Source organism: Cylas formicarius, unplaced genomic scaffold (assembly GCF_029955315.1).
Source record: "Cylas formicarius isolate icCylForm1 unplaced genomic scaffold, icCylForm1.1 PGA_scaffold_9__14_contigs__length_23061073, whole genome shotgun sequence".
Taxonomy (NCBI): domain Eukaryota; kingdom Metazoa; phylum Arthropoda; class Insecta; order Coleoptera; family Brentidae; genus Cylas; species Cylas formicarius.
Genome location: NW_026844365.1, coordinates 10500428 through 11653860, shown reverse-complemented (window position 1 = coordinate 11653860; position 1153433 = coordinate 10500428). Strand labels below are relative to the sequence as shown.

Sequence of the window (1153433 nt, the reverse complement as noted above, 5' to 3'; positions counted from 1 at the left end):
CCGGCGCGATATGTGAGTCGCAATTTCAAATTTTCATATCTATATAACGGCCGGGTACCGCGAGCGCCGTTCCTGCCTATACGGGGTGTTTTGTTTTTGTTTGATCGGATGCGATGTCGGTGATTCCTGCCGTGGGACCGCAGGAATCGTGGAAACATTTTAAATATAATGTGATGTGTAGATAAAAAATTTGTTTGCTCATAATGTTTCCGGGAATTTTTTTCTAAAGGGTCCCTCTGATAGAATTATATTTGAAATCCATATTAGGCAAGGGATCAATACTTATTCCTTGGTGTACGGAACCGCCTCGAACTGACAAATACGAAAATTTACCAGGAAGCAGAATTATAAGCTGGTAAATTGAGATTTAGAGGTGGAATACTATAAGTTAAGTACTGTTCTTTCGTATAATTGTTTATTTATTTGAAAATTTTCTTCTTTAATATTTATGCAATCATTGTTTTGGAAAAACATAAATACATATTGGGCAGAACACTTCTCAAAATTTAGAGCAGAGCAGATGATTTTGGTTGCAACAGAATTTACTGTCAAACAGAAAATCTCTTGGAAAAGTTTGTACAATTTGGTGAACTTGGATCTGAAATTTAAACGTTGGCGATTTGGGCTTACTTTAAAAAGAATCGCTAGTTTTGGTTAGTTTGTCAGAAAAATCCACATTCGATTGTTTTTTTTTTTTTCAAAAAATTTTTATACTACCACATATACCTGGATTATCAGAAAAACTCCAAACCATTTTCAAAGAACACAAAATTCAAATAGGACACAAAAGTTATAATTTACAAAAAACATATCTCTTTACTAAACTCAAAGCAAAAAATCCAGAAGTAATATAGTACATGAAATTCCATGCTCTAATTGCGACAGTGTATATATAGGACAAACAAGCCAATATAAAATTAAATTATCCAATATTTAAAAAACATCCGTACCTGCTTTGCATGCCATTCCAATCTGTATAAAATATTGACAAATTATGTTTGTTTTGAATATATTAACGCAACGTCAAATGTCATCAATTGTTATATATGTCACCTATACAAAATAAGAATATTTTGAAAAAGATCGAAATTACGATCGAAACGTTAATAACTCAAATTCAACACATGGTCAACACATGTTAATAATTAATTTTGAATCAAAATTTTTGGCATTCTTTATAATGCTAAACTATCTCATTATATTCATACTTATCCAAAAATCGGGCCGGACTAAATATTTCGGAATAATATTGGATCCACATTTGAGATGGAAATTGCAGGTCAACTTCCTATTAAATATCTGAGAGAATATCTATCGATAAATATATATCGCTTGCTAGTAAATTGTCGTTCATGATTCACGTGGTTCCTTGTTTTTTTTGCAGTCTACTGTAATGCTATTAAAAAATCTTTTACAATTCAAGAATTCAGAAGATTCGTAAATAGTTAATTTTCGATAAGTAATTCGCGATTTTACGCAGCTGTTCTTTCAGGCAGTCTCCGCTAAGACCTGAACAGAAAAACGTATCTCAAAGAGATGTTAAAATTATGAACTTTTTACCCAAAGGTATCATGGAAGAAACAAGTATAAAGGCACATAAAAATGCAGTAAAGATTTTCTGTTTGAAACGGATAATATAGCAAATATAGAAAATTATCCCTTTCCGCGTCTGACAGTTTAAGGTGACGGTTAAGCTTAGACATAGACTATGTTGCGAGAGAACAGGTAGAGTTCGCCTAACGATATACCCTTTTTACGACATAATCCGGTATTTAACTGTGGTAAATTTTTTTGAAGGCCTAACCGCAATCCTCGTTTCAGTTCAGTATCAGTTCTATCGGAGTATAATTGCAGTGATATGGTGGAAGACGAACAACTATGAATCCCCGTTCCATGGCCTAAACTTGTCCACATTGTACTCCCTATCAAAAGTTCTCGTCTTAACAACTTCCGATAATTGCTTCTTTGTGTAGGAATTTTCAAAATGGATATCATTTTCAAGCAAAAAATTTTGAATGACTTCTTTAGTCGATGCTGAATTCGGTATTTTTTCCGCTTGTGCACAATGGGAATCAAGTTTTCAGAAAACCATTTTTCAAACATTTCTGCCGTCATATTTTCATTCATGACATCTTTTGCAGAAAACACCAAAGCGTCATCTACGTAACCAGCTTCAGAACCCGCATGTAGTATGATAATTCATTTGCCCCGCGAAACTGGCACATCCAGCCTTCAATCCGTTCTTTCTTGACGGTATCTTGGCTATCAAACCAGGTTCCACACCACCATCTCAACTTCTTCATCGCTGGACATCGCAAATGACAAAATTGAATAATGTTAGTTTTTGGCAAGAAATAATTTGTTATTAAATATATATGATACCCCAATAAAAAGGGCACTCTGAGTTTTGAAAAACAAATGAATAACAGAAATTTGGTGACTACTAATTACAAATATAAGACGGAATAGAAATAACTCCAAAAATTAGACGGCTAAGAAAATACGGTTTCATAAAACTGACAGCATTCTCCGATTTGACCAACCCCCACGAATCAACCAATAGCAAACTGGGAAAACATCCATTATTAATCAATTTTCTACATAAGATTTTGTATTGCTTTCCTAGGAAACTATTTTAAAGTCATTATGTTAAACTCTTATATTGAAAAGGAGTTTAAGCTTTCTAGTGCCCCGTTAATATAAGAGATCAACCTACCTAATTGGCAAATTCAACTTGAAATAGAGCTACCTCATGTAGGGACTCTTTTAGGAATATTTTTAAGAAACACACTAATATGAACTAATATAACAGTTTAATCAAAGAAAATTTCCCCACTCTTAAAATACAATAGTCCGCAGGGCACAGTTCTTGTCTGCTAACATATTAAATACGGCCCTGGCCTGCGGTACACGTGCTGAAAAGGATGGTTCCTTCCGCTTTAAGAGAGGCGGGTCTTAAACTTTTGTAAAAACGGTAAATCATTGGGCGAACTTTACCTAGAAATAATTCTTTCAAGTATTACGATATACCTAAAACGGGTTTTGTATCTTTGATTTACTATTGTTTAATTTTTCTTATCTCTTACAATAAAATAAACATCCATTCTATTACGAAAAATGAGGGGCAATGTGGACGATTTTTTTACACGCTCTAAATTTATAAGTTACGATTTCACGTTACGGTTTGAATTCGCGTTGAATATAGAAACCTGAGTCACGGGGTCGGATATTTAAATATCAAATCCAGGAGTGAGTATGCACATTACTCAATATCGCAAGCAGATCTGGGTGGGTGGATTTGATTGTCCAAATATGGATTTTGAAATCGTACACGAACGTTATTTATTAGCCGAAGGAGGATACCCATGCAATATATTACGCGCGTTAAATTGAAACATCCTTCGGAAGTGTAGGTACAGCGGATAAGTAACAATTCGTGATCATTTGTTAATAACACATTGCCAGTAAAAAGATTAATGGGACCGTTTCGACTCTCTCGCAGCCTTGGAATCTAATCGAAGTCAAAAACTGCAACGCGCGCCTCTGATGTGGTGGCGCTGTTATAAATCTTTCTTCTCTAAATTCGCGAAACGTATCATCATATCGGGTCGGGTAATTAAGTCGGCATCATTTATAAAACCCCGGACTAACAATTAACGCACTTAACACCGTCTATTACGCTGCGGCCTAAATGAAAATTCGTGACGTTGGTTCTTTTCGCGTTAGAAGCAATTAGACGAGACATTAACGCGGAACCAGAAAAAACCAAGTCATAAATTGCTTACTAACTAAAGTTACATCAAGTATCTCTTTACCGGGCGACCCGCTGATAATAGGAATATCTGAGAAACTAAAAAAATATCAAAAAAGTTTGAAGAATCAATTGCGCTCAACTTTCTTATCTTAAATGTAGTGCCGACTATATTAAGGCATTTTGAAGTTCATATCAACAGTGACTAGGTCTCTCTCCGCCTGAAAGCCTTTGTTAAATATATAAGGGTGATTTAAAGAATAAATAACTACAAGACGAGTCTTCTGTTTTAATATATAAAGCAAGGCGAACCAACACAACTTCAAAACACATTTTGTTTGTACTTTTAATTTTATTTTACTTCGAATTTTTAACGGGAATAACAGAAATAAACTGAGTGATAGTGAATCTGTCAATATTATTGTTGCTAAAATCAGCAGACAGAGAAAATAAAAAAAATTATCATAAATTATATTTAAATATATCCGTCAAAATTTCGTTTTCAGGTCGGATTCAAAACGATCTGAAATTTCAGATCAAAAAACTTCAATCGAAGACCAGTTTTGAAAATAATTTTGTGAAAAAAATACTCATTATTTTGACTTCTTGTGACTTTGACAGGTTTACGCAAACCTTACATAGTCATTTTTTATTGTTACTTTTAGTTTAATACAGAAAAAAAATCTGTATTAATAATAAATAAAACAAATTTAAAAACTAATTTATTATTTGCAACATTCAAAAAAAAAGGTGAAACATTAAAACAGTTAAGGGAATAACAGTAAAAAATAAAATTTAAACGCAATCCGGAAGACATTTAACCTAACCTTAGGTCATCAGTGCACCGAGCTAGCAAAGTTATCAACATCATAATTAACAAGATCAATATGCAGTATGCAATATGTATTTAAACTAGGAAATGGTTCTAATATGGATCGCAGGGAAGTTTTCAAAAGAACTTCAATTAAATAAGAAATATTGGTCAGACCAACTATTTTTTCAGATTTTTGCATTTACAGTTCCTAATACAAAGAACAATTGTTCTGATGATTTAGACGAAAAATTATTTCAAAATTATGTAGAAAAATCGAAATTTTTCACTTGGACATCCTGTTATTAATTTTTAAAATATTTCTATCCTAAGAATAATAATAACGATGTTTATTGACTTGACACAGCTTCCTTCCAAAAGGAAGATGCTGTTGAAGCCAACTAAAATTATAACAAAGAAATAATACATATTACAACATTTAGTATCCGCCTTAAACACAATAATTTTATTCTAATTATGTAGAGAACGGTGTAGAAGAATGACGGAACACAAAGAACAAGAAAGAAAAAAGACAGTACCACAGGAAAACACGAAAAAATATGTTAATTTATTTAAGCAAAATATTTCGTTAATTAGTGGACCATCGTTAAAATGCTGGGCTAATTATCAACGTGTCGAAAATTTGTATTTCATGTGTCTTTTGAATGAGATTAAAAGATAGAATAAAATCATTTATTTTGTATTTATTAATTATAAACGCAATCTCATAGGGGAACCAATTTTTGAAAAATTATTTTTTTATGAACAGGTATGGAATTATATAGTACTGATATAAGCTTTTTAAAGTGTAATGATTGTAAGTTGGGTTTTTCCTATGAATAATTAAATAAATAAAAATATTGTTATTTGTTATTAAGGGCAAAACTAACCAAAAGTGGACCTTGGTCTTAGGACTCCTAACAGGACAATCCCATTACTCCCATCTAAGAAGGCACTTCAATCCATATCCTAACCAGCTGCCAAACGCTGAAGAAGCAGCCGACCATCTAAATTCTTTACAAAACAGATAGGTACTTCTTCTTCTTGGATATGGAGTGAATGTGTGCGGGCAGAATGGTCTCAATGCAGTGATAGAACTTAAAATGGACAGAAGAATGGAAAGAATGGTTTCAAAGACACTCGTCCAGGAAACAGCAAGCCCGCCCCATTTGCTTCTAATAGTTATTGCGCGTGTAGGAAAATGGTACTCGCTCGCGGTCGTAACTGCGTACGCGTTATAGACAGTTTAATAAATCTATTTCAACGCGGCGTTTTCTCGGAAAGTGAATGGGTGCAAAAAGGCTTATTATTCAAGCGTATAATCTGAACTTATTGTGGAACCGGCGTACGTGCACATGAATAATACCCGTCGTACCATGTAATTAAAAACAAAATGCACGCATGGTACCATAGGCCACGTTCGACGGAGGGTACCATACGGCGCAGAGGCGCGCTCGCGGGTCCTCGTCCTCAGCGATAGCCAGTCTCGAGTCTAGATGTCGCGTTCGGAGGGTGCAGGGTATACAGTTCACTTTTTAATGTTGGCAGGAGTGTCGAAATCGAAGGAAACAACGTCAAATTGGCATTTTTGGAATGTAAAGTTACACAGAGTCACAAAAAAATTGACAAAAAGTCGATTAATTTATACTATTAGTTCACAAGAGATGAACGTAAATTTATATTCCGTATTAAACATTTTGTATGCATTAAAACCTACTTTTGACTAAAATAATTATTAGTGTTTAACTTAAATGGTTGTGCCTGTTAGCACTCCTGGCGGTGACCATGATAAAGGCAAAGTTGACATCTAAAATTAAAGATTTTGTCATTCTAAGCGATAAAATCGGCGAAAAGTTCAATATAATGAAATTCCAATCGTATTCATATGATTTTGTGATGTGACAAGTGTTATTTTGTACCAAAGAAGAAGAAGTGTATCACCAAATAAGCTTTTGAAACTAAAGACGAGGTAAATTTGGTTTCTTAAAAAAACTTGTAACAAACAAGTAAAATAAGTTCTTAAGACGAATTGAGATAGATCAAATTTTAATTAATATTTCAAGAAAATGTTTATTTCTCAAACCTTAAAACAATAGATTTTGAAATGTAGACTTAGACCTACATTTTTTTAATATAATCATCAAAATAAGAAAAAATCTACCCAGATGAAATCAGACATATGTTCATAATGCTCCCGATGAGGTCCTCAAAATTGCCTGGAATTTCTCCGAAATTTGAATAAATTCCACCGCAATATCCAGAAGTTATCGAGCAATACCAGAAATACTGGAAAATGTTGTAAATACCTTGGAATTCTCCAGTTGTACATTAAAATTACTTCTCTTTAATTCATAATTGTTTGGAATTCCTTTAGGATACTTTTGGAAATTCCTATGGAATTCTTCTGTAAATAAACGGAATTACTCTACGGATAGTTGTTCGCAGAGGAATTACTGAGTGCAGTATAAAGGAAATTCAGAGGAATTCTAATAATTACAGAGCAATAAATTATTATTTCTCTTTTGTTTAATAACAATCTTGTTATAATACATTAACACTTTTTATAGAAAAAAAAAATAATTTATTGAATCTCCCTCGTTCCGGGCGGGACTGCTAGAGTATAACGTGCGCCACTGGCGTGTAGCCCGACTTCTCTCCACGGGCATTATATAGATATTACGGATTTTTTGCGCTTCACATTCGCAAAATCCATCTCGAGACCGATTGTTCTGGGTGCCGATAAAATCCGCGCGTTTTATTACTTGTTTCTCGGAGAAGACGTCCGCATTTTATACGTTCTCCGGACGTGGTCGAAACAATATCGATTCTACGTCGAGGCGTTTTATATAGAAAACGCGACGGGTAATAAAAATTTTACCAGCGAAAGACTGTTAAAAGAACGGCGACGATAAACCGCGAACTGGCGGCAGCCGCCAAATGTCCAATTAACTGGAATTTTCCGCCGCCGCGTGTTCCGGGTAGAAAGTGACATGGTACAATCAAACCTTCAACTTCCATATGTGGCTGAAGTTAGATTTGGATTTGGATTCGGATTTGCGAATATTATAGTGGACCAGTTCGTTATTTAAGGGAATTTCCAAAAACCATATCCAAACCCTTTTCCCTTCGGATCACCCCAAAAAATAAATTAATTTAATCACTATTTCGCAACCTCGAAAAAATGTAACGTTGTCCCAGAGATTCAACCAGACCATTGAAAAGACACTTAGGAGAGCTTAAAAAAATATGACGTCCCAGATATTTAATTAGGACATTCAAGAGCCACTTAGGAGAGCTTAAGAATGATGTATTACTCAACCACCTTAAAACAGTCGGGAATACGTAAAACTACCCTTAATTGTGAAATAGGGGTTCTTTTCTGTATAGCAACATTGGATATGGTTTTTGGGAGTTCCCTTATAATATTTCCTTGCTTACTTGCCCAGCATAACCGCAGAAATATGTTTTTTTAGTTTAGAAAAGTAAAGAACTGGTCCACTTCAGCCACATAACTTCCACATTCTACAGATTCTGTCGAAACAACAACACAGGGTTTGATCATGGACCCCAGGCTTTTTCTAATAAATCTCCAAGACCTCAACATCTGCAAATATGGGTATAGTGTCTCTGCTTTTGATGATGATGCAATAATTAAGAACCGGCATGAAGTTCTAGCTTTTGAAGAAATCCTGTGGAGATTCAGACACGGGTGAAGGCTTTCTATAATTTCACCTTGGAGTCTATCTAGATCAAAAATTGTGAAACATAGTCTTTTTCGCAAAACTGTAAAAACTTTTAACCATGTCGCTCTGACTTATGGGATCCATTACTTGGGTAGGACCAGTCAAGAAGAGTTAATAAAACATTTCTTACACTTATTTCATTACTTATCTGTATGTGTCACTCGATGTTAGGGAACTCAGAGATATTTTCCAAACACGCCATAACTACCATAGTTTCATTGAAACTTTCAGTCACAGAAAACTTTTCTCCTTGAAAAGACTGAACAAGAAATTTTGATTGTGCGTTCTTTCTTAGATGGAGATATCAACAAGCGAGAAAGCAACAAACCCAAATAGGTAATTGACTTAAATTTGAATTTAATTTCGAAGTCATACTTTAACAACACAACAACATAATGTTCCAAAAACGCGTTCATCAAAAGGTATTTTTTAATAATAATAAGCAGTTTTTCGGGTATAATTTGGAATTGCATTTTTTTTGCCTTGTTGATAACAAATATAAAAAAGTTTCTAAAAGAGTTTTTAATTTAATGTGGCTAATTTTCCAAATAATGATTCAAAGTCAAAGTCAAAGGGACGAAATTTACACGAATAAATATTTAAAAAAAAAGAATGCGTTTTAATGTATAAATTAGGATTGCTCGTTGCCATTTACTTTGCTGTATGTAAAAGATATATATGTACGTTTCACATTAAGAAGCTATCTATTTCGACCTATCGGGTATGAGATTTACATTAGTTAAGCTGGAGATTTCAATAGGCGAGGAGTCGACAAACCCAAAATAGTAATGGCCTGAAACTTGAATTTAATTTCAAAGTAAATCTCTAAGACACATTTCTTATTTAAACATTGATCTTCTGACAATTTTCTGACTTTGAGGTTTGTTCGCATATCAAAAATTCCATTTGTGAGAGATTTAATTATTGAAAAAAGTATTTATTGTAGTAATATATTGTGCTTTCATGGGTAAAACATAAGCCGAACGAACATATGCAACCTCAAAGTGACGTTTGAGGGAACACGATCTGCGTAGGAGGGAGTCGAGAGTCCCTAAGCGGCTTCAACGAATACCGTTCCCGGGCCACGTGACATACGAAATCGCAAACCCGATGTTAAGCAATAAATCTCGCGGTTTATCGATCGAATCAGATCGAGATCGGGCCACGACCGCATCGATATTAAACGTCAAGCACAATTAGGAGGCCCGGATATTGTTTAAACGGAAAATTTATCGACTATCGACGACGCCAAAAGAAAGTTTATTTATTACGGCCCGCTTGTTTAATGGCGAAGGTCTTTATATTTTTTCTCTCTTTGACGGGATATTTCGCGATTAGGTGGACCGGTCGATACGATTCAAAATATTGTGAAATAATTTCGGATAGTAAAAAAAGCCTGTATTTTTTTGAAATTTATTTATCGGATATTTTTTTTGAAACAGCGAAAATCATTTAAGAGTAGAAAATTTTATAACAAAAAGTTTGGGAACCGCTGTCTCATTGTCAATCCATATTAAATATTTTTTTTGTCAGACTTCAATGACACCAACATATAAACGAAGATATAGTAACTCTAAACTTTACTTAAGTTAACCCGTCAAATTTGGTCGTCTAATCCCAAGTTTAGGTGAAATGTGGTGTCAAATCGAATTGGGTGTTCCCCTTACAAATAAATAAAATCAATCAAAAAATTATATAAGATACAAATTAACTCCTAACGCTATATTTATTTACGTCAAGAAGAGTTAGGGTTCACTTAAGCAAAGCCACGCAAAATAGTATTAATCCATTCCATGCACAAATAAGAATTATTTAGATATATTAACACTAAACCATCAATGCAACTGTTTCGAACAGAAAAATTTTTTAACATTGAAATCCAAGACCAATTGGTTATACAGGCGACTTCTCTTGTCCACGCTTAACTATTTGTAAACTTGTTTGCAGGAGACTTTTTTATATTCACAAATGGCGTTAGTAAACCTAAAACCGCTGTATGCTTCTGTTCATATCAATAATATTTAAGCATTAAGCATTCACGAAATAGTTAAAATAACTTTAAACAATTGAATTTGAAGGCGTTATTTTTAAAGGAACAGTGATAAACAACTTCTGATACTTTTTATGTTTTTTCATTTTTTATTTTTTTAAATAAAATATTTAACTTAAAATACTAAAGTTTACAACGAATTAACACTTAGTTGTGATTTAATTTTAAATAATACGGTATAATTTGGATCTCGTAATCGGAAAGCAGGGAAGCAGAGTTATTTTCGAAAGAATACTTTTCAGCACTTAATTTTTTTAAAATGGTTGATTCCCCTGGTTTCGTGATGAGTCATTTCATGACATTCTTTATTTAATTTTAATTGTGATGCAAACAAGAAAACGCATCACTACGGCTTGTAAAAGCTTCAGTACCTCGTTGAATTAGACGACGAGATGTGAGTGATGGATTTATTCGCGTTCGATGCGAGGACGTCCAATAAAATTTCAGAGCGACTCATCGCCGAGAGAGCATAACGACTAACGGAAATTACAATTGCAAATTTATTAATAAATCCCGCTAAAAACGAATTATTTGTTTACGGCCGCGTTTAATACGGACAGAAGATTGCGTCGTTTTGAATTGCAAATTGATTTCGGGAGAAAAAAAAATATTGCAATAGAATAGTAAAACTGTTTGTGGATAATCAATAAAATTCTGCGGACTTCTTGCGCATAAATAACCGGCATTTTGTAGGTCGACGTTTAACGATTTAGTGGACGTGCTAATTGGGAAAAACTGTACTTGTGAAGTAAAAAATACTGTTTTTGTAATTATACGAGGATAGTATGTAAAATTTGAGTTCTCGGAGTATGATTTAATACTCTAATTAGCAGTTGCTTTTGCAATGTGAGGAGTATATACAACAGAAGATAACGTTATGTAATGTCTTTATCGGAGATCTCTGTAACTACAAAGCTACGAAAAACTGGATCTCGATCGCTATTTTCTGTGAATGGCTATCATAGCCATTCACATGGCTGTTCATAGTTTTGTTCTATACTGACATCTCACCAGTTTTCCTGATTGCTACCTTGTGCACATCTAAGTTTGATATGTTTGGAAACCATTTAATATGCATAATATTCCAGACAGTCTAGAGCGTAAATTTGATATATAACTGACAAAAGACTTACTGTAGCATTAGCTAAAACTAGTTTTCGAAAATTTTATCTCATTCGACACTGGTGTACATCCATATTTTGACACTACTATCTAAGAAGAAATGTGGTCTGGATTTGAAAAAGGAGGCAACAGACTAGTAACCAGGAGCGGTAGGCTGTACTAGGAGCTCATTTCATCCAGCCACAACAACAATTCAAACTGCCAAAGTTGATGGTGCTGGATTTCTTCATCGGGGTTTCCATTGCGATTTAATGCCTTTAGTATAGTAATATACTTAAGGGAGCGAAAACATCCAAGAGACATTTTTTGACCAAAACAAGAGTAAAATTTAAACAAGAGAGAAGGATTTAAACAGCAGGAAAGGCAACACCGGCAACATTTATCCTGCGTGATGTGCGTCATATGCGATTTCGCGCGCGCGCCGCAGATTTGCCGAGCAATTTGTATTTTTGCAACGTCCGCTAGTTAACCGACAGAGCCCACCACTGGAAAATATGGCCCTTATTCCGTAAATGACAACGTGTTTAATCAAAACGCGCTTCTATCTCGAGGTTAAACCGTATCGTGCTAACATTATCGTGTCTCTTGTCGGGTCGCTGCGTCGTGGGTGTGAAATATAGTGTTGAGGTTAGAAGGGCCCAGTGTCGTAGTGCCCAAGTATAATTTAATTCGTTATTTTTCATTTAATCCGGTAATCTTCGTTCCTGAGCGAAAAAAAAAACCTCAAATGTTACTCCCTTTGTGTTTCATTGATTGATTGCGGCTCGGATAGCAAAAATGTTAGTCATGGTGGATGGATATTCTACAAAAATAGCTTCAAAGGTCTAGTAGAAAATATCTGTCGACGAGAAAAAGAGATGGTCCATTTTCCCCTTTCGTATAATTAGCAATCATTTGATATCCGACATGCTAGTTGGTATCTTCTTCGGCCAATTTGTTTGCGAAATACCGAAAATGGCGGATTTCCTTTTCCGCTATTATTATTGACAGCTGTCAAAATGTGACATTATTCAGGCACATTGTTAAGATGAGTAAGATACCGTGAGTGGGTGTAAAATTTCCAGTTTAGCGTCAAAATTCCAAGCGTGGGATCTCCGAAAACTCCGAATGCTCTGACTTTAATGTTAAATAATTCAAAGATCGAAAATAGTCCGTTTTCTCTTACTAAAATTGTAAATGAAGCACTATTCAAATCAGTAAATTTTTATGTGAGCAGTATCTTAGGCTCCTAGATCCCATGACATTTCGCTCTTCGATTTCTTCCTCTGGGGTCACACAAAAAATGGGGTCTATGAAATTTTTGATCCTCTGGAGATTATAAAAACTTTGAGATAAAGATTTTTGGACACATTTAGAAGCGTTATCGGGAATACACTTGCTACGGTTGTACGAAATTGTATTTGTATAGATTTTACATTACATTGCTTGTAAATTTGTATCAAATTTGTAGGTTGTTTAAGTGTCAATTGGTAATTTGCACAAAACTTCTAACTTTTTGAGGAGTCGTCCTTTACGTTCGTGTTCTATTGAAAATTAAATGCGTTTTTGGATTTTTTTATGCGTTACAAATTAATTAATTAACTTAAAATAAAATAAAATAATCAAGACCTATTTTACGAAGTGTGATAAAACCTTTGGTTAGTTACGCTCCTTCCAAACATAAGAAAATCCAATATGACGACAAAAAAAAAAAAGAAGAGTAAAGGGGGTCATCAGGACAAAAGAGATTTCATATACTCCATCTCACCCGTCTTAAATAAGTGTCACACTTTGACAGCTGTCAATTTATCCGCTTTGAATTTACTGGCAAAAAAATTACAAATTTTGATAAAATGATAAATGACAAATCTAAAGCCGGTTATCAAAGCCTCTAAGTTCCCTTTAAAACTTTCCTCAGTTAACCTTTGCTGTAGGAATAAGAGCGGACAACCCTGTATTGACAAGCGAATCTGGAACACTGCCATTTTGATTTTTAAAGCCCGTTTTTTAGGAAACTTTCTTTTATTAACAGTTGTTAGAGTAAGTACCGTTTTAAAAACTGTTTTTGCTCTATGTCGGCGTATAAATAAACTTGGATTTGCTGGACAGGACCAAGGATAGGACAGGATTGTCAATCGTGTTATAAGTGCGGCTCACTTTCCCACGAAAAATTATGTTATATTGACATATCAAAGTAAAACAACGTAAAGGCAATTTAACACAGAGAAGTGAACAAAAATATTAGGTGGCCATTTCAGAAGCTCGAAAATAATCACCAACATATTCTTTTGGCCCGTTTTTTTTTTTAATTTTCTAGGAACGTCCATATGTGTTTTCTATCTTATCAGGATTTTAGAATGCAAAATTATTGCATTGCTAAATATAAAATATAAAAACTATTGGGAAGTTTTAGTTGCTACTAATTAAAGAAATAAATAAATAATCGACTTTATTTTTCGGTATAAAAATTACAAAATTCATCAACAAGCTGTTGCAGTCTACTTAATAGCTACTTTAACCTGACCTGTACAACAAACTTCTCTAGATTTGATTAGGAAAAAATAAGCACATATGGTATGGTAGAAGAAAAAGAACTATAAAGATAAAAAAACAGTAGTATATTGATTGAATACAAATAACTCTGCCCTGCTCATTTTTTTCAAAAATAGGTTATTTTATGGCTGGACCTGCAGAACACGTGTTCTATTCTTTGCGGATCATTTCTAATTATAAATTAATTTATTTATTTGTTTTAGGAAGACGAATCTGGATAAACCTCTGTAACTATGAATTTTTAATCTATCATTTGAGAAGAACGAAACGCTTCTATTTTTGCGCCCTAGTAGATTTCTCAGGTGCAAAATTTTATTCCGTTATGGTTATGGGCCCGCGTCGCGTCGCCATGATAAAGATAAGAATCGTGCAAGATGCGAGATAAGGCAGACAGGCGGGCGCCGATATGAATACATTCATATGTTTAGGATTTTACGATGTCGAATTTGTAAACGACCGGCGTAAATTATTAAAGGATCCTCTGGTACACCTTGCCTGTTTGTATTTTCACAGCTACCCCACGATTTCACCCGCAGATAACGGTGGTTTACGGGGGCTGCTGAGGGATTACCCTTAACTCGCGGTAAAGGTGGCATAGTATTGTGTCTTTTCTTTTCGTTATGAAAAAAGCCCAGCAGTAACGGAAGATCAGAAACAGAACAATAAGCAACGCGCCTCCATAGAGGTTATAGGACTGCAAGAGCTTAGGAAAAAATAGTTGATAAATGAGTATAACCATCTACGAATGTGTTGGTGATTTTGGTCGTAGGTCATAGTCGAGTGATCCATAAGCATTTACAATCAACATTCATAGACCTATACTTCTCTTATCTCTAACAGATTTAATCAAGAAAATGTGTCTCCTTTCTAGAGAAAGGAAAACCAATTCATATAGCTATACGTAATCATAATAGTGATGAGTTTTGTTGCACTGAAGACATGGAAGACATAAACATTGGAGTAAAAACGGAGAATGTTATACCAACTCTATTGCAAGGACATAAGTTGGGCAAGAATGTTCCAGAATCAATGTTTCTGACTCTGAGCTTGTGAAACATATTTCCTCGCTAAAAAATAACGCTTCATCAGGATAACATAAATCTGGTACTAAAGTTAACATAACAAATTATGGACCTATGAGTTTGATTAGTAATTTTGCTAGGATTTTTGAAAAGAATTTCAAGGACAGATTGATACACTTTTTAAATACTAAGTCTATAATTTCAATCAATATGGTTTTCTTGAATGGAGGAGTACTGGTGATGCCATGTTTACTCTGGTGTCTACTATAGTTAAAAACTTAAATTTACGTAGAGTCTTCTTTATTGATCTGGCAAAAGCATTCGATACCGTTTCTCACGCAAAATTTATTGAAGTATTAGATCGTTATGGTATCAGAGGAATAGACTCAAAATTAGTGAACATTGATATAGCAGACAAGTATCAGGTTGTGAAAGTAAATGGCTACACAAGCTCAAAATAAAAATTGGTGTCCCGCAAGGTACCTATACTTTTCATTACATATATAAACTGTTTTTTGAATTTAAGCGCCAGTGCCTTGACTGTGTCATACGCAGATGACACTGTTCTTGTTTTTATTGGTGATAACTGGAATTCAATTTGAACACGACCAATAAGTGTATCAAAACTGTACACCTACAAACCAACATTGAATATAACTTAAACAAGATACATAGCTTTTTCTCTAACAGCAGCAAGTGGGCCAGAATATGAATTTGTTAGTTATAATGGTTATAATATAGAGGAAGTTTCTTTCATAAAATACTTGGCCATTATGCATCTCAAATGGGGCCCACATATTGAATATTTAACGAATAAATCTCATACACAAATTTTATCTTCCAAGACAATTTTTAAGTAAAAAACTTGTTGTGATTACTTACAAAGCGTTAGTTGAATCACTAATCGTTGTAATAGGTTTAGATGTTGGGAGTATTATTTAAGCAATATTGTACATAGTAAAATATATGTGCATATATGTACATAAAATTTCAACATAGGGCACATACAAATGTTCTTGCATTTAGATGCCACTTATTGAGATACATGTGATGATATTGTACTTGTTGCGTTTTATTTAGTTTCATATAATAAATAAATAAATCATTATTATTATTATTATTATTATTATTATTATTATTTGTTTATAGTTTACATCAACGATTTGCCTTCTCACATGCCATGTAGAACTACGCTTTACGCGGATGATACAATTTTTTTATCCCGATCTAGAAACCCATATGAACTTAGTATTGACAGTGTGACCAATAAGACTAGAGCGCGTGAATGGTTCGGGTCGAACTCCTTACAGTTAAACGAAAATAAAACGAACAATCTTATTTTCTCTTGTAGCAAGGTGCACAATTTAAACAATGCTCCGGTTAAGGTACTTGGAGTCTGGATCGATCGTACTCTTTCTTGGAAGGATCACATTGAACACCTTTGCCACCAACTGTCAAGTCAATTGTTTCTAATTAGATACTTAAACAAGTCACTCATTCCTATCATGTCAAGACTTGCTTATTTCGGATTGTTCCATTCTCATTTAGCGTACGCTATTGTTTTGTGGGGTGGTGCCGTGCATGCCCGCAAGGCTTTTCTTATGCAAAAAAGAGCGATACGTGTGATTGCGAATGCAAAGCCTCGTGATCACTGCCGCCCGCTCTTTTCAAAGCTTAATATTTTAACCTTACCATCACTATTTATTTACTATACAGTCACTCTCATACATGAGCTAAAGAACGATATGCCTAAGCACTGTGATCGCCACAATCACTACACCAGGGGATCTGAATTAATTGTCCAGGGCCATTCTAGGCTGCGCACATCCGAGTTAAATAAATTGTACATTAATTACTACAATGTTCTACCAACCGTTGTCAAGCATCTGCCATTCACTAAATTTTGTAATATAATAAAACAATTTCTATTGGAGAACGCATTCTATACTGCAGATGAGTACATCCGTGTTGCGCCACGAGTGTCTCCATAATACTAATTGGGAATTTATTTATTTACTTATTTTTTTTTTGTACCTAATTTTTGTTTCAATGTTTGGTGTTTGTCTATCTGATAATTATGTTGCTCTCTATGAATGTTATTAGAATGTGTTTGATATTGTGACTTGCCATTTGTTGTTCTTGTAATGTATTTAATGGCCAATAAAGTTTAAAGTCTAAAGTCTATTATTATTATTATTATTATTATTATTATCATCATCATCATCATCATTATTATTATTATTATTATTATTATTATTATTATTATTATTATTATTATTATTATTGTTATTATTATTATTATTGTTATTAAATAAGAAGCCCTCACGCATTTCTAGCCCTTTAACAGACAGTTTGGGATGTAAGACTACATTACTAAACGGGTATGTGCGGGGCAGGATGAGTGCAATACTGTGAAAGCTGGTTTCATTTTCCAATATCAAATATTAATAAGAGTCTCGCTGACTCTCGGGATGCAAACGTATCGGTAATCTATGGATAGATAGGTTTGTACCGAAATTATCTTATACAAATTTACTCAGTTTCATTAATAACCAGTTTTGTAGCTTTTGGAATAAAAATTACCTCATCCAAAGTAACACAAAAATGGATAAATTCGAAAAATAGGGAAAGATAGTTACTGAAGTGGCGAACCACTACACCGAAATGAAATGATCAACCATAGAATTGGAAACAGATTAATGGCAATGACTTTTTAAGAACTATTCCTGGATTAAACAAATATGCGTATTAATAGGTATAAATTCTTGTTTATAATTGTTCTAACGCAGGGTTTTTATTGTTTTTGTTTATAACAACTCAAGAGGGTTAATAATATCCTTATAACACGTAATAAACACAAAATATTCTGACGAATGTGAGCTCTCAACGAAGTCTCCCGAGAAACTCGGCCACGGGTGTAAGTACCCAAATATTAGAAAAACTAAAGTATTGGCTCCACCAGCTCACAATACCCTGGAAAATTTTACCCACCACTAGTAGTATACTCCCACCTCGTTGAAGATAAGTAGCAAATACCAAAGAATAAAACCGCCATTACTGTAGATATTCGCGACATAACACAACATAAATAAAATATGCTGACGTAATGTCTTAAACGAGTACCCTGAAGAACTGCAAGTAATTATCCAACACAGATGTGCTCTAAACTCTAATCCAAAGGACAATGTGCAAAGGTGGATCTCCACATGCGGGCAAGTCATTACCATGGCTGTCCGATGAAGTATGTTATAGAGATGTTCTCGAGGATAAACAAAAATCTACCAACTTCCAGCGTTCCTGGTTTAATAATAAGTAATAAAGTAATGATAATAATACATTTATTGTTGTTCCAAGAATAAATTTCATATTACAATGACTTGTATAGTACATGTCCAACAAAAAGCTTTCTATTAAACAAAAGTTTCGGATATCTGGAAAACCAGATACTGTTCAAGCCTAGTTTTACCTATATAACCTACGAAACAAAAATTCTTCAAATATAGATTCCAGTCCCAGATGGTTCTCTAGGATCCAAACTTCATAAACTGTGAATGAACGGAAGTAAAAAATGCATCTGAATTATATTGCATATGAATATTGAGATCCAAGTACATTTACTTAAATTTTTTTATTGGCACTGGTGTATCGAAGAAGCTTATTGAGGTTACCATATGCCCAATGGCGTACGAAAAGGAACTTTTGAATATTTCTGTATGACTACCGAATAGTAACACAGACTATTTAATTGGCTTAGATGGTAGCAGATAATCAGAGGCAGTTTTATAAAGTTTACATAGGTCTGCGTTTATTAAAATTTTGGCTTCTTTAATTTTACTAACAGGAAATGAATAATATCTGAGTGTCATCCGCCTAGAGGTGATGACTGTAATGCTCCAATGACTCTGTGAAATTAAAAGTATAAATAGTATATAACAACGGATCCAAAATGCTACCCTCTAGTACCCCCAGTCGAAGAAAGAGCTGTTTAAAATATTTATTACTATAGAATACTCTCTGAACTCGATCAGATAGGAAATAACTTAATAGTTTGTGCTATTTTCTTTCAAATCCAATAGAATGCAGAATGGAGATATGTAATTTATGATTTATCGTATCGAACGCTTCTATTGAAGTCCAAAGGTATCAATGCCCTGACGTTATTATCATGAGTTGTTCGTAGTATATCGTCAGTAACTTCAGCAAGACCATTTTCACAGCCCTGAGCCTTCAACAACCAGACTGCCTTTTGGGTAGAATATTGTATTCTTTTTACAAAACTTCTGGATTCCTCGTGCTTCGGTTTTTGCTGAGTCGAACTTGCTAACCTTTCGCCAATCACCCCGTTGACTACGGTAGCCTGTGGAAGTTTCTTTGAAATATTGTATTCTGTTAGAAATTTGTTTACCTAGAATCCTTTCGAGCTATTTGGAAAGAGTAAGAAGAATATCAATCTATCCAAGCTGAATAAATTTTTTTCAGGATATGGGAAACTAAGACTCTAATATGCACGAATTTGTCATATGTGTTATGATGGGAATAATGACAGGACAACACAGCTATATTAAAGTAATATTTAATCAGTCACTGACCATTGCTTTAGATAAATATTTCATCTTGAGTAGCTGGCACAAAGTTTAATTGTTGGTCGACCTTATTCGACTTATTCTGAAAGGGTCACGTCATGACATGAACGCGAGGAAAACTATGTATCTCTCGATTTTCTGGTCTGAAATCGTTCTACTAGTGACAGATGAGTTTAAAAGAAGAATAAACTCGGGATTTCTGTAGATATTAGCGACATTTAATTATATATTTGTGGATGTTACAAAAACTGAGCCAACTCTTCTAGAACTCTCGATGGGAGTCTGGCTGATCGCAGCGCACTTGGGCGTGCATATCGCGAAAGAAACCTCAGCGTGTCTCCCGACCTGACGCCTACGAGCCGAGCCAAAATCGAAATGGTAATATAATAGATCATACGCGAAAAGAATTAAACAAACAGAGGGTCGTCCCAGATTTAGAGATAAACGTTCGGAAATTGGAGAACCGCACTGCCCACCCGCGATTCAGATACCACGTTATTTATCGTCGTTCCTGTATAGCAATTATTCTGTCCAGTTTCGCGATTTACTGTACGGAACAGGTTCGCGAATCCCATACGCATTGTGTTCGTTCACTCGGGTTTTTAATTATGAAGTTTTTCGTAATTATCGGGAGACGGCAGGGTGGACGCCGCTGTCGCGGCCGGGGCGGATTTTCGTTTACTTTTCGTCTCTCGACAGTTAACGGAAGCGTTCGTTGAAGATGTCGCAAGATGGCGCTAGTGGTATGGCAAGCACGGTTTATTTACGAGTTATCGCAAGCTTGTAATGATTGTGAACATATTTCGAAATATCAAACCGGGACATTTGTAAAAAAAACGCATTGTCATATTTTATATTATATATTAATCTGTAATAATTACATAAATGATTAGAATTACCATGCACTAATGATATAATATACAGATATATATAATAATATATAATAATTACAGAAATATTGCAATAATTTAGTTACGAAACAAAATAAATTATTACTTTTTACAAAACTTCTGGATTCCTCCTGCGTCGGTTCTTGTTGAGTCGAAATTGCTGACGTTTCGCCAATCATCCTGTTGGTTTCTTCAGAGCTTGACTGAAACTAGCTCGTATTTTCACCACAAACTTCCAATAGCAATGAGGCCGAAAGCATTCCTACACTTGCCACTGTGGTCCTTTCTTACATTCAAAACATCACTGACCACATATCAAAAGTTCTAAAGAAGTATAACGTCAAAAAAAGATTTACCACTTGTCAAAAAATCTCTCAACATCTTCGGTCCATCAAAGGCAAAATTACATTTGAGATGCCAGGAGTTTATAGCATTCCATGCATATGCGGCAAAGAATACTTTGATACATTGGAGAGACCATACGAAAAATATCAAATAGGCTCAACGAACACGAAAGAGCCTTATGACTAAGACAAATAAACTCATCAGTTCTTGCCGAACACACTCATGAAACCGCACATAACATTTCATTAGATAAAACTAAAATTCTTGCTTGTAATCAGCACCTCTACCAACGAAAAATCCCAGAGTCTATAGAAATCTATAAACAAACTAACAATCTTAACCGCGACTCAGGTCACTGAGTCACTGTCACCAATTAGCACCCTCCTCAAACAATATATAAACAGGTACAGAGTAAAATACGAGCCAGTTTCAGTCAAGCTCTGAAGAAGCCAACAGGATGATTGGCGAAACGTCAGCAATTTCGACTCAGCAAAAACCGACCAGAAGTTTTGTAAAAAGTATTATGAATGACTTTTTATTATCTTTGAGACCACTCATTTCTGTTTGGTGGGTTTACTTTAGAGGGAAGGTCTGCCAGGACTAATGTCCATGGCATCTTGAGAATACTGTGCATACGCATACCTGCGATTTTTCCGGAACTTCTTGAAAAAATCTGTACGTAGGTCACCTTGACTCCCCCTGCAGATATGTGTAGAAATGGTCTTGTGCTAAGGGTACCAGCAAAAGTCATGCAGACCTGTCACTACGCCACCAGACTAGAGTCTTACGCGATCATAGGCCCTCCGGCATGTCTAGGGCGATGCTCCCTCTTTCCAAATCATCTTGGAGGATAGTAGCTGGCTTTTACCTTGTTAATAGAGGATATGAATGCGAGGATATCCAATAGTCCACCAATAGTGGATGGTCCTATTTTTCACAATACTACGTATCCGTTTACATAAAATTAACTCGATTCATTGAGTTTTGGACCCTCGTAGAGTGATTCATTAAATGTCTATGAATGTAACAAATGCATCCTTATTCTCAAAAGATTTTCTTGTTTTATAGACCATCTAGGCTATATATCTAGACTTATTCTAACCTATGAAGACTATTTTAGAACACGATGAAATTAAAATCATGAATGATGAAAAAAAGACGCTAAACTCTTATTAACATTAACTAAAACCTGTTTAAAAACTATTTAAAATCAGAGTAAGGTAGATTTTGATGGATTGATTTGATTGATATTAAATGAATTTTTTATTTTCTAAGCATGTACTTTCAGTATAGTTTATAAGTGCCAATAAATTAAGTACCAGCGACTGAGGTTTCGGTTAATTAAATTATTATTTACCTAATTAATTAACGAATTTTGTACTAGTTTATAAAAAATGTATACAAAAATGGCAATTTAAGAAAAGCGGTTTGTGTCTAGAACTCCAAAATGCGTCGAGGGGTACCAAGAGACTTGGAACAGACCGGGCCTTTTAATATTTAGTTTCGCCGATCGTTCCCACAGCGGCAGCATCATACGGGTACCGTTCTGGTACCGTGCGGTACACATCTGCCGCCTTATGGAAAGCGCCCGATTGCAGGCAACACACATCGCGCGGGCACGTTGTCGCTTGCGTATCCCACGGCCGAAGCTGTGACATTTCTGGCGAGAGATTCGTATTCCATGGGATCTTATATTTAGATATTAATGTAATATTGTAACCGGAAATTGGAATTTGGCAATAAATCATTCACATTGTCAAAACTACTATTAAATAACTGTTCCGGGTGGTGATAAATAAATACTGAATAAGCATATGAAAAATGTATGCTTGGATTGTATAGCTATTAATTGTACAAAATAAAGGAGTTTATTAGTATTAGTTTATTATAAGATAAAAAACATTATACGAAAAAAATTGAATTAAGATAAAAATGAAACTGATTTTTTATCGTTTAAAATTTAATTTTAACTGAAGAAGTTGGAACTTAGACTGAGACAATTATTGGATGCTAAGAAGGCGACATCAAATTAAGATGAACTTATAGAGGATTTAGTGTAACAAATTTCCTTTTAACATTGGATGGACAAATCATCAAAGAGCGAATAGAACAGGAAATTAATGACGTAAATCATGCTCTAATAACTTATTCTGCTTAAAACAATTTCTAGAGAAAAGAATGGTCCACAATTTAGAAACTCGTATGATATTTATAGATATTTCCGTGGACCTGCAATGTCGAAAATAGTTTACAGACAAGCTGTCAAAAATGTATACATATACTGATATAGCCTGCAGGAATTTCCAATATCGAAATGCCTACGATAGAACTGCGTACTCGCTCCTTGTTCAAGATATACATGAACTGTACGTTAAAACATTGGAGAAGCAGTTGCCGAAATGTGGGAATTGCCGTTGGTATGAGCTGTGAGGTTGGTATGCTGGGTATGATCTATATAATGAGGAATCTGACCAAGGCGTACAAAAGAAGCATATTATTAAGTCTATCAATGCCTACAAGTACTTAGGAGCAAAAATGGCATTAGCGAAACTGAAATTAACCGTATTCGACAGGGAAAACAGGTAAAAAGGCATTTAAATCGAATTTCGTGGAGTACACCAATTCAAAAACTGTAAAAAATATTACAACCTATGGGGAGGAAGTATGAGAAATGACTGAACATTTGCAAACAACTGGAAACGCTGTTGAATAGTACTTCAAAATAGAATAATTAATAATGAGAGAAGGCAAAGAATTAAGTTGGACACCAGCATTGTTCAAGCTAAAAGTTTAAGATTGTCAAAAAAACATTGAATCGGGTTTCACCAGAAAAAAGGTAAAGGGGAAACCCCAGAAAAACGAGGGGTGCAAAAAAAGCAATCACTCAAATAAATCGGCAAGCAGAGCAATGGAGAGACAAAAATCGTTAGTTAGTGGGATGCGAGAAACAACCTTAAGTTCTATTAAAATCGCAAATATTACACTCTCCGTAGAAATCTCAACAAATAATGAATAATAATTATTTAAAAATACTTGCAAACATCGTGGTCGATTAATGGCCGTCGACTTTAGACTTATGCTTTTGTATGTATGTTTAAAATTAAGTATTGTACGTCAACTGCCCATAATTAAGAACCAGTCATTGATGTCATTTAACCGTTTTACTGTCAGCTGTGCAACTGAATTAATTTAACATCAAAATTGGTGATATAATCACCTATTTGGCACCTTTAATGCAGCTTTAGTATTATTGTGCAATAATACTATAGTTCAGGCGAGGCGGATATGTTAAGTATATACCATCACGGTCACCTGAGACAACTTTTGACTAAACTGCAAGGTTATTGGCCAAATGCTGACTCTATTAAGCACTGCACCAATCTTCAGGACTATCTCCAGAGCCTTCGTACGGTCTCTCCATGAGAAAACGATAAGTTTGTTCAAAAAATGGCCAAAGATTATAGAAGCGAAAACCGTAACATCCATCACAACAATTAAGGTAATTTTTCGGCAGACGCTGCTATTCCGGCAGCGCCTTGACAAGCGACAAACATTGCGAAATATGAGATAAGCATGCGTTTGGACCTGAAGCAGAGTACGCCCGTACAAATAATATACATACATATATATATATCGCGGTAGCATCGGTACGGCCGCCGTTGCGATCGGACCCATTGAATTGATATACAACAGTGTGCCGCAGTTGAAACATCATCGATACGGTTGTCACCCTTGTCTAATGCGCATGTAGGCATATGGTACGGCGCAGTTTATAGGGGATTGTATGCAGATCGTAGCCGCGTTGTTTGTCACCGCCGCTTTTACCGTTTGAGATACTATTGGCTGCCGGCGTAGACCTGCTACGAAGATAATATTATAATTTATAAACGCTTATATGTTTGACATGTCGATCGCGATCTGTTGCGGGGCGACCGAGCGTCATGTAGAATCCTATTAATCGACTTGTTTCTTTGATCGGAACTCGTCGCTTAGCTTTAGATTTTAAATTAAACCATATTATTATTATTATGATCCAGATACTGCCATGCCTCGGTTTGAGTAGATACTATCAAATTGCATTGACAAGTTAACAGATGCAAGTTGCTTTAACTGCATATTACAAATGTGGGCAATATTACAATTACAAGAAACAAGAGAGATAGAGAGGGCTTAATTTTATGAATTAGAAGAAGAATAATACTTCTTCCTTGAGGGTTCAAATCTAAAAAATGTTTTGAAATTCGATATTGCCTCATTCTCTGTAAGTGTCCATACCACATCAACTGCTGAGTTCTAATTTCATCGACAAAATGGTGTTTTATTTCCATGCTCTGTCTTTATCGTATCGTATGGTATTCTTTCCTTTCTAGAATTTCCGGCCACCCTTCTCCAGTAGTCCATGTCCGTGGCTCTTAGTGTTTTCTGTGTGTTTTCTTTCAGAGGCAATACTTCAGAGCTGATGCTTTTAACGATTGAATTGTAAATTCTTTTTTTGTTATTTACAATTATATTGTTTAGCAGGAAAATTGCTCTTTTTCATTGGACGTTCCTCTCGGCCTATTGATTGATTTTCATTCCGAGATATTTGTTTCCACCGCACTGTTTTAATGGTATGACCTGTTGCCAGCCGTATTATTCGGTCTTGTTGATGTTGACTTTCAAACCCCACTCGTCATATTCCTCCATCAGTTTGCGGGCCATGTATTCGACGTCATCCATATGTTGTGCAACGACAACTTGATCATCCACTGGTATTCCCGTTCGCTTCCAACTTTTTAGTGCATTTTCCAAATAAATTTTAAATAGCGTTGAAGACATGCAACAACCTTATTTAAGGCCTTTAGTAATGTTGTTTTTAAACCATAAGTTGTTTTAACCCTCGATCTTGTTCCTTGATATAAGGATAGCATCGCCTTTACTATTTCTGGGTTTATATTGCTTTGTTGTAAAATCTTCCATAGTTTTACTAAGCATATTCCCTTTCAATTCTATTTTTTAATATTTTCGTTCAACTAAGGGAACTTGTACCAGCTATGCCCCGATAATTGTCACAGTTGTTCTGCGTATATTATTGACTTAATCTGACTTGCTGATTCATTAATTAACTAATTTTATTGTAATTTGTGCTTAATACGTAATTTCTACTAGAAATTTTAGAATAAAATTCGATTTTGGAATTTGTGAATCGCGCGACTCCGCAGTAGATTTTGTGATTGAAGATTTTATATATTATATTAAGACTGGATGTGAATCTTCGCCATTCTAGTGGCTGAACTTTGTATCTATTGATCGTAACAAGAATGGTGTGTAGAAATAATATTTTGTATGAAGGTCCAGCGTGAAAGTCAAAAACAAATATTAATAATATAAATAAATAAAATAAGTTAGAAAACTATAAATGGCAGATCGAAATATTGATGAATAGAGAAAAACATAAATAAGTATGCAAGTGGCAAAAAAGTAGGTTTTAGAGTTTTTTTTTCTTGAGGACTAAATTATTTGCAGAAAACCACTGTTGAACAATACTACTACTTGAACTACTTGAAAAATATACATACGCTATTGCTTAGTTGTCGATAGAACAACGGTGAAGTCGGAGAACAGGGTGACACTCGCCCATTAGTATAAATAATAGAAAGGAATGGCCCGAGGACCGAACCCTACGGAACGCCGCAATTCACTGTATTCTTGCAGAAACCTGTTACCGGGATGTGATTTGACGCCATTAGAAATTGTTTGCCTTCGAAATTCATATACCCACACATTGCTATAGAAGTTAATTGGAATATTTTGATCTCTTTTTTATGGACGTGAATTATTTTGAGCCGTTCAGGTACAAGGAAAATTCATTAATCCGGGGGTGTCACAACGGTCGGCTTCAACATTCTTACGACATATTTCTTGACAGAAAAAAGTTGTTTGGAACAATCTCGTAAGATTAATTTATTCATAATTATTAGTACAATATATCAAATTATTCTCGCAAAAACCTTTAAAACACATTAAATTTGACTAAACCCACCAAGTGACTCTCCCGAACGGTGCAACCAATTGTTGCGATATTTTAACTAAATGTTATCAAGCACTTTTGAAAGCGGATTCAAAGCTAAGAAATCATGAAAACCTTTATTGAATAATTAAAATTATCTTCAAAGCAGTAGCTAATCCGTAAAGTGTTTAAAGTTACCAGAATAGTAGAAGATTCGCCGTCACTGTCTTCCTCTAAATTATCTCTTAATTGGCACTCTCATACTTGATGTATTGCATGATAATGATATGCCACACCGTAAATTTTACCAGTTCACGGAGATTCAATTTTTCGATACCCGATTTTATCGGCTAAACATTTAAAAATCGAAAGGTCACACACAAGGTGTTTATAAAATCAATCTCAAACTTCTAAAGAGCCTACCTGTAAATGAAAGAAGGTAGCCTACACTGCAGCACTTATGCCTCAGCAGGCTACTGAGCACTCAGCTTTGCAGCAAGTAATAACTGGCAAAGTTATTTCAGACATTCTAGATAGTATCACTAGGACCTTAGGACCTTAAATTTATCCAGACAATCATACAATTCATTCCCCTAAACGTGAATACTCGCAATACCGGCACCACAAAGGACCGAATGTTCAAAGCGTCGAAAATCCCGAACGGCGTTCGGTCCTGTTTCGGAAAGTCTCGGTGAGTCTCGTTTCGGGCGGGATGTGGATGTAGCAAACGGTCGATTGTCAAATAGAAAAGGATAAATAGCTTTTACGTTTGAATGACGTGATTTTTATATCGAAATACAGAAACTTTGTAATTTCACAGTCGATACTAGATAGGTATAATCCGAATACGAATTAGCAAAATGTTGCTTGTTTTATAGACACAGGACGCAGATCGAATGCTAAATTTGCATAGGACACATGAATTCCCATGCATACAACAAATTATTTTTTCCAAAAAAATATAGGTTAATTTTATTGAAGGGCACTGCAACCCGCATTCCAAAGAATCTTTTTTACTAACTCGTGAGTATCTTTTTGAATCTTTTTTCGTCGTTATCGCCCGTTATTTATTGCAGCCACTAGCTAAGGTAAAGTTGACGTCTACCAAATCAAATCAATCTAAAGTATTTTTGGCTTTTTTTCCGTGTGGAATCCAATAATTACTTACTTAATTACCCCATGGACCACTCTATATAGATGTTTTCAAAGAAGCTTCCACAGGTTACTGTAATACCGCTTAAAAATCTTCTGGATTCCGCCTGCATCCGTTCAAAGCTTAACTGAAACTGGTGAATTTCGAAACGGCAAGTTTGATTGAAAGCAAAATTTCAAGTTTTCGGGGTGTATCACTTATTTAATATTTCGTAAAATCCCGCACATGTCGGAAGTGGCTCGGATTCGTGGGAAACGAAACTTACGTGCTAAAGTTACTCTTCCTGTACGCTAGATCGGAGGCGAATTAGGTATTTTACAGACGGGAGTAGAAAATATACTATTATTAACCTACAAAGGGTTAAATGACGTTATAAAATACGACGTTTTTGCACCAAACATGCAAAATGCCTTTTTTGTAAGCTAATATAAAATATTAAATCATTCTTACCTCGTTCCGTTACACCTTTTAGGTGTATAATACCTAAAGTCGTAGTAAAAAACTATTTCTATGTCTTCTCTACATTTTCCTACAATATGAATTTACCACCTACAATTAACTGAATTCCTGTTTAATTTTAGTATTAAATCGGATATCCTTATAAAAATAGCTAGTTCTAATCTAAATATTCTGTTTATTTATCTATCATTGTATCACGTCTCAGCTGTCGGCAGGTGGGCTGTTCCAAACTTCCCCCACCCCCCGGGATTTTTCGACACTTTGAACATTCGACACAAATACTTGACGTTAGCAATTTCACATTACCATCAAGCAGATACCATTAGGCTGTGTAATGAGTTAGATGAGTTTTTTTTTATGTTGTAGTCGATGTTTATAGGAATTTTTTTATTGAGCGATGTGGAATATTGACAAACACCTTGTATTCGCTGTGGTCCGATAAAGCCGATATTTCACGAGCCCATAACAACACTTGACCGACGCCGATCGGGGCTGCCTCGAGGCTACACTCTCGGATAACATCGCGGAGGCATAAATATGGGCCAATCTTTGCGTAAGATTCCAGAAGATTCTTTGACATTTCCGAGGACTATACGTACATGAACTTCTACACCGCGAGGCAGTTTGTTTGTCTGCGATTCGTATCGCGCAATACTGCGGAAACCGAGAAGACCTCTACTTATCTTCGATAAGAAATAGATGCTTCACTTTAGTCGTAAGTTTGCTCGCCGGACAGTAATGTCCAACTGTACGAATACCGAAGGAACGATTGGAGATTGCGCAATGGTTTGATAGGCTCGGGAAATGTCAATCGGATGGTCAGTGTATTCGCATTCCGGCAGACGTGAAGTCGTGGGGTGTATGTAAACGAAAATCGATTTCAGATTTTAAGTTATCTACTAAAGAACGGAATCAAAAATACATTTTTTCAGTTGCCTTTCCAATAAGAGGTTGAAATTTGTGACAATCGGCTGAACTGTAGTCCATTCTATAGTTTGTTGAAGATTGCAAACATTTTCAAACATATTCAAGTATGGGCCTATACCTTACCGTCCGCTGAAAATGATTTTCCCTTTTGCAATCGGGCGTATTATTATAAATTTAAATAGCTTTTAATTTTTCAAAGAAACTTCCACAAGCTACTTGTAAGTACTATTTACAACATTTCTGGATTCCTCCTGTTTCGGTTGTTGTTGAGTTGAACTTACTAACGAATTCATTACACCCGCAAGGAAATAGATCAAATCCGTAAAGTTGTTTTGTCTCTACATATTGAAATTGCTTAAATCCTAACCCCATCCGAGTGCAATACCCTTTCAAACATGATTCACGACAAAGCTTTAAATCTTCGTTTATCTTCTACCAAAAATCACATTCAGAAATTTGAAATGCTTACGCCAACACTAGCGAAACCATCAAATTATTCTCAACTACCAAACAGTGTGGAATGTATCAACGCACCAACTTTCGCACAAGCGAAAATTAGTTCTTGCAACTTCCTCATTCCCCCACGTCTATCCTAAACAAACAGCCATCTCAAACAGCTAATGAAATTCAATCTGAAACCGCAAAAATCACTAAAAATTAAAAACCTCCTAAACCTAATATTCCAACATCTGATTGCATTACTTTACGATCTCTAAAATCTAATCCCGACACAGTAATCCTAAAAGAAAATAAAGGAAAAGGTGGTCATGAACACAGATGAATATCAGGAAAAGATTCAAGAAATTCTTACAAATGGGTCATATCGTCAACTTAAAAAGGATCCTACGTCATTTACGCAATGCAAACTTAAATTTGTTATTAAAGCATCTTCTCTATCTGACTCGTCTCTACGGAAAATTCACAAATCACCTCTTCGACCTATTTTCAGCACCATTGGTTCTCCAAAATATTCTCTATCAAGTTTCTATATTAAAACCCTTTATCGGGAAAACTTTCTTTTTCTTTCTTTATTACGTTTTTAATTAGTCTCTCTTCAATGAACAATTAAGAAGCATTACATTAGTTAGTTTCGAATCCCTCTTTACCAAGGTTCCTATTCCTGAAACTCTCGATATCGTTTCAAATATATTTAAATCCGAGAATGTGGAACCACCTTAATTGGAGAATGCTTGTCTAGAACTGCTAACCAGCCACTAACACCAGTCAGCGCGAATATATTATAAAAGAATATAGTTTGAAAAGAAAGCTCTATATACCTTCCATCTTAAACCAAAATTATGGAAATGCTGCGTCTATAATCCTTTTCTTATATGGACCATATTCATATCAATAGAATATCAGACCTACCATTGGGTCATTGTGTTTACAGACACTTGTCACATCACCACCCGGCCCAAAAATCTTAGGTTGTCAACTCTCTTGCTTACAGAGCGGTAAAGCTATCTCAGCCTGAGTCACTGTACTAAGAATTAAAACACCGCAACCTTCATTGGAAGGTTGTGGTGTTTTAATGCTATTGAGCAATGAGTCCGAAACCACTTGCCACTGTTTTTCCTTACATCTAAAACATTAATGACTCCATATCAAAAGTTCTTAAGAAATATAACGATCCGTCAAAGACAAAACTCCTTTTTATATGTCAGGAGTCTACAACATTCCATGCATATGCGGCAAAGAATACATTGGAGAGACCGGAAGAAAAATATCAACTAGGCTCAAAACGAAAGAGTATTAAGACTATCTTATGTGAATATGTGAATCAGTCATCCGCCCCCCTTAGACTATATAAGCAGGTGCAGAGTAAAATACCAGCCAGTTTTAGTTAAGCTCTGAAGAAGCCAACAGGATAATTGGCGAAATGTTAGCAACAAGTTTTGTAAATAGTAAATTTTAATAGCATTTTTAAAGAATATTTCAATGATATATACCAAAAAGTGTCCGATTTAATGGCGTTTATCTTCAGTTCTTTTTTAATATTTAAATTAATATAATTTCGCTCCGAAAGTTGTTGACTCTAAAAAACTACAGGATTTGGTGATTTTATGACATTTGTTGAGAGTGTTGCACTCTCACGAAGAGAATAGTATATGTTTTTTCCTCGAGTTGTCTTACTCTTTATCTTGTTCTAGACTACGACTACCAATCTCTCCATACCATGCTCAGACAATTTTTCAATCTTAAAAAATATTGCGATGTGACCATATTTTATATGTTACACATTTTTTATGACCAATAAAATATCTTTGAAAGATCTACGTCAACATGGATCCGTTCCACTGTTATAGTTAAGTGCAACTATATATAAAGTAAATATGAAAATTGCAGATTTATCAAAATGTTATGTTGAGCCTTATACTTATACTTGCTTGTGTTATGTTCCAAAATCTATAAATATTTTGATAAAATATCATATTTTTTTTACTAATAAAAACAAAATAAGAAATGTAAAAATTCATATAAACAAGATTAAATCTATTTCAAAAATCTCAGCTCTTATTAGCTTATATTGCGAATTATTTTTTTGTCGTCCGTGTTGGAGAGTTTTGAGATGAGAGTTTTGTTGTGTATCTCGAAAACTCACAACTCCTTTCTCTTCTCACTCCCTTGCTTTCAACTCCTTTCAGCTATGAAATGACCAACCAAGATACAAGGTTAAAAGTCTCAACTCTTTTAAGTTACAACGACAACCCTGTTTAATCCACTACGTCAACTGCATAACCAAATTCCAATTTTAAATGCGCCGTAATGCGCTTGCCAATCACGGACCGAGCCGAAACGCGGCAACGGAACAAAATGAAAATAAAGTCAATTGAACTTAAATCAGGCGATCGAGCAGGAAGAGAGTAGGTATGCCCGACGCGGCACACGATATGTAGACCCCGCGCTAAATAAAAGGAGATGAGGAAGAGCCCATAGTCTACGGCTTATTCGCTGCAGGTCAGTGAGTTCTCGTGACCTTCGACCCGCGAGCGAAACGCTGAAGATGACTTCGCCTGCCTTCGCGAAGGAAGGCGCGCCTTTTTTTATAATAAAAACGTCGACGGACTTATAATATAGAAATTTAGCTCGGAAATTTACTAGACTTTACTAGAAAGAAAAGTGAGGCAAATTTTACATTAGGTAAAACTGGCAATGAGGATTCTTGACTTTCTTTTACTCATTTATATAAACGGAGGTGAAACAAAATTTTCTTCAAATAATTGTATGAATAAAATTTATAATAATCTAAACTCTTTAAAAAGATATTTAAAATGATACACGCAAATTGATAGGAATTCAAAATATTGTCATTCTAAAATTTTAACGAAATTGGTCAGGAGAAAGCAGGAATATTGTTCCAAAAAAAGAATTAAAATACATACGGATTCTCTTAAATGTGTACAATTTTTTTTTCATTAAAAAGGAAGAAATTTTAGAATTGCTATTTTCTTTTTTATTTCTGTTTTCGTTAGATTGCTTTTATGTTCCATTTGCCACGTCCAGTATGAGTGTGACATTAATGTGTATGAGTTTTTTGTGTACTGTATTTACCTACCCCAAAATATCAACCAAATATTTAACACATTACTTAATTCTTCGTTTTACCAGAAAAATATCATACATTTTCGAATAAAATTAAATATCTAGTTCAATCGGGCGTGAACCGGCATTTTCAATAATAGTATACCGATTACCATTTTTGATAAATATTGAAGTTTGAAGTGATAAAATACATGTTAAAAAAATATCTATCGATAGGATTTTTAAACGGAAACAAAATTTTGAAAATCCATCCGTTCAAGATGAGGTTTTTATATTTTGCCATAAAGACTATCTCTACTCTGTCAAAAAATTGTAATTATTTGCCAGTTGTGTATTGTATTTAAAATGGTGACAAATGGGAGAGCTAATAATAATCTAACGATGAGTTAATTTGAGAATTGGTGTCATAGGAATCAACTGATTCTTAAACTTACATGTACGTCAGCTCTACAGACGGAGTGATCAAAAGTATCAATTCCGGTTATTACACAATGTATGGACTAAAAACTCATTTTGATCAGAAAACTCTTATTGATTGTCACGCCCTAATTAATATTCTCCCAAATTCTATCACTATTCTATGGGAAAAGAGCTCGCACTGTCAAAGAGCTTTTATTTATTAAAACATTTATTTATTTATTAAAAAGCCTAATATAAAATTGAAAATATAGAGAGACCTACAAGCTGATGTTTATTAACAATAAAATTTTAATTGTACCACTACGTATAGATTTAAAAATTGCTTAAAAAAAAGAAAATAATTATTTTATAATCTCTGATCTTCGTAACTATTTATTTAATAGTTTTTCCTGGATCATCATAATATTTCCACATGCGGAAGCTGCCCATCAAGTGTATAAACATTTTCACGAAATAAAGACCTTACTTGATGATAATTTTTTGTTGTGCTCGTCTTTTATATTAACTGTACGTTCAAGTATATGGCTAATTTTTAAATCTGACCGTGTACTTCTCCATTCGAAATGACTTTTTGGAATAAAGTATTTTTATACATTATGTTATTATTTAATGTTTCTAAAATTACAATAGGCAAAGTTGAAACTTAGCTTGATGTATTAACCCATTTTACTTACCTAACCTAACTTAACCTCATGCCAATCTTTTAAGGTGTTAAAGTAAATAAGCTTTTATAAAAAACAGTTACTTCCTTATTAATCTCTTTACTAAATGTAAAGCTACTGACACCTTTTAAGCTACTTGGTATTTTATTATAATAGCTGTTGACCTCGTAACTAAGGTTCATTAAAAAGTCACGCCGTTATTTTCTTAACCTATCATTTAACAGGACACAGTGGTTCTCAGTGCACTGAATGCATTTTAAGTCAAATTCAAAGAGGCATACATAAATTTAATATTAAAATAATATGTAATTGATCTGAATATTTTGTTCTTAAAGCTGTGCTTTCAAGCGGTACCAATTAACATCCACCAAGAGTCTTAGATCCTTGTTTGGCTTATTGTTATAAGTCAATATAAGTAGTAACTATCAAAAATTTTCTCTGGCTTAACGGTGATGATAAAGCTGAGAAGTGTGTAGTAAAAAAAAGTGTCCCAAGGATAGGTACTTGTGGAACGCCATTACAAACTAGCACCAATATAACAATACAATTCTTATACAAGGTACTACTGGTTTGAAATACTTCTTATTTGACTGTTTACAGCTTGATGTTCTCTTATTAACTAATAAAGGAGGTTTTCAATCAGCAGCAACTTCCATTTCCTCCTCTCGCGCAACATTCTTCGACTTTAATACAACCAAATAAAATAACGAATGCCGCAATCGCCAAATACAATTTAAATTCTTTTAATTAGTTTGAATGTCGTCCGCCAGAGAGCGCGGAAGCGGACAGCGAGCGTAATTAGAAAATGTGTTTATTTGTTCCATCTAGATTTATCGACCAATTAGGCAGGCGGTTTTTAGTTTATTGTTTAATTGTTTTAATTGCGAAGATTGAAGTGCGTAATTGCTTTATGGATAGGAATGGGTTTAATTGCCGCTTTTAATTATGGTTCAGTTTCGTGTGGCGGGTTTTTGTTTCGCGGCAATTAAATGCGGCGGTACGCGGCTCGATCGAGATAATCGTCAGAGTTTAGGATCTCCTAAGTATAAATACGCAGGACTTTGTGTAGGTACAGTGCGAGCTGCATTCTCTTCGCGCCAGTGATCTCGATGGGCAAGGGAGCCGATATCGATTTTGCCAGACAAAATTTTATTTTGAAAGAGACGACTAGAAATGGGTATCCTTACGACTAGAAATGGGCATCCTTTTCTTTGTCATACACGTTAGTACTAATAGCAGATAATTACAATAAGCAATGGCTTTATGTTATTTCTCAGGTTTTCTACCTATTTGTGGTTTTGAGTATTTATCTTGTGAATAGGAAGTACCTACTAATAATTTTATCTTCACATGATTTTTTTTTAAACTAAATATGTTCGTATTCCATATGTTTGTCTATGTATGTATATATCAACCAGAAAAGGTCTATTTATATTTATATAAATAATTATATACATATTTATTTAATTGGGTATGAGCAAGACAAGATTCCCCATTACTGGCCGTCTTTTACTATTGTCAAATTTCAATTTTAACAAGTTCAACGCTCCCCGCACACTCTTTTTTTATGTATTTGTCTGTTAATGAGTTGGTTGCAAACTATTTTTTGAATGTTGTAGAAATTTAAGTAGATTTTCCCTTGAAATTGACTAACCATTACTACGTTAAACAACTTCATGTGTTATAAACACTAAATATTTTGTAGAGATCCAAAAAAAAAACAAGAATTAAGTACTTCAAAGAAATTCGCTTCTACCTAGCAAGCTTATGCGCCAATGTCCTTGTGATAGCATCATTAGACATTGTCGAGGCAAGTTGGGAATGCTACCAGCACAAACGCGCTGAAAATTGTCATATACCTTACTATATAACAACTTTTAATGTAGTTTTTTAGTTTAAAAATCACCTTTAATATGGCGCTAGAAGCATGGAAAATGCGGAAGTTTACAAAACAATTGCATACAAGTAGATAGAATTTGAAACATACATTAATGATGACCTTCAAACCACAACTTAATCCAAGTAAATCATGTGTTCTGGTGTTTGGGAGTGGTAAGAATGTTAATTTCCTAAAGAACAAGACTTCCTTAACTTCAAAAGAAAGAGCAAAAAATTACTAACTCAAAATTAAATTTTAAAAATTGTGCCAATCTAAAAAAAATATTTCAAAAATCCTTTGTCTCCATGAAAGTTTCATATAATAATAGACATATTTTAAGTAAACTACTAAAACGAAGTCTGTGAAACCTTGGTCCTCTTTAATTTCAATTATTGTGACTTTGTCTATGGTCTATGTTGGCATCGGGAAAGTAACAAGCGTTAGGTTTGTGAATGAGCGAAGAATCCTACATTGTTCGGCATTTTTGTTTTAGGTAATAAATAATCCTAATTCGCCACCTTCTATAAAAGATCGATTAATATTTCGTTACACTGTCCACAATATTAATATTGGAAATAATGCCAAACTAACTATGCCACAATTTTGAAGCTTGTCAATTCTGACGGTGATGTCAGTGAATGAATTCGCGTTGTTTTGCCCAAAAAATAACGGTCGTAGAAAAAGTATAGTATGCAACACGTCCGGTAGACTTTTCAAGTCACTCGCTCCGCTGTGCGTCCCTCGTGTCAAATATACTCGTGAGTCAAATCCGTTTACCGCAGTTGTTTCATAATATATTATTTTCTACTCCCGTCTGTAAAATACCTGATTAAGCACCGATCTAGCGTGCGGGAAGCGTCACTTTACCACATCAGTTTCGTTTCCCATGAATCCGAGTCACTTCGGACATTTCCGGGATTTTACCGCACGTATTTGGGAGCAATAGGATGTTTTCGGAGATATTTCCCACGCTTTGAATTTTGACGTTGACGTTCTCTGACAATTCTATAAAATTATTTTATAAGTATAGTTTCAAAAGTTTATTAGCGGTAAAACAGCATTACAGCAGCCTTGAAAGCGTTTAAGTTAAAAACAATGTGTTTTATATAGGACTTCGACAACTTCAAAAATATTTTTACACTATAACTCCAAAAACGATTTGTTTATTGCTCTCATGATGCTCTCTTTATATACATTGTTACTGTGCTAATTGTAAAATACTCTGAGCACGTCAACTGTACTGACATTATTATTTGTAGCTGACATTTTAAAGCACTTTTTTCCATTTTTCCCATATTTACAAAATTTGAAAAAAAAAATTTTGTTATTTTTTTTGTTCCTAATAAAACTAAAAAACAATTCATGTTGTTCTGTCACACTTTGATTGCCAAGTCCGATGTTGCAATAATATAAATTATTGTTATTAATTTGATTTTTCCCAATTATGCCAAGGTGGTTGGTTAGGAAAATTCATCGCGAAAACAAAGTTGTTGTTGAAGGTTAGAAATCCTCTAGGTTTAGTTGACTTTCAGAAGATTCACATTTTAATGTTCTAAATCTGTAATGATAGATTCCAACTTAACAGTGGATAACGATGTCTCAACTATTTGATTTACAGTAGGTTTTAATGAATTTAAAATCCATTCTACCATTAAGTTCTTTCCAAATTGAAATTTGACCACCCGACATTCTATAATCTGGCAGTAGACTGGATTCCGAATTAGCATAAAATGATAAATAAGCTGTACTGGAATGTTGCATAGGATAAAAAAAATATTACAACTATTGTTTTAAAAGTAAACATTCAGAACAACTGTAAAATGTTGTTGTAAAGCTCTTCCAAAAAATAAAAAATTATTTTTATTGTGGGAACCTGCACCACCAATAAAATCATTTTAAAACAATTATAAAATAAATTTAGCTCAAGCATAAACAGTTTTATAAATGTTTAAACACATTTGATACAAAGCTTTTAGAAATGTTTTACTAATCTCTCTCATGAGTCTCATCAATAACTATAAGGGACTGCTAAATTCAATTCAATGATATTGAAATAGATTTGCCCTAAAATGCTTTAATGAGAAATCTCTGAATAGATTTGTGAATGCCTATCCTCGCTCTTAACGATTCCATAATTATGTAAAAGGTATTTTAGAAAAGATTAGACGCATAGTGAAAATATACAGTGTGTCCCACTTGAGACATGTGCACCCTTGTAAAATCTTTGTTTATGATTCGATTTTGATTTTTTTGTTGTTGTATAGTTGTATAATGAACTAAAACCTTGTTTTGCTTATTGCTTCAACTTAAACTCATGTCCAACTGAGACTATTCACAAAAAGGTAACAACATAAAAAACAAGAAATCCCTAACAACCCTTCCCGATATTTGTCATCAAAAATGGTAAAAATGTAATAAGAAACATAAGGTTTTACTGCATTTTTGAAAGACCTATCAAAGATCTGAGAGGGATATATTATAGAGATTAAATGTCCACTAAATGGCGAAGAACACAACAAAATCATACTTAATGTTGAACATAGCACAAAATGACAAACGAAAAAATAATAAAAACACTTTCAGCAAGTCAAGCGTGGAAATACCGGCGATTCGGGAACCATGGATAAAGCTCGCCAGTGCTGACGTCTTGGCGGAAAATTTTTGCTGTACCAAACTCAGTCACAAATGAACAGCTCAAGCTAGTATATAAGCGCATATAGTTGCAAACGTTACAGTCTGATCATAGCAGTATAGAAAAATAGCTCCAAATGCTTGTAGCGCCACTGATTTTTTTTTTGCGTAAGAGAATAACGACAGCAATAGGCAAGACAATGAGGTGTGGTGCCCAGTTTCCAAATCTTATCTGCTTGTCCAAATATTAAAAAAACTAAAGCTAATATCACCGATTGATTTGATAAACGCCTAAAATACAGTGGACTCGTACCGTAACAGTACTCTTTCTCTGGAAATTGTTGCGCTACATCCCATGAACATTCAATCGTAAGTACATTAAAGATCTTTTCAGGAAAAACTATTTTTCGAACACTTTACCAAAAGTGCTTGCTTTGCTAATTGGCTTACGTTACGTCAAAGCCCATTATCGGATTTGCAACGTATGTCCAATAGTAACCATTAAGCAAAATAATGTTAATGACACATCATGGTAAGCCATATCAGCTGCGTTTTTAACGAACAATATAATACGCGTGTAGCGGGTGTTTTGGAATGAAATTGCACCCAATTTAGTGTTTCGGACTTCGACTTCTAAAGCGTACCGACGCAAAAGCCGATTAGATGACATATAGCGTTCCCGATTCCGACAGCAGGGTTGTTCAATATGCCGCCGTGTTCACAGGTATTACTAGTAAATAAAATGCACAATTTGGAATAGAAAAGTAGTAAGTGCGTAACATGGCATTAAGTTGGAATGTCTAAAACTTCGGTAAGTGGCGGATTTTAATGATACTTAAATCAAGATCTCTCACCAAATTATAGTATGAAAAACGTCACTCGTTTCTTTATGTGAAATTAGAGATACTATCTTCAAGTATTGATCTGCCTAACACTTCTGCAACGAATTTTTAAACTCTATGGTGAGATCGATGGAGGGGATATACTAATTCCAAGGTGATTAGTAGATAAGTAAATAAAAAACGTCCTTGCTGTGTTTTTCCAATTTCATAATTATCAATGTCTATCTAAAAATTTTAACCTTGGAGAAATGTCGTGGTAGGAGGAACTTGAAATAATTTTCCAAGAACACTAACTAACCCAACTATTATTAAATTTTGAAATATGCTTGAAATAATGACGTTATATCCAAAGAAGGTCCGACGAGCAGTTACCGTTAACAAGACGAATAATAAGTTTTATAAATAATACTATTAATTATAGTATAAACAAAGGACAAACTAAAAAAATACAATAATACAATGCAAATAGTCTAGCAAGTACGAAAGCGATAGAAGGCCACCAAAAATTAAAAATTGAGTTTTAATCACTTTCTAAAAACACTAACTATTATTCCTTCCAAACTTTGAAGCTTGAAACAATGACGTCATATCCAAAGGAGGTCCGACGAGCAGTCACAGTTAACAGTGGCCTCTTAAAGCTTCTGTAAATAAGTAAATAATAATGAATCACAAAAAATATCAGTAAACAAGGTTACACCGGCGGGCAGTGTTTATCTTTATACCTTAATACTAGCTTCTACAACTGACTGAAACAAACATATTTTTAAACAAAATTATACTTGGTAAACTTTTTACGCGTTGATAAAAAATGTTTTCAAATTTGGTTCATTGACGTACGATTAACAATTTTTAGGTCTACTCAATGTGGTGGCTACGGGCATGCACGACGGTTGGCCCTCCGCCGCGCTCCCTAAACTCCTCGCTCACTCCTCCAGTACTCCTGTAACGAACAACGAAGGCTCTTGGCTAGCTATGATGCCCTTGCTGGGGGCCCCATTGGGATGCTTGTCTGCAGGGTACTTGGTCGACGTAGTGGGACGAAAACCCTTCATCTTGATGACGTCGCCACTCTACTTTGCCGCCTGGCTCGCGATAGCCTTTGCGAGAAATTTTGAGTGGCTTTGCGTTGCCAGATTCGCAGCGGGAATCGGAATAGGATGGATTTTCGCCACCGTCCCAATTTATATTTGCGAAATTTGCGAATCCAGCATTCGGGGATTCCTAGGAGCCTACATAGCGGTCAGCTACAATGCCGGGATCCTCTTGGCTACCACCGTGGGATCTTATCTATCCATAAAAAACTCGGCTTTGGTCAGCACAGCTGTGCCAGTACTGGCGTTCGTATCGTTCGTCAAATTTCCCGAGTCTCCATACTACTACCTCCTGCGCAAACGCTCGAAAATGGCCGAAGAAACTTTACAAAAACTCAACCGTCGCCACGAGCTGGCTTCAATAAGCACCATCAAAGATCCGACCGGAGTAACCGGAAAATTACTCGACTTGTTCCGGATCAAGCACAACCGACGGGCTAGCCTCATAACTTTACTGTTCAGGGTCGTCCAGCAGATGGGAGGAACGGGGAGTCTTATGTTCTACGTGCAAATAATCTTCAAAGAAGTCCGCCACGTCTCACCCGAGACCTACTCCATAGTACTATTCGCGGTGCAGCTGATCGTCACTATCATAGCTTCCTGTCTCGTCGACAGAGTCGGTAGAAGACCGCTGCTGATATGTTCTACCGCCGGTGGAGGTGTATGCATCTTAGCCCTAGGCGTGTATTTCACGGTGGATCAGTTCTCTTTGGTGAACGTAACCAATTTGTACGCCGTGCCCGTGGTGCTACTGATCGCTTATACCTTCGTTACGTCGCTGGGTCTACAACCGATCCCGATGTTGATGGTGGCGGAAATTTTCCCCCCTCATCTACGAGGTTTGGCGGTCGGCATGGGCGACATCTACTATTGCCTGCTGTGGGGCGCCAGTACCAAAACGTTTCAAGCAACGATGGACTCGTACGGGATATGCGTACCGTTTTATATATTTTGCGTCGTGTTGTTCGCCGGCGCCATCTGCATTTGGAAATACGTGCCGGAAACCAAGGGCAAGAGTTTGGAACAAATCGATAAAGAAATGACAGGCTGATGCGTATCTGCAGTACTATTGAATAAACCATATTTCGTGGTATATGATTTTTTTCCAATAGAGTAATTGGTTTTCGTTTAGTTTTCGTTGTTGTTTTCTGAAAACATGCAGTACGTGGTAATAGTATATGACGTCATCGCGCCTAGATTGGGGACGAGAAACGTTGATTTCCATTTGGATTTTTTCAAATATCTCGAAAAGAGACGAAACCATAAATACAAAAATTAGCTCTCGATGTGGCCAATAACACTGTTTAAACCAATTGGCGATATTTTTCGCGAATTTCGATTTACGACTAATAATTTAACAGCGAAGAACGATTTTCAAGATTTTTGTCTATAATTGAAAAACCTTGTATATAATGGCAAAAACGCTTGAAATAAAAGTTATGGTCCCGGATCTTCCGCATTTCCCGGTTCACAAGTTTTGCCGATCCGGTTAATACCTGCCGAGAATTTTTTGTCTGGAAGTAAAAATATACCAAAAAAAAATATATTTTGCGAGATTTCAGTAAGTCCTGTTCCAACAGATGAAATGCGGGTGTGGACTTTTACCCTTCGTAAAAATCTGAAGTCGTTAGCTGCAAATTTAAGACAACTGTTAATTTCTGAATATTGCATTTAATATCTGGAACACCATATACAACAGGTGAAAACCTTAAATACAAAAGTTTTAGCTATTTATGCGAACTATATCTCCATGTAAAACTAACTGACATCCGAAGCACCGTCTTTTAGTTATAGCTAATTTTCAATAATAATGGGATCCTAGTTTTTTGAATTTGCGGTGCACCCGGTACATTTTTGAAAAATTTTCAAGAATAAAATTTGATGGCGGTGAATCTTCTGCATCAACAAGTTCAAGAATTTTTTCGGCCTCGTAATTTTAAAAAAATACTTCCCGACCCCCTAGTACTCCCAATTTCAATAGTGTGCCAAATTTGAAGTCGATTGTTTAATAGCAATATCCAAAAAACTGTAGAAAAACGAAAAAAAAAAAGATGGCTGCCAGTGTCTGATAACCTTCATTTTCAAATATCTTATGCCCCTAGTGGACTGTCAAAAAGAAAGAAAATTTGCAGCGTCTAGCTCAAACCGTTCTGAAGTTATTGTCGAAAAGTTCTGGAATAGAGAACGGAGAAGAGAACAGACAACAACTAAAAACGTTTTTTTTTTCGACGCTGATTCCATCTGTACCAACGGTGACGCTCTAGGATGCACCGTTATCGAGATCTGGAGTTTAGTGAGCAGTGCGTATACTTTCGAAAAGAATCTATTTTATGATTTTTGCAAAGGAGCTTCCACGCACCTCTTGGTCTAAATCGTATATAAAATCAACGCGAAATACTGGTCAGAAAAGGAAAACAAAGAAAAAAGAAAAGAGGTAAATAAATGAAAAAAAAAAGATTGAATTTCTTGCAAAACTGGGTCGCTGGGTGCTTGCAAATTAGTTACCCGTAGTGCTCAGAGTTCTGGAGCGATGGGGGGGGGGGAATAATAAAGAAGATATAGCACTATTTATCCTTAGGGCGCCAGGAAGTAGCAGACCTTTCAGTCTCTCAGATGGTGTGAGGAACCCGATGTTTTACAAAAAAGAGAACATTAACGATGAAACCTACCATTAAATTTAAATTGGTACCATCGATAAAAAATAGTGGTGAAGGTTAAGGGTGACAAAAAAAAGAAACAGATGAAAACTGGTCTACGTTATTTATTACGCGTCGATAATGAGAAACTACAAATCCGCGACATAGCGATCTAAACTCCGCAAAATTCAATTGCCGTCCCCGCAACAAGTTGACAGCCCGAAATTCCCAAAATAATAGAAATACACAAAGGAAAAAAAGGTCAAATTCCCTTAGGTGATCACCACAGGCTTACAGGGGCAATATAGGTAATTATTAAAATAAAAAAAAACTCGACCACGATCATACTCAGTATTACAGGTACGTCAACTTCCGGAAATAATCATACATACATTTTCAAAGCATTTGCACACAAATTTTCGAGAGTAAAAACTACATGATTATTGAATTTCCGTGTCGGTATAGCAAAAAAAAAGGTATCGATTAAATTACCGAGCGGAACAAAAACGGAAAACAAAAAGGAGTATGCCTAACAATATCTCGCGTAGCGCTTACATGGAACTGGACGTCACCTCGTTTATTTCCCGAACAGTGCAGCCTACAGGGGGTGTCTGACCTCGCGCAGATCTATCAAGTGAGCCGGTAGTCAAGCAATGATTCAAATGTGCTCCGATATCCAGAGAACACAGGAACTTCGAAGTTTGGATCCTCCCCGAATACGTCAATCCAGAAGACTCCGAAACGCAAGCCCTCCTAAAGGGGGTACGGGTGCTGTAAGGCGAGTACAGGGCTTCAAGGAGATACGGGTGCCCCAACGAGAGTACGGGTGTTCCAAGGATCCTATAAAGTTTCCGCGCATAACCCGACAGCGGCTAAATTCCGAAAACGAGCCGGAAAATTTACTGACTCTCTAAAGAGTGAATAGAATGGTAAATAGTTAAAGACTTTACCTCGATGGATGTTCTTGAGGGTGAAAGCTTGGTAGGCAGCAGGTAGCAGTCAAATCCTCTTACAGAGTAAGTGTGGGCAGTTCTCCGAACGAACCAAAAATATAAACAGCAACGGAATCACCAAATCGCTGACCACACATCTAAGTAAATTTAACCCTATATCCGCAAAGCGATGGCTGAAGAAAAAGCCGGTAGGTTAATCACTTTTTGGCTAGCTACCACACTGTTCTTCTACCGAAACAGGAAAACGATATCATACCACGCATGTCGCTCGGAGCCAGGAGTGAGAAAGATAAATAGATTACTATCTCAGATATTCGAGAGAGATGCCGGAACGGAGAGAAATCACGGAACTTGGTGCATAAAGCCATACGCCCAATGATATTAGCGATACGAATCTATTTCGCGAACGAATTATTTATTCAAAGAGAATATATACGCATTTATTCCGCTGTTGGGTTCAATTAATTCTTCATTGATAGAAGGGTATAGTTTTAGGCAGACCATTTATTACGAATTGTGTATTTGAAACATTGGCAATAACAACTAAATAAAGCGAATTAAATTACGACTTTCTTAGCCTGGTAGCGCGGACGTCAGAACAAATAAGGTGTTTTTTTCGGTGAGGCAGGAAAAAAAGGCGCTTAGAATTTAAAATGTAGGCGCGGAACTACCGGATCGTATTCCAATAAAGTAACAATTCTGAAGTGTTACAGAACAAGAATATCGGGCTAGAGATAAAGAGAGAATTGCGCACCTGAAATTATTTTAGACTTAATTCAAGAAAATGTCGAACGGTGTACTTGTACGGTGAATTAGGAAGTAAAAATCATGAGTTATCGCTATATTCAGCATACTATCATCATTATTTTAAGTATCCAAAATATGCAATTTGCCATTTGTTGTAAAAATTTTCGCTCCAATGTACGCTATAAAGGGGACACCGCCAACGTATTCAAGATGAGAACCTAATACAATACATAATTTTGAAGGTATATTGGCGAAGCTTTGGCTACTTCTTCCAAGTGAAACCAAACATCTGGAAGACTTTATAAACGCCATTATTAAATTGAATGCGGTGATTCCTGATCTAGGAACGGAAACTACTTTGCATTTTGAAGTTTTACTATTTTGTGGTTTGTGGATCTTGTAGATCTTGATTTTCTGAATTCTTCCTGCCTGACCTGACCTGCCCTGACTGCCTCTCGCAGATTGTACCGCATGACACGAAATGTTACGATGGAAATGCATGGCTCTAAAAAGTATTTGTGGTTTTACTTTTACAGAATACGTCAAACAATTATACCAAACATCATTAAAAAAGAAAAGAGAGTCATCAAAGAAATGTAACTTTTTAAGAGCACTGTTTTTTCACCACAATTTACCCTGCCATATGGGGTAAATAACTGTTAACCGACAAGGAGAAACGCAGACTATAGCGATCGTAGTGCCAGTCCCAATTTTAATTGGTTGACTTCATGCTGTACAGTACCAGAAAAGCTTTTGGCACCACCTACAACAGCTGAAACTTTCGGCTCTCTTCTTCTTGTGTATTAAACATCACAGTACGAGAGTCTACTGTGAAAAGGTTCGTAAATACTGTAGCGTCCAGAGTAAGGCCCTACTGACGGTTCTATAACGTAGATCAGTTTGGTGAAGTATTGTTCCTTATAAATGTTGTTATTACAAGAAGAAAAGACTCGCGAATCTCCGTGATTCAGCTTTCTTCCTCTTTATTTTTTTTATTTACTTAGGCATTCCTTTTATTTTCTGTAGCAACGTTGGATAAAAACAAAAAAAATCTCTTAAAAAACACCGTGTTCAAAAAACTAATTTTCTAACAACCGGTGACGTCCCATTATCATCAATTGCAAATATGATCAGCATCTTCTGTGGGTGCTGGTTTCCCTTAATAAATTACATTGTTCACTGCAATTGTGATCTATGGTCACACATCGGTGAACTAAAGCTCTTTGCAAAATTCGAATTAAATTGGTATTCGTGTGGTTTAGTGAACTTTGTGCTTGATAAATTGGGTAAGGCTTTCGCGGCCCGTTGATAAGCTATTATCTTGATCCGGGTTTAAAGGCCGTCGTCGATTGGAATTACTTCCTAACGTTTCGCTAGCACGAGTGGCGAGCTTCTTCAGAGGTCCTTCCATCTCCGATGTTGGACGTAGACTGACGATTTCTCCTGCGCAGGTTGTATTTATGTCGATTGGTGGTGGTCTGCTGGATCTTCTTTGTAGAAGTACAAAGAAGATCCAGCAGACCAAGAGGGGCTCGCTTTCAGCTGCAGGAGTCTACCGCATTTCGTGTTCATGCGGAAAGGTCTACATCGGGAGTACCAAGAGATCAATGGGAACGAGACTTAAGGAGCATAAAGCAAGCTGCAGGCTAGGACATACAGAGAAGTCTGCAGTAGCTGAACACGCACTGGGCAGCGGGGAATACAGGATACACTTTGAGAGCTGTAAGTTACTAGCATCGGTCAACGGCTATCACAACAGACTAGTCAGGGAAGCCATTGAGATACAAAAACACCCACACAATTTCAACCGACCCTTAGACTCAACCAAATCTGGAACCCGTCCTTAGGAACGCCCGAGCAGTACCGATCGATATCCCGAGACCAACCGAAGCGGAACAAGCCCCGCCCACCACCAATCGGCATAAATACAACCTGCGTAGGAGAAATCGTCAGTCTACGTCCAACATCGGAGATGGAAGGACCTCTGAAGAAGCTCGTCACTCGTGCTAGCGAAACGTTAGGAAGTAATTCCAATCGACGACGGCCTTTAAACCCGAATCAAGATAATAGTTTGTGCTTGATAGTTTCAAATTTTTGTCCAATTTGCAGATAATTTGCGAGTCTTCGAAATTCGTTTATGATTACTAGACAGCTCAACGTTAAAAGTATTCCAGTTCATGAAAACTTAACCATTAACCAGTCGCAAAAAACAAATTGTTTAAACATGAACGACCTGAAATTATTGGCAATAAATACATAGTAAACTTTCCCAGAATAAAAAAAATATCGCTTTATCAGTTTGCGGGGTTTAGTTTTTGCCTTAATTGCATGTTGCTATCAAATGGCCGACGCTCGGTCGGCGGAAATGCGAACAGTCGTCACTGAGTCACTGATCGCGTTTCACTTGTTATTCCACAATCGTCCGGTTTAATGGATACCATCACCAAAAACGTTCGTTGCGTCGAATACCTGGCGGTTTTTTCCAGTAAGTTATGATAACGAATATTCGACCCCAGCTAAAGTTCACCCGTTCCAGGTCTAATTAACGTTCTTGTCGCGGGAATGCAAGACGGCTGGTCATCTGCCGCCCTCCCCAAACTCTTATCAGACACCTCAACCGTTGCTATCACCAACGACCAAGGTTCCTGGTTGGCTATGGCCAATGTTCTCGGAGCTCCAATAGGTTGCCTATCTGGCGGGTACCTTATCGACTTGATGGGCAGACAAACCATCATTCTAGCGGCTTCAGCGCCGTTTATCGCTTCCTGGTTGACTATATCTTTCGGCGCCAACTTTGCTGTTTTGTGCGTGGGTCGAGTGCTGGGAGGACTCGCTGAAGGTTGGGTCTTCACCGCGGCACCGACTTACATTTGCGAAATATGTGACGCAAAAATAAGAGGCTTCTTCGGAATGAGCCTCACCGTATGCTACAACTTGGGAATACTGCTGTCGAACGTCACCGGCTCTTACCTCAGCGTCCAAATGGCTGCGTTGGTAAACAGCGCTTTTCCGATTCTAGCATTCATCGCGTTCGTCTGGTTCCCAGAATCGCCGTACTACTATATTATGCGAAACCGGAATCAAGAGGCTAGACGCAGCTTGAGCCGGCTCAAGAGCGAAGACCAAATAGCCGAAGCGCTTCGAAGAATCGGCAACGCAGTGAAGGACCATCGAGAAAACTCTGGGAAAATGAAAGAGCTGTTCACGGTGAAGAATAATAGGCGCGCCAGCGTGATGACGATGATGGTTCGGTTCATCCAGCAGTTAGGAGGAATCGGACCTGTGACCTCGTACGCGCAGATCATATTCCGCGAAACCGGAAGTCAAGTCAGCGCCGAAATTTACTCAATAATTTTTTTCTCGATCCAACTCACCGTCACTATGATTACCGCCCCCATCATCGATAGAGTCGGCAGACGACCCCTGCTATTGATATCAACCGCCGGAGCCAGCTTATGCGCGTGTGCCCTCGGGGTCTACTTCGGCCTGCAGTATTACCGGATTTGGGACTTGAGAAATTGGTTTTTCGTCCCCGTGGTGGCGTTGATGGGGTACAGCGTGATCGTCGAATTGGGGTTGCATCCCATACCAATGTTCGCGGTGGCGGAATATTTTCCCGCCAACGTTAGGGGTTTGGCGGTGGGGATGGGGGACGTGTATTACTGCGTATTTTGGGCTTTGGGTACCAAGATGTTTCAAGCTACGAAAGAGGCGTGCGGGATCCACGTGCCCTTTCTAGTGTTCAGTTTGGTGCTTGCTTTCGGGGTGTTTTACATGTGGAAACACGTTCCGGAGACGAACGAGAAAACCTTGGAGGAAATCCAAGAAGATCTTAATCAGAAATAGGCGGAGTGGTCGAGTACAGTTGCGAGTACTAGCTGAACCGCTTAATTTGACTTGTAATCTGCAATAACAAGGAACCAGCCACGAAACACGGCGTTTAGCTCTTCACGATCACTCCGAATTCAAATTGTGCTTTAGTTTGTTATTATTAATAAATTCTATTTTAAAATTTTGGTCCTTTGGTTATAACGCTCAGCTTCATGCAGAGAGATTTTGTTTGTCTTTTTTTTATTCATCCTCAAGAAATTTGAATTCGCCGCATTATTGATATTTATTATTTCAAGGTTTTGTTAAAATGTAAATGTGAAACGAAATCCCTTAATAAGTATACTAAGTAGTCCTAATTTGGTTAGTTAAGACAAAAAATAATTAAAAGCAGTCCTAATAATAAAGATTGCGTTGATATCTTGGCATCGCCAATGAACATTTTTTACTTTTAGTAGTTGCAATAATAACTAGGGATCTCGCAAACGCTATGGCAAAAAATGTAAATGTCCTGTTTTCTTTATTTATTAAAGTTGCTGGAAGATCTCGCCATTTTTATTTCACACTCCGATATACAATAACTCCCATCTAGTGGTTACTTGATAACTAGGCACTGATTCACGCTTTGCTTAAGAGAAAAGAAGAAATTATCGCCAAAAATATTGAATTTAATAAAAGAGAAACTGTAATACAAAAGGTGTCCCACGATATGACTTGAGAATATGTTGATGGGATGATTTCAAGTTAAAAATGTGGCTTTAGTGAATTGGTTTGCTTCAGGATTGCGTTCGGCTGTTAATATGATTAATAAAAATTCCAGTTGATTGTTAGTCTTATGTATTGTGACAACAAATGTCAATCAAATTATTTTTGTGTATTTATATTCGTGTGTTACATTAAAATACTGTTCGAGGTACATTGTCTACTTTTTCGAATAAAGAATGCGTCTACATTCACTTTGTTCATGGATTGTGTAATGTAAACAGACGAGAGGCAGTTGCATCCGACTGGAATCCTGCAGACGTTTCGCCAAAATCTCACTTGACATCTTCAATGCTCGCGCTCCGAAAACACTTCGAACACTGGGAGGTTATCGGCGGTGCGTGCGGTATTTATACTCTGCGCCGGAGATGGTAACGGTGCTGCTTGTGCGTGGGGGGAGGTGGCTCCGCCCCCTGAATTGTTGCGTTGTTAATTTCGCCCGATCGTAGTTGCGATGTCCCCGTTGGCTGCTGCGCATCGCTCTGATGTTTGATTATCGTTCTCCATGTGTTGGATAAATGCAGAGCGTCGTCTCTCGTATTGAGGTGTCCGGACTTTTCTATTTCGATGGCCTCTCGTATAATCCTAGTCCTAAAATCAGGAATATTAGCTATTTGTTTGCAAGTGCCGAAATCAATTTTATGGCCTGTCTGATGTTGGTGCTGAAACAAAGCAGATGTTTGTTTGTTTCTTATGGCTAAACGATGTTCCTCGAGCCTGGCTGAAATCCTTCTGTTGGTTTGTCCCACATACGTCAGGCTGCACGATCCGCACGCTACACTGTATACTCCTTGGTTTTCCAGAGTAATTTTTTGTTTTGGGTTTCTTAGTACAGCTGGTATGGTCAGGTTTGTATGCCGTTGATATGTCGTGTTTCCGTAATATTCCGTAATATATATATATATATATATATATATATATATATATATATATATATATATATATATATATATATATATATATATATATATATATATATATATATGCTCGCGCTCCGAAAAACGTCTGCAGGATTCCAGTCGGATGCAGGATTTGCAGGATTCCAGTCGGATGCAGGATTTGCAGGATTCCAGTCGGATGCAGGATTCCAGTCGGAGTTCAACGAGCGATTCCCGGAATATAGTGTCATCATATATATATATATATATATATATATATATATATATATATATATATATATATATATATATATATATATATATATATATATATAGATAACAGTACGCCAGTGCCAGAACTGGTTTGCAAAATTTCGCTCCGGCAATTTTGATGTCGAAGATGCACCACGGTCTGGAAGGCCGGTCGAAGCTGACAAAGATGCGATAAAGGCATTAGTTGATGCAAATCGGCGAATAACCACACGAGAGATCGGTGAGAGATTAAATTTGTCGAATTCGACTGTTTATGGACATTTGAAAGGCATGGGCTTAACCTCGAAGCTCGATGTGTGGGTGCCCCATGTCCTTACGGAGCGAAATTTGTGTCGTCGCGTTGACGTGTGTGATTCGCTCCTCAAACGTCAAGAAAATGATCCATTTTTGAAGCGGATTATTACTGGGGACGAAAAATGGGTTGTATACAACAATGTTAAACGCAAGAGGTCATGGAGCAGAAAAGGTGAACCGGCTCAAAGCGTGTCAAAAGCCAACATTCACCAAAAGAAGGTGATGCTCTCCGTTTGGCGGGATGTCAAAGGAATCGTTTTTTTTTTTGAGCTTTTGCCGGACAATACAACGAATAATTCAGAAGTCTATCGTCATCAATTGGACAAATTGAATGATTCACTTAAATAGAAGAGGCCCGAATTAATCAACAGGAAGGGTGTAGTGTTCCACCAGGATAATGCGAGACCTCACACAAGTTTGGTCACTCGCCAAAAACTTTTACAGCTTAAATGGGACGTACTGCAACATCCACCATATTCTCCAGATCTGGCGCCTTCCGATTACTATTTGTTCCGGTCCCTGCAAAATTTTTTGGATGGCAAAACCTTTACCTCAAATGAAGATGTCAAAAATTATGGGGAATTATGTTACTGCCAGAAAGATGGCAAAAGGTGTTGGACCAGAATGGCCAATATATAATTTAATAAAATATTTATTCATTATACGAAAACTGTCTTTCATGTTCCCCAAAAAAAAAGAAATGACTTTCCGAACAACCCAATAGCACAGAATCAGAGCCCGGCACCAAGTTATGATCGATGCTTTCTTAAAATATACCTTTTAATTTTATGTTTAAAATTTTAAACGATTGGAGCAATTCGTTATTGTTACTAGAACTTGTCCTAAAATGAATATATATATATATATATATATATATATATATATATATATATATATATATATATATATATATATATATATATATATATATATATATATATATATATAACGGATTAATGCGATTGTCTTCCCTTCTCCGTGCTCAGTTTCCATAATTTTCTATCGCAAAAGGTTTCCGGATTAATATTTCTTGCTGCCATTGCTTCTTCCATCTCGTCTCTCCAACTGAGCTTTGGTCGACCACGTTTTCGTCTCTGTGGGGGCGTCCATTTTAAAATTCGTTTTGGCCATCTATCATCTGTCATTCTGTTTACATGTCCAAACCATACCAGTTGTCGCCTTTCTATTTCCTCTTTAATTTCTTTTTCTATTTCCATTTCTCTTCTTACATCGATGTTTCTTTTTCTTTCTAATCGTGATACGCCCAAGCTTCTCCGCCAAAAATCGATTTCTGTAGATAATAATTTATTTTAATTGTCTCTATTCAGATCCCAGAGAAGAGTTAAGTGATCGGATTATCTTTCTTCCTCTTGCTACTCTTTCTCGAATTTCTTCCCTGCTCTCTTCGTCCTTATTATCATTATATATCTTAAACAATGTTGGCGATAAGCAACAGCCTTGTCGTAGTCCTTTACCAGTGGTGAAAGGTTCTGTTCTGTTTTGCTGTTTTCTGTATTTGCTATTTTAACTCTTGCAGCGTTGTGCTGGTACAGGTTCTTGGTCGCCTCGATTAATTTTGGCTTGACTCCTATGTCTAAAATTGTTTTCCACAGCTTGGGTATAGGGACGGTGTCATATACCTGTTTCCTCTTTTCTACAAGGATTTTAAGAGTAAGGATATTGTCTATACCGATCTTCCGGCGCGGAAACCTTATTATTTTATTATATAGCGTCTTTTGCCCTAAAATACAAATACAACAAGACAAATCCAATGTACATACCTGCGAGGTTAGCAGATGAAAAAAAAACATACTCAATATTTCCACAGGATTCTATTAGATAAAACATAAACTACTTGAACAACTTACAACTATACCAAATTTTAGCCTCGAAGAGATTTTTTTTGAAACCTTGATAGAACCAAAAGAAATAAGAAAAAAAAATACTGGAAAAAGAAAATAAATTACTAAAAATCCTGGATTTTGTATCTAGTAAATAATTAATAACTCTTAGATTAGGTTACTAATTTCAACCTAGTAAGCATAAAGAGTAAATATAGATACAAAAACTATTAAAAAATCATTGTAGTCGGAATATGTTATTATATTAAACATATATACTATACAGGATGCTCCATTAAAAAATATATGATGTAGGCTTACATGTCAGAAAATTGATAGTGTTTTGTTTTATACGTCACTTTGTTTTTTTGTTTACATTGATATCTCCAAAAACAAAAAAGATAAATTGAACGCACGGTACCTGATGGACGGTTTAAGAAAATATGGTCTATGCAAGTCTCTCTATTGTCACATTACATTTAAAATGTCAATAATATTTAATTCATTCATTCCTATATCATTGGCTAGTCACCATAATCCCGAGTGGTACTACCTGCATTCAATAAAATGCATTAAAATGAATTCCAAAAAAAAGTGTCTTTGGTATTAATTGGGTTACTATGCAGTCCCTAAAGAGGTTTTATTACTCTACACGTTTCTAAAATAGATTATAACGAAAAATCAACAGAAACTGCGTTGTCACAGTCGCGCACATAAACTCGCCAAGCGACCGAAGCCGTGAGAATTGGGACCGAGATTTGTCGTAAAAGAAATTGTTCGCCATCAATAAACCAACCGGGTCTAACGTTTATTTCCCCGGTAATCAAAAATCGCATCCATTAAAATAACTTTGAATACATTACGCGCGCGGAAAATTTACAAATCACAATGGGCAATATAAAAGCAATCGTAAAATGGAACCGTGGTTCTGGGGCGGTGGCGGGCACGGCGAGAGATTCGCAAAAAAAAGTTTCACGAGATGTACCGTAAATTTCTGAAAATAAAGAGCTGATTGCTACCTCGGGCGTCGGGTATTTATTTTTTAACGTCCCTTTTTTGCCCTTACGGTTTGTTTGAATTGCAAACGACATTGTCGATACATTCGGATTGCTCCTCATTCCGTTTTATTACCTCAAAATGTGAACCCATGTTAATAAGTTCTAACGGATACTTTCTTATGTGCAGTAATAGTTAATGGTTTATTCTACGAAATAAACCGAGATACTGAAAACATTTTTGCATTTCTCGCTCGAAAATCTCTAAAATTTCCCAATAACGTAAAGATAACAAACATTATATGCTTCAAGTCCTTCGATGCAGATGCCGATAGAAAAAACCGAATTTTAATTCAGTGTTATAACAGTATTTCTAAGCAGTTATTATATTTAATATAAATTTATATCTCTTAGCTTTTCAATTAGCGTTTGAATGCGTTTTATAAGTTTTTGTTCATATTAAATGAAGGGTACAGAGTAAAAACCAACTGAGACCTAAGTTGATAAAATATGTTCTTCGCGCTGTGAATCCTGCAAAGGACATAGTCTTCCTCAATCATCACTAACACAACCCATAAAATATTAAAATGTTTGGTTTAGCAATTCATCATGAATAGACTCTCGCCTGAACAACGCTTGCAAATAGTGCAATTTTATTTCGAAAATAATGGTTCTGTGCTAAATACGTATCGCGCACTACGTCCATTTTATCGTCGACAAAATCGTCGATCAGAGCAGTTAATTCGATTAACCATGGAACTTTTTCGCACCACGTTTACTCTTATTGATAACTCGCATCCCCAGAGCCGCCGTACGGTACGTACAGAAGAAGCAATTGCTGCTGTAGAGCGTAGCATTGAGGAAGACCCGAATGAGTCCATCCGCCATCGAGCACAGGAATTGGATCTGTGTCCATCCACTTTATGGAAGATTTTTCGGAAGGATCTTGGTTTACGTGCTTACAAAATCCAACTCGTGCAAGAATTGAAGCCAAACGATCATCAAGTAAGGCGTAATTTCGTCGAATGGGCCCAAAACGCGATTGCCGTTGTTCCCGATTTTCATAAGCGAATTTTTTTTAGCGATGAAGCGCACTTCTAGTTGAATGGCTACGTCAACTAACAAAACTGCCACATTTGGAATGAAGCTAATCCTCAAGTGTATGTCGAAACACCGTTACACCCCTAAACACTGACTGTTGGTGCGCTTTATGGGCTGGTGGAATCATTGGTCCGTACTTCTTCATAAACGATGATGGCCAGAACGTTAAAGTCAATGGTGATCGGTATAGGGCTAATATTACTAACTCTTTCATTCCTGAGTTGGATAACCATGATGTCCAGGAGATGTGGTTTCAACAAGATGGCGCAACATGTCACACAGCTCGTGCCACAATCGATTTATTGAAAGACACGTTTGGTGATCGCCTAATTTCACGTTATGGACCTGTGAATTGGCCTCCAAGATCTTGTGATTTAACACCGCTAGACTACTTTCTGTGGGGCTATGCGGATAAGCCACAAACTCTTGACCATTTCTAAGAAAACATTCGCCGTGTTATTGCCGATATACGGCCACAAATGTTGGAAAAAGTCATCGAAAATTGGACGTCCAGATTGGACTACATACGCGCCGGCCGTGGCGGTCATATGCCAGAAATCATATTTAAAATGTAATGCCACAAGATTATCTTTCGGATAAATAAAATTCATGTCAATCGAATAATCCATCGTTGTTTTATTGCAACTTAAAGTTCTATACATCGAAAAACAAAACACCCCTTATAAACATATTCTTTATTTTTCTGGCAATTTTCCTCCTTGTTTAAAAAGTCTGATATCAAAATTATAAGACATAGCAAAGTAACAAAAAGAAGAAATGTTAAGGAACCGGAATCAGGGTTATTTAAAAAGACAATTTAATATTTTTTCAATTATTTTAGTTCAGTTTACACTTTTTGTTCTTCTATTATCATGGTCTCATATTGCTTTTATGTGTACACAGAAAAAGCAACTCAGTCAACTCCTTTTCCAAATAAAAATATCTAAACTACAAAAAAAATACAGTCATGCAATTAGTCTAGCTATGAAACAAAAGTTGATATCGAACTATATATAAAAATAGTTTGCTGAAAAATGGGGAAAAGCATTGGCTCCCTATCGTTTTTACTTTTGTTTTCTTTTTTCTGAAAATTATCATTTTTGAACTTAGTTGACTTTTCCCTGTACAATTCAAATTTGAACAACATCAAACTTGTAGTTGCTGGAAAGTAGGCTGTAGACTAGGGTATGCAAAAATTTGGTTTGGTAACTATAAGAAAAATGCCTTTCTTGATACACCAAAACTAAATATTTTGATATTTTATTGCTATTTAATTTTAATAATTTTGAATAAATAACTTGCCAAATGAAGGATTTGAAGAGCTTTTTTTATTTTGTAACTAGATCATGTAAGTAGGTCAAATTTACTCTAAAAGAAAACAAGTATTTTAGGATTGTCCACGTTTGTCGATCAGTTCGGCGGGATAAAACTAATTTAGAATTAAATATAAATAAAATAAAATAGTATATTACGCAACAAGTGCGGTAAACGGCATTCGATTCACAAGTTTATTTGACCCGAGCGGAGCGAGTTTTTAATAGACGAGTGATTTAAAAAGTTTACCCAACGTGTTGCATACTATACTTTTTCTACGACCTTTAGTTTTGGGGGTACATTTTCGCAAAACAACACGAATACATTCACTGACATGACCGCAGATTTGACAAACGTCAAAATTGAAAGCGTGAGAAATATCTCCGAAAACATCCGAATACTCCCAAATCCGTGCAGTAAAATCCCGGAAATGCCCGAAGTGGCCCGAATTCATGGGAAACGAAACTGACGTGGTCAAGTGACGCTTCTCGCACGCTAGATCGGTGTGTAAGTAGGTACTTTACACACTGGAGTAGAAAAACGGCATTTAACTCACGAGTTTATTTGACACGAGCGGAGAGAGTGTTTAATAAACGATTGACTTAAAAAGTTTACCGAACGTGTTGCATACTATACTTTTCCTCCGACTATTACTTTTTGGGTACATTTTCGCCAAACAATACGAATTCCTGACATGACCGTCAGAACTGACAAAAGTCAAAATTCAAGGGGTGGGAAATATCTCCGGAAACATCTGATTGCTCCCAAACCCGCACGCTAAATCAGTGTGTAATTAGGTATTCTACAGACGCGAGTAGAAAGAGAATTTTTAATAAGGCATGATTTTTTGTTTTAAAACAAAAATATTTTTAACCAAAACTGTGATACTAAAGTTATAGTCAAATTTTGCGAATTTTACTAGAAATCTTGAATTTCATGGATCATTTTCGTTCTATTTGGTTGTGATAGAAGTCGTTTAATTAATTTTCTTGGCTTGTTAGTGATTACTACGCATTTATACGATTTTCTATGTGCTTAATATTTTCCTAGCGGCACATGCAATAAACAAACAAAAAGTGCAAGCTGTCATTTTCGCCTTGTCGTCTGTAGTTCGGCGTAATTTAGTGTCATTCGGCAAAATATTTATGTTTTCCAATGTCGCAAAAAATCGTAGAAGCGGGAAATTTATTGACAGTTTAAGTACTTTCCGAGACAGCGAATGATAAAGTCAAACAAAAACGCCAAAATGAATAATCGGCCTGTTACAGCTTTAGCAAATTCTTTAGGAATTTCCCCATATTTGACACTAAGCTGCACTTAGTTCATTGTGAAATTTCTTTATTCAATCACGTTCTTATATATACAGGGCGACCTTCATACCAAGTATAGCTAATCGACTTTATTAAAATAAAAAAAAAACAAACATTACGAAGTTTTTTTTCAATATAGTGTTTATCAAAACTTGTTGCCAATGGTATTTTGAAGTCAGAGATAAGTCTGCTATAATTCTGCTTTTTGCCAATGACATTTTGAAGTCAGAGATAAGTCTGCTATCACATTTCTCTCGAAAATGAATGAAAAATGTAAGACAAGTATTTACCAACTTGCCACACGTCTACCCTTCAGCTTCTTGGTTTTATTTTTTCTTGCTAAATCAAATTAAGATAATCAAATAATTCAATGGGCAAACTAAAATTCTTGCATTAATCAAAACAAAAGAAAAATCCGAGAATCCATAGAATTCTCTAAGCAACCTTTTACCTTTCACCAATATGAGAATGAGTAATTTGAAACAATGTTTATGCCCCTCCTTTAGCTCCGCCCCACTCAAACAGTATATAAGCAGGTACAGAGTTTCATTTATCACCAAATAGAGACAAGCTTTTGTTTTAGAATCAGGTTAGAATTCAGCCGGGTCGTTTTAAAAGTTGGGAACCACCCAGTATATCCACTATATTAATTTTTATTCGTGTTGAAGTTAATCATTTTTAAAGGAGCCCGTGTCATTTTTTTATGAAAATTGGCGTCGCATAAAATTTAAACACGCAAATAAATGTCGGCTTAAAAGGGAGCACATTTTTTTAATCTAAATTACCGTTATTAGCGTAAAAGCTTCTTTAGCTAATAAACTTTTAAGGCGCTTATTTTCTGTTCAATTTCACGCATGCAACTTGTCTCACAATTTGAGGATTCCAATTTTCGTTCGTAAAAGTATCGGCTAAAACTAAACCTATCGCGTTTTGTCACGGAACCCTAGAATAAGCGCCATACAAAAGTGTCAGAGAGTGCGATAAATTTGGCACACATACAATTTTTGTGCGTCCACAAGATGTCAGCTTGAATTATTAGAATTTTATTTTCTTTCGAATTGTTGAAACGTTTACAATTATATTTATCATATATTACTATTTATGGGGCTGCACTTATGGTGCTGAAGTCGCGCTCCTTGTTGATAAAGGAGTATTAAGGAGTACTGAGAAAAGTGGCCGAGGAGAGGAAGTTCACGTTGGTCTGGGTCCCAGATCACACCGGGATCCGGAGCAATGAGGCAGCGGACGCCTTCCCCAGGGAGGGCTCCTCGCCTAGGCATATGGGACCAGAGTCCCGCTTGAGGATCGCCCCGTGTATGAGGCGTGGAGCTCTCAAAGCCTGGGTGAGAGAACGGGCCGCGGCGGGCTTGAGAGTTGCTCCGGGAATCAGGCAGGCGAGGCTTATGATGGATGGGCTCGCCCTCTCTCGGACCAGGGAGCTGCTTAGACTGATCAGAGGAGAGTGTAGAGCACCAACAGAGGCCTACATTGCAGGCTTAGGAAGCATCTTTGCTTGCTAGGCATTGGAGACGACCCGGATCGCAGGTGATGCATGGAAGGGGAGGAGACCCCGTATCATCTGCTCACCAAGTGCCCTGCTTGAGCCCTGATCGATCCGAACTCAGTGTACGGTATTGGGCTAAAGGAGTTATTGACCTTCTATAAGAGGGGCGGCATTCTGGATGCCATCTGGAGCGATCTGGGGGCAAAACGAGCCCATCTGGTGCTTGGACGCCCGCGGGGGCCCCCCTTCAATACCAATACAGTATTTATTGAAAAGAAACAACGAATTCCTTCAATAGGATTTTGAATAATGTTTGATTTTTAAAATAGTGTCTTTATGCACGTGCAGTCTTCGGCAAACTAACTAAAACAATATTGTCACCGGCAAGGCCTGTTATCAAAATAAAAACGTTTGGGTACCGATAAATACAACCACTTCCAATCCAACCCTAAAACAATGACTGAATTCTTGTAATTCTGTTTCGTATTTATACTTTTCAATCCTCGTTGTGTTTATGAGCAGAAGGAAATAGGACAGCCCTTTCTATCATCATTCCTCTTTCTTGAAAAAGACCTCCCATATGCATAGACTTATTGAAACATACAATATGTTGCCTACGGAGTTAAAGAGTGAATGATTTGTTGGAAAGAGTTAATAAAAACATTGAAATCTTTTCTAGCTTCTATGCTGATCTTCCAGCCATTTATTGTAAGGATCCTTCACTCAAATTAATTAAAAGGAGGCCCAATTTATTCGCTCTGTTACAATGTGGCATAGGTATACTTGGTGTATTATGCACAAATCACAATTTAACTAAATATCAGAATTTTTTGGATCAATATTTAATAGGAATATCAAAACTAACGTCAGTTGCCTGGCCGCTGCATAGTAGAATCTTTTAGAGTAAAGAGATGAATTTATGAATCATAATAGTGTAGTTTTTTATTTTAAATACATGGATTTCGAATTAAAAGACTTCAAAACAATAACAATGTGCAGAAGCAGTCATGGAACCGTACGAAGCTTCCTTCCAGAGGAAGGTGGTGTTGGAGCCAACTAAGCTTAAGAGATAAACATTAACGACTCGACTTTAATGAATGTATTGAAATATTTCCTCACTAATGTAGAGAGCAGTAGGAAGCCGGACAGGAAAAAGAGACACAGGAATTAGAAATAAGGAGAAATCGAGAAAACGACAAATGCAAAGAAAAGCGAGAGATCTTTTGAAAAATGCCCACGTATTGTCGTGTCAAACATTTGATCCTTAGTTGTTTGTGATATAACCTAATGGACATAGTAAAACCATTTATTTTAAAAGCAACTTGCTGGAAAAAAAAATGTAAAAAACTGGTTTCTGTACTTTTATAAAGTTAACAAATCCTGTGGACGGATATTTGTGAACATCCGTACAATCTGATTTAGTTTTTCATAGATAGACTTTGCTCATATAAAGTTGATTTTTAATATGTTCTCTGGCTTTTTGAATCAACGTTATTTCCAAGAATGAAACCTACTAAGACTTTTTTGTTTCTGATTCTCGAGATTAAGAAGCAGTGGTGAAGATCCCATATTTTCTTCTTTTCTTTAATTAAATGCTGAACTGCTATTGTAATACTTCCTCCTTTCTCAAGGTACCTTCAAACTCCGTATTTTTGGTTGTAAAATCAGTAGATAAATTTTTGATTTCTTGAGAATGAAGTCTTCTCGATGTTCCGTTATCTGAAGATATTTTCACCTAGCTAGTCTTCAAAAAGAGAGAGAGAAAGATATGGCACGACTCCTTTTCTGAAAGCACCTTAATAACCAGGCCTTCCACGAAAGCTTGACGAGCACATTTTGGGACTATTCATTAATTCACTTATCTCATCCAGATAAAGATTTTCTTCTACTCTCTTCGATACTGCTTTATATTTTATTTTCCTTGCCAATAAACAATTTCAAGTTCCTTAAAGATATCATTTCCCCAAGCCACAACCATATTATTTAAAGTAGTGCATACAAGTTTCGTTAAAATCTTAGCTTGTCCTTATATAGAGATCACAAAAAACTTTATTGTACAAAGCTTACCTATGAGTATGCCTACTACTATTTTTGAAATAGTCCATAGTGCTTATTCTGAGGTAAAACTTCCAAGAAACGTTTCGCGCGTTTTGGAGACACAACGTTTATCAGACTGAAGACACGGGTCGGGTTTCTGCTTTATTGCGAGCACCAGTATCGAGAAGCGGCATTCCAATAAATTTCAAGGCGACCCCGTCCCATATAATTTATGGTAAATTGTTCGACTTCCTAAAATTTTATTCAAAATTACGCCGGTCTTGCTTTGCAGTCAGCAAATGATTTGCTGCGCGTCCGACTTCGCTGTCCCCCTTGTCCGTTAATCAGGGTAAAATATGTATCCGGATCGAAAATTTTGCCCTCAGCTTCGAGTGGAACCGTTTCGGAGATGCCTACCAGTTAGGACCGTAAAACGCGCGAAATGTACGATCAGAAGAAACCCGCGGCGTGGCGCAGTCGGTAGGATTCAGTCGAAACAGTTTCTTGAATTGTTTTTCATATATTAAATTATTGTATTAATATATTTTTTAAAAACATTTTTGTACCTAGGTTCTCCAGTCTTCTCTATCGAACTGAAATCTTTTGAACCATGCGACGTTGTCCCTTTCAACAATAACAACATCGTTATTTGCATTAATCAATTTAATTAATTTTAAATCAATAGCTTCTTACACCTCAGCTTCCTCCCTTTCGAAACATTCATTATTATTAGCACCTCTTAAACTTTATTTAGCTGCCATTTGAACTCACATGAAGCCAGAATTTAAGCTTCAGTGTGGGATATATTTACCTAGATAAATTTATTAAATGTTATACAGGGTCGTTGAAAGTGAGTGATTTTGACGTAACGTACAAAATAAATCAAAACTTTGTATTTTTGAAATGTAAAATTCATGAAACTCAAGTAAAGATAATGAAATTTCTTAAGATCTCACTATGTCGACATATTAGTGTTAATTGACCATACTCCGCTACATTTGACATTATCTTTCCTTTATCTTTGCATTATAAATTGTAACCAATCGTTTTTTTAACTACAAGATCGCAAATTTGGAGCTTATCTGGTATTAGAACAAAACAGAATAAAGAATAAAGAATAAATATTCCAGAAATTAGAATTAAGCTATTTAGAGTGCTTAATTAAATTAAAGTATAAGGAAAATATTTTTAGTGGAAATATTAATATTAATTTTATTTTACAAGTAAAAATTAAAATAATATGGATCAATTGATTGAGGATATTTCGAGCATTCAGAAAATAATCGCTGGAATCAGAAGAGCGATATTTAGTATGCGGAGCAGCGATTTGTTCAGAGACAAGAAGCCGAATCAAGTTGAGTCAAAAAATTCTAATCTGAAACATATTTCTTATATCTGAGTGTACAAAACCAAAAGTGCTGAAAAATCGTTCTACTAGCGCTGAGGACGCAGCAACTGTTTTATTATTCGTAGCTGTTTTGCAATTTCTGGCATATCCTTTTATGATGTCCAACACTGTTTTCCATTTACGTTTTCTATTACTTCATCCGAAAACATAATTTTCCTAAATGGGCAACTTTATTACTAATAGCAAAAGTTCATACAAATTATTAATTGTTTCTAAAATCAGATTCTTTTCTTCGAGCAACTGATATTGATTTTAAAATGCGTAAATATGTTTGTGCTGGATGTTAAGCCCAATATTTGACACATATTTTTAATAATTCATCACACTGAGTGACATACTCGTACATCTTTCAACAATCAGCAACTATCAGCTATTTCATCGCGCATCACGCTTGATTGAATTTCGCTCTAGCTATATAGTTATCGCGAGAATACTTAACAACAGACAAAAAAATATCTTTTTTTCGACGCTGATCATTTACGTACCAACGGCGGTCCTCTAGGACCAATCGTTACCTAGATTTTTCGAAAGCAACAAGATTACTTTCGCAATTTCGTCGCTGCGCGAGGCGACTGCTCCAAGCTGCGCGGTTTTTGGACTACTTCTTTTTGACGTCTGGTATTTGTAAGTCTTTGCACAGTAAATTCAAAATATGTACGTAGCAGCCATAAGTAATAACTTTTGAGCCCGCCTTTCCCTCCTAAGTTCTCCTCATGAAGAAATTAGGTCATAAACTACTTCAGTCAAAAATTGTGAATTCTCAGGTTTTCCCGAAGTATGGATAGTTTCTTAAAGAAGCCCTCGTCTATCTTCAATTGTCATTGTTGCACATATAACTGGCTCGTTGTGGACCTTTGTCTAACTAGAGAAGAAAAACATTTTGCCTTTTTCTCCTCATAGATGTCATCTCTAAGGCTTGTTAATAACGGTTTTCTTGACGTCGGCGTATAACCAGGTCTTAGGGAAGTGAATAGCTTTCTCTACTTCAGAGATTTCGATGCATCGAAAGCTCGAATTAGTAGCGAAAATTGCCTCCGCTGTTTGTTTGTCAATATTTTCTTTTTCTGTTCGTTTCTTGCTGTTTATTAACCACAAACATCACGGTGTGCTTTGAACTATCTCTTGAATTCCTTTCTTGCAGGTTTTACAAGTCGCTCTACACCCAGATCTATTCGGAACTGTCGTTTTAATGTAAAACTGCCATATCCTATTTTCTTTTCTTCCAACCATGCTCTATTTTCCACTAGTTTTAGTCCTTAGTTGGTAGCGACAGAAATTTTCTTGAAAGCGCGTTTTGACGAATACTTAGTCTGTATATTGTACTATATTCTTTAGAGTGGCTTTAAAATATTTTCTAATTGCTACGCTTTTGAAATTAAAAGAATCGATTGAATTAAAAAAAATCATGATGTTTTTAAAATAATCAATGATTTTTTTTAAAGAAAAATCAAAATTTGCCCAACACTGTCTGTAAGTACGACAAAGTTACTTAAAACAAATTCTCTTGAGGGCACGGAAGGCATAAAAATATTCCATACATTCTATCGAGTTTCTTTAAAATAATTGAAACTGAATCGAGTAACTATTCTGAATGTGACAATCGTAAAACACAGAACTAATAGGCTTTCGAATAGATCTGGTTCAGGTTTTCCCAAATTTTATTGACGTCCGTTTGTGGTTGTGTCGCGTCATAACTTAAAACATAAAACCCCATAACAACGTCTAACGGTTTTCGCTAATTAAATTGGCGGTTTTGAGTGTTGATGCCCGTGCTAATTGATCTGAAAGAAAAGCGTGTCCATAAAACAATTAAGTCCGGCTATTTCATCCTTTTAGAACCCGGCGACGGAATGTCGATTTTAATTTTATTACAGCTGGTATAGCGTTTTTAAAAATATTTGGTTTTTACCGACTCCACGGTTTCATTAAAATGACTGTAATCAATGTTTGGTTTTAAATACCCTCGATTATGCTTACATTAGTGAAAGTATGGTTAAAGGCCAAGGAGGAATAATAAAAATGTCGAATTCAACAAACTAACCGACATGTAGCTTCACTAATTGTTGTTGAATCCTGTCTAAAATACGCTTCAAGTATAATTGAGATAACTAATGCCAAGTCATTAGGGAACTTCTCTCTTTTTTTATTTCTTTAATATATTTGTTGATGCATAGAAATAACGCATACCAAATATCAAAACTCAAAACCCAATATTTAAGTTGCGGGAATGCTCGTGACGTCATACCGCTGCTTTTCGATCGATACGGCGACATGTTGTAAGTATTATTTTCAGGTTATTGGCCGAGATTTATATTATTTAAGTTTACTTTTGGCTCGTACAAAGGTGTATTTGTATTTAATCTACGTCAGTTTGTATTTGTCTGTTTTACATGATAATAATGGAAGCAAGCAGTAAAACGCCAAATAAATTATTTATTCGTCTACCAGAAGATAAAAGCCGTCGTTTTTTGGTCTTGCGCCCATCCTATTGCAGGGATGGCTTCCTGATCTATATAAAATAAAGCACATTTTACCTTATCAATGCCAAGATACTTTAAAATTAGTATTTAGGTTTCCACTAGTTTTAAAAAAATTCTTTTTGTTTTTTTTTTTTTTTGAAAAATTTACATTTTATTTGATATGCCATTTGAATTTTAAAAACTAAGAAGGATACAATATTATATTCTTTTAATATTACTTACTTTAATAAGCAATATTTTCCTTGATAAAATAAATATGCAAATTTGTACTAAAATCTAAACTAAAAATGAATAAAAATGTAGCTTGAATTTTATTGTTACAGACTTTACTGTTGGTTAGTTACAGATAATCTTGAGAATGGTTGTAGTAGGTTCAATTTACCTCGCGCATCATAATTATGCATTTCGTTTGTTTGTGTTATTTGGTTTATCATTGGTATTATTGGTATTGGTATTAAAGGGGGGCGCCCCGCGGGCGACGAAGCACTTAGGCCACCAGATGGGGTCGTTGTGCCCCCAGACTACTCTAGAGGGCGTCCAGAATGCCGCCTCTCCTATAGAAGGTAAGCAACCCCTTTAGCCCAATACCGTGCACTGAGTCCGGATCGATCAGGGCCGTTCCGAAGATTCCAAATCTTGCCCATGTCAAAACAGGGCACTCGGTGTTGGTTTATCATGAAGGTATTGGTATTGGTATTGGTATTAAGGGAGGGCGCCATCGCGGGCGTCCAAGCACTTAGGCCACCCGATGTGCCCGTTGTGCCCCCAGGCCGCTCTAGAGGGCGTCCAGAATGCCGCCCCTCCTATAGAAGGTCAGCAACTCCTTTAGCCCAATACCGTGCACTGACTCCGGATCGATCAGGGCCGTTCCGAAGACTCCCAATCTTGCCCATGTCAAGGCAGGGCACTCGGTGAGCAGATGATACGGGGTCTCCTCCCCTTCCATGCACCACCTACACTCCGGGTCGTCTCCAATGCCTAGCAAGCAAAGATGCCTCCTAAGCCTGCAATGTCCTGTGTAGGCCCCTGTTAGTGCTCTACACTCCCTTCTGGTCAGTCTAAGCAGCTCCCTGGTCCGAGGAAGGGCGGGCCCATTCATCATAAGCCTCGCCTGCCATCATGAAGGAAAAGAGAATGAATGTAAAGCGATGGAAATGTCAATGTACTCAAAGATACAAGACAAATTTTGCATAAGGTTTTTTATTTTATTATCAAATCTTCTGCATTCCTCCAACGTCGGTTCTTTATAAACCAACTTGCTGACGTTTCGTCAATTATCCTGTTGGCTTCTTCAAAGTTTAACTGACACTGGCTCGCAATCTACTCTGTACCTGCTTATACATTGTTTGAGGCGTGCAAAGCTAAATGAGAGCCATGACATTGAATTGTTTTGGATGACTGATATTGGTAGAAGAATTAATTAAATGCAAGAATATTAGCATCATCGAATAAAACTGCTATTTGTTGGACTCATAGGGCTCTTTCATATTCATTCATGTTCTTTTAGCCCATATGCTTGGAATGCTGCAAACTTGTAGCATCTCAAATGGTTTTTTTTTGTCTTTGCCGAATCGAATATATTGAGAGATTGTTGTACAAGAAGTAAATCTGGTTTTTACCAATATGGATACACATCATCCGAAACAATATTCATGCCCCTCTTTTGGCTCCACGCCCTTCAAACAATATATACGCAGTTACAGAGCACAATGCGAATCAATTTCAGCTTAGCCAAACAACGCAGAGGGAATCCAGAAGATTTGATAATAGTATTACAGTACAAATTTCAAATGAATATATTCCACTATTATTTCAGTAAAGGTGGATGCTTTCCTGCGTAAGCAGCGGAGCTTGCCGAAGTAGATCTAAGAAAACACACAGCTTTTGCAGAACTTTGGAAGAGTTTTTAGCATGGAATGCTAAAATTTCCTCGATAAAAGAGGAGCGTCGGATATGTTTAACCAAAATCCGCATTGATTCTTGCATTTCTCCGTGGAAGTTTCTTTGAAAAACTGTCATTTTTGACAATGCTTTGAGCATGGTGCGTATTAGTCTTTTCTTATATTTGAAACAAAGTGTTTATTTGACAAAACAAGTGAAATTTATTTTAGAATTTAGGAAATTAAATGTGATTTTTACAAGTTAATTTTTGATCCAGTTTTATTTCTAAGAAAATAGCTCTACGTTTGCAACAGACTTCTCTTCACCCTTCACTAGAAAACTTTCTTGGATACTCATGATTTTTGCAGAAAATTATGACTTGGTAAATAATGCCAGTCCTTCATCGTCACACTATTGGCTCATAATTGAAATGCACTCGTTTGCGACTTGTGATACTGATATAGACTTTTTTGTTACAATTACGCTTGCATCGTCAGCATAATTTGCTGGTAACCCCATTGTCTTCAGTTTGATAATTAAATCGTTTACAAATATATTAAATAAAGTTGGAGGGCATTGGGGAGTGTCCCTTCGTACATCAATGCAGCAATGCCTTCATTTGTTTTCTTCCTTTGACATACCAAAAAATCCAGTCCTTTGGTTATCAATTGATATTATTTTCACAATAGGCGTCGAGCTTTTTCTTAAAGCACGCTTCAAAAACTTTTACAAATTGAGTTTGGAGCGAGATAGGATTGTAATTTTGGATCTCGCACCTTTCCCCCTTTTTGTACGACTTTTGAAATTTTTCTATTTTCGTCTGGTGAGGTTTCAAACAGGAAAAATAACTGGATCGAGCTATCCCTTGAAATTCATTTAGGCTTCCCCGATAATGTGGAATTAACCTGATCGGCAAAAAAGTTGTTAACACTTTCAGCTATTTATTGACAATATTTGCCAAATTTATATTTATATTTTTTTCATTTTTTAAATTTTCAATATTTTTTTTTTATTTTATTATTTTCAAATTATTTTATCAGGTTTTAATTTATCAAAAACCGTGGCAACCTTTGGAAGTTTCTTTGAAAAATCTTTATGTCGTTGTATGGATTATTAATTTTCTGATGCGAGCTATCTGGATTCAAAAACTATGAGGAATTAAGGAAATGAGTAATATTTTTCCAGATATATAAAAAATAACTGCTACTTCATGTAGATAAAAGTCATCTTGTCTCTTTTTTAACGACGTCAAGTTCATAAAAATGCATTAATCGGTTCCGAGTTAACGTCATTTATTTCCGAAAATGTTTGAACACCCGAAACCACTTTCTTTTCATAGACAGAGCATTAAATTAGAACGTTAAACAAAAAGATATGGGTTTGTTTCGGCTTTAAATTATTTCTCACTAATTTTTTTTTGCATACAAGATGGCAAGTGGAAAATAATTTATAACATTTTCTCTTATAATACCTTTGCACTTACTAGGAAGCTTGATATTGATTATGATAAATTTCCACGGTGTTTCTTAGTGGTGCGTCAACACTGTGTGTCGATAATTCATCCCAAAATTTAAACAGATTTTGCAAACAATTAAATGGAATCGACGAAAACACTGCGACGATTGATTCCCAAAAATTGTTAGCCATATGTGTCAATTTAATTGCATTTAATCAAGAACGGAGGATCTTTATGCGGAAATGTGGATTACTATATTTTTTCTTCAAAAATACCCGGCACAAATTACGAAGAGACGCCACTGGTAAAAATAAAAAAAGTATTGTGTACTTGAAAATGACTTGTAATGCGCAGAATGCATTTATTAAATTCCATAAAGATACCTCAAATAACTTTTTAGATAATATAAAAACAAAGTTAGTCAATTTCTACCAGTAGTGCGACAATTTGTTTTCCAAATTTGAAGACTTTCGTCGTTCTGAACGTTTTCAAGACTTTTAGAATCCTGCGGATCTGCTCCGCATTCGTTCGTGACGGGCCCGGTACATTTTCGTTGCAATCTTAATCTGCTAAATGCGCTCGTTTTCCACATTTAGATTAACCCGAACGAGATTTAACATTTGCTGCCGCGATTTATTGCGATTCGTGTGTTCGAAACGTCTCGCCAAGTGAAACATGGCTCTAAATAGAGTTATTTAGTCTTGCCTTTTGTTGCTCAGGACACGACTTATTACTTTTTTACGGCTCTGGTTTATCGCCGATCTTTCCTGCGACGAAAAAACGGCAGGAATGACAATAGCCGTAAATGGCGGAGCGCTAAATGCAATTTTTCAAGTAAATAAATGCGGGTTTAGTGATTTTTCTTTATAATTTCCCATTTGCTTGTCTGCGAGATCAACTTTGCTCGAGCAGGAAAACAATCAACCAATAGATAAAACAATAATAGTGAAATCTACGGAAGAGAAATGTTGTGTAGAAATTATGTGTAGAATAAAGAGAGAAATAAAAAAGTGGAGGGTGATGATACAATGAATTAGACAACTTTTGAATTAAATAAAAAGTTAAAAGTTAGAGTACAAACCAACAAACGCTTATTATATAGAATTTCCTAGGAGCTTGAAGAGTTGGGATGGCTTTCCATGGTTCAGCGACGGTACGTCTTTATTACAAGATAATTAAGTCAAAATGTTCTCCCAATCTTCATGAAAAACTAACATATCCTTCTGATATTCACAAGATAAATGTTCGTAGGCAACATTTGTTAACTATACCTGTTCATAAAAAAGAATTTTTCAAAAAAAAAGTGCTTCTCCTTTCAGATTGCGTTAATAATTAATAAACATTAAATAAATGATTTTACCCAATCTATTGACTCATTTAAAAGAGACATGAAACGGAAATTTTGATTCTTTGATAATTAGCACGGCATTTTAACTCTGGTTTATACTCTTATTAACGAAATATTTGGATTAAATAAAAAAACACCTTTTTTTTCTTTTTCTTTCTTTCTTTTCTTTTTTTTTGTATCCTATCATTCTTCTATGCCGTTCTCTACATAAGATAAACTTCAATTATTGTATTTGAGGCGAATATGAAATGTTGTAATATGTATTATTTCTTTGGTGTAATTGTAAATGGCTTCTATATCACCTTCCTTTGAAAAGGAAGCTGCTCCCAGGCCCATTATTCCTTTGTATAGTTTTCATATAACTTGGCATGTACATACTATAATTTGAAATAATAAGCATTATCAATAATATTATTATTATTATTTTCCCCTAATCTCAGATTACTCCGGTCAATATATTCACCATCGGTCCTTAGACAAGATGGCTGAACTTGAGCAACCATATTCGATTTCAGATATCTCCAAGAGCCCTGCGCACTATTCGACATGTGTCCAGAAGCACTGCCTTTTGCATAGGGATATAAAGTCTTTGGTTTCCAAAACTCAGGGTTTGAAATCCTTCGTGTAAGCTTTTTGGGATCTCTCCCGTCACCCCGACAACAACGGGTATTATTCGCACTGACTGTAGCCTCCACATTTTTTTTATTTCAGTCGCTAGTTTCAAGTATTTATTAATTTTCTCAGTATACTTCCTCGATATGTTGCTAGGCAATGGTATAGCCACGTCTATGATGAAATCTTTTTTTTTATCTTTGGTGGATTATTTTAGCGACTTGGTTGTGTCTGTCGAGGTAAGCCTTATGAGCTAATACTTCACATCCTGCCATTAGAGGGTCCAAACTTTCCTCTACCTTTCTGCAAATACGGCACATCACACTCTCCACATTTTGTTTAAGTATTCGACTTCTGTATGATCTTTATTATTATTATTATTATTATTATTATTATTATTATTATTATTATTATTATTATTATTATTATTATTAATTATATCATCAATATCACGACAATTATTATATATGCAGAACCATATAGCTACTAGCTCTGCCTGTGCTGATAATACACAATGAAAAAACTTTGAGGTGTCGGTTTTAACCAATAACTTTGCGTCATTCAACAACTTACATGGCTGCAGACAGATCGTCAATAAGTTTGGATGGGACATATTTACGGCAGCAAAAATAAGTTAAATTGTAGAGATCGTTGTTTAGAGAGAAAATGGCGCCAAGTCCATGTTAGTGGGTAAAATGTATAGGCATGTGAAGAAGACCATTCCTATTTCTACGAAAATATCATAGCCACTTGAGGTGCTTCATTTTTTACCTCAGTGCGGTATCATCTAAAAGATAAATCAATTTTAGACACACAAGGCGTTTCAAATCATGGCCAGCAAATTTTTAGGGAAAATGGAATATTAAAAAATAACTTTAAACTAATAAATTAGTGTGTGTGTGTGTGTGTACCTGTGTGTCTGTCCTTCATAAGATGCGACTCTGCAAAACGTTTTAGACGGGTTAGACATCCAAATCCAATAATGTGTACCATAAATAGCTTTGATTGGCAACTTCTGAACACATTTGGAAAGCAGCGAAGCCTTGAGGGCAAAAATAATATTTTTCATTTGGTTTTAGCAAGTAGTCCTGACCGAACTTTCAATGAGAAATAACGAATTATCTCAGGAAAGCAGGATTACTCCAGGCACAGTTATGAAGCAAAAATATTGTAAATTATCTTAAACTTTGCGGGGTATAGTAGTAGTAGCTTGGTTCAATAATTCGTCCTAGGAGAAATTATGAGGAAAGAAGAAGTTTGTCTGGTTTGCCTAGCCAAGACTACCAGTTCAATTGCGCCAAGAAGCCCGAGATGTAAATTCTTGCAGTGGAGAATATCTTAAAAATCATTCGCGAGCTTATGAAGATTCAGCTCTGCCCCAACAAACACAACTCAAAAATTATTACGCACGAGACGTAAAAGAGATGACGAACAGCCAGCAGGGTACAGTAGTAATCTCAAAGACAATATCAATTACCAGATAATGAAGTACCATTTATTGAACACATATATTCCAAGGTACAAAGACATTAGATCAATTATCGGCGTTTCAGCCTGAATTTACATAAATATCCGACAGGAACCTCGGGGAAGTCCAAAACCACCCCGTGAAGTCCAGTAAGTGAAAAATAAATAATTAATTTTTTAACACTTCGTAGATGGCACACTTAAACCCGAGGCATCCGATAGGCCCCCATAAAAACCTTTGTCGGTTTTAGTCCGAGCCCCAGCCTCCATTGCTATCGTTTTAATAAGAAAATAAACAACGTCTCGAACTAGAGATGGGCCTATAAAATAGCAATAAACTCGAAACTTTCTAGATTGCACGAAATTTACGACCAGTATTAATATTGAATTAGCTTGCGCGCACTATTCCGGTCGGTCTAACTTAGTGTTTTATTAAATTATGTGCAGGTGCGTGCGCGTTAAAATCTAAAAGCTTCGGCTTCACCTCGATCCGCCGTGAAACCCGCGATAAATTTAATCTAACCCAAACAACAAGTTTTTGTCACGCATACCTTCCCCGCTTATACACGGCGACTCATTAATAATTGAAAATATTTTAACTGTACAATCCCGGGATCCACATTATACGATCTAACACAAATCACTTGAATATGTTTTTCAAATTGCTATTTTATTTAGAACGTAACAAAATCGTTCTTCCTAGAACCACAGTTTGTTCTATTCTTTGAAGAAAAATTTTGTTGCTAAAATCAGTCCGCTTCTTCGTAAGACCAACATTATCTTTGATGTTTTCATTGATCCATCCTGTATATTTTAATAGATTTTTTTTTCGTCCATCAAGTTCTGGTTATTTTAGTATATTTTTGAAATATTTTTTTGAAAAATGAATTTTATATTACAGCCATATTTGAATTTGTATAAATTTGTTCGCAAAGATCTCATGACGTAGACAAGTTCATTAGTTAGTAAACAGAGGCGCCCAAAATGTGCAATTATACTGGTGAAAACAAAAGTAATGAAAATTTCATTTTTATATTGTATCAACTTTTCTGGAAGACAATTATCTCTCTTAATACAATGATGTGCACCGTATGCCAAATAAAATGATCCACCCCGACATCAACTTTATTATTTTAAATAGAATACCCTGTATATTTCTGCGTTTTTGGAATCCTTGGTTAAAATAAAGGTCACTTTCTTAAGAAATTCCTATTCGAATTTTGCATAGTTTAGGTAGAAATTGAGGTTCTGTGCTTTTTTTTTTTTTCATATTTTGATTGCCCCATATAAAATTGTGTTGTTATGCTACTGTTCCAGGTATTATAACCAAAATTTAACCACAGGCTAAATGCGCTATGCAATCAGTTTGACAGATGCGCCTCAGCTTATACAGGGTGTCACAAATAGGTGGTGCCGTTTTTGCCAATTCAATTAACAAAATCTCAAGGTTTTCAAATGGAACACACTATATTTTTATTCAGGCATCAATTCTAAGACAAAAAATAATGCAACTTTGTAATTTATCTTACAGTTAAATTTTACTTACATTTTGGGATATTCGAGGTTTAAGATAACACCCGTATAAATTCTTACTGAATTTAATTGTAATTTATCATTATTTACTTAATTTATCTTTATTTACTTACTTTTTGAGATATTCGAGGTGTCAAATAACACCCGTATAAATTCTTACTGAATTTAATTGTAATTTATCATTATTTACTTAATTTATCTTTATTTACTTACTTTTTGAGATATTCGAGGTGTCAAATAAAACCCGTATAAATTCTTGTTGAATTTAAAGCTGCCCACATTAGGTCACTTTAAGGTCATTTTTTTAAGAGAAGAGATATGATACTACTTCGATCGAAATTGCTGACGTTTCTCCAATCATCCTGTTGCCTTCTTCAGAGCTTCACTGAAACTGGCTCGTATTTTGCTCTGTACCTGGTTATATATTGTTTGAGGGGGGCGTTAATGAGGGGTATAAACACCGTCTCGGATGACTGATTCCTAAATAGATAGTTAGGTTGTTTATAGATTTCTATATAGCAATATATAAGCAGGTACAGAGTAAAATACGAGTCACTTTCAGTCAAGCTCTGAAGAAGCCAACAGGATGATTGGCGAAACGTCAACAATTTTGACCGACGCAGGAGGATTTCAGAAGTTTTGTAAAAAGTATTGCAGTAGCCAGTGGAAGTTTCTTTAAAAAATTAAGTGGCCTAATGTGGGCAGTTTTAAATTCAACAAGAATTTATACGGGTGTTATTTTAAACCTCGTATATCTCAAAAAGTAAGTTAAATTTAAATATAAGATAAATTACAAACCTATCTTAATTTTGTACTGGAATTGATATCTGATTAAAAATATAGTGCGTTCCATTTGAAAATCTTGAAATTTTATGATTGAATTTGCCAAAACGGCATCACCTATTTGAGACACCCTGTATAAGCTGAGGCGCACCTGTCGAACTAATCCAGTAGTGCATCATCTCCTTAGTCTGTCGTTAATTCTCGTTGCAATACCTGTATCAGCAGCGTTACAACACAATTTTATATGGGTCAATCAAAATATGAAAAAAACAGATAAGCTCAAGTTCTGCCTAAACTACGCAAAATTTGAGTACGCATTTCTTTAGAAAGTGTCCTTTATTTCAACCAAGGAGTCCAAAAATGTCGAAATATACGGGGTGATCGTATAGTGGAGTTTTTTATTTGGCACACCTTGTATCATTTTCCTATACCCCCTACCCCAAGTTTTGATTGAGACTTTTGAAAATTTGGTCGGAAATGGGTTATTTATTAATACCTAGTATATTGTGAAAGTGTCCATTTGAATGAAGTATTGACGATTTCGTTTATTTTTAATGGAAAAAGTGATCAAAACTGAACGCGGAATGAGAATCATTCGAACGTGTGACGTAAAAGTGGGAAATCTTACAACATTGCTGTTGGTATTTTTGAATTCTGCATGTTTAAAAGTCCTCAGGTATTGAAGTTTGTCGTTGCAGTTTTCGCAATTTTGGAGGCTAAGCGTTCTGGTACTTTTTAATAATCCGGAACATCGGTATATCTAATGTTTCGACACTGTACCTTACGGCAAACTAAGTTAGAAAATCTGACATTTTTCCCGGAAATTCGTACTTATTTTTCTGAAATTTTGTCCAATTTTTAGAAATTCAGATTTATTTTCCGGAAATTCGCACTGATTTTTGAGGATTTGTGACTTGTTTTTTCGAACTTCTGAAATTAGTTCAATTCCACTCCTCAAAAATTGGTCTCATTAAACTTAAAAGTATATGTTTATTTTTGGTTGCCTTTCAGTGCTTTTATAGCTTTTTAAAAGGAAATAAGAGGACAAATGAAGCTAAATTTTCTATAGATAAACAAAACCAACATAAATAAAAGCGAATTAAGGAGGACCACAACGATTTCTATGAGAATACAAATTTTAAAATGTTTCAAAGTCAATGGCCAGCGTTTTCAAAATGTATTCTACATTTTTTATTGTTTATTAGGCTGTTAATTGCTGTTTTGTCATCCTTGTTATTTCAACTCAGTTTTAATTCATAATTAATGAAAATACTTTTACATTTTATTAAATTTTCTTGCTATTACTTGACCACACTGCTGGCTATGGTCAACTTGATTATTGTTAAGCGATGTTACTTTTCATACGGTACGTTCCGTCGAATCGCCCTGTGCAGTCCGAAAACAACCATCCGTATCTATTTACTATTCGCAGGCTAAAGCCGTCGCGACATTTTGTGTAACCTATAAATTTTTCGAAAATCCCAATTTATCACCGCCACGATTATAATACGTCCCGTCGGCGGTCAGAGAGAGATAGCCGCGTAAAAATGTGTTTTGACATAATAATGTTTAATATTTCTACATTCCGGAGGATAAAACGCGTGGTACTCGCGGTGATTTAGTTGAATTCCGCGGAACCGAGCGCCCTCCAGCGGCCTATTAATCAACCGTAATTAATATGTATGGGGATTAAAAGGCGTATAAATTTTGAAACCCGCGGAGAAAGCATTGAGATTGCGCAACTGCCTATGAATCGCTACCGGGTTTTGAAAAATCTTCAATGGACACTCGACCTCTTAATCACGCTCGCTCGACGTTCGTCTCAGTTAAACCGTGACTTTTTCCATTAAAAGCTTAAGCATGGTATTATGTGGTCCTCGGAAAACAATTTAGAGTAAAAATTTAATACCACAGGCTAATAAACCTCTCGAGATGAGAACTTGGCACTCGCTTAGGTTAATTCATCTTTATATAGACCTGCGCTCTCAAAGTCCTCAATATTTCGCGTTTGTATTATTGGCAATGACAGCTTAGTTCGATAATATTTGCGACTAATTGTAGCTTTATTAGAACAAAACAGACTACAAAATATAGAATAAAAAAATATATATTTTTAAGAGTACCAAGTGACAATTGTTGTACAACTTGTGTAAAATCTTTCAACATCAATAACATAATAATACAGATTTATTGACAAAATATTTTAGCAATAGGCCTACACAACCACCAAGTGTGGTCAACACTTGCCAAATATTTTTAGCGTACGAAACTGAAATTTTCAATTTCAAAAACAGATCTTTTTATAAAACTTCTGGATTCTTCCTGCGTCGGTTAACTCGAACTTGCTAACGTTTCGCCAATTATCCTGTGGGCTCCTTCAGAGCTTGACTGAAACCGGCTCGCATTTTACTCTGTACCTGCTTTTATATTGTTTGAGAGGGGCGGAGCTAAAGGAGGAGCATGAACATTGTCTCAGATGACTCATTCCCATATTGGTAAAAGGCAAAAGGTTGTTTAGAGATTTTTATGGGTTCTCGGGTTTTTCTTTGGTTCTGATTAATGCAAGAATTCTAGTTTGCCCATTGAATTATTTGATTATCTTAATTTGTTTTAGCGAGAAAAATAAAATCAAGAAGCTGATAGTGTAGAAGTGTGGCAAGTTGGTAAATACTTTGCTTACATTTATCATCCATTTTTGAAACAGATGTGATAGCAGACTTGCCTCCGATTTCAAAATACCACTGGCAACAAGTTGTGTCAAATAAACATTAAATTGAGGAAAAACATCGTAATGTTTGTTTGTTTTTGGATTGTAATAACACACAATGAACTAACGCTCCGCTCGTGTCAAATAAACTTGTGAATCAAATGCCGTTTATTGGTGGCAGAGACCTGAGTCGCAATATGGGAATCAGTCATCCGAGACGGTGTTTATGCCCCTCATTCGGCTCAACCCCTCTCAAACAATATAAAAGTAGGTACAGATTAAAATGCGAGCCATTTTCAGTCAAGCTCTGAAGAAGCCAACAGGATGATTGGCGAAACGTTAGCTAGTTCGAGTCAACAAAAACCTACCCAGGAGGAATCGAGAAGTTTTATAAGGAGTATTACAGTAGCCTGTGGAATTTTCTTTGAAAAAAAAAGAAACAGATCTTTTCTCATTTTTAAATTAGCACTTAAAGACTTCGTGACAATATAACCTTGTCATAGCATAATAGGACTTTCCAAATCATACAAATCTTCTCCATGTATTCGCGTCTAATATCATTTTCACTTCCTTGACTTTCTCCAGTCGCCATTTTGATCAGACATTAGTTACTTTTGGTGAGTTTTGATTAGTTCTTCAGCTATTTCTTCGGCATCTTCCAGCCTCCCGAATCCGCTCGGATGTCCATGCCAACGTAGGCGACGGTTCGATATATGTTTCAAAAGATTACTGTACTTTAAAGATATTCATTTGTGTTCCTGGCTTTATTGGTGCTTCGTCTTCATGCTTCGATATTGCTTCGGCCCTTTGGCTCGATATCTCTATTGTTTTCAGATATTGAGTAACAAATCAGTACTCTAACAGAGATTTTTCGTAGTTAACATATTATTTTTGGACGATGATACATATATTGAAAAAAATGACTTATTGTGAAAAGAAGATTCAAAATGTATTTTTGAAGATAATTTTGAGATAGAGCTGTTTATCAGCCACGTTGGGCAGTATTTTTATATTGCAATTTTAACTCGCGGTTAGCGAGTAACTATCTAATCTAATCTGTTCAGGAGACTGAGGCAGTAGAATGTCCTAACCCTCAGTCTAGGTAGAGGATATCTACTAACGCTGTTAAGGGTCCCCACAGAACACTTCCATCTAAGAAGAAACTCCTCATTTAGAACAGCAGGAAGCTCGCTTTAATTTCACAACCATCTATTAGGCACTAAATTATTAAGCAGAGGTCTCTCAATGAAAGAGAGGGAAGATTGTTGAACGCAAAGCTCATGCTGCAAGGATAGCAAGCCAGAAATAAGTCATTTGTAGCAACATTTTATCCTGCGAGAATTTTCCACATGTTTCACGTAGAGTTTCTAATCGGAATCTGAAGAATTTTCGTACATCGAAAACTCGGACGACCGAACGTAAACTGAAGCATCGAGACAAATTATCGAATCGAGTCAATAAAACCCCGAGGCATCTCGACAATGCCGTTCGAACCTTTAAATGCGGAGCCGCCACGAACCAACAATGACCCGACGTTAATTATAACCCATTAAACGCGGAAAAGAACGCGGGCAAAAATCTAAGTGTACCAAGTCGGGTCTATCGGGCCGACGTTCAAAGTGTTACCGGTAAAATATTACCCTATAACGCGTCTCGGGCAGCCGCTACGCCGCCATGGAAAACAACAATAATGTTGGCAGCCTTCTTCTCCGTTCCTTTTAAGAAGTATACCGCCGCGCAACAGAACTACTTTTAACACAGGTGTTCCGATCATTTGTCTGTCTGTGTACGTGGGAAATAGAAAATTAGCATCCGCGAAATTGCCGTTGAGTGTTTCGCTTGTTGCCGCTCTCCGTAGTCGATACACGTCCCAGACGAAGACGAAAGAAGAAAAGGGTTGGACGAATAAAAAAAAGCCGTTTCGTCTTGCCATAAAATTTGGGAAATTTTTCACTCACATATTTCTTTGCCATGTAAAGTAGTAATCATTTGTTCTATATGAACTATATGGAAATTGGTATGTCCAGAGGGAATATTGAGGAAGGCAATTTCAAAGTCTTCAATGCTGCCTGGTATGAATGGCCGAATTTTATTTTCATCTTTGGATGTTCCCCAGAGATACAATACTAGAAACTTTCGAAAATCGATGAAATCGAATTTTTCGAAAGTATCTACGCTAGTATAAAAATTTTATATCTCGGTAGGTACTATGGGATTGCCGTTGGTACAGAAATGATCACCGTCGAAAAAATATATATTTTTTATCCGTTCTCCGCTCTCCGTTCTCGCCTTTTGGTTTTTCCTGAATAACTTTCGAACCGTTGGAGCTACAAAATTGAAATTTGCCCCCTTTTTAACCCACCATGAGTTACATAAGCTTTTAAGAAGTGGCCTCGATCCGAGGCCGGTATCCATCTTTTTTTCGCGTTTTTTGGACATTACTATGAAACACGATAGGTCTTTGAAATTTGAAGCAATCGACTTCATATTTGGCACATGTATGCAGCTTTGCCCCGTACCAGAAGACGCAGAAGATACGGCTCCATAAACTTTTATTCTTGACAATTTTTCAAAAATATACAGGGTGCGCCGCATATTCAAAAAAACTGTAAAATGGGTCCGCCTATTGTTGATGATTGGATATAACTGAAAAACTGTGATTCAGGCCTCACTTTCTTTTACATTGCGATATAGCCCGTCTAGACAGCAAAAACTTTTGTATTTAAGGTTTTCACCTATTGTACAGGGTGTTCCCAATATTCTGTACTAAATGAGAAATGTGTTCAGTATACTAAATTTGCAGATATCACCCTCAAATTTAGCAAAGAAGTAAAAGTTCGTGTCCATATTTAAACAGTAGAAATTAGGTGCGTTCAAATTTTACCATGTATTTTTTAAAAAATTTTGAAATTTTTTGAAAAATATGTTGTCCTCCATAATCGCTTACCCGATCGGCTAAATTCTTTAGCCAGCAGACGCGGAAGATGCAGTGCAATAATCTTTATTTTAGGAATTTTTTCGATTATATAAAGGGTTTTCAAATTATAGGCAAAAATCTAAAAGATTATTAGCCGCAAATCAAAAATCGTAAAAAATATGGCTAATAGGTTCAAACAGTGTCATAAAAAAAATCTCGGCAAGTATTAACCGGATCGGCAAAACATGTGAACCAGGAAATGTGGGAGATCAGGGACCATTACCTTTATTTCAAGCGTTTTTGCCATTATACTCAGGGTTTCTCAATTATAGACAAAAATCTTGAAAATCGTTCTTTTCGCTGTTAAAACAGCTGGCCACATCGAGAGCTACAGTTTTTGTATTTGCGGTTTTCGCTGCTCGGGATATTTGAAAAAATATTACGGCGCACTGCATGGTTTCAGAAAAAACCTATTTTCTCGAAAACCATTTACTATTTTTAAAAAACTCTTGGACCAGGAAACGTTGAAGATCCAGGGCAACCGAAGATTGTTTGAATCATATACAGGGTGTGTCGTTTGTGGGAAAAAAATCTAAAAGATGATAAAAATTTCCGTATTTTTGGGTACATTATTGGCGATAAATGAAAACCCGTTAAAAATGGGATAATTTTATTTGAACAGTATAGTAAACTGTGTCGAGAGAAAGTTTCAGATTTCGCCAATTATACGGGGCGCGGGATATTTAAAAAAATATTATTATTTTTGCAAATTTTAATATTTACTGATGTTTGCTGTAACTTTGAAGTTCGAGAAGATGTGAATGACAGTTTATACAGGGTGCAAACAATTGAATTACATCGATTTTGCGAAAGTTCCATAGTGGTCCGCAGGAGCACGATAAAAAAACAATGCGTCCCTTTACCACACAAAACCCCGAAACTCTTTGCTTTTATAATAAAAAGCTGTTTCGCGCTAGGCTTTACGTACTTGCCCCGCCCAGGAACGATTTTCGAAAGCAATCTTGTTGCCTTGTTGCCTTTGTTATATTAAGTGATTTGGCAGTGCAGTTAAATCGGTGTAATAGACGCTGTAAATCGTCTTCAATTTCGGCAACTAATACGGCGTTGTCGGCATAATACAGAATACTAATTTCCTGATTGCCCATTCTGTATCCCTTTAGTAAGCGTACATTTCTTATTATTTCATCCATAATAATGTTGACTCAGGGAGTCACCGTGTCGGTGACCTCGACCTCGGACAGAACCCCGTTCATTTCTTCATTTCTTTTAAACATCAGTTTAGTAGTGCTCGTTCGCCATTCATCGGGTATCTTGTGTTGGTAAAGAATTTTTAGATTTTGGGGTTTTAACTGCTGCATCTTTCCCTGGGCTCTTCCTGTTATTTAGCTTTCTGTATTTTTTTTTAGTATTTATATAGGATGTCTCAATCGGTGCATTGTCGTTTGTCACTATTTCAGGTGTGTTTAATTCAACCTCAATTTCTTCCGATTTGCATAGTTCTGACAAATAATTAATTAATTAAGTTTCTCTTGCTATATGGTTTGTTTCAACTAATTCGTTGATTTCTTTTCTTTGGTGGTTTGGTTGCAGTTGGTCGTCGTCCATTTCTTGTTTTGGTTTATTGTCTTCAGGCGAGTAAACTGATACAATATTAAGTTTCTGATGTTGTGTTTCCATTTTTACAACCATGATACGCGAAAATATCTCTACGAAAATATCATAGCCACCTTTTAACCTAGATCTTATTTGCATTCAACGTCTTCGGTGCTGCGTAACTCTCCGCACTTCTGCAAAGGTTGTTTGCTTTTTTTCCAGCAATATTCTAACATAAGTGCATCAGTCAGATTGACATTTCCGTTCGTTGGAGCTTCCCTGTAGATGAAATTCATGCGTCTCGTTCCGCCACTAGGTTGGTGATCTGAGCTCATTACTTATCTAAAATCCTTTTTCTCATACATACATCCAGAGACAGTTCTTTATACTACTACATCCTGTAGACTGGTATATACCTCACTTATCGAAGACCAATCGTTAACCAATATGTATAGTATTTTCTTTTTATTTTCTCATACTTAAAAATTGTTTATAAAATTGAGGATCGTTATATATACACAAATCTAAGTATCTAAAATTTTCCAATCAATGAAAAAACAAAGTGTTTAAATCTCATACGTGTGGTCTAACCACCCGCGAGCGTAACGACACTCAAACACCCAATAAAAATCTTCGATTGGGTTGTATGGGTCCCCGGAGGAACCGACGCGGCCTCTAAGGTTTAATTTTGAAGAGAAATGCTAACTCTTCAATCTGCGACCGTATTAGTATTTAGTGCCGTTTTAAGCCCATTGTCGCCAATCCCTGCGCCGTACTGTCGTCATAAAAGTGTTTTGGCCGCTTTTGGATCAAGAATTAATTCACCAGAAAGCTAAGAAAAGTTTGTTCTGTAAAGTAAAGCTTAAAATATACATAAAATTTGTAGTTTATCAAAAAAAAAATAGATTTTTCAACAAATTTTTAGTAACCAAGCTAACGTTCTTTTTTATATTCTATTTACGCTTGAAATTAGGGGTACGCTTTATGAAGCACTTGATAATTATAATCAATTATAGAAATCGCCAAATAAATCGCTACATGTTATATTTAATCTTAAAAACTTAACATCTAAATAAAACTTAATTTCAATATTTTCAATATTTTTAATTCATGTTACTATTATTATAGTTCGGCCTTATGAAAATTACATAAAATTATTTATTAATTCGGTCAAATAACTTCAAAACCCTTATTATGTCTTTAAGGAAGAGTAACTTTTTGTTGCAAATTGTTGGCAAACACTATTTGTGCCCCTTACCCTTTAGCTCTTGTCAGCAGTATTCCCTCCCTCGCTCCCTCTCTCTCTCTCTCCCTCTCTCTCTCTCTCTCTCTCTCTCTCTCTCTCTCCCCCCCTCTCTCTCTCTCCCTATCTCTCTCTCCCCCCCTCTCAATCTTAAAGATTCTCCCAGAAATTAACAAGTGAAAAATCGGCTTCAGTCAATACTCCCCAATTGTACTCATTTTAAATAACACTGGAATTGTCAGAAGTTAATCATTTTCATGAAGGTAATTATAGTTATTAGACCTTCATAAAAATGTTTCCAAGATAAAAATTGCCCCAATTACTTGTTAGGGACTTCCATTACTTCTTACTTGACATGACCTCTCAGCCCTACAAAAGTCGCATTTAGGAAACCCACATAATCGGCGTTGGTTTCCGAGATGAGCCGCCCAGAAACCTCACATGTAGTGAGGAATACTTGGTAATAGATTCAATCAGCGGTGACTGCTTTCCCTCGGATTCTTTTGTTCCATTTCTAAGATCCATTCACAAAATTACCGTCGTTCACCGTAGTCTGCTGGTTTGAACTTATAAGTTAACTGCACTTTGTAAACCTCAATGACAACATATATCAAAAATCGTTAAAACAATGCTGCTTAGATTAAAAAAACAAAAATGATGGTGTTACTTTTGAATCACCTTTTATTAATATCAGCATTATCTAAACACTCACCCATACAGCAAATCAGGATAATTAAAATGACTTAAAACCAAGGAGTCTGCAGGAACGGATAGTAATTGGCCATGAGAAAACAACATTTTAATTTTATATATGCCTTTTGGATGCACCTACTTGTATGAGGTTCAAGCATTAATCTCCAATTATATACCTAAATAACGAATTTTCAATGTTTACATGGCATCTTAGAAATTTTTGTTATCTATCCTATACGCAATTTGGATCTTCGGGCTTAAAAGATAACTAGAACCGCAAAAGTAGACTACTGGCGCCATCTCACGGGACACATTGCTACAATTACGTGTCCCGATTAAGATGCACTTATCGTCTTACCCTTGTAAACCGTCGCCGAAACCCAATATTCAAGGGCAGCAAATCCGAGCGACGAGATAAAAGCCTCGGGTATACTTGGAACCCGTGTTTTGACAGTCACCCGTAATTTTATTAAAAACAAGGGTCCCCCCGCACGAAAATATATCGCGCGGACGCGCTGTGTGATATGTGTAAATCAGATTACAACACATGTGGGCTACGGCGTTTCGTTTATTTTTAACGCCATCCTCTGGCCGCCGCGGGTGTTCGCAGATGGACCTCGCGAGATATAGAGGCGCGCACGGTATCGGGTCGGACACCCTCGGATTGAAATTCTCTTTGTTCGTGGAGTGGAGGAGGAAGTTATGGGGGTACGTTCGTGTTTTACTTTGTATTGAAGTTTTATTAGTTTAAGTTAAATTTGGTTTTATAGATTAAGATTAACAAGGAAGGGTTTACGAGTAACAGTAGCAGTAACGGAGCCTCATCCATCCAGAGCACATCTGGTGGCCCGTTTGGGGTTGGACAGTGGCCATGTAAATTGGCTCATTAACGACTGGGCTCCTATTTTGTTTACTGATTAGTCTAGATTTAGTATTTTTGCTTCTGATCGATGTGCACTAGTTGAAGTGGTGAACGATATTCAAAATATGACTAAACTTCAATTTTTGTGGGGGGTCTATTATAGTGTGGGAGGCATTTCAATAATTAGAATTAAAGAGAGGCATTGACTATGAACAGGTGTATAACGAAGGTTTTAGAACCATTGGAGCAATATGGAAGGCAGGTGGTAACTGTTGTATGTGAATATCTAAGAGAGGTTGGATTAGAAGTTGGAAATTGACCTGCTGTAAGTCTGGATAGACCTATAGACGGGACCATTAACTCCTGAATTTAAAAATGCGTAATATTGCTGGGAGGAGTCTTCTAGAAACTCGAACATGGCTATAGTTGAAGAATACTATAAGCTTGATGACTTGTATATTACGAAAAGGAAATACGAAGGTATTATTTTATTAAAAAAATATTTTTTTCCCGTTTAGCTTTTCTCTCTATAATTAATATGTTATTATAACCTATAATGTTATAATTATGTTATGTTATTATAACCTATATAAAGATGCGACGGGTGTAATCAAGATGGGAGGACATAGATCGAACCGTTTTTCAGTGAACAAAGAATTAAAACAAAGCTGTAATATATCCCCTACTCTTTTCAAAATATATGTTTAGGAAGCCCTAAGAGAATGGAGGAAAAAATAGCAAATATGGGGGTAGATTTAGATGACAAATATTTGACGAGCCTCTTTTTTGCAGACGATAAAGTGATTATAGCTTGTGATGAAGACGCAGATTACATGCTGAGAAAACCGAAAGAACACTATGAGAATTGGGGGTTGAATATGAATATGCAGAATACTGAATATATGAAAGTAGGAGGAAAACACGAAGATGAAGATCCCGAACTATATATTAGAAAAATAAAAAGAGCTACAAATTATAAGTAGTTGGGAAGCGTCATAACGGAAGAAGGTAATTAAAAAACAGACATTCAAAACAGAGCTCAGCAGGAAAGTAGAGCAACTCAAGCGCTTAATTCCTTGTTGTGTTAACGTACGGCGCAGAATGCTAGCAAATGACGAAGAACGACAAGAAAGTTATCGACACAGTAGAAATGGATTTCTTGAGAAGAGCATGCCAAGTGTCGAGGATAGAACACGTCAGGAATGAAGAAATACGAAGAAGAACAGGGAGAATGAGCACTGACCGAATAGAAACTAGACAACTTATATGGTATGGGCACGTACAGAGAATGAACGATGAGAGATGGCCAAAAAGAGCACTAAAATATACCCCCAAAAAGAGAAGGAAAAAAGGAAGACCTATGACCTCATGGAACGATGGCATAAGAAATATAATGAAGGACAGTGCAATTAAAGAAGATGCATAAAGATAAATGGCGGTCGAAATGTGGGATGCGGCAGAAGCTGTAGGAACCCCACTGTATATATATATATATATATATATATATATATATATATATATATATATATATATATATATATATTTTATTATTTAATTAATTTAGTTTTGCCGACAAACTGCTCTTCAAATTTTGAAAAATACCAAAATCAAAATCACTATGCCAAAATTAGCGGCTCCAAATTAGCGGCTCCAAAGGTTAAACAATATAGTAAATTAAAATATAAAAAATATGTAAATAATAAAATAAATAAATCGCGAGATAGATTTCAGTGGATGATTTTTGTACACTAAATTGCCACTTCCTTAATAATTGCCAGTAAACTAAATAATTGCCAGTTTTAACTTCTTAATTAAAAATAAAAGCATTTGGGTGGCAGTAGTCAGCAACAGAAATGGCAGTACCTACATTTCTCGTCAAGAATGAAACGGTAACTCGGGTTTTCAATTTGCTCTTCGGCTAACCTTCATAAAAGCTATTTTTTATCATTTATTTTTATCAAAAATAAAAATTCTTATAAACAAGGTGTCTGATAAATTTGATGGTCCACACTGAAAGGACGGATAGAAGGCGATATTTTTGATTAAAAATTCAAAATAACATACATTCTCATTTGTAATACTTTTGGAGTACTTAAATTTCATTTTTCATGAGAGAAAAGATTTACGAGGAAAAAATATAGTGGTATTTTGATTAATGTTTATTTAGAATAGTGGTGCAGAGTAAGGAGAACAATGAAAAATTGTTCCACTTTGTTGAAAGGTCCACATTTATTTTCGAAATCCTCTTGTGCATCGCACATTTGTGTCTCAAAGTATATATTACAGATATAATATCGAACTATCAAGATTATCAACATTTGCAGTTGAATTATGAAAATAAATAAGTTAAAGCGCCGCTATTTTAAGCGAGTAAAAAAAAATGGGTAGTACCTATTTACTATTAATTAGTGAAAGTATAGTAGTAATCATTGATCGTTAGATTTTCTAGGAATAGAAAAATATGTATATACTGTAAGATAAAAAATGATATATTAGATAAGTCTATCTAGATGCTTAGTTCATTAACAAAACTGGACCTGGATCTCTTAATTGGATATAAAATGGGCCATTTTTACTTAAATGAGATGAACTTTAAATATCAACAAAAACAATAACGTTTTGAAAGAATCCTTATTAGCGTCTAAAAATAGGGCACACAATTTTGTGAGCAATATACCAATATAATTTTTTTTCTTCGAATTTATTTGACTAAATTATATTTTGACAGGGATTTTGGCTGTCCTGGTCCTACTTATATATACGCATGCACGTACTTATGTATAAACCTATAAAATTTATAGTGCAGCCAAATACCTGAACAGAATATGGTGTTCTATGTGTAAAAAGAGGATGTAGTTTTATAGAAAACCTAAAAGTATAGCTAATTTAAGTTAACCGTTTTAAGTTAAAGTTATACTGTGCTAATTGGAATATTACTATTTAAAAATTATCATGAAGATAAATTCAAATTTCAACCATCTAAAAAATCAAGTATTTTGGCAGAATCGAACCGAACCCATCCCGATGGAACGAATTCCATCACATATTTAAATTCCCATTATTTAGATTGCGTCGTATAGCCACCGGATTTGCTCCAAATCGTTTGCCAAGCGGCTACCCAGTAATAATAGACCTCTGGCGAATTTTTGATTCCCTCGTGAATCGCTCGGCTACTGTTTCAATAATGGCGTTATTAAAATCGAATTATTAAGAAAATTGGGAGTTGCGGGGCACGTATTTACATGTTTTCCTCGCGGTCTATTTTGCGGTCGAAGGGTTTTATTTGGACTCGCTATAGCGATTTTGTAAGGTTGTTTTCATCTTTTCAAAAATATTTGGTTGAGTTTAAATCTTAGAAAAATAAAGCCAAAATTTAAATTTTTGTGAATTTTTTATTTTTTTGATGAGTAAGACACGATTTTCAATCTGACATTTCATATCAAGTGAAGCGTTGTCAGTCGTCTTTTTGCAATCTTGACTACAAATCACTAATTTCAAAACTATGAATCGTGTGATATGATTGTGTGTTTTGTAGAGTGTCAACAGGTAAGGAAATAATAAGCTGATATTCTATATATTCGACAGGAAACAAGGAGGCTCACGAAATTAATGTGTTGACTTGGGTTAATGCAATGCCTGAAGCTTATTTTAGATAAATAGAAAAGAAAGTGTGTAAAAAAAGGATGTAACTTAGTCCCAGGATCAAGAAACACAAGGCTAGGCAAAACCAGTTAGAGCAGTTCTTTTAATGTCTTTTTAAAATCATGGCTTACTATTCAAAACACATATTATTCAATTTTTTTCTAAAAACTTTAACATACTGTATCCCGAAAAAAAAAAAACAGATTAGGACACACGTTTATATGAAAGAAAAAAAGGCTTAATTTGTATTGAGTTTTGAAACACCTTGTATGACAAAGTAAATTGAATCATATTGCCTGAAACATTTTTGACAATGACATTTTTGATATTCTAACTAAAAAATATTCGCAAACTGGCTTTGAGAGGCTTTTTTGCACACTTTTACATGACATCCACGCCTACCAACCAAACATAAAAAAACATCTCAGGCCAATATGATACAGAATGTTGAAAAATGTAACTTTGAACACACACCTATTATATCTGAAATCTATTAAGATCTATTAGACTCAAAAATGTGTTAAATTTGCAAAAGTTGTTCTCATCATCTAAAACAGATCGAAGTCTCCTTTAGGAATATCCAGATTTGTCCTCCCGTCATAAACAATAATTGAATCAGTAGATATTTACAATGAGCTGGAGAATACCGTACCAAATTTCAAAATGTTCTAATAGAAAAATTATGAACTTGAGATAAATACTTTTCTCGCCTTGTATATCAATGGAGACGGTCGTGATACAATTATTACTAAGACAGGATTGGCAATTACAGTAGAACGAGTTGAATTTACCTTGAACACCAGGTTAATACGGTTTGCAAACAAGATATTTTAATCGGTTTGAGATATAAATAGCCGCTTGACTGAGTAAACAATCGACAATTTTAACAAAACATTTTTATGTTTCAAAATTTTAACCGATTTTTACAGTTATACCAACCGTTGGATCTCATTCCGTTTACGTTATCATTTATTAGAATTTGGCCAGTTATGATGCTGGATTTTCAAAAAACATGGATTTTAAAAAGGCACACAAATATTTTTTAAGCCGCCTGTTATGATTCTATGCGTACATTTGGCACAAAATTTTTTTTTATTTGATTCGCCATTACAAAACTTATTTATTACATTTTCAGAATTACGAAAAAAGATATTGTCATCAAAACTTCAAATTTTAATAGTATAGGTACTAAATTATTATTTATTTATTTTGTTAAAATATTATTTCTTATTACCACTTAAACTGAAACGTTACGTATATTTGAAAATTAATTACGGCAATACTTTTCTACTTCAATAAATACCAGCGATTGCGGCTTATCGAACAACAATGGTTTTTTTTTAAATATTCAAAGGTCGATATTAATCCAAGTCCCCGCTAATAACTGAGCGACAACAAAAAATAACGTAGACTCCGTGGCGCAACGGTAGCGCGTCTGACTCCAGATCAGAAGGTTGCGTGTTCAAATCACGTCGGGGTCAAAATATTTTTTTATTTTTTTCGCCACTACCCGCAAGTATCAACGTATAGTAATCACACATTAAGCAGTCGGGCGAATAATACGACTTTTTTTACGAAACCCGAACCACGAATTCCCGACATTCGCTCAACATTTTCCATAAATTATATCAAACTATCGGGCCTCGAAAACATTTAATCGAATTTAAAATTTTTCTCCGATTTCTAACTGATAATTTTGAGGGAAAAATTGGCGGGTTCCGAGATCCGATCGGCCACTTACCGAAATCATGGCGTATTTAAATTTATGTGTATCACTGAAGCATTCGGGCAATTTTATTAACGGAACCTGGCAATTAGGGAATCGGTCAGATATACTTTCCGAATGTCTGGTGCTCATAGGCATAAACGCGTTCTCACGAAGATTTACATTTTTTTATCCCGCTCCTGATCTCGTATTCATTTCGTTTTTGTACAAAACGTATATTTCGAATTCCTGCCTCTATCTGTCTACTCGCTGACGACAATCTCCTCTACGAGCTGGCTGTTTTTTTCTTATATGAAAGGCATTTCGATACTTTTATACATTATCATTAAAATTAAGTGTGTATTTGACATTGTCAGCTAACTACACGGTCAACTTATACATATACAAAAAATGCCTCATAACTCCGCCATTTTCGCGACCTCTTTGAAGATTTCGACATCATTTAATAGGGTTCGATGAAAATGGAAAATTAAGTGCTCTAACAATGTTTTTATTCGAATAGAAAATTTCAGGTTTCAGAATGGCCAAAAATTGAAGAACTCGGGTAGTATTGAAGTTTGGTTAGTGTCGTTTTTATCATTAACATTAACATTTGACAAAAATCGTGCTTGTGACGTGTAAATATATTAAGTTCTATTTAATTTTTAAATAGTTCTTTTTTCTATTTAAACATTATCAGAAACTTGTCTCAAAATAAAACTATGTATACAATTTCCACAACAATGTATATGACGCTCATTAAGAACTGTTGGTATAGAACCAACTTAATCCTGATGAAAATTAATATGCTTACTGACGACCAGGCGGCAGTCACCTCAATAAACTGGCCTCCAACTGCTCAAGAATCTACCCAAAAGTCCTATTCATGTAATGAGACGAAATAAGGTCTAACATACTTTTCAAATAGGCCCGGGAGAATAGCAGATGAAGCGTTTATTCTAAATGAGTCATGCAAATTGTTTTCCTCTGCTAAGTTATTTCCTGGACGCATAAATTCGATAGAGATAAAAAATAAAATTTGAATATCATGTACCTAATTCTATAAGGTTGTTCGGAAAGTCATTTCGTTTTTTCCCGTCAGAGGACTTAATTACGTTTTTTCGAAACCAACTTCACACTTAAGCCGCATAACCATTATATGTATTGAGAGCTGATATTGCAAGGCTTGTGTGTGAAAAAGTTCTATTAATTCTACGCAGTAGTTTTTGGTTGGTGCCCTTTTAAATATGGAGAGCAATAAGCAGCATTTTCGTCATATTTTACTTTTTTACTTCAGAAAAGGTAAAAATGCTGTCCAAGCGAGAAAAACATTGACGGATGTGTATGGAGAAGGTGTGTTAACAGTACGCCAGTGCCAGAACTGGTTTGCAAAATTTCGATCCGGCAATTTTGATGTCGAAGATGCACCACGGTCTGGAAGGCCGGTCGAAGCTGACAAAGATGCGATAAAGGCATTAGTTGATGCAATTGGCGAATAACCACACGAGAGATCGGTGAGAGATTAAATTTGTCGAATTCAACTGTTTATGGCCATTTGAAAGGCATGGGCTTAACCTCGAAGCTCGATGTGTGGGTGCCCCATGTCCTTACGGAGCGAAATTTGTGTCGTCGCGTTGACGTGTGTGATTCGCTACTCAAAGGTCAAAAAAATGATCCATTTTTGAAACGAATTATTACTGGGGACGAAAAATGGGTGGTATACAACAATGTTAAACGCAAGAGGTCATGGAGCAGAAAAGATGAACCGGCTCAAAGCGTGTCAAAAGCCAACATTCACCAAAAAAAGGTGATGCTCTCCGTTTGGTGGGATGTCAAAGGAATCGTTTTTTTTGAGCTTTTGCCGGACAATACAACGATTAATTCATAAGTCTATTGTCATCAACGGACAAATTGACAAACTTAAAGAGAAGAGGCCCGAATTAATCAACAGGAAGATTGTAGTGTTCCACCAGGATAATGCGAGACCTCACACAAGTTTGGTCACTCGCCAAAAACTTTTACAGCTTGAATGGGACGTACTGCAACATCTACCATATTCTCCAGATCTGGCGCCTTCCGACTACTATTTGTTCCGGTCCCAGCAAAATTTTTTGGATGGCAAAACCTTTACATCAAATGAAGATGTCAAAAACCACCTGAACCAGTTTTTTACCAGCAAGGACCAAAACTTTTATAAGAGGGGAATTATGTTCCTGCCAGAAAGATGGCAAAAGGTGTTGGACCAGAATGGCCAATATATAATTTAATAAAATATTTATTCATTATACGAAAACTGTGTTTCATGTTCCCCAAAAAAAACGAAATGACTTTCCGAACAACCCAATACATGGCTAAATGGGAACTTTTTTATTTATTTATTATTTATTTATTTTCTTATAAAACTTCTGAATCAGTTTCAGTCAAGCTCTGAAGAAGTCAACAGGATTATTATCGAAACGTTAGCTAGTTCGACTCAAAAAAAAAACCGACGCAGGAGGAATCCACAAGTTTTAAAGTATTACAGTAGCCTGTGGAAATTTATTTGAAAAATAATTATTTTCCTAAAGACAGGATTGTCTATTCAAAACTGGAAATTCAGGATCACCAAATAGCATTGAGTCAACTGGAATTAGAAACAGAATAACAAATGCTGTGGTTGCTGAAAGCGTTTTAAAATGATTGAAATGGAAAATTATATTTGACATTTATAGCTGAAGAAACCTTTATTATTTATCCAACTGTGATTATTTTTTTCGCTGCGTTTAATAACTCTAGATGTAAATGCTTTGCAAATATTATTATTAATTTTATTTATTTATTTTTTACATTTACAGTGAACGCCTATGAAAGTAAGGCACTAATGGACACCAATTTAAATTACGAATTCCGATGGCGCCCCACAAAACACCCCGACCAACACTTTTGACAAAAAAATATTCACCACTGCCTTCTTTTTCAAATTTAATAAAAAATTTCAGATATTTTTATCAGGCCATATCTTCAAAATAAAGGATTTCCTCTGGTGAACCATACTTCAATCAGTGCTTGAGCCATCCAGTTTAACAGAGACGGCATTAAACATCGGCATCTCTATGATGCTCTTGACCGCGTTGGCAAAGTCGTCGAATCGGATAGAGCCGCTTACAAAATTGGGCCCCTCCCACTTCCGCGCGTCATAAGGACCTGCCACAAAAGGACAAAAGCGTACGTTTGAATAAACACAGTTATCGACTAAGCAACCTAGCACTATATCGACCACTCGGATACCCTGGCCGGTCAAATCTCTAGCTAGAGGCACGGTGATGGCGCTCAATCCGGCTTTGCTGGCCGCGTAAGCGCTGCACAAAGCCTTCCCTTCGGATGCAATGTTGCTGGTGGTGTTGATTATGACGCCCCTTTCGCCGTTCTCGTTCAATTTGTTGTCCGCCATCAATCCGAGGGCTAACCGTATAACATTGAACGTCCCTATTAAATTGACCTACGAATTAAACGGTAATTGCGTTGGATAGCTTTGACCAATGATATTCCAAAAGCAGACCCGGCCAGGAACCAGCTGATGTTTATATTCTTTTGGCGATAGAATGTGTTGCAATCTTGGAGAATGTAAAGTATAGAGTATAAAGTACTAAAGTTTCTTAATTAATTTGTGGTCAGTTACTTTAGTTCTGACCGCAAAGGCCTCGGTTCACATGGTTCCTCATCCCAGTCCCTGGGGTCCAAACATTGAGTATGAGCAAATTTTTATCAAAGCGCTGCAATCTACTTCCATGATAACATTACGGCTTTGTCGGGTCCTTTCTGCATATAATAGCTTTGGTTTGAACTAGGTGACACCCTACCGTGACAATTTTAATAAACTCCTCTAGATTGTGGGGAGTGTCCTCTGCGAAATCGTAGGCGGGTCTCTGTAGACTCATTTCGTCGCAATTGATGACACCGTTCAACCTGCCAAACTTTTTTTTCGTCACGTCTAGGGCCGCCAGCACTTCCTTCTCCGAAGTGATCTACAGGCTCGCATTATGAGACTACGTATGGGTATAAAGGACAACTTACGTCGATAGTTAGAACTATGGAGTTGTCGCCGTAGTTTAGAACAAGGTCTTCTTCCTCGGGGTGCTGCAGATCGCAGACTACCACTTTGGCACCTTCAGCTAGAAGCTTTTCTGCTGTTGCTTTACCCGGGCCAGATGCTCCGCCTGTGATCCAGTAGACCGAGTCCTGTAAAGTAATGGTGGTTGAGGTGGGTCCAGGTAGAAGTATAGCACGTGGCGGAACAGAATGTTGAATCATACCTTTATCATTTTCGCGAGGGCAAAAGAACGTGAAACGACCGAAAACATTTATTTAACGGTTGAATAGTATCTTCGCTATCACTAATCTTGCCTGATAAAAACGTTAAACTTGCGTACAGGGTGAGTATCATAGCAGACATTAACGTGTGCGAAAGTTTAATGGCACGTTGGGATGGAATACGCAAAAGAATTTTGAAGAATTTGAAAGTAAAACAACTTCGAGGTCAAACGAATGACAGTAACGGCCATTAACGGCCGCGGTAAAATATAGGCGAGACCCGTACGTGAACAATATGCAAACATTGAGTGCTCTGCCCATTTTAAATCTGTTGACACTGCTAATTGATATTTGCATAAAAATTAAAATCGGTCTGGAAGCGGAAAGATTTTGTAACGTACGCGTTTACCGAGTGAGACAGTTTCTCTGTAGTATTAAATCTGCCGACTAAAATTTATCGAGGAGGATCCATCAACTTGCAGAGCGATTCGTGGAGGACATGGTTCGAATTAAAGGGAGGAAGTTTATTTATACTCAGCCTTTTGCATCACCTCTATGGGGTTAGGTATATTAAAGTTCCAGAAACCTTTAGGGTCAAAGATATTATCATAGATATTATATATTTAGTTGACATAGTGATAGACCTCCTCTATAATTCAGCACTTATGAATACCTCAAGTTACAATCATGGAAAGCCGCATGTACTTCATTTGTCTTATCCCAAAAACCTAACCTTCAAAACTTGGGCGGTTGTATAAATCTGGTCTTATGGAAACAAGGCGTTATTCATAGTCTTGCTTATTTTGAGTCCTGCTAATAATATATCTGGTTATTTTGTAAGTTACAAATGATATTGCACGGTTAATAAGGCCCTTTTAACACTCCCATTTGCAAAATTTCAAAATCACTGCCCTGCAGAAAAAATGAATTTTAAATAACGTCCCAGTTCAGAACTTCATAACTTCAAACTGTTCATTTGAACGCTGTCAATATTGCAATCAATATAGCAAGTAGCCATAACACATCAGGCTCAGGATTTAAAATGTAACCCAAGTGGGACTTTCAAGTGCCCTTTAAAAAAAAAACAAAAATTAGTGTATACCTAATCTGGAAAAATAAAAAATTTTTGAACTAAACATTTGAACTCTTGAAAATATATAAAAATACCTGGAAGGATACAAATTTAGTTACGTGAGTTAGCTATAAAAAATGTTTTATCTTGTTATGTGATCATAAGCTGCATTTTCACTGCATACCAATCCGATTTTTATTGTAAAACTTTTGATAATAATTTTAATATAATTTATAATAATAATTTTAATATAATTTATAATAAATTTTAATAATAATTTATTTACAAACATTCGACCTCAAACTCGGCGTTTCTATAATCAAAGTAACAAAATTCGCGACATCGCGTGGGCTGCAGCTCCTCCGTTCGTTAATCGATTGGTTTAGGAAAAAGTTGGTTAAATTTGAGTCTGCTGAGTTACTAGAAGCCCCTGAAAAGTGACCAACAGTAAACTGATGCGAAGGCCCCCAAATACATACCATCGGGAATGGAAACAACTCTGATTCGTTTGGATCTGAGTTCTTGATCTAGGCTTAGCGTCACACCGATCAACGCTGCTTTGCTGGCAATGTAGGCACACCGTCCAGCTTCCCCAGAGTAGTTGACACATATATTGACAATGACACCTCTTTCGCCATTTTTGTTGGGCGAGTTTTTCCCGATTAGTCGTAACGCTAGCCGGATGACGTTGAATGGACCTACGGTGTTGGCCTGGAATTCAATACCAAAACTTTCAGCAAAGGTGCAAAATTGATCTATTCAACTTTTACCGATATTATTTTCGTAAAATTCTCTAGATCGTGTGGCTTTCTGCTTTGAAAATTGTACACCCGCTCGTTGGCTTGAACATCCACGCAGTTAATAATACCGTCGAGCCTTCCGAATTTCTGCTGGATCATATCCAGCACCGTCAAGACTTCCTTGTCCTCTAGTATCTACAATATTTTGGCACTTCAGTGTATTTACTCTCTCTTTTTAATTAATAGCTGACATTCAGAGGTAGGAAAATGATTTTGTCGTCACCGAAGATGTTGATATCGCCATCGGGGTTATCGCAGAAAGCTATCTTGGCACCTTTGAACAAAAGCCGGTCGACTATCGCCTTTCCTAGCGACGAATTTCCACCGATCACCAGGTAAACCGAGCCCTACAACGTTACTATATATAGCACTCATTCCAAAACCGTAAAAATGGGTTACCTGTATCATGTTTAAACACTTTTAAGACTATTCATTTATGAGGCCTAACGCGCGTATCAAAAATGAGATAAGACGGCTAAAATATTTACTTTCATTGAAGCTTAAGCAAATACATTAAACAAAAAAGGTGTCAATGCTACCGTCTTCTTCGGTGCTACAGGGTGACCCGACCTCCCAGATTCACGGACTTGACACCGTTAGAATTTTAGAACCCGGCATCGTAAGCGAAAACTTTAATATCGGAACAATAGCGGAAAATCGGTTCTAGCGCTCCGCTTGACGCAAAATCATCGTCGTTTCAGTTTCTCCTGGCATTTACACCATAGTCAGAGATCGGACGAAGACACGCGGCGTTAAAGAGAAACGGCATCGCCATGAATAAAACATTTTAGAAATTGGAACGAAACAATATGCATTACTTTACACGACAAGTTCGTGCTCATCTCTCTCGGGTCAAATTTTAATCTCATTGTTCGCGATGTTCCGTTCTCACACCTCCTAACAACTGTATCACCTACGTACAGGTGTGACTCAGTCGGCTGCAGGGATCGCCCTGTCTATTACGAACCCATTGGCATTCCTTTCTGGACTTACTCGCCTAGCTCGCAAAATAACTTCTGCTTTCTTGAGACTTCTTTTAAATTGGAATTTATACTAATTTGATATTTTATGCCAGCCAGCTTCTTATGTAATATTAAAAATTATCCTATTGATTGATTATAACCTTTATTCGATCTTATTCCAATGTCATATGTCCTACTTATAAATTTTCTAGTATTCAGTATCTAGATTTTTCAAATCATTTATTTCTATCTATTTTGTCCAGGCCAAAGAGTATATGAAATATCATAATAATTGAGAAGTAATTAGTTTAAGGCATGTATAATGGTCTATAACATTCTATCTTAATGAGGAAAATGTCAACTGTCTAATGTGTTAAGGAACTTTCGTATTTTCATGCATATATTACATCGATAATAATATAATTATTTCGGTACTACCTAGCAGATGTAATTAGCATTTAACACTATTTCTTTGAATTGACTATGTAAACAAATTTAGTGTGACTTTGAACCTTAGAAATAAACGCAAACAGAGATGATACTGTAATAATTCACAGGTCTAGTAGAAATATCGGCAGTACTATGGGGATGAATTTCAGAAGGCAATGAAGCTGACGATTCGTCAGAACAAAGTCTTAGTGGCGAACAACCAAATCAGTGATATCAAAAATTACAATATGTATGTAATACGTAACATTTGACTTTGTAAATGTAACTTTGGGAGATATTAATGTTTTTATGTCATCCTGTGTAGACGAAATATTATAATACCAAATTTTCGATCTAAATCATATGAATTTTTTATAAAAGTATTTAAAAATACTTTTAGAAGAACCTGTTAAAAGCTTTTAAAGAAGCATACTACTTTCTTGAATTTTGTGTTTGGTATTATTTGGCAAATCGCTATTTTCAAATCAACATTTTAATTTAATTTGAATGTTTTAATAGTACATCATGCAAAAAGCTTGATAAACCCCAATCGCTGTGTTGCATATTATACTTTTCCTACGACCAATACTTTTTGGGTACGGAACCGAAAATAAGATAGTGGTGGTATTTGACTAGTTCCTTTTAGGGGAGGAAATTTCTATTCTGTTTTCGTGTTAGAAAATGAAGACATTATTGTTAATAAATATAGGTATGCAATTTTTTTTGTATAATTTTAAATCTTTGCTACCCAAACTAAGCAAGAAAATTTTCTTTTTATGAGACAGAAAAATGAGGATTAGGAAATCAATGTCTGGTGTCCTTTTTAAGCGTTAGCAGAGCCCGAACTCACAAATTCCTTCATTTCACAAAAACTTCTGGTATCTTCTCTGAATAGATCTAATTTTTCCTAACCTCAAACTTTGCAACTTAGGGCGTTATTATTCGATTTGATATGACGTTTTACAGAAAACTACAGAGAAATGATAGCGTACAATATGAAGGCATTGTGAAAAATTCTATTTAATTCCAAGGAATTATAATTAAGTGAAGGAATTACGCGGTACAGTCTTCCATCTGCGGTCTACTTCTCGAATCTAGTTAAATTAAAAATCTTTACTTTCCTGCGGATGCTTCGGCGGAATCACTCCGGTACGCCCCTGGATTTTATAAAATTTAAATAAAGGAAGCGTCTGTCGCCGTATTTACATTGCATTTAAACGAAATCGGTTTAGATTTATAACTTCGGCAGCTTTTCGACGTGGGATTGTCCACGTTGCTTCGACGTAGGTGGGAGGGTACTTTTTCCCTCCTCCGGAGATGTGTTTCTGGGCGCGCTTCGTTAGGTCCACATTATACCTGCCGATCTCAAAATCGATCTCGGTAACTGGAGTAATCATTTTTAACAATTACAAAGCCAAGCAGCATCGAATTAACAATCATAATTTTCCCATAGCCCGTATTATTGGATTCCGCATCGCCGCGTTAAAAGTTGACACCGTGGAGAAGATTTTGATGGATGATCGTGCGCTCCATCATTCGAAAAAATAGCGGGCAAAAAATTTAATTTCGTATTGCGCTGAAAATAATCCGTTCGGTATATTAGGCGCGTCCCAGACCGCACTGTACAACGAATACCTCTGATTATACTTAATAATACATTTAATTTCACATTATAAATATATTCTTGTTTCTGTTATATTATAATGATTATAATGATAATTATTATTATTTGTTATTGTATTTATTAACTTTGATTTGATTGATTATTTGATAATTCTATTAAATGCATACTTCATATGGTATATAAGAATTGATATAAATAGAATGAAAAAAAAAGTGATGAAACATACATGACCTACAATTAGTTGCGGAACAAGCTGAGTATTATTCCAAAACTTTAAAACTTTTTTAATACTTTTATTTATTTATTTTTGAATTCATCACTTTTGAGGTAGATGTGAAACACCGTCTAAGTAGCATCACAGTAAACGGTGGACACTGTCAACTATTAATCCATAAAATGAATCATTTTGTATTCTCTTTGACAAATTCGGTATGGATTTTTAATTTGGAAAACCAATTATAATGTTGTACTATCTACCAGATGAAATGTGACTATCTTCAATAGGTTTTCTTGACTCTTACTGACCACAGAAATATGTGCATGATATTTGTCAAACAAATTCTCCACAAATAAAACTTTGCCAATAAAATTGCCAAGTCAAGCCTAATCCATTATCTGAAAAATATCCTTTTGTCTCGAGCACAAAACAATTTGGAACAGTCGTTCTTATAATTAATGATTATGTATCTCCTCTCAATTACATATCGATATTAAATTAGAGAAGAAAGAATCTTATTATGCCCGTCTTTCATGTACCATTTGTAACTTCTCTTCCTGGATACAATATTAATATTGCCTGTTGCGTAATATCGTAGGTCGATCTACGTCACGTATAGATTAAGCGACCATTTCAACACTTGAAAAGCTCACAATATGATTGCGTTATACTGATTTAAAATCACTAAATCTTTAAAAAATCGTGCCTGGAAAACTATCCTAAAAAGTACACTTTAGACCGTTAGTTAAACATACCGATGGTATCTTTAACTAAGCAACTTATGTTGTATGGGGTAAAATACATAATTCTACAAATCTGACCAATATTCCAATATATTTTTTTAACATTAGAATGAGTTAAATATTTTAAATTTCTGACTAGAACAATTTCTGTTCGCTATTTTGAAAGGTTTTTTAAAACGTAGTTTAGTATAAATTTTATTTTACGCAAATATTTAAAGAAAATATAACATAAGTCCATTTTTTTCTCTCCCCAAGATGTGGCCGAAAAAATAAAAAAAAGAAAGCCAGACTATCCTCGGTCCGCGACAACAGATTCCGATTTCTCCCTGGCTGAAAAATGTCTTCATTAATACATCCACCGATGTCTAAAACACTAAATACGAACCGTAAATCAGAGCCGACTCTAAATTCGCGTCCAAACGTATATGTAAATCGTCTAAAATAAATCAAGCTAATCTTGTGATTGATCGCGCCCGTAGAACACTCGGTATATGTGGGCGATGAGAATTTTCATCTTTGTCGCCGTTTTTTTCATGGGGGCATCCGAAGAATAACGGGAAAAAGTGTGAGTCTCGCCTAGGGTAATTATACCCGTCAGGACCGTACCCGACTTTTGCTTGCGTGTCCCCAGAAGCTTCAGGAAAATAGGCGATCGGTTCTGCTATTTTTATATCTTTTTAACTGTGTTTGTTAGACAGAGAGAGATATATTATTGGATATGTCATATAATAAATATATATATGGAATAAACACAATTAAAACGTTATATTGTTTATTCAACTTTTACAATTGATCATTAAGTAGTTTATTTAAAGAAAAAGATAATTGGAAGAAAAATCATGCAAGGATAAACCTTTTAAGAGGATTAAATTTGTAAGATCGTATAAGCAAGAGAAAGCAGGTCCTAACCTTATTTTTTTTTGTTTGTACTGATGAGACATGGATATTTTAAAATCGTACAATTGGTCTTGGCAAAATATTAATGTAACAACTGTAAAAACCACTAAAGTTCATGCGAACGGTATCTAAAAGGTCTGTGGAAAACTTAATTTATAAATGCCACTTTAATTATTGACTGATCCACTAGATTTTTATTGTATCTTATAGCAAAATTCTAACCGTGCCGTAAAATCTCCGAAAACATCCGATCGCTCTCAAACCGTGCGGTAATATCCCGGAAATGTCCGAAGATGATCGGATCCGTGGGAAACAAAACTGACCTCGTAAAGTGCCGATTCCCGCACACTAGTTTTGTGTGTAATTAGGCATTTTACAGACGGGATTAGAAAAAAAGTATAATATGCAACACAATTCGTGATAGTATATTATGCAACAACTGCGGTAAACGGCAGTAAACATAGTAATGGATTCTGTCATTCCCAAGTGTCATTGTAACAGGCCCATGTTAAATAGATGGGTCCAATATTATTTCTTCTATATGCGCTGCCTAACAGTAAATCAAAATCCGTTAAAAATGAGTTACTATAGTCTTCGTTGCATGACTCGATATAAGGACTGAAATAATGATATGATTCAAAAAATAAAAGATTTGGCACACATTAAGGCAAACAAATTATCCTATTCAGTTTTCGCACATGTTGTTTCGAAGCTATGACAAAAGACAACATTTTGATTTACCCTGCGTGCTACTACCCAAAACGTAGAACATGAGTTACCCAATTAACAAAAAATAATTAAAATAAATGGATTTGCAAACTTGACAAAAAAAGAAAACCTTATAAAAAATTAATAAGTATAAACCATAAAACTGAGGGAGTACTCTGAAAATGTTGTCGAACGTAGGAAAGTCGCCCAGTCCGGTCCACGACGAAGATGAGACCGAGTCACTGGCTCACCGCAATTAGTCAGAAACCCAAGCATGACACGGTGAACTTTGGCTTCTCGGATACGATTCGGAAAAAAATCGCCTTTTATAAATTACTCTAAAGGATGCTTAGACGTTATGGTGTTAGACTATCTTTATAAGTCGGGGTATTTTTGTACGGCCGAGGAGTACATAAGCGTGTAGTTCGACGTGGCCGGCGACAAAAATATCGGAAACATATGTGAGAGGTGTGTGATCTTTATGCGTTCGAGATAACTGTATGATTAATTCCACGGCGTGCGAGGGTATCGTCTTTTTACGTTTTCCGAGCGGCTTGTAAATTATGAAACTGTCGTTTTAACTAATGGGAACAAAATTATTTCGATAAGGTGGCATTCTTCCTGGCAGGCGGATTTTTGAATATGTTGTCGCATTTATTTACTACGATATTTCGAATATTTATTAATAGTAATTTTTCTACGAGCTGCAGTTTCGAGTTTCAATGACTTGCTTCTAAGACATTTCCACAGCCATTTATTTTCGTTGCATTGTTTTAACAGTAAATTTATTACCCAACAGTGTTAACACCAATTACAGCATATATAATAACAAAGTAAACATATATCGTCAAAATAAATGTTGTGTTTAACATTTCTGCGTACTTAGTACTTAGAGTTTTCGTTATTTAACGTTAAGAAAAAATTTTTAAAGAATATTTTCAATTGATTTTTCGGCATTGCAAAAATATTTATTTTTAATTGGAACAGCACATAGAGGTACGTTAAAGTTTTTCCAAAAATTATATAGAGTCGACTAGTCTTTGCTTATGATGCCAAATTGTCTCTAAATCAAAAATTTGAATCTCTAATAGGTATTCTTACCGACACCATTGAGATTTGCTTTCCCGTTAAAGAGGTTATAATTAACATGAATGTAATTAAGAAACAAAAACGGTTCATTCCAAAACTTTAATTAATAGAAAATAATCTTTGCCTGATGACAATGTACATCATACAAGAAATATTAAACGTTAAAACAACGTTTACAAAAATGAAAAAAGAAAGCAAAATAAGAAAATAATTGAGGACGAAGGAAATACAGCTAAAACCTACTGGAATATAATCAATAAAAATCGACCCTTCAAAAAAGAACAGGTAATCACAAACGACATTGAGGCATACACAAACAACAACGATCAAAAGTTTCTAAATCATATCAAAGATTTTCCTTTGTTCAAATTCTCACAAATGTTTTTCCCATACTTAAAGGTGAGGAAGTTACTGCAAACAGCTTTAGACCTATTGCTATGGTACCTTGTATATCAAAAATCATTAAATCGGTATTAAAAAAACCAAATTAACAAACATTTTGAGAATTTTAATCTTTACTTAGCAATGCCAACCGACTCTGCTATCCCCAAGCTGGTTAAAGTTATAGTGCAACATTCTGCCATATTACTAAAGGGTTCGACTCTCGACTTTATTTATAAAAAAAATACAAAAAATAAAATTTTGATATCTAGTTGGTTCATTTCTAGCTCAGAGGGAACAATACGTTGTTATAACCATAAAACCTCGATTACATTACCACTGAGAAACGGGGTTGTGCAGGGCTCAGTAATGGGACCGACCTTTCTCATATATATCGACGACCTTCCTGAAGCCCTTTTGGTACGTCAGAGAGAGTTTCTTCTTTGCTGTTCCGATAGATTTATTTTCGAACAAGTTCAAAAGGATGTTGTGTGAAGAAAGAACTATCTACTTAAAAATATTAACGACTTATTTTAGGTAAATGAAAACAAGAATTTAAATCAATAACTCCAACTGACAATGTTTATATGTTTCCATGTCCTTAAACTACCGTATTACTCGCTTTTTCTGGAATTTATCATTTCTCGATTCTGATGCGCTGAATATATTACAAACAAGTTTCGCAAAATTGCACATCACAGATACAACTACACAATTTATAACGTCGCCATTAGCCCCACGCGTATTGCCTATAATTCTATTGTAAAATCGTAATTGGCGCAGATGTCCCATAGCGGCAGATAAAAGTTAGACTTTTTTAATCGAACATCGAATTAATTCCGATATTTTCAATCGCGCGATACTTAAGAGATAATATCCGCTACTCGCTTATTCAAATGATTATTTTATGCTTTGATCGTTTACGAACGAGGCTGAAATGGAAATAACACGCGTTACTTTCAATGATCTCAAGTGTGCACCGATATTGAATTTAGTTATATCGTCCACAAATGCTATTAAATTAAAAACTGAGTTAAAATTAAAAATCAAAAATGTTAGAAAATAAATATTTCATAGTATTTCAAAAATTGTACTTTCCATATATTACGCAGCAATACCCGACGCAAGAGAAATCGAGAAGTATACAACAACTTTTATAAATGCTACTTTAGTCATGAGTTCGATTTGGCACGGTGCGAGTGCTTAATAAACGAGTGATTTAAGAAGTTTATCAATGCTAGTTTTAGTTTATTTTTTGTACTAAAATTAGGTTTTGGATTCATTTTTGCAAAACAGTACCAATAAATGCACTGGGTGACGTATGACGTGCCCATCAGAACTGACAAACTTCAAAATACCATGGTTAACATCTACCAAAAACAACAGACTAACTCCAAGAAAGTAGAATGAACATTTCATCGTCATATAATGTAGACACTATTGAAAAGATCAACAACTATTCTCTTGGAATTTCCTAAAAGCTCCTACTAAAGAATTTCAAGGAATGTTTTGATGGTCATATGTATATGTATATGTATTTACTTATTCTATTCTTCCTAGCATTGACTATTAATGCAATGACGAGTATCGAAGTGAGAATCCATTCGTGGTAGAAGAGTATACACTTTGAACGAACTCAAGTGTGGCAATAAACAGGATATTAATTTAATTTTAAAGATTCCACTTGTAGAGGACGTCAGGTGAAATGTCATAACTTTTGAATAATATTTGAAATTAAGAAATTACATTTGCCCATCATTTATACGTAAAAAAGGTACAATACTAGGGGCTTTCACGACCTTTTAAGTTAACATTATTAACAGCGAATCGATTTTAAGTGGAGAAATTTAAATGTGAACTACAAACATTTTGAATCCAAATGGGAACATCACTTCAAATTAAAAATTGAACAGAGGTGGCTTGTACTTGATGAAAATCCATTTAATAAGAACTAAAAGTTCAGATTTTCACAAAATTATATATTTTGACATGATAATTGTTTCGACAACACCGTGTCTTTATCAAATGTAATATTTACAAACTATCTGCTACTATATATACCGAAAAATGACCATAAAACCTTAATTAATGTTGTTGCGAGAATTTAAGTTCAATAAAGGAGAGGTATTTAAATCTAATTGATCGTTAAGCAATACATTTGAATGTCGCATTTTGTTTATCTCCATGGCTTCCAATAAATTTACTTTTCTACATTTTGTGGCTGTATGTATAATGTCAAAAATGTGTTTTTCTGTGTTTAAGTGTGTAGCATAATTAGAATCTAGACTATTTTATGTTCGTTAATGCGTTTATTAAAGGATCTACCTTTTTACCAATATAAATTTTAGGACAAGATCCGCATTTCAACCTATAGACACTTGATTTTTGGGATTTTGGACATTTCGTTTTATTGTTTTTTTAAATATTTTCCTATTGTGTTGTTAGTTCTGAAAGCTATTTTTAAACAACACTTTGACAAATGTTTTGAAACTTTTTCACTAGGTTCTCCTATGTATGTAATTGTTGTTACTTCAAATTACTCTAAAATTAAGGTCTTGGAAACATAAAAAATTAACTAAGGAACCATTATTAACCATCATTAAAGTTAAGTAACATACTTAACACTCTGTGTGTTATTGTTTTTTAAATATTTTTCTATTGTGTTGTTAGTTCTGAAAGCTATTTTTAAACCATATTTTGACAAATGTTTTGAAACTTTTTCACTAGGTTCTCCTATGTATGTAATTGTTGTTACTTCAAATTACTCTAAAATTATGGCCTTGGAAACATAAAAAATTAACTAAGGAACCATCATTAACCATCATTAAAGTTAATACTTAACACTCTGTGAAAGAAGAAGAATTTAAAATGCAAAGGTGATTGTCAAAACTCAACCTACTTAGCGATTGGCCAATGAATTTGAAATACTTTTAACATGTAAATACTTGATTACGTTATATTCAAAATTGATATTTGGATATTTTTAAATCATTTGATAAATTCCATCATTTGCTACCGTGCATAAAAATTTAATTTTAACTTTTGTTACAAAAAAATACTGTGTACACGTATCTATACGCGTGAGCTTTACGACATACGAACCATACCCAAGCTGAGCAGTGTACGCTGGCATTTAGAGCTACAACGATATGTCCCAACATCAAAACCGTAATGATATACATTGTTACACTATAAATGTTAAATTATCATAAACTGGTCATCAGCCTCGACGATTCGGCATCAATCCTCTACAATTTGTATGTAAATCCACCGCGATTCGTTTAAATTATCACCTGTACGCGAATTTAAATACGAATTTTATCGGATTCCTTGCTTTGAATATGCCTGAAATGTTTCACGAGATAAACACGCCCACCAGAACTGATTAAAGCAAATTTGCGGGATCTTGATACGGAAGGAGCGCAAAATATTTCGTCAGCGGTTGATAAGGTCGTAAGATCTTTACTTCTGTCCGTAAGATTGGTTTTTAGTTTTCTTTATCACCTTACTTTTTTTCCATTAAAACTGGTTTCAAGATGCTTTCGCCAATTTGAGAAGAGTGACGATGGGTTCCTCACTCTAATCTATGTTACTGAATGTATATCGGGAAAGGTTTAATGCTGATACGATACTCAAACCAAACATCTGGTTTCGATATGTTGACGACCGTGTCATAATCTGGAATCGAATAGACAGGTGAACCCTTTTCTCAATCACCTATATATAGCCTATTCTATTTGTTATTTCTAAGTGATTTTGTTAATTTTTCCCTTTTTAATAGATGCTTCTGTGTGGTTTGTTTTTCTTTTTCTATCTGGATAATAAGGTTTGAGTTCTTTATTTGATATTTTTATAGGTCAGATGATGTTACTTTCATGTTTTCACAAATGTTACCGTAGAATTCATCATTTCATTTATTGTTAACATGGGTAAAAATTGTTGAAATAAAGAACTATGTATGTAATGATCTATTTATTTTAAAAAGGCAATAAAACCTCAGTAGGTATGCAAAAGAACCACAGAGCATCGAAGGAACGACCGGATTTTATAAATCAAATTTAACATAAATATTATAAAGGATAAAGTTTTTGTGGTTACTTCCATTAACACAATGGAAACTCGGGTACAGCATGTACGAACTAGAAAAAGCAACAAAAAACTCATTGCGGAAGAACTGGCGTAAAAATTTCTTGCTTGCTAATTTATAATTATAACTAATAATAGATGTATCTTGCTGCCATTCTTTATACGCAGCACCGTAGTACACTACTGCCCGTAGAATAGGCAATAGAAAGGCAATAAGGCAAGCAATCTTCCTTGCGATTTACAACGCCGTAGTCCTTAACTGCGAGGCATAAAAGTAGCGGCAGCAGCAGCAGCCCAATGCTGATAGCAGGTTACCATCCGCGACGGCAAATGGATGAATAATTCTTGGTCAGTCGTAAAACTAAATGTCGAATAGGCCGGATATTTTATGCTTAATATGACGATATTGCCTGGGAAATAAATAAACTGATACTTAGGCACTGGTTAGGCCCTTTGTTGGTGCCGTATTTTATTAACAAACTGCTCACTTTCGTAGGCGCTAGACATGTGTCACGATGCTGAAGAGAAAAAGGTAAACTTATTACCAATCAATTGGGATTTAGCGTTGAGCTGGGTCCTAAACGATTTTTGTTCTCTGAAGGACAAAAAAAATGGGTAAATAGTGATACTAGGACCTTATTCGAAAAAAAAAGCGACTTTTCATCCCATATTACTGCTCTTGGATGTAATAGCAAAATGCTGCCTTTTTGTTGAGAGGTGGATTAGAATATCCAAATTTCTATAATATACCAATTCGAAGAAAAAGGAGTACAGATAAAAAACGAAACCTTTAATGTTGGGATCCAAGTTTTGCTGACGAGTATCTAGAATGTTATACTAAGACAAATAATTTCGTATATACTGAGAAAATATTTTGAAAAGTTTACGTAATATTTAATACTATTAGTAATATTGTCGATAAATCCATACAAGTTTACTTAAATAAATATTTTGAACAGGTTTTACAATGGAATAGGTTCTGTTCGGTGTTCAAAGATGCCGCATTCAAATTCTCGATGTTCAACTGGTTTACAACCTCGGTTAACTGTTAAGTGTTTGTCTCATTTGCTAGGAGACCTACCTCTAAAAGCCACTTTCGGAAAAAATGTCTTTTAGATCCAACTAAAAACTCTTTGCTAAAGCTTTTCTGGTTCACTCGGTAACAAGCGTTCCTTTGAGACCCCTATAGGAAAACGTATGTCCTCATTGTGGTGCTCACTCAGTTTATGGTTCCAGTACAGCAGCAATACATATGTTCTGCAGCAAGCCTCCAACAACAACTTGACATTAAAACATAATTAATGTTAGAGAAGTACATCATAATAAATATAATATTGCCAATTTCATACTAGTCTGTTTTTGAAAGAGAATGTTATGAAAAATCTGGTGATTGTTAAATGTGAATTGCATGTAATAGATTAAAGCATTAATAATATACCGATTCAGATATTTTGGGAAATATAACAAAGCTACACCTCCAGCTATCAGGGAATGGCATGCACCAAATGCACAGGTACATTTAGGCATATTTGCGCATCAGCATAAAAAATTGACCCCGCCTGTGTAACGGTGGGTCGCTTCTCCCCAGGCTCACATTTGTGGAGAGGGCCTTTTGTGATACTCCTTACTTATAGTTCCTGCTATCTAGGTGGAATTGGATTTCACATCCCCTCTACGCTCACCAGACAAACCCTTTACTTCTACCTAACGAAGAGAAGAACTAAGCATTAAACTTTTTTATTATCCGAGAAAGAGTACTCAGCTCAGCTGGCTACTGAATGTCATACATTTTGCAGTAGCCTAAGCTACCTGATAAAATATATCAAATAACTCTTGTGGCAATACCATCAAAGATTTCCTAGGGCCTCACCTACGCTTGCGTATCTACATTTCAACTAATACATAAACGATTTCAAGAAACTTTTCAAAAGGTGGGTGGACGGAAAATTGTTTTAAGATTCAGAGGATATTTATGGGAGCCTTTCTACGTACCACATGGTCGCGTACGCATCGTCGAGCAAAAAGTCCGCGCTCACATAAAAGCGGAGCGGACGAAAAACCCTAATCATTTATAAGAAGAATTTATGTACAACATCAGAGCGAAATAAGTGCATCGGGCATCGCAAGGAAATACATAAATGGTTCATCACGCGTCGATTTTTTCCAGTCTCCCGGCGTACGCGTGGATGTCAAACCATGGCAGATAGACAGCTTTTTCTCGGATTCCGATAGCCATAACACATTCGTTATAATGCTGACGTAAATGGCATGACAGCGAATATTTCTGATTTGCTTTGAATGTGCAGCTCGCTTAACGCGAAAACATAAATTTCATTAAGGCTCGGATAAATCGTTCTCGGTGAAGCTTCGCGGGCTGACGGGCCCCGGGCGTTACCCCTGAGGCACCCCATGTACTTGTTTTTCGTCGTGCGCGTTTAGATAGTCGAGCTATTACCCTTAATGGCAAAATTTTATTACTCTTACAAAATGTAGAATAGGAATGAATTTCGATATCTTTTCACAATGTTTTAGAAGAAAACTAACAACATTTCTTTTTTCAAAGACACAGCACAAAAGATAGAAAATGTTTAAAAGACAAGACTATTGCAAGTGTTTTGCGAGCTTATAAAAAAGGATAAAGGAGTCCACAGACAGGGATTTTAATAGAATCTTTGATATAACTAATTTTCTTTGTAAACCCTAGCATAAAACAACAAAAAATGTCTTGCACAAGTTTGTTCAAAACGAAATGTCTTTAAAAATTTGCAGATATCTGGAAACAGCCAAAAATTATACCCATTTTAGTATGAACAAAAAATAGAGTAACAAATTATAGCCCAAAATTAATTTTAAATCAGTTTTCTAAAATACCTGTTACATCTGATCACCTTTTTTAAAGTCAAATAAACACTGGACGAAAACCAGCATATTCAAAGTAAGATCAGTGCTTTATGGCATGTTTCTTTTGTTACAAAAAACATTTGAATATTTCGCAATTAATAACCAACAGTGTGCATTGTTACCCCGGAGTGATCCCAAGGAATACCCGACATTTGGGTAAATTGCTTATTAATCTAAAGTTTTATGGTACTGTCAACACCTTTAGTACACAAACATCTAAATCATGTTTAAATATATATAAAATTCATACTGCCGCAACAATAAATTGTTTTTGCACTTCCAGAAATGTTCGTTTTTTTATTTTATTCAAGAAAAAAAAAACGACATTTGCGCGTATTTATATTAAGAATTACACTTGTTTAAAACAATCGTTCGCCCTGTTTTTGAACCCAAAATACGCAAAATCCATAGATTTTACTGAAACGTGGAAAGAAGAAGGTATAATAGGTATATGCATTTTTACTTCTAAAGAAAATTTGTAATTTTACAAGAGTCACTAGACTTTTTCCCTAATACTAAGTAATAGTTAATCGTTAGAGTAATGTTCAACCCTTTTTTTTTTCAGTCTTGAAGCTAATTTCACACCTTTCCCTTTTTGAGAGTAGCCTTTTGGAAATAAATAAATAAAAAATGCGATAGATACTACTACTTTTTTTAACAAACTAAAGCCTGAAATACAAGCTCTCCCAATAAGTTCACAAAATAGTCAAAGAATTCTTAATAAGACAAGCCTTCTACAGGATGGACCAATTTTCCTTCTAACTCGTCACCAGACTTACTGATCGAATATATGAAATGAAAATTTCTAGTCGGTTTTTGTTAATCCCTATCTGCGTTTAGACCTTAAAAGGAATAATCTTTAAAAAATCAAAGACAGACAAATCGAAAAATGGACCGCATGGAACCTATCTGTAAAAAAAAACGTTCTATTGGTGCCGCTCACATGTCCTTGAGACACGCGGAAATGTGTAACAGTACCAATCACCAAAACACTGGACGATTGACGTAAGATGTGGATTCCCCAATAATAGAGCTATTGATGGCCATTTAACAAACAAAAAGTCGTGAAAAAAATCACACACACACACACATACGTACGCGCTCGTACAATGGCGATTGACAGCCGAAAACGCTATTCACGCGGACAAAGCGAGGCAAATTTTTGACGGGAGACTTTTTAATTCCACACACACCTAATTGATCTAAATGATCTATTATTCTCGAATCATAGTTACCTTTTATAATGTTTCTAATTAACGTGAGCGTCGATACGGGCAAACGCTGTTGCCTGTCAGTCAAAAACAATGCCTTTTCATTCGCGGCGTTGCCTAATTTATTTATGGTTCGTCATCGCTCGTATAGCCAAACACAGTGCCACACGGTATGGCTTTTGATCCTGGCTGATAAAATCTTTAAGCGATACCTTTCGTTTTGTTGTGCAAATTGTACGTACATGGTAAATACACAGCGCGGTGGGGTCGTACGAGGTGTTTCAAATAGAACAACGAATGTGGGACGTTCTCATAGTTATCTCTTTATTTCAATTATTTTTATGTTTTAACATTTTTTATTTTGTATGATAGTTTAACTCCTAACTTGAATAAATACAGAAAATAGAAGCTGTTTTCTTTCCTGATAAAAAACTGAGGCAAAATTTACAATAGAAAGACACGGCTAGTGATGTTTATTGGTAGAAAACTGTAATTAAATAATGGAATGGCATAAAATTCAAATTGACATATTTAGAAATTTAGAACGTTTGTGTCAAAAAATAGCATATTTTTTCAAGTAAATTATTTATTTGAATCTTAATTTATAGACTTAAATACGTTTAGATCAAAATTTCGTATATCCTTTTTAAGATTTTTTGAGAAAAAAATCAAGAGTCAAAGAATACCAAAATACTCATGTATTTGTATATGTATACATTATCATAACAGAAATGATAAAATCAATTTAACAATTTTAGTTTAGTTTATAAAATGAGATTTATAAATTTTATTTACATGATAAATCTGTAAGTTATAATTGATTAATAAACAAAATCGGATCATATAATTCATATATTCGTGGTTATAATAACTGGTGTTTCAATTCAATATTGAAATACGGTTTTGGTGTTAAAAATTGCATTTATAGTGCTATCACAGATAACCAACTAACCCAAACTAATCGAAACTAAACGAAACCATCACCAACAATCAGATTATTAGTGGTTATAATAACTGTTGTTACAATTCCAAATAGAAATTGCGCCGATAGTGCCGTCACAAATAAATGGGTTTGACCTAATGGCATACCAGGCCGCACAGAATTAAATTTCCAAAAAAAAATACTATCAGAGCCTTGTTGTTTTGTCAAATATTGATTTTGGAAGCATCTTAATGTTTCATTAGTGGGAACATATTGCTATTGATGGACACAATGATTCATTAAGGAAAAATCATTTACGTCTCGCAAACAAAACTGTTTATAATATTTGACTTACTAAAACACATTAAGTTTTAATTGCGCAGATTTAATAGAAGAAGGTGTTAATGAGGCGCCCTGGATAATTTCAAAAATTCAGTTACATGTTATTATTGTAAAAAATTCTTATAATTTAGCGTCACAGAACTGCATATAGAATAATATATATTTAAAAGGGCGGTCACTCAAGTAGGGCTTAACCTATATTTAAAATAATAATAAACCTTTCACGATGTTATTATTCTAATCCTTGCGCAAGCGATCCTCCACTACATCTTTTTAAATTGCTCACTTCCATCATGTTTATTGTCAAGCTCTTCTCCACACAATGGAATCGGCGCAGTTTCATTGCATTTAATAAGCCAAAACCATTTATCTGTAAAAGGCCTATACCAGTTTGTTAGGGGTTTCTCATTCAATGCTTGCTCTAAGGGCTGATTTTCTTTCGTTCTTTGAGTGTTAGCCTTTTACATTATTTATAAAATATAAAAAATCTACGACACGGTTTTTCCCTTTGAGTGTTTTAAGGTAAAGAAAAACAACCTATGAGTCAACGAGAGAAAATATTTAGATTCGTCTAAGAAAAATGATAAATCCGATAAGTTTGCCGTGATTTTAACTCATCTCTCCGTTAAATAGGAAACGTATCTATAGGGAAAATAAAGCAGAAAAGGCCGAGGCGGCGCGGACACTCTTCGACGCGCACTCCCGTGATTATCATCTAATAATAACCTCTAAAGATAGTGTTTAGTTAAAAAACTGTTTTTATTCGGACCCGCGTGGCTCATCTCGCAGATTATAGGAGATACGGTTTGCACGTCCGTTTCGAAGACTGTATCGAGCTGGGGCAAAGCCAAAGCGTGATATGTATAACACAACCCAAATAATTGGTTATAATAGTCGGAGTTCAAGTCGTGTGAACAGAACCTCCAGTGCGACCGATCGAACTTTATACAGTCGCCGGCGATCAGTAGCGTCTGCTCGAGGGCAAGGGTTTCGACGAAATTTAAACAGATAAGCGTGGAAAGAAATTAACCGTCCCTTTTGTCGGTTCATTATTCTACAGGGCTATAATTCATTAACGTTTTTTTATTAATGAGAGCAAAAAAGATTGGGATACAACCAGTGGTAATGACCCTTAGTCAGAGAGGTTTGAAGAGAAAAATTCTCTATTACCAGATAAACAAGCTTTAGAGTTACGAAGTAGGAATATTTATGGTTTGAAAGCTGGTTGAAAGTGGTTGAAAGTTGAAAGTTTGAATATCCAAGCATGACATTTATTAAAAATGAGATCAGACTTAACTCCTCTATCGTAGATGTGACAGTTGTGGTAAATAGCTTAAAACCATTGTTGCATTTGAGGCAATTAACCGTCTATTTATTTGTTTAATATCAAAAACACTTCCAAACTCACAAAATCATAACTACCGAACATATATACATACTCTCAAATCTGATTGAATAGAAAAGCATCTTATTAACCATTGATCCACATAATCACAAATGCAATGCAATGCGATGCAAATAACAAAACATTGAAAAGTATTTTTATATTACAGAAGAAATAATTAGTGAGTACACCAAATCGATTCAAATAGAGTTTTCTGGAAATCGCCCGTGACACAAAATACAAGATTGCATGGTTAAGTAGCTCCAAGCATTCCGAGTAATATTTATTAATTATTAATAAAATATAATATATTAATATTAATAATTATTAATATTTACTATTTACCAATTTTCTGGATTCTTTCTGTTGGATTCTTTAGAGCCTTATGCATTGTCATCATCCTTTATCAACTTCTTTGATTATAATTCCGAATCACTGAACCCAGAATTAAAACACCTAACTTCTGAGAATGTGATTTCCGGTCAGTCACCTTAACCTCTAGCTCAAGACTAAATCTGTTTGAAAGGCCCAAATATCTCGAAAGATGTGGCAAAAAAAAGTATTTATAATATATTGACATCACTTTTATAGAATTTTATGCTCTCAATTTGCATAGTGGAGATAATTTTCCCCTAGTTGGTTATGTGTTAATTTAAAAAAAAGGAATATTTTTTTTTGCTTTGGTTTTGAACTCACACCGTCAGAGGAAATCTGATTTTTAGTCAGACCAAGACTAAGCCTATTGGAAACTTGATGTGCTGGTATTTTATGCACAACAAAATTACTCCGAAAGCAACCTCAACCTCAACTATCAAGGGTTCTTAAGAAATAGAATGTTAAAACCAGATTTATACTTTGTCCAAAACTATATCAACATTTTCTTTCTGTCAAAGATAAAATTTCGTTTGAGAGACAAGGAGTTTACAGCATTTAATGCAGATGCGGACGGAAATACATTGAAGAGGATGAAAAATATCAACTTTGCTAAAAGAACTTGAAATCATCTAATCTTATTCAAGCAAACTAAAATTTTTGTTCCTTTGAAAAAGCCTTTCACATTTAATTTAAATTAATTAAATTATTTTGTTATCTTATTAGTTTGCAAAGACGTATCAAATTAGATCTTATAGATATAGTGCATTTGTTTAAACACCAACCTCCAACCATGACATGACATCAAATTGTCGAAATATGTACTCGTATCTAATAACAAAAGAGATTGTGATATGGGTTATTAACTCACTTGCTTATTATCATTATTTTGAGCGAGATTAGCAAACTCAATTTCTCAAGCTGACAATGAGCATCTATGGAAAGTCAAAGAAAGATACAATTTAAATTCAATTTTCAAAACGATTTCTGACTTATTCAGAACTGAGTAAAAAAAATGACCATATTGAATAATTATGGCAAATTACAGAATAACTGCAACAAACACAACCACTAATTTATTGCAAAGTGAAGGCCAAAATGTGCAAGATTGATAACCTTTTTGACGATACTTATTAAAATGAACTCGAAAATTTTTATTTGGAATTAAATTGGTGCGATAAAGATATAGGATTATTTACGGAAATTGGAAAACACAGTATGAAGGAGTGCTGGAGCCTATCACAGTAAAGAGGCACCGCCACTGGTCGCAGCCTCATCTTTTTTGCATTTCTCACGCCGATGGACACACGTAAGCTTCATATTCGACCCGGCGATGTGCAGCACGCTCCGGCATAATCGAAATTAGAAAAGCCACGAGTGCTTAGGTCCGGAAAGTACGGGGCTCCGAGCAAGTGTCAACCTCATGGGATGAGTTTTGCGATACGCTCATTGTTAACAGACGGTCTCGCGAAAAACTGTTGTTTAAAAACAAACGATCTCGCATCGATATGAACCGACCGAGGTGAGGAATTTAGATAAAGATAAAACCCCATTAGAGATAAGATGAAAGACGCCGCTTCGGAACCTTCAAGTAACAATCTCGTGACCCATCACCTGTGCGGGTTAACGTTGTAATCAACGCGATCAGAGGCGTGCAAAGTAGTTTCGCGGGTGGGGATATTGGAACAATATCGGAGACACTTCCAATGTGCAACCGCCATATTTACGTTAGCTGTGGTGTGTATATATAAGATGTGCCAGTCGGGAAGTAGTTTGACTTATTATTTTAGCACGAATGCCCATGTAAAAACCCTTTATATTATATATTTTTAAATAAATTTGTAAAAAAGGTTAACTGCTTAACCTTGTATTAACGGGAACATCATTTTTAATACTAAATAATTTTAATAACAATTTTTTTAACATCCATTGCTTGCCAATCCACCTCCTTATGTGGGAACTTTATTTTAACCACCTTTGATTGTGGATTCTCTCCAAAAATCTCGCATATAGAGTCCCAAAAAAAAAGCCACCAAAAGACCAACCAACCTCTTAACCTTATATCAAGTAAATCCCTATTTGCCCGCCCTCTGGAGTTCCATCGTAAAATTAACAAAAATAATGTATAAACGTGCGCACGCTAGATGACGCTATTCAAAAATTATACTACAACATTCCAGGACCAAGACAAGCCAAGGAATTCCTCAGAGGTCGATTGGCCCAGTTTACAGCAGGCCTGCTTTGGTACAAAAAGAGGCCGTAAGGCCTGTAGATCTACTGAGTGGGCCAGGGAAACCCTAGCTGTTTGACTAATTCAATTTTTTTGTAATGCCAATAAATTTTACTTAAAATATTATTAATCATTATTATTATTAATAAATGAAAGACATCAATAATAAGAAAAAATTATTACGAACATCAAACTTTAATACAATACAGTGTTCACAAAAAAACTAAACAATTAGTAAAGGGTGTAGCAAAAGTAACAATTTAACAAAAAAAAGTTATTTATTTAATATAGATTAAAACAAAATATTCTTAAAAAAAGCAGGTGAGATCAAGATTGTGTCCACAAGACCACAACATGTTACTTTAATACATAGTATCAACAGCACCCCTATATTATGCTAAAATTGTAACATATTGCTTAATAAATAACGAACAAGCTTTTTTAGGCTTTATTTTTAATATGACTCAAAACAATGTAGAATTTTTTAAAGATAGAGTAATTTACTTAGCATAAAATTAGTCTCGAAACTTACCTTTACTGGCTTCCTGCATTTTAAATTTTGGAAAAGCTAATATCTTTCTAAAAAATCCCCTACACTTTTCACAAGGAAAATTATATAAATAAAACATTCTCAAAATGACACTGACAACAAACGTTGCAAAATTATTGTTGACGTTTCCATGGTAACAAGATGATTTAACTCGCTTGTTTTGTAAAGGTTCATGGACTATTTAATTAGTCTATGATAAGCAAAACGTTCATTGTACCAAATGTATTATGGGTTCATTTCAATAGTTTGGGCTCTCCTTGGCGCACAGTGTGCCGGCTTAAGAGGCATCTAAGCGTAATGGGGTGGAATAAAATACTGAATGCAGATTTTGCTAAGAGGAGGGGACCAAGAAGAGGAAGAAACACCCTTACACTTATAACGCCAATGTGAAGGCCTATCAAGAACTTCCATCTGCTGGAGGTTACCAAACCAACTAGGTACCGCTATGGAAATCTAATCAGAAAGACAAACTTAGGTAAAACTCTATAGCTACGGAAAGAGTCACAATGGATTCTTCGGGTCGCATTCCAATTGCTAACTCTAAAAAACTAAACTAAAAAACCCTTCATTAAACGAGGTACCTAAAAATCTTTGTTTATTACTTCTAAAACGGTTTGAGGTATCTAAATGAAATTTAAACGCCTTTGACTGATAAAACTTATCCTAAAAATTAATGGAACCCTGTATATTTAAGAATCATAACAAATAACTGGAAGCTAATTTTATTTAGTATTTTGCTGTCTTAAGATACATATTTACAAGCAAAAAGGAGTGCCAATGGTTTTTCAGTAAAAAAGAGAGGACAGTGGAATAAATTTTAATATCTAAAAGTAATTATAAAACTAACAGCCTCCGAACAACAATCGGTTACAATTACCTCTAGCGTAATCCTCATAACACTTGAGGGAGGAATATATAATGGAGATTGTAATGCAAATATAGACAACATTAAGTAAATTTAAATGTCCGATGTGGTCGCTATCAAACGCCGGTTGAAAAGCGAACCGGGCCCGTTTAAACGCCATATAGAGCCTCCTCACTTAATTGAATTTATCAATAAATCTCGAGTGCTTCTCCTTTACAATCTTTCTTATAACCGTTTAGACGGTTTTTTCTTTTAAAAAAATGACCATTACGAGAGAATCTAAACCACGTGTGGGCTAAGACATTTACTCTTAATATATTCAAATGGTAATTTCAGTATTACCACTCCTGAAATCCTAAAATATATTATTCAGTCGCATACGAAATAGCGACAGTTTCTCATCGTATTTCATCCGATTTCACAACCGCCCCACGGTACCGCCATAATTTTAGGAATTATTTCAATATTGTAATTTAAAAACATAACTTTTTCGGAAACCGTTCGTTGGCCTTTATTTTTAGTTTATTTCAAACCGATATCTACGGTCGACCTAGATCGCTCCGCCGAAGGCGGGGGGGGCGGCCGCTACAGGGTCTCCCAAAGTAGACGTGTATAAATCGTTACTATTTCTCTAAAGAGTTTTTAACTATTATTATCAATTTGACAAACGTCATTAAGCCGTCTTAATGTAAAAACAACTGTTTTCAAAAGAAAATTGCAAGATTTCGGTGTCATCTCAAACATTTGGTTTATGGAGATGATCCATTAAACACAAAGACTACATTTGAGGAATTTCGGCTAATTATAAAAAGATCGTTTAAAATAAGGAAAATTGATTTAAATGTTAATAGTATTGTAAAATGAATTTGTTTGGTTTTGTATGAACACTTATCACTTGTATCAATTTCACTGGCTTTCAAATATTTTGTGCATGACGTGTTTATTCCAACATGACTTATTCCTACATTTGATATTTGTTTCCTGTATTATGACGTCACTGAAGGAAAATATGACATCATCGTCAGGCACCTATCAAATATTGTAATATATTATCTCTGCGGGGTGTGTAGCTAATGTGTGATACGTTTAATGGATATGGTGTATACGAAATATGCGGAAATTATTCTAATTTATGATAAAATTTCGCTCGGACCGCCTACGACATCGGCATTAGAAACCGATTGCCGCTAGCCAACGACTGTGGTCGTAAATAATGTTAATGAGACCGCTGACTGAATTTTTCGTTAATATTTTATTAAATTTCGACGTCAACTTATAGAGGAATGGCTGGGCTAGTTAGTTTTGGTTAGTTTACGTGTCCCGTTGAAAGACACCTACACAGTTTTTACCCAACCGGAATTATTGCTCGCGATCTTGGGCTGTAATGAAATTAATCTGAAAGTTAAGTTCTGGGAAAATAAAAAACTGAAAGTATTAAAAATTGAACTGCAATTTTGAAGTGTAAGCTATTTAAATAAAGTTCTCATTCTCGCCATCTTATTTAAATGGTCGCATATATTTGGAGGTGACAACAGATAAGGAGGTTCCAATGGATAGACCAAGACCAAGATAGACCAATCGGTTCGCAAATTTCAGTGCCAGTTCTGATTCAAGTAGTGATGAAAAGGCAAAAAAGAAGACATAAAATAAGGAAACTCAAATGACTTTTTTATGAAATCAAATTTATTAAAAATAAAAATGGACAATACTATCCTGCATCTTGCCCATTTGCTGAACAAATTTTTGACTGATGAACGGAAGCAACATTTGTATAAAATAAATCATACAGTATCAAAATAATCGACGTAACTATTATATGTGCATTATATGTGCAATTTGTGCTGTTGCAAAAGAAGTATGTGATTTGTCGAAAGCACCTTTGAAATCTGGAAAAAGAGTAGTGTCAAATCCCATTAAAATAAAAATCTCTGTCTAATAAGGGATGCAAGATAATACACTGCCACAGAATAGCCTTATAGTAATCGACAATGCGAGCTCCTATACTAAAAAGTTGACAATTCCGTGAAAGAAAATGATATTTTCTTAACAGCTATATAAAAAAGTGAGCTTTTAGAAATTTTAAAATCATTCATCATAAAAAAACTATATGTTTGTGACTCGTTAGCAGATAAAACTAGACATACAGTGTTACAGCTCCCCCCCCCCCCCAAATTAAACCTATCAAACCCATAGAGCACTAATTAAAATGGTAACAAAGAAATTTTCTCCCATTTTAAGTGCTGACAATTCTTGTAATACTTTCAATCATATTGCTAAATCCATTATAATTAATTTACACAAAACACAATACAGCACATGGAATAATATAAACAGAAATATAAACATTCAATAAGGCAAATCCAATTATCTGTGAAAGCACTATACCTCTTCTACCAAATGCCAACGGAAATAACATAACAGCTTTACTTTTAACAGACAAGGAGAGCCGCACATCGAAAGCAGGATTTGATTATAATGTCTGCTGATACACAAAACGAATTGTGTTTAGATTCAGAAAGAATTGAAAGTTTATTTTTTGTTCGCGATTTTGACAAGACGAAAAAAATGTCGTCATTTGAAAAGTAATACATTTTTTAGAATATTTGACTGAAGTTCAAATAAAACAGTATTTTCGAATGACTAGGCATCAGTTTCAAGAAATCCATGACTAAAGTAGATATAGTGTTCACGGTACTGGTTGTCATGCACTGTATACAATGTATGTATGCCAGACAATATACTGAATTGGAAAATAAGTCTCATGTTGCTCCGGTGGTGAAAACAAGGGATTGGGTTACTGAGTACCCAGAGCAGCTATTGGTTGCACGACTGTCTGATGCTGAATACTGATATGTTGCATTGTGTAAATTATTGTTATTTGAAGATTCACACTGATATAATTCTTGTTCCATTATAACAGCGTTCAATATTTTTCTCTTTATGCGCAGCTAGGTTGCAAATGGCAATTTGTTTGCATCCTGATACATGGACATAAAAAAGAACACAAGCCTTCATATTGTTTCTTTACTTGTTCAGTATGTTTCTCTTGACGGTGTTCTATTACGTTCTTTCGCCCTTTTTTTAGACCGCATGTCATCCAGTTTTACTTTTTTGCCAACCCTTTTTGTCGATTCTTGATGAGATAATGCCATAGAGTTCTGGCCAAGCTCTTCGATTTCATCATGCTTAGGCCAGTCAATTGTTTCTGTCTGATTCCGCTACTTCGCTATTTAGATCGGCTTCCTCTGGGCTCTTGTTCCATGTTGTATTTCTATTCACTAATCTAGATCTCACAATGGTGCTGAATGTTGTTGGTATAAAATTGAACCGATTCAATTCGAATTCTTAAAGCAAACGGTAGTTTTACAGATTGTCTTCATGCCATAGCGCCCATTGTAGATGGACGAATGCCCATAACAATAGAAATGTATTAATTTTGATATAATAACCTACGAGACTGTTTCTCAAATTATATTAATACGATAAATAAAAAAAAAACTAAAAGAAATAAAATTTTTCGGATTGCCTGTATGTCCGGTGCCCGCACCGGGGCCCTTGTTTCGTTATAATTGTACATCAAAGCGATTTTCATTTCACAATCGATCGATCTCGATACCTCATGCTGAATTATTTATTAAAATATGAAATCGTTCGTGTTTTTAGTGATTTATCACGTCCTAACTGGTATCTCACACTGCGGCGAAGCGATACGCCGGATCCATCGCGGAGAACCAATCAATCCGACAGCGAGAAACTTCACTTTCGATGTTGGCAACATAAATCACCGACCTGCGGGGAACCCGCGGTCGTTTTAGGTGATTTGTGCTCGTCCCCTTAGCCCGTTGTGATCAGGCTTTCCGATATTGCACCCTTATTGCCAGGATAAATGTGGCGTTAATGAATTATGAACTTTGAGGTTCCGGCTTCTGATGTAGACCAGGGCACCTACTGATTGCCCAGCATTTTCTTAGGTGATCTGTATAAACGAGAGGCGCATTTAGATCTCACTGGAAATTGTAATTCGTTGCCTGTCAGGCATTCCATATAGACTCATCGATACGATTTATCCAATTTGGCTTCACGCCTAGAATAGACTAAACACTTTCTTGAAGGATTTGTGTATGTCTCTATAGGTGCGAGAAGAAGGTTTACATTGCAGTTTTTAGGGTTCAACAATCTCATCGTGTCTCCTCCTAGAGAAAACTGTTCCATAGATTAGATGTAGGCTGGCAATGTGAACTCCTATGTCCTGTTTAGTTCACGTCTAGAATGAAAGGTACACTACTCAGCATTTTCTTGAACGATTATTTGTATCTGTATATAAAGTGCCTTCAGACTTTGTGCCTTCTAGTAGCAAAGCAGAGATTCCTAGTTAGGCGAAAAGTCGCCTTCTGCTCTCAGTAGCAGATCGATGTGGTTTATCCAATTTGTCTTCATTTCTAGACGAAAGTTGCAGCTTAATGTCTTCACTTCAATTCTAAGATATCTTCATCGTCATTGTTGTCGTTTTCGTCGTTACTAATTACTTTATTTCCTTCCAAGTTTCTTGGATTACAATTTCTGAGTGGTTGACCCAATTTTTCCAGACTCTGATGTTATTACTTTATTTATCACTTTTCAATATGATTTTCGATATATTCCCTCAAGAAACTGAAGTAAATCCATTAGGTATTTTCTATTATTTGTTTTCTTCCACTTAAAACTAATACTTTTTACGTATTTTCTTAGCGACGAATATTCATTTGCCTATTTTAGTTTTATAAGCAAAGTCTGCATCGCAACATATTCATGTTTCCCATACATGCAGTAGATCATATTTCTTATTTTATTCTTTAATTAATCTGTAATTTTTGTTGCTTCTTTTGGCTGTTGAGACATTATGGGGATAAAAGATTCGTTCTTAATATATATGATTGTTGTGTGGCTAAGTTGTATTGCATCTGAAGCTGGTTCAATTACATTATCAATTTGTGGAAGGATTCCATTTCCATTGCCGTTTTTCCAATTGAAGAAAAGCCAATGTATTCAAAACTACTAACTGTAATTGCTGATTATATCCTTGCAGCATCTTGCATAAGTTTATAAGCACAACAAATCATTGTCAATATTGAGTGACATATTCTGAAAGACACAAAACCAAAACTGGCATTCACCGTTAGAAAGAAACGACGATGATTTTTTCAAATTTTTTTTGTCTTTGTCAGTTAACATGGATTAAAGAAAAATAACCAAAAATTACGTCATTGCAAAAAGGAAACGAGGCATCGAAAAAGTTCATTTTTTAATTGGACACCCGGTACCTCGGCAGCAACAGTTAACGCACAAAAAAATTCATTTCAAGCATTTAAAAGATGTCGATTGTATTTAATAAATGTTACTTTCGAATCTGTGGTTCTTTAGTCACTAATGACAGCCGCCATTATGGGACTACGCGGCCGAAAAGATCGTAATAAATTTCCTATAATCATACATTTCAACATGGCTAAAAAGCACATAAATAATCCTAGACCTAATTAAAATATTTCTCTACCGTTTTTCCAAATTAACCCAAACACCAAATATATCTTTATTACCCGAATGCGTGTTTTCGGACGATATTCCGTCGTAAATCTTGCCGAAGCGTACATAAATAGTTGTTTTGAGAGCTAATTGACATATTCTATTTCTTCACTAATTTATATGATCGGTTCGGGAATTTAAATAGACATACCACATGTTGAACAGAATCTGATAACCGAAAAATTAGAATTTCAAAGGCACCTTCTGTTCGTACGCTGCTTCGGACCGTTTCTACCATTTAATTGACTGACATGCTTTGAAAAATGAAAGGCAGACTGTTGAAGAACCATTTTGCCACGTTCGAGTGGACTATAAACAAGAAATCGAAAACCCTCAATCAAATTTCAGTGGGTGTCGCTATTAGATGAATCAGTGCAACGCGCTGCCCACCCTGCAACGTCCGAGTGCGTTGCAGGGTACAGGCACGTACTGGCCTAAAACTCTTTTCAAGTATAGTTTTTAACTTTCAAACGCGATTCAGCGACATTAGGTTGCCTTTGAAGTAGATTGCGATTTTTTTATCAAAACATATCAAAGTATAGCTTATCAGATTATGTGTGTTATGTTATTGGGACACTTAAGTCGGACCTGTTTCATTCACCACTCTTAGGGCATGTAACTTTAGTAGTTGTTGGTGCATATTGCTAATTGCTGATACTCCCAGACCGAGATTCACAAATTAGGAATAAAAATGAACTAAATTAATGAATGTAAGTAACTGCATTAAATGAATGCATTAAAACTTTAGAGCCTTCGCAGAAGCTGTAGGAAAATTCTCCTGCTGGTTTTCATTTCATTCCTTCCCGGCCTATAGATTTTTCAAATTGCCTTAAATAGGTTGATTTCTTTAAATTTCGTTATATATATATATATATATATATATATATATATATATATATATATATATATATATATATATATATATATATATATATATATATATATATATATATATTCACGTATTGATTCACGGATGGAAAAATGTGATGACACTATATTCCGGGATATCATCCGTTCGCTTGTTGAACTCCGACTGGAATCCTGCAGACGTTCCGCTAAAATCTCACTTGGCATCTTCAATGCTTGCGCTCCGAAGTGTTCGAAGTGTTTTCGGATGGCGAGCATTGAAGATGCCAAGTGAGATTTTGGCGAAACGTCTGCAGGATTCCAGTCGGAGTTCAACAAGCGAACGGATGATATCCCGGAATATAGTGTCATCACATATATATATATATATATATATATATATATATATATATATATATATATATATATATATATATATATATATATATATATATATATATATATATATATATATATATATAAGAACAATGTAGCATGTTTTATAGTAATCTGGAAATTTTAGATTTATGCTGTGAAATTTCGCTATAGTTGATGAAATGCTAGTTTTAAACAAAGCTCATCAAAAAAGTAACCCTTGAATTTAATTGACTAAAGTTGATGAATAAAGTTCCCATTTTCGGTTGGAAATTAAACCGATACGGGCCTGCTTAGCTCTCCTGCCTTATTGTTTTCGCGCATTTCACACGGCCCATCACAATATCTCGGAGCAAACAGAGGTGGGCCCTCTCTCTCTCATATTCAGACAGCTCAATGGGTGTACTTGTGAAAATGGGACTGTGTTTGTCCATTACTTGACCTTGCGCCTCGGTGTTACATATTATTTTTCGATGCCGTAGTACGTTTTTCATTTTTTAAAGGCGGCTACGAATACGGGACGAAAAAAAAATAAACGCTTGGCATCGGAATTAACCGGACGCAGTATATAAACACTATAAAACAATTAAATTTATAAGGCAATGAAAAGAACTTACCCTGCCTTATATGTAAATATGTCTCAGCGACGGCCAAGATTTTCCTTGCCGGGAACGATCGCGTTCTTATCAAGATGGCCATTTCACAATAATTAAGTGAAACAACTGAACGGCGACGCGAGGTTGCTGTTTCAACCGGCCCGGTATGAACTTTTTAAGAAACGATTTTGAACTCTTTAATAAAAACTCACAACAAATAAAATAGTAGAGATTTGACTAACCTAAAAAGAAATTTGTCCCGGCTTCGGCCACGTTTTTTTAAGTGTGGTAAGTGCTAATCTTGACTGGAAGAGCCACATTGACAAGGTTAATCAGAAAGTCAGGCAGAGCATACCTAATTCTTAAAAACGTGGTTTACAATAAATATTTAATTATCTTAAATATTATTTGTCTTGTTGGTTGTCATTGATGAAAATCACGATGGACGATGTTTGCCTATAAAAAAAATATTTTGCTGTTAAGGTTTATAATTTGCTGAGTAACCATATCAAAAATCAACTAGATCAAAATGTATAATAATCACGTTTATTATTTATCGTACAATATGAAATACAAAAAAAAACATAATATTGCTTATTGTTCATGTTGTAAAAGCAGAATAAATAAACCCCGATGTATCAGATTCTTACGCAAGGTAAGTTGCGATCTATCTACGCGACGAAAGTACTTAAGTACCAAACTAGTTGAACAAAATGTACTAAGAATAACAATCAATAAATCAATAAAAGCTTCCTTCCTTCAAATATAAAATGAATAAAAGAGAATTAAAAAATAGAGGGTTGAAAACCCTGCAACGTGAATTGCTACAGGAAAGGGCAGAACATACAAGAGAGAAAAAAAATTGATGTTAGTTTCTGGTTCCGCTACTTAATGGCAACGTAACAATAAATCAACTATCGGCTTTCTAAAAGAAATTTCTTTCATTTCTTTTTAAACGTAACAAATGGGTCAATTAAATTAATGAAATAGGGAATTAATATTACATGAGAACAATTTTTAAGAAAATTGTTTTTATGTTTTGGTATTGTTTTTGTGCTTTTCCACAAACTTGGATGATGTATATCATATCAAACAATAATTTTATTGCATAAATAAGGAGGAGACCTGTGTTTAGAAATCTTGTGAAATAAAAAATGAGAACGCAATTTTCTTCTGTTGGACATGGTATAGTTGTTAGATATGTTTTTTCATACCAAAAATACTCTAGGCAGGGTCCATACGTTATGTCACAATGTCACAAAGCTCTTTTTTGATATTTTGGGGAATAGATGGCTTTTTAAGCACAATAAAATCTGTTAAGAATCTATGATATATGGCTGGAAAATTTAAGATGTGAATCACTAATCAAACCTAAACTTTTAGTGGTTTCAACAATCTGGAACGAAATGTTATTAATCATTACTGAAAAATGTAATCTCTCATTAACGGTACTTTCGTTTTCGAATATAATAACGATAGATTTTATGGGATTCAGCATTAGTAATGTTTATATGAAACAAACACATCTAAATCTAACTTTACAGAATAGTCAGGGGGCAAAAACGAATAATATATTTGAATATCATCTGCTGATAAGTTTAAGACATTGATGAGAACAAAATGTGTAAATATATTGCTATATTTTATAAGTTCATAATTTAATTTTAATATTACAATTTGTAATATATTCTTAGTATGCGTCACATACACATAAATCTTTTATTTTTTTCGTTTTTGTTTGTGAATTTCAAAAAGAATTATAATAATAATAAAACGCAGTACTTTTGAATGAATAAAATCAAATAGGTTTCCCTGGAGGAAGTTACTAAAATCAATAATTTAGATTAATTCAATTCTGAACCTATTTACAAAGGTCAATCAAAATCATTAATCGTTAAAGTCAAGTTTGCTGGCTAATAATATTCATTCGAAATAAATAATTAACATAATTATTCATTTCCTCTTGTAAATCAAAAAAATTGTCAAGTCCAATATTGCACAAAAACAATCCAATTCCAATCGGGCCATAACATTACGATACCGCTATCGTTATGGTCTGCGCTTCTAAATAGTGTGTCTGTATTCAAAACGCTGTGTAAAATTCAATAAATTACAGTCTTTAATCTATACCAAAACTATACATCATCATCATTTTTGGGGACCACCTATCATTTTTTTGATATATGGCTACAACGCGATTCCTCTTACACATCGGCTTATTAAATTAGTGAAATTTATTACATTCTTGAAGAGAATTATTATTATTAAAATTTCGACCATAAATCTACGCGCAATCGTTCCCGTACGATTGACCGACTTAGATTACGTCACAATTCGCCCAAAGCGCGACCGATACCGGCGCACTCATAAATTTCCTGGATTAACATAAGATATAGAGCCCAAATGGTCATCCTCAACGACGGGGTAATTTATAGGAAGCCTCGTTAGCTACCAGAACACAGGAGCGCTCTTATCGCAACACATTCTACCGCTTATACACACACACACACAAGAGATAATCGTGCCACAATACCAACAATAACAAGGCAAAAAGTCCCCAAGAACGGCGGAGTTTCTTATCTGCGACGGCGAGAAGTTTTTTACTAGTGCACACCTAGCGAAAGAAGAAGAACCGAACCTAACCTTAACGTAATGAGTCAATTACCGCGGTGGATCTGATAAGAGCCGCGGCCCAGAACACTACTTTATAATTATAAGGGGCTCTGCGCTGATGCATTTACATAAATACGATCACCCGGTACTTTATCCGTCCTGCTTGGTGTCTTTATTTGTTCGGGTCTAGCTGGAATCCGCGGCATTTACTAAATAAATATGGCTACAGGGCGCAATTAACGACCACGGGCTCGATAATTGGGACGTCTGTCGATTACGTTACCTATGGGTGATTATTTTGGGTTCTAGTGTTGATGGTAACCGATTGCGAAGTCTTCACTTAAATTTCGTTGGGTATTTTTCAGCTTACTAAACTTCGAACCAGGAAAGGTAAGGGACAATTTGTTCTAGTCCTTCTTGTATCACTTTTTGTATTTCTGGGACAAATGTTTTTTTTCTTCTTGATATCGAACAAATAACAGTAAAAGGCGACTTTTCTGTGCCAAATTGTTATGAAAACGGCATCAAAATTGCAGATATCAGTTTATTACTTCATTTTCTGTTCCAAATGGTTACCTTTTCTTGTCAATGTCGCTCATATTCCAGTCAAAATCGGCATCTTATTGTTACAAAAACATCAACAAACCACCAGATATCAACGTAAAAGCGTCCTATTTGAGCCAGAAAGAGAGGTCGTCGACTGGTATTTGCAGGTTTGACGCAGTTTTCATATCAATTTGGGACAAAAAAGTCGTTTTGAGTGTAAGCTGTAAAACATCAAGAAGAAAAACCAATCATAAATAATAGTAGACTTTATTGTTAAATGCAAAATCTACAATCAGGCTCGTTTTCCTTGTCTAACTTTGGAATTAAATTTACAATATCTTCATATAGGCGGTTTAGAGAGATCAAAGACTACGTAGGGTTTAACAAAGCAAAAGAAAATGTAATTATTTTGGATAGTAGCATATAATAACTGTTAATTTAGCAACAATACTATACATCCATTCAAGTAATTGCCTTAATTTCCGCTCCCTTACCTTAGACCTTGTGAACATACAATCTCAAAAACTTGTCTATTTCTAGAGGAGCTAAAGTAGTCTTCCCACGTTTGAGGAAGTAATAGTGAATAGTAAGTTGAACTAAGCTTTATCATTTATCTTCCTGAGAGTCACTCGAATTGGATATACAGTCGAAACTCTATATTGCGAAATTGAAGCGACTGCTTTTTTTTCGGTTATAAAGAGTTACAGGCACTTGAAAAATCAATACGCATATGTGTTCTGTAATATTTAATTATTTTATACACGTATTATAACATCTACTTAGGAACATTTTATATAAATATTTAAGAACTACATTTATTGTTTCAAATAATCGGTAATTTTCTTTTGAATTTTTTTAGTAGGCCAACAAGCATCTCGTACTTTGGCTTGAATTTTCACCATTTCTTCGAGAAGAGCATCTTCCCTATGATACATAAAAACATTCTCTATAAGCTTAACTGAACTATTGAATGGTTGGTGGTGGTCCCAGGTCAACTTCTTTACCTTCTTCTTCCTCTTGGTGCTCTTCTTCGCATTTTCTTGCTTGTTGTAATATGGCTTCTTCTGTGAAGTCTGTTGTTGTAGACAAATCCTGATCTATCACCATAAAATCTTGCAACTCCGCAATTGTAAACGTAATTGTTGTTTGAAACTACTATATCCACTCGCCTAGTGGCTTATCATCTCTTCCAAGCCCTGTTCGCATTCTGTTTCGGTAATAAGTCCTGCATGACGATAGGAGTGTTATTTCTGATGTCACCTCTTTCCAAGCTTTATTAATAAAGTTGACTCCATCTAGCATATTAATGGAAAATTTGTCTTCGGACTCGATCATTTCCATTAAAATCTTTTTCCTGTATCGACTTTTAAGACTTTTTATTACGCTCTGGTCTATCGGGCTGTAATACACATGTTTTGACTGGTGGACATGCCAATTCAAAACACCTTAAATTTGGAACTTGGGGATGTGCATATTGGCAGCTAATAACACTATTATATGTTCTTTGGAACGTTTTCCACGAACACACTTTTCACTTCGAAATTTAAGTGTTTTATCTGGCGCCATTTTGTAAAAAATACCAATTTCATCAGTATTGAAAATGTCGTCAGCAGGGTACTTTTAGGTTACTTTTGGCCACGTCTTCTCCAGCCAATCGTCAGTGATGTTTCGCTTCGCCACTTATCTGTCCAAAATTTGTACCACGTCTCTGTTTGAACTTCCCCAACCATCCTTCCGAAGCCTTGAAATCGGTAATGCAAAGCTCTTCAGCAAACTTTTTTTTAGTTTTACGATAGGTTTAGAGAATGGTACATTTTAAAGACGTTGCTGTTGGAACCACTTCAACATTGCCCGATACAAATCTTCAAGTATTGGCTTTCTTAGTTTTTTACTAGCTGCCTGCCGCTTCAGTCTGAATGATTTTTTATTTGCATTTTCAAATCGCGGATACCGTCGACGGTGTAAGTCCGTGTCGACATCCCACATCAATTTTCTCTTCTCCCTGTTCTATCTCCCGAATTAAAGCAACTTTATCAACTAGAGATAATGTTTTTTATTAGGGTAAGGAATTCTGATTGATTGATTACAAGTTGGCCAACATTCGTTACTTTGTCATCTGTTGTGCCCTTTTTTCTTTCGGTAGAGAGAGTGAGAAATTCGTTATACAGAGTGGATTTATACATAGCTTTGTATGGAGACCTAATAGTACACCAAAATTTGGTTCGTAATACAGAGTTTCACGTTATAGGCAGTTTTCACTGTAATTGTTTATATAATAATGTCTATAATTTTTCCATTTTCGTCGTCTTACGTCCAAATTAGATTCAAAATATCAATTTTTTAATTTTTTTAAATTTATATTACAACGACCCTCGCGCTTCCTCTTCTTCATTTTTTTGTTGATTGACACCAAATAAAACAAAAGAAACGTTATTTAGCGGAGATGTTACTTACGACATCGACGACACGAAGAAGACGGTACGAAAATAAATATCGTCTGTCTACAAACATGTCCCGAAAAAAACTGTTAGAGATAACAGGATATTTTCAAACGCGCTCAAACTAATGGCGACATCTTTCGACCACATTTAACACTCGCACGGCAGATTAAAGCCATCCTCAGTGTTAACACCATTCGGATCGTGTCGCAGATAGTGTAAGCGTCACTTTATCTGACGCGTATAAATAGGTTTTCTAAAAGTTACACTGATTTAATTCATTAATGCTTTGTTATCTGATGAGGCGCTGGTGATTAATCATCGGCGGTGCGTCTAGAGTGCTCTGAATATACCGGGAACATTCATCACGGTGTCGTTCTTCCTGAGAAGATCCTCTTCGAAAATCGATACTAATGAAATAAAACTATATATTTTGCAGAAAAAATCTTATCTTCTGCGAAAGCACACAACTAAGGCATACACAATAGTTTGAACATACAGAAGTAGACTTTTGGATTATGAAAAGCAAAAGCCTCGACTGGTCCGAGGTATCCTTATGGAAAGCTTCGCTATTTTTGATTATAAAAAGTAACCCTAGAAACGTACGACGAAAAATTTGCTAGATCTTGCTAAATATGAAAGATATTTTGTATTTACATTTGTGGTTGCGAAATTAGTTACAGAGCAGTAAATTACAACAAAATTAAAAACAATTAACAGATGTGGAAAAAGACAATCCTATCTTGTATTTCACATCATCACATCATATCATTCAATAAAATAATCATTAAAGAATGCTTGGCATAAACAGATTATATCCCCTACCCCTCATAAAACATCATTTTTTATGAGATGGTTTATTATTAAACCAGACATGTTAAAGGCTTTGTTAATAATTTTATTTTTCCGAAGTTGTCACTGCCAAAAATTATACCTATTAGATTATTGATGACACGGCCCTGTTATGTTTTCATTATTTTCATATTTCTGATAACCTTAAGATTAATTAAATTAACTAAAGTTAATTAACGGTTATTTCTATTAAATTGTTGCAAATCAAAATATTAAAATAATTAGGAAATAAAACTTTTTTTTTGTGAAACATTTGTGTGTGTGCTCGCATCTCATAGTCAAACACTTCCTTGAACTCCTCATTTTGCAAAATCTCTATTGGCATGGAGCTTGTAGAGGAGCACAAACTTCACACAGGAAGTCGCTAGATGTTACATTTACTTTTTTCTTTTTCAAAGAGACTTCCACTGGCTACAGTAATACTTTTCACAAAACTTATAGATTCATCCTGCGTCGGTTTTTGTTGAGTCGAACTTGCTGACGTTTCGCCAACCATGCTGTTGGCTTCTTCAGAGCTTGACTGAAACTGGCTCGAATTTTACTCTGTACCTGCTTATATATTGGTTGAGGGGGCGGAGCTAAATGAGGGGCATAAACACCGTCTCGAATGACTGATTCCCATGTTGGTGACATGTAAAGACCTGAGTCGCGGTTACGATTTTTAGGTTGCTTATATCTGATTTTTCGTTGGTAGAAGAATTTATTAATTGATTAGTTCATTGATTAGATTGATTGAGTTTATTTGTCTTAGTTTTACGGCTCTTTCATGTTCTTTGAGCCTAGTTGATATTTTTTGTCCGGTCTGTACAATGTATAATAAACTCCGGGCTTTTCAAATGGAATTTTGTCTTTGACGAACCGCAGATGCTGAGAGATTTTGGGACAAGTGATAAATCTGGTTTTGACGTTACACTTTTTTTGAACTTTTGATATATTGTCAGTAATGTTTTCACAGTCGACCACAGTCGCAAGTGTAGGATTGCTTTTGGCCTCATTGCTATTGGAAGGTTGTGGTGAAGTGTATTTTGTGATGGAACGCTTAATATCCTTAATGTGGAAATTATTAGAGAGAAGAGCAGAGGTAACGTGTTTTAATTCTGAATTCAGTGACTCGGGCTGAGATAGTTTTACGACTCTGTAAACAAGAGAGTTGATAACCTATGATTTTTGGGCCGGATGTGACCATTCATTAAGGTATTGATCTGTGTGCGTAAGTTTTCTTTAAACACCCAATGTTAGGTCTGATTTTCTATTGATAAGAATATCTAAGAATGGGAGTTTACTATGGTAAAATGTATGTTAGGGTGTACAGAGTTTAAATGTCTAAGAAAATATACTAGGGATTCTTGACCATGAAGCCAAATAACAAAAGTACCATCGACGTAGCGTTTCCATAATTTTGGTTTTAGATGAAAGATGTCGAGAGCTTTCTTCCCAAAGCCTTCCATAAATATATCCGCTATGACTGGTGATAGTGGAGAACCCAAAGCTGTTCCCGACATTTGTTCAAAAATTTGACCATTATAAGAAAAATATGTTCCAGACAAGCATTTTTCAATTAAGATGTGAAGGTTTGGTTAGTTATTGAAAGCAGGAGGAATCCAGAAGTTTTGTAAAACGTATTACTTTTTTCTGCTAAAATGATTTATTAACTTGTAGACTGCCTGCACTAATGCGCAAACGGCATATTTGTATCATCAATATTTGCAGAGTTTCCCGTAAGGTCACTGTCATCACGTCAATTACGTCATCCGCGTAAAGAAGGTATTATTAGGAAAAGTTTATAAATAAAATTTCGAATCGAAGTATCCAGTTAGCAGGTAGTAAATTTTTATTGCTTTACGACATTCCAAAGCAGAGACCATTTTCCGAAAGCCCGGTATAAATCAGGAGAGACGCGTCAAACGTTTCGGTTAAACACATGCGCGGAGTGTTGAATTTTTCCGAAGACCCGCGTAAACGAGAAAGATAAACGGTCCGTTTAGTCAGTGTCTGCCAAACCGAGCGGCGTGAAAAATAATTACACGTTTACTCATTAGGTGATTTATCTATTTGAAATCTACACATCTAATCTTTTTATAAAACCGGTGTCGCTTTACACGACCGATGTAAATTACGGTGCAAATTACATGATTGAGGTTCTTTTCGTTTTGGTCACGGTTGGTGTAGCGTCGGCGGAATCGGCCTGAAAAAACACCCGACCTGGTATCATGCGAGTTCCGCGCGTTGCGGGGTATCGAATTATACGCGCTTTAAATAAGGATCCAGCGTTCATTTTGTATATTTATGGTAAAATATTAAAAGATTCGATTGACAAATCATAGAAAGCCATCTAAGTGGCAAGACATATATTTTTCTAGTGTTAAAAATGAACGGATTCCATTAAGACTATAATAGCATATTGTAATCTTCAGGACTGAAAAAAATTTCCAAATTCGTGGCTGAAATCTACAGAAAACATCCAATATGAGGCTGACTGCTTAGAGTGATAATTTGTGCACACTTTATGAATGCATGCAAAATCTATCAAAACTAAAAACAATTAAAAATAAGGTGGTATTTTGTACAGCACATCAGGTTTGTTTAAATTTTTAAGGAAACAGCTTAGCAAAACCGTCAACTCCCTAAGTTGGGGTGTCATCCAGAAAACTTTTTCAAAAAATGATCATATACAGGGAAGTCACTTTCCCAATCCATATGTGAAACTTTTAAACCATTAAAAACATGGTCAGATAAGTGGGAATAATCAAAGTGCAATGCCCTGAAGTCACCAAAATTAAATTGTCAGCCGTGGACTGACAGGTATTGTAGGAAAACCAAATTATAATTTTATAAAGAAAAGTTATATGAGATGAATAGGGTTCAAAATGTGTTTTTTCGCAAATTTTAAATAGAACGCACATTATTTTCAAACATATTTAAATTCTTTATTATCAATAAACTTAATTTTGTAATTATTAAATAATAATTAATAAAAACTATTCATTAGAATCTGTATAATTGGTAAGCTTAGTAAAATGAAGAACCACTCCTTAACTTTAACTTTTTTATTTGATAGACACTCGCATGAATAATACGAGCTAGCTTGCGCTTTTCACGACAATAAATCGGGGTTCAATATTTCGTTAAAATTCCCGATCGGGCACGTCGGAAACAATTAGGTTAAGTCCGCGCGTATTAAAAGTACCGAGGCCCGTAATCAAATAACAATACATCAGAGATTTTATCTGTCACGATGAAAGTGTTGAAATGATCGGCATTCCGCGTATTTCAGAGATTTTCCGTTATCTAACATCGGCGCGGCGCTGTCTATTTATGCCCCGCGATCGGAGCGGTTAATTGGGCATATTTACTGTCCTCCATAATCATAGAACAAAACGAAGCACAACAACAACAATATTACAAATTTTGTTCTTTTTTGAAGTGATATAGGCTTGAAAAAAAAAATTGCTGGAGATATCAACAGCCGAGTAGCCGGGAAACCCTATAATAGTAGTTCTCTAACTCACTTGGTATCCAAAGTAATATTATATTATTTATCCGCATTTGACTCCAACTCGTTTGGACATTTTCGGACTGCAAAATTGTAATTATACTACAGATAAATGCAAAAATTATTTAGAGATATTGATAACGGAGTAGCTACGATGGCTGCGGAAACAAGCTCTGTAACTCTAACCATAAGACCTACAGGAAAAGTTTAATGCACTGATGAAGAAAGTTACCAAAGACAAATTCAGAACCCACAAAAGCGGCGTATCTTAATGCAGAACAAACCCAGGAAACGTCAACGACAGAAGAACAAATTGAAAGGCTTTATAATTTATAATATTCACCTAATGTTATTCCTGAAACCCACTCAAGCAAAAATAAATACAACGCGGACACTGATTAAAGCAGTTAAGCAAAACCTACAAAGTGTGATCAAGCAGATAATGAAATGAAAAAGAGAAGATTTTGTCTCTTTGACACGTTGAGGAAAAACTAAAATGTAATTCATCAAATATTTCGTGCGCCCTCTGAATAAACCTAACCCCTCTTTTATATTAAAACCCTACCTTCAGCCGAGTTGTTATGCGGGGTGCAATTAAAAAATTAACTGCAATTAACCGATCGAGAACCTTGCAGAGTCGTCCCAACGATTCTCCCACACAAATACGTTCCATGTAGGGTCAGTCGTTTTACAATTTAAGCTAAAAGTTTTCCTAAAACCATCATATCGAAGCGTTTACCGGTAACTGTCCACTAAAGCACTCTTCGACACCTGCTTAGTAGAGTACGCAACGCCATATTAGTCTTAAAACTTTTTCTTATAGCTACAAATTGGTCTGCGATGATCTAGTTCAGGCTACCTGCGATGGCTTTACTGCGCGTAGCGGTACGCTCGGGAATTTATTATGGCTCCGGCGTTGATTTTTTTGCGACAGATTGTCGCACCTCACCGTAGGCCTATTCGTCTACGTTATGGCTTCAGAGAAAACTTAACTATGGATGAGTCGCGTACGTGATGAAATTACGGAAAAATTCGCTTTTACTTGTTCGTCGAGTAGACAGCGGATATTTTTTTTTTCTTCGGCGATGACGATCTTTACAGGCGGACCGTTTTTTTTTTAGTTTTTCTGGCAAGGAACCAAACAAAAAAAAATTATGTGTGTAGCGCCTTCATAGATAAATGGTTTTGGCCTCATGACTGCAATAAATAGGAGTGCTACCTTCAATAGCACGTTTACCATCTGTAGTTTAGGCCGGGCTAAAATAATTATTTGAAAGTATAATAAGTATCCAAATTGCTTGCCGAATTGGAGTTTATAATTTTTGTCTTAAGTTGTCACTGCAACTATGTAACAGTTAAATATGCGGAAATATGTGCATATTATGTGAAATTTGAATCTTCTAATAGTGTCAACATTTTTTGTTGGGAATTGAATGATCTATAATTTTTGTCTGAATTATTTTCACGATAAAACTTAACCTTTTCTAGAAAAATGGAAGAAAACCTCAATTTTGTACTTTGTATTTTGAATAAAAATTGTGTATAATGGTATATTTAACGTCCTCTGGCAATGTTCAGCTCTATGCAAATTTTGCCTAAGGTTTGACTTATTTTTGTCAATTTTGATTGGATTATTAGTAAAACTTAGGTAGTAGTGGTGTAAGTCTAGAAGGTAAAAAAAATATGTAGATCAAATTTAATTAAAATTTTATATTTATTTTTTTTATTTTATTTTTAAATTCATGTTAACCCATGTATGAATAGTTAAAATTTCACCACAATATTAATTAATATTAATTATAATATTTCAATTTGTTTTTTAATAACGAGTGAGGTATTAAGAATTAATTTATATTCTTCAATGTTACGTTATTAAAGTCTGTTCATAGATATAAGAAAGTGACTAACTGATAAGAACTAAGGAAAGACCCGGGCAAGCTGTAAGAATGAAATATGGCCGAACAGGTCTGTACTTTGCTTAGAATTTATTTATTTGGGGTTTTGCAAGGAAAGATACTAAACAATATTTTATATTATGACATGACAATTGTTTCGACAACACCGTGCCTTTATCAAATCAAATCAAATCAAATATTTATTTATTTATGTATGTATTTATGTATAAATCTAAAATAAAATTACAAAATATTTTTGTTACCTACTTAAATAAAAAATAAATAATAATTATTTATTTATATTATTTGCAATATGGATATATGATAATTTGCCCAACTTTGTGTACGGATGTTAATAACTTCGGTTTATATAAGTTTGAGGACATTGGAATTAACATGGGGAAAACATTGTTACGATGAATGGCAGATTTCAGTTGGTATGTTTAATGGGATTAAATATACAGTGGTAAGGTGGGAGCCTTAAAACTGTATGCCATAGATTTTTTGCATAATTATCACAGACGTATTCCTTTTGTAGGTTCAAGCCTTGTAGAACCTCAATTAATTGCTTTTTGCTATAATCTTCGTGAAAATAAATGTCGAGTTTTGGATTGTTGCTTTTTTAGTCAACTGTCTTCTGTGATAACTTGCATTGTCCATTAAAATGACGCTATTAGGAGGAATGTTTGGAACTAGTTTGTTTTTAAACCAACTTTCAAATAAATCAGCGCTGGTGTCTTCATGGTAATCCAGAAAAGAATCTTTAATACTTTTCGCAGACAGAGAAAGTTCATTTGGAATCCAACCATCTTTAGAGCCAGCATGCAAGATAGTTATTCTTTTACCTCTTTTTGATGGCGCGTTTGTTTTACACTTATCAGTTAAGTCAACCCAACTCTTTTCAGGGGTATCATAAGTGTCGAACCAGGTTTCATCCAAGTAAATAATTGGCCTTTGTTGTTCTCTGTAAATCCTCATTTTTCCTAGATATTCCAGTCGCCATTTCCGAATGCTAAAAGATTCCATTAAAACTTGCCTTTTGTCATTTTTTTTAATATAAAACCCACATAATACATTGAATACATTTCTATAAGGTAGTTCTGCCACATTTAACACCGGTTTCATCTTTTACAAGCCTCTAAATTAAGATATCTAATGTAAGCACGCTTTGTTCCTCGTATAACTGGTAAATTTTATCTCTTGAACACTTTGTCTACACTCGAAAAAATGTCAGCATCACTTGTTTTTTTTCTCACAATTTTTTTATTCACAATTTTCCATACAGTTGATGTTGGAATTTTCGTCAATGTGGCCGTTTCTCCTAAAGATGCTTGCTTGCTGGCACCACGTTCAACGAGAGTCAAATGAACATTGTTTATAACTTCCTTAGTCTCAATAGAATAGTGTTTTCTACATTTTGCATAATTCGCATACGATTCAGCACACGCTAATAAGAATGATTACTAATAAACTTAAACTAAGTAGTATACCAAACCAAAGAATATTAAACACAGGTAGGTATAAAATTATTTTCTATTACGGACCACAATTTTACCTGAATTTAAATTCCGAAACTTTAGGTAATAATTTTATCGCGTTGTATGTTAATGACCACCCTTGGAAAATGCCACTCAAAAGCAATTGGTCACTTTCTTATATCTATGAACAGACCATACCTAGAATAATATCAATATACAACTCGTAGACGTTCATATCGTATATTTGGCCAATTTTAAAACAGCAATTAATTTTATATAATTTCAATATTTTGTGTTATGTATAATGTATCGATATATGGAAAAAAGTACATGTTATTTAAAAAATAATTATTGTAATATAAAATTTTTATCATTATAAACATCTGGAAAAGCTAGAAATAAACAGGTAAAACAATTGTTTAGAATCGAAGAAATCTTTAACTCTTTTAAAAATAATTGTTTTAACAAAAACGAAAATAACCCAGCAAACTTATATAGTACAGTATTTTTAATGTTAAGACACGTTTATAAATCAGAGACAAATATAAAACTCTAAACAAACGAGACAAAAAGAATGAGGTTTGAATACAATACATCTCGCTTACGTCCTGGCCGATTTCGAATTGCTGCCATATAAAATTTAATGGCCGATATAAACGTTTGTGGTGCAAATTAAATAAGCAGTAAGAACTCTAATTACTACACTAGGACTGGTGTTAATGTCATTTCGGAATCTCGAGCGAATTATGGGCAATAAAACGACTTTACGATATTATTGCAGTAAAATAACTCTGGCGCGGGTGCTGTTTGGCCAACGCTGACAGCGATTTCAGCCGCCTTTTCGAATAGCTCCATGATTTTTCGCCTTCCTTTTACCCCCCATGTGGTGATCCACCACACCATACCACGCCACACAGCGTCGTTACACATAATTTTTTGTTTTTTTTTCTGTTAGATTGAAAAATTGAAGGAAAATTATTGGAAATTTTGTGCGTTTTATCCGAAAATCCCGCCAACGATAGGACAATTTTTGGCCCCAAAAATATGATATACTGCAGAAAAATGCAAAAATCATTAAGAGATATCGATAGCGGAGTAGACGGGCAACCCCGTACCACTTGGGAAAATAAACCGCTACTATCTATCAATCTTGTAGTATGTTGCCAAATGGCAATGCATTAAGGTAACAATCTGTGTGCGTAGGTTTTCTGTAAAAACAATGACCCAATGTTAGACCTGATTTTCTATTGATAAGAATATCTAAAAATGGGAGGTTATTATTAGTTTCGAATTCATTGATCAAACAGGGTGTATAGAGTTTAAAGGTCTAAGAAAACGTGCTAAGGAATCTTATCATGAGGCCAAATAACAAAAGTATCATCGAAGTAACGTTTCCATAATTTTGGTTTTAGATGGAAGGTGTAGAGAGCTTTCTTCTCAAAGGCTTCCATAAAGGTATTCGCGATGACTGGTGATAGTGGAGAACACCCATAGCTGTTTCCTACGTTTGTTAAAAAAATCGACCTTTATAAGAAAATTATGTCTCAGACAAGCATTTTTCATTTAAGGTAAGAAGGTTTGGTTCCAGATTCTCGGATTTTAATATATCTGAAACGATGGTGACAGTTTCAGGAGTAGGAATTTTAGTAAAGAGGAATTCTACGTCAAAACTAACCAGAATATCTTGTGTCTATAATATAATACTTTTTATTTGTTCAATGAAGTGAAAGGAATTAAGTACAAAACTATCAGTTTTCCTTGTAAAGGGTTTTAATATGGAAGATAGATCTTTTGCTAGAGAATATATTGGAGAAGCTGACAATAGGTCGAAGGGATAATCCTGGTTTGTGAATCTTTGAGAGTCCGTAGAGACGAGGAATTTTAGACATGATGGGGGGACAAATTTTTTCACGGAGTCTGATAGAGAAGAAGATAGAAGAATGATAGATTTAAAGTTAGTTAAAGTTAAGTTAAGTTAGTTTAGTTAGTTAGTAAAGTAAGAATATCTTGAATCTTTTTTTGATATTCGTTTGTGTTCATGAACACCGTAACACTTCCTTTATCTGCTTTTAGCATTACGATGTCGGGATTAGATTTTAGAGATTTTAGGGCAGTGCGTTCAGGCTTGGCAATATTAGAATCAGGGGGTTTTGATTTTTTAAGGATTTTTGAGGTTTCAAATCGAATTTCATTAGCTGTTTGAGATGGGAGTTTGTTTAGGATAGGCTTGAAATGATTTCATGTTTTGGGATAATACGTGGGGCAAGGACAAAATTTTAATTTTTTTGATTTTGATTTTTCCGTTTCCGAAAGTTGGTGCGATGATACATTTATCACAGCGTTAGTTGAAAAGATTTTGATAGTTTCCCTAATATGGACGTTAGTTTTTAAAATTTGTGAATGTGATTCTGGGTAGAAGATAAACGAAGATTGAAAGCTTCGTCATGAATTGTGTTTGAAAGAGTATGGAACTCGGATGGGGACAAGATGGAAGCAATTTGAAGATGAAGAGACAGAAGAGTCTTATTGATTAGGTCTATTTCTTTACTTACTTACTTTCTTTAGTATGATGAATTCTTTCTCGAAATAAAGCGAAACTAGATTTTTGAAGAATTTTATAAGGGGACGAGATTTTGTGATAATGGGATATTACAAAAAAAAACCGGGATTACGTTATGGTCTCCGCAACGTAACGAAAAGCTAGTTCGACTCAACAAATACCGACGCAGGAGGCATCCAGAAGTTCTACAAAAGTATAGTAGTGTGTGGAAGTTTCTTTGAAATCTTAGGTATTGTTATTTTCATTAATAATAATTCTAAACTGAATATTCAGATGCACAACTCTTACTTTTGGAGTCATGATAAGGAAATGTAAAAAAATTCCTGCTGATTGCGTTTTGGGCTCGGTTTTAAACATCGGATGCTCAGAATAGTGCCTGACCCAACCGAGAACGGATGATCAGATGTCTATTAATTGGGACAACGTCGATATGTAAATCTTGACCCGCAGCGTGACCTTACGATTTCTAAAATTTGTCGCCGATCGTGTTCGCTCGTCCAGAGATGCTTACTTCCGAAATGATTAACCGCGGACATGTTTTACGGACGCGACGATTAGAATAGACAACGTTTTCGTAAAGTAAATTTCCTTGTAAACGAGTCGCGGGTGATTTTTCATCTCGAAAAGCGACAGGGCCTACGACGGCGTTTAGATTCCGTTTCGAATATACGTATTTTTTTAGAAAACGTCTTCATTTCGCCGTTAGCAAAACAAATCGATTAATCAAATCGCGGCGGGTACTTGAAAAAATCCGATATCTGAGCAACGTTTAAATTTACAATTCAGATTGTAATATTTTCGAGGTCGCCCGGGATTACCGTACAAGGTGTTCTATGGTAAAAATTTCGAATCGATTAATTACCTTTTTAGCGGTGTTAAGTATTTATTAATAAATCGTGATACGAGTTATTAAAATATAATAATCGCGGTGATTTCAGAGATGCATCATATTTAGTGGGTATGGTGTGTCTCAAAGTACATCGCCTTAGCTTTTGACAACAAGTTCTTAGGAATTTATTTGCTTATACTAAAATCACATTAGTACTAAGAGAAAATACGGTGAGACTAAATATATACAAACTGTCAAAATTAGAACATTTTTTATTTAAAATCTAATTCTATTTCACTCCCAAAATGTCGTTAAGATTGACTACAATGGGCCCTATGTTATTTTTATTCAAAGGTAAGAATCTTATTTTTTTTAATGTACTGTACTGCATTTTTTCAGCTCTCGGTAGGTAAAGGCTCCCAGGTTGAAGGACAATTTTAAAATATTTATAAAGCAGAGAGATTCAGCTTTACAAAGATTTAAAAGAACAAGGAATCATAATGATTGACTGTTATATAAAAATCTAAGGAATTTTACATTGTCTACAATAAGAGGGGAAAAGAGGATATATCTAGATTCACTGTGCAATTTTAATAACTCCAAACAAACTTGAGAGGCTCTAAAGAATTTTAATATTAACTCAAAAAAAAACACTACCCTTCCAAATAGCTTGAATGACCCTGAAGAAATTAATACGTTCTTTTCGCAGTTACTACAAAATAAATGGAACTGTAATGGGGTTGATGCAATCTCTCCCCTTCTGCTTAAATATTGCACATTATTAATTCTTCCAAAAAGCTGGAAAACAATTAGCTAAAAACAATGCACTGACAAGTTTCCATGCCGTAAGAATAAGTATATTACCGGCACTATCAAAAATATACCAAAAAGTTGTTTATAATGAAACGCATACCTATATAATGGATAATAGAATAGTACCAGAATGTCAGTGAGGTTTCAAACCAAAGTCAAGTACTGTGAATGCTCTTATAAGTGTCATAGATGATATTTTCCTAGCTATTGTCAAATAACTAATGTGTGTCTTAATACGGTGAACCTATTGATTTTCAAGCTAAATTTCGATCTATACCAGAAAATATACTGCGATAGCAGATATTCGAAAGAAATTGAAATTTTCTCCGGGGTGCCGCAAGGTTCCATTTTGGGGCCTTTATTTTTTTTTATTTACACCTCTGACATTTTAAAATCTTTAAATTTTTGCAAAGTTCAGGCATATGCCGACGATACTCAATTGTATTGCTGTTTTGATTTTAATAGTAGCATGGATGCAGAGATATTTATATATCATGATCTTAACAGGATTAGTGAACTTTCTCGTGCCCATAATTTAAAGCTAAACCCATCAAAATCGCATTTAATGATATTTGAAAATAAAAATAAAGTTAATCTACTTAAACAAATTATTAATATAGTGTTAGATAATATTAAACTTTCCCTTTGGGGGTGATCGTAGAGGGTAATCTAAGATTTCGTGCATATGAAAAAAATATCTTTCAAAAGGCATATTTCTCACTAAAAATCTTATATAGTAATAGGCAAATTTTGAATTTTAGACCAAGGAAACAATTATGTGAGTCACTTGTTCTCTCGCATATTAACTGTGATGTAGTGTATGGTTTTTTTTTTATTGATAACTCGTGTAAGTGCCGTATTCAAAAGTTGCAGAATGATTGTGTTCGTTTTATTATGGGTCTTCGAAAATATGACCATGTTAATTGGCTTAAAATGGAACAAAGAAGAACTTTTCATTTCAACGTATTCGTTATGAAAATTATTCATAACCTCGATTCACCCACTTTGGCGAGAGAGCGGCTTACTCCTAGGAGTACTATTCATTCTATGAATGTAAGAAACAGGAACAGACTAATGATGTCAATCATCAGAGTGCCTTGTTTCGTAGATCTTTCACATTCAACGCAATTCGTGTTTATAATTCTTTGTCATAGGAATTCAGTAAGTTAAATTCATATTCATTTAAAAAAGGTACAAAGATCATTTGTTACAAATACAGTTTTCCTAAAAATGTTGTTACTAATTGTGTTATTAGCAAGCGATTATATTGAGTTATAAAATTATTTACCTTCAATTGCATTTTCTGTAGTGTTAGTAGAATTTTGTTGTTGTTTTGTTGTATTTTTCATATTTTATTTGTCGTTCCTTCATTTTTATTTTAATAAATAGTGGGCAATTTATTAAATATATAAATAGTTATTTGACGGATCAGTAGGATCAATTTAAAGCTAGACTGCGCCGCTTTTGAGCTATCGGTTTACTTTTCGTTGAAAAATATTAATATGGTATATTGTTTTATTTATAATAAAGGCTATTTGTTATTATTATTATATTAATCACATTTTTAATCATATTCATTACGCTTGGATATAAAGCAGGAATAACATTTTCTGCTCTCACATTTGATTTTGCTTAGTGTCACATATATTCTAAGAAGTTGTGACTCATAAATATTGCTTTTTAATAGCATATGAACATAATACTTCCAAAAGTTGCCCTTTATCGTAACTTATTTTTTTTCTCGGATCTTTATGATAGTCGAAGTTACAGTCCTTATTATAAAATAAATAAATTCGTCTTCTCTTTTCGGATCTATATTTTTTAATTTTCTGAAAGTAATTAAATCTCCTGCTGTGCTCAGTCTGTACGATTCCATTACCACTTCTATTTTGTCTATTTTAAGGTATTTAAAAATTTAAATTATCATCTTAATGAATCCTCTACTTATTAAATATTCACGATTTGATTTGCATCTTATGACTGATATCAGCCGACACGTGATCGGCATCTACCGAACTCGCTTCCTGTCTTCTCCTCTAGCAACAAATAATTTATTGATTGTTGGGTTTACCTAGTAATAATATATACGATACACCTTATGTAAACTTGTAAACTTATGTATTGTCCTGTAATTCAGGTCATATAGCCGCTTTAACCCAGATGAACTTGAGATTATTATTAAGTTCAACTGACAAAATCCGCATTACCTTCAAATTTGATCAATTTCATGAAAAAAAAAATGATTTCTCTCCAAAGGCCAAACATATTCACAGCTCAGCTTTTCAATCAGTTAAGGAATTGTTCGCTGTTCCGAAGCAAAATATAATGCTATCAAAGCTTACAATCAACTCCTTCTCCAACTCAGATCAGCCATCACAAACTATTTTCAAACAAACGCATTTTTGGCAGCAGAATTCTTCTTTTCTTTTCTTCTTTACAGTTTGCAAGCGATTTTATTCTTTTAAATAACTTTTCGCTGTTATTATTTGCTTCTCCTTTTTTCTTTGTCCACTTTGCATTTTTTAGCATACATACTAAATATTTATTCTGTATGAATTCATTTCATTAAATGTTTTTATAAACAAGATTTACCTATGGCTGTTGGATGCCGCATCCAACTTAAAATATTCTACTTAATATGTTTTATATAAATTATTAATATTATATTATTATTATTATTATTAATTAGTAAGCATATTTTCCCACCTCTTTCAAATTGACTCTGACGATACGCTAGAAGTCTTGCTAATAGTATATTATGCAAACTGTTTTGCAAATAACACTTTACCCCTCCACTTTGCCCCCTTTTTGAACAGCTCTAGCTTGATATTGTTAACTTATCTACATTAATAACTATCATACACTTTTCCATGTATTTAAAACAGCATTTAATTTCGCTTTATTCAAATTCGAATTCGGCCCTTTTGGGACGTGCGCCGCGTTGTCATCGTCGAGTGATCGGGGCTCGAACCGGGCAGTTTTTTTCCGGGCATTTTAAGAATCGGTGCCGTATCTTTTATCCGTCCGGACCACACACGGTTTCTAAGCAACGGGCGCGATAGCGATAGGAACTTGTAAATGGTACCGTCGAACCCGTAAAGTCGACGGGTTCCGACATCGGGGTCTAAAAAGTTATTTAGCACAGCCGACAGCCGTTTGGTGCCGCTTTCGTTTTAATCGAATTTTGATTACCCCATGACGACGACGATGCTGCCTTTTATTTATAGCAGGGCGTTGCTGAGCGCTGATTGTGGACAAAGTGACCTTATTTATCTATTAATCAAAAAAAGCGCAAAAATCGAGTGCCAAAATTCTTCTTTCTCACTTTGAGAATTGGGTGTTAATTTAGCAACCTGTTGATTGATGTGCTTGTTTTGTTTTTGCTAAATGGTGGTACTTTATACTACTTTATACTTTATATACTTTATACTAACCAAATATAGTTCTTTTCTGATCTCTTTTATCCAATATATTTTAGAACGACCCTTAATCCGTAACTAGTTAACAATACATATATTTTTAACTTTGACAAGAGACATCTCCTACAACTTTAAGCCTAAAATTAAATTTAACAATTTGGGGAAACATAACAATGCCACTTTTCATAAATGACTATGAAAATACTTTCAAAATCAAAAAGCACAGGGCAAGGCAGCATTTAACAAAATGATATAAAAATATTTTGTTAAAATTAAAAATTTACTAGTAAGTGTAGCGGAAAGACATGAATGAGTCAAAACTAATTCTGAGTGTTTTTCTAGATTTTAAACGTGCATTTGAGACTATTGACAGGGACATTCTTATTGCAAAATTAGACTCTGCACTAGAATGGATAAAGAACTTTTTATCTGATAGATCTCACCAGACCAAAATTAATAATAATGTTTCTAGTCATAGGGATAGCCGATGGGGGGTACCACAGGGAAGCGTGTTGGGCCCGCTTTTATTTATTATTTATATAAATGATATGCATCAGGTTTTAAAAAACTCCTTAGTTAACTTATTTAAAGAAATAGCTACCAAACTGAACTGAAATAGCTAACCAAAACCAAGTGCATGGTTATCGGTTCTAAGGTTAACTGTCAAAAATTTTATAAGTCGGGGTATTCTGTGGATATACAGGGTAATAAAATTGAGTTTGTTTCCGAAATTAAATATTTAGGGGTAATCTTGGATCCACAATTATGCTTTAGTAATCATGTTGAATATCTATGCAAAAAAATTGGTAAGAAAATAGGATTTTTTAACCGTGTATCGCGATTTTTATCGCAGAGGACTAGGATATTAGTGTATAATAGTATAATTTTGCCTCATTTTTCATATGTTTGTTCATTGCTTATATCTTGTACAAAAGAAGATTTAAATAAGTTACAGTTACAACAAAATAGGGTTATGATGAGAATCATCCTGAACTGTAATAGATATGCTCCTATAAAGAGTATGTTAGACCAGCTAAATTGGCTAAATGTCGGGCAGTTCATTAGAAGAGCAAGTTTAATGTTGGTTTATGGAATTGCGCACGATCACCAACCATTCTATCTTAAATTATGGTTGGAAAAAGGTCAAGTTTTTATCAATATAATATACGTTCCAATCAGCACTTCAATGTTTCTATGGTAAAAACAACAAATTTACAGAAAACTCTATTCTACGATGGTGTTTGTAATTTTAATGAACTGCCGGATAATATTAAGGGCGTGCCTTGCCCAAGAGTGTTCAAGAAGAGACTTACGGGGTATTTGCGAAGTTTATAGTTTTGTTTATGCAAATTTTACTTCTTTATGTAAATAGCCAAGAGCTAAATAAATAAATAAATAAATAAATAAATAAGTAAAAGGTGGATGCATGAAAAACTAGGAAGCAAATAATTTTGATGAACGGAGGACTGAGTAGTGATACAAAGACTTAGGTAAGTCTGAAAATATAGCAAAACATAAAAGAATCGCGATATATAGCAAGATGATGGTATGTAGATTATGTATGCAAGGAAACTATATGTTAGGAGATTGTGTGGAATTGGAAGAATGAAAATCGATATGGAAGCTAGAGATAGATGTACTAACAGGACAAAGGTGGGATAGATGAAAGTAGAGTCAAACAGAAGAGAAAGTTTGAACCAGAGGAATAAGGACGAAATTTCTGACTTTTGCTGTTTTTTATTATCATTATTTTAATTTTATTAGATGTATTGGTAAATTGATTGAAGCCGTAAGAGCCAAAAGTGTTTAAGTGACGATTAAAAAAAAGATCCAAAACATTTTTGAACCTCATGTATTTCAAATGTGTTCACTACTTGGACAGTGGTGTTCCACTTTAGTGGTGGCGAAATTGGTGTATTTTCCGACGTGTAAGTTTTTAGTTCTGGATTTCAAAGAGCAAGTAAACACTCAGCATTTTTATTTATTGACGAACCTTGCTTAAAATATTTCCAAAAAGTTTCATGTCAGTAATACCTTCCAACGATCACGTGTTATCCAAATAAAAATATGGAAAAGCATGCAAAAACATGCAATGAGAAAATTGAATTTTTCGGGTTTCCTTTCTGTTGCATCAGGTGCACTAAATCGAAAATTTTCTTCATGCAGCAGATTGTTTTTTTGTTATTTACAATTAAATAAAATTTTCTTCATTTGCAAATGTTTTATCTAAGCTGCATCATTATCATTATGAGAAACATGAGAAATGGTGCTGGATGGATTTAAGAGACGTTTAGTTCAAAAAATAAAGTATTTTGAAAGATTGCATGTGTAAGTACATGTTTTTTTTTAAATTTCGATTACGACATTATGTCTTAATTTTTTTTTTTTAAGAAACTGATGCAGACTACTGTAATACTATTTACAAAACTTCTGGATTCGTCCTGCTTCGGTTATTGTTGAGTGAAACTTGCTTACGTTTCAGAGCATAATTGAAACTGACTCGCATTTTACTCTGTACCTGCTTTTATATTATAAAAAAAAAAAAATCGGTAAACCTAAAATTCTTCTCCTTGGACCAACGAAAAATCTGTAGTCTGTAGAAATCCATAAGAAACCTAAAAATCTTAACCGCGACTCAGGTGCCAATATGGGAATCAGTCATCGGAGATGATGTTTCTGCCACTCACTTAGCTCCGCGCTCCTCAAATAAATAGTTACAGAGTAAAATGCGAGCCAGTTTCAGTCAAGCTCTGAAGAAGCCAACAGGATGATTGGCGAAACGTTAGCGAGTTCGACTCAAAAACAACAGACGCAAGAGGCAACGAGAAGTTTTATAAATACGTCTTGTTTTTCAAAAATATGTAGTTGTATATATTTATTTATTTCAAAAAAATAAACATTTTCAATAACTGATATTTTTATGACTACGGCTATCTAACCATTAAAGCATATACCAAAGATTTGCTTAACTGTTGTCTCTCTTAAAGACATTAAAAAATGAAGCACCAAATGTTGTGGATCAACTCTTGAAGCAGTTGTGAACCTAAAAAATGCGTTTTGGTAATGCCAGAAGATGGAGGGAGTCCACTAATCAGATAAATAAGTGAAAAAAATCCACTGAAGTGATGTGTGTCTGATGAATAACAGCCATTATAAAATCACACGCAGAGCACATGAACATCAGAACATATTAGTAAATAATATAGGTATTAGTTGTCAGTAGTCAATCTTTGCCTAATGATTTTTATTTATTCTATAACCTCAAGGATATCCGGTAGTACATTAAGAGCTAAACATCCTAAATTGTTCTGGCCGATGACTTTACACTTAAATACTCTAATGCATGTTTTTCTACGTCAACTTTTATGTTGGTGGTCAACTTTGTTTTATGTTATTTTTATTAATACTAATGTATACACAAAGTTCTTCTATGGAATACTTCTGGATTCCTCCAACGTCGTTTTTTGCTTAGTCGAAATTGCTGACGTTTCGCCAATCATCCTGTTGGCTTCTTCAGATCTTGACTGAAACTGGCTCGTATTTTACTCTGTACCTGCTTATATATTGTTTTTGGGGGGTGGCGGCGGGGGGGAGGGGTGAACTAAATGAGGGGCATAAACACCGTTGTGATTACAGAAAATCTACGCACACAGACCGATATCTTAATGCATGATCACATCACCATCCGGCCCAAAAATCATCGGTTATCAACTCAGTTGTTAACAGAGCCGTAAAACTATCTCGGCCCGAGTAACCAAAAACAGAATTAAAACACCTTACCGCTGCTCTTCTCTCAAATAATTTCCATATTAAAGATATTAAGCGTTCCATCTAAAAATACACTTCACTACAATGAGGCCGAAAGCAATCCTACACTTGCCACTGTGGTCCTTCCTTACATTCAAAACATCACTGACCACATATCAAAAGTATAACGTCAACACCAGATTTACCATTTGCCCAAAAATCTCTCAACATCTTCTGTCCGTCAAAGACAAAAATTCCATTTGAGATGCCAGGAGTTTACAAGACTGTGTTTATGTCCCTTATTTAGCTCCGCCCACTTCAAACAATATATAAGCAAGTACTGAGCAAAATACGAGCCAGTTTCAATTAAGCTCTGAAGAAGCCAATAGGATAATCGGCGAAACGTAAGCAAGTTTCACTCAACAATAACCGACGCAGGAAGAATCCAGAAGTTTTGTAAAAATTATTACAGTAGCCTGTGGAAGTTTCTTAAAAAAAATAAATTAGTTCTTAACCGTGTCACGCAGAAACCCAATCCTTTTAGTTTTTCGAAGAGATGATCGTTTCAATCGCGCGATTCTATTTGAGGGAATTTTCTAATAAACCGCGCACAATCATTAATTCTTTAATAAACCAATTCAATGCGCTTTCCTACCGCTGGTAACCTTAAAGCGGTACACGTAATGGTTCTTTCAGCGCAAGGATAATACGTCCGATTTTAATTTTATATATATTCCATCCTGTAATAATTAATCACATGGAAGTCAACAATGAACGCGTATAAATCTAAACAGTTTAAAAAGTCGTTAAGTGAACGTATAAAACGAGAATAATTGAAAATAAAAGTGAACGTAACGTTCCAACGGTTCCGATGCTCATCACATTTTATCATCAAGCGAATTAAAGCGGATGGATCCGTGACCATATTCATACCAATGGCGTATATAAGGTTTCTTATTTTCCACGGCCAATTGGCGATGTCAAAGTCGCGGAAATGATTGAGGAGAGGCCGCGACAGGTACCTTGCGGTACGCCCAACGTCCGCTATCGAAATTATTCGGTAACGATGTAACCTTAGAAACCGAGAAGTCTTCGTTTAATAACAATTTCTCCGCCTATGGCGATTTATATAAATAAATATAGTGTAACCTAATCAAATACCGAGTCAAGGTAATTCTTTACCAATTAAAAGTTATTTGCTTAATGCGAAGCCGCGGATAAAATACGGATGTTATCATAATAAAGTGTGTTAAAATGTTTGCTGGCAATTTTCCATTTCAACGTTCACTTTATTTTAGTTCAATGTAGAATGAAGAATTGCAATTTAAATTACAAAAAGTAAATAAATCACCCAAAAAAATTACATCTCGGAGAAAGTTCTACCAATCAGTTTCATCCCTCTAAAATCCTGACGGAACATTTCCCATGTTCCTCGCTCGGGCCTCTAAGGTTTTCTCGAAAACAATTTATATAGAAAAGCAAGACATGCACATACTTTTCAAACTGTTAATAACTTCTCGAAAACTTCTACCTTCTTCCTATCTTCTGCGCTTTTACTGTAGCCCAGAAAATACTATGTAATGGGGTGAACTGCTCTCTAAACGTTTTTTCCTTTTGCATTTTGAACCAGGTTGTTGCATAGTCTTCAGGCAATACCCTCATTTCAACCGAATAAATTAGTGGGCTTCCTCCACCTTCGGGCATTGGATGCTTGCAAATTCGTGCGGAAGACATTTATAGGCAAAATAAACAACGTTCGTGGGAAGAAGCAAAACTATCAAATAGGGACAACAGATAAGCAAAGCAATGTGATTTCAACTTTTCGATCCAAGAACCTTTGTTTATACATTAGCATAATTAAAAATATAATAATATTAAATAAAGTTGACCACCAACATAGAACTAGAAAAACATGCATTCGAATACCATTTAAGTATAAAGCTATAGGCCAGAAGAATTTAGGATATTTAGCTCTTAATGTAATACCGGATTTCGAATAAACAAAATTCATTAAGCAAAGACTACAACTCTGACTACTAATACCTATATTTTTTACTAATATATTCTGATCTTATATGCTCTGCGTGCGATTTTATAACGGCTGTGCCATTCACCAGACACTAGTCACTTCACTTCAGTGAATTTTTCTCGCCCATGTGTCAATGGGATCATTAAATTCAAGATTCTCTGAATATTCTCATACCAAGATATAACTTTCATGATCCTATTCGAAAGTCTGAAAATTTAACTTAATAATTATAATAATAATGAATGATTCATTATATAAATCGATGTGTCTTCTAAAATCGGATTTCAACAAACACGGATATAGTACTAGATAGTTTCAAATAAAATTGCTAGAGGGCGCAATTTTTGTTTTGTTACGAAAATTAGAGCTGACGAATGCCAAAATAGCGTCAGTAATTAAAATTCATCGAACAGATCTATTACTAAAACTTTTTAAATAAGAAGTCACTATTAATGGTAATAATAATTTTTCTTTTCTGTGGATTAGTATCAAGCAATTATTACAAGTCTAGACAAGTCAGCGCATATAGAATAAACATCCAACAATTAGCGTGTTTTTTAATATTAGTGTGTGCCTTGTGCAGTGAACGTTGCAGTTCGTAAAATATGGAATTTCCGAAGATTTAGAGGAGGCTATGGATTAGATCGTGATGGATGAAGACAATAACAATGAAAGTCATAAGTGTTATTGAGATTTACGTATTCTTATGTATTGTAGCATTCCATTCCTTGTAAATTTATGCTAAAAATTGATATATTGAATGAAATATTGACTCGGTCTATATTCCACCCGACGTGGATACCTTGACTGAGGAAGAAGATATGAACGATAACATAAATCTACAAGACTTTAGGGAAGCAACTGATATAGTTGGAACTTTCGAGTTATATACACCGAATGATACAGCTGTCCTTCAACAGCCCTGTAATTCATCAACTACTGAACCTGAATGGGACTCGTCAGATGATGAAAACCTGGAATTCAAAAGAAGACGTATGCTTTCTGCAAACGACAGGCTTGCTTCTACTGTCAAATGGAAGAAAGATCAGATTGAGTACACTCACACATCTATATTGGATGAATTTCTGGAAAAACTCCGCTTGAAATATTTTTCATGTTTTTTGATGACGAAGTGCTTGATGTGATTTTAAATCTCACATTGCTTTGCGACTTTTAAAAACTGATAAAACAATTACTGAAAGGTCACGTCATGATTGTTCATGCTAATAAAACCCGAAAGAGATGTAGAATTTGCCACAACAACCCAATTTACGTTTGTAATAAGTGTAATGTGCATTTTCATGCTTTGTAAAATATCACCTGGTGTTACCAGTGGTGCGTTCATGCACCATAAAATATTATGCAATCTACTTTTAGTTGTTTTCGGTCGAATTTGAACATTCTTTTGTATATTTATGTATAAATTATATGTTAGATCTTATGTGCCCGAAAACATTATTTAATGTTTTTTCCCAGTGGTTCGTTTACGCACCAGTATTTTTTTGTATGTTTCGAATTTTTATTTTATTTTTTAACACGTAGTGTATTCTTAAGTGCAACAAAATAAATAATTTCAGAACAAAAAAGTAGGTACAATACCAATGGGTATTGAATCTTTAAAGATAGGCCCACCCTGTACACTCTTATTCCCTCCATACTTTCAAAATAACAGCTTTTCATTCCGATCGACTTTTCTTTTGGTTGTCAACGGGTGCGTTCTACTTGCCAGCAGGAATATCATCACATTTCAGAATCGTTTATTGATATATTCAAAGCGTCCTGCCAAATCGAGAGGAGAGCGTTTCACCAATTTCGAGTGGAATATTTTGAAATCAAACAAAACGCGTATCCCGATGTTTGTTGAAAATTTGAATGACAATAAATCCGAATGTCGGCACGACGCGAACCCGTACAAATATTTTTCGAACGAAACGCGTATTAGACTCGCGAGTATCGAACAGGTGTTAAATATAAGTTCTAATTTCGTGGTTTATTGTGCAGGTCAACTCTAGACGTCAATCAGGTACGCTGAACAAGTGCTAAGTGAACAGTTGCGACTGTTTGATCGTTACAAACAACAAATATTTGTACAGTTAAGAACTTTATCTCGAAGAACAGTGTTAAAGTCACCCGTAGCGTGGGTTTTCTTGCCGTTCTAAAATCGTAGAATATACTGTGGGGTCAAGAATTTCCCGTACACAGCTTATTGAATTGATAAGGTAATGTATTCGTAAGTGTAGGTGTATAGGGCGCTTCCAAATCGCTAATGCAGTATGCAATACTATAATGTTAGGCAATAAAACCCAGCCAAGAAAATCCGGTCTAATGATACGAAGAAATTCGCAATCGTCTTCAGAAAATGAGAAACCACTCAGATAAATATTTAACGAGATTGATATGAAATTGAGAGAGATATCGAGAGGTTAGGTATAACTGACACCAAAAAGGCGAACTATTTATAATTTTTGTTCCATTGCAAGCAAAATGGTATTGCTAAACTACCAGGTATTCACGAACACTGTTGAACTCTCTAAAAAATTGTCTAAAGGGATTAAAAAGTATAATTAGCTTGCTATGCAATTTTTCATTTATACCTTAGTTACGATGCTGTACTTGGGGAAAACTCCTTAAAAGTGATTCATGTTTTTCGGTCGCAGAAAAAAGTTTTGTGTGTACTATAGAGTATGCAGAAGTTGGTTTGTTCAATTTGGTATCAAGATATTAACGATATCAGGATACATCTTCAAAATTACAGATATAGACAAGATCCACCGAACTAGTACAGGTACAAGCCGCCAATAGAAAGTTAAAGGAGTCGATAAAATTGCGATAAAAAGACTATTTTAAAAATATTGCAAAACTACTTTTGTGTTTTATTAATGTTCTGTTTATTTGAGTTTTAATACAAAAATTAGAACCATAGAAGCTACTTCCTTCGGCCTTTGCACATTGGTCCATAAAGGTCAAGTCTTTCATTGGGTTCGGTTCGAAATGGAAATACAGACTCGAGCTGCGAATAACAGTCGGATTTTAAAATTTCAAAATCAATCAACATATCACAAAATTGATAACCAGTTTCACTATATGAAAAAAGTATAAGCAGAAAGGGCAAACTGAATTTATAAGTTGAGCTATCTTATTTTTGTTGTATAAGTTAAGGTTCTGTGTGTACCTTGCATAACTCGACACAAAAGTAATGATTTAATACAAAATTATGTTTAAAAGGCGACTACCACTGGATAAGGACCAACTTAAACAGCAGTTTCCATAAAAAATTCCTAAAATTAAGATATTAAACTGCACAAAAGCCAAATGACAAAACGGATTTTTAAAATGGCAACTAAAATTTCATAATTACAATAACCGCCAAAGAACACTTGGAATTGTTGCGAGGTTTTTGATTTCTTTTCTTCTGTCTGTAAAATAGCTTTTCTCTACTGTACAATTTTTTGATACAAACCAATTGTTCTCACAACACATAAATTTTAATGCTATGGGGCTTATATTTATACAGAATGTTATTTGTGAGATCCTCTCCATTTTTGTGTAATGGTACTATTTTCAAAGAATTTTCGGAATCGTTGGATTGAACCATATAGCTACTAGACATTAGAGGCCCTGCCTATTCTAATGGTACAGGAACTCATGAAGCAACTATTTAACAAAACTTTGAGGTCTGTTCAATATGCGCATGCGTGAGATTTGAAATTTCGTTTTTAAGCGTTGTTAAAGAAAATAGACAGGTGCAGAGTTAATCCAATGCTGAATTACAGCACACGGATCCTTGATCTTTACTATAATTCTGTAAGTATTTTAGCGTTTTGGTTCTTTAAGCGATATAGACACGATACAAGCTAATTTTTCCAGAATTTGTGCCCGTAAATCGACGCAAACAGTTTGTTTTTACAAACTTATTTGGTTTAACCTGTATTGAAAATGCACATAAGGTAGAATTTAGGAAATGTGACTGTAAAAGGGTAAATATAACTTTGAGGTACTAGGTACTAGATATCGCACTGTAAACATCTAAGTGGAAAAAACGTTCAACAAACACCTCGTATATGCAAAACGCTCATTCTTTGATTGCAAGTCTAGTAATGGCAGAAAGTTTCACGTCCTAAATATATATAATTATGAAAAGTATAGTACCAATGGACAATTTCGTCAAAAAACTGTAGGTATTGGAAAATGTATCCAAACACATTGAAAACTAGTATAAAACAAGTCAATAAACAATTACCCATAGATGTAACCGAATTAACATTACCAAATCCTAAAAAGTGTCGTTTATTATCTCAAAATTTAAAAAAAAACATTTTGCTAACAAAAATTGCATGGTGCATTGTGTCTACCGGGCTTTAGATACTAGTATCAACAATTTAGCTATATTTTATTGCAATTTGGGTTCAAATGTAATTAACCAAAAATTACTTTTCCAGAAATACTCGGGAGATCTTAAAAGTGCAAGCTGAAAGGAAGATTAAGAAATATTTTTTCCAGATGCACACTCCGGACTGGTTTTGTAGACAACATCGTGGTTTGTGTCACAACTACGACAATAATAAATTAAATAAAAAATATGTGCTGCATTTTTTAATAGCATAATAATATTTATTTTTTATTTGCACAATGGCATCCGACATAAGATGCTTCAGTTTTGCTTTTTCAAAGGAACTTTTATATTACTTGAATTGAGAGGATCACCACCTTAAAAATTGCAAAAAACAAGATGAAAGCAATAAAAAAATGTTCATTTATAATACATTAAAATATTGTTAATTATTAATAGAATAACTACAGCAAAAATTTCATTAACTGTAAATCCTAAACAAAATTTAAATCAGAAGCACCTGTTGGCAATATGTTACTATGCCCTAAATTCTTCACAAAAACTGGTTATTATGTGCCAGGCTTCCCTATAATTTGTAATATTGTTTTGACTACCAATGAAATTTAAAGATCTGATGGTGTCTGCTCTAGTTCCACCCAGGAAAGAAATTAGTGTTTTTACGTATTGGAAATAAAGCCCAAAAACGCCCCCCTACCAACAACAATTTCTCTTTATGTTCAAAATGGAGAATTTTTCACTTACAGAAAAAAATAAAAATATTTTATGCCGAAAAATAGTTGGTAACGTATTACCAACAAAATAATATTTTTGAGGAATGCGGTATTATTTGATAAATTTTATTAGTCAGGTTAGAAAAAAAAAACTATCATTTGGCACTCTAAATATGGGCTGTTATGTACCATTGGCAAACAGAATGACCAGAAAACAAGTAACCCGATTTACAACTGATCACAATACTGCACTCCGAACTTTATCAAGAATTTTCCACCTCTTCTATAGCTTAAAGGAGTGTGACCCCACATATGCATGCTCTTCTAAAGCTATCAGTCTCCCTGGCAGCTCCATTCTTCGCAAGGAATGTTATCCATTGTTTCCTTACAATTTGTTCTTCTGATAAACTAAAAAATAAAATGTAAATTGAATGAGAGTATCTGGATAAATGAATATTATATTAAAAATAAGAAACAGACAAATATGCGAGTTTACAAAAAAAAATGGGATAGAGAACATGGATCAGTCCCAGAACTTGTCCAAAAACTTGTTCTACTAAGTAGTTATTGACACAGAGGAGGTAGGTGATACTTACGACTCAAGGACATAGCTTAATCTCTAGCCAAGCAAGGGTTGGCAAAAATGTCGGAGACTAATCAATTTCTCTTCTTCCCAAGTTGTGCATATAATATATTTCCTACTCAAGTTGTCCCAAATCCAACAAGCAGATTTACAAAATCAGTATTTATTGATAGAACTGTTTCTATTTAATCAGTGTCAAATTGTGAGTGTAGATACTGCAGTATTCAACTTACCTCGCTAAGGAGGTGGGTGAGCTACAAAGATTTCCTGTTTAAATTCTTCCTGTTGCAACTGAACTGTTTCTGGTAATTCCCCACTTTCTAAAGGCAATTTCGTTTTTACTAGGCGTGATGACAAACAAAAACTTCCTGACATTTAGAATTGACAATTTATTGAGATTATTCTAGTACAACATGCAGCTTAATTGTTTTATTATATTTCCTCTAATTCTTGTACACTAAAACATATTACCCAAACATATTTCCTATGTAGCTATTTAAGTGTACCTTGCAGTTTGTTAAATCACTCGGGTGTGTCTAAGATCCTATTAGGTCCTCATATTTGCCACACTTGTATTTCCGTGAAGGAGCAAGCATTGAAAGCACAAATGATATAAGTTTGTGAGTGGCAGTCCCATAGTGGCACTTTTAAATATAAGGTTGTTCGGAAAGTCATTTCGTTTTTTCCCGTCAGAGGACTTAATTACGTTTTTTCGAAACCAACTTCACACTTAAGCCGCATAACCATTATATGTCTTGAGAGTTGATATTGCAAGGCTTGTGTGTGAAAAAGTTCTATTAATTCTACGCAGTAGTTTTTGGTTGGTGCCCTTTTAAATATGGAGAGCAATAAGCAGCATTTTGGTCATATTTTACTTTTTTACTTCAGAAAAGGTAAAAATGCTGTCCAAGCGAGAAAAAAATTGACGGATGTGTATGGAGAAGGCGTGTTAACAGTACGCCAGTGCCAGAACTGGTTTGCAAAATTTCGATCCGGCAATTTTGATGTCGAAGATGCACCACGGTCTGGAAGGCCGGTCGAAGCTGACAAAGATGCGATAAAGGCATTAGTTGATGCAAATCGGCGAATAACCACACGAGAGATCGGTTTTTGAAGCGGATTATTACTGGGGATGAAAAATGGGTTGTATACATCAATGTTAAATGCAAGAGGTCATGGAGCAGAAAAGATGAACCGGCTCAAAGCGTGTCAAAAGCCAACATTCACCAAAAAAAGGTGATGCTCTCCGTTTGGTGGGATGTCAAAGGAATCGTTTTTTTTTGAGCTTTTGCCGGACAATACAACGATTAATTCAGAAGTCTATTGTCATCAACTGGACAAATTGAATGATTCAACAGGAAGGGTGTAGTGTTCCACCAGGATAATGCGAGACCTCACACAAGTTTGGTCACTCGCTAAAAACTTTTACAGCTTGAATGGGACGTACTGCAACATTCACCATATTCTCCAGATCTGGCGCCTTCCGACTACTATTTGTTCCGGTCCCTGCAAAATTTTTTGGATGGCAAAACCTTTACCTCAAGTGAAGATGTCAAAAAACACCTGAACCAGTTTTTTGCCAGCAAGGACCAAAACTTTTATGAGAGGGGAATTATGTTACTGCCAGAAAGATGGCAAAAGGTGTTGGACCAGAATGGCCAATATATAATTTAATAAAATATTTATTCATTATACGAAAACTGTCTTTCATGTTCCCCAAAAAAAACGAAATGACTTTCCGAACAACCATATTTTAAATTAACTTGTACATAAGGCAACACTTACCCGTATATAGTTTTGACCACAAACACAACAAGTTTTTCACAAAAACACGAAAAAGGTACGGAGAGAATCATTACCACCAAAAATATAAACAACAATGCCGCGGACTGTTATTTCCCGGTAATAGCAATTCCTAGCTAGGCGTTGCCAATTATATTCGGATTTCAGAAAGCATTCTTATGAAAATTAGTGAATTTTTTCAGAAAAATTACGCCAATGTGACAACTCAGTTAGTTGGGGGGTGACGCATGCGCAAATGATCCACACCTTCGCTACGAAAATATCATAGCCACCTGCGGCGCATCATTTTTTACCGCGGTAGGGCCACTATATTATCTTAGCATCGCTGTATACCTAAGAAACTCACAGTACAGAATAGCAACTATAATAGATAAATAATAAATTTGAAAAATTTACAAACACACCCCAAAGAATATATAAAGGGCAACATTACCAAAAGCGAATTTCCTTATGACCAGTTTCGATGGCTCAAAATTACCTATTTCATATACAAACCGATTTGGAAAACGAAATAGACTCTTGTCACTACGGACAAGGAGCAAATGAATATTATAAAGCCTGGAAGCAAAAATTAGGTTTAATTCTTGTGCCGCAACGGTGAGAAAATGCGTTAAAATCTGAACAAGACAATTTTCATAAATTCGAACAACGACCAATTCGCCAATGGTCATGAAACATGAGCGGCCTCTAGCGGAAAATAATCGAAACTCGACGGCAGCGAATCGACGTCAATTAGTTTGACATACACGCGAAACTTTAGTCGTCGTTATCGCGAAGCTGCGAAGGAAAAAAAAAGCGGCAAATTAAGACGACCAGAGTTTCTCCCCTGAATTATGAACGATTGTCGTTGCACGGCGTCGTATAAAGAATAATCTGCGGAGGAATTACGGGACACCTGTTAGGCAACATTGTTTAATATTTCAACATTAACCGGGACTGCGAAGTACTTACAACTGATTTAATTACATAGTAAATTTCTAAACGCGGTAAAAATACGCGAGATTCTTCCATACGCGCAGATCTGAAACACGATAAGATTCAAAAGGTACGTGTGTGTGTGCGCGCGCGTGGGTTGACCATAATTTATTCTAAATAATTACGTTTGAGCATTCGAGATGTTTGTTTACTTATTATTAAGCGTCCCTGTGGTTCCGTTAAAAGCTAGCGTTTGAACGCCGTGTTCTGCTTTTGACTATTAATAATAAAAAACGATTTTATAACTGCTTTTCGAAAAACTCGGAGCACTACGATTTCCGGACCTCCAGGTGGCACGTTTAAAAGTACGCAATAGCTGCATTTGTGCACCATGTGAAGTATATCCGGATAAAGTATGCAACAGAACAGAGGAAATGAGTGGAAAGACCAAGACGCAATGAAAAGAAAACTAAAATAGTACATTATGCAACAAGTGTGGTAAATGGCATTTGAATCACGAGTATAATTGGCACGAGCGGAGGGCACCGAAGCGAGGAACTCGGGAATCAAAACTGCAGCAGGAAAATGACACTTTCCGCACACTAGATCGGTGTATCTAGTGTGTATGTTACAGAAGGGAATAGAAAAAATAAATTTTAGATTATTGTTGTTTTTTGAATCATTCCTATTCGAAAATAAAATAAATTAATGAGTATATACTAGAACAGCAGCACGCGGTTTCATCCAGCCTACCTCCCACCCCTTTCCGTTCAGTATTTGCCTACAGGTTCCAGTTCCAATCAAAATGAACAGTCGCAATCAACTAAGACGAAAAATTACCTTTGCAAAATGATTTTCATTACTAAGTTAACCCAAATGTGCGTACTTGTTGATATAACTATCCCGAGAAAGAGAAAATTTCAGTGCCCAGAACTATATTTGATTGTCAAAATATTCGGCCAAAAGACATTTTTGAATTTGCAGCCCAACATCCACACCATTTTGAAAACGTTTCATTATTGGAAGTTGCATAAATTATTTTTAACGTAATGCCCAGTATCCACGGCTGTATGGTATCTCAAAAAAGCTAAACTAAATGATATGAAGAAGCTCATTATCAATATAACCATTCCAATTAGATTTTAGTCTGCATTTTTTGAAAATCTCTGGATATTAAAGTTCTGAACGTAATACCATCACATAACCACATTAAATATGCCCACTTGTTGACATAACAACCGTAAAATGATTTTCCAATGTCAGTATCCACAGCTATATGGAATTTCAGAAAAATTAAACTAAATTATTTTCTCTATCGTATTTATTAACATAACCATCCAAAAAAGGTTCTGCAATGTAAGACCTACGCCTTTTTATATTACAAATTAATCCTACGTAAATCCCAGTGCATTCAACCTCAAAAAAAGAAAAAAATATACGAAATCACTCATTTATCTTAAAGCCATCCCAAAGAGATTTTTGAGTGTATTGCTCAACATCCACACTTTTTTGTTCGCGATGTTGAGAGATTTTTAAACAATGGTCAATCTGGTTTGGTATTTCTTTAGAATTTTTGACATGTGTTAAAAAAGTCGACCAGACAAGCATTTTTCAATTAAGGTGAGAATGTTTGGTCCGAGATTCTCGGTTTTAATATAACTGAAATTATGTTGAGAGTTTCAGGAATAGGAACTTTGGTAAAGAGGGATTCTACATCGAAACTAACTAGAATATGTTGTGTATCTAATGTAATGCTTTTTAATTGTTCAATGAAGTTAACGGAATTAAGTACGAAACTATCAGTTTTGCCGGTAAAGGGTTTTAATAAAGAATCTAGATATTTTGATTGCATCCTGATTTGTGAATTTTGTAGAGACGAGGAATTTTAGACTCTTGAGGGGTGATAGACTTTTTCACGGAGCCTATAACCCAAATGCAATTTTGCAATGTTAAATTTTACGTTAAGTCCGCCCTATTTAAAAAGAAATAATTAAACGAATTAAACGTTACTCATGTATTAGAATTGCAAATTTTTACTTTACCGTTATCATATGCAACGAGTCCAAGCCCTTTTGCTAAGGGATTTCCCGCGAAGTCGCTTTGTGTAGATTTACACAAAATAAGTTAGTGAAACATCCAAGGTTTTTATCACAAATGTTGTTTACCGACAAGGCATGTTTTTCTTGCAACTCATAAACTTCGATCAAAATCATGTATGGGCCGATAATAATCCTCACGCCGTAATTGAAAACCATTTTCAAGAGCAATTTTTTGAACGTGTATTACCTGAACTTTTGGAGAATGTCCTGCTGGAGCAAAGATTAGTTTAGTAGCACGTTAGTATTTAGGTAAAAATTATATTGATCGCTGGATTGAGCTGGACCACATTTTTGGCCACCCAGGTCACCTGGTTTAAATCCAATAGATTTTTTTCTCTGGGGACACTTAAAAACATTAGTGTCCAAAGTGAGGAATCGGATAGAAGACCCTTGTACAGTTATTAGGAACACCCCTGGTATTTTAGAAAGGGTTCGCCAGTCCCCAAGGCCTAAGGCGTACAAACGCATGTATCGCAGTCGGGAGAGGTCATTTCCAGCAGTAGCTCTAATTTATTTTTTCTGCTCGAGTATTGTTTGTAAAGATAGTTATCTTTTGTTTACAGTTATTTAATAATAAATGTCTTCCTGTTAGTAGTTATTTTTTTGCATTTATTTATTTTTTTAATTTTAATTTGCTCCAAATTGAATGGGGATTTTAAAAATCATTTTTGTTTTCAGAAAAAGCAGTGGCGCGCCAATTTTTTATTTAAAAATATTCAGTCCAAACCCAGTACGGACGCCACTGGTAAAAATAAAAATAAAGCTTTTGTGTCAAAAACCGCCTCCCAATAATCAAAAGATCATAAAAATAGTATAAATAATAAAAATATCGAAATTTTAACACCCTGTATCTTGAAAAATGTGCATTTTTGGACCTATGTTTATATGAAATTTTTGTCTTAAAATCACGCAAGGAAACGTTTTTTAAAGTTTGGCAGCGTACTTTTTTTAACACCCTGTATAAGCAGGTACAGAGTAAAATGCGAGCCAGTTTCAGTTCAGCTCTGAAGACGCCAACGTCAGCAAGATCGACGTAGCGAAAACCGACGCAGGAGGAATCCAGAAGTTTTGTAAATAGTATTACAGTTGCCTGTGGAAATTTCTTTGAAAAAACGAATAGAGTGTGGAGAACTTTAAAACTCTCCTGAATGGATTTTTTCATTTAACGAGCATAAAACCCCTTAGTTAAGTTTGCAGTATTTTACGCGGGCGGAAAAAAAGCCGTGCGAATTTCACGACAAAAGGGGAACGAAAAAACTGGCGCACGCGCGCAGCCATACCTCGCGACCGTAAATCATCGCTATGCGGGCAACTAATTAGTTTCGCGGTCCTGGTCGTCGCATAAAAATTCCCGCCGCGTCTCGAAACGCGTACCACCGAGTCTCTGAATGCAAACTCCGACAGCCATTTAAATATCAATGATTATACGTGACGTTCGAGAACCGGGAGTCGATACCTCATTAATTAAATAAAACATGTCTATGGTAAATCCAATAGGGATTTAAGTATTTGTCAACCACTGAGATTATGTGACAAAAACAACCATCGGCAATGAGACCGAGCCGGTGGCCAAATATGGGCGAACACTTGAATACCGACGGCACTACTGCCGCACCGAAGATTAACCGAGTCAGGAGAGACGGCTGAAAAGCAACTCCGGGGACGGAAACGATTCCGATGGTTTCGTTCGCTTTAATTAATTCTGGGAATGCCGGCCGGCGAAGTCGCAAAGGGCTTCGGAAATAAGACTATTTTGTTCGCTAAAAAAAACGGTACCCGTTCAAATTTCGAATTCGAAACGATCCTGCTGAACAATGGATTTCAGAATCATCCTGCTGGTGATGTAATAATAATAATTAAAATAAAATAATAATAACTCTCACACTTAACTTTAGTTTTGACAAATATTACGGAATTAAAATGCAGCTCTAAGGACCAAAATGTTTAATACACAGTTTTTTTCTTTTTTTTTTGGGACGAATTACTTTTGTAGAGCGTTACTTAATCGAAATCAATATAGTATATGAGCGATGCCGCTATGGTAACGATCCGGAGCCCCACATGGTGAAATCTGAATCCAGTTATGGTGTCGACAAATAAATTTTGAGTCACTCCCGGAAACCGTGTTGTTGGCATGACGGTCAAAATTTGGTTTTTGTGCGTTTATCTCAGAAACGCGCTGTTTCATGATAGTCACCATCTATCTGTTAACCGTATCACTCGTTCGATTCAAAATAACTAATTCTTTAAATATAAAAAGTAAACACGAAACCAATAGAGACGGCTATTAGTGCGAGAATTAAATTAAATGAAACAAGAAGCAGAAAACCCTTTCTCAAAAAAGAAAACCACAAAATCCTAAATCAATTAATAATAATATTGGTACCAAATAAATAAAAATGAAGTTTAAATCAAAACTAAACAAATATCTTTATTGAAATTTAGAAGTACAAACTGCAAATTATTACAAATCAGGAAGCAACTCTCTCTCTCTCTCTCTCGGTTGTTAAAAAAAAAAACAAATCTTTTGCCAAATAATTTTGTCAATTTTCTTGTTTTGCTGAATCCAACCTTTATTTGCTTGCTGTTTTAATGCGTATGCTCCTAGAAGGTAGGGAGATTATTTCTAAATTCGCACACGTTATAGGGAAACCCAACGAAACGACCATGTGGAAAAGTAGTAAGAGTAATTTATAAATAAATGTTAATGGCGATAGCGCTCGTCAACACGGTTTTTAAACAAAGTCAAAAAAGTAAAGGTAAGCTTAAAACGGCAGGATTAAAATAATACGACGTACGTGACAATCCATAAAATCCTGTCGAAGACTACAACAGTCGCAGTCTCACGTAATAAGGAAACAAATTTCCTCAATCGAACCCCACGGGAATGGTACGTTATGATTCCGCACGCACTTAAAAACTTTTATATCGCCGCGCCTTATCCCCATTATTACCTCAACGGTGCGTTAAAAACACTCCGTCGATAGTTAACAGTGCCGTAACACACACAGCATCCCCATAGCATTATAAATTTTCAGCAATTATTGATCTATAAAGAAACGTACTTGCCGTATCGAAATGACTAAATTTCAGAGTCCGCTTATCTGAAGCCGTTCTAGAAAAACTTGTTCGCCATTTCTTTATTGCCTCCATAGGGTACTTAGTGCCCCTCTTATCTTGTTACAATTTAAACGAAGCCGGTCGTTATGTGTGGTATTTATGAGGACCGGCTGTAACGCCGGTTGATGGCATGAAACGTTTTTCAGCTCCCGGGTCACGGATTCAGCTTATGGAGCAATTTTTTTAATGGAATCCACCTCAAAACGGAAGTTATTAACCTCCTGGAAATTACAGCAGCCCCGAGCACCAAAAAACACAGAAAATGGAAAACACTCCACTTTTCTTCATATTGAATTACAGTAAACACAAGCATTTCTATACATTTGTGTAAACTACTTCAAAACTGAAGTGAAGGTTAATAATACCTGACATATTTGCTTGGACAGAAGCTCCAAGTAGCTTTTTGACAGAACACCACAAAAAATGAGCGATACTCCGTTTTTCTTCTGGATTTTGATAAAATTACGGGAGCTTTTAGATAAATTTTTGTTATCAAACCCACATAATATCTAACTCAAAACTTGCCTAGGTAGAACAGCAACTCCAAGAATGATTGATTGATGAGATTCCACTTTCCTAGTTCGATAACATTTTTAAAATTTTAGCTCAGTCGAAGCGTTTCAAATCTGATTAAGCTTCTTGGTCCTTTAAATTTGGCAGTGATCGAAAACTAGCGATAAAGCACAAAAGAAAAATGGAAGAAAGAACTACTAAGCTAAAAAAAGGGCAAAGCGAGGATTGGGCTGGATTAACTACTGTAATAAAAGATATGTATATGTATAGGACGTTGGTGTCTTTGAAGACTACTAACAAAAATTTCCATCTACATGAACTCTGCTGATCCACCTAAGTCTGCAATTCGTGTGTACTGAGCTCAGGCAGTGAAATTGTACCTTGTCGTTCCAAGAGAAGGGTGAATTGGTTCTGGTTACGAGGAATTTATTGAATACATCTTACAATTTTCATAGTTTTACTTCAGATTTACTTAACCTCCGATTTTTGAATTTTTTCTTCTTAAATTTTTAATTTGTTTGCAGGGCTGCATAATAGCGGATCAAAATTCTGAAATTAATCTTAATTAATAAATCGAATACTTTGGAAATTTGAAAGTGATAATCCATGAGTTCTCGACCATATCCATCTGTGCACATCAGAAAGAAAAGATGTTGTACAAGTACGGTAAACGGCATTTGACTCACAAGTTCGTTTGGCACTAGCGGAGCCAGTGTTTAATAAACGAGTGACTTAAAAGGTTTACCGAACGTGTTGCATACTATACATTTTCTACGGCCATTACTTTCAAAGCGTGGGAAACATCTCCGAAAACATCCGATTGCTCCCAAACCCGTGTGGGAAAATCTGGGAAATGTCCGAAATGGCTCAGATTCGTAAGAAACGAAACTGACGTAGTAAAGTGACGCTTCCCGCACGCTAGGTCAGTGGGTAATCAGGTGTTTTACAGACGGGGGTAGAAAAATATATTTTTCTATCTCGGTTTGAATGTATTCGTGTTGTTTTGCAAAAACATACCCAAAAACTAATACACAGAAAAATGTTATATATCAGACAATTTAAATACCACGTGCTATAAGCTACAATTTAAATCTAGTGGATTAGTCGGTAAGCAAAGTGACATTTATAACTTAAGTTTCCTACAGAAATTTTACATACCATTCGCATGAAATTTTGTGGTTTTTACGGTTTTTATATTAATATCTTGCCAAGCCTAATTGTACTATTTTTAAATATCTATGGCTCATCAGTACAAACAAAACAAAAATCAAGATTAAGACCTGCTTTTTCTTGGTTATACGATCTTAAAAATTGAATCCTATTAAAAGCTCATCCTTGGATGATCTTTCTTCCAATTACAGTCTTTTCCTTTAAATAAACTACTTAATGATCAATTGTAAAACTTGTTGACAATGAAAAGTCACTAGACCATTTTAGTATAACATTTAATAAATTTAAAATAATGGTTGCTAATGACAAGATCAATTATTTCTGAGTAAGTTAACTCGTGCTAACATTTTAAAAGGTACAGTATGCCTGTTTGGGTTTTAATAACTTCATTTTTTATTGCAGATAATGAAGCCATCATTATTGTTGTTATGTTTCCGCTTGGCGGTAGCGAATGGTGGCGTATAGGTATCGCCTTAATTCCAAAACAAATAACGTAAGGTAGTTATTAATTTCAGCCGGTCGCGAGAAGAAAATTAATTAAAAACTTTTAATTTGCTATTATTCCGCAAATTTTTAGCGCGGCAATGCCGCCGATATATATACTCATTTACCGCGATCGAAGGTCAAGAATCCAAACGCCAGTCACGACCGCGTCCGACGGCAGTACCTACGTTACTTTTTTTTTATCCCGGCTAAAAAAAAATGCTGCAGCTTTATTAGAATAATGGACGGTAAACAGTACCAGCGTGGAAAAAAATGATTCTAATGGCGTCCGGAGGGACACGTTTCGACATTTACCGCGCGTTCCGTTAAGTACTTTAATAACATCTGCGATTTGATTTGCAGCTCAAAATTGGGACGTTGGGTTGCCCATTAGAGTGGAAAGATACACATTGCAAACATTGTTTTAATTATACAAGGTGCTTCATAAAAACATGGTAATTAAACAAAATTAATATCGAATATTAAAAATATATTTAAAATGTTAAAACTATTCAAAGTAGTTTTTTGCCCCCTATGTGGAATGGATCATTAGAAAAACTCTAGAAAACTTGGATGGCGTAGTCTCTATGGTCGAGAAGAAAGTGCCAAACTTACGATATGCGGATGACACCATAGTTCTGGCGCACTAAACAAGAAAACGTGTGGAAGCGGCTAGTTTGGAATCAGGCCTATATCTGAATAGGTCCAAATGGTGTCCGCTGATTGTGGATAGACCTCAGACAATCCCAAGACCACTTCGACACATTCTGTGATGGTTTAAAAATTGGTCGGAGTATACTGTGTGGTGGTGATGTGCAGAGCGCCTTCTATTGCCAATTGTCGGAGACGAAGTCGGCGAAGGAGCGAGTTCCTTTTTAGGGGACCAACTGTGTTGACGTGCTATTTGATTGTTTCTTCGTTTCGATCGGCTGGGCCCGAGTAATTACGATCTTTCTGTTTTTCCACGTACACTCCGTAAGCATAGTGTAGTGTGTGTATTGTTTTCGACGCTTCTGAACCTGGTGTGCTTCGGAAGAAACACATTCACCACAATTCATGATATAGAAACCAGGGACACGGTCATCTACATTGGGGCGAAACTAACTAGCAAAGGAGGTTCGGAGTCAGAAATCAAGAGAACGACTGGGATAGTAAGAGAAGCTTTGGGTAGACTGGCTAAAATCTGGAAAGACCAGACGTTTAGAAAATTACTAAAAAAAAAAATTACTTAAAATTACTAAAAAAAAAAAATTACTTCTCAACGCCAATCGCAACTAAATGGTCAGAATCTTTGACATTAAATGCAGCATGCTGCAGGAAAATAGAAGCGTTTTAAATGATATGCTGCCACAAGATGTTAAGGATCCCTTCGACAGAACAAACATTTCCATACTCAGTGAACTAAATATTCGTGGTCATGAAAGGCCGCTTCGAACAATCCCAGAAACGTATGCTAAAACACTTTGGTCACGTGATACGGAGGGATGGTATGAAGAAAATTGTGCAAAAGAACGAATAGGCAGATCACCACTTTGATTTAAAGACCACATCAAGGACCTTACAAACATGTCAGTAGTACAGGGTGTATTAAAAGCCATTCTTATAAGGATAGTCAAAAAAAAATAGGTCAGAGAACTTGAAAATTATTTCATCCTATGTAAAGTTGCCGTCATGGTAACTGTCCTCATTTCAGGCCCTTAAGATAAGTGCATGAAACAAACAGATGACAAAAGATCACCTTCAATGAAAAATCATCCTCATCTTGCTTCTATTACATAATCCAGCATATTCTCGATCGGCCTTCTATTTAATAGTTGCCATTGCATTATAAAATTTTTACTTGCATCTCGCCTACACTGCTGCTGATGTATTCAGTTATTCATCAACACTTTTACTTGGCAACTGGTTTTCCACTTTCTTTTAAAATAGGAAAATTATAGATTTTCGAAATACACACACGACTACTACAATTTTTTATCCTAAATAAGATAACATGGGCGAATTAAAAAAATTAATGAAAGCTGTGGATATTACAAAATATCTCAAAAATGGTAAAACTATATGACATTAAATGTTCTTTAAATTTTTCTATGACTGCCGTTTATATTCATTTGTTTATGTTATACTAAAATGATATAGAATTCTAATTATACAAAAATAATTCAGTAAAAGAGTTAAAAGTGATTACATTTTATAGGTTCCACCAACAGCAACTTATATGAGATATTTTAAAGAAATAGGTCAAATAGCCTATACTTAAAAGAAAATTCCCGATCTGTCCAAGTGAAAATTAGATTTGAGCGTCAATTATAAACCGCCGAGTGTGTTTTCAATTCCAACGAGAAGTCGTGCCTACACAGCGTTCCGCCCAGTACGAACGTATTAAGAAATATCTGGCAATTACATAAAATATTATTATCGTAATAATAGTTGAGCAATGACATACTATTTGTAACAATCAAATTGCCCCGTAACATCTTCAATAAACGTGATAAAATTTTTATTGTATAAATAACCGATCGTGATGTATTTTTTTCTTTTCGCGTCGGATCCGGTATCAAATAACATTTAAAAAAAAACATTTTGCGACTGATGTTGAATTGCACACAAGGACGATAAACTACGATCAAGGGAAAACTGTTATAGGCCAAAACGTAGTCTAAAAAAAAATTGATCTTTGAAGTTCTATATTATTGACTCATATGAAAATATTACTATTCAAATTAAGCTCGATTTATTGAAAAAAGCACAAAAAGAGCCGAGCCAATCAGAAAGCATAATTATCAATCTCCAGACAAGGGTGTTTCATTTATATAATCGGGTGCTTTTAAAAGAGAAATTTGTCTTACATAGTCCGGCTAATATTATAACCTATTATACCTATTATAATCTTAAAAAAAACTGACTGACTAATGTATCCCGCATACTGAATATTACTGAACAGTTTATTATGACTATTGACCTCAATATAATAAGCTAAAATTACGTTTTGTGCCATTTAGAGAACACATAAATCCATTCCGAGTCCGCTTAAAAATTGTAACCCTCTCATCATTTTCTCGTCAAGGGTTTGTCTACTTCATATTCTGTATCCTGGTTAATGAAACAGAGAATGCGGAAAGCACAGCACAACAATGAAAGAAACAGCCATAGAGATAAAAAGATTGAGCGAAGAAGGCAATAGACAAGAGACGATGAAACTTATGACTTATGAAGGAAAAAATATTTTTCTATTCCCGTCTGTAAAATACCTAATTACCGACCGATCTAGCGGGAAGCGTCACTTTACCACATCAGTTTCGTTTCCCACGAATCAGAGCCACTTCGGACATTTCCGGAATTTTACCGCACGGATTTGGGAGCAATCGTATGTTTTCGAAGATATTTCCCACGATTTGAATTTTGACGATTGTCAATTCTGACGGTCATGTCAGTGAATGTATTCGTGTTGTTTTGCGAAAATGTAGTCAAAAACTAACCGTTGTAAAAAAAGTATAGTATGCAACACGTTCGGTAATAGTATATTATGCAACAAGTGCGGTAAACGGCATTTGACTCACGAGTTTTTAATAAACGAGTGAGTTAAAAAGTGTACCGAACGTGTTGCATTCTATACTTTTTCTACGACCGTTAGTTTTTGGCTACATTTTCGCAAAACAACACAAATACATTCACTGACATGACCGTCAGAATTGACAAACGTCAAAATTCAAAGCGCGGGAAATATCCGAAATGGCTCGGATTCGTGACAAACAAAACTGACGTGGTAAAGTCACGCTTCCCGCACGCTAAATCGGTGGGTAATTAGATATTTTACAGACGGGAGTAGAAAAACTTTTTAACTCACTCGTTTATTAAAAACTCGCTCCGCTCCTGCCAAATAAACTCGGGAATCAAATGCCGTTTACCGCACTTCTTGCATAATATACTATTATTGCGAAGTTTAGGTGTGAAAATGAGGGAGAGAGTGTGAGGGAAGTAGAAGATATAAAGTGTAGATTATGCAAAGGATTATCAAAAAGATATGAGATACTGCAAGAAACTGACAGAAAGATGAAAGAAGCCTGCAAAAGAGAAGAGCGGAGAAGAAATGTTCGCTTTTGCGTGTCTTTTATTATAATTCTATTACTTAACTTACTACTTATAAAAAAAGTATTCCTACCACGCTGTATACATTCGAAAAATTACTTCAAGTAAAAGTTGTAGCTCCGGATCTCCCGCGCTTTTTAGTTCAATATTTTTTTCAGTTCGGGTAAATATATTTTTTTCTTTTTCTATAATACTTGCTGAAGTCAAATTTCTCCAAAATTTGACAGTTTAGTTGTGAAGGTGGTTATCCTCCTTATAAAAATATGATATGCAAAAACCTAAACTCCAGTTTTTGCTCTCAAGGCGACCTGTGGGGTGTTCAATTGTGGCCAATTTTTCTTATAAGGGGAGGTCAATTTACAATATCGAAAAAACACATTTGACAGTATAGTTATAATTTTTTGAATCTGCTAAGCGATTTTTTAGAACCGAAAAAAAAAACTGGTTCTGAATTTAAATTAAATAAAAAAATTAAAAAATAATAAGTTATATATAATATAAAAAGCAGTTTGGCTACATCCTTGGTCGTTTACCGAATCCCAACCTCCACGCATCTTAATCGCTGTATATGTCCTCTGTGAAACTTTTCTTTTCATCAATTCCTGCCTTATAGCTTTCCGTGGTCTTTTCCTTCTTTGTGGTGGCCTCCACTCATATGTCCAAACCACATTAGTTGTTTTACTTCAATAGTATCTAATAGTCTCTTTTCTACATTCATTCTGTTCATAATTTCGTCATTTTAAATTTTGTCCGTTAATGTGGTTTTACACCACCTTCTCCAGTACATCATTTCTGTAGAAGCTACCTTTTCTTTCATAGCCTTTGACATTTTCCAAACCTCTGACCCATACGTAATTGTACTTTGCACAAAGGAATTAAACATTCTCCTCTTCATTTTTTGGGAAATTAGGTCATTCCATAACACCGGGTTTAATTGAGGTATAACGAATTTTCCTTTATTAATTTCGTTTTTATACGTCCACTTCATCTCTTCCGTCCGATGTTATAGTCACCCCTTAGAACTTATACTGGTTTGTATCTTTAATAGTTCCCACATCAGTGTGTAAATCTTGTCCATTTATTCCAATAGCCATGTACTGGGTTTTCTCCATAATTATTTGCAGCCCCTATTTCTTCTACAAGCTTTCTAAACATATAGTTTATATCGTCCTCATCTTCTGCTAATATTAGTTGATCATCTGCAAATAATAGACTGTAGATGGACTCACTGTTCATCATTACACTCATTTTACTGCATTTTCGTTTCCACTCCTTTAATGCCTTATCTATGTAAATTTTAAATAAAGTAGGTGATATACAACAACCCTGTCTCAGCTCTTTATTTACCAAAAATTCTTGAGAAGTTTCTTTTCCAATTTTTACTAAGCTTTTCGTGTTACGATCGTTTCACTGCGTTTATGTACATCACAGGTACTTCTTTTCCTTTCAAAGCATCCCATAACTTGTTTATCGGCATGGTATCATATACCTTCCTGAGGTCTGTAAATATAAGGTATATAAAGTATTATCGACGCAGGTTCGTCCCGCCCGGAAACCACTCTGCTCTTCTGCATCTTCAATTTTACCTTCTATACGATTTTTCAATAAACATAAATAGAGTCTTGTGAGCTAATTTCCGCTCATCCGGAATTGTTTCCCCTTTCAGGTATGTATTAAATATAGATGTCAGCTCACCTATGACAGCTGAGGGGGACACGCCTTTAACAGTTCTACCGGTATACCTCCAGGACCCGATGCTTTATTGTTTTTCATAAATCTCAATGTTATATTCTACTTCTGTCTGTGTAAACTATGGTTCCTGTATGTGTGTTGGTTCTTTCTCGTACGGTATGCTTTTGAATTCATTTCGGTTTTCTGTTAGCAGTTTCTGATAATAGGCTTTCCATGTAATTATTCCAATAAAGTCTATTATTTTTGTCTCCTTTTTGTTGGTCTTAAGAGATGCTTCTGTCAATTTCATTGCATTTATCTTCCCATGACTGATTTTTGTCTTTCTTTACTTTTTGCTTCACTTCGGATTTCATTCTGTTGTAATATACTTTGTCTTGGTAGTCCTTTGTAGTCAAAAATTTTAAATAGGCTCTTTTTTTTCTTCCACTAATTCTTCTAATTCTGTTGGTTCTTCCACCAGGAATCGTCGTTTCTGACCTAACGCTTCTTTCGACGCCTCATGGCTGAACTTTGTCAATTTGTTATATTTGTTTTCTATATTTTGTTCTTCTATAGTTTTAAATTTTCTCGCCAGTCGTAATTTATACAAGAACACCGTGGAATCGTGTTTATATATTATATATTGGATCGTAAAGTGAATTTTTATTTTCTCATTTGGAGCTATCTCCAAGATGTCTTACTTATTATTTTTTTATTATTTCGCACTGTTAGTAAGAAATAATAAATTAATTAAAAAAAAATAAAACTTCAAATTTCAGACACTTACTTTATTACTGGAGTAAAAATAAAGATTCCGTGGCCAGATGAAGGTCGTCTTTAATTTTGAGAACAGGGTTTTGGCTACTTAAAAGAGCGAAATTTTGGATCCTCTATCTCAAACGGTTGGCGAGTTCTGCGATTTTGAACTGTAACATAGAACAAAGAAATTTTTGTAAAAATAACCAGCCGGACTTAATCCGTGTTACGTAACTACTAACGAAAGGAATGAAACTGACTATCTTGTAGAAATGGCGATGGGCCAAACGGGCAAATGAAAAGGAGGAGGAAAAAAACGACGAGAAAGCGAGAGGTCCGTTTATGATTTTCCTAACGCGCGCAACCAATTTAATCAATTACGAGCGTTAAATTTTCCGCGACCACGGCCTGCGAACAACGGCCGTTAGTGCAGTTCAATATTGTCAATTATGTTGTCGTGACAACCAGTTTTACATAGCGGGTACAGGTGTTGAGATCCTTATCGGGGTCGGTTCTTCCAAATATCGCCGTAATCTCAGATTTGTTTTCGGAAAAAAGCCGACGGTCGTGATCACGCTCCGCCATATTGGGATGCAAAATAGTGGCCGGTGTCGCCTAGAGCCGAGATAACTGTAGCAATCGATGCCCGGTAATGGCGCAAAAATTGCCCGTCTTTTTTCCGTTCGAAATTCGTTGCGCAAACGCGGCGCAAAGATGCGGGCTCTCGAAGCCATCACACGAACCGCATATAAGCCACGAATTCGTATACTGGGTGTCCCGTGACATATTTTCCTATACCAACGAAAATAGGGGTCATTACCTCATTACACTATGTAACAAATTTAGCTAGGAGATATGAACTTAGACCTATTGAAGCAATCACAAATCATCAATAATTATAGACACGTAATAAAAATGAATGGTTTTAAATTTCAAAACATAATACTGCCACAAAATGCAACTAGACAAACTAACACTACAGCATCTATCCTAGATCACATAATAACAACTAAAGACTTAACATGCACAATCAAACTGGAGGACAGCCACATATCGGACCACAAAGTAATGTACGTAGATTTGAAGAAAGCGATAATTATAAATAAGTCACCTAAATGAAGATAAGTGGCAAGAGTATACAAGAAAAAAATCAGCAAAATAAACCAAAAACGTTCCAACAAGTAGCTGAAATAATAACGACCACCAAGAAAATATAGACAGTGAAAATAAAACGAAATAATTACTGGATAACTAAAGAATACTTAACCAAAAGGAAAAAGACAAGCTAGGGGGCTTCGTGGGGTGTGCTACCACTTAATTAGATCTTATTCTACAGCCAGAGAGCACTGCACAACAATAAATAGTGAAAGCAGTGAACGACTTACTAGGGATCAGTATTAGGGCCACTACTGTATTTGCTGTACAAAACCTAAAATATGCAAAACTTAAAGGCAAGCAAATTTGCTGATGACACTGCATTATTTTACTCGAGTGATAGTGCGGAACAGCTTGAAGAATTTGTGAATAAAGATTTGCAGCATTATTTTGAGTGGTTGTGCTATAATAGACTTTCCTTAAACGCCCAAAAAGCAGTTTATATGATATTTAAGGAGACAGGAAAAGCACCTTGTAACCTAAATATAAAAATAAATAAAGCGGCATTATTACTGAAAATCTAACTTGGGATAAACATATTAACACTGTAATTGACAAGACTGTACAAATGATAGATGCAAAAAAAAGATGTTCGCATCAATTCCACACCTGTTAACATGCTGGAGAAACACCAGCATAGCACAGCTAAATAAATTACAAAGGATACAAAATAAAGCACTTAAAGTAATTTTTGAAATGAGCTTTAATATGTTTAGTGAAGAAATCTACACAAAGCTACCTTATATAAAAATATGTGAACTTAAGGTAATAGAACAAAGAAAATTAATTTTCTTAATTCAAAACAAACTGATTCAAACGAATGTGAAACTGACTAGAAATGGACAGTGTTACAGCTACAGCACAAGAAACAATGATAAGTTAAGAAATGTATATGCAAGGACCAAAAACAAACAAGACTCGCCAATATACCGAAGCATTCAACTGTTTCTAATGTTTAATAAAATACCACAAACTGTATTAAAGGGCACTACCAAGAAAATGTCACATAACCCTAAAGACTTTATTAGAGTAAATAGAACATAAACTTATATTAACAAACTAATATATTTAATTTTACTAGAAAAAAAAACTTGAATAATTTTTTTGTAAAAAAAACTTTTAACAGAAACCACCCCGTTCTCCTCCACCACGTTAACGCTAACGCAGAAAGCAGTATCATCAATTCGAATCGTTTGACATCGGATATAATAAATTTAAAAAATTATTTTGTTGTTAGAGCATTTCGTTATTTATTTCGTACTTAAGTAAGTAAGTTTAAGTTTTATTTGATATTTTTGGTTCATTATCAATAATCAAAATTATTTCAACAGGTTTACACCCAATTACAATTAAAAATAATAAAAATACAGTACAAAAAACAATTATTCGCAAACGTACTCTAATATAAAACATTTGTCGTAGGTGTAGGGAGATGAAATATAGTCCTAAATTTCTGGGGACGTAAAATTTTACTTTGCTTAAAAGCCACTCAGAGTTCACCGTAATATGCAAAAGCCCATACAGAAATTTAAAAGAATTAATATCCCTCCCCGAACCTGCCTAATAGTGCCTGATGGTGAAAGAATCTGTGGGGATATATTATCTTCCTTAAAAACTGAGTGTTTAAGGAACCGGATCAACCGGATCAACTCCAAGTTATCAATATGACATTGATATATTGCAAGCGACACCAGTGACCCATATTCTAATTTAGATCTCATGCAAGAATAGTACAAAGTTCTAATAGTTGAAGTATTGTTAAAATGTCGGCAACTTAAACTAAATAAAATTTATGATCAGCTTTCTAGAGTAAGTAAGCACGTTACACTTAAAACCATTTAAACCTAATCGATTGACCAGACACCATTCTGATATGACATTAATGTTATCCTGAAGCAACAAGCAATCTTCGTTAGAATTAATAGTGCGATAAATCAATCGTCAGCATCTACTAATTTATTACAATTCTACTTACCAATTGGATCATCAATGAAGATGATAAAAACAAGAGGTCCTAAATTTGACCCTTGTGGCACCCCCGACGTGGCATGAAATACTAGCGTATTGAACAAGATACCTATGATCTAATAGGTAGGATTTCAGCAAGTTTTGTAACGACACCGATATGCCAACATTGTGAAGTTTCGATAAAAAATATAATGATCTCTTTGATCAAATGCTTTTTAAAAATCCATATATACAACATCCGAATGACCAAAATCATCAATTAATGCACATAAATATTCAGTCAACGGTGCCAGATTGTTTGTGCACGACTTATTTGAAAGAAATCCATGTTGCTCAACACTTAGATTATTCGTAGGCCTAGAATAAATACAGTTACAAACTATAATTTCAAAGAGTTCAAAAAAATTGCAAAGAATTGATATGGGCCGATAACTTTCAATTAGATTCGCGTCATTTTTATTCAAATTTATTCCTGTTTTAAAAACAGTAATATATTTGGCATTCTTCCACAACTCAAGAAAGGTACACGATTTGACAATAGTATTGAATATGTGGGTAAGAGGATGAGCGAGGACATTGATAAAGTCCAAAGTCCAAGTCCAAGTACAAATAAACTCAGGCTGTTGGTTTAGCTATTAGTTTTTTGCTGGCGTTAATAACCTGACTTTCGGTAACTCCAACAATAGAAAGAGACATTACACCTGTATTATTTTTATCAAAGGACATATAAACCGTAGTGAAATATCACCCAGACGCATCTACTATAACTTGGAGTACCTTAAAAGATTCACCGCAATAAGACATCAATCCTGGGATTCTGGGGCTTGAATATATGACCAAAATTTTGAGGGATCATCTCATATATTCAATTCGATTTTGCCTAAGTACTCTCTATATGCTTTCACTGTTTGAGTTTTGATTTGTCGCCTAAGTGTTTTAAATCTGCATAGCAACAAAAGGCTGCCTTTATTTTTATTAGCACGAAAATGTTTCTCTTTTTTGAAGATTTCTATAATATCTCCAGTATACCAGACCGGGAATCGTCGACCTCTTTTAACAAGGTCGTGATTCACATGTTTTATTGTATTCCTTGTAAGAATAAACTGACTTGTCAATTACGTAACTTAGAACTTTCAAGTACCTCAACTAATCAGTCGAAGATACAGTTTCTACATCTGAAGAATCCAAATGAACTCGGCATATCATCTGGGCATACTTATCATAACATAACTATGAAGGAATCTACTTTGAATTTTACTAATTTTGAAGAGTTTGTTGAGAATAGAGAAGTAAACTTGCAGAAAAAAAGTATATGAGTATAACAGAAGTTATTGCAAAAGTTGCATAGCCAGTAGTGTGTAAGTAAATATACAGTGTTACAATCTGTTGCTATGAAGTGTATTAAAACGTACATCGATGAACTGAGTACCAAGAGAGACGATTGTTAAATTCTTGAAAAATTCAAAATAACAAAATTGTGGCGAGAAGATCTGATCAGTAAATTTAAAATTGATAGGAGAGATGCAGATAGTTGTAGAGAAGTTGTGATACAGCAAGTGTCCTAATTAGGTATACGTTTAATTTTGGATTTCTTACAGATTATTTTCCAAGAAATGAATAGCTTCGAACCAGGAAAATTTAAAAAAAAAAAGGAAAATTGAGAATCAAACCTCTTATCCAATCAGCTTCTTTTGGTTTAGAATGATCTTGAGTGATCTAGTTGTGCAGACAAGTGTTCTGTACTTAATGCTCAGGCAACTTAATATCATCTCACAAAACTTCAAGTCCTGGAACGATATTGTTAGTTAGAAAAACTCAGCCGAGTGTTTGTAAAAACAGAAAAATAGACAATTCAAAACAACTAACGAACAAAAGTGCAAATGCACACAATCAAAATTATAATTTAGTATTTTGCTATTTCAGCAGAAGTCGACGTGTTTATTGTGAACATTTTATTGGATGATGAGCGTCTCTAAAGATTTCCATAAATGTGGGCTATTACTATTTAATCCGGTTTAATTGGGGAGATAATCTATTTGTAAATTTGTAATTTATAAAAAATTGATTCGAAGAACATTTTTACCTTTGTTTGTTGGGAATTAGGTACCAAAGATGTTATTATTTGATAAGCTTGCACGGGCACGTTTTATTTTTGAGCTTATTGAAAATGTCGCGGCGTATAGACCGAAGTTCCCCATATTGACCGTCTTTTATTTATTTACCCGTTTGCATAATCGCGATTCTTTAATTAATACAACTGACGGCCGGCGGTGAAATAATTTATATGGAGCGTCCGCTTTGACCTTGGCATTTTTCAAATGGCAATTAATACACGAAGAATGTCGAGGGACTTATTGAAACTGTGATCGGATTATTAAGTCACTGTACGGTATGTTTCCAGGCGCCATTCGTTTCCAAATAAAGCTTGTTCTTGGAGGCCCTCATCAAATCGATGTTTGCCATCATCGATAAAATATTCTCCGGAGTGGATAAGTTTAATGAATAGTTTCGTCCAGCAGAAGTTATACTATATTTACAAAGGAAATAGTAAAATAATATGAACTGCTACTGCTAGCATTGGATTCAAGTAAAGTCCAGTCAAAGCAATCTCGCAGTTACGTCATAGCATGACATCTGTATCTAGCTCATTACTGAGTGTCGTAAATGACACAGGAATTTTATTTATGAGTTTTTTAAAAATGAAATGGCTAAGATATGTGGATCATTTTTGTTTACGTCACGTACAGCGACGTAATCAAAAAACTAACTATCCAAAACTAACCAAAAACAACTGAATGGAGTAGAGTCATGTGGGGCAAGTGTACGCAGCGGGTAAATGTGCGCAGGCTTATTATTTATAAAACCGTTGACAGTAGAGTAGGGGAATCAACTGCCTTCAGTAGTCACTACGACGTTGGACAAAAGACTAGAGTCTTGTCTGGCAAAGTTACGTAGTTTTAGTAATATTGGTAAGTAAAAATTTTGGTTATTATTCTTACGGTTTTTTCCAATTTAGAATTCAAATACTTTTATATTTATTTCGCGGTAATTAGTATTAATTATGTCCAATTATGCTCGTTTATATATCTAATTTTATCAGCTATACATCAAAACTTGGTAGAATGACGCAAAAATGTGTAATTTTAAACTAAATCTGTAAAGGCGATTAGGGCTAAGTGTACGCATACGGTTGTCGGGTAAGAGTACGCATATTTTAATGCGTACTTTTACCCCGATAGTGAGTTCTTTGTGTATTGACACTCATTGTTATTTGTTTCAGGTTATACTTATATATTTCTTAAAAAAAAACTACAATGCCTCGAAATTACAAGCGGAAGGCTCCACACAGGTCCTTTGTTACCCGTGATCAATTTGATGCTGCTAAGCGATTGATTGCCGAAGGTTTAAGTAAAAGAAAAGCAGCTGAACAGGTTGGAATGAAAGAGAGTACTCTCAGGAAGCGATTAAAACCTGATTCAACTGCTCTAAAATTAGGAAGATTTACTTCAACTTTCACAAGTGAGCAAGAAAATGAAATATATAATTATTTGTGATGATCTCTATTATGGTCTTAATATGACAACTCTAAGAACATTGATCTACGAGTATGCTGAAATAAATCATATTCTTCATCGGTTTAATCAAAAGTCGAAAATGGCTGGACGTGATTGGGTGTATGGATTTTTTAAAAGGCACCCTGACTTGAATTTACGACAACCCACGTCAACTAGCATAGCTAGAGCAAATAAAACTGAAAATTCTAAAAAAAAAAACAAAGAAGAATACTACCAAAGATAAGGCTGTTAAAGTTAAGGCTAGTCAAGAAAATATTAATGATTTTAAGGAAAATGATGATTACTGTGCATTGTGTGGTGAAAAAAACATTGATCCACCTACAGAGGATTGGATTAAATGTAGCTTATGTCATAGCTGATGGCATGAACAGTGCACTCATTATGAAACTAGTGGTTTCATATGTGATATATGTTCTAATAATTAAGATTTTATCATATTCGTTAAAAACGATCTCATTTGAATTTATCTCAATTCAAAACTGTTAACTACTCTAAGCCTTATTCTCGAAAAAATCAAGTTAAACAGTATTTGTCAAAAATTATATATTTAATATATAAATATAAAAAATGAAGTAAAAAATGATAAGTATTGATAAAAAATAATATTTATAACTTTAAATATGGTGTAACTATATGTAACAAGTTATGGTTTAAATTATTACAAATGCGCACACTTACCCGCAGTGCTGCGCACGTTTACCCCAATATTGGGGTAAGTGTGCGCATTCTGACTAACATTTATTTTATTTTATTTCTTTAATTACAATTAAGTAAATTGAATTTCATGTTACGTAATTGTTAAATCAATAATTCCTTTAAATAAATACTTTTATTTCAATTTATTTTGTACAATTATTACAATTTTATGACCATAGAAAAAAAAAAGCGCACTCTTGACCCACATGACTCTATGTGCCTCTAAGACCACGAAAATGAAAATAAAAAATATGCCCTACAGAAGGTAAATAGTACTGTGATGATTAGAGATGAAAAATATAGAATCTGATAGAGAAATAACATGATCAGTTATTTTATTTCAGTATTAAATATAGTTCACTTTATTTGACTAAGACAGGTTTTTGTATAGAAAATTATACATTTGAATGTAGCTATGAATTTTATATTTCATGTTCAATTACAATTTCATTTTACAGAACACTTCCAGTTTGTATGCACTTTACGCTATATTCTCTCGTCACTGGTTTTTATTTTTATTGTTAACTTTTTAGTTTTCCATTTTCAACCATATTCCAAAATTTAATTTATTGTGAAAGTTAAAAAACGTGGGCCAAGAATCATATGTTGAATTAATTACTTTAGATAAATTTACAGCATTCGGTCATTAAATCGAAGGTTGTAAATTACGATAAATAATTTGGGCTTTAAATAAAAGAAAAAAAAGCATTTTTCTTCTGATTATTATTTATTTATTTGTTTATTTACTTTTCAACTGGTGATTAGCTCACTGAGGCTTACAAATTTGATAATTCTATCTAATGGGATCAATAAAATACAATACCATAAAATAACTAACCTCTACAATCAACCGGGAATATAATAATTAGAACTAAACAATTAATGATCTAACTCAAATCGGAATACATGTATAGTAATAAACAGTCTAAGTCATCACTGTATTGATTGATCAGTCTGGCCGATCTAAATATAAATGTCTTATGACCATAATTTGTTCACCAAGTACTAGCAGATAGAGAACTGGTCTGTTTGTTTCTGGTTTGAACATGCACTTCAATTTTGCCCAGCAAGTCTAGAAGGGTGCAGAATGAACTTGTAAGTCTCTATATTTACAATAGGTTTCCATGGTCATTATATTTAAGGTGTCCAAACACAACACACATACTCAAGATGAGGGCGAATAAATGTACAGCAAAGAAGTTTAATGCAGGAAATTCTTCGGTGTATCGCAACATTTCACACAAGTCAATTGGTTTACAGAATAACACCCCTTATCTCTGATCTGTGACCATGATTGCAATGATTGTCGAGATGCTTGGTCCTACTGAAGATGATGGAATTGCGTTTTTTTACATTAAGGGCCACCATGTTAGTACTGCAAATCTTATTTCAACTCGATGCACTCATTAAATTATTGTTAAATTAGTAATTTATTTCTTTTAAATTTTTTATATTTTTTTTATTTCGTCTTTAAAGTATTTAATTTACTTTAATTTAAATCAATTTATTTTTAAACTTCACGACTTCTTCTGCTTAAAAAAGCACTAAAACAACTCTCAGCTTTGTGTCCATTCATTATCCAAAATTCCTCAAATTCGTTCCGTACGCTTGCGAACGCCAAGGTGTGAACATTATCGCTCATCGACGAAATGCAATTGGTACTGCCCGCCGTATGCAAATACTCGACAGCCCGATAGGACCGATAATTACGCGTACGCCGGTTTTGCTCTGTTTATCAGATTAGGAGTTGCAATTGAAACGTCTAATTTACTGGCCAGATACTACCTACCCACAGGTCGCGTTTAATCTTTATAGGTGCGTACTTAAACATATGTTATCGCGGGCAGTACCATGAGAAAACGGCGGAGATGCTTTCGACCGGGGAACGTTTAATCCAGGATTCTCTGGGTACTCCTCTTTCGATATTTGATGTAACATATGTTTTAATATTTGGTTGTGCAACTTCTAATGCATTGTGACTTAAGGGAGCCAAAAATTATCAGTATTGGAGACGAGATTCCAAAAACGAGCCGTTCTTCAAGTTAAGTCAACAAGCAAACCAGAGTAAGGTGGAGACTGCTAACTGCTGACTAAGTCGAGACTGCTGATTTTTGGAATGTGACGTACCTGACTGACCAAGTGGTGTGGCAAATTATTGACGAGATTGTTTATTATTAGTTTTGCCTGCTTTGCTTGCAGATAATATTTATTTATGACACATCCATATGTACAGATATTTTTTTCACTTTATGTATGATTTTAATACTCCACATTGGCTGAATTTAACTACAGCGTCATTTTTTTTTTCATTGAGAACATCATGACTACTTTTAACACGCTTTATCTTTCTCGTTTTTTTTTTCAATTTTCTGACTCCATTGATGGTGAATGGTGAATTATATTAGATGAATTATCTCCTACCATTGCGAATAGAGTATGTCAATGAAAAATTCTTTCCAGTTGCTATTCCGTTTTTATTGTTCTGTAGGGCTCGTTATATCTATTTATCACCAATGATTCATCTAGTTCTTGATGTGGTTCTTCCTGTGACATTGCCATACTTCTTTGTTGTCGAAAACCTCTCAGCAGCGATTTCCGGCGAAAATTCTTTTCGCGTTACTAAAAGTCACTGGCAACAGTATTATTTTCAGAAATTATGAATCAGCTCCAAACGGTATTTGAAGAAGTTAAATAATCTAGATTTTATCCCAAACAATGGGCTCTGTTGCCACGTGGGCACTTGGGCGATCAAGCTCGTTAAGCTACGTCCTGCGAAATAGGCTCCAAACGAGGAAATCAATTTTCGACGCCCCGCCCACAAACTGGACCGTTGCGGTATACATAATAGAATAACAAAACGGCAATAAAAGCAATAACTCTTGCGGTAAAATCGACGTATTTACGATCGAATGCGATGCGACCGACCAAAACCGTTTTCTCGGTTTCTCAAAGTTCGAAGTGAAATCGGCATCGGTAATGCAGGCACCTGTTTTATCGTGATTTAATGTGACGCAGTTAAAATTCGATTATTACCGAGGTGAAATTTTGTTATACGCGATGTTTCTCGACGACGTGCGTCGGGGGTGGCGGTTTCCTGCAGAAATCTTGTGAAAATCTGAAAAAACGGATGACGAAGTTATTCGCCAATGGTTTATCTTTTCAAAAGGCAAAAAATATTTGTGCACATTTGATAAAGACACGGTGTTGTCGAAACAATTGTCATATAAAAATATATAATTTCGTGAATGTCTGAACTTTTAGTTCCTGTTTTTTTTTTTTGATAAATGATATTCATCAAGTAAAAACCACCTCAGTTCAATTTTTCCATTATTATATTCCAATACAAAGTTTCCGAGAAGGAAATGCTTTGGAATTGTCAGCCCAAGAGGAAATTATGATTGATTATAGCAGAATTATAGCAGAATTAATTAAAATCAATGAAGACTTTAAATATGATATTACAGATTATAGTCGTTATTAACGTACAATCTAGTAGGAATTGTTTTTTGGTAATTATCTGTGTCTCCCCCAATTTAATAAGCTCCCCTGGATTGGAAACATAATACTTTTCTTCCACTTGTGTAGTTGATACGTAATAAATATTTTTTTGCAAATAGAGCTGATTTATTATTGTTATAGTAATCATTAAGGTTGGAAAATATATTCTTTGCGTGAGGCAGCTAAGTTGGTAAGCTTCATAAATCAGATATGGCGTATCATCCGCGGCAGCTCTATATGGCGCACGGCCACAGTCACATATACGGTCTTAGTAATAATTTTCTGACAATTTAATATCCTAGACTTATAAATAACGCTTGGGAGTTCTTGTGTTGCTTTAGACTCGTATATAATCGCGCAGAAGACCACCGCAGTTGTCAGACATGTGGCGTATTGCTGGAAGAATCAAGTTACGTAGAAAACGAGTTGATTTATTCGTCGTAACAAGGTTGAAGAAATGGTCGGAATGGTTTTTCCGCGAGGCGATTGAAAATATTATACTTAAAGTGTACTAAAGTGTACTAATGATCGTAACCAACGGAAACAACTATCTATTCCATGCGTGCGTCGCGATGAAAAAGGACAGAAAATTTATAAGGTATACTCAGATATTGATAAAAATAAAAAATTAATTCAATTACTTTAAAGTATATGAAGACCGGTGTTTCCCAACGTGGGGCCCATGGAACACAAGAGGGCAATTTGATAATTAAGGGGGGCGCTTCGGGCTATTTAAATGCAATGCTAGAATACAACAACAAAAAAAGCAAAATCATAAAAAAATTGCTGTAAATAATTATTAGGTAAAATTTGATTTGATGCTTACATATCAATCGAATCGTGAAGTAAACTTCGTCATGGATTCACCGCAGAGTTTGTCGCTTGTCGTGGGAAACCCCGGATGTTTTAAAACGCTCTCGCCCGCACCTAATCGGCCCAACTCGACTTTCGTGTTTCACACATCAACATCAACAATGTCAGGCCATAATTACGGACTTATCAGCCTCATGTGCCACCCCTTGAAGGTCTTGCTGAAGATTGTCCATAACAGAATTTATAAGAAATATATCATCATCATATATATATATATATATATATATATATATATATATATATATATATATATATATATATATATATATATATATATATATATATATATATATATATATATATATATATATATATATATATATGTGTGTGTGTGTGTGTGTGTGTGTGTGTGTGTGTGTGTGTGTTTTATAGTTTACCAAAAAGCGTTCGATAAGGTGCAACACATGAAATTAATAAATGAACTGAAGAACATCCAACTAGACCAAAATGATATAAACATAATTAAAAGCATATATTGGCACCACACAGCCACATTAATAGTCAACAACTTGGAGACGGATGAGGTACGAATCCAGCGAGGCGTTAGACAGGGATGTGTACTCTCACCGGCACTCTTTAATTTATACTCACAGGTAATCTTTCAAAAGGCTCTTTCGGACAAAGAAGAGGGAGTTAGGATTGGAAGAGAAATTATCAACAATATACGATTTGCGGACGATACGGTAGTCCTGGCTGAGTCTCTCGAACACCTACAATTGCTGGTGGATAGAGTTTACAACGAAAGTCGTGCAATGGGGCTCACAATTAACATAGAAAAAACTAAATTTATGGTTGTCTCAAAGAACCCGGCCAGGCAACATCAATTATACATAGAAGAACGAGCTGTTGAACAAGTCGAAAAATACAAATATTTGGCAGCGTACATCACCTCTGGCCTAGATCAAGATCAAGAAATAAAGGTCAGAATCGAAATAGCAAGACAATCATTTCTTGGATACAGGAAGATACTCTGTAATAAAAACTTGTGTCTCAGTTTGCGATTGAGGTTCGTCGAATGCTATATATGGTCACAATTATTATATGGTGTAGAAACCTGGACACTAAAAGCACAGATCATCAAAAAACTGGAAGCCTTCGAGATGTGGCTGTATAGAAGGATACTAAAAATTCCCTGGACGGATAGAATCTCAAACGAAGAGGCCTTACGAAGAACTAGCCGCGGTAGAAAATTAATAACTTTAATAAAAAGACGCAAAACCGCATATCTGGGGCACATCTTAAGAAATGATAAATACCGTCTACTACAAACTATTATGCAGGGAAAACTAGATAGAAGAAGGGGTATCGGAAGAAAAAAGAAATCCTGGCTAAGAAATGTCAGGGACTGGACAGGGTTGCATGTGGGCGAATTGTTTCATGTTGCGAGGGATAGAGAAGCGTTTGGAGTAGTGGTCGCCAACCTCCAATGAAAGGGAGAAGGCACTGCAAGAAGAAGATTAACAACAAAAACTCTGAACGGTTTCATTGGCTCAAAAAACGTGAAGTAACTGATACTGCTTTACTTGTTATTCTCAATTATTTAAATATTCTTTCCGCTGATTTACAAGAAAGATTTTCTGAATTAAAACAAACGCTAGGATGACACTAAGTTAATATGGAAGATATGTATTACAATTATATTGAATTTGAATTTCACTTTTTTGTTATATGTTTTCAAATATTATTTACTGCTTTTTGATAAAAATTTAATAGTTATGTCTTCCTAAAACCGATCATATATGTTTCTTAAGTGAAAAAAACAATTGTTTAATGTTAATGGGCATAAAAATTTTAGAAATGTTGCAGTTAGGCATGGCACAAAAAAGGTTGGGAAACATTGATCTAGACTATAAAACATATGCCACCGGTAAAGTTTCAAATGCGGCATTCTCTAGAATTTCTAGGTAATTATTATAATTTTCTATACTAAACTATTACTAGTCAAACCTGATTTCAGGGCAAAACTGGTTTGTCGTAGACCAAACGAGTCTATGAGAAATCACTGCAGGAGTGAACACTAAACGACTCGACTAAAAAGTTTTGCCTGTACCAAATACGTTTTGCTATGCAAAAGTTAAATACGACCGTTTTGGTTAAACTTTTTTTTTCTACATTGATTCTAAGTTTAGTTTAGTTTCTCATATTTTGTCTATTTCACGTTTTCCCTTATTTTATAGATTTTCTACAAAAATACTTAGGCATTCCATAAAATAAGTTTATTTTATATTGAATGCCCTACTATTATACTGTGTGGTTATAAACAACTATTACAGCCTAATACCTATTACAACCTACCAACCTACAAACTTTAAAATAACTACCAATGCTTAGTCCTAACCTGATAATTAATAACCGTAAATAATAGGATAAATATAATAAAACCGCAGCGCTAAAGATAGTGAACAGGAACAACACCTCTTACTTATCATATCATCAATTGCAACAAAAAGGTTACAACGCTTTTAACTACCCTGACGGAGCGAAGTACCAGCTAAGATCATTTTTTGATGTTTTAAAAGTAATTCACGGCATGGTAACAGGTGTGTTACAATGTAACCCTGCATGTCTCGTATGTTTGTTGCATCCAAATATCGTAACAAACGTACAAGCTTTCGATTCAATTGATGCGATACGTAAAAGTTTCCCGCGACGCAGATTTTCTCATTGATTTAGTTCAGTTCTCACACTAGCCTTCGGGAACGATTCTAAATCTGGTTCGGCAAAGCAGAACAAGGCCTTAATTTTAACCAACCTCTTATATGGCCTGGCATTTGCTTATCGTTATTTTATTGATCTAACCAAACAGATTTATCTACGGGTATCGATTGAAGCAAAAGGCAACCACTCTGAATGATCCCAATTGATGTGTTTATAGGCACTTGTGTTTTGAATCTATAAATAGATCGGGCGCGTTGATAGTTTAAGCAAATTTGCGACCGTTTTGTTTCAGTTTACGTGCACTTAATGCGGGGTCCTCAACGAAGATTACGTACTATTTCCCATAAAACTGAAGTACCTAGTCCAGCAGCAGATCTCTTCCTGCGCTGCCCTAAAAGTTACGAAAGTTTTTTTAGGAGCCAACTCGCAAGAGATAACTTTAAAATGTTGCCCATGTCAGAAAAATATTATATGCGTCGATCAGATGTTACTTCAAGTTCTCCAAAAGTAAGCTACGCAAATAAGACAATGCCACCCTTAATCCAAACGAACATGTCGATGTGCCTTTAAAAGCCGCATTTCACCGAATTCACCTGAAGGGTAAAAGTTTATCAATGACACTGAAATACTAAACACCTCAGCCACTAAAATAGACACCAAAATATCTAGGTGTGAGTGAAAAGAAATTCGCCAAGAAAACACAAAGTTTACTTGAAGGCTATTGTTAAATGGAATACGCGGAAACAAGAACATGACATGCAATAAATCTTGTTTGATACAAGAACAAATAGGGTTAAAATTAATCTGCAACAGTTTCACTGATGATGACGACATTTAAGTAGCATGTAAATTATTTTCATATTTATATTTTCTATTTGGCAACTCATGGGATTTTTATTAAATATATTAAAGTAGCAATCTATAAGTTAGTTTTAATTGTTCTTATGTCACTACCAAGTCGTTTTTGATTGGGTTTACAAATATGAATTTATTCATTAGTTATTAAAGAAGGTTAAAACATAAACAAATGTATTCAAAAGTATTTTTTATTTTTGCTTGGAATTTGAGATAGCTGCACAGGAAGGTTAGCTGTTCCCCTGCGTTTTTTGGCAATGTTAACAATGACAATAATAATTTATAATATTTATTTTCCCAAAGACAACAACAAAATTATATAGGAATAGTCAAAATACATAATAGGTAGAATTGATATATAAAAAAACAACAAAACAATTAGTCTGGATTACAAAATGTTTTGGATAACAAAAATATTTATAATCGTTTTTTAATTAGATTTTTTTGAAATAAGCAATGTTGACAATGACAATAATAATAATATTTATTTTCCCAAAGACAACAACAAAATTGTATAGGAATAGTCAAAATACATAATAGGTAGAATTGATATATAAAAAAACACCAACAAAATTAGTGTAGATTACAAAATGTTTTGGATAACAAACATATTTTGAATCGTTTTTTAAATAGACAAGCCTCTAAACTTCTGTCTCATAACTCCAAGGACAGAGTGTTAAAAATTCAAACACCCAAATAATCAGGTGACTTCGAAGTCGTCGACAGCCAACAGTAGAGGAGAACATGCAGTTTACCGCTCTGTCTTGTATGCTTAGAATGTACGCCACCAACTAACATAAAATTGGATAAATTATTAATGACATTTCAAAAAATGAAAAGACTCGCCAGTGTGAGAATTCTGCACTGGGCAAATAAACCCCTACCAGATGTAAACTTGTAAATTTGTGTAATACTAGTTAATATAAGTTTTTGAGCTAAAAACACTTTATCGGCATTTACAGATGTAGATGGTGTAAATTGAGCAACCGTTTTCTCGTAAAAATCTCACGAAGATTTAAAAAAATATACTTTAAAATACTTAGAGTTGAAAAAAAAGTATCACAATGAGACTTCCAGTTTAAACATTCATCCAAACTCAATCCCAGAAACCTCACAGTATCCCCACTTGCGGTAGTGTCATTGCCTAAACAGCTAATAAAATTATCACATTGTTTCTGATAGTTATAAAACTTAATAATTTGAGTTTTGCTTGCCATCAATCCATCGAGTACCCTACAGCACTTCTCTGAGAGGTCGTCATTTACACACGACAATACCAAGGAAAGATCATCCGCGTATATCCCAAAAAAAGTATCAGTTAAAATTTTCAATATACAATTTACATATAATATGAATAGTACAGGGTCTAAAACTGAACCTTGAAGAACACCGATCTCTATGCGTTGACTAGCCATTCTCTTATCGTTATAAAACTTAAGAGATACAAAATGAGAACGATCTTCTAAAAACTACTGAGTCAGTCTAGAAGCTTACTCCTTATACCCGAAGCGCTTCACCAAGAATGTTAACGGAACCATTATCAAACCCAATACTCTTTTTAATAAAAACGTTGGTATGCCATCGGATCCAAAAGACTTTTTGTTTTTTAATTTATTTTTTTAAACTATGCAAGAGCTCCTCCTCCTTAATAAAATTCAGACCAATATTTTTGGGAGCATATATAAAATAGTTATTAAATTAAACTCCGGTCCAAGCAGCACTATAAGGATCGACAGAATCCGAAATTTGTCGCTGATAGAAAGCTTTTATAGTCTCAGAACACACAGATTTTTTAAATTAGTACTAGACGTCTTAATTTTATTATTAATCCATTTTTTATTTTTGGCTGACGCACTAACATATAACCTCCCGAGAAATGTAAACAAAAATAGTAGATAAAAACATCATAAAAACCAATCCTCCAGACGAAGCGTTTGCTCAAAATTCTGAATTTTGGAGTCACTGTTTCAACGAATTCGAGATGTTGAACAGACATTGGACTTGGTGATGGCATTACGAAATACTTCAAGTTCTATAAAAGCTGTTCTGTGTTCAGACGCATAATTGTCAAAATCACATCAATCATCCCAGTAGGTTCACTAGAAAGTAGTCTCTATTTGCCTTTAGCAAGTATCTCCTCTATTTTGTTGGCGTAGCCCTTATCCGCTGAGAGAATCCTGATGTTCACTATTCGTCGTCCTTCTTCTCTTCTCCAAAACAAAAAACTTTCCATCGCAGTGCATCTCTTTCCGGTCCTTCCAGTTGTAACATTTCAATGGAACTTATGATATCTAACACTGGCGTCTTTCAAATAGCGAGGGAGAAGAAGTAAAGTCCTTTGCTCAATATTTGTATTTCAGTATTGGAAAGATTCCTTCAGGACATATTTATTATTGTACGTTGAATGTCATTTAAAAGAACCTATTCCATATCATTGTATGTTTCCTATGTTCTTCAACTATAAAATTTAAAGGTCGTTTTGACTGAGCGGTTGAACCCTCGTAGGCCATTTTACAAGGGAAACAAAATCATAGCAGGACATTAGAGAACACAATTTTTTAAAACAGAAGTTTTTGAATAGATGGAAATTAAAATCACCATCTATTAAAATATTATTTTTAAGCTTCCACAAACATATAACAAGTTTTTCGATGCTTTCCAAAAAAAAAGCCGTTCATTACCATAACATACCATGATTAAAAATCTGTTCCCATCTACAGGAACCTACGCACTCTCTGAAAATATTGGTCGAGCATTGATGCATTGTTTGACCCATAAACCAACACCACCCTAGTTAGTCGAGGCTCTATAATACGAATTAAGCCATCAAACGCACCGGTCTGCCTTATAGCGATTGAGGCTTCGGCTGATATTTCTGTATAACTGATTATCTAAAATATGAGGCAAACTACAGGCCTAAGAAAACAAGTTAAAAATGTAAAACTTGCTGCGAATACTGTCCTGAAGATACTCATATCGAAAAAAAAATGTCAACACACCAGATTCTAGGCACTATAATAAGAAAGGGGTGGGCATATTAGGCTTTTTAGGGCCAGAAGATGGAACAAAACGTCTTTGAAAGGAAAAATGCTGTGCAACAACAAGAATATGGATTATTAAAAACGAATTTATTTAAATGAACAACAGTATTGTGGCTCAAACACGCGCTATGTACAAAAATTGCGGACCACCCAACCCCCTTGCTTCCTACTTAATGGCGAGCACCGGAGCTGCCGGAGCTGCAACGGGAGCCACCGGCGCTACACCCGCAGGCAAAGCGTAAGGCAACGCGCTGTAAGCTGCGAACTGCGGAGCCAAAACCGGACCGGCTGCGTATCTAGCAAAAGGAGCGTATTGAGCGTATTCAGCGACGAATGGAGCGGCCACTCTGGCGGCGATCGGCTCAGCTACGATCGGAGCGGACTTAGCGATGAGTGGAGCCGCCGGAGCGACCAGAGGAGCAGCGATTCTAGCGGGAGCGACAGCGACCGGGGCAGCAATGGCGTGGTTGACGACATTTGCGCTGTAGGAGGAAGCGTAGGGAACAGAGTACGCCGCAGGGATAGCTGCGGGGACTGCTACAGAAGGGCCTCCCAAGCAGCTCGAGATGGCGATGGTTGCGAAGAAAGCGACGAGCTGAAATAAAATCAAAACCGTGTAAGTAACTATACATAAACATTTGATAGATGGCAAAAACATAGAACGAAAATATATTAACACTCACCAAAGCGTTTGAAGCCATTTTTCTCGGTTGTTTTGCTACTCGACTGACAAATCGACTACGAATACAAAGACGAACGCGACGGTTTATATACTCGGAAAAGCGGACGACCGAAAAGAATATAGAAATAGCCATAGTTGAAATATTCGACGGTGGTGAAAGAGGTCAGAATTGTCGAAATTTGATTGCGCGCAATTCGGACTGAATAGCAATTAGAATTGGAGGCTTATTTGTATGCCGTGCGATGAGGCCGAAGGTGTGAAATTAAAAAAGAAAACTGATCCGAGCCGAATTTGTCGATTTCTTTATTTGTCATACGAAGTGAGTATTTTCATGAAATCATCAGAAGAATCCTCGTTTGAAGCTAGTTAATTACAAATTATGCCTAACAGATCTATTATAATTCTAATTCACTTTTGAACAGATAAGAGAAAAGGATGGGAAGACTATAAATACCATGGAAACTAGCTATTGAGCAGAAAAAAGTATTTTAAGAGGGGTTTTAAAATTAATGTTATTATTTTTGATAATATATGGAGACCTAGCTACTAGTTGATTGAGTTGAAAGCATTCTGTAATCTAATCATAGAAGAATGCTGTCCTACATTACTTTACAATTTTATATAACATGTTCGCTTCATTTTTAAGTGAATTATTTCAAATTTAGATCTAGCAAGACTGTGGTCATGATTTACAAGGATTTAAAACAAGGTATTTGAGCAAAACGCGTCAAAGAAGCATATGAGAGTTTTGGGATTTAAATAGTCCTTTGCGTTCCTTTTTATAAGGACAACTAAAATTAATAAATTCCTAATTAATGTTACACCAAACTTGTTAATAGAATTAGAACATATACGGGGTTAGCGCCAAAATTTCGCTGCCTAACATAGATGCAGCTCCAGTATCACGATAAAACTTTATCTTCTTTTAAATATATGTCTTAGTAGGCTGCCAAAAAAAATGAATGAAATGAAGTCTTGCGTCAAATAGTTTTTTATTGACAGCATTTTAAACAAGACTTGTCCGAAAAAATGTCGCAAATAACGCAAATTGAGTATAGAGCAGTCATAAAGTTTTGAACAAAAGAAGGGTTAGCACCTTAAATTATTAAAGAAAGGCTGGATGGTGTGTACGGCCTTCAGATTCTGTAGTGAAAGAATGGGAAAAACGTTTTCGAATGGGGCAGGAGTCCATTGAAGATGATTCAAGAACTGTTCGACCAGTGGAGGTCATAAAAGAAGATATTGTTGCGATTGTGGAAGAGGTGGTATTGAGTGATCGACGTTTAAAGGTCAAGGAAATCTCAGAAATTACTAAGCTTTCTGAAACAAGTGTTCGTCGAATCCTGCATGATAATTTAGGTATGCATAAGGTTAGTGCAAGATGGGTTGCGCGTTCTTTTTTGGAACCCTGTGGGTCGGAACCGAAGCCTGTGATAGAAACTGTTGTGACGGGAGATAAAACTATGGATCTCTATTATGACCCTCTATCGAAAAAAGAATCAATGGAGTGGCGTCGTAAGGGTGAAGCACCTCCAAAAAAATTCAGAGTCTGCCAGTCAACAAAAAAGGTGACCGCCACTATCTTTTGGGATTGTGAAGGAATTCTTTTGATAGATTTAAAAAAAAATTAATACCACTGTCAATGGTAAATATTACGCAATATTATTACATAAATTGCGACACTGCATACATGTAAAACGTCGAGGAAAACTGACCAGCGGCGTGCGTCTTTTGCACGATAATGAACCTGTCCATACTGTTGGTGTACACAAGCTGCCATTTTAGATCGACTTCCCTATAGTCCAGATATGGCCCGCAGCGACTATTATTTGTTTGGATATTTGAAAAAGGACTTACGTGGACGGCGGTTTAACGACGAAGTTGAGTTAAAAGAGGCCGTTTTAGCTCATTTTGCAGACAAACCAAGAGAATATTTTTTTAAAGGGATTGAGTTGTTAATAAAGAGATGTAATAAATGTATTGAAGTTAAGGGGAATTATATTGAAAAATAATAAAAAATTGTCACTCTACTTTGTTTCTTTCATATTCAGGCCGGGAAATTTTGGCGCTGCCCCCGTACCTTTTAGTTCGAACCTTGCATTTAATCAAACCGCCATAGTTGCACATGCTGTGGATGAAAAACAAATTTGGGATAGAGCTAAAAAATTAAAGAATAAGTTTAGTTATATATATGCCTACTAGTCTGATAAAGTTTGTGTTGCCAGTGATTCTTAAACCATTGGTAATTGTGATAAACAACTCGCTAAGCTTTGGAATATTACCAGATCAACTTAAACATGACCCGGTTATCTCCAACTTTAAAAAAGATTATCAGAACGACATGCAACATTATCGCCCAATAAGTCTGCTCTAAAATTTTCGAAAAACTAATGCGTCGTCGAATTTTAAACTTTATGGTCGACAATAACTTACAAAATAATAAACAGCAGGCAGGCAGAACAACTCAAACAGCAGGATTTACCTGCGTACAACATATACTTGATGTTTTAAAAGTGGTGAAATCCCATTAGTGGTGTTCCTTGATTTATCAAAAGCGTATGATACTGAAGCCATAGCATTCTTTTGAATATATTACATATGTAAGGGGAGTGGCTCTAAGGTGGGTGGAATCTTACCTCTCAAAAAGAAAGCAGCAAGTTATAATGGGCAAGGGTGAAAATCGGACAGCAAAAAGATTGCAGTAGGTATACCGCAGGGCAGTGTAATAGGTCCAATATTATTTCTTTTGTATCTTAACAACATAACAGAATTGTATGCAATTGGTCAAAATTGTAAAATCACTAACTACGCCGATGATACCAATGTTCCAATTGTAAATGAGAATACCGCAAACCTCAAAAAAGATGCCGAGAGATCCATGATGGGAGGGGTTTACTAAAAATAAATTAGTTATTAATAATGTTAAGACTGCTGTAACAATGTCTAGAACAAATCGATCAAGAATAGTACCACCACAGAAGTTAAATTTAAACAACTGTGATGTTGTTTTAAGCGATTGCACAACGTTTTTGGGTATGTCTTTGGATATCACCTTATCATGGGAAAATCATGTAAATAATGTAGGAGATAAGTTAAATAAAGTAATATATATATAATATAGTCTTCGAGTATTAATTTTAACTTTAGCTGCAACCTTCATACAAGAGAGTATACTGCTCGTCTTTACAAACAGAACCTTTTTGAAGTATATGGGGCAAGAACCATGAATTACACATATTCCAGGCACAGACTGACTATGATTGAGAAAGGTGCGTATTATTAGTGTATTCGGTAGTTTGCCGAACAACATACAAACGATTAGAGATTTAAAAATGTTAAAGAAAACAATTTTTAATTAACACGTACAAATAGAACCATATAGTGTACAAGAATACCATAGGTTTATTCAAAACATGTAGAGCAACCACCGTAAATGACACTATTTCAATTACGCTTTGAAATAAGGATGATTTATTATTATTATTATTATTATTAATTTATTACTCAATTTATTAGCTAAGGACAGTGTTTAAAAGATGTTTTTTTTATCGAGAATGATTTCCAAGTCCCCCATCTTACTGTTTTTTACATACGAAATATCAAAATATTTCGATGAGTTAACCCTTTATTCGAGGAATACGCCGATGTAAGATAATTTTAGTGGTGAGAAGAAAGTGGAATCCAAAGGCGTGACAAGAGAGGTTAGAATTAGAAGAAAATTCTTTAATAAACATGTAAGTAGAACAAAAGACGACATATTGTCCGAAATGGCAAAGAATGCACCAGTCCGAAGAAGCTGCAGACAGAAACCGGTAGAAAGGTAGAAAAAATCGTGAATCGTGATATTCAGGCGATAGCCTACCATATGGGAAACCGTATTGAAAAAAGAAGAAGAGTTATACTGAAAATTGCCAAGATTTTTTTTAATGCAATTGTGAATTGTATTCTTCTGTCACCGTATTTGAAATTGCACATTCTTCGTTCTTATCACATATTCTGTGCGACGTAACAATTGCGACAATTAGTAAATATAAATTAATATCTGGGATAAACAGTGAATGGCATTTTCAAACAAAATTTAGGAAAAGAACTTTTAAAAATTTAATAGTGAGTGGCAAAATTTGGAACATGCAGTTGAGTTTAGATGGCCGATTGACCTTAACTGGGTAGACGATAAAATGTAGCATTCAACTCATCCTTCTGTGCCCCTACGACGTAAATGACGATCCTACCAACAACGCCTAATTCGTGTAGCGTTCCAATCGTTCCTGTTCCAATTTTCCAAAAGGACATCACTACCTCTAGCACCCCTATCTCATTCAAATTTACTGAAGATACTGCTAAACTAAGTTTTGATCACCACAAAGGCAATAAAACAAACATTAATCTGGCGTTATTGATTGAAAATATGAAGGCCAGAATTGGTTACTAATAAAATCATTACTTAAAGTGGAAATAATAAATAATTTAATTCTGAAACCAATTAAAATTACCACTAACACACACTAACAAAACAACTAAAATTATGTGTCGATCCTGATTACGACTTTACGAACAGGTTATACTGATCATGGTGAATGCTAATGCATTTTACGAATTGGAACTGTTCTGTTTGAGATTTATACCATCCAAATTGTCTTAGTCCTTTGCAGCAATTCCAAAAAAATATCCCAAAATCATAATTCACAGCTTTCAATTGCCTTTGAAATATTACTGCAGGTTTTTACATGGATCTCTGGCCTCTAAAATTCTTTAGCAGAATTGTTTTTTAGTGCTCAACTTTGCTTGTTTGCAATATCGTCACCTAACTACGACTTTGGCACCTCTAGTGAAAGCAGCTGAAGCATCTGGGATCGGTAATTAACCACCCGTCTTCTGAAGCTTCTTGCCGTTGCCATCTAAAAACGGAACCTTGCACAATCTGATTCGAACTAGAACTGTAACTTACGCAAAACGAGCAGCTTTTTATGCGAAATGCGTTTTGTGGAAACGAAGTTTCGTTAGACCACAGATAGCGACGATAGTTGGGTACGTCGCTTGTTTGCGCCTGGCGATAAACAAACCAACCGACCCAGATGATGCGAAAGATATAGAAAGTTTCGACGTTATGAATATTCCCACGCGAACGCGGCTCTTCTTCCTTGACAATAAAATTCGTGTAAAAAACACAAAACTACCGTCGACTTTTACGCGGGGTCGTAAATCGTATTACGTTCCGTGGACCGATTTTTCCTGGCTTAAATAAATAAACAATTTCCATGCTTTAAACTTTATAATTACACGTTGCCCATATTTATAAGCCCATTCGGCTTAAGTGGGAGCTCGTTTGTGGTCTATAATTAAAAGAAAATAACACTTTAAGCCCCAATGTTAATAGAATGTATTATTATACCGTTTAGAATAAGCCATTATACTCTTTCCTACATTCTTCTGGCGTACACACACACACACACGCACACGTTAAATCAAGAAATTCTCTCGATTTGAAGTCAATAGACTTAAAAGTGGCCAGCAGGAATTCCCGATTTGAACCTCATACGCTTTTTTGTTCAACGGCAGCAGGAATTTCCGCGGCAGATGTTCTCCTAAATCTGAGTGTGAAACAGTTTCTCTCTAACGATAATTGATATCGCTTATACGAGGGTCATCCGCAATGTTTGATCATATTTCGCAGATTATTTATGTTTCGTGGACATTTTTTCTAAATAAACATAGACCATAGAGCAAAATGAAAAATTGTAAGTTTTCTTACACTACTAAAAGAAAGTTTCTTAGGGTACAATCAGAAAATTTTTTATTGCTTACAACTCTGATTTATTTATTTGATCCTACTTGACGTCTTAAACAAATAGTTAGTTTTTGGTAGGCTTCCTTACTATCATGATGGAATTTATATAATAAAACCTTTCAAGCATAATGAAAAAAATAAAATAAAAAATAAATTAAACAACCAAGCTGAATGACCAATCATTGTTAAGTATTAGTGAGTTGTGGTTAGCTGCCGAAAAGTAAGTCACCAAGAATTGTTAAACTATATGGTTTGACTACAAAATACTCTCTGAATTAGCTTAACCATGGCTCTTGGTTGATCTCTCCAGATGTACTGAAGTAACTGAGATCCATAATACAAATAAAAAAATAATAAAATGTACGTAAACCTATTTCAAAAGTAAAATCTCAAGGTAAGGTAAGCAAGCATATGACGGAAAATTTAGGTTGGGTTTAGGTTTAAAAAGAAACTTCCACAGGCCACTGTAATACTATTTACAAATCTTCCTCCTAAGTCGCTTGTTGTTGAAGCAGCCAACAGGATGATTGGTGAAACCTCAGCAAGTTTGATTTATAAACAACCGACCCAGGATTCATACTTCTCTTTCAAGTTCAGCGCTGATTATTTATGTCCTTCTGATTCTCAACTCAACTCTCAACTTCCCAACTCATAATGGTAGGTAATCATAGGGAATGTAGGAGAGATTTCTCTACCCTCCAGGCATTGATTCCGTTGCTTGTCGATTGACGGGAAATACAAATAAGAGAAAGAGAGTAGTATTATTGGTGACGTTTCTATCCCCTTCTGTGCCATAAGGTTTTGTCGCAGAATCAGATAAGGAAGGAAATCAGAGCTTAGGGTGGAGGTAACGTTTGCTTTGCATGTTGGCTGTAAAATCTAGGAAAATTCGCAAAAAGAAGCATCAGTGCCTAAGAAATTAAGCTGCACCGAGTATAAATCACGCCCTGGGACTTGCAGACCACCGATCTGTTAGTCTAGTTGCTGGTCGCTCGGCGATACATATAGACCTCACTCGGGAGCTATCGGTAATAAATAAGGCTCGCCACAAACGTCAATCTATATATTGAAATACGCCGTCGCAAAACCGTAGCCACTAAATCAATGGCAAATTACAATCGGACGAAGCGGGGAATCAGAAACACGCGCGTGTATTATTTATAGACGGGAAGAATAAAAATATCTTTCCGGGGCACATGCCTGAATAATTTACAAGGTGGACAGCAAACTCGTCTTGTTGACCGCGTGCTATGCAAATACCGAATTTCTACGATTTAGACCGCGGGTGGGCCCGCTAAGTCGCTAAACTGTCCCGAAAACAAGGTAAACGATCGTCAGGCCGTCGACGCCGCCAGATCCGCGTCCGTCAGACTTTAATCGTTAAATGACTGCTGGCGAAAAGTTTCGCTGCCCGTAATCTGCCTCGCGAACATTCCGTGTTTGAATACAATCCATTACGAAATGACCAGCGGCTACTACGCTCAACTGCGGTAGCGATTTTCAATTAGATGTATTATTAAGCCTACGTCACACTCTGAAATTTACGGTCCGTAATAATCGGGCGAGATATATTCGCGATCTTGGCCGAGGCTGCGGCTGGTTGACCGCACAGGTGCGGTTTGATGATATTTTTGAGTTGACAAACCTGCAATGTAATACTTACTTCAGCTAACTAGGGGTATTGACGTTAAAAAAAGTAACAAAACAATTGTAATAATAATAATAATAATAATATAGTGATGAGTCTTAGCAATACATTGGATTAGTTCCAACCTCAAATAAGAAACTATTTGTGGCAATTGAGAGAAACAACTGACCAATAAATTAGCATATATGGAACTGATAGTCTAAAACCACAATTTTGTGTGACGTAAGTAGAATTGACCAATGTCAAAATAGCACCTGTGACTAAAATCATGTCATGTACCGCGAACATCCAAATGAAAAAAAAACTAGTTTTGTAAAATAATAATAAAAATGATAAACAAATTGAAGCGGGTTTTTCTCTTTCTCTTTTCAAACCACGAAGTTCTCAGCATTTGGTATTTAAAGTACTCGACACCTCCATACCTGAGCAAACTGAACATGAAGCAGAGTTGATAGAAAATGCGAATACATGAATAACAAATATGGTTCCACCTTAAACCGCAAGAAGTTGATGAACATCTAGAGGTCTGCGATTAAACTTTTATTATTTCATCATAATTTATTTAGTCAGATCAGGTATCCGGTTTAAAATCCAACCTCTTAAGCTCTTTTTACACACACTTCGTTAAAAGTAAAAATATTGTCAAACTTTTTCAAAGTTTCTAAATAATGCAAAGAAGACTAGTTGGTCATATCATCAATATTGAAGTAACGTTGAGTTTCCTATTTAGTCAAAATCCAAAGTCTTTCACTAGACTCTAAATCCAAGAGATATGGCCCGTATTCACTTTGATTAGTGATTAGTAGTAACGGTGATTAGTGCAATTGTGTAGTGCTGGTAGTGTCCAATTCTTGTTTAATGACTTTGTTAAGTAAATTCAGTTGTTAGCCGTCGACCAACAAGTGCAATTTTTTAGAGAAGTACTGAAAGAAATATTAATTGTCCGAAAGAACTGTTGGAAACTGAACTTGCAAGACTAAGAAAAGTATGGGTTCGCAAATGGATTAATAGAAGATCCATGCATGGCGCAAGCTACCAACTCTTCAAGGAATTGACTTCTGAAGATACGACAGCATATTACTTTGCTCTCAGGTTGACCAAAGAGCCGTTTAATACACCACTAAATCTCGTTGCAGCCGTCATCCAGAAATCTGATGCATATATGAGACCTGCTTTGCTGCTTTACAACCCGCTGAGAGAATACATAAAGGTAAGCAACATTAAAAACTTTTTTTTTATTAAAGTAGGTTTATTTTCAAATTCAACATATTAACAAATAGTAAATAATCGATACTGTCTTAGCCAATATGTCATCTTGTGTTACTAGAGTTGCAGTTTGAGATTCATTGTTTTCAAAGTACATAGCCATTGTACTATCATTATTTGCCTGCAGTAGGTGGAGAGATTGGTCAGCAAGAGAAATGTTATCGGTAGGATCTGGTGTAGAAGATTATGGTGTGTTGTGGTGGTATTGTGTAAATCGGTGATGGTGAAGACTGGTACGTAGAATTTGGTGACGGGATATATGCGTAATTGGATCCTCCGTGGCCCATGTAAATTACAAAGATAATTTTAGATAAACATCTGTCCTTCTATTGCTTTGTGGATTGGCAAACTTTAAAGCTGGTCGGCTATACTTTTCCCGAATATACCAAACTCTGTCTCTATTTCTGTTGGTATGCGTGTGCTAATTGAGTTGGCTACGTTCTTCACTTTGTTGATCAAATGACCGAGACCGTGTACTGCATTTTTACGAAGAACTGGCGATTTTCTTTGTTCTTCTGCATCTTGATTACGTTGAGATTCAGGTGTTACATCAGGGAAATTTTTTTAAGGAGACTGATTGTGTTGTGTGAAGTATTCCATGTTGTGAATCCAGGTTCTGTAAAACAATGAATTGAGTAATGAAAACCCAACGAAAAGAGAAAAACTTATAGTAAACCACCTCTTAAAGTCGGAAATAACATTCCCTTACTATCCCCATTAATATCTAAAAAACTAGTCTCTTCATGAACTTATTTTTGTTTTGTTTTAGGTACCTAACGGAGACGAATCGAAAAGGATTGAAAAAAGCTTCAGAAATTCCTGGAATTTCCGTGGTTGCTCAGGTGATATAGATGGGAAACACGTTACCATCAAAGCTCCACCAAACGCAGAAACTTATTACTACAACAACAAAAAAGTAATAGCATTGTTCTCATAGCTGTAGCAGACGACGATGGTGGAGTTTTCTCCAATTGTGATCGTAGTCATGCTTTGGAAAATAATTTACTGCCCGAATGTCATGTTCCAGTGGGCGATAATGCGTTTCCTCTAAAACCATATATGATGAAACCATATGGTGGAAACCATTTGATATTTAAACAAAAATTTTCAATTATAGATTATCACGAGCAAGACGTATTGTCGAAAATTACTTCCTGTGTCGCTGCACTGCACATTTATAGCTTTTAAAACGTCGTCATCCGTTTCAGCTGCATATTTTGTACTCTGTTTAACTTTCTTAAACTCTTGCGAATATGTAGACTTCAAGTTTCTTACTTTAGTATAAACAGCTTTACTTCCAAATCCTAGTATGCTCATAGCCTTACTTATACGCCGCATCTCGGTCTCTAGCTAGAGGCTTTACAGTTATAAAGGCATTCAAATTTATAGGTTATGTATTCAGCCCGCCATTTTTTGCACAACACTACGAGTGTCCGTGGCTAAACAGTAAACACTAATCAAAGTGAATACAGGAATAAAGTTAAAGTGAGGTCGATGTTTAGTTTTAAGAAAAGAGAATGTTGGAGGTGAAATTAGCATTTTGTAACAGATGATCCTCGTGCAGCAAGGGATTTTATGAACAAAAATGCCTTTGATGAAAATATAAGTATTGAAAGTCGATCTATAACACCAGATATTAATCTAATGATATATAGAGTACGTTTGTTGAGCTTCTGTCGAATAGGGGTTAATTTACGATATTTTGAAAATTAAAAGGTTGCGTTAGCATATAATTTCAGGCATCAAACTAATTAATACCGTTAAGCTGTAAATTTGGAATATGATATCATAGTGAGTAATATAGCAATCATAAAGTACCAGAGCAGATTTGTCTTAAAATTGTCTACTTTTGCTTTTAGTTTTAAGACCACTTTACACCAATGTTTACGGTTTAAAAGAGCATCCTGGCCTATTTCTTTTCGCGTCTGTGACGTATCAACTTCATCCAACCATCTGTTCTTCAAAGCAGCTTGATTCATCAATCATCAATCCTTAACAAGCACTTTATACCTTTTCTTTTCAAAATGCTCTTTCCCTCACTGTTCTTGCCTATTATTTTCTTCTCTTTTCGAACTATTTTTCTCCCTCTTTGAACTGACTAACTTACTAAAATCTACTTAAATCGAGCACCAACTTAACAAAAGGCCTAATCATTTTATAACTTTTCTTTTCAAAATGCTCTTTCCCTCACTATTCCTGCCTATTATTATCTTGTCTTGTCGAATTATTTTTTCTCTTTCCTTGAACTGACTAACTTACTAAAATCTACTTAAATCGAGCACCAACTTAACGACGTCGCCCGGTAAAAAGCGATCGAAAACCCCGATTATAATTCCGCCGTCAAAAGCGGTTTCACATAAAGATTTCTAAACCTAAAACCGCCGAACTTATAAGGTGATCCGCTCGAAATGGCTAATACGGTTCAAAGATTGTAAAATCGTCTGTCGGCAAGATCTAATGCGCTTGCGTTTTCAAAAAAGTAGTTTATTAACTCGCGGCACCGGACGATGACTATAAGCGTACACGTCTGAAAGTACGTATATAAAAGTTGGCAAGCATTAAAAATCGGATTCCTTCACTCATAATACAACCATAAAACCCGTACGGAATTATCGTAATTCTGTCAAATGTATTGTGAGCCTTATCTCGCTTTAGCCGTAGATAGGCAATCGTGCAATTTGTATGTGTAACGCCGTCTTCGACTAATGCCGGGAATAACCATTGTGTTTAAGCAAATAATGAGGAAGAGAAACTGCAGAGAAGAGAACGAATATCCGCCGCCCATTTATATTAACCCGTGGCAAACCGATCGATCTATATACGTATATTTTTATATCGGGTGAAGTTATAATTTAGTTAAAAAGGGAAGAATTTTAACTCAGTGTTATTTAATAAGTTTCCCATATTTTACATGGTAATTTCTGCATTAATTATAAGGTATGAAGTTCCAAAATAAATATCATTTTCTAACAAACATTCCTGGATTTCAGTTTTTGAACTTGAGGAAGCTGGTGCTTTGCTGGTGCTGTTATTGGAAATATTTTTTAAAAGATTGTTTTGAAACCAATTTTCAAAAAGTTCGGCACTTGTACCCTCATCATAATCCAAGGTAAAATCTTTAATATTCTTTGCAGACAACAGCAGCAGTTTGGGACAAATCCGTCTTCTGACCCAGCGTGTATTACAGTGATATGTTTTCATTTATGTATTTGCAGGTGATTTCGTCTGACAGTTTTGAGTAATTAAATCTTCAAGTGCGTAATCTGTGTGATTTCATTACTAGTTGGCTTTTGTCTATTTTGCGGTACTTAAATCCCATTTGACAAGCAATTCTATGGAGAGTGGTATGGCTTATCTTCTAGCTTTTTTTTAAGTTTATCCAAGGTAGGAAAAACTTCGTCCTGATAAAGACCAATATATTCCTTGATTCCTTTTTTTTCAATTCTCCACTGTTAATAACATCCCTTATCGATGATATTGGCGTTTTTGAAAGTAGCCAAGTTTCTTTTAAAGCTACTTGTTACTTTCGAAAAATCGATGAAATCGAATTTTGGCAACGAAACTTATATCTCGGCATCAGTAGGTACCAGGGGACCGCCATTGGTAGAGAAATGCTCAGCGTCTAAAAAAAAACTTTTTTTTTTGTTGTTCTCCGTTCTCCATTATTCGTTGTCCGTTTCTCTGTCGACCTGTCACTAATTGATTATATCTTTTGAACGGTTTGCAACACAACCTTCAAATTTGGCTCCTTTTAAACCGTGCACGAGGTACACAAACCAGTACAAAGTGGGTCTGATCAAACCAAGGCGTCCTTCTTTTTTTCTTTCGATTTTCATCTGTTTTTTGGACTTCGCTATGAAACACGATAAGTGTCCGAAATTTGAAGCAATCCACTTGCAATTTAACACATATAGAGCTCCGTAACGAAGCCTATTGAAAGTGGGGGGGCTGGGAGGTCGAGAATTATTTTTTAAAAATTAAAAACCGCATTTGCAGGGTATCGAGAAAAAAAATCGTTTATCTAAGACGGTATATACGATCCAAAAAATTCTTTAACCAAACGATGCGCAAGATCCGGATCAAAAATCTTTATTCTTGATGATTTTTTAAAAATGTACAGGGTGCGTCGGTATTTTGCAAAAAACTGAAAATTGGCCTCCCTATATATTGATAATTGACCATAACTAGAAGGCTGTGATTCTGTTGTCAGTTTTTGTTACGTGGTTATATAGCCTCTATGGACAGTTAAAACTTTTGTATTTATAGTTTTCACCCATTGTACAGGGTGTTCAAGATATTCCGAGCTATATTAAGAAATGTAACAAGTATCTTAAGTTTACAGCCATCGATTTCAAATTTAGCACAGAGGTAGAAGTCTACACTATTTAAACTGTTAAATCTGTGCCGTGAAGTATTTTTTCAAAAAATTGAAATTTTGTTTTGCCATGTAGAAAAAAAAAATTCTCAAAAACAGTTAACCCGATCGACAAAATTCTTGAACCAAAAGACAATTATAGACAAAAATATAAAAGACCCTGAAAATTGTTCCTTTCCAGAGAAAATTATTTGCCGTAAATGAAAATTCGTAAAAAATATGTCTAATCGGACTAAACACTGTTATATCAAGAGCTACAATTTTTGTGTTTACGGTTTTTGTCTGTCGCATACGCTGTTCGAGATATTTCAAAAAATCCAAATGAAAATCACCATTTCGAAGACAAAAATTGGAAAATTGGAATTGGAAAATATCATATTTCAAAATCAAAAATTCAACCCGCAATAAAAATGAAGATAAAATATTTAACAAAATACCTTTAATAAAGGAATTTGTAACCGAGGAAAAGTTACAAGATTGGCAAGCTAATGCTATCTTTGTTTGTGTCCGATGGCTTGAAGTTTTTGATAATTGTACAAAAAAGCAACTGGGGTTTAAACACATATCTTTGATAGTTGAATTTGCACTCTGCCTACCCGGTACTAATGCAGAGGAAGAAAGAATATTTTCAATTATAAACAACTTTTGGAGTACCTAAAAAAGTCAACTTTATGTGGCCACTTCTAAATCTGCCATGATTACTAGGGGCAACGGCAATTCCTTTTAAAAAATTATGTTGCTCCAAAAGCAATAGGTGGTCAAAATAATTATTCTTTTAAACAATGGGTGATTTTAAAAAATCGTTAGGCATTAAAATTTAGTTCGTATATATTTTCAATATCTATAAAATAAAAGGTTTTTTATAAATTTTAATAAACTACAAATTAATAAAAATATTTTTTTACTTTTACATGAGTTAACGGCCGGGTAGGCGCACAAATTCTATTTAATAATTTATTTTATTTAATTTTTCCTAAATGAATAAATTAACGTATATTGACATGTCAGAAGCTCTCCATACTTTGTATTTCTGGATTTGCAAACACCCCGTATACAAATAACAAAGCGTCGCTGTGAAAAAAATTCCCAGCGCACGTCCCGCGAATACCGAAAGTGTAAGGGAGCAGTTTAGCAACTTCTTAGAAAGAGGTTTCGTGTACCGTTTGCCAATCCAATTAGTATTCCGTGGTCGCTTTTCAACATTTCTGGGCCCGTCTGACATTGGCATACCTCGTCCTTTTTGATCTATTAAAACAATCATTTTCTCGAATTTAACAAGATGTAGTTATTCGGGGCAAAAACCGCTATTTGGCACTAGACCACCACGCGTTCCGTAAAGCTGGAGCGCTATACAGGGTGATTTGCGTTGAACGTACTATCTGAGGTTTTGATAAGATAAAAAACTTTGTGAAATTTATAACTACAGTAGATTTTTTCCGAAACTTTTGAATGCTATCCTTAATTGTTTTCCTGTATACACAGGGACTTTCCAAAAATAACGTTGGTTTGATTATCAAATGCGTCCTCGTTCGGATAACAGGGCTTTTTGAAAGGGACTCCAAAAACCTGTTTTTATTATTATTTGTGAAATGGTTTGAGATATATAAATAAAGTTTAGACCAATAACTAACGAAATTTGGAATATTTTTAGTTGACTGATGTTTCTGATGCTACCATTATCCCCTAAGTTCTCTCAGCATCATTGGCGATAATCTCAGATAACTCCAAACAAGAGTCCATTTTGTGGGACATTGAAACATATGATATGACAGATGTTTATTAACTATTGATATTTTCTAATTTGTCCTGGCATTTAGAGTTTCTGAAAAATCCAGTGTAATTACAATTTGTTTTTATTAGGTTAAAATGTGCAGTATTCAACATAGTCGCTCATAGAACCACTCGACATTGAATGTTGAAAATATAAATATGGTACAAACAACTTTTACGTCATTTTTAAAAGTTTATATATTAACTTTGCAATTCGCATTCAACTTCTTGGTTGGGTTACATGTCAAAAAAGCCCTCCAGTTGATGGTACTGCATCTCTACTACCTTATTATAGTTATGACTTTAAAACGTCCTTCGACTTTATCCGATGCCCAATTTCTATTGCTTTTGGCCGTCGCATCTCTCAAATCTGTACTGCTCATGGCTTGTTTATTACCTTCCGTCCATGTTTTCTTACGTTCGTTTTGGCTAGTTCGACACGAATTCAATATGATAAGTTTCCTTCTTTTCAAGCAACTACTAGATATATGATTCCCTGTCTATACCGATAATACAGTTACTTATAATAATAATAATAATAATAATAATAATAATAATAAATGATAATAATAATAATAATGACCCAATAACAGAAAATAGTAAATATAAATCATAATATATATATACACAGGGGAGGTAAAAACTAACCTTAAATCTACTAATCTTATAAATAAAAAAAAGGAAAGAAGAAGAAAGAATAGTCAGTCAGATAATCTAACGCGAATTGAAGTTGCCGAAGTATTGCCTGTAGATCACCACGGCACATGAAAATGCAATTGTTGCAGAAGAAACGGACAATCGACTCCGTAATGCGCGCCAGTCTGCGTAAGCTCAGAGGCAGTACAGCGAACCTTTAGAGCAGAAGATCATCATCAACTCTCCTCTCAAGAAAATCCCCATATCCTTTACAGTGACAAGTCTAGTCAGGATAGTACGATCCATATTATAATTAAAGACTATATAAGAAACCACATTACTCTTGCTGAGTTAAGATGCAATTTGTTTTTAGTACAGCACATACTAACAATATTGATGTTGTCCTGAAGAGTTATGTAGTCCGTGCCGGTTTTAATGCAGTGATATCTAGTTTTAGCTAATCCGTATAGACAAGCTTGTCGCAGATGATCAAAGATATGAGATGGTTTATAAATATATTGAACAGAAGTAGTCCAAGGTTAGAATCTTGAAGCACACCAGAAGTTGTAATAGAATGAACTGATCTAAACCCCTCAATCTCAACGAACTCTGGACGTTTCACCAGATAGAACCTCAACACTGAAATCAGCCAACCGGAGAAACCAAAGCTTTGAGACGCTTTATCAATCAGTAAGTGATGATCTATCTGGTCAAAGGCTATGTGGATGTTAGTGTATACAACGTCAATTTGACCTTCATTGAGTCACAGACACAAGAAGATAGGGAACATAATTTGGTGATCTTCTCGCATAAAAATCATGTTGTTTCTAGTTAGTTTATTTCTAATTTGAGCTAAAATAAATAATCTCCAATATTTTCGAAAAATTCCACAAGATCGAAATAGCTCGGTAATTTTCAACTGAGGAGGGATCACCTTTTTTGAAAATAGGATAAATTTTGGCGATTTTCCAATATTTTTGATAAACACCCGTTTGAAGTACCGGGTTAAAAATATGACATAAGGGTGTACAAAGTGCGTAGGAACAGTCTCTCAGGATAAAACTAGGTATAGCATCAGCACCGGGCATTATTTGGTTTTTGAGTGCTTTGCTTGCTGATAAGACATCCTGGATGGTAATGTAAGGTATGTTAAAGGACACGGCTGAAGGTGAACAAGGATATGGCACTTTGGTAGTGTAAACACTACCAAAGTGCTTTACAAAAGCTGCGACAACCATACTAGGACCATCCCTCATGGCTGATTAGAGTAGGGCATCGTGGCTGGGAACTTATGAAACAACCATGAAAAAAAGTTATACACATACAATACAAAAAATACAACGTGCGCATGAGAGATTTAAAATCATGTTTTTACGCAATGTCCTTGCGGCATTTCACAATCAAGATGGCTGCTGACTCAAAATATGTCCAGGATCCCTTTAAATATTTAGGAAAAAGTTACGTGTCGATTTTGAATAGATAGATTGGCAGATGATTTTCCGTCCTCGTTAACTTTTAATAAGTACATACGACGCGACTCACCCTGTATAGTCCCCAGATGCCGTTCGGATGCTCCCGACGAGCTGACCGCGCGTGCTTTGAATTATTTAATATAGAAAAAGCGGGAAAGCGCCATTTGGTAGCGAAAAAAAGGCCGTCGCATTACTATTCACGGCCTTTTTTCGTCAGCGACGGACATTATCCGAAGTTGTTAGTACCGCTGGCCAGTACGTTTTCTAGGACATTAGGAGGCAGTCTTTTGCACTTTTAAATGTCAAAAGAAACCGAAGAATGGACGCGACGAGTGATATACTGTGGGTATTAAGCGCATTTATATCGACACGCTCGGCCTACAAACAAGTTCCTCCCGATTGTTTTAGCAATATGTTTCTTAATAAAAAGATGCAAGGGAGCAACGCATTGGGCAAACTTTCTAGATTGTTCAAAAATTCGAAAATCGCTGACCAGTCTAAATATTGCCAGCTAAAGAATGTAAAATATTTAATATATCATATTTTTCGCAGGTTATGTGATTCACATGCGATAATTCTTTGCAAAGGCTTCCCAAGATACTCGTATGCAAAGAAAAACGCACATTGTGAGCTTTTATTTCAAAGGTATCTAAAAGCTCACAAATATAAAAACATATAAAAATGTTATTAAAAAATTTCTTTTTGAAATAGACAAAAATTCATGACGTAATGCAAAATATATTTTAATAAAACATATTTGGAAAGTTTGGAGTTGATAAACTATTCTCGGTTGTAACTATAAATTCTTCCGAATCTGAGAGATTAGCTTATGGCAATTAAACTTGGACATACACTTATTTTGTAAGGGGCACCTAATAAAAATAATGCCCTTGTAAGTATCTCAATATAATTTAAAAGTGTATTCTATGTATAAGTTGTCACGCACTACTGAATAAAAGAGTTGTTAATCGAGAGCAATTAATGACAAATCTGCTGAGTCTAAATTTTGGGCACGTTGATATGAAAATTTTTGTAACTTACTATTTATTGTCATCACCATAAAACATAAAATACAAAGTTTTCATTTGATTAAATACTTCATAAACTGCAGTACAAATATTTTCCTGCCTTTAATCAATATTTTAATTTTAAGAGAGTAAATGTTCAGTTAAAACAGATACGAAACCAGAAAAAACTAAATGTTTCGTTATTTCGGATTTTATATTTTTTCAAATTTGATTTCGGAAGTATTTTAATACTAGGCAATGTTGTTCTTTGAGACTCCGGTAAAGTGTGCTACATAAAACTTGTCTATTCAATTTTTTTATAAAAGCTCGTTGAACCTGGACCTGGACATATGTCTATTTTGATTGATTTTCAACTTTTGTGTGGTAACTCAAAGATGTCAGACGTTACTGAATAAAGGAGCTGTTAATAGAGAGAAATTAATGAAAAATGTGCTGAGTCCAAACTTTGGATGCCTTGGATCCCAAAACTCCCAAAAAATATAACGTAGTACTCTCCAGTTGGCTATGTAGAATAGTCTGACCAGAGTCATTCAATTAAGTTCATTTAATATTGCTTTGTAGGATTTCAAGAATATCATGAACACCTACTTTTCGATTATGATTTTTTTTAATTTTCTATTTATTGTCATCAGTAAGAAATACAATATAAAGGCATCAAGGAAATACTTTCTAAACTACAGTACAAATATTTTTCTGTCTTTAATCAACATTTTACGAAACGAGAAATACGAAACCAGAAAAAAACGAAATTTTAAATAAAAGTTTTTTCGATATTTCGGATTTAATATTATTTCAAATTTGACTTCGGTAGTGTTCTAGTACTTTGCAATGTTATTTTCTGTGACTCTGGTAAAATGAGACGAATAAAATTTGGGTCGGCTCAATTTTTCTATAAAAGCTTGTTGTGTTTGGCCATTCCACTGTTTGGCGTGTGTTAAAGATGATTCTGATTTGCGATTTTTGTTCAATATTTATACCTACTTCTAATTGATATCCGCGGTCTTCAACGATCGTTTCTGTTACATTTTCTCAGCTTGAAAGCACACGCCGTGTCCTACCTTGACCAGAATTCAATTTACCTGTCCGAGAAGTTATTTTACTTTTACTCCTGTTCACGATTTTTCGCGTGAGAAGAACCTCCTCGATGTACATTTTAATCGATCGAAATTAAATACCACCATGGGGATAAATCGAGAACCAAAAGTTTTCGCTGATGCGATGGGTATGCGAATCACTTTCGGTGATTTTTTGAGGCTAATTTTTTTGAAAGAGAAAAATTAAATGTATAATAGAATAGTATAATATGCAACAAGTGTGGTAAAAGGCATTTGAGCGAGTGTTTAATAAAAGAGTGACTTAAAAAATTTTCCGACCGTGTTTTATACTAAATTTTTTCTACTTAGTTTTTGGGTACATTTTTGCAAAAGAACACGAATACATTTTATTTATTTATTTATTTATTTATTTATTTATTTATTACAAAGGTGCCCTAACATGAAGAACTAACTTCACAATTTACAAGGACACACTAACAATTATACCGTTATTTAATTAACAAAGTAAAACTTATAAGTAGGTACCCACCTATATCTACGATAAGCAGAAGATAAAAAAAATAATAATAATAACAATCAAACTTACCAAACTAAACCAAAACTAACACTGTATATTAAGTGCGTGAATTACAAAAAACAAATGTGAAAAAAATAAGGAAAACAAATCAAAAATTAAAATAAATTTATAGAAAAACCCTAATTGCTTGATTTCGAAACGAATTAAGTGATAACGCAAAGATGTCAACGTGAGAAAAATAATTATTGTAATGTCTATGTAAAAGAGATATTGGGGAATTGTTACCTAAGTTTGTATTAAATCTAGGCACGTAAAATAATGTAGGAGTTCTTGTTATAACGACTCTGGCATTGAAGGATAGTTTTTCCAACAGTAAAGGACAGTCAATCCTACTATTAATAATATTATGCAAAAATATAGCACTGGAGATAATTCTTCTAACAGATAACTTCAGTATATGGTAGAAATTAAGACTAGCTTCATACGAATGAGTTAGTAAATTGCGGTTAAATCTAAAATTTAAATGGAAAACAAACTTTTTTTGTATTCTCTCGATTCTGTCTATATATTTATGATACTGAGGACTCCATATCACACCGCCATAGTCAAGGTGAGATCGAACGTAGGAATTGTATAGAATAATAAGCGATTTGTGATCCTGAAATTCCTTGCTAACTCTTAATATAAAACCTAAATTTTTATAAGCTTTTTTTACTATATTCTCAATGTGGATATCAAAACTTAATTTTACATCTATAGTTATTCCAAGATCTCTCATCTGCTCTACTTTTTTTATTTTTACACCATTGAATGTGTATTCAAAGTTTATATCATTTATCCGCCTGCTGAACTTAAGACAGTAACATTTATCAATATTTAAAAATAGACGATTTTTCACACACTATTCATAAAAACGATCAAGATCTTCTTGAAACTTATGACAGTCGTTAAGGCTTTTCACGGGCGCGTATGATTTCTGATCATCTGCGTATGATGCTGATTTAGCAAAAAGAAAACATTTACTGACATCTGCGATAAACAGTGAAAATAACAATGGTCCCAAATGGGACCCTTGAGGAATTCCAGATGTGATGCGGGTCGTTTGGGATTTTGCAGAATTCAATTCTACAAACTGAGTCCGAGGACTGATGTAGGATTGAAGAATTTTATAAAGACAACCGTGTACACCGAAATTTTTTAATTTGATCAACATTGTTGGGTGGTGAACCTTATCAAAAGCTTTTGAGAAGTCGGTGTACACGGCATCTATCTGCACCTATAGTGAGAGATTGGTAGCAACCGACCTACCCCTAAAAAAACCATGTTGTGTATCTCCAAGAGCATGTTTTAATTTGAAAAAAAACTCATTGGTAATTATAGCTTCCAGTATTTTCCCTGGAACGGAAAGAATAGATATAGGTCGGTAGTTTGTGACGTCAACCTTGCTGCCACACTTCCAAATAGTTGGAAACTGCCCTTCAGATAAACTTTTATTGTAAATAATAAAAAGTGGCTGCACTAAAGATTCAGCACATGATTTGAATAATATCGGGGGAAGGTTATCAAGTCCAGGGCCTTTATTTATATCAAGCTTACTTAGCTGGATCCTGATTTGGTCCTCGGATATGAAATTTAAAACAACAGTGTCACATGGCGGTTCTAACAACGGGATTCTCGAAGGAGTTGTATCAGGTTCATAGACACTCGAAAAAAAAATCAGAGAATGCTGCACAGATATCCGCATTAGTATAAAAACTACGATTTTGATACGTTACTGATTTTGGTATGTTTTTTGATTTTTTTTATTATTTACAAAGCTCCAGAATGATTTCACATTATCTTTCAGATTACTCTCAGTGTTTTTAACATAGTTTTTGTAGTCTGTGCTTATTGCAGCTCTGACCTTCCTTCTCAAATTAGAGAATATGACGTAATCAACAGGATTGTTGTACTTTTTCCATCTTTGGTGTAGTTTATATTTTTCTTTAATAAGCGCTCTGACATGAGCGTCAGAATTGACATACGTCAAAATTTAAAGCGTGTGGTTAAATCTCCTAAAACATCCGATTGGAACAAGAAACTCGCCTGGTAAAGTGACACTTCCCGCAAGCGAGATCGGTGTATAATAGGTATTTTACAGAAAGGAGTAGAAAAAATGATTTAATGTGATTTATGTTCATTTGATTCCTTTTTTCCTGCTCTATATATTACCTTGTAATTGGGTTTTGCACGTTGTACAGTTCGGTAAACAAATAAATAAAACCATTTCTGGATCATAAATTTTGAACAACCTTGTGGACTATGGAACACATTTTTGCGAAAATTCCTTCTGTAAACTCAAATAGCAGATAAATGAAAAATGTTCGTGATATATTTAGAAAAAAAGTAAATAATATTTCGAAAACTGCACTACATATAGGTATAGGGTGATTAAACAAAAATGTAAAAAAAATAAAAGCGGCATGGTTGAGAAATTTTGAAAAAAAATCTTTATCCGGGATTACAATCAATCACCCGGTATACTAATAAATTTTCGATTGAGAGTGCCTTAATAATAATTGCCGTTGCAGGGACGATTAAATTAAAACGAGTTACAAAGTGTCAAACATTATAGCGCAATTTTCGTTGAGATAATTTTCATCTTCCGGAGGTTACGGTGCGAGCGACGACCTAGAATTTGGAGCACCAAGCGGTCGGGTTTATCGAAAAAAAAAACTTGGGAAAATACGGTTAAAAACGTCACTCCTTGTGAGTGAGTTTAATTGGTAACTTCAGCGTCATCTTGTTCACTTAATGCTGTGGGAACGTTCATTGAATAGTGATAAAAAAAAAGTTAATGACGAAAAATGGCTACAGATCGTCGGTATCTACGAAAATGTACTTTAGAAAAAAAATGTCGAGAATTTTTTTTATTTTGTGATTAATTGATGGTCATCTCATTATACATTTTTTGGCTCTTGTGTTCCAGGTCAATTTGCAAGTTTCCTTTTTGTTTATATGTTCCAAGGTGACAATTTTTCTGATGAAAGAATTTTCAATGATGATCAAAAAGAAATGTTTTCCAGTTCCCTGCAGAAAACAAATCAAGTGGAGATTGAGGTTGGGTTTTCCATAACGGCCCCAATGCAAGCCAAAAACGCCGCACAGTTCAGCAGATAGGTAACCAAATTGCGCCTATAGACGCCGATAGATGCAAAACGGGCCGTTTTACAAGTTAAAAGTGTTCCAGTGAAACAGTCTCGTTAAAACGAGCCCAGCAATGTAAAACAATCGCACGCTTACGTATTTCTCCGTTTAACATTTTCCGACGATGGTTTATTGCAAAGATCACGATTGAGATCAAACTTGAGTTTAGCTTAAATGACATTCAGATTCGCCGTAATTATAGGTGCAGATTATCAACCTTGATATTTTGTACAACTCGGAACTTCTCACAATTAAACTCTTATGTTTTGTATCATACGCTCGCTAAATGTTAATTCATTTTTGATTAATCGCGTTTTCCGAGTTTGTTAAACACCACCTGTTTCGTTTGACTTTGACTTTTTTCGCCCGGTCCGTGGCTCGTCACACGCGATGTCTTCCCTGGGAAAATCTTTGCCGTTGCGGTATTGGGCAAACAATGTATACTTCAAAAAATCTGCCACATACTTATTACGCATTTGAAGTGTTTATTATTTAATTGGAACAACAATGTCCTTTTAGGAATGAAACCAACATACATACATAATTTCATACAAGGCTTTGTTATCAACAAAACAAAAAGGAATGCGTACACAACTTACGATGAATAGAGTTCAGAACAAAAATGACAAATATATAAAAAATACGGATAATATTTCAAATTCAAAAGCACTAAGTCAATTTTATAACTAGAGAAGACAAAGAAAAACTAAAATTAATGATTTATTTTAAGTAAAGGCCAAGTTTTGAAATCAGTGTTGAATTATAAATAAAAGCATGGTTCGAAATTGTCGTGGTATTCTAGCTAATTTCTTAGGAGAGTCCGCAAGGGCCATTCAACATTTGAGGTGCAATCAGTAACCACTCTTTTATCCTAAAACATTAAGAGCTTATAATGCCTTGTAACGTATTAAAGTATTTGAGTTTTCAAAATAAATAAGAACTAAAAGTTCAGATTTTCACGAAATTTCAATTGTTTCGACAACACTTTTCTTTATTAAATGTAAAATTTACAAACTACCTGCTACTATATATACCGAAAAATGACCATAAAACCTTAATTAATGTTGTTGCGAGAATTGAAGTTCAATAAAGGAGAGGTATTTAAATCTAATTGATCGTTAAGCAATACATTTGAATGTCTCATTTTGTTAATCTCCATGGCTTCCAATAAATTTAATTTTCTACTTTTTGTGGCTGTATGTAATATATCAATAATTTCGTGAAAATCTGAACTTTTAGTTCTTATTTATTTTGATAAATGGATTTTCATCAAGTAAAAGCCTCCTCAGTTCAATGTTTAAGTTTTGTCGTATTTAGTAGACATTTTGTTTGTAATAGAAAGATCCCACAAATTTAATCTGTAAATTAAAAATTTATTCTAAGTAATAATTTATTGTTTAAACCGTCTATACTCCAGCGATTTTTTTACATTAAGATCGTTATTTTTTACCTGAAATGACAATTGGAAAACTTGATTAAATGAGGAAAAGCGAAAAAATAAATAAATAAAGAAAATCAGATGATAAAGAGCTTAACCGTACTACTAGTATGTTACAAATGTTCCAAATCATGAATATATTATACAGCGTGTCCCACTTAAGAACTGCACACCCTTGTAAAATCTTTGTTGTTGTTGGATAGGTCTCTAAAAAATGCACTAAAACCTTGTTTTGCTTATTGCTTCAACTTAAAGTCATGGCTAACTGAAACTATTTAACAAAAAAGACAGAAGAGAGAAGTTCCTATTCAGGAGTACTTAGAACCCAACTATACCAATTTTTATAATAATTATAATGTGCTCGGAATATCGCAGGCGTCTCGCTTAAGCATTACTCGTGTAGAACAGATTAGTGTTCATGATTACCTAAAAATAACTAAGCCAATGACCAAAGTTTTAAACTTGTAAATAACGATTATTTTGTATATGATTTTAAGATCTTACAAATTTTGATTATAACAAGTTCAAAAATATATTAGCTTCTCTATAGCAAACTTGGTTTTACAAAGGAAACAGTCGACGTGAATCAATTTTGATATTTGAGAATTATACATCCCTTTTAATTAAAAGAATACAGTTTTGGAAAGTCTCTTATATCTAATTATCTCTAATCATATTTAGTTTTAAGAAAATCGTTAGTGTCTTTCAGTGAAATCAATCTAACAGAAAAGAATTATCAAAATTGAGCCATAAACAAACATTCTACAGGACTAATGCCGTATTCGAACTTCATGGAACAGTTTTATGTGGTCCTCAATTAGAATTCGTTGACACTTTGTTCTTAAAGAAATTACTAATAGCCCTTTTGAAGTCTGGTTGATGTAATAAACATAAGTAAGTTTTTGAGAGATATATACAACAACAAAAAATATCAAAATAAAACCTCAATCAAAGAATTTACAACGATGTACTTTTTACGATGTATTTTTTTTTTAAATCACTAATAGTACTTCGCTCTTTTCTCTCGGTTGTTAAATAGTGTCAGTTGGTCATGACTTTAAGTTGAAGCAATAAGCAACACATGGTTTTAGCGCATTTTTTACAAACCTATCAACAAAAAAAATATAAAAATTCAACCATAAACAACGATTTTACAATGGTGTACAGTTCTTAAGTCTGACACACTGTATATTTCAGAAAATATTACTCCTTTTTCGTAAAAATAAAGATGTCGTAAATAAAATTTAAATAGTTCTCTTAGTTGTCTAGTCAGGTTTCCGACCACATCAAAGTTCAGTTAGTTTTCAATAAAATAAAAAATCATTCTCACAGATCTTTTTTCCATTTCTAAGTTATCAATTGAACGTATGGATCATACTGTATACTTACATACTGCCTTTTATAACTTTTTCAAAAATGAACAACCGTTTTCACTTTTTTGTTAATAGCTTAGCGAACACTAAGGTATAATAACATAAAGTAACAATCTAACAAATAGAAAAATGTAACATTACTTTAGAGTAACAAACACTAATAAACGATGTATAAAAAGAAGAAACTAAAATTTAAAGGTAATGTTAACCTACAGACCATATTTTCTAATTTATAATTAATATCGTGTTTGGAATACAATATGTACAAATAATTTCATTTATTTTTAAATTTTAGAAAATTGCAATTTATTTCTGAAAGTAAAGTCCACACTATATTTGTTCGAAATGGTTTTAAAAAATACAAATTTTATGTAAATGTACATACATATACAGGGTGTTCAATCGAAAAAAGTGTTAGTTGGGTTTATAACTCATAAATTTAGTTTAAAAAAAAACTCTCCACGCCAATGTATTTTACAACATTACGTTACAAAAATTGAATATTTAATCTCAATTATTTCAAAAACTAAGGAAGCTATGAAACTTTTGTTTACGCCATCTACAAGTAGGACACCAGGACACCAAGTAGGACTAAATAAAATTCCATACTATGGTTATTTTTATTGGTTCATTTATTTGGCCCACGCGTTTTAAACGTATACGCGAGACAGAACCGACTCGCCCCGTATAAAGATGAGTTCCCCGGAGACGTAAAACATTTTACTGCTAGCTACACGAAAAAAAAAGTCACTCACTCCACTTACGGCCATAAATAAACACGTATAAATCTAAAAGTTGGCAGCATTGTGCTCGACGTCATATATACGTCGTTTTATTTCATACTATTGACAACGTTCACGTCTCGGACTTTATGTCTCTATGAAATATCGACGGGTTTTTTCGTATCCGCGCACAGAGGCCCCTGTGGCTTGCGCTATAAATCCGAACCTCAAAACTTTACGATCGCCAGATATTTAGAACTTATTCGAGAGTTACTATTTAAGGAAATTGACAGCCCCGAACCCGAAGATGATGGTTTATGCCCGCGGTGCCCGAAATGAAATATCATCTCAGGTTGCGACGTAAATAACGTGAAACATGGTTTATGGGTGTTTGTTTCATTTGGCGTCGGCCCCGCGCACTATCCCTGTAGCACTCCCGATCAGTTGAACTGGCGCTTTATCTACGATATAGGTCAACTTATATCTCCTTCAAAGCCGTGATATTTCAGTAACATTGTTTACAAATCTTCTGGATTGCTCTTGCGTCGGTGCATAATTGCAGGAAGCTTCCTGCCGTCTTGCAGGGGAAGTGTAAGAGTTAGGTATAAACATAGAAGTGATCTTTTGATCGTATCGCTCGTATCGTTTACGACAATCGAAGAAGACTAGGAAGGACAAGGAACTCTTTTCTAGATGTGGGTTTGAAAGCAGATTAATCATATTTCCAATTTCAGTTTACTAACACAATTTGGTCATAATAAAAATGAGAAAGACATTATCTCTATTATAACCCTCAAAATATGAATGTGTCAGTCTATTTTACATTCAGTGCTTACTAGAAAGCAATAAGCTAACGTATTTTTGTAAATTGTGGAAAAACTTGAATATTATAGGAAAACTTTAACTAAAGTGATGCAACAATATATTCCAATTAAATAGAAATATTTTTGTATTGCCACTCTATTACGGAATGCTCTATATATTTGAAAATATTTTCTATTTTATTGAACAATTAGGATAATATGTTTCAAAACAGCGATAAACAAGGGAGGTAATGATATACGCATTGATATCATTTTAAACGTTATAATAATGTTTTGGTTTTTAATTGTTTAAACATTCATAGCTACTACATAGAGTAAAACGTGTGTAGCCAACTTAAAATCGTTAAAATCAGTTTAATAAATTTCACAATTAAAGTTATACCTTCATTAATTCATTCATTTAAATACACAGAATATACCGTGCAGTTGCTTTCTTTACCGAAGAATAATTGCTGCCATTTTTTTAGTTCAATAGTTATCGAATCTTGGAAGCATAAAAATTATCAAAGTGGTTAAACTTTGTTTTGGGCGTACATATCAATAAAATTTAAAAATAAAACTAGATCACTATTAAAAACTGTTTGTCTATCAAGCTGTCTACTTTAATTTGTGTACTAATTCACAAAATTATTATTTCCAAAAATAATTTGACAATTTTTTTTTTGGTTAGTTTGGCGTAGTTTCCGTGCCTACCGTGGTTTTCCTATTGATTGTTTGTTGCCGCATAGTATTGAAATTTTTATAAAATCTGAGAAAACCTGTCACCGCCCAAAAATCTGATTATAATTTCTACAGAGATTCTTTTTTTTACACTACTTTAATGTTGCAGTAACATTGTTCTCCAGTCTTTCAATCCAATTTCAATCAATTTCACAATAAAAATTATAGTTGTAATAATCCATTCACTCACAGACACCGAATATGTTCGGTAAAAAAATTAAGATGAATGTAACTGGCATTCCGCGCTACTGTGCTGATCTAGCGTTGATGTCTCTGGTTTTGCAGTTGGGTTTTTTATCGGATATAATATAAAACGCAGTTTTCTTGTCTTTAGCAGAGGATGCTTAGTTATCAAAACGTCATGAAGGTTTTCAAAGCAGCTATTTCGTTGTATGTGGCGATATCACAAAAAATTACAAAACCAACTAAATCACTATTAGAAACTAAAATAGACGGTGTATCGAAGACTATACTGTACTAACCCTTAAAGTTAATAGTTCCAAAATTATCGTAGTTATCGTAAACAATTTTTAAAGACTCTGACAAAGCCCTTCCAAAAAAAATCTTCCAAAAATCTGATCAAAATCTCTACAGAAATTTGTTTTCCGCGCGACCTCAATGAAATCAAGATGCGTATTTAAAGATTGTTTTTTTCTATCCTAAGTGGGGTCATTAAAAATATTGCTTGTAACATTTGAATTATTTAAAAGCAAATTAGCATTGAAGCAAATATCGAGATTATTTCAATGCCATATGGTGTTTGCAAGTTTTGCCTCGTTCGATGACTACGGAACCCAAAGAGGGACGTCGGATTTTGCAGATTCATCGGCGATAATTACGCGAAACACACTTGATCCAAATAAATTCGTACCGTTCATTAAATCCGGATAATTCAAAACAACATTTCCTCTCATTTACAGCAGGAAAAATACGAATCTTTGTCGTAAACTGGTGCATCATTTGCCGTAATGATTTGCCGACGGAACAGTACAATGGTCGAGTAAGTCTGCCCGGTGTTGGTAGTCAACAGCTTTCAAAAGGGTTATAATTATCTTTTAGAAAGCGTCGGGATATAATTGGTACGAAGCGGGACCACCTCGTCCTTTGTCCGCGCAAACACCAAGCGAAATTCAATTTCCTTTTAAATTTTTTTTCAAATGTTCAAATATCGTCGCCTCTGGTTTTTTATAGTACCATTAAAGACAATAACCTCGACATAACCGTTAAAATGATACCAGAGTAGATGCGCATAAATCGACAATGCCAATGCAGAACTATTTCGCAAAACTGTACATGCCACTTAGTTTGAAATTTGGAACGGTTTTCTTATTCCAATGAACAAAAAATTAATGTTACGAGAACATTATGTTTTCAGATGCCAAAAACTTAAAAAACTAGAGAAAATCGTAAACTATTTTTTCAGATAAGTTTGAAATGAAACCATCTGATTATATCTGCTTTTTTTTCAATTTGTACCACGTTCTGAACCTCTTAGCTTAAAAAGTCTAAACCGATTTCTTGTGTTTATAAGTCAATATTTTGCAAATGAAATGGATAAAGTCACTAGTAAAAAATTTATTTTTCTACTTTTTTCTGTAAAATTGCTAGTTACAATATAGCGTGCGGAAAATGTCACTTTACCCGGAACACCACACAGTGTCGAATCTTCAAAGTATCTAAAATCCCGAACGGCATTCGGTCCCGTTTCGCAAAGTGTCGGTGAGTCTCGGGATATGGATGTAGCAAATAGAAAAGCGCAAATAGCTGTTTCGATTGAAAGGCGTGATTTTTATATCGAAATAGAGAAACTGTAATTTCACACGAAGACGAATTTTCCAAAGAAACTTGCAGAAGTTACTGTAATACCATTTACAAATAATCTGGATATCTCCTGCGACGATGGTTTATAAACCAAACTTGCTGACGTTTGCCCAATCATCCTGGTGGCTTCTTCTGAGCTTAACAGAAAGTGATGATTGGCGAAACGTCAGCAAGTTGGATTAAATGCAAATTTTCAAGTTTTTGGGGTGTATGAGACAAGTTATAAATAAGTTATAACTAATAGATGATGAGAATGAAACCGAATATGAACTGACTGAATTCGCTGTGCAAATTGTCATAGTCAATGATAAGTGAACTTTCGGGTAACACATTTATGGGTCCCACCCCCAATTTTATAATATATATATATATATATATATATATATATATATATATATATATATATATATATATATATATATATATATATATATATATATATATATATATATATATATATATATATATATATATATATATATATATATATATATATATATATATATATATATATATATATATATATATATATATATATATATATATATATATATATATATATATATATATATATATATATATATATATATATATATATATATATATATATATATATATATATATATATATATATATATATATATATATATATATATATATATATATATATATATATATATATATATATATATATATATATATATATATATATATATATATATATATATATATATATATATAACATTTCTCATAGCTACATAAGAATCACATAAAAATATACTTATTGCACTACAAAAATACTTTAAAAATCTGCAGCATCGTGACTCCAGGACTCAGAGCCCCACGGCGGTCCAAATAAGAGCCTGTAAGAATAAATAAATAAATGTCAAATGTATTTATCGAGGACTTTAAGTAGTGCCAAGAAAGTTCATATACCTGCTGCCATTTTGATATATATATTTTGTTAGTTAATATGTATTAACTTATACAAAGGTAAAGGTTACCTACCGAAAAAATATAAAATACTTGCCAATCCCAGAAAAAATCAAAATTTATGCCCATATTTGATAAAGGGGGAATGTAAAATCATTTTTTATCCCTGTCTGCCAAATTTGATTCCGTTCATACAGGGGCTTGCGAAAAAAATGGCTCATTCCAAGCTAGTCGTCCAGTTCTACATTCTACATTCTACAGTTTGATGGCCTCCAAATCTGCATGGAGGTACATAGTGAGTTGGAGGAAACTAGTAAGGCACCTTCAGCATTTCTAAAATTACATTAACAGAATTGAAATTTAATAATACTTATATAGATTCAGTAGCACAGTACACATTTCTACAAATATTTTTAATACTAATAATTTCTTCAGCTTATCGCAAGTCCATTGCATATATTCATATATTCCTTTGGTCGTCTTTCTCTCTTCATACCATTCTCCTAAACCGTGATATGCTTGATATTTTGTTTCAGTACATCTGAGATATCTTTTTGCAGTAACTTGAATACGCATATATTTTATTAACCTACAAACCTGCAATGCTTTAAATAATGTTATAAAATACGAGGTTTTTGCACTAAACATGCAAAATGCCTTTTTTGTAAGCTATTATACAATATTAAATCAATTTTACCTGGTTCCGTTACACCTTTTGTGTTCATAATATCTAAAGTAGTAGTGAAAAGCTATTTTTTGAGAGGTTCTGTTCCTGATCTGCGTTTTAACTACAACTACCTTATGAATCTACTACCCACAATTAACTAAAATCCTGTTTAATTTTAGTATTAAATTTGATATCCCTATAAAAATAGCTGGTTCTAACCTAAACATTTTGTTTATTTATCTATCACTCGATCACTTATAATTTTCTATGTACATCACGTCTCAGCTGTTGGCGGATCGGCTGTTCCAAAGGCCACCCCCCCCCCCTCAGCTTCCACCTCGTTTTACCGCGTCAGTATCCTTTTCCACGAAGCCGAGTTACTTCGGACATTTCCGGTGTATTACCGCATGGGTTTGGGAGAAATCAGATGTTTTCATCAGATATTATTAACCACTCGTTCCGCTCGTACCAAATAAATTCGTCTCTCAAATGCCGTTTTTCTACTCCCGTCTGTAAAATACCTAATTACCCACCGATCTAGCGTGCGGGAAGCGTCACTTTACCACGTCAGTTTCGTTTCCAATTGTTTTGTCTCTTTCTGGAACTGTCCGCCTGAGACACAGATAGAGATATAATTGTCTAAAAATCAAAAGGATTTTTGATCAGTTTCTGCTATTTTTACAACTTTTTAAGTACATCGATTTAAACTCCTGAGTGTAACGACAAAACAAGTAACGTGTAGTTACGTTTTTTTGAACCTACATCCCGAGGATAGGAGCTTCCAGATGTTGCTTTTAAAAGATCTAAGATTCTCAGAGATCTCAACCAATCTGTTTTTACTGAATATGATGATTACTTGAAAATCGTACGATAGGTCGTTCTCGACAAGGTAGTAATCCAAAAGTTTAAAATCGTAGATGAACGTAGATTTTCATAATTAGTAATTATTTCAATGATTTCATTATACCTGCACTTATAAGAATGCTTGATTGTTAAAAAAGAACAAGTTTTTCACATTCAAATTTTCTGGTTGATGAATCGGAACGGATTTTGTTTTGGATGGAGCATATCCGAGTCCTGTCAGTCAGTCCTAGTTGTCAAATTGATAATATTTATCTTTTCTAAGGATTTAAAAAAGGGAAACAAAGTAAACCATACTTTTTAACGGAACAGAGCGTGTGAAAACCAACAATGTCGTTCACAAAAATGACATCAGAGAGCATAAAGGTGCATAAGGTCCGTATTATCACATCAGTTAGCGTTTGTTTCGAACGAAAACGTCCACATCACGTACGGCTACGCTTACAGTACTCGATCTCCGAGAAACAACGAGAGTTCCGGCGTAAAATACGTTCCCTCCGATTATCTTTTATTGTTTCATGAATGAGGTAATATTTTAGGCATCGGACGGTCGTACAGGTACGACCGGTATTTTATACGGAGATGCTCCTCGCTCCCGTTCCAAACGGTTTCCTACTACCACTACTTCTTCTTGTTCTCCGTCTTTAAATTGACGACCTTGAATTAGTCGACTCGGCTGAAAATTTAACTCGCGATACCTTATCCAGTGTAGACAAATGGGATTGTTGCTACTGAAAAACGATCCTTTCATATTCCAGATCCGGTACGTTTTCGCAGTAATTGATTTTTTGCCGTATCGCCCCGGAGTCGTATAAGGGGCGCCGGTTTACTGTCATAGATGCCAATTATACGTTAAGTTACGTCACGGACGGTTGTCATAAAATCGGTTGAGGATATCTTTAAGTTTACGGGCGTGGGACGACATCACTTGGACCGAAACGGGCTGGGAATCGGAGAGACTTACAGGACTTAACAGACAACAGGAATTGTATGTCCCAGCATTGAAACTAGAGGGCGGAAATTCCTCGGTGAATAAGGAAAGGCGATTTTTTCAAAACTTTGTATAGAAATAAATCGTAATCTTCAGAAAATTTCGATTTTTTTTGGCCTATTTGATAAATTAAAGCAGTGGGGGAAGGTGAGATATATTTATTTTATTGTTAATAATAGGAATCAAACGAGCTTGGTTTCGTTTAAAGCAGCGTTCCTTCCTCTCTACTCTTTAAAAAATTATAATATTCATTCGACACCACGCGCTAGCGGACTTTGTTAACAAACTAACAAACATTGGGCGTTTTTTCGAAAATTTGAAATAAGTAAACAGTTTCTGGAATTTTAGTAAGACTTAAAAAGTAAGGCTAATCCAATCTTGGTATCTTTGTTCAGATCGAAGACATTTGCGTATTAATTAATACGCAAACATAAGTCCTCAACTTTCTTATTTTTAACCCATGATATTCATTTACCAAATATTGACAATAATACTTTGCATAATCTCATATGTATTTGTAAGTAATGCAAAAAAAATAAGAAAAGCAACTTTTGATGTAATTCCTGCAAGATTTTAGGCAGTGCCCCATTGAAACGTGTGATCGTTTGGCTTTGCGTCCTGCAAAACCACATACGGGAATTACTGTATTACTGAAGCATTTTTCGGAAGAAAAATATTGTTCAGTAAATGTTTGCCCTGTGTCTATTAAAATGTATAGGGTGATTTTTTTCGATGTATAGAACTTTAAGTTGCAATAAAACAACGATGGATTATTCGATTGACATGAATTTTATTTACCCGAAAGATAATCTTGTGGCATTACATTTTAAATATGATTTCTGGCATATGACCGCCACGGCTGTAGTCCAATCTGGACGTCCAATTTCCGATGACTTTTTCCAACATTTGTGACCGTATATCGGCAATAACACGGCGAATGTTGTCTTCCAAATGGTCAAGCGTTTGCGGCTTATCCGCATAGAACAATGACTTTACATAGCCCCACAGAAAGTAGTCTAGCGGTGTTAAATCACAAGATCTTGGAGGCCCATTCACAGGTCCAAAACGTGAAATTTCAATAAATCGATTGTGGCACGAGCCGTGTGACATGTTGCGCCGTCTTGTTGAAACCACATCTTCTGGATATCATGGTTATTTAATTCAGGAATGAAAGCGCACCAAAAGTCAGATTTCTGGATGTAACGACATACACTTGAGGATTAGCTTCGCTCCAAATGCGGCAGTTTTATTTGTTGACGTAGCCATTCAACCAGAAGTGCGCTTCATCGCTAAATAAAATTCGCTTATGAAAATGGGGAACAACGGCAATCTCGTTTTGGGCCCATTCGACGAATCTACGCCTTACTTGATGATCGTTTGGCTTCAATTCTTGTACGAGTTGGATTTTATAAGCACGTAAACCAAGATCCTTCCGCAAAATCTTCCATAAAGTGGATGGACACAGATCCAATTCCTGTGCTCGATGGCGGATGGACTCATTCGGGTCTTCCTCAATGCTACGCTCTACAGCAGCAATAGCTTCTTCTGTACGCACCGTACGGCGTCTCTGGGGATGCGAGTTATCAATAAGAGTAAACGTGGTGCGAAAATGTTCCATGGTTAATCGAATTAACTGCTCTGAAGGACGATTTTGTCGACGATAAAATGGATGTAGTGCGCGATACGTATTCCGCACAGAACCATTATTTTCGAAATAAAATTGCACTGAGAATAAATCACTTGACAGATGTTAAATCGGTCGCCATCTTGAACAGTAATGCCAACTTAAAGTTCTATACATCGAAAAAAAACACCAATTATTAATCAATTTCTTGTAGTAATAAATTAGTTACATTTAGTATTTTCCTATGCTACCAACCAAAGAAATTTTTGAGGTTACGATTTTTTTATGTTTTGGATTGACGATTGATGCCAGAAATGTCATATTTGTTAAAGCCGGACACAAGCAGCTTTCACAACACTCATAAGTCATTTTCCAGTTAGAAAAACTATGAAAAATAAGAAAATAATTATCAACAAGAGTTGATGATGGGATAGACCGTAAGATTAGACAACAAAAGAGAAATATGGATAAATTCTTCCAAAAACCTTGTAAGATCAACAACGTTTTCGCCAATAACGCAATGTAAATCCTAGTTCGTTAAAAAATTAAAACACCGAAGATAATCGAAAACTAATGGTCCGATTTCTCTATGGTATTGAACCTCCACGCTAGACGATGCTTTCGATTCATTGGAGATCGCAATAATTACCGTCCACCTACAAAAACACTCGAGAGCACTCGACAAAGGGAAATGTATCAAAACTGCACTTGAAAAACGAAAACTATGCGCCTCGTCATGGTAAACTGTGTCCCTTAAAAAAAGAAACTGGTCTAATAAGTACGCACTTCAAAAAAATTTACTGCACACTCGGAGGTGCTCGAGGTAAAAAAAGTGCCCGTCATCGTACCCACGTAAAAGTCAACTGCTGCTTAACAAGTCGAGCAGTCGGCCATAAAACACATACAGGGGTACACAAAAAGTGTTTGCGTTGTCGTTGCTTTCTATAATCGTGCCACAACTTCTTCGGTAGCTGCTAATAGCTACTTCTTCAATATATTAGTGATTTCTTGTTTATTTATTCTATTATTATTCTATTTTATTATTAACACATATTAGGACGATTTTGATAATAACCCAAGAAATGCAAAAATAATTTGTGAATAATAAAGTATCTACATATGCTGGTTTTGAGGTTCCGGAGTAAAAGTCTAATCTTCCACATGAACAAGGTTCAACATATTGTCTTTTTATGAGGTTAGCATTGAGTTAAATTTCTTGAATAGTATTTGAAAGCCTAACGAACTTGTTAAAATGATTTATCAGTAATCGCTTTTTAAAATACCAATCAGGGATGCACGACTACTAACTAGACTGGATTTCAAGAAAACAGATGCCGTGCATTCATGTCTCTTAGCCTACTTGTGCTCAATAACCCAAAAAATACTGTCTGTCAAAGGAAATATCAATATAGCAACACTAGACAAAAAATATAATTTACTCATATTTTTGAAATACTTCACCTTTTATTAAAATATAAAAATATTGCATAAATTCAATAAAAGCTTCTAGAGAATAAATTATTAAAAAAATGCCATCCAGTGATGTCCCCTAACATATTAATGTATTTACATCTGCAAGACATTTAGATTTAAATTAATGCTTTTTATCTTAAAATAGCTGAATGAATCAACTGCTAAAATTATTTTTACCCCCTGTATATTCGAACTTATCAGTCTCATTTGCAGAGTAGACGATATTATATTATCATTAATATCTTGCTTATTTAAAACGTCCCAGAAGGTGTACGCGCACCCCGTAGCAAGGCCGTAAAAATCCGAAACGTCTCCCAACAAACGAAATATTAAAATGATTTAACACCGGCAGCATTAGAGCCACTGAATTATATTGCCGATGCTAATAAATAAATTTGAATAAATTCTATCCCCGAAAAGATTTATGGCCAAAGTAAAAACATTATACGCATGTGGTCGACGTAAGCGCGCGCCTTTGAAAAATGTACCTCGACGGCTCGTTATAAATCCCCGGGTAATTTCAACCGAAACGTCACTCCATGGGAATGGAGGCACAATATACACGACGGACTTGCTCGAACGCGTGGCTTTTTAGATTTTGCTGTGTCTGTTATATCCGAGGGTAAAACCACAAAAGAATTGCTGTATACAGTTATGAAGGAATTTCCCAAGAATTCCAGCTAATTACAGAGGAATTCTGAATAATTTCAAATTCCAAAGAATTTTAGTATAATTCAAAAGAATATAAGTGTAAAAAGAATTGTCGAGGGGTAATCCGAGAGGAATTAGCAATAAAATAATCTCAGAGAAATTCCAACTATTGTAGAGGAATTCTGAAGCATTCCGGAGATATTTCTAACAATTGAAGGGGAATTTTGTGGAATTACATGTATATAAGGAACTAACGTCACTCCATGGGAATGGAAGCACAATATACAGGATGGACTTGTATGTTATTTCCGAGGGCAAAACCACAATAGAATTGCGGTATACAGTTATGAAGGAATTTCAAAAGAAGTACAGACCAATTCTAAATAATTTCAAAAGAATTTTATAGAATTTTGATAGAACTCAAAGGAATATATGTGCGAAAGGAATTTTCGAGGGATAACCAGAGAGGAATTATGATGGACTACATTACTTTCAGAGAAATTCGAACTATTGTAGAGGAATCCTGAAGAATTTCGGAGATATTCCTAATAATTGAAGCGGAAATTCTTGGGAATTATATGTATAAAACGAATTACTGAGGGGTACTCCATTGGAATGGAGGCACCATATACAGGATGGACTTGCTTGATCACGAGGCTTTTTCGGTTCTGCTCTGTATGTTATTCCCGAGGGTCAAACCACAGAAGAGTTGCGGTATACAGCTATGAAGGAATTTCAAAAGAATTCCAGTTAATTACAGACGAATTCTGAATAATTCCAAAGGAATTTCAAAGAATTTTCGTTGAATTCAAAGGAATATAAGTGTAAAAGGAATTGTCGAGGGAAAACCAGGTAGGAATTATGGAGGACTACAGTGATAAAGTAATTTGAAGGAAATTCGAACTATTGTAGATGAATTCTGAAGAATTCCGGAGATATTCCTAATAATTGACAGGGAATTCTGTGGAATTGTATGTATATATATGGAAGGGAGGCACCATATACAGGATGGGCTTTGTCGATCGCGAGGCTTTTTCGATTTTGCTATGTATATTATTTCCGAGGGTAAAACCACAGAAGAATTGCCGTATATAGTTACGAAGGAATTTCGAAAGAATTCCATTTAATTACCGACGAATTCTGAATAATTCCAAAGGAATTTTAAAGAATTCTCATTGAATTCAAAGGAATATAAGTGTAAAATTGTAATAAAGTAATTTCAGAGAAATACGAACTATTGTAGAGGAAGTCTGTAGAATTCCGGAGGTATTCCTAATAATTGACAGGGAATTCTGTGGAATTATATGTATAAAAATAATTACTGAGGGGTAACCGCAGAGGAATTATAGTGTACGTGTTTGAAGTGTGAAGTAACTATAGGGGAATTTAAGATAATAAAAGAGGAATTCTAGAGAAATTCCAGCTAAATATAAATATAAAAAATTTCACTCTTCCCTCTCCGGTTTACCCCTCGGTTCTTTCCTCTTTTCCAAATTTTGGATGGCATTGCCAAATAACTTTTGTCATGTTGTTTAGTTATTTTACAATTTTGTTTAATATTTTTTTCATCAATGTTTTACGTACACTTGACTTTACACAAAGTTGTCATTTTGAGGCCATCATTCTTTTTAATTTATGCATCTGGCATTGGGAACTCTCACGACCATAACCTCTCCAGCTACTATAAAAGTACTTTTGGAACTAATCCTTTAATGGATGGACTTAACATTACAATTAATGACACACAAGTTCCAACTTGTTACTGTAGCAAAGAGCTGGAGATATTGGTAAACAGTTAAATTTGATGTCATTTTGGAAAACTAAAAAAGAATTACTAAGTCTGTCTAATTCTATTTATTGTGATTTTCTCTGCGGATTATGTCTGGATCATGAAAGTAGAATTGAGATCCATCCATTATCGGGACTATAAGCCAGATAACTGCTGAAGAATTAAAAGTCCCTCTTTGGCAAATACTGCTCCCGAAAGCAGCAGGAATAGCAGCATATTGCCAGTGTTAATGAAGACACTGGCTACTGAAGTTCTGTAGAACTACAGCATGATTGCTTTGTCAAGCGGCTACTACAAGATCCTGAAATGAATAATATACAGCTAGTTTCATACCACGCAGGAACTGCTGATCAATTGCTTAAAAGCTCGTTAATTACCTTAAATACGAATAAGTTGTTAACGCTATTTTAAAATAATTGTTATCTTTATTTCTTGTCGTTTTCCTCAACAGATTCTAGATTTCTACCACAGAAACTGAGAATGCCCACTACGTTTCTCCAGAACAAAAATACCTACGACCTACTTAATAGCCAATAATCAACTCGTCCAAACTTCAACAAAGCATTTACAACGCAATTATTTCGAATTTAATAGCAATCCTATTAATGTCAATTTAAAACCTTCACGCATTTTTTGGCTCGCTTCAATTAGAAAAATAATAAAATGCCCACTGACCCAAATGCGACGGTGTCCTTTTCACGGACCAATTGTCAAAATACACGCCTACTATTGTTGTGGTACGCACAGGCCTTGGTACTTCCTGCTGTTTAGCTAAATTAGATCAATTTTTTGAGCGTACTCATCGGGTACGGATTGTGAAACGTGCGTGAGGCGATCGGGCATCCGGCAATACACGGTCGGCTAGAAATATTATTAAATATCAAAGCGAGAAATCCGGATCCGGAATATCTGGATTTATCCTATCCACGTCATAAGTATAATTTATTTCTCTGAATTGTAGAAAAAGAAAAAGTGCTATTGCGTCAATTTGCGATGGAGTAGAAAATGATTTCAAACTATAAAATAGTACCTCATGTCGAGTAGACAATAAATTTTTATTCTGGTGTGGGTAATTGCAAAAACTGAATGCTGTGGTAAGAAACAGATGAATTAAGACTGCAGTTACACCGCAACAAACAACAATTTAGTCTTGCACCAAACAATTTATACTTTTTTAAATAATTAATGCATACACAAAATAAGATTAAATTGATATTCACTTTCTCACACCATACAACTTTCCACGAGATTTTGAAAATCATTAAAAGTGGGGAAATTTTTTTAAGTGTTTCAGATTTCTTTCCAGTTTTAATAATAACAATAATACCAACCCCTTGCATAGAAATATCGTTGTATCAAAAATACTTTTGAAGACAAAAATAGAAAAGAATGCTAAAAGACGTGGAAGTCCTATTTACATAAAACCAGAGTCATGTCAAACTGCTACACTGTTACAGTTAGACAGTCTCGTTAGTTTCAGTTACGCTAGATTGGAAGGAAATATTTCCACACTGAATTGTATTATACTTGGTAGTTTTCTTTGGTATTCAAAGACGAAAATTCCCGTTTTGCTATTGCATTTCTCTTTTATCAGTTTATTTTAAAATTTAGATTTTTTTTTTTATTCAATTCTTATAGAAGTCGCTCATTCCGCTATTATTATATTTTTGATGTTATGACAGAATTTACCTTGTAGCCCCATAAATCCCAAATATTAAAGAAAATTATACTGTTTCTGTTCTTTTCGTAAGTTTTACAAATCAATTTTATTAATTTTGAGGGCAGAGTGAGTAAGATAGTTTCTTCAGTATTGCAAATTTTTGATACTACAACGGTTATAAAGAGGCCATTCCAATATGGATCTCATTTTTGATTTTTCTCCATGACCGACCAGATAATTCAATTGAAAGTAAAATTTCCAAACAAGAGTTAAAATTATTAAAGATTGGATTTCAGATAATTTGCGAGTAAAAAATCTCTAACATTATGTCTAGGAAGAAATACTAGCAGTACCCACAAAGCCATATACAAATACCTTTCCTATCATTATTAATTTTTAAATTTATATTGACTTTTAAATTCAACGAGTAAGAATTGTCATATTAAATCTAACTTTAACCAATAAGCACTAATCTTTTAATATAAAATTTTATTTAAAGGAAGAAGTAGTCATAGGGGTACCTATTCTTTCTTTGTCATACACATTAATACTTAATTAATAGCACATAAGGGTAAGAGGAAATTGCTTTATAGTTCACATTTTCTTCTACCTTTTTTGGGGTTAAATCATTTGAAAACCCGTCACTTCTTTGTGATTAACGGCGACTTATTTTACATAGAATCCCTACTAATAATTTGATGCTAGTGTTAAGTAAGAAATTAAGAACATCTGATTCTATTTTATAAATAAGTAATAACTCAAGGAGTTATGATATGATGCCATAACGAAAATTGTTAATTTTAATCATTCGCAAGATCTATGGATTTAGTTGTTACAAAAATTGTAAAAGACAATTTAAAATATTTGCGATTTTCAATCAATAAAGGATATTAGATAAATATATATAATAATGCCACCTAAAAAATGAATATTTAATATTTAAACTTAAATATTCTTAATTGCTAAGTAGATCTAGATGACATTTTTCCGGAAGTTTTTAAAAATATGTATTTTTGGCAAGTATTTGCAGAAAACCATGTTTGACCGTTATGTGTAAATAATTTCAACCTATTTGCATAAATGAGAATCTCTATTACTAGCGGTTTATTTCTATTGTAAAATTCACGCTGTTGCCATTTTTTGCAGATACAAACGTAATTGTTAAATACAATTACAAAACCTCGATTTATAAAATATCTCTCGAGACTAGACGCGTAGAAGGAAAACCGACGTTCGCCTGTTTTGCGCCTTTCCGACACCGACTCGCACGTTCTGCTTTAATTGGTCAACCGGCGAGTAGGCTTTGGAACGATCGCGTGAGCATAGATGTGTTGCGATTATCTTCGCGACATGCAGAGAACAGAGGACAGGTGGGCGTGCGACAACTGTGCCGGCTTTGCCACCCAGGATGAGTTGTTTGCACGCGATTTTCGTCTACTTCGCGACCGACGCGGTAAACAAAAACACTCGCTATTTAAAACAAAGATTTTTTTATTAATAAAGCGGTAATATTTGTATAAAAAATATAACAATAGGCACGCGCGTTTTACTGGCCGATACATTTCGAAATGCAGGGCGGCCGGTTTTCCTGCGTTTTCCATTTGCCCGAAGAAGAAAATTTTTTTGTGGCTTTTTATGAGCTAATTTAAAAGAATACTACATATATTACATCATGGATCGGCTGAATTGCACACATTTAAAATGAAACTCAACTTTCTATAAAAGAAGACGAAACTGATGTGGATGGCCTAACTAACCACCGTTTGGAAGTTTGTAAATGTTCTTTGCAATGGAAAATTTTGTATTTCCACGATAACATTTCCAGAGTTCCTTGTAAAGTACAATTTAAACATATAAATAATAAATTAAAACTAGTACTTTAATGAGTGTCGACAGAAAAATCGATTCTTTATGTAAGACAAGTTTCGAATGAAACGAGAGAAACTTGAAATTACTTTTGCAAAACTATAGCAGCCTTGAACAGTTAAGAACTTGGATCAAGTAGACTTTGGAAGTAATGTAGAAAACAAATGCACACAGTAGTTTTGAGCTTTTTGTAAGTCTTGTCCCGTGAGTTCTTTTCAGTCCGGTTTTTATCCTTAACTTTTCGTTTATTGTGATATATAATATTTGTTCTTTTTTTCTCACAGTGACCCCTGTTAATTGGGATGTGTCGCAACTTCCAAAATGCCTTTTAGAGGTTGTTTTCCCTCAGTATATAAGTTGCAGTACAAATTGTCTCCCTATGATTTTATAAATATCGATTTTTTAATTTGAATTTTGAAATTGTGCCAACAATTGCAGAGCGATTTTTTTTTAAATGCATCTATTAAAAAAAAAACATAACTCTGGAAAGGTAACGTTTATACTCACATGGTTTAATTAAGCTGTAGACAAAATAGAAAATACCTCAAAAATATCAAGAATATTTCTAATTCGTCCATTTTTCTGCCAAAAGGGCTTTCTTCATATAATATGTAAAAAACATTGAAAACGGTAATACGAAATAATGGAAACACAGGAGAAACGGACAGCCTGTACATAATACATATATGTCGATCGGATATATCTTTACAAAAATACAATATAATATAGATGTAGAATATATATAATATGAGAATAATTTAAAATTATTTACAAATTTTCATCTCCTTCTCCCTACTGGTTTATTATTTATACGCCCCGCGCATATCTCGCTGACCGAAAGCTTGGGGAACGATTCAAATGCCGATGTTTCGCCTTTCCGAGCAACTGACCCAAACCAAAACGCATTTTTTTTTTGCAAAAGCGAAATCCGACATCAAACAATTTCCAAGCAGAAAAAATACTATATTGGTCCCGAAGAGGTGGTGCTTTTTTAAGTAACTCTTATACAGAACTAATCTAAAGTTATTAATAGTAAACTGCATTTATTTTAAGTGCCCGTAAGGGTCCAAATGCAGCGGCTACAACATATATTGTCTAAATACTGGCAACGTTGTATACATATACACTATATAATAATTCCTTATAATTTTTTTTTACAAAGTACGCAATATATAATATATTATTAATAAATGGTACCTACTACCATATTCGTACGGATTGAAGGGTAAGCCGCAGTGGAATTATGGTGTGCAGTATCGATTTCAGAGGGATTATATGAATACTCTTTCTTCCGCGGTTTACCCTTGGCACGATTTGAGGATACTGGCGAAAATCAAAAACCGAAAGTGGCGCGGTACTACTGTTTGCCTATTCGAATCAATGACTAGACTCTACCTATGATGATGCAATCAGCTAGTAGGTAGTACTTATCAACAATACAATAGTATCAACATTCAGGACGGTATAAGATCACATTTTGATTCCGTGTACGTTGGCTTAGGTGCTCGTTTCCCAAATTTTTAACAACTTACAACGCATAAATAGTGTAACAGGAACGGGAAATAAACAATTCAACAAAATTATAAGTTTACAAACGATAGAAATAATATCAATTTGGAGTGCAAAATTTTTTCCTTCATTTTTTAGTACAGAACAATTCAAACATGTACAAAAGAATTCCTGATATGAGATTTTGGTTTGCTCAGTCACAATAAAGATAAGCTTTCTGGCGACTCAAAATGTATATGTGCTGTGATGCTATTAGAAATTCCTTATTATAGACAACTCCATCACAGTATTGTTCATTTTTAGCAGTCGTTTTGTAACAACTTTTTACTACCGAACAAAATTGTTCAGTGCTAATGTCATATCATAAAGTCCTTAGTACAAAGGCACCTTGGAGTATAAGCTAACAATTTCTTCACATCAGTGCCCCACAAAAACTTTCTACATTTTAATAACCTACGTAGCTTTTTATTTATTTAAGAATTCACCGGAGAAGATAATGAAAAACTAAACTATACACCACTCTTCCACAAAAAGCTAATTTCCACCGAAATATCTGACTTTCCTCTCAACGAATTGATAAAATTGGTCGTAATTATATAAAAACGTACTTACTTCGAAAATATTGTCACTGACATCGCTGATTGGAATAAATTGTTATAAATAAGTTCATTTATAGCAAAATCATTCTTCCATGTCGCGAGCGTAAACCTTCCGAAAAAAATAAAATGAATTCTGTGCAAGCGTAAGAGGGAAACAAAGCAGCTCAGAGGAGTGGTAAGAGTAGCTCATTAGTAAATTGGTTTTTGTTTAGTTTTGGTATTATGTAAAATTTCAATTTATCTCAGAAGCATCAGATTCAAGATTTAACTAGTAGTGAATTCGGAAGAGAGAAATTAAGTAAGATCAAGAGATCACAGAAATAACTGCATGGCATTGAAAAATTCAAAAATCGAAAAAGTCCAAGACCAGACGGAATAGGTAACGAAATGCTTAAGTATGGCGGAGACCGGTTTTAAGTAATATGAAACCACTCTTTAATAAGATAATCTAAGAACAGCGAGTCCTAAAGATTGGAAGGAGAGTAATTCCGCAAGTCAGAAAAGGGGCAGGCTACATCACAGCAAAAACCTATAATATGGAAATCTCAGCTAACAAAATTATATGTACACTGAAGCTGGATGATCATTACTGACTGTAACAATTAAAAAAAAAAAGTAAAAAACGAAAAGAATATCTGCCTGCTTGAAGCAAACGATATAGCAAAATGACACACGCCATTGAAACACGAGACGATAGACGAAGCCACAACGCAGAAAATAAGAACGATAGAAATGAAAGTATTAGGATCCATCTTGGGAATTACGTTTAGAGACGGAGAAACTGCCGAGGGCATAAAAGAGAGATATGACGTTCAAGATGTCATAAAATAAACAGCTTCAGGTTAGCAAAGACATACAAGAATGCAAGACTCAGAGGAAGAGGACCATAGAGATGACCACCGAACAGCTGCTTTCTGTCATCACCTCAACAGTGTGAAGCTAGATAAACAGGAAAACAAGAAAAACAATCATCAGATTGTTTTTCTTTAAAGTTCCAACCCGCTTCTATAATTTTTATATAATTGCAGAACACGTGAGTTGTACTGAAAGTATGCTTCTGTTCAATCCTCTTGTAACTGGGAAGTTGATGACAATTAGATATTAGACAAACAGGAAAACTTTCCTAGTCAATAGTAGCAGAAGGAGAAGTAGATGCATCAGAATCCTAATCTTTAAAGTTCAAGTATACTTAAGTTGCATCGAAAGTCTGTTTCTGTTCAATCCACTTATAACTGGAAGGTTGATGGCAATTTAAACATTCCCATAAAACTGCAAAAATAATTTTTGTTGAAGGTAAATTTACCAATCTGGCAAAACTTTCTTCTTCACTTCATTTTATTAGATGATTTTAAAACAAGATAGATTAATTAATATTAATTGTTTTGTTCAAATTCGTACCAAAATACTGAAATTCCAGAAATTGTCTTGCGAAAGCTAAACATCCTGAATTAGTTCAGTGACGAATATGCACATTCGCATAGGTTGAAACTTCAAACTGATTCCAACGAAAGCGAGTAAAATTGATTCAAGCTTTCTTTGTTTATTTCACCGAAACTCGAACACCTGAAGCAATTCAGAAACCAGACGACCAGTAAAAATTCGAATATCGTTGAAACGTAAAAAGTTTTCGTGGCGCTTGCGTCCAATTTCTTAAACCGAACCCCCTCCCACCCCAAACATTTCTGTCGCACTCTAGCGATCTAAAGTCAAATCCAAAGGCACCGACTTAACGACGTCGTCGCCTTCGACGTCGATGTTCCCGTCCTCGCTGTCCTCGTTACCCGCGTCCTCGATCATGGTCGCCTGCTTCACGGACAAGTCAATAGGCTGATCTTGATCGGGTGCCTGCGCCGCCACCGTCGGCTGCCCCCTCAACCAAATCTCACGCCAAATCGCCGGATCCCCTATAGGCGGAAACGGAGGCGGGAACCACCTGTTCGTGACGGCCAACGAACTGGGCGATATCGACGGCAACGACGCAGGTGATATCGACGCCGGGTTATTTAACGATATCCGAGTTTTTCTCTTCGTAAAACACTCGGTGTCACTTACGCGATCACTCAGAGGCGACGCCGACGGCCTCAAGTAACTCAACGCGCTTGTCGAACGCATCTCGTCGTCGGGATCGGCCGAAGACGCGCCCGAATCCGATTCGCTAGCCGAAGTTTCCCGAACGCCTACGGATGTGGACGCCGGGTGGTGGTGGTGATGGTGGTGGTTCCTGCTGAACAACGGCGATAGATACGGGTTCGGTCTGAACAATCCTGCCGCGGCCGCCAGGTTTATGTCGACCTGCTGTTGGTTCTGCTGTTGGACCTGCTGCTGCTGTTGCTGCTGCAGCAGGCAGTGGATTTTGAACCAGTTGGACCGACGACCGTACCTGGAGCCGCTTTTCGACATGCCGACCATCATGCACTTGCGCAGGCGACACGCCTTGCACGCGGTGCGGTTCTTCTTGTTGATGACGCATTTCCCGTTGTTTTTGCACTCGGATATCGAGCTGATGTTGTTGTAGGTGCGGCCGAAGAATGACTGGAAGAGAGGAGAGGATTTTTTAGACAGTGTCTTTGGTATTTCGGAATGTAAGTCACCGCCAAAGTCACCATGAGTACTGATAGGACCACGTTAACCTCTGAATGCTTAAGTTACCAATTGTAGTAGTATTTTCTAGTAGACGAAATTATATTCCGAATATGTTAGTGCAGCGTAAACTGTTTCAGATTACATATTCCCCTGCAAGCTAAACTGTAAAAAAGCTAACCAAGTTAAACTGTGAGAACTATCTGGGTTGCTGAAGAGCCCTAAATAAACTTTGCATCGAAATTAACGCACTACCAAAATTAGGGTCAACTTTAAAGTTCATTTTTTCGCCAACTGCTGACTCTATTTGGATATATACAGACTGGTCTAAATTAAGTGTGGTAATTTTCTTATGAGTAAACATACGAAGTCGGTAAAATTAGCAAACTAGTAGAATTTTTTCCGCTGATTACGATGGTTAAAACAGAAAAACAATTGAATGCAGGGTTTAGGAAATAATGAGGAAAAGGTACTCTTTTTAAATGGAACACTCTGTAGACTTTTTACTCTAAGTTTGTAAATCACCAACAGAGCAAAAAAGGTCATATGCGAAATAAGAAAACAGAAAAAGAGCTTAACAAAAACTAATTAATTTATGATTGACTATTAAAGCTATTTTAAGAGGTGTTAAGAGTAATTCGTAGTTCAATACATTTTTGAGCACGTTTTTATATTGAGCAAATGATCTTTCTACGACGTTTTGGTTTCTTTTTTTTGCAGGCTTTAAAACGCCATCATGTTGGTATCTTTCCTTATAAATTTTTAACTTTAAATTACCCCACAAGTAGAAATCAAGTGGGGTTAGATCTGGTGATCGAGGAGGTCAAGGAATAGGTCCATTTGTAGCAACCCCTTGATTATTTTTAAATTAAATTACAAAGTTATGTGGTTATGTAGGATGTGGACATGTACATAGTGTTTAATAAAACAATACTACAAAACTATTTAAATGAGGTAAATATTGAACATTTATGGGAGCAAATGGGTAGGTGGCTTAGCGATCATCGACCTCCACCTGCTTCTTTAGATGATGCAGAAAACGTTATCAGGCAAATATGAACTAATATCGATCAAGCACAAATTAAATGTCTGGTTCAAAGCATAAATTGTCGATGTCGATCGGTCAGGGAGGAAACTTCGGATATTGGCTTTTTATTTGTTTAATGTTCATTTTGTTTCAGTTTTTTTGACATTTGGCATTAAATACACAATTTCATTTAATAAGTGAGATGAAGATGTAAATAAAACATTAATAAAATTAAGCTACAATTAAAAAAATTAATACATTTCCAAATGGTGTCAGCAGCAAAAACTACTTATTCGATTTTTAGGATAGGATAGAAATAAAAATAATAAAAAATACTTTCATCGTTCCATAAGAAAAACATCAACTTTGTGCTATACCTCAAAAGGAAAAAATGGTAGAATAAATTCAGCTAGACAAACGCAGGTCATACATTCTCAGTCGCCTCTAGAAATCCCCCGAACCCTCCCACACCTCAGAATTTTGCACACCCTGTACCAATTGAAAAAGAACGGCGAGGGGCGATGGTAGTCGTAGAAGTGATAGAATTCGTATACCTGGAGGCTCGGTTGAGTAACGTCCGTACGCTTTTACAAACGCAAGATTCACGCGAGCAACGAATGCCCAATTAGCGTTACGTAAAAACAATGGCGGCCGTTGTTGTGCGTCAAACGATCCACCTGTCACGATCAAAATGCAATAAAATATAAAAGTCGCCGAGCCCGGGCAAGCGGAGAGATCTATTCAATCTGGGTTAGAAAGTCGGAGGCGAAATAATAAAATTCGTTTGGCTGCAATAACGTGACTTATGTGATGACACCCATACGACGCATGCATTTTATCTCAGGAGGTTAACGGCTACAGGACCGCATTTAAACTTGTCCGGCAGAACGATCATGTGGTCAATTTTAGACCACCCGTGCTCCTTTACTCTTTGACGAGCTCTAGAAACAAGCCCTAATTTACGTTTGTGTACGTTTGTGATCTGTGATCAACTAAAAATTCTACGCAATGCCTGTTATCTACAAAACTCTGAACCCAAATCTTTAGAAGAACCAAAGTTCCCGAAACTTTAAATATTAAATATGGCGACCACTAAACAGAAAGGTTTTCAAGGAACGAACGTTTATATAAAAAAGTAATCACAAGTGTTTGTTTGTGCACGTAAGAGCAAACAAAAAATAATACCCCTTTGTTTAGGATTTGCTTTCCTAAAAGCAATTGCTTATGACAGCTTGTTTATGCTTATGCTTAAGAGAGCCGAGCTTAAACACTTTTTTTAAGAACACAAGTTTTTATGCCACTTTTTATTTTGTTTTATGTTTAGGAGAGAAAATCATCAACACTTGTGTATCGAACAGTTTCTTGAGGACAGTTTGAAATTTTGTGTTTGCGAGTCAGCACAAGAACCAGGGCTTATGTCTAGGCTTTGCTCACGTATATTTAGGAGAACGTAACTTACACGTATGTATTTAGAAGGACACTCTTTAGAATCAGATTTGTTGGTACAAAGGAATTATGTTTATAAATAGCTTTAGAACACTAGTATCTAGCATTTGTTCTGCTAAATATTTGAATTTTAGCTGTAATTTCCTGAACACAAGTGTCCAAAATATGTACATAAGATAATATAACCAGGAGAGTTTATGTTTAGGGTTACCAATCAACGATTGTTTAAACACTTTAGGAGAGCAAACCCTAGACGATCACAGTTTCAAATAACGATAAAAATAGGCGATAGGCGAATGTCAGCCGCCGTAAACGGACAAATTAAAAGATTCCGTTCCTGCACGCGGCGAATGCAAATTTATTTTATTGCACAAAGAGATCCACCATTGAAAATATTATAACCACAACGTCATATAAAGAATCCGCTAATGATGTTCGAGATCTTATCTGCGGCCATGTTGTGCGATTATCTATGCCTCGCGTATGTGTTTCGATGAAAGAACCACTTTTTATTGCTTGTTACAATCATTGAATACACAATTTAATAATAAAGTTGCTTACTTTTCGCTGCGTCGCAATCGGCTCGCGGGCCGCACGTAAAACGAATTGACAAACGACAAGCTAAAAATGTTTTTACCTGTTAATAACCGCCCGCGGTTATAGGAACAACAATGGTCTATATTTTACGCGATCATTGGCAGCGTTATTATAAACAAATTACCATCCCACAATCGGACCATTGTTAATGGGACGTATTTACGATGCTTTATTCGTGCATTTTTCGGTTCGGATCGTTTCTCGGAGTGCTGCGCAGAACACGGTTTCCTGGTCAGAACGATTAGCTGCATATAGATACGGGAACAGATTCATTTAGTAAATTAGAAACTTAATCTCGAGTAGTGATCAAATTCCTAAAAAAAACATAAAGAGTGTTTTGATGGCTAGTGGTGAATTGTGTTCCATACGGAATTGTAGAGGATTTAGAATAGGATGAACATGGTTCAGCCACCCTTCGAGTTGTATTCAAGGCACTTGATTGTAAATCACCAATACGTTTGTGAAATTTAATTTGTTTCAGAAACCTGCTGGTAGATCTAAAATTACAATTTAATCTAGTGCATGAAACAAATGCCATAGAAAAACAACAAAGGTTTGTTTGGGTCGTTCGTAAGGAGTTGTGCTTCAGACGAGGCGGCTTCACATCAAAGCAGTGCTAGAAGTGGCGAAGACGGTTGTAGAGGATTTGGAGAAGGGTGCAGTCACATTTTTCGCTGTATTCAAGGCATTTGAATGTGTATTACGGCAAACTGCAAGCTAAAACACGTTTGTGATGTGCATAGTTAAAGAAACAAAAATGTCAAGCAACTTATTTCCAGAAAGTGCTGATAGTTCTAAAATTACAATATTTAGATAGTCGAAACAAATACTGAGAGATATTTAACCTCGTCTGTTATCTTGCTGAACAAACCCTGAAATTTTTTGAAGAGCAACACAAAAAAAAACAAAAAAAAATGGTTTAGATCGCTAGTAGAGACATGTGTTTCAGACGGGACAGCTAGCAGAGAGCACTATTAGAGGTGGTGCAGATCATATCAGACGATTTTGAGTGAGGTGAACATAGTGCAATGACATCGTGCTTTAGGTCTTTACTTGTATTTCTCAAGAAACTTCCACCTTGAGCAAGAAATCGGTGTGCCCCAAGTATCCATTTTAGGCCATTAATTTTCGTTTTTCAAGTAATGCATTGCATTCAATCTTCAAATACTTTGAAGTATGCTCAACCAAGAAAAATAGTTTATTCAAAATTACCTGACCTAAAAACACTCAATTTTGCGATATCCCTCTCTGAAGCTAGTAAAGTTTTATTAAACGTTTTATTTGACTTCATACACACAGTTGTACTTCAGACGAGGCGGCTTCACATCAAAGCAGTGCTAGAAGTGGCGAAGACCGTTGTAGAGGATTCGGAGAAGGGTGCAGTCACATTTTTCGCTGTATTCAAGGCATTTGAATGTCTATTACGGGAAACTGCAAGCTAAAACATGTCTGTGATGTGCATAGTTAAAGAAATAAAAATGTCAAGCAACTTATTTCCAGAAGGTGCTGATAGTTCTAAAATGACAATATTTAGATAGTCGAAACAAATACTGAGAGATATTCTACCTCATCTGTTATCTTGCTGAACAAACCCTGAAATCTTTTGAAGAGCAACACAAAAAAAAACAAAAAAAATGGTTTAGATCGCTAGTAGAGACATGTGTTTCAGACGGGACAGCTAGCAGAGAGCACTATTAGAGGTGGTGCAGATCATATCAGACGATTTTGAGTGAGGTGAACATAGTGCAATGACATCGTGCTTTAGGTCTTTACTTGTATTTCTCAAGAAACTTCCACCTTGAGCAAGAAATCGGTGTGCCTCAAGTATCCATTTTAGGCCATTAATTTTCGTTTTTCAAGTAATGCATTGCATTCAATCTTCAAATAATTTGAAGTATGCTCAACCAAGAGAAATAGTTTATTCAAAATTACCTGACCTAAAAACACTCAATTTTGCGATACCCCTCTCTGAAGCTAGTAAAGTTTTATTAAACGTTTTATTTGACTTCATACACACAGTTGTACTTCAGACGAGGCGGCTTCACATCAAAGCAGTGCTAGAAGTGGCGAAGACCGTTGTAGAGGATTCGGAGAAGGGTGCAGTCACATTTTTCGCTGTATTCAAGGCATTTGAATGTCTATTACGGGAAACTGCAAGCTAAAACATGTCTGTGATGTGCATAGTTAAAGAAATAAAAATGTCAAGCAACTTATTTCCAGAAGGTGCTGATAGTTCTAAAATGACAATATTTAGATAGTCGAAACAAATACTGAGAGATATTCTACCTCATCTGTTATCTTGCTGAACAAACCCTGAAATCTTTTGAAGAGCAACACAAAAAAAAAACAAAAAAAAATGGTTTAGATCGCTAGTAGAGACATGTGTTTCAGACGGGACAGCTAGCAGAGAGCACTATTAGAGGTGGTGCAGATCATATCAGACGATTTTGAGTGAGGTGAACATAGTGCAATGACATCGTGCTCTAGGTCTTTAGTTGTATTTCTCAAGAAACTTCCACCTTGAGTAAGAAATCGGTGTGCCTCAAGTATCCATTTTAGGCCATTAATTTTCGTTTTTCAAGTAATGCATTGCATTCAATCTTCAAATACTTTGAAGTATGCTCAACGAAGAAAAATAGTTTATTCAAAATTACCTGACCTAAAAACACTCAATTTTGGGATATCCCTCTCTGAAGCTAGTAAAGTTTTATTAAACGTTTTATTTGACTTCATACACACACTAGTCATTATCGGTACAATAACCAGGCAACAAATTACGAAATACCCCGTATAAATTGTTACGGAACGGCATCGGTTTTTTTTTTTGCACGACCTCTGTTATAATAATCTTTTTCGTAATCTTCCCGTACGCGACCTTGAATTTGATATCGCGAGGAAGAGGTGCAGTAATGCGTTCTCCGTCGTAACGTATAGGATTATTTGCAGTTCTAAATACGCGCGTTAACGCGAAAAAAAAAAACGCCAAGGACGAGAGCTTTTATTAGAATTTTTTTCAGTCGATTGCAAAACTCCGAGAAAGATGTATCCCAAGTTTGTTTATACGTGCATGTCCTGCTTTACTCTAGATTTCTAGCTTTTCTACTACTACTACAAAGTTTTCCCTATACCTTGGCGAAGATAGAGCTACAAATGCAGTTTTCCCATTCCACTGCCTTATTGAAAAAACACGCTACTTTCATGCCGATAAATCATATTTGGAAGGTTTTGGTGCATCCAAAAAATGAAGGGTATGTTCATCTTTGCTTTAGCTTTCCTAAGTTTCCTATGAAATTGAAAGAACTGCGACAATTGCAAACTTTTTATCATAAATTACAGACCAGTTTATGTGTTTTTTTATTTATTTTATTGAAAGGCCTCCTGGCATTCGAAATAGAAGAGAGGCTATAACGGTGGCTAAGTATAGAATTATTATCGTTTTAAATTTCCATGAATAATATTATTTATTGCGAGTGTTGCATAAGATTAAAAACAATAAAATTGTATACGAAATATCAAGGCGTACCTATTAATAAAAAGGTGCTTTTTCTAATCGAAACTATCAAAAAGTTAGATCATACAAAAGAAGCGTTCATCCCGATCCCAGATGTGCCTATTGTGGTTCTAAAAGTACATTTGCATAACATTTATGAGATATCAGGTAAGTTTGTCATATTTACATTACAACTGTTAGTGCTTTGTGGTTATGCTTCATTTTTGGAAAACTCAGTTTCTCACATTTCTAATTGGTTGCTTAAACGATAATACTGCAACAAAAATTATACTTGAGCTGTTACAAGGTTTCTCAATGTAGATGTTCTTTTAAAAGGAGGAGAGGTATTTCATAAAATACTTTTTTATCTCAGAGGAACAAAATACATTAGGACCTAACATGCAGATGATATGCCATGAAAGGTTGGAAAAGGAAAAAGGGTGGATCATAGATGAGGATATAGATTCTAGTTTTGGTAGCCTGGATCATTTAGTAGGACAACAAAACAGACAAATTCGTTGTACAGTGTAATGTAATGCAAAAAGATATGTGTTAAACCACAAAAGTAACCAAACCAAAAGTAATTGAATTATAATGTTGGCTTTTAAAAAGGCTTGGAAACCACTAGAAAATTTTTCAAAATAAAGAAGATAAAAGAATCTCTCTCTGCTGTTTATTAGCAGTCCTTTTTTGGAAGTAGCTTGACATATTTAAACTTGTCGAGCTAGTAGGTACTGAATTTTTAACTTGAAAAAAGGAAGGAAATTAGTTTATTTTCGTACATTTTTTTATATGGTAGTTCTAAAATATTCACGAACTGATTGCTCAATTTTATTTCTACTGCTCATAATTTCCAAAAATTTAACATCTGATCATTAGCAAAAACATCAAACGTAGCTAAAACTAAAAACTCGCGGCTAACGTCTAACGGATTCGTATCGGGCGATATCTGCGGATTTTCCGCGAGTCGAGGTGCTGAAATATGATTACCTGCCTACAATTTCATCTAGTTAGCGTAGCCAACGTCTTAACTCGAATCGGCGCAACGATTTTTCAAAGATTGACCTTAAGCAAACAGATTACAGAGCGCCGACTTACCGATTCGTCGAAATCGTGTATCGTGGTGCTAAAAAGGCCCTAAGGTCCGCGTCGATCGTCCTACCGCCCGTTCGTACGGTTCCGGCCTCACTGAAAGTACCGGACGTTTCATCTCTTTTCCTTTTTTCCTTCCTCATGTTCGCTTTAGATGTTTTATCACCGTAATTTTGGCGCGTTGCCGGTAATGAAGAAATTCCCTTTAAGAGGATTTATTCAATTAGGCGTCGTGAGCGTTGTGTGCTTGCCAGTACCTTTTTGTGACCGCGGGTGTGCGCCTTTTGACACCAGAGGTTATGGGAATACTACTCCGTCACGAGTTTGGTATGATCTTCATATATGCGTTGCGTGCGCATAATATTATTAGTTTGAATTTGGTCGACCTGCAATTTAGGATTCTCAGCCCGGACCGTTCGAGCTCAAACTGCATTCGATGTGCCTCCACTTAATTTTAGAAAAATCTGAACATAGGAAACAATTCCTGATAACTAACGACCAAAAGTCCATCAATTTGTAACCTAGTGGAGGAAATCACGATGATGCGAGGTCAATTTTGTCATTTGTCATAGAACTTTAACCAAAATGTATACATACATATCAGCGGATTGACCAGAAAGTCCAGTAATCGCTTTAGGAATACTGAATCATCGTTTGCAATATTAAAGCAGAAATCAGAAATAAAAAAGAATTTCTTATACCTTCAAATTCTACCATTTGCGTTCCCCAACCATATCGCAATATCGTACTTTTTGTTTTTTTTTATTTAGCATTTAAGTATTAGTAATTTAAACTAAGGTGGTACTCTTTTCATCAAATTTCCAGCACTGCCCCTTACAATTACAGATTAAGTGTAACAATAGCACCCCATATTTTGGTCCATTCCTCCTTTTCTTCATGTTAATATCTTCCTTTCAACTGTTTGTTTATTTGTACCTATTTCTTACAAAAAGAACAATATGTTCTATTATATTTTATATAATATTAATATTATACTTTGTCCATTACCGCACATACGGATGGTATGGACACTTCACACAGAAACAGTAGGCAGGAAAAATAATCTACAATTGAAAAGACAATTGAAGAAAACCCAAAACACCTCTAATTTAATTTTGCGAAAATTTTAGTAGCGTAAGGCCTCATCAAAACTTCGTTAAGATTTAAAATTGAAGGCTTTTAGTATTTGAATGTTTCCAAAAAGTGAAATCATCCATCATTCTAAAGGCAGCCTTCGCAAATAAGAATTTCTACAGCCTAATACTGGCCTGGAAGGATATTATCAAATTTAGGATTTTTGATGCTTTGATGGCTTGCTGAAATTTGAGATTTTCCGAAAAGAGAAAGCATCCAAGATAGTCTTCACAAGTAAAAATTCCTACATACTAATGCTGACCTGGGAGGATGTTATCAAATTTGGGATTTCTTATACTTTGATGGCTTGCTGAAATTTGAGATTTTCCGAAAAGTGAAATCATCCAAGACAATCATCCATCATTCTAACGGTAGTCTTCGCAAATAATAATTTCTGGCCTGCAAGGATATTATCAAATTTGGGATTTTTTATACTTTGATGGCTTGCTGAAATTTGAGATTTTCCGAAAAGTGAAATCATCCAAGACGATCATCCATCATTCTAAAGGCAGCCTTCGCAAATAAGAATTTCTACAGCCTAATACTGGCCTGGAAGGATATTATCAAATTTGGGATTTTTGATACTTTGATGGCTTGCTGAAATTTGAGATTTTTCGATAAGTGAAATCATCCAAGACAATCATCCATAATTCTAACGGTAGTCTTCGCAAATAATAATTTCTGGCCTGCAAGGATATTATCAAATTTGGGATTTTTTATACTTTGATGGCTTGCTGAAATTTGAGATTTTCCGAAAAGTGAAATCATCCAAGACGATCATCCATCATTCTAAAGGCAGCCTTCGCAAATAAGAATTTCTACAGCCTAATACTGGCCTGGAAGGATATTATCAAATTTGGGATTTTTGATACTTTGATGGCTTGCTGAAATTTGAGATTTTTCGATAAGTGAAATCATCCAAGACAATCATCCATCATTCTAACGGTAGTCTTCGCAAATAATAATTTCTGGCCTGCAAGGATATTATCAAATTTGGGATTTTTTATACTTTGATGGCTTGCTGAAATTTGAGATTTTTCGAAAAGTGAAATCATCCAAGACGATCATCCATCATTCTAAAGGCAGCCTTCGCAAATAAGAATTTCTACAGCCTAATACTGGCCTGGAAGGATATTATCAAATTTGGGACTTTTGATACTTTGATGGCTTGCTGAAATTTGAGATTTTCCGAAAAGTGAAATCATCCATGACAATCATCCATCATTCTAAAGGCAGTCTTCGCAAATAAGAATTTCTACAGCCTAATACTGGCCTGGAAGGATATTATCAAATTTGGCATTTTTGATACTTTGATGGCTTGCTGAAATTTGAGATTTTCCGAAAAGTGGAATCATCCAAGACGATCATCCATCATTCTAAGGGTAGTCTTCGCAAATAAGAATTTCTACAGCCTAATACTGGCCTGGAAGGATATTATCAATTTTGGGATTTTTGATACTTTGATGGTTTCAGTGTTCACGTTTGTTGATATCTGACAGTTTCCGAAAACTGAAATCATCAAAGACAATCATTCTAAAAAAGTGGTAAAGACCATGCATTATTTTTGTTCATGACCTTGGTTTAACAATTTGGATTACGATATTATTCTGCCAAATTGTCAATTAAGGAATCTGTCATAACTTTTGCTGTAAAAATTGCTTTGTGGCAGTTTGTGTTAGCTTCATTTACGATTCTGAGAAACAATGCTATTTAGAAACCAAGTTGTTTGATTTTGATGATACAAACTTCAGTAAAAAATATTTCAGATGTCGGTTCATAAGAGAGTGAGATGGGGATCTAAATCAGAGACACTTCGAAAGGAAGAGAGACCTAAAACACAGAGATGAGAGCAAGCCCTAATACCGATGACCACTAGCCATAGTGGACTAGTTCTAGTAGTATAGTTATATTTTCCTAAAATCAGAAATAAAAATTGAGCACAGACAAACCAATGAAAGAACGAGTGACTGTTGTGCTTCGCCAGAATATTCCGTAAAACCGGAAACGAGTCAGAAATGGATACAGCTTAACGCGATCGCGTAGGCGCGGACCATAAAACGCGATTAGTAAAAATTAACTCCTGACGAGTCTTTTAATTCCCCATACATCACACCGATTAAATACGCGAACTCCTTCAAAAAAATTTGAATATCTACGGATTTTCTCGCAAGCTTTGATGCGCGGCATTTAATTGTAATTAGCGACGGCTAAGGCCTATAAACAAATTCCTATTAATTAACATAATAAACGCGGCAATAATCGCGGAATGCCGGAGATATTTTTACACCATTTCACGCCTACGTTTAACTACCGGCCCGTAAATTTCTCGTTTTCACCCGCTCGCGTGTTTCGGAACGTTATAACGAACTTGCACTATTCTGATCTGAGGTCCGATTCTTTTTCAAAAATTGAACTGAGCTGGCTTTTATTTGATGGAAATCCTTTAACAAAATAAATAAGAACTAAAAGTTCAAATTTTCACGAAATTATATATTTTCACATGACAATTGTTTCGACAACACCGTGTCTTTATCAAATGTAATATTTACAAACTACCTGTTACTATATATACCGAAAAATGACAATAAAACCTTAATTAATGTTGTTGTGAGAATTTAAGTTTAATAATCGAGAGGTATTTAAATCTAATTGAACGTCAAGCTATACATTTGAATGTCTCATTTTGTTAATCTCCATGCACTACTAAAAATTTTTGAAGGCATCCTTCAGAGTAGAAACTATTTCTAGATGATATTTGCTGTCATTGGGTTCTAATGGATTTTGAGATATCTTTCCTGAAAGAATAGAAAAATGCCTGGCATCGCTGTTAATTAGGTTTTGCTACCAAAACTCTAACTTTTTGATAAATGCTTTTATATCAGAAATCATTTCAGTTAGTTCTTTGTCTTTTCCCTGAAGCTGCAAATTAAGTCCGTTTAATTTCTGTGTAATGTCCACGAGACCAGCCAAATTGAATTTTCTAGTTCCGGAGTCGGTTCATCGCGTTGTTTAAAAAATTGAACTATGCCAGATTAATATTATGACAATTAGTTTTTTGTGTTGAATTTTGAAGCTTCTCTGATTTTTGCAGTTTGTATTTTTAAAATTAAAATCGTTGCAAGAGCTACCAGAACTGCCTCCGTTTTAAATCAAATTTCTCTTCTCTTTATTTACAAGTATGGAAGTTAAAAATAATGCAGAATTTCAAAAATCCTCTCACAGAAGGAGAATCCAAAAAGTTTTCACCCACTTCCTGTATTCCAAAACACATAGAATTTGACTGGAATGGTTCTTATATTCTAATAGTTGAATTTAAACCCCGAAGTCATTGTTCAGTCGTAAATATGGAAGACATGATGAATCGACGTCAAAAAAGTTCTATTTATATTTTGGTGCATCTACTAAACATTCAGAATACATATCTCGTATTCCAAGACAAACCTAAAAAAATTAAAATTCTTTACCTAGATAAATTTAAATGTCAATAATTAGTTCAGAAAGAAGAGTCTATGTTTATAAAGAATTGTCATTAATTATTCCTTAAACGTGCGTCCTTGTTCTTCCCTTGGAAAACCATCAGCTAACTAGCTGACACGTACGCCATTCCTCGCCGTTTATTAACTTTCTGCTATGCAGCCTGTTGGAGCTAGATTTGTATCCGAAGTAATCGAATCGAGAATGTCCACTATGTAACAGCTTACGCGAGTCTACTCTCTTTTCTCGGAGCTTTGCAATAATTCGCCATAGCAAAACAAGTAATTACTCGTGCGTGCGCAAAATGCCGAACGCTTTCGGACATAAATCAAAATATACATTGTAGAATAGGCAACGGGCGGGAATTGCCGCACAGATTATAATAATTTTATGGCTCACCAAATGAAAAACAAGCTACATTATCGAGTAACGCAAATTGTTTCGAAGGTGATGTACCCATAAAATGAGGTAACGTTGCGAACCGGGCTCCGTTTTCTATATTTTCCCGCCTTTTTTCCGCGCTTCTTGTTTTGCGAAGCTCGTAGGGTAAGTGATATCTAACGTAACATAATACAAGTAAATCCCCACCATCCATCATTTTATCTACGCTTATGCAACTAGGCACGCACCCTAGTGCTCGCCAAACTGAAGCAGTACTTATTTTTTTTTAATTTGTAGGGCAGGTAGCAAAAAAAAAACAAATTACTGATTTTTTTATATGTACAATTGTCGTCCATTCGCATTCGTTGTACTCTCTCACATTGAGGTTTCGATCTTCTTCTAGAGCCGCCATGTCGGTGGTGAAACCATAAAACAACCACAGAAGACTCCATTAAGAATCAAAATATTTATTTATATATACAGGTTTTAGCCTCTCAGATCACAAAATTTCTGGAAGTTCTGGCGACATTTCTGTGGTGATTTTTTTTAAAAGAATTCGTTAACAGTAGTAGCTTCTTTTATAAGTCGTTCTCCAAAGTAGATGTTTGTATTCACAAATATTTATTGAAAATGTCTGAGATTGATGGTTTTGTTGTGCGATTTCCTATATTTAAGTTTGGTATTACCGGACATTTTTACCTTGTCTTAATTGCCTTAATTGACTAAATATGACAAAATCATAACATAAAAAAGTTTTTTGGTAGTTTTTCGCATATCTTGTATTAATATGTATCGAAATTTCTTATGAAATCCATTATTCACGTACTTTTTTTCACGTCATTTTTCGCAAAAAACAATTAAAAATGTCAAAAACGGTTGGACATTATACACAAAATATGTCTAGAATTCAAAATTGAAGTGGTATACCAGGTGGTCCATTTAAAATAAAAAAGTTGAGACTCGCCCACGAAAAATGAAACACCCTGTATATACAAAATTAAAATAAACTAAAAGTTTGTAATACCCCAATTAACTTTTGTATTTAACTTTTGGCCCCATCCCTTATAGTTTCTGAGATAAGGTAGTGTCCCAAGATAGACGGCTCACCCTATACATCGCCGATGGGTATTCTGTAACCTGGAATTATGCAAAATCACTACTATTTTGGAAAAACTGCAAATTGATTACGCTGTTTTAGGCAATCTGCAAAATGATTGATGCGTTAATCAGTCTGGGGATTAACTAGACAATCTGATGATAAATGAAAAGACATTTTTATACATATTTTTCTTAAATCTAAACGAAGTTTTCCATCGAGTAGCAGAAGTGAACAAATTGAACCACTATGAAAACGTAACTAGAAACGCAATACCAAAAACGAGCTTGACACGAACGTAACATACATAAACATTTTAATCGGTAGTATTTGACAAGGCGTTAAAAATGCACTTTCACCTGTTTCCTATCATTCTATCAACTCCACTCAATGACAGAATAACAAAAACTAACCAAATACTTTTGTGTAGAAATAAGCAAGTATTTGGTTACTTTTGGTTAGTATATGTTATTTTATTGCTGAGTTGAGTTGATAGAATGACATAAGACAGGTGAAGGTGCAACTTCTAGTGGTTGTTTTTTTCCGCGACTTGCCCTGTCAGAATATTAATGATAAATGGTAGAAACATATTGATATAGTTCGCATTACTGTATAATGTCTTTAAAATTTTTTGCAGATTATGGGGTTTTCAAAAATATTTATTGGGAGAAATTCTTGCAAACCTTTGGTGTTCTGTAACTCATAAGCTCGTAGTCCATAAACTTTAACTCTTCAACACATCGATCTCATTGATATATGTCGAAGCTCAGATACCATCCACTTATATCGGACTGCGCTGGCTTTGCCCCTTCGAGGTCACTGGTTCTTCTAAGTAAGATGTGTATGACGACAATGTGCGCAACACCTTGAAATCTCAACCTCTCGTAGTTCTACTATCCTCCTATCCCCGATATAACTTCTTACAGGAAGCATTGCTTAAGGACGAATAATATAACCAATTGCAATAAAACTGTTTTTTTCACATTAAAACAGAATTTTTGTGAGCTGACTAATCCCATTACAAAAACATCCATCAAAAATGGATGGGGAAAGAATCCAGGCAGTGGTGGTGAGACACTTCATGCCAAAGATAGTATAAACAATTCCTCACAAGTCCATTAGCCAACAGACCTGTCAAACTACAACAGGAAGGCCTTCAGGAATAATGGTATGCACATTCCGCCAAGAAGAAGTATGAATGGGTGAAACCAGCCTAGATAAAGGTCTATACTTAACTAGAGTTACAATAGATCTTTTCAGTTGCAGTGACAGGCAGGCTAAATTCTAATCCTAATCTAATCTAATCTGATTATTTGAATCAACCGCCAGGTCTTCAGCACTTGCTCTACTTCATCCTTAAAATTACCAAATTTAACACATCTCATAATTAAAAAGAATTAAAATTTTGACTATTCCAAAGCGCAGTAAGTAAATATTTTGGACGAGTCTGCTGTTTAATGTTGCGTCTCTTGTATAGGGATTTAAAATCTTCAATTAAGAGATATAAAATATGAACTTATTGCTCGTGTTATATCCTTTTGTATTTTGAGATCGCATACTGCTTGTTCTTGGTTATATTGGATGGTAAAATGGACCGATACAATGTTTTTATTTAGTATATGTTGATACCCACGGGGAAATTGTATAATTGATTTCAAAAAATCTGTGAGGCCGGGGCCCCATGTAAAGACGTTCGGTATAAACGAAGCGTAGGACGAATTCGTAGATAACCGTTGGTGCAGGTAGTTTACAGTGCCGTTTGACGTATGCGCCTCATCCCCGCTTGTCAGACGAATTGTTGGTATGTTGCACTAAATACCGTCTCTACCGTTCGCTAACAAATTGTCTTGTTTATCGATGTCGTCTTGAACCGCGCGGGATCGGGAACGCCGCTTTGCTATCAAGAGGATTTTTTCTTTTACTCCGGCATTTTAACAGTATAAGCGGTTGGGCGCGAAATAAAACCTCACCGTAGTCACGAAAGTAGAGGCGAACGGATCGCCATCGCGCATGCGCGCGGCTGTTCAGATCCGTTCTTCCAGATTTATCTCGTAGTTGCAAACATAACCACTCTTTTTGGAAAGTTATTTGCTTTTTGTTCAACACACGACTTAAAAATTACACGTATAATATTAAACACGTCGCCTAAAAGACAAATCAAATTAATTTAAAACACAATGAGATTTTTAAAAAATTAGAAAAATCTGATTTTTTTACTATAGGAAATATATAGACAATTAGCCAAAATTATAATTCTAGTTAATAGATCGTCATAAATTACAAGAAGCTTTAAATGCTTGTACGTGATGCTCACAAAATTACACATTTTTTCTTTCTTAACAATAAGTATGTAGTATGTACGTATGTAAAACTAATACATGAACTGCTAGTTTATAACGTCACTGTTTTTTATTGTAGATAATTTAGCTCTATAGGTTAATACTAACTTGTCTACGTTTCTCTCGAGTTTTGCGTTTAAATTGTTTAAATTTCCCTATTTTTCGTATAGCTTCAGGCAGCATATAATAGAATCGAGGAGAAAATAATTTGGGTGTCTTTTCACCAGGTGATTTTGAAACGGTTTTTAAAAATCACAGTTCGGGTGCTACGGTGCCAGTTTAGAGAGTCACTGTTGCCTACCTCTTGAGTTTTAGGTTGAAATTGTGTGAATTTGTCTATTGCACAATCTAGAAGCAAAGTATTTGAGTGCTCTTTGGCAATGTGTTTCTTAAAACTCAGTCCGATATGCATTTTTCCATTTCCTGGACTTTTTAAATATTTTATCTCTGGATATGAAAAAACAAATCTTGACGTCCGTTTCTGTACCTTCGTAAATTGGAAATATGTTTTTTGTTTGGGATTTCTCATTATTTCCAAGCTTCGTTTTCTTCAGAAAAATTTAAAATCATTTAAATGGATGCCCATAAACAAACCTAAATATTGCCAAAAAATCATTGATCCTCTACCAAATAATAGCAATTTCTATAGCAAGTTTCTCATTTGGTCAACACAGCATTGATACGACTCCGCTTACTCAAATGTAAAGATACTAATAACCCGTAAACTGTCCGAAATAAACAATACTAATTTCACCTAATTCTAATTTACCATTTTCCCTGAAAACCGATATTTCGCGCGGGCAACGGCAACGTCGCGGATGAACCTGCCGCACGGTATTGTACAGTTGTTCGACTTAGCGGTGAGCCACAAGTGCTTTCCCACGACCCGGACAGAGAGGGACGCATTTAGAAAGATGCCACAGCGCGGCGCACACAGATACACACACACACACACACACACACACACACACACACACACACACACGCTCACTGTTACGTGTCAAATCAAGCCGAACGGTCGATGCGACGTTGCAGAGGCAGAAAAGACGACGTCGAATGAAATACGGTCCAGTAATCGATAATGGGCACGGCCTTACGGACTCCATTGTTGACCGCATGGCGAATGCGCCGCATCTGATCGCGTGCAATGTTTTTGCTGACCGTTTTCAAAAATGCTACACTACAAAACTATCTATCTGCTCTAGCTACGTTTTTAGAGAGGTTTTTTATAATTTATCGTTTTTGCATATACTTAACTTTGGTATACGAGCAACAATTTTATCGTGTAAAGCGTTCTTGATTGGAGGGAATGGAACAATGCAAATTTGACGGAACCTATTGAAAATGGGGGGGCTGGGGGCCAGGAAGTATTTAAAAAAAAATAAAAATCGCGTGTGCAAGGGTCTACAAAAAAGACAATTTTTCAAAAACCGTTTACAAGACCCAAAAATTCTTGAACCAGAAGAGGATACGGCTCCATAAACTTTTATTCTTCACAATTTTTTAAAAATATGCAGGGGTCAAATTAAAAAAAAAATGGGTCCCCCTATTATTGAAAATTGGCAATAATTTCAAATCTGTGTTTTACATGTCATTTTACATGTCAGCTTCTTTTACATGACGATATAGCCCATATAGACAGCTATTACTTTTGTATTTAATGTTTTAAGTATTCTACAAGGTGTTCGCGATATTCTGTGCAATATTAAAAAACATAAGTACCCCAAATTTGCAGCTATGACTTCAAATTTGGGAGAGAAGTAGAAGTCTGGACCCCCACTTAGACTCCTTAAATTGGGAACAATAAACAATCAAAATAACGAGAAGTATTTTTTTTTATTATTTTGGCATCGAGAAAAACATCTTTTCCTCCAAAACCATTTACCAGATCGGAAGAATTTTACAACCGTAATACGAGGGAGACCCGGCGCTATGACTTTTGTTTCACGCATTTTTTCGATTATATACAAGGTGTTTTAGTTATGGATAAAAATCTAAAAGACCCTGAAAATTGTTCTTTTAGAGATTAAATTATTAAACATAAATCAAAATTCGTACAAAAAATACCTAATCCGGTCAAACAGTGTTATACGCCGTATCAAGGGCTACAATTTTTGTATTTACGGTTTTCGTTATACGCTGTTCGAGATATTTGAAAAAATGGTTTCAGAAAACAATTAGTTTATTGAAAACTATTTACTCCGTTGGAAAAATTCGGATACCAGGAAACTAAGTAGATAGTAGGGCTATAACCTTTATTTCGAACATTGTTGGAATTATTTACAGGGCACATCGTTTGTGTGCAAAAAATTCTAATAGATCCCAGAAATTTCCGCTTTTAAAGATGTGATAATGTGATATGAACAGTATTGTAAACGCTGTAAGGTTTATCATGTTAAATTGTAATTACCATAACAAATTTTAATATTTACCTAAGTTTAATGAAGCATTCTTAATTGCAAAATATGTCATTTTAATTGGGTGGTGAAATTAAGAACCAATTAAATATTGCCTGCGGCAAAGTATTCATAAATATATAACTTGCAGCTGCAAACCTGGAAGTTGCAAGTCCATTGCTGCAGCTCTATTAAAATGCGTTAGAAGGGTACAAAGAAAAACATTTTTACATCAGAACACGTCAATTTTTTCTTTAATGCTGAAGACTCGGATGAATTCACAACGCTAACAAGAAACTCAAATGAAACCAAAACAAGCGTTCTAAATTTTACTTCTCAAGTACACTAATATTGTTTCCGCCAGACTCATTCGGTACTAAAATCGTCAATTGCTAGTATATTTTTTTAACTGCGCGGCGAAACGGAAAACGACTCGCGAGACAACCTGTACAACGAAGAAGAGCGGCAAATCCCCATGTATATCACCCAGAAACGTGTAGCAGTCTCCTGAGCAACTTGTAGGTTGTAACGATTTCGTGTTGGAGTCTCCTCGGCTTAAAAGATGCGATATTGCAACGAACAAGAAGACAAATGTATCATACATTCTGGCACGAATTTTAAAATTCGCTTCCCGGCCGCACGCGGCATTCGCCGAGTGTACAGGGTGGCAAACAGTATTAATGAAACACCCTACCTCACAGGGACAGTAGCTACATTAAAAATTGCGTATGCCATGTACTAAATCTCCTAGAAATTGAGATATAGTGTTGTATAATAAAAAGGTGCATCCGAGAAGCACATTTGAATTTATACTTGGTGATGTAGTGTATGGTCCCTGTGTATGGACGGTCGTAAATATGAAGTAGTATCCTACAAACTGAAGGACGTCGAACAAAATAGAAGGAAATTTTAATTGATCGTTTGTTTCCGGAACTTAGAGTACCCCTTATCTTTTTACAAAATTAATATATAAAAAATTGATTTAAAAAAATGAAAATGAAGTTAACGGCTGATATACACATTCTTAATGTTCGGTTTTGAGGGTACTCCTGCACCTCGCCAGACTAAATTATTAGAACGTTCGTTTACATGTTATTTTGCTTTTGCTGAATTGTTTTCAACTTCTTTTTGCTTAATATTGCATTGTAATATGTATTTGTTTATTAAGCTTATTTTTTTATTTTAATTTTAAATTTCCAAAAATATTTATAATTATAGTTAAGTGCTTTAATGAGAGTTAATTCTCTCGTCTAAGTAATTATTTTACAAATGGCGTTTTCTAAACGCTTTCCAACTTGCCAACGAATTTAAAGTAATTTTTCATTGTTTTATTAAAATGGGACATCATGTACCTAACTACTATTTGCTCTTCAGCTATTATAATTATTGCTAATAAGTCTTTCACGAGGACTGCAACAAAAATAGTTATGAATTTGAGGTGTATACATTACAATGTCGGCTCTCACAGAACTTAATTTTAGTAACGGAGTCCAGCTCCCAACGGGACTGGCAGCGGTGGGGGCAAGGAAATAGAAAGTCGTAGCTTTGACTGCGACAACTGATTATTTTGTAATCTTTGGTAAAACCTTTGTTATATTCAAAATAAAGATTGTTTTATTTCCATAAGACTTGAGTTACAAGTCTTGAATATTGTCAGTATAATACGAATATAAAAGCATAAAATTATCTTACTCTAATTAATTAACATTAATAATTAATAATGTTAGATAAATAATAAATATGTAAACAATAACAAACAATGAATACGTATTAAAAGGTATCACAAGAAAGAAAATTGCAATTTGTTTTTATGAGTACATTTGAATTTTGTTTGACTAGCTATCCCCGTCAGTTCGATAGGCAATTTATTATAAATTTTTATAGTCAAATAAGTGGCACAATTTAGTATGTACATACTAGGAAGTGTCAATAAAGAGTATTGTGGAAATAGGTCTCGATATGAAAAATTCCACGGTTTAAACAGTATAGTCCGCAAAACGCGTTTCTGCATCCTAAAGACTTGCTCCGCACGTAGGGAACCTCCCGAACAAAACAAGGGGTAGTTGAGAGACGAATAGACAACTGTAGTTCTCGATTGATTCTCGCAATAACCTCGAAGGACAACGAATTCGGAGTTCTAACATCATGCAAAAAGTTCAAGTTATAAATAAACTCTCTAAGAATTTCCAGCGATTATTTCTGCATTTCTCACGTAACGATCGCAAACTATTTATATATGAAAGTACAAAATGTTCCAATTATTTAACGGCCACTTTCAGCCGATAAATTGCGGGGCGAGTGGTACATTAAAAACCCATAAATAACAAAATGATGTTTAATAAGAGTTTAAGATTACAGTTCCTTGGTGATAGGGTCGTATATCAAAGCCCCCCGCTAACACGTTCAATAAACGTAGAACGGGAGGCTCGGCGCGTTCAGCATCGCTATCGAAAGATATTTTAAAGATGACATTCAGTTGCAGCTTACAGAGCTACGAATTTCTTATAAATATATGAGAGAGAAGAGAAATAAGAATATTTTTAGATCGCTAAGAAAAAAGTTAAATTTAAGAGGTATCCGCAAATTTTTTGTAGATTGCTCGAGCCTCTGAACATTGTTAGGTCATCGGATTCTTCAACGCTATTGGAGGGTCAAGATTAAAATATGCACACAGAGGTAAGCGGAACTGTTCGGTCCAAAGCAAGAAAGATACAAAATAATCTTGTCCTTACCAGGTAATGAATACGACATGATCTTGTATGGACAACATTATCTTGTATCCTTCTTGCTTTGGACCGAGCAGTCTGCTTAAACTGTTGACTTTCCGTCTATATACCTGCTTCACAATAGCCTACTTCCATCCACGCTATCAGGTTTTCGTCATTTTCATAGTACTAGTTCAGAAGAAATCAGATAGCATTGCTCATTGGACGTTATATTCAAAACTGAAATATTTTGGGTTCTGTCAGTATAGTACACGTAGGAGGAAAAAGGTCTGTCTTTACAACCTATATTCTAAATACCTTAAACCGAGAAATCGACCACTTCCAACTGACTTCCTAAATAATTGCGTGCCTTATCAGTTTATTGATGGCTTTTCCTTTCCAAGCCAAAGACACCGAATTACGTTACATTGGATTCCACAGTCTTGGTGTCGCATCATATGTACATGTATAAAATGATATAATGATTGACGTTAAGCTCAAATTTAGTGAGTCTGATACTCTTCCAGCTTCATGCTAACCTCTTGAGATTGAGGCAGATATTTCTGTTATTCCAGTTAAAGTTAAGAGAACTAAATACACAAAATTCTTCCTTCTTGGATACCATGAACACAGCGCTAGATAATTAGAAGCAATCAATGAGATACAGAATCAATAAATCACATACAGGGACCTATTGCATAAAGCTATTTTGCAACTTTTCACTTTGCACTTTGCAAACTTAAATGTATACAAACAATACATATATCACTGTAATAATAACAATTGCTAGTTTTGCTAGATTGAATTTTATGATTTCACACATTGTAAAGCGAAACGCTTATTTAAAAGGAAAATCATCGCCTAAAGCAAACAAAAATTATTTCTCCTTGTCTTGGTCTTTCTTTGTAGCTGCTTTCGTAGAAAAATATATATTTCTGATCATTTTGCAATTTGCAAAATTTGTCAAAATCTTTTGGCACAAAATTGTTGGTGCAGGGCTTATCCCACATTTTTTTAAACTTTCATGGCTTGGCAACTTTTCTTATATCACTTTTCACTCTACAAACAGTATTAGTGCAACAGAATAGACGCCAGCAACATAAAACAGTATTCTTCTGATCATTTTGATGATAAGATACATTTCTCCTTTCAAGATATTTGCACAACTTGTCAAAATCTTTTGGCACAAAATTGTTGGTGCAATGCTTATTCCACATTTTTTGAAACTTTTATGGCTTGGGCATTCTTCTTTTATCATTTTCATTCTGCAAACAGCATTCGTAGAACAGAATAGACCCCAGCAACATAAAACAGTATTCTTCTGATTTTGATGATTAGATACATTTCTTCTTTCAAGATATTTTCACAATTTGTCAGAATCTGTTGGCACAAAATGGTTGGTGCTTATCTCACTTTTTTTTAAACTTTCATGGCTTGGCCACTTTTCTTTTATGACTTTTCACTCTGCAAACAGCATTTGTGCAACAGAATAGACCCCACCAACATAAAACAATATTCTTCTGATCATTTTGATGATAAGATACATTTCTCCTTTCAAGATATTTGCACAACTTGTCAAAATCTTTTGGCACAAAATTGTTGGTGCAATGCTTATCCCACATTTTTTGAAACTTTTATGGCTTGGGCATTTTTCTTTTATCATTTTCATTCTGCAAACAGCATTCGTAGAACAGAATAGACCCCAGCAACATAAAGCAGTATTCTTCTGATTTTGATGATTAGATACATTTCTTCTTTCAAGATATTTTCACAATTTGTCAGAATCTTTTGGCACAAAATGGTTGGTGCTTATCTCACTTTTTTTTAAACTTTCATGGCTTGGCCACTTTTCTTTTATAACTTTTCACTCTGCAAACAGCATTCGTGCAACAGAATAGACCCCAGCAACATAAAACAGTATTCTTCTGATCATTTTGATGATAACATACATTTCTCCTTTCAAGATATTTTCACAATTTGTCAAAATCTTGTGGCACAAAATGTTTGGTGCTTATCTCACTTTTTTTTAAACTTTCATGGCTTGACCACTTTTGACCACAAAATGTTTGGTGCTTATCTCACTTTTTTTTAAACTTTCATGGCTTGACCACTTTTCTTTTATCACTTTTCACTCTACAAACAGTATTCGTGCAACAGAATAGACCTCAACAATATAAAACAGTATTTTTCTGATCATTTTGATAACAAGATACATTTCTTCTTTCAAGATATTTTCACAATTTGTCAGAATCTTTTGGCACAAAATGGTTGGTGCTTATCTCACTTTTTTTTATAAACTTTCATGGCTTGGCCACTTTTCTTTTATGACTTTTCACTCTGCAAACAGCATTAGTGCAACAGAATAGACCCCAGCAACATTATTCTTCTGATCATTTTGATGATAAGATACATTTCCCCTTTCAAGATATTTGCACAACTTGTCAAAATCTTTTGGCACAAAAATGTTGGTGCAATGCTTATCCCATATTTTTTCAAACTTTTATGGCTTGGGCATTCTTCTTTTTCTTTTTCACTCTGCAAACAGCATTCGTGCAATCAAATATACCCCAGCAACATAATAACCAGTTGTCATTAGAAGCACCGTCCTTAGAGCGGAGAGATTCCATCCCAACCACCCGGTTTACAGGCTGCATTGTTTTACGATGTACTGGAAATTATTTTCGCGAAAAAATCCTTCGGCATAAAGGTTTCAATCAATCGGAGGACCCCAGCATTAAATTTCCCGCTGCTGCGGGACCGTTTTCAATGCCTCCTCGAATTAATTGTCTAACATCCGGAGAAGATATAAAGATATTTTTCTACTATAAATTGTGTGGCGGCGAACCGCGCCGGCATCGGCTGACAGATTGATTTCTGCGCGTATGTAATTGTTGCAGTCATTATTTTGTCAGGCGAGATTGATGGCGAGAGGAAAAAGTGCGTTTTTTTTGCCCCCGCCGCCGTTACGCCGCTGCTGTAATTCAGATCGCGACCGCCGAGAGCTTTAAATTTGCCGTACGCACGATTTATATAATTCTTGTAAATCGACCGGGAGCTTTTTTTTTCGGGAAACTCGCTCGTATTTATGTCGCCCGGATACTCACTTTGCCAAACGGGTATTAATTGCTGCGGCGTTGAAAAAACGGCGATAATTTGTGTACCATATGGTTCGGTTGGTGAGCTCTCCAATCTGTCACTGTGAGCAAAAAATTCTACTGTAAATCCATCCATAGTCATTTATTATGGCAGTCTCCCTGAGTAGGCTCCATAGCTTGGTTAGTACCCTCGGTGTAGCTCGTTGGTAGTGTTTCCACTGCAATTATTCTAACGGTTTGCTGTAAATTTTTCCAATGCCCTTCTGAAGAATTCTTTTTCCGGTCTTTCCATCCATTAGCAATGGGTTTGTCCACCGCGCAAAAGGATTCTTAGTCAATCATGCGGCTTGTCGAACCTTCATCGGCTAATTTGACCTATACTTGGCCACCTTCGTGCTCGGTACCAATGACAGCGTCGCCTTCCTCAAACTTGCTACATCGTTTAATTCCTCATGACAATCCCAAAGTAACTGGTATTTAATTACTTCTCGTAATCGGTTCATTACGAATTATTTCCCTGGGTTAATGTATTCCACCTCCTACTGTTTCTAGAGTTTTTGACCGTGCTGTGTGCCAGATTATTTCTACCCTTCTTGGTAGTCTTCTCTGCTTGGGATTTGAGTACTGCAATGTTTAACAAAGCAGCACTTCGGGGCAGTGGTGTCCATAGGCAGTTCTCTCACTTTAGTACTTAAGGCGAACAATTAATTACTATACTATAATTAATATACTTTGCGAGAAAGCAAAAAACAAAATACATAATTAAACGTAAATTGTACATGTTCATTGTATAATATTTTCGAAAATAGTTGAGACAAATGTGAAGAATTCTTTAAAATTCACTGGCGATGTGAATCGTCACTGAAAACGGCCGTTTTCCATTGCTAGAGGTTTTGTACACCAAGAAAACTGCCATATTATTACCTCAGTATATCAGAAACCCGCACATTACTAAGTTTATCATCCAACCACCCCAACATCACACAGCATGGCATCGTAAGAACTATGGTCGACAGAGCACCTCCCATAAACAGCTCATAAGAAAAGCTAACAATGGTTGCTTAAGCTTAGACTAAATTAACTTGTGGAGGTTTATTCGTTATTCACCTAAAGAAGACTGAAATACTTAACTGTAAGTCAATACTTAAGGTTTCTTGAGTCAACGAAGACATGCGAGATGAACGACAATGTTACAAATGCATCGTGCTAATCCTAAAATTTTTAAAGCACCCTCAACGTCTATGAATACGGCACTAATTTTAGCGATTTAATACATATGACACTATTCTCCTTTTCCATTGCGTGAATAATTATTGCAAATCTTTATTATATGGCACCAAAAATGTTGATGGTAAGAACTAAGAGTGGAGTGAAATATATTCACCATGGATAGTGATCTAGTGTATAGCAGATATAGATTAACTTCATATGTTTTTCTCAAATAAATCAGATAGATTTTGGTGTGGGTGGTTTAGATTTCCTAAAAATTAACTGCGTGGTCATCGAGATCACGACCTGTCAAGCCCAAAACCTAATAGACACCTAACGCAGTCGTCTGCATACTGCGTTATACATCAAAGCGGACAAATAACCATTGTGGAGCGAACCCATAAATTAAACTGCTATCTGTTCCTGGGTTGTACTTGGTGTGAGATACACTGATATATTACCCTTATTTGCAAGTTTATTCTGTTATTCTATTCGGCGAGCATATTCAACACCTTTGGGTTTATGTCGGGAGTCAGCAAGCGTATATCAAATCGCTATGTGGAGCAAACGCGATTGACTTAATCAACCTGCTAACTAATGGTTCGTGTCTGGCGAGAGATTATTCAGACTGTTACAGATATATAATTTGCATCTTTGAGAGCGCGTTTAAAACGACATTAGTCAACGCAAAGAACAATGTCGGCGATTTGAATTAATTTCATGTTTCCGGACCGGTTCGTAGCCTATGGTTTGTTATCGCACTTAGGTTCGCGCATAAGAAGAAAAGTTTTAGTGAAATTGTCGGCGCTCATAAATGTTCAATTAATAAAAATTTAGACCGCCTCCCTTATTGATCATGGTGCACTGTGAGCTTGACCTGCAAAAGAGAGCGATCAGAATCATGGGCAGGTCTCAAGTATAAAGCGGTTGTTGGAGAAACATTCTTTGTAAACTTGAAAGCTATTATATCGTTTTATAAGATATTTTAAAGGCTAAAATGTGTGAAGATTACTGGTTAACCATTCAAGGCGGTTATGAGAGGTCTTGTTTGGTTATAATTTAGTGGAGTCCCCCTGAAAGAGTACTAAAAGACATTTTGCACTTGTGTAAGAACCACGTTTTTGACAGGCCTGTAAGCTTTTCCCGACTGACGTAGAACACGTGCAATATAAACCTAGTTGAATAAAATCACTTGAAAGGTATTTTATTGATGATTAAATTAGTTTTTGGAATAAATCGAGTTTTCTATAAGGCTTGAAGTTTTTTGAAAAGCTTGATTGATATGTATCATAAAAGATTCCAAATTACGTTTTTATTTTCTTCATTGAATTTCAAATTCAGGTTAAAAAAATGTTTTACAAGCATGCTTCGATTCGAATTTCGTCAACAGAGCGGAACTCATTTTCAAAATATCTAAAAAGCGAACTTATAGGTCAAATAAAATCATTTCATCGTCTCATACATAGACATATGAAGTTTAATAGAACATTAAAACATTTAAATTATTAAAATATTTAAAAATATTTCGTAAAATTTATTTAAAAAATTTAATTTAATTTTTGGTGCACATAAAATTAGGGTTCTTTGTTTCATCAGGTATTTGAGAGATTTTTAAAATTTGATTAGTTTTATTTCATCAAATATAGTTGAAGAACATCCCTAGTTTTATAATAGTGCCGATACGACAATAGATAGATTTTATTACTAGTTTTGGAAATCCACACTTCGCCATGAAACATTAAATAACAATAAAAGAATAATTTTGCCCACAAAAAAACAAAAATGAGAGCAATAATTGGGATTTTAAGTACATTTTTTTTATTTATAGCACTTAATCAAATAATCAAACAATCAAATGCAATCAAACTTCTATCTATATAGAGTGAAGTTTTGCAAATATGAAGAATGTATTTAATACATATCACTTTCCGCTTTTGTGCATTATCTGTGTATACCACTAATAACTATTATATTGGTATTGCATTTTTAATTTTTATTTACTACTCTGTACGTTAATTTACATCTTTCAAATTGCATAAAATTATTGTGTTCTATAGATAAAAGGTCCCTGTATAGAGTCGGCTTTTTACATAGATAAATTTCATATGTACTAGAAAAAAGTAATCCGATAAAAAGAATGTTATATATAAATAGCAATCATTATGTTATGTTATAAACATTTTAATGAAAATTAATTTCATTTCATTCTCTAAAGCATCTCACTGGATTTGATAGGTGAAGGATATCTAAGACAACATGGGTAACAATAAAAACTGGAAAGTATTTGAGCCTTTCCTTTTACCATTACGTTGAAATTCGTCACTTTCATTTTACGAACGAGGCTAGCGAACACCCCGTGTATACCGTCTCAGGTAACGAACTAGATACTAGGCGGAAAATTGCGGAAAAAGTAAGCGTCGTCTTGTGTGCCAAATAGCTCAGGCGCACCAATAAACATTAGCTCGTGTAACGAATCGGCCAATCATGCAGGAGAAACCGCAGGAAAAAAAACGACCTGCGTATTATTGTGGAGACCTGCCGGCGGCCTCTGGGTAACTTTAAACCGATCCGACGTTTAATTTGGTCGAGAGACAGTGATTTAACACTAAGCCACGTTTTTGAAAAAACAATAGGACAAATAAGATTAGCGGGACCAAATAAATCCAAACGTAATAAGATTCAAAATTCGCAATTCAAAAAATATACCAAACAATGTCTTCCAGTTTTATAGCGACATACTTGAGCGAGTAGAGACCAACTTTTTAAAAAGATTGTTTTTACTTCTTAAATCAACTTCAAATGCTTTACTTAGCCTTGAAACAGGTTTCACATACTCAATCTATCAAACCTTTAAATCTGGCCTGAGCTAATGAAACTGTTAAAAATGGACGAGAGTCGTCTCCCGACACTGTGTTTTGATCGCCAACTAACTCTAATCAATAACACAATTCACACCATATTCAACTGGTCATGTCAGATTATTGAGTTGGGTCTAAGATTTAAATTGACAATGTCCATTTCAAGAATTATCGCCCAATTAAGATTGAGTAATAACGTTTTTCTGAAATTTTCCTATAAAGATTCCACTTATTTCATTAAACCTGATCAGATTCGCTCCGTATGTAACACTAAACGATGTGGACTCACATGGGACAGAAAGTCTTGCTTATCCTATTGTAAATATATTAAAGACCAGAGTGTTTCTAAGAAATGAGTAAAAATAAAACTATAATTCGTATCTCTCCGTTTGAATAGGTCCCTATTAGTTCCTATATAATATTTATTATAATGGCAATTATTTATTACTGTCGTATAATTAGCTAAATGACAATTATCATTTTAAAGCAGCCTAATAAATAGCCGGCGGTAGCTCTTCAAGTATACGACTGCTTTTACAGCACATTATTAACCAACAACTGTTTGTAAAAGAATCGAAATAATAGCACAAATACAGTAAAAGCTTGAAATACGGGATATACAATATATAAAAAACTTGAACTTGAACTTTTGAACAGTTGAGTTAATCCTATAGGATTTTTAAAAGTGTCTAAAGTTCTAGGTCTACTATACCCTGAGATTCAGGAATATTCTTTTGACGTCACAGTATACATTGCAGACTTCAATTCGTTAATTTCGTCAATACATGAGACCATCAGCGTAGAGAAAGAATTGAGAATAATGCAAACAACGCCCTACGTTACTGAGAAATATTGAAAACAGAAAAAGTCTTGTGAAAGAAATACCGAAAGCTTGTTAGATTTTTTTAATAATTTTGAACCATTTTCGTACTGAAACAAGAGACACAATATCACCGACCTAGTTACGCATTGAATATTTTTATCCCAATACTACTCATAAATAACTAAATAAGCAACTTATTAAAGCAGTCTTTTAATTCCTTATAATTTACTGCTTAGCTTTTCAGAGAAAATTAGTGTATAGGCATCCCAACAATACTTTTGACGCAGCAGTTAAAAATTCCCATTTGGAAAAATTTTAAGTATAACATTCTCACTGACGGGGTTTGCGTCAAACAACAACACAGTTGAAGACCTTTTGGATTTCGTCTAAAAGTATGTAAATTCAAGATGTTATTATTCTCATTTACGGCAAACAACGAAGGATCACAGCGTTACCACTTCAACGGGCTAATAAAAAAAACTTAAAAAAAGCTAATAGATAACGGGGGAGGTAGATTCTTATTGAAGCGTCAAATTAAAGTTGTTTAAAACTGAGCAGTACGTTCTATTTTTGCCCTGGCCACCCAGTTGGTGTGTAAAACATAAGCAAAATTAGAGAGATTTTGGAGCCACCCGAGCTCCTCGAATTGTGAAAAACTGATTATCGCAAAACGGGAAAGGAGGGGTTTTAGCTACAAAAAAAGTCTAGGCCCTAAGTTAACATCAAGCGTCTATTGTTATTAAACCAAGTCTCCAAACGAGTTTTGTGTTAAATAAAGCATAAGCTTCCAAAGAAATGGTTATAAATAATTGTTTCAGCTTTACAGTCTTGAGTGTTCAATGCTTACATAAACCGGCCGCTTTAGAACAGTATAAATTACTCACAAATAACAAATTTTACTGCTATTGTTCTGTTTTTCTGTTCCAAAGGTCGTCGAGATACGAACTTCAGCTTTCGATGGTTGGATGGATGGTTGGCTGAACAAACTAGTGCTTGTTATTTTGATAGGGTCACAATGCCCGGAAATAGACGGAAGCAGAACCATCCTAAGTACCCAGTTACATCATGCCGCACCAGAAGAAACCACGTGATAGGGAACAAAAAGTGAAATTTCAAGATAATAACTGGTATAACCAGCTTACCAGGTTGTTTGTGGCCTTCCTCGCTAGTTATCAGAGTTGTTAAAAATTCGCTTTACCCAATATATTCAAATCCACAAAACGTGATATCAAATGAATTAACCTTAAAATATGGGTGAGAAACTCCGATGGGTTATATCCCCGTTAGCGTTCTAAATCAAAAACATCCCGATACAAAAAAAAATCTAAAGATTTCATTGGTCGAGGAAAAGCATCCAACCGATTCGATATTCCCTGGCGATGTCACACGGTTGCCACTCTGGTCACTTCCGGGCGAGTTGAACGTTATCGATTGACATTTGGCTTGCGGTCGATTATTAGTATATTATGCAACAAGTGCGGTAAACGGCATAATTGACTCACGAGTTTATTTGACACGAGCGGAGCGAGTGTTTAATAAACGAGTGACTTAAAAAGTTTACCGAACGTGTTGCAAAGTATACTTTTTCTACGACCGTTAGTTTTTAGTTACATTTTCGCAAAACAACGCGAATACATTCACTGACATGACCGCCAGAATTGACAAACGTCAAAATTCAAAGCGTGGGAAATATCTCCGAAAACATCCGATTGCTCCCAAATCCATGCGGTAAAATCCCGGAAATGTCCGAAGTTGCTCGAATTCATGGGAAACGAAACTGACGAGATGTGGGCCTACAACTATTTCCGTGTCCGGCGTTACCGGCGGTAGCTCGATACGATAATCATTTAATCGTGGGGGCGCCCTCTATCAAATTATAGTTCAACTCGCAGCATCAAATATAAATATAGAAACCGCGACCCGTTTTAATTTGTTTCGCTACAAAGTGAAACTAATTACTATCAATGTCATATTTGTATATGCGCCTATTGTTTGTACCTATTAAAATCATGTTAATTAATATTGCTGGATTAAAGTTAGATACATATTTAACTAAAAGCAATTTTCTAATTTGGGGTAAATCTAGCTTGTAACAGCAGGTAAACAGTACCTCCTTAATAGAATTGAAATAGGTTTCGGCTGGTCGGATACGAAACAGGCTCTGCCTTTTTCCTCGTCCCTAACCTCAAACCCTGGTCGAATGATCCTGGCGGTCGTGGTCAATAGCAGTAATTAAAAAAAAGACTCAAACCCGAGAAACGGCTTTAAACGACCAGAAGACGCGTTTCGCGCTGTCTAAAAGCGCAAACACCGTTAGCGTAATCGGAACACATTTCGTTTCACACTCGTAACTACACGTTTCAAATGCAAAAATTCGCAGCTTCGTAGCCCCTAATTCCAGTGTTTGCCAAGCCGCGTTCTACGTGGGAATAATGATTCCGGGCGCGATCCTTTGTTCCAAACTGTTTATTAACACGCGTTTTCGTGGCGAGCGTTCAATCTCGGTAACGTCCGTTTCCCCGTACGGATTCCTCCGGGGAGTGTTTTCAAACCAAAGACATTATGTGCAAAAGCAGACAGGTGTATTGAAAATATTCCTAAAGTCTATTTCAAAAAGAAGCGTAGTAAAACATCGCTAAGAGTTACCAGACACCACTACCACTGAACTTTGATTTCAGAAAAAAAAAACTTAAATCACCGGAAAAGTAATACATTAATGGTTACAATTCCTCTAGAATTCTTTCGAAATTCCTCTGATATTAGTTTCACTGTGAAGGAATTCCTACTTGGTTATTAAATAATTCCTCTGAAATTCCTTCGTACACTCACCGCAAAAATAATAGAATAGGAATTCTTATATAGAGGATACTTATAATTTCTTTAGATTCCTTAGGAAGTTCTCCTTCATTAGATACAGTATAAATTCCAGTGACACTATTAACTAAACTTACAGCAACAATAATAGAATAGGAATTTTTATACAGATGGTTACAATTCCTCTCGATTTCTTAGAAATTCCTCTTTAATCAGTTACAGTATGGAGAAATCCCTCAACAGGCTGAACGTGGTGTTCAAAAAATCCAAAAACGAGTCATATTTTTGTCGCAGACAGTGTAGCAAAGCCTAGTGTACTGTATACCACATTTCCTATGCAATTTATCCACTCACCTCAAAAATAGTAGAATAGGCATTCTTATATAGAGGATGCTTTAATTTCTTTAGATTCCTTAGGAAGTTCTTTTTCCTCAGTTACAGTATAAAAAACTTTCTCGCTACACTATTCCTCCGCAGTAAGTTATAATCATCTGCAAGTTCTTTAAATTGTATTAATAATAAGTATTAACTAACAACAACAACAATAGAATGGGAATTCTTATACAGATGCTTATAATTCCTCTCTATTTCTTAGGAATTCCTCTTTAATCAGTTACAGTATGGAGAAATCTCTCAAAAATCCGTGTTTTTTCAACGGGAAACTTTTTGTAGCAAAAAAATGTAGCAAAACGTCCGACACCCTAAGTGGGGATGTCATCCCCCAAATGGCAACGTGGGTCAAGTGACAACTTATTAAAATTGGCTTTGAATTCGTTGTAATGTAATCCCACCAAAAAAAAAAAATGAAATAAGAATTTTTATGTAATGAGTTACAGTTTCAATGTGTACACCATAAATCCCTCGGCAGGATTTACACCCACAGGAAAATTAATAAAATAAAAATTGTTATACTGAAGTTATTTATAGTTCCACTAAATACAGTTTGAAGGAGACAATAATTGGTAACTAATTAGTTATAAAACTGTACAGTATAACTCCCCTGCTTACCTCTGAGTAGGAACTCAGTTCACCCGAAAAATAATAAAATATTATTATTAAGGCACAGCCGTTCAACTGGTTGCTGTCATTTCTTGAAATAGTCACGTAAAACGTTCCATCAAAAAACGTCGGCATATTTTTTTTCCAAAAATTCGATTTCGCCGATTTTTCGAAAGCAATTGGCGAACTAATGGCACCGCCTGCTTAACTGAAAAACAAAAACTTCACAGCTTCGCGATATTTCACTTTCACTCGTCGCACTAACGACATTTACCCAACGAACTCGACAATGGCGTATAATTTGGTACTGTTCGAGCTTCCCGAAAAAAAAGCGATTAGAGATGGCGCCTAACGCGACTAACGGTGCAAGAATATATCTTGAGATGTTCTGGTAACCCATTTCTCAGGCTCTTTTCGGTGGGTGTAGTTGGATAGTAATTTATTTAGTCATGTCTGGTGCATGCTTACATGTTGTATCTGAATGTGTAGAATCGAGTCGGTGAGTTGGAAATCAAGTTCGGCACGAATCGTATTATATACAGCACGGAATACTGTTTAAATGTTTTCGTTTCAGACTACGGAAAGAGTCGACAGATTTTTCGTTCTATATCGAAGTCGGGGAGAAAATGCCGAGAAATTTTCTCTCCGATAAATTCGGAAAAACTGAATTAATCGAATAATAAAATAAATAATGTAATAACGAGTACAAAAATGGAAAACCAGTGGAAGTTAGCGGGTACATCTTTTAGCAAAACACTTCATTATACTTCAACCAAAAATATAGAGCCGTGACCCCGAGATTAACTTTGCCCACTGTTTATTACTCCAAAACCGCAGCCCCTAATAGAACACCCTGCCAGGACCAACCTACACTAACAAGCGGGATATAAGCATGTTTTCAATCTTTTTCGCTGAGCAATTCTTGAAACATGAACATAAAAAAAAATTATACAAAGTAACAATTTATTACATTACATTTCTGCATAGTATGATTATACATACATAGTATGATGATTACATTTCTACATAGTATGATTATTAATACTAATAATAATATAAAGTATCAGTCACCTAAAAAAGCGTCACTATCGCTACTATCGTCACCTTTATTAATTGTTTGGAACCGAAAATCCATTTTCTTCGAAAAAGTACGCAACGACTCTTTGGCACAATTACTATTTAAGTCTGTTAGTACTTTTTTATGCAGTTCTTCGAGGGTTAAAACACTATTTACTTCATAAACGTCATAAATTATACGCCTAATTAGATCTGCGTTTTGCCCCTTAAAAACTCACGAAGTACAACCATCTTCTCTCACTTTCCTCTTGACTATCCCATTTACAACAATTTTTCTTATAGTTAACGTCGGAACTTTGGTCATGTCACTTGTTTTTATGGTTGCTCCTACATCCCCTTCCGAATTTCTTATAAAATTGTAAATATTCAAAACAGTCTGATCAGTTTTATTATTTGCTGAGGTAGTTCGTCTTCTAAATTGTCATCAGGTTGGACTACCATCTCCACTTGTTTTCCATGTCTTCTTCTAACAGGGAAACATCTGCTTCATTCCATGGTCTCCACATTTTCAAGTGATAAAAATCATAAACCTTCAAAAAATGTGTAACTGTAAGATTATAATAAATATTTATCTCTATTCTTATGACGTACCTTCATATAACGCGAATATAATCTACAATCTGAAAAAAGACTGTTGTTTACAAATCGAAGAACCAAACAGACGACCCAAAAATACAAGAAGAAGAATGTTGTTAATCGACAGGCACACAAGACAAAAATGATTATTTTCAAACTTACCTGCAATATAAATACTATTCAGTGAAAACAGCCTCGCAAATACGTACTTTCTGGAAGGATTTGATGTTAAAATAAACGCTTCTACTTATTCAAAAATTTAAAAAAGGTCCATTTACGTTTCAAATAAACATTGCAAGTCTCTACAAATATTAATTTCGGACCAACTCAGGGAAGACCTACCTAATGCAGAATAAACATCTGTTGAGATGGATTTTACCACGGTCCTGCGGTTAAGGTACTGTACAATACTTAAAACGTCAAAGCAATAAATGCACTATATTTTTGGTTGTATTATAACAACATACAATTTGATGTACAGGCTGAATGTTCTAGGTTATTTCAGAAAATGTAGAGTAATAGGCGTGGTTAACTTTGTGCAATAAAATGATTTTTGATTCGCTTTGTTGTCTTTTTTGACCACTTTAATAACAAAGGAAAGTGAATAACACTTTAATGGCAGAGTATAAATATATATACGTTTAGCTTGACGCATCAGCCCTTACTGTTAAGCAGTAGTGTTTACAGTATTAGAATAATATTAACAAAATGGCGATATTTGCACCAACAAAAAGATAATTCTCGACTATTGCTCAGTGAAATATTATTTTGAATGGACATAATTTCATAAATTACGATTACTAGAATTTAACTGTAAAAAAAACAAATAGACCGATGTTCCTGAATGACTGCAATTGGAAAGTCTACCGTTGAAAAATTATTGCGGAAGAGAAAAAAAGCACCCCAACTGTATAATTCGAAGAACCGTTCGCCATTTTTATTTTTAAAAAATGCGCACGCTAACAGTTATTCGGTTGATAACCAGAAAAATATTGCCTGAAAAAAGCACGAATGTATTATTTACGGGAAAGCAATAAAATTGTTTGATGACGACGAATAGTCTTAGAATCTTGATGAGAGTTGGATTTGTGAAGGTTATGTAGCACCAAAAATGCAAGAAAATATAATGTCAACGGGTATTGTGGCGCTTTCAGGAAAAGGAAAGAGGGAAGAAATTTAATATTAATAATAGTAATAATAATCCCAGAGGAATTCTTTCATACTTGATAAAAGAATTCCGGAATTCCCTAACGCAGTAACTAATTATAAAGAAGTATCAAAGGAAGTACCGTACCAAAGTTTACAGAATTATGTTAATAGAGGACTTGGGCAAAATTTTAATTTGCAAAATATTGATTATAGAAGTAAGTTTATATTATTAAAAGAAATACAGTTCACAAAAAAAAACGCGCTGTTATTGGCTGTGACCGATTGCGACGTCAATTCGCTGGTTAGATTACGCGCCAGCCGGACGCACTGTGGGTCCATTGCCCAAACTAGGTTGCATTAATTCGATTATTTTCTAGTATCTTAAAAATCTTAAAAAATATATTATTTATTATTATTATAAATTGCCGGTAAATAATACAATTTTTTTTCAATTTTCCAGCGTTGCCACATTAGTATTTTTCGGAATATATTTTAAAGATATACCAAAACTAGAATAAAAAAAATTGGAAATATTTTGCAATTACTGCACAGTTTTATTCAAAAAGCCTCTGCAGTCACGTGAAATAATTTAACTGTATTTAAGGAAACAGAAAACATACTAGTTAACAAATTCCAAATATATGAACTATTTACCGAAATTGAATTAACTTATTGAAAATATAACTATTTTATTAAAACAACACAGCAAGCAAGAGATCATACGAAACACAAAATAATTAAAGGATAACAAAAAGCCTTAGAATTGGCTTATAAATAAACTTTTGGTAGAGATGTTTTCTACTTAACATAATTTTTTTAACCCTGAAACCCACTAGGTAAATTATAATTTTAGTCATTCTCGCTGTCATGACATGTCAGACTCACTACCCATACACTCAAAGTCATATTCGGAGATCTCCGAAAAATAGTCATTTTTTGTAAGGCATAGAAGCTCTGGGCTTTTAAGTAGAGCCAATATATGAGGTGATAGTGGTTTTTTTGGTCTTACAGTTTTTTGTTGGTAACTGGCTATAACGGGCTCAGAGGACACTAATAACATTCACATCAAGTTCTTATTCGTGGCAATGCGCGATTTTTTTTGGGTATGATGCTCGCGATATCGCAGACAATCTTTGTGATGTGCTTCTTGGGCCTCCTCAGGGAGCTGCCCAATAGGCACAACACAATGTTTAATAATATCTGTGGAATGGTACAGCAGTTTGTGGACGGTTATAGGCATTTAATACCACAAGTAAAGACTTATATTTTATATATTTCTTATACAAGGTTTTTTTTATTAGAGACACTCCAGAATTGAAACAACGTTTTTTCCGATATTTCGTTCTAAAAATGAAAAAACAAAAGTAGTTTTGCAATTTTGAGTTTAAACGTGTGTATAGAATGAAAATCATATTTATAAAAATAATGCATTATAATTGGCTCATTGCGCAAGCAATACATGCGATGAACAACTTTAAGAACATATTAATTGTTAATATTTTTATCACTCAGAGGTTAACATTTTTAACTAGCATAAGTTTTGCGATTATTTGCGACATTTTTGGCTAACAGTTTTTAGTAGTTTACACCCTTGTATATTTTAGCTTGACACTCGTTGGCCTTCATATCTTTTTACTCTATAGAATTTGAAAAAGTAAATATTAATGGTACTTATCCAGTCACTTCTTATCAAATCGCAGAAAAAACACAAACATTCCACATTGCATATACAGGTCTAAACTAATTAACAGGACTGACATCAGTTGTCAAATACTTAAAGCGGCATTTTTTTTGAAGGCCTACTAAGCCATTTAAAAAGTATATTTTATTGAAGCGATTGCAATAAAAATAGACTTTCTTTTAAACATCTGATATTGTGCCTTCATAAAAAATTCTTGGTAAGGTATTTTTAGAAAGCAATACTGTTTTTACATGTTTCAGTATGTTCTTGATTTAAAAACATTGACAAGTTTTGCATTTTTAATAATGATTTATTGCAACCTAGTTTATGCATGGGGCCCAGAGTGGGACGGTAGCATAGAGAAGCCATTAGAGAGATGACAACGCGTTCATCTTCGTGGTTTAAATTTTAATTTTAGTCTTGATCCTGTCGCTTGCTTTTGTTCTCTTGTGTTTAGTATTAAAAAGAAAGTTTTGGAAATGACCGAAGTCGATCTTTTTAAAGGTTGATCTGATAATTTATCTTTAGTGGATATGTTTATGGTGACATGGTGTTTATGGTGTGGTTTTCTAGATTTTAAAATTCAAATGATATATCAAATAACATGTAAATTATAAAAAAATAAATAAAAACGTTTTATTTTAAACTGGTGGAAATCTAAATACTGATTTTAAAGTACATTGAAATATTGAAAACAAAAAGACGGCTTTCATTTTCTCGTAAACGAATGAAAAGTTTATCTGGTGTTGTACGGGTTATACTCAAACACGATGGACCGATTTGTAATATAATTTTTGTGTTGCTTACCTTATGATCATGGAAAGAACATTAAGCACAAATAAAAACTGGCGTAGATTCAATACAAACACACCTTTACAAAAATACGTAAGTAATATAATTCTCGGCCTTTAACCTGAGATAACACTATAACATCGATCGAAAAGCAGCGGTATGACGTCACGATCGTTCCCGCGCGTTTAGTATGGTTTAAAAGAGCCGGGTGTCACGATTTCAATTTTTTATTGCAATTTAAGTATCGCGTTTTGGGTTTTAATATTTGCTATGCGTTATTTCTATAGATAAACAAATGTATTAAAGAAATTAAAAAAGGTTCACGTTCCCTATTCTGTAAACTTTGATATTGTTGCCTCTGCGGTTTCTACCCATCCAAAATTGACGGCAAAAAAGTGACCGCCCCCGGCGCTCCCGCCCGAATCTAGGAAACGTCGAAATCATAATAACAATTTCGGGAGGTCGATTAATAATAAACGTTTCGAGTGTTTTTATCGGTTCACACGACCTTTTCCTCAAATCGCTACGAGGCCGCCATACACACAAAAACATCGCGCGTAGGTGTGTCAAAACGCGCGGACGATAGAAAAAAAAACGTTTAAGCGTTCCGCACCGAAAAAAAAAATTGTATCGCTCCGAATCGTGACCCAAACATCGCGGAAAGTAAAAGTAAGCAATTTATTATAACAGACTGAAATGGATTAAGGCGAGCGCGCACACAAACACACACTCACACACTCCGTAATAAAATTAAGGAGTAAAACAAATTTAATATAATTTGTACATTGCCGGTACGAAATTAGTTTCTCACACTGGAGAAAAATTAACCGTAATCCTCGATAGGCTAATAAATCTTTTCGGTAATTCGAGCCCATTCAATTTGGAAAGTGTACATTAAATCTTTTTGGTCATTTTCGACACGTCCACGGACGGCTGAAGAAGTTGTTATTGTGATGGATTGCCTTCGGTACCTTCTAATTTACTGAAATTGGTCTGAAATGTTCGTTAAATGTCGGGGCGGTCTATATTCTCTACCGTACCGGCCGGTCGAGCAATCAATTTGCGATGAGTAAGTACCGGTAATTGAAGAAGGAAGGCTGGACAGAAAAATTTTGAGAAACCGCTTGTTCATTTCAACGAAATGTCACTATAAACAGCCAAGTCTAGTTCGATAGTCATACGAATTTAAAGATAAAGCATATTTGAAACCATGAAAAACATTGAAGCAAGTAGATGGTAACCTTAAAATTCTTATTTCTCGAGGAAATGTCAACCCAAACACACATAACCGGTATCAGGCGTTCGTTTTTAAAAGCTCGATAATCCTGAAAACGCAGATTAGCGATATTTTTCGTGTACCTATGTTTAAAATGATTATAAACAAATTATTTTGCACGCTTTCGTAAAAAATCGCGAATTTAAGCTAATGTAACTTTGTTTAATAGCAGCTTTGTATTTCAAAGAGAAGTCGCTTTGCGTGTCTTTGTCCCATTGTTTTTCTATCGTCATGAATGTCACGACAAACTTTGATAAATATGAAAAATTGTACAAGTAATAACGATTTCCAATTATATTATTCAATCTCGCGCACCCTGTATGATAAACGAAACCTGCAACTCTCTCTCTCTAGACACAATATTCGAGCCTGTTTAAAGCAAATTATTCCATGTTTTACTTTTTTTCATTTACTGCACGAAAACGGCAATTTCAGGATCTTTTAGATTTTTTTACCCATAATTGACTCTGTACATAATTGAAAAAATTCCGCAAATAGAGGTTATAGCCCTGGATCTTCCACGTTTTCCGGTCCAAGGATTTTTCGAAAATGGTAAATGGTTTTTGAGAACATAAGTTTTTTCTCAAACCATGCAGTGCGCAATAATAATCAATGACGTCATCGCGTCTTGACTGAGCCCCCAAAATAACAATTTTCATATGCATTTTCGCAAATACCCCGAGCAGGATGTGTGATGGATGAAAAATTGACAGCTCGTGATGCGGCCTATTTCAACCGATTAGCCATATTTTTTACGAACAATTTTTTAGGTCTTTTAGATTTTTGCCTATAATTTGAAAACCCTGTATATAATCGAAAAAATGTTATTGCACTGGAACTTCCGCGTCTGCTGGTTAAATAATTTTGCCGATTGGGTAAACGGTTATGGAGGAAAATACATTTTTTTGGAAACCAAAATTACCAAAAAAAAATATTTTTTTAATACTTGGAAAAATTTGATTGCACCCAACTTCTATTGTTTAAATGGACACGGACCTTTACTTCTCTACTAAATTTGAAGTTGATATCTGCAAATTTAGAAAACTTATCACATTTCTTATTGAGCACGGAATATCGGGAACACCCTGTACAATAGGTGAAAACCTTAAATACAGAAGTTTTAGCTGTCTATGCGGGCTATATCGCAATGTAAAAGAAAGTGAAAGAAGAACTGAATTTGCGGCGCACCCTATATATTTTTCAAAAATTGTCAAGAATAAAAGTTTACGGAGCCGTATCTCCTCCGTCTTCTGGTTGAAGAATTTTTTTGATCTCGTAAACGTTTTTTTTTAAATGATAGTTTTTGTAGACCTTTGCACACTCGATTTTTTATTATTTTAGAATTCTTCCCGACCCCCCAACCCCCCATTTTTAATAGGTTCCGTCACGGAGCAAAGCTGCATATATATGCCAAATATGAAGTCGATTGCTTCAAATTTCGGACACTTATCGTGTTTCATAGCAATGTCCAAAAAACAATCAAAAATCACGAAAAAAGATGGATGCCCGCTTCGGATCGATTCCATTTCTTATAAGCCTATATATCTCGTGGAAGGTTAAAAAAGATGCAAAATTAAATTTTGTAGCTCCTACGGTTCGAAAGTTATTCACGAAAAACCAAATGAGGAGAACGGAGAACGGACAGACAATAGGACCTAGCGTTACCGAGATATAAAATTTTTATACCAACGTCTCTGTGCACCAAAATTGTGGTATCTAAAATTTTTTGTGCACCCAGGGTAAATTTTAGCAAACATTCTGTAAACTACACATTCGACCTAATTTTATCACCAGAACTTATACAGAATATTAGAAATTTTTAAAAATAATTTTAAAAGTAAACCAAAACTCACTGAAACTAGTTACTTTCGCAAAAATCGATAAAATCGAATTGGTATACAAATGATCAGGGTCGAAATTTTTTTTTTTATTTTGTCTGTTCTCTGTCGACGCTTCAAATAAACGCGAATAACTTCCGAACGACTAAAGCCAGTGCGGTGAGATTTTTCTCCTTCTATAAGAAATGGCCGCGATCGGACAGTGGCGTCCATCTTTTTTTGCGATTTTCGTTTTCGTCACATACGCTCTTCGAGATATTTGAACAAATCCAAATGAAAATCACCATTTCTCGCCCTCAATCTAGACGCGATGACGTCATTTAGTATTACAACGTACAGCATGGTTTCAGAAAACAAGTATTTCATATATCAGGACAAGTGGGAGATCCAGGACTATAACCTCTACTTCGAAGATTGTTTTAATTATATACAGGGTGTGTCGTTCATGTGCAAAGTATCTCAAAAATACTAAAAATTTCTCTTTTGTGGGTAAGTTTTTGGCTATAAATAAAAAACTGTTAAAGATGGGATGATTTTATTTAAACAATATCGTAAACTGTGTCGAGAGAGAGCGAGTTTCAGTTTTCGTCTACCATCGCGAGATATTTAAAAAGGATATCATGTTAAATCGCAAGTATCAGTACAAATTCTTATTTTTGCCAAAGTTTGGTGTAACTTTGAAGCTCGGCGAGACGTTAAAGACACAGACAGAATTTCAAAATTTTGGTTGTTGTTTGGTGTTGTTTTTCAAGGTTTAAAATCGACAACAAATTTCGTTTTTTTTTTGTACCTAGTAATCGTAAAGTTAGAGCCCACAGAAAATTCTGACCAAATCAATATAAAAGAATAATAATAGTAATAATAATCAATATAATAAAATAGCCAGCATCTTAACAATTAAGGGGTATTGGTGCTTTGGAACTGTCCAAGTACTCCTTTTAATGCAGGTAAAGTCTGGATACACTTACGCATGAAGCGCCCTGTATTTTTTGAATTTCGACATATCGCTCGCGCAATTAAAAAGTGCGTACACGCGTTAGAAACGCACGGACGCTACCGTAAACTGTCACCGATAATTAAGTTTTCATAATTTATCGCCATCTTGGCAAGATTGTCGAGGCCGTAAACCGACTTATATAAATCCGCACCGTGGGCCGTTAAAAATAATAATTTATATTTTTAAAAATACCGTAATTACGCAGCAATAAAACTAGAAGGCGTCGCGTTTGTTTTGTTTAATCGCGTTTTCTCAAAAGTTTCGAAATATCGCGGGGCTATGCCGTAGCGACACGAAAGTGCGGTGGCAATTTCCGAGAACTTAACTTGATGGTTTGTGATTTACCGCGACGTATGTAATTGTGGCTATGGTTAACTAATACGTGCGTCTTATGCCCACATGTTCGCGGTTTGTTTCATTTCCATCGCTTACGATCTTTGATGCTTCATTTTTAAACAAAAATGCAAAAATGCAGTGGTGGCCGTAAGACGTGGAAGGCATCCCTTGAACTTACAGGGCTCCACGAAGGGCCTGGCATAAACCCAAAGAGAAAAAAGTTAATATGTGCACCTTTTTAATCTGTCCTTTGGTATATTCATAAATTTGTAAATCGCACTCGATACAAAAAATAAAATGTGTGCTACTTAAACTAATTTAAGATTGCATCTATATAACAAACGATCTGTGCACGAATTTTAGCGGTTAAATTAATCTCAAAAAGGTTTGAAAGTAACTTATACTAAATCTAAAACGATTTCACAGTTCAAAAATATTGAGATTTCCATCAGATGGCCGTAATTCCAAGAACATTAAATTTCTGGAAAATAAATTAAGTACTCATTGAATATACCGGGTGACACAAGAAAGTAGGAACACTCTATAACTGTTAAACGGCTCGAGACAGCGATTGGAAATTTGGAAGGGTTAATATAGAATGAACATCCAATTTTTTGACTTCCGGTTTGAGCGGAAACAACAGTAACTTTTGCATTTTAAATGGCACAACCCATATTTTTTTGCATTTTTTTTGTTTTTTAAAGTTTTATTTAATTTTTGTAAATTTTGTCTAGGAAGCTGTGATCATCATAAATACTATTTACCGGGTCACCTGTGTTGAATTATCCCAAAAAGTGACAGATTTGAAAAGAAAAGAATATATTTCTATTCTCTTGTTCTTCTGAGTTTCCAGTAAAAAGTGTTTGTAGCTTATGTTTGTATGTATGTATACAATACTTACGTTAGTTTTTGACTGTATCCCCGTATTCCAAAAGTATATCAACTTTTTATCATAAAATACTTTAAAAAATATATATAATCGTTGAATCTCGGAAGAAACATTAACTTGAATTTTATTTTTTTCTAAATACTAATCTGTTTTTTTCTTTCGACTGCATGCACAAAATACCAGTTTAAAAAAGTTTTTGTTCCCGTTAGGGTGCTATTTGAAAAAACTAGGTTATCCTAAAAAATTAATACTCATTACATTAAATGCTATTTACAATTTTTCGCATGATCAGGTGACCCGGTAAATAGTATTTATGATGGTCACAGCCTCCTAGACACAATTTTTAAAAATTAAATAAAAATTTAGAATACAAAAAAAAGAGAAAAACCGCCCTATTATACATAGATTGCAAACAATATAGGTTCTGCCATTTAAAATTCTGAAGTTACTGTCGTTTCCGCTCAAACCGGAAGTGACTACATATTGTCAAAAAAATTTACATTCGGCTTGTATTAACCCTTCCATATTTCAAATCGCTATCTCAAGAAGTTTAAAAGTGATAGAGTGTTCTCACTTTTGGTTAGTTTTGGTTCGCTAGTTAGTCTAATGCCTAATTTTACAAATAAAATTGTAATTTATTATTTAGGATTCCGAATAATGATAATATATTTGTTGTTGTCCCAAAAATACATTTCATCTTACAATTACTGGTACAGTATATGGCCAACAAAAGGCTTTCCTTTAAACAAAAATTTCAAACATCTGGAAGAACCAGATACTGTTCAAGCCTAGTTTTACTTAAATAACTTATATAACAAAAATTCTCTAGGATACAAATTGCATACATTGGAAATTGGATTTGCCGTATCTGTCACAGAAGGAAGGGTGGGAATGAACGAAAGCATAAAAAAGCATCTGATTATTGAGATCCAAGATCCAAGATCCAAAGGACATTTTGAATATTTCTTTTTGATGTCACGACACTCTGTATCTGTAGTTTTGTCATAGATCTAAAATATGTAGTTGTGACCAAAAAGATACTCAGGATATTTTAAGATAAAATGTAGCACGATGTAGTCCAAACCTATTAAACATGTTGAGCCAACCGGAAGTAGCCAAATATGGAGAGATATGACATCGTCGACGAACAATAGACTCCACAGCAGTGATTTATTTAATTGCTACAAGACAATAGTTTCACAGAGTAATTTTTTCATATTTATATCAAAACCATGTATGTTGCCGTAGATCATTTTTAAATTTCCATACGCTGTTCTTAGTTTTGATGCCACGTGATCCCTGAAACGCAACTTAGAATCGAATATCAAACCTAATAGAATATTCTCTGAACTAAATGAGACAGAAAAGAGCTTATTATCATTAGTTACTCGTAGTATATCGTCAGTAACATCAGCCAGAGCACTTCCACAGCTATGAACCTTCCTAAAACCGGACTGTGTTTTGGGTAGAATATTGTATTCTGTCAGAAATCTACTCTTTTGTTTGCCTAATATCTTTTCGAGCACTAAGCTAATAAAAGCTGTAGGGTTTTTTGTTTTTGGAACAGGTGTAACTTTTGCCTGTTTCCAGGATATGGGAAATTAAGACTCTAAAATGCACGAATTTATCAAATGTATTATGATCGGAATAATCACAGGACAACACAGCCGTATTAAAGTAATATTTAACCCGTCACTGCCCATTGCTTTAGATTTTATGCTTTCAATGATAATCTTCCGTAGCTAGCACAAAGTTTAATTGTTGATCGACCTATTCTAGGCGTTTATTATCATAAAAATTTGTTTTTTCAATTACAACCAAGTATCCTTAATGTTGGAGTTCTCAATTTTATGGCGTGAGTATGCTTTTGATATTGATGATTGAATGGTATTTAAAATCCAACTGATCAAATCAACAACAGAGAATGCGAACCAATTCCCTTTTTTTCGTTTTCATTGATTGATTGATGAAAGTTTTTATTTTTTTCTGAAATTCCTCTGAAATTCTTCTGAATTAATTTGGAATTTCCTCGACGTTGTATACAGAAATTTATGTTATACTTGTAATTCCTTAAAAAAATATCTGCCATTCACTTGAAATTCTTTTGTCATAATTCCTGCGCGGGGGTGGGGAGCCGTTTCCCATGATAAGAAATACGACGTTACGCGCGGGAAATGCCCCATAGTTGTGAGAGCTCGTGCGTTGCGTTTTAAAAGGGCCGAGATTAAAATTATATGGAGCTTGTTTAAGACTGAAAATCATAATCGGTCGCCGCGGAGCGTACGAAAGTTCACGTTAAAGCTCTATATACGTAATTTCCGTCGAAATTATACGAATTTGCGGCTTTCCAATTTGTTAAATCGTATAATAACGATGCTAAAAGCTAATTATTCAATTAGGGTACTCAACGATTTGAGGCATGACAAGTTGAAACGCGACGTTTTACCTTTTCTCGGGCTCCGGGAAGGCCAAAAGTCAACTCGACCGATCCGCGAGCACCGTGGATTATATACAGAGCGGAAGAAAAACATCTGAACGTCCTCATTTATGTAACCGTTACGAAATGAGTCGCAATGGGGCTTATGTTTGGTGTCATTGAACATTTTTTAGTTTTTCGTTTATTGTTACTTTAAATAAAAAAAAACAAAGAAATTTTCACGGGCTACTGCAAAACTTTTCGATTCATACTGAAGCCAAATCAGCAAATTCGATTCGTCAAAAACCAAAGCACAAACATTTTCCGTATAAGTATAAAGATTACAATTATTTTTGATGTCTGTAGCATACAACGTACGTTAAAACTATTCGGGTTAAGTATAAATAAGCTCATCACAAACTAAGAAAGCTCAATAAGTTTCTAGAAGACTATTTTTAGTTACGCTTTAGAGCTTAAGATTTCCTGTTTCAATCAGGAAGATTTCCAACAATTTTTGTGGCCACCCTGTACGATGCATTCCCTAAAAACAAATGACGGCGCGAGGTCGCATAGGATTTCTATTACGGACTAAAAACTAAATGCCGTTTGATCACGAGTTCGTCAGCAGAGACAACTCGGTCTATAATTAATATTCTCAGTAAATAATAATTAACTTAGACGCGGTAAATGTAATTCGAGGTTGCGCCTAATTTGACAGTTTTGACGTCGTGTAAACGGGGCCAAGAACCCCAGGGGGGCATTTTATGAAAATATTGCTTCGGACGCGTGATCGTTTTTATATGATACCTACACTTTTCAATAAGGAAATCTTTCAAAATTTTACGTTCAAAGTCTCACGAATTCGTGGATACGCCGACATTGCCTTTCCGCGAAGGAGGTCGAATATTCCAGTTGTCGGCTTCCGTAATACAGTACTTGATTGTCCTTATTTGGACAGCAGGTACGTAATACAAACTTCCAGTATCCAAAAATCGTAGATTTGCATTTTTCGCAATCGAATTCGCTTGCCGACAACGTCGTTAATTATAATTCGACTAGTTTATTTTGACATTTGGCGTCGAAAAACGGTTGCCATTAAAAACAATGTTGGAATGTATCAAATTTCATTATCTGCCGCACTACTGCTATCTAAATATCGTGCTACGTGTGCCTAATTAAATATTTTATCGGCAGTTTCGGGAGACTGTTGACTTTTAGCGCGTCTCTAAGAGAACATTAAACACAATTTTGTAACGAAAACGCGTTTATTAAAATATTAATTAATCGAAAATGCCGGCGCATCTTCGCGATGAGAGTGGGCGATAATTTTCCAATTTAAATCATCCTAGTTAAGCGTGTTTGGGCATTAGTACATTCTTCGGCCTTATACGTTCGTTGATAGCAACTTAATTCGACTGGGAATTGATTCGTTAGTAACTCACGGACGAGGCGTTCAAAATAATATTTATTAACCCACTAATTCGAAATTTAACTTTTCATTTATTAGAAGCGCTTGAAAACACATAAAAATTGCATTTTGTTTTTGTGCTGTTGGAAACTAGCAATATGAATGTCCCAACACTAGGAATTAACACATATCACCTAAGTTGTTGTCTCAAACAATTATGAAAATATCGTATTACTTGTTCTTCTTATATTAGGTCCAAGTCCAATTAGGTGTGATCTTTTTCCTTCAAGTTTTCCATGTCTTGATCGTAGTCTGTGTTTCTCCATTCTCGTTATATCAAACTCTTGACTGGAACCTTCGGCACCGCACTAACACACAATAACGCGTTTTACCACAAACCGAAACCAAGTTGGCATCTTCAGGAGAAGATTAAAACTAAACAGTTTAGTTTTCGATCTCAATTTTACGTACTTGACGCGCGTTTGGCCAACCAAGTTGGCATCTAAACTAAACTGTTTGCATGGCATGGCTATTGTTTTTGCATCCACCCTGTTTTTTGACTCTATATAGTTTGCGGGTTCTCCAGGTGTTGTCTTGCTTCTATGTATTTTAAGTGTGCATCTTTTTTCTCTTTGATCAAAAAATAAATTCACCAGATACACTTATATTATTTAATATCGAAAATTCTGAAAAATATAACGTCAAACTGGAAGCTCTACTCGTAATAAAGAGAAAAATTCCATTGCTTTTACAGGATACTACTACTACTACACTACTATCTACAAGCTTTTGACTTAAAACTTCAGGAGGACCTCAACTGTCGCCTCCTGGGTCACCAAAGCTTATTAGTTTTGATTATTTTCTTTGATATATTAGGAAACCTCAGTTTACCAAAGATCCAATCAGAATGAAAATGAACTAAGGAACCGAGTAATTTGCAAATTAGCGGGTGTTGTTTTATTTGAACGTATCCATTAACATTTTCATTAGTATAAGGGTTTTCGATTACTCTGATTTTCCTCGTAATGTGGAATGATTTAAAATACTTCCGGAATAAAAAAATTACAGTAGCCTGTGGAAGTTTCTTTGAAAAATTAATACTTCCGGAATTTCCAAAGAGTATGCGAACCAATGAGGGAAATATTTCGTTTGCTTCTTGTTGCTCAAAAATAACTTATGTTGATCAAAAAAAATTATTTAACTCAATTGTTTCGTTTTTTGAAACTTGAAACCAAAATATTTCGAAAACGGTCACTTCTACCGACTTTTAATGTCGAGTGGTTCTTCACGTAAAAAAGATTGAGTTTTTTTTTGCATTTGCAAATATAATACAGGATCGCAGAAAAAGAGCTAAATTAAGAACAAATTCAAATTTCTTATATCAAAAAACGGCCGGTACTACTTTTTTTTCTAAACTATGAACTATAAAAGAAACCAAAAAAATGTTCGCACCATCTATATCGACCATATTTACCTTTAAAGTAACTGTTTACCGTACAGAGAAACAACACCCTGTAGGCGGCTGTTTCTTTAAGATTGCCCATATCTCAAAAACTTACTGGAGCTAGAGCTGTAGCAACAAAAAAGGACAAAATAAAATGTACACCAATCGGTGTCGGAGATTAAAAAATGGCGACTGATTGACCCTCACATCGACAGGGCGTCCGAGAAATACGCACCTTGCAGCCCTCGCACGTGAACGCGCCGAAGTGGAAACCAGCGGCGGGTTCGCCGCACACTTTGCATAGCTGGTTCATCTAAAAGAGAGAAACGGAGTGATTATAAATGTTCGCGGAGGTCGGTCAGCAAAAATAAATATTTCAGTAAACCGAACAGCGCGATTAATCGCAAAGTCGCGGATTTACGACGTCCAACGTGCATGTCATCGAGCGCGCATTTTTTGACAGTTAATGCTACAAGATTTTAGCCTATAATGGGATTAGAAAACTGCTTCTTCTTCTAGCTAGAGCTGCATTTACAAATGTAAGGAAAGTATTCTGATCTATAGACATAAACATCAGATTTAAGGTCAGATTAGTCAGACGATATATGAAAGTTTCTTGGCCGGAAAGAGTAACAATTACAGCGATATTCGAGAAAATGGAAAAAAAGTGGTGGTGCTACAATTAATAATACAAGCAAAAATTAAAGAATATCATTGTACAGTGCGTTCAATTTATCTTGATAACATTTTAATTGGATGTAACTTTTTTGTTTTGAGAGATATCAAGGTAAACAAAAAAAACAAAATATAGCGTTAATAACTAAGTTTTTTTCCAAGTGACGTATAAAACAAAATAATTTTCTGACATACATCATATTTTTTTAAAAGAAACACCCTGTGTATTATATCTGTGTTTAATAGAATATCTTATATTCTTATATTTTAGTATACTCGTTTTTGACAAATCGGCAAAATTCGGAAATTTTTATACAATTTTAAAGAGTGCCGCGACTGACTGCAACAACAATAATTATTTACAAATTTACAAAAGTAGAACAAAAACACTAAAACTGACAAGACACACTAAAGTAAAAAATTCTTTAACTATTTTTAATACTGCTGTATGTGACCACCATTTTGCTGAACATATTTCTCATACACTGTAATTGTATGATGTCTTGCATTTAGTAACGTTTCCGCTGGCCAATCACCGTTCCCTATCCAACTTGCACAACATTATGAGGAGGGGCACGGTCTTGCTGTCATATAATCAGCGCTGCTATATTTAGGGGTAAATATTCTATATAGAATTTTATATGGTGCTCTAAGAGTTGCAAAAAATGATCTCCAGTTAATACATACTCCATACATTAATTGATTGGTATCCCTGTGTTTTTATTTCGTGTATTTGTCTGAAATTATTTAAAGACCAATTTTGCGTATTTTGTTTATTACAACCTCTTCTTGTAGTGAATGAACTTTCATTATGTTTATTTAAAAAATCCAAACACAACTGCATCTTCCTTTGACATTGTTCTGCACTTAGTTTTTGAGTTTTACATAATTTAAGAGCATTATATTGATATTCTTTCAAAACTGAGTTTATTGATCCCCGAAAAATACCTGTCTCTTCATATAATAATAATATAGGAATATGTTTGCTTTATTTTCTTCATGTAAACCATATTAATTCCGGCATATCTTTTTTAACAGTTAATACCGTTTTCTGTAAATTTCATTGCCAGCCGTAGAAATATTTGTTTTGAAGGAGCACGGCGCTCTGGATAAAGTCTAATATACTGACGACGAGCTGCGGTTGCACTTTTATTATTCAGAAAGTATACTTGAAGCATATCACTCTTTTGGTGCTTTCGCGAAAAACCATTTTGACAATAATAATCACTCTATTTGTTTTGAAATTATATAAAAATTTGTCAAAAATGAGTGAACTAAAATATAACGTGTGTTACATGACTGTAATCAGAATAAGATATTATATTAAACACATATATAATATACAGGGTGTTCCATTTAAAAATATGATGTAGGCTTATTTTTCAGAAAATTAATAGAGTTTTGCTTTGTACGTGACTTGGAAAAAAAAGGCTACTAACCCTATATTTTGTTTTTTTGTTTACCTTGATATCTCTAAAAACAAAAAAGTTACAGCTAATTAAAACATTACCAAGATAAATTGAACGCACGGTACATCAATTGTATTATTTCGAGTAGTCGCATCAAAAACAAGAATCGCCATGATAATAGCCAACCTTCTAAGAGGAGACGGCAGATAAAGGAGAAAATGGTGTGCAGCTGGGTAGGAAACGAATAGGAGTTCTCTTATAAATACGAGTTATATGCGTTTTCAACGACAAACCTTACAACTTCTTAGATGATCTGTCCTATCACGATTTGTACCAAGTGACGCTGAAAATCAAAGGCAAAAAAATATAGAGTTTGTCTAAGTCGGTGTAAGTGGTAGTAGGTAAGTAGAGAAAACAAATTTATTGATAAAAAACTTATTTACAACTACTAAATATAATCCCAGTTTCTATTGATGCACTCTCTAGTTTATTCGAAGCATTAAGGATGAAATAACTGATTTTCCTTTATATCATTATTGTAATGCAGAAGTCGTTCACCCAGTTCTTCAAGAAGTTAATTTGGTGGAGCATATCTGGACAAATCAAATTATTCGATAATTTTGGATCAGATCGAAGCCAGTAACCTAAAACACATTTTAAAAATAATTATATAAAAAACAAGGCTCTTATATGTGGCAGTCATCAAGCAGCTTGGATCTGACAAAACTGTTAAAAAGAGCTTGCGATATACAAACCCTAGTATAGGACAACGAATGCGTATGCCCCAGAAGCTTTAATTATAGTCTACAACGAGAAGTTTGGTTTTATCAATAACATAATGAAATACGATATAAATGTTTTCATTTAGTGAACTTAACAGAGCGCTGTCTGCAGAACCCCCAATCAACTAATTAATAAATCTTTGTTTAATACCCAAATATTCGCTGACCAAATATTCGCGCAAAGTGTCACTTTAAGATATCAGCTTCATGGCAAATCAAGCTCGATACTACTGCCAAATAATCTCCTATGGCATCAAATAATATCTTCGGGACTTTTAACGTACATAAGGAACAATAGTAATATTGATCAGAACAGATGGGTTCCAAAAACACTCTAAATATCTAAAAACGTTTTTAAATCCAGCAGGATTGCATCTTAAAATTGTTCATTATTTAAGTATGGCATCAAAATGAATAAATAAATTCCAACAAATCCTTAATTTTCAATTTCCTCAACTGAATTAATACCTTAAAATCCCACTTTTTTGCTGTTTCCTGAAAATCCCATTGGGGACAGCAAATGGCGCCGTCATTATATAATTAGGCGACATTTTTATCGCGTTCCCCCATTCATAAGTCTTTTATGCCCCGCGTTCGCCACTGCCTGCAGTTGTCACTCGTGGCAGCCGCCTGCGACGCTTAATTAAGTGTCTGAAGCCGGCCGCGGCCGCGACGTCAGTCAAAAGAAGAAGAAGAAGAAGCAACATTGTCATCGCGTCGTCGCCGCGCGCTGAATATAGCTACAGTTCAATGGGCACAATCGAAGGAGGCACGGGACGTGAGGATCGCGAAGAATGCCGTGGGAATACGATGACCCCCGAAGCGAAAACTGAGACTTTTTATTAGTTAATAAATATATAGATATAGTGTGTGTAGAGGACCGGGATTTCGAGATAAGAGGAATTCCCGTATCTGTGTGCGTGCGGTGATATTTTATTATTAGATACGGATGCGGCGCGAAATGACAAATGGCGCATGCGTCTCTAGATTTATGCGTTTGCGACTTGGCGTTCGATTTGCGACATTTACTGGATGTCTCGCAACATAACTGCGATCGACCGGAAAAGTCCGGTAATGAGCTGGAATTCTTGTTGAACCTGGTACTTCCGCTTCTACCGGAACTAGATGCCAAAGAGTTTTTAAAACAGCTCCTGCGTTTTTCGTGTTTTCTTTAATTTTAATTTATTAAAGATTATTCTTTATGTCAAAACTGACGCTTGCATGGCGAAACCAATGAACTGAAAAGCTGAAAACTGAGGCCCATATTACGGAAAACAGATAAAAGAGAGTTAGTAATGGGGATCTTTGACTTATATCCTATATTGATATTACATATTACATGTTATTATTTATAAAATTAGATCATGCAATAAGTATAAATGACGGGTACATATTAGTGCAATTGCATGCAACACAAGCAGTGACCATTTAAAACACCAGAGAGTTAGGTGTACGGTGTACTTTAATTCCTGGGAATTCCTTCTAGCTCCAAATAAAATTTCAACCATATCGATCAACCATATAGATGAAAATCACTGGCCTGTAATACGGGATGTTTTGTAAAAATAACACGAAGGACTAAAACGAAAAAGATACATGTCGATAATATGGAGTTTAGGATCTGGATATAGATGGAACGCCGCACAATGGGTTAAAACTTTGCAAATCAATGAAAAATGTCCTTACATGGTATAGGTATATTAAATTTTATCGTATTATCAATTAAATTGCATTATATATCATATATTATATTATATATATGTGAAAATCTGAACTTTTAGTTCTTATTTATTTTGATAAATGGATTTTCATCAAGTAGAAGCCACCTCAGTTCAATTATATATCATGATATAATTGCGTTACATACTGAAGTATATAACTGCTATTTTATAAGCAATCATTTTTCACTGGCTGTTACTAAATTTGTATTCAATGCCAACTAGATGTTTGGAGTCCTGTCAATATAAAATTCAGTACTCTTATTTATTTAAAATTTATAAAAATAACGTTTATTGAAATGCAGTTTTGAATTTCCAACTTGTGTAGTTGACGATTGCCACAGCTCGTAGACTTCGTAGTGCGGGTACAGTAGTACTAAGCATTTATCGAACTTATTATTATTCATTGCCTTCAAAACTCAACCAAATGAAGACAATAATGGACTCGTTACTTATATAGAACGAAATGGTATCTAGGTATCTACCTATATAAATAATTAATAAATAAAAAAGGGAATAATCGTTTAAACAGCAAGTGGTAAAAAGTTGATTTTTTAAAGAACCTGAAAACGAATTCTTTAAGGAGAGCAACTATTTTTACTAGTTATGTGGAACATTTTACTTTAACAATACATTACAAAAAATACCAGTGTACGTCCAATTAACAGGATCTATACATATAGGTATATAACGTAAGGTATATAACATAATATATAAAGACGTAATTCAGGACAACTAATCAAAAATTTTGCAATAAATCTATCCAAATTGCTTTAAGAAAATTACAGAGATAATTCCGAAATCGGGTGGATTATCCAGACTATTTTGCCTGTGATTAATTATTATTTATTCTGCTTATTTCTGTTGATTCACACTTTGAACATTAACAGTGGTCGGGCGTCAGAGCTTTTGTAATGAGTTCGACAGATTGGTGGTCATGCTAACCACTTACCCTTAAACTTAAACTTTTCGCCTTCGTCAAAACATTTGTTAGAAATCTTCTTGTTTTAATAGGATTTAACGCTGTTCTTTACACATAAGTCAAGAGTATTTTAGCCAAATCAGATAATTCATTCGCAGTAGCTCCAACCTTGCTTTATTAAGTAAAGAATTAAGAGTTTCTGCAATTTTGCGTGAAGTTTCTGTATTGAAACAATGTCTAACGTACTAATACTGTTCACTGTCCTTGAGAAATTATGAATAAGAGAAATTATCATGTTTGACGACTGTGACGAAGACAAGGAGATTTAAATAAAATTAAACTACGTGAAAATTTACAGGCATTAGGATTTGAAGAGTTAATTAAACTAAAGGAGGCAGTACGGTCGAAGATGTACAATAAAGCAGTTTCTCAATCTACCAAAACACATCTTCCAAAAACCGCAGTAAAAAGAGCAAATTAAAATCGTCCAAGAGAAGCAAATTCAAAAACAAAAGCATCGATGCTCAGTTTAGCTCTACCAGTCCCTTACAAGAGAAATATTCCAAGAGATCCCCGCTTTGATCTTTTATATGGTTCTTATGACGAGAAATTATTTAATTCTAATTATCCATGCTCTACAGAAGGAATAGAATGAATGTGTTGATTCTGAAAGAAAAATAAAAATAAAACTTTTAATTCAAGGACTGGAGAACAGGAAAATTGACAGTCAAAATCACGATAAAAGCGAAAATAAACTAGAAATCAGGGAGCAATTGACAAGAGGAGACAAACCAGTTTTTAAAAGCAAATCTGTAAAAAGAATTGAAGAAGAATGACAAGTTACAAAAACCTATTGAGAAGGGATCCAAGAAATGATCAGCAAGAAATAGAAAGAAACTCATTGAAATGGTGTAACTTTTCGTGTAGAATATTTAAATTTTAAATAAAAATAAGGCTTTGGAGATAAATGATGTTAAATATTAATACATTTTTAAAAATTGAGAAAACCAATATGATGAAGTAGGTACTCCTAAGTACACATGATCCGTTCAAATAATTATTTCACTTTTACTGCAATCATGAAGCGCCAAAACCCTTTATCTGCGAATGCACTGTATAAACTAGACACATTCCACCAAACATGAAGATATCGCCATTAATACATGAGCAAAGTAGTAAAGGAAGACAATTCGTCTACAGAAACATCCAAAATGTTCCCGGTTCACACCGCCGCATTAGATGGGACGCGTCTTACGCAACGGCGACTATCGAAGATAATTTTAACACTTTCCTATAAAAAAATTTACGTTCGGTGATGGTCGTCGAGTTTCACATTTACGTAACCATTTAAAGACGACAAATGGTACGGGACGGCGTCTAAAACAGTGCCGCAAAGAGATCTCCGCATCTTAAACATTCTAGAGCACGTGTTTTGATTCAAATTCGCATATCGTCGACGACCATTTTCTCTATAAGCGTCCGAGGATGCGCCGCGAGGAATTTTTTTCGACGCCAGGTTTGGTAACGAACGAGAAAGTCAAGAAATTATTAGATCGAGATCTTGAAAATGATCGTATTGTATCAAATATGTCAGAGGAGGTGTAAAGTAAGGCCACGTGGACGAAATTTAATGATAAATAAAGTATCAACGAGTTTCGTCGTTACATTACTTAAATAAGAACATAAATAAAGCAAAATTGTGGTGCACGAGCACCTGTAAAAAAACAAATAATATGGAAACAACATTTATGAAAAACAAAGAAGGAAATTTTACAATTTAGCAACAAGAGGTAATTAATTTTGACTTGCGCTTTTTTCTTAATTAACTTAATTTCTTCATCGTTTTTGTGTTGTTTTTTTTTTATTTGTTTATACAAAAAAAATGTAGGCTTAGTAGCCTTTTTTTTCCAACAAAACACTATCAATTTTCTGATATATAAACCTACATCATATTTTTTAAATGGAACACCCTGTATATTATATATGCGTTTAATAGAATATCTTATTCCGATTACAATGGTGTAACACACTTTATATTTTAGTCCACTTTATATTAAGTCTTGAAGAATATCACTTCTTTCAAGGATGCTAAATTCACGAAAACCCGTTTTAACAATAATGACATTATATAAAAAATTCCAGTTTTTGCTGATTTGTCTACTAACCCTACATTTTGTTTTTTTTTTGTTTACCTTGGTATCTCTAAAAACAAAAAAGTTACATCCAATTAAAATGTTATCAAGATAAATTGAACGCACATTGCAATTTCCAGAGCACACAAAAGTTTTCCATTAGATAATAATCATAAAAGTTTACATGAAAATTAAATAGACTAATTAAGCAAACAATGAAAGGAAAAGGATGACGAAATCACACTATGATTACTTATTATGGACACGCTTCTGGAGAGGACCTAGTCTAGCTGGTTTTCTAATAGTAATTATACTTCTTTTGCTTTTAAGTGAATGTCGCAATAAAATAAATCTTGGATTTGCCAATATTTTTAGACAACGTAACATAAATTTAAAAAAAAAAACGTTTTTTATTAACTGAAATCTTTCTTCGTGCTGAAAGGATAGGATTTGTTTAATTTGGATTTGGATTCCATACCGAACACGCGTAAAAGAACCACAGATTTCAGATTATTGAAATTTCTAGAACCACCCATTCTAAACCCTAAGTTTCGGTACGATTGTCGGTTTTAAATTAAATCACAAAATTAACAATAGCAATGTCATATGTAAGCACAAAGCGTCTTAGATCGACAACGCAGCATACGAAAAAAAATTCGGTTTAAACTGCAAACTACCACAGCTCTGAGATTCGCTTACTTAAGATTAAGGGGGTTTTTAATTATGTGATTTTAAATTTAATTCAAAACGTTATTTTCAAATTTCTTGCAATTTGATTTTCACAGAAAATTGAACTAATACTAAATTTCTTCGCTTTTGGGATATGTGAGGCTTTATGACGTCTGCTTTTTAAAACTACTTAGATATTATACTTACAGGTTATCCAAAGTGCTAGAAAACCCTGTATGTTAAAGTATTTTTGGATTAGGATTGGATTATCAAATGATTGATAACCGATAAAATCTACGATTTTTTGTCAGTGCCAATTAAAATATTTATTACTTCTATTTAATGTTATTATGGTCTTGCCCGAGATTCGTCCTTCTATGGATGTTGCCAAAAAGAGGAACTTCGTTAGAAAAAATTTCAATAGGAATATTTTCACACTTTAACCACAGCAGTGTAAAACAATGGAGAGATATCGACAACAAGTTAGAGTACGAACCCTTTGGTAATCAAAACCAGTGAATGAAAGCAGTGATATCAACAGGCGATCATAGCGGAAACCCGAGCGGTTTTTGATAAATATAAACATTAGCCTTCGATCACCGAAATCCGATGAGAAATTTACTGGCACGCACATTATATCCAGCTCCTAGGAAAACAAAAACATTAACCGGCAAACAAAACTACAATTTGTTACAGTGGCCTCTATATTTGTTTTTTTTTTTCGTGTCGTATGATGGAAATAAACTTGTATATCTACAAAATATTTGTGTATAGCATAACAATTACAAAAATTTTATCAGCTAAACCTAGCTATTGAAACAGTTTCAAGCCCTCGTATACGTTCAATATCTTTTATATGCAGTTATGGTCATACGTTTGGTTCATCCAAATCATTTTATAATAATTTTCATATTTTATAATGCTGTCTCCAGAAAATTCGCAAAATCAAAAATCAAATAGCCATCATTCATTCACATTTTAACCACAGCAGTGTAAAACAATGGAGAGATATCGACAACAAGTTAGAGTACGAACCCTTTGGTAATCAAAACCAGGGAATGAAAGCAGTGATATCAACAGGCGATCATAGCGGAAACCCCCTTCGATCACCGAAAACCGATGAGAAATTTACAGGCACGCACATTATATCCAGCTCATAGGAAAACAAAAACATTAATCGGCAATCAAAACCACAATTTGTTACAGTGGCCTCTATATTTGTTTTTTTTTTCGTGTCTTATGATGGAAATAAACTTGTATATCTAAAAAATATTTGTGTATAATATAACAATTACAAAAATTTTATCAGCTAAACCTAGCTATTGAAACAGTTTCAAGCTCTCGTATACGTTCAATGTCTTTTATATGCAGTCATGGTCAAACGTTTGGTTCATCCAAATCATTTTATAATAATTTTCATATTTTATAATGCTGTCTCCAGAAAATTCGCAAAATCAAAAATCAAATAGTCATCATTCATTCACATTTTAACCACAGCAGTGTAAAACAATGGAGAGATATCGACAACAAGTTAGAGTATCAACCCTTTGGTAATCAAAGCCAGGGAATGAAAGCAGTGATATCAACAGGCGATCATAGCGGAAACCCCCTTATTTAAAAAAATCCCAATCACCCGGTAAATTAAAGCCGTTGCATTCTTTTTATTAATTAAAAACCTCAGCGCAAAGAAAAAACAAACAAGATTTACATACTCCAGTTGAACCTTTTGAATTTCATTTTTGCTTGCTTTTCTAATTATTAATAATTTAATAAAATTAAACATACTTATTATTACTATTATTAATATCATTATTGTTATTATCATTATTATCGCCCACTAGGGAGTTTTGGTTCCAATCTGGTATTATTACCCTATATCGTTCACCATTTTGTTAACTTAGAAAAAAATTACATCTCTGCCAACAAAATCAAATCGAAATAATCGCGAAAATACCTACAATCGCATAATTCGCAGCCGCGTCATAATCCATCACCCCGCAGCACCATCTCCGTCGATCGTTTAACAGAAAAAAATCGATAGGGTCTCCGTCGGGTCGTCCTACTCTCGGGACCTTTCCGGACGCGTCATGTTCCCGCGCGGCCGCCACACCGTGTCTGCAAACGCGTCATCAACAACACCGCCAACCGCGCGATTCTTACTGAACAGCATCCTCCGGTACCTGGACCGAATCTGCGGCCCCGCGTTCCGATTTTCGCCAGCGAGGGCGCTACGCGACGGTCGCACCGACCTTGGGAGCAACAAGGCTCCGCCTAGCGCGTGCTCCGTTGGCGCGATCTGGCGGGGGCGTAAAACCTACTACCAATCGCGGACATACGAGGGCGGAGCTCCGGATTCTGTCGCGTAAAAATCGCGGCAATTAAAATCGTTCAGATTGGATTTCGGTGATTTGCGCGCACGAGCATTTTGTCGAGGGTGCTATCGCGCCGATTCGGCTATTTTCGTCGTATTAATCGGGAACACCACAAATGATCGAATGTTCAAATGGTCGGAAATCCAGAACGGCGTTCGGGTTTGGCTGAGGAGGGGTGGTTTATAACAGCGGATCCGCCAACAGCTGAGACGTGACGTATACGTGATCGACTGACAGAATATAGTATTAGGAAAACGGTGCTTGTTTTAAAGATTCAGGATGTACATCGATATAATTTTTTGCTAAACCTACATTCACAAGAATATTTTTTATTGAATATTTTGTTGTCATTACCGCCCCCTATTTATTACAGCCTCCGGCTATCAAATCAGATTTATCGAAATTTGATGAATGACAACGTCCACAATAAAATTCAATGTTTATCAAAATAGTTAGGGTTCACACCTGATGATGGGAATAAAACAGATTATAAGCTGACTGAATTCATTCTGCAATTTGTCGAAGCCAGTCGCGAGTGAGCCTTATGGGCCCCTACCCCTAGCCTACTTTACAAATAAGAGGCATTTCCCCTAGCCACATGAGAATCACATAAACATGTACTTATGGTGATACAAAAATACTTTAAATCTACAGCATCGTGGACCTGACTTCAGGACCTCACGACCCCATTGGTATAGCAGAAAATATTTGTACTGATTGATCTCTTTTATGATGTAAAACTGTTCAAATGGTTGAAATGAAACAAAATTTTATGTACAAGCATTTTAATAATTATTCCCAAAACATAGTATAATAATTTTTTTCCATCCACATTTCCTTGTATTTGACATACAATCCACAGGAACCTTGACCATGTAAAAGCCTACAATAATAACATTTTTTATTTTTATGAAATAGGTAACGTCTACCTTTATACACCTCATTAGGAGTTATCAGTATTTTTTTTAATAAACGTCAAATATATTTAAGACTTCAAAATTTACCAAGAAAAGATGACCTTAGGTATATGAATATCTACTGCCACTTTATACATACATACATGTATATATATATATATATATATATATATATATATATATATATATATATATATATATATATATATATATATATATATATATATATATATATATATGTATATATATATATATATATGATGACACTATATTCCGGGGTATCATCCGTTCGCTTGTTGAACTCCGACTGGAATCCTGCAGACGTTTCGCCACAATCTCACTTGGCATCTTCAATGCTCGCGAGCATTGAAGATGCCAAGTGAAATTTTGGCGAAACGTCTGCAGGATTCCAGTCGGAGTTCAACAGATGATACCCCGGAATATAGTGTCATCACATTTTTCCATCGGTGAATCAATACGTGGGAATATATATATATATATATATATATATATATATATATATATATATATATATATATATATATATATATATATATATATATATATATATATATATATATATATATATATATATATATATATATATATATATATATATATATATATATATATATATATATATATATATATATATATATATATATATATATATATATATATATATATATATATATAAATAAGTCTTAGGTAACTTTTACTTTATGTTTCTTGGGTATGCTAGGAGCTGGTGAATTTTTTGCATAATCCAAAGTGTTTTAATATATCCTCAAAAATGGTCGCAGCTGAAGTATTTAATAAAGATATTGGTAAATCATCTTGCTTATTGAATAAGTTTAAAAATCATCAATAACAATTGGGCACACGTTTTTATTAATCTTTCATGGTTCGTGATAATCGTCGTATGCAATTTTCCGAGTAAAAGGTACCTAAATACAATTTTACTATGACCGCAATGATTTATTTAAAATAATTGAGAACCTTTAAACAAACACATTTATGATAGTTTTGGATCTTTGATTGATTAAAATGAAACTAAATCTTTTAAGCTGAGTCACTGTAAATATTATCAGATGTATTTTAAAAACATTGTAATGTAAACAAATCATAATTATTCTCTATCGAGGAAAATTCTTTCTCTACGCAAACGCTTTGCTGGCCTCGATCCCGCGCTGCCCCGATACGATTTGGACAAATGAACATTTGAACAAATACGGCCATCTCAGGTAAATAACGGACTAAACCCTTGCGCACGTATGTAGTGCCCTCTAGTGAGAAAAAATCCATTGCTCCTGTCTACCGTACATATTTTTACCCTACCTAAAGTCTCTGTCTGTACACCACGACATTGAGCTCGTAACTCAATTTTTAAGGAACATTCCCGCAGCTGCTACTTTTTTGAAAATAACGATGCAGTAAAAAGGAAAAAAACGTTTTTTTTTTCAAAATCATATAGATATTTTGTTACTTTATATTTGACAACAGGTCAACACTTCGAGTAAAATTAAAACAAATTTAAAATTCTCACACACAGTTTCCCGACTTTGACCTGACTTTTTCTCTGGTAATCATCTCATCTTTTTATTTTTATTTATTTATTTTTATCCCAATATTCTTTTAAGACACAATTCGACAACTCCAGACACTTCATATTGTTCAATTAAGTTTACAGTTTTTTCTTTGAGTCAGCCCTAGCGAGGACAAATCTACTTGAAAAGTCTATAGTCTATATCTATATCTATAGATAGATCAAATATTTTTAAAGGAGCGGTGCGTAGTAAAATAAACAATCAACAATAAATGGAAACAATCTCATTTTATTAATTCTGTTGAAAGCTGTTTATTATAGGATTTTGCCTAACTGAATATTTTGAGTGCTTTTGATTAAATTAATTAATTAAAATTAAATTTAAATAAATTTGTTAGAAATTAACCTGTATGTTAATAAAATAAAAGATGATTTATTTGATCACTTTATGATGACACCTAAATATATATTATTAGCAATATGATCTGGTTTATAAAAAGCCGTACATAATTTCATTATGTTAGGGCTGGCAACATTAAATAAAGTAATTATTTCAGTCGTTACCAAGGACGTTTTCTTGATTATAGTTACGTTAGTTTTTCGTGTTAATGGTCCTGAAGTTCTCAACTTATTTTAGCAAACAATTGATGTCTTATCAATACCACAGTTGTCAGATGATAAATAATATAACATTATAATATTAAATATTGATATTATTTTTTTACATTTTTATAGGAAAAATAAATTCGACGGCTATAAAAACTGTATAGCAGTCGACATCATTATAACAGCAGTACTCTCGAATAACTTTCATTATTATGACATCTTACAAATCTCTGACGAAAGATAAAACGAAGGTATTGAACTTGTGAACAATTAGGAAAACAACAGAATCTAAAATTCAAAATAACATCGAATTACTAGGTCGGAGCTAAAGCAATACGTACTCACATGCGTATAATTTAATTGGTTAATTGGTTTGTTGAAAAATACCTTAACTCTTCATAAACGCTTCTAAACCACTAATACATTCGTGGGTCTTTTGATAATTTGTTCTTGCTCCTAGATGAAATTGCAATTACAATGTTTTGCATTAAATAGTGGTTGCTACCAAAGATTTGGATTTTATTGTAAGATCTGCGCTATTTTCCAGCACAAAAACTATTTACGGCCACGTTTGTTTGCTGTCATTAGAATAAATTCGCAAATAACGCAAAAGTGTCTCTCGGCGACATCAACGGTGGGTTGCGCGGCGAACCGATATCTACGTTTCTACTCCTTACGGATAAAATGTGCCGAAATTGTCACTTTAAGCCGTAATGTCAAAGTATTCGTTCTGTTTTGCAAAAATGTACCCAAATACCAATGGTCAAAGCCCTTATAAACTTGGTAACACTGCAACATTAAACTACTAAGTTTTGCAGCAGTAAGATTTTTTCGTGTTGACATGTATACGTACGCGTTTATACATAATTAATCAGCCAACTATTGCAAAACACTGCCGGGGACGTTTTAAAAACTCCTCGATTTCCAGGTAATTATTATCAAAATAATAAAAACCCATTAGTTATAGCCATAAATCTAGAATCTAGGATAGGTTGGCAATTCGTAATAAACTTGGAGAAAACAACGCCGACTATCGAGTTGTTTATTTTTCCACCAACCGGCCTTTAAAAGGACATTCGAAAGGTCATACGTTTGCGCCGTGCTTATAGCAGGTTACACTTGCAGCGAATTTACAGTCATATAGACAACGCCATTAAAATGTACAAACCGCTAATGTTCATTAATCTTGTTTTGACCTAATTTGATTTGTTCACTCTTTGGTAAGCATCTATTTGTAAGGCGCAGGTTTCCGATATCCATAAAAGTTGAAATCGTTCTCCAATATATATTTAAAACAATTTCCTTGAGACTACTACCGACATCTGCCGGACACTGGCAGGACTACTTTTCCATTGAATGTTAGCCGTTACAGTTGCCGCTCAGGAATTCGCTTATATCCAGGCAGATAACGCGCTACAACAATACTATCTCAGCTTTTTACAGTGGTAACGGTTGATGTGTCTCTCTTGCAATCTTCAATCTGTGGTATAAGCCAAGCAACGTGTTTGGTATTTGGAACCGGACTTAGTGTAACGTTTTTTCCTAATTCTTCAGTCTGCTTTGAAATACTTCAATCCTTTATCGCTCGTTTCGGTTATTATAATTCAAATAAGGTAAGCTTCTCAAAGATTTTTCTCTTTTTTTTTTACACTAACCTTCGATCGCAAGGCTTCAGATGGATATCCGGCCAAACAACACCATATACATCAACAACCTTAACGAAAAAGTAAAGAAAGAGGAGCTTAAAAAGTCGCTCTACGCGATATTCTCCCAGTTTGGTCAAATATTGGACATAGTGGCGCTAAAAACGCTCAAAATGAGGGGCCAGGCCTTTGTCATATTTAAAGAAATACAAAGCGCGACAAACGCGTTGCGTTCCATGCAGGGTTTTCCATTTTACGATAAACAGATGGTAAGAATAATTCTCATTTGACCCGACCAGAGTTAACCCTAAACTCATGTGCATTGCACTCTGCACAGTTTCTTAATTAGATTGGTTGCAGCGAATTCAGTATGCCAAAACCGACTCGGATGTTATAGCGAGATTGAAGGGTACATTCCAGGAGAGACCCAAGAAGATTAGACCGCCACCTTCTAAGGATGAGGAAGCTCCTAGAAAGAAGAAGAAAAATAAGGATCCTAACAGGGTGCCGGGTGGAGCCAATGCTGAACAGCCGCCTAATCAAATCTTGTTCCTTACGAATTTGCCCGATGAGACTAGTGAGATGATGTTATCGATGTTATTTAACCAGTGCGTCTATAAATTTTATTGTAAACCGACAGTTGTGACTAATTATGGGCTTTTAGATTTCCTGGTTTCAAGGAAGTGCGTTTGGTTCCGAACAGACATGATATCGCCTTCGTCGAATTCGAGAATGAATTGCAATCAGGCGCCGCGAAAGATGCCTTGCAGGGCTTCAAGATCACACCAACCAATGCCATGAAAATATCATTTGCCAAAAAATAAATTGCATTTTTTTTATGTAATATTAATTTATTAATTAAGACTTGAATGATTGCGACATAGTTTGTAATTTATAAATAGATACATTTTGGCAAAACAGCGAATTATTGATTTCGAGAAGACAACCTGAAAATAAATCCATAGTTCATCCATAACATTTTGATGCAGTAAGGTAGGACGTATAGTTCATTCGTTCCTTCAGTTAGCAATGTAATAATAAATTATAAAGCGAAGTATATGGATTTGTTGGATAGTTAGTATTTTAGGTTTTAAAGTAAATACAGAAGAGCGAATTTTAGATTACATTATTTGTACCAAAGTTTTAGAAACTGCACAAGTTGACATTAAAGACACGCCTGTTTACAATTTACATAATGAGACCCAAAGCAGCTCATCATTTTCGTCAGTTTCCTCAAGTGGATCTAAGGATCAATCTGATTTTAATCAGGGTGCTAAGGAAATTACTGAAGATGCTTTGGAGTACATGGCGGGCTACTTAGCTAAAAAACAAAACAGATATCCCCAATTTAGGAGATTATACTTATAAAATTACTACAGATCATCATTACAGCATTCCCTCTTGGGCACAACAGTTATCATATGGGGGCCTTATAAAGCCTTCTGATAATTTGTTGAAAAAAATTGAACTTTTATTTTGAATCCCACCATGGTGATTCGTTTTGAAAAGGGCAAGGGGTGTATTTTTTATATCATGTACATAGGAGGGTACATATAAATAGATATTATTATTTACCTACCACCTATAAATAGTTGTTATGTATGCCTAATATATTCTGTGTTTTTTAATATGTTCTTTACTAAATCCAAAAATAGGGATTTCTAGTTTATAAGTATTTGTTGATTTTTGTATATTTAAAATGGTAGAATGCCGTAAAACACAAAGATTTACAAGTAAATCGTATCGTTCACTAGTTTTATGTATTTATGTGTAACAATATTTAATTAATATATGTATTTCAAGATAATACATATAAGCCAAACTTAATAGCAGTAGTATTATTTTTACCCTGCCTGACACCCACCCTACGCTACTTCCCAATAATTATTAAATAAGTATTAAAACGATTTAATGTTGACATTAAATGAAAATAACGAATGATTATCCAAACAAAATGCTATATTAGCTACACAAAATACTCAAAGTCCATCAAAACTCGGATCAGTTTCAGATTATTTCCATGCATTTACATAGTAAACGCTCCAATACAGGACTTCACCTACGTCACAGCCAGCGAGTTTTCGCATTGCACTTGCGGGGAGATTTGGTGGATTAGGCAATCCTATTAGGTTTCCGATTCTTGGATAAGTACGAAATTCCACTATAATAAATATATTTTATTTGTTATTATTTATATTATTATTAGTATTTACCAAATTTGCAAAAAAAAAAATTTCAGGGTTCCAACCCCTTGAGTTTTCGAAGATCGTATCAAGATGTCTTTTTTCAAACAAACGGTAATTTTTTTTAAACGCAAATTACACTCATATGAAATAGAGATGCAATTTTGTTATTTGCAGAATATATTTTCACTAAAAAAACCTACACAGCCATCAAAGCAATATAGGGAAAACTGGACGGGGTAGAATTTACTAGGAATATTATCGCCAGGTTAACCTCGACAGCTATAAGGAAAAAAAGCCCTTTGCCAAAAATAAGAAGGAACCACCTGCTATCCCAGTGACTTTGCAGATGGAAACCACTCCAATCAGAGCAACACCTGTATCTCCCCTGTAGGTTGTTTCAACAATTTTTTTTATTGGTATAATTAAAAAAATACATACAGTCGCTACCGGTACGTACCGAGGACGCCTTGCTACGTCCGCTGAATGCGACGCTCACTTTTTCTAACCTTTGGCAACATCTATGTATGAAATATATACCGTTCCTTGACAACTTGGTACTGGCAAATTGCTCAAGGTAGAAGCCAAGAAACTTAAGAAGAAGAAGACAACTTGGCAACGTTTTTCGATTTAGGCACGTTTTTTGTCCAATAATTTTGGAGACTAGGTATTAAATTCCTTTAGTAAATATTCCGAAAAATATATCCAAATGTCAGATGGACCTACAGAACACATAAAAAAGTTTGTCTTCACCTCAAACCGTGATTCTGGGGAGGATAAGGAAGTTTTGGAAGTATTAATTCCCGAGGTATTTTTTTTTTAGAGAAGCCCTTCCATATAAGTAAATATTAGTTGGTGGAGGCTAACTTAGTACTGTACTGTAGGATGTCTGACCCAATTCGAAAACTAACCTAGTAACTAAGTAGTTGACTCATTTTCAGTTGTTACAAGGCAGTTATTCTTTCTATACTTGGCCCAGTGCACCGGTTTTGGCCTGGTTTCTTTGGGAGAACCGAGCCGAACTTCCTGGGAAACATATCTTAGAATTGGGCTCAGGAACCGCATTGCCTGGAATAGTCGCCGCTAAGTGTGGGGCTTTTGTAAGTCTAAGTGATTCAGCGACACTCCCCAAGTCTTTGGCTCACATTAAACGTAGCTGCCAGCTTAACAATTTACCCCTTGGAGAGAGAGTGAAAGTTATTGGCTTAACTTGGGGTTTATTTTTAAGCAATTTTGAGTCAATTGGGGCGCTGGACCTGATATTGGGGTCAGATTGTTTTTATGAACCAGCGGTCTTTGAAGACATCCTGGTCACTGTCGCGTATTTGCTAGAATACAACCCCGGCGCAAAATTTGTATGCACCTACCAAGAAAGGAGTTCAGATTGGTCAATAGAGCATTTGTTAGCGAAGTGGGGGCTGGATTGTAAAGTGCACAGTATTAATAATTTAGGAGCGAGTGGTGGCGTAGATATACACGAAATTATTGGAGACCATAGCATACACTTGTTGGAAATTTCCAGGAAGACGTAATGGCCAGCAATGCAGTAAGTTTTGCTATTTAATGTGGCTTTGCTGGCATTTATGAGGCACAAATTTCACAAAAAAAGTTGAATGCTACCAGAAAATGGAAGCTGTTTACATATTTCAAAGGAGGAAATTAAAAATGTGCTAAAAATTAGCATATACAGAAAGGGTTAACTATTTGACTGTTGTCCATTGTTGTTTGACGGTCCAATGTTGCTGTTGGCTTACTGCATTTTAATTATGTAGAAGTAAGCAAATATTTGGTTGTTACTGTTATTCTGTTGTTGAGTTGATAGTTTGATACACAAGAAAGAAGAGAGGAATGTTATTTACAATTACCTTCGTGGGAGAGAAGGAGGGTAGAAATAGGCCACAATGGGCTATATCAATATCGAAAACACCCGTTTTCTATATTGACATTACCATAGAATATCCTCTAATGTTTATTGTGGAATAAACCTGTGGCAAATTTTGATTTTAAAATGTAATTCTTGAAGGAGTATTTTTAAAAGCATTCTCATAGAATAGAGGGAAATATGTAGGTACATAATTTGAAAACTGGAGTAGACTAATTAGAGACCTATTTCCTGTACATTTTTGAGCATTTTTTTAAAAACATAAAACCGTCTCTGATTTTTTTTTTCATTAGAAGATTGTAAAATTTAAATTTATAGCTAATTCGGTTAATAAGGAACCAAAGGTTTTTTAAATATTATTATTTTAATAAATTATTATAAAATTACTTTACTAGACTGTAGGCAGGAATCAAAATTTTCAATTAAAAATCTCATTATTACCAACCAAAACTATGCTTTTACAATATTTTTCGTCCATTGTCTTTTTTGTAAAAAAAAAACTAAACGCAAACGTGTTTTTTAAACGTCCATTTCTGTGACATACTTTTTTTTTTAAGAACCTCCCTCACTCTTTGTCTTAATTGCTATTTATCAAATTTTCAAACACAGTTTTTGACAGCATTTTTGGGAAATTTTTGTATTCCATAAAGGTAGCACTAAAAAGTATAATCCGGAAATGTTTTTTCAAATGATAAATTTCGTTAATATATTTGATATTGAAGAGTGCCATGACAATTTTAATTTTCAGGCCCGCCAAGTATTTAAACTCTATGTAAGCAATATTCCATGGACCGTGAGTCACAACGAATTACGTCAGTACTTCAGCAAATACGGTTACGTAAATTTGGCGAGAGTAGCCTTTGACAAAAGTACCGGTTTATCAAAAAACTACGGGTTTGTCTTTTTCGGTAACGAAGAGGGGTACAACAACGCAATCGGTGCGCAAGTGCATAAACTGGAAGGGTTAATTCTCAAGGTGCAGCCTGCGGATGCTGACAGCAGCGACTAAAATTTAAATTCAGTCATGGGTAGCACAGATGATTATAGTGATCTTTCAGAGCTAGGTATAAATATAAATGAAACCGATTCTTTAACTGCGAATTTCAATAAATGCGCAAAGTACCTTCAATCATTAGCCGGTAGTTTAGATAGCGAAATATTGTTAAAGTGCTATGGTTTTTACAAGCAAGGGCTAGAGGGCCCTTGTAACGTTCCTAAGCCTAGTTGGTATGACATGAAGGGCAAAGCCAAATGGGACGCTTGGTGCAAACTGCAGGATATGTCCCAGAATGAAGCTAAAACCAGATACATTGAAACAATTATGGAACTAAGCCCTGATTTTGAACTCGATCAAGCCGATAATAAAAACGAGTCTTGGGTTAGAGTCTCCACGATGCCTGAAGAACGTTTCGTCGGTCAACAAGTTGTTAGCGATTACATTCGTGATGGGGACGTTAATAAAATCAAAGATATTTTGCAATCCGCAAGCAAACCAACGTTAGATAATTTAGATGAGAAAGGCATGGGTCTAATTCACTACGCGGCTGATATAGGCAACTCAGATATTCTCTCTCTTCTTTTGACTAAGGGAGCGAATATAAATCAACAAGATTCTGAAGGACAGACGGCGTTACACTACGCGGTTTGCTGCGGTCATCTCGATTGTGTTAAATTGCTTTTGGCCAAAGGAGCTCGACGGGATATCTTCGATAATGATGGGTACAGCGCTGAAGATGTCGCCAACGACACAGAAGTTAAAGAATTGTTTTCTCAGTAGTTATACTTGTAGTTTTTTGGGTGTTGTAAAATAAAACAATTGCTAATTAACTAGGGATTGTTATTTTAGAATGTTAGAACCATATACCTATGCCAAGTCCTGCAAGAATTGATGCATCTCGGGCGGCTATGATGGGAATGATCTTCCGCGCATGCGTCTAAGTTTCAATAACTAAAATACACTTTACGCCACTTACTTTCTAAACAGCGATTTCAACACACTCAACTCGTTTTTCCCAGAGCATTTAACGGGAGGTTTTTTTGAGAAATACTTTCGTAAAACATGTTACTTCTAAACTGAAATTTGTCGAATTGACAAACCATCAACGACCATGGTGGTTGCTTAAAAGGAGATTCTAAGTGACCGCGCATGCGCATATTAAATATATTAATATATAATATATATTTTCCATCGTCGCTTCCAAAATGTGTGTTATCAGCATAGGCAGGGCCTCTATATAACTAATAGCTATATGAGGCGTTCTTATAGACACGACCAATCAAATCAGGTAATGTAAGATGTATGTTAGTCCTAGACCACGGACCATAAAACTTGCTCAGGTAAGCAGTTGACGTAATTAACTATTGAATGTGAAATGAGGGATTACGTGTTACAAAAACAGCATACAAATTAGAACAAACTTTATTAACAAGATTATTTTTGCTCTGTCCCTACTTTGTCAGTATTATTAGGTAATTGTAATAATTTTCTAACCGATTCTTCATATTTAGATACAGTATAATCATTCTCGCCTAAAAAACATTTACCTTTGGTGATGTAATTTTTTTTTTTTTCACTTACCCTCATTCATATAATTCGAGACCGCTTCAGAATATTCCTCTACACCAGATATCTCTACACATTTTTGGCCAAAAAGTGCTTCTACACTAGCTTTAGAAGGACTCTTATCCCAGTCATAATATTCCATATCAGCTTCCGATTTCAGCTCTTCCCAAGGCTCGATTTGCTAAAAAAATACATCACTTACCTTAAAACTAGTTATAAGGGCCTTACAATCCACCAACCAAAGATTCATGATAAAGAGCGGTCAGCAAGTACATAGCGTAATCATAGTTTTGGGATTTCAGGGGGCACCTATCAGTTACTATAGTGACCATATCGTTTTCCTGATTGTATCTCTCTCCAACCAACCTCAAGAACTTGTCCTTAGCTCGTTCATTAAGGTTTAGAGTTGATAATCGAAATCTCACAGTAACTATCCTTGCTAAAGGATCTCGAATTGTGGGTGAGCTGTGACAATAGTCACTGGTGGTTACTTCTATAGGAAAATGTTTGTCGCACTTCTCATCAGTATCTAAAGCTTTGGGCCATGGTGTACAAAATTTTTTTAAAGCTTCGCATTGCCTTTTGATAACAGGAGGAGTTAGATGTAAAAAGTTGGGAATCTTCATCAATTCCGCATTGGCCCATTTATTGGGCGGGGCACCTTTTTCTACATAACCTTGATAAAGTGGTAGTGGCACTGTTGCGGGATGAAATGATCTAGGTCCAGGCCAAACATTACCCCAATCTTGGTCTACCGCCATTTGATTTGTTCTGAAATTTTTTAATTAAAATAGAAATATTTTAAGGTTAGTTGGGAATACCTTGGGGACAAAACTGGCATTTTTTTTGGTTGGCGCCGTTGCTGGACTTGTCCTTTGACGTGTTTCAGATTCAGCGGTTTGAATTCATCTAAAATGGATATTTTGGTATACATCTCTATGTAGTATTGGTCTGATTTAATCATACCTATTTTTTCCTGAGTCGTAGTGGAATAACATAACTTTAATTGTTCAATTCTTTTGAAGAAAATTTTCTCCACATTTCGTGAAAATATAGACATTTCAAAAATTTTTACTCTCCCCTGCATAACCTAAAATTATCAGATTATTTAACATTAAAGGAATAAGGAAGAAGTTTCATGATCTAACCACTTTTGGGTTTATAATAGTTGTAATGGATATAAAGATTGAATTTGGGTAAGTTTTTCAAATAAATCGCTGAAATCCTGAAGTAACAATATTTTTAAGAGGCGGGGCAGAACTTTTGTTTGGGAACCAAAAAAGTCACCAAATATCATTACCTGAAAGAAATCCACCATGTAAGTTGCAAATGTAGCTGTATAAATTTAAAGGAAAAACTGTTTGTTTCAAGGGACGTTGGGCGATTTAATAATTTGGATTAAAGACAACCTACTAACAGAACGTCCTGACCTTTTTTTACAAGGTGATACAGTGTAAGTTTTCATGTCCATTGTGTACATTTATTATAGTGTACATTTATTATTGATCATTTTGTGATTTTTTTAACTTTAGGAGGCCTGGGATATTAGTATTAGTCAATGACACAGATTGGGAGTTAATGGTTGGTTTCATGTTTTTCACAAATTCATTTAGTAAGTCTAATACTTTTAGAGCACCACTGGATATAGGATACAGCCAAATGACAGCATATTGTTTATATCAACTTTGCATGGTGGTTAATTCTGTAACTTATTCCTCACTTTTTATAAATATTTTTAGGTTACTAAAGTCAATTTATTATACATTTAAGTTAACTTCTCAACATTCGTTATTTGTGATCCCATGTAACTGAAGAAGTTCTGGAACATAACTTGATGCTTCAGTTTAACAACTTTCATATTTAAAGTAAAGTTGTGTCAATGGTGATTGATTCGGTCATACCAAATTGTAACAAATTGAATTCGCCTTGCGGAATATGATTCATTTGGATGGTTTAATTTTGAACGAAATATCTATTTCCACACAGGTATTTAATTTAAACAAATTAATGTATTACTCGTACAACCCAATACATAGCACCTAGTTTGATAATTCAAATGAATCTGAATCGGTCGCTCCGACTGTTTGGATTCAGTGACTATGTTGGCAACAAAAAGTATTGAAATGAACGATTGATTGAAATGATTCGGCCCTTTTCGATATCGGTCACTGATAGGTTAGGTCATCGTAAAATGAACGATTGACACAACGCTAATTTAAAGCTAATGTGACACGGACCACAAAACGGACAAGTTGTTTTAACATTAAGAAGAGCTTAATGGCGGTTCTTTTTGTTCTTCTTTTTCTTTTTTTGGGGTTGGCGCTACTATTAGGCAATTTGCCAGATAATCGAGACTGTTCTCCTGGGGAAGTTTACTTTTCAGACTTCTGTTTTTTATTTAAGAGGCATAAAAAGCTCCTGAGGAGATAGGGTCCGTTAGTAGGCGGCTCAGAGCACAGAAAAACAAAAGACAAACAGGCAAGACGGTCACTTCTAAAATACAAAAAAAGAACGATCTCCAGCACTATAGAACTTGGGACGGCCGTTCCTGGCCTAAGATGGACCATGGGAAAAACAACTGATTCAAATACATATAATTTAAAATTCCCTAGTATTGTTACTAGTCTTGTTTTGAAAAAAAAATAGATTTTGAGTAAAACAAGTGGCGAAGAACTCGGTGTTTAACTGGTTGTCTAATCGTTAGAATATTTAACCTACAGAGACGATGTATCATTCGTTGGATCTGATATTGATTTATTTTACATTATATCCAATAAAAGTTTTGTGCGTTCACAAAGGATTTTTTATGTGTTTCCACTAGCCTTTATTAATTTTAGAAGAACTTGAATACGGTCGTTTAACGTAATGTTGGACGAGCCGAAAATCGTTGAGCAACCGAAATTCAAAAAGCGCTTTCGGAAAAAGCCAAAGTAAGCCCGTTTATACAAATTTGTCGAGGTTTTATGTTAACCGATTCATTTACAGCAAGACTGAACCAAAAGTACGTAAACACAGTGAGGCTGTGCAGACTGACGAAAACATCACAAATGTCTCCCCGTAAGTTTCCGTAAAACCTGTCCTTTGTATAAGCTTTATGTTACTCTGGATCGTAGCAAATATGGGCCGATGCCAAGGTTTTCCGGCCAAAGGTTGTGGAGCAAAGCAGTAGTCATGTTGGGAATCACACTCTACATTTGGTACTTTTCCAAAAGCAATAGAGAATCCGTTTTGGCTAGACAAGACAAAACATATGCGGGTCGAGGGCAACATGTTGAGTGCGACTTAGACTATCTGGACGAAATACGTCACTATCCTGGTTGCGTTCCTAAAAAGTGTGGCCGCTATGTCAGCGATCAAATTGTGACAGCGGAAGAGGCTGATGTTCTTTTGTGGCTTGCCAAGAAAGGCATGTCGATTGGGGGTTCCACAGGCGGAGCTACGATTATGGATTTACACTCTGGGGCCTTGTCGTATAAAGACAATTTTATAAATTTTTATACCATGGTCAAACAAAAATTCATCTCTCCATCAGAGTTGACTGTTTATCAGATTGTAAGGACAAAAATTCAAAACGCCATAGCTGAATGTTTTGGTATAGATGTAGACAGTTTATACTTGACACACCCCACGTTTTTTTCACGGCTTACCGGTAAAGATCCAGTCACAGCCCACGATGAGTATTGGTTAATCCACGTAGATAAGGTAATCGTTGATTTGAAAACTTACGCTGTGCGTAAATTTTTCTTTCGTTAGCACACCTACGAGTCATTCCACTACACCTCACTTCTCTATCTGAACGATTACGGCATCGATTTCAAAGGCGGTCGTTTTATTTACCTGGACCAAATGATCGATGCCAAACAGAACGTTTCGGTAGAGCCGCGCAAAGGCAGGGTGTCGATGTTTACGTCGGGGGCAGAAAACCCGCATTACGTGGAAAGGGTAATTGAGGGCGAAAGGTTCGCTATCACGATTTCATTCACTTGCGATGAGAGTAAGAAAATTAGCGATCCGGTGGATCGCTGAGGCACTTTCACTGCATTAAAGGCGTGTTCTTTGAAATGTTGCATTTTTTCTTTCAATCAAACGAATCGCCGAATTTATTTAGAATCCTTATGATTTATTCAAATTGAAATTTGCAATAATAGCGCCATCTAGTTAGGCTTTTGCCATAATCACTAACAATTAGTAAATTACCGAAAAACTATTCTAATAAATTACAATTATTAAATAGTTTGGATTTAATTGAAAGAATCAGTTAAATTTATTTAATTTTTGAAAGTGCTAAACGGCTGTGTGAACGCGGCCTTAAGTTCACAGAATAGGAAAAAACACGTAATTTTAACAGAATAATACAAGAAGTTTACATTGCATAACAATTCACAGTATTGAGGTAATTTTTGTGATGTCGCGCAAATGCACAGGCCCCCAATATGGTTGCAGTTTGTGTCGTTTTGTTATAGGATAAACGCGGTTGAACCGCGAAAAAGCGCTAGCGGATATACGATTCTTTGCACGCATTATTCGCGGTATTAATGGTTATAAAACGGTAAGTGTAAAAACTTCCAGCACCAGCAATATTTGCGCTCTACTTAGGCATGCTCAAATTTTCATGTTTTTGTTTTTGCGGCATAGGGTTTACGGCATTATTTCTAGCGCAATGGATGAGAAAGTGCTAAAACGATGCCTACTAAGCACAGAATAAATGATAGATTTACCCAATCTGCATTCAAGGAATAAGTGAGAATTTTTATAAACCTGGTATTGCCGTTAATTAATAAGTGTTCCAATGTCTGAAATGTTTCAAAACAAATAAAATCATAATTAAAAGAGGCCCTAACAGGGCTAGTGGATTTCAGAACTGGAGTGTTGTAATTAATTTTCGTTAGGATTAAAAAAAAAACTAACCAAAACTTGTGTGCCATTTTAATCGACTGGGAAGAGTTATGGGAGTTAAAAAATGAGCAGGAGTTTATTTTATTGTTATATTAACTGTCATTTTTAAGTATATACAACCACAATCTTTGGTTTACTCTAGCGAAACAATGGCGAGCTAAGCAACAAGCCCACCACTGTTTTCGCGCGCAAGAGTAATTTTAACATATAAAAATAAAAGTAACATTTTATGTCCTCATTCAAATCCTACTACCTAATACCTAATACCTAATTTGTAATATTAATTTATCACGACAGAAGTTTTACTTAAGAAAAGTAAAAATTTCGTATTTCATACAAATAAATTACTTACGCAAAACTAACCATTTAAATATTTACACGAATAAAACTAACCAACAAAATATCTAACTATGGAATGTTGTCATGGAGTGCTTTTTTTTGGGAAACGAGTCTACACGTGGTCCTTCACCTACACCTTGAGGACGTCCTGGTGTAAAATGTTCGCTATTTGTTCCACGGAGCCGCTCAGCAATATGCTTCGGTGATTGCCTTTTAGAGAATCTACCTTTACCTTTTGTTGGCACACCTGCAAGAAAGATGAAAACCTTACGCCGCGCTTAAGATGCGAGTAGATTAGTGCTTTTAGTGCTCTAGTGCTTTTTTTTGTAAAAATCAGTGAAGAGACCTAAGTTGGTGAAGTATAACACTCTAAGGAGTTGCCAACAGGCTCTATCTATATTAGTTGACCGTAACAAGGTTTAAATGGTAGGCTTAGGAAAAATAAAAATGTACAAAGGTGTTTAAATTGTGAAGAAATAAAATTAATGTCGCCAAATCTAAACGGTTTAGAAAACCGCGACCTGACTCGATTATTTTGTAAAAAAATTGTATCAAAGGTTCATCATCATCATCATCATCTCCTTCCACAGTATTCTGTTTTGTGCCTTCTGCTTCCAGTTTCCCGCCGTTTTTCTCAGGTCGTCTTCCCATCTTGTGGGCGGTCTTCCTCGATTCTATTTTATTTTTTGAAGGTTAAGGGTTTAGAAATTATCATTTTAAAGGATGGGGCTAAGAGTTCGATTGGTTTGATATAGAGTTAATTTTACAGGCGAAATCTAGAGTGTGACTATAATCTTTGTAGAAAAATCGAATTAACATGACTGACTCGATTGTAGAAATAATTAATCTCTTAAAGGCGAAACCTAAGCGACGTAGAACGATTTTTAGTAGGCAAGTCTTAATATATAGACAACTCTAGTTACTTTATGAAACATCTTGCAGAAGAAATCTAAGCGCAGTAGAAAGTTTTAGAAGGATTTGATTATTTGTAGAAAAATCGTGTTGCTCTCAATTCCATTGTAGAAAAATTGAATTTATCTCACAAACACTGACCTGCGACAGTCCGTAGTCCTCGTCGATCTGCACGTAGTTGTCGCTAGCTTTCACCAAGGTGACCGCTCCCTTGAATTTCCCGGACGGCTTGTACTGGTCGGCCGCCTTCAATTTCTGGTAAAAGCTGAGCGCGGCCGCGCTAATTTGATCCTCGGGGAAGGGAACCGCGCCGGATAGGATCTGAACCGTCCTGGCTACTCTATCCTTGAGAGATTTGAGGCTCGACAGCTCGCCGACAACCTACAATCACCCAGCATCGTCTTACAATTTCTTCCCGATCCCAAAGGCGACATTAACTTACCGCTTGCTGGTCCACCTCTTTGAATTGCAAGATGAAGTAGCATAGGGCCTCGCTCTGTTCCGCCACCTCCCCTATATTCATCTTGGACCGCGCTTTGCCCGTGTGGGTGGCGACGTAAGTCGGAGAACCGTCGATTAGCAACAGTTTGACCGACTCGTTGAGTTTTTCCAATATCAGACCCATTTCAAAGGCGATACAAGCGCCGAACGAGTAGCCGATAAGCGTGTAGGGACCCTTAGGCTGTACCGATTTGATCTGCTGTACGTAGTAGTTCGCTAAATGGTTGACGGTGTCGAGCGGAGCCCTCGCGGTGCACTGGAGCCCGTAAACCGACGCCTCGATGTTTTTCGCTAACACCCTGAGCGCGTCTATGAACCCTTCGATAGGGTGAACGATAAACACGGGCCTCGCCTTTTTGTCGCTTGCTTTGCTCGGCATCTCGAGCAGGTCCTTGCTCGGCATGATCTCCGTCGTGTTCTCGAACGTCAGCTGGTCGTCGGCGGGCTTGGCAGTTGGCGCGGCGGACGCCGCGCCCCCACTACCTAGTTCCACCAGTTTACCAAACGTCAAACCTCTGATTTCCTGGGCGCTCAGCACCAAATCATAATTCCTCTCGAGCGTTTGCTTAATCTCTGCCCCCATAAGCGAATCCATACCGAGGTCGGCCAGGGTGGCGGAGGGCGCCACCGTCGACGCATCTTTGATGCCGAGGATGTTGGCGACGGCGTCGATCAGGCTCACTTGGTTAGCGCCGCCGGCGGCTTTGCGCTTTTCCGCGAGCACCATGCTCGCGACCACAGCATGTGGCTGTTGCAGGAACACGTCGATCGTGTTCAGGCACGATGGCATCCTGCAAGTTATTAGTTAGCGTTTATTTCCAGCGCGCATTTCCAGTCTATATATATATATATATATATATATATATATATATATATATATATATATATATATATATATATATATATATATATATATATATATATATATATATATATATATATGTATGTATGTATGTATGTATGTATGTGGGGGGTAATCCCAATACTAGAAACAAGAGAAATGAGGATGTTTGTTTGAAGTGCTGAATTAAATCCAATATATACTAATTTTATTAATTTATTAATTCTCTAAAACTAATTTTTGTCCAATTCGTTTATTGACGTGTTTTATACTAGTTTTTAATTTTTGTTTTCAATACGTACAGTTTTTTAACCAAATTGTCCATAGGCAGTTTTCATAACTGTCTGCAATTACCAGACTTGCGACGAAGGAATGAACTTAACGAGTTCCTGTTCTACTACCATAGGCAGGGCCTCTATATGTCTAGTAGCTATATGGACTTGATAGACAAATAAATCCCCCACCATTAGATACGTTGTTTTTCTTTTAATTCTTTCAATTTGTACAAAAAAGTTTGGCGATAATTTTGATACTTTACATAATCAATAAAAAAGCAAAAAACTAAATTTGTTGGAAGCTATGGAGATTGAGAAAATGAGATATTCGAATCTATTAGTTAACGACCAATTGGATTTAAATGCATCTTCGTTGCTAAATTTAAATTTATAACCCTATAAGGGTAATTAAAAATCTATTACTACCAAAGGTGTCGGAATATTGTCATATTTTGTATTTAACAAAGGCAGGATGTTGCCAAAACTTACCTTTGGGGTAAGGTGCCGCCCACTTCGGTATCGTTCCCGCCCATGGTCTCCAAAATGAGACCCACGTCGCCAATAGCGCCCCATTGGATCGCCACGCCCGGTAACCCCGCCTCCTGTCGCGCCTCCGCTATACGTTCCATTGCCGAATTGGCGAGGCCGTAGTTGGACTGACCCATGTTGCCCCTTCCGCACGACACCGACGAGAAATTGACGAAGTAGTCGAGGTTGGGCGCCAGCGTCCTCGACGCCGCGTCCAGCTGCTTGCTACCGTCTACTTTAGGCCTGCACACCGCCTTGTAATCGGCCTCGGTCTGGTTCTTCATCATCTTGTCTCTCAGCACCGCGGCCAAGTTGAAAATACCGCCCACCGGTCCCAATTCGTTGGACTCTTCCAGCAGACGCTTTGCCCCCTTGTCCGTGGTGGCGTCCGCGGTCGACACCAAGACCCGGACTCCCTTTTCCTTCCACCGTCTGATGCACAACGATTGGTAGCCGGTTTTCACGCCGCTCCTCGACGTCAGCACGATGTTCCTCGCGCCCCGCGTCACCAACCAATTGGCCAATTCGAGACCGAAGCCGCCGAGTCCACCTACCAACACGTAACTCTTCTCCGGATCCATGTACGTCCTGGGTATCGCCGTCACCGTCTTCACGGTCGGCTTCTGAGTTCGTCTACTCTCTTCGTCCCTGATCTTGAGTAGTACCTTGCCGATGTGTTTGCCGGACGCCATGTACCTGAACGCCTGCTCGACCTGATTTTCGTTAAAGACCGTCTTGGGCAGGGGTTTGACGGCGCCGCTTGCGATACCGTCCGAAACCAGACGCATAACCTCCTTCTTTTCGGCACTGTCCGAGTCGAACAACGCGTCGAGTAAGATCCCGTGGAACGTGGTGTTTTTGAGGAATACGCTCATGCCGAGCGGCGAGTTGTTGCTCAAGTCCACTTTGCCGATTTCGAGGAACCTGCCGCCGATCGCGAGACACCGCACCGACGCTTGGAGCTGGTGCGCGGCCAGCGAGTTCAACACCAAGTCGACACCGCGACCGTCGGTCTGCGTCAACACGAGCTGCTCGAAGCTGGTGTCTCGCGAGTTGCCTATGTTGTCGTCCGTCAGCTGCGGGAACGTTTTTTTCAGGAAATCTTTCTTCGCTTGGCTCGACACGGTCGTGAAAACCTTGCAGCCCATATGGAGGGCTATGGCGATCGACGCCTGACCTACGCCCCCGGTACCGGCATGGATCAATACCGACTCGCCAGGTTGCATCCTTCCTCTCACGATTAACGCGTAGTAACTCGTACCGTATACGACGGGGATAGTTGCCGCCTCTTCCAGACTCCACTTCTCCGGCACCTCCCACAAGAAACCCGGGTCCGCGAGAACGGTAGTGGCCAAACTTCTCGCGGCAACCATGCCCATTACTCTCCTTCCCGCTGTATCCCTACCGGAGAATTCCAGACCCAGGATACAGTCCTGCCCGGCCAGGTCGCCCGGTAACGCGTCGGGAGGCAACTTTCCCGTCGCCAACATAATGTCTCTAAAGTTGAGAGGGGCGTAGTAGACGTGGCATAGCTCAGAGGCGGGATCGTCTCCCTTATAGTAAGACAGGGGTCCCTCTATCCATCTTAAGCTGGCGAGATCGCCTCGCGTCAGGGTGTTTATGTAGGCGTGTTCCACCTGGAGGGCGCCGCTGTCGGTGTGCTGCTCCAGCACTATGTGCCTATAAGTTCCCCACACTTTGTTTTTCAGAACGTTGTGAACGAGGTCTTTGCGCAACTGCTTCTCGTAAGCGTTCAAGCTGAATTTCGGGGCGGTCTGATCCTGAACGAAAACGGATCTGATGTTTCCGCCGCCGGGCTCGCGCACCAGACAGTTGATCAGACCGACCAGTCCTGCCAGGGGCTCGTTTTGCACGAACACGTAGATCTTGCTGCCGTCCTGCTCGCTCTTCTCCATCAACTCTTTCAACGGTTCCACCCACGAGAAGTTCTTCTCTGTTATCTGGATCACGGCCGCAGTCGCGGACACTTCCACCGACTGTCTTAGCAAAATATAGGACTTGGTGCCCGTGGTTTGCGTACTGACCACCTCCAAATCAAGAGCGGAGAGTCGCTTAACGTCTAACGCTCCTTTGGCTTCCTCCAACAGGACAAACCCTCCCTCCTTGAGGGATGTTTTGGCGTTCTCGACCAGCGAAAGCTGGTTGTAGGCGATGGCGTCACTCAACACGACCAAGTGGGCGTTGGTATCGATCGCAGAAGCCTTGACGTCTTTTACCACGTTCTTAACGCCGGCCGCTTCAAGCTGATTGTTTGACGCGTCTATAGCGATAGAGGTCACCACGGTCGCGTCTACGGAGAGCATCGGTTCCTTTTCAAGGATTTCGGTCAGTAACGGAGCCAGCACGTTCTCCGCCGGCTTATCGCTCGCCACTTCCGTCACTTTGAGCTTGAGCGCTCCCGAACTATTCTCGAGCACGGTCTGTAGTAGAACGGTCAGCGCATGGTAGCGGCTCTTTTCCAGATCTTCGCCGAACGGCTGGTTGTTCTCTAAAGGCACGAACTGGTACTTCTCCAGCTTCGGCGCCGCTTGGGTCTGCTGACGACGAGGCGCCAAGCTCGCTTTCATCCCCCTCAGTTCAATACCGGCGGTCTTTATCACCCCGATGTTACGGTACATGTTCACCTCCACCCCTTCGCCCTCTTGGATGGCTTTAAGGTGTTGTTTGGGGTCGATGAAGGCGCGTTGGAGGCGGGTGGGCAGGTAGAGTTCTCTAGTGTTTTGGCCCAGGATCGAGAACTGGAGCATCGTGTCAATGAAGCTGATCCAGTTGCCCTCCCACTTCAGTTTGCCGTTCAGACCGCGATTGTCGCTCTCGATTATGCCTTTGAACGTGCCTTCATAATCGTATCCTCTTAACCGGAGCTCCTTATAGATGTCGGACGAGTCCAGCGCTAAAACGTCTGGTTCTTCGGGAGGTGAGAGCTCGGGTAGAGTCAGGGTTTCCTTCGAAGCGTCTTCGGGTACGCGAATCCGGCCGCTCACGGCCACCGAACCCCCTTCGCACAACTCAAAATCGCCGGTACCTTCGAAGATGTTGATGAGAAATTTGACAGACCCTTCCTTGGGCATTATCGTTGCTCTGTGGAACTGAACGTCTTCCAAAATGACGGGCATCTGTTCGAAGTCTTCGTTTCTCAGTTTGGCGAACGTCTTCCACACCAACGTCAAGTAACCGGTTGCCGGGAACAATACTCTGCCGTCTATTGCGTGCCCGGCCAAGTATTTGTCCTGGTCCTTGCTCAGGTCGACGTCGACGACCAACTCGCCGGATCTGCTACCTTTTCCGGCGAAACTGGCGACCGACCATTCGATCGAATGGTCCCACTCTACCATTGAGTTAAGCATGGGGGTGCCTCTGCCGACGGGAAAACTAACTGGGTGGTAAATGTTGCCCAATTGGGGCTGAGCGCCGGCCATGTAAATCCTGCGAGAGAAGAAGGTGTAGGAACGAATTCCGCGAGAGATAGTACCGAGAGGGAACACTTACTTTCCGAGCGCCGATATTAAGAACGCGATGTTGTCCTCGTGACCGCGTTTCACCAGACTGATGTTGGTTGCTTCAGGGCCGAGGGCCCGCTTCAGGATCGCTTGCAGGAGGCCGGTTGGCGCGATTTCGACGGCGATGGCGTTCTTCGGCACGTGCTGCAACGCCTCGTGAAACAGTACCGGCGACAGTAAATTGTTCACGTGGTAAGCCGCGGAGGACTGTTGAGCGAGGGGCGTGCCCCAAGCCGACTCGGGGATCGACGACGAGATCCACCTGCAAAAAAGACGCGGTCCACATGGAGGAAATGTTATTATAACTATCAAGAAATTATTATAGAGAGATTTAATGAATGACGAAAAAGAGAAGGAGAGGCAGAATCTACATAGATATCTAGAAGATATATATGAGTTAGATTGATGAGATGATAAAGGACAGGATCGGAATAGAAGGAATAAACGTACGGATGGATGATTTGAAATCCTAAAATTAAAGCAAGATATGGAGGTTCAAAATGTGTGTGAAAGATCGAGATTTAAATAAGATGGCAACAGAAATAATTGAATTGAAATGAATAATAAGAGTAAGAAATGAAAAGGAAAAGCAACGGATTGGAATAGAAAAAATAATGGTCAGGCGTAAAATCATAGGGTTCTGAAGTAGGACGACTAAAATAATAAGAATAGGAAACAGTGAAGGTATTTTTCAGACAACCTAGAAAACCTAGATTTAGAAATAAGGTGATAAGAATAGAAGGATGCAAAGCATGGATTCAGAGGGGTCTGAAAAATGAATATTAAAAGAATACTAATGCAAGGCATAGATGCAGAGGGATTTGAAAAAAGCGAGACTAAAAGAATGAGAATAAGAAATGGAGAAGATAGAGATTTTATTTTTCAGAGAACCTAGAAAACCCAGAATTAGAAATTAAAGCAGAGGATGGGAATATAAGGAATAATAATGCAAGGCACAGCTTCAGAGAGATCTGAAAAATGGGGACTAAAAGAATGAGAATAAAAAACGATGAAGATAAAGCAGAGGATGGGAATAGAATTGATACTAATCCAAGGCACAGCTTCAGAGGGATCTGGTAAAGGGGACTAAAAGAATGAGAATAAAAAACGTTGAAGATAAAGATTTTATTTTTCAGAGAACCTAGAAAACCCAGAATTAGATATAAAATAATAAAGCAGAGGATGGGAATAGAAGAAATACTAATATAAGGCACAACTCCAGAGGGATCTGAATAAGGGAGTCTAAAAGAATGAAAATAAAAAACGGTGAAGATAAAGCAGAGAGATAGGAATAGTAAATGTGATAAGGGGGGGGAACTAAGAAAATGAGAATAAGAAACGGTGAAGATAAAGATTTTATTTTTTAGAGAACCTAGAAAACCCAGATTTGGATATGAAATGATAAAGCAGAGGATGGAAAAGAAGGAATACTAATACTAATACTTTCGGAGGGATCTGATAAGAGGGGGACTAAAAGAATGAGAATAAGAAACGGTGAAGATAAAGATTTTATTTTTCAGAGAACCTAGAAAACCCAGATTTGGATATGATAAATGATATGATGATAAAGCAGAGGATGAGAATAGAAGGAATACTAATGCAAGGCACAGCTTCAGAGGGATTTGAAAAGGGGAGACTAATAGAATGAGCATAAGAAACAGTGGAGATAAAGATTTTATTTTTCAGAGAACCTAAAAAATCTAGAGAATAAGAAACAGTGGATATAAAGGTTTTTTAAATCTCTGGAAAAAAGGAGACGGAATATCTAGAAAATACAGAACGACTTGAAACATGATCAAAGGAACCAGACCAAGTCAAAGGGGACCTACCTGGAACTCCTCGGTTTTGGGTTCGGGATGATGGCGTCCAGCGCTTTCTTAAGTTTGGGCCCCGCATCGGCGATATATTTGCTGTGGAACGCGGTGCCGGAGCTGTTGACCGCCTTCGCGAAGATCTCATTGGACTGCAGTTCCGCCACGAACTAGACAAATAATCATTAACCGGCCGTTTTTCTACGCCGCACGTCACATTTACCTTATTGATGGAATCGGGAGGTCCCGAAACCGTCACGGAGTCCTCGCTATTGTGACACGCGGGGAATATGTCCGACGGGCACTTCTTCTTCGCGTCCTCCCACGACAGGCCGACCGCGGCCATCGCGCCCAACGGCAGTTTGCTTTCGAGTATCGCGCGCCCTCTCGAGTACGCCGCGAGAACCGCCTGTTCGGCGGTCAGGGTACCGTCCGCGTACGCGCATCCCACCTCGCCGACCGAATGGCCGACGATATGGTCGGGTTCGAGCCCTATCGATTTCAGGATATCGGTCAGCGCCACTTGCATAGCGGCGATCGACACGAACGAGTTCAGGACGTTGTCGAATGTTTTGTCGTTGCCGTTGATGATGATGTCTTCGAGGTTAAGACCGTGCGGTCTGAGCGCGGCCGCGCATTTATCGATCGAGTTTTTGAATATTTCGAGGCGCATCAGATCTTTGGCCATGCCGGGCCATTGAGAACCCATTCCCGAGAACACGTAGCAAATCGGACGACCGTCTCCCGACACCGCAGCTGACTCCTCGATGACGTCGTCCTTCAAGACGGCGTAACCTCGGTAATGGTGTCCGTTGATGTTTTTCGAATGGACGCGATCGACGAGCGCCAAAAACTCCTCGTCGTCCGCGTGCCGCGCGATTTTCTTCAGGAAACCCTTGACTGCGTCTTCCGTACGACCGGACACGCCCACCACCCTGGGAATAGGACCCGGCGGCCACGCCTGTTTCGGCTTGGGGTTCGATTTTAACACGATGTGCGCGTTGGCGCCGCCGAACCCGAACGAGTTGATACCGACGATGCCGCCGTTCCAGGGCTCATTTTTCGCGACGACCTTGAGCCGGCCGTCGCTCAAAGCTGGAATATCTTTGTTGGGGCTCTGAAAGTGTAAATTTTGAGGGATCACTCCGCTCTCCATCGCTATGACGATCTTGGCGAGCGAGCAGAGCCCCGAGGCCGGCTCCGAGTGACCCATGTTGCTCTTCACCGACCCGATTAGTAACGGGGTCGGTCTGTTCTTGCAGAAGAAGTCTGCGATCGAGTTCACCTCCTGCGGATCGCCCACCTGCCAGAGTAAAAAAAAACTATGCCCATTACATGAATATACGTTCGCTCAATTCCGCACGGTGCTTTGACCATTAGCTCTAGCACAATTAAATTAGAACAAAAAGTGTTCAGATTTTCACAGTTATTTAATGATTTATGACAGCTGTTTCGGCAACACCGTGCCTTTATCAAATACAAAATATGACAATATTCCGACACCTATTCGAATATTTCATTTTGTTAGTCTCCAAATTTAGTTTTTTGCTTTTTGATTGATTATGTAAAATATCACAATTATCGTCAAAGTTGTGCATTTCTGAATTTAAATGAATGGCATATTTGCAATCCGAACGTTTATTTTTATACGCCCTTTTATTTACCCGTTTGTCCGATATAAATTTCAACTTGTAGACTCTGGATTTTTGAGTTTTTCGTAATTTAGTTTTGGTTAGTTTAAAAAATGTCCTATGGTGTTTTCAGTTTTAAATGCAATATTAAGACCAAATTTAGATATATGTTTCGACATTTTCTTGCTAGGTTCTCTCTGTATTTTATTGTCTTATAAATTTTTGGTTCAGTGTTTAATATGGGATAGATAGAGTTTAGTGTTAACCATTGTTAAAAGATATTTGTTTACAATATTTAATTCTTTTTCAAAATTTGTGGTATATTAAGTAGTCTGTAGATAAAAGCATAAAACGCAGTCATTTTGTGTGTGTCAGGGTGATTTGAGTTATTATGTATTATTGTGTCCATGTGTGAGGGTTTGTGGTAAATGAAAAAATTTAATTTATTCTGTAGTTTAGTTATAGTTAAGTCCAGAAAGTAAAGATAACTCTTTAAAGTACGGTTATGTATGGAGGTAATATGATTCAAAAAGGACTGCAGTTGTCTTTCTATTCCAATGAAACAAGCGAAACTCTTATCTAGGTATCTATACCACCAGAGAAATCCTTTATTCAGAGGATGTGTATGTATGATATTTTCTAAATTGTCCATGAACATTTCTGCAAGTAGTGGACTAAGTGACATTCACCATAATTAGCAATACAAAATTGACCATTAAATTCGAAATAATTTTGGTCTAAACAAACTATTCATTTTTCCCTGTAATTAAAAAGTGATGAATCGGAAAGTACTGTTTTGTTTTTGATATAACCAGGTGGGATCATATTGTAAACTTTGGTATATGTCTGGTTTAAATGGGGGTCTTCGTTGTTAAATTTAAATTTATAACTCCACATCGGTAATTAAAAATCTATTACTACCTGTTTTTATATACATATATATATATATATATATATATATATATATATATATATATATATATATATATATATATATATATATATATATATATATATATATATATATATATATATATATATATATATATATATATATATATATATATATATATATATATATATATATATATATATATATATATATATATATATATATATATATATATATATATATATATATATATATATATATATATATATATATATATATATATATATATATATATATATATATATATATATATATATATATATATATATATATATATATATATATATATATATATATATATATATATATATATATATATATATATATATATATGTATATATATATAATATTGTCATATTTTTTATTTGATAAAGGCGCGGTGTTCCCGAAACAGCTGTCAAAAATCATTAAAAATTATGAAAATCTAAACATTTTTTGTTCTAATGTAATTGTGTTAAATGGATTTTCATCAAGTAAAAGCCACCTGAGTCCAATTAGCTCTAGCATTTCGACAATAGCAGTGTCGCTCGTTCCGTTTCCGTAATTTTTTATATTTGAGTACCCACCTTGGTCCCGGTACCGTGAGCCTCGACGTAAGCGACGTCGTGCGGATTGACCCCGATCTCCTCGTAAACCTCTCTGATAAGCCTGTTCTGCATCGCGCCGGCCGGAAAAGTGATCCCCTGCTCCTTGTTCCCGTCCGTGTTCGTTTTCGCACCTAACACCGTCGCGTACACCCTTCTAGCGATGCTCGCTTTTTGCAAGAACACCACGACCGCCGCTTCCGAGCGCACGTATCCGTTACCGGACGCGTCGAACGCCTTGCACATACCGTGAGGCGACAACATGCCCAATCTATGGAACTGTAACGACGACGTCGGTTTCAACAATAGATTGAGACCGCCGACGACCGCAGAGTCGCACTGGCCAGTTTGGATGGCGTTTACCGCCTGCTGGAAGGCGAACAACGAGCTGGAGCAGGCGGTGTCGATCGCGTAACTGGGTCCCTTGAAGTCGAACGTGTAAGACACTCGGTTTGGGAACATCGCCCTGCAACAGCCTGTGAGTCCGTAGCCGTTGATCGTGTCCGGGTCCTGGGCGGTCCAATATTCGCTCGACTCGGAATCGGAGACCCCGATAAAGACTCCCGTACGAGAACCTTTGGCCTCGTTCGGGTTTATTCCTATCGGAGAAACGTTAATAGATTTTTTACCCACCAAAGATTATAGAGAACAAAGTAAGAGTTAAAAAACGGGAGTCGTTGACCAAACCGTCAGGCAAATCAGACCTGCTGACTATGCCCTGACTAAAATAGAGGGCAAAAGGGGAGAAAAATAAGAGTCCGTGAAAATAGATGAAATGCGAAGTTTCTAGATAAGAGTGAAATGAGATATATCGGCAAGCAACGCACAGATTCAGAATGGTCTGAAGTATGGAGACTAAATGAATAAGATACGGTGAAGTTGAAGGTTTTTTCAGAGAATCTAATAAACCAGAATTAAAAATTAGATGACAACGCAAAAGATGGGAATAGACGGCATAGTGAACCTGAAGGAGAGAACGAAACTCAATGAATGAGACAAAGACACGGCGAAGATGAAGAATTTTTCAGAAAACCAAGACAAACCAGAATTGAAAATGAGGTAATAAAGCAAAGAAAGAATAATAATAATATAAGGCGATAGATCCACAGCGTTCTACGTTGGATCACTAAAGGAATGACCTATTTAATTACGATGAACGACATAGTGACCTGAAGGAGAGAAACTAAATTAGTGAGAAAAAGAGACATGGCGAAGACGAAGAGAAGAGAAGAAAAACCAGAATTGGAAATAGTACAGGGCAATAGATCCACGGGGTTCTAAGTAGGGTGACTAAAGGAATGATCTATTTAATTGCGTTATGCAATTGGCAATATAGTCCGGTGACGGACAGAGACAGACGTGAGCCTGCATCGCCTTTACAGGTGTCGTCAACACAACGTCTCCACCGGCAATGGATCCTTACTAGATATTCTTCGTGAAGTGTGGCACAATTATAAGAAGCTACCAACAATGGCGGACCGTAGGGTGACGAAAAGATAGCAAAAGAAACAAGCTCATGTTAACTGCGGTTAGAGAGAACGACTGTCTCGAGGCCTCTGATAAAACGTCCTACGAATAAACGTATGACCAACACTCTGTTAAGGATGAACATTTTGATAGGAATGAAGACTGCAACGATATGCACAAAATCGACATCGCAAATGCTTAGTGCTAACTTGGAACCACATGCTTAAAACACTTGAAGGGCAGCAGAAAATAACACTGGATTGGATGGAAATCAAAAGGCCAATCTGTCAGCAAGGAACGATTCTGAAACGTAATCATTACATCGCCACACACAATGCAATCAACGCTTGAAGAACAGAAAGATCTCACTCACAGAGGCTGGAGTTAGGCAACTTGATAGAGTGCGCCACAATGGGCCAACGTAGGAGTGATTCTCTGGAGTGCGCCGCAATTAGAGAATAAGCCGCACACAATAAGTTATGTACACTCGCAAGGCAATAAGGAATCATATGTTTAGAAACAAACTTACCGGCATCCACCATGGCTTCGTGTGTCAATTCCAAGAGCATCCTGAGCTGTGGGTCCATTACGTGCGCTTGTTTCGCGTGTACCCCGAAAAAGGTGGCGTCGAAACGACTCAAGTCTTTGATTTTGCCGGTCCTCGTAGGCAAACCGTATAGTCCCGAGGGCCAGCGGCGTTCGTCGTCCGTAACTAAGTCGACACCGTCGAAGAGCTGTTGCTTAAACTCCTCGATGCTGTTGCTCTCAGGCAGCCTGCCTGATATTCCCGTGATGACGACATCGTCTGCGACGCGATATCCGTTTACTGCTTGCGTTTCTGGTACCCTGGCCGGCATCTTGTCACGTTATAATGTCTGCAAAGGTTTAAAGTGTTTACAGCCTTATTAGCGTTAAAAAGCTAGTTAGCGAGATATTGTGCGTATTGTTAAGGCGCCATTGTTACGTTAATAGTTTTTATCTGGTGGAATGAACGTCGTGTATTCGACGAACGTTGCCGTTAAATCGGAAAAGACCGGGATTATTATAATATGTCCGTAATTAGTCCGCCTATTAGGGAGAATTTCCGACACGTATTTTTTGGTCATTATGGTGTAATGATATTGCGCGGAAATTAACACGAGTGGCTTTGATTACCGAGAAAAATATTCCGTAGAAATTCGAAACAAAATTATTTTTAAAGAAAAGTTGGCATGCCGATACGTAAATTTCGACCGTATTTCGACGATTGCTCACGTACTGCGAAGGGAGGAGAGATGCGACTCCGACGAACCGTCGATCTGTGGTTTAGTCTATTATTATTATTAGTCAATTTTATGAACAATTTTTTCTTTGGAAAAGCTCCTAATAAAATAGTTGACAAAATTAAGAAGTCATCTAAAACGCTCAAAAATTCATTTCTAGATGTAATTGGAAGCATATATATACATTAGACCATTCTCTCAACAGGAAATATCGAACTTAATAAAAAATAAAATAAAAAAACAACAATTCTGTATCCTGAATCCATTGACTTCCTTGATAAATGCATCATTAGCAGAGAGAGTTTTTGTGACTCCCATCTTTAAAATGAAAATCAATCACAATATGCAATAGCAATCACATCACACTTTGCTAAAACATTCGAATATGCATTGCTTGACCGCTCGACCGATTATTTAAGTAAAAACAAAATTTTGGCTGAAAGTCCAGGTAGGTCAACCGAAACAGTGATTCATTTTTGGAGCACGCGCGGCAGGGATATTTTGTGATTTTAGCAGGGCGTTTGACTGTATGAACCTCGAAATTCTTTTGAATAGGATGGAACAATACGGAATTCGTGGAAAAGCTCCGAACTGGTACCGCAAGGTACAGTGCTTGGCCTTTTTATCAATGAACTCTGTGCTCACCTGCCTAGTTTGGGTTTATCAGAGTTCGCTGACGACTGTTCAAATTTAATTTCCTCACACCGTTATCAAACTCTTGAAGATATAAGTAATTCTGCACTTGTACTGCTCAATAACTGGTTTAAAACCAACGAACTCTTTTTGAATGTCCAAAAAACAAGTGTACTGATATTCAAATGCCCACAAAAAAAACATTTCTCAGGGAGGCCATTGAAATAAAAAAAAAGGCTAAATTTTTAAGACTAGACTACACCAGGACGACGAAACCTTAGTAGTGGAAATAATTACAATATTATATGGTAATTCTATTTTTATCCTATCTGGGAAGCGTCCCTGTGCTAATGGTCTCAGACCTTCAGGTTCATTATTCCCATTTGCTCCCTTTGTTATGGCCAGTTGTCTTTTTCTAGGGATATTGGTTCTGTATGGTGTAGTAGCAGTGAGGCAATTTTTTTTAGGAGACGAGTAATAATATGGATTCTTGTCTTTGTCATACACGTTAATGCTAAGGAGATAAGCGTAATAAAGGATTGTTTTACATTATTTCTCAGTTCATTTTACAAAATGAGGTCTATTTTGAACCGAAAACATCACAGCAAGATTCTCTCCTTTATTAAAAATTACAAGGGGAAATAAAACATGGTCGATAAGAAGGGTTAGATTCGGATCGGGTGACATTGAAATCGTATAGCCGTGACCTTTCCTCTATGTTCAACGCAAACTTTAGTGTCAAATTTCGCTCGCGTTTTCTTTTCGTCTCTTATCGCTTTAAGCAAACAAGGTCGACTATAATTGTGCCAGCGTAAGCGTCGTCGCGGGTTATCAATTGCGACGTTTTAAAATTTAAATTACGTAAAAGTAATTTGTTCTCATTAAACGATTATGCCCGATTATATGCAAAAATGGTGGTTTTAACGCCGCGGGAGGGGGGAAACGTATAACGCGGTAACAAAATATGTACGGCACAAGCAAATATGTGTTTATGTTATTTAATTTGGAGTGCACAATGTTATGTAAACGAGGCTGACAATAGACGAATCGGCAGATTGTCTTAAATGATAAATAAATAATACCTCGTCGTGTACGTTAGCAGTAGATGAGTTCGCTAATATACTCTCAAAAATGTGTATCGCGTAATACATTTTCCAAGCTTTAGCATCTCCATGTCTGAAGAAAATATAAACATTAAATCGTTTCTATAATGGAAAGCGAAGTAATCAAACGAACACCAAAGTAACAGGGACATAATAACGGGAGTTACAAAATTATATTAAGCTCGTTGTTATCAGGACCGTTAAGTACAACGATGTTCTATTAGAAATACAGAAAACAAAATTATTGATAACTTACATTAATATGTAGTTTATACCTCCACGTGCTGTAAGAACGCAAGCATATCACAAACTCATAGAACATATCTGCAAACATACTAGGCAAAACAATAACGTTTTGATGGTAGAGTGAAAACCAAAACAGAAAACAAAATTTGGTTTGGTTGGTGGCATCGATTCAGTTAGTCTTCGTAAATAAAAATAATCAAGATTATCTCAACTATAGCATGCTCGACTTCCAGAAGATTTTTTGAAGCAACATTTCGTATTTTTAACTTCAGTAGGAGATGGAGATACCAGCTATTCAGATACAATTCTTCCCACGTGTGTGGAATGATGCATTAAGATGAACTCCTGTGCAATATATGGCACAACATATGATTCTAAAAGGTCTCTTGTATTGCTCCTCCATTCACATCAATTGATAACAGACTCATCACTAAAATTGGATTTAAATTTCACCATCTCGTGTGTAAACTCGTATTTCTCGATCAGAAGCAAAAAATCTTGTCTAGTCAGTAAACGAAACGTGCACAAACGTCAATAATCCATGTTCCCTGAGAAACCTCAAACGGGCCGGGCAATGTGCTCTGGTGAGATGACGCACTGTTGCTCGGATTCCGTTCCCTCGTAACCTATTACATACAGTTTGGCTTCTTGCTATGGCATTTCGCACATTGTTTAATTCATTTTCATCTTGATGATTTGTGCAGCGAGAAAAAACAAGCCTGTAATTTGCAGGTTCTCTATACCGAACAGACTATCTAGACACATTGATTAATATTCGTTAAGTTCGCAACATAAGTTTGCGCCCGCAATACTTTTGTAGTTAAATTATTCATTTCTTCTTAATTCATCAACTGTCCATACGATCTGGAAATTTTACAAGAACAGGGGTTTAGTTGATCGTTTTGTACACCGTATGCCAAATAAAATTATCTACCATCTGGAAACCCATAGGAGATACGAAAAAAGTTTAGTACAAAAGTTTCTTGGACTCTCCTGATGATATAAAATATTATAATTTTCTTGTTACAGAGTGTCCCAAAACTGTCCCATCGACGTCATATTTGTTATTTTAAATGGAACACACTGTATATTTCGCACTTTTTTGAACCCTTGGTTAAAATAAAAGTCTCTTTCTTAAGAAATTCCTATTCGAATTTTGCATAGTTTAGGCAGAAATTGAGGTTATGTGTTTTTTTTCATATTTTGATTGCAACATATAAAATTGTGTTGTGACGCTACTGCTCCAGGAAAATTTATTATTCATTGAGTTTGACCTCGGCTTATACAGGGTGTCCCATATAGGTGCCGTTTTGGCGATTTAAATTAACAAAATCACAAATTTAAAGCTGCCCACATTAGGTCACTTGTTGGCAATACTAGGTATTTTTTAAATAGCAAAGACACGATACTACTACTTCAATTTTTTTCAATTTTTTTTCAAAATTACCACGTATTAATAGACAATAGGTTTCATTCGTATATCTGGAGTATATCTTTAAAAGAAGTTGTATCATGTCTCTGCTATTTAAAAAGTATCTAATATTGCCAACTAGTGACCTAATGTGGGCAGCTTTAAATTCAACAAGAATTGATACGAGTGTTTTATCTTAAATCTCGCATATCTCAAAAAGTAAGTAAAATTTAAATATAAGATAAACTACAAACTTACCTTATTTTTGTCCTAGAATTGATAGCTGGATAAAAATATAGGGTTCCATTTGAAAATCTTGAGATTTTGTTAACTGAATCCGCCAAAACGGCACCACCTATTTGGGACACCCTCTATAAGCATCTGTCAAACTGATCATCTCCTTAGTGTGTGGTTAAATTTTCGTAGCGATACCTGGATCAGTAGCGGTCACAACACAATTTTATATGGTGCAATCAAAATATTAAAAAAAAAACACATAACCTCAATTTCTGCCTAAACTATGGAAAATTCGAATAGGAATTTCTTAAGAAAGTGACCTTTAAACTTCAGGAGAGTCCAAGAAACTTATGTAAGAAATTTTTTTTCGTCTCTCCTATGGGTTTCCAGATCGTATAATGGATCGTTTTATTTGGCACATGGTGTACGTTTCTATAATCTCTACAAATATTATGCGTGAATCTTTTCAGTATTTATATTCCATCTTACTGATTATGCGATTCTTTTTTTGCGAAGTGTATTTTTATTGTTATTGTCTAATGGCGGACCACGCTGCGACGCCGATGGTTCAATGACTTGCGAAAAAATAAGCGGTGCAAACTTCTCCGGCTGCGAGGCAATACCGCTCCATTTTTTTTTTACTTAACGGTACACGCCTCGTATACGATTGTCGTCGTAGATCCGTTTGGGTTTTTGCCTATGCGGGACCCGCAAAAACGCAAATTTTTAAAATACTCATGGCGCTTCTTTTTGGAACCCAGGTATATCCTCTATATTCGTTTCGGTAAAATCTGAATCTTATCTGTACAGTCATCCGATCGGTAAAATCTGAATCTTATCCGTACCGTCATCCGATTTTAGGGCATGTCGAAGGTCGAGTGTTCGTCAGCTGTATTTAAATTTTGACAGATCCCATTTTGGTTAGTCATATTGTTCCTATTTCGCGAATTCGGCTCGTTTAAACTGACAGTTTGGCAACGTCGCCGGGAAGAACCAGTGTCACGGCGCGTTGATAGGTGGGCCAATAGGAGAATGAACACTAGAACGAGATTTACTTTTTCTTTTTAAATAAGATGTGAAATTTTATTGAACCAATTTCCAATATTCGCTAAAAGTTTTTTGTTTATTACGAACCAGGGTCCTTAGAAAGGAACCTCAATATCCTTCTAATCAATTCTTTTAGATTTTATTCTGTATACCCTGTATAACTTACAACAGAGAGGCTGTAAATAGATCTATTTAAATTTATATTGCAGGCCTTAACTTTGGATAACAATATTTCACTTTTTCGATTCAACTCGCTTTTTAGTCAATCAACAATTGGTTTCGAAGAAACGTGACCGTGTCTCCCCAAAGAAGTATTTTTAATTTTAAATTTAGGAAAGGTTATTTTACTTTATAATGTGCATTTCGAAAATTATCCTGTTACCTTTTGTCACTGTGAATTGGCAATTTTGGCGTATTCGTTTGTATATTAAAGTTAATAAAATTATATCCTCACTTTTGATTGATTGAAGGAAATGTTTGACGTATCAGGGAAATGAAAGGAATTATTGCACAGCAGAAAGAAGAATAAAATATGGGATGCATTTTTAAATTTTAATTTAGGGAAGTATTTTACGTTAAAATCTTCATTAGAAAAAATTTCCTGTTACTTCTTGTAATTTTGTTTACATAACAATAATTACTTAAATCTGTAGCGTAGGCGTTAAATTTTCTCGACAAAGTGATGGTAATTGTAATTGAAAATTGTGTAAAATTGTATTAAAAAGACGTACGAATTTGGGAGAGAAAGTTGACACCTTTTAAGAATAGAAGAATAAAATTGTTTTCCGCGAATCGTCTTAATCGATATTACCACCGAAGCGAATTTTTTTTTACCGACACTGAAACAATTTATCGATTTTACCCCGAAGATTTTCACCCGCGTCGTAAAAAAAGCGACCGCAACCAAAAACCTCGACGAAAAAAATATCGATTTCAATTAAAAGAAAAAATACTCACATTTTTCCAACAAAAATCAAAAAATCCCCAGCGAATCACCGCAGGCAACGAACCACCCTTATCATTTAAACTATGCAAAATCAATCAAAATCCGCACTTTTTCCTCTTTTTAATGACGTTCGCGTCGCGTCCCTTTACGCCCCGTTCGTCGAGGTTTAATTTACAAATCGTTAACGGCGAAAAACGGTGCGCCTCGTATATTGCCAAAACACGACTAGCACTGAAAGCGGCGCTGCACGCCACTTTATTGCGGTCGTAGTCGCGCGATGCTCTTCGGCCAATCGCGTGGCCGCTTCGTGCCGAAAATCTGCTGGCCGACTGCGATGATCGATATCGCAACGGCTGACTGCCCGAACGCCGGCGTGACGACGCGCGGTCGCCCCGGGTCGCCGCGACGCCAACGACGCCGGCCCCGTCACCTGTTGAAAAAGGTATGCCGTCCTCTGCAAGAGGGAGGAGGCGCCGGTCGGTGCACTGAGCTTTGCTTTGGACAGGTGTATTTCCCAAGTTCGAAGAAAATGTCAGATGGAAACGGAAGTTTGAGGGGACAGAAGTGAAAACTCGAAATCTTCGCCTTGACGTCACAAGACAGTAAATTGAACATGAATATCGATTTTGCCAACAAGTTAGGTTAAGGTATGGCGGCTTTATGTAAAACAAAGAATAACATTTAGGCTACGTAATTCTACAATTTGATGAATTAATTTAATTAATGCTGAAATAATGACAGGTAAAAATGGAAGTGTGAGGAGGCGAAGCGGTGAACTTCATAGACTTTAAATGCCGTGTATTGCAATTAAAACGTGTTATACTTCGGCCAGATATATAGTGCTTTTACAACCCACTTTGCCTACTGTTTATTACTCCAAAAAAGCAGCCCTTTATAGGACACCCTGCCGAGCAGACCCTGACCCGTAATTATTCCAGAACCGTCCTAGGAATTTATCTACCTACACTAACAAGCGGGATATAGGTAAGGTTTCAATCTTTTTCTTGAAAAATGTACATAAAAAAATTAGTACAAAGCAACAATTTATTACGTTCTATGTCACTTGTTTTTATTACTGCTCCTACTTCCGTCTTTTTTATTTGCTGAGGTAGTTCGTCTTCTAAATTGTCATTAGGTTCGACTACCATCTCCACTTCGTCTTCAAATTCTCCGTTGTTTTCCGTAATATATACGAACATATTGCAATTAAGATTAAACTTATTTCTTCTTATATGCGCTTTCATCTCAATCGGGTTAAATATACAATGATCGGGGGTAATCTCAAGATTTCATGTCCGTTTTGTTATGCTATCGAATCGATTTTGTAGTCTTTATTAAAGTGTTTTATTTTTAATAATTCCAGAAGTTGTTTTTTCGTGTAGCTCTCTTCAAAATATAAATCATTTTCCCACAGAAATTCTTTAATTTCTTCTTTATTTGAAGAAATATTAAGATTTTTTCTGATTCGGACTGAATGATACGAGGCATTATCCGACATAATAGCAGTATTTGGCGATAGTTTTTCAAACTAGTCCTCAAATATTTCCACGATCACGTTTTTATGGTGATCCACACTTGAATCTTTGACGTTTAGACAAAAATAAGGCATCTTCGACTTCCATTAGCCACAGCCTACTTGCTAATTTAAAAATCTTCATGTTTATTTTGACAATGTTTTACTTTATCCATTAACTGGAGTGTACGCATATGATGAGCAATAACAACGCTACCCATCATGGAAAAAGGTTACCATATATAAAGTTTTGGTTAGTTTGGCCGGACTAACACTTAAAGTTTCCAAAATATCAAATATTGTTAGTTATGAATTTAAAAAATGAAGATTTGCTTTTATTTTATTGTACATTTTAAATATTTTTATTTGATTAGTTTCGTTCTTGTTTATTCGAAAGTAACATCTAATGCATCGACGACATTTATAAACAGAGACATTTATAGTTTCCTTTTCAATTTTTCGAAAATCTAAACAGTTTTTTAAATCCAAATGTGTCTGATATATTACTCTGCTGTTGACCATAAAGTCGTTTATGAAGCACTCCGCTCGTATCGAAAGAAGACTTAATACCAATCAATAAAAACGATGGAAAATTAGGTTCTAAGCCGTTGATGACCAGTAAAGTGACATAAGGGTGAAATCTCATTAGCGGTGCAAAAATTTTCTATTTTAAAACACGTGCAAAAAGTTCATCAATCGATTGTATACAACATTTTAATCTCAGTCCTTTCATTAATGGTTAAGATGTTAAATTTTTTCTTGTAGTAAATTGTCTTATTTATTTTTCAATTTACAAAAAATTTAAAAAATAATGCCAAGTATCCACTTGAAATAAATTGTCTCTGGCTGTCGTTTTTCAGATCAGTTGCAATCTCGAAATAGCTAGTGGAGACTAGACAATCACTACAGTATCGTAATCAGGAGTGTCTTGCTCATAATTTTATAAGTTTTTAATTATATTTTTTCAAAATGGATTCGCGTCAGGCGTTTCTAACTACGTATAAAACTATGGAAAAACGCAAAGTCGAAAAAAGGAAAGCTTGACATTTTATTTGGATGTCTGCAGTACAGTTCCTTTTCATGATAGATTAACGGTTAAATATTCTATTTATATTGCCCATGTTTTGGACCAAAGGAATATGTAATACAGTTTTTTATTTCTCACCTAGTGCTTCGCGCACTATAATTTCGTTAAAGATTACTAATTCGTAATATCACACTATGCCAAATAAGTTGACATATTAGTTGAAAAACTTCGTTATTCTAGTTTATCTAAAGTCATTCTCTTTTTGTCAAATAAGAACAATTAATACCGATACACATACACTCTTCCGACAATGACAGAAGACTCAAGTAAGTGACGAGAGCAGAAATGAACATGTCCACTTGTGACACGTGTCTCATATGTCTTGTCTCCGAGACTGTTCACAGGCCATTTTCCATTTGTGAATCTAGTGTCGAGATGCTCTCCACTACCTTTACAATAGAAATAGAACTTCATTTATCCCGTGCTTTGACAAGTTAAGGTTTCGTCTTCGCAATAAATATTAATATGTGTTACAAAATTTCTGGATTCCTCCTGCGTCGGTTTTTGCTTAGTCGAAATCGCTGGCGCTTCGCCAATCATCCTGTTGGCTTCTTCAGAGCTTGACTGAAACTGGCCCGTATTTTACTCTGTACCTGCTTATATATTGTTTGAGGGGGGTGGGGGGCGAATGAGGGGTATAAACACCGTCTCGGATGACTGATTCCCAAATTGGTGACCTGAGTCGCGGTTAAGATTGTTGGGTTCTTTATAGATTTCTAGAGACTCTCGGATTTTTCGTTGGTAGAAGAACTGATTACATGCAAGAATTTTAGTTTTATCAAATAAAATTTTATGCCCGGTTTCATGAGTGTGTTCGGCAACAGCGGATGAGTTTATTTGTCTTAGTCGTAAGGCTCTTTCGTGTTCTTTGACCCTAGTTGATATTTTTCGACTAAGCAAAAACCGACGCAGGAGGAATCCGGAAGTTTTGTAAAAAGCATTACAGTAGCCTGCGGAAGTTTCTTTGAAAAATTAATATGTGTTAATAAATCATATATGTCACAGGTTATATGTTATTGCCAAGACAAAGGCAAAACAATGGAAATGTAAAATCACTAGATAGAAACGCATACACATATGAATACAGAATTAATACAATAAATATTAGCATAAAAAAAATCAATGTGAATAAGGCTTAATTATTTATATCGAAAACAAAATTCCTGAACCGAACAGGAGCAATGAGCAAGCGGATATTCTTTCATTGCTCTTTTAAGAGTGATGTGTTTTAATTAAGGTAAAATAAACGAAGATGCGAGGTAAAGGCATAATCCTGTGTCTCAATAAAAGGGGTCTGCAATGAGCACGATAATGCCCACCAGAGATGACCCTAATCGCTCTCTTTTGTAATTTAAAAATGGTCTGTGCTGTAGTACTGTGCCTCCACAATGAAGTGGTGCAAAATAACACGTTTTAAGGGTATCGAAATTTCCTCTTTTTAAAAATATCAGACTCGATAAAGCTTTAAACAATTCATCTGTGTGGTGTGACCACGACAATTTATCATATATAATGAGGCATAATAGCTTAACAGTGGTACCTCGAGTTAGTCGGTATTTTCAAAGTTCAAAATTTTTATTTAAGAGAAGATTATTGGCACCGAATCATTTTTCGGTCAGATCTAAAGCAGCATTTGAAGTGTCAGATAAAGTTTCAATCCTGCCTCTAGAGGTAACAAATATTTTAGTTCCTGAGCGTTTGAAAGTTCGTTTATAAAGAAGACCAGTTGGGATCTATTTTTCTGATAACTGATAAGTTAACTGATAAGTTGATACCGATAGTCGCGCATGTATTAAGACATAAACGCGGGTCGATGTACAAGTGGTTTTCTGTTCTTGCTTGAATTCGAGCTTGTTCATACTTGTGTACACAAACTTTTCTATATTGAAAGGCTTTTGTCAGTGTCGCAGCTATAATATTTTGTATTTCTTTATTCAAGTCTTTTTTGTGAACATGGCAAATTTACAAAAGAATTTCTCAAAGACTTCATTGAATTATACAAATCCTATTGTGTAAAATAAAATCCAACGAATATATAGATGGAAACAAGAAAAATGAAGCCTACAATGTGTTAATGGTGAAACATCAACAAGTAGAGAAAAATGCGACTAAAGAAATGTTTAAAACCAAAATTAACAGCCTTCGATCTAGTTTCTGAAGAGAAGCATAAAAAATGATGGAGTCGAGAAGATCAGGTGCTGGAGCAGAAGAAATATATGCACTACATTTATGGTATTATGACCTACTTCTAACCGCTAGACAGTCTGTTAGTAACATCAAATATAATGGAAACAACATTGAAAATGAGGGTCACAGGTCAATAAGAGAAACTGAGAATTACTTAGAATTGAAGTTAAACATTTATAACTAATCTTTCTACACATTATAAGTTTTATTTATATTATACTATAATAGTAATTAGGAACTAATTAACGAATCATTCTTTCCTGCCAATTTACGGTGAAATAGTTCACAACTAACTATCTAACTTCTTGTGCGCCGTTGTTCGGTCTTCTATTGTAAGCCCGTTGCAAACTAGTCAATTTAACAGTGCCATCTTCAAGATTTTCTCTGAATAAGTTGTTGTCAGGTGCATATACAGAGGCATATCGTCTTCTCAAAAGAATATGTAGGACACAAGATGCCATCACCACTTTGTCGATTGATTTTGAGTTAATAGATATAGCTGTGTGGAAACGAGCAGAAAGAGATAATAATTAAACATTTTCTTGTCATGGTCTCTGACTAAATGGTTTAAAGAAATTAGAACGAGGAGCAAATGCTTCATCGCCAATAAAAACAAATGGAAGTGTTCATTACTATTTATTTGTGTTCTGGGGGGCAGTATGAAGAGTTTCTTATGTTTTAGGTTTCGATAAAAATGGCTGTACTCAATAACTCCTCCGTCAGATATTCGACCGTTTATACCAAAATCCCACATAATGAATTCGTAATTCGAGTTAACCTCTGCCAAAAGTAGTAGAATATGTGCCCCCTTATGATTGTAATAATATGAAGCATTTCCGTCAACCGGTTTTATATTCACGTGCTATCGCCCCCAAAGAGTTTGGAAAGTTGCACCTTTTCTCGAAGTCGTCTGCAATCTTTTTCCACTCGCCGTCGGTAGTTGGAAACTGAAATAAAGTATACAGCAACCAGCAGCAACATCAAGAGCAGAATAATTATTTATTAAATTCAAATATATGAGGCAGAATACATGAAATGCAAACTTATTTGTTACACTTCAACCTCAGTGTTTTGAGATTAATTCTCAAGAAAATAAAGCGGGAAGCTCCACCACAACTTCAAGACATTTTATAGAGTATAACCCTCTGACTAGCGGGAGCAAGGCTAGTTCTTGACAAACTGCAGAGATTGGCTTGCCTCTGCATAACGGGCGCCATGAGAACGGCGCCCACGAGGGTCCTAGAGGCTCTGGTGCAGACGGAGGCGGCCAGGACAACTGTGAGGCTGGCGACTTGCGGACTCTGTAGGGAGGGAACTTTCAATCGGGGTCCGTACGACATTTTAGAGGGCTCTCGCGGTATCATGGGCATGCCGAGTGACGTCACTCTTCCCATCAAGGGAAGAGTGGAGAGAGGGCAAAGTCGGCTCCTGGGATGGACTTGTCTGGTACACGGACTGGTCCAGAATGGGAGATCTGGCCGGAGCTGGAGCGTACTGCGAAACAACGGGATCGAGCTTGTCGGTCCCTCTGAGTCAGTACTGCACTGAGTTTCAGGCGGAAATTTTCGCTTTATTGATAGCGGCCAGAGAGGTGCTTCGGCTCAGCCACGGAAGCAGGAGAGTCTTCTTCTGCTCGGATAGTAGGGCTGCACTTATGGCGCTGAAGTCAGTGCGTACGCGCTCCTTGTTGATAAAGGAGTGCAAAGGGGTACTGAGGAGAGGAAGATCATGTTGGTCTGGGTTCCGGGTCACACCGGTGTCCGAGGCAATGGGGCAGCGGACGCATTAGCCAGAGAGGGCTCTTCGCATAGGCATATAGGGCCAGAGCCCCGCTTGGGATCGCCCCGTGTGTAAGGCGGGGAGCTCTCGAAGCCTGGGCGAGAGACCGGGTCGCGGGGGGCTGGAGAGTTGCTACGGGAATGAGGCAGGTGAGGCTTATGATGGATGGGCCCGCCCTCCCTCGGACCAGGGAGCTGCTTAGACTGACCAGAAGGGAGTGTAGAGCACTAACAGGGTCCTACACAGGACATTGCAGGCTAGACGGCATCTTTGCTTGCTAGGCATTGGAGACGACCCGAAGTGTAGGTTGTGCATGGAAGGGGAGGAGACCCCGTATCATCTACTCACCGAGTGCCCTGCCTTGACATGGGATTGGGAGTCTTCGGAACGGCACGGATCGATCCGGACTCAGTGCACGGTATTGGGTTAAACGAGTTGCTGACCTTCTATAGGAGGGGCGGCATTCTGGATGCCCTCTAGAGCGGCCTGGGGGCACAACGGCCCATCTGGTGGCCTAAGTGCTTGGACGCCCACGAGGGCGCCCCCCTTTAATACCAATACCAATACCCTCTGACTAAAGATAATGAAGTTCCAAGTCAACATTCCAACATTATTCTGTCACGTTGTACTTACTATGTTAATATAGGTATTGTACGTACCTTCATATAATCATCCCTTAGTACTTCATAAATGACACTGCATGTCTGTGGAATTATGTTACACAATGACTGGGGAGAAATAATGGACGAAAATTTCAAATCCTCGTAATTTATAAATACCGCAATGTGGCTGATAGTCTTTCGATATAGCAGGCCTCATCTATGTGTCCTGCCTTTTAATGATCGCTGTAACCAACTCTAGGAGTATTACTATCTTACTGTCTTCATCCTTGCGGAGAAAGTTGGGCCAATCATCAGGTTCTAAGCGTGGCTCTTCAAGTAAATAAATATGAGATTGATTTCGTTTCAATCTTCATGCCATTTCCTTCGTAGAGAGCGCTTTTTCTTCAGTTGATTTTTCTTTCTTTTACTAACGCACGCCAATATTACTAAATATATCTCATCTTCTTCGCTCGACATGGTTGATAAAAATAAAATCACGAACAATACTGACACACAAGTCTGTACGTACGCGCATTCATGTCTTAATGCATGTACGGCTGTCTGGAGGCGCCTTTATTCCATAGTGTTCTATTTTTTTTAATAAAACATCATGGGACACTCAGTCAAAAGCTACAAATCGCATAGCGTTATGACACTGTGTAGCCCCGAGTCGAAGCTCTCGATCACACCCTCCAAGACCCTTAATAGGGATTTCGTACACCCTCCAAGACCCTTAATAGGGCTTTCGTCATAGAATGTCCAGCCTTAAAACCAAACTGGTCCCGATTCAACAAATTACAATATCAAAACAAACATAAAACGTTCAAAAACGCTGCCACCTGTTTTCAGGCGGATAACGCGCCGCCGCGTCTGGTCGCGCGTTCTTTTGTTTTCGGCCCGGGTGGCGTGGAATCTACGCCGTCAAATGGTCGTCGGATGATTCTGAGTCACGCGAGTCGCCTCGACCATTCACGGTTCGTGAACGGCTCGGAATTGTTGCGCGCACCGGTCTCTCATTTAGACGAATTTGCGAACGATTTGCCGACCTAGAAATACGATATCTGCGTTTTCTAACCACGATCCCATTTGATACGGTTTTGCCTCTAGATCGAAAGTATTCGGTGTCCGTTATAATACGACTAAAAATATAGTGCATTTATTGCTTTGACGTTTTAAGTATTTTACAGTACCTTAAGCGCAGACCTTCGCAGGATCGTGGTAAAATCCATCCCAACAGATGTTTATTTTGCGTTAAGTAGGTCTTACCTGAGATGCACTGTAACCAATATTTCTAGAAACTTGAAAATTTTATTTCAAACGAAAATGGACCATTTGAAATTTGATTAAGCATTGAGGCTGCGGGGTATTTTCGAATAAGTAGAAGCGTTTATTTTAACATCAGGTGTTTAATCTAAATTGCAATATGTTCGTGTATATTACGGAGGTATTTGAATGTGATCCTTCCAGTAAGTACGTAATTCGAGAGCAAAATATGCCAATAGTGTATTTAGACGAAACGTGTTCGACACTCACGACACAGTAAAAAAGATTTCTTTCGAAAAATCCTCGCTGGGCGGGTCAAGTTCGTCGCAAGTAGCGCGAATCAGCTTTTTATTTTAAAAAGAAGGCGCTCCGGTTATTCTTTGTCCTAGAGGGACGCATTGTTTTTCTATCGGGCTCCTGCGTACCGCTATGGAACTTTCGCAAAGTCGATGTCATTTTTTTGTGAATACACCCTGTCTAAAGTGTCCTTCACATCTCATCCAATTTCAAAATTACGGCAAACTTCCGTAAATATTAAAATTTTTAGTGGTAATTGCAATTTAAAATTATATTTATTCAAATATCTCGCGCCCTCTGTATTGTATACGAATTTTTCCAATGGAGTAAATAGTTTTCAAGAAACTACTTGTTTTCTGAAACCATGCAGTACGTGGTAATAGTAAATCGCGTCTAGATTGAGGGTGAGAAATGGGGATTTTGGATTTTTTCAAATATGGATGACATGGATGGATGAACAGTGGATAGACGAAAACCGTAAATACAAAAATTGCAGCTCTTGATGCTGCCTATGCCACTGTTTGAACTTATTAGCTATTTTTTGTACGAATTTTGATTTACTCGCTAAAAGAACAATTTTCAGGGTCTTTTAGATTTTTGTCCATAACTGAATCACCTTGTATATAATCGAAAAAATGCGTGAAACAAAAGTTGTAGCGCCGGGTCTCACACGTATTACGGTTGTAAAATCTTTCCGATTGGATGAATGGTTCTGGAGGAGAAGATGTTTTTCTGGATGCCAAAATAACCAAAAAAAAAATTCAAAAATAAAAAAAATGCTTCGCGTTATTCTATTGCTCCCAATTTAAAGAGTCTAAATGCGGGTCCAGACTTCTACTTCTCTCCCAAGTCTGAAGTCGGTAGCTGCAAATTTGGGGCACTTATTATGTTTTCTAATACTGTACGTAATATGGCCAACACCCTGCAAAATACATAAAAACCTTAAATACAAAAGTGTTAGCTGTGTATATGGGCTATATCGTCATGTAAATTTTCAATAATAGGGGCACCCATTGCCACCCTGTGTATTTTTGAAAAATTGTCAAGAATAAAAGTTTCTGGCGCCGTATCCTCTGCGTTTTCAGGTTTAAGACTTGTTTCGGTATTGTAAACGGTTTTGGAAAATTCGTCTTTCTTGTAGACCCTTTCACACTTGATTTTTATTTTTTTAAAAATACTTCCCGACCCCCCAGCCCCCCTATTTTCATTAGGTTCTGTCACTGCCAAAACTCCATATGTGTGCCAAATATGAAGTCGATTGCTTCAAATTTCGGACACTTATCGCGTTTCATAGAAATGTTCAAAAAACAGTCGAAAATCGCGAAAAAAGATGGATGCCGGCGTCGGATCGAGGCCATTTCTTACGAGCTATCTCGTGGAGGGTTAAAAAGGAGGCAAGTTTCAATTTTGTAGCTCCAACGGTTTAAAGTTTTTCAGCAAAAACCAAAAGACGAGAACGGAGAACGGACAGACAAAAATCATTTCTTTACCAATGGCGATCCCATAGGTCCTACCGTTATATATATATATATATATATATATATATATATATATATATATATATATATATATATATATATATATATATATATATATATATAAAATTTTTGTACAAACGTAAATATTTTCGAAAAATTCGATTTTTCGGAAGTAAGAAGTGTGTACTAGACGTGCCGATTTCACATGGAAAACGCATAATAATTCTTCATGCTGGGTCCGAAAATGGTTGGGTGCCTCGTCTCATTCATCCCAAATTAGAAAAATTCCAAATACTTCTTCAAATAAAGAAGAAATTAAAGAATTTATGTAGGAAAATGATTTATATTTTGAAGAGAGCTACACGAAAACACAACTTCTGGAATTATTAAAAATAAAACATTTTAATAAAGACTACAAGATCGATTCAATAGCACAACAAAACGGACATGAAATGAAATCTTGAAATACCCCCGTATCATTGTATATTTAACCCGATTGAGATGAATTGGTCCGAGTTGAAAGCGCATATGAGAAGAAATAACACTGCATCAAAATTTAAACCATAAACGTAATTCGGCAAGAGGTAGCTAAAATATCAGTACAAAGATGGTCTAACTCTAAAAAACGTGTAATAAAAGAAGAAAATATTTATCAAGAACGATTAGTCGCAGAGTTGATCATTAAACTAGGCGGCGATAGTGACGATTTTTTAAGTGACTGTTATTTTATTATTATTATATTTAATATTTTGTATATTAATAATGATACTATGTAGAAATATAATGAAATGGAACGTAATAAATTGTTATTTTGTACGAATTTTTTATGTACATGTTTCAAGAATTGCTACGCGAAAAAGATGGAAAACATACTTATATCTCGCTTGTTAGTGTAGGTAGATAAGTTCCTACGACGGACCTGGAATGGTTACAGGTAAGGGTCTGTCCGGCAGGAGCTGCCGGACAGACCCTTACCTGTACCTTACCAGTAGGTAATCACAGAGTCTGTTGTAAAAGCACTATATTTCCGGTCCAAATATAAGAGTATCGAAATTGTACCTATCGTCCGTATTTAATCTTTCTATATTCGTTGACTGTATGTGTAATATCCTCATGGAGCATAGAAAAATATTCCGGTTAGTCTGTGATGACGTCACATAATGAATGTCGTTGGTATCATCTAATCGGTGCTCCTTGGAGTATCAACTGAATAAAAAACTATCGCACTATGTGATTCCGACTACCTACAAGCGTAGAAAGTGTATCTCTCGTAGAACAAAGAAACTATATACATCGCCTTTTCCTTGCCTGTGAAAACCAATTGTCGAAAATTTTATATTACTATGATTATCTACCGATGGAATTAAATGTTACCTAATTGTATATAAAATAGTTATTTGCAATGCAATTTTCAGATGTATTTCTGTATGCATCTTTTGATTGCAACCAGCAGGTTTTATCTCTATGAAAAGTTGTAAATACAACTAAATGACGCACTAAATATCGCTCTAGACAAAGGCTCAATCCTTTATCGCAGGCAAATTAATTAGTATATTATGCAACAATTGCGGAAAAACGGCATTTGACTCACGAGTTTAGTTGACACGAGCGGAGCGAGTGTTTAATAAACGAGTAAGTTAAAAAGTTTACCGAACGTGTTGCATTCTATACTTTCTCTACGAAAACAGTAGCACCAGGTAGCAAAACAGATAGGCATATTGCGGACGAAGCGCGAGTGCCTTTGCTCGTCATAGTACAATTTTACATTCAGCTTAAGGACGGCGAGGATAAGTGTTTAATTAGGTTCAAGTATTTGCACACACGAGACAAAAAACGTTCCTGCCGGCGAAATTATAAAAACGTTTATAAACTACATTTCAGCAAATTAATCGTTTACATGCGAAATCTCATACAATTAAGCGGCAAAAAGGTTGTCGGTTTCGAGCAATTTTGTTGGTTAAAATTATGCCGCAGATTTATACCACGAAATAAAATTTCTGCGTCATTTTGCAGCCATTCGATTCAAATAGCAGTCAAATCAAAGAGTTTTCAATTAGTAGATATCCTTGCAATTATCTAACTCAAAAAATCAGTAAAAATATAAAAAGAACCTTGTTTTTTGTTGTCTCAGCTTTTGCAGCTGCGCAAATGTCAAAATCCATGAATAATGACAGAAAAACTATGAGGGTACTTACGGTAGATATTGGCTTGGCAAACGCGTACTATAAATTCACCGGGTTAACTGGTTAATTAGTTGTTAAGACAGTGGCAGATGACAGTACTTCATATGTCACGTGATATGTTTTCTGTCGATCAGAATGTCAGGATATCGTGGTCAATTCGTCCATTACCTATATGAACTTCGTTAGTCATTCATTGAGTTCGAACTAGGATTTTTATATTTATTTTGACACCAATGAGAGAAAATAGAAAATTATGTGGGTCAGCCAGTCAACCCATTTTTCGATATTTGAAAATATACCGACAAGAAGAATTTCTGCTTGGAATTTAGGCTGTCACCGGTTGCTCTTTAAAATAGACACCGAATGTTCAAATTTCTACGCGGAAATGGATACCGAATTATTTATTCGATTCGCTAGGTGTATGGAAACTCAGCTGATTAGATCTAAATTGGAGTGGCAACAGCGTGAAAGTTGGGCAAATTATGCTATCGTTGAGATATTATGATGATAAAACATTTTCTTTAAATATTTGTTTATGAAAAAAGCACACACAAATCAGTATACCTAGAGATTCAAAAAATTATTAGTCGAAAAATAGCAGCATGTATTTTTTATATATAGGTGCAAATGCTTTACTTATCCAGAAAAAATAAACTTTTGGGTATATACATTACCCCCCAATCAAATGGAGCATCAGAATTTACCATTTTAATAAATGTTTATTAATTAACACTTGTATCAAATTGTTTGTACGTATTTTACCATACAACCATTTAGTTCAAACAATAGTAACCGATTTACCCTCAAAAAATCCAATCGGGTAAAAAAGAAGAGAAATAACATAAAACAATCTTGTATTGTACTTATCTGCCACTAGTATTAACGTGTGTGACAAAATCAATATTGGGCGTATTTCAGTTTAGATGGAGCTCACCGTGGAAAAATTGAACACGTCACAGACCGCAGCAGGAAAGAAAAACGGAATTTTAAGCCTTTGGTGTTTCCATGCCGATCGCATGCTAACATCACGTCGGTCAGACGTTCTTATCAGACTTGCCAATAACAAATTTTAATGTCAACACACTCGATCCGTTCCACGCAAGCGATCCATGCTTGGAATCATGTCGGAATATATCATTCGATAATGTTTTAAGTGAACTTTTTTATTTTTATGTTGCGTTATTTCAGCCTGAATGTTGCTAAATGCTTAGGGGTTGAAAAAAGCGCCCAGTGTCCTCCAAATTTATTGCTTCAAAATGAACACAGACCACTTAGTTGCGTTTTTGGAGTGTCAATTCTTAAAAAAGAAGAATTGTAAAAAGACTCTTGGTGACGTCCTAGGATAATAAATAGATGATAATCGTCAAAGTTGGGTTAGGGTTTCGTTGTTTTAGTTATGATTTACTGTGGTTTACGGAAAAAAGGCAGGAATTCGTCTAAGTAAAGAACGGTTCATTGAATATATAATTCCACATAGCCTATGGCGTGCTCTTGGGTGTGATTAATTAAAGAATCAGCAGTAAATATGTTTATCGCAACTTGTTTAGCTCTGCCGGTATCGTTACAACGGTAAATATCAAATCCGTAATTATAGTATCGAAAAACCCTACGTCGAATTAGGTATTTCACTATCGGACGCTCACATTTTCTGTGCGCGGCTAATGATGAGGAATTTTTTTAAGAACGACTGACGCACGTGTGAAAACGACTACCCGTAATTTGTTAAACAATTAACCACGTATGCGTACTTAAAAATGTTAAAGTATAATAGAAAACTGTTTAACTCGGTTGTAATAACATTCTAATGTGTGGTAGAATTATACCATCAGTATATCTACACAGTGTGTGGACAAAGCTATAACAAATAGCTACCCAATGTTGATGACTACAGTCATATTTTTTTTTTAATTTTTGATCAAACGAATTATATTCAAAATTTTTCTGTTTCTTCGAGGAATAAATCCCCTTAAAACCTAATTATAATTGAACTCAAAATCTTATGTCTTTTTCTATTGGTTTATACTTTTGTTACTACCAAAAAAGCATATACCCTCTTTTGTCCCGAGATTTGAATTTTTCAACAAAAAATTGGTTCTGCATTGTAGTTCGATGTTCACAACAAAAGAGTTACAAAAAATGCTAGTTGGAGTTTAGTTCCCCGAAATATCTTCAGGACTAGACCAGAAGCAAAAGGTTATGCGGGGTGTCCCGCCATAGCGTACTTCCTTCATAACTGCCAAAGACTGAGAAGTGCGAGAAATACAAATTGCTTAGCTATAAGAAAAGTATTATATTTCAAAGTTATACCTGAAATTGGCAGAAATCTCAATTAACCCTTCTACCGGGAACTCAGTTCTTTTATTATGACTCGAAATTTCGTAGAATCTATATGACATCTTTCAGCTTCAAAATAAAATTTGAACAATGGAAAACGTCATTATGTATGGTTGATATGCTGTAAAATGGCCGATTTCCCTACGATTTTGAGGAAGGAGTCTTTCAGCTCAATATTCATCTTGCGTCATGAATTACAACGTATGACTCAGGTCGGTACAAATTTTTGCCACAGCGCCGAATCAGTGATGCCCGTGATTCAATTCTTTTGGAAGTAATTAACTAAATTCAGCAAAAATCGCTCACAGGACGTGATAGCCTTCATAGCAATTTTGAAACATTTGAAAGTGACAAATAAACCAATGGTTTTTCACTGATCAACCCACGAAATCCGAGCTACGTCTACTTGCGTTTACTGTCCTTGTCCAGCACATACTTCACTAGTAGAATAATAGAAAACGCATACAGAGAAGAAACAGAAATTGATGACGCCAATTTAATGTAAGACATTACTATAAAAAAAGACGTCCTCTTGGTCGTGGAACACTTCGGACATTGCCTGTACTTTAGTCACTAGTTTGGGAGCGATCTGATATTTTCGGTAGATTTTAGTGATTGATGGTGTTTTGACATTTGTCAGTTTTAACGGTAACGTCAGACGTCACCGTGTCCCCAAAAACTGATAGTCCTTGGAAAAGTGTAGTATGCAACACGTTGATAAATTTGTTCAGTCACTCTGATTGTCAGTGATTAAAGTGTCGTCTATCAAACTTGTTGCATAATATACAATTTAATTCCAAATATTTTCTCGTCCCTGATAAATCACTGCAAAAGAGGTCAACCTTCCTTGACCTTTACGATTGACGAATAACAAACAAAATCTGTTCGCTGCGCGAATACAGGGCTTTGATGTCGTCATCGTCGAAACTCTGCTCTGGAATCACGAAAAAACGTAATAAACTAGAAAACAAGTCCTCAAACAAAGTCTCGATGCAATTTTCATTGTCGGTTAGTTATACGGGGAAGCCCTTTCCAGAAAAACAAATTGGTCAGTTTCCAATTTCCGCCGAAACTGAATCCAGGACAGGCCTCTCCCATTTTTTCCCCTTGGCGTAGAATTTAAACACAGGACGTTTTAAGACACGCTTACACCTGCACGAGACAGGGGGACGTATGGAAGTTTTTGATAGCTGCGAACTGGTTCTCTATCACTACTCCTTAATCTTCAGGTTCTGACAGGTCGCAATTTTCCTTTTTATCGGAATATGTTTGGGTAATTATTAAATTACTGGTTATTAATATTCCTATATATAAAATTAGCAATTGGTAATACTTTTTCTGTACTTTTTTATTCGGTTCATACAAATCAATATAAATGATATTTAAATAAAATTATAATTTTAATATAGGCCATATTAGGTATAATTTATTTTATTTTTTTCGTAACATTATTTGTTAATATATATTCTTCCTGTTTTTTTATTTGCCCAAAATGTGTTCCTTTTTTAATATTTACCCACAATATTTTTCCGCTTAATATTTAATATGTCCCTATAATTTTTGGTTTGCGGTTTTTTCTTGCAGCTGCTTTGAAGAAAAAAAAACAGAACACTTTCACAATTCACACTTTTAAAATACAGGTTAATGATGAAATTAATTATATTTATTTAAATGCAAAAATTTTCACTGAACGCAAGCGATTTTATTGTAATTAGCTCAAGAGTATTTTTATATTCGAAATACTGAAACCATAAACTTTAAATTCGAAATTATCTTTTTATGTTTGAAATACGAACGGAAACTTTATATTGGAAATACTTAATTACACATTTACTGTTCGGCTTTTTATATGTGAAGTATTGACAGAAGTCCTTTTTTTGGAATTATTATTATATATTTTTATATTAGAAGTAGTGACTAATACCTTAAATGTTTGGCTTTTTATATTTAAAATATTGTCAGGAGCTTTAAATTTTTGCCTTGGAATTCAAAGTTATATTTTTATATCTGAAATACTGACTAAAACATTCGATGTTTGGCTTTTTATATTTAAAATATTGACAAAAGCATTAAATTTTTTTCTTGAAATCGGAAACTTTTTTTTATAATAGAAATAGTTGCTAATTCCTTAAATGTTTGACTTTTTATATTTAAAATCTTGACAGGAGTATTAAATTTTTTTTGGAATTGGAAAGTATATTTTTTATATTCGAAATACTGACTGATACCTTAAATGTTTGGTTTGAAATATTGACAGGCACCTTAACAATTTTGGCTTTGACTTCGTCGGTCTCATTGAAAGATCTGTATTATAATCATCGTGTGGAGCACCCATCAAAAAGGTGATTGATACGAGTTATTTTAAGTTTTTCGTATATAAAATAGCGTTATCGCCTTTTAAACTCGTCTGTTTTAATCGCAAGTTTGACATTGCACATTTGGTTCGTCCGGACGTTCTAACACTACGAATGCAAAATTTTGTGAAGAACGTTCGGTTGAAACAAAGTAAAACGTATAGCAAAAATGACATTCTATAAAAGCTGCTGCCACCACAAATATCAAATCCTGTATTTTATTATAACTAAATTAACAATTGAAACGGACGTTTATAATTTCCATATAAATGAAAGGGGTCTTTTTTGAGCATAAAAATATGTGTTGGGATTTCGGAAAACACAAGATTAAAAGTAGCGATTATGTAATATTTTTTCTAAACACACAATTAAATTGACGCATTTTATATATTTACACTAAATTTGTTTGCTAACTTTCAAAAATTTGCAGCTTCTGCCTAGTTACTAAAAAATTTCTAGTTATTTTGTAAAAATGTTTTCAATTTCGCTATTTAATTTTGTTTCTGAAAAAAGAAAGGAAAACACTTTTGAGACAAAAACCTTTTATTTTTAAAAATAGCTAAATTTGAATTTGTTCAATATCTATGCGATTTAAACATTTGACCTATGAGTATATAAACTTTCTATGATATTTATATCAAAAATTTAAGGTTCCTACCCTAATATAAACAGTAAAAACATTTTTTTTCTATTTTTTATGATCAGTATACGTTCTCAAATACTTCATTTTTAAATACACAAGACCATAGCTGCCGAAAATGTCTTAAAAATAAATTTACAAACAACACAAAAAAAACACGTGTAAAATTTTAGAAGCTTAATTCTTTATTTAATTTAAATCATTAAATTAAATTAAATCAAATGTTTTACTGTTAGAATTACCGGTATCTGAATTAACGAGTTAAAATAACACATAGAGAAAGGAATAGGAAAAAAGCAACTTTTATGTGCTTATAAATAATTTTATTTTAATTGGGTAACAAAGAGAAGAAAACTGCAAACTGGCATGAACGGCAATCGCGTTGGTGCCCTTATCGATTCCCCCAAAACCTTGAACTTTTAGTCGGTTTCGCAAACAGGACCGGTTCCGTATTCCAACCCCTTCCATTTTTTCCTTAAAGCAATTAATACCTTGTCGTGTGAAACCCAAATAATCTCACAGTTTCTTTTTGGCGTTGGCCTGTTTCGCTTGGAGTTCAGCCTCCTCTTCTTGCAGAAGTTCCACCGCTCTAGCTCTGCGTCTCGCCAGCGGCACTTTGGCCCACCACTGATCCATCGCTTCTTCTTCCTGCACATAACATCGGGGTCAAGTGTCCGAGGAAGCCCTCAGGTTTTTACTGCACTAATACCAACCTCCCTGTAGACTGGCGTTCGTTTACACAGCGCATTGACCAGTTCCAAGGGACTCAGAGGGTGGATTTTCAGCTGCAACATCCTTTTTACCGTTATCACCTCTTTGACGGTGCTCAATATGGAACCTATCGCGTGATAAAAATGAAGATGTGAGATGTGCCCTGACGTCTTCATGAATTAGAAAGATTGGTACAATTTGAATATAACTTTATCCGACAACTAAGGAATCAATCACTGAGGAGAGGGAAATGGTACAAACGAATATCACGCTGAAATTGATAATGCTTTGCAGGAGGTGGAACGAGAAAAGATTTTCATCACTCACCTACCGTGTAGCCGTCAGAAATTTTACTTATGACGCTCGTATCGAAAGTCCAGCTCGCTACCATGTATTGCTCCAGTAGATGCGTCCAGATGTGGTATCTAAAACGGATACTATAATATTATAAACTCGGCGACTGTAACATTTAATTTAGATTTTTGAAACTGTAGCTGGAAGAGCGTAATATGTGCATCTAAACACACCTGGAACTGTAGTTAGGCCTTGGTACCACTAAAAACTTTTGGTAAACTTGCTGCAGCAGCTTCTGGTCGCTTTCCCACGGGCAATTGGTGATGCCTATTAAAATCACCCTGTCTTCGACGCCGAAATCTGAAACAGACGCCAGAAAAGATATAAAGCATATATGTGCTTCATAGTTCGATCAGCAGCGACGATAAGAACAGCTTCATCAAAGCCTAAAGATTTTCATGCAGTCGGGATAATCGAATCTCCGCTGTAAATTGTGACAATTTTTTCACGTGTAATTTTAACGCGCCGCCTTTAAGTAATTTTCCGCGTATAACATAAACCATAAACCATAGGTCAAAAAATGCACCTTCGCTCGTACCTTATTAAATTGTAGCACATTTGACTCGCTTACTTTTTATCATTTTCGGCAAGTCCTTCTTCAAACGTTTCGGATCGGTTTTGTCCGTCTTTGGTACCTTCTTCACAAACGGCCTCTCTGCGCAGTCCATGTAGACCACCGACGGCTGAAGCAACCTCGACACTTTTACCACCAGGTGAATCAGCATGATCAACCCCGACTTTCCGGGGTACTTGCCCACGATATTCGCCGGGGTGAGATCGAAAAGTACCGCCCCCGTTTCGGTACAAACGGCGTGGACCAGCATGTCTTTGCCGCAACCCCGCGGACCAGCCAAAAGGACGGATTTCACGTGGGGAGCGGACTGATGCAGCTGAGGCGATAAAAGGGGTACGACGCAATACTCAGTGAGGATTTGGCGCACGTCGCCCAGGTCCGGCGGCGGTTCTTTACCCTTGTTGAAGGGGGTGGGCTGGTGGTGGGACCTTTCGCCCTTGAAATCGTTCAACCACACTTCTGGATACCTGCAGTAGTCAATTCATTTATTGGGTTGTCCACCACTGCGACATTCTTTCAAATGTATCTTCCTAAGAGGTTTTAAATACAAAAGTTGTTGGTGTAAAAGTTCCGAAATGTAATAAAATTGGTCACCATTATATAGAGTAAAGTCTGTTTATATATATAAGAAAGTGACTAACTGATACGAATTAAGGAAAGACAGGGGCAAGCTGTAAGAATGAAATGTGGCCGAACAAGTCCGTACTTTGCTTAGAATTTAATTATTTGGGGTTTTGTTAGGAGAGATACTAAACAATATTTATTTATTTGTGTATGTATTTATGTTTAAATCTAAAATAAAATTACAAATTATTTTTATTACCTACTTAAATTACTTAAAATTATTCACATAATATATTAGTATCACTATCGCTATCATTGCCTGTTCTAATTATTATTTGTTCTATATTATTTGCAATATGGATATACAATTGTTCTGCCTTTTCAATATGTTTAACAGAATTTGCCCAACTTTGTGGAGGGATGTTAAACACTTGGGCTTCTATAAGTTTGAGGACATTGGAGTTAACACGGGGAAAAACATTGTTACGACGAATGGCAGATTTCAGTTGGTGCCAAACATGTTCAATGGTATTAAATATACAGTGGTAAGGTGGAAGCTTTAAAATTGTATGCTCTAGATTTTTTGCATAATTATCACAGACGTATTTCTTTTGTAAGTTCAAGCTTTGTAGAACCTCAATTAATTGCTTTTTGGTATAATCTTCGTGAAAATAAATGGCGTTATTATACATGTAGTTTTGGGTTGTTGCTTTTGTGTCACATGAGGAAGGGGTTTTAGTCAACTGTCTACTGTGATAATTTGCATTGTCCAATACAATGACGCTATTAGGAGGAATGTTTGGAACTAGTTTGTTTTTAAACCAACTTTCAAAGAAATCAGCGGTGGTGTTTTCATGGTAATCCAGAGAAGAATCTTTAATATTTGTCGCAGACAGAGAAAGTCTATTTGGAATCCAACCCTATTTAGAGCCAGCATGCAAAATAGTTATTCTTTTACCTGTTTTTGATGGGTATCATATCCGAAGTCTAAAAGATTCCATTAAAACTTTTTTAAATCTAAAACCCATGTGTTGAATACACTTCCATAAGGTAGTTTGGCCACATTTAACACCGGTTTCATCTTTTTCAAGCCTCCTAATTGTATAACTGGTAAATTTTACGCCGTATTATATCTATATTAAATCACTTTCATCTACACTCGAGAAAATGTCAGCATCGCTTCTTTTTTTCCTTGCTTTTTTTTCCATACAGTTGATGTTGGAATTTTCGTCAATGTGGCCGTTTCTTCTAAAGATGCTTGCTTGCTGGCACCATGTTCAATGAGAGTCAAATAAACATTGTTTATAACTTCCTTGGTCCCAATAGAATATTGTTTTCTACATTTTGGGCGGGAGCATCTCCTGAGATACACTAGACTCGCTCATATTTTGTATAATTCGCACGCGATTCGGCACACGCTGTATTACACACGAAATAAGAACGATTACTAATAAACTTAAACTAAGTAGTATACCAAACCAAAGAATATTAAACACAGGTAGGTATAAAATTATTTTCTATTACGGGCCACAATTTTACCTGAATTAAAATTCCGAAACTTTAGGTAATAATCTTGTTGCATTGTTTGTTAATGATCACCCTTGGATCACCATTCAAAAACAATTGGTCACTTTCTTATATCTATGAACAGACCATACCGTTTCCTTCCTTGCGTCTTTCTAAACTACAACATTGCTATGTGATTTGCGTGTTCGTGTCCTCGACCGTGATATATCTCCAGATATGGTTTTGTGTTTAGAGTTTTAGATGAGAATCTGGTATTGTACGGTATTGTGCATTGTATGTTAATGGCCACCCTTGGATAATCCCATTCAAAAGCAATTGGTCACTTTCTTATATCTATGAGCAGACCATACCTCAAAGGTATCTCGTTCATTTCATTCATTTATGATTCCTTCAAGTCTGACATTAATTAATCCTAATAATTTATTAGATATCTTGATTAATTTAAAACTGGTAATTCGTATAACACGGTGCCCCAAATTTAGCAACCAATTATATCATTTTCGAAGCTTCAAAACGTAATTTTTGTTTACAACTACAGTCAGCATTGATTTTGACCAAGTTTCACTTTTTTTATGTCAAAAGAGTGGCACCGCCATATAGAAAGTAATTATTGTAAAAATTTCATTTAAATTGACTTCGTATTTATTTGTGATTAAGTTCTTTATTGTTTATTAACGGTGTAACTTCAATTTTTGTGTTTTGATTTTATGTGCTAAAGTGAATTTTTTGCTACATTTATTTCATTTATTATATTTCAGCGTCTGCTTACAGGGTATCTTAAAAAAAAGCAGCTCTAAATTCATTTTTTTCTGTTTTGGTTTCATGTGCTACAATGTACTGAAACAACAATTTTCAACCGTAAAAATAATGAAACTGCTCATCAAATTTTTGACACCCTGTATACGATTAATCAATTGTCAAATTGTTAATGGCCACCTGCCAAGCAATGTGACTTCTTTTAAAATTAAAAAAAAAATCAGTATATGTAAAAAACTAGTGGGAAACTGTTTGGAGATATATACAAGAATTTCTCAGTAGATTTGAAATTGTTTTCTCTTTTCATCAAATATTTGTTTTTCACCTTGGAAATATTAAAAACTCACTTCTTAATGATTCCATTGGCGACGAGCTCTTCGAACAGCGACTCCGTAGTCCTGTCGGGCGTCAGATCTTTCTCCTTCTTCTTCTTACCCTTCTTGCCAGCTTTCCTCGCCTTTTTGCTGGTTTTCTTCTTGCCTTTGTGTCCGCGGTCTTTATCGTACGCTTCCTAAAAAACCCTCTCGTCCTAAAACCTCCTAAACCAAAACGCCGAGCACCTGAAGCAGCAGCAATTCGTGTCTCATCATTTCGTCGACCACTTTCCTGAGCTCATTTTCCATCTCCGTCATCTGCTGGTGCTCGATTATGTCTTTGTAATGGTACTGTCTGGGATTTTTTGTCTCGTCTCTGTTCCGCCAGACGTCGTCGTACTCTTCCTTCCTTAGATTTAGTTCTGGAACGAAAGTCGACACCAGAGCTCTGGACTTGCTCTCTTCCTCGTCGGTTTCGGAAGATTTCGGCTCTTTCGAAGATTTTCCCGATTTGTCCTTTTTGCTCTTCGAGTCTTTCGAAGACACGGGCGAAGATTTGGCCGAACCGCTGTCGGTTCCTAGAAAGAAGCAGTGGAAACGTCTGGCAATAGCATCTATCAAGTACAGTTGGAGCCTGGAAAATCTGTTTAGGAGTTTTCAAGAATAGTATTAATATGACATTAGAAAACTAGGCATTTTTTCTATTGTTACAAGGACATGACGCTATTCAAGCACTTCCATTTTGGAGACTTGCATATTTTATGGTAAATATTCTCCCTAGACTTTTACCCGCCCATTATCGAGCATTCGGAACTTTGATATCTATCGAGATAGAGTGCGACATCCGCTTAAAATATTTAGTGTTGTATCTTTCAGAAATAAGCGTAATATCATTCTCAAAAACATTCCTGGTACTGTTAGATAAATGCAATAATAGGTTCGATAGGGCTCTGTAGATATTCTAGTATATTCCAAAATACATATTAACCAATCATCAAATTATCGTACCCTGACGGCTGAGCATTATTCTGGAAGTGCTTCTGTCAGAGCCAGTGTACTCTGGAATCTTTCCCGTCTGTGCTTTGTACTCCGTCAGCCAACCCCTTACTTGGTCGCTCAGCTGTTCTAACACCACAGCTTTCTGGGTAGCCTCCAAATGCTGACGAACATGTTCGATTTCTTCTTCGTAAACTTGCCGACGTTCCACCTGGAGCTGACGTCTACGCTCCTGATTCTGAAGATCCCGTTCGATTTCTTCATTCTTTTTCTTCGGGGGCGGTATCATACCTTTAGTAGCAGCGTAAATCGGATTTCATAATGTATGAAGCTGAAACTTTGCAAACAATACAATCATCTTTACCAATTAGTAGCATTTCCTGCAGCTTCCTCCTCCTTGTGGCCCTCCTCGCGATGTATCCCCTCCAGATTTTTTGAATCTTCAACGCGGCGGACAAGCTGATACCGTGCTCTCCATCTCCTGTCCCATCCCCTTCCGGTATCAACTGAGGTTTGCCCTTCTCCTTCATGCTTCTAATCTCCTTCATGAACTGTGCCCTCAGACGTCCTTGCCTAGCCCGTTCGTGAGTCTGGATGATCAAGATGGCGCGCTGCTCGGTCATCGGCAGTTTCTCTTCTTCCTTTTCGACGTATCCCAGCTTGGACAAGACACCCTCGATGACATTTTTGTTGTAAGCGATTTCATCGACTCGTTCGTTTCGGAAACAGCCCGGAATTTTCAGCTCCAGGTCTGGGGGTGTAAGTTTTAGTTTTTCCATGATATCGCCGCAGTGGGTCCATTCGTTTAGATCCGCCTCTACCAAGTCGTACTATAAAAAAGTCACTTTTACCCTGCTGGAGACGTTGCCACCATACCTTTAGTTCCAAAATCCTGCCGAGCGTCGCTTCCAGAAGCTTCCTGATTAGGATCCGCTTTTGAGGTTGCACGACCAGGTCCACGCACACGCTTAGTTTATTCGCTATGACTACGTAGCGGACGTATAACATCGCCAGTATAGCTCGATGCTCCCTCCTGTCGGCCTGAACCGGTTCCGACGTAAGAGTCTGCACCAGCAGGTCCTGGGTGTTTTGGAATTCTTCTTCGTAAGTTTTGTTAGACATTTTTCACGATACTCGACGCGTATCTCATCGGAAGGCTTCTATGGCAACCCGTTTCTGATTGTTTGATCTATATTTGAGTCGGCGCAGTAGCAAATGTATACGGCTGGTCTTTAAAGTGTAGAATAGTAAAAAGTGGTTAGGTTCATTAAGGGGCTTGATATGATATGATAAAAGATTTGTACTTAAACAAAACGGAGTATTTGAAACAGAAATTAACATGATATTTTTGGTGACAATAAATATATATTTTTTTAAACTTTCCATTCGTAATCTATAATTGTGTTATTTGTGAATATTTGGTTATTATATAGATTTTTTCTTTAGCTGTCGACTCTGAATCGACAATAATGATCGTGGAGCCTAATAATTACGTTTAATGAACGTTGATGGCTTGGGAAATACTGACACGACTCTTTAATCCGGACGAATTTACATGTGTCCGGTAACTTCGAAATCCTTTTTTTACACTGAATAAAAAACACGGCAATACTTTTCGATTTATTACAACAATTTTCTATACATTTAACACACGTTTTTATTGGTTTTATTAATTTTTTGTCGCAAACATAATGGTCGTGATCAAAGGAGATCCAACAAGCCCTTAGTACACTGCTGTCGTCAACATTTCAGATTTTAATCACTTCACTTCTCTCTTATGTTCTGTGATCGTGCCGTTGCGATTTTTGACATTGCGAAGCAGCATTAGACATTCATGAGTATTTGTTTATTTCGTATGTATTTTAAGAATGACTTTCCGCGTCTCCCTTTATAACTTCATTGGTGGTAATTTTTGGAGAATATGGTTTTCTCGGTACCCCTATGAAAAACGGGCTCAGGCCGATCAATAGAGGATGTATCGCTATCGTTCCACCACAGGAAAGATACCCTGAAGTACTTTTCTTATAAATCTCATCCGCAACTACCACATGATAATTTTTGTGAACAGTATAAAGCTGAAATTCGTGTTGCCCAGTTAAAAAAAAACGAAAAAGCGTTTATTTTCTTGATTTTTTTCTATTTATGAGACATAAAAATTAAAAAGTTTTGTGTAATAAATGTGGTGGCAAAAGTTATTTGCTAAAAAATTACAGGATGTTGAAAATAAAAAAATAAAAAATAAGGGTCTCTATAATGCAGATTTTCAAGCTTGAATCGTAGAAATTGTGTCCCACTTAAGAACTGTACGCCCTTGTAAAATTTTTGTTTATGGTTCGATTTTGATATTTTTTTATTAGATAAATCTCTGCAAAATACGCTAAAATCTTGTTTTGCTTATTGCTTCAACTTAGTTATGACCAACTATATAACAAAAGAGAGAGAAAAGAGAGGTTTTATTAGGAATTAAAAAAAAAAATTGGCAACGAATTCTTGCTCAGTAGTACTTAGAACCCAACTATACCAATTTTTATAATGTTTCAATACACGGTGTTTAAAATATCGTTTGCGCCCCGCTTAAGACTATACATCGCTGTAAAATCTTTGATTACGGTTTCATTTTGAAATTTCTTTAAGAATTAAGTGTCAACGAATTCTTATTCAGGACTACATAAAACCTAACTTTACTAATTTCGATGAAGTTCGAATATAGGGTGTTCGAAAAGTCGCGGGCGTCTCGCTTAAGCATTACTGCTGCAAAATGTTTGTTTATGGTTCAATTTTGCTAATTCTTTTTTTGTTGGATCCATTTCACTGAAAGACACTAACGATTTTCATAAAATTAAATATGATTAGAAATGATTAGATGTCCAGTGAACAAAGTTTACAACGCTGTACTTTTTTCAATAAAAAAATAATAATGAAATTAACAGAAGTATCAAAATTATTTGACGTCGGCATACTGTTTCCTTTGTAAAACCAAACTTGCCATGGAGAAGCGAATATTCCACTGTCAAATTCACTCGCTAATATATATTTTAATTTTGTTTTTATACCTTTCGAATACTAACATTTATTAATGGTTGTTTTAAGATGATACTAAAAAATAAATGCCCTTTAAAAAGTCTTTTTTGAAATTTGTATAATTAAAATTTGTAATATCTCAAAAACATATACAAAATAATCGTTATTCATAAGGGTTACAATATTTATTTTGGTTTGGTTGGTTTGGTCTAGTTACTTTTAGGTAGTCCTGTTGTCATTTTCAATTGGAAAAAATCTCTAAACGTATTTCTCGATTTTCCGCTTCAAAAAACTGTCATTCGGGCCTGACTTTAGTCGATGCTATATGAAAAATCGTTTCATTTCAGTTTAATAAGATCTGTCCAGTAAGAAAGAATTATCAAAATTGAGCCATAAACAAACATTTAACAGGAGTAATGCTTCATGGAAATTAGTATAGTTAGGTTTTATGTAGTCCAGAATAAAAATTCGTTGTACACTTTATTCTTAAAAAAATCTCCAACAATTCTCAAAATCAAACCGTAATCAAAGAATTGACAACGATGTACAGTCTTAAGCTGGGCGCAAACGATATTTCAAACACCCTGTATTGAAACATTATAAAAATTGGTATAGCTGGGTTCTAAGTACTCCTGAATAAGAATTCGTTGCCAATTTATTTATTTTTTAATCCTTAATCGTACTTCTCTCTTCTCTCTCCTTTGTTATATAGTCCCAGTTGGCCATGACTTTAAGTTGAAGCAATAAGCAAGGTTTTATTGAATTTTTCAGTTCTTAAGTGGGACACCCTGTACATAATTAAAAAAAACATATTATTTGTTAGCCAAGGCTAATCATAAATATTTTTTTAATTTATTGGTTAGTGTAAAAGTTTCTGTGCAACGTATATTACTAATTACTTTATTACAGTTTTTACTATATTACAATTTATGATTATGGTGTGATTAATACCAATATTATACTTCTGTTAATTATTTAAATATACCATAGATTTAGAGAAAAGTGCAAAGAGGGTTATGTAACACTATTAATGTCGTTTAATAATAATAACTCATAATTTTAAAAAATCATTTGCAAAAGAGATGAATAACGAAAACAGTTACCATGGAAAAATTCACAGAAAACATCTAACATCTCGTTAACATTTTGAGAAAACTGGGTTTCAAGAACAACCCCTTGGTGGGAATTTCAGGAATTCGAAAATAATTTCCTGCATTTTAATCAGTCGATTTGCTTGATGCATTTTTTTTCAAATTTCTAGGGTCACCCATTGCTCTTATTGGATATACGGTATATCTAGTCGCTATAAGCACAGAAGTAATCATTTTTTTCTCTATTGATTGGCCCGATTGTTGAAACAAAAGCCGCGTTTTTCCACCACCTGCGTCCAATAACCGATTCGAGCCCATCTGGTGTGTCGGTCCCGTGGGATATGTATTCGATGGATCCATCTATATCTGGATAATTATATTTGCAAATCGTCGGGAGCATATCACTAGTCGAAAGTTTAAAGTATGCTCGATTCTGTGACGTTGAATTCGGCGCCCGGTCTCGTGGTCGTCAAGGACGCCAACGTCGAAAGCAGACTCGACGCGGTCGTGCTCGAAGGGCGGGTCAGATTCAAAATGGCGGTTTGATTCGCTGGCGGCATGATGCCGCTGTGATCTAAACTGCACGGGTGATGTTCCATCGAGCCGAGGGCGTTCTCGATCGAGTAGGCCACGAGCGAACCGGCCGCGAGTCCGAACATGTACATCAACGTCATAATGTTTCCTGCAACAATGTGAAGAGTTTAATAAAACCGTTTTTTTTTCTAAATATATTTCGAGAGTCTACTGGAAAAAAAAATTATTTGTTTCTTGGTTTGTATAGATATTAAAAACTGTTTTCGAGTTCTTGCTGTATTGATTAACGCAAAATTGAAAATACTATTTCTTTTCATTCCTTGTTTAGATATTTGTTTGGTTTCTTATTTGTTTCCCAGTGTGTCTTAGCGACTTTATCTATTTTGGGCAAAATACTTTTTTCTGAACTTAGACCTTTAATTAGGAAATGACTATCGCAACCAGATGAATTGTGGTACATTACCGGTACGTAAAAATTAATTGTTTAATTAAATGACCTTTACCTTCAGCAAGAATTTTAATTTTCCCGAGTATTAAAAAGAATGTTTTTTTTAATAGGCTCCAAATTTAATAGTCTATTACTGAATTTCGCAAATTCACTATGAAAAGCTAAAATATACTTTGGTCCTCCGAGTTTGAAAATCGGTGCTTGTTACCTGTCAACTCTCGATGGCGGTCTTCGACCTTGGACGGCGCCTGGATCATGGGTACGCTGCCGAGGATCCCGTTGCTTAAGCCGAGCAAAACGGAGAATATGAAAGCCGTTATCTCGGCCGAGAATCTAGGACTATGCCTCGGTGCCACGCACATTACCATGAGGGGGATGAGCAGCAACCTCCCAACAGAGCACCTGACCAGCCTACCTCCTGTCCAATACCTAGAAAACGACTCTTAACATGTCAAGGCGTATAAACGCTTACAGCTCAGACCTTGCTGATGACGCGATCATCTTGCCTATTAAGTCAGACGCGTTGAACAGCGCCATCATCAAGATAGGCATCCAGTCTCCGAGCGTGCAGCTGACCACTTCTGAGGCCACCCCGGGATATATGCACAGCGTTGCGAAGTAAACCAAGCAGATCGATATCATGTAAGGGTAGGTGGACTTGGTCACTTCCCATCTGGCGTGCAGCCCTCCTGTAACAAGTGGGATGATGGGCTCGAGATAGAGCCAGAAAACAGAGAAATGATTTGCGAAATTATGTTCGATGCCGTTGTCAAGACTTTGGTTGCTGCTAGTTATTAATAGAAGAAATTAAACGTGATTTCATACTTTTGAAAGCGTTGATCCCAACTCCACCGCTGCTGACACTATGACGTCCTCTGACCACGACGTCTTCGACCTTGTAGGTGGGGACCGGCGCCGAAGGTTCGTATGCAGGGTTCGCGAAGCTCAGGGAGTTGCCGCTTGGAGGCGGACTGGATTGGATCTTGAGTATACCATATTGGACGTCATTAGTTTCGATCTAGAAGGGACGCTTACTTGACGCAATGATAGAATTTCAATGATCATGGCGCTCACCAGTCCCGCGTCTTCGGTAGGCTCGAGAGTTATCCTAGTTTTTGCCCTCTCGCAGAGCGCTATGTAGAACTGTATGAAGTCGGATCTGCGGATGAGATGGTACATGGCGAAGCACGTGAGTACCGTCGACACGGAGACTGTGAAAAAGTAAACTGTGCTCCCGCGTAGCTCGTTGACTATGCATTTGGTGATGACACGGACTACAGACGTGAATACTCCGGAAGTACCTAGGGGAATGTTGGTAAATCTGACTGGAATTTATTACTTTTCTTTGACTACTGCGTTGACTACTAGGACTTTTTTTACGTTAATATTGTTTAGATGAGTAAGAGTTCAATTTTCCAGCCTAGCTCCTTTAATTTATGGGTTCCGTTTTGGGTAATGTCAATAGATGAGCATTGTCGGTACCATTAAATTAAATTAAATGGAGACACAAATAGCTAATCAAAGCAATCAATATTGAAATAATGTTTTTCCTTTGTGAGTGCAGAATCATATGAATTTAATTTTAAATTTCGAGATATTGCACTAAGAACAAAAAATATTCAAAATGTTTCTAGTGGAATCTTTTAATCTTATAATTCTCTCATTTTCAAAATTGGCACTTTGGTAGAAAGATCGTATAAATAATTAATAATAAATGTGATAGAGAACAATAAAGGTTTTTGTTTAATCGTGATCAAATAAAGCAGATATATGACATAATCCAATCAAAAATCTTGTTTAAAGGGTGGGGGTGATAGAATTAATAGAAACTTGTTGGGTTTTACCATTATGTATACCACGACCATTGTCTTTTCAACGATATGGCATTTGCATTAAAAATGGCGACGGTAGGGATTCTCACAGAGGCATCTTCAACTTGTAATATGTTATTGAAAATGTGAATAGAGAACCAAATAGTGTTAAAAAATCTGAAAAATCATGAAAATTTTAATGAGCAATGCGGAAAAAGTCTTCTTTTTGTGTAATAAACAAAAAAGACAAAAAGAATTTTTCACAAAAAGGTTGCTTCAAAAAATATAGTCTACTTTGGCTTCCGTAGATCTGAAAAATTATAGTTTCATTACTTATCTGTATACAAGATCCTCTGACTGAGTTTTCTGCTGCACTTTCCACTGGTCTTTAGCTTTAAAAAAATCGTATCTTCTCAAATGCGTTCATATACACATTTCTTAGGTTTCAGATTATCTTAGGTTTGTTTTGATTTTCTTAAACTTAATTTTATCTTACATCATTTTGTTTTCTGGTATGTATGTCTTATTTTTATATTCCCTTCATAGCTCTATGATGAATGATTTCATCTTGTTAGGATAAAGTACCCTATGTTACGAGCTTCGGGCTCGAAACTTCATTGACCATGTTTGGCTATTATATTGAATTTTTGAAATTATGAGCTATTTACTTAAGAAAATATTGTTTTTAATGTTGAAGCTACAAAAATTGGTTTTAAGGAAACATTGTAAATCGGTATAATATATTTTCAAAATCTAAAAATATGTCTTCTTCTTTTTCTTAATAGGTCTCAGGCGTGTTTAATCCAGAACGTGCTTCGATCTCTTTCTGTGTCGACCATTCTCTTGTTTCCGCCGCTTATGTCAGTATTAGTCCAAGATATTTTAATCGGGAATTTCATGTAGCAGCTTTTACAGATCGGCTTCACTTACTATATGTTAAAAACATTTTTCTACTCCCGTCTGTAAAATGACTAATTACACACCGACGTACGGTGCGGAAAGCGTCACTTTACCACGTCCGTTTCGTTTCCCACGGATCCGAGCCTTTTCGGATATTTCCGGGATTTTACCGCACGGGTTTGGGAGCAATCGGGTGTTTTCGGAGATTTTACCGCACGGTTTGAATTTTGACGTTTATTAATTCTGACGGTCATGTCAGATTTTTTCGTGAAGGTCGTAGAAAAAATATAACACGCAAGACGTTTGGTAATAGTATATTATGGAACAAGTGCGGTAAACGGCATTTGACTCACGAGTTTATTTGACACGAGCGGAGCGCAGCGGTGCGATTGTTTAATTAACGAGTGACATAAAAAGTTTACGGAACGTGTTTTGTATACTATGTGGCTCGGGTCCGTGGCAAACGCAACTGACGTGATAAAGTGACGCTAGATCGGTGTGTAATTAGGTATTTTACAGACGGGAGTAAAAAAAACTTTATCTCACTCACTCAGATGCCGTTTACCGCACTTGTTGCATAATATACTATTCTTTTGATATTTTTATTTGTGGTAGTTCGACGCAGAGCACAAGGTTGCATTAAAATTGTTATCGTGTTATATCTTTTTCTTGCTTATTCTTCAACCATAGTAGTAGTCCAAGTTTTGCAAAAATTTCTTTTCACGTGTGGCAGTGACGCCTATAATCAGATTGATACTCTAAAAAAGTTTTTTTTGTACTTACTTTCACCCACCATCACGGCTTGGGTGTATTTAGGGGGAAGCATGCTAGTGTACCCGTAGAAACTCGACTGTTGAACTAAAAAAACCGACGTCGTAACTAACGTGTGCCAATAAATAAGAGGAGTTTTACCTGTACATCCGACGGCGACGACGGCGACCGCCGCCAAGTTGACGGTATAGGAAGTGGCGGTTCCAAAAGCCTCCCACCACACTTCGCAGACGACCACGAAGATTAAAGTGATGAAGGACATGACGTATCCTGGAAAACGAAGGGATATTGTACCGCCGATATAGGGATGGCGGTCGGGGCTAACCGAAATTGATCCTACAGTTGAGGCTGAATGTTTCGACCAGCAGATTATTACCCAGCACGGTCAGAAGCGCGACCACGATGTAAACCAACGACATGTCGAATACCACCGGGGTGCCTGGATACCGCACTTTGAAATAGTCCATCGCCATTATGAAGCTAGATTAACGGAAGCGATTAACAATTAGGAACATTGTAATTGAAATATCAGTTGTTATTAATAAAAATTATAGTAGTTACTTAATACGTGTACTGGAATTTATTTAAAGGCTACCTAAAAAAATTCCCAAGGTTTGTTCCAGACCGGAAAGCCTGGAATCATAGATTCATAGAATTTTCACAAGATTTTTTGTCTGGAAAAAACGTCAGGTGAAACCTGGAATAGCCAGGAAATTTATTAATTTAAAAAAAAAATTAATTTAATTCAATTTTAACTTATAAAATGGCGGGACTACTGAATAAGGATGTTGAAGTTGCAGTATGCTGTTTTGACACCTTTTTGCAATAGTTCCCTTGCCGACTGCTATATTATGAGGAAAAGTGGCTACTAAATTAAAAGTGAACTTGAAGTACTTTACGTTTGAGACGCTTTAAGTGAAAGCCAACCTCAAGAGTCATTGTTCATGTTTATTTTTATTCTTAAAATAGAAATAAATACTGGGTATGATCTGTTCATAGATATAAGAAAGTGACCAATTGTTTTTGAATGGTGATCCAAGGGTGATCATTAACATACAATGCAACAAGATTATTACCTAAAGTTTCGGAATTTTAATTCAGGTAAAATTGTGGCCCGTAATAGAAAATAATTTTATACCTACCTGTGTTTAATATTCTTTGGTTTGGTATACTACTTAGTTTAAGTTTATTAGTAATCGTTCTTATTTCGCGTGTAATACAGCGTGTGTTGGATCGTTTGGCAATTATGCAAAATATGTGCGAGTCTAGTGTATCTCAGGAGATGCTCCCGCCCAAATGTAGAAAACACTATTCTATTGAGACTAAGGAAGTTATAAACAATGTTTATTTGACTCTCATTGAATGTGGTGCCAGCAACCAAGCATTTTTAGAAGAAACGGCCACATTGATGAAAATTCCAACATCAACTGTATGGAAAATTGTGAATAATCCCATTTCAGTGTGGAAAAAAAGAAGTGATGCTGACATTTTCTCGAGTGTAGATGAAAGTGATCAAGATATAATACGGCGTAAAATTTACCAGTTATACGAGGAACAAAGCGTGCCTACATTAGATATTCCTCCCAATAGCGTCATTGTTATGGACAATGCAAGTTATCACAGTAGACAGTTGACTAAAACCCCTTCCTCATATGACACAAAAGCAACAATCCCAAACTACACGCATAATAACGACATTTATTTTCACGAAGATTATACCAAAAAGCAATTAATTGAGGTTCTACAAAGCTTGAACCTACAAAAGAAATACGTCTGTGATAATTATGCAAAAAATCTAGGGCATACAGTTTTAAGGCTTCCTTCCACCTTACCACTGTATATTTAATCCCATTGAACATGTTTGGCACCAACTGAAATCTGCCATTCGTCGTAACAATATTTTTCCCCGTGTAAACTCCAATGTCCTCAAATTTATAGAAACCGAAGTTTTTAACATCCCTCCACAAAGTTGTTTTCTGTTCTGTTAAACATATAGAAAAAGCAGAACAATCGTATATCCATATTGCAAATAATATAGAACAAATAATAATTAGAACAGGCGATGATAGCGATAGTGATACTGATATATTATGTGAATAATTTTAAATAATTTAAGTAGGTAATAATAATAATTTGTAATTTTATTTTACATTTAAACTTAAATACATACATAAATAAATAAATATTGTTTAGTATCTTTCCTAACAAAACCCCAAATAATTAAATTCTAAGCAAAGTACGGACCTGTTCGGCCATATTTCATTCTTACAGCTTGCCCGGGTCTTTCCTTAATTCGTATCAGTTAGTCACTTTCTTATATCTACAGACTTTACCCTATATAATGGTGACCATTTTTATTACATATCGGAACTTTTACACCAACAACTTTTGTATTTAAAATCTTTCAGTAACAGACAGATACGTTTGAAAGAATGTCGCAGTGGTAGGCAACCCAATAAATGAATTGACTATTGCAGGTATCCAGAAGTGTGGTTGAATGATTTCAAGGGCGAAAGGTCCCACCACGTTCAACAAGGGTAAAGAACCGCCGCCGGACCTGGGCGACGTGGGCCAAATCCTCACTGAGTATTGTGTCGCAGTTAGTCACTTCTTTATATCTATGAACAGACTTTACCCAAAAAAATTTTTGAGTGGTGGCCACCACAAAGAATGAAAAGAAGCTTACCACGGAAAAGCTGAAAGGCAGGAATTGATGAAGCTATGCAAAAGTGAAGTCTCACAGAGGATATGTACAGCGATCGAGGCGCGTGGCGGTCGGGATTCGGAAAACGTCCAAGACTGTAGCCAAAACGCTTTTATTATTATCGTATAAAGGTAATACAAATTATTAACACTCTGAGTAAAAAATCTCTTCACTGCATCCTGCCAGACAGATAGTTACATACTTCAGCAAAAGCTAAAATTATAGATTAAACTGCAACTAAATCATTTAGTGTAGAAATTTCCTTCCACCATTAGTGTTTAATATCTATGTCGAAATGCTATTTCATCTTGCTTTGGATAATAAAGTTCAGGAAAGTAACGAAAAAGTTCAGATATCTTGCAATTGTAAGGAAATATGAATTTGTATGATCAAAACCACATTTTCTAAACTTAAAACTCTCCTTCGTCAAAAATCAAGTGCCTACATGAGACTGGTCTTACTACATGGGGCAGAAACGTGACCAATAAAGATAAAATGTCTTAACCGGATGGAGGCCAAGCTATTACGGCAAAGAATGGGAAAAAATCTGCTAGACTTTTGTTTTTATTACCAATATTTCTATAAATTCTTGTAGATTTTACTGTTTGGTGAAACATATGCCGTTGGTTTTTCGGTCTCCTCAGAATTTTCAGATCTTATTGTACGAAGACAAAAAAATCGTTACTCTCTCGCGCGAAGTAAATACTCGCCTTATTTTTTATTTATTCATTCTTTATTGTCTTTTCCCTAGTTGCGGTACCTTTGCAAATCGACATCTTCCTGAGCAGAAGTTAAATAATTTAAAGGAACCCTGGCCCGCCCTCACCAGTCAGCAACGGGCGACGACTGCGAACGACCTACCTGTTATAAGGAAGCAGGAATCCCATCCCGCCCAGAACGAACGACAGGTAGATTACGTTGTAAGCGTCCACAGGAGGCGAGATGTTCCCGAAAGCCGCCCTGGTGGTGAAACCGTCGCTGTCCCGTTTCTTGGGACGGCCCACCAGCTTCGAGTACCCGTGACCATCGTTGGCGACTTCTTCCACCATCGTAACGATCTTAATGTAACCAGAACATTTTAAGAAACCACAATCTAACTATTAAAGCTTCGCTATCACCACAGTTTAATCGAACCCGACGCGTTTGAAGCGCTCAAATTCGAACGATTTCATTTTTTTCTTATTTATTACTACATGGAGATCTCGCGTAGAGCGGGTCGACTCTCCCGTGACGTCAGTCCGCCGACGGCTCATATTGATTAAAGCCGGGCGGCCTAGCGAGGCTCTGACATGCGTAGATTTTTGGGTAAGTTCGCTTTTCTTTCGCAAAAGTTCGTTTTGTCCCAAAAGGAACTATTAACACACTTAGAAATGACGGCAGGAAATAATTTACTAACCCCACAAGACTCAGTCTCAGAAATTTCTTTTGCAACCCATCTCGATTGTCTTTATTATTTATATTAGTTTCTAACTGGTCGTTTGGAATTCTATCATTATCTTTTCGCATTTTCACGTAAAAATCAACTTGCCGAAACATTTTAAAACGAACCAGGAGTTTCAATTGAATTGCCATCGTTTTTTCAATTTTCACTCTTTTGTTCCGCTGACGATCGATCCCCAGCGCTAGGCAACCAACCGCACACCAGCCGAGACAATTGCATAATGCTGCTATCTGTCGGGCGTCTCGTGACCTGCAAAATGACAATGCGGTAATGGCCGAATGTTACCCTTCGCAAACGTCAAAATTACCCACGAAGTGATACGAAAAGTGTAAAGCGGCGTCGACGGCATCCGCGGGCCCCTTGCGTTTGATAAAACGCGTGTTATAACACGCCGCGCGTTCGCCGAAATCGTTTTTCCGTTTCGCTTTGTCACGGTGCGCGGTGTCTGCAACTGGAATGCTTCTCGGCGAAGGATGGTGTCTTAGTGCTTTTTTTACCTCGTGACGAGGCTCGCACCATGAAGTCCGCGTTGTTATTTGCTATCTTAGTATAATTGTTGTTGTTAACCTGTTAACGATGGGCGCGAAACCTAGCACCGCGAACGGGGGCTCGCAGAGTCCGCGAAGCAGGGCTTTTTCCACCAGCAGCTCATCGGAGGTCGTCACGGCCCCCGGTTTTCGATTCATGCGATCCTTGGGGCTGGAGAATGATAGGCAAAGAGCAAGGTAAGGCGGCCGTGGAATTTTTCTGTCTTAATTTTCGCCTTTATCTGTGACAACTGTCATTATATTTTTGTTTTTAATTTCGTTATTTGGGTGTATTAATAAATCGCTGATAGCGATAGTGCGTGTTGTTTCATTTCGCGTGTATCAGTGGTCTCGAAATAAAACGATTTAATTTTGCATCGTAACGGATAATTTAAGTCCCGCCGGGAACTGGCATTAGCAACAAATTACTTTTTATTGATACGATTATGTAATAATCCGAAATATTGAATAAAATCATAAAAACTTGAGCTGAAGTGTGAACTATGATTTTCACCAATAAGTAAAACCATATTGAACGATTTAAAATCTACAGATGCACTTTCCGTGCAATGAGATATTCGGTGGTAGCTTCAAGAAAAGTTAATTTTAAACAAATTTATTTATAGCCCTCGTGGAAGATTGGTTTAAACTGGGAATCGGAAGAAATAATAAACATTTCTGGATTCGGCAAGGCCGTGATACGACTCGATCCCATATTGTTGGGAGCCAAATTGATTGCTATATCACAGCTGGTTTTATGTAAATAGGTCGAAAATTTTTCATTGTCTCGCCTTGCCTTCGAATTCTTGGAAATGTGCGAAAAAAATACCTGCCTATGATTTGGCATTATCTCGCGGGATTTTGGTTATCAACATTTTATATTTTTGATTCAATTGCGTCGTAAACATCCCTGGGTTTAGATAACGCGTGTGCGGCTGTAAAGCCCGCGAATTCATTAGCTGTACGAAAAAAAAATCCATTAAATCAATATTTTTGTTCATTTGCTTTGAAGTGTCTTGTTTTGACATTTCGCCTACAGTTTTGCGCATGGAACAATAAATTTCGTCTCGATAGGTTTTTTAATTGAAAAAACCTATCGTTGGGATTCATAACGGATTGTTTCCAAGATATCCCGTGAGATTTCCCGTTATAGCTATTTAGTATGGTTGGTGTTTCGAGGAAATACGTTACATTGCAGTTTTTCATTGCAGCATTTTCCAAGGTTGCAATATTTTTATGTTTTTTAATCGATTATTAATAGTTTATATGATACCCACATCACAATGATTTCAAATTACGCTGTACATTTCATCGCCAATGTACAGGTTGTCCAATATTCGAGACAGGGAAAATCTGGTGTAAATTTCTTTTTGATAAATTTTTTGAAGCATTAATTATCTGCACGACTGAACTATATTTACCACTTTTAGTGGTAGATATACTTAGCACAAAGTTGTTTTTCTAATGTAATATCCTAGGTATTTTTTAATTTTTTGTTTGCATTTTGAAATTTGAGCACCTTAAATGGAAGTAAGATTTTGTCCGTCTCCCCTAATAGAACCTTTTTACTCCAATTATTACGGATTTTCCTCAGGTTTTTTGATACTGCATTAAACACCTTTAAATAAAGCGCTCTAATTGTCCTATTCTATGCAAAGGCCCAGAAGTTCAATCAGAAACCCGAGGTTCAAAATTTTTAGATTGCAGGAAAGGAATTTATTTGTAGAAACGTAAATCGTATGTTTTCTTGGGATAGAATTGCTAGAAATAGCAGTACATTTTATATTAATAACCATTAAAATTGAATGATTGATAACAAAATGATTGTTGAAGTTTAAAATATCTCAAAAGCATTTATTTAGCATATTCCAGTCGTTTACACTTTTCTTCAGTAAAAAAGATTTGAGTTAAATATTACCATTTGGAGTTGAGGATTCTATAGTTTTCAATTATTAATGAATCACCTTGTATATTTTAATTGTTGAAAAATGAAAAAATCCCAAATTAATTTGTTAATTTTCTAAAATAAATTATTTTAATTTTTTTGATTGACATCTTTCGGATATCACATTGGATATCCAGGTGCTCTGCATTCCGTGCGACAGAGGATTTTTCCACAGTTAGACGTTACCGAATAAATTTGGTCCCGAATTCTATAGTAAGTTCCAAAATTATAACCAAAACCGTCATTGCGATCAAACGCAGTTTGTATACCTAACCTACATTTAGTGGTCGTGTGTCCAAGCCAAGCAATCACTTTTTTTTTTCGTTTTATGGTAATTTTTTTTCGCTGCCCCATTAAATTTGTGTCGCGTAATTATTATGGGAAATAACCTTCGTGACATAATCAAAACGAATTTCGGGTTTTTATCGCGGCGCAAGCCTGGGTAATTTTAAGACACGAACGCCACTATAAATGGAAGGCCACGATGGTTCTTGCCAAAAAAAGAGGTTTTTCTAATCCCTAATCAAAAGGGTGGCCCAGGCATAACGACTTTTCGAAATAGGCAAATCGTATCAAATAAAACGGAGCGTGTACATCTAATTCGTTGTTATTCGATGCTAAAAGAACGCAGCGAGTGGCCGAATGAAGGCAGATTTTTCACACCAGCAAATCTTAAGTACGAGGCATTTTAGGAAAATTAAGGGGTAAATAAAGCCTGAAATCTATCGTACTAGCTCTTTCTGCTTTTTTGACATTAATTTCTTAAAGAGAAAATTGCTTAATTAAAGGTAAAGAGAAAGAAAAATATTAGGAAACAAATTTTCTAAAAATAATAAAAAATATGATTGACAAAACTTTTTCCCGCTATTTTTTATTACTTTAATTGTTTTTTAATTCAATCTAGTTTGTAATTTATGGTAATCAGATCTTGTTCAGTGCTTTTTAAGTATGACTTTTTTTAAATCTTAAAGGTAGCGTTACATTTCTCCTGTATGATTCCGCTTAATGGTTGTTTTGTGTCTTCCACCCGTTGCAAGTAATGTTAACGTGGCACTAAGCTTCTGGGGAGGTCAGATGTCTCTTTAATAACCACTTCATCTTCGACTTTTTCTGTTATTTTTGCTTTTAATTAAAATGCAAAGAGCCAAGAGTGACCATAGAAATGACAAATGCGTCTGGACCCAATTATGAACGGATTAAGTGTGCGGAAAGTGTCACTTTAAGATGTCGGCCTTGGTAACCGCTTTCGCGAGCCACTTCGGCCGTTTCCGGCGCTTCACGAGTTTGGAAGCGATGTTTTCGGTAGATTTTAACCACTGGTCATCATGTCACGCTTCACTCAGTGGATGTGTTCGTGCTGTTTTACAAAAATGTACCCAACTCATGATTAAAGTGGCTAGTTTACGAGCAAAACTTGGCGATAAAATCGAACTTTAACCTTAACTAATAAACGAGGAAAAAGTTAAACATGAAAAAACAATTCCGTCTGTTCTATTCAACAGGTCGTTATCAAGCGTGCCCGACCTGCACGGAAACGGCGGGCCGCACGAGGAGGGCGTGGCCGCGATCGAGGGTGACGTTTCGGCGACGGGCAGTCCCGGCGCGGACACGGACAGCAGCGGCGTCGGCGACGAGACCGGGATAGGGCAGGGGGGCCTGTTAGGCACCGCCGCTGCCGCCGCCCTTGGTCGCGTGTATGCCGCCCATTCGCTGCCCGGCCACATTTGGTCGTTGAACGGTAAGTGTTACTTCCTTGTAAAAGAAAAAAATCCGGCTCGAAGGACCAAACTATGCTCCGTCCGATTTACGCTAGTTGATGTAATGTAAAGTTTACCTGCGAACTTTAAGCGACCATCGGATATTAAATACATTCTACAAGGAGTCTATTGACCAAAAAAAAATGCATCGCCTTTTATAAGAAATATAAAAAAACTAATAAAAGTTTTAAATTTTAAAAATTGAATATCTTAAGGACTAATTGCCACAAGAACCTAATTTATGACGTCAAACGCCATTAAAAAAAATGATAACGTTTTCAGTTTCTTTTGGGATTTAGCGATTAGTAGCATTGGTTGTTACAGTGAATGAATAAAAGTGTTTCAGACATTTTCAGTATGGGAGCGAAATGAGATACGGGATGCGGCAAACAAATTTACTCGTGAAATCTGGTGACCCAGCTCTGTGGAATTCGCGAAACCTGTGACATAAAAAAAATAATAATAAAAAAAGTTGGCAAATAGCAGTTGCTAACTACAAGAATTATATGATAAAATTAAACGAACTTTATTGGTGAGATGTTTTATTTGGATTTTTAGAAGTATTCAGTCAACTAATTATTCACGGATGAAAAATTGGTTAGGGTTAGGGTTAGAAGATAAAAGGCAAGGTCATTAGAAGTAGGTTTTTATATAAAAAAAAAATGTGTCGTTAGTTTCGATCTAAACGCGAACGTACACGTGAAAAGCCAATTTTCTCGTTCGCCGATACGGCTGTCCCGGCGATCCAGTATTAATTTCCACGAAATATGGACCAAAAGGTACCGGGATAAAGGTCAAGGAAATCGGTTGCCTCCGGGGCCCCCTATAGAACCGATTTTAAAATAATTTTGTGCCCACGGCTTTCGCTTTTTGCTTTTAAATTGAAAATAAACGTTGCAAATATAGCGGATGAGTACTTGAAGGGCCGAGTAAGAATTGAACGAGTATATTGCTTCGAGAAAATTGTTAACATATAATTTATTACTTAACTAGTAAAAGTTACTGTTAGAGTTAAATTGGTAAGTATGTGTATGCGAAATTTGTAGAAGATCAATTGCTTTTTGAAGAAAATAGCAAATAGTAAATAGTAAATATATCAATCAAGTTTTAATAAAGTTGCCAATATTGAATTTATTATTGAATGAGTAGAAGTTGTCTGTAGTAGGGACTAGTAAATTCTGATGGAAGTAATTAGTCTCGAATGAATTGTTTCAAAAACATTACAAATATCAATTGCATTAGCCTTGGCGTCACAGAGATGGTCGGAACTTATACTGGCTCCAAACAAATTTGTTTATAATGGTGCCCCTAAATAAGATTTTTTTTATTTGGATATATTCCTGAAGGAACGCGCTATTTAACAGCATCTCATTCGTTCTTACCCAGGTGAGTTATTTTAACGTAATAATTCTGCTTGAAACCTCTTTGAGGTTATGTTTAAGGCTTCTAGGATTGCTCGAGAAAGTGACAGGGTCTTCACGACTTGATGCTTCACCGTTTAAGTCCATCGTGGGCTTCTCTATGGCAATTGATCATTCCTGAAGGAATACGGGCATTTGACTTCTACAATGGCTTCTTCGTCGATCAATCCATCAGGGCTAGCACAGAGAAACTCTGAAATTTGTAAGCTATACTCCAGTAGGCCGACCATTTAAATTATAGTTTTGTCTCAAATGGTCTAGAGCACCCTTTTCATGAGTCTACATGACTACCCCATTCAATTGCTTTTATACCATCCAAATTGTATAAACCTAGAAAAATATTAAATAAATAGTAATGATAGTAAAGAAAATCTATTTCAAACATGCATGACACAAATATATCAATATATTTATTTCTCACCTAAGAGTGTCTAAACAAACTCACTGGAAATCAATTTTTGATACAAGCTACAATAATAGCACCAAACTTGCTAGCGGTCAAGCGAAATGTCCTTACGTTTGCGACCTGACCCGTAGTAGATCTAGCAATATCTTTTATAGCCTTATCATCAACAGCACATTTTTCCTTGAATACAGACACTCTGTCTGTGGCCTTCAAAAAGTCTTGGGAAGAAATTATTAATTAATAATTAATGTCGACTTCTGGCTTTATTGACTCCTCATTCAGTAGCCTAGTGAAACCAACAGTGTTTCCAAAGCTGCGTAGCCTTTCCCTCAATTTCTTTATTGGTTCCTCAGGTACTGCATCCTCAAGGGCTCTTCCGCACACTTCACTGGCACAGACTTTGGTTTAGGTGGAGCATTCCACGAACATGCTGGTCTATGATTGGTATGTTAGAATGATCAAAAGGTTCCAATGGCGCGGTGGCATTTTATCCCTCTCGGACATATACAGGTGGCTGGTGAAATATCACCATTTTATTCGAACCCTGTAATCAAATTAACCAAATTAATTCATTATTAGAATAAAAAAGGTTAATTAAATAATTAATTCAAATAAAGTACTGGAAAAGTAAAATAGACATAATCCCAAAAAGTTTTCAAGCAAAATTATTACGTTAAAATAACTCACCTGGCCAAAAACGACTGAAATTCTGTGAAATAGGACATTCCTTTAGCAATATATCCAAATAAAAAGTCTTGTATGTTGGCATAAAGACAAGAAAATTTCTTATGGCGATTTACCATTATATACGAATTTTGTTTGGAGCCAATATAAGTTCCGCACATCTCTGTGACATCAGACTTAGGATGTCTATGAATGAGTAGGATTAGAGAAATAATTGAGTAGTAAATTTAGGGCGGATCAATTATTTTGAAAAAATTACCAAATGTTGAATGAACCTCAAGACAGTAACGGCGCAGGAATTATTAAAATGCGTTGCGTGTTGTTTTTAGGAAAATTCCGTTTTGTATTTAATTTTGTTTTTGGAAGCAGGCGAATTAGAAGAACGAGAACGTGTAATTAACTGATTAATTTGCCCGAGTTTTCTGTTGCGTCGCGTTTATCGCCGAACGGGGAACGTTGATAACGAAATAGAAACAAAAAGAACCCGCATTTACGGCTGATTAAAAATTAATAACAAGCGAAAACGTACATACATCATGTCCGACATTACTATCGGTAATCGATGGCCGCACTTTGCTCCAAGGTCATTTTTTTTTAGTTGGTCGTCATGGTTTCTCTTCCAAAGTAGTGTACATATAAATGTAATCGGTCTACAATGTCTGGTAATAAGCTAGGGATTTTGGAGGGTCAGCACCAAACCATGCACCAACGGTTGATGTTGTAAACCAGTTTCTGTTCTAGCTATAGAATGTGCCTTTGTTGTGGTGCGAATAAAAAGGTTCGACATCGAGCAATAACAAGATAAGCAGGGCTACTACTTCCCAATCTTCGGGGGCCCTCGACATTTGGTGCCGAAAGCACATAATTCGGTAATTTAAAGAGCGTTTTTTCGGAAATATGCTGATACACATCGATTAGTATTTGTAATTGCACTTTTTTTATGTAAGGATGTTGATGTAAAGAAAAAAAATCCGGCTCGACGGACCAAACTATGCTACACATCGGTTAGTATTTGAAATTGCATTTTTTTTTTATTTAAGGATGTTGATGTAAAGAAAAAAAAACCGTCTCGAAAGACCAAACTATGCTACACATCGATTAGTATTTGAAATTGCACTTTTTTTATGGAAGGATGTTGATGTAAAGAAAAAAAATCCGGCTCGAAGGACCAAACTATGCCATAACCATTATTGAATCAGCCGGAAATATTTTTTCATTTAACCAAAACGATTTTATGGCACGACTAAAATGTTAGCAAAAACTTCTTTTATAAATGCCAAAAATTGCACAAAATTTACCTACGCCTATGCCCGACACCGAAGTTGATCGGTACTCTATGGAATGTGACTAAGTGAATAAAATGACTAATACTCTCCTCGCTCAAATGTGTGTAAGGTGCGATGCTACACTTCTTGTTTTTATAACATTTTTTTCGGAATTCTGCTTTAAACCAATTCCTTTCATCATTCCGCTTGTGAACGCCATAAAAATGGAATTCTTTGTTGAATATCTTTCAAATATTTTGTAACTTGATTTACCGTGTTTAGAAATTATTGTTTCCATAAAAGAAATAAAATTTGTTACACGCTGTATAAAGTGGCTTATTAAGCTATACAACTGTATAAAAGCTGTCTTTGATTTACTAAATATGTTCCAATTTATACGAGCTGTACCGCAAATCGCTCGCTAAAAAAACTGGGATTGGTATTTACGAAATGACTTACGTGATCTAACCGTGGCAATAGAAAAATTATCAAAAACGTTTAAGAACATCGAAATTTTTGTGTATGTTAGTGGAATGAAAAGCAATTTAATCTAATTCTTCTAATTTTCACTCTACAAGTGATTTGGAATGTCGCAATGCTTTTTGTGTCGGTTTAGCTTGTCAGCTACTCTTTTCGATTATAAAATGTCATTGAGTTAACCCGGCGTTCGGTTTAGAATTCGTTGATAAAATATTTGTTGTTAAGAGCGCGTCTCTGCGGTGCGTTTAGTATTCCGAACGAGTTTGTTGGTCGACGAGAGAAGACGACGAGCGTGTATAATTATTATTATTACTGGTCGAATCGTCGCGACCTTGAGGCGGATAACGACGTTTGGACATAACTTTGCGACCAAACCCGATAGTCTAGACGGGCCTTTTTACCATAATTATTTGAAGCGAATGTTTTTATTCTTATTTCCCTTCTAACGGCAGTCTCCGCCGACACTTGAGTGGTCAGCTTACGGGGCGCTGAAATTAAGTCACTCCAGTTGATATCTACATTTGGGTATTCGACTTAGGCTACCTAACGGTTACCTAATTAAATGCGACCCCAAACTGTCACAAATATCTGAGAAATACTAGTTTTTTGTTGGTACCCGGGAATAGAATTTCCTTGGATAGTTCAATAACATTTAGAATTTCATTTTTCTCATCTTACCAACATAAATGAACGTCTATATAAAACCTTATAGACGTCTTATTAGACGAAATGCTATAAATACTGAAAAGAAACATCACATTTCGGTCAATAAATTCTTTATCTAAAATCAACACGCGCAAATGAATTTTTGACGGCGCGATATTTATCCGTTTAAGCAACATAGACTAGATAAAAATATAAAGCCTTGAAGCCGCGACGTTTTAAAGGCACCTTTTAGGTGCCAATTTACAACATTTTATCGGTTTCTTGAAGAAAGGGGTCTTTAAGATGCCTTTTAATGGTCTGCAGGTCTGCCTTAGATATATATATATATATATATATATATATATATATATATATATATATATATATATATATATATATATATATATATGTTTAGCTTTTGGTTCTTGGGTTATAGGTCTTTGTATTAAAAGCGATTAAAATTTTTTTTGTCCATATATTGACGTTTCGGTCTTCTATGACCTTCTTCAGAAAGGGGTACAGTCAAAAAGAGACAAACACAAATCTTAAAATTGAAGAGGTAGCATCATATGAAAGTTTATACTTTAAAAGCGTTTGGTTTTGTCATAGTGCCCTTGATAAAAGATAAAAGTCCAACAAAAAATGATTTGTATACGGCACTCACACACATAATACACACAAATTTAACGAAACAGTTAAAATATATATAAGAGTTTAAAATAATAATAATAATAATAATACCGATACGCGAGGTTTGCTCGCGTCGACGTTACTGAGTAACGTATTATTATTATTATTATTATTTTAAACTCTTATATATATTTTAACTGTTTCGTTAAATTTGTGTGTATTATGTGTGTGAGTGCCGTATACAAATCATTTTTTGTTGGACTTTTATCTTTTATCAAGGGCACTATGACAAAACCAAACGCTTTTAAAGTATAAACTTTCATATGATGCTACCTCTTCAATTTTAAGATTTGTGTTTGTCTCTTTTTGACTGTACCCCTTTCTGAAGAAGGTCATAGAAGACCGAAACGTCAATATATGGACAAAAAAAATTTTAATCGCTTTTAATACAAAGACCTATAACCCAAGAACCAAAAGCTAAACATAAATATAGAGAAGGTCTAAGAAAAAACAAAATATAAACAATATATATATATATATATATATATATATATATATATATATATATATATATATATATATATATATATATATATATATATATATATATATATATATATATATATATATATATATATATATATATATATATATATATATATATATATATATACAGTGTTCGAAGTGTTTTCGGAGCGCGAGCATTGAAGATGCCAAGTGAGATTTTGGCGAAACGTCTGCAGGATTCCAGTCGGATGCAGGATTTGCAGGATTCCAGTCGGAGTTCAACGAGCGAACGGATGATATCCCGGAGTATAGTGTCATCATATATATATATATATATATATATATATATATATATATATATATATATATATATATATATATATATATATATATATATATATATATATTCTCACGTATTGATTCACGGATGGAAAAATGTGATGACACTATATTCTGGGATATCATCCGTTCGCTCGTTGAACTCCGACTGGAATATTGCAGACTCACTTGGCATCTTCAATGCTCGCGCTCCGAAAACACTTCAACCACTGTTCGAATATATATATATATATATATATATATATATATATATATATATATATATATATATATATATATATATATATATATATATATATATATATATATATATATATATATATATATATATATATATATATATATATATATATATATATATATATATATATATATATATATATATTCTCACGTATTGATTCACGGATGGAAAAATGTGATGACACTATATTCCGGGATATCATCCGTTCGCTCGTTGAACTCCGACTGGAATCCTGCATCCGACTGGAATCCTGCAAATCTTGCATCCGACTGGAATCCTGCAGACGTTTCGCCAAAATCTCACTTGGCATCTTCAATGCTCGCGCTCCGAAAACACTTCGAACACTGTTCGAAGTGTTCGAAGTGTTTTCGGAGCGCGAGCATTGAAGATGCCAAGTGAGATTTTGGCGAAACGTCTGCAGGATTCCAGTCGGATGCAAGATTTGCAGGATTCCAGTCGGATGCAGGATTCCAGTCGGAGTTCAACGAGCGAACGGATGATATCCCGGAATATAGTGTCATCATATATATATATATATATATATATATATATATATATATATATATATATATATATATATATATATATATATATATATATATATATATATATATATATATATATATATATATATATATATATATATATATATATATATATATATATATATATATATATATGAATGCAGAGAATCCCCCCCAGCCATGTATTCAGCTCTGCAGCGCACTGTCTTTGGCTCCTTTTAAACAGCACACGGGACCCATAAATCTGTGTTTTTTGTATATCGCTATGAAACACGACTATGGCAAAAATAAAAAGTGTAGCTCCGTAACGCAACCTATTGAAATTCGAGGAGCTGGGGAGTCGGGAAGTATTTTTAAAAATTTAAAAAGCGCACTTGCAGGGTATCGAAAAAAAAAACATTTCTCCAAAATGAAATACGCGATCGAAAAAATTCTTGAACCAGAAGACGCGCGAGGTCCTAGGTGATTTTATAAAAAATGTACCCTTATAAGAATGATTGACCAAAACTAGAAGGCGCGCGACCATATGGTCCGTATGAACTGCTAAAATTTTTGTATTTTAGGTTTTCAAATATTGTACAGGGTGTTATATATATATATTCTATACCATATTCAATAATTTAAAAGGTGTCCCAAATTTGTAAATATCGACTTAAAATTTAGCAGTGAAAGTCCACACCCTAAACCGTAGAAAAATATGGCCAATTGGTTTAAATGGTATTTTACGCATCAATAGCTACAGTTTTTGTATTTACGATTTTCGTCACATACGCTGCCCGAGATCTTTAAAAAATCATTTACTTTTACCACGTACTGAATGGTTTCAGAAAACAAGTATTTTCTTGAAAACCACTTATTCTATTGGAAAAAATCACATACCAGGAAACGGGGGAGATCCTAACTGATCCTAAAATTTTCCGTTTTTGTGGGTAAATTATTGGGAATAAATGAAAAACTGCTAAATATGCGATAATTTGATTTGAACAGTATTGTAAATTGTGTCGATCGAGATTTTCAGGTTTCAGGTTTCAAGTTTGCCGTAAGTTTGAAATTTGGCGAGATTTGAAAGACACTTTATACAGGGTGTGTACACAACACAGTTACATCGATTTTGCGAAAGTTCGATAATGGTCCGCAGGAGCACGATGGAAAAACAATGTCTCGCTCTAGGACAAGAAACTGCGAAGCGGTTTCTTTTCAAAATACAAAGCTGCTTCGCGCGAATCGTGGTAATTCTGGACGTAATTATAAGACATGTCTAAAGCGAGTGTATCCACGAATGAAGTGAAATTTTTTGCAGAAATTGGTCTAAACCCACTTTTCTGAAATTCAATAAAACTGAAACAAAAACCTTTCCGAAATTCCTGGAGTTACAAGGGAAAAAAAACAGGGAAATCAAATCATATAATCTCGCGACTAGCCCTAGACTTGGCAACCGTGCGAATGAGGTCGTTCACTGAACCGGCGTTGTCAAATTTTAAAATCGGTCACAAAAAGACATTTAGATATACATATACAGGTTTTGAAATAACGATATTGGGAAAGTCGTCAAACGGGAAAACAATTATTTATTACCATACGATAAGAAAATAAAATATAATCAAGTTTCCAAAATTCGAGTCGCAAATTCTCTCCGAATATTCACGCGAAATAACCCAATCTGACAGCGTTGCACGGAAAAGACGTCGGCGTAGACTTTGCGCCCGCATGTGTTGGTGATGCGTTTCCGCCAATCGCGAACTGCAACTTCGCGGCGCTCCAGGATGAACGCGTTCATTAAGAGAGATTCAATTAACTACCCCTATTTTTGCATAAACTAATATGTGATTAAGCATAACTTAAGAATATCTGCGACTAAAGTTGCGAGGCCGGTATGCTGCATTTTTATCTTGCTTTCGTTGTATGTCAGGGCTCCCAATTACATCAGCTAAAGATCATTAAGGATTGTATATCATCTGTTCTTCGATCGACACCCTTTGTGGGATATTTACCCTTAACATTTCCATTCAACCGAGGATGTTCCTCGATAGAACCAGATTCTTAAAAGTAGCAACCATCTTCAAGGATGCAAAAATTAGTATATCCCATGTTCAGTTTTCGTTTTATTATTTTTCGACTTCTTATGAATTTATATATATAAACCTATAGCTTATCGATTGGCCGCGAGTACAGCACCAAGAAGTTATTCTTCTTCCTTTCCTCGCGGTATTAAATTCTTGAACTTAACTGGCCATCTATACCCGCCAGCGCCCTTAGGCGCATGCTCCACTAAAAATCACGGTGAAGCGCTAAATCGGTCGCTCTCATCGTGTGGTTCAAAAAGTGCCGTTGAACGCATCAGATCATACGCGTGGTGATCAACAAATTTCCTCACCACTCGAGGCACAGAGAACGCAGCACGGGCCGGCCCCTTCGGAAGGAAGACCAAAAGCGAGGTAGGGTCAGTTAAGTAATCAAAAATCTTTTGATCCTGTCTTGAGTAATTTTTGCGACTTCTTGCTGTGCCAGCTGCGGCCAAAGTCCGTTTCCGCGCGGACAAAACATCCCATGTATCCAACATATAAGAGACACTTTGATATCAAGAGAAGCGAAGAAGCCAAAAAAATGGCAATTTACTGGAATAGCAGACAGTGCGCTGCAGAGCTGAATACATGGCTGGGGGGGATTCTCTGCATTCATATATATATATATATATATATATATATATATATATATATATATATATATATATATATATATATATATATATATATATATATATATATATATATATATATATATATATATATATATATATATATATATATATATATATATATATATATATATATATATATATATATATATATATATATATATATATATATATATATATATATGAATGCAGAGAATCCCCCCCAGCCATGTATTCAGCTCTGCAGCGCACTGTCTGCTATTCCAGTAAATTGCCATTTTTTTGGCTTCTTCGCTTCTCTTGATATCAAAGTGTCTCTTATATGTTGGATACATGGGATGTTTTGTCCGCGCGGAAACGGACTTTGGCCGCAGCTGGCACAGCAAGAAGTCGCAAAAATTACTCAAGACAGGATCAAAAGATTTTTGATTACTTAACTGACCCTACCTCGCTTTTGGTCTTCCTTCCGAAGGGGCCGGCCCGTGCTGCGTTCTCTGTGCCTCGAGTGGTGAGGAAATTTGTTGATCACCACGCGTATGATCTGATGCGTTCAACGGCACTTTTTGAACCACACGATGAGAGCGACCGATTTAGCGCTTCACCGTGATTTTTAGTGGAGCATGCGCCTAAGGGCGCTGGCGGGTATAGATGGCCAGTTAAGTTCAAGAATTTAATACCGCGAGGAAAGGAAGAAGAATAACTTCTTGGTGCTGTACTCGCGGCCAATCGATAAGCTATAGGTTTATATATATAAATTCATAAGAAGTCGAAAAATAATAAAACGAAAACTGAACATGGGATATACTAATTTTTGCATCCTTGAAGATGGTTGCTACTTTTAAGAATCTGGTTCTATCGAGGAACATCCTCGGTTGAATGGAAATGTTAAGGGTAAATATCCCACAAAGGGTGTCGATCGAAGAACAGATGATATACAATCCTTAATGATCTTTAGCTGATGTAATTGGGAGCCCTGACATACAACGAAAGCAAGATAAAAATGCAGCATACCGGCCTCGCAACTTTAGTCGCAGATATTCTTAAGTTATGCTTAATCACATATTAGTTTATGCAAAAATAGGGGTAGTTAATTGAATCTCTCTTAATGAACGCGTTCATCCTGGAGCGCCGCGAAGTTGCAGTTCGCGATTGGCGGAAACGCATCACCAACACATGCGGGCGCAAAGTCTACGCCGACGTCTTTTCCGTGCAACGCTGTCAGATTGGGTTATTTCGCGTGAATATTCGGAGAGAATTTGCGACTCGAATTTTGGAAACTTGATTATATTTTATTTTCTTATCGTATGGTAATAAATAATTGTTTTCCCGTTTGACGACTTTCCCAATATCGTTATTTCAAAACCTGTATATGTATATCTAAATGTCTTTTTGTGACCGATTTTAAAATTTGACAACGCCGGTTCAGTGAACGACCTCATTCGCACGGTTGCCAAGTCTAGGGCTAGTCGCGAGATTATATGATTTGATTTCCCTGTTTTTTTTCCCTTGTAACTCCAGGAATTTCGGAAAGGTTTTTGTTTCAGTTTTATTGAATTTCAGAAAAGTGGGTTTAGACCAATTTCTGCAAAAAATTTCACTTCATTCGTGGATACACTCGCTTTAGACATGTCTTATAATTACGTCCAGAATTACCACGATTCGCGCGAAGCAGCTTTGTATTTTGAAAAGAAACCGCTTCGCAGTTTCTTGTCCTAGAGCGAGACATTGTTTTTCCATCGTGCTCCTGCGGACCATTATCGAACTTTCGCAAAATCGATGTAACTGTGTTGTGTACACACCCTGTATAAAGTGTCTTTCAAATCTCGCCAAATTTCAAACTTACGGCAAACTTGAAACCTGAAACCTGAAAATCTCGATCGACACAATTTACAATACTGTTCAAATCAAATTATCGCATATTTAGCAGTTTTTCATTTATTCCCAATAATTTACCCACAAAAACGGAAAATTTTAGGATCAGTTAGGATCTCCCCCGTTTCCTGGTATGTGATTTTTTCCAATAGAATAAGTGGTTTTCAAGAAAATACTTGTTTTCTGAAACCATTCAGTACGTGGTAAAAGTAAATGATTTTTTAAAGATCTCGGGCAGCGTATGTGACGAAAATCGTAAATACAAAAACTGTAGCTATTGATGCGTAAAATACCATTTAAACCAATTGGCCATATTTTTCTACGGTTTAGGGTGTGGACTTTCACTGCTAAATTTTAAGTCGATATTTACAAATTTGGGACACCTTTTAAATTATTGAATATGGTATAGAATATATATATATATAACACCCTGTACAATATTTGAAAACCTAAAATACAAAAATTTTAGCAGTTCATACGGACCATATGGTCGCGCGCCTTCTAGTTTTGGTCAATCATTCTTATAAGGGTACATTTTTTATAAAATCACCTAGGACCTCGCGCGTCTTCTGGTTCAAGAATTTTTTCGATCGCGTATTTCATTTTGGAGAAATGTTTTTTTTTTCGATACCCTGCAAGTGCGCTTTTTAAATTTTTAAAAATACTTCCCGACTCCCCAGCTCCTCGAATTTCAATAGGTTGCGTTACGGAGCTACACTTTTTATTTTTGCCATAGTCGTGTTTCATAGCGATATACAAAAAACACAGATTTATGGGTCCCGTGTGCTGTTTAAAAGGAGCCAAAGTTCAGGATCCACCGTTTCGAAGTTATTCGCATTTTTATGGAGCGTCGACAGAGAACAGAGATCAGACAACAGAAAACGGACATTCAGACAAAAAAATATAAACTTTTTTTTTATGCTGATTCCGTATGTACCAATGGCGACGCTGTACGGCGCACCGTTTCCGAGATATGAATTTCGTTGCCAAGCGCGTATACTTTCGAAAAATTCGATTTTATCGGGCCGCTTCCCCCTATATATATATGTTTTTATTCTAATTAACACATGTAATCTAAAAACATGCAATCTAAACAAACCCTCGCTAAAATTTGACAACATTGCAGTTCTACAGCCAAATCTAATTTATTTTGAAATGTGGTATTGGAAATATGCGTTGTTTCAGCAGCACTTTTAAGTTTTTCATCTTATACAGCATCGTTCTATTTCTACAGAACCTAAGTTCCGAATATTTTTCGACGTATCTTCAGAATTGGACCGATTACCGCAGAATTTCCCCTAATTATATCCAAAATTTCCTTGAATTGCCCAGTATTACCACTACAATTTCGCTAGAATCCACTGCTTACCGTATTTCAACTAATCCCAGCTTAAATGATTTCGAAAAACTAAGTAGCGACTTATTATATGGCATGCGTTGAAAAAAAAATCACCAACGAAAGATTTGTTTTGTAGTTATCCCAAACGCGATTTTTTGCGTATCGTGATCTGGCAACGCCGCGGCGCGACCTCATTCGCCGCTATCTCGTCGAGATTCGCGTACCTATATCTCGTTATATACGGGGCGTTATCTTGTTCGCCGGCAAACAGTAATTATCGGTCCATTAACGCTGGTCGGTCGCATACGTCCGTTTGACGCAATAAATCACAACAGCGACAACTCGGACGGGAACCTTGGCCTGTCGGAGTAGAGGATATTATACCCATCGACTCGGTTTCACCTGGGCGATTTTGTTCCGCGTATTCTCGACGAATTCGATCGTGTATACGTACGGTTTTCTTTATATCACAACGGACGTGTCGTTTAGCGGTTTTTGATCGTTTGCCAATCCGCGAGAGAACCTTGATACGCGCTATCGCGGATATAGAATAGAAAAGTATACGCCATAGTACGTTAGATCGTCGGCGGGCGGTTACAATGGGTCAGAGCGTTTCGAATCACCACCACCATCAGCAGGAGTACGACCATTTCGGCCTCCGGAAGAACAAGGGTGAGCGTTTCGGCATATAGTTTAGTTCAGAGTGTACCTTCGACCTCCTAACTGCTGGGTGCAGGACGGGCTTGAAAATATTTCGGTCCATAGTAGTTAAAATTAGTATGTTGAATGCGGGAAAGCGAAAAAACAGTTTTGGCAACTCGATTCTACAAATTTAGTTGTGCGTCGCTATAGTTATTGTCCTTTAAAATTAAGTAGTTGACAGTTAATACTCATACAAATAAGAAGAATTTTATACCTTAATTATCCTTTGTATAAATTGTTCCGTGTTAATTTTCAAAGTCTTGTTCTAAAATTTGTAATTTCAGCATTATTAGAACTGACGACGGATATTATCACAATACTTTTACAAGTTCATGTTCTATGTAATTCCTGCGTTTATCTTATTAGAACTAACGGGTATTATTACAATCCTTTTCCAAGTTTTATGTAATTTCTGCGTTTCTCTTATTAGAACTAACAGATTATTACAATACTTTTGCAAGTCTATGTAAAGAGACAATATTTTTTTTGCCATATAATTAGAATCAAACTATACGGAAGCCTTATGGGCTTGTATGGCAATCTCAATGTCAATCTGAACCCATCTATCCCTGCTTCGTATAGTCTACTGTTTAGTAGACAATGCTTTCTTTATAAATATAATACGTCTATTTTTTATATTATTTTTAAAAATATTTGGGGTATGTTATGTTTCTTCCTTTGTCAGAATACGTTTGTTTCTACGTATTTATTTTGTTTACGAAACGGTATGGGTTTGAGTCAATATTGGATTTAATTAGTGCGTAGCGTTCCCATGTATGCAAATATTATTTGCGTCGCGAATATAAGGAAACGATGTTTTTTTTTTTTTTGTTACCGTCGTCGTCACTCGAATGCGCGATGTTTTTTTTTGTTTGATAAAATTTCGACCTATTTCTCGGGCGTCTTCAATATTTTTGCGAAAATTATTAGCCTAAGCAAACCGCAAACAGTGGAGGTTTAGCTTTTGTCACAGTCGCACTGCAGCATTTCCAAAAATAGTGCTTTTTCTTTCGTGATTCACCGGTGACGAATCGTTTTGCAGCAATTATTGAGTGCAGCCATCTTCGAGTATTATACTAAGCTAGTATTTCCACTACTAGACTGGAAGGCTCAAGTCAAGTCAAGTTTCTCCGCTAGATGTATTGGATGTCATCATAACGAAAATAATGCGTACATATTGCGCAATTTTGCGCACATTTTTTAAATAAAATCTTTTTAATTGGGGCGGTAAACTTCATAATACTGAAATGTTGAGAATAATTTTGAATTGTTTTCAAAATTCCACGGAAATTTGTTGCTTTCGTAACGGAACATATTATAAAATCTATGTTGTGGAAAACCTGGAAATGTCAGGTTATCATAAAATGTCAGCAATTTTAACGGGACAAGGAAAACCTGGGAATGTCGGGGACTTTTTCTTCCTTTGACGGGGCTAGGTTACGTATGTATGTAGGTTTCCAGAGATGTAGGTATGTGTTACCGGCAAACTCCGTTATGCAGTTATACCTAGGTTCGCCTAGGCAAAGTCCGCATTGCCGGGCCACTTTAGGCAATGTCCGAAATTATTTTATATTACGGACATTGCCTACACTGTGGTACAGCAACCTCAGGTTTGCCATATATGTAGCAGTGAAAAACAACTCTTCAATACCGAAGTCTTAAACGTTATAAACGTTATTCTGTAAAAAGTGTATAATGCAGGAGCCCGAAGAGACTTTTCTTTTTTTGGTAGTAAGTGACACACATAAACAATACAAGGTGTATTTGCGATTGTTCTTTAAGATACAATAAATTATTATTACCAAATGATTCCTTTTTCTTCTATTGCAAACTGTGCTTTATACTTGTAAAGCAAAGAATATTGGCAGTATGATAGTAATGCGGCAGGTTATTTCGGAGATTGCCTGCTACACATTTGGCAAACCTAAGGTTGTCGTACCACAGCGTAGGCAACGTCCGAAATATCTAATAATTTCGGGCTTTGCTTAAAGTGGCCCGGCAATGCTGATTTTGCCTAGGCTAACATAGGACTTTGCCGGTAACATATGGTTAAAACGGCCGAGACAATTTGAGATGTAAAAAAGAACGAACGGTAAACTTGAAATCGGAGTTCCGCTTAGCACGGTTTTCCGACTACTGATGTCATCCAGCCCGAATCTATCTGCGAAACGTAAAACATAATTTTTTATTTTGCCGACAATGTGTTGGATTTGATAAACCGGGCATTTGCATTGTCGAATGTTGATTTTGGCTTAAAGTGTGCGTCATTGATGAAATGGCGTTTGCTTTTAAGAGTTCTGCGAATAATTTCTGATAATGTTGGTATTTAACGTATCAAACTATTCTGAAAGACGTATTTTACCCATGTTGTCGTGAAAACCTTCAAATGTCAAAGTTTTATGAACCTTTCGACTTGAAAGAAAATAATTTCCGATGCATTGGGTTTTTTTTAATAGCCATTGAACATGCAAATTCCGTCTTTACTGTCAATCAATCAATAATTTTTAGAGATTTTATCATGATGTCTCAGTTTTCTCAGGTGCTACACATATTTGAAAGTAATAAGGGTATAGATTGGCTGGAAACATTTTCATCAACTGGACCTCGTATTCGTGGTCGTAGTTAGTAGTTAGATACTCGTTGCATTTAAATTGTAAGTAAAAATTCTTACTAAAACAAGATGTGCCAGTGTGTGTTGAAAAAGATATTCTGGTTTAAATGTAAATGTCGAATTTACCGCGAAGAAAGACGATATGAATTTTTCTTCTTTTATGAAAAATCGAATTAAACTTCTAAGGCTCAGATCGTCATTATTCGACCATCGGGAATTTGAGGTGTGTTTTGAACAACTTCTCTCTACTTACTAGAGGTTCAATATATTGTTAAAAAATAACCTTATTTTGTTTAACAAAGACGTTTTGTCGAAATTATTCTTGAAACTGTTTAAGATACCTAAATGAAATATTATTTCGTACAGGAGCTGCGTTGCTCCTAAAATGGGAATGGGAATGTTTTTAACTTTTTGGGCAAAAATGGTATTTTTGTAAATAAATTGCTTCAAAAAAAGGTTTAAAGCCAGAAAAATTGATGGTTTTTGAGTTATTGGTTAGTTTTGTAGTAGAGTTCGCCTAACGATATCCCGTTTTTACAACATTTTATGGTTTTGGCATCGGAATGAGTTTAAGCCCCGCCTGTAGTAAAGCGGAAGGGATCATTCTTTTCAAAAATTGAACTGAGGTGGCTTTTACTTGATGAAAAGCCATTTATCAAAATAAATAAGAACTAAAAGTTCAGATTTTCACGAAATTATATATTATGACATGACAATTGTTTCGACAACACCGTGTCTTTATCAAATGTTTTGATAAAGACACGGTTGGGTAGATAACGCTTTGTTGCTTTCTGCAAAAGGTGTCAAAGTAGCAAAGGTTGACTACCACGAAAACATGTTAGCAAACATTGTAAAAATGGTTTTCTGCAAAATTGCTTCCTAATATTCCAGCAAACAGTGTTGTCGAAGTCATCATCGACTAAAGGAGTCATTTCAAAATTCCTACACAAAGAAGCAGTTATTGGAAGTTTGGGAACGTTTGATAAGAAGTGTAATGCGGACAAGTTGGTCATGGAGCGGGGATTCAAAATGGTCTGTCTTCCACTGATATCGGTACTACTGAAACAAAAGAAACAACATCTCGCCGAAATTTAGTTCTGGGGCAATAGAATTAATTAGAAGTGAAGTAGAAAAAAAATCTGCTTCTAGTCGAAAAAAATGTATAGAACATGTCATCGAACAAGAAAATTTCAAGTCGACTAGTGCCAGCATTAATTATTAATGGCGGGACCAGTCCAGCGAGGATAGTGATTATTTTGATGTAGAATAACGTGTAATATAATAATCGAGGAATCTCACCGACGAAACTCTACACAAATCCATCAGCTTTGGTATGCACGAAGCACCGAAGTACGGTTCTTTAACGTCATTGTGGAATTGTGAATCTATTTATTGAGGGTTGTACAAATTGTAAAAAATTTACTAAAGTTAAATACTGGATTATGTCGTAATAACGGTATATCGTTTGGAGAACTTTAGTAATGGCTGTTTTGTTTTGAAAATAACTGTTAACCGAAAATATTTTACATTATTTTGAAGTTAAATTTTAGGATTTTTATGTATTTCCGATGTAAGTTTCATTTTGGTAGCTGAAACGTTTTCAGAAATAATAAAAAAAATTTTTTTTTTGTTTATTTTCATAGCTTTTTGAAGGAGGGATTTTCTGACATTAGTTAGCCAAATGAATGTTATTTTTTAATTTTTTTTGCTCTAGAAACTCGCGGAATGTTTTTTATTATTGAAACACCCTGTAGAATTGTTTGCTTACCTCAGCCTCGAGTTTCTAGACATTGTATCCAATAATTAGTTGCCGGTTCTCCTTGTAATGTAAAATTATCGTCGCCTATTCGTTCCTGGCGCATGTGAACGCGCTTTCGATCAAACCGTTCGGCACGCGCCGCTGCCGTCGCGGCGCCCGGCGTCGGCGTCGTCGTCCCGCCACAGCGATTCGGGGGACCGTGTTTCCGGGTGTCGTCGCCGCGTCGTTATCATCATTTGCATTCGCGTTGCGACGGAAGTCCGGGAGGCGTGTCGGATTCGGATTTAAATTAAAAAAATAAAGTAAAAAGGCAGCGAAATCGGCAGAATGGGCTCGCGTTTCGGTCGAAACATAGAGCGTCGCGACGCGACGCGGCGACGCCGCGGACGAGTCGGTTTTTCGTGAAATGCCCGAACCGGCCACGTTTGACTTTTGACCTTTCGGCTGCGTACCATGGGCGTAGCGATAGGGTCGTGCGTGCCCGAGGAGGAACCCGAAAGGAGTACGCCTTTCCACCGAGTGGTTTACGGTAAAATCAGGAAGAGTCGAACAAGAGAAGGGGGAAGCCTGTTATTAATCTTTTTATTAATAATTAATCATTGCCTTAACTTCGCGGTTTGTGAAAAAAAACCTTTTTTCTACTCCCGTCTGTAGAATGCCTAATTACACACTGATCTAGCGTGCGTCACTTTACCAGATCAGTTTCGTTTCCCACGGATCCGAGCCACTTCGGACATTTCCGGGACTTTACCGGAGGATTTGGGAACAATCGGATGTTTTCCCACAGAAATTTTACATACCGTTCGCATGAACTTTAGTGGTTTTTACAGTTTTTGTATTAATACCTTGCCAAAACCAATTGTACTATTTTCAGTTATCCATGTTTCATCAGGACAAACAAAACAAAATTGAAGGTTAGGACCTGCTTTCTCTTGCTTATACTATCTTAAAAAAAATTAATCCTCTTGGATAATTTTTCTTCCGATTACAGTCTTTTTCTTTAAATAAACTACTTAATGATCAATTGTAAAAGTTAAATAAACAACAACGTTTTAAAAATTGTGTTTATTATGTGTTGTGTTATTGTTGTTTATATGACAGATCCAATAATACATCCCTCTGTGTCCATCGTACACAGTTAAACAACCGAAGAACCGATTGGAACGATAAACGTATAGGTTTAATGACAACTAGTAAATATTTCGTTTGAATGGTATAAAATCTAGTAATCCGATAATCTGCTATTTTTAATTTGATAAATTGTAATTTTTTCGTGACGGCCGCAGAAAAAGTATAGTATACAATACGTTCGATAAGCTTTTTAAGTGATTCGTTTATTAAACACTCGCTCCGCTCGTGCCAAATGAACTCGTGGGTGCCTTTTACCGCACTTGTTGCGTAATATACTATTTCCAACGTTCGTTATTTTTCAATAAACATTAATAATTGTATAGGGTGGGCCGTTTATCTTGGGACACCCCCATATCTCCGAAACTATAGGGGGATGGAGCCAAAAGTTAAATACAAAAGTTAATTGAGATGTTGGTAACCTTTAATTTATTTTAATTTTGTATATACAGAGTGTTTCATTTTTCGTGGGCGAATATCAACTTTCTTATTTTAAATGGACCATCTAGTATATTACTTCATTTTTGAATTGTGTACAAAATTCTAGACAGGAAGCGTTTTTTGTTTCACGTGAGTAAGTTTTGTTTGTTGTTTTTTTAATGGAAACTACCTATTTTTATGATCTTATAATATTTAGCATTAAAAATTAAGGCAATTTTGTATAATGTTGTATATGCATAATATTTTTACTTTTTGAAATATTTCCTTTTAAACACAAATAATATGCTGTTGCCCTATAGGTTCAATTAGTTTGGTGGCTATGACGGTGTTTGGACAAGTGCTAAAGTGCTGCCGGTATGATTTACCATAATCTTGCGAAGCGCTTATGAATTTCTTGACTTGTGTGATAAGGAGCGCCTTCGTGCTGCCAAATTAAATTTCGTTGTTCACTTTCAAGCACTTCATTTTCAACAAGGGGATGGATAATATTTAAAAGCTCTAAGTAGCCTTAGGAATTTAAATTGTGATAAAAAAATAGTGGACATATTATTCAGTGAAGCAATAAAAATAATAAAAGACATATGAATTTTTATTATTTTTTTTTGCTCCAGTAATGGGTATTTTTCCAAATAAAAATTGAAGTCATCTGTGCAAATAATATTAGCAAATATATTTTCTGAAAAGTGTCTCTCTATAAGATCGTTGCAAAAATCTAACCTAATCTTCACTTTTGTATTTAACTTTTGGCTCCATCCCTATAGTTTCTGTCCCAAGACAAATGGTCCACCCTATACAAGAACATCTTTGCAATGAAATTTTGGTTAGTTTTTCTGAAATTTCCCCAAAGAATACCTTTCTTTGCATATATTTTTAAAAATTCTTGGTAAATAACAAAAGGCATTTTAGTTAGCGATGCTGCTTGATTTTTTATCTAACTTGAAACACAAGCTATCCTTAATCTGACAAGGAGAAGAATTTATCAACGTGTGCTTCAAAGGATATAGTTTTGGCTTTTGACGTACCCTGTCTCAAAAAGGGATTACGACCTTCATGCCTATTGTTACTGGGTTAAGTCAATAACCAATAATTTATTCATAGGTAAGGGACAAGACAGGCTCGAGTCATGTAAATGTGGCCATGAATAACGTTTTACCGTGTTATATGGGGTTGAATTCACTTGTCATTAGATGCAAAATAAATTGTGACAAATATACCTGAATATTTAGTATATAGTATACACACTCACAAACATGCCGGTGTCCTCGATAAAGAATTGATTACTTTCTATAAAACTTCTAGATTCCCCCTGCGTCGGTTTTTGTTAAGTCGAACTAGCTGACGTTTCGCCAATCGTCCTGTTGGCTTCTTCAGAGCTTGACTGAACCTGGCTCGCATTTTACTCTGTACCTGCTTTTATATTGTTTTAGATGGTGGCCATAAACACCGTCTTGGATGACTGATTTTTTTTTAGATTTAGATTTAGATTTTTATAGCATCTCGGATTTTTTCTTGCTATAAGAATTGATTACATGCAAGAATTTTAGTTTTATTGAATAAAATTTTATTTCCGGTTATTTGTCTTAGTCTTAAGGCTCTTTCATGTTCTTTGAACCTAGTTGATATTTTTCGTCCGGTCTCTCCAGTGTATTCTTTGCCGCATATGCATGGAATGCTGTAAACTCCTGGCATCTCGAATGAAATTTTGTCTTTAACGGATTGAAGATGTTGAGAGATTTTTGGACAAGTGATAAATCTTTTTGGACAAGTGGTAAATCTGGTTATATTTATTTAGAACTTTGATGTAATAATAATCTATCTCCGCCCCACTCAAACAATATAAAGGCAGGTGCAGAGTAAAATGCGAGCCAGTTGGCGAAACGTTAGCGAGTTCGACTCAACAAAAAAAAGAAGCAGGAGGAATCCAGAAGTTTTATAAAAAGTTTTACAGTAGCCTGTGGAAGTTTCTTTGAAAAATTAAAGAATTTATAAAACCTAGCGATTTTCAATCTCATCGTCTGGATAGCAATGGACCAGATATGAAGCAAAATCACAACCAGATTGTTCGTAACTTTAGATAAACTGTAAAAGAAGTTAGAAGAAGATGCATCAAATATAATAATTAGCCGTGCCACGTCCCATAGGATTTAAATACGACAAAATAGACAAAAAAACTAATGTGATTTTCTTACACCCTCGTTAACATAATATAATAAACACCTTAAAAGCCCATCCTAGATAATCTCTGGCACAATACCGATGGTTAAGTGATTTATTGCCATTGACAGGTTATTTCGATGTTGTCAAAAGCCAAGGTGATATACTTTGAATATACCTAATATATACATCAATAATCTTAAAACAAAAACAAATTAGTTTTTAATAGTCCCAATTGATATCACGCTTACGATAAATAACCAAAACGCCGTACAAAATTTAATCTAAGTTATTAAGTAAATTATAATTATATGTATTTATATATCTATTAATTTATCGTTACCTTTTTATAGGTTTCCCATTCATCTATTCCCGCAATCTCTTTTTAAATATGAATTACATAAATTACCTATTAATAAATGTGATTGTTGGTGGAATTGCCTGGAGTTTTACATACTCTCATTACTATTCTGTCCATTCCATTATTACATTTTTCTTCTTGCAACTATAAATATATTATTATTATTTGTGAAAATATTGACAAATGTCATTAAGAACATCTTTCTTGCATTTGAAGGTTGTATTGAACAATGGTTATTATCTTCTTAAAAGCACTGTTGTTCAGTCACAAAGGATTATTGTTAAAAGTTAATGTTCATTTTATTGTCAGTTGTATGGACCACTTCAGTTACTAACCAAGTAATTAATAGTGGCTCACAATTAACCGAGATGGAGGACACTATTATTTTTGCTTTTCTATCTACGAGGAATGTTTTTTTCTGCTTTGTTTTTATTCGTTTTATTTCAAAGTTTTTGGGGTTTAAAGGTGTCGTTTTCTTTTTGATTTTTTCTGTTCACTATACATACAAGGCATGTCATTCTAACAGAAAAAAATTGTGTTGGTCATCTCTGCCTACTCGTACTGAGGCATTGATATCACAATGTTGTACAGCGCTGAGGTTGAAATATTGTACGGCCCTTAACACACCAACTTTTTATTAAAAAATACTGCTAAACAAATAAAGGAAATACTCATTCAGATGCCATTGCTTTGGAGAGTGGTGTTCCTCATGGGAGTATTCTGGGACCTATTCTGTTCTCTGTTTATACAGCTGACTTCTCTACTTTTCTTAAATTTTGTAAATCAGTTCAATACGCCGATGATGCTCAGTTATATTTTATCTTTTGTTGCTAGTGAGCTGGAGGACCCATATAAAGTTCAGTTAGCCACCTTTGTTTTTTTACTAAACTCTAATAAGACTTGTTTGATAACATTTGCAGAGGAAATGATATTCATAATCGAGACACCCGTCATTGTTTAAGATATTCCGTTCCTAGACAGACACACTTCGGTAACTTTCCAGAGATCTGTTAGCTATAAAGCAGTTAAATTATTTAATGAAATATCGTATGCTGTAACGTCCCTCCCCACAATAAAGTCCTTCAAAAAAGCGTTAATATTGTTTATTAGGCCCGCCAGTATCTAGCAAAAGCGTTTATGATGTGCGTCTATTTCTCGTATTCACGATGTATATACGGGTGTGTATTTTGTTAACAATTATGGTGTTGGTGCTGTTGTTCTTGTAGTTCTACTCTTGTATTATAACTTATATTGTAATATTTGGATTTTCAATTATTATTATTATTATTATTATTATTATTATTCCCTTTTTTGTAATGTTGTTTGAACTTTGATGTTATTTTGCCGCTTGCTTGATGTTATTGTTGTTACTTAATCAATAGTCGTGACAAAGTACCGTGTGTATACTTCTTTTAGTATTAAAACTACTTACTACCAATTTTGCTCTAGTAGTCAGTGTCGTGCCGCGCATGTTTGCGAGATGTCTCGAAGCAGTATTCGAATATGTGTGCGTATGTGGTTGTGTAATTTACATCGAATTTCCAATAAATTACGGGGGCGACGGTGCGCAATATCGTCCTGTTGGGCGAATAAAACCCTTGAAAAGGGCTAGTAAATTGAAAGTAGTTCTATTTTCGTCTCGCCGGCCAGTGTCTCGTCTAAGTGGGGACTTGAAATATTAACAGGTCGATTAATAATTCAGGGTAATAATACGTGCCGGAAGGAAAGGTTAAAGGGTGCCCTTTTTCTATGATGGGGAGTCGCTAAGGGAGGTTTTCGCCGGGTGAGCGTCAAACCGGCAACGTTGCCACGCGCGTAGAAAATAGTCCCCCCTAACTATTTCGATTGTTAAGGGGGGGGGGGTGTATACTTTAAGATTATAGAGGTCGCCCTAAATACACTAAAAGTTTCATAATTCCATTGTTAATTTTCGATTTTTCGCACGTTTATCGTCATTTAAATGTTTTAACAAGTGTTTATGCAAGGAAAACTTAACGGCGCAACGCAAATCCACGGTATTTTATAAGTACTCGCAAATAATTGTTTGTCATGTCAAAACAAACGTTCAAACGGTTGTTTTGATCGGACAATCTAAATAATATGCCATCTTGTACTGGGATTTCTGTATTTAAAAAAAATATCCTTATAAGTGATTAAAGATAGAAAATATATCATGATATACTTCCCAGTATATCCTTACTGTATAGCATAAATAACCCTGGATGAGGGTATTTAAGCGGAGCTCCTTGTTAATGAAACGTGACCTTTTTTTATTTTTTCAGGAATAAAATGTCCCGTCTGCAGCAAATTCGTAGTGCCGGACGACATTGAATGTCATCTTGTAATGTGCCTCACGAAACCTCGCCTTTCCTACAACGGTAAGCCCAAAGTAAAGCGCTTGCAGGGGGCAGCTCCGGCGCAGACAGGAAGAAGCGTACGGCGCGCCCCCTGCCGAACAAACCCGGCGTTTTTGTTTTTTAATCGAAACTAACTCGATTTTTACGTTAACGTTGCAGAAGACGTATTGACGGATGATAAAGGCGAGTGCGTCATTTGTTTAGACGACCTTAGCCAAGGCGACGTCATTGCCAGATTACCCTGCCTATGTATATACCATAAAGCGTGAGTATGGCGTCGCGTACTAGCCTTAATGAACACTAAAACCGATTTGAGCAGTCCACCCAAGCGCAGAATTGGTCAAAACTGAATATGGCGGGTTCAAATCGTTAATATTAATAGATATCATAAACTCCTTAATTTTTGAGCTGCAGAACCTTAAAGTTTTATATTTATCCCAATTTTTTAGAATCAATAGCATGGCTGCGTGGACGTCACTGGTTAAGGTAGAAAATTAATTTTTATCCAAAAAAAAGGTAAAATTGTAAAAAGAATTATGATAAACAATGCATTGTTAACAACAACATCTATTAAATTTTTAGGATTTGTCTTGATAACTAACCAACAATAAAGCATCCTAAAAATCTGATCATATGTGGTTGAAATTGTATCATTAATCTGTAAGTTTAAGGTGTTTCCTAGGCCTATTGGTTTTTGTAAATAGCATAGAATATTTTTTCTTCAATCTTTTTTAGCAACAAAATCCTAGCTGTCTTCCTTGGGTAAATTTAATATGCACATTAATGTACTTGTTTTATTATTTTTTTCCTTCAAACGAATGGACTATAAAATGTTTTTGTCGGGTGGAAACCCATTTGCTGATATCTTTGTTGCTGTTTCGTTTCAGATGTATAGACCAATGGTTCGAGGTGAACAGATCTTGCCCGGAACACCCAGGGGATTAGCAATAAGTCTTGTTAGCGCCGTTGGATATTTTCCTTATTAAAGTAAATATATGTAAATATTGTGTACATACCGGAAGAGACTGACGATTAACAAAATATTAAAGACAATGACGAAAGAAAAAAGAAGAAGGAGAAGAAAAAGAAGAAAATCGGTAAAAGTAGTAGGTGAAAGTTACCTTTTTTCCGTCGCCTAGGAGGAGCGACGGTGTGGCGTCTTCACGCGTCTTGGATACGGGATCGGTTTTTCCCATCGGTTTTAAATAGCTTTTGTACCACCCGTTCGTATTTCGTATATCGTTTTCCCAGACGCCGCAAACTGCTTTCCGCTAATGTTTCATTTTGTATATTTTGCCGTTCCGCGTCCTGCCGCGGGATTACGGGGATGACGTCGTGTCGCGCTTACAATAAAATATTTTTGATACTTGGTAAGATCCCGTTGTTTGTTTATAAGCCAGCCGAATTAGAGTCTAATCGAGGTTATTTTCATAGAGGCCGCCACCCGTCATCAGACGGTACGTTTTAGGACAATGGCATGAATCGATTGGTAGCCATTTTGAAAGTTGGGCAAGTGTTTATTAACAATTAAAGTTTAGAAAAAATGTCTTTTTGACTTGTAGCGAAAAAAAAAAGTGGGGCTGCTTGAAAGTACCTACAAAATGAACCGGAATTTGAGTGAATCGGTGGTCAAGAAAACAAAAAAATTATGGCAAAAAACCGTCTGTAACGGTTGTTTTTTAAAAAATGCAGAACATATGGAAGAAGCTTCATACCCACACCAAAAGAAGCCTCTCGGGTCATAAAGGGAGCAATAAAAATTTCAAGTAAAAATATTTTCCTTATAATTAATAATTTAAGTTTGTTTTAATTGCATATTTGAAACCATCCCAGAACGAATGGGCGTGTGCGCAAATCAAAGTTCAATTCTTATTATAATACCATTAAAAAAGAAAATTATGACCTATCGATTTTAGATTTATTGGAGTTTTTTTTTTGTTATAAACAAATATAACTCATCAGAAGATAATGCATGCAAACTGGATATAATATTATATATTATGAGCTTGCCTAAAAATGAAGATTTGTTATGGTAAGCCAGAAAGGGAACACAATGAATCAATGGCGGTTGCGTTCGACGAAAGAGTCTGCTGTAATATCATATATTCCACAAATACTATTTTCTACTTCCATCTTTAAACACTACCAGAAAACGTTTTTTTTTTGGTACTGGTACTTATTAGTCAGGTTAGAATTTCTTGTTAATAAACATGTTGAGGAAACTAAGGGCTCTTATTTTATGCCTGAAAAAATGGCGACCGTTAATGAAATAGTTTTAGCTCAACGTTGTGTAGTACTGAACGCGCCTATTGACGTTTCAGATTATAATGTAACAAATTAAAATTTTCACAATTATAACATAAATAGTCGAATTAAACACACCTGAGACAGTTTTAGAGATAATGCAAACCACATCCAATGCCTTTGAGCGTTCTACGATATATACTACTTACTAAGCACAAATATACAAAAAAAATAAATATATCCGCATATGCAAATTCACAGTATTGCGGCATTTTTGCGTAGTCTTTGCAATAGCAATATCCAGAAATACCTTTTCGCTTTCAAAAACTCGTTTTTCTCGCAAAAAAAATAAGCAAAAGCAGATGTAGTACACGACGAGGCTAAAAACTCGCCTACATTCTCGTAATCGTTTAATTCGTTCTAATGTACATGAAAAAAGACATTTCCTACAAACGCTTTTGTCCAAAAAAAAAATTCTATTCCTTAGTTTATGGGTGAAGTTTAACGAAATATTAGCAAGGAAGATATTGAGTTAAGTTCCTAATTTACCTATAATTTTAAATACATAATATATTCTGTGCATACAAAACAACAAAACTTTTTTCCAAAAACTATAGCTACAGCTACAAGTCAAAAAAGTTGTTTTTTCACACCTCAATTGTTAAAAAACAAATAGCCATGAACAATAGTTACCAAATCATTCCTACCGTTGTCCTCAAACGTACCGTGGAGCCTGATACCCGGGTGGCAATTGTGAGTGCCCCAAATACTAATTCGCTTGGATTATTGGGGAGGGTTTAAGCGTTTAACTTTCCATTTTTTTTTGTATAAATTTTAGCCAAAGACAACCTGACCGCGTTCGGTTTTCCACAAAGTGATTCGAAATTACGGTGCTAGTTTTTTTTGTTTTCGGTGAGAGTGGCGGTTATAGAGGAAAATTGTTTTTTGCACTTAGCGAGTAAGTTCCGCGTTTAGGGCGCGCGCGTGCACAGCATAACCACCCCGTGAGAGGTAACGAGAGACGCGCGCGTGCGCGAGGGATTTTTTAATCGGTTTTGATTTTGTATCCGTCGTTGCTGACTTCTTTACTCGGGAAGTGCCATATTTTGTTTATATTGAAACTATTAAGCCGATATAGGTAGCTATATAGTGAAAGAATAAAGTGATACGTTTATTAAATGAGTTACACCCGATCCTATCCTCGATTACCTTGGAATACCCAAGGGACCAAACATGTCGCAATTAGTGAGCGAGAGAGACGACAAAATGATTAAACTACACTTTGGTACCATCCATACCTTGCTATGTAATTCCATACTTGTTGTTGAGTTTGACAGTTAAGATTTCTGTTTTGGTTAGTTTTGGAGTGTTTTTTGTTTAAATAATGATTGGGGCAGAGAATGCACCTATTATTTTTTTTAAATACTTCTTCAAAGACATAACAAAACCTCATTAAAAAAGGTTCACCAAAATTCTGATATTCAAGTCTAGTGCAAAGTAAAATCATGCAATTGACATCCAAACTTGTAAAAAAAGCTACATTTTAAATCTCGGAACGTTAGAGCTCTAACAGTAATTTTTCAAATAGCTCAAGAGTCTTATATTGTCATGGTGGTGATCCCGAAAGTAAACATACGTGGCGGTTCATAGAAAATTATTGCATTGTTGCATGAAATTAAGGGTTTGAATATTTTACAAGACCAATCTCGCTTTGCAGTGGTTACAGCTTGGTTAGTTCTGGTTATTTAATGTTTATTGAGATCCATCAATAGACCAATTAGTGTGATGTTTGCATTTGACAACGGCAAACGTTTCCTTTAATAATGAAGACTCGGATGAATCAATGATCAGCAATACCAGTATAAACTCACATAAAAATATTCAACCAATAAAATCTTTCTTTTCACCTCATTGAATTGGAAAACCGCCAATAGCCTGTATTTTTACGCCATACTAAATATTTCAATGTAGGCAACCCACAATTTCTCTAGTCATTGAGCGTTCACGGTAAAAACAGATGCGGCTCGGGTAACTGATATTTTCGTCAAGATGGTAAGAATGATCATCCGGGCGTATCTCTACATTTCACCACTAACCTGCATTTTGCGCCATTTTCTATGTAAAGAGTAATAAATACTGCCTTAAAAGTTCCGCATCCAAACTTATTGACGACCTGTCAGCGGCCATGTTGGTTGTACTATCAGACAGACAGCGCGTCTATATCTATTTTGGCGAATGCGCAGAGGCGATAATTGCAATGGTAAATTGCCATATAGTTATAGCGGCCCTACTAAAAATTGATGCGCCGCAGATGGCTATTGACTAATTTTTATAAGAACGCAACATCAATCTCTTAAATCCAAACATAATTGGCAACGCCGAGTAATCACTATACTATTGTCACAGAACAGTCATTGCCCTATGCCATTGTTGTTTTCATTTTTGGTGTCAATATCTCCGTACACACAAACTTGTTTAATCTGTGCTTCCAATACAATGTTCTTTTACGAAATTACAGCAACTGTGACCAATGTGAGAATCTAATAGGATCTTGGAGAAACAGTGATTCCTATATATTTTACATTTAACAAACACTTTAACAACACTTAAATAGCTACGAAGAATGTTTGGGTAATATGTTTTAGTGTACAAGAATTACAGGAAATATAAGAAAATAATTAAGCCACAAATTGAATTTTTACTAGAACAAGCATAAGAAATACCCATTGTCAACTACTGTGTATCGGAGGTGCGTCTTGAACATTTTTTCCACTTAAATGTTTCTTGTGCGTTATCAAGCATATCAAAGTTATTTCAATAGAGGTTAAACCTACGAGTTTATTAAAAATAACGCTTTGCGCCGATTTACAAGCAAAAAAATACATGTAGAAATTGCATCGTATGTACAGGGCTTAAAGAACAATAGCGCCAAATTAATTACAGAATTATGCTGACGCCGACGCGGGTACTGCAATTCTGCAATACTTTTCCACACCTTAACTCCTTTTTTGTCTAAAAATTTACTAGGACTTCGACATATTTTGAGAAAATAGTGTCGTACAAATGCCGCATCCAAACATGGACGACTTGTCAGCGGGCATGTTGTTTGATGAAAGCCGAACGAAATTTTAAATCTCGCGCATGCGCACATTGGAGCTCAAAAAATTTACTTGCTTCATGACTTCCTGTACTGTCAGCATAGGCAGGGCCTCTACACGTCTAGTAGCAATATGGTCATTGCTAATCACCAAACGTTTTATGGAAAGTCATGGTTTTAATTTGTAAAAACTGTGGGAAATTAAACGGTAGCCGTTGAAATAACCTTTTTATTTTCATTAAAAGCACGCGGTTTATAAACTTCGTCCATCGTCCGACTGACGGCGCCACGTTTGCAGCTTCCTTTAAAATTATACAATTATGGGGACGAATTTGTTCATTAGTCGGAAATTTTGGTGACTGTTTAACTAGCGGATGCGGTAAACGCATAAGCCGCCAATTTAAATGCCGAAGAACGAAAACGATTACATTGACAGAATGACGTAGTCGTCACTAACCACCGACAACTATAATAGTGGGTTTGTATTCCACCACGCGTGGCCGATGTAAATTGTCAAAGTATTGTGGATACGGAACGTTTATTCAGCGTTAAATAAGCGCTTTAAACACCGCAATCGTGATTCGTTTCTCTCCGTGCGCCGGGCCAAGAGTTGATGTTTGAGGCTGCCGGCCGAATGCCGATCATCGCTTCGTATTTCCTCTTAAAATCGCTCGAGCGTTCGCTCTTGGTTCACGTTTCACTTTCGGTCTAGGTAGGCCGCGGGTCCGTACGGAGTAGTAAGTAGGCTCGTTGTTCGCGTCGAAAAAAAACATCGCGAACAAAAGAGTCGTCGGTGGTCGTCGCGAATTTTAAGGAAGAAATGAGCGTGTAGCCGCTATGCTTTGGACACGATTCTTCGGTTTTTGCGCGATCTTGGCGATCGCCGCCGGCCAAAGGAGGAATTTTTCGGGCCTGCGGTGCCCGAACGAGTGTTACTGCTTCCGAAAGACCGTGAGATGCATGAAGCTGGATCTCGTCGCGATTCCCAGGGTGCCGAGTGCCACGGTGACGCTGTGAGTATTTTTTTTACCAGTTTTACACGAACAGTTGTTGACATTGTTGTTCGCCAATTATCCCTCAGTGAGTTGTTAATTTTAAACCGTTCTGCGTTAACAATGATTTTGTTTTCATCTTTAGGAGTTAACAGCAAACAAAACATTAAGAGTTTTAGATAATAGTGTTTCGTTGGCGTCGGATCTTGACGATAGTTTTGATTTGTCATTTTTTGTCACAGATTTTTGGTGACTTCATTATAATCACAGAATTAGAGGATCAATTTGGCAAGAATGTAGCAATAACATTATATATGTGTTCCATCGCGTTACCTGCGATGGTGCATTGACAGATACAATTTATTGTTAGTGACATTAAATTCTGTCAAAAATCGACTGCGCTTTAGGATTATGTGCAAAGTGGGAACGATACAGTGCGATGCGACATTTTTATTGTAAGTACTTTGCATTTTTAATTTATTTCGAAACGGGTTAATATGCAGATAATGTTCGCTGATTGAAAAACGAACTTTTTCCATGTTTTTTTTTTCTACACAATTTATATCGCCCGGTTTTGCCAGTCGTTATAGGATTGGATAATAATATCATCGGCGCCTAGGCGCGTTGCCGAATATACGAGGCGGTCGCAACAAACCTGATATATTCATTAAAAGCGAACGATTATCTGAGGTTTCCAATTTAGGTCTTATATTCATATAACTGAACTATCCACTGAACTCGTTTCCCAAAATAATTAACCGAATTTTAGTATTTTGAAAAAATGCTGCCATGAAAGTGCTACATCTAAAGTGAAACCTGTCGAATGAACTGTCAGCGGTCATGTTGTTTATAACACCGCTAGACAACACTGTTGTACTATCGCCCCGATATACAGTCGGTCAAAAAAGTCTCCGTACACAGTATTTTTTCAGTTTTCTTTTAGTTCTTCTTTCACTTACATTTATTGAGAAATATATTTCAAATAAATATCGGCAATCTCATTAAGAGTAACAAAAATAAAATAAACATCATTTGAAACGATAAAATATAAGGCAGTTTTAAAAGCAAGAAACTATGTCAAATAAGTATTCTTACACTATTATTTCTTATGATAAATTGAAAAGTTTATTAAACTCTACTATTTTGCAGTTCCCAAAACTTCCTGGTTTTGTTAATGTGTTCTTAGGCCAATTCCAAACATTTTTCTCGATTCTTCTGGCAACGCAGCCGTTACAACCTGCTTGATGCAAGCAGTTTCTAATCGTTTGAGGGCTAACATTTTTTACAGTTAAATGAGTTGTTTTTGTTATTTTACCAATATCTCTAAAGGATTTCTTCTGTTTCAATCAATATACTATGATTTTTCAAAGCGCAATTGGAATTTCGTTATTTTTAGCGCTAATTTTGCTTTTACTTCAAAACTACTGACTTAAAAGTGGCGTCAAAAATAAACAAGTATAACTCATTTGTTTAAGCGAAATTTGATACAAAGCTGACTTGATAAAATATACGGTTCTACCTGTAGTTCTGAATAGTGTTTTTTTTGTCTGTTTGTCCGTTCTCCGTCCTCCATTCTCCGTTCTCCGTTATCTGTAGACACTTCATAAAAACACGAATAACTTTCGAACCGTTGGTGCCAGGATGCTGAAACTTTTCTCCTTTTAAACTTGCCATGAGGCACATTAGCACATAGGAAATGGCCGCGATTAGAAATTGGCATCTGTCTTTTTTTTGCGATTTTCTTCTGTTTTTCGTACATCGCTATGAGACACGATGAGTGTCCGAGATTTACTTCAAAATTGGTAGCTTAGTTCCCTGACGGAACCTATTGAAATTGGGAGGCTGGGGGGCCAGGAAGTTTTTTTAATAATTTAAAAACCGCATATGCAGAGTCTCGAGAAAAAATCATTTCTTAAAAACGGTATAGATCATCGAAAAAATTCTTAAACCAAAAGACGTGCGAGAACCAGATCAAAAACTTTTATTCTTGATTATTTTTTTAAAATTGTACATTGAGGTTCAGCCAGACGTGAAAGACACTTTATACAGAGTGCATAACAAATAATAACATCGATTTTGCGAAAGTTTCATAGTGGTCCGTAAAGGTACGATATAAAAACAATGCGCCCCTCTAGGATGAGGAAATGCGAAGGGACTTTTTTTTTTAATACAAAGCTGCTTCGGGCTACGCGCTAGGAACTTGCCCCTCCCAGCGACGATTTTTCGAAAGCAATCTTGTTCAATTCGAACCCCCTTAGAAACTGCAACTTTTACAACATAACCCTTAAAAACGACCCTAGAGGGCGCCACTGATACAACAAACACGACTTTTGTAAATAATTCATCACAAAAAGGAGAACACATAGCCAATATATTCGTTTATACATTTTGATTGAGGTAACCGGTACTGAAAAAGTAACAAATTAAAAGACAGTATTCCCGAAAAGTGTGAATTGTTTAGCCGTCGTGACAAGTCTAACTACCCCTAAGTAACTTTCCGGCGATTGTATAGGTTTGGAATCCAATACTGGGCATGAGGGGTTCGTACCAGGATGGATTGTAGTATTTATATAGTCGATTACGCGTGAAAAATTGAACCGTACTGCATTTTGCGCCCGCACAACGCTCTCATCGGCCTAGCTATGCGAATTATTTACTGGCGAGCGTTTCGGCGCAGTGCGTTTATTAATAAAATCCGTAATCTACTTCTGATTTACTCGAACCAGACGCATATTTTGCGTTCCGACTCCGTATCGTTTTATATATTCGCGGCACGTCGGTATTTGCCGCGGCGGAGCCCTTTAAATCCTCAATAGATCTTCTGTAGACTTCAACCCACCATTGAATTAGGTTAGAATTCCTAAAATTTCTGCACGTACGTAAAATTAACTCCTCAGCGCATGCGCGTAGTAACTTCCCTTGTTCTCGGTCTTACGTATTAATGACTCGAAAGACGTGTATCGTCGACATTAGGCTTAATTACGGTATAACCCGCGCTTTTGTCTGTGACCACAATGGCAGACAAAAATACAGAACGGATCTCTGCGTCCCAGTGCCGTACGATCCTCGGAGGTGAACGATTTTGTAAGACTTCAGATAAACCTGCATTTTTAACAGGTAGTACTGAATTAGAATATTTAAATTTTCTATTAAACCGTTCCAGTTTTTGAGATTTTTTCTTGATGAGGTTGTTGATTTTTTCTAAACATTAAGCCGAAATACGTACTGGAATTCAGTGGTTTTCTTTATGAAATAAAGATATACTAAATCGAGTACTAAATACACAAGATCGAGATTTCAACTTTATTTATTTTTATCCTATAGATTTATGAAAACAAATTCTTTCCAATGACTTTCACGGTCAAATTCTAAATTTTTTGCAATTTGCTACCGCATTCATCATTCCTGCTGGAGGCCTGAGATGCTTCGCGTCCTTCGATATCGATTCTAGTCGATTTAATTTAAATTTGACAGTGTTATTTACTAAAATAGGGAGTTAATTTAGTCCCAATTAGATTCAAACTTTTATTTATTTTGTCGAAAACGAATGAGGTACAAAAAAATCAGTGGCGCCTTGAAATAGTGATTTTGTTGACACTGTTTTAAAACAGCGACGAGCCAGCTGAATAGACTTTGACCGGTCCTGCGTGTTGGGCAATGAAAACGAGAGACGCAACCTCTCTGGAAGATGACTGGAATATTCGACTGCTATCGTGAGCCGGGTATATAGTGAATAGTGATTTTGTTAATTTTTCAGAGGAACTTCCACAGGCTACTGTAATACTTTTTACAAAACTTCTGGATTTCTCCTGCGCCGGTTTTTGCTGAGTTGAACTAGCTAACGTTTGTTTGGCTAGTCTTCTTGTGGGCTTCTACAGAGCTTGACTGAAACTAATCATAACCCTGAAAGCAGATAAAGGAAATGGTGGTCATGACGATATGATCCGTCTTGCAGACGCAACCTTAAATCTGTTATTAAGGCTTCTTCTCTATCAGACTCCGTGAAAAAATCTGTCACGCCCCATGATTCTAAAATTCCTTATCTCTACGCACTCCCAAAGATTCACAAACTAGGATTACCCCTTCGACCTATTGTCAGGACCATTGGTTCTCCAACATATTCTCTAGCAAAAGATCTAGCTTTCTTATTAAAACCCTTTACAGGGAAAACTGATAGTTTCGTACTTAATTCCTTTACTTCATTGAACAATCAAAAAGCATTACATTAGATACACAAGATATACTAGTTAGTTTCGACGTAGAATCCCTCTAAAGTTCTAATTCCTGAAACTCTCAACATCATTTCAGATGTATTAAAATCCGAGAATCTGGAACCAAACCTCCTCATTTTAATTGAAAAATGCTTGTCAGGAACATATGTTTCCTATAACTGTCAAATTATTGAAATATTTCGATGATACTTTTGTTATTTGGCCTCATGGTCAAGAATCTCTAGTAGATTTTTTTAGACATTTAAACCCTATACACCATAACGTACGTTTTACCATTGAGTTGGAAACTAATACTATCCTCCCATTCTTAGATATTCTTATCAATAGAAAATCAGACCTAACAACAGTTAAGCTATTATCTTGATTCGGGTTTAAAGGCCGTCGTCGGTTGGAATTATTTCCTAACGTTTCGCTAGCATGAGTGGCGAGCTTCTTCAGAGGTCCTTCCATCTCCGATGTTGGACGTAGACTGGTCCGAATCAAGATAATAGCTTATCAACGGGCCGCGAAAGCCTTAACCAATTTATCTAACAACAGTTCTAAAGAAATATAACGCCAAAACCAGATTTATCACTTGTCCAAAAATCTCTCAACATCTTCGATCCGTTAAAGACAAAATTTCATTCGAGATGCCAGGAGTCTACAGCATTCCATGCATATGCGGCAAAGAATACATTGGAGAGACCGGACGAAAAATGTCAACTAAGTTCTAAACATGAAAGAGCCTTAAGGCTAAGGCAAATAAACTCATCAACAGTTGCCGAACATAATCACCAAACCGATTCGTTATTCGATAAAATAGAATTCTTGCATGTAATCAATTCTCCTACCAATGAAAAATCCTATCAACCTAATAATCTTAACCGGGACTCAGGTCTTTACCTATCACCAATATGGGAATCAGTCATCCAAGACTGTGTTTATGAACCTCATTAAGCTCCGCCGCAGTCAACCAATATATAAGCAGCTACAGAGTAAAATGCCAGGCAGTTTCAGTCAAGCCCTGAAGAAGCCAACAGGATTATTGGCGAAACGTTAGCAAGTTCGATTCTGCAAAAACCGACGCAAAAGGAATCCAGAAGTTTTGTAAAAAGTGATTTTGTTATTTGTGATTTTAACTTTACTTGTCGTTTTTTTTTTAAAAACGCAACAATATGGTCTAGTTTTTCAGTTTTGGTTAGTGCCACGATGGGGTTTTACTATAGTTTTATTATATACCAACATGCCACCGCACGTCACTGCATTGTAATAAGTTCCTGATGGGCCTACACACACACACGAAGAACCTAATGGTTCTTTGTTGTTCCTGTTCGACGAAAACACGTGTCCCCGCCTTTTATTACCTGCCATTTAAATTTTACGCGCCGTGATTGCGGCCCGTTCGTCGCGAAAGAAAACGGAAGACTTTGATATAATGTGGCGCTCGAACGGTCGAAATCCACTGGGGCGATTTAATAAGAGGTGAATTAACAAGAGCTCGACCTTGACGAAAAAAATCGACATCACGGGCCATTAAACAAGGGCCGATCGACAATGGATTTGGAATGCCATCGAAGCGTGTATAATGAGGGCGGCGCCACTCTCGCGTCACCGTCGTTTTTGTTTAATTTCAAACGGTATAGGGGCCTACCCGGCCAATTTTGGCCATCCCCACAGCGCAGCGGCGTAGCAATCATACGCCAAATCCAGTAGGAAAAAACTAATAAACAGAGTGATGGGTAACATCGACCACATCACACACCGACGCTTGTTATTCAAACTTGCAAAGGTCAGAGTGGGGGGGTAAGCTGCTAGAGTGGATAGTGGCGTTTTTAAGCCACCGATCGTTCAAAGTTCGAATTGGTAACTCTTTTTCACTGCCACAAAACGTGCCTAGTGTATACCGTGGGTTTGCTCTCCAGCATTGATTCTCATGCGAGCGCTTATGCTGATGACACTAAATTATTTGAAAATCCTTTAACACACGCGGACGTATTGCAGAGAGACTTGAATACTATCTCCAATTGGTGTTCAAGTTGGCTATTGCCACTGAATGCTCAAAAGTACTCTGTGCTGCATGTTGGCAAGAACATTCCCGGAAACTTTGTGTCAAGTGTCGATTCTCAGATGGACCTAGGTGTGACAGTAACTAATGATCTTGCGTGGCCTGTACATGTATCGAATATTGCGATGAAAGCAGACTGCGCATTATTTTTGTTAAAAAAGTCTTTTAAAAATCCTAGTCCTCGCATCGCTTGCAGATTTTTTCCCACTTATTCGCCCCATCCTGGAATTTGCTTCCCCAGTCTGGAAGCCATGGCTATTGCGTGAGTGTGATGTTCTGGAAAGAGTGCAACGAGCCGCTACGCGCTGGCCACTCCAGCTTAGACATACACCTTACGATGGCTGCGAGGGGATCTCATTCAAATGTATATGTTTACGCATGACCAATTTCCATCTGAAGTGACGTTTGTGGTCTTAAGGAATGTTAAACGCCTACGTGGTCATCCATTTAAAATAAGAAAAGAACAATTCAGGACTTCACATCGCCTGCATTTTATAAGTAACAGGACTTGGATTTTGGAACAGTTTACCCCCAGATGTTGTGGTGCGGCGAACTTTGTATTTGTATTTGAACGTCGCTTGGACAGCCTATTGTTTCACAGCAATAACTAAATATTTATTATATGTATAACATTCTCATGCTATCAATGTGCATAATAGGTGCTCCTCTGCACTTTATTCTTTGTAATAATAATAATAATAATAATAATAATATTGAAACAATTGGAGCCCCCTTTTTATACTGTATCTGTAGCGCAATTCGAACGGCCCAAATTTCACTTGACTATGTGTTTCCGTCTATATCTGTACCAACTGCAATTGCTGAAAGATGACGTAGACCGTTGGGTATATATTGATCAGAAGGAATTCGTGGGTAGAGAAAACCGCAAAATTTTAAAACAAAATACCCATTTTATTTATTTTTATTTTTATCGTGTGTCTTGATGTGGGTGTGCTTAGTTCACATCATAATTGGGAAAAAATGAACACTAAGACAAAGGAAATTTGAAACTCGTTAAAGAAGTAACAGTCATACAAAACCTTGTAGTTTTAACGGTATTGTAAAGGACAATAAATTAATCACTGATGCCAAGGATCTACTTCAACATTGGAGAAACTATACACAGCAACTATATTCAGAAAACACTTGAAGAAACTCTGGAAGTGAACCCCTAAAATATTGAAGTCAGAAGTTGTAAAGGCAATCGAACAGAGCAAACGGGGAAAAGCACAAGGTCAAGACGACATATACATAGAGGTTGTAACAATCTTGAGTTAAGACAATATAGACGCCTTGGTAGATCTGTTTAATGACATTTATGGGTCCGGTCAAATATTTGGCTTCAATTATTCTTTGTACCAATCCCAAAAAAGCCAAACGCTAATAGTTGTGATCAATTTCGAATGACCAGCTTACTGAGCCAGGTCCTAAAACTCTTCTTAAAGATAATCTACACAAGAATATACAAACAAATGTGAGAGAGACATAAGCCCCGCACAATTCGGTTTCAGATGTGGCTTTGGTACAAGAGATGCCCTATATAGCTGAACTGTTCTACTTCAGAAATGCAGAGACCAACAAAAAGATTAACCTAGCTAACTAAACTAATCAACAAAAAAATGTGTTTCTATGCTTTATAGGTTAATAGAAAGCGTTCGACTGTGTTAACCATTCAGAATTAATAAGATTGCTCCAAGAACGTTCGATTGATGAGAATGATCTAAAAATCATAAAGAACATCTATATGAATCAAATATCGTCCGTGAGAGTAGGACAGTAGGACAAAAACGTGTACGACACGGCTGTGTTCTGTCCCCCCTGCTTTTTAATCTACGATTTTCGATAGAGCCTTAAGAGACATTGAAGATGGAATCAAAATCAACGGATAGACTGTTAATAATTCGCTATGTTGATGATACAGTCATAACAGCCAATAAGTTTACAGATACGTAGCAGCATCAAGCAAGTCAGAACAGCATTCATTAATATGAGAACCTTGCTAAGCAACAGTGGACTTAACGCTTCGATATCGCTTTGTACTCCATACTGCTATATGGTGTAGAAACCTGGATCATAAAAGCCAACTTGATGAATCGATTGGAGGCCTTTGAAATGTGGATGTATAGAAGAATACTCAAAATTCCCTGGACAGATCACACAACAAATGTGGAAGTATTAAATCGAATGGGCAGAGAAAGAGAATTGTTGCCATATGGGTCATATATTTCGAAATTCCAAGTACCAGTTCTTAAAACTGGAAGGAAAGATAGAAGGAAAACGAGGCAACGGAAGAAAAAACACCCATTGCTAAAAAAACATAAGGAATAGGACAAATCTCGATGCGCACACACACTTTAGAGCCACACAAGATCAAGAGGAGTATGCCAAAATTGTCGCCAACATCCAGTAATTGGATAAGGCACCTTAACAAGAAGATCGTATAGAAAAAAATATTTCAATATTTTTCAAATTTCCCGCCAGAAAATTAGTTAGTCTTATAGCTCACGATGGCGCAGGTGAATATGGTCCCGATATTTCCTACAACTACGATTGATATGAATTCGAAAAAATTAGATAAATCTGGTCAATAATTAATACCTCTTTATTCTGCAAAATCTTTCCAACCCAATGTCGACTCTAGACCTTAAACATTTCCATTCGTGAAACAAAAAAACTGAATAAAAATACATACTCTTCATTTTAACATAAAACTTTCAACCCACTTGGTTGACACACTAGATAGAAAACTGTTAAGTACTGAAGAAGTCAACATGATGATTGGCGAAACGTCAGCAAATGCGATTCAATGAAGCTCGAACACTGCCCAAAGAGGATTTTGAAAAAACTAAAAGCAATTATGGATGCGAGTACTTGACTTTTGATCTTCAAAAAACGTTACCTTTACCACGAATACCCACAAACATGGTGTTCTATAAAAGGCAGCTCTAGGTATATAATGCTGGAATTCACAGGAGTAAAGAAGACCGCGGGTATTGTTACGTTACGTCGAAGAAGAAGCTGGCCGAGGGTCTCAAGAAGTGGGACCATGTCACAGTCAAACATCTTCTGTGGAGTGACTCGTTTGGGGGTCAAAACAGAACTATTAAAATGATATTTATATAAAATTACCCTCAATTTTCGACTCTCGGGACACAGCTTCTTACCGAACGAGTCGGATTTCAGCGATATAGAATGCAAATTAAAATCATTCCAACGCGTTTATACGCCTGATGACTATATTGATATTATGAGAAACTGCCTTAAAAAAAGCCATTTATGGTAACAAAAATGAAATGATATAATTTTTGTAGTTTTTCAAATATTGAAAAAAAAAATTTAAACAGACGACAAATCGAAACAAGAGAAAAAAAAAACTGACTACATATTAGATCATTAAATAACAAAAGAATAACCCGTTCATAATCTTAGTGAAAGAAAATAAACTTGTGTGCGTAGAAATCGATCCACTGTAAATTTTGACTGACTGACTGACTGACTTTAGTATAGAGTGCTGACCTAGTAGCTACTGTTAAACAAATGAGACGGGTTCATGCAGTAGTTATAGTGGTAGTGACAAACTTAAATTAATCTCCTTTGCAACTGGAATTTTCAAATTATTCGTTTTCAACCATTTGGATAGCGTTTAATTGTGTTAGCTTGATGCATACTAAGCCGCTCAAGTTATCCCTTTAATCGAAAGTGGACTTCACCAGCGAGCTGTTGCTCGGCAACTGGATATGACACGCGCTGCAGTTCGAAGAGTATGCCAACGGTATGAGGAGACTGGATCATTTGCTAGGGGCCCTGGAACAGGCAGAAGGTGAATTGCAACGGCTCGTGATGACCGTTTTATTGTGTCAACAATAATAAGAAATCGTCACCTTAATGCCGTTCAAGTGCAACAACAGCTCTATAAAGTTCGAAGAGTGACTATTAGTCAGTGGACAGTGAGAAGAAGACTGAAAGAAAATCACCTGACCACAAAAACAACTGCAATTGGTTCAAAACATATTCCAGCTCATTGACAAACACGCCTTCGCTTTGCACGGGATCATCTGAATTGGACATTGGGGATCTGCTCTCTTCTAAGATGAGACCGGCAATAAAAAGTGTACCGAAGACCAAAAGAGCGATTTACAGAATGCTGCAATGAAGAGCGGAGATCTTATGGAGGTGGTTCCTGCATGATATGGGGTGCAATTTCTATGGACACACGAACCGACCCTTTTTTCATTCGTAGGGGCGGCAGTGGTCAAGGAGCAGCAGGTTTAACAGGTGCTAGATACATCGAGGATATTTTATCAGATCACGTGGTACCATATGTCGATTACATTGGAGAAGAATTCATTTTTATGCATGACAATGCTAGGCCGCACACCGCAAGGATCGTGCATTACTGAAATCGGTTTTCGAGTTATGGAGTGGCCAACATGCAGTCTCGACCTCAATCCGAGCGAACATTTATGAGATGAGCTAAAGCGGAGAATTCAAGCTAGACTTGGTACCCCAACCTGGATCCCAGAGCTTATTGTTGTAGTAGAGGAAGAGTTTCTTAACATTCCACAAGAAACAATAGCGAACTTGATTGGATCTATGCCTAATCGAGTAAGTTGTGTTAAGTAAGTGTTAAGTTGCTAATTGTCACTTAACTAAGAACTTAAACGAAATTATGCATCTTATACCGGGAGCAACTTAGCAACTTAAAATCGGATTTGTGAAAAAAAAGATTAAAACCTGATGTAAAGTAATGTGATACTTGTACTATTGCTTCAATTTTTTTGTATTTAGTTTTTTTATGCGTTAGAAAAAAAATCATTTACGAATTAGTTTATTCGTATTATTAGTTTAAGGCTTGGAAGTTGTTCGCATAACATGCTAAAGAAAAGTTTTCGGAAATGTAAAGCGTAACCGAACAAGTTCAGATCTAGGTCCGTTGCACTGGCCGACTGTTCCTCTGGGCAATTAACCATATGCCCGGCATATATAAACCCGTAGATAAATATCCAAGACGGCGGCGGTATTAAATGTTTATCCCCGGGAAATCTTCCTCAATAATCATAACGATCCGATAAAGCCAGAAGCGGGATCTGTTGTATTTCAGGGTTTGAACCGCTTATAGTTTATATATTCGTCTCTTGCCATCTCGCGCTTATTCAAGCGTTTTAAAATACCCATTTTATTAATCACGTCGAAAATCTCGTCTCGCCCGGAAATTTATAATTAAACGTGACTGTGAATAATAATTCCTCGATAATATTTATATATGGCGTTGCATTTCTACGAAATTTCGTTAAAATTATACGACACATGTAAATATTAAATGTGATTTAATACTAAAGTGTGATTTTCTAATTAAACTGTTTTTTGCAAAACTGTAAGTAGGTTAGGAAAACTGTAAATGTTAATATAATTGGTGTTTTTTTCGATGTATAGAACTTTAAGTTGGCATTACTGTTCAAGATGGCGATTTGCTGTCCAGTGATTTATTCTCAGTTTGGTTTGGCAATTAATTCATCATGAATAGACGCCTGAACAACGCTTGCAAATAGTGCAATTTTATTTCGAAAATAATGGTAATGTGCGGAATACGTATCGCGCACTACGTCCATTTTATCGTCGGCAGTTAATTCGATTAACCATGGAACGTTTTCCCACCACGTTTACTCTTATTGATAACTCGCATCCCCAGAGACGCCGTACGGTGCGTACAGAAGAAGCTATTGCTGCTGTAGAGCGTAGCATTGAGGAAGACCCGAATGAGTCCATTCGCCATCGAGCACAGGAATTTTATCTTTGTCCATCCACTTTATGGAAGATTTTGCGGAAGGATCTTGGTTTACGTGCTTACAAAATCCAACTCGTGCAAGAATTGAAGCCAAACGATCACCAAGTAAGGCGTAAATTCGTCGAATGGGCCCAAAACCAGATTGCCGTTGTTCCCGATTTTCATAAGCGAATTTTGTTTAGCGATGAAGCGCACTTCTGGTTGAATGGCTACGTCAACTAACAAAACTGCCGCATTTGGAGCGAAGCTAATCCTCAAGTGTATGTCGAAACACCGTTACATCCAGAAAAACTGACTGTTTGGTGCGCTTTATGAGCTGGTGGAATCATTGGTCCGTACTTCTTCAAAAACGATTATGGCCAGAACGTTACAGTCAATGGTGATCGGTATAGAGCTATGATTACTAACCATGAATAACCATTGAATAGCCATGATGTCCTGGAGATGTGGTTTCAACAAGACGGCGCAACATGTCACAGAGCTCGTGCCACAATCGATTTATTGATTTATTTATTTATTGGTGACCGCCTAATTTCACGTTTTGGACCTGTGAATTGGCCTCCAAGATCTTGTGATTTAACACCGCTAGACTACTGTCTGTGGGGCTATGTACAGTCATTGGTCTATGCGGATAAACCACAAACGCTTGACCATTTGGAAGACAACATTCGCCGTGTTATTGCCGATATACGGCCACAAATGTTGGAAAAGTCATCGAAAATTGGACGTCCAGAATGGACTACATCCGCGCCAGCGGTGGCGGTCATATGCCAGAAATCATATTTAAAATATAATGCCACAAGATTATCTTTCGGATAAATAAAATTCATGTCAATCGAATAATCCATCGATGTTTTATTGCAACTTAAAGTTCTATACGTCGAAAAAAAAAAACACCCCTTATATGCCTATAGGGTATTTCAAAAATTTATGCATCACGGCCCTTAAATCGATCCTTTGAAAACGAAATGTTTCTTTTATTGGTTTCGATAATCGAACCGGCGCGCATTAATATTTTGGACAGGACCGCGTAATTGATTATTGAGGCCGGAGTTCATTGAGAATGACCTCACGTCGAGGCGATCTTATTCGCCTTATCGCATTACGATACCCGCTTAATTGATAATGACGTTTAAATAGGCCCGGGTAGTTTAGAATTTGTGCCGCTCTCACGTCATCTCGCCGATTATGGCGCCATCTTGTTATTTGCCAAAAACCAGCACCCAAACGGTCAAACGCTGCTTCGAAGTGTCGAAAATCCAAACGCAGCTCAAGTGAATAATGATCGAAAAGTTTTTGTACTGCGGCGTTACCAGGACGCTGTGTCGGACGTCTAGATGTGTTGTAAATATAGACAAGCGCACGAGTAGCAGAAAACATTTCGTTAAAATACGCGATAAGTTCGCCTCGGTTGTGGCCCAAAATATTTTTGGAAATGGCGTGGATTTTAGCGGTTTCCCAGTCGTTGAAATGTCACGACGCGAACTTTGGCGAGGCCTGTGATCCGGAAAATGCGCGAAAGGTTGCTCTTTATCTAGGGGTCTTTTTATTTAAAAACAATATTCCAAAGGTTGTACTTCAGTCCAGTATATAGTAGATGGGTCATAAATTAAAAAATTGTCGGTTGGTATTTTCTAGTAATTTCTCGTGTTTTGTTGCCAAATTTTCAATGATCATTTCTGTCAATCGACCGTATGAAAGAGGCTTGGCTAAGACTTAGGTTATTTGAAAATTATTGCTAGATAGTCTCAGGTTGCAGAGGGTCGTCAAAATGACGTCATCAACTCGTCACCAAATGGCGAAAATGACGTTACATAGGAAGTCAGCAGGACGTGAATTTGACATACTAATGTCTCGGCCGAATGATGTCATTTAAGTGAGGCCTTTTTTACATCAATTAGTGTCATTATTACTGCCGAAAAATATAACGATTGTTAAATTGTTTTTTTCTTTTTTGAACCGGAAAAATCGAAAGTAATTTAAAGCAAGTGAAGTAAGTAAATTAAATTACATCGGACAGCTTTTGCGGAAAATGGAGAATTACAGTTAATGAATAAAGATGAGCCTTTCTTTAAAATAATAATAATAATAATAATAATAATGGAAGTATAATGTACAAGGTCTTCCATTTGATTTTTTCACGAAAATTATTATTTTCCATTTTGACTCACCCTGTATAAACAATTCGAACTAACTTCAAGACACGTATAGGCTGTATCTATTTAAAAAAAGTGTTGGCATAATAAAACTACAGCTGTCGGAAACGGCTTCAAAAATACAAGGTATTAAAAACAGGGCATTTTTGACGAAAAAATGGCCATAAAAACGATAACACTCGGTATAGACCATAACAACCCTACACTGGGTGATTGGTTGACCCTGTATATTTGAAAATAATTGTAAATTGTTTCTTTTAATCTCATCTGTCCCTTTTGTATTTAAAATTTTTCTCAAAAACAAATAATAAGATATATTACTTGAAGAATCTCTAGATATATTCTCCTACGTCATGGTTTTAAATAGAAGAATTTGATAATTGTTGAAATTAATTATTAAGTTTAAAGTCCATATCTCGAATTGATCAAGTCATTTTATAACGACATTCTGAGGTCATTTTTGTGATGTTAATAAGACATCCGTCAATTTGACCTGTTTTTCTTTTACCTGAAGTATTTTGCATATTCGAGCTTGTTAAAAGTTTCGGTGAAGACTCTCTTCCAATACAATAGCTGGCGAGACGACGTCTACTAAAAAACAGTAGACAGACCTAGGCCCGACGATAAACCTAAAAATGCAAATGCACTGCGGAACTTTTTGAACAAACTCAATTCAGTTTATCTCCCACTTGCATTATTAGTATTAAATAAGCACAGTTTTAATATTCTACTAATGTTTAACGAAAACATAAAACAAATAAGTTTGACGCAGTTGCTGCGTGTCAAAGTTAAAATTTCATCATCATCTCCTTCATATTTTTGGCCCTGTCACTGTATGAAATAATATATGCTAAAATCAGTCGCGGTGCTGTATGGAAAACGTTGACATAGCGGCAGAGCTAAAATTTTGTTCCCCTCAGTATACGCGCGTCGAAGAATCTACATTCCTGCGGCGGTTTCTTTCAGTTTGTTTTTATTTCGAGCACGTAGTTGGGTAATTGCACGGTCCACCGTGAAATGGTAAGCAGCCGCTTCGCTTATCGGCGCGTACATCCACCGGTCTTGAACGATTTTTTTTAATCGTCAACAATTTACCCGAAACGGCTGATTCCACGCGTCGAAACGATGGCCAACTTTCGTTAGAAAGGACACTCGAAATGAAACGTTGCTCGCGGGATACGTATTTATCGTATTTATTTGCTATACACGTTAATGACACATTTCGCAACCGCGCCATCACCGGGTACATGAAAAGACGCGGGCTGGGCACGGATAACGCTAGCTGTTTGCCGGCGGTTTATTTTCAAGAAGAAGAGGGTTGAATCCGATTCATGTTCCGTACTAACTCGTCAACGAAATTCTGAAAATATAACTAGTCTTCGAATAAAGGTAACGAACTAAGGAAACGGACGGTAACAACAAAAATAAACACTCGGAGGACTTTCACAAATTTGTATTGTATTGGTTATACCAATACACCCATACCATAAAATTTAACTCTCAAATCTAAACTAAAAACTCCTTCAAGTCCTTTCGGGACGCTGAGAATAATTACTTAAATAAATCAAAAACTGTTTGTTATAAAACCGTTAACAACAACCTTTAAAATCGATATTTTCCTACAATTCAACTTTTATTAGTGTTAATCATTTTATGTTAGGATAAAATATATTAAAATGCGCGATTAATTGCGCTTATTTCTTCAGAAAACAATTTTTCTTATCGAGTCAATCATATTATGATTGGTAGAACAATGTTCTAGAAATAGAGCAAACGGTAATAAAAACAAAAAATACCACTCCCTAGATTAACTAGATTAACAAAAATAATTCTTGGTAGGAACCGGGTTTTAATTTCAGAAATTTAAAAATAATTTTATTTTCTCTTGGTCGATTTACTTCTTTTTTTTTTCAAATTACTAGGACCGTCCGTTTTCCTAATAAAGTATATATGCGCCTTTACTGAGACACTCGTATAAACAAGCTTGATTAGGTAATGCAGCGGCGTTAAACAGTTTACTTTAGCCGTCGCTGTAAACAAATAGTTACGAGTTTCGATAGCGAAACAACAAATCGAGGTTAAATAAGAACAGGATTTTTGTTTCCGCCTCCCAGTTGAAGCACACCCGGTCGTACAAGAACCGTACAAAAACCGCAATATTTTGTCATTGCACTTGACGAAAACTAAATGCTTCTTCAAATTTGCAAGTACTGCTGTAGCAGCTCTTAAAACTGACAATGTTGTCGTAGAAAAAGAAAAGTGCCTACTCGACTATCCTGCGGCAAAAAGCTGCCCCGAGCTGCGTTAATTTCAAGCCCCACCTATTACACGCATCAAGATACGTTCGGCAGTCATGAATAAGTTATTTTCAGTGCGATTTCACGTCCTTTTAGCTGCGAGCGGAGGACTTATATTCCAGATAAGTACTACTCGATGCACAATTTACATTCCCTACACCATGACCCAAGAAAATTTGATGTGTCGAACGTGAACGACGTTACCATAGAACGCTAATCGGTATCGGCGGAACTCTTCTTCTTTTTAACGATTCGACTTTTATGTTTTGCAGGGATTTGAGGTTCAACCGTATAAGGGACGTGCCAAGGGGTACCTTCAAGGGACACAAGGGACTGGTGACGTTGCTGCTGAACAATAATTACTTGACGAGCCTGAAGAACGACACGTTCCAGGGACTGTACCACGTGCAGAATTTGTATCTGTACAAGAATAGGATCAAATATGTGGACAGCGGGACGTTCAAGGGCATGGCGCGGCTCGAAAGATTGTGAGTACGATTTTGTTTTTTGTTTGCTTTTGCGTTATTACTACGTACGTTATATATGAGTAATCCCTGTGAATCAATGTGAGGCAAATTTAACAATAGTAAGGTTGTGGAATTGATCGGTGAATTTTTTTTATGTCAATTGATCGAAATAATTGTAAAAATTCAATGAAATTTATTTATATTGTGCGTTACGTCGCACAGTGGGCCAGAATGACCCAAGAACTTTGAAAAATTATTTAAATGCTATTTTTTGTCGGAAATCATGTGATACAGCAAGTTAACGCCAAACTAATGAGAACATACTAAATTTGCAAAATTAGAAAAATAAAGTACCTGCGACATGAGCATGAGCAATAAAAAAAAACTGTGATACCGTTTTGCTCGATTCTTGAGATATATCTAAGCAAAATTAAAGAATTTAGTTTAGGTAATAGAAGAAGAACTAAGATTCAATTAAATAACAGTTATTGATATAAGTAGCCTAAACATACCTGTTTAAGTTCATCCATTGAAAAAAGGCATTAAATTATCTTGACCACCAAACGGGAAGCAGAACTTCTATAGTTTTTTAAATAAATCTGCAAGAAAGCGGAGCCGTAACACGATTCCACATATTCGGACGCTGTTTACGGTTAGCAAAGAGATGTTTACATCGCGATTTAATTCTTTTTTGATAGTCCATAGCCTGTTTGTTTAATGCTGTGCAAAATATTTTGAAAAAAAAAAACGAAAAGTAAAAGTAAAGTAGAATTTTTAAAACTTTTTGGGCTATCCTGGCCCACTGTGCATCGCCGTCGCGTCGTTCTGAGAACTAAATGGAGTCGATCTTTTTATTGAGATTCCCCGAATCCCGAAGTATCGTATTCGGATATTCCTGGAAGAGGGTTATAAGCAAATTGGACATCACACAAGCATAATAATTCATTATAAAATACATATTGTTATTAAATAATGATAGATAATAATTTACAATTGCAAGATTTTATTTAACTCATTTTGATCGAATTTGACTAATCAATTAAGAAGTGAACAATTTATGGTCTGTTCATAGATATAAGAAAGTGACCAATTGCTTTTGAATAGGATTATCCAAGGGTGGTCATTAACATAGAATGCAACAAGATTATTACCTAAAGTTTCGGAATTTAAATTCAGGTAAAATTGTGGTCCGTAATAGAAAATAATTTTATATCTACCTGTGTTTAATATTCTTTGGTTTGGTATACTACTTAGTTTAAATTTATTAGTAATCATTCTTATTTTGTGTGTAATACAGCGTGTGTTGAATCGTGTGCGAATTATGCAAAATATGTGTGAGTCTAGTGTATCTCAGGAGATGCTCCTACCCAAATGTAGAAAACACTATTCTATTGAGACTAAGCAATTTATAAACAATGTTTATTTGACTCTCATTGAACGTGATGTCAGCAAGCAAGCAGCAAACTAGTTCCAAACATTCCTCCTAATAGCGTCATTGTAATGGACAATGCAATTTATCAAGTAGACAGTTGACTAAAACCCCTTCCTCATGTGACACAATAGCAACAATCCGAAACCACATGTATAATAACTACATTTATTTTCACAAAGTTGGGCAAATTCTGTTAAACCTATAGAAAGATCAGAACAATCGTATATCCATATTCCAAATAATATAGAACAAATAATAATTAGAACAGGCGATGATAGCGATAGTAATACAGATATATTATGTAAATAATTTTAAGTAATTTAAGTAGGTAATAAAAATAATTTTTAATTTTACTTTAGATTTAAACATAAATACATACATAAATAAATAAATATTGTTTAGTATCTTTCCTAACAAAACCCCAAATAATTAAATTCTAAGCAAAGTACGGACCTGTTCGACCATATTTCATTCTTACAGCTTGCTCGGGTCTTTCCTTAATTCGTATCAGTTAGTCTCTTTCTTATATCTATGAACAGACTGTACCTGCCCCAACACTATACAATCTTTTAGCGATAGAGATTTTTGATTTTGAATGAGCTGTTTTCGTCATTTGATTTCTATATTTTCAGTATTGTTTTGCTCTGTATGCGAAATACCAATAGATCCAGTTCTTAAGTTGGTGTATTTTTTCTAATTATAAGTAAACTAAATTGCTTAAAACCTAACATCTACAATAATCTAAGATATTAACAAACCTACGAATAAGGTGTATGAAAATTAATATATTTAGAAATTTTTTGTCAATTTTTTTTCAGGAATAATAGGTAGCTCAATCATAAAAATGGAAATATCAATTTAGCAATTTTTCTTTATACATGTCATAATCATAGTCATATTATTATATTTTATTTGCATAATACTCGACGAGTTTATTATTTATCTATAATTAATAATTTAATATACAAAAGGTGTAAATCTTTACTGAACCAAAATATCAATATGCAACACCACAATTTTCAATTTGAAAATATGTTTTTTAATTAACACCAGCGTCAAATTTTTAGTAGGTATCCTACATAGACATTGTCACCGTCAAATGTATCAACATACATACGTCACAACCACTAAGTTCAGAGAAGGATCCAGACAGGTGAACAAATTGAGAAATAACCATAAATAATTTGTTGATAACAGTTATCTGCTATTAGTGTTAACTTTTACGACAAAGAACGCAATCCCCATTACCACCTGCCTCGCTTTAAATAAAATTTGCTTCACAAAATCCGTATTGGCTAGACCCATTTCAGTTCGATAGATGCGATCATATAATGAATATACCACGTATGCATTACGCCTTTTTTTCATTCTCGTACTGCCGCCGCATTCGTGCTCTCTCCGACGTATTACGTAATCGCACAGGCAATAACTACAACTCCTTATAATTTATGAATTTGTTTAGCACTTTATTTTGTTGCGCGCACGACTCGGTTTGCTTGTAGCGTTTCAGAAAAAATGAGTACGTATAAATACTTCTACACCGAATACCGATGCCATTTGTTCGTACAATAAATTATATTGATTCCACAAACATGGTTAATAAAAATACACGGTTTTGATTTATTTTAGCGGATAACGTTAAATTGGTGACGGGCGTCAATTATATGACGATATTGACCACTAATTATCGTAATGTTTGAAATTTGCAACGGAGAAGACCAATTCTTTGGGACCGTTCTCAACTAACCAAAACTAGGCTGCAACCGTTGAAGTAAATATTTGTACTACGCATCGCACGACCCTGAGAATCACCGGTTAAATTATTTGACTTGAATTTCGTAACACCCTGTATATAGTATAGTGCTTTGAAAAATAATGGATACTTCTTCAAGTGGTTTTGGCTTAGATCGTCCACGTCTGCGTGTTTTCTGGCTTCGTTAAGCCTGCCGACGTCACTAGAGAATAGAAAAATTTAGTTTTATAGGTCGTCGTACGCGGATCAATCGGCATGTATGCCCGTATCTGTTTTTTAGCTGTCGTTGCGAAAAGATATGATCGCTCCCCGATGTTTATTTAACGTCGCGTACTTGTTTGCTTTAAAATGAAAATAGATTCGGATTTTATATATCGCCGCGATTATTAATAGAACGGCATAGCGAGCGTCGGATCGTTAGATTGAAAAAAGAGGGACTAAAAAAATCAAAAAGTTGTCCATCATCAATTCGACATTCTCAGCGTGCTGCTACACTTGAAAGTTAGGTTAGAGAAAACGCTTCTGGCGGCAAATAAACACGCAATATTTACTCGTTACCTTTCAATATTTGGCAGGCTTAATCTACCCTTATAAACGACAGGTAAAGCATTATTCGTGGCTTTCGTTCGTAGCTGTTTGTATTTCGTTGAAGGAAGGAAGCCTTATTAAATGCAAAACATGTAATTTTAATTGAGACTAGCGCAGAGACTGACAATTCAAAGGAAATTATTGCCTTCAAACTAGCAAAATTAAAAGCACCTCTTATAAAATTAAGGTAACGTGCCTAGGTTTAAAGATTTTTTATTTTAGATCTAACAATATTTCTTGAGTGACATCCATCAATAGAACAGACTTGGATAAATTCATAAAATTCACTAAATTGCGAACTAACCATACGCAAACGAAAAGTCATAAAAAACAAAGCGACCGTATGTGGCTGGAATTAGATTTGGATTTGGATTCGGATTTGCAAATATTACAGTGCACCAGTTCGTTACTGATAATTAAAAAAAACATATTCCTGTGGACAAGCACGGAAATATTGTTAGGTAACTCCCAAAAACCATATCCAATGTTGCTATATAGAAAATAACCCGACCATTAAAAAGACCCTTAAGAGAGCTTCAAAATGATGTATTACTCAACCACCTTGAAACAGTCGGGAATATATGCAACTCTCCTAATTATGAAATACCCAAAAGTTCATTATGTTTATGTCGCAATCGCAAAAAAATCTGACGTTGTCCCAGATATTCAATGAGACCATTAAAGAGCAACTTGGGAGAGCATCAAAATGATGTATTACTCAACCACCTTGAAACGGTCGGGAATATATAAAACTCCCCTAATTATGAAATACCCAAAAGTTCATTATATATGTTTCGCAGTCGCAAAAAAATCTGACGTCTCAGATATTCAATGAGATCATTAAAGAGCAACTTGGGAGAGCATCAAAATGATGATGGTGATGATGTATTACTCAATCACCACGGTCGGGAATATATAAAACTCCCCTAATTATGAAATACCCAAAAGCTTGATGTATTTATTTAGCATTATCAAAAAAAATCTTGCGTTGTCCCAGACCATTAAAGAGCCTACTTAGGAGGGGCTTCAAAATGATGTAATACTCAACCACCTCGAAACGGTTGCGAAGATATAAAACTACCCTTAATGGTCTAATTGATTATCTGGGACAACGTCAGATTTAGTTAAGATTGCGAAAGGAATATAACGAATATTTGGGTATTTCATTATTTGGGGAACTTTTATATATTCCCTACGGTTTCGAGGTGGTTGAGCAATACATCATTTTGAAGCTCTCCCAAGTGGCTCTTTAATAGTCTGGTTGAATCTTTGAGACAACGTCAGATTTTTTCGAGATTGCGAAAAAGTATTAAATTATTTTTTTGCGGTGATGCGAGCAGAAAAGGGGTTATTTTCTGTATAGCAACATTGGATATGGTTTTTGGGAGTTCCCTTACAATATTTCCGTGCTTACTTTCCCAGCATGTCCACAGCAATATGTTTTTTTAATTAAGGTAAGTAACGGACTGGTTCAGTGCAATATTTGCAAATCCGAATCCAAATCCAAATTTAAGTTCAGCCACATAACGGCGGTTCTAAATGTTTCTTCCCAAATGGATTAAGAATTTTTCCGACAGAGGTCGTATTTGATGATAGGTGGCGATCGGACACGTGAAATGGGACTTTTTCTGACCCATAATTACGCCTTCCTACACTAAGCCGGTCGTAATCCAATTTGAAACGTCGACTTCTTTACAGGTATCTGCATTTCAATGAGCTGCAGGAATTCGACGCGGCTACGTTTTCGAACTTGCCTTCGTTGGACAGACTGTGAGTATGCGACGCGTTTCGTTTGGTTTTTATAGGTCTTTTAGTTCGGTTTCGTTATAACATCCGGATTTTAAGCGCAGTAAGATGCTCCAATTCAATTGAACCTTACATTTTAGTCATTATACTAAAGAAGGGTGGAGTTTTCTATCAGTGACACGCCGACCTTACCAGTCAAGTGCTTGAATTTTAACATCAATATGGTAACCATCTAGCTGTGTTAAAAAAACAGTATTTAAAATATTAAAAAGGCATATAACCGTATATTTAAATTCCTACCAACTAAACTTTCAATATGAAATGAAAACAAAAAAATTCTGCTTAATATTTTGATAATTCTTTCTCCAACGCTTGTCGGCCTTGTTTAAACATGCGACAATAGATATTGACTTTTTCGTGTTTTTAAAAGAAAAAGATAAAAATACAGGAAATTTTGAGGTTCGCGCGACAGAAAGTAAAAAGAAATTTACTAGAAAACTTTGTTTGGTTCAAACTAACCAAAACTAGTACACCCTAACCTCAGAATAGACAAATAGCCAGAAGAATAATTTCCGGTGTGTGCGCGAAATCCTGCCTAACGTAAAAATAAAAATAATGATGCAGCGCTGTTCACTTCATTTCAATCTTTGGTTGAGATTAGTGGTTGTTCGTATGTCTGAAATAATGAACTCGAACTGCCATAATTTACGACAAAAATATTTAATACGCAGTCCGCGAATAAACATCATACAGGGGCGCAAAATAGCATTGCTTATATGGGTATGACGTCACACTGGCAATACTTTTTACACTGAGAGAAATAGCGTAATCGCAGAATTTTTGTTCGACATTGAGATAGAGTTTAAATTTGCGTAATCATATGAAAAACAATTTATAAATGAGTAAGAGAAAGAATTGCATTTACTTTCACGGAATTGTAACAATTTTAACCAAAAAATTGTAAATAGTTTTAATGATATTTTATACGTGTGCTTTCTGAGTCGAAATATTTACTCTGAATTTTTAACCGCGTCCTTTTGTTGGTTGTGTGTGGTGTTTACTCTGGGACTCGGCCTTTTGGTTGTTTATTCTGTGCGGTGGGATTTACGCAGAATCGCGCATGCGCGGACCAACCCGCAGTTTTTTTTTGTTGGATTATTACGTCTCGATTTGCGCGCGCAGGCGTGAGAATTGCCGCGACTTTTAAAGTTTACGCGTATTGGCGATAAATCTCGGCGTGGCATGCCGAATGCGCGACGAGCGAAGGCGGGAGGGGCAACGTTTGCCGCCGACCCCGGAGGTCAGATTCCGGTATTAGATTTCGTGGGAATCTCGACGCGACTTGGCAATCGCGTCGACGTACAATTTATAATCTAGGAAAGATTCTCTTGATAGTGTCGTTTCGCGAGACGCCTCCGTCTCCCACCGATCTCCGCTCAAATTTAACTAGCCCGATTGTATTTACATTTTCGTTGGGCAGCACTCAATACTGTCGGTAGGCAACCAACTTAACGCCGAAATGGGCGAGCGCTTGACCGACTTCTCCATAGTGGCAAAAATCGAATGTGTGGTAATTTGATCTTGGTTGATTTTAAACAAAACTCTAAAATTGCATCGGTTGTTTATAAAGCAAACTTGCTGACGTTCAGAGCTCAACTGAAACTGTCTCGCATTCTAGCCCGTACCTCTGTTTTCTTTTTTTTTTTAATTGGCGGAGCTGCGTGAACATTGCCTTGAACCCAAATTGGGTTCGTTTGAAATACCGGCAAAGAATGCGGAATACGAGAGGCTGGACGAAGAATATCAACTAGGCTAAAAGAACATGAAAGAGCCATAAGACATCAAATCTTATTCGATAAAACTAAAACGAAAAATCTGAGAATCTATAGAAATCTATAAGCAACCAAACAATTTTATCCGCGACTCACCAATACCGGAATCCATCATCGGAGTAATGTACCGTGCGTTCAATTTATCTTGATAACATTTTAATGGGCTTTCCCTTTTTTGTTTTTATAGATATCAAGGTAAACAAAAAAGCAAAACTGTAGGGTTAGTAGGCAAGGCTTTTTCCAAGTGACGTATAAAACAAAACTCTGATCAATTTGCTGACATATTAGCCTAAATCATATTTTTTTTAAATGGAACACCCTGTATATTATATATGTGTTAAATAGAATATCTTATTTCCATTACAATGATGTAATACACTTTATATTTTAGGCTACTCGTTTTTGACTAATCGGTAAAAATAAGAAATTTTTATATTCTTTTTACAAAACTTCTGGATTCTTCCTGACATTTCGCCAATCATCCTGTTGACTTCTTCAGAGCTCGACTGAAACTGAAGAAGCCAACAGGATGATTGGCGAAATGTCAGCAATTTCGACTAAGCAAAAACCGATGCAGGAGGAATCCAGAAGTTTTGTAAAAAGCATTACAGTAGTCTGTGGAAATTTCTTTGAAAAATTAATTTTTATATAATTTCAAAGAGTGCCGTGACTGACTGCAACAAGAATAATTATTTACAAATTAAAGTAGAACAAAAACACTTAAAATGACAAGACACACTAAAGTAAAAAATTGTTTAACTATTCTAAAGACTGCTTTATGTCACCAGTATTTTCTTGAACACATTTCTCATACACTCTATTATTGATTGCCTTTGAAATCCTTTGCCGAAGTTCCACGTCATTATAGTTAAAATATAGTAAAAACATTCACTGACATGACCGTCAGAATTGACAAACGTCAAAATTCAAAGCGTGGGAAATATCTCCGAAAACACTCGTGCGGTAAAATCCCGGAAATGTCCGAAGTGGCTCGGATTCATGGGAAACGACACTGACATGGTAAAGTGACCCTTCCCGCACGCTAGATCGGTGGGTAATTAGATATTTTACAGACGGGAGTAGAAAAACGAGCGAACTAAAATATAAAGTGTGTATCATCAATGCAATCGCACTAAGATGTTAATATACAGGGTGTTCCATTCAAAAATATAATGTACATTATATGTCAGAAAATTGATTGAATTGGAAAAAAACTTGGTTACTAGATATCTAAAAACAAAAAAGTTTCTGCCATTGAAAATGTTATCAAGATAAATTTGATGCACCTCCTTTAGCTCTGCCCCCTCAAACGATATACATATATGCAGCTACAGAGTAGAATGCGAACCGGTTTTAGTCAAGCTCTGTAAATATTATTACAGTAGCTTGTGGAAGTTTCTTTGAAAAAAAAATTGTAACAGCAGTTTCAATTTCAAGAAATTAGCAGTTTTTCGCGATGCCTGCCCCACAAAAAACTGGGGATTACCGTTAATTGACTATCATGAAGATGTTTGCGTGGAAAATAACCAAATTGTGTATAAGAGAAACTCAAAAAGAAATTACGCCGGCCGCTATAGCAATGACAACTTTGAGAATTTGAATAAAAAGCCGTAAACAAAATCCAGTCACAGTTGATTTGCGAAATATTTTTTTACTTATATTATTGAAGGAATGAATGGAATGCTTTAAATCGATTGTCAAAAATCTGTGGCGCTTGTTGCTAAATGTTGCCAAACGCTTTCCCAGTGAGCAGTTTTTGGTGCCTGTATTTTTCCGTACTTAGCATTAGGCAACACGCAATACAGGTGCGGGCCTACTATGTTCGGCCATGTGCGCCTATCCCCATAAAGCATAAAATTAATTGTGAAATTTATCTTTTGTGTTATTAAAGGGTAAAAAGAAAATTTTTCTGAGAACCGCCACTGGGTTATGCAATGAACAATACCACACTCCTTCAATCCCCATTTTTGGAAACACAGCGTCCACGTACTTGCTAAAATCGAGACCAACTATGAAAACTTACAGAAGCTCCGGCGCCTTCACCAAGAATGTTTCCGACCATGTGTATACAGCACATAGACTCTTTTCGCTGTATAATATAATGAAATAAATATAAACGTATTAACGTTGAGTATTATGCTCTTCCCGAACTTTACAGTTATCTTTACAACAACCGGATCAAGGTGATACCGCGGGGCGCATTTCACTACTTGCCAAAACTCAAGCGGCTCCGGCTCGATCACAACGCGCTCGTGTGCGACTGCAAAATGGCGTGGCTCAGCAAGATGCTGTCCGGCCACGCCCTCCAGGTGTCCGCGAACTGCGCAGAACCCACGGAAATGTCGGGCATGTCGCTGGTCGGGATGGACCACAAACACTTCCACTGCGGTTAGTGAGTTAGTTTGCGGTCAGAGCGAGTCGTCTCTTTACGGTTATCCGTTTTTCGAAACTAGAACCGCCGAAGATCGCCGAAAACCCGAAGGACGTTGACATCACGATCGGTGGCACCGCGATCTTTAGCTGTACCGTCCAAAGCGACCAGACACCGTCGATAGTGTGGATGAAAGGGGACAAGGAACTGGTGCCCGACGATTTCAAGTACAGGGTGATGGAGAACGGGTCGCTGATGGTGCAGAACACGGAAGAGAGCGACGATGGTTATTACGAATGTCTGGCGAAAAATCCCGAGGGAGAAATCCGATCGAGACCGGCCAGGATGATCGTACACGGGCCGTATGCGAACGAAGAGAAAGCCGACCGTTACGGTAGGTATGGTCTGTTCATAGATATAAGAAAGTGACCAATTGCTTTTGAATGGGATTATCCAAGGGTGCTCATTAACATACAATGCAACGAGATTATTGCCTAAAGTTTAGTATACTACTTAGTTTAAGTTTATTAGTAATCATTCTTATTTCGTGTGTAATACATCGTGTGCGAATTATGCAAAATATGTGCGAGTCTAGTGTATCTCAGGAGATACTCCCGCCAAAATGTATTCTATTGAGGCTAAGGAAGTTATAAACAATGTTTATTTGACTCTCATTGAACGTGGTGCCAGCAAGCAAACATCTTTAGAAGAAACGGCCACATTGACGAAAATTCCAACATTAGCTGTATGGAAAATTGTGAATAATCCCATTTCAGCGAGGAAAAAATGAAGTTATACCAGGAACAAAGCGAGGCCTACATTAAACATCTTAATTAGGAGGCTTGAAAAAGATGAAACCAGTGTTAAATGTGGCAGAACTACCCTAGGGAAGTGTATTCAACACATGTATTTTAGATTTAAAAAAATTGACAAAAGGCAAGTTTTAATGGAATCTTTTAGAATTCGGAAATGGCGACTGGAATATCTAGAAAAAAATAGGATTTACAGAGAACAACAAAGGCCAATTATTTACTTCGATGAAACCTGGTTCGACACTTATGATACCCCGGAAAAGGGTTCGGTTGACTCAACTGATAAGTGTAAAACAAACGCGCCATCAAAAAGAGGCATGCTGGCTCTAAAGATGGTTGGAGTCCAAATGGACTTTCTCTGTCCGCGAAAAACATTAAAGATTCTTCTCTGGATGAAGACACCACCGCTGATTTATTTGAAATTTGGTTTAAAAACAAACTAGTTCCAAACATTTCCTCCTATTAGCGTCATTGTAATGGACAATACAAGTTATCACAGTAGACAGTTGACTAAGACCCCTTCCTCATGTGACACAATAGCAACAATCCAAAACTACATGTGTAATAACGACATTTATTTTCACAAAGATTATACCAAAAATTGTGTGATAATTATGCAAAAAATCTAGGGCATACAGTTTTAAAGCTTCCACCTTACCACTGTATATTTAATCCCATTGAACATGTTTAGCACCAACTGTAAGCTGCCATTCGTCGTAACAATGCTTTTCCCGGTGTTAACTCCAATGTCCTCAAACTTATAGAAACCGAAGTTTTTAACGTCCTTCCACAAGGTTGGGTAAACTCTGTTAAACATATAGAAAAAGGAGAACAATCGTATATCCATATTGCAAATAATATAGAACAAATAATAATTAGAACAGACGATGATAGCGATAGTGATACTGATATATTATGTGAATAATTTTAAGTAATTTAAGTAGGTAATAAAAATAATTTGTAATTTTATTATATATTTAAACATAAATACATACACAAATAAATCTTTCCTAACAAAACCCCAAATAATTAAATTCTAAGCAAAGTACGGACCTGTTGCCCATATTTCATTCTTACAGCTTGCCCGGGTCTTTCCTTAATTCGTATCACTTAATCACTTTCTTATATCTATGAACAGACTTTACTAGGTAGTTATTTAGTTATTGTTGCGGGTTTTTGCCCTGAAGTTTTTGGTTCGGTATGCCGCTGGTGGTGTAGTGGTAATCTTGGTGGTAAAACTGGAAAGTGCGTGGAATTAGGCCGGTTGTGTTTAGCACGCGCGTTCATTTTGTTGCCACAGGTCTTGATTTACTGCCCGTACAACCAAACCAGAGCGTGCTTCGGTGCCGGCTCAAGATGTAAAAAAAGGCACATCCCGTGAAAATATTAATTATCGCGAAAATAAACTTTGATTTAAATAATCAATTTTAAATAACCCAAATGTTTCCTATGAACTATGAGGGAGAATCCCGAACAGTTATTTTGACTGATTTTTAAGAAGCTGATAAATTCAACCACCTAGGTAGAATATCCTGTTTGTTGTATTGTAGGTGCAAGGTTGTTCGTATATTGAATGAAATGTCCTATGTATTTTAGGTGCGGGATCCTGGGTATTGTGGATGAAAGATCGTGTAAAGTGTGTATGAAAGATTCTGCATATATAAGAACTTGTGTCTTGTAGATGAAGGATCCCGTGTATTGCGGGTGATATTATCCTATATATTTTGATGGTGAATGATTTTGCTTATATTGGATCAATATTTTAGGTCAAAACGCTTGTGTATTATAGGTAAAACATGCGGTGGATTGTAGGTGAAAGAAATTGTGTATTATAGATGAAGGAGAAGGATGAAGGAGATTGCGGGAGTATCCTATATATTTTGGGCGAGAATGAATATTGGTTGAATATTTTAGGTACATGAAAGAAATTGTGTATTGTGGCTGCAGGAATCTGTGTATTGTGAAACATCCCGATGGTTGTGGGTGACAAAATAGTTGTGTTGTCCATAAAAGAACTTGGGTATTGTGACCAAAACATCGTTTGTATCTCTAATGAACCGCACTTTTGTTTGTTTTGAAGGCGACGATTCCATTTATAGAAACGAAGCGCGAAACAAAACGCAAATATCCGGTTCATGGAAATAAAAATAATTAAAAATTTTTCTGTCAAATTTTGACATCAGGTCAGCCACGGTTCATCTCGGTGCCCAGGAGCGTGACCACCGCGTCGGGGGCGGAAGAAGTGACGCTCGACTGTGAGGCCGTCGGCTATCCGGTCCCCCGGATAAAGTGGTCGTTCAATGGGATCGAGATAGCGCCGTCTTCCCGTCACATCACTCACCCGAACGGGAGTCTTACAGTCAGACACATAGAGGGTTCCGACCACGGCCGGTATATGTGCGAGGCGGCGAACTACAACGGCAGAATAACCGCCGACGCCCACATTCTGATCAGCGGTGAGTTTTGTATCGTGTGGGGGGTTCTTCTGGAACCCGGCGCCCAAATAATTTAGTGCTGGTATACAGGGTGTTTCAATAGGCATGCGGCAATGCTCGGCCGGGATTCGTCATCCAAAAAAAATGTCTAGTCGAAGCAAAATTTGCCCTTTGTCATTATATAATTACATTGCCAAATTTCAACAAATTGTTTTTAAAGTTCTGGCAACGATATACCGTTTTTACGACATAATCCGGTATTTGACTTGGGTAAATCTTTATGAAGGTACTTCGGCACTTCATGCGTACAAAGGGTTTCATCAGTAACATTCGTTGATTATTCTATTATTATTAATTCTATTGCCCCAGAACTAAATTTCGGCGAGGTGTTGTTTCTTCTTAAACTGGATTTCAGGTGACCCCATATCAGTGGAAGACGGACAATATGACCAACTTGTCCATATTATACTTCTTATCAAAGGTTCCAGTCGTAAGAACTTCTAATAACTGCTTTGTGTAGTAATTTTCAAAATACATATTATTTTCGATTAATCGATGATGAATTCAGTATTTTTTCCGATTGTGCAGCCAGTTTCAGAGCCCGCACGCAGTGTGATAAATTGTTTCCCCGCAAAATTCGCACATTCAACGTACATTTCCTGCTGTTACCAATAGTCCATCCTTTCTTGGCCGTATCGTGGCTATCAAACCAAGCCTCATCTAAATGTATGATGGGGACGTTTTTAGCACGAATTTCTTGAATCTGATGATGATATGAATTTATGAATGAATGATATTTCCGGTTCTTTCTTTCTTGGAAACCATTCACAATTATGTCACGTACTGTGGCATACGGTTTTTAGTCATCTCAGACGTTAATTTTTACGATTTCACCAACCCCCACAAATGAACCAATAGCAAACTGAGAAAACATCAATTTTAAATCAATTACCTACATAAGATTATATATTACTTCCCTTGGAAAATATTTGAGTTTGAGCATTCTAATGTGTTTTTAATATAGGAGATCAACCTATCTAATCGGCAAATTCAACTTGAAATCGAGCTACCTCAAGTAGGGACTGTTTTAGAATTAATGTAAAAGTTTAATAAAAAAAATCCCTTACTCTTAAGAAACAACAGTCCGCACGGCACAGTTCTTGTCGACTAATGTCTTAAATACGGTCCTGGCTTGTGGTACACGTACTGAAAAGAATAGTCCCTTCCGCTTTACAACAGACGGGTCCTAAACTCATTGCGAAGTCAAAACCATAAAAGGTTGTAAAATCGGTATATTATTTGGTGAACTCTACCAATTGTAAAGTAGTCATTTTATATTTTAACTAAGCATTTGCGGACCTTGGTTTACATGAACATTTCTTTTTTATTGAATGACGAATCTTCCAGTCGTGCGTTGGCGTATATTTCCTGCAAAACCATTTATAAGCAAGGGTTAAAGTTACAATAACGGTTAAATTAGAATAACGCAGACAATTTTGAAGTTTGCGAAAAAATCAATTACGCTGCACTTTTAATAACACGATTTTAAGGTTATGTCATATCTATTAGAGTCCTCGATAAACACGTCATTTCCTTCGTAGCGAAACAGAGATTTTTGCTTTTAATCTCGTATATTGTTAACGTGGACCGGTCTGAAGTTGTCGCCCGCGTTCCTCGCGGAGCGATTCCCCTCTACCCGTACTCCAACCATTAGCCGACGGATGCCTGCCGTTTACGTCATAGACGCGCGGCCCGGCGACGGGGATCCACCATTTTATAGAAAAACTGTACATATTTTCTAACTTATTCATATAAGAATATTACATTTTTAATGCTACTTCATTGAAGTATATCTTAAAAAAATACTTTGGCATACATAAAATATTTTTTAGAAACTGTTGTTTGAAAAATAGAAAATATATTTTTTAGATAGGTTCCGGTATATGTGCAACGATTGCGTTGATACCACTAACGTATAATCACAAGGGGGATACTTTATCAAAATTTGAATAAAGCAACTTGGAGATTGGGGGTTGAAATAAGCAAAAAGCGGATTTTGCGGAAACATAAAATACTTTTTTAAGCTATGTTCCGATCTATATGCAGCGATTGCGCTGATACCACTAACGTATAATCACAAAATGGATTTTCCGTGATAATTTAAATAAAGCAACTTGGGGATTAAGGGTTGAAATAAGCAATAAGGAATCGCTCGGCGCGGGCGGCAACTTCACACCGGTTTGACACACCTACTGCTGTCTATAAAATAGCCATTGGCTGCAGATGAATAGATAAAGAGTTGTTCTCGAGTGCTTTCAAAATGATTCGTATGAAAAACTTTGTAAAAACAGACTCTCGCCCCGTAACATTTTTCATTTTATCAGCAATGAGTCCGTCCCTGTCTTCATTCAGCCACTCGCCGCGGTTCTTTTGACAACCAACCACAATAATAATGAATTCGATAGATTGGCGGTCCAACTATACCTAATACACATCTACTTAATAGCCGTAGCGTTACGTCAGTCATATCGCGATACGCACATTAAACCCCGGGTAATCGTTTAGTCGCCCCCATATTCACCATCCAGCCAGAGAACGTCCACGCCCTGACCGGGAACAACGTCAGGCTGGAGTGCGTCGCGTCCGGAACTCCCGAACCGGAGATCACGTGGTTCAAGAACGACCTCGAAGTTCTCCCGAATGACGAGCGCGTGTTTTACAATGCCGACAGGTCCGTACTGGAAATAAACCGCGCCAAAGAGTCGGACTCGGGTCTGTACATTTGCGAGGCGCGGAATTCTGTGGGGACCCGCGAAGTCAGCGCCAAAGTGGAGGTGGGTTGTCGCTTTATAAAGCACGTAGGACAAAAAATAATAAAAAAAATATAAATAATGAAAATGGACAATTGTTTAAAGCACATTAAAAAGTCCGGCAAAAAATATTTATCGTATTGTAAAAAATCCGTTTATCTAGACTTGTTTTTGTTTTTTCGATGATGATTTTCCATGTATTTTGAATTAATCATCTTGTATTTTGGAATCGAAGCTTTCGATTTTCATATTGACCCCTCTACAAAAAACTTTTTTTTTCCCTCTTCTTCTTTTACATTTTGTACTTATTTAATACTTATTCACTTATAAAATCATTGAAAGATTCGGGTTTTGCCGCAATCGTTCAGAATGCGAAGGAAGAGTTATCGGTTTGCAGATCGCTCAGTTCGACACGCGACCGCCGAAGCTCGTCTACAAGCCGTACAACATCGAAGCGCTGATCGGCACCACCATCGAGCTGCCCTGCAAAGCGTCCGGAGACCCGAATCCCGGTATCACGTGGCAGAAAGATGGCGCCCGAATGCAGCGTACCGGTCGTTACAAGATCTCCCTAACCGGCAACCTTTACATCTACAAGGTACGAAGATTACTCTTAACAAAATTAACGCCCCACTCCAATGTTGAAATTTACTGCTCCTCTTCTGGTTAGAACATTAAAAAATAACATAAGTTTGGTTACTAAACGTGTGTCCGAAAATACAATTCTGTAAAAAGGACTCCAAAAAATCTATTTTTTTGTACCTTGGATTTCATGGTTCATTCTAGGCTATTTCAGAAAAGTCTACCTTGGATAAGAATTTAATGGAATCGTCAATTATAACGTCAAGAGGCGATTATTTTTTATCATTTAATTTCCATATAATGTTTAATAAACAAAAAATGGCACTATGAATTATGTGATAGAATATGCTGATGAAATGCTAGCTTCAGTATTCCCAGTATCTGCGACGCGACGCTTGCATAAAAACTTTATATATATAACAACTTTGTGCTTTGCGTCCAGTTCTCCTTGTAGCGGGTTAAAGAAAACCTCGTAGTTCTGTTTGTAAAACAAAAAAAGTGTTTTTTAAAAACGAGATCCTTCGTTAGAAAACCTTAACTGGCGCAGTCGTGACGGATTTGGGGTAGTTTTCGGTCAAAGCCACGTCATCGGGACGATTTGATCGCGAAACGTGGGTTTCAACCCTTAAACTCCAAAACGAACCTGTGATAGACTGTCTGACAAACCCAACGTGATTGAGTTCGACTGAGGGCAAGGAAGGCAAGAAATCACCCCCGCAAGCAGTGCTACGCAAGGAAAATTCCAATAGGAAGAATAGGCTGACGACTAAGAGAAATCAAGGTTAGTGCCCAAAATTCCTATTGTTCTCCTTTCATCTTCCCTGGTTAGGACGGTGGAAATAATTTTAAGGATTCTTAGTTTTAAGTTCAATTTTAAGAAATTTCAAAATCAATTAAATTTATGAACGAAGATAAAGACGTCGACAATTTAAGTGCGTTTTTTACTTCGTTAAATTTAGTGGAAAAGAAAGTAGAGAATAGTCAAATCAATTTGAAAATGAATTCTAATCAATCGTCGAATTCAGGTGTAAATTACACTTTGTTAAAAATGTTTATAGATAGTATTCTGCCATATAATGGTGATTCCAACACTTTAAATAGTTTTCTATCAGCTGGAGATTTCCTTTTTGATACATATGGTCAAGGAAACGACGAAATTTTAAAACAATATTTGTTAAGAACTGTAAGAATGAAACTTGTTGATCGCGCACAAATTCTAGTAGGCTGTAGAATGGAGTTAGTAACGTGGGACAATATTAAAGTAGCTTTGTTAAATTGTTTTGGCGATAGACGAAACTTAGAATGTTTAGAACAGGATTTGTTTATGGCCACCCCCTTTAAAAATGAACATCCTTTAGATTTTGGGAAAAGATTACAAGTTTTAAGAAGTATCCTTGCTCAAAAAATTAATGCATTTCCTGCCGATACTATGGATAATGCAAGCAAAGTAATTCATTTACGTCAATACGATCAAATTTGACAATTACAAAGTATTATAAGACTTAAAAATCCAAGCTGTATAGAATTAGCTATGACCCAAATTATTGAAGAGGAAAATTTTCAATATACACAAAATATCTTCAGAACTCCAATTCAATCAAAAGTTTTACCTAATACTTCTATCGAACCCGTTAAACAATTTTCACAAAATCCAAATTATTTTAGTAACCAAAATTTTAATTATGTACAACCGATTCGCCCTACAAATTATTTTCAAAACAATAATCACCATAATCAAAATTTTAGAATTAGGCATGATCAAAATCAGTTTACTCCCCAGACTAATAGTTTTCCCAGAGGTCCAATTAATATGCCTCAACCACGCGAAGTTCCAAGAAATTTTCCTACAAATAGGCAAGTTTTTGGCCCACCTAAGAACGTATTTAAACCGACAGGTCAGGTACCTAACAATAAACCCGAACCTATGTCAACAAGAACAAACTATACTATACCACGTCAAAATAATCAAATTAACCATTTCAAACCTACTGGCCCTAGAAATTTTATTTCGCAAGAATTATACCAAATCGACGAAAGTAACGCGGTACAAATAGATGAAACATCTGCGGTATTTCAAAATGAAAATATTCACCAAGACGAATACTCTGAAATTGAATTTTCAAATCAAACTGAATACTTTAATGACACTCAAAATTTTGACGAACACCCTGAAATTGAAAATCAAATCTCTCAAAATTTTACAATAACGAGCCAATGCGACTCAACGAAATGACATTAGAAATGTATACCTAAATTAATAATAGTTTACCGTACATCCAGATTAAAGAACCCGCAATTAAACTTTTAATTGATACTGGTTGTTTTCACTCGATTCTTCGACCTTCCATTGCAGAAAAATTTTATTATGAAAAAATATATCATTCCCCAACTATTATTAAAACAGGAACTGGTGAAAAGGAAACTCTATTTAAAGCAGATATTACGGCTTTCCCAGAATTAAAGGCTAATACCAACCTATCTTTTATTCTTTTTGACTTTCATAAATTTTTTGACGGTATAATAGGATTAAACGACCTAAAACGTTTTAATTTTTCTATCGATCTTGTCAATAAACAATTAAGGAATAATACAACTAATATACCAATTTTATTTAGACAACCACAAAACGAAGTATATTGTATTACTGTGAATGCACACGAAATTGTTAACGTAAGAATTCCAGTAACACAAAACAATGATGTTATTATTCCCGAGCAAGTCATTGAAGGTCTCTATTTTCCAGAAACACTTACTACTGCAAAAAACGGTTTTGCACAAACAGAAGTTTTTAATTACACTGAGAAAAATATAACGTTAAATTTCCCACAACCTCTAAAAGTTTTATCTTTTCCGGACTTTCATAAAGAAAATTTTGAACTTTTTAATTTAGAACACATCTTACCAAAACAGAAAGAACAATTTAGTAAATGCGACATTTCCAAAATAATTCGTTGCGAACATTTAAATTTAGAAGAAAAATCTGCTATAATAAGGCTTTGTAAAGAATATAACGATATTTTCCATCATGAAAACAAAAAGTTAACATTCACCAATAAAATCAAACATTGTATAAGAACAACGGATGAATTGCCTGTATACACTAAATCATATAGATACCCCTTTATCCATAAAGAGGAAGTTCAACGGCAAATTAATAAAATGTTAGACGACGGCATCATTAGACATAGCCAAAGCCCTTGGAGCAGCCCCATTTGGGTAGTCTCGAAGAAACCTGACGCCAGCGGCAAGCAAAAATGGAGGATTGTTTGTGACTTTCGTAAGGTAAATGAGAAAACGATAGACGACCGCTATCCATTGCCTAATATAAATGATATACTCGATAAATTGGGACGGTGTAATTATTTTTCAACTATCGATCTTTCATCTGGTTTTCATCAGATCGAAATGGATCCGGAATCAATTGAAAAAACAGCCTTTAGTGTCGAGAATGGTCATTTTGATTTTGTTAGAATGCCTTTAGGATTGAAAAACGCCCCCGCGACATTCCAGCGCGTCATGGATAATGTTTTGCGTGATGTACAGGGAAAGGTTTGTCTAGTATACATGGACGATATCATAGTATTTTCGTCATCCCTAGAAGAACACATCAAACATCTTAAACTTGTTTTCCAAAAACTGCGACAAGCTAGACTAAAAATTCAACTAGATAAAACGGAATTCCTACGAACCGAAGTAGAATTTTTGGGTCACATAATAACAAAAAACGGAATTAAACCGAATCCCAAGAAAATTATTGCAATCCAGAAATTTCCTGTACCGAAAACAGCAAAAGACATAAAATCTTTTCTAGGCCTTCTAGGATACTATAGAAGATTTATTAACGGATTTGCAAAACTCACCAAGCCATTCACAAATTGCCTAAAGAAAGGAGCGACCATCGAACACACGCCAGAATTTCTAGAAGCATTCGATCTTTGTAAAAATATCTTGTGCAATGATCCAATACTACAATATCCAGATTTCGAAAAACCTTTTATATTGACAACGGACGCCTCTAATGTTTCTATAGGAGCGGTTCTCAGCCAAGGAAAAATTGGTAGTGATCTTCCCATAGCCTTTGCCTCTAGGACATTGAACCCGGCTGAAAGCAATTACTCAACCATAGAGAAAGAATTATTAGCAATCGTGTGGTCAACAAAATATTTCCGACCATATTTATTTGGCCGAAAATTTGTGATAGTTACCGATCACAAACCTCTACAATACCTGTTTAATATGAAAGAACCAAATTCCAGATTGCTAAGATGGCGACTAAAACTGGAAGAGTTTGATTACATAGTTCATTATAGGAAGGGCAAACTGAACACTAACGCTGATGCCCTATCACGCATCGAACTAAATATGATAGATAAAGAGTCACTTTTCGGAAATCCTGGAGATATTAATGAAGATATCGATAAATACATACATGAAGAAGATCAAAATATAAGCCTTGAACAATTGGAACAAATTGAAGACGTGTTTAACCCTCTAGAAAATGTAAACACTCCAAAAATTAATATCATCTCGGACATTCAACTTAAACCGCCAAATATTCCTAATACTGGTGAGACAGTACACTCAGCAGCTGAAGATCCAATATTAAATATACCAATTACCGAAAATATTTTAAATACTTACTCTAATCAAATAATATTTAACCAAAAAACAAACGGTCGTTATCACGTGATTAGGAGTTACCCATTCCAAAATAAATCTAGATTTTCTGTTTATTTAAGTCAAAACTATCAAAATGAAATAATTAAATTCTTTTTAGATTATTTGGATCCAACAAAAATGTACTGCCTTTATGTACAAAATACCGAAATAGATTTAAATCGAGAACTATCTGTTTTGTTACCAAATACATTTAAAAACCGTGCTTACAAATTGGTAATATCGAAAACTCTTTTAACTGACGTCACTGACAGGACAAAACAAAAAGACCTAATTGCATATCATCATGAAAAAACCTGTCATCGAGGAATTAATGAAAGCCTAATAGCATTAAAAAGGCTCTATTATTGGCCAAATATGAAAACTGATTTAACTGAATATATTAATAATTGTGACACGTGCCAACAAACAAAATATGATCGACATCCACCAAAATTAAAGTTTATGTTGACACCGACCCCTTCTGAACCATTAGAATCCATCCATATGGATACTTTTCAAATATGTAACGTAAAATTTCTTACAATTATAGACGTATTTTCACGGTACGCCCAAGCTTATCCGTTAGAACCCGCTTGCACAGCAATTGCTATCTTAGACGGTTTAGCGACCTTTATAAGTCATCACGGCCTACCTCAACAAATAACGTGTGATAATGGTACGGAATTTAAAACGTCTTTGCTTTTAGATTTCTGTAAATTGCATAAAATTGGAATTCATTTTACAACTCCCGGCAATTCTAATAGTAATAGTCCAATAGAGAGATTTCACTCTACTCTTGTTGAATTATATAGGGTACTAAAATTAAAAGAACCTAAAGAAGCCCCTAAAAATTTAATAAAATACGCCATTATAGGTTATAATTCATCAATGCATAGCGTAACAAAACAAAAACCTTTTGACGTTATTAATGGAAAAGTAAACGGTTTAGATCCCTTTGATTTAACGGATGAAATCATTGTAAATAATTATATCACAGATAGACGTGAAAGACTAAAAACTATCTATCAACAAATTTACGAAACATCGTTAGAAACAAAAATACGTTTAAATGAAAAACAAATCGAAAAACGAGAAAATCCACCTGAAATGAAACAAAATACAAAGGTTTACGTTACTGACAAAACAGCAAAACGTAGTAAGGACAAACCCCGAAGAAAACCTGTTATTATAGATCAAGATATTGGGAATAAAATTATTACAAAAAATAAAAAAATAATTCATAAATCTCAGATCCAAAAACCTAAAGCTTTTTCTTCTTCGCAGGTTAATGAACCGGACAACGCTGTTCCTTCTTGCAGCTACGCTGTTATTAGTGATAGCGAATAATGATATTGAAGTTATCCCAATTAAAACACCACTTCTCCCCTTCCGCTTAGGAAATGCTCGAATAATTCAACATCAACATACATTTTTGCATTTTGTAGAAACATCTCAACTTTTTAATCAATTACGTAATTTAGAATACGCTTACGCTGTAATCTCAAAATCATTAAACTATACAAATAAACATAATTATCAGAATGTACACTATATTAATGGAAATAATTTACTTAATAATGTTCGATATTTAATTACTCAAGTAAAATTTAAACTTGGTAACATAAAACCTAATAACCGTACAAAAAGAGGTTTAATAAATGTAGGTAAATTATCGAAATGGCTTTTTGGCACTCTCGATTCAGAGGATGGACAAAAATACGATAAAATTATCACAGAACTTGTGCGTAGTAAACATTCATCTGACATCCAACTAAAAAAGCAAACCTCGTTGATTCAACAGCTGATTGACAACTATAATGATACTATAACACTTCTACAGAAAAATCAAGAAGCTATTAAAAAACATATAGACATTTTTGAATATAATTCAAATAAAACTATTACTGACATAACTACTTTCATTAAAGCTCAAAATACACTAAAGCAAATTATTCTAAATTGCCAAAGTTTTATAACTTTTTTGGATAATTTAGAAAATGCCATTACATTTGCGAAATTAAACACATTACATCCTGTAGTAATATCGGCGGCTGAATTAGAACAAATAATTTTTAAATTGACTGTTCTCTATGGTGATGATCAAATTCTAATTTTTGAAAATCAAAATAATTATTATCAGTTAGCAAACTTACAAGTTAAATTTACAAAAGATAAAATAATTTTTGCCGTCCATATTCCGATTTTTCTTAAAGATATTTTTGAAATATTCCACCTGTTCCCAGTACCTGTGAATCACTCCTTAATTATACCTAATTCACCCTACCTAATATTGGGCACTGACATGCAACAATATCAAGAATCAATCTGCCCAATCATTGAAGACACCTACGTTTGCGAAAATCAACTTACCCAGCCCATCGGTGATTGTGTGACAACCCTCATTAAATATGCCGAAAACAAAAATTGCCACGTAGTCAATGTAAATGTTTCAACGCATATAATACGACCAATCACTAGTAGATTTGTTTTGATAATACCATCGGAACAGAAACTTAAATTACAAATGAATTGTCAAAACAAAGAAATAGCTTTTATTGAAGAAGCCTGCCTAATCAATGTTCCATATAATTGTGGTATAAGTACCCAAAATACTGAGCTTTGGAATAAAGAAGAAATTTTTAAAGCAAACCCATTCTCACTGCCACCCATTAAAATTGAAAATATGGAACATCACGATGTAAAGTACCAGCCACTCCAACTACAATCGATTGATCTCAATACGATCAAAAAACTACTGCTGCGAAATCATCGATCCCCGACATTGGTTATGAAATTCATCCAGTCACTTGGAGTCTCGCCACTTCAACAGGAATCATGTTTATTTTAATCTTGTTAATAGTTATAGCATGGAAAATCTACAAGAGCCATTTGCTGCAAGATTCCAAGAAAACCAAGAACGACTAGTCTTCCGAAAACAACCCTTCGTCCCTGTTGTTTTCCACTTCGGAGGGAGGAATTATGTGATAGAATATGCTGATGAAATGCTAGCTTCAGTATTCCCAGTATCTGCGACGCGACGCTTGCATAAAAACTTTATATATATAACAACTTTGTGCTTTGCGTCCAGTTCTCCTTGTAGCGGGTTAAAGAAAACCTCGTAGTTCTGTTTGTAAAACAAAAAAAGTGTTTTTTAAAAACGAGATCCTTCGTTAGAAAACCTTAACTTATGTAATACCTAATTTTTATTATTGTGCATACTATACTTTTTCTACGACCGTTACTTCTTGGGTACATTTTCGCAAAGCAACAAGAATACTTCACTGACATGACCGTCAGAAATGACAAACGTCACAATTTAAAGCGTGCAGTAAAATTCCGGAAATGTCCGAAATGTCCCGGATCCGTGGGAAACGAAACTGTCGTGGTAAAGTGACGCTTCCTGCACGCTAGGTCGGTGCGTAATTAGGTATTTTACAGACGGGAGTGAAAAAAGGAAATTAACGCGTGTTTTAAAGCATTCCAATCAGTTCACGGATGAGTAAACACAAAGTGGAATACAGTCAGAAAATCTTAAAAGCTACAGGAACGTATGAAAAAGACAAGCGAGGAATGTATAGTTCCAAGCATGGGAAATTATGTCCAGAATCTATTAAAGCTGTATGCAAGCACATAAGTTGGTTATCCCATTACAGCTTGCACGAATCTAAGAAAAAATATGTTTCAGAAAGTTTGGACATTAACGAAATGTTCAACTTGTGACATATAGCAAAATTTTCAGCACAAAGTTTAATTTGTGTTCGTTCACATTTCCAGCACGTGACGAATTCCAGGCAAAATTGAAAACACTAAATTCCGATAGAAGTGCTTTAGAAATTAGTAAAGTAACAATTTAAAATGCTCTACATAAACACAAGACTCAAACCTTCCATGATTTTAAAAGAGTTACTCGCAAAAATTCAACAAAACGATTGTTTTGGATTACCAAAAAAATTTTTTTTGCCAAACGTGACACCGAACATGTATTATTTGAGACAATTTTCTATGTGTAGTTTCAACATTCCTTGCCTACAGGCCAAACCATTTTTTATGCGTATCCTCAAATAGTTGCAAATAAAGGGTCCAATGAAGTGTTGTCGAGATTTGGGATACTGTTTCACTGATGCCTAAATTTAGAATTTTTGAGCCATAAATATTAAATATCCAATTTTCGCAAAACAAAAATAACGTGACTTAGTGAAATAGAATCAGATTTAGACATTTAGCATAAAAATGTAATTATGCATAGATATTTAATGTCATCGTTTTTTTTTTTTGGTGTAATTTAATAATAATATACCAACCTAAATAAACAAAAAAAAAAAAAATTCTTACCAAAACTGTTCCTAATAATTCGTATTTTAATACCACCGGACCCGAGTTTTATTACCGTCGGCAGGTAACTTCCATAATTGCGGACAAAAGCCAGCACGATAAAGATTAAGACAGATTATACCCTTGTTAATTTCCAATAGTGTCGTTTTTTTAGTTTTATTTTCAAAACTATAAAAAAAAAAACTTAACTAACCCATACAAAAATCTTAATTGTCAACAGTAGAATTGTTACCAATCAACTTGAGCCACTTCATACAAATGTAGAGAAGCCAGATATTTTATAAGGGCTTCGCGCGTGCACCTTTTAGGTGGCGCCCGAAGACCAGGGACGATACGAGTGCGTCGCCGTGAACGAACACGGCAGGGACAGCGCCTGGGGTTACATCACCGTGCGGGGCGATCCGGATCAAGAGAAACCCGGCGGGGTCGGCGACAAGTTCATCAAGATTGCTTTCACCGAGGCGTCGAAAGAGATCGACCAGGCGATCAACAACACTATCGACAGGTTCCTACACAGCAAGAACCCGTCGGCTGCCGAACTGTTCCGGATCATCAGGTACGAATCCGGTGATTTTGCTTTCTCTTTGTGCGTTTTTGTGTATGAAAAATAGTAATAATAATAATTCGAGTAACAGTGTTCTCTGGCGGCGCCAAGCGGAGTTAAATTTGATCGAAAGCAGCCCGTCCTAACCTATTTGCTAGGAGTAGTTCAAATAAACCGCTGATTTATCAAGTAAACCAGTGCAAATTTACCTCTGATTACGTTAACACTTCCCTTTTAACCTGTGTGTACCATCATGTGTGATATGATGACATAGCATTGACAATTTTGATTGGTAACTGTCAACGTTTGGGAACCAAACAAACCGTGTTTGTTTGGTTGTGTTTGGATGTTTTTTAATAATTGGAGACTATTCAATGGACTTCGTGATTATTTGTCAATAGTGTATTATGCAATTACTACTTTGTAAGTATCAAAATTGGAAATACAGAACCAATAATCTGATTGTGGTATCATTTAAGACCAAATTTGAAATGTGTGATACCAATATTTAGACACTCATAATCGGTTTCGGGTAATAAATTTGCCGAAACTTATTGGGCCTATTAATATGTCTAAGATATATTTTGATTTTCGTTAAAAGTACTCGAACGGTAAAGAGGATTTAAAACGGTGATCTTAACTAGTAGTTCAGATGAACTACTTCGAAACAATGAAATTCTTTCTAAATGATCTCAGAGCCGAGATCATTTAGTCAAAACTAAAATGTGCAAATGAACTCCTAGTAGTCAAAATAAATTTATTAACTCACAAAAATTTTAAAATAATCAAAATATAAAATAACAACTCATTGCTTCGGGCTCTCCCACGCGCTGGCCTCTTGGCTGAGTTTTATCGGTTGGAAAATCGTGGGATTAACCTTATCATGAAATCGAACGCATTTCTGGTCTTTATCCCACTCGTATCGACCTCGCCCTACTATCGCATCACGTCGTCAGGTACCCGGATGCCCCGGCCAGGGAACTCGCGCGTGCCGCCGAGGTATACGAAAGAACCCTGGTCAACATCCGGCGACACATCGAGAAAGAAACGGTTTCCATGAACAACACGTCCAGCTTCAGCTATCGCGAGATTTTGTCACCGGAAAAACTCGATCTGATCGCGAAACTGTCCGGTTGCATGGCACACCGCCATACTAACAACTGCACCGACATGTGCTTCCACTCCAAGTATCGGAGTATCGACGGTACCTGCAACAACTTGCAACACCCGACGTGGGGCGCGTCGTTGACCGGATTCAGGAGAGTCCTGAAGCCCGTTTACGAGGACGGTTTCGGCAAACCCATTGGGTGGGATAAGACGCGCTTGTACAACGGTTACCCAAAGCCGCCATCGCGTAAGGTGTCGACCGAAGTGATCTCGACCGCTAAGATAACGCCCGATCCGGAAATCACGCACATGGTGATGCAGTGGGGTCAGTTTTTGGACCACGACCTCGACCACGCGACCCCCTCGGTCAGTTCCGAGAGCTGGGACGGCATCGACTGTAAAAAATCGTGCGACTACGCCGCCCCCTGTTACCCGATGGACGTACCGTCGGACGACCCGAGGATTAAGAACAGGTTAGCTTCTAAGGGTGAAAAAAGTGAAAGGATAAGTCATTCATAAATTTGCTGTTGTCGTGATATTGGCATTTGGGGCAAGGGCGAGTCCCCTAAGCGTCAACCTTTTATTAACGTTATATTGAGTAAAAAAAAAAATGTCCAGCACTGCCAAAATTTAAGAGGTTTGCGTTTCATTAAAATGGAAACCTTGATTATGTTGACAGGAGGTGCATAGACTTTATCCGATCGAGCGCCATCTGCGGCTCGGAAATGACGTCGATCTTCTTCGACACCGTCCAGCACAGGGAGCAAATCAATCAGCTAACGTCGTACATCGACGCGTCAATGGTCTACGGTTTCTCCGACGAGCTGGCGAAGGAAATCCGGGACTTGGACGCGCCCCTCGGCAAATTAAAAGAGGGTCCCGTATTCGACGGCAGGAAAGCCCTGTTGCCGTACGCCGGCGGTCAAGGTATGGACTGTCGTAGGAACTTGTCGGAGAGCGACGTCGCGTGCTTCCTGGCCGGCGATATCAGGGCGAACGAACAGAGCGGACTCACCGCGATGCACACCCTGTGGATGAGGGAACACAACCGCTTGGCCGAGGAACTGCGGTACCTCAACCCCCATTGGGACGGCGACATGCTCTACCACGAGGCGCGCAAAATCGTCGGCGCCGCCGTCCAACACATAACCTACAAACACTGGTTGCACTTCATCGTCGGACCAGAGGGGGTGCGGCAGTTGGGCGATTACTCGGGCTACGATCCCCAGCTGGAGCCGAGCATATCGAACGTGTTCGCCACCGCGGCGCTGCGTTTCGGTCACACCCTCATCAATCCGGTGCTGAACAGGCTGGACTGGAACTATTCGCCGATCCGGGAGGGTCACCTACCGCTCCACAAGGCGTTCTTCTCGCCGTGGCGCATCGTCGAGGAGGGCGGGATCGATCCCCTGTTACGGGGCATGTACGTCGCTCCCGCGAAGAAGAAGCTGCCCGCCGAGAACCTGAACACCGACCTCACCGAGCACCTGTTTGAGACCGCACACGCTGTCGCGTTGGATTTGGCAGCGATGAATATTCACAGGTGAGTGGACGTTGCCAGTGGTTCGAACGAGCAATTTCGTCGCCACGCGTTTCGTATTTACAAAATGAAACTACAAATGAACCCTTTTACTTTTTAATTCCAATGACGTTTTCGGTTGATGGCGCTAGTTAGGATGAATCGACCTGACGGTACGAGTAAGGTTATACAGTCCTTTTGCAGCAGTTCAAACGACGACTTTTGCCAATTGTAATTAAAAAGTGATACTGTGTAGTTTTTGGCGGGTGTGGTAAATGAACCAACTTCAAAGGGGTAGAAAAAACATGGCCCTTATGACACCTAATGCTTCCCGCCCACACTCCGCAAATTATCAAATGAAAAACTGTGAATTTGAGAATTTCTAGAGCTTTTGCTTCTATTCAAGCCATACTACCAAAGGCCAGAACAGTTTATTAATTAATAAAGGTAACGTGTTACGGTTGTCGTGACCCAAGTCTGCTTTTTCATTAAATGAAAGGTGCCACAAAAAGAAGCGTCATAGCTATTTTGTATTTTTAAGTATCCTTCGTATCCTTCGATTATGCGTTAACTTATGCTCATGCATATGATTCTTTGCGTAGAATCTTATATATGTGTTAGTTGTCAGTCATGACATTTGGTAATTATTATTTAAACTTCGACCTCCTCTCTTCCTGCTATGATCCATGTTAACCAGCAATATATTCGATATTCAATATCGCACAAACACAAGTTAATTTTGAGAAGTAACCAACTTTTTTAATAAATTCATCGCCTACTCATTGAAAAAATAAACTTGAATGTATTTGAAATAGCGCTCTTATGTGTTACATATTTCTAAAAAAACTCATAACAAACCTAATAAAATTATAAAGAAATATATATACAGAGTGTTTTTAAACAAAAAAATTTAGTTTGTATATCGAAATTTGTGAGCTTCAGAAGAAAACTGACTATGCCCCCGGATCCTATGTAAAAACCTCTTTCTAAATCAGTTTTCACCTTTTCCATAAGCTGACTCATAACCAAATTGCAAAGGATTTCTTAACATTCAACATTTTCAAAATCACCCTGTATCTAAAAATCCAAGATAGATATGTCATTTCTGTTGGTGCCACCTTTCATTTCACGAAACGGGTCACGAAAGCTACAACACGGTAGTAAAACTCCATTGTACAGTTTTTTCTTTGATAATGAATAACATGGGGCTAACATAAGGAGCTTAAACATCGTGTAAAAAATCGCGTTTCAGATCGCGGGACCACGCCCTGCCAGGATACCTCGCTTTCCGCCAATTCTGCAACATGTCCCACGTGGAACGCTTTCGAGATTTAGCAGGCGACATACGTGACAGCGAGGTACGTCGCAAACTCGAAGAGCTGTACGGTCATCCAGCCAACGTCGACGTCTGGGTGGGCGGAGTTCTGGAGGATCCAGTAGAGGGCGGTCGAGTGGGTCCGTTGTTCCGGTGCCTATTGCTCGAGCAGTTTCGACGGTTGCGAGACGCGGACCGCTTTTGGTACGAAAACCCGTCGGTGTTTAAACCGGAACAACTCGCTCAAATTCGACAATATTCTTTGGCGCGAGTGCTCTGCGACAACGGCGACAACATCACGACCGTCACACCCGACGTGTTCGTCTTGCCTCAGCTGCAGAACGGCGTCGTCGGCTGCGATAAGATCCCGAAGGTGGATTTGAAGTTGTGGTCGGAGTGTTGCAGCGACTGTCGCTACACGGGTCAGTTGAACACGATAAGCAGATTGAACGCCCGCCGAAACAGACGACAGACGGGAGAGGATCGGGAGCCCATCAGCCTACAGAATAGGGTGGACAAGTTGGAACGGGAGCTGGAGGAAACCAAGAGGGCGATGCGGAAGGTTTTGGAAGAAGTTAATAGGTTCTTGGATGAGGAAAGGCGCGCCTCCCGAAGTCAATAGCCCGCCTCCGATATAAATCTCAGGAGTTATTGGTTGGAGTTATTTATTGGTCGCCGTGCTCGTAAACAGGGGAATATCGCGTGTAATTAATAAAATCCCCGACGGCGGCGTGGTACAATTTTTGTGTTTAGTATTTTTTATGTTTCTGTAAATATTACATGTTAATGACGCTTCCATTTCGATACATAATTGTTTCCTTCTTAACAACGCTTTTTATCGTAAAAACGGCGCGCGTATGTCGAATAAAATAACGCTTGAACTTTGTGATACGCCTTCGCCATTTACCTATCCCCCCGCCTCTTAGCTAGGGAATGAAACCCCCCTTCCTTCTCTATTACAAACATTTAATTTATTCTTTGTAATTACAATAATATATGTAAATGTATATAAAATATAGGTTTCAGGCGGGGTTTCTAAAGAAAAAATAATACACGAACTAAATAATAAATACACATATACACACACAGACGATAAAAAAGCTGCAAGCATTCTATCACTTACACGATGATTATATACAATTCGGTTACAGACGTGCCCGTAGTCGTACGGAAACGATTTAGAAACGGAAACCGCAGCGACGCACAATTGGGAGGTTATTTAAAATTTCATCGCTACAAAAAGCCTCGCACGTTGCTGATTTTCCCCCTCCACGTTCAATATAAAACCGTCTGACGTCTATCGATTTGACACTTTGGAATGACCTAGGAATTGGACAGTATACTAATATATGATCCCATAGTCGTCGCTAAACTATTTACGAACTATACCGCATCACTTGCGCCGCGCGGATATAGGAGACGTTTCGGTGGTCCGTGGTCGCTCCGTGTCGCGGAAACCGACGCATCGTGATCGGGCAAAGATGACTAGAGCTTCGAATTGTCGCGGAGCACCAAAAAATTGAACAGGTTTGTGACTAGACTCGAAATTCGTTGGAACGTTTTTCAGTTTTTTTTTAATCTTTTGCTGTTTATCGATGGAAAGCGACCACGCCCCTATTGAAACGATTGGGATAGCGCGTGTACAATAATATAAAAGCTAGGAATTAACTTATATCGAGTACCTTAATACTCGTTCGTTATTACGCCGTTACGGGATATACCTGGCAATGGGCTAACGAGAATACTGGAAAATGAAATTCGCGCAATTTGTTACGAGACACTGTACGGCAAAGTAAAAAAATGACACTGGCCACGAGTAACACTTACGCCATCTACTGAATGGATTAAGTACTATAAGTCTTAACGTTTTTTTGGTTAAGGCACTAAGGACGTGCTTACGCGTGCCTTGCGAGAAGGTCTTTTGCAATTATTATCAATTCCTAGATGTGAAAGCAGACGATAATGTGTCTCGTATCGCTAATTAAATGCGAGCAAAAAGTTATTGTTACTCTAAATGCTTCGCTATTATCTAATACAATGTTGAAGGAAACCCCCGTTAAAGTAATAATAGTAATACGGAACGTTGTACTGAAGTGTGTTACGAAACGTAAAAATACTTAAAACACTAACAAGGTCGCGCGTATTTACACCAAGATTCGTTACGCAAAGAAACAATAATGTATGTATAAACGAAATACAACACTACGAGTGATTTGGCAACGGTGCACGGTGTCCCCCGTACATTCAGGGTATTGTTGCGAAAATTAACAATACTTGAAGCTGTTTTAGTCACTTTGTCGATTTGTGACGTGGAACTTGTTCCGATTAAATGAACGTAAACCCACACGTCAGATAGTCCGTAGAAGTGGCAACCGCGCAAGGACATCCCAAAACTACCTGCGACCGACGTTCTGCGACGCGTTAAGATCCTGCAAGTAACAGTAGAGGATGCCGGCCTGTGCCATTACGTCGACTGTCCCCGTCGCCAGCGATTCCTTTTGCCGCTGACCGTCCTTCTGCTTCGGTCCGCCGTCGGCTTTGGACGCGGCAGGCCGAAGCAGTGTCGGCCCGAACACCGTTGCCAAATTGTGCAACGACATTTTGTTGTCTTCCTCGTATGCGTGCACGCGGATCAGATGATCGAGTATGCACCGGATCGTGTCGTGGTTCTGCTGGGGCAATTTGGCGAAACAATTGCGCAGCAGTTCCGTGCGCCGGATCAAGTTGCCGTTGCTTTGGTTAAACGCTTCGAGCAGCTCCGGGTACAGTTGATCAGTGAAGAGCGCCTCCGGCAATTCGCGCAGGTACAACTTTAGGATACCCGTCACCGAATGGATGTCGACTTCTTTCAGTAGCTGCTCCGCCTCGTACGAATCTGACAAAATCCCACCCGCCATGATATAATACCAGCGGCATTTTGGGTTATCCCCCCACCCCCCTCGTAGACCGGTGACACATTACATTGTCACGTTAACGTACAGTGAGCTTTGGATATAGTAAACCCCGAATACTCGGTTATAATGAGTACTTTTTAAAATACACTCAAAAAATCTCATAAGATAAATGTACATTTTTACTGTTTTTAGTGAACTCTCGGATACAATGAACTAAATTTCGTCAAGATTAAGATACATTTTCTGTTTTTAATGAAGGAGGTTCCCCCAATAATTCCCGGGGGAAAGGTTAAAATACATAGCACTTTCGTTTTGTTATTGTTTTAACCTCGGTTGTGATTTAGATTGTGTGGAGAATATTGATGACAAACCTTCAAATGGAGAAGCAAAATCGAAAAGCATTAACTTTGAAAGAAAAATACGATGTTATACAAAAAATTAAAAGTAGTATGAAACAAAGTAATATTTGTCGTGAAATGAATTTGCCTAAAGCAATTGTCCCCATTACCTGGAAAAAAAAATAGGATTCTCTCATTCTTTGGTCAAGTTAATGCAAGTTGTAAAAGGCTCATGGCTCAAAAAACAAAAGAAAATTTTCCCATAAGTGGTCCAGTTCTTCAGTAGTTGGATTGAACGTTTTAAGAAGAGAAATTGTATCTCTGGAGAAAAATGTTGTTAATAACTCGCTCACAACGGTTTGGCCTGATCTTTGCCAGAAAATTGACAGTGACAATATTTTTAATGCCAATGAGACCAGCCTTTTTTACAAACTAACCCCTGATAAGACATTGAAATTCCAAGGAGAAAGGTGTACAGGTGGAAAATTGTCCAAAGTTCGAATAACAGTTTTCGTTACTGCAAACACGTCTGGAACAGAAAAGAGAAACCTGTTTGTTAACGGCAAATCCGTTTTCCGATGTTTTAAAAACAAGACTCTACCAGTCAAGTACAGGTCAAACAGCAAAGCGTGGATGACATGTAAAGTATTTACCGAAGAACTGCTCCAATGAGATACAGAACTGAAGAACAGAAAAAATATTCTTCTAGTAGATAATTATCCAGCACATTCCAATGTTCCGTTGAACCAAATCAAAATGCTTTTTATACCACCCAATACCAGGTCAAAACTGCAGCCCATGGTATCAAGGCATAATCCATTCCCTGAAGTGTCACTATAGGAATTGATAAGTTTTCAGTGAGCTTATCCTGTAAATTTTATTCATCGTGCTTGGTAGGAAGTTAGCAAAAGCAGAAGATGATTTTGACTCTGATGATGAAATTGTCTTTAATGGAACAGCTAAGAAAACATTCAGGAGATGCCGAAAATACCGACGAAAATATCGACTCCCTTGAAGCAGAGATTAGGAACATTTCGAGTTCCAGAGTTACGTTTCAATAGATGATCAAGTTATTAAAACCGAATCTTTGACACAAGGCGAAATTATCCAGTTAGCGTCAACAAGTCTCTATAACATGAAATGTTACATTAAAATAATCACTGATTTAAGTTATTTTGTTTAGATTGAGTGAAGATCAGCTGAATGCAGAGGCTATGGAGGAAGTGGCCATGATCAATGTTCCTTCAGTAAAAGACATGACGGAAAAAATAATAGAAATTCGCACGTTTTTGGAGTCACGCGACGTTCCTGAGAAATTTTAGAATTCCTTTTGTTATGTTCAAAGCTATATAAGTAATATTAACTTTTTTAACAGACTCGTACAAACCAGAATATCCGACTTGCTTATTCAAGAGGAGGTGGATACATGTATTTTTTTAGATATTGTTTACTTGTTCTTGTTCACTTGTTACTTGTTTTGTACAGAGTATTTAAATGTCATTTTTCCAACATAACGTAATACATATGCATATCTAGAAAAATGTGTAGTATATCGTGGCAATTTTTTACAAAACCAACGTACATAATATTATATAATATGCAATAACGTCCATTCATCGGGTAAACATCAGGTGCGGATACAGCGAAACAATTTTGATGCAACTTTGGAGTTCACTATATCCTGACTTCACTGTATTTTTGTCGCCAATACTAGAAACCTGGTACTCTCCAGGGGAGTCTTCCCTGACATTTTTAGGGAATCCATTATTATCCCTCTATATAAATCAGGTTCGAGAGACCAAATGGGGGACTAGCAACCCCGTGCGGGGTTGCTAGTCCCCCATCGGGCGCCTCCCCAGGTGGCGGATAGGGGAACGCTCAGCAGATATGCTGGGTACCGGGGAAATAAAATACCCGGGGTGGACCAAAACTAGCACAGGACACGACGGATCTCCATGTCAGGAGCGGTACTCCAACAGCGTCTGACCCACATTGGGCGGCTGATCCCTAAACCTAGGAAAGCAACGGGAAACTACCTAGGTACAATAATTTTCCCCAGGATATTTACTATGGCTGAAAATGAAAATACCACGGCCCTCAGTCCCGGGCACCCCTTAAATGGGGAGAGGGTGCTAAGAATCTCCCGGTCAGCCAGTATCCTAAAAGCTACATCAAAGAGAAGAGTAGGCACATGGAATGTGCAGAGCATGTTTCAGGCTGGAAAGGCGGCTAACACGGTTAAGGAAATGTTGCGATTGAGAATTGATATACTCGGAATTAGCGAAACGCGATGGCCTGGTTCTGGGAAGTGCGAAATAGAGGAACATCAGATTTACTATGCTGGAGAAGATAGCCCTCAACATCGAAATGGGGTCGCAATAATAGTAACGAAAGAGGTCGATAGTGCCGTACTAGGATTTGTACCCATCTCTGACAGAGTAGCGATAATGAAGATCAACGCAAAGCCCTGCAAGTTAAATATAATCCAGATTTACGCACCAACAACACAAAGCACCGAGGAAGAGATGGATGAGTTCTATATGGACATGAAGAAAGCTCTTAAACACACGCGAAAAGAAGAGATCACCCTTCTTATGGGTGATTTTAATGCCAAGGTCGGCTATGGGGAAGATGATGACGTTGTCGGAAGATACGGGATAGGAATGCGAAACGAGAGAGGAGAAGCACTTGTCCAATTCTGTAAAGAATTTAATTTTATAATTACGAACACGTGGTTTAAACAACCACCCAGGCGTCTATATACCTGGATGTCTCCCGCTGATAATGAACGGCACATAGTAAGGAATCAGATTGATTTTATAACGGTGAACAAGAGGTTCCGAAACTCGATAACAACCGTAAAAACCTACCCTGGTGCAGACGTCCCATCTGACCATAATCTATTGCTATCCACTTTAAGACTACGATTAAAGAAGCTAGCAAAATCAAAACGAGCAGAACGAGTGGATACACAAAAACTTAAAGACGAAAATGTTAAAACCGAAACAAAACAGGAATTAAATAGAAAAATAGCTGAAATCAAAGAAAAATCATATAACCATATTGAACGAAAATGGATGGATACAAAGAACACCATAGTGGAGACGGCAAAGTCTAGACTTCTCACAGAAAGGAAGAAGAAAAACTCCAGATGGATGACCGAGGAAATATTGGACCTCATGGAGGAGCGAAGAAAATATAAAAACAACAACGAAGAAAGATATCGACAAATCCATAGCTTGATTAAAAGAAAGATCAAGGAGACAAAGGAGGCTTGGCTGGCAGAGAAATGCACCGAAATCGAGCAACTGGAAAACCAACATGATTCGTTTAATCTACATAAAAGAATCAAAGAAGCTGCAGGTTTATTCAGACCTAGAAACACAGGGATGGTCACAAACATAAATGGCGAGGCACTACTGGAGATTGATCAGAAGATAGAAAGATGGAGGGAGTACATGCAGGCACTCTATAATGACGAGAACCGAGGCACTTTAGAGGAACAAATCATAGAAACTGGGCCCTCTATAACCACGGAAGAGGTTGCGCATGCAATCAGGAAGCTTAAAAACAACAAAGCAGCAGGACCCGATGAAGTTTATGCAGACTTGCTAAAGCTCATAGAACAAAACCACCTAGACCTCGTTACAGAGCTATTCAATTACATTTATGAGAGCGGCACAATCCCAGAAGAATGGTTGTTTTCAACATTTATCCCCATACCGAAAAAAATCACAGCTAAAAAATGCGAAGACTACAGATCCATTAGTCTAATGAGTCACGTTCTAAAAACATTCCTAAAAATCATACATGAACGTATTTATCCCAAACTCGAAGAACATATCGGAGAGACACAATTCGGATTTAGGAACGGACTCGGTACACGGGAAGCATTGTTTAGCCTTAATGTTCTAATACAAAGGGCACGCGATGTTAACTGCAATGTCTTTGCCTGTTTCATCGACTTCGAGAAAGCCTTTGATAGAGTAAATCACAGGAAACTATTGGAAACGCTCAGACAGTCAGGCATGGATGACAGGGATATCCGCATTATATCTAACCTTTACTGGAATCAAAAGGCTCGTGTTCGGGTGGAGAATGCACTCTCTGAAGAGTTTGAAGTACGCCAAGGAGTTCGACAGGGATGCGTGCTCTCTCCTCTGCTCTTTAACGTTTACTCAGAGAGACTGTTTAGAGAGGCTCTGGAGAATGCAGAGGACGGCATTTTAATAAACGGCGTACTCATTAATAATCTAAGGTACGCTGACGATACAGTCCTAATTGCAGACACAGCTGAGGGTCTTCAAAGGCTAATAGACAGAGTAACGGAAGTATGCGAAACCTACAACATGCACCTAAACATAAATAAAACAAAGGTCATGATAATAAGCAAACAAGATATTGATGGCCAGTTTTATGCAAATGGCTCCCAATTAGAAACGGTTACATCGATAAACTACTTGGGCACATTTCTTAACAATAAATGGGAACAAATAAATGAAATTAAGATCCGAATTGAGAAGGGTAGAACAGCTTTCAACCGAATGAGAAGCGTGCTGTGCAATCTAAATATAGGCTTACACCTCAGAGTCAGAGTTCTTAAATGCTACGTTTTCTCAATACTAACACATGGGGTGGAAGCTTGGACTCTAACCGACGCTGCATGTAAACGTCTGGAAGCATTTGAGATGTGGTGCTACAGACGCATGCTTAGAATATCATGGACCTACCGCGTAACCAACGAAGCCGTCCTACAGCGTATGAGAAAACAAAAAGAGGTCTTAAACGTAATCAAGGAACGCAAACTATCATACTTCGGCCATGTTATGCGAAACCAGAAATATAGCCTACTCCAGCTTATTATGCAGGGCAAGCTTAACGGCAAAAGAGGTCCTGGAAGACGAAGAATATCGTGGCTGCGAAATCTAAGACAATGGACGGGAATGACATCTATGGATCTATTTCGGGCTGCAGCAAATAAAATCAGATGGGCCATAGTAATCGCCAACGTCCACTGAGGATAAGGCACAGGAAGAAGAAGATATCCTGACTTCACTGTATTTTTGTCGCCAATACTAGAAACCTGGTACTCTCCAGGGGAGTCTTCCCTGACATTTTTAGGGAATCCATTATTATCCCTCTATATAAATCAGGTTCGAGAGACCAAATGTCAAATTACAGCCCAATTGCACTAGTACATAGTGTGGCTAAAGTCCTTGAAAAGTATACTGAAATTGAAAATGCCTTATTCAACAGTAATCAATTTGGTTTTATGAAAAAAGTAGACATGGAATTCCGATCTTTTAATGACAGAAAAGAGAGTGTTTTTCTCGAATTGGCCAAGACATTCGACACTGTCGCACCATATCTTGGAGAAACTTGACGACTTAGATATTAGAGGGCTAGTAAAAAAAGGAATTAAATCATACCTACAAGATAGTGCGCAAAAGGTTAAACTAGATGACACCCCGACTCGCTCTCTTCCGGTAGAGTATAGTGTGCCGCAGGGTACGGTTCTGAGGCCAATCTTGTTTACATTATATATGAATGGAATATTTTCGATTTTACCGAAGGAAGATATTGTCTGCTATGCGCATGATACGGCATTGATTATTGTTGAAAACATTTGGAAAGAAATTGTCACAAAAGTTGAAAAATTACTACGTCTGTAAAAAAATGGCTAGATTTTCGCCTGCTGTCACTTAATTTAGAGAAAACCCAATTCATTAGTTATTAAATGACGAAAACTGGTGCTCCAGACTTGCGAAGAATAAAAATCCATAATTTTGACTGTGGCTATGACATGAATTGTAAATGCGATCTTTACATAAATTCCACCAAAAAGTTAAAATATTTAGGGATAGTTTTTAATCAGAACCTTAAATGTCAATTATATCACTATGAAAATTCGCAAGTTATTCCATAAATTGTTCATATTACGTTGGAGTTTGTCAAAGGGTTCTCTTATTAGGATAAATAAATCTTTAGTAGAATCCCTCTTCAACCGCTAGCAATTAGCCAGAAGCGTGTTATTCAAAAACAAACTATATCCTTCTAAAGAATTGTTTACAAAAGAAGTGTCAACAAAATCTACATTAAAAGAGTTATCAAAATCTTAAGAAAATTCGTAAATAAACAATCAATCATTCAGTAAAAACTAGATTTGTATCAAATCAGGCCATGCAAGCACTGATGGAAAAATTTACTTTGGTGCAGAAGTTATAACAGAAAATATAGAACGCCCATCGAGTGTATTTGCAAAATAGGGAATATACAAAAATTAAGACCCTTGTTGACTCCTGGTAGTCTAGTGTTGACTATGACATTCTCGAAGTGATAAATTAACTGTAAAATAAATTTAATAACAATTTAATAATTTTAATTTAAGTTTTCAATTTGAATATTAATATGAACTTAGCCATAACTAGTAAAATAAGTTGTATTAGATTTGAACAAATACACGCAAACATTTCTCAAATTCATTGTGCATTTGATATATATTTTTTTGAATGTATTATCTAATTTTTTGTAACACACTACGGTCAAGACGTATACCTACAAGAGCGGATAACAACTCACCACTGAGGAGAACATTCTGTTTGATGAAAAGAACCACTTAAGAGGGTTAGAGATTCTAATTGTTGCGAAATTATTTTTAACATCAGTGTCTGCGTCATTACACTGACACATTTAGGCTGTACCTATCTGGCAAAAACCTAACTATTGTAAAATTAAAGTAACTTGAATATGAAATACTTTATCGCTTTGGTAAAGTGTAAGAAATGTTCTGGTCGCCTGATCTATATAACAAAGAAATCGACTTACTCGTTTCGAACGACTTCTTCAACTTAGATATGTCGCTCGCGGAGCCGGATACCCTGTAGACCCCGACCTCGGACATGCCCCTCCTCTCGACCTCCCTGACGCACGCGGTCACGATGAACGGAATATTGCGCTTCTGTCTCCTGAGAACGGACTCGAAAATAAACAAAGATCCAGACGACACGACTACAAACTACTCACTTGCAAACCACTTGAATCTTCTCGCCAAACAACGAGCCCACCTTACCGGCAGGCACCCGTCTCAGGCTCACCTCGCAGGGCACGTAACGCAATCCCATGCGCAACACGCAACCGTTTACCTGAAACCGGCAGCGAAACGATCGAGAATAACCCAGTCCGATCCCCCGCACAACCCTTAAAACTTACCGACAGTTGTCGCTCGATGATCTGCTGCTCGTTGAGCCATTTCCGACTCAACTTTTGCGTGTACTTGCCGAACAGGGTGTCCTGCTGTTTGGCTTCCTCCCGATAAACAAGCACCCGCACATTTTCGCAACCCTCGAGGTCGATTACGAAATTCTCATTCCAATGGGGAGTCTGCGTGTTGCGGGCGGTACGGGTTTTCGCTTTTTGGAAAAAGTGCCCGTAAAAGTCGACCTCGATGCACACGTACAAGTCTAGACCGGACGAACGTATTAGCGCTAACCTCGGGACAACGATTCCCGGAATACTAACCGGAAGCGCATTCCAAACCGGCCAGGTCGTAGACGTGCACGTGAAGGTCGCCGACCAACAGGCTCTCGTCGTTACCGCTCCTCAGCAAATAAGAGCCCATGTTCGTTTTCAAATATTGGCGGCACGCGGTTATCCACGTTTGCAACTCGAACATGCTGAAACTGGCCGCGGGATTCGGGTGCTTGCCCGTCCTTTCCGTCCTCTGCGCCATAACAACATCCACTTAGGCAACGCTCGGCGGGGGTGGCAATAATCGGACAATTGAACTACTTTCGTATCGGGGTTTTAAAGAGTTTAAAGAAAGCTTTTCTGTATTGGGCGTGTGATACTGAAACTATTGTCGGACGGATGTGCTCTCAACTAAGATCGCTAGTCCCTTACAGGGCACTACCACCTAATAATGTTGTGTTCTAGTGAAATCTCCGTTCGATTTTCATGGACATGAAGATTCTAATATTTGAGAAAGATTTGTCGTCCATGATAGACCTCGATCTAGGCATTTAACTACTAAGGAATTGTTCAATTAATTGAACTTGCAGAATTATTCTGGTATTCTCGGGAGTGTCAAGCTTTTCTAGGACAGGCGCAAGAATCGTAAACCTAATAGGATTTCCCAATCCCATAAGACATACGTTCGCCAAAATTATCGATCGCGCGTGGTCGCTTGTGACGTAGCGAAGTCCACTAACAGTTTTTGTGTATTCTATCAATGCATTTGAAGGCGTATGAAACCGTTGTATTTTGTGTCCTTTGAACAATTAAAATAATTTAAACTAGTGAGTAGTGCGCTTATGTTTGTATTAATTGTATTTCCCTAAAAAAAAACTTAGACAAAACAGTGTTTTTAAGCTTTAACAAATACTTTAAAATTGTATGTGCTTGAATGGCGAAACTGAGAAAAACAGTATTTTTAACCTTAAACAAAGACTTAAAAGTTTTGTGTTCGTGCTGCTTATTAGCGGTGTTATTAGTTAGGAGGTGAGCTCACAATATTACACATAATAATATAAGTAAAGGTAAGAAATACATTTCTTTTACCTTTTTCAGTGGGATAAGTTAAATAGTTAGGTATGCCTGGAACGAGATGGGCCATGTATGGGTGCAATAACAACTATTTTGATGAAAAAGCAAGTTCTCGAAAATGTAGTTTACATCGCTTTCCCAAAAGGAAAAATCTAATCGGAACAAGTGGATAGTTCATTTTACTGAAAATGATTATGAAAGAGTGATTATGAGTTATTAGGTTTTTTTTGTCTTGAGTAACGCATTAAATTCAGCACAAAATTTAAATTTTAGGTTTACCTTTAAAAAAGATTCTAAAAAAAACTGCTGTTCCCACCCTATTATTATTTAACCAGAAGCCACCAACAGAAGCAGGATTATCTAGATCAAAAAGACTTCATTCCAAAAATGCCAAAAAAGAAGCTCAGCAGGTATTGTCTGAGCTTTTAGCAACAACATCGAAAGCCACAAGTGAAATTCTCTCCGGAACCCATGCCACATATTATTAATTACCTACCACTTATAAATAGTTGGTATGTATGCCTAATATATTTTTTGTTTTTTAATATGTTCTTTAATATATCCAAAAATAGGGATTTCTAGTTTATAAGTATTTGTTGATTTTTGCATATTTAAAATGGTAGAATGCCGTCCAGCGCAAAGTTTTACAAGCAAATCGTTTTGTTCGTTAGTTTTACGTATTTATGTGTAGCAATATTTAATTACTATACGTATTTAAAGATAATACATATAAGCCAAACTTCATTGTAATAGTATTATATTTTTTATAATATTTTGCTCCATTACAATAATGTATCTAATGTTAAGTGGACCAAACTAAATATAATTTTTCTTTTTTACTCTCGGTGGATGATAAAGTTAGATAACACTATACCTAGGAGTGCACTAAGCAAGAACGTAATCTAAATGGCAAATTCTTCGACAAATCAGCAACCGTCGCGATTACGGGACAAATAAACTAATACTCGACAATATTTTGACACCATATGATACATCATTTTTATGCAATACAAAAAAAAGTTATTTTCGACATTAGCGACCTCCTCATTACCTGCAACGTTTGTATCGCTTCGATCCACTGCGTCCTCTCGAAGTCGCTCGACAGGAAAAACATGTAAGTGCGTCCGGTACCCTTGTGCTTAATGCGGTAGACGAGATTCGGCGAGACGAGAACTAATTGGCTCTCGAGTTCGATGAGCCGCTTGCGGAACTTGTCGGAACCGCGCGACAGTTTCGGACGATGCTGCGAACATCATAAGCAGTGTTTCCGAATCTCGAAGGACAGGGATTATTTGGTCACGTGATCAATTAATCCGAGCAAATAGAAATTAACGAACGACCGGATCGAATGATCAACTTGTTTTTGGTGGTGTTTTTCTTTTACGTTTCCTTTATGGTTTTAATTAATTTTACAGTTTAAAAAAAAATGTTTCCGGATTGAATTTCATTTTTATTGTTTAAATTCTCTAGGCAATTTTCGTCGCTATTAATTTTCATCAAACGAAATTTGTATATTTGCTTCTTTAATATCATGTAACTGTTTCGAGCAATTTCCCAAGACACTTGATGAAAAGAAACAAAAACCAAATTGACATAACCTCACGCACATCAATCGGTATGAAGAGTTGGGGGATCCCACAAGTTTAGAACAAAATTGAATACTAATCTGTTATTTTATAAGATTATTATTAAACACCGGTCTCCTACTTATTTATATTATATTAGAAAATTACTTTTTAAACTGATGTGCGTCATCTAAATTTAAGGAGAAACGCATTAACACTACCTAAACATATATTTTCTAAAAATCGTTTTAAATATAATTTTTTTCAGAACATTTTTCACAAATTTCACTGTTATCATGCGATTTAACTGTAATAATTTTCTCGTTACAGCTATTTAAATTATTAAAGCGAATTGCCATATATTGACTATTTTTAGTTCATTTTGTTGAAATAACTTTTATAACTTTAACCGTAAACACTTATGTTTTTTGTATTCTGTACTTGTAGGTTAAGGGTATTACTATCATTAAATTTTCTAATCGCTCAAAATACTCGGAGCAATCGGATTTACGCCCCACTGGTCAGGCCCCTTGTATGAATTATAAATTTGAGGCAAAACACTATAAACTCCAAAGTTTAAATATATAAGGGCAGAGTGTCGCGCTTGCTTTCAGTTAGTCGAAAAGAGACGCCGAAACGAGCAAATATAAATAATCAACGGATATCAATAGAACAGAATAAAATCTAAAAAAATCTATTAGAATGCAAATGATTTATTCACGTTGTAGCTATTTAAATTATTAAAGACAATTGCCACCATATATTGACTATTTTTAGTTCATTTTGTTGAAATAACTTTTATAACTTGAATTATAAACACTAATGTTTTTTGTATTTTGTGTTTATAGGTTAAGGGTATTTATTATTATCATTAAATTTTCTAATCGCTCAAAATACTCCGAGCAATCAGATTTACGCCCCGTTGGTCTAGGCCCCTTGTATGAATTATAAATTTGAGGCAAAACACCATAAACTCCAAAGTTTAAATATATAAAGACAGAGTGTCGCGCTTGCTTCCAGTTAGTCGAAAAAAGACGCCGAAACGCGCAACTATAAATAATCAACGGATATCAATAGAACAGAATAAAATCTAAAAAAATCTCTGTTAGAATGCAAATGATTTATTCAAGTTATAGCTATTTAAATTATTAAGGAGAATTGCCACATATTGACTATTTTTAGTTCATTTTGTTGAAATAACTTTTATATACTTGAACCATAAACACTCGTATTTTTTGTATTCAATATCAATAGAGACGTTATATAAATTATTAGTGGGATGTATAGTGAATAGTAGTAGTATGTAATTTTAAAAATGGAGACGAGGCCTTACTCTCTCCTCGTTGACTTTCTCCTCCTGCCTAAGTTGATCGCGCACGTTTGACGCCTGCGATTTAAGCGCGACGATGTTCGACTGCGACGTCTCGTGCAGGTTCGCCGTCGTCTCCTCGAGGATGAGGATGTCCTCGACGGGAATGAACCACTTAAGCTCGAACGTGTACTTCTCACTCCGGCCCGACGACTGTAGGGTGAAAAATATTTCCTTGGGATGCGGAAAAAAACAACGGTTACGCGGGCATGCAAATGTGCGGGGTGAGAGTGGGGAAGGGAAAAAAGAAAAAAGACTAACTTTGTATTTGGCGCAGGCGATGACGTCGTTGAAGAGGAACAGGTGTCGCAGTTTGCGGTGGCCGTCGACATATTCGACGATGAACGAGTTCTTCACTAATCTGCGTTGCGCTCGGTCTGTGGTCTGTCAAATTCAAATAACGTTAAGAAACAATCTTGATTTCGAAAAATCGTAGCTGTGCGCATCGCCTGCTCCGTACTATGCGCTACGCAGTCTACAAAGTCACTACGCAGTTTTGTATTTTAAAGACGTTTTTTCCTAGAGGAACGCATTGTTTTTCTATGGTGCTCCTGCGGACCACTATGGAACTTCCGCAAAATCGATGTAATTTTAGTTAAACATGGACCCTGTCGCGTCTCACCGAACTTCAAAGCTACGGCAAACTTTGGTAAATATTAAAATTTGTACTGGTAATTGCGATTTAAAATGATATTTTTTCAAATATCTCGCGCACCCTGTATGATAGAGGAAAACCGAAACTCTCTCACGACATTGTTTACTATACTGTTCAAATCAAATTATCCCATCTTTAACAGTTTTTCACGAAAACTGAAACAACACTTGCTGTGTATAACACAAGCAATTTTCGCAATCGAGGTTATAGCCAGTGTCGTGGTCTAAGAATTTTTCCAATAGAGCAAATGGTTTTCGAGAAAATATTTTTTTTCTGAAACTATGCACTACGCCATAATACCGTAAATACAAAAATTGTAGCTGTTGATGCGCTCTATAATACTTTTTGAGGAAATTACCCATATTTTTTAAGAATTTTGAATTACGGCTAATAATTTACTCTGCAAAAGAACAATTTTCAGGGTCTTTTATATTTTTGTCTATAATTAAAAAACGCTGTACATATCGAAAAAATGATTGAAATCACCGAATCTTCCGCGTCTCCTGGTTTAAGAATTTTGCTGACTAGGAATTTTTTCCATAATACTTGGTGAAGTTTCATTATGCTTAATTTCTACGCTTTAGGTGTCAGTATGGAGTTCTACTACTATGCTAAATTTCAAGTCAAGTTTCAAGCTGCCAATTTGACACATTGATAACATTTTTGAATATATCATACAATATCACGAACACTCTGTACAACATGCGAAAATCTTTAATACAAAAGTTTTTGCTGTCTGTAGAAGAAATTGAGAACTGAATCACAACCTTCGAGTTATACTCAATTATCATTATAATGGTAAGCCAATTTTTAGTTATTTGCAAATACTGGACACACCCTGTATATTTTAGAAAATTATGAAGAATCAGAGTATTTGATCACGCGGATCCTATGGTTAAAGAATTTCTTCGATTTTTGAGATTTTTTTTCCGGAACCCTTGCAAACGCGATTTATATATATTTTTTAAATACTACCCGAGTGTTTCGCAGCAATGTTCAAAAAACAGTCGAAAATCGAAAAAAAAAAAATGGACGCAGGGGTTCCATCGGAATTCCGATAGGAGTGTAGATCAAAAAATTGAAAAATGCAGCGGAAAATATTAAGCTTAAACAAAAAATTGCATTTCAAGATGAAATATTAAAGAGGAAAAATATTCTTGTATTTGGACTTGCTGAGGAAAAAAGTGTACCAAGCTTCGCTGGATGTTTTCAATAATAGGCTTGAAGTTAGCATAAAAATCGGTAATCTGGATAATTTCTTTACAATTGGTGAAAAGAAACATGGAAAATGCAGAACAGTTTTAGTAAAGTTTATCAGTGAACAATATGTACTTAACAATGCCAGAAAGTTGAAAAAATCTGGCATAAGTGCGACACAAGATCTGACATAAGAAAAAAGAGCGGCAAATAAAATTATATATGAATTCAGAGCAAAGATGCGAAAGAGCAAACTCGTGGTGAATAATCAATAATTTACAGTTGAGGCAGTAAAAAAACTAAACATGGCAGAACTCTTCAAACTCATTGTTAACAGATAATCCCTTTTTTGTAATTCAAGTCATGCCCTACTCCAACGACAAAGCACTGGAAGGAAGATTATTTTGAAAATGATGTATTCAACGAATTTACAGTATTTCAGTAAGAATCTGGAATAGATACCCTAAAGCAGCGAGTTGAAAAGCTGTCAGAGGACGGTGATCCATCGACCAGGGACAGAAAAATAATAGAAAGAGAGAGGAACACAGATCAACTTTTAGCATTGAAACCCCCAATTGGAAGACTTACTTAGACTGACTTCGGCCGACAATTCCCAACAGACGAAAGTTCGTTCACAAAAAGATTAATTTTTTTCCCACTGTGCACATTTTACTGCTTGTTTATTTATTATTTTTTCATTTTTTTGTTGTCACTTAAATGTTCGATCAAAACTTTTAAAAGGAGACTCAAGAATCAGTTGTTATCTGTAAAATTTGGTACAACGTTGTTTTTCTTTAGGATTATCGATATGGCTTAGTATAAATTATTGTTGTTTCAGTTAGGTTAAGCTTTAACACGTTCATTGTTTCGTTTTTTTTGTAATTTATAACGAATAAATATGTTAATAATAGTAATAATATAGGGACTCCGTCCCAGTCAATGATTTTATCAATGAGAACAAAGCACCAACACTCACGGGAAACATCGACTTGGTCTGGATCATGTTGAACTGGTCCAAAAAGTTCTGCGTGAGCTTTAGCGCCTCGGTGAGGCCCGCGTGGTCAGGATGCGCGGGCGGCACGTGCCTGAGCAGGTCGTGCAAGACGAGCGCGTTCTTCTGCACTCGCGCGACCGGCTTGTGCAACAGGTCCTCAAGACTGATCGGCTGACCCGACAAATGTTTGCAGATGATGTTTTTCGTGATGTGCGCGAATTGGGAATTGTTCGCGCTACATTTGCGCACGGTGTCCAGCGCCTGGCCGTAATTGCTCAAGAACGCGCCGTACAGCGACAAATTTGACGCCTGCAACGAATCATTCGTAGTCATGCAGGAAAAGTAAAATGCAATAGTGGGGCATTTCGCCCCAGAATAACCCAACAGACAGAAGCGACAAATAGCCCAACAGCATTGTTTATTTGTGACGTTGGTTCCCCAATGTACACTGAGAAAAGTGTATTGGATTCTACACTGAGAAAATGTTTATTAACAAAACTTTGAACTAAAAGGAGAAATTTATAATGACAAAGAAACCTACATCCAAAAAACTAATTTAAATCGATAGTATTTTTTGAACCAAGATAACCGAACATCTATATTTATTGTTTTACATTTTAATATTTTTTAAATATTTATAAAGGGTGTCTCAAAAAATTGTTTCAAGGATTTCTCACGATCCTGTTTCAAACCGCTTGAAGCGAAAAGCTGAATTTTCGTATAAAGGGGGATTTTAGGGTGCTATAATTTTTTAGTTATAGAAAGTTAGTTGTTTTTTTTTCTGAAGAGCGGTGAAACAACATGGAATATCTTTATATCAATAAAAAGGAATTGATTGTGACAGGAAAACAATGAATATAGAATAATACTTATGTTTTTATAAATGACCAAAATTTTGATTGGTATAACAAAACAAATTATACTTAGATCTTGAAAATGTGATAGTTCAGTTCCACCCTATAATATAACAAATTCATAAAGGGAAGTTTATTGGCGTACAATAAAAGTTCTATAATTCTTAAACATATTTCAATTAAAAGTTAGTTTTGGATATAGCTCTAAAAATCTACATAACTTTATATTTTTATACTTTCTATTTACCTAGCTAAAATATACTCTTAATAGAAAAATATGATAAAAAACAGAAGAACTCATTTAAACATCTTTAAAATCTTTTTAAGTGGAAATATCAGTAAAAATTATTTAAAACTATGCAAATGCATATGTACTTACTGTTCAGAGTCTTTAAGGAAAGAAAACAGAGATATTCCATGACCGTATCTGGTACTACAGCCACGAATATTAAAGCAATTACCACCAGGCATATTTTCTTTTAAAAGTGCTTAAAGAAAAACAAACAAAATACATTACCGACGAAGCAAAAGCTACAAAATCATTAACACTCGATATCGGCCACAAAACACATACACAGAGATCTGCGAGCTGACTAATAAAACAGCCTGCAGCAAGATTGACATTTCTGGCCGCCGTTGAGTTATTCCGAGAATTCACTCCTCTCTTCTTACTCTAGCTCTAAAAGTTACAGCTCTTAAGAGAGTCGTATAAAAAGCTCTACCTCTAACATCTAAAAACGGAGCTAGAGCTTTTTTATATAATCTTCCACAGGAGCCTTCAGAGCTCAATCTTTGAAACAACCTTTTAGAGGAACTTTTAGAGCTAATGCTTATAAAGCTACTCCAAAAGTTGTTGGCAGTTTCAGTGCTTTTAAAAATATTCCATTCTGTGAAATGTAGTTTTTCGTATTTTACAAACCTTGTCTTTAGGTGTATACTTATGTTTGTCAAGTCTAGTTGTAAGTGATTCAACCGTTGAATAAATAAAACCCTAACTCCAAAAATTTAAAAGTTTCAATGTTTAAAATTAAAGCTTAGAGTTAGAGTTACAAGTAATTAGAATTTGAGTGTGGACTTTTAAAGCTAAAGCTTTTATGGCTAGAGCTAGCTCTCTACTCCCTAAAAGCTTCTGTAAAGGTTCAATCTCCAGAAGCTCCTCTAAAAGCCCTTGCACAAGCTATCTAAACCGCTAAACCAAATTGATGCGGTTGTTTTTTTTATACCGTTATTTCCAGACAAGTGTACTGAACTTTTTTTTATTTCATTGATTAAATATGCATTTTTTTGCAATTTTAAATCTCAACATAACTTTTAACAGTACATTAACGTAAGAAAATTGTAAGAATGATAAATAATAAATACGGTTATTTCACCAATAAGATTTCTTACCATCATTTTAAAAGTGTCGCCAATTTTGGTATCCCACGTCTGCGAGTGCTTCTTCAAGGACTCGAGAAAATTCGCGTGCTGGTTGTAGAGTTCCGGAATTTTGTAAAATATTGTGTTCAGTTCCGTTTCGCTCACGATCGGCTGCGACGTCCCTATCGTCGCCTGGATCGCTTTCATGTACTGAAAAAACGATAAAAGAAAGAACACTACGGCTCCGGGACCTGGCCACCTCGATAGTTTACCTTTAGAAGAACGCTGAGCCACTCGACGTAGTTCGTTTCGCTGTCGATTATATTACATAAGATACTCCGGTACATGCGATCCGATTCGTTGTCCCCTTCCTGCGGTGAAATGGGTAAAGATCGAGTTGTGACTAGGCACTGCTACCAACTTACGTGACTAAATTTCCTGCGGGTGGACGGAGTAGTCGACTCGAGCGAGCTGGAACTCGCGTAGGAACTGTTATCGTTCGTGTGGCGGCGCAGCTCCGCGATATCCTCCTGCTCATCTTCGCTGCTGCTGTGGCTGTTGCCGTTCTTCTTGTTCGATCTTGATTAATTCGAAATTTACATCAAAATTTACGGTTCAATTCTAAAGTTATAATTGTTATAATGTTATAAGAAGTATTTTTATTTACATTTATATTTTAGGCATTTACAGTGTTTAAAGAAAACCCAGTTTTATACTAATACACATTCTGTGGCACTAAGTGAGCTGAAATGCATACCGTTTGTTTCAACTTTTGTCTGTAATAAACTGTAATTGTTACATTTGACATTAAATTCCGTATTTCAGTTAATAAGTGAGATAAAGACGATATGCATTGACTACACAGACACCCAACAGTGTCGACAGGAATTTCAACAAAAACAAAATGAAATATTGAGCTTAAAACTGGGTTTTCTTTAAACACATCTAAAACTTAAATTTCAATAAAAATTAGTTAACGTTAACTTGGAAGTTAAAATTTTTCAATTTGATTAGGTCTCTTTAAAAAATGTAAAAACAGTCCTACTTTCACAATAAAGTTAAAATCATGAAAGCCACAAAAATGTCTAAAAAAATTAATTTCCACGAATTCCTCAAAATTGCCAGCGCGGTTCCAACGTTTAAGAAAAGTTGGCAAAAACTTTCTCTTCTTAAAAAATGAAGACCAACTTAATATGAAAAAAATAAAATTATCAATTTGCTTTTTGTAGCTACCACTCAAGCTATAAACTTTTCTAAGTATGGTCATAAATAAATAAACCTTTTTACCAGCTAATTTTTGTTAATTTTACTAAAGCTTTCGACTGCGCCTCTAATTGTTTGCCGATTCGGAAGCTCGATTCGAATCCTATTAGTGTGAACCTAATAATATCCCATTTAAAGAACAGGTACCAAGTTATTACTTCCAATAGACAACAACCTGAAAAAAGTGCGGCTTAATATGAAGTATATCAGGATTCAGCTTTGGGATCTACATTGTTATTAATGGAAGACAGTTTTTTGGCAAACAAAGAATCAAACTTACAATCTTTACCAGAGCTATTTATGCAATACATAACTTAAAGAAAATTTGTTAGTTTAGAGGTTTTGTTCAGCTGTTAAAGTTCGTCTGTCGTAAAGATTAAAGGACCAATCTTTTCAGCTCGTGTACCACAAACCAGGGTCGTATTTAAAACGTTAGCCGACAAGAACTGTGCCGTGCGAACTGTAGTAGAGAAATTTCCTTTGATTAAACTGTTATATTAATTTATGTGCTTTTTATAAATGTTCCTAAAACAGTCCCTAGCTCGATTTCAAGTTGAATTTGCTCATTAGCGTTGATCTCCTATATTAAAAACACATTAGAAAGCTTGATTTCCCATTTAAAGGTTAAGATAATGACTCTATAAAATATTTTTTTAGGAAAACAATACAAAATCTTATATAGATAATTGATTTATAATTTTAATTATAATTTATAATTTAAGTTTGCTTTTGGTTGATTTGTGGGAGTTGGTGAAATCGTGAAAATTAACGTCCGAGATGGCTAAAATACCGTATGTCACAGTATAGTTGTGAATGGTGTCCAAAAAAGAAAAACGCGGAAAGATCGTGGGTTCCCAAAAAGTCTACTTGACATGCACCGTGCCGGAATAGTGAAACGGTGTTTGATATATGATCCGTATCAGAAGAATATTGTTTGAGGCGGTTCGATTTCAAGTTGAATTTGCCCATTAGATAGGTTGATCTCTTATAGTAATAACGCAAGAAAGCATAACTGATTTCCAATTTAAGGGTTTAATCATTTTGAAGATAATTGATTTACAATGGATGATTTACCAATTTGTTATTGGTTGATTTGTGGGGGTTGCTATTTTCTTACAATTTATTTCTTACCAAATACTAACAATATTCAATTTTGTTAGTCACTTGCGATGTCCAGCGACGAAGAAGTTGAGAGTGTGCTCGCTGACGTAATAATCGTCGACGGTGAACATGCCGGTTGATATATGATGGATATCAGAAGCATATTGTTTTAACAATTAAAACTATACATGAATAGTTGCGTGGTGTTTTGAACATTGACTGTTGCCAAAAGACTTTGAGCGCGTTCGTACGAAAAATTGATTTTTATTAAAAAACCATGAATAAACAAGTTAATACGAAGACCACAAATACCGGAAGAATGGAGGCTAAGCATAATGATATCACTTTTTAAAAAGGGGGAGAAAACTGGTCCAAATAACTATCGAGGAATTCATCTCCTATAGACGACTTTGAAACTGACAACAAAAATTATAACAAACACTAGTAAAACTCTCTGAAGGACAACAAGGTTTCAGGAAGAGGAAGATCTTGTATTTGTAATTAGACAAATTATAGAAAAATCAATTGAGTACAATGCTTCATAGATTTGAAAAATATCACATTTGATATAATAAAACTAATCGAAAGTACATACAAAAGAAAAAAAAATAGGAGCAAGAGTGAATTCAAAGCTAACTGGGCCCATAGATGTAACTAGAGGTTATAGGCAATAAGACTCACTAAGCCCCTAATTCTTATATTAGACTAAATAATTAGAGAGGTAAAAACAAAACAAGGCTATAAAATGGGTAATAAAGAAATACGAGTGTTGTGTCACGCCGACGATACTGTATTGCTAGCTGAGAATGAACATGATTTGTAGAGACTAGAATTTAATATAAATGCAAAGAAATTGAACATGAAAAACAATTAGATGTAAGGTGGAATTTGATAACCAAATTATAGAGCAGGTAATGAACATCAAATATTTAGGAATTAGATTATCATATGATAATAACGTAAAGGATGAAATAAGGGAACGAACTGCAACAGTCAATAGAATGGCAGGATGACTAAACGACACGATATGGAAGAATAAATACTTAAGAATCTGTAGTTTGACCAGTCACTACGTATACCGCAGAAACAAGACCAGAAACATCTAAAACTCAGAAATACCTGAAAACAAATGAAATGAAAACATTAAAGAAAATAACAGGGAACACACTTTGGGATAGAGAAACAAATGAAAACATAAGACACATATGGCGAATTGAAAACATTAACACATGGACAACAAATAGAAAGCAGGAATGGAATCAACATATAGATAGAATTTCTGAACAACAGATTGTGAGGATAGCAAGAGATAAATCGCCTGCTGGTCGGAGGAGTATAGGACGCCCACGAAAAAGATGGAATGACAACTTGTGATAAAAATTAGAAGAAATATAGAAGAAGAACTGATATGAGTGCAACTGCAACCCAGTTTAAGAAGAAACAACACCTCGCCGAAATTCATTTCTGGGGCAACAGAATTAATTAGAATTGAAGTAGAAAAAATATCTGTTTCTAGTTGGAAAAAATGTGTAGAACATGTCATCGAAGAAGAAAATGTCGACTAGTGCTAGAATTAATTATTAATGTTTGGGACGAGTCCAGTTACGATAGTGATTATGTTTTTTTATAAATATTATTTTTCACTGCATGGACTAATAATACTCGACGAATTTCATGGATAAAACTCTACGCAAATCCGAAAGTACGAAAGTACTTTATTGTGGAATTGCGAATCTATTCATTGAGGGTTACAAGGAGAAACCCAAGCGAGGTAGGCCTGAGGTTAGACCTTCATAAAAATTTACCGGATTATGACGTAAAAACGGTATATTGTTTGGCGAACTATACGATGGCTATACGAGCTACCGAACATTTGTTTTTTTTTTTTTTTTACAAAAACCCATGTATGTAATACAGTCGAACTTCGATAACACGAATTTTTGATAAGTCGAACCAAATTGGTTGGCAATAGCGTCAAAGGTAGGAAATGCGTGTTGGTCTGTCTTGATTACTCGAACTTCGATTACTCGAATATCTTGATAACTCGAACGAAACATTTGGTGCCAACTTCGACAAGCCAAATTATCTCGCGGAACCCCTTAATTACGACCGATCTTAACCTGTCTTTTTAACGTACCTATGCAAGCAGTTCAGTTTCTGTGTTTGCTAAGTTCACTTGTATGACTTACTAGTTAATACTAAGTGAAAAATGTCCCTATTCAATTTACACATTATATTAAAGACATTTTTGGATTTTTGCATTTGTTGATATGTCATCAAAGCTTTGTCTGTTGATCAAAAATTCAAGGTTATAAAAGAAGTGGAAAGTGGCTCAAAAATCAAAGATGTAGCTGTGAAGCATGGGATTTCGGCAAGTACAGTGTCTACAATTTTGAAAAATAAACATTCAGTCATCACCGCAGTGGAACGTTTCGAAGAAAACAAAAACAATAACATTTCACTAATGGATTGTGTTGACGACGTAACTACCGCATGGAATATCGACGTTAAGCCTGAAACAATTTCCAATTGTTTTAAAAAAGCCGGTTTTGGTCAGTGTTCTGTATGGGAAAAAGAAGATGAGATTCGCTTGATTTTCCTAAGTGAACGCCTGAAAGAAAATAGTGAAGACAAAATCCAAATAAAAATCGAGTTTAAAGCTTGGACAAACATTAGAGGTATAGCAGAAGGTAGCACCATCAACGATTTTATACATGTGGATGAGGATATTGTTACTTCAGAGTTTCGTACTGATGAAGATATTATCGAGTCCTGCAGATCCGAACCAGTACAATTAAACATCGAAGATGACTGCGAAAGTGATACGATGGAGGAGGAATTGGAAGATGATTCTCAGCAACCACCTTCAAATGGATTGGTTGAAAATTCGTTGATTGTCTTGCGTTCCTATTTGAAAACCAGTGAATACACAACCGATTCCCTCTATGATTGTTTAAATAAAATTGAAGGTTTTGTTGAAAACCAAAATAAGAAATCCGGTCGTCAGTCACAAATAACTGACTTTTCTCCAGTGAAAGAGTAAACTTTAATATGTACATACATATGTATGTATATGTGCATACATATTATGTTTATATATACTGGGTACATATGCAATACATACAATCATTTGTAGTTTTTATTGATAAGTCGAAGTCTTGATAACTCGAAATTTTCATGTGTCAAATCGCAGTTCGACTTATCGAAGTTCGACTGTATTTATTTTCTAGGTCCAAGTTGAAAGTTAATTCTTTGCATTTCTTACGTGCTGATTGGTTCCCAAAACAGGAGAGGTAAATTTTTAGCGTCCAAGTGAAAGTCTCGGTTTGTTTAGGCTAATGTAAGCTGCGGACTTGCGTAAATTTGCGGGGAAAACAACTCACTGTATAAAGTACTCGATGTTGACGTAATTGGAGGTACCGGGACTTTGCGGTTCGTGGGAATCCCTCTTCGCGTCGAGAGGCAGCGTGCTAGTCGAACCGAACACGTTCTCGGTACTCGAGTGGTCGCTCCGCGTCAAATAATCGTCCTCGGACGCGACGATATCGTAATACGGCTCGTCGACGTTGGTCAAAATTTCCGAAGACGACGACACCGAATCGCTGTTGCTGCGTTGCGTGCCGTACTCAACACTACGCACCGGCACCCTGTCGCGGAATATCTCAAATTAACGACGAAAAAAAAGGCCGACTTATTCAGAGAAAAAAAAAGATACAACTCACCGTTAATACATGTTCTTATTTCTTGACATTTAAATTTGAATCCATTTTTACAGGGTGGGAGAACAAGAAAAATATGTTTTGCGTAAAACCACGTCATTATTTTTAGCCAAACAAATCACATTTCGTGATCACCGAGATCGCGACTTAACATTTCGAGTATTCATGTAAGCTCTTGTATTGTTTAATAGTTGTAGTATCAATTTTAAACTAATTTTTTAAACCGTTAACCCTTTATCGCATTATTTTTGTTAATTTTACGGTGTAACGCCAGAGGGCAGGCAACTAGGGATTTTCATGATACAAGATTGGTTGGTCTTTTGGTGGCTTTTAGGTTATTTGAGACTCTCCATGCGGAATTTTTGGAGGGAATCCGCAATCAAAACGTGGTTGAAATAAATTTCCCCAGAAGTAATTTTTGTATGATTAGCAGTTTTCGATATACAATCAGTCAAGAAAATCTCCGTACACATAACATTTTTTCAGTTTTCTTGTAGTTTCTTCTTTCATTTACATTCAATGAGAAATATATTTCAAGTAAATATCGGCAATCTCATTAAGAGTAACAAAAATAAAATAAACATCATTTGAAACGATAAAAAATAAGGCAGATTTAGAAGCAAGAAACTATGTCAAATAAGTCTCCATACACTATTATTTCTTATGACAAATTGAAAATGTTTTGTACAATTGCCATTTGCTTTAATAATGGCATTAACTCTTTTTGGAAGACTTAAAACAAACTTTCTTGTAACTTGTTGACGGACATTATGGATCATCCAATGACGTACAAGCGTAGCAGTGTGTTTAGGTTTTAGTTATCCCGTGGGAATAAATAACGCCCCTCAGGGTATGTTCTGGTTAGTAGTTTGGCTTAAATTTTTCTTCAGGATATTCAAATAGCCATCTCGGTCCATGATTCCATCAATAAAAGCTATATTACCTTTGCCATTAGCTGGCATGCACCTCCACAATAAAACATTACAAAACATTAATGGTTTCCTTCTGGCAACGCGGCCGTTATAACCTGCTCGATGCAAGCAGTTTCTAATAGTTTGGGAGCTAACATTTTTTGAGAACTTGTTCCCTGATTTCCTCTGCAAGTTTCTAATCGCATGCTTTAGAATTAATTCTAACTGTACAGTTGAATGGGACTTTATAATTATGTTACCAATATCATTAAAGAGTTTTTCTCTTTCCGTAAGTCTACTACGACTTTTCAAAGAGCAATTAGAATTTCGCTATTTTTAGCGCTCATTTTGCCTTTACTTCAAGACCAGCGAAATTCAAGCTGACTTGACTGAATAGTGATTTATTAAAGTGCACGGAGACTTATATGACATAGTTTCTTGCTTATAAAAAATATTTACTTGAAATATATTTTTTCGTTAAATATTAAGTGAAAGAAGAAACTAAAAAAAAAAATGATCGACTGTACCTATACCAGGAGCATTGGTGTTAAGTTAACAAAAAAAGAACGCTACAATGTTTGCAGTCGCGTTCAATAGTGTGAAATGAATTACGGCCATTTTTTTCCGATCGTTTTCAATATTTTCGTCGGCATATTAAAGGTCGTCGTTTGGGCGAAACTTACTTAGGGGGCAGTTTTGTTACCGGCGAGCCGCCCTGTTTGTTCAGCCCGTTCACTTCGATGACGGTCACGAAGCTGGCGTCGTGCTCTTGGTGCGTACTGTCCGGTTCGAGAGGCGGCGACCTGTCCGACTCGCTCGACCGGCACTTCCTCAGCTGTTTCGAAATCTCGTTGATGCACATGTGAGCGGACAGCGACTCGCTATTGGTTTGGTCTTCGCACAGCGGCGCCGTCGCCGCCGCCTGCGTCACTTTGTCATGCTGCAACGCAACGAGGGACACGCTCACTTGATTTGTTTGGGATATTTTTCAATCGCGCCGTCTCGTGGCTATACTTCGATTTACACCGTCGGTTTTACGCAAGGTGCACGACCCACTTTAGATTAGTGGCTAAAATTTTTGTGAGATTTGTATTACTGGCTGGTATTAACAACCTTGAGGCATAACCCGCCTACAAGTAAAGAAAAAACGTATCCCTACTTAATAATAAAATTCCACTATATTTTTAATATCGACGATTTACCGAATAAAGCGATCTAAACAAATTATTTGGCATTTTATTTGGCCGCCCTATAATTACAAATTTATCGTGACTGAGTATTGGGTACTATTCTAGTCGGCAAAACATGAATAAACATGTTATAATATAAACACGAATGCACCAAGGAAGTGGATACTTAGTAAATCTGCTTGACCTGATCTGAATTTTAATTACCCTAGACGAAAATAGACGCACGTAATTCCGCTTCGTGTTTTCTTGTAAAATAAAAGCACGAGGCAAATGGCAGTACGGGAGGATGCAACAAATTTCTGATTCATAACTGTGTCAATATTGATAAAGTTATCACAACACATTTCGCCAGAGCTCGATCTTCTTTCTTTAAAAATCCCCGGCAGATGTTTTTCAAATGTTCAGTCAATAACTCAGCGGTCTACGATCCCATTTGTATAGTATAATCATAGAACAAATAAAATACCTACAGGCGACAAGATTTCGAACGATTTAAACGTTAATCTTTTGTCGCACATCAGCACAACAAAAAAGACTTTTTTAAACTACTAATGCTAAAAAAATGCATTTCATTTCGTATGTGGTTTATTCACAAGAATATATCAGTCACTGATTAATAGGCAACTTGCGAAACAGGCCAAAATAAAACTCTTATCAAAGAATTAATACCGAGAATAAGGGTTAGGCAATTTTATACAAGTTCCTTGAAAAATTATTCCTATAGTCGTAATTTGGAATTACCCAACATTCGCTTAAATGGAAAGCAATAACCCGATGCTAATTGAATAAACATAAATTTTATTGTTTAACTACCCAAAACGCTGTTAAGTAACCACCACCTGCATCCTGACATTTTTGCAATATTTACCCACACCTGGTTGAACACATCTAAATAAACGTTCAAAGAAATCCAAAAATTCTTAATGATGCATTAGCCTCCCTCGTAAGTGACGCACTGCTCAATTTAAAAAAATACAAATTGACCAATTTCCTTTCCAAAGACCGATAGATTTATAAATATTTACCTTAGATATGATATCAGCGGCACCAATGATGTCACTGTCACCACCTTGTTCTAGGCTTTCCTCCCTGATACTTTTTTCCTTGGCTAACCTTTTCTTGTGCTGTTCGACGTCAGAGAGCAACCGCTCCAGGTACTCCACATAGAATTCCTCCTTTTCCAGCTCCTCTTTTAACAAGGCCACCTTTTGTTTATGTTTCGCCAAGTTTGCGCGGACGTCCTCCTCCCAAGCACCCGGAAGGGGACTTTCCGGGAACCTTTGCAGCCAAACCTGCTGAAAATCGCCGAAGACGCTCATTTTCTGGCCGTAATTCACATCATTTTTTTTATAAACCGAAAGGAAGTCACACGAAAAAGTAAATAAATAACAGCGATATTGCTGCACGACCGCACTCTTTCCCAATAAACCAAATGACATAACTCACTGGTAGCTGACATTTAGAATTTAATCAGTGTGGCCAATCGTTAAAAAGCAAAAAATTAAAATCAGTTCCTCTTCATCCTTATTTCTATTAGCCAAGAGCATAATTATCATTTGGCCCATCCTAACAAACTAACCAATTCCTCTTCTTTTTCAAGTGACTCTATGCCAGGATTTCACAGAATGAACATCGCATATTTTTTTGTAGTCGACAACTAAATTCTGTCAACCTCATGACCTGTGTTTGACAACCACATCATCTAATCAGCTTATCACTCGAATTTTGGCACAAGTTTAATTTATTACGTAGTGCAGATTTAATCGTATTTTCGCGAGCACGTCGCGTTGGTGAGTTTTGTTAGCGAAGTGGGATGTTAATTTCTGCGTTCGCTGTGTTATCACTGCTGAAGAAATGAAGTATATTATAAATGCATGGGATCTAACATGAAGAAGTCCGTTTGCAATGTAGCTTACGCTTTAATTGTACTAATTTACTACAGTTTCTTCATTCTGGACAGCGCTTTATCAGATACCACGGGTCATCAAATTAAACCTACCGACGCAACTCTCCAAAATGAAACCCTGTCCGACTCTTTGTCGACAAATAACGCTACCCTTTTTAATGTGGATAATAATATCGAAGCGAGCGAGGCAACTCGCGAAAACGTGAAAGAAAATGTGGTGTTTTCGGAAGTCACATCGCATAACACTGATCCGATTGGAATAATCAACGATACCCCCGTTATTCTGTCACTTTCCGATTCGGCAACCAAAGAACTCGAGAACCTCGCCACTGAATCCTTCAACGATGGATTTAACGACTCGCAACAGCTCAAAAATCTAGTCACAAATGCCACCGAAACTTATAACAAGAGCATTCCGGAAGCCAATGTAGAAAAGGAGACCCAGAAATTAAGTTTGAATGTCTCCGCGAATACCACTACGGAGCAGAGCGAGGAAATACCTTCGTTTTCGGAATGGGCCCAAAAGCAACTGGAAGAAGTGGAGAAGAAAGAACCGTTGAATTCATCGATCTCCGGGTATAATCTAAACGGCACCAGAGTCGGATCGAACGCTAAACTGCGATGGAAAAATTACGCGTCTGTCGACTGCGGCGCCAAAGTGATCCAGGCGAATCCTGAAGCGCAGAATTCGTGGGCAATCTTGTCGCCGTCCCGCGACGAATACAAACTGAACCCTTGCAACAGCAGGGTGTGGTTCGTGGTGGAATTGTGCGAGGCCATACAAGTGAAAAAGATAGATCTGGCCAATTACGAGTTATTTTCATCGTCGCCTAAAGACTTCGTTGTGTCGGTGAGCGACCGGTTTCCGACCAGGGACTGGTGGCTCGTCGGCCATTTCGCTGCGCGAGACGAACGCGACGTGCAGAGTTTCGATCTGAACCACGAAAACTTCGGGAAGTACATAAAAATAGAGATCAAATCGCACTACGGTGCCGAACACTACTGCCCCCTGTCGTTGTTCCGCGCATACGGAACGTCTGTATTCGAAGTGCTGCAGAAGGAAGACCCGGCGCACGCGCACCCACCCGAAGACGACGACGACGACGGCGACGAAATCGTAGTCGGCGCGGAAACGTCCGGAAATTTGTTAAGCTCGGCCACCGATGCGGTTATATCGATGGTCAAGAAGGCGGCGCAAGTGTTGGGTAACAAAAAGAACAGCTCGGGCGACACGTCGGGTAACGATTCAGTCCGAACCCTGCCGACGCCCGTTTGCACGTCACCTAGTCATTATGTAGTGTGTAAAAATTGCTCGGGTACCTTGTTCCGCAAAGTTTACGAATTGCTGAGCTGCAGAATCGCCCAAGTGAAAAACCTATTGAAAATTCCGTTCGTGATACGCGCGCTCGTCAACTCTGGTATCTGCAAACCGTTCGGTTTCGATTTCCGGAACAAGTCGTCCGCTTCAACGGCGAGGTCTTGCCCGGAATGCGTCGAAAGCTTCTTCCCGGATCGATATCTCGGCGCCATGTGCAACGTACTGGCGGTAGCGTACGGCAAAGTGCTGCGCAACGTGAGCTATCAGTATGCAAACGGAAGCAGCGGCTTGGAGGACGAGAAACTGGTGGATATCGGGCGGGCGGGAGAGAAGAACCTCACGGCGAACATCGAGCCGACGAAGCCTCTCGAAATCGAACGAATGGACGTTCGAACCCGCCCGAGCGCCATAACGGAGTCCACGAACGTCTCGGAAATAAAACCGTCGAGATCTCTGCGGTCGGACAACTTCAATTCGGAATCGGGTCCGTCCGAAAGCGTCCCGACCGCGACGACCGGCGAGAAAGAAGCGGTCGAATCGGACGTCGGCGCTAGCGTCGACCCGCTTCCGGAAACGGAAATCCTCAAGGAGAACGTAATCGAAATAGCGGCGGACGATAACCTCGACAAACTGATAACGGAAATAAACGCGGCGGAAATATCGAGCAGCGTCGTCGTCAATACCGCGTCCTCGTCGTCACAATCTCAAAAAGAGTCGGTGTTCCTAAGGCTCGCCAATCGGATAAAAGCTTTAGAGAGGAACATGTCGCTATCTAGTCAGTACCTGGAGGAGCTGAGCAAACGGTACAAGAAACAAGTGGAGGAGATACAGAAGTTATTGGAGAAAACGGTGAGGTCGGTGGAGGAGCTGGACGCGCGACACGAGGCGAAACGCAGACGCCTGGAGGAGAGGGTGGAGCGGTTGGAGGACGTCGCAGAACGCGCCCTGGCCGAGAAAAACGATTGGCGCGCGATGTGCTACTGCGCGGGCGCGTGCTGCGTCGCATTCGCGGTTTATATATTTTGGGGCCGGGGCGTAGCGTTAAAATTACCCGAATCTTCGAAACCGAGGCGGAAACGCGACCCGAGCAAAGTCGTGGTGTCGCCCAAGGTGAAAAAGAGGAGGAGGGGGAGCCAATTCCGTCCAGCGCTCGACGGCGTTGAGGAGAACGGGGGGTTCGCGCCCAAACGAACGTCGACGAAGATATGGAAGCAACCGGTTGAAGAAAGGCCACACATCGAAGACATTCCATTACCTCTGGGCGAGGTGGTGCGTAACATTTCGGAACCGATTACGTCCAAATATCACGCGCAGACGATAAAAGCGCCGGTGGTCGAAAAGCTCAAGCCGGGGGGCATGGCGAATAACGGTCCGTCGATCACGCCTCCTAACGGGAACGCAATTAACGGAGAGGGCCACACTCCCAAAAGCGGCAAGCGCGGCATCAAGAAACTTTTTAAAAAAGTGTTTTAAAGGCTGTAAACTGTTATTTATATTTACACGAAGACTGATCTGCGAAGTTTTAGTTCGTTATTCTCGTCGAAATTATAAGGTTAGGTATTTAATTTAGCGTTGAAGTTGGAGTAATATAGGATTTCGAATTGGACCGTTGTTTTTAATTCTGTTTATCAATACTTCTCAGTATTTCTGCATTTGATACTTCATCGATTCAAGACATACGGAGGATATGGCGGTAAAAAACTTCATACATGCGAGACATAAATAGGCATTTTTACTTCTAATAGGGGCCTGACTGCATATACGCTTGATATATATGCATCCAATATGGAATAATAAAAGCTACTGTAATACTATTTACAAATCTTCTGGATTCCTCCTGCGTCGGTTTTTGTTGAGTCGAACTTGCTAACGTTTCGCCAATCATCCTGTTGGCTTCTTTAGAGCTTAACTGAAACTTCATCAACAATCGATGCAGGAGAAGAAGATTTATGAATAATATAGAATATAACTTCTTCGACTTTTAGAATCGCGGTATCACCTAGGAAAAAAGTATAAAAACTATTTTTGCAGATAATTTTATGATCGACAATTTATATCCGAAATATTTTTTGAAGAAAATAACTTGTTAGCATACGTACGCTCGATAGGGACTTTTGGCCCTTTATTTCTGCTACTGTACCAACGATCTCCACCAAACTGAATGTCTATTTTGACCGGACGATAGTAACAGTGGCGTCATGTTCGGAAAAAATTATAATGCATAAATAGTATAATACAACAAAAAGGGTAAGGTATGCGCATAAAAAATAGGGCTATGAAAACATCAAGTGTTTAATACCAAATTCATATTCCCAGAAACTCAACGTGGTAAAAAATTACCGAGGAAAACCTATTCGAATGGAAATGCAAAATATTGTCGTGTGTACTTAATTGATAAAAAAAAACTGTGTTTATCACAAAATATACCGTGTATGGCGAGGTTCGGCCATGTTAATCAGACACCAGAACATGGCGGATTATTCTGCAATTTTCGAGAGAAAAATTTACGCAAGAAAAATACTGGACTCTTACTTTTAGATTTGCCCATCGTTGCCATATTTATTTAAAAAAATAACAAGAAAAGCTAAACCAACTTCAAATGTCAAAGATATCAATTCGTTGTTCAAAAACAAAACAAAAATAATGGAAACACTTATAGATGCCGCTTTGTCTCTTCGATACATGGGACAAAACAAATCCATAATTTACCCGATTCTGTTTTTAAGCGGCCATGACATCGAGTTTAATTTTTGTTTGTTTTTTTGCGATTTTAGTTGCTTGCTGCGACTACATTTTGTGTGTCGATCACACGTTTTAGTATGTCAAAAAGATTAGAGCAATGCAATATTTGATGATCACCGAGTCCGCTCGTTGACAAACCTAACCTTTGTAGAAAGCATACAAGTAGTTCATGGAAGCAAATAGCCTTTTTGTACCTTTCCTTAAATTGATCATTCATCAACCCAACAGCTCTAAAGTTTGAAACGCGATGATCAAATCGTAATTTTTTGAAATTTAAATTTCGAAAGGAGTAGATCTGGCAACTACGCGAATGCCGGAATACTTTTAAAACGTCCATCCAAAACTACTTACTATAAAAGCAGGGTCGGAAACTTAGACACACGACGTCAATTTATTATAAACACGGCAACATTGTAACACCCGATAGAATCTCCTATATTTGTACTAATAAATATGGCCACACTGTGCAAATCTACCTCGGGCGCTCTTTCCTTTTTCGTCGAAAATTTCCGCATAATCCATAATAATCATAATTCCGTAGGGGCAGCTGCCAAAAAATCGCTTTTGCGTGACGTTTAATCGTCCGCGCCCCTCGCGTGACGTCACTGAGGTAGCGGACACCGTCGAGTCGAAACGGAAGCGGGTGATTAACTATTTTAGGCCACTTAAAGAAGAGTTAATGCGAAGGAAGTTAAGTACTCGAATTTTTTTATGCTCCTAACGTATCCCTAAACTAACACTTACTACTAAATCGTTTAAAATAATATAAAATAACGCTCGTCTCCTCCGCTTTCGTGGGCGCAGCGTGCCGCTACACGAAGAGAGCCGGAGAGAGAAGAGGAAGAGAGAGAGAGAGGGAAAGGAAGTCCGGATGAGAAATTTCACTTGTGGAATTGTTCAATGCAAAGCTTGCACGACCACGATCCCTCCGGCGGATTCACCAGGGGCGGACTGAGGCAGTACATGTGGTACCCTCGGTCGCAGTCGTCGCAAAAGAGCAGCTGATCCTGAAATTTCGTTCGCTGCTGTTAAAAAAAAGGGAGCGTGACGAGCCGCGTCTACTCACGTCGTTGTCTGACGTTCCGCACACCGAGCAACATTTGCACTCGATACACTGCCAGCGGTATTTTTTAACGGAGATTTTCATGTTCTCAGTAAACTGCAGGCAAGTCGGATGGCCTAAAACGTAAAAATGATTTTCCCATTTAGACGTTACCCCGCCTAAGAAATATGCGAAAAAAATAGGTCGGGTCGTAAATGCGCGCGATTGCCATTGGCAACACCGCGTTGCGCTCAGAATGGGCAACTAATTTTTGTATTTGTAATGTATGTATTTGTATTTTTGCACGGCGTCTCCGTTATTTTTAAAGGTTTATTTGTTTATTAATATGTCTCTTTTAATGGAACACGCAAGTTAGGCATTTTTTGTACACTGTGTGAAAAATAAAACGACCCACTATATAGTCTGGAAACCCATAGGAGTTACGAAAAAAAGACAGGTACAAAAGTTTCTTGGACTCTCCTGAAGATTTAAAATATATGTATATATCGACATTTTTAGAATCCTTGGTTAAAATAAAGGTTTACTTTCTTAAGAAATTTCTATTCTAATTTTGCATAGTCTAGGCAGAAATTGAGGTTATGTGTTTGTTTTTTCATATTTTGATTGCCCCATATAAAATTATGTTGTGATGCGGGGTATGGCAACGAAAATTTAACGACAGACTAAGGGGATGATGCATCACTCTTATGCGCCTCATCTTATACAGGGTGTCCCAAATAGGTGGTCCCGTTTCGGAGAATTCAATTAACGATTTAAAAATAACAAAAAAAAAGTAATATTGCGTAAGTGACTTAATGTGGACAGCTTTAAATTCAACAAGAATATAACGGGTGTTATCTTGAACCTCGAATATCTCAAAAAGTAAGTAAAATTTAAATATAAGATAAATTTTACAAACTTACCTTGATTTTTTTTCCTAGAATTGATTTCTGAATAAAAATACAGGGTGTTCCATTTGAAAATCTTGAGATGTTAATTAAATTCGTCAAAACGGCACCCCAATTTGGGCCATCCTGTATAAGCTGAGGTGCATCTGTCAAACTGATTGAATAGTGCATCATCTCCTTAGTCTGTGGTTAAATTTTCGTTGCAATATCTGGATCAATAACGTCACAACACAATTTTATACGGGGCAATCAAAATATGAAAAAAAAAACACAATTTCTGCCTAAACTATGCACAAAATTCAAATAGGAATTTCTTAAGAAAATGACCTTTATTTTAACAAAGGATTCCAACAATGTCGATATATACAGGGTGTTCAATTCAAAATAACAAAGTTGATGTCGGGGGTGGGGGGGCACTTTTGGGACATCCTGTATCGACAAAATTATAATATTTTAAATTTTCAGGAGAGTCCAAGAAACTTTCGTGCGAAACTTTTTTTCGTATCTCCTATGGGTTTCCAGTGGGTCGTTTTATTTGACACACGATACGATGTACTTCCAAAAAACATGTATTTGTATTGTGATAAGCGAATGGGATGAGCAAGGCCCCAGGTCTGCGCCCCATATAGAGCCATAAAGAGGCCCTGCCTAACGCTGATAAAACAGGAATTTATGAAGCAACTGTAACAAAAAAATTTTTTATATATTATATATTTAAGGCTTCGTTTTTAACGTTAGTGGGTTTGGAGGTTCGAAGTTGAAAATATAGACGATAAATAAGGACGTTATATAAATTATTAATCGCGATTTTATGACTTTTGGAATAAAAAAAATATAAGTTCCATTAAAAACGCAACATTTAGTTAGAAAAATAACGATCTGAAAAACATATGGCTTGGTGCTATAGTAAAAAAAAATCTTGTTCAATAATCTCATTCAGAGAGATTTTGACAATTTAACAATCATTCATTATATATATATATATATATATATATATATATATATATATATATATATATATATATATATATATATATATATATATATATATATATATATATATATATATATATATATATATATATATATATATATATATATATATATATATATATATATATATATATACATACGTCGTTATAGTTTAGAAATAGATTGATTAATGTTAAAAAAAAAAATTCAAAAATAAAACTGCACGCCTGTTTCTCTTCGAATTTCAGTTATACCGTCAAGGGCGAGTGTCCCCAGCAGTGTTGCCAAACTGGTCCCGCAATAATTCTTCTATACTCACCTAAACCGGGAAACGGGCTAGGATTTTTGTTTCGGGGTGGAGGAGGCGTGCCGAAGAACAGGTACTTTCCAAGTTACGTTAATTTTTCTTTTTCCGCGTTAATTTTAATGCACGCGAACGAGATGCGTTAAAACAATCGATAAGGGGGTGGGAGACGATCGCGCCAGAAAAATTGACATAAGTTGAAGTGCACCGGAAAACTTCGGCACTGCAAAAAAACGACATTAGTCACAGTTCCAATTATTTATTTATTGCACTATTTGATTCTTGTTTACGGCGACCGGTTTACACCAACAAGGTCTTGGAAAATCACTGTTCTTACAACACGCGACGACATCGTCAATTACAACATTCTAATTTAAAGAGAGAGAAAAAGAGAGAAGAAAATAAATCGCTGGAATTTGAGGAAAACAAAAAAAAAGCGACAACAATGAATACAAACGCAATAACTAATAATGCCCATATGTGTGTATATATATATATATATATATATATATATATATATATATATATATATATATATATATATATATATATATATATAACGTTTGGAAGACAAACGTGAGATTCTATAACTAAACTTGTATGTATATAAATATTTGGTGAGTTCAGTCTATCGACACTCATAGAATTTAAACTCCTAGAAGCCTGATATAGAGAGAAACCCCTCATGAAGAAAGCGAGAAACGCTGACATGACTGGATGACATATAGATAATAAATCTGTAATAAGGTAATTTATATACTCGCGATGTTGCCAAATATAGGAAAAATTCCATTTTATGTACATTTTACCCCTAGGAGCATTATTCTATGTCGACACTAACTTTTACGTATAATATTTTTAAGCGCGGAGTAAACAATGATTATAGCGACTCCCTAAATAAAAACTCTGCCTCCCCCCCCCCCAAAAAAAAAACAAGGTCGGAGAATGGTGTACTGAGGCAATTAACCAGCCACCAGCTACTTTAATTAATACTGGTCAAAAATTACACCAATTTCCAATAATGGATAAAAAAAAGCTTGAAATTGCTAAGAACTCGAAAATGTCTTTAAAAAAAAAGTTTTTAAATGAAGCATAACTTTCGACTTAATCTTAATTTTGTACATCGTGTTGGCAGCTCTTGGATTTACATTATCGAAAAAATCACGTGTCTCGATAAATTATATCGATTACCGTATCAGAACGGCAAATTTAAAAAAAAAACAGTCGAAGTAAAAATCACCTCCAGGAAGAGCATTTCCAAAACTTCCACTTAAGGTTAATTTGAGAAGGTTATAAATCGCCTTATAAAACTACCGCTAGAGGCGCGCGCGTCCTATACCAGCATAAAATATTTTCAATGAATACGCATGTCCGTAGTAAAAAGTCTTCATCGATTTATGTCCTTCTTAATAATCGTTCCTTAGTCACTTTTACTAGGTAAAAAGCGATAACAAAACCCTTTGCTCGATGAAACTTTCAGAAACGCTTCCCTAATGGACTGTTAATAAAAGGTTGCTTAACATTTCACCAAAATGGGTGAACCTTCATCCTTTATTATCTAAAGTGGGTGAAAAAAATTACAAGTTCATAATAAAATCACTGACCGGCAACCATTTTGCTTAAGGTTTATTACTAAATGTCACCCGAAACACTTAAACCCTCGCTACAAGCGGTTTAACCGTCAGGCGTCCGCATATAAATTTGCTAACTGGCTTTTGTACTGGTTAATATCGAAAGCAACTCTGGGTTGCACCTAATCCTATTAACCCCCCTCTAAAATTAGTTAAATAATTTGATTATGTCCTTTTTCTTAAAACATACCCCGAAAAAATAAACGATTTATCCAAAATTTTCAACGTCACTCGACTAGACCCCCAAATGTTTCATTTGAAAAAAAAAAACAAAGCATGACTAGTTTCTTGGATCCGAAACGATAAAAAATCCCCGCATAACCTCAAAAACCGTGCAAAAGTCAATGACCTATGAACAGAATGGACCCGGTGCAAACGAGACTATACTAGCCCAGGGGTTCCCAAAGTGTGCGCCGCGGCGCCCTGGTGCGCCGTAGAATGTAAAGAGGGGCGCCGTAAGTCCATCATCATTCATTATCCGAAACATGTCCGAAACAAATATACGCGGGTACCTTATTTGAGCCCTCGCATCTATAAAAACATAGTTACCTACTAACCATCGCGTCGCGGCGTTTCTCACTCGCCAAAAAACCTACGCCCGCGCCGCCCTGATACCCTACCCCCCCTCCTAAGTCTTTAGTAGCATCGGGCGAGCTGCGACGGACGGACGTGTCATAGTGTTTTCTTTCGCTTTGTTTTTCGTCAAATATCTCACGCAAAATGGACAGATTTTTATTAAATAAACAAGTTGGCAGTCCAAATGACAGTGATAATGCATCAACTAGTAATGGCAAGGAAGCAAAGAAGCGGAAATATCGTAAATACGATGATAGCTATTTGGACTTTGGTTTTACTTCAATAGAAGTTAATAATGAAGAAAGACCGCAGTGTGTGCTTTGTTTAAAAATATTGTCATCCGAAAGTATGCTTCCAAGTAAGTTAAAGCGACATCTTGAGACAATTCATCCAACTATGGTTGAAAAATCGCGTGATTTTTTTCACCGAAAATTACAAAATTTAAATAAAACAAAAAACGTATTCACTCAGCAAGCCTCAGTACCTAACAACGCACTGTTAGCATCATTCAAGGTAGCATACAGGGTGGCAAAATGCAAAAAACCTCATACTATTGCAGAAGAGCTTATTCTACCGGCTGCTCTCGACATGGTAAACATTATGGTTGGAGAATCGGCAGGAAAATTAATTTCCAAGGTACCCTTATCTAACAACACGATCGGTCGAAGAATCCATGACATAGCTGAGGATCTCAATTACCAATTAATAGAAAAAATCAAAAACAATTATTTTGGTTTGCAACTTGATGAGGCTACTGACAGTAATAATGATGCGCATCTTATTTGCTACGTACGCTTTCTGACTGACAATATTATTGTCGAAGATCTGTTATTCTGCAAAACCATTACCGAAAGTGCGAAGGCCCAAGACTTATTTGAAATTATTGACAATTTTTTTGTAGAAAATGGTTTGAATTGGGAAAAGTGTATTGGTATTTGTACTGATGGCGCTCGATCCATGTCTGGCAGGTATGGAGGAGTACAAGCGCTTATTCGTAAAAAAGCACCGAATGCTTTGTGGACCCATTGCATCATCCATAGAGAAGCTCTTGCATCAAAATCTATGAGCTCCGAACTTAACCAAGTACTGGAATCTGTAATTAACGTAGTAAACTACATAAAAACTAGGCCTCTTAAGGCCAGACTTTTTAAAAAACTATGCTTGGATATGGGGGCTGAGCATACGGCCCTGCTGTATTATTGCAATTCACGGTGGCTATCACGTGGAAATGTTTTATTTCGTGTGTTCGAATTACACGAAGAAATTCGAACTTTTTTACAGCAAGAACGTCATGAAAGCGCCAAATATTTTACTGAACCAGACTTTTTGTTAAAACTAGCATATTTGTGCGATATATTTGAGAAACTAAATAATTTGAATCTGTCTTTGCAAGGTAATAACACGCACATTCTGAAACTATCGGAGAGAATTGCGGCATTTAAAAAGAAACTACAGTTGTGGATAAATAAAATGAATGAAGGCGGCGGTCAAGATTGCTTCCCGCAGCTGTATAAATATGCGGCATCTAATGAATTGGTTGTCTCACCAGACCTGATTGCCCTCTTCACGGAACACCTATTGAAGCTCAGCGAATGGTTTTCGGCGTACTTTAAAGATGATGATGTTGAAAAATTTGCATGGATCAAAGATCCTTTCCACGCACAAGCTCCACCAGGGTTCACATCACAAGATGAAGAGAGTCTCATTGAGCTCTCTTGCGACAGCAGTCTTAAAACTAGATTCATCACTTCCGACTTGTTGGAGTTTTGGTTATCAATTCAAAATGAATATCCAAATTTAGCTTCAAAAGCTTTAAGAATTTTCATTCCGTTTGCAACGTCATATTTATGCGAGTCTGGTTTTTCAGCTGTAGCTGTAATTAAGAACAAATATCGCTCGAGAATCAATGTGGAGAAAGAAATGAGAGTAGCAGTGTCAAGTCTTATTCCCCGCTTTGAAAAACTGTGTGCATATCACCAAGCTCACCCATCACATTGATTTGACTGACAATCGTACATATTTTATTTTTGTTTTTCATAAGACTTAAGAAATACACAAGTTATTTCCAGTTTTAATTATTTTATAATATTAAAAAGTCTGTTTGATTGTAAGTGTTTTAATTTATAATCCTATCTAACCTAACTACTATCATAAACAATTATTATAGGTGCCTATTTCTTCTTTTTTAAAGAGCAGGGCGCCGTGATAAAGTACTAAATTTGTAACTGCGCCGCGGGATAAAAAAGATTGGGAACCCCTGTACTAGCCAAAATAAAACAAACGAAGAGAACGAGAGGATATGATGCTCAACCACATTAACCACCTCTACCAATACAGCAGCTCATAGAACTCGGTTGACAACAAAAATGTATAGAAGAATAATATATAAGTTGCCCCACTCGAGGTTACGCCCGCGCAAAAATTAACAAATTAAAGAGCCCTTCACAAAATATTTGAGAAAATATGAACCTCAACGTAATAAAATTTTAGTACCTTTTCTTTTAGTAAATTTCGATATCTAAAACGTGTAATGGTTATGTCCGTGACGTATAGGAGGTCCAATCAAGAAATCGTCCATTCTAGATGTAACACCTAAGTAGAATGTGTTCGCAAAAAAAGGTACGAATTTTTTTTCAAATTTTTCTAACCCGTAACGTCTTCAAAAATTTTTGATTGCTTTATCTAGAAATGCCCAAATCAAATATATTTTTGGGTTAAAAAATTTTTACGCTTCAACGTCAAAAGTTGTGACCAGATAATTATATTTTTACTTTGTTTTTTTTTTTTATTTCGCGAAAATCAATAAGTTAATTTTTATCCTGAAGTTGCGGCTACCTTATACAATTGGTTTTTACAGCAAGGACTTTCCATGCAGTTTTCTTTCTTAGCGCGATTATTTCATATACGCAACGGTTCGAATTTAATTTTCTTTAAAATTTTCCAAACATTTTCGACCTACCCATAAAAAACATGAAACTATAAAATCTGGCGGCGTTCTTTGACGCGATGAGGACAGTGAGGCAACTTTTATATATTCAAGTAAACAACTTTTACCATTTTTTTCCACAACTCAAAAATATTACTAGGAGTAAGAATTTGTTTACGGGAAAAGGAATTTAATTTCCGTTTCAACGAGTTACGCCCCTACTAGCGCCGGCGCGCCGCACAACCGAACCCAAACAAGGTCGGCTGTGCGGAGCGGCTGCCCATGCATTTCATAGGTCTGTAAAGTTCAAATAAACGAAAAACGGGACTGATACGTCCCGTGTGGTCCCCGAACGCAAGCCGCCATCACACGTTACGCCTTCTTTTTCCTACCCCTTTTAACGATGGCCGTTTTGATTTCAGTGCGCGCGTTCTTACCCGATCTGCCGCAGTCCGAGCAGGAAACCAGCTCCTCCACGCCGCCTGTCTTCTTGTTCTGCGTCGAATCGCCCAGGCAAAAGTCGCAGTAAGGACTGGGCGCGACGACCTTCTTCTCGGGGCCCGCCGCCATCATGGGCTGCGGCTCCGGGCACACCTCCATCTGCGGGTGGGGGGCGATCGATTGGGGCGGCGGTTCCAACGCTCGTTCGGGTTTCAAAATCGGCATGGGCGGATCGTCCATCGGGCCGGGCGGTGGCCCCTGATTCGGGGGCAAATTGGGAGGCAGCGTCGGCGGGATTTGCGGCGGCATGGCCATCTGGGGGTGGTGCGGAGGTATACCGGGCATCGGGGGCGGCGGCGGCTGCCCCATCGGCGACCCCTGGCCCGGCGGACCGTTGGGTCTGCCTCGGCGTGACGGCGTTCCTGCGTAGGTAGGAGGTGGACAAATTGCGAAAGGTCAGTGAATGATATTCGCATTCGAACCGCCACCGTCGGATGTTAACAAAGGCGAGACGACAAAAAAAGTCCAGTTTCAAATTTTTAATCTGGATATAATAAAATTACGGAAAACGTAGTGAAACTCAAATGGACAACAACTAACGAGTGAACAAATTGACTCAAATAATAGGTAACCAGAAACCAAAATCAAACTCCATGTTTACTTTACATCTTTTTAAGGCTATGAAAAAATACATCCATATAAATATCAATATACGGATATAGACATTGTCACAGCATATTACTTTGAACAAATTAACACATCTGCATTGGCGTACTCATTTTGGGAATACTCTCACATATTTTCACTATTTTGAAATTGATAATATGAATACTGGTATATTTATGTGTAGAAACTTATTGAAATACCAAAACTAATTATTATTGCATATTGAATAGTAAAATGCTGTTGAGAAATGCCGGAGATATAAAAAAAAACAATTAAATAAAGCAGCAATATTTGGCGGTTAATGTATGAAAATGCAAATATCAGGAAACCTTTGTAATCCAGTTAAAAGTAGTATTTTTAGTTACAAATCAGAGTTGAAGCATAAAATAGTGATATTTTACAGTGTAACTACCGACGTTTTACTAAGGCATCTTTGACTCAATATCACTATTTTTGCGGGTCCATTCGAGTCTTAAATCTTGGTAAACCTCACATATAAAATATAATTTAAGGCCGTATCCTGCAGGATAATATACTAAACGCATTTATACAGTATTGAAAAATTATTACATTGTGAAAGATGGGAAATATTTTTCAAGTAAATATTGGCAATCTCATTAAGAGTAATAAAAATAAAATAAAAATTATTTGAGACATTTCATTTGAACGATAAAAAATAGGGCAGTTTTAGAAGCAACAAACTATGTCAAATAATTCTCCATACACTTTAATAAATCACTATTCAGAACTGCAGGTAGAACCGTTATATATCAACATTTTATCAAGTCAGCTTGTATCAAATTTCGCTTAAACAAATGAGTTGTTTATTTTTGGCGCCGCTTTTAAGTCAGTGGTTTTGAAGTAAAAGATAAATGGGCGCTAAAAATTGCGAAATTCCAATTGCGCTTCGAAAAATTATAGTAGATTTTTGGAAAGAAAAAAAATCCTTTAGAGATACTGCCACAATAATTTAAAAAATCACATTCAACTGTACAGTATGTAGTAAATCAATACAAATCCACCGGATCTTATCAAGTGCGGCTACGCACGTCCCAGGAAGTTAACTGCACGAGAAGTCTTGTTGTGAAAAAAATTAGAATTCATTCTAAAACAAGCCTTACAAAACTTGCAGAGGAAATCAGGGAAGATTTCTCAAAAAATGTTAGCCCTCAAACGATTGCATCGAGCAGGAAAAAAACGTTTGGAATTTGCCCGGCAATACATTAACAAAACCAGGGAGTTTTGGCGAAAAGTTATCTTTAGAGGCAAAAGAAAAATTAATCTTTTTGGGTCAGATGGTCGGGATTAAGTTTGGAGGGAAAACATACAGCGCTGAAAATCGAAAATATGTGTCAAGCATGGTGCATGTAAGTCAACCAATGGGACAGGTAATTTAGCTTTTATTGACGGAATCATGGACCAACATGGCTATTTGATCATTCTAAAGAATTTGAAACCAAAGTACTGAAAAACTTAACATTGAGGGGCGTTATTTATTCCAACGGGATAACGATCCTAAACACACTGCTACGCTTGTACGTCACTGGACGATCCATAATGTCCCCCCACAACTTCATACACCACCACAATCTCCGGATGTTCAGAAGTTCTCAAAAATAAGATACAAGAAGAGTGGGAAAACAGATGGCCAGAAGTTACAGGAAAGCTTTTTTTAAGTCTTCTACAAAGACTTAATGCCATTATTAAAGCAAATGGCAATTGTACAAAATATTAGACTTTAAGAAACTTTTCAATTTATCATTTTCTGAAAAACCTACCTTCGGAAATCACCCCATGTGTTTATATTATATGCCAATATGTGTAATGTTTCACCGATCATTCCAGATTTGTCAATTCCATTGGCAGAGAGAAATTACATGTGACGTAATTAAAAGGATTTTGATTTTGGCGCGTCTGTCCTATAACTGTCCTGACTGCTAAGTGTCCCAAAAAACACAGTTTTTTTTTACACGCGCCTCTGGGTTCGTCGTCAGTTATCAACGAATGCCAAAGAAGCGTGCGGGCAAAAATCGGCAACGAGTGCAGGGTGGCTTCTTTTCTCGTCTTTGTTAACGTCCGGCGGATTCGGTCATTCAGTGTGCGTGTGTTCGTAAAAATAAAATACGCGCGGGGTTTTAATTCTTGTCGGTTGCGTATATTAATAAAATTCGAACTACGTACAGGAAAAAAAAAGAGACGAGAACTAAGTAGATAAGCGTTCGACATTCCGAGATCTATTCTACGAGGCATGCAGGCACGTCACACGTGAAAGGGACAAGTGGGACGAGCGGTTTGGCATTTTTTTTTAATTTTCCGCAAAAATGGCAGCCCCGTCTCCGTCGATTTCAATGATGAAAGTTATTATAGTCTGTTCCCCTGAAGTGGTAAGTAGTAAAAAGGTGAATTAACGGTAATAATATATGCTCAATAATCAACGTAATCAATAATATAAGAAATACCTCACAAAAACCAGCATAGTGGGTTGCCCTATAATAAGAAACAAAACCAAAAACTAACCAAAACTAATAACTGTTCGTTTTTTGATAAATTTTTACTGCTCCACGCAGCAAGCAAACAGACTATATAGCCCATTTTCTCTTGTTCTAAAGACCCTAGATATCAAAATTGACCCACAAAATGCAGGCAGAACATGTGAACGTCCAATATTGAATTAGCACAGTTTGCCACAAGCCAAGATAAGAAAACGATATAAAACATCGAAGTTAAGTTCCCGAATCATTTTTCATTTATTGTGAACAATTTCATCGGGCAACAATTGACATCTGAATGCACAAAAAAATAGAAAAATCAAGAAGACGGAAGATAATTCAGTTAGTACAGTTACATACAGTAATCTACTCAACCACCAAGACATTGTCCCGCTGCCAGTGGAGCGTTAGAAATTAGTCTTTAACCAAGCTCAGGGCTGGCCGAATTGAAACGTGTAGTCATTTTAATTAATTTAATTTAATTGACCACCGAACGCCAAACCACTCGGTTCCCGCGAAAAAGTCTCGACCGACGCTGAAACTTTTTTTCCTCGATTTAAAATGAAAAAAATTGCTAGCAGTAGCAAGTTTTATATCTTCTCCCAAAGACGACAAAATGAATTTAGTTTATAAGAAAATATGATCAAAATAACCAACGATAACAACATTTCCGAAAATTGAACCAAACATAATGACATAGTGAAATAAATGGTTTCTATACATTCACCATGACCTCTGAAAGATTTCCAATGTTTCTTTTTAAATAGACAATACATTCTATTAAATAATGTGAAACCGAATTAATATTTTGATATCAGGGGGGGGAAATATTTGGAATCTTCCAATAAAGTTTTAAAAAAAAATAGCTATTTCTCAACTTTGCAATACGAATTAAAGCCTCCAAAAAATGCTATCGAACGACCGCCATTTTTATATTTTGCATACGACAAGCGATCATAACCTCATAATTTTGTTTCGCCTCGAGGCAAATCCAGCGTCGGACCTGAGAATTTTTCCTGGACCGTCCCAAAAACAAAAAAAAACTAAATAGTATATTAAAAAGGCAGTACCGGGTGTCTGGTTCAAAAATGAAACGTAACTATCTTGGTAAACGTGTCCTTGGCTCGGCCCGTGTTGGTGGGCGTGAGGGGAGGTGGCGTTCATGTCGAGCGCCCCGCCCCCGGCCGGCGGAGGCCCCGGCGCGGGTCCCATGGGCGGCATGGGACCCGGGAGGGGCGGCCCGCCCGGTTGCAGGCCGGGAAAGGCGCCGCCGCCGGGCAGGGGTCCGCCCGGGGGCGGTGGCACGCCCATACCCATCGACGGCGACGGGGCCGACGGGACGGGCGCCGCAGGCGGCAGTGGCGCGTTACTGTCGCGCGAATTTTCGTCGCTAGCGCCCTCTTTGTGCGAGTGGCCGTAGTGATAAGTCAGTCCGGGCCTTGTTTTGTAACGTGCCCCGCACACTGAAATTTTTAGAAAAAACAAATATGGGAGGAGAGTCCGTGGTGCGCCGACGCCTTTACGGGAAGGGTACCGCCCCTCCGGTCGCGCGATATACAAAACGTCTGCCCTGAATAAATTACCAATTTACCGCGATTCTTTTGTTCGTCTGTGACTTTTATACTGTCATTAGGAACTTTGTAGCTCACCTATCGTCCAACATAACGTCTGTTTGAATATAAAAAAAGTTAGGGACAAAAGGGAAGTTTAACCGTATACAAAATCGATCGCAATTTTCATTCGCTCCGTTGCGAATGTACAGTCTTTTTCTAATTATTATAGTTTTTTTGTAAGGATTTGCTTTATTTTAAGGAAAGTTCAGAAATAAAACTGGCGATCCGGCGTCCATTCGTACCTACTCAAATTTGCATTCACAGTAGTGTACAGTTTTCTCTCCCTTCCTAACATTCGTACCACCTTAATGGTAGTTAATGGCAGCAACACAGGTACAAACATTAGGTGTTTCACAAAACGTACTGCTTATTGGTTTGGTTCGTCAGAGAGCCCCAAAATAATCATTTTTTTTTATAATTTTGGATACGGTGTAAGATAACTAAACGAAATTTAGATAGATTATGAGTTATAAATTATGATATAGAATATGAGTAATCATAAAAATTACAGCCGACAAAATTTTAATATTTTGAATAGGATATTTCTTTTTATACAACAGTTATAGTAAAAAAATAGTGGTTTTGGTTAGTTTTTGAGTTATTTAAGCTATCTAATTATCACTGTTTCAGAAACAACTACGAAGTAAACATATTGTCATTTATTTTGAACTTATGTATCCTACAACATTGTTTTTTTTGTTTTCTCCCACTTCATCGCTATTGAATAATACATGATGCATAATGTGCATTGATTAGCACACAATTCTATTTATGAATTACCTGGCTTAAAAATCTTTTCCCAGTGTTATTGCAAGCAACCGGCACTGCATTGAAATAGAGTACACCTACACTAAAAATTAATTTTCTATTTCATTCTTATGTCACTAGCAAACGGTCCAACATTGTTGACTCTCAAACCCATAAATCAGAGTTCCATACACAACAGTCAAAACACGTCTTTTGATATAAATTAAAGTTACAGACGAACAAAAAAAATTTTTTCGGCTCACCCTTTGTTATCCCAATATGCGTGTAGTGATGTTATCGACCTTACCTTTTGTTTAAATGAAACACGAAAAATTAAATTTCGATAGAGTGAGATGAGAAAAAGAAATGAAGAAACCCGGCGAATTAAAAGGAGTCAATTTCATGGATGACACGGTCGAGATTTCAGAAAAGGATGATGAATGTGGACAACTCCTAAAACGACGTCCCTGTTAGTTAAGACGGTACTTATTAATAACTGAAAGATTAGTAAGCGTTAGGTAAGCTCTACCACAACGTTGTTAAGGAAGAAAGAATGGCGTCTCTTTATCTTCAAATCGCGACATCGCTATCTTCCAACTCGGTTGACGACATAACGAGAACCACAATATTCCCACAAAAGCACAAAAAATCAATTCGTGGTCCTCGGTCTGTGTCTGGGCAGACCCAGTGACGATTCATCCAAAAGCTGGTAGGAATAAAACATTTAAAATTCTTAAGGATTAGTACAACGTCGACCTGTCAATGTTGCATTTTATTTTACAAGAATGGTGTAAAACCTGTGAACTCGACCTAAACTGCAACGATACCAGCCGTTTTTTTCTTTTTCTATAAAATTTCTCTCACTTTTCTATCACCTAGTTTCTATCTGCCAGTTTAGATCGAGTTCGACATATAAGAACTTGAAAACTTCTCAATGACATCATTGGACAGTAACTAAAAATCTAATGCCAAACGACCGCTGTTAGTAATTTGTTGTTTACGCTATTGAAAGTGCACGAACAAGTTATGCATTTTCTTCTGCGAAGATAGTTTTAAACATTGAACTATTTCGAGGTTACAATGATGTTACGCTTATTGAAAATACGACTTTTAAAATTGTGAGTATTTAGTTTGTGAAACAACGACGTTGGCAAATAAGTACACGGTTTTTATGACGGTCAGCTCCGGATATGTCACTGGGCCAAACCAATATGCGAACCAATACCGAACCTATCTTTAGTCTCAATTGGCGGCCTGATAAAGCAAATGACACGTGGCGACGACTCATTTTTTTTTACGAAAAACCAAATCGCCGGTACCAACGAAACCCGAACCGAAACGTGAATCACCGAAAAAAAAAAACATCCGTCGGTGTAAACGAAATCAAGTTTTCTTTGCCTTATCATGCCAATGCCAATTGGGATAATGACGGAAGCATTCGGTTCGAGTCCCTGCCTACAGTAATAAATGGAAAGCTGTTCTAAAGCGTCGGAAAGCACTCCAATGTAACCTGTTCATTTTTTAACTATTAAACTATTCCGTGACACTACCGTGTGGCCAGCGTTTAACATGCCCAAGCTTTTAACCCCCGCTGTTGTTGGCCAATTTCGCCGCGAAATGTCATGCGACACATTTTGTCTAGCAACCGCAGGAATTCCATTAAATTTACATATTTCTGACTGTAAAACAAAACTAACATCACATCTTCGGTAAAACCAATAATCATTACCTGAACTCCAAGTCCTATTAAAAAAACAAACGAAAAGTAAGTGCAAATCATTCTAAATTCATATTTTAAGAACTGTGAGGTTCGAGGAAAATTTTGCGACATCATTTCCTCAATAAGGTTATATTGACAAATGCCGCTAAGCCGGTTGCTAAACAAAATATATCGCGCCATTTTATGTACTTCCCAAGGGATGAGTAACTCTTATACCACTCAAGATGACACATAATTAAGTATGAACACGACGACCGTTAAGTGACAACTGCCAAAAGAGAACACAACTTACGTTCGCAGGCAAAAGGTTTGTCAGGATCGCCCGGAGTTGGCTCGAAACTGTGCCCCCCGACGCCTTTCTTACCGCGGCCGCGGCCGGCGCCCTTTCTCCTACCAGGAGTGCTAGGAGAATCTGTGCGGCCCTAACAAAACCCAAATCAACGGATTCCTCTTTACCTGGTTCGATTATCTACTACCCGCCCCGATGCCCGTTTCCCGCGTTTCCTTTGCCTATAAGTCTCCTCGTAATCGAGGTCGGAGTCGGGATCGGGTTCGTCGTAAGTGTCCATTTCCAGCATGTCTTGTTCGTCATAGAACCATTCTTTGGACACCTCGTCTTTGAGCAGTAACTGACTGTCCTTGCTGTCCGTGTCTTGCAACGCCGGATTCTCTATTTGCGATATGTTGTGCATGTCGCTTTCGCCGTCCATCATGGCGTCCGCCGCCCTTGCGAAAGCGCGAGCGTTTATGGTCAAGTACTGCCTTCGTTTTTTGCGCCATCTTTGCCGGGGGTAAGAATATATCTGGCCTGGTAACAATCCCGGCAACCTTTGCCTTTTATTCATGAACAGGGAGCAGTGGTTTTGCGCCAACCCTGTTTGGGTATCTATGAAGGGCAACCGCAGACGTCTCTCCAGACATAACCTCGTGTTGTAATTAACGGCACTTTCGATCGTCTCCTTGTAAAGCGAATCAGTTACAAACCTTTAAAAAAAATGTTCCGAAATGATGGACGCTTATCGGGCAACCAACTCACCCCTCGATTTTTTCCAAACTTGTTTGAGTGTTCGTCGTCGGCGGCGCGACTGGTAACGGTGCGGCCGCCATTTCTACTCATAAAGGAGAACAATTGTTAGCGTTTGAACATCTACGTGGAGGCACAATATTGCAAATCATAATTTTCGCAACTCTGAACCTTTCGCTCCCCAAACTGCATAAACACAAATGATATTTAAATTAACGCAATCGACAGAATGTAAAATTAAACACAAAATATCCTACTCCGGCCAGCAGGCACCGACGAACGACCACAGATCAATACACAAGTCCCTCACAGATCAACAGCAGAGTGTTGATAAAGGAATTATATCGTTGTAAGGTTTAATTCGTATTCTGTGGTGGTATAGCAAAATTACAGTTTGAGACACATAATGATTTAAAAATACATGCGTTTTTAAAACATGTTTCTGAATGTAGACTAACAAAATATGCGTTAAAATGGGGCTGCGCTCCACTTAAAGAGTTTATTTAATATAATCATCCTACATTCTTGTGTAATCAATTATATATCAGATAAATCCATGGACTGTTCATGCACTTGCTGGTGATGTTGCTGCATGAAATTCGACTTGGAAACCAAGTTAGGCGACTGCATCCCAGAACTCTGATTAAGTTGCTGATTAGACATCACCACCAACTTCTGCTGGCTTGTTACAATCTTCTGTTGCGACATAATGTTAGGGTTTGACACAAACTTAACAACTGTATTTGTCGCGGGATTTGGCTGCATCGAAGAACTTGTCGTCTGGGACCTCTGAGGCATGAATATAACTTTTGGTTGATTTGATTGCTGTATGGCAACCCGCTGCTGCTGGCTTATAACCATGGCTCGATTTGGATTTGCTTGGTGTATTATGGTTCCAGCGCTCATATTTTGCCCAACTGACGTGATGGTATTTGTGACTATGCTGGACGATAAAGTAGAAATGGGAGTAGGTTGTGTTCTAGCCTTTAAAACGGCCCCATGGAGTGCCAGCCCTAGGTAACCATACTCTTGTTTGTAGTCCTCTAAATTATCTGGAGGATTACGAAGATTTTTTAAAACTGGAGCAATTACCTTAACTACCAACTGTTTTATGTGACCTGACGCAATTTTATCCGAGTTTGACATTATGCTTCCTTCCAAATGACTTTCAATTCTTGCCCCAATTTGCCTTATCTTAGGTAATATAAATATTCTAATTACCTCAGTACCCAACTCAGATAGTCCCTGGAGGGCCCCATAAAGAGAAGACAATGGAATTTTATCGCTTTGTGCCAAGGCATTGGTGAACATGCGCGTTATACGAGTTTGAATGTTGTTTGTACTCGTGTTAAAATTTTTGCAAATCTGCGCCATTAATCGTGAAGCAAAATCTCTTAGAGCCCAATGATTATCCATTTCAGGTCTCATACACAATTGTTTTGATACTATACAAGTACCCACAGACGGAATCAGCTCATGCAAATACTTTTCAAGAAACAGGCTCTGATTATCTAGCAATGCTTTCACCATTCTCATCAAATATATTAATAATGCCAAATTGTTCTGCACTACATTCACTCTCACTCCTTCTATGATGAAAGTGCACATCCTAGGAAGCATCTCATGCAAGCCCGGATCTGATGATAAACTCTGCAATGCTTCTGCACGTCGAGCCTCATCAGAACCCACACACGCCTCTGTTATTTCCTTGTAATAAAGTTGCTGCTCCACTGATAATTCATGAGTTGCCAGTTGTTTTATTTGCACAGTTTCAATGTTCTTTAATTTTTGCTTTCCTGTTATGGGTTTGCCGGAGGTTTCCTTAACAGGTTTCTTGTTTATTGGGTCTACAGATTCTAATTTTTGAACAGTTTTAGACACAGGGGGAGGGTTCTCCGGTATTGTGGGTTGAATCCCGTCAATACACAACCAATGAGATCTTAACATAACATCCAAAGGAGCTTTTGGATTCAAATTCTGAAGTAAATCATTTAAGTCCACTTCTTTTTCTTCAATAAAATGCAACTCTCTACCACCGCCAGAAGCGAAACGGAATGGTAGGGGCTCTGCTGAATTGAACCCATACTGGGGCTCTATATTTCTAACTTTTAAAGCGGCATCAACATCAGATTGTAACAATTTGACCCGTTTCGCGTGATTCATAAACTTCGCAGCGTCCTGCACGATATGCTTGATTCGAAAAGATATATCTTCGGCGAGTTCTTTTGCGGCCTCGTCTTGTAGATTTCCTATTCCTATGCTTTCTGCTATTACCTTCATAGATTCTATAGAAAAATTTGTTCCATATAAATCACTTTCATTAACTTTAGACATTTTGAACCGGTTCAAATTAGTGCATGACGAAATGAGCACCCAATTCGTTTATTTTTAAACATAAAAATGTTTTATAGCAACAGTCCACAGTTATATTTTTTATATTTTATATTATCAATACGGGAATCTATTCTTTGGTATAAGAAAATTTCCGCTAGTGTGGGGCAAATGATCGAGTGATCCTAGCACACGGGCCATTTCAAAAAGAGGCATCCAAATCTATTATTAATTAAAAAACGATTCAAACAATTAATAATTTTAATCGCTAATTTTAGATATTTATAATATTTTGGCCTGAGCATACATAAAAATGGTCATTAGTATGATCCCAAATGAATGAATGGATGAAGAGGCCTTCAATTACCAAAAGAAGAAGAAACCGAACGTCCAACAAAATGCTGACCGCGATTTAAAAATCGATTTTATTTTCTTATTACCATATTGTTATTTGTTGGTGAATCGGCGTGAAATATGACGAACTCAATGCAAGGTATATATTCTCCATTGCCCCAATCGTTGAGTGACTCCGATTCAGATAAAGAGATCAGCATGGAACCAATTTGCGACAACTATCGGAAAAAAACCGCTCCAGTTTATCGACAAAACGGACATAGCATTCAAATCAAAGATGACATAATAAAAATAAAAAGAGGGGCCAGCAAAATGTCGACTACCCGAAAAGTCGCCTTTGTGTGTTCTATTATTTTGTGTTTCTTGCCAATTATTATATTTTTGTGGGTATTGCCCTGTTCGGAACTTCACACTTGCCCCGTCAAGATAAAGGATTGGACGTATCAGCAAGAAGATGTGGAGCTCGTCGGCGAAATTCACTTGGTGGATGGACTGTACAAGACAAATTTGAATTTAGCGATTCTCTATAAAGGGAGCTATCACTCGCCCAAGCTGTTGAAACACGGGGTTTTGTCATTTATTGGGACCACTGGAGCAGTGGCGTGGGACTTCCAACAGGAAACTGAACCGCACCAAATGAATTGCACTGTCATTGATGTAGATTCAAATGGAAATTTCGATTGTCTTGTGGTAGACGATAAGGGACTTAAGGCGATAGAAACCGTTTCAGGGCAAGCGCTGTGGCACGCCCATTCGGCAGAAGAGAAAAAGACTGTTAGAGATTTAAGCTTGCCAGTGGCAATTCCAGATTTGAATAATGATGGTGTAGATGAGCTACTCAGTGTATTTGAAAGGAAGAGTTTTTTAGTACTCTCTGGAAAAACCGGTAGAGCTTTGGCATATATTCAAGTGCCGGGATGTGTAGAAATTTCAAAGTTATTCTTAAATGTCCACCTTAGATACTTATGTAAGAATGGGACCCTGTACGAGGTAACCATTGACGCCATACAAAAGTTTATTGCGGACAGCCGTTTTAAAATAAGTCCCCATAAAATTAACTACGGAATTAATGAAAACGTGTATATGGCGGGCAATATGCGTTTAACGGTCACTAACGGCGAAGACTGCCCAAAGTGCCGTTCGATAATAACCCTTACAGACGAGAACAATAAGTTGGTGAAAAGCTGGCCATTTGACAATGCTTACATACTGGATCCAAAGTTTTTGTTTTTCGACTCAGCTAAGACCAAGTCGGATTCGTCGAAAGGCCGCGTTAATGGCTTCATAGTCAAAATTTGGCAGTGGTCTGAGCGTTACCGAAAACTGCGGCCCTCCGCTAGAATCCATAAACGCAACGTCCTGATGATAAACGTGAACGAAACGTATTTTGTCAGGGAAATCTCAGAACGCGTCGCTTTGGTCATGCTCAACGACACCAACAACATAATCAACGTCAGTTATACAGAAATAAGTCAGATCTGTGACGGCAACTCCGACAACTGTCAACCTAGTTATGCAAACCAGAAAGACAGTTTACTGATCGCGGACATCGATCGGGACGGCAGCAAAGAACTCGTGAGTTACTACAGCACGTACCTAAAGAAAAACGACGACTGGCGTCTGATTTCCTACTTAAAAGTTTTGAGGTTGGAAGAGGAACTGCCGAAACTGTATGGGGCCAAGAAGTGAGACCGTAATGCGCGGTGCTAGATATCCATATCAACCGAATTAGGTTCTGTTCTCAATTACCGACTCTCTATTTAGAAGGTTTGTCGCCACTTACGCGACTTCGGCTCTCTTCTCTACTAGGTATATGAACACTTCTCGTGATTAATTTTAAGTTGACTGAAAAGTACAAACTACTATGATTAAGTTTTCTTATGCGCACACGACTCACTTATGTCAGCCCATACGTTCCTAATTTTGGTCAGTGTTTCATAACGACCAAGCACCTTTTACTACGTTCAATGCTGACCTGATTGTATCGTGTTTCGTACAATTCTAGTCATTAGAATGTGATTTTGTTTAATCTAGATCCGATTCGTTTTATGTTCTATTGAAAAAACTATACCGAAACAATTCTCCAGAAGTTATTGTTTCGTTTGACATGCGATTATTTGATAAACTTCTTCACAGTCGTCCGCCAAGCTACTTTTGATAGTTCTGTCATCGGCTGTCAAACGTAAATTCTCTTTATTCTTCGTTTCATTACAAAATCGTCCGCCGAAAAACGAAACGTACGTTCTGGCATCTGTCATTTGGTGTTTGTGCGGTTAAACATCTTGACTCCCTTGGCAATATGGTAAAAGACAAAGTGGCCTGCGACTTCGAGTGACTCATTGACATTTAGCTTTTAATATTTTGTGATCTGAGCGTACCCTAACCAAAGTCTTAAGTGTGCTAGAATCTCTTGTATATCAGATAGACAAGGAAAATATAAAAATATTGCAACCCGTTTGGTAAACTTTCTGGGGATCCCGACGTTGGAATAAAACGCGCTTTCATTTTAAATGCACTGCTTAACATTAATATATTTTAAATAGGTATTTTTTATATTACACTGAAACATCTCTACACATATACAAATAATTTCTACAGTAAAGTTACAGGTTCTTCGAGAGAGATACGCGCGCGCCTCCGCAATACAATAAAAAATAACCTTAATTTTATCGATTTAGTTTTTTTTTATTTTGAAATCTCTTGTAAAATATTTACAATAAAAAATATCACATTTTCGTTTTGTCGCAGGTTAGCCATAATTGCACTTGAATCCATACACAAATTTACCCGGGCGACGCGTACGGCCCCAAAAAACCCGAAATCATCGAAAAGAAAAAAAATTCGCGCGACATTAAAAACACCCTGTTAGTTTTGTTTATACGGCGATGGGGGAGAAAACGATTTATTAATTACCAATTACAGCGAAGTAGAAAAGATACGAACAGAACCAAACCTACTAGACAAAAAAAATATATTAAAAAAAAGCCCGCCCCGCCCCCGCGACGCGCGGAAGGGGGGTTGTTAATCGTACAGAAACATCGTTGCTTCGCTTTAGGCCGTCGCGATTCTGTACCAAACTATATTTTCGGTTAAAAAAAAAAGATCAAACTAAACCATAACCTTTACTGTAAAAAATCCTAACTTAACATTACGAGACGTAGCGATATTTGTCATCATTTTGGACCGTCTTGACTTAACCTTACCAATTGAATAAGTCTTTAAAAACCTCTCAGCCTTGGATTATTGATTTTGCGGTTACATTAGCGAACTAAAAGCGACGATAGAGTGGTGAGGGGGAGAGGGGAGATAGGGAGAACGCAACATCGCACCCAAGAACTGTCGGTATAAAAAAATTATTGAAAGCGAATCGCTATAGATACGAAAACCAAGAGGGAGACATAAAAAAACAAATTATAAAATATTATACTCGCGCTTCCGCTCGGATCACAGTAGACGGGTTATTTGTTTTTACCCGCGGGGAAAGTAAAAAATAAAAACAAACGAGTGACGCGGAACGTTATAAACTAATCTTCCTCCGTAAAAATATTTACAAACAAAGAATATACACACGTGCTGCTACACCTTTATCAGTCTGACAAGCGTAGGGCGGCGCGCGAAATCACCCGCCGATTCGTTTTTGTTTCTTGCGCGCGCATCACACGCAGGCGCAACGTTCGACGAGGTACGCACGCAACAAACAAAACGCTTAAATTGACAAGAGACGCGCGTCGCGCTCGACTAATGGGCTTGCGTTGAATTCCAATGCGTCACGTGTCCGTTACGGCACCGACGTCGACCGACTGAACCTGAACAACACGCCATTGGGACTCCAAAATAAGAAGGCAACGATAAGAATCTGAATCACCGTGCAGTACATTATAACTTAAATCAATTGCAGTTTTTTTCAATTGCAATTTTTGTTTAAATTGTTGCTTAATAGTGTAAAAGAAAAAAAAAACAAAAAGGAAGAGTTAAACAAGCTTTGTTTTAGTGAAATTTGTTAATTTGAAGTCGGTAAGTGTGCTTTTTTTTCTACTTGCAAATAATTGACATTAAGTCTAACTGAATATCTAAGAAAACAATGAACATTCCAGGTGCATTATAGAAGAAGTTCTTAATCCAGTGCATATTATTTTGCACGGTAAAAGTGCGGAAAATATTCTGACAAGTGCTTTACAAGCAGCCCGTCAATGTAGTGAACTTTGACAAGTGACCACCAGGTGGCGTGTCGCTTACCTTGAAATCCCAATATTAGTGATGACGTAACATTGGCAATTTTGTTTGGTAATTGTCAGCGTTGCGGTTCCAAACAAACGGATTTTCGCCATATAATTTTTTACAGGTGTTTCAGTTTTTGTTGCGGTTCTCAATTATTAGTAAAAACTTTTAACGAAATTCGTGATTACTTGACAATAGTGTTACAATCCCAATTTTATCGAAAATTAAAATCTGAGATACTAATAATCAGTTTCGATAATAAATTTCCTGAAAGGTTATTGGGCCTATGAATGTTTGCAGGTTATATTTGGATTTTCATTAAAATACTCTTTTAACCCGTTTCATTTCCAATCTTAACATTTACAAAGAATAATTCTATAGTACACTATTGATAAATGAACACGAATTCCGTGCGTCTCAACTAATTAAAAAAACACACAAAACTCAAACAACCGACCAACCAAACTTGGCTATCTGACCTCACACTAATATAGCGTGCGTATTACTGTTGTCGAGCGTCGCGGGTCAAATTGACGACCTAATCTTAAAAAAAAGCACAGCGGATCACTGGCAACCCGATGACCTCTTCGGGTCTTATTTGTTTTTTTTTTAACCGGGCCGGCCAAGGAAAAAAAAGATCAGTATGTACAAGTAAACCATTATTGACAAACGAATAAAACTCACACCTGTTTATCGTCATCTGTCCAATAACGACGGAACAAACGAACTAACACTTTCCGAGACCTAAGGCATCTGTTTTTTTCGCTCGATACGCGAGACCAATAAAGTTGATGCAAATGAACAACCCGAACTAACGAATTTTCCGGCACCCGCTCGCCCCAGATATTTATGTTTTTTCCTCAAAACGCGAGACCAATGAAGTTGGTTCAAATGAACTACTCGAGATCACGTTTTTTTCCCACATAATTCACGAGGCAAACGGCGACAGTATAAACCAAGTACTCATTTTCTTGCATTCGCTGGTCCAGGATTTTTGATTTTGAAGCTGGTGCAAATGAACTATTCGGAGCTAACGCGTTTATCGTTCCCCCGATTTCCGCTGACACATGAAACGCCCTACAGAATGGTTAAAAAAGAGAAAAAGGACGGAAATACAGGTAGACATGACTAGGCCGGTTGGTTTAGTACTAAAACTTTTCCGTATCCGGTCGACCAATCATCGTCCGGACGAACGGAATCATTCACTATCACAGATAACGAAAACCATTTTACGCGGTTGCCAGCGACCCGCAGCGTTGCCGTACTTGTGGTAAATCTACGCGCCCGCTCCTACTACCTTAAATCACACGTCAAAAAATCACATATATCAAAGTTAACTTTTCTAATATACATATACACAGTGAACGCAATCTAAATAGCAAATGGGGGGAGAAAAAAAATTAACCGGAACAGTGGTTGTTGGGAGAGGGATGTGGAGCGGGGTGGTCGTTGTCGTCGTCGTCGTGTTCGCCTCCCCGTTCTAGCCGTCTACTGCGAAACGCGGCTGCGCGGTCCGGGCCGACGCCCCGCCCTACACCCTCACGACGTTCTTGTAGTGGTTCCTGTTGTAGTTTACGTTCCTGTAGAAGGGCGGCGCCATCGGGTAAGGGGGACCATCGCATCTGTACATGGGCCTATGATTCGGATTGAAGTTGAAGTTCATCTGCAACAACGGACGGAACATTGCTAGTAGCTGGGTCGTTTTTCCAAAGGACCAACCTTAACACGAACACAGCGGGAGGGTTATTATGGCGTCTGTTTCCCAAGCGTCGTAAACGCGACCCCGCAACCATATATTACATATACATGTTAATCGATCGTACCCCATTTTTCGCTAAAAATATTATCGCGCCATTTTAAAGTTTAGTTAGGCCTTTGTGACTAACCAATAGAGACCTGTTCACAAAAACAAGGACTAAATAACGGAATCTTGTGACGTATTACGGCCCCGCGTGTAGAATAAAAATTAGCCACTAGTACAACTTCCGCAATAATGCATGTGAGAAAATCAGAAATACACTTGTGACTAATTATTGCTGTCCCGAATTCTGTTTCCTATGGTACCCATGCTATGCTGGACCATCGCTTATTGGCCAAAATACAATGCACCGCAAATTTAACGCATATTTTGAAAAAAAATCGAAAGTAATTTTTAGATTGGAGACCGTCAATTTCTATTCAAACATAATTATTGTTTTTTTCAACCTTTTGACTAATGTGTGGTGTACCAAAGACAACAAAAATGTGATTTTTCAATCTTATAGCTTCAAACCCTGTTGTACTTGAAATGAAGATTCTGATTTCGTCTTTTTCAATTTGATTCAATGATTTAAGTCTATAGGTGGAGGTTGTAGGGCCCATCGAACCTATGTGCTGTGTCCGGGCAAACTGAAGACGTTGCCTTCGATGGTCTATGATAAATTGCAGCCCTGCTGAGAGTAATATCGTTTTCACGACTATCAAGAAATTTTTACTGACGAGAGAATTCCTGCACGACTTCGTAGTGTCCGCATTCGCAAAAATCGAACATGATTAATTGTTTTCACCCTGTTGCATTCTCCAGATCTTCTTTGGGTTCTGCCGGTCTCTCGATACCATTCGCAGATCGCGTTTAGATATGTCACACCTAAACGAAATGCGATTTGAACTTGCCGTATGCTTGTTTCCACAAGTGCTTTCGCCTGATAAGTTTCAAACACGACGATACAGGCATACAACACGAACTATTTCATGAGAAATTGCATTGCTAAGGACATAAAAAGACATCATTTTAAACCATTAATTTTTTGTAATGACATTTTTCCATTTTACAAAATATGCGTCAATTTTGCTGTCGAGTGTATTTGATGAAACTTTAGTTTAAAAGCCAACCAGTCAAACTAAAATTAACCGTGTTTCGTGTGGGCCACGGAACGCCACTGCAGCAGCACGCCTTCTGGTTTGCCGTTCTCAGTCGCCGTCAATGAGGCGCTCAAGTCAGACATGGAAGCTGATAACGCCATTAAAACGGTTTCTTAGATTTAATAATTTATCCCTCCCGAACCTGCCTTTTAATTAGAACTTTGAAGTGAAGAACTCTGTAAGAATGCAATTATAATTACCTATAATATCGCCGTCTCCCGACAAAACTTAACTATTTCTTAAAACTAACAAACGGCAACAGCCCTGACGTCAGATATGCGTCGCACACTGAAAAAAACACAATCGGTAAAATGATGGAGGGCGGAGGGTAGCGGCGGCGAGGCGAAACGCCACGCCCGCTAAGGATAACATGCAAAATACAATAGAGACCGCCACTAATACCACTGCCTACGGATGCAACATAAACGGAATAAGAAAGAACTACATCTACCGAACAGTTGACTAAGTTAATCTCGGCGCGCAGATACGAAGAATGGTGTCGTTGACCTGCGATCTTTAAGTACAGATTAGAAAAATGTTCGTTTCGTTATCTGGGACCGTTTGCGTGGTCAATGGAGACAATTTCGACTTCTGGATCCGTAAAGAAACAGGAACGAGAAGATAATTTAAAGAAATAAAGAACGGCTGTAACTACTTGCAAGCAAATGACGAGGCAGGGCGAATTTTACCACACTCTAATGGCAACTAGCGGATAGGGGCAACCCGTGTGACGTCAGCGCCTTACCCTCGACTAGTAGTGACAGTCGTAAATTAAAATTCGTCGTCGATGGTGTTGGTTTTCGATTGTAAACCTGCCCAACGTTGACCCATCCACAAGCAATTGATCCTTAAGCCTTGCAAGCATACCCAAATCGGCATTCTAGCATCAACAAACCAACAATACCGGGACACTCGAAGCGGGTAAACGAAAATTGTGGACGTTTTCGGCCATATTCGCGAAATCAATAGAAAGTATTTCATCCAACACTAAATTCTTTAAAAATTTTCGCTTACTATTTTAACTACTCTCTTGATGTAAAAATTATAAGTATTTTGGTTTTCAAACGCTTTTAACAAATCTCGGATGAGAATGAACGTGATTTATGATTTTTCTATAGGTACCCGATACGAGCGTTCAGCAGTTTATATAGTCCGTTGGATAACCAGAGGGCAACGAATCCTAGTTTCGGGATTTGCGAACAGAGGGCGCAGCTCGCGCTACTAACGCTAATTCTCTGGTACATATCGCGCACTCTCTCGGCATCAAATGGACTATATATAAATATATAGGCGCATAAACGCGTCGTACCTCTCTTGGTGACTGCTTCGTTCTGAGCGACGACGACGGCGTCGGGATGTAGCCCTGCTGATGGTTCCGGTACTTGACGCCCGATACGGGCGCCACGTATTCGAAACCCTTGAATCCGGGATGACGCGGCTGTTGCTGCGATTGGTTCAGTTGCTGCTTGGAACTGTGGTGGTTGCTCTTGCGGCCGATGCCCGCCCTCTGCTGGAGCGGCGGCGTACTTGCCGGGCTGGGCGAGGGACTGCCGTCGAGGGACGTCGCGGGCCTCGGCGATGTCGATGTCGACGACGACGCGGACGATGACTCCGACGACGTCCTCGAGGAGTTCTCCGAGGGGAAAGTTGCTAGGGTACAGTACGAACCTTCAGATTCGCCGAGTCTGAAATTAAAAAGTCAACGTGATATAGCTCATTATGACGACATGTATGTTGATGTAATATACTTGAGGTAATATTTTCTTAATTGACTAGTCAAAGTCAATCCAAATATTTTTAAATAACATCTTGAATAATAAGATACATTTTATAATCAATTATTATGCGTTTGTGATGTAGAGTTTAGCTATAACCCTTTTCAAAGAATAACAGAATACGATACTTAATAATTCGCGGAATCCCAATAAAAATATCCATTCCATTTAATTTAGTTCTAAGAACGGAGCGACGGCGACTTAAGGCAAAATATAAATAAATATTAATGAATACATATATATCTCATTGTATTTTTTAAATGCCAACAGCCCCACTCCACCCTCCCCCGGCAATTCGACCAATCACGAAATCTCATCCCCTTTTTTTATATACTGGCCTGCGCAAAACCGCAGGCAAATGATTGCCGTAACGTTTTGCTTATTTAATCAAATTTAATTGGCCCAAACGGGTCTCAATTAGCGCGCGTTGAATAACATCGTCTCCGCATATATGGTCGTTCGTAACGCCAATTTTTTTTCGCCTTTTTTGTCAGTAGCCAAGAGAATAATAAACTTCTATGTAGATAACGAGCTTATAATAAATTCCCACTCCAACTTAAATTAGTCATCTCATTAACAACAACTTTTAAAAGCTTATAGGCACACGTTTTTCATAACAAATAAATCTCCCATCTCCAAAAAGGCTTAACGCATTTTAATAAACTTGGAGTAGTTAAAAAGTGATGCAATTGTGGTACTTACCCCATTCGGTGGACTTTTCTGACATGATCAAAATAAAATAATAAATGCAATCATATAAGTTCTTTTATGTCGTCAAATGGTCAAATAAGAGCTCAACAACCCAGTGAAAACAGCATCTTAATTAAAACCTAAATTATCAATTAAAGAATTTAACGCTCAAAGTTAGATTTTGGGAAAACGTTCCACTTATTAATAACAATTACAAATATTATGAACTTCAAATTTATTTTTAAGATGCTAAATGATTTCTAAAATTCAATTAAAAAATTATTTGCGTGACATGCTTTGTTGATTTCAAATATAGAGTATATTCGTTTCATCACTAACTGGTTTTATTTACCATTGACGTATTGAAGTGACAAAATATGGAAAACCATTGAAAAAATTAATAATAGTTAATAAAAGTTTTATTTTGATTTTAAATATTTATTATTTGGTAAATTCGGGATAATTAGACACGAATTTAAAAAAATGTTCCCAAAATCAACTTTTTTTTTAACGTCCGTTATTTTGTTGATAGTTTAGGTTAGGATAAAGATATTAAGATGCAGTTTTCACTGGATTATCGGGCTTCGTTTCACGATCCGCACTATTTATCTTTCACATGGTTGCATTTATGTTTTTTCAGAAAATTAATTTTTGTGCGAACATATCAGAAAATTCCACCTGGCCGCAAGTGAAGCAATCACAAGTTTATTAACATTTTTAGAGATATGGATATTTATTCTGGAAAATGTTCGAATACCCACCGCCACTTTTAGTTCCAGAGATAGGGCAAACGGCATTAAACAAAAACTGTAACCACTAGAAATTTTTGTGGAAACCGAGTTTTAAAATTTAAGATAACAACTACGCCCTCTGGTAACCATTACAGAAACTCAAAAATAATTTCCCGCATTGTGTCTTGGCCGATTTAATCAATAATTTTTTTTTCAAATTTCTGGGACTGTCCGCTATCCTAACATCGTGCCTCGTTGCTCTTATTGGGATACCCTGTCAGTTTTGGTTAGTTGGTTTGGTTTGAAATGATAAGACATATTTGCAAGTATATTTCTAAAAAGAAATTTGAGTCCATTTATAATATAACCGTATAGATTATTTTGCAAAGCCTACACACTTCAAAATCACATCGTAATTTTCGCTCGGCCAGAGGACTATTCGAAAAACAATCGACCATTATAAAGGGAAATACAAATTTCACGGCCTTCGTGTCATTAATTGCGTATTTTGCAACAGACAAACAAAACGGCAACAAAAAAAAAACAAAAACGGATCAAAATCACATAAACCTGTGGACGAAAACGCGTATGTGGCAGCGTGAAACACGTAGTCGTTGCAATTCGAGCATTAGTCACGATCGAGGTTTTCGCCAATCTTTTATTTCGACATTGCCCGTTTTTTTTTCCTTTTGCCCCCGCCCCGGGCGTCATGGTCCCCATTAAAAATAACAAGCTCAGCAAATTGTAATATATACATAATTATTATTATACGTCGTTTCTTGCGATGCCTATTTGTTAGAAGGCCGATGACGTAGGAGGACTTAAAACGTTTGACGGGAAAAACCTTGACGTCGTCGTCGCGGTGTTGCCACGCCGTATTTTTGTTTTCAGTACACACAAATTACAAATCGCGGTATTGTCTTTATGACGAACGTAGTTGAAACAACGAACATTCTAAGCGCCGTCGATGATAATGATCAATTAAAACTTCCTTTCCCAATCGTTCAGATGAATAACCTACCAACCACTCACTACCTGTTCTTATATACATTCACACACATACATACAACTTAACCTTTCAAATTTTACAAATTACATTTGCGTGTCACATATAATTAATGCATATCTGGAAAATATTGTTCAAAGTATTATGCAGACGATTAAAAAAAAAACACATATGCCCCAGACAAGGGCGACAAGGCATCGACGGGTTCTAGATTTTTCGTATTTATTAATTTGTTTATCAAATTTAAATCAACTATGAAAATTGGGTAGCACCGTTTTTGCTTATTGCATTCGTAACGTTATTGAAACTTGTACGGTTAATATTAATTATTGTGTCACTTTTGAGTTGCGCAAGCAAATGTAGCGGCAACTTTTAATGGATTTTATTATACGCGCGGATAGAATTAGAATAATATCTTTTTTGAATATTGATATGACCGGTTCAAAGTACGTAAATACATGACAGGTGTTTTAAAATGTTTCCAGATAACAATTTAATTAATTTAATTGACATATATTGGGTTTTTGGGACATTTTTAAAATGTTAATTATATTAAAATTCGTTTTTTTTTAACATTTTACAACGCGAACGCGCAAAATTGGACTTTTTGTAGTGCCGACAAAACCGATAAAAAAAACAAATTGCATTTAAAAACAATAACATCGTCGACAATGGTTTTATTTATTTTTATATAATTTATCATTCATAAAAACTAAATTGTATGTTTCTACTTCACTATAACTTATTAAAACATCATGTAGGGCAAAGTAGAGGGGAAAAGAGGCCCGGGTAGAAGGCGAATCTTTCCGAACCACCTTCGCAAATGGAATGGCGCTACCTCCACCGAACTATTCAGATGGGCTGCCATTTAGAATCTCCAGTGGCTCCCTATTTATATCTTTCCGAAATTGTTTCTTATTTAAAGCAAGCCAATGAATAACGAAATTTCATTTTCATCAAGTCGTCGTAAACTTCAGGAGCGCTTCAGGGAAAAAATTATAACCAAAATGGGAATGACAAAAAACTGGAAATTGTTATAGACTATATAACCTTAATAGCGGTATTAGAAAGCCTGAAAAAATACACAGAAGTGTCGTCTGAAACCCAATTTGAATATGGAGTAAACTCTTAATTATTTAAAATGGCGATTTATCCAATTTCATCATCGTTAAGTATTGGCATAAATTTGCAAGAAAAAACGTTGAAACCGCATTTCGACATCTCCGTCCGTTTCGGAGTTATTAAGAAAGGACACTTACTTTTTAACACTCTTATTAAGATCGGTAGGCATTACAAAAACGATCATTAGGATAACTGTTATTTAATGTTTAATGTGGATTTGGGACCAGTAAACTATTCTTTTAATGTCGAAGCCCGGTATGTTGAGATATTGTAAGCACTTATTAACGCTGCACTCTTTTTTACCATTATAAATTAACAAATAAATTTTGAAACTCCCCCAGCAATCTTAGAAATCACATTTTACTCAGCAACTGCTTTTATAGAACCGATGCATCAAAACATTCTACTATAAACTGTTTAATCTCACCACATAATGAAATGATCTATAGCGAAGATTTGTTATTGGTATCTGGCGTCCAAAAAGAAAATGAAAGATTTGTCCTATTTTTTAAATAAAAATAGATTTGCAGTTTTACACAGTCGTACAGATTGATGGTTCACGTTTTATAAAATACTGAATTAAAATTTAAATTTTAAACGCGACCTACTTGATACTTTGCTGCGCGTTAGGGATGTCGGAAAAAATATTTAAAAAAGTTGTCCCGAATATTTAACCTACGCCATGGCAAAATTTGCACTTCTAGTTTTTTCGTCATTTTGTGCAAAACATAAAATTATTAAAAATTGTTTTTTTTTTATTTGATAAATTACTGTGCCATGGAAAGAAAAATCTCTACCAATATGGTCACTTTAATAGTAATACAAAGTAATTATTTTATTTTAAGAAAACAATAATTTTTAGTAGATTACTGATTAACTTTAAGAAAACAATTACAAAATAATTACAAATTACAAATTACAATTACAAATTACAAACATTATTTTTTTATCCCTTCCCAAAAATAAAAATCGATTGGTGTAATATCAGAGGACCTCGGAGGCCAGGGTTCAAAAAGTCTGTTTCTTCGTATCCAGCGGATAGGAGATTTTTGGTTTGACCATTGACGAACAATCCTAAACTTGTGAATCGATGCACCATCGAATTGGAAAAACTACACATCCTACATTGATAGGAAGATTTTCTATAGCATGCCATAATTCCCCATCTCAACGACCAGCATTTAATTATTCATTAAACAACAAAGGGCCCATTATTTGGTCACATTTAAATTGCAATGGCGATTATCTCTGGTCCAGTACCTACAATTTTGAAATCATCCAACCCCATTGGTGGTAAATGTAACCTCATCATCTATAATCGAAGATTTGATTTATAGGTCTTGATTTTGTGGCAGATGAATAAACATCTTTTGATTTTATCCTTACTAGTGTTCAGTTAAGATGACAAATCTCGAAAGCATGTATATCGTTGTCCTCAGGATGCAGAGGTGTACTTGGCGAAGTTAGTCATTTCGATGAATTTTAATACCACTGCCAGTTTCATTGTTCGTCAGTTTGTTTGCCTGTATTGCAGTTTTGACTTGTTCAAATGGTTATTATTGTTTTTCTTTTCTTTAGTTCTTTTTGACACCTTGGAATAAATTGATTTTTCACCATTGCTGACTTCTGATTGAGCGAGGGTAACTACTGCGAGCTATACCTTGTCACTGTTTTTCTTTTCGTTCTTTGTTTAAATGTATTTTTCAACTATTTACGAGCCATAACAACTAATTGTTCGGACGATGTACGAAATAATAAGAAAACATATTTATACTTATTTTAAATTGATTTTTTTTAAAAATGAAATCACACACTTATTTTTATACCAAAAAGTGCTATCGTAATGAATTATTTTTTTATTTCACATAAATTACATAACCAAAATCAAAAACATACCGAATTTGCTGACAAATAAATATTTGGACGCATTTAAATCTTTTACTTTAAATAGAATATTAATAAGAAGTAACATCACCTTTCGCGGCAATAACAGCTTTTATGCGTTTTGGCATGGAATCTACCAAAGTCTTGCAATCTTGAGGGGTGAAAGTGTTCCAAATTTTGGTGATTTTTGCATTTAACGCTGGAACTGTACGCTGAGGATTGTTACGCAAAGTATTTTTCATCCGATGCCATAAAGTTTCAATAATATTCAAGTCGGGGCTATTTGATGGCCACGATAAAACTTTCATATTATGGTCCCCAAACCATTTTTTTGTTGTTTTCGCAGTATGGCAGGACACACCGCCTTGTTGAAATATAAAATTTTCATTTCCAAAATTTCGTTCTATCGATGGATCAAACTTCTTGATAAAATTTGTTGGTATTTTTCTGCATTTACAGTACCATCAATGAACTCGTAGTTGCCAACCCATTTACGACTCATACACCCCCATATCATAACACCCTGGGGAAATTTTACCGTGCGCTTTAGACAATCTTTGTGAATGGCTTCTGATTTTGTACGAATCATCCTTTTTCGAAAATCGAATAACACACACATCAAATTTTAATTCGTCGCTGAAGATAACGTTACTCCGCGTTTCGGTTGTCCAGAATATTTTAGATTTTGCCCAATCCAAACGTTTTTTCTTCTGAATAGACGTTAGTAATGGTTTTTCCTTTGCCTTTAACAAAAGTACATCATAGAATATTAATAATTTTTATATTGAAACAGGAAAAATTGTAAACTTACCTTATAAAAACTCAAACCAGACTTATGCATCCATTGTGGACAACATTCCTTGGAGACATTTAAGTTTGCCTCGTGATTCCATTGGGCTTGAATTTGTCGTGAGACGCTTCGTCTGCTAGTTTTACAAATATTTACCAGAATACGACGTTCTCTTTCAGTGATTTTACGGGGTCGACCTAAACTTTTACCACGAACGCTAACACTAGCTGTCTCTCCATACTTTTTTATAATATCTCCGACTGTTGATTTTGCAATACTCAAGTCATTTGAAATTTTTTGCATTGATGTAGTCCTTGATGTAGGAACTGTAGTCCTGAGATATGGTAATTTCTCGCACTTTTTTGTTTGTTGCAACACCACGCGTCATTTTCTTATCAACTATTATAAAAACTTGAAAGATACAACCCGAACTGACATCTCATTTATCTGAGCACACTACATTTTACCATCAATGCATGGGTAGCATTGATTTCTTGGGCAGTAAACATTCGCGTCCGAATATTTATTTGTCAGCAAATTTAGTATGTTTCCATTATTTTGGTATGTAATTCATGCAAAATAAAAAATAATTCATTACAAAGGAAAAAAAAAAATTAAATAGATATAAAAATGTCTTTTTTTATCATTTTTTACGTCGTCCGAACATTTGGTTGTTAGGGCTCGTATGTAATTGTACAAATTTGGCTTTCGCCTGTCGACGTCCTATTTGTTCAATTAAATAAAAAAATTATGCAAACTTGAAACTCATATGAAGAGTGAGAATGTTCAACAATTGTTTCCGCCAGAGTTCTCATTGAATTATAAAATCGCCAATATGGTTATTGCCCGCGGCTGCACCCTTAACGAAGCAGCCCGTATATATTTATTGAGACCCATTTTTCCATTTTAAAATTGCCTTTCGATCATTGGACAAACGGACAGCCTTCAACCCGCGCGCGGCCAGGTGGATATACCGACGACAGAAGTGTAACCTGACCTTATACGGGCATATTTATTAATCGACGCGCGTGATGCAAAAGATTGGTTTCATTGGAAACAGCAACACCGAATCTTTTTTGTTTGCTCGTTCGCTTATATGGAAGGTTTTAAAAGTATTATTGTGCGGTTTTATCTACAGATAACGGATGTTTTTCGAATGAGACAATATTTGAACGATTCCGAGTCAATATAAAGCCTGTTTACGACTCGACCGTACCGTATTTAATGAAAGCCGAAAACGTTCGAATACGAGTTACCATCAACTTTGACCTTTTTGCAAATTATCAGCTGGATATAACGTTGATCGAGCGGCTCTGCAACAACATAACCGCCAAATATTGATTTTTTTGGAATCGTTTATTTATTTTATTTATTTATATAATTATTGACAATTATCCGCACAAATTTAATAGCCTTAGTAGCAAAGTAACACATGGCATTATTTATATGTATTAAATATTTGTTCATACGGCATTTAAAACCTTTTATAGGAGTAACAGAAATATCGATTTCAAGAAAATAATTATGAAAATCAAAAATATTTTGTAATCTGGTAATTGGAGAGTTCTGTGCTATGTTGGTTGGATAGTGCTCAATATCAAATAGAGCCCTGTCCTGTCTATTGCGTTCTACTTTGGTATACTTAGGTTAATTTTTGATTAAAGATAAGGAGAGTTAAGTTGGCGGAATATTAACAGGTGTTATAGCGTTATTTTGTTTTGGAATATGGATGTAATCATGTTTTTCAATATTAGTGTTAGTTTCATATGCGAGAAAAAATCTTAAAAGTTTACTGTGAAGAAACGCATAAGGCATCATCCTTAAGGAGTGAGGAACAACTGAGATAAATACGGCGCTTAAAAAGAACCACAAGGAAAAAAAATGAAAGCCAAATTTATTTATAAACGCAAAACGGAACGATTGTTAATTCCTTCTAAGTAATGTTTATGTTCCAAATGTTTGTAGTTAGGTTTGCAGTAGTAGTAGTCGTGTTGGGGCTGACCGTCAATTGATCACTTCTTAATTGACTAGTCAATTTTGATCAAAATGCGTTAAGTAACAATTGTATTTGTATTGTAATTGTATTTTATAATAAATTATTATTCGATTGTGATGTTCAATTTACCTATAACCCTGTTCAAGGAATACCAGAATAGGATACTTCGCAAGCTTAAAATCGGTTTAACCCTTTCAAGTCGGTTGACATATATATCTGACAGTGGGAAAATTTCCTCACAGACGGCTGACCGATATATAGGTCAGACTTTTTTAGGCCTTAAAGGCGTCTGTATGATAAATCAGCCAGGATTGAAAAATCGAATTGGCAGTGGGCCGCCTGTCTGACATATCATGATTGGAAATTTTGGCATATGGACCAGCGGCCACTGTCCGATATATGTGACGCTCGTCTGAATGGCACACACTCAGAGAGGCGCGTGCATCTGTCAAACATCTCAAAAACCTGACACCACGTGTATGTAAGTGTTTTAGTTGCATTCAAAATGTCGTGCGTAGAAGAAGCTCGACCTTCGCAAAAAAAAAAAACAAAAACAAAAACAAATAAAAACGCTACAAGCGATTATTGCGCAATTAACGAGTCTCAAAGGATTGTTGGGATCAGATAGTGAAGAGGGTCCGTTTATTGATAGTATTGAATATTTGCCACGTGATGTCGGCGGTGGAGAAAACAGTTCTCCAGAAGACATTGATGCTGAATTGCAAAATGTAAGTTTAGGGAGTCATCATAATACTTCAACCGAAAACATTCACAATGATAGTGGTACTATAGTGGTATACTGGACAAAAAAGAACTTTGTGCCTAAGTTGCATGAATTTTATGACCGCCAGAGTGGACATGATGACATTGAGAGAAGACTCACCTGAATCTTTTTACTGAAGATTCATAATATTCGAGACCAACACATATGCTATACCGAAAAATGAAAATAAATGAAATCATCTTTTCATCATTTCACATGAGTAGAAATAGAAGGCTTGAAATAAAAGAACATTGGACAACAGATCCTCTTTTATACTCTCCAGTCTCTAGCCAAAAAAATGGCAAGACACAGATACTTAGAAATTCTAAAAAATTGCATTTTTCAAACAACGAGAATGCTAAAACTGCTGATAGGTTGCATAAAGTAAGAGAAGTGTTGGAACAAATAAAGCAAAGGTTTCAATCACAATTCTATCCTTTTGAAAACCTAGTGAAGTATGATACTGTTTCTTCACGAAAAATAAAAAAAATTCTTTTGGGACTGTTAGACCTAAAAGACTTTCACATGCCGATTCTAAAAGAAAAATTAGAAAAAGATGAAGTAGACTGGAGAAGTTCGGACATCTGCGTGGTTTTGAAGTGGAACGACAGGAGAAACGTGATGATGATGATGATGATGATAAAATTGACAATGCCCCCGAAGAGCCCTTGAGGAAATCTGATATGTGATTAACTATAATAAACAAATGGGAGCAGTAGACCGTTCGGATATGATGAGAAGCATTGATATGCTGAAGACCATAAAATGGTACAAGAAAATATTCTATCATACATTGGATATCTGTGTGTTGAATGCACATGCCATGTTGTTGATGAAACATACTTTCCCAGTACCGCTCAACAAAATTTTTTACATGGAATTTTCAAAAGGTTTGTATAAATTTTATTAGCTATTATTCACATATGTTGCTGATTTTTTTCAAGTTCTTCTGTTTAATGACGTTAATTTTTGTTGTTTTGCTGTTTGTTGTTACTTCCGTTTCTGCAACTGCTGATATAGCTAGACTATTTTCCCCACATTAGTTCGCTCAACTGAAAAGACAAAAACCGCTTCTAGAAGATGTGTCGTATGCACACAAGAGCAAAGGAAAAACAAAGAAAAGTTTCCAGATGTATGTTTCCAGATCTACTACACAAAGGAAAAATTCTAACAAATACTTTAGGCATTTTTTTATAACAAATTTTATATTTATATATAATATTTTTCAAAAGTTTGTTAGTTAAAAAAATGTAGTTTTAAATTAAAATAAAGTTATTTGATTAAAAAAATTATTTTTTTGCGTTTTTATTAGGGTTTCATTTGTCTACGGGGCAACAGTCGTGTGGCACTTTTCCGGCAAAATGGTGCCGTCCTGAATAAGTTAAGTCGATTGAGTTCAAGCATGGCAGATCACAATTTCGTTATTGTCTTTTGCCGACCTAAAAAGCGTAGTTTTAAAGTGGTACTTTGCACCCGCATGATGAGTAGTATAAAAGGACCCAAAATTTGATATAAAATAAAACTGTGCTTGAGCTTCCGAATACAGAATAATTTTACAGGAAGGTATTGAAATGGAATATCAATACTAATATGGGTCATGTCCATTTTAAAGTGTTCAATTCTTGTTAGAATCTAAAAAAGAATATATTTTTTTAATAAACAAAACCAAATTTGTCTGTATACGGACCCGTGGACAACAGGCAGGCCGGAAAATACGTGGGAACAACATCGGCAACGAAAATCGTCGCCACGCACGTCACACAAACATCGCGGGGACCCCCCGCCTCAAACCTTAGTGAGCAACACAACTTGGACTATAACCAGAACGAACATCTGGAGATCTGGAACGCCCATTAATCGACGTAATTTCCGGCCGGTCTGGTCGCGCGTTAGTTAACAGGCCCGTTTATTCTTCTTCAAATTGAAATTTACCGCCTCGAAGTATCAACAAGCCAAGTAAACGCATTGCGAACACTTGAGTGAAGCCGTGGCTTTTGTTTCGATTAGTTTTTCGTTAAAAAAAAACAAACCAACCACGAAATTTTCTCTTTCAGATTTCGCATAACAAATTTTTATTTTATTTTTGTGCTGAGAAGCCAGTTTCATGCAATTATGGTAAATTGAACGGCGGAACTTCATTTTAAAAAAATTAACGACTGAATTTGACGATAGGGAAAAAACTTAGAAACTGTTTACAGTGAAACCTCTGAATTCGGACACCGCTTTTTAAACGGACATGTTTTTGGGAACGAAATATTCGCCTACCGTTTTACCTGTAAAACAAACTCCTCCTCCAAGGCAATACTAAAATATCGGGGAATTATTATATATTACGCCGTGACTTGCAGTTTTATTTTGCAAGCAAATGCCGTAAATGGATTCCACAATTTTTAAAATGGCACTTACTAAAAAACTTCCTACGATTTTGATAGAAAAATGGCCCAGAAAAGCAAAACATGTTATTATTCTTGGATAAGGCAGCATCGCACCCCCGTCAGGTAAAATTACAAAATATGAAAACTATCTTCTTGCCTCCAAATACGACATCAGTAGGTCAACCTCTAGATCAGAGTATCCTATAGAATGTTAAATTCTATTATCGAGGACTCATACTGAAGCACATTTTATCAAAGATGGATCAAGTAATGTCGGCGTCAGATTTAGCAACGTCTGCAAATATTTCATATTTTATTGAGTCAGCCTAGAATAAAGTTTCGTCAGCGACCATACAAAATTGTTTCAACAACGCGGGTTTTCAAAAAAATAATGATTTTTCCACATCAATGGAATGGGATCCAGAAGGAAATATCCCACTATCTACGATACTTGAAATGGAACGACGTGTTAGAGAAATGAATATAACGCAAGAAAGTCTTGGAAACTATGTTGGATTCGAAAATCTTACAGCGACTGAGGAGACTAGTTTGAACATTGAAGATGCAATTGAAAACATGAAAGAACCTGAACCGGAAGAAGACGATTAACAGCTATAATGAAGCCTTAAAAATGATTTCATTTTTAGATCAGTTTCAGTCAAGTTTGTTAAAGTAAAAAACAATAAATATATGTCAGACTAGTATTTTAGAGTTTGTAAATAAAGAATTAATTAAATAATTCACCTAAATTTTTTTCTATAGATATAAACGTAATACATATTTACGATTTATGCTATTTTTTTTCATGTACGTCTAATGAGCGGACACCTCTAATAAGCGGACAAAACTAGCGGACACGTCAGTGTCCGGTTATGGCAGTTTTCGCTGTAAATATAAATTTCATGCATTTTAAATATATGTAGTGTTCGGAACATGAATAAAACACGCCATAATGGGACACCCTATATAAAATATTTTTTGTCAAAAGTTATTGCTGGTTACGTTTCCAAGCTCAAGAGAACATTTCTGATTTTTCATAACGACACGATTTTAAATCAAAAGAATGTCCAGTTCTACGTAAATTTTGATATGAAGTAACTATAATGCTATATGGGCCCATGTGAAAGGAATTTATAGCGAGACACAACACGACATTCAAAATAAAAGACTTTAAGCTCATCAAGCCGCTAAGGAGCGATAGAGAATTTGCGAAAAGCACTCCAGCCGGAGAAGATGTGGGATGTTGGCTACACATCAGTAGATGACAGTTCTTCAGATGACGAATATTATGACATTTTTATTTTTTTCTTAAGTAGACTTTAGTAAAATACTTCTTTCACTTATGTGTACGTCAAAGTTCCTCACAAATTTTTCAAAATCTCCGCGGAGTTAATTAGAAATACGTGAAACGTTCCAAACAAAACTTAAATATTAGAAACAGTCGCCGGCGATCGATCGCAACCTCAGCGGATAATTTATCGATTCACTGAATCAAACGGCTAAAAATAAAAATCTATTCCGGGTTTTTCTTTTCCGCTTGCGCCGCGAGCCTAAAAATATACGCCGGCGTCTTTCTTTCGGAGATTTTCAAAAGGTTTACTTCGGTGATGCGTAACTACCGAAAATTCCCTCTCTTCGTCTTCTCGCTATAGCAAAATTTTCGCATTTAGCAGCCATCACCATACCCTTCCACACAAGCTCGGGATTCCACGTAATAGTGTTGCTTCGCGTTTTCGCAACATAATACGCAACTTAGGTGACTTCGATACCGAGACCGTGAGGAAGTACCTATCAGATTACGCATGCCTGCCTACCAGATTCAGTATCTATAGCAGAAAAAAAAAGTTCGAAGACCAAGATTGACGGTGTGTAGAAGAAACGAGACTACCCGCGTGTGTTAGTTATTTTGATTGGTCGCGTTGTTAAATAGAACGTTCGATTCCCATTGGTTACAAAAGAACCGAACAAAATGGCGGAACTAGAACGTTTGGTTTTTCGATTGGACTTTAACATAACGCTAACTTTCAAGTATCAGGTTTGAATGATGCTGTTTCACCGAGTCTTTTTTTTACTCCTGTCTATAAAATACCTAATTACACGCCGATCTAGCGTGCGGAAAGCGTCACTTTACCACGTCAGTTTCGTTTCTCACGGATCCGAGCCACTTCGGACATTTCCGGGATTTTACCGCACTCATTTAGGACCAATCGGATGTTTTCAGAGATATTCTGACTCTGACGGTCATGTCAGTGAATGCATTCGTGTTGTTTTGCGAAAACGTACCCAAAAACTAACATAGAAACTAATTTGTAACGGATTGTGACAATGACTTCTTTAAATTTCAATAAGTCCTCTTAGGTAAAATCACATTTGCAAGCAAAATGCGATCCGAGAATAAAAAATCGATTTGTGGCTAGACGATAACACTTATCGACTTAAAACGATAGCAACAATTTGTGAGAATTTGTGATTATGTTTAATGCACACTTTCATTTTGTAACGATGAATTTTACTAGATTAGGGCTGCGTGTAAAATACTAGCTCATTGTGTTAAAAATAAATTGATTTTTGACCAGCTACAACTCGGAAAGTATTACGATTTCGACTTTTTGTTACATGACTTACTGCTATTATTTTACCACGTTGAATCTTTACCCCTCAATTTCCGAACCCCCTGTATAACATCGGTTATTTATTTCTATCGATTATTTAATTTCACTTTGGTTACCAACTGACTATAGAGCGGTGCTTCGCTTTCATAGATCCCAGCGTTTTCTCGCGTTGGAGGGTCGAATATTCTCGTCGCCTCTCGACAGACGGTCTCGGTAATCAATCGATTTTTCCCGCGTTTCTGGAAATGCAGATAGGGCCGGACCCAGCCCATTCGTCTCCTTCGTTACAACACCAATAGTACAGAGTTTTTCATTCGGAATCGTTTATTATTAAAAAAAATATCAGGACCTGTGGATTAGGTATTATGGCCTTTCAAATCTCGTCTTTCGCGTAAAAGTATTTTTTGTTACCCGTCGTAGTCGTCGTCGTCGCGGGTATGACCTTCGAAATTTTATTTTTTTCCCAATTTTAATTTCCAATAAGATTATCTAAACCCGTCCGTTTTGCTTTTTAAATTATTCGACCCTGAGAAAAATGTTCGACAAGCATGATGAGCGTTCGATAGTTCCAAGCGGCCAAAACGAATCGAGATAGGCGGAGGGAACTTAAATTTGTTTCAGTTACAAAATGTCGCGTTTATAAAAACAAATACAGTTTTATTATTACAAACACGAGCATGGAAAATTAAGCAATTAATAAAATACAATTTATTTAAACTTACAATTATACTGTAAATAAGGTTCTTAATTTTCTAGTTCTTCTGTCAAATCGATTGACTATTAATATCCAGTAGTTTACAGAGTTCAAATCTTTTTCAAGATTGTTTTCTAATCCGCTTTCCAAAATGTTTCGCACATGTTCAAGTACATATTGTATGTATAAGGGAGGAAAAAAATCAATATGGCACTTCTGAATAAGTTTATTTTTGAAATAAGCAGGAGTTTACGTCGATTATTATAAGATAGGAAAATTTCAGGCCCTAACTTATACAGGGTGTTTCTAAAAACATTTTTGGAACAAGGCAAATTTGTATTTTTGGGATTTAAGAAGTTAATATTGTTAATTTTGACACTTGAGCCTTAACAGTGAGAGACAGAAAAGTGCACCAACATTTGGAAATGATAAAACGTACAGGTTTGTTTTGTTATAAATTGTATTATATTTTTAATTAACTTTTTTATGTTATTTTATTTTTTAGACTTTTATATTCTTGTGCTTATAAATAATAAATTATGCAACAAGTTTGATGGAATTATATGAACTTTTTTTGTTTCTGAATGATGTCGTCAGCCGAGCGATAGGGTATGTTTTTTGAAACAGATTAATCCTAAATTTAAAATAAACTTTAGGACTTTTCAATAAGTGCGAAGTCTTCTTTCATCTAATAAAACTACCATAAGACCGTAAAAATTAAACATAAAAAATCAAACATACAGATAATTTCATTTAGAATATACTATTCGGTAAAACAAAGCTCGCAGTTGTTAAAATTATTATTACAAATATATTTTTTTTTCATTATTTTATATTGTATACTTTCCTATATTTGTTATTATTATTATTATTATTGTTGTTTGGACTACCAAAACCAAACTAACCAAACCAAACAAACAAAGAACACTGGGGCCAGTGACAAAACGCCCGACTGTGCGTTTATTTATAGATTTAAACGACGACGTGACACTAAGGACAATAAACAATACTTCCCGCCCGCCCGGAACGAGACAAAGAAAAAAAAAGAAAACCGTATTCATTAGTGATCTGGGAATAAAATGGAACCGAATTGTGCGCGGAAATTCGCCTTCAATGCAATGCTACGCGTATATTTTTATGTAGGAAACCACTTCCTTTTCCTATTCTATGCATCACGCGCGCCTCCTTATAAAACTATACTTAGAAACGATAAACGTAAAACAACAATCGGCTCAAGGAAAAGCATTGGAACGAAATCGATCAGAATACGAAACGTTTGGCGAATAAAAACCAAAGGTCAAATTCAATATAAAGTATTCGTCGTTAAACTACCCCATGATTTCGGTAGGGTTGGAATGTAGTATTTTTGCTAAATACGATGAACTGCGGTTATAAAGTACCCTCTAGAGACCAGAAAATGAGTGCTCTATAAGCGGAAGTACGCTATAAAAAAAAAAACAAAAAATATGTAGGTAAGTACATATTTGTATTTTATATAGAAATAGAAAATTCATAAACACTAATATAGGTACTAAAAAACCAATGAAACTAAAATGCCTAAACTAAAAAAATTATCTATCTATATGAACTTTACAACATACACGTAAAAATACATACGTCTTTCTGAGTAAAAAAAATCGTTATTATTGTTTGTTTATTTTTTCTCAATACAAATTTCATATTCCGGATGTGCTTCTCAACTTTCCAGGTCGCTTGCATAATATCATCAGTTACATTATTAATTATAAAAAAAATTGTAACAATTTTAGCGGCACAAAGCGCTTCAGAATAATTTGGTAAAAATATCATTTTCTGTTAATAACTTCGTTGTTATTAAATTGTCATCACAATTGGGAAGCTATTTAGCTCAGGAAGATACATTTCAATATTGGTTAGATCTTGGCCGCTACTGCGCAATCAAATACTTAGGGGAACCTTCAAGTCATCGTCGTGATTATTTTTGTACTTCTCGTACTACTGAACCAGATGTAAGTCATCGCTTGAACTCATCTTCCCATTTTATCAGACCTGCATGTCGAAAGCAGTTTGAAATAGTGGTTGAAGTAATATCATTCCAACATTGTGCAAGTAATTTTATGGAGTTTGGAGTTTTTTGGTTGGTTAGACGACCGAGCTGCACAATTGTCAACCAGAAGCAATATTTTTCTATTCTGACGTTTTAGTTTTTCATACCAATACTTTCAATAATTATAAAACATTTCTGAAGTCATCCACGCTCGCTGGTTTGACTTATAAATGAGATTTTTCACATTTTTCATGCATCTCGATCGTTCATATTTACCAATAACAAGAAGTTTGCATTTTTCGCTTCTTGTCATATTTGCACAAACCCAAACGGTGTACCTCAACTTCGACTGCCCAACACCCAAACACTTTTCTCCTCTAAATTTAAGTCCAGTCCAGCCGAGCTTGTTTGTTAACATCTCCTGATTCGCCAGAATTTTTTGCGACGATTATGTTGTGACGAACTTTAAAACCTTCGAGCCAACTCTTCACTCTGTAATCCTCTGGCTTATTCTTCGGCTTTCGATTTCAGAACTGGGCCAATTTTTGCAATATTTCCGGATCTTCGAACTAGAAAACATCGTAAAAGAGCTTTATCAGTCACTTGCTTTTTTGATCTTTTCGCGATTACTTCAAATTGTAGATATTGTTGTTTCTGCCAATTTCTTTTGTCTAGCAAACCTCGCAAATGATTACTGAAAAATCTCCGATTTTTTAGGGAAACCACCACTCGATAATCCGGTTTTGGCGTACATTCGTACTTTATAACCTGAACAATAGTGAAAATATTGTACTCTATAATCGTAGTAGAAGTTATTTATATATGGTACATAATATCCGATGAAAAATCAAGAGTATTTTGGCCGGACCAGTAAAATATGTACGTAATACCCCACTTATGTTATAAACGGAGTTTACAGTATTCATTATTCGTAACCTTTGCGGGCCGGTGATAGTTTTCCCACTGCGGTTTATATTTTGTGTAGCTTTTGACGCTTTTCTCTTTTCCATTTTCGGCACACAATTACAAATAAAAGATAGGACATTTTTAATCATTTTGCTTATAAACAATCGAGCCAAATCTTTCAACGAATAATGTCAAACTCAAAGTCCGCCGCTGTAAAGCAATCAGGCGACCAACAATGCAAAGAAAGTGCAGATTTTATATGGCCGCGTTACAAAATGAGATTTTAATTTGTAATAGATTGTTTTGCGTACTACATATTTTTTTAGCAGTACGCTAAACTGAAACGGAGTACAATACTATATAACATAGTACGGTTAGCAACCCTGGAGTTCAGTGACATCATTACCGTCGCTCTCCTAATTCGCTAATCAAATCATCCAGTCCGCAAAGCTTGGCGTATACACATACTAGCCGGTTTAAAGTTTATTTTCATACGACATTTGGGTCAGATTAAATATTTCCTAGGATTAAAATTTCACAAAAAAAAAACGCGATAAAGCACTTGTCGCGATTTGTACGTAAAAAAAACTTGCTTGTTGAATAATTATTCGTGTCACGCATAAAGTCCTTGACGAAAATTAAGCGAACATTCGGATTCGTATTGATTAAAAGTTTTGGATGTGAATGTGAAAATGTCATTTAAATAGCACTAATTCTATCTTTGGGGACATTTTCTTCGATACGTTCCACATTGTTTGATTGATCCAGGTTTTGTTGACATTCGGATATGAAGAAAAATATACCAAAAAACCATAACGCCAATTTATTATCTTTACATTACAAATCCGAGTAAGCACAAAAAATATTTAAGGCTTAATACATTTTTTATTGTTTTTTTTACTCTATTAAATCTAAAGTTAATGTTAATTGCTTAACAGACGATGATATTTCAGATGAGTTGTTGTTGATAGACTAGAACAAGGCAGATAGCCTTGGGTGTAGTGAAAAATATAATGTTGTCAAGTTAATTTGAAACCATACGGCGGAGTACACTGATGATTAGCTTCCTAGGCCTCCTCCCTAGAGCTACCAAAGCATTATCAATAATGTTTCCGACACGAATTAAAATTTTATGGACTGTGGCTGACAAAAAGAACCAATAATTCGACATATGTTTTTGCAGTTTCAGTGCAGTAACTAACACAACTAATTTTTTAGTTAGAGGAACATCAATAATTTTAGCAGCAAAGCAAGGAATTGCGAAAATTTCTCCTTGCAGTGTTGCCAGTGTTGGTGATATTGAATTTGAATTTTAAACAAAATAATATAAGATTTATACATAAATATTACGAAGGAGAGTAACTAATTTTATGAGACCAATCATGTGTTTTTAAAGCAAACTTATTCGACCTATGAAATAGTGTATAGTTCAAAATTGTTTTTCCAAAAAACTGAAAATTTATTATCAAAGAACAAGTAAGCTGAAAAAAAAATACAATTAAAAAACCAACTCATAGCTTGAGTAGATTTTCGAATAAAACAGTTAATTATAAACTCTCTAAAAACAACAAAATATATTTTTATTTTCTAAGTGAAACTCGGTTTTCCATTTTCCCAAAAAATATTTAGGCCCGTGTCCGACGCATTTTGCATTGTGCTCCACAACATATTCGAAAAAAAAAGGGCAGAAAATACGTTTTTATATCCGAAAACAATTTATCCTTTCACATTGTTTGTACCGCACACGCTCCAATTTCACGTACATATCAGCGAATTAAAATCAATTGGAAACTGTTAGCGGCGACTAAAAATAATCCCGACGGTTTGTTATTTGTACCGAAGTACGGTATACGTGCACCGAGCCGATATAACGTATACGCGGCAATAAAAAATAAAAATTTCAAAGGGATTTAGAAAGAAAACACAGGTATAGAGGTTTAAACAAGAGCATGAAATAACAATGTCACCACTAAAGCTCCCTTAATATGAGAAATTTTTTAATTAACTCATTAAGAAATGTATTTATTTATTAGTATATGTTATTTATAAAATTGACGATTGACGATGTCAATAGGTGCATTTGAAGAATTTCTTTGAAATCCAGTGTTTAAGATAAATTTAAAGCATAACATTTTATTAAGTATTGTATATATAAGTATTTAAGTAGTTTGATTGCCCTGTTTGTTTCTTTTTTTTTAATTAGGGAGTGCCAAAAAAAGTTGGAAGGTTGGAAAAAAAAAACAATTAATAAAACAAACATTAATAAATAATGTTCCCATATGATCCAGCGGGCACCGCATATATGTATATAGGACGATTCACGTTCATATCTATATCTATATTTTAAAAACGTTTTTCACAGATGCAGATTTTGAAAAAAAATAACCACATGTTTATTACATACTGACTTTCTTGTCGGAGTAGAAAACTAGATACATTAGTAAACTATATATTTTTTTTTTTATTCAGCCCTGTAATTTTTGGTCAGTTTCTTTGAGATGATAGCGACATATACCAAAAGTTCCATATTCCTTTGAACTTTCGCGATATTAAAAGAAGAAAAGAAGACAAAGAAGAAAGAAGAACAGAGAAAATTATTCAAAACCGACGCAGGAGGAATCCAGAAGTTTTATAAAAAGTATTCAGATGAGATGTTGACTATATCCAATGTCACGTTCTTGAATTTTAAGAACAAAAAATATTGTAGGCAAATAGCCAAAAGGGGACGTGTTTTCCTAAAATCTTAAAAAGTATTCTAGAAAAACTTTTGAAATGTTTAGGGAGAAATCAATTCTATTGGCCATGGACAATGGAAATGAAAGAATGCAAGATTATATATTACAAATTCGTTTTTTCTTTTAATATCAAGTTCCTAACAGAAACTTTATTCGGCTGCTTAAGACTAACAAAACCTCCAGTTCCCAAAGTTGGGGATTTTTTGTTATATACAAACCTTTCTTGTGTTCATTTTATTAAAGAGTTGATAGTAAATACATATTGGAACAAGTAAGATCATAGAATATAATGGAGTATTGGACTACTGTTCTCCGATGTGATTCTATTAAAATGGATAGTAAAAGGCATACACGCTTTTTTGATCAGTTGACCATCAAAATCATAATATATTATGAAGAGTGAGTGAAACTTGGCAACATAGAATCCTTCTCCCTGTGTCGCTTCTATTACACTGTAAGTACGGGTGTTTGGTTAGCAGCATACGTTAATATTCCAATGTGCCGAGCCAATCAGAAGGCAGGAGCATCAATGTAATCCGAAGCGCGCTCGTAATAATTTAATTTTTAATTTTTTAGAAATAACTTGACTTGCCAATTTTGTGAGATGAAATTTTCAAGTACATCGACCAAAAACCGACATATACGGGCAAAACACTCGGGCCAAGAAGGATCTGGATCTGAAAGAATGCATCATATTTTATGCCCAATATGCACAGACAGGACTATTTCTTTTTTACTTCATACAGACTTAATTAAACATTTAAATTCTTTTCATAGCTTAACTATTTTAGGAATTTTGAAGAGTTTTCAGCTTGGAGGACCCAAGAGAATAGGGAAGTAAATTATGCTTGCTGTACACGAACAAAATATCAACACGGTGAAGAAAAAATATTTTATGAGTGTAACAGAAGTAATTACAAAGGTTGTGTGTTTACTAATATGTGAGTAGGCATATAATGTCTCATATTTTTTAACGATTTGTCAGCTCAGCTAAAAAACGAAGTGTGAAAACTGGAGGCAGTATTCATATTCACGGGACATGTCCTTCAAGAATTGTAGTTAACATTTCAACTGGGGGTAAATAATATTATAATTTTATTGTTATCTACAGATTAACTATATTTTTTTAGGATTTGTGACGGTAAAGTTTGTCGAAAAACATGTAGGACACACTGATGAACCTAAGGACCAAGAGATTATCAAAAGCTGAACAGGAGACTACAGTCGAAAAACTAAGTGCAGGAGTTTCAAATAATAAAATAATTGTAGATTCACGAATAAACGTTGTCACGAGAGGAGATTTGGCTGGCATACTTAATCAGGAAATTTAAAATTGCTAAGAGGAGAGATGCAGATGACATGATAGCAGTAGCACTAAAAGTTGAGGAATGGAACAAGCAAGAAAAAAATTATGCGTTTTTATTCAAGAAAAGTGGTAAGTACAATTATTATTATTTAAAATGTAGGAAAAGGCAATGTATATTACTTTTGCACAAAAAAAAATAGTATGAGTAGTGTTATATTAACTAAATATTTAAGTTTGGTTTGGGTAAATTTAGGTTGGTTAGAGTTTTGTATATATTATTGAGTTATTAAGATGTAAATAAATTTTATTGTCATATTTTATAAGTCAATTTACCCTCAAAATACAAATAAAAGCAGTATAAACACATTGTAAATTTTATTTTATAAACTTTAAATAGAATTAACACATTAACCAAAGTTTACTTGGTCAATGATTAACAACAAATAATCTAAGCGATCATACTTATGCGACATGCGTTTTCCAATCTGCCAAGAAAGTAAAGAGGGCTATGCGGATGCCAACTCTAAACACTTCCGATTCGGTTTGAATCTGGCGCCATAGTCAAAACTAGCCGCCGCGTTCCGATTGGCTCGGCACGTTGGAATATTATTGTATGTTTTGGTTAACAGAGAATTTTGTATCTTAAAATCCCCTTCGGACGTATTTTTTTTTATTTTTTCAAGAATTGTTACGCAGACGACGTGAAATATTTATCCCCGGGCGGTCACGCGCTCAAACGTCACGTTACAATTTACCAACATAATCGTGGTATTCATAAACGTTATAAAAACGATCGTAGCCCTTACCTGTAGCATACTTCGCTGGGGTCCACCCACACGGTCAGTTCGGTGGGCAGTCTCAGGTCCGTGTACCGGAGCCCGCATTTGCTGGCGGCCATTTCCAGCGTGAGATCAACGGGACTTACGCCGTTCACACGAATACAACGATATCCCTGGCCTTTGCTGGGCAGGTCCGGGAACCAGTGCTTCTCAAATCTACCGAACAAACAAAACGAACGTTAAACACATGGATTTAAAAGAAAAAATAAATAAATCGAAGTAAAAATCAATTCCGCATGGTCAAATATTGTTTTCTTTTAATGCTCTCTTTCGATTTTTTTTTTCATTGGTTGACCTCATAGCCCGTGCTATTTTCGAGAGATAAGAGAGTTTACAAATTACATGTTTTCCGAGGCAGATGAGATAACGCATCACAGCCACGGATATCAAACGCGAGTTTTCATACCCGCATGAACCTTTTTTTATCACCTACCCTGAAAATTAGATTAATGGATTCGCTGGCTCTTTATTAATCTATTTATGCAGAGGTTGTTTACGTTCTTAGCTGGATCAAGAAGATGTAACCACAATACAGAGTGCAAAAGTCGTGTTTACGGTATACGGTTACTTCAATGGAAAAAGGTCGACAGTTTCATGCAGTCGTTCTTTATCATAATACAATTATAAATGCTTGTCCTCATACTTCCACAAAAAAAATAAAATATCCAACTGAGGTCTTAATTCTCTTCTCCTACGTCGAAAGAGAATTTTCCACTGTAATAAAAATTTAAAAAATTATATAGTCACACCTCTTAGAAAAAAATAAAAATATTTTTTTACAGTCAATCTGTTGCCCAAAAATAATTTAGCCGAAGTACATTTCTATTGCATAATCTTTTTCTTTCATTTTATGTTCACGTCCAATGAGTTGATAGATTCATTAATTCTACAGCGCAACAGGCCAGCTAAAATCAGTAACTTTCATCTTTTAAAAATTGTTTTCCAGTTCCTTTTGGTACTATGCTTTTGCTTTGCAAAGTACAAATAAATAAACATATTAATATAATTATTATAAACAACGTCGGGAATGTTTGTAACAAGCAAAAAAAAATTGATTTCCTTCTAATTGGAGTTTTTTATATTTTGTCGTTTCTTTTAGCTGCGCGAACTCACGAAAGTAGTCAATCGAGAAGATAGTTGCTTGAACTCAATTGGCTTGTGAAGTTTTAGCGCAGCCCCCTTTACGAATCCGCCCAAAGGGTGCGGCTTTCGGGTAGAGGGCGGAGCAGGATCCATGGTGGGGAGCGTAGTCCATGCATGATGCGACAACTACTGATCGAAACAATGTCTGGCAACGGTTTGGTTTTTTTTTAGCGACATTTACTCGCTAAAGCTCATGAATCCCGGATTTGAATCGCACGACGTAAGAATCGAACGAATCGTGATTCATCGTCGTGCCTGATTCACCTAACCGTAGATCCCTTTCACGAAGCGTTTCGCTGCCGACTCCGATTTAATCGGCGAAATCTCGATATACGAACAATGGACAATTAAAACGATTTACTCGTGGACTGAAAGAGAAAGAAAGGTAGAGTGAGAAAGAGGGTGAGAGGGGGGGGGGGGAGAGAGAGGGAGGGAGTGTGTTTTAACCTAGTTTGACCGGCCATAGCGAAGTTTCGGGTGCTAGTAACTGTAGTAACTGTAGTAGTAAGTGTAGGTTTTTCAACTAATGCAGTTCGGTTTATTGGTCCGCACCCGAGATCAGAGAAGTTTGCAGATGATCCAGAACTACAGCATTCGATTTAGTAACAACCTAAAGCTCGCAGTAACTGACTTAATCTCGAAGGGCGATATCTGGTTCACTTTTTTGCCTTAATCCACAATATTTTAAAAAGTCACCTCATACCAAAGCACAGAACACAGCGACACCAAAGGTGCAAAACTATTTAACCAACTACAGGCAAATTACATTTATTTCTATTCAAAAGACCTATATTAAAACCAAAATTTCTAATATAGGTTCATTTATATAAGGCTCACTTTTTGAGTAAATTGTAATATCATTGTAAGTGGATTACAATATATATACATATCGAGTAAAGTGACGCTGAGAAACAGTATCTATATTGAACATCGCCATTTCGTAGTATGTATAACTTATTGTTCTGGTCTGGTAAACGAATTATTTGTTTGGTACAAAGAGGCTCCCTAATTGCTTCCATTCCTCTTTTATGATCCCAGGAACAGGGTAAACTACCTCAATAAATGTCACCTTTCGCTAATGACGAGGGTTTAAAAGAAGTAGCATTTCAACCCCCGCGTTGCAATCGTTGCTACACGACAACGTTCCAGAAATGGTTCAGTTTTCCAATTCGTCGCGCCTGGCCTATTATCCACACCGATGATGGCTTTTACCCGAGACCTTCCGTCGGGGTATTCGATTCGCACTTATCGCGAAAAATGAAAGAACGAGAAAACGACAATCATTTAACCAGTGGAAACAGTTGTGTCTTTTAATGTTTATACACTCAGACCAATAATGCGCTGTAAGAAGCACAAGAAATCACCTTTCAATTATTAATATATCAATTATAACAAAACCAAAATATAATATTTTATGTACGTCCGTAAATATTTAACCATCAACCATCTATTTAATGTATTGCCTATTTGTTGCATATATATTGATTTGTTTCATTACCAAAACCTAGATATGATTTTTTTAAAAAATCTGTAAATTTTATTTTATTCAGCGATTTAAAAAGTCGATTTTTATTTCTTTTTTTAATATCTAAAAGAAGACGTTATATTTTATAAGAAATTCATTTTAAAGATAATGGATAGTACTGTGTTGTAAATAAGAAAACTAGTTACATTAAAATTGCAAATGCCTAAAACTACAAAATAGGACTTTTTACTATAGAACAGCGTCAAGAGAAAAAAAGATCAAAACAGTCTCCAATGTAAAATACGTTTTTCAAGTTTGACCTATTTACAACACAACTCCATCAAACCAGGTTTCCGACAAAAACTGTTTTACTGTTATATTTTATGCTTGCAATCGTTAGAGGTGATTTGGTAAGTTGAATTTAACTTACAATATTTTCACTTCGCAGTTTTTTATTCTCGCAGTTTACTGCCTGCAGGTTCGTACATAATTGATTTTAAAATTTCATTAGAGAATCTTAAAGCGTTAAAAGGAGTTCTGATATTATGAAGGAGTCATTTTCGGAAAAATCATTATTAAATAAATTAACGTTACTTTTTATATTCAATTTATTTTTTATTTTGTACAATTTATATTAGTAAAAACCAATAGGCGAGTTGATAAATCACAAGTCGTATACGCTCCCACCCTGTTACCCAAAAAAATGGCTTCAGGCGGGTCCTGGGCGTCGCCATCCAACCATCATTAACTATCTGTATTACTACAACGCCTACGCCGCGCCCAAAAGTAGCACAAAAGTCGCTCCCGGGGGGCGTGACCCACCATGAAAGGCTTGATGCGTCCGGTGTATCACGAGGGGATCGAAATTAATACATCGCAAAAAACTATTGGCAGAAACGTTCGAAACGGGTCTCGTTAACGATTCGCATCGGGAAAAAGGCCGCTAACGCAACGAAACGAACGAGAGCGTTGCGCAAAGCCGACTTCGCTTTTTTAAAAGCAACCCAACACGTACGTTTCTTCCGCCACCGACCGCGTAATCCGGAGACGATGGGGGATCGACGATTGACATTTCGATCTGACCCCGTTACTTTTATTCTAATCGGCAACCGCTCATTTGAAACGGTGTGTGAAATGGTAAAACCGATCGACACATTTAATACGTTTGTTTTTCGTCTTCACCGAACCAGCTTAATTAACAGCGGATTCGTCAATTTTGTCGTTTTTGCAACAGAAGTAACTCAAACCGAAAAGTGCCCAGATCCAAATGGACATGTTAAATAAACGAATATTATATTTCCTCTTTTTGGCAGTCTACTCTCGGAAGAGTATGGTGATATACTAGAACCAGAAACATAGTGCTTTTATAATCGTGATTAATTTTGCTAACTGTTTATTACTCCAAAACCGCAGCCCCTTATAGGACACCCTGCCAAGCAGACCCTTACCAGGAACCATTCCAGGACCGTCTTATGATTTACCTACTCCCTACACTAACAATCGGGATACAAGTATATTTTCAATCTTTTTCGCCGATCAATTATTACAATGTATTATAGTATCTATATGTATGTATACTATAGTATCACTATTAGTATACAATATACAGTACTTTTTTAAAACTCGCAAAGTACCAGCATTGACTACCCTATTTGCAACAATTTTTCTTATAGTTGACGTCGGAATTTTGGTCATGCCACTTGTTTTTATTCCTGCTCCTACTTCCGATTCTTAATTTCTTACAAAATTGTAAACATTCAACATTCAACTTGTTTAGCATCCGAAGACAAATGGATCCGTTCTTTTTATTTGCTGAGGTAGTTCGTCTTCTAAATTCAGCTGCTTCATTCCACGGTCTCTACATTTTAATACGTTAAAAAACAGGGACCCTCAAAAAATGTTTAATTGTAAGATTCTACCGCGAATATAATCTATAGTCTGTTGTTTACAAATCGAAGAACTATTTAGAAGACACAAAAATACAAGAAGAAGACTGTTGTTAATTGAGAGGTACGCATAACAAAAATTATTATTTTCAAACTAAATCTGTTCATAGATATAAGAAAGTGATTAACTGATACGAATTAAGGAAAGACCCGGGAGCAAGTGTAAGAATGAAATATGGCCGAACAGGTCCGCACTTTGCTTAGAATTTAATTATTTGGGGTTTGGTTAGGGAAGATACCAAACAATATTTATTTATTTATGTATGTATTTATGTTTAAATCTAATATAAAATTACAAATTATTTATATTACCTAATTAAATTACTTAAAATTATTCACATAATATATCAGTATCACTATCGCTATCATCGCCTGTTCTAATTATTATTTGATTCTTCTGCTTTTTCTATATGTTTAACAGAATTTGCCCAACTTTGTGGAGGGATGTTAAAAACTTCGGTTTCTATAAGTTTGAGGACATTGAAGTTGACACGGGGAAAAACATTTTTACGACGAATGGCAGATTTCAGTTGGTGCCAAATATGTTCAATGGGATTAAATATCCAGTGGTAAGGTGGAAGCCTTAAAACTGCATGCCCTAGATTTTTTGCATAATTATCACAGACGTATTCCTTTTGTAGGTTCAAGCTTTGTAGAACCAACTTTCAAATAAATCAGCGGTGGTGTCTTCATGGTTATCCAGAGAAGAATCTTTAATATTTTTCGCAGACAGAGAAAGTCCATTTGGAATCCAACCATCTTTAGACCCAACATGCAAAATACTTATTCTTTTACCTCTTTTTGATGGCGCGTTTGTTTTACACTTATCAGTTGAGTTAACCCAACCCTTTTCCGGGGTATCATAAGTGTCGAGCCAGGTTTCATCCAAGTAAATATTGGCCTTTGTTGTTCTCTCTAAACCCTAATTTTTTCTAGATATTTTAGTTGCCATTTCCGAATTCTAAAAAATTCTATTAAAACTTGCCTTTTGTCATTTTTTCTTAAATCTGACACCCATGTGTTGAATACATTTCCATAAAGCAGTTCTGCCACATTTAACACCGGTTTCATCTTTTTCTAGCCTCCTAATTAAGATATCTGATGTAGGCACGCTTTGTTCCTCGTATAACTGGTAAATTTTACGCCGTATTATATCTTGATCACTTTCATCTACACTCTAGAAAATGTTTCTTCTAAAGATACTTGCTTGCTGGCACCACGTTCAATAAACGTCAAATAAACATTGTTTATAACTTCCTTAGTCTCAATAGAACACATTTGGGAGGGAGCATCCCTTGAGATACACTAGACTCGCACATATTTTGCATAATTCGCACACGATTCAACACCGCTGTATTACACATGAAATAATAATGATTACTAATAAACTTAAACTAAGTAGTATACCAAACCAAAGAATATTAAACACAGGTAGGTATAAAATTATTTTCTATTACGGACCACAATTTTACCTGAATTTAAATTCCGAAACTTTAGGTAATAATCTTGTTGCATTGTATGTTAATGACCACTCTTGGATAATTCCATTCAAAAGCAATTGGTCACTTTCTTATATCTATGAACAGACCATACTTACCCTCACCGTTTGAACTATCCAGTGAAAACAGCATCGCAGGGTTAAAGCTCGAGAATCAGGTACATAAATACGTACTTAGTGGAAGGATCACATTCAAATACCTCCGGTAATATATACGAACATATTGCAATTGAGACTAAAATCTTAAGATGTTAAAATAAACGCTTCTACTTATTCGAAAATACCGCGCAGCATGAATGCTTAATCAAATTTAAACCGGTCTATTTACGTTTCTAATAAAAATTTCAAGTCCATCTCAGGCAAGAAGTACTTAATGCAGAATAAACATCCGTTGGGATGGGTTTTACCTGCGAAGGTCTTCGGTTAAAGCACGTCAAAGCAATAAATGCACTATATTTTTGGTCGTATTATACTATGCGATGCCTCGTTAGGACGGATTGTGGGCCTCCATCCTTCTCAGTCTCGTGCTGCTACAGAAACTTCGTCTAAACTTTGGACTAAAGTATCAACCTCCCTGACGGTCGTTTACAATCTATTTCACACTCCACGATTAGCTTTTCGAGGCCATCGAGACCGTCCTCGCTATATGTCCAAAGCATCTGAGGTAAGACTGATTTATTTTCATTAAAAGTGTTGTGTAACGCACAGTTCGTTGGGGTCGGTGCTTTGTGTACGATAACGGAAAGATTTTTCTGTGGGCCTATATTTCGATTGGCGGCGTTTAGAGTGTCTCAGATGCATAAGGGCAAAGTGGTTAATGGTTTCAGTTTGTTCTGATTGTTCTTTTTTTTTAATTCTTCCTCACATCTGCCTTTATTTGTTACGCGGAAGCCAAGGTAGTTAAAACTCTTAACGCATTCAAAATCGGAATTTTGCTACGACCACATTCCTGATTCTCTCCAATTTACTCAGTAGTTGGACTGGGGCAGTATGATGAGCATATCTGAGGTTCATGATCTTTTTGCCACTCAGCTTTATTCCGCCTCTCCAGTCTGATTATTTTTAACTCGAAAAGAAATGGGTAATAGAACACAATTTTTATTTAAATATATTTTCGTAGATTGTTGGCGACCAAGTCCAAGCCTTAGAAAAAGCAGCCAGACAGAATCACCACGTACCTTGAACCGTACATGGACTAAATTTTTTTTGCCACACAGCCACCAGCACAGCTGGAAACCGACGGCATAACGACAACAATTAATTAGTTTCAGTAACATTTAGTAAACCGAACCAGGAAACATACTAAACTTTATTTCGTCAATTTCGGGTCACAATAAGATATTTTTAGTCAAAAATTCACAAGCTCCATTATATTATGTTACTCAGGTCGGCAGATTCACTTTCAAATCTGAAAACGAGATTAGGTAACTAGAACACTACGCAGAATTTAAACCCATATAATAAATATTGAATTGTTTCGAAAAAAATAAAAAAAATATAAATTCCAATTGTATATTAATATAAGTTTTTTTATAGTCAATCAAACGGACCAAAACTACGTATCCAGTAAACTCAAACAGTATAACGTACTTCCGGGTATTGCGTACATATTTTACTGAACCGACCAAAATACTTTTGATTTTTCAGTAATCATTTGCGAGGTTTTCTATGAAATGTGCGTGTCCGGTTGACAGTTTCCACTTTGTTTTGTGGAAAGGTGCGCTGGCACGATTTTTTAAGTTTATTTTTAAAATGGGGGATCGGCGCAAGTCTTTAACTGTAAAAGAAAAAATAGAGATTATCGGAAGTATTGAGAATGGCATCGGCAAAAATTAGAATTCCTGTAAGTTCAGGAGTAGATAAAGCTCTTTTACGATGTTTTCTAGTTCGAAGATCCGGAAATATTGCAATAAATGGTCCAGTTCTGAAATCCAAAGCCGAAGTATTAGCCAGAGGATTACAGGGTGAAGATTTTAGTTGTTCTACAGGTTGGCTCGAACGTTTTAAAGTTCGTCACGATATGAACGTCGGAAAAATTTCCGGTGAAGCGGGAGATGTTAACAAACAAGCTGTACTGAACTGGTTAGAGGATAAGTGGCCCAGTATTGCACGAAATTAAATGTCTAGGGATCTTTTCAATGGTGACAAGACCGGGCTATTTTACAGAATAGAAAAATATTGCTTCTGGTTGACAATTGTGCAGATCATCCAAAAAATCTAATCCTTTCAACATCACTATCCTAGACTCCATAAAATTATTTGCACAATGTTGGAATGAAGTTACTTCAACCACTATTTCAAACTGCTTTCTTCATGCAGCTCTGATAAAATGAAAGATGAGTTTGATTCAGACGATGACTTACATCTGGTTCAGTAGTTCGAGAAGTACAAAAATAATGACGACGATGACTGGGAGCGCAATAGCGGCCAAGATCTAACCAACATTGAAAGCTGAGATGGATAGCTTCCCAACTGTTGATGACAATTTAATAACAACGGAGTTATTAACGGATGATGATATTACTTTTATTATTAATTATTATTAATGTTACTCAAAGCCCTGAAACGAAAGCGATGAAGTACCAAGTTATTCTCAAGCGCTTTGTGCCCCTAAAATTGTTACACTTTTTTTACAATCTGCTGATAATGTAACTGATGATATGCAAGCGTTCTGGAAGGTTGAGAAGCACATCGAAAATATGAAATTTTATTGAGAAAAAATAAACAAACAAAAACGACGAATTTTTTTTACTTGTTACTTGTAAAGTTAATGCAGATAGATAAGTTTTCAGTTGAGTTTAGTATCTTTCGTTTTTTAGTACCTATGTTAGTGTTTATTAGTTTTCTGTTTTTATATAAAAGAAAAATATGTACGTACCTACATTTTTTTTTGTTTTCTTTATAGCGTACTTCCGCTTATACAGTACTCATTTTCTAGTCCCCAGTTTGAATGCGACCGACAGACATTTTTGTTACAGGTAAATCGGAAGATTTAGTTAGTTTAGTCTGGTCCATCTAAGTAGTTTCATTCCCATTTATAATAATAATTAATAATAACACTCAACCTACAATTTCCGTCAATTAATTATTTCAAATGATAAGACGAAATGATTCAAAAACAGTTAACAGCAAGGAAAGAAAGCCATGTCAAACATGCACCTATAATAATTTAATCAAATTAATTATAGAAAAAAGAAGTATAAGCCAACACATAAAATAAAATTTTTCGGTAATTTCAAATATTGAATAATTTTTAATGAAACATTGATAGGTAGAGTTCATTTATTATTTTTGATGCACAACTCATTAAACAAAAAAAATTACCATACAATGGTGACTGTTTACTGTTAATGGTTATATGACTTTTTTTAGGCCAATAAATGTTTGGAAGCTGTTTTAAGTGCTTTGATTCTTATTAGGGCCCACGCTATCGCTGATCCTTTCTCTTGGTTGCCTCATCCGCATACAACAAACCAGGCGGCGTTGCCAGACCGTGCAAAATTTCCTCTCCGGTCCGATTTTTCGTGCAGTCGGTATAAAACGAGACGTCTCGTGACACAATTCAAACGAACAATTAAAATAAGTCGGCCGCGGGAAATTAAAATTTTAAATTCGGCAAGAGGGGTTTTTGTGGATCTCAGGACCGGCCAAGGTCTTCGTCGTCGTTGTCATCGATTTGCGGTAAAGCAGGAGGCGATTTTGCGCAAACTAATCGTTGCGCCACAACGCAGAATCACAACACCGTGAAATTCGATATTCGGGTTGTTTTTCTGAATCGTAAATAATATAAAAAAAAAGAAGCACGACGGATTTTAACGATGACGTTTAAATTGATCGCGAAATAATCTAGCACGTAAAATCGTCAATTACTGACGTAGGGATAAAATTCTCCTTTTTTATTGTTGATGAAAAAGCGGTTAATGCAGACAAGATATTGTATAGATAATTTTTTACAACAAACATAAGATTTCAAAAAATTGACCATTTTTTTGCGGTTTCACACTATATTTATGGTGTTTTTGTTAAAATTTAAAAATTACGTCGCCAATTCCTTAGTTGACTCGCGTGACTCGCCATTTGCAAAACTGTACAAATAATTATCAAATTTGCAACATCGGTTACAACACTATTACGCTGTTACACTCTTTAGTAAATTTCAACTATAAAATATTACAGAAGCTAATTAAAGTTGGCAGAAACGTCAAAAAAGTCGTATACTTCTTTTTGATACATTTCATACGATTTTCACGAGGTGTTTTGCATATGTTTTGTAATGTTTAAACATAATTGTTAAATTTGTAAAATCAGTTGAAAAATGAATTCATCGTAGTTAATAGGATATTATGCAACAAGTGTGTTAAACGGCATGTCGCGAGTGTTTAATAAACGAATGCCTTAAAAGGTTTCCCAAACGTATTGCTTACTATACTTTTTCTACGACCGTTAGTTTTTGGGTACATTTTTGCAAAACAACAACAATACATTCACTGATATGACCCTCAAGAATTGACAAACGTCAGAATTCAAGCGGTGCGGTAATATTTCCGAAAACATCCGATTGCTCCCAAACCTGTGCGGTATTATTCCGGGAATGTGGCTCGGATCCATCGAAAACGAAAATGACACTAGATCGATGTATACTCGTAATTAGGTATTTTACAGAAGGGAGTAGAACAAATTATAAAGGTAAAATCACCCTCATAATTATATATATATATATATATATATATATATATATATATATATATATATATATATATATATATATATATATATATATATTTAATATTTTCTTTTTCGCTATTTTTGCTAAAAATATATTTCCTGTAAACATATGGCATGAAGGTAGTGGAAAGTAATATAATGAATCGTTAAAACACGACCTTCGCAATATTTACATCGCAATACTTGTAATATTTTTAGATGTCTGTACGGTAATTGTTCCGGGAATTTCCGTACACATGTGCCTTTCATATCGCATATAAATAGATACAACTCTGTATTAAATAAAAACAAGACAATTTTTATCTGAAGTGTTCAAATCCACGGTATATATATATATATATATATATATATATATATATATATATATATATATATATATATATATATATATATATATATATATATATATATATATATATATATATATATATATACGCGATTACTTTGTTTCACCTTGTCTAAAGTACAATAATTTTTTGTTCGCAGCTATGCATTATATTATCCCTAATATTTATAAAATATAACTTGATCTTCTTTTATATTCTTTCATTTTTACTTGCACTATTTATGTTTCCTTCATATAACATATATTTCCTTGCTTAACCTTAGCCAAATCATTATGCAACATTTTTTTAAAATTTAGAAAACGTGCTTATTGCTTTAATTTCATTCTGTAAATTAACATAACGTTTTGACATATGGCATTATTATTAGATCAGATTTAGATCAATACTTAAACAATTTTTTGTAAATTGATATTATAAAATTTTAGTGTTTTTTTTATGTTGTAGATATATTTACAATGTTCAAAATCTCTTCATTTATTTAATCCCATAATTTTTACTTTTATTTTTTTTTGTAAATAGTTTCTGTGCTAATAAAATTTTGGTCTGCAGTACCAGTCAGCTCCCAAAGTAAATATAAGAAGAAAAAGTAACTTCTATACCCAAATAGTTTATAGAATTGACTTTTTCCAATGCCCCATTATTATTATTAATATTATTATTTGGCGTTTTGATTGCCACACTAAATGTACAATTTGAAATAAAAAGAAACGTTTTTTTACTTGGAATGCCTGTTGTGACAACACTAATGAATACTTTGAGTTGCTTAGACAAACAATCCTCTAATGAAATTGTTCAAACTATTTTGATTTACTCATTAATTATATTTGTAATATAAAACATTTACTTATTTCTCAATATTACTTATTGTCTCAATGTTTTTATTCTTCGCATTGTGATTTTTTAAGTATCATTTGTTATTGTGTAACTTTGTTTTTAATAAGGTTCTATGCTATTCGATTATTATTTAGTTTCTCATAGTTCAGATTTTTAAGGTCATTTTCGGAGTCCCCAATATACTAGGTTTTATTAAATTTAACACATTTGCTCTCCTGTATTTGCCAATCTAGGGAAAGAAATTGTAAAATATATTTTTAAAAAATATATCAATTACGAAATGTTCGATAAACATACAACTTAAAAATTAAATTATTGATGCGCACAATTTAGCTTTACGATTTCGTGGACTCATCTCTCCAGTAAGTTACAATTCGAAAAAAATTGAAAGATCTTTTACTGTTAGTATATACAAACTTTATAATAACGTTCCTACTAAACTAAAGAAGCTAAACCCAAAAAATTTAATTTTAATTTAATTAATTTAGTTTTTTATCTTTCTTTTTTACATAAAAGAATGATAATCCATTCTTTGTTCATTTTATTCATAACTACGTATATCTGGTCAAGTGTTCCCTCACTCATCAAGTAGTATACGAAATGTTAGAATACAAAATGTTCAATTATTTTTTAATTTTTATTTTAATTTCTATTTTTATTATATTTTAATTACCACAAGGGCCAGAAAGATGATCATTTATGTTTTCTGGTCCTTCTTACACCATAACATTTCTAGCACATTTTTATAGCTAATTTTAGTCCCTTTCCTTTCTAATCTACCCACGTGTGACGTACACGTTCAACCGCGTAACGAAACTAAGTTTCTCGACAAACGACGGCAAAACATTTCTTTATCTGAATAACTCGTACGCATAAAATGGCGTGCGCCGAGGGAACATCCGTTCAAAACAAAAATATCGTTTTAACGTCAACAGGCTGCTCTCTCTCTCACTCTCTCTCTCTACTTTTGCTACGCACTAACTTTATGGTTTCGAAAAAATAAAAAAGCGGATCCCGCCGCCCGCCTGGTCATTGACTCTCGCGCACAGGATTGTTTGTTTGTACGAGGTGTTTTGGATTCGAATGCGACCTGATTCGAAAACGAGACTGTTGTTTGCCACCTCCACCGGGCGTCCTCGAAAACCTAATTTTCCAATGCTTATTAATTTCTTCTTTCGAAACGCGAATTTGGTAGCGCATTATGTTGACGTAATTAATCATCCATTATTTTATCATTTTCGCCGTATTTATAGTCGGTTCTAACCAACAGAACCGTAATTTTTAACATACGGGTCGATTGCCGTCGCCTCGACATTTTTAACGCGAATTGCACGAGATTTTACAATATTTTTTTTTGTACTTTATCGACACTGTTAAAGTCTCGATATTATTAATTTAAAACAAAACAAATTCTGATATTTTCAAAAACTTCTAAAACCATTTGGACATACAATGTGTCCATGATAAGGATGTCTACCATGGGGATATTGGAACCCATAAGAGATACGAAGATGGTTAAATTAGGAAGAAGTGTGTTCGTAATAAAAAACGCTATTTAATACATGATGTAGTTTCTGTTTAAATAACTTTTTAAATAACACCAGAAAATTTCGGGTTTTTGGCGTATCTTTATTTACCTTCTTGGGAATTTTGCAACTTTTTTCTAATTTGACCATTATCTTTTATGGTTTCCAGTATCCCCATGATCGATATCCGTGTCTTGCAAAAAAAAAATTCAAATATGCCTTTGTTTATTTAGTGTGCTAAACGCAAAAAAAAACATATTTTTAGTTTTGAAATATACATACAAACGATAAATGATAAAAATATTTTAGCTCCTATTAACTTTAGTTTTTTTTGTTTTATCCAAAATTTTCACAGTTCTACTAGTATCGTCTGACAGAAATTAGACTGGAAATTTAAAATTGTATTTTAGACGAAAATGACGTCATTAGCGATTTTTAAACCAATTTAACTTCGACAAACGACGTAGTCGTATATTCGATAAAGATAGTTTAAATAAATTTAAAGACTTCAAATACATTTATAAGAATTTATAAGATGCTAACGTAACAACACTTGAGCAGAGAAAACCGTTACTTGACATTTAATGTTAAATTGCTTTTAGCGTATCCTCAAGCTTAAATTTCTCATATAATCCCCGAATAGCAAACTTCAAGTTCGAACTCGCAAGAGATGTTGTTGGAACATTTATCTGCTGGAATGAACTCTTTGCTTACTTTCGGGACGGTCGAAGTAGATCTATTTACTATTTCTAGTAAAAATTTAATGTTGTGACGAGCGAACCGAATGGAACGAAACAGGCCCTAGTCCGGCTCCGTCTGCGTTCCAAGAATTTGAAACTTGGGATCGGAACGGGGTGGAACAAGAGAGAGCAGGCGCTCCGTTCTATAAAAGCGGAGAGACGCGCTCGCTAGTGAGTCGGTCGGAAAAGGGAAACCGGAACGCGCAAATATAAATAAGCGACGAATATAAATAGGAGACGTTATATAAATTGTTAGTAGTGTGTATTAACTTTTTTAGTTCGATAAATTCTAGGCGGAGTTACTTGATGACTGTTTTTAATCAAAAATATTGTAGACGATTTGCCTACTGGTTCAGTAACATGACACCTGTGGAACTTGTTGCGTGAGGTCTACTATTAGGTTATGCAACCACTTTCGTCGATGCAAAAAAAAACATAAACGTATACGCCAGCTTCAGTTGGTTCACGCTGTATATAATATGTCTCCTCAGTGAAGTTAGAACCATATCAGAAAAACTTTTTTTTTAATTTATTTCAGTAGTATACGAGATATGGCTAAAAATATGAATTTGACTTTAGAGAAGTACCTTCTTATAAATTTGACAATATCGAAAAACAACCACCGTAGTTTTACGTTCAAATATGCAATTAAACACATTAACATTGAAAAATAGGTTTTAGCTTATTTAATATCGTTTCTATTTTGAAACATATATTTCTTGTTATTATAAAAGTCACGATAACCTTCTCGTTTCTTAATGTTTTCTAACAATTTTGCAATTTAAAGACGTAATGAATGGATATGCATTAATTTTGCTAATAAAAAATACATACAAATATTAAGTTGTGCAACTTACGTAATACACATTCTAGAAATAAACTAATTCCACTAGTGATTCGACACATCCACCGTCTCGTTCAATGCATGTATACCGTTCTTATCAGTTCCAGAAATTTCCCAGCATTTTTATAAAATTATTCTTTCCTGCAAAACTTATTTGATACGAGGTAATCGGGGGAATCTTGTCAAATTTAAAACTACTCTGACAAACCTCAAATACTACTGCAAAAAAAAGATATAAGACGGTATTTCGGATTTTTTCCTAAAATTAATAAAGGTGTTCATATGATTGCAACTTGCTCAGATATATTGTATAAGCGACAACAAAAACTGCGATGCGCAACTCAATGGTTTAGAATTTAATACTTTACGCCCGATGAAACAGCAACATATCGAATTACACTTAACATTGTACTGCGTAGTTTATTTTACTTATTGGGAGAGCAGCAATTTTCAAATAAATAAACACGAATTGAAACCTACAAGAGCATTTGACTGACGTTTCTTCTGTCAAATTTTGCAACCACCATGCAAACTAAAAGTTATTAACTACATTATTTCTACTTTCTGCAACCTATTCTACGAGCCAGATATTCGCCTTTGTTTTTTAACGGTGACGATCGATTTTTTAAAATTGTATTTATTAAAATGTATCGATGAGACGTGATAAAGTGTTTGAAATATGACAAAACCGTAATTTTCAATCTAAAAAGAAAATCATTGTTTATTGAACTCCATCAAAATGCAGGGCGGGGTGAAAATGTATCAATTAAAATATCTATCGTGAAAAATCATCGTCCAACGTCGCACCCGAAGAACTTGGCCCCGCCGCAGTAACGATATCAAAGAGAAACTCGCGATAATGAGCTGGAAGATAATGAAATTAAAAAAAGTCTAACGACAGGATGCAATTTATCACTTTATCGATGTGTTTATTCCCCCTGACAGCTGTGTCAGCTTTACTTTATCACGACGTTGGAAAACATGGGAGGTATATTAATAGTTACTTTACAATGCATATAATTCAATAATTTTCTAGACTATTAATGACCTGCGGGGATATTGCAACGGCCGCAAAACCGCGAGAAGAAGAAAAAAATAATCCGGAAGCGGAAAGAAAGCTATGCATTCCGAATGACATTACAACCAAAGAATGGTTTAATAAAATCCCAAGGAAACTGGGCCAGTGATAAACAGAAACACCTGCTTCGCGTTGAAAGATGTCTTAAAATGGACGGAATAGGGGTTCTAACCAAGCTTGATTTAGTTGTATTTGAGAGTCTGTTGGTTAGTTAAAGAGAATTTATTCGAAATTTTAAAGTTGGGTTTAATATCGTCGCAGCAAACATGAAGTTTGTCATTGATTAAAAGATTCAAACTCTATTTGAATTTTAAGAATACTACGCCAGATTAATTGATTTACAAATAAATTAGTGAAGTTTCTATTTCTTTAAAAGAAAAAACAATGACTGCGGGGTCATACTTTGGCATTTGGAAACAACTTTAAATTTCAAACAACTTTTCTGCCTCGGCGCCAAACCGCTCGACTAATCTTTATATAAGAGATTTGCGAGTCCGGCCCTGGACAAACGTAACTTTCGTAGAAAACTTCAGTGGGTGCAGGATATCCAGGACCTTTCATTCATGACTTCATGCGATGTTGCCGTTCATCAAGCACTGCGGTTTTCCGGAGTATTTCATTCAAACTACATGCGGCGTTGCCAAGCCACAGAATTTAACTTTCCCCCAGAGGAAGTTTAGCGAAACTGCCCCTCCTATCTATGATCGACGCCGGTGTGTACGTCTGCGGAACCAAGGCTCTCCACCGGTAACGTTGCCAGAATCACATTTTAATTTAGATATGCATTTTTAATTAAAAATAATAAACGGTTGGAAACATTTTAGTTTGTGATGTCCGTTTTTATTTCTAGATTCAAGCGCATTTAGGATTTGCTTTGTTACCGGTCATACCAAACAGTTTATCAGTTAGATTGAAAGGAGCAAAAACTGACCAGAACTCACCAAAAGTGACATAATATTTAATTGTGCAGTAAGATTAATTAATCCGTTTGCCTCAGAAAAAACTAGTTTTTTGTTAGTATTTGCTACATCCCTTCGTCAGTAAAGTGCCATCTGACAACGTCGCGAAAATTTCTAATGGGCACGTGCGACGTCTCCACTGTGTTGTAGCCTCGGCATTTTTAGGCGAAAGTGGTGTGTGTTGGTTGGGCTTCCCCTACGGTTTATAGCCTTGTTTCTCTACGTCGGTCTGGCGGAGGTGACGTCACGCGCCGAGTCCTCCGTTCTCTGACGCGTCGCCCCTGGATTCGGTTTAGAAATCGATACGCGAACACATGTCATATTGTGGAAAAAAAAGTGAATGCCACGGGAAATAGTCGTCGCTATACGCGTTTTAAGTTAAACATACCAGAAGGCGACATACCCCCACCCGGCAAAACCTTTATAGGGGCGACGCGGTTATACGGGAGGGGTGTCTCGTGGGAAGTCGATGGGGAATACGGGCAACCGAAAGTAACGGAAATGGCTTTTGAACGCGTCACGCCGTCATAGGGCAACATGGAAAGAGGTCCAAGGACGACCACCCGCTGACTGACTGCTCTGGTCTTAATAACGTCGACAAAAAAAAAACGCTTCGTTACTAGGTCAATAATGATCATTATTATTGTCGCAGTCGCCTGCGAGATTAAATTTCAGGCTCGCACCCGACATAGGGGGTATAGTATACGGGTTGATACTTAACAACTCAACCGTACAATTTCCTAAAACGTTTGGTGTTCTTTGTTTATTACTAAACCGGAAGCGAGTGGTAAACCGCAGACGGATTATGGTGTACCCGGTGTCGCAGTTTTGATGTGACCTTATATGACTACGCTTTTAGAAGACATAAACAATCTGACAATCACAACTACGAGGGAGAATTGAAAAATTGACGATTTCAAACGATTTATTGTTATTAATTAAATGGACTCTTATGCTTCAATTTCAAGTAAGATAGATGATAGATGTTATGCTTGTAAATATTTGATTTTTGATTTTTATTTGATTTTTAATTATGTTACATTACTATTAACACATTATCAAAAGTTAACAAATATCAACAATATTTTATTGGGCGAACTATGGTATCTTAGAATACAGTGTGTTTGCCCAGTAACGTTGTTTAAACAATTAAAGGTTGTTTCCTTAATGTAAAAGTTATAGTAGAGATTTTATTATTTTCCAGTTTATTTTTTACTCTATTGTATGATTTAACTCTTAGTTCAGGAGGAAGACCATTGACCAGTACAGCAAATATGTTTCTGGGCCGTTATATGTTTGGGGTTATGTAGAGCCACATCGTGCTGGACCTTGTGTTATAACCATGATTTGTTGTGGTTTTAAAATCGTTGGTTTTTAATATAAATCTTATCGCTGATTTGGTACACAGTAATTTAAAAGTAAGCTGATTGCTCTCCTCAAATAGTAAGTAGGGTATCTCCCTTTTTTTTAAGTACATGGTTTTTATAACCCATTTTTGAGCCCCCTGAAACCCCAGCATATGTGTCCCACATCACTAATCCATGGTTCATTATGGACTCCATTAGTGAAAAGTATACCTTTTTTTCTGATTTTTCTAGTTGCATAATTAGTATGAATGTTAACAGTTCATCAATTAGTATGCCCAGATATTTTGTAAAAAAATTTCTTTCAAAATAGTTGTTACACTTACCGTCTACGTCTTGCTCGCAGTAGGATTCATGAAGTCTTAGTTTCTGAATATTGGTAGGCAGAGATTTATTTTATGTTTTCTGATATCTTTATTATAAAATTATTGTTAAAAGTTTTGTAAGGTTCCTTAGGTAACAATAAAACTACTTAAACTAGAAAATGACATTTCCCAACAATATATCGATACAGTTCGTCGTAAAGAAACGGATCTTTATTTGTAGCAACGACAAAAAAATTAAAACACAATAAATACTTGTGCAACGGGCAAAATAAATTAAAATAAAAAGAAAGCAAGTGTATGTAAACAGAAATGAACTCGTTTGCAGGTAAGGAACAAATCAAATGTGTAAACCAACGATCAAAAACGATATGATTGATGGAGACATGAGAACAATTTAACCGAATTTAAAGTATTATCTGCCTCCTTAATATTTTAACTTATAGAACTGGCTAAAGAGTCGATTGTTTATTTTAATCGGAGAATTTTTTCTTTATTAGCAATTAGCAAATCTGGTAGCGGAATGTTGGATGCCTGATAGCAAAAACAACGTTTGAATATCTGTATTCTGCGTTTCGGAACAATGATTTTCTTGTTATTTAACTAATTCGGAATGGGTGCACGAATTTTTCGCTCGAAATGAATTGCATTACCTTGGAATTTATTGCTTATTGTTTTTGATTGACCGATGACGTGCAGGAATTTAACAAAACAACTAAAACAAAGAATAGTTAAAAGCATGATGTATAGTTTGTTTGTTTTAGAAATGTACAATGGTCGATCTATTGTGCAAAAGTTTAATAAACGCCATTTTAGTTACGAGTGCGATAATTTTAAAAGCAAGGTTCATAGCCAAAATCCATAATTAATTAGTAAGCAGGTATGATTTTTAATGATATTTAAAGTGTTCGTAAGAAATTCTACGTTTTGAATTGCGCATTTAACTGAATTTGAACCTTCATTTTTACAATATTTTTAACATGGACGATCTCAAAAGTAGGTTTATCACTATCGTATAATGTATTAACCAAAAGGAATAATTTTATATTATTCAGGTTCAGCTATTCAAATTTATGTGTAAGTGCTATGGCAAGCACAGCTATTAAATTCGGATTAAAATAATTCTAGCGATTTTTTTTAGATGCTTTATATTTGTTTAATACTTTGGAAAACGCGTCTTAAGAAATAAAAATATAGAAATCTACTAGGAAATACAAGTATCTACTTGTAATCATAGTTATTATTACTTATACGCGGTGTGTTACACTCGATCTTCGATATTTTTTTTTGTTACGTTGATACACATGTCCATGGCTCACAATTTCAGCCAGTTTGCAAGTTTACCTTTTTTTTGTGCGACAGAAACGTACAAATTTGAACAATGAATTTACATAAACGTTTGTGTAAAAAATGGGATACAATGCTGCAAAATAACTGAAACGCCGACAACGGCATATGGCGAGGAAAAAAAATGTTGATAAGTGGTACAAGGTGTTTCAAGATGGCCGAGAAGACGCCGATGACGAAGCTCGCTCTGAACGCCCCAGCTTAATTTTGAAACTGCTTAATTTTGAACAAAATGACCGTCGCTCAATGATAATCATGAAATGCTCAAAAAAGTCATAACTGGTCAATCATGGGTATATGGTTATGACGTCGAAACCAAAGCCCAGTCGTTCCAATGGAAGAACCCATAATCGCCAACAGCGAAAAAAGCACGTCAAGTTCGATCAAATCTCAAGGGTTTGCTTACTGTTTTCGTTGATTGTCGTGGCGTAGTACATCGAGAGTTCCTATCACAAGGTTGCACGGTTAATAAACAGTATTACCTTGAAGTTATGCTTCGTTTGCGGGAAGCAATGCGAAGAAAACGTGTAGAATTGTGGGAAACTTTTTGGTCAAAAACAAAAACCACCATATTCACCGCATATGACCCCCTGCGACTTTTTCCTGTTCCCAAGAAAGAAAAAGAAGAAAAAATCGCTGTAAGAACTAAAGGCAATACTTTGAAGGGGACAACATTAATTTTGTTATATAAATAAATACTTTTTGATAAAACTCCGACGCTATTAAGATCCAAACGGAAACCGGCCGCCTGGAAACGTCTCAAGGCAAAGAATTTAGGAGGACTCCCGTAAATGTTTCTTTTTCTTTTGTCTTCTAAATTTACCCCGGGTCAGGACCGGCAAATGCCCGCGTCGCGATAGCTATTTTTGACGCGGGGGCCGCACGGCTTCGCCGCTCCTCTTCGTCGGATTAAATTTAAAAAAATAACAAATAAATAGAAAAATGCAATTCGTTTTAATAAAGGCTACAGGAATATTGAAGAAAAGTTGTGGATAGAAGTAAGCGGTACTAATGGCATCAAACTAACATGAACTGTATAATGCCGAAAAAAACAAGATTGCTTTCGAAAAATCAGCAGCAGGGAGACATTGTTTTTCTATCGTGCTCCTGTGTGCCACTACGGAGCTTTCGCAAAATCGATGCGATTTTATTGTTTTTCTATCGTGCTCCTGTAGACCACTACGAAACTTTCTCAAAATTGATACGATTTTATTGTTCATACACCCTGTATGAAGTGTTTTTCATGTTTCGCCGAACTTCAAAGTTACGGCAAAATTTGTTAAATACTAAAATTTGTAAATCAGATTATCGCATCTTTAGCAGTTTTTCATTTATCCCCAATAATTTACTCACAAAAACGGAAATGTTTAGGATGTTTTAGATATTTTTGCCGGTAAACGACACACCCTGTAAATAATTCAAATAAAGTTCGAAATAGAGCTTATAGCCCTGGATCTCCCACGTTTCCTGGTACATGATTTTTTCCATTAGAGTAAATGGTTTCCGATAAAATACTTGATTTCTGAAACCATGCAGTACGCGGTAATAGTAAATAACGACATCGCGTCTAGGTTGAGGGCGAGAAATGGTGATTTTCATTTGGATTTTTTCGAATATCTCGAACAGCGTATGTGTATGTATGTATATATATATATATATATATATATATATATATATATATATATATATATATATATATATATATATATATATATATATATATATATATATATATATATATATATATGCCCTGTACAACAGGTGAAAACGTTATATACAAGAGTTTTAGCTGTTTATGCGGGCTATATCGCCATGTAAAATGAACTGACATCCAAAGTCTTTCAGTTAGGACGCATTTTTCAGTTTTTTTGAATTTGCGGTGCACCCTGTGCGTTTTTGAAAAATTTTCGGGAATAAAATTTTATGGAGCCGAATCTTGCTAAAAATGAAGTCGATAGCTTCCACTTTCAAACACTTATCGTGTTTCACGTCCAAAAAACAGTCGAAAATCGAAAAAAAAAATATCGCCATCATCGCCATTTTCAAACATCTTGTGCATCTAGTGGAATGTAAAAAGGAGACAAAAATTGAGCCGCCTAGTTCAAATGCCTCGAGAGTTATTGAACTAAAATCCGTGACACAGATAACGGAGAAAAGGAGAAACAGAACAGGGAAAAAAAGGTTAAGAATACATATTATACCCTATAGTATGTGTGTGGTATATATTATGTGGTCTACAATGATTTATAGTTTTTGGATATATGAAACAGAAATCTCCTTCCCAAGTTAAAGAAATACAGTTGATGATGGAAAACGCTTAAGAGGATTAAAATCGTTTAAATCGACAGAAGCACACACGTTTTAGTTAGTAATTAGTTAGTTCTAAGGATTTTAGTAAAAGTAAAAATTCGTAAAAGTATTTGTAGCAACATATAAAATTCCTGTCGTCTCAGATTTAAATCCGAACTGGAGCAGAACGAGTGTGGTCGTAGCCGCATCGCATTTTGTTATTGCGACGGGCCAGGGTTTTGTTTTTGTCGGGTGTTGTCGCGCTGCGACATTGTTTTTTCCATAAAGTGGCCTCGCAAGATAATCTCGACGTCGTCGATAACGCGAATATCGCCTATGAATCGTTTTTCCAAGCGAGGGCAGCGACGGGTTTTGTCCTTTGGAGAGACTCGGTTCGGAGGAGCGATTGTAGCTTTTTCGGGGCAATAAAATAATAAATATTCATTACGTTTAAACCATAATTGACTTATGACCCTTTAAAGCTCTCATTATAAAAGTTTTCCCTACGTTACATCTCGCATATTGTATTTATTTAATTATGATCGTCGCACGCAGACAGAAAATTTGTATAGCGAATTGGACATTTATAAAACAGACAAATTGCTTGATGACACCAGATCTCATAACGATATTAAACCCAAATCAAATAATGACTTCTTTGGTTGTTTCAAAATCTGTTGTTGTCAATGCAATGGGCGTTTTTATAAAATAAACAAAAAAGGCACTAGTAAAGTAAACGCATTTGTAAGCAACGTGCCATACCGCCTACGCGGGGACCTTACTCCGCCCTAGACAACCTTGAACTTTACCTGTTATTTCTTATCGAGTGCGCACCCTTCGAATAAGGGATAAAGTTAAAGCCTTGCCAAAATTGTGGAAAAAAGTCTCTATCCCGTGTTTTGCGAATTCGTCTACCCAGGTCTTAAAGGATTATATGCGATCTAATCATCATTCCTCTAACTGGTTTATTTAAATAACTCCAATGTGTTGCATAACAACTTTTATACCTGTTATGTGAACATGACGAACTTTTCTAAGAGAGAATTTTTTAATTTTTGACTTGTAAACAAAACAAATTGTAATTTAAATTTTAGAAAAAAATGTACAAACACGTTCTCGGAACTTTTTCAATCTTTTTTCGAATTGCCCCTGTTATTACCTTTTCAATGTTGTACAGTAAGTTTTCTTCGTAGTTTCAAACATTTCTTACGTTGGGAGTGTAATCTTCGATTTATTAGACGTCTTATTGCTTTTTACAGTTTATATGGAATGTAAAGCTAGTCACTATGATTTTTTCAAATACACACTTTTACACTGACAATTTCTAACTATATTAGATCATGAAGTTGGTTCGCGAAAAAATCTGGCTGGTGTAATGTCCCACTTTGATTTCAACTACTCCTCAAACGAATTCTTTAATTAATTTACAAAGTTAGCCACGAAATAGGAGTTGTTCTCATTTTCATTAAAAAACAAGGTTATGTTCTTATTACAAATACCGTAGAAGGTAATTATACTTAGCATCATATATCAATAAACAAATTTTTGTTAAATTACTTAGGGATATTCGCCCATAGAAGTGCCATATTTTAGTGTACAAACTTTTAGTAAATACAAACAGAAAAATTTGTACACTGGGTTAAGTAACTTTCTCCTTCAACTAAATAACGATTGTTATGAATCAAAACAACGAAAGCAGCCAAACATAACCTAAATACTATGGGTTGGTTCAATTCGACGTTGAATCATTAAATGACATTTTTGAGACGTTTATGGTAATGTAAATTCGGACTCTTCAGTATTTTATGGCAACCACTCGTATTTTAAGCGCAATGTTACCAAACTAGTGAATGAAAGTTCATAATTAATTCACATTTATGAATGGCTCGCTACCAGCTCTATAAAATCAATAAAATCTGTAAAAACTTTGTTATCTGTGAATTCCATAAAATATTTGTAAAATCATAACGTATTTCGTTGGAGTTTGGAGCACATTCTAATTAAAGCATGTTTTAATAATAAACAAATTAAAATATTAAAAAGGCCAATATACAATAACGAAATAATTATTATAACATTTACTAAATGCCTTAAACATGCCATTTTCTATAAAACAAATTTTTAATCAAACCAATAGAGATAAATAATGTTAACTTAAGGGGTGGCGTAAATATATTTTTAATTAAACCCGGTCAAATTCGTCAAATTATTAGAAAACCCATAAAATGTCTGTAAAATCTGTTAAATCTGAAGTCCATCATTAAATCTTTGTGAAATCTGTGACATCGGGTGTGCAAGTTTTAGATGGTGATTTACTCCTCGCTTTTTTACCTATACCGTTTAATGTTTTTCGTATTTTGTCGATGTAGATTTTAACGTAAATTCGAGTTTAATCGGACAATAAATACAAACAGATAAGCATATACCCCTAAAATCGCCGAATTCATTGTTTAGGGTCGCGGTCACAAGTGCGGCGGCGAATTTTTATCCGCGATGACGGAATGTTCAGAAATAAACACGCTTTGCACTGGTTTCCGAGATCTCGTACCGTCTAGAAAAAAAAAACAAATACCGCGGACGTCACCTCCAACGTTGGCTGCGATAATATGCATCGAGTTTTACGAATTTACGCCTTTTACCGCATAAATGTGCAAGTACTTTCAAAACATTTGCGAGAAATAGAAAATTGTACCAGCAGATTTTCGCCACATGTTATTTATGAAAAAACAAAACGTGTCTAGTTGTAGTGTACGTGGGCCGATATTGCGTTAGTCGTTAATTATCAAACTATGGCAATATTAAATGGGTTAATCAAAACGGCAATAAGGAAATGCATATTTTGCGAAAATAAACATAAGCATAAAATTCTATATTCCGCAAGAGTTTATCCATTCCCATAAGTCTCTCGCTTTTACGTGATATTCATTACATTATTTATTATTACATCCTATATACAGGACGTCCCAATGGGTAATTTGCCGATCCGTTATGGAAAGACTATAAGTATCAACTTTCTAATTTTTTATGACACATCTTATATATGTATATTTTCTTTTTTTAGATTCTCCGGAAAATTCTAGACATATTTCATGTATATTGTCCTATATCTAAATTTCAGCGATATCTAAAATTTTATGTCGAAAATAACGTTTGCACACCAAATAATATCTACAAATTTGTCCCATACGGTATCCTTTAAAATTTTACTTCACTAAATTACCCAGCAGAAAATGACCTGTTGAACAAAGTCACTTAGTGACTTCGATTACACAGGTCTACAGTGATTTGGCTGTTTGAAAGCTGTTTGCTAATTTGTATATATTTGGGAGTCCTATCATTTTTTTATAGCGCTCTATAACTTAAAAATGTAATTTTATTGATATGCATGAATATTTTGTTCCATCTTACGCATGATTTTAAAACGAATGGATTTTTATGAAATTATTACTACATTTCTCTGCAAAGCAACAATGATGTTCCTAATGGAATAGCGACAGCCTAGGAATCACTGTGATGATTATTATTTTTCTTCGTGTAATGTTTAAGGATTCAACAGAAAAAATAATCTGGACTATTCGACCAGTCCTTCATGAACCAGACGTACCGACACCTACCTCCCCAAACAAAAACTAGAAAACGTCATATGGTCAGAATCAGAGGAATCTAATTCCGATCCAGACGACTCGATAATGGAGGACTACTGCTGGATGTTCAAACGGGATATGCCCGTAACAACACACAGCGGAATGTCCGGACCACGCAGCTTTCTGGCGAAAGGCTTCACTCAAAAAAGTCTGAGTAATTTTTTTTTTCGATTTTTCTAACTAGGATTCCACCTTTTTACTGAATAAAAACTTAATTTCTTTTAGAAATACCGTTTTTTTTCTTACGTGATATAAATAAATGCATATAATTTTTGCAAATCAGCCTACCAAAATTATATATTATATAAAATCAATTTTCAAAATAAAAACATCTGTCAAAAAGTTTAATTTTGTAGATCTGTGTTAATAATGCAGAAGTTTCAAAAACAAACAAAAATTAAAATAATAAAAAAAAATGGGGAAAATCTTTCTTTTTATAGTGAAAACCACCTATTTTTAAAAGCCAATCTTTGTACTAAGGAACATTTATAGTTTTCGAGTGTCACAGATTCGTATGTTTTTGTCAGTTGAAATATAAAAAATATTATCAATCGCAGTGCCGGTACGCTTAAATGATGATACACATCAAGATTCACGGTCAATGTCACAAAGTTTTAATCAGAACATACGATACGTTTGCTATTCGTCATGCGCAAATACAGAAACCATCATATGCAGCTACATTATAATATGTTGCACTATGTTTTATATCGTTTTATGAAACCACAAAGTAAAAATCGATAAATTTAAATTTGTTATTTGTTTTCATCAACTTGAGTTATCAAATTTATTAGAGACATTTGCACAAGTCTTTTTCGCAAACGTCAACGACGTCGTTCGTGACTTATTTAATTTTGGGACGCCCTATATATTATATGGACGAACGTCACGGAGTTATATTGATGAGTCGCGCATCGATTAAAAAATATTATTAATAATTTGTTTACGTAAAAATGGAGGTGATCGATAACGCGAGGAATGTTATCGATTTTGTGCGTATAATTAATTGCCTCGTAAAACCCAAAATTTTTGGTCGGTTGGAATAAGTCATTTTATTTGTTTGTTTATTGGGTATTTGGATTTTTTCGCAAAACAATTTCAAATTATAAACGCGGGTCATGTTCATTTCCACAATACGCTCGGTTTGTATGCAGATCTGTCGCATTTGAATAACCAAGATGGCGCAGATGCGTATTGTGAAACTAACGGTAGAAACTAGATCGGTTTCGGATAATTCCCACATGACAAAACCTATTCAACTCTCTATATAACGTTCGTGTCGCCGAAGGCGACCTAAAAACAAACGAAACGCCGTTATACAGGGTGTTCAAGCTTATATTGGCGCTATATGATGTCCTAAACCGTATTACCGAGTTTGATTTTCAACATAATTTTTAGCCCGAGATTCGATGTCGATATCGGTTTTAGGCTACATATTCAGTCGGAGATCAAGCAGCACGTTACCATAAAATAAGCGAAACCTGCGAACTTTTTTTTGGGTCGCCCGGTGGATGTGAAACGACTTCGCTTTTTGTTTGCTCAGGTTAAATGCCTACATAATAAGTCCTCGATTTATCATAATTTTCTTTTGGTGAGAGTCGCGGCTGCGTATATATCGGACGTCACGAAGTCCCGAATCAAAACATATTCGGTTAGATTATAAAGATTTTGTCAATTTTGTCCATTCGAATTAACGTGCAATAAAAAGGGAACTTGGAGTGAGTCCCTATATTCCGAAAGAAAATTTTTTTTTCGCAATTACGGCGATGCAATAAAGTAAAAACGAGATAAACGGTTCAAAAAAACTTAAATTTTTCCGTGTTGCTGCAAAATGTTTTTATAAGAGCATTTCCATAGGTATAGTACGACCAAAAATATAGTGCTTTTACTGCTTTGGCGTTTTATTTTACAGTACCTTAACCGCAGACCTTCGTAGGTAAAAATCATCCAGAGATATGTTTATTTTGCATTAAGTAGGTCTTGCCTGAGATGGACCGCAACGAATACTTGTAGAAACTCGTATTTTCGAAAACTTTCAAATATGGAGACCGTGGAATAAAGCATATGTTCGCCTGTTGGAAAACAACGCAGAATTTGAAGACGAAGTGGAGATGGTAGTCGAACCTAATGACAATTTAGAAGACGACCTACCTCAGCAAATAAAAAAACTGATCCATTTGTCTTCGGATGTTAAACAAATTGTTTTGAATGTTTATTATTGTATAAGAAATTAAGAAGGGGAAGTATTTCTATAAGTCCTATAAGGGCCTGCGGTTTTGGAGTAATAAACCGTAGGAAAAGTTAATCACGGGGTCGGTTGTAAAAGCACTCTATTTCTGATGCAAGTATATAGCCGTTTTTAATAAGCTCAAATTGGTCTCTTCCGGTCGAGGGATGATGGAAAGCGCATACACCGTAATTCCTTATACTTCTAATTCCCCTTGTAATTAGTTGGAATTCCTTCCGAGTTCTTTCATATTATACAGGATGTTCAATTTTCGGTGCTGCTCTACTTTTTTTAATTCTTGTAAAATTATATAAACAGATCTTTGAATAGCACCTCTAGTTTTGGTTAGAGTAACTGAGCTACGAGGAAAAATTCAAGATACTGCCCTGCTATACATATATACACTCAGATACGGAGCGTCGCCAGATCTGAATGTTTCTAAACTTTTCTATGTCGCATGATGTCACAGAACCCGCAGATCCCAATCATTAACTGGGACGCACTATCGATACAACAACAAGACAAAAAAAAGCGTTTCAACGACGTACAGGTACATCGCATTTAATTTAAAACATGTCAGCATACGTAATAAGCAATAACCATAATTGAGTCAAAAACACAGCCGCTAATTGTTTATTAGATACACGACGACGATAACACCAAAAAAATGGGCAATTTCAAATAATTCTTTGGACGCAAAAAAATTGTACATGCACTCCGGGTATTCTGGGCCAATTTTAACTTTAACGTTGACGGTATGGGCGAAAAAATAACCTCAAATCCCACCGAGCGTAAGTAAATTATTTAATCAAACACATCAGCGACATCGGAATAATCCGGGGGAAACTGGATTAGCGGAATTTTCTCATTCAAAATGGCCGAATTTAAAAACTGGATACGTTATACATATCTAGATAGAAACGCACAAAGAAGAAAACTTCGACCAAAACCTTTGTTATTGTTTTTTAAAGCCGCACCTTCGTACAGCGATCCAACGAGAGATTTATTGCGTGATAGGCAAATAATATTCGGCAATCCCCGAAATGACGGTTAATGCGAGAGGCGATCCCGCACCCAGAACGCCGTTTCTTGAAATTAAAATGGCAACGCTCGCCGACGAAGTTCACGCGACGTACAAAAACGTTAAAGTTTACCGACTATTCGCACCTCTTTTGTAATTACACCCTTACGTCATACTATTGAAACAACGGCGGCCACGTTAAAATGGTAGGTAAGGTGCAAAAGAAAACACAGCAGATTGAATCCAAATTTGCTAGAACAGTTCATTAATAATGCCAGTGTATGCGGAGCCTCTAGTCAAATACTGAAGTATTTTCGTGAAAATGAACTTTTAAATTTGGCATGTACCTTCCCATTATTACTTTGCCATTTATGCAGCATCCAAAATGTCTGGGCACTGTGTAGGTGCCAAAGCTTTTATGAAGACAATGGAGCAGTGAACGTGGCCTATGGCGTGACTTACGCTATTGCCGAATAACATCATCAAAAGCTTTTGAAGTATCAATTTGCTAAACCGGCGAAGGAAGTTTAGTGAAGGCCATTATTGGTTTCCTGCTTTTGAAGCATCACCTGATGCCTATAATGATGACATAGTTGTGGAAATAAAATGTCCATCTTCAATAAAAACTGTTCCCAGTTACGTGAAAAATGTTGCTGTACAAAACAGGTATTTAACGCGGATACAGCTTCAAAAGCTTTTAATGAACAGAAGTGGTGTGTTTTGTGTTGTCGAGCCTTCATTTGAAGAAAATAATAAAGTAAAATTAATTCCTATCATGGATACTTTTTAAAGCCTATAATCGAAAAAGAAATGTGCGAATATTTGTTAAGTTTAATTTTTTTATATATATTTAATTAGGTTAACAGATTGCTAAAAATCAACAAAAAGCAATAAGTGAAACCATAATGTACTTTGAATATTTAAGAATATTATAGTAGCTTTTTGTAAGCAGGTAGCTTGTTAAATCAAAAAATCGTCAAAAAATATTATTACTAGAGATAGGTAGCGTTTCCTATCTTGTTTGAAACATCAGCTTTTAACTATTTTTGATATAAAATACAGAATTTATAATAAATATTACAATATTACAGTAATACAGAGTTTCCTTGTTTTCTTAAACATTAATGTTATGTTAATAAAATACAAAAATTTTGTGTTTGACCTCGTTTTTAACTGTCCTTGTGTATGTACAATTTATAATAAAGTGCAACTAAAATATTAATTTAATATGAATGCAAGCATGAGGTCTTAACATTTCAATGAGAATTGTAATTTTTGCTTCTAGAGCTCTTTAAACTGCTGCTGCATTTGAAGCTTAGAATCACCAAATCATGTTATGTCGACGCGTTTGGCGTTTTGTGGAACAAAATGGAAACTAGCAAAATAAAGGCAGAACCCAAAATAGTTATGGTCTGTTCATAGATATAACATACAATGCAACAAGATTATTACCTTAATTAATAATTAATATTTAATAATTAATAATTACAAATTAATAATTAATCAATAAATTAATTAATAATTTCCTTAATTAATAATAATAATCTTGTTGCATTGTATGTTAATGACCCTTGGATAATCCGTTCAAAAGCAATTGGTCACTTTCTTCTATCTATGAACAGACCATACTATTTTCGAAACGTGTTAGTACCGGCAACACCGCCTACGTTTTAAACAGAACCAACGAGTACCTTATTCCACCGTGGGTAGCGTTGAACTTTGTGGAATAACAAATAGTATATTATGCAACAAGTGTGGTAAACGGCATTTGAGGCACGAATTTAAAAGTTTACCAAACTATACTTTTTCTGCGACCTTCAATTTTTGAGTACATTTTTGCAAAATGACACGGTAAAATGACACTTTCCGCACGTTAGATCAGTGTATAATTAGAAATTTTACAGAAGAGAGCAGAAAAAAAATTGTGCTTAATGCCTTGATACTGCTTCAACATACTTTACTAGCAACACCAAAAATGTTAATAATTAGCACTAATAAAAAAAAACATTAATTTCTATTTCGATTTTTTTGTATCTTATTTTTTTTCCCCCGTGACGTACTTTTTTAATTTTTTCGGGTATTTGCGTAATAGTCCTTTATTAGTTTGTCGGGATTTCATTGTTGTCGCTCTTTTTGCGTTTATTGCCACAATGGATATCACATAACAAGGGGATACAATAAAAAAAATACAACCCGAATGAATGAAACCGACGGCCTCTAATAAATTAATGCTTATAAAAAAAATCTCCTTGACAACAGCCGGCAACGTTGTGCCCGGGCAATTTAAGTTCCTCTATATCCCGATAATTGCCGTTTGTCCTTTCTTTTATTTGTCCGCTTTAAGAAAGCTTGCTGTCTGTTGGCAATTTAAAAATTTGACGAGACATCTGCGGAAAAAATATTAATCTGTTTGAGAAGCAAAATGTTTAATGTTTGCGTCCAGTGCCTTTACTGGATTTTTTACCGATTCGAGGGTGAGGTATTATCTTTTATCTCTTATTCTTTATATGTTAATTCTAGGAAAACTTAAGGTCGTCTGTCTGCTCTCCGTTACGAGTTTATTATGTATGGTGTGACACAGTACTGGTAAATCTTATTCGCGTTTTAGATAAAACTAAAGCGCAAAACGCTCGTCTGATAAACGAAGAACCGCTGAATCGCTAGCACGTGAAAGCAGGTCAAACGCGACGTCAAAATGTCAAAAAACTTAACCTCGCGCGGAGTGAAATCTCAAATCTGTCTGGTCGAAATACGGCGTCGTGCTTAAATACAAAGCAAACTTTGTGGGTACATTTCCACAACATAACGATTAAAAAAACCGACTATAATACGTTGTTTTTTTATAATCGTTTGGTAAAATATCACGGGCCGGACGACTGTAGAAATGCGCATTTTCTACGTAACCCAAACCGATCCCATAAAATTGCTATTTGTATACGACTCTTGCAACTTTTACCGCTTAGACGGTCAACTTTCGACCGTGATTGCGTCGGAAACCGCACTAAAATGCTCCAAAATTAGTCGGGAGCAAACGGTCGCTGGAATATAAGAGAACCTTGACGCAGACCGTACAACAATTCCACCTCTAATTTTTAATCGGGCTTGTTCCGTGTAGGTCGCCAATGGACGATAAATTTCCCTCTTAAAACGACGACATCACTAACATTAAAGTCAAACATCGCGAGAGAAATTCGGCAAGCGAATTTCTTCAATGGCAGCGAGAAAAACAAACCTAACCTCAAATTTTGCATAGGCAGCACAAAAAAGTAATGTCCGCCCACTTACCTTTCTATGAGAAGATCGGTGAGGTGTTTCTCAAAGTTGCTCAGCTGTTCCCTGGGGAAAGTCTCACTTTTCGCAATGAAACAGGCGAAGAACTTAACCGCGGCACATACTTCTTCCCTCATATTCGTTCGATTTTTACATCGATATTTATAAACTAGCCGAAACTGCCGAACTGCGTGCGTGAGGAATAATCTGCAAGAAAAACGGATTTTAGATTTTTCGTTGTCGCACCGTGTCCGTAAACCAGTACTCGACCAAAGTCAGTTTCTTCGGTTATGCTAGAAAAACTATGTCGCCCAACGAAAATTTTAATTCCAAAACGTGACGGGGTATGTGTGTTCGGCACGAAACGCCAACTTTCAAAATTGACTTGCGTCAAACGAATGTAATCCGTTAAACGCCGTTCATTAACGAAAAGTAGTATCTAGGTAAGACTCAAAGGTAAATCGAAATGGGCGGAAAACAAGCAATTCGCACGCGACCGTTCGAAAATGCAAACACATGCGCTTCGATTTTCAACGCCAACCAAAACAAAGAACCCAGCCTGTATATACATGCAGTGTGGCACGTCGGCGGCTGGGGCAAGTTTCTCTCTGGCTTTCTTTGTCTCTCGCCAAAGGCACGGCGTTTCCCATTAAAAACACCTTTCGTTTCTTTACTATTAAAATTGCCCTCGGGTTTTCTTAGAAAAGTTCTGGAAACCGATACGCGTTAAACGCACCGTGTCGCAACGCTGGGTAACGTTACTTCACCTCGTTGATGGAAAGTGTGACATATTTCGTTAAAGTTTGCACGTTCTACATACGTTTTCGATGAAATTTATGGCGAGATGCTTACCTTATCGTGGGAGAGGTGCAAAACGACGATCCAAGCGTGGGGAAATGTCTAAAAACTACAAAAAAAAAGTTTACCAGGCAGAAACACACGAGACACGTAAACACGAACTAAAAATAACGTCGCACACACACTGACTAGGCGGAACTGAATCACAAACTGACTCCTCGCAGTCCTTGCGCAGTTTGTCCGTCCAGAAACTGAACAATCATCTTTTCTCTGCGCTCCGTGCGCAAGCGCTCATAATTTCCTTTTAATTGACGAATTTTCGAAAATTAGCGCACTCATGAGATAATTCACATTCCATACGAATAATCGAAGACGTTTCGTTAAAAAAATAATACTCGAACGGTCCTGGCGAACAATTATAAATAGCCAAGGCCCATGACGACAAACTGCGATTACATATCGGGCGGTAGGTCAACAGTTGAAAAGAAGAATATGAACAAGCCAAAAGAGGAAGAGAGCATGCAAACACCAACTACTTCCAAAGGTTGTTTTTTTAAATATTCGCCTTTAAAATTACCCTTAATTGAATATTCCCTTACTTTTATTTTAGGATGGATGAAGACTACGACGATAGGCCGTGGGACAATGGAGAAAGGGATAACGAAGTACTTATTTTCAGTCAGCGATAACGTTTATTTGATTTGTAATTTTTAGTCTGAGGGAGCTGAAGAAGCGGAAAACCCGGAACACGTATTGGCAGATTGCGCTGAAAAATTCGCCACGCCGGATTATATCATGGAACCCGGTATTTTTTCTCAGTTAAAGCGATATTTTCAAGCAGGGGGAAATCCCTTGCAAGTCATTGAGGAGTTATCACAAAACTACACTGCGGTCGCTCAAATGGCTAATCTGATAGCCGAATGGTTGATCATCGGGGGCGTGAAAGTGACCGACGTCCAAGCGATGGTTGAAAACCATCTGAAAGAAATGATTTTAAAAACTTTTGACCCCAAAAAAGCAGACACAATTTTTACTGAGGAAGGGGAGACGCCCGCCTGGCTGACTCAGTTAATTGAGCACCCCACATGGAGATCACTGATTTATCGCCTCGCAGAAGAGTATCCCGACTGTTTGATGCTTAATTTCACAATCAAAGTAGGTCCTCTAAAGACAGAGAATACTTTATTATGAAACTTTTGCAGCTTATTTCCGACGCGGGCTTTCAAGGAGAGATAACGAGTATATCGACGGCCGCACAGCAGTTGGAAGTGTTTTCCAGGGTTTTGAAAACATCAATTACAAGTTTCCTCACTAGCCCCGATGAATGGCAGAATACGAGCAAAGAATGCGCGGTTAGTTACTTGTTTCAAGATTATTGGTTGAGTAAATAAGTTTTTAATTTTAGAAAATGGTGTGCCACGGGCAACACACCTACGTGTACAGTCAGCTTGTTATACACATCCTAGCAAGAGAGTCTAAAGGAGGTAGTAGCATGAAGCGGTTGTCACAAGAAATCATGAAATGTGCTCAGAAAAAGTAAATAATCGTCAATTCCTTGCCTTGGCATCTTTTATTCCTGAGTTTTTAGTGGTAATGACATAACGCCGATAACAATGGCGCTGAACGGAGCTTCAGGCTATCCGCAAGCGTGCCAGGCACTGACGGCGATGCTGTCAAAAAACACATTAAACCCTGCTGACATTTCCGTACTCTACCGCAATTACAATACGACGGATCCGCCCCCAATAGACCTTATCCGAACGCCGCAATTTTTGGGTTAGTTTTATTATTCCTAAGCCTGACTATAGATTTTAGAAACTTTTTGCATCTCCCATGCCACTTTATTGAATATCAGCAGTGGCCAAAAATTGTAATTAAAAAAAAAACTATTTTTATTGACATGATTAGGAATTTAAAATTTTTAGTTTTTTCAGGTTCTTTTTTCTTGAAGTTATCTTGAAACCTTAGATTAAGTCTCAGTTTCTTTCTTATTTGAAGGAAGATAAATTATTTGGCGCAATATTTTTTATCAATCCCCCATTGAGGTTCCAGGCAGACCTTGTAAATTAGAAATAATGTTAGGGACTTAACATCTTCCTAAATTACATCTCACACATTAGCATTTAAAAAATAATTTAAACCCTTTTTTCAAAAAATCGAAAAGGACATTATAAATGTCTCTCTTACAAAAATTTACCTTTCAACTACTGACTCAAATATGTAACGATGTTCGATGTTGTGCATGCGTTAGATGTTTTTGGAAACTAGATAAATAAAAATATCTAAAAGGTGACAGTTAATGTACAATAAAACAAAAGAAAATCTTATTTTTTTTAAATTTTTATACCCCAATATACTAATGTTATTTTTCATCAAGTGCACACACCTGAACTAAGGATAAAGTAAATGCCGAAATAAAAATTACCTAATAAAAGGTCCAAACAGTTCCTATAGGGATATAGAAGGAAATATATTGGTCTTCCCACCTGCGAAAATTATTAAAATCACTTTCAGCCACAATCACAGATAACATTAAAAGTTTGTTAATCCTCCTCTTGCAGAGCTCTTAGTAGATGCTTTGTTTAAACCGGGTGTGAAACTAAACCCCGACCACAAGCCAAAATACATCCATCTGCTGGCATACGCTGCAAGCGTCAGCGAGGTGCAACCGAAGAAGGGCCAAAAACGAGTTTGCAACAAGGAGGAGCTGCAAGCGACAATTAGAGCCATCGAAACAGTGCACAATATTTGCAACGGCAACAAAGGGAGTTCTGAGCTAATGGCGGAGCTGGCGACTATCTATCAGTCGTTGAGGTTTCCTGTGGTGTCGTTGGGGGTGATAAGGTGGGTCGAATGTACGGTAACCGAGCCGAGTTATTTTAAATTATCGACCGAGCACACTCCAATCCATTTGGCATTGTTGGACGAAGTTGCGACCTGTCACAGCCTGTTACACAACCAGGTTTTGGAATTGTTAATTAGGTTATTCGAATCTAAGCAGGACGAGCTGGAAATCTTGGTTCAGGTGAGATTTTTACACCTATAAGTTGGATACAGATTTTTCCCGTTAAATTTTTATTTTCTAACATTCAAATAAATTTTAACCTGTCCAATATCAGGTTTTATTCAGAAAATCTAAAAGGTAATTAGCTATTTAGAATATCAAAAATTGTAAGTCTTTGAAACGTATTTTCAAATTGACTGTTGTTGGGCCCTAAAAAAAATTCCCTTGGAGAAGTGTCCAAGTAATGACGCCAGCTGTTTTTTTTTATTATTTGACTTACAATGTGTTAGGGGTTTTATTGATCTCGTTAAACGAGATTTTGCGGAACATTTCTCACCTTATGTACCACATGTTTTAGTTGGAGATGAGGAAAATGGTCTTGGATAGAATGGTGAACCTGTTGTGCTCTGGGTACGTGGTACCCGTTGTAAAATACATAAAACAATGCTGGCAACGTGGCGACACCGATATCTCTTTGATACGATATTTTGTTACAGAGGTAAGTTTTGTGTACACATTCTATATACGGGGTGTGCTCAAAAAGTAAGGTGAGTTTTAAGTTTTATCAAAAGGTATTTATTTACTTATTCATCAAAATGAAACTAATCCCCCCCTCCCCCTTGATATAATACACTTGTGCCAAGTTTTTTTTTTTAATCCTCAAAGCACTTTCTAGTATAGCCTTGAGTTCTTCCAGCGATTTTTTTTATCACCTCATTCGTTCCAAACCTTCTTCCTTTCATGGGTTTCTTGAGTTTTGGGACAGCAAATATGGTGAATATGGTGGTGGAGGCATGATTCCGGTTGTGTTTTTCCCAAAATTATGGACGTTTTCTCCGTATTGCTTATCGCAAACGGCGCATAACTCCGAGGTAATACTCTTTATTAACCATAGAACTTCGTGGTAAGAACTCTTGATGTACTATGTCACGATAATCAATGCAAAAACTTAACATTTCATCGAACTTTTTGGGTCTTGGCGATTCTGGTTTCCCCCATTGGGACGACTGCGCTTTGGTTTTTGGACTTCATACTCATGATCCGTTATGACCTTTTTGACTATATCAGGATCATTATTGACGTCGTTTAACAGTTCCTTAAACGACGCTCCTTCGATCATCCTTTTGTTCAAAATTAGACAGTTTTGGAACAAATTTTTTTCTTGTACGTTTTATGGCCAAAACTTAGGAAACAATTGCATGGCACGAGCCAATAGAGATGCCGACGTCTTCAGCCACTTCTCTAATAGTGACTCGATGATTTTCAACACCATAAGTTTCACTTCTTTAACGCTTTCGTCAGTTATTGATGTGCTGGGGCGTCTAGGGCGAGGTTCGTCATCGGCGTCTTCTCGGCCATTTTGGAACAGATTGTACCACTTATTAAACATTTTTTTGCTCAAAGTAGATTCACGGAATGCCATTGCCAACGTTTCATCTTTTTTACTGGCAAAAAAAGTGCCGAGATCACAAAGCACGTCTGTCTAATGCTTCTGTCTCACAAAAAAATGTAAACGTGCAAACTAATATAAACTGCGAACATATGTTAGGGACACGTGTACCAACATAACAAAAAAAATGTCGAAGATCGAATGTAGGTAGCCCGCCCAATTACAAGTTACCCTACTTTCTGAACACACCTCGTATAGGCCTTGGTTAGTGAGGACATCATCGCGGCTTGTGTCCATTACGTGACAGCAGAGTGAATTATTTTATCAGCACGGAGTTGTTAAACAAGCTGTCCACATGCTCCAGTGGACTTCGGAAATACCACGCACATTAGCTTTTATATTTATTTGGATTTTGCTTACTAACCAAAAAATTTACAATTTAAGACCAAAAGTTAATATCCTTGAAGGGCAGGTTCATTGCCAACTAAACAAAGTAGACAAATTTAAGCTATTAAATAATATAAGAACCATAACTACCATAACTGTGTCTCATACAATTTGAAAACTGTCGAATTTACGAGCTGTCATCGCCATGGTGATTGAAGTAAGATTTGAGTCCTATTAATGGCTTCGGATCGATCGAATGTTTTTTCCTCAGGTATTGGAAACCATCGGGCCACCCTATAGTTCCGAATTTGTGCACCTTTTCATGCCCATGGTGGAGAACGATGAAATCACTGGAACCATGAGGGGCGACGGGGAAAACGACCCCGTCTCGGAATTTATAGGTAGGTTTCGTCATATCCCGTTATCGCGTCATTAATCCCGTTAATGCTTATGTTTTCAGTGTACTGCAAAGCAAATTACACCACTGTCGTCTAGACGGCAATCAAAACAGAGCCCTCCCCGACGTAACTTAAAAATTACCGTTTATTTAATAATAGTAATAATAATAATAAAAAATCAATAATTAACTAGATTTGACTTAAGCTAGTAAAAAAAAAAAGAAAAATGCAAAATTTTGGTGGAACATGTTAAGAAGGATAATGAAAAACAATCGGAATCGCATCACCCGGCCCTGTTCCCGAGTTTCTTCAACACTTTCAGCCCCTTCTCCTCGTACTCTTGCCGCGACATCCAAAATTCGTCCCTGTCTTTCATCACTTCGGCCAACACTGCGCCCCCTATAAACACCATGTCTTTCCGTCTTGGCGGATCCTCAATGCGTATCTTGAACTTCTGGAGTTTTTCCGTGTCGTTTTTCAACACCCTCTCCAGATAGAGCTGCTTGATTTCGCGCTCGAGTCGGGACGGCAGCCCAGGGTACATCGTCGAGCCCCCCGACAGCACTATGTGCTTGTACAGTTCAGGTCGCATGTCAATGTCGGCCGCCTGGATTGTGTTGAATATGAGTTCCGCGATTCCCTGACCTTCGACGTTAATCAAATGGGGTTGGAATAGGGCTTCGGGCGCCTCAAACCGCTCGCCCCCCACTTTAATCACTCTGCCATCGGGCAAAGTGTACGGTTCGACTAAGACTGTCGTTTCGAGCGCCAACCGCTGCTCAGTTTCAATATCGTAACCAATGTAACACAGTTTCTCTTTCATCATTCTCACCGTTTCAAAATCTGCCGAGTGATTAAAAGCGTAACCTCTGAGCAGGAGCAACTTGATGAGGTACCTGGTTATGTCTCGGCCGGCTATGTCGAGCCGGCGCGTGAGATGAGGCAGCGCGTACTCTTCGTAAACGGGGCATATGTGGGTGACCCCATCACCCGAGTCGACCACAACCCCAGACAATAAACCCTGGAACAATTTTAATGTGGTTTTAAATAAATAACAGCTAAAAATTAATAACAAACTAATTAACTTTAAAAAATGTAGTCCCAATTTTATTATTTAATTATGATGCATAACACTGTACCTGAGCATATAGTGTAAGCACAGCCTGGATTGCCACGTAAGCCCCGGCGAAACCATATTTTTCGAACATAACCTCAATCATCTTCTCGCGGTTCTTCGTAGGGTTCATTGGTGGCTCTGTTAGCAAAATCTAAAACCAAAAATCGTGTTGATGATACATCACTCGACACTCGAGTCACGGTAATCACTTTTGTATCTTTAGGGTTCAAGTTCATTTTCTTGGGACCGAAGGTATAGTCCCAGACGTGACACATGTCCTCCCAATTCCTGACGACTCCATTTTCCATCGGGTAGTTGACTTCAAGCAAAGACCTAAGAGCCGACGCCTCGTCCCCCACCATCAGGTCCTATACCAACGGGAGAATTAATATTGGCGCGAGGCGAAGCGCAAAATTCTCGTAAATTACTTACAGGAAGAGTACTAGCCACCCCCTGTATGCATGGAAAAATTCACGAAATAAGAAAAAACATATAATTTACAACCAAGCATTAAAAAGTGCATTAAAAGTGCGTAAAATTGATCAAAACCGCTAGTCGAGTGCTGTTAGCGAAATAAAGACAAATTAGAGTTAAACTCAAACAGTAGTTAAAAAAAATTCAACACATAACACCATCGCCTGACTTACATCTACATGTAAACCCTAAAATGATAGAAAACATGAAAAATTGATGGGTACCAAAGTTTACTCACTTTAACCTCAATGTCACCGATTTTGTTAACCGCCCGTATAATAGGGCGTCCTACCATGGAAGGGAATATGTGAGCAGGAAAATTGGATCCGGCATATCCGCACTTGACGAACTACAATCCCAGATAAGATTTAAAAATCTCGCTTAACGCTAGGTTAACGAAAATTATATACTTACGCCGGTTCCGTTATCACAAACAATAACTTTTCTACCTTGACTATCCATTTCCTTTGGATATTTCTACTAACATCTAATTAAATATCTACAATTTTTGCTTTTTCGTGTGATTCATTGCTTTTTATCTAATTTCCTATGTTTTTACCACACCTAAACTGACAACGATGACAGTTACCGGCGGAAAAAAGTTGGTTAGTCTATAATGAGATTCTAGGTCTATCTCTGTGATTGGACCAGAACTAGTAGTTAAATGAATGCAAGCTATTCGTGTATACTGAAAAATGTTTGAGACATTTATTTTGTACGTTTAATTTTGCAGCTCAATATTCTGCGAAGAGGTAAGTTAAATTCCACGCAATTCAACTTAAACTTTGGAAAATAGATTTGTTTCGGAGAAAAACAACTGAATATCATCTTTTTAATCATATATTTATAAAGTAGACCTTTACTGGATATATTTCAAATCATTTTCTTAATTGGCGTCATTATCCGAATTTTTCTTCTTCTTCTTTTTCTTTTTTTCTACAACTTCAGAGGTTTGCGCTTCAGTGGCCTCCTCAGCCGCCTGCACATCGACTTCCTGCTTAGCCCGTTTCTTCTTCTTCTTTTTCTCGGGCGTAGGCTCTTCAACCTCCTCTTTCACTTCTTCGACTTCCTGGACCTCCTGTTTTATCTTTTTCTTCTTCTTTTTAGGCGTCTGTTCATCGACTGCGCCCTCGCTTTCCACAGTTTCAGCTGGTAGTTCCTCCTTAACCTCTGGTTTTTTCTTCTTCTTTTTCTTTTCCGAGCCCTCCTGTTTTACGACCGCTTCTTCTTCCTCTAGTTTTAGAGTGGCCGACTGGCCTTCGGACTCAGACCGCTTCCTCTTGCTTGTTGAGGGTAGAGTGGAGTCGGCGGCATCCGGATATTGCTTGATTTCGCTTACACCTTGGTATTTTTCAAACTTCGCCTTCGCCTTACCTAAAATTGATCGCAAATTAACCCGAGGGAAACTCACAAACTACTGTAAAAACATACCTGTCCCACTGATTCTTCTAATATTGCCCTCCTCCAATATCCTTAGCCGGGCTTCAAGTTTTACCTTGTGTTCAGCGCCTAAATTGAAGCTTTTTTCGTCGTCGCCGAGGGCGTCCACCCGCGTCGCTAGCGCTGCTTTCGCCGCCAACATTCTCGCCATTTTCCCTTTATTTTTTGTGCTGCTTTGCCCGATCAACTGTGCATGGTAGATCAAACCGTACTTGGGAGTATCCTTCTTGGTTTTCAGAGCTCTGAACAATGCTTTTTCGGCTCCCAAAATTTGAACTGTGGACGCCGGGTGCTTAGCCAAATTAATCAATGACCCTGCATGTGAAATTAATCTGGCACCGACCAAGTCGCCGACCAAAACTGTCAAATTGGGCGCGATAGTCATCATACGACTCTTGAGATAGTCATAAAGCTGCGTCCTGTAGTTAGTCATATCGATGATCTGGTCGCACAAATTTATTATATGGAAAATGTCTTCGTCTGATATTTCTGTGCCCATTGAAATTTCAGCTGCTTCCTTCACTTTTTCTTCCACTTCTTCAGGCAAAATGTCTGACAGATCAGACGACGAAGCTTGTTCCCTCATACCAATAATTTTTACCACTTTAGCAAAGGTTATGTTGTCAGTTATGAGCTTCCCTAATTCAGGGAAATGCCAACCGTACCATTCCCGGCATCTACAATAGAAAAGTTTAACCACCCAAACATTTTGTATTACTTAACTCTCTCACCTCATTACATAATTATTCAGCTCCTTATCCAAGTCGTCCAGAAGTGACACAGCTTGCACTATCATAGTGTCAACCTTATCTGGAGAGAACTTTAATTTGTACCGTGACAAAGAATGAGCTAGACCCAAAGCCATTGCGGTCATTTCTTTTTCTGGAAAACCAGACATGAGGTTGTTGAGTTGCGAACGGATGCATCTCATCAATTCCTGAACTGAGTTGTTTGAAAGGCATTGCAAGTTTGTTTTCTCCTTTATGGCTGACCCTAACTTCGCATCTGCCACAAGGAGTTTTTCCTGCAATTCGTCACTTACATACTTCTTAAGCAGTTTCTTGAGGCTCTTTGATAGTTTTCCTTCTACGGCGGCAGTGGTGGCAGCTAAAGCTTCAGTTGTATCAGCAAACTTTTCAAAATGTTTTAATTTGACACTGAAAACGGCGGTACCATTGATTGATGCAAAATATGGGACGGCATGACTTACATTTGGTTAGCGGCTTCTGGTGAATTGAAAGATTGATACAAACTATCTATTTTTTCTAGCTTTTTCTCATCGAGGAGCTGCAAGCATGGTCATTTGAGGTTAGGTTGGACTTAGGAATAAATACATAATTTCGGCACTTACTTTAAAAATCGCATAGCCCGCCGGCGTTTCAAACAACACCAACATTTTTCAAAATGGTGTGGGAAACTACTTCATAGATTGATAACCGGGCAGTTTCATAAAAAAAATAAAACTTTTCAAACCTCAACATACGAATTTAAAGAAAAAGGAAAAAAGCATTTTGGTTAGTCAGAAAATTAAGGTAGGGTTATTTCGGATCAAAATTATTGGATAAAATCGCATTCAATTTGATTCTGAATGCAGAGCTTTTAGAAATTTAATTTACTGCTGTGTGTGCTCCTGAAAAATTAAATTAAAATTGTTTTAAAAAAGTAGTATTATCCGTTGATTTTATTATGAGTATACTTGGATTGCGTTTTTGTTACAGTGTTATAAATAACGCAGTATCGGAAAAGTTAATCAAATAATGGAAATGAAAATTTCAAATCAAATAAACCTAAAGAAAAGGAATTTAATTATAAAAAATATGACAAGCAATATTTCACTACCCATTCCGCTTCTGTGAGCGGTGTCTGTTTTTGTCGGTTTGTTTGATGTTTGGTGCAGAGGTAGTGATCGTTATAAGTTATTACAGTGTTTTTCTTACACAAATTTAATAATTCAAAATGGTTAAGAGAAAAAATCAAGCTTTTATCGATAGTGACTCAAGTGATAATTCTGAAGACGATTTAGATGATTCTGTAAGTAATTACTACTCCCTTTCTAACCTAAAAATGTCATAAATTGGCGAGTTATTTTTATTTATTATTAAACTAGGGTTTCGTACGTTAACTTCAGAGAAAAATATACTTTATCGTACCGAGATTGTTAAGTTTTAAATTTGAAACTAACTGCTTTTTGTTGCTTAACCTATAAAGGAGAATGTAAAAAATTTGAATTTAAATTTTTTAGTAGCTCTTGTTATTAAATTTTTGGGAATTGAGTTTCTGTTTTCTCTCTATCTGGTTGTTGTTGCCTTAGGAATTCCTAAATCTGGCAAAAAATAAAAACAAGAAAAAGAAACATTCAAAAGTCAATTCAGGTGACTCTTCCGAGTCAGAAACAGACGCATCGACAAAAAATTCCACCAAACGGGTTAAACGCGACACGGTTTCTTCGGATTCCGAAAATGAAATCCACAAGGAGGACGCCAAAAGCAATAATTCAGAACCGGAAGAGGGCGAAGTGTCTGACTCTACGAGTTCTGAGGAAGAGTTTAACGATGGTTATGACGACCAACTCATGGGAGACGACGAGGATCGTGCTCGACTGGCCAGCCTCACCGAGAAAGAAAGAGAAACGGAAATTTTCAAGCGTATCGAACAAAGGGAATTAATGAAAACGAGGTGTGATTTTATAACTTTTTATTTGTTACCTTAATCGCTTATAGCTTTATTCTATAAAAACTTTTTACTTTCGCTGATCAATGAAATTCGTTTCTGCAGAAGTACACCTGTACACAACTATACTCATCATTTTAGTAATGAAATGTCCTGAAGGACTCACATGGTTTCATACTTTGTTGGTTTTTAATGGCCCACAGTCTCCAGAAGTCAGCAGGAACTTTTTAAAATATTTTTCCGACATTCGGCGGTTTTTTTCCAAAATATACAAAGAACGCTTTATACTGGACGCAATTTCATTCGCAGCCAAAAGTTATGATTAGGTCCGCGTGGGTGCGATCGCGCAGACAAAGTTGCGAAGCGTCGCGAGGGTGTTTGATAAAGATAATCTAGCGTGCTATCCTGTCACATTCATTCGTCCTTTGACGCAGTCAAACTCCCGTCTTTTAGATTCGAAATCGAGAAGAAACTGAGGCAACAGAAGAAATTGGAAAGGGCCAAGGACAAACCAATAAGCAGGCCGAAAGAAAAGGATAGGGATCGCGAAAAGGACACGACCAAACTACAAACGGATTTCAGCTCAATCGACCACAAGGAGAGGAGCAAGGAGCGGAAGAAAATCATTGAAGAGAACAGGGGCAAAGTGGACAAGAGGGTGAACGCGATGGCGGAGCTGAAAGCGCGGCGTGAGGGCAAACAGAAGAGGGAAGAAGAAGAGGAGCGGAAACGGCAGGAAGAGGAGGAGAAAAAGAAAAGGGAGGAGGAGGAGATCGAAACGAAAAAAAAGGAGATGAAATTGAAAGCTTCGGACATTTACTCAGACGACAGCGACAGCGACGATGGTTAATGTCTCAATCAACTCAATTCATTTGAAAATGAACTTGGGAAATTAATTGAATGATAATATTCAGTAAAATTAAATTTATTTAAATTAAAATGAAATAAAAGAAAGTTATTTTTTTACTTAAATTTTATTAATTTCTTAAGGAAAAGTGAAAAGGAGAGAAATTAGCTGGTGGACAATTAATTAATCAATTTGTTTTCATTTTATTGTGGCATTGTGGATCTGAATTCCTTTATCACATTCAGTTAATAATTTTAACTTTATCTATTGTACTTAATTAAAAGTTTCTAGGAGAATATAGAAATATTAATTTTGATTTTACCCATTTAGGAAATTTTATTTTTTGAATTAATCAAATTAATCTCTTAAATCAAATAAAATTAAAGTGAGAAATTGATCGATTAAAGTTTAATTAATTTCTTGTCATTACTTAATGGTAAATAAAGTAATTCATTAATACTGTAATTTGAAAATTTAGGTGAGAAAGACGGCTCCCCGGCGCAGAACAGAGAAACATCGTCGACGGTCAAGGCGAGATCTCGTTCGAGGTCGCGGTCCTCATCGAGCTCGAGTTCGAGCGACGAGCCAGAGGAGGAGGAGGTGGAGAAGCCCGCTTATATGCCAACATGTCAAGACTTGAACCACATCCGGTTATCGCGGCACAAGCTGGAACGGTTCGTACATATGCCATTCTTTGACCGGATAGCCAAGGGATGTTTCATCAAAATCGGTATCGGGCAGCATAATGGTTTGCCCGTGTACCGGGCGGCCGAGGTTATGGGGGTATATGAGACCGCAAAAATTTACACCCTGGGCAACACGCGGACGAACAAGGGTTTAAGGGTGAGGCACGGCACCCAGGAACGTGTCTTCAGGCTCGAGTATGTCTCGAACCAGGAGTTTATCGAGGGAGAGTATCTGAAATGGCTGGAGGCGACAAAGGCGGCCGGCTGGGAGCTGCCGACCAAGGCGGTGATCGAGCAAAAGCAGGCCGACATTAAGGAGGCCATCAGCTACGAGTTCAACGAACAGGACGTTGAGAGAATAGTAAGTTTTTGGCAGTTAATAATAATATTTATTTTCCCAAAGACAACTACAAAATTGTATAGGAATAGTCAAAATATATATTAGACAAGAGATATAAAAAACATTTACTCAAAAGGATTCGTCTAGACTATAAAATGTTTTGGATAACAAAAATATTTTTAATCGTTTTTTAAGTAGACAACGTTTAAAGTTTTTGTCTCTTAACTCCAATGGCAGATTGTTAAAAATACAAACACCTCGAAGTCGTCAACATCCCACAGTAGAGAATGTACAGCTTACCGCTCTGTCTTGTATGCTTAGAATGTAAATTTCTTCAGAACTCCTAATAAAATAATTAACTACTTATAGAAAATGCTGGGAAGAAAGTAGATGTAGGGACTAAGCCTCAATGATGATATATTCCCTAGCTCCCTGCCAGAACGAATTCATATAACCATGTGCCTTATGATGGTGCTGTTAAATAAAAACAAAATTGCCCGAATAGGATTTCTACCAGCCAGCTGTTGTAACCCTTTTCTGTTAGTTTTTACTTTTTCGCTAACTTACTTTATGTAAAATGCATCCGTCCATCCAAAGAAACAAGAAAGGTTTAAAAAGTTAATTTGGAGCGGAGTGGGAGTTTTTTGTTTTAGAGAAAATTTTCTTCTTCCAATTTTTTTCATTTTATTTGCTACTATTGTTTTTTTGTAATTTTTAGCCCATTCAAATTGAATTTAAAAGTCCGTATAAACGTATATATCGCAAATTGCGTTGTTCATTTCGTTTTCTTTTTAACCATGTTACAAACATAGAAAATGTGTACAGTCATGGTAATTAAATATATCGTGGTATAACAATTTTACAACCTAATATTGTTAAAAACATAAAGCGCTCTGTGGGCATCTGGACATACATTAAAGCTGAATGAAGATTATCACAGAAACATATCACCGAAAGCGGGGAGTCGAAGAAGTGCAATCATCTGACAAGATGGTTATTGATATCTTGAAAAAAGATAAACTCGTCCAAGCTGTAAAATGATTGCTTTATTAAAACATCTTTGACTAAATTTTTGAACCTGTTTATTGGGAGTTGTTTTTTCTCTGGCTTAACTTTACTTTTACTGAGATATAGGCTGAAATTCGAAAGAAAAGAGGGATGAAAAAAACACTTTAATGAAGTTTATTTATAATTTTTTAGTATTAAATTTAAATTTTTCTGTAACCGACTTTACTTTAATAGAAATAGTCGAAAATGAATTTTCACCTCAAAATGCAATAAACTAATAATTATTTGCAACATTTGCATTTGTGAAAAAATGCAAAGTATTTAATGTGCGAAGTTTGCAATAAACTATATTAAATTTTAGCCATCTCTCTCATCTATCAAAATGGTTTTAGTTTTTTTACATAGAAACGGGAAGTATGATAAAAAAGCAAGAGGTTCGTTCAAAGCAAGTAATATCAAAATTGTGATAAATAAAACTTTTTTCTCTTGGAGTGTGTTTTTTTTTCCATTAGTAATAATAATATATTTCTTGTCGTTCATTTCATCGTAAATATAAATATTAACAATCAGTAATTAAATCACATTATTAATAATGTATTTATTTATTTATAATTATTTCGCAACAAAAATGAACTGATGAGTTGGAGACATTAGGTTACTATTTACAATTATAGCACACATTATCAAAAGTTAACAATTATCCACAATATTTTTTTGTGCGAACAATGGTATCTTAGGGTACTGTTTATTAAACCTTGGCTCGCCTTGCATCTTTGTGTGTTTTATGACTTGATCTGGGAGTTACGCTTAGCATTATTGCTTCTTAAACGAATGTTTCCATCGCGCTCTGGGTTGTTTTGTAATTTTTGTCGGAGCAAACAGATATACTACAAAAACAACCTAAAAGAAATTGCCGTGACCTCGCGCGAAGAAAGTTTCTGACGTCACAGGTCGCTATTACGCAATCTCGGTGCGGCTAGAAATACAGAGAGCCAATGGTTAGGGATATATTGAAAAGTGAAATTTAGTACGCGCATGCGAGGCTGTTTCAAAACTCGCTTTCAGCCAATAACACTTATCATTTCAAAGCAACCAATAGGATCTTGCGACGTAGACAATCAACATGGACGCTGCCAATTAGTTCATCAATTCGAGAGTTTTGCGTTTGCATGTGGATCTTTCTGCGGCAGTATTTTGTCGAAGTATGTCCAGATCCCATTAAATTTTCGCAAAAAAAAACGTGTCAAGTGTGTTTAGTGTGTAAAAGCGGCACGAGACGATAGCTATATCATTTTGCGGTTTTCCGATTTAGGTAAAGGAAAAGGAACGGTTCAAGCCGAACCCGCACAATTACGCGATGCGCAAGACGCAGCTGATGAAGGACCGGGATTCGGCGCGGAGCCGCGGCGACGACGATCTTGCCCGCGAACTGAGCGAGAAACTGTCGCAGCTCGAGGAACGCGCTTCCGAATTGGATAAGATGAGGACGTCGACGATCTCGAGCATCTCGTACATCAACGACCGGAACCGGAAACGGAACGTCGAGGAAGCGGAGAAAGCGATCATCGCGGAGATCAGGGCGAACAAGGGCAAAAAAGTTGACGACCCGTTCACGAGACGTTCGACCAAGCCGAGGATGAACTTCGCGGTCGGCGAGAAGGAGGCGATAGCGGCCGCGGAAAAGAAAGCGGAAGAGGAGCGACAACTACAGGAACGGCCCGCCGTCGTCGAGAAAGCGAAACAAGTGGAGAAACAACCGCAGGTGTCCCAAGAGGATCTGTTTTCGGCCCATGATTTCGACATCAAGATCGACCTAGAAGTTCCTTTACCGAGTAAGTTTAGATTTGGGAAAGGGGGACGGGGGTCACTTATCGACGTTATTGCAGCCACGACGGTCAACGTGCTTCCAAAGGCGACGACCAAGGACCTCGCGCCGAAGCGGAGCCTAAACTTGCAGGATTATAAAAAGAAGCGGGGTCTCATTTAGTATTTTAAACATTACGCGATTGTGGCGCGTATTTAATCATTAGGCGTCGTAAGTGTTTTTTTTTAAGATGTATTTAATTCTTTCGTGGCTTTATTACCTAAGGATAATGTATTAGTAAGGTTATGTAACGTGTTCGGCAGGAAACAAGAAAGTCCCACTCAATTTCGACGCGTTATCCTACCGATAAATGTAAATATTATTAAATTTAGAAGCAATATACTATTTTAAAAGAATTTTATGCTGTTTTAGTTTCGGCTCTAGCACCCTACCACTATCCATAAAATTAAACAATGGCTTGGGCACAGAACTTTTGCGGTTTAAACCGACACCAAACAAAACATAAACGTAAATTTTAACGTGCGTGTACGTACGTAAATAACTCGAACACAATCACCTATTCCTATTCCTAATTCCTAAATATTGCATTCAACAGAGAACGAAAAGTTCTTGTGACATCCAAAAAGGACATATTGGTCACTGGGTGCAATAGTGACACATCTGAGAAAATTAGTGATTTAGGAAAATAAAAACTGAAATATTGAGATAACTCATATCATATCAATTCATATCAAAAAGTATTTTTTGAAGTTAAAACACTAAAAAATGTGTCTTTATAAACTTTGGCACGTAAACAATAACTACAAAAAACATCGAAAAGCTGTAACTGAAAAACAAACGACCTAAATTTTAATAAAAGAAACAACCATCAGATTAGTAGTCTCTTAACACGTAAACAATAAAAAACAATGGACCTATACTTTTTGTTAGAGAGCTATTCTTAAAATTATAAGAAACAAGAATTATCAAGGCACGTAAACAAAAGTAAAAGCAACAACCAACTGATCTGGTTTTTGGAAAATAAACAAAAAGTACTCTTTTCAAAGCACAATTCAGGCTATTGTAAAAGTGACTGTGACATTTTTTAATAACATTACGTTTTAGAAAATCCTTTAAGTAATTACACGTTTTCTTTGGAATTGGGACATCTTGATAAGCACGGTATAGATTCAAATTTTCAAATTATGTAAAATTTTTGCCTGCTCGCATTTTTCTTTGCGTAGTGCTTTTGCTTCTGTAGTCAGTTTCACTAAAAGATGTTTTGTGGATAAATGTGTCAGGAGCATCTTTTTCTACTTTGAAAACATACGCGTCATTGACAATATAACTGTCCCAATGAAAGTTAAAAGAAGTTTCAGTTACTAGTTAGTTTTTTAAATTCAAAAAAATCATCGTGACTCATTTCTACGACTTTATAAGGAGTCCCTGTCTTCTCCGCGCTTTTTACCAATATTACGTACTCTGCGGTGATCACAGACACTTCTTATGTGCCGGTTTTGCGAAAAAGATCGTTAAATAACGCGGAAAATTCAATGGTGGCACTAACTTTCTCTAGCGGAACTGAAGCAAGATAACTATGTACCGGTTTTGCTGGTTGCTAAAATTCAAATGTGCGAGTTATATGGTACAATTAACTAAAAATAGCAATTTTTTGATATGTGCCATTATTACTCCCAGTGAGCGATATACGTCCATTCTTTTTTTATCTATGGTGCGCGGGACCGCTGACGTCATGAGTCGATTATTTGTTAATGTTTACCTTACCATAACCACAATATTTAGGGGATGCTTTCAGTTCAAACTATTTATAAAAAGCTCTGCTCCAAAGCACAAAAAATGATATAGATAGCCCTTCGTCGCTCGTCAGTAACAGACCTAGCACACATTCATCGGATAACCAAAATCGGCAATACTTCGCTAATATGCGTTTTTATCTTATATGGTTAAAAATAGGCTTGCACCACGTACTTCGCGGAAATACTATTATCTGCTTTTAGGTGCCGGTTGAATTTGAATTATTGAAATTAAACCATATAAGGATATCAAATCAAAACAGCATGTCTCAGGTCAATTGGCAATCCGTTGTACTCCCAGACTTCACCAACTAAACTCCTAGTCGTCGCTTTGAATTTGCCGGGGCGTGGCGGCAACATTCAATTTTTGGGCGGCCATTTTGAAATGGCTTCCTTTTCCATTTATGGGCATCCGAAGCTCTCCGTCTCTGCATTGGTCGAGTGGTGCAACGCTAAATTTTGTCGCGATTTCAGATAATATACGTTTCGAGTTGCCACTTGATTTTGCGTTTACTTGCGATTATAGTTATAAACGATTCCGTCACTAAATGGGCGTGATTGGCGTTAGTTGAGTCATTTAATTCGTCAAGTGCAAGGCGATTTTAAAACTCCCGCTTGGTGCGCGTCGAAAAGCAAACATCTATTCTAACGGTATATAAGGGAGGTCGGGAATCGCCGGTAACGAAACGACTTCGATTGGCGTTAAGTTTGAGTTATTTCTCCAAAAAGGTTCAAGAAAAGCGTCCTAAATTAGAGAATAGTTTAAAATAGGATTCGCGTAGTAATAATCGTATCGGCGCGTGCGCATCGACATCTGCCGGCAGATCAACGTCCGTGTCAGACCTCCTCCAGTGAGAACAGTCGTATAAAACACAGTGCAAACAGGAGTCCTGTATATCGTAGTTTTGATTATATTTGGATTAATTCAATATGGTAAGTGGCAAATCGCGTTGCGTTCTGATCCTTTCGGCTTTTCATTTTCATCGTCCAGTTTCATCTGCGTGGTTAACGACCAATTTTACGCCGGTCCGCCATTAAATTTCGCTTGCCAAGTGCTAAATTTGAACAAGCGTTCCGTTCGAAATACCCTACGCGGCTTACGAAACGGTTTTTAATTCGCCGCCACATCGGCCTCGTTAATCGTCTAATTGGGAATCGTTCGTCGAGCCAAACGGCCACTTTCTGTTGCCGGAGGGTGTGTTTTTCGACTTTAAGAGTAATTAGAGAATAATTCAGATTTCTTCGGTTAATGAGTCACTTTTCTTCTGCTTTCAAGGTTGCTCGTCTCGATAGCGTTCCGCGAAAGGAATTTCTAAAAACAATTTGTTGTATCCAACTGGATTTATATGGGAATGTCATTCGATCCGCGTTTTAAATGAACGGATTTGATATACATTTTAATTTATAATAAAGCGGGGCGATTTTTACAACGCGCGGTCTGCTGAAAATAACCTCCATGTGGGTAGCCTAAAAATAGCCGGCAATCGATTAAATTCAACCAAATTTGTCCTACTCCCGCAAAGGTTAGAGCAGAAATCAAACTCTTTTTTTAGTTTTTGCTGATCGCCAATTTTTATGGTTAGAAAACCGTGGACCCTCTTTTTTTTTATCAAAGTTACCAAATTGCTATCGATTTTAAACGATAGCTGTTATCGAGACCAACAAAAGACATCAAAAAATATTTTTTACCGATATATTCTAAAATTATATTTTTGAATCGCGTGCCAATATCGAAAATAATATTTTACGGGTATCTTGGCAGAAAATTTAAAACATTTTCAACTTCGAGAGGCATACTTTTATTTGGGCAGCTGTTATCGCAGGGACTCTCGATTTCCCGAGCTTTGTCGCAGGGTAAACGACATCGAGCTTCTGCATAAATTAAAATCGCAAGTTCTCAGAAAATAATTCCCGGACGTTGAAATTATTGTCCGATATGATTCATATTATAACGAAAACCAAACCCTTGTCATTTAATGTTGTCGCAAAGTCATGCCAATTTCGACGAAACAAAGCGTTCGGGTATTTTTTTTTATTTTAATGGCTACATAAATTTAAAAAAAAAGCTTTATCAGTTTGTTCAGGCACTTGCGGAATGATAATGCTTAAATAGATAATTTTGTTGATGATTAATAAAATCGATACAGGTATATCTCGTATTTTTCGTTGTCGATTGCGTGTGATGGATTTTAGGCGTATAATGACGTGTTGCCCGCCATTTTTGGACTTCCTGGCCAAACGGGAAGTGACTTGTACCGATCGGCCTTATAAGTGAACAAATTTTTGTTTTAAAAATTTGAGTCTTTTTTTCGCTCTTGCAGTGGTTTTTGCCCTAGTCAAAGCAACAAAAAATGCTTATTGTCTACTTAATTTTTCGACGAAAAATTGTATTGAGAACGAGATCTTATCAGCTTATTTATTTTTCATTCTTTCATTTATTTATGATAATCAGATATATTTAGATGAGATTCTCAGAAACCTGGAAAGTCTGTAAAAGTCGAGGTATTCGTAAAGGGTCATCGAAACTCACGGAGTTTTCCGTGTTCAATAGAAGTTAGATGTTTGTTATAATTTTAGAAATTACAAATTAATAGAGAGATGAATGAAACAATATCTTAAATTTAAAAACTTAAAAATTTAAAAATATATTAAATTTTGCCAAATTTAATATATGACGTCACGTTGCTGTGACAGGCATCTGGTGTGACGGTATCGGACGCGTGCAAAACTACCTATGAGGAGATCAAGAAGGACAAAAAGCACCGCTACGTTATCTTCTACATCAAGGATGAGAAACAGATCGACGTGGAGGTGATCGGGGCGCGAGATGAAGAATACGACCAGTTCTTGCAGAACCTCCAGGCAGGCGGGGCGGGCGAGTGTCGCTACGGCCTCTACGACTTCGAGTACATGCACCAGTGCCAGGGTACCTCTGAATCGAGCAAAAAGCAAAAGTTGTTCCTCATGTCGTGGTGCCCCGACACCGCCAAAGTAAAGAAGAAGATGTTGTATTCCAGGTAAGTTGGATTGAGAGGGAGACACCTCCCACCAAGTACGGCACGTCTATAAAAACGGGGCGTGTCGTTTGTACCGGGAGGCATATTGACGAGTTGCGATGCAATAGGTGCAATTACAATAATTGTTCCTAAAGAAACGCAACTGACAGTTTGATATTTTTCAAATGAAATGGGCTTGTAGCTCAATGAGTTTTGTTTTTCCCAACAGCTCATTTGACGCGCTTAAAAAGTCCCTGGTAGGAGTACAAAAGTACATCCAGGCGACGGACCTGTCGGAAGCCAGCCAGGAGGCGGTGGAGGAGAAACTGAGGGCCACCGATCGCCAATAGTGGAGCCCTAGGCGCTTTACATTATGTTTTTTTTTTCATACGACTGTCTGTCTACTCACGCACCGAAACTATCCCCCTGGTGTATTATTTATATAAGTATTTGAATATTTAATAAAGCTTCATTTTTAAATCTGTATCCAAAGTGGTTTTATTATTTTCTCATTCGAATATATATATTGCTGTACTGTAACAATCTTTTTTCCGTTTGTGTAACATTTAATATTGTCCAATTAAAGGCCGTTCTTATGACAGCACGGGTTGTGGGGCGTTTCTTTTCGTCATTTCGCGGAGACTTCCGAGTTTTGAAAAGTTTAAGAGTCCTTAATTAAGATTTCAATTTTTGGTTAGTTTGGAAAATGTTTATTAGTTTCTATGCCTGGCGACAACAACTTTGACTGAAAAGTCGCTATAAGCAAAACCTTTTAATATCCTGCAATGCACCCCAGAGGCAGAAAAAAGTTGCTTTTTTTTTTTGGCAACAATTTTAACGTTGCAACGCCAAAGAGAAAAAATAATCCCCAATTCTGTGGCTCTAAGACTGGATAATGGATTATCCATTGGTATTTACCAGAAATCATGTTCTGTGTACTGTAATAAAGCAACAGCCCCAATTACACCTGAACAAAAAGAATCCTGAATGAACGAATGTTCAGTACCTGTCAAAAAGACGCGAAAAATTAAGAATTCAAAATTGATCCTGCAACATTTTCATTAGATGTGTTTCATTTTTTAAAGCCATTTATCAATTTCAATGATCCAGGTACTAGTAGGCGGGCATAATTCCTACCTTGGTATTATATGGTTCATGTACTGGCAACTGCACCTGTTTACAACTGGGGCTTATCGAAAAATAAAAAGGAGGAATATAAAAATGGTTTGTATTCTGATTTCTGCCACACCCCATAATTTTCAAACTCAATAAAATCTGTGCAACAGACAAACATACAGGATCAATTCTAACGAGACTAAGTGAAGGCAAACTGACTTATTATTCAACGTCATCTTCCTGTAGGGTGGCGCTAGGATTTTGTGCTTTGATGAGCCTTGGCGCCACCGAAGGCAACCTCTTTATCAGTAAATGGAACACTTCTGGTTGTAAGGTTTGCTGTAGCACTTGCAACAGGTCGTTCGGCTGACCGCAGACTGCCACGGCGTTGCCCAAGTGGTCGACGCCGTTTTCTAGGTCTCCAGCGGCGAGCAGTTCTTCGCCCAATTGAATCTCTTGCAAGAAGAATCTCTGGACCGCCTCGTGGTCTTTCATGTCCGGGAATACCGTGGTGGAACGTTTTCCGGACGAAGCGGCCGCTTTTTGGGCTTTTCGTCCTTAAAAGAAACACATTTTACTTATGTCACCACATTGAAGGTTATATACTAACGTTGGCGAAGCTTTTTCTTAAAATCCGGGTCCTTGTGCCTTTGTTTATCGAAATATATGCAATATCCGATAAAGAGGGTGGCCGACACGCCTGCACATATTCCCATAACCGTTTTCGGGGATACCATTGTTCTCTTTATTCGTTATTGTGGAAAATATTAACAACCCTAACCATCCATGTTTTCAGAGATCAGATCACAGAATACAAAATTCGTAGTTAATATCCCGCATCAAGGGCACAGATAAATAACTTGACATTGCAGTTAGCTGATTAAACAAGTAACCTTTGTGTCTTCTGCGTAAACTTCATAAAACTCTGTCTGTGGTAAACGTTAATATCACGACGGATATTTCCTTGGCTCATCCAAAAATAAGACAGATCGGTTTCTTTGTTCTGTGAATTCAGATGTAATTCCAAAATTTGAGAAGAAATATTTGGTTGGGTGGGGTTTCCCCTAATATTTATGGTTCCGTGCGCAGTTAATTCCTCCCAATTCGCCTTGAAATTCGCTGACGCTGGATATGATAACGTAAGTGCGGTAGCAGTGTATAATTATCGGATTTTGAGCAGGAAAGCAAAAGGTAGTATTTATCATGGCGAAGAAGAATAAAAAGTCAAAATTCGTCCCCATGACGTCCGATAATGAAAAAAGGATTAATGCCACCACTCAGCAAAGACCTTCCCTAGAGAAATCCAAGACTCCCAAGAAACGTGCGAGTGATACTAAAAGTAGGGAGTTAGGTGAATCCAGTTCCTTGAACGCTGAACCGGTAGTGTATACTGCTGAACAGGTAGTGTGTACTCGAGGTGAGCAAGAGCTTTTATCCAAGCATGGAGATGATGCAATTCTGGATCAGTCTGCCTCGTGTCAAATTAATGAAATTCCACCAGCTGAAGAGAATAAAAGTTTTAAAGAAAGAAAGCCTAAAGAAGCTGTTGTGGCAACAAGAACTTCACCTCAAGTGAAACAGTCACTTCCTGATACAATGAATCTGGAATGGATCAAAACTACTCCTCCACAGGGGACCGTAAAACCTTTTAGCAACATACAGCAGAATTTAAACCCTAGCTCGCCAGAGTTTAAACCGAGAGTCAGTTTCGATTCATCTCAAAATTTGGTGCCAAAAGTTCATTCCGCTAGTGAGATCAAACTTCCAGACTGTGTAGATAACATCGAGCCTGAAACGCATCAGCAATTGATGATTACTGGAGTGAATGAACCTTCTGAGGATTATGTTCAGCCATCTGATATAAATAGTGCCACAACAGAAGGTGTCTGCAACAGGGAGCCTCACAGTTGGGTAACTCAAAACAGGACTTCTCATTACCCGCGGAATGATAGAGGTGCCCATGATGAGAGGAGTCAGTTCAATCAACGACGTGATACTAATTATACGAGGGGTGACAAAGGTAGAAAATTTCGAGACACAAACATTTCTTACCATGATCGAAATGATCCTCTGAATATCCAAAATGAAGTAAACACCAGACAAAATAGATTCCCCAATCACCATTCGCGAAACAATTATCAAAGTGGTGATAGAGGCCATCACAGAGGACAAGATAATCGCAGATCAGGTGATTATCAACCAAGACCTCATAACCAAGAAAAGAATTTTCATAGAAATCAGAGACTGAGAGTTGACCAAAATCAAGGAGCACAAAATGATGTTTGCGGGCACAACCAGTCTCAAGACCAAAATGCAGAGGTGGGTATGGCGCCAGCAGGGTCGAATCACCCTGAGCACTACACCACGGATGAGGATAGGACACCAAACCACCCTCCTAGAAACAATTACAATAAATGGAGTCAAGTTAGTAATTCAAGAAGAAGCCTCAATCAGCAGGGTTACCATCAGGATAGGAGCGGTGGTTCTATGAGACACCAAAGGCATTCGACTGATGGCAATGACCTTGGACGGTATAATAATGATGACAAGGGACCCAGTGATAGTAGAATGAGTCGTAATGAGAAAAAGGAGCATAGAATGGAAGATGACAAAAATATGTCTCAGGATTCGGGTCAGAATTCATGGGCAGATGCAAGTAGCAAACAGGATTCAAGTCAGAATTCATGGGCAGATGCGAGTAGCCAACAGGATGAGTCTAATAATCCTCCATCAAGTATTGCTGATAATACTAATGGGCTAGTGAATATTGAAGGGGTCGAGTTACAGCAATCAGCAGAGTATGAAGCAGATTCGTCGTTCCAATCAGCTTGTTCTCATGACCAACAGACATCAGGGTTAGTCGACTGGAACGATCTCACAGATCCAGAGGAGGATGAATCTAAGGGGAGTGATAAGTGGGATACTTTGCAACATCAGTATCAAGCACATCAAGAAAGGACACCCAAGCTTGACAACTGGAGGGAGAGACCAAGCAACTTTAAGGATCCAAGGATGGAGAGGGAGCAGCAGAAGAAGAAAGGTGTTGTCCAATCCACATTGGATCAGTATTGGATCCCAGGGACGAATGCTGACAAGGAGTTTAAGAATTGGGAAAAGAACTGGAGGAAAATGCAGGAGTTTAAGAATGTAAAGGAGGTGCAACAAGATTTGTTCATGGTATCAAAAGAATATTCCTTGGCCCATTGCGTGGCAGAGGACATGAGGATGGGCAGTGGCATAGCTGTGCAGTTTAAGTAAGATATTTGAAATCATCTTAACTTATATAATAATTTTTTCTGATTCATTCCCATGATTTTCTGTAAGATCGGCATAAAAAAAAACAATCACTAGCAACAACATTGTACTATAATGCAAGGCAACTTTCAGGCGAGACTTTAAGTGTCAGGCTGAACTCCTCCAGCAAAAAGCTAAACAAGGTGGCCTGGCGGTACTCGAATCTGAAGGCAGACATATTTACTACCTCGTCACTAAGAGGTTATCAACCGGGAAACCAACGAACTACACCATGTGGCAATCGTTACGGAAACTTAGGGACCACATGGTTGAACATGGGGTTCAAAAAGTGGCCGTGCCGAGATTGGGTTGCGGTCTCGACAGGCTGGAGTGGGTGCAGGTGAAGAGCATGATTCAGCACGTTTTCGAGACCACAGATGTAGAAGTGTTGGTGTGCAATTTTCAGCAGGTAAGTCGTGGTGGTCAGGCAGGTATTACTGTCGAGGTAATTTGTGACAATGACGTTATATCCAGATGCTCAAAAACCAGTAGCTGATAGGTAAAACTCTAATATAAAAAAGCTTTGTTTTTTAGAAAAGTATTTTAATTGTTCCTTCAGATTTGCAAAAATCACAAAAACTAGCTAATTAATTAAAACTGTCAGAATTTGTGTCTGTAGCACATACGTATTTTTAAACGTTATTTGCCAAATAGTAAGGGCTCACCCTTTGGATGTAATGTCATTGGTTGGTTAGTTAGTAACATTTGGAGCATGTTGTAGAACTACGGACAGTCAAACAAATTATCCAAAATGAGGTCTGTGGAGACGACAAAAAAGACCAAAAACCGTAAAAACCACAGATAGGGGTAATCCGTTCGGAGTGGGAGTAGTCGAGAATTTTGTTTTATCAGGTGCTGACATAACATTGTTATGTTTACATAGCTGTTAGGTGATAGGTTAATGCACGGGCAACCTTAATTTTTGTAGAATGGGTGTTGAGGGTTTTTTTAAGCAATCATCGTATTTTACTGTCTGCATTAGCTATGATAGTTTTAATTTTTTATTTCCTTTATCGGTGCCTTGCCGATTAGTGGTGTATGGTGTTATCTTTAGTCTTAATTTATATTTTTCTATGTCGTTTATTTTTGTGTTGCTCACTTTATTTAAAAGGTAATTATTTTCTGCTTCGGCATACTTATATTTATATAATTTCTAGTAGTAGAAGTCCAGTGTCACTTTCGGGTACTTATTTTGTTAGGCAAATATTAACAGCCTCTCAAAAGTTCGACCTTACGAAAATTTTTCTTTTTTCTGAACCAAATTTGGAATTATTCCTTCAACAATTTAACAGGTTAAACATCAGTAGTTTTATTACAAATATAAATGTCATAAAAAAGGGTTTTTATTTCTTTTTAATATCGAGTGATGAAAAAAGCAATTACTATTATTGATTAACGTTCATGCTACTGTATTTTTTCTCTTCCTATGTGTTTTTGAGAAAATTATACTTTAACGGCTCAATTGTTGTTTAATGCTTTGTGGTACTACTCCGACTGTCGAAGGCAGTAACTATAGATTAAGTATACATAATAAAAGTGAGAGTACTAATACTAATGCCTACTACTACTGACGCGTCGCACAACGTAAGTTCAGATTTTGTACTCATAAAATGATGAGATATATGCTCCTTGGGTGAGTAATGTTATATGTTTCGTAAAATGTAATACAACAAGATTCCAAGGATATATGCCAGCTTACTAAATTGAGATTGTCAATGGCGATTCTCAAACTGGCCATTAATAAATTTCTTTTCTTTCCAAAATGCAACAAAATCCTTTAAGAAAGTTAAATCAGGACTAATGGGCTCTCTGTAAAGGAAAGTGCTGAGGCAGTCGATTTAAAAAGCTCTAAAGTCTAGATTATAATAACAGGAAAGAGCATTGGGGTAGTCCAGGAGCCATAAAAACCATGACTCGTTGCGATCTTCCACGACAATGAGGTTTAGGGATTCCTCCTCAAACCTCCTCAAATTTCTTTCTCCTCTATGACCGGAGATTCGTTTTTCTAGAGCGACCAGGAGCAACCGTCTCCGAACAAGGTCTATGTGTCGTGCAAGCAGATCCACGAAACGTACCCTATAACCAAAATCGAGAGCGGCACCATCATTCTGTATTTATCTACCGAGGACGGTGACGTCACCGATGAGATGCGCGCGCTCGACAAAAAGTTCAACTTTTTGTCGAAGTTCCGTGCGCACCGACCGAAAACTCTAGGGGGCGTAATCATACATGAAGACAGGAGACTCAACTACGTGTTGTGCGGGTGCATAGTGCGTAAAACGTCACGCGAGCCCATAGATTACGCGAAATTCGGCAAGTGCGTCTTCGAGATCAACAAGTACAACAGGAAGGTCGGGTTCGGCTACCTGGCCTTTCAGACGGTGTCGAACGAAGGGTACGGCGACGACTTGGTCAGCGAGAAGATACTAACGATACTCACCAACTACATGAGGAACGTCGACGTCTACACCTGCTCCGGCAATTTGGCGGACGCGCCGGAAGAGTAAGTGCGTTTGTAAGAGGGGTTCCGGGCCGGTGTCGGTTTTGATGGTTAGTTTTTTTGCGGTAAATCGAACCTCCATAGTAGTTTAGATAGTCACCAGATACGAAATTTCGATGCCTTTGCATTCAGGCAGGATGTTTAAGTAAGACGCGGCAATATTTTTAAAATCTTAGACATTTAATGTTAATGTTCATCATATTTTAAATTTAGAGCCAAGGAATCCATAAACCCTTAACTTAGAATCGTTAGAATCGTGTTGGGCAAGGTTCCACAATGGATGAAATATTGCTTATAAAACTTAATTTTGATGGCGAGGGCGCCTGAATAATATGGATGCCATAAAACTAGCAATCACGCCTCTAAGCTATTGCCGCCTCCCTTTTAGACATCCGGCCGTATAATAAATAATACTTGGCGCAGGCGGCGGAATATTTTATAAGCGGTCGCTCGGACCATTTGAACTACCAGGGAAACGTAAAATCCAACATCGTCGGAAATGATTTTTGCCTTATTTGTATCACGCGTGTGTGTTTTTTTTTTGTTTTTAGAAAACAAAAGGTTCGCCGCTCAAAGCGGCATTGCGTAACTGACCAGGGTAATTTGCACATTTTGTTAATATGGATATTCATATTGCGTTACTATCATCCGTCTTTTTAATGAGACGTCGATGATTTTTTCTTTGCTTGTGTTACATTTTTTTATCTCATAAATTTATATTTCCAGTGTGGGGGTGGGAAGGGGTGTTACGATATGTTTTTAATTTGCTAAAGTTGATTTTTATTCGATTTTTTGGTATGTATTTGCTTCGTTAATGTAGCGCCTTATTATATTAAGATCATATTAGTAACTATTTGTTGTGTTAGTTTTTAAATACACCACCTATTGTTTCATACCGCTACTGTTTTAATTTTTAAGTGCCTTAACAGCCCACTGTGTTACCGAGCTAATATAGGACTTACAAACAATATGAATTTGTGGTGATTGCCTCCTATATTTGTTATTCCTGTTGTTCTGGACCAAGAAAGACAAACCATCAAGCCAAAGAAATATATAAGGGTTATTTATGCCATACGACAATGAAGAGTTTTGTTTTTCCAATATTTTGTTTTATCATAGCATTTTTTTTATTTTTTAGATAATCTGTGACCCCGGTTGGATTTTTTGGAGAATTGATTCATTATTCTGTTTCTGTTGATCTATAGCCTCTAGAGCTTTGTTAATTGCTCCTCCTAGGATTTTTTTTCTTCTCCTGTTTATCCCCAAACAGGTCTTCACAAAAAGGAACAATTTGGAATAAAAGTAGTGTAAAGTCAACTTTTTAATGACTCAATATGAATTACAAAAACGTACTTGATTACTTTGGTTCGCTGAGATAAACGTTTTCTCATCTGCCAGACGTCACATATTTTCTGCGTCGTCTGGAGGCGCAGCGACAGATTCTTTCTGTATTGTGCCGCACCCTTGTTGGGGTGTCTGTGTCGTTCTTTGTCGTAAAATAAAGTTTTTATAGGGTTTGTCTTTACGGCACTTGGAAAATAGAGTCACAATTTGAAACGTCGTAAAGAGAAGTGAGATCTTCACGTGTGATTAATATTACTGTCATGCAGTGTTTCCACTGCCCGGAAATGAGACTTCCGTTGTATCCTTGTTTGAATAAGTGCAGTGTCTGTTACCATTTTTAAATGTCTTTGATTGTTTTTTTTTGTATTCATTGATTGATTGGTTTTACGGGAGCTTGCAGGCAAGTTCGCAAGTATGTCCAGGTAAGTCCGCGAGCAAGTGCGAAACGAATTGCGGCCACACACTATTCAGGTAAACCTCGAGGTTCACCATTTGGTGGAGCCTGCTGCTGTGCGAAAAGTGAAGTTGGCCTTTGCACTTGCTGTAAAAATCAGACACAATCTGATTCACATTCGCACTTACTCGCGTGTCTTGACCAGTACAGGCAAGTCACTGCATGTGTATAGGCCGCTTAAGAATAAATTTTTTATGTGTCTCATGTGTCAGACATTAAAAATATTTCTGAAGCTGATATGTAATAGAATATACAAAAAATTAGAATAAGATAACAAGACTCAATTCGGCTTTCGCGATAGTTTAGGAACAAGAGAACACTCTGTGCCTGAACGTTATTGCCCAACGGTGCATGAATATGAATCAAGAACTCTATGTTTTCATTGATTACAACAATGCTTTCAACAAGGTCCGACACTAACAACTGATAATAATTCTGAAAGAAAAGAATTTAGACACCAAAAATATAAAAATAATTACATATCTACTGCAATCAGAGAGCGATGGTGAAAGTGGAAGGAAGTAGCACAGGGGTGCTATCTCCGATGCTGTTTAACTTTTACTCAGAGGCAATAATAAAACGAGCCTTAAAAGATGAGATGAAGGGTATTGTAATTAAAGTAGTCCCCATTAACAACATAAGGTATGCAGATGATACTCTCCTGTTGGCTAACAAGTCAAGCGATTTACAGATACTGTTAAATAAAGTAATAAAAAAAAAGTAAAAGTAATAAGTGCGGTAAACTATTGAGTGAGGAGTTCGGATTGTCCTTAAATTTAAAGAAGACAAATTTCATGATAATCCAAAACGGCACAAAACAACCGCCAAATTCTTACAAACACACAATACATAGAAAAAGTTTTCAGTTATAAATACTTAGACTGTAGAATCAGGGGACTGGCGAGAACAACGTTTATGAAAATGAAAAGACTGTTTTGTTATAGCAACCTCAGTTTTGATTTAAAAATTAGAATGGTGAGATGCTATGCGTTGTCGGTGCTGTATTATGGTGGGGAGGCATGGACTCTGAAGAAATTGGACATTTCACATGAGGGTAGAGAAATACCATCTATTACAATTGATACTGCAAGGGAAACTTCTTGGAAAAAGGAGTGTCGGAAGAAGACGTCACTCATGGATGAGACATCTACGTGACTGGTGTCACGAATACACGCATAGCCTTGAAGATTGCCAACCTTCGCAATGAACACATGAAGAAAAGAAAGAGTTTTTGATTGTCGGGTGTGAATATTACTGCTGTGATGTGGTTTGTCATTCTATGCCTGTTTGAGTCATTGCAATGTCATTGGGTTAAGTGTTATCTGGCAGGTGACGTTGTTGAAAACAAAACTTGGTTCGTTTTACTTACTTTTTTCGAAGTGTTGTTTGATCTGGGTGACATGCAAATATACTTTGCTAAATTTGTATTCTAAATAATTTTTCATTACTTGTTGGAGCTAAAAAACAAAGCCCCCTCTTTATTTATATATTCTGCGGCAATGTCTAGATAAAATTATATTTTTAAACTTTGTAGGGGTTTATAAATCTATTATTTTTCATTTAGAAAAAAAATGATGACAGACCTATTCAAAAATCCCAGAATGTAAAGTATTTATTAAAGCAAAAAAAAAGAGTATAATTAAATGAAAAAACGACAATCGCAACTTGAATTATCACCGTGACAAGTCCAAGGTCGCGGCCCATGCGAAGGGCTGCTGCTCCGTCACCCTAACCAAGTTCCTTTCGAGATGGGGCGCGATCTTCTCGAAGGTCGTGTAGTGCCGCAAGGTGGCGTAGTCTCCCACAATAACGAGCTTGTGTTTGGCACGTGTCACGGCCACGTTCAGTCTGCGTTTGTCCTCGAGCAGCTCGTACTTGTTCCTCGTCCACTCTTTACTCATATCGCGCGATTTCGAACACGAATATATCACCACGTTTTTGTCCTTGCCCTGAAATTGGTCGACCGTGTTGATATCGACCCGGGTATCGCCGAGGATATCGAAAATTTGAGCGACCTGGGCGCGATAAGTCGCGATTACTCCGATCTGGTCGTCGATCACGCCCGAATCTAGCAGCGCGCGCACCAAGCGGTAAACTAGCGCCGCCTCGTATATGTTGGCCGAATCATCGCCGCCCCTGGCCCAATCCACCTTCTCATTCAAATCAAACACGGGGCCAGTGTCTAAAAATTGCACGGCGTTCTCTAGGGAGCCGTCCAACGTCGCTGACAACCATTTCGCTTCTCCGTAGTCCCTACGAAGGACCTCGGGTTTGGGTATCTTCAGCGTTGCCTTGGCAACGTGTTCCGCGCCGACGCAAAGCTCCCCGTTATACGTCAATGCGTTCGCCAGCTCCGTTATGGTTTCGTTCATCCGGTAGTTCAGATTCAACGTAATTCGAGACTCGTCGTTATTCAGTCTTTCAAACAAGCTCTCCGTCATTCCGAGGTCACTGAAACCGGGTGATATAAATCCGAAAGCAACGACTAGAAGTAAACTCGGCAGTTTGTTGGTTTATATTTTTCCACAAGTAAAAGAAAGTAGAAAAAAATCGGGAATATCACTGCAGAAAAGGAAGGAACAAGAAACGATCCTTTAAATCTTCATTATATGAACTATTATCATGCCTTTTTTGTTAAAAACAACCGCCAAGGCTGCGACCAAGAATTTAATACTCTTAGAAAGCTGGCATTATTATATTGTTTTTATGTATTATAATATATATTTCGATAGTATGTGTTTCCCTGATGTAAATTGTATTCCATAAAATCGAAAGACAAGCAATTAAAAAAAAATGTAAGAAAAAAACAGAGAAAAATAGATTAAAGGTCGGGAAATTGAAATAATGTACAAAATAATTACTTAGCTGCTTAACTAAGTTCATGTTGACCATATTAACATCTATTTTTAATATTATAAAGGCAGCAGACTACAGTTTTTTTTTGTCTCAATTAGAATTCGAAAACAATCACGCCATATAATCATTTCTTAGAGTAATAAATATATCAAAAAATCATGTTTGGATTGTCACGCGTTTATGAAAGGCCAAATATAATTGAAAATATTTTTAAAATTTTGATTTTTTGATTTTACCCGACACCCAAATATTTTTTGAAACCATAAATAAGGGAGATATAGTACTTTTGTGCCAACCTGTTTGTGATAGTTCGCTTTACAAAAAGAGTGTGATATTAAACCATAAAGATCTCAGTGAAATTTTTAAATTTTATGTAGAAGTAACACAAAAATCACAGTGATGGTTTCGTTTCCTTAAAAAATAGAGTTTTGTTCAGTTTTCTGAGATTTGAACGACCACGTCGCCAAAATTATTACAGTATTTTGGGTATTTAATCTACGACAAATTAGGTTAGCTTCCGCAAGGTATTTACTTACATGGCGTCTTTATTCTTCACCACGGCCGGCAACTGATCGGGATCGCCGATCAGTATGAAGGTTTTCGCCGCTGAAAGCGGTCTGATCACGGAACACTGCAACACCTGAGTGCTCTCGTCCACGATGCATATATCGAGCGTTCGTTTGGACAGAGCCGGATGTCCGGACGCGAAACACGTGACAGCTAGAATTTGCTAAAACCATACGTTACGGCGGCCCAAGAAATCAACTCGCGCGAACTCACGGCACTGTTGTAAACCAAGTCGAGCTCCTCGGGACTTTTGCAGTCTTTGGTCAGGTACGATTCCGTGTAGTGCCTCACACTGCGGTGCACTTTCGACTCCCTACCCAACCTCATTAAATTAATCCCGAGTTTGACGAGCTTGATGCACACGTTGTCGACCGCAGAGTGGGTGTGGCTCGTTATTAATATAGTTTTGTTCATTTCCACCAGGAGCTGGATCAGCGCTACTATCGTCGACGTTTTTCCTAAAATTGTTTCCTAAGTTTGTCCGGTAATTGTTTAAATGTCAGCCTACCGGTCCCGGGCATTCCTTTGATCAGCAGGTAGTCCTTGGCAGCTATGGCCTTCAAGACCGCCCTCTGTTGCACTTGGTTGAGTCTTTTCAGTATGGGTTTGCCTTTTTCCGCGATCACTCTGGGCAGTTTGCTGTGAAACGTGGGCGGTTCTCGATCGATAACGATTCTCCTCAGTTGGTCTGCTCGATCGGTCATTTCCAGTAAGAGACACAAGCTCGCCAAGTTGTAGGTTTGGAAAACGGACGATTCGTAAGTGTCCAAGAAAATCGTACTATCGCGGTATTTTTTGTTTAAATCTCTAATACAGGAATATTAACGTTATTGCTTTTATGGTTTGCGTCTGTAAATAATACCTGTCTAAGCAAACGGTAATTGAAGACGAAGTGATGCACGTCACGTAGCCCGAAGCGACGGCCGGTCTAGTCTCGACGCTGATCACCACGTAATTATTTTCTGTCAACCCGCTAATGAAAAAGTTCCCTTTTTCCGCGTCGTCGCGACTTTGGAACGTGTGCTCCCACATCGAGTTGCATTCCGGCGAAACTTTCGCGATTTTTAAGTTGATCAGGCACTTGCCTTTGTCCCTTCTGAGTAAAGAAATCAAAAACCATGGAATACAATTATTTCGTGGCGAACGCACCTTCGCTCGGGAGGTACCGTGTAAATATCCCTTAGCTTCTTCTTGTCCTTTCCCTGGTTCATCTCCAGCGACACCATCGAGCTCCAACGCATGAAATATGCGACGTGGCTCTCGGTTAAATGGTTTTTTACCTGCAGGTGGACCATGTTCAGCGCCTCTTTGCTGGAAATATCTTCGTTGGAATATCTGCAAAGCGGCGACTGTGAATATTCCACAGTCTGACATTTAAATCTGACCTGGAATGCGAGGCGCACACGACGTTGTATGGGCACTTGGCACAGCTGGGGTGATTGATGGGTTCCGGCAATTCACAAATTTCCACACCTTTACCATCGGAATTTTTCACCACTCTCGGCTCTCTACTCAAATAGTACGCCAGTTCGTTGCGCATGATCATAATATCCCTTCGTTCCGTGGCTGTCATCGCTATTTCTTTCAAAACGCCTTCCCTGACGAGAGACGATCGAATACAATTGGGATTAATAGGCTGTGAAGGGAAGGGGCCCCGAGTTCAAGCCTTGAGGCGCCCTCGCAATCATTTTAAAGTTTAAATGATTTATCACTCACTTAATATACAATAATAAGCCGGATGGTACGTTGTAGCCCAACTTGGTCATCATCATGATGTAGAGAAGGACCTGGGCGCGATGCTCTAGCGACACAGTGGCCCTACCAGTCTTAACCTCCAAAGGCATCGTGGCCAAACCACTTTTGACGCTCACATCGATTTTCCCTTTCACCCCTAAGTCGGGACACCACACATTCTCCTCAATGTCGTCGATACCGGTAATGGAGCCTTTCCAGTCGTTTTTTTTATACTGCTTCGGGTTAATAGTTAGTTTGCCGTTTTGCATGTAGGTGGCAACGAAATCTCTTATTTTCTCGCAGTACAGCAGGAGTTCTTGTTCGACGAATTGGGTGGTGACCTCGCTTTCGTAGATGCGCGCTATCTGGAATTTACGTAAGGTATCGAAAGGAAAAAGGAAATAAAATGAAAGCGCACCGTGTCTTTTGCGTTTAACAAGGTTCGCGCGCATTTATGGATATCGTCGAGCTTACGAAGATCTTTTTTTAAGACATCTTGCATCAGCTCGTGGACCAGGCTCCCTATGAGCATGTATTTGTTGGTAGGGTCGAAGCCGCGGAATTTCTCATTGAAAACGCACTTTCTCTTGCAATAAACGGACCCTGTAAATGTATGGTAATAACGTTTTACTTTTACGAGTAATATTGTGAGATCGTTGAAAAAGAAAAAATATTACCCTTAAAAACGTTAAGTTAAAAACTAAATTCAAACGTTATGTATTAGCAATTTTATTTAGTAAAAGAGATTTTAATATTCTTTTAAATCTTTCTTTTTAGAGCTTTGTCAGAAAATCGCTATTTATTTGCAATAATTTATTTAGGCATTTTATTCAGACATAAATTTCTACCTTGCTGTGCAACCTATAATTTCGGGTTCACATTTTTCATCCTAGTATTGTATCACTCACTAATATTTCTATTATTATTTTTTATGAACATTATCAGAGAATAGACATCAACAAAAAAAAAGTCAATATATTATATTTTTGTAAAAATTCTCTTGTAAGGTAAATATTTTTCCAGAATCTTTAAAGTTTCCCCAGTTTCCCTTCCCTATAAGACCATTGCAAATTAAAGTGAACTTAATTTTCCTATAAGATAATTAGCATAAGTACCCTATGTGAGTTTTTTTATTCATTGATTCATTTTTTGCGACAAATTTTATAACTAGTGATTTATCTGTAGAAATATTTAAGGTGATACAGCTGCCATTACCTCAATAAGACATTATTTTTATAATTGAATCTCCCTTTGTTATTTAGTAAGAATAAGAATTTTGCAAAAAAATAAAAATTTCAACCTAACAGCTATATTTTGATGTTCAATTAGTGGAATTAAAATATATAATAACCAAAACTACTTATAATACCTTCCTCCACTCAAATTGGTTAGGAAATGAATGGGGTATGTCCATACTTAATTGTTATATAGGCAGGCTAAGCTTTTGTTTATTGGAGAATCAAAACAAGGACCTAGAATATTAGAATTACAAAAAAATTACCAGTGATGGATGTTGTGGAAATTAAGAGGTCTGGTTCATAAACTAAGAGGCCATTTTGATTGTCTATCAACCAGTCGCTCTCGCCAATTTTTTTGGCCATCGCATGAACCGTATCTCCAATGCAAAGTTTGGAGTGGATCCTAAAGTTAAACATTGTGTTAAGCATCCTCCTTTTATCCAAAATCTTACCAAAATCCCTTAAGGGTGCATATAGCTTGCTCATTCTTCTTGGTGGATTTAAGGGTGAGTATGGTTTCCAACTTATTCTGAGTAACGCCGACGATTTTGCAATGCTGCGACTGGGTAAGATCTAGCGAGTAATCTGTCTGTTCGAACTGCAAAATATGATGACAAAGGTGCGATTCGCATTATTGAAGTTTTACCACTTGTGCATCCCAGCTGTCATCATTAAAGTCACCATCCATATTGTTACAGTCAACATTCTCTTTTTCTGTAGTCTTATTCCTTTGGGAATGCGCGGCTTTCTGCGGTGTGTTTACACGACTTTGACCACCCTTTGGAGAGAAGCAATCTGAAAAATTCAATTTGCCTTTAACTTTGGAGACGGGCGAATTGAACACCTGTTTATTTTTAAGTATATTCCTAACGGGTGTCATTTCATTTTGCTTCTGCCTTTCTACCTCGCTGCAGCTTTCGTTTATGTCCCCTGCATTGCTTTTGCTGGGGGTGACTTTAACAAAGTTTTTAATAATCTCTACATTGAATTCATTCAAGTTGCTGGGTGACCTCTCAAACAACTTTTTGGGCGTCTTCTTCTTGCCGGACGTCTTCTCAATGCTGCGCGGAGAGTTGCTTGAAGAGTTTTGAGTGGGAGTGGTGGATATTTTTTCAAATTGCCTGGGACTCACTTGATCATTTAGTCTCTCGTTTACTTTTTCGGGCGAGTTGTATTCTTTTAATGCCCTCTGAGAGAGTAGTTTCTCAACGCTTTTAACCGCCAGCAATGCTTGAGTTTTAGTCGGTGTTAAAGCAAGAATCTCATTTGTTGACGGTTTTGGATAACAATCTATATCGTCTATTAAAATGGATGATTTTATTTTATTAGGGGTTACGCCGCTAGTCGACGGTTGGGGGCTGCCAAGTGTTTGTTTTGAGAGTGATCTCCCTGGGGCCTGGGTTGTCTCAAATTTTCTCTTCTTTGAGTGAGGTTCAGCACCCAGGCATTCATCCTCGCTGTCGAGAACTTCGATAAATTCGACGTTGCGTGATTGAGTCGGGCAAATTACTTTTCCATTGTTTTGTTTAGTAAAAAAACTTGAAATTTTCATACAACCCTTAGCAGCCTGAAATTTCACGACTTAGTCGAATCAAATTCGATGAAGATAAACATTTACCTGAATCCCTTTAGCTTTCGGAGCAGATTTTTTCATCTTAAGTGATGTTTCCTTTATTACAAATTCCACCTTTTAGATATACTAAAAAATCGAGGTTAGTTGTGTTGACTTGGTTTTTCGCGCTAAACCATAGAACTCGAAAAAGTCAGAGGGAATTCGGGCAGGCCAAAGTAGGGCATTTCAATAAAACGCTAAACACTTCATACATGTTAAATAATTATAATTACATACTGAGATCACACATTTTTACTGGAAGTTATGTATTGCTGAACAAACAGTTCCACGTTTTGCACATTACATAAAATTTCGTCGAGAAAATTATTTTTGCCCTGCGGTGACGTCACTAGTTTGATATATTCTTGAGACCGTTTCTCTTGGAGCACGGATTTAACAGATTGATCCCTTAAGGATAACCTAAAATGCAACTAGTCAAAAATGTCATAGAAACAGTGGTTGCAAAGTTCTCACAAATGCAAAAGCACCACTGCAATGTAATTCCATATAACCGGCTTAAAAGTTACATTACCGGCGCTCAAACGAAAGGTTTTCACCAGACTTTGAACGTCTGATAACGTCGAAGAAAAATACGTGACTCCAAGCGATTGCAACAGTTGATGCATTCTGGAACAAAAAAAAAAGTATCTGTAACACACAAGATGGCTAAAACAGATCACAGAGCACACTGCAGCTTTCCGTGATTGCACATGGACATGCAACGCGGAATACGTACGCCTTATTTAAGGAACTCAAAAATATCTTTCTTCGGATTAAATGATGGGAATTTGCGTCGACTGGTGGCAGCACCGGCGACACCTCCTCTACACCCACACCGTCCTTTGACTGTGGGAAGTTTGTATCTTTTTTTTCATAGAGACCGCCCTCGAAGAACGACTTAACCTTCAAATGCATATCTTTACTTTCTTCCTTCAATCGTTTGTAGTCTGGGAGAGGCATCAGTTTCGAGTCGCCCACGACAGCGCTGTCAAACTTTTCGTCGGCCATTTCTTGAAGTTGCAATCGCCGACATACATCCATGTATCTCTTTTGTTGGTCCCATTGCAGCTCCATCACTTTCAAAGTCTCGAAGTAAGCACTTAGTTTTTCTTCATCCAGAACCGCTTTCACCTTTTCTTCACCGTGTATGAAAATACATGTCTCCAAAGTCAGCCAGTCGTCCAACGCCCGTCTTACAATCCCCTCGACATCCAGCTTCGCTCTGGTTACCTTTTTTTTGTTTTTCTTCATTTCTTCTCTTGCCGATTCTTCCGGTTCACGTTGATCGATCTTCTCTTCGTTCTCCTCGATAGCCGGTAAGTTAACGACGCACGCGCTCTTTTTGTGAGTCTCTTTTTTGTGTGTTTTGGTCCTAACCTCACTTTTTGACACTGACACTACAGTTTCTTCTTCCACTACCTCTGTTTCGGTTTCTCTGATTGTTTGCATGGTGGACTTTAACCGAGAGCATTTTTTCGCGTGTTTGGGCCGATCCCGTTTGGATTTTCCCGCCTTTATTTCTCGGTCAGTCAAATCATCCAAAGACGCCTGCGTAAAGGAAGAAATTGACGTAAAATATTGCTCACGTGTTGGTGGCTTGATTAAGCCTTGGTCAATGTATTCACCAGGTAGACCCCTAAAATGTTTACCATTCAAAAATAAGTTCTCCCTAACAAGCACACATACTCATCGGATGAGTTCAGCAAACTATATTCAGGAATGTCTTCCAGCTTTCTCAACCACAAAGGGCTGTTGTCTATTTGCCTTTTGATGTGCATGCTGGCTTTGTAACAGAAGTTACTGCAGAAATTCTGAAAATTAACCCAAAAAACAAGGAAATTAATACCACTCAAAACAGCTTTAGTTAAGGGAACCTGATTCAACTGTTCTTCGCTTAAATTTCCATACCTTTCTCTCAGTAATGTCGTACACCTTGTTACTCTTTGTGGAAATAAAATACTGTTTGTTGGGCATTTCTGGAATTTTTTTGCCGCACACAGAATAACCACAAAGTTTGGTTATAGCTCGCTCTTCGACAATGTCTTGGTAATGTTCTTGGGTAATAAACGGCAACTAAATCGAAATTATAGTTAGCCGCGGATAATACATAATTACTAGGCAAACTTACGCATTTGGTAAAAACTTCGGGACGTAATTTACCTTCAATGGAAAACTCAACTATCTTCATAGCACGAGCGTCGCAATCTTTTTTACGTTGTGCCGTGGCTTGAATTTCCTTGCTGAAACGAAACCACACCAGTAAACACCGGTCGCATTTAGAAAATCCAACAATAATTAATTTTACGCAAGATTGCTCACACAGTTGGGCAATTACTTTCATTTCGATGGGTGAACCAGACTTTTTTGGTAAGAATTGTTACCTTATTCTGATAGTTTCGGTCTCCTTAGTATTTTTAGATATCCTCAGGTAATCCTCCAACGAATCTTGCATTTTAATGCTTAAATAAATGAAAAAAAATCTTTGAGAATTTTTGAGAACTTAGGCAACTCTTAATGCCAAACGATCACAGCAGAAACATATGTTTTTGACTTGGGGGGAAAATCGAAAACTTGGTAACGCGCGAATTCCCCATAGCTGTTCAGATGATTGATACCGAAACGCTTATTTTTTTAATCAGGTGAGATTTTTTTCTGTTTATTTTTATTCAAGTTATTAATAACAATCGAATGAAAAAATACCAAAACGAAAGTTATTGCGTCTTGTTCTTTACTAGTTTCAGAAATTTATTGATCTGTGGTGCGGAAAACAATTTTGATTAAAATCAGGCAGACGTCAACCAGGTGACATTGACAAGTGGCACGTTAATATAAAAATATTTTGTGTTCAGCGTATGTTTATTCATATATAACGTTAAATAATAAACACGCCGAAGCCTCGATTCGCAGCTAGTGAACATGTCGTCCCGAGTATTGCGCAAGCTGCAAAGCGACAAAGAAAAGGAACTTATGGATAGCGAAGTTTTGTCGGATATCGAGACGGACACCCCTGTCGGCGGCGCACGGCGTCGGCAGCTGAATATAAACCGCTACGACTTAGTAACTATAGTAATTAAACCCTCGATTCTTGTTAAAAATTATCGTTTTCAAGTTAAACCAACATTCCCACTCTGAGAGTGAAGTAAAAGAGGACGACAATGAAACCGAGGCGGCAAAGTCTTGTGAGGGTAATCCCGTGCACGAGTCGATAAAGAAAAAGCGCAAGAAGAGGAAAAAAAAGTCTGGCAAGCACGTCAGCACACACAGAAGCAGCGAAGACAACGCTGATGTAAGTTCGCACTACTTCCATACAATGGTGCATTGTAAAGCGTTTTAGATGGACGAGGTGGAAAGATCCGTACGAGAAGTAAACAGGTTACTGGGCGAAAACATAGCGTCGTCCGTGGCCACTCAATCTAGTCACAAACAGGATAAGGCCTGCAAGAAAACTATACTTTCTGTGCAGCACAAACACTTGAACCCTAACAATGAGTTGAAACGGATATTCGGGTCCAAAATTATACAATCTGAGCAGTAAGTTAGCGAGTGTATTTTTTAAAATAGCCTTATAATTATTTTTAAAGTAAACGTAAGAACCGGAGCAGTTCAAGGGGGCATGTGAAAACCACATGGTTGGTGACTTGCAAAGAGAATTGGCCGCAGGTGGGCAAGTCAGGCTTGTCAATGTCTCTGATCGAGACAAAAAATAGCTTGCAGTACTTTGCATACGAACACAGTCAGAGCTATTGGCAGGTGGAAACGCGGTTTTTGCAAGCCGTGGAGAGTTTAAACCCCGATAACATAGTCGCGATTATAAACGAGCACCCCTACCATGTGAACGCTCTCATTCAACTCTCAGACTTGTGCAAACTGAGCGAAGACTTGGCCATGGCGGCCGAGCTTATCGAACGCGCTCTCTATTGTCTGGAGTATGCTTTTCATCCCCTCTTTAACCTGGCCCAAGGGACTTGCAGGTTGGACTATCGGCGGCAGGAAAATAGGTAAGGTTACCGTGATGAAATCCTAAAATATCGTGGTACTAATTTGTTCGAGGTAATGGGTCTGAAAAAATAAGTCTCCATTCTAAAAAGTCGCTTTTCTCAGAAGTTATGTTGGCAGATTTATATTGTGTAAAATTGAATAAAGGTAGTGATGTCATATAAAAGACCCTAGGTTAACCATGAGTGTTTGGTTGGTTTGATATGGGGTTACTCTCGAACAAGTTCGCGGACGATGACGCCTTTCACTGTGCTGATAAGAAATATTAAAAACGTCAACTGGAGTCCTCCCTAGGGCCCTTTACATCACATTATTCAAACACCTGACCTTCTTGGGGGGCCGGGCTTGTTCCCGCACGTCGCTCGAGTTTTGCAAGCTGCTGCTGTCGCTCGATCCCGACAAAGACCCGATCGGTATCAAACTGGCCATAGATTTCTACGCGCTACGGGCGAAAGAGTACCAGTGGCTCGTCGACTTCGTCACGGAGCTGGACGCCACCCACTATCTGACGCAGCTGCCGAATTTCGCGTTCTCGTTGGCGGTGGCGTATTTCTACGTGGGCGACGTCGTCAGAGCTGACGGAATGTTGCAAGACGCGCTGCTAATGTTCCCCGGCGTGTTGCTGCCGTTGCTCGATGCGTGCTCGGTACAGGTCGACGATCGAGTCGCCAAGCATGCGTTTTTCAACGGAGCCACGGAGAAAAGGTAAGGTATGGTATAGTTTGGTTCAAATTATATCGTTGATGTTGTGGCTGCCATAATACCTTTACCTTATGTGTCTAAAATAAACAGACTTAAGAATTACATATAAGATTTGCTTGTTTTCAATATCAAATTTAAAGTAATGCTCGTGTTTAAAATTTTCATATTATGTAGGTTAGACTTTGCATTTTAAATAAATTATTTAGCAATTCTGTTAAACATTTGTTAACGTCACTTTCTGCAATATGTGGCAGAGTAAATTTATATGTGATCCTGCAGAGCTTAAGGGTTTTATTGAGAATTTTTTTTTTTTGTGAAGACAAAATGTGACGTATTATTTTTAATTTAAAGTTATCGTTATATACTGAGTAAGCATATTATTATTATCAAGGTAACACGATATTTTTGTCCAGCAGCCTATAGTGCTAATGTCGGTGTCAATTAGCAGCCTATAATACTAATAATCAGCGAACATACATGAATGAATACATACATGATAAACTTAAAACTGTCGAATTGAAGAACTGTCAGCGGCCATGTTCATTTTTGAATGCCGCAAGGTTGTGGGTCAAAAGCGAGTTGCGAAATCTCTCCCGTCTGCGTATATTAAATGGCACGACAAAAATGAACACTTCGTTTTCAGGCACGGGCAGTGAAATGAATTTCTGTTAGGAGAGTTTTTGTTTGATGGTAAAAAGTTTGGCTTCAGGACGATTTGTATGCAGTAATTCCTACGCTTCCTACGTGTGTCTTGAATCAAATTTCAGGTGACGTGTGTTGTTTCCTGAGAAAGGCGGGTGTCATTTTATTGAACTCAACATTTATCCTGAAAAGTGTCTATATCAGAATGAGCAAGGCTTCTACATATCTAAGAGCTATATATTCTGACCCACACAACGGGGCTTTATATGTAATTTATTCGTCGCGGCGTAGGTTGACGGTATAATTCGAACCAAATTTCGCAAAACTACATCACTAGTAGGCGTGGCTTCCGAACAGGTAACATTTCAGCTTTCCGATGTCGCTAACTCAGCTGACCAATCTGTACGTCCACCGCGGCTATCATATATGGAAAGATAGCGACCTGCTGCCGTGGTTAGAAAAGAACGTTCACGAGGTGCTCGACAGGGTGGAGAGAAACGAACCAGTCGTGGCGGACTACAAGGAAAAGAGGGCGCGGAGATATGCGGGGCCATTGCCGTTGAGCATCTCGCGGCATATCATCCTGTCCGACGACGTCAAGGGGATATCGCCGTTCACTGAAGAATCCGGACCCATAATGAGGTTCGATCCGCTCCCGCCTCCGGATTCGATCAATTTGTACAGCAGGCCCCAAAGACCGACCACGGTGGTCAACACCAGCGCCAACCCTTTGGCGATGTTTTTGGGTTCGCTGCTGCCAGATTTCAACCCGAACCAGATCAGGATGATCGAGGGGTGAGCTCTTTTGTATTACCGGTATAAGGGGTGTGAATGGATTTGTCGCGTAGGGAACCGGACGAAGGAGCGGGGCAAGCGAACGAGGACAGGGTACAAAATAACGTCGATCTCAGACAGAGCGTCGCCTCGTTGGTGGACGCGATGAGGGATCTGCTGAATATTTATCGGCCGGACGTCCCGAACGACGCGGACGTCGATGAAAATGACGACTCGGCAGACGACGATATGACTTAAGGCGCGCTTCCCGCTCTATCGGTGTTGTTATTAAGTGAACGTTTTGAATGTATTAAGAAAGTTATTTAAAGAAACAAAGCTTTATTATAACCCTGCCAGGTGGTTTTATTTTATCGCGGGAACCTGTGGATGCAATGGAAACCTCAAACTTTTGTTTTTGTTTATTTTTATTAGTAATGAATAATAACTTAATATTTGTGCCTCTGTGTAGTTTTATAAAAAGAATATATTTGAACGACGAGGATAATGAAGAAGTCAATGTAATTGAAAACATTGAAAATTTGAAATTGAAATCTGATGCCCCTTATTAATAAACAGTTTAAATATGTATATTTGAAATTGATAATTATCCCAAAAACTTAATTAATAATATGTTTAGACAGAAAAATACTTATTGATAAAAATGAAACCATGGATGCTGAGGCCGGGGTTCCACAGGGTTCTGTCTTGGGGCCGACATTGTGGAACGTCCTATATGACGGCGTATTAAACTTAGAACTTACTAGGGATGCCGTGACCATCGGATTTGCCGATGACCTGGCGCTTGTCGGCGCGGACTCTGACTAGGTGCTCATGAGCAACACAAATGAGTGTCTGGAGAGAATAAGCTCTTGGATGAAAACGCACAAACTCATTTTAGCACCAGACAAGACAGAGGCAGTCATTTTGAGGGGAAGACGTAAGCGAGATCACATAGCCTTCAACTTGGAAGGAGCGAGGGTGATCCCTTCTAAAACAGTGAAATACTTAGGCATAACCATAGACAGCAGAGGAAGTTTCAGAAAACATATTGACTGCGTAACTGTGAAAGCAGAAGCAAAAATATCCAGCTTAGTCAGAATTATGCCTAATGTAAGAGGACACAAGAGCGAAAAAAGAGCAGTACTGTGCAGCGCTATGCACAACATTATTCTGTATGGTGCTCCGGTCTGGAGCGAAGTGCTAACAGTCAAGAAATACAAATGTCAGGTAGAAAGAACACAAAGAAAAATGCTTTTGCGCGTGACATCATCTTACAAAACTGTATCCCTAAAAGCACTGCAGGTTGTTGCAGGAGTACTACCAATTGATTTGATGGTCAATGAACGAAAGCACATCTAGAAACTCAAAGGCGGAGACCCACAAAACAAAAAGGCTACTGCACGCGAAAATGCACTAGATATCTGGCAACAAAGGTGGCAAAACGAGACTCTAAAGGCCCAATGGACCAAAAAGCCCATACCGAACCTGAAAATGTGGCTAGATTGCAAACATCGTAGTACAGATTACTACTTAACACAAGCCCTAAACGGCTGTATTAGAGTTTACGCTAAGAGATTTGGCAAGGAACACACGGACCGCTGCTCCGAGGTTGATACCGCCCAACACACCCTGTTCGAGTGTTCGAAATGGAGAGAGCTAAGGGAGGAAACATATGGTGCAATAGGCTGTGCGCTAGATCTAGATTCCTTTGTACCGAAGATGGTGGAAAACGCGGAAAATTGGCGGGTTGTGAAAGATATGGTAAGAAGAATTTTGAGCGAAAAAGAGAGAGACGAACTTGAAAGACAAAAACAAACAAACACTGCTGGTTGCTCCTGAAGATATGTCGACGACGGTTCCGGGTGTAACGACTGGAGCAACAGAGGGTTTTAGTGGGTAGTCCGAAACTTCGGAGAGTCCCACACTACCACGACGCAAACCGCCAAGCGCGTGGTGTGCATAAAGCATTTCCTCCTCAAAAAAAAAAATATCTTTAGTATACGTGACAACAAATTTTATAACAAATAAACTAAACAAAATCAAAATCCTAAAAGCAAATATATATCGCTACCATATGTACCTGGTTTATTAGAAAAACTCAAAACCATTTTCAAAGAACACAAAATGCAAATAGGACACAAAGGTTATAATTTACAAAAAACATTTCTTCACTAAACTTGAAGCAAAAATTCCGAATGAAAAAAGTAATACGTTATATGCAATTCCATGCTCTAATTGCGACAGTACGTATATTGGACAAACAATCTAATATTTAAAAAATAACATCAATGGGCAGAAGTATGACAAAAAAAAAATAGCTCTTCATACCCATTGTGACAAGAACAAACATTTAATTTTCAAAAAGTTAAAATCCTACTAACCATGGAATATAGAAATCCAAAAAATCTAATTACAAAACGGATTCTAAAGGCCTTAACAAAATAACATTAGTAGCTATGCCGGTTAAACCCAAACCCCAAAAAACCCCTCGTGATACCAGAGGATGCCCTACGACATAAAAATACTCCTTGTGTAACGCCTTGTTTGTCCCAGTGCTTGCACGGGATGCTCCGCGTCCGTTTCACCGGTTCCGGGAGTATAATTACATAAACTTGAATTTTATAGTATATTTATATAGTATATAGTTTATTTGGCACGATCACAGCGCAGCCGAGCGAGTGCTCAGCCGAGCGAGTGCTTGAACGAGTGAGATAAAGAGTTTATCAAACGTATTGCATACTATATTTTTTCTACGCCCGTCACGAAAAACTTACAATTTGACAAATAATATATAATAACAGATTATCGGATTACTACATTTCTTACAATTCACACAAAATATTTACTAGTTACCATTAAACCTATTCGTTTATCGTCCCGATCGGTTCCGCTATTGTTGTCTCTTTTTAACTATGTTCGTTGGATAGAGAGAGATGTATTAGTGGATATGTCATATGAACAACGGAATAAACAATTTTAAAATGTTACGTTGTTTATTTAACTTTTACAATTCATCATTAAGTAGTTTATTTAAAGGAAAATACTGAAATGAAATTAAAAATACGTATCTGCGTTGCATGCATGAAACATTTGCAGACAAATTATATTTATTTTAAATGTGTAACCTATTAACGTAACGTCAAATGTCATCAATTTTTATAAATGTGACATAGAGAATTATAATATTTTGAAAAAGATCGAAATAATCATGGAAACGTCAATAGATATATAAAAGAATTACGTTATTTGTTTTCGAGAAACCGTATACCCAAGAAAATTTAAAGAAAATATACAATAAAAATTCACATATATACAATAACCGAACGCACACGGAGTCACTCTATTTACTTCAAAACGCAATTCCCGAATGATTAGTGTTTATGAAGCAAGCTGACCAACCAATTTTTCAATATTTTAATTCACAGAAAATTTATAAACATTACCAAGGCCGCAATTCCACATTACTCAGAAATTCGACCCACAACAAAAACTGTTTTATTGTAAAATGAAGACGAACTATTTCACGAAATATCTTTAATAAGGAATTTGAAGTCACTGAAATGTCGGAAGATTGGCAAGATGACGATGTCAATGGTTGCGTCCGATGACTTAAAGTTTTTGATAGTTGTACAAAAAAATCAACTGGAGTTTTTTAATAGTTGAGTGCCTAGCCGGCAAAGGAAGTGAGTTTTTATTTATAAACAACTTTTGGAGTAGCGAAAAAAGTCAACTTCACGTAAGCACCTTGAAATCAGCCAAGATTACGAGGTGGAACGGAAATTTAAGTTGTTTGGAGTGTTACAAACTCTTTTAATAAAATAAAATAAGTATTCTTTTAAACAATAGGTGATTTTAAAAAGTCATTAAACATTAAAATTTAGTTCGTATATATTTTTAATATCGATGAGATAAAAGTTTTTTTATAGACAAAGATAGTATTTTTTTTTAATTTAATTTTAATAAATTTAAAAGGCGAGAGAATTGGTTTTTACTTTAAATGAAGGGTAGTTCTGAATTCTCTCTCGAAGTTACTCACCTCGCATGAAGTGACTCGGAATACACGGGCTGAACGACTTGAACCCTCCTCTAAAAGCGGTATCTGACACTTGTTCCCTTGCTATTAAAAAAAAGTAATCAAAACAAAGTTTATATTTTAAATTCCTTTTTTGAATAAATGGAACTAGAATAGTACTTAGTATCACAGTATATTTGAACACTGTTCTCTGCCCGCCCACCCGCTCCCGAACCACTGATCAGGAGGCGATTTTAACTATTTCATTCATGGTATTTTGTACGGTCGCCTTCTTTTCTTTAATATCTTTCAAGTATATGCACAACGCTATCGCCAGCTTCATGAACTCGTCGAACTCAGCGGAATCGTCGCAAATATCTAAAACTCAGATGGACATAACCTAAAAATCCATCTTCCTAGCCCGCCCTACCTCTATGCGACGTCAGAATGCGAAGGAAATCGTCAATTGTCTTGGAGCACTGCTTGAGCAGTTTCATTCTGAAGACGGAGAACCAGTATTTCCGCATTCGCTTCAGGCACTCGACCAAAGACCATGGCGGGTTACTCAGCAAATCCATTTTCAACCACACTTCGCCGTAGGCTTCTCTGCAGCACTCACAGATAATTTGCGAACACAGCATGCCCATTTTAACGCTAATTTTCTGCGTTTTCTTCGTCTTCATGATTGTGGCCCTGACCCTGGGTAATATATCGCTCGGGGTGCAGGTCGTCAGCCCGCTGACCATTGCTTTGTTGCGCAGGTTAATGTCGTTGGATAGAAGAAACTACAACCCCACCCAGACCAAAATGATCTTTTAGGTTTGCTAAGAGGTCGAACTCCAAACATTTTGCGGCTTGGTGCCATCTTTATGTTATTAATAATCTTTGGAGTAAGGAATGATGCGTTAGTCAAAAAAGATGTACTAACCACCGTCTCGTACTTTTCAATGGCCTGCATCGCGCAAGACAAGATTTTGTCGTCTTGACTGACCCCAATGTCTTTCTGTTGGCTCATTTCCAAAACCGACTGGCCGACGAGCCTCGGATTTCGTTCCGAAAGGCAGCGATTGATGAACCGAATCGCCTCCATCGCGTTACCTTTCAATGGTTCACGCGCGTTATCCTTCTGGTAGTCCAGCTCGCTGAACACCATCCAGGGCACATACACGATCACCCGTTTGGAAGCTACGACTTGAAATGGCACCCTTTTATAAAAACAAACCTTCTTGACTTACCTGGCCAACTGCCGAAAACAATATCTTTAATCTTATACAAATAATTTATAAATATGTTGGTATCGGCGACAACGCACAACAAATCATCTTTAGGCGGTACAGACGACAGAGGCGCCGTCAGAATGTTCTCGGTAATCTTAAAACGAAAGCTATGGAAATCGAAACATAACCTCAAACCCAACTTACATCTACTGTTTCTACTTCCATCGAGTCATCCTCCGAATCCACCACAGCGGTCTTATTTGAAATAGTATCGTTCACATTGACTTCTAAAGATTCGCTTAAACTAAAACGCGAATCGCGATTTAAACACTGATGCGTATTAATCCAGTCCCTCGTCGACGACACCTTCGAGCACTGGTCGCAGGTTTGCGAAAGATTTTCTTGCTGCCCGATTGGCGGGTGTTGCTTAGACAACGGAGTTTTAAACTCGGGCTCACTTGGGGGTAGATCATCGTCTGATATTTCCACAATTCCATCGTCGCTGGGATGTGATAATGCAGGGAGTCGCTCGGCAGATATATTTTCCTTAAGCTCCTTTTCACTTGGTCCACTGCTGTTCCGAATCCGCGACAACCTACCCATTAAAGGAGACACTTTAGGCACTTGTCCTTTTGCGGGAGGCGCTTTTTGTGCACAGCCGCCGGTCTGAATCTTATCGGGCGGTACCTTTTCCGCAATCTTTGCCAATTTTCCTGTCGCATTTGTCTCCTCGCCAGTTAAAACCTGCCTCAACTTCTGTAGCCGATCGCTAGCGTTATTTTTACCGGGAGTAGAACTCGCGGGCGGTAAGGACAAATATTTTTTCGGAGGGCAATACCTCTTGCTGGAAATTGCTTCAGCGTGAGCAGTAGACCCCCTTTTTTGACCCCGGCTTGTGCTGGGCTCCGCGCATGTTGGACTGTTATTATTTTCTCGGGCACTTTTGTAGCGTCTGCGGCGTCTTCTGGCCTTTAGTTTTGGCCGTTCCGCATTATCCATCATAGGAATTTAATAAACGACCCCGAAAATTTCGAATTAACCTCGACTTTCGCAATTTGGTGACAAGCAATGGCACCAACCCCTCAGCACTACCATACTCTAAATTATTTAAAACGATGACGTCATTGTATGCCTTCATTTCAACAGAAATAAAACGTTCTCCCTCTGGATTATAGATTTTTGGCAACTTTTTTTTTCGAGGAAGGCTCACATTTTTCTTCCATTTTTTGCAATAAGACCGGTGCAACGACAAGCCAGTCGTTTTAGCGAGTTATACCTGCCACAACCCAGTGATGTCATAGCCTGTTGCAACCATCTCATAACAGGAATAGGGAAATTTAGGAGCAGCAAAAAGATAAAAAGATTAAAATTATATTTTTCAATATATCAACAGTTAAAACTATCATTGAATGTGTGAAAAAAAAAAAGATAAAAAAAAATCATGAGGACTGAAACAGGACTTATGTCATTGTTCCGAACACGGGATTGTGCCGACAGATGCTGGGTCCATATTCTTCGTACGCCTCTTTCGTGTGGCACACCGTATAAAACTCGGGCTGAAAAGAGTAAAAATTGAAAACGAACCCCGCCCCTCTAGCCAAAGTTGTGTCATACCGTCGAGGCCAACATGCTACCGCCGAACCATACGGCATACCTCTGCATATGGTGGGAAACTACTTGTACGTCGATGGGTTTAGGCTAGGAAAAAATTTAATAGGCACCCAACCAACATAATCTCAAAAAAACTTTACCTTGAGTCGTCCCCCGCCCAAGGTTTCGCTCAATTTTAATCTGGCGTCTACAGTTCTCTTGATATCCCGCTGCAGCCTTCTCCCGAAGTCTTTAAACATCGTCGAGCCTCCGGAAAGGACGATGTTATTATACAAAGGTCGCCGGACGTCGATTGGACAGTTCTGAATCACGTCGTCTACGATCTGACTGAGCGGTATATTAAAATCCGGGTTGGAAAACTCAGGATGGAAGAAGATCTCGGGCCCCAAGAACCTCTCGTAGCCGACGTCCACACTGAAAGGTTGCCTCGTTACCGAATTCACGCTGTCGTACTTTTTCATCCACTTGGCGGGATCGGAATCGTATCTCGCGAATTCTTTCGCTATATCCGGACATATGTAACAATATTTCTCTTTGATGGCCTTCGCGGTTTCCAAAGATTGCTCTGGAGGGATCCCTATTTCGCGCTCTCTGAGCAACGACTGAATGAAATAGGTTATGTTGCGTCCGGCGATCGGGATGTGCTTGATACAGCTTCCGATCACATAACCCTCGGCCTGGAAGCCCCAAGTTGCGAGTGGAGCGTCTTAAACGCGGTCAAAGGAACTTACCACAGGTATCACGTGAGTAACTCCATCTCCGCTGTCAATGACAATACCCGTCAAAGTCCTGCCTTCAATGCTCCTACTCGTCCAACTGGCCGCCAGTGCGAGAACCGCTTGGACAGCTATATATAAGCCAGGTACGTTAAAAGACTCAAACATAATTTCTGCTGTGTATTCCCTGTTTTCTGGAGTGTTCAAAGGAGGCTCGGTCAGCAGGAAATAATGATCTTCCGGCTCCGCTCGCAGATATTTGAATATACATTGCTCAAGAAATCGTTCCATCAAGTCCCAGTCTTCAACTAAACCATGTCGAACCGGATACTAAAGAAGGAAGCATGCAGTGACCTTATATGATAGACCCAGTATGAGCATTTTTTGGTCTTGTAATCAGTCAAATAAGATTTCGAAATAAAATGCCTAAGAGTATCTACAAAATTATACAATAACAACTGATTAAATTATGACACTCAGAAATAGCCCCTTTTTTCATGGTATGAGTGTGTTCAGGCATCCACGAAATGGCTGGACATAGCAGTCAACCTTTTAAAGAGATAAAATTTGCAGAATTGACTTACTTTAACAGCATATCCCGTCGCATCGAATGCTTCATCTCCTATATAAAAATCCAAGTCTTCTACTCCCTTTCCCAGTCTCCTGGTAGTTTGTTCACCAACCTTGGCAGTTTCTTTAATGGCAATTGCCGATGGTATAATAAATTGGGGTTCTTTGTTGCCAGCGAAACCCAGTTTGGTGTAACTATGAAGGGCAAGCATCCTCATGAAACTTCCCTTGGTTTCTAATTATTGTTACTCACCCGGTACCGACATCGATAACACAGGGCGGTAGTTTCCCGTCCATTCTTAACTTCACGAATTTATAATTTTGAGTATCTAGTCCCTAAATCAATTGACAAAAATTATCACAACAAAAAACCGCACCTCTTTAAAATCTAGGAGGCCGATTCATCCGCGTTTTGATACGCATGCGTGGGGGAGTTTACAATTCCGACTAGTGCTTGCTTTTTTATTAAACGCGTTCCAAATCAATCATTCGGAAGTCATGAAAAAATTACAAAACATAACAACTAAGTTTCACAAAATTTATCGACGCACTCGTACACATTGACGCACACGTACCAAAGTTTTTCCGGCCCTCAAACGTGGAAAAGGTTCCTAGAGTTGTTGCCAACACTAAAAATTGAAAAAAAAAATCAGCATTCGACACCTGCATGTAAAATAATTAAAACTCTGGAATTCGTGAATCGTAGAGTTTATATCTATATCGTAAATTTTAATATTTCCTTTATTCCTGATTTCCACATTAGGAGCAAATAGTAACAAAAAGGTGAACGCCTGTTCAGGCCAGTTGTCTTGTGACAGCTGTCAACTTGACATTACATTGTTTTCGATAAGTCCGTGTCATTCTATTGATTGAATTAACAAAAAGTAGCGCTAATTGCACTTAATTAATGTTACTCGGCTAAAATTTACGACGTATTTTATGTGGCGGTGAGAACCATAAGCACTAAAAAAATCAACGTACTTATTCGTCTAGGAAATATGGAATCGGGCGGAGGTTCTTATCAAAACGGTACCCAGACGAGGGATCATGACTTCCAAAAGTTATCGCAAACAATTGGTACTAGCATTCAAAAGATTTCGCAGAACGGTAAGGTGTGAATGAGGTATTTAACTTTTTATAACAGTGCAATTTGTAGTATCATGGATGCAAAGAATGGTAAACCAAATTGGTACCCATCAGGATTCGCCTGAGCTTAGAAAACAATTGTAAGCACTACATCATTGGCCATAATGGTAAACTAAAAGGTCTCGTTGTAGACATTCTATCCAACATTTCACTCAGCAACTGGCAAAAGATACAAACGATTACATCAAAGACCTGAGTAATATAACCCCTTCTGGGTCACAGTCAGAACAAAGGCAACGGAAAATGCAGAGGGAAAGACTTCAGGATGAATTCACTAGCTCCTTGAACATGTTCCAACAAGTACAAAGGAGTACTGCTCAAAAGGAGAAAGACGAATTAAAAAAGGCCAAACAGCAAGTTTATGGAGAACCATTTGTGCGTAAGTAGTGGCAAAATTGTCATTGTTTGTAGTAGATGGTATTAAATTTTGTGCCAGCGGGTTACAAGAAGGATCAGCAGCTCATAGAGCTTCAAGATAATGCTGCTAGGCAACAGCAACATCAGCTTCAGGAAGAAGCTGACCTTAGGGCACTACAAGAACAGGAACAATCAGTCAGACAGCTGGAGGTTAGTGTCAGAATGGCTTTGAATTCGTGTAGTTCTGTGTTGAATTTGTTTTAGAGCGACATCAATGACGTAAATCAAATATTTAAAGAGTTGGGTACCTTGGTTCATGAACAAGGAGAAACTATTGACAGTATAGAAGCCAACGTTGAGAATACTAGTCAGTATGTGCGCCAGGGGGCGCAGCAGTTGCAGCAGGCTGGCTCCTTCAAAGACAAAGTAAGGAAGAAGAAGTTAATCTTCGCTGGCATAGGAGCACTGATTTTAATTGTGATTATATTAATTATTATTTGGAAAACTTCATAAACATTATTGAGTAGAAGAATTTTCAATGAATGGTCTTGTTGGTATTTATTCCTGTGTAATTTGGTGCTAAAGGTTAAAATTCTTCTACTAAAATAATAGTATGCTGTTAAGTATTATACCAAACTTATACTTTTAGCAATATTAAACAAACCTAACATGTATAAAGTTATATTATGTAAAAATAGGTCTATCCTTAAGTAGTTTATTTGAAATATAATATTTAAGTTATAATTAAATTACTTTATTTAGTTCCAAGAGGAAACTAAAAATTAGTTATTTAATGCGAATTTAAATTACCTTGTCAAACACGTCAATATTGTATAGTTTCAAAAAAAAATTAAAAGTATAAAAAACCATTGGAGTTGATCTTTTAATAGCATTTTTGAAATTCTTCGGTTTGATAGAGTCGTTTTTGGATGATATCAATGTCAGTGCGTATGTTAAGTTTGCTTATCAACTTTCAATTCACTTAGATATAATATTTTTTTGGAAAACAAATTATTTAATTTGAAAATTTATATTTTAATTTCTAATCCCAGGTACCGGTTTTGGCAAACGATCCCAGTTATATTAACTTTTGATGGAATTTGTCAAAGAAGAAGAATGATTCTGTGGTGTGCGTCTTTTGGCCTAATTTTGACGTGTCTTCGAATAAAAATTAGAAATCCGCTTATCGGACGCAGGTTATTATTTGACCGGACCTTCTGCATTTCTGTATAGCTAAAGGTAAATTTCTAGTATGCAACTGCGCCACCAAACCTGTTGTAAATTGCGCTAGCGACAGGTTAGGTGTCGCACAGGACCCAGCCCATACATTGTACGCTCTGAAAGTTTGACCAGCGCTTTTCGGTTGCAGGGACGGACCTAATGGGAGACAGCGAAGACGAATACGATCGTAAAAGGCGCGACAAATTTCGCGGTGAGCGCGCCGAAGCTAGTTACAGAGGCCCCGAACGCGTAGCCCGACCTCGGGATGAGTGGGTAGAAAGGTAAGAGGTTAAACCGCCGAATTGTCTTTTGTCGATTTGGCGAACGCTTATTAAATGTGCGTGTATGTATGTGTATAGTCCTGTTAAATGTTTTTACGTAATTAGGGGCTTTGGCGATTCATGGTCACGACCAAGGCCCAGAGATTACCGGCCTCGGGATCGAGGCTACTCGCCGGGCATGGAGCCCACGGCCAAAAGAATGCGGCATGACTACTACGGAGAGGGTTACTACAACCATTACACACCTTACCATCAGCCCCCACACAGGTACTTAAAAAAATGCCCTCGTTTTCAATTTAATTTTGATTTTATCAAGTTAATAGTGCATGACTAAAGTTGCAGAATAACTTTTTATTTAATTGAAGCTTTTTAGATATCCTTTTGTTCCACAATCGCTTACTCAGTCACCGATTTCACTAACGACATTTTTATCTTTTATTTTCAAAGAGGTTTCTTCTACAGAGAACAGAGCATGTCTCAGATGGAAGGCCAGCAGCCACCGATGATGTCTTTTAAGTCATTCCTCGCCACCCAGGATGACAACATATCGGACAGTGAGGCAATAGAGAAGTATAACGACTATAAGTTGGAGTTTCAGAGGCAGCAGCTCAACGAATTTTTCGTTGCGCACAAAGATGATGAATGGTGAGTTGTTTTCATTCATTACTGAAAGTTTCCTTGGTCAGTTACATTAATATCGTTTTTATTTTATCAATAGGCAAGTTTTGCGCGTTTTTTGACATATCATCCGCCAAAAATAAACACCACACAGAAGTGACCCAAAAGATTGCCTCATAAGTTTTTAAATGGGTGGGAAGGATATGTGTGACATAAGGTTATTAATTTTATTTGAACCTAAGAAGGAAATGTCAGGGAATGTTTTTTTTTCATTATAGTATGTTTTAATTTGCAGCATGTTTTTTAGTATGTGACCAAAATTACAATTCTTTCAGTGACTATAAGGAAAAAAAGTAAATTGTATGTAGGCCTGTAAACCCTTTGTTTTCAAAGTACTGCGTTTTTAATTTTTTACTACAGCGTTAGGAAGATTCAAATTTTTTCTTATTTGAGTTTCTTGTTATCAATGTTTTATATGGAAAGTATATTCAACAATTAAATAAAGAAAACTTCAAAACTTTAGATGAAAAAAACTTGTCTTTAGATGCTTGATACTAATAAAATACAAGAATTAAATAGTGTGGTATCAGTGTAGTGTACATTTTTTTTTAAATATTGGGTAGAGGCCAATGTTATTAACAATTTCAGTCTGCTTGGACTTACATTTGCCACTTATTGGGGGTACTAATAAAAAAAAATTCTTGAAGGAATGTAGTTTTAACACCGCCTGTAACAAATATAAAATACATGAGTCAAAAAATCATAGCAATTTTTCAAAAAGTCATCTTGCTAGTATTAGACAATATTTGAGTGCGTAATATTTTGAAACGCTTCTGCATTTTTATTTGTTTCGGTAATTTCAATGCATTGTTTGTTTTAACAATTTACAAGAGTTTTTAAACACCGGGCGATTCTTAAAGTGTTTTTAAGAAAAAAAGTTCATGTAAACAGCGGTCCAGACGTTTTAGAGTCAGCAATTTTTTTTTCATTTTTTATAGGATGCCACAAGATTACTTTGATGCCTACTTAGATAAAAGAAAATTTACTTTATCGATCATTAGTTTAGGAACCACGGAGCTTTGAACTACCAATCCTGTTAATGAAAAATTCAAAAATAGATTTTACTTCAGAACTGACAGTAATCTTTTGAACAAACGCAAATTTATATTTATTTATTTCAACGGCTGAGCCAATTTAGACAGGCTTGTTCTGACGGACGGTATGCTTAGTTTTTGCTAATTAGAAGTGATCATAATTGCAAATATCTTTTTTCAATTTTCTCAAAGATCAGTCATATAGTTTGTCCTGTGCGTGTCTTGACATCGCAGGTGTCAGTGCCTTTTGCAGCACGAAGTTGTATGGACCCACTTGACTTTTGTCTTCTCCTTATTGTCCTTTTGAGTTTGACTCTCAAAATATTCTTATTGAGTCTTAAAAATTGTGTTGTTAGTGTCGGGACTGTTGTAAATGGGCAATATTTGTACAGACCGGTTGGTTCGGTTGATTGCTGAACAAACCACTGTAGCTCCACCTCAACTTGCAAAATTAGAAGACCTATGAGATACATATTATTATTTAAGAAAAGATACCAAACGAGACCGGTATTTAAAACATAAGGTACAAGCGATTTTAAAGTACGCCATGTGGCGCTGCTGTATGCTGTTAAGTTTGGCGGGATATGTCGAAAAACGGTTATCGGGTAGCCCCACAACACACCCGAAGACCCGCAAAACAACAATTATATCAATTATATAATAGGGTACTGATTTTGACTAGACGAGCTGTGCCGCCGACCAATTTGTATTGACAGATGTTTTTCTTCGCAGCGTCTCGTAAGGGTCGAGGGGGAAAACGCCTCTCGCGCTCTCTGTCGTCGACAAAACAAATCAAAAATAATAAAACGTGTGTGTTTCGATGCCGCGATATTTTAAACCGTTTTGAGTTAACCGCATTGAAACATGAATTGCGCATTACGTATGTAATTTGGTGACGTCGTACATGCGAGTCAAAAAGCCGTTTTTTAATGTACGAGGCAGTGCGCGCAATGCACTGGCCTCTCGCGACAATTTTTCTTAAAAGGTTTATGTTACTACAGGTGAGACGATAACTATTTGATCGATGACGAGTTTTTTTTTTTTGGAGTATGACTGAGCCGGGCGTGTTCTGATCGGTGCTACGTGGCGAGAAAAGCGTTCCGACGCCAGGGGACGCCGCGTTCGCCACCGCAAGAGTCGCCCCCGCGCTAGTAGTTCGATCGTTTTTTTCTCGCCACGTTTTCCCATACCAAGGCCGTTCAGATATATATTTTTTCAATATCATGGCCCGTTGTTGACGCGCCTCGAAAAACCACTTCGAAGGGCAGTAACATCATCGGAAAAAACTGTCTTTAAACGACTCGTTAATCCCTATTGTTCCTTTCGGCGGTTTTTCGACAAGTGCGACACCACGCCTGAGTTTTCTTTCTATTTTGAAATTCGAGTTCCCAGTTTATAGTGCGATCATGTCCTAAAAAGTGTACAAAGTTGTTCCATAAATTTGGGTATTGAACCCTCCATTCTATTTTCAGCGTTATGACGCTGTATCATAGTGGACAACTTTCATGTTCCATCCACAGTAACAAATCTTTCCCAATGGGAACCGTTTGCGTAGTTACCATTTCGAGATTCTCTATGCATTTATTACCTCAAATGAGTTGCCTGGTACTAAAGATTAAGGTTGAACAATAATTCGCGCAAATGAGTAAATTCTAATGATATACATAATAATGATAGTGCTCACATTTACATATATTTTACTTATATACACACTAAAGTCACAGTCCTTGAAGTATATTAATTAAATTAAATTCTTATTTATTATCATTTATGGATATCTTCCTTTCAGTATGTTCTTTGGTGTTGTATTATAAGTCACCACATAGTTTTAGAGTAACGAACAAATTCTTGGTGTGAAATTGTTTCAGCAACATCACTATCATCAGAATCAGCGCACTAATTTCACCATCTTTCATGCACCAGATTCAGAAGGTCACAGGTTCATGTGTGTGAATGTGAAAATTAATTTGTGCCATATACATATGAACCTGCTTTCTGACGATTTTTGATAACCGCTCTGTTCTCAAATTCGTCAATTTTATTGACATTTATTAAAATCAACGCCCGGAACGATAATATCTGAGCGGCTTTTGTATTCCTTTGTGTTTAATCCACGTGTGTGGTGCGAGAGGTGAAACGAACGAATGGGTTTGTCACAGTAATTGCGAGAATTCACAAAGAGTGACGCAGGCAACATTCCGGGAGGCGTATCTAACGTTTCGACTTTCGGGGTCGGTCCGTAGGTTCCGGTTAAAGTACCACCCCGAAGATTCGATCAGACGAAAGCAGGAACAGGCGGCCGCCCTCAAGAGGCGCCTCGAGGTGTTCATAGACCTCCTAAACGCTGGCAAGATCGAGAGCACAACGGTGGACTGCGCGCGCACCACCGACCTCCTCAAATTGCTCGACACGGTCGTCATCAAACTCGAGGGCGGGAGCGACGACGACCTCGCCGCTCTGGAACAGGAGTACGAGGAGATGGAGCAGAAGTACCGCGAGCAAAAAGAGAAAGAGGCGGCGGCGGAACGGGCGAGGGAAGCGCGACAAGCGGAGGCCGCTAATCAAAAGGAGGAGGGTGAAATCGAGGCTAAAATTAAGGTGGAAAAGGGGGTGGAGCATAAGAAGGCGAACGAAACCGGCCAGGATCAGACGATGGAAGCGGGACAAGTAGAAGGCGACACCAAAGAGGACGGAGAAGCGCCGGACGACGGGAAAGAAGAGGAAGAAAAGAACGAAGACAAGGGCGATAAAGGAGACGAAGAAAAAGGGGAGGAGCGCGCGACAGAAGAGCCGGAGAAGCTCGACGAGGAAGAACCTCTGAAAGAGGCTGCGAATGGGGATGCTGAGATGAAAGAGTCGGAACAGGAGGAGAATAACCACGCGGAAACGGTGGAAGTCAAGGAATCCGACGAAAAGGGGGAGAAGAAAGAAAACGGGAAGAAACGGAAGCGATCCTACTCCGGCAGCAGCCGAAGTAGCTCGTCGTCAAGTTCCAGCAGCGAGAGCGAAGACGAAGAAGCGAACAAAGCGAAAGAAAAGAACGAGAACAAAGAAGATGAGGAGGAGGTGGAAAAGGATAAGGATGACAAAGACAAGGACGAGGTGCATTCGATATCAGACGACAGCAAACCGGAGAAGCCGAAGGCGTTGCACAAAACCACTTCCATATTTTTGAGGAATCTGGCGCCCACCATCACCAAGCAGGAGGTGGAGGCGGTGTGCGCGCGGTACGAGGGGTTCCTGAGGGTCGCGTTGGCGGACCCGCAGCCGGAGCGGAGGTGGCTGCGACGCGGATGGGTTACTTTTAAACGGGAGGCGAACATCAAGGAGATTTGTTGGAACTTGAACAACATACGACTGAGGGAGTGCGAGTTGGGCGCCATCGTTAATCGGGATCTGAGCCGAAGGATCAGGTGGGGGGGTTAAACGGGTTAAAGGGGGGAAATTTAGCGTAATTCCGCGCGATTTGTAGGCCCGTTAATGGTATCATGGCGCACAAGCAAGTGGTGAGGTCCGACATCAGGATAGCGGCGAGGGTGACCTTGCACCTGGATGCCAAGGCGGGTTTGTGGCCCGACGACGGCGAAAAGAAAGAAAAAACGCATCAGGTAGGTAACTTTGACATTATTATGAAAAAAATTTACTACACTCTAACTTAATTTTATTTGGCCGGAAAAATTTGTTGGATAATGTTATGTTTGTCTCCTCCTAAAACTGAAGCGACCTGATTTTAAGCACTTTGAAACGTAACTTTGAGTGGTTAGCTAAAATTAAAATTAGTAATAATAATAACCTTTATTTTCTAACAGATTAACATCCATTTAGAAGACAATTTCATCTTGAGAATTATAAGTATAACTATAGTAAGTAGTCAACTATATTCACTCCATCAAAGGAATAGTGAAACATTCAATCCATTATAGTATTTCAAATTTATGTTTAATTTATGTTGTAAACTGTGAGCTCCCTTATAGTCCTTCAAGGAATATGAATGTTCAGCTGGCTTAACGACTCAGGGCAATGCACTAATGAATTACAAAGTTTATATAAAAACTGAAATGAAAGGTACCTCCTATGATTCAATAGTGAGGGAACCTTAAATATTAGTAATAAGTCACTCTGTAGCAGTCCCCTAGCCGGGTAGAAACCATTGATATGAAAGTGAAGAAATGTCAGAAACTTTCTCTGTACATTTTCAATTTGAGTGATGTACTTGCCAAATATTGGTTGCCAAACCATTGAACCGTACTGTAGTTTCGAGCGCACATAACTGTAGTATGTTCCCTTGCAAAATCTTTAAAAGTTCTCACCATGAATCCCAGCATTTTGAGTGCACTTGCGCAAGCGTTACAAACGTTACACCCAGCACCCAGGACTCTAAAATTGTCACATTTTCTTAATAATAGATGATCCAGGTAGTAATTAAAAGTTATAGTGGCAGTTTTGTTTGAAAATGTCATTTCGAAAACATTTATCTGTATTCAGGGGTAGAAGCACACCAAGAACCAATAATCTCCACACACACTCGACTACACTATCAGTTATTCTAAACAATTTCACATCATCAGCAAAGAACAAAATTTGACTATCAATATTAGCTACTAATAAAGAAAAGCAAGAATGTCAATTGTGCTAAATTGCTACCCTGGAGAACGCCGCTACTACCCTTGAACCCAAACGATGAGTGACCGTGGAGCTCCACATACTGTATTCTGTCATAAATGCCACAAGATCATCATAAAATCCAAGCATCCTCAGTTTAGAGCAGTACAGTGCGGTCCACTCGGTCAAAGGCTTTTGAAACTTCCGTATATAGCACATCCACCCGCCTCCCGTCGTCCAAAGCCTTTGCAGTGAATTCTGTAAAGCAAGGCAAATTACTGATAGTGCTTCAACCTTTAAAGAAACGATGTTGTTTGTGAGTTACCAAGTGTTTCATTGTGTTGAAAATACTATCATGCAGCGACATCTCGAAAGTCCTCGCTACTACAGGTCTGTAGTTTGATATATCAGATGCTTTTCCTTTTATTAGGACGGGTGTTTGTTGTTATGACAAGTTAAAAATAAGAGACATGGGTTTAACCAAAGAATGTACACAATCTCGCACAACGAAAAAATGAACTTTATCTGGACCACAAGATACTTTGTTTTTAACTCTAATGCTTCTAATATAGTGTCATCAGTTAAAAAATCAATAGTAATAAATACATTAGAAAATCCATTCAACTGAGGGATCTGTTGTTGACGATTGTTGTATACCCCCCAAAAAACTTAGCAAAAGCATTAACAATCTCTTCAGGGCTTTTGTAACTCTCTTCCCTGTAAGTGAAAATTTCTGGCACTTCCGTATATATGATAATTTTTAGATATTTGCCGTAAGTAAATAAGTAAGTAAATCCGATAACCAATTTTTCAAGCAAAGAGGAAGCCGTAATTGAATTGAAAAAAGATTCGAGTTCAGTCCCCAAAGTAGACTATATATAATGTCTATTAATGTTGACAATGCCAATACACTAAAGTTCTAAATCCTCTACAAAAAGCACACTGTATGAAAAGGAAAGAAAAAAGACAAGAGTCACTCGTAGGATGTCCAATTAAAAAAATTGTATTAAAAAAAATGTCGCTCATATAATATTAACTTAAAAGAAACCGTTTATATTTTTAAAGAAAATATAAATGTTATAAGTTATATACCTTTCATAGTAGACTGTGCTATGGGGTGAAGGGAATATGTATTGTATGTATATTTTTATATTTAGTATTGGAAGCTGTTTTCAACATTGGACATTTTAGACCTTCAGAATGATCTATGTTTACTATCTACTGTAAAAATCATAGATACGGACTTATTCAACTTAAGCCTACATCTGTTTAAAAGAAACGTATTCAGAATTTTGTAAGCTTAGGAATGCGCTATCCTGTGATTGAGCAGCCTCGCCTGCCTGTTGGTTAGCCTTTGGGTTGATAAAATGAAATAAAGAAGTTAGCAAAAAGGTATTTATAACATCTTCGTAACGCCCTATAAAACTCAGACCAACAGGAAAGCAAATTGAAAACTACTAGTCGAATGTCAATTATACTAGTCCTAAGTCAATTATGCGATCATAACCTCACTTTGCAGATGTTCTTACAATAGGTGGCTTTAGTTTTCTGTAAATATTTAAATAAAATATGCCTTTCAAAATTGTGCAAACGAAAAAAGTTGGGAAAACAGCACCGCCTTTAACGGTTCTTCCAAGCGCAAACGAGTCTAGGTTTCGTGGTAGCTGTAAAATATTTCTTAGGTGCTTTAAGATTTGTAAAGATTTTATGGAGTGTTATAAAATCCCAAGAATAAAAGTTTTAAAATAACGCTATTAAAGCCTTTTTAAAAAAACCTAAACACGAAAGGTTTTATTTACAAATAAAGTAATGAAAAGTGTTTTGGTTTTTATTAGACGTATTACAAAATACACTTGATTTTACCCTAAAATTGACAACAATGAATAATTACTTTTACTTGATAAATATATAATTGATAAATAAATGTACAGTCCATCTATTTTATTAATGTCGTAACATTCCTGTTCAACTCAAAGTTTATTAATATAATTATGAAAATCTATGCGTATCTACGGTGTTGTAGAGGGATGATCACGTTCAAATTATGAGGCGGGAAGGCGACTGAAGACTGGGAGGGGTATTCGCAATTAATCGCTGTTATTTAGTGGTCCATCAAAACTTTAAAGCTCTCTCTAGTATCCTGAATATAACGACGTTAAAAAAAATAGAAATAATCGGTACACGCGATCTGCGAGCTTGTTGTAATCGAGTAGGTCAAATGTACAAGTACAACATTCTTAACTGTTAAAAATTAAATGGGTGAATCTACAAACAGTAGTTCAAATGTACAACGTATGTTCCCTTGTAGAGTTTCGGACTCGTTTCGAACAACCCCGTGTTGCACAACATTACCGACTACCTTATCGAAGAAGCCAGCGCGGAAGAGGAGGAGCTCCTGGGACTGGAGCCGTCCACCGAAAACCAGGAAGCGGTGTCGACGGTTGACCGCGACGAGAATCTGATCCGAGTAAATCCTAATCCATTCCTCCTACTCTTTTACTCGACTGAGTGCGATGCTTTTGCAGGTGTTGGACCGGATTATCTTGTACCTGCGGGTCGTCCACTCCGTGGACTACTACAACCATTGCGAGTACCCGAACGAGGACGAAATGCCGAACCGTTGCGGTATTTTGCATGCCAGGGGACCGCCACCTGCCTCCAAAACCGACATGACGTTGTTCATCGGGCCGCCGGTCGAGGCGAAAATGTCAAACTTTTTGCCGGAGAAGCCGAAAGAGGAAAAAGACAAGAACGAGACCAAACTGATAGCGATGGCGCTCAAAGACGTCGACTCGGAGGTGGACAAGTTCGTGCAGGCCAACACTCGCGAATTAGCCAAGGACAAGTGGCTCTGTCCGCTTTCCGGGAAAAAGTTCAAGGGGCCCGACTTTGTGCGGAAGCACATTTTCAACAAGCACGCGGAAAAAATCGAGGAGGTCAAAAAGGAGGTGGAGTTTTTCAACAACTACCTGAAAGACCCGAAACGGCCGATGCTGGCGGAGGCGCCGCAGCCGAAACGTGAGGAACCGCAGGCGTATAGCCATCCCGGGTAAGTGGGTAGATTTTTTTGAACGGTAACGGTAACTAAAGGTCAGATTTACGCAGTAAATGTTCAGAATTTTTAAGTTTTTGTATTAAAAGTCTGATGTTTCTATTAATTTAAGAAATATCTAAAAGGGATTTTCGCAATCAGGAAATTTTAGGATCTAAAATCATAATCGAGGCGGATTCTGTTGAAATTATAGCGATATGGATACAATGTTCCTTCATGTTAACATTAATAGGGACCTTTTGCACCTCTTATGAAATTTAACCCTTATGTCACTTGGTTTCTAGCTGGTTATAACGTAATTTTTTTGACTTTATTTTGAATTACACATTTTTAGTTTTTGCACCTTTATGTTAGATTAAGTCTGGGTTCCTTTCGTTATTTAAAAAAAATATTTTTATCGCAATGGACAATGTATTAACTTTTAGTATGCTGAAGTTCTCTAACATATTCCTGACTTATATCCCACATATTAGGATTTTAAAAAAGCACGTTTTCGATTAATTAGATGTTTTTTAGAACAAACAAGAAGTAAACCAGTGAAATAAAAATAACGAAAAGGTATAATTAAATGAAAGCAACTTATGGTATTACTAGCGACAACACCGCCTACGCTCTAAAGTTTAGTAAACGGATCCTTATTCCGGCGTAGTTAGCGTCGAACTTTATCGGTTAATAAGGGAAAATGTTATTTCTGATCAAGTAAAACAACAAAACAAATGGTTATGAAATCCAACTTAACTAATATTGCTACTGGTGTTGCTAATTTTTTGTTGAGCCTATGGCCTATTGCTATTTCAAAGTATTTCAACTGAGACAATGGGAAGCATTGTTTTCGATTATGAACAGTAGTAAAAAAAACTTTGTATATTTTCAGTGTCTGGTTAAATGGTTCTTAAATTGCTCTAATCTAATGGACATTTAGAGCACAACGTACAACCAAAGATCAAACAATTGCTTCGGCAATAATTCTACTTAGTACAGGTTGATTATACTTAATTAAGTCATGAAAATTGACACATATTGTGTGCAAAATACCTTTTTTTTTAATTAACCTATAAGTGAAGATAAGAGTTTGCATAAATAGTTTTATTTCGGCTGTTAAATGTCGGTTGACCTCTTTGTGAAGTTGAAAAGACTTTTCTTCTTTCTCTAAAGGTTCTGTAAAACCGTACTTAGTGGTTTTCTAAATTTTCTAATGCAACAAAAATGTTCACATAGAAATTTGCAAGGAGGTTGATATCTTTTCACAATCCTAAACACTTTCTTACTCAAATATGAGGCAACTGTCAATATTGCTGGTCAGTGATTGTATTATAAATGTGGTTGCTAAGTTTGCAATATCTAGCTTAGAACCAGAATATTGTTATTAATTAGACAAAAATTTAGCCATAATTGTGTTTTAGGTACGGGGGTGGCGGTGGCGGAGGCGGTGGTTATGGCGGCGGATTTGGCAGGCCGCAGCCCTATTACAACCAGGGTTTCGCGCCAAGGTCGCGGGGATACGCGCCCAGGGCCAGGTACTCGTCGTACTACGGGTGGTGGATGGGCAACGAATTTGATTGATGACGTTTGTGCGTTCCAGGGGCGGGCCGGCTGGGGACTTCGGGCGACCGATCATCCATTACCGGGACTTGGACGCACCGCGGGAACCGGAAGAGTTTGTATGATTTACTTAAATGTGGAATATATGCGTTTGTTTGTGGTATGTTTTGAAATAAAAATGCCTTTTTTATAGTTTACCTCTAAGTCTTTACCGACCATGGCGTTTTCATCGGGTCGTTCCTGTAAACAAACGTAAATAAATACCTAAGCGGATCGGCAGGCAAGTTTTATTGATCCTTAAATCGCGGTCGCAACTGCAACTATTTTCTCAATGTCCAATGCATGATGCGATAGTATAAAAAATAAAAATAAGGTCCCATAGGGAACCGGCTATATCGACCACACACAAGAAATGCTAATAGCTCCTATGTGATGTTACAATTAGGCTGACGATATTCTACGATCTTAGGCATCATAATTATTAAATTTTGTAAATGAGTTCCAAGTTTACTTCATTCACGTGCGAAATGGACTGCCTAAAATTGGTCAACAAAATTACTGACACGTACCCTAATTTCATTCAAACATCGCGCTACACCTGCCAGACGCCCCGAGTATTTCGGCGACAAACAAAACTTTCAGCCCTTTTTCGCGAATCATAATCGGAACTTCTGCGATAATAGCGTCACCTTTCCGTCACCAAAGCGAACTAGGCAAGCGCAAATATCTAGACACATAGAATGACATAAATAAAAAAATGTCTTCATCTTTAATATTTCCTAACCATAAGCCGTGTTGATAAGGACACTCGCCCATTACCGACATCCGTCCAGTCTTAATTTTCCTATAAAATAACGTACTTATCTACCCGAAGCGTTTAAAGTAGAAAACGAGGATGTTTGGTAGTAAAACGTGTGCTGATAAAAATAGGTTTACTTTCATAAGTATTTATTTTTTTTAAGAGGATGAGCAACTCTAAAATATACCTCAAAACGCGTGACGTCATTTCCGATTCGAAAATAAGCTCCTCCCCACCACTACCTTCGGAACTGTTTTTTGAACTTCTCAAAGTGGTAATCGTCGGTTGCCTTTTCCGTCTTCTTTTTCGGCTTCTCCGCATCCACTTTCGCCCTCTTTTTCGCGATCTCGGAGTGGTCCACGTTAACTGCAACATTCGCAAAAATAAAATCCCAAACGTCCCAGAACAAACGCTCTACAGAAACGACAGTTGGAAGGTTTTCGAGTCTTTAACTCCGAAAATAAAACTACAATTCAAGTAATTTAACAAGCTTCCAACGACTACGAAAAATTCTCTCTATGTAAAAGATGATGTCAGAGGTCTACAGCCCATCCAAATAACTGTCGCTTCTCTATGGCATTTATTCTTGGTCCAAAGCCAAAGTTACAAACATCTGTTATGCTGCACGAAATTCACGGCCATATTGGTGGGGACGAACTGTGACGGGCCATCTTTCTTGTTCTGTTTCTCCCAGAGCAGTCGCAGCTTGGCCTCCTCAGTCGCCTCTATGTTTTTTATCTTCGCCTCAATGCCTAGGTCTACTTCTGGTATGCCACTCAGCATTTGATTGGATAACATTTCCTCTGATCGTTTGGTGGAGGATTCGCGCAGATGCTCCGGGACCGCTTGTAACGCGGCCTCCTCGGGGCTCAGGTAAGTGCTCTTGTTTTTAGTAAAGGAGTGAGCGACGGGCGGGTCAATTTTGCCCTTCCGCTTCGACAGTTCTTCTTCGATAAACTTCATCATCTCCTCGTCTTCGTCCCGTTTATTAGTCTCAACGGAAAATTGGGTGCCAATGCCCGTGTCGTACGCATCGTCCACCTGTTTCACCTTGCCTTGCTTCAAGGCTTGCATGTTCACCATACCACCCGCTTGCACTTTGAACGGATCTTTCTGTACCATATTATTGGAAATCAACTGGCTGAAGCATAATATTGTAGCGCCTGCTAAGTCCACCCGTTTAATGAAAACAAAAAAAAGGAGCTTGAATTGATAAAAACACCACATTGTGGGTGGTTGCAGTCTGACGTATAATGAATGGTCTGTCTTTACTGATTCACTCTTAGTAGTAGATTCCACTTGGAAGTATGGGAAGAGAATTGCCACGCGTCGAATTTTTAAGACAATTAATCCAATGCGGTCAATATATTAAAAAAAAAACTTAGATAGGACAAACATGGGTTGTTTCAGCAGGCGCTAGAATCTTATAAAGCGCACTTACTGCTACTACTTCTTCTTCTGCCGACACTTTTGTTCCCAGAGCTAGACCAATGACGCTAACTCCATTAGGTCTCTTTCGCAAACTTTGCAGCTCTTTCATTTCTTCCAGTTTGGAGCTAAAATTTCATCAATCAAAAATAAAAAAAATGTAAAGATCCCTATACCTACAAGGGTGATGCTGTAATGCATCAAGGTATGTCAGGTACATTCATAGAATATCAGGATTTACAAAATAGAAAAAATTTAAAAAAGTGGAACTAACTTCACTTGTTGTATCTCTTCGTCGTCGCTTTCTTCTAATTTTACTCGCTGTCGCAAGTTCTTGCGCTTCTTGGCTTTAAATTCAATCTTTTCCGGTAAAACTTCTTCCGAGTGGGACATTTTTATTACGTTTTCCAAAAAAGAAACGCCGAACGAATTTGAATTTGTTTAAAAAACGCCAACTATCATATATGTCACCCTACAGCTGTTAACTTTCAAATCATAGAATAATCAAAATGCCTTAAAAAATTGGATGACAAAATCTAATCCGAGAAAACCTCTCCAATTAGCGATCGCCATTTATTGTTCTATTTTCGAGTCATTATACTACTTCAGTTTTAAAATAGATATCCTGAACCCACGATACGGTCAACAGTTCATTGTGTCAAGAATTATATGGGTTACGTGTGGGCGAGTGTGCAAAGTAACCATGGCCTACAAAAGTAAGGAAGGGTTCTGTGCTACTTGGTATTCTATGATTGGAACTTTCCTTGTTCTTATGTATGCGTTTGACTCATTAATTAATTTTTTGCCGTTTCTATTAACGAGCTAATTTAAGATGCGAACGCTTAAATTAGCGAACTAGCGTAAGTCTAATGTTCGGAAATAAATCTTTTTGCGGACTGTACTCGGAAAGTGTGGTTAAATGGCGATAGAAAATGCTTAAACAAGTGTAAAAGAAATGGAATCGCCTCCGTCGAGCTCAAGTTGGTCTCAGGCTTTTATTCTGAGCGACGACAGCGGCTTATTACTCACCAACGGGTCAGCGTCGAGTTGGAGCACCAGTTTTGAGAGTCGCAGCGATAAAAGACATTTTCACTTTGAGGTAATGTTTGCGTTTTGCAATTAAGACTGATTGGCTGACATGAGGCTGTTTAGGACAGTGACTGTGAGGAGAAATCTTTGTCCCAAGATGATTCGCTGGACGGTATGTCTGATATCATGTGCGGCGAAAATTTCAACACTTTAAAGAAGGGTCCCCACTGGACCGAAGTCAAACAGTCTACTTCGCCCATAGATCCGCCGCCCGAGTTCCAGGATAACCCCAAGTACCCTTTGATCGAATTATTCTGCAATAAATTGTCATTGCAAATACTCATGCGGGCAATGTTGGACTTTAGGGAAGCGCAGCTTCAAAAATCGATGTGAGTTCCGCAACAATGGCGTCAAAATTTTGTGACAAGGTAGCGTTTTACTTGCAGAAATTGCCGCCGCTCACCATTCCCGTCGCCTGTTCGTAATTCCTACGCTATTCCTAACCGTACTAGACACTTATCCACGCGTCCTACTTATTTTGTGTCCGAGTTTGTCCCGTTTAGTCCTTGCCACGCCCACCACCACACCACGCGACCCAATTCGCGCAGCTCGCTCGGGGGTTCATCTCGGCTGTCCTCCTCCCACAATTCTCTCTCCCTTCCCACCACTTGCAAGGTGGATGATTCGACGTTCATCACCCAGGCCGTTTCGCACGACACCCTCTCGTCGAATCAAATCAGCGATCTCTACAATGTACCTTTCGACAGCGACATGTATGCCGTCCCCGTAGACGTAGTTAGGCCTCCTCTCAAGCCCAGAAGGGGCGTCATCGTCGCAGGCGGCGCTAAAAAGAGACGGAGAAACACATCTTCCGGATGTAGGGAGGCGGAAATGAAAGGACAGGCGCCTGAGCCACGGAAATCCATACGGGAGATCGGCAGTGGGAGGAAAAGTGTTGCCAGATCAGAGCAGGTACAGAAACTTCATTAAAAATGCGAAAACATATTTGCTAGCTGTTTTTTCAGTAAATAAACTTGGTTATTTTTGGAACTCTCGGTTGAATATTTTGCATCCACATTTAGATCCTTGCTATTTTTAGCTCTTAATAAAACTCTGATTCACTAAGTGGCGCGCAAATAACAGTCGTTTGTTTGTTTTAACGTTTTAATTAGTAAGCGTTTTATTGCGCTGCCATTAAATATCTTGTGGTTGTTTACGTAGACACTGAAATTTTTTCATTGTTTTCCTTGCAGTCCCATTGGTGTTTCCAGTCGGAAACGAAACGTCACAGTTTGGCGGGCACTTCGGCTACACACAGCACTGAACCCATACACATGACTCTGCAGGAGGTGAGACACTACCTGCAGACCCTATATTCTAGCTCATCGGACTCGTCCGACACCAAGGAAAATCCATACAGACCCAAAACCAACTCGGCGCTCGTCGTTGCCAATAATAAGTACCACACCAGGAGTATGGGATGTAATTTGAACAATCAGGTACCTATTTCTGCCAATGAATAAATCAAATGCACCAGCAAAGCAAACAAAAAAACTGTTTGAGTTTGGCAGAAGATAGCAAGATGCTACCTATTTTTGCTTTGCAAACTAAACAAAACATAGTTCTGACTAATGTTATAAATGGAAGCAGTGAACTTGTTTTAAAGTGAAACAAGGGCGTGATATAGAAGCGAGGCAAATTTCATCAATATATCAAATATACATGCATAATTTAAGAAAAATAAAAATAAAATAATAATAATAAATAAAAAATTTTTGAGGCAACTAAATCCATATGTAAAGAATTTTAACATACTGATTTCTTTTTTATTTCTAGATAATAAGCAAAAATAAATATTATCATGTCATCCGAATGGTAAAATCAAATTATCAATTTTCCTTATCACATAAAAATTGTTTTTGTAATAACTCTATCAATTATTGTTTATAAAATAAAATGAGATGATGTAAATATTTTACTTACCCGCAAAAAAACTCTCTTTTGATGGATATATACACTTTGAACTGGAACTATTTGAGAGATACGACTTTGCAATCTTAAAAAATGTTTCTTTAATTATCACCTGTATTTTATGGTCAAAATATATCGCAACCACTTAGTTCAATGAAGGATAAACGATTGAAATGTTCATAAAGTACCCCAAAAAATACCAGCCAGGTACAAAAATTGAGAAATAAATATCTTTTATTTCGGTTATCTGCCATTAGTGTTAAGGTTCATGACAGGAAATATTAAAAAAGAACAAAATGCAAAACATAAGTCTGGTGTTTTTATCACGTCTTAATAAGGGTCCATTAAAAATACACCAAAGGTAACTAGTTCGTCTCGTTGCAGCCGTCGAACCGCAAAAAGGCCACCTTCCTGATCAACATAAAAAATAAAAAAGTAAAAGATAGCTGCGAAAATCCCAAAGCGTTGATATCAGCGTCCAAAAAAGAGGAGAAAAAACGCAGGCTGTTCGGTTTTAAGCAAGCCCTGTGCAATATTTTCCGTTTTCGACGGTTTTTGTCCAGCGAGGTAAAGACGGACAACGTAAGTCAAGGGCAGGGCGGCGGCGGCGACGATCCACGCAACTCGCTCGGAGGTCGGGCTCTACCCCCCTTGCCTAACCACAAAGACGAGAACATAGACCACGAATTGGGCGCGACGCCCGAAGGAGAAGCGTTAGATTTTGCCACCAGTATACAGAGGGTTAAAGACGTGAGTTTGTCTAAAGGCGCACAGTGTGCAATTAAAGCAAACTAGGTTGACAAAGGCAACTTTACAAAAGATAAGGCTTAATATCAATATATAGGAGAAATCCTATACTTGAAGCTCGATTATGTATAAAAACATCAAACATGCTAAATAAATTTACTTGAAAAACAAAGTTTTTAAGTATTGCAGGTTGATTTGATGTTTTAAACGTTAGCAAGGGTTGGGCGATGACTGACAGATCGTGATGGCTAATTAAAAATGGTAAGCGTTTATATGTCAGAAAGTTATAATTTTTTTTCTTAAAAAACTAGCTTTGTGTAAAACGTCCCATAGAGTGAGAACAACTGACACAAAGTAGAAAAATAGTTTTTTTTTTAATTGCTTGATCAAGATACCAATGTCCCAATTTAGCACTCCCATTTCAACAAATTTGGGCCCATACAAAAGAGCATTTTTACTAAAAAACGTCCTTTTGGTTTTGGATTATTAAATTTTGCGGTTGTCGCTAGATAACGCTAACCGAAATGGGGCAACGTTTTTTAATTTTTTACTAAAAAATTTAATTGACACGTCCTAATGTTAAATTAGATAAAAGTAAAATTTTAAATATTTGTAAATGATTTTAAAATCACCTGCATTTTACTTTTTGTGTACGAACATAGTATCATATATAATATTATATGTACCAATTTGGCATCCTTTTTGTTGACTACTACTTACTCGTAAAAATATTCAGTTATAAACAAAAAATCAAAATAAACCTATCAAATTCTAATAAGTATATTCTAAAAAAAAATGTCAACCTAGTACTAGCCTGCAATCCACTGTGCGGCCTGTGGGACACCGATAGGTCAATTGATAATTTTTTCTCATAGTATGGATGGTATTGGGGTCCGATATCGAGCGAAGCGGCGGAAAAGATACTGTCCAATGAGCCGGACGGTTCTTTCATCGTCCGAGACAGCAGCGACGATCATTACATATTTTCACTAACCTTAAAGCTCAATAACTGCGTGCGCCACGTCCGAATCGAACACGACCAGGGGAATTTCAGTTTCGGTAGTTGCACAAAGTTCAAATCACAGACGATCGTCGAGTTCATCGAAAATGCGGTCGAGCATTCCAGGAGCGGCCGCTATTTGTTCTTCTTGCACCGCAGGCCTGTCATCGGCCCCGTCCGGGTGCAACTGCTCCATCCCGTGTCCAGGTTCAAGCAGGTGCAGAGTTTACAGCACATGTGCAGGTAAATTAATAGTCTCAACATCAGTTGGCTATTGTTTTCAGGTCTTTCATGTTGTAAAAATTATTCCTGACACTGCTTCGTTTTTTCTTTTATTTAAAAAAAAAATGTCGAAAATGCCTGCAGCTCTTTACTGGTTGGAACGTCAACGAATAATGCCAACTTCAAACCGGCCAATGGGAGAGCGCTCGCTTAAAGGAGCGTTCAAAATGCGTTTTTCCGTACGCAGCGTTTTATTTGCAGGTTCGTGATTCACAAAAACGTCAGAAGAGATTTGATCCCCGACTTGCCACTGCCGCGGCGCATGATCGATTACCTGAATACCCCGCATTATTATTCGGAACACTTTGTGGATGTCCCGGAAGCGAGTAACGAAGAGGCGCCGCCTCCGTCCGAGCGAACGCCGTCGGACTTCGCCTCGACCCGCGCGAACAACGTCCGAATAGTTAGTAATCCTATCGTACCTGTAAATGACTACGTCGAACTGAATAACAATAGTAATAGTAATGGCGGCGTCGCGAACAACGTCGCGCGCGGACAATCTTAGATATTACTATGGGTCGTTTTAACGCAGCGTGTCCCGATTTCTTTCTTAGCGCGAACGTCCCGGATTGCCATGAAACGTTCGCACTTCCGCTTTTTAAAGGCAAACGATATGGATTAGGCGGCCGTGCGGCGAACGGATATAGTCCCGTAATAGCGAAACTTTTGTTTTGATTCGTGCAATATTCGTAGCGCGACCGCAGTATACTGTGGCGCAGTTTAGGTGTTTGACGTGTATGTATTTTTTTTTTATGAATTCGGAAACCAAAGTCTTTATATGTGATCTTAGTTGCGGTAGGGTCTTACAGATACAGGGTGATTTCTTCCCTTCAAATATCGCTAGTGGGAATATAAGTAATGTAGAAGTTCTTGTAAGTAAAAGATTAACTTTCTTGGAGGCATTTGATATTCGGACATATGATTTCGTTAAATTTTTTAGACCCAAAGTTTTCGTCCACTATCGCTTTGCGTAGTGTTTTGTTTTTTCAAACTGGGCGCTCGGTAGTGACCGCTTTGAAACGAGTATGCCACCATAATACGCACAATAGTCTCTAGGGGGATGAAAATGATCGCGTACATGTTGCCGGTGCATAATTTTCTGTAGGTTGTGAGTAATTTTAAGGAATTTGGATTTTTTTCACTAAATAGGTTAGGTTCCCCGGGATTATTTATTTGTTTCGACATACTTGCCAATATAAAGGATAAAACAGAACAACCGTTTATTATTTTTTCGTCACCCTTTGTACACCACGGAAACGTATAAATATAAAAATATCAGTTCTATGTCGGTATGCCCAATGTTTTTCGCACTAATTTTTCCGCTATTTGATTAAACTCTTCCCTGTTCTCCCTCCACATTTTCGCCGCATCTACGTTGGCCCCGCTCTCGTCATTGGGCTCTAATGTAAACTTTAGATTGTTACCGTATTTTAAATACTACAAGGCCAACTACCGGTTATTTTTCGCCTTCCACCAGAAATAAAATAAAGCTAACTTTTTGCACCACTTATTTTGGCGTTATTTTACTTTATCTTTTCTTCGAAGCATTCACACTTGATGAGCAATAGTTTTCCTTTGTTATCCAATAAAGTTCAACCCTATTTGTGGCTCCTAAACTTTAAAGCAATCTATCTAATTTCGTCATATCAAAAAAGTCATTTCTACAGTTGTGACAAATTTCCTTTTTGATTTTTCAAAAATTCGGGAAAGTTTATGCAGTTATGCTGTCGACCTGGTGTTGCTGGGGGATGCCTAAATATATTTTTGAATCCTAATGTGTGGGGTACAATTATTTATTTCTAAATTAAAAGGAATTGAGTGGCCGATCATCGAAAATATCTCAAAATAATATTTCTTGTAAGGTGACTGTAATTCCCACCAAGTACTCCTCGAAATCTGTAACATATGTTCCATTGTGACGAACACAATTACTTCTTTAAAGAATCTGCGAAAACTAAAATTTTGAATTCGAAATAAGGTCAGAAATAATAATTAATAAAGTGACATAAGGGTGAAATTTCATAAGCTGTGCTAAAAGTCCCGAAAAGTCCCTATCATTGCCGCTCTTTTCCCCTATTTGTGAGGGGCATTTTTTTTAACAAAAAGTACCGGTAGTTCGCCGTATATCGCCTCTAATTACCTGCCAACATGCTAACGACTGACAATAAAATTTTCTCCACACTCTGGACCGGAGACCACCTCTCCGCGCTTGATTCGTAACCCATTGGATCATCTCCTGGCGCGTGTAGTATCGATATACAGACGCGTCCATCCGCGTAAACTAAAACGGACTGCTTTGGCGCTAAAACGATTTTACTAGGAAAGCTCGCTTACTATTCGGGTGGAACATGTCGCAAGTGAACTGCATTTTTGGCGGGCTCAGCGGGTAATCCGACGGAAACGTTAATTTGGCGGGAAAGACGCCTCCTTCAAAGCACGTGCCTTCCGGGCCTCTGAAATCAAAATCAGCGTGGTCGCGCATTTTTTTTTACCACTTTCTTACGTTATGAGTGCTTCCCACTCGAAAAAATTCTCTTCGTTCACGGGCCCCGCTAAAATACCCTCCGGCGGGTTTAAGGTAAGTTCTAAAAAGATTTGGCCACGGTTATTTTATTTAGGCTTTTGCAGATCTCAACTTACGTTTATATTCGGCCATCAGGCGGCGCAACGCTGACCCAGCCATGTTTGTACTTTATTTAAATCACAGCTTACCAATTTTAATTAAGCAAAATATGTAAACACAGTCACAATATTGTCATTGGTAAAAGGTTAGTTTGCCATTATTTTCTTCTTTTCAACGTTTCATTTAAATGACTTTATGATAATACGTCCGAAAGGCTTATGTGAAAGGCTTATTCATGCTTTTATGTCTCTGACTGTAGGATTGTATGGACGATTGACAATTAGAGGAAAATTAGAGGGGATGGAGAATAAAAGTCACTTTTAAACATTAATCTTGCTGTCTCATACTTTATGTTATGGGAATGTTTGTTGTTGGGTCCAATTCAGGTGATGGCTCTGGAAGAGGACCAAAAATATCGAACATTTTTTCACCTACACAATGAAGTAATAGCACGTCGTTGGTGATGCCTGTGACGATCAAGAAATTGTCGAATCTTCTGATCCATTTCTGCCATCTCATGCCTTCGTTTCCGGAATGTACATTGAATGCTTCAGTTGTGCTCATAATGTTGTCCGCCGCAGGTTTTTTGGATTCAAATACTCGTCGCCAGTGTAGTGGTGTTTGATAAAAAACAACATTTAGCAAACATAATTCTCCATCGGTCTCCATTTCCTGTAGCTGTCAACTGTCAGTTAGAATCGACCACAGAAGACTGACATCATCTTGTTAACACAGGAAAATATGTTGAGAAAACTTTATTCGAATGGGTTTATAAACTGGGTTTCAGTCGCTTCATCTATTATATCAAACTCATGAATTTCTTGATAATTTTCGAGTTCATCTTCGTTTGCTATCATTTCAATCACATATTCTTCTGCCTTATCCTCTCCCTCTAAGAAAGTGTTTACTGGAGATTCAACCTGATCTTCCTGGCATTCTTCCTGACCATCTTTTACGCGGTGCTTGTGTTTTATGTGAAACTCTACAACTTTGGGGGTAACGAAGCCCCTGTGGCATATTTCGCATTCATAGTTTCCGGTATGCGTCATCAAATGCACTTGTAAACTAAAAGTTTTAGTAAAACCTTTGTCGCAATAGTCGCACTGGTACGGCCGTTCCCCGGTATGAATATACTCATGCTTTTTTTTCTCGTCTATCGATCTAAAGCCCTTACCGCAAAATTTACAAAGGAAGGGTCTTTCGTTGGTATGTGTGCGTTCGTGTCGTTTCAAGGAAGCGGAATAAAAGAAACGCCTGTCGCAATAACTGCATTGGAAATTTTTCTGGTCCGTGTGTACTTTCATGTGGTAAAACAGACCGCTCTGGTAGTAACAGCTTTTGCCACAGATAGGGCACAGCACGCGGGTTTCCTTTTTCGAATGGATCTGTTTGTGAAATGCCAATTGACTTCTTGTATAAAATTTTTTATCGCATGTGTCGCATGCGCACTGCTTTCCTGCAATTGCAAGGAAATTACACTAGAATTTAAAGAACGACGAAAACTAACCAAATTCTATTATGTATGGTGCAAAGCATAAGCGATGTGAATTATATTAAATGTTAAAATTGTGAAGACATGTTTATTTAAACTTACCTTTGTGCTTTATCCTGTGATAATTTAAATTACTGTAGCTCCGACACACAGTCCCGCAAGTTGTACATTTGAGAGGATTTTGATTACTCTCCTTAATATCTGTAGAATTTTGAACAGTTAGGTGAACTTTTCTAATGTGGTATGTCAAAAATTTTTTTTGAATGAACTTTTTATTGCATAAAGGGCACCGCAAACTCGAAATTTTGCCACACACTCCCAGGTGGGTCTTTAATCTTGCCAGGGAGGTGTAAGGCTTTTTGCAATACATGCAACTGTAGACCATATTCATGGCTGAATTTATAAGGTCTCTCTCTGTTTCTGAAAAAAGACCTAAATTTTCTGGTTTAATATTTAGGTTCAGTTGTTTCTGACCATCTCGATCTATTTCATTAGAGTCTAACTCTTCCTCACTGTTTGGAACAATTACATAATCTGTTTTTGACTTATTCTGTAAGACATAGGATGTAGGACGTCTTTTTATTTTCACTTTTGTTTCACAGACTAATTTTGACGGCTTTGCATGTTTATTGACAAAGGTGGCCGTTATGGTATTACCCAAATTTCTCAGAAAACCATCAAAATTACTCAACGTCTCGTTTTCATTCTCCTCTTCCACTATCAGTAGGTTTTTAATATCGTACGTTTTGCCGCCTACAACTAGCTCGACGGGGGCCTGCGGTTCCTTCTCTCGAACCACCTGCGGCTCTACCTCGCCCAAAACATCCGCAATAACTTTTTGGTTCTCTTTGAACTGAACTTTCAAGTCGGAAGCTATATTGAGCAGCCCCAGGCACATGCCGCACACCGTTGAAGGATACGCGGCGGCGATTGGCACTCTTTCACCCATCAAATCCTCCAAGGCGGCCGCTACAGTCACCTGGTCCGCCTTCGAGTTCATAGGCGATGTCAAATCGGTTCCGGTTTTCCAACTTTGAGTCAGGCATATCCTGCACTTGGTTTGCAGACTGTATTTGATGTAGCAATTTCGAGCCTTCGCCATCGGAAGAGATTGACGATTTTCACAAGTAAACAAATAACGCAACTAACCTCGAAAAAAAATTATACCGTTAGACTCTGGTATGTGACTGCGATGTGGGCGAGTGGCCTTAGTTGCTGTCGTAACAATTTTGTAATAGAATGGCTATGTAAAACTCCTTTGAAAAAGTATGAATTGATTGTGTTTTTTTTAAAAGATAATATGGTGAGATCATCATTTATGATGAGTGTTCGTTTAATGGTGTTGGCAGATGCGGTCAAGGAAAAGAAAGATGTTATGTCTGCGAGTTGAATCACCGATTTTTTACTTTTTCAGCGCTATTTAAAAAAAAACTATGATTATTTTTTGAATGCAACGAGTAAATAAGCACGTTTGGCGTAAAGTGTATGCAATTTAGGGCGATCTGGTCAAAACTTGTTTAAGCTTTTCAGCCAGTTAACTAGTTTCGACGCGTATCAATAAAATTCGACGATACACTCGCAAAAACGTCGGCTCATGCACTTGCCGCGCCGCGAAGCACGGTTATAAAATATCCCGAAAGAAAGTTGTTTCGGTCCGAACGATTTTTAAAGCCCCCGGATTTGTCGCCGCGCAAGTATAGAAAATGCTTTCTTTGATCGAGGTCAGCCGCGGATTCCGGCCAACTAACGCGGGGCGATAATCGTATATTCGAATCATGAATTCAGAATCGAACGGTGTTTTACTCAGAAGATCTAGTCGACATCGTCAAAGATCCGGCGCACTCAGCTCTAGTCGGCCGACGGCGATCCGCAGCGGTAAACTTTCAGTAGGAATTTGATTTCAGTCGAGTCGTAGTGAGCGTTAAGGAAACGCGGTCGCTCCTTTTGGTACTGTTTTCGTAACGCGTTTGGTTTGACACGTGCGGCGATCAGGTCGGCCGTGATGATGCTCGGATCGACCTTCCCGATGCATGGATAGTGCGATTTACGGGCGTTTTTCGTGCAGTTTATTGGCTACACGGCCAATATCAACCGCGACCAGGGTGATTCTGTGCGGTATCTTTGATCCGCGAGAACATGCGGACGTATTAACGGACAAAACGGAGTGAATGTTAGGCCCTGTCCGTCCGATATTAAGGTTCGTTCGAAGAAAGTGAAAATAATACATAACTCGGTTATACTGTGGGACCTCGGGAATTGTTGCGAAACAATAGAAGCAATTACCGACGATTTAACCGCAAAACTGAGCGCTAATCGCGCGTCTCGGTGCGATTCCGGGCGGAAAATGTTCGACAGCGTAACGGGGAGACTGCGGTAGTCGTGTAGACGGCGAACCCTGCGCTTACTCTGCGAATTAATCGCAGCCGGCTTTGCCACTATCGCAGACCACAGAACACGGATTAGATCACGTTTTCGCTCCTGAAAAAAAGAGATCGGGCTCCATTCTAGCCAATTTGTCGGGGAGTTTAATCGTGCAATCGAATAAGAATATAAAAAAATTGAAAAAATGTCTGGAAATAAGGCGGCCGTCGACCTCTCCTATATAATAGCGAGATGTTCGCACTCGATTACAAGATGGGATCTCTGGCACTTGTACCGTATGTAATCTAGTATTATTATTGTTCTGGTCCCGGACTAGGAACTGCGGACGGTTCTATACCCGCGGGCAAGGGGATCGCACGGAATCCATTACAAAAAAAACGTGTCCCGCTATTTTCACTCCAGCGGCGTAGGTACGCGGGTATTCCAAATTATAAACTTTTAAAGGGAAATTCGAATTTTTAAAGGAGATATACGAAAACTGCTGTCGGCAGCTTTTGGCTCAAACATTTGTAAAACTCATAGTTTATATGTTAACAAAACCTGACAACTATGTACGATCGAAAATGGCTCGAAGCTGGAATATTTTAATACCTATTGTCATATAAAATAGGAGAAATTTATTCGTTTGCGGGAAGACGAAAAGTTATAGAAAAAATGTAGTAGTAGGCCACTGCATTTAAAAACTTTTAGTAAATAAAGAAGATATCGGCAATTTTCAAAAGAAATTATATTTTTCTCCTTAAATGTTCATCTTGGGCAAAAAAAGTTGCCTCGTTTCATGCCTACTATCGATCTTAACGATCCCGGAATCGATAACCGGAACAGGATCCGGTAGGCCGACCGACCGATTTCCGTTGCTAATGTTTTGCGTTCTCGAGAAGAAATCGTCAGACTGTTGCGACTTCCATTGTTTTGCGTGCGCGTTTGCGGCGTGAGAATAATAATTGTAATGTTCCCAAATCGAGTCGCGCGCCGCTACTTTCAGCAAATATTTGTTTAGTCGAAAGCGAATGCTTCTTGGCTTTAACTGCGACAGCAACAGCCGATCGAAATTGCACGAAACGGTTCGTCTCCTGATCGACCGTCGCTGTCTCTCCACATTGCGTCAAGTATACTGGGTCAAATATGTCAAATATATAACGTGACCGTTATATAAAAAATAATAACATCGGACTAAACCAAGCCACACTTGAATAAATATGCTGGAAGAACAAGAACATGTTTTGAATCTTCCCAAAAATGTACTATAAAAATTCAAACATGTATTGAGCAATAAGTACTGTGTATTGACAGATATCGGGGGTACTTATGAATGGATGATTATTTGAAAAGACAAGTTAGAAATGCTTATAATGTTTTTTTTTAAGTTAATAATATTAGGGCGTTGTTGTTTTGCCAAATGTTGATTTTAGAAACATCGTTATGTTTCATGCATGGAAAGACATTCTTCCTGCTAGACGTAGTGTTTCATTACAGAAAAAGCAATTATCTCTCGATGCCAGGCAAATTGTAAAAACTGTTTACAATTGTTTACTTAACAGAGGACTTCACGCCAATGCTTATGCAAATGAATTATCTGATTTGGCTAAGATATCCTTGAGTTCTGTGAAAATAGTGGTGCCAAATCCCATTAAAACACGCAGGAACCGTAAAGATTTGGATTCCAGCAAATGTTTTGACATATGTGATAAGTTAGAACCTTATAACATATACAAAAATCAAGTGACACGTAGTCTGAAGGATAAATAAGTTGTAGAAAAACCTTTAGAAAGTTCACAGGCGATTAAAAAAATGATAAGAAAAGCGATAAGAAAATACTGTTCTGAGAATAGATCATTACTTACCTTGATGGTTGCAAACTCATGGTGTAGAACAACACTCCGTCTAATAAAGAGATTAGAGCACTTCATTAAATTAATTATAGAATTTTTGCGCCAGTATTGTTTGTTCTTCAGGCAAGCCGATCCTGCATTACATTTTTAGAGCATCTTTATTACCAAGCTCTAGTGTATACAATGGAACCGCCACGGGTAATTTTATTGGATTCAATCGGTCAATAAGCACTGTGAAAGCACTATACTTACCTATTCGTTGTTTATTATTATAATACAAGTTTTCTAACTTTTGCGTTTTGCTTATTTACATTCGGTTGATTGATGAGATAAAGAGTAAGAAACAACGGCAAGGTAGCAAAGAATATAATGAAAAAAAAAAAGATATGAAAGAGTTCATGAAGATAGGAATAATGAGCACTCATGAAAACGTAGCAAAATTACTTAAGATACGCAAAGTGCCTCCAGTACTGTAGTAGCGAAAGTATGAAGGACAGGAAGTTGATTGCGAGGTTTAGTTTTGGAAACGAGGAGAGAGAGAATAAGCATTGGTTAGAAGAAGCCTAGGGAAATTTCATATTATGCTGATAATGGAAGGAAACTATCAAACATATGTTGAGAGAGCGCGAGGAATTGAAAAAGGAGTTGTAGTCGTAACGAACGGAAAATGACTTAGGGGAAAAAGGAAAAAAGACTACTTTTGGTGTTTTAATCATTATTATTTATTATTATTTGGTCCGTAGGGCAAATAAGGCGCGCTTATACTTTTTTTAAAAGTGGTTTATTTTTTAAAGAATATCGATAAGCGTGATGTTTTTGAACACAATTGGTTTTTCAAAAAGATGTAAAGGTTTGATGGATCGGCTCAATAACAACACTGAATTTTTAGCTTTTATGCCGACGTTTCGGCCCTTTATCGGGCCATACTCAAGATATGAAGGTTGTGGTTGATCATTTTTATTTCTTTTACTCAGGGGATGAGCGAGTACGAGCGGATAAGGAGGGCGTGCCTGAAACGGGGCGAGCTTTGGGAAGACCCCGACTTTCCCGCGACTCAAGCTTCCGTCTTCTACCACCAGACGCCGCCGTTTCAGTTCACTTGGAAGAGGCCCAAGGTAAGAGAGTGCGAACTTCTACACCCGTGCTGGTCCCATCGTGTATAGAAGAGCTTCGCAATAAATATTCTCTAAATGAGCGAAGTAAAAAAAATATGGGTTTAGCAATATTATTGTAATATTGCTAAGTATTATAAAACATTTCATGAGTAATTACAAAGCATGTCTCATAAATAATTCTTAGAACGGTATTTTCTTATCCCTGTTAGCTAGTCATGCCGCTATTTTCGTAATGGTTTGCATTGTATAAGTCTCTTCTCTATTTTGATATTTGAAGGCCATTGTGGATAAAACCTCCCAGAGGCTAGCAATTCCACAGATTATTTGGGTTTCGTCACTGACAAGTATTTCCTTCAGACTTCGTAGTGTAGATACCACATAGTCTAGCGTTAGGTCCTCTATCAAGTAATACATTATTAACAGTTTATGCAATTTGTTCGGCATTGATCACTTTCAATGAGAAATTAAAATTAAATTTATAGGGCGCATTGTTACTTACTTTTGTGAAAGCACTATATAGAACTTATGGCTGAATATATTTTTGTATACGTATGAAAATTTTTGTTTTTTTCAAGGTCAAAAAGTATTATTTTATTATTATTTAAACGAATGTTAAATTTGACTGCTCCAACTTTCGATTTTTGCCCAAATTTGGCACATTTCACACCTACTTGACACAACTTGCCGAGAGACAGCGACGGTCGATTAGATGACGAACCCTACTGCAGTCGCAGTTAAAGGCAAACTAAAGGCCAACTTTCTGTAAGAAATTAAGTCTTAATTTTAAAAAATAAAAAACCCAATTGAAAGGACGCATGTTTACGTACTTATTTTTTCCAAAAAATTAATTTACCGTAACGTCCCTGTTTACTGATAACCATATATCTGTGAAAGCACTATACGTCGTATAGCCTGGTGGTCGAGCGCGATCTATTTCTCGTCGCGCGTTCCGAGCGAAAAAAAAGAGACTCTCGCGTACCAGAAAGCCTTTAACGACGTATAATATGCGTGTGCTATTTGCCCGAGCTTGATCGATGGGATTTTTACCGAACCGACGGGATTATAATTTATAATAGGCCTAATTATCTGTACTGAGACTTATTATATCAGATATAATGGCTGTCGGGTGGCGTTTGCGACCGGCGACTCGCCGCCGACTTTGATTTATATTGAAAATTGGATCGAAGTACAGGATGTCGCAATCCCGACCGATCGACGTTATATACCGGACGGCCAAAATTACGAAACTAACCGAGACAATCCCCCGGGTGCGGAAAAAATCTATTTCTAAACTATCGTACGGAGATGTTCACTTTTCGGTCATTTTGAAAACGGCCGATGAATTTTTATTCATTTTTTCATTTATTTAAAGGCAATGGCGTACTCAGCTGTCTTTCAATAATTCTCCCATTTCTCACCAGTAAATACAACTTAGTTAGTAGTTGGCCGTGTTTTTCAAAAAATGTGTATTAAGCCTTTTTCAAAAAATGGCAGAGTTATAAGTCATGTGCTATTCATTTTGGCTGTGTATACAGCGGTCAATGTCAAATATAAAGACATCACCTAAGGGTCGAAAATAATTTGACCAGTTCAAAATTATGAAAAGCATAATATGATAACATTGCCAAAGGAAAATTTAATTTTAACAGCTTATATTACTAGAATACGTCTCAAAATATGTATACGATGTTTCTTAAGTATCCTAAAATATTAATATAGAAATAAAGATATTGAGTAGTTTGGTTAGTTAAATTATTTCAGTTGTCTTTAATTCACGTGGACAACTATTGACGAGGAAAAAAAATGCTTTATATCTTCGGCATTTTGTATGAGAGACCAACATGAATTGAAAGGGCTGAACGCAGACATTTTTCTACGACCATGGGCAAGTACGATTACCACATAGAATCGGTGGCTTTATCAGAAAGTTTCCTAATTAAACAATTTTAAAAATTAAAAAAAAAGTAGTAGTAGTAGTATAACATACCCCTGTCTTAGCAGATGCTTGCATTGTTGTTCGCATTGCTTGCTAGACTATCGGTGATGTTGGTTGTCTATTCAAATAGAAAAACGAAAAAAAAAAGGCTACTAAAAATTTGTGGTTTAATAATAAAGTCCTTGTTCATTTCAATTAATTCTTTTTATTGAAAATGCCTAAAACCAATAAAAAAATAGCTATAGCTTATGAAACAAAAAAATAAAATCCAAATTTAATTATTAATTTATTTGCAGTATTATCTCAACCTATTTTCCTAGATAAAATAATTATCTTATACAGTTAGGTCCCCTAGCGACATTCAAAACGACCTAAAAAAATACATTTTCTAGAGAGGATTTTTCCTCAAACGGACAAGCGCTCGACGAACGCCCTGTATGTTCCGCGTCGTGTATAATCACTCGGCTGCATACCGGGGAACGGAATCATTTTGTTGCGAGCGTTATTATATATTTTTATTAGTGCGGATTGCAACCGCTTTTATCCTCAGTTGGCTGTGTAATTAATCTTTAATCGAGTACGATAAAAAGAGCGGCCATTATTTATTTCACGGCCGGTCGAGGGGAAAAATTTTTACCCGTATATGATTTACGCTAGCGTATGCGGTGAAAATCTACGAGGGTCTTTCGAATGATGTTATCCATGACTAGGTAGGCATTGATTGTAATAAACGGCACCTAATAGTGTACAGGGTGGTCCGTTTAAGAGGGGCTATACGTTATCTTGAAACCTACGAGGGTTACAAAAAAAATGTATACACAAAAGTTGTTTCTGTTATAATGACATATTTTTTATTTTCCTAATCCTAATCCTAAAGTTTCATTATTTAAAATAAAACACCCTACATTTTATTACATTTTTGGATAGCCCCTTCAAAGACAAATTCAACGATATATATGAGTATGGGTCTGCGATGCACCGTTTCGAATTTATTAGCGATCATCTTCAGAATTCGGATTATACTTAAACCATCATTGGGTTGCGTATTAATTTTTAAACTTCTTTCTATCTATTATTTTTACGAAAAAAATGCTTTTCTCAATTTTCTTAAATGAAACACCCTGTACATTATTGGATTTTCGAATAGCCACTTTAGTAGCAATTTCAAATATATAACATAATACGGGTCTCTGACTTGCCGTTTTGGTTTAATTGGTACTTATTTTCCAATAATACATAAAAACTGGGTATAAGATTTAAATTATTAAGATATGAAATTGGTTCACAACCGTTTTAGAGCATTGTGGAGAAGTCATATTAAAAACAATATTAAGCTTTGCACAATGTTGCCAACTTTCGTAAATTATTTATTTCTATGTTTAAATGTCTACAAGAAATGATTACAAACATAGTGTATTTCCTTGGGATCTCATTGATGCACTTTCAAAACTGTTGACGGTTTATCTTTGTACACCATATTTTTCAATGTGCCCCACAAAAAGTCCATCGGGGTCAAATCTGGACTGCTCGCTGGCCAGGAGATGGTTCCGTTTTGTGTTTAAACATCGTACGGATGTTAATTTTTTTGGTAAAATATGGGTCCTAAAATTCTACATCTCCAGATTGCGTACCATACTTTCACGGTTCGCCTCTGCTTTTTTAAGTCGCATACACACATTTTTTATTTTCTGAACTCCAATAATGTGCAGACGTTGTAAATATCCATTCATCGGTCCAAATTATATTTTGTACTGGTGTGAATTTAAATCGCTTATAACTGTTAATTTTTCGACATGTTTGAAGTGTGGTCCGTCTTAAGTCTACGTCTGAAACGGCAAGGCGGGTGGAGGTCTCTGGCGTATTTTCAAAATGCAGAAGAACATAGAATAAGAATATTTTCATCGAAATCCTTTCGCCTCCTACTTTTTTTCACTAATTGCCCTTTGTTGGAAACTGCTTGTATATTTTAGCAATTTTTTTTTCTTGCAATCGCTTATGGGGAATTTTGGTTCTATATTGTCTTAGAGCAAGAGCCGGCCTTTTGTTATTGGTCAATATTTTCCTCCTCTGTTATGCATTATACAAAATATTCTCAACAAAAATGCAACTTAATAAAATAAATAGAAAATAGTGGAAGTCCAAAAAAATACGTTTAAAATATCATAATACCAACAGAGAACTACTATTGTTGTCAAAGCTACTATGATCAAAAGGTCAAAATTCATAGCATCAATTTTGTGTTTGTGTCTTACAATATACTATACTATATATTTTTTAAAGACATGCGGTCTGTATTATTAACAATACAAATATTTTTTAAAAGTTGTTTTCCATTTAAGGACCTTATTCGCAAGATTCTTAAATTATTAATGTAAAAGAATTTATGTATTATCGGAAAATAAGTACCAATTAAGCCAAAACGGTAAGTGAGAGACCGTACTGTGTTATATAATTGAAATTGCTATTTAAGTGGCTATTCGAAAATCCGATAATATACAGGGTGTCTCATTTAAGAAAAAAAAGAAATTGAGGAAAGAAAGAAAATATTTTAAATTTGATCATTGCCTAAAGAAAAGCATTATTTTCGTAAAAATAATACCTAGATGGAAAAAAGTTTAATAACTTAATAAGCAACCCAACAATTATGGTTTAAACATAACCCTAATTCTAAAGATGAGCGCTAATAAATTCGAAACAAGCCCAAACTCATGTATATCGTTGAATTTGTCTTTGAAAGGACTATCCTAAAATGCAATCAAATGTAGGGTGCTCTATTTAAAAAAATGTCACTTGGTTTTACCACCCCGTATATTAAAAAGTGACGATTAGGAAAAAAAAAGGTCATTCTAATAGAAACAACTTTTGTATTTTTTTTTTGTAACCTCCGTTGGTTTCGAGATACGGTATATGCTCCTCTTAAATTTTGTGATAAAGGGGTGGTAAAGGCGGATTGTTTTCTTTCTCGTACACATTGATAGTAATTGCAGAAAAATAAAATGAATATAGGTGGACTTAAGGGCTAATATTTATATTTGTGAGTTTTTTACTTGTTAAATTCTGAATGTTCTACTAAATTGTAGGTGGTTAGGTGGCGTAGCGTTGCTAGATCTCGCCACCAACTCTATTGTGTTATATTCTTTTTGTTGTATTTTAAGAAACTCTATTATTATTATTATTATTATAAGAGATTTTTTTATGTTATTTTTCAATTGCTTTACGTGTCTGTGGTTTTCGATGGTAAATCGTTTGCTGGACGGTACTTTGTGAAATTATATTATTTTAATCGTTTATCCTGCTTTAAAGTGTGTGGTTGTGGTTCAGGATATTGTTAAGTAATAAACATTTTTCAAATTTGTAGATTCTTGTGTGACATATGTGATGTAGCGGGTGGCCTAATAAGAAGGGCACTCGGGCCTATCTAGAAAAGCAATTGCCGTATAGACTTGGCCTGAAAAAACTTATGATTAAAGCGGCCAACAGAAAATGCTGGAAAATAGTTTTAAGTTCATTCTTTTTGAATTTCGTTTTTTGAGAAATTATCTTACATTCCAGATAATTAAAGCTGGAATAAATTCGATTCCTTTTCCTTAAATGGTTTTTACTCGTGGTTAAAGGTTAATAACTTCAGAACGGCTGATCGCGTTTTACCAAATTTGGAGTTGTTGGAAAGATTTTTTTTGGGCCGTCAACGTTGTTATGAGCAGATTGATTTAAAATGAATTTTGAGACATTGTCATAAATAAAATTTATTTTCTCAAAAAAAATTAAACGGAACGATATCACTTTTATTGCAACAAGAGATAGTCAAATGAGAGTCTAACACGCTAGTGAAAACCGACTTTAGATATCTTTTCATAATCTGTAATATCAGTAAAAGGAATAAAAACTACAAATAATGTATGTTGGTAATATTTTACCTACTAGTTTGCAAACAATAGATAAATTTATTCTTAAAATGCAAAAATTATTTTCAAAAGTCAATAATATTGATTATTGTGAATAATAAGCACATCGTGCTTTTTATTTTCATTTTTCAATTAAAATGTATACATATTTAGGTCAATACGTTTGTAATTTCAAGTCTTTTGTGAAAAGTCCCAATTTGAATTTGAAGTGTATCCATTTCTATGTACTTTTTTTAGGGGATTTTGAGAAGTAAGATTATTATCAATTTTATTTTTTATTATTAATAAAAGAAAATATTGTTTTATAGTTAAAAAATAATATGTAAATCATTTCAATGAAAATTATATGAGTAAATAACGTAAACAATTTGTATAAATGAAACCAACATGACAAATGAAATCATGCTTGTGGATGCGAACGGCTAGAATGTCATTTTAAACACCCGGTGTCAGCGAGTGGGCCACAAAGTTCTTTTGCAATGCTTGGTGGGCTTTATTTGCTGTCAAAGTGGGCGCAGAACATTAACTTCCACTTAGTTGATTTGGAACAATGCATTAGACGTGATAGGTTCTCACTCTAGACATATAGCTACTGCCTATGCGGAGAATACAAGAAGTTTTCAAAAGAAAAGTTATTCAATATAATTTCAAGAGTGTTAAGATTTTATTAATTTTACACTTGTTATATTACATATAGTGAAGTATCAGTTGTAAAAATTATTTTATTTGCACCACTACTTCTACTTCTGGGTGTCACTCTTACTCGCCGAAGAATTAACATTCTAGATATTTTTCAAGTTTACCCGAACAGTGTACACTATCTGGTGTCTCATTTTTTCAAAATTTTGCTTCCATGGTGTAAAAATTATTATATGTGTTTTAACTCTATAGCTTTTAGAGGTTTAAGATTCAAAAAATTGAAAAGTGTTATGACTTAATTAGTTTTTTAGTAATATAGATTACGTAAGGTAATATTAATTCCTCTGAACGACAATGTATACAAAATACACAATACGCAAGCAAATTTTGTATCTAAAATTGAACACGAAAAATATTACACAAGGATAGATATCCGAATATAAAATAATAACAACAATAAATAAATAAATAAACAATAAAAAACACAAACTAAGAAATGCATATATTGAAGATCCTAAAATCTAATTAAACATTATTTCATATTTTCATCCTTAAGAAATTCTTCCATCATTTAAATTTGCTTGCTGTACAGCAATTTATTTCAAATAATTCATTTAAGCATTTTATACCCATATAGTTTGGATCTTGATGTCCAACGTGTAATCTTGGTGGTGCATATGTTTAGATATAGAAACCAGGAAAATTCAATATATTGTATTTTAAAAAAATTTCTCTGTCTGAGCTACTTATGCCGGCCATAAGAGGTAGGATATTGTATTATTATATAATTATATATTCATTTCAAAATATCTATAAAGACTGGGTCTCTTATATTTCTTAACAGAAAACAGTGTGAGCTTCATTTTCCTGCCCATGTGAGTTTTTGATCAATAAATAATCCGAGAAATTTTGTTGCACAAACAATTTTTCAGGACTTTTTTATGAGTTTTTAATTTAATGGCGGCAAATCCCATTACCACGGATTTATTGGTATTTAATGTGACACCGCTGGCAAGATACCAATTTGGCATTATTTTTATGGCTGATTCTACCTTTATCTTAATGTCTTGTTTTGATTTTCCCGGTATTACTACATTGGAATCGTCAGAGATTGACATAGGAAGTCCTACGGCTGTAAGTGAAATAAAATAAAATAAACTCGTAAATTGGTTCAAATTCATTTTTTTGTTGAAATCTAACAATAGAGTCTCACTAGGAAAATAGTATAGAAATTAATTTTATAACATTTCACAAATATCGTTGACATTGGCAAGCCATTAGTCTATCCCAGGCTCGGTGGAGGTTATAGGTTATATTGACACAGTAGATCTGGATAAATCATCCTGGATCTATGTTTTGATCATTTGAGCATCTGCAATATTTCAGATGAATGGATATCAACATCCTCATCCAATTTTATTGTTTGCAGATTTATTTTCTGCTTTACAAAACGCCAAAAGAAGGTTCTTTTCACTTCTCTTTACGCCACGTCCCATAGGAGTTTTCAGCAATTCATGGAACATCCTGTATATATGTATTAAACAGTAAATGCGTTTCGCAACAGGCCTCCGAGGCACCAATGTTCATAGATTTTCCAACGGTCTGGTCGTTAGTTATATTTTAGATCGGTGCACCTTGTATACCGAGGGAATGCGGTTTCTCAGGTCGTTTTACAAAATAAACGAAACCGACTTCGTTTCGCATCAGTGATCCAGTTTGGAATTTAAGCGGAATGAACTCGACGTCTGCGGGAAACTATGGGCCTTTCCGTGGTCTGTGGTGGATAACTCTGCTGTAGCAGCGACCGGCCAAGCCGACCTAAGATGGAAAATGTGTAACGTGCTCGACTGCCCGCGAAAAACGGGTTCCGTGCATCTCTTACTGTAAATTTGCTGCTAGAAATCCCGTTTCGAGGATTGCCGCGAGTGTTACACGCTAGATGGCGCTCCTAATATTTAGGTCGACGGTCGCGCTGATTCTGGGAATGAGTTTGTATCGTGGACGGAGATGTTCTTTTGGTCGCAGAAGAAATATGGCGTAAAATAATTCGAGATTCAAACTATTTCAGAAACCCGTCTTACTGGTCATATAAATATCATATTATCATCAGATAAATATCAACCCATTCATTTCATTTTCTATATTTAATTCCCAAAATAAGGTAGTAACTTACCATTCCGTACGCGTCTTTTGAATATATTAAGTATCTGCACACTAATTTAATGAATGAATGTACTTCACATGACAAATTGTTTCTTTTTTTAATTTAAGAGATGGACTATTTTTGGTATTAAGTATTTGTAATTTGTAATTTAAATTTTATTGTTTACAAACCTCTAAAAAAATGACATAAATTAAAATTCGTACTTCAGTACTAAGTTCACGTAGTAAATAGCTGACATAAACTGTGCTTAAGACGTAGAAATTCTACTGTTAATATCTAAAAGACTGACTTAGTTTATGTCAAATTTGTATTGATGACAGCCTTCTTTAACTTTCAAGGACAATAACCATCTAATTTTTCAAAGAAACGTCCACAGGCTACTGTAATGCTTTTTACAAAGCTTCTGGATTCCTCCTGCGCCGGTTTTTGCTTAGTCGAAATGGCTGACGTTTCGCCAATCATACTGTTGGCTTCTTCAGAGCTTGACTGAAACTGTCTCTGAAGCTCTGAAGAAGCCAACAGGATGATTGGCGAAACGTCAGCAATTTCGACTAAGCAAAAACCGATGCAGGAGGAATCCAGAAGTTTTGTAAAAAGTATAACAGTAGCCTGTGGACGTTTCTTTGAAAAAAAAAATCTAATATCTGCTATCTTCAAACTAGATAAACTAGTAATTTATAACTAGATACATATTACTACTATTAAATTCGACAATTAAACCCAGCACCTTCCGTTCTGATTTTTTTTGCGCTTTTAACAAACTGAATAACATGTATTGCGTTTATTGCAGGATTTGTGCCCAAAGCCGGGGTTCATCGAAGATGGCTTGTCCCAATTCGACATCAGCCAGGGAAAAATGGGTACGTAGAAACTAACCTAAACTAAAACAATGCGTGAATAGGGAAATCTATTAACGACAGATTGAAGGGAAATAAAGAAATATGTCATTTATTGTCTCAGAAATTGCATCGAACAACTAATTATGGCAGACGGGTAGCCAATTACAACACGATTAATAATGAGTTAGCGTAGACCCTCGATTTGAATGCAATGAAAGTAGGAATGTTTTAATTATATCGACGTCTGCAGGAATTTCACTCCAGGAAATATGTAATGCATTTTTAGTGACACTATAATTTCTATTCTTTCAATAATAACAAATATGCCTTTAATCTATAAGGATGAGAATGAGAATCTCCGTTCTAAAATTCCAATTATTTTATACAAGGCACGAATTTTCTTTTTCTTCTTTTACCACGTCAGTTTCGTTTCCTATAACTGCAATCGAATTCGGACATTTCTGCGATTTTACCGCACGGGATTGGAATCAATCGGATGTTTTCGGAGATATTTCCCACGGCTTGGATTTTTACGTTTGTCAATTCTGACGGTCATGTCAGTGAATGTATTCGTGCGGTTTTTCAAAAATATAGCCAAAAATTAATGGTCGCAGAAAAAGTAGCAACACGTTTGGTAAACTTTTCAAAGTTTTTGGTCGTTGGCCATGTTGGTTTTCATGCCTGTTTGCTTGCCAAAGGTGCAATTGGCCAACGACAATGCAGCTTCCAGCTTAACGACAACAGAAACAAATTGGGGTTAGGCGCCTGATGTACTGTCGATGTCTTCTTACGCACTGGTTCAAACAATCGTGCAAACTTAAAAAAAGGTGTTTCAAGCTAGAGTTTATAATTAAAACTTTGTTATTGTCTTAAAGGTAATAGGAGGTCCACGCGCTTTATGCATAAATAGCCTTGCATATTAGAAACATGCTCGGATTGGAACTGCTGTACGGTTTTAAATAAAATCGAAATAAATGTTTATTTTAGATCGGATTCTTTGCATATTTTATGTATATCTCGGTGAAAACGGTTGCCTATGGGTGCGTTTTTCTCTCTTAATTGTACAAAAGCCCATACACCGCAACTGTCCGCCAACTATGACATTTAATCAAAACAATCGACTTTTCAAGGCCGCACGACACAAAAAAAACGCATCCATTAAAGGCTGTTAATTGATAGCGAACGCGTATACTTAAAAAAGTAAACAATTCGAGATAAGCGAATTAATGTAAAACGCGAAACAGAACGACCGCTAACGATTTCAAACGCGTGGAATTCACGCAGAGAGAAAGTAAGGCGGTTATAGTTCGGTAATAACCGCTTATAAATTACCGCCGGTTAGCGTAGCCGGCTTAACCTTGAGCTTTGTCGGCGTCCGTCGCGCCGAACCGCGTCGATTTCCAATTTTAATTGTAACTTGTAAGTTTATTTCGGGATATTTGGACAAGAACTAAAGAAAACGAGTAATCCTAGTCAATAATATATTTGAAGAGCGTTTAAATGACAGTCGACAATATAGGGGGCGCAAAATATCACAAATTTAAAATCTCCTTGTATAATGCGGAACAGGTTTTTCTACACAGAATGCAAATATGTTCGTGATCAACTATTTCAAAAATAAGGAAAACATTGATTTTCCCGAAAACCACTGGAAATAGAAGTTTTATTGAAAAATAAATGTTATACAAAACAAACATTCATCTACTTTTTCAAAGAAGTGGCAACGTATTTTAAAATGATAACAATCACGTAGTTATGCGCATGACGAAATATCTAAAACGGTCACAATTTCCGTAAATATGTAACCCAGAATCCGCCGTGAATCACCCTTCATAGTCAGTTCCGCTCGGTTGAATGGTAATAGAATTATTACGATTTTCCGTAATTGTTGATCTTTTTGTCAATACTAAAACACTAATCAATACCAAAAACTAGATTTAAGAGTCCAAACTCAAAAAATAATTTTTTTGTATTCCCGTCTGTAAAATACCTAATTACACACCGATCTAGTGTGCGGGAAACGTCACTTTCGTTTCCCACGGATCCGAGCCATTTCGGACATTTCCGGGATTTTACCGCACGGGTTTCGGAGCAACCGGATGTTTTCGGAGATATTTCCCACGCCTTGAATTTTGATGTTTGTCAATTCTAACGGTCATGTCAGTGAATGTATTCGTCTTGTTTTGCGAAAATGTACCCAAAATCTAACGGTCGTAGAAAAACTATAATACGCAACATGTTCGGTAAACTTTTTAAGTCACTCGTTCATTAAACACTCACTCGGCTGTATATATATATATATATATATATATATATATATATATATATATATATATATATATATATATATATATATATATATATATATATATATATATATATATATATATATATATATATATATATACTGCCTGGCTATATTCGCCGTCCGAATTCTGACAGAGCAGCGGGTTGCAAATTAGGCGGAAATAATTGGACCTACCGTGATAACGGACACGCGCATCAGCGTTGTTGGTCGTCACGTTCTGGAAAATCTCTAAGAAAGAAAAAATTGACACGGTTATCACGCGCGGGCCCCGTTTATCCTTTTGCTGGTGCTGCAGATAAACTTCCCGCGTACTTAAGGAAGTGTAAACAAGCATCGCACATTGGGCTAGGATGGCCCAAAAAGTTTGAAAAATTCCTAATTTCTAACAAGCATGCCTTGAACTATCTAAAATATCAGAAATATTTAAAAAAATGTCTTGTTTTGTGGCCACGATAAATAAGTACCTTTTTTCAATGGATAAACTTAATAGAGGTAAGTTTAGGCTACTTAAGGACATATTGATTTTGTTTTTTGGATTCCACATGACTGTTATTTAATTGAATCTGTGTTTTTCTTTGATTACCTATAACTTTTCTTAGAGATATCTCAAGAATTGAGAAAACCCTTTCTAAAAAATAAAATTCTGCCTATCTCTTCCTCCATATCTTATAAAAACATATTTTTATTCGTCTCCTCTCAGTTTCATGGCGAGTTTTTGATTTACAGATTTCTCCATATTTCCAAAATTTATAAAAATGATATGTTCAACAAAAATATATGTAGGCTTTGTTCGTTAAGCGAAATTTGAAAATACTATTTTGAACCAAATTTTGATGAGGTCGATGAGGAATACCTGGTATATGGCATTTCCTCACTTCATCCGTGGATTAGGTGCTTAGAATGTTTTCTAAAAATTAGTTATCGGTTACTGCTCGATTATTTGTTTCTCTGTATCCCACGGAAAAGAGATCGTGAAGTCCAGTCCAGTGTCAATCTTACAACTTTCCGAATAGGTCCGAGAGGACAATAAAGAGTACCGAAGATACAGATACATAATTTGTTACTTTCATCTGATCCAAAAATCGCAAATTTACCCAAAATCAAAGCCTCTCAAAGAAAATATTAAAACTATGAGGGAATCAGACGAATGTAGCGACTCTAATTAAGCGTTGATTTAAAATTAAACTTCTTTTATTATTGCTATTATTATTAAATTAAAGTTGATACTGTTTAGTTTTATTTTGAAATATTTTTTTTTTCCAAATCGGTTCCTAGAAAAACTAGAGATTTTTCAGATCTCAGAATAAAGAATACAAGGTGACATTTTTCTACATTATTTACTCATTCAAAGGCAGAAACTCTAAATTCTGGTGCAGATATTTATCACAAGCTCTCGGGAGAGCTTGCAACTCCTAGAGAGCGCGTCCCCAGGTGGTGGATAGGGGAAGGCCTCCCAGATATGGGTGGTTGGAGGGAAATCAAATACCTCCCGCGGACCAACAAGCACCACCGCAGCGTCGGACTCACAATGGGCCGCTGGAAACAGCGACGGTTCCCAGAATGGGCGGCTGAAGAAAAAGGCCCTCCAAATGGGGGTTATGGCGTCAGGTTTAAGCTCCATGGTACATGTAAAAATATAAAGGGTCAAATAGACTAGAAGCAGGATGAAAAACCACGGAATTTTTCCCCGGGTGGTAATTCACACCTCCAATGGACTTTTAGGCAGAAGAGGGAGCCCAACGGATACGGGGTGGGGGGGGCAAACATGCTGATCGTGTACGAAACCCAGTCTTAAATCTCAACCAACGTAAACAAAAACAAAAACAAAAAACAGATAATAGAAAACTAATTTTCGGTACCTGAAATATCCAAGGATGAAGAACCAAAGGCAAGGAGGTAATAGATGTATTTAAAACAACGGAACTGGACATACTAGTGGTGAGCGAAACCAAGAAAAAAGGAAATGGAACAGAAATTATAGATGATGTCCTTTATTGCTGGAGCGGTATCTTAATAAAAAAGAAATGGATAAAATGTATAAAAAGCTTAGAACCAATAAATGATAGAGTTATTAAAATATATATCGTGGTTTTTGGAAGACACATAATAGTAATCGGAGTATATGGACCAACGGAAGATAGTGCACTAATCGAAAAGAGAAGCTTCATATAAACGATACAAGAAGAAATTGATAAAATTAAACAAAATCAAGAACTCATAATAGCAGGAGACTTCAAAGGAAGAACAGGAAGAAAAGAGAACGATGCTATAATAATCTCAAGATTACAAATGGCTTCTACCGACACAAGGAAATTCATAAATTCACTTGGGTACAAGAAACCAGAGATCTCAGATCAATTATAGATTATATTGTAGTCAAAAACAATTCCTCAATTAAAATAAAAGATGTCCGAGTGAAACGAGGTGCAGAATGCGGCCACAGACCACAGGTTATTGAGCGCGAAAATGGAGTTCCCCTGGTCATGGAACAAACGTGAACCAAAAAAAGAAATAGCATTTGAACATAAACAAAAAGAACAAAAGTTAAATATACAGCTTTTACACGATGAGTTATATATCATATATATTATATCAGCGAAGAATAGACCAAAAACTGGAAGAATTCAGCCTCGACGACCTAGTGACAACATACGAGCACATAAAAACATGCATCAAAGAAGTAGCTACTGAAGCTCTCGGAGAGAAGGAAGAATCACAAAACCAACATAAAATAGACATTAATAAAGACCTAAGGGAAATCATAAATGAAAAGAAGGAACTTTATATGAAGTGGTTAAATTCAAAAAAATGAAGATAGAGAGATATACCGAGAGAAAAATCGAGAAGTCAAAAGAATAGTACAGAAAGAAAAGAACAACAAATGGGAAGAGGCATGCAAAAATGTGGGACAATATATAGGAGGAACGCGTAATTCAGAATCCTGGCGTCTAATTAAATTTAATTAAATTAGGAAAGAAAAAGTACATCTAGAATACATACCAAATACCATGTGGGAAATATACTACAAAAAACTGCTAACAGAGGATAGACCTACTTTTTTGGAGAAAACTCGGAAACAACATCAGACGAACAAAAGGATATAGATCTTAGCTTAGAAGAAGTAAAAATGGCCATTAAAAATATGAAGAATAATAAAGCTGCCGGCCCAGGATGCACTGTTCCTGAACTAATAAAATACGGATCAGAAAAACTATACCCAATGATACACCAAATGTTTCTAAGAGCAATAAATGAAATAAATAAACAACTACCAAAAGAGTGTACAACTGCATATATGACATCGATATTCAAAAAAGGCGACCGTAAAAATTGTGAAAATTACAGAGGAATTAGCGTAATATCATCTATGGGAAGACTATATGGAAAACTCGTAAAGGCAAAACTAGAAATAGAAATAAAATGCAAAATTGGAGAAGAACAAACAGGTTTTACGGCGGGTCGATCTTGTATAGACCACATATATACACTACAACAAGTGATAGAGAAGAAAATGGCTAAAAATAGAGCGGTTCACTTAGCTTTTATAGACCTAAAAAAAGCATACGACACCATACCCAGGGGGATACTATGGAAGGCAATGAAGACCATCGGATTGCCACAAAAATTAATAGAGACCGTTAAAAAAATGTTTGAAGGAAACCAAATATCTATAAAAATCGAAGATAGACTCTCAAAAAGCTTTAAAACAACAAAAGGGCTGCTACAAGGATGCTCCACATCACCAACATTGTTTAAAATATTTCTAGAGGAGATCTTAAAACCATGGAAGAAAAAATGTGAACAAATGGGAATTCCAATCAGAGGCGACTGTCTTTACACTTTAAATTTCGCGGACGACCAAGTTGTACTCGCACAAGACGAAGAAGACCTAAGTTACATGTTACGAAAACTGAAGGAAGAATATGAGAAAAATGAAATGGAAATAAATTTTTCGAAAACGGAATACCTGGCAACAACAGAAGATGGAGAAAACTACCTACAAGTCGATGAAAATTATCAAATATAGAGAACCAAAAATTTCAAATACTTAGGTTTCATAATATCTCAAAAAGGGACAACAGAGGAAGAAATGAACATAGACACATCACTCGACACACCAAATCACATATATTTAACACCATAGTACAGAGCGTAATAACATACGGCGCGGAAAACTGGGTGATCAACAAAAAATACAAAAGTAAAATACAGGCCACTGAAATGGAATACTGGAGGAGAAGTTGTAGAATTTCGAGAATAGACAAAGTAAGAAACGAGGAGATCAGGCAGCGAATGGGTGTCAAGAAAGATACCTTAACATTGATTGAAGAAAAGAGATTGGTATGGTATGGGCATGTAAGAAGAACGGACAGAAATAGGTGGATACACAACATAACAGAATGGAGCCCCATACGTAGAAGGAAAAGGGGTAGACCCAGAAGATCTTGGAGGGATGAAGTAGATGAATCTATGGAAAAAAGAGGTATCGGAGATGAATGGCAGGACAGAGATGGATGGAAGCGTAGGTTGAGAGAAGGGAGACAGCGACAGCTGTAAAAAACCCTATATATATATATATATATATATATATATATATATATATATATATATATATATATATATATATATATATATATATATATACCACAGAATGAATTTTAGATGCCGCATTTTTGATTTTCCAAATAAATGCCTTATAAACACAACACATTAAGGTATTTCACCTTTTCACGAACTTCATAAAAAATCCTTATATATCAGGTACTCTAATTATACAAATTTAGTAATTTTTCATTAGTTTGGCCTTTACTTGCTGTATCACATGATTTGAAGAGCCTTTAGATAATTTTTCAAACTTTTTCGGTCATCCTGGCCCACTTTGCGTCGTATTCTGGCAGACGAAGTTTTACTTAAAACGGTTGATTCTTCAGTTGTCGCTTAATCCCGTGCGCGTCAAAAGGCGATCGAAAACGTGTTTTCTAAACCCCGCGTGACGTCAGCGCGAAAGAATGCGTCTCGACTATCAAGAATATATTATTCTTATGATCACCTGCGTTGCCGCAACCCGTTAATCACCGATGGTTACTTGCTATCATCAGGTTAACTTTTGGGGCATTGGCGCATTGACATTTGTAACGTTAAATTTGGATTAAGTTTTGCGGCCGATATGCCAATGCCAATGGAGTTTGGGAAATATTTTGCCACTTTGAGAAATTTCTGTCAAAGAAAATAAGAATGAAGGAGACTGAAGGCAACTTGAAAATATAGCAACAAATATCAACAATAAAGTGATTTGAAAACTACTAAATGACTCATTATTAGCTTACGAAACTTAGAGTGGACTTATTAAAAAGAAACAATTAATAACCAAGTACCGAATAAAAAGAACAAGAAGTTATGTTGTTGAACTTAACGAAAACTGAACTAGTTGAAAATGCGCTGGCCGTTTAATAATAATGCGATTCACGTTAAGATGGCGCTGTTGCAGAGGTTGTAAATTTAATAAAAGCAGTCAATATCTAACTAATATTTCGAAGAGAAAAATGAAAACACGTTAATATCGAAGTCATATTTTTCATGTTATTTTTATGTTCATGTTATATTTAAATTTATTTGAAAACTGCCCAGCCTTAACATTAATGAAATTGAAATTGAAATGAAATTATTTGCTAGTTGATGATTTTTATTTTGATGGTAAATTTTTTGCAAATCTACCTTTAGGTTTATTAATTAACTGACCAGATAATATAAAAATATGTTCAAAGCATTTCAGCAGCCCGTAACAATAGAAAATAAACAGCAATATACTTGTGAATAATGAAATTATAAAATAGATGAAGCAATAACCAAAAAATGGAAATTAAACAGCCTAGATTTAAACGTCAAAAACTAGAAGCAAAAGTCTTGCGGGTCCGTTTTTAGTTTTTAAATTACCCAAGGAATCATTTTTTAAAGTTAAGCTAAACTAAAAAAAACCACTTCGCAAGCAATAAAAAGTGAACAGAAATAAAACGCAATATAACATAGTACAACCGCCTGGGATCTAAATCGTACAAGGCAAGCGGAAGCCATGTTTACAACCACACAAATGATATTGTGTTGCTTATATAAGGCCACTTGTTTACGAGAGTATTTATATTGAACTCGTTAATAGGTAATCCTCAAATAATAATAATACAAAATTGATCAATAATAAATAATTTTATATAAAAACTAAACTTAGTCGGGAGCTACGAAATAACGCATACCAAGTATCAAAATGCAAAATCCAGTATTTAAGTTGCAATTAATAATTCAAGCTGTGCCACGGGGCTATTCATTTTAAACGACACTAAACACGCGGGAATGATCGTGACGTCATACCGCTGCTTTTCGATCCATACGGCGACATTTTGTAATGTTATTCTCAGGTAAAGGTGTGTTTGTATTTGTGCTTACTGTGCTTTACATGATAATAATGAAAGCAATACAAAAACAATATTACAAATCGTGCCATCGTGTTTCAGTACCCAGAAAACCCCACATAAACTTTTTATTCGTCTATCACAAAATAAAAGCAATCGTTTTTTGTCAATATCATGTTCAGGTGTCACTTTCACCTTGACCGTACAAAAATTTTGTACTCTTGCATTCAACCTGTTGCAGCCTCCATAGGAATGGCCTTGTAACAGTTATCAATGGCAATATACTTTAAAACCAGTATTTACGTTTCCACTACTTTAAAAAAATTTTTTTTTTGTTGAATAATTTACATCTTATTTTATATACTATTTGAATTTTAAAAACTAGAAAATTTTAAGCTGATTACAATATTATATTAGTTTAAAACTGGTGGCTAAAGAAAAACTTTGGGTATTTTGTATGTAAGACGTCACCATAAACATATCCACTAAAGGTAAATCATCAGATTGACGTTTTAAAAAATCGGATTCGGTCATTTTCAAAACTTTCTGTTTGATACTAAACACAAGATAACAAAAGCAAGCGACAGGATCAATATTAAAATTAAAATTACAACCACCAAGACGAACGCGTTGTCGTTCTCTAATGGTTAGTAGCGGATTGACGTCACAACCGGTCACATATTTGGGGATCTTTAAATTTGCTTTTATAAGCAATATTTAAAAAAAAAATAAAATTTGTTCGAGTTCCCTATTGAGTACCACACAACATTCGGTACTTGTCAGATTGTACATTTGTACAAAGAAAACAACAGCTTCGTCAGCCATGCTAAAACTTAAACTGGTACGGAGTATATCTACTTCTAGATGCACCGCATAATCCTCGCTGCCTCGATTATTTTTTTATGGGCGACACCTCTCGCGTGTGCGTCATCGGAGGAAATACGTCCCATAAACGGATGTGAAAATGTTGAGCCTGGGCGTCTGTGTGTGTGTGTGTGCCTCGAGTTCGAATGCCTCTCGTTGCAAAACACGAGAATAACAGCTGTAATATTTTATACCCACCGGAGAGCTTTTTTTTCGCGATCAGAGCCGTTAAGGCCGAAAAGTCTACCAAAGCTAATCGCTTGCTGTCACGTTTTAAAACAGCTGACACGAGGAAGCCTGTGTGCACTGAAATGAGACCCCCTTTTTTAATCGGTAGGTTCCGCATTCAGCGAACAATTTTACGCAAAAACTCACGTGTCTTTTTCGCCTCCGAAACGCCGTAGGCGTGGCCTCGCATTGTTTAGTGTTGGTTGCATCCAATGACGTTGTATAAAAAGAGGCGAGACGAGTGAAATTGCGACCAGATATGTTAGAACTGGTTTCAGGTAAGAGGTAAACAGTCGAAATGGGTATGCAAAAATTGTGGAATGTTTTTAGACATACAGGTGCAAATCTCAAGGATTCATTTACTTATAGAATAAGATTTAAATTTTAATATTCCATATGTTCCATATATATATATATATATATATATATATATATATATATATATATATATATATATATATATATATATATATAAATTCCATATATATATATATATATATATATATATATATATATATATATATATATATATATATATATATATATATATAAATTCCATATATATATATATATATATATATATATATATATATATATATATATATATATATATATATATATATATATATATATATATATATATATATATATATATATATATACAGATATATATATAAATTCCATATATATATATATATATATATATATATATATATATATATATATATATATATATACAGGGTTTTTCACTTAAAACTCCGCACGTCAATAACTCGAAAACGAAAAGAAATATTTAATTTATGTAAAAAGTAGTCAAAGTGTGGGGTCAAGTAGATATTTCCTAAAGTTTAAAAAATTCGACGCCTGCAAAGAGCTGGGCGTCGCGACGAGTCGAAAAATTATTCTATTGCAGGGACTTTGGAAATACGCGCATACAAAAGTACATATTATTTAAAAACTTTTTTGTTATTTACTCAAACTTATTTACGTTACCCGTTTCTAAGTTATACCGATTTAAAGTAAACATTTCTTGATTAATAAAAAATGTGATTAACGCTTATTTTTACAAGTATGCCATGAATGTTAGTTACCATTGTTATCGCAGTTGTTTTAAGTGCAATTACAAACGTAAGTTGTTATTGCTGTATCAAAAAATTGTCACATTTTGTCACAAGAAATATCCAAATTTGTTCGGTTTAAAAAAAACTAAGATTTATTATGTGAAAATGGTGCAATTTAGCAATGAGGAAAAAGTAGACATGTTACTGGTGTTTGGAGAATGCAGATGCAATTGTAGAGAAGCAAAAAGAGTTTACGCACGGCGTTATCCGCATAGAAGAGTCCCCGATGCAAAAACCTTTTCAAGTTTATGTAAACGTAAGAGAATATGGCAGCTTCATAAAACCTAAAAGAGATAGGAACAGGACGGCTACAAATGATGAAAATACTGCTGCTGTAATTCAGCAGGTTGATAATAACCCCAAGATATCCCTATCAGAGATAAAAGAAAATACCGGTGTTACCATAAGTTCTTCGTGGAGAATTCTACATAGAAACTCTTTTCACCCGTACAAAAGTAAACTAGAACCAGGCGATTATGCTAGAAGAATGTATTTCTTAGCGACATTGTCCGATTTGTATAGCCAAGATGCAAATTTTCTCTCGAAAATTTTATGGAGCGACGAAAGTCGATTTCAAAATAATGGAATCGTTAATAGACACAACTGTCGTTTTTGGTCCGAAAACCATCCTCGTTGGATTACAGAAAGAGGTAAGCAACGAATTTTTAGTATCAATGTTTGGTGCGGCATATTAAATGGATTCCTTATTGGACCTTACTTTTACGAAGGAACTTTAAATGCAGATCGCTATTTAAGATTTCTTCAAACTACACTTCCGGAACTATTAGAAGAAGTGGCTCTTGACACTAGAATGAATATGTGGCTACAGCAGGATGGAGCGCCTGCACCTGCACATAATGCCCAAATAGTAACGTGGTATTTGAACCGAGAATATCCCAATAGATGGTTTGGTACTAATGGACCGGTAAGGTGGCCGGCGAGGTCCCCGGACATTACACCACCAGATTATTTTCTTTGGGGCTACCTAAAAAACGTTATCTATGAAGAACCTATCGAAGATATGGCTGATCTCATTAACAAAATTAGTGCAGCGTGTGCCGCTATCACAAGAAGGACTCTCCTACAAGTGACCCAAGCTCATCTGTTAAAAGTTTTTGATAGTTGTGTTCGAGCAGATGGACATAATTTTGAACAAAATTTTTGAAATGTCTTATTATGTAGTTAATTGCAATAATAATTTTGGTTATTAACTTGTAGGTATTTTACTGTTTTCTCATTTATTTATCATGTTATCAGAACTAAATCGATAAAAAATAATAAATAAAATCATACTAAAATAGTTGAAATCTATTGTTTGTAATTGCACTTAAAACAACTGCGATAACAATGGTTGCCATAGTAACTAACATTCATGGCACACTTGTAAAAATAAGCGTTAATCACATTTTTTATTAATCAAGAAATATTTACTTTAAATCGGTATAACTTAGAAACGGGTAAAGTAAATAAGTTTGAGTAAATAACAAAAAATTTTTAAATAATATGTACTTTTGTATGCGCGTATTTCCAAAGTCTCTGCAATCGAATAATTTTTCGACGCGTCGCGACGCCCAGCTCTTTGCAGGCGTCGAATTTTTTAAACTTTAGGAAATATCTACTTGACCCCACACTTTGACTACTTTTTACATAAATTAAATATTTCTTTTCGTTTTGGAGTTATTGACGTGCGGAGTTTTAAGTGAAAAACCCTGTATATATAAATTCCATATATATATATATATATATATATATATATATATATATATATATATATATATATATATATATATATATATATATGTATATATATATATATGTCTGAAGTTAGATTTGGATTTGGATTCGGATTTGCAAATATTACAGTGGACCAGTTCGTTACTTATGATATTCCTCCAAAAAAACATATGCAAAAATGATGTATTGCTCAACCACCTTGAAACGGTCCCCAATAATGAGATTTCAAGGTGGTTGAGTAATACATCATTTTGAACCTCTTCTAAGCAGTTCTTCAATATCTGTTACAACGTCTGATTTCTTTGAGATTCCGAAATAAATGAAACGAATTTTAGGGTATCTCATTATTGGTGGTAGTTTCATATCTTCCCGACCGTTTCGAGGTGGTTGAGCAATACATCACTTTAAAGATCTCTTAAGTGACTCTTCAATGATCTAATTCGATACCTGGGGCAACGTCACATTTTTTTATGATTCCGAAATTAGTAAAACGAATTTTATTGGTATTTTATATCTTCTTTCGGTTTAAAGGTGGTTGAGTAATACATCATTTTGAAGCTCTCCTAAGTGGCTCTTCAAGGGTCTGATTGAATCTCCGACAACGTCAGATTTTTGCGGTGATGTGAGACGAAAAGGGGTTATTTTCTGTATAGCAACATTGGATATGGTTTTTGGGAGTTTGCTTACAATATTTCCGTGCTGACTTACCCAACACATCTATAGGAATGTTTTTTTTTTTTAATTAACTGCTCCACTATTTGCAAATCCGAATCAAAATTCAAACCTAACTGGAGCCATATTGCTACAGCCTTAGTTTAGTTACGTTTAGTATATTTATTTAACTACGTAATACAAGATTATATGTAACAAGCCAGTTTGTACAAATAAATAAATAACTATATAAATGAATATACTATATTTTTCCATCTTGTTGTTAACACTTTTACAGGCGACAGATGGTTGGTATCGTGCCTGGGAATACTCTACCTCAATAAAGGACTGTACTACAGGGTGGTACCTGCCGACCAATCGTTCAGCGGCGATCAGTACTCGGGGGTGTTCCGTTTCCGACTGTGGTGGTGCGGCGAGTGGACGGAAGTGTTGGTGGACGACAGATTGCCCACGGTCCATGGCAGGTTGGCATTCCTGCAGTCCCAGAATTCGGATCACTTCTGGCCGGGCCTCTTGGAGAAGGCGTACGCGAAGTGAGTACGAGATACCGTCGATCCCTCGCGAATGGTGGTGGTTTGTGACCAATTTGTATACAAGGGTTCCGCGGTATCAAACTGAATTTACACCTGAAGGCGTTCAAGTTCCTCAACCTGTTCGTTAAACCCGTTTAGAATGCAGATCAAACATCTGGTTCTAAATCAACCTACGCCGAATACCAATTAGAAGTACTCGAGCCGTTTCTGCAGGGTGTCTCAGTGTGTTTGTCGGTTTTGTCTTATCGTATCGCTATAAAACTATCTCCGGTTTCTCTTTGTTGCGCTTCCGGCCACATGTTCATAGTGGGCAAGAAAGCAGCTATTTTCTTATGCGCGCTCTAATATTGAGGTCGCAATAGGTTACGAACGTTACTTGTTTTTCTTATTCATTTTGAGCGGTAAACAGTTCGGGTCGTTTTGTATTTGGCATATCACTTTCTCCCAACCGAACGAAGCTGGTTTGTATTTTTTTGATCGAATTCTGGTTTATTTTCGCTACATGAACGCCGATCCCAAAAGATTTTTTTAATGTCCTTAGAAAGTTTGAACTGTGGTGGAATATGAATGTATTGAAATCAATACAAAAAGATTAACCATTGAAGATAGTCAACAAGCGAAAATTACAAACAAATGTTGAAAGCATTACTCGTATACAATACAGATTCACCTAATTGTCTCGAATATCTGAAGATAGTGTGCTTTGCTCTTAGACGGGAATTGTTGAAAGGTCTCTTTAAAGAGTGCCCAAAAGAAGGCAGTGTTCTAAATGACCGGAAATGGGAAAGCACGTCAGAAGAAATTGTAGACCTGGCATAGAAAAGGAACAAGGATTTTTGGCGTTTTCACTTTGCTGACCAAGAGGAAAGTGAACTATTTTTACAAATCAACAAGTAGTGTTCTTCTCTAAGAGCAAAGTTATGGTGTGATACCGTTCCGAAAAACATTAATCGCTTACAACTATCGTGAATTAAATACTCAGATGTTTTTTTTTGAAGAAAGTTTGCTAGAAAAATTATTGTATTCAAATTAAGTTTGCAAGCTTCTTAGCCTTTTGGTATGCTTATTTTGATTTCAAAGTGCTGTTGGTGTTAACATCCTTGACAGTTTGTTCTACTCCTTTGGAGTTTTATTTAGCCAATGATTTTCCTAGTGATTTTAATTCTTCTTTGGCATTTGTTGATTAGGATATTAGAAAATATATTAGAACCATGAACACCTTTACATGGTGTTAATATCCATGGAGCCTTGGAGTTCCTTCTTCTCCCTTTGCATTTTGTGATGTTTTTACTTTTACATGTCAATTGCCTGTATATTAGAAAATGTAATATTAGACCAATGAACACTTTAAGTAAAAAAAAATATGAACAAATGGCAAAATTCAATTTAATTGCAAGATTTCAAAAAATGAAACTTGGATTTAATCTGTTTGTAACAAAGTGAACTCCCGATTTATTAAAAAATATATTTAAAGACATCTTGAAAATAGACTATATAGTTGGTTAGTTCCACGCACTGAAACTTAGAGGCCTTCTAGACCGTTCTCAAAATTTAGTTGTTTAGTAGTTAATAAATATAAAAAAGGTAATAAAATTCACTAAAGGCGACATTTTCATATGTGTAATATTAGTTGTGACTTTTACTAGGTATTAATTATTATTTATGGACAAGTAAATCTTTATTGACATTTTCTTTCTATAGAATTTAGTAATTACAGTGTAAATTCTTTTATTTAAATGATAAATCTGAACTTTAAAGATCCTGTTTCTTCTATTTATTTACTGTTTATGTTTCTCTCACCCTGGGTTGTAAACTAAGAATAAAGTAAGTTATTTACGAAATTCGGACAAATTCATAAGTGGCATTTCAAATACCACCCAATTTTTCCGACACGCTTTTGGATTTCAATTATATTAAAATTTAAATATGAAATATCGGTGTACCTAACAGTGTCTTAAACTGAATTTGTTTATTTTTCTAATATTGCTCCATTTTACTGCAATCACTGTTACACGAACTTATGTCTCTATGAAACTCAACACATTTTTTTAATCTTTGATGATACACTTTCTGTTTGAATTACTTTAGGCCTTTAGCTGTCATAGTGAAGTACCAAGTAGCTTAATATGTCTCAGTAGCTTTAAATTTAATGAGGACAAGGATTTAATAAGATCGTCTGGTCACTTTCGTAGTGTATGTGTATATCTTTTATTTTGGTATATCTGTTTTTTCATATTTGCTTTTCTTCCTTATCAGATTGCCGTAAGGTTTTGTAAGATTAGAAAAATAGGTTAAGATAGGAAGCTAAGCTTCAATTTTGGTTTTTGCAATTTTCTATTGCAATAAGGTCATTTTTGTCATTTTAAGAGATTCTAGTTAGTTGTCCCGTAAGAATGACCCAGTATGACGCTAACCAAAAATGTAAAAAAAGGAAAAAAAAATAACGATCGCTTTAACAAATACCGGGTTTGGTGATAAAGTGGCAGTAACGGTAACGAGGCAATTTTACATTCAATTTGAATCGCGTTCGCGTTAACTGGTATACCGTTCGCAGTAATTTGCGTACACGAGCTGGTTTGTTCACATCACATCCATCCACTTTGCATATCAATCTCTTCGCGTATTGTTACGCGAAGTAATTGTTCTACAAATCGGATTTGGGCCACGCCGCTACCACGACAGGCCAACGCGATCGCGGTTACGTATGGCCTGCGTGATAGCCCGATTTCGCTCCCGTAGCGCCGCTTTAATCGTGATTGGAAGCGCAACTTTGTCCCGCTTTCGACGCCCTGTTTGAAAAAACCCCACGTTAAGAATAAAAATGATGAGAAATATATTTTAGTGCTTAATATTATTATATACAGGGTGTTATTTAACACGAGTCCGATATTTCCGGAGTGAATGTTTGGTAGCTGACGAGGGTTAATGAAATTCAATGACAAAGATGGCGCGATTCGCTTAGATTGATGAAGTAAAAATAATAATCTTTATTTGAATTTTGTCATGTAAAAAGTTACTATAAACATGTGGTGTAACATTTTTCGTTTTTAATGTACAGGGAGTCGAAGGTTTTATTGATGTCGATTTCTGAACGAAAATTTGTTTAGAAAATGACGTTTTACGGAAAAAAAGGCTTAAAAGTTCTCAACAAAAAAAGCAGAAAATCCCTGAATATACCAGTAGGTACATGCAGGTATAAAGATGTAACCACAATATCAGTGTTATAATAAAATTTATATTATTATTTATTAATATTTTTTGTATTGAATTGTATGTGAGTATATTCTAAAAAGTTCATAACCATATAAATATTTTAGAGTTGGCTAGATAAGAACGTGAACAGACACTTTAGTAATTTTTAAAATAGTTGAGAAGTCATAATGTTAAATATCGGACACATATTAAATAACACTCCGTATATTCATGGCGGCTCACCGTTGTTAAAGTCACACGAAAACAATGCCGGATTACGGTTTCCGCTGTTCAAAATGGAGGTCGATACCAGTTTTTCATACCAATTAGATGAAAAAGCAGTAAAATGTTTACGTGTTGGACTTTTCCTTCGAACACCCAAACTTGGAATTGCTGAGTCAGGAAAGGTTTATTTTATTCTTAATCTTAAGAGTCCAAATCCGCTCCTACGAGCTTTATCTTAAAGGTCAAAGCTTCCTTTTGTTCTTCCCGTGAAATACAAATTATTGATACACCTAAACACTCCACAAAGTCACCAAACTGTTGACCGAACTAAACCTGAGTAGAAGATGCACGTCTAAGTATCATGAATGAATAACTTCCGCTTCCCGTCCCCCTTCCTTCGTGGGGAGACCAATTGTATTACGTACAAAGGTCCAAGAAAACCACACCTGGGTTCTGGGTTGGCCAAGACGGACAAAAACTTCACGCCTGACAGTACCTCCTCCTTTTAGGTTACACGGTTCATATGAAGCCCTCAAATACGGTTCCCTTCTCGACGGTTTGGCTGACTTGACCGGCGGCATAACCGAGAGCATACAGATCAGGCAAGACGCGACGTCATGTGCCAGATTGCTGCACAAACTGCTTGACATGACCTCGATCATAACGTGTGCCGTGCAGCCGCCGAACCAAGTCAGATCTCACACCGAAAAGTTGGTCAACGGCATACAGACCGGAGTCAATTACAGGATCTACTCTATAGAACGCGCGGAGACATTCAATAATGTTTCCGTGCAGCTCATAAAGCTGAGAAACCCGCTGGGCTTGGCAACGGATTACGTGGGTCCGTGGGCGTTGGACTCGCCCGATTGGGCGGAGCTCCCGCCCCAAGAACTCGAACGGATCCAGTCGAAAACGTCCGACGAAGAGTTCTGGATACCCTACTCCGAATTCGTCAAGACCTTCACCCACTTAGAGATCGTGCACCTGGACAGTGATACTAGCCGGGACGAACCTAGTCTACACAACAAAAACACCTGGCAGATGCGCCTGTACCAAGGCAATTGGCAGAAGGGGGTGACTGCAGGCGGGTGTCGGAACAACCCCGATACGTTCCACATCAATCCTCAGCTGCACCTGCTGCTGAGCGAGATGGAAGAAGTCGTGGTGTCGCTCAACCAGCACAGCATTATGGAGCCGAAGGTTATAGGTTTTACCGCCTATTCGCTACCCAAGAGCACGACCGACACCATAGGCAAAGGATTTTTTAAGAAGAACAAGTCCCTTTTCAATTCACAGTACACCAACAGTCGCCAAGTCAGCCACAGGTGAGGTACTCCAATCATTCAATTGAACAATACTCATTGCTTATTCCTCTCTTTAGGTGTCAGTTGGAGCAAGGGGGGTACCTTATTATACCTACAACATTCGAGCCGGGGCAAGAGTCGGGGTTCACTCTGAGGGTGTACTCCAGCAAACCTCTGAAGCTCAAACTGGTAGACACGGTTCCCTGTTTGGTGAAGTCAGCGATAGTGAAGGCACCCCCGCTGCTGGACGGCAAAAGTTTTAGTCAATATGAAGCGGTTTTTCTTCAACTGGCCGACGAACATCGGACCGTCAACGCGTTCGAACTCCAGGAGTTATTGGACGCGTGTTTACCAAACGACTACATCAAAAGCTGCGCCTCCATCGAAGTCTGCAGACAGATAGTCTTCACATTCGAGGTAAGCCGTCTCGTATCGACTTTTGGTCGGTTCCACGTGTTCCTCGCGATTCCAGAACTCTAGCTCGGGACGGCTGAAGTTCGCCGACTTCAAAGACCTGATGTGCAGCCTCAAGTTTTGGCAAATGGCGTTCAAGAACCATACGAAAGAGAGGACCGGCATCCTCAAAGCGGAAAGGTTGAGGGACGCTCTATTGGAGGTGGGCTTTCAGCTCAGCAGCGACGTGCTCATTACGCTTATCCTGAGGTACATGCGGAAAGATGGCACGCTGCGGTTCGGCGATTTTGTGTCGTCCATCTTGCATTTGACCGTCGCGTTTAGTGAGTATATGAATATTTGGGTTGACTAGCCAATTTTTCGATTTTTTTGTAAGCTAATATTTTCTCTTGGAAACTTCATTTAAATAATTTTTATTGAATTATTAAAAGACAAAATTTTTATTAAATTAGTTTATTTAATTTAGTTTCGTTAATCTATTTAATAATAGTTTTTTTATTTTTTTGTTTGGAAAAAATTCAAAACATGGCATTAAAAGTTTTAAAAAATAATTTTGCTCATTGAAATTTCATCGAGCTTTTATTTTGGTTTTTGGTTAGCATTTTTGTGTCGACTATTAAACTAAGAATTGCTTATAACAAAATTGTTTGTTAAAAGGCATTTTTTTAATAAAAATTAAAAAGTTCTTACTGCAATTAATGGTCAGCACATTATTTTAAACAATTTTTTTTTGGTTGGGTTAGTTTTGGTTAGTTGTGTGTATTTCTAACTTCTTATTTATGTAAAGTCCTTGTAATTTTATTATTATGTGCAGAAAGTATTTGAGCTAGTATTATTTTCAACGTCTGCATTTTGTTAGTTATTTACAAGATGGTTTGTTTTTCTCGTACCTCATAAATTAGATTAACTAAATTACTTCATTAAATAGCGCGTTGTGTAACTTAATTTTGTTTACAATAACAACAAAATGATTATAATCGATTTATTTCCTTATCACAAATAATTATGCCAAATTTAGAAAGTCTCGACAAATAAATCCAAAATAAAAACAGCTTTGTTTCTTCGCTCATTATTTCTACGTGCGTCTAAACTTTTTTCGCAAAAATCGAAAAATACCTTTGAACATGTTAAAAACATTGCTCTATAAATTTTATCGTATTAAACCATGTTTTCGACGTTTGGCAACCTGGAAAATGTTTTTGACAAGTTATCTTTTCATTATTTTTGTTATTTATATCGTTTTTGAAATGTTGATGAACTCTTAACACCAAGTCTTTTCTAGACATTTTCGAAATCAAAGATCCTCTGCAAAACGGCAGCATCAAACTAAACTTATCAGAGGTAAGCAACCTTCGAATTTGACAAGCTAAGGTTTCACGATTTTTATTTCCAGTGGCTCAAGTCAGCTTTGACGTGCTAAGGGATCGCGTGCAATCACCCTGTAAATACCGTTGTGCATACCTATAGGCTAATTTTTCACTTTTGTAACATAAAAAGTTGTACCTAATCTCGACATCCGATGTTTATAATAAAAGGCGTTTAAAACCAAAATGTAATTTTATTTGCCTCGCGTCCCTTAGTATTCCGCCGGACAGCCACACGGATCAGGATCCGCCGTCCTGGTGGCATCTCCCGGCGAACAGTACGCGTTCTTCAGGAAATTCACGTGTCCCTGCAAATTCCTGATCCGCATCTGCGCGTCCTCGAAGTTCTGGCCCAAATTGACGATCTGGACGTGCATCTTTCGTCTCACCTCGTCCCTGTCCTTCTCCGCAGCCTAAAATCAATCATATCAACGAAGTAATCCCCACATTTCCAATACTCACCCTCACACACGCCTTGGTCTGCGCCAGTTGCTGCTCCAGGTCCGATATCTGGTTCTGCATGCTCCTCCTTACGATCTCGCACCGATCCTTGATCCTCGACACCTGCCTGGCCGACTCCTCCCTCACGTTCTCCAACTGGCTCTCCAGCTGCGCGATCTCGTGCAGTTTCTCATTGGCGACCCTTTCATTTTCATCCGCCACCTCCTTCAACCGTTCTTTTTCGGAGATCAAGTTCTCGTTTTCATCCCTAAGTCCCCGCTCTCTCTCCACCAACTCTTTAAACTTCAAAGCCATTTGCTCTTTTTGGCTGAGAGCTTCGCTTCCGTCGCCGACTCTCGTGTCCATCTCGTCGTTGAGAGCCTGCAGCTTATCCTTATACAGCTGCAGCTCTTTGCTCAAAGCTTCGTTGTTACGCTCAGCCAGTAGGTGAAGCTGTTGGGCCTCCTGCAACTTGGTTTGCGTGCTTTTGAGAATATCGGGCAGCGGCGCCAACTCCTGCAGCTTTTCCTGAAACTGATTCTTCACCCGTTGGATTTCCAAATTGACCTGCTCGCTAACTCTGTCGTTCTCCAGGCGCATGATATCGATTTGGCGCCGTTGCTCTTCTACCGTCTGGATTGCCTCTAAATACTACGAAAGACCCCTACCTAAGCGAAATGGTGCACCGGTGCCCGCGGCCTCACCTTGTTGCGGTAGCTACCCAGCTGACCTTGAACGTCTTCGGCTAGCGCTCTCAGCTCCTCTAGCTCATCCTGTGCTTGCCTGTACATCTCTTTGAACACCTTGAGCTGCTGTTCAAGTTCCACTATTTGCTCTCGGGTTCCAGATCCCTAAAACCCGTCCATTAAACTTGGAATCCGTTGGGTGCATGTCCAACCTTCACTCCCAAATCACCCCTGAGTTCTTTAAGCCTCTTTTCCAGTTCCTTGACCTTGTCCTCCAGCGCTTTCCTTGCGTCTTCGGCGGCTTTTGTTTGGTCTTTAAGTTTTTCATTGTCGGCCCTCAATCCTGCGACCTCTGTGAGCTTTGCTCTGAAATCTTCCTGAAGTCTGTTGTACTGTTCTTTCAACTCCTTGTATTTCTGATCCTCGCCACCGCACGTTAGTCTGGGCGTGGCAGGCATACAAGGTATGTGGCGACAGGATGGTGGCACGCACATCTTTTTCCTGTGGTGCTCCAAATGCTCTCTTTCCTTTTGGACTTCTAAAAGTTCCTCCTGGATGCCCTTCACTTCTATTTCTATGTCGCCTAGTTGTTTCTCCAGCTGGGTGGTGGTGTGTGAATACTCTTTAAGCCTATTTTGGACTTCTGCTGGACAAACGCCTCGGCCAGGCCCGCAGGACTTTTTTGCGGGCGAACCGGGCCGTGAATTCTTCGGGCACTCTGGATTGGGGCACATCTAAAATCGCTTAGAGATAAATTAAAATGAAACCTTGTCTATAGATTTACCTGAAGATTTTCAGTAAACGCAGCATTGACCTGGTGTACGGCTGCCATTTCGGTTCGCAAAACACAAACCTGTCTTTGAAGACATCCTAGAGTTTCATCTCTGTTTAATACATTCTTTCGATCGAATCTGAAAAAAATCACGGAGAATTTAGTACGCGTGCTGTCACTGTCACGTCAGATATACTTTGGCTTGTCTTCCAGCATGTGGTAACTATCAATCATTTGTCTGCCTATGGGACTCTAAAATGAAATGAGGTTTTCATCATCAACAATGGAAATTCTGGCATAAAGATACCACACTCCTAGCGGTGCATGGGCTTTTGGACTTGCTTCGTTTTTTATCGTCACAGACCACGATCTTCGGCATCAGGTCTTCGCCGTAACCACATACCAGCATCTTCGGCAACACGTCTTCTGCATGTTTTACCTGTAAAGGAGGCTTGATGGGCACCATTTTGTCGAATAGATTCGTTTGAGTCAGCAACGCCTGCATCCTCTTAGTTTTCTCCTCGAAAAGCATCATTTGCTTCTTCAGCTCCATGTTTTTAGCCTCCAACTCTCTGGCCTCCGTTTCGGTCATCTCTTCCTTCTCCAAAAGCTCCCCAACTCTCTCTTTGAGATCCGCAATCACCTTGGCAGTTACCTTGGCCTGCTTTTCCGCCTCCTCGAGCTCTCTCAGAACCGCCGCATCTGTAGCAGCATCGAACTTGAACACGGACTCGTCTCCTTCGGGTTTCTCAACTAACGTCTCTGTTACCAGTTCTAATTGCTCTTCCTCCCCTGCCTAAAATAGAGAAAAACTAGATTTTCGATCATTTCATTAAAAACGCCCATTACAAGCTTTTCTATCACTTTTTGACCTTCCTCGGCCACTTTCTCCAATTGGTCGGACGCTTCTTGGATCATTTTCTCCACCTCTTGCAAGTCATCATCTTCCTAAAAAGAAGACGGTAAACATTTTAAGCAATAATTTTCCGAGCAACCCTACTTCTTCATCCTCTTCGGGTATATCGTCAAATTCCTCTTCTTGATCTAAGAAATCATCATCCATTTTTTCCGGTTCTGTTTCAAATCTTTCCTCTTCCCCTTTTTCTTCTGCGACGGCAAGATCTTGCTCAACGTCTTCCGATTCTTCCGCCATTTTTGAAGTTTGCGTCGATTCTTTGTTTTCAGATTCACTCTGGTGATCTCCTACAGCGTCTGTTTCAAATAGATATCCAGCTGATGATCTGTTGGTGGTTGCTTCGTTGAGACGGTGATGTTTGGTTAACTTCGATCTTTGTTTGACCTAAAAGGCCCGCATACTGACTTGTTCTCATTGTAGTGTCATTGGAGTACCTGAGATTTAATAAATTCCGCTTGATCCAGTCTTAAATCGCGAACCAAATCGAAAGACTTGTGGTTCCTTAGGGATCCTCTAAATCTGGCGCCAGAGTGCCCGAAATACTGAGGCGTCCCGAAAATTTGATCGTAGCCTTGCAAAAACGTCAGATTTTTCTGAATCAGGGGATTGCTGGGTATTTTTTTGCCGGCCCGTAATTCCAGATCCTTTTTATTGATTTCCCGTTCCACTTTCTGAATTAAATTTCTCTCCGACACTGTGAAATTTTGTTTGAACTAAAACAATTTTTTTAATCAGTGACAGAGGCACGCTGTGTCAAATTTTACCTTCATGCGTAGCGGAATAAAATCTCTGCTGAGTTTCTGTTATTCTATCTCAACGAAGTGACGTACTTCAAAACTTTATTCGTTTATAATTATATGGAAAAGTTCTTCGGAAAGGGTGAACGTCAAAAAAAAATATCATGACAAGCAATATTTATTTTACTAGCTAGAGGTGTCTACATTCAACATAACAATGCTATTCCAAACTAAGTAAATAAATAACTTTTGGTTCCTGTGCGGTATCTGTGCACTCTAAACAGAATCCGACCGTCTTTCTCCACCTCTGCCAAGGGGTCGATAAAGTTATAAATATAATTAGTAATTAAATAAATATATCCGCTCTCGTCAAAGGCAAACCCATCGGGCCACACCATAGTCTCTTTGTTTTGGTCGATTATCTCAGAACTCCATAAGGAAGAGTTGGTGCTCCATCTGGCAACCCCGTTGTATGGCAAAAGCGTGTAGAACATGCTTCCTTCGTTGTCGATCACCAGCCCGTCGCTTTGAGCCAATTTCTGGCCCACTTTGACGATGTGGCGTCTCCAGTTTCCAGATTCGATCAATTTAGAATCTTTCAGCACCTTGGTGGGGATGGAGTACAAGTTTAACGCCCCCATAGCGCAGTAGTACACCCTTCTCGAGCCTCTTTCCGATTTTGGAGACAGCGCGATACCATCCAAGGGAAGGAAACTGTCCAAAATTTTCCCATTAACCTCGAATCTACTAGCACCCTCTTGAGGATACATCGAGGCGTCTCTAAGTTTCCACGCTTTGTTCCTCGACCTCGAGTATACTATCAGGCCAGGATCGATTTGCGAATTATCTGTAGCGTAAGCAAATTCACCATCGGTTTCATCGATCACCAAATCGTTCAAGAATCCACCGTCTTGGAGCGATATTTCGTTGGAGAAAGTATATGTCCTTAAGAGACCGGCTCCATCTGTGAGGTCGAAAAGTAGAAGCTTGGCGGGGCATTTGGAGTAGCCGTTGATCCTGGCTCCGTCCAATACCCACATAGTCCCTTTGGAATCGATCTCCATGCTTTGGACGCTCTGAAGGTTGGTGCACTTGGACTCATCGCTCATCTCCCAGCTGGGAAATGGTACAAGCAAGGGATTGAGGGATTTGGCCTCCACCGAAGCCAGGGTGGCCGGTACACCAGGTCGGAACCTCGGAACCGAGATGAACAAGGTGTTCTTGTAAATCTTGATTCCGGTAGGAGCGTTGTTCAAAGGAACGTACCTCCCGGTGCTGACGGCCATTTCGTACTCTTCGGGAGATCTCCAGGTGTAGTTTAGGTGCGTCCATTGGAGGATCACGTTGAATTTTTCAGCGCGGGGGCAGCGTTTGGTGGCGAAACACGCGCTTAATATGGCGACGGATAAAAATAAACGAGTTGCGACTCGCATGGCAGACACTGAGACTGTTCCCCTCCTCGTCCCGCCGAGATGGCGAAAGTATCGTGAACAAGTGAATGGGTGGACAAAAAATAAATCGATATCGAGTTAATTTGCGGCGCGTTAAAAATAAGGTCAGGGATACGCTTGGTATACTTTCATAATGTCCGTAAATCTTCGGTCTTCTCATACAAGCTTTGCATCAGTGCGAAGTATGAGTACGCCATTTTGACGAGCTGGAAAGGAAACAACGTTATCACATAAAGTGTGTTTAAAAAAACAAATGTTATACGTCAGTAAAGGCAATTTGTGTGTGATGTGGTTACACATGAGACTGAGTCTGTAAACTGTAGATGATTATGTCAAGGGTAAAATTTATTATTATTATTATTATATTAAATGGCGAAAAGTGAGTCAAATATTGCATTTCAAACCCTTACCGAGAGAAACGAACCAACGCCGAGCCTGGCGAACTTCCCGGCGGTGACGTAAAAAGGCTTCTGACTCCTCGCGGTGATCATCAGCAATGATCGTTGGTTAGAAAGTGACTCTTCGGGCCAGTCGTAGTTATAACATGCGTCGGTGAGGGTCAAGCTCTTCTCGGTCAGCGCGGTCGCGAACCAACAGTAGATACCGATCTCAAAGAGGACGTTGAAGACGTAAACCACATTGAATACAAACGTCACGCTTGGAATTTTCCTCTAGAATTGACGGGTCGTTAAAGCGACTGGAAGAAAACAAACTCACCGTGTGTGTCAGTTGAAACAACCCGTTGCAGATGGAAATGATGCTGGTCAGACATCGAGTCAGTGAGATGTACGTGAATACCTCGTCGATTTCCTGCACGAATCTAAAATTTAAGCTGGATTAATCTGCTCCCATATTTTTAGGACCTACCTAATTATGACCGAATGACGTTGCACCAAAACTCCCACTCCACTTAGCTGTCCGAGACCCGCGACTGATTGGTTTAGGACATCGATCAGCGCCGACGCGATGTTCAACAGGCTTATGTTCAGCATAACCAGACTAATACCCGTTATAATCAGATAGATTACCGAGACGATCTGGAGGGAGTACACCAGGAAGTACTTGATACCATTTACGCTGTAAGAAAAGCTTATAGGAAGTGAATAATTGCTGTACAAAGGTCGGGCCAGGTAGATCACTAGAGAACAGCCCACCGTAGATAGGAAAAAGGTCGACAGCCTGTTCGATTCGAAAATACAGCGTTCCTTGATCTTCAGCGAACTTGAAGCAAGGTCGTTGAAAACTGACGACTCCAAACTAGACGTCATTTTCTTGAATTTCTTACCGTTAGCTTTAAACACCACTATAGCTATAGTATAGCTAGTGTAAAACCCTACGGGAGATAGATGCTCCGACAACATTTCGTAATCGTTGGAGGTTACCAAATTTGCCAGTTCCATGTAGATCGCGACGTCGAATAGTACGCACAAGATGAAAAATAGAATGTGTTGGATTCGTTTCGCGGCCGGCCAAGAGTCTTGATGCCAAACGCCGGCTAGTTTTAGAAACCTCGCCGGAACAGAGTAGGCTTGTTCCCATTTCTGGGGCTGGAAAAGGCGCGAGCAACGTGCCAGTAGTAGGTGCGGCCTAATCGTCTACTTACAGGGTTCTTGGTCGGATACATGCCACTTGTACTGGGACTTGCACAGGAATATCGTGCGATCTAAATAATATCGCCTGCGGGAAGAGATTTTTTGTGTCCGTAATGTAACCCTTTAATTGCGACTCGGAAATTACTAAGTGAATAAATATATCCCCCTTAAAATGACAGATCTTATTATCTAAATTATGTCTAAAACCCCATTCTCCTTGTCTCCTTTGTCCCGAGCCTCTGTAATCAACGTTCGATTGGCGCGATATTAATTATTAAAATGTATCTCATATAATTTATTTTTCTAATGTCTATTCCAACGCGTAGAGTGAATTAGAACGTTAAGACGCAATACATATGACAAGCCAGAGATGATTTACAGGCACTCCTCGAATTCGTTTCTCTCGTACAGACTCTGCATCAGCGCAAAGTAGGAGTAAGCCGTCTTCAAAACCTTCAAAACGACCGGTACAAATCACAATCAGCAATATTTGAAAACGTACCGACAAAAACGACGCCATGCTAAGTCTGGCAAACTTGCCGGCCGTGGTGAACAGCGGCTTCTGGCTCCTTGTGAGCACGATGAGCAGCAATTTCTTGTTGTTTTCGGAGGAAAGTAGCCAGTTGTAGTTGTAGCAAGCATCCGCCACCGCCAAACTCTAAAACGAAATTTTCTATACGTAATTTCAAGGACCCGACCTCACCTTTATCGTCAACAGGCCTGCGAACCAACAGTAAATGCCGATCTCGAAGAGGACGTCGAAGACGAACGCGATGTTGAACAAGAACGCGACGCTGTACAGGTTTCCCTGAAATTGAGGCGATATAGTGTGATCGTTTCTTGATAATACTGAAGACTAACAGTGTGCGTTAGTTGAAAAACGCCGTTGCATATGGAGACGATGCTGCTCAAACACCTCGTCATGCAAATGTACGTAAAAACTTCCTCAATTTGATCTACAAATCTATACAGGTTAAATAATCAGTTTAAGTAACGTGTAGTTTAGGAGGCATTTTCCTTCTTACCGAATAACAGCGACGTGTTTCTTGGCGCACTTGATCAAATGCACTTTCTCCATTTCCTCAAAGTTTGGGTGCCTTTTGAACAAGAAACTGCTGACGGTCTCGCCTAGTATGTCGAGTTGTGCCGAGGCAACGTTGATCAAGCTTATGTTGAGCATATTGAAGCATATGCCTGTCATCACGAGATAAAAGACAGAGAAGATTTGAAGAGCCAGCAACATATAGAACTCTAAAGCGCTGATATCGAACGAGAAGCTTATGGGCAAGGAAAACTCCGTATACAGGGGTCTGTTCAGGTAGAGGGTGATGCTGGCCGCGACGCACGATATGTAGAACGTGGAAATGCCATTGGAAAGGGAAATACACTCGGTTTTGAACGTTACAAGGTTCGAGGGAAAATCATCAAATATGGGAGCCTCCAAGGTGTCGAGTAGTTGGGTAAATTTTCTCTCTTGCCCTTTAAATATCATTATAGCTATGGTGTAGCCGATGTACAATCCCAGCGTGGACAGGTGAGTGGACAAGGCCTCGTAATCCTTCGAGGTGATGAGGATTTTGAGTTCTACGAGGATCGTCATGTCGAATACTAGCGAGACGGCGAAGAACAGGATCCGAAACATTGTCGTAAGGTTGGAGGTATGACGCGTCGGCCAAATACCGCACACCTGGAGCATTGTTTTCGGCACCACGTAGGCGTCTCTCCATTTCGGGGGATCTTGTTCAAGACTCGTTCGCATTTTAGTGATGCAACGGTGTGCCTCGAGAGAGATATCGAGCTGGGCACATATATAGCCGGTGTTGTGTAAAAATGAGGGGGAAATGTATATAATTTTCAGGACATGGGGAGCGACAATCGTTGCTCTCGTAATTACAGCTATCGGCGCGTATCGATCGTTTGATTGCCGGTTAGAAAATTGCCGGGGACCTACACGTTTCAATACCAAAAATACCATTCGGTCACAACTATTTATTTGTCGTACAAGTAACTTTTTGTACCGGTATGGTACCTGAAAACTCTAAACAATACCCTCCCGTCATGGAACAAAGTTTCCTTGGGTTGTATAAACTTGTACATGTAATTCGTAATGAGGTAAATATAACCGCGCTGGTCGAACGCGAATCCGTCTGTCCATACCATCTGCTGCTCGTCACGATCAAACAATTCCGACGTCCACAACGGAGTGCTGGTGTTCCATTTACCGACCCCGTAGAATGTTGGCAACGTGTAAAACAAGTCTCCGTCGCTGTCGATCGTAATACCGTCGCTTTGGCCAAGTTTTCTGCCCACCGCTGTGATATTTTTCCTCCATTCTCCGGTGTTTGCGAGTTGCTGGTTTTTCAACACGCTAGTCGGTATGGAATAGAGCACATCAGAGCCGACGCTGCAGTAGTATACGATCCTGTCATCGCGCGGGGGAGATAGGGCTATCCCATCTATCGGGTATGACGAATCCACCACCGAGCCCTTTATGAACAGCTGCGGATCCGTTTTCCCGGAAAACATGGAAGAATCTCTAAGCTTCCAAGCTTCATTCTTCTCTTTGGAGTAGACTATCAGTCCGGGATCGACTGGTGAAGCATCCGTGATGTACGCAAAGCCCCCGCTCGTTTCGTCCACCACCAGGTCGTTAAGAAACCCCCCCACTTTAAGAGAAACCTCGTTCGGAAAGACCTTAACTCGGATCACTTTTCCTACGTTGTTTAGATCGAGTAGTACCAATTTAGTGGGGCACCTGGTGTAGTTGTTTATCCGGGCACCATCCAAAACCCACATGGTACCCTTGGTGTCGATTTCCATGCTCTGCACGTTTTGCAAGTTACCGCAGTCGGAGTCATCGTTCAGCTCCCAACTGGGGAAAGGCGTGAGCAGAGGATTGAAGGGCTTGTTTTCAACCGTAGTCAGAGTAACGGGTACGCCTTCCCTGAACTTCGGCACCGAGGCGTACAATATGTTTCGGTAGATCTTGATCCCTGCCGGTGCGTTATTTTGAGGTACATATCGACGAGTTTTGAGAGCGTCTTTGTATTCCGCCTGGGACCTCCACGTGTAGTTGAGGAGAGTCCATTGACGGAAGACTTCAAATTTTTCAACGCCGTTCGCCAGCGCTACGTAGGTGATTAAGTAGATGATTTTCATGGTGTAATGACGGTGGGCGAAGAGCGTGTCGTACATTTATGCGCTGTCTTATCAGAAAATTGGTATGACTTTGCTTCAGTTAGTAAGTAAGTAGATAGCGTATGTTGCCATTGTGCCGTTATCGTGCCATTTTTTTCAGTAAATTTTCCGCACAAGGGTTACGTTCCCAATTAACATTCGTTCGCAATACAGGTCAAGTACGTAAGCAATATATATTAAATTAAATTAACTAAATACAAGTAAAGTCAAGAAAGCTTATAATTATTATAGCTTTTAGGTTTCAAGAGCCCATGGTTGTCGAAAGAGAAAAGTATGTACTCGTTTATTATACGTTGTGGCTTCGGTCGTGCCAAATCAAATTCGTGACTAAAATGCCACTTAGTAAAATTGGTGCTACTTTGGTGCGAGTTTGTAGGCACACCTCTTCTAGATTTCGCCAAACATGCTACTGACTCCTTCAGAGAGCTAGCTCAAACTGCTACGTAGGCACCTTAAATACCTGCCGGTGGTAATAGCAGTGGGAAGATAGGTTTAATTGCTTTAGGAATGACTTAATTCTCTATCCTTAGAGTTATTACATTTAAATTAAATGTATTTTCCATAGGTTCCTTAATTTCTTCAATATGGTTTTTAAATCGTTTTGATCCGTGCATAAATCATGAAATACCCACTTAACTGATTCATTATATATTTTTAATTTATAATTATTATTACTATTTTTAATTATATATTTTTAACATCCACACGCAGAGTAAAATGATTTGTGTTTTAAAGCATGTTCTAAGTGTTTTAAGTTTTTTAATTTTTAGCCAGCTTGAAAGTGACACAGCGATGCATCAATTTCATGGACATTTCATTTTTTGTTTACCTATTAACATTACTTAAAACATGTGTCACTAAGGTTGATTATCGTTCCACTGTTTTTCGATTTTGTCACGAATCAATGATTTATTATTAGAGATATCCGAGGAGCAAGGTTTGAAAATAAAAGACACATTATTGAAAAATGTGTGCATTGAAATCTCAACCAAGATAACTACTTCAACAATAGACGATGATAAAAGTTCTACGAATTTAAGTTTTTAATTAATTAATGTTCATTTCGGAAATCGTAGAAAAGTAGGACCTCATATATCAAAGTGGGAGAAATTTTAATAGCATTCTGTTACGTGATGTTAGGCAAAATTTTATTTTGCAATTACGGAATACAAAATTACCAACTTTAGTATTTAGTATTCCGTTCTTTATTTATTTTTTACCATGCGCTTGTTATTTTCAGTTAAGTGTTAAAAGTATTAAAAGGATAATTACTACCAAATGCTGACCTGGAATGGAAAATTTCAGGTATCTCATTAAATGAAAAATTAGTGCAGCTCTAAAGAAGCCAACAGGATGGTTATCGAAACGTTAGCGAATTTCATTTATCAACAACCGACGCAGAAGATTTGCGAATAGTATTACAGAAGCCTGTGGAAGTTTTTTTGAAAAATTGACTTCTAATGGTGTCTCTTATCAGTATATAGTATATCCTACAACACTTGACACGAAAGTAGAGAGCCGTGAAGGTCAGAGTACACGCTGTTTTATTTGCTCCGTTAAAACCGATAATAAGTTCGGAAAAAGTGTCCGAGATTGTTTTGTTTTTTTCTGTATCTGTTTACATTGGACCAGTTCAATATGAGCAATATATGGGTGGGCGTATCCTGTGTAGCTGCCGAGGACAAAAATCGGACGGCTCATCAGCCATTCCAAATAAGGAAATCCTCAGCGAAATCAGGACTATTAAAGTTCTTAACAATGACATGAAGCATTCTATAGAAAATTGCTATATCAAAGTCGAGGAGACAAATGCAATAATTTCGGCTCAGGATAAAAAAATCACGGATTGCCTTGAAAAAAATTCCGTGTGGGGAACGAAATGCGTTTCTTTCGAAAAAGAAAACACAAAGAGAAGTGTGAAGGCGTTTAAAATAGACTCAACAAGCAATTTCAATGACATTCACTAAACGTAAGTCTTTTGTTTTTACCTGTTACTATCAAAATGTTCAAGGGATGTCTTCTAAATTAAAATTGCACTTTCACAACAGGATTTTGACATAATGGTACTAACCGAAACGTGGCGTAACCCATCAGTGTTTGATTTTGAGTGTTTTGACAATAAATGTACCGTTTATAAGAGAGATAGGGACCTTATGTACACAAATAAAAAAACTGGGGGAGGGGTTGTTGTTGCAGTAAATCGGAGAATAAATTCTAAAGAACTTTCTGTGCAACTTAAGTAATTTAGAAAATTTAACCAATATTGAAACAAAGTACCTAGAGTTAATAAATTGCTACGACATGCGAAATTATAATACGGTATTAAACGGTAGAGACAGAGTATTGGATTTGGTTCTGAGTAGTCATAAGTTAACTGTCAGTCGTAGCGATTTTCCTCTCCTGGGAGAAGTAGCGGACCAGTTTTTACTCAATTTGATGGCGAAACTGAAGGTTTTCTTACCGAATTTAATTACCAAAAAGCAGATTTTGAAAAGCTGTATAACTTGTTGAAAGTTACAACGTGGGAAGAGCTGAATGCGTTACAAAGAAATTAATGAAGCTATTGCTCATTTTTACCAGATATTTCTAAGAATTTTATCAGAGAGTGTCCCACTTGCCAAATATACTAAAAAACGCTATCCACTGTGGCTCAACAAAAATATTATAGAGGATTTAAAACGTACAGCCTTTTATCACGATAATATTAAAAAATTCAACATTGATTTTGATATACAGATATTTACTAATTTAAGAAAAAAAAATGTGTGCTGAAAATAACCTACACTCTGATGTAGGAAGTTTCTGCAAACTTGTGCACAACACAAAGGGGACTCCGATGTTGCTTCGGTCTGCATGTTCTCTGAGGAGAGAGAGAAATTAGTGGCAACAGTAAGATAGCCCAAGCCTTTAAAAGTGTGTATTCAGAAAAGCCGGCTACAAACAATCTTGCAAAGGACGACTTACTGTACACAAATACGACACTAACCATAAATGCAATTGCAAAAAATGACATACTGGAGGCTATTGCTAAGCTAAAGCCTAAAAAATCATGTATATTACGCCCTATATTTTTAAAGCCTGCAGGGAGCTTCTGGTCAGACAAAACTCAAACATATCCGGATATCTCGAAAATTTCCAAAATCTGTCCAATAGCAAAGAGTACCAAGCATAATAATATAAAATAGTTCCGCCCTATCGCTTTGATATGCGCGCCAAGTAAAATATTTGAAACGAGCTTTCATAAGAAAATGTATGCTCATGTCAGACCGATACTTGCGGAAGAGCAGCATGGCTTCACGACGAAAAGATCCACTGTGACAAATTTAGCGTGTTTTACTCAATACGTTAACGCTGCTCTAGCCGCGAATATCCAGGGTGATGTAGTATACACTGATTTCGCTAAAGTATTTGACCGTTTGTGCCATGATGTTCTTCTGCGGAAGCTGTCAGCGTTTGGTCTCTCGGGGGAACTCTGAGTCTCTCAAGTTCATATTTAAGCTCCCGGAAACGATATGTGATTTACAGGGGTGCCTCTTCGGAGCCCTTTGCTCGGGGGTACCGCAGGGTTCGAACCTTGGACCACTCTTCTTTGACATTTTGATCAATGGCATGCCACAATCTGCAGCAAATTCACTTAATCTTCTTTTTGCAGATGATTATAAATTATTTCGAAAAATTAGATGTAGACAAGACTGTGAATTGCTGCAAAAGGACTTAAATGAAGTAATCAAATTGTCAGAAACAAATAAGTTGAGTTTTAATATCAGCAAATGTTGTTCCATGACATTTAGCAAAAGATCAAGTCCTATCAAGTATCAATATAGAATGAAAGAAATTATAATAGAACAAAAAACAGAAATGAAGGATCTTGATTTTTGATTTCCGATTAGAATTTTATAAACATATAGACAGCATAACAAAAAAATGTGAGGCTTTGTGGTTCGAAATTCTTCCGGTTTTCAGATTAAGGAAACGCTGAATCTATTGTATAATGCATATGTTAGGAGTATTATCGAATATTCTTCGGTTGTCTGGAGTCAGTACTATTTTGTATTAGAAAAGATTCAGAAGAAATTTTTGAGGTATTATAAGAAGTATGATATTTATTATTTTGATGTACCCTATATCGTTTTGACTGGCGAGTTTGGTGTTTGCACACTTGAAAAAAGAAGGAAAATTGCTGAAGCAATATTTTTGTATAAACTGGTTTGGGGCAGAATAGATTATTTTTTTCTAATTAGTTATTTAAGATTCATTGTGCCTACATATTTAACAAGGAATAATATCACTTTTGAACTTGCTAGAGCTTACACTAATCTAGGACAGGACAGAATGTGTAACTTAATAAATAGTGAACTGCGTGAAGTGGACATTTTTCAAAATGGTTTCTGCAACTTTCGAACTATAATTTTAAACAAACTGTAATATCGCTGTATCTGCTCATATTTCTTTTTTCTTTACTGTTGCTTACCAATTTACTGTTATTCCATAACTTATAGTCTAATTAACTATTAAAAAGTAGCATGTTAATTTATTATTTTACATATATGAAACTCTTATTACTATTACTATTTTTGCTCTGGGTTTTATGATATTTGAACGAAATTTATTTATTTTTTGTAAACATTCCTACAATGTCAATATCAAAATCAACTTTAGGAAAAAACGATTTATTTGCTGTATAGGTAACTTTTAGTGCGTGAGTGGTACTTAAACACTCTAAACAATACCCTCCCGTCATTGAACAAACTTTCCTTGGGTTGTATAAATTTATACACGTAATTCGTAATGAGGTAAATATACCCGCGCTGGTCGAACGCGAATCCGTCTGTCCATACCATCTGCTGCTCATCGCGATCAAATAATTCCGATGTCCACAAGGGGGTGCTGGTGTTCCATTTGCCCACCCCGTAGAAGGTCGACATCGTGTAGAACAAATTTCCATCGCTGTCGATCGTAAGACCTTGGCTTTGGCCAAGTTTTCTGCCGACTAAGGTAATACTTTTCCTCCATTCTTCGGTGTTTGCCAGGTGCCGGTTTTTCAACGCGCTTGTCGGTATGGAATAGAGCGTATAAGATCCGATGGTGCAATAGTATACCATCCTGTCGTCGCATGGTGGAGATAGAGCTATGCCATTGATTGTGTATGACGAATCTAATACTGAGCCCTTTATGACCAGTTGCGCCTCGTTGGAAAACATGGAAGAATCTCTAAGTTTCCACGCCTCGTCTTTTTCTTTGGAGTAGACTATCAGTCCGGGATCAACTGGTGAAGCATCCGTGATGTATGCAAACCCTCCGCTCGTTTCGTCCACCACCAAGTCGTTAAGAAACCCGCCCACTTGATGAGAAGTCTCGTTCGGGAAGACGTTAACTCGGATCACCTTTCCTCCGTTGTTTAGATCGAGTAGTACCAATTTAGTGGGACATCTGTTGTAGTTGTTTATCCGGGCGCCATCTAGAACCCACATGATACCCATGGTGTCGATTTCCATGCTTTGCACGCTTTGCAAGTTCGCGCAGTCGGAATCATCGTTCAGCTCCCAACTGGGGAACGGAGAGAGCAGAGGGTTGAAATGATTGTTCTCGACGGTAGTCAGCGTGACAGGCACCCCCTTCCGGTACTTTGGCACCGAAACGTACAAGGTATTCCCGTAAATCTTGATACCTACCGGTGCATTGTTTTGAGGTACGTAGCGACCTGTTTTGAGGGCGTCCTTGTATTCTGCCTGGGACCTCCAGGTGTAGTTGAGGTGAGTCCATTGGCGTACGACTTTGAATTTTTCAGCGCCGCTGACCAGCGCGGCGCAGGTAATTAGGTAGATGATTTTCATGGTGAATTGACGGCCATTTTTAAACGTTTAAGGTGAGCGAACAACGTATCGCATATTTATGCGTTACTTTATCGGAAAATTGATATTGCTTTTGCTTGAGTTAGTAAATTAGTAAAGTAGACAATTTATATTATCATACTGTCTGATCTTTATAATAATAACAATTTTTGGTTTAGCTTGAAATATTTTTTTTCTATTCCCTTCTGTAACATACCTCATTATACATCGAACTAGAGTGCCGAAAGCGTCACTTTACCACTTGAGTTTCTTGTCCCACGGATCCGAGCCTCTTCGGACATTTCCGGGATATTACCACACGAGTTTGGGAGCAATCGAATGTAAATCAATGCGAAAACTAACGGTCTTAGAAAAAGTATAGTATGCAACAGGTTTGGTAAACTTTTTAAGTCACTCATTTATTAAACACCTGTTCCGCTAGTGAGAAATAAACTCGTGACGCAAATTCCGTTTACATCACTCATTTTTTGTGATGCTTTTGTGAAATCTACCCAAAAACTAACGGTCGTAGAACTCGTATCTAATGTGCCGTTTATCAAAATTGTTGCATTATTTACTTCTTTCCTTAGTACACCCCTTCTGGATTTCTCTTGAGCGCTGAGTGAAAACTCTGTCTTGCTGACTTTGCTCCTTTGGGGCGCTGGTAATGGTCTATAATTTCCTCACGCATGTTGCAAATCAATAAGTTATTATTAGAAATGTCTGAGGACGTAGTTAAAAAAGAAGCACATGCATTATTGAAAAAAGTCTGTATTGAGAGTTCTGGCGAACCAGAAACTTCTTCAACTTTGAATGGACATAATAAAAAGTGATTCCGTTTTTTTACCATACTTCTGTAATTTTTATTAAAATATGAAGTAACTAAATGTGTAATCAATACTAAGTTTCAACTGGGAATTTCAAGCATCTAATCGAAGGAGAACAAAAAATGTGGGATCTTTCATTATCGGACGACGAAGAAACCGTGAAATTTTTAAGGTATATAGTATATAAATAACAAGATTGCTTTCGAAAAATCGTCACTGGGCGGGGCAAGTTCGTAGCGCGTAGCAGCTTTTTATTATAAAAGGAAAGACCTTCGCGGTTTCGTGTGGTAAAGGGACGCACTGTTTTTTTATCGTGCTCCTGCGGACCACTATGGAACTTTCGCAAAATCGATGTAATTTAATTGTGCATGCACCCTGTATAAAATGTCGTTCACATCTCGTCGAACTTCCAAGTTACAGCAAACATCGGCAAATATTAAAATTTGCACAAATAATAGCTCGCTCCCCGTATAATTGACGAAATCTGAAACTCTCTCGCAACACGCTTTGCGATTTCAATATGGATTTTTTCAAATATCCCGAGCAGCGTATGTGATAGATGAAAACCGCAAATACAAAAATTGGAGCTCTTCATGCGCCCTATAACACCGTTTGAATCAATTAACCATATTTTTTACGATTTTTGATTTGCGACTAATAATTTACTCTGTAAAAGAACAATTTTCTATATCTTTTAGATTTTTGCCTATAACTTGAAAACCCTGTATATAATCGAAAAAATGTCCGAAATAAATGTTATTCCACTGGATCTTCTGCGTCTGCCGATTCAAGTATTTTGCCAATCGGATGAAGGATTATGGAGGAAAACATATTTTTCTAGAAGCTAAAATTACCAAAAAAAAAATTCAAATATTTTTAAAAAATACTTGGTAAAATTTGATTGCGCTCAATTTCTACTGTTTACATGCGCACACGGACTTTTACTTCTCTGCTAAATTTGAAGTTGATATCTGCAAATTTAGGACAATTAACACATTTCTCATTTAGCACGGAATATCGCGAACACCCTATATAATAGGTAAAAACCTTAAATGCAAAAGTTTTTGCTGTCTATGCGGCTATATCGCAATATAAAAGGAAGTGAGATCTGAATCATAGTCTTTCAGTTATAATCAATTTTCAATAATAGGGACGAGGGGGGGGGGGGCATTTTTCTTTTTTTTTTATTTGTGGCGTACTCTGTATATTATTGAAAAATTGTCAAACATGAAAATTTTTCAAGAATTTTTTTGGTGTCTTAAATGGTTGTTGAAAAATAAGGTTTTTTATAGACACTTGCACACGCGATTTTTAATTTTTTTAGAATACTTACCCCCTAGCCACCCCTTATTTTCCATAGGTCCTGGCACGGGGCAAAGCCAAAGGCATATATGTGCCAACATTTCAGGCAGTTATCGTGCTTCATAGTACTAACCAAAAAACAGTCGAAAATCGCGAAAAAAATATGGATACCGGCTTTGGATCAGGGTCATTTCTTATAAGCTTGTGGAGGATTCAAGAGGAGGCAAATTTTAATTTTGTAGCCCCAAAGGTTCCAAAGTTATTCAGAAAAAAACAAACGAGAACAGAGAACGGACAACGGACAGACAAAAAATTTTATTTTTCGACGGTGATCATTTCTGTGCCAATGGTTGTCCCTTAGGACCTACCGTTACCGAGATATAAAATTTTTATACGAGCGTAGATACTTTCGAAAAATTAGATTTCATCGATTTTCGAAAGTAACAAGTAGTAAAGACTACACTAAGCTTTGATTATTTTGCGTCTGCGGTGATATTACACCCAGCCCACCCATAATTGCCGAGCAGCCATAGCTTTTAGTGGCACTGACTTTTATTGAGAAATGTTGGGACGTCTATGGTTAATATACGGGAATGTAGTCGCGATATAAAATAAATCCGCATTATCATCCTAACGCGGAGAAATAAGTGGTAATGTTTTAAATATTTCCCAAGGTTAAGCGATTACCGAAAACGCTCACCATAAACGATAAAGTTTTTTTTCACAATTGTTACAGGTGATAAAAGACCTCCGCCATAGGAGGTAAATTTCAATTTTGTAGCTTCAACGGTTCGAAAGCTATTCAGTAAAAATCAAAAGACGAGAACGAAGAATGGAAAACAGAAAAAAAAAAACATTTTTTTTTTCGACGGTGATCATTTCTGTACCAACGGCGATCCCATAGGGCCTACCGTTACCGAGATATAAAATTTTTATATGTGCGCGGATACTTTCGAAAAATTCGATTTCATCGATTTTCGAAAGCAACAAGTCTGAAGAGCAAGCTACATAGAAATGCCCATCATCGCGCTGTGCACCTCTACTTGATGAAAAATATATTCAAGAAAAATAAAACTGTAGAAGTAATTGTAGTTCAAGCGCCTTATTATTTATAAGGCCAAGCAAATTCCATTCCGCTTTTTTCTGTAAAACTTATCCACTAAATTATTTTATTATGCGGAACTTCTCGTTAATACTATTTTGTATTATTAACCTTGGACACAACGATTTATTCACTGTACAGATAACTTTTGGTACCCGTGCGGTATCTAAACACTCTAAACAACACCCTTCCGTCGTTGAACAATCTTTCCTAGGAAGTAAATATCACCGCGCTGGTCGGACGCGAATCCGTCTGTCCACACCATCTGCTGTTCGTCGCAATCGAACAATTCGGAGGTCCACAAAGGGGTGCTCGTGTTCCATCTGCCCGCCCCGAAGAATACTGGCAAAGTGTAGAACAAGTATCCGTCGCTATCGATCGTAATACCGTCGCTTTGTCCAAGTTTTCTGCCGACTTCTGTGATATTTTTCCTCCATTCTCCGGTGTTTGCGAGTTGCTGATTTTTCAACGCGCTGGTCGGTGTGAAATAGAGTGCATCAGAGCCAACGCTGCAGTAGTAAAAGATCCTGTCGCCACGCGGCGGAGATAGGGCTATCCCATCTATCGGGTATGACGAATCCACCACCGAGCCCTTCATGAACAGCTGCGGGTTTGTCTTCCCGGAAAACATGGAAGAATCTCTAAGCTTCCATGCCTCGTTCTTTTCTTTGGAGTAGACTATCAATCCCGGATCGACTTTCGATGTATCCGCGATGTATGCAAAGCCTCCACCCGTTTCATCCACCACCAAGTCATTAAGAAAACCACCTACCCTAGGGAAAACCTCGTTTGGGAAGACCTTAACGCGGCTTATTATTTCTCCATTGTTGAGATCGAGTTGTATCAGTTTGGTGGGGCAGCGGTTGTAGTTGTTTATCCTGGTACCATCCAGCACCCACATGACACCCTGGGTGCCGATTTCCATGGTTTGTACGCTTTGAAGGTTCGCGCAGTCGGAGTCATCATTTAACTCCCAGCTGGGGAACGGCGTGAGCAGGGGGTTGAAGGCTTGTTCTCGACCGTAGTCAGCGTGACTGGTACTCCTTCCCTGAACTTTGGTACCGCGACGTACAATGTGTTTTGGTAGATTTATTTTTTGCTTGAGTTAGTATTTAAGTAAATTTTCCACACAGAGCTTACTTTTCCCATTAATTTTCGCGCGCAATAAAAGTCAACTACACAAGCAATAAATTATGCCACGATCGCTAGTTTTTCTCTATGATTATTTTATAGCAGTCAAGTCACTCATTGAATTATTGCAAAGTTTACTTAAAGACGATTCGTAATAGAAAAAGTATAATATGCAACAAGCTGATCTTCAGATAATTTTGTTTTTCTCCACTACTCTATTCTAATTTCTTTAATACGTGAATAAATTAATAACTAAATATGCACTTAAAGGATTTATTATGCACTGCTTACCTGTAATGGGAATGCGTGAAAACCAAGTAGGTTGATTTGTGTTTTTAAAATACGTTCTAAATCTTTTTTTAATTTTTTAGTCCGCTGTGCGGCACCGATATATCTATGTCATGGTTAACTCATTTTTTATTTACCATGTTATGTCACTTTAAACAACGTTATTTACTATTTTGTGTCTTCTGATTTATTATTAGAGGCTTCTGAGCAATTTTGAATATTACTTAAAACAGAGAGATGCTGAAACGTTTTGGTAGCAAGAGATGTTGTTCAAATTAATAGCAATTAACAAATTGGCAAATTTGAATATTCAAAATGCTGCTTTTGTTTTATTATTCTTATATCAAACTTTTACGCCGTTTTCAATAAAAACGCTATTAATTCATGTTTTTTTTAGAAACTCTAGAAGCATCTTACTGGATATTAGGTAGCTAAACCCGAACAAGTTTTTTCAGGTTTAAGAGCAACGTCCGCCGTAGTATCTGAAGCAATTGTCAAATAAAAAAATGTTTGTAAATAGTTTCCGACACTTATTTTAAGACAACTAAATAATTGTGTATGCAAAAGTAGCAAAAATGTACAAATCCACCGACAACATATAAAATATAATAACAATATGACATTAATAGCTAACAAAATTTAATTTTGCAGTTACGGAATAAAAAGTGAGCAACACACATCGTTCCATATTTATTTTCAGAATATCCTCTATAAATACCGGTCTCATAGTGCTTGTTTTATTTTTACCATACATCTGTCATTTTCGTTAAAGCGTGAAGTGATTACGAAGTACCAAATTGTAATGGCAAATTTGAAGCATGTCAGCGAATGAGAACAAAAAATCTTGATAACACTATCAATGAAATGGACGAAATTGAATGTGTTAAACTTTTGGTACAGTATATGGTAATCTTATAAGAATTAACAAGAATAAATCACTTGTCTGAAGAATTACAATGAGGAGCAAGCTACATAGAAAGGTTCAATGTTGCGCTTTGATAAACTGCCACTTGGGCCACCCTGTAGTCCAAGCGTTTCGAGTTGCTTTCATCTCGCCCAGAAATCTCGTCGATTTGAAAAGATCGCCGAGTAATATAACATATCAACCGAATACCGCTCGGTCCGAGATAAACAATAATCAACGGGGTTCAAATACGTCTATTTATACGGCTGCAGTCGTACCGCATCCTGACGAGTACAGTTTAAGTGCGACCTTGCTATTGAACTTAACCTAACCAGCGTTGACTCGAAAGTAATGGATAAAGGTAAGTGTTATTTGCAGTGGCTCCAAGTAATATCCGTTTCGGAAATATTCGTTGATTTATTAGCCGCAATAGACGTCATAAAGCGCTATAGATATCGGTCATCTACCTGTATTGATAAAGATCTAGTTTTTTAATTTGCTTGATGGAATTAAATCGTTTTTATATCACTTTTTCATAATATTTAAGAAAGAAGTGTAGTCTCAATGAACAATAATAGTATATTTTCATGTCGAGGAAATTGGTTAGAAGTACTATTTAACCTTTTTTTTAATTCTTATAATCGATTGTAGAAGCTACTCATTAGGTCAACAAGTGCACAAAAAACGAAACATCAGGAGGTTATTGAACTAACAAAGTGTAAATTGATCATTTTCAAAGAGAATTGCCATAAAATTGTACGAAATTAACTCAAACTTCTAATTTAAACGAACTATATAGGACCAGGCTATGCCACGCCACTGGACGCGTTCCTCAACGGTCCCAGGGAGGAAATTCTGTACGTCTGCTGCGTCCAACCCGACCAGAGAGGTACAAAAAGTGACGCTTTGGCAACGGTAGATGTCGATCCGGCGTCGCCCACTTACTGTCAGGTAGGAAACAACTTTCGCGTATTTTGGTGGATCATGCCGAGTTTCAGATCATCAACCTGCTGCGAACCGGTCGAAAGAACGACGAATTGCACCACAGCGGATGGAACATATGTTCCAGTTGCCACGGAAAAAAGAACTGTTGCAAGAGGGACAAGCTGATTTTGCCCGCTCTCATGTCGGATAGGATCTACGTCGTGGATGTCGGGAAGGATCCGAGGAGACCCACAATTTTCAAGGTCTAGTGCCAATATGTACTCTTTTCAAATTGATCGTACGGCTGACAGAAATAAAGTCTGTTCATAGATATAAGAAAGTGACTAACTAACTGATACGAACTAAGGAAAGACTCGGGCAAGCTGTAAGAATGAAATATGGCCGAACAGGTCCGTACTTTGCTTAGAATTTAATTATTTGGGGTTGTTTTAGGAAAGATACTAAATAATATTTATTTATTTATTTATGTATTTATGTTTAAATCTAAAATAAAATTATAAATTATTTTTATTACCTACTTAAATTACTTAAAATTATTCACATAATATATCAGTAACACTATCGCTATCATCGCCTCTTCTAATTGTTATTTATTCTATATTATTTGCAATATGGATAAACGATTGTTCAGTTTTTTCTATATGTTTAACAGAATTTGCCCAACTTTGTGGAGGGATGTTAAAAACTTCGGTTTCTATATGTTTGAGGACATTGAAGTTAACACGGGGAAAAACATTTTTACGACGAATGGCAGATTTCAGTTGGTGCCAAACATGTTCAATGGGATTAAATATACAGTGGTAAGGTGGAAGCCTTAAAACTGTATGCAGTAGATTTTTTGCATAATTATCACAGACGTATTCCTTTTGTAGGTTCAAGATTTGTAGAACCTCAATTAATTGCTTTTTGGTATAATCTTCGTGAAAATAAATGTCGTTATTATACATGTATTTTTGGATTGTTGCTTTTGTGTCGCATAAGGAAGGGGTTTTAGTCAACTGTCTACTGTGATAACTTACTTGCATTGTCCATTACAATTACGCTATTAGGAAGAATGTTAGGAACTAGTTTGTTTTTAAACCAACTTTAAAATTAGTCAGCGGTGGTGTCTTTATGGTAATCCAGAGAAGAATCTTTAATATTTTTCGCAGACAGAAAAAGTCCATTTGGAATTGAACCATCTTTAGAGCCAGCATGCAAAATAGTTATTCTTTTACCTCTTTTTGATGGCGCGTTTGTTTTACACTTATCAGTTGAGTCAACCCAACCCTTTTCCGGGGTATCATAGGTGTCGAACCAGGTTTCATTTAAGTAAATAATTGGCCTTTGTTGTTCTCTGTAAATCCTATTTTTTGTAGATATTCCAGTTTCCATTTTCCGAATTCTAAAAGATTCCATTAAAACTTGCCTTTTGTCAATTTTTTTTAAAATCTAAAACCCATATCTTTAATGCACTTCCATAAGGTAGTTCTGCCACATTTAACACATGTTTCATCTTTTTGAAGCCTCCTAATTAAGATATCTAATGTAGGCACGCTTTGTTCGTCGTATAACTGGTAAATTTTATGCCGTGCTATATCTTGATCACTTTCATCTACACTCGAGAAATTGTCAGCATCGCTTCTTTTTTTCCTCGCTGAAATAGGATTATTCACAATTTTCCATACAGTTGATGTTGGAATTTTCGTCAATGTGGCCGTTTGTTCTAAAGATGCGCTTGCTTGCTGGCACCACGTTCAATGAGAGTCAAATAAACATTGTTTATAACTTCCTTAGTCTCAATAGAATAGTGTTTTCTACATTTGGGCGGGAGCATCCCCTGACTCACACATATTTTGCATAATTCGCACACGATTCAACACACGCTGTATTACACTCGAAATAAGAATGATTAGTATACCGAACCAAAGAATAGTAAACAAAAGTAGGTATAAAATTATTTTCTATTACGGACCACAATTTTACCTGAATTTAAATTCCGAAACTTTAGGTAATATTCTTGTTGCATTGTATGTTAATGACCACCCTTGGATAATCCCATTCAAAAGCAATTGGTCACTTTCTTATATCTATGAACAGACCATACCAAGAGGATAAACCCTAAAAAGTCGGTGGGCCCGATAAGATAGATAATTAAAATCCGCATTCATTGGCTTCTTCAATTGCTTCATTATCCTAATTTTGAAAACCAAAGAATATTCTAGCATCTATCGAGATGATAGAGGGTGATGTTCCCATTTTAACAACTATAGAACCTGGGCAACTGCAACCAGTAATTTTTTTAATCGATTTTATGTAAATGTATTTTTTCTCATCTATCAGAAATCATATATTCAATAAATACATCAATTCTTTTGAGAAAACTGATTGCCTTCGGGGTCTCGGTTAATTTACTAGACTAGTGGCAATTCTATGTGCTCCCAATAAAATTTTTGAATCAATTTCAGAAATAATAAATCCAATGAATAAATAATAAATAAATAAATTATACATCTTGCATTTTACCTATAAGAGGAGTTAATGTATATTGCGATAATCGATGTAGAAAATCTGGGTCTTCTGGTTTTCCTTTTTTTAATTAACTTAATGATTTTTCTACTCCCGTCTGTAAAATACCTAATTACGCACCGATCCGTCAGTTTTGTTTCTCACGAATCCGAGCCACTTCGGACATTTCCGTGATTTTACCGCACGGGTTTGAGAGCGATCGGATGTTTTCCGAGATATTTCCCGCGCTTTGAATTTTGACGTTTGTCAATTCCGCCAGTCATGTCAGTGAATGTATTCGTGTTGTTTTGCGAAAATGTACCAAAAAATAACGGATCTAGAAAAAGTATAGTATGCAACACATTCGGTAAACTTTTTAAGTCACTCGTTTGTAAAACACTCGCTATGTTCGTATCAAATGAACTCGTGGGTCAAATACCGTTTACTGCAATTGTTGCATAATATACTATTGCCAGTGCTCTAACTTAAAATTTTATAGTAACTGAAACTCCAAAGCATTGTCTTTATTTTTTACTTCAGGGGGAGTGTTCTATTGCGAACAGAATAACATTTGATAAACGAATACGTTTTAAACTTGCGTTGGTAATTAATTTTCAGTATTAATTATTAACTGAACAATAGTATTCTACCAACAAAAACAGAAACTTTGTACATAAAAATAAATTCTGATGTACATATAAGAAACTTTGAAGTCCACTTATTTTAAGCTCAGTTTTGAAAAGCGTCCTGAAACTACTTAACAAGTTTAATTTCCTTTTGTCCCACACTCCTGGTCGTACTCCAAAGCAACGTATTCAACAACCCAAGACAACAAACGTTCAAAAATGTTTTTCCTATCATTAGGTCATAGAAAGCGAGGAAATGCAAAAATTGAATTGCTCGACTCCCCATACTGCCCATTGCTTGGCTACGGGCGACATAATGATCTCCGTAATGGGTGATGTAGACGGGAACCCAAAAAGCGACTACGTCCTCGTCGATGGCAAAACTTTCACAGTCAAAGGTACTTTGTTTGCCCATCCTATCCATCAGATCGGCGACTAAAACAAAATTACAGGCACCTGGGTTAAGGGCGACTCTGCCAAATTCAACTACGACTTCTGGTACCAGCCGTACTACGACGTCATGGTTTCTTCTGAATGGGGTGCACCCAGGATCTTCAAAACTGGAGTCCACCCTGGAGATTCGGTGGAGAACTTAGCGTTTGGGAAATCGATCAACTTTTACTCGTGGTCTAAGAGGCAACTGATCCAGACCATCGACCTTGATGGCGACGGGGTGGCTCCACTGGAGATAAGATTTTTGCACGACCCTAAGGAGAAACAGGGTTACGTCGGATGCGCCGTTAGCTCCACCATCATCAGGCGAGTTTAAATGGACCGACTCAAATGTCAGTAATGGCTAATTTGGAGATTACAGGTTTTATTTGAAGGACGACGGTACCTGGGGAACCGAGAAAGTGATCGATATACCAAGAAAGAAAGTGTCCGAGTGGATGCTTGGCAACACGGTGAACGGTAACGTCTTGCAATTATCTAAGTAGTGTCCGGTATGACCTGTCTCATAAAACAAATTATCAAACTAATACTAGACCACAATAGAATTACCTTAAGACTAATAACTAATGGTTTGCGTTTTTTTGTCCTACTGCCATGTATATAGGCATTATAGAGCTATTGGAAAATATGCTTGGCGGCTTCGAAGAGACCAAGGAACTACTTGTACTCTTCCTGACCACTCTGTTGAATAAATAGAAGAATATGTTTTTCTCAGGTATGATCACTGACATTTTGATCTCGCTGGACGACAAGTACCTCTACTTCAGCAACTGGCTGCAGGGAGACGTCAGGCAGTACGATATAAGCGATAGGTCTCGCCCAAAGCTTACGGGACAGATATTTCTCGGCGGAAAGCTGGTTAAAGACTCTGCTATCCAGGTATTGGATGATCCGGAAAAAACAACTCCCGTGGAGCCGGTATACTTAAAAGGAAAACGATTCTTCGGAGGACCTCAGATGTTGCAGCTCTCTTTGGATGGCAAAAGGTACGAAAATCCGAAACCGTCGACAACCATTTCGCACTTTCGCCTACATTTTGTAGACTTTACGTCAGCTCGAGCTTGTTCTCCCCATGGGATCGTCAGTTTTATCCTGAGACAATCAAGGAAGGTGGGAAAATTGTGAAAATCGACGTGGACGTCGAGAACGGTGGGATGAAGCTCGACGAAAAGTTCCTGGTGGACTTTTCCGAAACCGAAGATGGTCCACTCTTACCGCACGAAATGAGATATCCCGGTGGAGACTGCACGTCGGATATTTGGATGGCTGACGAATGATTTGGGAGGAATATAATATTTGAGTTGAGTTTGAGTTTAATTTCGTGTCAGTCTTAGAGTTACATGAAAATTGATCTCTGTCAACCAGAAAATTAAGATTTAGCTGGCCATAATAATAAATGATAAAACGAGGTTATAAACATCTCTTTATTAGTGAAGCCTTTATTATCTTGGGATATTGGACAAAAGATATGAGAAATTGACTTTCTGTTTGTAGAGTAGACAAATACCTGAATTGTTAATTGGCATTTTGTAGTTGTGGGTTTGGTATTAATGATAAATCTGAACCAGATGATCTAGATGGTATCTAGAAAATACAATAAGAAAAGGTATTTTTGCAATGTGTTCTTTATTTGAGAGAACTTTTCTTTTGAAGAATGAAGACCTAAAAAAAGCTGCTACACTAAATCCATCAGTAGTATCAGTTGGATAGTTTATTCCATTTCCATCCACATTTTGTAGTAGAAATGAGATGTTAATGGGAAGGTTAGCTTGGCCCTAGTCCAAGTCTCCTATAACCAGAGTCAAAACTAAACAAAACGTTTATGGAAATGTAGTATCAATAATTACAACCACCGATAGCGCAAGAGTGGTTTCAGATGGTAGTTTAGAAGTTGTTTTGCTGACAGCGGGTCCTATTCGCGAATTTACTTTCTGATGGCTGCTCACATTCGGTGCGTTGTAGAAACCGTACCGTTATTAATTCCAAAACGTGAAATTTTAATCGGGTTTACTACAGAGACTGTAGCTCAAAGGACATTCTTACATTGCGCAATCAAACTAGCGATCCCCTATGAAATTAATTAAATATTACAGAGGGTCAGCTCTACAGTCTGTTGGGAAGTTGCAAGAATATTACTACAGTTCTCCTGAAGGGTTTCTAGGTAGGTTTAAATAATGACATTGTTACATAATTGTTATTTATTGTTTTTTGTGTTGTCTTTCGATTTTGAAAAGGTACTTTTTCCTTTAAAGTTTCATATTTGATATATTAGAACTGTTGCTGAGCAATATCAACATAACAGGTTTTATTGAATTGTAAAATGGCAAATATGCTCCCTCCAGTGTCTACAATCTCATTCTCTACGCCGAGCCTTGCGGCATCTGACGTCCAATTAGCGAAACCTCTTTAGACGCGGGTCGACCAGGAATCTGCTCAGAGGAACTCTCGGCACCGAGGTGTGTCCCCCCCTGGCGGCTTGCGCGACTCGTTACAATTCAAACTTTCAGTCAACCACTCCAGTCAGCAGTGTGCTCTGAAATGTTGTGAGATGCGCGTCGCCTGGTGCGTTCGCTCGGTTGAAAGAGTGGTGAACTGTCAATAGAAATAAACAAATTCCTTGGTTACGTCTTGATCGGCGCGGTGCCGAATCTGGGGGCGATTTTCAACCGGTATTTTGGACTGTGCGTTTCCGCAGTACGAGCTCTTACCCTGAACGGGTTATACAAGGTTGGTTGTTTATGTGAAAATCGATATTTTCCCGAATTAAAGATGTTGAGGTGGTCCGGTTCATAATTTTCTACCGCTGAGGTGGAATATTTTATGTGGCTCCGTTCTGGGATGTAATTAAAGTTCCCAGTAGCGTCGGTGGCGGGTATGGTTATTCCTCAATTTTCATTCGCGTTATGTCACAGCAGGTTTTTGCGACAGGCAGATTAGGTACCAATGCGGCGAATGTTATCGCGATTTGGGGCGAAAAGAATTTAGACCTTGGACATGTTCAGTAGGGTCTTTTCTTATCGCTCGGCGCGACGACGGAGGGAGCTTTTGTTGATAAAAAAAAGCGGCGCTATCTAAAATCAATATTTTAGTCGGGTTAGGTGCAGGTTGTTTGCCGTGTTCAAGGCAACCCGCGGACCATTGTTGGGTAATTTACGATTTTAGATAATTGTACAGATTTGTCGAGACGTAATTACAGCTCTACCACCGTCGAGATAATGTCGGCTCTCGTTTGGTTGACCTTACGACGATTAGTTTCAAATTAAAAATACGGAAAAAATGCAGAGGTCTGTTCGCCAGCGTTTAATAAGGATTTTCGGCAAGCTTGTATTAGAAAGCCAGCAATTGCCCAAACAAGGTCGAAATATTTGGCAAATTGCGATGTTATCATTAATTGTGGGTTTTCTTTTGTGCTACGTGAAAGAAAAGGAGTAGTTATAGAATGGACACTCTTAAACAATATCTGCTAGTTGCGATTCGGACACTGCCTGGCGATTTTAACGAGCCACGCGGCGTGTAATTTGAAATCGCACATATACCACTTTCTAATAATAATTTATTTAATATATTGATGGAGGTAATACCGATGTTGAAGCGTGACCGTTTTAAGCGTTAAATTAACGAGATATTTTTTTTACGGAGAAAACAGTACAGAATTTGGCGTGCACATTTGAAAATATTACTTGGTATTGAATAATAGTGTATTCATTGCTTGGTTAAGAGGATCTCCATCAACAATCGACGGCTAGCTGCGATATGGATGATCAACGTTGCGCGAGATTGTAAACAAGGTTTAAAGTTGAGAGGAAAAGTGAAAGATTATCCACGCAAATTCTCGATGAAGTTAGCCGTTTAAGTAACCAACCTCAATGTCCTCTCGACAGCCTCCTCATAATCGGTATTGATAATATCATGCCACTAGGCAGATTGGTACTATTATCATTGAAGTTTTTGGTTAACTTTTTAATTTAGTGTTGAATAAGCACCAAAATCAAACAGAAGGCAAACTTTTAACTTATAATATTGCTATTTTTCCCATTTATATCATTGATGACCGACAGAACACTAGGAAGTAAAAATTTGCCTTTTTTAAAAAATAAAATTTTCAAGATTATGGCACATTTAGCTGTTTGGCCTTTGCCTAAAATTGAAGAATAGTAACTCTGATGGCGAGAAATCGCTTTATAATCGAAAGAAATAAAAGTTATAAGTAGAATGTCCAGAAATCGACATCATATATAGAAAAAGACACCGCCCCCGTAGAAACTGCTGAAAAAAAAACTTGACAATGAACCAAACTAACCCAATAGATTTATTTAAGTACATACAAGATCTGCAAACAACAAGCGAAATCAGCTATCTTGGATTGCCTCCATTCGTTACAGCAGTGCCAGATTTATTTATTTCTTGGCGGCATTTTTAGAGCCAAAATAAACTAATTCCTCATTTATGATTTTCTTTTTTCTACTTTTAAAATGAAAACCAAAAAAATATACGTTGCCAGGTCACGGCCATAACGATAACGCAGTTCTGCAAAGCGCAAGCCGCATGCGATGTTGCCAATACATGTAAACGATTTGCTGACTTTCCCCTCATCGCAAACTCACCAATAAGTTATCGAAGTCAAAATGGTCTCTCAAAGTGAGCACTGCCAAACTGAAACTCTCAATACTGGTTCTTCTTGAATAAATTGTAATGTGTTTCGGATGTTGGCTGTCCAGTTACATCTCTAGTTTTGATAAACACTGGCCGGGAACTAATACGTAGTTGCTATTTAAAGCCTAGCGCAAAGTTTCATGATCGACAAAAGACGCGGTTGGCAACTGGTATTCGTCAGTTTATTCCTCAAACAAAACGCGGAACACGCTGTATTAGTGTTCACGTAGTGTCGGCCATTTTAATTGTCAACTGTCAACGATTATTCGAGACTATTTAACAGAGTTCGTCATTACTTTGTAGGTATTAGAATTGGAAATGAATAAAGCCCATTAGATCATTTGAAGTATCCTATAAACATAAGCATTGTTTATCTGTCATTGTTTCGGGATGTTTCTCTCCGATTGTAGTATCGTTTGAAGCCAAGCTAGTACAAGCCAGTAGGGAACCCTCAACTAATAAGTTTAGATAATGGATGTTGAGAATTAATATTTGTAGGCATATTTTAATTTGCAATAACATACTTAAACTTCTTGTTTCATTTTTACTTTTTTATTTACAAAGCATTAATCGAATAGTAAACTATTAGTAAATGATCACAAAGTCTGTTTAATAATTAAAAACCCTACAAAAACCGAAATAACACTAATAATATGTTCAAAATCATGCCGTGGTTCAGCCCGAAGGGCATAGCAAGATCCCGGAAAAGATACCTGGGAATTTCCGATGGAGATAAAACGCGGCAACGCCGATCCGAAGCTGGCCATTAATTACGTGGTTCAGCCCGAAGGGCATAGCAAGATCCCGGAAAAGATACCTGGGAATTTCCGATGGAGATTAAACGCGGCAACGCCGATCCGAAGCTGGCCATTAATTTAGTACCTTCGTTTCCCCATCATCTTGTAATATACCGAATTATTAATAATGCGTTCGGCAATTAAACCCAACCTCGTTTGGATTTAATGAGTTTTATATCGCCGGCGTGGATGGATACGGGGCCCGGCCTACCAGGAAGCGGACGGTATCTACCAAAGCTCCGTTTAATTGGCGAAAACGCGTGACCAGATGTTATCTAGCGCCGCGCGAAACTATTTGCGTGGGTTTACGTTTTCAGACGTCTTCGAGTAACTCTCGATATACGAGAGCAAGGAAAAAAACGGTTACTTGGCATCGTCGCAGACTCTTTGAAAATAGAAAGTAGACGAATATCCAGGGGCGATAATTAATGACCGAGTATCTTTTCTCACGTTTTGCATGTTCGCGTATCGATTTGAAGGATACGGCAACGTCTATGAAGGATGTCCGACTTTTGCTTCGAAGTTTTTATTCGCTGGTGGTGAAATTTCTTGGCGTTTAGAGGCCGCTTCGTTAAACATCGCGAGAATCACACGAGAGGCACAATTATTTACAAATTGCTAAATACCTTCCATTAATCCCAGTGGTGACATAAGATTGTTCCTTTGTTTAACTCCGGAAGAATACCATGAGCAACCAAGTCTTTCAAATGGTAGAGTCAAGGCGACTTGGAAAACATTTTTGCTTCTGCTTTTTTGCTCCCATGTGCCTCTAAACTTTGATTCAATCCCAAAAATCTCCTGTCTCAATGTTTACCGAACCTCTCGAATCATTTCTATTACCTCATATTGGAAATGTCAAAACTTCAGTTTATTTGCACAGAACCATATTAGGTAAAACAAAAAGAAGATTAAATATAGCAATCTTACAACCGCTAAACTACTATAAGCTGTTTCTCTTAACTGAACGAGCAATAAAAAATGGAATTACGCCCATGTGTCTATTTTGGAGGCTTAGGTATAATAAAATAAAATTAAGTGGATATCCGATAAAAAATATTACATTTACACACATCGTTCTGTGAGATATGACTTCTTCCTACGTACATTATCTTAATCCTATAGAACTCTTATTAAGGAATTATACATAGCAATGCAACATTTAAAGTGAAGCCTGTTTCGACAAACTGTTACAAGACAGTGCCATGGAAGCAATCACGCTAATAGAAAAATATATCGGATCCTGATAATATTGTTAAGCTCATAATAATAATTGTTATATGCTTGTGGTTTTTTAAAATTATAATGTTCTAGATTAACCTTACAGAATAAACCCGACTATACAAAAATATAATTTCGTGCTTGGAGAGAACAAAAGCCAAACTTTATCGATCCTGGCGCCCCCTGGCACGTATTTCACCCGCGGCACACGCAACTTGCCGTTGGACGTCATTGTGGTCCCAAAATACACACCAGGAAAAAGTTATTTTCGAGTTTTTTGGCTCGGGATCGAGGAATCTCCATTATTCATATACTCTCCGCGTAAAATAGTGGAATTGTACATAAATTATCATTGACCTTGACTCGGCTCAGGTATACTGCAAGCTAACCGAAAACAAAAAGGAGAGGCATTTGCATCGGTTAATCGAGAAGAAATTATGCAACCTTTATATATAGGAACTTGTTTAATAATTTCAATAAGAATTAATAATGTTCTTTTAGTATCACTTACGCCCGTATTATATTTATATTATGTTAATATATATATACGTTATTTCGTTGAACCTCACATTGGCGGGACAGGTAATACCATACAATTTGTGAGTTTACCTTATATGTCACAAATACCGTTTGATAATAAGCTTTATTGTTTAACAGATATAATTTCTAATGACTAGACAATTAATTTTTCAAGGAAACTTCTACAGGCTTCTTTTTTTCGTCCGGTCTCTCCAATTTATTCTTTGCCGCATATGTATGAAATGCTGTAAACTCGTGAAATGAGATCTTGTCTTTGACGGATCGAAGATGTTGAGGGGCATTGGTATTGGTATTGGTATTAAAGGGGGGCGCCCTCGAGGGCGTCCAAGCACTTAGGCCACCAGATGGGCCCGTTGTGCCCCCAGGCCGCTCTAGAGGGCGTCCAGAATGCCGCCCCTCCTGTAGAAGGTCAGCAACTCCTTTAGCCCAATACCGTGCACTGAGTCCGGATCGATCAGGGCCGTTCCGAAGACTCCCAATCTTGCCCATGTCAAGGCAGGGCACTCGGTGAGCAGATGATACGGGGTCTCCTCCCCTTCCATGCACCACCTACACTCCGGGTCGTCTCCAATGCCTAGCAAGCAGAGATGCCTCCTAAGCTTGCAATGTCCTGTGTAGGCCCCTGTTAGTGCTCTACACTCCCTCCTGGTCAGTCTAAGCAGCTCCCTGGTCCGAGGAAGGGCGGGCCCATCCATCATAAGCCTCGCCTGCCTCATTCCCGGAGCAACTCTCCAGCCCCCCGCGGCCCGGTCTCTCGCCCAGGCTTCGAGAGCTCCCCGCCTCACACACGGGGCGATCCCCAAGCGGGGCTCTGGCCCTATATGCCTATGCGAGGAGCCCTCCCTGGCTAAGGCGTCCCCTGCCTCATTGCCCCGGACACCGGTGTGACCCGGGACCCAGACCAACGTGACCTTTCTCTCCTTAGCCACCCTCCTCAGTACCCCTTTGCACTCCTTTATCAACAAGGAGCGCGTACGCACTGACTTCAGCGCCATGAGTGCAGCCCTACTATCCGAGCAGAAGAAGACTCTCCTGCTTCCGTAGTTGAGCCGAAACACCTCTCTGGCCGCCATCAATAAAGCGAAAATTTCCGCCTGAAACACAGTGCAGTACTGACCCAGAGGGACCGACAAGCTTGATCCCGTTGTCTCGCAGTACGCTCCAGCTCCGGCCAGATCTCCCATTCTGGACCCGTCAGTGTACCAGACAAGTCCATCCCAGGAGCCGACTCTGCCCTCTCTCCAATCTTCCCTTGATGGAAAGAGAAAGGTCAATTTATCAAAGAAGGTCCTCTCGGGGATCATGACGTCACTCGGCATGCCCATGACTCCGCGATCCCCGCGACAGACCTCTAAAATGTCGTACGGACCCCGATTGAAGGTTCCCTCCCTCCAGAGCCCGCAGCTCGCCAGCCTCACAGCTGTCCTGGCCGCCTCCATCTGCACCCGATCCGCCAAAGAGGGCAGCCCCACCAGAGCCTCCAGGGCTCTCGTGGGCGCCGTTCTCATGGCGCCCGTTATGCAGAGGCAAGCCAATCTCTGCAGTCTGTCAAGAATTAGCCTTGCTCCCGCTCTTTTGGTCCCCGGCCACCATGCCACTGCCCCATGCGTGAGCATAGGCACCACCATGGTACCGTAGATCCACTGCATGATCTTCGGCCCCAGGCCCGTAGTGCCCCCTACCGCTCTCCGCCACGCCCACAGAGCTCCAAAGGCCGACCTGGTCCTTGATCTTATATGTTCCTGGAAGGTCAACTTAGAGTCCAACCATACGCCCAAGTACTTGACACTTCCGCTTGCAGAAAGAGGCACCCCATCCATCGAAATGTTGAGGTTGCACTCCATCTTCCTTTTCCTAGTGAAGATGACCATCTCCACCTTGCCAGGATTGACAGCCAACTTGCTGTCCAGGCACCATTGTGAGAATCTTGCCAATGCCCCGTTCAGGAGCCCCTGCATCCTCCTCACGTCCGTCCCCTGCGTCATTATCACAAGGTCGTCTGCATATGCCTGAGCATAGACCCCGTGTTCTTCCCTCAGAATATGCAATATCTCGTTCACCACTAGGCACCACAGGAACGGGGACAAGACCCCGCCCTGTGGACAACCCCGTGATGAACCGATGGAGACCTGCTCCCCACCCAGTCTTGCCTCGACCCTCCTGTCGGTTAGCATGGAGCGGATCCACCTTACAATGGCCGTCCCCACTCCAGTACTCTCCACCGCCCTGCAGATCGAGTACAGGGCCGTGTTATTGAAAGCCCCTTCGATGTCAGCGAACACGCACACCGACAGCCGTCCCGAGCCCATACCCTCCTCCAACCTGGAAGTCAGATGGTGAAGAGCTGAGCCCACAGACCCGCCACTTCGGTACGCACGCTGAGCTGGCTCTAAAGGGGCCTCCAGCTCCACCCAGTCCCTCAGATACCGGTCCACCAGCCTCTCCAGAGTCTTCATAATGAAGCTGGTGAGGCAAACAGGCCGGTACGACTTCGGGTCTGTGTAGTCACTCTTCCCTACCTTGGGAATGAACACTACCCTGCTGTGTCTCCACAGCTCGGGCACGTACCCCCTCGCCCTGAACAGGTCCATCAGCGGGCGGGTCAGGAGACCTCCGTCCCTTTGCAGCAGAGCCGGAAATACTCCATCCCCGCCCGCCGACTTGAAGGGGCCAAAGCTGTCAATAGCCCACTTCAGCCTACTATGGGTAACCACCCTCCTTGCCGTGGCGTAGTCGCCTCCAAGACGACCCCCGGCTTCAATATTCCCCCCTGTGTCCGGATCAGCGGACCCTGGGAAGTGCGTGTTCAGCAACTGTTGTAGTGTGTCCGCTGGTCCCGCTGTGTAGCCACCGCCGGTCCTGCGGACCACCCCCAGTCTTCCCGCAGGGTCACTTCTGAGTACCCTAAGGAGCCTAGCCGCGTCCGGGGTATTCATTACTCCGTCGCAGTAGCCCCTCCAGGCCCTCCTCTGTGATGCCCGTAGTTCTTTTTTGTACTGTCTGCGGACCTCCCTATAGAGATCCCAGTCCGCACCTTGGCTGCTGCTCCTCGCTGTATTGAACAGCCTCCGCACTTTCCTCCTGAGACGCTCCAGGGAAGAGCTCCACCAAGGAGTCCTTCCCGCCCTATGCTCCTCTGTCTCAGGGCAACTATTCTCGAACGCCCGCATCATAGCGGAGCTGACTCGGTCGGCGGCCTCGTCAATCTCCTCCATTGTGCGGTGTTTCGTTGGTAAGCCCCCTAGGCGCCAAGCAAGTTCCTCTCTATAGAGTTCCCAGTTTGTTGCCCAGGGGTTCCTAAATCTAACGGGTTCCCGAACACCCATCTCCAACCCAAAGGTGATGTATCTATGGTCCGACATAGAGTCTTCCCCACAGACACACCACCCAGTTATTTCCGGGAGCAGAGCCCTGGTACAAAGTGTTAAATCTATGACCGAGCTCCGACCCGTCGTGAAAAACGCGGGTTCTAGCCCTCTGTTGGCCACCTGCAGCCCTGCAGAGGCCATGAACTCCACGAGGTCTCCCCCCCTTCTATTCGTTGCCGCGCTGCCCCACAAAACGTGGTGAGCATTGCTGTCACAGCTAATCAAAAGAGGAAGATTCGCCTCCTCGCAGTAGGAGACCAAGTCACTGATCTCCTGCGGAGGACAGCTGCGGTCGCCTGGAAAGTACGCAGAGGCGACCACTACCTCCCTCACGCCGTCCCGAGTGGGGGATCTGACCAGAATTGGAACCAGGTCCCTGGACGCCTTATCCCTTAGGAAAAAGGCCTCCAGCCCCATGGTTAGAATACAGGCCCTGGGACCGCCCTCTAAGGAGTCGACACTATGCAGCATCGATCCTCCCAGAGATAAGCCCCTAACCCTTGATTTTACAATCCAGGGCTCTTGGATCAGTACAATAGATGTACCGCCCTCCGAAATTTTCCTGCATAAGTGGGCCGTTGCAGCCCTGCTGTGTTGCAGGTTAATCTGTAATATCCCCGTGAAGATGTTATTGCGGGAATACCACCTGCGGGTCACGATGCTAGCCTCAGCCCGAGGTAGCACCTCCCTCCGCTTCCGCTTCCTGACTGGTGGACCCTGATGGGATTCCCCGGTCAACTTCCATCTGAGATACCTCCTCGGTTCTCGCTTCCTCGGAGGGCCCTCCGGAGGTCTCCTCCACAGAAGCCGTGGGCGCCGCCTCTCCGACAGGCCCGCCAACCTCCATGGACGAGCCCTCCTCGCGTGAGCCCCCCGCGGCCACCTCATCCCCCTGCGGCCTCGGCGCCGCCAGGTTCACTTTTACCTGTGTCGCCAGGCAGAAGAGAAGTGAGCCCTTAGCCGTGATGGCGCTTGCCGATTTCTCGTCCACGCCCACCACCAACCTTGTGCCCCTTACATCCTCCGTCCTCTGCCAGACCCTCCAGGCACGGCAATCTAGGCCATTCTGAGCTGCCAGGCAGCGGACTAGTGCCTCATTCGAGACACCCGCCCCCAGGCCCGGAATCCATATCGCCGCCCTTCTCAGTCTCAATCCTTCCGGATCGACCTCCACCAGGTTTGCGAGCCCCCAGAGCCTGACGTTAATCAGCTCCCTGCGAACCCACTCCCTGGTTTCTTCATCCATCATCTCGATCAGGATGTGGCTCCTCCACAGCCTAACCGAGCGTATCCGGGGAGGGGTGTATTGCCCCCCCTGCATGATATACATGCTTATGCGGAGGTTAAGAGACCCTATGAACCGCAGCAGGTCCTCGGAAGACAGGTCAGTTTCCTGTCCTCTGAGGCCCACCACCAGTTCAGGCCCCCCCGCCGCCGCTTGTGCATAGGACCTAGCCCCCCTCTCAGAGCCCCCCCGGGACGGCCCGCCTTTCCCGGGCCTAGCTTTCGCCGGGCCACGTGTCGGCCGCCGACCCCCGGCAGGTGCCCCAACCTGGGTGGTCTCTCCCATTTTTCTTTTCCGCTTCCCGCCTGCCGTTTCCGGTGTGCCCCCTATGGAGCCCTCCGTTGATGGCGTAGCAGGATTCCTGGGCGCCGGAAGAGAGCCCGTCTGCGGTTCCGAAACCGTCACCGCGAGTCTCTTCTTCTTCGCCCTCCTTTTTTCCGCCCCACTCCTATGTCTGGGGCGGTGTGTCATCGAGGTGGTGTTCCCGGTTTGTACCGAGCCCTCCACCCCGCTGGCGACCTGGGGATCCTGTTCGGATCGCCCTTGGAGGGGGCCTTCCTGAGGACGCCCCTGCTTGCTGGAGCCCCCCTGGGTCCCCTCCTCCTTCTTCATTACTTCGCATTTCATTTTTTGGTTCAATAAAGGTCCCACGAGTAGCTAGGGAAACATAACGGTCCACCTCTGCAGAGCCCCGCATGCAGAGGTAAGGCTTCCTTCCCCGAGGTGCGCCCGGTGCCTCGGGGTTGGGATCGGTAGAGACTGATCTTCTATTCAGCCATGCATCCCCTAGGCCCGACCCCCCACCGTAGGATTTAGGATTTATATTGAGGTTTACTCCTCTTGGTCCAAGTGGTGAAGCTCAGACCCCCCGCGTCGCGTGCCCACTCGTCGAGCCGGCCCGATGCCTGGTTTATCAACCGACTACAAGCCAGTTGGCACCGTTATACCCTGTGCAGGCCCTTAGCCACGACACGACAGCTGGGCAGGGTGAGCTGGTCCACGACTGGTTATTTGTCAGCCCTATTGGATTTTTACCTCCTCAAGCCTCCTTATTCCCAGCCACCCAGGCCCGTGAGGGCCTGGGCTCCCCCATCCGCCACCCGGAGGACGCGCCTCATGGATTGCTCAACCACAGAGGATGTTGAGGGGCATAAGACATTTAAATTCTATACACCTTAACATAAGTTCTACCAGTGAATTAGAAACTAATAATAACCTCCCATTCTTAAATCCAGGAGTTTTGTAAATAGTATAACAAGACCAATTAATTCGCTAAGTATATTTAACAGGTCAAATGAAAGTACCGAATATCGAAAACGTACCAAGGAACAATATAGTAAAAAACATAAATATAAAGAACTTTATATATATAAAAAAAAACTCAAAACGGAATCTACAATACTAAACTGAAACGCAAAAATCTATCTTTTAATGCCAAAGTAAACTAGCCGGTGTTAGATCATATCATTGATATCTGAATGTATATATACAATTAAAAATGTCCATTGCTTTAAAGAGTGGACTTCTGACTTCTGTATGCATAATTTAAATAAAAATTGAACTAACGTATAGTTCTTACGATTAGTTAATGCCGGTGATGAAAACATCTCTGTATACACCATACACACTTAAGAGCTAGATATTTATTGAAAATCTAAGATCTAAAATAACTAAAGTAGAATGCCTTTAGTGCCTGTTCGCTCGTAAACTCGCTAGCATCCCGAAATATGAATCCTAACATGAAAGGTGAACCCTGGACATTTTGTTCGGATTCTAGAACATCTCTCTGTAACAGATCTATTTTTTCTGGCTTTAGGGGATTGAACGTTACAATCCCTCTCGTTTCATCTACTTGGAAGAAGTATCCATATGCTGTGATCGTTTGGTCTTTCTTATTTTGATCCTGTGATAATCTTAGTTTTAACTAATTCCGAACCAGCTCTATACCAACATCGCCACTGTAATTACTATAAAAAATTAGAAACTTACGCAATGAATTTTCACCATTATTAAACGGAACCTATTTGAATACAATACATGCGACACGAGATACCGTTGTAGCTAACAGTACTCGCACGCTCCTAACCAAAAACTCTTCTATTCCGCGAGTCCCCGCTTGAAACATCAAAATCGCAATAATTAGGCGGACTAATTACGTCACGCGGTGCTTAACCGTACCGAGAATTAGTTCCAGCCCATAAAGTTGGAGTGCATTCCGCACGAGGCTGATTCAAATATTGTGAAACCGTTCAGAAACCCCGACACGTGCGTAAATAAACAGAGAACGCACTCCAGGATCGCCCGGTCGTGTTCCATTTGATTTTGTTGGGTCTAAAAATACGGGCCGCGACTCGCTCGCGGTTGTCGATTAGCGATCGAAGGCTGATGGCTTTTTTTTTATTGTCCCGAAACGTCTGTCGATTCGGAACGCGCGGATGTTTTTTTTATCTGCGAACCGTGGAATTTTATCAATCCGCGGGAAAACAAATGACGGACGTGCCGCGTCATCGAGCGAAAATAGTTTGTCGTTGTAAATTTCCAGTTTATTTAAGGGGCACCTTCATTTATTGTTGTTTTGGCAGAGAAAGTCATAAAATGTTTACGGGTTGTGTTAATCAGGTTTATAGTCGATAATCCGACGGCAACATATACTGGTTTATTTCGCTGTGTAGCTAATATTTACGAAGTATATCTTGCTAATGATACACTTTGCACTAGCTAATTCGGCATTCGTTTGTGGCATGGTGGTACGGAGCGGTGCCTAAATAAAAGAAGTAATTTAGATATTCTTGTTAAATAGATAAAAAAAACGTTTTAAATCCAGGCAATATGAGATAATTTTTTATTTTATCAGAGTTATATAAATGCAATAATTTAATTTAATTTATTTCCAAAAACATTAATTACAACATAACATTCCCCAACATTAATATCGTGCTTTATGGACTTCACGTTCTGTGTGTGCACTTAACATGGCGCTGGAAATAGTGTTGCAAATTCCTAAATGGAACAGGTTACAATACAATACGGCGAAAACGGCTGTATCCTATATTATGTAGTATATATCGTACAAAATTACTTTTTGTTTTAAATGTTAAGAATTTGAGAATGATTAACTATAAGTGATACAGAATGAATGTTAAAGCACGTGTAATAATAATAGGCAGAGACTATACAAATCGTACTAAGTGCTTGAGTTTATTTTTTATTTTATGAAATGATTTATTCGTAAATTCAACGGGTACCATATGAAACATTTTTGGTAGCGATAATCATTACCTTAACAGAGATAGTACTGAAACTGATTAGGTAAATGGTAAAAGTTTTCTGGGTTCACCCGTAAACCCGAATTGTCAGTAACTGATTATAATTATAATAATGATCATCATTTTATCCCATCGATTGTTCTGGTTGGTTGTAGTATAATATTAGATACTAGATAGCTGCGTTTTGCACAAGTTCTAGTTTGAGGAGTATGGATAAGATTGTGTACCTTGTCATTTACCTGTAATATATTTGATTTAATTAGTAGATTTAACTTATGGGTGAACTAATTGAATATAGAATGTGTTTTGAATGGAGATTCTAATATGTCGCGGCTTGTAGCTTATGTTATCAATGAAACTTAGGTTAGGATGTAGGCATGGCCACTGATAGCTAATTATATCGTGTTTTTCACTCTCTTTAGCTGTGACGTGTTTCGACTTTTTACTTACTTTCGTTTTTTTGATATTTGCTTATTTGTATGTTTATGTTGATTCAACACCATAAAAATACCATAACTAGATAACTGGAAATCAGAAATTAGCTAAATTTGAAAACAACAATTTTAAGCACATTTAGATAAACAAATAATGTAATATATTCTTACCTATGACCGATTTTTGAACGTCATTATTTGAAAACTCAAAATTTGCGAACACACGTAAATATTCGTACTCGAATGAAAAATTATCTCTTAAAATCGGTTAATTTTTGCAACGTTATTAATAAAACTATTACAAAATTACAACGCAAAATCATCCCAAAAATGGTTGTACCGCAAAACTAATTAGCAGGAAACAAAATTGAATGAAAAAATAGGAGAAATAAAACTAACTGGCTTTCGTGGTTAACTACAAGTATAAAGTCCCTGGTTTCTGGTGACACCTTTATGAAGCCAAGTCAAGTCACCATCAACAAAATGTTGACAGCCGACAAAATTTTAAGGCTGTACTCAACTAATCAAAACGTGCCAAGATTTTCTATACGCAGTAGGAATTTTTTTTATATTTATATTCAATTACCCTATTACCATAACTCAAAATTTAATTTTATTTTTCAAAAACTTAAAAATGCTGAACACATGTTCAGCGAAATGAAAATTTGGAAACATTGATAATAAAACAATTTTTTAGTGTAAAACCAACCCGAAGATGTTTGTTTTTATATTTAAAAAATCAAAGGAATGAAACTGAAGCTTTTCAATGATTCCCTGGTTAGTGCAACCAGTATAAAGGCGTTGTTTATGCGGATAATACCTTTGAAGCCGGCATCAAAAAATGTTGTCAATAACAGTTCGTCAATTCCGTAGCCACAGCTATAGCCGATGAATGAGAACGAGTTATTACAGCACCTTTAAAGATATTAAGGCTTAACTAACCACATTGCGCTAAGATTTTCTTATCCTCTCTGCCGCAATGAGGGAAAAAACCGCAAAACTGGATCCCGGCAAAATCGTCGACCTCGACCACCTGTCGTCACGGTTTTCGATCGAAAATCAAATCGATAATAAGGCCGATTCTCCGGCCGAACGTTCCGCGTCGCTAACCACATCGATCGATACGATTTCGGTTAAACCTGCATATTCATTTTTCTCTCTTATTTTAATTTTTCTCCGCGCGACCCGCCGTGGCACACAAACACCGTTTTCCCGCTACAGCTCTCCCGAGGTATTCCGAATAATTACGTTCATCTGCGTCGTTCGCGCGCGTTCACTTATTGTGAGCACAAAATAAAGTGTATTAACGTTGCTGGAGAAAAGAACCTGTCCCCTGGCATTCTTTCGCCCGACACACTTCTGCCGCCGCGAGATGGTTAGCCGTATGGCGTATCCGTTTACTATTGACACCGTTTAAGTGATCTGTTTTTTGTTATCGCGGTAGAAATGTCTATTTGTGGCTCCTTCGGTGAAATGCCTTTCGTCCAACCCGATTGCCTGAAATAACGCCCGCAGGACAATTAGCTTGTAATCGGCGACGCCCTTTGGTTGCCGCCGCCAATCGAGGGCCCGATAGTTCGCTGCCCACGCCCAGTTGACGCGACAGGCAACGCCTTTTATTTGTATAATAATATTTGCTTATTTTGTGCTCTCTCTCTCTCTCTCTCTCTCTCTCTCTCTCTCTCTCTCTCTCTCTCAAAGGAGCATAGAAGCAATAGAAGCTCTAAACAACCTTAAGATACCACCAAAACTATTGAAAATAATAAAACTGACACTAAACAGAGTTTAATTATTGTAGTATCAAGTTTCTTTGATGGAGGACAACATGATCTTTATGAATCTGTAATAAATACTATATTATTGTAAATTGTACAAGATTTCGGCAATATTTTATTATGGAAAATGAACAAGTTGTAGGGTTGTTATTTCATTTATTTAATTTAACAGAAGATCCTGACGGGATATTTCTTGATAGAATAATAAAAGTTGTAGATGCTTGTCAGAATATGATGATGATATATACTTGATTCTAATTTAAGTGAATAATTGGCGTTCCTAAGAAAATAAGCATCTAATAGATTTCGAAAAAGAGAGAAAGAGAGAAAAGAGCTTTGCGTTGCTTTAATTTTTATTGTCACTTGGTAAATTATTTAAACATGTAACAATGATATATGAAAAACATCAGTTGCATTGGCGTAGTAAGTGTTCCCTTAAATCGTATATTAAGGTTATGTACATCAGAACGATTGGTTATTTGATTTACAAAATATGGGGAAGATTTTCTATTTACTATTTTCGAATACAACACTGCAGAATGGAGAAATATTCTATTTTTTATATTTGGCTAGTGTCTGTGAATCTCAAAAAACAACCGAAGTCGCGAATTTTGAATAATCTATCACGCAGCAGTTTATTCTTCACGTATGGCTTTCTCTAACTGTTAGTTTATTCGTTCTTTCAGTTAAACAAAACCAAACTGATTTCTTTGTAAAGGGTGATTCAATAAGGGTTTCCACATTAAAATAATAAAAAAAACTCGGAAGAATATAAAAATATATAAACATTTTTATTTGCCATTTTAGATTAGTGTATTGCAATTAGGTATGAAAGATGATGTGATTCAAATTTCCTATCACTTTTTGACACAATTCAGGTTCTATGCCCGCTATTTCGCGTCTAATCTCCTGTTTCAGCTCTGTAATAGTGTTTGGTTTATTTCTATACACTCTGATTTTGAGATACCCCCAAAAAAAAAGTCTAGGGGAGTAAGATCACATGATCGCGGCGACCAATTGATATCGCCGTTACGTGAGATAATCCGACCGGGAAACTTGCCCCGCAGCAATTGCATCGTTTCTCTGGATGTGTGACAACTGGCTCCATCCTGTTGGAACCACAAATCTTCAATGTCCACACCTTCCAACTGCTCCCAGAAAAAATCAGATATCATGTTTCGATAGCGAACACCATTAACCGTAACAGCGTTCTCCGGATTATCCTCGAAAAATTATTCCTCCGTACCAAAATGCACACCAAACAGTCACTTTTTGAGGATGCATTGCTTTTTGAACAATCTCTCTTGGATTTTCTAATCCCCAAATACGAGCATTGTGTTTGTTTACAAACCCACCAACGTGAAAATGTGCCTCATCGCTAAAGATAATTTTCGTTGAAAAGTGAACCCCTTGTTCCTGTATCTATTTTGCAAACACGCGGCGCTGTTGATGATCTCAAGGTTTCAACTCCTGAGTTATTTGGACTTTATGTGGGTGTAGATGCAAGTCTTTTGTTAAAATTCGTTGTGTGGTTGAATACGTAAGGCCCACTTGCTGCGATCGATGACGAATCGATGTGTTTGGATCTTCGGCTACACTTTCGCGAACAATGGCAATATTTTGATCTGACCGATCTGCACGAGCACGTTGAGGGACTTTGAGGTTAGTTACAGATGCAATTTTTTGTTTATGTTTTGAGGTTAGAAATCTCATATGATAATAAACAAATACAGTGGCGTTTCAAAAATATTTCAGATTGAGCAAGGAACTAGTTGTTTTGGTTAGAGTCTGGAAGAGAGGGATCTGAGGCATGTCTTACGGGGCTTCAATAATGCTTGTTTCTAAATTTTTATCTCAAAAATTGTTTACAAGCGCCTCTAAGGGTCTCGCGTCAAAAGAAAACCGGTATATAAAAAGAAGAAGAAGAGCGGAAGAAGAACTCAGTAGTCGCAGCGGGAAACTGACGTTCTCGTTATTCGAACGATATTCACGTCTCGTGCGGTAACAATACGCGTTCGTAACATAAATTAAAAGCGATCGGCGAGCAGAACATGATGTAAGCCGATTCTTGCGGTAACCGCAGCTCGTGCCACATGATTTTTTTAATTACGTACGCCGCGTTTCTTCACGCGCCGCTGAGTTTTTAAAATGCGCGGAATCTTTAATTAAACGCGGCGGACTAGTGAACGGGCGGGGTCTGCCAACCGCCGCTCCACCAGGAAGAAGATGCGTCCTGCAATTTTTTACGGTATGCCCCGAGCCTTCCTTTTCCTGGTCTTCCGACTTAGACCACCGCTGAGATTACTCGTTGCTCTGTGTACTGGCGTACTGCGGCTGCTTTCGAAGAAATTCATCTCATATAAATTGAACTACAGGTGTAGTGGTGGGACACCATAGATGAAACTAAAGAGAGTGACAGATTAAACTATCGAACTCGTTATTATTCGTTGCATTCAATGAAGGCTGATGCTGATGGAATGAAACGTTGCGCGTCTAGGTATATCTACCTAAATTTACAAAGTATTTTTTCACGCCAACCATTTTGAGGAGATCAAAGAACACGAGTTCTTTAGAAGGAAGATTATTTAATGTACCTTTTAGGTAAAAATACTATATAAAAAATGAGAGAAACTACTACAGTTTTTACCTTTTAAACAATAAGGCTTAACAAAAGCGTCAAAAATTTTGAAAAAAAACGTTTTTTCTTTCAAACTTCATAAACCCAGTTTTGTCCTCGGTGTTAATCATTTTCTTTACGTGTTATTCTTTCATTGTTATTGATTACCTATAAAAAAAAGCAATGCATGAAGACGTCGAGATATCGACCTAGACACACAATATCATAAAGAAGACACCCTGTAGCTGTACACCACTGTCGCAAAGCCCAAGAATAGCGCTTTGCATCACTGTTCGAAAATACAATATGGGGAAATAAATGTCGAAGTTGAGTTAATCAAAATCAGGCAATATTTTTAATATCCCACTTCGTGTGCCTTTAGTTTGGCTGCGCCATCTAGTGCCACCTTAAAGACTTCGAGTTCTTTAATTGAAATTCACACAATATTCAATATTCTTTACGTTATTTTTTTTCAGTGAATAAAATGGTACAATAGAGATAGAAGGGGTGTAAAGATACTAACTATATGAGGTTAGCGCCAACATTCGCCGGCCTGACATAGATGCAGCTCCAGTATCACGATAAAACTTTGTCTTGTTTTATATGTATATCTTAGTAGGCTGTGAAAAAAAAATTGAAGTCTTGCGTCAAATGGTTTTTTATTGTCGCAAATAACGCAAATTGAGTATAGAGCAGTCATAAAGTTTTTGACAAAAGAAGGGTTAACACCTAAAATTATTAAAGAAAGGCTGGATGGTGTGTACGGCCAAAGTTCTCCTTCGTATTCTGTAGTGAAAGAATGGGAAAAAAGTTTTCGAATAGGGCAGGAGTCCCTTGAAGATGATTCAAGAGCTGGTTGAGGAGTGGAGGTCATAACGGAGGATATTGTTGCGATTGTGGAAGAGGTACTAAGATTTCTGATACAAGTGTTCGTCGAATCCTGGATGATCATTTAGGTATGCATAAGGGTTAGTGCAAGATGGGTTCCTAAAAACCTTTCGCCTATTCAAAAACAACGCCGTGTCGAGTGTGCGCGGTCTTTTTTGGGACTCTGTGGGTCGGAACCGAAGCCTGTGATAGAAACTATTGTGACAGGAGATGAAACTATGCTTCTCTATTATGACCCTCTATCGAAAAAAGAGTCAATGGAGTGGCGTCATAAGGGTGAAGCACCTCCAAGAAAATTCAGAGTCTGCCGATCAACAAAAAAGCTGATGGCCACGATCTTTTAGGATCGTGAAGGAATTCTTTTGATAGATTTTAAAGAAACTAATACCACTGTCAATGGTAAATATTACGCAGCATTATTACATAAATTGCGAGACTGCATACGTGTAAAACGTCGAGGAAAACTGACCAGAGGCGTGCGTCTTTTGCACCATGCTGCTGGTGTTGCACAAGCTGCCATTTTAGAGTGTGGGTTGCAACAAATAGATCATCCTCCCTATAGTCCAGATATGGCCCCCAGGGACTATTATTTGTTTGGATATTTGAAAAAGGACTTACGTGGACCGCGGTTTAACGGTTTAAAGAATTTTTTTTTAAAGGGATTGAGTTGTTAGTAAATAGATGTAATAAGTGTATTGAAGTGAAGCGGGATTGTATTGAAAAATAATGAAAAAATGTTACTCTACTTTGTTTCTTTCATATTCGGGCGGGAAATTTTGGCGCTGCCCTCGTATATAGCTATCATTACAACATTTTTGGCACATTTGGGTGAAATCCAGGTTTTTGGTATATTGGTATAACGATCAATGTATTTCACTCATTCATCCAGCGGCTTTTCTTGTATTAGTCAAAACGGTATAAAAGTATGGATACACAAAAGGCCGATTCAAGGTTGAAACCAATAACGAATTCCGAATGTAACATATTTGCACGAAATCCGAGTTCCGAAACTAAAACTGCCCGATTTTAATTTTAAAAATTCAAAACTGCGGACAGAGACCAAAGTAAAGCTCCCATTGCTAGAAGGGGAAGGTTGTTGTCGCCCAGAAAGACACAAAAAGTGTATAAATTTTAACCCAAAGCCTGAACCAAAGTATAAAACTTTTCCCAACAAGACGACGTCTTATATACTGCGTATTTCAAAAAACATTCCGCTCATTTCTAGCGTAAGTAGACTATTAAAATCTAGTCTCGTAAATAAATATTTATATCCCGAAAAGCATTTTCAGAATAAGATAAAAGAACCCCTATTATTTCTGATACCTAAATAACATTTAGACCACAAATAACTTTGATTGGGTAATCTAAATTGTATTTACAAAAAATAACATTTTTTTTTAGGTCCCTTCTGAAGGAGGCATAAATCACTCAACATTTTTTGAAACATAGGGTATCAATTTCCTCCGAACGAGGAAACGGGCGGAGATGTATCATCTCTGGGAAGCGGCTAATTTACCTCCGATCACTCATTAATCGAAAACTACCAATTTTAAGAACAATTCTACCGTATGATTCCCAGCTCGAACGGTTGGTTTCTAATTGGAACGTTGCACCAGACCGTATTGTTATTATTCGTTTTCCGAGGAACTTTTCCGTGAAAAATGCTCCCGAGTTCGACGAACTTGAACGTGGATTTTATTGCCAGCTTTACCTGAAAACGACTTAAATCTGGACAATAAAGACTACTGTTTATCTTATCTCTCGTTTGCTTTGTCGAAAGCGACGTGTGGCTTTATGCTTTCAAAGAAAGAACTGTATATTGTTGGGTGGAAAATCTGTTGTTCGATTGAGAGCGCGGTTTTTGATGTTTCAACAACGTCAGGGTAACTTATTTGCCGTTTAATAAACGAATTATTCTGTTTGGATCGATATTTCGAGCATGTAAGTCGTTTTCAAATGATGAACTTGAAAATTATTTCGACAGCATTGCTTACTTTTCTTTGAAATTTGCTTTGCTTTTGCTGAAAATTATATTATTTCTTATGTAGAAATTCTGTAGAAGCTACGGGCTCCAATATTTAGAACAAATTTCATAAATATTAGTGTTGTAATTTTGTATTCCTAATTTCACTTGAGTTAATTTATTGAGAGATTAAAATTACTTTTATTAAGGGCAACAGGTATTTTCAGTTTGCGAGTAACATGAAATTTTCCAACTATGTTTACCATTTAAATTTAATCTGGTCAAAAACTTTTTTTTCATTAAATAACTGATAACAATCGATGAAATCGTGGATAACAATAATAGCGACAGTTGTTAATACTGAATCCGCTTAAAACTTCAGGACAAACTCTACCCGACATACTATGATCAATCAGCGCTTTCTATTAATATAATCTTATAATTTTGACAACTTTGAATTACACGCGCTGTTCGCGTTCAAAAAACTTGCGAAATCACGCCATCCAATATGGAATAATAAAAGAATATTTTTTCTCAGATTTTAATGACTTTATTCTGCGGTTAGTACCACCGCACATCGCATTCCTGACATATCTTGAAGTGAAAACCGTCAGATATTTCTACCATAGATACATGCCATTTCTTCTATTCCACTAAGAATTATTGCTTGAGAAGAAAGATGACGATAGTATTTACTCAATGACGGCCATCAAATTCGAGAAAAGCAAATGATAATTAAAAGTGTCGTACATCACCATTGCCTCATTTTATTTCATCCATTGATGTGTTAACGGGTTTTAAATTTTATTTTTACGTTTTCGTCTTTTAAAGTGTCATTTGCACAATTTTTATTAATGCTATACGTTTTGGTGTTGTTGTCCTGATTGTAAAAATGACAATAAACTTGTTAAATTATTTAGATTAGATTATCATATTTGAATGAGCCTGTAACTATAATCTACTCTATCAGAGTTTAAAGATGTAATTAAATATTTTTGTAATGTTATTACTCTATCGAAAATATGTTTGTTAGGAGAAAGATCGATGCCACTGGTAGTCGTGCTCTTAGTATTCTTTAATGCAGAATTTAATTTCATCAGTGGCGTACCTAAAGACCAGAGGGCTAAACAGGGAGTATCTCCTATAATACGAAGATGTTCTAGAAGATAACATACAATATAACATCTTGGGAAGCTATTAACGAAAGACCATATGGCGTAAGCGAAGACGCCCCAGTGAGCGAGAAAGAAGAATTTTTTGAAACACAAAATTACGAGATATTAAAAGGTAAGAACACTTATAATACTAAGGGACATGAATGGTAGAACAGGATAGCAACACAACGTGATAGGAAAATATGGCGAAGAGATGAGAAACGACAACGGTAATAGATAAACAAAACAAATTACGGATAATGAACGGATTTTTTCCGCATCGCTGGATTCACAAACACACATGGACAGCACAATAGAAATCTTTATTCAATAATAGATTACGTCATTACAAAAGACACATATGAAAGTCCAAGATGTTAAAGTTTGTAGAGGAGCCACATGTGAAAGCGATCATTATCTGCTTAGGTCAAAAATAAGGCCCCAGGGAAACGGGCAGAGAAAACTTGAAAGCGAATCAACTAACATAGATCAACGTGGATATTAACCTCGATAGCCTGGGACATGAAAGCGTTAGAATACTGTATAAGAGAAGATTAAAGAACACACTCAATATGCAGTCGACATTCGCAAACACAGAAGAGCTCCAGACGTATATATAACAGCATGCATGAAGGAAAAAACCCTATTGTTGCAGGCCAAACTTCGGAAATCATTATAAAAAGGTAGAACGAAACATGGGAGAAAAAATGGAATCATTTAAATACTTACCTTGGAGGTTCGAAAAATACGGAGAGTTGGAACTTTCTTAAAGCATCGAGACAAGATACAACAAAGAAAAAATACCTTCGGGAGCTATTAACGGAAAATAGGCAAAAAAATTTGCGAATAATGAGAACCGACATACGACAAACATAACTGCAATAGGTTCCCCGTTAAGACTAGAATATAAGGAAGTGAAGGAGGCATATAGAGGGTTAAAAAAAAGGCGTCGGGACCAGGACACATTGCATCGGAACTATTGTTATATGGTACAGAAAAGTTGTATGCTTTATTAACTCAACTTTTCAAAAGGTGTCTTAGTGGCGAGGAAATCCTGAAAGAATGGTCTCTCTCTGATTTTGATACATAAAGAAGGTAACAAAATGGAATGTGGACTACCGAGGAATCACAGTCATCTGTACGATCAGTAGAGTGTATGGAAAGCAAACCAGAGGGAGATTACAGAGACATGGAAGCATAAGAACAGGCTGGCTACAACAGACAATCTATATTATCTCACACAAATAATGGAGAAAAAAACAGCTACATTTGGTATTTATAGACCTTAGGAAGGCATACGATACGAGGAAATTATAGGAGGCTCTGGAACATACCAACATAAGCGTAAATCTTATTAAAGCATTTACAAAATTTTATAATAAGAACCAAGCCATATTGAAAGTAGGGAATAACACTTCTAAAGCGTTTCCCGTAAATAAAGAACTGAGGCAAGGGTGTAGTATTCCTCCAACATTATTTAAAATATATTTGGAACAAGCCCTGAAGAGGTGGAAGGAAAAATGTAAGAATATGGGAATACCATTGGTTCATAATCATATTTTCACTTTTTGTTTTGCAGACGATTAAGTTATCTTGATCCAAAACTATGATGACACGAAAGGTTATTAAAGAATTCAATGAATAGGACCTGGAAGTGAACATCAATAAAACAGGATACATGTGTAACAACAAAACTTAATTCTTGGAACAGGACAACGGATTGTACAGACTAACGAATATAAGTATTTGAGTTTAAAAGTAGCAGAAGACGGACACATGGATAAAGCGATCGAGGAAATATGTATCCAAGGTAGAAGAGCTATTTCATTACTAGACAGTATACACAAGTATATGCAACAAACAAAAAGACAGGAATGAGAGAATACTAAAGGTGACAGAGATGGACTTCTGGAGAAATTCTGCTGGAAAATCGAAGGGGAAAACAATCAGAAATGAAAGAATACGGGAAATAATGTTAGATAATTCAGATGGTATGGCCATGTACCATGGCCATGGGTAATGAAAGACTATCAAAACAAACTCTGAGATGGTCTCCTCAAGGCAGAAGGAAGAGAGGAAGAGCCAGGCGAAGCTGGATAGTAGGAATAAAATCAGAGATGGCAGAAAGAGAACTGGACGATGATTTACGGAACGATATGGCGCCAAATGGCGATAAATTAGAGTTTGATAAGAATGCCATAGTTATTGACTAATGCTGATGTGATTAGACATTTTTTGAACATTTCGCCCCTGTTTTTACGAAAAATGGTGTATATCAAACTAAACACTTCTGGAGAAGATATCACAATGAAGTTTTTTGAAATTAGCAATCAATTAAGCATCAATTTCTTAAAGATCTATCTTAAAGTCGTTCTAGTTAAATAAGAAAATATTTTCAAAAGGTGCCTTGCATACGCCATTCCCTGAAAAAAAAAATACATTGTATTGCATTGTTAGCATGTTAGATGTCGATGTGTGTGTCAAAATCATATTTCGTAAATAAAATAAAAATAAAATTGTAATGACGTTTTGTTAAAAAAACTTTAATGTCTTAAGGGTTTAAAATTAAGAACCCAAAAAGAAAATATTTGAATATCCCGAAACCGTTAATAATTGTATCACGAAATGGTCATGGTGTTTCCATGTTTTCTAAAAATTTAATTTAATTCAAATATTATACTGCGACAAAGCTGTTCAGTTGTTGTAAAACATTGTTGAAACTATATTATTTATTTTTGAATACAATTACTTTTTCTTACTGACCCCTATACAGAAGGAAACCACCACACAGTTATTTTATTACATGTATTACGTAAAAGTTACTAGGCTAAGTTTCGCGTCTATAAGCAAAATAACTATTGTGAGAATGCCCGCAAATTCATAATTTTGGCGGTAAAATTTAGTTCACACTTCATTCACGTTGGCAGTACGGTATCGCACGTGACCATCTATTTTGCATCTTTTATCTATATATGATGGTTTCAGCTGCCAATTGACGCGTTACCTCTGCTAGCACCTCATGTATTGTGTTTCCGGATCTTGGTTCGTTATAAGTAATATCGGCGCCGATTGGCCGGTGACATAATCGAATAACAACACGGTCCGTATTCGCCGAACTGTACCGTGATTGGTCGATTTAATTTAAATTCTTCCGCGCATGTATACGTAACTGTAGCCGATATAGACTCGTTGCGAGAATTCGCGAACGTATTTATCGAACGGGTCTCTTTTTTTTTTTCGTTCGACAAAAATCGATGTAATATCGCGTATAGTTCACAACGGCGGTTGCGGTGAAAACAACCGCAAGGCACCGGCGTTTCCAATTGAAATTCATTAGACGCCGCCGTTCTTACAATGCAAAGGACGTGTCCGTTTATTAAATGGTCAAATAAATCATCGCGTGGAACGTTGGCGAGTTGTCCGACATGACTCTTTACAGCTGTTTGTTGTCCAATTTCGTTTAAACGTCTCCCATCTATTTAACGTCGTTTCGTGGATTATTTAGAACATAACGACGCACACGGAGGGGACTTAACGGAGGACAACTTATTTGTCCGTAATTTTAGAACGAACACGCTTGTTACTAAAAATCGATGACATCTAATTATATTACATAATTTCATAGCTTCCTAATGGTTGGTTAGTTGCTTAACTACCAATTTTTATTTTTTATCTGTCTGTTCTCCGTTCCTGGCGGAAAGGGTGTTAAGTCTATACATTTCGAACCGTTAGAGCTATAATTGTGAAACTTAGGTCTTTTTTACACTCTACAACGTATTGCAAAAATGACCTCTCCGAATCCGGCGGCCATTTTTTCCATTTTCGGTTCTTTTTTGGAAACCGCTAAGAAAATAAAGGTATTTTTCGTTAAGTTTTATATTGTCGAATCAAAAAATTGATATATCGTCGAAATTATTGGCCTAACCTAGATTATACAGTGTCAAATTCAATTTGTGTGTGTTTAGAAATATAGGTAGATATTTTTATTTATTTCTTGGCTAGTGAAAATTCTGCAATTAAGTTGCAAAATGAAATTACCTAATTACGCACTGATCTAGCGTGCGGAAAGCGTCACTTTACCACGTCAGTTTCGTTTCCTACGGATCCGAGCCACTTCGGACATTTCCGGGATTTTATCGCACTGGTTTGGGAGCAATCGGATGTTTTCGGAGATATTTTCCCACGCCTTGGATGTTAACGTTTGTCAATTCTGACAGCCATGTCAGTGAATGTATTCGTGCTGTTTTGCGGAATATGCACCCAAAAACTAACGGTCGTAGAAAAAGTATACTATGTAACACGTTGCACTTGTTGCATAATATAGTATTACAGTAGGTTACAAAATATCATCTAATAATAATAATTTTGGAAGCTTATGTATTGTATGACCAGTAGACTCCAAATCGAGCATATTCAATAATTCCTTTATTGCTAAATTCCTATATATTTTTATAATTTATCTTACTTCCTAAAATCAACCATAAGACAAATAAAACTATAATTATCATTGAAGAATATTATGAACAATAGAGGTTCCAATTCACTGCCCAGTGAAGCTCCCCATATGTAATTTTTTTTTCCTTATAGTTCATTTTCTATTTTTACACTTTGATAAATGTAGTTAATTAATTTCAGGACCCCAGCATCAACACCACAAAACAATAATTTGTTATATTGTTATTAAATTGTCTCTGTCGATAGTTATTCATTCATTACGATGATTCAAAGAAGTAAGCGTTATTAAGAAAATATATTTTTTCTACATCAGTATTTTGTAGAATTCAAGTTTCGTAAATAAAGTTACAGCAACCAGTGGAAGTTTCTTTGAAAAAAAAATCGTATTTGTAATAAAAAATACGTTTTAAATTTTCTTTTGTGATCTCACCGTCCGTTTCCTTTGATATAAAAATTTAGAAAACTACCATCACCCTGTACAATGCTATCCAATGTTGGCATAAAATTGTTGTTTGATGTAAATAATTGATACAACAATAATGTTGGGCACGAAACTTGCGACAGACCGGCTTCTTCAGAAAGAAAAAGATCCTTTCGTCACCTCCGCGTCGCCTGCAGAAATCTGCGGTTTATCTGAGCTAACCTGAAATTGGGTTTTTGTCCGACGTCCTTCGATAAAAATCGGCAAATTTACTATCCGTACTAAATTAAACAATTATCTGGCGACTTTTTTTTGTTTTGCTTAGTTAATACCGAGAGAACAAAAGATCCACGTTTCTCACAGCCTTCTCGATACGTCTCTTTGCCTCGCTCTCGTTTCGTAAAGTAGTACTTTTTTAATATTTTTATTGTTATTAATTTTTACACAATATTTACGTTATTCTTGCTATGCTTTCTTAAAGACTTCACTGAAATGTTAACAAACTGTATTTCATGAATTACTCTCGACTTGCAGACCCCCTCACTGTGCCTTTTACGAAATGAAGTCTTCAAACTCGTCGTTCTACGTTCCAGATCCCACAGGCACCGGTGGAACCCAGAGATATGTCCGCCATCATCACCTAGATCGAACCGATCAACTTTCCCATCAAACCATCGGCCTCGACCCTGCCACGACCAGCACGATGTAACTAGAAACCCGCCGGACTCCGAAAATCGCCACCAATGGGTGCTAATATGGGCAAGAATGCATCCCTGCTCGACGCCTTACCTTCCGGTCAAGGCACCCTGCACGTGGTGATGCTTGGACTGGATTCCGCTGGCAAAACGACCGCCCTTTACCGGCTCAAGTTCGACCAGTACCTCAATACGGTACCCACGATAGGGTTCAACTGCGAGAAGGTCAAGGGGATGATCGGCAAAGCCAAAGGTAACATTTCATCCGTTAAAAATTGTGCCCATGTGAAGCTAAACGTTTTGCAGGCGTAAACTTCCTGGTGTGGGACGTGGGTGGTCAGGAGAAGCTGCGACCGCTGTGGAAGTCGTACACCAGATGTACCGACGGCATAGTCTTCGTCCTCGACTCGGTAGACGTCGAACGGATGGAAGAGGCCAAAATGGAGCTGATCAGGACGGCGAAGTCACCAGAAAACCTCGGCGTACCAATCCTAGTACTGGCCAACAAGCAAGACTTGCCCGGTGCCAGGGAGCCTAGGGAGCTGGAAAAGTTGATGGGGCTGACGGAGCTGGGCAACGGTGGTGCGCCCGGCACCCATCTCTGGCACGTGCAACCCGCGTGCGCGATAACCGGCGACGGCCTCCACGAAGGCCTGGAGGTGTTGTACGAAATGATACTGAAACGGAGAAAACTGGCGAAAGAGAGGAAGAAAAAGATTAGGTAGAATAAGGGAAACGGCGGGGAGGGCTGCTCGCACTACGGATTTTGTTAGCAAGTCAATTTGTGCGCGTGCGCAGACTCCGCCGGATGGACCGAACGTTTTAGTTTTTCGCGCTTTCAATGTGCCTGATCGTGTGGTGTTTGGTGCGGTCCCCGAGACCGCCAGACTTGGCGACCAGTGGGAGAACGCGCACGTCTCGTGACAGGTACGTTTTTTACTCGTCTCGTGAAGTACTCTTTGAGAGTCGAGGTTGTCAAATGTGAAGCTTCGTCGACGGCGAGAAACTCCCGAATTGGACTGCTTGGAATCGCATTTCGCAAACACCAAAATCGATATTCTAAATTGCAAAAAATTAGTGTTCATTTACCTCGGTGAAATTTATATCCGAAGTCAGACCATACGCGAAAAAAGTTTTTAACTCTGCCCTAGTATGAAACCACTCGTCTCTCCCCCTTTTGACGATGAATGGGTTTTGCAATGTGGAATGGGAAAGCTGCTTGCAATGTAAGGTGAGTTGAAAAGACGGGTTAATCCGTTAATGAAGAATGTACGAAAATATTGGGACTTTTGGAACACCATTTTCTATAACAGGGCGTTAAACTTTATTTTGAGAATTACATTTTTACTTGTGAATTTCGTAGTTCTTTTCGTATTTTGTGGTGCACATAATAATTGGCCATTATAATTTTCTCGATGTGCGCCTATGGTCTTGAAACCTATTTCATTTAAACAGTTTACTTTTGCGTAATTTTAGTTTTTGAATTATTTTGAAAAAATATGTTTTTTTCTAAAATTAAGTTTAACATCGAAGAACGAAAGAAGCCAACCATAAAAATAAAACAGCAAATACACAAAGAATCTTTTATTAACATGTTAGCCCATTATTTTTGCACTTTGTATACAGAATTACGAGGTTCCAGGGTTGTATTTTGAATTTTTGGATATTGCGTTCCCCTCACCAACATACCATCCCGTATATTATAAACTTAGTATCCTGCCATCAACTAAATAGTAATATCAAGAAATTTTCTCGGATTTAAAACCAATGGCAATGACAAGAGAACTATTTTCACTATATTATCGTTTATAGTGGAAACATTGTGGATATTTTTTTCTAATCTCAAAAAAAAAAAACTAGTCAAACGAATTGGAATCCATGGACTTGGCTGACAAAGGATTTGGAAATTTATATGTCGTAGGCGTAAGTTGTAAAAGAAGGCTTATTATAATACGCCTAGGCTTTCACGAAATGACTGGGCATATAGTAAAACTATATATTTTTTTAGATAACTATATTTAAACGCTGTTAAATAAGTTATATTTTATGTGGCAGAAGTTGCCAACACCTCCAGTACCTTCTCCAGTACAATCTAAATTTAAAAGAATTCGTGGACAGAGAGTCTGGGAAAAAAGTTATTTGAAGATAAGAAAAATGAGTGGGTTGATGGAAAAGTGACAAATAATTCAAATTATTTCTTTAAATTATGTTACGTTTTTTTATTGTTCTATTGGCGCCATTTTCTTTTGTTTACCAATAAAAATAAATAAATTAAAAAAAAAACCAACTGCTAAATCTACTGGTACCCACTAGTCGCAGGTGGGTACAAAATTGATAGGTATACTTTTAATGTACTCAATACTTCAACCATTAGTTTTGATGCCCAAAGAGCACTTACGGATTTATACAGTTTTGTAATTTCATAAAATGAAAAAATTGGATAAATTTGTGCCAGTCGTAGGTACAAGTAGATTTAACAGTTTTTTTAATTTAAATTTTTTTTTATTTCTAACTTTTGCCCTTTTGATTTTTTTTTATTTTATTCAAAGCACTATGCATTTTCCATTAATTTAGCGGTACCCTTAATTCAATTAGTGACACATCTAAATCTTGTATTTTTGTTAAAAATTGAACTGTGATTAAAGGGTAGATAGGTGCGTTTCTACAAACATTGACTTAAGTTGAAGGAGAAAAAATTTTACTAATCCCTCTATATTTGTGAAAGTTATAGCTACAGCTATTACTAATAAAGAGGGCGAGGGGGAGAGGGAAGGGGGAAAAATATCTTTAAGTGTGCGCAGAACGAATTTTTGAAATCGCCCTACATTTGATAAAATTATGCGAATATGATTTTCGAAGAAGGGGAAATAAATTACAGGAGGGGAGATAAGTGGGAGCAAGAAGGACTACAAAGTAATTACAGCAAATTATAGGAAATTTGCAATGGGTGATCACAGAATTTTTAGTGAAATCGCCTGAAATTTAGATAATTTTAATGCCTTAAAGCCTACATGATGTGACAAAATGGCATCTGACTTGCGCCATGTTGATTCCTGTTTAAAAAAATATAGTGCCACAAACATATCCCAAGCAAAAAACATTACTATTCTTCTCGACGTGTGCTGGAGTCGGGTAAAAACAAAACAGTTAATGATATGTATTTAAAAGTCAAATTTTTTAGAAAAGTAAATAACAGATTAATTTCTCTCTAGAAAAAGCGTAATGACCTGTGTGCGACGCTCCGCATACGAAAAAAAAACGTCGGATCGGACAACATTTTGCAACATCTGGCAACTCTGCATGAGAGAAGAGCCACCGCTATCTTTTTAGAGGTTAGGATAGTAGGAGAATGAAATTCTAAGGTTTGCATTTTGCATTTTCCACTCACCTGCGTAGAACCTATCTAGTTGTATGTAGTAACTGTTTTTTCACTCTTGGATAATGTCTGCCCCTTCGGACATCGTCACTTTCGTAAACAAAACAAACCGCTTCGGCGCTACCTTATTGGAAACTGTCAATTTTAGAATAAGCCTAACTGATGCAAATGCGTATTATAAAACGCCTAAATCGAACCAGGCGAATTGTAAAATACTTCCATTTTCTTGATTAGCCTAATATCCTTCAGGCTTTTTAAAATAAGCCTAAGATTTTCTTATTGTGGTTTTAGAATACGCCTACGACATATACATCTCTTATAATAACGTTCCAAACCCAAATAAGGCCAAAAATTTATCGAAAATTCATTTTGTTTCTTGATCATGGCAATTTATTAAAGTATACGGGGGCTCATTGATCAGTCGGTAAAAAAAGTTAAAAATATGAGTTAATCGATGTGTTTATGTATGATGAATTTTTTAAAAAAATCGTTTAGAATGTGATTTTAATATTGGTCGAGTGTCTTTCGGATGTAAAGTCACCGACGCACCTCGAGAACCAATGCACACAACAATTTTTTACAGTAGGTCAACCACCGCCGTTGTACTTTTGACTGTGATATATCCGCGATGTTTTTGGTAAAAAGTACAATTTCGTCGGCCAATTCGCGACTCCCATATAATATATATATATATATACATAGATTTTTGTACCGTTTTTCACGCCTACAACCGCAGTTGTAAATACGAAAGCGTATATAGTTAGAATCGACGATGGAACAGTGCAGGGTCGAAACGTTTGCGCTCGTAGCGTTTTCCGTTTGAAAAGTGAACGCGCCGCCATTGTTTCGTAAGGAAATCGAAAGTGCTGGGAATCGAACAGTTTCCCACGGACCGATAATATTTCGCAGGACGTTCATTCATATCTCGATGTGCAATTTTTTGTTGTTGTTACGAATTGTTGCCGCGGTCTCAAATGAAATACGGCCCTGTGTCGGATTCCTTTTTACTCTTTGAATCTTTTTGGATCGATTTTTTAATTTCGGTTCTCGTTTTTCCAGATTTTAGCAGGACCCATGGCTAAATTAAATTCTTTTAAATCAAAAATTTACCACGTTTTGCGATCTCTTTTCTTTCAAGTCTATGGGAACATGGAGAGCTTTACCTCCTACGTCTACAATTTACTATTTAAAAATCCTGAAAAGGGCTCAAGAATATAGTCAATTTTGATTTGTGTGCATTTTTCAATTTTTGGAACGAATGAAATTTACAGAAATATCAATGAGAAAAGACGTCACATTCTTTTGAGGAACATTCCAGTTTAGCCGTGAGTCTTTCGGCTTGTGGTCGTCCGTGTTGGTTTCCGTATGGGTTTATTCGTTCGGTAACAAAAGCCTTTGTAATTTTCCAACTATACCCATCTAATATTTGGCGTCAAACCATAGAGATAACTGATAAAAAGGAGAATTATTGATTAACATTCTGATGTTAGATGGCGGGAAATTTGAATTAAGACGGAATAAACTTAAAATTAATCTCGCTTTATTTCAAAATAAGTAAAATAAAAATTCAAACAAGAATCAAATAGGAACTTGATATCTAGATAATTTTTTTTTTAAATTCAATAAGTTATGTGTTAAATTTACTCTAATTTTTCTGGTAATTAATTCAAAAACCAATCTTTTTATTAGTTCTCTCTATGCGTGAATAAAGCAAAAAAAAAATCGCTAAAATCGCATGAACTCAAATCGGGCCGCGAGAGTGGGCGCCAATTTCATTTGAGAATCCTCGTTTAAAACCATACCAAAGGTGCTTTTAGTTTTAACGTTATCTTTAATCGTTGCATTAAGTAGCCAGGGGCGTATTAGGGCTGATTTTGCGGGAGTAACATCGTCCGTCCCAACTGAAACGAATGGCCGCTTTATCTGTTGAGTATACGGGCCTCTTCTTAGGTTTAAGCATGACTGAATTCGTAGCTAAGTCAACCGTATGGCACTTTGTAACGTAATCATAAAATATTTATTGTGGCGTAATATCGTTTTATATATTTAATACCGTTATATCCAGTCCTATACCTGCGTTGAATTTTCGACACGACTATGTTATATTTAAAGTTTTTATATTATATAAAATATATGAATTTATATGGATTCCTGTTATTATATCGACCCGCTACCGCGTCGCCATGTTTGTACGTAACTCCGTTGTAAATACTGTGTACCATAGTTTTCATTAAATCCATGTTTGTTTTCTAAAAAAAAAGATGAACGGCAGTTTTTGTTCCGTGCCCTTACCAATCCATCTCCCCGAAATTACAAGACTATTTTCAATAAAAATTTAAGAAATCATTCCTTTGCAGCTTTGGTAAAAAATATGATATCGCATAGAAGATATTTTTGATTTAAGAGTATCGAATTTATTGCTTTTTTATTTTATTTTTTACTTTTAACCATAAAGTCGATTTATATTTGACTAAGTTTATCTAAACTTTGGCGAAGCTTGTGACCGTCGTGCCCCACAAGTATTTTGGCTGAGACTCTGTGCTTCAAAGCTTCCAACTGAAGAAGCAGCTGCACCGCCACATTACAGATTCAAGAATACGTTCTTTCACGTCAACTCAAACGCAAACTGACGACTACAATTCGGGACCCCTCGAACCCATATTTCATTTAATATTAACGCTTCAACTACCAAGAAATGCCCCGTCAGACGCCAGCAGGTAAGAAATTAATTTACTAAACAGGTAGAGAAAATGAAACTAGGGTATTAACTAACCATCTTTCACGATTTCAGTAAAAATAGTAAATAAAGTAATAAAATCCGCATTTGATTTTATAAAGAACTACAATGTTTTCAAAAGCTTTGTAATGACAGAGGCAGGTGTTTTTTGTTATTCTTATTTGTGTTCCTTTTTTAAAAATAATAATAAGCAATCGTTAAGTGAGTCTTTAGTTTGCACCTAAATAGTTAAAAATTGTTTTTTTTTTAATAAAATTAAATCGAACCAAACTAAAACGCTGTTAATTTAGATTCATTGATGAAAAAATAAAAATTTGCAAATAATTTATATGCACATATAATAAGGAATATGTAGGAATATTTACAAGAAGACAGAAAATGGGCAAAAAAATCCGCAAGCATTATACTTAAGCTTTGATTACACAGGCTAACAATTTTTAAACTTTTGAAAGTTGATTTCGAAATTTAAGCCTCCTAATTTTAAATTTATGCCATACAACTTGACGAACATTGTATATAATTTTAGACAATAGTAAAGAGGAATAAAAACTTAAAAAATCAGCGACAAACGCAACAAACAAAATTGGACAGCGCAAAATTATATTTTTCATGCGATAGTAAATGAAAATCTCTGATGATTTAAACATTATTTTTATTAGTATGACAACAATAATCTAAATGAAATAGCAAAGCCTCAAACAATAAGTTAGTCCATTTATTTTTGGAAAATCTTGACGGAGAAACTTCGTTTAGTGAATTTTCTTGTATATTCCATGGTCCGATTGTCCCCTTTTAAAGACCAGCATTGATCTGCTATCATTGCAATGTTCCACTCCTTTTATATCTCGTCACCAAGATATTCGGGAAGTAGTCCAGAGATGAGTGTAAAAAGTGTAGTTTTATACTGACCATTTCTCTAAATTTGTTTAACATGTTTTCAATAAAGTCTTTGTAATTTGGATATTTGGTGTAACCTTTTCAGATTCAATCATGATGTTCACTAAGTGTTGATCCTCCATTAATCGCCTTATTTGGAGACCTACAAAAATTCCTTTCTTTAATTTTGCATCCAACAGAGCAGGAAATTTTCGCCATAGGTATTTAAAAGATCTTTATTTAAAGCTTACCTCTGTCTTTCGAATTTTTACTTTCAAACAACCTTTTTTTAAACAGGTAATTTTACGTCTAAAGTTCTTGACCTCAAACATATGTGGAATATTTTTACAAAGTCTTTGCACTTTAAAAATAAATTTAACTACACTTTCGGGGATTCCCCGCTAATATTCTGTCAATTTAGGCAAATGGGGGAGCAATTTCAATTTTTCGAATGTTATGTACTAATCCGAGTTTTAAAACAATAACAACGACATCTCAAAAATTGTGTTTCTAATAGTTTAGTCCCAATAACTCGAAAAATATGAAAAATGACAAATCAAAAAATCTTTTCTGACCTGTGATTATCGGGCTTTACGATCAGGTCTTTTGTATTTTAATATTTTATACTATGGTAAGTATGTAGAGGACGTGTGTTACTCCAATGAAGCAATTTAGGAGATCGCCACGGGATGAATTCGCTCCCTTAAATCCCTTCCGAATTAAAAGAGGGCAGAAAAACAAACAATGGCGGAAAGGTTAATTGCGAAACTTTTGTTGGACATTTTGTCGTGCTCTGGAAAGTACACTAACCTAGTTGGTCAGGATCGATACCGCGCTCCGACGCTTTCGATCGCCACGGATACGCAGGAAATCTGCAAGAAATACAGGGTGCTTCAATAAGGCGTACGGTTAGGATAGCTAAGCCGTTAGAGCGAGAAAAAACTTTGATGTTACAACCTTGATAAAGATAAAGAAGTTAAAAATATCACATCGCAAAGGACAGGGTCTCCTACTTAATATTTTAGAAAATACAAACCACCACAAATCATGTTTATTTTTTGTTGATCACCCTATCTGTTAAAATAAAGTGCTGGAGGAAAGCGATTGTGTTTGAGATCGTATTCTCAGCCTTGACAGGTATTTAATACTTTTCATCGCTTTGGAGTTTATTAGAGACTTTTCCTTGTATATTTTTTAATATACTAAGTGGAATGTCATCTTCGGAGTCGTCTCAATTATCGCTGGATTGCATATTCATATGCATATCAATAGTATTATCGTTACAATTATTGGACTCAGTATCGTTGTTAACATTGTTAGCATTAACGTTGTTTCCATCATATTCCTCAGTTGCTAGTGATTGGGCAAAAGCTGATTCAGGAATTAAAGGAGGATCAAGCGGATACAAGCCTGTCGTTCGAAAACCGCTTAAGATGAGTAGTTATTCTAACGCGGGACTGTGACGATTCAAGGTGGCCGATGGCTTGTTCCATCAGCAGTGTACCAAAGCTAGTTCTTCGTAAAGGGTCATGTAAAAGAAGTAAAGGTCACGCCGAAGAAGACCAGAGTGGGTATCACGTGATTTTCCACCTGTGTGTCACCAGTAATTAAGGTGTACAGAAATCTCACCTGTAATTAGTGACAGGTGTAGGGGGTTGCAACGGTTCCGCTGGGGTAAATAAAGTCTTTTGGTACCTCCCCTAGGGGTGACAGGTGTGTCAACCGTTAGGTGTCGCTAATTACACCTTACCTGTGTCGAACGTGAGGTGTGTACCCCTATGACGTCGACATGCCGACCCCGCTAGCGTTAGTGCCTTTTTGGCAATTCCACGCCGTGCCTTTTTGGCACCTCCCCTAGGGGAAAAAGTGGGGTCTCTGGGGTCATGCATCTGGGCCAAACTTTAGATAGAATTTTGCCAAAACGAGATTTGTTCAAACGACGATCTGGATGTGCCTCCCAAAACCTGAGAACTTCTAATCTAAAGGCTGCAGTTCTTGCGTGGTATTAGATGGCAAGCAGAACAGCCTTATATTCAACTCGACTGCAATCTCAGTTATGGAAATGTCCAGGTGACTAGCAGCTCCATCAAAAACTAGCAAGATAGTGTCCGGACCCTTGCAACGATATAGGTGCCTTAGAAAATCAATAAAAAGATCATTGGTCATGCTACCGTTTTCGGCCATTTTAACCAGGGCACCTGGTGATAGATTTTCTTCCCATTCAAGCTTTAATCTGTTTCCCTTAAATATTACCATAGTTGGAATACTATTTCCCAACGCATTAAGGCATCCAGCAATGGTACATATTTTCTGCGTGCTTAGGTGCAACTAAGTGAACACGTCTGGCACCTTTTTGGTTACACACAATAACAAGCTGTTGATGATGAATAGACGCCTAGACAAATTATGATTACGTTTCAAAAACCCATCGAGGCAATCCTTACCAGCGACTCCTTTGGAAGCATCAAACGGGTGCCTGATATTATTTTCAATGCAGAATTTGTATGCAGAGCGACGTTAGCGGCATTCCGATTTCACAGAGACGAATTATTCTTTCAGAAAATTGTTTTTCTTGATCGGCAATTAATACACTGGATCGTCCTATTTTTTATTTAGAACGCCAGATCTTAGATTGTTTCTAAGAGTTCTCCTGGGTATTCCATATCTTTGAGCAGCTCTTTAGTACAATTCATTATCTATTACCGCGCTAATGGCAGCTGGAACTTGTTCTGTAGTCCAATTCTCCTCGCTTTTTCAATGTCGGTGCCATGGTTGATGGAAAACTAAATAGAAGAAAGAATATTTCACAGGCCCACTATTTAATGGGTCTTATTAACCGAAATTCTTCTTTACCATAACAAAAAGAAAAACATATCGTTGCAAATTTCGCGGTATTTCTTCTGGGATGTGGAATTCGGATAAGTTATTGGAAATACGTAACGTTGCCGGATTTTAAATAAGAAGCGTAGGTTTCGAGTTTTGGCTGGCGGGCCTTATTAGCCGCCGGGCCTTGTTTAGCTTACTGATAGAACCCAGATTGTACGAGTCCATAACGTTTTGTCTCATAAAATGCATATTTCATCAAGAGTTCCCCAAGGGCGCCATATTGGCTTGACTTGAATAGGTTTGCACTATACCGATGGCATACAGATTAACACATCCAAGTTCAAAGTCGTGAGGTTTAGTAAACGGCGTTCTGTCTTTAATTCCATTAAATCTAATTCCAATTAAATGTAATTCCATAAAAAATGTTAATACACTACCAACGATGAAGTAACACGTATGGTCCATTTCTCCATGTTCGAGTCAATAGCCACCTATATTATATTGATGTGAGGGTATTCTCCATAAGCAAAGAAGTTGGTTGCATTACATAGAAGAGTAATGAAAATAATGAAAGGCAGTTTAGTAATCCGGGAATTTTAACAATTCATTGCAGATATATACATGTCTTAGTTTATTATTTCAAATTATAAATAAAACTTTCTTAATTATAAATCCTTTCTATAGTGTGAACAATTTCTTAAACAGCCAGATAAAGTATATTCATTTTTAAACCATCGCACATTAAAGTATTTGTGTATTTTGTGTATTGTATTGTATATTTTGTACATTTTGGCAGTATTTGTGTTTACTTTACTTTACTTTGTTACCGTACAAACATTTTTATATCACGTACCTCAGCCCTGGGTTATTAATTTAGTGAGTTGGCTTTTTTGCACCGAAAGAGTTCGATTTCGTGCGACCTGTATTCTAGTTCTGGTTCGTCCGTTCTGGGTTCATTTTATTTCAGCCTATTTAGCGTATTTTGCTTATGCCATCGTGTTAGTTTTAGTATTAGTCTAATCTTACTTTTTCTTATATTTTATTTAGTGTAGCATAAGTATCTTGTATTTACTTTGGTATGTATAACAATGGACACTTTCTTCCATTGATGGATAAATAAATACAAACTCTGCTTCGATTTCATTATCGGAATGAAAGAAGAAAGGTCTTGTTTATATTCTGGCCTGTAAACAATAATAATGTGCATTTTACAGTTAGATGCCGTACAACTTGACGAACATTGTAGGTTTTTCAAAAATTTTAAATGCATCAATATGTATAATTTGAGTTAATAGTAAAGAGGAATAAAAACTTAAAAAATCAGCGACAATCGCAACAAACAAAATTGGACAGCGAAAAATTATACTTTTCAAGGTTGTTGCTCGCATTAAACGATTGCGATTTGAAAAAGTTGGGTCTCCCATACATCCCACTAAACTCGCCAAACCGTGCAAGTGTTTCCTTCCGATCTATTCACCCGCACAGGAAGTTTGCGGACAAACAAATTCAATGGAGTTTATTGAGCGGCGACCTTCGTTGAACGCACAGTTGAACGCAAATGTGCTCGTAGGTTGTGATGCGACTGGACGCGATCTCGTAAATATTTTATGTAAAGAAGGCAAATGATTTGGCGACAAATTTTCACCTGGAAAAGTTGGGATAGGCCTCAATACGGTCAAATTTATTTCGAGCATATTTGTACACATGGAGATCAAATTTGTGATAGTACATTGTAGCACTATTCACAATATAGTCATAAGAATTTAATGGAGAAAAATCGGTAGCTGTCTAATTTAAAAACTTTTAAAAAGTTTTTTCAATACTAAATTTCGGAATTTGGCTTTCTATTAGGTAATCAAATCGATTGAAAAAATTGTCGAGTGCTGAGAATATTCCTTTCTTTATATAATTTTCTTAATGAAGGCAAAAATCGTCACTTTAAAAACCTTAATTAAATTATCTCCGTTTTTCTTTAATTGTTAATTAAATTTTTTAACCCGAGTCACTATTTAAATTTGACAAAATCTGATTAATAATATGGAAGAATTAAGATTTTTTGGAAGAATTCAACAACAGCGCAGCTGATTAATGCGCCTATATTTTTTATCTGAATAGCTTAGTAATAATAGCAAAACAAAAAAACATTTTGTAGATTCACTATAAAAATTGAAAAGCAAAGTTAAATAACTAAACTTTAAGAACTACAATTGATTGGGGCTTAATTTCATAGAGAGTGGTTTTAAGTTTGCTAGTTTGAGGGCTCCACTAAATTTCAGCAAAATCCGCAAATTATTTTTCAAAAATTGCATGAAAAACCATATATTTCTTGAAATTTTGGTATCCTGCACCCAATTACAAAGCATTTCCTATATTCCTATGTACTATTTGTTTAACAATCACCTTCCGAACTTTGGCCGCGTAATTTAAAAACACCCTGTATAAAAAATACAGGGTGTTCCTTAATATTGTGTCACGAACTGAACGGTATAATTCGTGAATGTATTTCAATAAAAAAATGTAATATCAACGTATGTCTTAGAATCAACACTGTTGAGGTACATCCGTACCATTGTTGATAGAAAATTTTCTAAAAATTGCAAAATAGTATATTTTCTACTCCCATCGGTAAAATACCTAATTACCCACCGATCTAATGTGCGGGAAGCGTCACTTTTCCACGTCAGTTTCGTTTCCCATGAATTCGAGCCACTTCGGATATTTCCGGGATTTTACCGCATGGATTTGGGAGCAATCGGATGTTTTGGAGATATTTCTCACGCTTTGAATTTTGACGTTTGTCAATTCTGACGGTCATGTTAGTGCATGTATTTATGTTGTTTTGCAAAGAATTATCAATAAACTAACGGTCATAGAAAAAGTATAGTATTCAACACGTTCGGTAAACTCGTTTATTAAACACTCGCTCCGCTCGTGTCAAATAAACTCGTGAGTCAAATGCCGTTTACCGAACGTGTTACATTCTATACTTTTTCTACGACCGTTAGTTTTTGGGTACATTTTCGCAAAACAACACGAATACATTCACTGACATGACCGTCAAAATTCAAAGCGTGGGAAATATCTCGAAAAACATCCGATTGCTCCCAAATCCATGCGGTAAAATTCCGGAAATATCTTAAGTGGCTCCAATTCATGGGAAACGAAACTGACGTGGAAAAGTGACGCTTCCCGCACATTAGATCGGTGCCTAATTAGGTATTGTACCGATGGGAGTAGAAAAAATTAATTTAACTTAACGAAAACACAATGTATAATGATTTAACATTGATGTTTATAACCTCAAATTTATTCGAACCTAAATAAATTATCTTTCCGCCCTATCGCTTAGTTTCTATTGGTCACATTAGCCCCGTTTACTCCAAATAACAAACAGTCTTTATTATTGTTTTTATTTCTAGTTTTCTTACTATTTCCAATAATTGATTTGGAAGCATTTGTGTGGTGTAAGTCGTGCCATCTATCTCCGCCATGTCTCCTTATTGTTCAGTAGGATCGATGTAAGTACATATAGACATAGACAAAGCTGATTATCCAGTGTTTTAACGAAATGTAACTCAAAAGATTCATACAGACCACATTATCCAAAGAAAATAATTACTGGAAAAGATGGTACTGCCAAAAACATGCGTTCCCAATCACGGCAGACTTCTAAAAAAATCCTTGGTTAACAAAAAGTACTAAGTTCAACTGGCAAATTTTAGAAATATATCTCCATCTTTTAAATAATATTAAAAACACTAGATTTTTTTTTTTTCGTAAAACTTTACCACCGAATGCTAAGACGTCTAGGATATATGTCTATATCAATCTTTTGTCTGAAAATTATTCCCTTCGGTATTGACACACCCTTAAAGAAAATTGCGTTTTGGGCTATTTTTATTAAACGAAATTGCTTATAAACGACACCGATTATCCGAATCTGGTAAGAGGACGATGTGAACGCACTCGGCTCTGTGAGAAAGCGGCCTTTTTCTGCCTACTTACCTGTAAAAATGTCCGCCCCGTAGTTGCATCGGCGATAAATTTTGAAACATCTGCCCGTTTTAGGCCCGCCGGCTCTCAGGTTTCGATCTATTTATACGGGACGACGAAAACAAAATGACGACTTTGTTTTCGCGCGCCATATGGGCTAAAATGACGGGAAAAGTTTGTCGCCGCGTGAAAGTCGTACGAAAACATTATCGGTGAAACCCGAACGTCGATTCCAATCAAACTGGTCCCCCGACGCCACCTTGTGGCACACCCTTGACGTCTGAATAGTAGTATGACGTGCTCAAGACTTTTTAAAAAATGAAAATGAAAATATTGTCCCAAAGGGGGTCTTTTACAGACCTCCATGACTCGTATATATTTTTGACCTGATTACCTATGTTATACGTTATACCCTGTCGAAACCGGTACTCAACATAAACAAATTTTTGAACAGGTTTGCTCGTGGATTTTCCATGATTTGTTTCAATCAATCAAGTCCACGCTTGAAAATGTCAAAACTTTCAGTGTGTGTTACGACGATGTTACCATAGACATAAAAACTGAATGTAGGATGATAGTAATTGGTTACTCCACACACTAACTTTCTCCATAATAGTAATGGACTATACTGAACCTGTTGTTACACATTTTAGATTTCAGAGAAAGAGAGAGAGGGAGAGAGATTTTGAAGGAATGATTTACTCTTATCCTAACCTTCATAATAGCAATGAATAATATTGAGTCTATTTTTCAAACTTCTCCTTCCATCATAAAAATGGATCATACTGAGCTTTTGTTGACGTGTGAGATGTGATAAGTTGAACCGGATATATTTGAGGTTAAGGATCACAAGTTTGAGAGGAGGATTTTCTCTTTGCCTAAGCGTCTAACTCGTTCTATAATTATGTTCTTGTCTTGGCTACATTCAATGTAATTCTAGTTTGTGTCCTCATTGGGGTAAGGTGTTTCTTTAGTGGGCAGTAACCAGTCAAACCATTATCAAGGTCATTCCTTCATGATCCAGTTTAGTGTTTGACACTGATATTTCATGTGTCCAATTTATGGTTCAAAACAGACAAGCTAAAAAAAGCATCTACGTGGAACAAAAAGGCACACGAACCAACGAAACTTCTTGGCCTGTATCTACACACCGTTGGTGAGTCTGGTCGATCAGTTAAAGGCCAAAAAGGACCCAATTAAATAAATTAAATTTTCATTCACAATCACAAAAAAAGAGGAATTTCATCATATCAAAAAACAGGTTTCACAATATAAATTTTTGAGCTCAGAATTCTACAATCAAACTTATTATCCAATAATACGTTATCATTTGTATGGGATACATATTAAGCCTAACTCACGCATTGTTCTAACCAAAATTCTACGTACACGCTTTTGTTGTATCAGTTATCAGTGTTTAGGATGCATAATGGAGGTACATAAATGGACCCAATATCAAAAGGTATAACCTGCGACTGAATTTTTCAAAGAAAACAGTGGGCGGGTTGCCGCACACCCTTCTGTTCGCCTAAATCAGATTTTATTAGCCCAAATTAGCCATAATTTTTCACTATTTCGACTTCGTTTTTCTTGTTCTTATCGAAAACGTCGATGCCGTACTCCTTCGGGTCGTCTGTATGCGAGCAGAATTCCGTAAAATATTCCAGGTACTCCCTCTCGCTGTCCGTTAGCTCCCTAGGGGGAGCCACTTGGCGCGATCGGTGCGCCACCGGCGGCGAGCGCTTCTTGGGCTCTAAAAACGGAAGAAAAAACAATGCCCATTGAGCTTTAATCCTCCTCGACATTCAAAAACGGTGACAACAGCGCCAGCCTTACTCCAAACAAGCTACGCTTTGCATGTCAAACGAGCCCTGAAAATTCCCCCCGTAATCGAATAGCTAAAGAAGATCTCGACGGACCGGAAACTAGGTCAGATTACGAATCGCTGATGCCGCCATAAAACGACAATGATCCCCCGGGAAATGAAATATTCGTAACACGCCCGCGTTTAATGATCCGAAACGTTGTCCGTGTGTACGTTAGGGAGGAATTAGCATACCCTTGCCGCGCGGTTTCACGTACGGCTCCGCGAACGCTTTGTTAAGCTTGCGGGTGATCTGCTCGAGCTCTTGGTATTGCTTGGCGGCCTTCTCCGCAAGCCGCATCACCGTCATCTGCTCTAGGTAGTAGCTGCCTTCCAATACCGCGACTTCCTCAGCGGGCACCTGCAAACCCCCTGCAATATTTCCATTTGGACCCTACCCCCCCTCTCACCATGTCCAGAGAGAGCAGTTCGCTTCTGTACTTGGCTTCCACTGCGTTCATCATTTCCACCATGCTGAGGTTAGCGTCATTAGGTCCTATCCGCGTTTCGTACACGTCCTCGACGAACACGTGCAGATTCAGCACCTCATCGTCGACTATCAGTTTCTTGAACTCGTTATTGATCAAATTTAGGGCAAGTTCTTCCAAGTATTTGGCGCGATCCTCCTCCCATCTGGAAAGAAACCTACAGGCGTTCGTTTCGGCACGGAGATACCGTACAATATGCCTTCCTCGAGTCTGTCGACGATTTCCCGCAAGTTACGAATCTCTTCGTCGAACATCTCTTCCGCCCTGCTCATCCCCTCTTTAATTTGCTCGAGCGGCAGTGCCAGTTCTTCCGAGTGCAGCAGCGAGTTCAGATTCTGCATTTCCATAAACCTGAACACGTCGGCGAGCTGCTCCGGATCGGTAAAGTAGAGCTCCGGAGCCTCGTCCTCCATACATTCTTGTTCGAATCGCATCAGCAGCTCTTCTAAAGACATCTCCTCGTCTTCTTTCGTAAGTTGGTACTTTCCGAAAATGTTCTCGTCGGTGTCGTCATCGGTTTTATACACGGACAACCTCTTCGATCTTTTCATTCTTTCGGTCCTCCAAGCGAACGGACTGACCAAGAACAGGAACTTTTCGTACATCAAGCAGCCCCGCCATTTTTCTTCTGTATTGTATAAAGCGGATCTCAGAGCGGCGAATTTGTTGGCCACCTCTTTGTACTCTTCGTACTTTTGATACGCATCGGCCGCAGCTCTGTCTGAATCCTACAAACCAACAGCGGAAGAATTCCTCAGTACTCTGTTGCCGGCCAAATTTACCTGCAGCAGCTGCGTGGCCGACGTGTGATCGCGGTAGAGGAACTCCTCAAAAACGTTTACATACTTCTCGTAATTTTCCTTGACCGAGTCGATAATCTTTTGCTCCAGCAAGAGGTTTTCCTCGATCAACATGATGTCGTCTTCCCTGTATCCGTTTATAATCCTCGTCCTCAACGAATCCCTCACCGTGTTGATATATTGCTTGATGTCCAACTTATCTGGTATCGGCCTTCCTGCAAGCGACTATTAGCTGCTATCACATAGTCTCCTCTTAGAATACCTTCGACCGCTTTGTAATATTCCGGATCAATGTCGAGGATTGTCTTCATGCTGTCCTTGGGAGGATCTTCCACGTAGAGCCTGGCCAGGAGGTCCTTCTTGTGCCTTCCTCTGTGGCTGGGCTTTTGAAAGCATTTCATGTGAAGCTCGTTGATCCGGACATCGTTCCTCCAGGCTTTCGTCATTACTTTATGAGCAAATACTTCCAAATCTTTAGGATATTCAAAGGGGGACGGTTCCTTGAACATCAGCCAGTGCGTATCCTCAAATTAGTTATTTAGTAGTTCTTACCTGACGCAAATCTTTGATCTCTGCATCATCCAAATCTACGCCAGCCGTAAAATACCTTTTCTTAAGCTTGGAAACCGGCTTGCTGAATTGTACCTTCTTTTTTCTGGCCGGTATGTGAGCTCTGGTTAGTTTCGGCAATTTGGTTAGAGTGATGGTCGTTTCCGACTCGATCTGGTATTGGTCAGGTAGGGATTCCGGCTTTTGGGGCTCCGGGTCTGCCATTGTGAAGCACCGAAGGGGATAATCGATGCCAGAAAGTGACACGGAGTGACCTGTTTCTATGCTCTATGCTTCTTGTCAGTAGTTATCGACCAAACGCATAGGTGATGGTTGCCACAGAGACGAAGTTAATATGGAAAAATAGAGTTCGGAAACTGGTAAGATTGAAAGATTTGCAGCGCATAAAATTCCATTACAACGTTATGACATATGTCTTTATTGAGAAGTTTAAATAAAATTTTTATTTGTCAAAAATTTTGAAACGTTTGTTGAAAGAAAAACACTAGACTCCACACAATACAGGGTGTTTCAATAAAGAAAAAAAACGCTAATTTAGGAATTAGATTAGATGAATTTAGAAATTAAATTACATATTGTTAGTACTGTTAGGTTAACATCCATGTGTAACATCCTTCTAAAAGCAGTGCCACAAAATTGCATTTTTTTATTTTTGGAATGGTTGACGACGCCTAAATGAAATTTAGACCACAACTGCCTTTGGTTCAGTCAAAAAAGTTTAAAAAATATATTTTCTGTGGACTCACTTATTTTACCCCCGATTTCTTATATATATATATATATATATATATATATATATATATATATATATATATATATATATATATATATATATATATATATATATATATATATATATATATATATATATATATATATATATATATATATATATATATATATATATATATATATATATATATATATATATATATATATATATATATATATATATATATATATATATATATATATATGTATATATATAGTTCCCATATTAATTTTTTTATGAAAAAAATACATTTTTTAAACAATTTGTCATGAAAAATGTACTCTAATTTAAAGTAAAAAAATTGCTAGGCTCAGTATTCTCTCTGGGAAATTTTCGACTTTTATATTTACAGGATCATTTTCTTAGTGCCTTCCACACTGAATTAAATGTTACGTTATCTTTCCCTCTGTATTTGTAGCTTTAAGATAGATAGATAGATAGATAGATAGATATTTATTTCGCTTTTCGATACTACATATAACACATATATGGGTATATTAAGCACGTCATATCACATTAAAATACAGTGTTTAAACAATACATTTAAAAAAAATCATCTACTGAGTTAAGAAATGTGTAAAAGATGTATTCAACTGATTGCCAAGTTTTATAATTGTTTTTTGTTTTTTTTTTTTTTTAAGATAGCTAGTCTATTCGTATCCTTTTGTCTGTTGTTTGTACAATTTGTACATTTGTATTATATTGTGTGGTAAAAAATAATGTAAATTTGAAACACCTAGTATATTAAGAACTTATATACTTACGAACTTATACACTTAAGAACTTTACACCCTATACCTTTGTAAAATCTTTGTTTATTGTTTGATTTTGATAATTTTTTTGGTTAGATAGGTCTCTAAAAAATGCACTAAAACCTTGTTTTGCTTCAACCTAAAGTCATGGCCAACTGAGACTATTTAACAAAAGAGAGAGAAGAGAAGTACTATTTGATAATTTTGATTTGATAAATTTGATTTTGATAATTCCCTTTTTGCTGGATAGATCTTACTAAAGAGAAATGAAACGGTTTCTTCATATTGCATCGACTTAAGTCTAAATATGTAAACAAAATTAAAATATAAGTTAGTGAGTTAATTATATTTAATTTTGAGAAATTCATTAGTGACTTTCAGTGAAATCTATCCAACAAAAAAGAATTATCGAAATGGAACTATAAAAAACTGCTTAAGCGAGGTACCTGCGATATTTCGAGCATCATGTATTCCAACTTCATGGAAATTAGTATAGTTAGGTTTTATGTAGTCTTGAATAAGAATTCTCATTATTCTTAAAGAAATCCTTCTCGATATTTGACATCAAAAACTAGTCCCAGTTAGACATGATTTCGGGTTGATGTAATAAGAAACATAAGGTTTTAGTCCGTTTTTAAGAGATCAAAAGTAATCAAAGATTTTACAACGATGTACAGCCTTAAGCGGAACGCAAGCGATATTTCAATCACCCTGCATTAAAAGATTATAAAAAGAGATCAAAAGTAATCAAAGATTTTACAACGATGTACAGCCTTAAGCGGAACGCAAGCGATATTTCAATCACCCTGCATTAAAAGATTATAAAAATTGGTATCGTTGGGTTCTAAGTACTCCTGAATAAGAATTCGCTATTTTAAAAAAAAAATCTAATGTTAATTAGTCTCGGTTGGTCATGACTTTAACAAACACACAAAAAACCAACCAAAAAAAGTAACAAAATCGAACCATAAAGAACGATTTTTACAAGGGTGTACCGTGATAACATTTTAATTGGCTGTAACTTATTTTGTTTTTAGAGATATCAAGGTAAACAAAAAAGCAAAATGTAGGGTTAGTAGCCAAGTTTTTTCCAAGTGACGGATATCACTATCAATTTTCTGACATCTTATTTTTTTAAATATAATATCTTATTCCGATTACAATGATGTAACACACTTTCTATTAAATAAAATTAAAATTAAATAAATAAACAAATAAAAATATGTTTATGTTTGACATATTAGTAAACAACGTTGATGGTTGAATTATTGTCAATGTCATTATTGTTAAAATGGTTTTTCGCGAATTTAGCATCCGTGAAAGGAGGGATATCATATACTAGAGTATATGAAGAGACAGGTATTTCTCGGGGACCAATCCACTCACAAAAATCCACATAATACAAATAATAATTTTTTGAAAAACATTTTATGTTCTGATAAAAGTTCGTTCACTACAGGAAAGGGTTGTAATAGACAAAATACGCGATATTGGTTTTTAAATAATACTAGACAAATACACGAAATAAAAACCCAGGGGTACCATCAATGTATGATGTGGTGTCATAGATGGGCATATTTTGGGTTCGATATTTATAGATTAAAATCTCTTAGAGCACCAAATAGAACAATATATATAAGATTTACCCCTAAATATATCAACGCTGATGATGATATGGCAGCAAGACGGTGCCTCTCCTCACAATGTTGTGCAAGTTAAAAATTTTCTTAACGTGGAATATCCCAATGGTTGGATAGGGAACGGCGGAACTATGGATTGGCCAGCGAACAGCCCTGACTTAAATTTAATGGATTTTTTCTTTCGGGTACACATAAAAAATCAGTTAGGAGACAATCCGGAAGCGTTACTAAATGGAGTGCATGAGAAATGCGTTCGGGTAAATGGTGGTCACATACACCAGTATTTAGAGTAGTTAAAGATATTTTTGCTTTAGTGTGCCTTGTTATTTCTAGTGTTATTGTTCTACTTTAAGTTGTAAATAATTATTGTTGTTGAAGTCCGTCGTGGCACTATTGAAATTATATACAAATTTCCAACTCTCAAAAACGAGTGGACTACAATATAAATTAATCTGAATAAGATATTCTATTAAACTGCACGTCCGACGTTCGTAACGAAAAAAAAATGGCGGCCCTCCACCCCCTATCGTTTTGCCGTAGTTTTTTTTCTATCGAACTAACTGATCGCATCGCCAACCCGCATACGTTTGATTTCTTCTTTGTGGTCCATACGTCTGGCGTCGAAGAAAGCAGTGGGTTCTCGAGAAATCGACTGTTTTGCTTTTTATGTACATCAAAGACCCACCTGCAACAAACTCGTTCTCTCGCGACGCATAGACAGCGTTCCGTAAGGCTTGTTTTGCGTTCTAAGCCGAAAATTTTGACGAATAACTTTTCCTGTTATTCTTCGGGTCGTTTAATTGCCCGCATTTACTTTTACGACTCTAGCTTCAGCCAAGATTTACGAACAATTAAGCCGTTTATGAATATGATTTACTGCCCGGATATTTATTGCTCTGCTCGCTTGTTTGGTCCTTTCAATTTTAACATTTATATGCGGGTCGAACGGCCTTCGTTTGTCAATAGAGATTTTTTTTGCTGTGACCTCACAAATACACGTCTTGTCAATTTAAAGCGAAAAATCTTTTTTCTACTCCCGTCTGTAAAATAACCTAATTACCCACCGATCTAGCGTGCGGGAAGCGTCACTTTGCCACGTCAGTTTCATTTCCCGTGAATCCGAGATTTTACCGCACGGATTTGGGAGCAATCGGATGTTTTCGGAGATATTTCCCACGCTTTGAATTTTGACGTTTGTCAATTCTGACGGTCATGTCAGTGAATGTATTCGTGTTGTTTTGCGAAAATGTAACCAAAAACTAACGGTCGTAGAAAAAGTATAGTATGCAACACGTTCGGTAAACTTTTTAACTCACTCGTTTATTAAAAACTCGCTCCGCTGCGCTCCGCTGCGCTCCGCTCGTGTCAAATAAACTCGTAAGTCAAATGGCGTTTACCACACTTGTTGCATAATATACTATTTACTTCCGAATATAAAATAAAAACCCAATATTAACAATTTTATTCAATTATAATCAAGGAGCCTTTGAACTATCTAAAGTCAAATGTCTGTCTGCGGCAAATGTCAAACACAGTAAGTTTTGTTGTGAAGTCGTTTGTGAAAGTTTCATTTGTGTATTTGAAACTATCACGACTGAACTATTCGGGGACACGTTTAAAGTATAAATTTTTGATTTGTTTATACAAATTTAAGAACATAGAACAGAAAGAATTTATTCTGATTCATTTTCAGGGGAGATGATGTCACTATCAAGTCCTCAGCACAACTTCATATTTAATTAGCCTTCTTTAAAGGAAACTACTTAAGACATAAAGCAAATGATTTACGAATCTTATGTTGTAACTTTGACTCATTTTGGAATAAACATACTCACATTTTAGTTATTATCTGGTTAATTTTTTAAAATCGAATGACAATTATACCTCACCGCATTAACATAGCAGTTGATTATAAATGATGCTACAGAAATTCTATACATATTTTTTTCACACTCCAAGAAATTTAATTTCGGCTGTAGGAACGCGAAAGAGGAATAGAAAAATGTGTATGTTTTATAATAGTGTTGGCAAAAACGTCTGTTCAAGCAACAAGTGGGGTAAATGGCATTTGACTCACGAGTTTATGTGACACGAACGGAGGGCAGCGGAGCGAGTATTTAATAAACTAGTGACTTAAAAAGTTTACCGAACTTGTTGCATACTATACTTTTTCTACGACCGTTAGTTTTTGGGTATATTTTCGCAAAACGACACGAATACATTCACTAACATGACCGTCAGAATTGACAATTCAAGGCGTGGGAAATATCTCCGAAAACATACGATTGCTTCCAAACCCGTGCGGTAAAATCCCGCAAATGTCCGAAGTAGCTCGGATCCGTGGGTAACGAAACTGACATGGTAAAGTGACGCTTTCCGCAGGCTAGATCGGTGTATAATTAGGTGTTTTACAGACGAGAGTAGAAAAAACAAGTTTTCGGACCTTACTTAACTTGTTACCCAGAGCAGCAGAGTAATGTAAGTATTACGTTCAAAACGTGCAGTTGTATTGGTTATTTCGAGGAAAAACCTCCACATTTTATTATTTATTAAAAGTGACAAAGCTAATACCAAAATCTCGGGGGACCTGGCCCACGTTTATCCGAATCGGTTCAGATTGCTGGCCTTTCGGTGAAAGTTTTTAAAATAGACGTAGTAGAATTTCCTATCCGCGCTTATGGGGTATCTCGGGGTGTCAAAGGGCAATCTTCTTAATTAACAGCTGCGCTCGCATCTGTTTGCGTATGTCTAAAACCGAGAACCCAGATAGGCAATACAAATTGGTTGCCAGCGGCGTAGTTGTTTAATAGGCAAATACGCAATAACAATCGCCGAAAATATTTTTTTCTACTCCCGTCTGTAAAATACCTAATTACGCACCGATCCGTCAGTGTCGTTTCCCACGAATTGGAGCCACTTCGGACATTTCCAGGATTTTACCGCACGGCTTTTGCAAGCAATCGGATGTTTTCGGAGATATTTACCACTCTTTGAATTTTGACGTTTGTCATGTCAGTCAATGTATTAATGTTGTTTTGCGAAAATGTTCCCAAAAACTAACGGTCGTAGAAAAAGTATGCAACACGTTCGGTAAACTTCTTAACTCACTCGTTTATTAAAAACTCGCTCTGCTCGTGTCAAATGAAGTAGTGAGTCAAATGCCGTTTACCGCACTTGTTGCATAATATACTATTTCAGGTGTTTTTAAATATGTTCTCTTAATTCAAGGGAATGAGCGTAGAATAAGGGAACACAATAATTAGTTAAATAACAACAAACGTTGTTCAGATTTTCACAGAAATATATTTAAATGACAGCTGTTTCGTCAACACCGTGCCTTTATCAAATGCGAATATCAAACGGTACCGATGTTTATAAATACAAAACAGATAGAAATTACTTAATGGGGGGGATCCATTCAAATCCAGTTGGTCATTAAATCTCATCTTATTAATCTCCATAGCTTCTAGTAAATTTAATTTTCTACATTTTGAAACAGTGTGTAAAATATCGAAATTGCCGTCAAAATTGTGTTTTTCTAAATTTAAATGTATAGCGTAATTAGAATCTGAACTATTGTTTTTAAATGTTCGTCAATGTTCATTGATACGTTTTTTGCAAAAGTTTGTCCAATATAAATCTTAGAACATGATCCGCAATTTAATCTATAGACTCCAGAATTCTGGGATCTATTAGATTTAGATTTATTGTTTTTAACAAATTTTCCTAAGGTGTTATAGTTTTAAAAGCAATTTTGAGGTCACATTTCTAGAGATGATCTCAAACTTTATTACTAGGTTCTCCTGTGTATGTTAATGTTTTAAAACCTTGAGATTCAGTAATAGACGTTTGTTCTTATTTAACTATTTTAAATAGATTTTCATCAAGTAAAAGCCACCTCAGTACAACACAATAATTAGTAAATTCAGTAATGATTGAATAATATGTGGGTGACGAACCAAATAATCAACACTGCTTTACAGACAATGTACAAGATTTTTCGGCATTTTGCATATGAAATAGTTGAAAATTAGAAATTATTAAAAAAATTATCTTTAAGCCCCAGTTACTTGCGATTTGTAATCACTACAATGTTATAGTCGATTCAACAAGTTCAAATAGGTCGAATTCGATATAATGTAACGCCGCTATCGTGAAATTTGGTTTTTAAAGTTAGTACTTTTGGTTAGTTTGCGAAATTGTCAGAGACTGCCTTGATTTTCTGATTTTTTTGTATCTATAAGTTGATTAGATTTTTTTTTTCAAGCTAATATCTATTCTTTTACATTGTTAACAACAGATATAAACAAGATCGCTTTCGAAAAATTGTCGCAGGGCAGGGCTAGCGCGAAGCACCTTTTCATTATAAAAGGGAAGAGCTTCGCGGTTTCATGTGGTAAAGGGATGCATTGATTTTCTATCGTGCTCCTGCGGACCGCTGTGGAACTTTCTCAAAATTGATGTAATTTCATTGTGCAAACACCCTGTATAAAGTGTCCTTCACAACTGCTCGAACTTCAAAGTTACGGCAAACATCGGTAAATATTTAAATTTGCACCAATAATAGCGTTGTCGAATGATATTTTTTCAAATATCTCGCGCCCTGTATATTTGACGAAAATTATCGCATCTGTAAGGGTTTTTCATTTATCATCAACAATTTACCCACAAAATTGAAAATTTTTAGGATCTTTTAGATATTTGCCTATAACCGACACACCCTGTACATGATTCATACAATGTTCGAAGTAGAGGTTATAGCCCAGAATCTTCCACGTTTCCTGGTCCAAGAATTTCTTGTAAATAGTAAATGGTTTCCGAGAAAATAAGTTTTTTCTGAAACCATGCAGTGCGCCATAATTAGCCAAATTTTTTACGATTTTTGATTTGCGGCTAACATTGAGTCTGTAAAAGAACAATTTTCTGCCTATAATTTAAAAACCCTGTATACAATCGAAAAAATGCATGAAATAAATGTTATTGCACTGGATCTTCCGCGCTTGCTGCTAAAGAATTTTGCCGGTCCGGTGAACGATTATGGAGGAAAACCTATTTTTCTGGAAGCTAAATTTACCAAAAAAAATTTCAATAATTATTAAAAAATACTTGGTAAAATTTGATGGCACCCAATTTCTACAGTTTCAATGTGGACACGAACTTTTACTTCTCTGCTAAATTTGAAGTTGATATCTACAAATTTAGGACACTCAACACATTTCTCATGTAGCATGGACTATCGGGAACACCCTGTGCAATAGGTAAAAATCTTAAATACAAAGGTTTTTGTTATCTATTCGGGCTATATCGCAATATATAAGAAAGTAAGACATTTTTCAGTTTTTACACACGCGATTTTTAATTTTTTTAGAATACTTGCTGACTCCCCAGCCCCCCCATTTTCAATAGGTTCCGTCACGGGGCAAAGCTGCATATATGTGCCAAATACGAAGTCGATTGCTTCAAATTTCGGACACTTATCGTGTTTCATAGCAATGTCCAAAAAACAGTAGAAAATCGCGAAAAAAAGATGGATATAGGCGCCGGATCAGGGTCATTTTAATAGGCTTACGTGCCTTGTGGAGGGTTAAAAATGAGGCAAATTTAAATTTTGTAGCTCCAACGGTTCGAAAGTTATTCAGGAAAAACCAAAAGATAAGAACGAAGAACGGACAGGAAAAAGTTTTTTTTTTTCGACGGTGATCATTTCTGTACCAACGGCGATCCCATAGGACCTACCAATACCGAGATATAAAATTTTTATACGAGCGTAGATACTTTCGAAAAATTCGATTTCATCGATTTTTGAAAGTAACAAGTGGGCCAAGAAATATGAAAAAGTGAAAAAAAAAGCGAAAACTGTATACCTAGTGTCATTAATAATCTAGCAGCTAAGATACTGTAATAGTACTACAGAACACATGAAATAGCTAAGCGGGAGCTAAACACAAACTAACTATAATGCTAACTTTTATTTTTATTTTATATTAAATTCTATAAAAAAGCACCTTTCCATAACTATTAGTTGGATCCCCTAATGATAATGTAACCAAAGTAGGTATGCATGCAATTATATGCTTGGGTATTTTTTCTCACTCATGAACGAATTATCTTTTGTTAATCACATTGCTCACTAATTTAAGTTGATAAATTATTATTATTGCTACTTGAATGTCAATATTGATCCCAAATTATTTTTGATGGTTTGAGATTGAAACCTAAATCTTCTTATCACTCTTAATCATAATTTGTTTTGTACAAATGAACGTTTTGACTGCTACTGTGAATTGAATATTAGCATCAATTGGTCACGACGCGATGACATTTTAACACGATATCTTCTCCCTTGAGCTTTGCTCTTTATCTTTACTTCTGACGTTTACAATCAGTACAGTATTCGTTACACTTTAAAATTTTCCAGTAACGCCACTGACCCCAATTTCTATTTTCAAATCGAAGCCAACCCGCGGGTGCATCATGTGCCGCCGGAACAATTCATCAACAGATAACACCGAATCCCATCGGTTGCCAGACAGACGGATGACGTATGGAGGGTTGCTATTCCTCTGACGTCAGGGCCAAAAAAGCACCGCCGCCGATGTGTCGCCTGACAGATTAATCCGATTTCCCAACGGTTCGAATTTGTTTATTGCCGTAGGTAAAAATTTCCAAAAAAAAGTGGAATAGCACGCGAATGAAATCTAGTTACTGTACGAGTAAACAACGCCAAGCGGTTAACCGTATTTCGAGATTTAAATGTAACGTGCCTAGCAGAATGCGTTCCGTGAGAGCGGTACACTTGATTACAGCTCTAATCGGATGTTGTTGTAAACTAACCAAAATTGGTCTCTCGCAAGGTTCGAAATTGCCTTTGGAAAAACGCGGAGGTGGTTTGCTAACATAACCTAACTAATTTAAGCCGTATCTGTTGTTTTTAATAAACAAATGTTTTTTTTTCATTGGAAGGTTCAAGAATTATCTTCAGAAGAATCAAGACACAAATAAAAACAAGAAGCCTTTTAGTTTGTTAAAGTTGACAACGTCACGATCGCGCAGGGAAGTCAGAAAATTGCAGAAACTTAGTCAGCATCTTGTAACCATTTTATACTTAACAATAAAGCTTGAAGAAGTTATTACAAGTATTAAAATACAAATATTATAAAAAGAGAATATAAAACAGATAGAAAACCAACTTAACATGGCCATGGACAAATCTCCAAGTTGAATTGTCCAAAGTAGTAAAAATCGAATGATATTCTGTGGCAATTTGATTTTTTGTTGACTCAAAAAGCACGCTCCCTCTCTCTCTCTCTCCAACCCTTACTCCACCCCTCTCACCCTCTCTCACTCTCTCTCTCTCCAACCCTCTCTCCACCCCTCGCTCTCTCTCTCAGCGCAAATTATAAGGTAAATGGAAATTTTAAAAAATTTTTTTTAGCAAGTAAAAGCAAAGCAATATTTTAAAAAATGATTTTCTACAAATATCTAGGGCCCATACTCCACGTACGTAAACAAATGATAAATATTTTACATCAGAAGAAGACTATTGATGCTCTAAAGATTCGCATCCTTAAAGACTATGTCTTGGTGAAAAAAACTAAATATAAAACTACGACGCGCTTTCACCAAATCATCAATAAACTTAAAAATTTCGCTTTCAACTTGATTTAAAAAATATATCTAAAGGCTCTTATAAGAAACGTGCAATTTACATTTAAAATAATGCTAAAAAATAATCAGTCTCATGATAAAATTCCGTGGCAAATATCTTTAGAGAGAACCAAGTTTTAGAAGATGGTGTTCTAAGAAAAACAAATTTTATCATAATTTTAATGTTACTTTAGATCTTCTCATCAAACTTTATATATCTTTTTCAATCAAGAGGCATTTTTTAGTGCACATTCCGTTTTCAGAAATTGAAGGCATTGGTTCTTAAAATGAAGTGATTTTTGAAATTCGCATTTAATTTGGTATAAATTTGATCTCTGGCTATGACTCATGGTTTTCGAGTAAAAAAAAATATTTTTTTTACTCTATGGCTTTAGACAATTGAAATTTAATACCAACATGTTATTGGGAACTTTCATTTAAAATTTTTTGATTCTACTCTCTCTTTAGAACTGTAAAAGTTTGTCCCTGAAAACCTATTCTGTGTTGGAAAAGAATTACGCAGATAAAATCAGGAAAATTAACGTTTTCTCGGAAACCATTTTCAATCATTACCAATATAATTAAAGTAGCAGAAATGCGCTCTCGCCGAATTATCAAGAAACCTTAAACCATACGAATGTATACAATCAAAGGAATCCATAGTAAGTTGAACGAAATAAATAGAAACGTATACCAGAAACGGTTTTTTATTTCGTAAAAAAATAACAAAAACCAATTAAATCAACGTCTCGACGAAGTCGTAAACATCTTTGGCGAGCAACGCGGGTACCTCGAACGCAGCAAAATGACCGCCGTCGGGGTGAAGCGTGACTTGGGTCAAATTGAGGTACTTGTCCCTTAAGACGGATTCGGGAGTCAAAACGATTTCATTTCTAAAACGAGCGCACGCGGCTGGAATTGTGACCGGTGCCCTAAAACACAAATATTGTCGTCTCTGTCCTGTCATCTATGCTAGACTTACTCATCGAATTCCAATGTGGACTTGCTGAAAAACTGCGCGTACAATCTCATCGACGTCGTGGCAGATCTGCTCACCCAGTAGATCATGACGTTGTCCAGTAACTGATCGTAGGTGAACTTCTTCGTCAGCCCGCCGTCCTCCAAGTTCTTCCAAGTCGAATCCGTCCAAGTAATGAATTTCTCTATGATATACGCCGCCAGACCGACTGGACTGTCCCTTAATCCCACACCTGAAGCATCAAACCCATCACCATCATCTGGGTGGTGGTATCTTGGATTGTTACTTACCTACTGTATCCGGTTTGGTGGCCTGGATGTGGAAGTAACCCATCTCCAGCAGAATGACGTTCGTGAATATCTTCTGAGACGGAGGATAGAACAACTCGCGCTCCTGCTCGGTGGTTAAAAAGGATGGAAAAAGCGACCCTAAACGCAGTAAATTGCACCCTGTCGTTTGGCTAACTACTAGCTACTCACCCAAAACCCAAATCTTGAAATTTGACACCATCTTGTTGTTACTGCACATATTTGAATGCACTGCGAGGACTTGGTCGGGGAACTGGATCGCCATGTGTTGCACTATGAGGGCTCCCCAATCGCCTCCTTGTATATAATACTTCTGGAACCCGAGACGCTTCATGAGGTTCTTAAAAATCACCGCCATTTCGGGGGTGCCCAATCCCGGCTTAGATGTGCCCTCGGAGAACCCGTAACCGGGCAGAGATGGTGCGATGATTTCGAACACCACCTTCCTACCCTTTTGGGGTGTCGTTAACAGGGGAATGATTTCGTAGAACTCTCTGACCGACCCTGGCCAGCCATGCAGCAGAAGCAGTGGTACCACCCGCGCTCCTTGGACGGCCTTAGGCTTCACGTGGATGTAGTGGATTTTCAATCCTTGAATACTAGTGGTGTACTGGGGGAACTGGTTTAGAAATTTCTGTCGCTCGCTCCAGTCGTACTTTGTTTTCCAGTGAGCCACGATTTTCTCCAAAAGTTTCGTATTTATTCCATAGTTTTGCCCTACCCCCTCCAACGGAGGTTCGAACGGTGGAGCATGCTCGAGACGATAGCGGAGATCGTTGATGACCTGCGCGATGGCGGGGAAATGTTGACGATGTCCAAGAATTACAGAGGGAACTTACCGATTCGGATACGTCTATCTTAAAAGGTTTGATGCCCTTGTCTTCCTTGCTAGGGTCACCCTTACCCCACCAAACATCTCCTAACTTGGGCACCGGCACCACTTTGTTGCTTTGGATGTATAAGTAAGCCAGACCTCCCAGGATCAAGCCTACAAAACCCAACTTGAATAAACCCATTTTTTCTGAATCCACAACTCGAAAAGGTTGACACCGATTTTGTTATGGTTGAGCCGGCTAACCGAGCGGTGAGCTAGCAACAAGAAATTTTTATCGTATTTTGATAAGATTACTGAGAAAACAACGACGTTTGCTCAAGTGAGTGCCAGGCCAACTGCGATACCGACAGCGAAACGAAATAAAGTACGGAATACACATAAACAAATTAATTAATCTTTGACCTTGGGATCCGACGACGATCGTGCGTGCGGTGAGTAGAAACACCAGGAAAAATCTTTGCCGTTGGTGATTTAAAAAAAAAGAGATTGCGACAATCACCCAAACCGCTACCTTCCTTAGTTATTTTATTAAAACAATTACAAGGGAAATATTCCTGAAAATTGCACAGGGTGAGGCAAAATTATAGGTACTATTTGGGATATTAATAAAAACCAAACTACATAAAGCAAATATTTTTTTTAATTATTTTTGAAATGTACATTTTATGCCGTTTAGGAACTTTATTTTTTAAAAATGATGAATATATTATAAGCGCATCATTACCCGATGGATTATTTCTTGGGGAATTGAGGCAATTTCTTGGACGATGTGTGAAATCTCTCGCTTTCAGGCAACCCCCAAGAAAAAAATCGCAAGGCGACAAATCAAGCAAACGTGGCGGCCAGCCAAGATCACCCCGTGAAGATACCAGTTTGTTTAGGAACATTTCTTGAAGAAAATTTAGTGACCGACGCATTGTGTGCGATGTAGCACCATCCTGCTGGAACCTTTGATCGTTCTTCAACTCGTTCACTTTTGGACATCCATCGATCTCCGTCGACTGTTACCGTTATTCCATCTCCTTCGAAAAAGTAAGGACCCCACACGCCGAACTCCGAGATTGCACACCAGACGATGACTTTTGGACTGTGAAGAGGCCACTCATGAAGTTCCTGTGCAGTATTTTCTGACCAATAACGGAAATTTTGCTCATTTACGGTACCCGAGAGGTGAAAGTGAGCTTCATCGCTAGACATGAACACAGCGCCTCTGGGAATGTTTTGAAGAATATCCCGGCATAAATTTGCACGGGTTTCAAAATCTCTTCCGGTTAATTCCTGCACTACCATCATTTTGTACGGATGCATTTGTAGTGAGTTGCGTAAAATTCTTCGAACACTTCTATGGGCAATTCCCAAAGCAGCTGCATGCTTACGAGCTGAACGCCTTGGAGTCTGTTGTACGGAAACTCTTACTGCATTCACATTTTCCGGTGTTCTTACTGTCCTTGGCCGACCAGTAGATTTTCGGTTAAGCGCGGAACCTTTTTCCCTGAAGTGTAAAACGCACCGACAAATTGTTCTTCCATTCGAAACCGCGCCATGCCGACTAACATCAAACTGATTTCCCATTTCTAATAAACTCCACACTAAGCCATGTCGATAACTGAAAAATACACCGAGTGCATACACAGTGTTGTCGGTTTTACAAATCGAACAACCACCATTTGAAATCCTGCCTACCTTTTTGCCTCACCCTGCAATTGTGTCTTTTCTGAATGTTTTGTTTATAAACAAGACGAAATCGAAAAGTTGCATTTATAAGATTTTTTCAAATTGTATTCATAAGGTCAGAATAGTTGTGCTTATAATGAAATTTTGTTCTGAAGGTACTTACAAAGAAGTTATAATTTGAGTTATAGTTATAATTGAAGAGGTTGTTAGTTAATAAGCAAAAGGTAATTTGAAAAATTACATTTATAGGTAAAATCTTATTTTAGGAAATCAAAAAACCGCAATATGTTTATAATGAAGTTTATTAAGAAAAGTATTTAAAAGCGGTTTTTATCAAAAAACTTTAATTACAAAAATTGTATTCATACAAAATGTTGTAATCCCAAAATTGGGTAGGTTGTAACGCAAACAAACACAGCAAATATCTCAACTTTTACGGATATCAAAACGGATTGTTTATTTATACACGTGAATTAACACTTCAGGCAACGTTGAAAACGAACAAAGTCTTATCTCGATTTAACTTAAGTACATTTAAAACCTAAAACCTACAAGAAGCGGTGCGTCGACAAGACTGATTAAAAACAATTACAAAAATATCACAATGTACAACTACCGCGAACGGGCCTTGCGCACGAACTGGCAGATGTCTTCCGCCAACACGGCAGGCCGCTCCATCGCGGCAAAATGGCCGCCCTCGTCGTGATCTGTCAAATGTATCAACTGTTTGTGCTTGTCCTGCAGGATATATCTGGGAGTCAGCAGAATTTCGTTGGGGAAGCGCGCGCAGCCGCTTGGTACTTTGATTGGAACTCTGCAAAATCGCACTAACGTCAATACAACGACACATGAAATCACGTCGTATGCGCTACTTGTTTTGAAAACAAGAGTTATTAACGAATGCTTTATTATGGCGAACAGCAAAACTTACTTTTCCATTGTCAATTCCAGTCTAATGTTGGTGAAGAGTTCCGAGTATATCCGCATGCTGCTCGTGATGGATTTGCTGATCCAATAGATCATGATGTTGTCCAATAATTGGTTCATGGTGAACATTCGAGTTAGGCCGCCGTCTTCGAGGTCTCTGAAGGCGGGATTGGTGAGGGTGGAGAACTTTTCCAGAATGTATGCTGCTAATCCCATGGGACTATCTCTAAGAGCCACACCTACAAAATATAAGATCTACATTTATGTTAGACGCTGACCGGAACTGGTCTTACCGACGGTATCCGGCTTGGTGGCTTGCAAATAAAAATATCCCGCCTCTTCCATCAAAAACGGCCATGAGTTGGAGGTGCCGTTGCAGATTCGTCTCTCCGAAGAAGTATAAACCAAACCAGGGATGATCCGGCCCAGGCAAAGCTTGAACGCGCTTAAAACGGTGTTGACGAAACAAAAATTAGAATGGACTCCTAGAACACTGCGGGGATACAGACTGGCCATCCTTTGAACTACGACGCCACCTAGGATTGCACGTAAGAGGTGTTTTTTTACGGTGATGGCAACTTACCCCAATCACCGCCGTGGGCGTAGAATTGCGCGATATTCAACGCGTCCATTAGGTTTTTGAAAATAACTGCAATATGAGTGGCTGAAAGTCCAGGCGTGGAAGGACCGTCGGAAAACCCGAGTCCGGGCAGGGAGGGTATGACCAATTCGAATGCGAACCTTCTGCCCGGTTGTTGAGTGGTTAAGATCGGTACCATGTCGTAAAACTCCCTCACAGAACCGGCCCATCCGTGTACCATCAGAAGTGGGATCGCTTTCTTCGTTCGCGGTCGCACGTGGAGAAAGTGAATGTTTAACCCTTGAATGTTTACTTTGTACTGAGGATATTGGTTAAGGAATGTCTCTCTCTCGCGCCAACGATATTGGTGGCGCCAGTATTGGAGGACAGATTCCAAGACGGTAGAGTGGACGCCGTAGTGTTGTCCTACGCCAGTCATACTGGGGTGGAATGGAGCCGTACGCTGGAGGCGAGCCTTGAGATCTTGAAGCTCCTGATTGGTTGCGAGAGAAAGACTCAATGATTGACACAAAATTAAAAAAGTTTTGCAAGTGTGTTGTTGTTTGTGTGCATGATAAAGAAAGAAGAAGACATACTCACGTCATCTGAAACATTGATTCTGAATCTTCTGATGAGTGGGCGAGCTAGGGGTGTTTCTGGAGCCGTACCAGCGCCCCACCATAACGACGGGATCGTGGGTACTTTGGGGACCTTCTTGAGCCGGTGGTATAGGTACCCGATAAGAGCCAAAACAACGCCTGGTAAACATGTAAACACGTAGCACATTGCCGTGTAAGAAAATCCAGTGTGCTAGAATTAGTAGATAAGTACACTTAACGCTGTCCATTAGAAATACTTTCTTGTTCTATACAGATATACAGATACTTTATATAAATACAATCATAGTTTTTACCTCATTCTCGATGTCCAATTCAGTTGGTACCGTGGCCATTTGAGAAGGCAACTGCCCAATGGTAGATTTAGAGAAAAAACAGATAACAACTTTTACTAACAAAATGCATTCGACATGCAACAGACTGGCACATTTACACGAATAGCTTTATACGCGAACGTTTTGATGCATCCCAAAAAAAAGTGTTCATGTTTTGCATCGTTTTTTCATCTCTCACATACTCTGCATTCCATTCCAGGTAAAGTTTCTATTAACGGTGTAAAAAATTTAACCGTGAATTGGTTATTATAAAAAAGAAATCCAAATAAACAGTCTAAAAATAGCATAAGGCATATGAATACATTGTGGATTAATATTTTCCGACTGAAATTCCGTTCCGTTCAAAATGATTTTTATTTATGATGATTATGATTTATTATTTATTTTCGAATCATTTATAAATGAAATACATAAATCTAATAATAAAAACTAGTGGGAGACTGAAAATAATCAGCGTTTAATAAAAAACATGCCGTCGATGGACAAAAAAAAATTGGATTGATGAAGATGAAATTGACCTCTTATGGTGAATAATTACGATTTTGTGAAGGAAAATTATCAAGGGTAACGGAAACTATAATATGTGAACTTCTGAAAATTCGCTTCATATAAGTGGAAAAACGTGGATATTTACTTATTTAACCATAAGGGAACAAAAATGTTCGTTTCCAATACTTACAATTACGTATTCCAAACGAGGCTGCTGCTTGCATTCAGCTTCAGCCTGTTGATTTACCATTCAGGCACCAGGCGCGCTTGGATGACTGCGCGAGACCAACTCATTTTTATGTTCATTTTTTATAAATACATCTATCGTTCGGGCTTTTAATTTTCGCGCGATACCATTACCAATCCCGCGTAATCCACCGGCTCCGATTATTTTAAAAGCCTTAATGTGCAGCTCCGGCAAAAATACAACGGCAAGGTGGCCGTTTTTCGATTTTATTTATGTACCGAGACGCGTGGATCTCCATAAATTTTCATATCGGCCAGACGATCTTCGAAAACACGCGTGATCCCGCTTTTGTGGTCTGTGACGCGTTTTCACAGGTTGCCGCGTTAAGAAGGCGTTTTTAGAAACAATCTGTCTGTACCCACCGAATATAGAAATATATCCAGCATGTTAGGAAAATGCCTTTCATTTTTAAAAATTTTCATTAAAATACGATAAATTTAACACAAGCAATTTTAGTTTATGTTAGTCGCGTGTTTATAATGTTTTCTACTCCCGTCTGTAAAATACCGAATTACCCATCGATCTACCGTGCGGCAAGCGTCACTTTACCACGTCAGTTTCGTTTCCCATGAATGCGAGCCACTTCGGACATTTCCGGGATTTTACCGCACGGATTTGGGAGCAATCGAATATTTTCGGAGATGTGAGTGAATGCATTCGTGTTGTTTTGCGAAAATGTACCCAAAAACTAACGGTAGTAGAAAAAGTATAGTATGCAACACGTTCGATAAACTTCTTAACTCACTCGTTTATTAAAAACGCGCTCTGTTCGTGTCAAATAAATTCGGGAGTCAAATGGCGATTACCGCACTTGTTGCATAATATACCATTCTGACATCCTGTATTGGAGGGTTCTTCAACTTTCTAGCTGGTGATGTTTGACTAAAAAATTTGAAAATCAGCTTAAACAGCTTATTGGCGTTTCTTGCCAAGGCCCATTTGCCAAAAAGTTTAGTTAGAGTTTAGTAATTGTACCAAAGTTTGTTGAGGGAGTGGCATTTTAGTCAATACCATTACTAATTCTTATTTTCTTATTCTTTATTGTATTGTACAACGAATCAGTCTTATCCACGATGTCACAGCTCCTGTTTTCCAATCTTTAACCGTTCGACCTTGTCCACGAACTGGTAAATGTCTTCTGCTAGGATCGAGGGTATTTCGAAAGCAGCAAAGTGACCCCCGTCTTCGTAGTCGGTCAGGTGGACGAGGTTGGGGAACCTTCCTCCCATAGCCTTCCTCGGGGGGTACAGCAGCTCGTACGCGAATCTAGCGCATCCGGTTGGTACCTTGATGGGAATCCTGCGAAAGCAAGAAAACATAGAACCTCATATAATGTACCAAATTGAAGAATATCCTTATGTATTTCGACTAACTTTATTCGGTCACACCAATTGGGCATTTTTTTAACATTTTTTTGACTGAGATCAATTTACAATGTGGAAATAAATCAATTTATAACAATAGCTAGGGTTAATTTTGAAACGAAACTTCCAGAGGCTACTGTAACACTATTTACAAAGCTTCTGGATTCCTCCTGCGATGCTAAAAGCTAACAGGATGATTGGCAAACCGACAGCAAGTTCGATTCAACAACAACCGACGCAGGATGAATTCAAAAGTTTTCTAAATAGTAGTGGCGAAAGTTTTAAATTTATTATTTCTAAACAACAACGATAAACGTATCGTTTTCTTTTAGTTTCTATAAAAAAATCATTTAATGTATCCGAAGGCGAGTGATACCTCACAGAATTAGAAGAATGCTATGGCTACTAGATGTCCTTGCCTTGCCTTTCGAATAATACACGTACTTATGAAAACAAAATAAATAAAAACTAAAAGTTCAGATTTTCACGAAATTCACATGACAATGACAATTGTTTCGACAATATCGTGACTTTATCAAATGTAATATTTACAAACTGCTTGCTACTATATATACCAAAAAATGACAATGACACCTTAATTAATGTTGTGAGAATTTAAGTTTAATAATGGAGAGGTATTTAAATCTAATTGAATTGAATGTCGTATTCTGTTAATCTCCATGGGTTCCAATAAATTTAATTTTCTACTTTTTTTGTGTTAAAGTGTGTAGCATAATTAGAATTTAGACTTGTTTTTTGAAACGCTCTTTTATGTTCGTTAATGCGTTTCTTGAAGGATCGACCTGTTTGTCCAACCATTTCAACCTTTAGGCACCGATTTTGGAGATTTTAGACACTTCGTTTAATTGTTTTTTTTTTAATTTTCCTATTGTGTCGTTAGATCTGAAAGCTATTTTTAAACCATATTTTGACAACTGTTTTTCACTGGGTTCTGCTGTGTATGTAATTGTTTTCTGTATTAGGTGGTGGTGGTGATTTGAGCTGTTATGTATGACTGCGTCCGTGTGTGAAGCAAAACAAATTAAAATTTTCGATTTACCGTAAACCTTCACACACGGACACAGTCATACATAACAGCTCAAATCACTTTTATACACACAGAATGGCTGCATTTCACTCTTATATACAGACTTCTTAATACTTAATATCATTAAACAAATTGTACTGACAACGGCTACAATCTGTCCATTATCGATAAAATTGTAAATAAAAAACAAATCCAGACAACATTAAACTCTATTAATCCGAAACCTAATAATACATAACACGAACAATTTAAAACAATTACATATATAAGAGAACCCAGTGAAAGTTTCACATTAGTCCAAATGTGGTTTAAAATTAGCTTTCAGAACTAACAACACAATAGGAAAATTCAAAAAAAAAAACAATAAAACGAAATGTCCAAAATCTCAAAAATCAGGTGCCTACAGGTTGAAATGCAGATCATGTCCTAACATTTATATTGGACAAACAAGTAGATCCTTTAGCTCCTTCAAGAAACGTATTAACGAACATAAAAAAGCGTTTAAAAACAAGTCTAAAATCTGATTATTCTACACACTTAAACACAAAAAAGTAGAAAATTTAATTTATTGGAAGCCATGGAGATTAACAAAATGAGACATTCACATGTATTGCTTAACGATCAATTAGGTTTAAATACCCCTGCATTATTAAACTTAAATTCTCACAACATTAATTAATTAATTTAATTAATTTTTCGGTATATATATTAGCAGGTACTTTGTAAATATTACATTTGATAAAGACACGGTATATATATATATATATATATATATATATATATATATATATATATATATATATATATATATATATATATAGGGATTTTCATCAAGTACTTACGAATTTAACATCAAGTAATATGGAAGTAATCTTAACCCTCTTATAGTAAGACTTACTCGTCGATCTGCAGGGCCGTATTGTTGGACGCAAAATTTTCCGCGTACAACCTAGCCGATGTGGTAATGGACTTTGTGACCCAGTAGATCATAACATTGTCTAGCAACTGATCCAAGGTGAATTTTCTTGTAAGGCCGCCGTCTGGCAAGTTCTTCCACGTCGGGTTCGTCCAGGTAATGAATTTTTCGAGGATATAGGCTGCTAAACCGGCGGGACTCTCTCTTAGACCCACACCTGGAGGCACGAATTAACTCAGAAGCCATTTCCACTAGCTGGAGCGCACACTCACCTACGGTGTCTGGTTTGGTTGCCTGTATATGCAAGTAACCACTTTCTTCGATCATAAACCTAATGGTTTTGGAATAAGGGGAATTTTTAAACTTTTCCGCTTCGTTTTCGAATACGAGCGACGGGAAGTACGACCCCAACGCCAAAATAAAGTGATATCTAGGGCTGTTCACGAAGCACGTGTTTCCGTGGACGCCGATCACGTTGTCGGGATATAATGCCGCCAAGTTTTGCGTCACCAAAGACCCCCAATCGCCTCCTTGCAGATAGTATTTGTCGAAATTGAGACGCTCCATGAGTCTCTTGAAAATATGAGCCATCTGAGCTGTTGCCAAGCCCGGCCTTGCCGCGCCATCGGAAAATCCGTAACCAGGCAAAGAGGGGATGACCAATTCAAACACGTAGTTCCTACCTGAGGTAAAACGTCATCTAAGGGTATCGGCGTAGGGGTAGATCTCACCTGGTTGAGGTTCGGTTAGAAGCGGAATAATCTCGTAGAATTCCCTGATCGATCCGGGCCAGCCGTGGACCATCAGCATCGGCAATACTTTCAACCCTTTCGCGTTTCGGGGTTTGACGTGGATAAAATGTATGTTGAGCCCCTGGATTTTCGTTTGGTATTGGGGGTATTGATTAAGGAACTCCTCGCGCTTAGGCCAGTCGTACTTCGATTTCCAATAGTCGACCACGGTTTGCAGGAGTTTGGCGTTGATGCCGTAGTTTTGGTTCGCGCCCTCCAGCGGGGTCTGGAAGGGTGGCGAAATCTCCAACCTATGGCGGAGGTCTTTTATCACCTGTAACAATCGTGAAAAAAAACCTTATCGTTTATGGTGAGTGTTTTCGGTAATCGCTTAACCTTGGGAAATACTTAAAACATTACTACTTATTTCTCCGCGTTAGGATGATGATGCGGATTTATTTTATATCGCGACTACATTCCCGTATATTAACCATAGACGTCCCAACATTTCTCAATAAAAGTCAGTGCCAGTAAAAGCTATGACTGCTCAGCAATTATGGGTGTGCTGGGTGTAATATCGCCGCAGACGCAAAATAATCAAAGCTTAGTGTAGTCTTTATGAAATAAATACTACTTGTTACTTTCGAAAATCGATGAAATCTAATTTTTCCAAAGTATCTACGCTCGTATAAAAATTTTATATCTCGGTAACGGTAGGTCCTATGGGATCGCCGTTGGTACAGAAATGATCACCGTCGAAAAAATTTTTTTTGTCTGTCCGTTCTCCGTTCTCGTTAGTTTTTTTCTGAATAACTTTGGAACCTTTGGAGCTACAAAATTAAAATTTGCCTCCTTTTGAATCCTCCACGAGGCACATAAGCTTATAAGAAATGACCCTGATCCAACGCCGGTATCCATCTTTTTTTCGCGATTTTCGACTGTTTTTTAGACATGGCTATGAAGCACGATAAGTGTCTGAAATTTGAAGCAATCGACTTGGCCCCGTAACAGAACCTATTGAAAATGACTGACTGAAAGATTGAAGAAATGATTCAGATCTCCCTTTCTTTTATATTGCAATATACCCCACATAGACAGCAAAAACTTTTGCATTTAAGGTTTTTACCTATTGTATAGGGTGTTCCCGATATTCCGTGCTAAATTGAGAAATGTGTTTTGTCCTAAATTTGCAGATAATAGCTTCAAATTTAGTAGTAAAAGCCCCTGTCGACATTTAAACGGTAGAAATTGGGTGAAATCAAATTTTACCAAGTATTTTTTAATAATTTTTGAAATTTTTTTTTGGTAATTTTAGCTTCCAGAAAAATATGTTTTCCGCCATAGTCATTCACCCGATCGGCAAAATTCTTAAACCTAGAAACGCGGAAGATCCAGTGCAATAACATTTAATTCAGGCATTTTTTCGATTATGTACAGGGTTTTCAAATTATAGGCAAAAATCTATAAGACATAGAAAATTGTTCTTTTACAGAGTAAATTATTAACCTCAAATCAAAAATCGTAAAAAATATGGCTAATGGGTTGAAACAGTGTCATAGGCCGCATCAAGAGCTACAATTTTTGTATTTGCGGTTTTCGTCTATCACATACGCTGCTTAGGATATTTGAAAAAATCCATATTGAAATCGCTATTTCGGGGGCTGTCAAGACGCGATGATTATTATGGCGCACAACATGGTTTCAGAAAAATATTATTTTCTCGAAAACCATTTACCATTTTCAAAAAATTCTTGGACCAGGAAACGTGGAATATCCAGGGCTATAACCTCTACTTCGAACATTGTTTGAATCATATACAGGGTGTGTCGTTTATGGGCAAAAAATCTAAAATATCCTAAAAATTTCCGTTTTTGTGGGTAAATTATTGGCGATAAAGGAAAACCGTTAAAGATGGGATAATTTTATTTGAACATTATCGTAAACTGTGTCGAGAGAGAGTTTCAGGTTTCGTCAGTTATACAGGGCGCGAGATATTTCAAAAAATATCATTCGACAAAGCTATTATTTGTGCAAATTTGTACCGATTTACCGATGTTTGCTGTAACGAGATGTGAAGGTCACTTTATACAGGGTGCATGCACAATTAAATTACATCGATCACATCGAGCACGATAGAAAAACTAGCGACGATTTTTCGAAAGCAATCTTGGTTTTAATACATTTAATTGTTGTGCTGTCACATTCAAAGCTTTTTAATGGACCTATGCCTAATTTTATCCTTTCGCGAGCCTGTAAAAATAATATAAAACTAATAGTGTTTATAATATGGGAACACAATGTTGAGTCGCCGATAAAGGACGCCCCATCGTTCTATGCGAATGACATGACGTCAAGGTGAAAAAAGTGTGCCGACGGCATTAAGGAACCAACCAGCGGTAATCATTAATGATTAACAAACAATTTACCTCGATTGGTACGTTTATTTTGAACGGCTTCACGGCGATATCCTCTTTCGTCGGTTTGCCCGGACCCCACCACGTATCCTCCAGGTGTGGCACAGGCGGTACCTTACTAATTTTGAAGTAAAGATAAGCGGAAGTCAAAAGCACCGCGCCAAGCGCGCCTTTCGCAAGCAAACCCATGTGCGATGCAACTTTAACGAGATATTGTTTACAACTATTAATCGGCAGAGCGTGCTTTTATAAATATATTTTGTGGAACTGACGCCATAGGCGGAGGATGCGAAAAATAGTCATTTATACTCGAGTTTTGAGTTAATGTCGGACTAGATGCACAACGCAGTACAAATTTACAAAGCATATTTATTTTTAACAACGGAGGTAAAAATTTTGCAAAATCTACCTCGCATTGTAGATATAGATAGGTAGACAAATAGGGTTCCATTGTTATCGAGGCCACAAGTAAAACAAACTGCTGCTCTCTTCATTTATTCGTCAATTACTTGAAGCAATAGATAAATGGCGAGTGTTGCAGGTGCTTGTGAGTTTAAATTTAAATTAAATTATTGCCATTCCACTCAGTCGATTTGAGCGGGTAGATACCTTTTTATCAGAACTTGCATGGCCATGGCTTTTGTAGTATTTAGTTTGACATCATGCCAAGTGATCCCATCTGCTACGTGGTTCAGGGATGTTTGAGATTTATTTCTAAAGTTTTGTTTGGTTTTTGTTCTTTGCATTTCTTGAATTTTGATTTTCGCACCGTCATATACTGTGTGCGAACAAGTCTGGCGATCTAACTTTTTAAAAAGATCATGCTAAGTCGTGCTGTCAAACTGTAATTCTAACATCGGACAATTATATAAACAAACAAGTTGCCGGTACTAGTGGATACGTACATATATTTAATTGGAGAGTTAACCCAACAAACTAATACGTTTTTTCCCATTTATATTCGGAAATAGTATAGTATGCAAGTGCGGTAAACGGCATTTGACATTTTCGCAAAACAACACGAATACATTCACTGACATGACCGTCAGAATTGACAAACGTCAAAATTCAAAGCGTGAGAAATATCTCCGAAAACATCCGATTGCTCCAAGCCCGTGTGGTAAAATCCCGGAAATGTCCGAAGTGGCTCGGATTCGTGGGAAACGAAACTGACGTGTAAAGTGAGGCTTCCCGCACGCGGGAGTAGAAAAAAGATTGGACGCCGCCGTCACTGGTTGCTTAATGCACCAATCATATGAGATACTCAGTGGGCGTGAGTTAAATAAATACTCGAATGGTGAATAAAGGAAACAACATATAGGGCGATTAAAAAAAAGGTTTCTTTTGGTGTTGGGCCAGCAAAGTGCAAGAAATATAAGCAATCGTGTTCGGGTTAGTTAAATTTTGGTGTTTTTCGTGGCATACTACTAAGGCAGCGAGCAGATGACAAATTTTGAAAAATTAAAGGAAATTTTCTCATTTTCGTCAATTTCTTAGTTTAAATTTTACATAATAAATTGTAAAAGTTTTAGTTCTGTTGAAAGCAGCCTTTTCAACTTTCAGTAGAAGCAAAACAAATATATATATATATATATATATATATATATATATATATATATATATATATATATATATATATATATATATATATATATATATATATATATATATATATATATATATATATATATATATATATATATATATTCATTACATTTCCTAGTGTTTGTTCGGTTGAGTGAAAATAAGCTTCATATCTACGCTATTAAAACACCGTAAAAACAGTAGCGTACTATAGTTTTCTGCAATAGCAGGGTTAACTTCGAAGTTTAGATTAGTTAACAAAAAAGGTGTTTGTTTGGAATGAAAAAACAAAAAAAATTAAATTAATTACTGAGATTTCATTGGAATAAAATCTTCCACCGTTGTCGTAGCAACGGTGGCGTACTACGGTCTTAGAAAACGAATAAGTATTCCAAAAATCTTGCCTCTATTTGGAAATAAATTCAATTTACCTAAATCATCAATAAATTTCATGCGGTAAGCCAACTAAAGCTACAACCACATATTATTGATTTCGTTACTCTCGTTGTTATTGATTCGTTTATTGTTTATTACTTTTGTTTGTTATTTTTAATAATTTTTACAGTCCCATATCTAAATTCTCATCATCAATGTTTTTTCCGAGACACCTTTTATGCCGGACTCCTGAAAACGAGTTAATTTCAATGTTCTACTCCTTTTTCGATTTCCTCCATTTTTTTTACACAGCCACTAAGTCGACCCCACAACATCTCTATTTAGTCTCCACCCCCGATAACAAGAACCACAAAGGAATTTATACATTTTATTATGAAGAAAAATAAAATTAAAGACAAACTACAATCAACAAACTCTCAGCTTCCTAACCGTGTCGACAAATTTCAACAGATCCCTTGCGAAGAGTTCAGGTACCTCCAACGCGGGGTAGTGCCCTCCATCTGGTAAATCCGAAACGTGCACCAAATTGGCGTATTTACCTTCGTGAGCGGCTTTGGGCAACGGGTAAAACATTTCATTGGCGAACCTAGCTAAGCCGGTTGGTACTATCACCGGCACCCTACGACATGAAATGGTCAAGTTACGCCACTGGTTGGGCCACCCATTCACCTTTCCAGGTTAATTTTTCGCTCGTATTGCCCAAACCCGAAGGCGTATATCCTTATGGACGTCGTCATGCATCTGCTGACCCAATAAATCATGATGTTGTCGAGGAGCTGCGTCAATGAGTACTTCCTAGTGAGTCCGCCGTCTTCCATGTTTGCCCACTCGAGATTCGTCAGCGTAATGAATTTCTCCAGCAGGTAAGCCGCAGTGCCCACCGGACTATCCCTAAGGGCCACTCCTAAAGCCACCACCAGTCAGCTCCAAAGAGTACTAAATCAAGCACCTACTTACCAACAGTATCAGGCTTAGTCACGTGTAAGTGAAAATATCCGGTTTCCCGGTAGAATCGCTGGTTCGTTTTGGAGAGTGGGTATATCCGCTTGTACTCCCATTTCGATATGCCCATCAGCGATGGCAATACGCTACCCACGAGCAATTTCAACTTGCCTAACGGGGTGGCTACTACCGGCATTGCGTTGTGAAAACCTAAGACCTGCTGGGGAAACATGGTGGCCATATCTTGAGTGACGGCAGCTCCCCAATCGGTACCGTGAATGTAGTACCTGTCGATGTTCAGGCGCTTCATTAAATTCTTGAAAATCGTCGCTATATGAGCGGTGTTTAGGTTGGGCTTGGCCGGGCCTTCGGAAAAGGCGAATCCAGGAATCGAAGGGATGACCAAATCCAACACAAAATTGTTGCCTGCAAGAAAGTACGCGATTGGACTTCTCCATGTGGTCGTATCAGGTCAAGTACCTTGCTGCGGGTTGGTCAGTTTCGGTATGACCTCGTAGTACTCCCTGAACGAGCTGGTCCACCCATTGACCAGCAAGATCGGAACGATTTCCAGCCCGTCCGCATTTTCCGGCTTGATTCTCAGGAAATGCACCTTGAGGCCCTGAATACTGGTTTCATATTGGGGATACTGGTTGAGGAATTGCTCCCTGTCTCTCCAGCCAGGTAAGTACTCGTCCCTCCAGTGATCTACCACGGTTTTCAGCAAGTTGGTGTTTATACCGTACTTTTGGTCTTTTGTCAGTGGCGGTTCGAACGGGACGTGATTCGTGAGCCTGTGATGGAGATCTTCTATGACCTTGACAGAAATGAAACGAATAAGGTTTTGTAGGTAATAATAAAATGACTTAAAATAGAAAGCGATCTTTTGTGACAACATGTTTCGTGTTTCATATTAAGATTAAGAAAATTGTTAAAAACAATTTTCTGTCGTGAGTCGTAAAATACTGAGGTGTCATTCAAAATCTAGTAATATCATTTTTCACAACCTGTTAGATTGACCTTGATTTAGGCATTTTCCTTAAATGCTGTGTGTTATTATTTGTATCTCAAAGGTTTAGTCACATTCTTTCTCTGAAACGCTGATCTTTTCTCCCATGGAGAAAACATAACTTCCTGGTGTCTTCTAACATTTCTTTTAACTGCGCGTTTAAAAATATGCCATAACTAACCGTGAACCCATGGCCATGCCACAAATTTTAAGCCGCGAAAACCCACGCTACCTGATCGGAAACGTTGATCTTGAACTCCTTAATGGCTTCATCCTCTTCAAAAGGTTCTCCCTTGCCCCACCAGGGCTCGTCGATGGGGGGCAGCGGTTGACTCTTCACATACTTGGCGTAGAGGTAGTACGCGACGGAGACGATGCCCACCAGACCCGCGTAACACAACGCGCACGCCATCTTTAATATCGCGAAATTCGCATGAAGCCGAAAATTTATCTCGATACGTTCTCGGGTTGATGTTCAGTTATTTTTACACGCCGATTGTTTGTTTTACTTATCTCGTCTGGGTAGGTTTGAGAACCTGTTCGCGAATGTGCAGGTTCGGACTTGCATATTTTATTTTCGCACTCATATACAGGGTGTAATTTAATTAATTATTATAATATTTCAAGCATTAAAAGGTCTTATAAAAGTATCTCCGAAAATAAATGGAGTTTAAGATGTAGGGTGGAAAATTTTAAGAAAAAATCTCATTTATTAGAATTAATATCGAAATGAAAATTTGTCTGGTTTGGACACTATCCGTATTAGTTATTGGAGTAAAGAAGTATTCTTAACCGCCATACTTTCTTTACTATAAATTCCAAGCTCCAAATTTTCAATTTATGAATATTGTAGATCTACTACGTTCCGCCCGGCTGAAGTCAAATTTCGTTTTACTTTGAAACGCCCTATTGAGCTCTCCCAATTTAAAGTCTTCAATAGAAATTAGTAATTAGTTTTCTGATTTTGTTTCTATCATGTTCATATATTTCGATATGATACCATATTTTTTATTAATCTTGTCCGTATACAGGGTCGTGCAAAAGAAACACTGTCAAAATACTGAAGTGAATATATTTAACCCGAAAATTACGATTCATAGGGATCTGACCACCTCCACAAAGTCGAAAATATCTCTTGCCAACACGTCGGGCACTTCAAAAGCGGGAAAATGGCCGCCCACGTCGTACTCTCGGAAATGGACGACGTTGATGAACTTGTCCTCCAAGGCCGCTTTCGGAAAGAAGAAGAGCTCATTGAAGAACTTGGCGAAGCCCGTGGGCACTATAACCGGAACTCTGCGTGATAAAACCAATTAACGCTCAACCAGCCAAACCTCTATTATCCTTGCATAAACAACGCAAGACGTTAAAGTTCACTTCGCAAATGTTCGTCAGTTTTTGAGTTTGAGATGACACCCTCGATAAGTCTCTACTGTTTTTTGAATTGAATATAGAACCAACTGACCAACCAATGCTATATTTTGATGATATTATTTATAGATTGAAAAAAACATAATCTTATTTTCCGAATTCAACAGAAAAAATCATTGATCGCGTGATCCCGCACCAGGGCAAGGTCCAGATTTACTCATTAAATTACGTGGTGTCATAATAACACTCACAGATGCTGATTGTATCTACTTGGGTTTATTGCTTTTACTGACCTGTCCAAGTTGACCTGCGATTGGAACCGGAACGCGTACAACCTCATAGAGGTCGTTATGGTTCTCGTCACCCAGTAGATCATTATATTGTCGAGGAGGTGGTCCAAATCGAACCTTTGCAAGAATTCGGCGTGGTCGTTCCGTTTCTGCCACCTTATGTCGGTCCACGTGATAAACTTTTCCAAAATGTAAGCGGCCAAACCCACGGGACTGTCCCTCAAAGCCACTCCTATGGTATCGGGCTTAGTAAAATGCAGATGGGAATATCCTGTCTCCTGATACATCAGTTGTTTCACTTTCGACATGGGATAGATTTTTTTGCGCTCCCTTTCGGTAATGCCGACCAGCGAGGGATGGATCGACCCCAAAAATATCTTGAGCACGCCTATGGGCGCCCGACTCACTGGCATATTGCTGTGCAACCCCAACAGGTGTTCGGGGTACAACGTTGCCAAGTCCTGGGCGATTATCGCGCCCCAATCTCCACCCTGCACAAAGAATTTCGGGTGGTCCAAGCGAATCATGAGATTTTTGAAAATTGCCGCCATTTGCGTCGATTCCAAGCCGGGTTTCGACGGTGCCTCGGAGAAACCGTATCCGGGCAAAGATGGAATGACGAGTTCGAATACGAAACCTCGACCGGGTTGGGGTTTTGTGAGATAAGGAATGATTTCGTAAAATTCCCTGATAGATCCTGGCCAGCCGTGGAGGAGCAGCAGAGGCACGGTTGCCAAATCGGGCGGGTTTTCGGGCTTGATGTGGAGGAAGTGGACGTTTAGGCCTTGGATGCGGGTTTGGAACTGGGGATACTGGTTGAGAAACTTTTGCCTTTCCGACCAGTCGTATTTCGTTTTCCAGTAATCGACGACTTCGTTTAAAAATTTAGTGTTGACACCGAAGGAGTGGTCGTCGGTTAGGGGTGGTTCAAAAGGTAACACGCTGCTTAGTCTTTGGTTGAGGTCGGCGATAATCTAAACCAAAAGTATCGCTCTGTAAATATGAACGAGCTGGTTGGTTAGTTACCTCTCGCGGTATGTCGATTTTGAATGGTTTAATTGTTTCATCATGATCGTCCTCCCGTGGTCGCCACCATAGTTCCTCGATATCGGGAGCGTTCTGGGTTTTAAAGTGCTTTTTCCAGACATAAAAAACCAGGATAATCACAAGCAAAACAACGTAAAACATGATCGGCATCATATTCACCCAGCAACACCAACGCGGTATAATAGTTCGTTATCGGTTTAACATACTCATACAGACTGATAAATGGGTACTGAAATTCCGGCAAGCCTTTTACTTGCTGATAAAACTTTAAATCAGCGTTCGCATGTGCGGTCAGATAAGGTCATTAGGTAACAACGATCCTATTTTTAGCATTCAAGAGACACAGAAATAAATTTCAAGGTATTTTGTTTTAAATGTATTTGTACCTATTTACGTAGAACAATCCTTCGTTTTAAATGAATTACCTGTTATACACAAGCCAAATTAATGTTACCCATTGTCACTGAGTGAACTGAAGTAAAAGAGTTTTATAGAACTGACCTTAGTATTCTGTGCTTATAACCCTATTTAGATAATTTAAATATTATACACACGCAATGCCGAAAAGTGCAAGTTTCGAAATTATCGTCGGCACGTACGAGGAATACCTACTAGGATACGTATTTTCGGGTGAAGTAGGATATTATAATTACTGTGTAATTATGTTGTTTTTAACCTTACCGTTATTCAGGCCAAAACTTTGACGAACAGCTTCGCGTCGCACGATCACAGCGGTAGTGTGCGTTGCGTTTCGACCTATGATCATTATTTGGCATCCGGAGCATCGGACGACCGTATAATAATTTACGATATGAAGACCAGAAAAGAACATTGTATGCTAACTCATCATGATGCCTCCATATCTTGCGTTTGCTTTTCGAAAGATCATTCGCATGTAATATCGGCTAGCCAAGACGGTGTTTTAACTATAGTACGTGTGGGCAACTGGCAAGTCGAGAAAATATGGGACAAACCTCATAAAGGATGTGAGATTTTGGACATTGCCGTTCATTCTAGTGGTAAATTGGCATTTACTTTGGGTGCTGATCACACTTTGCACACTTGGAATTTAGTAAAAGGACGTTCTGCCTACATAATAAACTTAAATACCAAATGCAAGGACCCCAAGAGCATAGAAAAAATTGTGTTTGCTCCGGATGATAACCGATTTTTGCTCTATGGTGGAAGATACACGGAAATATGGTGCATCTCATTAGGCGGAGTCCTAAAAGTAATTGAACATGAGCAAAAAGTTACATGTAGCACTTGGGTAGACAATGATACCCTATTTGTGGGCTATGAAGATGGCAACATCGCCCGGATTGACATAAACAGCGAATCAAAAAAAATCAAAAAAGGGCATGAGTCGAGAGTTAAGGCTGCGAAATATTTTGAGGGTTTTGTGGTAAGCGCGTGCAGTGATGGCGAAATTAAAGTTTGGACGAGAAAATTGAAGGAAGTGAGCTCAGTGAAGACTGGTTGTCGTATTACTTGCCTTTGTGTTGCGGGGTTAATGTGCGAAATTAAAAAAGAAGAGGAAGAGTTAGTGTTGGCGGAAAAGGAGGAACTGCTTTTTAATAAAAAGAGTAAGGTTGTCATAGAAGTGGACGTGAGTGATGATGAGAAAGCACATGAAGAAATTGTGAAAAAAAGCAAAAGGAAGAAACGAAAACTTGATGTAATATCACAGACAGAAGAAACAAGCAGGAAAAGTAAGCGCAAAGGTAAGAAAAACAAAAAAAATGTAAACTTAAATAAAGAGGCATAAGAAAAATAAACATTTTATATTTTACACAAAATACAATTATTAATTAAGAATTAACTTTTGCAATATGCAATCCAATATGACAACAGAGGCATATCACACTTCTGAACTCCCAGAGCCTTCAACAATTCAGAGCTATTACTTGGAGCTTGGCATATAACTGACGCAATGTTATGCCATTTCAACAAAAGACTTGTAATATAAGAATTGAGAGCCAAATCTGGGAGATTTGTATCTCTCAAGGCACTTTCTACAGACCTAAGTAATGTTGGCAGTTTTTGTGGCAAACAGCCACTCCAGACCACGGAATATGAGCCATCATTGTTTTTTTCCAACTTGCATACATCTCCAGTCTTTGGTAAAGTAAATTTTTTAGGTAAGAGCTGTTGGAAGGTAGGTGTTATTTCTTGATCATTTGTTTCTACTTTTATACCAGTGAGGAAACAGTAGCAAACCTTGTGGAACACATCCTAAAACCTATGTAATAATATTTTGTAATGAAAATTGTGTTCAAAGAGACCTGACTCATATTTCTAATGATTTCCCTCAATCTTAAAGCATTACATTCTACTGGGAACTCAGGCACATTTAAGGGCTTTTCAACAACAGTTTCTGCACTTAATAGCCAAGTAAACCACAGGTGCATATGAGCAAATACTGCTGGTTCTCCAGTAAGCTGTGATAAAGACCTTGTTACACTAGTAGGAGAACCTTGGGCTTGCCTCACTGCTCTCTGAGATTTATGCATTTGCTCAATGTTATTAACTTTCTCAGATTTCTTTTGTAAATCCTCAGAAATTTGCTTTACATGTTTGGTTATAAATGGCCAAGAGTTCAACAAGTGTATCTAAAATCATTAGGTACGGCTACTTAACTCTGATCCTTCTTTGTATATTACCCTGTCTCTCATGAGCAATAAAATACAATACTTCCTCAGAAATCCCCTTGCCAACGAATCATGTACAGAAAAAATATGGCTTATTACATGCCCCCTCTCATTATCTCCAAAATACAAGGTACCGCCATCTTTACTTGTCTCCTACAATATTTCTTTTTTACCATAAAAAAAACATCTTAAAATTTGAATTGGACTTACTTCACAACTAAGACTTCTAACAACAGCCTGCTTCAACAGAAATGCAAGATCTTGCTGCAAAGGTGTCCGAGTCGTCACATAACATGTATTTTCACCCTTGCTCACCATGGCTTGTTCCAAATCCAAAGACTGACAAGCTTCACATACCGGAACTGTAAGGCTGTGGGGGAATTGCTTAGGCTCCTCTTTGCATCTTTGAGTGCAAAGTATTACACACGGCCCGTGAGATTCGCAAAAATGACCTAATGCTAAAATTCCGTCCATTTTTAAATATGAATTATTACCTTCCTAACCCCCAATATTGTCTTCTTCTTTTGTGGCTTTCTGTTACCAAATTTCATAAAAAAGAAGATGCTAGTAGTGACACTTTTTTTATTTACATCTAAATTTTGATTACACGTCAACAAAAAGATTAAAGGCGGTGAATTTTTGATGTTTTCCGGAAAAGTAATATGAAGAGTGACGATCAGTGATGTTAGAGCGTGAAACAATAAAATGCTTTCGGACATAGTTATTTATTTCTAAAATGTTTAAAAAAGGTGTAAAGTATACAGCTGTAGATAAATCGGATCTCCCTCATGAGGTAGAAACGGTTGAATTCGAGCCGATGAGGCGAAAAATTTGTAGCCCTGCGTGCTTATGGTCATCACTATTTACCGGGGTCCTGATAGGCACTTATTATATACCATCCGTGGGTCTAACATTTTATCAGAGATGGTTGTTGCAGGTATTTAACGATCTGCATCTGGACGGGCAAATGTAACATGTCTTTGTTTTAGCGGTTCCCCTTTCCTTTGCTAACAGTCCTAGTCCATATGTTTGTGAAATATTTACTGGCAAGTATGATAAGATTTATCCTAATAAAAAGGCAAAACAAACAAAGAACTGTAATTGGCTGGAAGGAGTATGTCACAGCTGTGGCCCCCACGGGGCTGTTTAGTGGGATAGACATTGGTTTCTCCAATTGGGGTCTTGAACTGATTACAGTTTCTTTGTATACAATGACCAAATCAACTACCATAGTGTTTATATTGTTTTTCTCAATATTGTTCAAACTGGAGAAGAAATCTTGGAGCCTTGTGGGAATAGTATTCATGATAACCACTGGACTGATTCTTTTTACTTATAAATCAACCCAATTCAGTGTATTTGGGTTCACCCTGTTATTGTTTGCCTCAATATCAAGTGGGTTAAGGTGGACTTGTGTGCAGTTGCTGCTACAAAAGTCTAAAATGGGTATGAATAACCCGGTTGACATGATTTATCACATGCAACCTTGGATGATAGCATCAGTACTGCCTTTTGCCATTTGGAATGAGGGTTTTGATGTTGTCAGGAGTTGCCAGGTTTTTGGGTTCACGAATTCATCGGAATTCGCAATTCTTGCACTAAAAGTATTACTTGGAGCACTGATCGCGTTTTTTATGGAGCTTAGTGAAGTTATGTTGGTCACCTACACTTCCAGCTTAACCCTTGCAATTGCCGGAATATTCAAGGTAAGACATTCAAGTAACTTTACTACAAGGTCAGGTTTACTAATGTTAAAAATAGATATTTTCTTAGAAATTGATTTAGTTTCTGAGCATTCTATTTCAAAAAACTATTTTAATATTCGTGTTCTGCGGTTTTTCTTTTACTGTTTGTTAAAGAAGAGGAATCTTACTTATTAACAAAACTTCAAAGCTTTTTAAAAGCAGTTTCCCTTAAATAATGATAAGCTCAGTTTTGGCCATTCAACCTATCGAAAAAATTACATCTATTCATTAATTTATTAACACTGACATATTCCTTAGTTAATGCTGCCATACGGTCTAAGAAGCCCAATTGGGATGTTCATGCTATTATATTTTCATTTCATTCTCCAATGCGACTATTTTGTACATAATGGCTGTTTGGCATCGGCGAATAGAGTTAATTTTTTTTGTAGGAAGTTTTCATATTAGGCCTAGCAGTAGAGGTAAACGGCGATGTAATGTCTCCGATCAATATCGTAGGTCTGCTCGTGTGCTTATGCGGCATCTCGTTTCACGTGGTCCACAAATTGAAGACAGCCCCAAACAAGAATCCCGTTCGAGGATACAACGCCGCTCACGAAAAGTACGAATTAAGTGATTATTTAATGGAAGACGATTTGACTTGCGATTTGAGTAGCGACGACGACAAAAGTGACACTCAGGTGTTGTTTGATATTTTAAACAGGGAAAAGAGGTATAGCTCTTAGCCAACTTTCGAAACCTTCATTTTCAATGTGATAGTACCCACTTTTTGCATTTGATTTTGAATTTTTGCCTACAAGTGCCCACCGAGCAGTATTGTTTTTTATGTTTTTTTCCATTCGCAGGATATAGCGCGTTGAATTGTTTGTTCTGAAACCAACGGGTAAGTGATTTTTTTTAATTTGTATTGAATTGCTAAGATTTTACGTTGGATAATAAAACGCCCGAATTGTTTTTACCCTCAACACATCACTATTTAGGGGAAATCCTTGTCTGTTCTTACGGATAAATGTATTTTTTAACTTTTTTTGAAAATTGTCTAAACATGTATATATCATATCGTAGTTTTTTCACAGAGTTTTGTCTTATTTACAAAAACTGTTTTTATGTACCGCGAATCTGCTGATCTAAATCAATTTTATCAAGTCTTAACCCAAGAACTGTAAACAAACAAGTGCTTGGCAGGCAGATTTCTATTGTAAAGCTATTGTAAACTAATACGGAATCTTCGATTGGGCCGTGTTACGTCATCAACGTTCGTCGGGAGTTGCCGAACACAGCGCTGTTTACCTTTGTTGGACGTAACCCCAATTGCTTTGCGCACAAATTTCTAGTCTTTTGTCGTTTGATGTAAAAACGGCACATAATTAATATAAGCCTAGTACATTTTGTATTATTTGCGTATTATTTGCGAATCGGATTTGTGAATATGATAAGGAAATTCATAAAAAATCGATGTTGACGCGTTTAATTTAAAAATACCCTTTCGACAATATCGTATAATAAACAAACTTCTACTATTATAATAAATAGGTAAATATCAGATATGTTACAATGAATGAACTCTGCCGGAACGTTTGAACTACTTTGATATGATGTAAGCTATAGAATCTAAAAAAAAACGTCGTTCGATATGTTTACAGATCCGTTTGTGTTGCCGTTATAGGTACCGCGCACAATTTCCGGCCAGTTTCAGCAATTTGAAGATTAATGTAAAAAATGGCGTCTGTCAAAATTCGCAATTTCATGCCACGGCGAAATTGTGCGTATATATATGTCGGCGTCAATTAATGAAATTTCTTGATTTAGTCAAATGCCGTTTTCAGCCGCTCATTGTAATTGTTGTTAACATGTATGCGTTCAGATTTGCTTTACAAAAAGTAAAATGATTATTACTCCAATCAAAATATGCAAAAACCCCAAACTATAGCAGCCTACTTCAAATTCGTTCACTGTTGTCACGTTCAAAACGGTTTTATAATAATTCATTTGCTTGGGACAGGAGTGATTTTATTGTTTTTTTAAAATGTAGATGTTAATTATAAAACTGGTATTATGTTTTGGTGGAATGTAAGGGGTACAAACAACGAAGGAGTAATGTCTTTTATCACCCTCTCAGATTGTTCCTAGATCACGAAAAACATGTTTCAAGGAATAGTGGATTTCACTAATTGACTCCGACATATATAATTTTATACTTGTAGAGCATTCCCTTAAAAAAGAAAGAATCGCATGTAATGTAACAACTTTTACATATATTTTTTATCGACTCTCGGTCTAGTTTGGCCGCGGGGAAGGGTCGAATAAAACCAAAACACCCAATCACCATCGGACTTTTTATTTACACAAACTAAACAACAAATTTTTTACAATTACCAACCGCGTTAATAATCCGAAAGCAAAATTTACACTCGGTGAACGGCTTTTGACGGACGAACGGCACTCCCAAAAAGCCGACCGTCAGAAGCCTCCCACACAAACCAATCACAGCTAAAGCTTGATACATCTGGCGTAGGTCAAATGTTCTTTATTTTGTCAGCAAAGTCGGCATACCCGCGTACTTATTCGGCACCTTCTTCTGCAGCTTCGCATCGATCGCGGCATTGATTCTCTCGACCACGCCCTCCAGTTCGCGCTCTTCGTACGCGTACCTCAATCTAAACGACTCTGCCAGTTTTGCGTCCTTCTCCAGCAGCTCGGCAGCGTGCTCGAGGCAGTAAGCCAAGTCGTTTTGCACGTCCATCATCTGAAATATACCCCTAGTCGTGATCCATCCACAAATTAATCGCACTTAGGCTCTTACCATGGACACAAACAGGTTCATCCTGCACACGTCGCACTCAAACTCGTTCTCGTCGGTGCTCGGGTGCGGTTTCTTCTTCTTTTTGCAACCGGACTCGGGCGCTGCCATTTTTTCCTCTTCCACGTTGCCGAAACCGCGAATTCTTGCGCGCTCGACCTTCTCCCGCTCGCGCAGCTCCTCGATGTGGGGCAAGATGAGCTTCAACACTTCAGTGCTTGACTTGGTGTCCGACGCGATGCTCAGCAGAAGCTTGGCGAGCGAGAACATCGACGGCTCGCAGCTACTTTTCAAGTCGTCGAACAAGCTTTGAGCGGTTTTGAGCCAGTAGAGCGGCGCGAAGTAGACGCTTTCCGAGACGACGTAACCGGTGCTGATGCTTGACGTGAACACTTTAGGAAACACCACCACGAACTGACCCGGTTCTTGAACCGCCCTGAGATAAACAAACGAATGACGTCACGAGGATAATATAATACAAGTCGGTATTTTTTAATAATAATCTTTATAGTCTAACAGATTAACATCCATTTAGAAGAAAATTTCATATTGAGAACTATAACTATATTAAGTAGTCAACTATATACACTCCAGCAAAGTAATAGTGAAATATACAATCCCCATTATAATATTTCATATTTACGTTTAATTAATGTGGTAAACTGTGAGCGACTAAGACAAAAAACGTCACTATCATTACAGAAGTCATTACATAGTTTCATCAACTGATAGAGAACACCTTTAATCAAAAAATCGGTTCTTGGTGTTACTAGGTGAAATACAGGTGATGCCCTTATAGTCTTTGAGGGAACATGGAAGTTCAGCTAGCTCAGCAACTTAGGGCAATTCACTAATGAATTGCAAAGTTTATATAAAAACTGAAATGAAAGGTACCTCCTGTGATTCAATAGCGAGGAAACCTTAAACATTAGTATGTGGCAATCCCCTAGCCGGGTAGAAACCATTTATATGAAAGTGAAGAAGTTTCAGATATTTTCTTTGTAAGGTTTTCAATTTGGGTGATGTACTTACCAAATAATGGTTGCCACATAACTATAGCATAACAGTTTTAAAGTATGTTCCCTTGCAAAATCTCTAGAGTTTCAGACTATGAATCCCGGTATTTTAAGCGCACTTCCACAGACTTTACCGACATGATTCGTGAAGGAGAGAGTTTTGTGTGAAACATTACAGCCAGGTCTTTGAAATTGTCACATTTTCTTAATAATACGTGATCCAGATGGTAATTAAAAGGTATTTTGTTTGAAAATGTCATTGCGAAATATTTATCTGTATTCAGGGGTAGGTAATAGAAGCACATGAAGAACCAATAATCTAATAATTAATATTAGCTACTATATCATTAATGAAAAGCAAGAATATCAACGGCGCTAAATTGCTACCCTGGGGAACGCCGGTACTAGCAATGAACCTAAGCCATGAGTGACCGCGGAGCTTCACATACTGTATTCTGTTATGAAGTTATGACTATCAATGCCACAAGGTCATCACAAAATCCAAGCATCCTCGGTTTAGAGCAGTACAGTGCGGTCCACCCGGTCAAAGGCTTTTGAAAATTCTGTGTATAGCACATCCACCCGCCTCCTGGCGTCCAAAGCCTTAGCAGTGAATTCTGTAAAGCAAGCCAAATTACTGATGGTGCTTCGATCTTTAAAGAAATCATTTTGTTTGCGGGTTACCAAGTATTTCATTTGGATGAAAATACTATCATGCAGCGAAATCTCGAAAGAACTCGCAAAAGGCGATTTTATCGATACAGGTCTGTATCGATCTCGCACAACGAAAAAAATGAACTGTATCAGGACCACAAGATACTTTGTTAACTCGTGCTAATGGTCTTAAAATAATGTCATCAGTTAAGTTATTAATGATAATATATGCATTCGAAAATCCATTCAACTGAGGGATCTGTTGAGGAGTATTTTATACCCCACAAAAAACTTAGCAAAAGCATTAACAATCTCTTCAGGGCTTACGTAGTATTATTATTACGTATTTCAGCGATTAGATCTAATAAACGACAAGAAATAAGTCGGATCCTCTATGACTGCATTTTCTGCTTTAAAGATGTAGTTTCTATATGCGACATCAACAATTCTTTTAATGTCCGCACGTACTGTTTTATATTTTATATTATAACTAACCAAATTAGGAGTCATACTAATATTGAACGCAGGATTGTGGTATGGATCTTCCGCAACTAGTGACATGGAATTGCCTAAACAAAAAATTTTGTTTTGAGAATGTTTGATAACTGATTATAGGTTGAAAATGTCAATATCACTACAACGGTCATTGAAAAGATACATAGCATTGTATAAGGGGGTTTTTATAAGGAAATTTGTAGATGGGGTAGGCAGGTGGAAAATCGGCGAACTGCGGACAGATCTTTGAGGAACATGGCATTAAAAACTCCGAGCAGTCAATCCTGGACAGAACAATTTTGCAGAGCAAGATAACCGCTAGATAGTTTCTTCGCCATTTTAAAAACGGGAGTTCAAATCTTTTCAAAAGTAATGACTGTTCAGTACTCCACGCCGGAAACACTCCGTCAGTTTTAAATGCCAGGAATTTAAGGAACCTTCTGTTTATACCCTCCAATTGGTCTATATATTTAGCGTGAATGGGGAGCCAGATTGTCGCACAGTACTCAAGCTTGGATCTGACAGCTAAAAAACAATGCTTTGAGAGCCTGAATGTTCCGAAACTCTTTAGCGTTAGGAAATATATAGCCCATCGATGTTGTTGCATCTTTGCAATTGGTTTCAATATGAGAGGCAAAGGCCAGATTAGTGTCGTCTTCTTGGCCACCTATTTCATTCCATTCTGTTTATGTGGCCATACCACATCAGTTGTCTGCGCTATATTTAAAATATCCTGTTTCTCTAATTGTTTCGTTTCGAATATATTCAAATCGGGATAATCTGGATGCTTGTATCAAAAAATTCATTTCTACAGCTTTGAGCCGTTCTTTCGTTCTATATGTTATTTGCCAATTTTCTCAGCTATATGTGTGGTGATGGGTTCAATAATAGCTTTGTAAATGTTGTTTTTTTTTACCACAAAATGGAGTTCAGTTGTCGAATCGCTCTACGACCTTGTGTAATTCTATTGTTAAAATCTTTTTCAGTGTATCCGTCTTCAGTAACATAGCTTCCTAGGTACTTATACTGCTGACGATAGTAATAAAAAACATTCAAGATCTAACACAAAAAAGCAAATTTTTAAATTTCCGCCACAACTTGGCAACTATGCAATGACGAAGCATACCTGCACAACGATACGTTATTCTCCATGAGAAGGTTGGGCGGCACCATCACTGTGTCGGACGGCAACCACAGCTCCTTGTTCTGGCAATAGTTGGGCACGAGGCGTTTGAGCGCGGCGTGGAACTGGTCGCAGGACGAATTCGGCACCCCGTACCATATTTTGTTGCCGCCAGTGTGCAAGTATTCGATCCACGGCAGTCCGTGCGGATCCCGGTACCAGCAGCACGCGCTAAACACCATGCCGACGTGCAGGGTTGGCACCGTCACGCCCATCACCGGACCCAACGACCGCAGAACCGAATTGCCGTTGTTCGTCAAGACTTTGAGGTTCCACGCGTGACGCGCGAACGGGCTGTTTTTCGACACGGCAAATCCATAGCCCCAACTGCCGCAATCTATCGACGCCGAATGGACGCAGATGTGGTTCTGTTTTTGGATCACGTACTTCCAAAACTCTTGCTCCACCTGAAACGGTTGATTTTCGCTTACCGTTCAACCGCGTTTGAATATTTAGTATTCAAAAGCTACTGAATACTCTACCAATACAGATCTACATATAAAGCGAAGTGTGTCGCATTTGAGATGAGGGCAACAATACATTTTGGCTATTTAAGTAAATACAGATTTGAGATTTTGCACAGTGATACAGGTTGATGGTTCACATTGTTTAAGAGACTCAATTGAAATTAGGATCAATTTTTGATATTTTACTTCGCATTAGAGAAAGTTACTGGAAGAAGTTTGGCACAATTATACAAGTTGATGTTAGTCTTGTTCCGAATATTATTCTAACCCCACATATTAAATTTCATGACAAAATTATTATAAGTTTTTTTTTCTTTTCAAAAAAATAGTGTGCCATGGAATGTAATAATTTGACACTTAATATCTATCAGATTAAACTTTCAGTTAATTACATTGAGTTCTATTTATTGTTCACCGAATGCAAATGTGCAACCCGGATCCTAATAATATAATATGATATTAATAATAATAATGATATACTAGCTAGAAATCCATCCAGATTTATCACCTCAGCTGAATGTTAGTTAAGGATAAAATCAGACGATGTTCCATACGTCACAAAATCAAGAACTATAAACCAAAGTTCTTACATACATTAAAAGAAGGCGATGAGAAGAATAAAAGATTATATTATTGTTATTGAGCCCGAGGTAATGTTTTGAAAACCGATGAGGGTATATTCATCACCATTGGAGTTGTATCATCTCAAAATTGTAGACAATTTATCACCAAAACTGGGTTATAAATTGTAAAGATCAACATTCCCAGACAGTCAATGTCTGGTGTGGGATATTGGGACACCAAATAATAGGCATTACATCTCAGAACTTAGACGAGTATCCAGACAAAATCTTAAACGAATTACAAAGAGGAATTCGAGCGAGACGACATTTCATGAATTGATATTTGTGCTATCGAAATGATTGTTTTAATTTAATTTAATCCGTTACCTACTAAAAATTATTGTATTCTTAAAGTAAAATGTTTATTCTTTTGTGTTAGTGTTATTTATTTCACTGAAGAATTTAAATTACACTATTAAATTTACCATATTGCAGACATTTTTCTTTCCATAGCACAGTAACACAACCTGTATGATTGTGCAAAACTTCAAATCCGTATTTATTTAGTTAGCCAAAATATAGGGGCGTCTTCATCTTAAATGCGACCTGCAAGGCAAGTCACTAAAAAAAAAAGGCAGACAAATAATTGGGCCTGCCTATGGACAACACTACACCCAAGTGTTGCTTTTTTACACAATTAAGGACTCAAAACCCAACGAGAGGAGACTGGAAAAATTGGCCACCAATACGGACAAAAATAATTTGATACACAGAGTAAACATTTCTATGGCAACAGCAACAGTGTACCGCATTAGAACACTACGCAAGACGAAAACGATTTATAATAAAAGCTATGCAATCCGACAAAATAACATCCAAGTTAGTTTTTGATTGTTGCCATAACAAACGAAATAACAAGGCAGAATAAAGTGAAGTGAAAACGCCGACGGAGCAGCTCGCGAAGACTTGTCAAGCCGCACGATTGGATCAAAACCCTTTTGTGGGGTGGCTAAACCAATTGCCAAAAAATGAATGAAAACATAATGCGCGGCTAAATAGCATCTAATCCTAAACCGAGTGGAAAAAAACACTGAATGCAAAGCTGTGGCTATGGGGTCGCAATAGACCCTTTAACCGCGTTTTTGAGAGTTATGGGGCTGTGTTGATTATTTATGTCCCATGAATCTTGTTACTTCGGAGTTCATTTATTACATTTGGATGTAGGGGGAGGAGGGAGTGGGTCTACAGTGTGATTTAAACTGTTTGCTCGGAGAATTTTGGTGGAGCAATGCGATTGTCTGTATGATTGAGATTACATTTCGGTTTTTAGCTCATACAAATATGGTGACGGAACCAAATTAAATATTAAAATAGGTGTTTTATTGGTCGATTCGTTTTCAAGTTAATTTTGCAGGTTTTCCCTCCATATACATACGTAAGCTCTGCATATTCGTTATTTATTTATCAATGGGCCAACCGTCCAATATAAAATAAGATTCACATAAACAAAATAGTAAAAAACAAAATAAAATAAAATTAAACAGAATGAAATCGATACAGACTCGACTCTGGTATGAAAAACGTTGGTTTTGTAAAACATTAATATTGATATAGGAGTCGACACGACACTAAGAACACATATAACAGTAGCGAGGCATCAACACATTGTTAAACAATACTATTCAGACGTCAGACAACGGAACAATTTCACTGACAATCTTTTAGTTCTTTTTTAAACATTTTTGCACTCTGGAAGCAGTCAAGTTGGTCCGAAAAGCGATTTTCTAGTGCGACTGGGCTGATTTTGTAAGAAAAGAACTCTGCCCAAAATGCTAGATACCGCAGGAACCTATGCTGCACTCTTTTTATACGTGGGCGTTATATAATCCAGGTATGGACGCACCAGGGAGAACAGTAATTCGAGAGACGGAATAATCTGGAAGTCCACTGTACAACGTTTAATAAAGCCCAAAATCTGAAGTGATTTAGACACAATAGATGAAACATGGTGTGTGGAAGTCAATTTAATATCGAGCAATACTCCAAGATCCCTTATTACGGAGGTCTGCAATAACAGAGACCCTTTTATGTTATAAGTATGGGGTTTCTGCTTTGGTTGAAGTTCAATAATTGGCATTTATTAATATTTAGTTCCATTCCATTAAAATCACACCATACCGATAGGTGATCTAAATCGGATTGTAGTTTTATATGGTCGTCAGCATTTTGGATTCTCATATAGAATTTTAGGTCGTCAGCAAATAATAGGAAAAATGCATGATCAAAACATAAGCGATACGATTCACATAGATATTGAACGGTAGGGGTCCCAGGTGTGATTCTTACGGAACACCAGAGGGCACTTTAATTTGGGTGGATTGGAAGGTCTGGACGCCACAATCTGCACTCTTTTAGTAAGGTAAGATGTTAACCATTTCAAAAGTTTTCCCTAAATTTTTAACACCGTGAGGAAAAACAAAAATGCCAAACTGTCTGCTCCCGTTCCAAAATAAACGTCTAAATGGTGGATCGACTTGCTTACCTCTTGTGCGTTGGGTTCGGTATTCTTAAAGTGCATCGACATCGTATTACGGGCCACCCTGTAGAAAGCGTTCAAGGCCATGTTGCGGCCCTTAACTATGCACTCTTCGATCTCGTCGTCCGACTCGTACTCGTCGTCCGGCGCTTCTGGCCCCTCTCCCACCGTTTCCTCTGCCTTGAGTAGTCCCTTGGACTCGCGCTTCGCCCACTCAGTCTCCACCTCGTCGAAGAGCTTCTCCCGTTCCGCAGGCGACAACGTGTCGTAAGGCAAAAGGTACTTGCAATAAATATCGTCCAGTTTGGTCACGCGGTCCTGCGCCGATTTCGGTATCTTCATGCATTCTGACACCTTCGGCCACCTCTTCTTCTCGATCACTTCCTTCAAGCCCCCGAGACTCTGCACGGTCTGGTAGAGACGCGGCAGGTCCACCTCCATACCTCCAATCTGAAATTCGACCGTGATGACATTAAACTGAAACCAGAGACAACAGTTGAGGAATAACGGCCTTGCGGAAGGTAAATTTATTTCTTTTCAAATACAACAATAGAAATCAGAAACTATCACTACCCTAGCATTTGTTCAGCCTGGTACAATTGATGTTGTACTTTTTGAATGCCTTTGAGTTGCTGATGGTCTAACAAAGGACAGAGATAAGTTTTGATCGCTCACGCTATGAATGTTATATTTGATTGGTAAATTATTTCTGTAATAGTTATCATGAATCTTATTATAACAATAGTGTACAACTCTTTTTTATTTACATTCCTGAACAAATGCCCTACCATTACGTACTACCGCAAGAGGTTTCACTTGCCATACTTCCAATTTTCACTCTTTGGCTTCTATTTTGCAAGTATGAAGCATATAAGTTGTTACAATACTCCTCTAATATTCAATTTGTGAAGCCTCTCCTGCCATATAAAAGGCAAATGAAACTTTGTCTTCTCAATATTCTATGGCTGAGGCAATATTTTATTTTTGTGGACTGCAATTTCCTCCTTTTCCATGCATCACCGTGCACAACTATTTCTGTGTCATCTGCAAAGCAAAACGTCTCCCCCTTACTACCAAAGACGGAAAAGAATATACGCGTTAAATAATAGAGGGCTACTGCCTCCCGTGCCACAGGACACAGTACCACAATATGATACTTCCAATTTTGACTTTGGTGAGTATGAAGCAACAAATTGGTATGATACTGCTCTAATAACCATTTTTTGAAGCCTTTCAAGCAATAGCGAAAGTTTTCTAGGGAGGCAAACGCAAGAAACTTCGTCTTTTCATTATTCAATGACAAGGCTATGGTCTAGCAAAAGATTATATTTTTAAGGCTGCAATTTAATTGCTTTTCATAGCAAGGAAAAAACGCCGCCCCCTCACTATCAAGGAATGTAAGAATATCATTTATATACGCTTTAAATAATTAGTGGCATCGTACGTTGTTATTCTTAATTTTGAATATCTATGTTCCATTTTGTACCCAATTTGTGAAGCCTCTCCAGCAACACACCATATACCATAGTACGGAAAGATTTTTTGGGTTTTAGAAAATCCTCCAAAAAATGATCTGAGCCTAAATTGGACTGAGGTGGCTTTTCCTCCATTTAACCCAAATTAAATTAGAACAAAAAATTTTCAGATTTCCACAATTATTTATTGATTTATGACAGCTGTTTCGGCAACACCGTGTCTTTATCAATTTAAAATATAACAATATTCCGACATCTATATATATAAACAGGTAGTCATAGATTTTTAATTACCGCTGTAAGGTTATAAATTTAAATTTAACAAGGGAGACGCATTTAAATTAATTAAATTAATAGATGCGAATATAATAATAATAATAATAACAATAATAATAATAAATAGCCTTTATTAAAGTAGCACAAAAAGAATATACTACAATAGAGTTGAACAGGTGGGGAGGTCTAGCAGCGCTACACCACCTAACCACCGATACAATGTAGTAAAATATTGAGAATTTAACAAGAAAAAAAAACTAACAAATATAAATTAGACCCTTAAGTCCACCCAAGATTCACAATTTGACAATTTTAGACAAATCAACGGGAGATAAAAAAAGAACAAAAAAATAGACATTGGAAAAAAGCAAGTGCAATATTCAAAAACGACTAAAAGAAAAACAATGAGCAAAAACAAATAAGCGGTTCAGCTTCTCCTTAATCTCACTCCTGCTCTTTTAATTATTTCTTTTTAAATGTAGAAATAGATGAACAAGTAATAATATTCAGTGGAAGTGAATTATAAGTTTTAATAGCGTTATATGTGAATGAGCTCTGAAACGCAGAGCCGTACTATGCTTGGGAACATAGAACAGGTTACGGAGACGAGTCGCCGTGTTTGTATATCACCCCTGACCAGTCCATAGAGATACCGGAGTTTTTCGTTATCGTTATTCGGTGGCTTTTACTTGATGAAAATCCATTTATCAAAATAAATAAGAACTAAAAGTTCAGATTTTCAAGTAGACACATTTGATAAAGACACGGTGTTGTCGAAAAAATTGTCATGTAAAAATATATAATTTCGTGAAAATTTGAACTTTTAGTTCTTATTTATTTTGAAAAAGCAGCTTACTATCAAGGAAGACTCCTAAGTTTTTACATTTGTCGACAAATTCCAGCGGAGTACCATTCAAAGAAAGTTTCAGATCATTATACTGCATAATTTCCTCTTTTTTATTACCAAAACGAACAACCTGGGTCTTGGAATCATTTAGTTTCAGACCATGGGCTTTGGCGATTCTAGAAATCACTTCAATATCCTCATTTATGCCATTATACGTCAAAGCTACATCTTTGACCAAGAATGATAAGTATATTTGCATATCATCTGCATAGTGATAAAGAATAGTATTTATTTAGGTGCCTAGAGAAGTCAGGGGTGTAAATAGAGAACAACAAAGGTCCCAAAATGCTGCCCTGCGGAACTCCCCTTAGAATTGGTAGAAAGTCAGACACCGCTAATTCCATCGTAACCCTCTGCCGGCGACCTCCCAAGTAACTTTTCATAAAAGCAATAGCAGTGTCGGTTAAATCGAAGAACTTTAACATTAAAATAAGAAGACTTCGATTTAGGGTAACGAAGGCTTTGCTATAATCCAACAAAATTTCTTGACACATCCTGAGCCCTAAAAAGGTCATCAGTGATATTAAGCAGTGTTGTGCTGCGCCCGGGCCTAAACTCAGATTGGGAGGCAGGCAAAATATTCGAATCAGCAACATAATTATTAAGTTAACCCTCTCCAATATTTTAGACAATACACAGAGTAAGCCCTAGGGCGAAAATGTGAGATTTCATATGGTGCATTTTGTTAATCTCCATAGCATCAAACAAATTTAGTTTTTTGCTTTTTTTGCTTTTAAAAAATGTCCTGTGGGGTTTTCAGTTTTAAAAGCAATCTTAAGACGAAATTTAGATAGACATTTAGAAATTTTCTTGCTATTTGCTATGTATTTTATTGTTTTATAAATTTTGGGTGTAGTGTTTAATATGGGATAGATAGAGTTCAGAGCTTATTTATCAAAGAGGGGTTGTAACCATTATTAAAAGCTATTTGTTTTACAATATTTAATTCTTCTTCAAAATTTGTGGTATATTAAGTAGACTGTGGATAAAAGCATAAAAGGCAGCCATTTTGTGTGCGTAAGGGTGATATGAGTTGTGTCCGTCTGTGAGGATTTATGATGAGTGGAAAATTCTAATTTGTTCTGTAGTTTAGTTATAGTTAAGTTTAGAAAGTTTATGGTAAGTTTTATACGATATCTAAGTATCTATACCACCAGAGAAATCCTTTACTCAGAGGATGTTTATCTATTACATTTGCTAAATTGTCCATGAAAATTTCTGCAAGTAGTGGACTAAGTGGGTTTCGCACAATTAATCCTTTTTTAGCAATATAAAATTGACCATTAAATTCAAAATAATTTTGGTCTAAACAAACTATTAAACTATCTAGCAAGTCTTGTTTTATGAGTGAGAATTATATTTATTACGTCAATTGGTGGAAAGCTTGGAAATAAATTTTGGACGTCAAATGAAACTAGAATTGCCTTAGAAGGAATTTTAAAGTCTTTAACCTTGTTAATTAGTTCAAAGGAATTTCTGATAACTTATCTAGATTTAAAGGCAATATGATATGATGTTTGAGTAATTTAAATTAAAATTGAAACCTTTTTTCAGAAATTTGGACTCTCTCAGAAAATGTAGTATTAGTCAAATTCATAAATATATTGTATATCTGATTGTATTGATAAAGGCACGGTGTTGCCAAAACAGCTGTCATAAATAATTAAATAATAAAAATAATAACTTAATTGAACCTGAGCCTAAGTTTAATACATTATTCAACTAATTTAAATTTAAATAGTGACAATTTCAACTTACCCATGGAGGATGTTTCAGCGTGATGTTCTGGGTGGCCAGATACTTCCTGATCGCCATGAACTCTTTGAAATTCGGCCCCCACCTGTGCAACATCTTGTGTATGTACTGGTTGTAGGCGGTGAAGCGCATCTCGTCGCTCACTTTGCACTCGGGCTTGAAACTCGTCGGCGGGACGATCTTGCAAATGCCGAATTGCTCCGCTTTGTGCCTGATTCGTTCGATGTACTCCAACGGGTCCTGGAACTCCTGATCGGTGGGATGAAACACGGGAGCCTCGACCAGCATGCCCGGCTCCGAACCCCTGGGAAAATCCGAAACGTAAACGGGGGTCGCGACGTCCGGCGGCATCTTTTTGGATTTTTGGGCGGCTTTCTTGTACAGCTTCGCGCTGCTGCTGCTACTCGCGCTCGGCGAGCTCGGAATTTTGTATTTATCGTCGAACGGCTCTGGGAATTTGTCGATCGCGAGTTTCGGAGGCCTCTTGCTTTGAAAGCTAGGCGGTAGGGGTACCGAGTCGCCTTTAAGAGGTTTGGGTATCTTCGAAGACGGATTCTGCGGCACGTTGAAGAATCTAAACTCGTCGTGGGACTCGTTTTGGGATTTCGGCTTGCGGAACTGGCCTGGAATCGGTCGAAATGAGTAAGTAGGTCAAATGTACCGGTAGATAATTGCGGGTACGTATTTCGTTCGGTCCGGAAACGTGTGAAATAAATATGCTTTTAGGGATACACTAAAATAGAGTTTTTTTTGTGAATCATATTAATATTAATAACAAACTTTTGCAATATATCAATTGTGTGTGCGAAATTAACGAAGTCAAATTATAATGTATGAATCAAAACTTTTCCATCAAGAATCGGCATAAATCATAAGGATTAAAATGCCTTTTTAGCTAAAAATTAAAGGCTCATCAACCTAATAAGTTGAGAAACTCGTAGCTCAGCTCAGATCAAGTCAGAAAAAACTTCATACGGTTTCTTATTAAAGTCAGAAAAGTTGGGTGTGTGTGAGGAAATGCCGACAGATAGTTTATATTGTTTCTATGGTTAGAGTGGTAAAGAATATTCCTCAGAGGTCTATTCTCGGCCCTTTTACATTATGTACATAAATGAATTATTAATGTAACTAGTGAATATATTGTATACAGATAAAGGTTTTTGAGGCTGTTGATTTTTACTTGTTCAGTTACGAGTTTCTTTTAAATTTGCCTAAAACACAATGCCTTGTGTTTGGTAAATATAATGGTAGGTAAATAATGCGATGTGGGTAATTGCTAAGAAGGTGAACAGCAGTGTTGCACTGCTGTTTTGGAAGGATATCGACCTTTGCGATAAGCTATTGACCTGTTTTGTGTGTTTAGAAACAGACATACAAACAACAAAAAATCGAAATAAATAAGAACTAAAAGTTCAGATTTTCACGAAATTATATATTTTTACATGACAATTGTTTGGACAACACTGTGTCTTTATCAAATGATCATCTAATAATCATTTGATTTGATGTGATAAAGACACGGTGTTGTCGAAACAATTGTCATATCATAATATATAATTTCGTGAAAATCTGAACTTTTAGTTCTTATTTATTTTGATAAATGAATTTTCATCAAGTAAAAGCCACCTCAGTTCAATTTTTAGGTATAAACCAAACCTTATATATCGTATCGTACAAAATGCAAAAGTAGTTCAAATGTACCACCAAAGGTGCGCTGATATTTATTTCTATTGTAAAACGCTATGAGATTTTTTACTTTTGTTGCCTTTATGTATGTTTGACCAGTGTTGCCGGCATTGTCGTACTAAAGCATTAATTATTATGTAGAGAGTCGAGCCTGATATATTTTCGGACAAATAAAAGTCTGCTTCAAGATAAAAGTAGTAAGACATCCGAACTAACACACCTGGCTTTGGCGTTTCGTCGTATTTGGAGGACTCGTCTTCGGACCTGGACGTCGCGGTACTGGACGGCCGTCTCGAGGGTCTCCTAAAAGGAGTGCTGATTATGTCCTCGGCGTCCTCGCCAAAAGCGTAGACGCTGCATTCGTTTTCGGGCGAAAACGCGTTCAGATTCGGGCCGCTATCCTTTTTATCCTTTTTAAAAATTAGTTTGCGATCCGCCACAGACGATTTTATGTCCGATTTTGGCTCGGACTTTGTTTGGACGATTTCCGATTCGGGAATACTTTCCTTGTTTTTCGTTTCTTCGTACATTGACGTATCGGGAACAGCCTCGAGATCCATGGGAATCGTTTCCCCGAATTTAAGCATGGCGTCGTTCTCTTTCGCGATGCCGCTACCGGCGAGCGCCGAATCCTTGAGCCACTGCTCGATCTGCTCGTTGGACATGTTCACTTTTGCTTTCCGGCCCGTATCTTTAGCCAAAAGGTCCAAGGAGGGGACCACCGCGTCGACGAACGTTTTCGGCTTTTTGATTTCTTCTTTTACGGTGCTGAAGCCGTGGAAATAGGGTTCGTCTTCGTCTTCGGAAGAAGACAACATCGGGAGATAGTTTTGAGGTCGCTTGGCGCACTCTCGTTTGGGTTTTACCTCTTTAATTTCTGTCATAGTCTTGGCTTCCCCCTGCTTCTGACCGACGATACAAGATTTGACGCTTTTGGTGGTCAATTTGGACAGCGGTTCCTCGTCCGAATCGCTGAACTCCACGCTGGATTTCTTTGAAGACTTCGTTTTGGACAATTTCTTATTCTTTTGCTTCACTTGAAGGCTCTTGAGGTTAATATCTGAGGTCGTGGACTCGTCGGAGCTGGATTCCTTCAGTTTCGACACCTGCGGTTCAACTTTTGGAGGGTCGGGTGACGTATGTGGTGTTTTCTCTGGTGCTTTCGTTTTGCTCCTCGTCAATTTCTTCTTCCTCGGCACTTTAATATCTATGTGGAAAGACGCATCCGAGTCTTCCGATTTCGCAACTACGGCACGTGTCGGTCTCCTCAAAGGAGACGATTTAACCGACTCTTCTTGACTCGCCGCTATCCTCCTGATTTTCTCCTGCAACACTTCATCGTCCGAGTCTGAATCCGAATTCTCAATTGCTGCTTTCTTGTTGCCGGACAAGGGTTGTGCCTTTTTCTCTTCGACATTTTTTTCCGCCGCATTCTCACATTTTTCTGTTTTATTCTCACATTTCTTCAATTCAATTTCAATGTCTTGCGGTTTGTCAATTTTTTCTTTTCCCAATTCCTTTTTAATCCTGTCTTTGTCGTTTCTCATTTTTTCAGCATTTTTGGGTTCTTCTATATCTGGATCTTTAGTCTTGGCTTGTGCCTTCTTAAGCTCGTTTTCCCTCTGCTCCGTCTTCTTGACGTTCGGCAGTTCGGGAAAGCTGTCGATCGAGACATTATCGTCGTCGATCTTGCCCTCGTTTACCAATTTGTGGCTCAAAATTTCCATATAAATGGCGGCGGCCTCTTTGGTTTTCCTCGTAGGTCGGCAATTCTTCTGGGAGTTTGCTTCGTGATCTTCAATTTTATTTAGTTTGGATTTCAACTCTTTATTACTTTCATCTTGCTTGAGTGCTTTGGAAAGTGTTTGGAGTTTTTCATCTTCCTTGATGTCTTCCTTGTTTTCTAGTTTAATGTTCTCTTTAATAACCACGTCCTCGTGCGGCTTTTTGGATTTCACCTCTTTGGCCTTCTTTGGCGCTTTTTCGATTTTCAACTCTTTCGAATCAACTTCTTTGGTTTTCTTTTCGGTTTCCGCTTTCGTCTGCCTGGGTTGCAAAATTTTTTCATTCTTTTTCTTCATCTTTTTCTCTTCTTCTTTCCTCACCTCCTTTTTAAGCCTTATTTCTGGCGAACTTTTCGCCCGCGTCGATTTAAGCTTGCTTTCTTCCTTGTTTTTCTTCGTTTCTTGCATTCTCTTTTCTGGGTTTGGCGCGTTTCTCGTAAAATGGTGCTTTGCTTCGCTGACACTTTTGTCTTCGCTTTTCTTCGTTATCACCTTCCTTGACGTTTCCACCACCTTGTTTATTTCTTTTTTAATTTTTTGATCCTTGCCTATTTCCGAAGTCGTTTCGCTAATCTTTTTAATGTCGATGTTTTTCTTGATCTCCACATCTTCCGTTTTCGTGTTTACGAATTTTTTTATATTAACGTTTTTTCTTATTTCCTTTTTTATAACATTTTCCGATTGTTTTGATTCAGGTTTTGTCGTCGTTTTGCTAGCCGCTTCAGACTTGTTGGATGATTTTTTTACAACGTCCGGCCTTTTCATCTGGAACTTTTGCACGAGTATTTCGCTCTCTTTGAGTTCCCTCGATCCCCTTTTTATGCTGAGCCTTTGTTTGGCCCTCCTTTGCGATATAACGGTTTTTTTGAGGGTCGTTGACCGTAGTTTCGGTTTTACCACCGAATTGGTCGAGGATAGGAGAATCCGCTTTTTGATTTTCTGCCTAGAAAGATTGGGAGGCATTATGTTAAGGCTGCCAGACCTCGTCACCCTAGAGAGCAGTTCTTTCTTGTCATTTTTCTTCAATTGCTCCCTTATGCTTGTTTTACTTGATTTATCAGTTTCTTCGTTCTTGCATTTCTTTCTTTCGTCTGTTGTCGCGGCCCCAACGTTCTCTTGTCCCGATATAATGCGCCTGCGGCCCTTGAGGGGCAGCTCTTTCTGCACGAGACGTCCCCTAAAGCTCCTCAAGCACATTTTGGATTTGATCTTTGGTCTGAGTGCCGTTTTCAACGTTTGCGTGGTAACCTTAACGTGTTTGGTAGCAACGACCTTTGTCTTTTCCAATGTCACGTTTTTTTTCGTTACCGTTTCGGTTTTTTGAATCGTATTAGTTTTAACTAGCGTTTTATTTGTAGTTTTTTCGCTGAGCTTGCTTATGGTCAGAGCTCGAATTTTAGCCATTTTCTGCTCCTGATATTTCCTTCTGAGTGCCTGCGACAAACGCAAACGTATACATTATAAAATTTTAGAAAAAAAAATGATGGGTTTGCTGTGTAGATTTAATATTACATACTTCTTTGTATACAAAGTGTACGAGTGCATATCAAGGTTATATTTTTAAAATTTGAAGTCTCGAAAGACCGGTCCTTTTAGGCTGGTTTCAAAAATGTGTAACATGTTAATAGTTACATTTTTAATCAAGGAAAGAATTTTACTTAGTTGGCCATGCATAATGACGTCAAGCCAACTCCACGTCTTTTGTGGCATATTCTTAATATTATTATTCAAAATTAGATAAAAGAATAACGTTTTCATTTGACGAAAAATTCGAATTATTCTCGTTCTACATATAAATAATAAAAATGTAAACAGAATAAGAATAGAAAATTAATTAGAAAACATCAGCAAAAATAAATTAGCGGAAATCATGTGGCAACAGGTAAAAAACAAAATTTATTTTGGACAAAATGGTCATGTAGATGACATTAAAGAACTAAATATTAATTATTTACATCCTGACTGGTTAATTAAAGCCCCATATAAGTTTAAAAGGGGGAGTCGGCCCTGTCTTTTGGAAAGAACATTTTAAAAATTTGGAGCAATGTTCTCAATTAATAAATCAGTGTTTATATTATACATGTATATAATTTTAATGTAATGTATTCTCTAGTGAAATTTGCATTTTTATTTTTTTTATATACGACAATATTTGGAATGTTTTGTGACGTGGAAATTAAATCCACATTAAACACAATACTGGCGTTGGCGTAAATTCCTACATAACAAGGCCGTGAAGCCCTAAAGTATGAGTCAAAACATTTTAATTGCTTTACATTATTTTAATGTTTAAAATATAGTACGAACATGTAGAATACATAAAAATTGCCTCAAATCAATAAAAAGGTACTGCTTAGATATTTTTAAAATTTTATTTTATCTTTTGTCGAATAAAGAATATATTACTGTACCTATTTTTTATATCAAAATTCTTTTATTAAATTAAAATTAAATTTTATGAAGCGTTAAAATTTTTAAATGTGGCATATATTTTTTAATATAGTATTTTTTAACTTTAACTTTGAAATAAATATTATTAAAAAGCATTTAACTTGCTAGTCCATCTTGTAGTACTTCTAAAGGTCTCTACACTTATTGAAAACTGTTTTAGTAAGACACACCTTCATGTTTTCTCAGCAAAACATGCCCTTGTGGGAATGAAAAAATTGTCACTTTTGCTCTTGCCCTTACAGTTCGGAACAGAGTGTTTACCATAATTATATTAAAAAGAAGAGGTAGTAACACATGAAACACACATAATTATGAAATACACAACCCGTAGTTTAAATATTTAGGTATTACATAAATAATTATGTCAATTATCACCCTATAAATACAAATATTTTGATCTCTCACAATAATTCTAAACTAAACCATTCACACGTTTGCGCGTACACTTTTTCTTTGAGCTTGTCGCTTGTTCAGTATCAAATACCTCAAGCGAGACCCTCCTTTTCATGATGACTCACCAATTGTTTACAGTCTGTTCTTTGCCTTTTTGTAGAGGTCCTGTTGCGTGACACCATGAATGGGGAACTAATTTTCTCGTTAATTTATAAAATAACTCTAACATGTTATATATTTTTGAAATAAACGCATACAATGAAAAATTATACAGGGTTTCCAATTAAAAAAAAATATATAACTTTGATATATTATGCTACTTCACACCTAGTATAAAAATTAGTATTTAATATCAGATCTACACTGTTTATTTACTGCTTACTATTTAACCACAGGACTTACCTGCAACGCTAACGCGTGCCTTCTTTTTCTGTCCATCTGTCTGCTTATCACGATAGGGTCGGCCCTTTTTCTTACCCCGAAGGCTATAAATGGTTTTTCGGACGAGCTTCCCGCGCATTTTGTTATATCTATTGGCCCGTTCTTAGGAGACTCACCCTTAATCTCGTGCACTTGTCCGTCCGCGACTATCGACGCCGTGTTGAAAAAGTTGAGGTTGGGCGGTAGTATTGGGGTGCCGCGAAAACACAAAAAAGTTAAAAAATCTTCTGTGTTTGGTCTCTTCATAGGCAACAGCTCAACGGGCTCGGGCATGCTGGTGCGAGGCAGTAAATCGGCCGCCTCAATGTCGCGTATGGGAGTTATTACAGGGCTGTTTACATTGGACCCTTGGGCAAACTTTCGTTGCGCCTGCACCTTTGGCCTGCAAAACAACACGATGCAGTTTGTGACAAAACTTTGTTCGAGATAAATACCTTTTGGGTACCTCCTCGAGTATAGGGGACGGGCACGTTTCCCTACGTTTCCGCTTCATTTTGCTCAGTTTCATTTATAAATTTGGAGAACTATTGCACTGTTGGTAAAAATATTTATTGCGTCAATATAACCTTAACGTGGATACCGCATCTCAGCAAATGATGCGTAATAATAAATTAGAGCATTGATGTACCGGCAATTTGTTCGTGTTGCTTCGTGTAATAAATAACCACAAAACTTCATGGCATCAAAAATAACACAATAAAAATATAAACAAGCATAGAATAGTAATAAATACATCAAAGCATTAGTCTACTCATTCTTTGCAGGGCGTAAGGCAAATTGCCATGATCATTCGCGTATTCCAGGCTCTGTTATAAAGACACACATGCACATGAAAAAACAAAAGTTTACTAATACAAGTCACCAGTAGTGTTGTGTCAATCGTTCATTCTACTAGGACCGAATCAATCACTGACCGATTTCGAAAAGGAACGAATCATTTCAATCAATAGTTTATTTTGTTGCCAACACAAGCGGCAATAATCACTGAATCCGAACAGTCCCAACGACCCATTCAGATTCATTTCAATTTAAATCATTGTTGTCTATATGTTCTGTTTGCTGTTTTAGTTAGTACAATATTTGGCTGTGTTCTGCTTTTTATTGCATCATGATTTTATCAAAATATGTGCTACGTATATTTAAATTAGATACATTTGTGGAAAAACATATTTCATTCAATATTCAATTCAATGCATAATCAAATCTACCAATCGATGTCGCAACTCAATACTATAGAATAATTATAACATTTTTTTTTCGTCACCTGTGTCAGTCATACATTTAAATCTTAAACCATTCAAATCAAGCGTATTCCGCCAGGCGAATTTGATTTGTTTTGGTACGGTCGGTCGATCGTTCGTCCTGTATTCGTTCACTTCATACCGGTCAGGGCGGCAGTGAAAGCGAACTATCGAATCGTTACGAACAAGCGGGAATCGTTCGATCGTATGAAGTGATTGAATCAAAGTGACTGAATCAATCGCGATTGACACAACTCTAGTCACCAGTGATGTAACCCAAGTTCAATGACACACCTCTTATCCTAGAATAATTCAAACGGGTTTATTTACCAGATAATTTTAATGCGTTATCTGGTAAGGGTATTATCGCCTTCGCGTGTTTGGTGGCTGCGTAATTATTCGCGGCAAACTTTTGACAATGTTTTTTAGTATAGTAGGAATTGGTGTTTTTATTTACGGATGCTTTTACGGGCTATCCACTGCCCTTTTGGATTGCGACGTGCTCCTGGGATTTTGCGAAAAACTCGGAAAATCTCCACGTAAAAACGCAATTATTCCGGACCTTTGATATATGCCCTAAACAAAGTTTATTGCAGGCCGGCTAAAGGGTAAAGTGGCTTTCATAACAGGTGCCTCGAGCGGTATTGGTGAGCACACCGCGTACGCTCTCGCCAAATGCGGTGTGAAATTAATTCTGGCCGCCAGGCGCAATCACGAATTGCAACGGGTTAAAGTAAATTGCATCCGTATGTAAAAAAAATCAACCATTGCCTCTACCACAATAAAGTATGGATTTTTCAGATGTTTCGAAGGGTCTCCTCGAAGATAAAGATGTCCTGGTTATTCCCATGGACCTACTCGACTTCGCGTCGCATAAAATGCATTTCCAGCATGCTTTGCGACACTTTGGTACAGTTGACATACTCATAAACAATGCTGGTCGGTCCCAGCGCGCTATGTGGGATGAGATAGAGCTATCGGTTGACAGGCAAATGTTTGAACTGAATCTTTTCTCTGTGATAAATTTGTCTAGGATCGCTTTGGAATATTTTAATAAGAAAGGGGAGGGACACATAGCAGCCATTTCTAGCCTCGCGGGCATTATCGGAGTACCATTTTCAGCTAGCTATACCGGTAGTAAACATGCCCTTCATGTTAGTTTTTTTCATTTTATTAGATAGTTTTTGCGTGTTATGTGCTATTGAAAATTCGGTTGGCTTTTAGGGGTACTATAATGCCCTAAGGACTGAAAAATTGGGCAAAAATATTCATGTGACTTTGATTTGCCCGGGTCCAATCTATACAAACTTTTTATCTGAGGCTTTTACGGGCAAAGATGGAGAAGTAAGTAAAAATTTTACCAAGTCTATAATTTGACAAGTGCACAGAAAAATATGTCATACGCGGTTTTTTATCTGTGGTAGAAGTATGACCAACCTGCCAAGGCATCTGACAGGAGGATGACTGCAGAACGTTGCGGACAGTTAAATGCTGTCGCCATTGTTAATAAACTCAGTGAGACCTGGATTGGACTGTTTCCAGTTGTCCCTTTGACTTATATCGCCGTTTATTTTCCTTTGGTATTTAAATTGTAAGTAGCTAAAGTGTTTTTTAAGATTCTAAGTAGGTACTACCTTCGAAATTTAATAAATACTCCTACATTTTTTTTGTTGCAGAGGTTTAAAGGTTTTGGGACCAGGGTTCCTATTCAAACTTCGTGACAGTAAGGACTTGAAAGAGGTACAAATAACATGAGACATTAAGGTCCTTATAATTTGTATAGACTTAAGCCGTTTTTTTACTTTAATGCTTTTACATTTTTATACACATATTTTTGATAATTTTACACTTTTTGTATTTTTATTTGCTCTTATTATTCCACAACAATGCCATTATTTATATTAACGGGTATTTTTGAGTTTTAACTTTTTTAGATTAAAAAAAAGGACTAACAATGGAACGCTCGTGGTGGTGGTCTTTATTCAATTAGAACAGATTTCTGCATGCTCTTCCTTGCTGCTGCTACTAACCATAAAAATTTCATTTCTGTGTTTAATTTTATTGCAGAATAAATATTTGCACATAATAATTTTAGTTTCTTTATGTAGTAGTAACCTTTATACTTGCATCATTTTTGCAGATTCATTCAAACTCATTGAAATTCGGCTTGTGAGCGCATAACCCCATTGTCATCTTTATTTTATGATTATTATGTTACTCAATTGGTTAGGTTTTCTTTACTTTTTTATTCAATTTTGTAGTAGGATAAGTGTTGCTAGATGTGAATACACACACAATATATGTACCTACCACAGGCCCCTAAACATTCTTTGATCTGTGATTTTTCTATTATTTTTTGTAAAATCATAAAGGAACAGCAAAAGTTCTTCATGTTATATTGACGAGATTAAGCAATAAATTACAACCTACGAAATGCCTAAATGCTCTTTTCTTCTCTCTTTGCCACGTAAAATAGCATTCTTAAATAATTTGCAATATAATTCAATTGAAACTGGCGAATCGTCGTTTCCGGGTACCGGATACGTCAGCAAATTGGGATTACAGTTAGAATCTACTATCCCAATCGTCGCTATATTCATTTTTGCGGAATCCCGCACCGCCGTGTGTTGCCCTAAAATCGTGTTTAATGTGCTGAAAAATATACACAAATCTGGCAGCCTGGTGACGGCTCCGAATTGTTTATTGGCGTTGGTAAATATTCCGCCCCTCCAAAACCTGGTATGGGCAAATTCCTTACAATCCTTAGCGGCTTGTTCGACGATGTGCGCGTTTTGCGCGTGTCTCAAGAAAAACAGTATCACACCGTCCCTATACGCAACGTGGGCCGCGAAATTTAACGCGCGCCTCAAGTATTCCGCGGTGCGGTCCAAATCGAAGATGATATGATCCATTCTACTACCATAAATGTATGGCAACATTCGTTCATCTAAAGATCCCGTCCGGTGGCCATAATGTACCCTCGCGTCCATCAAATCTTTAATGGTAAAGAGATTGTGGACGGAGAAGTAATCGGGGTGGCTTAGAACGTCTTCTCGCAGCCCTAAAAACGATAGTAATCGTAAAGATGCGAAACGAAACAACTGCGAAAATACCAGATGGAGACTTTTCAACTCCTGCGGGTTGGGCAACTGCTGTGGATAGCGGTCTTGTGTTTGGACGAATGCATTTTTCTACAATTCTGGAGAGAAATTTAAATTTCTGCATTTTGTCCTAAGGTTAAAAATGCAGAACATAGATATTAAATAGGTTTGTTTGCGCGGACCACTAGTCACAGAATATATATTCCACTTCGGTTACGTCATGGCGTTAGCTACGTAATAAATGTCTTTTAAGTTCAATACTAAGGAATTTATTTACAGAATTTCCAAGCATTCATTTTAAGAAGTAAATATGTACAGCTCAATAAAATTACCTATGACTTACATTTTAAATATTTATAATTGATTTATTTAAAAGAAATCTTGATTTTAGCATAAAATGCACCTCTTGTGTCAAATATCTTTCTTCATGGTTTCAGTAACAGTGTGATTTTCGTTATTCTCGTTGTTGATAACAGCATCGGGCTCAGTTCCTAATAAATGCTTGTGCTTTTTTAAAAAAATTCCACCGGTGTAGCCGGCTAAAGCACAGCCCACCGCTGCTATTCCTCCAACTTTTAAACCAGCTAAGAGTCCAATCGGGCCAGCAACCAATGTTCCTATAAAAGCTCCCGTCGCAGGATATGCCACTGATTTTATCCTGTAAATTGCACATCCTCAAAATTTTTGTTTTTCTTTTGTTTAGCACTGCAGCAAAACCCAACATAACCTTACATTCTTTGGGGACCCAACGCGAGTTTAACAATATACTTACTTATGTGCTTCGATAAGATGCCTTAGACCGCTATTAACATTCTCTTGAGTAGTGTCAACATTCATTTCCACTCTTGTCACAACCTCACCTTGCTCATTCACCATACTGTGAAGTTCCTTATAAACCTCATGCAAGTCGTCAGCATCTCTTTGTATGTCTTGGACCCTATCGAGTTTTTCTTGTTCATGTTTCAATTTCAGGTCCTCTATATTCCCCTCTATGTGGATTTGTGAGACTCCTTCAAAAGGGTTTTGCCTATCTGCCAGAGTTTGTTCCTCAGGCCCCAATTTAATGAGCAGCTTTTCTGACAACTTCTCCAAATCTTGATACCCTTTGGTAAGTTTTAACAACGCGTTTCGTAAAGGCATCGTCCTAATATCAAACTGATCTAAATCGCTATCTTGTACTTGGGTCCGCAGAGTATCAAGTTCATACAACAAATCTCTGACTTGCCTAATGCTACGTTTCTTGTCTTTTATTTCTTTTAACAGTTCTGCGGTGTTATTAATCGACATGAGCTGGAAATAAGCACTTTAAATTCAGGAACAGGCTATGCATGAAGGGTTTTTTACCTTTTGTACGTTGTTTTTGTGAGCTTGCAACATTTTTTGGTGAAACGGTATCACTTCTTCGGCAAACTTATTCAAGGGGATTTCGATGAATTTTAATGGTTGTTTCGTGATGGATGGGTTAGCGATCGTTGCCATCGCGTAATATTTCATTAAATGCGACCTTATTATGCGACAACTATTTGTAAACAAAGACCGTAAATTTTGACATTTGAATTTCTATATATTGTAATTTTTTTCGATAGCGCATTGCACAGAAAGTAGTTTTCTTCCGAATTTCCAAAGTTTGACACTGCTATCGGCTTGTAGATGGCATCCCATCACCGCATGCTTTAAATTGTTTCGATTTTATATGTTTTATATGTTGCGAGTTGCGAATCTCCATAAACCGGTCTTTAACAACAATGTTTTCGGCACCACTGCGTTTTCGGTTTTCCGTAAAAACCGCACTTTATGGCCCCGAGGTGGGTAATTGAAAGAGATTTTGTTTTGTTTGTTCCCTACCGCGCTTTTACAGTTACGATGTTGGCAGATTATGTACGGATAGTTTGTCGTTGCATTGGCTTTTTTAATTCCTCAGCAAATCGAGGAGCTAATTTTCCCGACTGTTAAACTTCTCTCTGATGGAGTTTCCCGCTTCACTACACATGCAAATCTTCTTTAAACAGACTACGTTATTGCCGAGCCCCGGGGGCGGGCACTTAAAAGAGCCAAAGTAATGGTTTCTTAGTTACCGTAATTTGTCTACCGAGCAGGTTCAGTCTCTCGGCAAGTGCATCTCGTAAATCAATTTGTTTTCCCCTCGATGTCTGCCGTTTTTTATAGAAACTTTAATGCGCTGTTTTAAATTGAAATCCGCACATGGATTATAAAATTAGACTGTTACGACAGCGCCACCCATGATCGCGACAAATAAAGCCCGGTGTGATGACGCGAAAAACACAGAACACAAATCATAACATCCCGTCGCGATTACACAAAAACAAAACGGTTAGTTTTGCTTGGCATATAAAAAAAACTGGAAACAACGTGTTCGGAATCCGACGTCAGCGGGTGACAAAAAGTCGCGTAAATCAGCCAGTCGCTATAACTAAAAAACGCCCCGTTGCGTATTATGCGAAAAGAATGCGTCGCTGATTGGTTACGGCGCGCGCGCGCGTTCGTCGTGCTTACGTGCGTTTGAACGTCGCGAATTATTCGCGAGACAAAAAACGTGTTACGAACCCTTGTAGGCAGCCCGAGCAAAAAAAATTGCGTAGAAAAACGGCGACCACCCGGACGCGCGCACGCAATTCCGCGCCGTTAAAAAACGTTCGAATTAATTACTCGAGACGCTTGAAATTAATTAATCGCGGAATTATGAGCTGCACACTCTGGATTCGGTTTGCGATGTTTACGCTGTCCGCTGACCCGCATTTTTTCAACGCGGCGTCCCCGTCGATGACGTCACGCCGGCGCGGTGTTCCACCCTCACACACGGCCAGACGGCAGGACAAATACGCGGAGGGTTAAGTGAGAGGTGTAGCGCGTGGGAGGGCGACAAGCAACCCCGATTTGGGCATGACGTGTGGGTGCGGGCTGTGAGAAAGAACCGAGACGACACCGAGGCTTACTCATTCGATTTGTTGGTCCTTAAGTCATAGACCATTGACACCGCGAAGGTGCTGTCGTCGTCTCGTAACGTACGAGGAGTTTGCGAAGTTCGCGAAAAGTTAAGTTTTCTGGTCCGTGCTAAATCACAGATAATGTCTTCGGTTAGATAATAACTGTGTCAGTCAAATGACAGTTGTTAAAAGCTTTGGGCAGGCGCTGACCCATTTACATGTTGTTGTTGAGGCGATGTGAATAAGTAGAAAGCAGAAGTAAATACAGTCCCATTTTCACTATGCAATTTATCGCTACGACTACAAAAGTTCCGTAGCCTTGAGCGTTGAGCCGAGTTGCATCAAATTTGAACTTGTTCTAATTTCAGGCGAAAAGTTCCAGCGACTTGGTAATTTTTGTAGTACTTTCTTTGTTGCTACTTTGGTATCATTCGGACGTAATGAAATTGGGTTCGAAAAGCAATTTTTAAGAATTATATAAAGTTAACTTACATATATGTAAATAAGAAGGTTAAGTAACGCATTTTATAAGTTTCGGTTAGTGATATTTAGAAACTTTTGAAGTTACCTATTCTTTAGAGGTTGGAAAACGTAGCAACTTGTTGCGAGTTTATCGAATTTATAACCTTGAAATACGGCCGAAATCGCTTCAGTTCGAGTAATATCGCGAGCGTGGGTGTTTAATAGACGGCCAGCTTTAAATGTATAGCGTAAATACGATGTTTATTTCTTGCCTAATCCATGCAGTTGAATTTGAAACGTTCGGGCAGCGTGTGAACGGGCGACGACGAAAAAATTACGTTTGCCGACTTGGTGTCGGTATATTTCCGCCAACGCGTACCGGTACGGTCAATTTCTATATTAAAGATTTAAATATAATGCGACAATTTCCATGCCTTATCTCGGTTTCGCGTCTACCTATTCATAATAACGGTTCCCACGTTACCGCGGCAGCTCCCACGCTTCGTATACTATGTGTATCGATAAAGTATCGATATTTACATACGTGCGGCGGGTTTACGACTCTCCGTCGCCCTATTTGCGGGCGGATACCGGCGGCGACGACTGAAAACAATGATCGCGACTCATATACCGCGCGTCTAAGAGAGACGATCGAAAGGAAGATTAGTCCACGGCCTATTACCATAATTAAAACATCGGAGATGACAAATGACCGGGAGTTATCGGCCCCGTCAACGTAAATTCAGACATTATCGTAAGTCAATTTCGAATGGGAGATCGACAGCCAGTCAAATAAATCATTCGGTTTACAATCCGTTCGTGTCGGTACCTCTTTTATACACGGTGTTTATTGTTAATTATTTATTTATTAATTCAATTTATATAAACATTGTATAACATTTTCGCTTTGAACTGCTGAGGAAGTACGTTAAAAAACAAAACAGTTTACGATTTATTGGTTTATACATATTAGCGAAGCTCCTTTAAATTTGAATATGTATTTAATGAACGCCTAAAAGAGATTTAAGGATATTATTTGTCATATCCTAACTGGCTTCGTTTTCGATATACAGGGTGTCAAAGAATAAATGCTTTTTTATTAATTACTAAAAAATGTGGCTGATTTTGAGATTTCATTTCAGTGATGTTCTTGAATTTATAGTTAACTTTTTTTATTTCTAAATGCTTGATTTAAAGATATTAATCAATCTTAAATAAAAAATCAGTAGGGTGTCATAATTTCATCTATAAATATCGATTAGATTACCTTCTCAGACGCAACTGACATGAATAATTTTATTTTAATATAACGCACACAAAATTAAGTTCCTTATGACGACAAAGAAGCCTCCGAGCTGTTATCATAATCAAAAGGTTTTTGAGTAATTGGTAAAAAAACAATTTTTCTGTAAAATTTGACACCCGGTATCTCGAAAACGGAGCAAATTAGTTTTGGCTAGTTTCGAAAACCTTGTTTCTTGTTTGATAAACATGCCCCTAAAATATTTTTGTTGCATTCTAAAACACCCTGTATAATAATGTTGTACCAGAGATTATCGAGTTATGACAATATTAGCAGGCCCAGTGGGCACAGAGCGGAGCCCTGTGGCACACCGGAGGACACCGACCTGACGAACGGCGTTTTCTACAAAGCAACCTCGTTATCGTTTATGATTGAAAAAGTGGAATCGCAAAAATCGGTTTTTACAATTGGCGGTGGCAGATTCCAGGGCTTAGTCGTACGCTCGCGCGAGTTCCGTCGGTAAAGAAGGAATTGCCTGTGCCGGCTCCTTCGTCATTAAGCAAATAATGAAGATGACAAATGGCCACTTATTTTAATTGGCCGTCTACATCGCGTAAACACCTGCCATTAAAATGTACGAAAAATTCGTTAAATTTTCATTTAAAATTCTTCGGGGCCAAATTGAATTCACCAAACGCAGTGAGTGAGCTTTCGAGGTCCGATGAAAGGACGTCTCGAAGTATACTTCAGAGAATTGTCGTAGTTATAAAATTAAATAACAACCGGAAAATAAAGAAGCAACGTTAATTTCGGAACGCTTTGTGCTTCTTGTAATAAAGCATGTGATGAAAATAGTTACCATTATACGGGGTTTCTCACATGGCCTAGAGGATATTTCAGAAAATTGTGGAGTATAGGAACGAACCTGAATGACACCTCTTACGGTAGCGTCTTTATAAGTATATTTATTTAGTTTAATGCGTCAGTATTTGATGTTAAGCCGTAGTGATCATAATATCATATCAGTTTTAACTGATGTTCCCGAATGATTGGAGTTGGGAAGTCTACTGTTTTTAAATTATTGCAGGAGAGAAAGACAACAGGTCATGTGGGACCTCCCAAGAAAGTTCCAGGTTCACGCTTTTTATTTTACCCACCGAAATATCCACCCTAGATAACAGTTTAATGGAGCTTCGCCTAGATAACAATCATTCCATTAAAACTAGAAAAAAAATATGAACCACCTTCAAAAATAAGAATTTTTCTTGGGAAAATCATAACCGTAACGCACTTTTACAAGAAAGCGATGTTATTTACTGGCGAAGAAAATATAATTCAGAAGTATAAAGCAGTACCGAACGCAGCGGAAGAAAATCGTTTCTCTGGATTAATGAAGTATAATTAGTACCAAAAAGGTCTGCCAAAGGGTATTAAGTTGCGTTCAGGAAGAAGGAAGAGACTCATCCATCCATTATCGATACCGGAAACCAAGAGGGATTTTTAAAAGAATATTTTAGTCGTGCCATACGTGAGATTTTGATTTTTGTGAAGACTCTTTTGGTTTGTTTGAGGTTTTGAAGCTTTCAAAATGAAATAAAAAATAATTTAAAAAAAATCAGGGCTCCCTATACTTTTTGATAATATTCTCTTAGATGTCTTAATTATTTTGAAAATTTTAGAATATAACACGTCAAACTTTGTTAAATCGATGTTGCATAGAATTTATCATTCGGTCATCAATCAATTAACACATAGAGTATTTGAAAGAACTTTTGAAGCTTTAAAAATAAAATAAAAAATAATAAAATCATATACGAAAATTATTTAAAACCTATTTTCAATTTTAAGGGTATCAAAATGTTAAAATTATACCTTCGCAAAAAAGATAAATTTGAGAAAATATTGAAATAAAAAAAAATCGGATCGTTAACTCTAGTATCAAAGTCAAAACATATCCTCAAGTCTGAATTAATTTTATGCATTAATGTTAATATATCGCTTGTCCGTTGAGCTTGAGAAATACTCAATAATTTTCAAACGTCGATAATAAATAATTAAAACGCATGTTTAAATATATATTGATAAAATCAAAATACTAACCAAAACTTTCTAAACTTCTTCTAAAATTTCTAACTAAAACCTGCAGCTGCAGCTTATCGCAGAATTATAGCTAAACATTTTTATTACGATTTTTGATACACCTTTCATCGTTTAAAAGAAAGTCTCTTCGCCAATGTCTCCGACCATAAACCGGCAGACTTACCACTTGAGACGTGTCAAAAAAAAGATCTTTTCCCTGTTTACCGCAACTTTGCACGCGCGCATGCGGTATGATTAACATGCGCGATCTGCGCCACGATAAGTAAGAAATAAAAGTCGCAGTCTCACTTTTAGCGGCCATTACCGTTGGCAGTTTTCGTTGAGGCCGTCCGAGACATCGTTATATGCGCATTTGCATGTAAAGCTACATACGAGTGTCGATCAAAAAAATTACACAGTTGTACGATGTTTTCGCAATTCCGCAGCTACAACTTTGTAATTCCCAATCGTCATGTTAGTGACTTGTTATCGAAATCTTTCGGACACTTTTGCTATATGGTGGTTAATTTTTTGTATTACACAATTTTTGCAATGATCAGACTTGCAAAACTTATTGGTTTGGCTAGTTCCGTAATTCCCCAACTATGCTTTACTAAACGTTTTAATGTTACTTATATTTAGGATTTAAAAAATCAAGCTCCTGCAATTCCCCCATTTAATGGTTGATAATTTGAGCTAAAAAGGTGAAAACTTTTTGGTGTCGAAATTTTGTATTGGGGCATATTGGATTTTTTTTCAACGGTATATTATTTTATGGTTTGTATTTATGCGTCTTGAATGGTATTTTTTATAGAAACGAGTACTTTGCTTGCATGGTTACATTTTGTAATAGTACAAGAAAAGGCCTGATATAGGGACGCATAAAAGAGCGGGGTTTTATTTTCGTTTCTAAATATTTGTAATGAGGCATAAAAGCGGATGTACTTTGTTTTCATTGTAGAAAGACATAAAACAGTGAAAATTTTTGCAATAGCTCATAAAAGAGCTACGAATTTCTGGCAATTCTTAACGCTTATTTTTAATGGCCCAAATTGCTTTGTGGTAAATTTTGTTACGGGGCATGAAAGAGTGGGCATGTTTGCAATCCTAAGTTGTGTGTTGCCTCGGCTAGCCAATCGGAAATAAACAACAACTGATGTCGTACTTTCTATTTTCTTTTCAAAACTGAATTACAAGCTTACACATTTGGTAATTTAATAAGACAAATTAACAAAACAATACTCGCCAAATTGGCGCGTAGCGTATCCCGCTACCGTCTTCTTACCCCCCACAGTTACTTCAATTCAATTCAATTATGCTTTTCACAAAAAAATGTTGGGCTCGACTGCTAGGATCATTCGCCCATTGCCGACTTCCGTCGAGGATTTTCGCTTCTGGTCAATGACCACCACGTGCAAAGAAGAAAAACAACCAATAATTTGCTCAGCTAGCAAAAAACGATTCTGACCGATACCAAAAAAATCGGCTTCCCCCCGCTTCCACCGCGGACCATCCGGGCCCATCCGGCCTCCATACCGGCGTGAACAGGGAAAAACGACGGGGCCGACGACGATTATCACTTTAAAAAGTACACTGAACACTCAAAACACTAAATCCACACCGTGGAAACCGATATCAAACTTATTGGGACGAATACAAGGGATTCTGTCGGGAGCGAACGGAGGTTAAACCGCCGTGTGCAATGCTCCACCACAGAATCCCCCACAGTTACTAAGTTCAAGTTCAATTATGCGTTTCACAAAAAAATGTTGGGCTCGACTGCTAGTATCATTCGCCCATTGCCGACTTCCGTCGAGGATCTTCGCTTTTGGACATGGACCAACACGTACATATACAACATATTTGCTCAACTAGCAAAAAACAATTTTGACCGATACCAAAAAAACCGACACCCCCCCGCTTCCACCGCGGACCATCCGGGCCCATCCGGCCTCCATACCGGCGGGAACGGTTAAAACAACGGGGCCGGCGGAACTTTTACACTTAAAACAAGCACCAAACACTGCCGAAACAGAGTCACACAAATTGAAGACCGATACCAAAGGTTTTTCGAACGAATTCAGCGGATTCTGCTAGGAGCGGACGGAGGTTAGACCGCCGCGTGCAATGCTCCATCACAGAATCCCCCACAGTAACTCATTTCGCCGTTCTCACTCGTCTTCTTCTTAACTTCTGACAATACACTTTACCACAAATACAACTGGGACAAGGTATTGGGCGCACCACAGTTGCTATAGTTGCACATGCAATGGCTATGAGTTTTCTTAATTCTAAATGTTTGTAATTGTAATTAAAGTGCCGGAATTTTCGTCAATGTTAACATTTTGTAATGGCACATGATTGGTTGGATATTTTTGCAATGGTATATTTTTATAGAAAAGGCTACTTTGTTTGCATGGCTACATTTTTGTAATCATATAAGAAGAGGCCTGATATTTTTGCAAAGGTCAACATAAGGACGCCTAAAAGAGCCGGGTTTTATTTTCATTTCTAATTATTTGTAATGACGCATAAAAGTGGATGTATTTTGTTTTCATTGTTAAAAGGCACAAAAAAGTGAAAATTTTTGCAATGGCTCATAAAAGAGCTACTAATTTTTAGCAATTCTTAATGCTTATTTTTAATGGCGCAAAAGTGCTTCGTGATAAATTTTGTCACGGAGCATGAAAGGGTGCAATGCTAAATTGTTATAGTTGTACATGCAATGGCCTGGAGTTTTTTTAATTCTAAACGTTTGTAACTGTAGTTAAAGTGCCGGAATTTTCAACAATGTTAACATTTTGTAATGGCACATGATTGGTAGGATATTTTTGCAATGGTAATTTTTTATACAAAGAGGTACTTTGCAATTTTTGCAATGGTACATAAAGGAGCGATTCTTAATGCTTATTTTTAATTACGAAAAAGTGTTTTGTTGGCATGGTTAAATTTTGTGATGGACCATGAATGAGTAAAAATTTTTGCAATGCTAAATTTTCGTAGCGGCACACGAAAGCATCAAGACTTTTTGAGATTAAAAATTTTCGTAACAGCGAAATCCCACGTAACACGGACGATACTATTTTGCAATGCCGAAAAGGATTGTAGAAACTCTTCTCATTTTTCAGTACCGTTCGCCGTTAAATCTAATTGCCCGTGTGTGTGTACGCCTTCTTGGATTTACCGGGAGATCGATGTTTTTTCGTATTCGCGTACACGTTCGGGGACTTTATATTCTTTTCACGTGCACTGGTGTACTTTTGCGATTCAATTGGTTAACTGCTCGTACGTGGCCTGTACGCGACTCGACGCTACGTAAAAGGCAATAATCTTTATAGAATAATTGACTTTTGTAAGAGATCTAGTCGGCTGCGTACATCTTCCGCGGCCGCTGCGTTGTACATAAATTTTACGTACCGGTAATTACGTAAGCCGATGAATTTTACAACGTTTTCGACTTGTCCGTCCGACGTATCGTCCTCGGTCAAGTCGTCCGTAAACGGTCGAAATTATGCGCTAACGGTCACTCGGACGCGGCGATCTTCTCTTCCGAAGGTCAACCTTTCTTCCCACAAAACGTCACACACTATGTCCTTACCATTGCTGCGAAAATACAAAACGTTGAACTAATAAAACAGAGATTCTCTTCTGCACGATCCAATTCAAGGGTCTTCAATAGGTGAAGATAGAAAATTAACTCATAAAACCGTATAAATTGAACTATATTGGACAACACCATGTTATCAAAGAAGAAGGAAAGGGCGGGATGTTGTTAATGTGATCGATCAAACAGTAGATCCTGCAAACAGTATCACATCAAGAGGAGAAGCATATGTGTTTTTTTTTTTTCGGTTATTTGTTTATTTATTGATTTATATGTCACAGGCCATTCAACAGGCAGACGCAGCTACCCAATTACAGAATGGCACAATATAGGCTTATAGTATTTAATAAAGTCGGGAAAGTGAGCAATAAATTTCTTATCTCTACAATGTAAAGAAAAACAACATCAAAACAGTTTCTTCTAGTTTCAAGCGACTTCAAATTGTAAAATATTAAGTTTTCTTCTTACGAGCAAAAGTGTCGATCTCTGTTGTATCTAAAGTTTAAGTTGTTAAAAAGTTTTGATGATGATATATTTGCTATAAATAGGATTCCAAACTGTGGATGAGTACTCTAGTATAGATCTTATCATGCTATTATTCACGATTATTACTGACTGATGCGTGTTGAATCCTTTGGTAGTTCTCAAAATGAAGGCCAGATTTCTCAAACATTTTTTGACAATATTTTCAATATGAGCCTCAAAGTTTAACTGTGAGTCAAGAACAATTCTCAAGTCTTTTACTTGCTTAACTGTTTTCGGCTGTTTATTATCAAGCATTAAGTTAATATCTATAAAATCCTTTTTCGTTGTAAATAGAATATATCGACATTTTTCAAGATTTAAGAAAAATCTGTGGTTTTTGCAATAATCAGCAAATCTGTCAAGATCGCTCTGAAGCTCTAATACATATAAATATGAACGAATCTCTTTTATACTTTTAAATCATCTAAAATATTAAAGAGTAAAGGACCCAGATAAGATCCCTGGGGGACGCCCGAGGTAACATTTACACAACGAGATTTTTTAGCATTGACAACAACAAACTGAGTTCTTTCTGTAATATAGCTTTGCAATAATTGGAAGACGTCTCTGTGCACACCGAAATTTCCTTTATCAAAAGCCTTTCAAAAATCAGTATACACAGCGCATGTCTCAAAACCATTATGCGTGCAAAAATTAATGTCCTGGATGAACGGTACCAAGTTTGTAAGAACTGAACGATTTTTGTGAAAACCATGTGGATTTGAATCGATGCCATTATTTACCAGAAAAAACAACTGTGAATAAATTGCAGCCTCAAAAACCTTGTCAAAATGACACAAGAGAGAGATTTCCAGCTTTTTGGAAACGTCCCTTGACCTAGACATTTATTAAAGAAAATGTTAGTGAGGTTTCGACAAAAGTGGGCAATTTTTGAGAAATTGTGCCGGTATTCCGTCCCGCTCTTTTTAGTATCCAAGTTGAGCAATATTTTTTTAATTAATTTTCCAAAAATTCAGATGACACTCCTCCTTCGAAGTGTTTTCGGAGCGCGAGCATTGAATTTGCCAAGTGAGATTTTGGCGAAACGTCTGCAGGATTCCAGTCGGATGCAGGATTTGCAGGATTCCAGTCGGATGCAGGATTCCAGTCGGAGTTCAACGAGCGAACGGATGATATCCCGGAATATAGTGTCATCATATATATATATATATATATATATATATATATATATATATATATATATATATATATATATATATATATATATATATATATATATATATATATATATATATATATATATATATATATATATATATATATATATATATATATATATATATATTCAATTTCCCACTTAACATTGCCGAGTTTTTCATTTGTTAATAATTTTTCTAGAATAGGTTTACATTTTACATTACATTTAAGATATTTAGTGACCTTAAAACTAATGTTTATTTCAAGAGCAGGATGATGCGTGTCCTTCGGTACAATGGAATCTTGACTCTCACTTACAGTGACCAAAATATTACGAGAAATTACTAAATCTAATAACTTGTTATTATTATTTTTTATATTATTGTGCTGTGTGAATTCTAGTACGTAATAATAGTCACAGAAAAGAGTGGTATGAGGTTCGGTGGCGCCCGAGGGCGACAACAATAGGACCGAATTGTCTCAATCCCAGTTTAAGTTCGTTAAGTTAATATCGCCGATTATTAAGAACTTGCTATTTAGTAAGAAATGCGACAAAATTATTCAAAGTAGCTTGTGGGGGAATGTCAACATTGCAAACAAATAATTGCTTACCGCCCTCCAGCAACAAAGATACCCAGGGATCTTCAATGATATTACACCACTTAATACCACTTTAACACGTTTTCTGCTTGATAAACATTCCGCACCCCTATCAAAAGACCACCACCATCCTTTTTACCACTAACTACAGCGTCTCTGTCCTGTTGGAAAACTTTATAATTTGACGGAAAAACGTCAGCAATGTGGATATCTGAGTTAAGAAAGGATTCTGTTATTCAAACGCAGTCAAACTCAGATAAGGCAAGTAAAAATCATTTAATTTTATTCGTAGTCCTCAGGTATTCTGATAGTATACACTAAAAAAGTCGTTTGAAGCCATTTAAAAAAAAAATGACAAGTATAATTTCTAAATAAGCTGAGTTAACGCAGATGCGCTTAAACATTTTCATTTTCAACACGAATAACAAGGCTACCCTCTTCTTTTCTTAAGAATATTTTCATGTTTTGCACCCAGCAGTAGTTGTTTTTTCGTTCCTTGGCAAACGTTTTTGCTGCCTTATGAATACGCTTGTAGAAAGGAGAAAAGTGTTCGTTAATAAAGATCTTGTTTTCTTCTGGGTAATGAAATATTGAGGTATTAAGTAGTGGTTGTAAATCGCGCTTCTTTGCTGCACGTGCGACTTCAGTTTTTTTCGAAACGGACTGAAATTTGAGCACAATATTTTTAGGGGTGTTTTTGGAGGCAACATTTGGAAATTGGGTGACTCTGTGACTGGAGATAATATCATCATCAGTTATTTTGTATTTATTTTATTTACTACTACTTGTACGATATTTTTGATTTAACTCATAACTCTTAATAAAAAAAAAAAGATTTCTTGGGCGTGTGTCCTGCTGGCATGTCGAAGTCACAAAATCCGGTGACCTACTTAAGCTGCGTCCGTGGGACAGTTAAGGCTACAAGAATTTCTTACTTAGTACTGCAGGAACGCCACGTCCATTGCGAGAGGTTTATCTAGTACTAGCAGTTAAAAAAGTATATACGGTGTGACTGGCTCATTATCGTATATACTGAAATTTGGATTTGTTTTAACGAATGCGAAGAATTGATAACATATATATATATATATATATATATATATATATATATATATATATATATATATATATATATATATGTGTGTGTGTGTGTATATATATTATAGTATATAAGTTGTTTATGGGAAAAACGTTTATATAACAGTTGTACTAATTTATATGCTAAAGCAAATACAACCTTTTTCCCTACAATATTGCATTTTCCCTCATTAGATGACACATTCTCTATAAAGAATTGGGAGAATTATTCCGATTTAAGAAACGAGGTACAAAATCTAAAACTTGCAAAAGAAAATTCCGAATAACTTGCATATTCACCAGTAGTTATTTCGAAAGGTTCATGGCAGCGTACAAATAGTTATAAAGACTTCCTATTCCATTTACTACTACTTGTACGATATTTTTGATTTAACTCATAACTCTTAATAAAAAAAAAAGATTTCTTGGGCGTGTGTCCTGCTGGCCCGTCGAAGTCACAAAATCCGGTGACCTACTTAAGCTGCGTCCGTGGGACAGTTAAGGCTACAAGAATTTCTTACTTAGTACTGCAGGAACGCCACGTCCATTGCGAGAGGTTTATCTAGTACTAGCAGTTAAAAAAGTATATACGGTGTGACTGGCTCATTATCGTATATACTGAAATTTGGATTTGTTTTAACGAATGCGAAGAATTGATAACATATATATATATATATATATATATATATATATATATATATATATATATATATATATATATATATATATATATATATATATATATATATATATATATATATATATATATATATATATATATATATATATATATATATATATATATATATATATATATGTGTGTGTGTGTATATATATTATAGTATATAAGTTGTTTATGGGAAAAACGTTTATATAACAGTTGTACTAATTTATATGCTAAAGCAAATACAACCTTTTTCCCTACAATATTGCATTTTCCCTCATTAGATGACACATTTTCTATAAAGAATTGGGAGAATTATTCCGATTTAAGAAACGAGGTACAAAATCTAAAACTTGCAAAAGAAAATTCCGAATAACTTGCATATTCACCAGTAGTTATTTCGAAATGTTCATGGCAGCGTACAAATAGTTATAAAGACTTCCTATTCCATTTCCCTTTGATGGGGACCATGTATGTTACTAAATACAACTCAAAACATTTTATGTGTAATGTGTAATTTACTTTCCACATTCGCATAATGCATAAACAATTGCGAATGATCTCTATTAACATGTCCTTTAATATATACGTTTATGAACCAGTCACCCTGTATAAAATATACTACCGGATTTTCGGACACCGTGTGCAAATATGACGATGCCGTTGCCAGGTCTCCAGGTAATTCTTCTAATTGAAAATGAGCTACGCGGACAAGCAGGAAATGCATTTATAATAGGTATACATAAGCTGAAATTATCGTATCGATGGCATTCCGTGGCAATTATAACGCCAACAATTTTCAAACCTGTTCCAGCTCGAAGGACCATATGCGCGGCAAAAATATTCCGCCGTCGAATTTCTGACGTTCCTGTTTTTTTGCAATTCTTTGGGTTATCGAGATAAACATTATCGCGATGTTGCGGATAGAGATCTAGGTTTTTTTACAGTCGTTAACGTTATGATTGAGGTTTGATTGACTTTTGTGTGACGCGTTTCCTTGCATTCTCTCGCGTTTTCCGCTTTCGTAGATTCTGATACGCAGTCACTTTTATATCGATAATCGACTTTAGAAACGGCACGGTAGCAGTTGGGATTTATCAATTTTTTCCTTCATTCTTCTATTATGTTCCTTTCTTTGGTTGTTTTTTTATATCGAATACCAACACCTCAAGACATAAATGCTACTAGATACCCTTTGCTGACGTTTCGCCAATCATCCTGTTGACATCTGAAACTGTTTTAGTTAATCTCTGAAGGCTTTTAAATGGTATTAATAGAACTTTGGGTTTTCCTTCGAGTTTCTGATACTGTTGAGTGACACTACGCAATCTGTTGGTTTAAAATAACCCGCCTAATTTCGATAGTTTTTCCCATAGCTGAGGGAGGCCTTCTAAAGCCTTCTGCCTCTTTTCACGGTTCTACGGAACGCAGCATTGCCGGAAGCACGAACGCGAACAAAAAAAAAACGATCGGTCGCGTCGCAAAAACGGTGACTCTCAGGCGGCTCTCTTTGTCGCACCAAAATGGCGTTACATATAGCGCGACGGCGTGGAAAAAGCGGCCGCGGTATAAGAATAGGACGCGGCGATAAATAACGCAAATGTTGTAGAATGTCAATAATTCGAGTGTCTCGCGGATCGACAGATTGGCTTCTGGAAGCCGACGCGCAGTCGCACAAAAAAAAGACCGAACGAGATTGATAACGACGAAGTTCTGCGCGCCGTTACGGCCTGCCGTAAAGCAAATTGAGTTTTTTGTCCCGCAGACGCCCACATTATACGTCATTCGCAAATTTTAACCTTAAGAGAATGAGGTTCGTCGATAGCGTGCCAATCGCGGCAGAGGGGCGGACCGCAGCGGGCGGCGCCACTCGGAACAAAGCGTTCTGTATGGTGCTAGGCGGAGCCTGCTAGGACGAGCGGTTTCTGATTGGCCAAATCGATATGAAAGTAAAGGAGTTCGAACTTTTGGAGTTTGGAAACTTTTATTGCGTACACTGATTGCAGGACAAGATAATACAATTCAACATACAACACTCAACAAAAACAATGGTCACATATAAGACCTATTGATCACGACTCTTTACGTTATTTTGGTTTGATTGCGCTAGTGAGGCGAAAGTTTAAACGAAATGATATTCCGAACGGACCAATCGGCTAGCGTGATTCCGAAATTGGGTGGCGACTCTTGACGCATTCTCGTTTGGAATGGCGGAGGTGGATTTTGTCGATATAACCGGCCTCCGATTGGACGGACGCCCAAAAAAAACTCTGCCCCATTTCCAAATTTGGATTTGTTTTGTTTATACTTAAAGTCTTCTTAATCCGGTTCAAAGGAAACGACGTTCGAAGCTGTCTATCGCTTAACGGAGAGTAAAACGAACTTGTCAAATTCACGCCATTAATTAATTTGGGACATAAAAAAATCCAGTCCACAGCTTCATCCTGGTCCGAAATTGAAGGAGAAACGCTGGGTTTGACAGGCGATGGTCGGGATTCGCACGGGACCGACCAGGACGAATTGAATTTCGCTTAATTGGAACTCGATTGGGTAAAGTGGTTAGCGATGTTGAGTTGGGGAGACGTGGGGAGGTAAAAAACTTCATTGCGGTGGACGTCATTCGCCCGAAGTTGCATTAGTTATCTGTCTCGAATATCTAGAAGGTTTTTGCGATAATCCTGCTTATTAACAGTCGTTTTCGGTAAATTAATACGTCTCGAGGATTTGCTTGAGGTGTCAAACGCGCGACGTGGTGCCACTCGCGCTGCCGTTCGTTTTGATGCACTTTGGACTACTGAAGGCCTAATTATATTAACACGCACTGGCGCACGCGTGCTGGCCGAACATGAAGCGTTTAACCAGTGATGCGAGGACTCGTAATGGGTGCTCATTAGCTACGGTCGCACCTAGGATGGCGGACGTATTTTAAAATGTTGGAAATTCATTGACTTCCAAAGTGTATATCAAGATTGGTCTGGACACGTTTTGTTCTCAAGCGTCAAATTCTGGGAACCAGTAACTAGGTCGAACGCGACTGAGATAAACGCGTAACATAACCTCCCAAAAACCTTGGACTCGTTCGTCACTAAGGTGGATTTCAGTAGTGTATCAGTGTAGACTAAATTTTCATTTCTACGAGAAATTATATCAAGAATTACCACTAAATACCGCTTAACTCTGACTGACATTGTGAGTTGCTAAAACAAAGCAAGAGAATAATACTACGGTTCTAGTTATGTTTTGGTTTTACTAAACCATTTGATATGATTCATCACGGCACCATAATGGGTTTGGCTGCTATCTCACTAGTATCGCTATTTTTGACCGACATGTATCGGAAAATGGTTTACGATAACTGTTTGTCAGACATAGGTCAGGCTAAAGGGTGAGTTCCTCAGGGTTGTATTCTCGGCCCTCTTTTGATACAAGATTTGCATTTTTCATTTCGTTGATTGTCTTCAGTATTATAAAGGGCACGCTGACGATATCCTCAATTTCTAATACTTTCTTCCCTGTATCAGCTCAACACTGTTAGCAACCAGTTAAATTTAAAAAAATTGTGACGAGCAAGTCTGTTGCCGTGTTATTTTGTAATGATAATGAAATGATAGTACGATCTCTTGTAAAAATTTAGGTCTAAGCATTGATTAGAATTTTAAATTTAAGGAACTCATTATCATGCATCTGAAGGAGGCAGTTTTAATGTTAACATTCCTATTCTCGAAACGCCATTATTGTCTCAAAATCTAAGTATATTTGAAACTTTATCACATTTTAATTTTGTTGAAACAATTTGTGGGTCGTTTTGGATTATATTAATGTTACAATGCCACAGAAAGTTCAACCTTTACACTTAATAAATATAAAATAAATGAGTTTACTAATAACCATTAGTTAATTTAAAAAATAAATGAAGCCTAAATGTATGCCACGATAATATGTGGGCATGTATTTGGATGGTCGTTCACTGATGTTAGTGACACAACACCTTTTTCTTTCCTTCCTTTGTTTTCATTTATCGTTTCCCTCTTTTTTCCTATATTAAAATTCCTGCGTCTCTTCTATTGACTTACTAATATAAATTTTCTAGGCATAGTTGGTAAGGTCTCATTATTGTTGTATTTGCTCAGGCAAGTATAGGAGTAATAAAATTATTATTATTAATTGACCACTAATTTCCAATAATTATTTTTGCATTTTGCCCATTTATATCTAAGAGGAAGATGTGATATGCATTTATAATTACAATGTTTTAGGGACAGCCTGGAATTTGGGGCTGTAGTCGATAAATTATGTGCCAGCAGCTATATAGCTGGCCAAGCTGAAGTTCGAGTTCAATAATCGCCTAATGTTTGAGGAAGAGCCTGCAATTTCGGACTGTAGTTGACAAATCATATACCAGCAGCTATAAAGCTGGCCAAGCTGAAGTTCGAGTCCAGTTATAGCCTAATGTTTGAGTAAGAGTCTGTAATTTCGGGCTGTAGTCGAACAAATCATATACCAGTTATCGCTTAATGTTTGAGGAGGTTCCTGGAATTTGGGGCTGTAGTCGATAAGTTGTGTGCCAGCAGCTATATAGCTGGGCCAGCTGAAGTTCGAGTCCAGTTATCGCCTAATGTTTGAGGAAGAGTCTGTAATTTCGGGCTGTAGTCGACAAATCATATACCAGTTATCGCTTAATGTTTGAGGAAGTTCCTGGAATTTGGGGCTGTAGATAACTTGTGTGCCAGCAACTATATAGCTGGCCCAGCTGAAGTTCGAGTCCAGTTATCGCCTAATGTTTTGGAAAGAGCCTGGAATTTCGGGCTGCAGTCGACAAATCATATACCAGCAGCTATATAGCTGGCCATGCTGAAGTTCGAGTCCAGTAATCGCCTAATGTTTGAGGAAGAGCCTGGAATTTGGGGCTGTAGTCTATAAGTTGTGTGTCAGCAGCTACATAACTGGCCCAACTGAAGTTCGAGTCCAGTTATCGCCTAATGTTTGAGAAAGAGCTTGAAATGGGCTGTAGTCAACAAATCATATAGCAGCAGCTATATAGCTGGCCAAGGTGAAGTTCGAGTCCAGTTTTCGCTTAATGTTTAAGGAAAAGCCTAGAATTTGGGACTGTAGCCGATAAGTTATGTGTCAGCAGCTATATAGCTGGCCAAGCTGAAGTCCGAGTCCAGTTATCGCCTAATGTTTGAGGAAGAGCCTGCAATTTCGGGCTGTAGTCGACAAATGATATACCAGCAGCTTTATAGCTGGCCAAGCTGAAGTTTGACTCCAGCTATCACCTAATGTTTGAGTAAGAGCTTGAAATGGGCTGTAGTCAACAAATCATATAGCAGCAGCTATATAGCTGGCCAAGCTGAAATTCGAGTCCAGTTTTCGCTTAATGTTTAAGGAAAAGCCTAGAATTTGGGACTGTAGTCGATAAGTTATGTGTCAGCAGCTATATAGCTGGCCAAGCTGAAGTCCGAGTCCAGTTATCGCCTAATGTTTGAGGAAGAGTCTGTAATTTCGGGCTGTAGTCGACAAATCATATATCAGTTATCGCTTAATGTTTGAGAAAGTTCCTGGAATTTGGGGCTGTAGTCGAAAAATCATATACCAGCAGCTATATAGCTGGCCAAGCTGAAGTTCGAGTCCAGTAATCGCCTAATGTGTGAGGAAGAGCCTGCAATTTCGGGCTGTAGTCGACAAATGATATACCAGCAGCTTTATAGCTGGCCAAGCTGAAGTTTGACTCCAGCTATCACCTAATGTTTGAGTAAGAGCTTGAAATGGGCTGTAGTCAACAAATCATATAGAAGCAGCTATATAGCTGGCCAAGCTAAAGTTCGAGTCCAGTTATCGCCTAATGTTTGAGGAAGAGCCTGGAATTTGGGGCTGTAGTCTATAAGTTGTGTGCCAGCAGCTATATAGCTGGCCCAGCTGAAGTTCGAGTCCAGTTATCGCCTAATGTTTGGAAAGAGCCTGGAATTTCGGGCTGTAGTCGACAAATGATATGCTAGCAGCTTTATAGCTGGCCAAGCTGAAGTTCGACTCCACTTATCGCCTGTGTAAGTGAATTAGAGCTTTTAATTTCGGGCTGTAGTCGACAAATCATATACCAGCAGCTATATAGCTGGCCAAGCTGAAGTTCGAGTCCAGTTATCGCCTAATGTTTGAGGAAGAGCCTGGAATTTGGGGCTGTAGTCTATAAGTTGTGTGTCAGCAGCTACATAACTGGCCCAGCTGAAGTTCGAGTCCAGTTATCGTCTAATGTTTGAGGAAGAGCCTGGAATTTCGGGTTGTAGTCGATAAGTCATATGCCAGCAGTTCGAGTCCAGTTATCGCCTAAGCAGATTCTTTATAGCCAAACTTTAATTTAGCAAAACGGATTGTGGCGACGTAATTAGCCGGGCCGTAAAGTCAAACTCGGACTGTACCGAATACGAGTGGAATTTCCAAATGCCCCGTACTATAACGATCATTAGTCAACGATGATAATTAAAACGTACACAATAAGTCATTTGGAGACCAGTTTTTCCCATTCTCTAGCCGGAGCAGCGAGCACGGCCCGTAGATCATATTGACAATCTGCGACGGTGGAAAAAAAAGGCAACTACCTCGCCGGCATACAAATGATATTGTCTCATGAGGAAACTGTGAGCGAGCCGAAAGAAATTAAGCCATAAATAACCGCGGCGTTTTTATAAACGACGATATGTATATTGATATATAGACTCTGCTTATGAAGCGTAACAATCCGGTAGAAATTTTTAAAACGTATCGTACCGACAGTTTTAACCGTTCGGCTACTTTATGACGGCACAGAGTCATGAATCGGGTTAATACGCTGGCGAGGTAAAGGAACAATTCGCCGAGAGTGCGTTTCGCTTCCTGTACAGGGGGGCTCGGCTTTTATATTTCGGGAATTAATCGATTTAACACGTTAAAAGGTTCTTCGCAACCATAAAGTGCTATAACAAGTCGGGAAATAGATATGGTATGTTGCCCGTGAAAGACTAAGTGCTACCGGGATCTATTTCGGGGCCATTGCTACTTTCATCTAAAAATGTTATATTTCGGTAAAGGAAGGTCCTAGGGGACCGTCGTTGGTACAGAATCGATTAGCGTAAAAGTAAAAACCGCTTTTGCAGGGTTCTAAGAACAAGATCATTTCTCGAAAACGGTTTACGCTACCGCTAAACTCTTAAACGAGAAGACGCAGAAGATTCGGCGCCATAAAATCTTATGCGCCGCAAATCCCAAAATAACTGAAAAATGGGTCCCCTTATTATAGAAAATTGGTTATAACAGCTTAAACTTTTGTATATAAGGTTTTCACCTGTTGTACAGGGTGTTCAAGATATTCAGTGCTATATTCGAAAATTAACAGGTGTCTTAAATGTGCAGCCATCGACTTCAGTATTGTAAAAAAAAATTGAATTGAATTGAAATTGAAATTTTTTTTGGTATATTTTGACTTACAGAAAAAAACTGTTATCTCGAAAAGTATTAACCCGATCGGCAAAATTTGTGAACCAGCAAATGGAGGTGATCCGAGACCATAACTTTCATTTCACTCATTTTTTTGATTGTATACAGGGTTTTTAAAAAATATGGCGAATTAGTTTAAACAGTGTTATGTGCCACATCGAGAGCTGCAAAGTTTGTATTTACGGTTTTCGTCTATCACATACGCTGTTCGAGATATTGGAAAAAATCCAAATGAAAATCACCATTTCTCGCCCTCAACCTAGACGCGATGTCGTTATTTACTATTACCGCGTACTGCATGGTTTCAGAAATCAATTATTTTATCGGAAACCATTTACTCTAATGGAAAAAATCATGTACCAGGAAACGGGGGAGATCCAGGGCTATAAACTCCATTTCGAATATTGTTTCAATTATTTACAGGGTGCGTCGTAAATTATTGGGGATAAATGAAAAACTGCTAAAGATGCGATGCGATTTGAACAGTATCGTAAACTGTGTCGAGGGAGAGTTTCATGTTTCGTCAATTTTACAGGACGCGCGCGAGATATTTCGTCGATTTTTCGACAGCAATCTTGTTATTTGTCATTTACATTAATGATTTGCCTTAAAAGCTCTAAAGAAGGATAGCTCAGGAATGGTTCATCACCAATGGTGTCTGCGTCAACCAAGGTACGTACTTTACTAAGTTGTCTTAAACAATGCCTCACAGAAAATAGGACTAAGAGAGGCTTTTAGTGGACCGAAAAATTATTTTTTCTACTCCCTTCTGTAAAAAACACAATTATTCACCGATCTACGGCCGCGAGCTACTTCGGACATTTCCGGAATATTACCGCACAGCTTTGGGAGCAATCGGATATTTTCAGAGATATTTCCGATGGCTTGGACTTGTATTTCTGTTGTTCAAAAATATAGAACATCAAAAATAACTTCATCATATTACTCGTGTACCACTGGGTTGCAATCAGTTTTAATTCAAGAAAATAAAATAACGTTTCTTTGTTGCTCGTTGCTGATTTTTTTCTAAATTATGTGTTATAATTTTATTTCACAAGCAAGCGTGACGCGTAGATTATACACACTCTTGCCTCGAAAAATACGCGAAGAACGCGAATTTGGAACTTTCAGTGTCCATAAATACACAATGGGTTCTCGATTTCGTTTGTATTTGGTCCTTCGAGCCGGATGTCGACGTTTCTCGATCCGAAAACGCATAGCAATAGCGAGCGTGCGTGCCAAGGCTCGGCAAATCGGCTTCAAATTACGACCGACGGCGCATTTCGGGCGACACGGCCAAATCACACTAGGTGGCGGTGTACGAAATTTTGTTTACTGCCTCCCCACCCGGTCGCGCGTTTTATTGCGTCCTCGAGTCGCCCACGCCATCTAGATTGATATACCGACGTCGAACACGTTATGGTCGCGTAAATAAGTACGCATTCGGGCAACATAACCTCTTTCTTCTTGAATCTAAAAGACAGAGAGGAGTTTTCCTCTTTCTCAATGGCAAATTTGATGCAGTCGGTTAATTACTGAATTAAAATGATTGCGAAAATGGTCTAGCTGTCTATCGATTTCATTCCATATTAAGAAAATATCCAGATTATGGGTTTGACTATCTCGGTATTTATGGCATGGGTTTCATACTACTCGAAGCATATATTCACTGCAGGAAGATAGGAACTCAAGGGTAAACCTACGGATAAAGTTTTGCACTTGAAAGAAAGAGTTTTGCGGACCCCAAGTGCTGCATCACTTTGCTGAATTTCTGATTGATTGGACATTTGTGAATTTTTGTAGCCCATAGAGAAGTGGAGGTTCTATGATGTTGTGTTGGGGAACTCCTTTCTTTATAAGGAATGACATTTTTAAATCTATGTAAGTATTTATTTGATTTTCTCATTATTACAGAAGTTCCTTCTGTCCTTCTGCAGGTGTCTGATTGCTCATCGCTTCTCTAGTCTCCATGCTTGGGCTTACAATACCGAATATTAGAAACCCGTTTGTTACTTAATTGAGTAAAAATAAAGACACCGGAACTCTTTTTAGTCTTCGTCTTCGACACTCGTTCTTCTTTTTTGAGACCGGCCTTCCGCCGGCTGGTTTTTTTTTGGGCGAAATCTCGATCCGCGCGACACGGGCCAACGATCGGGGTTTTGACTTGCCGACGTACGTAATCCGCCGTCGATACGATGACAAGAAAAGCCGGTCTAATTTATTGAACTGGCTCGATAACTATTTGAACCGGCATTAGCGTCATTATTTCCATACAATAGTGGTTACTGTTGACCGCGCGATAAGGGCCCTTTCAAAAATTCGCCTCCGTGTGTTGATCCGGCCTGTTTGATTTGATACCGTCACCCCTTTCACGGAAATTTATCTTTCACACGATATCAGGTGTCTTATCTTATCCACCATTTCGGGTTTTCGAATTCCTACGCTTTTCGCCAGCGGCGGGCTAAACCCCATTGGGATCTCGGAAACTATAGAGGATTCGGGGGTCTAACTTTAGAGATCGACAGAGGGCGGAAAATCTATTTCTGAAATTCTCACCAGTAATTTGACGATCCTTTTTTTCATTTTTTTTTTTGAAAGATATTAAACTAACAAAAATCATTGAAAATGTGTTTTTCGTTTTCGGATATATTGTCAAATAAAAGAAAAAAAAACAATATTAGGGCGCTCGGGTGGTCTGTGATATGTGTTTAGCGTACCATCGTCAAAAGGTTGTATTTTTATTAGAAATGTTTGCAATTTTCATTATTTCATTTTCGTTCATTATTTTTGAATATTGATATTAAACGGTTCAATTATATTAGCACTATTTATCTGTACATCGGTATTATTTGTTGATGTGGGTTTCTTGGAACTGCTGCAATTAAAATGAGATACAATATCTGTGCTCGAACTGGTTACCACTCCTTACTCCAATCACTGAGTTTTAATTGTATAATGGGCCTTGTGTATACTTCTGGGAAATTTGAAAAGTAGCTATTTTGAAATGAGCTCAGCCTCTGTTGTAATGAATAAAATCACGTTCATGAGGAACGTTGGTCGGGTATTTATGTATAAATTTAGTTCCTTGTCTTCATTAATTGTGAATGACCGTGGGTTATTTGTCTTGGACTGGTTATTTCTAGTACCACGATTTCTTCTTGACGACATGCTTTATTTAATACTGTTGAATTCTTTGATTTATATCATACCGATTTGTTCTTTATGAAAGTTGTTAATTAATACAAATTAATATAACGTTTTTTAAGCTGCTTCGGTGGCTGCTTCAATCATTTCATTGAGCGAACTTTCCTTTTCCACTAATTTGTTTCCTTCAAACTCCATTTCAGAAAACTAATTTCTTGTCGCATTTAAAGCATGTAGCTACTAGATATTACAGTTAGACATACTTTGACAAAATACTACCGCAAAAATGGCGCATCCAAACTTATTCATGATCTGTCAGTGGCCATGTTGGTTGTCGAATGCCGCAAGCACATATTGATTGGACCTTTTCAAATTACGTAGTTGCTTCATAAGCTCCTGTACTATATATTGCTAGTAGCTATATTGTTTAACTTAAACTGTAACATGTCAAAATAAACTTATTTGTTTCGTTACTATGGCGACTCTGACTTCATTTTCATGTAAACCACGATGTTCGGGCCTAATATTAGGTCGAAAAATGTCACGTTCAGTACGATTTTAAGAGAAGTAACAATAATTGAAAGCTTGCACTTCAACGTTCGACTGCCATCTGCATTCTCCGTCATTGGAGGTTGAATATTACCAACTCAAACTCGTTTCTCTTCTCATTGTTAAATATTTTTCAATGATATTTATCATTCCTTAATATATGACCTAAGAATGATGCTTTTTGCAATTTCCCTAACCTAAATAACTCACAGTTTCTACCTATTCTTCATAGAATCACCTCAAAGCTTTCAGCTAATTGAGAGTGGCTGGTTTAAGTGTCAATTTTTGAGGTCCGTAAAGAAGTGTAACAACTTCAGTTTTAGATGTAATTTTCCCGTTACAGAGTCAATCCAAGATGCTAAATATAAAAGTTAATTTGTAAATGTTCCGCTTCGTAAAATCGTCCCGCGCGCCGCTGGCACCACTCAACGCCTCGTTGTCATAAACGACAAAGCGACATTTTTCGTCAGAACTATTTACACGGTTGTTTTGATAAAATGACGGCGAGGTAATTATAAAAGAGTCGCTTTACCGTCTCGGAGAGGCATTTTCATCAAACGCGCCGCCGCGACTGTGGGAAAACCATTTCAGAAGGGTTAAGGCATAATGACGCGCTTATTTCCTGAAAAGTGTCAAGGTCACGGATCGCGCACCCCACCGAATGCCTCACCCTACCCGATAAGGTGGCCACTTGAAACGTGCGAAAATTTATTTGTTTGTTTTTATTTCACGCAGCCGATTCCATCGGCGACATCTAGCCAAGGAAGACAGTCTCTTTGATAAAGGGTGATTAATTAATAATTAATAATATAAATTATAGAATCAAGGTTTTGTTTAAAAATTTGAGAATTATTGTTGTTGAAAATTACGTCGAATAATTTTGAAGATCGAGAAAGAGAGAGAGGGAGAGAGAGCTAGAGAAAGAATGAGCTAGAGAAAGAATGAGCTAGATAAAGAATGAGCTAGAGAAAGAATGAGCTAGAGAAAGAATGGGCTAGAGAAAGAATGAGCTAGAGAAAGAATGAGCTAGAGACAGAATGAGCTAGAGAAAGAATGAGCTAGATAAAGAATGAGCTAGAGAAAGAATGAGCTAGGGAAAGAATGAGCTAGACAAAGAATGAGCTAGAGAAAGAATGAGCTAGACACAGAAAAAGCTAGAGAAAGAATGAGCTAGACACAGAAAAAGCTAGAGAAAGAATGAGCTAGAGAAACAATGAGCTAGAGAAAGAACGCGCTAGAGAAAGAATGAGCTAGAGAGAGGGGGAGGGAGAAAGGAAAATGCAAAATTTGGTAAAAGGTATTTTTGTTCGGTAAATGTGGGGCACCCTCTAGGATAAAATTTCAGCATGATTTAAATATGAAGTAATACGGCTTCTTCAAGAAAATCTCAAACAAAAATTTTTCTTGTTTTGTATGGTTTCTTTTGGTGCAGAATCTCCGTATATAACATCGCCATAGTAAAAAAGTGATAATATTAATCTGGCAAACAAAACATATTTGTGCTTTGTATTTATTCTTTATATTTCTATTTATAAACATTTCCGAGTCACAAATCAGCAGCTTTAATTTGTTTTTAGTTTGAAACTAATATAGGAAATATTTTTAAAAACCCAGTACTTAATTTAATGTGGTTATTAGCAAAAGTATAGTTATTTTATACATCGTAATTAAATTGTGTATGCACAATATTTAGGCTGTCATTTTTTAATGCGGAGTGGGTCATCCATATATTGCTGACGCTCAACCTATTTTATACGTTTATACATGGCAGCCACATATGTTCAAAATAAATGAGGTGACGAAATGAAGCTCTTGCCTTACAGATATATAGCCATAGATATTTTCATAAAACTACTGTTCAAATAATTACCTAAAAAGTTAAAAGAGTTTCGGGACACAACAAAACAGTGTAGTTTTGCCATCAATATTTGTATTTGTTGTTATATCGTTCAGAATGTGTAAAAGAGAGATAGATATAGGTAATCAAGTTTCTTTCTGACTGCAACGGCTGTCGGTAAAATATTTATTGAAATGTTCCAGTCAAGAGTTTAATAGTATATTATGCAACAAGTGCGGTGAACGGCATTTGACTCAGGAGTTTATTTGACACGAGCGGAGCGAGTTTTTAATAAACGAGTGAGTTAATCAGCTTCAAAACGGTACACACTCTACTACATCATCGTTAATATCAATACATATTTATTTCAGAAACCAAATTTTGAATTACAAGGCGGTAACTACGCGACCTGGTGGCCATTTCGGAAACTGGAAACAATTTTCAGCATTTGCTTAATAAACGTTTTTTTTTTATTTCTAGGTGCATCCGTTCGTCCCTAATGCAATCGTATATCGTTACCCTTATTGGGACACCCTGTATATACTCATACGCGCGCAGGTCTCGTTAATTCGTAGCGAGACGTCAGGTTTGCACCTAAACTCGAACGAAATACGACGGGAGCCCTACGGGGGGGCGCCGACGAGATCAATATTTCGCCCGTATTTAAGAGCGAACTAACATCCGCGCGGGATTATTAAAATGGTGGCATTTAAGATTCGTGTTTAGATACGTCGGTCGTATCGGTACGGCGTTGCATCTTTATAACACGGTAAACTATTAACATCGAACGTGATGGCAATTAAAACGTGCGATTTAACTTGAAAGCTCGAAACTTTCTCCTCATCTGCAATTTGCGAAAAAAAAAAGCCGTATGTTTATTATTGCGACAAAAATTTGCACCCCCAGAAATTACTCCATAACACAGGTCTACAGTGATTTTAATGTTCGAAAGCTGTTTGCTCATTTGTATATTTTTGGGGGACCTTTTACCAAAAAACGTCATATTTTTGCTCTATCACGTTATTTTCTTTATTGCGCTCTATATCTTAAAAATGTTAGGCACGATTTTCAAATGAATTGATTTTTATGAAATTAAATATGATTTGGCAACACTGAATAATATTCGATTTCTCTGCAAAGCAACAGAGTTGGCGCAGAAGCGTCAATACAACGTTATAACCTGCTTATGCGCGGTTTGGTTGTATTGGACGTCGTAATACGGTGTTCGCGGGTATTATATTCGTTGTTACGTATCTCTAGTGTTCTAGAATAAAATAAACAAAATAACTTTTTGTTATATCTGTGGTGGTTATGTCGTAGTAAATCAAATGCAAACTATAACTTCTTTTGTGAAAAATGTATACCACGCTTATTTTGGTGTAAAAATTGGTACCCAAGACAAGTCTTGGGCTCCTCATACCGTTTGTTTCGTTGAAGCATTAAGATACTGAAACAATGATAGGAAGAAATGTTTAAGCTGTGGTGTTGCGAGAGCCCAGGAATCACTGTAATGATTGTTATTTTTGTTCGTGTAATGTTCATGGATTCAACAGAACAAATAAGAAACAAACAACAAGCAAAACAAAGGAACTAGAAAACGTCATATAATCAAAATCAGAGGAACCTAATTCCGACCCAGGTTTTACACCAGATATTAGAGAGCCCGAAGTGTTTAACCAGAGCGAATTAAATGATTTAATTAGAGATTTGCACCTTCCAAATGATGTATCCGAATTGTTAGCATCCAAACTTCGTGACTGGGACCTGGCGTCACATCAAGCTTTTACCGGGATGGCGAAAGAGAGTGATGTCAGGAAAGATTGCTATATTCCTGACTAGAATCCTAACTAGAATTTTCGAAAAAAGCTTACGTGATACAAATAAATGGATATAATTTCTGAAACCAGTATACCAAAATTAAAATCAGTTTTCAAAATAAAAACATCTGTCAAAAAGTTTAATTTGGTAGGCCTGTGTAATTAATAGCAATAATAATCTATTAACGAAAAATTACATGCAACGAATGTACTTATCTTATTCATACATTCATATATCCATAATCGTAAAAGAAAAACAGAGAGAACAAAGAAAGAAAGAAGCAAGAAACATCGGCCTTTTTCACATTTTGTATAATGTAATGTACAGTACAGTACAGTGGAGAGATAGATAAACTTTATTCCCAAAACCCAGTTCAAAATTTAATCCAAATTCTTAATTTAATTATAAGTAGCTATATGCATTTGGTGAGAATTAGTATCTATTCTGAATTATTAATAATTTAGATTCTTACTTAAATGATTATAAATTCTTGAAGCAACGTCCGACTCGTTTTGCCCGTTTTACTATTATGTTTTTGTTTTCTCAAATAACCACTGTTATTTTCTACGTCGCTACATCGATGTAATTTAATTGATAAAAATGAATTTATTATGTAAAATTAATAAAGACAATTTAAACACAAACAACAAATACGATGAAGTTAGTTCGCTCGGCCTTGACTAAAACCATATTTTCCTCAAAATATAGCTTGCTGTTTTATTTGTTCTTTGACTACTGATTGGTTGGTTTTAATATAAAAGTTGTTTATATTTATACCGTGGGTAACATAGAACTTGCAAAACCCTGTAATTGCAAATGTTTTAATTCGAATTCTTAAAAGTTGAATAAATAAAAATTGTTTATATGTTTACCCTGGGCGACATAGGAATTACAAAACCATGTAAGTATAAATAGAAGTAGAAGTAGTTGGGATACAACGAACAAATGTATAAATCGGAATTCTTAAAAGTTGAATAAATAAGAATTGTTTATATGTACACCCTGGTTGACATAGAAATTACAAAAGCTTGTAATTGCAAATATAAGTAGAAGTAGTTCGATAGATGTTAATTAAACATTTTCAAACAAATCTATTAATCGAACTTCTTGAAACTTGAATAAATAAAAATTGTTTATATGTTTACCCCGGATGTCATAAAAATTACAAAACGCTGTACTTGTAAATAGAAGTAGAAATAATTGGGATATATGCCAGTCGATGACATTTTCAAACAAATGTATTAATCGGAATTCTTAAAAGTTAAAAACCCTGTAATTGTAAATAGAAGTAGAAATAATTGAAATAGATGTCAATCGATGACATTTTCGAACAAATGTATTAATCGCAATTCTTAAAAGTTGAATAAAAGAGAATTGTTTATATGTATACCCTGGGTGTCATAAAAATTACAAAACCCTGTAATTGTAAATAGAAGTAGAAATAGTTGGGATAGATGTCGATTGATGACATTTTCGAACAAATGTATTAATCAGAATTCTTAAAAGTTGAATAAATAACAATTGTTTATATGTACACCCTGGTTGACATAGAAAGTACAAAAGCTTGTAATTGCAAATAGAAGTAGAAGTAGTTGGATAGATGTCAATTAAACATTTTCAAACAAATCTATTAATCGAAATTCTTAAAAGTTGAATAAATAAAAATTGTTTATATGTTTACCCTGGATGTCATAAAAATTATAAAACCCTGTACTTGTAAATAGAAGTAGAAATAATTGGGATATATGTCAGTCGATGACATTTTCAAACAAATGTATTAATCGGAATTCTTAAAAGTTAAAAACCCTGTAATTGTAAATAGAAGTAGAAATAATTGAAATAGATGTCAATCGATGACATTTTCGAACAAATGTATTAATCGGAATTCTTAAAAGTCGAATAAATGAGAATTGTTTATATGTATACCCTGGGTGTCATAAAAATTACAAAACCCTGTAATTGTAAATATAAGTAGAAATAGTTGGGATAGATGTCACTCGATGATATTTTCGAACAAATGTATTAATCGGAATTCTTAAAAGTTGAATAAATGAGAATTGTTTATATAGACATAGAAATTACAAAACCCTGTAATTCCAAATAGAAGTAGAAGTAGTTGGATAGATGTCAATCGATAACATTTTCAAACATACGTATTAATCGGAATTCTTAAAATGTGATTAAATAAAAATTGTTTGTATGTTTACCCTGGGTGGCATAGTAATTACAAAAGCATGTAATTGTAAATAGAAGTAGAAATAGTTGGGATAGATGTCAATCGATGACATTTTCGAACAAAAGTATTGATCGGAAACGTTTCCTCTGTATGTTCAATAGTTCTGGTGACCTTGACCTTGTGTGAGGAAATTTCTAGCAACTACAGTGGTGTGTGATCTCGTATTGTCTTGCTGAAAAATTTGATCTTGCGGTTGTTTAAAGCTCTTTGATAAATCCATCTTATGGATGTCTGTCGACCAGTAAGCCACCATAAGATTTTGCGGCTTCTTAAAGTCCAAGAGCACTTTCAACGTGAATGGCAGATTCTTACGGCAATAGAAACTGAATAGCTCTAAGCGAAATCTTTAGAAATGTATTATAAAAAGCAGTCTGTAAGTTTGCTTATTTCAATATTTCAAACCGCAGTAATCTGACTCTTTTACCTTCCGCCAGTCGAACGTGTCTACACATAGCGCGTAAGACCAAATACATTTATGAAACAAATTACTAACCTAACTAACTAACCTTGGGTCACCCCGGTACTCATTAGTTAAGATTCATTTCCAAATGGTGTTTCGAATAGCAAATCGAGTGAATGTTTCTAAGTTTAACCGCGCGGGCGACATCGGATTTTCTTCTCACGACGATGATTGACCTCTCGGAAAAGCTAATCGGCCCGACGAGCGACATTTCGCGATATCATTTTTCTTTGATCTCCGCTAATTGGCACGTTTTTCTATCGCGTTCCGCCATTGTCAGCGCTAATTATATTTTTTCGAATCGTAGTTCAGCTCTTTCATTAGTTGAACACTAACTGCTCGTAGATGCGCCATCAATGTCTCTCAGGAACGTCGAGATCCGAATAAATCGTTCGAATAGGTCGAGAAAAAACGACACCCGGTTTACCCTATAAGACCGTATTATATGGTTTATTAGAGGCGAGGCCACCGGTACAAGATGAAGATAGCTATAAATTTCTCGGAAATTCTATAAAGTCAATAAGGGGCCTTCTAATTAGGCCGGCCAGCAAATCAATTAACTTCGGAAAAACTAACAACATGAGTATGTCGTTATTGACTCGTTTCGCTTACTTCGGTTGTTACGAATCCTATTGACTCGAAACGGTTACGTCCAGTAACATTGAGTAGGAAAGTAAATTCCTAACCAAACATTGAATCACAAATGTATGACAAAGCTACTTGAAAGTACAAGTACAAGTACAGCACAATATTTGTGCTGCTTGACATTACAGAGAAAGGGTATGTTAATTTAAGTTAAGAGAATAAAAAAATTGTATTATTGCGGCAATTCCAAACGTGGGGTAGAATTTGGGGAGAGTCAGTCAGCCACTTACTCCTATCGTACCTCTCTGGTAGTAGAGTACTCCAAACAATATACCGTTTGTACAACCTTTTATGGTTTTGCCTTCGGAATGAGTTTGAGACCCGCTTGCGGAAGGGACCATTCTTTTCAACACGTGTTCCACAAGCCAGGGCTGTATTTAGGATGTTAGCAGACAAGGATTGCGCCGTGCGGACTGTTGTTTTTTAAGAGTCGGGTTTTTTTTTTATTAAATTGTTACATTAATTCTAAAACAGTCCCTACTTGAGATAGCTGTTTATTGTTACTGTTACTTACTGTTATTCAATTGTTTTTCAAGACTCAGTGTGTCATTTTATATTTATAATAAACATTATAAAGTAAGAATGGATTTTGCTGTACATGGACTAATAATAATCGAGCAATTTCACCGATGAAACTCTACAGAAACCCGTCAGCTTTCAGTATTTGTATGTTCGAAGTACCGAAGTACAGTTCTGGAACGTCATTGTGGAAGTGCGAATCTATTTAGTGAAGGTAACAGAGAGAAACCCTTGCAGTTAGACCTTCATAAGAATATACCAAGGTTAAATACCGGATTATGTCTTAAAAACGGTATATCATTTGGAGAACTCTATCCATAAATGTTTAGTTAGTATAATCCATAAAGAATCTGACAAAAATACGCCAAATAGTTTTAAAGTACCTGCCAAAAACAATTTTTGCGCCCTTTAAATCTAAGTGACTTCGGTAAAATTTTATTATCTTAACTGTTCATATTGTATCATTTTAGTTTGGAATATTCCGGGCACGAAAAAGTAAGGAGGAATTTTTGATCAAATAAAGTAATGAAGCAGGAAAATTCATCGACAACCAAAACTAACCAATTGTTTTCGAGCCTCATTTATAAATTTGCAAAGTTTTTGGAAAAAAGATTTAAGACTCTAATCGACAATTATCGATCGACAAAAAAACAGAAAACAGAAACAGAAACAGAGATCTCGAACTTTTTCTTGTCTTGAGGATGACGTAATAAACCGTTGAAACGTCTAATTTGAAACAAGTTGGTATCTTGCTATTTTATGGCCGCTTCCAATATAATATTCGCCAATTAATATTTTGAGTTCAGGATGCTGCAATTGAAATATTACGAATTTATTAATGAATCGTCCTGTATAGGGACCGTGAGTGCATTTTCGACATAAAATAGGCGCTCCCCATTTCTCCGAACACCCCGTACATGCTAGCGTCGATGTTCCTCCTAGAGGCGAGATCTTAAAAAAAATTACCCAGTCGCGTTCGGACCTCGAGCGTTTCTCGGAAACGCGGTAATGGCGGCTGGAATTTTGGAAAATCCGGCGCAAAACTAGGCGCGCGTAATTCCAATAATGTATTCGAAGAGCCTCGGGTGACGGCGGGTGCGATACCGCACTCTGGTACTGCTCCGGGGGCTCGAAAAGCTGACCCGACGTAATAATGGTGGTTTGAACTAACCCCTCCGGGATGGGGACGTCATTTTTAAGGTGAAGGGGGTTGACCTTGGTGCTTGATGCGCTATTATTGACCAGGCAAACGATCGTTCCTCATATGTCGTTAAAACCGCATCGATTCACGAATTGGTCCTTTGAGCCGGATTGAAATTGATATGCATATATACAAACATAAAAGTAGTAGGAATATAATCGTTAGAGAGAGAGAGAGCGACAATGATATTCTATCATGCTTCTTTAGATCTTGCACAAGGTGCGTTGGCAGTTTTCTGTCTCAATGAATCAAATTTGATTTAAAAATAATCGACTCCACAGCTTCAAACGCTGACGTCCTAATTGGAGCTTTCGAAGAAGCTGAAGATTTCTTCGCACTTCCTTAACACTAACCTATTAAGGTATACATATTAAGGTATACATTGAAACAGATTTTAAACGGTTTTATTTAAAAACTGAACTTTTCAGAAACGATTATGCGATGTTGATGTTTTGACGAGGAACTCTTCAGTTTGTCTATTTATTAAGACGCACGTTTCGTCAGTACTCGTCTTTCTTTTGTGTGTGTATGGTGAGGCGGACTGAAGGGTTCTTCCCTAATAACTAGCAAATGTTCAAGTCGTATGTGAGGAAACATCCAAGTTAGTGACCTAGTAGTAGTTGGTTAGTCGTCTTAAAGTACAGTGACAATGGAAAAGTATCATTTAAATACATCTCGAACTTTTTAATTTAAAATTAGGAAGTAACTGGGAAGAATTTGACTCTACCAAAACGATCGTTAGGTTCTAATTGGTACTTTTAAAGAAGAGAAATGTTATTTCTTTCTTCCTTGCCACGACCAGATAGTGATGAATGAGATAAATTTAGTTAGTCCGTTTAAAATACAGTGGCAGTGAAAACGTGGTACTGCAATAGATCTGAACCAACTGGGGCTTTCAAAGAAGCCCAAGGTTACTTCTTCCTTGCTTATCGCGAACAAATATTCAATCCTAATCCAAGGGAATCTCCAAGTTAGTGACCGAGTGAGGTACAAATTTGGTAAATGATCTTAAAATACAGGAGGAATGGAAAAGTGCTATTGAAATAGATCTGAGGTCTTATTTAAGATTAGGAAGAAAGCGGGGTTAAAAAGAAGCTAAAGGATTATTCTTCAATCAATAACCTGAACGTGAGGAAATATGCAACTTGGTGAAAATCGATATATAATTTTAGTTATTGCAATTTAAGTCTAAACGTGCCATTGAAATAGATTTAAGGTGATGAAGAAATCGGGAAGGCTGGATTCTACTGAAACGATCGTGGGATATTTTAAATGAGATTTTGAGATTCCTTTCACGAACAAATATTGTGAGGAAATGTCCAAGTTAGTGACCGATTGAGGTATACATTTCGTGAGTGATTAAATTACAGTAGGAGTGGAAACATATTAGTAAAATAGATTTCAAGAGGTCTTATATTTAATATTAGGAAGATATCGAGAAGAACTGAACTATATCGAAACTATCGTTGATGTTCTAATTGGGACTTTCAAAATAGTTGAAATTTCTCTTTTCTTCATTTCCACGAACAAATATTCAACCCGAATGTGGTTAAATATCCAAGTTAATTGTTAAATATCCAAGTTAATAGTTAAATTTAGTTAGTCGTCTTAAGGTACAGTGAAGGAGTATTTTTGAACATAGTGGAGAAATCGAGAAGACACTAACGTTAATGTTCTCATTGGGGAAACTCAAGATTGCTTCTTTCTTCCTTGTTGCGGACTGATTGTAACGGGTGATTCAATAAGAGTTTCCACATTACGATCTGAAATATTTTTGAAACGCCACTGTACTTGTTTATTATCATATGAGATTTCTAACCTCAAAACATAAACAAAATTAGTCATGGAGCAATATACGACTGAACAACGTGTAAAAATTGTGCAAGCCTATTATGAAAATGTGGTTCAAAAATTTGAGCAAACTGGATCTGTAACTAACCTTAAAGTCCCCCAACGTGCTCGTGCAGGTCGGTCAGATCAAAATATTGCCATTGTTCGCGAAAGTGTAGCCGAAGATCCAAACACATCCATCCGTCATCGATCGCAGCAAGTGGGCCTTACGTATTCAACCACACAACGAATTTTAACAAAAGACTTGCATCTACACCCAAATAAAGTCCAAGTAACTCAGGAGTTAAAACCTCGAGATCATCAACAGCACCGCGGGTTTGCAGAATAGATACGAGAATAAGGGGTTCATTTTTCAACGAAAATCATCTTTAGCGATGAGGCACATTTTCACGGTTGGTGGGTTTGTAAACAAACACAATGCTCGTATTTGGGGATTAGAAAATCCAAGAGAGATTGTTCAAAAAACAGGGCATCCTCATAAAGTGACTGTTTGGTGCGGAGGAATAATTCGCCCTTTTTTTTTTGGAGGATAATGCGGAGAACGCTGTTACGGCAAATGGAGTTCGCTATCGAAACATGATATCTGATTTTTTCTGGGAGCAGTTGGAATGTATGGACATTGAAGATTTGTGGTTCCAACAGGATGGATCCACTTGTCACACATCCAGAGAAACGATGCAATTGCTGCGGGGCAAGTGATAGGAAGTTTCAATAAACGAATTGCGTCATGCCACATGGTCGCGGGGGTCATTTGAATGACGTCATCTTTCATGCCTAATTGTAATGCACCGTTCAATGGCAAATAAAAATGTTTGTATATTTTTATATTCTTCCGAGTTTTTTTTATTATTTTAATGTGTAAACCCTTATCGAATCACCCTTTAGTATGAAGTCGTTTTAAATTACAATAAAAGTGGAAAAGTCCTATTGAAATAGATCTTTCTTCCTTGTCACGAACAAAAATTGAACCTGCTGAATGAGGCGCAAGTTTTGTTTTGGTTAGTCCTCTTAAAAGTCAGTAGGAGTGAAAATGTGCCATTGATTTTGGTTTAAAGGTTTAAAGATTTGAAGTTTTCGCGAAGAAATATTCAGACTATCGATCTATTAACGCTCTCATTGGTAGTCTTGAACCACATCGTAGGTAGAAAAGCTCCGTTGGCGATTTTCAATCGTAGCCAACGAAGCCCGACTCCGAGCGCGCCATTTACCTCTCGACTTCTTCCTTATCGCGTTCCCGCAGTAAATCCGCGATGTAAATGATGCCTTCTGTAACCAAGATCAGGCCTTATTTCGCATTTAATTATGACAATTCGCGGCTTAGCGACGGGACGTCTCGGAAAGCGCTCGTACGGAACCAACAACGCGAACCCGAGAAAAGAAGTAGCCGCACGCTCGGCCATTAGCGTTTCTTCTTCTTTTTTTTTCTCTGCTATTTTAATTAAGGAAACCATGGGTAATGCTGGTATACTCAAAACATGTGGCGAGCGAATGTGTCGCGTCCCTGTGTACGCTACCGCTCATCAACTGGTGTCGGACCGCGGAAGATTCATCGTTCGGTTTATCCGAAGTGTCTTTCACGAAGCGAGACACTTCGCGGACGCAGTAGCGTCGTCGTCGGTTTACTTGTGGACAAAAAATTTTCTGTTTCCGTACATGTGTTGAAGGAAGAGTGTACACACACCGTTTTTTTATTTAACACTCATGTTTCTTTCGTACTACTGTGGAATTCCTTTAAGTTCCTCTGTATTTCTTCGGTATTCCTCCAGAATCAGTTCGAATTAGTCATGAATTCCCATCTGCTGTGCTCCCTGCGATTTATGCCTTGCCAACGTTTTGTTTTTAAATTAATATGTTACGTGTCCTCCGAAAGGGGTCCTCAAAATTTAAGTTTAGACATGTTGTTAAGTCCTAATGATGAAATTTCTTGCAATCTAAACTTATCAAATCTGAACACTGGAAGACAAATAATTATTAGTGTTGCGGATGCACCTTAGCAGTTAATATATACAAATATCTGTACCTCGTTTAGTTATGTTTGGTTATTCGTTGTGATTTCTTCACTGACCTCACCTCACCAAAAAACTGACACCAAGAACGGAGGCGGATTAAGAGCTGAAGAAATACATCCACCGACCAAGCATGCTTTAAGTGTCACCTTAAGACGGTCGCGAGTCACTTCGGCCATTTTCGATACTTTAGTCACGGGTTTGAGAGATATCGCATGTTTTCGCTAGATTTTAGCCACTGATGATATTTCGATTTTGAATTTCTTTACGTTCGATGAGATGTTTTTGGGCTATAAAGTGATTACAATTTTTCATTAGCGCCAGTTAATCATCATGACAATGTAAATTTTCCTTGTACTATTGTGAAAAATCATTGTATGTATTCATGTATTTGTCCGAAATCCTCCGAAATAAATAAAACATTGTGATGATAATGACTCAGCAGCTCATCACTCCGTTTCCGATATGTCAGCAGTAAAGGCAACGTCGAACGCTGAACCTTCATTCTCACGTGGAGTTACTGGCAGTGCGGAATTGCTTCTGTGTGTTACTATTTGAAAGTGACGTCTCCGTGGCTTGGTTATCCTCCTCCCAGACTTTGATTTTGTTCATTATCGTTTGGGCTACTTATTGTTGTTCGGAACTCGAATCAGTATCACTTTCCTTCATACCAGAAAGACGTCTTAGATGGAAGCTTAATGATATTTCCCTACAATCCATTATTCATTTAGACATCGTTCAAAACTTAATAGTGTTAGCACTAACCAACCCAAAAAAATATGCGAAAATGGCTTTAGAAGGTAGTAAATTCAGCGGCCTTCGCATTTAACGGATAAGCCTCGACGGCCACCACTGCTTTTTCAAAGGCTTGAGTGTCTTTATGGTGTGGTATTAGTTATTACTTACTGCGCGCGGTTGTTCACACTGTTTGAATGGTTTATTATAATGTATTCATTAATGGTGTTTGTTCGGTTTAAAATGATAGAAACTCTGTTCTTAAACGGGAAGAAAATATTCAACACGTGTGTCGGTGGTAACTTTTTCGGTTTACGGGCTACTTAGTTGAGAAATAAACAAACGAACGGGGTCAAGGAATTTCCCACATTCGTAATAAAAAATAGAAACGAAAATTTTTGCTTCATACACTATTTTTGTCTTTCAGTGGAAAACATTTGACGAAGCGTTGTCTAAGTAGCGGGGAATGCTACATTTAAAGTAATTTGATCCCCGATTTAAATAGTATATTATGCAAAAAATTAAAATTTGATATACGCCAATTTAGGGCCGGGCGGGGGAGGGGGGGATTAGGCGAGTGACTGTAGAAGTTTATCAACGTCTTGTCTTGATGGACATCATTTTTTTTTGTTTAATGCTTCTCACTATACAGGGTGTAGAATGTAAGGCAGCGAAAAATGTCCACTTTTCAATAAAAATATGTTTAAAAAATGTAATGTAGTGTAAAATGTATAAAAAGAGAGAAAAATGTTTCATTTTTTATTGTATGCCTCTGACAGTCACAATTATACTCAAACTTTTACTTTTTAAACAGCAACGCTAAACAAACTCCAAAAAATGTCAAATAAAACCATTTTTTTTTCAAAATTTTTCTTAATAAGTTAGTCCTAGATGCAGTTATCATCCAAACTATTATCGTTGAGATTTTATTTTAAAATAAAAACCCTAAAGGACCCTAAAATTATAGCTGCCATTTAGTTTCAAAATGATTTAAACAGAGTTTCAGGCGTTTGTCAATCTCACAGACCTTTCTTAAACATAGATAAATGTAAATTTATTTTATTCACTACTAATCAGCAGCGAATAACTCTAAAAATATTGGGCAAAGCGAGCACAACAAGAGAATTGGGTATTAATCTCAGACTCCTAACTGCCTTTTGAATCTCACATTGAATTTATTTTACAAAAAAGACAGAGTAATTTAGGATTTACACTACTAGCATCCAAGTGCTTTAAAAACCCAAATCAATTAATTATTTAATTTAATTAAACATGGAGAGATGGATTCTTGAAAGTTTGGAACACGTATTATGACAAATATATGACTCAAATTGAGAATAGTACATCATGCAACAAGTGCGGCAAACGGCATTTGAGTTTATTTGACACGAGCGGAGCGAGTGATTAATAAACGAGTGACTTAAAAAGTTTACCGAACGTGTTGCATACTACACTTTTTCTACGACAGTTAGTTTTTGGGTATATTTTCGCAAAACAACACGAATACATTCACTGACATGACCGTCAGTGAATGTCCGAATTGGCTCAGATCCGTTGAAAACGAAACTGCAGTGGTAAAGTGACACTTCCCCAAGCTAGATCGGTGTGTAATTAGGCATTTTACAGGGAAAAGAAAAATTATATTAACACACTCAATTTTCATGAAATTATTATTAATTCATCGCATCCAAAAGCCAACATTCGGGACAAAAATGAATTCTAATGTGACCGGAATTGGACAGTCACCAATATAGCGACTTGTCCACTAGGTCAACAAAAGAAGTACAAGAAGAAAAGAAACCCTAATAAATGAGGATGAAGAGAGTATCATCCTGTTTGTTTCTCTCGGAGCTAAATTGAAACTGCCTCGTATTCCACTCTGTACCTGCTTATATACTCATGAAGGGTGTGAAGCGGTTAAGATGGTTTGGTTGTTTAGAGATTTGTCTGCATTCTCGGTTTTTTATTTGTTAAAAGACTTGATTATATGTAAAAATTTTGTTTTAGTCGATTAAGATTTGATCTCCTGTTTCATGATTGTCTGCGGCAACTATTGTTAAGGTAGCCTTAAGGCTTAAGGATATTTTTCGTCCTGTTTCTTCAATTTTTTTTGTCTTTGACGGATCGAAGATGTTGAAAGATTTTTGTTGTTAAATCTAGTCTATAGGTGATGCTTTAAATGTAAGGAAGGACCACAGTGGCAAGTCTGGGGTTCCTGTCGGAGTCCTTTTCTTTGGGAGGTTGTGGTGAAGTGTATATTGAGATGAAACGCGGAATATGCCTAATAGGCATAGGCAGGTACACAGTAGAATACGTGCCAGTTCCAGCTTAGCTCTTTAGAAGCTTTAGAAGCCAAAATGATGAATGACGAAATTTGTGGAAGTTTATTTAAAAAAATATTATGATTTTTATTATTTTAACAAACTACCTGTAAGTAACGTCACTGTTACATTACTTCGATTCAACAAACTCTTTCTATTGCATGTAAATTAATTTGACTCTAATTTAGGAACGATTCGAGGTGTGTATATTTTAAAAACTGATTGCAATTTATCTGAACTTTATATAACCTTCAAATCGTCCACCCTGTTGCAAATTTACATTTTAATACTCTCTCGAATTAATAAACGAAGTATAGAAGATTGTAGGTAGTATATGGATGCAGTTTTGACAATTTTTAAGTGTATTAACCGTTTTGGCTTCTTTGTTTAGAGGTTTTGTTCTCCATATACGATAAGGCATTGTCAACATGTTTGTTGGACAAAAAGTCCATTTCAATTTTCTATAATTACTAAAGTCTGTCAGGCTGTTCAGGTTAACACTTTTTTCTAATTTGTATTAATTGGCCGGCTTCGTCTGCCTGCGGGTTAGCCTTTCTCCTTAAATCAACAATCTTGGAGATATCAATAAAAAGCCGATATTTTTCTTAAACCTTCGACACACTGTAAATTTTTGACTTTAGTATTTTTTTTTCTAGAAACTATTCATGTTACCCAAAAAATAAACATGCTATTTGAAAGAAAATTTATTATGCTTTAGTATGAGTTTAACTTTGTTAAGAGTGCTGATCTTTTATATGCGTTCAAGAAATAAAATGTGTTCATGCAGTAATTATATTGTTACTATCAATATAATTACCGCATGAACACATCTTGCTTCTTGTTGTCTTGCTGTAAAGTCCAAAGCTGTAAAAGTTATTCTAATGTATTTAAATTGTGATAAACTAAAAAAAAAGGTGTTATGTTATTCTATCCTACTTTATTTTTAAAAATATGGGTCCATTACTTTTTAATAACTTATCGAATAGGATAAAGACATATAAATACTGAGCTTCAAGCATTTCAATTTATATTGGAAGAGTTTTCATTGGATATTATAAGTTAGTTTTTACTGATAAAATTTTAAGTCCTCTTCAATACAGTCAAGGAAATTGTTGCCCTAGGTATGCTATAGTTTTTAAGTATAAAGTAAGTATAAAAATTATGGCATTGTTCAAAAATTTCCTTGACTGTATTGAAGAGGGTTTAAAATTACTGAAAACTAACTAAAAAAATTTTTGAATTTACAGTGTTTCTTTCATAACTTAATAAACTTGCGTGTTCATGCAGTAGTTATAGTGATAGTATAGACTTAATTTAATCACCTTTGCAACTGGAATTTCCACATCATTCGTTTTTAACCATTTAACCAGACTGGATCTTTTACTAGGCCCCTGGAACATGAAGAAGGCGAATTACAACGGCTCTTGATGACCGCTTTATTGTGCCAACAATAGTTAGAAATCGTTACCTTAATGCGGTTCAAGTGCAACAACAGTTTCATGAAGTTCCAAGAGTGGCTTTTTGTTAGTGGACAGTAAAAAGAAGACTGAAGGAAAATCACCTGACTCCAAAAACAACTGCAATTGGTCCAAAACTTACTCCAGCCCATCGACAAGCATGCCTACGCTTTGCATGGGATCATCAAAATTGGACATTCTACCAATGGGGGTCTGTTCTGTTTTCATATGAGACCAGAATATGCTTTGTTGGTAGTGACCGACGAAAAAAAGTGTACCAAAGACCAGGAGAGCGATTTGCAGCATGCTGCAATGAAGAGTCTTTATAGAGGTGGTTCCTGGATGGTCAAGGGGCAGGAGGTTTAACACGTGCTAGGTACATCGAGGATGTTTCATCAGATCAAGTGGTACCATATGCGGACTACATTAGAGAAGAATTCATTTTTATGCATGACAATGCTAGGCCGCACACCGTAAGGATCGTGCAGGATTACATTACATTTCGAGTTATGGAGTGGCAAGCGTACTCCAACCTCGATCACAGAGCTTATTGTTACAGTAGAACAGTGGCTTAACATTCCACAAGAAACAATAGCGAACTTGATTAGATCTATGCCTAATCGAGTAAGAGATGTTATTAGGGCAAGAGAGGGTCATACCCATTATTAAAATAATAAATAATAAAATGTTGAATTGGTAATCGTCAAGAACCCTAGTTGTTTTTAGTCATAAAAAAAGTGAAAAGGTCACAATTGGCCGATTTTTGTGCATGCAAGATTAGTACACATTGTATGTTTTTTAATTTTGTGCCAAAATGGTTAACATACTCCACTCTAGGTGGTTATGTTGTCTAATACGCATTACCACTGCTTTAATTTACATTTCGTTTAACACCGATCAATAAATTATAGTCCGTTCGAGTCCCCGCGGTGACCGAAACCGAAGCAGCCTCTATCGGCTGACTCGATAACGGAATCGTTGGCCATCGAAAAATTTCCGGGTCATTCTCACACTTATTCAAATGGCCGAGCTTTTCAATCGCGGGTTCCTAACAGCTCTCCGTATGCGATTTTTACCCGATTAACATAAACGCAATTAAGAGAGAGAGTTAATTAATTTATTATTATTGGATTAATATTTCGATGGCGCCGCGGGGCGCCCGAGTCCGGTAAACCGAAGGCACGGGATTTTTCGACGGCACAGCCGTCGTCTTTGTTTCGATTCGACGTCTCGAATTACGGAAAATTGGTTTCTGCCATTTTTTTGCCGCCGCGCGTTTAGGAAATCGAGAGATTCATCGAAGGTGCGCATAGACCGGTCGAGCTTTTAATTAGCTGCGGGGCTTTTTAATGAAAGGATCGCTTATCCGCGACTCAAGATAATTGAAATAATTGTGCTAAGAGAAGAGATTAACCACGGACTTAAGCACGGGTGGTCTTTTTTGATTGTTCGACGGCGGTTGTTTCCTTCGAGTATGTTTCAAGGTCGCGTTTTACTCGCGGACAGGCAGTGTAGAATTGGTGAATAATTGAATGAGGGTTGACAAATTTTTTCACCTGAAATATAGTATTTTAAAATTAGAAGTGAAAAAGATATTAGGTGCTTCATAAAAAAAAATATTTTTTCGGAAAAATGAGGAGAATTCTTTGTTTAAGAAAAATTTATAGCAAATGGTTATTTCAGAATTGAGTTCGCCTATATTAACGCATGGACTCATAATTTCAATATTAGAAATAATTATTAAAAAGAAGGTCCAGCAATGTAAAGAGAGTTCAGTGTTCAAAATGAGATTTTGAGTTTTGATCGATGTTTGATTGGAAAAATATGGTATTTTTGCACACTTTATATTTTTTAAACACGAAAATCAGCGGATCAAACTTGAGGATTATTTTACTCCAAGTTTCATACGCTTGACAGGCTTGTAAGGGGTCATTGAAAGTTTGAAGGATAAATACCTCAAATGAAATAACAGTTGCTCAATAACAACAGCAGAACGTATATAAAAATATGCAATTGGTAAGCAAAGTTATTTGCACATCTGGCTCGAAGGTCCAAACAGGGCAGTCCAAACGCAAAACCAAAAGAGCGCAAACCTTGTTTGTTTTTAAAAGCTAAAAACCTCAAACGTAATAATAGTTTTACACTAGAACAACAGAATTAATTATGAAAAAATATAGTAGCGCAACCCCAACTGGCACCATCTCCGCTTGATTGTGCCAGTTCGGTCCTTCACACTTCGATGCTTAGAATCAAAAGGCCGCAAACACTATACCTGCAAGCATTGATCGCACACACAAATAAAAAATGGTTATTGGCGTATCCGCTCGAAGGACCAAGTAATATAGCATTGTTGTTAATTTCTTGGAATTATTTCGAAATAACAGAACAGCAACAGAACACACCGCAACACCAAACGTTGAAACTTTCGCCGGTTAAATCAACGGCCAAGCAACGCGGCCGTTCCAATCGACGAACAGGTCCGTCCGAGTGGACGTCCGGCGTCCTTATTAACACCGCGGACGGCGTGCAAATCAACGCAACCCCATAAAATCTAATCAAGCGTACGGCCCGGGGCGACCGACGTCCACTATAGACAGATTGATGGTATCCGAACAGGCCAAACACAACATAAAATAATCGTTAGGCAAGACACTTATGATAACAAACGCGGTCGCCAACTATTTACTGCAATACTTAAGCTCAATTACGGCTGCGCGCGCTATCTCTTGTTTTTCTATTGTGACCAGTTTCGCGCGCGCGCGCCCGATTCAATGCAAATTAATCGTCGTCCGCCATTACCACCGTTAATTAGATCGGAGATATGAAATCTATTGTCGTTTGTTAGCTTTATACAAATTGGCGCGGGTTAGGGCCGTCGTCTTCTTCTTCTTAATACGGCGGCGGGCCTTTTGAACACTCGCGCCGCCGTCATTTGTCTCCGCCGCGGCGAAATTAATGGGCTATTCGGAACGATTTGCTTTAAACGGATAATGTTGAGCGGTCGTAGCGCGCGCGCGGCGGAGTCGGAGGGGTAATTATCCGAAGCCGTTGATCTAGAGCGGTCGCTCTGGTCCAATGGTATCGCGTAGGACGCAGGTTCTAAGAATTATTTGGTCCTTCGAGCCGGATACGCCGATAAGAATTTTTTAAATTTGTGTATGCCATCAATTGTGAAGCGATCTTCTCCTTCGCCAACACTTGTAGGTGTGGGATTTGCGGTCTTTTGGCCAACTGGCACCATCAGGCGAAGATGGTGCCAGTTGGGGCTGTGCTACTATATTTTTTCATAACTGCTATATTTTTGTTTTGCGTTTGGACTACGTTATTTGGTCCTTCTAACCGGATGTGCAAATAACTATTTTTTATATACTTTTACTGTTGTTATTGGGCAACTGTGTAACGGGTTCAATTTGTCATTAGCTACTTCGACTTATATTTCTCACATGTAGGTTAATAACGCTCGGAGACTACCTATTTTATTCTTACAATTACACACTGTCTTAATCATCAAAACTACAGGTACTGCTAATTATTCTTCACTACTTCATTCTGTTCGAACACACTGTAACTGCTTAATTGCTTGGTGTGGCTTGCCTGCCCTAAAATAAAAGTAAATAAGTGTAAGCCCTTGCATTTTTGCTGCAATTTAGGATGTTACTGCCGAATGCGGTTGAATTGCACGAGACGATCGTCCTGTATTTCTTCTTATTTCCGAACTAACGGCAGTTCCTATTCTTGTCCCTTGTTTTCATTTATTTACACTTGTTGCTTTTTGGAGAGGTTATATTTCAATCCTCTATCAACGCGAATGCACCCGACCATTAGTACAGTTAAGCACTCGATCTTTGGCCCACGTTCGTCTTCGATTTCCTAAGACGTTACTGTGTAATCTCGTTCAAGTACGTGTACGAATTGGTTTTTATTGATAATAGCGGGTAGTAGTTAGGTAATATTTGGTCTCCTTGCGTTGATTAACTCCCGTCATTATTGGCCCATTGATCCTAGTGATGTCGGAACCGAACATCGCGTCCATCGGTCTTTTTGTGGAATTTTGTGAAACTTCATCGGTCTTTCTTTCTTTTTTTTTGGGCTTTACGATTTCCACCGGTGCAAGTGGTGGCAAAATTTCAATCCGAATAAGTTTGTGACATCTCGTAGTTTCCGAGGATTAAACCGGAATGAAATCGTATAGAAGTTGCGAATCGTCATTTTGTTGGTAGTATTTTGCTTGGACGTCCCCAACATTACAGCTTAGGCTGGATTAAAGCTAACCAACCTAGCACCTGGCACTCTTCACCGCCACCCACGATCTTCATGCGGTTTTGATTTTCCTTTTGGAACCAGTTTTTGATTGTTGGTCTGGTTTTGGTTTCCCATTTGATACCGGGTTCCCTAGTTCCGGTTCATTTGGATTTGGTGCCTCTTTCCCTTCGTGGACGGCACGTGTTTTGAATTCTGGAACCCAAGAATTACCGAGTCTTCAAGTTAGCTCGGTTCCGGACGTTGCAGTGCATATTTCCTCGTCCAAGAATGATAAGCATTCGTGCCTATCCCACTGACTGGTGAATCCGTAGGCAGTATACAGAACAGCTGTCCTAGAGCTTGCTCCACTCGTTCGTTGCTGGTAACTGGAGGATCACAGATAAGCCATTTTATTTATATTCCGGTTAATTTTCTGACTATTAAATATAAATTTGAACTTTTTAAACATCAATATAAATTAGAGAGCTCAGTTAGGGTAAGATCGTAACCAAGGTTCCTGAGTTTATTGTATACTTAAGTATTTGACGTATACTCAGATTCCTAGCTTGGAGCTCCTGGTCTAATGTATTTTGCTTATATTCTGTGATTAAGAATCTGGTCCAGTAGCCAATATATGGAAATTTAAACTGCCGTGGCTGTCTTATTTATTTATTATTTATTTGCCTAGAACTTTGTTAACTTTGTGAGTTTGTTTGGTGGCTAGTGAGCAAGGACACTAGTCACTATCACTAAATTATAGTATAGGTTGGGGGTATTATCCTAGCTGGCGCCCCGGTTTCCAACCTTTTATTTATTTATTAATTTATTTTCTATACCCCGCCCATATTTTGAGAAACTTAGCTGCTTGGGCTCTATACTTACTGCTTTCAATCGGTAGCAAAGTGAGCAAAGTATAGTAAGATTGCTTTGGTCTCCCCTCCACCTTCAGTGGAAAAGAGGCAACTGTTATTATATTTGAGGTCTTTATGCTTTAAACTTTCAACGATTCCTCACAAGCCTGTTGAGCGTATAAAACTTGGAGGAAATTAATCTTCAAGTATGCAAGTATGTAGTATGCAAAAATACTATATTTTTGCCTTCAAATTAGATTAATAAAAATACATTTAGATTTGTAATTTATTTTATGTTAGATATTTTTATTTATTATTTTAACTAATTTCATTCAGAAAATCTAAAATTTTTAAAAAATATATTATTAGAAATGTTAGTGGTTAAATAGATACAGGTGGTTGAAAATAAATCCCAAGTTTCGTAAAACTACAATAATTTTGATTCTAAATCAAAATCATCGCACTATAGGTGAAAGATCTGATTTCGGTATCGGTCTGACCCTTGAACCTTCAGAGCGAACTTTTCATATCCAACTTTTTCATATTCAACTTTAACGGACTTGGAAGTTATCTGTTTTTAATTTAATTTAATTTAATCCGTTACAAATTTCTCGAGTAATTTGCCATTTTACATTAGTCAAAACTATATGTCTAAAATTACCGTACAAAAGCGCTTTTTTGAGAAATACTCTGATGTGTTAATGATCTGATTCATTTTGTTGTAAATTCTAATTGTTGGAGTCGCTTGGTTACTATTGTGTAACATATCTATTTTTTCTCTTCTTCTTTCTTTGGTTAATTAGACATATATGCACTCACAATGCGTTTCTGTCATTATTGTGTTTTTTTATAGTGTAAATGTACAGTACATCTTGTAATGGAGGTTTTCCTAGATGCAATAAATGATTATTATTATTCTTATAATAATAATAATAATAATAATAATTATTATTATTATTATGACTGCGCCTCCCATTGGAACGCCTTATTTTCATTATACAGAGCGTCAAAATTAATTTTTTGAAATGCATATTTATTGATCCCTCCGGTATTTTTTGATTACTCCAATCAATCAATGAATCAGAAATATTGATAAATAAAGAAGTTATCAGCAATTATCAACATGACCGAAAATTGAAAAGGCCTCAGCAGGCAGCGAATATATTTTTGTGTTGTTTTTACCACTAAATGTTTCCGAAAAAATCGAGCCCATGACATGTAAATCCATTTTGCCCCATCTAGTTGAGCAATAAGTTTTTCCTACTGAAACACTCTAAAAGGTGACCATCCTGTATATCGCGCTTAAATGTATAATTCTGCATCATGCTTGGGGCCAAGTCACCCGTCAAGCGATCATTTTTCTTCGGCGGGTATTTAATTTGCCAAATTTCGGGAATTTGCAAGTTTGGCGATTATGTTAAATACGTGCCTTACTTGGATAAAATCCGCGTTACCGGAATATTATAGCCCCGTTGCACGTAACTGATATTAAAAATGACGCCGGGAGCGCCGTTGCGTTGTCAGAAAAGGCAAAGCAAAATTCGACGGGTACCGAATCGGGTCGGCTTGGCGGTTCGATTCTCGAATAACGAGCTGTTTGTTTTCCCGCATTGTTTCCACCGATCTTGTCTGGTTTTAGGTGAGCTTTTCCTATTAGTGACATCCTTTGGTCTTAATTCGCTGTAGTGGGTTTTCGTGAAACAATTTGTCATTCATTGAGTATTACTAGTCTAGTTTTGAACGTTTGTATGCGCTCGGTTAATTTCTTATTATAGATTTTGTTTTAGGTCACGCTCTTTGATCACTTACGATTAGTGACAGTTGCTTTGGTTCTAAATTTGAATTTCTAAGTATCCAAAACGCGAGAGTTGTGTTTCTCAATTAATATACAGGGTTTTAACAATAAGTTAACAAAACTGCGAAATCTAGTACGCCATAAGAATCCGCTTCTTATGTGCCTTAATGAGGTTTTCACATTAATGAGCTTGAGACTTCTGTATACAGATATTTCCTGTGTCATACTCATAGTGCACATGTAATTACTTACGTAAGAAATAGCGTCTCACCTACAGTGAAGTGAAGTGAAAATGTTGTTATGGGTTCAGTTTACAGATAGCCTAATGGCAATATTGACCTTTTATTTACATTCTTTGAGGAGATTTTTGAGCAGGACTTTGTCGTTGCTAATAAAACGATAAGAGTTGGGGATTTTATTATCAGGTTACATTATTTATATATTTATTTAGCGTATGGCATTACATGCAATGTATAATACAAGTACAGATCTAGGAACAATCACGAATAATTACACAAATGTAAAAAGATAAAAGCTATAATTCAATGTCAAGGTTTGTTATCCATTCCAACGCCGACGCAGATACCTCCATAAAGTCAAGCCAGCTTCCCGTGTATAAGCGTAAGGGACACTCGCTATGAATATGCTGGATGGTCTGTCTTGGTGCTCCACAGTCACATTCTGGTGATGCTGTTTTCTCCCACCGGTGTAACTAGTCCGCGCACCTTCCATGTCCGGTGCGTACCCGGTTCAGGGCTGACCATTGCCTTCGGTTTAGGTCGGTTCCCGTGAGGTTGCAATTATAAGTTGCGAACCAGTTTTGAAGAACATCACTTGCTTTGGGATCATAGCCATCATTTTGGAGCGCTTCAGCCAGATATAATGACGGTTTTCTGGACTTTAGTCTTCGTATTCTGCAGGTGTTTCCGATAGGTGACCGTGCGGTCCAAAGTCACTCCCAAATACTTAGGGTGCCTGTTATGATTCAAAGTGGCATCCCCAGCTGCACTTCTATTCGTGCGTTTGCAATTTTATTATTAAGATGAAATGTTGATGTTTCTGTTTTGGCAGGGTTTGGTTTTAGTCTCGAATTCTTAAAATATGTATGTAGTCTGGCAAGGTCGTTGTTGAGAATGGTTTCTGCAGCGTCAAGAGATTTGTGCCTAATAGCCAGTGCTATGTCGTCCGCGTAGCAGAATTTTTCCCCTCTGTGGCTGGAAGATCTGATATGTAAAGATTAAACAAAAGGGGAGCCAAGACCATTATTTATTTTCTTGGTGTGGCTAATTTTGTCGTCGAGGACCGCATTGAAGCACCTATTGCTCAACATGTTTTGTATTAGACGGGCTGTTGTTTGGCATGGTATGGCTCTCAGAAATTTGTAGTTCAGTCCCTCCCTCCAGACCGTATCATAAGCTGACGTCAAGTCCAAGAACACAGCGGCTGTTTTTAGTTTTTGTTGGAAACCCGCTTCTATGTGCGACGTCAATGCCAGCACCTGGTCACAGCAGCTGCGGCCCGGTCTAAATCCTGCTTGCTCAGAAGGCAGGTATCCCGTAATGATGCTACCAATTGTATTATAGAGGAGGCGCTCAAGTAATTTATACGTGCAGCTGAGAAGAGCAACTGGTCTGTAGCTTTTTGGCTGATCAGCAGGTTAGATTATAATAATCCAAATAAAAATAAATTAATAAATATTACAAAGGATACTGGTTTTATTCAATTTATTCCGGATCTTACAAGAATTACCGGTACACGATCATTTTGTGTTATCTAGAAACCAAGCCACTAAAGAAAAACCTAAAATAAATTTCAGACGCCAGATTAATCAAGTAAATATGAATAAAATAATTTCAGTGCAGTGGAATTATATACGCGGCTTTTATAACTGATGATTTGGGTAATATAGAACAAATTTTGACAACTTCTATGCAAAAAGCATTCTTGACATTGCTGCAAGAATTCCAAATATACAAACCAATCTTGATGAAATTAGTACAGAAAATCTTAAGGAATTCACACGCTTTCAAGCGCTGAATAAAAATGAACTAAGAAGTATTGCAACAAAATTGAAAAATAAATCAACAGCTGATAACATATACGATGTAAACTTTTTGTGCGATTGGATATCTATTGTATTATAAGACAGGAAAAATTCCCGAAGAGATCAGGACAAGCGTTATTGTACCTATACCCAAATTACCAGTTCCCAGTAAACTTTATAGACAAAGTTTTAGAAACAAGTGCGTGTAAGCAGTTGCGTAGCTTCATAGAAAAAAATAAACTAATTTTTAAAGGGCAGCCTGGGTTTCGGGAGAAAGCACTCTTGTGAATGGTCTTTACAATATGTGTGCTCGACATTCATAACGGTAATATAGTTTTAACTGTCTTCATTGATCTTCAAAGAGATCAGAGGGAATGTGCTTGTTGTATGGGTTTCTTGCGTAGACTTACGCGTGAGCTTAGCAACTGGAGCAGACGTCTTGTTTTTAATGCGATTATCTGCCCTCATTTTTGGTATTGTAATTCGCTTTTGATTTCTTGTAGAAACAATGATGTTCATAGAATACAAGTGCTACAAAATAAATCCATGCGGGTTATTCTGGGTTGTACAGGTTACACTCCCATTCGTGTAAAGCTTGGGTGGTTGTCGGTGTCTCAGAGTATTGAGTTCTCTAATGTTTTGCTGATATATAAGATAAAAAATAAATTACTCCCATCCTACTTACAAGATTATTTAATTCATTCTTATAATGTTATGTGTATAAATGATTTTGATATTCACTTCGTTTAAACTCTACAAATGCAAAAAAGTGTCTCTGCCGACAGACACCAAAAATTTACCAAATGTAAAAAGCTTCCGAAAAATGGTAAAAGAATCTTATATTAAGATTAATATTAGTGTGAATTAGCTTTTGCTTTAGTATAAATGTAATTTACGATTCGAATATATAACCATACATTGCTTATGTGAATTACAAGCGTAGTTTTAGTAATGTTTGTGCGTAATAGCATGTATGTTAATGATAACAAACCATTTCATTTCATGCGTTTCGGAGTCGTCAATGACAGGAGGTAGAGGCGCATTAGGAAATGCAGTTGTCAACCTTCAATGAAAAGAAGAGATATTGACTAATTTCTCGTTGGCTTTCTGTGCCTTCGTCTCCGTCCAGTCCACATCGAGAGACTTTTGTTTCCCACACCCGTTAACCGCGACGCGGTCTCGGTTCCCGGTAATTGTCATCCGAGTCCGCGGGAGTAATAAACGCAGTTGAACATTTTCAAAATTTTAGTCCGATGACAATTAAGATTACGGCGAGCGGACGACGACGGGGTCCCGGTGTGTCGTTTAGCGTGGCATCTGCCTTTTTAATAATGGCCTCCGCGCCGTAAATGAAACCTGTTATATTCTCGGTAAAACGCCCGGAATGTCGGTGGTTGGGACAATTTAACTGGTCCCGCTCGTTATGAAATCGCTTGGTTCGACCGGACACGCGGCGGCCGCTCTCCCACATATAACGACGTCGCCGGACGATTTCGCCACCGGAAAATCGCCCGGCACCGAATCGGGTCGATAAGGCGGACACGGACGGATTGCAGCCGTACGTGTCTGTCGTTCTTATTTGACATCCTAGGGCTCTATCTAAGAATTAAATGAACAAAGTTATCTGAAGTTTTCCAAAGAAACTCCACAGGCTACTGTAATACTATTAACAAATATTTTGAATTCTTCCTGCGTCTGTTGTTGATAAATCAAACTTGCTTTCAAACAAACTTTCGCCAATCATCCAATCATTGTTGGCTCTTCAGAGCATAACTGATTAAATATGATTAATGACAAAGTTGAAAATCTACGTTATCCTTCTATCTTCTAAAATTAACGTCAACATTAGTGAAACCATCAAACTCAACTACAAAGCACTATGGTAAATGTATCATCGGACCAAATTTCGGAAACGCGAAAATCAGTTCATGTAAAAGCCACCTTCATCCTTGCCCCACATATTATTAAAATAAATAAGAACTAAAAGTTCAGATTTTCACGAAATTATATATTATGACATGACAATTGTTTCGACAACACCGTGTCTTTATCAAATGTGACATTTGATAAATACAAACCTCATTAAACTCTCATAGGTAAGATCCCTTTCATGAGAGTAGGTACTATCACAAATATTTTTTGTCAACCTAAAAATTTTCCAATTTTTTTTTGCTCTACTATGTCCATGAAAACAAGCCTTCAAAAAATAGGAAAAAAGTTTTCATGAATTGTACTTTATAAAGGGTGATTCCTAAAATTAATGCTTTTGCGGATTGACTTTTGCATCCATTTTAAGAAAAAAATATACTAACTATACTATATAACTAAAAATATAATTTTGTTCGGGGGATTTTCTCTAACATTACTTACTTAAATAAAAGATTAGTTTTGTATGCCTAAATTTAACTGCTCAAACAACATGAAGAGAAAGTGGATTTTATTTTTGTTTTCAAAAACTAAGCAATAAGATACGAAAAGAAGTCTAGAATCAAAAAAGATTTGTAATCTAAAACATATAATATAGGTACATAGATTACAAAAAAGTCAGTTTTATCTTAACTCAGTCCAGCAATCACTCCTTGAAAAAAGTATCAACTAAGCAATCACTATAATATATGTTTTATTAAATTATATTTTTTATACTTTATTTATATTACATTTACGTCCTATTTATTTTTAAAAAACATAATACCTACTTACCAAGTATTAATTTTGTCAATTTTAATTTTCTCTCTAAAATTTATCTTTTTTCTTCATGTCCAACCAATTAGAGCTTGTTTTACAAAATCATAACTTCTGCCGCCGCCTAATCTTGCTATCTCATTGACCTAGCAAAATAATAAAAAACAAGGCATGATGTTGGTAGACTACACAACAATGGTTCGTTCAGCTTAGTATTTATCAAATCTTATATATTACCATATAGCTTTACTTGCACTTACTCAAAATAAACTCCAAGTCGCCATATACCTTACACCGCCAACAAAAACAAGGCTCTAAAGATGGCGAGCGACGAGACTCGAGCGAGTCCGGCACGGCACGACCGCGAGCAGTTGCGTTTTTGTATTTTTTTCTTAGATGAATCCGCATTTTCTGTGGTATTTTTATTAAAATAGCGACTCTTGCCTCGTTCGTGTCCAAAAATAATAAAAACAAATTGATTTTAACTTGATTTTGACTTACCAACACTGACGTCGATGTAGATGTGCACAAAAACGTTGCCAATAAAATGTCTCCCAAAACACGACAAATTTAAAAAAACTACTTATTTTACTTTCCAGTTGTTCAAAATTTAACTTTTTAGGTCTCTATTCTAATGTTTTTATTATGGCGCAAGGGGATATCCTCAGACCATCTATTTAGAGGATATCTGTGGTATTTCGTTTACAGTAAATCCGCAAGTTATCTATTCAGAGGATATCCCTGGGATGTATTTTACAGTATATCCTTAGTATATATGCTAGCGTACATCCTAAGAATATCCTCCACATGTCCCGGGACATGCGACTTAAATGGGACATTGACCGGATATACTGGAGATATTGTGTGCTATCTAGGTATGTTTGTTTTTCCTGTAATGTTGTTTAAGCAATAAAGCGATTATAACCAATAAAAGAAAAAAATGAACCTTCGAAGATGTAAATAGCGGATCACCGCTATACGGTGTGCAATTATTTTCGAGAGGCGAGGTGGAAAAAAGTCCGGCGCGTTGTCCTCGCCTCGAAAGTCGATCGATCTTTAAATTTTACGGGACACTTCTTTTCGTCCGCGATAATTCGAGGAAGAGCGACGTCGCAGAATCGCGTTTTCCCACGAAATCGGACGATTCAATAACGACGATTGTGTCTATTGCGAAATTAGATTTCTCGAATCGGACGCGATATGTGACGCAATAAAAGCATGTGGAATTCGAATCTTAATTGCGTTCCGATGGTACCGTTAGACGGGCGAAAAACGTTTCGAAAACGACGTCACTGGTCGTCTGCGTCGCCGGCATGATTAACGACTTTCCTAAACAATTTAATTACTAACGAAGTAATTAAAAGTCTTCCGCGGTCGATCGAGAGCGTTTTTTTGTCGGCCCTGGGAATTTTTCAGGTCGACCAGGCTCGCGACCTGCCGAATCAAAAAAATAAAAATTATTACATTTTTCTTAACATATTTTAACTTTTACCTATAGGAAGTTGCAATATTAAAAACGTACTTGAGTTTTAGTTTATCCCAAACCGTAGATAACCATCTTGTTCCAAATTTGTTGAGAGAATTTAGAATGTGTTTTATAAATAGAACTTTTTTTAATTTGTTTTTTACCTGGAGAATTTTTTGCGATTTTCTGTTAATTCTAGATTTTGACATCTTTTTCTATATTATTACATTTGTACTTATTTTTGCTTGTTACTTTCGAAAATCGATGAAATCGAATTTTTCGAAGTATCGACGCTCTTATAAAAATTTTTCGCAGATACTACGGGAACGGTCTTTGCTTCAGAAATAATCAGCGTCAAAAAAAAAATTTTTTTGTCAGTTGGACGTTCTCCGTTCTCGTCTTTTGGTTTTTCCGGAATAACTTTGGGCTACGAAATTGAGATTTACCTCCTCCTCCATCTTTTTTTCGCACAAGGGTCTACGAAACAGATCATTTTTCAAAAACCATTTACGAGACGGAAAAAATTATTTATCAAAAAGACGCAGAAGATTCGGCTCCATAAAGTTCTGTTCTTAAGAATTTTTCAAAAATTTACGGGGTAAATTTGAAAAACATTATAAAAAAACTATCATTGAAAATTGGCTTTAACGGAAAGACTATGATTCAGATGCCACTTTCTTTTACATTAAGATACAGCCCGTGTAGGCAGCTGAAACTTTTGTATTTAAGGTTTTCACCTATTTTACAGGGTGTTCGCGATATTCCGGGCAATATAAGAAATGTATTAAGTGTCCTAAATTTGCAGATATCAACTTCAAATTTAGCAGAGAAGAAAAGGTCTGTCGGCACATCTAAATTGTAGAAATTGGGTGCTATCAAATTTCAACTATTTAAAAAAAAAAGATTTTCTTTTTGGTTATTTTGGCATCCAGAAAAGTGTTTCCCACTATAACCATCCGACTGATCGGCAAAATTTTGGACCCGTGACACGCGGGAGATCTAGGGCTATAACTTTCATTTTATGCATTTTGTCGATTATGTACAGGGTGTTTTGAAAATTGTTCTTTTCTGCAGAAAATTATTAATCGTCAATCAAAATTCGTAACAAATATATCTAATCGGTTAAGGCAGTGTGATAAGCCGCAAGGAGAATTATAATTCCATTGTTTACGGTTTCCGAGTATCACACACGCTGAAAAAAAATCCATATGAAAATCACGATTCCTCGGGCTCAGTCTATACGCGATGACGTAATTTCCTATTACGGCGCACCGCATAGTTTCAGAAAAGACTTATTTCAAAATTCATGGGCCAGGAGACGTGGGAGGTCCAGGACGAGAACCTCTACTTCTGGCAGTTTCTCAATTATATACAGGGTGTGCCGGTAATGGACAAAAAATATAAAAGATCCTGAAAAATGCCTTTTCCGTGGGTAAATTATTAGCTGTAAAAGAAAAACCATAAAACATTTGATAATTTGATCTAAACAGTATCGTAAATTGTTTCGAGATATAGTTTCAGGTTTCGTCTATGATTCAGGATGCCCGAGATATTTGAAAAACTATCACAGTACCAAAGTTTGCTGTGACTTTGAAGTTCGACCAGATGTAAAAGACACTTTATAGAGGCGAAAGTTTCATAGTGATTCGCAGGAGCACGATAGAAAAACAATGCGTCCCTCTAGGACAAGGAACCGCGAAGCGACTTCTTTTTGAATTACAATGCTGCTTTGCGCTACGCGCTACGAACTTGCCCCGCCCAGCGAAACCAATCTTGTAATTATTCTGGTCTTCGGCATTTAGAAAAATTTGTTAGTATTAGTTGATTTTCATGGCTTGCCTAAACATTATTTTCCTATGTTATGTTATTCAAATTTTATACTTTTGTTTATTCACTTATTATTTATTTTCGGAATGTGAATAATTTTTTGTAGTAGGTGTTAATACTTTTCGACTATTTATATACATTTTTTACATTTATGTATTTTGTCTTGGTATTTAGAAACTTTTGCCATACTTTTAACCATGGGGCGTAATTTTTTTTTCTCTTGGATTTAATTTTTTTAATATAGTATTCTGAACCTTTAAATTTTATGTAAACTTTACAGTTTTTATTATTCACCTATTTTTATTCTTGGCATTTGACTAACTTTTTGTAGTATTACTGATTTTCGACTACAATTAATTTTTTTAATATAATATTCTGGACCTTTAAATTTTATGTAAACTTTACAGTTTTTATTATTCACCTATTTTTATTCTTGGCATTTGACTAACTTTTTGTAGTATTACTGATTTTCGACTACATTTAATTTTTTTAATATAATATTCTGGACCTTTAAATTTTATGTAAACTTTACAGTTTTTATTATTCACCTATTTTTATTCTTGGCATTTGACTAACTTTTTGTAGTATTACTGATTTTCGACTACATTTAATTTTTTTAATATAATATTCTGGACCTTTAAATTTTATGTAAACTTTACAGTTTTTATTATTCACCTATTTTTATTCTTGGCATTTGACTAACTTTTTGTAGTATTACTGATTTTCGACTACATTTAATTTTTTTAATATAATATTCCGGACCTTTAAATTTTATGTAATCTTTACAGTTTTTATTATTCACCTATTTTTATTCTTGGCATTTGACTAACTTTTTGTAGTATTACTGATTTTCGACTACATTTAATTTTTTTAATATAATATTCTGGACCTTTAAATTTTATGTAAATTTTACAGTTTTTATTATTCACCTATTTTTATTCTTGGCATTTGATTAACTTTTTGTAGTATTACTGATTTTCGACTACATTTAATTTTTTTAATATAATATTCTGGACCTTTAAATTTTATGTAAACTTTACAGTTTTTATTATTCACCTATTTTTATTCTTCGCATTTGACTAACATTTTGTAGTATTACTGAGTTTCGACTACATTTCGAAGAGGAATTCTGTATTAAATTGTAAGGCATTTCCGAAGACATTAATTAATAATTTAATTACCTGTCATTTATGTACAAAATTACTTGTTAAATTTAGATAATTTTTAGTGGAGTTCACATTTTTTTATTTCCTCGAGTTTTTTTGTTTTAAAAGCATATTTGGTTTTGGCCGTTACATATTATTTTTGTTATTAATTTTTGTTAATTTGCCAATATATTGTTTTTTCACACTCTTCTGCCAGTTTTGTTTTTCTTTTTTGGTATTATTAGTTTGTAACCGCATAGTTAAAATTGATGCAACATTTTCTTATTTGTTATTATTCTCTCGTATTAAGATTGTGATGATAATATTAATTTTCTATTTGTCTCTTGTTTACTCAACTTTTTGGCAATATTGGTAATTAACGTAGTATATCTGAACATAATTTTAATAGTCTTACTCAGTTTTGGTATTGTATTTTGATCATTTTGAGCATTTTTAATGATTTTTTACTTCTTCGAGTTTTTGTTTCAATTATTTTGTTTTAAGCTTTTGTCTAATTTTGCTTAAGTTAATTTTTACATTTTTCTGTGAGTTTTGTTTTTTTCATAGTATTTTTAGTTTTGGTTCATTTTTGTTAGTTATTCTCTGGCATTAAGGTAATGTTTGACAATATTATTAATATTAATATAGTTTTGTTATTTAGCTATTACATAGTTAACGTTTTGCTAGTATACTTAATTCTAATTTAGCTTTTCATTTCTTCAATTTAATAGTTGTACTCGTGTTTTCTATTGCATTTTCATGATTTTTCGAGATATTAATTAAAATTTATTTATTTTGTTTTTGACAGCTTATACTTGTAACATAATTTAATTGAATTTATTTTCTACTTTTTCGGTTTTTCCATAAAACCTAATTTATATTTAAATACAACTTTCATGGGTTTGTGTTTGACATTTACTGCGAAATTAATATCGCCATAAATGAGCGGACGCGTTTTCAATACGTTTCGATTCTGGACGAAAAAAAAAAGTACGCGCCGCTGCCTGCCGGGCAACTGGCGAGTTATAAAAAATGTCCGCCTGCCCGTTCCATATTTGTATTTCCATTACCGCGAGTGTGTTTTCTCCGCAAACATTACGACGATATTAGTGAAACAGCAATTCAGCCACTTTACTGGCTTAGATGACCGCCTCTTCTATTCTATATTTCAGAAGAATTTTTACGACTCGCAGAAATGTAAAGCGTTCACATAAATTGCGGCGGGAAACAGAAAAAAAAACGACCGCCGGCTCATAATATCTCCGCAAAATGGCTAATTATCGGAGTTAAATGGTATCTGAGCGGGACAGTAAAAGAAAGCTGGCGGGTAACTGATTTAGATGACCACGAGCTTGGCTTTTTTTTAATTTAACGATTATAGCCCATTTTTTCCCGAGCCGTGTCTTTACGGATATCAGAAAAATTGTAAGGTACATAAGTTGTTTTTTAATATACAAGGTCTTATTTAATCCGTATCCGATATTTCACAAGGTGATTTTTCAAGTATTTTTAAGGTAAAAAGTTTGCATGAAAGTGTGGTGTGCTTTTCAATAATTTTTACACAGAAAAGATCTTCTTATTAAAAGTCAGTGCAGGCCAACATTAATTAAGATGGATACAAGTCAGTATCTTTGTTATTTAGTTACGGGGATTGTCGAGGGTAAAATGTGTGCGGCAAGTCATAGGCGTATTTTTTGATAGAGTTTGATTTTTTTTTTTTGGTTAAAAATGAATAGAAAATTTTTAATTTTCGGACTGGCCCAAAATGAGCCGTGTTGCGGGTTGATTCTTTTTTGCACATTGAAAGACATTGGTTTCTTTTTGCTATTTAAATACAGCATTTCGAGAGGCGTCCGCAATAAAAATCGTATCGAATTACGAACCGTTCTCCCCCAAAGGCGACGCGCTACCATATTACGTGATGCGAGACCGTTTCTATGCACCCGAGTAATTGGCTGCGCAGGAAATTGCCATTTCGCAAGCGTGCCCGCGCCATTACCGTGAGCGCCCACTGACATATCGTTTTTGCTTTTTTTTTCACGCCACCCCGTATACCACAAGCCGATTGCCGGTGATATTGAATGAAAATTTACCCTCGCCACACATTTTATCGCGAACAAATTGGGTAGCCGTATATGAATTATAGATATTCGCGGGGTTCGTTTGCTGATCGACTGTTGATGTCTCCTCTTGGAATAAGCGTAGAATCAAACTAATAAAGTTGAGTTGGTTCAGAAGCTCTTTCGGGTTGGAAACTAAGTTCACCAACATCTGAAAAGGATATTTATCATCTGCTAACTGACATTTCTTGCGACGGAAGTAGCCCCCAAAAGTTGTTAGCCTTTTATAAATTACTGATTAAGACGATATTGAAATGATAATATAAAATATATCTATCGGTGCGTATAATATAGTACACGTTTATATGGATTCAAATCCGTTCGTGTACGGCCAGCTCTCGATGCGAACTAATTTGCATTCGAGTTAGGGGGTTCGTGTTCTGACCGTCTATTGAGGTCTCTCCGGTTTAATACGCTTCGTCAAGAGCCCTCGGCCTCGATGAAGCACGTGGGGCAGCACGAAAGAGCGCCATTGTGCCCGATCTCGTTTTGCGAGGGGTCGTTTACTGATTTACTTTTTAAAGACGCCCGGTTAAGATCGATCTATCCGGTTACGTATCGATTTCTTCTCCCGCTTGATGTTTGGCTGGTCAAACATGTTGATGCGATTTTCGAAGAATTGAAAGCAAATTAGGATGCAAACAAATGATTCGCATGTTCCATAAGAATATCAATAACCCTGTGGCTTATTTCAAAATCTAAGCGATGGATAAAATTTAGTTAGACAGCTGAACTTTCGTCTAGAAAGTCGACAACAAATTTACTTTAATGCCAAAATTTGTTCACACACCAAAAAGGGGTTTTCACAAAAAAGTTTTCTGTCAAATAGATTAATTTCTGTCTCCTCTAGACGTACCCAAAATCCTTTTTTTTTAAACTTCTTAAACATGTTATAATGCTAGACCGCTAAAAGGTTGTTAAAATGGCGTCATTTCTGTTTCTATCAATTAACGCGAATGTGTATTCACTAAACTTTCGTGAAAAATTGAATTGAAAAAAAATTTTTTTTTGGACACCACTTTCAAGGTGTTCCTAAACTTTAGGTAGGTACTGAGCGTCTCGTTTATCTAGAGAAAAAATGTAATAATTATAAAATTTGTATGCATAAATGAGAAAATGTCAGCGGCATAGTTCGGATCAAACTATACCTCGCAGGTGAACGCGCAATACTGCCCGGGGCCATATTCTAATGATATCCATCTAATGGATCCCGTAGCCGAGGTTTACTCCTAATAACCGGGTGATATGGATGTTTCGAACTCGCTGCCGTACAGCCACTTAATATGGCGGCATTATCTTTACCAAATTACCCTCGGGGCAGAACTCATTCATAAATCAGTATTTTTGGGTTATCGGTACCACCGTGTAAACCCACCTTAATAAAATGATTTAACTACTAAATTCTATATGGATTTTATCAATGTGCATGCTTGTTGTCGAGCTAATTCAGAAGGCAACAGTAAGAGTGCAAGAAACGATGAAACTGACCCTATAGAAGTCAAACAGGGCATAAGACAAGGCTTTTATTCAATATTTACTCTGAAGAAATATTCACCAGAGCCCTTGTATGCGATTCGGGAGGTATCAGAGTAAATGGCAAGATAAATAATAACTTGCGCTACACGGACGACACTGTCCTTCTTGCTGAAAATATGCATGATCTGCAAGAACTGCTAAATAGGGTCGTGACCGCCAGTCGACACTTTGGTTTGACGCTCAACACAAAGAAGACCAAGAACATGTTCATAACAAATAAGAACGCGCTGAAAGAACACCGACGGAAAACGTAGAAACTTGGACCCCTAACAGAGTGTATGAAAGAAAAAATTGAGCATTTGAGATATGGACCTATAGAAGAATGCACAGAATATTGACCAACCCAGAAGTGCTTATCAGGATGAACAAAGAGTTAGAGGTGTTGAAAGAAGTGAAAAGGAGCACATAATGCGGGGTCCAAAGTATGAGCTACTACACTTGATAATCCAAGGAAAGATTGTGGGCAGAAGATCAATTGGAAGAAGAAGAAGATCCAGGCTGCGGAATCTGCGAGAATGGTTTAACATATATTCTGCAGATATTTTCAGAGCAGCGGTTTCCAAGGTCAGGATTGCCATGATGTTAGCAAACCTTCGGAATAGAGAAGCGACATGAAGAAGAAGTCTTAAGGCTCTTTCATGTTCTTTTAGCCTAGTTGATATTTTCCGTCTTGTTTCTCCAAGGTATTATTTTCAGCATTTTGTCTTTGACTGATCGAAGATGTTGAGAGATTTTTGGGCAAGTGGTGGCTGGTTTTAACGTTATATTTTCTTAGGATCTTTTGATATTTCTGCATTGATTGTAAGGAAGGATAACAGTGGCAAGTATAGGGTTGCTGTCGGACTGCATTGGCACATTGCCAAAAAATCATCGGCTCTCGACTCTTTTGCTTGCAGCGCCGTAAAACTATCTCAACCCGAGTCACTGAACCTAGAATTAAAACATCTTACATCTGCTCCTCTCTCCGAGCATTTTCACATACTTTGGAGACACTTAGTCTTTAGTGTATGAAACACCTAAAACAGATTTCAATGATCTGCAACAAATAATAATCATTAGAAATAAGTTGGGCGTATTTTTTCGTGTTCGATAACATTTTTTAAAATGTATGAGAAAATGTTTACAAATGAAGCAAATGGGCATTTTGAAAATAATTTTTTTTTTCACTTTTTTAATTTGCAGCATGCTGCTTTGAAAAAAAGGTTAATAATGCTGGCTTGCATTTCCACTTGCGTAACAGAAATACATATCGCGATATTCAGTATCACCTTTTTGCAAATTAGAAGTGCCAAAACGATAGCACCTATCGACCTAAAACAAGAGTAACAATTTTTGATGTTTGCGATTCTCTTCTATTTTGCAATATCAGTCTAAATAAATAAAATAGAGGTCGAACAAAAAAAATGTTGTAGGTAAAGTGCCCTCTAGTGACGGATTTCTGAAATATTTTATTTTGTAACGACGACTTCTAATAAATTAAGGCTGTGTGTCAAATACCAGCTTATTCCTTATCCCTGTTTTAAGCGTCTCAGGAGAAGGAATTCAGAAGATTTGTAAATATTATTCAATGCATTATCTAAAATTTATTTATTTTATTTCATAAACATTGGAGTAAAAATGGAGAATATTATACCAACTCCAGGGGAAGTACATAAGCTGGTCCTGGATGTTCCAGAATCAATATTTCTGACTCCCTCGACAAAGAGTGAGCTTGTGAAATATATTTTATCGCTAAAAAATGACGCTTCGTCAGGCCATGCCGAGATAACCGTTCTGGTAATAAAGGCAATTCATGAAGAAATAATTAACCCATAATTACACATAATTAATTTAATTTTCAAAACAGGCATTGTTCCTACAGATTTTAAAATGTCTATGGGCACACCAATACATAAATGCGGTACTAAAGCTAACATAACAAATTATAGACCTATCAGTTTGATTAGTAATTTCGCTAAGATTTTTGAAAAGAGTTTCAAGGACAGATAAATTTTTTGAATACTAAATTGATAATTTCTCCCAATCAATATGGTTTTCTTGAGGGAGTACTGGTGATGCCATGTTCACTTTGGTTAAAAACTTAAATTTAGGTAGAAAGTGTGCCTTTTTTTATTGATCTGGCAAAAGCATTTATTTGATACGGTTCCTCGCGCAAAGCTTATTGAAGTATTAGATAATTATGGTATCAGAGGATGTTGCGTTTGAAATTGGTGGACTGTATTTTCGTTGGTTCAAAAACACTAACGTTATCAACACATAAAAACTTTATTCTATTTACTGCGGATTAGATAATACCAACAAGACTCAACAAAAACATGGTCTACATTCGTTCCCCGCTAACATGCTTCTCACTCCTCCTTCGTGGCCGGCGCAGGGACCTACCCGAGTATGTTGGGTTGCATACCGCATAAGACTAAACAGAGCAATAGTCTCAAAATTAGTAAAAAATTATCTAGCATATAGGTATCAGATTGTGAAAATAACTGGCTACACAAGTAACAAGCTTAAAATAAAAATTGGTGTCCCGCAAGGTACGGTCTTAGGACCTATACTTTTCGTTACATATATAAACTTCTTATTGAATTTAAGCGCCAGTGCCTTGACTGTGTCATACGAAGATGACACTGTTCTTCTTTTCATTGGTGATAACTGGAATACGCATCTCAAATGGGGACCACATATTGATTAATTTACGAATAAAATTCGCAAACTCATACACAAATTTTATTTTCTATGAGAATTTTTAAATAAAAAACTGGTGGTTCTCAATGTCATACAGAAATGTATTCTCTTCTCTTCTCAAGAAAATATATTGAAGCTTGTAAATCATTTTTATGGCATAACATTGAAAGATAGGAATATCTATTTGGATGACCGTACTGTACATATATTTTTTAAAATAGATTTAGATGTTGGGAGTATTATTTAGGCACTATTGTACACACCAATAATGAAATTATATAAAATAGATTATATTCTTTTGTCGAAATTTCATCAATATAACATAGGGCTTCTTGCATTTAGGTGCCACTTATTGTGAGATATTGTACTAGTTGCGGTGTGTTTGGTTTCATGTAAATACTGTCATTGTAAATAAATAAATAAATAAAACATCAACAATTTAATATATTTTATAAATCGTGAGACATATTTTACGTCGTATATTTCACTAATTTTCTTGTTTTATTTTCATGTTAGTCAAATAAAATGTGTTACTTCGTTGCAAAAGCATAACAATTTTTTATTTCATTTGAAGGTTATAATTCGTTCCGAACGAAAAAATCCCTGCGCCACTAATGCGCATTGCTATTTTTTTCAAAAAAATAATCACGGTGCTGACGAAATGGACGCTTTTTATCAAAGCCCTACTTAAAGGTTATGACGGGCGCGTACGTAAGACGTAAGACGCAGGGAGCGAGCGAGGCTGTGGCGCGTAATAAAGATCCGACGTCGCGTCGGGTACACGTCCGCTCAATATTTTACGAGCTTATTAAGAAATAACACTTCTCGGTCGCGTTTTTCCCGCGATTATACTGTTATTACATTAATAAAATACGGGGCGACAAATATCGCAAACGCGCACGGTTTAAAGACGACGTTATTTACACGGGCCGCGGTCATTTTCAGCTACTTTATACGAGATCGTTACAATAAACAAGTGTTCGAACCCTTTCTGTTCGGTTGTCGCGTCGATCCCGTCTGCTTTACGACCCGTATATATTTTACGCCGAGTCTTTCGGACTACGCGCCGCTTGCTTTTTGCTTTTCTCTTCTTTTTTTTTTCGGTATTTTTTAATACTAATTTGTGTCATTTTTCTCTTCTCGTTCGCTTCCCTCTGTCGTTTAAAGTTCACATAAATAGAGAATTAGACAAATTGGCTCGGAAAATGGGCTTAAAGAATTCAATTTTACTTTCCACCGCGGAACTAAAATAAACTGAGAGTATGGAAGTAAGTTTTTTTTTAAATATTATTAATACCTAACTTAAGTGAAAACGTAACATAGTATTTTAGCGACGTTTAATATCTTACATTTTTATATCGTGGTCAGATTCTTTAGGCTCCCGCGAATGCGAAACTGCCCTACTTCGTCGTCCCATTCATTTCTGGCTCAATTTTGGATTCAAGGATCGACCCTTTAAATTTTGCAATGTCATTTCTATACATCCCGATTTTTGTTTTTTGTTCGGTATCCTTTAATCTTGATTTGTGGCATTTTTCTTTTCTTGTTAGGTTCTCTTTGAAATCGTAGGTTTAAGTTATCTGTCCCCTTACCTGTTTTAGGGATATTTAATATCTACAAAGTAATACATTTGCATGGTCAGATCGGTTAGTTAAAAACAGCTCCAGCTCCAGCCCCTATTCGTTTGATTTCTCGTCAATAATAAATATTGTTAAAACCGTCAAAATCTTGACCAATTTCGAATTCATATTTTAGAAGCTTGAAAATTCATTTTGAAAAGTTTTTTATAAATGAATGAATCTTGAAGGAAGAAGTCTTAATTTTAATTCCTCGTAGTTCATTTTTCCAATTTCAAATCGATATCTTAAAAACGTAAACAATAGCAATTATCAAATTATCTCGTGTGCCAAAATTATGAAACTGTATTTTCTAAATGAATGAAATTTCTAAAAATAACCTTAAGAATCACCCATTCAATTGTTGTATTGTATTGTTGTAGTATTCTCTAATCTTAATTTGTAGCATTTTTCTTTCTTCTTGGATTGTCTGTGTTTCTTAACTTATTTATCAATGAAGTGAATGGCGGATGTAAGTTTGTTTTGCAGATGATATCATTATTCTCTATTTTTAACATAGCTAGCCCCAATTCAAGTTATTTGTTTTGTCAGAATAAATAAGAATTAAAAGTTCAGATTTTCACGAAATTATATATAATGTCATGACAATTGTTTCGACAACACCTTGTCTTTATCAAATGTGAAACAAGATTTATTAGATTGTGCGAATCAGTAATTCCATTTTTTTTAAATTACTAAATATGTTGAAGTTCCATACAGATTTTGCAATAAACAATTCTTTTAAATTAATCAACAAAATTAAAGATATCAAAATCTAAATAATGGATGTGATAGATTTAGTAGATTTCACCCTAACTCGGAAACAGATTAACCCATTGGTGAAACAAGATTTATTAGATTGCTTAATAGTATCTTTAGACCAAAATTATTTTGAATTTAATGGACAGATTTATATCTCTAAAGAAGGTTTGATTGTGGGAAATCCAATTAGTACTTTGTTAGCCGAGATTTTTATGGATAATTTGGAAAATATCATACTAGAACATCCTTTAAGTAAAAGTTTTTTATGGTGGTATAGATACGTGGATAATGTTTTTGCTTGCTTTGTTGGAATGAACAGACAATTGAATTCTTCTTTAAATTACATTAACTCATTACATAATCGTATAAAATTCACTATCGAGATTGAACAGGATAACTCTATTAATTTTTTAGACTTAACTATTACGAAAGTGCAAAACAAATTAGATTTTTCAATATATCATAAACCTTCACACACGGACACAGTAATACATAACAGCTAAAATCACCCTTATACACACAAAATGGCTGCATTTAACTCTTTTATACACAGACTTCTTAATACGCCACTCTCAACAGAAAATTACAACAAAGAACTTAATATCATTAAACAAATAGCACTGAACAATGGCTACAATCCGTCCATTATAGATAAAATTATAAATAAAAAACAAATACAGACAACACTAAACTCTATTTATCCGAAACCAAATACAGAACACGAACAATTTAAAACAATTACATACATAGGAGAACCTAGTGAAAAAGTTTCAAAACTTTTCTCAAAATGTGGTTTAAAAATTGCTTTCAGAACTAACAACACAATAGGAAAATATTTAAAAAACAATAAATCGAAATGTCCAAAATCCTAAAAATCAGGTGTCTACAGGTTGAAATGCGGATCTTGTCCTAAAATTTATATTGGACAAACAGGTAGATCCTTCAAGAAACGCATTAACGAACATATAAGAGCGTTTAAAAACAATAGTCTAGATTCTAATTATGCTACACACTTAAACACAGAAAAACATATTTTTGACGACAATTTTGATATATTACACACAGCCACAAAAAGTAGAAAATTAAATCAATTAGAAGCCAAGGAGATTAACAAAATGAGACATTCAAATGTATTGCTTAACGATCAATTAGATTTAAATACCTATGCTTTATTGAACTTAAATTCTCGCAACAACATTAATTAGGGTTTTATGGTCATTTTTCGGTATATATAGTAGCAGTATAGTATAGTTTGTAAATATTACATTTGATAAAGACACGGTGTATATAATTTCGTGAAAATCTGAACTTTTAGTTCTTAATTATTTTGATAAATGGATTTTCATCAAGTAAAAGCCACCTCAGTTCAATATTTGTTTTGTTATGCTCTTCGATTTCTGAGCAATATTTAATGGTCGAGACATAGAACGTTTTCAATTTTCGGTCACGTCTTTAATTGACATTGACAGATGCACGGCCTACTTATAATTGAACCAAAAATGCCTAATATTTCGCACATTTTTCATGATAGGTACCAACTTACTCAAATTCTGTAGTTTGATTTTTAAACAATGACAACAGTTTTTCTTAAAATTGAACAACAATAAAATGTTATCTTGAAAAGAAGAAAGGAGATTTTTTCCTTTTGTCAAGAACAAAAAATGTAATTCAAGAGAAAATCATAATATATATTTTTTGTTTATCTTGGGAATTTGAAGACACAACAGCGTTGATTAATAAGTAATTTTTTAATTTTGAAATTTTCATCTAAATTTAGACACTTCTATTACTTTTTTGAGTATACACCATACGAAGCACCACGTATACAATTCGCAAAACTAAATAAACAAACAAATTATCAAAAACGCATTGGTCCAAATTTTCGATTTTGGTAAAATTTTCTACCTTTTTTTCTATGTATAACTCTTCTGTGTTAGATACTAATTATTACACTAAAAATGACAAACGTGGTTCAAAATGTGCCGGCAAATTTGACATTTGCGTGCACCCCGTATAATCCGATCCCAAGTCGCAGATAACTCGGTTATACGGGGAAAAAACAACGTAATCTAGACGCGTATCCGTTCGGATTTAAAAGCTCCGGCCAATAATAATCTCCCTTATCTGAAATGGTTCGATTTCGTAGCGACGCACCATCTCTCACGGTTTTACTGCTAACTTTTACTGCTCGCTTATAATTGCCCCGCGCTTCTGCCATCCCCGATAAATTATTTAATTGTGTTCGGTATCGAGCTCGGCAGTACGCGGCAGCGTAAATATGAAAACGTATCGGCAACGATCGGGGGGTGGGGGGAAAAAGAACGCACGACTTCCTATACGGTTAAGATCGCGATCCGGAGGTCGCTGATACGTATCGTTGCACATGTTATGAGGAGCTGTTTTTCTTTTCTCTGTGTCCAATGGCCTGTCGCGGTTTTCTACACGATCTATGGAACGGCAACGGCGCATATTGGGCGGATAAAATATAGGTTGCACATTTCGAGTTTGGAAAGTATATCAAGCATATTTAATCAGTAAAATAACCATGAAAAGAACAATAATAAATATAAAAAAATAAAAAACTGTTCCCGAACTATTTCTATATTTTCGATTAATAATTATTACAATTTAAAATTTAGTGTATCAACGAACTATTTATTTTTAGAGATTTTTATATTTGCTGGGCTGGGTATTATGGCCTATGGATTTTTTTTACGTTGAAATCTATTCTTTAAGTGCCTTTTCATTCCATTCTTATTTGAAAATGATATCAAGCATATTTTATCACAAAATTAACCGTCCCTTTGAAAAGAACAATAATCAAGATAAAAAAATAAAATTATTTTCGAATGTCAACTAATAAAGTTGGTTCTGGAGCTACTTCTATGTTTTCGATTAATAATTATTACTCTTAAAACTTTTAGCCATCAACGAACTATTTATTTTTCGAGATTTTGATATTTTCTAATTATCCCTTTGAAAAGCAATAATCAATATAAAAAAATTAATTATTTTCGAATATTAACTATTAAAGTTGGTTCCCGAACTACTTCTATATTTTCGATTAACAATTATTACTTTTAAAAATTTTGTCTAAAAACGGACTATTTATTTTTCAAGATTTTTATATTTTCCGGGCTGGGTATTACCTGCTATAGATTTTTTCTATGTTGAAACCTTAAGTATCTTTATATTGAATATTATCGAGCACATTTCCTATTTGAAAGGTATATCAAGCATATTTTATCACTAAAATAATCCTCCGTTTGAAAGGAACAATAATCAATATAAAAAACATATTTTTCCAGATTTTTATATTTTCATGGCTGGGTATTCCTTGCAATGGAAATTTTGTTATATGGAAATATATTTATTAATTTCGTATATGAAACATATATCAAGCGTATTTTATTAGTAAAATAACCATGAAAAGAACAATAATCAATATAAAAAAGAATTTTTTTTATGTTGAATTCTGTTCGTTCAGTTTCTTTTAATTAAACGTTATGTAGATTGAGACTTTTACTTGTGTTGTATTAACTACCTAGAAATTTACTGTATATCTACAATTGCCCACAATCAGAAAACATGTAGTGGATTAATATAATAAAATACATTATGAGGTACAAATCACCTTTTAGGTTACATACTAACAATTCAGTTAATATTAATATTAATACTGATTGGGCTCCGTATTCTAGTTAATTATGAACTGATATTACTGCCATGGTGCCTTTTTGTAATTATTCTCACTTTTTATTTTTTTGTGTATACTTATTTTCGTTTATTGTTAATTCGGCGAAAAGAATTATAGTTTATAGATTATTCTGTCAAAATTTGCAAAAAGATTTTGCGCAACACTAGCTTGCAATTAACAATTATTGTTGTATTATCAATTCTGGCAAAAAACGCATTATTATTTGTTGATCAAACAATATTTCTTTTATAAAATAAAATACGTAATAATCTGGCCTCTTAAAAACTTAAAAATTCAGGAAATAATAGTCATGACTATCCGACTCCCTTTTAATGAAATTTAACTCAAAAAATCGATATTGTTAACTGTGCAAAAGACTTGGGATTTGTTTTTGCGGGTAAATATTTTTGATTTATCTCAGAAACACTCTCCTTCTTTCTATTTAAATTAAGACTATGGAAGTTTGTTAATTATAATCGGTTCATTTAAAGCAGGTATGGGCGGCCTTTGACATGTTGGTATCAGGGTATCAGACAGACAAATATTTTTAATGTAATACAATTTATTACAATAACAAAAAGACTTCGGGTGAAAAACTTTTGAATGAAATTTTGACAAATTAATTAATTTTGGGTTTATCACATACAACTTTTTTAAACCTAGATGTCTAAGTCAAATAGATACTGTAATATTGTAACTGATGCTTTTAATAACCTGATGTATTTAAATAAAAAAATGAAAAATACGTAATATTATGAAATATAATGTACACTATAAAAAAGAAAGCAAGATGTCACAAAAGGTTCAGAAAAACGGGTAGTCCCTCAGATAAGAAATTCGGGACTCCTATAAAACCTATTTACTGAAAATTGAATGTGCCATTCAAAAAGATCTTAAAAAATGTTGGTCGTTTATTGAAAACAAAAGAAGAATCTCAGGTGTACCCAGTTATACTCTTTTGCGCCTAAGTGTTCCCCGAGTATGAGGTGGAAAAGTCTCTTAAAATAATTAAATTTATTTATTTTTTTAATTTAATTCCAGCATGACTGTCGTTTTGTTCTGGCTTAACCGCTTGTATTACTCTTTAATCTGTGATAGCAAATCACATACTATAGGTCTATTTCCCCCATCTGCAATTTCTGTAAAGTTTTAGAATCTCTCCTACAGGACAAAATATTTCATGTTGTTAAGAACCAAATAGTCCCCAAGTCCCCAACGGAAGAGATCTACAATACCAATTTAAAGACCGTGTCTCAGTATGTTTCTGAGAGATTGACGAAAGTTCTCAAATGGACGACATATATCTTGATTATTCAAAAGCGTTTCATCACATAGATTACAAAATTCTAATACACAAACTCCATGCTTTTGGACTTTCCGCAACGCTTGTTAATTTGTTTTCTTTATACTTGCCTAATCGCACTCATTGCATCTGTGTCTATGGTTACACTTCTGATGAATACATTGCTTCCTCGGGCGTCCCTAAATGCTCAATGTTGGGGCCATTATTATTCAACATTTTCCTTAATGACATTGGTAAGGACCTTGATATCAGTTTTTTGATATATGCCGACGACGTAACAATTTTTAAAAGGATTGTCTTACTCTCCAGCGTAGTTTGGAGCAAATCAAAAATTGGTTCCTAAATAATAACTTGCAACTTAATACAGCCAAGTGTAATGTATCGTACTTTGCACCAGAAACTTAAAAAATAAAAAAGTATATCCCCACAAGGCTTTTCCCATATAATATTGTTAAATAGACTTGGTTATGTGTGTGTAAGTGATCGACATGATTAACATTATTTAATGACTTTATTTAAAATTTTAAATAACTTGTTTGATTGGTGTGACGTATTACATAGATTAAATTTTCTGTTTCCCCGTATTAACTTTAGACACACCAAGAACAAATATTTTAAAATTTCCGCCTTTTTTCTCAATGCAAGTGCTCGACGCCATTTGGACTTTTTTTCGCAATGTATTACTAAAGTTAAAACTTAATTACCCCATTAACTATTATTTTTAATTTTAGTCTTTTTCCGTTTTTTTATTAATAATAATAATAATATATCTTTATTTAAAGTATATGTACATACATTAAATAGCGTCTAAATAAGAATATTTACAATTTCCTGATCTTGGTGTAAAACTCTTCCATAGTGTTCCATTCTGACTAGAATATTAAAAATTTTTTTCTTCAAGATTTTAACAGTTCTAATTTTCTGTATCCATTCGGGGAGGTTGTTGAATATTTTTATGAACTGATAATAAGGACCCTTTTCAGTCCCTGTGAGCCGATGGTGAGGAAAACTAAAATTCTATGTGCATGTTAGGAGTAAAACAGGATCTATTTTTTAAAAAAGTACATGACGCACTCCTGTACGAACACTGCAGTTACTGTTAAGACATTAAGTTCTTTGAACTTTCCTCTACAGGACTGTCTACTTTCCAGACCTAGAAGTATTCTGATTGCATGCTTTTGTACTAAAAATACTTTTTCATACAGTATATATATCCAATATGACTTTCAGAAATTCAGAAATCTAATTGATTTTAATAATAACAAACTATCGTCATAAAGCTCGTGGCTGCGTTCTTTAAGATATTTATATCATTATTGACTAGTAGCAAACTTGTATCGTCAGCAGAGTTCGTTATTTTACAGTTTGCTACTGCTGTTTTCTACTTCCGTTATGTTTTTTATGTAAATTACCACTAAAATAGGACCAATGACACTTCCCTGTGGAATTCCCAATGACACAGGAGCAGGGCTATATACAATTCTATCTAAGCCAGTACATATTAGAGTTAATATGTATGTAAGGCTAGATTTTAGATTAGGTTAGGTACTACAACCTACCTATTAATTGGGTTTCATGTCTGGTAGGCAGACTTCTTTAATTAAACAAATAAATAAATAATTTAAATCGACAATCCTATGGAATCTTTTTCGTACGGCATCCATTTTTCAAAATAAAGTTGATAAATGCAATTTTCTCGAACAACCTAAACCGACTTGATATACGTTTTTCAACTTTCTTCGTCGCCGAGACCGGCCGAACCGCACTGGCTTCTAATTAAATTAATATTCGTGCGGGCTTAAAAAACTATATTATGCCAGGTTTAAAAGAAGGTGCGCCAATCCTATCGTTTATTTTTATGTTGTCATTAGTGCGACATTATGTTCACAGTTCCGCGGGCAGTCTGCGCATAGAATACAATAATATATGAATATACATTAGAGTCCGCCCATATTAAACTGTCCAATAAAATTATGCGCGAGCTTGAAATTAGAAGCAAAAAAACTGCCACCTCTTTTCGCCTCGATGGAAAGCTCTCCGCGAGTGACGCAATCATCTGGTTTGGTTTGAATCGAATTATATTGCATTTTTTATGTTTCTTACCTTCGGAGGTTCTAATTGACTTATCGAATATACGACTTCTTTCGAAAACCGACCAGAGCAGTTCTTAACGGAGAAGGTGATAAGCCAAGCCGCCGGCTTAGGCCTGGTCTTTTTAATTTACCCGAACGCTCCTACTTAACTGGTACTTTTACGCTCCAGTCAAAGGTAACATCGTCATTTTAACTCGATGGACAACTGAATTAAATGTTTTCAAGGGTAAGGACAGCATAACAGGGTGATACAAAACTAGGTGAAAATTTACGCAGAGCCAATGAGCGGCAAAGTCAGCTAAAAGAGGTTGAAAACAAATTAAAAGAAAAGAAAGTAATATTCGAGGACCCGAATAATGCATATTGGGTAAATGAGTAATGTCTGTTCTAACTAGCATATTTGGTGATGCATCTCATTCCTAACTTTCAGTGAACTAGTCGAAAATGGCACCTTCAGAATACATAAAAATCACCACCTCTCAGGATATTTGTGTCTCACTACCGGACTATCATGGATAGTAATCCCTATCAGCTTAATTACTATCGGTTTCTCTGTTTAGTTAGAATTAATTTGAACTAAGCCAGTTTTGCGCTCTCTCCATCACTTCATTTGATACATATTAATAGTAAACATTCACTCTACATATTGGGGTGCGGAAAGGCAAGTGAAACTGCTCACTACAAAAATCAGCAGTCTATTTTTTAGTATTAGTTCGATAATTTTACCAAGTAGAGGCATAATGCTTACTGGTCTATTGCTTATTTTAAAATACTATTGTGAAACGTTTAATTAAATGCGCCACGTCCTCACTGTAACCTCAAATGTTTGTTTCAAAATTTTATATTCACAAATCAAATGTTTCGAAAAAATTTCATCAGAAGAAAATTTGTATTTGAGATTGGAACACCCTGTAAAAGTTGTAATTTACTAATGGTAATATATGGCATTAATGTAGCTTTTGGGTAGAATGCATCGAAAATGTGAAGTACTTATGAAACACTGCTTTAATCGTCATAGATCATAAATCACTGCAAATGTTCGGTAAATAATATAACTGATTACCCGGTATTTTAATAAAGTTATCGCAGCGGCAGAGACGGAAAGTCGTAAAGCGTTACAAAGCCGCAAGCCGAACCTTAGCGCGTAAGACCCATGGAAAAACAAATCCCGCTCCTTGGGTATCAACGTCGATATCAAGTAGCCTCGGTGATAACCGGGTCCTGAAGATTCTTGACCTCGTGTGGGCGTGAGAAAGGGAACAAAGTCCTCGAGCCCGATCATCCGGCTCGTCGAATTTCGACTTTTAATCGTCTCGTATTGGTATCAGGTTTTCATCATCGAATTGCTCAAAACCACTATGCGTACTTTATTTCATTCTCATTACTATTCTCGAACGGAGGTATAACTTCATATTTTCAAGCTGTGAAAAAAAAAGTTTTTGAACGAATGAGCAGCAACTACAAAAGTCTTGATTTGCAATTCTTCAAATACGCCATGTTATGAAGAAACTATAGTAAAAAAAAATACTGCACCAAATATTCAAAGTCCTAAAGAGTAAAAAAAGGAATTCCATATCTATACAGATAGTGAGGCGAATCTTAAAGTGTTACTGGCAAATGATATCCAATTCCTCAAAAATGTCATAGTATGAAGAAACTATGGACAGAAAAGAATCCTACTTCAAATTGTAAATATTGATTGAACATGGCAATACTTGGACCAAAAATATAGTGCTTTTACAACCTACTCAGTGATTAACTTTGCATACTGTTTATTACTCCAACACCGCCCCTTATAGAACACACAACCGAGCAGACCTTTACCCGTAGCCATAACACCCAACCCAACACTAACAATTCTTGAAACATGTACATAAAAAAAATAGTGCAAAGTAACAATCTATTTCATTAAATTTCTACATAGTTCAATGATCAACTCCGCCACTAATCGTTGTCGATAAATATTTCCTTCTTTTATCACTCGTGTTTTGCTTTGTACTGATATTTAAGTTACCTCTTGCCGAATTACGTGTATGGTACTAAGACTAAATGTTGGTGCAATCGGGTTAAATATACAATGATACGGGGTAATCTCAAGATTTCATGTCCCTTTTGTTGTGCTATCGTAGTGTTAAATTAAAATGTTATATTTTTAATTTCTTCTTTATTTGAATTTTCTAATTTAGGCTGAATGATAAGAATGAAGATGATAAGAGATAAGAGATATCCAACAAAACAACAGTATCTGGCTATAGTTTATTTTGAAACCAGTCCTCAAATATTTCCGCGGTCATGTTTTCATGATAATCCGCACTTATATGTTTGACGTTTTTGGCAGGCAAAAATAAGGCATCTTCCGCCCAACCATTTTTGAACCCAGCTTGAAGAATTATTATGCGTTTTCCATGTCAAGGCGGTAAGTCTAGTATACACTTGTTACTGTTATCACACCATCCTTTTTTACTGTTTCATGAGTGTCGATCCACGCTTCGTCTAAATACACTACTGGCATATTTTGCTCTCGAAATTTTTCAATTGCATTTAAATAGTCCACCCTCCATTGCGAAATTCTATGAGATTCTATTAGCATTTGACGGTTATTAAGAGTTTGGAACTGAAAATTCATTTTGTTCAAAAAAGTACGCATCGACTCTTTGACAGAACTAATGTATAAGTTTTAGTATAGTAGGTAGTTTAGTATAAGGTAGTTTAGTATAAGTACTCTTTTATGCAGTTCTTCTAGGGTTAAAACACCGTTCACTTTATAAACGTCATAGATTATAGATCTGCGCGAAATACACTTCGGCACTTTGGTCATGTCACTTGTATTCATTGCTGCTCCTACGTCCCCTTCTGAATTTCTTATGAAATTGTAAACATTTAAAACAATTTGTTTAGCATCCGAAGACATATGGATCCGTTTTGTATTTGCTAAGGAAGGTTCCTCTTCTAAATTGTCATTAGATTCGACTCCCATCTCCGCTTGGTCTTCAAATTCTGCTTTGGAAAAATCTACTTCATTCCACGGTCTCCACATTTTAAAGTCTTAAAAACAGGCACTTAAAAAAACGTTTAATTGTAAGATTATATTAAATATTTGTTTGTATGCTTATGACGTAGCTTTATCTACCGCTTATATAATCTATAGTATGTTGTTGTTTACAAATCGAAGAACTATTTAGAAGACACAAAAACACAAAAATACAAAAGTTGTTAATCTACAGCAAATAAAGTGCAGGTACTTACCATTTGCCTTTGAACTATCCAGTGAAAACAGCCTCGCAGGGTCAAAGCTCGAGAATCAGGTACATAAATGCGTACTTACTGGAACGATCACAGTCAAATACCTCCATAATATATACGACATATTGCAATTTAGATTAAACTCTTAAGAACGATACATATCACCTGATGCTAGAACAAACGCTTCTATTTATTCAAAAATACTCCGCAGCATCAATGCTTAATAAAATTTAAAACAATATTCGTTACGGTCCATCTCAGGCAAGATCTACCTAATGCAGAATAAACTGTAATCTACTATAAAGTACTTAAAATGTCAAAGCAATGAATGCACTATATTTTTGGTCGTATTATACCAGCATACTAAGATGTCGCACAATTAGAAGCGGTGAAAAGATATTTAAGGTAACTAACCAGAAGACGCGATCTGATTTTAAGGCTGCAGAGTTTCGGGCCCGATCCCAACTTCTGCAAAGGAAAAAAAAGAATTGAACTGAGGTGGCTTTTACTTGATGAAAATCCATTTATCAAAATAAATAAGAACTAAAAGTTCAGATTTTCACAAAATTATATATTTTGACATGACAATTGTTTCGACAACACCATGTCTTTATCAAATTTAATATTTACAAACTACCTGCTACTATATATACCGAAAAACGACCATAAAACCTTAATTAATGTTGTTGCTAGAATTTAAGTTCAATAAAGGAGAGGTATTTAAATCTAATTGATCGTTAAGCAATACATTTGAATGTCTCATTTTGTTAATCTCCATGGCTTCCAATAGATTTAATTTTCTACTTTTTGTGGCTGTGTGTAATATATCAAAATTGTCGTCAAAAATGTGTTTTTCTGTGTTTAAGTGTGTAGCATAATTAGAATCTAGACTATTGTTTTTAAACGCTCATTTATGTTCGTTAATGCGTTTCTTGAAGGATCTACCTGTTTGTCCAATATAAATTTTAGGACACATTTCAACCTGTAGACACCTGATTTTTGGGATTTTGGACATTTTGTTTTATTGTTTTTTAAATATTTTCCTATTGTGTTGTTAGTTCTGAAAGCTATTTTTAACCACATTTTGACAAATATTCTGAAACTTTTTTGTATGTAATTGTTTTAAATTGTTTGTGTTCTGTGTTAGGTTTCGGATAAATATATATAAATATATATAATTTTATCTATAATGGACGGATTGTGGCCGTTGTTCAGTGCAATTTGTTTAATGATATTAAGTTCTTAGTTGTAATTTTCTGTTGAGAGTTTCGTATTAAGAAGTCTGTGTATAAAAGAGTTAAATGTATGTATAATGAGCTCTTATGTTTGACTGTGTCCGTGTGTAAAGGATTATGATAGCAAAGCAAGCAAAGACATCATCCACATATCTATACCATATATCATATCTAACCACCATAAAAAACTTTTACTTAAAGGATGTTCTAGTATGATATTTTCCAAATTATCCATAAATATCTCGGCTAACAAAGGACTAAATACGTTTCCCATAATCAAACCTTCTTTAGAGATATAAATCCATCCATTAAATTCAAAATAATTTTGGTCTAAAGATACTGTTGAGCAATCTAATAAATCTTGTTTCACCAATGGGTTAACCTGTTTCCGAGTTAGGGTGAAATCTACTAAATCTATCACATCCATTACTTAGATTTAGGTAAATAAGTTTTGTACATCAAAAGACAATAGTGTTGCGTTAGAAGGGATTTTGATATCTTTAATTTTGTTGATTAATTTAAAAGAATTGTTTATTGCAAAATCTGTATGGAACTTCAAAATATTTAGTAATTTAAAAAAAATAGAATTACTGATTCGCACACTGGCGTTGGATAAAGCTAACATTTCCGGAGATTGCGGCGGGCGATCAAGCGGCGAACTTCAATTTGGCGCGAAAATTGATTTGAGCGGTTGTCAAAATACTTTCGGTCGTATTATTGTCGTGTCAGTCGAATAAGAACAATCCCACCGAATATCTGATTAACCAAAGCGCGCGACACTTCTGTCGGCCTACCTTCGCTCTAGGCCACGCAAGGACGTTTGTCAGAACCACACCTGCGTATATATTTACGAGTTTTCCATCTTGCACAACTCATAGACGAATTCCTGGCCATTGTTTATTATGCAAATTGACATGTGCCTTGCGACGCTCGGCCACAGCTACCACGCAATGTTTCGGTTTTGTTTGAGGCCAGTGGCGGGACGGGGGCATCCGGCTCGAAGGACCAGTTACAATCAGCGAGTTACCTTCTAGAAAATGAGCATTAGGGCTGTTTTTTAATATAACATTCGTGGGTTAAAAACTTGGCCCATGTATATGAGATATCTCTTCCAATTAGGTGGATCCTGATATGCCTTTGACACACTTCTGACTTATTAAAAACTGAAGGATGAGAGCCACAACATAACAGCAGCTTCATATATTATCAAAAAATCAAGCGAGAAACGCGGCTAAATAAAATAATAGAATGATAACCAAGACAAACTAAAAATGTATTCAATCAAACTCTTCATTTAATGAGAAATATGGCAGTGGTTGGAGTGATGGTTACTAACATGCTTAGCTTGAGGGAATATTTATCCTATTGAAGAAAAGATCTCCGTTTCAATAGCGTTAAATTTTGAACTGAGGTGGCTTTTACAAATGTGATAAAGACACGGTGTTGTCGAAACAATTGTCATGTTATAATATATAATTTCGCAAAAATCTGAACTTTCAGTTCTTATTTATTGCGTTAAATTTTGGTTAACTATGAACTTAAACTCACAACCCATAAGTTACAAGTACTAGTCAATGTAGTTTATGAAATAGTTTAATTACTTCCAACATAATATCATTGGTGTTATCAGACATCCGACCAAATGTAATCACTTTTAAAAATAATATATTTTCTCAGCTTACAGAGTTGCAGCTTTCAAAGCGGAATGGAGCACAAAAATATTAAAACCAAAGGGACCTTACCACCACAACTAAAAACCCCGACAAAAATTAAGTATTATTTAAATTATTATTATAATTATTATTTTGGCCATAGTATGACTGAATATTAGTGTTTCACATTTCAAGTCTTAATTGATAGGACATTCAGAAAGGATTTAAAATGGCCGATGCTATGGCATCAGCAATATAATACAATACACATCGTATGGATTAATGTTATGATTTCTAGGTTAGGTTAAACACATCTTATTAACAAAAAACATGACAGTTGGATAAGTTGGTACAAATTTTAATAGATATTCAATCATCAAGATAGGTTGCATGTTTTCGTGGTGGATCTAGTGGTACTTACAGAAACAGGTAGGACTTTGGTCGACGTCGGAGCGGGGACGAGTCGCCGCTGTTCTATTGTTTTCTCGGCACCCCGAGCTCTAGAATGCGGCCCGCTATTATAAATGTTAATTGATATCTAAGGCGATAGTGTCCGGATTATGTTAGCGATTCTGGAAAAAATGTGCGGACGAAAAACTCCAATAATTTAGGTTGCGGCTACGAATTCCGAACGGGATTTATATCTATATTATGTGGAATTTGTGCGGTGTGGGGTATTATTATTCCTCGGGTCGGCTTGCGCACATTTCGAAATCGGATTGGCCCGATTATATGCAAATTTAGCCATTCGTACGGAAAGTTGGCAGTATTTTAGGTTAGCAACAGTTGGGAGTTTCGGCAGTTAGCCTATGACGCCCCTTAGGACTAGAATAGCTTTTTGTTGGATTTCGGCTGTATTATTTGGTTAACCGTTATTATTATTATTATTATTATTATTAATATTAACCCACAGACAGTCACAGCTGTCCAATCTCTAATTTACCTAATAGTTGTGGTTGGTTAGCAACTAAAATATAATAAAAATATAATAAAAAAAATATTTAAAAATTGCACTTTTTAACCCTTATTTAAAAGCCATTTATACTTGTATGTGCAAACTATATCCAGATATTTGCAATGATCCTTTAGCACTTTTATTTTATAATAATAGAAAAAAAGAGTGTTAGAAAGAGTGTTAATGCGAGCGTTACTTTCGAAAGATGAAATCGAATTTTTCGAAAGTATCGACGCCTGTATATAAACTTCCGTTCTCCGTTCTCGTCTTTTGGATTTTTCCGAATAACTTTCGAACCGTTGGAGCTACAAAATTAAAATTTCGCTAATTTTTAACCCTAGACGAGACGGACATTGGACATTGGACATTGCTATGAAACACGATAAGTGTCTGAAATTTGAAGCAATCTACTTTATATTTTTCACATATGTGCAGCCTTGCCCCGTGACGGAACCGATTGAAACTTGGGGGGCCGGGGGGTCAGCAAGTATTCTAAAAAAAATCAAAATCTCGTGTGCAAGGGTCCACAAAAACACCATTTTTCAAAAACCGTTTACGAGGCCAAAAACATTCTTGAATCATCAGATGCAGAAGATGCGGTTCCAGAAACTTTTATTCTTGACAATTTTTCTAAAATATATAGGGTGCGCCGCAAATTCAAAAAAATTGAAAATTGGTCATAATAGAAAGACTATGATTCAGATGGCACTTTCTTTTATATTGCGATATAGCCCGCATAGACAGCTAAAACTTTTGTATTTAAGGTTTTCACCTATTGTACAGGGTGTTCCCGATATTCCGTGCTAAATAAAATATGTGTTACGTGTCCTAAATTTGCAGATATCAACTTCAAATTTAGTAGAGAAGTAAAAGTCCGTGTCCACATTTAAACGGTAGAAAATGGGCGCAATCAAATTTTACCATGTATTTTTTTTTTTAATTTTTTTGGTAATTTTGGCTTCCAGAGCAATATGTTTTCCTCCATAATAGTTCGCCCGATCGGCCAAAATTCATTAACCAGCAGACGCGGAAGATCTAAGCGAGTGCAATAACATTTATTTCAGGCATTTTTCGATTATATATAGGGTTTTCAAATTATAGTCCAAAATTTAAAATACCTAGAGAATTGTTCTTTTACAGAGTAAATTATTAATAGATCAAGAGCTACAATTTTTGTATTTGCGATTTTTGTTACATACGCTGCTCGGGATATATGAAGAAATCCATTTTGAAATCGCTTTTTCGATGGTTCAGTCAAGACGCGACGACGTCATTATTTCGGCGCACTGCATGGTTTCAGAAAAGACTTAGTTTCTCGAAAACAATTTACCATTTTGGAAAAATCCTTGTACCAGGAAACGTGGAATATCGGGGGCTATAACCTCAATTTACGGAATTTTTTTCAATTATGTATAGAGTGTGTAAAAAAATCTAAAAACCCTGAGAATTGCCGTTTTAGAGGACAAATTATTAGCAGTAAATGAAAAACTATAAAACATAAGAGAGAGTTTCAGGTTTCGTCTGTCATACAGGGTGCACGAGATGGAATAATATAATTGGAAATCGTTATTAATTGTACAATTTTTAATATTTATTAAAGTTTGTCGAAACTTTGATAAATTCGGCGGTAAGTAAAAGACGCTTTATACAATGTGTGTACACAATATAATCGATTTAGCGAAAGTTCCGTAGTGGTCCACAGGAGCACGATTGAAAGACAATGCGCCCCTCAAGGACAAGAAAACGCGAAGCGCCACCTTTTTAAAATAAAAAGCTGCTTCGCGCTACGCGCTACGAACTTGCCTCGCCCAGCGACGATTTTTCGAAAGCAATCTTGTTAATAATATTAAAGCTATCCACATCCACAAGATTTAAAAAAATGGACAGATAAATTAATAGAAATTATTCGCCATATTGCAGTCTTCCATCTTGAATCTTAATCGTCAAATTATTATTTTTTTCAATACCATTTATTTCTGACTTTTTTATTTCAGTTAATCAATCAGTCAATCTTCCGGTGCAGTAGATATATTGTAATATAATATGTTAGTTATTTAGTTATTTATGTATTAGTGATTTATTGAGTTTAATAAGAGGTAATTAAAACAATGCCGCTATAAAAAAGCTGCTACTGCCGCATATATTTCTTCACCGCCATCATAGTCTAAAAACGTTTTGTCTCATTTTTTAATAGGTGCCAAAAAAGAATAAAGAATAGTATATTACCCAACAAGTGGGGTAAACGGAATTTGACTCACGAGTTTATTTGACACGAGCGGAGCGCAGTGGAGCGAGTGACTTAGAAAGTTTACCGAATATGTTGCATACTATACTTTTTCTACGACCGTTAGTTTTTGGGTACATTTTCGTAAAACAACACGAATACATTCACTGACATGACCGTCAGAATTGACAAATGTCACAATTCACGGTGTGGGAAATATCTCCGAACACATCCGATTGTTGCCAAACCTGTGCGGTAATATTCCGGAAATGTCCGGAGTGACTCAGATCAGTGGGAAACGAAACTGAAGTGGTAAAGTGGCGCTTCCAGCACCTTACATCGGTGTGTAATTAGGCATTTTACAAACGGGAGTAGAAAAACGATTTTCCCATTAAGAATCTATAAGGGCACTTTAATTTTTCCTAAATTAATACATGTCTATGTTCTATAGCGGAATATAAAACATTAGGCAACATTTAGGGGAGATTAAAAATGCATCAAAAATAAAGTATACACTAAAGAAAAACAAAATTTTTGAAAAATGTCAAAATGTTACGAAGTGAACGGTGAAGTGACTTTGATGGCCCCCTGTTTTGGCTTTATTGCATATTATAATACAACAATTGTGTTAAATGTTAATAAAAAGAAATAGTATATTATGCAAAAACTGCGGTAAACGACATTTGACTTAAAAAGTTTACCGAACGTGTTGCATACTATACTTTTTCTATGACTGACTGTTAGAATGGACATACGTCAAAATTCAAGGCGTCAGAAATATCTCCGAAAACATCCGATCGCTCCCAATCCCGTGCGGTAAAATCGCAGAAATGTCCGAAATGCCTCGGATCCGTGAGTTAGCTTATCGAATTCCCAACACCGTCTTTTCAGAGATAACTTTTTTTTTAGAAATTATATTTAATTACTTGAATTCTGGCTGACTGTAAAAACGCCATTACAATATAAGGTAAAACATATAAAAAGCTGAGCCGCTGAGTCCGCGGAATCTATTAGAGTCTCGTTGGTAAATCCTCCCCCCTGAGATTCAACTCCACGATCATCAAGGCAGTTGAACATGTTGAAGTTGTAGTGGTCTGTCTTCTGCCTCCTTACGGGGCTTAAGGAAACATCGTCTCTTGTAGCAGCAAAGGTCAACACCTTAGCCACTCCTGGTTTAAGCGGAATCAAGCCGGGATTGTCGGTTATCTTTCTCACGCTAATTTTATCTTCATATCCGAGTGACAAATGGAGAACTATAACTGGAAAAACGGGTTTGGTCATCGTGTTCCTATAAAAAAGCCCTTGGACAATCAGCGATGTGTGTTTTCAACACCAATGACTTCTTGCGAAGAAAACTATGCTTGTTCTTCCTCCGTGGCCTTCGTGAAAGTGGTGGACTCGGGCAGTTTCTCGATGGAATGGGTTTTCTGAAGTTTGAGAAGCCTCTCTGCGCAAGTTAGTTTCTCCACAATTCGAAAATCACCTTTTTTTTCCAGAGATAGTTCAATCGGGTACCGAAAATTGCTTTGCGCGATGCAGATCAATCACTATCCATCCTACCGACTGCGCCAGCTAGCTTTGTCTTATTTTTTAATAGGTATGGACGTAGCAAAAAAGAAAAAAGAATAGTATATTACGCGACTAGTGCGGTAACCGTCATTTGACTTTGACATTGACAGATATCCCCGATTATCTCGCAAAAGATTCGTTTCTCGACGAAAATCGAAAATTAACAAAACCCTCTAAATTGAATTGAATTCGGTACTAGAAGATATCAAAGCTTATTTAGGAAGTATTAACAACACCATATTTCAAATCGCGAAAAGTGAGCGAAATCTTTGAATTAACAAAAAAAATTCACCTCTGTAGCTCCTCTACTGATCGAGATTGGACTCATGTTTTTCCAGCACCACTTGTGTAACCTTGTCAAAATTAAAGAAAATATTCAGTATTGTATTTAATATAAATTTTTGATACAAACAGCTGCATATTTTTTCCATCATTTCAACATCGCTTATTTTGTTACCTGCAATTTTAGGGCCAAACTTTTTCGAAGGTGTCAGATACAGGTAGAACCCGTTCTAGCGATTCTAAAAAATTGCACCCCGCGACCCGTCATTACCACTAAACGGCACTTAATTTAAAAGAAAAACCACAATTCGGTTGGCGCGTTTTGACACGCAACCGTTTCGAAAATCCAAACCGAAAAACGTCCCACGCTAATCGCTTCCTCGGAGGTCAGGTTCTCATATTAAATTGATTTATCGGTCGCATCTAAAAAAACTTCTTCTTCTTCTTCTTCTGTTCGGGCGCTTTGAATAAACGACGTTTCTTCCTCGCATCAAGCGGTACGAGATAAAGAAAACGGTGAAAGTTTGACGTACGCCCGTTGTTTATGGCATTAATATAGTCGTACACAATGACGCGTTATCAGATCCAAACAAATTGCTTTGTTACATGATAATATAATTATTAAGTTTAACAATAGATGACAGGACAATGTTTATAGAAGGTGTAAGCCCATAGGTAGTTAATAAAAATTCCGCTCTCGCTCTCTCGCCGGATGCAATGATAAATGTTTTTTTTACCGTCTTTCACTTCGAAGCTAACGGTGATCGTCTTCTCCGTAGTGTACCTGGTGCCCGGGAACGCGCGAAGTACGGCAAATTTACTAAAATTTTCCGGGTGCATTTAAACATCTCTTACAGACCTACGGCACCATGCATAAATAAATATCAATATTTGTATTTGAAAGTGAAAGTTAACGCAGATCTTTAACAAGTGCCTAGTCAATGTAAAGTGGCATAAATATCGTCCATCTACAAAAAAGGCCGCAGAGCGGAGTGTCAAAATCACAGGGGGATATCAGTTACAAGTTAAATTGGCTGATTATATGGAAGGTTATAAAGAGATCTAATAGAGGCAGAGGTCATAGAAGAAGAAGAAATCCAGGTGGATTTAGAGCCAACATATTCCCCACTTCAAAAATAAAAACGGGAAATAAACTGCCCAGAGATTTCTGCGTAACAAATTAAAATTTATGTTAATAAAGCTTTACTAAAATGGAAATAAAATATTTAGCCTACAGTTTGCAGACGATGAGGCAGTAATAGCAAGGGATAAAGAATATCTAAAAGAAACCTATGAAGATTGGGGACTGAGTATGAATGTTGAAAAAACGAAATATCCATGCATAGGAAGGGGTAACCCACAAACTCAGAAGAAATAGAAGCCTGTGAAGAGTACAAATACCTAGGAGTTAAACTAGACAAAAGGGGTTCATATGACATAGAAATAAGGAGTCAGTCTAAACGGAATCCTCTGGAGTAAAAATATATCGAAAAGTAGGAAGGTTCACACACCAAATCAACCGAAATGGGTCAGCAAGAATATCAAGGAGCTGAAAAAGTTAGAAATGAAAATATTCGGGAACAAACGACGACAGATTTCCTAAACAAACAATGAACTGGATACCACACCATCGAAAAAAAAGAGGGCGTCCAAAAAGAGGTGAGTTCGCAAAGCGATGAGCTCGGGAAACTTACAGGATGGCCAATACATAATGGAGGCTGGATATCGGACAACGTCGACGCACGTTTCAAACCAAAGATTATTATTTTTTTTTATTCCCTGGGGGACAAAACGTTCTGAAATTCGACTGGGTACTTGGGTTTTTGCCATTACATTCAAGCACTGCCGCGGTTAATTTTACAGGCCTCAAATTTCAACCAGACAACCATTAATAGCAGGTGGATTATATGAACCCAAGACGAAAATATAAATTTCTATTAGCAACAGTGTTTTAAGAAGAAATAACCTCGTTACCGCACTGTGGAAGAGGAATAAAGTTGAAAAAATTTCGTAGTAAATCAATTGCGATCTACACCGACCGCCAAGCAGCTATAAAAGCTATGCAGTGTATCAAAATGACATCTAAGTTAGTTTCGCATCGGTTTAGAAGATCAAACTAGATAGGAGATTAGAATAGAGTTGGTATGAGGACGTGAATGCCACGAACGTAATTTAAGCGCTGTTGAAGTGGCCCGGCAAGGTTCGTTAAGGCAAAATGGTTAGAGCAGAAAAATAGAAGGTTAGGGAATCCCAAAAGTCAAAAAAGACATATCACGGATAAAGACAGTGCAAGGAATTTTCTCTGATGTTCATGGGCGAAACTTACAGCTGACCTGCTACAAAGAAAAGATAAAGCTAGTTAAAACTCTATAGTTATCAAGAGAGTCACGATAGATCATTTGCCGCAATTGCTAACTTTCATAAATCTTGAATACATTTGTCGAACTGGAATGGTTCCAACTAGAATGTTTATAATAATCAGCTTCGCACCATTAGGAAGTAAGCGATTAATAATAGCAAGACACCCATTCATTGAAAGAGATACTGATGCAATTCTTGGAGAGCACATACAAATCTCTTTTAGGAGAGAAAGTGAAGATGTGGGGCATATTGGTGCAGAAGGCCTAAATGATGGTTGTAGAAAAGGTACAGTACGGAACACGTTTATAAAGTTCTTTATTAAGCATTCGTTTTGGGTCGTGGCAAATGAAACTCGTGACTAACATTTACGGCTTGTATTAAAATTAATGGCGTTTTGATTCGCCAATAAACTCCCTTAATTATTATTTGGTGATATTAAGTGTTCTTCGGCTGGAGCAGTAAACAGCCTGTAGCTTAGTAAACACTATTAACATAATTTTTGTTTATTAATATTGAGCTTTAAGGATTATTTATTTGTTAGCAAGGTATTTAGAGCTGTTTAAATTAAAATGAGTTCGTGTTTGAGCTGCCTGCGTTTTGAATTTTGTCAGCCATATCAACTTTATTCACGGCAGAATAATCAATATAGCCCTCAGTAACTTGAGATAAGTTTCAGCCACCATGCCTTATAAATTGTGATATCAGCACCTCGATTTGCTAGCAATGTCTGCATCGAAACACTATCCTGTGCATTCTTCTGAATAAGTTAATCTTAAAATAGTAAGCTACTTTAAAACGAACTTTACCTACGGGCTGGGACTGTTATAACGAATAAAGAGACATCGATAATCATGAATCACCTTGGATTATTTGTTTTCGTGTTTGGAATGTTAATCAAAGTCATAGTAGATTATTCCGTTTTTTTTATTCTGCTCGAAAATTGTAAATTTATTGTTTCTAAAAACACATCTAACATACTGTCGATAAATATGGCTTACAAATAATATCCGAGATTCAATTTAGCTGCATAAACAATTTTGCTTAGATAGTTTCTTTTGTGGTGATAATAAAGATAATCTAGAACAATATACAATAGTAATAATAATAAATCCATTTACTCGAAGACAAAAAAGAGGTTATTAGAACGGGGCGCCAAGAAATGACCTCTAATCTGACACTTAATCCTAAGTTTACATGATACTGTTTAATTTTAAGGATAGAAAAATTAAATTATAAAATGTAGAGAATACTTAATACAACATAATTGTTACAGTTTATTTATATATTTATTAATTTCAGTTGCCTAAGAGTAGTTTTTTACCTGATATGTAAAGTTTGTTGTAAATAAAAATGAAGTACTTTTTTTTATAGAAATAGAAACATTAGATGGAGACTTTTGGAGAAATTAAAATGGGGGGGGGGGCGTATCTTTTTTAAATCGCGTCAAATCACCAACCTCTCGATCCCGAATCGCGTAGACCGACCCCACGAAAAAACTCGATGAATATAAATCGCCGGCATTTTAAACAAAAATTTAAATTCATATAGCCGCCGCGTAACTGTACGCGCGCAGAAAAACCAGCGCTCCATCTAGCGACGATCGTTTTTTCGCTAAAATCGAATCGAAGCGGTAAAAAAACAAAAAGAAGATCATCGGAAACGGCATTAATTCATTAATTTATATTCAGCGTCTGGTAGCCGGGATAGGCGTCAAAATTTTATTAATGGGATGCCGCAGGGTACGTATATGGGGCCACGCCTGGTAATATATATGTGTACGCGTTCTAGCGTGGAACTCGTATATATCAAGTCGGCCAGATGCGTTATCTCGTCGTAACGAACTTGCGTAGGAGTTGGCGAGGAGTTTAGATTTTGCTCGGACTTAATGGTTTTGGTGCGAAATTGAGTTGAGAGCGGCGCAGCGAATCTTTTTTCTCCTTCGGCACGTAACCGGCTACTGGAACTCAATATTCGTGCCTGCTACGCCCATGTACGGCCGCGAATTTATTAATCTTGATGGATTCCCAATCACGTGTAGGTCAGATAATACTGGTGGCGTTGTTCGACTCGAGCGACATAATGGGAAGGCCAACCGGCTCGGTCCGAATCGGAAGGAATGCGCATTCTGAAACGTCAACTTTTACGTCAAGAAAACAAAAGTTCATCGGTTGCCGTTATTTTTTGCGAAGCCTTTTTGATCCCTTTGCAAATCAAAGACGTTCCTCTACAAATTAACATGATCAGAAACTCTTAGGCCTCTAGTTGCGCAATGGCCGAGCAGGCGTTCCAACGCCTAAGCTATGCATGAGAGGAAATGAGGACTGGCAAATTTAGTATCTCTCTCTATCTACTTGTTACATCAGAAATGACGAAATTAAACTATGTTAAGCTAAGTTGTGATTCAAATCAACATCCAAGCAGTCCCGAATGAATTCGTATTGTATTGTATTATTCGTAAGTTTACTGAACGTGTTGCTTATTATACTTTTTCCACCACCTTTAGTTTTTTGGGTACATTTTCGCAAAACAACAGATCAAAATTCAAACCGTGCCATAATATCTCCAAAAACATCCGATTGCTCCCAACCCCGAGCGGTAAAATCCCGGAAATGTCCGAAGTGGCTCAGATCCGTGGGAAACGAAACTGAAGTGGTAAAGTGGCGCTTTCCGCACGTGTAATAAGGCATTTTATATTATGCAACAAGTGCGGTAAACGGCATTTGACTCACGAGTTTATTTGACACGAGCGGAGCGCAGCGGATACATGATCCTCTCTCTTCATTCAACCTACTGGTGGTCCAAAAAAAAAAAGAAAAATCGTGTCCGATGCTTTTCTTACATTCTAGGTGGATAGGTCTGTCACCGTATTTATCAAGAATTACTTGAACTTTCATAATTTAATGTTCATTATAACGTGTTTTTTCTACTCCTTGGCTCATGTTTGGTGTTATTGAAGAGTTCTTTTATTCAATTTTTTTATTTAAAGAAACGTCCATAGGCTACTGTAATACTTTTTATAAAACTTCTGGATTCCTCCTGCGTCGGTTTTTGCTAAGTCGAAATTGCTGGCGAAATTGTTGGCTTCTTCAGAGCTTGATTGAAACTGCCTCGCTTTTTACTCTGCAGCTGCTTCCATATTGTTTGAGAGGGGCGATAAGGAGGGGCATAAACAACGTCTCGGACGACTGATTCCCAAATTGGTGACAGGTAGAGACCTGAGTCGCGGTTAAGATTGTTAGGTTGTTTACAGATTTCTATAGACTCTCGGATTTTTCGTTTATAGAATTGATTACATGCAGGAACCTTAGTTTTATCGAATAAAATTTTATGTCAACTTTCGTGATCACGGACACTACATCAATCGTAAAAGCAGAAAGTTAGAGGATCACCGACTGAAACTGGTAAGGTTACTCTCTAGACTGACCTTTTTGTTACGTTGTAGAGATAATACCGTTATCTCCAATTTTCTTAAAATATTCCATCCTGTCAAAACCTGACTCGCTTACAAAATTCTTCGCAAATCTAGTTTTGCTTTACTTCGTTCGTAGCAGAACCGATTACATGCAAGAATTTTAGTTTTATGGAAAAAAATTGTATGTCCGGTTTCATGAGTGTGTTCGGCAACAGCTGATGAGTTTATTTGTCTTAGTCGTAAGGCTCTTTGGTGTTCTTTGAGCATAGTTGATATTTTTCGTCAGGTCACTCCAATATATTCTTTGCCGCATACGCATCGAATGCTGTAAAGTCCTGGCATCTCAAATGGAATTTTGTCTTTGACGGACCGAAGATCTTGGGAGATTTTTGGACAAGTTTTAAATCTGGCTTTGACGTTATACTTCTTTAGAACTTTTGATATTTGGTCAGTGATGTTTTGAATGTAAGGAAGGACCACAGTGGCAAGTGTGGGATTGCTTTTAGCCTCATTGCTATTGGAAGGTTGTGGTGAAGTGTACTTTTTGATGGAACGCTTAATATCTTTAATGTGGAAATTATTAGAGAGAAGAGCAGAGGTAAGGTGTTTTAATTCTGGGTTCAGTGATTCGATGATTTTTGGGCCGGATGGTGATATGCCCATGCATTAAGGTATCGGTCTCTGTGCGTAGGTTTTCTGTAAACACAATGGCCCAATGTTACATCTGATTTTCTATTGATAAGATCTAAGAATGGAAGGTTATTATTAGTTTCCAACTCAATGATAAAATGTATGTTAGGGTGTATAGAGTTTAAATGTATAAGAAAATCTACTAGGGTTTCTTGACCATGAAGCCAAATAAGAAAAATCTCATCGACGTAGCGTTATATGAAAAATATGTTCCCGACAATTTCAATTAATACTAGCCAGTTTCGGTCAAGCTCTGAAGAAGCCAATAGGATGATTGGCGAAACGTCAGCAAGTTCGACTCAGCAAAAACCGACGCAGGAGGAATCCAGAAGTTTTGTAAAAAGTATTATTTTATTCAATATTAAAAATCTTTTTTTATAATGTAATACAAGTTTTAGCAATATTGGTAGTTAGATTTTGTTTTCAAAGTACAAACGGGCAGTTTTGATCATTAGTTTTCTGTAACTTTAAAATTTTTGTGATGTTTGTGACGATAATTTTCGGGTATCCACTTTGTAAAATGTTACATATTTTGGTTTTTACCTGACCTTTCTCGATCAAGTTATCGACGCTCCGGTAAAAAAAATAATGTAGTTTAAAATATTAATTCAATTTAGTGCAAGTTTTTAAAGATAAATGAGTACATATCGAACGCTAAATTGAAGGCTATTGACTTTTTTGGACAAGGTTTTATATGGTGGTAAAAATCAAAAAACCTCGAATTGTGAGGCGAAGAGTGCGTAAATTTTCAGGTTTAAAGTTATGCAAGAAAAATTTTGGGCCCATATGAATCAACCAAGCTTAAGCCGAATGAGCGCTACAAATTGGTGAAACTTGGCAACACTGGAGGGCTGTGTCGAACATTAACTTGTGCCGAATTTATGAAGGCATCGGTGGAAATTTCTACTGAATCTGAGGCGGATCCTTAGCAGGACGACCGAGTGTAAATAAAATATCATATCCTTTAGCTTAGTTTTCCCCAGCGCAGTATATCTTTGTTTGTTATTTCTGCATGCAATTATAGAAGGCTATGTTTACATTATTTCTTTTAACGGACGTGCGTCGCAATGAAAAGGAAGCCGCTTAGCGGTGATCCCAGGAGTTCGGGACTAGTTTTTGATGCGCACCGACAAAAGGTTAAAAGTAGGTCAAGACGCTTGACTACGGGCATTAGATTACTAGACGGTTAAACGTAAAAGACGTAAAATACGCGGGTAACGCGGAAAGCCGTGCCGCTTACTCTTGAAAGACGCATTTTTTTTTGTGTGTACAACGCAATAAGCAACCACTTGCGAGCCAGATGTTTTCTTAAACCTGCATTTCTCGCCCTGGCTCTGTCAAAATATCGATTAGTAAAAGGGCGTCATTTATAATAAACATAGTTTTGCAAAATTGCAAAGACTTAAAAGTGAGTATTCTCACGAGTACAGCAGTCGAAATTCATGATGGTTTCGTTTTATTGGCCAACATACCAAAGTACGAAATGATTTATTGATCGGTTTCATTTTTAATTGATAAAGTATAACCAAAGAATTTAGTTAAATGTTAGTGTCTTCTCTATTTTAACTATTTTAAACGTTGTTACTTTGTTGATGAAAATGGGGGCTACTGTCGTGTGTCTCTGCCCTTAGTATCCATTGCACGATCGGAATGATCAGCACTAATGATTGAAATAGGTACTATGTGTGTTCTGGCCTTAGTGATATTAAAAAAATATTAAATTTGTTTTATTATTTTTAATAATCTTTGGTACTCTGGTTATTTTTTTTATTTTCAGATACGAACTGTGTCACCTCGCTGACTGACTTTTGTTTTGACCCAAATACTTAATAATTATTCATAAAAACTAAATATTATATATTTTCAAATTAAAATTTTATTTTATTTTGTTAATTATTATTGTCCATGTATTAAATGTCGACGAAGTTATTCTACGAGGTGCAGTGTAAATAAGAGAAAATATAGTTTGGTTTAATTGGCCACAACGTCGGACTATATTTATTTCCTCATATTTATTTCCCATCGCATAGTTTGTTTTTAAACCAACTTTCAAATAAATCAGCGGTGGTGCCTTCATGGTAATCCAGAGAATTTTTTTTAATATTTTTCGCAGACAGAGAAAGTCCATTTGGAATCCAACGATCTTTAGAGCCAGCATGCAAAATAGTTATTCTTTTATCTCTTTTTGATGGCGCGTTTGTTTTACACTTATCAGTTGAGTCAACCCAACCCTTTTCCGGGGTATCATAAGTGTCGAACCAGGATTCATCCAAGTAAATAATTGACCTTTGTAAATGCAAATTTTTTCTAGATATTCCAGTGGCCATTTCCGAATTCTAAAAGATTCCATTAAAACTTGCCTTTTGTAAATTTTTTTAAATCTAAAACCCATGTGTTGAATACACTTCCATAAGGTCTCATTTAACCTCATTTAACACCGGTTTCTTCTTTTTCAAGCCTCCTCATTAGGCAGGCTTTGTTCCTCGTAACTGGTAAATTTTACGCCGTATTATATCTTGATCACTTTCATCTACACTCGAGAAAATGTCAGCATCGCTTCTTTTTTTCCTCGCTGAAATGGGATTATTCATAATTTTCCATACAGTTGATGTTGGAATTCTCGTCAATGTGGCCGTTTCTTCTAAAGATGCTTGCTTGCTGGCACCACATTCAATGAGAGTCAAATAAACATTGTTTACAACTTCCTTAGTCTCTATAGAATAGTGTTTCCTACATTTGGGAGGGAGCATCTCCTGAGATACGCCAGACTCGCACATATTTTGCATAATTCGCACACGATTCAATACACGCTGTATTAAACACGAAATAAGAATGATTACTAATAAACTTAAACTAAGTAGTATACCAAACCAAAGGTAGGTATAAAGTTATTTTCTATTACGAACCACAATTTTACCTGAATTTAAATTCCGAAACATAATGTAGTAATCTTGTTCCATTGTATGTTAATGACCACCCTTGGATAATCCCATTCAAAGGCAATTGGTCACTTTCTTATATCTATGAACAGACCATACCAGCACCTTTACGAACACTTTCCGTCTTTGCTACATGCAACCATGTAACATCGAAAGCATCGAAGTAAGGAGAACGCGCAAATCAACCAAATTATTTTGTAAAATCTTAAGCGGGACTACAGTTGATGATCGAATCGAGATTATTTTCCCTAATCCAAAACCCATTTATTGCGGCCCGCAATCATGATTGCTCGACGCCCACGAATGATGGTACGGTAACGAGTGACGTTTAACTGCACGGCATAATATTAACACCTCAATTAATTCAGATGTTTGCCCGGCGAGCATTAAAGTATCTTTTATAAATATTCATTTTGTCCTCGTTATATGGAAGACGGTGTCATCTATATATGCCTGCGTACTTTTCCGCGCTATCTGAAACACTGTTTTAATTAATAGAAGAAACGCATAAAATTGAAACGTCAATTTGAAGATTCATTTTGTGGTGCCGAGCGGAAAAATGCTAATGATATAAATGATATAAATGAAATTTTTAAAACAATAATTGCGGGCAACTTAATCTGCGGAAAAAGGGAGACCCAAAATACTGATTCAAAATTTATATTGGAAGCCGTTAAATATTTTGTACAGGCATATTTTTTTATATAATACGTCCTTCCGGATGAAAGTGGATTACCAACCCTTACGAAGACTTATCTCACAGCTCTTCTTTTTTACGAAAAATTCCTTTTTCAATACAATTTTCTCAAAATATTTAGATCTTTTGTTGCTAATCACTGGTATAATTTTCTACGTTTCCTTTGCATAACGTCGCTAATTTTTGGGGAATTGCTAGTAGATATTTGGTTTTATTTTATTATTTCATATTCAAGGCGAATCAAAAACATCAATTGGTATTAAAATTAATTCAGAGAGAAAAAATGATGCAAAGTAGATGAGTTGGTATATAAAACATGATTTATGACAACCTTTTTTTCTGTTAGTATGCCGCTTATATTTGTAAAATGAACAGTGTAACCAAGGACAACCTGGCAAGTTTATAAGTAAGCATGTTTTCGAAATATTTTCAAAATAGACTAAGTCAAACTAACAGAAATGAACCCAGAAAAACCAAAACTAACTCAACTAACTCAAACTAACTAAAACTTACTGAGACGAACAGACTAAACACTTCTGGTGGGGATGTTTTTATATTTGGTTTCGAATTACATGTTTCTATAGGAGACGTAAACCTTAAGTAACTAAATGTAACCAGGACTAACCAAAATTAACCACAACCAAAGGTGATCGGTGGAGCCTCCTAAAAGTGCAATCCAGGTGCTGATATGACCAGTAAACATATAAAATACTTATCATAATTTGTTAAGAGTAAATTTTGTTAAAAGTAAATTTTTTATTATTTTATTATTATTTAAACAAACATTTTAAAAATGAAAAGAAGACAGTTGAAAGAATGCGTTGTAGGGCAATCGCTAAATAATTTGAGAATATATGAATTTTGAAAATAAGTCAATAAAGAACGAGATTTTTTTTAACGGTTTTTGCACATTTGACAGGAGAGAGAAAAATTAAACATTATGTATTTGTTAAAGTAAAGCAATTCTGAAAGAAACAGATTTTTGAAGAAGTTTTCTGCTGTAGGACATTTGACGATATTTAATAATTAAAGCTTTTATGGAGTAAACGGCGAGAATGCATGTTTGACCACTCTGCTTAATTTCATGTACATATACATCTCAAAATTCGTTCTGGAATCTTTGTATATGCATAGAATTGTAAGTATCGACACAGCTTCCATATAGATTGTCACAGAAATTAAACTAAGACAGAGAGTTTGAAAGAGCATTATTTTTGCGTCACGGTTCAGTGTCTGAGTGAGTATACAAAGTTTAGAGTGCAATATGCTAATCGTAATATCATTGTGACAAAATTTAAACTTATGGCAATGCCAATCACTATATTACCATTACCATTTCTGACTGAATATGATCATTTATCACTGCGAAATATCAACGCCAGTAACTTTAGGATTTAGCTTAAGACTGGTTAACCTGATAGCTGAAGAAGGCGATTTAGGTCACTGTTGCGATAATTATTGGCCTGTACTATGTGTGCTGTCTGGTATAGCAGAAAGAGATTTTTATTTCAGAGAAACTTTTTGTTTGTTTTTGTTGAGTCGAACTAGCTAACGTTTTGCCAATCATCATCATGGCAACGCAATGACCCAATGTTAGGTCTGATTTTATATTGATAAGAATATCTAAGAATGGGAGGTCGTTATCAGTTTCTAATTTAATGGTAAGACGTATTTTAGGGTGTATACAGTTTAAATGGCTACGAAAATCTACTAAGAACTCCTGACCACAAACTCTCTTGTTTACAGTGCCCTAAAACTATCTCAGGCCGAGTCACTGAACTCAGAATTAAAACACCTTGCATCTGCTCTTCTCTCTAATAATTTCCACATTAAAGATATTAAGCTTTCCATCACAAAATACACTTTACCATAACCTTCCAATAGCAATTAAGCCGAAAGCAATTTCACACTTGCCACTGTTAAATTCAAAACATCACTGACCATATATCAACAGTTCTAAAGAAATATAACGTCAAAACCAGATTTACCACTTGTCCAAAAATCTCTCAACATCTTCGATCCGTCAAAGACAAAATTCCATTTGAGATGCCAGCAGTTTACAGCATTCCATGCATATGCGACAAGGAGAGACTGGACGAAAAATATCAACTAGGCTCAAGGAACATGAAAGAGCCTTAAGACTAAGATAAATAAACTCATTAGCAGTTGCCGAACACAATCACGAAACCGGCCATAAAGTTTTATTCGATTAAAGTAAAATTCTTGCATGTAATCAACTCTTCTACCAAAGAAAATTCCGATAGTCTATAGAAATCTATAAGCATCCTAACAACCTTAACCGCGACTCAGGTCTCTACCTGTCACCAATATGGGAATCAGTCATCCGAGACGATGGTTATGCCCCTCATTTAGCTCCGCCCCCCTCAAACAATATATAAGCAGGTACAGAGTAAAATGCGAGCCAGTTTCAGTCAAGCTGCGAAGAAGCCAACAGGATGGATGATTGGCGAAAAGTTAGCTAGTTCGATCAACAAAAACCGACGCAGGAGGAATTATAAAAAGTACAAAGAGATTTATAAATCGATCGCACTTTGAACGACATCAACTCAAAATGCTCATGGTGTCCTTGCTCTACTAAAATATATCGCAATTATATGGAACATGGACGAATTCTATTTTTCAGAAACGTTCAATGTTCCTGTCTCAGTGCGGGCACCATAAAGAGAAAAAATAGTACCGATCTCGACCACCAAAGCCCCGTGCGAACGCCGCATCGTCGTGGCTTTTGCGCAACGAAAAAAAAGGGCCAGACTCAAAGCATGAGCTACGTCCGACTCGTAGATTTGCTTTAATTGGACCAGCGTGAACCCGAGCTGGTTACTGTTTTTACCATTCGGTTGCCATGTTTATTGGTCGGCTCGGCAATATGTAATATTCAATATTGTGATTGGCTATTTATTGGATAAGATTATGAACCGTAAATTGGGGATTATTGGTGCGCTCGGCGGCTCGACGACCGGCGTGGATTTTTTTCCCCGATTAGGTGTTGCGTAATTAAGGCTGTCCGTTTCACAAAATTACCGACCGAATACACGTATACGTACGTCCGCGGATTTGGACGCTCTAATGATCTTTTATGGCCGCTGCCCGAGTCGTTTGGTGTCTTTGGGGGGATTATCGTGTGCAATTTTAAATAGGGAGCTGTCTGCGGACTAATCCGATAGTGCTCTGCTATAGCTTTATATCATTCCTTAGCTAATAACCAAATCAGTAGGCTTCTTTTCACTTGCTTCCCTCCTTGCCCTAAATTGAGTTCCCCATATTATTACTGATCGCATCTGGTTAGGACATGCTCTCGAAAAAGTACGCTACCTCTCACATGTGACCTTTGCGTAATCAATTTATACCAAATATCTTCTTCGATATCGATTCCCGCCAGGACTTCTATGAGCATCGACTTATGGTGAGAATCGACCTCTGCTACTACAGAAACCCCGATAATCACCAACAACTGCAGTTCAATGAATCAAGCCTCCAGCACTATTAACTTCTGAACACTGCTGACCAGTGCGAAAAGTCCCAGGGTCTCATGTGTTCGTGTGACTGAACGTTCATTTTTTTTTGGGAGAATGCTACGGTGATTTTATAGGTGCTCGTCAAGCGTTTTTGCGAATTTCATAATTTCTCCTTATTGCCAGATATGGTTATTTTGCAGCTTTAACTTGGTCTTTAACTGTTGTTCCGATGGAAAGACCTCAGTGAATGTGACGGAAATCTCATCCCTCATTTTTAGTATCATTGGAGATTTTAATTTCAATTTTAATTTTTGCTTAGTTATAGACAGTTTTAAAAATCGTTTTTATTATTATTATTTTTTTTATAATTCTGTTCGTTCGTTTGGTGTAAATTTTTAAATACACTTAAAATGTGATCGAGTATCAGAACTGTTTATTATCAAAATTATGTTTGTTTAAATAATAAAAATCACGAAATCACCGGTTCAAAAGAAAATATCAGATTTTTTTTCACGTACGTGGGCATTTTGTTCAACTATGTTTACAAAACGTTTTTACAAATTGATAATAAAACACACATAGTATATTGATGATTTCAGTAGGCTTTACTTTTTCAAAAATATGTAACACATAGGAGCTTGCGCTATATTGAATGCGTATTGACAATATTATGTCCAATTTTCAAACAAAAAAAAAATAATTCCTGATATTCCATTGAATATGGGGTGTAATTTTACCGTCCTGCTAGATTTCAAATCCGCAAATTTCAGACAATTGTTGTAAATATCGCTAGCTGTCCATACATCGCTACATAAACATAATTGAAACATACTGTCTCAGTTATGATCAATTTTCACTAGTAGAGGTTTACATTTCTTTTTTCTTTTTGCGAATAATCAGTGCATATTTTTTGTAAAAGTTTTTGCGAATTTTCTAGTTCAAGAATTTTTTCGATTTTTTTTTATTTCAAAAGCTATTATCCTAAAAGCAAATAACGGGTAACGCTGCATGGAGAATAGAGAACAAAGAAAAATATTTCTGTACCAACGGCGGTCCCCAACCGTTATCGAGATATCATTTTTTTTTCCGTAGATACGTGCCAAAAATTCTATTTCATCGATTTTGGGAAAGTAAAAAGAATAAGTTTTCTTCTTCTCATGCCTTATTCGTTTCGAATTTTGGCGATCATTATCGTTATTCGGACTTTATTGGCAGTACATCTGAATAGCTCGGTGCAGGTAGCACCATACAATTTACGAAGGTTTGCCAACCTTCTACCCGGGTCTCCTTTTCCTTCTACTTTGCCCTGCATGCTGTTTTGTAATAGGCGATATTTATTTTCATTTTTCATGACGTGCTCAAACTATTCAAGTTGTGGCACCCATCTCGTTCCCTTCAGGACTTCATTATTTATTGTGTGATCAGTCTAAGGTATCTTCAGGATTCTTCTCTAAATCCACATCTCAAAGGCATTAATTCGTTTCTCCATAGCCTCCAATATTGTCCAACTCTCCACTCCAAACAGAAGCACCAGATAGATGTAGCAGTTTACTATTCGTTTTTTCAGCTCCAAACCGAGGACTCTGTTGGTGAGTGGGTTTTTCATAGGAGTAAAAGTGCTTCGAGCTTTTTCTATGCTTCAGACCGAGTGCTTCCTATATAAGTGAATTTCTCAACCCTTTCGACGACTATATTATTGATGATTGTCTTTCTGGCATTAAGCCCTAAACCATACTCGTTGCCGGCAATATTAAGAGACCTCACTAGGTCTTGTAGATTCTCTAGACTGTTAGCTATGAAAATTTTGTCCATTTGTCTTTATTCCACCCCGGATTCCATCCAACGTTCTCCTAAAGATGTCCTCAGAGCGCCAGTTGAATAGCAGAGGTGGCAGTACACATCCCTGTCTTACTCCCGACAATTTTCTACAGGTTCGGAATATTTTTCCTCTATATAGAGATTCCATCATTCTACCGTGTTGACACCTATCGAACTCCTTAGTATGGTAGACAAAACATGCGTATATGTCGCATTTTGCACCTCTGCATTGCTGAAAGATAACTTGAACTGCATAGAGGGCCTCACGTGTTCCGAGTCCCTTACGAAACACAAATTGAGTATAACTCTGGGGCATCATGTCACGGGCAGATATCGATCGATCATCTTGTCCGTAGAAGATGAAGAAAATGAAGAGTTAACGAATGTCAATTACCCAGAAGCGCAACTCATTTCACTTAATTTTTTAATTTGAATTAAACAGGAAAATATATTTACATTTACTGGGTGTTGCGATGTCTTTGTCACGCATACTCCGCTCCGTATCGTTGGTCCCTGAACGTTTCCCCCAAAATCGGCTGCATAAACGTCGTAATGATGCAAAGCGTATGCGCCGATCCGCGATGATGTTTTAAACATGAAGGTTGTATAATACATTATAATTCATTTTTGCATTCGGGTTTCGCGCAAAAATTGCACGGCCGCGCACACTTTTGCGCTCGCGTATGAATATGAAACGGGACGCGGCGTTCAGGGCTAATTCATTCGGAATTTTGACAGTGAATTATTCGATACGGCCTCATCAATGGGGTCAAAAAAACGGAAACTGCAGACAGACGACGGCGGCGGAAATTTGAATTCGTTTTTTTTTTGTTACACTGGGCGGTCAACGAAATTGTCTTAGGTTTTTTTTTGTGTAATTTTTAAACGGCCTAGTTTTTTGAAGGCGGTAGACAATGAATCAGTACAGATGGTGCAGACTTGCTGTCCACACTTGTTAATGGATAGTGATAATTTAAAATAAAACAAAGACAATAGAAGGTCGACAATCTCTTAGCATTTTTGCGTGTAGTTTTGGTGGTCTGGAGTGACTGAGTTACCACGGGACCAGGAGAACAAGCCCCCGAAATCGGATATGTCGTTCCCCCAATGGTGTCTCAGGCAAAACTTATGACTTCCTGAATTTTTAATGACGTTATTAAGACATTTGGGAGAATTGTTGGTTTTTATGATCCACTCTAGTGATTGCAGTGGAATGTGAAGCTTAACCACCTCTTAATAAATAAAACAAATAAACGTAGGTACACATTAGAAGCATCGCGTTCTCAAACAATGGCTTGTTGTTGGCGGATGGAAGATAAAGATTTTATAGGAATCTATATATATTGCCTAGTAAGCCGTAGCTGAAATAAGTGGTCATTTTATACCTCAGAGTTAAAAAATAATTGAAAACAGGAAAATTTCAGTAACATTCTTTATTCTTCTATATTGATAATCCCCGAGCACAGCAAGAAGAAAAGTGTTATGTTTGATAGTGTGGAAATATAAATGGGGTAGATATAAATTCTAGTAACGGTGGTGGTAGTGAAATACTAGCAGATAAATTTTATAATAAATACATCAATAATAAATGTAACCAATACAATTTTCTACACTGACATTTTTCTTACTAAAACAGAAGCATTAAGCATGTTTCATAATTCGAAACATATTTTTGACAAAACTTCTGAATTCTTTCTGCACCTGTTTTTGCTGAGTCGGACTTGCTAACGTTTCGCCAATCATCCTGTTGGCTTCTTCAGAGCTTGACTGAAATTGGCTCGCATTTTACTCTGTACCTGCTTATATATTGTTTCAGGAAGGCGGAGCTAAACACCGTCTCGGATGACAGATTCCCATATTGATGTCAGGTAAAGACCTGAATCGTTAAGATTGTTAAATATTTCGAACGTTTGAACTTTTCTAATTTTCGCAATAGACAATCTATCTCAAACTTACCTTACGTTCTTACCTGTTCGTTGGTAAGATTCTAAATTAAATTTTTTGAAACCTTATTTTTAAAAAAACTGTTCATTGGTAATATTCCAAATTTAATTTTTTATCTTATTTCCTGAGCACGGTGTATGACCATAAAAATATTAAAAAATATATATATAATAGGTCCTTCTCAACAACAAGGAACCCATCCCAAATGGTAAATATAACAAATAGTGCAATTAGTAAAACCTTTAAATAGGGATAATCACTGGCAACTAGAAATAAAACTTAATTAAAGTAACAATAAATTTTATTTGTATCTATGGACCCCAACCAAATACAACAATACGTTATATAGTAAAACTTTAAACGAAACTTTTTATTTTTATATTTAAATTTTTATCTTCAACACATAGTTCTTTGATATTGATTAGTCAAATGAGACTCCAGCATTTTTTAAAACACGTATATTCGCGTTTATTTCTTTGGTTTCATTAGCTTTGAATGGAAAATATATACTATTATTTAGGTAAAAAAACAGTAGTTTTTTATATTTTGAATATTGTCGTGAATTAGTTTATAAAACCTACATATCTACAAGCAATCAGTTCGAAAACACATTTTCTTATTCAAGGTATAGAATTTTTTTGTCACCAATTTTTTTATAACTAATAATCAAATTTAATCTTTGCTTAAGTTGGAAGGAAGAAATATTAATTAATGAAATATGCGAGATTGTGCAAAAAAAAGAGCAGTGTATCAATAATACATACATAGTGCTTAAACAAAAACGTAAATTTTAATCCCAGTAACTCTTTTTTGACACTTCTCATTTTGCTTCAATTTAGTATATTTAATTGGGGATGCCAATTTGTTGAAAGTTTTTAATTGAAGTCTTTAACTTCATTTTTGTGCCTTTAATGATAACATCATCATGTAACAAAAATTCGAAATCGCAATATTTAATTAAGGGGGACCAAGGTATAAAATAACCGCTGGAAGAGAAGAAAGAATACTTCAAAATGTGGAGGCTGCTCTACAGTTTGAGAAATTTTGCGTGAAAATGATCTTCGACCCTTTTATGTTCAAAGAGTTCAAGCATTGCATGAGGGTGATGAACAATTGAGAGTAATTTTATGCAATCAAATTTTAAGAAAAATTCAAAATTAGCCGGAATTCTTAAATGTCATTTTGTTCACTGACGAGGCTGCATGAATCGTGATGGTATTGTAAATTTTCGAAATATGCATCAGTGAAGGAAAACATCATCGCCGGTTGGGCAGGAATCCTATTTTACATTGACTGTACGAAGATATTTAAATCAGGCATTTGAACATCGATGGATAGGTCGGGGCGGACCTCTAACTTGGCCGCCTCACTCACCAGACCTTAATCCGATGGGGCACTTAAAGTCTTTGGTATATGAAACACCTATAACAGATATCAATGACCCACGACAAAAAATAACAAACGCTTGCGAAATCATTAGAAATAGGTATTTTTTCGCAGCATATTTTAAAATGTATAAGAGAATGTTTAGAAATGAGCGATCGGCATTTTGAAAATGAATTGCAATTAGCGTTGTATACTGTTTAATTCCCGATAATATTAAATGTATTTATGTTACTTAAATTAAACATGGTATTGCATTGACTTATGTCACTTTTTCACTTTTTTAATTTCTTCCATATTATTTTGACCAATTTAGTTCACGTCAGGTTAATAATGCTGGCCTGCATTTCCACTTATTTTTCCGTAAAAAATGCACATCGCCATATTTAGTATTCGGTAAACTAAAAGCGTTCGTGCCGAGAATAAAAAAGTCGATTTGTGGGGAAACGATAACACTTATCGACTTAAAACAAGAGTAACAATTTTTGAGGATTTGTGTTTCTGCTTAAGGTAATCTGTTCTATTTTGCAACATCAGTCTAAATAAATAAAATACAGGGAAAATAAAAAAAATTGTTTAGGTAAAGTGCCCTCTAGTGACAGACAGACAGACAGCTTATTCCGTTGAGAGTTATGCCCACTGCGTTAAAAATAAAATTAAAAAAATGAATTTTGACATGCTATAACTCGGAAAATATTACGATTTCGGGTTTTTGCTACTTTACTTACTACCATTATTTTACTAGATTGAATCTTTCCGAACTCAATTTCTGAACACCCTGTATATCCGTAACGATTTACATACCGTCAGTCGGGGAGAGATTATGCTAAAACTATTCGAAATTTTGCACAAAATTCAAGGCTGTCTCCAAGCTGAATGACACCGAAAACTGCAAATGGCTTTCCATTAATATTTAGCAGACTTCTGTCGCTTATTTCCTATGCACATTGTAAAACGGCAACGGCCAAGAACTATTTCGGTAATACGTGCATTTGATAGTTGCCCGGCAACAGGCGGCCCACGTAAAAATTAACACCCGGTCGCTGAAATAAAAACGATTTGGATTTCGGAGCCCGGGTTTCGATCCTTGCGGAGTACCCAGTTCATTCAAAATTGGGTTGACTACTATACTACTCAACTATACTTACAGTTACTTATATCCTTAACTATACTTACAGTTAAACGAGCAACTATGACCTCAGTCATCAACTCTAAATTGTTATACTAAGCACTGCCAAATTGAAAGTTTAATTTTACCTTAACGCAGTTGCCGAGTTCAATGAATAAATATGTTCCATTGCTTCCCACTCAAATAAGTTTTTGATTTATACACATTTTCAACGTTAGGCAAGGAACAATTTGTCTACAGGTTAGATAATAAGCAGCTCAACTTTGTATAGGAGTCTGTACTAGCGTGTACATCAATTCCTCATGTCCCTGTGTACGCGAGTTATTAAGCGAGGGAATTTGAACAGCCCCTTCGAGCCATGAGCGCGCATTGTCTAAAGAAATGCTTCGGCACAGAGACCAGTTTCGTTTGTGGGGCACTCGAAGCGTACTTAGTCAAAGTCACCCCATCGCGGACCAGGGGGAGAAAAATCAAAGACCGGGGCGGTTGCGTCACCACCTTACGCTCTGGTCCCACGCTGGGACCGTATGGGAATCCGTCCATTGTGTTCCGACATCGCGTTCCCCCATTCAAACTTCAAGGTAAACAAAAATACACCACTAGAGGGGGGTTGTTAATAAATTCTAAGAAATAATTGCGCGTAGAGAAAAAAGGGGACGCGCCGGTACCGTAAGTAAGGGTGACTCGTGGGAAAAGAAAGGTAACTTTGACCCCAGCTGAGCCGGTTACCATTGCCAAGTGTCGGTATGTACGTGCGCGTCTCTATGGGACCCAGCGTGGTCCGCTTGGAGTATCAATAAGTTTTCTTCGGAGTGATAAAATTTGCCGAGGGGTGCCCATTTAACGTTATCTATTTTATCGACCAAAGTGCTGGAAACTACGCTTCTCGGTGGTAGCGATGGAAGCACCCTTGAATTCATTTCATTTTGTCAGATTTAGACATAAGAGCAGTTGGAAGGCCAATATTTTGCTGGGAACGTTTCACATCGTTGAAAGAAACATCAGAAGAGGAGATTGTCCTAATAATTAAAACTTAACCATAGATTAAATGATAGTAGAGCTCAATCTACAATTCCCATTTAATAACAAATTAAGGAGAACCTTTTTCATTTATCTGGTTATACACAAAGAAATCTATACAAAGCTTCTCTAAATACCAAAAATTACAAAGTTACAGATTACAGTACAAAATTTCAGGTTTAAATGAACAAAATGAAGGTAATATTATTACAACCTGCAAGTTTTAAGTAAAAAGAAAGCAATAATTAAAAAGGGGAAAGCTGAAGCATCAAGGGAAGAGTCTTAAAGTTGGTGAACACAAGCAGCTTATATTTTTTGGCAAATATTTTTAAGTTAGAGAGCTTTCTTATGTTAATTGGCAGTCAATTGTAGAGCTTTTGTTCCAATCTTGGGGCAAATTTATAGTTACCATCCTTGCTATAGATGGCAACAACCAAATTTGTACTTTTGTGCTATAAAAATAGTTTTTTTAGTATATTTTAATAGCGGTGGTAAAATGTCTTTCTTTTTGAAATAGCGTTGGTATATAACTTTGAATAACATTTAGTGGTTCAAGTGAGTAAGCGTACAGACCACCCCATACAGCTATACTGCAGAACAGATTCAACTAAGATATCAACAATTTTTTGTTCGTAAACTTACAAAGTCTTCTTGCCCTAACAACCACTCTATTAATATGCAAAAATTAATTTAATTAATATTAATTGCAAACAATTAAAGTCTATTCCATTGACCTCTGTAAGAGAAAAAATAAGATGATTTGTTAATATTGGGGGTTAATTCTTTTCGACGCCTTGTTTAGCATGCCAAGTGTCACCATTAAAAATCAAAGCTGAATCATCATCATATGATATAATTAGCCCTGCCCTGAGATACCCAAGTGAATCGCTTGACCGGAACTCAAGACCCTGAGAATCTGTTGCTTCTATCCAGTTCGGTTTTAATGATGTCAACCTGTAACAAGTAGCATGAGTGATGTACTAACGACCTTTCGCAATCCAAAGCATTTCAAGGTTTTGTGCTATATGAAAAAAATTATTAGATTTAGAAGTTAATATGTTGTTGTAGTATGTTGAATGTCATTTTTGCAGAACGTCAAAGGGCACTGCACTGCACTTACTTTTTACAAAACTTCTGCATTCCTCTGGCGTCGGTTTTTGCTGAGTCGAACTTGCTGACGTTTCGCCAATTATCCTTTTCAATTCTTTAGAGCTTGACTGAAACTGGCTCGCATTTTACTCTGTACCTGTTTATATATTATTCGGTATCTCAAATGGAATTTTTTGTCTTTAAAGGATCGAAGATGGTGAGATATGAACAAGTAGTAAATCTGATTTTTACATTATGATTTTTTGAATGAATTTTTGATGTTTTGAATGTAGGGAAGGACAACAGTAGCACGTGTGGGATTGTTTTCAGCCTCATTGCTATTCAAAGGTTGTGGTGAAGTGTATTTTTTGATGGAACGCTTAATATCTTTAATGTGGACATTATTAGACAGAAGAGTATTGATAAGAATATCAAAGAATGGACGGTTATTACTAGTTTCCAACTCAATCGTAAACGTATGTTAGGGTGTATAGAGTTTAAATGTCTAAGAAAATATATTAGGCTTTCTTGATCATGAGGACAAATAACAAAAGTATCATGGACGTAGCGTTTCCATAATTTTGGCTTAAGATGAAAGGTGTCGAGAGCTTTCTTCTCAAAGGCTTCCATAAATATATTCGCGTGACTGGTGATAGTAGAAAACCGATGGCTGTTCCCGACGTTTGTTCAAAAATTTGACCGTTATAAGAAAAACATATTTCAGACAAGCATTTTTCGATTAAAGTGAGAAGGTTTGGTTCTAGATTCTCAGACTTTAAGATATCTGAAATGATGTTGAGAGTGTCAGGAATACGAACTTTGGTAAAGAGGGATTCTACGTCGAAACTAACCAGAATTAAGTACGAAACTATAAGTTTGTGAGTCTTTGGGAGTCCGTAGAGACGAGGAATTTTAGAGTCATGAGTCACAGATTTAAGGTTGCGATCCATAGATGACGTAGGATCTTTTTTAAGTTAACGATATGATCCATATGTAAGAATATCTTGAATCCTTTCCTGATATACCAGCGGTTCCCAAAATGTGCGCCGCGGCGCCCTGGTGCACCGTAGAAAGTAAAGAGGGGCGCCGTGAGTAGATCCTCTATCATTAGCCGAAACCAATATTCGCGGATACCTTTTCTGATCGCTTGCATCAATAAAGAACATAGGTACCTACTTACGTCGCGCGCGTCGCATGTCTCGCCTAAAAGTACCTATGCGCTTGAAAACCGTTGATGCAATACCTCTTTCACGTCTCCCTCACCCGCCCGCGCTCGCTTGCTCGCCATCGCAATGCCATTTCAAATGAGCCACGCAACGGACGTGTCATTGTGTTTTGTTTCACTTCGTTTTTCGTCAAAAGTCGCACGCAAAATGGACAAACTTTTATTAAATAAGCAAGTCAGTAGTTCAAATGATAGTGATAAAGCATCTACTAGTGGCGGCGGGGAAGCAAAGAAGCGGAAGTATCGTAAATACAATGATAGCCATTTGGACTTTGGTTTTACTAGAAGTAAACAATGAAGAAAAACCGCAGTGTGTGCTTTGTTTGAAAGTTCTGTCATCCGAAAGTATGCTTCCAAGTAAGTTAAAGCGACATCTCGAAACAATTCATCCAACTATAACTGAAAAATCCTTTTTTCACAGGAAATTACAAAATTTAAATAAAACAAAAAATGTATTCACTCAGCAAGCTTCAGTGCCTAACAACGCACTGTTGGCATCATTCAAGGTGGCGTACAGAATAGCAAGATTCAAAAAACGGCATACTATTGCTGAACAGTTTGTTCTACCGGCTGCTCTGGACATGGTGAAAATTATCGTGGGAGAACCGGCTGGAAAATTAATTTCCAAGGCTCCTTTATCTAACTATACTACCAGTCGAAGAATCCATGACACAGCTGAGGTTCTCAATTACCAATTAATAGAAAAAATGAAAAACAAGGATTTTGGTATACAACTTGACGAGGCTACTGACAGTAATAATGATACATCTTATTTGCTACGTACGCTTTTTGGCTGACAATATTATTGGCATTACCGAAAATGCGAAGGCCCAAGAGTTTTTTGAAATTCTTGATAAATTTATTGCAGATGATTGTTTGGATTGGGAAAAGTGTATCGGTGTATGTACTGATGGTGCTCGAGCCATGTCTGGCAGGTATGGGGGATTACAAGCGCTTATTCGTAAAAAAGCACCGAAAGCTATATGGACCCATTGCATCATCCATAGGGAAGCTCTGGCATCAAAATCAATGAGTTTTCAACTGAACCAAGTACTGGAATGTGTAATTGGTGCAGTAAACTACATAAAAACTAGACCCCTAAAGGTCATACTTTTAAAAAACTATGCATAGATATGAGAGCTGAACATACGGCCCTCCTGTATTACTGCAATTCAGGATGGCTTTCGCGTGGAAATGTCTTATTTCGTCACATTGACTTGACTGAGTAATTATCGTAATTTATTTTTGTTTTTCTTAAGTCTTTCTTATCTGCTTTGAGGATTACGATGTCTGGATCAGATTTTAGAGATTTTAGGGCAATGCGTTCAGGCTTTGCCATATTAGATTTAGGAGGTTTTGATTTTTTAAGGATTTTTGCGGTGTCAAATCGAATTTCATTAGCTGTTTGATATGGGAGTTTGTTTAAGATAGACTCGACATTTGAGATGATTTCCTGTTTTGGGACAATGCGTGGGGCAAGGACCAATTCGGAACCTTTTGAAAGAATTGATTTTTCCGTTTCCGAAGAATAGGAGAAAAAAGCGAGGGCAATGGTTCAAAACACAAGAGCTTCTTTGGCGGTGAAATATTACAAAGGAAATTACATTGTAGAGTTTCTAGTGGAAGAAGAAGATGTCGAACGATTCTCGCAATAAGTTTCATTCAAAGTTATGGACGATTTTATTATTCCCCTAATAATAATGATACATCATCACTGTCTTCTTATAACTCGTCGCTAGTTGACTGTTCCGCATTCACCATTGATGATCACCCGTAACTCGTTGCCGACCCAAGTTACCATCTGATTGAGTTTTGCGAATAGTTCCGCATTCAGATGGCCCGATACGTGAGTAAACCCAAAGTTAAATTCTTCGGGATCCCACACGGACGGACCCGAGATCTATGCGACGCGCAGAGGTGACGGGAAGAGATAACTCGGTGTGTAACCAGATCCGAGCGTCGTATGTCGCAGATCCAACGATTAAAAGGTCGCGGACACGTGTCCCCGCGGACTTGAATTATCACTGAGTTGGGTATAACATCGAATAGACCGGGTTATAAATGTGTTAGCAAAGTGACTACGTGTTAATTAAAACCTACGCCTTCCATCTCGCGAGGCAGCGACTTTTATTGAAGCAGAGTGCGGATTATGAGGAGTTTTAGCAGATCACACGGCAACACCTGGCAGGTCAGGCGTAATGATAATACGATCAAAAGTGGAAGATACTGTCATTGTTTTTGTTCTCATGTTTTTCTTTTTATAATAACAATATTAGAGTTTGTCTTACACTGGGCCTTACATTTCAAAATAACAATTCGTGATAAAAATCTCTGCATGACTTGTAAATCCATAATCGGTTTCAGTCAAGCTCTGAAGAAGCCAACAGGATGATTGGCGAAACGTCAGCAATTTCGACTAAGCAAAAATCGACGCAGGAGCAATCCAGAAGTTTTGTAAAAAGCATCGATGTAATGTAGGTTTTTATTTATTAATATTAATTTAATTATAAATAGTTGAAAAGAGTTAAGCAAGGAAAATACTTGGGACTTGTTCTTGACTCTCAGTTAAACAGTGGGGCTCATATCGAAACTATGATCAAAAAAATGTTTGAGAAATGTGGGCTTCATTTTGAGAACAAGCAAAGGATTCAACAAGTATCAATCCGTAATAATCGTTTGGAATCCCATTTATAGTAAATATGTCACCAGAGAAAAAAGCATACAATATTTGGTTTTAACAACTTAACAACAGAGATTTACTTTTACCCGTAAGAAGAAAATTTAAAATTTTTCAATTTGAAGTCATTTGAAAGTCGAAGAAACTGTTTTGATGTTGCTTTTATTTACAAAGTTGAGAATAATCTTGTGAATTCTAATTTTGCTAAAATGGCGTTTGTCAAACTTGTACAATATATTATAAAATACTATGTTCGTAATGTATTTTAATTATTATTTATTTTATTTCAATTCCTACACAGCAAACCTTATAACTACTACACTTATACTATTATATATGCCTCACATCCTTATGGCTAATCTGGCACCTATGTAAAGTAATACCTGTATATGCCTAATTGTCCAGACTGTTGTCGTCACAGAAAATTTGATATCAGTATAAATAATAATAATAATAAAACGTTTGGAAACATTGAAACCATATGCCCACAATACAAGAGATTCGTTGGATATAGTCTTGGTTTTCTCAGGCTCTCTCGGCCTGACATAGATGCAGCTCCAGCATCACGATAAAATTTTTGTCTTCTTTTAAATATATATCTTAGTAGGCCGCGAAAAAAAAAAATTGAAGATTTGCGTCAAATAGTTTTTTATTGACAGCATTTTAAACAAAACGTGCCCGAAAAAATGTCACAAATAACGTAAATTGAGTATAGAGCAGTCATAAAGTTTTTAAAGAAAGAAATTATTAAAGAAAGGCTGGATGGTGTGTACGGCCAAAGTTCTCCTTCGTATTCTGTAGTGAAAGAATGTCCGAAACGTTTTCGAATGAAATGCGAATGAAGATGATTCAAGCTGGTCGACCAGTGGAAGGTCATAAGGGAAGATATTGTTGCTATTGTGGAAGAGATGGTATTGAGTGATCGACGTTTAAAGGTCAAGGAAATCTCAGAAATTACTAAGCTCTCTGATACAAGTGTTCGTCGAATCCTGCATGATCATTTAGGTATACATAAGGTTAGTGCAAGATGGGTTGCGCGTTCTTTTTTGGAACTCTGTGGGTCGGAACCGAAGCCTGTGATAGAAACTATTGTGACGGGAGATGAAACTATGGTTCTCTATTATGGCCCTCTGTCGAAAAAAGAATCAATGGAGTGGCGTCGTAAGGGTGAAGCACCTATGAAGGAATTATTTTGATATATTTTAAAGAAATGAATACTAATAATCAATGGTAAATATTACGCAACATTATTACATAAATTGCTAGACTGCATACGTGTAAAACGTCGAGGAAAACTGACCAGAGGCGTGTACCTGTCCAAACTGCTTGTGTTGCACAAGCTGCCATTTTAAAATGTGGGTTCTAACAAACAGATCATCCTCCCTATAGTCCAGATATGGCCCCAGCGACTATTATTTGTTTGGATATTTGAAAAAGGACTTACGTGGACGGCGGTTTAACAACGAAGTTGAGTTAAAAGAGGCTGTTTTAGCTCATTTTGCAGACAAACCAAAAGAATATTTTTTTTACGGGATTGAGTTGTTAATAAAGAGATGTAATAAGTGTATTGAAGTTAAGGCTGATTATATTGAAAATTAATAAAAAATTGTTACTCTACTTTGTTTCTTTCATATTCAGGCCGAGAAATTTTGGCTCTGCCCTCGTAGTTCTGTGTTACTTTTATATTGTCTAGATGACAGTTCAGTACTCCTCGCCATAGCAGTATACCATAACTAACAACACATTAGGAAAATTAAAAAAAAATAGAACGAAATGTCCGGAATTTCAAAAATCAGGTGTCTACAGGTTGAAATGCGGATCTTGTCCTAAAATTTATATAGGGCAAACAGGTAGATCCTTCAAGAAACGCATTAGCGAACATAAAAGAGTCTTTAAAAACAACAGTCTAGATTCTAATTATGCTACATTCTTAAACACAGAAAAACACATTTTTTGACGACAATTTTGATATTTTACATTCAGCCACAAAAAGTAGAAAATTAAATTTATTGAAAGTCATAGAGATTAACAATATTACATTTGATAAGGACACGGTGCTGTCGAAACAATTGTCATGTCAAAATATATAATTTTCGTGAAAATCTGAACTTTTAGTTCTTATTTATTTTGCTAAATGTAGTGAAAAAGTGAAAGCCACCTCAGTTCAATCAGTATTTGTATTTGTATATGTATTGAATATTTACATATCGCTACTAATTGATTGTATTCATGAAAATAAAGACAACTGTTTGTATTACTGATTGTGATTTTTAAGGTTTCCTTTGGATACAAAGTCGCCATATTCGGTCGTAGAAGTAGAAGAAGAAGAAGCGGCCGCGATTCAAGTCGGAGGCTCATTAGTTAGCGATAACGGGCCGCTCGCAGGTGGAAAGGATTTAATAATCAGTACGCTCATTTATCAGACTCGTGTTTCTGTTTTTCTGATAACGGCCTCGCCGATGTTCTACGCCGATGAAATATTTCCAGCATTAAGATTAAAATTAACGTCGGGTTTTCGAAAAAAAAAGCACGCTCGGTATTTCAACCGACGACTGCTATGAACGCGTCCGGGATTCTCTGGAAGATTTACCGACCTCGAGGCTGCGAGATCGATTTGCTTTAACGTTTGGGGCGTTGGAAGGTGAGTGAGGTGGGGGTACATGTAAAGTCTGTTCATAGATATAAGAAAGTGACTAACTGCTACAAATTATGGAAAGACCCGGGCAAGCTGTAAGAATTAAATATGGCCGAACAGGTCCGTACTTTGCTTAGAATTTAATTATTTGTTCTGTGTTATTTGCAATATGGATATACGATTGTTCTGCTTTTTCTAAATGTTTAACAGAATTTGCCCAACTTTGTGGAGGGATGTTAAAAACTTCTATAAGTTTGAGGACATTGGAGTTAACACGGGGAAAAACATTGTTACGACGAATGGCAGATATCAGTTGGTGCCAAACATGTTCAATAAACAGTGGTAAACTGTATGCCCTAGATTTTTTGCATCATTATCACAGACGTGGGTTCAAGCTTTGTAGAACCTCAATTAATTGCTTTTTGGTATAATCTGAAAATAAATGTCGTTATTATACATGTAGTTTTGGATTGTTGCCTTTGTGTCACATGAGGAAGGGGTTTAAAATTGGACCTTAACTTTATTTTTTAATTTTTTGAGTAAGCAGACAAGCACTTCATTTATTATTAGGTAGATTTAAATTAACCGAAAAAAATATTTCTACCCCAGGCTTGCAGGTCTTTTTTTCTTTATACTTCTTACATTCCTTGATACTTTCAAAAAATCGATGAAATCGAATTTTTCGAAAGTATACGCACTAGGCAACGAAACTTATATCTCGGCAACGGTCCTGGAGGACCTCCATTGGTACAGAAATTATCAGCTTCGAAAAAAAAAATTTTTTTTAATTTTGTCTGTCCGGTCTCCGTTTCTCTGTGTACGGGACATTAAATTGCGATAACTTTGAAACGGTTTGACCTACGGTATTCCTTTTAAAAAGTCCATAAGACGCATAAGTCAATAGAAAATGGTTCCGTTCAAATTACAGTGTCCATCTTTTTTTTTAGATTTTCGAGTGTTTTTTGGACATTGCTATGAAACGCGATCAGGGTCCGAAATTTGAAGCCATCCACTTGAAATTTGACGCCCATGTAGAGTTTAACGCCGTAACGAAGCCTATTGAAACTGGAAGGCTGGGGGTCGGGAAGCATTTTTAAAAATTTAAAAACCGCATTTGCAAGGTATCGCGAAAAAATCATTTTTCCAAAATGGTATGTACAATCTTGTATCAAATGACGCGCAAGATCCGAACAAAAAACCTTTATTCTTGATGATTTTTTAAAAATCTACAGGGTACGTCGGTAATTTGCCAAAAACTGAAAATTGGGCTCCCTTTGTAATGATAATTGACCATAACTAAAAGGCTGTGATTCTGTTCTGGATATTCCGTATTCAAAAACTTCATTGGTAACTCAAATATGTAGTTATCTATTTTAAGTTTGGCAAGGAAGTAAAAATAGGTATCCACCCAGTTTTCTAAAAATTTTTGAAAAATTTTCTTTGATTATTTTTTGGCTTCCAGATTATTTTCAAAAACTATTTAATGCGTAAATCAAAAGTCGTAGAAAATATGTCTAATTGGTTTAAAAAGTGTTACAGACCACATTTTCGTCTAACACATACGCTGTTCGAGATATTTGAATTTGAATGAATATGAGAATCACCATTTCTGGTCCTCAATTTAGACACGATAACGTCATTTACTATTACGGCGTACTGCACTGTTTCAGAAAACAAGAATTTTCTCGAAAATCATCTACTTTATTGGAAAAATTCATATACCAGGACACGTGGCAGATCCAGGGCTATAATATTCGTTTCGAAAATTATTTGAATTATATACAGGGTGTGTCATTTATGGGTAAAAAATCTAAAAGATCCTAAAAATTTACGTTTTTTTGGGAAAATTACTTGATTTGAAATGTATCGTAAACTGTGTCGAGAGAGAGTTTCAGTTTTCGTCTATAATACAGGGTGGGCGAGACATTTGAAAAAATATAATTTTAAATCGCAATTACCCGTACAAATTTTAATATTTACCAAAGCGAGCCGTAAGTTTGAAGTTCGACGAGATGAGAAAAACATTTTATGCTCAATTCAATTACATCGATTTTGCCAAATTTTCATAGTGGTCCGTAGGAGCACGGTAGAAAAACAATGGGTCCCTCAAGGGCAAAAACCCTTAATTGGCTTCATTTTGAAATAATAATCTGGTCCGCGCTACACGCTACGAACTTGCCCCGCCCACCGACGATTTATTGAAAGCAATCTTGTTATTTCTTTTCTTTGCTGACGACCTAAAGTTCTTCGTGAAAATTGTCACTCGTGATGATTACCTCGCACTGCTAGAGGACCTTAAGAAGCTGACTTTATGATATATATCATGGATCTCTATGTCAAAGTGCAAAGGAATGAAATTTTAGAATGATCAACATTTATCATAATAGTAATCGATTCAGCGATCAAAGTGTTTAAGCTTCAATTTGGATTTTTCGGTCCATTTGGATTGGTTAATCAGCATCCGGATGTCTGGATTTTCCAAGCGTAACTCAAAATAATTTGATAACCTTCAATCCACCAAACTTCGCATCTTGAGTATGTGTATATAAACTATAAGTTTTTCCATGATGAAGATTTTTAATGTGTCAGACATTGAACTTATCAATCCTTTAGTAGAAAGCCGAGTCAACTCAAACGTATCCACATTCATCATTAACCCTCCAATGGGTTGTCCATACCTAACTTCAAAAAGGGTTTTACAGGTCCCATCACGCGGTACCAGCAGCACTCAAACTTTGCGTCATACTCATTAATTACTCGCAGTATTCCATTGTGAGCTAAGTTCTAATTATTCTCTTAAGATACCAAGTGGTATTAATTAGTTAAGCACAGTTTCTAAATGGTCAATTCTAAACTATCAACACAGAGCTGTAAAACTATCTCAGCCCGAGTCACTGAAAACAGAATTAAAACACCTTACCTCTGCTCTTCTCTCTAATAATTTCCACATTAAAGATATTAAACGTTCCATCAAAAAATACACTTCACCACAACCTTCCAATAGCAATGAGGCCGAAAGCAATTCTACACTTGCCAGTGTGGTCCTTCCTTACATTCAAAACCTCACTGACCACATATCGAAAGTTCTAAAGAAGTATAACGTCAAAACTAGATTTACCACTTGTCCAAAAATCTCTCAACATCTGCGGTCCGTCAAAGACAAAATTCCATTTCCGACGCCAGGAGTTACAGAATACATTGGAATAGATTGGAGAGACCGGGCGAAAAATATCAACTAGGCTCGAAGAACACGAAAGAGCCTTACGACTAAGACAAATAAACTCATCAGCTGTTGCCGAACAACTCATGAAACCGGGCATAAAATTTTATCCACGAAAAATCCAATTTGGGAATCAGTCATCCGAGACGGCGTTTATACCCCTCATAAGCCCCCCACCCCTTTAAGAAATATATAAGCAGGTACAGAGTAAAATACGAGCCAGTTTCAGTCAAGCTCTGAAGAATCCAACAGGATGATTGGCGAAACGTCAGCAATTTTGACTAAGCAAAAACCGACGCAGCAGGAATCCAGAAGTTTTGTAAAGGGCATTACAGTTGCCTGTGGAAGTTTCTTGGAAAAAAAATATCAACATTTACTTTTTTTTTCCTTAAAGGGTCAATCAAGATCAAACATTTTTTGGACGGACGTTGACTATCCCTAGCTACAGATTTTTTGATACGTTTTTCTGCTTAATTCGTTATAGCCACGGTAGACGTAATTGCACCACATAAAACATAATATTTTTTATGTTATCAGTTACTGTAAGTCGTGCCTTTCTCTGTACGACCGAAAGCGACTTTCTTTTAACAAAATGGACGTTCCTTTCGGACGAGCGCGCAAATTTCATTAAGAAGAATCCGTCTCCCAGTGAGCCAAAGCAAACACGGCTACTCGCGAAATAGAACCTCATATTTCCCGTGTCATTCATACTCCTTCCCGGCCAAAACACACAATTTTCGGAAAATTTACCGCGTCGAACCACTTGTTGCGAGCGTGCGCGTTTGGCCGACCCTAATCGTCCGGAAAACGAACATCTTTTCCGGTCAGAAGAACGTGGCGATGGTTCTATAATTAGGCGTTACGTAAACATGGCCGGTCATTTCGGCATCGAACCAGTAAAAGCTCTATTACGCGTCGGTTCGTAAACATCGATCTAACCAGTTCTTATCTAAACTGATGCCCGCGCCGATAGACCTTAAATCACTTTGGTTTATGTCTTTATTTTCACACGATTTCTCGAATCGGTTCATTAAGTGAGAAATTCCTCTCACGCCAACGCAAAATACTCTATTTATACCGGGCTGCGAGAGAACGAATATCGAAGAATGCAGGATCGTAGACATTTATCAGGTTTTACGTCAACAATTCGGTCCCATATGCTCACTTATTTAATTTACCAGCACGCCGATCAAATATTATGGACTTTCACAAGGTTTCAGCTGATCAAGTATTCAAAATATGCATTTTAATCAACATTTGCCACCACCAAACAAGTCTTGCAACTTGCTATTATGGTTAAATTCCATATTACTGCAGTGTGTTAGGCACTTACAACGTTGGGTTTGAAGAATCAAATTTAATGGGCCTAATTCAATTTAAAAGATTAAGACCTATTTAAGTGATCATTAGGCAGAAACTATAAGAATGTCAGAGGTGTTACTACGATGTAGAATTGGTCCACACTCTGAAGGGCTTGGCTTGTACACGACCTATAAATTACACAACTATAAATTCGAATTAATGGGTTGAGAGGATCCGACCAACGGTGCTTGTATAATGACACTTAACTTTATTTAGTTTTGAAAGCATTGAAAATATTCGGCCAAGTTTGTCCCAAACAATTTCGGCAGAGGTGCTGAAGTCGCACTATAATTTCGAATTAGTCAGTATATTTACAGAAGGACATTTATCGAGAGCTCCTTAATTCCCGTTCAGTATGAAATCAAAAGTTCCAAGAAGTTATCACGAATTAGTCAGTATGATTCTAAAAATACACTTAACGGTGTTTAGATACATAATTTCTTGAGAAGTTCATACAAGTTATTCCAAATACGTGATATAAGCATTAGAATGTAATATTGGTAGCAGTATAACTACAAACAAGACAAAGGCATACATCAGATATTTTTGTATAGATATATATATATATATATATATATATATATATATATATATATATATATATATATATATATATATATATATATATATATATATATATATATATATATATATATATATATATATATATATATATATATATATATATATATATATATATATATATATATATATATATATATATATATATATTTGTATAGATCGCAATGCTTTATGGACAGCTATGACTGAACTAGGAATCAGTAAAAAATTGGTGGCAGTTACTCGAATGTGTATTAATAACAGCTACGCAAGCGTACGTACACGAACACAACGCTCTGAAGCTTTTCACATTAAATCTGATCTTCAACAAGGCAACCCACTCTTCCCCTTGTTCTTTAACTTAGTGTTGGAGTACGCAAGGAGGAATGTATATCCTGCCCTTGTTACTGAGGAACAAATATAATATTAGCATTTGCAGTTAACGTCGACACTATAGCACAAACTACGAGAGATGTAAAGGATATGTTTACGCAATTTGAAAAGGCTACGTCACCAATGGGGCTCAAAGTTAATGAATAAAAAACCAAATATAGTGTCAAACGATGCCAGACAAAGAATCAGACAAAATATCACTATCAACGATCACGATTTGGAAGTCGTTAAAGAATTCAAATACTTGGGAGCGGTTATAACAGATAACAATAAAGTAGGGATGGATGTAGCAGCAATGATCCAAGCAGGAAACAGAGACCAGTAGTTACGCTGGACGCTAAATCAAAGAGAAATAAATAAATTGTTTGTGTAGAAACGTAAAATACTACGAAGTATAGAGATATAAACACTAACGAATGGAAACGCAGACACAATGAAGAATTAGAGGAATTGTGTGGACAAGAAAATATTGTAATGTGTATAAAATCTAACCGCATAAGATCGACATGACATGTAGTAAAAAATTCATACAATCGCCTCATTAACAACGTGTTCTGGGAAAGGCTGGACGAAAAAAGATCAGTAGGACGCCCCCGTAAAAGGTGGAAGAATACAATTGCTGAAGACCTTAAGAAAATGGGGATAAGGGGCAATGCGAAATCAGTGCACAGGATCGACAATATTGGAGAGGTATCGTAAAAGCGGTCAAGACTCACGATCAGTTGTAGTGCCAGAAAAAAAGATAAATACATGAAACACATGATATTGAGCTTTAATCTGATCCGAAAGCTTTAATCCACGTTGTTCCACAATCCACAAGAGCTCTCTAAAACTCGACCTGCGTGACATGAAACATAAACTTCGACTTATCAGTTCCGTGTATCTGATCGGCTGTGCTCAATTTAATTACAATTAGACTCAAGATATGTTGAAGGTCAAGTTATTCCAGAAAGTTCAAGAGTTCTCCTATATAGAACCTTTAAAAGCGCGTGCAAGCGTAAGCATGGTATTACTTCTAATTGATCAGTTGTCTGTATTTATTATTTCAGAACCCTCAAGACCTGTGCAAAACTCGCCCTACGTGACATAAACGGTGCAATACAGATCTGCAGCAGTATAAGCATGACATTGCCTCGAATTTGTTAGTTCTATGCATACACTTAGACACAAGATTTCTTGCAAGCTCTTTCTGAATCGTTCAAGATGTATTCGATCGGCCACCAAGATGACTACAAATCCCTTGCTGCGCAACACGGACAGATTAAAAGTCGTCCCACGTCTGCGGTCCGATTGCGCAAGTAAATAATGTTTATGTGACGATAATGGCGCTGTAATGTCGTCGAAATTAGTAGGTGTTGTTAACTCGTTATCATTGTTTTTATGGCCGCGTCGGTGACGTTATTCCGATTGACCTAGACAATCTTTGTTAATTAACATAAATAGATAGTCGTTGTTTCATCGTCGTTAAGTGTTTACGGGCCGTTACGGAAATCGATTTGGTCGATTTCGACGTCGCCCGTGGGAAATTCGACGTTTTTGGAAAATAAAATCGAACGGGTCCGGGTCAGGTGTGTCGGGCGGCAGATCATTTTTCTCGCGAAATACGCGATAAAGCGCGACGTTCTATTATTTTATAACCCGCGAGAGACGCGAAATCGGAAGCCAATTACTTGAAACGATTTATCGCAAATGGGGTGAAAAATTCTACCAGGTTACGCCGCTGTGGCGGATTTGGTGAAAACATTGTGATAACCACGGACCAAATTTTATCAATATTGCACACAAAAGAGAAATTTTATATTACTACGACTTAAAATTTCTAATAGGCGTTGAATAGAAGTGATCAAGCACTAATGTTTTGACAGAGATATGTCAAAGCGAAGAGAATATATTTATGACAATAATTTTTGCTTTGGCATTTAAAAGTACTTCCATTTTTTAATATAAATACAACAAGGGTGATTACTAAAGTGTTTCGTTTTTAATATATTAAATCTAGTTTAATCTAAATCTAATCTAAAATAAAAAAGATTTTTTTTGTTCCGCAAATTGCCCTATTTAGCGATGTCCAACTTATTCTAGTTTTAGCGAATAAAATATTTCTTTTTTATTATTAAATGAACATTAAATGAAATGTTGTATGTAGTTAATTAGTAATTAACTGCGGCTTATAGGTTAATGGGCGATTTTACGTTTATTTGCTTCTGACGCGGTTATACTAAGTATTCCTTTGATTTAAAATGCTGTTAAAATACTATTGCCATACATAGACAATATTTGAATAAATTTTTTCAGAGATATTGCGATGTGAAATTGTTGTTTACACGATTTGGCCATAATACATAATAAACAAATGCTTTTTGATTTTTTTAACAGATCATGATACTGCAGATATCAAATTTACTGTTCATTTTAGATAAAAATACAAAAATTAAATTAGCTATTTAATGTAAAATTTGAATGATACAATAGAATCAATTACCTCCGATGATCCATTTTTTATTTAGTAGGTTTAGAGTTTGATGCACCCTGTATAATAGTTAACTGGTAGTTAGTGGCGTGCAGTATAATGTATTGAAGGGTAGGCAAGAGGAAAAAATAGCGGCGCAGGCGAAAAATTTTTGGGGTGGCACGCCCTAATTATGTTTTCCCATAACGGACATACAAAATAGAGCGTATAGTAGGCAACAGAAACAAAAAAACGAAAAACTCAAAAGAAACACATATATTACATACAGCACAACACAATACATTATTATGTACAATGTACGTGGATATATTATAAAATTTACTTAACATATTTTAACTTTAAACTCAAACAAAATAAAAACCAAATAACGGCAAATAAATAAATTGGGCTTCGGTCGTCCCACTTCTATAACTTTTTGTTTTTCAACAAAACTTTTGCTGCTGAACGATGCCAAAGTCTTCAATTTTTTAATGCAATTCACATCAGGACTGCCCTCACACTCCGACATGTTTATATCGTACACAATATTGCCAGATTTCCAATTAGCACTGCCTAATATATTTTATGGCAGAATGATTTTACAGTCAAATAAAATAGTAAATGAAATCATTTGGAAACAATATACAGATGACTGATAAAACATCATAAAATTGATCGTTTGTCTAAAATAACGTGGGACCGTTTTTTACCGCATGCGGCGGGCCGCGGTGTCGCAGTGCATCCGACGGATCGGACGATCCCGACTGCTTTCGTGTGTTCATTGCTTGCAGTAACGCACTGCTTTTGTTTGCCCATTTAAATGTAATGTTAAGCTTTGGCCGTGCGTTCGACTTTGAATAATGGGATGCGTTTTTTAGGTAATAATAAGACATTGAATAGGTGGCGTTTGTTTTGAATGATATTTCCGGCTTTGCAACCGTAATAAAGACTATACTAACTTACTATTCAGAAAAATAAAATTATGTAGGTCATTTAAATAAGTATGTCTTACGTAATGAGTGAGCGTAGTTAGATAAATAGATTTTCAATTTATGTTTGTCTTGAAGAAACGAAAGGGTAGGCAATGCTTTTTTGCCTATATGCAATGCACGCCACTGCTGGTAGTGAACATCATTTGGTATCGGTAATACTATAATGATTCATTAATAACACAAATACACATAAATTTATAAAATTAATATTTTATTTTATGTAATATTTCATATTTTCATTTTGTGGGTCCTATTTTTAATTTACTCTATATAATAGTGGTAAAATAAAAAGCAGTATAAACCGCTTGATATACTTAACACCAAATTTCAGTTAAAATTACATATTTTTTTATATTTTTTTTAATATATAAGGTTGTTCGGAAAGTCATTTCGTTTTTTCCTGTCAGAGGACTTAATTACGTTTTTTCGAAACCAACTTCACACTTATTTTATATGTCTTGAGAGCTGATATTGCAAGGCTTGTGTGTGAAAAAGTTCTATTAATTCTACGCAGTAGTTTTTGGTTGGTGCCCTTTTAAATATGGAGAGCAATAAGCAGCATTTTCGTCATATTTTACTTTTTTACTTCAGAAAAGGTAAAAATGCTGTCCAAGCGAGAAAAAATTGACGGATGTGTATGGAGAAGTCGTGTTAACAGTACGCCAGTGCCAGAACTGGTTTGCAAAATTTCGATCCGGCAATTTTGATGTCGAAGATGCACCACGGTCTGGAAGGCCGGTCGAAGCTGACAAAGATGCGATAAAGGCATTAGTTGATGCAAATCGGCGAATAACCACACGAGAGATCGGTGAGAGATTAAATTTGTCGAATTCAACTGTTTATGGCCATTTGAAAGGCATGGGCTTAACCTCGAAGCTCGATGTGTGGGTCCCCCATGTCCTTACGGAGCGAAATTTGTGTCGTCGCGTTGACGTGTGTGATTCGCTCCTCAAACGTCAAGAAAATGATCCATTTTTGAAGCGGATTATTACTGGGGACGAAAAATGGGTTGTATACAACAATGTTAAGAAAAGATGAATCGGCTCAAAGCGTGTCAAAAGCCAACATTCACCAAAAAAATGTGATGCTCTCCGTTTGGTGGGATGTCAAAGAAATCGTTTTTTTTTAGCTTCTGCTGGACAATACAACGATTAATTCAGAAGCCTATTGTCATCAACTGGACAAATTGAATGATTCACTTAAAGAGAAGAGGCCCGAATTAATCAACAGGAAGGGTGTAGTGTTCCACCAGGATAATGCGAGACCTCACACAAGTTTGGTCACTCGCCAAAAACTTTTACAGCTTGAATGGGACGTACTGCATCATCCACCATATTCTCCAGATCTGGCGCCTTCCGACTACTATTTGTTCCGGTCCCTGCAAAATTTTTTGGATGGCAAAACCTTTACCTCAAATGAAGATGTCAAAAACCACCTGAACCAGTTTTTTGCCAGCAAGGACCAAAACTTTTATGAGAGGGGAATTATGTTACTGCCAGAAAGATGACAAAAGGTGTTGGACCAGAATAATTTAATAAAATATTTATTCATTGTACGAAAACTGTCTTTCATGTTCACCAAAAAAAACGAAATGACTTTCCGAACAACCCAATACATGAACATGTTATACTTGTTGTATTATACAATATTCTACATAAAACAATACAGGTTTTGCTGATGTATATAAAATATTTCTTGCTCCTGTGAAATTGTTATTACTGCTATGACCATTTTTATTAAACATCAATTTATTTCAAAATTCTTAAAACTAAAAGCGTTTATTAACCAAAAGGAAAAAGACAGGCTAGGTGTTATTTTTGGTTAGAAAAAACATTTAAAGTGATGTATAATTCAAAGTACGACACGAACGAAAACAAAAGAATGTAGCCCTGGATAAATGTAAGAGGCCTAACAATTCTGGAAATATAATTCAATTTTTCAAAAAAATAACTGGCCGAGTTTATTTCACATATCCAAAATTGATTTTAGCACTTTCCTTGCTTTTCCCTTGTGATCTACGTCACTGTCGTAATTCATAATCATCATGTGTATTCTATTCTTCTTCACTTTCTATACGTAAATATTATTTATGACTAATAAGGATTCAAGTTATATGCACTTAAATAGCTAATTTTATTTAATTGCTCACAAGTGTCTTCGGTAACTAAGTTGACAATGAAGTTTGTTAATTCACATTGTAAATTCATACTCATTAATAACTATTTCACTAATTTGGTTTGGATGATATTTATTTCCAGTAAATCCCATTTTATTTTCAATTAATTTTTAAAACTTAAAATTTTTCGTTTTTTCGGTGTATTTTTATTCTCTACCAATCGCTGTAGCATGACAATGGTATCCTGGTAATATTTTCGTCTGTCAAAAATCGAACTGGTTCAATGGCGGAACATTAAAAAATGGAAAAACCGGCGGCTCCGGGAAAAAAAGCCGAACGGAGCGAAATCTGGATGACGCGCGCATCGGGTGAAGGAACTCCCGCGACGTGAGATGAGTGACCCAAAGCTGGCGGATGTACCGAGCTGGAGAACAGGTGCGTTGCGTTTTTGTGACGTCCCAAGAAGCTACGTAGCTAAGTATGTTAGGCTAGGAAAAAAGGAATTTGCGATTTTATGAGAAGTTTACTGGTTCGTCGGCGGCCATTACTTTTTGTGTCTCGAAGGTCTTGTTGCGGGTTTGTTTTTTTTTAAACCGCTTTTTTTCAGTGGCGGGTTTGTCGGGTCGTCATTATTTACCGTATAAACTGCTTAGAAATTGTATCCGATAGGCATTTTTTGTAAAAACGATCTAGACCTTGACATACTATTACCGACAGAGGCTAGAAATTTGAGAGATTGAGAGATCTTGGGTGATTTACTGATTATTATTATAATTATTTGCATAAGTAGCTTCGGGAGTAAGTGTACGAAGGGCACTTCATCGTCGTGATAAAGAGGCTAAACTTCGCCCTTGGTGGCTTGTGTTATTTTTTCTTATAGCATTATATTATTTTTCTAAATTCTGCGTTTCTCTATTTCTTTTTGTAATTATATGTTATGTTTTTAATTTTTCACTAATAAAGACTATTTATTACCATTACTATTATTATTGTTTACAAGGATTTTTTCATTAAAATTAAATCTCTTTCAAGTTGCAATTAGGCCTAAGCTAACGAAAGAAATTACAACATTTACATAAAATGTTATATTCAAGGGGATAAAGAAAGGTTCTAACATTGCTTCATAATTTTACAACAGCACTGATCCAAACAATAAGAAAACAATTAAATTTGTCTTAGCCAGATTATTTTAAAGTAAATTTTTAAATAATATTTTCCGACAAGTGCAAATTTTATCTTTTGTCTCTGTTATTATTGTGTAATAGTTTTACTATATGTAGAGATCCTTTCTGGTTAGTTGATTTAAATGTTTCATATAAATTGCTTATTACAAAGTCCTAAGGAATTAATATTGAGTGAACATTAACCATATTTACTGGCATGTGACGTCGTAAATTTTGCCAATAATTGAATGGGTGAGTTCGAAAACCGACAAGTCCAAAATTTGACATTTTAAAGATAGCCATTTTGTGTGCGACTTGTCCGTTTTTTTATCTCAACAACAAAATAGTAGCCAGTTGCTTGTTTACATTCTCGGAGTTTACTTCTTTTGCATTTGTATTGCTAAAAATAGCTTGATATCTAGTAAAGTAAGTAAGTAAAAGTCAGTAAAAGTAAAATTCTGTGATCCAGTGTTAGTGAAGGAGGTAGTATAAAAAGAAAAAAGAAGACAAAAAATCTGTTTTATCAAGCTACTTAGCCGTACTCAACAACAAGAAAGAAAACCAAACTTTTCTTATTTTGATCGAATTTCCGTGTGCAAACAGGCATTTATGAGCCTTCATGCCATATCACACTGGCAAGTTCAGTGCGTCAATACCCTATTTTTAGCAGGTAAATCACCACAGGATCTCAGAAGCAGGCATAATAGACCTCGTACATTGTGCGATGAATGGACTCAGAAAATTAAAGGGCACAATGAGACGTGTCCGGTCAAACCTCCAAAACCATTCATTATTTACATATATCTTTGGTTGTAAAGAAAATGCAAAATATCCAGAGCTGGAAAACTTAGTTAAATACGAATTCTATTTGAAATATTTTAATGAAAACTTCGCTTTTAAGTTTGGGAGGCCACAGGTTGACGTATGCTCGGAGTGCGAAAGACATGGAACCAAGCTGAAGGATGTTAACCTTAACGATAACGCAAAAAGAGTAGCTGCAGCGGAATGGTCCATAAAAGGCGAGCAAAGAAATTTTGTAATGAAATTAAAGACGTGCAAAACCTGTGCACTCAACGACCAGAAGCAATGGGATTAGCTAGCTAGCTAGCAGGAAAGGTTTTATTTTAGGCAGCTCGGGGTATTAGCACAATCTTATGGAGAATACTGTCAATTTCATACTTACCATGGAGGTGAAGGTCAATCAAGGTGAAATGCATTTATTTTCGGATGGATGTGCAGGGCAGAACCGAAACCAAACAATGATTCGTATCCTCTTAGCATTACAGGCAACCAAGAGGTTTAAAAAAATCTATCACTACTTTCCAGTAAGAGCACATTCGTTTCTGCCTTGCGACCGAGATTTCGGATGTGCAAAACGGACTTTCAGAAAACATGACACAATTTACACTACAGAAGAATATGAGAATTTAATATTGACTTCCAAAACAAGGCAACCATTCACTTTGAAGCGGGTCCGACACACTGACATTACTGATTTTAAGAGCTGGTGGTTTAATTACTATAAAAAAACGTGTGGCACTCGATGCACCGCTTCCAATAAGAAAACGTTTGCTGTATCAAACTATCGTCAGTTCCTGTATGAAAGTGCTAATCCAAGATATGTTAAAACTTAGGAGTATATAGATGGTTTATACTCTCATACTTTTAAATTACTGAAAGAACATAAGAGCAGCCCAACTCTGCCTAATAATACGGCATATCAAGGACCTGTACCAATTAACGGAAAAAAAATGGTGGACATCAAGAAGTGTTGGAATTCTATTACCACATCACATCATGGAATACCACAAATGCTGAAAATGATGATTGAGATGTCTGTTTTGATAATGTATTTTTTCTTTGTCCCGAAAAAAACATTAAAAAAATCAACTAATATTCATTATTATTTTTTATATAGGGGGTTGAGTTAAAACCGTACTAATCCATCCCCTCTTTTTATCTGCGATTCGTAGTGCATTTTATTTTTTGAAAAACTACCATTAAAAAGCCGAAATCATATGTCGACTAGTTTCAATGTTAAAAGGTTTTTATTGATTTTCTGGAAACGCTGATTTTGGACTTGCACGGTTTTCGAACAAAACCGATTCAATAATTTTGTAACTTGTAAACTATGTAGATGTTATAATTATATATAGTGAGGTCGACGTTTCGGATAGCAAGTCAGATTTTTCTCGAGACGCCGCGGGTTGGGCAATCGGAATAACCCCAAACCGGAGGTTTCTCACGACCAAAACAATAGCGATAGTAATTACAATTGCTAGGCAAGACCCGACACCGTCCGGCGTCGGGTATACGCTTATATGGAAATATCCAATACCATTAAAATATCGCAGAAACGAAAATTGACTTTAATGATACGGTGGCAAGGTAAATGTGAGCGGCGAATGTAGTTCGCGAGCACGAGTTTGTCCTTCGTCCAACGTCGATTCGAACAACGACATAAAGACAGACACGATAAGTCATTCATCAACATCACTAAAGGTTTATGAATGGGTTTTACATAAATTTGTTGTAGCTTCTGGATTGGTCCATTTCACACACAGGGAAATTTCAGTAATGGATCTTGTACACGAAATTACCATTTCAGAAATTACGTCAACAATTACCACTAAATAACACTTCATTTACCACCACTTTCCACTAATTATCACTGGTATTGCAAATGTAATGAAAGTTGCAATGGAATTCCATGAAATAAATAACTACAGGTAAGCAAAGAAGCAGAAGAAGAAAGAATAACAAAAATAATGAGAAAACATAATATTATAGATGAAAAATAAGTGCAATAGAGAAAACTTACATTATGCAACTTTTTAAAAAATTGAAAAAAATGTAACGTATATTTTAAAACACCTAATCTAAACATAAAAATCATTTTCTTAGCGTGCTCTACACGTAGTGTGTTGGCGACTTTCTCAAAGACGAGATTCTGCTGATAGCAGCGTGTCAAAACTCACCAGTTTTATATTACGCACCTCTCCCGCCCTTGATCTTTCCTTGTAGGATTAACTACGGGATTTCATACTTTGCCCCTCTGGGTATGTGGTCGACGTCTTTTTTAAGTCAGTGCTTTATTTGAACTAATTAGTTGCAGTTGCAGCAGCTCTAAACATATCTTTTCTTAAGGTCATGTTTACGTCTCTTTTACGCTATTACGTCATTTTGACTCTCTGTTGCTTCGGAACAAACTTAACGTCTTTGAGTCCGACCACAAAGGAATTGGTAATCCCTTTAGCGCCAAAACGTACCCCCGTGGGCACGTGTACGCGTGGTGGGCGGCGAGGGGGCGCGAAAGGGACCCTACTAGGTAAACATTGTGCAAATTGTGAAGGCAGCTTGCAAACAAGAGCGCTAAATAGATGCATTGACCACCGGTCAGGCAGAGAAAAAAACTGCCGCAATCCGTAAACGGTCACTAATTTCTTACCAAATAAGAGATGTCGTCGAATAAAAGAAATCGTTAAGGACGAATGGTTCGAGACGTTACAGCGAACCAGCGGAGTTTTCGTACCGTCAATAAGATATCAGATATTGTGTGTAGTAAAACAAAATAGACCACAAATATCTTATTTAAAGTTATAAATTGGTATAAAAATTGTTTATTTATTTTATAATACCGAAAATATTAGAGATATACCAACTACACTGTGTAATTAAATGAAGATATGTACGATCGGAATGTCTACTGCGTGTTAATTCTTATTCAAATTGGGTGACGTGCACTTTGATCCTTTTCCATGAATTTGTTTTCTTCTAATTTCTGAAAATTATTAACCAAACTGCCAAAATGATTATTTGAATTGTGAGATTTTTGCGTAAATACTGGTTTGTTTACTTTACCGAGAGTATTAAAGATATTAGAACCTGATATTTTTAACAGATGTCAATATTCTGGCTAGTGGTTTTAGGTTTACAAAGTATCTTTCGTTTGTTCTAGTGGAAAGTGTCGTATTATTAGATACAATGGAAATATGTTTATAGATGCGGATATTAGAGATAATTAATATTAGCACAATATTGTAGTGGTTATTTTATCATTTTCGTTAGAACTGATTAAGTATCAGAGATTAGAGAGTTAATGTCAAGCAGAAAACCAACGTATTAATCAATATGGAGTTTTTTTCTGCTTGCGCGGATATTAAAGATAAATTTGTTACCATGATAATTGAGATGTAGCGAGTATTTTAATACATTTTAATAACGGAAACTGAAAGGCTCTAGTAGTAAGCTACATCTACAGTTTTTTTATAAAAAGGGTGAACGTCAAAAGGAAATTTTATCTTATCTTGTTTTTTAACGGGTTCATAAGAACTGACTACATATTAGAGATTAGAAATTTGATGTCAAGCACATATCCAAAGAGGGGTTTAGTATTGAAGATAGTTGGCCTTTTGAATATTTGAGATAAATGCATTAACAATATTTTATCTAATAGAATTAGGAACTAATCAAAGAATATTGAAACTGTTGGGCTCACGATTATCGTGTCACGATTGCAACACCGAGCGTTCGCTGGTATCCAGTATTATTGCGTTTTAATTAATATACAGGTCCGTTTAGAAGTAATCGATTCGAACGTCGACCGTGAAACGCGCGACGGTCGAGAGCGAACGTTGAAAAAACGTCTGGCCGACTGGTACTCTTCCCGTTGACTTGGCTCGGATCGTCTTCTTCGGGGTATTATACATACACATTCGGGCCCCATTGTGAATTTATCGTGGTCGTAGGCACGCGCTCCGATCGACTATGCGGACTAGAAAAACGAATTATTTATGGCCGAACGGGACATGTGTTCGACGCGTTCCGACGATGTTCTTGCCATCGCTAGATTTGTACAAATCGTTAGCGAGTCTGTCGGGAACGCGCGGGAATGCGTTTCTGATAAGAAACAAGTGTACCGGCCCCGGTACCGAGCTTTGGGGCACACCGTCGGACTAAACTATAAAATGATTGGCCCAAATGGCTAAACTACGGTGGTCCTTGTCACCAAGAAGCGAACGCTTTTATTTGGTTGCTAGGTCCAATGCAATAGTGGACACACTTCAGGACAAAGACAGACCTCAGAAGATTATCAGGCAAATTTACCTGGTAAGCTATAAAATGAAGGCCTTCTTGACGTCTTAAGAGGCATTTAAGCATATTGAGAGTGAGAGAAAATATTGAATGTACATTCTGCCAAGAAGAGGAAGAAATGGCTGCACACATGTGAAAGCCTATCGAGAGTGCGTTTTCATCTGAGGATATCAAACATATAAGTGTAATCAATAATGAATAGCCTACTTACTAGATGAAATGGAGGTTCCTTCTCTTTTAAAAGCAACGTCCCTTTCTTAGATGACAGGGTATCGTAAGACTGATATCAGCTTTCGGGGTTATATGTGATTCCTGTAGTAGGAATACCTGGAGGACAGATAGATAAACAATATTGACATAAATATATATGTGCTTGATCTTACAGCCTTTGTTCCGATTCCTATGTGTACTTGAATGGGAGATCTGGCCGGAGCTGGAGCGTACTGCGAGACAACGGGATCAAGCTTGTCGGTCTCTCTGGGTCAGTACTGCACTGTGCTGTTTCAGGCGGAAATTTTCGCTTTATTGATGGCGGCCAGAGAGGTGCTTCGGCTCAACTACGGAAGCAGGAGAGTCTTCTTCTGCTCGGATAGTAGGCCTGCACTCATGGCGCTGAAGTCAGTGCGTACGCGCTCCTTGTTGATGAAGGAGTGCAAAGGGGTACTGAGGAGGGTGGCTGAGGAGAGAAAGGTCACGTTGGTCTGGGTCCCGGGTCACACCGGTATCCGGGGCAATGAGGCAGCGGACGCCTTAGCCAGGGAGGGCTCCTCGCATAGGCATATAGGGCCAGAGCCCCGCTTGGGGATCGGCCCGTGTGTGAGGCGGGGAGCTCTCGAAGCCTGGGCGAGAGACCGGGCCGCGGGGGGCTGGAGAGTTGCTCCGGGAATGAGGCAGGCGAGGCTTATGATGGATGGGCCCGCCCTTCCTCGGACCAGGGGGCTGCTTAGACTGACCAGAAGGGAGTGTAGAGCACTAACAGGGTCCTACACAGGACATTGCAGGCTTAGGAGGCATCTTTGCTTGCTAGGCATTGGAGACGACCCGGAGTGTAGGTGGTGCATGGACGGGAGGAGACCCCGTATCATCTGCTCACCGAGTGCCCTGCCTTGACATGGGCAAGATTGGGAGTCTTCGAAACGGCCCTGATCGATCCGGACTCAGTGCACGGTATTGGGCTAAAGGAGTTGCTGACCTTCTACAGGAGGGGCGGCATTCTGGACGCCCTCCAGAGCGGCCTGGGGGCACAACGGGCCCATCTGGTGGCTTAAGTGCTTGGACGCCCGCGAGAGCGCCCCCCTTTAATACCAATACCAATACCAATACCTATGTGTACTTATCCGTATACCAAACTTGGATGGATAGTGGGATAGTCGATGGTTTTATACACTTAGTTTCCCCTTATATGTACAGTAAACTCCGTTTATAACGTACATGGGATATAACGTACTTCGGTGAATTACGTACATATTTTGCTGGTCCGATCACAATTCTCTTGATTTTTCATGGGATATTACGTACTATATATAACTTCCACTACGGTTATAAGGTATAATATTTTCACTATTTTTCTGGTCATAAAGTACGCTAAACCTGGATTATCGAGCGGTGGTTCCCCGAAAAAATCGGAGATTTTTCAGTAATCATTTGCGAGGTCTTCTCTCTCACGTACGTATCCGGCCGGCAGCTTTATTTTTTAGCACGAGTTTATGGTTAAAGTAAAAGAAAAGATAGAGATTATCAGAGTGGCGTCGGCAAGGCCGAAATTATCAGACAAAAGAAACCGTTTTAAAATTCGTCACAACATAAACGTCGGAAAATTTTCTGGCGAAGCAAACGAGCTGCGCTGAACTGGTTAGAGGATAAGTGATCCAGTATTTCACAAAACTACAGTTCTGAGAATATTTTCAATGGTGACGAGATTGGGTTATTTTACAAGATGACTTCAGATCGTACCCGTAAATTTAGAGGAGAAAAGTGTTTGGGTGGGAAGTAATCAAAGTTGAGGTACACCGTTTAGGTTTGTGCAAATATGAGAGGAAGCGAAAAATGCAAACTTGTTATTGGTACATATGCATGACCGAGATGCATGAGCGTGGATGACCAGCAATTTTTTTATAATTATTTAAAAGATTGAGATGAAAAACTAAAATGTCAGGATAGAAAAATATTGCTTCGGGTTGACAATTGTGCAGCCCATTCAAAAAATATAATAGTTACAAATATCAGATTAGAGTTTTGGCACCTCAGTCGTCCAACCAAGGAATCAGGGCACAATAAAGTGCCTTAAGACATGTTACGGGCGATATTTTTTGTATCGTTTGATCCACTCATTTGAAAATAAGAAGCCTTTCAACATCATTATCCTAGACTCCATAAAATTACTTGCACAATGTTGGAATGAAGTTACTTCAACCACTATTTCAAACTGCTTTCGACATTTTGTTTTGTTTTGTTTGATTCAGACGATGACTTACCTCTGGTTCAGTGGTTCCAGAAGTACAAAAATAATGACGATGATGACTGGCAGTTTCCCCTAAGTAATTCGTTCCGCAATAGCGGCAATCTAACCATCATCAAAATGTATTTTCCTGAGCTGGATAGCTTCCCAACTGTTGATAATTTAATAACAACGGAGTTATTAACTGATAACGATATAATTATTGAAGTTTTACAGTCAAATGATCCTCGAAACTCTGGTAACGAAAGCGACGATGTTCAACAGGACAAAGTACCAAGTTATTCTGAAGCACTTTGTGCCTATAAAATTGTTACATTTTTTTTACAATTTACAGATAATGTAATTGATGATATTATGCAAGCGTCCTGGAAAGTTGAGAAGCACATCGAGAATATCAAATTTGTATTGAGAAAAAATAAACAAACAAAAATAACCAATTCTTTTACTCAAAAAGAATAAAGTTGTATGTTGTATAATTTATATAGATAGATAAGTTTTTAGTTTAGGTACTTTAGTTTCTTTCGTTGTTTAGTACCTATATTACTGTTAATAAGTTTTTTTGAATATAACATAAAAATATGTCCATACATACATACATACTTTATTTTACGTTTTGTTTTATAGCGTACTTCCGCTTATAGAGTACTCATTTTCTGGTCGCTCAAGGGTACTTTATAACAATACGATTCCTATACTATCTAGATATACCCAAATGAAATTGACATAATATAGATTGCTCGCCGGGATAGCCTTTTTTCGAATTGTTATGTGTTACGGGTATTAAATCAGTTTCTTGGCACAAGAGTACAAGAACTACCATTATATCAAGGGATATATGGTAGTTCTGCCCAGTCTGCCAAGTCTGCCATAACTGAAGGAGTTATATGGGTTGAACCCTTTCGTATTTCAAACTCGTCCTCGAGACACAAGAACGTTTTTTCCCATGCAAAGCGTGCCCTTGATGGAAATTCTGCCCTCTTTCATATGAAGGAGTAGGACCTGAATTTTCTTTACTCAATTTCGAGACCCACCCTAACGTCGCATCTCTCATAAGAAAAAACGCAAATTTGACGGCTAATGTGCCGAACTACTTTCTTTTTACGTTTTTTTTCTGAGTAAAATACCAACCAAGTCGCTTTTTATATGGGTATTCGTATTATAGCAAGTCATAGCAAGACGTAGTAACAATAAATCTACTGTCTATTGTTTATTGTCTACTAGCTAAATAATCCTTCTTATTGGTTAGCAAAAGAATGGTAGCACAGGCTATATGCGAAGTCGTGAATAAACATCACTAACGAGTATTAGATCTCTGCTGGTTAAACCCTAGTATTTTCTCCCTTATAAATCCAACCCTCTTTGATAGCAATCCTATGCTTTTTCAGGTTTCAGGGTTCAGACTTCCAAGCTCCTGCAGCCTTAAAGCCGCCTCCTGTACTGTGAGTCTCGAGCTACAAGAGTCTCTCCGCTCACTCTAGGAGCGTCCTAAAATCGCCGTTTCCCCATTCATAAGAAATAAACTTAACGGTCCAAGCATAGAGCTTTGGGGCACACCGTCGCGCGCGCGTCCCCAAACAAACGAAAATAAAAAATTGAGCAAACCGAACTGGAAACTGAAATTTATGACGCGTTTTACGGTCGGACATCCCACCGAGCGAACGTCACCTTAACAAGATAAATCCACGATTAACTTTTCCGTGCGAACGTAAAAATTGACCGAATAGCAACGATATTAATTTAAATTATGGGGCATTTAGATCGACTTAACAACATTTATTCAGGTTAATTAAGGCCGGCCCTGTCAAATGTGTGATATATCGTGATACTTTGTAGATTCCCGCGCGCGGCCATTTATCTATTTTAGCGTGTCGTCCCCCCGGGGGAAGCGAAAAAAAAAAGATTTCCCGTCTCGCCTATCGCCGGAAACCCCAATGGGTCCCTAACGCGGCGATAACTGGGAATACGTAGAGGTTTGGCCGAATCGATATTTGACAGCTCATGTGACGTAAGTACGTTACCCAAAGCGCTTTACATTTTCATTTCATTCCAGCGTGAATAATTAAAAAATGTTTCCGTTTTCTTTCCTTAAATCCGTATTTGCATATGCATCAAATCAAATGATTATAATACTTTCAATTTTTGCAAGACTTCATACCATATTCGGATCTAAAGATGCTTTCGAAACTAAACATTATATTTTAGAGCGGAGGAATAAAAAAATATTTTCGTTTCATTTCTTCAAATACGCCTATGTATGTATATAAAAAATGTATTTTCCGTGTTTTTGCATTGCAATGCTTTGAGTTTTGACATGGTATATTCTAGGAGCACTTAGGCTTGCTGCAATTTTTCTACCACAATAAAATATATTTCTACTTTACGAAATCCTAGAACTTTGCCGATGATATGATAAAACAAGAGATTTTAAAAGTCTTCTTCTCTGACACTTTTAACCACAACTACCAGGATCAATCGGCCAAACTTTATTGAGTTTGCCCACAAATTCATCTTTATTCTGTGGTAATATTGTACAACTGTATTAACTGTAACTGTAACTGTAATATATTTGTTAAACTGTCGTTTAACAAATATATTTTTTAGACATTTTACTATTTAAGTGTTTTTGTTATTTTTATGGACACTTTTTAGAGCAAGTGCGTTGTTCTGTTGATCTGCATTTATTTTACCGTATTACATTTAGCACATAAAAAATTTTGTACTCAAATTAAGTAAGAGCACATTGTAATAATACTCAACAAAGCATAGAAGAAGAAAAGAAGAGAAGAAAATATTTTACTTTAGCTTTAAATTGCCGACAACTTAATAACTTAAGGCTTGGAACAGAGTCAGAGTAATATGCTTTGGTAATTTTATATTTTATATTGGTTATTGTCGTCAAAAGGCTAGGAAATTGGTGAAACAAACCTCGATGTTGTATATGCATTTTTTTGCCATACATTGTCGTAGATGTTGCTTACCTCTGAAAAGAAATGCTGGTGTTGGCATTCTTATATTAATTTCCTTTGAACCTATCTGGGAATGTTTGTTTGCTAAATTCAACATAATCCAACATTATCTAACTGCGAAGTTTCGAAAATGTCTGTCGCAACCGAAATCGGTTATCAGGAACCAGCCCACGCACTTTGAGATATTGCCCAGTTTCAAAACATTTAAATAACACACATAATCGACTACTTATCGCGACCAATTTGCGTAAATGCCTTTTGCCTGTTTACATTGCGAAACGCTCTTTACATTGTTTATAATTTTAAGAGAAAAGCCGTGGTTGTGTGCCAAGGACAACAATGACGGTGCGCTTTTGGTCATTTCGGATCAGCTTCGCACCTTGTTCAGTGCTCCCGTCATTGTCGTATCTATTAAAATGGGGTTTGCAGTTGGAAATATTCGAAATCCGTTTAAACGATGTCATTTGCATTGAAATTCCATGCGGAACTACAAGTCAAAGTTGATGCGGACACTGACAATCTGCGAGATTTCACGTCGACTTTGGATTTCGTATGAGCTACGGGAGTTAATTTGATGATTGGATATGTTTTAACATTTAATATACGCTTAAAAATAAAAAGTAGTTTTTAAAGAAGTAAAATTAGAGAAGCGGACATTTTGCTCTCTATTTTACTGCTGTGCTGGTTAAAAATAAATTATTGATGATTCTGATGACAAGAAAGCTTAAGCAGTATTTTTTAATTTTCTTGTCACTAAATCTTAATTATCGATTCGTTGCTCAAATAGGCAAAAAATTTTTGTCTACATAGAAAACTCTTTCTTTTCTTGAACATTTTGTTTTACCTTAAATCAATTTGTCTTGAAGTGAAATATGTCTTTTTAGTTTAACGCAGTGTTTCACCTTGTCATGAGACTTTATTTTTCTTCTTTAATTGTTTTGTTTCGAAACAATTCATTTTTTTAACAAAACGAATTGGCTTCATACAAGTCATTGAGCGTTCTTAATTTATTTTACTTAGCATAAACCAAAAATTTGTTTCTATGGAAGCTACGACGCTCTGTTTCCCTTTAAGAAAAATCTAATCTTGAAAATTGGATTTTTACTCAAAACAACCCGGTATAAATTATCTCTGATTAAAGTAATAAATATGTCACACAGTAAAGTAAAGTAAAAAAATTAAACCCCCATTGTCTTGAACCGATACATTTTCGTAATATTTGTCGTGGACCTGTTAACACGCAGACACGCATTTCATTTAGTTATTTATGTGATGTGGAGTGAGTGTGTCGGAAAGGTGAAAGTACCTTCAATTCCACTATGTGTTAGGTTTTAGTTATCTTTGCTAAATATAAAAGAATCAGTCTGTTACTACAGGTATCCTACATACCTACGGAAAGTTATGTGTTTGGCCGTTAAAAGTTATTTTTTGGCTAGGTAAATATGCAGGTACATATCAGTCAAGTTCATGATCTGGGCTGCTTGGCTGTGTTTAGTTTTAAGGACATTAATTTAAGTATACATACATACCTATACATATAGGTACACCCTACGTACGTAGGTACGTATCCTGGTAAGCGTAGGCTTTTGCTCATAAGAAAGTAGGAAATTGGATTAAATAATTAACATCAAAGTCACATTTACCATACATATCCAACTTCTCTTAATCTCATTTTATATAAGACTGTTTTTTTTAATTAAGATTCAGGTGTACTCGTATTTTGTTACTGCGTTATGTTTCCGACAGGTAATAAGTATAAATAAGTATTTTTTGCTATTTTTAAAACATATTACTATGTTCTTTGCATTCGTAGCACTGTTAACTGTGTTATGGTTGTTATTATACTTTTGGAATATAAGACTATGTTTCTTAAAGATGTTCTTTTTTGTGGCACTTTTAAGTATGTTGCTGTTACTGTTGAATCCGAAAAAAGAAAAATAAATATTTTCGTATTTTCGTACGATTGAATTTCTTTCCATTTTTGTTCTTCACATCAAAACACCTATACTCCTATGTAAACAATACAATCACTTCTAGAAAACAAATTCAATTTGTAATACTTTTATACATACAGGGCGTCCCCAAAGTCAACGATAAATTTTTTCGCGATATTGCCACTTTAATAAAATTTATTAAAATCGTAAACAGGGATCAGATTTTCGAGTGTCGCATCTAAAAAAAAATATTTCTTTTCATTTTTTACTTCTATTCAGTTTTACAACCGCGGATATTTTATTGATCAAAGACCAACGTTAAAGTAAAAGTAAAGTAAAATCTTAACAAGAAATCCATTTTAAAGTGAAGTATGATTATTTGAATTATTCTCTTGAACTTTTACTTTAACGTTGATCTTTGATCAATGAAATATCCGCGGTTTTAAACTGAAATACCTAAGAATGTAAAGAGTTATTTTTTTTTAGATGTGACACTCGAAAATCTGATACAAGTTTACAATTTTAATGAATTCAATTAAAGTGGCAATATCGAAAACCATCGATTTTTTACTAAGGCCATTTTATGTTTTTCTTGATGCTTATGACTTTTTCCGTCAGCCTTTTCAGTATTATCGTTGACTTTTGGGACACCCTGTACATATGTTTAAGAAAAAAAATATCTTAGTAGAAAATAATATAAATTTCCGTTTATTTTGATTTAAGGGAGTATAATTTTTCATTTCAAGAATAGATTTGTTTGAAACAAAATAATGCAGATATGTTTGTTTTATCTCGAAAAACAATTCCATTTGCTCTAAAATAGTATATGGTCTTGAAAGAAAACTTTAGAAAATTATTTTGTCTTGGAAGAAGGATCAAAAGGTTTTGTTTTGAATGAGCAAATATTTTCCTTCTAGAGTTCTAGAGTTCTAGAGTTTATTAATTTATAGGACTTACCTTCAAAACCAAAAAAAAATTCTATAAAGAATTACAGTATTAACAGTATTAACAAGTTTTAAGAAATTTTTATAGCGGGGATGGAATTTTAAAAAAAAAATAACATTTCATATTTACGGAATATCGATAAATGGTATTGGCAAAAGTTGTTTCTTCTTCAATTTTTGACAAACGTGTCGTTTTAAAAAAAAATCGGACAAACGTGATTTTTTCACGTTTTTTCAAACCAACTTCCTTTTTGGTAAATCCTAATTTAAAGAAATAGGAATCGAACTTCTTAGGTGGACTAGACTGAATACTGAATAATGAAGTTTTCCTTTATATTTATTTTAAATGTTTGATTTCCAAAAAATATTCAAATACACCTAGAAAAGCCGTCAAAGTTGATGCAAAATTAACATGGTTTTAACATTTCAAAATCAAATCGGTTGGCTTTATTACAATTTATGATGAAAATTCATATAAACATAGATCTAGAAATGCTTCCAAGATACGGGATGCTCTTGGTGTTGTGCGATTTTATTTCAATTTGGTACTTTTAAAATTGTAGCACAAAAGGAGGAGCACGCCTCTGACTTTGCGACTAATCGTTCCTTACCTAGGCATTTATTTAAAAAAACATAGCGGGACAATAACTAACGAAATTAAATGCCTAGGCAAACGATTTTATTCCCGAAATTGCTTTATTCCAACAGCGTATACATGTAGCACGTGTCCGCACAAGGAAATAAAAACCGCCAAAAGCCGAAAGACGTGAGACCGTTGAAAAAAAACAGAACTTGCAGCCCCCGCCTAAAGGTCACGTGGATACGCGGGACTGACAAAGCAGAGAGACCCTCAAGACGATCCCGTAACGCCACATTGTCCCGCACGTTCGCTTTCAATCGCCAAAAAAAAAAAAAACGTTACTTTGATCGGATTATTATTTTCTAGCCCGTTTGCCACCCTCGGCGCGTCGGTAGGGGGAGGTTTGAAGTGGCGAGGGTGTTTTGAATAAGATTCGAATAAGACGGACGTAGGTATATACGATAGTCGGAAGTTAAATTTACCCGGATGTACTGACACAGTTTTTTTCTTTTGACAGAGGTGCCTTGACAGTTCGCTCATGATTGCTGATGATTTTAAATAGTTCGCCTCCCAAAAAACACAAAAATCTCGATACGAAAAACCTTCATTAACGAAATGAGTTCAAATAACGTCGACCTAAATGCGGGGTACCTCAAGGTAGTGTGCTGGGACCCCCGCTCTGCACTATTTATACTTACTGACTTGCTGACTTGCTATTGCAATTTTCCGATTACTGTATAAAAGCGTGGGCTTGTATTTACACTGCAAACTTCGATTTCTAGAACTTAAGAGCAAGTTTTATCAATAAGTGTGCATTTATTTATCAAAATTAGTGTTGTCCCCTTCAAAGTAACCACCCCCCCCCCGTGGCTAAGGCATAATTGTGGTTTTGTTTTTGGCCCAAAAGTTAGACACGAGTGAACATGAGTGAACGGTGCGTATCGTGATGCAAAATAAATGAATTTCAAGTGTTTTGCAGCACTGTATTCCATTTTTTACATCAAAATTTTAAGCAAATTTTTTGTTCTATTTTTTTGACAGCAGAAAATCGCCGACCACATGTGTACCAATATAACAAAAAAATATCGAAGATCGAATATACGTAGCCCCTCCTATTACAAAAGTTACCTTACTTTTGGAACAAACCTCGTATAAACATATAGGAGTTTATGGTACATTAAAACTTTGTCCCATAGACATTGCTTATCGCAAAACACGAAAAACTTATCTGTTAAATCAACGTTGTGCGATATTTGGCCTATGTGCCTGACTCAGACGGGTATGGTCTGTTCATAGATATAAGAAAGTGACCAATTGCTTTTGAATAGGATAGGATGGTCATTAACATACAATGCAACAAGATTATTACCTAAAGTTTCGGAATTTAAATTCAAGTAAAATTATGGTCCGTCATAGAAAATAATTTTATACCTACCTGTGTTTAATATTCTTTGGTTTGGTATACTACCTAGTTTAAGTTTATTAGTAATCATTCTTATATAGTTTGTAATACAGGGTATGTTGAATCGTGTGCGAATTATGCAAAATATGTGCGAGTCTAGTGTATCTCAGGAGATGCATCCGCCCAAATGTAGAAAACACTATTGTATTGAGACTAATTAAGTTATAAACAATGTTTATTTGACTCTCATGGAACGTGGTGCCAGCAAGCAAGCATCTTTAGAAGAAACGGCCACATTGACGAAAATTCCAACATCAACTGTATGAAAAATTTCAGCGAGGAAAAAAAGAAATGATGCAGACATTTTCTCGAATGTAGATGAAAGTGATCATGATATAATACGGCGTAAAATTTACCAGTTATACGAGGAACAAAGCGTGCCTACATTAGATATCTTAATTAGGAGGCTTGAAAAAGATGAAACCGGTGTTAAATGTGGCAGAACTACCTTATAGAAGTGCATTCAACACATGGGTTTTAAATTTTAAAAAATTGACAAAAGGCAAGTTTTAATGGAATTTTTTAGAATTCGGAAATGGCGACTGGTATATCTAGAAAAAAATAGGATTTACAGAGAGCAACAAAGGCCAATTATTTGCTGAAACCTGGTTCGACACTTATGATACCCTGGAAAAGGATTGGGTTGACTCAACAGATAAGTGTAAAACAAACGCGCCATCAAAAAGAGGCATACTGACTCTAGAGATGGTTGGATTCCAAATGGACGTTCTCTGTCTGCGATTCTTCTCTGGATTACCATGAAGACATCACCGCTGATTTATTTGAAAGTTGGTTTAAAAACAAACTAGTTCCAAACATTCCTCCTTTCCTAACAAAACCCCAAATAATTAAATTCTAAGCAAAGTACGGACCGGTTCGGCATATTTCATTCTTACAGCTTGCCCGGGTTTTTCCTTAATTCGTATCAGTTAGTCACTTTCTTATATCTATGAACAGACTTTACAAAAAATTCAAGATTAATTTATGGGATACGAGGTCGTCACCTTATTTCCAATTACTTACAAATTTCAGAATGACTTAAGTTGCTTATGACATCTTTTTATTATAAGGAGTGCAATCAACAAACTTTTTTCAGAGTCTCAATAATTTTACTTACTGTACTACTAAATTCTGAGACTTAAATACTATATGGGAATTTTTTCTTGCAAAATCATAATTATATTTATATATTATATATTTCCCACCTCATAGTCAGTTTAAAAATTCTACGTATGTGTCAGCTGTTACAACTGTTCCTCTATGGTCGCCGAATAGCTTTGTCATTTTTTTCTTTTAACTTAAGCAATCATAGGACAGTCATATCTCATAGATCTCGGATTTTGGTAGCTGTAGTGAGCAATAGCGCCGACTTTAGTTTGAAAACCCGTAGCTATACGAGGATCGCACACGCCGCGTCCATTAGGACATGAGTTATCGATGAAGGAGCTATTAATATAAATAAACGGTTTATCAAGCAGTCTCTATCTACTGATAGGCTCATATTCACCATGGCGAATCGCGTGCTGCAGAGGTATTGCGTGCCGGCCGATCTTCAGCTGTCGCGACTTTGAAAGATGCGTCCGAGTGGTTCTTATTGAGTTACTCTTTACCTTTTCGATTGCCAATGTCACGGTCGGGCGGTTATATGGCGGCTGGTACAGATTTTACTCCCAGAAGACACAAGAACTTTGTCTTTTATAATATGACATCTCCATACAAAGCGTGGAGGATTTGTAGGTCAGTGGTTCACCAAGGAGGTCAATATATCATCTTGGGGAAGGTACTGAATAGTCACTATTTATGCTTATAGAATGAGGTTTGTATTAGTCAAGAAATGCTCCACTGCAGTTTATCAAAATCCACCAACCGCTTTTTTTATATTACCCTCAGGGGTTATTAAAATTACGTAAATATACTATACATACAAAAAAAAGTAAGAATAAATTATTTACTATTTACTTTGTCCTGATTTACATTTTGAAAAATTTTAATAGTTTTTAGAATTAACATTCACTGTATTAAAATCATTAAATAGCGAAATTGAAATTTCTACAAAATCAAAGTTTTTTGAAAAGGAGAATAGGTCAAAAACACAATGATGCTGTTAAAATTGATATAATTTAAATAACTCGTTTCTTTGGTGACATTATTCTTTTAAATTCCAGAAAGAAATTTCATGTCTTCATATATTGTATTGCTAGTGGAATAGAAGTCGATGATGATTTCTCGAAAACGGTACGTTGCTTTGTAGGCAAAATCTATGTGTACAGCCTTGTGGATCGTGAAAAATAAATAAATAAAATTTTCAATTTTTCAACTAACATAACGGAAACGTTCCTAGTAATTTTGCTACGAGATTTTCAAAACTACGGCAGTCACTACCGGCAACAACGCTTGCCCGGATTAAAATATACGGGCGACCGGAAACGAGATTAATTAAAATCCGGTGGAGACGCGTCGGACTACCCCCATCTCCGGTACAATCTCGATACCGCGCGCACGGTTATCGATAAATAATCGTTCCCGATCCGCCGATTTATTGAATCTGTCGTTATAGTAATTCTACAGTGTCTACAGCTAGGATAATTAGTTATACAGGGTGTTCCACCCACCGGGCACTAAATTATCCGCGCGGTAATTGGATGGGAAGAAACTAATTACGATTTTTGAGGAATTTTTCCGCGTTCGGCTCTCGCGCGCGCACTCTCGGAGAGTTTTATCGACCACATTCTACGAGCCGGACGATAACGATCTTAATTGAACGGATTGACATTAAAAAATACGTTTGAAAATTACGAAAATACGTGTTCGGCCATTAAAATTATTAACAGGTGCGCGCGCCTTATGGGAAACGTCCACTAACTCGGGAGTTTTATTTATGGATTTTGAAACATTATAATTCAAGCGGACACGGTAGATTTTACCGAATTGTCGTTGGCTTCCTTACGGCCCCTGTTAACGTGGTCGTTTTTGACTACTGTAAAACAAAAACCATTTCCTTATACGAAAAAACGAAGATGCGTATTTCCTGGAGATGTACGGGATTTGCTTTTATTATGACGGGGCTTACATTAATTTCTACATCTTTTTAAAACCTTGTAATCGAGGACCCTAAAGACATCACCAATCTAAAATAGTGTAAAATAATCGATCGTGTTGCCTCCCGTACGGTCATTTGTATGTTGCTGATTTTAACTACTGTAAAATGAAAACAATTTTCTCATACGAAAAAAATTAGATTTATGCGGATTTACCGGTCGTGTATTGAGACTTTATAGGATTTGCAGCATTTATATTATATTCTACATATTTATTTCTCGCATTTTAAAATCTTGTAATCGAGGACCTTTAAGAAATCACCAATGTAAGATAGTATAAAATTTTCTTATACGAAAAAATGAAGATTTATGTCGATTTCCTAGAGGTGTACGGGATTTGCTTACTTTTGATAGGAATGATTTACCGGTCCTGTACCAAGGCTTTATAGGATTTGCAGGTCTTAAATTATATTCTACATATTTATTTCGCGTTTTTTGAAAACTTGTACTCGAGGACATTTAAAAAATCACCAATGTGTCAAATAATCAATCGCGTTGCTGTTTTCAACTAATGTAAAACGAAAACCATTTTTTCATACGAAGAAACGAAGATTTATGCCGATTTCCTGGAGATGTACGCGATTTACTTTTGATAGGATTGATTTACCGGTCATGTACCGAGGCTTTATATGATTTGCAGTTCTTACATTATATTCTACATATTTATTGCGCCCTTTTTAAAATCTTACAATCGAGGACCTTTAAGAAATCACCAATGTAAGATACTCTAAAATAACCAATCGATTTGCCTCCCGCACGGTTATTTTTACGTTGATGTTTTTAACTACTGTAAAACGAATACCATTTTCCCACACTAAAATACAGTGAATGATGTATATTTCCTTGATATGCAGGAGATTTACTTTTGATATCAAACAATTACCGGAGAGTATCAAGGAAGTAGCGGGCCTTTATAGGATTTGCAGTACTTACATTATATTCTAACAATTTTTTCTTCCATTTTAAAATCCTGACATGGGGAGAGCGGACAAACTTTAAAAAATTATAAATTTAAAATGTTATAAAGAAATTATGTATTACAATTCAAGCGAAAGGTAGATTATACTGAGTTCTCACCCACGTTCGCTCCTGTAAGTCCATGTTAAGGCGGCCATTTTTGAGTTCACTAAATAAACGACATTCCCAAATAACAAATACACATGTAAGTAACACGATTAATGAAGATTTCCTAGCGATGTACAAGATTTACTTTAGATTTTCAAGGATTTACAAGTCGTGTACGGAGGAAGTACTGCAGCTTATAGGATTTGCTGGATTCTCATAGTGAAATAAATTCAAAAATATCGAAATTAAAACAAATATATTTCATATATCAACAAAATTAGTTGAAAATAATAATAAAAAACTCTATTTCCAATATTTAGTGACAAAATCTATCGCATGTGCCTAGGACACAGGAAATTATGAAGGTACGGAGAACATCACCCTATTGTCTAAGTACATTTTTTTAAAAAACGAATAATAAATAAATAAAAAAAATAAAATAAAAAACGAATAACCAAACTTAAAATATTAATTTCTTAATTTGAACATTTTAATCTTTTTAGCATACTGGTTATAGTATTTTCGCTAATTTAATACTGTTAATATATAATATAAAAACATAAGAATAAAATAAAAGTGGATAAGCGTCATCGCAAAATGTTTCCAACGTTAGTTGTTAACGCTTGGTTAGTTTTGGTTAGTCCAACTTTCAGCTAAAACTATTTTCGACTATTATCACCTAATTGGATCACCGCATTAAAGGGTTACCCCACTCCAGGCGAGCTGGAAAACGACCCGGCCCTTCGATAGAGTCATTCAAAGTTCAACGATATTTATTTTGCAGTGACGCACTTCAAAATCCCGCTACTCCGTTTTGGCCGATTTCAATCTCGGCCGCGACGCACAATAATCCCGTCGAAAAACCGGAGTCATGCCAGATGCACTTTTAGAAAAATACTCTCGACCCCAGCCCGCACAAATCTCGCGTGAAATCTTAAAGTTACCCTCGACGGAGTTCCTATTGCGTCACGCGATATCAAGAAATCTTTTATAGGGTCCCGATGAGGCAAACCGAAACAGTGTAGACAGATGTTAGATGGAAGCGAGTTAATCACCTGGCCCACGGCACTGGAAAAGTGTTTTTCGATGTTACACTCCATAATTAATAGTAAAGGAAGTTTAAAATCTAATTTTCAAGTTCTGCATTCTCTCAAACCCACACACTTCTATCTATAGTGCCTTCATATAAAATGCCAAATTATTAACAGAAAAAATGTTATATCAATGCATTTTAAACTTAGCTCATAACGACAGCTTCTTCAATATTTAATATCGAAAAACGTTTTGTTCTATCTGTAATTGCCATCTTGCAAGATGCAAGATTTATAACATATTTTTAATAAACACATAAATACGCCAAGACACAAAATTGTTTTATTTCATCAAAATACTTCAAGCAACGCTCGTGCATGTCACTTGGACACTTGGAAACGATTTTGAAATAGATCGTGCAAATTTATCTTAAACTTTCGAATTCAAAACAATCTTCAAATTTACACATATGAACTTGGGTGTTAAAATAATTTTAGAAAATGCGAACTTTAGTAGTGAAAAAAAAAATTGAGAACTATGCTTATTAGATTAAACTTATATTCCAATTCTTTGGAGTCGGTCTAAGCCCGAAAAACCGTATCAATAACTCAGATAATCTACAGACTGTTTTGAAAAATATCAACTAAAACAAATGAAGTCTCGACCATAATGGGCGGGGCACTCCGAAGGTTGAAAAAAAAAACCAACTCGAGCGGCTAACTAATTAAAGTGCCCGCCTTGTAGTAGAAGTAGTTTTCATGCTAGACTGGTTCGATCATTTGAAGCAAATCGTCGATCATCTCCCTAATACGTTAGATTTGTATAATATTCAAATTTCGAGACGATTATTATAGAAAACCGCGCGCCACTTTAAGTACAAAACCCACACGATAATTTAAACGGCACCTCGTAAATATTTAATTAAAATAATAGTTCACTCTGGGGACGACGCACAGCGGGCCAGATTCGCCTCAAATTTTGAAAAAATGTGTTGAATTTTATAAAATTCACTAGTAAAAAGTTGCAACATAAGCTTTATAAATTATTTGGTTTAGCTTGCTGTACACCTTAACTGCTTTTTTGTAAAGTAAGCCAATTAATACTGGGTACTGGGTGCTTGACAGTAACAGCATCTCCTCTGAAATTGAATCCGCATAAAGTACCTTTATTTCGTTTTCTTAACTTTGTCTAGGTTTTAAGTTAATTGTTTCATAATGTAAAAACGTTTTTGACTTGACAGTATCCAAAAACTAATCAAAACTATGAAAGAAAAATTTCTATTTACAAATCTTCTTGATTGCTCCAGCGTCAGTTGTTGATGAATAGAACTTGCTGACGTTTCGGCAATCATCCTGTTGGCTTCTTCAAATTTGGAGCTTCTGTAGAAGAAAAAATGTATAAAAAAGAAGGAAAGAAAATCAGAAGAACGATAAATTATTTGTCATATTTTTGGACACTGGCCGATTATGGCCAAAATGAGAAAAAAGTAAGTATGTAGTAAGTATAGAAACTTAGCTGAGTTAGGGAAAACAGTAAAGGGAGAAACACATAAGAGTACGTGTACCCTAAAAGTATACTGCACATTGTTCATAGTTAGCAACCTTCAAATGTGGCTATGTTGCGTTTATTTGCGTGCATAAGCTTTTATTTATAAAATCTGATGCTCATACAATACGTTGTCGATGTGTTTTATGGGCTTAAAAGTCTAATATCTCAAAACTTAGGTCGGACTGTTAAATTCTCTCTCTCTCTCTCTCTCTCTCTCTCTCTCTCTCTCTCTCTCTCTCTCTCTCTCTCTCTTAGTCCATTTCCCTAAGAAGGTATTAGTGCCTATGATCCTCTTGTGCTTATGGTATTGCGCCATTCCGTTTTATTCTGAGCCATGATTACGGTTTCATGAAGGCCATGGCCGATAAGATCCTTGGTTTGATCTATCCATCTTTTGGGTGACCTTCCGCGCGGCCGTCATCCTTCTACCTTTCCTTCGACTATTAGCAGTTGCAGCGAGTCCGTTCTTGTTGCAATATGGCCAATCAATGTTAGAAAGCTTCGATTTATCATCTTTGACAGATTTAGTTCAGTATTTAGTTCTTGAAGAACGGGCTCATTTGTACGGTGGGCCGTCCAGGGTATCCGTAACAGCCGCCTGTATGCCCATATTTCAAAGGCCGCCAGCCGGGAACACAAGTGAATTCAACAATCTTAGCTTGCTGTTTTTAGTGATGGCTGTATCTCTCCAGATCTTACTTAACTTAGTTACGGCTGTTCGAGCTAGTGCAATTCTTCGCTTTATTTCACCTTCACATGCATCGCTAATGTCAATTAAGGATCCCAAGTACAGGTACTTATCCACCACATTGAACCTAGCTATGTTTTTTATGTGGGGTTGGTTCTGGTTTTGCCGATCTAAAATCATGACATTACTGTTAAATTACTGCAACAGAAAGTTCACGCGCTTGAGAATATGAGAATATGCGCCTCATCGTAATCATATTAGTGCATGCTCCTATTTCAGGAAAAGTTGCCAAACATGAGAAATCGTAACATCAACTCCCTATAAAGATGAGTTATCCCAACCAGTAAAACAGAATAAGGTTCAAAATGTGACGAAACAGGTTTTCACGAAATCAATTGGGAAAACATCAACTCTAAATGAGGCAGCTACAAAAACGAACGTCTACTTATAATAAAACTTATGATAAATAAGTAATAAATAGTAAAATTTGTTGCCTCTGAAAATATTAAACTACGACTTCCAGAACCTCATTAGGTAGCCTAGGGTGTCCCTAAAAGAACATTCACACACGCACTACATGCTTTTTTCCTAAACGCTGTTTCGATAAAACAATTGTACTAAAGCTCTTTTCCAATATTAAATTAAAGAAATTGTTGCTTATACAAGTTGATCTATAATGTATTTACACATAACAATTGAGGATTGGTTGCAGATTTGATATTACATAAAAACCAAATAATGCAGATAACCCAATGCTTAATAACACATATTGTTTCGACTTGTTATTGAAGAATATTTTAAAAATTCAGGGTCCACATAACATTTTTACGTTGGATCAGTTTTATATTGTTAATACTCCGGTGTGCGACTGTCTTTACGCGTCCTGTCGCCACTCTATCTCGAGGACCCTGCGCGAGAGATGCTTTCGAAAAGAAAAAGAAAGAATCTCGATCAGCTGATCGTACACGAGACAGCTGGGATTTCGGGTTCCCGCCGAAACGGTCCGAGGGTGTTGCGTACGGGGAAATCGTTATTAAAAAGAAAAAGGGGGTAGATTTTTGCATTATCTTACGCAAGGACAATGGTGGGTATATATCACCTGTGTGGAAATTTTTCGAATTTGGTGTGGGAAGTTTGTTCCGGACGGGAGAAAACGGAACCGGTATTCTTTCAAAAATTGCGAGGTGGGGGGGGTCGAAAATGGCGAGGGGGACGACTGTGGGAGAATTTTCGAAAGAATAGATTCCGACAGTAAATTATGCGAGAGCCGGATAATAATGACGTTAATACTATACTTAATTCAGACGAAGTTCCCTCAAAAATATATAAATTTTTGTGTTTCGGCGAAACAAATGAACCAAAAATTTGAAAAATATTAAAGGTCTATAGAAGCAAATAAGGATTCTGGTTCCTCATACCTTTCCATTTTATAATTTGAAGTAGTGTTTAGAATTATAAATGAAAAGCATACAGGCCATAAAAAGAGACTGAGAAACAAAACGAAGACAATTTTACAAATTTCATAATAATAAAAAAAGTTACATGTACATTACATTTACATGTCGGAAATTTGATGAGCCTTAAAATTAGTAACGTCAAAAGTTGTGCGGGATAATTCTTTTATATTCGATGTTTGCTTTAATTACGAATAAGTTATATAAACCTATTATTTACAGGCATAAGAGACCATTTGAAGATTATAAATAAACTTTTCTGGTTGACTACTCTAATTTTTGGTCTTCAAGTCTTATGTGCCGTTTTGCAATATGACCTATATATATAGAACAGAGAAAAATAAAAAAATGAAAAACGAAGAATCATCAACAAAAGATAACAAAATGATAGTTCAAATGAGTTAGTTATTGATGATATACGAGCCCTAATAACTAATTGTGCGGACGATGTACGAATAATAAGAAAACATATTTATACTTATTTTAAATTGATTTGTTTTGCCTTTTCGATTGAAAAATTAAATCACGCACTTACTTTTATACCAAAAAGTATTATTTCACATAAATTACATAACAAAATATCAAAAACATACCGAATTTTCTGACAAACAAATATTCGAACGCATTTAAATATTTTATTTTAAATCGAACATTAATAAGAAGTAACATCGGCAATAACAGCTTTTATTTAATAACTGTTAACTGTTGACTAACAAACGACAGAAGATTAGTAAATAGTATTAAAATAATTTGTCATTTAAAAAACATGTTTTTTAAAATTCCAAATAGGTATAACTTACAAAATACCGTATATTCGAAGTTTTTGAGTCTTCTCTTGATAAAATCTCGTTGAAACATACTTTGTGTAAATACTCTAGGTGAACTTCGGTTTTAGCTCGGTCCCTTACAGGGTGTCCCGTGTTGCCAAGTTAACGATCAATAGGCTGAAAAAATGCAGCGTCGAATAAAAAAGATTCCTCGGTCGAACGAGACGCATTTAATCAGTTCCATTTGACCCCGGGGGGCCATATTAATAAAACATCCAATTCCACCCACTTAAGATCGATATTAATTCCTCAACCGCCACCGGTCTTCCCTCTCCCCGCCACGCCGCAATGTTATCGTCCGTTTCGGCGTGTCAAACGCTTTGACGTCAGCGGTGACATTCTCGATTTGCAGATTCGTGTTTTATTTTTGTCCGAAAACGGCCGACATCAATTTTGTAATTTTAAAGGGAAACGAAATATATATCTAGAACCAAGAGCACAACAATCTTCAAGGTACTAGGTAGAACACAAATGAAACAATCAAAATCAAATGTAACTTATAAAATTAATTGTTTAAGTTGTTAAAATTTATTTTAGATAAGTAAGTAACAAAATTGTTAATCTTATAAGGATTTTCTTCCTATCTATTTCAAACAGAAAGATTTTTATTGCATTTTTATGTCTTTTATACTTATTGGTTCCGGAATATCTTAGGGTAAAAAGCTTATAACTTTATGAATACACGTTTTCTAGGTATGTCCTTCTTTGCAAGTCCCAAAAAAAAAGATACGAAGCGAAGCGGTGCTAACATATATAATTGTAAATAACAGTTTACACATTAAATTTTTTGGCTTTTTTTAATTACACAAATATTAAATTATTATTATTTAATTATTACCGGCGTTGAGACGTCCGTGTAAAGCCACCTTTAAGCGCGAAATTTGATTTCATAATTTCGAATTTTCATTGCGAATTTGACGAAAATCACGCGCGTTCTCGACCCGACACCCATCGATTCGTTCCTTTCCCAATCGATATCATCGATATTTTTAATCTGTCGGACGTAGGTTTTCGATTCCGTGAAACATATACGCGTTATCGGACTTGTCGTTGTTTAAAAAATCGTCGTCCAGATTACCCGAGGATCATTTAAATAAATTTACCAGAGTTACGTTTTAACGGTAACTGTTGTTTGTCATTCGAATTAATCGCGTCGATTTTTCATCCGCGCCTCCATTGCGGGGAGTGTTTTATCTAGAAGGATTTTCGTGCTACACATTCGCGACAGATTTATTTATTGATGGGGCGCAGAGGTAAAAAATCCTTTCGATATTAATAAGCGTTGCGAAACACTGAAAACGCGATACGACCGCGCTCGAAATAAAGGCGCACCCCAGGGAACCGCTCTCGGCCCTGTAATTTTCACACCTGGGGCTGACAACCCCCAGGGGTCGTATTAAGGTGTTGCCGGTTCTGAAACGAACCTGCGGGACTTTCTCTTAAGCCGGTTTGTGTAAAAACTATCTCGAGCATGGAAAGAAATAAAAAGTGGTGAACCTCAATCACTTATCACTAGTGATGCGCCTTATGGATCAACAGGCCCATTGGTGATTCCTCCTCAAAAGAGAACATCAAGCCTAGTTCGCAAACCCTGCACGTGGGAGTGTTACGCAAACCCATTGGTGTTTGGTAAGTACGCAATGACCCGTAAAAATTGCAGCTTTCCTTTATCAGCTCTTTAATTGCTGATGTTGCCAGATCGACACAAGGTTGTGGTCTTATAACTAAGTGATTAGGTAGGTATATATATAGGGTGCACGGGGTTACACCGTCAAACGCCTAAGATCGGGTTTTCAGATAAAATAGCATATGTCCTAACTTAATTTGTTTTCGATATACAGGCTGTCAAAGTTTTTATTAAAAAAAAAACGGTTTTTTATTTATTAAATATCCAGAAACCTTTTTTCTGATTTTGATTAAACTGGGCTATTTTGCGGTAATAAAGGACGTCTATAAAGACAATTAGAATAAAAGTGTTAGTCTCAGGGGCATAACAGACCGTAATGTAATTGATTTATGGAAAATGATTTTAGTCCTATATTTATTTTGCGATTTCTCTCTGTTTGTCTTTTGAATATCTTGCGTTTTATTTCTGTGAGTTTTGTTAATAAGAAAAGTTCGAGTTGTAAATCGCAGATGAATTATGGTGTACAGTATGAATGAGGTACAGTGGAATTCCGAAAAAAAAAAACAGTGAAATATATTTTTAGGGCCAGTGAAATTTTGACTTATTTTTTAAAAATTAAAATTATTTTAGAAATTTCCTTTTCTTCGGGCACCTCATTTTATTGGTAAAATTCTTTTTTCTACTCCCTACGCCAAAATATGCAATTATACACAGACCATGCAAGCGTCCAGAAAGTGCCACTTTGAGAAGTTCGCACTCGGAAATATTCTTGTCATTAGTAATATAGTCTTATATAAATATATTATATAATATATATCTTATTTAAATATATCTTTCTCTATCTCTACCACATCTTTATAAAATTAAAGGAATGAAGGATAGAATCCGTTTTGGTAGCTTTTTATTTTTTTAAATGACGTGAACTAAAACGATTTTTTTATCCTCCATCCTCTGATCTATCGTCTACAACTCATCTGAAATATCATATGTGTTTGTATTATTTCTTGACCTCTCCTTCAGTCATTTTCTGCTTTTTTCTTTTCTTTATTGCTTTGTCTCGTCAGTCTCAAAAACTGGAAAGATATCGAGGCCATATCGCTAAAATCTAAGTATAATTAAGAACGATATATAAGGCGTGCATAAAACGGATGGTTTAAATAACATTTGAGAGATATTGAATTTGAAAAAATGACCAATGGGAAACAACCACTAATAAAAGTTTCTCCGTTGGATTTGGTCAATTTTTTTTTCGATATTGCGGTTTGGAGTTCGTATGCCCAATCGTTCTCACAGCTAAAATTGTTGATGATTTTTAAATTTATTCAATAAGCAATATGATTTATCAATATCTTTATCCAATGCTTCAGCTGCGACTATTTTGAGGTTATGGTTGTCAATTAAAACACTTTGGATTATGCAAAAAATTAACCCGCTGCCTAGAATACCCAAGAATCAAAAAGTAAAAGTTACCTAAGTAGTTATCAGGATAAAAAGTATGAAAAAATTGAAATTGCATTAAAATTTTAGAAAAGAACAACGGCCATTACTTAAAGATACCTATTTTAAAAGGTCCAATTGTAAAATAAAAATTGCTATCTGAACCGTTTTTACACTTGTATTTTAACCTCTATCTTTATTTGGATAAATGTTTCGGCCGCTTTCGAGTGTTCGTCGCCGGTGCCTCGTGTAATTTGGACAAATGCACATTATTGCATTAGCGGTTTTCCCAAAAAAAACTGTATCACTCTGCTGCTCGGCACTGGCGTACTAGTTCAATCCAAAAGGTGAACGACGACAGGGTACCCACGAAAACGTCCGTGGGTGGTGGTGGGGGACAGTCGGGAGGCAGTACACCGACGGGCGAATCAGCATCGAGCTTACCCACCGTCGCTCGGTCAAAGTAGGCAGTGGGTGACCGTTCCGCCGAACAGTCGACAATCGACGACCGAACGCGATCGAAGCTGACGGGCTCCGGTAGCAGTCGTAAAACCCCCATCGCAGTGTGCTGTGTGTGCGACCGTGCACGCGTTTTTCGGCGCCGAAACGACTACGCGGTAATGTGACTTCCTCCTCCGCCACCCCCGAGTGTTTTTTTTTGTTTTTTTTTCTTTACTGTTTTTATTATTATCGCTGCCGTTGAGTTTTTGACGTTGGGATATTTGTTGATATATTGTGTGTTGTTTATCGTTTCCCCGGACTATTTGGTGTTTGATGTTTTTTTGGTAAGTGTTTTTCGGAACCGGTATACTTTAAAATAGTTTTTCAATTTTTTTCGAATTTCAAGCAACACCAAGCGGGCGTTGACGATTCAATATTTTTTTATCTATGGCGTGACAATTTTTTAAAAAATTGTTTTTTAAACACTTGTTTACTTTTTTTGAATATATTTCTTCTTCTAAGTTTCAAAATTCTAATGCGAAGAACTTGACCAGTGCTAAAATTAGTTTTACTACATGCTCCAAAAAATGGCAATTCTAACCATCTAGACTGCAAATCTCGCCGATAAGGTTACTTTTACTATTTATTCTAAATCTAACATCTGAAATATGTGAAAATTAGTTGTCATTAACCAATAACAGAATTAAATGTCATTCGTAAAATTTGGAAATGGCAAAGATAGCGACTTCATAAATTTCAATTTTTAAAAAATGAAAAATAAAGCCCTAAGTACCACATTATGGTGGTAGTGATTTATTGAAGGTGGCAACTTTTTTTTACTGCTGCATTTACAAAAAGAAAAATACATACCCACAAATCACATTTTTCTGAATAAACGTTTAGGTAATTGAAATTGTGATTATTTCAATTTTTCTTGACTATCTAGCCCTGTAATAGCAAATGGATCATCAGCCTACAACTTTATCTTGGTCTCACTCTGAAAACAGCGCAAAAAGTTATAGTACGCTATAATCCTTAAATAGGAACGATGCGGTTTCCCTAGCAATAAATGAGATACGTTTAGACCTTAACAAAAACAAATACGCACGCGTTTATGGAAAAAGAAGCTCCGACGCACTGACCTAACTGGGGAATACAAAATTCCCTGAAAATCCGAATTACAACGCACCAATTACTTCTCGCGATCAAAATAGCCGAGCTTAATAATAAAAAAACTTAAGCGACAATCGAAAAGTACAAAACCGACCCGCGTTATCAAGTTTCAAATAAACAAGGACTTATCGAAAGCAGGAACAAATACTCCGTTGTGTTGTGACACTAGCGGCATCAACGAGCATCGAAAATATTAGGAATTGAGGAAACGAGACCCTACCACGAATTTTTATTGCCCTATAGTCAGAAATATTCAATCCTGAATAGGTTTAATTCTTCTAATTGAAAAGCAAATGAAATTTTATGCTAGAGCTTCAGACTAGATGCGAAAATTTAAACCAAATTCTCTCTCACTCTCTAGCTCTTTTTGGTTCCGTGGGGGCTTCGCTTCAAACTCAACTGGAAATGAATGACGGTTAAACATCTTGTTTGATTTTTACTCCTGCCAAAGCTGAACAATATGAGCCGTATTTTACCCCAGAGTCTTGTGCGTGAAACAGAGACAGAGTTGCTAGTAGCTTCGCTATTTGGTCGGTGTACCTCAACTCGCTCAACGATATTGTATTCCTCTGGCAAGTTATATATAGTTATATTGTTTATTTGGTTAAAGGGTTTTTGGTTTCTTCTAATTGCTTGCCTGTCTTGGCTTGGTAAGTTAGAATTTCCGCTATTACGTGGAAGCTTTCCAGCTTTTGCCACTTCTTTGTCCGTAGGAATAAGAGACTTTTCGATTGTTTTCGACCCTGCAAGAAAGAGACGGAGAAGAGGCAACTCTCCCTTTTTACCGAATGTTAGCAATCATGTTGGCTATCAATACTTTATTTACCACTGTCCTAAACAGCGTATTAGTTGATTGTCCGAACCACTATCGTAGCTTTTTCAGCCGAGGTGTTCTTCTTCTCCCTAGGTCTCGTCTTCCCTCAATCTTGCCCTGAATGATCAAATGGATGTTGTGTGTTTCAGAATGTCTCAAAACATGGTAGAAGTATGAGAGTTTCTTAAGCTTGATGTTAGCTCTATTCTTCTTCATCCTGTTCATGACTTCTATGTTAGTGACCCGATCTATCCAACTACACCCACATTTCGAAAGCTTCCAGCTTTTTTAAGGTTATCCAAGATTCTACTCCATACAACAGGATTGAGAACCCGTTACATCAACCAACAGATTATATCATTGATTTAAATATTCTTCAGAATGCAGAACAGTCGATACCAATAACAAACTTGGGGTGTTTCTTTTTTTCTGCTGACCTGGAAAATCTGGATGACACCAATTATTTTCGTACGTACTAATTTCTGCCAATTAACTTTACGCTCCAAGTGTTTTGTTTGAATTGTTGCTGATTTTTCATCCACTGAACTAAGGGAAAGTGGTAAGCGTCCAGCCGAGCGCCATTTATTATTGACTCTAATATAAACTAATTTATGTTGTCCAATTAGTAGTGCTTCGACGTTTTAAGTAAATATAAATTACAGAAAGTACGGAATTCTTGTATCCGCTTTATTTACAACCTTAAACGAGTAGATCGTGTGGGTCACAATTTAAAAAGGTCGAGAAAAATGACATTTTGCTTGTTTTCTTCCTAAACTGTACTTGAAAGTTGGGGTCTATCCTGTTTGTTAGAATAGCGTCACATCAAATATTTAGAAAATCATTACTTAAAGCTATTTGCCCCATGTATCTGTAAGATTTCTGTTTAAACAGTATCCTCAGATCGATATATTTCCAAAATTTTCCAATACATCTTTCATTTTCCCCACAACTCCTTCGTGTTTGCCAAAGCAAGTTAGGTATTTCCTCGCCTCAAATTTATGTTTTATATCTGGTCTGTTTCTGGGATTGGTCAACCCTGGCTGGGGATGTTTTTGTTGCTTCTTGTTGTCTTGCTGGAAAGTACAAATTCCATAGCTGTAAAAGTCAGTCCTATGCTATAATTTTTAAGTATAAAAATTATCGCATAGGGCAAAAATTTCCTTTACTGTATTGAAGTGGGCTTAATATTACTAAAAACTAACTAAAAAAATACAAAATACATACTTTTCTTGAATGTGCAGTGTTTCTTCCATCACTTAATAAACTTGCGTGTTCATGCAGTAGTTATAGTGATAGTAACAAACTTGTTATACACTTAAATTAATCGCCGTTGCAACTGGAATTATCACATTATTCGTTTTTACCATTTGGACAGCATTTAATTGTGTTAGCTTGACGCTTACTATACCGCACAAAGCCTTTGAAGTTATCGCTTTAGTCAAAAGTGGACTTCGCCAGCAGGCTATTGCTCATTAACTGGATATGACGCGCAGCAGTTCGGAGAGAATGCCAATGGCATTGAGGGGCTGGATCCTTTAGTAGGCGCCCTGGAACAGGCAGAAGGCGAATTACAACGGCTTCTTACTGCAGCTCATCGATAAGCACGTCTACGCTTTGCACAGAATCATCTCCATTGGACATTGGACCAATGCAAGTCTAATGTGTTCTCAGGTGAGACCAGTGACCGACGAAAAAAAGTGTACTGAAGACCAGGAGAGCGATTTGCAGAATGCTCCACTGAAAAGCGGAGCCCTTATGGAGGTGGTGGAGCTACAGCTAGATATTTTATCACATCACGTATTACCGACAACATTGGAGAAGAATTCATTTTTATGCATGACATTGCTAGGCCGCCCACCGCAAGATTACATTACAGAAGTCGGTTTTAGAGTTATGTTGCAGCAGAGGAAGAGTGACGAACTTGATTAGATCTATTCCTAATCGAGTAAGAGATGTTTAGATGTTAGGGCAAGAGGGGGTCATACCCATTATTAAAAAATAAGTGTTGAGTTGCTAATTGTCAATAACTATATTTGTTTTTAGCAATAGGAAAAGATTAATGAAAGTATATTAAATTGGCTTTCAAACATCTTTTCTAAAAAAAAAGAAATGAAGCAAGTTTAATTTCCTTTTGTGTTCACGTGTCTAATTTGGTGTTTTATTTCAAGTTATCCCATCTTTGTTACGCTATTGTGTGTCCGAACTCAAATTTCAAGAGAACGGCGGACCGATCGGAATTCCTGCACGCGCAGGAATTCGAAAAATAACTTTCTAATTCTTCGACAAATTTACTTAGCAATTAACTCGGAGACCGGTCGCGACGTTTCGACCCTCCGCGACCCGCCGGAAAATCGATTAGTTTCGCGCGCTCCGCCATTAAAAACGCAATCATCCGAAAATTAGTCGACGTGTGCCGCCAGGTTACGCGTCGGGACCCGTACTTACGCGAAATTCCCAGACATTTTGTTAATGCTACGAGGCGCCATTTGCAAACGCGCGCGTACAGAGACAAGCCGAATTGTATGAGACCGAGTTCGAAAAAACGCCGCAAAGCCCCCCGCAGCCCGGGACTATATCGTTAAACAAACTCCTCGCTTATCTAGATTATTTTGCTTAAACAGTTGGCACTTCGCTCATAAGGCAGAATTTTCGTCTGACGTTGCTTTGGTTACCGCGAACTTGAACTCGTAATTTTTATTCCCTTTGTGTGGACGGATGGCCTATTTTTTTACCAGCTGCTCGTATACGTACGATAAAATACAAATATACGAAGTAGAAACTACACTAGAGTAAAAAATGCAAAGTTGCAATCATCCATATTCCCAGCGATGCTCCTATATTTCGAACCCTTCCAAAAAGTACCCAGCGTTTTTCTTCGCAAAATAATTGTTCACGAAGGTGATTGCCTCCTGTTTTTTTGAGCTTCAAACGCAGTTTTTAGATGATGAAACAAAAAGAACTCGCTCGGGGCTAGATCTGGTGAGTAAGGCGAATAGTGAAGCAGTTCAAAAGTATGAGATATTTTTTGCAAATGCGGCCGTTTTCCGCAATTTCTGTCCTCAACTTGTCAAGTAATATCCTCCTGTAATGGTTTTTCCTTTTTTAAGGGTAATCGATTAATGGCTATCCCAAAAAACAGTCGCCATCACTTTCTTAGCTGTTTTTATTTTTTGGACGCCCAAAAGTTTACTATGGAAAATGACGACCCAGGGTCCCCATAGACAGAGTCTTACTCAACTTTAATTTGGGTAGGCGTAATGGCTTTCAAAAAAATATATTTTATAACAGCTGTCCATTTTCACGACAACACATACTTCGGCTCACTCAAACAACTCTCTAAAAACTAAAAACCACGTTTCTAAATTGACTGACATTTCGGTTACCATCAAGAGGTACACAACTGCGATAACTAGCTTTTAGTAACTAGTGCCGCCATCTTCAGAGTGAGGTCGGCAACTTTTCAAGTGACCTCAAAATTGGAAAAAGTTATAGACAATCCAAATCGATAATTAATATTATGTTATTTTATATATGTACCCGTGATTATGTATGTATGTATGTGGTATTTGCTTTTATATTTTGCAATATTCATCCATGAGTAAATGAAAAAGTGAGGTGAGCTTGTTTCTGGGCATTTAGGTGCGACAAAAATTAAGAGTCTTTTTTTCTTCACTGTAAGAACACTGAACTGGAATAACCTGAGGATAAGAAACGTTCTATGCATAGTGTGATTGTAGGTTATTTTCTCTTTTATGATAATTTTGTGTATTTTAAAATTTTCCGTTTATATTTATGTAAATTCTTCTGTTTTACCATCTGTATAACCTTTATTTTCGGGTTATTTATCTACGGCAACAAATAAGAGAAAAAACAAAAAAGTAAAAGAAAGAGAAAATATAAAACGAAGGTCATCAATAGGCGATGAAATTGTATGTACATTGTTAATGATAGACGAGAAAAAGGCGAATAGTCTTGAAGTGAAAATTGTAATGTATTGCTGGAGATCAGATGGTAGAGGTCATAAAAATATCTCTATCGACCACGACCTGAAGGTCAAGACGGAAATTCACTTTTCCCCTCCATTTATTTCCTCCCTCTTTTCCGCACAGTTTTGATTAGTCGACCGATATTTTTCGAAGCCACCCGATACATTTGTTTAATTGCTGTCCGCCTCGAGATGGAGAGAGAGAAAGAGAGAGATCGGTACCGCAGATAAAAACGTCGTTCAAACAAAGAGGTTTATTACTCTTTAAAGAGATCCAAAATATAAACAATCGAAAAGGGTACCGGTAGCCCGATGGTATCTGCTTTGCCCATACCGACCGATCATTGGCATAGCGACGAGATAGGCATTCGATTTTCTGCCGACCGAATACCTGTACGAAAAAGGAGAACGGTCGCGGTTCACTTTTTGGACTTTTTGTACTCCCACGTATAACACACTGGGGCAAAGTCTTCGGTGGGTAATTGAACCAATATCGATTCCATGATCCGGAGGACTGTTAAAACTGCCTCCCACTCCCATCAGGAAGCGGTTCGTACGCTTTGGAAGCTGTGAACTAGCTATTCTCTCGAATTTGGGCGATACTTAATCACAACAGTATTCAGGATAGTTATAGATTGCTCCGAATATTGTAGATTTTTCCGAAGCAGGTCTGGAGTCAGGTAAGATGGAACCCAGATATAGCAACAATATTTTGGATAGATAAATGAAGAATGAAGAAAACACAGTTTAGGAAAAGATAGTTGCATCCTGAAAAAAACTTCATTAGGGGTGGTTAAGAGTGAGTCCTTTTTGTCAAAATTTGATTTGCGGTATAATTCATTAAATTATATTGTCCTTTTTTGACAAATAAATCATTTATTATTATTCATTATTATTATTATTATTATTATTATTATTATTATTATTTTATTGTGCGTTACATAGTTAGAGTTGACATAATTTTGGATACGAATTATTCCGGGATCATAAAATTACCTTAACTTCCTGAGTAGATCCGCTCTGGACTATTACTAAGCGTAAACTGGAACTTTTCTTTCCAGCAATAGCTACGAGGACTAGAGTGCTGTGAAAATTTCAGGAATGACGTAGGAGAAAAGACTAACAGCTCTATCTCGTGTCTTACTAGTGTTCAGAACCATATGGTTCTAAGGGTTTTTATGATATTTTTAACAGTCCGTGTGCACTAAGTACACCGTCCTTTAAAAAATGTATGTTTAATAATCAATAAATCAGTCAAATCTCTAGAAAATCAAAAGTAAAGGCGACATTCCTGCAGATTTTGCAGGTTTGCTAGTGATTTACGTGGAATAGTATGAAAATGGGAACCAATACATATACAATGATATCCAGCTTACGCAGAATTGTTGTGTTTTCCTGATTGGAATTATAAGATGAGGGAAATTGGGCGGTTTAGCATGGCTATATATTGTGGTGCCGCGAATATCTATTTGTCTTGGCATGTTTCTTTTGTATATTTCGAGGTCCATGTCATGTTACTACCTTAACTGTTAAGTATACTGACAAGTGTTTCCTTATATTGATGAATGAAAATGAAACTATCTACCAACATAATTCTGAAGGCGAAACTTTTATGGAAAAATGAAAAAACACTCCAAACTTTAACCCTTTCCATTTTTTTTTAATGGAAAGTCAATCGGTTGGGAGTTGCGGATAATTCCAATTAACTAATACTAACATTTTAATTCGTAACAAGTCAACAAATGAGTTTCAAATAATACGTAATCTTTGTCGACATTGTTGAATAATTCGCTGACGTAAATCGTCTATAAATGCTGGCTGTGGAAAAAATTGTGGTTTTCATATATCCCCATAAAAAATGTCTGGAGGGATTAAATCGGATGACCTAGGTGACCATTCCAACATTGGTGCTCGTCTACCTATCCACCGAACAGGAAATTATTCGGTTAAAAACTGTTTCGGGATCAATGGTTTCTCTGCTAATTAAGATAAGACCCATCATTTAAGATTCTATATGATCCAGCATGATGTTGCCTTACGTGTGGGTCATTTGCTGCCTCATATCTACAAGTATGTCTCTTTACTATACCACTTAGTGCAAATGAATATTAATCGGAAATAATTGCCCTACCAATTCACAAAACTGTAAACGCCGGTCGAAATTGTCTCCATGCAAAGATGGAATTTGCGTTTATGTCAAATTCTGAATAAACGTTGTATAATTAATAACACGCTTATTGAATTTATCAAAATTGAATATGCTGTTGATTCATTGGTGCTTTTTAATAAATCAGTAAGATGATGTAATAAGATTCTGTAATATCTTCTTGAAATTAACATTTGCACGATCATTTTTATGACTTATATTTATATATATTTATATAGATGAAATATTGTTTTTAATATTTAAAATAACATTTTAAACATGCTATAGATTTAAACCGAAGAGGTCATCATCAAATGATTTTCTTCTGTTAACGCTATCCTTAGAGCAGAAAGTCTTAGTTTTTAGTTTCAGGCACATGCAATATTAATGTAACAGGTTTTCTTATTTACAACGCAGTACCATCCATTGGTTTTATAATAAATTTCTTATAAGATGTACTGTTTTCATTGGAATTAAATTCGTCCCGGCTTTAAATTAATAATATCAGAACATATTTACGCTTTAGTGAAAGATTGCCGCATTAAAAAAAAGAACAAAAATATGGCTTTTTAAATCGTTTATCTTAAAATAAAGATTTATCCCTAATACATCCTGTAATGCTTATTTTTGTACTGTCCATATATATTAACTGCGGTCACTACCTGACAACACAAGGGCACTGCCGAGTAGTAGCAAGCAGCCGCTAATGGCGGCTTTATACCTTTGTTTTATTGATTAGACACTCTTTTCTTTTTAAAATGTTAGGCAATCTTTTTGAAGTAACCTCCGACCTCCCTTAAAATTTAAATGCTCCAAACGGAAGGACGTTGTTTTGAACATAATTCCGTTTAAAACAAATACGCAAAACATTAAATAATGAATCAAATGAATAAATTAATAATTTATAAACAAATCATCAAAATATTTGCAAACCTACATAAAATGATATATTTTGATTAGTCAAATTGTAGACAAAGGTTGTGAAATTGACTGTTGTTCTGCTAACATAAGTTGTCCTATTAACTATTATTGGCAACTGATCCTGCTTAAAACATTTTTTTTGCATTAATTCAGTCATATACTTGAGTGCGGCAGTTCTTCCGGCATGAGCACCATTCAACTGTCTAGCTGGGGCTCTCGCAGATTTATTTCGTAAAATATTTCTATAATTTCAATTGTATTTTGCATAGTATAAATAATTTGTACGGTAAATGTTGATATTAGATTGAAACCTAAGCTGCACTTTATTTAAAAACCATCAAACACCAGTTTCTCAGTTACTATGTTTTTGTCCCCAAGCAAAACATCGATTATTTCGTTGATTTAAGCTAGGGCCGCAGTAAAGGCATAGTTTACATTGGAATTATCCGTAATTCCCAACTGATCGACTTTTGACTTTGTGTATTAGGTATACATTTTTGAAATCCTTGTAGAGAATCCATTAAAAAAATTGGTGGGGTGACCGTAGGGTGGTGAGGGGTTAAAGTCTATATATGACCGAACAGACGTCCTTTATATGATTTTTGACATGTTTTTTAATTTTTCCTTCAGAATTATGTGGTGTGGATAACTTTCAATAAAATGCTCTGTATAGCGATCCAAGGATTTTTGAGGGAAGAATTATAACCTCAATTCCCGCGTCTGGTCGATAAAAAAATCACCGTTTTTAACCTCCTACCGGCTGCATATTTCAGGAACGGATTTCGAAAAGGGAAAAAGCGCCAGACCGAACTCGTCAAGCGGCAAATTCACGTGGTGGGTGTAGAGGAGCCGCTGTCAATGAGTCTCGTGTTTGGAATAAAAATACGGCCTCCCACGCGCACAGTTTACAGACGTTTCGGAGGGACACCGGACCTACGTTCGTTTGTTTTGTCTGTTGTCGTTTGCGCGTACCGTCGCGTACGGCCATGCAAATGACGCACGGCCTATTCTTGAAACTATAGCTCAAGTACGTGGTAAATGTCTGTTCAAACACTGGCAGGTACTCAGCTAAAGCAAACACAATTTATTGGCCGCGACTAAGAAAGAGTGTCAACGCGACCTCGCGCAGGTCAGAAATACTCGCCACGGAATCTCAAATTTGATAAAAACTTCCGACAGAGTTGGCACCAATCGTCTTTTAAATATAAAATTAAACCAAAAAATACACTAATGTTTACTGTGTCGCGCCATCTATCGCGCTTAAGCGAGGTTAGTTAAATCATGGATTCATCTTCTTCTTTACTTCTATTGGCTAATATTGTTAAGATCATTCGGCCACTTTGTGAGCATTATTCAAAAATCCTGGAAAGGGACTGGACGAATGATCACTTTGATCAATTTTCCCGCATACTATCATCGTCATTCATCGTAATATCATCATATTTTCCACCACTCCCAATTCTAGCAACAACTCATCGGAAATATTATCATCTGGCAATGTTTCTTCTTTTATCATTTTGGTTTTGGCTTTTTTGAATCTAAAATCCATTATTTCTGTTATTTTTTGCGATTCCTTCTTGCTTTAGGCCGTTAATCGCAAAAATCTGTGAGGTATGGTCCACTTAATATTGCGAAAGTTCAGTGCAATTGTGAGCAGATCTCATGGATAACGAGGTTGTTGCGTACGATAGGTACCATCAAGGAAAATGTGGTGGAAGGAATGTTAAACTTGTCATTGAAAAGTCACTTAATGAATTTCAAAATGTTTCTTGCAGCAATGTGTCCTCTATTCTAGAAGTTACAATACAATACATTCCAGAACAAATTTGGCATATAAAGGCAAAGCATCTTTCTGATATCTGTTCTTGTCAAACTGTAGAACTAGTTTATTCCCCACTGCGCCTACTGCTTATGATATAAAATTTACATTAAATTATACGAATGGTAATAGTTGAGAGATAAAAATAAAAGTAATAAAAATTACAAAAAATTAATAAATGTTGGTGGAAAGGAAATCTGGTTGGAAAAGTAATAGGAAAATTCTATATTATATATTACAAAAACCTTGAATAAGCTTAATATACCATTGGGTGAACTATACTTTGAGATATAGGTGCTGGAAACATAAATTACACACACTGCATAAAGCAGTTTTTATAATTTATTTGTTATCACTTAAACTGAAGGTAGAGAAAATGACAACAACAGTACTAAATCCAAAAAAAAAACAAAATTGTAGAAATTTTTGAAAATATATAAAAAGGGTTTAACTATTTTCAAAAGTTATATATTAAAAAATCCAAAAACAGAAGGCAAGTGAATATTTAAATATATGCAGATTAAAAAATGCTATTAAAACTTAAACTGAAATATATAATAATATAAAATGAAAAAATAAGTTTTATATATTTTCCTTTTAGATAACCACTATGAATTTGGAAATAGTAGGTAGGCAGATTGCTAATACACAATGTAACAAAGGCAGTGACAACAATTTATACTTTAAATTTTCGAAAACTATTCAATACAATAAACAACAACAAATATTTAAACACGAAAAAAACAAACAAAAAAATTGTAATAATACAAACTCGGAGAAGAATAAAAATATAAAAAGAAGAAAACTATCGATTCGAATATAAAATGGTATATAATTAAAGGACTTATTGGAAACTCCAAGGAGTATAGATAATAATAAATAATAATATTTTTTTGTAAATTTCAAATGCAAGTGTTCAAAAAGTACAAAATTGTTCCACGTGAAAATTCTTTGACGTAAACAGCAAAACAACAAATTTTTATACACAATAAACACAAAAAACTAGGGAAACAAATATTCTAGAAACCTGGGTTGTCAATTGTGGGTTATTAGAATTAGTTTTACTTTGTGAATGAGTGACTTTAAATTATTCACCTCAAAATGTCAAGAAAGTTCAATCAAATTATATATAGAATTTGGATGTTATTGCATGTTTTTGTTGTTTTGTTACTTTATTTAGATCAAATGTTTAGACCCTAGTCAGTTCCATGGAAAAATGAAATTTATACAAGAATTATAAAAAGAAATGCTACCATTACCATGACCAATTGGTTTAAAAAAGTTTTAAAAGTACCCTGAACCGTTTAATCAGTTTTTGGGGATGTCAAAAGAAAGTTTTGAACGCTGAGTCATGTGAAAGTCCAAACGGAAAAAATGAACACAACCCCAAGATTTGTACTTAGAGTAATATTTGACGCCTTTAAGTAGGAAGTTAACAAAAACAGTTTTTTATTTTTGTTTTGGCAATTATAATTATTTTTTATGGTATAAAATTGGCGCGTTTAATATTGGTATCTAATAATAACATAACCTTCCTTTTTCATTTCAACAGTTACAATATTAGAATAAATTTTATTTTGTGAAAAAAATTATGAGGAACTTCGTGTTTCACGTCAGGTGGGCTACAATCGTCAAATTTTTGCGTAAACGCCATGAATTAATTCAAGAAGAAATTGTGTGCGTACAATTAGTGAAAGAAACTCGATAGTCGCATGTAAAATTAATTAACCTTGAAATTACACGTCAAAAGGGGAATAACGACCGGTGGGTAACAAGTGTTCGATGAATAGCCGGCACCTACTGATCGTATTCCAAATCGCCAGTGGCTCCCGTCCAACGCTAATGATTTAAATCGGATTTTCGGAGCGATCTTCTGGCACTGGCTGATATTTATTCGTTTGTTTCGCATTTGAAGGGACTTGGCTCGCGCGCGTCCGCCACTTCGTCAAGAATCGCCGACTTGGCAACTTTGCGAAAAATTTCGCTAGCGCTTCCATTAATATTTATGGTCGCGGCGAACATTTGAATATTTTAGCGGTAAAATGAGTCGCGGTTTAAGAATTTCACGTTAAAACGGTTTTACTTCTACTTGTAATTGCGTTACACAATCGGTTTAATTGGCGATTTGTGCTCGCCATTACGTGTCCGATTTGAATTAGAAAATACGACTCGCCTTGAAATTTTCGCGAGCACCACCTGCAATAATTATTATGAAAAATTGTTCTTCGCGGCGACCGGCACCGTATTTACATTTTAATTGGGTTCGGTGCGGAGAACCAGCTGCGTTAATGGTTCCGTTTTGCGAATTAATGGGGGGCGGTTTGCTACGGCCCATCCTTGGAAAATGCTAAAAACGCATCAACTAAAAGAAAACTCAAGTTTTAGCAATTCGTCCAAGTCGGTATTTATCCTATAAACGCCCAGCGAGTGAAAATTTTCTCGGGCTTTTGATTTTGGTTAATTTTTGATCTTTTAAATAAAATTTTGCAAAATTATTGTACAGCATGTTTTTTTTTACACTTTTTTTGAGGCATAAAAAATGGCATATACTCTGATTTAGAATTCCAAAATGTGTCGTGTCTCTCAAATTTTGAAGGACATTTTGATTTTGTATACATTTTTATTGGATCATTTAAAACTAAAATTTTATTTTGGCCATGTTTTAATTCCCAAAAATATAAATACATAAATAAATATAAAAATATATAGACATATAAATATATTTTATATTTCTTTAAAATGAATGGAGTTGTAGCTTTTACAATGACTTAGAAACATTCTATTTTTTATATTATCTTTTATTTAGAAACTGCAAATTTTTTATAATCCTATTTTTATGTTTTTATTTTTAAACTTTAGTTTTATGCAAAAATTGCAAAAGACAAAAAGTTTCCAATAATGTGAGTGGTTTAATTCAATCCCCTCCGATCACTTTAAAGAAATCAAAAATATGCATAAAGTGTGTTTTTTTGCTCTATATTTGTATCGCGATATCTCAATAATTGCTGGGTTTTGACCCGTTAAACCACCCTTTATGTTCACTCCTGTTTACAACTTCAATTTCTAGTTTAAGTAGCTTTATAATAATACATAAATAACTACAAATCACACTTAACAATCCCAGGTGTTCAAAGTGACGGTTGTAAGCGTAAAACATGCAAACAATAATAGAGAAGAAGATTATTTTTGACAAAAGGAAACTAAGCTTATGAGACGTTTTTATTTGAGGGCCAAAATCATTATTAATTACAAAGGCGTTCTTTGCACATTATTAATTAAGTACTTTTCATGTAACTGACCTGAGCAGCTGCTAATGATAACAAAAATAAATTGCTAAAAGCTAATAACTGCTTCGTCGCGTATTTATTTTACTTACATTAAACATTAATGTGTTAATTAAATAATAAATTCTATTAATCGGTGATAGTACACGTCGTTTTATGATTGCTATTAGACAAAAACACGAAGATAATTTCGAGATTTCAATAGATAACTCCACACAACCAGTTGCAATATTTATTGTACTATTAAGTTTAAGAAAAATTTAAATTTACAACTTTTTTAAAAAACTTTTGGGAATTGTTTCAATTTGATAAGCAAATAACAGAGAAGAACCCGTATTATTAAAATTGATGCTTAGATTAAATATATTAGATGTTTGATTAAACAAACCAAATAGGGTTGTAATTAAGTAACTAGTTAATTATTTTGCTTTCATACTAATTTAAAAAAAAAGTAACCAGGTATTTTGATGGGCCGAATGGGGAACTATTGTGCGGTTTCGCTGGATGTCAAGTCTGGCCGGCCGGGAGATCGTAGAACCGGCCTCCGCCGCACATATACTCGCATCATCTGGGCAACACATGGTTCAACGTACAGAAAAAAATCCAGTATCGATTAGACAGTCCCATTTAATCTGCTATTCAACGGCGCTGCCGCGCGGTTCCGAACCTTTTGTTGGTTTCTCCTCTCTTCATTCTTCTTCGACAAATAATCGTTAGATAGCGGTGCCGTTTTTTTTTCTCTTCACTACACACACACTCCCGCCTGTCATTATAGCCGGCGATTAAATTTTCTATGGGAACCAAATCGGAGACCTCGCGTGGACGTAAAGAGCTATTACCGGGGCTGCCCCGGTCTCTTGTTTACGAATTTGGGTTAATTAAATGATATCTAAGAGGTAACGGTTTGCCAAAAATTCAATGTAGGTACTCAACCTATTTATTCTTCCTTTTGGTGTAACGATCGAGGATTGACGTTAACTGATGTTGGATTATGAACTTTAATTAAAACGATCAACGAAAACGCTATGGTCAGAAAGTAAGGAGGAAATTTTGGTTTACTTTTTAGTTGATCCACGTTCCACGTTGGGATGTAGCGCTATGGAAAGAACTACTCTAATACCAATTTTTCAAAGAAACTTCCACATGCTACTGAACAGAAACTGTTTCAGTAGTTCAGTTTCAGTTTTGTAAAAAGTACTCTACTACCACCCCGAAACTGGTAATAACTAGATAGCAACAAAATTTTAGGGAAGGGCTAAGACATCCAAGCTTCAATTTTCACTTTGTAGTCATTAAATAAGAAAGAAGTTGTGGTTTGTTGCCTAAAATTTAGTTTTTGAGTTGTTGTTGTTGTCCGGTCAAATACCGCAGGATTGGCTTCAATCAATCTTTGTACGAGCCCCAAAAACGCCAAAAGTTGCGATCAATTCCGAATGATCAGCTTACTGAGCCAGGTCCTAAAACTCTTCTTAAAGATAATCCACACAAGAATATACAACAGATGTGAGAGAGACATAAGCCCCACAGTTCGGTTTCAGACAAGGTTTTGGTCCTACTTCAGAAATGCAGAGACCAACAAAAACGACTGGGACTGAAGATCAATATAGACAAGACAAATGTAATGGTGGTGAGCAGAAAAATAAGGTCACCAAGTTCAGATATCTCGGTAGTTGGATAACTGAAGATCTAGATCCAGACTTAGACATACGTAGCAGGATCGAGCAATCCAGAACAGCATTCATTAACATGAGAACCTTGCTAAGCAACAGTGAACTTAACTTAACGCTTCGATATCGCTTTGTACTCCATGGACCATAAAAGCCAACCTGATGAATCGATTGGATCCCTTTAAAATATGGATATTTAGAAGACTACTCAAAATCCCTGGATAGATCACACAGTAAATGTTGAAGTATTAAATCGAATGGGCAGAGAAAGAGAATTGTTGGCAATAATAAAAAGAGGAAAAACTGCTTATCTGGGTCATATATTCCAAGTACCAGTTCTTAAAACTGATAATGGAAGGAAAGCTAGAAGGAAAACGAGGCATCGGAAGAAAAAACAGTCATGGCTAAAAAACATAAAGGATTGGACAAACCTCGATGCACACGCATCCACAACATCCACTAATTGGATAAGGCACCTTAAGAAGAAAATGAAGTTGTTGCAATGAGGAGTATATCACACAGATTTTATGATGACTTTAAATAAGTGAACGGAGTGGTCTAATTGATCAAACCCACGGTTTTAGTGCTATGAAAAGAACTACTCTATTACTGCCCCTAAAGATGGAAGACTAGGGATCAACAAAGACAGGGCTGGAGGCATTTAAGCTTGAAGTTTATTGCACGTACCCTATTTTCTATTCCCTTGCCAGGTTGCCATCATACATTGCGAATGGAATGGTCTCTTCCGTATACCATTATGTCTATGTATATTGTCTCTTTTTTGTTTGATTTTTGAAGGCAGTGAAAACGACATATTTAAAACTGAGTTAGATTTTCTTGTTTGAAAACTTTTGTGATCGAGAAATAATTCGAGTCCAGATCACCAAATTATTTTGTACGCGAGTTGCAAATAAACTTTCTTTCTTCCATGTCTGTATCTAAATCACTTAAAATGGTTCTAAAATAGTTAAATATCAAAAATATTGTGGAACTCGCTTTTTATTTTTTCAAATCAGTTATTTATCATAATTTTTTCTGGGACACCGTCCATTTTTACTATGAAAATGAAATGTCATATAATATTTAATTATTGTTGAACGTTGAGAAATAATTGTTTTCTTGGATTTTTGTTTAATTGAGGACGGCAAGTTGTAATAAAAAAATTTATTTTGCGCAGCTTTTGCGTAATTACAAAGTGGATCAATCAGGCCTCACAATTGTACACAGTAAGATACCACAAATCATGGGTCACAAAGGTAGATGCTGCGCTGACATCAGCAGAAAGAGGATCTCTTATGACAAGAGATGTTTCTATGAATGCTACTGATCATTTTGTGACACTGTACATTATATTTGCCAGAAAAAATATTAGTACTCACCTAATGAGGAGCTGCCCTCCAGGATCAGTCGCAGTTGGAATGAAATGAACATCTTTACAGACTTGTTCAAGCACTTTATTCAACATACCAAGCCGACTCCTGAATCAAAGGTTTTACTGATACTGGACAGACGCTATAGTCATACTCACAATATCGATATAACAGATACTGCTAGGGAAAATAACGTGGGCATAATTTCGTTACGGTTGTAGAACTAATATCACCCCCCTGGAATCAAGATCTGAAACTGGTCAAGTTCTGATAACTGTACCAGAAAGAGCTGCTAGTGTACAACCTGAATTGCACCCTCGACTTCCGGGCTTAATGGCAGCACTTTGAGTCTGGTATCTCCGCATGTCATAAGTCCAGCGCCAGAGAAACGAAGAAAAGTATCTAACGGAGGAAGAAAAGCTACTGTAGCAACAGTCATAACATCTTCATCTTACAAAAATGATTTAGTAAATAAAAATATGAGGAAACAAGAAAAACAAAGTAAGACAAAGAATAAGAAGAAAACAGCTAAGAGAAACACACGAACTAAGAAAAATAAGAATGATTATGAAGAAGAAGTCTCTGAGGAACAGGGCGGTATTCAGTTTGATGAAGACAGTGAACATTAACAGTGAGTTAATGGACCAAGTGTTTCCTGACTCTGCTGATGTAAAATGTATGTTATGTTCAAGCCTTTTTTTCACTTAGAGAAGTGGAGAAAGCTGTATTAAAGGCTTCATGTGTGCTCTCTGGGCACATTATGATTATGCTGGAGTTTGATACTTGGATCTGTGACTTTTGCAAGTGAATTAAGTAACTTTCATTTGTCGCAATATGTTATTTTCATTTATTTTATCTCATAGATATTTCATATATAGGTACTTATTTCATATTGGGTTACTCATTTATCATTGTAGTTTTTGTTTTAGATTTTAATTTGACAACCGATATATTTGATTACAAGCTATTAATTACTTCATAAAATGTATGACTGATTAGTAATGAACTATTTTTAATTTATATGAAGTTTTATTTTATATCCCTGAAACAAAATGGTATTCACTACAATAAATAGCGTTTTAATATTTTTGATGAGTTTACAGGCAGGTGACAACCCTTACTGTTTCGCTTTCGTGTGCTTGCGAGTATACTTCTTATCTTGTAGAATACCAGTCTCTGATGTTTCTGAGCCACGATTTCTTCTTTCTTCCTATACTTCTCTTAACCTCAATGTTGCATTCCGGGATTAGCTGCAATTGTACTGATTTCTTTTGAGTAGTCTAGACGGTTATTCATTTCTCTGTCCAGATATATGTAGCTCTTAATATTTTAAAGAATTTCGCCATCGACATTATTTTTGGTGCGCCCAAAAACCTTTTTTTTTTTTACGGTGTTTATCTCTAAACCCCATCTAATACTATATTTGATCAGTTTGTTCATTAATATTTGTAGGTTTTCTTCCGAGTCGGCCGTAATGACAGTGTCGTCCGCCTTCTAGTCGGTCCTGCAGGGATGATCTAATGATGGATTCTGCGTATACGTTAAACAACAAAGCAGATAAGCATTGTCGAACTCCTCTCTCCATATTGATGTACTTGGTTACCCTTTTCCAGTGGTTCCAGCCATTTCTGTAAAACCCTAAAAAATGTTTGACTACTATCATATTCACCATTACCCCGAGACGCATCTTTTACCTTGCCGACAACTTTTGTGTAGTTTCGAAAGATGATGTCCAACAAAACGTCAGTTTCGTTCCACTGTGCGGCGTCGGTATTAAATTTACAAAATCCTATTCCTAGATTGTTGTGACTGGAAAATTATGTCGTCCTAACGCGCGAGCTTGACAACTGACGTCTGATTCGATCCTGCACGGCTCGTCCGCCAGACGTCGCGTATGTTTCTCGTCGACTATTTCGAAATTAATTTCTCTTGCGTTCCGACGCGGGGTCGCGGGGGGAATTGGTGGTCGTGGGTGGAGGGGGGGGGTGTCCCTACGTCCCGTTCCCACGCACCGTTACACGCCGCGGCTAATTAAAAGAATTATTGCCATTTTAGGGACCGGTATAACCGACCGAGGCGGATAATCTTAATTGACAGGTCGGTTATGAGGCATTTTTTTCTTCACTTCACGGTCTCCGAGCACGGGGCGAAATCTTAATTACTTTTATTTTCTCTCCGCGGCGCGGGCGATTAAAATTGACTCAAAAATGACGTCTAAAAATAACTGTATGTGTGTGTACCGATCGCCTTTCTCGGAACAACGGCCAACGGAACGGCCTCTCGTCGTCTGCCGGTAATTTAACTTTTTTTTTTCGGTCCGCCGGTTCGACGAAATGTTAATTTTTTCAATTACCGCGTAAAGACCGTCGTGGCCGTTTTGCAGCCTTCAATGTTTAAACCCAAAAAGTAACCGAAAGCAACCGACGCTAAACCGCCACTCGGTGGGCCAGGGAGAGCCCAAACTATTGAAATGAACCCATAATACATGTGGTACAATGAACGTTTTCCTTATCATAGACTAATTAAAAAGGCCGGGACCCTTCACAAAACAAGCGATTTAAGTCATCCTGTTACCAGGGAAACGTCAACAATAAGTTTGTAACGTTTGTTGTCAGCGTCATTTTGAGAATGTTTTATTTATACAATTTTCCGTGTGAAAAGTGGAGGAGATTTCAAAATGCAGGAAGCCCGTAAATGTAAGTTTTGAGACTAATTTTGTGCTAAGTAAATAGCCCAAAAAAGTATGTTTGTAATTTATTAAGCAATATTGCAATTTTAGCATAATATAGGGATGCTGTTGATGGTATGTAGTAAAGTAAATGTTGTGGTGTTACGTGTAAGATACAATCTTGCTCCCACCTGTTCCATTTCACAAAAATTTTTACAGAACTAACCGGGTGGGCAAAAAAACCGGAGAAAAATGTTTTTCGTTATAAGTTTTGACCTATTAATATATATTGTTTGCCTATGTATTTCGAAAATATTTTCCGTGAACAAATTTAGGGAGTGAAGAATGGGAAAGATTGCTTACCTGAAATACATTCAACCTTAATATAGGAAGAATACATTTGTTTTAATTGATCCAAATAAGATGTTAATAACAAAACTGTCGCAACTGTATCACAAATAGAACTGTCAACCAGAGAATTTATTAATATTAAAGCAACATTAATTAGGAATAACCACGAACATGGAAAAGTCGTTTTTGTCTTAAACGATAAAATCCATTCTTCAGTTTTTAAAAATTTTAAAAAAGAGTTGAAATACATTTTTCTGTGGCAGTCAGTTGCTGTCTGTATACATACTGAGAATTTCCCCGTTGTATACCTAGTAACACGATAGCATTTGTAAAATGGCTTTAAAAGTAAACCAACAAAAATATTTAATCATTCACGAAAAACTATGGCACATAATAATATGTATTTTATGATAAAATATGCATTTGTGATGTTCAATTTACCTATAACCCTTTTCAAGGAATATCCGAATACGATACTTGGCGATTCTACAAAATTTGGCTCCCAGAACGACGCGACGGCGACGTAACGCACAATATAATGGTCAATTGACACACAAAAATTGGACCGGTCAATTCCACAACCCTATGTGCTCCTATCATCGAGTGGACGTAAAATTTTATCAAAGATTGATTTTAATCTGTACATGTACATGTATTTGCATTATTATTATTATTTCACAAAACATGTTTCTGTCAGAAATAATTTAAAATATTTTTGATATGAAGCTTTCTCAGACTTATTACTTATAGTAAAATTTGCCAAAAATTCCATTCTTCTTAATGCGCATCCTCACTCACATTACTTAGGAAGTGATTTGCTATATTTTTGGATTACGACTTCAGCAGCTCTTATTTTTATATTCTCTTACCCGTACTCTTATATTCCCCCTAGCATGGTCAGTCAATTAACGTTTGTCCTAGTGGTACAAGTCCTCAGTTCTCAATACTCTACTGTAATTGCCAGTGGCGCGGGTTTACTTTCTATACATTTTGCATTGATTTGCTCGACTGTTCCGCTATAATATATACTTCAGATTCAGATACCTTCCGAACATACTATTGAGAATTTGACGTTTGATTAGTTTTGAAAAAATTAAAGTCAGCTGCATTATTATAAGATGTCATATTCAGCATATCTGTGTGTTATAAGTTTGCTCGGGTATTCATACAGCCCGTCCATGCAGGTGGGTTTTGCCGCGCCCGCGTTTAACACTTTCGCTCGGCGCGATAAAATCGGCGAAAAGCAAACATATTTAATAATTTTAATTGAACTGCCGATGGTTCGCCGTACTCATTAAAATCTGACAAACGGAACGGGGTAAAAACAAGGAAAGAAATAATTAAAGACAACGACCCGGACGGCCGGGCCTCTCTCTCTTTCTGTGTGTGTCTGTGGAATTTACTTTACTAATAATTGTAAATCATTTTAATTGCGTCTAAACGCTGGACCGGAATCAGGCTCCGAAACGACTTCGTATCGACCGAGGTAGCGATTCATTGGAAATTTCTGGCAACCTGTACTTCCGGTAATAAGTTCTCCATCAAGAATATATTAAATTATTTCTGACGAAAACGGATTTTTCTGACATACAGCTGCAAATTACAATGCGGGGTCGCCTTCTAAAATTTCCGTGCCCACTCAATGCTAGGAGTAAAAATGCTGCGATGCACATACAGTATGGACTTTCTTGAAAAAACGCATTACATCAATTACTAGACGCTACTATCATACTGCGACAGAGTCAAACCGACAGTCTATAAAAAAAACTGGAAAAGAAGACAAAGGGTGACCAAAACAAAGCAAAAGGATACAAATCCAGAGGAAATCAGTGCAAAAGTCGTGGATATAAGCAATTGTTTTGAAACTGATCTGAAACTTCTAGTAGGATTGTCGGATTGTTAATTGTCCAACTTCCCACACACAAACCAAGGTTGGGCAAAATAGAACTTAGGTTTTTGCACACCTAATACTTGTGCGCCATAATAATCGTCTTTTAAGAAGTATTCCGGCATAATAACACCGACAACACACTAAAACCGCAAAACACGGCCACAGCACCTCTAGCGTGTACTACGATATACGGCCTCACTCAGAAGAGCTCTGAAGTGTACCTTATACTCATTTTGTGCTTCTGAAGCTGCTGTTCATTATAAGAGGAGAATATATCCAAGTTAAGAAATGACAACTTCTTCTTCTTCTTCTTGTTCTTCTTCTTCCTTTGCTTTATCCGTTCCGGAAGTTAGCGATTGTCCTGGCTATTCGCAACTTGTTGGCAGCACATTCTGTAAGATGAGGTTTTTTAATTATTTCCTGGCTAGTAATATGGCTCGTCCAAGGCATTTTGAGAATTCTTCGATAAACCCACATTTCAAGTATTTGAATTCGTTTCTCCAACTATCCACACTATACAAAAGTGAACTATACGTTTCTTGAGATTTAAACTACGGCCTTTGCTTGTTAGCAATGCTCACACGTTGAGTGTTGAGTCTAACTATGTGAACATATGTGAATTTTTCAACTTTTTCGATGACTTTTCTCGGGGTGAGTTTTGCTTATCACCATATGCTTGGTTTTTACGTCATTGAAGCATAGACCATACTGTGCACTAATTTTATTTACAGAGTGCAACAGAATGTTGTTTATTTTCTCGCCCTTTTCTGAATTTTAGTAGAGGTTGAACAAAAGAGACAAGACACAGCCCTGTCGTATTCAATGCTGAATTTCCACAGTTTCAGTGTGCTTCCTCTCTAAATTCGTACATTTTCCTTCTAATCCACCATAAAGATTGCTGATGACTTTTTGTCCTTGCGAACTTTCTCCAAGGCTTCCATAATTTTTTCATTGCATTGGCAGAGTCCAAAAAAACACGCGTACACATCACAGTTGTTCTCTTTACGATGTTGAAAGAGTACTGCGGAGGAAAAAGAACTTCGGGCAATTTCTAGGAATTTCAGGGCATTGCGGATATTTTCGGGGAATTTCGGGCGAATTTCGTAGAAATTTCGGGTAAGGTTGAGGGTTAGGTCGGGAAAAATGAATTTTTAAATGATTTTTGACAAAAGGAGAATATGTTTGTATGCTTATGCTAAATCTACCGGGTTTATTGTAAGTTATATAAAAGAATTGTAAATAAAAAGATCCTGGGCTCGCATTTTCTGTAAATACGTTTGTCGATTATCTTTAGAAAATATATTTTTGAAATGCTACCAAACACAAACAAGATTGCTTTTGAAAAATCGTCACTGAGCGGGACAAGTCGCAAGCGGTGCGAAGCAGCTTCTTATTTCCAAAAGAAGACGCTTTACGGTTTCTTTTCTTAGAGGACCCTGTATGAAGTGCCTTTTACATCTCGTCAACTTCAAAGTTTGCAAGTTCGCAAGCAAGCAAGCTTAGGTAAATTAATTTTTTTTTACAAATAATAGTGATTCCCAATTATATTTTTTCAAATATCTGGCGCACCCTGTATGATAGACGAAACTTCAAACCCTCTCTCGATATTGTTTAAACCAAGTTGTCCCATGTTTTATAGTTTTTCATTTACGGATAATAATTTGCCCAAGAAAACGGCAGTTTACAGGATCTCTTTGTTTTTTTTTACAAATTATCGGCACACCCTGCACATAATCCAAAAAATGCCCAAGTAAAAGTTATAGCGCTAGAGGATAAATAGTTTTCGGGAAAATACCTCTTTTCCGAAACGATGCAGTACACCGTAATAGTAAATGACGTCATCGCGGCTAGATTGAGATAGAGATATTGCGATTTTTAAATGGACTTTTTCAAATATCACGAGCAGCGTAAGTGACAGTCGAAAATCGTAAATACAAAAATTATAGCCCTTGTTACGATCTATAACACTGTTTAAAGGGATTAGCTATTTTTTGTACGAACTTTGATTTACCGTTAATAATTTACTCCCTAAAAGAACCATTTTCAGGTTCTTTTAGATTTTTGTCCATAACTAAAACACCTTGTTTATAATCGAAAAAATGCGTGAAGATAAGATTTTTCCGATTGATTTTGGAGGAAAATATGTTTTTCTGGAAGCCAAAATAACCAAAAAAAAAAATTCAAAAATTAAAACAAAATTATTTATTTTATTTATATTATTGCTCCCAATTTAAAGAGTATAAATGCGGGTTCGGACTTCTACTTCTCTCCCAAGTTTGAAGTCGGTAGCTGCAAATTTGGGGCACTTATTACGTTTTTTAATATTGCACGGAATATCGCGAACACCCTGTACAATACTTAAAAACCTTAAATACAAAAGTTTTAGCTGTCTATATGAGCTCTATCGTCATGTAAAAGAAACTGACATCTAAAATACAGATTTTAAATTATTGCCAATTTTCAATAATTTTTTAGTTTTTTTTTTGAATTTGCGGCGCACTCTGTATATTTTTGAAAAATTGTCAAGAATAGAATTTTATGGAACCGTATCCTCTGCGTATTCTGGTTCAAGAATTTTTTCGGTATTGTAAACGGTTTTTGAAAAATGTTCTTTTTTGTAGACCATGACAAACCCCGTTTTTAATATTTTTAAAATACTTGCCGACCCCCCCCCCCCCCATTTTCAACAGGTTCCGTCGCGGGGCAAAGCTGCAACTATGCGCCAAATATAAAGCCGATTGTGTCAACTTTCGTACACTTATCGTGGTTCATAGCAATATCTAACAAACAGTGGCAAATCGCGAAAAAAAGATGGACGCCGGCGTCGGATTGAGGTCATTTCTTGTAAGCTTACGTATCTCGTGGAGGGTTAAAAAGGAAGAAAATTTTAATTTTGTAGCACCAACGGTTCGAAAGTTATTCAGGAATAACCAAAAGACGAGAACGGAGAACGGACACACAAACCCACGTACCCCTCGAACGCGGGGTCACTGAACAACGTCACCGCGGGGGCGCTGTAGTAGCGACCCAGTTCGAAAAACCGTGACCGTGGATGACACGTGCCATCCGCGACGGCAGCGGGCGGAAAGGCCCTGACCTTGACACCGGCACGTCGGGCCGCAGGCTTCCAACCCAGACACGACGATCGATGCAGCATAGCGCAGCAGCAGCAGCATCGTCGGCACGTTGCACTCGGATGCACCTGATCGGGGAGACGGAAAGCGAGAGCTATTACTACCGACGATGATGGCGCGGGGTAGTTGTAGCTTCTTTTTTTTTATCCGCCGCGACGACCCTTGCTCGAAGTTTCCCCGGCAACAACCCTACGGACGCTCCCGCCCCCATCGATCGGGATGATTTTTTTTTGTTGCTTCGTTACGCTTGGGCTGTCATTAAAGCCGAACCATTGTAGGTTGCTTTTAAAAAAATCCTGTATGCGTCGGTTAAGAGGTGCTAAAAGGGTAAACTGAACCAATTGTGCGTGTAATTGTTAAACACTTTACAATGGCTAAATCACTGCCACACTGTAGCGCAAAGTAAGTAATTTCACGGAACTTAAGAACATTTTAGAAAATTTCGAGCAATTTCTAGGAATTCAGGGTATTGCTGGGGAGTTTCGGGGAGTTTCGAGCCAGCTTCGTAGGAATTCGGCTGATTTGGAAGGTTTGGTCGGGAAAATTTACGGGAATTTTTTTTATTGTACATATTTTTAAAAAAGGAAAATATGTTTATATATGTTAATGCTGCATAAGTTTATTGATCATAGGATTTTGCTGAACCATCAAATTAATCAAATGAAATCGGAAATTTGTGGAAAATATTGAAAAATAGTTAATGACAAACGGAGGATTAGACTCTAAAACTAATTAGCATAATATTTGATACTTTATTTATATATAGAGGCAACAAATCTTAACTTACCACTTGGGCGCTCTTTGCAATTTTGTGTTAATTATTGTTATTATATTGATCTATTTTTAGATGCTTTACCAATAATATTTGGTCACAGCTCCATAAAAATAGTTACACGATCCAAGAAAAAAAAATGTGTACAACTTATTTGAGAAGCAAATTTGGTTGGTTCTAGTTAGTTTTGTTGTCCTTTTTTGAATGACGTCACCAAAATCATTGAAATTTCAGAGAATTTCGGAGGAGTTTGAAACGTAGAAGATATCTCAGATTATTCAAAAAGGGGTACATAATTTTTCTGTGACTCACCCCTCGCGTTCTTTTATTTTGAGCTAAGTTGCTTCCAGCTATAACTCATAACCTCAAACCTTTTTTGTTAAGTTTTGATAATGATTATGTATCAAGCAAAAATTGATTTAGAGGTAACCCTAGGAAAAAACGATTTGGTGTTTCCATAAGTTGGAGAGAGCCTGATAATCACATCGCATTATTTTTGTCTTGTTGATCTAAAAATCTACAAGAAAACTTTGATTGCAAACGCGTTAACAATGAATAAACAATCCATGACATAGAAGCTAAAGAAGAGGTTAATAACCTAGACACGAAAATAAAAAAAAGATGGCGATTCTGAGCAAGAGATAAAATGATGTATTGATATACCAAGGGAGGCTTTAGATTGATTAAAATTTCCAAAGACCATCGCTTTCTTAAGGAAGCTAAAGTAGGACTTGTTAAAACATTTATTGGAGAGTACGACTTGGAGTCGTGCAATGCTGGGAATACTTTGGACAGCGTACCGCACCAACCTGTGGCTTGACAATCATAGAACAGTAATCATCATCAGCGTGATATATAGACCAAATAAAGGTTCTCGTAGAAATGTCGGTTTCCCAAGTGATGCACACTGTGGATAACAGAATAGCATGGCCAACGGTCACTCCACAGCCTCCATGAATGAGTCACGATATCCGTAAACGAGAGAGGATCAACGTTGAAAATAAATATTATATTGGACCTATCTTTTCGCCTATGCTAAGCGGCAAAAAAAATCTGCTTTATTTTTATCCGGAACGCTTTTAAAAATGCATTAACTCGATTCCGTCAAAAACATGTTATCCGAGGCCGCGCCACCATGATAACGTACAAACGGTTGCGATCGTGGGTGCCAAAATTTCTTCACCGTCCTAAAAATTAGTCGGTTTCGATCAGTATTTTAATATTTAATACCGACTGCCTATTCTATTTCGCGGCGATATATTGCCACGATATTTACGACCTCCTACTCGCGCTTGATTTTATTATGATATTTAACGCAACTTTGTGGGATATTTATTGACTTTAGAGTCGAGCGATAACACTAAATTACGCCCAACCGTCGTCGTAACTCAACCCGGTAGGATAATTATTTAATGCCGGTACGAAAATTCAGTTTGTTTCCTCTTCCGTCAGACAAACACGGACTGTTACCCGCAGCATCGATAATTAGAGAGGAGAGCTTACCCACAAGATTCTCAATCTGCAAGTTCACATTAGCTACATTAATTAAAGAATCCACACCAGATAACTTATAACTGAGAACTCAAATTTAGAGCTACCTGGAGCTTCAATTAAAGTTTCCAAAATTCATTTCTACTTTTTTTAATTATTGCTTCTGATATTGAAGATTTTAAATTTGCACCTGTAAAGTTCTATAAAAAATTTGGAGCTACTGGTAATTCTAAGTTACGTGCCCCACTATATATATGAAGGCAAAAACCGTCCTACATAAATTTAGAGCTACTTCTAAGCATCAGTTTGAGTAGCTGCCTAAAAGTTTTTCAATCGGCAAGCCCAAACAATTCGTTTCTACTTCTTTTTTTATTATTACTTTTATTAAAAAAAGCTATTTTTGTTAATAATTTAGAGTTCTAGTAATGAGTTCCTAAATATGAGTCCAAAATATTTTAAAAATTGATAGTTACCAAAGCGTTACGAGAAGTAAATATGGGAAAAAACCGTCATTTATAAATTTAGAGCTAATAAACTAAGAACATCAACGTGGGGAGAAAAAAGCAAAATATCTCCATAAAAATTTAGAGCTATAAGTAAATGTATACCGTAAATTTGGAGTTGAAACCTACACATACTCTTCAATTCGTAAATTTTGAGTTACTCGTCCAACAAGAGCCTAAGTTTGTATAAAAACTTTTATTGAAAGTTGCGAATGCTAAAAGTTAAAACCTTGGTTTTGGTGTAAAATTACTATTAGTATCCAATTCCCCATTCTGCCCACGAATTTAGAGCTACTTGGAAGTTACGAGCATAAAAGCGAATATGAAAGCAACACACGTTTCTAAAAATTTGAAGCTACAATTAAATTCTAAATCCGTAAGATAAGAACCTCAATTTGTACATAAACTTTAATTTAGAGTTACAAGAATAAAAACTTGGAGTTCAAACCCGCGAAGCTTCCAAAAAATCAGATGCTAGAAGTCCATTGTTTCGAAAACTCTTAAGTTTGTCCTCCCGACGCCTCTCATATCTTTTCAATGATGACTCCCACTTCATCGGGATGTCTCTGCCTATAAATCCCTGGAGAGGCTGGCCAAGCTCGCGCGTGCTTTAGCCCAGTGACCTACTCAACCTTGACGGCGGGGTCACCCTCGAGCGCCGCGCGGCCTCGGCCGTGCCCCCCGCTTTCGCTGCGACCGCCAACAAACGCTGCAACACGACCCGACCTCTGGAAGGTCGCTGAGAGGGAAGTGAATACAGAAGCGTGCCAAATTTCCAGGGTCGGGCTTTTTCAAAGTGGTTGTTACTCGGTGGATGCTTCCATACTGAAGGCATAATTGCACGAGGAAAGAGGAAGTTTTAACCCTAGGGTTTTGAAGTTTTTGCTCACCAAATCCTTGAAGACTGCTTGCTACTCTCTTTGTCAGCATTGTTACAGACGAGATGATCAAGGCCAAACTATAGAGGAGTGGCTTGGAACGCGAGACTGGTGGAACCACACATCTCTACAAATCGCCACCAAAGTACATCGGTTGCGATTCAGAACGGCAAGAGGCTTGAACAAGAGATGTGCAGATAAACGGAATGTGTGAAGATTCGAGGATATTTTCGTGAATACCCACCAATGATTTAAGCAGAAGTTGTAGAGACTACACGTGCTTACATCTCTTTGTCAACAGTTTGTATCTGTAACCAAACCGGTTTTGTATTTCATTGCCCGTGAAGTAAACATTACACATCTTTACATCTCTTCTTAACTGTAACAGATGCATGGCAATCAAATACAAGACCATTTTGGACACAGATACAGAACTGTTCAGACAATTCATCCGCAGAGTTTGAAGTATCTTTAGGCCCTATAAGTACTGCTTAAACCATGTTGCAAATTATTTCTTATCACTTCTTCTCAAGCCACGTTGAAGATGAAGCGTTTGGAATCCAGAGCGTATATTTACGAGGAGCGGGCACGCCACTGTCGCAAATACTATAGACGTAGGGGGTGGTGGACGTTAGCCCTCTAAGGGATCGATATTCCGGGCAAAGCTCCAACGTGGGATAGGCGGAAGGCCAAGGTCGTTTGCGTCGGGACGCCTACCCGTTGGTTGACCCGACGCGACGATGTTGCCGTGTCGCGGGCGCTGTTGTCGGATGTAATTATGCGACGCGTCGCGAATGCTTTTCTAGTAACGATATCGGCTGTCCGAAAGTTTGCATAACAATTGAGCGCGTTTATCGGTTTTCGGACACTCCCCGATAACAATAATAGATAAGGACGTTATTAGTCTGATCTCTGTGTGCGTTCCGATGCCGGTGTTTGGTTTCGATTTTTTTTTTGCTCGGTTCATTTCGTAGATGTTTCCCGAGAGATACGCCGTTTTAATTTCAACGTTGCCAAGCGGTGAAGGGGGGGAGGCGAAAAAAAAACTAGACCGGTCCGTACGCGTCTCGCCTTATTAATTGTAAATGTTTTATTTATGATTTGTGTCATTCGTAAATGCGGAATAAAAGGGAGTAAACTCCAAAGCCGTTTCGCTCCTTATCGGCTAGTACGTATAACGTAATTTTCATAAGAAAATAAATTAGAAGAATCGTCAAGTTATATATCAGTATAGAGCTTTTACAAATAAATGAGAGAATTAGAGAAGAGAGAAATTGCTTGTAGTTAGTTACACGAACGCATTTTTTATAAATCTGCAATCATCGGGAAAATTTAGTTACTTTTTAAATGAAATTGACGTAAGATGCGATAGTTCGACCCAACGAAAATAAAACGTGTAGCTCAGATACCTCAGAGGTGAAGTGGGAGCAACTTCTTGTTTAGCCTCAAAAATTGGTTCCTTGGGTTTACCTCCCAAAAAAGTCGGTAATGACATAGCTAAATTTGGATGAGGATTAAAATTCTAAATGGGCAAGTCGCCATTTCATTAGTTCCGTGGGCGTCATCGTTGATTATTAAAGCTCTCGAGGAACCACCAGGTGACAGAAAAAAGCAAAACAATATCAAGCAGAGCGGAAATGTAATTTTTGATGACATCATTGCCATAGCCAGGCAAATGAGGCCAACGAGTTTGTCAGGTACTATTAAGGAAGTTTTTAATAAACTTAACATACTTTTTTAGAACTTTGTTTAAAAAAATCGTTTGCTGCCATGTGGGATTTAAATTTCTGAAAACTTAGGTAGTTGATATCAATCGAGCTAAGGGAACGGCATGTAAAACTGTTGCCCTTTTCCCTCTCCCTCCTTTGCATGGAGTGTCATTAGTATCGAACCATGTCTCATCAAGCTAAATGATTGAACGACGCTAACTATATATTCTTATCGCTGTTATATAAAGGAGTATTCATAACGTCATTTTTGTAATCTCTGGGTTTCCTCTTGTCTATTTTGTGATATCTAAAGCCCATTGTGGTCAAAGCTTTCCAACGCTGCAGCTTATTTGCGTTTTTTCATTAACAAGCCATTCATTTGTTGGAATCAAACTCCTTACGCTTACTTCTTGTTTGAAGGATATTTGACATATTACATTTTATATAATTAATTTGTAGTAGCGCTAGCGTTAAGTCCTCTATTAACAATTAAAGAAGCCATTCTATCGCAAATTTAAGCCATTTTTCTCGTTCAAACGTCCCTTCATTGCTTTATTATCATTTCAAAGAGTTATTCCAACGGCACGGCGTTCGTTTTACTTGTTTACGTCGAAAAATGTGGCCGCGCATTCCCGCGACACTCCCAAGCGATGCGAAAAAAATGTCGGCTACTTCGCGCGGTTTCCATCAGCTCCGATACCATAAATTCCCATCGATCGATTCACGTTTTGCGGTGCGTATTCGATAATTCAAGAAAACGTCATAAAATTTCAAACGTTCGGCGCGGATTCTTTCGTCGCCCAAGCACATCGACCGTAACCATATTTATCGCGTCCGCCCCCCCACCCTCTTGGACCTCTTCCTCATCCGCCTTACCAGGATTCTTCACAATAATCAACCATAAATGTTATTTCGTACCAATACGAGAATAGAAACACGAAACTGTATATAATAATAATAATAATACACATGCGCTAGATCTAAAGTCTGACAAACCTAAACTATTTGTTTTTGGCAAAAAGAAGGACAACGAAACATAGAAAATTAGTTCTAATATTAAGATTTCCTATCAAAAAGCTCAGCTCTGTGATTTTGCGCACGGCATTAGCATCCTACTAGAGTTTAAGTTTCTCTCAACCAGATTATATTAAAAATAATGTCTTTTTGGTGCTTTCTAATATTAGCCATGCCCATTTTCTTTAGGGTTTCTGAATTAAGCAGTTACGAAGTACTGAATCTTATGGATACAAAATACATGTCGTCGCCTCAAAGTATGTCGGAATGAATATCTTACAAAATTTATTCCACTGGTTAAACATGTCAAATAGAAGATGAATTAATCCTTCATCAGAAGTATCTTGATCTGTGACAACATACGCATTTTACAGTGGCCTTAAATCATGTAGCGAAAGATTTCTAAATCACCGGCGAATGTCATATGAGGTAAATTGAACTTGGTAAATTAGCAAGTGTTAAAAGTTGATTAAGGAAATATCTAAATTCTTAAAAAAGGATTAATCATTCATCAGAGGTTCTCTATCAGGTGCCTGAGGAAAATTGAAAATTAAACAGTAAGGGGACCTAAATTTCAAAAAAAGAATTAGTTGTATCACAGGCTACTGTAATACTTTTTACAAAACTTCTGGATTCCTCCTGCGTCAGTTTTTGCAGGGTCGAACTTGCTAACGTTTCGCCAATCATCCTGTTGCCTTCTTCAGAGCTTGATTTACTCTGTACTTAAGATTGTTAGGTTGTTTATAGATTTCTATTGATTGTCGGATTTTAGTTAGCAGAGGTAAGGAGTTTTAATTGAGTTTTACGGCTCTGTAATCAAGAGAGTTGATAACCTATGATTTTTGGATTAAGGTATCGGTTTGTGTGCCTAGGTTTTCTGTAAACACAATGACCCAATGTTAGGTCTGATTTTCTATTGATAAGAATATCTAATAATGGGAGGTTATTATTAGTTTCTAACTCAATGGTAAAACGTATGTTAGCTATTGGGTTCTCCACTATCAGCAGTTATAGCGAATATATTTATGGAAGCCTTTGAGAAGTAATCTCCGAACACCTTTCATCTAAAACCAAAATTATAGAAACGCCGATGATACTTTTGTTATTTGGTCTCATGGTCTAGAATCCCTAGAAGATTTTCTTAGATATTTAAACTCTTAAACACACTAATATACGTTTTCCCATCGAGCTGGAAACTAATAATAACCGCCCATTCTTAGATATCAATAGAAAATCAGATCTAACATTGGGTCATTGTGTTTACAGAAAACCTACGCACACAGATCTTAATTGCATGGTCAGATCACCATCCGGCTCAAAACTCACCGGCCATCAACTCTCTTGTTTACAGAGCCATGAAACTATCTCAGCACGAGTCAGTGAACCCAGAATTAAAACACTTTACATCTGCTCTTTATAATAATTTCCATATTATAGATATTAAGCATTCCATTACAAAATACTCTTCACCACAACCTTCCAATAGCACTGTGTCCGAAAGTAATCCCACACTTGCAACTGGTGTCCTTCCTTACATTGAAAACATCACTGACCACATATCACAAGTTCTCAAGAAACGTCAAAACCAGATTTGCTACTTGTCCAAAAATCTCTCATCTTTGATCGGTCAAAGGCAAAATTGCATTTGAGATGCCAGGAGTTTGTAGCATTCCAAGCACATGCGGCAAAGAATACATGAAAGAGCCTTAAGTTTAAGACAGGTAAAATTCTTGCATGTAATCAATTCTTCTACCAACGAAAAATCTGAAAGTCTATAGAAATCTATAAACAACCTAAAAATCTTAACCGCGACTGAGGTCTTTACCGAGACGGTGTTTATGCTGCTCATTTAGCTCCGCCAACCTCAAACAATATATAAGCAGGTACAGAGTAAAATGTGAGCCAGGTTCAGTCAAGCTCTGAAGAATCCAACAGGATGATTGATGAATCGTTAGTATGTTCCACTCAGCAAAAACCGACGCAGGAGGAATCCAGAAGTTTTGTAAAAAGAAATTGAACTTGGTAGATCGGTCGGTAGTGAAAATCAAACGAGGAAGGGATCTAAATTGTCATCTATGAATGTCAGATGAAGCACAGTGAACTTTTTGGTTCGAGTGGTACTAAAAATCAAAATATGAATGAATGATTTGTCAGAGGTCCCCTCATTTAGTCATTTAGATGGTTAATAGCAAGAAAAAAAATTAAATCATCCGGGAACTTGAGAGGAGACCTAAATTCGATTGTTAATCAACTCTTGAAGCAGCAATAAAGATGTCGATTTAGAATCATTCTACTAGTTTACCGATGAATATTAAAGATAACGGTCCAAGATAAAAACCCTGCTGAACTCAGTCGGCAAACTACCCTGAATCTATAAGCGAACCTGCACTACGTGGACCAGCATTCTTCGATAATGCTCCGTGTGAGCTCTACCAAGATTTCGCGTCAACAACAAAACAAAACTGTGGGGACGTCAATTATAGCGACTCGGAAAATTTATAATCAGGTGTTGCCGGGAATATTTTATAAGCACCGACGTTTATAGAGCAGATTAAATCGGGAGATTTTTTACAGACATCTCCCGCAAGTCAAAATAAAACATTAATCTCCCGCAATTACGCGTCTATCGCGATTCGTCGTCGCACACATACGTAAGCGAGGACCGTCGCGAACAGCTGATGGGTTATTTTTCATCGCGAGCAGACGAGCGTCACTTACCGCGTTGCCAAATTAGGCTCCGACACTCGCGAAGACTTCAGACGGGCCCCAGAAGGACACCTCGAGGCACCCTCAATCTGAGAGAGCTCCTGGAGAATGGATACTAACCGATTTAAATGTTGTAAATGTCTTATTTTTTTAATAATTTATAAAGGCAATAACCTTACGAACTAAACTAAACTGATCCGAGAATTCTGAATTGAGCACAGGCAAAGCAAAGATTTTGATGGTCCAAGTACTTGCTTGCTAAAAAGAGCTGAAGGGCTTTCTTCTACGACACTCTTCAGGTAGTGTTAAATGTTACAAATGTTTTATTTCTTTAATAATTCACAGTATAAACAGTAACACAAGCAAGAAGATCGACGTAGTAAATGTGAGAACTCATGGGTGCTATAAAGTCACCAGCAACCGTACGAACTAAACTAAATTACCCAACGCAGCAAAGATTCCTAAGGGTTAGGTGCTAGGTGCTTATCAAAAGATGAGAACTCTTCACATTCTAAAGAGAATCTCCAGGTCACCACACCTCGTGGCTGGTCAGTACTAGTCGAGCCAAATTACGATTAAATATTGTAAATATCTTATCTCTTTAATAATTTACAGTAATGCAAGAAAGTGACGAAAAACAACAGAATTATCTTAATTAATATCGTTGCTATAAAAGCACCAGACCAACCAAAGGTTTCGTCGGTCCCGGTGCTGGGTGCTTGCCAAAAGGAGATGAAAAGATTTCTCATTCTTAAGATACAGGTGTGGTGGTCCTGGATAATCGACTTAAATTACAATTAAATGTTGCAAATATTTAATGACAGCAATCGATACGTCAATAATAAACCAACTGTACCACAAATAACACAATGAAATTGATAATATGACCCAGCGTTGTAATAATAGCATCATCAAGTTTCCGCGCTGAACCACAGATTATTCTGAACTAAGACCAAGCCAAGCAAGGTTATGTGGGGGTTCTATAAACATCTTTCAGTTCTGGAGATGCTGGTTGAAATGTTCTGTTTAACTGTTGACAATATTTTTAACATTCTGCTCTTTTGTGGCATCCTTTGTTGTTGCAAATATGATCTGTTTTGCCAGTGTGTTTTGTTTTTTTATCTGGCTGCGTCGCCTCAATGTCAGGTTTGATATGCAGTGATTTAGTATTTACTAAAATATTCTCGGTCAGTGGCATTATATAAGCTAGGGGGGTTAAATGAGCAGGTCATGTAGTCAAATCAGAATGTATAATTGTCGGAAAAGTATGCAGAGGTAGACCAAGACACTGATGGGAAGATGATACAGAAAGAGGTGCCAACATGATCGAGACAGGGTACCAATAAGTCTGTGATAAACGAAATCAAAAAGCGTCTTACCAGACATAGACTTATTAAAAAATGGCAAATTTTATACCTAGACACAGATGAGATATTTTGACTTAGTTCATCCCAACCAATCCGAAAGAGTGAAAGGAATGATTGGAAAGGATTGTGATACATTTGCGTATTTCAATTGCCCGCATTGGTTAACATGTAAAAACGTCTGAATACCAAATCCTGACGGTCTGGTGCTCTTTCAACTTGTTTTGGTCGTCTTGGTGACCTTCGCAGACGGTCGCATCAGACGAGACAACGCGGAATCATCGTGCACTACGCGAAATATTATTTTCGTCTGCACTTGCATCACTAGACGAAATAAAAGTTAAATCCGGGCGGATTCTTGGCAATTGCACTTACGAAACGCCAAATAGATTTATTTGTTAAATTAATATAACGAGTATGATTTAGACGGGAGGCAGGTCCACATCGCTTCGGGAGATTCGAAATAGAATCCATTTTTCTTTACCATGGTGTATTTTCGTACAGGAGGAGATGGGTGGTTCTAAGCTCCGCCGTCAATGTGCGTTCTTCGCTCGCCTTTTAATGTTACGCTTTCTTCGAAAAATATCGGTTTCACGAATATGACCAATTGTGAAAAAAAGTGGTAGATTTTGTTACTCTCTTTGCTAATACTGAAAATTGCTCCGGATTCATTTTCTGATACACCAAAAATTAGTCTTTTCTATTATTAAGCACCAAGTTCCATCCAAATGATGAAAGAAACCGACTTGCCTGTTTCTCTCAGAACTACAGAGGCTCATAGCTTTTTTTCTTTCTCCATCAGCATTAAACCCAGTTACACACACAGACTAGAACCAGTTCACATTTCAGGCTTCGTTCTCCTACCATTCAGTTCGAGCGATACATAAAGTCTTTCAGAAGAAATATATTTTTGGCTGCTTTGTAAAAATGAACTTGCTCCTTCCTCGATCATTCTGTTATCTACGCTTTTTTTTCTTGATTTTTGGTCTTGTCTTTGGTTTTAAGTATTGCATTTATTTATTATTTATTAAGTGCATTAATTTCATTTATTCCCTCTTTCTTGTAATTTTATGTTTCATCTAGGAAAATAAACATTTATTATTATTATTAATACATTAAAAAAAAATTGACAATAAATCTTAATCAAATAATATTATCGATATTGATGTGTATAGGCAAGTTAGTATCGTTCTGCAATACAATAAAATTAAACTGCGAGTTCTTCGTACCTTAACAGCAACTGTAAATCCATTCGCGTGTTGTGTTAATCCTCCGGTGTTATTAACTGAGATTTAATTAGATTACTTGTGTTTTTAAATGCGCGAGCAAAGATCGTTTAATTTTGTTCGTATTGTGTCTGTTATCTAGATGTTAAAGCCAAACTAATCAGAAATGCTATCTCTACATTGATTAAGTAATTTATTATGTAAATGTAAAGTTTTTTATCCATTTCACGTACTAATTGATTGAAGTCGTTTTGTAAACAAAATAGTCGCAGCCATGAACCAGATAAATAAATAACGAATAATGTTTCCCAACTCATTTGTTCGAATTGACGTGGGGCTCGAATTTTCCAAATATTTGGCAACATTGTGACGTTTGATCGAACGATCCGACAAATCGAAATTCCGCAACATGGCCGAGTCCAAAAAAATAACTCACGTATTTCAAAAACAAATTTGCCTAACTTTTAAAGGTCGTTTTAACTTATTTAGTATATACAAGTTGCATTCCATAATAAGTTTTTGTCTGCCTTGGATGAGGTCCCGTTTGCTGCGCGTGGTTAGCTCAGCATACCAATCAGATTTTTTCCTGCATTATTAATAACTGTTTTGCAGCAAAAATAAAAGAATTTTTGAAAAAAGAGATAAACAGATTCCTAATAACTATCGGTTTTTATCTTTACTCTAATCTGTTTCGAAAATTTATGAAAAGCAAAAAAATTAGGGAGAGATAGGCACTCGAGAATATCGAGAATTTGAGAATAGGCAGAAGTCAGATTCTGGAATGGTTTGAAGTCTGGAAGTCCCGGAGGGCTCCATATTGGTCCCACTGTTGTTCTTCCTGTACGAAATTACTTCCTTGAGGGTGCCACAGGGGACCTAGTTGCCTAGTTTTTAAGAAGAAATCACTGAGTGACGAAGTCTAGCTAGCAGTTGCTACTCTCATTCCACCACAAATCAGCCATGGTGAAAACTTCCGGATTCAAAGTTGGGATAATCAAAATGAAGACATTAATATACAAAATGACTGAATATAATTAATAAATAAATAAACATAATGAATAATAAATAAATAATATATAACCAGAAAGAAAAATAGCTCTCCCCATCGAGATGGTTCCAAAAACGTCGACACACATCCACTTATATTTGAATTGGTTATGTTGTACTTTGAATTATTCAGGAATTGGGTTGTAAAGTTTAAATGCACTGAGTAAAACGTCTTTGAAACGTAGCTGCTTTGTGGTGAGACAAAGTAATTTTTATGACGTATATTTTTTGAATTTAAATCTTCTTATGCGAACCTGGTGCCTGACACATTTATATGGACAAATGAAATGAAGAAATGCATATTATCACGAAACAACACACGAAGGAACTAAAAAAAGACTAAAGAAGTTACAGCTGTTAAATGTGTATAAGTGTTAATGGCTTTAAGATTTATCAAAAATAATAGAATCGTCTTCTTGATTCTGTAGTTTTATATGTATAACAGTCACATTTGGTTATGCAATATTAATAACTTTTTTCAACAATATTAAAATAATCTTTGCAAAAAGAGGTGAACAGAGTCCTAACAACTATCGAGCTGTGTCGCTGCTTCCAGTATCTATAATTTGATACACTGTATAAATGATGCCTTGTAATCTAAGCTGACTTAACCCGAAATACAAGGCTTCGTACGGAAGCTGTTTTGCGGTTAGAGAAAACTTTTCTGGGATCAGGAGTTACTCAAGATTCTCTTCCATTCTAAAATATGTTCAAGGTCGTACCAGTTTCTTTTGAACCGGAAGATCGAGTCGTGACAAAGCGACGACCGATAAACTCTCCGGTTTAAGCGACGACACTGTTTTGGAACTCTGTCCTGCCTAATGATGCAAACGGCGGTGTTTTTCAACCGAATATAATTAGACGCGTACGCGTTCGTGGAAATCGCAATTACGAACGTAAATATACCCTAACGTACGTCTAGCGGTTACGTGTGCGCACAAGGTCGATCGGCGCCCCTTCGCGAAAATATCACGCGGATTCAGATGCGGCTCTCGCGCCGGCCGATCCCGTCATGTGGCTGAAGTTAGATTTGGATTTGGATTCTCATTTTCAAATATTACAGTGGACCAGTTCGTTATTTATTTTAATTAAAAAAACCTAAGTTGGTAAACCTAAGTAAGTACGGAAATATTGTAAGGGAACTTTCAAGTAATCCCTTTTCCGCTCGCATCATCCCAAAAAATAATTTGATTACGATGTCCACAGATTCAACCAGACCATTAAAGAGCCAGTTAATGTATGATGTATTACTCAACGACCTTGAAACCGTGAGGAATATATGAAACTACCCCCAATTATGAAATACTCAACAGTTCGTCATATTTATTTCGCAATTTCAAAAAAATCTGACGTCCCAGATATTGAATTACCAACCACCTCGAAACGGTCGGAAGATATAAAACTAGCCCCAGTAATGAGATACCTTTAAATTCGTTTTATTTACTTCACAATCGCAAAAAAATCTGACGTGCCAGATAATCAGTTAGATTATTTAAGAGCCACATGGGAGAGCTTCAAAATGATGTATTACTCAACCATCTCGAAACGGTGGGGAAGATGTAAAACCGACGTTGTCCCAGATATTGAATTAGACCCTTAAAGGGCCACCGAGGGAAGCTTCAAAATATTCAACCACCTCGAAACGGTGGACGGAAAACTATCCCCAATAATGAGATACCCTAAAATTGTTTTATTTATTTCGCAATCGCAAAAAAATCTGACGTGGCAGATAATCAGTTAGACCATTAAAGAGCCAATTGTATTACTCAACCACCTCGAAACTTTGGGGAAGATGTAAAACTATTATGAAATACCCAAAAGTTCGTTATATTTTTTTAGCAATCTCAAAAAAATCAGACGTTGTCCCAGGTATTGATAGAGCTTCAAATTGATGTATTACTCAACATCCTCGAAACGGTCGGGAAGATATAAAACTAAATTCAGTAATGAAATAACCAAAAGTTCGATATATTTATTTCTCAATCGGTAAGTGGTTCTTCAATGGTCTAATTCAATATCTGGGACAATGTCAGTTTTATATCTTCCCCACCATTTCGATGTGGTTGAGCAATACATCATTCTTAAGCTCTCCTAAGGGGCCCTTTAATGGTCTAATTCCACATCTGGAACTTCAGATTTTTTTGAGATTTCGAAATAAATATAACGAATATTTAGGTATTTCATTATTAAGGTAGGTAGGTATATCTTCCCGACCGTTTCGAGGTGCTTGAGTAATACATCATTTTGAAGCTTACCTAAGTGGCTCTTTAATGGTCAGGTTAAATCTCTGGGACGTCATATTTTTTTCGAGATTGCAAAATAGAAATTAAATTGCTTTTTGACTTTTTAACTTAAATGCCGTTTACCGCACTTGTTGCATAATATACTATTGTGAACGTTGGTACATCTGCCCCAACATGGTATTCCATATCTCACAACACACACATACACCCATCCTGCTATTCTTACGAGCTATATTAGCTTATAAAACACCAGCTTAAATTAAAAGTAGTACATACTACATTATAAAATAATAACATTGTTTAAAAAGGTCAATACATGTACAAAACAGTAGAAGAAAACATATTTTCCCACAGAATGAACCAATTCTATATGGTTTTTGGGAGTTCCCTTACAATATTCCCGTGCTTACTTACCCAGCATGTCCACAGGAATATATTTTGTTTAATTAAAATAAGTAACGAACTGGTCCACTGTACTATTTACAAGTCCGAATCCAAATCCAAATCTAACTTCAGCCACATGATCCCGTCTTGCTGTTCCTTTTTTGCGTTAAACATCTCGGAACGTTTAATGAGGAACGACTTGTTTCTCCAGCAATTAATAAGAGGCGGAAATTTAATTAAAACCGCAATAATAAATTGCTAATTACTCATCCTGTGATATAATTATCTCGCGTACGCTGGGCTCGGTTTTGTTTTTGTGGTGCGCAATTTAGTGTTTTTTTTTCGCGATCGTTTTCAAGCCTCATTTCGTTCGTTGCGTTTGGTCGTCCACTTAGCTCTTCGTTCTGAATATTCTGATGCCAGAAGCGAGTAGTGTAGCCATTGGTTAGTTGGTTTCGTTTGGAACAGTGGTCGATAAGGTCGAGCTTTAAATATTATTCACACTCTCAGTTTGAGATAAAGTTTCCCTAAATCTAAATCTGTCTTATACACTCATTAAGCTTGGGAGGATGCGCAACTGAAAATTTTAGATTATTTCGCCGAAGTTTTCTCATTTCTCGTAAACTCCCTTAAGAAAATTTGCTGATCTTGACTACTAGCTATATTTAAATGTCATTACTCAGTTTATTTCATTCGTAGCTTGCTCATCCCTGACAGCAACGTCTTAAAGTGTCTTTTGCTGCTCTGATGTTGAAACAAGTTTATTTACGTACCAAGTTTGAGAAAACTGCACTGCAGTTGTCAAGAAATGTCCTCAATAATAACTATATTAGAATTATTCACAGACATGTTCCCATTATTAATCCCTCACTGTTGAAGCAAGATTCTAGAGGGTACTGTAGTTCCCTTGTAGTGTGTTTAGTGACACTTCGACTTTTTGTATAAAATTTGAGAGGAAGCGTCACTAGCACGCATCGCTCCGGTATTCTTTTATCTCAATATGTAAAGTTGAATGTCAAAATGTTTAAGTAAATCTTTTATGAAATTCCGTTGTCTCGACATTAGAGTTCCTGGTTTGTCATTCGATGACTCCACTTTCTGGGACAGCTTGCTGCCCATTAAGTCACTATGTCCTCTTCCTCTTGCCAGAATCTGCGTTCTCTTTTTCTTTCACTCAGTACTCCTACTTATTAATGTTAACGATTCCTTAACTTCCACAGCTTCGGTAGTGATCTGGCTCGTTCCCTCTGGGTTCCTTACTCTGAGCAGATGAAAAAGCACTTTCGATAGGCCTTCACATTGGCATAACACTTGTGTGACCCTTTCCTCCCTGTCTTGACAGAATCTGCACCCCCACTCCCAATAGCCTTCATTTTGTACCTTATGAGGAAGTATGATCTATCTTTGTCCTGTAACATATCTCTATTTTTGATGGCTGGTTTTGCACTGGTCAGCTTCACTTTATTCTGAATGTTTTGCGTCATTTTTTCTCTTGCACAGTGTTCTAGTGGAGCGGTCTTTGCTTTGCATGGAGTAAAAATTTTCATTTTCATTCGGATTATTTCCGGCCTTCGTGGTGGACAACTTTTTCAGTCTTCTGCGGTGGTTTCCCTATTGGTGGGATTCTTTTTCTTGACGATCTAGAAAATAAGCTTATGGTCCCCACGAGAACTCTCCTAACAATTTTCCTCCCGCTATCGCCTTTCGCATTTCGTTATAATGACATCATAAGCCGTCCTTTCGTCGGCAACGGTGCATTATCCGTGGTCTTTATTACTTACCAAGACATCTGAAGAGCGAATTGAGTTCGGAATGGCCGGGCGTATCTCACCGAGCGGATCTAAAAATCATAACGATAGAGATTCCCCGCGAGCCGACCGACATTCTCCCGCTGCAAGAACGCACATAAAGATTGTTCTACGTCTGTGAACGGCAACGCGAGATTGTTTGCCGTGTTTCTCTAATTAGCGACAAGAAGCCTATTGTTAACGTATTGGTCTTACTATTTGTACCGCTGATATCAGTTATTTTGGTCGGCGTCGCCACGAGTTGTCGCCCGTAGACTGTCCTCTGGTGCCACGGATATAAAATGATTATTGAAGTGGACTAAATCCAATAATACGTTAAGTTAAAATATTCGTCCATTCCAAACACACGAAATCAAATCGTTAATTGTTAATCTATACGATTTTTGCATAGTTGGTGTTCGTATGTGTGTTTTGTGATGCCATTTTAGTCGAAACATTTTACCCACTCTTTAATTAAATTTATGTTTCGACATTATGATAATGTAGTCCGTATGTCCATTAGTACTATTCTCGAGTGTAACTGGTGCTTTTTAATAGTATATTATGCAAAAAGTGCGGTAAACGGCTTTTGACACTAGCGGAGCGCAGCGGAACGAGTGTTTAATAAACGAGTGACCTAAAAAGTTTACAGAACGTGTTGCATACTATACTTTTTCTGCGATCGTTAGTTTTTGGGTATATGACCGGGTATGACCGTCAGAATTGACAAACGTCAAAATTCAACCCGGGGGAAACATCTCCGAAAACATCCGATTGCTCCCAAATCCGTGCGGTAAAATCCCGGAAATGTCCGAAGTGACTCGAATTCATGGGAAAGAAAACTGACGTGGTAAAGTGACGCTTCCCGCACGCTAGATCGGTGTGTAATTAGATATTTTACAGACGGGAGTAGAAAAAATGTTTTCTTTTACTGTTTTGTACATCTATTGACATTTTTAAACAATATTATTGTTATATAATGTACTAGTTCTAATTTAACCTGGTGTCTTATAAGCTAATATTTACCATAGGTTTGGATAATCAGAATAGTAGGTGTGTGTGTGTGTGTGTGTGTTTGTGTGTGTATGTGTGTGTGAGATATGGAATATTATGTTGAGGCAGATGTGCCAATGTTCACAAAATATTTTTCAAGTAAATATATTGAAAGTGTCCTGACAGACTTCATGTAGAAATTAGTTGTACTAGAAACCTTGTACTAGTTCAACTGACAAAAATGCGTTACCTGCAACCCTATCGTTTGTAAATGTGCAACTCTTTGCCATATAAATTTAAAGTAAAAACTTTCCTTATTTAAAAAATCGGCAATTTAAGACAATTCCTAAAATTTGTATTTGTGATGATAGTGTGAAAAGTTTTTCTTTTATTAGGTTTTATATTTTTAGATATTAGATTGTACGCTTTAAGACGTCAGGTTCGTTACCCACGCCAGTCACATTTTCGGTACTTTCGGTATACATCAAACTCGTGATTAAAGTATCATTTATCAAACTTGTTGCTTAAGTGGGAAAGTCCGAGAGACATTTTTTAATCAGAATTAATCCGACTTTCACTCTTTTTGTCTAAACCAGTGGCGTGCAGCTTTTCTTGTCCAATGTATCAACGATTGATAAACAACTAAGTAAGGGAAAGTTTAAACACCTTGTATACAAAAATCGAAGCTTTTTCATATTGAGAGATTATAATTCATTTATCAGTACGCAGATGGCGCACCAAGAATCGCTAGTAAACTAACCAAAACTATACTTTTGGGTTAGTTTTGGTTAGTTTAGGCTAGTAAACTAACCAAAACTACACTTTCGGGTTACGAAACAAAATTTAATTGAATGGAATAGCTTTGCTGTCTTCAACGGAGTTTCTGTAAGTAAATTTTGGAATTAGACCGTAATTTTTCTCAAAATTGCGTTTTGTTTCAGGCCGTCCTGTCGTCGTCCGAACCGCCGAAGACAACCAGTCATATCGGAGAGGTAAGGATCGCCGATACGTTTTTTTCTTCAATTTCGAAGCCCGAGATCAAAGCGACGCGCTCGGGTACCCAAAAAAAAAAACGCCCGCCCAAACGAAAATACCCGCAAGATTGACACTCGGCAATTGGAAAGACGGCCGTGCCTTTTTAACCGTTCGAGCGTTTATAAATAGCGACAGCGGGTTCGAAAATAAGTTATCGCCGAAATGACGAATTGCGGGTGGTATTTCTGGACTTGTGGGTGGAATGTTTTGACACGTTTTTTCCGAAAATATGTACTTGCGTTGCGCAACCCTCGATCCGGACGAATCTTGCGTACACGCTTAAAATGGGCTTTGGATTTTACTAAAGGTACTGCCCACTGGTCCCCATCTGTGTCTATGTAAACAACAAACCGTTTCATCTTTTTTTCTTGCTTGGAAAATGTAGGAGGAAGGAAAAACTTGAAAATGAGATACCTGCTAAATAGGTTTCTCAGATAACCTGATGTCTTTTTCATCGTCGAACTTTCGAATGTCTTTGAAGAATTGCATAACCTTCTCTTGTCTCTTTCGCTTTTCATGAAGAACATGTACCCCGAACTTTCTCGTGATAGATTCAACTAATAATCCTTATCAGCTTTTCCATTGGTTGTGTCGTTTTTGGGGTTAGTTCGCGATTGTGACGTCTGACAGACGTCAACTCGAGGTCCACAGCGCTAACGGCAACGTCGTCGGGACGTAAATCCGGCAACTTGGTATACGGCGCGTCAGTCGACGGCAGCACATACATCTTTGATTGTTTCTTAACGTCTCGTGCACGCGATACACCTGTCTGTGCTTGATTGACTGGGTGGTTCAATAACTGGATCATACTCGTACATTTTCATGAACCGCCACACCGGTTAATGGCCAGCGCGCGATGTTTTATGTATGAAAATGGCCGCTCGCGATATGGATGGATATATATTTTGTGTAAACAATACTGCGCGGGTATAATTCTTCAATTAAACGACATCGAAATGTGAGAGATCGATCCGAATATTCGTCTCGATATCTGGGGGTCATATTGGGGGCGCGACTTTTATATCGAACTATGCCAGTGCCGCTGCGGTCACATGGATTTTGTGACAAAAATTTTATTTAGGATGAGACGGGTGGTAACGGGTATCGTTTTCTTTGTCATAGAGGTTACAGGGAAATCCACAGATATGATGGACGGTACAAAGAGATCTGTTTTAATGTGTGTCAGAGTCAAAAGACTGTGTGTAAGAGAGGTTTCGTTTCGTCAGTTCAGAAAATATATATAATATCCTTCCTGCGCAGTTAAAAAAGATCGTTATGAAACGTCAAAATTCAAACCGTGGGTAATATTTCCGAAAACATCCGTTGCTCCCAAACCCGTACAGCCCACCATATTTCCAAAACCAATGGATAAGATGTCAGAAATCAGAATAAAGAATTATGGGAATATAAAATAACATACAAAAAATATCGGCTTGTCACAATTTAATATTTTCAAAATTTTTTGACACGTCCTACCAACACTTAGTAAATTTCAATAAAAATTGGGAATCCGTCGCATTGGCATTTTTTTATATTTCTTATTGGCAACCCTGTAGATAGGCTGTAAGAGTACATACGGCCAGTTTTTGCCCAATATATATTTATAAATATTAAGAACGACTTGAACATTATGAATTTCTGTTTTCTATTTCTATTTAGTCATCTGCCTTATAAAGTTTTCAAGTCGGGTTAGGTTAGGATGTTGCAATAAAGTCTTTGCCAATACTTTACTATTACTATTAAATAGAAAATAAAGTATTTTAATATTCATTATCTCTTTTTTTAGTCATAAAAATAAACAGAAAATTTTAATTTTTTCCCGTTTTTAAAAAATAAATAATAATTTATAACATTTAGTGTTCATGTTTTGGTAAATGCGTTTCCATTTTAAATATATTTTTAAATAGTTCTGTTAGGAAAACTTGGGAAAGCTTTTAAATTTCTTAAGAAGTTTATGGATTATTACAAATTTTATTATATACACATTACCACTTTTATATAAATTCGCAAAATACAAGAATTACTAGCTGTCTTTTTCTATGGCCGTTGCCATTCCAATTTAGATGGACTTGATGGTTTATGATTTTATTGAGTCTGCAAACGTTATATTTGTCCAATACCGGAGATGCAATAATTTTATTGATTTTAGGTTAGGAATCTTCCCGTGTATTAACAAACTTCTTACGAAATACGCGTAACCGATACCGTAAATATTGGATTAGCCGTGGCTCTTTTTTTGGGTCAGATTTTCAATGGCGAGAGGCCTTGGGCAGAGAAACTCGGAAGAGTCGACCACATATAATATCTGGTTTCGATGGACTGCTGTCGTGGCCCGGGGGCCCACAGTCCGAACGGTTATTGTCGCGGCGTATGTGTGACATGGTTTATTGTTGTTGTTTTTACGAGTCGACAAACTATTACGAAGACGTTCCCTTGATTCGCCGCATATGGCGACAGGTTTGGCAGCCGAATGGCCCAAATGTTCGGCACCGAAGCGACCGACAACCTCGGCGAGCCGTTACGACCGTGCCGATAGTTTTGGCGACTGCATTTTAATTTTTCATCGTTCCCGATCCTCTTTATAAACGAAGAATGCGAAGGATTTAATTTTGGAATGGACGGGCATCAGAGGAAAATATTGCATTTGTTTTTTTTATAAACTAATTAAAACTTAAACTCAAAACTATGAATCAATTTTACTATTTACAAAACTTCTACGTCTGTTGTTTGTAAATCAACCTCACTGATGTTTCGCCAATCATCAGGTTGACTACTTTCCAGACGTTTCAGTTAACTAGCAGGTGAAGATTTGTAAATAGTATTACAGTAGCCCGTGGACGTTTCTTTGAAAAATTTTAATTTTATTTATTTTGATCTATCAAGTAAAATGAAGACACACTTTGTGATGTCTGAACAAAATTTGTGCACAGCGTTGTTGTTCCCATTTCCCTTTTTTTCCTCTCTCTTTACCTTAATAAACATCGTAGATTTGTAAGAGCTGTAGTAGGTTGATATTAGTTCTTTCTTTTGCAAAGCAGTACGTGGTGTAAATAAACGCCTCCAGGGGTCCTATGTTTGTTCTAAATATAGACGCTGAAAGCTGTAAAATTATTCATTCATGTATTATCTTTTATTATAATTAATGTTTTATTATAATTTCAACGGGTACGATGCACAGTTGGTAAAAAAAACTGTTTCAGTTTCTACGGCATAAGTCAAAACGTCATGCAAACGGAGGTTACGTTTGCTTTACGCTTGGTCTTAAATTTCAAGAAAATGTTTCTGAAATAAAGATATGCATGACATAAACACTTATAACTCGTTTATTAAACACTCTCTCCGTGACCTAAATGCCGTTTACCACACTTGTTGCATAATGTACTATTTCAAATAACTTCTGTCAGATCACTAATGCTAACTGCTGCAACAAAATTGCGTCAAACGAGAAGCATCCACAGATATCCGCAAATGTTTACTTTGTTTAATTTGATCTGTGTAAAACAGAATTGAAATAAATTCACATTTGTAAGAATTACTTGTTTAGTAAAAGCAAGTTGGTTCTTACAAAAAAAAGTATTTACTTGTATATTTTCCGACTTTTTAAAAATACGAATTTAAAGTTTTATTTCCTTGAGAAGAGAAGAAAAAGAACAAAATTACAATAATTACAGCGCAAACACTCGTTGGTCGTTGGTTGTAGCAGTTATCTTTACATCTTTCTTAAGATTCTGGTGTGGTGCCGCGTCTTTCTTGATGTTTCTCTTTTTATTTCATCAGATGTTTTACTATCCCAGTTTCCTTAAATTTGCACATTTTTCCTATGTCCCTATGTTACTGCAATCCTTCTAGTTATGGTTAGTCCGCTTTGGCAACACGCAACATGCTTTTTAAATTCCCTTTTTAGACATTTAAAATCAAATATCCATTTCCCGGTCTTCATTTTCTGGATACCGCCTAAAATAAGTCATTCCTGTAAACAATAAAGAGCCCCCCTAAACCCGAAGAACGCCGTTCCCTTAGAGCCGACCTCTCTAACCTTTTAACGGTGTAATCGATATTCCAGGGGCCTTATAATTGCACGGCATAGAAAAAAAAAAGCCCATTAGGAGTCGGGTTTGATGTATGTGGGTGAGCCCGGTCGAAGAATGCCCCCCGACTCGTTATACCTAAAATTGCCTTTCAGCTGAGCGGAATGCGGGTCCTAACGTGGCCAATCAAAGACGAACGTTACACCGCGGAGGCGCGCACACACACACACACACACACACACACAGGTAGATGCACCTTGTTGATTGCACCTTTTTCGTTCTTTTTTTTTCTTCCGCCGTTAATTTATATCGTGCTTGTGCGTATACCGGTTAGATCAATTGCCTCCGAGTAGGGAAAAACGCGGTTTACCAGTTCGGGCAATAAAGGCGTAGATTTTATAAATTATCTGTTGGCGTAAGGTGTTCTAAAGTTAAGTTTCGGGGGGGGCCATAAATCAACGGGAGCATCGAACGGCCCCGACAATGGGTGTTGACTTTAGTCTAATTTACGACACACGGGATTACGTCCCCCGGTGTTGTTGGGTAATTATGAGGTCCGCGGGGGCTGCGAGGCTACCAAAAAAATTGACTACCCTCTCGGGGATCGGACGCACCTGTTCGAGATTTTACGACCAGATAGCCGGTGAATAAATAGATACGTCTGTTGGACCGGTCGTTATGATTTAACGTCGTTGTTTGGTGCGGTTTTATTAGCAATTTGTGTCGTTATAACATGTTTGAAAATATAGTCGTTGAAAGGTTAGGAAGTTTCTTGTTAAACTCCTATAGTAGTCTGCCTTCATGTGCGTTCCTATCATCCCTGGAAACCAATACTTCTACTGCTACTGACATCTTCCATCTATCCATCGTCCCAAAAAAATGATCTATGCGACCTTGTACTATCACGCATCTCGTTTACTAGCTGAAAAATAGTTGTACAACTGCGCAACAATTGAGATCTAAGGTTTTCGTTCAGTTTGAATCAAGTTTACTTATTAATTATAATACTTAGGTTTAGATTTGTTTAGATTGATTTCTTGTCACTCAAAATATTTCATGCGTCCTCTTTTTGGTGGACTTTACATCGAGAGAACCCCCAAACTGCTTCATTTCATTCATTAAGCTCAGACATTACATTCTTTCGAATCCGCCGTCTTCTAGGGTCGAAGGTTGGCGGTAAAAATTAGCAAAGCAATTTTGGAAAGCGCTGTCCTAAATATATCAATTGGATAGCAACTATACCAGCGCCTTAGGTCTTTGGGCTCTTAATTCTTCTCCCTATGAACTTTGCCCTCTATAATTCGCTTTTGCTTTCTTTAATGCTGCACAATTTTTTTTTTGTTTTGTATACGTGTCTAGGTATTTCGCTGTTAGTTATTCTTTCCATCCATGACATGCGCAACATAAATTTGCAAAGCATCGACTTGTAAAGAATTTTTCCATATTTGTAAAGGCCCTTCTGACTTGCTCAGTTCTTGACATGTTGAGCTGTGCGAGTATTATGGTGACATTACATTCTTTCGAATCCGCCGTCTTCTAGGGTCGAAGGTTGGCGGTAAAAATTAGCAAAGCAATTTTGGAAAGCGCTGTCCTAAATATATCAATTGGATAGCAACTATACCAGCGCTTTAGGTCTTTGGGCTCTTAACTCTTCTCCCTATGAACTTTCCCCTCTATAATTCGCTTTTGCTTTCTTTAATGCTGCACAATTTTTTTTTGTTTTGTACACGTGTCTAGGTATTTCGCTGTTAGTTATTCTTTCCATCCATGACATGCGCAACATAAATTTGCAAAGCATCGACCTTGTAAAGAATTTTTCCATATTTGTAAAGGCCCTTTTGACTTGCTCAGTTCTTGCCCTAATTTCCGTTCTCGGGTCATTTTGTACCTTGACAATAGCACCTACGTATTTAAACGGTAACATCTGCTCAATGTTTTTCGCTTTTATTCTTAACATGACGTTTATACGTATTTTGCAAACACTTGAGTTCCAGACGAATTTTAATGAAGACCAAAACTTTCGAATATCTATTGTAAGTGGGCTACATTATTTGTCAAGTTAACAGTATCGTCTGCATATCTAATATTGTTGGTTAATCTGAAAGGTTGTCTATTTGAAAGCTGAGGTGGCTTTCTTGCATGTTCTTCGCCATAGGTATTCTAGAATCCCATAGTAGTATCCAAATGTAATAAATTCAAACAACTTGAGCTATGCTCTGGAGATAGTAACCTTAACCGGGGGGGGGGGGGGGATACCTTGCGAACGGTTAGTTCGTTCAACTGGGAAAGATAGTGTGAAATATATTTAAAGAAATAAGGAAAGAAAAAAATTACTATTAAAAAAAAAGGAAAACTGAAAATGGAAAAAGGAAAACCACTGTAACGGAATGGCAAAAGTTGGGTACTACCCCCGAAATAAGCTGTAGGTGTTGATCGGGGTTTACCTGACAGTGTGAGACGTATCAACAAATTGGAATATTGGCAGAAAAGCAAAAATAAGAAGCTCCTGTGGGTGCAAAATGGCGTAGACAACCGGTCAGATAACAATCCAAAAACATCCAAAGGTACTATCAAGATATCGGCACAAAAATCTACTCGAAGAATCTTCGCCGTATATCCCAACTTAGTGACCTGGTATTTTCTACAAAATCACAACCCATTCGAACGGTACGGATTGAAGTTCTCTCACATGCAAAATTAGCCACCACGAACAGAGAGATATCTTTGTCTAACACCATTGAGCATCTCACTCCACCGCATTCACGATCACAGGTGGCGGTAAAATCAAAGCGTAATGCCAAATCCACCGGCAAATCATTGTTATTCTTCACGAGAAACCTTAGGGACTATTTCACAATCTGGCAACTGCGCCAGTAACGACTCCCTTGACATTTGTAAATTTGACGTGTGATTGCCGTAAACAATGGCAAAAATGGGAGTGCAACAAGTTTTACGCCAAAATACGGATGTAATCAAGGTAATCGTAGAAAATATTGGCAAGGAATAGCGAATACCAAAAGCACACTAAATGCTAAACCGACGGAGAACGTTGTAGCCTAAGAATCGTGAAAAATCTTTCAGGGCAAATTGATGTAACGTCGCTTCGATGTACAAATTTCACCGTTAGGACAATATAACCAGGCAATCCTCTAATTTGACACATCTAGAATCGCCGCCATGACTAGTAGATTAACAATTTCCAGTAAGTGACAAAACGAATAATTGCGCTCCATAGGCGGCAACATTCTTACAAGATTGAAACTCAATGTAGTAGGATTGAGGAAAAAAAGATCTTCAAAGCGCCTAGAGATGATCGAACCTATAATTTACACAAGGATGATCATCAACACAAGCAACTAAATCAGTCGGGACGCAATCCTTATTCTTATACACGACGTGGTATATTATTTTCTTGATAAATTGGCCACAGATTTGATTTGGCAAATTGGCACGTTACACTTTGGTATATTCTTTTTTGTCCATGATGATATTTAATCCAAAATCTTCTTTTTCTGATTGCCTTCGAGAAATATAACATTAGAGTAATCGGCGACACTTTACTAGGAAAGTCGTCGCTTCCAATCCAAACGGAATAATGCATCTATTAGACGCGTTGAAATGGAATCCAATTAATTATCAATCGCTGCTAATTCTAGCCAGAGGGTACGGACACTAAAAGGTAAAGTAGGCGGCGCGGTCTGAAAATGAACGCGTTCCATACCTGATTAAGACCGAAACGTCCGTTCGCGATTTTTCAAACGATTCCTGTTAACTACGAATCGACGCTGAAGCTAACCCGTAATCGGAAACGTTAATGAGGCGAAATTAATCGAGCCGTGCATAATTTTTCCAGCTCTCCTCTAGAAAAAGGAACGAACGTGTAATTGAATTTACGGCGAGTTCGTCGGTAAACTGTTCCGACATGTACAGGGTGTGTAATTATGAATTCCACTGGCGACGGAGACGCGTTGCAACCATCCTCGACGAAATGTATAAAACGCCATAAGGGGGTTTTAAATTTTCCGAAGTTTTCGAAAATTATTAAGTCTTTGTTGTGCGTAGCTGCTCAATACTTGGATCTCTTTCTTCCTTTAAATTTCAATTGGTCATATTTATTTCTTTCTACAACCAAAGTGAAATTAAATTTGTTTTGACGTGTGCTCGTATACCTCTCTATATTGTTGATATGTGTTTTATATTACATTTTTTATTTTAGATAGTATATTTTAATAATAATATTTAATTAGTTAATTAATAGCTAGTAAATGTATAACTGGGAGACACCGTACGTGAATAAGCCAACGTATTTCAGGCACATCTTCCAAAAAACCATTTAATGACCGTAAAGTAAGTAAAATATGTGCTAGCAACTTTCCTATCATTGATGGAGCCGTAAAACTATTGAGGTCAGTACGGCCAAAGAATAACGAATGAATTCTCATTGTTTGGAGAGCGAGCGGTCATCCAAGTAAGCACCTGACTTCTCTACAAGCAAGGTGCAATAACGCATTAGTTAATCCAGAAGTGGATTGTACATTGTTTTACAATCCAATTTTCACCCTCCAACTTTTTAATCTTCGCTTTCCCCATACACTGCGCATCATACTGCATCAATTTTCAACGCCAAAGTCATCACAATTGTCCTCATCCCATGCGTACACTATTTCACAATCGAATGTTCATCGCCACTCTTTTCAATCCCCTCCTTCGTCGTCTTCATCTGCTCAAACTTCTCAAACCAGAATTTAATTTGTCACTAGCCATTTTGGACATCTATATGGAATAATTTAACAAACTTTTAAGAATATTTTTTTATAAAACTTTGTGTTAAATATTTTTGAACTTAATAGATAACCCCAATGCTTTGAAATCTTGAAGTGTTACCGCAATAAAGTATACAGTGACCGTGTGCTTTTTGCTGACATTTGGTGCAATCATAGTCAATAAATTTTCAAAATCGGAGCTCTTCATTCTAAAAAAAGTTTTTAAAGCTTGCGTCACATCTGTATTTCAGGTTGAACTCATCAACCTCTTTTTGCAGTAAAACCTTGATAAAGCCCACTAACAAGACAAAAAGGTCGAAAACTCCAAGGACGACGATGTTCCTTATTTACTACTGCTGCAATGATAATTAAAGTGTAAAAATAAAAATTTTCACTATGCTTCATGATGGTCAATACGTACGCACATACAGGCAGATTGCTGAAAAGTATATACAATACAATAAAACAGCGTATGTGTTTTATAGATCTTACAAAAAAAGCATTTGACCGCGTAAGATTCCCTGATGTTGTGAGACTTCTCTTCTCTTCCCAGAGGAGAGCAGAAAAAAACGCAAAATACCCATGCAGACAGGAATAAGACAAGGCTACAGCTTGAGCTCTATCCTTTTCGATGTGATTATGGATGAGCTAATCTCTGAAGTGAAGAAGATTGGAAAGGGATACTGACTAGGGGACAAAGAAATTCGGGCGATGAAGACCACCTGCAGAGAATGCTCTTTACGTTTGAAAACACCGCCTCCAAGTATAACATGGATATATCCGTAGCAAAATCTAAATCACTAACAATATAAAAAGATCCCAGAATATGTAAATTGGCCATATACAATGAACCTGTAGGGCAGGTCATGAGTTTAATTATCTCGGCGTTAGCGTCACGAGCAGCAGAGATCTCCAAAAAGAAGTAATATGCCAAACAACCAAGGTAGCCCTAATAATAATATGGCGAAACAAGAGCGGAAAGAAAACTCGTCAACAAAAATAATCATCCGAACGCCAGAGGTGAGAACTCCAAGATCTCTAACAGGTTGCACACTGATGGACCACAAAAGAAGCGAAAATATCAGAGAACTTTGCGGAACCAGAAGGTGCTAATGGAGAGATCATGTTGAAATGATGGAGGACCACAGACCGCCAAAAAATTGCAAGAGATGGCCTCCCAAAATCGAGCAGACCTCATGGACGTCCCCTCATACGATGACATAGCTGGAGCTCATCTTCCCAGCTACGTCTTACAAAGCGTTACAAAGAAAAGAAGAAGAAGAAGATACTGAGTGAGGATGACATAGTGTAGACACAGCACAAGTTCGATAGATGGAGTTCGCAGGTACTCCCCCCATATACTTACGTCCCCCGCGCAGGGAGGGACGACCGACACCACCGTAGCGCGCAAAAAACGCAAACAAACCACGGTAGCGAACGCAGCGCGGCTGACCATTTAGAGAATCCTATAAATTAGTCCGCAAATAGAAAACAAAAACGCGCCATCTAAGAAACGGCCTGAAAAACGGTCCCGATTTAGCGCGGCATCCGTTTTTTGTGCGCGATCGTGTTCCAAAAATGGGCCACGCAGCGTTATTCGTAATTAACTGCGGCGATAATTACGGCGGAATGCACTGACATTCTTCGGTCAGGTGGTAACACTGCTCGTTCGGCGAAAAGCCTTCGGGCTCTCCATATGGACACGGGTCCCGAATAGGTATTGCGCGACGTTCCGTTTAGGACGCCTATCTGGACCGTAAATCAAAGTGAGTGATGTCGGGCGGTCCGCGCGTACGTCGCTCGTCTCCTCCGCGCGAAAAAACCGCTTCCGTTTGATTCCCCTGGATTATCTTCTTGGGCATCCTAAAGGTATGAAAGTATCACCGGACAAATTGGATTGCATTGGACAATATGGATGACCTCGTGTTCCAAACGTGTCCCGCATGATTTACCTGGCCTTTAATGAATAATGCTTTTGATGCCTATGGAGTAGTCAGCCCAAACCTGATCTCGGAAAGTTAGTACAGGCAGAAAAGCATTTGGTTGTAACTGTGGAATCTCTTTGTCTTTCTGTTGCGCTATAGAGGTGCGCCTTGCTTTGCTTATACTATGGCTTGCTTTTCTGGGAGTTTTGCAGTCAATATCTGTTCTAAATATACGTCAGAGATAAAAATGGAAAATAAAACTGCAACTCGCTAGGTAAATTACAAAATACCAACATGGGTTCCAATGGGTGCACAATATTAACAATGTCTTAGAAGAATAAATAACTGTTTATACCGATAAGTGATGCGACCCAAACATAAACTTCACCACAACAACCAAAACGAAAAATGGCCGAGTAAAGATGATGGCATAGTTATATATGTTCTACAAAAGCTCGCGTTAGATACTTGTGCAGTGTTCATCTCAGTCAGCATTGGTTCCTGAAACTATCTGCTTTGTCCAAACGCAGAGGCGTCACTTTCATTCTTTTTTACTATAGACTACATGTTTTTCTATTTCTACAGAACTGAAGTTGCGGATGTTACTCGACTTATCTTCAGAAACAGACGTGTTTACCCCTCAAATTTCCTACAGATGCATAATATTTCCACTATAGTTCTCTAATGAGAACTAATTACAATTACCAATTCCTTTTCTTTTCTTCAAACACTCAATGGTTACTTCTAGTTTTAAAAGCTTTCGTAAATACATACATACATACTTTTAGAACCACGACTATTGAAATCCTTCCTACCAGACCCAGTAATATTCGCCCCTCTAGTTGGATACAGTCCGGCACGGTTACATAAACTCTGAACTGTACCTCCATTTTTAATACCCGCAAATTAGCAATTAAGTTAAGCCCCCGGCGGTGCATTTAAGCCAACGTCGTCACGGTCGACCGAAGACATAAGCGGAAGCGCCACCAAGCCGAACCGTCAAATTCGAAAACGAAAGAAATAACGTGAAATGCTTCGATTCCCATATAGACCGAGGAAGTCGCCGTTAGAAAGTCGAAATATTCAGATTTCGAAGCCGCCGGGCGTAGGCGAATTCGCCAGCGATCGGACCCCGTAAAAACCCGATAATTGAATTTCAGTGTTTGTCTCCAATTAAAGAGGTGCCACCGCGAGCTACTGCGCTCTAATTGATATAAATGCTCGCCGGGACAAAATAATTGCCGGGTCCCACGAGCAGGTGTAAACCGATTTAAATAATCCACCACGATTCAATTAAGAGAGCCTCTCGCTCCTTTTTACCGCTCGTGGTTTCGCTATAAGATCGGCGAGTCGCCTTTGCGAAGCGCAGGTTTTCGAGTTTTGAAAAATGACCGTCGTTAAAAGCAATGTGGTTTTGGCTTTCGTTGATGCTAGGCGTCCGGCACTGTTGAGATTTAGGGTAACGCCATGTGCGAAAGATGTTTGACGCTATGACTTAGGTGAACAACCATAACTTAAACCTTTATGGCTCATCTTACAACTTATAACCTTATATTAATCTCGTCTGATGAGATGACAATTCTACTTTATTGCTTATCTGACAGGATAACTTCGGTAGTCAGGAAAATTTTCGAAGAAGAGAATTAATATAGTTTATCTCATAGGATGACTTTACGGTTCACAAAAAGAACTTATGATAGTTAATAATTGTTTTCTTAGAGATTAATCTAATTTAGTGGCCGCTTTAATAGAAAAACTTCACTCCTTTCAAAAAGAAATAACGAAACATTCACTCAGGAGTGGGATTGTGATTGACATCTAGGTGCTGTTCATTTGGTTTTCTGGTTACTTCTAGTTTTATAACGATTACAAAAGTTTGTAGGTTACCTAAAAGTCAATAACGATCACAAAATTAATGTGCAAAATGTATAATATTACTCGAACGCGTGATATGCGGTTAAGAAATTTTCTGTATTTTATTTGTGAAAAATTAATGTTAGAAATATAAAAAGTATGGGGGTTAGAATATGGGATAAATGGCATAGAAAGAGATGAAGCGAAAGGGGGATTTTTTTGATACTGCAGGAAAAAGTTCATAGCGGTAACATAAATGCATTCCTTGCTGCTATAAAACTTACTTAAATTTCACAAAAGTACGGAAAACCTTTTAGTTACAAACGAAGGTGCCTATATAAGTATTATAAGACAAACTATTAAAAAACAAACCTTCCTTTCTGCGCTAATCGAAGTTAAATTTATCTTACATTCCTAACACGAGATCAATTTCAAATTGTATTCCTCGCAAAATCGATCATCACTTTGAGTTATTGAGATTTGTTTCAACCGTCATAATGCCCTAAGGTTCATTCTAGTTCAGACTTGATATGTAGTATCAAAATTCATAAGTATTCACCAGTCATTCACTCTTCTTCAACAAGGTTCCTGACTTTTTGAAATCCTTACTTCCTTTCGGGAAATGGTGCGAGTACCAACACACTTAAAATTCATGAATGTTTCTTTATTTCTTTTTGAAAGGAGTGAAAGTCTTTCTATTAAAGCGGCCACTAAATTAGATTAATCTCTAAGAAAACAATTATTAATTATCATAAGTTTTTTTTGGAAAGCTTAAAGTATCTAATACAGATAAAGAATGTTTTAGATTTAACATAATTATGAATTTAAAACTATTCTGACTGGTCGCCATACAAAACTTGGAACGCTTGGATCCGTGATTGCCTTCAGAGCGCGGGCCAAGTCTTTTGTAACGTAATTTGTATATCCTTTAAAATTTAAGTGTCTTTTAAAATCTCGTAGACATCAGCGCAATAAAAAATATATCGGCGATGATTCGGCCACAATGAAATCAATTTTAAGTGTTCCTTAGGCCGGTAGCTATTAAATTAAGTGGCAGCATCCGTTCCGGGCCGTCTCGAACTTATAATTTAGATGAAATTCGAGCGACGAACTGTATATTTAAGACATTTCAAATGGCGGGAGTCCCCCCTCTAATCATAACGCTTTTTCCTCTAATCATTGGTCTGCGACATGTTTATCTGCCGATCGAGGGTACCCGCTTAAAATGGAAAGTACTGAATTATTATTTTCGTAACAATTATATTAACTTGGGTAATAACTTCATTATTTACCTGCGCGATATGATCTCGGTTAAGTAGCTCTTTGTATATTTCAATTAGAAAAGAAAAACGTATCTATTGTCGATCGTCGATACGAATTCGAAACCTGTTTCGCGAAATAGTTGGGGCCTCGTCGACGGTGAAATGGAGGTCGCGCCAATTTCGTACCGGTACCAGCTACTGGTCAAAAGATAAGCACCGTTTCCTCGGACAGTCTAAAATATAAAATATCCGTTGTCCACCGGAAATCCAGCAAAAAAAAAACATTCCGATCGCCAGGATAACGACATTCCATTTTTAACCCATAAAATATGATTTCTTAATTTCACATACCTTTCTTTTTATTTTACTGGGTATGGCCATGTAACACGAACAGTTTGGTTAGCTTCATAATGAATGGTGACGTATCATCATCCCTCGCAGATCCCTATGTATAAAAAAATCTCAATGACAAACCATAATGCTGGGTCAGCTTAATGCCTATACGGGATAGCGGTACAGAGTAATAACTTCTTTCCTGTTCAGTGCCAACTTATGAAACCGCAGCTTAGTAGAAGACGTAACAAAACGACATTCATTCATACATGCCCTTCATTAATGCCCTTAAACTGGCCCGGCACAAATATAATGTTTAAGTTTAGGAAATAGGTATTTACAATTCTTCTGGATTGGTGACGTTTCTCCAATCATCGTATTGGCTTCTTCAGAGCCTATCTGAAAACTAACACTACAGGTTTCAGTTGATTGGCGAGTAAATAGTATTGCAGTAGCCTTTGAAAACTTTTGGAAAGAACTTTTCAAACAAAGTTAGCTGGCTGGATTATTCGGATACTTTACCTGGTTTTTGGCATGCAGAGAGAGATAAGTACGTCTGGCTTCGATTCCAAACTTGCCAATGTTTTGCAAATGTCTTCAAGAGTCCGTCTTGCTGATGTCTCTGTAATCAATTCAGTCTATGGATAAATCAACAGCACAATCGGAATGTCTGTGGCAGAAAACTTCAATTCCCACTCGGCCATCCTCGTCCTTAGAAGCAACCGTAAAAAAATAGCAATAGTCCTCTGGTCATTTTTCACTGACTATCGTGAAGATGTTTACTCAACTCCCTTCAACGAACTGTAGCAAACGGGGTAGGAAGTGGACAAAACGTGTGTGTGGCGAACGTTAAATATTCTATGTACTATATGCCGTCGAATTAAGGAAGTTCTTAGTTAGTAAGTAAGATTTGCAATGACGGGCCTTTTTCCGGAAAAAAACAGACCTTGACTTAAATTTATAGAAACATGTTTTACAAGAAGCTGTAAATGTTAGGGATCATATAGACTCCGTTATCAAGATATCTTTTTTCCACTCTGTGGTATCCAATTCGGCGCTAATGTTGCGATTATAATACTTGTTGCGTAAGGTACTATTGATTGATTGATTCAAGAACTGTTTTTCATCAGGTTTGCTATCCGAAAAGGGTATTTCTAAAAATATCGACCTTTTTCTTGCAAGCGAAAGAAACCAGACTCGAATCCGGAAATCTCGATGGTCGCTTATCGTCAGCATAGACGAAGAGATCTTATATTTCGGGTCCTTTTCAGTGTGGTTTCGAAATGGCTATTGTCGCGGGACGCGTGTACAGAGGGTTTTGCTCTTTTTGATGATCTTACAAGCGGACCATTAATCAACGAATTCTGGCAACGCGCGGCGACGTCTCTCCGTTACTTAGGTACAAATTAAAATAGCGAAATTAATGAAGTTCGTGCTCAAAGTATAATAGTTTCAGCGAGTCGCTTTGTCACGCCCGTCCACCCACGACTGCGGAGGTAAATTTAGTGACAATTGCGGTGAAATATGCTCGCTCGCATTTGTCATTCCTTTGAAAATGTGTTGTCTTTATTAACCGTACGGTTCGCGCTCGATTTCGGACGCAAATGGCGGTTTTGTTTTAAGTGCAATGACTCATCCACCAACTGGGTTCTCCTTGCGATCACATTGCTCGAGACAAAAATTGTGAAATGGTGTATGTCATTTTTTAGAAAACATAAAATTGCTAATTTTTTTATCTCTCTCTCTCTCTCTCTCTCTCTCTCTCTCTCTCTCTCTCTCTCTCTCGCTCTAGCTCTAGCTCTACCTAGATCATACCTACCATAATATCAACAAACCAACCAAAACTAACCATTTACGCTTCGATATACCATATACTAAATTGGCCAATAACTGTTTAAAATAGGCAGTTCTTAGGTCTTAGGTCGAAATTGTGGGGTCTGTGAGTCCATCGAACGAACCCAAACACCAACAGCCGACAACTGCCCTTCACAACCAACTAGTCAAATGGTCAAAATAGTTGACCAACAACTCTGACTGGTGGACTACACATTACTGGAAAAAAACAAGAAAAAATATAAACAATATGATAGGGTATTTATAGCTGTTCTCATATCTCACTACTCCGCAGCTATAGAGGTGAAAAAAATCGGCGAATGAGATAAGCTTCAAAAACTTTCCTACGACAAGAGTCCTACGAAGAACTACCCCCACTCGACCGCCACCAATGGGCCATTTTAAAATAATTCAAATGACGTTCCACCGGTATCTCGTAGTAGAAGAAATAAAAAAATGTGAGGTTAGGTTTGCAAAAACAGCCCGAGCGTTACCGCGAAAACGTCCCGCGATATAAAAGGCATTATAGCGAAAGGATACTTAACGTAAATCCCTGCCCACACCCTCTCTCCGTGTAAAATCAATCGAGCGAAACCCACTCGTCGCTATTCCGAGCCGCTTAATTGTCCACTTCCTGTAGCAAGGCCGGATTTGACATCGCGTGAATTTCCTCCGCGAGTCCATCGATCGATATGGCGATCCCGCTTCTAATCCGACATTCGTTTGTCAGTATCGATTTCGGATACGCATACGTTGTTGCGGCGGCGGTGGACAAAGACATTTTTCGGTCCGCTTTAAGAAGGGGGCCCCCCATCATAAAAGTCACATTAATAAATATAATGGAGATATTCGGCCGGTTGCTTCCGCGGTATGATTGATTGTATATTGGTGCGTTTCTGAGCTCCTAACATTTGCACCAACTTTAGGAGTTATGCTTAATTATGAGTTACGGAGGAGTCCCTAACGCTTCCAAAAACTAAAACTAATCTAAAAAAAGGTAAATTTTGCAAAAAGGCAAACCGCAAGGATTCTAACATCTAGGGAAATCTTAACTATTCCTGGTCTAGGAGAAATTGATGTAAATGGTAAGATGCCATTCAACATTCAATATAAATTAAACAAACCTATTTAGGTTTGTTCTAATTAGAACCAAGCAAATTTTTAGTCAAGGTTTTAATGATTTTTGGCACCCAATTGAGGTGCGCGGGAAAAAATTATTATTAGTAAATAAAGGAACCTCCAATACCTAGTTTCTTAATACAAGCGAGTATAAAATATTTTATATGTTAAAGTTGAGATACATGATAGTTCAATCGAACAAGTAAGTAGAAACTTAGATCGAAGTAAGAATAATATAAAAATAGAAAAACTGTAATAATAATAATTATTTTTTTAAAGTCGACTATTTGCTATTGTAAATTTTAGTCGTCATATTCCTAGTAGTCAGATGCCGTCGGAGTCTGAATTGACATGGCGTTACAATAGTTATCTATAAAAAAAACATAAAATATATAAAATACTGATATTTTAGTGAAAATAAACAAAAAGTTGCAAATTCCTGATAGTCTGTGTCAGTCTACAGTGTTTCCGAGCATGGTATTAGCTACCCAAGTTCTCTTTTTTATTTCAATGACATTTTTTTGCTTGTACTTTTCTTTGTTGGCATTATGACGTTACAATAGCAGTTATTGATAAAAAACATGAAGAGACGATATTTTATTGTAACCCACTGATATTTCAATGAAAATAAATAGTGATAGGTTTTATGTTTGAATTTTGCACGAGACTGGCGAAACACTAAGTGAAAGAGAGTGAAGAGAATTTTTTGGAAAAAAGATTGAACCGTTGATATTTTTCCAAAATTGGGCACCGCGTCGTTTATTTTTAATACTACAAAATTCTTTGAATAATATTTTCGCTTACAGTTTTTAATGAAAATTGTAGGAAAATTTTTACCTGCATTTACAAATTTGAGCTCTTTCTAGAAACGCAAACACATATGACTAGTTCAGAGAATAGAATAACGCAATCAATTAAAAGTATTAAAATAGAAGAATATTTAAATTTGAGCCAAATCTGAAGCCCATTTAATAAGGTTTTCTATCGTTCCCTTACTTTTCTCGTAGTGATAAAAAATGCGACCTGGAGTTTTGCTCTTCCTGTATATGTTTTTATTTATCTGCTTCTTATCTGTGGTTTCGGGCTAAAGACGACTACTTAAACACAGTTTCCTTTCGTTTTCAATTCGCACAACCATACATACGCCGAATATTAACCGAAATCTCAAGACGATATTCCATCGAATCTAGTGGTTATAGTGTTGTGCTGTAGAAGTGAGTAACAGTGAATTCATCTAACTAAATGGTTTGTGAGGCAAATTTTATACACGCAGTAATGGGGATGTTTGCTTTGCCACACATGTTAAAACTAATGGTAGATTATGAGGGATTGTTTATATTTTGGTTTTAATTTCTCCACCGGTTTAAATAAATACGTTAATTGCCACGACAACAATAATAATTATATAAAAAATATTAGATATTATTGTACTAATTGTGCTATTAGTAAAATGTACAACCGACTACAGAATCGATGTAGAGAAGCTTTTCTAAAATGCAAACTTGCAATAGCAAGATAAAATTGACAGTACCTGAAATTGATTTCAGTTGATAAGGGAGGGAAGCAACAAATTTTGAAAGGTCCATTTCTGGGGATAAAAACCATTCACTTTCACTCTATTCATGACGTAATCATAAAATCGAGAATTTTAAATGCTGAGTTGGTGATAAAATCATTATGCTTATTAATCTCTACTCCACAATTAATTGTTATACGCTCAATACTGTTTATTTATTTATTTTTATTTATTTATTAATTTTAAAATAAATTGCATGTTTGTTCTCTCTGGTATCTTTTAAGCCTAAGCCTGAAATATGGAATATTTTTATTCAGACACTCCTACTAGGGTACCCTCAAATAATAAGTCTAGATAATTAATGTGCTGAAGACTTATTGGGACTTGAAGGTTAAATTTTGATTTTCGAACATTTTTCCTATTTTTCCATCTTGAATTAAATACAACCAAGGCCTTAAGGCAAGGGTTTTTTCCATTATTCCCAAATTTCGCACCAGTGTGTGCTGGTAATTTAACTTTGGCTGTTTGCTGGCCGAGTGCATAGAATTCTCTGTGTTTTTTTTCTGAGGTTTACAACAAGGAGCGGAAGAAAGACGACAATCCCCATTATTAGGCGTCTTTTCTTATGTTAAAACTTGCCTCACTTTTCTGTCGCGGCATTGCCGGTTCGCTGCCGAAAACCTCTTGACGTCACTACGGCGTTGATGCCTTTCGAACGTTTCGCGGCTTCTCGAAGGGAATAATGCGTTCACAGACGATAAATTTCCGCGCATAAAATGTGCTGACATTTGCCCGCTACCAGTCGTAATAAATTATGGCAGTCAGCCCGCTTCGCGAGTAAGGTAAGATATCTGTCTTTCGGTGGTACATACGCCGAAAGAATTTATTCTATTAAAAGCGGAATATTTCATTGCGAGCGGTTTTCGCGAAACGCGCGGGACAAACGGTAGCGAAACATTCACCGGGTATAACATTTATTTGTTCGATGAAGAACGGCACTCCATTAGTTCTTGTCGCAGAACACCAAATGGTATTTGTTGTGTATGCCGGGCACCCCGTTCGCCGCCGCTGGAAACCCGGTGAGTGTCTTTTCTGTGCAATCGACTTCGAAACAACTCTTGGCATGATGGTACCATTGATGTACGTTGTTCGATAGAACTTGTTGCACAATGAACAGTTCACCAGTGTTGCGCAAGTATACCCTTTTATTTTGTTCGAGCTGAGGCACTTTCTAGCAGAAGATTTTATCCAAAATCGATCCCGTAGCCGCAAAAATATGCCTGTGTTATTAACACAGCTTCGAAAAACTGTAGAAGTTTACTGAAAATGGGTATTTCTTCATCAAGAAAAGAAGAAACAAGATTGCTTTCTAAAAACCGTCGCTGGGCGCAAGGACGCATTGTTTTTCTATCGTGCTTCTGCGGACCACTATTTAACTTTCCCAAAATCGATGTAATTTTATTGTGAATACACCCTGTATAAAGTGTCCTTCATATCTCGTCGAACTTTAAAGTTACGGCAAACTTCGGTAAATATTAAAATTTGTGCTGGTAATTCCAATTTAAAATGATATTTTTTCAAATATCTCGCGCCCTCTGTATTAAAGACGAAACGTTAAACTCTCTCTCGACGCAGTTTACGATACTGTTCATATCAAATTATCACAACTTAGTTTTTCATTTACCGCCATAATTCACAAAAGATGTTTTTCTGAATGCCAAAATAACAAAAAAACAAAAATAAAAAAAAAATCGCCTTATGTTATTGTTCCCGATTTAAAGAGTCTAAATGCGGGTCTAGACTTCTACTTCTCTCCCAAGTCTGAAGTCGGTGGCTGCAACTTTGAGGCACTTATTATGTTTTAAAATGTATAAAATTTAAAATCTTAAATTCAAAAGTTTTAGCTGTCTATACGGGCTATATCGTTATGTAAAAGAAACTGACATCTAAAACACAGATTTTAAATATTGCCAATTTTCAATAATAGGGAGACCCATTTTTCTGTACCAATGGCGATCCCATAGGGCCTACCGTTACCGAGATATAAAATTTTTATACGAGCGTAGATAGATTTCATCGATTTTTCGAAAATAACAAGTGGAGAACAATGTAAAAGAGTATAGAGTAAATAAGCTGTTTAACGATCGTCAGAAGAAGTTTATCAAGGTGTATTCTTCGTCTACGATCATTAGTTTTTGGTCACATTAATGAAAAACTGTAGCTTCGGGCTAAACTCGTAACTAATGTACAGCAGTGCAATGGCTCGCGACAGTGTATAATAATGCTGCCGCCTTTAAGGGACACTTTAGAAAAAATATTATATTATTAGGTAAATAATAAACGCATAATAATTGCTTATAAAATACATATTATTAATAAATAATTATAGATAACACTCTACAGTTGCAAGATGTTATTCCAAACATTTTTTGACTAGTCCATTAAGATGTGGTTAATTGAACAGTCTCAGCATAGTTAGTTTAATCTTAAATTAGCAAATAGCCAAAGAAAATCGAGTAGATTTGTTTGCTGCCACGTGACGCCGTCATAATTACACCCCATCAGTGTTTTCGCTAAAAAGAAACTACAGAAAATGTACTGCGAGGATCTGTTATGTTATAAATATTTTTTATTTTATCAAAAATTTTTAAATACAAAAGTACAAAGAAAAATAGTTGCTGTGATCCCGGATATCTGATAAGTGTCTCGCAGCACCCAACTTCCTGATTTTAACAATAACGCCCTATACAAGTTGTTTCAAAACAAATGCGAAAAACTTAAGGGAGTGATTCCTCGTTTAAAATAGATTGTAGTTTGTTACATAAATTTTGGGTCCAAAGACGAACCGTTATGGAGAATCGCGCCACAAATACGGCGGACAATTTTTTTTCTTGAAACAGAAATAGAACAATGAAATATTTCGGAATTCTGTGGAAGGAATTGAATTGGTCTACTCCTATCATTCTTCTTAACCAAATTTATGGAAAAACTTATACAATGACAAAAAAAAGTTTATGTTTCAGATACAAGAAAAATATAACAAATAAGCAAGACACCTAAGGCAAAACCAAGATATAATTTTTATAGTAAGTGTTGAAAATGCCGCCTTGCATACATTTATGCCTCCAAGGAATTTCCGTTTGCACGTCCGCACATGAAATGCTAATTTGCCATTTCTGGATTAGTTTATTTCGTCATTATTGAATTAAGGCTCCTATTATTGAACGATTAAATGATTACATAATAAATTTTTGATTGATTGATTTTTTTGACTAAATATAATAATAAGAAACTTAACTTAAACTTACGAAGTGACACAGCAGCTCACTGGATTTTTTTATTTAATAAATTTTGTATCATGTTTTTATTCCTTTAGGATTCGTTGTGATCGTTTGTAAGTTAAGGGACCCACAAAAATCGTTCTTTCGAAGCTAGTATTAAAAATTCCCTAATGCCTATTTTCAACTGTTTTCCTGCCAGTTAGCATTGATTTTGATCACGTGTGACATGTTCTTGGCTTTATTAAGTTCTAAAAACTTAAGGAACTTTAGAACTGGCCTTCCAGATCACTCGATTTGTAGCTCTTACAAGGTAGTTAAGTGTAATGAGATACTTAATATTACTCGACCACTGTCATGCAAAATATGGTCGTAAACATATACCGGACCAAAATAAATAACTTATTATGAATTCTGTTTGCGAAAAGTGTATAAAAACACATTTGTTATCAAGCCATCTGCTTCGTCAAAGAATTATCTCGCAAATTCCTCCTAAACTCGATTTAGATCGTATTTTAATTCCTTCTTCCATTACGAGAGGAACTCTTTTATTTCGAGTAAGCCTTTAGTAATTATCTCAAATGATCCTAAGTAGCAAATAATTATAATTGATTCTAAAGGGGACAATGTTAAACCATGGAATTTCGACGATGTGGAAAATAAATCATATACAGATTGTCTAATTTTATACGGACGGCAATCCTCATCAATTAACATAGAAGATTGTGGGTGGGCTAACCAAAGACCACTTAATATACTATACAATGTATGCTGACTTTATGTAACAATAACAATGGTACAAATGATAAGCTATTGATAGTATTTTATTATTAACTTCTTTATTCTTTAACCTACACTTTTGATATTAAATTCTTATGTACTTTATGTACTTCATTTTTGGCATAATAATAAGCTAAGCAACTGACGTAGAATAATATACATGTGATCGTTTAGTTATTTTAACGTAAAAGCTTTATGTAGTATGCTATCTTGATATGCGAAGATATTTTGCTTTAGACCGGAATGTACATGTACAGGTATTGGCTTTTAGGTTTAACTGTAAATGAGAAAGCATCCAAATATATTGGTTTAAAGTGTTTCTCATACTGCTGATTCCTTCGAAACGACTTAGCCAGGTGACGTTGCATTGCTATAAAATTTATGAAATTAATGGTGTCACTCTGTAATTATAATATAAATACCAATAAATCCGTGGCAACGCAGTGTGCCTCCATAAATGAAATAATAAATTCCAGCATTCCATTAAAAGCTGAAAAATCTTTAAAAAACGTTTGTGGGCGACTCATGTTGATTATCTGACAATAAAATTAAGCTCACATGGTTTTCTATTAAAAAATATAAGAGACACAGCCTCTATAGGTAGTTTGGGGTTTGGGGAAACTCAAGAGATTCTGGAAAAATATTTATTTTACAAGAAAAGTCATAAGATCAATGATCGGCATAGGCAGCTCAGGCTCCCATAGAGAATATTTAAAAAAATACAATATAATGATTTTTCCTTGTCTCCATGTCTATTCCTTGATAATATGGGGAACAAAAACCTGTTCCACCTTCCATTTTCAAGATTACACGTTGGAATAAATAGTCACTGGAAAAAAATGTTTAAAAAAAAATATTCTAATCTTTTTTGCTAAATAAAAACTACTATTCGGTGGAAGAATGTTTTAAAGATGAAAATATAAAAGATTGTTTCATTGGGTTTGATCTTCAATATATACATTTCTTAATTTGTTTTTTACTTATTTTAATATAATTTTATATGTCAGTCCCTCCGTTAAATTTTGTGTGTGAAACTTTAGATACTGAGTTTACGATCCCATAATGGCATTGTCTCTGTTAGATGAATTAATACATGCTTACTTACTATGCTCTTAATAAATTTTTAATCAACAGTTTGGCCTTTGAAGATTATAAACTGGCTGGCACTGGAGTCAGTCGGAAGATATTTTATCGATTTTTGCAAAGTACCATTCGAAACCATCGGCATCCACTTCGAGAAGATTCGATGACTATTTCCATTTCACGATTGATTGATTGATATCCTTTAAGTTGTTCCTTGGCAGTGTATTAAAGAAATAAATATAGATAATTTTGTCTGGATCAACGATAAGGATTTTTCCACTTTTTCTTACAATAATTAAAACATTCTGGTACCCTTTCGTTCACTGTTAAGGGAGAATTATTATTATTATTATAGTTTTTTGGGTTCGTTCTCTACCTACACCTATAGACTATCCTTCAAGTTTGTAGAACTGATCAGAAATGTCTGTTTCCTTAATGGCTATTTAGAAGCAGAGTTTAATGAAATGTGTACAATTAATAAACCATAGATACGAAAAAATAAAAAGTGCAAAATAAAAATAAAAACAGTGGTATCGTATGTTATAAATATGGTAATAGTAATAATAAAAGTAACAAAGAAAAACAAAAGGCGGAAAAGGGAAGAAGGGGGGTCAGCCTTTATTTAGTCTCAGAACTTCTTTATTAAATATGGAATTCCACGAAGAGGGAATATTAATTTGGGCCACCCTCACTGGGGCAAACAAATTTTGAAAATTACAAAAAAATGGCAGAAATGGTATCCCTCATTATTTTTTAAACATCCACGAAAACCGGGGGTTTAGTTAAGGCTATAATTTCTTTTCCAACCACGCAAACAGAACGGAACCGATCCAAACAAAAGAAAAGCGTTTCGAAAACGGGCGGTGCTCCAAATTTAGTTTCCCGACAGCCAAACAACCATCTTTTGTTCGGGCGATCTGGCAACCGCATATAATTAACGCACTAAACGAGCTAAATCGACAGAAAAACAACAAAGTGCAGTTTCGAAAAACCGCGAATTGCATTTTCGCCTACGAATCGTTGGCCGGGCGTCAAAAATTCCTCGCTTTTTTTGTTGGTTGTCGCTTTTTCCGCGACGCTGCTTGGCGCTGGGGGCGGTGGTGGCGGCTTTTCCGGCACAATAGACCCATGAGCAGCAGATCACATCCATTTAACTAATTGTTGTTTTTCATTATTGTTTGTGCGTGGGTTATTTATTTATTAATTTGTTGCCCGTTTGTTTGCTCCTAGACTGTAAAAATTTGAAAAAGATTCTTGATTTCTAAAACCCGTTTCAGTCTGTTTACGATTGTTTACATTGTCGCCAGAGGGCGTTTTCTGACAAAATGCTTTAAAAAATAATATTTGAATAAAAAATAAATGCAATGATAAACTTTTTTTTCAATAAGGAAGTTGAATTTATTATTTAGGATGCAAAATGATATTTAATTTCAAAATAAAATTACGTTATTTACTTTTATTATTATATTATTATTATATTATATTATATTATATTTATTATCGATTTATTGAAGTAGTAAAATCTTTAAGGCACAGGATAACGATGAACTCGTCCTGTTTAAGTAAAAGATTTGTGACGCAATAAACACAAACACTGTAGGGTAATTCAAACGTTCCAATTTAACTTGACTATTTAAAACGGTAGGACTATAGGGCACGATAAACAACAAATAACGACATGAAAGATGTAACTTTTTGACAGATAGCAGTAAAAATTTTGTTTTCAATCTTGATAATTAACCATAACTTATTTATGTCAAAGGAGAGGTTTGTTGTATTTATTTTTTAAATGGTTTTTCACACTTTACTACGTCACTAATAAAGAAAATTGGATAGTAACAACCAGTAATGTGACAAAGTTTCTCAATGTTACACTTTTTTATGTTATAATTTTTTTGTTGGCCTCTTATTTAACAATGCATTGGCGTAAAAAAATCATATCCTTTGTTATTATTCGGAAAATATATATTTTTTGATTATTTTATTAATTAAGATAGCAATTAGGTCCCTTGGTAGCCGTTTTAAAAGCTAATTTCTAGCATTTTCGCCTGAGGTTTACTCATTTTATGTCAGGTGATTCCCCTTTATTTGGTTTGAGAGCTTGGCTTTGATGTTTACATTTTGTCTTTAGTTCTGACAGCGTTATCGGGCTTAGTTTGTGAATGTAAACGTAAAATGCCACAAAAAAGAATGCTTAGTGTAAAGAAAAAGATGGAAATTTATTAGATAAAAAAAGAGTTTCGGTTCGTTATTTGGCAAAGAGGTTTGTTTAATATTGGGAAAACGCAAGCAGCTGACATAACCAACAAATAGGAAAGAAGATGCCAGAATTAAAAAAAATACGTCGTTGCTATTATTTAGAAAATATTTTTTTGTGATTATTTTAAGAATAAAGGTGGCAATTACGTCCCTTGGTACCCAATCCAAAAACTCTAAAATAATTTCAGTTTATTAAACATGTTATGTTTTCACAAGTCATCATTCGGTGCAACTAGAAAGCTTAAAATATATATTTTTAATTAGGTCTTATTAACCTATACGTTTCTGAAATAGTCCATAATAACCATATAATTAAAAACAAAAACAAAAAAGTAACAAAGAAAAAATACGAGTTAAGCTTTTTGCTAGATTTTAAATATCCACTTTTTTGTTGCTTGCCGATTCCGAAGGGGGGGGGGGGGCGGAGGGCGATAATTTCACGTAAATTATTGCCGGTGTCCCTCGAACAGATAAAAATCTAACGTCACCGAAATTAAAAATAAGAGGCGCGCGCGTCCTCCGGCCGAAAAATGCGGTCCCTAATGAGCGCCGAACGAATTCTTGCGGCGCGGAATCCTTTTATTGTTGTGTGGGAGACATTTAAATCCTTTTAGAGGGGGCCGACAATGAAAATTATGTGCGGCCGGGGTCGTAAATTCGTCCGGACATTGCCTCTCGCGATCGGACCGTCTCGACGAAAAGGACCGGCTTTATTTTTACGACCTTCACTGTATATTTGTCTATAAAGGGGCTCCCGGACACGTCCCTGTGGAACTCTGGAAAAGTTACGATTTGCGAGATTTACTTTGGATTCTGGAAATTAGCGAGGAAATAGTCGCGATGTATGAAGATTTACCGCGAATGTACCGAGGATGTACTTAGAATTTATAGGATTTGCGGGGGATATACTATGATTTAGTAGAATTTACCGCGGATATGCTCAGCATTTACTCAAGATTTATAAATATTTATGAGAGATGTACCGAGATTGTTCGGATTATAGAATTTGCCAAATTGATAGCATTTATGGGGATGTAAGAAGGATGATGTTCCAGTTGATAGGATTTATGGGGAATGTACCGAAGATTTAGTCGAAACTGTGCCGAGGAGGCAGTTCCGATTTATAAGATTTTTATTATATACCCAAATCTAGTCAAGGTTTATGTGGATTTACCGAAAGATTGTAGTTCATATTTACAATGCGCAATTGTGGGCATTTCCTGCTTACTTTTAATTTATAGGACTATGATGTGTCAAATATTGAATTGGGATAGCCATAGGATTTACCGAAGTTGTACGGAGGCTAAGTATATTAGAAACATCACACGCGTACTGGAATTATTCCGTAATTTTACATTTTACATAAATACCTCTTGAAAATTTTAGCGACATTCGTTTATGTGTTTCGTATTATTACGGTAAATAAAGCTTGTAAAGTACATTGCTAGATATAGATCAAGCTTTTAATTATAAACAAACTTTTTCATTTTTTTTAACTTTATTTCAGGTTTTCCGAAGCCAAGGCTTTACCTTTTTCTTGGCATTTTGTTGTTAAGATTTTAAAGAGTTTTTCTTGCCCGTGGCGTTTATCCCTCGGGAAATCACGTACCTCGCCGAAAATGTACCGCCATTTATAAAGCCGTCGCTGATTTTATTAGGAAACGAACATGGCGTGTACAAAAGGCCACTCGTTCGACCGCCGCGGTAGCAGATTGAGTTGACCGATAACCTCCGTGGGCCATTGTATAACACGGCAGTACTTGGCCGTTATCGTCTTCGTCGTTAAACGGGTACCATCCCGCGTTGGTAGTGTTTGATTGTTGCCGACGTTCTACGGTTCTGTAAAAGATTCATTTTTTTTTACTAAAAGTAAATTTTTGCGCATAAGGAAAGATGTGTTGCAAGACGAAAATTAAATCCACAACACCTGTGACTCTTGTAGGATTCTTTTCTGACCTTTACTTCTTCTACAGCCAAGATGACTAAGTATGTACAGAACACCATGTAGATGGTGTTAAATACATTGGCAATGATACAGGTTGCAAATTGTACACAGTATTAAGAATGCGATTTTAAAATTTGAACATGTTGTTTAGTTCTTCATTAACAAATATATAAAAGATTAATATGAGCTTATTTACAACCTTTCATGACTGATGACATTTCCAGAGAGCCTGGTGTTCTTAGTTTTCTCGCCCTATATTAGAGCCGACGCGCTCTGAGCCATCAATAAGAATATCGAAAATTGCTAATTGGTGCGCGAGAAACGGAGAAAAAGAAAACGCACGGGTGACAAAGCACGCGGGTTCCGATTTTTCGCCGCCAATAAAGAAGCAATAAAAAGCCGATATTTATTGCGCAAAATATTTGCAATTACAATTGGCAGTCGTCATATTTACATAGCCGGCCCGGGAATGGCGCATATAAAGAAGCATGTAGGTGTCAACCGTATTAAGTTTTAAGCAAGTAAAGCCTTAATCTATGTATCGGGTCCTGGACGTGCGATTTGCATAATACAAATATCACCGTACCGGGTGGACTAGGTACGGCCCGCGCGCTCGGCCGATCTCGACACCGTCGACTTTTTTTCCTGTCGTTTTTTGAGAAATACCTAAACGCACGTTTTTGTGTCCTTGTGTGTGGAGTTCAACTTCGAATCGTCCAAATTGCTCTTAAATTCTTCTTAACAAATTGAAACTGAATTGAAGAAGATGCAGTACTGGTATCATCACCCTGAGACTCAATCGTTGTGGTGTAGTGTGTTGTTTTGACCTGTCTTTGGCCTTCACTTCTACTGTATGACAACTAGACCTGTGTTGTGAGATAGTTCTTAAATACCCAGTTTACAAGCAAAACCTCACAGGTGTTGGTTGATTAGCGTAGCTACATTTTAAAATTTGGATGGTCTTCGCAGCAAAACAGCTGCACCAATTGATTAGACTGGGTTTAGTCTGGATTGATTTGGTTCAGTTTATTTAACAAGGTTGATTTAGTTTCTTCAGTGACCCCTTCTTCATAGAATTCGCTTCGAGTGCCGGTGTGACCTTTAGAAGCACTTAAAAAGAGTATGGTAATAAAAGATCAGTTGTCCTTCAAACCCCTGATAGTTAACGGCGCAGAGATAAATTTCTCATTGAACTGTAGTAAATTTGTAGTTCCTTGGGCCACGAACAGAAGTACTGAAGAAGTTCAATATATTTAAAATGTGGTTGTATCGTCACATGCTTCAAATCTCAAGACAGACAAAGAGAGATCATATTTAAAAAAAAAGGGAAATAAGACGACACCAATACAGACTCCTGCAGTTAACTCCGGCAGTGAAATTTCAAAAGGAGAATCCGTGAATAATAAGAAGATTCGAAATAATTTTGCCAGCACCCTCAATTGGAAACAAATTTGTGACTTGCGTGCAACCAGAGGTTGTCGAAAAGGCTTCAAGACCAAGTTTACGCTGTGCTGAGAGAATGAGAGACGCGGACTCGCCAGTCGAAACCGAATCGCCCAGTATATCGGCCCGATTTCCATAATACACACACGATACATTTTATTTACTACTTATTTGCAAGTGGTATAGATTCGCATTCGTTTAGTATTCAGTGTTACGTTAGTGTACGTACTCACGTGAGCCGGATTATAAAATAAATTGTAACACTGTCAACGGGGCCGTTTCTTGAGGCCGACGAATAAATTAATACATTTTTATCCGAGCGGGTTTTTATTAATTGCTCGCGTCCGATATGCTAATACCTCGCGACGCATAATTTACCCTCGGAAGAAGTTATCGCCACGGCGACGACGATGAATCTTCTTCACATCGCGAGCGCGCTCGGGATCGTCGTTATCGAAAGAGCGCCCCGAGGATACCTTCCGGGGCCCCTGCGTTCCGTGAATGGACCCGTACTTCGTTCTCGGGTCGCTTACGTGCGAGGGCAGCGTGGGTGTCGCCACATCTACCCGTAATGGAGGCCGTTTGATATTCGCGTGTGGGCAAATGACCGTAATTACTATGGGCAGCCGGCAAATCACCCGCCGACTAAACGTAATGGTTATTGCTTTTATGGCGTCCGCTCTGAAAGCACGAATAATTGTCGGAAATGCAGAACGGGACATATCAGTGATTCACCAATTTAGCTGAGGGTTTTCTTTCCTTTCGTTCTTCTTGGAACGCTTGTTTAATTTTTTTGGTATCAGGTCAGCAATGCACATCAACTCAAACAGAGGTTGTTTCAACCTTTCTTATTTCTTCTGCTGGTTATGATGGAGGAGGTGATGGAGGAGCGGCTACTTAACTGATCAAGAGCTTCAGTGATCTGGTGTTACGCAATCTGTATTCTTTACTTTGCCTTCTTTCAGGCTGCTATTTTATTTTAGATTGATCCATTAAGAGTTCGTTGAGATCGTGCCAACCCCTGCACTTATCCAACCTTTCTTTTTTCCACTTTTAAACGAGAGTTCAAATTTATGCTTTAACACAGCACTTCAATCCAAGCGGAGATTCCCTCAGATTTTCTCCATTCTTTTACTGTCCTTTGTACGGCAGTTCAGGTCTGTGAACTCAGCAAGATGTCCTCTTTTTTACATCAGCTCATCAATCCCCTCTATCATCATCATCAGCAAGTATTTCTAAGCGGCTGCTCAAATTATCCAGATGTTCAGTGAGCTCGTGTTATGTATGTTATGCATCACTGCAAGTTATATTTTCTTCTGCTACTTGTTCAGAGTGTAAGTTAGTTGCCCAACCATTCTTTTCTCAACATTTAAATGTCAGTTCAGGTAGGTTCTCAAAAGTTTATACTCTAACATAGCACCTTAGTTCAAGCAGAGGTTCGTTCAGATTTTCTTCATCCTTCTACTGTTCTTTCTACATCAGTTGACGAATGTGAACTCGGAGGAGGTTCGCTCTTTTTTTACCTTACAATCAGTTGGCATACCCTTAGATTTGAAAAAAATTCAATCCGTAGTGAAGAGAAATATCTTCGTTCTTCAATTGCTCTTTGTTGTTGCGGTTCCCTCTAGTTTCTTTCTTATCTTAGACTGAACATTGTGCAGTCTCTCATCATTACTTTACAACTTTGTGCTATAGCTTCGCTTTTACCCTTCTTGCTTCCGCCTTCGCGCAGGCGCCAAGACGTCAATGGTCGAGCCGAGACGCCCCCTGTTGGGGAAATCAATTGGAAAACGCAGGGGCGTGTTAATTAAAGCGACCCGAATTTATCGACGCAGCTGAACGGCTTAAATTAAAATCCGTATCGAAACTGTCGAAAACAAGATAGCTCGGTGTTGCGCAACGCACGTGGGCATCCGCTCTTAATTCGAGTCCGGCGGACTCTTATCTGCGGAGTTTGGAGGCGTAAGAGCAGAAGTGTTACAGATAATGCCGGAGAAATTTATTGGAACGCAGGTTGGGCGCGGCAGTCGGGCGAATTACAAGCGGGTTGTCGCTATAGTTACGAGAAACGTCAATCCTTTTTTGTTTCAATTTGGCCAACGATATTTTTTATGACGACAGAATTGGAAGATGGTCTAATGAATTTTTGAATAGCACCCGTAGTTTATGAGCAATAAGAGAGGGGGTTTAAAAACTAGCGAGGTCAAAAATTGGCCATATCTCCCTTAATAATGATTTTGTAAATACTTTTTGCTTTAAACTTTCGACGGAAATAAAATTGCGTATTTATAATCTGAATTGAAAGTTTTGCTCTTTCAGGATATTAGATATTTTTGGTAAATAAAAAAGAAGCCTTTTTATTTTTTATTATTTACTTTTTATATCCGCAAAATAAAATTATTATTTATTATGAATCTTTATCGTTATCATTTTTCGATTCAAATAAATTTATTGTTACCTACGAAAATGAAAGTTAACTTTAAGTTACTCTATTTTAATTACTATAAATAACATTCAAGCAATAATTTTATTGTAAGTATACCATGAAACGCATTACTAGAAATCTAAAAAATAATGTTTTTGGGAGTTAGAACGCAACGAAAATTATTTAAAATTATTGAAAGCAACTAAAGCCAATAGAAATTGCTGAAAGCCATATTAGGTAAGTATTTAACATGGTGACTGTGATGGCGGCTGACTGAAAAAACTAAAATTTAAATCTATATTCTAAGAGCGCAATTTCAATTTTGTTATAACATGAAAAGGTGTTCAAAATTACTTTCATATTTCGTAAGGGAAGCTAACTGTGCCCAGTACTTTAAAACTATTTGACCTATCCTCGTCATTCCTGTTGGAAAGTGTAAGTACCATACTCGGTCACATAAGTTTTAGTTACACCTTTACTTTTTTCCACAGTTTTAAACATTATTATTTCATTTTTTTTAATATGGTAGGAGGTACATTTTTTTAGATATTTATATTGTTGAAACTACTTCCGGTTCAAGAGAAATTGATGTCAACCTAATAATTGTATATCCCCAATTTTAGAATGAAATGTTGATATGTCAGGCATCACTTTCGAGAGAATTTGAGATTTTTATTTAAAATTTTAAAGTTGACATCACTTTCGGTCTCCACGATCTAAAAATTTCAAAAAAATGGGTAGAAATATGTAGGGGGGGGTCACTACATCTTTTGTCATCCGGCACACTGTAGTAGATTATCTAATTAAACGTTTCTGTTCTACCAGAGGTGTATGACAGGGCACCTTACAGCTCGTTCCTTGAGATAAAATCATATAATTTTCAATAGTTTAAATATTTCCACCAAAAAAACACCCTATGCATTCAACATTTTTTTCGTATAGAAACGTATACTCTTTTATGCAATTCCACAGATTCGTTGACTAATATTTGTTTATTAGTTATTTTCCATCGTCGGAACCGAAGATAAAGCGGAATCTGCCGTCAAAATGGCGCCTTGAACTTTCTTCGCTAAACTTCTGTCGCGGTACATCGGAAAGCATTCTATTTCGTCTCTATCGACGCTAAATTCTCAATTATAAAATGCTGCACCGGCGGTAAAACGATCATATTCGATTAAACTTATCTACGACGATCGCGCTGGTAATTGCGTCCATTGCGCTCGCAAACCGTTTTTAAATTACTAATAAGAAGCTTGTAGGCCTTTAATTGATAATTTTTTTCGCCCATGCGCCTAATTATGTTATGCTCCTGCATAATAATAATTGCACTTTACTTGCGCGCACTGCCCGTAATACGTCTGAGAATCGTGCGCAATTCAATTTGCGGGCTTAATTGAACCAGCGGCGGCGCAAGATACCAACGCAATCCTCCAATGACCGCTAAACAATACCAGAGCTAACCAAAACAATGTTCTAAGTAAAATGTTACTATTTTACTAGCACACTTATTGTGAATTTTTTATATTTTTTACACGATATAGTAGCTTAATTTTATAAAAAAGAACTAATAATAACATTTTAGAAGAAATATTTTGCAGAAAAGTTGTTTAATCTATATTTCTTTTATATTGGCCACAACCATCTCTGACACATCTGCACTGACAACGCCATCCCTTTCTCCCTGTTCTTCACTCGAGACGTTAAAGTCTTCAGACAACAACATTCTTTCGATCAGGACAAAAATAACAATCTGTGACATGATTAATGACATCATTTCAACATCTGGAAATACCAAATAGCATTTTCCTAGGTTCACTATGTCTCAACAGTTGATCGAGAGCTGTCGAAAATTAGATTTGCTATGCCAAAGTAGTATCTATAGGTAGCACCTACAGACACCTATTGTTAGTTATTTCAAATTTCAAAATTCTTCAAAAAAAAATGGATGATAAAAGTGGTGATAACGGATGATAAAAGTGGTGTGTGTCATGCACTACTTAAGCGTACTGATGAAAAAGAGAGACGTTTTTAAAAACAGCATTTAGATTATGGTAAATTTTCTTCTAATGGTGTACAAAAGTATTCCCTTTTTTCTTCGCTTATTTATCTGTTCTAAGATTCTATTCGTTAATTGTTAATTCTATGAAGTTAGTTTAGTTATATTTTGCTGCAGGCGAACATACGAAAAACTTTACGTAGGCAGAAGAAACACGCGCCGCTGCCAATCGCCATTCGATTGTGAAATAAAAATATCAGCCGCCATTATTTCATACGTAGTTAATTTCTCGCAGTTGGATTTCTGCAGGCAAATTGATTTCGTTATTGCCGTTTTGCAGCTACCGTTTCGGGTAATGTGGCGTTAAAATTGCAACAGAGCTACGGAACTTATACACACTCTGTATCTTGACAATATTTCTATGATACCAGACGACATCTATATATATCGACTAGTGTGATACCTTTTATTGTAATAGAGCGATCAATAAAAGAATTTTGTAGAAGAACTCTTGACTCTCGTCTAAAGTTAGTGAAGTAATATCTTCAAGGTACATGAAGATCATTTTGCAATCCTAGGTTTCAATCAATAGATGTGTGCTACAGTTTCATGGTAACTGATGACGATAGGTATTTGTGTTGACTGTCGTCTAAAGGTAATGAAGCTATTAAAGTCAGAGTACATGAAGATCACTTTGCAAGTCGATGCCCGAGCAAATATCATAAGCTAGTGAACATCATCAGCTATCTCTATGTTTATGAAGATCACCTTGCAATCTTAGAGTACCAATCGCAAGTTAGTCCATACCAGAAGAGAAGACAGTACCTCCACTGTCATTTAGTACAATAGTCTGTGTAGTTAATCTCAATTCTAGAGTACGACTCCACCAAGTAAGAACCAATCAAAATTGCGACTGCAGTTCAACAATACTATTAGGTACTAGTAGTAGGCAGGTAGAGCAGCTTCTTCGGATATATCACGACGTCGCTTTTTGACGTTCAAAACAGGGCGTCCAAGGATTTTGTGAAAGGCACGATGGGGGCCGATATCGGGTGTCCGAGGTCGTACCGTAATTGCCATTACCAAACGTAACGTGTGATTGTTAATTTCATAGTCTAAAGTACCGTGAAAATTGTATCGGGCGATTGAGTCGGTACAAGACGAGAAAACGTACGCTGACGTCGTAGCAGCGCAACAGCCGTGTCGCAAAAACCGTTAAATTGAATTAGACTCGGAACGTATCAAAACAAACGAACGTGCTTCGACTAAACCGTAGTACTACATCGTTCGTATTCGGCCGAGCGGAAATTTTTAATACGGAACCCGCCGGGCGCTTCCAACTAGGCTTCGCAACCGGATCATCCGAAACGCCAAAAATTCGCCGCGCGCACGACTATCCGGTCCTTCGAGCCGGATGAAAGTAAAAAGAAAGGCAAAAACGACGGCCGCGACGTTGCCGCTGCGGGTGAAAGGCGAGATGGTCGATTAATTTAATATTTGATGCGTTTAATGGACTAGTATTAGATAACAATTACCCGTCGTTTATTGGATTTTGTAGGACGCCGGTGCAGTAAAAGAGTTTCCTTCTATTCGCGCACACTTTTAATACTGAACGAGTTGATACTGACTACCGCTCACCTGCTATCTGCTATCTGTCCTAATCGGAAATAAATTAACCTCTGACACCTAGGCAGTCATAGAAAGTCATCTACCGACTAGTAGAACAACATAGTCATGTATTAAATAATTTTATATTATTATATCACGAATTAATATGGTAAAGCCAGATACTGTTACAGTCCAAAGTTTAGCATTAAATTAACTGAAGAGGGAACATACGACGCTTGGAGTGGAAGAGAATTAAGGACAAAGAAGTAACTAAGTGAAGGTCTAATTAGAAAGGAACAAAAATGAAATATCTCTAGTAAAAATTTTGCTCACCCAAAAAGCGATATTTAAAGGTATTTTTTAAGGCCAACAGCAACAACCTTGTCTGATTGACTAATCTAATGATTTTGCAATAGAATATCGAACAAATTAATGAAGCATCAGAAACTTTTTTTGAAACAAGTAAGACGTGATGATCCAAAACCAAGCAGACCAAGGCGCTTACCCACCACTAAGAACCAAACGGATTAATGTATATGCAGTTTGGTAACATGGCCAACTGAGAAAGGCCATCGCAAGCGATTTTTTAGAACTTCGTATTCCATAGGTATACTAATAGTTGTACTGGCATTCTTTACTTTACACAGTAGTAACATATAGTTTTGAATTGATGCTTTAGTGTCATTTGAAGCTGGTGTTTTGGTTAATTACTTACTATGGTAGTAAAATTGTAATAACACTGCTTAAAAGTCGGTTTGAAATTACTCTGTTTTTGAACCAATCGTTAAATAAATCCGCAGAGGTGTCCTCATGGTAATCTAAAGAGGAGCCTTCCATGGTATTCGCCTTTGTGGAGTATTAAATATGTCGAACCAAGTTTCGTAGTTTGTTGGTGTCTGTAAAGCAGCTTTTTTCTAAATATTCAAATCGCAATTCTTGAATTGTACTCAACTCAACAAATTTTTATGACACTACACCTATGATACATGACACACATTTTGAGATTCAGCCTTTTATGTTAAAGTAAGTCAAATGGAAAAATTTTAATTATTCAAAACTATCCAAAAAGGGCTCTATACATTATCTGCATCGTCTGTCGATTTAGTTGAGCTACTGTATCGCAGAAACTAAAAACTGTATGTGCGTATAGTTTTTTCATCTATATTGAAGATGTTTTAACCTCATGTGACAAAACAGTGGCGAAACATATTAGAAACTAGCTTCAAATTTATTTGTCGCAAACCCTATTAGTGGAGAGGCCCTGGAACTGTCGCAAAGAAGAATATTTTTGATACTTTCGAAAATCGATGAAATATACGCTCGTATACAAATTTTATATCTCTACCGTTGGTACAGAAATGATCAGCGTCAAAAAAAAAAAATTGTCTGTTGGACGTTTTCCGTTCTCGTCTTTTGTTTTTTTCGGAATAACTTTGTAACTACTACACGTCCGATGCCGTCATCCATCTTTTTTTCGCGATTTTCTACTATTTTTTGGACATTGCTACGAAACACGATAAATTTGAATCAATCGACTTCATATTTGGTACATATATGCAGCTTTGCCCCGTGACGAAACCTATTGAAAATGGAGGGGCTGGGGGTCGGGAAGTATTCTAAAAAAATAAAAAGTCCCGTGTGCAAGGGTCTACGAAAAAGATCATTTTTCAAACACCGTTTGCGGAACCAGAAAAATTCTTAAACCAGAAGACGCAAATTCAAAAAAACTAAAAAATGGGTCCCTATTATTGAAAATTGATCATAACTGAAAGATTATGATTCAGAGGTCACTTTCTTTTGCATTGCTATATAGTCCGTATAGAGAGCTAAAACGTTTGTATTTAAGATTTTCACCTAATGTAAGGGTTAAGTATCCTAAATTGGGTGCAACCAAATATGTTTTTTTAATTTTTGATTTTTTTCTGTAATTTTGAATTCCAGAAAAATATATTTTCCTCCATAATCGTTCACCCGATCGGCAAAATTCTTTTTCTGCTCCTGTCTGTAAAATACCTAATTACCCACCACTTTACCACGTCAGTTTCGTTTCCCATGAATCCGAGCCACTTCCGACATTTCCGACATTTCCGGGATTTTACCGCACGGATTTAGAAGGAATCGGATGTTTTCGGAGATATTTCCCACGCTTTGAACTTTGACGTTTGTCAATTTTGACGGTCAGTGAATGCATTCGTGTTGTTTTGCTAAAATGTACCCAAAAACTAACGGTCGTAGAAAAAGTATAGTATGCAACACGTTCGGTAAACTTTTTAACTCGCTCGTTTATTAAAAACTCGCTCCGCTGCGCTCCGCTAGTGTAAAAAGTCGTTTACCGCACTTGTTGCATAATATACTATTAACCAGCAGACGCGGAAGATCCAGTGCAATAACATTTATTCGGGCATTTTTTCTATTATATACAGGGTTTTCAAGGGTGCGCGAGATTCTTGGAATAATATAATTGGAAATCGCGCGAAGCGACTGACTTCTTTTTGAAATCCGAAGCTGCTTCTCGCTACGCGCAACGAATTTGCCCCACTCAGGGACGATTTTTCGAAAGCAATCTTGTTTTCTCTTACCCACGAAAATCACTACTAATAATTATATAATCTTCCGCGGGCCACCCTGTAAAGTGCAAACATAGGCGACGGGGACACCCACAACTAGACGAGCGTGCCAAGTGTGTCCTGTTTCACGCCCCATTCGCGCGGTCCTCGTCCAAAATAACCCGTTTGGCGGTATGAGTGATCACCGTGTCATTTACCTACATCGTCACCCACCGACTCGAGTGCACCGGACGTCTCTTAAAACGTGGTCGTTTGCCCTTCGGACAAAAAAAAAAACAAACTCTCAGAGCAAGCGGCTCGCCGTTACAACAAAGTAATCGTTCTACGGATTGCTTAATTACGCGTTTTCGTACGTTTCTACTAACGACAGGTATAATTCTCCAGTTCCGCAACTAAAGTCAATTCATATGTAAGAGGAAAATATCTTCAAATTTCTGAAAAACATGTTTTAATATTCCCTGTATATTTAAATAAAAGAAATGTTAAGAAAAAAGAGCGGATGAATAGTAAAGGAAATAAACAAACCACACGATGATCGCTAAGATGTAGGTGCGTTGTAAGCGTAATGGTTGAACCCCAGTGGAAGATCTTCGACATAGAGAAGTTCTATGCTTACGTATCAAAAGCAGGTGTCCATGATGATTAGTTTTGCAGCAAGATAACTAAAGCATTGATACATAATCATTACATCACATGATATTACATTTATTTACTTTGTAAACTAAACAACCAAACGAATTATGCATTTCTGATGAAGATTGAGCTACCGAGAATCGGAAAAACCTTCTGAAGACCCATAAATAAATTTAAAAAATGAATTTTAGACGTAAAACGCCATGGATAACTAGTGGTATAATTACATCTATAAGACAAATAGATTATCTGAAGAAACTCCAATCTACTCCTAATCCTAGTTATATAAAAGCTAAACAAAAATTTACATCTTACCGTAAAGCATTTTATTTTGAGAAACTTTTTGATGAACATTGTAGTGATGCAAGGAAAACCTGGAAAAATATTAAACATGCCGCCAATGAGATCACGGCGATCCGGAAATTTCCAGCGTTGTAGGCAGGGGCAATATTTCGTATATATCACCCAAGGACGAGTTCAATAAGTATTTTCGTGTGGGGGAACGCTTGCGGGGAAGATCAAAAGAACAAAAAATGTCGGTTTCAAACAGGAAAAAAGTAATTTGAGTATATTTTTGTCGACAATACTAGAAAAAGAATTAATACAAATAATAAAATAGCTTAACAATAATTCAAATGTCGCTCTTATTAGAAAAACATAAATATTTTTACTACGCCACTACTATATTAGGTTAACCTGGTATTTGCTAAGGGAGTCTTCCCGGACATCTTTGCGGAATCCATTATATAAATCACGTTCCAGAGACCAAACGTCGAATTGCAAGACAATCACACTAATACATAATGCGGGTAAAGTCCTGGAAAAGTGTATTGAAATTAGATGGAAACAATTTTGAGGAAAAAATACCTTATTAAGAAAAGAGTAGGTTCGGAAGCTGCGTTGGTCAAGGTAGCGGGCAGCATAGTTGGATCGTTTAATGCCAGAAAAAAGTGTATTACTATTTTTCTCGATTTGGACGAGGCATTCGACATATCTTGCTGGAGGGACTAGACTTAAGTATTAAAGGGCTAATAAAAAGACTGATAAGTTTAAAGGTTAAAGTAGGTGGCACCCTGAGCTGCTCTTTGTCGGTAGAATATGGTGTTCCGCAGAGCACCGTTCTGAGGCCAATCTTGTTTACATTATATACAAGTGGAATATTTACTATTTTACCGAACGAAAGTCGCTATGCGGGTGATGCGGCATTGATTATTGTTGAAAACACTTGAACAGAAACCGTTACACAGGTTGATGAATTACTAAGTCTAAGTTAAGTTGCACAAATTTCTCAAATTATTTAATTGCTGAAATAAAAGTTGCTTAGTTACTTTGAGCAATACGCTTCATAGTAAGAGAGCTGAAAAAGTTAATATTCACATTCAAAATATTATATATTTAGCATATGTCTGAAGTAACGTGGTCGCAATATATTAACGTCCCAAGTTCAATGCATAACCTCTACAAAATTTAAAAGACTTCAATACTAGATTATCCAAGATAAAAACAAAGTTGATGACACGTTGTCTCTGATTTTCAATGCTCAACTCAGCGTAAGATTATGTACCCTAGAGAGATACTGTCAACACTACCATAAATATCGCGGGAGGAAATGAAAAACCTATTTGTTAATAATCTTCGAACTTAGTTAAGTACAATTTACAATTACCTTCCTATGAGAATGCAATTTTTCGAAAAATAAATGTTTTGATTCTTGGTGCATGGACAAGATCTTAAAGATGCCAGTTCTAAAGCTAAACGAATTATAATCATCATGGTCGATGAAGAGGTCAAACACCTCGCAGTTTTCTCAGAAACAATTCGTATTAGGTCTGAGATAAAAGGAACCATATGTCTTCTATTAGTTCATAGAACTTGTAGAAGTGTGCTGCAATTCATAATGCCAGTAACACCTTAACAGAACTTACAGAAAAAATCATAATCAAATATAAATCTCATATAAATCTAAATCAATATCTATATCAATAAAAATGCCGCCGAATGCGTAAGTAAAATCTAATTTACTGTGAACTGTGGAGATAAGGTTATAATTAAGGTTAAAATTAAAAGCAAAAGTTAGGGCATTAACAGATTATACCATTGAGAAAGCTGGTAGGTAGAGGAAAAGGTTATTCATGGAAATTTACTAAAGATTTTTAATCAAAAAATCAATGGATTTGTGGTGGCGATAAAGCTTGGACGGAAATAGGAGTTACCGATCTAGAGTATTTCAGTTTATAGATCATTGTAAGGAATTTGCTCTATTAGGGTCAACCAATATTAGGGCTCAATTAGATTCTGCTTATTGGGTAATAATTTTTGTGTCAATTGACCGAGATGATTTTAAAAATACAATGAAATTTATATTTATTCATTTATATTGTGCGTTACATCGCCATCAGGTCGTTCTGCGAACTAAATGAAGTGGATATTTTTATTGGGATTTCCCGAATCGCGGAATATCGTATTCGGGTATTCCTTGAAGGGGGGGGGGGGGGGTTAGAGCTAAATTGAACATCACAAATTCATAATAATTTATGCTAAAATACATATTATTATTAAATAATAATTGATGATACTTTACAATTGTTATTTAAAACATTTTGATCGAATTTAACTAGTCAACTAGAAAACTAGAAAATGTGCCAAATATTTTATCAAAAATTATTAATTGTTATAAATTTTGCGGAGAGTTTGAATTGGCCCTTCCGGGATACGATGAGAGCGAAATTTTCGAGAATCCCGGGATATTTCGTGGACTTTTTAATTTTTCAACTAAATCGAATTCGACTAAGTGCGAGCATCCAAAAAAATCTTATCGGTTGATGCTTGATGTTTGTAATGCACAAATAATTGACGAAATTAATAATTCTTATTGAATCAAACAGAAATGAGTATTTTACAACTTGTATTGTTGGTCTGCAGAACACCAATGCTCAACTGAAACTCAAGCGTTTGTGCATATAATTAGTTCCTTCTTCTATCCCCTGCACATCACGAAACCCTGATTGAGTCCCGTTTTTCCACATGGTTAGTTTAAAGAAGGAAAAAACGAGAGAAGATGATTAACGAATGCGGCGAGACAATCGGGGACCGTTTACACCCCGAAACGGGCCCCGAAAGCGGCCCTTGCGGCACCGCAAAAAGCGAGCGGTATTTGTATTCCGTAAGCTGCGTCGATTTGAACACATACCGAGACCCCGTCGGCCAGTCCATCACGCTTAAAAGGCGAGACCGCTTCGCCGCACCGAAGGTGGGTGGTTTTTGTCGGGCATCTTGCTCGTTACAAAGTCGCTTTCTTGCGACGATCGGGAAACGAGGCGGCGAATTTCAAGTAGCGAGAACGCGATCCCGATAAATTTGTACGTCCGCGAGTGCCGCTATCTTCCAGCGTTTGGCACCGCGGTGTAACATTCTGACCTTGTAATTTTATACGGGACGTGCGAAAAAATGTGCATTAACGTGGAGTCGAAGTAGAGTAAAGCAATCTTTATAATAACTCACGGGGACTTCTCAGGTGACTCCAATAACAATTGATCAGAAAAAAATGGATGTATTGGTGAAATCAAAGAATAGCATGTATGGAACTGTTCAGATGCCTTAAAATAATGTTCTTTCATACTTATATGTATATTCTATTTTAGTTTACTGCAAAAAAAGTCTTACAAAAAGACGCAACTACCAGACACGAAACAAGGCCCTATTAGAGCTTCAAGGTTGACAACATCCATGGAGAATAAAATTTATAAATTTTACAAAAACAGCCTAATAAGCTTCAAAAAGACTAGAGATTTTCTGGCGGAAAAATGTTTTCATTTGTTTATAGACTTTTTAAATTTTAAAATTAATTAAATTAATTAATGAATTTAAATTAATTAAAATAAATCAAAATTAATTTAAAAAAAAAACAAATTAAAATCTTGGTTGTTTCCCTTCGTCATTTTTATGTTTTTCTTTTAGATGTCAAAAGTGAAAATAGATCTATTAATCTCTTCTCTACCTATCTTTGACTTAGAAATTAACTGCAATCCGTTAAACATTATAACCATATGTATACTTTTATTTTCGTAGGGTTGTGGAATTGGCGCGCTAAATTTTTTTGATAGGTCAATTGACCTAAATAATTTTAAGAATACAATGAAATTTTTATTTATTTATTTTTATTTATTAATGTTAAATAGGCTGGATATTTTTATTGGGATACCTCGACTTGCTAAATATGGTATTTGGGTATTCCTTGAAGAGGGTTATAGGCAAATTGGACATCACAAACGCATAATAATTTATTATAAAATACACATTGTTATTAAACAATGATAGCTAATTGCCTATAATTGTTATTTAAAACATTTTGATCTAATTTGACTAGTCAATTATGAAGTGGTCAATTGATCGGTTGGTTACCCCCCCCACACTAAATTTACTTTATTTTGCATTTTTTTTGCACTGAAGTATTTTTTTGTAAAACCTCGCAGTTTCTTTTCGACTGCGCTCGAAGCACAAAAGTCGCAGTTGTAACTGAATGAGTGTATATATATAACATAATTTTCAGATACTTGAGATACACCGCACTTCATGCAACCAATCAATCGACAAAACGTAAATATAATTAAACATATACCAGGTGCTATAAAAAGTTCCCTCGTTGGTGAAACTGTTATCTACTTTATTTTGCATTCTTTGTTTTACTATGCTTCGCGTTCTCTGTAGATATTTGATAAGCATTGTTTACTTATCCGGAATAAATTTCCAGTGGAAAACCTCACATTTTCTTTTCAGCTGCGTTCGAAGCACAAAAGTCGCAGTTGTAACTGAAAGCATAACACAATTTTCAGATATTTCCTGAGATACACCACAGTTCATGCAGCCAATTAACCGACAAAATGTTTTAAATATAATTAAGGATATACTGGGTGCCATAAGAATTTCACTCGTTGGCGAAGCTGTTACCTAAAGAGTGTATATCACACAAAACGACAAAACCTTGTAAATATAATTAGGCATGTACCGGGTGCTATAAAAAGTTCACTCGTTGGTGAAGCTGTTATCTACTTTCTTTTGCATTTTGCATATGGTACCTTTGTCCTTTGCCCTTGGTTAGCTGACCCGATGTATTTAATATAACGTAACAATGGTCGTAATTTTTTTTTCTCCATTTTATTGGTGTATTGTTTTCCTCTCTTTCTAAGTACTTTAATCATTTTACCTGTTGGTAGTTATTATGTATATTTCAAATAATAAAACCCGAATTAATTTCTACCGATTACGTTTTTTATTATCGGAAAACGCGTACCGATCTCCTAACGGTACCGCGTTCGTTTCCATTGTCGCTCGGAATGAAACCTGTTCGATTGCAAAAAAAAAAAAATAAATTAAAATTTTGCAACCCGCGCAAAATCCACTCGGATGCCGGATAAATAAATACTTAATTGATCACTCTACGCCAATTTAACGTTACGGATATAGTGATTAATTCGTTTCGTATTTATTTATACCTATCTCGCATGCATAATTAATAACAATAACCTCGCAATTTACGAACGCGACGACGCGCTCCTCCTTAACCCTATAGCCCAGTCGATGAATACGAAATTGCTTGGAAATTTTGCAAAAATTAGGGCTAGACTAGCGCAAAAGGAATTACGAAGAATAATTATGATATACAGTATAAACGAATTCCACCTTAAACCCCAGTATTTACCGCGGAAGATTTTCAAAAGAATTCCAAGGAATTTCGCTTAGAATTTCAGAGAAATTCCAACTAATTCAAAATATAAAAATAATTTGTGTTTCCCCCAGTTTACCAATCCAGTAGCGTTTTGTCCATTGACCAGTCAACGGACTGGTCAATTGGAATAATTTAAAAAATAGAATGAAATTTATATTTACTTATTTATATTTATTCATTTGTTTATAAGTATCATATTCGTGTATTCCTTGAAGAGGGTTATAGGTAAATTGGACATCACAAACGCATAATAGTTATAAAAAACATATTATTATTTAATAATGGTATATAACACAATTGCAAGATGTTATTTTAAACACTTTGATTGAATTTGACTAGTCAATTAAAGAGTAGTCAATTGAAACTAGCTTTAAAAAAGAAGGTGGGCGTCGCAAAAAAATAATTTTCCCCTTATCTTCTTTACCCACGGAATTATGGTCTATAGTATAAAAAAAATCCACAGGAAATTGTGCAACTGTAAAAGTGATTTTATCCTAAAAGGAATGTTTCCGCAGACTACTATAATACTATTTTGTTGTTGGCCTCTTCGAAGCTTTACAATAACCCACGCAGGATCCAGAAGATTTGTATCGGAATGTTTCTTCGAATCGCCCACCATCTTAGAGGTTCTTTAAGAACTCTTAATAAATCAGGGTTGTAAAATAGGTCGGATTCGTAAGGAGGGTGATTTTCTCAACTGTGGAGCTAGTTTGAGTTGCAGGATGGGGCCTGGCATTCAGCATCTCTCACTTCGTTCACTGTGCACAGTGAGGTAGATACGATCGAAATAAACGATTGGAAGGAGCGTCGAACTTCAGTAGGGTTGCCTCTCCTTTTATCCGCTACTCCTTACTGATTTGCTGGGTGTTAGGAGTGTGGTGGCAGACATACGTTTTGTTGTAGGTATTGAGCAAACTCAAAAATACTTATCTTCTTGCGCAAACCTTACTGGTGGTCGACTTCTAAAGTGTGACATAAACCACAACCTGAGGATACCACTCAGGTGTTTTGTTTACTATAATTAATTACTCTAAATAGCGTAATAATACTTCTCTAGATTCTGGGATGATTACTTGCTGAGTAAGTGAACACTTTTAAAAAAATTGATTTCAATTTACCGAAACTTCAAATTCAATCATTTTGGAAGTAGTGGAGACCAAACAAAATGTTGCCTACTGAGTAAATTGTTAAAAACTTTTTGTACACTCTAGTCCTTGATAACGTTTAATGTTTTCAATTATCTAACAGTTACAGGCTTTTAACCAAAAAGTCTTTGGTGACCGGGCTACTATGATTTACGACCATGTCGCACCCGCTACGCGCGGCGTTCGGTCTAATTAGCGCAAATTATCGTTAATTTTTTTCAGCGCGCTTTCCACGACATTATTTAAAGGCGGCGCGACACGCGAGGTTTTCGTTTAGGTACGATAAACATCGCGATGCCCGGCCTTTATCCGTTGCAGTGCGCCAACCCTTCTAAATCTGTCATTAACCCGAAGCCAGTGCCAAATTTCCGAAACGAAGGAGAACTTGAATCGCCCCCAGAAGGAAACAGGTCCGTACTGCGGAATTTAATCGGCGAATCCTGTTTCTCCGCGGTGAAAAGGTTATGTTAGCGTAATACCGATAAATCAAACCACAATTATTCACACACCGAGGGAGGTTTTACTAGTTATTATTGGCCCAAAGTAGTCACTAAAATACTATTTATTTATTTTCTAAAACAAAGTGATGTGTTTTTGTTCAAAGAAGCTTCCACAGACTACCGTAATACTTTTTGTCAAACTTCTGGATTCCTCCTGCGTCGGTTTTTGTTAACTCGAACTAGCTAACGTTCCGTCAATCATTCTGTTGGCTTCTTCAGAGCTTGACTGAAACTGACTGAAGCTGGACTGAAAATTTTTGAACAAAGGTCGCGAATATATTTATGGAAGCCTTTGAGAAGAAAGCTCTCGACACCTTCCATCTAAAATCAAAATTATGGAAACGCTACGTCAATTGGCCAATTTGGCCTCATGGTCAGGAATCCCTAGTAGATTTTTTTAGACATTTGAATTCTATACACCCTAACATACGATTTACCATTGAAATAGAAACTAATAACAACCTGCCATTCTTAGATATTCCTATCAATAGAAAATCAACATTGGGTGATTGTGTTGACAGAAATACATATCAATTTCAGTTTCAGTTAAGCTCTGAAGAAGCGAACAGGATGATTGGCGAAACGTTAGCTAGTTCGACTCACTAAAAACCGACGCAGGAGGAATCCCAATAGCCAAATTACAACACTTCAAACAATGTTTAAAATTCCATACAAAATGGTAAAAATGGCGCATGAGAAAAAACTACAAATCGCAGTTAACAAATTTGATATACGAAATCCAAACACAAAACAAGCCACAACAAACACGAAACCTAAATGTTTAATTGATTTTTCGACAAGAAATCTTATTTCGATTAAAAAAAACGCTATCAATTGGAATCACTTATTTTCCTCTTTTTTTTTTTCATTCTATTTTACTAATCTGACGTAACACCAATTTGATAAATACTGTGAGAACAAATATACAATAAAAGTATGGTCTTATGAGATTTGCGTCATTTTAAACGGACTAAACATAGTTGACACTGACAAAACTGAAGGGTACTGCACGTTCAACATGTAAATTTCGTACTGTTTAGACGAGTTTCACACTAAAAGTGTGGCGTTGATGTTATTTGTCATACCGGTTGCCTTTTAATTGTTCTTTGTAAGTTAATACAGTGTTGAGCAGGTTTTACCAGTGAACTAGTGTGATAAAAAAGTGAGGCAAATTTTACAATTGTTGTCTTTCCTTTGATCTTTTGAATAACCGGAAATGTTATTTTAGGTATAATAACCCGTGAAATTTACTTCCACATTTTTGAGAAAACAAATTTCCTGGTAGTAACGAAAAATTGTGTAAAACCACCGACGACGTTCTACCCCACATTTTCTACCTTAAACGTACATAAATTCGATCGATTTACTTTGCGGTTGCCAATTAAAGACCGCGTAAGCCCCGCTGACATTCCTATCAAATTGTACACAATTTTCGCAGAATTCGCACGAATTGGGGTTGAAAGGCGGACCCAAAATTCGGACCTTTGGTGTTTCGATCTGCACGATTAATCGCGCTGACAGTAAAACCGTAATTTACTAGACACGCGTACGTTTTACTACTCGAGCGCGCGTGCATGTGTGTGTATATGTTTATCGGCTCTTAAACTGAGAATTTAACGGCTTAATCTGTAATTTAACGCGAGCCAACGATATTACCCGATATACGTAAGGTGTCTCTGTAATTATTGCGGTACATGTACGCCTTAGTTCCTAAAAATAGACCCGATACGGACCTGGAGGTGCGGAGGGTGGTAAAGTCGGGCCGAAACAGTAGTTGCAGCGGTTCATCCGCAGTCTGTGTGTGTATGTGCGCGCTCTCCCACCCCCGCAATGCACCACCGCCGCCGCGTCTTTACCCGAAGGAGGCGTCCGTCCGAGAGGTCTTCGACCATGTGCCTTGCGATGCTCTTCTGTTCGGTTCGTTTGTTTCGAGAGGCCGCGCTCGACCTCGCGGTGATTGTCGCCATCGTTCTCCATTCATATCTAATAAACGAGGTCACAGAGTCAGGTGTGTACAACAGGTAGATCTTTGTACCTGCTGCTCCTCGCCGACGGCCTCCGTGCTCGACGGTGCTGAACCCGTCGGAGTTTCGCGATGGCGGGCGTGTCGGAAACTTACCGATCGACGGTGCAACGTTGCTTAGGTATAGTGTCGCGGATAGTGTAATGTTAAACTTATTACTAAAACAATTCATCCACTCGTCCATTAAATAGAGGATAATTAGAAGTGCTTCTTTCAGGGATCAAGCACAAGCTTGGAATGTGTAGTAACTAAGTGTAATATTACTTAGCAATATTTCATGGTAGTGTAGTATTAGCGGTATATTACGAAATCTATATAATATTTTAACACCAACAACTAACCAAAGTTTTAATGACTAAGTGATAACTTAGTTAGTGTATTAGTATAGTATAGTTATAGTTACAGGCAAGCTTGAAGAATTGCAAACCCTGCTGCAGAGTAAATAAGAACTAAAAGTTCAGATTTTCGCGAAATTATATATTATGACATGACAATTGTTTAGTCAACACCGTGTCTTTATCAAATCACATTTGATAAAGACACGGTGTTGTCGAAACAATTGTCATGTCATAATATATATTTTCGTGAAAATCTGAACTTTTAGTTCCTTGTTATTTTGATAAATGGATTTTCATCAAGTAAAAGCCACCTCAGTTCAATACCTGCTGCAGAGGCTAAATGATACGTGCGAAAGATATGGACTAAACATGAACCTTAAGAAAACTGAATACATGATTATTACAAAGAAAATAAATGTTAACGGAATTCTTGCAATGGACAACACAACGATAGAAAGAGTAAGAAAATACAAATACTTAGGGTACAGGAAACAATGAAATCAAAAGTTGCATAGTTGCAAGTTGCTTCGATGTTACGTTTTTTCAACATTACTTTACGAGCCAGACTCGTGGACACTGGAAAAGGCAGATAAGGACAAGATCGGAGCTTTTGAAGGATGGTGTTATGGGCGAATATTGAAAATCTCATGGACTGACAGGGCTTCCAATATGGAACTGCTACAGAGAACCCAGAAACAGGAGGAAATAATTAACTCTCTAAAATGAACCAAATTGGAATACTTTTTACAGAGCTCCTGGATTCCTCCTGCGTCGGTTTTTGCTGAGTCGAAATTGCTGACGTTTCGCCAATCATCCTGTTGACTTCTTCAGAGCTTGACTGAAACTGGCTCGTATTTTACTCTGCACCTACGAAAAATTCAAGATAAAACTAAAATTCTTGCATGTAGCTAATTCTTCTACCAATGAAAAAAATCCGAGAGTCTATAGAAATCTATAAACAACCTAACCATCTTAACCGCGACTCAGGTCTCTACCTGTCACCAATTTGGGAATCAGCCATCCGAGACGGTGTTTATACCCCTCATTAGCCCCCCCACCCCCCTCAAACAATATATAATCAGGTACAGAGTAAAATACGAGTCAGTTTCAGTCAAGCTCTGAAGAAGCCAACAGGATGATTGACGAAACGTCAGCAATTTCGACTCAGCAAAAACCGACGCAGCAGGAATCCAGAAGTTTTGTAAAAAGTATTACACTAGCCTGTGGAAGTTTCTTTGAAAAATCAAATTGGAATACTTTGGCCACGGAGAGGATAACCTCTTGGTTCAAAAACTTAAGGGAATGGTTTGGAATGACATCAAACCCATTATTTAGAGCAGCTGTTAAGAAGATTATGATAGTCATGATAATATCCGAGAAGAAGATCTATTTTTAGTATAATACTGTCTGGTAGTGATTTTTGACCTTTGTCTTATTTCTGGATACCGTCAAGCGTTTTAATTCATTAAGTACTATATTAGTACAATAAGTACTAAATTCCAAGTGCAAAATTTTACACTAATTAGTGTAGTGCTACAATTAGATCTAGTGTAATATGTGATTTGTCGAAATATATTTGAATTCAAATATACTTCGGGTCTATAATGTGGTTTACATACGTCACTCAAGCTTTCTTTCATTTCTGGGTACCGTTAAAGTATTCGTTTGCTGCTAAAGTATAGTACTGACCTGTAGAATTCCCAGCGGAATATGTTATATATCCGACGTAAGCTATAATTTTTTATGCTAACTTAGTTTCTTCTTGTTTCAGGCATTCGTCTAGCGCGACCGTAACCGTCCACGCTGCATTCCACCTCTGATGACCGTAGAGCCGACTCCGGAGGCCACCACAACACGAACACGCGTCCAGCGATGACTATGGCCGAGACAGCTCTGGAGTCCACAGCGCCCCCGCACGACAAGGCCAACAATAACCACCCGTTGGTCGTGAATCACAACCATCGGCCCGCGGCCAAGCAACGCAAGCGGAAGCGGCTCAGTCAGGTACTGGACAAGCTGACCGGCGCTGCCGGACAATCAGAAGAAGAGGAACCGTCCACCAACAACAACCTCTACAATAACAACAAAGGCGACGCGGACATCGGCGGGGCGGGGTTGAAGAAGAAGCACTACCCTGGTGACGTGTTCAAATTCGAACCGCCAGAGAAGTTGAAATCTGCCAGCGAGGACGACGACGTATTCAGTCCTGCTAGTTCGAGCAATAAGTCGCCGCACAGCTCGACCGAATCGCCGAGGATCAGTTTTAGCCCATTAAGAATCAAAGAGGACGACGCTAGTTCGTCGCCGCCGCTTTTTCAACGACCGCCGGCATGTCCGTGCTACCAGTGCGTCACGGGGGTCGGCCACCATCCCCCGCCGCTTCACCCTTACGACAGGTTTTTTCCCGCGTCGCCGATATCGCCGTTGACTCCCGCGTCGCCGGCTCCGTCGTATAGTTTCGAACGTTATCTCCACTCAAAGTACCTGCCAGATATATTCAGACGAAGGAGCCACTCCGATTCCGATTTGCCCTTATGGTTGGAGTCGGCGAAAGGGGACAAGGGTCGCCCGAACCCGCCTCACCCATTCGCTATATCACCCGCCGGCAACAACGCCGACGCGGAGATTTCAACCCCGCAGGAGTTCCCTTTGGACTTGTCGATGAAAGGCATCAAAGCCAGGGAAAGGATGGCCAGTTTGGAGTGTCTGATACCGACACCGCTGCAGCTGCTTCCTCCTGGCTTTTTACCGCCCAGGGGGGCGGTATCGGTGCCCGTCGTTAAAGGAGACGTCGCTTCGCCGACTACTAAAGAGTCGGTAGCTTCGAGGTACAATTTGGAAGTGTCTCCCGTGGTGGAAGAGATGCCGCCCGGTTCGGACGTAGCATTCGTGTGTCCAGTCTGCGGTCAGATGTTTAGCTTGCACGACCGGTTAGCGAAGCACATGGCGTCGAGACACAAGAGTCGGCAAAACTCGGGCGAGACCACCGCCAAGGCGTACCTCTGCGAGGTGTGCAAGAGGTCGTTCGCGAGGAGCGACATGCTCACGAGACACATGAGGCTGCACACAGGGGTGAAGCCGTACACTTGCCGGGTATGCGGACAAGTCTTTTCGCGTTCCGATCATCTATCGACGCACCAGAGGACCCACACGGGCGAAAAGCCTTACAAATGTCCGCAGTGTCCATACGCTGCTTGCAGGAGAGACATGATCACCCGTCACATGAGGACTCACACGCGTTACGAACCAGAATCCCTCAATAGTCAGCCCGTTGTTAAGACTGAAGCACACTGATTCGACCCGACGCGAAACGTTGTGATAAATTTCGATTTTTTATTTCGGTTTAAATAGTACAGGGTGTTGAACAAACGTGTCTCGATGTTGAATGAAATGTATACACTAAGAAACCGCTCGTTTCGCAGGATTTTCGTACTTAGAGGTGATGCTCCAAGTAACCTTTCATCCAGAAACCTTATTCGCCTTCTCTGAGAAGAAGGAGATATTTGTGGAACCTTCAGCCTTATATCCTTTTACAGAAAAGAAAAATACCTCATTGTCTTTTACACATCAGTATCCTCAATCGTACAAGAGGGAAGTCGTTGAAACAAGAGTAGAAGAAGACATCTTCTTAATATGGTGTGCCTTTCCGGTTCAATCTTCAGTTTTGAATTTTGTAGTCGACAAGATTGTGGTTAAGTTGTCTGGGTCTAATGAAATCGAAATTTCATTGATTGCGTTCAAAAGTATCACTTCTAAGTTGGACGAGAGGTTTTTGGAACACGTACTTATAGCTCGAGCTTATCTCGCGTGTTTCTCCTCGGTGAGGTCCCAAGTGAGTGTCTCATTCTGCCTTATGATGATATGAGCAACGGCGGTCGACTGAGGTGAAACACATTGAAGAAACCGCGCAAGTACGTAAAGACGATTGGCGGGGAATTCAGTTGCGGCAAATAACTATCTAAAAAAAATCAGTGTTCTATGTCATGGATGTCAATTGTCTTTTTTCCCTTATTCGGGCCGAAATTGTCGCGAATCTAGTCTTCCTCTCCTTTTTTCGCCCTCATTCCGGTAGTGGGGGTACAGAAGAATTTACGCACCCCCCAACTCGTGACGTAACAAGGATAACACGATTTAGATACGAATACACTGTGATATTTGTATGTACGTACGGTCGATACGATCAAATGAAACTCTAGAGGGACTAGCTAGTACTTCAGTTGTCTATTTTTGATATTACAAAAAAAATAATGTGATTTTTGACTTGTTTGAACGCTATTAAGTTTTTTGTTAGAGTGTTGCGATGCACAGGGTGGCGCGTTTATCTTTGGGCCACTTGCCTCGTCGCAGAAAGTGTAATAATAGAGTTGCATGATATGCAGTATTGTTCTGTGAAAACCACGAGTTCTCTTTTTCTCTCTATTTAACCTGTGACCACAGTTGAACTAAGCCAAATCGTCTCGTTAACTTTTTTGAGATTATGGAAAAATAATAAATAACAACATAACAACCATGATATGATAGACTATATTATTTAAGTTTGACGACTGCATAAACTTTTTGTAAAATAAAAATGCGCAAGAAATATGACAATAAAAAATTTAGCTCTTGGTTTTTACGAAATGCCGTTTAAAATATAAAATATTTAAAAAATATTAGGCTTTCTGAGATTGGGTTTGTTTCACTAGGGTCGATTAGCTCGGAAATCAGCGTGCGGCAAGCGTTTGTAAGGTGATCATTTTGTTTCGGTATATTTTCAAAGCGTAAGGAAGTTGGTGACGTCAGTACGGACCCTCGTGAAATGAACTTGTAGTGTTCACAGATACGCGGACCAACCAATATAAAAAAATAATAATGCGAGTTGTTGTGTTGAATTGGCAAAGTTTAATTATCGTCATCGAGTGCCACGGCAGTTGTTGTTACCCTGTTCCTACGAATCGAATGTTTTCTCGAAGAAAATTTGTGCCACTCGTACGGGGTCAGTTCGCGCTCAAAACCGCATACATTTCGGACGCCCCGTACACCCATACGTTAACTTATTGTAAATTTATTGTATTTATTAAGTGAAAGTCTTCGACAGAAACGGCCGTTACACGGTTTTTATTTTTTAAGTTTTTGTATTTATTTTTCCCTGTCTACCTTTTTTTCCTCCTTTTTATTAAACAAAAAAAAAGGGCCGCGACCGCGGCGCCGTGTACAAAGCATAGATACTTAATTTAATTTGTTACTTTTTTTTGTATTTCCTTTGGTTTTTTCGCCACGATTTTCCGAAAATAAACTTTTTGATTTTTACGGTTTTTTTTTGTTTCTGTTCCGTTGCCTCTTTCGCAAATCGGTGCCCGGCTGTTAGACACACACGCAGACACAAATGGAAAACCTTTTACCGTAAACGTTGTGCCTTTTTCGTAAATTGTATTGAGAAAATTTACACACACCTTTACTTGCTTTTAGGCCTAAACTTTTTCCGAGAGTGAGTGTATTATCTTGCGGCGGAATTTTTATATAACGTCCCGCCCGACGGGACGTCCGTTAACGCGGAAATAAAGTTTTATGTCCAACCGTCGGGTTTTTTTATTTGTCCATTCGTACCACAAAACAGCCGAAACTCGCTATAAAAAGGGGTTGTTGACTAAGAGCACATATGACAATACAAAGAAGAAAGCAACACCTATGAGTTACGACCAAATTTAGGGAAGTACCCTTATATATATATATATATATATATATATATATATATATATATATATATATATATATATATATATATATATATATATATATATGACACTTAGCGAGATAAGTTTCTTTTAAAAAATATTCTGTTAAACCATGGAATTTTAAAAAGATTTTTTTCAGTTTAGCGTCACTTTTGACTTCTTCAGCTTGCTCAGCAGCATGCGGCCATACTTAACACCACAAGCTTGTACAAAACTTGTTGAACTGAGTTTTTTTAGACCTGCAGATGATATACAGTAAAATGGCATCTAAACTTTTTGCTATACAATACGTGGTTTTTGCATGCATGCGTGCACTTTTCCGTGCAACCCTACAGAAGTAAAAAATTAAAAAAAAAAACTTTTTGTTTCCAAAAATTCATTCAGCCTTTCCAGTTAATGAATATTGATAATGGCTGCGGCATAGATTTTAAGGCGGGGTCTCATCACACTCATAAATATTTGTACCTCATTACAGATTCGCCGTAAGCAGGTGTAGTACCATTTTATTTTCTTGTGTTCTTAATAAGATCTACTTAAATATTTTATTACTCATTTTTATAACTTTTTCTTAAATAGTTATTAATAGCCTAGTACTTTATCTATGCATTCAAAAATAGAGTTCTTAATAATATATTATGCAACAAGTGTGGTAAATGGTATTTGAGTCGCGAGTTCTTGATAAACGAGTGACTTAAAAAGTTTACCAAATGTGTTGCATACTATACTTTTTCTACTACCGTTAGTTTCTGTTGTGCTGTAAAATCTCAGAAAACATCTGATTGCTCCCAAACCCGTGCGGTAATACCCGGAAATGTCCGAAGTGGCTCCGATCTGTGGGAAACGAAACTGACGTGGTAAAGTGACGCTTCTCGCACGCTTGGTAAACGAAACTGAGGTGTATTATGTCACTTTCCACAAATTAGGTATTTTACAAAAGGGAGTAGAAAAACGGCATTTAAGTCACGAGTATATTTGCCACGAGTGTGACTCAAAAAGTTTACGAAACGTGTCGAATACTATACTTTTTCTACGACCTTTAGTGTCTGAGTACATTTTTGCAAAACTACACGAATATATTCACTGACATGACCGTCAAAATTGGCAAACGTCAATATTCAAGCCGTGCGGTATAATCTACGAAAACATCCGATTGCTCCCAAACCCGTGCGGAAATGTCCGAAGTCGCTTGGATCCGTGGGAAACGAAACTGACGTGATAAAATGACACTTTCCGCACTCTAGATTGGTGTATAATTAGTTATTTTAGAGAAGGTAGTAGAAAAAGATATTTTAAATTACAAAAACGTGGAAATAAAAATGCATATATATTTTAAATGAACACCCTATATTTTTGCTTATTACAATTCCTCCACTAAATATTTATATTATGCCGTAACCGTCTTCGAATTTCAACGCGACTTTGCCAAGTTACTTGGATAAAATGAGAAACATATTTTTAAAAAATATTCGGTTCCCAATTTAACAGCTTGGCTTATCGAAAAACACAATACGATTTACAATAGAATTAATTAAAAGTGACTATTTGGGATCGGAATTGTCCAGCAATATGCGATGGTCATACCTACTGTGGGTTCGCCTGTATTTGTATAGGAATACATCGTGTTCTTTAGTTTGTCGCAAAAATCCTAAACTCGATTTATATTTCAAGCAACTTCTATTGAAACTTCAAATGGAAGTTTAACAGATGTAAGTTAGTTTATGACGGTCAAACCGATGCCCATTGTTTTCAGACACAAAATACAACCGCAAGAGTAAAAAAAGGAGCGGGTGCGTGCGAACACGCCACAGAATAAAAATTGGTACCAGCTACGCGGTCCCGCATCGGTACAGGATCGCGCGTGGTCGATCTCACGCACCAGCGAGTGAGGTCAATCGTAATTGGTCGTTTTAGCATAACCTAACAGAACTCACCAACTAATGTCCGATCTCTATTGGTACGACTGCTTCCGTCTGGTCGGGTTATGTCGAGCGTATACAAAAGGCAACGTTGACCATCGGCTATCCATTATTAGCGGTGCATGCGAAGCATTTTAATAAGTAACGTCGGGATTTTCTTTCGAGCCGCGCACTCTGGGCTTATAGTATATTTATTATTGAGCAAAAAGATTTAGATGGCCGCCGAGATAGGTCCCGTTTCTCTCGGGTAGCGCAAAAATAAAGTGGCGTGCCTCGAGGGTATCGTGCGTTCAATGTTATCGCAACAGGGAAGGAAGCTCTATGGGATTTTTGCGCGCGAAGTCCGACCTGACGAAGCGACGAAGACTGCCCAAAGGTCGCTCAGGTTCGGGGGATCCCCGGCACGTCGATTCTTTATGCCTAGTTTAGGAACAAGATATTCATGTGCGACATAGTTGGAGGATTGGAAAAGATCTATCAATCTCCATTCCGCCTAGCATTTTTCTTTTAGTTCCAAGAGTGTTATAGTATGCATTAATAATGAATTTCATGGGGGAATTCCAATGTATTTCTGGGAATTTTGGAGAATTTCAAGGTATTGCGGGAAGTATTTTATCGCCAAGAGTATTTGAGTATGCATGGATAACGAATTTCATGAGGGAATTCCAAAGTATTTTAGAACATTATATGGTATTTCTGGGAATTTCGGAGAATTTAAAGATATTACAGGAAGTTTTTTTATCGCTAAGAGTAATTTAGTATGCGTGGATAAAGAATTTCTCGGAATTTCGGAGAATTTCAAGGTATTGCAGGAAGTTTTTTTATCGCTAAGAGTATTTTAGTATGCATGGACAACGAATTTCATGGGGGAATTCCAAAGGATTTTAGAACACTATATGGTATTTCTGGGAATTTAGGAGATTTCCAAAGTATTGTAGGAAGTTTATTTAGCCCTAAGAATATTTTAATATGCACAGATAAATCATTACACGGGGAATTCCAAAGTATTTTAGAACATTATATGGTATTACTGGGAGTTTCAAGTTTTTTTTTATCGCTAAGAATATTTTAGTATGCATCGCCAACGAATTTCATGGGGGAATTCCAAAGTATTTTAGAGTACTGGTATTTCTGGGAATTTAGGAGAATTTCAAGGTATTGCAGGTAGTTTTCTGTTATCGTTAAGAGTAATTTAGTATGCATGGATAAAGAATTTCGTGTGGGAATTCCAAAGTATTTTAGAATTTAAAATTTCAAGGTATTGGAGGAAGTTTATTTGTCGCTAAGAGTATTTTAATATGCATGGATGAAGAATTTCATGGGGGAATTCAAAAGTATTTTCGAAAATTATATGGTATTTCTGGGAATTTCGGGGAATTTCAAGGTATTGCACTAAGTTTTTTTAAAGCCAAGAGAATTTTAGTATGCGTGGATAATAAATTTCATGAGGGAATTAAAAAGTATTTTAAAACATTATATGGTATTTCTGGAAAAAATTTCAAAGTATTGCAGGGAAATTGCAGGAAGTTGTTTTTACCGCTGATTGAAACTAATAGAAAGAGATTTTTACTTCAACTTCGCCACCAATATCAAATTTTATTACAAAACAATCATTCCTAAACATTATTTACACAACTTTTTTGACTACAATCGGTCATCTAAAGTTTTATATTTTTTGACATTCAAAATTAACTTGTTTTTTACTATGAGAATCGCTGTTCCAATCCGGAGCAAAAAAAATTAGCTGTTTTTTTGTGATACATTTATTCTTCTTTTAATACAAAATAGCACTTGACGTCGAAATTGGAATGAAATCTGAATCTGAAACATGGTTCCTGACATCCCCTGTACATATCCGCAGCAACTGTTTCTTCATGTAGTAACACTGACAACATAATGACTAAGCGCACTGGTCCATACTTTTCACTAGAATGGTAAAAAAACTGGCCCATTTGCTCCAGTCTACACTGGGAAGACAAGATGATTGTTGTTTGAAGTTTTGTAAGCCGAGCCTGGTTGGGTTCATAATTTTATATTGTGATAGCTTTGTCTTTCAGATCATTTAATATAGGATGTCTCTTCGGTCTACAGCCTAGACACAGAGTGCTTAAATCCAATAAAAAAATTGATGTTTCTTCAAGTATTTAAAATGATTGTTCTTTGAAAAATTAGGTAGCAATTCCCGGCAGTTCAATACAATTACTTTCCTATCTACCGTTTTAATGGACGCTTTAGGTAAGATGTCAAATTATACCGGACACACGGTACAAGCCCGTCGATGCCGCAACGACATTGTGTTTGCATGGGACCGGGCATCGTCGTTCATCATTTTAAGCGTCTATTTTACAACGTCGTCGCGCACCTTCCCACGTTCTAAACGTGTTTTATAATGTTTTGCAAGTCGTCGCGTTTTTACTATCCGACACCATCGAGGAGGTCGTAAAATTCTCCCGTTTATCACCCACACGGACGATGATCCGTCGCGATAAATGATGTCATCAAAAGCGAGTGCGTTTTTGATCTGCTGAGAAGTAAAATGACAAAATGCGATTAGGATGAAACCTTATACGATGGTTACGTCTCAACCTTATCCTAGGACCTCTTTGCCAACTAGGCATCTTTGATTAAACTCAAAACATTCTAAGGAAATGCTCTCCTAGTAGCCACGTAGTAGTAGTAATAGTCAAGATATCTTAGTGAGTCTCTAAGACATCTTAAGGTCATCTCAGCAAATATCCTACTCAATATCAAATGCTTTCTCATGTTATTAGGTTCATAATAAGCGAACAGTTAATATATGTAGACCGTAGCTCTCCTTTTTCAAATGCTTCTTCAGGACATCTTAGATTATCATCCAGACTGACAATTACTTCTTCAAGACATTTTAGTGCACATCTACGATACCATCCCGCTATTTCTTTTGCATTCGTATGTCGCTGTATGGGCGGCACACCATTACACATCATTACAGCAGCTTGGCCGGTCTGTCACCCCCTAAGCTTATTTCCAATATTTCTAAGTTTCTTTCTCGAACCTTCGTTGGGGACATTTTTACTTAAAAATAAAAGATATCATGATATTTATTTTATTCATGCCATCCATTATATCTGTTGATGTAGATATTTCAACCACTTTTGCGAAAGTGACTGTGGTAGTGGTAGTGATATTATAGTTACTAAAAGACAGAGTTCAAGCAGCAGTGAAGAGAACGAGAATATAACACAACCTGGTAATTTTGGTCGATGGCGGGAAGTCACATGCCACGATCAGGTACCAGGCAGGATTATATTTACTTCTGAGGATAAAATGATAGGACCACAAATTCCCGATACTTGTACAAAACTCATAAATTTTTTGAAGCTCTTTTTTGCCTATGAGCAAATAATAAAAATAGTGGAACAAACAAATAACTACGTTAGACCTAAAATAACACAGAAGAGGTTATCAAAACGTTCTACATGGCACACGTGGGTAGATACTACAGTAGAGAAGTTTATCGCATTTATCGGGGTTGTCTTATGGGTACAACAACCTTATCTAATATCCAAGAGTATTGGTCACAACAGCTTAATGCCAAAATACATTTTTTTAGAAGCATATTTTGAAGAGAACGATTTTTACAAATTTTTCGGACTGACCAAATGTAGTGGTCAATTACAATAGATAGATGGGAGGTGTCATACTGTTTCCTGAGGAAATCTTTGAAATGGTGGCGAAAGTTATTTTTCTGGGGACTCGAAATGTCTACTGTCAATGCAGGGCCGGAACAAAAAACCAATGACACATCTAAAGTTTGTTTCATTGGTTGACTAGATGACAAAAAACTTTCGGCCGGGGTTCAAAATTTCTGGCAGACCATCATCTGTAGATACAAAAGAGCGGCTAAATGGTAAATTACATATTTTACGTCAAAATTATGGAAATAAGGTAAACTGTGCGGTACCTCTAACCGTAAAATACAAGGCGACAGGCGGGAAACTAGATATATTTGTGACACTTGCACCCATAAGCCTGGACTACACATTGGTGACTGCTTCGAACGGTACCATACACTACAACATTATAGGATGTAATTTTGTAATTTTTGTTTTATGCTAACGGGACTGGTTGTGATAATGTTAGGTTTTATTAGTGTTGCTCTATCCTCATACTGCCATACTACTTAATTGCGCTCTGTCAATTACAAGACTACGTAGTACTTACTATTAAACGTTACGTAAAGCTACTATGAAAGTTAAACAACGCCTGCCCACAGAATTAGGCGGTGATTGAGCCTCCTAATAGCCGAGATTTACGACCACCTTCGTACGCGAAGCCATCACGGCCGAATCAAGAATTCATTATGTAAATCCTTTACAGCGGTTGTCGTTATCTTTAACGTAACATTTTTATCTTATCTCCACGAGAAGAATATCGTGATTTTTCGAAAAATATGCGACCGTTAACGAAACTGACTGGGCGCGTTGCAGGAAGACATTAAGGCATGCTGCTTTATTCGGGTTCGTGTCACGATTGGCCGAGGAGTTTGCGCAGTCAAACGATGTGTGGCTCTGATCCTAACAGGACCGTTTTGATTAATTTTCAGTTTAACCATGCCACCAAAGCCGCAAAAAGATGGCACAGGCGCTACCCATATTAAGGACACAAAATAGGTTAAGCTAAGCTAGTCCATCGGCGGCATTCTTGGTCTCATTTAATGACCTTGCAGCAGGTCGAATACGTAGTAAAGTTGCCCCGTCATCGAGACAGTCTTCTTCGTCCATCCAGCATGCACAACAGAGGATCCAATATTCACTGGCATCAGAAACTTCTTATTCGTAGATCTTCCGATCTATTTTCTTCTTTCTTTGCTTATCCATTAATGGATGTTTGGGACCACATTTGCCATAGCTTCTCTAACTTTGGAAGAGTGGATCAATGTCTGAATCTCATGTATGCCAGTCCATTGTCTCACGTTCCTCAGTTGTAACATTCTCTTTCGTCTTAGTCCTCTTCTACCCTCGACCTTGCCCTTTAATAATCAGTTACAGAAATTGATACTTGATGATTGCCCATTATGTAACCTAGGTATGCAGTCTTTCTTTTTTTTACAACGTTACGATCCATAAATAAATTTATTACAGTGGAACCTTTTTCCTAAGGCTCGTCTCTTTCTTAGGCAACTCTTAAAATTTACAAAAAACCGTTTACTTGGGAAAGCATGCTATAATTCGCTCTAATACTACAATGACATCTGAATTATTATTGACATTTAGTTGATTCGGTTAGTTTTTTTAGTTTTGCTGGAAACATTGAGGAAGGACTTTGTATCTCTATGCTTTGCATTGACACTGACAAAAACTTATGTTACGTTGTAGAGACCACAACGTTACCCCCAATTTTCTTAAAATATCTCTTTACTTCGAGAAAGAATTCATCATACCCGTAAGGAAATAGACCTAATCATTAAGACTCTTCTGTCTCTACATCTTTAAATTGATTCCATCTTGTCTCCATCCGAGTTCGATTCCCTTTCAAACACGATTCATGACAAAGCTTTAAATCTCCGTTTATCTTCTACAAAGAATTACATTCAGAAATAACGCCAACACTAGGGAAACCATCAAACTCTTCTCAACTACCAAATACTGTGATAAATGTGTCATCGCACCAACTTTCGGAAAGGAAATGCTACGGTGGTCATGAACACAAATGAATATCAGGAAAAAATTCAAGATATTCTTACAGACTGATCATATCGTCAACTTAAAAAAGATCCTACGTCAGCTATGGAACGCATCCTTAAATCTGTAATTAAGGCTTCTTCTCTATCAGACTCAGACTATGAGTTCTCCACTATCACCAGTTATCGCGATTATATTTATAGAAGCCATTGGGAAGGAAGCTCTCGACACCTCCCATCCAAAATTATGGAAAATTATGAAAAATTATGAAAACCCCACGTCGATGATACTTTTGTTATTTGGCCTTATGGTCAGGAATCTCTAGTAGATTTTCTTAGATGTTTCAACTCTATACACCCTAACATACGTTTTACCATTGAAATAGAAACTAATAACAACCTAACCATTCCTAGATATTGTTATCAATAGAAAATCAGACCTAACATTGGGTCATTGTGTTTAGAGAAAACCTACACACACAAAGCTATTCCTAAACTATCCCACTCCAAGTCATTGAAACCAGAATTAAAACACCTTATATATATACTGTTGTTCTTCCTTATATTCAAAACATTACTGACCACATATCAAAAGTTCTAAAGAAATATAAGGTCAAAACTAGATTTACCACTTGTCCAAAAATCTCTCAACATTTTCGATCCGTCAAAGACAAAGTTCCATTTGAGATGCCAGGAGTTTACAGCATTCCATGCATATGCGGCAAAGAATACATTGGAGAGACGGGGCGAAAAATATCAACTAGGCTCAAAGAACATGAAAGAGCCTTAAGACTAAGACAAATAAACTCATCAGCAGTTGCAGAACACAATGACGAAACCGGACATAAAATTTTATTCGATTAAACTAAAATTCTTGCATGTAATCAATTCTTCTACCAACGAAAAATCTGAGAGTTTAGAAATCTATAAGCAACTTAACAATATTAACCGTGACTGTGGTCTCTACCTGTCACCAATATAGGAATCAGTCATCCGAGACGGTGCCCCACATTTAGCTCCGCCTCCCTCAATCTACATATTAATTATTTATTTTTCAATAATAATATTTTAATAATCATAATCAACTGTGGATTGGAATATCGCCTGTTGAAGATCCTTATATAAATATAGGACAATTTTTTACAATTTTACAATTTGTTATTTTATATATTTTTTAATAAGATATTTATTTATAATTTTATGAAATAAGTATCTATACTTCTAGTTAATGAACTTGAATAAGTATATACTTTGAAAGTATAATAAAGAAATATATTTTTTTAATACTTTAAATACTTCATATACTTAAATATAAAAAGATATTCTAAACTATGCCTTTGGGTTCATACCCCAACTATGAGATTTTTCTCTCTTTGTAATTATTAAATTTTATAAATTATTATTTTTTAATACGCCAATCTTTAGAACTTTACTAGTTATGTCCTCTTACTCTTGATTTTCAATATGAATAGGTTTAGAAATTAATATAATATTACATAATATTACTATTTATTAATATTTATTCCATTAATTAGATCTAAAAATATTTTCCCTTGCCCAAGAGTGTTCAAGAAGAGTCTTAAGAAGTATTTGCGAAGTTTATAGTTTTATTTATGCAAATTTTACTTGCTAATGTAAATAGCTAAGTGCTAAATAAATAAATAAAATAAGTAAATAAATAAATAAATAAATAGAAAGAGCATTAAAATATTTTATTATTCAAGAATTAGCATCAAATATTTTACTACTCAATAATATTTTAATAATAATATTTCAATAATCATATTAAATTGTTCACTCTTCATAAAACTAGGAGCTGCTCCTTATATACTTCGAGTCAACAAAAACCGACGCAGCAGGAATCCAGGAGTTTCATAAAAAGTATTAAAACATGATATTTGATAAATTAAGAACTGGAAGTATACCTAACTAAACCTAAAGCCTAAAACTTACGTGTCGCCATCGGGTTCATGCTCGAGCCTGTCCTCGACGGACCGTTGCAGGAAAGATAAAACCGCGAAGCAAACATAAATCGCCATTCGGGCATTCGGAATAATTATAAAATAATTTAACCGGCTCGGACTTATTGCGAAGCAATAAATTACAAATACCTACATAAAATAAAGGCACCGGCGTTAGTGGAAATAATTTTATAACTACCGGGCTACTGTTGCAACGTTTATCAATTATTATTATTATTATTACTTGGATTTTTTCCATTTCGGCTGCCGCGGCGAGCGTTATTGTTCTCCGTCGACAATAGTTTCAATGCGAAAACGTTTTGCGCGCGTAACCATAAACCGGTCGAATTACGAGCAGGACGACGTAAATAAAAACAAAAGATTATTGCTAAAAGTTTTTACGTTCCTTGGCGCGCTTTCAACCATAGAAACGCGGAACCGTATAGAATTCTATACCACCTACTGAACTCGATACGAGGGGGATTTCGGTAGTGGATTTGCGCACGCTGAATTGCCACTTCTATCAGAAATTACTTCGAGAATTATCACTAAATACCACTTAAATTGCCACCAATTTCTTATAATTACCGCTGCCATTAGCATTTGCATTTTTTTTTATTTTGCTACCATTAATGAAATAACTACAGTAATGTTTTGATTTTTCAGTCAAGCTCTGAAGAAGCCAACAGGTTGGTTGGCGAAACGTTAACTAGTTAGTTTTATAAAAACGCTTACACTAATACAGTCGAACTTTGATAACTCGAATTTTTGATTAGTCGAACCAAATTGGTTGGCAATAGCGTCAAAAGTAGGAAATGCGTGTTAGTTTGTCTTGATTACTCGAACTTTGATTACTCGAATATATTGATAACTCGAACGAAACATTTGTGCTTATTTTGCGTAATACCCCAACACAGAAAGGAGATATTTAAAACGTAATATTCTTACAATGCTGCGTCACTAGTTAACTCGCTGGGCTGTTCTGGTCTCTTGCAATACATTTTTCAATATTTTCATTTTTGTTCAACTTTTCCTATGCCCATTTTATTCCAACCTTTCCCCTTTTCCTTCAGTCTTGGATATTTGCTACGATGATTTTTCTTTCTAAACGAGGCTGCGATTTATTTCAAGACTTTTGCTGTATATTTTCCCTACACTTATGTACAAGGTGTGTTCAAAAAGTAAGGTAACTTTTAAGTTTTATCAAAAAGTATTTCCTCCAATCCTCGAATCGCTTCTCGTTAGCACTTTCTGGTATAGCCTTGAGTTCTTCCAGCGATTTTTTCTTTATTTGGTCAATCGTTTAAAGCCACCTTCCCTTCATGGGTTTCTTGAGTTTTGGGAACAAGAAGAAGTCGCAGTTAGTTACAGTTAGACACAAGTAACGATGAGTGAGCAATTCCGAACGTTTTACTTTATTACTTTTTATTCACAGTACGATTTTGTATTAACAACTCTTGATGTACTACTTCACAACAAAAACAGTAAGCAAAACCTTTGATCGAACTTGACGTGCTTTTTTCGGTCTTGGCGATTCTGGGTTCTTTCATTGGGACGACTAAGCTTTGGTTTCGACATCATAACCATATACCCATGTTCGTCATCAATTATAATCTTTAATCGTTTAACAGCTCTTGAGCGATGCTCCTTCGATGGTCCTTTTCTTCAAAATGAAGCAGTTTCGGAACAAATTTTGCTGCTACACGTTTCTCGCGCGAAACTTAGGAAAAAATTGTATGGCACGAGCCAATAGAGATGCCCGCGTCTTCAGCCACTTTTCTAGTAATTCAACGATTTTTCAACACCACTTGCCTCACTTCTTTAATGGTTTCGTCAGTTATTGACGTGCTGCATCTTGGAACAGCTTGTATCTCTTACGTAAAGTAGGACCATCATATGCCGTTGTCAACATTTCAAGTATTGTATCGTATTTCAGCATTGTATTCCATTTTTTACACAAAATTTTATCCCATTTTTTTTACAGCAGAAAATCACCAAGCACACAAAAAATGTCCAACTCTTCTCCCTCACAAAAAAGTGAACGTGCCTGAAACTGTGAACATTACAAAAGTTACCTTACTTTTTGAACACCCCTCGTATAATGTAACTTTTCATGTTGTTAGCAATAAACGTTTTTCATTTATTTATTTATTTAAATGAGTTACAAATTTATGTAGTTGGCTTGGACACTACCCTGACGTTCCATTTTCGACGCTTCTGCTACATTGCACTTCCCTAAAAAAATCTTTATTAACTAATTTTACAAGAATGTTTATACCGAATCTTAGTTTAAAAGCTTTTTGTTACATGGGTAAATTTTCATTACCAAAAAAAAGTAGGCATAAACCTATAAATTTATAAATATTTCAACTTTTTCTTTTCGTTAATGTGTCCTTATCCAGATTATTTGCAGCTTGTAAACTACAGCGCTGAAGTACTTGTGGCATTTAATATCTTCAAATTTATTTGGAAGGGGTGTATCTAAACATGTAATTCAACAAAAAAAATTATTTGTCATCTACCACAATAGCTCTTCTTCTACGAGAGGAACCTTCACCAAAGCCAGAAACCATGGGCTACCGTTGCCCGCTATACAGGCAGTCCTTAAACTGTTATCATATCACGTAATCTGTAAGGTAGCCGGTGTATAGAGATACGTGTGTGATCCGCTATCAGGAAAAATCTAATCCCGAATAAATGAATATCAAATTCGGTGATATAAAACGCGTAACGTGAGCCTGGTTACATATTTAAATTTAATTAGCGTCAAAAAGTCAGACCCGCCCGGGTCTATGGCCACGGAAAATATTCAAATCGCATATCAATTAAAAATAATTTATTAACGAGCCTCGATCGGTCTCTAAGGCCGACATCTAGAGGTTATGCCCCCGGGAACACGAACACCCAGTGTAAACAATGTTACTGTTACGTGTGAATAAAAATCTATCGAAAGTTTTTAATATAAAGTAAATATTAAATACTTTATAGTTGCTTATCGTAATAAAAAAAGAGAAATAAATTAAAACAAACTATAATGATAAGCATTTTACACCATTTTACAAAAATTTAGAAACAATTTTTTTTTGCGGACAGGTAACAACTATTTTAAATAGAGACCCCTGAAGAGCCCAACATTTGTGCTTCCAATAAAAGTTGAACTGAATCGTATTACATTACTTGCTTGAATGACTCATTTAATTATGTTAAACCCTTTCAACTAGGCTTGCTATCTTAATGATACTTGAGAGTGCTGCTTGCTGAAAACCTTGATGTTTTATTAGAGCAAAATCAATTTTAACGATGGTTCTGGCAAAGCGTGGTTTACCCAAAATCATCTAAAATTAAACATGGACAAAATTCAAAATATTATCGCTTATCGCTAAACCACAAACAAAAAATATCAATACAGTAATATTGTTGGGAAGAACACTGGATGGTGGGTTAGGATGGGGTCCCCACATAAATTCCCTTATCGATGTTAAAATTTATTACGTATTACGTTTTAAAAATCATCGAGCATTCAAGCATCCGAGGTGCTTTAAGTATTATAGAATCCAAATGGTACCAAAAATCTAAACCTATCAAAACGTCCAGGTCAAGTAAGCAGAAGAAATTCATGACCTTGGTGAAGCAGGGAATTATTCAGTTAATAAAAGCTCTGGTCTTGTAGAACTTCATTACTTTTCACTATGTTCAAGAGATTAGTGTCAGTAGTCAACGTGTTAAAGTTCTCTTGTAGTGCCAGGCAATCATCAGGAGAAACAAAATATCAACAAGGTAATCTAAAAAGGAAGAAGTTATTTGTTGTTATAAGTTATGGAAAGCTTATGGAATTTCATTGCTTTGTACTTTGACGCCTTCAAATCCATGCTATGATCCGACATCTGTCAAGGTTCCCGTGCAGTGCAAGACGATCATCAGAAGTGCAAGCAATCAAGATGAAAGAATCACTTCTAGGTGAATAAGTTGGAACGCTGTGACTATTGGGAGCTCTGGTCCTTCCTTTGCAGTGCAAGGCAATCAGGAGTGAAAATTTCCATAAAGTGATAAGAGAAAAGAAGAAATAGGTCATATAAAAAGCAAGCATTGATGTCGTTGGTCAAGAGGTTGGAACGCATGGCGGCTAAGTGTTAGTTCTGTAGTTAGTGAAAGTTCTGAACTTGTCGAATTTAATTACTTTGCACTTCGATTGAGGTCATTGCCATCAGTCCGACACCACAGAGTCATGGTTTCCCTGCAATTCAAGCAATTTATTATCTAGTGGAACTAGGATTTCAAAGAAATTGAAGCCGTTAATACGAACAATTGTATTATTACTATTTAGGAAACTTAAGGCTCTTTGATGTTCTTTGAGCCTAGTTGATATTTTTCGCCCGGTCTCTCCAATTTATTCTTTGCCGCATATGCATGGAATGCTGTAAACTCCTGGTATCTCAAATATAATTTTGTCTTTAACAGATCGAAGAGATGGTTTTACGACTCTCTAAACCAGAGAATTGAGAATCGATGATTTTTGAGCCGGATGGTCAGGATGGTGAAGTGACAATGCATTAAGGTTTTGTGTCAACAAAATGACCCAATGTTAGTTCTGATTTTATATTGATAAGAATATCTCAGAATCCAAGATTATTATTAGTTTCTAATTCAATGGTAAAACGTACGTTAGGATTTATAGAGATTAAATGTGTAAGTGTGTGTGTGTAAGTAAATAGTATTACAGTAGCCTATGAAAGTTTCCTTGAAAAATTAATTATATTATTTCAATAAAATAGCTTCTAACCCAAGAAATTAAAGATATTAAGCAACCAAACACTATACATAAAGGAATCGCGATTAGTGTTGCCTTCGTAAAGAAGAAAGAGTTTATTTACAGACTTCCTGGTGCTAGGTCGAAGTTGTGAGAACACGAAAATTATCGACGTGCAAATATCGCCGGTCGTAGACAAAAATATTTTTTTCAAACCTGGCCAATAAACATACCGCGATACGAGATAGCCGTCCCCGCGAATAGGGCATAAAATTTGACCCAACGGGATAAGAAGACGAAAGCAAGGACTTTATCTGTCGGTTGAATTACTGCCAAATTGAAATCTTTCAATTATATATGTCCCCGCGCGTGAGGCAAGTGAAGTTGTTGAGTTTTTTATTAATTTTCTGCAGTTTTACGATGCCGAAAAACCAGTTTCGCGGGCTCCGCCGATATACGAAATACAATGTAGGCACTAAAAGACTATAGCCGGACGGACGCCGTAGAATTTGCATAATTTTAGACTCGCGTTCGCGGAAATCTTGGCTTCGAGTAACGGAGAGGCTGGACGAACAAATAGTTATTGTCATTTCTGAACGAAACGGCCAAGAAAAATATTAGCAACCCAGACCTCAAGATTATTTCTACAAGCAATGAAGCAATACATTTTCTAGAATATCGGGTAACACAAGGAAGTGAGAACACTCTATAACTTATGAAAGGCTTGACGCAGCTATTGAAATTTGGATAGCCTAATCTAGGCTACATGGATACCGATTTCGATGGAAACGACACTAATTCTTGAATTTTAAGTGGACCACAATATACTTTTTGGCAATTTTGCATCGAGCAGATAATATATTAGTTGCAAGTAGCCACAATGTAGTAACCAGAGAAAAGAGAGGCAAGTTTATAACCTTTTTTTTGTTCTTTTGTCTTTTGTGCATATCGACCAGTTTATACCACTAATTTAATATCTGGCTAAAAATAACTAGTGATTATTTCGAATAACCTAGTTTTTCAGATGACACCCTAGTGAGGATAAAAATTTGTGAAAACTGAAAGTTTTTTTGAAAAGTTTTTGAAACCCAATCTTCGAAAAGACGTTATTAAATCCGCTCACTGGATGTAAAAAAACCACATCGATATAAAGATAAAATACTACATAGAAGGCTTTACTTGTATGCAAAAATTCTGACAGTTTGTAGATTTTTACGTAGTTATTGGTTATTTGGATTGTCGTGGAAAATAACCAATTTACAGAAAAAGCGGAAAAAATCGATATGCTTCTAATATACGGAGAATGCCCAATAACCTCTCGGTAAGCTCTTGCAATCAATGGAAACAGGGTCAATTTTCAGGTAGGAACGATTATAACTTTGAGACATTTTCAACAAAATACACATTCTGAGTTGTTGGAAAACTGTTAGAAATGTTTTATTGTTGTATTGTTGTATCGGAATGTATTAGAATGCTTTTTATCTAGACAGGGTGTGACCTCTATAACTTTTTTACAGAAACTTTGACTTAATTATATAAATATAAATATAAAATGTATAAAATTGGTTTTTAACATTTTTTTTCTTCCTATTAACTTATTTTTAAACGGTTTTTAAAAATTTTCCTTCTGGAATGTTTTAAAAAGTCTTCGTTCCCACTACAGTGCCAAAAAACTAAGCTATCCTAGAAAATAAAGATTTATTACATTAAATTCTATTTGCCATTAGACAGGTAGGGAAAATTTTTATTTAAAATTGTTCTCTTTACCAATCGGTCAGGTAAATAGAAGTCATTCTGGCCTTCGCCGCCTAAACACAATTTTCAAAATGACATAATCCCAAGAGAAAACATAATTAAATTAAATTAAATGTTCAGTTTGAGAAGGAAAACCCCTGTACCGGGGATCCCATTTTGGGCACTTTTATGGGGTATATCGGTTAGAAAGTCGCAGTTTATGCGATACTATGCTACTTTTTTGTGAAATTAAACACGCTGGGATACATGGTGAAATCCAAAACTATCTGTTTTTGGATCCCCCCACCCCACCCCCGTATGTGTATGCAAGATAATAACGGCGTTGTTGCATACTATACTTTTTTTTATGAACGTTAGTTTTTGGGTATATTTTCGCAAAACAACACAAATACATTCACTGACATGACCGTCAGAATTGACAAACGTCAAAATTCAAAGGGTGTGTAATTAAAAACTGACAGTCTCGTAAGTTTTTGAAACATTTGCTCTTTTGTTTTGAATAGATAGCCAACTATCAAGTGGTGTCGAAAATAGGATACTCTGTACAATGTTTAAAACATTTGTTTTTTGTAAGAAGGCTAAAGTAAAATACCAAGCGTGTTATATTTTGGAAAATGTAACTTTAAGGCTTATCCAAGGATTTAAAAATAATACGACTTTACAAAAAAAATTCTCTTGATAATTATGACGCTATTAGTTTTAAAAATATACTTTAAAATCGCCGAAAAAAAATTTATTCTTGTTTTGGACGACACGTGGTACAAGAGGAATCGATTTTCCATCAAGAACGTTCAAGCGCGATCAATTTTTTTCGAGCAGAAGCTGACGCGCGAGCGCACCTGTTTTATGTAATCGCTCTTGTTGCATTAAAAGGTGTACGACGCGATATTTAAAGCCTCTTTGAAAATAAATATGTAACTGCGAAAGGCACAGCTGTACGCCGTAAATAATTTCATAATTTAATTGGTAAAGTATATACGTCGACTCGGATAAATTACTGGCTTCGAGAGGCCCGACGTATTACCTTCTGATTGGGATAATTTTTATGGCACAGTTAGGCTATCCGAAACTCCCGGGCCTGTAAAGATTCCGATATTTCATTTCAGTTATTTCTCTTGCAAATCAATAACTACTAATACCAACGCACTGATATTTTTTTGATTTTTGTCGGGAGGCCAAAAAAAAAAATGAAAATACAGATTTAAAACTCCACCCGAATGGGGCAAAATGAACATCCCTATAAAGACCAGCAGGGTATTCTGTGTTGTTGTTCCCTATATACGTCATCTTGGGAACCTTTAAAGGAACGTATTTCTAACTTTGAGGTTACTATTTTTATTACAAAACATCCCAAGTAACCACAGAGGTACTCTCAAAATTAAAATCACTGCCACTATAATCTGTTTCACTAAATTTGGAGACAGTGAATGGTTGAACCTTGTGCCAAATAAAACGACCCACTATACGATCTGGAAACCCCAAGTTTTGGTTAGTTTGGACTCCTGAATATTTAAAATATTATATTTTCGTTGTTACAGGGTGTCCTAAAAGTGTCCCCCCCGACATCAACTTTGTTATTTTAAATGGAAAACTCTGTATATTTCAACATTTTTGAAATCCTTGGTTAAAATAAAGGTCACTTTCTTGATTATCCAAATTTTGCATAGTTTAGGCAGAAATTGAGGTTGTGTGTTTTTTTTTTCATATTTTGATTGAACCATATAAAATTATGTTTTGATGCTACAGTTTGACAGATACGCTTCAGCTTATACAGGGTGATGCTGTTTTGCCGGATTCTATTAACAAAATCTCAAGATTTTAAAATGGAATGGAATATTTTTATTCAGATATCATTTCTGGGACAAAAAAAGGTGTGTTTGTAATTTATCTTATATTAAAATTTTACATTTTTTTTAATTTTAATTTAATTTTAATTTAAAGCTGCCCACATTAGGTCACTTATTGGCAATATTAAGTATTTCTTAAATTGCAAAGACATTATACTACTTGTTTTAAGGATATACGAATAAAACCTATTGCTAACAATACAGGGTGTCCATTAATACGTGTAAATTTTGAAAAAAATCAACTGTATACTACACACTTTAACAGATTTAATAAAACTTCAGAATTCATATTTAAAGTAACATTCAATAGTTAGTTATCTGGCTTGATTGAAAATACCTAATAACAAAAATAAACAATTATAGTTTGTAGGCTAACTAAACAAGGTAACAAATTTGAATAAATAAATCTATAGAACAAAAAGTTAACTAAAGAGAGTTCATTAATTCGGTTTTCAAAGTAACGTTAAAAATGTTCCTCTTAAAATGCTCGGTTTATCTGGCATCAAGACAACAAAGAAATATCAAAATATTTAAAAATGTAGTTGGCTATGACATCACAATCTTTTTTTTTGGCGCTTTAAGGTATAAACAAACTTTGACATTTCCGTTTGTTTTTGTTGTTTTTCATATTTCTCTTTAAAAAGTTTATAGTTGTCAGGTTTTTGTTAGTATATATTTTGTTTGTATTTTAAATAAGTTATAGTTTTTTGGTTACAATTCCGCAATATTCTGCTCAGGAACAGCTAAAATTGTATGAAGGCAATACGATCAATGGTAAAAGTGCAGCCTTAGAATTAAGGGAGTATCAAAGAAAGTTTCCGGGAGCTAAAATACCAACAAAAAAAAATGGAATGGAATTGAATTATCCAGGACCTTTTAAATCGCAGTGTTCTAAAATATAGAAAAAGGGAGAAACCGAGCACCCTTTTATCAGAAGAAACTGAATTGAACGTAATGAATTTCCCCAAAAATTCTTTGCGAGATTCAAGCAGGGACCTGAACTATTTCAGCTGTACGATGTATTTTAAAAGGCGATAAAATAAAAGCTATTTCTACAGGCGATGATAGCGATATTATGTGAATAATTGTAAGTAAATCAAGTGGGTAATAAAAGTAATTTGTAATTTTATTTTAGATTTAATCATAAATACATACATAAATAAATAAATATTGTTGAGTATCTTTCTTAACAAAACCCCACATAATTAAATACTAAGCAAAGTTCGGACCTGTTCGGCCATATTTCATTCTTACAGCTGGCCCGGGTCTTTCCTTAATTCGTATCAGTTAGTCACTTTCTTATATCTATGAACAGACTTTACATATCCACGTATTCGACCGGCGTTTTACTGTTACATAAAAAAGGTTGTTCTTTCCTCGGGGTATTTTAAAGCATCAACCTTTCCTCTGGCTCTGGTCCCTAGCCATTATTCTGCTACTATGCTGCACCTCCTAGAGCAATGCTTCACAGTTATCAGATGCCAACAGGCACCAAAATTGTGTTAACCTTTACTAACTATGCGATCTTCGTTTCATGGAGCACGCATCCAGAGATGCGATCATCGTCTTGGTGCGAGATCAATAGGTCTCCTTATTCCCAACTCCTTCACTGGCATCAAAAGATGACCCGCGTGCCCAGTGGAACCTCATACCTCATACATTTCAAAACTACCGACTATTATTGGCAGCTTTGTAAAAGGCATTGGTGTGCTGCGGCGTATAATCCTTTATCTATTGGTCCAAGGTAATTGTCCTCCAGCCTTGGATCACACGGCATCTATATATCGCCCTCATTAATATGGCATTTCAATGTTTCGTTCGCGAGCGCGCAAACTGGTAGAGCGATATTCCCGAGCTGATTTATGTCCCGCGCAGAAGAATTTCAACCACATCTCATATTTATATGACAAAAGGAGGTGGTATGTGTAACGAAATGTGTCGGAGAATCCTACGTCCTCGGTAATGGCTTCGTTGCGTACAGGGTGATGCCGGAACAATGTCGGTTCTCGCGGATCAAAGTGCGGATTTTTCGTTGGGGGATTAAATCATCTACGTGGTAGCGGCGTAAAGCAAACGAACGGACTACCGCGTGCGGACCACGCCCACATCTAACGCGGCGACATACTTTGTGAAACAGCGGTATTCGTTTACGTATCCCGTAGCACCTTGTATCGGGATTTTACGAGCCTTCGTATATTATGTCAATATATGCACGTATGGGTCTGTTGGTAGCTTTTTGTCGGTATAATTGGTATGAGAAACGAGCTCTCCGTATAAAATATCCCGCGAATGCCGGCCGCATGAATGCAACAAGGCGGGACGCCCAATTAAATTTAAATTTGCGACTATGCCCCTGAGAAACTATTTCAATCTTTCGAAAGTGTATCGGCATTTTTAGGACTCGCGACTACGCGAGAGCCAACGGACCCGACCCGACCTCCAAGACGACTTTGGTGCGGATTCCGGAAATACAGAAAAATTGGATCGAATGAACACTAGAAACTTGCATTCACGGGGTCATTGCACTGGCAGCAAGTTGCACTTTAGTTAAAAGCACAACAAGATTTTTTAATATAATATTTAGTATACTATAGCACTACACGGATGTTCATATATAGTAGCCTTTTAAAAATGTTTGGTGATTACGCTAGGAACACTTTCCTGTTTGGTTAGAAATACAACTTCCACAGGCTACTACCATTTACCAATTTTCTGACGTTTCCATAATCATCTAAGACTTAGATGATTGGCGAAACGTTAGCAAGTTCTATTAATCAACAACCAACGCAGGAAGAATCTAGAAGTTTTGTAAATAATGTAAATATTTTATGTAGTCATAGTAGCAGCTTCTTAAAACATTTCCAGTGGAATGTTTATAATTTGAGCATTACTAATTCAGTGCTGTCTGGTTATTCACAGAAGTTTATTTTGGAGATGTTATATTCACTTGTTGTCTGAAATTGTACGTGACAGGTGCGTTATTGATAATTTCCTGGATGCCTACCAACACTACCATAGTGTTGACCTTACGCTGCCAGTAAATTACGAAATGTTTGACTAGACCGTGTAAGGGCCCGGTTAAGATATAAAATGTCAGGTTATCTTCGAAAAGAAGTTATTCTGAAACTACCCAGAGATAACTAAAGGATGTTCGGAGGAGATGAAGTCTCCTTAAAAGAATTAGGGTCTCTTTAGGTGTTGGATAATTGCAGATGACCACAAGGCTAGGAAATGTCGCTTAATAAAGATGAAAATACATCAAAATAAATAAGAACTGAAAGAAAATTAAATTTATTGGAAGCAATGAAGATTAACAAAATGAGACATTCAAATGTATTGCTTAACGATTAATTAGATTTAAATAACTCTCCTTTATTGAACTTAAGTTCTCTCATCATTAATTAAGATTTTATGGTCATTTTTCAGTATATATAGTAGCAGATAGTTTGTAAATATTACATTTGATAAAGACACGGTGTTGTCGAAACAATTGTCATGTTAAAATATATAATTTCGTGAAAATCTGAACTTTTAGTTGTTATTTATTTTGATAAATGGATTTTCATCAAGTAAAAGCCACCTCAGTTCAATTTATGAAAATACTTGATTTACTATGAAACGGAAAAAAGTTGAAACCTGATCATCTCCTAGACATCCAGAGATATCTAAATATATGTAGCAGATATCCAAAGATGTGCGGTGATGTTTATCCCCAATGACTCTCGGGTCACTTATAAGTTACATCAAATAATTGCGGAGAAGACAACCAATTATTTCTTTAAAATGCCTACCTCCAAAGATGTCTAGAGATATGCTATAAATGTTCAGCGAGATTTAGGCGATGTCCAGGGCCACCCGCAGAAAATAAAGCATTCATTCATTTATATGTTAGGTCATAAAATTGCAGAGAAGATCGAATGTAAAAGTGAAAACACAAAATTTACTGTGGGACCGTGACAAATATGTCTGGAGGTGTCTAGATATATGCTGTCGAGTTTCACAGATTTGTGGAGATCTTCACGGCTAAGCAAACTTACTGACGATTCGCCAATCATCTTTAGAACTCGGAGGAATTCGGAAAATTTGTAAATAGTGTTACAGTAGCTTGTGGAGGTTTGTTTGAAAAATTACTCTTGACTAACTTGTGTATTAGATTACAAGCGAGATCAAAGGGATAACTATTATCAAAATGCAGAGAAAATAACCGACTCTAAAAAGAAAAACACGGAATTTAGTATGGACCGGTGACAAATTTGGCCACCCAATTAGTCCTTCTACATCCAGGGAAACCATGGAACCATGAAACCGTCGCAGATATTTGATATATATATATATATATATATATATATATATATATATATATATATATATATATATATATATATATATATATATATATATATATATATATATATATATATATATATATATATATATATATATATATATATATATATATATATATATATATATATATATATATATATATATATATATATATATATATATATATATATAAAGGAAAGGAAAAAAAAGGAATCTGATACTAAACCGTATCATATATATGAAAAAATTCGTACCCAATCATCCCCTGGAAATCCGGAGATGTCTAGAGAAGGTCGGTAAAATGTCTAGGGATGCTCATGGCTAATCCCGAAGTAATAGAGTATCCCTTAAAAAGTACTGGAGCTAGAAAATAAAACCGGATGACTGTATAACGTTAAGGAATTGCAGGGAAGTGAATTAATGCGTTGAAACTGTCATCGACTGTTGAGAATATAACCACCATCGCCTGCAAAGTTGTCGCCTATTGTCTGCGAGCGCGATAACGATCCGAGATAAAACGGCCGATCCCGTATCGCTCTAACAATGCAATTAGGCACGGTAATAGCGGAGTTTGTCTCGTTGGCCTAACAGGAAACAAATTGGTCCATGCGCCCGCGGCTTACGGTTTACGCGAAATATCTCGAATAATATCTGTAGTGTTAATTCGAAAAAATGGCCGCGTAAACCGATAATTTATAACGTCACGTGGCGAGAGCGGCGGCGAATTGGGACACGGCGGCGTATCGCCGAAAGTAATTGTTGCCAGGCGATTTTTTTTGGGGCAACGCGTAACACGTCGATCGGAAAAAATCGGCCCGTAAGGACCACGCGCCGGTGAAAGTTGATTTCGCGGGTGATTTCGATTATACCACCGATCGATGACGTAGTGATTCGAACGAGACCCGGTGTTCGACATCTAGTCTAAGCTCCCAATATAAAAAATATGACCTCATCGCTATACCAGATGAAACATATTTTCTTCATAATAACATTTATTAACAAATAAGTCTCCGACAATTTTTAATAAAAAATTATTTAGTAATTTTTTTTATTTTTCACCTGTTATTCTTATCCCAAATAAATTTAGTCAAAACCTATAGTTTAGTTCCAGGGAGCTGCTTGGACTGACCAGAAGCGAGTGTAGAGGACTAACAGGGGCCTACACAGGACATTGCAGGCTTAGGAGCCATCTTTGCTTGCTAGGCATTGGAGACGACCTGGAGTGCAGGTGGTGCATGGAAGGGGAGGAGACCCTGTATCATCTACTCACCGAGTGCCATGCTTTGACATGGGCAAAATTTGGACCCTGATCGATCCGGACACGGTATTGGGCTGAAGGAGTTGCTGACCTTCTATAGGAGGGGCGGCATTCTGGACGCCCTCCAGCGCGGTCTGGGGGCACGAAAGGCCCATCTGGCGGCCTAAATGCTTGCCTAAATGCTCACCTGTGATTGCCAACCTCTTCATAATTTACTTCGAAAAGAAAGCAATAGAGAAAGCAAATCTGAAGCCAAAACTATGGACAAGATACGTTGATAACGTATTTGTTGTATGGCCTTTTGGCAAGGAGGAGCTTTTGAAATTCCTAGATCATCTGAATTCCATTCACCAAAGGATTCAATTTACAATAGAACTTGAAGAGGATAACAGTCTCCCCTTTTTAGATGTGCACATCACAAGGACCGAAGATGGACACTTGGAACACACTGTCTATAGAAAACCAACACACACTAATAGATATCTGAACGCTAAATCTCATCACCACCCAGGCAGTGGCAAATACTCGCTCGGCTCGGTCCTTCAGGCTCACAAACGAGAGGAACAGAGATAAAGAACTGAAGAAAATTAGTACCTGTCTTCGACAAAACGGATACCAAAGGCGCACCATCAGCAAGGCAATCAGTAAACAACAACAGCCGCAGCAGAGAGTGCAGGACGAGACCCAACGAAGATCGATCGCCGTCCTGCCATACATCAAGGGGGTTACTGACAAAATCGGCCGAATATTACGGAAACACGACATATCAACGGCATACAAACCTGACCATACCATCGGAGCAATACTAAGAAACCCAAAACAAAAAATTACTCTGCAAAACCAAGGAGTATACAGGGTAGCATGCGGATCGTGCAGCCTGACGTATGTGGGACAGACCAACAGAAGGATTTCAGCCAGGCCCCAGGAACATCGTTTAGCCATAAGAAACAAACAAACAACATCTGCTTTGTTTCAGCACCAACATCAGACAGGCCATAAAATTGATTTCGGCACTTGCAAACAAATAGCTAATATTCCTGATTTTAGGACTAGGATTATACGAGAGGCCATCGAAAGCCATCGAAATAGAAAAGTCCGGACACCTCAATACGAGAGACGACGCTCTACATTTATCCAACACGTGGAGAACGATAATCAAACAGCAGAGCGATGCGCAGCAGCCAACGGGGACATCGCAACTACGATCGGGCGAAATTAACAACGCGACAATTCAGGGGGCGGAGTCACCTCCCACGCACGCACAAGCAGCACTGTTACCATCTCTGGCGCAGAGTATAAATACCGCACGCACCGCCGATAACCTCCCAGTGTTCGAAGTGTTTTCGGAGCGCGAGCATTGAAGATGCCAAGTGAGATTTTCCAGTCGGATGCAGGATTCCAGTCGGAGTTCAACGAGCGAACGGATGGATGATATCCCGGAATATAGTGTCATCACATTTTTCCATCCGTGAATCAATACGTGAGAATATATATGAGAATATATATATCTAAAATATGTTCAACGTCGCAGTGTTGCCGCTTTTATCGAGAAGTATATATATATATATATATATATATATATATATATATATATATATATATATATATATATATATATATATATATATATATATATATATATATATATATATATATATATATATATATATATATATATATATATATATATATATATATATATATATATATATATATATATATATATATATATATATATATATATATATATATATATATATATATATATATATACTTCTCGATAAAAGCGGCAACACTGCGACGTTGAACATATTTTAGATAGATAAAGAATCCTATGTGACCAAATTTTTAGTAAGTTACTACATCCCACTTTCCCAAAATATATAATGTTCTATCAACTATTAGACAAAGTCTGATTTTTGCCTGACGTTTTGTTTAATACTTTTAAACTTCATCAGAGCCTATAATCTAAAATACAAGATGTTGCTAAGAATGCGAAATTAAAAAGTTAGATTAAAAATTCTTGATAAAAACTCACGAGTAAGATTCAATCGTGGAAATAAAAACAATTTATAACCACATACTTCAACCAAAAATAGATACAACGCAAAGTGGGTAAAATTAATAGTCAACATGGTAGTTTACCTCAAGTTAAAAGGGAACACCAAAATCGGTAAGGGCATAGAAAAAAAACACACAAAATTGGAAGGTGCACTCTTTTATATTTTTTGATACTTTTACTAAAAAAAAAATAAGATGTCTTTTTTTTTTCAATTTAGCCATTATTATACATTTTTTTTACTTTTCGTTAGTTTCTTCGTCATTTTAAGTGCCCAATTTCTTTAATTTAGTCCCGAGCGTAATCATTCTGCTATTTAATGGGGGAGATCCCGTAACCACACATAACAAACAAAACTAAATGAAAAAAATTATTCTAACGAGCGATCGGTTTTTTCTATCGCCTCGTTTTGTGTAACCGCCGTTAGCCACGCTAAACCAATTAGGCAAGTTTTGTTCTTAATTGTTAATCGAGTTAATAGGCGTGGACGTGTGATATGCTCCGTGGCGGCGGCTAGAGGAAGAAAAAAAACTAATTATCCGCGTACAATTAGGTTCGTTAGGATTGCCGTAGGAAGGTGTTAAACAAAATGTTTTCACCTGCTGATTCGATTCAGATAAGGCTTGTCGTATTGAAATCGCTGGCCGTCACGTTGGCATATTCTCGTGAAATACAAAGATAAAGCTTATGGGGGAGGTTTTGGAGGTCGAGTTTTTAGAGGAGCGTTTAGAAGTAGAGCTGGTAGAGGACTTTTTGAAAATAGAAATTGCAGAGGACTTTAAGAGGTTCACCTTCTAGGGGAGCTTTTAAAAGTAGAACTTTAAGAGGTTGGTCTTTTAGGTGAGCCTTAAGAGGAACGTTAAGAATTACTTTTTTAAAGATATTTATGCATCTAATAACTTGTGGCCGCTTTGAGAGACTATTGAATACTTTTAGACACTGGTAATAATGACCCATTTCAGTCGCTGTAAATCGTTGATGAGGAAAACTAAATTTCAATGTCCGTCTGAGATAAACTCACTAGTGTATGGCGTAATTGTCTGCAAGACTATCCATTTTCTATAGTCAGCAGTGTTCTAGGCTATTAAACTTCCGCACAGCAGTATTCCATACCTAGTGTGACTTCCAAATTTTGCATGACGCAACATCTTTTTAGTTTCGATTTTATTATGTAGGATTTCAGAACCGGAAAAGTATAACACACTGTATTTACTTTACCCACAACATACCAAGGTGCGAATCCCAAGTCAATATACTATCCAGAATTTGTTTTTATTGTTTAGTCCATAGGCCACTGATGTTTCATTCACATAAAACTGACTTGACATTGGGGCCCCGTTCAGCCCACGTTACTGTCTATGCGTAATTTGAACCATCGGTCATACATTTATCTTCTCCACTTTATTGCCGTTTCAATCCATACCGAAAGTAAAACAAATTTCAGAATCGCAGTACCTCATACGTCAAATTAATTTGACAAAGTATAAATCACTTTTTCCAAAACTTCTGGAATCGTCCTGCCTCGGTTATTGTTTAGAAGAATTTGCCAATCATCCTGATGACTTCTTCAGAGCTTAACTGACACTTGCTTGCATTTTACTCTGTACCTGCTTATATATTGATTGATGGAGGCTTTTGCTAAATGAGGGCGTAAACATCGTCCCCATGACTGATGGTGACAGGTAAAGACCTGAGTCGCTTTTAAGATTGTTAGGTTGCTTATAAATTTCTATCGTTTTTTTTTGTGGAAGAATTGATTACATACAAGAATTTTAGTTTTGTCTAAAAAAAAATTGTGTTTTGTGATTGTGTTCGGCAACTGCTGATGAGTTTATTTGTCTTAGTCTTAAGGCTCTTTCATGTTCTTTGAGCCTGTTATTAAGGCCTCTTCTCTATCAGCCTCAGTGAAAAAGTCTACGGACCCCCAATGATGTACAAACCAGGATTACCCCTTCGACTTATTATCAACACCATTGATTCTCCAACATATTCTCTAGCAAAATATCTAGATTCTTTATTAAAACCCTTTATAGGGAAAACTGATAGTTTAGTACTTAATTCCTTTCACTTCATTGAACAATTAAAAATCATTACATTACATTAGATACACAAGCTATTCCTGAGACTCTCAACATCAGTTCAGATATATTAAAATCTGCGAATCTGAAACCAAACCTTTTCATCTTGTTTGGAACATATTTTTCTTTTGACGGTCAAATTTTTGAACAAACGTCGGAAAAAAACCAAACGTCTATAAACGCTACGTCCATGATACTTTTGTTTATTGGTCTCATGGTCAACAAGCCCTAGTAGATTTTCTTATAAGGGGTGTTTTTTTTTTCGATGTATAGAATTTTAAGTTGCAATAAAACAACGATGGATTATTCAATTGACATGAATTTTATTTATCCGAAAGATAATCTTGTAGCATTACATTTTAAATATGATTTCTGGCATATGACCGCCACGGCTGGCGCGGATGTAGTCCAATCTGGACGTCCAATTTTCGATGACTTTTTCCAACATTTGTGGCCGTATATAAGTGTTTGTGGCTTATCTGTATAGACCAATGACTTTACATAGCCCCACAGAAAGTAGTCTAGCGGTGTTAAATCACAAGATCTTGGAGGCCAATCCACAGGTCCAAAACGTGTCTTTCAATAAATCGATTGTGGCACGAGCTGTGTGACATGTTGCGCCGTCTTGTTGAAACCACATCTCCTGGACATCATGGTTAGTCAATTCAGGAATGAAAGAGTTAGTAATCATTAATCTATACCGATCACATTGACTGTAACGTTCTGGTCATAATCGTTTTTGAAGAAGTACGGACCAATGATTCCACCAGCCCATAAAGCGCACCAAACAGTCAGTTTTACTGGATGTAACGGTGTTTCGACATTCACTTGAGGATTAGCTTTGCTCCAAATGCGGCAGTTTTGTTTGTTGACGTAGCCATTCAACCAGAAGTGCGCTTAATCGCTAAACAAAATTTGCTTATGAAAATCGGGAACAACGGCAATCTCGTTTTGGGCCCATTCGACGAATCTACGCCTTACTTGATGATCGTTTGGCTTCAATTCTTGCACGAGTTGGATTTTGTAAGCACGTAAACCAAGATCCTTCCGCAAAATCTTCCATAAAGTGGATGGACATAGATCCAATTCCTGTGCTCGATGGCGGATGGACTCATCCGGGTCTTCCTCAATGCTACGCTCTACAGCTCTATAGCTTCTTCTGTACGCACCATACGGCGTCTCTGGTTCCATGTTAATCGAATTAACTGCTCTGATGGACGTTTGTCGACGATAAAATGGACGTAGTGCGCGATATGTATTCCGCACAGAACCATTATTTTCGAAATAAAATTGCACTATTTGCAAGCGTTGTTCAGGCGTGAGTCTATTCATGATGAATTGCCAAACCAAACTGAGAATAAATCACTTGACAGCTGTTAAATCGGTCACCATCTTGAACAGTAATGCTTAAAGTTATATACATCGACAAAAAACACCCATTACATTAAAACTCTATTCACCATAACATACGTTTTACTATTGAATTATAAACTAATAACATCCTCCCATTCTTACATATCCTTATCAATAGAAAATCAGAACTAACATTGGGTCATTGTGTTTACAGAAAACCTACGCACACAGACGATATCTTAATGCATTGTCACATAACCATCCGGCCCAAAAATCATCTGTTATCAACTCTCTTGTTTACAGAGCCGAAACTATCTCAGCTCGAGTCACTGAACCCAGAATTAGAACACCGTACCTCTGCTCTTCTCTCTAATAATTTCTACATTAAAGATATTAAGTGTTTCCTCATAAAATACACTTCACCACAACTTTCCAATATCAATCCTACACTTGCCACTGTGGTCTTTCCTTACATTTAAAACATCACTGACCACATATCAAAAGTTCTAAAGATATATAACATCAAAACTAGAATTACCACTTGTCCAAAAATCTCTCATCATCTTCGATCCGTCAGAGACAAATCCATTTGAGATTCCAGGGGTTTACAGCATTCCATGCATATGCGGCAAAGAATACATTGGAGAGACCGGGCGAAAAATATGAACTAGGCTCAAAGAACACGAAAGAGCCTTACGACTAAGACAAATAAACTCATGAGCAGTTGCCGAACACAATCACGAAACCGAATATGAAATTTTACTCGATAAAACTAAAATTCTTGCATGTAATCAATTCTTCCTCCAAAGAAAAATCCGAGGGTCTACAGAAATCAACAAGCAACCTAACAATCTTAACCAAGACTAAGGCCTGTACCTGTCACCTCAAACAATATTTGAGGAGGTACAGAGTAAAATGCGAGTCAGTTTCAGTCAAGCCCTGAAGAAGTCAACAGGATCATTGGCCAAACTTTAGCAAGTTCGACAAAACCGACGCAGGAAGGAACCCAGAAGTTTTGTAAAAAGTATTACAGTAGCCTGTGGAAGTTTCTTCGAAAAACAGTTGATTTCAGTCCGCTTCACGTGATTATATCACAAATTAACGCGGCTTGGTTCAAGTCAAGTGACTTGAAGTTTAAGCTCCCTGGAAACTTAATACGGGATGTTTACATCGAGATATTCAGGCAGCTTAGTCAAGCCCGTTTCGAAGCCTTGATTTAAACCTAGTCATATTGTTAACATTATTTTGGATCTAAATGAATCTAAATTTTACTCTTTTGGACTTGCAGAGAAATGCGTGTTTATCCAGTGTTCATCGTGTCGGTAAAAAGGGATACCGTTGTCCCGTGCGTCCGATTAATAAAGGCCGTTACGCGATTGTCCGATCGGTATGACCGTCACGTATTATGTTAAACCGTCGACTTTCTTATTATGACTCTCGGTAGTTCTCGATTAGCATTCCCGGCAACACAAAAAACCGCCATTAAAAAGCAAACAGTGCATAATTAGTGAATCTAATGTACATTTTCAAGCGGATTATATCGGAAAAATCGCGGCAGTTTATTAATATTGCCGCGGTTTTTGCACGGACGATTTATCGCCGCCCTCCCCGTAGCAATTTTGCGTAATTTCATCTGCGATCGTCGCTCGGTCGGGGCCATTCGAGCTTTTTTTGCGCCCGCTCGCGATCTGGTTTATAAATGCTTAAATTGAAATTTCGCAAAAAGTAGACGGCGCTTCCGTCTTCGTCGGCCTTAATTGGGACTCGCAGGACTTGCGAACCTCTCGAGTTAAGCGCCCACGTCTTCGGTAACGTTGGGCCTTCGAAATACACCGAAACAGGATGCCTCAATATGTGACCCAACTTAAAATTTGGCATATTTAGGCCCACCAAACATCTAAGCCGAAGCATGAAAAGGACGTCCAAAACCATAAAATAAACCTGTATACCGTAAAACGTCCTCAGGATATTTGACGAGACATAGCGTATATCCTAGGGATATACTGTTTCAGCTAAGGGACATCCTTAAGACGTCTCAAGGATATACGATTTTCCTAATTAGAACGTCAATAGTCAGTATATCAGTATATACCGTAGGATGTTTGTTAGGACATACAAAGATATCCCATATAGCTACTAGACATATAGAAGCCCTGCCTATGCTAATAGTACAGGAACTTGTGAAGCAACTATGTAACAAAATTTTGAGAAGGTCTGGTCAATGTGCGCGTGCGCGACATTTAAAATTTCGTTTTCAACCAATGGCAGCTCTAATTGCATTTTCTGACGTTATACCCATAAGGCCTTGCGGCTTCCAACAACCAACATGGCCGCCGGCAGGCCGTCAATGTTTGGATGCAGTAATTTCTGAAATTATGCCGAAATTCCATTAAATTTTCAGGCAAAAATGGAATTAAGGTGTAGAAAGTGTTGTTAAAAAAATTAGCGGCAAGTGCACAGTAAATATTATGCTGAATTAGTGTAGACGGATCAGCGTCCTTAGTATAATTATGTAAGTATTTTAGCGTTTTGGTTCTTGATGCCCGTAAATCGGCGCAAACAGTGTATTTTTATAAACTTATTGGTTTAACGTCTATTGAAAATGTAAATAAAGTCGAATTCACGAAATGTGACTATAAAAACCAATTTCAAATCTTTTAAATTAACTTGTACATAAGGCAACACTTGCCCGTATATAGGCACATTCTTTTCCTTACAGTTTTGACCACAAACACAACAAGCTTTTTGCAAAAAAACGAAGAAGGTACGGACAGAATCATAACCACCAAAAATGTAAGCAAACAATGACACAGACTGTTTAGTCTCTGGCAATAGCAGTTCCTAGTTCGGCGTTGCCAATTATATTCGGATTTCAGAGACTGATTTTGCGTTCTTATGAAAATTAGTCAATGTTTTCAGAAAAATTACAAAAAATGTGACAACTCAGTTGAGACGCATGCGCAAAAGATCCACACCTTCTCTACGAAAATATCATAGCCACCTGCGGCGCATCATTTTTTACCGTAGTAGGGCCACTATATTATCTTATAGCTATATGGGAAATTCAGTTATACTAGTTGAGACGTCGTTAGTTGGACCTTACTTATTAGGTTATTTCCAACAGCCTCTGAGAAATACTGGAAAGGTAATGTGCAGTACTCCAATTGGTTGTACGACTACAAACATTCTATTCCAGTATTTGGTACTTCCAAAGATTCACAAACCAGGATTACCCCTTCTACCTATTGCCAGCACCATTGGTTCTCCAACATATTCTCTAGCAAAATATCTAGCTTCCTTATTAAAACCCCTTACAGGGAAAACTGACAGTTTCGTACTTAATTCCTTTCACTTCATTGAACAATTAAAAAGCATTTCATTAGATAAACAAGATATTCTAGTTAGTTTCGACGTAGAATCCCTTTTTACCAAAGTTCCTATTTCCGAAACTCTCGACATCATTTCAGATATATTAAAATCCGAGAATCTGGAACCAAACTTTTCCACCTTAATTAAGAAATGCTTGTCTGGAACATATTTTTCAAAATTTTGAACAAACGTCGTGAACAGCTATGGGTTCGCTACTATCACCAGTCATCGCGAATATATTAATGGAAGCTTTTGAGAAGAAATCTCTCGACACCTTTCATCTAAAACCAAAATTATGGAAACGCTACGTCGATGATACATTTGGTATTTGGCCTCAGTAGATTTTCTTAGACATTTAAAATAGATACACCCTAACATACGTTTTACCATTGAAAGCTAATAATAACCTGCGATTCTTAGATATACTTATCAATAGAAAATCAGAACTAACATTGGGTCATTGTGTTTACAGAAATCCTACGCACACAAACCGATACCTTAATGCATGGTCACATCACCATCCGGCCCAAAAATCATCGGTTATCAACTCTGTTGTTTACAGAGCCGAGTCACTGAAAACAGAATTAAAACACCTTACCTCTGTTCTTCTCTTTAATAATTTCCACATTAAAGATATTAAACGTTCCATAAAAAAATACACTTCACCACAACCTTCCAATAGCAATGACGCCTAAAACAATCCTACACTTGCCACTGTGGTCCTTCCTTACATTCAAAACATCACTGACCATATATCAAAAGTTCTAAAGAAGTATAACGTCAAAACCAGATTTACCAAAAATCTCTCAACATCTTCGGTTCGTCAAAGATAAAATTCCATTTGAGATGCCAGGAGTTTACAGCATTCCATGCATACGCCGCAAAGAATACATTGGAGAGACCGGACGAAAAATATCAACTAGGCTCAAAGAACATGAAAGAGCCTTACGACTAAGCATCCAAGACGGTGTTTTCACCCCTCATTAGCGTCCCCCCACCCTCAAGCAATATAGAAGCAGGTACAGACTAAAATACGAGCCAGTTTCAGTCAAGCTCTGAACAAGCCAACAGGATGATTGGCGAAACGTCAGCAATTTCGACTAAGCAAAAACCGACGCAGGGGGAATCCAGAAGTTTTGTAAAAAGCATTTCCCACCCCTTGAATTTTGACATTTGTCAATCTGACGGTCATGTCAGTGAATATATTTGTGTTTTTTTGCGAAAATGTACCCAAAAACTAACGGTCGTAGAAAAAGAATAGTATGCAACAAGTCGCTCCGGTGCGGGCCGCTCGTGTCAAATAAACTCTTGAGTCAAATGCCGTTTACCGCACTTCTTATAACATACTATTATTTAATTACAAAACGGAATTTTGAAATTAATGATTTTATTTTAATTACACCAAATGAAGATCCTTGTGTTGACAGTACGCCTTAAAATCAGCTAAAAGCTTGTTGGGTAAATAATCATTCGCTGATAAATATGTTCTTCAAATATTTGTACTCAATTCTGAAACACCCTGTATATGCCGTAAACCTGGTCATAATTTTCAAACCAAGCCATCGACGAAAGCTGTTTTTACCTTAATCCACATTAAAATAAAACCCTCTTACTTTGGATTTTGATTATTTTTTTGTCGAGCGTCATTTTCCTCAACTTAACTGTAATGACGGAAGCGGAAAAAAAAGCTCAAGACGCGTGGGAAATTCGCTGGGAATTAATTTTAAACAAACGAGCTGACCCGTCCGTTAATTAGTCGTTTATGTTGTGCCTTTTAAAACACAAATTTAAACGGCGTAAGCTTCACTACAGCGTAATTTGCGAAAATTCCACTACGTCGTAGTCGCCGCTTGTAAAAAAGCCGGTCTTTCTCATACACGTTGCTTATTTTGTACTTAAAAATGTATGATTCACTATGTTCACATATGCGTTCATTTGTTTTTAGGTCGAATTTTATATATTATAAAAACATAATATTTTTTTATTTGGTTAGTAGCATATTAAAGAGTGATTTTTCACTGGTTCAATTTTGTTTTAATTAATATTTGGTTTACGACTGACAAAAAATATTCCATTTATGTAAATAATACTCGCTAAATAGGATCAACGTCCAAATAAGTTCCAAATTTGTAAACTTCTATAAAAACTTTCTCCGCCAATGAGAACATTCAGAACAAAATTTAAACACCCTATATCTCCGAAACCAGTAACATTTTTATGAGGCATGTTGAGGTAATTCAAGCTTAGAGATTGCCCGTTTCTAATGAATCACCCTGTAGATCTGATGTTTCGATTTTTTTTCTTAAGAGACATTTACGTCAGAAATTCTTCCTGGTTTTCCAGAAATGCTGACAGAAGTTTGAAAAGTATGTAAAAATGTTATCAGTGGTCATTATTCTTGTTCAAATGAATCTGAAGGGAAGTCGCGAAATATTCGAAATTTAAGTTCCATAGAAATAAAAAATATGCTTTACTATAAGATGATATTGAAATTGATATGTTTAATTGCACTTAATGTTTAAAAATGAAGCAAGGATGTTATAACAAAATTACCGATCACAAAGATGTTAAAAACATTCGCAGGTTTAATCCGAAAAAATGACTGTCGCCTCCGTGCGATGTTCCTGCCTCCGTACTTGACACCTGTTGGAAATCACGGGCGTACGTCGCGGGAGAGAGAAATAAAAAAGCTTTATTGCTGTTCGTTTAATCAAGTCGATTACGCGGAAAGCGAGAAGTTTTCTATAATAGACCCCGCTTAATAAATGAAATGATAAAAGATAATTGCTACCAGTGGATAATTATCACTTGCCAGCGATCGAAAAATACATACACACACACACAGACACAGACACACACACACACACACACACACACACACACAAGCGCGAGAAATTCTCTGCTATATGCAAATCCTCCGTTAATTGATTTCGATCGGGATAAGAGTATTTGATTATGAGGTGGGTTTAACGATATGTCAGTGGCGGCACTTTGTCAGCAAACACGGACCTCTTGAACTGGTAACTCCAGTCACACCGAAAGATCGGCCTTTTAAGTTTTTATTAATTTTATGTGAGACGAATTAAGTAAGCTATTATGTTGATTCGGGTTTAAAGGCCGTCGTCGGTTGGAATTACTTCCTAACGATTCGCTAGCACCAGTGGCGAGCTTCTTCAGAGGTCCTTCCATCCCCGATGTTGGACGTAGATTACGTATACTACGTCCAACATCGGAGATGGAAGGACCTCTGAAGAAGCTCGCCACTCGTGCTAGCGAAACGTTAGCAAGTAATTCCAACCGACGACGGCCTTTAAACCCGAATCAAGATCATAGCTTATCAACGGGCCGCGAAAGCCTTAACCAATTTATCAAACGAATTAAGTAATTCACAAAAACTTACGTATTTTATGTCAGTCTGCCAATTTAATTTATCCTCAAAAACTGCAATATCATCGAAGCTAAAATTGAATAAAAGAGAATGACATTGTTGAAGAAGGCTTTTCTAAACATGTATTTTCGAAACAGTTATGGCTAAAATTTCGAAAAAAGCTATTTAGCTCTCGTCTGCAGAACTTTACTGCAATTACTGCACATTTAATTTATTAATTGATGAGACCATTTCAATATTCAAAATTAACTCACCAAAAAAGCATGTGCAGGATAAATGCTTTTTTTACAAAAATATAGTAGTCTTAAATATAGACAAACCGTACAAAAACTTGTTACAATCCGCCGACAACATCAGACCAACACAGTTTCAAAAATTGTGGTCGTGAAAAAAACACAAGATGTCTACATCACTACTGGTAAGCAATATATTTGCACTATGTAATAGCGCTTCATGAAGTTCTATGAAATGGAACGTAAAACAGGTTGTACCCTCCCAGAGTGTTCTGTGTGCTAAGAGTTGAGCAATACTTCGTATACAATATACTCATTTTAAGCCCAACAAATTTGATAAATCTCCAATCTCTAAATCTCTAATCTCTAAACTTGACAGGCATAATACAACCAAAACCCACCTGATATAAGAGGAAAATCGAGTTTTAAAGAAATTGAAACAATTGCAAGAGATGGCCAAATACTCCACACTGTTCAAGCTTTTACAAAAGCGCAGCATAGCTAACCTTGTTGATGCGCCTTAAAGAAAGGTCCGTTCAAGTCACTGACAGTGCATCTACCAGCAATGGAACCATGTTGGTTTTGATTTATAATTGATTGTAGTACTGATTTGATTTTTAAATCAATAGCGATCTTACTTTTTTTATTAAAGAAATTTTTTTCTACTACTTAGAAGTAAATTCCCAAATTTAACCAAACTAACCAAAACTCACAGAACATGCACATAAAGTAATATTTTGTGCTCCAATTTATATGAATAACAGAAAATTTGATTAGCGATTAATATACTGTTACGTCCGTGGAGGAAATTTGATCCACTGTCCACACATTTCCATTAACTGATCGGCAACTCCTGTCACAACTTTTGACACCGAAATTTGATGGACACCGATATCTTCTACTCTTGTCTAAAAACTCAAATCACCATTACACCAACGTTACATATAGCACCACCTCCTTGCTCTCCATATTCTTCACCCCCGCACTTCATGTAAATTTACACCTCGAACAGCATAATTACTCATACCGAAAGTGACAATTTCCTCACAGCAAATGATATTTACTCCAAGATATGAAGTATATTAATACGTAATAACCGGGGCTCGGAACTACTTTTAGAAATTTCTTTAGATGAGATTAAACTAGCCCTAAAAAAGATGAAAAATCAAAAATCACCCGGTGAAGACTGTGTGGTTTCCGATACGATAAAGATTGGTGGTCCTTGTTTGCTCCAAAAAATCAAATCCCTTTTCAACCTTTGTCTCTTCAATAGCACGATACCTGAAAAGTGGTACAACGCCATCGTAATACTGATCCACAAGAAAGGAGATATTTCTAACCTAGAAAACTACAGGCCTATAAGTCTTCTTAGACACACAGTGATTGAAAAAACCATCGAATACAACAGATCTCTGGTTCTCGCTTTTGTAGACTTCCATAAAGCCTTCGACACTGTGGAGTGGGACGCAGTGTTGAAGTCCCTAGAAGCATGCCGTATTGACTATGGATATACTAACCTCATTTACAATATATACAAAAATGCCACCCTTATAGTAAAATTACATGAAAATACGAATCCCATAAAAATTGGAAGAGGAGTACGACAGGGAGATACGATGTCCCCAATACTGTTTATCACCGTTCTAGAATATATGTTTAAAAAACTAGACTGGGACAAAAAAGGTCTGAACATAGACGGCCAAAATCTATCAAACTTACGGTTTGCAGACGACATTGTTTTACTGGCTGACAACTTGGAAGATATCAGAGCAATGCTGCAGGAACTTCAAGAGATCTGTGCAACAGCTGGTGTAAAAACGAACATCGGAAAAACAAAATTTATGATGACAAACCTCGTCCTTAGAAATTGAAAACTCGGAGGTAGAACTGGTAGACAAATATACATATTTAGGCCACAAAATAAGCATATCCAAAGCCAACCAAACATGCGAGATAAACAGAAGACTTATACTCTCCTGGGCGGCCTACGGCAAACTTAGAGACATTTTCAAAAGTGACCTTCCAATATGCTTGAAAAGAGAAGTATTTAATCAATGTGTCTTACCGATCATGACCTACGACGCCGAAACACTATCCCTTACCAACGCTTCTGCTATAAAACTAAAGATAACGCAGGGTAAAATGGAGAGATCCATGCTTGGTGTTTCGTTACGTGACCATATTAGAAATGAACAACTACGCCGAAAACCAGGCGTGACCGATGTGCTCGTATATATAGCAAAACTTAAATGGGAGTGGGCTGGACATGTGACTCGCATGCAGGATGGCAGGTGGACAAAACGATTACTGGAATGGAGGCCCAGACCTGACAGAAGGAACAAAGGGAGACCACCAACTCGCTGGACAGATGACATTAGAAAAATTAGTAAAAACTGGATCCGAAGTGCGCAAAAGAGAGAGCTATGGACTCAATTAGGGGAGGCCTATGTCCACCAGTGGACGCAGAGGGCTGATTGATGATGATGATTGATGAATACGTATAATTAAATTACGAATGTGAAACTAGCTCAATAGTGCGAAGTGTTGAAACGCTGACTAAGGAAGCGTCAGCGTTCCCACGTGAAGAACATTTAACAGGAACAAAATAACAGTAACGCACGTAAACTTACATACTTCTGGGACCCGCTCCGATCGAAACCCAATCAGACCGCACCACTTAAGCCAATTAAGCGTCTAATTAAGCCATCACGACTTATACAATAACATAAAATCTTGCCCGTTCCGTTGTCCGACTTTATTCGGAGTATACTTTACCGATTGACTGGCCAATTAAAAACAAAACACAGCGCGACGACCAATTAAAATTCCGTTAAAACGACCACTTCAAATAAATCGTCACCCTCGCCTTAATCACAACCTCAAGCGCGAACCTTAATCAATATTATACGAAGTGTACTAAGGGTATTGAAATAATTTTTTGTACTGACAGCCAAACGTTTTCCAAGGTTGCTCATAGAGGGTGCTGGTTGCAACTTATTATTCAGATAAATTGTAACACAACACACTGTAAATTTCTGAAAGACCAACTTTTTCTACGTCTAAAATGACTTTGGTATCTAAGTTTATATTTTGGACAAACTTCAATGGCAAAAATTGCTCTTTTGACTTTTTAAACATATTTGTGCAGAGTGGACCAAACTGGACACTTTTCAAAGGAAACTCCCCTTTCTAAATCAAGCTTACCGTCTGGAACTTTTGTTTTTAGTGACTAATTTCTCAGTTTGATAACATATGTCTTAACAATAAAGACGAAACATCATTCAACTTATTAGGAGCTTCAGTCACAACTTTTAACATCGAAGTTTGGTGAACGCCCATATCCTCTACTTCTACTTGAAAACCTTGGTAAATCAACTAAATTAACTAAAAGTAATGTCTTATGATAATGCTAAAAACCCACATGGATTTTTTTACATTTCTGAGTTACAAGGTGTGTCTTATAAATGTGCATTTTTTTAAAAAATCGTTATAACTTTTTTAATATGGAACAATAATTATATAAAGCAATTGCATATTGGTTGTTGCCAAATTGTGATTTCGGCTGTGTGACCTTTTGTAATTTTTTAAAAGCGGATTTTAAGCATATGTCGATAATTATGACAGGTAGGTGGGTAGGACTTTGTTTATATTAAATGGAAGCATTTGATGTAAGGAACAGCGTGAAATGCAAAACAGACATTTTCATTTTTTTTAATTCCATTTCATTCATTTTTAATTCCATTTCATTTCTCTCCAATAAATTAAACAGACAAATCGTAATTTTAGAACGCTAATAACTAGCACAGCAGGCAGGATTCAAAGCAGGCAAAACATGCATTGACAATATTTTTAGTTTAAATCAGTTAACGGAAAAGAAAACTGCCACAAATAGAGAAACTCACCTTCTATTTGTAGATCTGACCAAAGCATACGAGACGGTACCTATAAACAAACTCTGGGAAGTACTGATGAAATCATCCATTGACACAACAATAATTACAAAAGTTAAAATGGGCAAAGAATTGTGATTACGAAGGGCCTGCGACAAGGATGTTGTCTGTCCCCGACACTGTTCAAAATATATCTCAACGAAGTTTTGAGATATTGGAGAAGGAGCTGCCAGGGCATACACACTACATTTTGCAGAGGACTAGGTGATTATAGTCCAGGACAAGGAAGATCTAGAATATATGGCAAGAAACCTTATTGAACAATATGAAAAATGGGGACTGTGGGGTTGAATAAGGCTTTGCACAGTATCAAGACCTTGTGGTACAGATGGAGTAACGGCATCTATGCTAAAATACTGTACCCCACATCACTAATATCATAAGCAACTGTATTGAACAACTTTTCTCAAAGCTGGGAGAGCGGAATCGGAATCCTTTACCCAAAACCAAAACACTAATAGCTCTAAACCATCTGCGCATTATAACCATCCTTCCAGCAATTTGTAAAACTATGGAAAAAATCTTATACTCTCAAATATACTACGATAACAACAAAATTATTCCGGCTGCGCAGAACGGGTTTCGTAAAGGATTTAGCTCACTTTCAGCCCTTACGATGGTTACTGTTGATATTATTGAGGCCTATGATCGGGGTCTACAAAACCTTCTTGTACTGCTTGTTTACTCCAAGGTACGATAGACCACCGTCTCTTATTAATCTTATTATCCAGATTTGGGTATTATGGGTTTGAGTATCATTAAATCTTGTCAGATCTTATTTTTGTCAAGTTCTGGAGAATTTTCAGGGGCCTGTAATGTGCTATTTGGGGTGCCCCAAGGCTCTATACTTGGTCCTCTAATTTTTCATAATGTATTCTTCAGCTTTCCTTGTACTGATTTTAATACACGGAGGCCATTAGTTCCGGTTTAAGTCTACTAAAGGATCTTTCTGAGAAACAATCGCAAAAACTGAATGCCTCCCATTCCAAGTTACTGCTATTTGGTAAGAAGAAATTTCTTAATGTAAAATTTGAGTATTCGCGACCAGAATTTAACATTTATGGAAACGGCACGTAACCTTAGTGCCTGCTTAACTCCAATCTGGATCGGATCATATACCATACAAAATTAATGAACTTGAGTGGTTGAACATGATTTTTCGAAGGACTTATTTATCATTTGGGCTGTTTTGTACATGGTTGGGCAAAAAGCTCTCTTCTAACTTAAGAAAGTCTTAAAAATAAGCCCAAGCAGAACTCTGATATGCATAATACAGAGAGCAGAAATAAAATAAAATTTTGCAGGGGACAGCAGCACACAAAAAAGTTTTACTTATAACAGCATTCAATTTCATAATTGTTTGTTGAAAAATTCAAAGCCCTTTTCAAAATTTATTTATTTAACAAACAGGTAGAGTCTTGTCGCTTATTGCACGGGTAGTTCTAACTCAGGGGACTTGTTTTTTTTCTTTTTCTTTTTAATTTATTTCTTAATGGTTTCTGGTACTAATCATAAATTTGTCATTATAATTATTGCATTCTTCTTCTTCTTTAAGTGCCGTCTTCGTTGCGAAGGTTGGCAATCATCAGTGCTATTCGTATTCGTGACACAGCCGACCGAAATAGTTGGTTTGTGGTGCACCCGGACCAGTCACGTAAGTTTCTCATCCATGAGTGACGCCTTCTTCCTACACTTCTCTTTCCTTGAATTTTTCCTTGTAGTATCAGTTGGAATAGTTGGTACTTTTCTCCTCTCATGACGTGTCCAAGGTACTGAAGTTTACGCTTTTTTACCGTAATGGTAATTTCTTTTTCCTTTTTTATTCTTTTCAGGATTTCCATGTTGGTCACTTTATCGGTCCATTTTACCTTAAGTATTCTACGGGACAACCACATTTCGAACGCATCCAGTTTCCTTATGTCCAGTTTCTTCAGAGTCCAAGCCTCTACACCATAGTACAGTACCGACAAAACATAGCATCGCACCATTCTGATTTTTAAATCCAAGCTGAGATCGCTGCCACAGAGCACTCTTTTCATTTTCACAAATGTTGTTCTCGCCTGTCCTATTCTAGTTTTGATTTCTTCAGAGCAGTCGTTATTTTTATTTACAATTGTACCTAAGTATTTATAACTGTCAACTTTTTCTATGGAGTGGTTATTTATATTTTGTGCTGTTTTTGATATTATCATAAATTTTATCTTTTTTACTTTTAGTGACAGTCAGACAGACAATTATTGCATTGGGAACACCCAAATAGCACAAGGGCTTCCGAGATATCTGACGAGACATGGAGTATATCCTGGGATATACTGTTTCAGTTAAGGGACATCCTTAAGACGATATATACGATATACGATGTTACTAATTGGAAAGTCCACAGTATATCCGACACATATATCCATAGGATGTTTCTTAGGAGATGCTAAGGATTATTCTATTGGGTATGCTTTGCGAAGTCGTCACTAGAATACCAGGAAATATTTTAAATGCACAAGTTTTTTTCCAATTAATATGTAATCTTTAATTTTGCTTTTGATGGTAAAAGTAAGGGACTGCCGGTTGAAACCATTAATAAAACACATTTTACACACATCTGATTTTTTTCGTTTGTAGATATGAAACAATTGTAGGTATTAATATATCAAAAATATAGAACAAATTTGACTTTTCAGTTTGACAGTAAAGGTCAATTTCATGCAATATTTTTGCTAACCATAACATTTTTCAAGTTTTTTTTTTGCTAGTGATGGTACCTACTATCACTAGGAAAACAAGCCTTCAAAAATAGGGAAAACGTTTTCATGAATGAATTAAAGTGAAAATTTGATTCCTAAAATAAATACTTTGTTTTTGGGTGCGTAATTCTTGGATTTATTTTAAGAAAAAAATGCTTTTCTGAAAATAAAATAATTTACATATTTTTTTAAATTATGCAAATTTATAGCTAAAAATATTTTTTTTTTCTGGAGGATTTTCTCTAATATTGCTTACTTAAATGAAAAATTAATTTAGTTTTGTATTCCTAAATTTAACTGCTCAAAAAACATGAAGAGAAAGTGAATTTTATTTTTGTTTTCAAAAACCAAGCAATAAGATAAGAAAAGAAGTGTATAATCAAAAAAGATATGCAATCTGAAAAGTATTTATAGGTGCACAGGTACATAGGTACATATGACGCAAGGGGATATCCTCACCTCCTCTATTTAGCGCATATCTATAGTAGGTCGTGTACAGTTAGTATATATGCTAACGTATATCCTAATGGATAATGATATGTTTACTTTCTTTTTGGTACACAATTTATCTTCATTTGTATATCTATAAGTATACGCGCTATCTACATAACTAGGTTTTAGTCTGGTTTACCAGGGTTAAGTTGGAATAGCCTTCGCTCGGTACATTTTTACATTTTTCGTACATTTTCACTTAGATTATTATGAATAAAATCAATTATTATTATTAATAGTATTATTATTAACTACAAAATTTTTCAAAACAACTTTGAATTTATAAATTTTTTACCAAATGGCAAATATTTACTGAACTACTAAGTTTGAGCATAACATATGTTATACAAAATAGGTTTATAATTTACTGCAGAATTTAAATATGAAGAAATATATAGTGTGCTAAATAAGGGAAAACAAAACTTTCTTTTGTTTCTGGGTTATGCGTCTCATTGGCCTGTGAGTCTTACTATTTAAAACGTTTTTCCAATGTCCCGCTTGTATGTACAGAAGCGGCCCCCGTTATTGTTTTGAAATTAAATTCATAACATAGCAGAGGCTCTTCATTGTAGTTGAAAGTGGCCCGGGCTCGGTACCTTGCGGAACCCAACGTCGAAATCGAATCCGATGGCCGCGACCAGAAGACGTGGGAGCGAAAATTAGCCATACGTCAAACGTTTAAAGGTTCGCTTAAGCGTGCAACGACGTCGACAGATTGCGCGACCTTTTCTGAACCCGCGGTCGCACCTCGCCGCCCACGGAACCATTGTCGGTTATTTTTCAATAAATCCCAAAAGCGCCCGGAGGAAGGTAACGATTGAGGTCGCCGGAACGGCTACCGATAAATAATAACCGTTGTTTATTGTTTCACGGCAAGAGAAAAAGAGAGACAAAGGAAAAATGCGAACTGGAGCAGCGAAACCACAAGATAATATGGTGACAAAGACCACAAAGTGGCTTGGGAGTTTAAAGTGGAATTCCTCATGGAAACATACTTGGCCCATTCTCATCATTTCATAACCAAGTATGACGCTCTCCATAAGCATACCCTAAGCAAAAACAAAAAACAAAACAAAAAAAAACTTGTTGCTGGTCGGGGCAAGTTCATAGCGCGTAGGAGGTTTGTATCTTAAAAAAGAAGTCGTTTCGCTTTTCCTTAGTGATACATTGTTTTTCTATTGTGCTCCTGCGGACCACTATGGAACTTTCGCAAAATCGATGTAATTATATTGTGTACACACCCTGTATAAAGCGCCTTTTACTTATCGCCGACAAACTTTGATAAATATAAAATATTGTACAAGTAATAACTAGTTCCAATTATATTATTCCAAGTATCTCGCGCACCCTGTATGATAGACGAAACATGAAACTCTCTCTCTCGACACAAATATTAGAGACTGTTATGCCATGTTTTATAATTTTTCATTTACGGCTAATAACGTTTCCACGAACACGGCAATTGTCAGGATCCTCTAGCTTTCTTTACTTATAATTGACACACCCTGTACATCATTGAAAAAATTTCGCAAATGGAGGTTATAGCCCCGGATTTTCCACGTTTCCTGGTCCAAGAATTTTTCCAAAATAGTATATGGTTTTCGTGAAAATGAGTTTTTTCTGAAACCATGCAGAGCGCCGTAATAATCAATGACGTCATCGCGTCTTGACTGAGCCCCCGAAATAGGGATTTAAATGTGATCGCGACCAGCGTATGTGATAGATGAAAACTGAAAATCCAAAAATTGTAGCTCTTGATGCGGTCTATGACACTGTTTGAACCATATTTTTTACGACTTTTCATTTGCGCTTATTAATTTAGACCAATTTTGTAGCTCTGTTAGATTTTTTCCTATAATTTGAAAACCCTGTACATAATCGAAAAAATGCTTGAAATAAATGTTATTGCACTCAATCTTCCGCGTCTGCTAGTTAAAGAATTTTGCGATCGGGTGAACGAATATGGAGGAAAAAAAATTCAAAATAGGTTAAAAAATACTCGGTAAAATTTGATTGTACCCAAATTCTACTGTTTAAATGTGAACACGGATTTTTACTTATCTGCTAAATTTCAAATTCATATGTGCAATTTTAGGACACTTAACACATTTTATTTATTTATTTATTTATTTTTAACGGCTTTTTTTATTACTCAAATAAAAAAAACCATATACATATTCACAGTATAATACAAACACTGAATCACTGACTGAATCAGTTGACTGAATATAATGTTGTAAGATAAAGTATGACGTAACGTTTGGTAAAGAGTTATAAAAGTTAATACCGTTATAAGTAAATGATCTCTGAAAGATGCTAGTTTGGTGACGTGGCACAGTGATTTTGTTAATAAATCTTACGTTCCGTACGTGTACCGTCCCCCGAAAAACAAACCTATTGCTTAAAGATAAAGGTAGCACAGGGTTCGTCAGGACCTTCATCCTTTTTATTTAGCACGGAATATCGGGAACACCCTGTACAATAAGTGAAAACCTTAAACACAAAACTTTTAGGTGTCTATGGGGGCGGGACATCTGTGTCATAGTCTTTCAGCTACAACCAATTTTCAATAATAGGGGCACCCATTTTTCAGTTTTTTTGAATTTGCGGCGCACCCTGTATATTTTTGAAAAATCGTCAAGAATAAAAGTTCATGGAGCCGTATCTTCTGCGTCTTCAGGTTTAAGAGTTTTTTTGGGCTCGTCAATGGTTTTCGACAAAAGAGTCGAAAATCGCGAAAAAAAGATTGATGCCTTCGTCGGGTCGAAGCCATTTCTAATAAGCTTATGAGGCTCGTGGACGGTTAAGAAGGAGGCAAATTTTAATTTTGTTGCTCCAACGGATCGAAAGCTATTCAGGAAAAACCAAGAGACGAGAACGGAGAACGGATCACGAAAAACCGAGAACGGAAAAAAAATGTTTTTTGACAGTGATCATTTCCGTTACCGAGATATAAAATTTTTGTACGAGCGTAAATACTATCGACAATTCGAATTTTTCGAAAATAACAGAAAAGAAAAAAAAGATTGCAGATTAAACAAACTAACGTATGTAAATTTTTGGATTTTTGGAAATAAAAGTATTATGTTAATATTTAGTGTTTAAGTGTATTAAGTGTGTTGGTGTTTAAAATTAGAATAATAGTTGCTCTTCGGTAGTTCTTGATGTAGTTCGTTCTTGCAAATGTAAAATTGCACTTTCTAAAAATAAAAAATCATCATTCTCAATTTCATTCTTCGCCACCAAAACTCAAATATGTGTGTAGTGTTCGAATAACGAGTTGGACAGTCAACAGTATAACTTAACTTGTCTACGAGGATAAATGCGGTCTCATCAGGTCTCCAAAGAGAAGTACAGAAAAAAAAGAAACTGTAATTTATTTTTATTTATTTATTTATTTATTTATTTATTACAAAGGTGCCCTAACATGAAGAACTAACTTCACAATTTACAAGGACACACTAACAATTATACCATTATTTAATTAACAAAGTAAAACTTATAAGTAAGTACCTACCTATATCTACGATAAGCAGAAGATAAAAAAAAAAATAATAATAATAATAACAACCAAACTTACCAAACTAAACCAAAACTAACACTGTATATTAAGTGCGTGAATTACAAAAAACAAATGTGAAAAAATAAGGAAAACAAATCAAAAATTAAAATAAATTTATAGAAAAACCCTAATTGCTTGATTTCGAAACGAATTAAGTGATAACGCAAAGATGTCAATGTGCGAAAAATAATTATTGTAATGTCTATGTAAAAGAGATATTGGGGCATTGTTACCTAAGTTTGTATTAAATCTAGGCACGTAAAATAATGAAGGAGTTCTTGTTATAACGACTCTGGCATTGAAGGAGAGTTTTTCCAACAGTAAAGGACAGTCAATCCTACTATTAATAATATTATGCAAAAATATAGCACCGGAGATAATTCTTCTAACAGATAACTTCAGTATATGGTAGAAATTAAGACTAGCTTCATACGAATGAGTTAGTAAGTTACGGTTAAATCTAAAATTTAAATGGAAAACAAACTTTTTTTGTATTCTCTCGATTCTGTCTATATATTTATTTTTTATTTATTTTATATTTATTTGCCATAGTCAAGGTGAGATCGAACGTAGGAATTGTATAGAATAATAAGCGATTTGTGATCCTGAAATTCCTTGCTAACTCTTAATATAAAACCTAAATTTTTATAAGCTTTTTTTACTATATTCTCAATGTGGATATCAAAACTTAATTTTACATCTATAGTTATTCCAAGATCCCTAATCTGCTCTACTTTTTTTATTTTTACACCATTGAATGTGTAGTCAAAGTTTATATCATTTATCCGCCTGCTGAACTTAAAACAGTAACATTTATCAATATTTAAAAATAGACGATTTTTTACACAGTATTCATAAAAACGATCAAGATCTTCTTGAAACTTATGACAGTCGTTAAGGCTTTTCACGGGCGCGTATGATTTCTGATCATCTGCGTATGATGCTGATTTAGCAAAAAGAAAACATTTACTGACATCTGCGATAAACAGTGAAAATAACAATGGTCCCAAATGGGACCCTTGAGGAATTCCAAATGTGATGCGGGTCGTTTGGGATTTTGCAGAATTCAATTCTACAAACTGAGTCCGAGGACTGATGTAGGATTGAAGAATTTTATAAAGACAACCGTGTACACCGAAATTTTTTAATTTGATCAACATTGTGAACCTTATCAAAAGCTTTTGAGAAGTCGGTGTACACGGCATCTATCTGCACGCTATTATCTAACGCCTCAGAAACATCCTGGACATATAGTGAGAGATTGGTAGCAACCGACCTACCCCTAAAAAAACCATGTTGTGTATCTCCAAGAGCATGTTTTAATTTGAAAAATAACTCATTGGTAATTGTAGCTTCCAGCATTTTCCCTGGAACGGAAAGAATAGATATAGGTCGGTAGTTTGTGACGTCAACCTTGCTGCCACTCTTGTGCACAGGTATTATTTTGGCACACTTCCAAATAGTTGGAAACTGCCCTTCAGATAAACTTTTATTGTAAATAATAAAAAGTGGCTGCACTAAAGACTAGCACTAATAACTGAGAATGAAAAGACTGCCACTTAAAAAACAGGTGATTTCATTCCACCCATAGGTAAGAAAGAAAGAAAGAAAGAAAAGATTCAAAATTCTTAATAGAGCAAGAATGAGGCACAACTTTAAAATCAGGGACCTTGAACCCTCTTGCATGAGGGAATATAGACAATGGATTATGAAAATTATGAAATATGATGCGTGTGATTGATATAGAAGAAAGAAACGCGTATTATATAGGTATTGAAAAACGCTTAATTAATAGATAAATATTGACATTGTAACTACTAAACTTGAATTCAGCATTTTCAAAATTTTTACAAATATTAAGATGTGCATTTAAAAATAGTTATTTATATTTGGTATTTTAAAAAAGCGCAGCATTGATGTAGCGATAAGTGAACCTATTTTTAGGTTTGATTAATATAAACTAATATTACTGAGAAACTTGAACCCATATTTGGATTGCTTAACAAACGTGATATAGGCGTAAAACAGTTAAATAGAAGGTCATTTTAAAAATCATAAAAAGTTCGTTAAGTTGCTAACACAAAAGAAGTTGCTGAAAACACATCGGTAGAAGTAATTACTTGGGGGCTTTACTAAACTCCCAGTAATACATTTGAATATGTGAAATATTTGTTATTTGTTGAATTTCACATTGTATATCTTTTGCTCTCTGGGCTTGACGTTATTCTGATATTTTTGAAAAAGACTTCTCCAAACGTTTCTTAATGCCGCCGAAATGAACTTCTTCTTCTGCTCTATTGCAATCGGAGTGTGGTATGAGTCATTGAGAAGCCACTAACTTAAATGTTTATAAACTTTCTGGTCAAGTTACTTAGAATGGGAACCGATAGAATCTCAAGGCAGTGTAATTAAAAATGGTAGACACTATGGACATTAAATGTAATTGGGTTGCGCAGGTGAGGCGCTAAAGTCCTAGGACTGTACTCTGATTTTCCTATCTGTGGCAAAATCTTACTCCAAGCACTCAAAAACGCACTTTACCTAACATCCTTATTAAATACAAAGGAATTTGTTTTTTCTATTGGTTAAACTTTTTATATTATTATTATTATTATTACGCTTTCCACAGGACTTTCCTGGATTTTAATTTTTTTCCGGTGCTCTCTCACAAGGACAAACAGCGGGTTGGACTTTGAGTTAGTCTGCAGAAAGGTAGTTCGTTTTTTTCAAACGTTCATTACTTTGCGTACTATTCCCGTAGTTCCTATCAGAACGATTTTGTGTATTTGTCTACCAGGCTTCTCAATGTGGCATGCGGGACTTCATCAGTGCCTCCGAGGATGATGATGTCCTGATCCCAAATTTCTTTGATTTTATTGGCTAATAGTAAGTATTTGTTAATTTTTTTCTTGATGTTTTCGTTGTAACTTTGTTGATAGTGGTATCGCTATGTCAATAAGGTAAGTTTGTTTGGATTTTTTGTCTACGAATACCAAATCGGGTCTATTGTTTTGTATGTGCACATCCGTGATGATGTCTCTGTTCCAGTACAGTATGTATTGTATTGTATGTATGTACGTACTCGTTGGGCGCCAGTGTTTTGCATCCACCAATTATGTGATCTATTCACTCCGTTTCATCCCCACACATACGAAATTTGTCGGATTCTCTTCCTAATTTCATTATGTACTTTTGGTAGTTCCGGGTCGCTATTACCTGATCTTCGATGGCACATACAAATCCTTCCGTCTCGGGAAACAGTCGTCCTTCCTTCAACCAGGCCACCGAAGCTTTCTCGTCGATATGATTTTGCCTGAGCAACGCAGTTCTTTTATTAGTATTATTATTATTAGCATCTGGTTTTATTATATTTTTTTTATTTTATGTACGCATAACCCTTTAGAGATCCTTAACATAGGAACTATTGTATTTCTTTATAACCAATAAATTGAATTGTATATTCGGTTGTATATCTTCTCATGGTGTGCAACATTTATCAAAACCTTTTGTATGTCGAACAATAAAGACATTTCATTTATTTTTAAATTTGTAATGTGGCTTTTTAATCTGTAGCTTTTTTTTTTCTTTTTCATTTGCATTTCCTGCCTTTTATATCTTTCAGTGCACTGTATTTATATTGAAGTAAGCACTTCTCCAAAAAAAAGCCGACTCACTTTATAGATTTAAGTGTGGCTAAACCTGCCAGGTAGGTTTTCGAAAATTGGTACTCACGTTTGGTAAAAACAATTCTCTGATATGGTGTGTCTATTTTGTTAACCAAATAGTCTCCTAAATTGAAATTCACTATCCACTTGCTTTTTGTTTACTTTATTTCCCATCGCGTTAAAATAAAGTCAAAAGCATTCTCGCGGAATAGCAAATCCGATCGAGACGAATCCTATAATAGCGTCTCGGGCGTTGGTATCACGACGAAAGGCTCATCCATCATCGAGACCTCTCGATACCGTGTCCCACGCCGGTGCCTCTTAAAACAAAATGCGAGAATAAACGGCGGATAAATCATTAAAATACGATTTCGACATTGAGAAATTGACGCCGAGTTACGGACATTTATTTTTTAATTTCTGGTTATTTATTAAACGAAAATGTTAAAGAGCTTCTAACGCGTTAACAAGATGGACTCGCTAGTGCGCTCCCAAATGGACATTCGATTTGTCCGGGACCCCAAATGTTTACCTTCATTTTAAATGTTAGAAAATAGTATCACGCCACTGCTTTTTCAAAGGGAAATTCGTGAACGTTCATTATTATAATTAATAATTCATCCATCGCTGAAATGAATTTGATTTTGTCATTGCTACTTTTTCCTAAATAAAAAAATTAATTGAAAATGTATATTGGATTTATTTGGTTTCCATTTTGTAAGCCTACGAGAGAGCATAATTTAAGTAGTCCGGATTAATTTTTTCTAGCTCAGGATAAGTTATAGCCACTCTCCTTTTAAAGTCCTCTGTTTATCCCATTAAACTTCTTTTCTCACTATTCCTCTATCCACATCTGTAAAACTATTTTTTAAACCTCTCTTTTGAATTCAAATTAATATTGCCTGCCAGAGATTTAAAGGATAAATTTAACGAGAGGGAGGGAGATCTAAAACAGTGACGCTTAGAGAGAGGTGAGACTCCTATACCTGAGAAAAGCAACCAGTGATCGGTGGTCCAGAGTCAGAAACAACGAATCTTAACTACTAGTTTATTTAAACCATGTTTGCTTGTCAAAAACATTAATAGGAAATATGCAAACGTAAAATGCTTCTTCAAGAGGCTGCTTATACAATATTGTAGATGTTGATAATAAATACAACATTTGTTTCACTTCGTTAAAAATGTATGGGTATTTTCATTTTTTACAAAACTTCTGGATTCCTTCTGCGTCGGTTTTTGCTGAGTCGAACTTCATGTTGGCTTCGTCAGAGCTTGATTGAAACTGGCTTGCATTTTGCTCTCTACCTGCTTATATATTGTTTGAGGGCGGCGGAGTTAAATGAGGTTCACAAACATCGTCTCGGATGAGTGATTCCCACATTGGTGACAGGTAAAGACCTGAGTCGCGGTTAAGATTGCATATAGATTTCTATAGACTCTCGGATTTTTCGTTGGTGCAAGAATTGAATACATGCAAAAATTTTAGTTTTATCAAATAAAATTGTATGTCTTAAGACTTTTTTACATTCCTCGTCTCTACGGACTACCCAATGATTCACAAACCAGGATTACCCCTTCGACCTATTGTCAACACCATATTCTCTAGCAAAATATCTTGATTCTTTATTAAAACCCTTTACAGGGAAAAAACAATTAAAAATCATTACATTAGATACACAAGATATTCGGTTAGTTTCGATGTAAAATAACTCTTTACTAGCATCCCTATTCCTGAAACTCAGATATATTAAAATCCGCGAATTTGGAACCAAACCTTTTCATCTTAATTGAAAAATGCTTGTTTGGAAAATATTTTTCTTATAGCGGTCAAATTTTTGAATAAACGCCGGGAACAGCTATGGTTTCTCCACTATCACCAGTCATAGCGAATATATTTATGGAAGCCTTTGAAAAGAAAGCTCTCGACACCTTTCACCTAAAACCAAAATTATGGAAACGCTACGTCGATGATACTTTTGTTGTTTGAGCTCATGGTCAAGAAACCCTAGTAGATTTTCTTAGACATTTAAACTCTATACACCCTAACATACTACTATTGAGTTGGAAACTAATAATAACTTTCCAATCTTAGATGTTCTTACATTGTGTTTACAGAAAACCTACGCACACCTTACTGCATTGTCACATCACTATCTTGTTTAACAGAGCCATAAAACTATCTCAGCCCGAGTAATTGAACCCAGAATTAAAACACCTTACCTCTGCTCTTCTCTCTAATAGTTTCCACATTAAAGATATTAAGCGTTAGATCAAAAAATACACTTTACCACAACCTTCCAATAGCAATGAGGCCGAAAGCAATCCTACACTCGCCGCTGTGGTGTTTCCTTACATTCAAAATATCACTGACCACCTGTCAAAACCAGATTTACCACTTGTCCAAAAATCTCTCAACATCTTCGGTTCGTCAAAGATAAAATTCCATTTGAGATGCCAGTGGTTTACAGCATTCCATGCATACGCGGCAAAGAATACATTGGAGACACCGGACGAAAAATATCAACTAGGCTCAAAGAACACGAAAGAGCCTTACGACTAAGACAGATAAACTCATCAGCTGTTGCCGAAAACAATCTCGAAACCGGACATAAAATTTTATTCGATAAAACAAAAATTCTTGCATGTAATCAATTCCTCAGAGAGTCTATAGAAATCTATAAACAACCTAACAAGCTTAACCGTGACTCGGGTCTTTACCTGTTACCAATATGGCAATCAGTCACCCGAGACGGTGTTTATGCCCCCCAATTAGCTCCGCCCCTGTCAAACAATATATAAGCAGCAGCAGGATGCATGAGGAATCCAGAGGATTTGTAAAAAATATTACAGTACCCTGTGGAAGTTTCTTTGAAAAATTAATCCTATTTTCATTATCATACATTGACCAGTTGCTAAGGTTCCTCCGATCTGTTTTATGATGATGAAAATGAAACATTTCTCATTATAGTCTGCTGGAATGAGGTAGTTTCAATGCATTTTATCTATTTTCCAAGTCGAAACTTTCACTTGCCACTTTATGGTATGATGTAGAATTTTACTCCTTCCAGTACTAACTAGTAATTAAAAACGATCGTCCTTTTCCAATTGTAACCGGTCTACTTCGCTGAAGAAGAACCGGAATATCTCGGAATAACCACAGTATTGATGACTCATTAATGGTTGTAATTCAGCTAACCAAAGTGATCCTTGTCTTTTTCATCGTTGTTATTTCGGGATGCCATTAGATGCTCTTCAATTAACTGTTTCTCTAAACTTTAAAACGGCAAAAGCTGAATTTGGCTACGCCCAGGTCGGCCACAACCAACCGTGGGTAGAAGGGCGTGGCTTGCGAGTTTAGTGGAAGTGACTACGCGCGTATCGTGAGGTACATCCGAGTCGGGACTAAAAATATTTTTGAAAGGCTGGTATCAGGTTGCCGGGCAGCGCCGCCTGCTGTTTAACGGTCGACTTAATTGTTTGTAAATTAAATTTAACCAAAAATAGAAAAGAGTGAGGACGCGTCCGCCGGTTCCCGCGCCATATTTCACACGCGGGTTTTTCGGCCATTAATTACGATTACCGTTCCGGCGAGAATGCGCGCGACGACCCCAGAGGGCGCTCCGTCGTTTCTTTTTTTTTTATTTCTAGGAAAAAGGAAAGTCTTCGCCACCTCCGCCCGGCCAGACCGTTATTGTAAACAAAATGCAAATCCGCCGAATTTTTTTGGTCTCGGATGTTACAATTTCTTCATCAATTTTAATTTGTGCTAATGCGGTGATTAAGAGAACCACAAAGCTTATTTATACAACGGCCTCTACGCATTATAACACAATAGAACAATATGTAACTATTGCATTATTTATGAATGTTACCGATCACCCACGCGTCACGGCGTGTCTTGCCGCGTTTCACGCGTACGAGTCGATATCGTTCCCTGTCCAGCCATATTGTCCCGTCAGATCTTTGAAATGAAAATACAATACACCTGGAACTACCTCAAAAGATACTGGTGATTTCTGCTCTTGTCGAATAATATCTAAACTCGTGAGACAATCACACACTTCAAGACCTGCTACACATTCGCAGACTTCTGGAAAATTGATCTGCTAGTCAAAATATTCAATGTTGTTGGATAGTTCTGAAACATGCAAAGCGCTAGGTGTCTCTCTATTAACAGAGTTTAATGATAACATCAAAATAAAACGAATCATGAATATTCCTCATTCCAATGTCTAGAGATGCTTTGGATGATTGTACAGAAAGTGTGAGTATTAATGGCGAAATCCTCAATAATCTGCTGTTTGCTAGTGATACTCTGCTATCAATATATTATATTAATTGCCTGCAATGTATAAAGCAACACTGTTGTAATGGCTTCGGGCTGAAACGTACAAAACACAAAGATACAAAACCAAGTGACGTGGCCAAATCGCTCAACGCAAACGATATAGCACAAAGTTCTTTTGTCAATGTGTTTATTGTGAAACTATTGGTTTTTGAGGTCTGGTGCTACGGAAAGATTCTACGAATATCTATGGGAAGAAAAAAGATATCAGCGACTGGTACTGATGTAGCAGTTCATCCTTATTTGTAGGGGTACTTAATAAAATCCGCATTTCTATGATGGGTTCCAAATTTCATTGGATGATGGAATATAAAAAAAAACAATATGCCCTTCGATATTGCACATAAGATACCTTCAGGCCTTTGCTAGTCAACATGTTCAATAAACCTCTAACCAACGCATCGTTGTAGTGAGTGAGTCAATTCTTATTCTCTCTCAAAAAAATAATATTTCTCATCACCAATCTTGCCCATTATATCCAATTTATGGAAGTAGTGTATCAATCAGTAGCGAGATGGGCTTTCTACTGACTTAAAAGACAGTTATCGAAGGCACGCATGCAGATTACTTACTTATCAGAACATTCCTATAGATCTTTTTAGTTATCTAAATTTCTTCAATAATCTTTCTTCTTCAAATGTCTCAACTTTATGGCCGCTTTCGTTAGCTCACCCTGTAGATCCGCGATAATTACGTAGGTGAGCGTATTTAAATAACAAAAAGAGCATTATCCGTTTTAAATAAGGCGCGAGATATATCGGAAAGATGTGGCCGTCCTTTTCGGTTTTCTGCGTCACTTAAAGTATGACATATTATAGCCGCATCGGTGTCAAGTTTCTTCGGTCCGTTGCGCGTTCTGCCTCTTTTTTCCATCGCAGGTGGGAGTTTAATATCATCGACCTCGTAAAAATTCCTCGGAAATGCTCGGCCCGATTCTTCTGGTTCTCTGATTCTACGGAGACGACGGGCCCGGGAACTGCTCCGCGCGGAACGTCCGGGAATTAAAAACGAAACGAACGCGATTCTTTGTCGTCGTCTTCTACAGGACCAAGATGTCACACTCGGCCTTTCCGAGAACTACGGGAACATTAAGAGCTCGTCTTTTTTTGATACCCGCCGATAAGTGACAGTCGTAACAAATGTCGGCCTTTGTTGCTGTACTCATCGGTCGTGTTAATCCGAAAATTCCCTACGGCGTTGCCATTTTTAGCAAGCTTCCCTAGTGTCGAAGATATTCCGAGAGTTACTTTTCCCTTCAAGCAGACCTGATTACAATTTTGGAAGTTAGAACAATTAACAAAACAAATAAATAAAGAGATTACAGAGAGAATATTTATACCATAAAATTATTGAAAGCAAATGAAGAGAAGTATTTTCCACTTGAAGTTACTATAGACTTGATTCAAGGACAGTCAAAAGATACGAAAAACTCATTTAGTGTATTAGTTCTATAAATGAAACTATTGATGCCGTAATTTGTAAGACCAGTTGGATAACGGAGCAGCACTGTTATGGAGGAGGAGCATCCAGTGGAGTGATGGATAGATGCTACCGATAATATTTTAATCGGAGTTTTTCCAGAAAACCTATTTTTTAGTTCCTCACATAATCTAAATTCATCGGATATGGGTGTTTGAGTGTAGTCAATCTGACCTTTCTTCCATTTGACACTAGAAGCAAGCCTGTCGTCTGCAGAGAGCATACGTCCTTTTTTGAATTCCAGGGTTGCATCATCTGATGAGTCCCATTCAGGTTCAGTAGTTGATGAATTACAGGACTGTTGAAGGACAGCTGTATCATTCGGTATATGTAACAAGATAGTTCCAACTATACCAGTTGGTTCCCCAAATTCTTTTAGATTTATGTTATCGTTCATATCTTCTTCGTCACTCAAGGTATCCACGTCGGGTGGAATGTAGACAGCGTCAATATGTTCTGTAAATATGTTTTCACGTTATTTTTAGCATAAATTTACAAGGAATGGAATGCTAAAATACATAAGAATACGTAAATCCAAATAATATTTACGACTTTTATTGTTATTGTCCTCATCCATCACGATCTCCTCCATAGCCGCACAAACTAATACTAAACAACACGCTAATTGTTGGATGTTCGATTTTCAAAAAATAAGGCATATTCAATATAGTATTTCCAATGTATGTTTTCTGCGATGTAATCTACATGCTATAGACTTAGCAAAAATGGCAATACAAATCCAAAATATATTTTTTTTACTATTTTGGATTTACTTGAAATTGTGATACAAATTTATGTACTGCTTTTGTTAAGTTTTGAAGTCATATATTAGATCTTTCCGTTACATAAAAATTAGCTATTTCTACGGTTTTACGTCCTTTAGTAATAAAATTTCTAAATGCACGTGAAAAAGTATTTCCTGGATGTGACAAAACAATCATGAATAGGTGGTGTATTAACCACTGGGAGAAAATGGGTTAATAGAAGTTTTTGATCTAGACAACAAAATGACTTTGAATGAGGAAGGATTAAGACAACTACCTAGTTTAACAATTCCTCTAGGATCAAGTAAATAGCCACCTAACCATGAAGTCGAGAGATTTTCGATTCGTTCATCAGTTGAAGCTTATCCACCACTTTCGAGGAATTCTGAGATAAAATCAATATGCGTCTGAAGATTTATCTCCAGGAATTGTTATATAACAGCCTAGTTATATACAGAACTATCCGGATCTGAAGACAAATGTTAGAAGACTCACTTTGTTTATTTTTTAGCTTTTTTGTATCTCGATATATAAAGAAAACTATTATGTCTTAATTTCCATGAAAAATGGAAGGATTGGGTTTTCCTTTTTGTTAATCTTTCTTTATGTCTCATCAAATAGAAATCGCTAGCTATAAGTTGAGGCGCCGGCAACGTGGCGGCACTTTTTACCACGCCGTCGCCCAAAATGGAGCATGCCCCGCATTTTCGCGCCTTTGATGTGCCAGAACTACGTGTTCGCTATTTGCAAGAGAAAGAGTCGCACGTGCCAGGGTGTGAAACGCGTGATATAGCGGGTTGTTTACTCCTCCGGTTTTCATTTACGTTTTGTACCATTTCTTGTTGAAAAGCGTTTACGTTTCGATATTCAATTTAACCTCGAGTAAAAGTATTGATCGAATCAAATTTAAATTCTAAATAATTCATTTCCGTTTATATTTGCGGACTACTAAAGGACTTTACAGAGAAAACTTCAGCTTCCATCATATAGCAAGTTTTTCATTTCCAAGTTATTTGTGCTTGCTTAATAGCATCCACAACTCTGGTTGGATTTCTTTCATCCATTGCCTTTATGGCGGTAAATCTCAATCATTTGTCTTTCCATAGATCATTCACTTTTTTTCATTTTATCTAGACTTTACCATGGTTGCATATCGGCAGATATTCTGGATTAGTTTCTGTACCTGGTGTCAATTCTACTGTTAACTAGTGTTTCTTCGCCTGCCCAATATTCTGTGCTGTCGGAGGCTTTTTCATAATCTACGAAAAAAAGAGCACCTACTTGGCTCCCTGGAGGAGCTTCACTTACAACCAACTTAGATTCTGAAATATAACTGTTGTTTGAGGCATTGAATTTCACTATCTTTCTACTACTCAAAAAACTAACTACGTAATTTGTTAAGTAACGTATTAATATTTAGTCAGAAGTTCGCAGTAAATATAATTACTAGTAAATAATTTTCGGAGCCTAAGAATACCGAACGGTTATAATCACGTATACCAGATGTGACGGCGTGATGTGGCGGTGTGAAATTCCGAAAGGCATGTCGAAACGTATGTCGGTAAAATAGGTTTGTACAATAGAAAACACTAATAAAAAAGAGGGCTCTAGACTCTGTAGTACATATTTATAAGAACCGTATGCACCAGCGCCACCATGCAACAGAACAAAATATTTTTCTAACGTTAGGTCGCTGGAGAGAAAGAAGAAAATAACAGCAAGAAACAAAATCATTCAAGTACCAGAAAGAAAAACAGAACACAAAAATAATTAATTAACAAAATAGGGCAAAATATTTTCATAATGTAGATGAATGGTAAAAAAATATATAAAACGGAACAAAAAGCAAAATAAAAATGCAAAAAAATTTGATTAGGACTTGGTTCTCGTTGGTTATTTAAGTAATCACAGGAGGGAATAAGTGCAATAACTAAAACATAAAATAATGGGGCAGTTAAGCTAGATTTAACAACAAAGTGTTTCACTTTTCTTTTCCAACGTAAACTCATGAAGTATCCGATAATATATATCAAATAATGAACCTACAAAGCGATCGAGGTTTTGAATTTTTGTAAACAAACTCCTAATTAAAGGAAAGCGAATCTCTTTAGGCATTTTATTTAACTATGCAATTTTTCCTCGAGTTAGGAAGTTGATTCATTTTTCCCCAACACCCCATAACACAAAAATAATATCTACAAAAAAATGAAATCGGTATATTGTTTCAAAATTTTGTAGTTTTCCAGTTTTTTGTGTCAATTTTTGATACAATCTTGCAAAGTTAATGAGTTTTCTCTTAGCGCGGATATTTTTGCTTTTCCCTTCGCGCTCTCACATTGGAAAATATTTACCGCTATGGCCAACGAATTGCTCAGCTCGAGAAGTGCTACCCGCCCCTTCAAGTCGTATCCTTACAATAGATTGTTGAGAGATATTTATTTAAAAAAAAAGCTCAACTTTTGCTTTCAGAAAATGAAGCAATTCCTGCAGGGTATATGAATAAAAGAAGTGAACCAAAAGTTAAAGGTTTGAAGTAAATCACACTTATAGAAAGATAGAAATCTAAGGTCTACAACAACTGTTCCTCTTTTAAGTTGTTGGCTAGTTGTCACACAGCTAGTCAATTTAAAACCTAACCTGACTGATATAAGAAATTTACATGGTAAATTTAGAACCTAACCTAACTTAAATTTTTGATTCTATGGTACTCTTGGTGATTGTTATGGCTGCTGAAATTGAAATTTACTTTATTTAAATTTAAGATGCAGAAGGTAGTGTCTGTATGTTAGTCATTTAAACGTTGGCAAGTTTTAACACTGTTCGAGAGATCAGACCAAAAAAATACAAACGCTATTGCACACTACAGGTTTTAATTATGGTTTGTAAAAATCGTCAATGGCTGCAGTATCTTTTACTTTTTGTTAACAGGAGCATTTGTCTAGAAGAACAAGGTCGAAATTATTCAAGAAGCTTTTGCTTCTACTTCTCTTCTCTTCTACTTCTACTTCTACTATGTAACTGCTCCATTTTAATGAACCAAATAAAAATAACCTCACGCCAATGGTAAAAATTGAAAAGCACGTTGTGCTCCTGAAGTTTTTTGTTATAAAGAGTCCGACTAAATCTCGGCTACAAATTCTGAAACGCTCGGTATACACAAACAACCTTTAACGTATAAATACACGGGCTATAAATAATCGCGTCAATGTCGTTCCGATTAGGTGGATTCGGGTACGTCTGACCGCCCCCGCTGGGACGGGCACAATGGCGGGAGCGGCTCGCGATTTGGGCGACATCTGTCACGTAGTGACGCTAAACCCACGCCGCCCCCGTAGGTCGATCCTAGACGACCTCGGCCGGCGCGGCCGTCCCGCCCGATCGCCGGATCTGACTCCGCTAGAATTTTCCCACGCCGGTTTAAATTTCGCGCGCGCGGTACCCCTTACGGACCGCCGCAAACGACTTAACGCATCTCTCGCGATAAATCAAGTTAATATTCGCCATAAATACGTCCGGGACCGAAAAGTGTCGGTAAATACGCATCTGCTCCGTATAAATTAACCTCGATCGCGAGCAATTACACGGCCAAGAAATAATCGGGAGATGCGCAATTACAACGGTTTCGTTGCGGCATTTCGTCGGCGGTGGGCGTGGCCGATAAGACCCTACGTCGCAGCCGACACAACATCACATTCTAAGCGCATCCGGAAGAAACATTTGTAACGCGTGATTGATACCTTGATGCTAGGATTCGATTCTAAGCTCGTTAGGTACATTTCTTTGAATGTGGAAGACGAAATATTTCCTGAATCTTAGAAACATATCCGATCCGAACCCACTTCCAAAATTTTGAAGTCCGTTGACATATCAAAAATTAACACCCCAACACTCTATTCAAGGTCATAGAAAAAATTTATGCAAGCCAAATGAGCAACTTCTTGTGCAAGAAAAAATTGTCCTGGTTTTTTCCAAATCTTTTGGGACCATTACCTTAGTTGCTAAAATAACTGACGACTTACTTCGCCAGGCTGACTTAAATAAAGTAACTTGTATTATTCCGGCAAAGCAAAACAATTCTTGGTGAACTGCAACAACAGTGAGTACAGCGATCTTTCTGTAAGACAGGTCGTATCGCAACGCTCGATCTTATGACATCTGTGCGTCTTAATAATTAAGCTGGCTTTACTTTTCTCAAGCAACTGAAATATTTAATGCAATTTCAATGATTAACAAAGACCTAGATTCCCTATTCGATATAACCTTCAGCTGATAATCTATTATTAATTGGACCAAATAAAAAGATAAACTAGAAATATATATTTAAATCGTGCAAGAATCTACGTCAATAATTATTTCCAAGCTATCATATCATGCAGACTCTGTTTATGGCACCGCTTTAATGGCTACGGTTGGTGACATTCTTCAGGAAGTTCAGAACGCTTGCTTAAGGTTGACCTAGAATATATATATATATATATATATATATATATATATATATATATATATATATATATATATATATATATATATATATATATATATATATATATATATATATATATATATATATATATATATATATATATATATATATATATATATATATATATATATATATATATATATATATATATATATATATATATATATATATATATATATATATATATATATATATATATTTGATATAGACACGGTGTTTTCGAAACAATTGTCATGTCATAATATATAATTTCGTGAAAATGTGAACTTTTAGTTATTTATTTTGATAAATGGATTTTCATCAAGTAAAAGCCACCCACCTCAGTTGAATGGATAATGTCCAAGGTATGATTTTTTAGGGATTTTAAGAAGTCTCTTTTTGATGTTTGCTCTCTGCAGGACATTGTGTGTTTTTGTAACAAACTGTATACATGCAATACGAAGCAGTGTTTTGTGGAGCCACATTTTCAATGCCTCCAAATGCTTCATCGTCCGGTTGTTTAGAGCCCATATCTCTACTTCGTGCAGCAGTACTTACCACAATCAACGCACAACCATCGTCATTGCAAAGTCTGCAAGATCTTTCAGCCAACTATTACAAACACCAGGCAACACGGCTTATTTCAAAGATATCTTTCATATTTACTTAATTACAAAAGAAAACTTGAAAAAATTACTCTCCAATAACGAAAATGATTTTTTATTGTAATGGTGTAACAATTTTTCTTGATGGTTTAGCTTGATTTGTGTGTTTGTTTCTTGTTTATAGTGCCAAATAATCGATATTTGATGTTCCTTGGTTGGTGCTCCCATTTTTAGTAGGATATTTGCTTAAATTTAAAAACGCCCTTTGTGTAACACTCGCCTATTTTCCATTTTTTTTATTGTAAAGTTTGGTGCTTTTTTTGGATACCGGAGCGTATTTAAAAAAGGAAGAACTTTCTTTCACTTTTTATTTTATATTATATTCATTAAAAAGATGTTGCATTGAAGAAAAAAGTATCGGTTTTTGAAAACTCACTGATCCGTTAAAACAATGATTTTAATTTTTTTCTTCTCCAAGATGACAAATTCGGATCAATTTCTTTAGATTAATGTGTTTCCAACACTTTTTTTTTATTTTAGAATCTACCAGCCACGGGTCGGAAACAAGTTCAGGAGTAGAAAATGGAGCGAGTCCTCTAATAAATAATCTCTCATATTCAAGTTAAATTTAACCAAAAACTAAAAAAAATCTTGAAAATTCTCACTCTTCAAATCGATCATGAAAGTTTTCCGCATATGTATGGTGAACAATAGTATCACTTCGACACATGCTGATTTGAAATGAGACGCGTTGCATAAAAAATAACGACGTTTATTGACAAAATAAACACGCTACAAGCGACAATGAAAGTACCCGTTGCCGGCGCACCGCTATCGCCGCCATTGCACAGATCACTGTCACAGTAACACTCTTCCAGTTGGATGGTCCGAAACCCGAAGCTTTCCACCTTTCTGCAGCCGTTTTTATAAGCGTCCGCCACCACTCCCGTCGCGTCGGACCAAACTCCCGTCTCCTCGTCTACATTCAGCCCCCGGTACAGCTGAGGGGCGCACTCTCTTGACTCCCGCATCACTTCCTCATCACCGATCACTTCGCGAGCCACTGTCTTCTTACAAAACGTCGAATGGGGACAATCCACGACGTACCCTTCGGAATAATCCAAGCTTTGACACGTCTTCGCAGCTTCATCGTCCTTAATATAGTAAGGCCGTTCGGCCATGTGGCACCGGTAGCAACGCATCGCCGTCGTGACGCCCGAGACGGTCACCATCAGCACCACCAGCAACATGGCGGACAATGACTAACCCAACGTACCTCGCCCGCGTGTATTTCTATTGTTGTTAAGTAGTTAAATAAATAAATGTCGAAGGAATTTTCGATGACGTCGCCGCTCACTAGATGAGTTCGCGATTAGTCATTCGACGCATAGACCACTCGATAAGTAATTTGAGTCGATCGGAAAGACGTCGCGTGTGTCTGACGGAGTCGGTTGATATTGCGAAGCAATTTGCGTCCGTTAGAAGAGGAACGGAGGTGTAGCGTACAGTTAGTTGACGACGTTAAGTGGACATTTAATATGTGGCAATGTCGCCAAGGATAAAGACCCAACCCTTGCCTTAATGCAACTAGATCTTAGTTGCCAGGATGAAACAAGCATTAAACTGAGAAATACCTGAGGCACATTGGACTGTATAAAATATAAAAAAATAATATCAAATAAAATATAAAATGTGAGTCAACTTCAAAGTTAATTTTCTGGCGAACTGATGACTCGATATACGAATATGTACACCTTTGTAAAATCTTCGTTTATTTTTCGATTTTGATAATTTTTTTTGTTGGAAAAGTGCACTAACACCTTGTTTTGCAACTTAAAGTCATGGCCAACTGAGCTTATTTCACAAACGAGTCAGAAGAGAGAAGTACTATTAGAGATTTAAAAAAAAATAAATTGGCAACTAGTTTTTATTCAGAAGTACTTAGAACCCAACTATACCAATTTTTATAATGTTTCAATACAGGGTGTTGGAAATATAGTTTGCGCCCCGCTTAACGCTGTACATTGTTGTCAAATCCTTGATTACGGTTTAATTTCTATACATTTTTTTTGTTGGATGGATCTCTCAAAAACGCAATAAAATTTTTTGTTTCTTATTACATCAACTTGAAGTCATGACTAACTAGGACTAAATGTCAAATATCGAGAAGAGCTATTAGGAACCTCTTTAAGAACAAAGTGTCAATGGATTCTTATTCGGGACTACATAAGACCTAACTATACTAATCTCCATGAAATTTCGAATACAGGGTGCTCGAAATATTGCTGGCGCCGCGCTTAAGCATTGTTTGTTTATTGCTCAATTTTGATAATTCTTTTTTTGTTGGATATTAAATATGATTGGAGAGGATTTGATATGAACTAAACATACTTTACAGCGCTATATTTGTTTAATTAAAATTGATTTTTAATCCTCATCTAATAATGAAAATAACAGAAATATAAAATTGATTGATGTCGGCGCACTGTTTCCTTTGTAAAACCAAGTTTGCCATGACGAAGCCAATATTCGACAGGCAAATTGACTCCCTAAATCATTAAGATGATACTAAAAAATTAATATCCCTTAAAAAGTCTTAAAAGATCTTAAAATCACATACAAAATATGCGTTATTTACAACGTTTGCAATGTGTATTTTTTCAGAACATTAAAAACTTTGATTATTGGTCTAATTACTTTTAGATAGATATCCTGAATACGAATCTGTTATCATATTCATTTTGAAAAAATCTCTAAAGGTACTTCTCGATTTTCCGCTGTGTCAGTTAGCCATGAATTTAGTCGATGCGATATGAATCCTATATCCTATATGAATGCTATATCCGGCAAAAAAAAAAATTGTCAAAATTGAACTACAAACATACGAAGCGAACTTCATTGCAATTAGTATAGTAGGTTTTATATAGTCCTGACTAAGCATTCGTTGGCACTTTATTCTTAACGAAATCCCTAATAGCCCTTCTCGATATTTGACATCAAAAATTAGTCCCAGTTAGCTATGACTTCAGGTTGATGTAATCAGAAACATAAGGTTTTAGTGCTTTTTTGAGAGATCTGTCCAACAAAAACAATTCTAAATAAAACTGGAACCAAAGATTGTACAGCCTTAAACTGGGTGCAAACCATATTTCAAAAACTCTGTATTGAAAAATTATAAAAATTGGTTAGTTGGGTTCTAAGTACTCCTCAATAAAAATTCGTTGACAATTTATTTTTTTTAAATCCCTAATAGTACTGCTCTCTTCTCTCTGTTTTGTTAAATAGCCTCAGTTGGTTATGACATTAAGTTGAAGAAATAAGGAAAACAAGGGTTTAGTGCATTTTTCACAGACCTATTCAACAAAAAAAAATCAAATCGAACCATAAACAAAGATTTTATGAGGATGTACAGTTCTAAAGTGGGACGCACTGTATACGTATTTTTTAATTGTATCTTATATCTTCAGAAATTGAATTAAATTTTTTTTATTTAGATTTAAGTTTTAGGCATGTACATTGAATTTTCTTTCGGAAACCTAGTTTTATACTCACTATTTGTCACATTCTAAGTTGGTTTCGGTTAATAATATTAGTTTTCTGTCGAACACAATGCATAGTCAGCAAGTTTTCCAGATTACAAGAGTTTTATAATGTTAGACAACATACTGTAAGAATAGTACAAAATTATTTAAATAGTGAATACTGAACCTTGCACTTTCCTCCACTCAGTCCAGACCTTAATCGAATAGAATATGTATGGGATCTATTGACAGACAATTATAAAGCTTTAGACGAGAGCCAGTAGCAAATTTATCTTTTCTATACAAGGAAACAAACAAGTTCTGCTTAGTTTGGTAAATGTTTAAGTTTTGGCTTCAAATTTTTTTTTTATATGTATAATATACATACATATTGTACGCTTTTATGTGAAGAACCAGCCTATTGAAAGAACAAGAGACTACAAATACATTAAAGAACTAAAACAATGACCTAAAAAATACAAATTTCTGTTCCCGAGATCTATACCTGAACTGAAAACACCACTGTGGGATGGAAGCCTAGTCACTGAAAGTAGCCGACGTGAAGAAACTGCAGGTATTTGAGAAGTGGTGTACCGGAGAATATTGAGGATTTCATGGATGGAGACAGTAACCAATTTGAAAGTGATGAGATAAAAAAAAACTGCTAGATGCTACAAATCATTATCCAGGACCGAGGGTCCTCAAGTAGTGGTTTGTTTGAAGGAACAACGAACTATTAAAAGCTGCGATCTCAAGAAATATAAATGTGTTTAACTTTTGGCTCTAAATTTCTGGTTTTATATATATGATATACATACACATTCTACGCTTGTATGTGAAGAACGAACCTATTGAAAGAACAAGAGAGTACAAATACAATCATGAACTAAAACAATGACAACTCCCAAAAAATACAAATTTCTGTTCCCGAGATCTAGACCTGAACTGGAAACACCACTGTGGGATGGAAGCCTGGTCACTGAAAGTAGCCCATGTGAAGAAACTGCAGCTATTTGAGAAGTGGTGTATCGGAGAATATTGAGGATTTCATGGATAGAGACAGTAACCAATTTGAAAGTGACGAGATGAAAAAAGCTGCTGTATGCTACAAATTATTATCCAGGACCGAGGGTCCTCAAGTAGTTGTTTGAAGTAACAACGAACTATTAAAAAAATGTGTTTAACTTTTGGCTCTAAATTTTTGGTTTTAAATATTGATATACATACATATTGGACGGTTGTATGTGAAGAACCAACCTATTGAAAGAACAATCATTATCCAGGACCGAGGGTCCTCAAGTAGTGGTTTGTTTGAAGGAACAACGAACTATTAAAAGCTGCGATCTCAACAAATATAAATGTGTTTAACTTTTGGCTCTAAATTTCTGGTTTTATATATATGATATACAAACACATTCTACGCTTGTATGTGAAGAACGAACCTATTGAAAGAACAAGAGAGTACAAATACAATCATGAACTAAAACAATGACAGGTCCCAAAAAATTCAAATTTCTGTTCCCGAAATCTAGACCTGAACTGGAAACACCACTGTGGGATGGAAGCCTGGTCACTGAAAGTAGCCCAGGTGAAGAAACTGCAGCTATTTGAGAAGTGGTGTACCGGAGAATATTGAGGATTTCATGGATAGAGACAGTAACCAATTTGAAAGTAATGAGATGAAAAAAACTGCTGGATGCTATAAATTATTATCCCAACGTAGTGGTTTATTTGAAGTAACAACGAACTAGTAAAAGCTGCGGTCTCAACAGATATAAAAAGAGACAGATATCGTAGAAATCAATCAACCATTATTTTCGAAATTTGGATTTAATTTGGGACAGAATTTAACAGAAGAATCATAGTGATCGTCAAACTACCAAAACAAACAAATGAAATCTTTTGACACTCTTTTAATTTATTCCTAACTTAATGAATTTAATGGGACTTACTAAATTTCATATACATATTATTAATTATGCGCATTAAGACCCCGGTTTTATATTAATTTTAATGAAGTTCATATTAAATACTACATCTAAAACCCAAAAGGCAGCCGAGAGGTAAATAAAAATCCACTTAGCCACCAAAAGCAAAGCACCATAACCTCAATAACGTGATAAAAATTTGACAGTTCTTCACCTTAACGGTGCTTGGTTAGGAATGGCGTTGACCACAAGACTGCGTTTTCTTTGACGTTATTGATTCTCATTCTAACAACCGTATTCAAGATAAAGTCGGTGATATTAATTCGCTCTTTGCACAACCTTTGCTATCGCCGACCACGTGCCATATTATATTTTCCGTTGGGTTCGGTTATCTCAAATAAAGTAATAACACGTAGAAATGGCGGGTTCGGATAAGACCCTTATAGCTCCAGTTACCATCAAGCACCGACAAGTCATTTTCTATAATCACCTAATATGAAAAGTCACGCTCGTGCGTATAAAAAATAATTAACCAAATATTTAACTAAGCCGCCGGCCGAGCGGACCGCCCACCTTTGCTCTCCCACAATTATCTCACAACTTTCGATTTTTTCTTCGTTTAATTGATACAGTTACGTTGCCGTCACGCCGGTGGTCCTCTGATTTGAAACCGTGTCACGGAATTTCGCCCAAAACCGTATTGGTACTATATATGGCGTACTCATAAAACACTAAGGGACGTAACCTACGATTTGGTTGAAAAAATTATGTAATATATCTATATATATATATATATATATATATATATATATATATATATATATATATATATATATATATATATATATATATATATATATATATATATATATATATATATATATATATATGTACCAATACACATAGTTCCATCTGTGAAGGACTAAAACAAAACATATGTATATATATATATATATATATATATATATATATATATATATATATATATATATATATATATATATATATATATATATATATATATATATATATATATATATATATATATATATATATGTTCTCACGTATTGATTCACGGATGGAAAAATGTGGTGAACGGATGATATCCCGGAATATAGTGTCATCATATAATAATTAATTATATTTTATTATGACTTTTTCGAAGATTTTCACAATATATGTGTCAATAATAACTAATCAATATTAATTAACTGTCAAATTTCCTACATTTTCAATAGCACCCTAAGGCTACCTAAACGCTACAAAAACGTCAAATAATTGAATTTTTACAGAAACTTTGATTTTGTCCTTATTATCTTGGTATAGGACATAATATTTGAAGAAGGTTTTAATTGCCTTCCAGAATAGCTGATAAATTATAGTATATTGGGGTAAACGGTATTTGACTCACGAGTTCATTTGACCGGAGCGAGTGTATAATAAACGAGTGAGTTAAAAAGTTTACCGAACGTGTTGCATTCTATACTTTTTCAACGACCGTTACTTTTTGAGTATATTTTCGCAAAACAACGCGAATACATTCACTGACCTGACAGTCAGAATTGACAAACGTCAAAATTCAAAGCGTGGGAAATATCGGCGAAAACATCTGATTGCTGCCAAACCCGTGCGGTAAAACCCCGGAAATGTCCGAAGTGGGTCGGATTCGTGGAAAACGAAACTGTAAAGGGTAAAGTGACACTTCCCGGTGTGTAATTAGGCATTTTACAGTCGGGAGTAGAAAAATATATTTTTTATATCTATCATTGTCGGCGATGCAACGGTTAGCTGTTCTAAAATTGCAAAAATGCAGTATGGCGTCGTTTGGAAAAATTAATATAGATCAAGTCCAAAAAGTGAAAATGTATTTCTAGATTTCCTTATAATTTCAAAACTAGCTAGTGGATAGAAATAAAAACCTTGTTTTTTGCTTTTTCTGCCACATTTCCGGAAGTGGCGAAGGTAACTTTTTTACGGCATATTATTGGGCTGAGTTACCATGGGACTGAGAACATGAAACACCTGGTACATCTTAATACCTATTAGGAAGCTTAATTTCAAGCACACATAACTGTTTTTCACACATTTTTGACACATTTTCAATGCTGGATTTAGCTAGGGCTGAGTTAGGTGGCCTCAAACTCAGGCGTGTTTTCATTGAATTTTTTTTTGCCTAATGACAACAATAAAAGCTGCAATCAAATATTTATATTACCAGTGGTATAGGCCGAGTTAAGTTGGTGGAAATAGCGTCCTTTATATTTAGGGTTTTTTATTTCTAGACATAGACTTAGCTTAGCATCAGCAATAAGAAAATGGTCTTGTGAAAATTGTTCAATCATTAATAAGCATTGTTGAGATAATAGTTCAGATTTTCAGGAAATTATATATTTTGACATGACAATTGTTTCGACAACACCGTGTGTTTATCAAATGTGACATTTGATAAAGACACGGTGTTGTCGAAACAATTGTCATGTCAAAATATATAATTTAGTGAAAATCTGAACTTCTAGTTCTTATTTATTTTGATAAATGGATTTTCATCATTTAAAAGCCACCTCAGTTCAAGCTTCTTCTCATACCCATTTTTCTTCATTAGATATTAAAATGTCATCGACAGATTTGAAAATTCATAGCTTATTATGGAATAAAAGTTTTTGGTCTAAACTTCGAATTTGCGAGAACACAAATAGAACTTGTGATACATCGATAAAAAGAGGCTATTCAGCACTGCAAAAATGAAACATGGCGAGCCGAATTTGAAACACCTTGTATAAGTGTGATTGATACCAAATAGGCATAAGTAATATTTAAAAACTGGTATGCCAGTATTATTCTGTTCTTTTTACATGTTTATCGATAAGTTCTTCTCTTTGTGTGGAGGTAAGGTTATCTGCGAAAGTACTAAATCAATAACTAAATTGAGGTGACCCCTAAAAATGTTGGTGGCAACAGGCGAAAAATATCCATAATGGGCTGAACGTCGTCGGTCACTGCGACATAAAAAAAATGAGGTCAGAAAGATGGCACTTTTATTTCTCTATCTGGGAACCTCCAGGGCCCAGGCACGCGACAATTTTACTTAAAAATTCCGATGACATCGGCGACAACGCGACTCGAACCTAACCCGGGGTTACGGTAAGTCACTGTTATCCGATTCCGCCATCTTGTCATCTAAGGAGGATGCGGACGCGAGAAGATGATATCTTTGTTATATGCAGACTTGTCGTTCGTAGATCCGTTATTACGCTGATCTAATGGAAAAAACGACGTAATTTTATGCGAAAAAGAAATAACGCCAGATCGACACGTACGATAGAGTTTCGAATTATTGCCGCCGGTGGCGCGATTTTAAAGAATATTTTTTCATCGCCATGACCGCTGATTCGGTATTATACAGAGTGGATCAACTAACGGCTGGACGATCGATCGTGCTTTTAAAACCGACAACGCATTTAGTTTTTGGGATCCATTTTAATAGATAATTCTGAATCGCTAAGTAAAAAGAAAACAGAAAAAAATGACACAAAAAGCTTTACACGCAATAGAGTTTTTGACTACCTCGATTTACGATAATTGCGAATTTCTTCTGATCTGTGGTCTGTGTCAAAGAATATCGTCTTGGCTTTTGAAGACAATTATCGAAATAACTCGTCGATGGTAACAAGTCGGTATTATATAACAAAGCGTCGGGGACAGACTTTTAAGGTGTTTTAAAAATATAATGATTAAAAGGTATAGAAAATACGACATTAAATATATAAACAAACGAACAATAATTACTTCATAGTTTTTAATGGAATAAACCCATCTTTTGGATACTACATCTATACTTTTTAATTTCCTGAAAGTAATTAAAACTCCAAGTGCGCCAGCTGTGCGATTTCATTATCATTATCATAAAATAAAATCAAATCTATAAAAACATCTTAATTTTATCATTCTTTCTTTAGTTCACTTACTTACTTGGAGCTAGAAAAAATTCCAGGTTAAATTGAAAACTCTACTGATCAGGAGTTGGATATTGGCCTAGGAACCTGAATTCGTAGCAGGATTCCACTTAAGTGGTGATTTGGAGCTATAAAAAATTCCAGGTTGAATTGAAAACTCTACTGATCAGGAGTTGGATATTGGCCTAGGAACCTGAATTCGTAGCAGGATTCCATTTATGTGGTGATTTTAAGCTAGAAAAAATTCCAGGTTGAATTGAAAACTCTACTGATCAGGAGTTGGATATTGGCCTAGGAACCTGAATTCGTAGCAGGATTCCACTTAACTGGTGATTTGGAGCTATAAAAAATTCCAGGTTGAATTGAAAACTCTACGGGCCAAGAGTTGGATATTGGCCTAGGAACCTGAATTCGTAACAGGATTCCACTTATATGGTGATTTGAAGCTAGAAAAAACTCCAGGTTGAATTGAAAACTCTACTGATCAGGAGTTGGATTTGGCCTAGGAACACTGTCTCCTTTCTTAGCTCCATTTCGTTTGTTACTCCTGTATTTTTCATTATACCCTTTTTAATTTGCCACAATGAAACTTTTCCTTTTTAACATTTAACGACTATTATTTTTTTTCAAACACACTTCCACCGGCTACTGTAATACTTATAATTAAGCTTCTGGATTCCTCCTATGAAACTGGTTGCAGTCAAGCTAAAGAAGTCAACAGGATGGTTGGTTGGTTGGTAGGTTCACTTTAATGAAACATATAACTTTTTTGCTTTGAAGCATTATATTGTAAGTTGGATTGATAAATATATAAACAAATAATCAATAATGACTTCAAAGTTTTTAATGGAATCAACCCATCTTTTGGATGCCACATCTATACTTTTTAATTTCCTGAAGGTAATTAAGACTCCAAGTGCGCCAGCTGTGCGATTTCATTATGATTTGATTTCTGGCAATTCTGTGGTATTTAAATCCCAGCCTACAAATAACTCTATGGAGGGTGACACTGCTAATAATTATATTGGTTTCATCTTCTTCTAGTAGAAAAGTAGAAACAATCTGTTTTTGATAAGGGAATAGGTTTTTCTTCTTATCATATCTTGTTCACTATTCTCCGGACGGTGAGATTGAAAATCATTACATTGCTCTTTCATTCAGCTGTCAACAATATAATTTATATAGAATATTCGTAAGTAGGCATGCAGATTCCTTTTAAAGATACTTGCTTATTACTTATTATATTACTTATTGGGGGACAATTCGCGAAAAGCCAAGACTAATATACTTGGACACACATCTTCCCATGTGTTTCATTTTGGGTACTTTGGGCGCCATCTATGTTAATTGTAAAAATAAAATAGCCTTTCTTAATAACTTAGCGACCACTGAGAACATAAAATAACAATTTAGTAAACACTGCGTTTCAAAGAACCTGTAATACTATTTACAAATATTCTGGGGTTCTCCTGCATCCTATTTGCTTCTTGTGAGCTTAACCGAAACTGACTCGCATTCTGTCTCTGCTTATATATTGTTTCATGGGGGCGGAGGTAAAGAATTGGCATGAACATTGCCTGGGAGGACTGTTAAGTTAAGCTCTGAACAAGCCAACAAAAGATTTGTAAATAGTATTAGCAATTATTATTTATTAAATTATAAAATTAAAGTTAGGAAAACGAAAAATAGCAAAGTGGAGGTCACCAAAGAAGTAATTATTTCTTTGTTTTTAATGGAATAAAGCGAGCAGTAAATCTTAGTACCATTAGAGCAGTTATTATTCTCTAGTCACTTCTCCTCAAGTATTCTTCATCTAAATTTCGATTTGAAATACAGGGAATCCTGTTGGAAGGTCTTTAGAAGGCACAGTTTATTGACAATAGTCGGTATATACTTCTTACTGAACCTACTAGTTTTCATCCACAATAACTCTAATTATTCATGAATATAATATCTGAAAAAAAAGAAATATCTACCAGATTAATCATAACAGTAAATTCTTATAAAAAATCGCATCATCATTGGGGATGGAACTTTTGGCGAATTTAAACAAAGGTGTTATTGTTATCTCGGATTTTCTACACTATAAAAGACTTTTTAAACATTTTAGAGTATAAATAAATACCTTAGGTACGGTCTGTTACTTTTTTTGTAATTTAATCAATTTGTACTGTTATGTTCTATGTACGTAAATATATGATTTTTTATTACCTTCTTATCTACTTTATTGTAGTGCTGAGATTGAATTTTGAATGTGAAGACCATTTCACATTTTTATATTGCTTTCAATAACATTGTTATTGGCTTCGTCAGATTCAGATGAATTGCTTCTACGAAATCATATTGTATTTGGGATTATATTTATTTTATAACAGTTGTCTCTATTATCTAAAAAACATCATATTTCTGCCGTCTGCAAACATTTCGAATTAGCCGGACCCGGTCCTGTCCGAGTCATTATACTACCTAGCACAAACTTAAATTGGACTATTGAATGCGAGCCTTTATCGATAATGCATCTTAGAGTTAAATCGTCAACATTTTATTGCTCTCTAATAAAAGCAAATCTGTCAAAAGAGTGCAACTGAAAAGAAGAGTCAACAAATAGCTCTCCCCCGCGTATCCTCGACAAAGTACGGCACAAACAGAAACGGCAGTATTAAATATCAATCAAAAAACTGATTAAATTAACACCTAGACCCGTTCGACTGGACGGTATGCGAGGCACGGGAACTGTTATCTTCTTAGAATAGGCCTTTTAATATCTAACACAATATTTAAACAGGCCGTGTTGTCAATAAAACCCACTTAAGTGGACACGAGCGTGGGTTTTAGGCTCTAAAGAGACGCGGCCATGCCGGTACTGATCGAAATTTAATGCATCGTCGTCGAAGCTACAGAAAAACGATCGACACAAAATTAAAATCCAAAACTAGTGCAGTTGTTCCCCTAAGGGCAGTTGGCAATATATTTATAGGTGTTTGCTGACACCTAACTTTAGGTTAAAGAACAGTTTCATTTGCTATGATTGCTTCCTCCCCTTGAAACACCCGAAAGAAGTATTTGCATAGCACAATTCTCGCTCTCAAGACTAATCAGAGACCTGGGGGTTGTCAGCAATTTATTTAGTTTCATAAAAGTCGCCGTAGCTTGTTATTAACGTTTGAATTTTATCCATTTTTTGTAAACTTTACTCGTTATAGCCACCTTATCTTTGGGTGTAGTTTAATTTGCTCTGCATATACTTATGCCATAAATATAGGTCGCCAATTTAAGTACCTAACCTAAAAAAGTTGCAAAAAAGTTGCCCTTGATTTCGTAGACTTGGACCTGCCTAAAAGAGCTCACAGAATTTTGCAAAATGAAATGTGCAAGGTAGTGTTTCAGGCCAGACAGTGTTTTTCGGAAAACTGTTTCGCAAATGCTTCCGCCATAATGTTCAAAGAAAAATTATGGAAAAACTGAAAAACAAAGCAGAATGTGATTTTTCCGCAATGCTTAAGTGATTGTTAATTTTGAAAAAGGTTTATCCCCCTTGATTGTTAATCGGTCTCCACTAAATAAATATTTAATATTTATGTCCCACTAGAACTTGAAAAAACAAATAAAAAATCAAAGTAGCCTTGTAAGGTTTTAAAAATTTGAAGCATTAAAAAATGTATTTTGAGAACTTTACATTTTGCGCTAATTTAATGACATTTGACAGCTAGAATAACTTAAAACATTAGAAGTGACAGATAATGCAAATAACCTATGCTAATTTTTTTTTCGATATACCTTAAAAAATAATAGAACACAATTATAGAGCCAGACACATACAACAGGTTCTCTACTTAAAATCAAAACTCGGAAAAAGATTTTTTTTCTATCTTATCCTAAACATCCATGGTGAACTACAAGTTGAAATCAAAAATACAAATTCAATGCACCTGTTTAAATGTCGATTAAACAATTAGCTGGTTAATTAAGAAGGGTCCAAAAATCATGCTCTGCTAATTCTCAGAAATGTGACAAATATAGTCTAAACTAGAACAAACTACGCCAGATTATGCGACAAACCAAAAAATTTCCATTGACATGCCAATAAAATAAAAGATACAACTCTATAAAAATATCTTAATTTTCCTTTTTAATATTTAACGACTTCATTTTTTATTAATTTAACTTTTGTTTCTATTTTATTATTCAATAATTATATAAAGCCAATGATTTAAAATTTCTGTGACAAAAAGTACTTCGTTGGTGTTTCCTTAGTGTTATTTATCAACAAATGATAACTATTTTAAAAACATTTCTACTAAAGAGTATTTGGGTTTACTTGTATTATAAGTTAGATTGATTATAGTATATTATGCAACAATTGCGGTAAACGGCATTTGACTTGCGAGTTAATTTGACATGAGCGGAGCGCAGCGGAGTGCAGCGGAGCGAGTGTTTAATAAACGAGTGAGTTAAAAAGTTTACCGAACGTGTTGCATACTATACTTTTTCTACGACCGTTAGTTTTTGGGTACATTTTCGCAAAACAACACAAATAAATTCATGGACATGACCATTAGAATCGACCAACGTCAAAATTCAAACCGTGAGAAATATCTCCGAAACATCCGATTGCTCCCAAACCCGTGCGGTAAATCCCGGAAATGTCCGAACTGACTCGGATCCGTGGGAAACGAAACTGACTTGGAAAAGTGACGCTTCCCGCACGCTAGATCAGTGTGTAATTAGGTATTTTACAGACGGGAGCAGAAAAATTATATTAAACTCGAAAGAAGACTATTTAACGATATTTGCCCTCACAATGTAGCCACATTTTCGCTATGGATTTCGTAGAGGACTATTAGAAGATAATTCTGGAAGAGAACCACTCGAGTTTACTTAGACTTGGACTAGAACCAGACGAGAAATTGCTTTGGGTAAATAAATGAGACTAGATCTATGCAAATTGCCAATGCCAATGGTCAATGCTTCATTCATTATATGAATATTACATTCTAATATACTATGCGTACTAATGGCCTACTCCATATTTAAAAGCCGTTCTATCCAAAAAATTAACGTAGTCCTAGCCAGTGGGGCTTGGTAGTAATTCTCGAGTGATTGAACCAGAGGTCGCTCATCGAATTTGAGGCTGTTACCCACCCACTATCGAGGCGCGGCACGCCTATATTCCGAGTGCCCGAGGGTCCGTTGCCATCCATCGACTCTGTTCTACGCAGATAATCGCTCTGGAGGCCTAATCACAATAATCAAAGTGTAATCAAGAAGAGCCGGCGCAAGGACGGCCGCCGCCGCCCCGGTTTCTCTCGTGCAGGGCCGATCTCGCGGGTTCAGCTCTGTACTTCTCGGCGGGCGATGTCCTTCCCTTCGAGCCCGCGAAGCATCAGATGAGCAACAACCTTTTTTAAACGCTTGGTGCTTTGGTTTCGAGAATAAAAATGAGTTCCAGAATAGAATTTACATAATTTACTAGGAAAATTAATAGGTTAGTTTAGTCCAAGGGTCATTAACTAGTGATACAATATTAAAATTAATTTACCCTTCCCATTTTGTTATCCTGATTTACGATCGGTTAAGTTTTAAATAAACAAATAAATATATCTTCGTCTTTTCTTAATGACATAGTGATTGACCCTTAATTTTACCGACCGAGTTCTAGAATTTGCGTAATATAAAGATAATAATGGAGAGAACGGACCTCCTCAGGTTTCTAGGACGTGTTTTGGTTTAGGTTTTTGCACTGACGAAAGGAGTTGTTCGAAAAACTAAAGCAACTCCTCTTCTGCAGCTATATGTTCAAGAATAGAATTTACAGAGATGCAAAAGAAAAAACAAGGAGGCTAAGATCGCTTACAATCTTACAACGAATTGTTGACCATAAAAAAGAGAAAGAAATATTTTCAGGGCTATGATTATATGACTGATTCGTAATATATGATTTAAATCACAGCACAGGTGAATTTCTCCTTAACAAATCGTATGCAAAAAAAAAAGACGAATTTTGTTATTTTTAATGTGTCAATGGGGCTTATAAAATATATTATTAATTTCTATTGTGACAATTTTCTGTATATTTTCGGCATCGTAAAAGTCACTGAATGCATTTGATGCGTCTCCTGCACTATCCATAAATTCTGCTACCTAAATAAAAATAGTTTATTAGAAAAAGTATCTTGCTATCTTGTCTTCTACGCGACAAGAGAGGCCATCTTAAAAAGATGGAAAATAGAACATTTACTCAAAGATGATTAAAATAACTAATGATGCAATGAAGAGTCTTGGTATCTGCAAGTTCATCAGCCACTGCGAGTCCCAACGTTTCTTAGGTGCGGTAGCTAGGGGCGTTGCGCTGAGTGCGCCCCTGTGGACGGGAGCAACCTGTAGCGTGGCACCAAACGCACCCATACTGTTTTTTCGTTGCTTTTGTTTTTCAGACGTTTGTAATTATGAGTCTCCCACTCATTTGGATGTTAACTAGTAGCGTCTCGTACGACGAACTAATTGTATTGGTTTTTCTAAGAACGAAACTGTTCTCGGTATTTATTATAATCTCTTTTTAATGCCGGAACGTGTCGTTTGTTTTTTTGTTCTTATCTGTACGCGATTCGTAGATGTTGTGTCAACTTGCTGAGCTAGCCCATCCGTCGGGAGTCGACTCTGGGTTCGGATTCCAAATATTGGGCAATGTTGGTTAGTTTTGGTTAGTTTAGCGCTCAGTAATCACCTCGTAAATTCTCAACTTTATGTTATTACAGCAAAGAATTCATTGTTTTGATACAAATGCCTTAATTTATATAAACTGTTTTGGGTTAGATTTTTTACGTGCTATTGATATCTCAATATGAATAGGACTAGAAATTAATATAATATCATTTATTCCATTAATAATTAATGCTAAAAATATTTTTCCCTCGGAAAGAGCATTAAAATATTTTATTGTTCATGCTCTAGCCTCAAATATTCTACTTTTTAGGATTATTCTTAATCTACATATTAACCTTCTATTCTTCAATAATAATATTTTAATAATTACGTTCAAATGCTCGCTCTTTACAAAACTAGGAGCAGCCCCCTTTCATTTTTGATTTCCTGAAATTATAATGGGATTAAATTGAATCAATTCATTAATTTTAATAACATGACAAAAAATTGCTGCTTTAATTATTATTTGCTATAATTTTTCTATTACTTTATTTATATCTATGATTATTCTTTGGTCATCAATAATTGGAAGAATCCAATCTCTAAATCAAATTAACTTTCGAAAAATCTTAGCTTATTCTTCTATTAATCATATAAGTTGATTAATTGCTAGATTAATAAATATACAAATTTTTGTTATATATTTTATTATATATATAATTTATTATATTATTATATTATATATAATTTTAAATATTAATAATACTTATACTTTAACTCAATTATTCCATTCTTTAAATAAATTTAAATATTTTAAATTTATTTTCTCACTAAATTTTTTATCCCTAAGTGGATTACCCCCGTTTTTTGGATTTTTCCCCAAATGACTAATTATTAATAATTTAATTAATAATACTTTTTTTATACTAAGTTTGCTCATTATAATTATTGCCATAATTATAATTTTTACTTATATACGTATTACTCTTCCTATTTTAATGATTAATCATACAGAAATAATTTTCTATCCAATGAAATATCCTTTTAAATTTAATTTATCTATTTATTCAACTAATATTATTCCATTAATAGGACTAATAATCTTTTTAACTTTATTTTTCAATTAAAGAATTTAAGTTAAAAAAATTTTAACCTTCAAGGTTAATAATAGAGTTATTTCTAATTCTTGTAAACTATAAATAACTTTCCTTTAAGCTTGCAAATCCTATCTTTATAGAATATATATTTTAATAAAGAAATATCATATGTATATTTATAATTGAATTTACAATTCATCACCTAAAATTCAGAAACTTTATTAAATTTACCGAATAAATGACTCTACTCAACTAATCACAAAAATATTGGTACATTATACTTCATTATAGGATTATGATTTGGATTAGTGGGTACTTCTTTAAGTTTTATTATTCGAACTGAATTAAGAAATCGTCAGTCTTTAATTGGAGACGATCAAATTTTTAATGTAATAGTTACAGCCCATGCATTGATTGTAATTTTTTTTATACTAATACCTATTATAATCGCACGATTCGGTAACTGATCTTTAACTTTCCTACTAATTAGAAAAATCATTTAGCATCTAACATGGCTCACAGAGGTAGATCAGTTGATTTAGCAATTTTTAGACTGCACCTAGCCGGTATCTCTTCAATTATATAAGCAACAAATTTTATCTCTACAATTATCAATATACGACCTCATAATGTACCTACAGATCAAGTTTCTCTTTTTACTTGGGCTGTAGGGCACTATTACTCCTTCTTTCTCTACCGGTCCTTGCAGGGGCTATGACTATATTATCAACTGACCGAAATATTAATGCTTCATTCTTTGATCCAATAGGAGGGGGGGATTCAATTTTATACCAGCACCTATTTTGATTTTTCGGTGACCCTGAAATCTATATTTTAATTCTTCCAGTATTTGAAATAATTTTTCATATTGTTTTTCAAGAAAGAAATAAAAAAGAAACTTTCGGAACTTTAGAAATGATTTATGCAATAATAGCTATTGGACTTTTAGGGTTTTTAGTTTGAACATACTATATATTTACTATTGGAATAGATGTTGATATCCAAGCATATTTTACTTCCGCTACTATAGTTATTGCTATTCCAACTGGAATTAAAATTTTTAAATGATTAGCCACTCATTATGTAACTAAATTAAACTTTGAACTGAACTTTGAAAGGCTAACTGGAATAATCCTAGCCAACATGTTGTAGCCCATTTTTACTATGTTTTATCAATTATTGCTGGATTTATTCATTGATATCCATTATTTACAGGATTAACCCTTAATAATAATCTTTTAAAAAGACATTTTATTATAACATTTATTGGAGCTATCCTTTAATGTCTACGCTGTTGGTTAATGAAAGAGATTTGTTGCTCAGTTGAATTTTAAAAATTAAATTGAAGAGAATTGAGTCTTTCATGCATTCCAAACCAAGGAGTGAAGAAAAGAACACCGGGCTTAAGCAGGTATGCTTGTTTAAGGGGTTAAATAGAACAATCAAGTTTTACAAGAAAGGTTTATGATTTATCTTATCAAAAGCCCTACCGCATAGAAGAAAAACTAAAAAATACTTTGGAAGAAGGAAGAACAAATATAGAACTCTATAATAGAGAAAATGCCGATAAGTACACTAAATTCAATATAACGTATAAAATCAGGTTACCAACCAAAAATGACTATCTTCGTGAAGTGTTTGCAACTGGGAAAAGAAATGGATGGACGTGGAGTGCGTAAAACATCAAGAATAGAACAAATAAATAATGAGGAAATCAGTAATACAAAACAACTCTTGTGTTATGGCCACTTAAGGAGGATGAACCTTGAAAGATGGCCAAAGATAGTGATGACAACAAACAGAAGAAGAAAAGACCAGCAAGAAAACGGATAGGTCGCATCGGAGGATATCGAAACGTCGCTATATATGTATATATTGTTTCGTTTTATTGAAAAAAGTTATTGGAATGTCTAAAATTTTCCCAAAAACCTTGGACATAGTTAGCAAAATACTGATAGGTCGAAAATCGGACGGCTCAGATGAACGGATTAAATAACTTTTAGGCAATTCGTCGAGATCGTGAGTTTCCGATTTTATCTGTGGGGTGTGAAATCGCCTCCGCCGCCGACGTCGGCTCGCAGGTACCAGAAATATTATTAGAACTTCCGCGCACGAGCTTGCGATTTATGTCTGGCAATCAGATTTTTGCGTCTAGCGGTCTGCCGTAGCGCGAAGTGCCAGATTTAACCGTATTTTTGGATTGACGATGGCGAAACGAGCGGATTTTTGGAGTTCCTGGTTAAGCCCGCGCGATCCGATCAGTGGCGTGTGGGTTTAGATAATCCGCTAGGGGTCTGATGGTTATTTCGCTCTACTGAGAAACCTTCAGGATTTTCCAAAAATTTATTATATTGTAAGAAAATAAATTGTTGAGTCTCCAGTGACTTTCTTTTTCCCAAAAACACAAAAAATGTTACCAGTCAATATAAGGTCACGGAAGGGGAAACATTTTTTCGATACGGTACATAGAATTTAAGGCGGCACTTCTTAACCTTAAATATTTCACGTCGCTGGATAGAGAACAGTTGGACTTGGAGTAAATTTCAAAGTGTAGCAACTTGCTTTCCACAATTTATCCTCGTTATTTATCAGTTATAGGAACGCTTTATGTTGATTCTTTGAAGTAAAACCGCCATCCTAATTCTTACTACTGATGACAGTTTACAATTTAACTGTGTATGTTTCTAGAAGCGTACTTTCGCGAAAACAAGTTATACATTTGAAATATGGCAATCTCTTGAGCTCTTGCAGATAAAAGGATATCGTGACCTAAATATGGCCAAACCAATATTATCTTGAGAAGAATCTACCAAATCCTTTAAGTTTATGAATATTGATCAATTATAAAGACCTGCGAAATAATATTAAATAGTTGATCTGTCGTTACGTCCGTCAAAGACATACACAGACATAAATAAGACCTGAACAACATTGTAGCAAAACTAATGGAATAAGGAAGCGCTGTTGAGACAGGAACATGAACAAGAAAAGGTGGTTTTCTCAGAATAAGCACTTGATTGGTAAGATGGTAAGGAAAAATTGCGAAGACCGTGGAATCTCTTTTGACAAGAATTTGTATGTTTCAACTAAACAAATGTCTTTAATTGTAGATAATCAACATGTTTAATAGTAATATAATATGTTTCAGTAATGTAAAACTTTTAGAGGAAGACTTAAATACATAATGTTCCAAAATCTACTGCATCAACTGAGATAAGAAGAGAAAACAATTGGTTAAGTAAAATTAAAAACCTCTTCTGGAACAATTCTCGAAACAATCTAAAATTTATTTAGAATTATTTGAATCCAATGTAGAAGATATTTAAAAAAGAAATTCTGGAAACGATCATTATGAAGAGAATATCAGTCATTGCTTACTTTCGAAGTTTCCGAAGTCTCAAGGTGGGAAAGTGTAAACTATCCTAGTGTTATTTTGTTGATTTTTATGTTAAAGGCCTCGAGCAGTAGTTATTTGTTGTTTTGAAAGATATTCCATACAGGTAATTGGGATATTAGTATTCTCAACGACAGTATCCTCCTTTTCCTACGCCACTGATTAGCGCGATATAATTGGCCTGACACTGATCTAACGTTCTTGTCGGGATGGTGAGGCGTCTCAACG

The 1153433-nt window shown here is 36.6% G+C and overlaps 65 protein-coding genes, 2 long non-coding RNA genes, 1 other non-coding gene and 1 pseudogene across 106 annotated transcripts; 29 read left to right on the top strand and 40 right to left on the bottom strand.

Moving 5' to 3' along the window:
- The first annotated feature begins 39088 nt into the window (after positions 1-39088).
- LOC132707267 (facilitated trehalose transporter Tret1-like) lies at positions 39089-41551 on the top strand. Of its 2 annotated transcripts, none has more exons than XM_060679056.1 (2): positions 39089-39236; positions 40208-41551. In XM_060679056.1, the coding sequence occupies exons 1-2, from the start codon at positions 39176-39178 to the stop codon at positions 41494-41496; spliced, it is 1350 nt and encodes a 449-aa protein (XP_060535039.1). In that variant the 5' UTR covers positions 39089-39175; the 3' UTR covers positions 41497-41551. The 2 variants fall into 2 exon arrangements, with proteins under 2 accessions (XP_060535039.1, XP_060535040.1); XM_060679057.1 differs by having other exon boundaries at positions 39192-39323.
- Positions 41552-47059: 5508 nt separating this feature from the next.
- LOC132707230 (facilitated trehalose transporter Tret1-like) lies at positions 47060-49409 on the top strand. Its single transcript, XM_060678992.1, has 2 exons — positions 47060-47266; positions 47318-49409. Exons 1-2 carry the CDS (start codon positions 47212-47214, stop codon positions 48625-48627), a joined length of 1365 nt encoding a protein of 454 aa, XP_060534975.1. The 5' UTR covers positions 47060-47211; the 3' UTR covers positions 48628-49409.
- A 39564-nt stretch (positions 49410-88973) lies between these two features.
- On the top strand, positions 88974-89045 carry Trnaw-cca (transfer RNA tryptophan (anticodon CCA)). The gene has a single exon. It is a non-coding gene; the product is annotated as a tRNA-Trp (tRNA).
- A 3039-nt stretch (positions 89046-92084) lies between these two features.
- Positions 92085-93584, bottom strand: LOC132707411 (3-hydroxyacyl-CoA dehydrogenase type-2-like). Its single transcript, XM_060679259.1, has 5 exons — positions 93562-93584; positions 93323-93487; positions 93109-93273; positions 92510-92747; positions 92085-92452 (listed from the first exon to the last, which is right to left on the bottom strand). Exons 1-5 carry the CDS (start codon positions 93568-93570, stop codon positions 92304-92306), a joined length of 726 nt encoding a protein of 241 aa, XP_060535242.1. The 5' UTR covers positions 93571-93584; the 3' UTR covers positions 92085-92303.
- Positions 93585-94909: 1325 nt separating this feature from the next.
- On the bottom strand, positions 94910-95920 carry LOC132706932 (3-hydroxyacyl-CoA dehydrogenase type-2-like). Its single transcript, XM_060678530.1, has 5 exons — positions 95831-95920; positions 95623-95778; positions 95402-95566; positions 95111-95342; positions 94910-95061 (listed from the first exon to the last, which is right to left on the bottom strand). The coding sequence occupies exons 1-5, from the start codon at positions 95837-95839 to the stop codon at positions 94910-94912; spliced, it is 714 nt and encodes a 237-aa protein (XP_060534513.1). The 5' UTR covers positions 95840-95920.
- Positions 95921-154318: 58398 nt separating this feature from the next.
- On the bottom strand, positions 154319-157436 carry LOC132707834 (uncharacterized). Its single transcript, XR_009619782.1, has 3 exons — positions 157310-157436; positions 156683-156901; positions 154319-154442 (listed from the first exon to the last, which is right to left on the bottom strand). It is a non-coding gene; the product is annotated as an uncharacterized LOC132707834 (long non-coding RNA).
- Positions 157437-191996: 34560 nt separating this feature from the next.
- On the bottom strand, positions 191997-192750 carry LOC132707500 (cuticle protein 16.5-like). Its single transcript, XM_060679385.1, has 2 exons — positions 192698-192750; positions 191997-192609 (listed from the first exon to the last, which is right to left on the bottom strand). Exons 1-2 carry the CDS (start codon positions 192713-192715, stop codon positions 192181-192183), a joined length of 447 nt encoding a protein of 148 aa, XP_060535368.1. The 5' UTR covers positions 192716-192750; the 3' UTR covers positions 191997-192180.
- Positions 192751-237919: 45169 nt separating this feature from the next.
- LOC132707656 (probable nuclear hormone receptor HR3) lies at positions 237920-298827 on the bottom strand. 2 transcript variants are annotated; one of them, XM_060679578.1, is made up of 3 exons: positions 298658-298827; positions 288628-288705; positions 237920-239523 (listed from the first exon to the last, which is right to left on the bottom strand). In XM_060679578.1, exons 1-3 carry the CDS (start codon positions 298688-298690, stop codon positions 238651-238653), a joined length of 984 nt encoding a protein of 327 aa, XP_060535561.1. In that variant the 5' UTR covers positions 298691-298827; the 3' UTR covers positions 237920-238650. The 2 variants fall into 2 exon arrangements, with proteins under 2 accessions (XP_060535561.1, XP_060535562.1); XM_060679579.1 differs by having other exon boundaries at positions 237920-239490.
- Positions 298828-303588: 4761 nt separating this feature from the next.
- LOC132707401 (U1 small nuclear ribonucleoprotein A) lies at positions 303589-304693 on the top strand. Its single transcript, XM_060679247.1, has 4 exons — positions 303589-303753; positions 303809-304052; positions 304144-304391; positions 304448-304693. Exons 2-4 carry the CDS (start codon positions 303816-303818, stop codon positions 304605-304607), a joined length of 645 nt encoding a protein of 214 aa, XP_060535230.1. The 5' UTR covers positions 303589-303753; positions 303809-303815; the 3' UTR covers positions 304608-304693.
- A 1853-nt stretch (positions 304694-306546) lies between these two features.
- LOC132707613 (histone-arginine methyltransferase METTL23) lies at positions 306547-308738 on the top strand. The gene is made up of 3 exons (XM_060679518.1): positions 306547-306774; positions 306908-307512; positions 308597-308738. The coding sequence occupies exons 1-2, from the start codon at positions 306676-306678 to the stop codon at positions 307496-307498; spliced, it is 690 nt and encodes a 229-aa protein (XP_060535501.1). The 5' UTR covers positions 306547-306675; the 3' UTR covers positions 307499-307512; positions 308597-308738.
- On the top strand, positions 308732-309669 carry LOC132707612 (acyl-CoA-binding domain-containing protein 6). Its single transcript, XM_060679517.1, has one exon. The coding sequence runs from the start codon at positions 308873-308875 to the stop codon at positions 309623-309625; it is 753 nt and encodes a 250-aa protein (XP_060535500.1). The 5' UTR covers positions 308732-308872; the 3' UTR covers positions 309626-309669.
- Positions 309670-310251: 582 nt separating this feature from the next.
- Positions 310252-312569, bottom strand: LOC132707897 (small ribosomal subunit protein mS35). 3 transcript variants are annotated; one of them, XM_060679915.1, is made up of 7 exons: positions 312451-312569; positions 311560-311711; positions 311378-311501; positions 311233-311320; positions 310651-311182; positions 310427-310592; positions 310265-310377 (listed from the first exon to the last, which is right to left on the bottom strand). In XM_060679915.1, exons 3-7 carry the CDS (start codon positions 311496-311498, stop codon positions 310280-310282), a joined length of 1005 nt encoding a protein of 334 aa, XP_060535898.1. In that variant the 5' UTR covers positions 311499-311501; positions 311560-311711; positions 312451-312569; the 3' UTR covers positions 310265-310279. The 3 variants fall into 3 exon arrangements, with proteins under 3 accessions (XP_060535897.1, XP_060535898.1, XP_060535899.1); XM_060679914.1 differs by lacking the exons at positions 311560-311711; positions 312451-312569 and adding an exon at positions 311712-312056 and having other exon boundaries at positions 310252-310377; XM_060679916.1 differs by lacking the exons at positions 311560-311711; positions 312451-312569 and adding an exon at positions 312175-312196.
- On the top strand, positions 311483-312933 carry LOC132707900 (ubiquitin-related modifier 1). 3 transcript variants are annotated; one of them, XM_060679922.1, is made up of 6 exons: positions 311483-311607; positions 311659-311729; positions 311783-311864; positions 311944-311992; positions 312043-312397; positions 312815-312891. In XM_060679922.1, the coding sequence occupies exons 1-5, from the start codon at positions 311585-311587 to the stop codon at positions 312109-312111; spliced, it is 294 nt and encodes a 97-aa protein (XP_060535905.1). In that variant the 5' UTR covers positions 311483-311584; the 3' UTR covers positions 312112-312397; positions 312815-312891. The 3 variants fall into 3 exon arrangements, with proteins under 3 accessions (XP_060535905.1, XP_060535906.1, XP_060535907.1); XM_060679923.1 differs by lacking the exon at positions 312043-312397 and having other exon boundaries at positions 311944-312023; positions 312815-312933; XM_060679924.1 differs by lacking the exon at positions 312815-312891 and having other exon boundaries at positions 311944-312023; positions 312151-312173.
- Positions 312934-313057: 124 nt separating this feature from the next.
- LOC132707898 (2-oxoglutarate and iron-dependent oxygenase domain-containing protein 3-like) lies at positions 313058-370253 on the top strand. 3 transcript variants are annotated; one of them, XM_060679917.1, is made up of 6 exons: positions 313058-313195; positions 313249-313341; positions 313397-313468; positions 313525-314113; positions 314165-314370; positions 314875-315072. In XM_060679917.1, the coding sequence occupies exons 2-6, from the start codon at positions 313277-313279 to the stop codon at positions 314945-314947; spliced, it is 1005 nt and encodes a 334-aa protein (XP_060535900.1). In that variant the 5' UTR covers positions 313058-313195; positions 313249-313276; the 3' UTR covers positions 314948-315072. The 3 variants fall into 3 exon arrangements, with proteins under 3 accessions (XP_060535900.1, XP_060535902.1, XP_060535901.1); XM_060679919.1 differs by lacking the exons at positions 313058-313195; positions 314875-315072 and adding an exon at positions 370121-370253 and having other exon boundaries at positions 313200-313341; XM_060679918.1 differs by lacking the exons at positions 313058-313195; positions 314875-315072 and having other exon boundaries at positions 313200-313341; positions 314165-314844.
- Positions 315408-335781, bottom strand: LOC132707892 (fatty acid synthase). The gene is made up of 10 exons (XM_060679903.1): positions 335566-335781; positions 329199-329544; positions 327185-327801; positions 324259-325338; positions 324054-324205; positions 322214-322486; positions 318665-322150; positions 317001-317850; positions 316700-316939; positions 315408-315893 (listed from the first exon to the last, which is right to left on the bottom strand). The coding sequence occupies exons 2-10, from the start codon at positions 329524-329526 to the stop codon at positions 315777-315779; spliced, it is 7143 nt and encodes a 2380-aa protein (XP_060535886.1). The 5' UTR covers positions 329527-329544; positions 335566-335781; the 3' UTR covers positions 315408-315776.
- LOC132707901 (IQ and AAA domain-containing protein 1-like) lies at positions 353211-360189 on the bottom strand. Its single transcript, XM_060679925.1, has 10 exons — positions 359944-360189; positions 359432-359897; positions 359080-359358; positions 358318-358649; positions 358105-358268; positions 354908-355377; positions 354510-354636; positions 354310-354407; positions 353985-354109; positions 353211-353919 (listed from the first exon to the last, which is right to left on the bottom strand). The coding sequence occupies exons 1-10, from the start codon at positions 360187-360189 to the stop codon at positions 353788-353790; spliced, it is 2439 nt and encodes an 812-aa protein (XP_060535908.1). The 3' UTR covers positions 353211-353787.
- LOC132707895 (equilibrative nucleoside transporter 4) lies at positions 360681-371906 on the bottom strand. 3 transcript variants are annotated; one of them, XM_060679910.1, is made up of 10 exons: positions 371744-371906; positions 371209-371405; positions 367969-368123; positions 367785-367913; positions 367656-367730; positions 365236-365462; positions 364987-365179; positions 364643-364850; positions 364370-364590; positions 360681-363861 (listed from the first exon to the last, which is right to left on the bottom strand). In XM_060679910.1, exons 2-10 carry the CDS (start codon positions 371394-371396, stop codon positions 363596-363598), a joined length of 1662 nt encoding a protein of 553 aa, XP_060535893.1. In that variant the 5' UTR covers positions 371397-371405; positions 371744-371906; the 3' UTR covers positions 360681-363595. The 3 variants fall into 3 exon arrangements, with proteins under 3 accessions (XP_060535893.1, XP_060535894.1, XP_060535892.1); XM_060679911.1 differs by lacking the exon at positions 371744-371906 and adding an exon at positions 370330-370442 and having other exon boundaries at positions 371209-371339; XM_060679909.1 differs by lacking the exon at positions 371744-371906 and having other exon boundaries at positions 371209-371737.
- Positions 371907-372067: 161 nt separating this feature from the next.
- Positions 372068-402066, top strand: LOC132707899 (E3 ubiquitin-protein ligase ZNRF1). Of its 2 annotated transcripts, XM_060679921.1 has the most exons (6): positions 372068-372513; positions 375763-375998; positions 400483-400578; positions 400717-400822; positions 401445-401544; positions 401607-402066. In XM_060679921.1, the coding sequence occupies exons 1-5, from the start codon at positions 372365-372367 to the stop codon at positions 401500-401502; spliced, it is 645 nt and encodes a 214-aa protein (XP_060535904.1). In that variant the 5' UTR covers positions 372068-372364; the 3' UTR covers positions 401503-401544; positions 401607-402066. The 2 variants fall into 2 exon arrangements, with proteins under 2 accessions (XP_060535904.1, XP_060535903.1); XM_060679920.1 differs by having other exon boundaries at positions 372069-372513; positions 401445-402066.
- LOC132707902 (uncharacterized) lies at positions 379138-379901 on the top strand. Its single transcript, XR_009619786.1, has 3 exons — positions 379138-379214; positions 379270-379397; positions 379569-379901. It is a non-coding gene; the product is annotated as an uncharacterized LOC132707902 (long non-coding RNA).
- Positions 402067-402203: 137 nt separating the features above from the next.
- Positions 402204-454597, top strand: LOC132707893 (peroxidasin). 2 transcript variants are annotated; one of them, XM_060679905.1, is made up of 12 exons: positions 402204-406911; positions 423677-423892; positions 429343-429414; positions 433381-433610; positions 433676-433987; positions 436589-436861; positions 439406-439674; positions 440048-440248; positions 449532-449779; positions 450724-451347; positions 451554-452417; positions 453646-454597. In XM_060679905.1, the coding sequence occupies exons 1-12, from the start codon at positions 406736-406738 to the stop codon at positions 454328-454330; spliced, it is 4170 nt and encodes a 1389-aa protein (XP_060535888.1). In that variant the 5' UTR covers positions 402204-406735; the 3' UTR covers positions 454331-454597. The 2 variants fall into 2 exon arrangements, with proteins under 2 accessions (XP_060535888.1, XP_060535889.1); XM_060679906.1 differs by lacking the exon at positions 402204-406911 and adding an exon at positions 407287-407345.
- LOC132707896 (uncharacterized) lies at positions 440821-447908 on the top strand. Its single transcript, XM_060679912.1, has 2 exons — positions 440821-441013; positions 446176-447908. The coding sequence occupies exon 2, from the start codon at positions 446180-446182 to the stop codon at positions 447737-447739; it is 1560 nt and encodes a 519-aa protein (XP_060535895.1). The 5' UTR covers positions 440821-441013; positions 446176-446179; the 3' UTR covers positions 447740-447908.
- A 111-nt stretch (positions 454598-454708) lies between the features above and the next one.
- On the bottom strand, positions 454709-483107 carry LOC132707894 (active breakpoint cluster region-related protein). Of its 2 annotated transcripts, none has more exons than XM_060679907.1 (15): positions 482684-483107; positions 481152-481408; positions 479222-479485; positions 473900-474053; positions 473747-473845; positions 473505-473684; positions 471244-471570; positions 468677-468799; positions 468380-468589; positions 466533-466724; positions 464459-464660; positions 464150-464400; positions 463964-464082; positions 463766-463905; positions 454709-456583 (listed from the first exon to the last, which is right to left on the bottom strand). In XM_060679907.1, exons 1-15 carry the CDS (start codon positions 483095-483097, stop codon positions 456102-456104), a joined length of 3414 nt encoding a protein of 1137 aa, XP_060535890.1. In that variant the 5' UTR covers positions 483098-483107; the 3' UTR covers positions 454709-456101. The 2 variants fall into 2 exon arrangements, with proteins under 2 accessions (XP_060535890.1, XP_060535891.1); XM_060679908.1 differs by having other exon boundaries at positions 468380-468568.
- Positions 483108-483344: 237 nt separating this feature from the next.
- LOC132707820 (SUN domain-containing ossification factor) lies at positions 483345-486495 on the top strand. Its single transcript, XM_060679780.1, has one exon. The coding sequence runs from the start codon at positions 483533-483535 to the stop codon at positions 486353-486355; it is 2823 nt and encodes a 940-aa protein (XP_060535763.1). The 5' UTR covers positions 483345-483532; the 3' UTR covers positions 486356-486495.
- Positions 486496-487121: 626 nt separating this feature from the next.
- Positions 487122-504974, bottom strand: LOC132707822 (zinc finger protein ubi-d4 B-like). 2 transcript variants are annotated; one of them, XM_060679782.1, is made up of 7 exons: positions 504696-504973; positions 504136-504643; positions 503952-504081; positions 500650-501042; positions 496421-496846; positions 488691-488803; positions 487122-488631 (listed from the first exon to the last, which is right to left on the bottom strand). In XM_060679782.1, the coding sequence occupies exons 1-7, from the start codon at positions 504764-504766 to the stop codon at positions 488506-488508; spliced, it is 1767 nt and encodes a 588-aa protein (XP_060535765.1). In that variant the 5' UTR covers positions 504767-504973; the 3' UTR covers positions 487122-488505. The 2 variants fall into 2 exon arrangements, with proteins under 2 accessions (XP_060535765.1, XP_060535766.1); XM_060679783.1 differs by lacking the exons at positions 487122-488631; positions 488691-488803 and adding an exon at positions 491096-491218 and having other exon boundaries at positions 504696-504974.
- Positions 504975-505058: 84 nt separating this feature from the next.
- On the bottom strand, positions 505059-507105 carry LOC132707821 (transcription initiation factor TFIID subunit 6). The gene has a single exon (XM_060679781.1). The coding sequence runs from the start codon at positions 507015-507017 to the stop codon at positions 505221-505223; it is 1797 nt and encodes a 598-aa protein (XP_060535764.1). The 5' UTR covers positions 507018-507105; the 3' UTR covers positions 505059-505220.
- Positions 507106-507387: 282 nt separating this feature from the next.
- LOC132707196 (uncharacterized) lies at positions 507388-509844 on the top strand. The gene has a single exon (XM_060678940.1). The coding sequence runs from the start codon at positions 507489-507491 to the stop codon at positions 509055-509057; it is 1569 nt and encodes a 522-aa protein (XP_060534923.1). The 5' UTR covers positions 507388-507488; the 3' UTR covers positions 509058-509844.
- A 23-nt stretch (positions 509845-509867) lies between these two features.
- LOC132707197 (protein BTG1-like) lies at positions 509868-572356 on the bottom strand. Its single transcript, XM_060678941.1, has 5 exons — positions 572180-572356; positions 571343-571534; positions 538705-538893; positions 515797-516172; positions 509868-513249 (listed from the first exon to the last, which is right to left on the bottom strand). Exons 2-5 carry the CDS (start codon positions 571462-571464, stop codon positions 513118-513120), a joined length of 819 nt encoding a protein of 272 aa, XP_060534924.1. The 5' UTR covers positions 571465-571534; positions 572180-572356; the 3' UTR covers positions 509868-513117.
- A 282-nt stretch (positions 572357-572638) lies between these two features.
- Positions 572639-577492, top strand: LOC132707483 (negative elongation factor D). The gene is made up of 10 exons (XM_060679354.1): positions 572639-572669; positions 572736-572790; positions 572840-573280; positions 573328-573477; positions 573531-573661; positions 573714-573901; positions 574687-575150; positions 575488-575628; positions 577178-577307; positions 577367-577492. The coding sequence occupies exons 2-10, from the start codon at positions 572737-572739 to the stop codon at positions 577399-577401; spliced, it is 1734 nt and encodes a 577-aa protein (XP_060535337.1). The 5' UTR covers positions 572639-572669; position 572736; the 3' UTR covers positions 577402-577492.
- Positions 577423-579472, bottom strand: LOC132707484 (actin-related protein 2). 4 transcript variants are annotated; one of them, XM_060679355.1, is made up of 7 exons: positions 579310-579472; positions 579140-579244; positions 579069-579083; positions 578854-578874; positions 578631-578789; positions 578444-578572; positions 577423-578325 (listed from the first exon to the last, which is right to left on the bottom strand). In XM_060679355.1, exons 1-7 carry the CDS (start codon positions 579355-579357, stop codon positions 577588-577590), a joined length of 1215 nt encoding a protein of 404 aa, XP_060535338.1. In that variant the 5' UTR covers positions 579358-579472; the 3' UTR covers positions 577423-577587. The 4 variants fall into 4 exon arrangements, with proteins under 4 accessions (XP_060535338.1, XP_060535339.1, XP_060535340.1 ...); XM_060679356.1 differs by lacking the exon at positions 579069-579083 and having other exon boundaries at positions 579134-579244; XM_060679357.1 differs by lacking the exon at positions 578854-578874.
- Positions 579473-579719: 247 nt separating this feature from the next.
- LOC132707181 (nucleolar protein 58) lies at positions 579720-581835 on the bottom strand. Its single transcript, XM_060678923.1, has 5 exons — positions 581687-581835; positions 581546-581622; positions 581067-581492; positions 580327-581012; positions 579720-580269 (listed from the first exon to the last, which is right to left on the bottom strand). The coding sequence occupies exons 1-5, from the start codon at positions 581729-581731 to the stop codon at positions 579782-579784; spliced, it is 1722 nt and encodes a 573-aa protein (XP_060534906.1). The 5' UTR covers positions 581732-581835; the 3' UTR covers positions 579720-579781.
- Positions 581836-582081: 246 nt separating this feature from the next.
- On the top strand, positions 582082-588120 carry LOC132706922 (RNA polymerase-associated protein Rtf1). 2 transcript variants are annotated; one of them, XM_060678520.1, is made up of 6 exons: positions 582086-582366; positions 582647-583011; positions 583459-583850; positions 584331-584899; positions 587199-587718; positions 587773-588119. In XM_060678520.1, the coding sequence occupies exons 1-6, from the start codon at positions 582292-582294 to the stop codon at positions 587871-587873; spliced, it is 2022 nt and encodes a 673-aa protein (XP_060534503.1). In that variant the 5' UTR covers positions 582086-582291; the 3' UTR covers positions 587874-588119. The 2 variants fall into 2 exon arrangements, with proteins under 2 accessions (XP_060534502.1, XP_060534503.1); XM_060678519.1 differs by having other exon boundaries at positions 582082-582366; positions 587199-588120.
- A 1928-nt stretch (positions 588121-590048) lies between these two features.
- On the top strand, positions 590049-593101 carry LOC132706924 (cofilin/actin-depolymerizing factor homolog). The gene is made up of 3 exons (XM_060678522.1): positions 590049-590437; positions 592199-592521; positions 592730-593101. Exons 1-3 carry the CDS (start codon positions 590435-590437, stop codon positions 592848-592850), a joined length of 447 nt encoding a protein of 148 aa, XP_060534505.1. The 5' UTR covers positions 590049-590434; the 3' UTR covers positions 592851-593101.
- Positions 593102-593711: 610 nt separating this feature from the next.
- Positions 593712-594443, bottom strand: LOC132706923 (mitochondrial import receptor subunit TOM20 homolog B-like). The gene is made up of 2 exons (XM_060678521.1): positions 594227-594443; positions 593712-594173 (listed from the first exon to the last, which is right to left on the bottom strand). The coding sequence occupies exons 1-2, from the start codon at positions 594351-594353 to the stop codon at positions 593839-593841; spliced, it is 462 nt and encodes a 153-aa protein (XP_060534504.1). The 5' UTR covers positions 594354-594443; the 3' UTR covers positions 593712-593838.
- A 135-nt stretch (positions 594444-594578) lies between these two features.
- On the top strand, positions 594579-600400 carry LOC132706921 (filaggrin-like). Of its 2 annotated transcripts, XM_060678518.1 has the most exons (4): positions 594579-596870; positions 597004-597319; positions 597632-597762; positions 598920-599057. In XM_060678518.1, exons 1-3 carry the CDS (start codon positions 594820-594822, stop codon positions 597713-597715), a joined length of 2451 nt encoding a protein of 816 aa, XP_060534501.1. In that variant the 5' UTR covers positions 594579-594819; the 3' UTR covers positions 597716-597762; positions 598920-599057. The 2 variants fall into 2 exon arrangements, with proteins under 2 accessions (XP_060534501.1, XP_060534500.1); XM_060678517.1 differs by lacking the exon at positions 597632-597762 and having other exon boundaries at positions 598920-600400.
- A 2211-nt stretch (positions 600401-602611) lies between these two features.
- On the bottom strand, positions 602612-609354 carry LOC132707030 (DNA replication ATP-dependent helicase/nuclease DNA2). 2 transcript variants are annotated; one of them, XM_060678663.1, is made up of 13 exons: positions 609222-609354; positions 608250-609170; positions 608056-608201; positions 607867-608006; positions 606784-606968; positions 606348-606730; positions 606017-606229; positions 605781-605966; positions 605494-605727; positions 605140-605438; positions 604845-605089; positions 604601-604794; positions 602612-603659 (listed from the first exon to the last, which is right to left on the bottom strand). In XM_060678663.1, exons 1-13 carry the CDS (start codon positions 609255-609257, stop codon positions 602882-602884), a joined length of 3960 nt encoding a protein of 1319 aa, XP_060534646.1. In that variant the 5' UTR covers positions 609258-609354; the 3' UTR covers positions 602612-602881. The 2 variants fall into 2 exon arrangements, with proteins under 2 accessions (XP_060534646.1, XP_060534647.1); XM_060678664.1 differs by having other exon boundaries at positions 605781-605942.
- Positions 609355-609414: 60 nt separating this feature from the next.
- LOC132707032 (RNA polymerase II subunit B1 CTD phosphatase Rpap2) lies at positions 609415-613669 on the bottom strand. Of its 3 annotated transcripts, none has more exons than XM_060678670.1 (7): positions 613539-613669; positions 611344-611455; positions 611124-611288; positions 610902-611026; positions 609952-610851; positions 609690-609842; positions 609415-609635 (listed from the first exon to the last, which is right to left on the bottom strand). In XM_060678670.1, the coding sequence occupies exons 2-7, from the start codon at positions 611401-611403 to the stop codon at positions 609458-609460; spliced, it is 1581 nt and encodes a 526-aa protein (XP_060534653.1). In that variant the 5' UTR covers positions 611404-611455; positions 613539-613669; the 3' UTR covers positions 609415-609457. The 3 variants fall into 3 exon arrangements, with proteins under 3 accessions (XP_060534653.1, XP_060534652.1, XP_060534651.1); XM_060678669.1 differs by lacking the exon at positions 613539-613669 and adding an exon at positions 613044-613179; XM_060678668.1 differs by lacking the exon at positions 613539-613669 and adding an exon at positions 611597-611830.
- On the top strand, positions 611954-617704 carry LOC132707031 (ribosome quality control complex subunit TCF25). Of its 2 annotated transcripts, XM_060678666.1 has the most exons (8): positions 611954-612065; positions 612123-612272; positions 612325-612501; positions 612550-612746; positions 612797-613213; positions 613506-613916; positions 614925-615350; positions 615404-617704. In XM_060678666.1, the coding sequence occupies exons 2-8, from the start codon at positions 612132-612134 to the stop codon at positions 615585-615587; spliced, it is 1953 nt and encodes a 650-aa protein (XP_060534649.1). In that variant the 5' UTR covers positions 611954-612065; positions 612123-612131; the 3' UTR covers positions 615588-617704. The 2 variants fall into 2 exon arrangements, with proteins under 2 accessions (XP_060534649.1, XP_060534648.1); XM_060678665.1 differs by lacking the exon at positions 611954-612065 and having other exon boundaries at positions 612107-612272; positions 615404-617702.
- Positions 613850-621610, bottom strand: LOC132707033 (transcriptional protein SWT1). 3 transcript variants are annotated; one of them, XM_060678672.1, is made up of 7 exons: positions 620763-621610; positions 620577-620712; positions 620270-620526; positions 619772-620126; positions 619366-619719; positions 614407-614697; positions 613850-613990 (listed from the first exon to the last, which is right to left on the bottom strand). In XM_060678672.1, exons 1-5 carry the CDS (start codon positions 621558-621560, stop codon positions 619583-619585), a joined length of 1683 nt encoding a protein of 560 aa, XP_060534655.1. In that variant the 5' UTR covers positions 621561-621610; the 3' UTR covers positions 613850-613990; positions 614407-614697; positions 619366-619582. The 3 variants fall into 3 exon arrangements, with proteins under 3 accessions (XP_060534655.1, XP_060534656.1, XP_060534654.1); XM_060678673.1 differs by lacking the exon at positions 614407-614697 and having other exon boundaries at positions 613862-613990; positions 619366-619446; positions 619522-619719; XM_060678671.1 differs by having other exon boundaries at positions 613932-614004.
- A 342-nt stretch (positions 621611-621952) lies between these two features.
- Positions 621953-624233, bottom strand: LOC132707527 (actin-related protein 3). The gene is made up of 7 exons (XM_060679420.1): positions 624031-624233; positions 623709-623791; positions 623470-623650; positions 622901-623215; positions 622310-622846; positions 622173-622256; positions 621953-622114 (listed from the first exon to the last, which is right to left on the bottom strand). Exons 2-7 carry the CDS (start codon positions 623750-623752, stop codon positions 622019-622021), a joined length of 1257 nt encoding a protein of 418 aa, XP_060535403.1. The 5' UTR covers positions 623753-623791; positions 624031-624233; the 3' UTR covers positions 621953-622018.
- A 57-nt stretch (positions 624234-624290) lies between these two features.
- Positions 624291-625807, top strand: LOC132707528 (syntaxin-7). Its single transcript, XM_060679422.1, has 5 exons — positions 624291-624562; positions 624612-624681; positions 624733-624980; positions 625038-625168; positions 625223-625807. The coding sequence occupies exons 1-5, from the start codon at positions 624454-624456 to the stop codon at positions 625469-625471; spliced, it is 807 nt and encodes a 268-aa protein (XP_060535405.1). The 5' UTR covers positions 624291-624453; the 3' UTR covers positions 625472-625807.
- A 267-nt stretch (positions 625808-626074) lies between these two features.
- Positions 626075-637546, top strand: LOC132707638 (serrate RNA effector molecule homolog). 2 transcript variants are annotated; one of them, XM_060679557.1, is made up of 10 exons: positions 626075-626197; positions 626328-626460; positions 626566-626727; positions 626923-627105; positions 630416-631585; positions 631645-631780; positions 635083-635241; positions 635300-635823; positions 637230-637343; positions 637409-637546. In XM_060679557.1, the coding sequence occupies exons 2-10, from the start codon at positions 626339-626341 to the stop codon at positions 637491-637493; spliced, it is 2655 nt and encodes an 884-aa protein (XP_060535540.1). In that variant the 5' UTR covers positions 626075-626197; positions 626328-626338; the 3' UTR covers positions 637494-637546. The 2 variants fall into 2 exon arrangements, with proteins under 2 accessions (XP_060535540.1, XP_060535539.1); XM_060679556.1 differs by having other exon boundaries at positions 626908-627105.
- Positions 631825-640113, bottom strand: LOC132707641 (splicing factor C9orf78). 4 transcript variants are annotated; one of them, XM_060679561.1, is made up of 6 exons: positions 639870-640113; positions 639609-639723; positions 638779-639280; positions 638355-638533; positions 637567-637608; positions 631825-633032 (listed from the first exon to the last, which is right to left on the bottom strand). In XM_060679561.1, the coding sequence occupies exons 1-4, from the start codon at positions 639986-639988 to the stop codon at positions 638406-638408; spliced, it is 864 nt and encodes a 287-aa protein (XP_060535544.1). In that variant the 5' UTR covers positions 639989-640113; the 3' UTR covers positions 631825-633032; positions 637567-637608; positions 638355-638405. The 4 variants fall into 4 exon arrangements, with proteins under 4 accessions (XP_060535544.1, XP_060535545.1, XP_060535543.1 ...); XM_060679562.1 differs by lacking the exon at positions 637567-637608; XM_060679560.1 differs by lacking the exon at positions 631825-633032 and having other exon boundaries at positions 637470-637608.
- Positions 640114-640335: 222 nt separating this feature from the next.
- Positions 640336-645142, top strand: LOC132707639 (uncharacterized). Its single transcript, XM_060679558.1, has 7 exons — positions 640336-640694; positions 640748-641013; positions 641071-641596; positions 641878-642123; positions 642980-643345; positions 644218-644585; positions 644826-645142. Exons 1-7 carry the CDS (start codon positions 640551-640553, stop codon positions 645127-645129), a joined length of 2220 nt encoding a protein of 739 aa, XP_060535541.1. The 5' UTR covers positions 640336-640550; the 3' UTR covers positions 645130-645142.
- A 757-nt stretch (positions 645143-645899) lies between these two features.
- On the bottom strand, positions 645900-647457 carry LOC132707642 (ubiquitin-conjugating enzyme E2 G2). Its single transcript, XM_060679565.1, has 5 exons — positions 647265-647457; positions 647128-647209; positions 646959-647077; positions 646765-646905; positions 645900-646024 (listed from the first exon to the last, which is right to left on the bottom strand). The coding sequence occupies exons 1-5, from the start codon at positions 647305-647307 to the stop codon at positions 645906-645908; spliced, it is 504 nt and encodes a 167-aa protein (XP_060535548.1). The 5' UTR covers positions 647308-647457; the 3' UTR covers positions 645900-645905.
- A 538-nt stretch (positions 647458-647995) lies between these two features.
- LOC132707640 (zinc finger protein 34-like) lies at positions 647996-649871 on the bottom strand. The gene is made up of 2 exons (XM_060679559.1): positions 648842-649871; positions 647996-648703 (listed from the first exon to the last, which is right to left on the bottom strand). The coding sequence occupies exons 1-2, from the start codon at positions 649839-649841 to the stop codon at positions 648003-648005; spliced, it is 1701 nt and encodes a 566-aa protein (XP_060535542.1). The 5' UTR covers positions 649842-649871; the 3' UTR covers positions 647996-648002.
- Positions 649872-650617: 746 nt separating this feature from the next.
- LOC132707578 (calpain-C) lies at positions 650618-684092 on the top strand. Its single transcript, XM_060679483.1, has 9 exons — positions 650618-650936; positions 653928-654068; positions 663503-663572; positions 677160-677415; positions 681342-682157; positions 682214-682553; positions 682609-682873; positions 683833-683891; positions 683944-684092. Exons 2-9 carry the CDS (start codon positions 653931-653933, stop codon positions 683968-683970), a joined length of 1971 nt encoding a protein of 656 aa, XP_060535466.1. The 5' UTR covers positions 650618-650936; positions 653928-653930; the 3' UTR covers positions 683971-684092.
- Positions 684093-684101: 9 nt separating this feature from the next.
- LOC132707577 (myosin-9) lies at positions 684102-687627 on the bottom strand. Its single transcript, XM_060679482.1, has 11 exons — positions 687494-687627; positions 687164-687442; positions 686814-687113; positions 686663-686761; positions 686121-686609; positions 686010-686065; positions 685826-685952; positions 685254-685775; positions 685060-685206; positions 684377-685006; positions 684102-684327 (listed from the first exon to the last, which is right to left on the bottom strand). Exons 1-11 carry the CDS (start codon positions 687497-687499, stop codon positions 684127-684129), a joined length of 2856 nt encoding a protein of 951 aa, XP_060535465.1. The 5' UTR covers positions 687500-687627; the 3' UTR covers positions 684102-684126.
- LOC132707582 (protein yellow-like) lies at positions 687604-689045 on the bottom strand. The gene has a single exon (XM_060679487.1). It carries the CDS (start codon positions 688897-688899, stop codon positions 687697-687699), a length of 1203 nt encoding a protein of 400 aa, XP_060535470.1. The 5' UTR covers positions 688900-689045; the 3' UTR covers positions 687604-687696.
- Positions 688919-690643, bottom strand: LOC132707584 (odorant receptor Or2-like). The gene is made up of 5 exons (XM_060679490.1): positions 690521-690643; positions 689785-690464; positions 689635-689737; positions 689328-689588; positions 688919-689123 (listed from the first exon to the last, which is right to left on the bottom strand). The coding sequence occupies exons 1-5, from the start codon at positions 690539-690541 to the stop codon at positions 689046-689048; spliced, it is 1143 nt and encodes a 380-aa protein (XP_060535473.1). The 5' UTR covers positions 690542-690643; the 3' UTR covers positions 688919-689045.
- Positions 690644-690827: 184 nt separating this feature from the next.
- Positions 690828-714378, bottom strand: LOC132707580 (odorant receptor Or2-like). 2 transcript variants are annotated; one of them, XM_060679485.1, is made up of 6 exons: positions 714208-714378; positions 691535-691703; positions 691371-691473; positions 691213-691317; positions 691012-691167; positions 690828-690962 (listed from the first exon to the last, which is right to left on the bottom strand). In XM_060679485.1, exons 2-6 carry the CDS (start codon positions 691687-691689, stop codon positions 690885-690887), a joined length of 597 nt encoding a protein of 198 aa, XP_060535468.1. In that variant the 5' UTR covers positions 691690-691703; positions 714208-714378; the 3' UTR covers positions 690828-690884. The 2 variants fall into 2 exon arrangements, with proteins under 2 accessions (XP_060535468.1, XP_060535467.1); XM_060679484.1 differs by lacking the exon at positions 714208-714378 and having other exon boundaries at positions 691535-692490.
- LOC132707581 (protein yellow-like) lies at positions 692459-693719 on the bottom strand. Its single transcript, XM_060679486.1, has one exon. The coding sequence runs from the start codon at positions 693702-693704 to the stop codon at positions 692499-692501; it is 1206 nt and encodes a 401-aa protein (XP_060535469.1). The 5' UTR covers positions 693705-693719; the 3' UTR covers positions 692459-692498.
- Positions 695504-700172, bottom strand: LOC132707583 (protein yellow-like). The gene has a single exon (XM_060679489.1). The coding sequence runs from the start codon at positions 699539-699541 to the stop codon at positions 698378-698380; it is 1164 nt and encodes a 387-aa protein (XP_060535472.1). The 5' UTR covers positions 699542-700172; the 3' UTR covers positions 695504-698377.
- On the bottom strand, positions 702526-703849 carry LOC132707651 (protein yellow-like; annotated as a pseudogene).
- LOC132707650 (methanethiol oxidase) lies at positions 704929-711006 on the top strand. Its single transcript, XM_060679572.1, has 8 exons — positions 704929-705453; positions 705892-706043; positions 706091-706279; positions 709389-709548; positions 709603-709909; positions 709965-710062; positions 710319-710589; positions 710646-711006. Exons 1-8 carry the CDS (start codon positions 705444-705446, stop codon positions 710878-710880), a joined length of 1422 nt encoding a protein of 473 aa, XP_060535555.1. The 5' UTR covers positions 704929-705443; the 3' UTR covers positions 710881-711006.
- On the top strand, positions 712143-744748 carry LOC132707585 (ADP-ribosylation factor-like protein 4C). Its single transcript, XM_060679491.1, has 3 exons — positions 712143-712330; positions 739031-739385; positions 739439-744748. Exons 2-3 carry the CDS (start codon positions 739181-739183, stop codon positions 739855-739857), a joined length of 624 nt encoding a protein of 207 aa, XP_060535474.1. The 5' UTR covers positions 712143-712330; positions 739031-739180; the 3' UTR covers positions 739858-744748.
- Positions 744749-754471: 9723 nt separating this feature from the next.
- LOC132707519 (cilia- and flagella-associated protein 100-like) lies at positions 754472-756934 on the bottom strand. The gene is made up of 7 exons (XM_060679411.1): positions 756645-756934; positions 756355-756592; positions 756075-756307; positions 755485-756020; positions 755215-755437; positions 755000-755165; positions 754472-754693 (listed from the first exon to the last, which is right to left on the bottom strand). Exons 1-7 carry the CDS (start codon positions 756864-756866, stop codon positions 754494-754496), a joined length of 1818 nt encoding a protein of 605 aa, XP_060535394.1. The 5' UTR covers positions 756867-756934; the 3' UTR covers positions 754472-754493.
- Positions 756935-768164: 11230 nt separating this feature from the next.
- LOC132707104 (juvenile hormone epoxide hydrolase 1-like) lies at positions 768165-769950 on the bottom strand. The gene is made up of 5 exons (XM_060678791.1): positions 769600-769950; positions 768932-769544; positions 768743-768880; positions 768456-768684; positions 768165-768405 (listed from the first exon to the last, which is right to left on the bottom strand). The coding sequence occupies exons 1-5, from the start codon at positions 769774-769776 to the stop codon at positions 768210-768212; spliced, it is 1353 nt and encodes a 450-aa protein (XP_060534774.1). The 5' UTR covers positions 769777-769950; the 3' UTR covers positions 768165-768209.
- A 1623-nt stretch (positions 769951-771573) lies between these two features.
- LOC132707464 (juvenile hormone epoxide hydrolase 2-like) lies at positions 771574-774719 on the bottom strand. Of its 2 annotated transcripts, none has more exons than XM_060679330.1 (6): positions 774408-774719; positions 773377-773586; positions 772780-773269; positions 772490-772732; positions 772201-772435; positions 771574-772083 (listed from the first exon to the last, which is right to left on the bottom strand). In XM_060679330.1, the coding sequence occupies exons 1-6, from the start codon at positions 774465-774467 to the stop codon at positions 771882-771884; spliced, it is 1440 nt and encodes a 479-aa protein (XP_060535313.1). In that variant the 5' UTR covers positions 774468-774719; the 3' UTR covers positions 771574-771881. The 2 variants fall into 2 exon arrangements, with proteins under 2 accessions (XP_060535313.1, XP_060535314.1); XM_060679331.1 differs by lacking the exon at positions 774408-774719 and adding an exon at positions 773690-773992.
- A 765-nt stretch (positions 774720-775484) lies between these two features.
- LOC132707466 (juvenile hormone epoxide hydrolase 1-like) lies at positions 775485-781150 on the bottom strand. Its single transcript, XM_060679332.1, has 5 exons — positions 780950-781150; positions 778524-778857; positions 778065-778475; positions 777775-778009; positions 775485-775763 (listed from the first exon to the last, which is right to left on the bottom strand). The coding sequence occupies exons 1-5, from the start codon at positions 781124-781126 to the stop codon at positions 775541-775543; spliced, it is 1380 nt and encodes a 459-aa protein (XP_060535315.1). The 5' UTR covers positions 781127-781150; the 3' UTR covers positions 775485-775540.
- A 2126-nt stretch (positions 781151-783276) lies between these two features.
- LOC132707408 (juvenile hormone epoxide hydrolase 1-like) lies at positions 783277-785357 on the bottom strand. The gene is made up of 5 exons (XM_060679254.1): positions 785101-785357; positions 784340-784676; positions 783875-784285; positions 783587-783821; positions 783277-783536 (listed from the first exon to the last, which is right to left on the bottom strand). Exons 1-5 carry the CDS (start codon positions 785278-785280, stop codon positions 783323-783325), a joined length of 1377 nt encoding a protein of 458 aa, XP_060535237.1. The 5' UTR covers positions 785281-785357; the 3' UTR covers positions 783277-783322.
- A 576-nt stretch (positions 785358-785933) lies between these two features.
- Positions 785934-787975, bottom strand: LOC132707345 (juvenile hormone epoxide hydrolase 1-like). The gene is made up of 3 exons (XM_060679159.1): positions 787556-787975; positions 786533-787503; positions 785934-786164 (listed from the first exon to the last, which is right to left on the bottom strand). Exons 1-3 carry the CDS (start codon positions 787727-787729, stop codon positions 785963-785965), a joined length of 1347 nt encoding a protein of 448 aa, XP_060535142.1. The 5' UTR covers positions 787730-787975; the 3' UTR covers positions 785934-785962.
- Positions 787976-788009: 34 nt separating this feature from the next.
- LOC132707347 (p21-activated protein kinase-interacting protein 1-like) lies at positions 788010-789344 on the top strand. The gene is made up of 2 exons (XM_060679164.1): positions 788010-788211; positions 788268-789344. The coding sequence occupies exons 1-2, from the start codon at positions 788134-788136 to the stop codon at positions 789342-789344; spliced, it is 1155 nt and encodes a 384-aa protein (XP_060535147.1). The 5' UTR covers positions 788010-788133.
- Position 789345: 1 nt separating this feature from the next.
- Positions 789346-790712, bottom strand: LOC132707348 (folliculin). The gene is made up of 4 exons (XM_060679165.1): positions 790438-790712; positions 790240-790380; positions 789862-790188; positions 789346-789811 (listed from the first exon to the last, which is right to left on the bottom strand). The coding sequence occupies exons 1-4, from the start codon at positions 790699-790701 to the stop codon at positions 789395-789397; spliced, it is 1149 nt and encodes a 382-aa protein (XP_060535148.1). The 5' UTR covers positions 790702-790712; the 3' UTR covers positions 789346-789394.
- A 251-nt stretch (positions 790713-790963) lies between these two features.
- LOC132707346 (solute carrier family 35 member C2) lies at positions 790964-793387 on the top strand. 4 transcript variants are annotated; one of them, XM_060679162.1, is made up of 4 exons: positions 790964-791164; positions 791217-791933; positions 792365-792534; positions 792779-793387. In XM_060679162.1, exons 1-4 carry the CDS (start codon positions 790964-790966, stop codon positions 792783-792785), a joined length of 1095 nt encoding a protein of 364 aa, XP_060535145.1. In that variant the 3' UTR covers positions 792786-793387. The 4 variants fall into 4 exon arrangements, with proteins under 4 accessions (XP_060535145.1, XP_060535144.1, XP_060535143.1 ...); XM_060679161.1 differs by having other exon boundaries at positions 792365-792645; XM_060679160.1 differs by having other exon boundaries at positions 792365-793387.
- An 863-nt stretch (positions 793388-794250) lies between these two features.
- Positions 794251-813742, bottom strand: LOC132707344 (protein Jumonji). Its single transcript, XM_060679157.1, has 9 exons — positions 813444-813742; positions 813250-813347; positions 812777-813197; positions 807967-810964; positions 806064-806683; positions 801654-802097; positions 798025-798488; positions 794737-795169; positions 794251-794679 (listed from the first exon to the last, which is right to left on the bottom strand). The coding sequence occupies exons 2-9, from the start codon at positions 813321-813323 to the stop codon at positions 794461-794463; spliced, it is 5673 nt and encodes a 1890-aa protein (XP_060535140.1). The 5' UTR covers positions 813324-813347; positions 813444-813742; the 3' UTR covers positions 794251-794460.
- Positions 806575-816315, top strand: LOC132707349 (dehydrogenase/reductase SDR family member 7). 3 transcript variants are annotated; one of them, XM_060679169.1, is made up of 7 exons: positions 806575-806702; positions 814653-814802; positions 814858-815210; positions 815281-815400; positions 815481-815647; positions 815733-815796; positions 816197-816315. In XM_060679169.1, the coding sequence occupies exons 1-7, from the start codon at positions 806699-806701 to the stop codon at positions 816227-816229; spliced, it is 891 nt and encodes a 296-aa protein (XP_060535152.1). In that variant the 5' UTR covers positions 806575-806698; the 3' UTR covers positions 816230-816315. The 3 variants fall into 3 exon arrangements, with proteins under 3 accessions (XP_060535152.1, XP_060535149.1, XP_060535151.1); XM_060679166.1 differs by lacking the exon at positions 806575-806702 and adding an exon at positions 814075-814595; XM_060679168.1 differs by lacking the exons at positions 806575-806702; positions 816197-816315 and adding exons at positions 814081-814595; positions 815991-816118.
- A 160-nt stretch (positions 816316-816475) lies between these two features.
- Positions 816476-817326, bottom strand: LOC132707351 (small ribosomal subunit protein uS2m). Its single transcript, XM_060679171.1, has 2 exons — positions 817170-817326; positions 816476-817117 (listed from the first exon to the last, which is right to left on the bottom strand). The coding sequence occupies exons 1-2, from the start codon at positions 817279-817281 to the stop codon at positions 816483-816485; spliced, it is 747 nt and encodes a 248-aa protein (XP_060535154.1). The 5' UTR covers positions 817282-817326; the 3' UTR covers positions 816476-816482.
- Positions 817327-817435: 109 nt separating this feature from the next.
- Positions 817436-818766, bottom strand: LOC132707350 (syntaxin-17). Its single transcript, XM_060679170.1, has 3 exons — positions 818502-818766; positions 817930-818447; positions 817436-817815 (listed from the first exon to the last, which is right to left on the bottom strand). Exons 1-3 carry the CDS (start codon positions 818649-818651, stop codon positions 817569-817571), a joined length of 915 nt encoding a protein of 304 aa, XP_060535153.1. The 5' UTR covers positions 818652-818766; the 3' UTR covers positions 817436-817568.
- Positions 818767-972228: 153462 nt separating this feature from the next.
- Positions 972229-1070492, top strand: LOC132707627 (zinc finger and SCAN domain-containing protein 10). 3 transcript variants are annotated; one of them, XM_060679536.1, is made up of 3 exons: positions 972229-972530; positions 1016468-1016518; positions 1066714-1070492. In XM_060679536.1, the coding sequence occupies exon 3, from the start codon at positions 1066815-1066817 to the stop codon at positions 1068234-1068236; it is 1422 nt and encodes a 473-aa protein (XP_060535519.1). In that variant the 5' UTR covers positions 972229-972530; positions 1016468-1016518; positions 1066714-1066814; the 3' UTR covers positions 1068237-1070492. The 3 variants fall into 3 exon arrangements, with proteins under 3 accessions (XP_060535519.1, XP_060535520.1, XP_060535522.1); XM_060679537.1 differs by lacking the exon at positions 972229-972530 and adding an exon at positions 997679-997811; XM_060679539.1 differs by lacking the exons at positions 972229-972530; positions 1016468-1016518 and adding an exon at positions 1035702-1036036.
- The last annotated feature ends 82941 nt before the right edge of the window (positions 1070493-1153433 follow it).

Bases quoted from the DNA above. Each gene is read 5' to 3' on its own strand.
- LOC132707656 (XM_060679578.1), bottom strand. From the start codon at position 298,690: ATGGATTATGACGCGGCTGCGAATTATGCGATT. The intron at 288,706-298,657 runs GTAGGTATTTTC...TCTCTCTTTTAG, and splicing joins CGGCTGCGAATTATGCGATT to ATGAACCAGCTATGCAAAGT. The intron at 239,524-288,627 runs GTGCGTATTTCT...GAAATACCAAAG, and splicing joins TCACGTGCGAGGGCTGCAAG to ACACTGTCTAAAAAATCCTC.
- LOC132707581 (XM_060679486.1), bottom strand. From the start codon at position 693,704: ATGTACGACACGCTCTTCGCCCACCGTCATTACACCATGAAAATCATC.
- LOC132707104 (XM_060678791.1), bottom strand. From the start codon at position 769,776: ATGGGTTTATTCAAGTTGGGTTTTGTAGGCTTGATCCTGGGAGGTCTG. The intron at 768,685-768,742 runs GTAAGTAACAAT...TTGATGCTTCAG, and splicing joins CACCAAACCGGATACAGTAG to GTGTGGGATTAAGGGACAGT. The intron at 768,406-768,455 runs GTAAGTCTAGCA...TTTGTGTTTTAG, and splicing joins TCCACATTGGAATTCGATGA to GGCACCGGTCACAATTCCAG.
- LOC132707401 (XM_060679247.1), top strand. From the start codon at position 303,816: ATGGATATCCGGCCAAACAACACCATATACATCAACAACCTTAACGAA. The intron at 304,053-304,143 runs GTAAGAATAATT...GATTGGTTGCAG, and splicing joins CATTTTACGATAAACAGATG to CGAATTCAGTATGCCAAAAC. The intron at 304,392-304,447 runs GTGCGTCTATAA...ATGGGCTTTTAG, and splicing joins TTATCGATGTTATTTAACCA to ATTTCCTGGTTTCAAGGAAG.
- LOC132707033 (XM_060678672.1), bottom strand. From the start codon at position 621,560: ATGATGGATAATGCGGAACGGCCAAAACTAAAGGCCAGAAGACGCCGC. The intron at 620,127-620,269 runs GTTAGTACATCT...GTGGGGTTGTAG, and splicing joins TTGAAAAGTACGAGACGGTG to TTTCTTCTATCCAACGACAT. The intron at 619,720-619,771 runs GTAGGGCGGGCT...TCTGAGTTTTAG, and splicing joins CATTCTGACGTCGCATAGAG to ATATTTGCGACGATTCCGCT.
- LOC132707346 (XM_060679160.1), top strand. From the start codon at position 790,964: ATGTTTAAAAAAGGTGTAAAGTATACAGCTGTAGATAAATCGGATCTC. The intron at 791,165-791,216 runs GTATTTAACGAT...TCTTTGTTTTAG, and splicing joins ATCAGAGATGGTTGTTGCAG to CGGTTCCCCTTTCCTTTGCT. The intron at 791,934-792,364 runs GTAAGACATTCA...TTTTTTTTGTAG, and splicing joins CAATTGCCGGAATATTCAAG to GAAGTTTTCATATTAGGCCT.
- LOC132707583 (XM_060679489.1), bottom strand. From the start codon at position 699,541: ATGAAAATCATCTACCTAATTACCTGCGCCGCGCTGGTCAGCGGCGCT.
- LOC132707582 (XM_060679487.1), bottom strand. From the start codon at position 688,899: ATGCGAGTCGCAACTCGTTTATTTTTATCCGTCGCCATATTAAGCGCG.
- LOC132707197 (XM_060678941.1), bottom strand. From the start codon at position 571,464: ATGAGGGAAGAAGTATGTGCCGCGGTTAAGTTCTTCGCCTGTTTCATT. The intron at 516,173-538,704 runs GTAAGGGCTACG...TTTTAATTTCAG, and splicing joins CCCAGCGAAGTATGCTACAG to ACTCGGCGAATCTGAAGGTT. The intron at 513,250-515,796 runs GTACGACGCGTT...CCGTTGTTGCAG, and splicing joins CGAAGCAGTCACCAAGAGAG to ATGAACTTCAACTTCAATCC.
- LOC132707181 (XM_060678923.1), bottom strand. From the start codon at position 581,731: ATGTTGGTGTTGTTTGAAACGCCGGCGGGCTATGCGATTTTTAAA. The intron at 581,623-581,686 runs GTAAGTGCCGAA...CCATGCTTGCAG, and splicing joins CGGGCTATGCGATTTTTAAA to CTCCTCGATGAGAAAAAGCT. The intron at 581,013-581,066 runs GTGAGAGAGTTA...TTTCTATTGTAG, and splicing joins CTGAATAATTATGTAATGAG to ATGCCGGGAATGGTACGGTT.
- LOC132707895 (XM_060679910.1), bottom strand. From the start codon at position 371,396: ATGGTGGAAGAAGTCGCCAACGATGGTCACGGGTACTCGAAGCTGGTG. The intron at 368,124-371,208 runs GTAGGTCGTTCG...CCGTTAATCTAG, and splicing joins TTCCTGCTTCCTTATAACAG to CTTCATAATGGCGATGGACT. The intron at 365,463-367,655 runs GTAAGTACAAAA...ACATTCCCCTAG, and splicing joins AGCCGTGATGGTGGGTGAAA to GTACTTCCGGAGTATTCACG.
- LOC132706924 (XM_060678522.1), top strand. The intron at 592,522-592,729 runs GTAAGTTGGATT...TTTTCCCAACAG, and splicing joins AAGAAGATGTTGTATTCCAG to CTCATTTGACGCGCTTAAAA.
- LOC132707901 (XM_060679925.1), bottom strand. From the start codon at position 360,189: ATGTCTAACAAAACTTACGAAGAAGAATTCCAAAACACCCAGGACCTG. The intron at 359,359-359,431 runs GTAAAGATGATT...CTGCTACTAAAG, and splicing joins GCAGGAAATGCTACTAATTG to GTATGATACCGCCCCCGAAG. The intron at 354,637-354,907 runs GTAAGCGAGTCA...CGTCTGTTTCAG, and splicing joins CTTGCCGAAAATGATAAAAA to ATTTCGGCGTCGAAGACAGG.
- LOC132707640 (XM_060679559.1), bottom strand. From the start codon at position 649,841: ATGGCGAAGGCTCGAAATTGCTACATCAAATACAGTCTGCAAACCAAG. The intron at 648,704-648,841 runs GTAAGTTTAAAT...TTGCAATTGCAG, and splicing joins TCACAGGATAAAGCACAAAG to GAAAGCAGTGCGCATGCGAC.
- LOC132707638 (XM_060679556.1), top strand. From the start codon at position 626,339: ATGGGAGACAGCGAAGACGAATACGATCGTAAAAGGCGCGACAAATTT. The intron at 626,461-626,565 runs GTAAGAGGTTAA...TTACGTAATTAG, and splicing joins CGGGATGAGTGGGTAGAAAG to GGGCTTTGGCGATTCATGGT. The intron at 627,106-630,415 runs GTGAGTTGTTTT...GTCGGTCCGTAG, and splicing joins GCGCACAAAGATGATGAATG to GTTCCGGTTAAAGTACCACC.
- LOC132707822 (XM_060679782.1), bottom strand. From the start codon at position 504,766: ATGGCGGCCGCACCGTTACCAGTCGCGCCGCCGACGACGAACACTCAA. The intron at 504,644-504,695 runs GTGAGTTGGTTG...TTTTTTTTAAAG, and splicing joins AGTTTGGAAAAAATCGAGGG to GTTTGTAACTGATTCGCTTT. The intron at 488,804-496,420 runs GTAAGAACGCGC...TTTACGTTTTAG, and splicing joins CTCGGACTGCGGCAGATCGG to GCCATCCGACTTGCCTGCAG.
- LOC132707639 (XM_060679558.1), top strand. From the start codon at position 640,551: ATGGAATCGCCTCCGTCGAGCTCAAGTTGGTCTCAGGCTTTTATTCTG. The intron at 643,346-644,217 runs GTGAGTTTGTCT...TTTTTCTCATAG, and splicing joins GTATACAGAGGGTTAAAGAC to TATGGATGGTATTGGGGTCC. The intron at 644,586-644,825 runs GTAAATTAATAG...TTTTATTTGCAG, and splicing joins AGTTTACAGCACATGTGCAG to GTTCGTGATTCACAAAAACG.
- LOC132707821 (XM_060679781.1), bottom strand. From the start codon at position 507,017: ATGTCTAAAGTTAATGAAAGTGATTTATATGGAACAAATTTTTCTATA.
- LOC132706932 (XM_060678530.1), bottom strand. The intron at 95,343-95,401 runs GTAAAAGTTGAA...ATTGAATTCCAG, and splicing joins ATTTTACGAAAATAATATCG to GCCAACACCGTAGGTCCATT. The intron at 95,062-95,110 runs GTATGTATTTGG...GTCACTTTTCAG, and splicing joins AGTTGTTTCCATTCCCGATG to GGGCTTCTAGTAACTCAGCA.
- LOC132707527 (XM_060679420.1), bottom strand. From the start codon at position 623,752: ATGGACGGGAAACTACCGCCCTGTGTTATCGATGTCGGTACCGG. The intron at 622,257-622,309 runs GTAAAGTTTTTT...ATTTTTTCCTAG, and splicing joins TGGGCGGGGGACGACTCAAG to CCTAAACCCATCGACGTACA. The intron at 622,115-622,172 runs GTATGACACAAC...TACTCTTTTCAG, and splicing joins GTAGCATGTTGGCCTCGACG to CCCGAGTTTTATACGGTGTG.
- LOC132707351 (XM_060679171.1), bottom strand. From the start codon at position 817,281: ATGCAGAAATTTAAATTTCTCTCCAGAATTGTAGAAAAATGCATTCGT. The intron at 817,118-817,169 runs GTATTTTCGCAG...TATCGTTTTTAG, and splicing joins AGTTGAAAAGTCTCCATCTG to GGCTGCGAGAAGACGTTCTA.
- LOC132707580 (XM_060679484.1), bottom strand. From the start codon at position 692,484: ATGGTATTTTTGGTATTGAAACGTGTAGGTCCCCGGCAATTTTCTAAC. The intron at 691,318-691,370 runs GTTAGTCTTCAG...CCTCAATTTCAG, and splicing joins TTTTTCAACTAACGCACACT to GGAAACCTGTACAGCGTCGC. The intron at 690,963-691,011 runs GTACGTTTTCAA...GTCGTTTTGAAG, and splicing joins GCATGGCGTCGTTTTTGTCG to GTTTTGAAGACGGCTTACTC.
- LOC132707230 (XM_060678992.1), top strand. From the start codon at position 47,212: ATGGATACCATCACCAAAAACGTTCGTTGCGTCGAATACCTGGCGGTT. The intron at 47,267-47,317 runs GTAAGTTATGAT...CACCCGTTCCAG, and splicing joins ATACCTGGCGGTTTTTTCCA to GTCTAATTAACGTTCTTGTC.
- LOC132707030 (XM_060678663.1), bottom strand. From the start codon at position 609,257: ATGAAAAAATCTGCTCCGAAAGCTAAAGGGATTCAG. The intron at 609,171-609,221 runs GTAAATGTTTAT...GTGAAATTTCAG, and splicing joins CGAAAGCTAAAGGGATTCAG to GCTGCTAAGGGTTGTATGAA. The intron at 605,728-605,780 runs GTGCGTTCGCCA...TTCTTTACTCAG, and splicing joins ACGGTACCTCCCGAGCGAAG to AAGGGACAAAGGCAAGTGCC.
- LOC132707896 (XM_060679912.1), top strand. From the start codon at position 446,180: ATGAACCGGACAACGCTGTTCCTTCTTGCAGCTACGCTGTTATTAGTG.
- LOC132707408 (XM_060679254.1), bottom strand. From the start codon at position 785,280: ATGGCGTGCGCGTTGTGTTACGCGGGTCTGGTGGGCATCGTCTCCGTC. The intron at 784,677-785,100 runs GTAGCGTGGGTT...ATTTCTGTCAAG, and splicing joins AGATCAACGTTTCCGATCAG to GTCATAGAAGATCTCCATCA. The intron at 783,537-783,586 runs GTGAATGGGTGG...TTCATGTCGTAG, and splicing joins CGAAAAATTAACCTGGAAAG to GGTGCCGGTGATAGTACCAA.
- LOC132707577 (XM_060679482.1), bottom strand. The intron at 686,762-686,813 runs GTAGGGTTGCTC...TCTTCTTTTTAG, and splicing joins TACCCGAAGAGGATGAAGAA to GAAGATGATGACTTGCAAGA. The intron at 686,610-686,662 runs GTAATGGGCGTT...TCTCTATTTTAG, and splicing joins AAAAAGTGATAGAAAAGCTT to GCAGGGGAGGAAGAGCAATT.
- LOC132707894 (XM_060679907.1), bottom strand. From the start codon at position 483,097: ATGTCATTTGGTTTATTGGGAAAGAGTGCGGTCGTGCAGCAATATCGC. The intron at 481,409-482,683 runs GTAAATATTTAT...GTTGCGTTGCAG, and splicing joins CCGCTGATATCATATCTAAG to CATGACAAAGTGACGCAGGC. The intron at 468,590-468,676 runs GTTAGTCTTTTT...CCGCATCCCAAG, and splicing joins TCGCCTGCGCCAAATACAAA to GAAATATTTTTCACCCTACA.
- LOC132707585 (XM_060679491.1), top strand. From the start codon at position 739,181: ATGGGTGCTAATATGGGCAAGAATGCATCCCTGCTCGACGCCTTACCT. The intron at 739,386-739,438 runs GTAACATTTCAT...AACGTTTTGCAG, and splicing joins GATGATCGGCAAAGCCAAAG to GCGTAAACTTCCTGGTGTGG.
- LOC132707519 (XM_060679411.1), bottom strand. From the start codon at position 756,866: ATGGCAGACCCGGAGCCCCAAAAGCCGGAATCCCTACCTGACCAATAC. The intron at 755,166-755,214 runs GTGAGAGGGGGG...GGGGGTTTGCAG, and splicing joins AACTGCTCTCTCTGGACATG to GTGCCCGCTGAGGAAGTCGC. The intron at 754,694-754,999 runs GTATGCTAATTC...TTCCGTTTTTAG, and splicing joins CGTGAAACCGCGCGGCAAGG to AGCCCAAGAAGCGCTCGCCG.
- LOC132707898 (XM_060679917.1), top strand. From the start codon at position 313,277: ATGTTGGACGAGCCGAAAATCGTTGAGCAACCGAAATTCAAAAAGCGC. The intron at 313,469-313,524 runs GTAAGTTTCCGT...TCTGGATCGTAG, and splicing joins AACATCACAAATGTCTCCCC to CAAATATGGGCCGATGCCAA. The intron at 314,371-314,874 runs GTTCGCTATCAC...GTTTTGTTATAG, and splicing joins AGGGTAATTGAGGGCGAAAG to GATAAACGCGGTTGAACCGC.
- LOC132707893 (XM_060679905.1), top strand. From the start codon at position 406,736: ATGCTTTGGACACGATTCTTCGGTTTTTGCGCGATCTTGGCGATCGCC. The intron at 429,415-433,380 runs GTGAGTATGCGA...CGAACTTTACAG, and splicing joins TTGCCTTCGTTGGACAGACT to TTATCTTTACAACAACCGGA. The intron at 452,418-453,645 runs GTGAGTGGACGT...ATCGCGTTTCAG, and splicing joins GCAGCGATGAATATTCACAG to ATCGCGGGACCACGCCCTGC.
- LOC132706922 (XM_060678519.1), top strand. From the start codon at position 582,292: ATGGTTAAGAGAAAAAATCAAGCTTTTATCGATAGTGACTCAAGTGAT. The intron at 582,367-582,646 runs GTAAGTAATTAC...TTGTTGCCTTAG, and splicing joins AAGACGATTTAGATGATTCT to GAATTCCTAAATCTGGCAAA. The intron at 583,851-584,330 runs GTTAATGTCTCA...TTGAAAATTTAG, and splicing joins CGACAGCGACAGCGACGATG to GTGAGAAAGACGGCTCCCCG.
- LOC132707347 (XM_060679164.1), top strand. From the start codon at position 788,134: ATGCCGAAAAGTGCAAGTTTCGAAATTATCGTCGGCACGTACGAGGAA. The intron at 788,212-788,267 runs GTAGGATATTAT...ACCGTTATTCAG, and splicing joins GATACGTATTTTCGGGTGAA to GCCAAAACTTTGACGAACAG.
- LOC132707032 (XM_060678668.1), bottom strand. From the start codon at position 611,667: ATGCAAGATTCGTTGGAGGATTACCTGAGGATATCTAAAAATACTAAG. The intron at 611,289-611,343 runs GTAAGTTTGCCT...ATTTCGATTTAG, and splicing joins CCGAAGTTTTTACCAAATGC to TTGCCGTTTATTACCCAAGA. The intron at 609,636-609,689 runs GTGAGAACTTTG...GTTGCATTTTAG, and splicing joins GCAGTGGTGCTTTTGCATTT to GTTATCCTTAAGGGATCAAT.
- LOC132707892 (XM_060679903.1), bottom strand. From the start codon at position 329,526: ATGCCGGCCAGGGTACCAGAAACGCAAGCAGTAAACGGATATCGCGTC. The intron at 325,339-327,184 runs GTGGGTACTCAA...TTACTCTGGCAG, and splicing joins CTCACGGTACCGGGACCAAG to GTGGGCGATCCGCAGGAGGT. The intron at 324,206-324,258 runs GTAAATGTGACG...TTATTTGTCTAG, and splicing joins CTCCCGATTCCATCAATAAG to TTCGTGGCGGAACTGCAGTC.
- LOC132707349 (XM_060679166.1), top strand. From the start codon at position 814,475: ATGTTTTTTAGTATAGTAGGAATTGGTGTTTTTATTTACGGATGCTTT. The intron at 815,401-815,480 runs GTAAGTAAAAAT...TATCTGTGGTAG, and splicing joins TTACGGGCAAAGATGGAGAA to AAGTATGACCAACCTGCCAA. The intron at 815,797-816,196 runs GTACAAATAACA...TCATTTTTGCAG, and splicing joins ACAGTAAGGACTTGAAAGAG to ATTCATTCAAACTCATTGAA.
- LOC132707464 (XM_060679330.1), bottom strand. From the start codon at position 774,467: ATGGTAAATCAACAGGCTGAAGCTGAATGCAAGCAGCAGCCTCGTTTG. The intron at 773,587-774,407 runs GTAAGTATTGGA...TACTAATTCTAG, and splicing joins CTCGTTTGGAATACGTAATT to CACACTGGATTTTCTTACAC. The intron at 772,436-772,489 runs GTAAGACCAGTT...TATATTTTGTAG, and splicing joins CACCAAGCCGGATACCGTCG to GTGTGGCTCTTAGAGATAGT.
- LOC132707484 (XM_060679355.1), bottom strand. From the start codon at position 579,357: ATGGATAGTCAAGGTAGAAAAGTTATTGTTTGTGATAACGGAACCGGC. The intron at 579,245-579,309 runs GTAAGTATATAA...CTGGGATTGTAG, and splicing joins TTTGTGATAACGGAACCGGC to TTCGTCAAGTGCGGATATGC. The intron at 578,573-578,630 runs GTGATTACCGTG...TTTTGGTTTTAG, and splicing joins TGAACCCTAAAGATACAAAA to ATTTTGCTAACAGAGCCACC.
- LOC132707897 (XM_060679914.1), bottom strand. The intron at 310,593-310,650 runs GTTGGTGGATTG...GTATTTTTTTAG, and splicing joins CTCTTTATCATGAATCTTTG to CAAATCGAGCCTTGGGAAGA. The intron at 310,378-310,426 runs GTAAGTGAAAAA...AATGTTTTTTAG, and splicing joins CTCGAATTATATGAATGAGG to GCGAGAATGATTATACTGTA.
- LOC132707344 (XM_060679157.1), bottom strand. From the start codon at position 813,323: ATGAAACTGAGCAAAATGAAGCGGAAACGTAGGGAAACGTGCCCGTCC. The intron at 798,489-801,653 runs GTAAGCAAGTCG...CAACCGTTTCAG, and splicing joins CCGAACCCAACGCACAAGAG to GTGGAGCAAGAGTTTTGGAA. The intron at 795,170-798,024 runs GTATGCTTCGTC...TGTTTATCTCAG, and splicing joins AATAACGTATCGTTGTGCAG to GGCGGTTCAAGAACCGGGTC.
- LOC132707350 (XM_060679170.1), bottom strand. From the start codon at position 818,651: ATGAAATATTACGCGATGGCAACGATCGCTAACCCATCCATCACGAAA. The intron at 818,448-818,501 runs GTAAAAAACCCT...GCTTATTTCCAG, and splicing joins ACAAAAACAACGTACAAAAG to CTCATGTCGATTAATAACAC. The intron at 817,816-817,929 runs GTAAGTATATTG...TGCAATTTACAG, and splicing joins CATCTTATCGAAGCACATAA to GATAAAATCAGTGGCATATC.
- LOC132707267 (XM_060679056.1), top strand. From the start codon at position 39,176: ATGACATATAGCGTTCCCGATTCCGACAGCAGGGTTGTTCAATATGCC. The intron at 39,237-40,207 runs GTATTACTAGTA...AACAATTTTTAG, and splicing joins ATATGCCGCCGTGTTCACAG to GTCTACTCAATGTGGTGGCT.
- LOC132706921 (XM_060678517.1), top strand. From the start codon at position 594,820: ATGGCGAAGAAGAATAAAAAGTCAAAATTCGTCCCCATGACGTCCGAT. The intron at 596,871-597,003 runs GTAAGATATTTG...GGCAACTTTCAG, and splicing joins GGCATAGCTGTGCAGTTTAA to GCGAGACTTTAAGTGTCAGG. The intron at 597,320-598,919 runs GTAAGTCGTGGT...TCGTTTTTCTAG, and splicing joins TGGTGTGCAATTTTCAGCAG to AGCGACCAGGAGCAACCGTC.
- LOC132707900 (XM_060679922.1), top strand. From the start codon at position 311,585: ATGGATATAAAGATTGAATTTGG. The intron at 311,865-311,943 runs GTAAGTTTTCAT...TTTTAACTTTAG, and splicing joins TTTTTACAAGGTGATACAGT to GAGGCCTGGGATATTAGTAT. The intron at 311,993-312,042 runs GTTGGTTTCATG...TAATACTTTTAG, and splicing joins ACACAGATTGGGAGTTAATG to AGCACCACTGGATATAGGAT.
- LOC132707627 (XM_060679536.1), top strand. From the start codon at position 1,066,815: ATGACTATGGCCGAGACAGCTCTGGAGTCCACAGCGCCCCCGCACGAC.
- LOC132707196 (XM_060678940.1), top strand. From the start codon at position 507,489: ATGACGAACTCAATGCAAGGTATATATTCTCCATTGCCCCAATCGTTG.
- LOC132707345 (XM_060679159.1), bottom strand. From the start codon at position 787,729: ATGATGCCGATCATGTTTTACGTTGTTTTGCTTGTGATTATCCTGGTT. The intron at 787,504-787,555 runs GTAACTAACCAA...CTTTTGGTTTAG, and splicing joins AAATCGACATACCGCGAGAG to ATTATCGCCGACCTCAACCA. The intron at 786,165-786,532 runs GTCAGTAAAAGC...TTTATCACGCAG, and splicing joins TCGCAGGTCAACTTGGACAG to AGTTCCGGTTATAGTGCCCA.
- LOC132707641 (XM_060679561.1), bottom strand. From the start codon at position 639,988: ATGTCCCACTCGGAAGAAGTTTTACCGGAAAAGATTGAATTTAAAGCC. The intron at 639,724-639,869 runs GTTAGTTCCACT...ATGAAATTTTAG, and splicing joins GAAGAGATACAACAAGTGAA to CTCCAAACTGGAAGAAATGA. The intron at 639,281-639,608 runs GTAAGTGCGCTT...AATATGGTACAG, and splicing joins CAGAAGAAGAAGTAGTAGCA to AAAGATCCGTTCAAAGTGCA.
- LOC132707348 (XM_060679165.1), bottom strand. From the start codon at position 790,701: ATGGACGGAATTTTAGCATTAGGTCATTTTTGCGAATCTCACGGGCCG. The intron at 790,381-790,437 runs GTAAGTCCAATT...GAAATATTGTAG, and splicing joins TTAGAAGTCTTAGTTGTGAA to GAGACAAGTAAAGATGGCGG. The intron at 790,189-790,239 runs GTAATATACAAA...TAATGATTTTAG, and splicing joins TATTGCTCATGAGAGACAGG to ATACACTTGTTGAACTCTTG.
- LOC132707528 (XM_060679422.1), top strand. From the start codon at position 624,454: ATGGAATCGGGCGGAGGTTCTTATCAAAACGGTACCCAGACGAGGGAT. The intron at 624,563-624,611 runs GTAAGGTGTGAA...TGCAATTTGTAG, and splicing joins TCAAAAGATTTCGCAGAACG to TATCATGGATGCAAAGAATG. The intron at 624,981-625,037 runs GTAAGTAGTGGC...ATTTTGTGCCAG, and splicing joins TTATGGAGAACCATTTGTGC to CGGGTTACAAGAAGGATCAG.
- LOC132707578 (XM_060679483.1), top strand. From the start codon at position 653,931: ATGAGCGAGTACGAGCGGATAAGGAGGGCGTGCCTGAAACGGGGCGAG. The intron at 682,554-682,608 runs GTAAGCCGTCTC...TCGCGATTCCAG, and splicing joins AGATAGTCTTCACATTCGAG to AACTCTAGCTCGGGACGGCT. The intron at 683,892-683,943 runs GTAAGCAACCTT...TTTTATTTCCAG, and splicing joins TCAAACTAAACTTATCAGAG to TGGCTCAAGTCAGCTTTGAC.
- LOC132707820 (XM_060679780.1), top strand. From the start codon at position 483,533: ATGGGATCTAACATGAAGAAGTCCGTTTGCAATGTAGCTTACGCTTTA.
- LOC132707031 (XM_060678666.1), top strand. From the start codon at position 612,132: ATGTCGTCCCGAGTATTGCGCAAGCTGCAAAGCGACAAAGAAAAGGAA. The intron at 612,747-612,796 runs GTAAGTTAGCGA...TTATTTTTAAAG, and splicing joins AAAATTATACAATCTGAGCA to TAAACGTAAGAACCGGAGCA. The intron at 613,214-613,505 runs GTAAGGTTACCG...AGTCCTCCCTAG, and splicing joins TATCGGCGGCAGGAAAATAG to GGCCCTTTACATCACATTAT.
- LOC132707411 (XM_060679259.1), bottom strand. The intron at 93,274-93,322 runs GTAAGTTGTCCT...GCGAGCCTGTAG, and splicing joins CCATAGTTCTAACTATCGAC to ATCACTTCGGAGAAGGAAGT. The intron at 92,453-92,509 runs GTTGCTTAGTCG...CTTTTGTGGCAG, and splicing joins AGTGGTCGATATAGTGCTAG to GTCCTTATGACGCGCGGAAG.
- LOC132707613 (XM_060679518.1), top strand. From the start codon at position 306,676: ATGTCAGATGGACCTACAGAACACATAAAAAAGTTTGTCTTCACCTCA. The intron at 306,775-306,907 runs GTATTTTTTTTT...ACTCATTTTCAG, and splicing joins TGGAAGTATTAATTCCCGAG to TTGTTACAAGGCAGTTATTC.
- LOC132707466 (XM_060679332.1), bottom strand. From the start codon at position 781,126: ATGGGTTTGCTTGCGAAAGGCGCGCTTGGCGCGGTGCTTTTGACTTCC. The intron at 778,858-780,949 runs GTAAATTGTTTG...CGATTGTTACAG, and splicing joins AAATAAACGTACCAATCGAG to GTGATAAAAGACCTCCGCCA. The intron at 778,476-778,523 runs GTGAGATCTACC...GTTTTACCTCAG, and splicing joins TCTAACCGAACCTCAACCAG to GTAGGAACTACGTGTTTGAA.
- LOC132707650 (XM_060679572.1), top strand. The intron at 710,063-710,318 runs GTAACGTCTTGC...TGTTTTTCTCAG, and splicing joins GCTTGGCAACACGGTGAACG to GTATGATCACTGACATTTTG. The intron at 710,590-710,645 runs GTACGAAAATCC...TACATTTTGTAG, and splicing joins CTCTCTTTGGATGGCAAAAG to ACTTTACGTCAGCTCGAGCT.
- LOC132707483 (XM_060679354.1), top strand. From the start codon at position 572,737: ATGGATGAAGACTACGACGATAGGCCGTGGGACAATGGAGAAAGGGAT. The intron at 573,662-573,713 runs GTAAATAATCGT...CTGAGTTTTTAG, and splicing joins ATGAAATGTGCTCAGAAAAA to TGGTAATGACATAACGCCGA. The intron at 575,629-577,177 runs GTAAGTTTTGTG...TTTTTTCCTCAG, and splicing joins TACGATATTTTGTTACAGAG to GTATTGGAAACCATCGGGCC.
- LOC132707584 (XM_060679490.1), bottom strand. From the start codon at position 690,541: ATGTATCCGACCAAGAACCCT. The intron at 690,465-690,520 runs GTAAGTAGACGA...CGCCTTTTCCAG, and splicing joins TGTATCCGACCAAGAACCCT to CCCCAGAAATGGGAACAAGC. The intron at 689,738-689,784 runs GTAGGTCCTAAA...CTTAAATTTTAG, and splicing joins CGTCATTCGGTCATAATTAG to ATTCGTGCAGGAAATCGACG.
- LOC132707612 (XM_060679517.1), top strand. From the start codon at position 308,873: ATGGGTAGCACAGATGATTATAGTGATCTTTCAGAGCTAGGTATAAAT.
- LOC132707642 (XM_060679565.1), bottom strand. From the start codon at position 647,307: ATGGCTGGGTCAGCGTTGCGCCGCCTGATGGCCGAATATAAAC. The intron at 647,078-647,127 runs GTAAGAAAGTGG...TTTTGATTTCAG, and splicing joins GAGTGGGAAGCACTCATAAC to AGGCCCGGAAGGCACGTGCT. The intron at 646,025-646,764 runs GTAATTAGAGGC...AGTTTACATTAG, and splicing joins AGTCGTTAGCATGTTGGCAG to AGCCCAATGACGAGAGCGGG.
- LOC132707899 (XM_060679921.1), top strand. From the start codon at position 372,365: ATGGGCGCGAAACCTAGCACCGCGAACGGGGGCTCGCAGAGTCCGCGA. The intron at 375,999-400,482 runs GTAAGTGTTACT...TTATTTTTTCAG, and splicing joins CCACATTTGGTCGTTGAACG to GAATAAAATGTCCCGTCTGC. The intron at 400,823-401,444 runs GTGAGTATGGCG...GTTTCGTTTCAG, and splicing joins CTATGTATATACCATAAAGC to ATGTATAGACCAATGGTTCG.
- LOC132706923 (XM_060678521.1), bottom strand. From the start codon at position 594,353: ATGGTATCCCCGAAAACGGTTATGGGAATATGTGCAGGCGTGTCGGCC. The intron at 594,174-594,226 runs GTTAGTATATAA...GTTTCTTTTAAG, and splicing joins TAAGAAAAAGCTTCGCCAAC to GACGAAAAGCCCAAAAAGCG.